We start from the raw sequence: 1,153,433 nt of genomic DNA on the forward strand, positions 1-1,153,433 counted from the left end.
TCATGTTGCTTACTGCTGTTCTGGAGGGTAATCTCATCCTATGTTAGTGAGTGCAACATAATGATGTACTTTAACTGGATCACATCATGGTATATGCACTTTTTGTCTCCGAGGTAAGCATTAGATGTTCCAGAAAGAGGGAAAATGCACTGAAAAAAATTACAGAATTATATAAAGTGTTTTCTTTGTCCTGAGACAGAGCTGGCTAATGCTGTGATACAGAACTAAAAGCCCTTGAAAAAGGTATTTTTTCCATTTGAATCACTTGTACTTTCTATCCAACTTCATCTGTCAAGGTCCAAATTCTGATTTGCTTGCTGCTTCTTTCTTTTTCTGTATCTTATAAATTTCCACCTCTCTATAAATTCAATCCACTTGAAGCCCTTGAAATGGAAAGCTCTGCCTGTTTGCCAGGTATCAGCATCAGTGCTTTGGAGAATGTTTCTCCTGTTCAGTAGCTCTGTGATTCTGCTGGTTGGACCTTTTTTTTACCCCTTTTAGCTGAAGCTCTAGAAGTGAATACAGACTGAAAAGAAGAATAATAACAACCCCCTGCCTTTGGTCCTACACCTAGAGGGACAGACCTGTCTCCTATGCTCCTGGCAGGGCACAGCTTTGCCTCCTTGTTCCACTCCTTTCCTCTTTCATCCAGCCAGCTGGCACAACCCAGAGGATGTACCCCCTCCCCCCCGCCCCCCATCCTCCCTCTCAATACACCAAGCAGGAATGGTTACTATCCTTACCAGCTGACATTAGTGCTAATTTCCTGCAAGCTGCCACAGAATAAATAAGAGACCTCTTTCTAAAAAATCTTTCCGGCTTGCTTAAAAACATTCTCTGTCTTCTTTTCTTCCTGCACGCAGCTTGCAGAATCAATAAGGCCCTAGCCTCTTAGCCTGGAGCAGCAGAGAAGCTATTGCTATGAACTCAGCAGGAGCAAGAGCTAGGGCAAGTAAGTAGCCCAGAGCTAATCAAAAGTGCCCTCCCATGGCTCAGGATGTTGCCAAGTGCTTGAAGCAGAAGGGAAAGTACTATGACTCTTTTGTCAAGCAAGGAATCATCTTCATTATCCCCACTTGATTTTCCTGAATTTCACTAATTGCACTTACCTTTACCTTACACTTATCTGCAGAGCTTAGCCAAGTGTTGCTCTGTAACACTACTTTTGAAAAAGAGTGTATATTTTCATAACGGTACCTGATGACTATTAAAAGGGATAAGTAGACTCTTTCACATCAGTGTATAATGCCGTGACCATCTGGTACAGAGACTCTGTATTCAAGGAAATTATACTCAGTATTCAAAAAAAACTAAGGCAGCCACTACAATTCAGAAGAAATCATGTTTGTTTCCCATTATGATACTCTTGTTGCAAAAAAAAACCCAAAACCCCCCCAAAAAACCCAAACCAACCCCCCCCCCCCCCCCACAAAACCCAACCAAAGAATCCCAACAAAATCAAACCCAAAACACAGACAAAAAGAGACTTTTGTCTTTTATTACTACAGAAGGTGGGCACGAAGGGAAGTTATTTTGCTGGCTATTCATGAAAAAGGACCTTAAAAGGGATCATGTAACAGGATCACTGTAAGAATCTACTCTCAGTCAGGGAAAGGCAAAGAGCAAAGTGCAGTTACCTTTGGGGAAGCTTTTGGCTGGTGAAGGAAAACAGGACAGCATGAAAAGAATTACATCTTGAATGCAGAAAACTAAAAATCCAGTGGTGGATTGTGTCATTTGCTGGACTGTGTAATTTTCCTTGGGTACACTACAGATTTTCAGCATGCTTTGCCCTGTATCATGGGCATATTACTTTGAGGATCATGTGGAAATCTGCACTGTTACTGGATTGAAAATGTAATGTCATGGCACATTAAAAATTGCTTAAGGGGACGTATTTGTTTTAGTGAAAAGAAGTAATAAAGATAAGAACAACTCTGCTGAATCCAACAGAGCTGTACATTTGTCAAATGCATGCATAGCTTAGGCCATAGGAAATCTCTGCCATCAAAGATCACAGAATCATTAGGGTTGGAAAAGACCTCTGGAGATCATCTCATTAAACCTTTCATGCCAAGGCAGGGCCACCTAGAGCAGATTACACAGGAACGCAGGTGGGTTTTCAATGTCTTCAGAGAGGGACCCCACAACCTCCCTGAGCAGCCTGGATTTCCTCTGCATGGAGGTACCAAACTCGGTTAGTGTCTGTCTCTGTATATGGGATTTGATTCTTTTTCATAAACACAGACCCTCTAAGAATTTCCCTGTGACATCTGTCTCTCTCCCTTTGTGACCAGTGGCCTTTTTGCCCTTTGTAACATCAACTCAAGCATTATAAGTGGTGTAGAAAACCTTGAATGAATTCTCTAGGTTCTTCAGGGGGACTAATCCACCATCTAAGTCCCACAGGCTTAAATGCTTTTTTAGCACTTGACCTCTTCATAAGGATGAATTTCTCCCACAGTGAGGCCAGCCTCCAAAAGTTGCTACTTTGTCTGTCAGAAGAAACTATGAAGAATACACAGTGAATAGCATACAAATATCAAAGAAAATAACAGAATTTGTAATTATCTGTAAAGTACCAGTGTCTCACAGATTATTTTCTTGGATAACTGTTTAAAACATCAGAATTAGTATTTAGAGAAGCATACGATTATAACAATTCTACTAGAAACAGCAAAATATGCTCAGTGAACAGCCTGTGTGTACAGCCACTGGTCTAAATCAACTCCACTGCCAAACTGGCAAGCACCAGGAAATACATTAAATGAATAGACAATTCAGAAATGTCCAACAGATAACTAAAATTGCAATTTTATTTTTTTTCAATAATATTCATCAGACAATTTTCTGACAAGACTTTTCTGAAAGATGAAGTGCAAATGGGAACCCTGTAAGAATGTTTAGAAGAATTGTACATGACATTTTTTAAGCGCCACTAAGTACACATTGAATACTTTGTAAGTATATAGGCATAGCAACATGCAAGTGTCATGTACCTTACATTACAATATGCATTTTGTCTGCTTAACGTTATTAATAACGTAATTAAATGAAGGAAACGTGTCTCACCATCAGTGCAATATGTTTAATTCCCACAGATTTTGTTTTCACGTTAGTGGTTGTACTCAAATATAAGTTCCTCAAGGCCATAAATTGGCAGTGTAAGAGCAGAGTACACTGGAGTTCCTAGGATAATACACTTACACTGATTACAAATGGATGAAGTTGTTAAAGTCCTTTCACAAATTATGCCTTACTGTTTGTCCTAAGAAACTAGGAAACTTCAGCTGAACTGAAGTTTTTTTTGTAGTTATAAAATATCTACACTAAAAGTAAAGCATGCACGAGGACTGCTTTACAATTCTGTTGAAAAAGAGCTAAATAGCAATGTGTATTAAGGACTTGAGCCTTGCTCTTCTGAAATCAATAGGTGTATTGTACCCAACTTTTATGGAAGCAGGACATATATGAGTTCAGTAATCCATGAGTTCACTCTCAGCTCACTGCTTAGGCAGAAGCTGATGACAGTAGGTCATATTTGCATATTTCCATGGAAGCTATATAGGGGTATAAGCAAACCTGCTTTCACTGAAAAAGGACCACGTGTGGAACTGCATATTTACTAATATTAATCAATATGCATAGAAAGGAGAGGAAGAGGAAGGGATGAAGAATTTGGCCCAGCAATTAAAGATTTTCCTCCTCTTCGTAATCAACATAAATAGTTGATTATGATCATTACTATTTTCTTTACAAGTTATGACTTTAAAACCCCTCATGTAGAATCTATTATGAAAACCCTTCAATGATTTCAATGTTGAATAAGATTAAGAAAATGAGTATGTTTAGAAGAAAATAGCATCAGTGATTTTCAACACTATGCATAAGGGCAGAGTAAGGCTGTCTGTAGTTTGTGCTGAAATGTGAGATCAGAGCTCACACATGAAACCCTGCTGGCTTGACCCTGAACACAGGGAAAGTGCAAAAGTGCTGACCCTAACAGGCTTGGCTTTACACCTGGAATCTTAAAATAAAATAGAAGAAATAAAAATCCTTGAACTTTTCTTTAATAATAACACAGATGTGCTCCTTTTAGAGGACAGACTTCTTTTTCTTACCTCCTTTCCAATTAGACTGCTGCTTTTAGCCCAACAGAGAATAGATGAGTTAAGACACAGACTGCGGAGGGCAGATCTATAGTAAACACAGAAGCCATGAGGAAGCATGGGGTTTGTTTTTTGTTGTTTGGGTGTTGTTTTTTTATTTTTTTTTGTTATTTTTTTTTATTTACATTTTGCCACCTCCTGAGAGGCTCTGGAAAGCCCCTTGTACCCTCTAGTAAAGTCATCATATTGGCTCCACACCATCTTCCATCTGGTTGTGAGTACATTAAACATTGCTTGAAAGAATGAACATCACTTGGCAACAAGATGATTCCTAGATGCTGGAAGAAATCCCTTAAGGACTGCTGGAAGCGCACAAAGCTTGGAGCATCCTGAGGATGTGGAGTGATATGGAAGTGTGCTGTTAAACCATGTTTGTACCCTTATTTCCTCCTGAGTTAAAACAAGTGCAGAGTGCTGGGTTAGGTTCATCAACAGCAAAAAGAAACTGTGCTAGCTTCTGTTAATACCAAGTAGACAACTCCCATTTGCTTTAGAGGTACTAGGTCCACTCTGAAAAAACACATAGGAAGTCCTGCTCTCAGTATGAGTTTCCACTCTGCTCTGTTGACATCAAAGGAAGATCTATCCATTTACTTTTCTCTTACTGTTTGCAATAGTCCTTCCGTCTCCCCCATGCATTGCGTGTTTTTAATGTAAACATGCCCTGGCAATATTATGTTTAAATAAGTAAGAGACATGTCAGAATATGTCAACAGTATTGGTATTGCATATTTAATTCAAAAGCTTGCATGTGCTTTTAAAAGTTTCTTTTTAAACCTGCATGCCTTACTGGAAAGAACTGTGTTGCAGTTGGATTGCACAACATTACCTAGTGCTGACTAAATACTGATGTGTTCTAGCAGTTTATTTTTAAGCTGTTTGGGATTAATCCCCAGCCAGTGTAAATTGGCCCACATTTAAGGCAACAGAGTGAAGCTGATTTATACCAGCTGAGGCTGTGTCCCTATGCCCTGTTAAAACCTCAAACTATCCCAAAATTAGTAAAGAACAGGGCAAGAATAATGAACCCAGGCAAGATTATTTTTTCTATTTTTAACAGAAAAAAAAAATACAGTGATCTCATTTCAAGACTACACCAAAGATTCAGTAGTATTTAAAATGTATACAAATATCTCATAGCTAGTATTTAGACTAAGAGGTAGATGTCATATTCTAGGAATAGTACAGCGTGTGGAATGATGCTAATGGCTGTTGCTGAATACATCAATTTGCCTGATACGCAGGACACAAAGAAGGGTTATAGCAATGGCAACCACAAGAAGGCTTACAATATTATTTTCTTCTTTTGCTAGTCTATGTTGTCTGCCTTTTGGTGCATTCCTTCTGGAAGGGTATGATGGAAAAGTGCCAAGAGGCAAAAAGTTCAGTAATACAAAACTTCATGTTCAAAAAATGTTAGCTTTATCGTTAAAAGCATCCTCTGTACCTTGATGGAAGCATTTTGTACTTACAATTTAAGATTACCTCGTGTTACTGAGCAAGTAAGTAGAAATTCCAGGTGAGGTGATTCAGCAAAATAGGGGTCAGAAGAATGCAGCTCTCTCTCTTTCTCTGTTGTTCATGCTAAAAATACCAGGGCATATGGCAGCATATTTCAGCATCTTAACATACTAGGCTCCCTTGAGGAGAGAAAAAAAGAGGAAACTTGTGCTGTTGAGCCAGAAATAGATTACAGAACAGTGCTGCCAGACATTCAGAGTTCTGGCAGCAAAGCCATTAGCCGAGTCAGTGTTTTACTTTGCCTACATGTGTTTCAATGATATTTGATGGGCCTCAAAGAAATGGAAAGCAAAGCTGGTGAGAATGAGGAGTGGTATAAGCATTTTTATAAATTAGTTATCATTGCAAGCAGAGGAATTACACATATTGCATCAGGATATCCACTACTTGTGTACGTGCCTTCCAGTTTTCCCTTGTGACTGTTGGGGGTCAACCCCTGCTTCAAATAATCAAAATGCATATTATAATTACACGGTTTTTCAATATCCATACACAGCAAGTACAAGATACTTACATGTAAGTACACTGTATTTACCTATATTTTTGCATAGTTTTTAGTGTGTACTTTGTGCCACTTAATAAAAAGCATTACTCGTTATTTTTTTTGTGGTTGTTTGTTTTTCTCTATTAGACAGCTTATTCAATTCAAGTTGAAGTAGCTGGATTTTTGGTATGTTCATCACAGATTACCAGTTCCTAAGAGTGTAGAGACTGGACACTTGAAGAAGTCTGGGTAAGTGGTGGTGGTGGGGAGACAGGGAGGGAAGCTGTAGGGTGACATTTTGAATATGAAGTTTTAAATCACCTCCTTAATTAAGAAATGCAGTATCAGATTTATAGTGCTAATTTAATAAAACTTACCTTTAATTTGAATGGAATTGTAAAGGTAAGAAATCCATTTTCCTTTTGGTAACACTTTACAATAAGTGGCACTAAATTACACTATAACTGCTATGTTACAGGGAATTACATGTAACTACACTGTAACTGTTGAAATAGCTACTGTACATGTGCGTACATGGTAACTTCAGTGCTGTTACAATCATGAATTACATAATTACAAATGATTCTGTCCTTTCTTTTCATTGAAATAGTCATATATATATATAGTACTGTAATGAAAACACACAAGATGTTAACTTTCATGTCTTATTTAGAAAAGTTGCTTTTCTTCACGTATTCCTTTATAGAGGGAGTCTCAGTGCAAGACAAACCATCCTTAAGTAATATGGAAAATATAATGTGTTCTAACTTAAATTCTGAGCCTCAATTTACACATCAGGTTACTTAAACTTTTTCTTGGCTTGTCAGATGACACTAAAAGAGTGGGATGATACACCCCTCGTCTTCTGATGCACCGCTTTATTGTTCAAATCATGAGAATGGTCTTGAAACATTAAAGAAAAATCAAGAATATACATCAAAAAGCTTTAAAACAATCAGCAACTGACACTGTAAACAGTACACTGGCAGAAACCAGCTCTTCAGAGAGCTAGTCTGCAAGTGTGTGTGGGAGAGGATGTCACATATATTTAAGTGAGGGTGGTTCCCTTTCAGAGCCTCCATTTTGCATATTCCATGGATACTTCACACTGTAATAAAAGTGGTATTTCAGAATGGGATCTTGGGCAAAGGGAACAGACTTTTAGCCTACTGAATGTCATTAGTGTTGAACCATGGTTTGCTTACAAAAAGGAGGCATGCCTCTTTACACCTAGTGTAGTAATTTAAACCTATGAAGACCAGACAGGCCTGCAAAGTGCTCTCCAGGTAGAACTCTCGGTGTGGGGCCTTCCACACCTGCTTTGTACAACTGCAAGGGGCATCACCAGGTGCAAGACAATGGAAGATCAACTGTGCTAAAAATGAGCACAAGTGAGAAGTTTTAACTGAAAACTAATGAAATAACCTATACTGACAGTACCACTTATATCTCTTGGTTTTTTGTTTTGTTTTTTTTTTTTTTTGTGGTTTTTTTTTCCTGCAAAGTTTAAATGCTCTTTCTATGCCACTGGAGAAAATGGTTTGAAATGCTTACCCCAAGGGCAATCCTGCTTTTGAAGGTCATATCTGCCCCTGCATGGGTAATGGTTCAAGTAACAATCCTACTATTCAAGCAAACTGAAGCTGTGAAGAATGAAAAAACACATGAACACTACAGTGGTGGGGAATTCCACTTTAGCAAATAAGGCCCTCATCCAGAGAAGCACTTATTTTTAAGCACATGAATAGTGTCTTACAGTCCAATGGAATGTCTCTGATGCCTGAAGCTGAAGATGTGCTGAAATGCTTGCTGAATTGGGTGCCAGGTCCTGAAATAAAACCTTCTTGTATGTGATACTGTACCTTAGGTAATGTAACTTACTGTTGTGACAAGAACCCATATTTTTGGTATTAAACTGAATTACTTCCTTTGCCAGCCTTTTTCATGTGTATGTTTTGAAAGACATGAATATCTTGTAAACCTATACTAGTTTTCAATGTGTCTAGTAGCACCTACCTGGTTCTCTCAAACTACCATATTATATTAACATATTATTGCATTTTTCCACAGATGGGTATGGAGCGATCTGTAAAAACAAGCATGCAACCACATCAATGCAGACTTATTTCTTTAAAATGTCATACTGTATATGATTTATTATGTTAACACTCAACCACATCATATTATTTATGTCTGTATATTTTGAAAAAAAGTGCTGCTTTGATTGACGTCACCCTTTTTTCTTAGAAATCAACAAGATAAATGTTTCAACAAAACAATTAAAATACTCTAATATTGTCCTTCAAAGGTTCATACTCTTCTGATAAATAATCTGACACAGCACCTTTGTCTTCCGTTTCACCATACTCCATTATGTCGTATTCCAAACTCTCCCTTACCCCCATAAAAATAAAATCCCAGGAGAAAGTCCTTTACAGCAGACCATCATGCTTTTAGGCTTCACAAGTACAGCAACCAGACAGAAACACTCTTTTGTCAAAGGTGCAAAACTTAGGAGCAAGACCAGCTCCTGCTAGATTAACTTGCATACTCCAGTGTAGAATCATTTCCAAGAGCTGTTATGGCCACCCTTTAGTTTCATTGGAAGAGGATATAAGCCGATGGGCTTACAGTGTTTTGTTGTCATATTTAAGAGCATGTGATTTTTCAGCTGTCAATTACACACACAAAAAAAAAAAAATCAGAAATAATCTAAACTGAGACTTTCACTGTGGAGCTAAAAGCATGGCAGGAATTCTCTATCATTCACGGTGACATAAGTTTGTACCTCACAAAATGCATAGACAGGAATTTAATATAAAGAATTAGTCCATTTACTGTATACACAAAACATATATCTTTTGTTTTAACACTTCTATTTTTTTCTTTTTTTTTCTTTTTTTTCTATTTTTTGGCAAACCAACATAGAGAAGCAGCTCTGGAACTGCCAAATTAAAAATCAAGAATTTTAGCAACTCAATAGTATTATTTTTAAGGATAGTAATCAAATGTGGTTGTAATTTAAAACCTGAGGCTGTGCACTGGTTGTTAGCTTAAAACTACCTTCCATATAACATTGTGCTTCCATTGTATAACAAAGAAAAAAATTAACAAGAACTAGAAAAGTTTGCTGCTGAACAGTGCTAGGACATACAGACAAAAAATACTAATACATGTTATCTACTCGGAATACTGATTTGAGTCATATCTAAAGGGATATAATGGACATTAGAAAATGCTTACTTGTGAATGACTTAGTTACTGCCCAAAAGTTTGAATATGTATCAAATAATGTTTAATTGAATTTATTATATGCACTATATACAGATAGTAAAATGCCTTGTGGTTGTGCCCCATGAACACTTCAAATTGAATAGGCAGGTGAGTTCATGTGAAGCAAATAAATTATAAAACCAGAAATTACTCAGAAAGTTCTCTAATCTTTGCAATCCCAAAAAGCAGTCAAAGGGCAGGACAAATTTGTTTCAAATTAAGCACTATTATCTAACTCTGCAGAATCTGTATAGCTATTCAGCATGTTTTTACCACTGAAACACGGCACTGTTGTCAAGGTATCATTTCAAACATAACAAAACAAAGCAAAGCAAAACAAAACAGAAAAAAACAGTGAACTGCTTTTTTTTTTTTTCCACCAAATCCAAGTATACAAGAAACTATACTAAAAAAAAATTCAGTTTGTGTTTCCTAGGGCATATGCTTCGAAACCAAGTTGCTTTTTGAATTATAGATAAACATGTATAAAACATTCTTTGTAAACCTCTAATCTTACACTTAACATTTTTATGTAAGTAAATTAGGTCCTTACCTAATAGTATTTATTATGAGTATTGTTCTATGACAGACTAGTAGGGACATGATAAAAGAAAACTGAAAAAGAAAGCTGCATGACATTTAAACATGTAGAAAACTTGGATTAAGATGATGATTAACATTGTTAAGGCTGTATATTCAAGCACTGTATGTTAAGAGAGCAGTGGATATGAATTTTAGGCAATAAGAAATGTCCTGCTTTACGCATGATACTGTAATTATAGAACGATGATGTCAACAGCTGATTGTTGGCATAAACTGGCTGCTTATAGCAGGTATGTGAGTTAATAAAGATAGCAGAAGATGGCAGAAATGAATTCTGAGAAATGATAGCCAGTTTCCTCCAGCAGTCAGCCTGATAAGTAAAACTTCAAGATTCTAGCTCTGCATCTAAATGAAATACTCTTTTTTCTCCTCTGCATTGACTTGGCTGCCTTCTGCATTGATAATGGCTGTGTCGGCATCAGGTGCATCTTCAGCTCCTTTTGCTTCATTTGTTAAATATGTTCCTATAGGAATCAGTACAACAGAAAAAAAAAAGAAAAAAAAAATTAGGGTTTTTTTAGGTTTACACTGCATTATAGGAAGTACATTTCTAACAATGCTCCAGTTGTTCCATAATCAGGCAAATATATTTACATGATTTTAGTGTACATCATACAGGTATACCCAACTTTTTCATTTGTCCAAGAAATATTTATAGCATTGATACTGATAGTACATACCCACAAATTCAAGTATATCCACAATAAATTAATGTAATTTTTTAATAAAGATCCAGGTAGTTTTATTAACTGAACCTGCTCGCACATACTATTACAGATATTTTTAATGCTTAGGATATGAACAAAAGATATGTGAATAAAAAGAATTGTGTACAATAGTCAACTTTCCCTTTATGAAAAGCATTATTTAAGTTGGCATAAGATGTATAACTTCATTCAGGAAAGTAAAACAAAAAAGGCACACTTCTATCGGCTCATTAAAAAACCTCATGTCTCCCTCACACAGTCCAATAAAATTAAAAACATGCTTATATCAGCTATCCATATGATTATGCTATCTAAAATGAGATTTAAAGAGTTAATACCAATACTGTGGAGCAAAAAGCACTGCAGGAATTCTCCATCATTCACGGTGACATAAGTTTGCACCTTAAGGAATCAACCAAGTTTTAACAATAGGTCTAAAAGCCATTTGGAGGTTAAATATCAATAAATTATAACTAGAACAAAACAGAAACGTAGAGAAGCTTATTCAGAAGTCAGTGTCATTTCATCCTGGTTAGCTCTAATCATAGAATCATAGAATAGTTAGGGTTGGAAAGGACCTTAAGATCATCTAGTTCCAACCTCCCTGCCATGGGCAGGGACACCTCACACTAAACCATATCACCCAAGGCTTCATCCAACCTGGCCTTGAATGCTGCATTCACAAATTCCCTGGGGAACCCAGTCACAACTCCAGTCCCCTGATCATCCTTGTGGCCTCCTCTGGACTTGTTCCAACAGTTCCATGTCCTTTTTATGTTGAGGACACCAGAACTGCACACAATACTCCAAGTGAGGTCTCCCGAGAGCAGAGTAGAGGGGCAGGATCACCTCCTTTGACCTGCTGGTCACGCTCCTTTTGATGCAGCCCAGAACACGGTTGGCTTTCTGCGCTACAAGTGCACACTGAACGTTTCTCATCAACCAACACCCCAAGTCCTTCTCCTCAGGGCTGCTCTGAATCTCTTCTCTGCCCAACCTGTAGCTGTGCCTGGAATTGCCCCAACGCAGGTGTAGGACTTTGCACTTGGCATGGTTAAACTTCATGAGGTTGGCATCAGCCCACCTCACAAGCATGTCAAGATCCCTCTGGATGGCATTCCTTCCCCCCAGCTTATCAACCAAACCACACAGCTTGGTGCCATGGGCTAACGGTGGGAGGGATAGAAAATGAAGAGAATAGAACTCTTAAGGTGAAATCTCTGAATACAGCAAAACTTAGCCCAGGAAAGAACCTCTTATTTCTGTGGGATTACTGGTAAAAGAGTCACTGGGCTGAAATATCACCACCAGCTTCTGATATTATCTTTTAAATACATACTTAAAGTATTAGCACAATTTATTAAAATGAAAAATCTTATTCATTCAATATATATACTCTGCTGAATTGACACATTACTTAAAACTATGAGATCATATAACTAAGTGTCTAGAGCTAAGGGCCAAAGCCTAGGTGCAATATAACCTTTTAGTCTCTCTAAACCACTGATATATGAGATGACCTTGGGTATGTAACCAGATGTCCTTTTCCTTAACCAGTCCACAGGAAAACTGGGTAGAATTCACAAGGACTTCACTTGTGACTGGACTGCGAACTGATCTTTCTCATCTAAATCATTTAGCAGATGGGGGAAGGAGAAAGGGAACAGCACTCCCAGGTGAAATCATGCCTTGCTTCCAAAAGTGACTGAACTTCCACTAAATCTGTCCTACCTTTATGTCTTGCCAGGTATCGACCAAGGAGAATTATAGAACATAGTGTTACAAAGACAACTACAGCCACTATTCCTCCTATAAGAGCATGGTCAGGTCCGGTCTGTCCAGCCAAAGCATTTGGATCTAGAAGGAGAAACAAAAAAGCAAAAGTTGTCCTACACAGTCAAAAATTGTCAGGAAAATTCACAATAGCAAATTTTATACTGATCATCCTGAAAATAGGGCATTTCCCTCTTTAATATTCAGCAAGGTTATTCCCACTTTTACTACCAGAATCTTATCAACAACATAGTGCTGCTTGTATTCCCAGATTGTTAAAGCCCTGAGGACATCATGGTTATGAAAAATATTACCTTATTCTTCTTTGGCAGAGGTTATTAAATGAGAAAGGTTTCTGGTTTTGTCCTCATCATTTTACAACTGAAAACCTGGCCACAGCTATTTATAGAAGGAAAAACAAGGAACTGAGAATTGGGGATCAGATAGCATCAGCAGAATAGTGTCTGCATAATACATAATTTATAGAATTGATTCTCAGTGGGGAACCCTTATATATTCTCTTCCTCTCATTCCTATCCTATTGCACCAGAAATGAAAAGGCAGATAAAGTGTAGCCGTGCCAAGTTCCTCTGCACATGGCTAAGTCTGCATGAATTTGGTCAGATAAAGGTATCAGGCAACCTAAAGATCATCATTCAGTCTCAAGAGTCAGTTTCTGAATTTACTAAGAATACTCGATTAACACCAACGTGACCAAACTGTAATAGATATAACAGTGTATTAGCAGGCTCATTGTACTAGCTCTGGGCACAGTGTAAGAAACACTGCCAGATCCTGTGCTGGTCATTTCCCTGTCCTGTTGCCTGGTGCTTCACAAAAGTTGCAAAGAGACGATCATGGGAAATGGCACTAAAGAGTAAGTAATTCTTTGGAGCTTCTGAAAAATGACCCATCAACCTGTGACTGTTGACTCACCTGCAATACACAGAAGAAGGTAAAAAATCAACCTAAGGATTATGCCAAGATTTCTATTTTAATGAAAATGCCTCTGCTACAAAGTAATAGTAATTCTCTGAAGATGCTATTAGCATGCACTGTATGTTGCAATCAGTCTCTCTGCTTCAAGGACATTTCCATTGTAGGAACTGTTTATAGTCTACAAATAGGTTGCAAACAACTTCTTTGCTTTGCAAAAGGGAAAGGCAGGAAAAATATTTACACAGAAAAGAGGGCAAGTCTGTAAAGACGATAGAAGGGTCTCTGTTAATGCCAAGGAGGTGTGATCCTATGATACCATAATTGCATTGTGCTGAGCAGCATTATTCTATGACAGTAAGATGTATAGATGTATCTACATGCACATAAAGTGTACATAAATATAACGTTATATAGATTAAATAAAAGAATCATGTTCATGCTGAAATTACACTTTCAGGTTTGCTGGAGCACAAATGGTATGGCCACTGTTACAGATACAGTTCTGCTCTTAACAGTCAGTGAATCCATCAGGCATGGCTTTGTCACTTGTTGCGGGCTTCCTAAGCTCTCAAATCTTTCTCTTATGGCTGCTAAGAGGGCTTTGTGGAAGCTGCCACAGCACTTCTGTGGACATGATGGCAAATGGTAGTTACTAGCCTCAAAAAAGCTAGAAATGCCTTACAAAGTCTTATAAAATCAGCTGTGCATGCACTCTCCTCTGCCTCCATGAACCTCCTGGTATAGTGCTAGTGTTGGTGGTACTACCCTGAAAACACAGAATCAGTCCAAGAGGACATTAGCTCTATTTTGGTTATTAAAAATGACCTCAAGTTCTGTGTGCCAGCAGCTTCACTGGGAAAAGTAAGACAGTTGAAGTCTTGTCTCCTCAAAGCAAGAGTCTTTCAGAAGCTCTGCTTTCTCAGAGGAGTAAGGAGGAGGTGATTGCTTGCTTGAGAAAATGGAAGGTGACAGCTTGCTGCAGGATTGTCAGCCTGCATGAACTGTATAGCAGATTCCTCCTTTTGTGGTGCCCATGTAGCAATGTTGCTGTAAACCTCCTACCCCCCTGCAGCAAAAGGTAGCACCCATTTGGGCACTGAGGAACATCCATGTCCCCAGGTGCTGCATGTGACCTGCAGGAGATGCTCTTCCCCAACACTGGGTCAGGAGCAGCATGAACACGTTTTCCCACTGAAAGCTAACTTCTGATAGTTTACTAGCAGTAAAATTAAAGAATGAAAGGAGATATTTAACGGGATAATATACTTCCTGATGAAGAGTATAATCCATAGAAGGGTTAGCACAACACTTTATCTAGGGATGTTTTTTGAAAAGCTGATTGCAGTGTACAGCCTTAGCTCAACACCGAGATTTACAACCTATTTCCTCAGTGAGCTTTAATAAACAGTATAGATAAAAATCCTCACAATACAGTGAGATGACTATGCCTCTGTCCTTTCATCCTCGGGTGATTTCCTATATATAGGTACTCCTCCTCTGACATATCTGATGTAACTACATGAAATGATCTAAAGCCAACATAAATATAAGGTTCCCACCTATCAGTGTGGATTGATGAGACTCTACTGCTGCTACTTTTAACTTCCAAGTTAATTTATGCATTCACTGGAAAGCAAAGGAAGTATCATGTTTCTGCCATATCTTCTAACACTGGCATCAAAGCCAGATTAGATTGATAAGTATCACTAGAAAAGTTTGTCCATAAAAATACTTGTACATTACAACATTCCCATTATATTACCAGTGAAAAAATTTGTTATGAAGGAAAAGAAGGAGAGTAAGGAGGAAATGGAAAGAAAGGAAATAAAGAAGGAACCTCAAAAGTGGCCAGTATTTCCTTGGGGAACAAGCATTCTTTCATCTCAAAATGAGAATCTGTACAACATAAACAATATTCTGAACTGGAAGTGCACCTCATAGAAATAGTCTCCTCATAGCAAAATGATGGTAGCATTAAATATAAATATGCTCCACATTATGCATACAGAGAAATGCACTATACTTTTGCCTTGCATGGAATGACCTAAGCCCCATGAGTGAATTATAGATCTGGGGCTATCATCTTATAAATAATTACTATATTAAAATGTGCCTGAATAGTATCTGAAAAATAGAAACAAAGGCATTAGGAAACCAGGCCATTTTGTATCTTAGGTATTTATACAGTGAACATGTATAATTGTCCAAATATTCCAGGCATTTCTATTAGCAACTCCCATTAAAGTTCCTGAAAATGCTAACTGTACATGGGCACTGACCACTGCAGAGTTTGCTTTCCAAAAAATAGAACAGTATTCAACTGTTTTTTGATAATCATTATAAGCTTCATGGGCTTTACCAGGTAAATCCTACCCTGCCTCACACAGAACTCCAGCAAATCTTAAGTATGCAACTGTGCAATAAATACTTATAATCTGTTTCCATTAGAAAAAGAACAAATTACGCTGTTCCTGTTTTAAATATAGCCTGCCTGTTACTGCGATGGCACGGTAGCTACAGTAGCCACAGCCTGAAACAGTGACATTCAAATTTTTTCATCAGATCTTCTTCAAATATCAGTTCTTTTTCTGTTTATTTAATCCTTTTATGAGACTATGTAAATCTCACAAACAAGGTAGTGACACAAAAGCTCATTCACTTTTATTTGTTTTTGCCCTAAATTTAGGAAGCCTCTTCAAAATACTCATTGCTGATGCTGAGGGTGTACCCATTTTCAACTTCTGGGATTTGGCTGTTATTCTTTGCTCACAAACCTACAGAAATAACACTCTTAAAATTACTTTCAGGAAAACAACTGTATCATTCATGGAGAAATGAAACAGACCCCATAAATTCTAGACCTATTAAACACATAGATAAGCGCTTTTTGTGACCTGCTGACACAAAGTTTCAGTGTAGAATATTTTTATATGCATTCACATGCAAGCTAGGCAGAGAAATTTTGGCAACAGTGTTTTTCATGTTTTTGCATAAAGTATATCTTAATTATTAATCTAATTTCAGTTTCTTCCTGCATAAATTTCCTTCTTATTTATGCATAGTTGACTTGACTGAGCAGGCTGCAGGAAAGGGTCAGATAACCCTTTCCTGCGCAAAGGGAGAACAAGTATGTTTGTGTATGCTGAAATGGCATATTTTGGGGAATACATGCTTAAGTAGCCCCCTTTACTGAAGACCTTTACTAACATGTATTTTTGGCTTAGATTCTGAGATTTCTATAAAATCATTAAATATGAGATGTACCCAGGTTTTAGGCATCCAAAATAATAATTTGTTTTGACTGTTTCTACTAAAAGAGAAATTAGAAATAAAGGTCCTAATTTGCTGTGGAGCTTAAACAAAATTCACAAAGTGAAGACATATTAAGCAGATGTATTATTCATAAATTACCATTCTTTAAGGCTGCAAAAAGAACAGGGATGTCCTATTTCTCAGACAAGTTACTGAAACCACCAGGCTAGTGTCACTTTAACTGATTTCATGAATAATCTATTGCTGAGGCAAAATAGAACCACTCCAGCAAGGGATCCTGGGGCATGGCTCCATATTACAATTTCTGTGGCAGAAAAATCTCTTCAAGTGACTCCTACCTCTTTCTCCATATTCAGTGATTTCTTATCATCCTCAGTACTACTTGCCTATACTCCACACTTCTGCAAAAGCAACTGTTTGAAGGGCCTGGATCAAAATCAGTAAAGTACATTTTAGGGTGGGAGAACCCCAAAAGAACAATATTTAAATTAATTGCTCTGTTATATTTGAAGGGTTGTTGAATTGTTGCAGATAAGGGCAGTGTGAAAATGAGTGGTGGGAGTTGATGAACACTGTGGAGAAAGTCTAGAAAGGAACCACAAGTCATGAGACATCTAAGCCTGCACTATTTAAAGTGCCTTAGCCAGAGGAGAGCAAACTGCAGACACTATGGGAAACAAGTAGTCTTGGGTTTTGAGAAGTTTACCAGTGAATGTAAGTTAAACTAGAAACATTGTCCATTGAAATTTCTCTGCATTTCAGCTTAATTTCCTAAGGAGGCATAGCTTGTGTGATCATGCTCTGTCACCCAGTCTGAACTACTTTGGAAGCAGAAATCCATTACAACAAATCTTAAAAGACAGTAAAGATCTCAATATTACTGTTTTCCTACAACTAACCTGAGACAACAGGTTGCTGCAGGAGCTCAGCCCTTATTAGGTATCAGACAACCTAAAGGAAGGAAGCCTTTAGAAAAGCCTGAATAGAGAGAAAAGCATCAGTCAAAATCTATGCCCAAGAATTAATTTCTTATTGGAGGTTTCTTTCCAGTGCAAGTACTTTGGTGTCCAATATGGCACAGATCCTGTTTGAAGCTTTTCACCTGGTTAGGTGGTATTTATAACATATAAGACCTTCCCACCTGATCTTTTTTCCTTCTCTCCATACCCACTCTTCTTGCTTCTTTCTTCTTGTCTAATAACGGGTCAGCTTACACTGCAGTATTTGTATGATTCACTTAAAAAGGCAGTCAAACATGAGGCACAATCTCATTGGAAACCAGAGATTTCTTCCTGCAGCTTGTGGAACAAATTTGGTTTTAAAAATGTATTTAGACTAACATAATTGCCAGATATAGCCATAGGGTCCATAGAGTTTTTAACCGTTCCACAATTACAAGTTTTTGGAAAAAAAAGGAAAAAAACAATAAAAAAAATCCCCAAGCCAACCCAAAGCAAACAAGATCCTCCCTCCCCTCCCCCACCTCAATGACTTGAAAAACATCAGTAGGAAAAAAAGACTAAATGAGGAATTTACTCACAATATGGATAGGAGGTAGGACTAAAGCCCTGATAGCTGACAGAGTATTTGCTTTAGGAAAAGTGGCAGTAATGCTGTCTGTGATAAATGCCAGTAAGTAGAATTTACCCATTTCAGCATCTTAATTTGGGCACCCCAGAGTTCAATTTCCCTTGCCTGGCCTAGAGTGTTGAAACAGGTACTTTTAATCTCCTTTTGTAATATGCTGCTAACCACTAAAATACATGTACATGAAACTTGTGGAAGTATTGTTAAGGGGCAAAAGAAAGTTTTGTAACCTTAATTTAAATTGCAAAAAGCAGCTGCCCAAAGGGGCTGGTTGTGAAATTTGTTGAAAATGTGCATCGTTATTAACCAATTCTGAACTTAAAATGTGACAAGCTTCTTTTTCCTTCAGTGCCTGAAGCAAAGAAGAACAAAACAGTGTACTATTGTATAGCATACATAAACTGCTATTTTAATAGTAGAACATCATCAGCCACAGAAAAGACAGGCAGGAAAAAAGTTTACTTGTATATCTTCAAAGGAATGAATACATTTTCTTCCAATGTTACTACAGTAGCACATTTTGCTCATTTTGCCTCTAAGTTTTTTTTTCTCAGTGCTGAATTATATATACATTCCTATTAAGAAGAACCCACATCCCAGAAGGATTAAAGTCCCACACTAATGTTTCACAGCCGAACCTTCAGCTCTTTTTGAACACTTTGAGTTGTTCTCATGAATCTGAGACTTCTTACAGCAGAGAGAAAAACCCAAATGTCTTCTGATGTGTGTTTGTAAGCAGGTGGCTGTTGTCAAAGGTAAATAAAAGCATTATCCATTCCTATTTATTTTGCAGATGTATTTTTGCCATGCTAATAAGAGACCTCTATGCCTACAATGTTAGGACAAAAGATTTAACAACATTTTTAAGGGTCCTTAGAGCCTCATTCCAGATTTTGTGCTCTGTGCCATTGACACAGGCAGTTGTTAGTTATGTTTCTGGGTTTTGGTTTGATTGGGTTTTGGTTTTTTTCTTAATGCTGCTTTAAAAGCTCTGATTTCCTGAAGGGAACAGTTCCCCTAATTAGAGCACATAAAAGACTTTTCTTATTGACAGCCTTATATTTTTTGTCCATCAATAAACTCATTAATTGCTTCAGACTTTGTCTTAGGAAAAAAGAACTAAAACCTCTAAGTTTTGGCCTTCATCTACTCTATAGAAGATAATTAAGTCAATTCAGTGTTTGAAAAAATATTTGCAGCCTGTCCAGCTCTAACTTCTGGCTACAGGAGGCTGTAGGGAAAGAGACAACTGGCACAGATGAATCTCCCTGTTAAGTTTCTTTCCCTGAATGAGTCAGCTGTGGGCTGCAGCAACAGGCAGGTGATGCCTTAACTCTGCTCCCAGCCTTTTAATTTCCATCTTCTTGTAAAGTTCCAGAATGCTCAGTGCCTCCACTGCAGAAAACAAAAGAAATCAGACTGAGGTCAGTAAACATCAGCCTGTTAGATAGTTAAAAAAGAGAAAAAGAACCCATCCTTATGCAGAAAATCAAGATGCATTGCTTTCTATTTTGTGAGAAAAAAAACATAATAAGTGCCATCTTTTTTCTGATGAATTTCCATCAACAAATATAGGAGAATCCCTGCTCTTCTTGGTTTTGTTAATCAAAACAAGGACAGGCAGCAGCTGGAGTAGGTGTGTGTGTGCTCACAACTCCTCTTCCTGTCATCAGAAGTTAATTATCTATAAAAATAATGAACCGTTCTCTAATTAACACAGAGACTGGAGATGTCAATATACTCTCCTGCTCCTTTCCTTGTAGTACCTTATAGTTATGGCTTTTGGTCACTTCCTACAGGCTTCGGTTTGCTAGAGAGAACATGAACATGACTGTGTGGGAAGGGAGTGTGGAGCAGGTGCTGAGCAGAGTTTTCTGAGCGTAGGCATCTACTGCTGTCACAGGGGTTGGGGCCACGCACCCAGAGGGTCTCTGGAAGTCTTATCTTTCACATAGCATGAGAAAGCAATGTATTATCACCACAACTTCACACCATGAACTATGGTGAGATCATTAAGAGAGTAATTGCTCAAAGCATTTAAGGAGCTGTTTTGCTAACCTTAGGAAGTCCCAATAGCTTAAGTCTACTAGAAATTAGTATAAATGTTTCCACCGTGATTTTTTTGCCACTTTGGTTTTATGCTATCTTTTATACAATCTCTCTCACAGATTGCCTCTCAGAGCTGATCAGTATCACTGCTCATATAATAAATAGTTCCTCAAATAAACAGTGTAAGAAAGACATGCTTTCAGCTGAGAAATGGCATGAAACAAATGAAGAGGTTCTGTGAAGTGTAGAGATAAAGCTGTTCCTGATGGCATAAGCTAGATAGGAGAAGGTTTTCTCACCAGTAAAGTAGAGCCACAGACATAAAGTTAGCCAAGAACATGTGTGGTTCTATAGGGATAAGAAGGAGCAACAACAGATTGACTGTTACTGCAGTTGCACAAGATACGCTGTACTGAATATGTTCATGAGAGTTTTAAAACCAAGAAGGGCAGTTTTAATTTAATTGAAGATCAGCTCTAATTAAAACTTACTCTGTGGTGGAAGAAAACCTATTGTTCAAATATATTCTTTATGCTTGTCATACTAATTTTTTCTTACCAAATCAGATTAGAATAATTATAAACCTATAATGACATCAAAACACCCCAGTAAACCAGCCACTTACAGCCAGAATCTGACACCTCATTCATGCTGAATAGCAATTTAATCTGTCATGGGACTTCTCAGTATGAGTAATTGGAACAGAATTTCCTCTTTGGCAGCTAATAGCATATTTTGTCTGTCAATATATTTCTAGAAGATTAGCCAGGCATACTTGTGGTTAGGGTAACCCATCCAAAAGCGGCTGTTGACTGACCCAGCTTATCTCAGAGATGGGAGAGACATTAGCAGAGATAGTCTGCTGTAATGCACAGAGTAACAGAAGAGTAAATTATTGATAGGAAGGTGAGGACCCCTGTTAATATGTGAGGCTTTTTTACAGCTGTTTTAATTAGGGTGTAAAATCTCATATAAATTCTTTGGGACAGTGGCAATTAGCGAAGTTTCTGTCCAAGCAATAAAACTACTTTCAATTTGTCTGAATTTTTGCCTGTGGTTTAATTGAATGCTATCCATTCTTTATGCCAACCCTGTACTAATGGAAACGACAATATTTTCCCCATTTAATAATGACATGCTTGATGGAATTCAATATCTTAACCAAATTCTCCTCTGGGAATATTAAGATTGTTGTTTTCAGATGCCTTGAAGTTAAATACCATCCTGCTATTAGCAGGAGACGGTTTATTCTTAATGCCATTGATTGGTAATGGATTTGCTAAGAGTAAGGTTGATCTTTGCTTTCCTAAAGGCTTTTTGTATTCATAGGAAAATAAAGCTACACAGCTTTTGGTTTATGGACCTTTTTTTTTTTTTTAACTCAGCAGCATGCATTCATTTCCAGCAGCACTCATGATCTCTGTTGTCAGCACCGCTAGCTGCAACACATCCAGATTCTACCAAGGGGGTCACATCCACACCAGTTTGCAACTGACAGATCCATTTCCCACCTTCTCTTGAGATAGCAATGATGACTGAAAAAATCAGAGGTCCACTGTAATTACTATGTATATTTCAGATTAAATAAATGTGATAAAAGCCTCCATCTGGCTGTTGATCAAACGTGCAGAAGCAGGCTGATTTTCAGTGACATATTACAATATGTCTCTTGTAACAGTCCCTAATGCCATCCTGTAAATTACTTACATTTGGGATTACTCGACTACGGCAGACAGAAATATTACTCACTGCTTAAGTGCTGCCTACTGGGAGTATAGGAGACGTGGTCTAATCTTGAAGTTGTTAAGCAAGGCATTAAGAAATAATGGCTCCATGTTTATTTTACTAAATGCCGATTGTGCTCACGCTATTTGAAGATGGTAAACCCAATTTAATAGCATCCTGAGCCTGTTCTTGATGCTGGAAAGCTGTAAAAAGTCTAACACTGGGGAAATAAGTGTAAGTGGTGTGCAGGAGCAGTTCTTAAGAATAACTTGAAAAATTAGAAAAGTCCTACAACATATGTCAATAGTTCCAAATTATAGTCTATCTGCTGAAAAAACCATAGGCTTCTCTCTGAGGAGAAATTCAGTTTCAGGGCCTTTCATTAAAGAAACCCCCAAACCAGCTACTCAAAAAAGAAACAACAGAAATTTCAATGGAAAACCAGGAAAAGATGCTGTCATTTCTCCATTCACTTTATACCTCTCCTTCCAGAACAGATTTAATCCACAACTGAAAATACCAGTGCTTACTTTTTAAGAAATACTACCATATCAAATTTTACTTCTTATTGAGCATTCATTCTGGCTAGAACATATACCAGGACACTGTGTAAATGAAGGTGCTGCCCTGAAAGGAGAGCTTTGGCTCTTTAAATTCTGTTTGTAAAGCCCAGCAGAAAGCCCTTCTTGCTCTACAGTTCTTAAAAAGGACAGTATCTTTGTACTAAAGCACTTAAAATTGGTTTCTTTCTAGCCATTGGTCTGGAAAATGTTTTTGGAAGTGCTCATGAGCTTAAAAAACATTTCATGGCATTTTTTTCTGTAGAAATATTCTGCTCAACTCCTATTTCATCACTCCAACAAGTGACTTTTCCTTTCTTGCCCTATTCAGTTCTTATTCTGTTTTAACTGCATGAGATTCTCCATGTAATCCCTTCACCCTAAATTGTCTCATTAGCCTACATCACTCGGCATCCACTCTTAAATGAAGTGGCTCATTAAATGACATTTTCTCTTAAAAGGCCTCTAAAACCTTAGTCCTCTCTTTAGGAAAGCATGAACACTAAATGTGAAAGCAGAAAACAGCGTTCCAAACAAAGCTGGAATTAATATGACTGTTCCAAATGCCACTGCTAGGCAAGTTTTCTTTATGTCTTTTCTTCTTCCCTTCCTTCCTTCCTAATAAGCCTGTTCCCTTTACATTAGAGCCACCTAAGAGGCACTATGTTACTCTCTGAAGTACTCTGCAGGCTTAAACTGATTAAAAATAAAGATGCACTGCAAGAAGTTGATTCTGGTCACCACAACATTCTGTTCAATCCAGAGGCTTGTGCTAGTCAGCAAAATTTTAGTTACGACTATCTCACTATCACCTATAACAATATCATTCTCAAAATGAAGCTAGCAGGCATTACATCCAGCTGAAAAACAGAGATTCTTTGTGAAAGCATATGGAGCCAAATGTGGGTATTTCAGGTTTTCTGGTGTTGCAGACCTTAATTCAGGAAAACAAGTAAGTAAGTAACAAATGGGATTTAAAACAAGATAAAGTGCTTTTGTTGAGTTGGAACTGGAGTGTTAGACTCCTGCTTCAGTTTACAAGACTGAAGTGTAGAGGCTCAGATAAACTAAAGAAGGAGCTAGGATTCCTTTAGTTGTGAGAAGCACTGGTTTTAGCTTTCCTTGCCCTCTGGAAAACTTGAACAAGCTGCTCCTCCTCCTGTGAAGGTGAGATTCATGAATTCAAGAGTCCATTGTGACAGCTTCTCTCTGACACCAGCATGTCTGGATCTGGCACCAGAAGCAGCGGTGAGCCTGCAGCGCTGGGCAGTGCATAATCAGAAAGTCCCCCTTGCTGGTACCAGCCTCTCATCAAAGCGCTGCTCTTGTCACCTGGGCCAAGGAGGCAGCATGTGTCCTGTTCCTGCAAAATCTATTTCAGTACTTCAGGTAGAAAGGGCTTTTTTCACACCTTGCAGTCCAGCTACATCACAAAAATGTATGCTTGCTCTGCCTAGCAATGAATTATTCTGATCACAGCAAGATGTAAGGCCTACAGGCTGGTAAGGTGTCCCTCCAGAACTCCATGCTGGTTACACCCCCTGACAGGAAGGTTAGTTTTTCCAGGGATAAGCATGGAAAATCAGGCTTAAATTCTTGCCATGCAACAGGGTATGTGCTTTGGTAAAGTGTTTTCTTTATCTGTGCCTCAATTCTTCTAAAATAAATAGAGATGTATGAACAGTGAATGATCTTGACTCACGGAATGACTCATGGAACAATGAATGATTTTGAGATACCATGGCAGTTGGGTTAAGGCAGGTATTTCACTTGTACTCACAAACAATGTTCCACATAACAGTATTTAAAAACATTTGAAATAGACTTTTTCAGGTTTAGTTTTTACTAAGCTCTTGTTGGATATATTTTTTGTTCTTTGGATAAAAGGAAATTCACCATCTACTATTATGGTTTTGCATAATGAAGAAATTAATAGCTGGATGTTTTTCTTCCCAAGAGATGAAACTGAACATGCTAGCCTTACAAAGCTACATTACTAGAAGTAATTTACACCAGGTAACTGAAGAAGATAAAAATAAACAGAAATAGGAGAATCTACTTCCAGATTATGGAAACAAACAGAAAAATATTAGAGATGTTGTTAAACATTGTTAAACAGGTCAACACAGATCCTTGAGTTCATAAATAACCTTGAATTTAACATGAAAAGTTGTTCACTGAAAATATATGTCAGTTGATACAAAAAAGTAGCAGAGAATTACTATTTTAAAAATGACCAGCTATAATCTCTTGGCTTCAGTCTTCATTTTCATCTCAGTAATGTCTACTTTTCCATAAATGCTAATAACTTACGGATTACATCTAAACTTAGAGAATTATGATTAAAACTTCTTTCTATTTAGTGACACTAACTTCCTAAAATCTCAGAGGAGCATTTAGAGGTTAGGTCCTTTATCTGTATCAAATGCAACAATACAGTTTGGAACTTCAAGAACACATGAAACAAACAAACCTCCATGTAGCTGTCAAGGTTTCAGTGAACAGTATTACAAGGTTAATCCTACCATTTTCATGATAGCTGAGCAACAAAAGCAATCACAACAATAACGAGAAAAGACCCATAAAATGTTACTGGTTTAAAATAATGTGTGTACAGGTACAGTGGTTTCTCTTAAAAACTTTTGTAACTGTTCAAGTACATGAACATGTTAGATACTTCAATTGACATTTGTACCTTTTCTGCCAGTGTATAAATGGTTAAACCTCCACAGTACTATAAGCTAGTATCGTTTCAAAAGTTTCCATAGCTCTGCAAATATAAGCCATAATATGATATATTTCATGTATGCTATAAAAGAGAGTAGCAAATTCATTACCCTGCGGAGGTCAGCTAGTTAAGGCTGCCTGCACACACAGACTGTAAGAGTCAACAAGGTGACTGGGGGCTGGAGCACAGAATGTATGTGAAGATGCTGAGAGAATGACTTTCTTTTTCAGTCTTAACAGAAAGCTAAGGGAGGAATCATTATTGCCATCTTTAGCTACTTCATGACAGGGAGAACAGATGATTGAGCCAGACTCATATTAAAGGTGAGTAGAGATGAGAGTCGTTGGACACAAGCTGGAACATTGGCAATTCAAACTAGATATTAAGAAATTCTTTTTCACCACAAGGAGGGTCAAACACGGGATCAGGTTATCCAGAGATATGCTATGGGTTCTTCATCCCTGGACATAGGTAAAACTCACCTGAAGGAAGCCCTGAGCAACCTGACGCATGGTGGCACTGCTTTAAACTGAGCTTGGACCAGATGATCTCCAGAAGTAACTTACAACTTATATTATTCTACAATTCTAAGCAATGGGTCATAAGCCACTGAAACAAAGAATACATAGAAAAAAAAAAGAGGTTTCCCAGACTTCTGCATCTTAAAATTAACAGAGTCAATAATGAACAAGCATCCAGCAGATAGATGCCAAGATCCTACTATTGTTTTAAGATGTACTGCTCTTTCTGTGTTGTCCTACATTGCTGTCAGCACTGTTATATCCATACTGTCAAAAATTCAACAGGCTCTCCAATTACTTCTCTCCTGCCTTCTAGTAATGGACACACTTGAATCAGGGAGGAGGAGCTCACATAAAACCTTAGAAATTATATCACAGATGGCAGCTGTATGTTGGCAGAGAAAATCTCTATGTGGTACAAAGAGCCTTGTCTTCCTTTAATACATTTTTTTTCCTTGAAATACTTTTTTTCCTGTATCTCAAAAACAGGGTCACAGCAGCCATTCTGAAAAAAATAATTCCATACTAGATTACTTCAGATAATGTTTTACAAAGCATTATACATAATAGGTATGTCAAAGATCAGCAAATTGTTCCAATGGAGTTTCTATCAAATTATGTTTACAGTTATTGAGAGGTTAGATTTGCAAAGAAATGAGCTGGCATTTCAGCATTCTTTGGCAATTAGAGTATTTTCAGTCTGAGGATTTCAGTTTTCTAGCCATCCTGACAAAACCAGTGTAATTCTGTTTTTCTCAGGTATAGCTATTTTTATTTATAGCAAGGTCAACTCATTTGAAATCGCTTGCATCTCTTTACTCACTAGAGAAGTTGCCATGCAAGTAAAAATTTGGATGGGAGTGTTTCTCTGTAATAGCAGGGAGTAAGAACCAGCAACCACAGAAATTGCTTCTCTGCTGTTAGACTTGATATTCAATGCACAAAACATTTCATAGATAAAAATAACTCTCCAGCTTATCTCCATGTAATAACAGTGAGAATGCATCTTTCAAAGTACACTGTAGGCCCCAAACACGGCAGGGGCTCTGACAGGACTACCACATGGAAACCCTCATCTAACAATCTGACAAGTAAATATATGGTCCAAACATTCTCCACAAAGCTGGGGAGATAAAATCCTGCCACTACCGAGTTCTGTGGGAAAACAGTTTGGAGTGTATCAGCCATCTCTCTTTTCCTCCTGCTCCCTCCAATCCCTTCCTCTTTGGTAATGTGACTTCCAAGAGGAGGAAAATTTCTCAGCAAATCTGCTAATGCTATAGTATCCCACCTGTGTTGAGGAGTGTGTGTCCACACAATTTATCTGGATCTCCCACCTTCTACAAAATTAGCACCATTCTTTGTTGGTTTTTCATGAAAGGTTCTCCTACAGCTTCATTAAAACTGTAGTTTAAAACAACTTCCCCAGTGGTACAAGCATCTGCATAAATCCTGTTGTTGTCTTGCTAATGTGTTGCTGTTACTTCCTGCTATTGCTTTGAATATGAAGAAGTTTTCCTTATCTCAAAAGTCGATTCCATAAGACCTCTTGCAATTTTTTTCTGTTCAGTGTTACTGTATAGTCAGGATGAAAACCAAATGCACATTTAAATACCTTTAATACATCTTAGGTCAAATTGGAGCAACAAAGTCATGAAGTGTGTTCACAAAAGTGTAGCTTAAGCCATTTATAGGCCAGTGAGACAAATGTGTTTCAAATGAACACATCCTTGGACAACTAATATGTTGTACTGTGCAATGTGCATGCCTAGAGGCAGGACTGTTTTGCCTGAGCTGATCATCTATGTACCTGCCTGCCCAATGAAGTTGTTTTAAACTCACAAGGTAGGTATCACTAGCCTAAGTTGCCTGAGGGCCCAATTCATTTGTTTTATCACAAGAATGTTAAATACACACTTGAAAAAACTGAAATAAAATCAAATTGTACTAGCCACAGACCATTTTATTCAAGATGCAACATAAAGAGAAGCAGAATCATTATGTCTCAAGAGGGTTGTGGAGATTAACAGGGAATATTAAAATAAATACAATTCTGCCATGCATGAGAGAGGGTGAACCCCCTTGCAAATCATAAGGACATCAACACAGCAAAATTACATGCCATGAGAATGACCACCTTCAGACACAAGTCTGTTTCTTCACAGTGAGACAGAAACGAAATCCAGTCCACATTAGCTGACAGTCATGTTAACTGAGAGGGAGGGGTTTGTGACCTTAGTTTAAGAAAAGGCCACTTATGTATGAAACTGGCTTGGAGCATAGGTAGAGTGAGCACATGAGTTATTGTACCCAAAGAACTGCCTGAAATGCCAAATTCACCACTGACCTCCTGTTCTATAACTGACTGCCTAATATAATGCACTGAGTATCAGATTGCCTCTTCTCTGGTCTTGTTCTCTGTTGACTAGGTGTCCCTAGAAAGGCAAATTCCTCCTGGGCAAATAACACCAGCTGCACTGGCACGGTTCTTGTCTCATCTCCCTTTCATTCATGAGCAAGTGTGTGCCACCAGCAATGGTATGATTTGGCCTTGGCATGAGCAGTATGTTCCAGAACTCCTAACAATATATAAACTACTTTCAGCTGGGTAGTTCCTCAACAACACTTCATCTATAAATGAACTGGAATGCTGTACTTGAATACATCATATACGACAGACATGGCATCACTAACAGATGTTCTTTTACTTTTTGTAATGATTAGTTTGATTCCCAGCTGTATGCTCAACAGAATAGAGACAGTCAAAATCTCTCTATGCATCTTGCACCTCTTCAGAGGTATGCACTTCTGACACAGCATTTAATTGGAACATAATGTTTTTAAGCTCATTTACAGTTAGTAAATAAGGCATATTATTCATTTAAGTTCACGACTACTGAGTTTAAACAATTCAATTTTAGCATCTTATGACAGGAATTTATAGTTAAGTGGCTAATTAGCTATACTATATTGTTAACATATTTATGAGAACACAGAAGAAAATAGTGTATGCAAAAACTTCTTGGAAAGTTTTTTTCTAAGCACTGCTTTTTTTACAGATTTTATTTTCTAGTTATTTAAAGAAAATCTGTGGCAGCTAAGAAGCACAGCTAAATATCATGATGTTTAGTGTTTCTTAAATTTGTTCTTTGAAACATCTGCTTTTCAAGCTTTATCTACCTGTCTGGTGATAGTCAGACAACTTACTGGCAAGATTTGTTTGCCAGAAGAGATGCCTGTCATTTTACAGAACAGATGGAGAGAATGAAGTTGACTTGCCTTTTCCTGAAATACGGTGGAAACAAAACTTGGCCAAGCAAAACAAATGCTTTGGCTTTCTATTGCTTACATGAAGAACTATACTAGCTGGCCCTTTAAATAAATACTCTCATGACTGAGCCCCTCAGAGGTTAAGCCTCAGCAGAGGCTTAACACTGAACAGTTTAACATTGTGTATGCAAGGAAGTATGTGCAGCCTGGCGGGAAAGATCAGCCCTTGCACTGGTACCTCTCCAGTGGCCAAGCCCATGCAGTAGAATGTCAGGAAGGATAATATTTATCATTTCAAATTGGCTATTCTGGCATAATGCTTTTTTATGGACTGGTGATTTTTATTTTTATTTTTATTTGAGATAAGACAAGCTTCACAATCAGCTACTACAGCAAATATGTTTGAAATGCTGACATGTGAAGGAAAATCTCAAACAGACCCCATTTGTTTAGTCCATTCACTCAGAGAAATGAGGGATGTACTAGAGAAAGTCTCTGCTTTTAATTCCCAGTTCTCAGAATCTGACTTCAAATTATACCACTTCTTCATATGCCCAACAGCAGTACAGATAGGATTACTCGAGGAGTAGAATACCATACATGTGAAAACTTCAGAGTATTACTCTTTAAAGAAGCAACAATGTGAATGGGATCCATGACATATCGAAAGCACCAGGTGAGGGGGTTGCTTAAAGAGAACAAAATAAATGTGAAACACTCTGATACAGCACTTTGAAATGTCTCACATGTGTGTTTTGAGGAAACATAAAAAATGGTGGCTGTGATTGCTTTTCATAGCTGACAACACCATTTTGATATCAGATACTCTTTTTTGAAGTAGAACCTGCGTGAAACAAGCAGCTGTGCATCAAAACCAAAATATTCCTCCAAAGAACTACAAGAAAGGCCTAAGACATAAAAGGACTGATAATTATAGCAGCAAAAACATAATGAGCTCTGAGTGTAATTGATGGTGAGTTGAACTGCTCTTTCAAATCAAAAAAATCAAACTTCATTTTCAACATGTTTAGGGAGAATTATTCTAGTGCTAACATTTTAATAGTGTTTTTACACCTAAACTGTACAGGAACTTTTTATTCCCAGAACACCCTGAAAACTACACGATTCACTTCAATAGGCTATGCCTTGTGAAACATTTTAAACAAATCTGAAAATCAGTTATAATGAAAGAGATGTTAGACTGGTTGTGATTTTGGAGAAAGCAAAGCCATGCTTTTCTTTACAGCGTTTTGTGCTTATTAACAACTTTGATACAAGAACACAAACAAAATAATTTAAGAGATTTTAAAGAAAGAGACTGAAAAAACTGAGAAAAGAATTTGCCTTATGAACATAAACTTTTTTCCTTCAATTTTTCCCATTTCATTCACTTTTATTCATAAACCATGTTGAATCATGGCCATGCTTTCTGATTTTTGGTACTTCCTAATAATGCTCTAAAATTCAGCAGAAAGAGTTTCTGTGCTTGTGGATGAAACCAACCAGAACCAAGAATAAGTACTGGACACATTTGTTCTCTCTATGCAGCAGGCACAGGCAAAGGAAAAGCAGCTTTTTCAGAGATTCCTTAAAAGAATAATGACATAAAATTAGAGCAATCTTCTCTTATAGTTGTTAGTAGTGGGAGCAGGAGTACCAGCTTTATTTTAAATATATAGCTCTCTCTATCCTTCAGGGAAATTAGCATTAGTGTTCTAAAACTGTCTTGTTCTTGCTTCCTCCAAATGCTGTCTCTTTGCACACCAGCCCATTAGTGCACAGAACTGCTGGGTCCCTCCCCTTACTTTAAGAGCTGCTTCCTCCAAGCTCCAAGTATGGAACCAACTCTAGACTTTGCCCTGATCATCAGTCATAATGGTTAAACCAGCAATGGCACGACTAAGCTCGTGAGCTCTGCTTCATTTTATGTGTGTTCCTAAGCATCTAATTCTACCAAAAAAGGGATGCATAGACATGAAATGACATCCTCTTTGAGAAGAATAAGGATGAAACTCAGCCTCTATTAAGTGAGCAGAAAATTTCAACTAGCAAAACCAGAATTCAAGATAGAATACTAGCAAATGCTTTATTCATTTTTGTATGATTAGTAAAAACCAGATGGGCAAACAATAGATGCTTTCGGATGTTTTCCACATTTTTCCTTCCCCAATTAGATGGTTGTTTTGCTGTTGCTAAATTCCATTTTTTATTGCAAAGAATACAATTTTCTGTCCATTGAAGCAAAACTGAAGAAGTGAAAAAATGATGGGGCAACTAGGCAGGTAAAATCCTTGTAAATCCCACTCTAGAGTGTTTAATATTCTGAATTCCTACTTCAGGAAGATGAAAACCCTGCTGACATAGCCTGAGTTGCACTGATGTCTGAGCAGGAAGAGTTTACTATAGATTTGGAAGCTTGAGTTGTTAAAAAAAAAAAAAAAGAAAGAAAGAGTGAGAAATTAAGATTCCCCTGTTATGCTGGGGTTTTCTACAACACAAGCCTCAGTGATAAACAGAAATATAAACAAACAGAAATTAGAAACATTAGAAGTGGTCACAAACTGCTGAAGGTCTCAATTTAATTAGTATTCAAATACTAGCAAACCATCTAAGCTCATTTTGATTCATTATGAAACATTACTGGAGAAACTGAAAAATAACATAATTCCTAATGATTAAGACTGCCATTATGTATATTTGCATAGGCATCAGATTCTTTTCAAGTTCCTGGGATTAAGCCAGGATTCCAGTTTTTGCCTGAAGCAGGCAAAAGAGACTCTGCTGAAATGAAATTTTAACATCCCTATTGCAAACAAAAGTATGCCTTGAGTGTGCACTCTGTTCAACTGTCTGAATATAAACACTGGGACAGTCTTCTCTGCATCATCTAGTGGAGCACAAGTGATGTTACATGTTTGCTATATATTCTTTAACATACCTCAAGCATCTTATGTATTAGTTCAGTTGTAACACTGTATTAAATATTTCTTTCCTTAGCAAAAGAAGACATAATTAAGACATGGCTTAATGGATGGACCAGGAGCAAACTCTGTACCTTCACTCACCCACCCTAACTCCCCCAAACAGTCCAAACCTGAATATTCCTTTATGTATTCATGTAATACACACACTGTTTCATACATGGAATTATTAGGTTAGACTTATAGGGCTTGACCACTGTAAGCTGTTGCAATCTGATAGCCTTCACTGATGTGTAGGAGCAAGGAGCATGCTCAGGGTATGTAAAGTCAGATCATTTGGATGAAAACATCTAAACAGATCATTAACTTCTACCCATTGACGCCTTTCTAGTAGTTTCCAGCAATCCTTCTCTCCCTCATGAACTGGTGTGTACTGGCAGAGAGTAAAATCCAGAAGCCTTTAAAATTCCAGGGCTAAAACTCACTGTTTTTTATTTGTGATTGGATGTGAATTAACTTTCTCCTGCCTATGCATCAGATGGAGTAGGAGGATTGATCAGGATACGCATCCTCTCAGCAGCTAGAGTTTCACATCCAGCATTTCAGTAAAAGTCGAAATTGAAAATGGCATTCTAATAAAGGACAGAAGAACTGCAGCAGCTTCATTGCTGGCCTGCAGTGCGCATACAGCCCGGGACCTAGAAAGCAGCATGCCTCTCCTTGCTATCTGTGGGAAGAACCAGAATACATCTTCAGCTAGCTGGGTATCAATTTCTAGTACATACTCTTTCAAGACAATAAGCTCTAAGAGCTCTGTTGATGTACCTCATTTCTGCACAGCATCATCTTTGCTGTGTGATCTTCCTAGGAGTGCTCCTAAACATGAAGATCTGCTTGAATTTGATGCATACCACCAGAAGAAAAAAGACAAACAAAAAGCCTCTAATTACATAGCGCTTTTCCCCAAAGGAATGAAAAAAAAAAATCCAACCCCTAAACCACCATATTAGTAGTGTTAATTCACTATATAAGATCCCTATTTTTATGGCTTCAATTAATGGATTTTGCAACTTCTGAATATAGAAATATGTGAGGATTTTTGGTGGGAAAGACAATGCATATGTAGAAATTATTCACAATTTACTTTGTGCTCATATAATTCCGCCCTCACTGGCACTACACTCAAATTTAGATAGTTGTAATGATCACTAACGTATTTTGATTTGTAAGAACTGTACTAAACATTTTATCTATGTTTGCTCTGGTAAATGTGGATAGCAGCATATTTACATGGTTTGTACATCAGTAAGTTTTTAACAGCAAATTATACTGCTAGAAGATTTAGTTTAACTACATTGGATTAAGGTAAAGGGTTATTTCAGTTACGATTTAATCATCTTACAATTTTTAGTATTTTTATCTGTGGTTATAAAACCTGAATTTTCATTACCCCTCTATATGCATTATGTTCCCTATTCCTACCATTATTTTAACATACGGTCTTTAGGTTTCCGCTACTATTTCAGTTAATTGCGGAATCACTACTACTATTGCAACCTTGAGCCACCATACAATATTTCTTTACACATACATGGTATTTGAGACTTGCAAGATTATAGCAGTGCAATTTCAAATTATTTTGATAGTCATTTGACCACTGAACTCACACGGTACCTGACCATGGAGAAATCTTCTTTCTTCATTTATAGCAGTAAAAGGCACATCTGATGAGCATCCTCCATGTTATGGGATTTTTTTTTTTTTTATAAAGTACATTATATAGTAGAATGACTAAATGCCTTTTTTAATCTGTAATTTGCATTTCTGGGAAGAAGGAAAACTCATAACTTGATTTTTATGATTTTATAATTTCATTGAAACTGAGGCAATAGTCTAAATCTTTAATTCATTTTGTTAAGATGTATTGCGTCAATATTATTTATGGCAATAATAGGGGAATTAAGCAGCACTCTTGAGTATCACTGTCTCCTTCATGACCATTAGACTTTTACTGGTCTTACTTACAAATAAAACCTTAAATTTAAGGAAAAAAAACCTGAGAATTCTGAAACAGTAGAAGAATAGAATCATAGAATCAGCTAGGCTGGAAAAGACCTTTAAGATCATCAAGTCCAACCATTACACCAGGACTGCCAAGACCACCACTAAGCCATATCACTGAGTGCCTCATCTACAGGTTTCTTGAACACTTTCAGGGACAGTGATTCCAGGACACAGAAGTTCTTGAAAACATTGATGATTTGTGTATTAATCAACGACTTGATCTGATTTTGTAAGATTTGTACCTAATAATTTTCACCCATGTTTGCTTCAGTAAGTGAACTCTAACATGGATAGCTATGTAAGTACATTCTTCATACATCAATAAGGTTTTAATAGTAATTTATGTTGTTAGAAAAGTTAGTTTAAATAAATTGGATTAAGGTAGAGGGATATTATGGTTGTGATTTAGTCATGTTGTACTTTGTATTATTTTCATTTGTGGTTATTAAACAAACATGTTAAATTTTACTTTTCTTAACATTGCAACAAAAGTAGCCTCATGGTCTACAGTTATCTTAGTTAATAACCTAACAGTTAAATCCACCCATTTTGAATTTACAATTTTATTATTTTTAATAATAATTATTAGAACCATTATTTGAGCTTGGTATGTTTTTACTCGTTTCAACGATTATCAATATGAGATTTGTGATTCTTTTCCTGTGCAGAAAAATCTTAGAACATAGGAATGGCTGCACCAGATCAGGGAACACCACCACCCGGTCCAATTTTGTTTACAGCCAGATGAGAAATGGAACACATGAAGTTCCTTTTGTTCACTCACTCATTTTCTGACTCCAGAGTCCAGAAATTTTCTGCATTGATGACTGTATACGTATAATTCACTTCTTTCATGTCATTTCTAATTTAACTGCTACCACCTCTCTCCAGCTCTTTTCCAAGATGAAGACTGCTAGTCTGTTTAATCTCTCTTAGCACAGACACCCATTTTCAAACACCAGGCATCCTTCTCACGTTTTTTCCCCCTCATTTCTATCACATCTTTTGGATGCCAGATAACCAGAACTTCACGTGGTATTTCTGATGCAGAGGTGCAGTATTAAGCATGTAAGGCACACCAAAAGGTGTGCATAGATTTATGCAATGACATGGCAATGACCTCTATTTGGATTTCTACTCCTCTCCTGCTGATGCCACCATTTTACCTGACTTTCTGTATCATCACTGAATCGTGATTTGTTTTGAAAGAGCTAGCTACAATGATCCAGCATCTCTTTAAAAGCATTATTAGGAGCTCATTCAGACCTCACATTCACTGTTCAAGTGTGTATTGCTGAACTGGTTTTCTAGAACCAGTGCATCACTTGCATTTTTCACTTTTCAGATTTTCATCAGATTGCTTCTGAAACTGTGCATTGAGATTCTACACAATTTCTAAGTTAGTTAAATATCATATGCCCATAATGGTCACATCTTTAGTTTAGCAGCCTCTCCCTGCGTTGTGCAATTCAGCTTCCTCTCTCTGCTTGTCAGTCGTCCTTTCTCTTCCAACAAAACCCAAGAGCACTGTGGGGTCAAATGACTGTGTCAATAACACAACAGGGCCTTATGACTTGTTTCTAGCTAGTGAAATAATTAATACCACTTCATACAACAAGTCAAAGACTTTTGGACTATTCACAGTCTTGAAATATCTCAAGTTATTTTACAAGTGGCTTGTGAAAATAGCACTACTGGGTAGGAGGGGTAGGGAGAGGGATTATCCCTCTGGTATGTGAAGGCAAGATATGCAGACTTCTATAAATATTCCAACATTGAAAATTATGAATCTTTCATAATTTTATCATAAAAGTGATTTCAAAGGTTATGTGAATTGCAAGGTAATCATGCATTTTTGTTAAATACTCTCCCTGCATAAAAGATCCATGAAATAGGAATGGGGACTGTTCAGCACACGAGTGCATAGCTTTAATTTATTTTAAACTTCTGCCATAAAAGTACAGTCGTTCCATTGCTGTCTAGCAGCAGTAATGTTTAGCATAATCTACTATGGTACTGCAGATATTCAGATATATATTTTGAAAACAAGTAAAAGTCTGAAGTCCCATTGCTTTTTCTTTCTTTGAAGCAGGTTCTGTGGACACTTCAGACAGAAATTGGGTCTTATCTTAACTATTCACACCTTATCAAAGTTGTGAAGTGTTACATAAAATGAGCAAATAGAGTAAATGCTTGATAAGTGCATAACAATATAAATGCTTTAACCTTATCATGAAAATTATTTATCTATAATAACACAGACTGAGTGCCAAGAAAAAAGAACAAACCAAAAAGCCCTAATTTTTCTGTTCTACTTGTCTCAGTATGAAAAGGATAAGTGAAAAAAACCCAATTTAATGGAATATTTGGGCATGAGTATGTTGCAATTCCTGTTACAAAACCTTGCAAATAAATTTTCTTAAATGAAGCTAAAAATATGGGGTTTAGCACTAATGCTAAATATGGTCCTAAAGACACACATGCATTTCCCTTAGGAAAAAAAGATGCAGCTTCCCTGAATTCCATGGGACTGCTCATAACGCACAAAGTGTGCAGGATCTACAGCCTGATTTCTGACATTTGTCCAGAAGACAAGATACTACAGACCACAGGAAGCCACCTATAAAAGTGTCAACATTAACAACAAACTGCATGCTTATGTTGTCAGAAACTAATTCAATTAACACATAATTATAATGTATGTTTAATGTCATGTAAAATGGATGAAAAGTTCTTAAAGATTTCAATACAAGCCTGACAAAAAGATAGCATCTATAAAGTTTACCCTGAATAACACACAGCTAAACTGCAAGCCCTATTCTTTCCAATACATTTGCCCTACTATGTATGTAAGTAGTGCTTCCAATGCAGCACAGCTCTGCTGATGATACATCATTTTGGTTTTGATTGCAGAAAGAATAGCTGTGGAATGCAGTCAGAATTAGTTCACATTCCTGCAACGGTTAGTGGTCATCATGTATTTTATGGCACTTAATGTCACAATCTTAAAATACCCCACTTTTTCCAGTGCTACATTTGGTTTATGCTTTTATCAGTATTTTTCTTTCACTAAGAGGTAATGCAAAACCAGCAAGAAATGTTAATGAAATATCAGAAGATAAAACTGCTACCTTAAAATATATGTTGTTGACAGAAAGAATACACTTATTGACAAAGGTCAATTAATTATAAATTAAAGAACTGGCTTATTTGACAGAAAACTGTCTAATCTCGGACAATTCCAACACGCTCTCTATATTCAGTAATAAATAAATTATCCACAGCTATTTTTGAACAAGATCTGAAGTTAGAAGTTAGGTTTTAGTTGATTCTCAGGACTAAGGACACTGATTTTCGGAACTCTCACCTCACCAAGAAAACCTCTGAGAAGATGTGACTGCCATTTCAATTTCTCCCTTTTCAGAATGCTTCCTTATAGCACACTGCTAATATTGCAATATGGCTAAAATAACTGCACTTTTCCTACATTATTCTTTTCAATACAGTATAAATTATCATCTCACAACCTTTACAAGGAGATTTAAAACAGCTTTTTGAAGCATTAAATAGCCATATATTGAAGGAATACAGGAACAGATGGGGAAGCCTGTCACTGGAACTTCTAAGTGTTTATGTGCCTTTTTAAAAATTATATTCTTTCATAACTCAAATCCTTCTATTATAATTTAGTTGGAAGGAAAGATGACCTAGATTTTCATGTGTGATATTAAATGTAAAACTTAGCTCTTTTCAGGAATCTCAACTGGAGGTTCAGAGTTCTAGGGCAGCATCTGATATTTGTTGTGGCTACCATGATATAAATCTTAAGGATGAATGGAATGAAACGGAATAGAATAGAACAGAACAGGTCAAGGTAGAAGGGATCTAATCTAATGGCCTGACAGCTCAAGGCTGACAAATAGTTAAAGCATGTCCAAATGATCTTGATCACTGACATAATGGGGCATGGACCACCTCCCTCTCCAGAAAGTCTGATCCAGTGTTTGTGCACCCTCTGGGTAAATAAATATTTCCCAATGTCCAGTCTGAATCTCTCCTTGTGCAGCTTTGAGTCAATCCACATGTCCTGTTACTGGATCCCAGGGAGACCAGCACTTCCCTCTCTACATCAGGAAGCTGCAGAAAGCAATGAGGTTGACCTTCAGCCTCCTTTTCTCCAAACTAGAGAAACCCAAAGTCCTCAAATTTGCTGAGTTAATGCCAATTCTAAAACTCTGAATGGAGCACTATGCACAGAAGATTTTTGTTAACATGAAGCCACTAATTTTCTTTCATTTCTCCAGTTTTGATTCTCCTATTGCCTTCCTCAACCATCTCTTTGGTGAATGACAGACCCCTTCAATTTAAGACACCTGGGATTTTAAACACTCATTAGAAGTTTACCTTGGGTTCTCCACTAAAGTTTGTGAAAGCATGAAGAATTAGCAGCACTATTCTGTAGACATGAAATCAAAAGGGATAGAAGGGTTTAAGAGACGTCCAATCCACAAACCCCTCATCAAATGATCCCTAAGAGAATGAAGACTGTCCTGTATATATGATCTCTGTTTAGAGCACATGCTAGCTGTTGAGCATGGTTAATTTTCATTTACATTTAGACAAAAAGTCTGATTTAAACTTGTTGCTTGAATTCAGAACTTAGCTCTAAGGCTGCCATGCATCCACCACAGACTCAGAGTGTTCTTCACAACATGATTTTATGTGCTAGCATTTTGAAAGTTGTTCAGACAGACTAGGAACTGGGACAGGATAAAAAGGGTTAGTAGACTGTAAAATAAGAGAACTCGGATACATTCTCAGCCCTAAGAAAACTTAAAAAAAAATAATAATCCCAAAAGCATTCGAGCAGCATTAACAACCAAAGCCCTAGAATCTACTCCTTGGGTTCTGTCTTCAGAAAACAGCTTAACAATTCATCACATTTTTTAATAAAACAGACACATTAGAAAATGTGTTTTAGGCTGACCCATATGTTGTTCTTATTACGAACATTATTTATTCTGTTATGATACACAAGTGCATGCAAGCATTGCCAAAAAAAAAACCACTACAGAAAAAGTTTTCTGCCCTTGAACTTTCCTAATTTCTCCATAACACTGCAAATATACCAAGAACAAGATGTTTCATACTGCATACAACCCATCTATTTTTGTTATGGTGCTGAAGGCAATCACACACTACTGTGAATTTATCTTGTGTATGAATTATTCCCGATTGTTTATTTGGTTGAAAAGGATTTAGAATTATCTAAAAAACCTACAGTTCACTCATATTTTATAATAGAGAAGCACATTCTGCATGGGAAAAAGAAACTAAAATCTCTGAGTGTCACAGTGGCAATTTGCAGCAATTTCCTCCACAGGGATTATTTGGTAAAAATTAGTGGATACTACTCAAAAGCACCAGGAATTAAAAAAGCGGACATTTCAATCACACACAAAAAAATTAGCACACTTCCCCACAGTCATGCTATAATAGAGGGACTTATGATAGCAATAACAATAAAAAGTCCCTATGAAACTTAGAACCTATAAAACCACTTACAAATTGCTTGGCACAAGGTCTTGTGGTGGAGAAGAGCCAACCTGATTGTAATAACAGACTGATTTCTCCTTAGCATTGCTAACTCCAGAAATATTGGGAACAGATGCTTCAGAGATGGACTGGAGGGATACGGCTCTGGAATTAAGCAACCTTTGAAAACTTAAATAATCCAGCGCAACTATTGTTTTGTAAACTGCACATCTTATCTAAGGAAAAAAGATAAAATACAAACCAAACCAAAATCCAGAGACAGCAATCTGACATATGGATGTCCACATACAATAGCAACTCAGCACACTTGCTAGCAAAGCTGCAATGCAGGGGACAAACAAGTTTTGGATTGACAGTAGTAATTGTGCCAAAGAATCTCAGAGTGTGCCCATGAATGCAATTCAGTGCAGGATTCCTGCACTGGAAACAGTAATTGGGTCAAAATTAAACATAAAAAATGTACCACTTAGATGTGTATTGAATTCTACACCAAATGAAAAAAAAATGGGAAGTTTTTACATATTACTCTTCTACAATGTTCCTACTCTCTAACAAACTGATGTAGTCATAAAAGCTAGCTTCTGTTGAGTATGTCCAGGGACCTGGTCAAACTCAATGCTAAAGACTAACAGGACACTTTGAACCCATTAAAATGAAAGTTTTCTCTCCTCTGTAGGGTGCTGAATGAAATTCATGACCTCATGTGTATACAGCAGAGACTTGTTAGCCATGAGAAAAGAAGTATGCTAAATAAATTGAATGGCTTCCTCTAAATTGTCAATCTTGAGGATTCCCCCCCCCCCCCTTTTTTTTGACTACCCATGACATATTCCCAAGATTCATATTCTGGCCTTTGTTGCTTATAATCCTTGTCTCTTACCCTTTATTCTGGAAAAGGAAATTGTACATTATTGTAAATTGCTACTCCTGATACTTCTTTTCCTTGACTGATGGTTTTCTATTACAGGCTTGCAAGAATTCAGACTGGAAAGAAAACCAAGCATCTTGATTGAAAGGATTTGATACATTCTTTTGAAATTCATGCTAAATCACAGCAGGATGACTTGTAATCAAAGTTTTTCAAAAAGAACATAAATTTGGGGAATAGGAAAAGGCCATTCAGCCCATTGCAAGTAATCTTGGCTAACACAGTTCCTCCAGAATTGTATCTCCCTTCTTCTTTAATGACCCCAGTGCCTCCAATTCCAAACTGGGCTCAGTAGGCTATTGAAAAATTGTATTCCTCTTTGAGTGAAAAGTACTTCCTTGTGTTGGCTCTGAATTTCATTTTTTCAGTCACTTCCATTTGTGCTTTCCCTTTCAGTTTTTTCTACTCAGCCAACAGTGAGTCAAGTGTTATTGAATAAGGTTTTCTACCCTGTATTTCTCAGACTAGATGTGTTTGCAATTCTCTCTCTCAATTTTCACAACAAAAAAAAATGAACTCAGCTGTGATTAGGTACAGCCATTTAGGATTCTGTACACTTCAAGCCAGACTTCTCTTCCACTTCCTTCCTCTATGGTGTGTTTTAAGTTAATCTTTTTAAACATTGGTATTAATTTTTTTTTTCACTTCAGTTTTGCTGACTCTGCTTTTCTGCCCCCATTGTGATGGCCATACTGCAGCAAAATATTAGCCTTTAAAGATTTTTGAGTTAAAGTCTTAAAATAATAAAAGTACAGCAATGCTCTCTGTATTTATCGTCTCCCTCTCTCTTAGTTGAAAAAAGGAAACACAATTTAACCCAACTTTCAGAAGCACAATGCGGCCAGGACACACACTATCATCACAGCAGGCCTTGCTTCAGCATTTTGGCATGGTGTGTTGAGATTTGCAAGGCACATGCTCAGCATCCTGCTCTAGAAACATATCTGTATCAGTCCATTCATCACTGTGTACACCACACATTGAAAATAATGCACGTAAAGATTGATATCCCATACAGGGGCCCCAGATGGGTCTGAGAAGAGACCCAGGCCAAATAGAAACCATACTGATGCTCTGCTGGCTTCTAAGGGAGCTATGCTTGTGAAGCAAACATACACCCCAGCCTTTCCAAACACCCGTTTTCTCCATGGTGCACTCCTCCAGAGTCAACAGAGAACAGACACTCTAAATCACTAATGCCGTAAACAAGGGGGATGGCTAGGCAACTGATTTCAGTGCTCCCAAAAATGCTGAAATACTACCTTAAGAATACCTTTTTTTATATTCACTATCTGAATAACCTCACATAGAAAAATTAATAGGTCTGGTTAAATCATCTCCAGAGTCACTCTTTGTAGATTTTTGTTTTTATTTTATTGTTCTAGGGAATGCTGAAGCTTTGAGTTTTATCAAGGTCATCTTTCATCCAAAAAACTTCATATAATTAGTATCAATTCTGTATTTTGTGAGGCTCACACGGGAAGTTATTAACTGTGCTTCAAGTAGACTGCCAGAGAAACCAAGGGCAGAGAGAATAATCTTTTCAGCTTCAAAGGCACAGTTGATGACTTTACTTCACTGGTTAGCAAGAAAGACGTGCATTTTTTATTAAAGGTGTTAGCACTAAATTTGAAACTATAAGCATTTTTCTCTCTTTTTCTTCCCTTTTCTAATTTTTAGACCTTGTTGGCACCATTTCAGTCTTTTTTTAACATCCCACATGGCATTGGAATAGTTGCTTTAGTTGTCCCTGTTGTTAACTGTAATGATACTTAGTTGTATACTTCTGCTTTTAACAGCAAAACAGTTCATCAGTATCCTGACAGCACACCCCTTGCCAAAATCTGCCTTATGCAGTAACATCAGAAAAAAATATCTTGTTTTATGCTGCTACTATCTTAAAACACCATAAATCTCTCTCTAGATTAAGTAAAACTATGTTAGCCTTGTGATTGGATATAAACATATAAACAATGAAACATATTCAATGAAAATTATTCATCTTTCTCCTTTTTATAAAAAGTGTATTATATTTCCCTTAAACCTCATAATTGAAGATAGGCTTGACAGCGTCTTTAAAATACACCATATCAACCAAATGTCTTAATAAGATCTTACATATCATAGTTTCACTTCTTTCAACTGAAGTCTAGCAATAAATTTTGAAGCATATTTACAAAGTCTTCTTTACAATAAATATTCATTTTTGAGAAGAAAATTCATGTAGAATGAGAAGAATTTTTACTGGGGAAAGGTTTAACAAGAACCTTTGTGTGGTTTCTCAGAGAAATTCGACAGAGAAGCAAGGCTCAAGTTTGTAACAATGAGGATAGTTAAATTGTGATGAGAAACACCAAGGGAAATAGTTGATTCTCCATCTCCTTAGGTCTTAAATTAGGTCTATATTCATTCTGGTGGACGCTCTTTAATAAAACAAGGGTTTATGTTCCTCATTATAAACCTATGAGAGTGGAATCTATAGAAGAATTTAGGCTAACTGACACAGTGAGTCCCTCTGAACTTAGCAGATCACATATTTTATCTATCAATAACATGCTAAACTAAAACAGTCCCGCTGAAACTTAATGAGCCTATGTATTTGTAATGTATTAAAGAGAAGAAAGGATATTACAGCCTGTTCTCCTGTACATATCTCCTTCACATATCTGCAAGCCATTCTCAAGCTTCTGGAACACTGAAGGCAACACTGACAATACACTAAAAACAGTTTTCTCCCTTTGGACTGGAAAATCCAGATTCATTCAAACCTCAAAACTACCTATCAGCCAGATGGGATAAACCCATTTAAGTGATCTGCAAGCCACTTGTAGAGTTGTAAATACTTGATCCCAAACATCTCTTGAAATCAGTGGAATCCTGGCTGCTAAAGCAGCAGGCATGAATATCGAAAATTATTTTGAAAGCCACAAGATCATTAAACATGACTGGAGTATGAAGTTAGTATGAATAATATAGGTTTCATGTCTTATTTATACCTGACTGTTGAAAACAGCTGGACATTAATAAAATGGAGGAAACATTATGACTGAGGTCACCACTCAAAAATAGTGTGACAAAAATGGTCAGTATGATTAGTCTTCAGTACACACTGACTTTGGTGCTACACTTTACATACAGGTGTACATACTGACGACTTCAATCCTTCCCATGTCCTTTTCTGAAAGACCTGTGTTTCCTCCCTGGTTCCATGTGGAAGCTGGACAGAGGGACTGTTAAGACCCTGCTGCCTGTGGCACCTGAAGGAAAGTCTCAGGAGGAACTCAGCAAAGGAGTTGCTTTGCAGGCACTGAGCATGCTTCCAGCAGAAGGGACTCTTAATTTGGAAAACCTCTCATACTGCTAGCTTACAATAGAGACTGCTACCCAGCATAATTCATACGCAGTCAAAAAATCCTCAGTGTGATCAGAGCTGAGGTTAGGAATGTTTCAATTCCTGATGCATTGCTGAAGCCTCTCTGGAGCTGAGCTATATAATGGAATCTTTATCAGACCATCAACCAATTGTGATACTTATCTGTACAGCATTGCATTTTGGGTTAAGTGATAATCCATCAAGGCTGGAAATCATTGTGTACTTTTTAAGTTGCATACTTCATTACTGCAAGCTGACAGCTGGATGGATTTGTTAGCACTAGAAATATTTGTTCCAGACACAAACAGCAGGTTCTTAATATATGATAGTATGCTATTTCCTTTCCTTTCATGTATTCAGCATGCCTGTGTTGTAATCTATGTCTCATTTATGATGTTCATTTACATGGCAAACTATTCAGAGTATGAAATCTATCTTTATTTGTTCCAGAATGCAATAGCCTCGTTTCATGAATAATATGGCCAAATAACATCTAATAATGACTACAGTCTTCATCTTACATCATAATAGCTGTTAAGCAAACTACAGTTTTCTAAATTGTGTATTTCTTTCCTTTAGCTTGTAAAAAATAGAAATTGAAAAGCCCATGTACATTACAAGTATAAAACATCTTTTAGAAGTATTTGAGAACTGAGAATTCCATACAGAACCACTTGCTTTTGATTTCAGTCTGCTCAACAGTGTAAACATCAGGGTATTTCAATTTTTTTATCATGTTGTGTCAATCTACATGAAAAAGCACTTCCTTTCATGACCGTAATCTGATGCTACTTACTGTCCTGTTGTCCTCTTTCTTCTGAGCCACAGGAAGACACCTTTAGTGAACACAACAATATCCAAAACCCCTAGCCATAATTTAAAAATATAAAGATTATTTTCATACTATGTTTGTACAGCCTCTTGCTTGGAGCTAGCATGCTTCTGGTCTATGATCACCATGAATGTGAGCACATACTGTTTGTCCTGATTCTGATTCTCTGTTGACACACTTAGAAATCTGTACAATCTAGCCAGTGAAGTAAGAAACTGGTTGAGTTTGGGTTTGGTTTTTTCTTTCTATAGGGAGATACCTTATACCAAGAGGTTAAAGCATAAAAGAAACACCTGAGGACTTCTAATTTTATTTATTCGGCATCTATGAAATCTGGGTACATGATCCACTGCACAAACATTCTCAAAAGCCATGTTCATGATATTATAAGAAGGCTCTTCCTGGCTGTATACATATCAGACCTAAAATTCTATTTAGAACAGATGCTACAATCTCATCTGTTGATCTTAATTTTGTGAGCTTTGAGAATTTGCAGCATTAATTGTGCCACCAAGCCTGACTAGTGGGATGAAACCCTGATTAAATGTTGCTTAGGGAAAGCAACAAATACTGTTTCCCCTAAAATGGGCACTATGGACTCCTAAGAATCTTGAAAATAAACTTGTAGAACTTTAGAAAATTCAAGTCCTGTTCAACACATGAGGAGCCAGGGAAGGCACAGACAGACGAGAACTGGGCAGATAGACATTAGAAGAATAGTTTCTTGACAAAAAGCTGGCAAAATGGTAACTGCTTTAAACCTGCTGTTTTTCTCTCTTTCCAGAAACTGTGGAAATTAGCAAGAGACATAAACAAGCGAAACCAAATGAGCTGTTTATACTGGAGGAGTCAGAAGAAACGTAGGGATCTACAAAGAGACAGACAGAATTAATAACAATTTACCTTTCTTGCTTATGCTGGGCAAAAGTATTCCAGATTCCCATGTTTGTGACATAACACTTGTGCATTGTGCAAGTACCACAGGAGAAGAGAGGAGCACAGAACTGCCTATTATTTCTTTTCTTTTTTCTTTTTTTGATTCCTTTAAAATCTGGATTCTAATTTCCCCATATTTCCATAAACATCATGTTTGAATCTCACCATGACAGGTCTATTTTGGTATAAAAAATTCTCCTTGATCCTAAAGCAACAACTCTCAAATCTTGACATCCTGCTTTCTGCTCTCTGGGTATGTTTGCTCTCTGCTTCAGGTTTGTCCTCCCACTTGCCTAGGATTTGGTCCAAGGAGCCACATGCCTGCTGATGGGATGAGGCCATACACAAACGCAGCTGTGGAGTTTTTTATCTAATGTTGGAGCCCTTGGTAGCAGAGAGCCCACAGTATTGCACTTCTGAATCTCCCCTGTGCACCTGCTAGCTAACAGTGAACCTTGGGAAACTGGGCAACATTTCTCTTCCAGGTCTCCTTTATTTAGCCAATACAAATGCCAGGGAGCTGAAGCAGCTTTATATTCCTGGCCTCTCTACCAGCTTGTTGCAGATGCTGGCTAGGGAAGGTTTCCCAGCTACCACCAAGTTGCAGCCTGTGAATGTTTCAGCTGGGTAACAGCTCTGACCAGAGAGAGTGTTGGAGGCTTCAAGACTTAGGGAAAGAGACTTGTAAAATAGGTTCAGGATTTCATCGTGGTCTAACTTAGGTTTACCACCATTTATTAGCACACCTTCAAAACAGCTGGGAAACAAGCAGAATGAAAAATAAAGGTAAGAAGTCAATATAAAATCAAGAGATGTCAGCTCTTGCAAGATGGGTGCTAAAGGCTTATTTTTATGTCTGGTGGGAAAAAACATAGTCTAAAGAAGTGTTGGTTTGAACCTCAAATTTTTGACCTCCTGGGAAATCTAGAAGTTGGATAAGCCAGGAAAAGATTACTGTAAAAGAGGAGAAAATGAAAAAGAAGAAATAAACCCCAGAAAGTTGTACTTTTTCTCACCCGGTTTCTCTAAACCAGACACAAATTAGATTTTATGTCAGTGCTACAGCTATAAAATGGTATATAAACCAACTAGCTGTTAGCATGCTATCATACTAAAATGCTTTTAACATTAGAGAAAGATCATTTTTTCTTTATCAGAGTTGAATGCAAATAAACATTCACAACTACATTTAAGATGTCTCCCCTTATCTCCCCTGTCCCTCACATACTCCACAGCTTTTCCTTGCTTTGTTGTTTCTTTCCCTGTCAATATCTGAAAGTGCCAAGTTATGTTAATCAGATTATGTGAAAGAAAAATGAAATCACAAGGACAGAACTGGTAATGCTTAACTTTTTTTTCATAGGGAAAAACCTGAGGACTTCCAGTACTGTCGAAGAGTTTCTGCATTTAAACTGCCTATAATGAGACAGATATTCTAGTCTTTTTCTTCCCCCTCTCAATAAACTCCAAAGTAAAAATGGGAGAAAAAGTAATACAATTTTTTTAGCTAAGATGGTTGAAATTTATGCTGTTAAACAAATATTCACACTTAAATTAAAATCACAATTGTTTTCAGAATGACTGCATCCTCAAACCCTTTCTTAATCCACTGTGAACTCTTCTAAATGTAGCTCTACAGCTCTTATTTAAGCAATCTTTCCTTTATACCAGCACCGAAAACAATAAAAGCAAAGTGGATTATAATAAAGCAGGGATTTCTTTCATATATAAATGTGTACATTCAATGGCTTTGTGGTCACCCTGACAAATAAACTCTTGAACTTCACAGCGCAGCTGCCTGGGAGCAGCATCATATCTCTGCTATACACAATGACTTTTGGAGATGTTTTTAGGCGTTGCTATATAAAGCTTTGAACATTCTGGCACAGTCATTATATAAGTGAGTCAGCTGAGACTGAATCACCCTGATATGTGCAACTGAACTGACTGGATCTATCCTTTGTGTTTGGGATATTGTTGCAACGTTACTTATGTACTTATTTGGGGTGGTGGTGGTGAGATTTCAATCTTTAATAAGAATAAATCAAAATTACAAAGTTTATTCTTTGACTTTTTCTTTTTTTTTTTTCTTGACAGGAAAAGGATTTACACTTAAATATCAGGCTTTGTGTCTGTGTGATGAACATAGTGCCAGCCTGTGGGAGGGCTTCATGTACATTGCTGTGCAACAGCTTTTCTCCTTTGTGAATGCAGAAACACAGAGCTGTTCTAACTTGAGATGGCTTTTCCTAGACTGCTAATCACACTTCCTTTCCACCTACAGGACTTGGAAAGATTGGTACAGAATCATCTAAATTAACTTTATGTGAACAAAGAATTCCTCCGAGGGAGTCATCCCTTGTTTCACTACTGAGGGGCAAATCCACAATCCTCTTGTGTCTCTTCCCAGCCACAAAAAAGAATACCAGTACAGGTCCATGCACAGCTTTCACAGATAAAACTACAGAAATCTGCTAAAATGGAAACTACTCATAGAGTGTATAATTATTTTTTCAGTAGTCTCTAGAATTGTTTCTCCTCATACATTTAACTCTCATTTTGTCATACATTCCTCATCATGGTTATTAGGCTTTAAGATACTCCTGACAAAAATATAGAGGGCAATATTCCTTACTGGCATCAAATTGTGTTTAGATTTTTTTGAGTTAGTAGGTAATGTACCAGTAAAAGAATAATGAATTCCTGAAGGAGTGAGCACAAAAGCAAGCATACATTTGTCTGAGAAAGTGAAAAGTTTGACTAAACAACATGTTTACGAATTATCATGCTGTTATCCAACTCAGTCAGTAGCATTTTTCATGTTGCTTACTAAATGTCATACAAATTAAGACAGGGAGATGTTACACAGGTCCAAAACTAATTGATAATGGCTTGGAGAATTTTGTCCCATTAATTCAGGTTTTTGGTAATAAGGTACAATCATCATAATGTAAAATGCCTTAGATTTACAGACTCTCTGGGATATTTATATCCTGTATCATATTCCTGTAAAGACACCTCTTGTGACTGGATATGGAGTAAGATATCCTCAGGGTGGACTATGTAAAAGTTGTGCAGAATAGAGGTATGTTTTGCAAAATTTACCTGTAGCTTTTTGTGAGTATCAAGTCATAATTTTATAATAGAATTAGTGAAATCATCCATCAAGACTATTATATCAGTTATTGGAAATCCAGTTCAAAGACGGTATTAAATAGTATGCAATACCCTACGATCTGGGACAAGGTTCTGTTTCTTTATGCTCAAACAAGATCCAATTAAGTAAGATACAGAGAAATGCTGCTTCCAGTAACAATAACAAAAAATGTTTTGAAGGTTGAAAATATAATATGTAGATCTTAAAGATCATCTAGTTCCAACCCCCCTGCCATGGGCAGGGACAGCTTCTTCCTAATATCTAAACTAAATCTTCCCTCTATCAGTTTAAAACCATTCCTTTTGTACTGTCACCACATGCTCTTGCAAAAAGTCCCTCTCCAGCTTTCTTGTAGCCTCCCTTTAGGTACTGGAAGGCTGCAATAAGCTCTCCCTAGAGTCTTTTCTGCAGGCTGAACAACCCCAACCCTCTCAGTCTGTCTTCATAGAAGAGGTGCTCCAGTCCTCTGACAGTCTTCATGGTCCTCCTCTAGACTACAAATAACTTCTCAACTTTATGTCGTTATATACTAGTGCATATGGAATAAGAAGCAGAAGTGTGAAACGAAAACATGTTGATGTGGTACTTTCTGCTGAGTTGAAACAGATACTATTGAAAATCTAATCCTATTCAAAATAGGTTTCATGCCATTTATACCTCTAGTATGTAGGTGTTCCAACAATCTAGATAAAGATCAGTCTAGTATTTCAGGACTCTGCTTTCACAACATTAACTGGAAGTTTGTGAACATTATTTATGTATGGGTCCAAGAAAGAAGAGGAAGAGACCTAAGGAAAGTATCTTGTCCATTTCCCTCTGTTATGGGACTCAAGCATTTTTAAAGAAAGCAAGGATGAAGGAAAACCCTGAACTTTAATAGCTACTCTGCAACACTGCCTCCCCTGCATTTAGAAAGTTTCCTCACTGAATAACTTTGCCACTAATTCAGTGGTTTCATTCTCCCCACTGAATTTGGAAAATAACTCTTCATCAGACTTGTACTGACTTTTCTTTTTTGAAAGCAAAACAAAATGAACCGGTGCCTTCAGCTTCCTCACAGAGCATATCTTTAAATTCCCTGTCCTTGCTCTTTTATCTGTCTTCATTTGTGCTCATCTTTCAGTGCAGCACCCCTATTAGAAAACAGCACTCCAGTTGTCATCCATTGCTGGATAAAAAAACAATTATTTCAGCCTTGTCCTAATCATTCACAAATAGGATCACTACATTTCTTTATTTTATTACATCTAATGTATTTCTAAACCTTTCGTTTTGTTAAATTTCTCACACCTTGCAAGTTCCATCTAGTTGTTTCTGATCTTATGCCTGGTTTCCTGTTTCTTCCACACTGATATACTCTATGACTTATGCTTATAGTAGTCTTCTGCTGTTTTCAAGTTTTTGTGGGTTTTGATTTCTTAGATTGTTAGATAGCTGCATTAGTCTCTGTGTTCTACTTTTCCTCTGTACTGGGACAAACTGCATTTTCCTTTCAATACTTTTCAAGAAACAGTCTTCCCACACAGCTGCATCTCTTAAATTATATGCTCAAAAGACCACATCTACCAGCCCTTAAGGTTGAAGTGGCCTCATCTTCGCAGCCATTTTGCTGCATTCACTTCATTTTCAGGGAAAAGTGAGTGCTCACGTTCTAGTGATTGATCATCTTCACCCAGATTTCCTTTCACTTTCTCTTAAAGCAGTAACTCTTTGTTAGTGTAGCATCAAATTTCATTCTCATACATGTAAAAGTTGAAGATTAGAAGAGGGTTTTCCAGATCCTTCTCTTGCTGCCAGGCACACAAATGATGAAAATGAACACTCAGAGTAGAGGAAGATAAGGTCCTAAACCACACTTTTGAGGTAACATAATGCCTTAATAACATTAGTACACTAAGTATACAATCATAACAACCACACAGTTTAGTTACGACCACATAACAAGAAGAGGAAAACAATTCATTAAGGTGAGCAAATACCAACATGGCACTCCAAGCACTTTGTCCTTCCAATATCAGAGCCCTCAGAAAGCTGGGAAGCTTCTGCTGGCTTGACTCGTAACACTCTATATAAAGACATGATCACTCCTGTATTTCTGTTTGTTTTTGAGGAAATGGTCCTCTTGCAGCTACTCAGACCCGTAAGCATTCTGTTGTTTTCCACAGTCTACCCTTTTATTTCTGGAGGGAAAGGACTACTATAACACTCTCTCTTTCTCACTAAAACAACAACATTTTTTTCACACTGTAAGTAATATTAAAGCTTAAAAATGTAACTTCAGGTTTGATGACATATTATTATACGAAAGCCACAGTATTAAAATACCAATGCCCTGTGGAGGAAGAATGTGGGTAATCTGATGCTATCACAAACTTTATAGAATGGACTTTCATTTAGCTCAACTTATTCTTACAAGTGCAGCACATGTGTTTCTGTGACTCTGTGACTTGCAACAATGCTTCCAGAAAGAAAAGATTTCATAACTCTGTCTTAACTTTCCTGGGATAATTATACTCCATCACGTGAACACTTGCAGTGTGGTAAGGGAATACTATTTCCTTCATCCTTACACAATGAAAGCCTTCAGCAGACCCCATAGGAACCTCCTCCCATTTCATTCACCATGCGAGATTACTAACAACACAGTACACATACATATTTGCTATTTAACAGTTATCTGATCAGTCACTGAATACAACAGTAAAATTAAGCTTTACATTTTGCTCATAACAAGGCAAAGTATGACTAGAAACATCTGAAAAACTACAACAGACAAAATCCTGACAGGATAGGGGGCATGGAGGGGAGTGAGAAATTTCAGCTCATTTACTCTAGTTCTGGTGAAATAAAGACACACCTAAGTTAGGAATACCTTAAATTATGAAAGACCAACAAGGATGATGTAATGTGATGTGATGTCTCTTTGTCATCAAGCAAAATTGCATCAACTGTCATTCCAATGCCAAGACACCTAACTTGTTTTAAACATTAGTACCCAAAATAACCAGTCTTAAAAGGTCATGTTTATTTAATAATAGCTTGCTTGCATTTCACATTAAAGTTAACTTACTAACCTTAAAAAAATTAAATGCAAATGTATACAAATAATTTAAGTATCCTGTCAAAGTTCACATACACGCTGCTAGAGCAATGAAATTATTCAAGGTCATATGAAATCTTTCTTAATCATGTACCATCCTGTGGATTATTCTATTAAATATACATAGTGAACTAAAGTGCTTGAAGCTTCTCTTTAGCAACTTCTATCCCTTTTAAAAATCAAACTTCCGATTTCCTATTTATAATGTGTTTTTCAGGCCATAACAAAGAAACATACTGTACCTCTGGTGCTGATGGCTGTTGCCGATGTGGTTGTGCTGGTTGTTAAGGCTACAGTGGTTGTGACTGTTGCAGTGGTAAGGGAGGGGATGACAGTAGTGGGAAGCAAAGTGTTGAAAACATCTGGTGAGTGGAAAAAAAATATAAAATAAAATCATATCATGCAAACAAAAGAGAACCATAACAGTGGTTTAATTTGTAAATACAAGTATGTCAAAATGACTAAATTAAAACATGATTAACACAAATTAATACGGGTACAACAGAGTACCTTAAATTCTTGACATTACATCACTCTCAATTTTTTGAGCATAAAGAATTTAAAACACTGTTAAAATGACTGAGTTTCCACAGATCTGGAGAGTGACTGTTTAAGTGACAAGAATCCGTTTCTTCACTGAGCCATTTTAAATGTCTCATACACTAGAAACCATATACGGATGAAACATGCTGTGTCAGAGTGGGAGATGAATAAAACACAACACCATCATGCTAAAATAAACACACACATGTTAACGAGAAATGGCTGTATGTTAAAACACCCACTTTCAGACAGACTCAATGGAAGGAAAAAGGGGAGAAAATGCTACTAACTATATGAGCTGCTTTTTCCGGATTGCTTTTCTTCTTCCCACACATTTGTTTAAGACACAGTTGTCTGCTAAGATCCAGAGCAGAGTATATTTCAAAATCTTTACCCTAAGTAGCAGGTACAATCATCTTTCAGTCATCCTTCATGCTTAAAATTTATTCTTCGTAATACACACATCAGTATTTCTCTAAACCAGTTTACAACTAAAAATCAGAAATGCCAAGAATACTACTCTTAACCCCTCCCTGCAAATGAGTCAGAAAGAATGCACAGCTCTGATGCCAGCACCTTAAAAGCCCTTTCAGCTTTTGATGAGGTAAATGCAGGTATGCCAAGCTTTGGTGTGCTGCGACTTCTTTGCAGAGAAACCAATGTCTGTTGCAAAATGCTCCAGTTCGGAGCAGAATATAACCAGATGCACAGATTGAAAATGTTTTGATTACACTGACAAAGGCAATAAAGACCAGTATCACTTTGCTTATAAGGTGATTGCAGGTTTTAAAGAATAAACAAAAGCCCTGAAGAGAACTGGAGAAAAACACTTCCATAAGGACATAAAAAGTATCTGACATTTTTCAGTTTATTTATACTGTAGGTTACTAGTTTCTCAGCACTGGATGGTGAGTAACCCATTCCACACTGCTGTCAGTGAAAATATTCCTGAAGGGTGCTATTCAATGCAATAAAAGAGAAAAAATCTGACCCACGATCTGTCTGTCTTGCTGTGGAAAGAAATGCAATTGGTCTCTGAGTACCATCAATTCTGACTGAAATCAATGGGTGCTGAAGTAGCTCATGAGCTTTACAGTGTTGGGTCCTACAAAACACTTTTCAGACACGGGGTCTTTGAGTTGAGCATTGCATAATTACTCTCAAGACTTCAAATTAGCATGCTTACCTTATTTGCATATTGGATGACAGATTATTTTGCCACTTTAAAAGTCTCCTTGTCAGTTAATGTCTGAGTCACCTACAATTTTCTGTATTCCTCTGGCTTTGAAAAACTCCAGCACTATTCTCTGTGGAATCTATACCTGGGGGATTTTCCACTTTCAAAGCCATCAGAAAACGGCATGAGACCCCGCTTTCAATTGCTGTATACTGATATTTAATCTGTTTCTCAGTACAATAATCCCAAGACAGAAAAATTAGAACAGGCTTAAAAAAAAAACCCACCGTGTAGCCACATCAATCACCAGGAAAAATGGTAACATTACCTGGAGTGCAAGTACTGCAATAATTAAAAAGAACTGAGTATAACAAGCATTAGAAATAAATTAACATGTCAAAAAGATACATGTCACATGTACTGATCTATGCAATTGCTTCTCATAAAGGGAAACTGCTTCCCTGGTATCTGCTGCAAATGAAATCAAACAGAAACAACCCACCTATTTCATAAGGAGAGCAAAGCCTTGTTTATTAGGAAAGCTTTAGAAACCAGTCTTGTACATAAAACCTAATTAGTGTAACCTACGGTTCCATTAATTGTCTTTCTTAAATATATCATTTACTTCATGCAACGGCAAGTTAACTGCAACTGGCAAGTACAGTTATGGTTTATGACAGTGCTTTCCATTCTGTGAACACACTGTCTACTTACTTTACCACATAATATCTTCAATGAGTCACTGGTGAATTTACAAGTTCGCTGCTTTCCAATTTCTCTTCTGACTGAAGTATTTCCAACAGGATTTCTTATTTTAAGAGAAAGGCTACATAAGAAACAGACTACTTAACAAGACCTAGGATACATCAGTGTTTTAAAACAGATGTGATAGATTTCATCATTCTTGATATGATCAGAAAAAAAATAAACTTGCACAGAAATTAGTTTCCCAATCAAAGTCACAAACTCTTAATGCCAAACATCAAAATGGCAGCTACTCAGAAGCCTCAAAGAAACACATATGTTCTCAAAAGAAACGTAAATACAATCAATAGCATTGGCTTTGTTTCTTTCTTAGCAGAGTAAGGTGAAATTCACCATGCAAATGACTGCAGTTGGTCTGCTTTGCTCACAGCATTACAATTACTTGCTCTCAAAGACTACAGTGCAAGATAGCAACCAGGAATCAACAGCCTGAAGAGCACCGAATTGCTCAAGCAATGAAATCTAAGTCTGCTCCGGACTCTGGAAATGCCTGGTTCACATTTGCTCAGTGGAATCACTTCTTTTGTGACATGAGAGTGTGTAACAGGAATGTATGTGTAAAGTAGAACAGCTCACAACCCTTGGACCATATTCCATCCATAAATCCTGTTTTGGACAGCCCAAATCCAGGCATAGATCAACATTCTGAAAAACACCCAAGCTACACATTCAACACATGTGTATAGGGCACTCCAGTCCTACAGAGTCTGACAGACTCTTCATCAGTTCTTCCAAGATATATGGATTCTAATGAAAACTTTACTTGTCTTTGCCTTGAAAATGCTTTTACATAACAGAATGCAGAATATGCATGTTCCAAAAAAGAGCAGTAATGTGCAGTGCCCTTCATTCTCTCATGTAGGTATAAGAGGTAAGCAGGTTTGGTAGTTCCCAAAATCAGGCAGACTACAACTATAAACTGATCTCAACAGCACAGGCTCTGCTTAAGGCATATGAATTAATGTGTTTTAAAAAGAGGGTGTGCTGTTTCATTTGCATGCCAGAAAAGGGAATTACAGCTGTCCTGTAAGCCTTCTTGGTCACTATTTTTCCTGCAGGGCACACCTATCTTATACTACTGGTGAGGCATATGTTATGCTATCCAGAGCTCCCTGTTGGCAGCTGCTCAGAGACATGCTATGAAAGGGACTACGTAGATTTGCCCTCTTGAGCTCTCTGTCAAGAAGGATCTTAACAGAATGGATTTACAGATTTCTCCCCGATAAACCTGTGCTGGAGTGAAACTTAATTCCTTTTCTGGCCTTGCAATTTCTGAACTAGTTGCACACATTCATATGAAAACAAATTTTTGTTTATGACACTCACACCACTAAATACCAAGAATCATTATGACCAAGAGACCTTGTAGAGTGGAACTTTTTAATTCAAGTAGCCATACCCAGATCAATACACCAGGCTGCTATTTCAGTAATACTAAGGTATTAATCCTTAGTCTCCTGTGAAGCAGAAAATAGCTCTATTTTGCAGATGGGGAACCAAAGAAGGTAGAAAAGCCATGCTCAGATACCTATAAGTCAAAGTTTTAATTTTGAAACCTCACTCCTAAATTGAACTCTTGCTGACAAAGATTCAGTCAAAAATTCAATAACATACTTAAGGTTGGTATTAATTTCATCACTTTCATAACCTCTGAAATATAAACAATGCAGAGAAACTGTTTCCAAAAGAGTTGGAAATAACAAAGGGGTTAGACTCCATGCCAAGGACAATTACTGACTCCAGTCCCAAATCTTTTCTATGCTATGTTCCCACAAGTTATACAGGTAAGACCTGAACTAGATTTTCAATGAAAGAGATGTGTTCCTCTTTAGCAGCACAGGGTGGGGGGGTCTGAGCTGATACACAAATGCTCAGCCAAGAACTCTCTTTTCAGTGAGGACCAGACATGATGTCACAGTTCAGTGTGCAGAAACAAGTATGGCAGAAGGCTCTAGAAAGGCATTCCTCATGGCCACTACTATCTGTTGGCATGCCATCAAGCACTGGCAAGGTGAAGGCAGAGAGCAGGTAATCTAATGGCTGATTGTGAGTGGACAGTGGATAAAGGAGGAGCAAGCAATGCTTGGCTTGGTCTGGAGGCTGCTCTTTAGCAGAGGCACAGACGTAACCTATTTATGAGTGGTGGAACAGGGTGTACAAGATCATCTCAAAACACTGACAAGCCCTGCCTGATCAAAATTTCCTGTTTGTCTCTCCTTCTTTCTTGAATTGACACCACATTCTTCTTACTAAGGCAGAAGGCATTCATCCATTTAAGTGCAGGGAGCCTGGACAATTTACTCTCACTGCCGATTTGGCCCTAAGCATTTTTACTCCCCATTTCCAATGAAATGAGAAATGGTTCTGTTTGGTTTAGAAGGCTTATGTGAAAGATAGATCTGACCTATTGCAAATATTTGACTTGTTTGGTAAAAATACAACCGATATTCTGAAATGACTGAGCACGAGTCGGGCAACAATAGCTGCAGTTGATAAAAATGTAAAGGCTTTTGTTTCAAGCTTGACAAAGGCTGACAGAAAAATTAAAGGACAATGTGATAATGATGGATGGCCCTTGCTGTATTTTGACTGAGAATGAAAGAAATTTTAAGTGGTAAACTGAACTGAGTGATGACCTACCTGGGAAACAATCTCACTACTCTGAGCAAAATTTAATCAGTCTGTGGCATGTAGTACTAAATAATTTAGCAAGGTTTTAAATTCAAAGGGAGCTGCACATTTAGCCTTGCTCCAAGAAAACGGAACTGAACAAAAGGATCATTCGACTTGAATATCATGTGCCAATAGCTCCTTAGCACTTAGACTGAATGATCATGAAGGCTCACGGACATGAGGTCAAGGGGTTCTTTTTACTAATTGAGTCAGATTTATGAAAGTCTGAAATGGCAATTATGTGCTTGACATTTTTGCTAACAAATCAGATGTCATTAAAAAATATCCAAACCCATTTAATGAAAGCTCCATGTATCTAGACCCTCAGTTAAAAACATTAGAGACCTGTGGTGGATGAGTTCATAATGCAAGACACACAGCTGGTCTAAAATGGCCAGGCAGCTTAGAAAGAAAAGAAAATAATTTCACAGAGTCCTATGATTCTAAGACATTTAATGGGCCTGTAGATGATATGACGTGTTAGAAAATGGCCAGGTTGTACAGAACCTTGGGCGATATGGTGTGAGGTGTCCCTGCCCATGGCAGGGGGGTTTGAACTTGATGATCTAACGTTCTTTCTATGGTTCTATGTTCAAAAGTTCATTAAAGTTTGAATATGCATAGTTTTATTGCACAGTCAGGGCAGAGGGAAAAAATCAAGTGTTAGATGATACTAGGATTTTGATCTCATTGCACTTTTTTCCTAATTTAGGAACCATGAAGAACAAGAATTCTCTCTTGTCATAGAAAGTTTCACAGTTTCATAGTGCTTTTTTTCCTATTTCAAAAGCAATAGGTTTCAGTAGCAAATGAAGGAGGATGAAATATTAAAAATTACAACAAAAAAGACAATATTTCCTTCTATATTCAAAGAGCCAAGCAAAAAAATTGTATCTACACATCCCTGGCCCAAATTCTACCCTTAGAAAGTTAAGAATGAAACTCAAAAGAACAAAGCCCATTTCAGTATTAGTATTGGCAGCATGGTGTCATCCCAATTCACTTAAAAGTTCATCATTTACAATAAGAATCCGATATCACATCATGGCACATTTTACAACACATGCTCTAACTGCAGAATTGGTTATGACAAAATAAAAAATATGATGAATATGAAAAAAACAAGGTGCAGTAACAACTTATTTCTGGTTATGCATCTCATTTGACATTGAAATATGAAGAAAAAGTTGACTGCCTTTAATCGTCTTGAAACAACTCCTCTATTGAATATCTCATCTATTTTGTGCACCACACAACAGGAGGACCAACAAAGACTATGGGTGCGTGAAAGGCTGATTTTCCACCAGTAAAGTCAGGTCAGACTTTACTCAGGTGTGTAAGCCATTAGAAAACAAGGAGCTGTGGCTCTCAGTAATGTGACAAGAAAGCAGCAATGGGAAGGAAGTGCCTTAATGCAGTAGGAAGGGAATGGTACGGGAGGGCTGAGAGCAAGGGCTGGCTACCCTTGCCTCCCAAGGTGTGGCTGCCCAGGTTCAGGCCAGCTCTCACGCAGTGCTGTGGTGCCTTGGCTCAGACAGGCAGCCAGTGAGGGATATTTAGATAAAACCCATCTCTGTCACTTTCCCTGGCAACTCTAACAAGCAAAGCATGGTGACTGGCAGCCCCCACACTTCCTCTTGAGCCTCTCCCCTTCACACAGCCGAATTTCCCATCTAGCAAAACATGACCTTTCTCCACATCATAGATGTTGCCACAAATACAGCTTTGTCACCTGGAGACTAGAGTATTAACGCACACAGTTGGTGGAGTTGCACATAGGGACCACAGGAAATCTGAATCAAGCATTTCACAGGAAAGCATCTAACATGAACATTTAATTATTGTACTACTGGCTGATAACTTTCAAACATAAAGTTTGACCTTCGAAGCCCTCAGTGCTTACTTTAGGGATCATTTTGCTCCCCACAGCACTCCACTGAATTTGTGATCAGGAAAAGCACTCTAGATGTATCTCCCTTGAAACAGAAAGAGAAGTTGCAATGAAGGCCCTGAGATGCTGGAACACGCTCCCATTTCACTGTCCATCAGAGTCATTGTTTATCACCAGTCTTGCCATTTAAACAGCTCACCATTCTTGCTCTCAGTGAAGTAGACTAACAGGTGACATAATGCAGTATCTCACAATATATTTATCTACTGCTGTTCTGTTTTAGTGGGGCAGATCATATGAATTACAACATTTGTACTGTAGAAAACATATTAATTATAATGCATTAATTTTTTACTTTCTAATTGTGCTAAAACTGGTGATACACAGAGCATAAAAGGATAAATTTGGTAAGATAATAACTTGGCCTGATGATAAAATACTGAAGATTACCTTTAGTACAAAGCAAATCTAGGTAAATTTTTTAATACTGAAGAATCTGTTTTCAGGTGCTGTTTTACTTTACTAATGGTTATCAGCACAAGATGCACCTTTAAGAACAAATCAAAACAAGTGTTCAATAGGAATACTGAACTTTCATGTTTTGGAGTTATATTAATACAATATGCACTTCAGATTCCTTCAAACACAGATGGTAAGACCTATATTTTTCCTCAAAGTTACCATTAAGGTTTGCTAGTAATTAAAATAAATCCTTTTCATTTAATAGTAGCAATATTAGTAAAGCCTATTACTTTAAGGGAGTCATTTTATCTTGTATAAAAGCCCATCTGTCTAATTAAAGTAGTTACAAATACTGCACTGAGCAAATCACTGAAGCTTATGCAACTTGCCTGAAAGAAATAAAGTAAAATTTGCAGACCATGCAATAAAGAAAAGAATTTTGTAATCGAACATTTTGAATGAACAGGTATAGTTTTTAGAGAATTTTTTGAGACTGCAGCCTCAAACCAAAATTTACTTACAGAAAAGGCACCTATACAAGTCTTGATTTTGTTCACAACTCTACATTAACAAGTATGTATGCAGTAAAGAACATATCTCTGCTTTGAGGTTTTGTAAGACAAAAAATACATTTAGATTATAAAGACCAAATGGTAAGGAAAAGAAGGTAGCATTATTCCCATTTCAAAGTTGGAGAAATGAACACAGAAGGATTAAGCAGAATGTCTTATATTTTAGACTTCTGAACCTAAACGACAAGTTCAGAACAGATCTCCTGAGTTCCACTTTAATTCTCTACTAAAAATCCTAAACCAGTCAAAACCACAGAACCTTTTAAAAACTGTATTTCAAAAAGCAGCTGTCCTTATACCTGAAGTGCCAATTTCACTGCATTTAAGACAAAATGTTACCACAAAAGCCACCAAACATCATGAATAAAGTCAGCACCATTTGTCCCAGAAGCACAGCATTCTACCATTAATATGTTCTAGGCGCACTGTTACTGCTTAAAAATCACATCAAGGCTCCGATGTACATTTTTATTCTTTTTAAGTAAACAGACAAGCTGTATCTCCTTGTTTCTCCAAGCCATAAAATAGGAATATTCAAAATTAAATGAAATAAAGTACTGGTGACTGGCCCTTGAAAACCTATAAGGAAAAGCTAAAGTACAATACAAATTCAGACACCAACAGCCTTGAGCAATGGTGACAGCTTTCTCAGAAAGATACTTGACTCCTTCTGTGAAAAAAAGACTCAAAGAACTCAGACAGAACTGCACTAGGAGGAAGAAAGAGGCCAAGGAAAAGAGGCCAACTTCCCTATTAAGAAGACAAGCGTTGCAACTAAAGGGAGGTAAAGAAATTGCTGATCTCTATTTTATTATGGATTTTATGTTTATTTCACTAAGAAATTCAGCTCAGATCACTGAAATTGCTTAAGCAACTCATAAGTCATTGCAGTAATTTTAAAGTTAGTAAAAAGAGATAATGGAGCATTATTTATTTTAAATTACTTCATTTCAAAATAAAATCAAAGGGGTCCAACACTAATCTGAAAAGCTTTATCACAGTGGGATAGCTATATCCTATTCAAAATCACCTTGGGTAAGTTAATGGCATCTTTGCAACCTAAACCAAAGTTTATCGCACTTCTTTGCACTGTCTTTGACTAATACATTTAATTCTCACATTCTTATAATCATAGTACATTACCTGAGAAAACAAGGCCCTGTCTTTCTAGCTGTCAATCTTCTATGCTCTGTTTTTCACTCAAAACAGTTGTACAAGTGTAGCTGAATTCCACCCATGACTCTTTGGCTTTGTGTAACACAGTAATATGCATGGTTGGAACATATGCAATACAGGCAAAACTTAATGCTATTAAAATTATCCAGCTTCCCTTCAGGCAAGCAGCCATTTGATGCTTTAACTACTATACTAAGTGATCTCATAGGACATTTTACCAATGGAATATTGCAGTATAGTTATAAAGAATGCTTGGTCATATCTGCTAATTTATTTTAACCAAAAGCAATGCAGAGATTTCAGTTTCTGCTTGTGAATGATGAAAAGCATCCAGAGCTCTCCTCAATCAAACAGCAAGCTAGCACTTCAACATGTCAGCTTCCTCAACTCCTCCCTGATTCCTACCATTCAAGGATTAGGAAACCTGCAGAAAATACAAACCACAGAAACCACAGAGGGAAAAACAAATACACAAGTGAAATGACCCACAGCAATACCTAAAGACTAAAACACTTTACCCACTCCTACAGTTTTATATTGGCAAACTTTTTTTCTGTCCTTCCTCCTCTCTTTTGGTTTGTTTAGTTCTTCACTTGCCATGAGGATTAATATGGGTAGTTTCAGCTGAAAGATATACCCTCTTCAGGCAAAAGCAATTTTTTTTCTTCAAGGGCATGTCTGGGGAGTAAACAAGCTGTGTAGATACCAGTGAAAGAAAGGTAAAGGAAATGCATGTCAGAGTATAATGTAGATAAAAATAAATAAAAACTTAAATTCCTCTGTTTTCAGACCTTCTAACAAAGGAAAAGTAATCCTGACTGAAAATTGCTCAGACCATTCTCACACATGGCACATCACCTTACATCATAACATGAGCTCCAGCAGAAACCTGAGGACCTGTTCACAGATAACTGCCAGGCAAGTTTCTTCAAAGCAGCTTACAGTTGTCTTAGTGCTAGCGAGGGAATCACAGCCTTGTGAAAGAAGTCCGAGTGTTGTGGGAGATCCCCATATGGTACTGGTGTTCCAACCAACTTTATCAACTTTGGTAGTCGTACTTGCTAGCAATGTTTTTTGTGTTGTATTTTGTTTTTCTCTCTCTGCAACTTGAGAATAGTTTTGAGATATACCCTTATTGTCCTGACTATTTTTTTGCTGTCTCTTCCCCTCTCCAAGGGAGTCATACAGCAAGATCGATGCAATGAGCGATCTTGAAAGCTGTCAAAACAGTTCTGAATCCCTGAGACAAAGTCAAAGCGATTCACAGTAAAATATAGCAAGAGAGGAAGATCAAATGCAGAAAGGCTGTGATGTTGTTTAGCAATAAAAAATGTGACTTGAATTACAAAGCAAAGAGAATGTTACTGTGTCAAGAATTCAAGTAGTAACAGCTAGAAAAAATAGTTTGTGATTAGAGCTTAGAGGCTTCCCTTTTGGAGGACAGACTAAATATGCCTTAAGGACCACCATGAATTTAGACTGAGCCTAAGCTATGAAGAGAGATTTTACAAAGTTTTTAAATTTTTGTTCAAGAAAATTTCAGATTTTTATCAGTTTGATTTGTTTTGTAGTTGGAAGAATACTGAAAACAAGGGGGGAAGGAACCTTATTTACTGTAAAATACTAATAGAATACTGTAAGAAATATCATTGCATATTTTTTCCCTTATACAATATAGAAATGCAGGCTAGGAGAAACTCCAGAAAAAGTTCACATCTAAATTACAAACAGAAAAATAGAATAATCAGAACTAATAATTATTAACATCAACTTATGAATGTTAGAAATGCTAAAGGTTTGAGACAAGCAAATTTTTAAGTGCCTGCTTCTGTCTGAGCCTCTATGCTCATCTTCATTGTGATCAGAGGCTTTATAAATAGAACTTCTCAAAGCTGTTTGAGACGTAATTTTTACAAAAGCTTTCCATACCCCTTTTGGACTCATGTAATCTTCCCAAAGCATCTATATCTACCTCTATTTGCTCAGAACTAATGATTGTAATACCAGAACTAATACCTTCCCAAGGTTTGAAGTTTCAGCTGGAACAAAACATGGTACTGATATACCACCAAACTAGCATCACCAGTGGACATTTTAAGTAGCATCACATAGCATATAATTTCCCTTTCTTGAATTGATTGAAAAACTAAGCAACCTAGTCTCAAAAGAAAGGGAAGTTATAGAAGCACCATATATGACAGAGAGAAAATTCTACACTCCACATAGCATCTAATGGTGCAGGAAAGATTTCAATGAAGAAAATTATCAAGTAACTTTAATAATTTCTTTACGGTTTGAGTTTTGTGAATTATAAATGATCTAGATGGAAACAGAAGATCATTATCAACTGTGAGATTACAACTCTGTCATCAGTTTCAAGTGAAATTATTCCATTAACAGTTACATTGTCTTCATGAAGATCACATATGATGTTCATAGACATGGTAATTTTACATTCTGACCCCTCAGACAGAAAATATTAACTGAAGTTCAAGAATGTTAGAGGTATAAACAATAGCAAAGCTTGAAGTCCAGAAAAATCAGAGAGCAAGACATGCTACTATAGCAAATCAGTGATAATAAACAGCACCATTTTAAAAACACGTATCACTTAAGATCATATCACAGAGTTACTTTCCAAAGAGCAGCAGTGATATATCTAGTATATCTAGTTCAGGAAGTACTTTATTGTAGATGCTTTACCCATGTACAAGCATCCAAAATAATAACTTTATGCAACTACTGTGTATGGAGAAAAAAGCTTCAAAACTAATACACAATCTTTGCCTTTTCAGATATCACACAGGGAATCCAAACCAAGAACTATCAAATTAGCCAATTATTATGTACATAAAAATGAAATATTGTCAAGTGTTGTGTGTTATTGAAGACATTATCCAAAACTACAGGCTTTTAGAGTAAGTTATTCAAGGTCAGACCTGGGGAGATTTGCTGCATCCAGCATAAGAGGAGGAAAAAGAGAAGTAAAACCAGGAAAAATTCAGATTTCATTTACATGAAATACTCTGAATTCAATAACTTAAATGAGCATTCCAGTATGGGGAAAAAAAAAATCCATACGACTCCATATGTTATCTAACAAAATTTAAAAACTTTTCTTTCATTAAGTTCATTAAATATTTTAATGCAAAAATGTAGGAGTGTTAAACAGGCTCCCAAAAAGTGTTTCTGTGCTTTGGAATGTTATTTTCTTGACCTTTCCAAAATAATTCTGAGCTTATCTGAAAAAAAAACCCTAAAAATAATTGTACCTCATTTTCTAAAGTCACCATAAATGAAGAAATAACAGTTCACACAGCTCAACTATACACCCCATTCACTGTTTAAGTATTTATCAACAAAAAGCAATTTCAAAGTAGCTGCCTTGTGAGTGTTCAGGGATAATAGCTGGACAATTCAGCCATAAAATTAAGCCAACAATTCCACCCTAAGTTTCTTGACAGACATCTCCTACCTGAAAATGTAAACTGAATGTTATTCTTCTTTAGTCCCATAATAAAAGCCATCCTGCACAATGATTTCTTAATTCATCTGGCTGCACAGCATTTATCTACATTGTGTTTTATGGCATGTGCCACCTCTTTTAGTGGTTACTGAGTGTCCTCTGGAGAACTTAACTTCAATGTTATGGTAATGATTTAATAGCTTAATGTCACTTTAAATCATCAATGTATATGCAAAACCAGATTATTTTAACACAATTTGAAGGGTTATGCTTTGGAAAATAACACATGAATGAAATAGTGTACTTATAATGCAACCATTAACATGGAGTTATAATGAGTCACTTTCTTGGGCCTGCCACAGTGAAAACTCATTCCTCCACACCTCAGCTTTTGCAAGAAAAAAAGGAGATGGTTTTGGGGAAGGAAGGCTTTTGATACGGAGAAAGTCTTCAAGAGTATTCCTTTTATTTATTTTTCATCTGAAAGCTCAGGCTCCTCTGCCTGTGAGTTGTTTTCTGTACTTTCTACTTTTTAAAAGATGTCAGTAGGAGAGACTTTTCCCCTCTGTTTTAAGGACTGAAAACTGAAAACCCCTCTTTCTTTCAATTCAAACACAGACACAATGGAAAAAAAAAAAAAAAAAGAAAAAAAGATTCTCAAAACTAAAAAGCAGAGGTATTCACATGCCCAGAATTTCAAATCAAGTCCTAAGCAGTCTTCTGAGCCTCATGTTTTTGATATGATTGCTGTAAGGGCAATGTGTTTTTTTTTTTTTACTCAAAACACCCTCTATTGTAGCCATACATGTTCTCATTGTTCCATTACACCATGGGTCTGCTCAGTTCTCTCTTCACAAAGCCCAAGCTTTGTTCGCTCAAAGGGTAGGATTTTCCCATAGGCAAAGAATGCCTTTTCTTTGAGATGTGGCTGTAAATGAGACATTTCAACTCAGGAACTATAAAGGAGGAAACTAGAAATTGTTCAGCTATCTCAATGTTTAAGGTCTTAACACCAAAATAGAGGGTAACTAGATTACTGATGAGTGTGCTCCTGCACACCCTTTCCCTTCCCACCTCCCCTTTACTCCTTCAGTGAATATTTTTATGTGTTTTATGATATATGTTTATGAGGATAAGGTGTCCAACAGCAGCACACAAGATTTATCAGAGGCCTGCAGTGGAAGTATTTGCAAACCAGGGGGTCTACTGCCTATCTGAAAAGCTCAGTTTTCAAAGAACACCAAAAAATCTCACCTTCTCAGTTCTATTTCAAATTACTGTTCTACCCAGTTTTTACTTTCATAGAGTGAGAGGTGCACAAGTCAGTTACAGAAATAAAGGAAGCAGAGGGGCTTCTATGAGAATATCACCACAGAAATGAAACATAATAAAAATCTGAGGGTGGGCAAATGAACAGACTAAGATAAAGGAATCTAGAACTGATAGAAATAATGCAAGTTGCTTCATTTCAGATGTGTTTTGGATTCTACAGAGTTTCTACAAATTTAAAAAAAACCCAACTTGTATAGAAGTAAAAGTTCACAGAAGATGAACCTCTATAAATGTATTTGAAGGCAGGAGTTAATAAGCCATACGGTGCAAATTTGGCATAGTGCTGGTCCAGATATGGAAAACAGTCAATCACAGTTTTGCTACTGGATTAAAAATGAAGAAAAAGGTGAAAAAGATACCATTAAAGAAGGAGAGTGGATACAAGAGATACGAATCCAGGAAATGCAGAGTCTAAGATCATAATTAGAAACTGAGACTGAAGTGGAAATACTTGAGAATCTGTTGAAGGGAAGTGGCATGAAAGTAGAAGTGATTTTAACTGCATACTTACAGCACAGCAGCAAAAGAGGCCAAATATATTAGTAAGTTGGGAAGTGAAAAGATCAAGCAGCAGACTTAAACAAAACAGAATACTTTTCTCTCAAAGCACATAATTAAATTCAGAAACTTGTTGCCAGAAGTTACTGTGAAAGCTAAGATGATAATTGTTTTGAAATGGGACTGGACAAGCAGGTGAAAGATAAATATATTGCAGTCCAAAGGAAAGGTGCAGTGAGGCCTTTGCTCTTACACATTGTAGGAGATCTTCTGTTTGAACGTATATATCAAAATATTAATGAGGATAAAATTCAAGTCTTTCAGTGCTTTTATATGCAAAAAATAGCTTGCCCAAGAAAAAAATACAGAATAATTGAGAGGCTGAAGTCAAAGGAATATGCTATCCCACTTTTTATTCCCCAGACATACTGAATTACTAGCTCAAACGCTTTCTACTGTATGTATAATTGTGGCAATAAGAACTGCTTTGACCATCCACAGCTGCTGATTCATGCTGATTTCCATATTGCTTTGCCAGATAATTGATACATGACATATTATAGCTCTGAATATTTCAATTAATTGAATGAGTGTCTTTAGATTTGCAAATCAGGATATTTTGCCCAGGTACTTTATTTCAAATAGGGCTGCAAATTACCAGATGCTGCTGTTTCCATTAAGATTTCCCAATGATGTTGACTTCTGTCACCCACTCAATGTAATGTTGAACTAAGTCTTGTGCAGTGACATCCAGATGTTTTGAACCACTACTACATAGATAACAGCTGTGTCATCAGTTCGATTATGATGGACCACATCATTTCTCAACCTCAGCTAAATCAATGCAGTTATTACCTAAGCTTTGCAAGTGGAATCTGTATTTTTGGGTTGAGCATCATGAGTCTGACACAGCTGGCTCTGTTTACTAGTGACTAATGACTAGCATTTGGACAAAGGTAAACAAAAATTCTTAATAAATTGGAAGAGAGTGAAAATTATCTGAGGCCCATTACCAAAGAAAGGGTGTAATATATACAGCCAGAATGTGCACTTCTAAAGCACTAAGCTCACCAATACAATACAGAAATGACAACAGCTACAGGTATTAAAGCCTGTGCCTTTACTAATGCATGAGACAAATGTTTGAGCAAACTACATCTTGCCTTTGTGCTGCTGCGTATAACCTCTTTGTACCCAACTTCCTGCTTTATGAAGTGTTTTCTTGACATTAATAATAAAAGTTAAGAAAAATGAAAGTAGCAGCTGCATTGACTCAGCAAAGCAGCATGCGCATATTTAATAGCGCATACTTTACCCGATTCAAATATATTCAATTTCTCTGAAGTCTGATTTCTTTAATTATATTACAAATCTAAAATGACTTTTTATGTTATCAGATACTAATTATATTAGACAGATTGCTATTCATCTACTTACAGCAATATTTATTTCCAATGTCATCAACAACAACACTTTATTACTTCATCATCATTTAGAGTGGAAAAAATACTACTTTTCTGTAAATTTTGTGTCTAGGTTGGCCCAGTTAAAGGCATGAGACACTCTGCTTGGTTTGTATAATTAATGTGTATAAATACTTTGCTTACTCTTAATCTCTAATTATGATAAACTATACGTTCCACTTTTGGGCAAGCTTCTCTCTAAGCTAAAGCTCTCTAAATCTTCTCTGAGTTAGGAAGATAACTTCAGAAATGGAGAGAACTAGTAGACTGAGTCCTACTGAGAGGGGGCTCCACAGGGGAAAAAAGGAACAGAAGCCAGATGAAAATTTTACAACCTTAATAAACAGAAAGACTGAAAATCTGTCAAAGCAGAAGTGAAAAAAAGGAAAACATGCAGAAAAAAAAATTCACAGTATGGCTAAGAAAAGAAAAGGTATGGATCAGGTTCCACTCCCCTTCTTCTACAGAAGATTCCACTGTCATCCTCTGCATTTTTACACATGCTTGCTTGAAAAAACTGAATCAGTCATGGTATCTCTCTAACCTTGGGCACGTGATTATCATTGTTTCTCTCCATCACTGCAATGCCTCTGGGCTCAAGAGTTTCTTAGAAAAACAGTTGTTTAACAGCTGTGGAGCTGGACTTCCAGAAGTTCCATTAAGGCAGTGGCTACTAGCACTCAGAGCACTTACACCTGACTCCTTACAGGTAATCTGGTAAGTCACCTTTTCTAGACCTTATTTCCTTGACCTGTGATTTAAAAGGCTCTCTTGTGAAGAGGTTCTCTTCTCATGAAGATTTCTCCCCTCTCCTCTCCTTTCCCCTCCCAAACCTTTGTGAACGTACCTCCCCTTATATTAACTCTGGCATGTACTTGTACTAGAAACCTAATAACTCAGGTAAGAAGGCATACTTACATGATAAATCAGCTGTAACAGAGCAGTAGGACAAAAAATTACCTCAATGCATTAGGCACAGGGGAAGGGATGAGAAATCAAAGGATGGTCCCAGATATATTTAAGAGGATATAGGAGAAAATACATCCTCTATTAAATGGAAGAATGCATCCTAGAAAATGGTAAGAAGTAAGTTTGCTAGCCCCCAGAGAAAGAGAGGGAAAAAAGAGAGAATAATGCATAATTTAAGGAGGATTATGTTTCACTAGAGACATTCATGAATGTAATGAACTAAAGAAGGGGTAAGACACTGCTTAAATTGAACCATACAAACTGATTGTGCTACTCTTGATAAAATAATTGTGCCAGTCTCTTCTGTACTTAAATAAACCTAACTCTGAAATGCAGTAAGTTGTTATGCACTAAACATCATCACATAGTCTGTCACAGTGCTCTCATTGTTTCACAAAACTCAGAAGCACCTGACATTTACCTTCTCTACTCCTAACACTGGAATTGAAGAAGTGCAATTAGGAAAACAGTGGTACTAATAACAGAAAAGGTCACCAATGTGCAAGCTAAACCTGATAACATGCCTAATATGCTGCCAAACATAACAAAGTGCCTTCCTGATAATGAATGATTTTACAGACTGCTGTGAAGTTGTTGCAAGATAATCAGATCAACAGGGGGCATGCCACTGTGCAAAGGACACATAGGAGATCGTGCAATACTCTTTGATGGAGGTGTATTGCAAAGTTACCACTGACAGAAAAATCTACCATTATAAAAGGCCATGTTTTCAGAAATAACCACCTAAATAAATTTGGCAGGAAACACAAGCAAGAGAAGTTTCAGTAAGCACAGAAACCATTGCCTCATCAAAGGCAGCACACTTTGTGCCTGCAGCCAACAACCAATAACCCACCACCTCCAGGATGCAGAAGACATGTCTTTGTCTTTTTCTTTTCTTGCAGTAATCAACATAAGTCCAGGTTAGAAGGTTCAGTTTTTCTGATTGTCTTTAATACAGAAATATGCACACAGCAGTACAGGCTCTGTTCTCCTCATGAACAGACCTGCTCCTTACTTGTGCCACTACATAAACTGATAGTGAACTTCAAGGAAAATGAAAAGTAATAAGGGGTTCTTTTGATAAATGACATTTCATCAACAGTGCCAGTAAATAGCTCATTACTGAAAACTGAAAGTAGCACTTAATAGAAGCTTTCTCCCAGACAACTAAAGGCAGTTTAAACCTTTAGCAAAAATGTCCTGAGATCTTACAAACACCAAAGAAACACAGATTTGTTTTACCAGAAATCATCATAGAAAGTTTAGAAAGGACCTTAAAGATCATCTCATTACACCCCCCCCCCCCCCGCCATGGGCAGGAGCAGTTTCCAGTACACCAGGTTTTTCAAAGCCCTGTCCAACCTGGCCTTGAATACTTCCAGGGTTGGGCATCCACAACTTCGAAACAACCTGTGCCTCACAACCCTCACAGTGAAGAATTTATTCCTAATGTCTAATCTAAATCTCCCCTCTGTCAGTGTAAACCCATTCTCCCTTGTCCTATCACTACATGCCCTTTTAAAAAGGCTCCTCCAGATTTCTTGTAGACCCCCCCCTTAGGTTTTGGAAAACTCTTATAAGGTCTCTCCTAAGCCTTCTCTTCAGGCTGAACAAGTCCAAGTCTCTCAGTCTGTCTTTACAGTCACTTTCTGAGGGTGCACTCATGCGCAAATAAAATCTATATAGCCCACACATCTATTTATAGAATAAAATTTGCATCAGATTTTATAACTATCAATAAAATGAAACAAAGATGCATTTTGTAAAAAACTAGAGAAAAAAATACCATCATGAACTACAGTGGAGCTTTCACCTCTGTATTCACTTAGGCAGCAATTCAAATTACAGAACTAGTAATCTTCCAGAAATTATCACAAATGTATCTGTGGTAAGAGAACATTATGTTTTCAGACTAATCCATATTGCAAACCTGTATTAAAGGCAAATGCAACTTTATATCATAGCTTCTTCTATACCTGAGCTCTACCGATTTATTTCATGATCAGTGTCAAAGCCAGCTAATCTTTTCATGTGACACATATTTTTGCCTAATTAAGGAAATAAAATTAATTGTAATTTAATGTAAACCTTTGTATTTTTTTATTTTGTTAGAAGTACACTGAGTTTGGGACATGACATATTTTTGAGGACTGACTGTAATGATAGGCCAGATAATGATCAGCTAACTTTTATAATGCGAACTTTCTCAGTTGCAGACTATAAAATGTGTGAAGAAAAGTATCTGATGTCCTGTCTTTCATGGTCTATGAAAAAAAAATAAACCTCAAGCCCCCATCTATCTGATATTTCCATATTCCCCTTCATATATCCTTTTGTAACCAGCTTTATCTGAACACCATGTGCCTGAGGCAAGTATTTAAAACAGTACCAATATACTGCAAAACATTTTTACAGGTGCTTACTTTGCAAAAAGTTCACAATATCAGTGAATATATTTTGTTTAAATGGTAGGAAGAGAGGGTTGCCAATAAAAGGAACTAAATGTACTCCCCACAGCTAGATGATAGTATCAATAAAAGTGCAATTATACTCCCAGCTTTTCTTGCTATTCTTTTGGTAATGCTCATAAGCAACTAATTGTATTGTCTTGAAATGGTAGGTATGCATAACATGCACCAAAGAACTAATGAGAACACACTCACCATGTACTATCAGGACGTATTCTGTGCTGTTTCGGCCAATAGGATTTTTTGCTTCACATCGGTACGTGCCATTGTCTGTTTTGTTTAGGAAACTGATGCTTAAGACCCTGCCATTGACAACCATTCGCTCTGGGTCTGGTAGCTCTCCACCGTCCTTTGTCCACAGTACTGGTTCTGGCCTGTTGGATCCAAAGCAATGCATTTAATCAGATGCATGAAACATGTATATGCAACATATGCATCAGAAACAGCAGCATCATAAATTTAGGAATAGTAACTTGACATTAAAGAAAAAACAATGATCATTTGAGTTACTGGATATAATAAGCTGTCACTATGGTAGGGGGGTTGGAACTAGATGATTGTAAGATCTTTTCCAACCCTAACCCTATGATTCTATGACAACCTTACCATTCCAGATGGGAACTACTAAAGTGAAATAACAAGCAACAAAAGAGAAACAGAAAAGGAAACAGAATGGTACTGGATCAGACCATGTTCTTTCCTAAATTAAACAATAATTCTTGCAAGGTTTCAGGGCCCACAGTTTGGCAAGATGCTTGGCAGGCTAAGTGAAAACAGCTTTCCATTTGTGGGATGAGCAATATGGCCCTGTGTGTCTGACAGGCATCAGAAATCATGCAAGCAGGCAGAGGTAGATGTAAGTGGTTTGTAAATGGATTCTAAAATTATTTAGGCCATTCGCAAGTGCACTTGCATTTGCTGAGTGTTTTTCCTGAACCAGACATATCAGTCTCAAAGTAGCACATCTTACACACAATCTAAATTTATTCGTGTTGCTGCACTGTGTCACAACCCACCTCTTTTTCAACCCTTTCTGCATCCTTCCCTCAAATAATCGCTTGTTCTGCACGTTATCACAGGCAATATAAGATTTAACTTAAAATCTTGGATTTCCTTCTTCTGTGAAGCCTTTCCTCTTGTGCCTTATGGACTTGTATCAGACAAGCCAAAGGCAAAGCACTGACAGCAATAATGCCCTAGGCAAGTTAAGGGTGACAGAGAAGGGAACTGACTGTCTCGCAGATTCACACAAGCCTTCCCACTGGCAAGTGATACCTAACTCTTTCCTGAAGACTGTCAAGAAGCTCCACAGTTCCTAAGATTCACCTAACAGACAGCAGGATGTATTTATTACTGGTATGCAGTCTTTACTTACATGTAATAAGATCTACTTTCAAATCTACATGAGGGAAATCACCAAAAAGACAGGTTCGTCACTGGAGTGAAAAATTGGCTTACTCAATCCTGCCTTTCTCACAGATAGAGCATCTCAGGCCCTTAGATACTAGTCACTTAGGCAAGATATATACAGCCTGGAGATTCACTATTACATTACTCGTACCTTGGAAGCTCTGTACACTACAACCCAAATATCAATCCCTTTCTTTCAGGTACACTACTTAAGTGATTTCAGTCAGAAGCAGTTCTGGATTTGCACATATATTTGGTAGGAGAGTATATTATTATATTTTCCTATTGAAGTATGCAGTTACATGACTAAATAATAAAACAAAATAGAAAACATTGTTATAAAATCAGCAGATGCCAAATCAGTTGCTAGTCTTACTCAAAAAATACTTAGTTTCATGAATTTAAGCAGGTTTTTAAAGCCTATTAAATATAATAGGTGCTAAGAATAAGAATCAAACCTAAGCACCTAAGGAGAGACATTTTGCCAAGACATGGCCTCATGCACAGAAAACCAGTTTTAATGACTTCCATGACATGATTTTCTTTTAAGTTAGGCAAGACACACAAACAAAATTATTTTTTTCTAAATGCACTTACTGCTATATAATTTATATTACTTTTTTGAGGTAAAAATACTGTAACTTATATTTATCTTGAAAGATAATGTCACCTTACACATATTTTAGCAATATTTTGATGCCACCTTGTTAAACTGTTGCTGATTTTGTTAACTGGACTGGCTATTCTCTGAAGCTATGATTTTATTTAGAAAATCAGATACTCAGGGAACAAAACAAGATTCACACAATTTTAAACCAAAGATTATGAACTGTCTGTTTAAGGGGCCTTATTTATACTTTACTGTAAATATGCCTTAACTATCTTCCTATGTGCACTTTTACAAACCGGTGTGTAAATACACCTGACACACAACATACACACTTCATTTCTGCTTAATGCGAGCAGGGAATCTAGATGTCCATGCTGTTGCAGGAACATTGCCCTACAGAGTTCACAACATTAAGGTGCAATTTGCTTTGATACGTTAAAGTGGATTTGTTCAATTTTCTACCGAACTTCCTCATTGTTTCCCATTTATCAGCTTACTGTGAATCTGTAATCCCAGAAGTGGAAACTCTGAAACACTTCTGCTGCAATGTGCACCATTACCTTCATAAATGGCATGTTAAAGCAACTTCTGTGCAGTGGTAATTTATGGAACTTACATTTTAAATTGAAATTAGATAGCATATCCTAGGGGAAAACCGATAGGATAACAAATACACATGAAATGGAGCCTTAGATATAAATTATTCAGGGAGCTTTGTCACATAGTAATATACCAACTCCCATCTTATAGAGAGTGCTTAGCTACTGTTGTGAGATGATGGTGGCAGAAAAATCAGGGCTTTAAGAGAGGCAGATCTCCATACTCTGCATATTGGGGAAGCTGCTAATTAACAGTTCATATTAAACCATCCTGTGCTGGCTTAGTGGCAGCAGCAGAGCAACTTCTGGGCAGCCAGCCCACAGTCAATACACCATGGTGGCCGGGCACAGCTCTCACTCCATTGCACTGCTCTGAAGGAGGATGAAGCCTGAAGCAGCAATTCTGTCACAGCCACAGAATTAAATTTTGCCTGCACTGCTGTGAGGCTGAGACATTCCAGTCTGAACAATTCATTAGTTAGGCAGAAGTGAGCTAAGAACATGAGACATGCTCGTGAACCCAGGGCAACATGCTGCTGCGGTCAGTGACACGGACAGCATGTGAGCATGGCTCTTTCCTGTGGTCCATTCCCCCTGTACTCTGCCAGCATCCACAATCATTCTATAGGAGATGTCGGAGGGCACATCTATTGTTCTCCTTTGTATCTTCTTAGTATTTAGACCTTTCGACCATGAATGTCTCTAGTATCTTTCTGAATCTGCTTATACTGTCTGTCAACCCAGCCTCCTGTAGCAATGAATCCTGGAAGCTCCCTACCCGCTGTGCAAAAACTTATTTACTTTTATCTCTCTTACATCTGCTAGCAGTGGCAATGAATATTGCAGGATATGGTAAGTAACGTTTCTGCATATTGTAACCTTGTTATATGTTGATAGCCTTGTACTTAGTAGGCTTCTCTCCTTCCCTCTTTCTCTGAATTTGATAACTTCTGAGACTACTGGCAGGAGAAAAAGAAAAAAATACAAGAAAAAAGGGTAAAGGAAACATAAATTTAGAGCATATTGGCTATTCCTTAATAATTGCTTTAATACCTTTATTGTTCAAACAACAAATGTAGCTATAGCATTGATGGTAAAGCTTTCATTCTGTGACACAAAGCACTGAGAAGTCTGGATTCCCCACAGTTTACCCTATTGAATCATGGGTGCCATACTGTTACCATATTGTTCATGGGTGCAGATCCAGGCAGAGGTTCTTTATCTTACCCAACATTGTGAAATGGTTCTGGCTCAGCTGGGGTACATAAGTTTGACATTCTAAAACACATGACAAGTATGTTCACTGCTAACATTGCACATTTTTCTCCACTACATACATTTCCAGTACCGCAGAATTTCAGCTTTTCTTCACATACTAAAGAGTTGCCAGAATGGTGTTTATTACTGTGTGGGGTGGAACAAAGAGGGTATCCCTATGCTTTGTATTTGTGCTTACTTTTACATTGAATCACACCACTTTAATCTCCATTCTTCTCAGACAATCTTGAAAACATGTTTCTCTGAGTGCTATAGCTATAAAGTTGGAATGAGCACTGTGGCCACTAATGCAATTGCATGTTATTGCCTTCACACATTTCATGGCACAAACAAGCTCACAGACTTGCTCTGTACTAACAGAAAGATGCAGCCTGCTAGTGCCAATGCAGTTACTTAAAGAACAAGTTTTGTCCCCCCTTTTCCCCCCATCTTGGATGAGAGGTGCTTTCCTATATCTCTGGTGTAATCCCTCCCAAGTGGATGCAGTTTAGTGGAAATGAGATGCGCTACCACTGAGATGCTTCATTGGGTTGGGGGAGGTAGCAGAACTGAAGCACCAAGATGATGTTTTCTTCCCTAAAACACAGCTCTGCTTCTGGCTTACCTAGTTTAATTTGCTCCCAGTGTGACACCTTTTAAAGCAAAACCAAACAAATGAAGCATGCTGTACTGAAGAAATGATTTCAAAGACACAGCTCAACTGTGACAGCCCATGCTATTTCTTTGGCTAGTACATACTGCTTTTACTGATTTCGCTTTGCACACAGCTGCCACAGTGGCACTATCAGGACTGTGTTAAATGGAAAGAAGTCAGAGATACTAATCCCAAGCATACTAAACATCCTGAAGTACAACCAAAGACTTCTCTGTAAGCACCCCAAAAGAAATTTGAACTCTACACTCTGAAGAACTGCTAAAAGGGCTTATATTTTGGAATAATTTACACTTAATCCTAGTAGAAAGGCCCAAAAGCAAAAGGGAACTGGTTTTGAGTACAGATAAATGGTTTTCTTAGCTGTCTTGATGTTAGCCTCAAAACCTGATACAAAAGGCAACACAATTTGGTATTCTTGCCCAGTCAAACTGAAATGGGACTGCAATGAGGATAACAAAAAGGGTATCATGTTCCAGGATGCTTCACGTTTTGCATTGTGGAACAGGAGTTTTCTTGCAAGGAACTTAACACAGAATTTGTAAGTAAAGCAAAATTCTTCTCTAATCCTGAGGCTAAGAAACCTTTTCTTCTACAAAAAGTCAGAGAGAAAGGTAAGGGCCAACTGGAATATGTGGGGAAAAGGAAAAAAAAGCCAAACCTGTTTTAAAAGTCACAGTTGGATTTGATACAAAACACTTGGGCACAGACTTACCTTTTCAAGAAGTGCTTATGTAACACAAGTCAACAATTGATACTTAAATCCACATTAATAATTTTAATAACTTAGGCCTTTAAAGTTACACATTTTAAAACAAGTTGTCAATTTTCCACCCCTTTCTCTATCCTTAACCAAAGCATTGTGATGTTTCAGTCCTTTCCTATAAACCTCATTTCTAGCAATATCTTTATATCTAACCATTATATTTATCTTAGCCTAGCCCTCATTTAAAAATAATACATAAGTCTATTGTATCACCTTTTCTTTCTAAACAAAGTGAATTTAAGCAATGCAATCCATTCTCACTTGGAAGTTCTTGGGTCTATTCTTTTTTGTTGCCCTTTTCTGATTTCTGTGAACACGATGTTCTTCATGACACGATGGTCTACAAGACCTTAGTAAACGACACTTAGAGAACTTACTGGCCCATAATACTAGCACAGGAATTTCAGTAAGATCACACTCAAAAAACCCCAAAACAATAACAAAAAGATGCAGCAGTGATTTTTTCATACTCAGTCCCTCTGGACAACTAAATGTCCCATCAAAAATTCTGTAGCCAATGTGGGTAAAAATTAGAAAGATGGAAGATGGATTTGTGGAACACTAGCAAGACATGTAAATCCATTATTTTGAGTATGGCCCTCTTGTCCAATGCCTTTCACTTCTCCAAAGAGGCACACTTGTATTCTCTGAAGTCCATAAAAACGTAAGCTAGCAGATACACTCAAATGAGTAATGGAAAAGGTAGCACTACATTTATCAGAGCATTTTTTTGTTGACATCCTGGTGCAATGTTAAAAGTCATCTAAGGGAATGTTGCTTCATTAATTTGAAACCAACAGTTTCTCTGTATTGAGAATCTGGGGTTTTAGCTTTGTCAGTTAATCATCCAGTTGAAAGTTTAAATCCCTAGGGAACCTTTTGTTTATATAAAGTCTCAGTCTGATGAGTCATATTGGGATGAGCTGGTTTGGGACCATTTCATCTATCAAAAATATCAATATCCACAGTTGCTAGCCTTTCATAAAAGCCTTGGATAGATGGGTTTTATTGTATGAGATAAGAACTCACAGTGATTCTGCAGTTCTGCAAAGCCTGAGTAACCTTCACAGAGTGCTTTTCTCCCCAGAAGAATTAGTCCAGAATATCCTAAGTACGTTTTATGAAGTTCTCTTTTTTTTTAAGAGGGCAGCTTTGAACGTCAGAATTTGTTATTATCTTTGTCTCAGCAGACATAATGTAGCCTAAGAGTATTTATGGTGCCCTGCACCAATGTTTTTAAAATGGTTAAGGATTAACTTATCAACATATGCTAAAAACAAGTTGGCAACAAAATACAGAATTCCACTTTTTATATCATAAAAATTTGACAGGAATTTACAGCTATAAAGACAACAGGAACAAAAGAAATGCGAGAGACAGTAGTAGTGTATTATGCCTTTGAAAAAGTTGCTTAAATTGTAAAGAGGTGTCCTGAATCTCAAATGGTGTTAGTATTTATCATTTACAGAAAAAAAACGAGAACACTAAACCAACAAGAAAAAACCCAAACTCCTTCATCCTTTACCTTTTTGCCCTGGGTACAGCTAAAGCCTTTCTTTTGTCCACCACATGTACTTGGGTGCCAGGTCTCCCTGCCTGTAGCTTGCTTGGGATAAATCTGGCAGTCCTCTCACCTTCAGGCTGACTTACTGGATTACAGTTGCTAACCATGTTGATATGATTACTAAATTTGCAGCTGAAAGTCCTTATCCCTCAGCAGCCTGTGGCAGAAACTGATTAAAGTGACTCAAGAGGAGTCTTTTCAAACCAAAGGCTTTTATTCTTTTACCTGAAGATATAAAGTATAGATTGCTAAGGGGTACAAGAGCATTTTTTTCAGAGTCGTATTTCCCCCTTCACTCTAATCTTTCCTTGCAATCAATTTTAAGGTTCCTTTCAAGTCAGTTCATAAATACCTTTGCCTGTAAGAACCTGACTGTTCTCTTTCTACCATAATTCTCTTTCCTTCAGTATCTCCATCTCATTGGCCTCATAACCCTCTTTATCCTCTGGTACCTTTAGAATGTAGGATGCCCTTCGACCTAAGACTTTCAGCTCATAACACAGTCATGTAATGCTGCTGGTCTCTGTCTGAACAGCTTTTTCCCAGTTGATTATCAACACATTTAAATGTTAACTTCTTTGAAACTATTTACCTGTAGTTTTTCCCTTTGCCTTTTGTGCATTTCTTGTGTCGTCCCCCCGCCTCTCACCCCGTAATTTTTGTTAGTAATTTTCTAGAAGGCAAAGCAATATCAAACAAATATCCTCAAAAGTACATAATCCATATAGATATGTATGTATATATGAAGTTTCTTACCTAAATCCAGTATTATTCACAATCTTCACAAAGAAGTATAAAAAACCCTGCTGTGATATTGGATATTGGCTTTCTCATAGTCATGAGACAGATCAACAAGAGCACTTATGTGAAATCAGAAGATACCTTATCAGTGAATTGCATCAGAAATATCCCTTGTAGAGACAGACAAATAGACTGTCTCAAAAAACAACCCCAACACAGTGAGGGAGATGCTGCAGGAATTTTATTTAAATAAACTCAAAAACCATTGCTACATGAAAGCAGATGTGGGGGACAGTACCTTAACCTTGTTCACAAAGTACCACTCTCCGTAAGGTAAGTTTAATGCAGGAGGAAAAAAGGAGACCAAAGTGGTGTGATCACTGCTGTGGGTGATGCACTAATCTTCCCGTGATCCATACTGGAAACGAAAATGTAGTTCAGAGAATTGTAATTCATTATCAGTAGTCACTCTGTGTGTGTTGGAGAAGCAGTGTTTTGTCAGAGTTAGTTTGGTTGTGCCAGCACTGCCAGCCCTTCAGCTTTGAAGGCAACACAAAATCAGAGAGCTCCATCTTTCCTATACACAAATGTTCCCAGTGAAAAGAGGAGGATCTTGCGATTGTATCACCCACCTTCTTGATACAAATTAAGATTAAAAACACTGTGTGCTAAGTGACCGTTGATTTTCTTGGGCATATGCTTCTGCTGCTTCCTCAATCAGAAAGTGGGAGCACTGCAGATGTGCTAATTTTAATGTGGTTTCATAGCAGAGAACAGTAAATGCCTTCGGATTCCTGGTCCCATTCTATGACCTCACCTTCTGCCCACATCTCTCCCAGATTTGTCACATACTCCATCTACTTTCAAACTTTTGGTGTCCCATCTCACCCCCCTCAATTTTTTTTATTTTCTCTGAATCTGACCAACTTCCCAAACAACAGATTGGCCATTTCCACGCCTTTATCCTTCCTCAAGTCTTCAGATGTTTCTGCACCAGGCAGGCAATTACTCCCATGAAAGGCAAAATTTGCTGGACTACTTTATTTCTGCCTTCTATCAGGTATGAATGTAGAAACACCAAATGGAAGAGGGAGAAAGAGGCTGACATATTTCCAAACTCTCAAGGACAGACCATCACTTTGCAGCAAATAAAACTGAAGAACACAGGCACACTGATGCATACCATAAACAAAAGGTAAACCTCTTTCAAACACATATTGGGAGGTCAGGGAATAGGCACTGACTTTTTTTTTTTTCAATTTTATGCTATTTATATTTCTGGATATTTTCAAATCAAAATTCCTAGTATTTTAGAACTTTTTAGCAGCCAGCTATTAACCATAGTCTTAAAATGTATTTGTTGTGTTTTAAGCCCAGCCTGGCACTCAGAAATCATGCACCTGTTCTCTCACACCCCCTCTCCCTCCTTCTGCTCCCAGAGGGATGGGGAGGAGAATCAAAAGAATGTAACTCCCATGGGTTGAGATAAGAACAGTCCAGTAACTAAGCTATAACACAAACCACTGCTGCTACCACTAATAATAATAATAATAATAATAATAATAATAATAATGGTAAGGGAGATAACAAGGGAAGGGAATACAACTGCTCACCACACACCGACCAATACCCAGCCCAACCGAGCAGTGATCTAGCCCTTCCGGGTAACTGCCCTCAGTTTATACAATGGGCATGACGTGCTGTGGTATGGAATACCTCTTTGGTTAGTTTGGGTCAGGTGTCCTGTCTTTCCTTTCTCCCAGCTTCCCCTCCTCCCTGGCAGAGCATGAGACTCAGAAAGTCCTTGGTCAGATCAAACATTACTGAGCAACAACTAAAAACGATGGTGTTATCAGCACTGTTCCCAGGCTGAAAGTCAAAACCACAGCAATGCACCAGCTACTAAGAAGGAGAAAAACGACTGCTACTGCTGAACCCAGGACAGTATTTTAATGTCTGAAGCTCAAAATATCTTAGGTTCAGAGAAAACACTGTAACCTCTACAGCTTACAAACAGCTTTCATAAAAAAGTGCACTTTAAAATCTTCTGTCTGTAAAAAACAATGGTAGGTATGGCTATACTGTTCATTTTGTGTTGCCAGTTTATAAATAATGTATATTTCTTTTAAATTTTAACCAGGAAAAAAAAAGTCCTCCACAAAAGTGCAACATCTTTCAAAAAGATTCCTGAGGCTAAAAAGGCGAAGAGGTGGAAGTCAGAACAGCAGCAGGAAAGAAGAAAAAAAAAACAACCCCAAACCAGCCAAAAAGAAAAAAAAAAAAGCAAAACAACAACCCCTGTTAAAAGAGCTGATGTAATGAATCCTGCCTTACATTTTGGAGAATGGAAGCTTTGCAGAAGTGACCACCACCATCAGCTAACTGACACCAGCTCAAGGGCAAAGTACTAGGTAATACTGTGCAGGAAATATCTACCTGGAACTGACCACAGATTAGATAAGGTGTTTTCCAATTTCTCTAAAGTAGCAAAGATGCTACATTCTATCAGATACCTTGTATAAGAAATCTTGTATTGAAGGCCTGATATGAACAGATTGCACGACAAGGAACTGTTCAGGTAGACGCATGCTGTATTCGCCATTCAGTTGTTTAACAGTTCCCACAGGTAATGGGTAAGATATCCCTAATGACACATCAATAAATAAAAAAGCAAATGACAGCCTTGCTTCTAGGAGATAGTGCAAGAAAGAGAAGGGGGAGACACCTTCTCCATAAGCTACACCTCTCTGCTGCAGGGAGAGGGGGAAGGCAGACTCAATGAAGCCATGACCTCATCTGGGGAATTGAAAGTCAGCAGAGCCCAGGCTTCAGACTGACGGCCAGGTAATCTCACATAGGGAGAGAAGTGAGTTCCAGTCAGGGCTACAGAGACATTATTGCACTCAGGTCAACGGGCAAAATAGGAAGCAAAGGAACAGTGATGCCCAGAAAGGTCCTTTTAAATTTTGGAGCTGCAAATATTGTGGATCAGTACTGGAGCATGCTGGTAATATATGCCCTTCCCTTATTCTGCCTGGGATTACTGCCATGTATTGATGGGCAAATTAGAAAGACAAATCCCTTTCCCTTCAGCCTCATAAACTAGGACCTACACTTTCAGATGGTGGCAGTAGAGGGGAGGAGAGGAGAAACTGTATACAGATAAAGTGAATGTAAAGAATAATTGCCACACATTGCTTAAATATTTTATTGCTGCACCTAGGGCTTTTTATTTTCTGTCAGAGTACAGCTGAGACGATAAATGGCATGTGAGAATTTCATTCACATGAAAAATTATTGATTAAACACAGAAATCACAATGGCCAGGTTTTGCTATAATTTTAGTTCTATACATTTCTAATTATGTAGTCTGTGTTCAAACAGCTAAATCTTTGGGCTTCTTATGCTGCTGTTTACACCTTGTTGATTCCTTCTTAACCTTTAAGAGCTATCGAGAAATTAGTAGATTATTCTTTTTCATAAACTGTAAGTAAAGCATGACTGTAAGAACAAAGGATGATAGAAACTGCAGTGGATTAAATGGACAATATCTGAGAAAAATGTATTTCAAAGTCATGCAAATGTCAGCAGTATTAAGATAATATGGTGCTCAAGTAGATGCATCAGAATGGTTGCTGGAATTGCTGGGATTAACCAGGAACTATGCTCCTAATGTTAATGAAGTACTGCTGAGAATAGGAAAGCAGCCGCAAAGCATAATGATAGGATGTGCACACCTTAGTTACTATGCATTTCACAGAACAGAGGAAAATAACATCTTCTCAACCGGCATGTCTTCAGATCCATTTATAACACTGCGTTTCTTCATACAAGTTTAAAAGCATATTGCATCCCCAGCCAGGGCAACAGGAGCTGGGGAAAATACCGATTTATCAGCAATAACAGAATAATAGCAGAAAGAGCTTTACCACTACTTATTTTAAATATCTTACATTTCCACATTATAGGATTAAAAATGTGTTTTTTTCTGAAACTAGCTTGGCTTACATTAGCTAAACTGAAGTGCCACATAGAGATAATGGTGGAGACTGCATGGAAAAAGCAACAGGAGTTAAGGACTACCCTGCATTATCAGTTCCCTTTTCTCTTTCTCCTTGATCAGCATTTTGTCTGTTGTTGATACCCGCACTGCTAGCTGAGGCCTGAAAGGTATATCAATATATTAATGAGAGTTTTTTTTTCCTTTGATGAATCTGGATTTTACACTGTTTAGGTATTTCAACTGAGATACTGCTGGATATTCACACTAACTTAGCAAGAGCTGTGTCCCAGCTCTCATAAGGAACTCTGTTATTATAGTAAGTTGAGAAATCCCGTCTAAGAAAAATCAGCTGCATTTTTTGAACTAAGGTCAAATGCTTGCTGGCACTAGTCATGAGGAAAACAGAGAGTGGCTGATTCACTTCTGCTTTTTCCATTAAGTAAACAGTTGAAAATCTCATTCACAGTTACTTGCTTGTTCAAATACTACTTGTTTAAAATCATTTGCTGCTGATGTTGGCACAGCCAAGGAGAAGCCTCATGTAACTAAAATTCTTTCATGCACTTGAGGTGCAGTGACAACACCTGGAGCTGATAAAAGCACCAGTGCTGCAACCTGCATGACAAGCAAGCACTGTACAAAGTCTTCAGTAACAAAGCTCATTAACCAAGGTATGTGCTTGCTGACTTTCAATGCATGTAAAAACATCATGAAGTTTGTGAGATGTAGCAAATATCCTCTTTTCACCAGATAAGAAACCTTTAATAATAAGAACTATAACAGCAACAACTCTAGGTCTTGAGCTGAATCAGGGGTTTCTCTCAATAAGTAACCAAATGTTTGTTGATATCTATAACAGCTATAGGAGCACCAAAGGAATGTGAATACACCATAAAGTTTTTGCACCTCAGTTATATTTTTTCCAAGTGTCAAAAAAGCTGACGTAGAAGTACTCTGTATTAAATTATAATCAATAATGAAATGCTTCATGCTTTCAAGATAATACAATGAAATCTTAACAACAATACATTGAGAACTTATGATTATTTATATTTCAGAGCTAAGTCCTACACTGTGGATTGTTTGTTTCTTTACATCTAAAAATAACTTATGAAACACTAATATAACAAAGGGGGTGGGGGTGGGGGGGAGAGACAAACCTTATTTACTAACAGGAGTTTGATTTTCTTCTCCCAAATGTATCATTATTTCCAGACAGAGGGGAGTGCTTTAGTTCACACAAACTTCTCTCACACAGAAAATTATTCATTAGTACTTTCATGGTAATAATTTTAGCACTGTAAAGGAGATATCCTCAAGCTCTGAACGGGATCGAGCTCATAGAATCATAGAATAGTTAGGGTTGGAAAGGACCTTAAGATCATCTAGTTCCAACCCCCCTGCCATGAACAGGGACACCTCACACTAAACCATATCACCCAAGGCTTCATCCAACCTGGCCTTGAACACTGCCAGGGATGGAACTTGATTAACATCTGGTCCTAGCAAGCTGCAGTAGTCTATGCTCAATGCTTAAGAGCACAGGAACAGCTATACTGGATCAGACTAAATGGATCAGCTAGCCCAGTGCCTTATCTCCAAAGCCAGGGAAAAGCAGATGTCTAGGGAACAGGCCAAGCACAGATGTTGCCTCCCCAAGCACTCATCTGACCTACTTTTCAGTCATTTCTGACACCAAGTACAGCTTAAAACTATTCTGTAAATCTTAAGGATGTTCCTTTCCATGAACATATGCAGTCTTCCCCTGAACTACTATGAATATTTACCATCTGCCATATCCATGGACAACGAATTGATAAAGCTTACTGGTCATTGTGTTAAAAACATAAATCTTGCTTCATAATAAAACTGTTTCTTACTAGCTTAGTTTACCCTTAAAAATTGCTACTTGAAGAGAAAGAACCAACAATCCCTAAAAACTCTGTCATTTACAGTTTTGGACACATCTGTAATATTTCCCCTCTACATCAAATAGGCCACCTTAAGGCATACTTTCTCTGCCCTTTTAGGAACTCCAATATAAGAAAGGATTTTCCCTCTGCAAAAGGATTTCTCCCCCCAGAAGTGTTTGGGTTTTCTTTGCCTCATTCAGATGGTAACTCTAGTCCTTCTATAGTTCTTACTATCTATGAAGCCCAGATATCAGTTCTACAGACTTGCACATTCTGGAATATCTCCTGAAGCCTGTTGTCCCGAGTTAGCAAGGTGGTTTTAAGCATGAAATTTCCTGTCACTGTTCATAATTCATCAATCTCATTCTTGAATTCCCTTTGAATGCCGGGGTGAAACCATCTGGTCCTGCTGACTTGTTACTGCTCGTTTTGCCTGTTCATTCCACAACCTCCTCCACAGTCCATTTAAGAAAATCCTGCTGGTGAGCACCTCAGAAAAAAGGGAATGTGTAATAGACCCAGTTTCTCCCACAGTAAATATAGATGTAGCAAATTCATTTGGCTGCCCCTTATACTTTGATCCTCAGGTGATCCTAGAAATGTACTGACATACTTTCTGATTTATTTCAAGACAGATTAATGATTACTTTCAATTTCCTTTGCTATTTGCCTCTCCAACATTTCCCCTCTCTCCCTTTTCTTTTTTCCTTTCTTTTTTTGGAGGGTTGGCTTAACTGCATTTTCATATTTAATCTGCCCAAAACTAAGGATCTTTTCTTTCCTTCAGAAAACAACTTCATCTTTCAAATTACAGTTTTGCCACTTTTACTTCACTTTCTCTCCTGTTTAGCCTCACCAATTTCTCCTTCAGGTGTTTCTGCTAAGTGATATGTATTGACCCTGTGTTCCTAAACTCTTATTTTTCTAAAAGAGTCCTCAGGCTGCCTGGGAAGATTTAATTCTCTTAGCTGCCCCTTTCAGCTTCTTTTTAACAAGATTCTTCATTTTTATGTAGTTCCCCTTTTTGATGTTGATTACCATATAATTGTCTAGACTTCGTTTTTGCCTCTAGGTGCATGCTGCACCTAAATACATTTTAAAGATGGAGCTGAATGTAGATGGTGCTGAGAGCTGCCTCAGAATGTCACTGCCTGGAACAACCCAATTCCATGTGGAGCATTCTAGAAATGGTTTGTATGAGGTAAGAAGACAGGCTAAAGATATTTGAGATTAACAGAAAGTAAAAAAACTATCCCAAAATCACAATTAAATAGCAATAATGAGTAGAAACACTGATCTGTCTCCCAGTTACTCCTCGCCTACGATTCCTTCTGATCCCCACACTTCAGGGTGGGCACTGCTGGGTGCTTCACAGGTGTGGGTGGACCCCTGCTCCTAACACAGGGACATCACAGCCCATCCCACTAGCACTCTTAACCCTTGATGAAATATTTCTAATTTAATCTTTAAGTGGCCAATGCAGTGTTTCCAAGTTGTAATGACCACCCACTCCTCCAAAAAAACCCAACAACCCAGCAAAACATGTATGTATATATGGAAAGCTGCCATGTGTTTTAACAGAAATCCTGTCACCTGTGTGCCTGTGCAGCAACCCTCAGCAAGGATCTACCTGCCCATCTCCCTGGGATCCTGTGCTGGTTGAGGGTGCCCCTGGTCTGTCAGAGGCTGCAGGGACCCCTGTGAAGAGCTGACGCAGCTTTGAGCAACGTGGTCTGGTGGAAGATGTCCCTGCCTGTGACAGGGGGTTGGAACTGGATGAGCTTTAAGATCCCTTAACACAAACCATTCTATGATTCTATGAAGACTGTTCCCTCAAGCCTGCATGATACACAAGAACAGGTATGCTTGCATGTCACCACACATGTCTGTTATGAAATTTCCTATCCAGACCCCCACCAACTAAAACCCAGTAGACTCACCACTGCATCCCAGTTAAATCATTCCCTGCCTGGGTTATCCACCATTAACAGCCCCAGCATAGCTGCTCAGCCCCTCATATAGCAGATTCTTTAATGAGGGACAAACCAGGCAACTACCTATAGCAGTTTCTTGGCAGCTTTCTTCTGGTTCTGCATCCTTTCAGCCTGCTGCTTTTTCTTTCCTGTGCAAACTACAAATCACATACTCAGTCTTCCCTCAGGTCTTAAAAGTTTTGGGAACAGTTTTCAGGGGCAGTTTAAATATTAAGCATTGAAGATTTCATTTTGACTATGATCTCCGTTTTGTGAGGAAAGGAAGATCGCCAATACGGTTTTAGAAAACGATAGAAGTAAGCACTGGATTTACTGAATAGGTGTCTCTGCTACAAGTGCAATCTGAGTACTAGTGCAGTATCAGGTAGAATAGTGCAGGGACAGTCTTCAGTGCTCACTTAAAAAAACCCCATGACTCACTTGTGTCTTTGCCTTTCACATGTAAGACAGCCATTCCAAAAGTGTGCCAGCAGACCCTGCTGTATAATTATTCTCCCATACTCACTCCATTTATACCCCTTTTAAAATCTGCACACTGACTGAGAATTTTGATTCTGGAGAAAGATGATCAGGCAGAAGGTTACATTTGAGTTTGTCGATTAAACTCTTTCTTCCAGTGTTCGTTTTCTGCACCTCATTTGCACATTAATTGTACATGAGCCTCAACTTTGCAATGACTGGTGAATAGGCCAATACCTTCACCTTCATAGCGATTCAGTGATTTTAAAAAATGGTTGCTCTCTGAGCTTGACTTCTGCACATGAAGAGCCTGAGATCATAGTAAATGTACAGAAATGATGGACCAAGCCATAGAAACCTGCTTCTCCCTGTTTTACATGCTTTAAAAAGAGGGGAAAAAATAAAATTACAAAAAACATATCTAACAGCCCCAAAATGAAGGCAAGGGTGAAAAATAAAAGTTACTTTTGTACTGAAAATAATGAAATAAAAAAGATAAAGTAACAGTGGAGAAAGGAACAGTACAAGCTATTCTCAGCAGGGGAAAAAACAGCAATTCCAAAATCAGTGTCCAACTTCATAACACAAGGTTATGTCTTCAGAACAGGAGATGTGAGTTTTTTAGTGAAAGGACACCAAATACAAAGAAGAAAAAAAAGTAATGAAATCCCAATTTGATTTTAAGGTGCCTTTATTATACTGTTCTTTAAATGCATACTTCTTCCCCTTTAGAAGGATGTTGTTTTACCCTGTTAGCTCAAAGCATGTACATGTTCTCAGGGTACTATGCTGCTACATTTGGCGTATATATGCAGATATGCAATGAGTTGATGTTCTCCATGACTCTGGGTGTTCCAGATCATATTTACTATACAGAGAACAAATTTTCTTTCTGTAATTGTATAACAAAGTAAATACCACAAGAATGATCTGCACTGAAAGAGTTATACTACAGTATCTTCTTGTGTTCTACTGCAATCATTGATTCAAGAATGGTAATTTTACCTATAAGTGTAGCTAATCCGTTATCTATAGAAACTCAAGTATCTAAAAGACTGAGCACCATATCCTCTTCCAAACCCTTTCATTTACTGTTTTAACTTCCAGTCCAGCACACAAATTAGAATTACCCATGCTGCATTTCAATTTTATCTATTATTTTATTCCATGGGCCTTTCTTATTTTAGAATGTGTTCTCACCTTAGAGCAAGGGAAAAAATGATTTTAAAAGGCATACACATGTGAAATAGATTTAATGAGCACTAAAATTGCTGCATTTAGTTGTTTTTCATACTGCACTATTTTGTACCGTTTTATGTGTAAACACTGCAGAAAAGGGACACTTAAAAAAGAGGAAAAGCAATTATTGAATTGAGCCTATTAGGCAATGCGATCATTTTACAGAAAACTGAAGGGGAAGTTCTTAAGCACTGCAGGAGGCTTTATTGTAACGTGTAATTTTCAGATAGGCACTATTGCTCCCACCTGTTTCTGTGTCACACTTTTTATAACACCAATTTCCCTACTTCCTGCAAATACTGTGAAAAAAAAGAAAAGCACACACGGTCCCAGCTGTGAAAAGAAGATACAACCTCCCAGATGGCCAGGACGTTAACACAAACTGAAATTTAATCTATTAAATATACATGCTGTATCTCAGCAAAAATGTTACCTGCTTCTTAATATGTTATCTAATACATCATGGTATAATTCTACAGTGGAGGTTTAATATCAATGAAATATTGGTGTAGAAGGTTACAAGCTGAACATTTACATAATCCTTTCAAATAATTGGCTTTTTCTTGCAAAGACAAACTACCTATATGGGAATTTTCACTAGGAAGAATTTTTCTACAATTTGTATGATACTCTTCATAAGATTTTAGAATATTTTACTGAAAATGAGCACTCAATATAGCATGTAATAGATGCCTACCTTCAAGGCAGCAGATATCTTTAGGATGAACTCCTCAAAATTACAATAATTTATATATTGGTCAGCTATCCAGAGAAAGTAATTACAGCAAAGGATGGCAAAATACTGGCAAATGATGCTAAGTTTGGATACACCAGAGATTTGGGCTGGCATCAATGACTATTGACTAAAATTGCTTTAAAAGTAAACTGGGCATAGAATCTGGATACTGATAAGGTTCACCACTATTAAGAGTTATGTATATTCCTATCTAGGAAACTCTTGTCACATGCTATGTGATCAGTCTATGTTGCACACGATATATTTGCTCTTTACCTTCCTGACTGTGAAATGTAGTGTTCTAAAAAAGCTTTATTTATATATACACTGCTGCCTACATGGGCAGAGAATCTAGACGCTTAAATCTGGTTGATGATAATACATTTCTATGTCATTGACAATAACCATGGGATACAGAGTGATTAACATTAGCTGACATGGGTTGTACCCCATCAGATCAAGTTAACAGTAGGCTGGTTTTGAGCTAACAATCACCCACTCAAATATAATCAGTTCCTCTTGCAGAAATATGAGTTCACACGTCTCCAAACAGAGAGGAATATAGAGTGAGCCTAAATAGGATACAGATACAAAGATGAAAAAGCACTGGTTAAAAAAAGAAAAACAAAACACAAACTTTTCAAGAAACCAGAACAAGGCAGAAGTGGCAGACAGGAGAGAGATACCTACTGTATTTGCAGGAGATGGGCTCTATCTAATTGCTGAACAAGCCAAGTTCAGAAAAAGACAAGCTGAAATGGGCAGGGCACCAGGCAAAAGACAGGAACAGAAGAGCCTGAGCTATCCTGAGAGCTGTTCCCCCATGACAACAAACACAGGGCTGAGAACTGTGAGAAGGCATTCTTATCTTTGTCCAAGTCTACACCCACAGATACAATACTTTGTCCCACCACATAAGCATTTATTCAAGAATATATTTACAGAATCTTGCCCAAAGCTGTGTGTGACATATGCCCCTGGAAACTTAACTGTAAACTCAGAGTGCCCAGAAAGCATAAATCAGATAAACAAAAAGATACTTCAGTTCCTGAGAGGTATTAGAGGTTAGTGTTAGTTCTGGCATCAAGGCAAAGGATGTCAGGGAGAATCCCAGTTTGTTAAATGCATGGCAGTTCTGACAAAATTCAAAACTATACACCTTTCTGCTAAGACAAGGATTGTCCACATCTAACCATGAAACAGTAACTCCAGTACCTAACTTTCCTTCTTTTTAGCTAGTTGATTTCAGTTGGTCCTTTTCCAGAGAAACCTGGAAATAGACTCTTACAATTCAGGATTTCTTACAAAGAAATATGTCTGAAGCTTAAGGGAGAAATACTTTGATACCACATTCATATTTACCTAGAGTAATATTTTATCCTGGATATAGACAAATTCATCCAATTTTCCAAATCATTAATATTTATTGATACTGCCTGAGCATCCAGCTCAAGACGTGGATTCGTTCTGCAAGGTGATTTATAGGCACAGAAACATACATGCTTTTCCAGATTCATTATGATAATTTATACAGGCGGAGTTGATACTGGCATTCTGAGTTGATACCAGTGGCTAAGTATTCATGGCACAATCCAGATAGTATTCTGCAGCAAATAAAACTTATGCAGAAAATGAGATAATTTCTTACAGAACCTCCATCTCACCTCATAGAGAAGCTGGGAATTTTATCATTGTAGGAAAGAACTGTACATGGACAAAAAGCTGGACACTAGACTAATGATGCAGAATCTAAGGCTGCCATTAGTATGTAGTTTCAAAGCAATACTGGCAAATTACATACACCAAAACATTAACAGCTGAATGTCAAGCGGGTTTCCTCAATTTTCTCCACTAGTTTCTAATTTCAGACTTGAGCATAGATCTGTAGATGTGTTAAGAACTCGCTGTTACAATTCAAACCAACAATCAACTATCTTCTGAGTGTGATGCTGTGTCAAGTCAAATACTCTTGAGAGAATGGGGACCATGTTCAATGTTAGATATAAAATATACGTGACCTACTTGTCAATTTTGATCTTGGGATTTTTTTCTGCTTCAGTTCCCAGCTGTAAATTTGAGGCAATTGAATACCCTAATTATCCACAGGTGTGATAAAAACAAACATTTAAATATTTGCCAAGTTCTCAGGTACCAGGGGGAAGAAACATATGAGCACCTATGAAAAAAATATTTTAATTCTAATGCATCAAATAAGACCTGAGTCATAAAGATCATTCATAACTACCATTCATAATGATGATTCTATTGAAGGAATCAGGAATCCCCTTCATGGCTATATCCTGCCATAAGGTCACAGAATTCAGGAAGAGAAATATTATACGACATTTCTCATCAAGTAATGAAAATCAGAAAATCCAAATGTGTCTCTTCTAGCATTTCCCAAAATACCTTCTTCAGGTTAAACACATCTTTCTACTTTGGATTTGTCTGAACTAAAGTAACTATTTGGAGGAAGGAAGAGATTTTATACTCTTTATAATACATTTTATCCTTTACCTTGTGACAAAATGATTCATGAATAAATGCTTCTATAATTTTCTAGCTACCAAATGTGAAAACTCTGAAGAAATTACAGGATCTGTAAATTTAATAGGCAGTATATGCTGTTGACATTGACTTTAGCAAGTTTTTGGTCACTGTCTCCAATAGTATTCTTTGCATTTAGGCTGGATGTGTGTAATACCCAATGAGTGAAAACCTGGCTGGACTCCTGACTGGATGAGGGACACTACCCAGTGGCTGGCTACAAGCAGACTTCTATAGTAGTCTCTCCTGGGTCCTCTTCCTGCTCAGCTATTTAATATCAAAGACCTAGCTGAAGTGATGGAGTGTGTCCTCATTAAGTTCAGCGGTACTGAGTATACTTGTGGGGAAGGAAACTACTTAGAGGAACTTCTGTAGGCTAAAGGAAGGCTGGGGAAATTTGTCAGTGATGTGCAAAATCCAACATCTAAGCTGAGGAGGACCTGGAGGTTCTGGCTGACAGTAGGCTAAAAGTGAGCCACTGTGAGTCCAGCCTTTGCTGCATTCAGGTGACTGAATCCTAGCTAACACCTTCTGCTGAGTTTTTTCACCTAGATCCCTGTCAGGTCCTTTTCAACTGAAACAGCCATGCACTGAGGTCACTGTCAGAATGGTGCTGTATATTTCTGTGTTATCATCAGTATTTGTATCCATTAGCCTTTGCAAAATGTTTGTCTCTCTCAAGGGAACCTGCTTTAAATAGATACTAGAAAAGACAGAACTTTCTGTGGTTATACCATACACATAGTTTACAATAGCTTGAAAGTGCAAGCTTGATTATTTGGTGTGCCCTCAGTATTAAAAGTTATCACTTTTTCTGGTATCAAAATATGTATCTGACTATATAGTACTGGGTACATATAATATTAGTGTTTATTACTACCTGTGCTTTTCTCTTTAACTTTTTCATGACCTTACAAATAACATTCTAATGAAGGACACGGGAGTGTTCTGCCGAAATAAAAATATTTCCTATTTATTTCAACCAAGGCCAAATATCCATTTTACATTAGTCATCCAACTATACTGTAATTCCCCTGAGCTCATGGAATGGAAAGACATTTCTCTAAAGCACACATGAGACAGCCAACTCTCTCCTTGTTTCCTGTGCCTTAATTATTCCATTATATTTTGATGTCCTTTCTGCTGAAAGGACACTGACTTTAATGGGGGCTGTGGGGGAGGGTGTGTGTGTATATTTCATATTTGCTTTAGAAACATTATAATATATATCACACATGCTTTTGTGAGGGTGCTGGCTAAGAATATAAATATAGAATCTTTCTTTCATTATGGGGCAGTTCTTGCATTCCCTTCTGTGTCAGTTTTGAGTCACTAGACTATATTGTTTAGACACAACAGTGTGTAGAAGCTGCAAACTGCAATAAGCAAACGTTAGGTTTTAAAATACTTTGTAAGCACAGAGGACTGTAAATTACCATTTTGTTCATTGGTTTTTATTTTCTACAGCTATTTTTTATTTTAAAATATTCAAAATACTGTCAGGCAATATGACTTCATAAAAGTCTAGACATTGCATATGAGTTCATAAAAAGGATGCCTATGATTTCTGAAGCATACTTACATCTTGCTTACAGAAAGCCAACCGTATTCTGGGCTGCATCAAAAGGAGCGTGACCAGCAGGTCAAAGGAGGTGATTCTGCCTCTCTACTCTGCTCTTGTGAGACCTCACTTGGAGTATTGTGTGCAGTTCTGGTGTCTTCAACATAAAAAGGACATGGAACTGTTAGAACAAGTCCAGAGGAAGGCCACAAGGATGATCAGGGACTGGAGCACCTCCCATATGAAGACAGACTGAGAAAGTTGGGGCTGTTCAGCCTGGAGAAGAGCAAGCTGTGTGGGATCTCATAGAAGCCTTCCAGTATCTGAAGGGGGTCTATAGGGATACTGGTGAGGGACTTTTCATTAGGAACTTAGTGATAGGACAATGGGTAACAGGTTAAAACTTAAACAGGAGAAGTTTAGATTGGATATAAGGAAGAAATTCTTTACTGTAAGGGTGGTGAGGTACTGGAATGGGTTGCCCAGGGAAGCTGTGAATGCTCCATCCCTGGCAGTGTTCAAGGCCAGGTTGGATGAAGCCTTGGGTGATATGGTTTAGTGTGAGGTGTCCCTGCCCATGGCAGGGGGGTTGGAACTGGATGATCTTAAGGTCCTTTCTAACCTTAACTATTCTATGATTCTATGATTCTATCTCCTTCTTTGGAATATAAGCAAAGTCTAGGTAAAACTATATTATGCTAAAAAAGAAATACATTAAAAAGAGTCACTGACACCTTACAGACATATTACACAAGTTCATTTGGTAAAATTTTATAGCCTGACAACTGTTCGGGGATCCAGACAAAAATACTGGAAAGATAAAATAGCTCTAAAGATTGAAAAGGCAAGAGATTAGCTACAATTTGGTTTGAAATTGTACAACAGTATCTCCAAAAGGAATGCTATTGAATAGTGATTTAAGACAAGGGGTCAGCTGCAGGGTGTCTTGACCCAACTTACGCAGAGCAATAGCTAAATACTTTTTTGCCTGCAATTTAAAACAACCCCAAAACTGGATGTCAATATTGACTAAAATTGTCAATGGGGTGAACAACCACTAACCAGGTCTTGCATAAGAAAAGACTAAGCTGACACTAACACACCTACTAGAAATTGAAAAGCAAAAACCTTCTTAAATTTGATCTACCAGCTGGGCATTGATCAATCGAACAGCAATCCTCACAAATGTTCTCAGGTTCCCTTAAAATATTACACATAATAAGACAGTTTTCTGTAGTGAGTTATGCTTATAAGGTCTGCTTAAAAGCAATCTCCATGGTAAACTGATGGATATATTTCCTCAATTTTCCTTTCTACTTACAGAAATTTCCATGCATACAATGCTCCGAATACCTGTTTTTTGCTGCTCATACCTGCTGCCTCAAGTGCTACACAAACTGGATCAGAGCATCATTAATTCAGAACATCATTAAATACATTAGATGGATTTAATTATGTTCTGACTTCCGTAAGTGTAACTTTATTTTTCCAGAGAAAATTCAAGCTTTGACACTAGATCCTAGAGACAATAAATTTAGCCAGTGCTGTAAAATGGAGGCAAGAGACAGGTCTTTTGGAAGGCAGTGTATAAGGATGCCTCCTCACCTCACCATTTTTTCACTTCCATTCTGACTCCACACTGTAATCCGTATGTCATCCTACCATGTAGGATTGGTGTCCTGACACATGTCCCATCATAGTCTCTAGGAGCAAACCCAAGGACTAATGGCTCTTGCAGTAACACCCACAGCACCTCCCAGGCAGTCTGCCTCTTCTTGGAGCTGCAACAACCATAACACATGCCCTAGAGGAACTGTGGCAGAGTCTGTAACGATCTGTAATGCTTTATTAATCCCTCACATAGCCTGCCTCTATAAAACTATTGCAGAACAGGTAAGAACCTAGCCTGCTTTTTCTGTTGGCATCATCACACTTCTATAGCAGCAATACAGTGCTTACCCAGAACAGCTCCTGCTATTCCCCTAATAGCAATAAGCTCAGGGTGATGACCAGATCTAGAGTCATCCTCATCCTTATAGTGATAAGTAGATAAAACAGCACAGTGAAGAATCTGAGATGCAGAGGGCAGCTAATTTCCTAGAGGTGTTGGTCTGAGCAAGGCTTCCTTCCCATTCCCTGTTACAAGACAGTAAGTTAGCAGTTTTCCGTAGGACTGCATTGTAGAAATGAAACAGTATCTGGGTATCCGTGATGCACACGGTTTGAGGGACAGAAATCCTGCAAGGAGGGGCTTTGTGCTGAGATATAAGATGGGGCAAGTACATTCTAGCTTTAGCCTTATTCTACTTTTCCCTTTTTAGGAAAGAATTACTCTGCAGCAGCTATCAGTATCATGAATGTCACCACAGCTACAGCCTGGCTTCATTCTTTCTCTATTTTCATCTTGATTGTCATTTTGAAGCTTGTGAAAATTGCTCTGGGATACAAGAGAAATGTACCTAGAAGTAAGTGTTCATTTACTAGTATGATTCACTGCTACCTACAGGAAACAGGAGAGACTGTTGTAACTGGCAGAAAGTCGACAGTGTACAGAAATTAACCCATGGTGTGTAAATGACTATGAAGGAACCATGGTTAGCTCTGAGCTCTCCATGAAGCCCAAAATTCATCACTTACCTTGTGACATTGACAAATTTGGTCTCCGTGGACCTCTCCAATTTCTCTCCCTCTCTAAGCCAGAAGGTAATCATAATATAGTTTGGGAGCATGACATTACTGTTCCTCATGCTAAGCAACTGCAAACTGCTCCCAGGAGGACGCCTATTTATTACTGGCTCTGTGCTGTGAAAGGCTGACCTAATGAAGCAATATAGAGCAGCTGATGTTGGCAGCTTTTATGGTGTGGACAACTGGAGGTGCATTCACTGGCAAAATATTTCAGCCCCAAAAGCTACTACATAGGGAAGCCCTGCCTTGATAATTCTGTGGTGTGGAGTTTTTGTTTGGCTGCCCTTCCAAAACTACATGTAAAGTTTGCTTTTGAATCCATTGAGGATGCAACTAAAATTGGTAAGCACCTCAACTGAAGCTCTGTTTTAATTATTAGGTTTTATCTAGTGTCCCCTAATGGTAACATATAAAGTATATCTACAATATTGCATGTCCCAAATAGAAAATATTGTGGCTGTCTAGCTTTAATAGTTGTTACTGCCTTCAGAAATGACTAACAAGTACAGGGGTCTAAAGGAAAATCTAACATCTGAGAGCATTGTCTTCTTTTAACAGTCTAACATCTTTGGTATGTGAAAAAACGTTAGCCTATTTTTAATGAAGATTATGAAAATGTGGTTATAAGCTGTAGTCAAAGAGCAAAATGCATCTGACTAAATTTAAACATAGATATAAAAATTGATATAAATGTATGTATTTAGTCATCTATATTTGGTATCCCAAAATGTTGAGGCAGATATCTGACTGAATTAACTGTCTAAACATCATGTAGTTATGATCCAGTCTGGCTCTTTCTTCTGCAATTGTCTATTGTAGTTAAACAGAGACATCCTAATAGTGCCTGAGTCACCCCACTGAAGGCGAAGGGCAGCCCAAGTGAGCAGCTCAGATGCAAGGATCTACTCTGCATATGTTTAAAGACAGTTGAAATAATTCCCATACACCCAGAAACTGAAAAGCATCATGCCTCCTTGTAAATACTCAGAAGCAGGTGAAATCACGGAAGGACTAGAACCCCTGGTTAGTATTATACACACATTTGTCCTTTCTCCCCACATACTGATTACATTCATCTATCAAATCATCCAGCTCACAAAACTAAAAAGGATAAAAATAAGAAATCAACCCATAACTTCCAAACTTTCTTATTATTTAAAGGCCCCAAATGTGAAGGGCCGAACTGCCTCCCTCCCAACAAATAAAATGTAATTAAAAATACAAAAATACATAATAATTGCTTTATTTCTAATCTTTATCCCTACAGTGAATGTTAGATGAATAGTGCAAATCAAGTACCTGGAGCTAGGATGTCTGAAGTCTGTCTGCGAAAATGAGCACTTGGCATGTTGCTGTCACTTGTTAAACCATGAGGAAAACACTGAGATAGGGAAAATCCTATATATCACCTAGCCAACAGTGCACTCGGAGCAATCCTAAAATTAAGCACTTGCACATCTTCTGCTGAGTCTGAAAGTAATGGGGACGTAGTCTCTGTACCTCGTGATACCTAGAAGAATGCTCCAAGGCTGTTAAATAAAGGGTAGTTTCTTCTCCTTTAAGTATATTATAAAAGCAAGACATGGCTTGCAACTGATTTTTGTGTGTTATCTACAGAGGCCTCTGTCTCAGAAACATATATTACTTCAAAAGCACACAGGTACATTGCACTGAACACCATGTAAGACTAATTGAACGGACCCCCAGGGTTCTGGTCTCAAGCAGGGTAGAAGCACGGTCTAGATGCCAAGTTGCTCAGTGCAGTCAAGATTTGGATAGAGTAGTTGCTTTCAACTGATACAGGCATTTAATATAAAAAAACAAAAGTACTTATGGAGTTTAAATGATGCCAGACTAAACTCAGAAGAGGTTTTAAAAATAGTAATTTTGGACTTCAATGACTTGACCTAAATTCTACTTTAGATTACTACATTAAACAATTCCATAAAGTCCACCATAAAGTTACACCAGGGAGAAATTCTGCCCTAAATGACATAATTTCTAGCTTTTTTCTGGAACCAAAATACTACTGCACCATCACTTTCAAGACAATTCTAAAGCGTGTTACACTACTCCATATAGCACTTTTGAGCAGAAAGGTCAATATTTATGAAACTTGATTCATATTAACTTAATATTAAGTAATTTGATTATTCATGTATTTTTATGGATAAATATGTAACAGCTCATCTGAGAAGGTATGTTTTAAAGTGTGAAGCCTATTTACATAGTAGATTCTGTGCAAGAGATAATCTTTGCAGTTCTGCCTTTAAAAATACTTATGGCAGAGATGTTAATTTCCAAGTAAAACGATTTCGATTCTTGAAGCAGGTAACATTTTTTTGCAATTCAGGTTGAAGCAGAGAGCCAGCTTGCACATATCATTAAACTTCAAATTCCCCTCTAAATGACAGCCAAAGCATCCAGAAAGCTCAATATATTTTCTCTAAGGCTAGTTGATGTAGAAAGATTTTCATGATACGTTTTCTCTTCTATCATCAGTTCAAAGATGCAAACAGTGACTGATTAAGCCTGCACTCCTTTCAGGCTGATATAACTGACTGAAGAAAAAAAATAATCTCACAGCTGGAATTCTTCCTGAAAACTGAAATAGATGACAAAGTAAAAGACCAGTCCTCTACAGACACTTAATGAAGACAGGCTTCAAGGGTTTTTCTATACCAGAGATTACTTTACACCCCAGGATGAAACAAAACCAGCAGATTTCTGCAGCGGAAGATTGCAATCACAACAGAGTAAAGAAAATAACAAAACCATATTACTTGTTAAATCACTTACACTGGTTTTCCTTTGGATTCACAAGTCAAAATTATAGATTGTCCTTCTTCAGGCCATGAATTGGAAGAAATGATTTTAACTAAAGGTGTATCTAGGAAGAAAAAAAATAGACATCTTGTTGATATACACACACAAAAAAAGATTTATTATCAAAGAGTACATTCTTCTCTACTTGCAAAAGACTATACCATCGATTTAATTTACACTTGGAGATGCTATTATTTGGAGCCTTGTGCAATTTCCATTGTCTTCAGGAATGCAATAAAAATGACCAATGGTACTAAACCAGTAACGCTTTATATCCCAAGGAAACACGGATAGAAAGCAAATGTATACTCAGAGGAAATAACTTTTTTCTTTCTGTATTTGATGCAAATACTCAATACAACTATTCCTAAGTCTGATATCTAACAACAAATAAAAACATCGAGGATGAACAACAAGTACTCTGCACAATTGTTTCTTTGTCTATTTATAAGTGGATATGGTGGAATGATGATATTAGAGGAATGAATGCAATAGTATACATTTGAGAAAGAACAGTTTTATTGTTGCTGAAACTTGAAACTAATAATAAGAAAGCTACAATGGGCTTTCAGGTAAAATACCTTGTTACAGGCATTTTACAGGGTATTATTTCTAAGATGCAATAATGCTGCCCCTAAAATAGAAAAAAATTACAAAGAGAATGTTTTAAATATCTGCAAAAAGCACTACAGAAAAGTCTTTAATCTGTCCTAAAAATTATTCCTATGCATTTGAATTAACTTCATAGTTTTAAATGTAAAAAGATTCACAATAACTACTGTGAATTCATGCAAAATGGAACATTTGCAGTAGATCTTTAACTTGTAAAAAATTCTCCGAATCAAAATATTTTACCTGACTTAGAGAGGCACCTCTTATAAGGAAAAAGGCTACCATAAAGAAAGAAATATCCCTATACAGGACTCATTTTTTCTTTAGGAAAAGGAAGAATGAGTAACAATGAGGAAGATTTTCAGACTGAGTAAGGAAACATAAATTCTCAGCTCCTCTACAGTTTCCTAATACAAAACACAATCTTCATCTACAGCAGGAGAAATACTTTAATGTACAAATCTAGAGTATCTAAGTTTTGTCTCATCCAATTTGCCAGTCCTAAGCTCATTAGCAGAGAGGCAGCAGTGACACCACAGATACCCTACTATCAAGCAAATGAGAAAGAGCATGACAAAATGACCCTACAAAATCAAATGAAAAAAAAAAGATAATTGCTGTAACAATATAAGTTCTTATTGTGTTTCAAACAGTCCTGTTGAACACTAAATGACATATAAGCAATTAAAAATGTTGGAAGCCTTTTTCTCACTTTGACTTTTACTTTTGGCATATCATAATATATCAGCATGGCAAAAGACAAGAAAAGGGGAAGGCTTAGCATAGACATGCCATAATTCTACTGAAAGCACGGTCAGCATCAGTTTGCTTTCAGTACTGTTGCACTAACCTTACTCCAGTAGCAAATCTGTTCCACAAGTTCATATTTTTAAGGACCCTGCAAACCATTATGCAGGTGACTAATTCTCTGGAGGTTGTGCTGGCATTTGCTTCATTTTTAGTACATGCTTAAGGCACTGACCTCAAGTGCCTCAATAAATCAGGGCATCAAGTACTTCTGTGATTTCAGTGGTGCTACTGAAGATGAATAAATGACTCTCTTGACTATACATTGAATCAGAGGAACAAATCAGTGTCAGATAGGAATATGAAGAATTTAACCAAAGGAGGGAGACAACTAACGCAATGAGATAAAGAGGTTTCTAGAGAAATATTAAAAAAGAGTAAAACTTTGATGGAAGTAATCATGATAGCCACGAGCGAGGAAAGAAATTAAAGGCCCATCTTGCTAGCATTATTGGCTTTAAATATTGAAGAAATTATCAGTATTTTATACATTACAATAAATGACCCATAAAGAAGAAGAGGGGACTTCAGACAATGAAGCTTTCATTTGCATGGATCAGTGCAGTGCTGTTTTCCCCAGCTTGAAGTTCCCATACCTACTTTGTTTAATGCCCCAGCCAGTTCTCTGTTCTCCATGCACTCCTAAATAGAGCTCACAAACACAGAATAAGAGAGGTATTGTATTTATGTTTAGCTTTCTAAAGCACAATAGTGTAGGAAGTATGTTTTCACTGCTAATTGACTTATACAGTAACTACTTGTTTCTTTAAAACAGGAAATACAGGGTTTAATTCAACACAGTTTCTAGGGAAGCTTACAATGGACAATTTTTGTATTTTATTAACAGTCCTTTTACAAAGACTAGTTGGGGTGCTTCATTCCCAGTATTATTGTTTCCATTTTATTTTCAAGTTATGCTTGATTTCTCTTCAGAATTAAAATGTACACTTGGAAGGGGGAAACTTTTAAGACAAACTTGTCCTCCATTTCACATTCACATCAGCATTTAAAATGAGAAGAAATCTTCAGAATAATTGCATCAAAACTAACCTAAATATGCTATTTTAACAAAGATAATAACCCCCTGCTGACTGATATTTTTTCCAGAACATAAAATGCTTTTACAAAATACTACCTCCTGCTAGGACTGTTCATTTTAGAAGAATTTGACAAGTACAAATGTACTCAATCAATACTGTGAGCTTTAACCTGTCATACTCAGAAGTATTAATCATAACAATTGAACATCACCTAATATTTAGCAAACACCACCACTACTAGAAAACAAAGTCTAAAGAAAGAAAAACACATCAAGATCAACAATGCAGTAAGAGAGGTTGATTTATTTTCAGATATGTTCATCAGCTTATTACAAGTAATGTAGATATGTCAAAAATATCCCTAGTTTTACAACCAAAACAAACAAAAGGAGTAGTATCAAGGGTTTTATTCAGGGTCAGAGCTTCTGTTGCTCTTCCTCTGTAGGTGGTAGAAATCTACCAATTCACATCAGTTAAACTTGCCAGAACTTTAATAATTTGCAACTTTTTTAGGTTTGGCCCATGGTGATAAAACACTGTATATGACTAATTCAAGGAGAACTCTTATGAACAAAGGATTAGTGACTGAAATGTCTATATGATGCCTACAAATATGCCCTTATCCTGAGCTCCAATTACATTATGAAGGTAAGTATTCCAAAAAGAATAAGCATTGGGAAAATCCAATTAAAAAACAAAAAAACCCCAAAACAACAAACCAAACACAACAACAACAAAAAAAAAACAAACAACCCACAACAGAAAACAAACAACAAAACACAGTGGTTTATGCAAATGTAGGTAATATAGCAAGTCTTCACAGTAAAACATACTGGTTTCAATACTCAGTGGCTTATTTATTCCCATGCATCTCCAATATGAGACCTTGGCCCTCCAGTCTTTAGCGTGAGCAATGAGTACTTAAAAGCTACAATTAATTGCTAGCACCACCTGAACTGAGACTAAAACATGTCTTTAGAGACATAGCATGACATCTTCTATCCTCCATGTGCCAAAAGTGTGCCTTTTTTGCTGGAAAAAAACAGCTTAGCAGTGGTTACAGATAAAAACTATGGCATGGGGCTTTTAAAGTATCTTTTCCTGTTTCAGGAGACTAAAGACAAAAGTTCCACTGAGTGATTACACTTCATCCGTCTCTCTAAGATGTTGGTGCACCTCATCTCACAAGACCAGGAAAGCCATTTCAAAGGCTTGAGAAGATTTGTCTAGTTTTGATCAGGCAGTATCACCTTTATTCAGCAACATACAAAAATCAGTGAATGCATGTGGAAAATTGATTTCAGTTTACAGTGGTAATGAATGTTATCTGATATAAGAAGAAATTAAACACTTCACATAATGTTTGTTGTACTCTTAGCAGTAACTAATAGCAATGTTAATATCTTGTGGAACTGCTTTACTGCTTTATTTAATCTCTTTGAAGCTATTTCAAAATGACAGTGGTTCTTTATCAGTCACCAGACCTTTGCTGTTAAACAGATCTTCAATGCTAAAGGGTGTGTTGATTCTTTTTCCCAAATGCACTTGCTGTTTTTACACTACTGGAAGTAAGAAAGATTTCATTATGTATTCATATTATTTTTCATATAAAGTTCTTCACATAAATTTCCTCATATAAAGTAATCATATGGAAGCCACTGGAAGGTTCCCATATGGTAAGTGATATTAAACTATGTGTGTAAACTCTTCACAAGCACAGTGTAAAAGCAGGAACTGAATTCATAAAAGTAAGGAAATTTGCTTAAGATCATAAAAATGAGATCACCAACAGAATCTGAAAATGAATCTCTACTAGTTTCTTCTTAGTGCCAAGATAGTAAAAAAGTAATTTGGCTTCTTTTTCCTATGTAACTTCAGGAGCTCTCAGTCCCTTCATTCCCTAGCATAAGAGCTTCTGTGAGTACCTTTTAATGGAACTCCCAGGTACTGGTTGAGTAACTAATTCAAGTATGACTCCTATGCATCCTAGGACATTAATCAGAAAAGGTATATAGGAATAACCAGAATTCAGAAGAAAAATCCCTTTGTGAAACAAAAGGGTAATTATGATGATGTCATGATAGCATCATGTTATCTTAACAAATAATTTCTCTCTAATGTAATTACCTTCAGTTAATGTAGTTACAATCCTAGAAACAAAAAATAAGACCACCTCTTTTCTTGGGCAGACGTTAGTATGAGTGGAATACATATGTTCTGTTGACACTTTCAAGAAACGACTATTGGAAGTAGTAGACTATTTCAGGAGTAGAAATATTAATGATCTCAGAGTTATTAGAATTCAAGTACTGATGGAAATTAGAGGGAATTTAGATAGATATATAAATATGTGTATATATATATGTGTGTGTAGCTATAATATAAACAGTACTTGCTACTAGACATATCTCTACATTTTGTTAAAAGATAAATCTCTGTGTTGCTCACATCTTTGCCTTTGTTGGGCATCCAGTAGAAAAAGTCTTAGTGGTTCTCCTTCAGAAACTTACAAAGGAATACTGTATCGGATGTAGATATCCAAGTTATGGCTCCCAATTTTCAAGTTCTTTTCTGAATTACTGTTAATTTTTTTAAAAAAATAAATGCAATAACTTACTATGAAATTTAAACTCAGAAGCCCAAATATCTTCCAATGTGGCAAAAGTTCCACAATGTAGAATGGAAGAACACCTTCTTTTCACTTACAGAGATAGTATTATTGATCCCTGAAGAAGGATCCTGAACTTCAGCATTCTACAATGTATACTCCCTCATGGATAATTTCATTTTTATGAGAAGAGGTAATCAGCCTACCATGACTACTTCTTTAGACAATTTATTAGAGCCCATGCAATGGTTATGAGAAAAAAAGGTTCCTTACTGCACTGAGTACTGAAGTATTCATACAAAGTAGACCAGATCCAGCAAAATACTTATTTGACAGTAACTCAGTGATTAGAGCATTCAATACTTTGGTGCTTGTGGCTTAAGTATTTAGTCTGATTCAAATAGTGGAAGGATTTGTGTGCTGACCTCCCATGCAATAGCAGAGTTCTACCAGGTATTCTAAAGTCTCCCACTCAGGTTTTGAACTAAGATTTCACTTTGAATCTGAAAAAGTTTTTTCCTACATATGTCCTAATTTGGATAAATCAGGATTTTTGAAAAAGAACAGATAATGGAAAATTCTTAACCCATTCCATATTATGAATTAGAATTCCATCAGTAACTCAGTACTATGCAAATTGTCCCTATTTACATTCAGTGCCAACAGAACATGGAATATGTCATGCATATTTCTTAAATTTAAAAAAGGTTTCTAAAGCCAGATTAGGATATTCATAAAAAGAAAAACCCAGAAAACTTCAATATTCCCTACATATTTCTGCTTAACTGGAAGTTCTGTCAGTGCTTAACACTAAGGATTTTTGGTACATCCATTCTTGGGTTTTACATGTAAAAATGTTACTGAAATGTTTTCAAAAGCATTTGAGCAGGTGCTCTCAGAGTATCTTTCTTACTTGCCAACAACTAGTACCAAGGAGCCAGACCTAGTGAAAATGGTGAAGAAAGAGAAGCACAACTACTCAAATGTTTGCCTGTTGCGAATTAAAATGTGCACATTTATAGAACATAATATTACAACAAACATTAAACCTCCAGAACAATGTCCTCCCATCTGATTAGTTTCTATGCAACCAAATTGTCAGGTGCTTACTTCAAAATCAGGGCAAACACAATCCTATCCCTAATCACATTATAAGTAATTGAAAACAGCTCATAAATATCATTTGACCCTAGGCATCCACTGGAATACTCTGATTCTGATGCGTGTTTTCTTTGAAGGTGATTCTCTCACTGTAGTTTATGTTATGAACCTCTCTCCACTTGCAGTACGAAGCTTAGTTTGTTTTTAGGAAGTCTGTGGTCATTGTTGGATTTACTTTTTAAGTGCAGACTATGTTAACAGTAACAGGAAAGACACCAATATAGGGAGAGATGAATACATCACTTGCAGTGTAAGCAAGCGTGTGTAATACATCAGGATGTGCTACAACTGTTATCCAAATCCCTCCTTGATACATTGATACTGCCTTCTTATTTAATCTTTTAGGATGATAACTGGATGTATTTAATTACCTTATGTGTCTCAAGGTTTTCTTCTATACACAATGTTTTAAAAAACCTTAAAAATACTGCTAGTAAGAAAAGGCTTTATTTAACAATGTAATTCTGCATTGTATCCAATAATAAGAAATATACCATTGGATACATTCAGGAAGAGAGTTGTCCTTGCGTGACATAGCAATTCACTGAGATCAGTGAGCTTCCATGAATGGCATGTTTTACCTTCACAGACTCTAATGTGTCTTATTAACTGCTTGCCAGTTTGGAAAACACTCCTTTGAGCTCCAGGCAGCCCAGAGAACAAAATACATTGGCCCTGCCTATAGTATAACCTTCCTGTCCTGGCTGACAGATCATTTGGCAGAGGCACTGGAATGTTTCCTTCTCTAGAGGAAATTTGGGGTTTCAAGGAACAAGAGGAGGATTCTCATCTTCTCAGCAAGCATATCATGTCTTGTTGCAATATATGAACTTCTGCTTTGATTTTAATACTCAGATGAAAGGTAGGTCTCTGTCATTGAGGGTTATTGTTTCAAGCTGTCTGTGTAGCTAGCAATTGCACTGCCCAGGAAAACTCACAAGTTTTCCTTTGTCACCAAAAGCAATAGAAATGCATTAGCTCCCCACCTTCCTGCTGTTGTCTACTGACTGCTCCCAAACGACTCTGTTCTACCATATTCATTTCACTGTGTGCAGCGGCATCTCCTGCCTTGATCTATAACATTCAGGTTTACTCTGCCACTTTTAATTAATTTATTTATCTTGTTTATTTTTTTGCACACTAACCATCATTTCCTCTGCACCAGAGTCCAAATTGGTATGACTGATTCATTACAACACACTTTTCTTGTTACAAGTTTAGCTAAATTATGAGCTACCATCAGCATGTCTTTACTTCATACATTTATTTTATGACAGCAAACCTTCTGAATATTGAAAAGCTTTCATAAATTTCTCTGATATTTTATTGTGGCAGTGAACAACAACAGTCCTGGTGCTATCATTTTAAAAAATGTTATAAAAATCTAAGAGTCTGATAATAAAAGATTATTGCCACCTGGCAATAAATGGCTGCCAGATGATAAGATTTTAAAAGTATTTCATGACAGACTAATTCATTTATTTTCTACCTGGCTTTGTCTGGTTTCTCCATGTGCCTGTTTGTGAAATCTATTTATGCCACAGCCTTCAACATTTTTCATCATACTTTTTCTCTGTTATTTCCTTGGAACCTTTCCATCATTTCCAGATGCAAAGATGAAAGAAGCAGATACCTCTGAAAATGATGATGTATCTACTTTCCAGATTAATTAGCACTGGAATAAGCATAGGACGATTTAAGGTATCTTTTTTTTCTTTCTAGAAACCATGAGAAGATAGCAATTTTCACATATAGATAGCACTTACCAACTTCTCGAGAAGTCTATAATCCTAGACAATTTTATTCCTACTTCTAAAAAAACTAAGTAATTAAGCTTAGGAAAAAAAGACTTTTAAAGTAAATCCCAAGGACAAACCACTCTAGCATGTGTAAAAATAAGCATCAAATTGGATATCCCAAATGAGATCTGAAAGAAGAGAGAGGCGTACTCTAATCAGCTCTGTGAAAGTGCTCACCATTTTTAATAGCTTTTATGTTCACCAGCTGTGTGCATCCTACAGCTGTGAATCAGCATTCCTAAAAACTGGGTGGCTTTTGTAACTGACAAGTAGCATGGCTTCTGCCTCTGCTCTATTGCTTTGAATAAGCACTCACAAACCAAGTCTGCATTGGTAAACTTCATCAAGTTACCCCGGGGAATACAGGAAGTTTGATGTTTTGTTTCAGATTCTAACAAATGACTCAATGATTAAACAGAGGAGAGAAAAACTGAGTATTATGTATCTGACAAATTATTTTATTAGTAGCATTTGTGGGTGAGACAATCGAATGACTGTGTCACAGCAATGGTATTTCACTTCAATAAATGCATTCAATAATATAGTAAAAATGAGATTTGTGATATTTTAAAAATACTTAGCTTTGATAAAAGTGAATATTTGGTATCATATCCACATGGAGATTCCAGTATCTTCCTTTTATACTCCTTTAAAAACTGCTTTACAGTCAAGCAGGACCAGAAAAAGCATATGGTCCCTTTGTTATTAGAGATTCTTTGATGACTATTACATCATCCTTTATCTTGCTTCCTTTAATTTGATACAATGTTTGTTGAAGAAAGAAGTAAAGAGAGTTTATATAAGGAAAGTGTAAAAACAATCTCATAGATGATGTAAAATGAGCCAAATGCCAACATGAGGGAAAAGAAAGCTTGATCAGTGAAATATTCTCTCCTGACACTCATAATTCATGAGTGCCTGAATTCAAGCTAAGTTCACAGGAAACCCTTTAGGTTACTAATTCTGTGAATACTGATTACCTGGTTGTATAAATATTCATAGTATCTCTTTCAACTTCTAACCTGTTGGTCATATCAGACTCCAACACCAAAACTGCTAAAAAAAAAAAAGGTAATTAAAATGTGGTAGTACACAATGAGTGGCTTGCAGTTTTGGGAAGGAGAAAAAGAATATGGAAGTACAAAACCAAGCTCCACAGTTTCTCTCTGCCCCATTTAAAATGTGTTAAAAATTACCCTTCTTTTGTCATGTAATGTATTCATTGATCATTCATACCTACTTTGTGCTTGGTCTTAAAAATGGCAGTGATAAACTTCAGCATAAATCGGTAGACCTTGCTGAATTAAGTGGTAGACAGAGTGGCACTGTCACCACAGTTCTAAATGTGCGCCACCTCAGGAAGATAGTCAGCATCAGATACAGCTATTCCCTTTTACATGTTTTTGCAGAATGGGTTACTGGTTTCTTCGTTATCCACTAAGTCCCCTACACACAGGATGACATGGTAGAAATAATACTTTCATTTTCTTCAGTGAATGCAAGTGATAAAGCTTAGTTTTAAAGATTTCATGTTGTTTAATTGCTCCTGTTATGCCACTTCTTCAGACTAAACAATCTGTTCCATTTAACATCTCCACAGCCTTACACTGTGCTCTCTCCAAATCATTTATATTTTATCTCATTTTTGCCTGTTCACCTAAGAGGAGTAACAAAAAAGGCAAGAGGAAAAAAAGCCTTCTGCCTAAGTCACATATGTCATCAAGAAATGCCTAAGTCAGTGCATAACTTCCAATGTAACTTTATCTTCTGCATCCTCAGTTTCTTTTGCTGAAGGCCTTCAGTTTGCTGTTATGTCTGACTTAAATTATCTTGAATATGGCTTGAGAATTGCAGCACATTCAAAACTGTTGAAGGAATAAACAAGAGCTCTGGATGCTCAGTATACCAAAATACCCCTTCAAGCCTTTCTCTGGCATTCATATCAGATATTGGACACTATAAAAGTTTAATCTATATAAAAAATAACTAAGCAGCTGTATTGGGGCATGAAAATTTTACTTCTTTCTTATAAATATATACCACACCTCATGAAGGGAAAACTTCTATTTCTTGGAAGGTCCTACTAACAATCTCTATATATGTTTTCCTCCAAACTGTCTCACCAGTTTGGAAATAAACAGCCCCCCAGGCAGTTCTATAGGGAAGGCGTGGAACAGCTTTGTCCTCTATCAGTAGACTGACTGGCTGAAGGTGACCAGAGTTGTAACCTGGGGTGCAGGCTTTGCAGATTTTGTAATTTTCAGTCTTCTTCCAAGATGATGCCATTTGAAATAACACCAAGACTATGCTAGAAAAAAATGAAAAAGATATTTCAATGTATTTCTAAAGGCAGCATGGAGCATAATGAATCTTAGTCATGTCCCTTAAAAATTCTTGCTCCCTCTGGGACCTGATGTGGAACTTCTCAAACACTGGACTGCCATTCAGACACTCAGTCTTTATTGTCCTCTTAGTGTCATGCAATATAGAAAATTGTTTTCTAGCTTTTAAATAAATTCAACCTTCCACTTCATATCTCTACCACAGATCATCGAATGCATTCACACAATATTAATGCAGGCATTCATCTCATCAAATACAATGCAGAGATTTTTTTTTTTAAACCCCTTTTATAGTAACTGATTATTACTTAGATTAGGAGCTTTAAAAATCAGTCAGTCTTGGGGATACTACTGATGGGCTGTTTGTAATAAGATCATTATTTCTAGAACCTACCTAGAGAAAGCTTTATCATTACAGGAAATCAGCTGCATGGCCTTTTTTACACTGTTACACTAGTTTTGCAATCTTTGCAGGTAGATGAACTAATTTCTCTTTCTAGCGTCCAGCTACTGACATGCTCCAATGGCTTGACTGATACACTGTGGGAATTTGGAGACAGTGGCACATGACCAGTCGTGACCAAGTTAACAATGCGACCTCAAAAGCCTACAGTGAACTCTAAGTTCTGTTCCTAGCCTCCTCGCCAGAGAGAAAACAGTTGTTAGCCCACCAGTGCTCAGTAATTCAGAAACATCACCATACTGACCGAAACTAGCATCTCCACAAGGGAAAGCACTATGTGGTTCAAACAGGTATTTGGAACAAGTTCAGGGATGACCTCACTGTCTTCCATTTCCCGGTGTAGGCATGCCCTCTGTTTTCAGTCTTTTTACTACAGGTTGTCTCTTTCCTACGCCTAAATGCTTACTCCTCTGATATGGAATTATATTTATTTTATGTTTATTTTCTGAACATCCTACACTCAATATTATTAAACGCTCTCTCCCAAACTTCCACTAAACCTTCTTGAGCCTTCTCCTAAACACACAACAAGCAAATGGAATAACCTGCTCACACCACATTTTAAAGCTTATATGCAAAATAGACAAGGCACTCAGCAGATTTTCCTACAAAAGATTTTAGAGAGAAATAAATTATATTAGATTATATTTCACTTGTAAACCATATTTGAACATAAGCCTCCAGATGGGAAAGGTCAGGATTGTACATTAACCCTTTGAACTAGATATCCCCTTTGAAAGATGAAAGTTTAGCAGTAAATGGACCTCCAAGTTTTTGAATTATTTTGCATTTAAATAATGGATTTCTTATTTTCATCCATCATTAACCTAATTGATCTCATTTAAACATGCAAATTGTGGCACTGAACTTTCATGTTCATAGATATCATTCTTTACTGTTTACAGTTACTATCCTTTATGTTTCATTTCTTTCAAGCATTCACAAATATGAAAGGCTTAAACAAGACAATTTTATTTATTAACATAGTGTTTACATAATTATTGAGATTAATTATATAGAATAACTTCTTATTCACTTTTCATTCAAAATTAAGAGGTATACACATACTGAAGCTGTATCTTCCAATTTGCATTCTTATTATTACTATATTTAACTGCATTTTACACTGGTAAATACGGAAATATCCATCCTCTGAGGAAGACCGAATGGAAAGCTGGTCACCAAAGTATTGAAATAACATGGAGATACATTTATGGTCTGTATTAACAGTCATACAATGATTAAGGAATAACCCCCCCCCCTCAAATCAACAACAACAAAACCCTAAATAACTCACCAAACAAAAAATGTTTGGGTAAAATACCAAAAGAGTATCTCAGTATGGATCTGTCATGGATGGAAACCTGAATGCGTGTAAAGAGTAAACTTATAACAGGGAGTTAACTGGAAGATCTTAAAATTCTCTCATTCTCAAGGTCACAGCAGTACATCAGAACATCTACACTGAAAGAGAAAAGCAGGAACACCGCTCAGACAGTTGACCTCTAAAGGATGGAAGCATCAGTGGCAAGAGATGGTACCTCTCTTTCAAACTCAGGTAGACATTGAAGAAAACATCTAGCTTTTCTTCAGGAGCTTCTGCAGGATTTAAATGGCTGGCAGATTTTCAATAAAATGAAGGAAATACCTGCTTTCTTAGGCTTACAAAGATTGCCTATGATAAGAGAGGGAGCTTTTGTGAGAGAACAAAGTCCTGTCTGCACATCACACAGAAAACATAGCCTTCTTGCTTTTTAGGCAGGAACAAAAAGTGGCTTTAATCAATATGACCACCTAAGTTGTGAAATAATGAAGGTCAGACAGAGAAACTCACTTGGAAACCTGAGATCTAAGAAGCTGAGGCCAAGGCCTCCTGTTCTATATAGTGGAGTACATCCTGAAAACAGTATTGCTATAGCCAAGTCCAGGTCATCAAGATGCTTGGTGGTGTCTTACACTACCCAGCTATTACCCTCTATTAACTCGAGATGGAAAGTATACTTCATTGTTAAAGATACATGACAAATATAAAAAAGATCCCTGAAACAAGCCTGTGCTGGAGCAAAACTCAGCACTCTTCGGTGTCTGAAGCAGACTGTGGGTGCTGTTCTTATAGCACCCACAGTCCTAACAAATCACTAAAAAAATATAATCATTGTTCTGGGTTTCCCTCCTGTGTCCTGGTACATACGGCTTTGTCAGATACACTTGGCAGAAGGATTGATAAGGGATGGCAGTCTGATAATTTCTTAGTGACTTCCAAAGGGTTGTGTCTAACCAGCTGTATGATGACAGCAGAGGGTTTCCTCAAAAAAAACAACACAACCTAAATGGGTCTTGCTCCTAGAGCTGGGTCTAAGAACTCTGAAGAACAAAGCAATAAGCCAACAAAAATATTAGAAGTATATTGGTTTCAAACAAAACAATTCTGTTTTCTCAAAGGGAAATTTTCTTTGACATTTGTTATGACCAGGATGCAACAAGATTTGCCATGGAAGAGAATGTGCTGCTGCATCTGTGCCATCGTGTTACTCTTGAAAGAAGGTTTAAGCTTGAGATATTAGCCACCTTCCACAGGTTCCAGAGGTTTCTGAGGTATCACAGTTCCCAAACATGCAAATTATTCTATGATAAAATGGTTACAGAAGAGAGCAAATCATGCCAATCTAGAAGAGAGCAAAGCCCTGGATATTCAAATCTCAAGCGAGTTCTTCCTTTTAGACCCCTAAAAGATCATGCCCTTGGAAAATCCGTGTCTTTTCAGTGTATCAGAAATTATAGGAGAATTGTGTGCTGGAGCTTACTGACTAAAGATATCATTAGATTAACATTTTCCTCTCATGGCAAAGCCAAAGCAAATTGCAGTTCTTACAAGCACTCCAGCTATTCTCACTCCTGACTAAACATACTCTATCCGTATTTATTTGAGCTAGTCCAGTGTTTTGGGTCTCTGGTAAAAAAAAATCAATGAAAAATTGGATTGCTGTGCCACCTCATCATCCTAGTTAATAAACCATTTCCTGACTCCGGGTATGTATCCCTTGCCACACTATTCACACAGAGATTGAGGCTATTTGTAATCATGCAAATATTTCCAGATTTTACTTTTAGCTGGTATGTCTTTCAGGGTGTCACACAGCGTAATAAAGAGATGATCGTAAGCAATTGAGAATGACTCTTTTCTTGCTTTCTTTTTATAATACCTTGTTTCATGCAGCATTACAAGAACGTATATTATAATGCATACTATATTTAATATTGTACATTTTCACATATTTACATATTCACACACAAATATTTAATATATCTTCACTTATTTTTGTTCAGAATGTGTAACTTTAGGAACTGTGTTCCAACAAAAATTTGAAACTGATTAAGCAAAAATAATGGGCCAAGCTCTCTTAGTGAGTAATGTAGGTCTTTGATAAAATTACTCTGCTTTACACTGGCAGAAAACCTAAACCCATCCTGTTGTCAGAGAAACCTCCATCTGTGAATACATCAGAAATCCCAGTAGTACACTATTGTTCCAAACTCACACACGCACACTATGTTCTACATGGCTGCACAAGTGCATTGCTGATTTGCCTCTCTGTACTTGGCTGCATTCAAGGTGGTTTGTTTGCTTAATTCAAAATCAATATGTTTATTTCCCGGACAACAATTTCAACATTCTCTTGGAATAGCTGCCTAATTTTAAAGTCAAGTTCAGATGTTCATTGCAAAAGAATCTAATAACAACCCACAAATGAAGAAATGGCCTATTACACAAACTCTGTTGGAATACCCTGTAGAAGCAAGTTAGCTGATGGCTATAGACTTGTCAGACTGACAATTCACTGCACATCTGTGTCTGCCAATATAGAATTTACTCAAAATTGCCTCTCTAGACACTTCTTTACATAACACATATTTAGCTTATTAGTGCTGTCATTTGGGAACGTGGTCAGCTTTTGAGCAAAATCTCACAGAGTCCATTAGCACGGATCACATCACAGCTGCCATTTTAGAATCATGATGATTAGGTTTGAAGTTCAAATGATTTGATTTCACTTTAAAGCTTCAAAAGAAGTCTCTGGGGCAGACTTACACGATTAATTTTTACTGAGGTCTGCTGGCTAATTTACTGTAGTCAGAGAATCTTCACTAAGGTAAGGTAATAACCACTGGGTAATTTTATGGCACTCTGTTCAAGTAGCAAGCAGCGTGTTGGCTGGCTTCTGCTCTGGGAAGACCTGGAAGAATGCAAAGATGCTGTTTCTGGGAAACAAGATGTATCTGAGACATTGAAGAGGGATAAGCGCATTCACTAACTTCCCAGATGTGGACCAGAATTTGTACTTGCCCTCAAAATATCTTTTCAGGAGTGTCCATGAGGACTTAGAATACACAGTCTAGCAAGTCTTGTACTGAGAAGCTCTTCAAATTAAGTAGTGCACCTGTGATACTTTAATACAGGAACAAAGAATGCATTCCTAGTTTAGTTTGAATGTAAAAGTAAGCAATGAAATTAAATACCCCTTTGAGATTCGTATTTATCACTTACAAGAAGCACTTCCTAATAACCAGTGTCAGCTAGGCTGACAAGTAAGGTTCAGAACAAAGCCACAGGGGATACAAGTCTATTTTAGGTTTACTGTTGACAGTAAGGGTCAGAGGAAAAATAAACTCAGCAAGCAGTGTCATGCTACCACAAACCTCTGCTGGCCAAGCAGAAACTAAATAATGGCCAAACCTTTCAGCACGACAAAGACTTGGGCAATTGGGCTGCCCTTCAGTGCACAGAGCACGATATACAGAATAACAAGATTAAACACAAGTGAGACATAACATAAATTGGTGATAAATAAAGCTCACAAGACTGGAGGAGCTAATTATCCCAAAGTCTGGAGTGGGGTACAGTATGCTTACTCTACTGCATCCCTATTATTTTAATATTTGATATCTGCAAAGGTAATATGGAAAGTTTTGTGAAAAGGAGGATTGATCATGGTCTCCTTCAAGATATCCTTTTGGTCAAACTATACATGATATAGGTATTCTCTACTTCTAAATCTAACCATTAAAAAAATGGAGTGGCAGGAGGACTCAGACATTATTTCTATTACATACACAAATACACATTAAAAGAAAATAAAACCTTTTTTATCTTACAAGTTTAGTCCTTGGCTTCATTTCATGTACCTGGGAAAGCTGATTTGATTGCTTTATCGCACTAACAAAAGCTAAGATTTGTGTAAGGGGAAGAAGAGGAAATAAAGTATATTCTGTATTCATATTCTGCTGATGGCATTACTGGCTTTCGTTTTGTTAAGTTTACTTCCTATTAAAGCTGATGATAAAAACAGCTGTGTGGACTCATGAGCCCCTCTATCTACATCTCTCCATGGACTTATTACAAATATCTGTTTCATACAGTCTCATCGTCTAGGATAGATATAATTTTGTTCTATCTTTCTCTAGAATAAATAATATACCTGTCATTCCAACTATTACATTGCTTTCCTTTTTCTTTACCTATCACCCACAGTCCTGTAATTCCTACTGTTCAGTAGCTTTCCTTTTCTTTGTGCTTTTTGTTTTGATGAAGCCATATGTTTCCTCCATTGTCAGGGGCTAGCTGCTTGAAACAAAGAAGGCTTTTTACTTTCAAGCATAATTATACAGGACAGAAATGGCCAGACAATTTATTATTGTTCTTTTTTTCTAGCCTGTGATGATACACTGATAATTGGTAAGGAGCATCCATGTTCCATAGACAAAATCCTTCAGGTTTTAGGAAAGCATTTAAAAACCAAGAGCAGTTCCAGTGGGTGATGCCCAATCATTGTGCATTTGTTCTCTGCCTGACTGATGCTCAGCTATGCTGTTCTGTTTGTCCATTTTAAGGTACTTGCTTATCATTCTCCCTTAGCACTCTGCTCAGCAGAAATGCCTCCAGGACATTAGAACAGGTGCCCTGTGGAGCAATGCCTCACTACTTGCTTGTGAGTTTGGAGCCTACAGGACATCAGATTAACAAATTCTCCTGACTTTTCTCGTGGGGTCCCATAATCCATCTGCTTTGTCAGCACTATTTTTGAGCTGCTGTCAGGTGGCACTAAGGATATATTGGGTCAACTCACACTGGTTCCCATGAGCATGTCTTTCATTAATACAAATAGGATATCTCATATGTTTGAAGTCCTGCAGATTGATGAAAAATCCAGTGACTGCAGTAATACCCACAAAAGATGGTGAGCAATAGCAAGAGAATAAAATGCAGGGCCCAGTTCCAGTGCGATGTACTCCATTCAGAGTCTTTGAGATTGCTATAGTAAATCATCCTTCTCCTCTCTTTCCTTGAAGTCTCTCTGCTGAACCACATCATTAGTTCCCTAAGTCTCCTTTTCATTTTATAAAGTTTCCATTAGAAACCCGCCCAGTGTAGGACTTCTGAGTATGTTGACCATGGAGATGTAAGTGGTAAGAAAAGGACAACAACAGCCTGTTCTTAGTTTCCTTGTAATCAATACCGAATACTGCTTTCTCTATGTTTTAAATGTATTTGCACCCTCTCTTCTAAACTTTTAAGTACTTGTAGGACATTGTTCACCTATTTTTCCATGCATTATGCCTCTATACTAGTGTTGAGAAGTATTAATTTGATTGGTGGAAAACTAATGGAGCAAGCAGGAATGACAGAGAACAATTACTTGTGCATTGTGGGTTTTAACAAGCTGGCAGTCTGAGGGGCAGTAACAAAAAACGTATTAGTATCTGCAAATGCCCAATGCAGTTTGTCCTTGTTAGAAAACTTGAGTGAATCCACAGAAGAGAGAGGAGTCTCACCCAAAACATGCCACAATAAGAACATGAACCCCACAGCTATTTAGCAAGGCAATGTCTTGATACCTAGGGTGCAAATCAGAAGGAAACAACAAACATTGAAGAAATGTTATATACGCAAGACCGCAGAAAGGCTTCATCACCTTGTGATCTTATGATGTTCACACAAACCAGAACCGTGCCCTTATCCTGAATCACACTACATTTCAGTCTCTGTGAGTCATTTTAAAACCTTATACAGCTGGCTTATTTCTCTATCTATTATTCCATTCAATTTGGTTCCTGTCCTCTAGTGCCAACATCTCGAGCAGGGTACTGAAGGAAGAGCAAGCAATTTAGAAGTGAAGGCATGGGCCAGTTCAGTGGCTGATGGTTGTGGGATTTAAATTCAAGGAAATAAAGCTGTTAAGGATCCATGTCTCTAGTGCAGATGTCATTTGAACATGTTAGGGGAAGCAGGTGTTTAATAGCCATTTGTTGAAGAAAGGGTTTGATCTCCTTCAGCAAAATGCTGGGTAGAACATTTCAGAAAACAGCTTTTTTCAGTACATAGTACTTATGGACGCTAATCCACATCCGCCTCATTTTCAGACTTTTATGCAGATGGCTTTTTTAGCAATACTGTCAGCTTCTGTGCATGGAGTGCTCTTGCTTTTACAGCATTTTACATGTGCTACGAGCCTTTGGTGCTTATGGAAATATGTCTGTTTAGAAACAAGTTATGTGTGCCAGCAGTCCTTGACGTGTTATGCTGGGAACTAGTTGCAGTTACTGGAAGCTTGTCTGCTTTACAGACAAGCTTGTCTTGCTTTGTAACAGGTTGATTACACCTACCCTAGGTACAGATTCGTGAGAGGTTTCTTCCCTTCACTTGGTCTGCTGGTATTTTGCAGATGCCTGTTTTTGCTAGCTGTCAATCTCAGAACCATCAAAGTACAGTTGTTCTGCAAAAATCCACATAGCTACATCCTGAAGAATGGTGGGTATAATGCAAGCAAATACGAAAACATAGTCTGATGGTGAATAAGTGTTCTCCTGCGTGTCTCACAGTTTGTAAGCGAAGAAGAAAAATGACTCAAAGGACAACATGACTTCAGAGTAGGGCACACAGTAACATAGGCGAGTTCATTCAACTCTGAAACAATGCACTGTGGAAGACATCAAAAAATAAACCAATATATAAAGATACAAAACACCTGAAGTTTGGATTATCTAAAGCAACATCCTGTATAGACAAAGCCTAAAAATAAATTATAAAAGGCTTTTCTTCCTGGTCTTGTATTATTAACAGCATTAAACAGAGTTTCATTAACAGGATTCAAAGTTATTGAGGCATTCTGTTGAGGACTTTGTTTCTTCATACCCTTGTTTCTAGATACTTTCAAGGAGAGCTGTGAAGTACTATGATCTTAATTTGTAAGAACTTCACATTGCTACAATGACAAATGCATTTCCACTCTACCATTTCTCAAAGCAAACCAAGAACTCAGTCCCGTAGTGTTTTCACTGCTAAAGCTCATAACAGACTTTTTAGAGTTACTCCTCTAAAAAAAACGATATTCCCCACCCCCAAACCAACCAACCATAAAATACAGCACAGAGAAGCTGGCTAAAAGACAGATGTTACCCATCTGCACAGTACCAGAGATTTTTATAGCTTTCCCAGAACAGATACTCTGAAACGAAACTAAACTATAAAACCAAGCATATAGAACATGTGTTACTTACAGTGTATTTCTAGAACCTGCATTGCTATCTGAGGTGTGGAGTTTAGGGACTCGTGATCTACTCTGCAGCTTAAAACTGCACCGTCATCACTGCGATCTGCTAGGAAATCCAGCGTGCTGCTGACTGTGAATGTTTTCCGATTTGCATCTTCTTCTTTTAAATATTTAACATCTGAAAGAAAGAGCAAACATCTCCAATGTTTTTGGGAAAAGGAGTCCAGGATTAGAAGGCTCAGTTACCTATCACAATTGAAAAAAGAAGTCTTTCACATCTGTTTAAGACAAAATCAGAGTGTAGTTATTCCTCAACTTGCTCTGATTGTAAGAGCGAAATATATATATTGAAAAGGGACATTTTAAAACTGGTTACAGGATACTGCACACACATACTAATACACGGATATTACAAAATTTGTTACTAATACATGGATATTGCTAAAGCCATGTAAACTAAGGGTTGCATTCATGTAGTCACATTAATCCTGCTCTTACTATATTCATGGGTTATTCTGTTCTTTGGATAGAATTATGATAGTTTATAAACTGAACTAAACTGAAGTATAGCTATTGATGTTGATGAACAACTGTAAATAGAGCATGTCACAGTATTTACTGGAATCTACAGACAAGTTCCAAGAAGACTGGAAATAGAATTACTTCAGAGACCTTGCACTCACTGCTTTATACCATGTTAAACTGGCCTACTGCTTTTGTGCAGATTTGCTTAAGTCTCTGACAATTTTCAGCCCAGATACTAAAGTGTAGGGAGCCTTCAGGTATGTTTAAGTATTCAACTCAGCTCAAGGTTAAGGTTCAAATTCAGAAAGTTTTGTTGTAGGACAGACATGCTAGATCAGAACTGAAGATTAATGTATTAACTGCAACTTGAGATCTTCTTAACACATGCTTTAGAATTGTTTAATTCAGTTCATGACTACTTATAATACTGATTTGAATGTATTTCAGCAAAATAGTTCGCTCATTATAGTGATTTGTTACAAGGAAGGCTTTAAAAGACATATATAAATACATAAACATACATATTTAATTACACTGAGATTGCATATGTCTTCTGTGTCCCAAAAAAGAGAAAAACTGAGACATTCCCATCTTACAAATTATACTAAATCCCATTAGAGAAGATGACCTAAATAAAATTTCAATGAAATATCAGTTTTAGAAAGCAAACCTTAAATGGCTTAAGCTACATCTTTTTAGATTAAAAATACCTCTGAAATCACAGAGGTGGTTTTTTTCATTGCCTCCAGATAGATGAAGACACCACAGTTACACAATATCCATTTTCCCCTAAGAAATAATTATGTCTTGCATACAAGCAATTTTTCTGTTTTTTTGCTAAGATTTAAGAGATTTCAGTTTCTGCCATGGTGACTATTAATATTTAGGGATCCATAGGTAAGAGAAATATTGACCAGGGCTAAAGCAAATTTATTAGAATGAAAACGACAAATGTCTTCACTAATATTTAAAACAAACACACGAGACTTTGTTCCCACAGTTAGGTTTCCAAATTGAATAATAAGCACCTATATAGATAGCTGTTTGCTTACAAGTAATGCACACATGCCTTTGCTTACTGACTGCAGGTGGAGGACAGACAGCTCCTGAAAACATCAACAACTTTAATTTCACCGAGAGGTTATGGATGCTTAATCCTTTAGAAAAAACAAAACCAATTAATTTCCTAAACAGATGTTTAGAAGCCTTTCTCTAGACAACTATTGTTGGGAAGAGCTCAATTCCTAGAGTTAATTACCTCCGTAAAAAGGATGGTGATACTGCTCTATAAAGTGTTGACACCCTCATCAACAGAAATATTTATCTTGTCTACTTTATCAGCTCCATCTTCTTAGACATTTCTTCATGGCAAAATGTTGTAAAGGTGTGATTGTAATATACGCTAACTGAATGTGAGCCCAACTGGATGTAAGAGCAGAGGAAATCAGGTACTGAGCACGTTACTGCATGCTAGAATTCAGGATATTTACCCAGGGTTTTTACAGAAATTTTTTCATATGCCTACTGCAGTAAATGATTTCATGTGTTTCCTTTCTACTCCTCTCTCTCCTAAGTACCCCCTTGAAGAAAAAGTTTAATGAAAAGATCCATTACAAGAGGCACTTTCTCTGGCTACCACTGTCACTGTCCTGCATTAATAATAGCATAGCCAGCAAGTCAAGGGAAGTGATTCTTCTGTCTTCAGCAAGTGTGTGGCTGCATCTAGAGCACGAGGCCCACTTTTGAGCTTTTTGGTACGAGAAAGATTTTGGCAAACGTTCAAGGACAGATTACAATAGCTGGGTATGTTCAACCTGAGGAAAAGAAGATTAAAACCAGATCAAACTGCTGCCTTCACAAGTACCTAATGTGTGGTCATAGAGAACTAAAAAATACATTCCTCTCAGAGGCATACAGCAAAAGCTGAGGGGCAGTGCACACAAGTTACATCAAGGCAAATACTGATTTTGTATCATGAAATATCTACATATAATTAATATTTTCCACAATAAAGGCTTTCAAATACTGAAACATCTAGATCAGTTAGACTATGGAACCTCTGACATGAGTGATTTTTCAAAATTGAGTTCGGGAAGACCTTTAGCAACCTGATCTAACCACTGAACAGAGATTGGGCCATATGAAATCTAAGGGTCAACTATGTGCTCATTTCTATGACTCCATCAAATAGATGCACATACATATATGCTTGTATTAATACTAGTTTATATGTCATAAGTACAGATGTTTGACAGGGAAAATAAAATTACAGAATGTCTACCATTCATTGTTCATTGGCAACTATTTATAAAGGCACATACTTGGAAAATCCATATAGAACACCTTCTCTTTTAAAAAGACAGTTTTGCTGGTTTTACGTGACAAGTATAATTTTTGTTTACATTTAAATCAAATTCTGACATGAAATGGCTTTGCCTAAGAAAATGTCATCTTTGTCTTAGAAGTTTATCAAGTCGAAATATTCAGTGCCTCTCTGAACTCTTTGCGTGTACTAAAAAACATAAACCAATTCAAAATGTCTTAATCTGTTGCAAAAACCGAATTGATATTATCTTATTTATTTTTGAAGCCAAATTTTGCTAGTGGAAAAAAATAATCCATTAAAAATATTCCTGAAACCTAAATATAATTTCTTACATAATGCTGTTAAAAAAACATATAACAAATTTGGTTGGAAAAATAATTTTTTTTTTCAAATTATGTATTTAGCTTCTCCAATATTTTTGCTTTAATAATATTCAAGAAATGTCACCAGAATGCTAAACTGCAGATCTCTCTGTTAATTTGTTGCATATATGAAACAGAACACTGAAGTAAGAGGCATGGTACTCAGTACTTCAGTCTCCCTCATTACTAGCAGTCTGTCTCATTACTAACACTTACTCTATTCAAATGATATTCTTTACCAGATGATGATTCCTTTTTTGAGTAATAGTAATGGAGCTACAATTTTAGAATGGCTTTTTCCCCTTTGGTGCAACTCTGAACTCAATGCATCATTTATATTCTTCTTCGTCATGTATAATACACTGTAACACAATTGGATTTACTGGTGCTAGACAAATGAACTCCTAACCTTTAATGTCAGCTGCATTAGCATATAATTTCATATCTATTTTCTCAGATTTATCATTTCACCTTTTACAGTGCACAAAGCTAATGTAACTTTTGCTGATGCCACTGCAAACTGGTTAGGTTATTTTATTTTTAACCTTTGTGAAATGGCAATGTGCTCTTCAGAAGACCTAGAAAACTAAACTGAATGTGCTCAGTATTTTCATTTCTGGATTTTTTTTTCTTTACTATTCCTTTTCACACATCTTCTTTGTTTCTTCCCTGCCCCCCTTTTCTAAAGAAAACCATCCCTTACAGAACTGTTGAGAAGAGCAAATTAGTTAAAGTCACATCACCAAATCACTTCCTGATTTCAATGACATGCTGAAAGAACAGCAAGGTTCTTACATCAGATTATAAAATAAAATCTTTAATACAACTTATTTCAGTATTGGCTTGCTGCTAGGTCAACTGTATCAGTGGTTCCCTTAATGTACTGATATTGCTTAGAGCAATTTTCAGTATTTACATGTCTTGAATTTACATATTCATCCTGTTGTCTTTCTGGGCTGACAGGATCTATGCTGTGCCATGTGTGCTAGCTGTGCTGGCAAATTGTTCTTTTTAATTATGTTTGATGCCTTTCAGTAATTTTGCTACGGCTGAAAAGGATAGGTGTCTGTTTCCTTATTTTCTATCCTGGTTACAAGTGCTCAAACACATTTCAAATGACTCCAGCCTAAAATTCCTGTGTCTTTCAATATGCTCTGGAACAGACTGGGTTCCTTGGGCAATCAACTGCAATCTCCTTTATTTACCAATTTTATATCAAAGCTATGGTTGTGTACATTGAACTGTGGTGCAGAATAGTAAAGGAAGATTAATGGACTTTGTAATTAATGCTGAAAAATTGCTTGAGGCAGTTTATTGAGCTAACAAAATCCACAACACCAGACAAATATGAGACAAATCAGATAAAGCTGTTGTTTGGTTTGAGTTTTGTTGTAGTTGTTTCATATATATTTAAAAAAATATACACTTAAAAGGTGGATTTTGAATCATTTATTGATCTGGTCTTACTGCACAATGAAGTGACATGAATAAATACCAGTACCTTATCCTTTTTATTCATCTAATTTATAATAGGACCTCTGTTGGCTGTGGAGATGTGATTAAGCCTTCTTTTATAGGAAGCTTTGCCCACCCATTTGCCAAAAAGGATTTTAAACCATCACAGCATTTCTGAGACATGGACTACAAAACTAAGTTTTAAGTAAAGAACTTAAAAAGTGAAAGAGAAGACAGAAAAGAAATAGATACCTTTATATGCAACTCTTTCCTATTTTCCTGCATCGTCAAAGGCAAACCCATACCTTCAGATTTGGTTTTAGTCACCCCATGACTTTTCAGTTACAGCACACTTTGTCTAATTCTCCCCAGTCCTTGTGAAGTTCTCCTCAGCCCCTTTAAAGTCTGTCTTCTCCCTGCTCCTCACCACAGACTCTCAGTATCCTTGCCTCAGCTGCAGGTTCCCAGTCTCCCTACCAAGATTTCTTCAATTGTTACAACCTGACTCTTCCGCACCAAAGCAGGCTCCATAACTCCCCTATTGGAAAAGCAATCTCCTGTCTCCTCCAGATGGTTCTGCCTCACCCAGTCACTTAGAGTGTAACATAAAACTGGCAATTGACCAACTGAGACGTGTCATATTAAAAAGGCAAAAAGAAATTAAAAGGTAAAATATATGTGGTGAACGGTATGGCTGTGATAACAATAATCCCTGAAATATTTCTCTATGAAACTGAGTTTATTAAGCTGAAGAGAGTTCAAAGTAATTAAAAACATCAGTTTCTACTATGTGAAGAAATAAAAAGATAGTTATATGAACAATCCAGTAATTCACAATCATTTCCTTATTTACATACTATCACTGATTCATTTAATGATTAAATATGAGAAACTTTACAAACATGAATTAAAAAATCCAATTCTACATAATGCAGAGCTTTGACTATTGGACCAAGTGACATCAAAGTTCTTTTAAATACCTTTAACTTCTTTGTCATTCTTGAACCATCTGATGTCAGCTGCTGGTTTACTCCCAGATGTCTTGCAAGTAAGCTGCATCCTCTCTCCCTCCATAACTGGTGAGGTAAATCCAGTGATTTGTGGCTTCTCAGGAACACCTAACAAGCAAACAAGCAAAATGGCAGCAACTGGCACTATCAGAGACAAGAATATATGACCAGCATAAAGTTCACTTCCTTATATGTTCTAAATTCAGGAAATAATTCTTTGCCCTGTCAGTGAATTGTTTCCTATTGCAAATAAAATGTCAATCTCAACTGTAGGTGATTCTAAAGGTTTAAAGAAAACAGAAATTACCTATTTTTCTAGGAGAAACAGGCTATATTTTAAAAACCATCTTATCTATGTATATTCTGCATGAGGCTCTATTCTGAATTGTTATTATAAGTTTTAAACTGGTCTTCACAGCAGGAAGAAATACAGCTGTGAAAATAAAATGTGACTGGCAACAGAAAGCTGAACTGATCTAAGTTCAGCAAAGATATTTAAGCATTAATTATGAAGATTTTCAGACAAAAGCCAAAGAAAAGTGAGGATGAAAATAAATGCAGGAGTTTGTTCATACATTATCTTCAGACAGTAGTTATAATCACAATTCCATCGGCTAATGGAGAATTCCTCAGCTGAATCCCAGTTCTTTAAAGGAGGAGGTTGGATGATCATGACATACTATATGCATAACATTAAATTTGGAAGTAGCTACTTTTCTATGAAAAAAGAATTGGGAAAAATTTAATCAGTGCATGTATAAATCCATTTGGCTTCTGAAAACACAAGACTAACCTATTTTAAAGTGATACTGATGACCGTAATTTTAAAATCCCTGAAGATGTCATTGTTATAACTTGCATCTGCAGCTTTTTGACGCATTTGTATTTGTGGCTAGATAAAGGGATCACTCACAGTAATTGATCCTGTACCCTGTGTTTCACAATTTGCTTTGTTTACATCTCTTTTCCAAAATGACAGATTACGTACATAAAACCCAAGCAGCAGTACCTATCGCAGAGTACATTTCTGTAATAAATCTGCTCCTCTCTTTCAGGACAGAAAATGGTGTCTACTATAATACCTTGACACTTAAATCTTCTAATCCATAACAGAGTAGTCAATAAAGAGATTATTAGTACATAAAAGGATAGTTTATCTGATTAAAAGATGTAATATGTTTCAAACAGAATACATACCCTTCTCAGACAGAAGGAGCTCCAAGAGTTTAAAATGTTACTTTGAAATAGAAATTTACAAAATGAAAACAGATCAGCATCTTAAAAACCTCACAGCTTTCCTTCTTGGAAAGCATGTAGCTGATGTGTGGAAATTTTCACTAAACCCTCCCACAGAAGGAAGGTAAATGTAAAAGGCCTATGAAAAATAAAGTTACTTTGGTTGATAAATAGTGGCTAGCTGTTATTTTTGTGTTTGTAACTCCTTTCTATGTCTTTCTTTAATTTAAAATGTTGAACTTGTCTACTCTTCTACTGTTTAGATCATGAAATGCCTCTCTACAGAGAGGATTAACCACAGGCAGTTGTATTCCAGAATATTCTGCTTTGAGTGGGTATTTTTTGTCCTTAATGGCAAAATTGTGAAGAGTTTTGTACAATAGTCTCATGGGGACAGAAAAGGAGATGTATTTTATATCCTATGCACAAACAGAATTCCCTGGCTGGATTAATGTGAATATTACTGGTGCAGAGAACATCTCACATTAGTCCTATTAAATTCAACTGTCTTGACTGTCTACATATAAAAATAAAACAAAAAGAAAGAGTTGAGTTCAGGGACAGAAAAAAGAGAAAAGAACAAAAATCAATCTCTAAAATCATATAACCTCTTAGGTACACAGGTTTGTTTCAATGAACTATAGCAATTTTGGCTGATTGGGCTACTGACATTCATAGACTCATATAAAGCTTTGAGAAGAAACTTTATTTTCTGGGCATCTCTTGAAATCTATTGCTTTTCTCTGTGTATCTGTAACCTTTGGAGAAAACAGCAGAGCACTTAGAGTATAAAGTATAAAAGAAGCAGCAAACCCAGTGAAAACAGAATGAACCAAGAAAATGCACAGCTAAGGAAAAATGATAAAGCTCTAAAGCCCCTTTTGATGTCATGCTTTTTGATTTCACCCTCTTTTCCTACACAATACATTGTTAGGAGGTGAACGCATGCACCTTCTTTGCACTTCTGATGCCTGGGATGTAGAGGCTATGTCCATTTTACTGAGCACTCATACTTTTGTATTTGTGTGTTCCCTAATTCATTACCCTGCCACAGTGCAAACAGTAAAAGCCATGTTATTTTTCAGCACAGCAATATGAAACAATAAACATCAGGGAAACAAGATCAGACATTTACATTTATCTTCTGCCAAGCTTTAGAAAAGTTCATTCTTATCATAATTTGCCAAAAGCCTAAGAAGTTTAATACTTGCTTCTTTATGCTCAGCTACTTAAACTTACCAAGAACGGTGAGAAAAGCCTTGGAAGTTTTGACAGGCATAGTAAATAAAGAGCAGGTGTACTGCCCTTCATCCGACAGAGACACATCACTGACACTGATACTCAGCTCATGCCATGAAGCTCGGACCAGCTCAATTCTGTTGTCCCTCAGAGCTGAAAAACAAAAATTCATGTTATAAGGTAAGAAAGAGCATATTAACAAAGTGTGGTACATTACACAGGAGTGTCTATGAAGTAGCCCAGTGAAATCACTTCCTAGAATACAGGGATACGGACACAGTTGTCTCCATGTGCATAGCAGTTTGTTTTCTCTGAGGAATAAAGTACAAGAGTTCAGCACACTTTAGAACAGTGTACTGAGTGACTTGTATATAAATGCAGAAACTAAGGAACTTTAGTTACCTTTGTCCTTTCTCTAAAAAAACCCATCATTAATTTTGATTTCTGGCCCCCAAACAGCTTTGTTCAGTGCCTAAACCAACTCTTCCCTAAAATAATTTTCTTTTTCATATATTTACAAATGTGGGCAAATATTGAGAATCCTTTTTCATTTACAAACAAACAATTTTTTCAACTACAATGTCTAACATTGCATACCTTGCCTACAGATTTTTCCCACATCCATCACTACTCATATTGAGCTGGAATATCAGATTTCTTGAATGCTGTAAGGGTATATCTTATTATGACTATATCAAAAGTTCCATGCATATATAATGTATATAAACATAGCTTAAATATAAAATATATACTATATAAAAATATAAATATAAAATAATACAACTATAAATAATTATAAATATTATATAATATAATATAAAGCTATTAAGTATAAAGATATAATTGCATATAGTGGTTTTATGTTTTTGATTTTGACTAAAAATCTGATCTTCTGTCAGAAAATTCTTCCTAACAGAATTTTGTTTGCATGAAAATCACTAAGGGAAGAGGAGCAGGTAGAGTGACTTAAATTCAAAATGTAACTTTGAGTAATGCTTTAAAATTTAAAATACTTTAAAGCCTACACTTAGATTAACCCACATTTTATATTGAAAACCAGTCAAAACATTCCCAAACATCCCATTTCTCTGCAGTAAAGCTGTTTCAGGAATCTACACATGTTCATCAAGTCATTCACAGCATAGAAATGCTTGCACCATAAATAAGTAAACACTGTAATTCTCCCAAGCAAACAGTAAAAAAGCCTCTATAACTCAGAAAGTTTTTTTGTATACTTCTAGATTCAAATCTTTGACCTGACAGTACTTGAATCTTCAACGAGTCTGATTTAATAGTAAGCCTCTGAAAGTCAAAATTAAAATGGGACTATCATAATTACTGGGAGAGCTATGCTTTAATCTGTGATAAGAACCAAGACGTTCTATTCTCCAATGCTGTTCTCACCCAGCTCTTCCTATAGTTCCCAAAGGCTCTTAGATTTGCTTCTCCTAACATTTATAACTTCCAATGATAAAAACACAGCTTTACTGTGCTGCTTTTACTACTAGATCTGTATGTTTCTGTGCCATTGCAAGGCTCCAAGAGCTGTCAATACAAAAAGATTTACACCAAAATAAGCAGCTAACACGAAGATTCAGCAAAAATGTCACTTGAATTTGTTGCCTTCTAAGGCTCCCGTTCAGTTTTCTTTACAGTGATCTCAAGCTGAATTCCCTGGTTACTTCAGGGTAGACCTGATAAAGCTTGACTTATTCTTTGCAGGGTTTGATGACTGAAAGGTGACAGCTTCAGCAGATCTAACGTACAAGCATGCCATTAACTGCTAGAAGGCCCATTAAAGTGACTGAGATTGTGTGTAACATTCAGAAAATAACTAAGATACCTTCTGGCCAGCCACAACAAGAAATAAATAATTATGTATTATATAATTTAAAAAGTGTATAATGATGGAAAATAAATGCAACATTAAAGCAAAACAAGCAAAAAAACCCAAAAGCTACAAAATGAGAAACTATGTGTATACCGATAAACTGACACAACAGCCAAAAAACCAAGCTCAAGAAAACAAAAAGCACACAGAAGCAAGCTTCTACCAGCCCAAATAGCAGGCAAAGCTGATGGCTGCTTTACTAGCCAAAAATCCTCACAGCAGTGAAGCTATTGCTAATCTCCATGGAAGTAGACGGGGACTTGGAATTCCTTTCTCAGCTTTTCAGTTCTAGTCAGATGCAAATTGAGCAGACATAGGAATGGCAGTTTCACATCACTGATGTCTCATAAAAATAATTTTCAAAATAACCCAATGCTTCCACACTGTTTGATTATCATCACACCCAGATATACATCAACTGGAGATCAGTGGAGGAAATGGAAAAAAACCCAAAGAAAACCACCCAAAACCCCCTCAGTACCTCATAATTTAGAAATGGTGACTTTTGTCTCCCCTTAATCAGAAACAATTTTAAAAATAATGCAGTGTATCATCTTACATCATATTTTATTTTGTAATAATTTTCAATTGCTACTGCCTTGTGATAAAGATTTATGTAGCTGTTGAAACATTTTTGTATAGCTGGGGAATGTGCAGAATTTCATGCACTAAAAAGAACTGTAATGAATGCCACTTGAGCACAAATAGTCTACAGATGATGCCAACAGCACACCATTTTGATCCTACTGGTAGAGAAAAAAGCAACTGAAATATAAGCCACTTGCATCATCTACATTCCTACTGCTCCCCTGCCTCATTTTCTCCCGTCCACAACTTTTGTAACCTTTGTACAACACAGAAACTTCACCTCAGTCAATTTGCTGAAAAACTGGAAAAAACAACCACTGATCAAGAGCTGAGATCAGATGTTCCAGGTTTCAGCCCGGAGTGGACTTTTATTGAAAGAACAGGGAGTTTGGTAATGGAAATACCAACACAGAGCCTTTGCAAAAAATGCTGCAAATAGCACTGACATAATACACCTCTGCAGGAAAGCTGTTTGTCAGAAGCATTTTCATAAGTGCTAAGTTTAAATGCAATTAATCAGCTGTGCCATCAATTTCAAACCTAAACATCTGTAAGCCTTCCTGCCTGCACAGATTTGACAGCAAACCAATGAGAAAACTCTACTGCTATTGCCTAGACAAGCAAGCACCTAGGTGGAGTCTCTGTAGAGTCTCATTTTCAAACTTCATACCTACATCCATGTCTATACTCTTAGTTATATCTGTTCAGAAAGACACCAGTTCCTCTTACAAAATTGACAGCTGTGATAGATGCCAGATGTTCTCTTTTTTATTTATTTATTTTCGGTGTTAGGTGCATTTTGCTAAAAGGGTGAAGCTGGATGAGAGAAAAAAGTGCCTGCCTAACTAACTGTCTAGTCTTTGCTTTCTCACCCCTGGGCAGGGGATATGAGGTGACTGCTCCCTTGAGACAGCAAATGAACAGTTGGTGGCACAGGAGAAGCCAGAAGTACTTCTAGCCAGCTAGCAATCTCCAGGCATGAAGTCTTGAGAGGCACAGGGGTCTTGCACATGGGATATTAAACCCTTGCCAAGCCTGGCCGATGGAGCAAAGAAGCCGGTGGAGCCTGAACACAAGCCAGCTACTGAAAAATATCAAATGACAAGTAAAAGCTTGGAGGAGAAGTCATTCTTCTCAAGGGGCTGGTGGATGGCAAGGAGCTTTATTTACGATACCCTGTATTCGATCTCTTTCAGCAGATCTGAGTTCTTAAAGTCTGATCCCATCTAGTTTATTATTCTCTGTTTAAAAGACATGAGCTTCAAAAGCTTTCTGACAGCTTTTTGACTGCTCTTTATTTGAAGTGATAATTGCCCCAGCCAGGGCAATTTTACAACAAGGTTCAAGCCAACTTGAGGCTCTACCATAGTAGTTTAAATAAAGTACCACAAATGTTCTCTCTTATTTAATTAACATCTGGAAAGAAAGAAACAGAATATGTATGGGAACATTCTGCAAGAATTTGCAGTGTGATACACACTCATAAACAGATTTCTTATATACTGTAATGTCCATGCAATATGAACAGCAGCAAATATGTCTGGCTCCCCACAAAAGGCAGCAGGAAACACCAAGCTTCTTTTTAAAGTGTCTCATACTAAAATACAGCTACTGTGTTGTACAAAGGACACAGTATATATTCCTTCACTTTTTAAGAAGCTTATATGAACAACTCCACTTGTATTCCATGGGTTGTTTCTGATATTACTTATTAGTTGTATTGTGGTAGTGAGCAGGCAGCTCAGGTGAGCACAGAAATGGAAGTTTCTTTCTTAAAGACACTACAAGCTCCGTCCTCACTTAACTTGCATGCTTTCCTTGCCTCACTCCTATAACAAGAAATGTAATTGCATTGTAAATTCCAATATGCCCTAAGTACTTTATTTCAGTTTTCTGTAATTTCCAGGCACATATGATGTAGTTAATTTGCAAGGTATGAAATAATTATGCATAAAATACTTGTTCCTAAGCAGACACACTTCATTTACTTTACCTGTCATTCTCCTTTTCTGTGGAAAAGATTTCCTTTCAGAACGTTTTCTGGCACAGAAACAAGCAACCTTGAAATCTGCATAGTTTAGGTTATTATGGGTAAAAGATATAGGCATGTATTTCAGCTGCATTAATTAGCAATTGTTGAGACCAAAGATCAATGCACTAAAATGGTCTCCTTGTTCCCAGTATCAAATACCTGTACTCTATTTTTTTCAGAGAAAAACAGAATAATCATATGGAGTCACATAGTGAAATCTTGCAATAGGAATTATATCAAAGAGGGAAAAGTAACTTACAAATTCACATTGTCATGAGAAAAAACAAAAAAAGAAAGGCATATTTCATATGGGGCAGAAAAAGCAGTTGGACCTGTTATTTGTAGTAGCCAGACAGTCACATCTCTAATGTTATTTCTCTAAAATGGCTACATTTTATTAGTATTTTGAGTCACATACTTGAAGAATAGGGGGAAAAAAAAAACCCAAGCCAACAAAAAAACAAGCAAAATAACAGCCCCCCCAATCCTCCAGAGTAACTTGCAGATGTTTTGACAATACTAATGTGACATGCTGCTATCCAGGGATTCACTCAACAAAGTTTTCTTCTTTTATGTTAGAGCTGTTCCCTCTGTCATGGGAATAATGTGACCATTAGCTGGAACCAGAAAGACATCTGATACTCTACAGGTCGTGCTAAAGTCCCAGAAATTTAATACTTGCGACACGGAAACAATCCCCGATTTTCAGGGTCCAACTTTCTGAATGCAGTACCATCATCAAATCTGAAGTCAATTTCAAAGGATTTATATTGTGTTTCCAGATATGCCTGGATATACTTGAGAATACCTTTTGATCTGCTCCTAATTAATTCAATACATGAAAATGCCTATAGGGATGATCTAACAGCACTCTCTTATAGTTGTGTATCAAAATCTGTCAGGCCACAGACCACCACCAGGGAAGGAAAGTTAAAGAGACAGAAGGGAAATATATAGGAAAACAAACTGTTACTGTATTGAGTCTTGTAAGCCTTCATAGTTCCACTCAAAACATTTCAACATCCTTTGAAAAAATCATATACTCATTATTCTGTTGCTGTATGAACAGTTTGCCCATTTCCAACTGATACACAGTTATCTTATTGATGCCAAACCTATCTAGTAGGTACTTGCATGGCATCTGAACTCCTAATATTTTAAAACTTGCCAACTATTTGTATGTGGAAAGAAAATCCTTTCCCTTCCTCTTTCATTTCCAGTCACACAATCTGATTATTTTCATACAGGGACAGACACAAGGCTAGGGTGGCAGCATGGATATTCAGTAATCATGTTTTTTATTTCTTCATGTGGTGAGGACATTTTTACCTCCACTGGAAATGAACATTGCTTCTGTGAAAATATCACTTTTGCTTTTATTACCAGCTGGTCATGATTCCAGCAGTGTCCAAAGGTCAGAAAGGCAGCTGATCTCTTAATCAGTCTAGAGCCACGACAGGTCTCAGTAGTGGCACAGAATCACTGGAATTGAGTCTGCTTTCACAGGCACAGGGAAAGGCACTTGGTAAATACATAAGAAGTTGCTATTCAATCTATTAGATTGGCTGACGTATGTTCCATTGGAGTCTTTTAAAGATGACATAATTTATAAGTAAAGCTAGCAGAAATAACAAAACCTGGAGGTCACAGATCTTTGTGATCTGTATGAAGAGATCTTCGGCTAATTGGCTGTGAACAGTATTCTGCTTGATATTTAGAATACCTTGTTACTTTAAAATATCTGTATTTGCATATATATAATTTACATATAACTTAGTACATTCTGTTAGATATCAGTATATGTATATCTGTAGACACATGATGATTTTTCCCCCATTAGTAAAGTGATCAGCAACACAACTGAGCTCAAACAGACTGCATCAAACTGCATCTTTCTGTTCTGCATCCCTCAGATGCTGTGGATATGTCAACTTCACTGAATTTTCCAGCCCATTAATGTATTTACTTATTAAATTCAGGGCATCACTGAGTTCCATAGGTGTTAGGTAAGGTTTTTGAAATGGAAGAACAGCATAACAATCCTCAGAGATTAGTTTTACTTTAATTTCAATGCATTTCTCTTTGTCTATGAACCCTTCTTAAATACTCGGTAATCAAAGGGAAGAAACAACAGGGTCAATAAGAATATATTTCTTCTACCTCTAATCATCTGGTCATCTACTTTATGCTCTGGCTTGCAATCTAGTAAGAAAAGACTAGACTGTTTTCAGCTCAGAAATACTGCTGAAATCTTTCATTAGCTTATTTAGAGAGTGTCGTGGTTTAAAACCCCACCTCAGTCTCCCTCTCACTACACACCACCCCCTACCCCCCTTCCCGTTCCCAGAGGGATGGGGAGGAGAACCGAAGGAATGCAACTACCACAGGTTGAGATAAGAACAGTTTAATAACTAAGGTATAACACAAATCATTGCTGCTACTGCTACTACTAATAATAATGATAAAGCCAATAACAAGTGAAGAGAATACAACACCTCACCAGCCACCGACCCATAACTCACCCCACCCTGCCCGACCAAGCACCGACCGATACCTCCTCCATCCCCTAGAGCTCCAGCCCTTCCGGGTAACTCCCGGTTACATCCCGGGTATGACGTGCTATGGTATGGAATACCTCTTTGGCTAGCCTGGGTCAGGTGTCCTGTCTCTACTTCCTCCCAGCCTCCCCTCCTTCCCTGGTGGAGCATGAGGCTCATGAGTCCTTGGACAAACCAAACATTTGAGCAGTAACTCAAAACATGCTTGCTATCAGCAACCACTCCCAGCCCAAAAGTCAAAACACAGCACTGCACCAGCTACCGAGAAGGAGAGAAAATGACTGCTACTGCTCAAACCAGGACAGAGAGAAATCTCCATCAGCAACCCACTTCTCCGTGTTATATCTCAGACTTTTTTGCATGTTGGATAATGCATATGTCAAGGAGTACAGCAAACTGCCTTTATTAAAAGAGGTGCTGACAGTCTCACTGAAGGATCTTCTCTGTGCTTACTGCCTTGAAAAGGCCAAAACACTGGGGACCCAGAACCTGTTCATACACTGTTATCCATTATTTATCAGGGTGAGCTGTATTTACAGAAAAGCCTTAGATGCTTATAAAGCAAATCCAAAAAAAAGCAAGGTAATTTCTTCAGTGAGACAAAGACAATTCCTACAATATGGATAAAATGAAAACAGTCTAAGGTGACTTAGAATGATTTATGATCTTGAGCACATCCACTAAGTGAGGTTTCTCCAACTGTTGCCAACTGACAAAAGAAGGCCAGGATGATTATATGCCCTTCATGAATGGAATAAATATGGTAAAAGTTTCCTGCATACCTTATTTTCTGCATTGAGTTACATTTTCTCTCACAATCATTTTCTGTATTCTCTTCAGTTTCTCTCTTCTGAATATTAACAAAACTTGGCAGTGTGCAAAAGAAGAACCTGCCTTTTATGGTGCTTATAATGACTGGTTTTGGTCCTAAAGAGGCACTGCACGTATGTTCGGCTTGTCGCTTGAAAATCATAAGGATAATATTTATTGTCCAAGCATGTCCTAGAAGATCTGCCTCACTTTCACATAAGAAATTTAAGTTTCAAATCCTTCCAAAACATATAGGTTTTGAACTTTGAAGATGCTTTATTGTTTTGGTATTACGTTTAACTGTGCCTCCCCCAAATAAATGAAAAGTCACATCAGTCTTTGTCTTACAAGGTCTGCTCATCTGGTTCCCTTTGCAAAGGGGAATTACAAGATTTCCTATTACACTAATGTATCTGGACATGTGCCACAGCATGGTAGCCTATCAAATCTCTAAAATCATACTTCTCAAATATGCCGTTACAAAAATTAGAATTGCAGAATGATCTGGCAAGGTTAGAGATGGTCAGAATTAAAATAAATTAAATTAAATAGATAAAAGTAATTGGTAATCTTATATAGCAAGTTGGAGACTGATATTTTGAAAGCAATAATACAGGAAAGAAGCCCTCAGGATTACAGAGGAAATTACTTAACTATGTGTTCAAATGCAGCACCAGTCTAAAACCGATGAATCCTATTCTGGGTTGTACTGATCCTGGCAATTATGGTAAAAGGCAAAACTAATGCTACAATATTCCAAAACTGCATACATCATACTGTGTTATATATTGTAAATTACAGACAGAAACAGGCTCTCAGTTGGAAAGGTAATTTCTGAAAGCCTAATGATGGAGTACTAGTGCATAATACTACAGAAATGAAAATAATACAATGGAAAGCTGTAATAACAGTCCATACCTACCAAAGAAAATACTAATAGAAGTTAGATTCACACACACACAGACTTTTGAGGGTAATACTGAAAACACAAACCAGTCTCTCTTAGGCTAGTGAGAGTTTATTGTGAATGAGAAATACTAGATAATGATATTATTGAAAGAGAAGGGATAAATAAATACTGATCCTTTTGCAAACTAAGACAAAGATACATGGGTTTCCAAGTTTGTTCTTCCACGAAGACCAGAGCAGGCAATTTCTCATGCTACTGATGTTGATACTAATTACTGTGTTAGCAGTACCTAAATGATTGCTGACCAAGGCAGAGTAAAGCTTGTTTAGGTATTAAAAACTGTCTAACCAAACAGCAGAGAGCTCTGCTAAGACAGTCTACATATTTTAAAGAACATCAGTTACAGTATACTCACTTTTTCCTCAAGAGACTGCCCTTTACAGTCACTGCTGGTGACCCGCATGCACTGCCTTTATCTTTGGAAGCAAGGAATCCTAAAGAGTGGGGAACACAGAATAATGTGGCCAAATTTTACACTTAGCATCGCTGGAAATCCAGTTTCTTCTCAAACTGGCCATGTGCATTATGGTTTTCGTATGTGTCTGCAGCTTACCATGTCTTAAGGAAGCTGCATAACTGAATTATAACTGTCTTTCTCTAATCTTGTGGATGATGATATTATAGTTCTGCTCATTCCCTACCTAAACTTAATGATTCCATCATCCTGCAAATGTTTTTAGTGGCATGAATAAGAAATACTCATGGTAAAATCACACTAATAGTATTGCTTCAGATTTCTTGGAAAGTCATGGTCCTAGCCAAACAAATTTCTACAGTGTCCGGTCCTAGCCAAACATCTCAGCAGAATTTGGGGAGACTTCCTTACTTATTACTGATCCAAGAGAAATCTCTCTCCAAGTGAGAACAGCTATAAGATGCTCCTGTTCCTTCTGCACTTCTTGATCACTTTTGTAGATGCATAAATTAACATCATTCTTCCTGCAGCAGATGGCTACATTGGCCAGACATGTAGTGGGAACACTCATTCATGCTAACCGCATTAAGAAGTCAGACTCCCTAAACTCCTGCTGCAGTCAGTGGAGCAAGACAGCTTCCTCCAGAGGCCAATTAAGAACAGGTCACTACCTTGAAAATATTACAGAACCTGAACAAACCAGAAAAAAATCATCAATGACTGATGTGTGTATCTGCAATAAATCCAGCAACTGATTCTAATACCAATGTAGAGTCAAATACTAATGTGTATGTCAATACCGAAGATATTAGTGTGTTAGTGATGGCTTGCAGAGCTCACTATTGAGGGAATTGAAACATGGAACAAAGTATCAGGAAAGATCTGAGATAAGGCTAGTGCAATTCCAGAGAGGACTCTCAGAAACCTCTTTAGCAGTTTTAACATCTTTAATGATACAACCCTTTAAGGTTTTATGAGGTCTCTCATATAGCCTAGCAGCAGATAATCTACCTCTGAACCACAAGAACACAGATGCTTCCTTTTCTGAGGGATTTGTCTTACGTTTTCTAAATGAAGGTATACTCTGAAGGAAACTATGAACAAGAAATAGTGATGAAAATAGATAATTAAGGGATGAGAGCATCTCTCATACAACCAGTGACTGAAAGACTTGGATTGCTTAGTATGAAAAGGCACCAAATCATGAACCAAATTCAAAAGAATGGGTAGCAGAACATTCTAGACCTCTAATTTTGTGAGTAACATGCTCTAACTGAACACAGCTGGAAAAAAAAGTTGGGCTAGGTGACCTCCAGAGGTACTTTCTGATGTGAAACATTCTGTGATCTTGTGATTCTAGATGGCTTTGGAGTAAAGAACCTCTGTATCACAAAATTCAGTAATATGACCAATCCGGAAACACCAACAAAAAAACCCTTTGTTGGATATTCACTAAGATTAATCTTCTTTAGTTTTTCCCAAGTGATTTTCTGCTCATGGAGGTTTTGGATTTGCACTTAGTTTCTGCAAATATGCTTCTTGTGCAGCTCTGTTCTATAAGAATGGCTTAACAAGCGCAGCAATACAGTATGTGGAGCACAAAGAGGTGGTCACCAAGTGCTACAGAATATTATTTGGAAAAAAACACAAATATTTGACACACAATGGCACAGTGTGTCAATATTGATAGCCTCACTGAATAAAAACTCTACTATGAATAAAGGCATTATTTAACAATCAGTAGACACTGGCAGTAAAAGATGCATGGAAGCATGGTACCATTGGTAGCATTTATTCCTGGTATTTGACATTCTGGGGGCCATTCACATACACTGGATATACCTGGTTATACTAGAAGCACCTTGTCCATGGACAAAAAACAGCTGAATACATCATGGCTTTTGTGTTTAAAAAAATACTGCTAGATTTTTCTTTTTTTAAAAATTGGGGGAAAATATTCTTCTGGTTGTTTGTTTCTGTAGTTCAAATTGAAGAAGTAGTAAAGGACTGAAGCCACTAATTTGACACAGAAATTATATATAGAGAGTAACTATCATTTACAGCTACAGAGCTAGAGAATGCTACTTACCTCTCACACTTAAAACAGATGATTAATAACGCTGGTTCTCATACTACACTTTTCACAACTGGTATAGTCTGAAGACTGATTAAGAAACCACCATAACAAACCTGTCTTCAGTTTATTAGCTCTGAAGGACAGATTTTTATATCATAATTGTGAAATTAATATTTCAAAATTGCATGGAGTTGTTCCAGTGTTAACTGCTTTTTCTGGCTATTTTTAATCACTGTAAATCACTTAAGTATTGGAGACAGAGTCTAAGAAGTGTCTTTGAATTTACTGTGTACTACTGAATTGTATATAGTAGATCAAGAGTGACTTCCAGTTCTGCTTCACAAGCTGGCTGAGACATGGCACCAGCAGAGGAGGTATTTGGCCTTCAGGGGAGTGGATGTAACTCTGCTCTTTCTTGAGCTTGTCAACAAAGTGCCCATCAGAGGACATTAATTGCACATTAGGATGATAATATGTTCACAGCATCCAATGGAACAGAGAATGTTGAAGTAACAATCTGCAACACTGAATACATTAATGTTTTTGGTATCTAATTTATAATATACCATTTTTAATTACACTGTGTCCTTGATTCTTCCTTCCATCTCATCTCTTCACTTTAGAGCCAATTCAGTTAATTCCTTCTTACCTACCTACTCAACATTTTCCTTCTCTCCAGGCACAAAATTTAAGATCTCTTATTTTAAAATTATTTAGAAAAATAAACCTGTTGTCTACACACTTGACTTTCTTTTCCCATCTTACTCCTGGTAGACTCAACAGCTCTGGAAATATTCCAGGTATCTAATCCACATTCTGATTCTGTTTTTCATTTGCTTGCAAACTCTGCCAAGTTTGATTCTTTCCTCAGATCCTTCTCTTGCCCTTCTTTAATCAGGGTGCTTACAAATTCTTCAATAAAAACTTCCTAAATTGAATTCCATGTTTAATTTATTTCCCCTATAACTGCCTTTAGCATACTCACTATACGCTTATCTTCCAAGAGGCAATATTTGTCCTGCCTCACTGATTTCATCCTTTCCTGATTTTTATTATTCTTATTCTTCATTGTGCGAGGTGTTCCTGTCCATGGCAGGGGGGATGGAACTTGATGATCATAAGGTCCTTTCCAGCCCAAGCCATTCTACGATTCTATGATTTATCTTCCTTCCTTCTTTTTCTTTGAAATCTTTCCTGACTCCACACATAGGTGGGTGTCACCACTCCTTGGAATAAGCTGTCTTTGACTCCACTTGTTCTTCCATCTAGTCTTTTCCCCTTCTCCTCATCAATTTTTTAATTGTTAAACTGTTGGCATCTCTCTTAGTAACAATTTCCCCATTTTTTGTACTAAATAATTTTGTTTCCTTTGTGTGATAGGTAATTTCTCTATGACAATTAAACTGCTAAAAGAAATTATAAGACTGGGATAAGCCAATTACATATGAAATATACATTGGAAATACTGATTAGTAACTCTTGAAAAGTGAACGGCACATAAAATGTATTCTTTTATATTTCTAAATATAAACTCTAAAGTACACTTTATCTTTTCTGTAACAGAAGTGCAAAAATGTAACAATTGCAAGTTTAAATTATTTTGCAGTTATCAGCATCTTGAGCTATATATTAGGATGAACACTGCCAGCAGGTCTGCTCTTCTGCTCAGCACTGGTGAAGCCACATGTGAATTACTGTGTCCATTTCTGGGCTCACTCAAATGCAAGACAGACAGAGACATACCAGAGTACAACAAAGAGCAACAAAGGTGATTAAGGGAATGGAAAATCTATCACTTAAGAAGAGGCTGGAGAAGAGAAGGCTTAGGGGGTTCTCATAAATGTTTATAAATATCTGATGAAGGAAGCAGAGAAGGCTGATGAAGGGAGTAAGGGAATACCTGATGAAGGGAGCAAGGCAATTCTTAGCAGTGTGTACTGACAGGCCCGAAGGCAATGGGTACAAATTGAAATGCAGGAAATTCAACTTAAGCACAGAAATAAATATTTTACCCTAAGGGTGGTCAGACACTGGCACAGGTTGCTCAGAGAGGTTGTAAAGTATCCATCCTTGGAGATACTCAAAACCTGAGTGGATAAGGTCTGGGGCAACCTGCTCTGGCTGACCCAGCTTGGGCAGGGTGGTTGGACTACATGATCTCCAGAGGCCCCTTCCCAGCCCAGCTGTTCTATGATTCTCTGATTCATACAGCTTTTACCTATATCATAGTTCTACAGAAAAATAAAACAATAAAAAAGTTTTCAAGCATTCCTCTCCTCCTTTTTGGCTTTTAAATTGTTTTCTTATAATTAACAACTGATATCCTGAATAGCACTCTGCTGAACTGTACTGAACACAAAATATGAGGACTGTCCATCTATAGAGATAAGCCTTACTCAGTATTGTTAAAATGGAGATTAATGTGATCTCCTCTTTAAATGAGTGCTGTTCCAAGTAGGCCCTCCCATGAACACATCTTCTCATGGAACAAAAAAGGTTTTAAAGATCTTAGATTGCATCAGTGAAAATGCTTTCAGTTACAACAACAGAACAGGAGAAGCTGAAGAGAAGGGAGCCTGCCAGACATTCTCAGTGTGTAGGTACAAATGAGCTCTCGCATGCTCCAGGATCATGTTCGAGCGGACCTGCTCTCGTCTGCTTTCCCTACCTGTAGGATATCAGAAGCTTGAGCCCCCAGGAAATGTTTGCATCAACACTGAATTACAGCATCATGGTCAGAAATAACAACAAGAACAGAACTTTGGAAGCTCTGGCAATGTAGATATTCAAGTTTATTGAAAAGCTCAATAAATTACCTCTGTACTGAGGGTTAATTTCCTCATTGAGGAAGGATGTTACTGCTAGCTAGAAATTGAATACATTTCCTCCTCAGACCAGCAGTCCCATGGCTTTATCAGGATTCAGCTGGAACCAAAGAAATCTATTTAAAAAATCCCTAGTAGACAAAAAAAAAATGAATTCTGTAATCCAGTTATTAAAGGTGCAGTCGTGAACTACCTGCAAATGCTTACTTGCTGAATATGCTTTTGAACTCTCTAAGCTTGACAGACAAGAATCATATTGGATTAGTTTATTCCTAAGAGGTCCATTTTGAGAGCGGAGGGAGGGTAGGGGGGGGCAGAAATAAAATCACACAGCACTTACTAACCCTCTATTAAAACTCTGAATTAGAAAAATAAACCCAACACAAAACAACATCAATAATTTTGGAGAAAAATGCTCAGAGATGATACTTTCTCCAGTATTTCCTACATTTGAAACTTTATTTGTATATTTAATTTTCTCTAGTTGTGTCCTGTAAAGTATGACTGAACAGTGACAGACTAAAAGAAAATAAAACACACACCCCCACCACCAAAAGCAAAAAAGAAAAAACAGTTCCACCACAAACCTACCAATTTAAGACTACTGGCAGATTTCACTATACAGCCAGGTGGAGGAGGGTAATCAGAACTGTATGGATTAATGCTAACTCAAAGGCACTGTAAGTTCTGCAGGAGACCATAGGGAAACTCCTACTGTAAAATCATGAGCTTTATGCCAATAATTAGCAATGTCTGCAACCAGGTTGATCTCCAGTGGATGAAGACAAAACAAAATCCCCATATGCAAATCTGTCTTCCTAATTCTACCAAAAGACATAAACCATTAAAAGGATTAAAGTCAAAAAGGGGCAAAAAAATACTTCGTCTCCATCAATAGCACTTTAGAGGATAAAGTTCCTTAGCGACTGCCTAAATTCAGAGAAAGGGACAGGGAGGAGAAAAACCATGGAACTAATTGAGGATCTGGCCCCAGTGTGTCTACAGAGCCAAGGCAACTACAGATGAACCTAGATGAAACATTACTGACTGCAACAACATAGGATGGGAATGATGATTACACTGCTTTGCAATGTGATTTGCAGTAGCTAAAGTGACATTCTGAATTATTCTATGAATGTAGTTGCTGAGCATCCATTTTAGAACTAAAGATATATTGTTCCCTGTGAAAATGAAATCAAAGACTTGACTCTGATCTCCCCTATTATGAAACAAATCACAAAATGTAAATCAAGTACCATCTTGTAAAGTGATCTCTACTGGAATAAATTTGGCAGCTGAGACAGACATGTCAAAAAGCCACTACAATATCTAAGCACTCACTGGCACTCTGCACCATTATTTGGTCTCTGATATTTCTGATAATTTATTAGGTAACAATGCCTAGCTGTAGTTGTAGGTGAACTTACCACATAAAACCATAGCAAACATCAGGAATATGAACCCCTGTGCCTAAGGAAAACCTCTGGGCACCACTGAAATCCTTCAATTGTGCAATGACAGGTACCTAGCTGAATTGCTGAGCTTAAGTCTCTGTAGATGTACAGATACCTAAGGGCAACTACCTGAATTCTCCTGGGTCACTTAACTACATGAGTGGTGGTGAGCAGATGCTGCATTTACATCAGGGCAATCCACAAACAAGGTGCTCCTCCTCCACTTATTTTACCCATGAGCCAAACAGCAGACACCCTCAGAATTACTTGCACAAGAGGTGCAGGCAAACCAATACTCTAAAGTTGCTTATTTACTGTCACCCACAAAATTCTCTTAAGAAAGCACTGCTCAGAAGGGGCAGAGCCCAGAATTTCCAAAGGACCTGACCATCTGCATACCATTGCCACTGGACTTTTGAACATTTCCCATTAAAAGTGTCCTGTGAAACTGTCCTGTTTTGTATAAATACACATAGAAATATAAACACACACTAATTGACGCAAAGACTTGAACATTATTTTCCTGTGTTTCCTACCTGCTAGCTCCACTATTTTTCTCCTTCCTACTATGATTATTGGTAGTGGAATAGTGCCAGTAAGCGAAGGCATGAGCAAAGCCCTTAAGAAATTACAGTGGCCAGATGGTTAAGACATTCTCTAAGAAGGTTGGTAGGACAAAGATTTTATTACTGTTTTGTATTAGAGACTGTGGCAGTTAAAAACTTGCCCCTTCCTTACCTATCCCACTAATAGTGACTCTTCTAACTGCCTGGCTACCAGATAAACCAAGCAGCCTTTTCTCTGTTCTTCCATTTGTGTCTTTCTTTCAGTGTAAGGAAGATCTGACCTGGTTTAACTGCCACCCTTCAGAGGGAAGTGGAGAATCCCAAGAAGCACTAAATACTTCCCTTTAGGCTGAAGTTGCCTGTCCAGGATCTATTTCATCTTAGGACTTCCTAATGCTTAGCTCACATATCTTCTGATTCAGCTTCCCGTTTGGAGAACCCCACTCTTAATTTGTTTTGCTCTTCCAGACATTTCCCAGACACCTTCAACGTGTAATTTGAGGCAGACATTTCCTATAGGAACATGTGTCTTTTTGTGGAACCAGTTTATTGCTTCCCTAGTGAGGAAAACCTGTAGTTTTCATTAAATGAACATGTGTTACAAAGTCACTAACAAAAGCCAAATGTTGACTCTTCAACCTCTTACCACGTGTAAATGACTAGCTTCAAAAGCCAAACATCACGTAAGATTCTTTTTTATTTCATCATATAATAAATTATATGACTAAAGTTAGGTATTGCGCACTAGTTATCAATGTACAGTGCCAAAGTCTATACAGCTGCCACATGAGAGGTAGGCATGATGAACTTACCTAAACAAAGCTTTTTGCTTTAAACATCTCAAAGTCCTTGTAATATTCATGCAATCAATGTTTGAGTATATGAAGTATGAAAAGTTCTGTAGCGAGCAGAACAGACCAAGTGAGGAGATGCTAATTTTTCTAATTTCTGTTTTGATGTACAGGGAAAAAGGGTGACAATTCCATGGCTGAAGTTAAAGACATCTCTCATCTGAAAAATGAGAGATACAACATACAATCTACACTGGGTGTGTGTATCAAGTTAGAGGAAAAAATGAGGAAGACAATCATTAAGATAAACAGCAGACTAAACTAAACCTGACAAGCTTGAGTGATGACATAATACCCTCTTACTCTGCAATGGTGACACAAAAATGCCAAAGGACACAAAGCTGTCAGTCTTGTTGTTTATCTTCTATCTAAGACTAATAAAAGGAGGTTGGTGACTGACAGAATAGACATGAGCACAGTTCTAGGCATACAGTTTGCACTCTGTTTGAAAAATGCATTGATGGTTTTAGGGATGGCTTGTTATTCCCTTTTTCTGTATTACCTTTGTGATCTTTCAGAAACTTTTAATATAACTTTTAAGCTATCACTAGTTTTTAAATTCATTGTTAGTAATTACAATTGTTGATATTGCAGTACCCTAATAATTTATAAACAGTATCAGCTTCTGGACAAGTGCCCAACTTAGTTAAAAACAAGACTGAGTTCTGCATAATCCCTTAGTTATTCTTATGGTGCTATTTTTAGCTGTCTCAGAAAACAAAGCCTAGATGTATCCTGCTATGTCAGCTCCTAACTACTAAAAATGGAAAACGATACAGGTCTCTATAGAGCACAACACTGAAGCAGCACCATTTAATTTTAGCACATAAATATTGTAAGCTGGGTAAAACTACAAAGAGAGAGAAAAAGAAACATTTTACATACTGAAGTGTTGCTGAAAACAAGTGACTTGGTTATTGTCCCAATTACTTTGTAGGAAACAGCTAGTAGAAAGTACACTGAAATGAAATAAGTATCTTTCAGAGTTCTGCAGAATAATCCAATGGGGAAATCTGTATTATTAAAAACACATGAGATAGCATTTTCAAAATCTTCCCCTAAATATATGTGGGTATGAGGATGCAAGACCAGTAAAACTCAAGTTATTCTGCTTGATTTTGCAAAAGCCTCATAAAATTGAAGAAAGGACCCACAGTGTCTTGCAATTGATTCCTTTCACTGGAAGGGCTGCACAGGTCTGTGGTAGCAATGTACATGTTTAAGATTTCCAAGAGAGATCTTCTAAAAGCAAATACACACTACAATAAGAAATAAAAAGGGCATATTGTTTCTGATTCACTCTTCTTATACATAAACTAACACTGAGAGGCACAATAGTGAAGAGAAATAGGTTTTCCACTGAGGCTGGTCTGCCTCCCTGCAAAGCACTGAATGTACTCCTGAGAAACACATGAACTGCTTCTGCTTTGGATCTTGGTTTGTTGTTTGACCTTGTCTAGATTCACTTTGGTTCAGTAAGCCTATGATTTCTAATCCCACAGGTTAGAAAGCTAACCCCACAGGGTGACAATGACTTCTCCTTCTGTCTAAGACTTGCTGTACAGTGTTATTAGGGGAAATACAAGGTACCTGAGAAAGGTGGAGGTTTATTTTTCATTCCAGAATGGACTGGAAAACATTCATTTACTGACACAAAATACAAATTAGCTGAGTTCTAACAGGTTTATGCATCTCAGAGTTGCTTGTGCGTTGGGACAGCAGCAAGTACAAGAAGAAAGTCTTTGGCTAGAGCTGCTGAACAGAACAGGCATTGTACTATGCTTTTAAGCCCTAACACCAAGTTTCAACACATCATTTTGCTTAAGGTTGTCCTTTGGCAGTATCTTTATTACGGCTGGCCAGTACAGGCACAACAATTCATAATGTAAAGGGCAATCAGAAAACTCCCCTGTTTCCTGTATTACAACTGCATCACGATGCAGTTATGTATATTATAATGAGGCATGTGCCAGTGTGCACCACTGTGCTAAAGGCACATTATTCCAGCTGCTGAAGTTCCCTTTGGCATCATGGCTCAGTACCTGAATCCCCACAAAGCTCAGAAATGCACACCCTATCATGTGTTATTACTTCAGTAATGCAGAAAACCTGCCTAGCCAGTGAACTTAGCAGCATGTAACTCTTCCTGCATCCCTTGCCCTTGCACTCCAGTTACATGTTTCCAGTGATAACAGAGTATTTTATTGTCATCACAGGTTCAGGAATTTTCAGCCATTTTGTCTTCCTTGTGGAAAGGTAAAATATGTGAATGAAATACAGAAGTGGAATAGTTATTTAATTTGCTGAAGTGTGCATTAGCTGAACTGCTTCCTCCTATTGCAGTATAGCTGTTAGCCTTCCTAAAGAAATCAGTACCTCCTGCAAGCACACCCATAGAAATTTTGTATAAAACTACAGCATTTCAATATGGAGATCTGTCCATATTTTAACTGGTTTTTTTTGTTGTTGTTGTTCAGAAAATAAGGACTTATTGCTATTGGTAATAGTACAATAAAAAACACCTGATAACACTATGTCATTTGAGTCTGATATACTTAAAGCAGTAACATGATATACTGACTGTCCTTTAAACATATAGCCATGGTACATCATCATTACTCCCCTCTCTCTGCCACACTCCCTAATGAAACTCAGCAACAATTAAATGAAAGCATTTAAAAAAATTTGTGCTTTCAAGGACAGCCTAAAAATATTACAAGACAGCCTGAAAGCACTTTACACCTCCTGTCAAGGCAGCTTTATTCTGGCTGCGAAGGAATGTGATCTTGACCAAAATAACAACGAAGGAAAGCACTCAGTCAAAACTGGTCAGATATAATTCCTGCTCTAACACATTCCTTGTTGTAAACAACAGATAACACTGGATCAGCTAAGTTTCTACCTCAAAATGCTTTACAAAAGTAACATCCTTAACAACTTTACTATAGTAAATGGAAATTCTACTCACACAACCACATGCAACAGTCTGAAAGAAACGCTGGTACTGAGAAGAGAATAGCTCTTAACTGGGCTAAAAGACTTTGAGAAAAATGAGAGATGAGCAAAATGCCCAGGAGGCAGGAATTGCAGATGCTTATCTCAGCATTTCTACCAGTCTTTTAGGCTGGTAATAAAGCAGGCAAACTTTTTACCTTATACACTTGCTTTAGAAATGAGGATGACAGTTACTAGCAGCACAAGAGATACTGGGTTCATTAACATAGAAAGCATTGGAAGAAAAAGGTGATGTTCTCAACTCAGTTCTTAAAACTATAATATAATTAATAGCATCCTGTCTTGGGTTTGTGGCAAGGTTTTAGTAGCAGTGGGGCTTACAGGGGTGGCTTCTGCGAGAAGCTGCAAGAAGCTTCCTCCATATCCAACAGAACCAATGCCAGCCAGCTCCAAGACTGACCCGTCAGCACTGGACAAGGCTGAGCCCATCAGCAATGGTGGTAAGATCTTGGTGATAACAGATTTAAGAAGGGGGGAAAAACTGCACAACAGCAACAGCAGCCAAAGAGAGGAGTGAGAATATGTGAGAGAAACAGCTCTGCAGACACCAAGGTCAGTGCAGAAGGAGGGGAGGAGGTGCTCCAGTGCCAGAGCAGAAATTCTGCTGCAGACTGTGGTGCAGACCATGGTGAGGCTGGCCTGAAAAGAAAGTTAGGCTAAGATGTATCCAGAAGTTAAGTGGAAACAGGAAATGAACATGTGTTTCTATATGTAAATCTACTTCTTGGTAGTCACTGCTTGAATTAATGACCTTTCGAATAGTCTTAAGTAAAGCACCACGAAGTATGCATTATAACAAGGAATAGAAGTATAGTCACCACAAAAGGCAGTTCCACTTTGAACAATGTAGTACCACAATAGGAATCTCAGACCTACCATGCAACTAAGGAATAGTACTGAGATATATGAAACCAGTCCAGTTGCATTAGCTGGGCTCAGCAGTAGTAATGTAAGCATAGTGATGCTGTGCTTGCATATTGCTCAGGGGACCTAGGCCTATGCCAGTATTTCTGCACACTACTTTGCTTAGCTGCATGTCTCAGTCAGTACCCTTCCTACTGACTGGTACATGGGTATTTTTCAAGACTTTCCTAAGACAGCAATGCTAAAATTGACTGTGGGAAATGTCCAATTTTTTCCCGTCTACTGAGTTGAACCTGATTTTACTGGCACATCGATTGCTGAACATTCCCATCCCCCTGAAACAGAGAATTGTTTTATTCTTGTAATTAATAAGGTGTAGCCTTCATGCTATAGGAAGCCTTTTATCGTTCAGATACTGTACTATGCCATTACAAAGTAGATAATGATAATTTGCCCAACAGAACTAGCAAGAGTGCATCAGAATTCACAGTAACGATTTACAGGACCATTGATTGCCTAAATATTTGATCAGTCTGTATCATTCATCTATTCCAATATTTATTCTAGCTTTAAGTAGTTTTCCTATGCTCATTATCTCTGTAACTCATATTGGGAGTTCTAGTTCTTCGAGTAAGTTTTTATAGCATAGAATAAAAAGTAGGTCTTAAGTCTGGAAGTGGAAACATAAACCAGAAAATATTTTTTATTTTTCATTGCAAGCTGATGTTTTGCTAATCAGACTGCCAGAATCAATGCAACATAAAGGACTGTTTGGCACACAGAATATACATCACAGATAAACTTAATTACTTTTCAAAGGGGAAAGAAAACGGCTTTGCAAAATAGCAGACAGGTCTTGTATTGACCTGACAGTTGCAGACAGAGCTGATAGCTGCAATACCATAGCTCAGACATGGTTGTGGTTTACAAAACTTTTGCCAGGCATAGCCAAGTTGCCTACTGTAACAACTGTAGAATTAGAGTTGTTTTCACAGATGTCTTTACTCCACACTCTTAGATGTGGTGGAATAGTAGGATCAGTGAGAGCCCTCTAAAACTGACACTAGAGTTTTACAGAGAAGCACTTTTTCAGTAAAGAAAGCATCTGCCACTGTTATTCACACTGAAAAGCATCTTAATCAGCAGGAAGCCCTTGCTGCAATCAATTACAGGGCAATTCCTGACTGTGGTAGCCTTTGGTTCAAGTGCGTCACAGTTTGACTCAGAGACACGCCTTCACTCACCTTCTGTTTCAACAGAAGAACATGGTATTTCAGCAAAAAGATTCTCAAGGACTCTTAGCAGACCCTTGGTCACATCAGCACCATGGCAGATAACTTCATGCATGATTTTCCCTTTCTTACACTAAGGTATCCTAGCTTACAAAGATGCAGATGGGCCATGTAGCCATTTAACAGAGATGATATTTATGGGAGCCTACATAGCTCTTCATTTAACTGCCAAGATTTTGTTCTCCTTTCTTGAGCCAAAAGGAAGTGAAAAAACTGCATCATTTTCACTGAGGTTAAGATAAGGGCACCATACTAATGAGCTGCAATTAGATTAACAGATGGACAAAGAGAATTTGCAAGATCTACCTAGTTTCTATCTATGATGGAGACCTATGTGGTACAAATTTGAAGGGCCACTGAGGAAAACAGTGCAAGCTTAGGAGAGAAAACTTATGGTAAACATGGCATTATCTTCCAAACTGCAAGGCATGGTAGACATGGCAATCTCTGAGATGAGTATATAAACACATAAAAACTACTCAGGTACTTGTAGGTGTACGCAAACCAATTTATTTTCTTGAAGTGATATCATGACTTTCATAGTTGCCAGTAAGTATTGGTAGCACTGATTTTGCAAAAAATATTCTTCAAAATACATCTCAGAAATGTAATATACTATATTACTTTCATTGAATAAGTAGTGACGTAAAATCCTTCATCAATAATTAGTGTAGTCCTGTTTTATTCCAATCCAATTTATGTTACTGAAAAGCTTTTGAGCTACTTTCTCCTTGAATAATGATGCTGCTGCTTTTACTGTGCTCTGTGGCTTGCACACAATTTCAGATTCCATAAATCAAGCCCTAAAAAATTGATGATTATTCCTGTTTTTTCAAGATTCCTTTCCACATACTATTTTCCTGTCTTGTGCTTTCATTCTATTTTTCTTTCTTACATCACTGTGCTTCACAAATGCACTTTGTTTTACACAGTTTTCCTAGTCTTTTATGCTGTCTCTTTATTATATTCTACTTCTTTTATCTCTTCTGGGGTTTTTTTTGTTTTCCCTTTATCTTCTTTCATGTCTCTGTATTGTTACAGTGTGCTGAAGTACACAGTAGGAACGAAGCTACCATGCATTCTAAACAGGTTGTCTGGATTTAGAGGGATAGGAACCAGCCCTAATCTGGGTTCAGTTCCCTTTTGGTTTTGCTGTAGTAACAAGGTAATTACTCCAGTATCTAATTATATTATTTCATTAGCCTTCTTTTTACTAATCCTTACAAGGTTTGTAAACTCTTTTGTATGGTTGTACCCAACATTATGATGGTCATGGCTTACACAATCTCATAAATAAATTGTAAACTGCTATTTGAACATGCTAGAGTGACAGGCACATTAAAAGATAAAAGTAACATGAAGGGAACTAAATAGCAAATTACTCCGTATGCTGAGACACTTGCATTAAATATTAAACACATTTGAAGAACACATAACCTGTCATATTTCAGCTTCTCTGTCTTTTCTTTCTCATACATTCACATGCCCTTTTTCCCTTTATTTCAATACTTATACTGAAAATAAAAATTAATAGAAATACTCTTTAACAGCCAACCAGCTGGAACTTAAATTGCATGCTTTCAGATGGTAATCAGGTTTCTTCCAGCATGGCTTAGTAAGGTTATGGAGTAATGTATTCAGAGCCATGCTGCCTGCGTGAGATGCGGACATACTGATGCCATAGTAAGGGAAGATAGCCAGTGTCCTGCTCCATGTACGATCATGTAACTGACAGGCCTAAACTAATGATGAATTTCCTCTTTGAGGAGCTGTAGATGTTATTACTTAAAAATCTTCTTTCCTAAAACCACTTCATTTTCAGAATTTGCAAAAGCCAACAATTGTCTATTTGGCAACTAGAACAGCAGTAAATCATTTTGTGGCACATATTTTAATGAACCTTCTGTTGCTCCTGTTTTTTGCCTGACTTTCCTTCCCCCTCCAATATATTTAGGTTCTAAGCTGCCCATTTTTTACATGTACAAAATTTATGTACATGGAACTGACCTCATGTAGACATGAAAAGACAACTGAGTGGCAAATAGCTATGTCTGGTTGTGATTTTATATTTATATATAAAGTGGCAGGGAGGAGTTCTGTTGTTTTTTTTTTTTAATAGCACCTTCTCGGAGGTACAATTCTGCAATACACATTTAATCTAGCGAATAATGAAAAAAAAGTTTATTAACCAGCTTACAAAACCATTTGCTTTTATTTTTTGACTACAGGTTCTCAATTATTAGGTGTTTTTCTAATGATAATTATTTTGCTCATGCTATGAACGTACAGTTCCAATAGAGTGCAAAATAACTGTGGGAGGTAAAGTCCCAGTTCTCTCACATTTAACTTTTTTCTGTCTTTTTTTAATTACTCTCAAAATGTTATGAGAATTGATAAGTTTCCTATTTCTGATGATACTTATTCTAGTAATCTAATTAGTTCTTCCTCTTATGCAATTATATTATGTCATGAAAACAGCACGTTCTGTCAAATTGCTCTTTTTGTTTCTTCATGAAGGTTTAGTGCATTAAAAACAAGACAAAAAGCATTCTCTGTAACAAGGCCATAAATAACCCCCAGCATCTTTTCTTATGTTTATAGAACTCTTATTAACAAATGAGACCTTCAATTTACTGGAACATATTGTATATGAAACTAAAATCTTACATCATAACTCACTATCTTTGAAATGTTCTGCACCAATCATATCAGACTGTTCTCACTGACTAAATCAGGCATAATTTAATCAGAATTAAATTAGACTTCCTCTATTAGAGTAAAAATAAACACTCACTTCATAGTCATTCCATTAAAATACTTGCTTGTATTCTCAATCGTACAAGGATTAAGGGGCTCAGCAGGCCCTCTGCCAAAGTGATGCATTTTCAGCTGATCCTTTGGTTTGTTTTCTTAAGTCCACAACACAGAAGAAATTATGCATGATAATGGATGTCTTTTGGGTGATGACACTGAGATTGCATGAAATGACCAGCTGATAACTCTTCTCTCAATGTAACTATATCTGCATCTATATACCCGTTCTTTGTTTTAGCTAACCACAGCTAAAAAGAGACCATTTTCTTGGATAAACTACATTAGCCTAAGTAAGAATAAAAATTCTCCTAAAAAAATCCAAGCGAGTCTGACAACAGAACAATTCCTGTACAAAAATGGCAGATGATACTTTGTGGGTAATTTTCAAAATTAAACTGAATAAAATACTAGGAAATGACAGTTAAAAAAAAAACCCAAAACATTCTTGAAGCAGAAAGGAGGCAACTTTCAGTGAAGAAAGAGATCCATTATCTTTTATCTGAATATCAAAATGTTAAATTTGTGGGGGTAAAGTCTTCAATCCCACCAAGCCTGTCTTCAATGGCATATGGTTTTGCTTTTGTCTAGCCTCAGCTTATGCCCCAGTTTGCCTAAGATCATAAAAAAAAAATGTTCCATATTACACCTTTTCATCGTGCCTAAGGCTCTTAAAGTAAGACATCACCAGACTAATGGTATAATCCATAAAAATAAGGTGGAGTTGAGAATAAGTACTTAGTCATTCTCTCAGATGAAACATGTAGCTGCCTGAGGTCATACAGAATATGGTTACAGCAACCTGCACCAGACTCCAGAATGGGCACCTATTAAACAAACACAGGAATGAGACACACCCCAGATGTGATTAAAGAAAACACTGGAACTGCAGAACATTGAACTGTTGTCCTCTAAAATCTTTTTATGAAGGAAAAGCCTTGATTGATTCTATGTCAGCAAAAACTGTCAGATGAATGACACACTTGGGCATTGAGCATTCATGCTTCACATTGGCAAATGAAAGAAGAATATGAAAAGGTCCATCTCAATACATGCAACTCTTTCCCTAATGGTTTATATAATGATAAGTATTATGCATCAAGCAGATGGGAGAACTGAAATAGAGGTGACATGATGCATACATTAGCGCCTCCTCATTCTCTTGTATGAAGTGCTCCACAAGGTGGGAAGAGAAAGAATGACTTTTTTCCAATTTCCCTAAATGTAATGTCTATGTGAGAAATCCCCTTTTGTACAAGTACTGTAAATAAACAGCTTATTTGCTATGGAACACCATAATGGTTGGGATGAAGCAGCGCACAGCACTTCCACAGCTTTCCTTTAGCAAGTAGGTTGGATGTTTGGTCCTTATCTCCAAACTTTTTCCTAGGTATGGCCCAAAGCTCAGGGATGCAGAACATATCACTGATGCAAAATTTTTGGAAGACTTGCTACTGTTGCCTCCCACAGGTTGTATACTCACACTGTTTTACTGTACTGGGAATTACAAAGTATGGACACATGACTTTTATGTATTAACAAATATACTGGCTCCTATTTTTGCTATTAACCACTCTGACAAGGGAAAAATGTGAGTATATGAACTCAGGATTTTCTCAACCTTTATAAAAAGTAGAATAAAAATAAATCTAAAATAGATAAAAGGCATGTGCTCTTTTACATTGCTTTGTTTTGCACAGATTAGGAGAACTCACCAACTAAGCTGTTCATCAATTACAATTTCAGCTGGCTACCATTTAATGTCTTATTTCTCTGAGGCAATGATAAGGCAATTTTACACAAGTGCTTTCTACATCAGGTGCTTTCTCATACAGAGCCCAGTTCTCGTTTAACATACCTATATTTCCTTATGGAAGATAAGGGAGTAGTGAGGGCAGTGGAATTTCACATGCACATGTTCAGTAAACCTTTAATATCGTGCTTAGTTTAACTACTGCTGCAAAGTGCCTTTGGAACAGGGCCTGAACGTATAGCTCCTGCCTCTGCAGCTCCAGGCAGGCAGAACTCAGGTACTCTCCAAGGAGTACATGGATAATGTCACAGAGATTGCCTACTCGTTAAATAAGGGGGCTAGCAGCCTTATATTCCTGAAGATTACAGTGGAAGAGATTGTGGAGAAACATAAATGAATGGTTCTTACTTACTCTTCTGCAGCACAGAGTTTGCCAAATTTTCTTACTGACACCAGCTATTCTAAAATTCAAAGACTTGAGACATACATCTTAGAAGTAGTTTAAAGAGTTACCAGTATCATGCTGATTTAGAATAAATTTGCAGCTGGTTTACTTGGAAAATCCTAATCGAGATTACTACAACACATACAATGCTATCTCAAACCCCAAGAGAATAATATATTGACAAAACTGCACATAACTGTTCATGGATAGAATCATAGAATAGTTAGGGTTGGAAAGGACCTTAAGATCACCTAGTTCCAACCCCCCTGCCGTGGGCAGAGACATCTCACACTAAACCATATCACCCAAGGCTTCATCCAACCTGGCCTTGAACACCAACAGGGATGGAGCATTCACAACCTCCCTGGGCAACCCATTCCAGTACCTCACCACCCTAACAGTAAAGAATTTCTTCCTTATAGCCAATCTAAACCTCTGCTGTTTAAGTTTCAACCCGTTACCCCTTGTCCTATCACTACAGTCCCTAATGAATAGTCCCTCCCCAGCATCCCTGTAGGCCCCCTTCAGATACTGGAAGGCTGCTATGAGGTCTCCATGCAGCCTTCTCTTCTCCAGGCTGAACAGCCCCAACTTTCTCAGCCTGTCTTCATATGGGAGGTGCTCCAGTCCCCTGATCATCCTCATGGCCCTCCTCTGGACTTGTTCTAACAGTTCCATGTCCTTTTTATGTTGAGGACACCAGAACTGCACACAATACTCCCAGTGAGGTCTCATGAGAGCAGAGTAGAGGGGCAGGATCACCTCCTTTGACCTGCTGGTCATGCTTCTTTTGATGCAGCCCAGAATACGGTTGGCTTTCTGGGCTGCAAGTGCACACTGAAGCTGGCTCATGTCCATTTTCTCATCAGCCAACACCCCCAAGTCCTTCTCCGCAGGGCTGCACTGAATTTCCTTTTTGCCCAACCTGTAGCTGTGCCTGGGATTGCTCCAACTCAGGTGCAGGACCTTGCACTTGTCATGGTTAAACTTCATGAGGTTGGCATCAGCCCACCTCACAAGCGTGTCAAGGTCCCTAAAAAGGTAAAGGACAAAGGCCCCATTCCTGGTTGTGTGCTTATATTCACACAGGAAATAAGATGTAGTTCTAAGCCACACAGCTCTAAGCTGCCTGGCATACAGACAGCTGATATAGTGTAGCTTTCCATGAAGGTCTGGGGTAACAAAAATTGTTGAGCTGGAAACTGCTCAGTGTAGAACAGACAAAAATGAAGGGAAAATGCTTTCCATGCCCAGCTTTTAAATCTGCAGTTGTCCTTGCCTTTAACCAAAACTACTGTCTTTCAGGAGGTGCTGCAGCAGCCCTTGTTTGCATAGGACATGGTGCCATGCGAGCTAGTGTCTTCATTTTTGGCAATGGTCATTCAGTTGTTTTTCACTTGCATGTAAGCATTGTGGGGACTTCTTAAGAAGCAGACAAAAAGGTTAAGATATTTGTAGAGCTCTTTGAAAAGGAGGAATGGAAGCTCTTTTTGCACTTGAAATTTAATACTGGACTGTTTGAGTATTTAAGAAGAAGGTAGAATATCTGAACCCATGTGTAGTCCAACTGGAACTATTTTCTATAACACTGAAACTGTATCTAAGATTTGGATACCCAGATGTTAGAAGCACACTTAATTGCTGTACAAAGGATAATTAAGGGTGCAGAGTACTAAAATAAGAGGAGGGACAAATATAAAATATTCCTATTTTATCTGTATTTAGAAGCAAAAATCTCTATTAATGCAATGGCTGGTACTTTTTAAAGTCATAATGAGACACAAAGGTTTTATTGATGAATAAAATAAAAAAAAATTAAGTCCTTACAACAATTAAAGTGATTGCTCCTGAGTGCTTCAGGAGCCAGTATTTGCAACTGAGGAACATTAGTACTATTCAGACAATAGAACAAATGAAGCTTTGGACAAGCCTAAGGAATGGTCTTCAGTCTCAGTCAGCTGGGAAGCAGATGTTTTGACAGCTATTTAATGGCAGAGAATAAAGTTCAAGCCAGCTGTGTCACTCTTTCTAGGCACATCATACAAGCATTTACTTTTATGGATGGTATCTTGTTATCACTATAAGAAAATGAAAATGAGCCCATAATCTTGAAATATTAAATTTCTAGAAAAAAAAACATCCCCAAAGATGATAACTGAGGCACAAACACCCTCATAGCCCCAAGGCTACAGTCTTATGTCACTGTAAAATAGATTTCCCTACTTTTAGTGCATATTAATCTTGAAAGTGACAACAGACATCACATTTATGACAAAATAACTTACTAAAAGTGGAATAAACTATGAACAACATTTAGTAAAGCTAAGCAATGTTACAACAACTTCAAACTTGAGTAGTAAACTTCTCAAATATTCTTTGTGAATTATATCACTTTCTTGTATCTATTTTAGGAAGCTTTAGTAACAAATGAAAGGCATACTGTAACAAAAAATGTTCAATTTAATTATGAAGCTTTTATTCACTTAAAATATGAATGAATATAAAAATACTGGAAACTACACTAGTGACTCATTCACTAGACAGGAAAAAGCTTTATTATTTTTGAACTGTTGGTACAAAGTAAGAATTAATATTTATTAAGGGGAAACAGGTAAGAGCTGAAGATGAAGTTTCTTCTCATACTTTTTCAAAACAAACGAACAAGTTCAAAGGGAAAAATGCATAAACCTAAGTATATTCTATCCTTGTTTGAGCTGACAATAGAGGGAAGTTTGGAATTCAAGAACTGTAACTGAAAATGGGCCAGAATTTTACAAGCCAAGTTCTGAGGACTAGGGTATAAACATGTAAACCTATTGAGTTTGGTGGATACAGCTTCCTTTGCAACTACCTGATAAACCTGTCCAAATAATTCTTTTTAAATTAGAATGCAACCACAGATTTTTGAAGTACCTGCAGGTACTTCAGATAATTTTGAGATCTTTCTTTTTTATAAACATCAGGTCTTGATTTTGTAAATTACCTTAACATTTTGTCATTACTTATTAAATGAACACACTATACAGTAAATGAACAAACAGTAAAATAAATAATAAATTTATAAATAAAATATTTTAAAGATTACCTGTATGGTTCGCTTAAGAACTCATGCTATTGATTTTAGGGATTTTAAAATGGTGATGAAACATAAGGTGATAAGGGTATTCACGTTCCTATAACTGCTTTCCATGGCAAAAGAGGAAAAGATTGTATGAAATGGTTTGTGGGCTCAGGAAAAAGAAAAAAAACATCCAAGTCCCGCAGAGTTGTGTCAAACTCTGAATTCTCAATTCTAATCAACTTGCAAATTTGGGACAGTTTGCCAGCCACCAGTCTTGGGCAGCTGAAAGAACAAACTGTTGTGCGATATCCTTTCATTTTTATGAAGGGTTGATAGCATGAAAAATGGCAGTAAGAGCATCAGTAAAGAAAACAAATTCTGAACACTGCTACTGGGCATCGGAGTAGACTGCAAATAAGAAAATAATTTGGATATTTAAAATGCAGCCCAAGGCATAAACCTACATAAAGTTTTCATTTTCACATATTTAATCAAATGTTACTGTCAATCAGTTTAAGAACATTGTAAAGCTAGTTAAAAAAGCTGGGTAAGCCTTTCTAAACCACTTAGGAAAGAAATCCTTCCCATGATTAACACTTCTACAGACAGAAACCCTTGGTACTCACAGCTTTTACTTGCGGAGCTTAACAAGGTCACAATCTACTTAGAGCAGCAGCTGGTAGGGCCTCTCTCCTTTTAACAGTTTCTGGTTTAATTATCATTGTTATCAGAGATGGCAATTTTTGTTGTCACATTAAATAACATACAGTGGGAAAAAAGAGGACCAAATACTGAAAAAGACCCACAGATAAGAATGAAGTGAGTAGGGCTATCTGATATTTAATACACTTCTTTTTTCTTAGTAGGAAATGTTGCAGATTATTTTATGCATACTGCATTCTAGCACCTCTAACTAAGCACATTTTACTCTTCAAGCCAAAACCAAGACAACAATACACTTTAAAGACTCAATTAATCTGAAATAACAGGACTAGAAGTAATTCCTCTAGGTCCTGTTGACACTTAGGAGAAGGATCAAATATAGCAACTGATGAAGAGAACTTTTAAAAGAGCCTGCTCTACTTCATTGCTTTTTCAGTGAGAATTGGCATACTTTTAAATGACAGACACTGTTACTGCCATCCATGCTGATGCAGGGGATGCCACCCCTTCCCACTTCTGGCTGCCCTATGTATCCAAATCTTCTTCTTTGTTTCTTTGTATCTTTGAACTTTCTTGTTCAAAGTCTTCTTAAAATTCGTTTCTGCAAAAATTTCTTACCAATGAAAAAGGGAATTTGTCAGCATAAGAAGGAAACCCACAACACATATTTGAGTTTACTGAACTGCCATCTCCTATGGACTAACTTTCTAGACATCCCATGAATTAATCACATAAACAGCAGCTGAAAATATCAGGTGTATGTGTCAGCACAGAAGCCTGAAATCTTAAGCCACTGAGGTTTAACCATTTCCTGACCATGGACATAGCTACATTATACTATCTCTAATTCCCCCACGAAACATTAAGTAGTATGAGCATTTACTCCTTTCCTTTACACTGCATCCCTGAGCACATAGCTAACAGCTAACATGTACTGGTTTAGAGGAAGGATACCACTACAGCTTTAAAAAAATATTTGTTTGTTTCTTTTAGCAAGGAGCAGCACTGCAGCACTGATGTTTGGTGAAAGTTTAAGAACTACAAGTAATCACAGCCTGAAGCCCTGAAAATCTGAACTGCAAGAACTGGCCTGAGGCTGGCAATTGCTGCTACCACAGTTTTGGCTGAATGAGCTATCATTTGACCCTAAAGCACCTGTCCAGCCAGAACATATCAAAGAATAGATGACAGCAGCTATTTCAGCAGTATTTGCAGAGACAAGAACACATCAAGAGTCAATAGTGAAAGTAATAAAAAAGGCTAAACTTTCTATTACAAATAGAAACCAAGAAAACCTTTCTGATTCTGTTTGCACAAGAAATGTGTGTAGTGCCAAGGCTTAGAAGTGAAAGGGAAAAAATAAACTCCACACAGTATGACTGGTCAAAGTAAAAAAGGATGCCACTATAACCCCCAGAAATAGCCTTCAGGAAAATAAGCACATCTTTGTGTAAGTACTTCTGCCTCTGTATTTAGAGTTTCTTTGAGTATTTCTTATCTGAAGTCATTACCCATCTCAAAAGCATGCTGAAAAAAACCTTAGAAAACCAGCTACTAAAGAGCTCTTTCAAAAGCACATTTGAAATTATACGATAAGCATTACTTGCTCTCCTCCTGCCTTTTATCATTAGTTAATGATGAGTTGCTGGCATTGAGTGCTCAATGCAAAGCGTCATATGAAAGCCTTTAAACTTAGTGTTGGCTAGGCAATATAAAAATTTGAGACTTAAGAGTACCATAAAGTTAGGTTTTAAAGTTATGGTTTTGTATTTCAGGGATCACAATTTTAAGAGTTTGTGAAGAATGCCATTTTATTTAGTTTTATCTGGGCAGGATTTTAATTGTGCTGGATACCAAGGAAACAAAAGGATGTCTACATACTATGTTTTAAAGAATTGCAGAGATTGCTGTATGTTTCAGCGTATCATTCATTACAATTCTCTGTTACTTGTAACATAGCACTCAGATTCCTTGGAGGATATAGTATGTTGCTGGATTCTACAATATCAGTTAACAAGTGTGGGATGGAAGATGTTAAACAGTAATAACTACATCCAAACTATCCACCTAATGCTGTTGTCACTGGAAAAGGAACAACAATTGCACATATGCTGAAGAGAATGATCCTCTGATGTCAACTGTCATGCTATGCTTCAGGTGCTACCTACCTTCTCTTGTTATACGTGTACTCATTACAATTATTAACAATTACAACATATATCTGTGCTTCAATGTGAAGGCAGGCCTGAGCTTGCACTGCAATCCAGATGTATTTCACTTTCAACATAACTTGCCCCAAGCACAAAGTTTTGGATGAATCCTACAGGAGAAAAGAAGCAGCCATTTTCTGTTCCTCTGTCACTTAGCACGGGGACTACTTGTTCTATACGAACATATGGCTGTAAGAGGGTAGACTTTGGGCTTGCTTTAAATTATAGGGACATTTCCACATCTTAGCTAGTGTGGATGCTGATAAGGACACTGACTGAGGATGGGGTGGGTGCACCACAATCCAGACATACCCCAGTGCTAGCTACCAAATATGTGGAACACACTAATCCATTTGCTACCTTATCTGTACTGGACTGAACCAGCTTTGAGATAAGTTGAAGGTCATGGCAACTACTTGTATTCTTGAACTAACTATTCCTAACCACCCCTAAAGTGTATTTTCCTAAAGTGCAACACTAGATCAAACTGGTTTTTATCTGCATGTACAACCTCCAAGTAACACAAACAAGAAAACTCCTTAGCCTTTCCACATTTTACCCTCCTTTTTTGAACGGGGTAGGGGCTGGTGGGAAACACCACAAATAACAATCCCCAATTAGAAAATATACACTTTAAGGATTCAGCCACTGCTTGTTTTGTTTCCTTCAAACAGCAGTTTATCCCATTACTACTTTCATTGCACGTGACCTACAAAATTTCTTTTTGTCTGAGGAAAAATACTTCCTTTTAATCAAACCTACAGTGCCTTTGGAAAGGGGAATAATGTTCTAATATGTATGTAAGGAAGAAAAATCTCCACTATGCAAGCAGCTGTGACCTCCAATACACATTGCAAACTCACATGAAGCATTGCAATTAATAACTTTATCAAGCTGCTGCATTAAAATTGCTATAAATTATTTACTCAATTTCATTAACAAAAGAGAGTTTGTGCAACACACAGCTGAAATACCTCTGAGAAAAACAGAGCATGCTGTGTCTGGTCACAGGGCCAATGATCCCATTTAAAAAGGAAGGGAAAAAAGTAGACAGTAAGCAGAAAGTGCTGTGATTGAGCCTGGAAATCTTACAGGTGGCAAGCGATTACATTTCAAAAAGGCTGTGATACAGAAACCATCATTGAGCAATGCCTATGTGGCATCAGGACACATTAGGAGCAAGCAACCTGGAATTAGAATTCTGAGAAAGAACTTTAAACACAGAATACATTGTACTCTTTTTTTCATTATTTTTTACTCTGTTATTTACAGATTTATTGTCATTTTTTTCCCTACTGCTACTTCCAGAGTCAGCTAACTCTGAAAGAACCTACACTGCTATCAAGCACCATGGAGGTCACTTCCACACATCTGATTACCTCCTCACTTGATTCACGGGAGTGTTGCTAGACATATACTGAAAGCTACCGTGATCAATTCATTCATTTCTAAGACAGATGTCTGTTACAAAATTCTCTTGAACTCTGGAAGCTACAAGAAGCTAACTACATTTTATGGTAATAATATGACTTCCAGAATAGGAGTTCTACACTTTAAATATGGGGTCTTAGGAAAAGGTAGGTACTGTTCAGAGTAAGTCAGCAATCTGAAACATTGGCAATAATTTTATACATGGTGTTACTAAGGGAAAGACTATGATGGAAACTCATAAATTCAGAAGAAGAAAGGTTACTTGTAAAGTCTCATAAGTAGAATAAAGAATGTATGTTTTCTGATTCTGGCTACAGAAACTGTGGAAGAACCTTGACAGGAAAGCAAACCAATATTATTAAATTTGCTAGAGGTTATCCAATATACTACACACTTTCCACTTGAATAAAGCAAAGCAGCCTCAAAGCTTGTTGCTAGGAAAATACCAACTGCTACTTGCTCTGGTTGTTATACAAATGTCTAAACCCACGTCTTTCATTTAGAGTCACTGTACACTAATAAATAGGAACACACCCCCACCCCTCAAAGGTATAGTCATTATATAAGGCAAAGAAGAAACAAAGGGAAAACTTAGATAGTCAAACTTATAGGCAGCATACAGAAGCTGAGAAAGATTGATGGCCCAATTTCTGAAAGTGTTTATTTGCCAAAACAAAATCCACACCTGTCTCCTTAGATGTCCAAAGAGCTAAGGGTTCCTAAACCTCTCTTTCATCCCCACCCCCCATGCTGAAAACACATAAAAGCTTATGAAAAATCCTGACTATTCATTCTCTCTGTACCACAACCTGATGAGGGACAGATGAAAAAGCACTTGTTATTGAAAACAGACATGTCTTTCCTTAAAGAGTGATCAAAGCCCTCATAAGGTTTTGTCTGATGGTCAAGGATATTCTCTGAGAAATTAAAAATATATATTTGGAGTCTTCAAGACTGAAGGTGGCACTGACTATTAAATCATTAAGGTAGAAGGTTTTTTAATGTTGATTTAATGTTTGAACAAGGGAAACATTTCAGAAATATGGATAAACACAACCATCACCTCCACTAAAGCAATGGGAAAACCATTAATACCTTTTGCAAGGACCTTGTTTGTTTACGCGAGAGAGAGAAAGAGAGAGACTGATTACTCAGAAACTTAAACCTTGCTTTAGATATTGATAGGACTTAGCTGCTCTTGCTGAGGTAGCTCAGGACTTGAACAGAAGTAGAAATCTACCCATCTTCTGAGCTTTCCAGTAAAAAAGCAATGCCTCTATCAAATTCACAACATCTAAAATTCACCAAACGCTATGTTATGGTCTTGCTTAAGCCTCCCTTTAAAAATTAACTTGTTTAGGTGTCTCTCCTCTCTCAGTACATAGACATTTTCAAAAATGATACTACATCTTATTTACTAAAGGTTAAACAAGAAGCTTTTGACTGAAAGAGAAATTAAATCCACATTTCATGTCAATCATATTTAAAAAATCATGGCAGTCAGGTGAAGTTCCCGACAACTGGAAAAAGGGAAATATAAACCCCATTTTCAAGAAGGGGAAAATGGATGATCCAGGGAACTACAGTCCAGTCAGTCTCACATCTGTGCTGGGCAAAATCTGGGAGCAGATTCTCTTGGAAGGCATGCTAGGGCACATGAAAAACAACAAGGTGCTTTGGTGACAGTCAGCATGGCTTCACTAAGGGCAAATCCTGCCTGACCAGTTTGGTGGCCTTGTATGATGTCACTAAGGAACTGATGGACAGGGGTGGAGCAATTGATGTCATCTACCTGGACTTGTGCAAAGCATTCAACACTGTCCCATACAATATCCTTGTCTCTAAATTGGAGAGACATCAATTTGATAGGTGGACCACTTGGTGGAAAAAAAACTGGCTGGATGGCAACAGGCAAAGAGTTGTGGTCAATGGCTCAATGTCCAGCTGGAGACCAGTAATGAGTGGTGTCCTTCAAGGATTGGTGCTGGGACCAGCTGTGTTCCATATCTTTGTCGCTGATATTGACAATGGGATTGAGTGTGCCTTCAGCAAGGCTGCCTATGACACCAAGCTGTGTGTTTTGGTTGATACTCTGGAGGGAAGGAATGCCATCCAGAGGGACCCTGACATGCTTGTGAGGTTGGCTGATGCCAACCTCATGAAGTTTAACCATGACAAGTACAAGCTCCTACACCTGGGTTGGAGCAATCCCAGGCACAGCTACAGGTTGCGCAGAGAAGAGATTTGGAGCAGTCTTGTGGAAAAGGACTTGCGGATGTTGATCAATGAGAAACTTAATATGAGCTGGGTTCAGTGACCGCTTGCAGCCCAGAAAACCAACCATATCCTGGGCTGCATCAAAAGGAGAGTGACCAGCAGGTCAAAGGAGGTGATCCTGTCCCTCTACTCTGCTCTCGTGAGACCTCACTTGGAGTACTGTGTACAATTCTGGTGTCCTCAACATAAAAAGGATATGGAACTGTTAGAACAAGTCCAGAGGAGGCCACAAGGATGATCAGGGGACTGGAGCACCTCCCGTATGAAAACAGGCTGAGAAAGTTGGAGCTGTTCAGCCTGGAGAAGAGAAGGCTGCGTGGAGACCTCAGCGGCTTCCAGTATCTGAAGGGGGCCTATAAGGATGCTGGTGAGGGACTACTCATAAGGGACTGTAGTGATAGGAGAAGGGGTAATGGGTTCAAACTTAAACAGGGGAAGTTTAGATTGGACATAAGGAGGAAGATCTTTACTATTAGGGTGGTGAGGCACTAGAATAGGCTGCCCATGGAAGCTGCGAGTGCTCCATCCCTGGCTCCATCCCAAGGCCAGGCTGAATAGAGCCTTAGGTGACATGGTTTAGTGTGAGGTGTCCCTGCCCATGGCAGGGGGATTGGAACTAGATGATCTTAAGGTCCTTTCCAACCTGAACTATTCTATGATTCATGAACCATAACCCAGTGCCTTAAGTATAAAATTCTTTTTCTGTAATTACCAGTTTCCCCTGAGTCAGTTTCTACCCCCATGGTATTTCACTAAAAAGTCATTCTGCTACTGAAACCTAAAGTACTTGGAAGCGAATTAAGACAATCTCTTTTCCTGTCCTGTAGTGTTCTTTTAGATGTTATTCTGAGGTCCTTTGAAGCCATCTATGTTCCTTCTTCATTCCTCAGTTCTTTTCTGAGATACAGCTTCTGCCTCCTTTGTCTCTTTGAAATCTCCACCTTCTTCTACGGAGAGAAGCAGCTTATTGAAATCTCACCTCTCAATGTCATTTGAGGACCTTTCTGACACTCATTGCTCAAAATCTTGAAGATTTTCACTACAGAAATCTTCAGTGAAACCATACAAAAGTGAAGAAAATAACAAGGAGCACAGAGATTTCCAGATGTTTCCAAGGAATGAGATAAAAAAGATATCTTTCCTACATAGCATGGGTTAAATTGAGTTTGGAAAGAACCAAACTTTACCTATAAATTAGTGAGTCAGTAAACTAGAGAATGCCAAAGGTCTAATTCCAAGTCTGTGCATTTCAACTTACAATACTTACAACTAGATGGTTAGGGTGAGAATTGGTTGTTCTTATGAAATGTTCTATCACTCTTCCCACAAAACGTGGCCTTCCAAAAGCACCCGGTTGTATTTAAAGAATAATGGTCGGGCCTATCACTTTCACAAGCTAGCTAAGCAGTTCACTTGCACATTACCCTACCAAGGAAACAGACTTCCATTTGAATCACATTGCTTTTGTTCTAGGTCGCTTAGAAGAAATATTGCATTTAAAGTCCGCAACATGTCTTTGTAATGTAAAAACACACTGTAAATTGTACCACTGTGCAAAGCCCAGTGGTGACCTTTCTATCATGGGCCACATTCACCACTAGTGTTTCCTGGTGAGATGGGGGTCTCTCACAGCTCTGGAGATAGACAGGTTTACTGATCAGAGGTTCTATAATCTCCTTTAACCACCACTGTCAGAACTGGTGACTCAGAGGTATATTCAGAGGAAGACGCTGTGGAGTTGTTTTTTTTTTTTTTTAAAGAGCAAGCAAAATAGAGTAAGCAAAGCATAAAACTAATTAAACTTGATGCAACAACAACAACAAAAAAAAAGCATATTTGATGCAATTTATTAAGGAGAAAAAGCTGTGAAATTAACAGCAATCGAAAACTAATTAAAGTTGATGCAATAGGAGCAGCCAAAGAATGCCTGATAACATTTATTGAACCAAAGAAACATGGCTGTCAAGTTAAAAGAAATCAACCAAACTCTGTTTCTGAATAGTAACGCAAAGATAATTATTCGCTGGGTGACACTTACAGAATAAGATTCAAGTCATTACCTCAGAAGACAAAAGGACTGACATGCTGTGTTAAACTGCCTGTGAAGAAAAGGGTCTTAATACAAAAACTTCTAAAGTAATTCCTAGGTCTTGCACATAAACAAATATGACTCATCAATCAAAAACAATGTATTATTATTGTTATATCAGTTACTTCCATAAACTAATATTTGACATTTAGGAGAATACTTTGTCTAACAGGGTACTTACAAGCCAGACGCTCCTGGTTTTATCCAAGCTTTGAAACTTATTGCCTCAGTGCCTTGTGCAAGTAATTAACATCTAGGAGTCCGTTTGTTTTAAGATTAGGATGCAAAACTCAAATCCTGACATGAAGCACCATTTAAAACATGGCCAACTGCCAGATATCCCCTTCATATAGAAAGTAGTGGTGGTAAACAGTGAAGAGGGTCTGGCTGCAGTGTGCGTAAGGCACTTGCATTGCCCCTGTTGTTGTACATCTTTACACCATGGTCTCAGATTTGTAAATAATTTAGATAAAAGCAGATGTTCACAAGGGGTAAACAACAAGGAACATACAAGTACTTTCCGCCAGAAGATTCTCAAGTATGTTAAAAGCTTACTGTTTAAGTAAAAATCCACCTTGCAACTCCTGTAGGGAGGGTTCCAGTCAGGATCTCAGTTAATTGAATCTCACTCAAAATACTCAACTTCCTGCCCCTTTATTCTGGAATCTTGGTTTAAAACCAGTTTGGGGAATTGTTCTCAATAAATCTCCAACATTATCATTGTCCTACTAAATTACCACCATAAGGCTTCCTTATTCATGCATTGTACAAATACAAGTCTATCTTACAAAACACGATATTATAGCAAAATGTAGCAAAGAATCCCAAGCAAAATTATCAGATTTGTTTTGTTATTCTAATCACACAGAGACAATCTCCTCAACTGAGAAGTTTTCTATAATTCATTTTAATGCTTTAAGTTCCACTTCCTATTCCAATACAAAACCTACCTGTCTCTAGTGTACAGTATGTCAAAGAGTGACTGCTGAAGCCCATTATTCAATTCCAAAGAGCTGCAATCTGATATTACTGACATGCCTAAGGAAGACTTCCATATCACATTACCCTACATTTTCATGAACCTGGCATTGTTTTTAAGCATAAAATAGTAAGTTAGTCTGTTTAATGGTGTTGATTTTCTTTTTGACTGTATTTTTTCCCCCAAGGAATTTTTTAACAGTGGGAGAGATCGTCATTACTCACGCACATCACTCACATTACTCACCCACAACATTTCAGCTGTTTTTTTACAGAAATGTTGATCCTTACACGGTCAAAAAAGCCATTTTATTTGCTGAGACAGTAAACATCATTTACATGGGTATTTAATGGATCAGTTTTTTCTACTCTGTTCAGAAATGGCTTAAAATTTCAGGAAGAAAATTTGCTTCTTCATTTTGTCTTCTTTGCAATGAGTCAAAATTTTAAACTCCTTTTAACTTTGGAAATAAACACTGGATTTCAATGAGGACTTGTTTGTGTTTACTTCTGCAGCAGATCAAGTAAGTTCCGGTAAAGCTCCAGTAAAGAGAACATTTTCGTGTTTGCATATTATAGACTTCTGTATCTAGAATTGTGGAGCAATAGTAATTCCTTACATAAGTAAGCTAATGTTACTGAAGTGGGCAGAATTGTGTTTGCTATTCAAGGCCATAATTTGGCCTGTTGCACACACAACATGTCTATTAGGCAACTGTCGGTATGTATTTATCTTTAGGACTGAGCCTGGAGTTCAACCTGTAATAATTTTATATCTTGAACACACAGTTTTTACAGTGCTAGTTATTAATGAGTTTTTAGTTAATTTTTCAGCAAAGAGCTACTGAAAATTGAACTCCCAAGAAGTTATACCCATCATGTTTATACCACAGTAATTGAGTTTCCCCTTTTACAATAATTCTTAGCTTCCTTCTCCATCCTTCACTGCTGGGTAAGAAACAAGTGGGATTTAACCTTCCAGTCTGGAGCTCTGCATGAGGTGACTGGCTGCCTCCTATCTCAGCTGCCAGACTCTGCCTCTTCAATTGAAGAAAACAAAATTCTACTTGCCTTTCTTGCAGTAGCACAATAAATCTAGATAATTTTCTTCCCTACTCCTACCACTCACGAATTTATACATATTTGATATTCAAACTTTCTTTCAAACAGGTTGGAACTGGACAACAGATTAAAATATTAATGAGGAAAAATTTGGAAGAGCATGAATTAACTGATGGTGCAATTATATACATTATCATTCACTAGGACTACTGGCTAAAAAATGAATTTTCTTCCAACATTTCAGATTAAATACACACAGTCATAAAATTCCAGAACAAGTGTGAAAAAAACCCACACTGACAGTACACACTTTGTAGGAAAATGACTTGAAAACACCTTTTCATTTCAAGCTACTGCAGAAGGGAAAATCTCTGAAGGTTTTCAGATCATATTGCTGCTAGTACCACATAAATTACACGGATTCAATTTCTATTACCCTCTATTCCAGGACTATTAAATCTTTACTAATAGGTCTCCTTCCTGTCATGCCTGTAAAGTGAGATGCAAGGCCCTTTTTATCATAAGTTAAACGGTGGTAATGGGGGGATGGTTGGGTGACATACTGCTCTCCGACAAGGAGAGTAATTTTCACATTTTAAAATAAAAAATTAATCCTTATCGCTTCTATTACATCTTGAAGGACGACTCTGATCTAATGTGACTTGATCAGTTTGACATAAAAAAATCTGTTTATTGTTGGTAGTTAAGAGAAGAAACAGGAGCTCACTGCAAAATAAGACTCCCTGAATATCTTTCTTCAAAACTGTTACAAAGCACATATAATGAATGAAGGCGTTTCCAAATCACTGCCATTTGCTCTTTTCCTACTCCCACCCATTCTTGAGAACAAAATAGTTGTAGGCTATCTAACTGTCTTAGGAGAGAGGATTAGATTCTGACACACTCTGAGATAATCTATATGAATAGGGATGTGATTTTTTTCTGCAAAGTCGAGTTATTACTGACCAGTGTGAAAACCAGCCTCTCGGGAAGCTGCAATACACTGATAGACTGCATACAGATCCCTTACCTTACCTCATTACAAATTGACAACATCATGGCCAGCACATTTTGTTAAACACTGATGAACTGCACCTCTTAAATTCTTCAGCAGCAAGGCTGGCATTATTTGAACAGTAAATCCTCTCATTTTCTAAAAAGAAATGCTATATACTTTAGGACACATTGATCTGGAGGATGAATCTAAGCTCATTCAGGCTTAAAATATCTGAGAACTAGCGCAAGCTTTTCTGAATCCCTCTGTAGGCTCTCAAAAGAAGTGCTTCAAACATTACATGATAGGAAAGAGTTTATGACTGTCATTGGGAACCTCGGCATTGTCTGTTGATGTGTCACTGCATCATCTTGTGGTGATGAACTCCAGCTCAAGTAGCAGAGACAGAACAGAAAGGAATACGCTTGGAATGAACTTTTCTTCCATCACCTTAAATGGAATAGTCGGCAGAGAATAATGTGAGTAATGAATCAAGGACTTAAGATTATAAGACTGGGTAAAATATGTCTTTCTACTTAACACACTTTCATCTACCATAAATGGGTAGAAGTATGCACGTCCTTGCTAACTTCAAATACTCAAACCAAGCTGGATTTTAAAAGTCTAGTGTTACAGAACTGAGCTATTTTACACATAGCCACAACATATTTTGTATCACAGTTATAGTTTCCTCAGTAGTTGGAAGAGTTCGGCAAAAGAGCAGAGCATCAAAATAAAGGTGCATCTGGGTTTTTTACCCTCCTATTTTAGAGCACAGATGTGACCAATGTCCTAATTTTTAATGAGGAAAGAAATAAATTGTTGAAGAACTTGTACTGTACCTTTCTTTGTTCCTATTGGTGCTGCTTTCTTTCTGATAATAAGCAGAAAAAACCGAAGATGTACCAGTGAAGGAGTAGCTGTCTTCTCTGCTTCTGTTTCTACTAGGAATTGGTCCCACCAGAAAATGGCACAAACAAATCTTAAAATGACCCAGCTATGCTATTGCCAAAACCTTTCACAACTCCAAGTAACGATAATTAGCAACACATTACCTTGTAACGCTGTCCCTTCACTATATACAGGCAAGCATTTAAAGGTATGGCCTCAGTGGGTCTGTGATGGAGTTGGGAACTGAGCTGGCAGCTCTCAAACCCAGACACTTGATGTCCTTTCTTTAAGACCTGGACATGAGTCTGATTGTACAGTAAAGTTTGTCATTCTAGGGAAGAGCCGTTCTAAGAAATGGGTTGTTTTGGTGGCATTTGGCTCTCTGGCACCAAGATTCATGCCTTGCTTCTGTTTTCCAAGGGTCTGAAATTCAGTTTTAGGTCAATTCTTGCACACATGAACCTGATTCCTCCCTCTGCTCCAACATACCACACCTGTCATGAGTGGGTGAAGTAAAGGCAATAAAACCAAACCCTATATTAGATTTAGTTTACAATTTGACATGAATAGAGACACAAAAAATGAACGATGCTTTATCAGTAATCTGTGAGGATGGGCTGATGTATTTGAAACAAAACTACAAAGAAACCATGTTGACAAAAGCATATTATTCACTGAAAAATACACTTATTGACATAATAATGCTTCATTATATACTTTCTATTTTAGAAGAAAAATTAATTGGGTTGATAGAATGGAAATAGAGTATTTTAAGTTTAGAATAAGTTTCCTTTTTATAGATACAAGCCTGAAATAAATGTTTTATTTAGGATTTTTTTTAAAGCTTGTTTATACTGGGCAATTTGTCCCCCCTTGATCACATTCAGTAGTCGATGTTGCATTTTGAAGGGAATATTAAAACAGTGTCATTTTCCTTCCAGACAGCAAATCTAGATCTCACTCCAGTAAAGTTCTGAAGTAAAATAGATTAAAAAAGAAACAGAAAGTTTTCCTTACAATGTGAACAGTAAAGAATCCTGCAGATCATGTTTCCTATGCTTGAAACACAAACAAAGGCAAGATGTCTTGATGACTAAGCAGATGACTAAGCATGCTTGTTACAGAGGATGAGGGTACACAGTAGCCTGGTACTTTTTTTCCCAAGTATTTTCTGTTCTTTACTGTGAACGATGTTCCCTTCTCACAGCCTTTTACATGCTTTAATTCAGGGTGAAAGATCAGGCATGTGTCCTTCACCTAAATAGAGGCTGAGACAGGTATTCTAACGAGAGCACCACAGACTGTGCTCAGCCTCCTGACTTGGAGAAAGCAGGCTGGTTTGACTTCAAGGCTTCTACTTGCCTCCGCTCTAAGGTGATACTTCCAGCTGAGTGCAAGAACAATTCCAATATGAAATTGGACACTGCAACAAAGACAGAATAACCGCTCCCATCCATGGCTCCCCCCCAGCTCCATGCTATCTGCAGGAAGACAGACATATGAAATGCAAAAAATTGACAGGCAGCATCAAAGCACTGTGCATTACAAGAACGAAAAATATAAGCATTTTCTCTTTAAATGTTAATAAGAGGAAACTGAAACCTTCAACAGGTCTGAAAAAAACAGCCAATTCACAATCCTGGCTTATCTGCACAGGGCGAAAATTCTGTATGTGTGAGTCAGTTGTTAAGAAAGTTCTGACTAATGCAGATACATGTCTGACTTTTTAAGTTGACATTTCTGCTTTTCTGGTGGATCAGAACTGTCAGGAGATCTCCCCAGGCAGACCAGAGGATTGCAGAGAAGAGTTACTCTATAACAGCCTAAGAGTTGTGGCACAAATGCTTTGATGGAATTAGCAATGGTGGTTTAAGAAACAGCCGTGGACTCTATTCCCAACACTAGCAATTACCATTCCCATAATAGACTCAGAACAAAGGAACAGAATCAGAAGGAAACCAGCTGCAAATTTTCCTGTATGGGCAAAGAGCAAATTCCCTTCTGCTACTGTTTTCACAATACCTCTACCACCTGGCAGTGGGGCAGGACAGACAGTTGGAGACAGGAGCATGTAAAGTGTTGCTATCAGACTTGCCAAGAGCTCAGCTGTCTTGAGTCCTTACACAGCCTTCATGCCTCTTCTGGTTTTCTCACAAAATGTGACTAGGATAAACATCTACTCTTCAAAAATTAAAAATGATCCAAAATGTCTTCTATCAAGCACATTAGAACACACTGTGCATCTGTAGAGTACCAAAACAGGGATTAAATACAATTTTGCTAGGTAGTTGGAGGAAAAAAAGTCTTTAAAGATAGCATTTGGCATGGGTTAATCACTTCTTTCACTAAAGAAAGGAATGCATACTGAGTACATCTTTCTACCATCTGATTGAGCAATGAGCCAATACAACTGTAAATCTTCCAGAAATTCCCCATGGTTCAACTCAACAGAGGCAATTCGATACTTCTCAGACCCTATCTCTCATTTTTAGATAATCATTGCATTAATTGTGAACAAAAACTTTCTATCATGCTGTTAAAAGAAATGGAATTTGACTGCTTTGTGATTCTCCTTGGCAACCTTTAACAATTAGGAGATTGAATTATTCATATGTATTTTTAATACAGTAACAATTTTTAAGTTTCTTCACCACACAATTGCTCAAACAGCAAGCAAAACCAAAACTGTTTGATTCTAGTATAAATAGTGGAATTGTTCATTTCTTACTCCTTTAGTGCCTGATGCAACTTATTCTATCTGTAACAGAGGTAAAAAGGTTTTAAGAGTACTATTCTATACACATAATTATATGCTACTAATTGCTTTGCAAGTCATTGGAATTTTTTCTTCTTTTAAATAATGCAGAATTAAGAATTTAAGTCTTGTCTGTGCTTCTTTGTATTATTTACAAGTATTAGAAGTACTAGTTCTGTATATTACTTAGCCATATTGCATATAGTTTCATGCAAGTTCGATCAAGTTTGGCATATTCATTCAACATAGTTCTATTCAGACAGGTGTTTTTCTCTTTGTTAGCGAGCAGCACAACCATGGTATTAAAATAGAAATTATAGGATTTGCACTGAGACACATGATAATTTTGTTCAGGATGGGAAAAATACAGATGACACTTTATTTTCAGGCTGAAAAATTGACTAAAAAAATCCGAAGAATATCAGATGGGGAAATATGTCCTGTTTGAAGAAAAGTACATACACAAGTGCTAAGATCAAATCCTGTGATGTACCTTTTATAAACCAAGCTTTTGTTCACTGGCATAAACTGAACCATGACAAGGTTATCTGTATAGGAAGAATGATCTAGTAAGATGGCATTGTATTTTTCCCTTTAAATGTTATTTTAGATAATAAGCAATTCTATTTAAGTTGGTTACACTTCCATTTTACACACACTTGAGCTGTCAGTGTAGTTGCATGGTGTTATTCTCTTAGGCTGCTACTGGACAGCACAGCTACAGATAGAAATAAAATAATAATAGCTTGTGACAGGATACATTTAAAAGGTTTGATCAGACTGATCAATGGGGCTCTGCTTCAAAGCTAAGCTGAAATTCAAGGAAGGGAAAAATAATGGTTGTTCCAACAGTTTATCCATATCACACCAAACTGGAAGGCATTTCGGATGCAGCACCAGCCTTAATAGAAGCTGCCACATACAAAGAAAACTGCTTTTTTCTTTTCAGACTCCATGATGGAAATTCACATCTGTATTTTCATCTCAAAAAAAGGTTCTTTTAGAGTCACTACACTTAACTTACACATTGGGTTTATTTTATATTTATGAAGCTTTATTTCTCTTCCCAGTCTTCTAATTATTTTATAATCTTTAAACAGCATTCTGGAAACTTATTAATATTTGACAATTAATATATAGATAACAAGAATTATCAGTCAGTTACTGTAGATTAGCTGTTACAGGCATGGATTTTAATTATTTTTTAACATCTACTGGCATGCCTTGAACTCTGTGTGCTACTGGTTTGGTGGGGTTCTTTCTCCTCCATTTATACAGCTGCCTTTTGGTTTTTGTGTTTCCTCAAGCTCTTTTTACCCAGAGTACATACCTCTGAAAATAATCTCATTCAGGTTGATTCAGTTCTTGTTTCTGTTCAATTTAAAGTTATTTTCTTTGGCTCACAGCTGAGCACCACACAGTCTCTCACTGAGTTATTGAGGATTTTCACCCCATATCAGCAGCTCATCAGCAATTACTTTTCTGCACACAGATCCTTAAAGATCCAGGACATGATGACCTGTTACACTTTCTGTGCTGAAACAATCATAAAGGGAAGTTCCTTAAACAAGTTTCTACCAGAAAGAGAGTGAAGAGATGAGCACTTCTAATAATGGTAGAGCCTTCACTTCCATCTCAGAAACTGAAAACGGTAATATTTTGAGGACCAGGCACTAAGAAAGTGTACATTTACTGCTTTGATTTAAATCTCTGGATATATTAAAATCCTCAGCTTACCTGACCTTAATACTGTGATCCTCCTATATATTAATCATCTGGCTTTTAGACTGCCTTCATAACATCTGATAGTAAAATTTGTCTTTGATTTGTTTCCCACTGCCAATGGAAATTTAAATAAGGTATTCTAGTTTTGGTGATATAGTGGGATTTATATTCACATGATAAGGTGTGACTGTAATATACGGGAGGTATTAAAAAATTCAGCTAGATTTAGTACACATCTTTTACAAATTTGTTTCAGTAGATACATTATACGTATTTTTAATAATTTCCTTGTTTTGCTTTTGGGGCTTTTTAACAGCAGATTTTGATCCTAAACAAAATCAGGATTTCTCATTTCATTCCTTTATTTCACATATATATTGCGCCAGTCAACAAGGGCTTATTTTTTTTTGGGTGACTATTTGAAAGAAAACTATCACACTGCTTTACTATAGCCTTTAAACATTAAGAAGCCCAGCCTTTTACCATTAAGTCTTCCTGTTTTATACAGAGTGGCTAAAAGTGAGCCTTTAGTAGCATCTTCTCCATTTTAGGTTAAAGTGAATCCATGCTACCAGTGAAAAAAGACCCAAGCCATCTTCACCCTTGCTAAGAGTGAAAATAAAAGCGAAGGAAAGCATGCTGCAGAGACATTCACACTCACTGTATGCCAGTTAGCTCTAACTCAGAGGGAATTTATCTCCTAGCCAATAAACTCTTAAGCCCTGCTAATACAACATTGTGGGGACTTGCCATCTGGGATCACAGGCAGCTCTGGGACTTCTCTACCATATTTGACTGAGCAATGTTAGAAATATACAGTCTGGCAAGCCTCTGTCTTCTCAGAGAGGCTGTAATTTCAAAAGGCAGATGGTTGAAGTCCACAGGTATAACTGTGTTATCAAACCAGCTTCTGGGGCAGGCCTGGAATCAAGTTATCTCAGGTCTAGTTTATCCAGACTCCCAGATTCCCAATTCTGTATCATGCTGATAGAAGAAGCTTTTCCTATTCTTTTACTATTTTCGTACACAGTAGTCATTGTCCTTCAAGTCATATCTTTGGGAATTGCTTTCCATTCAGTTGGGTAATTCTCTAAAAATATGTTGTTAAATCACTCTTATGGACTACATTTCTCCTTGACCTGCTGTGTTTTTACTCCTCCAGCATTTACTGACTGATAGTTAATCTCCATGTTAACTTCCAAAACCAGCTGGAATGGCAGTGATTGTACCCCCTGCTGTTAGGGCTAGGGCTGCTGTGATTATATTGCATTCAATTTCAGTCTCCATTTCAAAGTCAGTTTCTGATTCATTGTTTCCATTATCACTAGCCAGCGTGGAGAAACCTTGTGGAATCTGGACAGACCTGCCAGAAATATCTTAGCTAGCTTAAGCACTATCTCAGGTACTTGTTCCTGGCACTGTGCCATGCAGATTTTGTCATGTTTTCAAGGGTTTCTGGTTTGTCCTTGGTAGAGTTGTGTCATCTAGATGCAAAGTCATGACTGTACTTATGGTGTGGATTCTTTCTTATTTCTATATGCAATATATCACATTTTTCTGTTCTGGGAATATCTGCATGTTCTGTGTCTGTCTTTCACTTTTAATTACAAATATTTTAATGCTTTTATCCTAAAGCATTGTCTACTTATTTATAAACTAATATACCATTTCTAAACATTTGCACTTAAACTTTTTCCACTGCTGTTTTCTTTTTAGAAGCATAATTTTCACCAGGCTTGCAAATATCAGCAAAGTCAGTTCTTAATATTCTCTAAATTTAAGTTTTCCTGGATCTAACAGTCCCTTATACAACAAAACATCCAGGTTCTGGTCTGCCTGGTAATTCTCGTATCCCTATGACTCTACTGTATTAAGCTGTGATATAACAATCAGCACTCTTGCCTGTCACCTAGTTTCTTCATAAAAATAACTTTCACTTTCCCTAAGGAATACTGTTCACTGTGCTTCTGATTAAAAACAAAATGTCTTTTTCTGCCTACCTTCATGTTCCTTACAATGTACAATGTTGAGCTCTCCTCATCCTGGATCTACTGCTTATCATTGTGAGCATATTCTCCCACTTGCCCTTCTTTGCACTCAAATTGTTGCTAGCTATCATTTGCTCTAAGAGTTGTCTGAAAGAAAACAATGGGTTCAGAATTTAATGCAATAGGTCCATTTTCTTCAGGAAACCAGGAAGTTTTGCTCGTCCACGCAAACCACCAGTTCAGCGAGGCCATGTATATGAAATCTTTATTTCCACCTTTTTTTTGAACCTTGCCTCCCTCCCCCCTCCAAATTCTCACTTCTCAGAAGATTCTTTGCTATTTGAAACAAAAATAGCCACCAGTCTGAATATCATGAAACTCTTAACAGAGTAATCTTAGCAGTGTCATCACAACTACAGCTTCACTTCATCATATTCCAATGTATCAGCTTCATTCTCCATTTAGCTTGAGTGCTGGCAAAATTAATTTCTGCACATACCCACACTTCAGCATAATATAATGCAAACTCCTACACTTTCCAGCCATCTCTACACTATGCTCATTTGCTCACTTAATACTGCTAAGAAATGAAAAAATAAATGCTGTAAGTGGGAGTAGTTCTACTAATTTATTGCAATGAAATAATATTTGAATGCATTGTAATACATTTTTAAAATGTAATTTTCACAATCATACAGGCAATAACTGTCAAGATACTTTAACAGAATCCTGTTCTCTTTTACCACATTATCTTTTTTAGGATGCATGAACACAAGCATTCTGGCTTTCAAAAGCGGCAATCTGTTTTCAAATCCTGGTTTTTAAGGATCAGGTGAGACACTTGATCTCAGAAGCTCTAAGACCGCTAAGGAACTACCATCTAAAATCATTTAAGCTAATTTCCTACCCATTGCTCAGGGGCAAGGGGTACTGGGTCTGGTTGGGATCGAATTGATTTTCTAGACAGGAGTCTGTATGGTGCTATATTTTTGATCTATGACCAAAATAGTGTGCGTAAGATACCAGTGCACTGGCTATAGCTGAGCACAGTGTCAAGGACCTCTCTGTCTCTCACTCTGCGTCCCCCTCAAGTAGACTGGAGGGGACATGTTGGGGACATGACCCTAACTAACCAAAGGGATATTCCACACCAGAAGAAGCTGTGCTCGACAGTAAAACATATGAGCTGTTTTCCCCAAGTTGGGCATCAGTCTGCTGGTGGGAGGGGTGAGTGATTGCCTTTCCATCACTTGCTTTTTTGTCTATTTCTTTGACTTATTAAATATGATCTGTGAGTTTTTCTTGGGGTTTGCCCTTGCAGTTCTCTCCTCCGCCGCACTATGGAGGAGTGAATGAGAATAAGGGCCCAGTAGTAAGAAACAAAATTGCAGCTGAAAGACTTATCTAGGTTATCTATGCCTGTAAGTCATACCATGGGCCTCAAGGGAAGACAAAAAGCTGGCCAGACTGACAGCTGTGTAGCATAACTGTGAAATCAACAGATCTGACCAACATAAACCCATTAAATTTAAATACAGATCTTGGAAGAACTATTCTAAAAGATCTGCATGGAAAGGTCTCTGTGAAAACCAGATTGCTATCTCTGATAATTTCTTCTTTAAATGCTAGAAACCTCTGAAATGTTACAAGGCATTAACAAGCTATTGCTATTCAGCTCAGGGGTAAAAAAATAACAATACTGTTCCTCTGTCTACCTTTCCCCCAACTTTTCCAGCTGTAAAATCATACTTCAGTATTTGTCTGTACTGTTTCCTTCCATTTTTCCCATTGCTTTTCATGTTATGTCACAGGCTTACTACAGTGTATTATCTCATTTAAAAGGTCCATTATACTCTAAGCAACACTGAATCTCTGATTTATATGTGTACCCTAGGATGGAGTTAAGCTTGGTCACCATCTACTGTCTGATACCATCTCCACTCAATTATGTAATAGGAAAAAGAGCGTGTGAAGGTGGAGACATAAACCCATTCATCATTGCTACTCAATTTCACATTACTTAAATACTAATGCTCTCAGTCCTCCCAACAACACAGGTTGAATGCCTTCCTGTCTGCATAGCTCATCTAAAGCATGTATTTCCTACTTTCCTTTCCATTGCAAAAGGACAAATTTTCTTTGTGTCTCCGACTTTCATTTTGTAGAAGCCTACTTCTTCTACCTGAGGATTGTTTGTCTACATGTACACCTACATGTTAAATTCAACTGCTTACTAGAATCATTAAATGGTTGTTCAGGAAGGAAGTTCACTGTTTCCCCCCAGGCAGAAATACTCCCAAATTATTTTTGTAGCTTTTGCAAGTGCCTCCTCTTCCTTATGTAGCTTAGAATTGGCAGCTGAATCACCACAGAATAGTGTAACCTGGATTTATACTTAAATATCCAGAGTTAGACTTCCACAAAACAGGTCAAGGGGTAAATAAAACTAACTGATGTTTACAACATCAGAAAGACAAGACTTTTATGCCTGAGAGTGTCAGCCTTTTGAAAATATGGCAATTCAGTCACCATTTAATTGTGGCAGTTAGAATCAAAAGTTCTCTGCAATAATGAATCCTCCCAAACTGACATACGTGACATTGTTATTAAAATCCCATTCCCTGTGCACTTTGAATTTCACAGTCTCCCTCTTAATATCTTTATATTGAGAAAGAAAAAGGTTCAGAGTTGTTTTCATGGAGTTGATAGTACAGTTAGGTATGCCAAAAGGCACTGTATTTTCATTAGAGACATGTCCTGTCTCCAGACTTACCCGCAAGTTCAAATATGATAGTGCTACTCCAAGGGGGAGCAACTGGAGAATGTTATGGGCAGCTGCTATACTCAAACATGTTTCCCCAAACTCACCTGGGGCATCATGCCTATCAGAGAAGCTCTCAGGAGCTTTGTGAGTACAGTGCCCTCTCATAACCCTTGCTTAGTGCACCAGTATCTCTGAAAGCTTTCAAGATGATAGGGAGTTACATAAATGCCAAGTACTCATACATGCAAAAAAATCAAAGGTCATCTAAAAAAACATATTCTTCTGCTGAGGCATGAATAATCTGGAGCTTGAAATACACTTGGAATACACTTTCTAATTTTTCAGTAAGACATGAAAGTGCTACTACTTCATGAAAACACAAGGGATGTAGCCATCTATGATTAGCACCAAGCATATGTCTTGTCAAAATCTGACATGTTAGTTTGTGGCAAACTTGTCATGATCAATGTCAACACATGACTTCTTTTACTACCAACAGACCTGCAAACTTCTCTGTTATGGTGATGAGTGGATATCTTACATTTGCCCTTGCTGACTGAGAAAAACTATTAGGTATGTATACACCAGGGAATGTTTCTCTTAATTTTTATAGTCTGATTGCACATTTTTATACTGATGAGCTATAACACCTTTGATCGATATAACACCTTTGACATCAACAACCATTGTTCATGCCTCCTTTATAACTCCATATCCTGCTCTACATGTATCTATATTCTCTAGCAGAAGGGAGTATGAGATGACAGCTGTTATAGCAAGCTGAATGAAGGGTCTTTTCAGTCTTCTGTTTAGCAACCATTGCTGTGTTTCTGTGCTACATGCTTTCTGTTATACATTTGCATTCATATTTATGTCATTCTGATTATTGTCTACTCAAAACCCTTAAGAAGTGCTACCAGTGAAGATAAAATAACAAGTATTAATTTAAAATCATATCTGTCAGTCCTACATCGCTGCACAGTGTGCTTCTTCCAAAGGCAGAGACACAATTATAGGTACTTGGGTGCATATAGGGACATGGAGGTTTCTATGGCAATTATTAATTTTAATTGAAAATTGTGTAAGGAAAAACTCATTCTATGTGCAGCATGTGATTTGCATTTGTTTCCAAAGAATCTGAACTTGCCCAGGGTGAGCTGTGAATTCTTATTTTCCAGGAAGACATGATCTTTAAGTCTGTATAGGTGGGGGGAAACCAAAGAGGGGGTTCTTGCTAAGGTTGTAAAGCCTATTAAAATTTAATACCATTTATCCAAACTACATGTTTGTGGTTCTCCATACATGGAGAGCCAGAAGAATAATTTTAACAGTGTAGCTTTGGTGTTAGTATATTTGGCTCACTGCATTTTCATGCTTCCTTGGAATATCTAGAACAGAAAAAGGAAGACTATGACTCCTAAATTCAATTTCAATGATTGCATCACAGTTCAGTAGAAAGCAAAATGGCATAAACATGCTTTTCATAATATGTCATCCATTCTGAATGATATGGAGACTAATAATTAACCCCTTGTTGAAAAGCATAGGGCTGGGAAGCAGACATTCCTTCCATGTGAACAAGCAACGTTTTTTTCCTGGCCCCCAGAAAATTTTTTATTTTGGTCAGAAAATGCTTTTTGAAGACAGAGGAACCAAATGGCTTGAGAAAAAAGTGTGAAAATTAAAGGGGTCCCACCAAGCATAATCTGGAAGCTGAGGGCTTTTCAATGCATGGACAACCTGCTGTATTTTTGTCACCTGTTCTGCCATATGTTGACAGCTGTCATCTCCCTTATCTCCTGCTGCAGCTTGGACCCTCTTTTGATACTTAACTGCCTTCCTTCATTTTACTACCTGACTTTCTCATATTTACTAAAATACAGAGCAATCAATAGAAAGGTTTCCTGAATTTTTTGTTACACTTCCAGCCACAAAAAACAAATACTGTCATTCCTGCATCTGTCATTCTTACAAGTGCATAGCTGGAAAATAACTTACTGAAGGGAAGTAAAGTTAAAGGCATACAAATTTGATTTAGTTCTGAACATGGTAACATCAATAGTTACTCAGCTTTGACAGATATAAAGGCTACTGGTGGTGCTCCTCTTCTAAGGGTCTGTTTCCTACACAGAACTTAACCCTACACCATTGTAATACCCCACAACCTACTCAACAGTTTTCATGAATTTTCAGGGTTTGAGAAACACAGCTATTAAGCAGCAATTTTCATGGTGTTGAAAGGAAAAGTAGGATCTGAAGGTTGGTTTTGGCTAACATTAAAAGACAGGTTTAAAAAGGCTCTGGCTGAGGCATTGCTCTCAATAAATTAAATGTAATGACTGGATCTAGTAGAAAGCTGCTTTTTATAGCCAAATTGTATGCTTGGCTGGGAGAGGTGGGGGGAAAAAAAAGAAGAAAAAAAAAAGCCTTTACAGTTACATTTTCCATCATTTACTGAGGAAACCAATAAGATACCACAGATGTGAATATCTCTCTCCATTTTGACTCAGTTATGCAAGCATCAAAGCCTGTAAAGGAAATCTCTGTCTTCCTTATAAGAGCACATACATACACAGAAAAATTGCCAGTTAAAGCTGCAACTGTTTTCAGAAGTGGCAGAATATTTCGCATGTAGCACTTGGATGCTGCTTACTCCCCTCAGTATATACAAGTCTGGACACATCACATAGAATGCAAAGCCTTGACAGCATAGGAAAGACTAAATATTTCTGTCTGAAGGACCTAATTTTTTCTTGACCACATCAAGACGTTTTTCTGTCTAACAAACGTACGGTAATCCCTAGATAAAATGAGTCAAGTATTCCTCAAAGTTTTGGGACAAGCTAACAGTTCAATACAGAGCATGGTCCTTTAAATTTACACACTTCAGCTCCTTACATTTCCTGTGGGGAATATAAATTGCTTCTAAGTCCTTACTATGCTGCATGCCATTCAAATTCTGTTGCTTCAATTCATTATGTTAAAAAGTAATACAAACTTCAATTATTCGCTGTAAAAGTACAGATTTAGCTAAGGTACACAGAAAATTCAATTTGCACCAAAATGGCCACAAAGCTCAAATTAATCTATTTGCAGTCCTCCCATGTCCTTCTCAGCATCATTTAAAATGTCACTTATTTTATAAAAGATACAGATTTGCTGAGTACTGATATGCTCTAACAGACAAGTTCTCTCTGCTTTTAGTTTTGCAGACATCATTTACCCATCCCAAACCACCAATGATTACAGCTAAATTAATATGGGGGTCCATATGAGTAAAGGTTACAGGACTAGATGTACAGCTCAAAAGTTTTCACCTTATAAACCTCTCATCTTCAATCCTGTGTTCAAACGGTACTTATGATTTCAAAGAAATTGCAAATCAAATGATTACACGCTACAGGAAATTAGATAAAAGAGAAAGGAACCACTTCAACACCATCAAGAGATTCAATTCAGCTATTATATTAATAGCAAAAAAACCCATATTTTGATTGCAGATTCAGCAGGTATAAAATGACAGGTTTTAGACTCTACTCTTGCTGAAGTGCATAGATCCACAAAGCATTTTCAGTCCTACAAGGAGTTTTAAAGTCTTGTCACCATCCAGCAAAGCATTTGGACGGTGGTCCTTTAATTTCAAGCAGAGGAATAACTGCACTTGTTAAAATATGTTCTAGAGTATGTAGCACCTTTTGGAATAAATTCAAGCACTAGAATTAAGAATAAAATATTGTTGAACTTCTGTAATGCTGAAATCAACACCAAAGCTTTTGCATTTTGAAGCCAAGTGATAAATTTATTCCTCATAACTTGAGTTTTAATTTCTTTATTGAATATAATGTAGTCTTTATCTCAAAATTCTATTATGTAAAATGTAATGCTTTATCATATCAGATTAAGATCTTAGAAATATATCCTACTGGAGTGACAATGCTGTTCTTTTTGTAAGGAATGTCTTTTTCCCCCCTCTAATTTAACTAAAATTAAAAAATCTGTGCACATTATAATTGGAAAAATCAGGGCACTAAAACTGAGCATTTTTATTAGCTGTTAAGAACACCTACCACAGCAACTCCATACTGCACTAACAGCAAAACTGCACTACACCTGACACACATAGTAGGATTATATACATGCAAATGTAACATATATATATATATATGTACACACACACTAATGAAAAGAAGTCACAAGGTTTATGGACTACCTCCTTTCCAGTCTCGTATCACCCATGTATGCTCATCCAAGATATTTTGCTATAATATTTTCCAAATTAACTTGCAGTAAGAATTTCAAATATAATTATTTTCCTTTAATAATAAAATACAACTTTGTATGGAAGAGACCCCTTCAGCAAACCACCTCAAACAAAATAATTATGTCATAATTACAGCTGAAAACATCTATTCCTAGCAAATGTTTTCACATGAAAATATTAAAGGGAAATAGCTTTAAACATTTCTTTCTTAGAAAAAAACGATGCAGAACCATGAATTTAGGAAATTATTTACCTTTCTTGTCATCGAAGTACAGTGTCTGTTGCGCTGGATTTGACCACTGGAGGGAGGTGTTATCATTTTGATCGACCCTGCAGGTCAAATTTGCTGTACCCCCTTCAACAACCGTGACGTTCTGTGTAAGTGGAAACTGCCCTTGGCTGCCTGAGGAGGAAAGGGAGGGATGGAGAAGGGAAGAGGGTGAGAGAAAAAAATAAAGATTTTAAGCTGTAAAACTGAATTTATTGCTGCAGCTTCCCACAAGTGGCAGAGCCTGAATTCAGTGTGATCTATTCTGACCAATAAAAGGTACTATGATAAATTGAAGTTATATTTGCAATATATTCTCTGTATCTAAGAAACAGATTAATGAAGAAATAGGGATTTCTGCCCCTTTCTTCCCCTCCCTCCCCCCTCCCCCGTAAGTCATACTAATTAAATCCAAAGAAATACATTGCAATTTTATCTCCTCAGACGTATCAACACATCTAGGCTATGCCTCTGCATAGGGCTCATATCCTACATCCCTATACAGATATCTTAGTACAGGTGATACATTTAAATTGCCGTTGAAAACATCCCTGAAAGCATAACATAAAAATCTGCATCTGCTTTTTAAAACAGAGGTACAAGTCAGTCTTGACTCCCTGTTTCTTCTTATGCTTTTCAATATATTCTAAGGACAACGCTTTTCCTGCCAGGTTTGGTTAGTTGTTAGAGAGCAAATGTATTGTGAACCTATGCATCCTCTGCTTAGAAAATGTATGTGAAACTGAAGGCATCCTCTGTTGAGGGAATATAACCCGATCTCATAAGAAAATGGAAGTGATGATGTAGTAGGTCTCTTTCACATCTGTGATTCTATCCCAGAGCATTATGAATCACAGTAAGTGCTTGCTGAAAAGTCACTGGGAAGTTTTCCAAATACCTCTACACAATAAAGGAGCAGTATCACCCACTTTTTTGAGTCACAAGTATTTTCAATGCTGTAGTTAGACTGAAGTGTTTATGTATTGTGAGAACAGCCTTTGACAAATAGCACAACACATTCTGACAAACAATATTGTAACAAGGGAGCACAGTAAAAACATGGAATCAATTTTTAACATGGATGAGGAAAGAAAAATTTTTCAGTAATAAGAAAGACACATCATTATCTGGGAGATATAGTAATTTCTTCAAGGATACAATGCAAAAGAAAGACAATACAATAGTCTAAATCAAATGTATGTTTCATTCTTCCCACCCCTTTTATAGAGATTTTGTTAATTCAAGAACCACTTACAGGCAGGTATTGCTGCTAGCATAAGTATAATGCCTAGATGGATACCCACGTGGGATATGTCTGAAGTGAAAAATCTCTACAATCCTACAGGTGTGAACAAGCTCACAGACATAATTACATCAAGGAAATTATATATACAATATCCACTAACTGTATCAATATGGAATCACAAATCTGGCATAAAACCTTCACACATACATCCTATTTTAGTGGCTCTCATCAGAGTTGTTCCCCAAGCTAAGTTAAACTGAGGCATGCCTTTTATATAGAAGTCGAGTATCTCAAATACAGGTTTTCAGATGACCAGAGTAAGAAATTACTAAATAAAGATTAAAAACTGAACTTGTATTTGACCTGCTGATACTGACAAAAATAGAATTCTTGTCAGGTTTTGATAATTGCCCGTTTCCCTATGTAACATATTTTTTATGGCATTAGGCCTGGTACATAAGCTTCTACGTCAGTGAATGCATTAATGGCTAGATAGTCTAACACTCTCTGCTCTCTTGGTTTAAAATAAATAAAAAAGGATTTCCATCAAAATGTAAAACTGGCCTGATTTTTGTATAAATATCAACTTCCTACAGATGTCTAAATGTCACAATTTACTATGTACTAAGATTTACTATAAAAGGGTATTTACTATCAACAGGTTAACAGAAATAGTAAACAAAAATAAAGGAATACCGAAAACACCATGGCTAATTCAAATGCTGAAAAAAATGAATGCTAAAATCTTATGACATCCTCTATATCTGACACGTCATTAATCAAACCCCAGTTCTTGAAAACCACACGTTGAAAAATACTTGATGAGTGAAAAAGAACAGAAAAGATATGTCATTTCCTTCCATTTCTCCTCTTTCCATTTCAATGTGCCAAAGAACCTCCAGATACTGCAGAAATTGCTTATTGCTTAAATTAGAATTTTAAAAATCCAGAAAAATGCACACAGCCTGTTATTACTTCCACTGAATTACAGGCATCTTACCAAAGAAATGACCTTCTAAAGAATGAGTTGTGCATACAAGGCAATGTGTGCTAAACCACTTTTTGCATACAAGAAGCATTAAACAGCCTAATACCAGAGATTAGCACAGTGAAATCTGTCATTTACATTACAGACTAGGAATGGAAGATAGTTTAATAAGGAACTGCTGTAATGATTTAGCAACCCATTAACCCATTTGGAAGAACTCCCCAGAATTGCTCTATATTCCCTTTCTGATATTTTAGTTCTTATCATGTAGGTGTCGGCATATATGTAGTCTATCATTTGCTAATGATTGTGAAGTCACAGACATATTTAACGAGAAGAGTGGTTAATAGGTGAACTTTTCTGATGAACCATTTAAATGGAAACTGTAGTTGATATGATCTGGAAGAGGTCTGAAGAACTTTCTTTTCTCTGGCCACTTTACGGCATGCTGATGTTTTGGAAACAAGAATTAATCTAGCATATAAAAGTGAAATCAAAGCATTAATTCTAGCCATTACCCATACAGAAGCTGTGTGGATCTGGAGAAGATGCACACAGCTTCATAGGAAACTTGGAATGGAGAAAGAGGCAGAGAAAAAAAATGAACCATTTTATCTGGAAATTAGCCAAATTGAAAAGAAGGAAGCCTGTGAGGAACAGAGAAAATAGGCAAAGCAAGACTAGATATTGCACACCTCTTCAGGAAGACCAAAATCACTTATAAATGATGGGATAGCTAAGACAAAGAAACATTTATGAGATTTACTTTTCTGCTGGTATCAGCATCTAATTTGATTCATTGAAATAGGAACTTTGGGACTGGAAAAGGTTTTGAAAGCCTGTATGATGTAGATGAACACTACAGAAAGCATCCACATTGTGCCATTTAACACAGCCTTACAAGTATCAAGTTTTATGCCACTGAAGATTAGATCTGGTTTCTGGGGGACTGACTGTTTTGAGAGATGCTCATGTCTGTTAAACAGGTATGTAGCATGCACCTAGGAAACATGCCAGCAAAGCTGCCAGGCTATGTGCACAGTGGGATGAAGAGATCAGGCCATCGGAAATGCAGACAAGGTGTTCTCAGCCACTTCTAGGTACCACCGTTGAGCTGCAGGGGCAGCAGCCTCCCACTGCAGCACAGTGACCTGTGGCTGGAGTCACATCACTCCCCAAGGGCTCTGCTTTGGATAAACCCCTTATGCATAGGATAACTTATAACCATTCATACTCCCAGCACTGACTGCTGGTTCTAATCCATTTGAATAGTCCCTTTAAATCAAGAATGCTTGTTGAAGTGCTTTCAATATGAAGGCAAGTCTAAAGGCCATGCCAGACAGAGGTACGTTTAAAGAAATAGTTTCATCATCATTTCAACAACTAGGTGTTATCACTGTGGCTCTCTAGCATTAAGAGTTCTTAATATATATAAACTCCCATTTCTTAATTTCTTCCTTAACTCTGCGAACAGAAATCGAACAAGACAGTATCATCTAACAGAAGCATTCTGCCTTTACTTAAGAAGTCTAGTAATGGAAAACTTAGTGGCACCTTCAGTAACTTATGTAAGAGAGCAATGGTCATCACTGTTTAAACATGAAAACAGCATTTTATACCTAGTCTGAATGTCTCATTGCAGCACGTAGCATGAACTGGCTAATGCTGTGTTTTTCCACCTGTTCTGAAGAGCCTACTATGATCAAATTTTTCTTTCTTTTGTAGGCACTTAGAGACCATGATCATATCACCCATTAACCTTCTCTTTGACAACCTAAATAAATTGAGCTCTTAAGCCTTTCTGTAGAAACCACATTTTTCTAATCCTTTAATTAGTCTGTGGCTCTTCTCTGTGCCCTCTTTAATTTGTTATTTTTTTTCTGAAGTGTGCTTCCAGACATGGAGACCCCACCGTAGCAGTCACAGGAGAAGATACGAAGATGATATCACTTCTCTATCAGCACTCATGTTCTTTTTTGCACACCTAACTGAATATCCTTGGCCACAGGGTCAGATGGGGAACCATGTCTGACTGTTTACCACGATGCCTGTGTTTTTTCTCAGACACCACTCCAAAAACAACCCCCACTTATTTACTGTCCTGTAGCTGTTAGACATAGAATCACAGCATATGTCCCTACATTTCACTGCACTTAACATATCTCACTTTAAGCCTACTGACCTGTGCTCTTCCTTATTTCATATAGACGCAGTCTTCATGGCACCCACAAATATTGCTGGCAACAACTGTGCTTCCCAGGTTGTTTCTGAAAACCATCTAAATAGTACAGTACTAACCACTTTTCCATATGCAGACAAATGCACAGAAACACAACTGTTCAATTATGGGTTCTTCTTTGTCATTACACTTTCACCCTAATTTTTGAAACAGTTCTAAATTGCTTGATGATTTTAAGGTTGGTTTTGAGCAAGTTTTGGTTATTACTCAAAATATCACTCTATTTAATTTCAAATGCCTTACAGAAGTCAAAAAGATTTTAAGTATTAAGGCTACCTTTTTCCAGATATAACTGTAACTTAAGAAGTCAGGAAAAAACTAAATACATCACATATTTTTATTAATACATATACATAAACACATTGAAAATAAGTAAATTCCTAATAAAGCTTTAAAACAATAAAAAAAAAATTGGTCTTTACTCCAATAAAACTCCTGCATGGTCAATATGCATGAGCAGAAAGGGATAAAGAACATAGCATATGACTTAATAATAATTAATTATACAGTAAATTTCAACATACAGTGAAAATATCTAAGCACTTCCTGCACTGCTCATCAGTGCATTATGCACTTTCCAGATAGATCACATTTTAGTGTGCATTGTGCTAGCTGAACAAACTAAGATGTTTTATTTGTCTCTCACAGAATGGACCCTCCATCCCTGTAAAACTTACTTGGCAGCCCATCTCTTCCTTGAATATGAACAGCCAGGACACTAACACATCACTCCAGAAACCTTAGCAGTGCTTTACAGAACAGGACTAGTAATCCTTCTTTCAGGTTGCAGGTATGGAAAAAGTCACCCAAATTTGGTATTTGTAAGAAGGAAGGGCAGATACTGATACTTACCGTAGGAGACACACCAGTAGAAAAAAAATCATAAGCTTTCATGATAATGATGTGACACATTGCTTGCAAAGGCCAGGGCTCTCATACGAACAGCAAAAAGAGGCTTTTACTACCTATCAGCTTTTAGAAAATACAGGAAAACCATGAGGCTTATCAGCTCAAGCAATATGAGAGCTATTCCTGTTTAGCTGAAGCAACAGAAGGTGAGAATGTGAGCTGAGGGGTGGTGGGGGAGTGGGTAAGAAGGTAAGATGGGACAGGGAAGGAGGTGAAAGTTGTATCTTTCACATAAGTTTTAATTTGGATCAAAGAGAAATCCCTCCATCAAATGCTGCTTAGCAAATACTAAAGGGACATTTCAGTTTTATAAACATCTAGAAAATGCAGAATATATAAATAATACATACTCTTCTGAACACATATTTTTAGGTTAGTTCAGTGCAATTTACTTCCTACTTTACTATTAACTGAATTGATTGACAGGTATGATTGGATGATGAATGTGACTCAGACGATCACTGTTCTAAAGACAAGTCTACCCATCCAGCTTGTTTGCTTTCTTCACAACAAATGGCTGGCAACAACACTTGACACAGCAGGTCAGGTCTGTCAGACATATATATATCCATTACATATGATTATGTTCTGTTCTGTGGTCAGACCTTGAGGCAAGTCAAACAATTGTGCTATCTGCCTGCAGTATACTAATAGAGAAAGAATGAAAAAAAAAAACCCAACCAAAGCCATCAATAAAACAGAAGTACTGATGGCCTAAATTACAATTCTCTTGTATATGAAAAGGGAGCAGAAGCTTCATTGGAAAACATTAGGTTATACAAAGAGAAATACACAATGAAGCTATTGCAAAAAGAAGGTGGCATCTTGATATCTTGGTATCACTGTCACCATGTGGTACCACAGTCCCCCTGCTCACTTCAGGATGCTTTGTTATCAAAATTATTTCAACTATTTTGACTAGATGGAGCTATAGTTAAGTATATTCTATCACAGGTTGTTTTCACAATGCTTTGTGGAGGACCAGTACTGCTTTCCAGTAGAATTGACAGGCTCATATCTCATTAGCCACAAGCTGTTTTCAGTCAAGAGAGGAGGGCTTTTTTCACCCAGAAATCATGGCTCAACTGCTTTTACAGATTCAAAAACTGATTTTTATCTCAGTGTGTGACAAGACTATGCATAGTAATTATCATTATTTGGTCCAGTTTGGAAACATTCATCTTGTGAGTTCATTTCAAGTTTATTTGTTTATCTTTATTTTGGTTTGTGTTGTTTTTTTTTTTCTTTTTGCAATTAAAATGAAAGCTCTTTAATGAGTTCAACGCTTTCTTTTGATGCTTAGGTTATATATTATAATCCATTTACCAGGCCAACTATAAAAGTGACTTAGTAGCTGTAAGCACCAAGAAAACATAATCCTCTCTTTGCTTCTGTTTCTGCAGAGGTCTGTTTTTGTAGGAAACACTTATATTATAAATTAAGAGAGTTTCACCATATCAGTACAGCAAGCTTTGCCTACTCATGTCACCGTATAACAGAGAACCATAAAGAGAAATGGGTGTGGAAAGAGGAACTGGACAAGAAGCTACAGTGAGTTAGCAATCTTGACATATCAGTTCCAGCGAGCCTGGTTGCCCAGTATCCCTATGAAGCAAATTATCAGCATAGAAGTAAGGGAGATAGTAGAGCCTAAAGTCCTGTTCATTCTTAACCAGAGTGCCTAAAGCAGAAATTTCCAGTCCTGTGTAGAACCATGAAGCCATACCTTTGTTTCATACCTTTACAGCATGATGTCAGCCAAAACCAAGGCTGACAAAAAAATTCAAAACTCTATGAAAGGAAAAAAGAAAATAACACTTGAGCAATTTATTTTTTAAATCAGTCAGATTTTTTTTTAATATTGACTTTAATAGGACCAGGTCTTAGAGAAAAAAAACTCCTATAGAATAAATATTTAGGTGAGAAGGCAAGCAACTTACTACTTCAAATAGCAACTTGCATCTGTATGGAGAATACATTAATTTTGGCTTGCTTTCTTAGCAAAAAGAACGAAAACATTAGAAGCAAAAGCCAGTATGATAAAACATCTAAACATACTGAATCAGTTTCCTGACTTTTTCTCTTAATTTATATATGAAATATTGCCAAAACCTCTCTGAAGAAATGAAGTATTATTATCTTGTCCTTATCTGATTTAAAGAAAAATGATACTATGAACTGCATTGCAGCACGAATAAACTGAGGTCTGCATTACTGTGCAACTAGTGTTTCTTCTAAGTTTCTAATAGGAATTAATCTCCTCTGTGTTTTCTCAGCACAGATAGAATGTTAGTGTCCTGCAAATACTGAAGAAACTACAGAAGTTGTTGGCCCTATTATTTTGTTTCTATGATCAGGCAGTACCTGCTGTGCTTTATTCTAAAAGATAAAGTGCCAATGTTGCCTGCATGCTAAATTGGATTCATACAGCAGTTTTAAGGAAAAAAAAAAATTGCCTGAGCAGAATTTGACACACAAAGAGTCTTTGACTGGGTCAACTGACCTTTCCTAACTTGCTGTCTTAAATGGCAACAATTTTGTCCTGTATCTAGATAAAGTCTAAAAAGTATATGATATTGCCAGAGAAAGTGTCCTTTCAGTTGTTTGCTCACTGAAGAAACATTGCTTAAAAAAAGAAATAAAACAACAAATTAAAATGGTGTGCTGTGGTAACTATTACATGCTCCAGTAGCAAAACCATTTGCAGAGAAAATCTGAGTTAATGAGAACACTGCAGAAACTTACCACAGAATGACAGAGTTTTAGGAGAGAGACAAGAAATCACTCAGAAAATAACTGTTACCCCTAAAACTGTGCCTTCAAGGTTGCTGGGCTTTTTTAAATGTTTAAGCAATTACTCAAATAATGCAAAGCACAGGAGCACACCGCTACAGCTGCTGATTTCCGCCTACAAAATTTATGTTAGACAGCAGTAATAGAGAAGGAGAAAGCCTTTGTTCCTTCCTTCACTCCTTGTGTTTCAGTTGTATGCTTTTACAACAGCAGCTAACTCAAGATATAATTGATTTGGGCTATATTTCAGTGAAAGAAATTGCAGATACAAATTTGAGAAAATTACATATTGAAGTACAATTATTCCATAAAGACAAACAAGAAAAAGTGTGTGAGACACAATGGAATAAAAAGCACAAACAGTACTATTTCTTAGGAACCTCACATAAATGGCTTTTTTTTTTACTCTTTTCAGATTATCACTACGGTATTATTTGCTTGTGAATGGAGAAGCATATTCAGTGATTTTATATTTCAATTTATTTTGGAAGGGGAAAAAGGCATTCCCCTCCACAACTCTAAATTCATGATGGAGGTTACAAACCCCAAAATAATTAAAGTGACTTCATCTTCCCATAGCCGTGATAATAGACTGCTGAATTTTCTGGTTCTCATAAGTGCAAATATGGTTTAGAGCTTTGTGTCACTTTTTGCTTTAAAGCATTGGGCTCAGTTCATTGTGCCTCAACAAACTGTAAGGCCCATTTGTCTAAAAAGAGGAAGGAACCCAATTCTAACATAAAAAATAAAGGATTGGGTACTTTCATTTCTTTGAGGATCTGAGCACCATTGTCACATTTCCATTGCTAATCGGCAAATAGATGATAATGACATTTTCTTACTTCACATCAGTTCTCCAAGAAGAAAAAAAATGACACCCCCTCCCCAAAGAAAAACCAACTCCCCCCCCCCAAAAAACCACAACCCAAAGACCCCCCCAAAAACAAACAAAAAAAAACCCACAAAAGCCAGATAATAGGGTAATGGAAAAATATATATAAATCTATGGTGGAGACAAATATACATACATACACAAGCTTGCTATGAAGTTACAGCATACTTTGTGCTTTCCTCTCTCCCAAAGCCAAACATTTCATCAAACTGACTGGTACTTCTTGCAACCAACACAACCCCAATGAAAGTCAGTCTAGAACTTCAGTTAGCTTAAGTCAGTATCAGGCACTATAAACCTCACATCAGCTATGTTCTTGGCCACTTGTGCAACTGGAAGTAGTTCCTGTTACAATTTATTCCTCTGTTCAATCTTCTCCTCTGAGCAACAAACAAAATGAAGTTCTGGACGTGTCATTTTAAAAGAAAATTAAAGAGCTGTAAAGACCAGTTAATGCAATCAGTTCTTCAGACTGCTATCTTCATACTTTTATTTGGGGGCCTCTAAAATCTACCAGCACACTCCAACATATAATACAGAGACAGCACTGCCTGAACACTGAATCATGTCTTCTGATTAATTGCTTATCCACCACAAATAATCACTAAAAAAGTATAAAATGCTCTGCTTTGGATACTCCTCTCTTTCACTGGGGAAAATCTCCATAGAAAAGAACCAGGCAAAAAAGAATAACCAGAAATTTCCAGCAAAAGACCAGACTCCAGTTCTGTGAACACAAATCTCAGCAATCTACCCAAATGGCTACAGAAGGACAAGACAAACTTAACATTGCTGATTTTCCTAAGATGACTGCAACAGAAGGAGGCTTGTCCAAACCCTGCATCTCATCAGTGAGCCAACAATTTTGTAGTATATGTGCCAAAAATGTTTTGACACTAATATCATTCTGATGAGCAACAGGACAATACAACAACTATCCGAGCCTAAACATCATGGGAAAACTTACACCCACATTGTCAATTTAAAAGTAGAGCATGCAGCCAGGCATGTTGATTTACACTGTGAGTTCTTTATATATCCTATCAAAGAACTATCATGCAGATGTTTAGCAATGATAAAATAGGATTTAAAATACCCTGTCACTGTAATTTGAATACAATGTATTAATACAAATGATCCACTGCAAAGTACTTACAATGGGTCTAAAACTGACTGCACTGAAATGCAATCTGAAGCACGCAATTTTCACACATTTTCTGTCCTGTCTCCATATGATAGCTCGTTGCAAGCCACAGGTGTTTGGCACTGTGACGGCATGACTCAGCCATTTACCCTCTTAAAAGTGCACTGAAGTTCAACAAGTGCAAAAATGCCTTACCAAACAACAGCAACAACAAAAGAAATCAAAAAAGAGCACAGGTGTTCTGGTACACTCGAACCCATCACAGCACAGTTCCACATTGGAGAAATGGTCACAAGGCCTGAATTAACACTTTGTGTGAGAGATTTTCCTTCTAGTTCTGTACACTCAAAATATCTAGAAAATGCTGAAAAGCATACAAAGGCTTAGATGTTTATCGTAACATAATGTAAACCATACCTACTCTTTAAAGTGCACATGATTAATGTAAGTTCTTCTTATATAAAATAACATGAAAGCAGGAATTGCATTTATTGTATAAACTTTTTGTGAAGGAGTATATGTGTGTGTTAAAATATAGTACTGTCTTAAAGGTGGGAAATACTGTGCCTGCAGATGTTTTTATGTGAACAGGCACTCCCTTACTGACTTTGTGTGGCTCTATTAGCAGGCGCATCCCAGCCAACTGGGAACATGCCCTGAAGAATGTAGTTTTGATTCTGACAGAGCAAAAGCCTGAATGATTAGTAAAAGGTTTTCCACTTGTGATGATCTGTGTATTCACAAAGTTTTTGTTAGTGGTGAGTTCACCTCCTATGTCAATATTTACCTTCTTTGATATTTTACTCGTTTTCTACTATAGAGATCTCTGAAGCACAGCTCTGGTTAAGCTGATGAAAGTTCCTATATAAAGCAACAGTTTTATAACTGACTTAGTACTTTTCTCCTCCCCCCGTCAGTTGGAACAGTAAAATAATAGCAGGAATTTGGTCTGGAGAAGGACTGCTATATACAGTTCTAGCAGCCCTTTTGAAACTAAGTGGCATCAAACTATAAACAACAAAATTACTTAGGCCAGACTACACTTTCAGGTGCCAGAACCCAGGCTTGAACCAAAGAGATGAAGGGCAGTTCACACCCATTGAGGATGTATATTCTCCTCTGTCCTTTATAATTGCTGCTTCAGCAAGTGCTCTTTTCTCCTGTTGTGTGTCCTGACACAAAACTGCTGATTCAATTCCACCAACTATCTTAGCACTATTTCTATTTCAGAAAGATGAGGCTTCTGCTGGTGTAAGCTTCTGAGTAAAGGCAATATTTCCTCAGGTGACTGCTTTTTGTCAAATTTCATCTGCAAACCTATGTGACTTGCTCTTATTAGCAGATATTAGCAGATTAGGATTGCATCCTGTTATTCTTTCATGTACCTGCTCTCTAATGAGTCTTGCAAGCTGATCAGTTGTAGATGTGGCTCTAATTTTGTGCAATTTAGATATCATTTTATATAAAACTACACAAGACTTTAGCATACTTTGAAATAAAATCACTTACTCTACTGACTTTCTTTTTTCCTCCCTCCGGTCTATGAAGTATCTATTGATATGGCAGTGCCGATCTGCAGCAGTTCTCCCTGCTGATTTAGGCCAGCAAGCTGCTCATGAATCTAGCAGATGTTTCAGTTGTCTGGGCCAATGGGAACCTTATGGACCCTTTTTTCTTCATCTCCTCCCAGGAGCAAATGTTAGTACAGCAGATATCTGGATGTGTGCCATGCGGCAATAAGAGACAGGAAAAAGCTGCTGTGGCTTCGGTAAGCATGGTGCTGTATACTGATTGCATTTTTTTTCCAGTCCTCTTTAAGAGGGCTCTTTACAAATGCCACACTCTTCAAAGAGAGCCAAATGTTAAATCAAGGGTTTTTTTAACATATCCCTAGACATCCCCAGTTGTGCTATGGAACTCTAGGTTAATGCATAGATGTACATTAGAAAGATACATTCATGTGTTAGACTTCTTTTTCCCTGACAATACAAATTTAGAAGTGCCTAAATGCAGGTTACATTTAGTATCGTGTCCCTAATAGACTGTACAGACTGTGTTAAGGAAACTGTTAAGGGGATTTAGGTATAAGAGCAATTTAAATGTTTTAAATTTAATTTAAAATAGATTAATTAATAGGAAAGGATATGCCTGAATTCTCTAGTTGACCTCAAAAATAGCTATATGAAAAATACTGTTTCTTAAACACTTGACCTCGCTTTCAGTAGATAGAAATAACACTCTCTTATTCAAAATCTCAAAGTTTTTATTCTAGAGTCTGTTTCTTTTTTTTTTTTTATTGTGACCTTTGGATCCCTTTTAATGTGAGAATTTAACACAGGGTCTGTCATTTCCAGGGGTCTATGAATAAAAGGCTTCGACCTAAATATCACAGTTGTCTGAAATTCTTGTCATTATTGTTCTTAAAGGTACTGAGTCGGTTTGACAAAAGGAATCAGCAGAAAAACATTTTCCAAATTTCTTCACTTTATGCATTCGTGAGGAGCATTTTTAGATACAGGCTCGATACTCGTTAATCATGAATCAGATAAACTCCAGCTCCTGAGAAAGCACAAAAAAGGACAGGATGTGTGAAACCAGTGGCAGAATCAGGAACCCAGAACTGACTTCTCAATTTCCACAAGAGGTAATAAAAGTCACCATTAGCTTCAGTGTCACCTGGTCTGAAACATTTATCTCTGTCTAACTAAAATAGCCTACTGTATGTCCAACAGGCCAACAGAATAACTTTATTAATCTATTATTTTCAATTAAAACAATTGTGTATTTCTTAGGAAGTAATTCCAAACCCTCACAATAACAGTGGTGTCAATACAAGAATACACATTCTTTCTTTCTTAAAATAATTCTTTGGCATGTTCTCTTGCACAAAGAATCCCTTACAAATCTGCAATAAGATTCACAGTTTAATTTGATTTTTTCCCTTTTGAGTGCAGTTAATTTATCAGCTCCATATAAACACTCATATTTTTACAGCTAAGCTCTACTTAAAATATTATTATCAAAAAAGTTCAAACTAAGGAGCTACAACAGCTGTATAACTGCTGTAGTGTAGATATATACTACTATATATAGATATATAGTATAGAATAGTGAATTTCATAACACGTGAAACACGACAGCTCTATGTAACATCAATTCTTTTAAAATTCACTAAAATGTAAGAAATCAGCAAGTATTTTGATAAATGCACTGCAGTACTTTTCTAGATCAGTGAATTAATGTCAGTAATGTCTGACTTGATTTCCTACTTGGCTGTAAGAATATTTTAGTTGAAGCCTTTTGCTTTTATGATTTACTGAATTATTCTAAAGGCTATTTGGTACCTAACAAAATATTAGGAATGAGTTTCTTCTAAAAAAGAGAGAACAACACTCATTCTTTCCAACCTTAACTATCCTATGATTCTGCATATAGCTGAGAAAATGTTTGCTTGTGTCAAATTCAAAGAATGGCCAAAAATTCAGTTATTGGTCCCATTAACATTACTTCTTTCATTTTACAGAATTATCTGAAACAAATATGTGGGTTTTTTTTTTCAGGATTAAATGACATTATTTTCTCATGGCCAAAAGGGCACAGTGCTAACATACATATCTCTAAATCCAAGGAAGGAAAGTGGCTGTGGATCAGCTGTAGGACAGGAAAAAAGTGCAGTGCAGTTGAAGGTTTGCTTGCTGAATGACAAGCATCTTTGGAACAAGATTTAATCTTGGTTGCGTGGGCATCAGTACCTCAGACAACATATCCACACATGGTATTACCTGAATCAGTGCCATACTCACGTGCCCGTACTAAACGAAAATCTGAATTCACTAATGGCTGCTGCAATGGGAGGCAGTAAGATGAAAAACAATCCAGCAGGTGAGGATAAGCAGCCCCCTCTTTGTGGCTCATGGAGTAAGAAGCAACACTATTCATGAAAGGAACATATGAGACAACCACAGGTGTGCTGCTTCCTTAATCACCCTAAGGGATGAAATACTTGAAAAACTAACAAAAATGCTGCTATGCAATTAAGAAATGTAAAAAAGAATTTCTGAATTGCACCTTTTACTGTATAGCTGTCAGGTTAGCAGCCTGGAAATCTGTGAGCTGCATAATCACATGCAACATTTCTGTGATTCTTCTTGCAGTCAGTTCTAATGAGTGTTTGTTAATTACATTTGTATTGAGTGTTGATGGGTTTTAGTCATAAGAAGAAAAGGCAAAAAAGTAAGCATGAATTAAATGTAGGGATCTGGAAAAAGAAAAATCTCCCACTTAGTACGGAATTCTTTACATGGCAGAGGAGGACATCTGATAAAATTCACAAATCTGATTTTTCAACTTCATTATAGAGATTTCCTTACCCCTAAGTCCCCCTCTCCGTTAGGGAAATATAAACACCAAAGACCACATTTGCATGTCAGGGGAGGGCAGGAGAGGGAGAAGGAAACACAATGACTAACATCTGAGCACATATCGAGACAGCTAGACATTTTCTGGACAGCAGAGTGCATTTCTCAGGTGAAGAAATCAAAGAGCAATGCACTGAATTAATGCAGTTCAAGGTGAAGTAATCTAAGTAAACTGGGAAGTTTTGAGCTTTTGATTTTTAAAGTAAGATTCTAACATACATTTCATACCATCGACTCTTGGATTTAGGTTTTCTGAATGAATGTAATCATTGTAGAGGCTTTCAATCACAGTGTGTTCTATGTCTGAGTAAAATAAGTAATTTTTTTCTAGCTGGTCTTTGCTGTTATTTTTAAAACCTAATCAGTAGGAAATGCAACGTGACTATAAATCTTGTTGCCTGCTTACCTTCAACTATTTTTTTTCTTTCTGTTTGTACAAATCATCTCTTTCTTGGCATTCACCCACTCAGCAATCTGAATCCCTGCCTGAAAGACTATATAAGAGAGGAAGGTATAAGAAGAACGGATCTCCATCACCAAGTGCCTTTATTTAGAGTATCAAGACCCTGTATTCATGTATACTGACAAAGCAAACAAGCAAACACTTAGAACATAATGTGTTTCATTAACTACATCATTACTACAAATTTTATACCCATACATTTACAACACAGACTCCTTAACGACAGCCATTATAGAGTAGCTTGTTTTGTTCTCAAATAGTTAGCGAAGATAAAGATTTAGAAATCATTTCATTTGGAAGGGAAGCTGATGCTGCAGTGGGGATTTTCTGTGATGTCATATCAGTTTAAAAAGACCATACAGAGTTCTATGTCTCTGAGCATAGAGCACAAGGACCAACGGAAAAGGTGACTTTACCCACGATTCAAACATTTTCTCAGTCAATACTCAGCCTTAACGCACCTGTCACACTTAGATCTTTTTTGGGTTTTCTGTCAGTCTGTAGTTCAGTGCTTTCTCTTCAGAAGAGGCCATGGGAAGCAGGTTACCGGTACCACAATTCTCTAACATATGCTATTTTTCCATTTCTGACCTAAAACAAGCCAACTATCTTCACACTATACCCCAATTTTCAGTGTAACCACCGTTTTAGTTATCTTCCTGAGCTTCTTTCACAGAACCACAGATACAAACTGTATCAACTGAAAGATTCAGGTAAACTAAATTCTATTATAATATCTATCAGTGTGATACCCCCTTTGGGACAGGCAGTTGTGAGGTAAAGATCATTGTTCTTTTCAACGTTGTTATACTGCTTTTTTAAAGCATAACTCAAGTTCAGCGCTCCAAGTGAAATGGAAACTCTGATTTAAGATATTTTATTTCAAGCTTGCTTTTCACACAGGAAGTTTGCATCTCTAAAAGACCAAGAATAATTGGCTAGCTTTTACTTAAACATAATTCTGCTCCAGGTTTTGAGCAGAACACACATAAGTGACTGTTACAGTCTACAAACAAGCTGCTGTAAACAGTATCTGTTCCACTGAAAGACTCTTACTTATTTACACTGCTTCTGGGCAATTATTTTGAAGTAATAAATTTGCCGTAGCTAGCGCATCTCATTCCCTATGCATAGGAACTTGCCTTCCTAGGAGTCTGTACAGGTTCTCAGAAGGTGCCCTCTGTAAAAACAGCTTATAATGGCTCTGTTTTGGAGCAGCAGGGAGAAAAAAACAAACAAAAGAACCCAAAGCAAACAACCCCCCACCTTTATGTTTTCAGCACAAGCTGCTTATATACAGCTGTTATAGACCTTCACTAGTCCTTAAAGAGATGTTTTTCCTTCATCTAATTTTTACAATAGGCAGAGGAGCTCCATCCAAAAAATACCATCAAGAAAAAAAATGTTTAAAATAAATGAGCCTGCTAGGAAAGAGGATGAAAATAAGAAAACAAGCAATAGAAATTATGATTTGGGATTTGTATACATGTTTCCTTTTTTATGCAATGCCATATGGAAAAAATTATATAATCTAGTGATTCCAAGAGCTGGAGCTTCAATAAGGAAAAGAAACACAACAGCAAACAACATGAGACTTGTCACAGGACAGCAGGGGATAACAACTCTCTTCTTCATATACAAATGGAAGTGTAAAGGAAACAACTGCGTGTTGCACCGCTACTGTGCTCTGATTTTTTTTGTTCCAAAAGCTATACTGAATCCATTAAGCTGCTGCTATGAGAGCAAGAAAAGCACAAAATCTCCACACTGGTCTATATCTGGGAACTGATACAGTGATACAGCAAACTCACTTGCTATGACTACTGTAACTACTGTTGCTATTGCTTCAGGCATCACACACAGAAGGACAACATCCCATGGAAGGAAGGAAGGAAAAAAAAGGAAAAGAAAAAGAAAAAAAAAAGAGAAGAATCAACCAAACCAGCAATTCCCCTTCTTGTTCCCCAAAGCAATATCATAATTTATTTGTATATGGGAAGTCCTGTTCCTGAACAGAATGTTCAGCAAATCCAGTCCCTGCAGAAAGCCCTCCGAGCCTGCACAGCATAGCAACTCTGTTCACATACTGACATTGCAAGGGTTTGGGAAAATGCTTAATATGCTGCCTGTGAACACATCCTACACATGCTTACTATGTGTAAACAGCAGGTCTGTTTAGGTTTCCTCCTAGCTCTGAAGTGAGATGTGTGGCCTGTCTGATATGAATAAATGCCAACAGGCTTATTATTGTAAAAGATATATTAAATCATAGTTTTGCTTCCAAATTAGAGAAACCATAGGCATCTAATGAGAGACACGTCAACATCTTAAAAGCTATGGTGAAATAGCTACAATCAGAAGCTAAGATTTCCCTTCCTCTAACTACTGCAAGCAACACTTCCTACTCTGGCAGCAAATAAAGTTAGCCAGGAAAATAAACTTCTTATTTGTTCCCCCTCATATGCTCATAGACAACTCAAAAGTAACAAATGAAAGCAAAAAGTAGAAGGCAATTTTTCTAGCTGCCCAGTGTGGTTGTGCTATTAGAGATGAGACAGAATACCTGTATCTTTCTTCTAAGTAAGCATATTTGTAATAAGCCAGAAAAAACTGTGCTGGTGTGTGATTGTCCACAAATTAATGGTTACAGAAGGTAAGTAAAAGAGATGGCAAAAGAGCTAGTTCTACCCCATCCTCCACCTTGTATTTATGATCTGTATGTAGGCTTCAGGTATTCTCATTAAAAAATGCCCAGGAGACCACATCACATAAAAACATTACCCCAACTTTTAGAAAATTAATTTATAACAGCAGAAACTGGAAGGAACTAAAATAATATGATTTCTTGCAGATGACACTACAGAAATTGCAGTGAGTCAGAAAGCTGTTCTAGTGGGTAAGAAAAAGGAGCAACTGAATGGGATTGCATCAGAGAGAATACTTAAATCACTGCTTTGGGCAGACTACCTGCACATGACTGAAACACTGGGAAGATGAATATAATTAGATTATGACAAGATGTCTGAACAGCAACAAGCAATTTTTAATTGGTCTTTAATATGCCTAAGATGACTTGTATACAAACACCTAGTTTTCAAAGGGCAGACCTAAGTATTTACAGGAAAACAAAACCACTAGTCAGTTCTAAAGTTTCTTACTGAAATCACTTGGATGTGAACAAGGCTTTTAAAACCAAAGAATGACAATAGGTTGAAGTATAGCAATAACTGGAAATAAAGAAAAGGTAACAGTATAGAGAAAATTGGATCAGGAGGGAGAAAGGTGAAAGAGCAAATTCCATCAGAAACTGCCAATGGAAAGTGTGTCAGCACTGAAATATTTCACAGCAATGCCTCAATTCTGACAACATTCTGTTTAGAAAAGGAAAAATATTACAATATTACAGTCTCTGAAACAGCAAAGAGGAACATTCTGAATTTTCATTATGAAATGCATTTTAATTGTTATTCTATTTTAGTATAAATATATTTATATATTTAATATATTTAATATCTATAAATAAAGTTTTAGCAAACTGAAACATTTTAAAGTGACTTTCTTACCCTGATATCTTACTGAATATGAAAGATGGAATGTATTTTTGTCTAATACATATTATTCTAATGTGAAACTTTCCCACAAAACAAAACAAGAATATTCCAATGCGTTCCAACATGCTCATTTACATGATCTCTAACTGCATCACAGCATTAAAGAGGGATTCACAGAACAAAGTCTATCTACATTTTCTTCCTACAGGTCACAAGAAATAACAATAAATTCTTTAAAGTAGAAGTATAGAATAGACTATACTGAGCTTTCTAAAGCAATTTTCATTCTACTTCAAGTTTGGTGTGGAGGGAATTGGCTAATAAAAAGTCTTACACACAAATTCCACTACAGGAAGGCTCATTTCCCCAAAAGTGGGTCAGAATCAATTTCAACCTTGTTAACGGGATGTGAAAATGAAGACTGTTGAAACAAGAAATGCAAGAAAGAGATTTTAAAGTCTTTGTGTTGTACCCAACATCTAAGTTTAATAAACAGATTTTAAGGGATCAAAGCTAACCTATTATGAAGCATAAAACTATTTCTGCTGAAAACCATAAATTATGTATGGAGCAGGCATATTTACTAGTGCTGCTAGTAATGCAGAACATCTCTGAATAAGCACTGACTGCTGAATGGTTCATGCTCTTTTATGATGAATTATGCAGAAAGCCCAAGCACCACAGCTATACTAAGGTGCTAAAGTTCATGTACACAAGTGTTTGTGAGTAATTCAATAAGCAGGAGACAAAAATATTGCCTTTTTCCTTTCATTTAGGACCCACATTTTGTGAAGAGTAATTGCCACTAACACAAAAACGGATATATTGAAGAATGTCAGCTAAAATTACTGTCTTATCCACCTCCCTTCCCTTTCTTCTCTTTTTCTTCTCTTCTCTCCCAACCTCCTGCCACGTTTCTTTTCTTTGAGTGATGCAGCTGCATAAAACTTTGAACTACTGATTGGAGTGATGCTAATTCCATGAACAGAAGCAGCATTTAAAAATACAACAACAACCAGCATGTATGTCAATTTGAGTGTTTCCACCATCAGGAAAAGTTATTTTTTTAAAAAAAGCTTTTGTTTCTTCCAAAGCAAGGACTATTTCAGAACAGGTTCATTTATATTCAAGACTCAGAAGAATTTAAAATCCTAGTGAAGTGTGGGGAATGTCTACATGGCCCAATGAGGCACAACACATCACCTCTTTTCCCCTCCAAGGCAATGACATCTAGAAGCCATCTGTTACGCTTCCATCAATATGCCTAGATTGCTTTGATGCATAGCTACGCCCAGACTGGAGACCTAAGTCACTGTTTCTTTCTGGTAGCCTCACTGAACTCCACAAGCTGGTGGGTGTGTGCAGGGTTTTTTAGTAGACAGAATTGAAACCAAAGAAGACAATAACAGGCTTTTGCATGCAAATCCGGAGTACATAACAAGACAGCAGTCTGCTATGGAGAAATATGTGAAGGACAAAGACATAGTCATCTTTTTGCAGAAGACTGGGAACAAAAGATCAGCCAAACGCTCCCCACCCATACAGTGCCATTATGAGGCTGCTTAGTTACCCAATATATGTGTGGATAGGCCACTCACGGCTGTCAACAGTTTACCATTTCCTGAAACTGAATGATAAAACCTATAGGCAAGCTATCAGATTCAACTAAAAACATAGTGAAATATATTTCATATGCAACTTGTCTTAATATTGTACAGCAGAAAAATACAGAGTGCTACTAAGCAATGCAATTTTCCTCCTAAATACTTAGTGGTTCCAATTTCAACTAAAATATGAAAGTATTTTTAGTCATTGTGCTATTGGTAGAATCCAAAGTATTTTTAATTTATTTAGACCTATAAGGAAGTAAAACTATATCATTTTCTTCACATTGAAGATGGTGGTTTAGCACCCTGCATTTTTTCAAACTTCTCTTTTAAAGCAGGTGGTTTAATTTTCAGATCTTCAGGGAAAAATATCCATCTTGAGCTGAAACTTTATCTGTTTCATTTCAGAAGAGAGGATTCATTTTTCCTCTTTAAGAAAGTTATAAACCTCATCTTGAAGTCTTTGAAGATGAAATGTATTTTCCCTATGCTCCTAACTTCAGCAATGGCCTAGAGATTTAACAAGAAACTAGGTCATTAGAGTCCTCGATACTTTCTTTGACATAGGTAAATGACATCTCTTCTGTAATCCAAATGTCATTTTTGCCCTTTATTCTTAGAAAAAATAGATGTCAATCCCCACTAGAAAACACTGCCATCATTACCTTTTGATAGGAATTTTAAATCAATGGGAAATAAGATAAGTTTAAGGCACTACCTGTCTACAGCTTCTGTTTCAGATCAATTTTCTAGGCTTTCTGAGCTGTCCAAGCCTCTCTCATCTGGCCAGTCTCTTTTTCCAATCAAAACTGAATCTAGAGGTATACAAGGCAGCATCTGTGCACTTTGAAGGCCAGCTCATGGAGTTCAGGATCAGAAAAATTCTGCTTCATTTCACAGTGGTTTAGAGAAAGAGCAAACCTAGTATTTTAGTGAACTTTCACGCTACAATCTGACTTCACATTGTAATGCATTCAACAGCAATACAAAGCATAATGAATACATTACCATAGTGTAGATAAGTGAATAGCAACGGGTGAAACATAAAGCTCGACGGGTTTTAAGATTAAATGGCTTATTCCAATCATAAGTGACAATAGTTCAGAAAGCTTTGTCTATCCTTTCACTAGCATCCTCCTGACAACAGCCCAGATCTCTCACTCCTCCAAGCACAGCTTTCCTCTTCTAAGAGCTCCCACCTTTCCCCTACACATTTTAAGCATGGCTTAAAAATTTTACAGATTGACTGGCGTTTTGTGTTCTTCTATTATGCTCCCTCAGGATACACAATTTATGCCTAATAGAAGCTCACATCAGACACTCAAGGGAACAAAGAAGAGAGAAACAGGGAAACAATGTGGTGCAAGATAATTTGCCATGAACAGCCCAGCAAGTAGCATTACAAAGACCTCTACTGCCACAAGGCTTTAATACCTGAATGACAGAAGTGACAGAACAACACTGAAAATGGTAAAAAAAGAAAAAGCACCCTAGGGCCTGGTTAAAGGCTGGAGCATGGCCCACCAGGAAAGAGTCTGAAATTCAAATCAGCACAGAAGCTGGAAGATATGAGCACTAGAAACACAATTTCTAGTCTAGTTTCTAGTTCATATCAGTTTAACTGATATGCAAAATATGTGTTAGAACTTAATTCAAAATCCTCTTCCAGTTGTTTCAGAGGTATCTCAAATTCCTTCTTCCCATCAGCCTTCACAGAGGCCCCAAGCATTTCAAACTCTTGTAGCTTTGCCTTTCTCATCTCCCAGCCCCAAGGTAGAGAAGTGAAACACTGGCACAGAGGCTTTGACCATAATGCAGGGAAGCGCTTGGACAACCTCCTCTACTTCCAGCAGCACAGAACAGAGAACTTACAGACAAGTAACAAAGATCCACACCATTAAGCCCTTAAAATGTCTCCTCTTTTAAGTTCTCTCTTAATGCACATCTATTCTACATTTCAGTTCTGAGCTACTAACATTCTGGAAAACAAATACCTTCACTTCAGCCCAAGAAGCTAGGGTAATGAAGCCAGTAGCCACTCAAAGAAATAAGCTTTGATATTAGCCCAGCAGATGCAAAGATCACACTGGAATTTCAATTACCGATGGCAAGCATGTTACTGTGGAAGTGTTCAAGTGCTCTGTTTTGCTAAAAACAAAACCTCTTCCAGCTTTGACTGCAGCATGCCCTGCTCTTATCTCACCTTTCAAGGGGACTGTGAAATAAGATTCGAAAGCAAAGTGCTCCAAAGCAGCATGAAGCTCTTTGGTCAAGGAGATATGGGGCTTCAGTACTCCTTGGCAGTTCAAGGCTTTCAGCTGGCTCAGCTTGTGAGCAGCCTCCCATTATCACAACTGCAGGGTTTCAAACAAGGGAACTTTAATGGGGTGGAAAGGTTTTGGGAAATCTGTGTATTCAGCGCTTTTATTTTTCATTCTGGACTTTACAAACTGAACTGCCTCCCCAAAACAATAGCTTTATTCTATCACGGTGTATCTTTTAATTTTTTGTATCTGGTTGAAATTTGTTAATATGGGGTAAAAAGTGGTATCAAGATGAATCTAGGGCCTCACTTTGTTTGTTCAACTTTGTTTTGTTGCAAACACCTGCAATACAAATCCCTGATTTCTTTCTGCATTTTGCCTTCAACTCTCATTGTAATATAGCGACAATGAGCTGGAAAGGAGAAAGGTATTTGCAGCCTTGACTCTAGCACCCATAAGACCTAGCCACCCATGTGACCAGTTCTACAGTGCATTCCACATTATTTTTCTCCAGGATCTTAAAATATATTTAAATAAAAATGTAAATACCTGTAAAATAATCATTCTTCAGATCTAGTGTCTGACTGGACATTTACCTTCCCATGCTAAGTTAAAAACAAAAGATAAAACAATACGTAAGGCATCCATATAATTATTTTTCAAGGCATATCATCTGATTAGCATTCACCTTTCTCCTTAATTCCTTTCATGTTACATTAATGCCCACATGTCTTGAAAGAAAGAAACTAGTTCTATACATTAAACAATCACTGATAAAAATCCTCTCAGATGAAGCGACAGGTTGAAATCTGATGCTTTTGGGTTCCCCCCCTTTTTTGTTTTCTTCTCAGCTACCCACACACTGTAGAAATTTTACTTCTTGTCTTTTTCATTCTAGAATTGCAGACTCTTAGTGGAAACATTCCTGAAGATAATCTGGCTGCATCTTTGCACTTACAATGATTTTTTTTAATCACTTGTATCTTCCTACTTTCCCCCCTTGTAATCTATTCCTTTCAAATACAGAAACAGAAAAATGAGATTCAAACACTCAAAAATACCTCAGCAAACATTTTACAATGTTTAAGAACACTCAATTTTTTAAATATGCTACAAATCTGATTCTTTTCAAGATAGCAAGGAGATTAGGAAAAAAAAGAAATTATACCATGATTTTACATGTCCTATTGAAAACAAAGAAACAGAATCTGTTTTCCTAGGAAGAAATGTGAGAAATGAAATAAGGAAGATCAAACCAGAGAAATTCTAAGACATTAGAAGAAAATCTGTTAAATGGGTAGCTATTAATTTGGACAAGAAACCTCCAACTGTGACAAAAAGTAGTAGGATAAAACCGGTAAGAGACTTGAGATTTTCTGCAAATTCATTTAGCATAAGAGATATCAATGAAGAAAGGAATGCAACAAAAAGACTCCAGTTTAGAGGCATGTTTTAACTGCTTAATTCAAGTGCAGATTTCTCAGGAAGATCATACTGTGCTTATCTTAAAACAGGCTATAAAGCTGCCTACTAGGTGACAAGGATCGCAATTGTCGCTGACAAAACCAATTTTGACAAGAAAGTGCACTAAGATGTAATTTTATGAGGAACAAGTGTTTATTGCCATAAATAGATGCCACAACCTTGGGCTAACAAGGGAAAATGAAGGTCACTGGAGGGAGGAAAAGACTTCGATGAATTCTGCTATTGCTATCTCATCAAGTACTGAGATAGACCCAAATGTATGAGCTGATTTTATTTAGTGAGCTAAGGAAAAAAAACCTAAAATAACCAAGCACCCCTCCTACCCTCCCCAACCCCCCCTTAAGCTGTTTGCAATAAACTCATTGCATGGCTATTTGGGAAACATGCTTTCTGACCACAAGGCTTCTTTACAACAAATACTAAGTAAGTTCAGATAATCTCGTGTGAATTCTGATGCCAACTTGAAGGCCCTCAAACTACTTTTTGAGCCTCCATTTGTAATCCAACACTAAGCTAATTTTATGAGATGTTTCAAAAATCATTTTGTATTTTCCCCAAACTGGCCTGGCTTTATTTAAAAAAGAAACAACTCCCCTCAGGCTTCCCAGCCTATAAGTAAATGTTTACAGGATCGAGTTTCAAATACATAATCCATACAAGCCTGATGCTTCACTTCTTTGCATGAGGAAGCTGTAAAACCCTCAAATGAAATTCTCTGCACAGCATAGACAACTGCAGCACATTACAGAAGGAATTTGGGGTTTGCTCTAGCCAAAGAAGTTTGAAGCTGAGAATGAGAAAATATACATAGCTTTGACATAAACACTGACAAACTCACATTAAATGCAGCCTGTCATAGTTATAAATCAAACTCCTCTCCTCTCATATAGAGCTTGGTTTATGTTGCTGTAATGTAATAATACTTATACCAGAGATAAACAACTTTTCCAATTTATAACACTTTCTACTGAGTAATAACAAAGTATTTGAAAAGTTATTCAATTTCCCTCCTGACAGTATTAAACAATGAGGAAAAAGATATAGCTCTCCTAAGTTTACCAAATATATATTTTAACGTATAACAGTCAACATTCCACGCTACAAAAACTACTTCTCAGAACTTTATTGCAGCTAACAACCACAGCGCTCTGCATCCCTCCTCACGAAACCTCACGTCTCCCAAAAGCCCAAATCCTACCATCATTCTCTGCCATCTGCCAGTTTTCTGACAAATCTCTTACATTACTGATGACTTCATTTCTTCCATCCTGCCTGAACCAACCAGATCAACGCTGAAGCTGCAATTAATCCAACCTGCTATGTTTTATACTGACCAATACCTATACTTTCTACATGTGCCCTATTCCTGCAGCACTGTCATGCAACCAATGCAACCACCACCCAGCTCTGTAGTCCAGATCTTCCTTGGAATCCACAGCATTCACACCCAGAACATGTTGTGCATCTACATGCCTGCCTCCTGGCTTGTGTAGCCTCCTGTTAAGGCTTAGAGCAAGGACCTTTTAGGGGACATCCCTGTCCATGCAGAATATTAGGCATATCTGCTGGCTAGAGATGACAAGCAGCAGGACCTTGAGGCAGACAAAAGGATATGCTGTGCTGGAGGCAGGACTCAAAAAGCTCTCCCTAGAAGCTATCTGCCCACTGCCACTATAAACCACTCATTTCCCACTGTCACTTAACACTCTGCTCCCTGCTTCAGTTATGGGGCTTTGCCTCTTGTTGGTAATGAATAAAATGAGAGAAGGCACAGGAGTGCAGAGATAACTGAGTGTCATTCAGGGTGCTAGGAAGTCACCTACTCAGAGTGCTGTTTGGACACCCACTCATCCACAAAACTATTTTCCATTTAGAAATCTACATAAATCAAGGAACATGCACAGTTCAACTGAAAATTACTAACAGAAAGATTTGGAAATCTTACAGAGAAGACTGACAATAGTACAACCCTTTTAAGGAAGATTCATTTTCTGTTTAATTCCCATTTCACCTGAGAGATTAAATCCAGTTCATGGGGAAAGGAAACTGCTGGCAATTCATAAATCCATGCATTTACAGAGAAGTAATCCAAATTGCTGACGTATATATTTTTGGTCAATAAAATAGGTTGTAAAATCTGTAGAATTATATAAAACAGCACATGAACTCTCTGCTCTTGTTTCTAACAGAACAGTATTCTTGCATTACTTTGGAAGGTACAAGTGGGATGGCCCTATAGAATCAACAGACTGTTTTCTTGTATTTTCTGTGTTTAGTCTTTGAACATTTTTATATTTACATACTGTTGGGGGAAATTAACACATTGGATAAATATAACAAAGCATCACGATGAAAGAGAAAAGGGGAAAAAACCCAAACCAAAACCAAGAAGACATGCAAACATTAAGACATCTAAGTCACAATTCTTCCTGTTCTTTGTAAACGAAATACAGGGGAGAAGCATGGGACATAACAAAGACAAATGATTGCAGCAAATGCCTCCAGGACTAGAAAAATGAAAGCAAAGTTTTGAGTGCTTTCACTAAAACACAACTCTTCCTCAAAGGACAGACTGCCTCTAAACACTTTTCTATTATTTAGGCTGAACCACCCAACAGGAAGCACCTCAGACTAAAGAAATGAGAGAAAATTGGGAGACTTTGTGTAACCGCCAAATGCCAATTTAGCACATAGAAGGAGGGCAACAAGGACACCACAGTAAATTAATATTTATCATTGCTGTAAAGAGGAGAAAAACAGACCAAAAGCTGGATACAAAGAGCATTTGCATGCATCAGACATGCTCGTGAGAAGATTTGCCTAATTCAATTAGTGAACAGATAAGAAACAAGCAAAATATTTGCATGTTAATGCAAGGCATATGGACAGCAAGATGCAGGAACTATAGACAAATGCCTTCTGTTACAGGACGAGAAGTAAAATGGAACAGCAACCATGTGCAGAACACAAAACCATGAATTTTTCATGAAGGATAAAAGTAAAGGTTAAATTATCAGTTCCTAACAGCAACTGCATGATAAAAAGAGAGGGCAGGAAAGATTATTTTGGGGGGGGGGGGGGGGGCAAATTAATTTTGAAGATGCTAGTAGATGGGATTTTATTGGGAATTATTCTAGTTCATTTGATCTAGATTTGGTTGTGTAACAGACAGACCTTTTTGACAATGCTTAAGAAATGTTGTCAAGACCTCTCAGCAACAGGATGCTCAGGAGATCCTGTAAAACCAATACTGGTGCTGATTAAGGTGTTCCTAAAGCAAGGCTTTTTATTGCTGGTTTCACTCTGTAGATCCAACACAAAAAAATGGAACAAAATCAGCACTAATCTAGCCAGAAATTGCATTTACCATCTCTCATGATATCATATATAAAGCATCATAATTATTTTAATGAAGGCTGATGATAATCCAACAGACTTTGAGAGGTGGGAACAAAAATACTCCCAGTGCCCTCAGAAGTGCTAAATACTCTGCCAGTAGCAAATCTAAGGAAATATTTTTTATTAGAAGGAAATATATGAGACTTTGGCATTCTAGCTTGGAATCACACAGAAGACTTCCCAATAGATTTCGCTTCTGGCCTCTTTTCTGTCCCAAGGATTGGAAAAACATCTTAAAAATATTCTAAGCAGGAGAAACCTTATGTCAAGATCACAACAGGTTCCTGTATCACCTATGAGAGAGGCAGACACAAAAGCTAGCTGAAGCAGCTTGTCTCCCCCCTGCTTATATATAATTTACCTCAATGCTATATTATGTTTTGTCCTTTCACAACTTTGTTCCACAAATGTAAAACCCCTGCATTAAGTGAATATACCCTTTTATCCACAGTCTTACATTCTGATAGGCTAAATGGTCTGACAAACAAGAAGTTAATCTCTTCTGGTCACTGAAGCACTGGAATGGATGTTGAGCTCCCCATGACATCACACAAAGTTATTGACAGGGTAACAAGCTGTGCCTCTAAAGGAGCAGCAAATCTGGTTTGAGTGATACTGTACTTATTCAAAGAAGAAGAAACATTCCCTGGCTGTCACATATCACTGTGAAAATTCTCCAACAAGGAGCATGCCTGAATCCCAGGAATTCCCAAGGGAAGTCTTTATAATATAAAATGAAGCTATGAATGCCTTTAAATAGAAAGAGATACATATAAACATTTTAAAGACCATCACAGATGCAGTGATGAACTAGAGAGTGTGACAACAAGCACACTGCTAACAAATTATGGAACAGGATTTATAATGTATGCAGCAGGTTGAAGGACTATGGAAGATACACATAAGGCACTTGTGGAATTATATGCAAGAAAGGTGTAACCCCAGGAAAAGTCCAATAAAGTCCTTGAAAGATACATAGCTTGGCCAAATGCCACACTGCTGGATATGTAGCATGAGAATGACTATATGTAATTAGTACAGACAACGTAACAAGCCAACTACAAAGTGAATGAAAAATGGCCAGCAGAAAATTATTATAATAAGAAAGATGCAAAAAGCCACCTGTTGTGATTATTGTATTTGAAGTATAGCTGCAATTTAGATTAGGCATTTTGTATTTTTTGAATCCCACTGCTTGCTGTTTTATCACCGCTAAACAGCATTGCACTTGCTAAATATCAGTTGTCTTGACGAAAAAGCTCTAGCTAATAAATTCACCATCAAGTTATCTTGGAAATGACCAGTAAGAGGTGAAAGAAAGGATCAGAAACTCTGGCATAGTCAACTGAGGCCAGCAACTTCATACAAAATTAACAAACATACGTCAGTGAAGTCTAATTTGATTGCTGGCAGACAACAGAAATCCACTAGCTTAATCTTTACCTGAATTTGTTAGAATGAGATCCCACAAACACAGCATGTAAATTACACAGAATACACCAGCACAGAAACATGAACTTGTTTGAGGAAGAAGAAACTTGAGGGGAGTCTTTAATGCTTGGGCTTTCTTAAACGATGTCACTCTTTTATATTATAAAAGTATTTTACAAACAGATGGCATGAACAAGCTAATGACAAAACCTTTAAGGGTATCATTCATGCAGAAGAGGTCCAGTACATCTCACAGAAAGTGATATGACAGATGAACAAAATTTAGGACTTGAGGACCAACCTTGCACTTAGGGATTAATAACCAAAACTTCAGCTTTAGACTAGAATCTCATCAGCTGAGAACAACTGAGCAGAAGACACGTTTTCTAATTTATCATTGGATGACTCTGGAAAAACAGTATGAAGAAAGCAGTCCTAAAACAAGCCAATTGAAGTATTTTGGGCAGATGTAGGAGGGCTTGACAGAAATGATACAGTGAAACCCAGGTAAAACACTGCAGACCATTTTGCTCGCTTCATTCAACAGAAGCCAGTTTACATCGTGACATGCTAGAAAGGTATAATGTAGCCTAGGCCACCCTGGAAAGAGAACAGATTTAATATCTGTCTGTCTACCAAAACAAAGACTGAGAGAAACCATGACAGGTGCCTGTGCATTACTCATGGAGATAAAAAATGAGAAGATGATCAGCTTGCAATTAAAGATAATCTTGACATTAGAAAAAATTATGTGCATAAGCTGCTTCAGTTGAGTTTAGAGACTGAATTGCAAGGGAAGTGTCCACAATTTCCCTAATTGGACAACTAGCTGAGGAGGAAGCCAAACAAAAAAACCCAATCAACCAACCAATCAAAACCACAAAACAATTGAACAACTAAAACTCCTATTTTTTCAGAACAATGCATATATAGAGGAGGTAATATGTGATGACTATAAAGAGAGACTGGACTTAACCATCAAGAATATCTCTTAGAGCTGTCCATGTTTCTTAATACCAGGCAGAATTTGCTTTTAAGAAACAGCCAAAAGGATAGAATACTTACTGTAGATCAAAAAGTCAATCAAATGCATGTCCTTTGGAAAACATGCAACACTTTTCAGGTAAGACAAGTTTACTGCCAAATCTTTCATATGACATCTTATTTCAATGAACTGTAATGGGAAATAATGCTTTGCTCTTAGCAGAAGCACTAAAGAAACCAAGATCTAATTTTAGAAAAGTAAAATTATTAAAGCAGTTGTCACTAACCTACACAAATGACTGAATATACCTTGAAATATATTTAGATCAAATCAAGATGGTAGCTGAACATAAGAGAAGAAATAATAGATTATAGAACTACCTCCTGTGTTACTGGGACATAGCAAAAGATGTGTGTGGGAAAGCAGGACCAGAAAGACACGCTAGATTGGCTGACAGGCAAGGTAGATACAACTGTACAACACATTACCTTGCAAACACTGAGATCAGCAGGGGTGGAAGCTGTCTGAAAGTAAATGGAGGGAAAATGTTGGCAGAGCGAATTTTGAATGTGTTTCCCTGATGCTGGAACTTGTTTCCTAGCTGGTGTCCCAGAAACCAGCAATCTGTAACCTCTCAACAGTGCTACAAGGCCCACTTTTTCTTCTGAGCTTCAAGAGAGAGAAAAAGTCAAAGATCAGAGGAATTTTATTATGTTTGCTGTGGAGAAGCATTTATTTCACTAGTTTGCCTCCTGGGGAATATTTATTGTTGGAGTGGGATGGGCAGTCCATTACAATCATCATTACAAAAATTAAATTCTGTAAGAGAAACCCAACCATGGGAGGAAAGCCTATTCATCCTATTCATTTCTGTACATAATGTTATCCAAGAAGAATGCTGAATTATTAGTTCATTAGTTTTATACACTTGTAAATTCCTAAATGTAAATGGAGATCAATGCAGGGATTGATATTTTCCCTTTCATTTCAGAGCTACTGCTTGAGAAGCATTAGCTGACACACTCTACATTTTCAGAAATCAGTGACAAACAAGTACACCAAATACTATTCTGCAGAGCAAATGAGAACGAGTACTTCTGAAGGGAATAAAAAAAGAAACGGATTGCAGACAACAGACATCTTGAATCTACTAAGTATGGCATGAAAAGCAAAAATTTCTCCCTTAAGAAACTCATATACAATTGTTTCTAGACCCAACTACAATAAATTCTTTTAAGTATTTCCTCTAATGCACCACATGCAACATGTATATAGGAGTAACAATAATTATTAAAAAAAAATTAAAATCACATGAATACACCCCTCACAAATGAAAAATGGTTGCAGTGCTCTCAGCAACTGCTAACAAATGAAAAGCAAACCTGTGGGAGACTGCTTGAATGTACTGTATTGTGCACAGGTACTGACACAAATCAGGAGCCTATAATCTTACCTTTGCTTACACAACCTAATCCAGCACACTTAGGAAAGCTAGAATTTGGCAAACTGCAGTGACTTCTAATGGCAGCTGTAAGAGACATGAGGACCTGTAAAGCCCTGGTAGAACTAATACTGCTGGCTGCTGCAAAAGCCATTTGTAGACATCACAAATTATTCCTTTCCATTGCCCTCTTTCCAGTGCTTCCCTCCCTTCCGACAGCTTAATTTTATTTTGGACTCCTTAATTCTCTTGCTCATTTCCCTTTGAGGGATTTTTATCAAGATACAGCATTTTAAAGATTCCTATAATATTTTATAAACCGCATAAAAATGTAGACGGTTGCTAGGTTGGAATCCTGGTTTTTAGTTTGTTATTAGCTCTTCAGGGAGCCCATAAATAGAATGCTGACATACAACAAATGAAAGATCCAATATTTAAAGTGTTTTTTTTCTTCACAACTAAATCTTCTATCAGTTTCAGAGATACTGCCATTATAAATGTCCATCATGAAAAAAAAATCATTTATTATCATTACAGTACTTAGAATCTGGATCTGAAATCACAGAATCAGGCTTCTAAAAACAAAATCCTAAAACCTCTGCCCTGGGGTACAGCTGCTGACATACTTTCAGCCACAGCAGTCTATGAAGACCAGGAACACACCTGTGCATCTGTTTAGCTTTCTGAGAGCCAGCAATAGTTTCCAAAACATAAGTTACACAGGTTGCTACTGAAATTTGCCATTACTTGCAATAGGCTAAAGAGAGTTCTGGTTCTTTTACTTGAGATGAGAGGCTGCATAAAGACAACATTATGTTGCTAGCTAGTTTTTGTAAGATATGAAATTCACTTTATCAGCTTAGTGGAAAAGGAGTTGTGTGTTCTGCAGTCAGGTGAGTAGTGAGTGACTGCAGAATCAACAATCTAAGGCACATGGCAGGTGAACATTGCCTATTTCTCCCCCTTCATCACTAATGATCCACCAAATCTTGAGGTTGATAGATTCATGTAAATAATCCCATGACTGTTTCTAATCATCCCAGATTTTTGAGCTACTAGTGTATTAACAGCACAGGAACAAAAATCCCTACTCAATACTCTGCTCAAGTATTTCTCACTACCTTTCTCTTACATGCAGTCAGTCCATAATTTAATTAAAATGCGAGAAAGACCTTGAAGTTATTAGCCCTTGAAAGAATCCCAGAGTAATGCAGAGAATAATCCTTATTTACAATGAACTTTTAGAGATCCTATACACAAAAATGATAGCACACAGAGGTCTTAACTTCCTTTCTTCTGTTCCCATGCCTGAACAAGAAATCAAGCTAGTACTAATATAAAGCACCAAATGTTAGCAGTGAGAGTGAATCCTCAGCTATTTAAACACCATGTGTTGCACTGACCAGTGCCACTAAAATAAAACAAATTCTCTGAAGATCTGGTCTCACACAGAGATTTAAGAAGCAGATCTTGAGAACTAAGCTAATGGGGAGAATCAGTGCAAGTCCTACGTGTTTTAAAAAGAATATCAGGAGAAAAAAAGAAATCTTTCCTTTTATTTAAAAGCACTCTCTCCACTTCCTTTGGTTAAAAAAGCACACTGGAACAAAGCCAACCCTGAAAGAAAAGCCTATGCTTTAAAAAGCATCTATAACTATAAACAGAGAAGTAAAAATCAGCGATCAAGGGTTTGCTGTAACCTATACACCAACTGAATCCTTCAGGCTTTAGATATTATTATCAAATTCCTTTTCTCTATCAGAAATTTTGCCTCAACAATGCAGGTATTTGGGACAAAGAGAAGCTGACAACCTGCTTCAAAGCAGCAGCTCCATTCAACTGCCAGATAATAGGAAATCATGCCCAGCAATTCCACAGTACTTATAAAATATGGTGAACACATCTTGGGTACTCACTATATCCTTTTCATTATGCTGAAATTAAAAGTCCAGACTCTCAAGCTAAGTGTTCTGTCTGTCTGGAATCTGAAAACTGACTTCACTGGGCCAGCACACAGCACTGTGCCTGTGTCTCCTGTGTTCACAATACTTTCATGTCCCAAATGCAACGTACTGCCTATGAAAATTCTTTGCAAATAGCCATAAAGGCTCAATGCTCAGTACTACAACCAGATTTACAACAGTACATCCATTCAGATAGCTAATAAAACAACTACATTTCCAGCAGAAATCTATTCAAGTATGGCAAGCTATCCTAATATGCTGCTTTTTACAGTCTGGTCTCAAATACTTAACAACCAAACGAGGGCAGACAAATTGAAAAAAAGCTATCAGAATTCATATTAAGCACTGTGGAGAGAAGAGTTGCGTACCTGCACGCTGGGGAATAAAAACTGACAAAATGCTTTAGGTGATAATAACCAGGTCTACCTCAAAAGGGAATATCCTCCCCAGAGTCTCTCTCCTATAACTGTGTTGCACTTCACAGGAATGAAAACAAAACATTACCTTACTTTGTCCCAAACTCCTCTACACTGGTTATTAAACTATTTAGTCAATAAATGACTGACACATTGGCTCAGTATAAATGTCTCTCAAATGAGAAGGGCACATCGACAGCAATAGCCTGTCCCTACCTATTATCTCTTTCCAGTGAGGCTCTGTACTTTTCTTTGCTATTTCTATGCTACTTTTTATTACCTGGAATTTTAATGAGCATGTTACATTACCAAAACTCTTATTGGCTACTTCATTTACATCTAGTCTGGAAAACATACCAAAATAAAACATACTACAACCAGGAAAAAGACATACAGGCTTGTACAACTTGTGTTTCCAATACTGCTAACTAGTCCCTCAATCTATGAAAGAAAAAGCTGATTCATGTTTTTGCAGTCTCCTTAGCATGCAGCAGAACTTCAAACCCTGAATGGCAGAAGGATTCTGAACAGAACTACAGCAGTGAACATTTGGTCTGTGTAAAAAAGCATCATGTGGAAATCTTAGATGTCTCAATAATGGAAAGAGTTTACAGATGGTACAGGGGCAAGTATTTCCAAAATATAACTGCAGAAGGTAAAGAGCAGTGAGGAACTTGAAACATCACTGTGATTATGATTATGATTCCCACTTTCTACCTCTAAAGATCTCTAGAGTTTAAAACCAAACCAACCAAACAAAAACCCCAAGCACCACATTTTCATATTTGGAGGCCAACCATTAAAAGTTGAAAATTCCATATTCTTTTCACTAAAAGAGAACAAGAACTGGACAAACAGAAATAACTGCCTACCTATCTAAATTTACCAAATATCTACCCCTGTATATGTGTTGACAGCAAAAGTGTGTAATGAGGAACAATGCTTCACATGTGCCTTCACAATCCTTTTACGTTGTCAATATAGTATTTTTCAAACTTTCTTTTTTTCTTTTTAGTTTTTCTGTGCACTGTCTTCACAAAAAGCATCCCATTTGGTTCTTCATCACCACTTTCTTTTCCATCAGAATCACTGAATATGAGAAAAATCTGGCCTTAAGTGACATGAGAAAACACAGAGGAAAATCGTGGCAGACCTAAGAATGAAATCCAGACCTTTCAAACTCAGAGGTTTAGCCACTGGACATGGTTTAATCAGCAGAAAAAAGCACTGGACTTCAGAGGTTATGAACTACAGGGCAGGGAATACCAACGAGACAGTAAAGGAACGCTTATTAAGACTTCATTAGCTTTGCTCTTCCTCCCTGATCCCCACCCCCAAACCACAATCATTTCTAAACACCAAAAGTGTCTTTATTACCTTAAGGTGACATATGAAAATTTTACCTTTAGAAGGTGAAACTATATCAAGAGAAGACTTTACAAAGAAGAGCTCTTTTACTTCAATAGCACTAGAATATCTGAAAAAAATCAATCAGGCTTCAGATCATGCTATGCTACTACAACAGCCTTGGAAAGTTTTTTGTAATGACCTTGTATTAAAGGTGGAATATGACAGGTTTTTCATTTCTACATGTCTCAATGGTGAAAGCTTGTAACCATAAATAAATGCTCTTTCAAACTCCTATGAGTTATGGAGTTTCCCTAGGCTCTATATTGGATTCACACTTCCAACATCTATTCACTTCCACTAGTTTGTATTTTTTGCCATAATGTTGCAGTGTGTCATTTTTATGCAGATGATACCTTGAGTTATCTATCCCTCAATAAAGAAAACTCTGTGACAGCAGAGCTAACGCCTGACTGATGTTAATAACTGAACAGCTCAGAACTTTGTGAAGATAATGCAAATAAGACAAATAGCAGCATTTGAGTCTCCTTTGTGTATATTTCTTTCATCCTGCTCCTAACATGGACAGCTGCTGTACTACTTGCATGATTTCAGGATAAAATCATAGAATGATTTGGGTTGGAAGGGACCTTAAAGCTCATCCAGTTCCAACCCCCTGCCACAGGCAGGGACACTTTCCACTAGAGCAGGTTGCTCCAAGCCCCATCCAGCCTGGCCTTGGACACTGCCAGGAATGGCGCAGGCACAGCTTCTCTGGGCATCCTGTGCCAGAGTCTCACCACCCTCACAGGGAAGAATTTCTTCCTGACATCTGATCTAAATCTCCTCTCTTTCATCTGAAAGCCATTTCCCCTTGTCCTGCCTCTGCCTACACTTGTGAAAAATCCCTCTCCAGATTCAAGCCCTCCTTTGAGTACTGGAAGACTGTTATAAGGTCTCCCCTGAGCCTTCTCTTCTCCAGGCTGAACAACTCTGACTCTGTCAGCCTGTCTCCATAGAAGAGGTACTCCAGCCTTCTGAGCATCTTCATGGCCCTCTTCTGGGTTCACTTAAGCAGGTCCATGTCCCTCTTGTGTTGGGGGCCCCAGAGCTGTACACAGTAGTGCAGGGGGGGTGTCTCATGAACAGACTAGATGGGGAGAATCACCTCCCTCAGTCTGCTGGTCATGCTTCTCTTGATGCAGCCCAGCTTATGGCTTTCTGGGGTGAGAGCACACACTGCTGGCTCATGTTGCGCTTTTCAGCACCCAAAAATCCCCAAGTTTTTCTCATCAGAGCTACTCTCATTCCAGTCTCCACTGAGTCTGTATTTGTGCTTGGGATTGACCCAACCCAGGGGCAACACCCTGCACTTGGAAGTTTTGAATTTGGCCTTGAATGAGAAATATGCTTGGCTAACTACACATACCGAAGAAAGGATCTCAACTGTATGTCCTTCATACAGGGAATTCTGGTCAACGCAATTTATCCTGGCTTTTCTTTCCATCAAAACAATTGGATTAATTAAACCTATTATTTACCACGATAACAAATACATATATAGAGCAATGCAATAAACTTTACTATATGCTGCAAGAAAAAAAAAGATGATTGAATAAGAACATGACCACTGATGAAGATCTCTAGAAACAAATTGATTCCTAACTAAAGGACAACATGAGTCAGTGCACAACTACCCAGACAATAACAGAGTATATTTGTACAATACTCTTCACAGGATCCCTCATGACTTGAACTTCAAACAAGCTGATACCAATTTCATTGACATAATGAGAACAAACAAAATAAATCAAGGGAATAAAGTCCAGAGTGATCTTTGCCTCTTGGATAAGATGCATTTCGACAGTGTATCAACTGCTATGATGATTTTTATTACAGACTGAAATGTATGCTTTAAGTACTGTTGTTAAAGTTAAATTTAATCTTATGTTTCTGAAGGAATATCAGTCTCCTCTTTTAAAAGCAAAGCAGAGACAAAATACCTCTGCATTTGTAGAAGACATGACTGAAAGAAAACAAAAACAACGTGCTTCCATGGAACTCAAAATTAAGGACAATTTCTTTGGGACACAGATGTAATACAAGTCAAGAAAAAGATGCACCTCAAAAATCTCCTAGATAGCCAATGGGCTACAGAAAATAGTCCTTTTAATATCAAACTTGAGAGGTAAGTTAAATAGAATTAAAGGCATTTATAGTATTTAAACTGCAGTATTAATTCAGAAGTTTGAAGGTATCCTCCACCAACAGGAAATCCCCTAGAGCCCACAAAAATACAGCTTTTATAACAGTTTTGGAGAGAGAATATAGTTTTGTATATATAGACTGAGTAGGTAATACAGTAGTATTTCGTTATGAGAAGCAGTGGGACTATGATAGGAATGTTATTTTTCCTTGAGAAAATTAAAAAAGAACTTCACACATAATTAGAATGGGGGAAAGGAGCCTGCAATAGCTAGCAATCCACCATGTTTTTATATAGATTGGACAGTATGAATCCTGCAACGTTAAGGCAGCTATATCTTCCCCTCTGCAAAAAGTCTCTCGTGGGGACTTGTGACTCTTCTTGGGAATTTCATGATTTCTGATCTGTGGGCTTCAGAAGTCTTAGGAAAAGAAAGGAATTTTGCACTTCTCAAGAGGCAGACAACAAAAGATCTCTCTGGAGGACTTGCTTTCTCCTCCTGCAACAGCAGTTGGCATTTACAATCCTTTCTTTCAATAGGAAGTTGCCATATTCATCCACACCATTCCCAATACCAGAAAAACTAACAGAAATTCCAATTTAAGTTTTGATGGGTTAGAAAGCCAAGTGTCTAACTGCATGAGGTTAGTGGGGCAGCTCTGGAAATAACTTATTAATAGCAGCTGACATGGAGCGCATCATAGAAGTGAAAATGTAGAGTACAGAACTCCAGCCCTCAATTAATCACATTTGAATGAAGACCCTCAGCCTCTCTCTTTCACCTGCTGACTGAAAACTGACACATCATTAGCAGCTCAGGTAAGAGCACTGAGCCTGCAAACCATTGTTATCTGCTGCCAGAAGATATCTGCAACAATATTGTCACCAAAATCTCAGGACAGTCCTTCTTAAGAGATCAGAAGGTCTTCAAACTAGTGCTTTGATTGAGGAAATGCTCATTTATAGAGCTCAAGTCAGACAAACCTCATCTGGTGTGTTAAGGAACAGTTCTTAAAATATTCTTTTACTGAAACACCTCTAGTCAGATAGTCAGATTTTTGGATGGCAATCTCTGGTTTCTGCTTCATCAAATCAGTTCTACAAATAACAATTTTGATGTTTAATGTTACCCCTTGCTCTTTCAAATTAGACTCCTTGGAAATCACATAAGTATTCTGCCCAGAACGAGTGCCCTGTAGCATCATCTGCCTAAGATAGTCCAAAGCAAGATCCTTCCTTCTGTGCAGAACCGAAATATTTACCCTTTCTGAAGGCCACCAAAATTTCTGATGTCATTTCTTCTAGGTAATTGAAAGTATAACAAAGAAATAAACCCATGGTAAAATGAAGTAATGATAGCAATAAGCTAACCTGGCTCTCTGGAATCTCTGATCCTTGAGGTACTTCGATTTGACTAGAAGGCTCTGAGCAACCAGATCTAAGTGAGCCTTGCTCAGTAGCTAGGTCCTGCTGACCTGCAGACGAGATGACCTTGTAACCTAAACTGATCCTAAGTGCCACAAATTTAAGGTAACTGGTGTCCAGCAGTTGCTTTACACCACTTGACAGAAACAGCCTTTAACAAAGTCTCAGAAAATGCTTAAGGAAAGAGCATTGAATGCAATGTTTGAGAAGAAGGGCTCTAATATTTTGCTTACAGACAATCCCACAAGGAGGGAGAGGGAAGTTAGAGACCAGCAGGAATTTTCTCATGCTAACAAAGAACGAACAAAATTTAAAGACAGGTAGTCTAATAGAATGCCACCTACTGATGGGTTCTGGAACCCCCAGAACTCAGGGTAGGCATGGGTGTCAACTTCTCCTTGCTGAAAATCCAAGAACAAATTCCCAAATTTCGGAAAGCAGAGATAAAGATCCATAAATAGGAGCACAGACATAAGAGTTCTGGATTTCAGGGAGATAACTGCCAAAAGAGAAACTTTTCCTGCAACAAAGCATTCCTTTAGTTGTTAGCTGCTGTATTCCAATGCTGTATTAGTCAGCTGCTTGCCAGCTAAGTATTATACTTCAAAAGGAGAAACAGATCCTTCTTTACTGCTTAGACAGAGGAATTTGAAAAGCAGTAGACATCAGCTTCTTTATGTCTTCCACCACAGGAGATAACAAGATGGGCCCTATTCTTTTGGTGCAAGTCGGAACTATTGCAGGAGTGAATTCGTTGTGGATTCTGGGTACTTCTGTCACAGGACTGCTCAGCACCAAAAGAAAAGCTGATCAACTCTTGACGGCACTGTGCAATTTACTGAGCAAGAGAATTCCAAACATAGGTACAGGTATGAGATTCCACAGCTACAGATCATGAACTTTTCTCTTATTACAGTGTCAACCCCCGTTTACTATATATAGTTTCATCTGTTTATTCAATATGCATGTGTACTTCTGAATTAAGGGTGTGCTAACGTTCACAGATGAGTGCGGCCTATGAGTAATTCTGACTCATTCTGTAATTGCTGTTCCTCCAGGGCAGTTTCTGTTTGAATGGCAATATATGGGTACATGAAGTAATCACTGAATGCTAATGAAATTGTGCTTATTTGTGCTTTCCTGGATGCATTAGTTTGGGGTTTTTGTTGATTATAAAGGTCCTAAACATCTTGACCATAGCATCACAGCCAAATACATGACAGTACAGAAAAGAGTAAAGCAAACTTCATAGCATGCATAGACAAGTATGTGAATTTGACTTTATCCACTCCCCTTGTTCATCCAATGCATGCAAAGTTTCTGAGAAAAAGATCTTACAAAAAGCCATGCAAGGGATAAAAAAAGCCTAAGCTGTATTTTAATTATTATTCGCATACACAAACACCAGCCAGCTGTGTTTTTTTGATGATTATTATTGTTCTACATCTTCAAACTAGACAATGTATATAGTTGAGCTCCACAAAATGAGTTTTAACTTCTGAATTACATGTAAGCAAACATAAATATTTGCCTTAACATCTGATGTTTAATTATCAAACAACTCAACTTTTTCTACCAGAAATGTTATATAAGTTTGAATAAAATACATCTTTTCAGGATTTTCTATTAAAATATAAGTTCATATATATACATATGCACATATATGTACATATATATACATGCAAGTAAAAATACACCCTTCAGGTTACGTTTCCTGCATCAATGCTTTGTTGAAATTCAAGAAATGGTTTAAAGCACAACTGACCTTACATGATTAGTTCTGAATGGTTTACTTCTTTGTCACACTGATTTGTGACAATAACCTTGCTGCTCTGAAGTCATAAATCTCTGCAGAGATTATAGCAGGCCTTTATATATATATATAGGTATGCTATCAGAAACAGCAATGATTATTTTTATACTACCATGAAAAGACGGGAAATACTTAGGAGACACTTATGTTCATTGTTCTCTGTTCAGATATTTATGACTACATCTGGCGATAAAAAAAATATAAATTACATTTACATATTTATGAGCATTTTTATGTAATACCTTTATTTCTATTAAAAGGCCATCAATATCCCTACACTAATATAATGCATCTCAGAAATCTAACTACAATGCACTTGGTTTTATCTTTTTCCCTAAAACCTTCCTGAATTAAAACAGTGAACAAAATACAGTGAGTAGTGATGATTGATAAACAATGAAAATAGTCTTCACTTAGAGGCAATTACAAAAATCTTATAATAGGTTATAGTATAATAGATCTTACCTATTATACCATAAGATCTAAAAATATCTTTCTCTGTTTAGAGAGGCAGAAAAAAAAACTTGTGATGAAATATATGGGCTGCAGAACCATGCAATGCAAACTGAAGAGTGCAGGCAGAAACTCACCTCTAGCTTTGCTCTTTGTAGCAGCCACTGGACGCAAGGAAAAGATTGCACAAGAAGAGAACAAAGATAGATTAGACAGAAGTTTGAGCAAGTAAGAATACAGAGAAACTTTATCACGATTGATTCAAAGTTAAGAAACACAGTTTCTAGGATTATTTGGCCTATTTGAGACACTGCAGTACTATGAGATAGTTCAGATCTATGATTCTGTCAGATGACCTGTGTTGAGAACTTAGAAAAATGTATCACAGAATTCACTCAAAAAGCATGGGAAGGATTACAGAAAAATCATGGACCAATAAACACAAGGAGGGGAGAACACATTTGTGAATTCTAAAGCTTACAGCACAATTTGACAAAAGTACATTCTGAAGTTCCTCAATCTTATGTCATTCCCTTGCTCCTATTTCTTGAAACATCACTCGCTTGTGAAGCTGATGTAAAGAAACATTGGTTAAACTGCAGGTACTCCAATTATTTATAATCTATGTTACACGATCATTGGTTTTATTCATTGAAACCTCTATCATCAGATTGTTCCTGCACCATGCAAGCAAAAGGAGCAGAAAATACTTTAACAGTGATCAGTGTTCAAACTCAGAGAAAAAGGGGCAGACACTACAGGCTTCCTCCAGGCTTCCTCCAGTCTCCTGACACAACACAGTTTCATACTGTTAGTTCTAAAGGCACAATGGGGTTACTAAAATGAGAATAAGAACTCAAAAATATCTGCTGACAACTGCCCTGCTGCCAAAATCAACAGAACCATTATTTTCTGTTTTCTGAGGTTCATTCATAATGCTGCTGATACACAAGAATAATCAGAAACCAAAATGAAAACAGAATCACTGTTAACTATAAATTACAAAAAATATGCTATCCACAACTCTTTAAACTCTCAAATGCACTCTGAAAAGGCTTTCACTCAGGAGCATCTTCATGAAAAAAATAAACAAAACCAACAAAAAGAAACCACAAACAAACAAACAAAAAACCAAAAAACCAAACCAAAACAAAAAAAAAAACAATAACCAACCACCCAAAAAACTCAGAAAAACATGATTTCTCTTCTGCTGGCACTTGTGAGGCAGAACTACATTAACAATTCAAAGGCAGCTACACTGTGACCAAAAGACAGATAAAAGCAAAAAGAGGACCACATCCCCTTTCTTTTTATGTTTCTCTTGTTCACATCTAGAAGTTCTAAGTTGTCTTTTTTCCTTCTCTTTTTCTCTCTTCCTCTCCCTGCCCTTTACCTCCCAATGTCTGATCAGGTGTCCCACCAGTTGTTAACAAGACAAGTAAGGAAATCATGGCAGTGAAGGCCAAGTTGCCATATATGAAGACAGCGCTGAAGAAAAAAAATCAACTTTTTTTACAAGTACATTTCACAATGTCAGTTCTCAACGATTTTTCCTTTTAAAATTTTTTTTATAAATGCATTTCTTCACTGATACCCCCCCCCCCCCATCCCTCCACTTCCAGATGCACCATTCTGCATTGCCACCATTCTTCTGGCAGTGAAAATAAACCAAAACAAATCAGTCCCATGGTGTCTGAAATCAGCATTCCACGAAACAGCTCTGCTTTGGGGAGGCACAACAAATGCAGATGCTTCAGCAGAACTCCTTCCATAAGGCCATTTAACAAGACATATTCACCCACAAAATAGCCAGTAAATCTTACATGCACTAAGAATTACTCTTGTAGTAAACAAAATTAATGGTGCCATTCTAATTTTATAATAAGTGAACAGTTTCTCCTTCATGCAAATATACGCTGATAATGAATGCACTGAGTTCATCAACCTGTTCATTTTTTTTTGCTTCGCCTTCTTTTTCAGTCCTGAGAATTACATCTACATGAACCCCAAGCCAGAATAACCACTTAAACCTAGCAGAGATCTGGATGACCTCACACACACACATTAATTTAAAGTGATAGGAGACTTTATACTCACATTAATAATTCGGAACAAAAAAAAGAAATATGTATATGAAAATTATATACGTACTTCAATAGCTCAGAATATATATACATGCATATGTAATCTATGTCTCTGGGTACATATATACATGCATATTAATCTATGTGCATGGTTACATATACACATGTATAATAAAAGAATCCAATCATTCTATGATTAGACAGCTTCATCTCGAAGCATGAGATATAGAATTATTACCTATCATGTACCAGTAAATAAAGAAGACATATAAATAAGGTTGTACATTATAATTGAAAGCAGGACAGGTTACTAAGCTTGTTACACCAATTATACCTCTCTGCAAATCCACTAATAGAGGACTAGATGACAGTAACCTTCTTAAAAATGTCATGTTTGATACTTGTAAGTTCTTCTATTGGCAGCACGGTCCAATTACAAGTCAATTTTTAAAGTTCAAACTGCACAACAGCCAAATTAGCTGAAAATGGTCTTTCAAAATGTAATTCTGCCTACTGAAGGGAACTGTTTCCATCAACAACTCGTTTTTCTGATGGAGAGAAAATTCCCTCTTATTAACATCGAGTTCTTTTTCCAAATGTGAAAGAATTTTTCTCTCTCTTACTTTCCTCATCCCTGTGCACAGAGAAGACAATTTTCAACCTACATCCAGTAGATTTGAAAATTTGTATCCACCTCCTCTTATTACTACATGAAAAGTCATAGCAGGAGACAAGGATAGATAAATGTTTCAAATGAGAATCATCAAGACTGAAATTCAGCAGATGGAGGCTGATCTCTTGGTTCAAACCAGGTATGGGATAACTCATCTTTTTATGCCACCAAAGTCAGTGACAAAGTACTGTGGGTTTCAACAAGCAACATAACTTTCAAAGGATCTCCATTTGCTTTACGCCTTCAGCAAGTCAGTCTAATGCTTTGCATTTCACATAACACATTCACTTTTCCCCCATTAGACTTCATTGCTTGCTGAGTAAAGAGACCACCTCTTCAAGGCAGTGACTCTCCCACTTCTCAAAGCAGTATATCAGCAGGACACTGTTTTGAAATTTCTGTAGTACAACTGTAATAGATCAGGACTGGCCAGTAATAATTTATGGGTTCAATGTAATCTAAAACCTGGAATTCACTGTATTTGGCTGGCATTTACTTTATGTGGCAAGATTAATAAGCCAATCAGGAAATGGATAAAAAGAAAAGGCAGTAACATCTCGCATATCCCCATGTTCAGGGATTTCTTTAAAAACCTGAACATATTTTCAGTGGTGCATTTCTTTAGGTACTCTGCTTTGTCTTTTTTAGGAAATTGATTTTTTATAGGGAGATAATACTACAGAGAAGTGTGACCAATGAATTCTACCTTTGCTGGAATTTAAGGAAGATTTTAAGGACCAGGAAAGAAAGACAAACAAAATGGGAAGAAAGACCATATCCTCAGAAGTCAGGCTTAAATGCATGACAAAGCTACTACCACCTTTCTAGGTAAGACCAAGGGGAACAAAACAAAACAAAACAAAACTCTTCTATTAATAGCTCTATCAAGATTAAACAGTATTTTATTTTCTGGAGGCTCTTCTAGTCACAGCATATGCAAAACAAAATGACTGGCTAGTAGGGAAAGATCCAGGAGTGAGGGGATCACAGGGCAGCAAGATGTTGAGATCAGAGATCTCAAGAAGTCCACACTGAAGGACCAGGAAAGGAAAGGAAAATGGTGCCAAGCCCTGAATCATGGCAGTTATTTTCACAGAACTGACATTTTTAGGGCATTTTGAAATCAGAAATGTGTTTCTGCTGTAGCTGTGCTGATGAAACAATGTTTTTAAAAAAACATTGCCCGAATGTAAAAAGGTGGATTCAAATTTTAAAACCCCTAACATACCCTTCCTCTCAAATATCAATAATGCGTTGTGCTTTATTTTTCTGTAATACATCTTTCTGACTTGTTGCTTTCTATATGCCAACAATTGTTAAATTACGTTCTTTGATAAATGGTGGCTACAAGTTGTTCAATATTTTCTCCACACTCAGTTGTCTCAATGCTGTTCAATTTTGTGGACATTTTTAGACAGATTTGATATAGCATTTATTTTATTTTTCTCTTATACGTGATTTATTATTTGATTTGTGCTTTTTTGTCTTTGGAAAAAAACACATCCTTCCTATTACTTCAATAGCTCAATAAAAATAAAGGGAGAAAGTATTTCTCCCAGATACTCAGATTACCCAACCTTTTATTTCAGAAAATGAGAAGAAAGAAAAAAAATAAAAGGTTTGAGGTCAGAGTCTTGTTCTCATTTCACTTATTACGTATACTACAAATGCAGGTAGATTTAAAAACAGTACAATATCTAACTGTTATAATGACTAAATAGCTCTTTTTAAGAAATAAAACAAGATGAAAGGCACACTCATAAAGCACATTGAATTGATCTTCTCCTGAATATAGTAGGTTACGGTTCTGGCAAAACTGGAGGTCCTCTCATCTTCAATAAAAAAGATAAGCTGTCAGCAGTCTACAGGATGGACATACTTATTACTCTGTAGTTTTTATTCCAGCCTTAAAACCTTTTGCGATCATGGAACACTAAAAATTATCAGAGAATAGGCCTATATTAAAAACCACCAAACCAAACAACAAACTGACCGTCCTTTCCCAAGACCCCAACAAAAAAACTACAGATCTAAAATTTCAGAAGAAAATGAGTTGTTGAATTTTTTTTAGGTTGATGATAACTGCATTTTATTTGGATAAACAGATGGATTATCAGTAGTCATTTAGGTCACCTAAATACCAGCTCTGATTCTCTGACTGGAAAAGCTCTTCTCTGTGACAGAAGGCTTAGCAGGATCATTTTCTCCAGAGAATAATGCAAATTATTAGGCTCTCAGAGACTAAGAGACCCATTCACCAGTGTGTGCTGTAATGCAGCATGCTTCACTGCCTCCTTTTCAACAACAGCATTTCCAAAGGCCACTGAAGGAGTGAGAAACTACCATCACCTGAAATTCTTGGTGGGATTTTGACTTTCCCGCATTCAGGAAGACAGTGCTGCCTAGTCCTGAAGAGTGGCCAATAATGACAGAGAAACATGGGACCTTAGGAGTTCTTTTAGATTAGGATACATTTAAAAAAATATTATAAATAACAACACCTCATGGCTAAATCCAGTTACTTCTGATTTTGTCCTCTCATTTGATGGCCTATATTTACATGCCCTTTCATTTTATAGTACATATTCTTCCTTATAGAAAAGTTCTGCACACTCTTTCATGCAGATTTCGAAAATACCAGTTAGTGACACTTGCAGATGCAATCAGAATGCACATACTGCTAGATAAGTCTTCCTCTTTTTATTTATATAATCATTAAAGATCTGTGCACTTATGCCTATGTAATTATAATGAACTCAACCACGTAACAGTCTATTATTTATTCTATCTTTGCATCATTCTATCTATAACACAAGTTTGTAAGATGACATCAGGTAATTTCCCTCAGAAAGAGATACTAAACTTATTGGCCAACCTTTGAAAATACAAGAACCTTTTTGGTTCTGACAAATTAATAAGTTTTTTCCCCTCAGGGTTTAAGAGAAAAAGTACAACTGAACTGGTACACAAAAACCTACGGGAATATGCAATGACAAAAGAAAAAATAAACCGTTTTATTGCAACTATACCATCTGTATAAATTATAATACTTACTGGATATATGATATATACTAAGGAATATGGTTGTATATAGTGCTTTACAATAATTTTTCCTCTTAGAACTTCACATGTATTCTTGAAGGTGCAAGGCAAAAGGGGACAAAAATACAAATTTGAAGGGTTATGAAGTGGTCAACTACTTTATTCCTTGGGTTTGATGCAGCAGGATTTACGTTTGGATCTTTTGCAACAGATTGCCTAACATATTGTTGAAACCTTGGGTGACAGGGACTCCAAAAGCACTCTCTTTACTCTAAAAGGTAATCTGGTTTAGTGCACACCTGTCCTCTAAATGGCAAACTGTTTTCTTAACATATAACCTAACCATCATATGTAGGAGACTAAGCCAATTACTTAACCCTTACCATACTTTCCATGAATATAAATGGCAACAGAATACATGACCCTTCAATTAACATTTTGCAGTCTTGAAGACTTACTAGTTCTCTTATTTGCCTAAACACTCACCTCATTCCACTTTCTTAATGTATCTTTTCCAACTTCCTCTTTGCTATCCTTCCTTTATTCCCCACCCCCCGGGGTTTCAACAATTTATCTGCAATCAGGCAAGATATCCAGCTGAAGTGGCACTAGTGCGAAGTGGAATAATTATTACCAAAGCCTTTCACCTATGTCTTTGTGCGCTCCAAAATGGCACTCGGCAATAATAGAACATCACCCTATTGTGTTCAAGCCCACAATGACCCTTTGTTCTCATCTTCATATTGGAGTACACCCATCCATTGGCCATTTTACTTTCACATATTTATTTTATCCTTTTTCAATATAGGACTTCCCCCTTCTCTTTAAAAGACTCTTTTGCTTTAAAGTTACTTCCCCGATTTATTGAGGTTGTCTTAAATAATAACACACCCTTCCAATTCCATTACTATATACTATTTTGACTCTCAATCCATAAAGTACAAATCTGTCTTGAAGCTACACATCATACTGCATTCTTTATATCTGCTATTCTACTAGAAGAATATAATTATTCTTGACAGCAGTAGCAGACATTCAAATCCAAGGTTAAAAAGGTCATAAAGGACTTGATTTTCTATATTCAGCCCACAGTTACCACAAAAATCCCCAAACCATAAATAAGCAACCTGTTGTTAAGCAATATCAAAACTAATCCATATATCTGATGTCCTTTCTACACAACGTAAAATTTGTAGACAAGACAGATATAAATGACATAAACTAATGTGCAGACCCAACTGGCAACACACTACTATATACTACTGCATCTAAGAAACCTACAAACTGACCATACATCCTGGGCAGTAACATTCAACTCTTCTGATATTAAATGACAAATTCAAACCACCAGCTGCTGTATGTTTACTGTGCTCTGTGAGAAAAAAATAATGCGTAGAGAAGCTGCTTTTAAAGCAGACTTTTCTGTATAGGATGAATCAACTCAAGAAACTCTATTAAATTTGATTTTACCTAGTGAAACTTTGAAAGGCAATGAGATGAAGTAGCACAGGTTACAACATTTGTACAACAACCTCCACACACACACACATTGCGCTAGACTTCAATGTCAGGTAATGGCAGAATATTTTATGGTGTTTGGAATCTTTTCTTTCCAACCCAATAGAATATCGATTTGTAAAATAGTAATTACTGAACCTAGATAATGAGAAGCAATTCATATACTGAAATGGAAAGGCTAAAATGACTGTAAGCATATTTCAAACTTCCTAATATACTGCTAAACACATTAAGTATTTTAAAACTGCAACTAGATTATTACATGAAATGACTTTATTATGAGATACTAATCACAAAATATTGAAGAACATGCAACTCCATATTCTTTCTGAAAAGTAGACTATAAATATAGTAATTTTGTTCTTGATACTCATTATAACTGGCATGACAGAGATCAGCAGAAGCCTATTATAATCTAAACATCACTAGAGTTCAGGATTCCAGCTGTATCTGATTCACATTAGCAGCTGGAAATGAATAACAGTATATTACTGTATAGTGAAACTAGAAGACGAGTATAATCATGCCCTAAAGGCTCTTCTTAAAGTCATCTAGATAAGATTATATGCCTGCCCCAAAGTGCCAACTTTATGCATACTGTAACATAGCTGGACATGTAACTTTTACAAGCGATGCAAGTTACAGGTAAGGAATTTCACCATGAGCTGGGTTTCCATAAAACATCACATAAATTACACTTGCAAATAAATAATATAGTTTATGAATAGGTGTAACTAAATCTTTTATATTTCATTTTATCAAGGTAAGGGAATATTTTAAGATCTGTAAGAACAACTCCGAAGTAGTAGAATGAACACCTGCATGAGGCTGTAGTGTGGTTACATCAGGCAGAGATACAAATACTTAGTTTGCTCTCAGATCTTTTACAGTTATTTTAAAACTTAAACCAAATATTTGAAAAGCTTTGATATTCATTTAGCATGTCAGACAAATTTTCAGAATTGTTCATCATGCAAAACATGTACACTCATATTCATACAGTTTCTGTGCTTTACATCAGGTCCCCCGAAAGAATAGAAAGGAAAAGATTCTAGCTGCATACACCTAGTAAACTGCTTAGGCACAAACTGGCTGTCATCACGTAACTTAAGCATAAGCAGCTGTAAGAAGTGAGCTTTTGTTTCTTCTCACATCTACAGATCAATGCACACAGAACATCTGAAACCTTGCCTTGCTCATTTTGCTGAGCCCCAGAGCCACCTGATACATGTCTGATGTAATTTTGGGTTTGTTTGGTTTTGTTTTAAATGTATATGAAATTCTACATTATTACAAATAGGTATTTTCTGAGTCTACTATGCTTATATACATGATTTCCCACTCACAGTCCACAGCCCTGATAATCCACAAAGCTTTAAGAGTTCTTGTATTTGGAAATAAAGCCTTATACAAACAGCATGGAATTAGAAACATTGTAATCAAGAGAAAGGAGTTATGTAGGCAGACAAACAGCTACAGTTCTCCTTCTGTTACCTCTCCATACAACTAATTCATCTAGTATAAATTCTAAGAAGGTTTTGAGAAGGCAACTGGCTTTTATCATATGGTTTCTTTCCCAATAATTAATTGCCTTTTTTTTTTTTTTCAGTATCACAGCCCATAGGATTTCTGTACAAAACATGTTACTTCAGACAGAGAACAGATCATATGTATTATATGCTTTCTTAATAAGGTATGCATTAATGGCCACTGGAACCGCAATTTAAGATGTGAAAACAAGCACACATTTTAAAGGATACAGATTTAAAACCTTGAACAGAAAATAAGATTTATTTCTTTTTTATTCCCCAAACATTATCAATTTAGGCTTTTCTGGAGAGTGGAATAAACCCTGGGTAACTAACAAGACTAATGGAAAAATATCCAACATAATAAGCCAAGTATAGAGCTCAAATTGATATGATTTTCACAACTTTAAATGGATGTTAGTACATATGTTCTAAATATAAGCTCTTCCTCAGCTGGAGAACGGGAATTTCAGATGTGACTTTTCAGTAATGATTTTATTCAGCCATTAAAAATTCTACACAGAATTTTCTTCATCAACACTTGCAGTCATTGTGGTTGTCATGTCAAGAAGAAACACTGGAAAGCTGTACCGCTTGTCATGATGTGATACATTATTGCCATTTCTCTTATGGTCTAGAGAGTAGGTTTCAATATCACAGAATATGATGACTCCTTTGGAACTAGTGAGGCTTAGAGAGTAATTTAGAGACATTAAAATACCTTCACAATTGAGGGACTATATATGATATTCCTGAAAATGTCTTTTTCTGTGTGATGACAATTATTTGGCAAAATTTATTGTAACTAAGAATGGATCATCTTGTTGTACACTTTAATACACATTCATTTCTGAAGAGTAATTAAACAATTCTCAGCTATTTTTCATCAAAACAAATTAAAAATCTTTAAACTTATCTATAATCAGAGCATAACAAGATAATTCATCTATTTATGATAAAAGTTGTGAAGATGTAATACCAAATCAACTATGACATTTTGTTAAGACCCCTACAGAACAAAACAAAACTTAGGTCAAAGTAGTCCTAAGCACACTCAAATGACCGTTTCAAATATATAATTGGTCAATTGTTCTCAGAAAGAAGGTAGAAAGACAGATGGTTTTCCATATGAATTACTTATTGCATCTGCACCCAGCCTCGAGGATAGGTGTCATTAATGTAAACCTTTCAACTCGGTCATCTTGCTATTAGTGAAGTAAGACAAGAAAAGAATTCTTGCCTTTTGGTTTTTCTTCACGTGATTTACTACCATTTTTTCTATCAGGTCAGAAAACATGGGTAAACTCTAGAGAAACAAAACCCATCTAACAGTTCATACCATAGAGTCAAATATTTGAACTCTGAGTAATTTACAATTTGCTAGTCATAATCATACAGATAATAAGGCTAACAACTGTCTTCTTTATATCTGGCTTTACAACAGAGGACTCCAGTGCTGAAAATCAGTAAGACTCATTACCAGTCCATTTTGTCCACCAGTATCCCTAACTAATGCTGTTGAGGTGTAAAATTGTCTTAAGACGCAAGACTTACTGAGCAAGACTTTATTTTCATAGCTTCAGTGAGACATGTAAATGAGAAATTATTTTTATAGGGGTGCACTGTACAGAGATAGATTTCATCTTTCGTATAGATCTTTCTGAACTCACACCATCTTTCACTGCATGTTTGAAATTAAACCTGACTATATGCACTAAGTTAACGATTACTCATCAAAAAAAATGTTTCTTGTGTATAGTTCTAATATCCTGCTATGTTTTTAAATTTATGTGTTGAATATATAAACTAATGCAGTAAAAGTTGCCAGCTATTCTAGAACTTTCTCACAGTTATGAGAGCTTCAGCTGAAAATTCACGAATTCAAACAATTCACAATTCCTGACTTAAGATTTTGTACCCAACCCTCACCCTCTTCTTGTATAAAGAAATACAACCTGTTTTTTATGTTTTTAATAGTTTTATTGTGTTTTAATAACTTTTTATTAGATGGGACTGGAGAAATGAATATTCACAATCTACAAGCATATATCTGAATATTCAGAATTTTAAAACACACAAAACAGCCATTAGGTTTTTCAGGCAGAAAGGAAAGTAGTATTAAATTTGGAATTTAAAACACTGTCAACGAAGCTTAGAAAACCCTACGAAAAGTTGAGAAGCTATAGTTATTCCAAATATAATACCCTTAATACTGACCTAACCCCCAATTTTCTTTGGTCTGAGCATTAAAAACACTTCTATTCCTTCTTTAATCATATTGTCGCTCTATAGAAATCTAAGGAAAGATTTGTTTAACAGTCTACATTTACAGTTGCTACCAGTAATACCAGCTCTGCGTATCACTCTCAGGTTACTATATGCAATTATATACCTGATATACTGATATTTAAAAAGCTGAAAACACTGTTCGTAAGGGAATATATAATCTTGAGGCTTTTTACAGCAAATAAAAAAATATAAAAAAGTGAGTTTTAACATTGAGAACTAAGCTGATAGACTGAAAAGCTCTGCTTACGTGGCCAGCAATTAACATTAGAAAATTCAATTGATATTTAAACCCCTCTTTATGTTGCACTTAATCTGAGTTAATTTCAAAAGTAGTGGCTCACAGCTTGCCAGTCTAACAAGAACACTCACAGACTGCTGACATATGTTGTTTATGTGGTTGTCAGAGCTTTGCTATGTACTGGGGCCTTTCATCATGTGCCTTTCACTCTTGTCTTTAGATGTATAGAGGATGGCCATACCTCCAAAACAGATCAGGTGAGTTTAATGAACTGCTCGGTTCTGTCTATGACTCATCAGAAAACATCTTTACCAGGGTGTGTGTACACAGCCAGATTATAATCAGCGTAAGCACCCAGCAAGCAGACACACTAAGGACGGTAACATGGTCCAGTGTAGAGATACCATTGGATGAGAGCTTCTGAGTAAGTAGTAGAAATAACTGAGAACAGAAAGCCAACATTCTGCAAGTTATCCCACTTTGGTGGAATCAAAATGAAAATGAAAAAACTGAATTGTTGTTACTTGTAGGTCGCACAAGATCTTTAAAAACTGAGTTTCAGAGATATACAAGTTAATATATTAAGACGACTTAAAAAAGATAGATGACAAAAGAAAAATATGTTCAAAGTCAACATGAAAAACTAAAAGCCAGGGACGTTAAAAAAAGATGAAAACAGAGAGAAAAGGAAAAAAGCAACATTAAATGAGGAGAAAGGGAGTTTGAATTTAAAGATTCAGATCTGAACCAAATGCATATGAGACATAGTTACAGAAGTGTAAAAATTTCAAACTCCAGTCATCCATATTTTCAGCACTGCAATATTGAGAAAGTATTTCTAAAGTGATAAGACATACCATATATAAAGTGATAGGCTAAGACTTTACAATAACTGTAAATGAATATGTAACACAGTAACATTACAGAAATTACTTCCTTTCTACCGTTACAATGTTACAATATATAACATCCATTATTATATTCTATACAAGAATATTTAAAGCAATATATGTGTGAGAACTATGCATGAATGACATACTATAATATATATAAAAATGTGTGTGTCTTTACGTCATTACCACCTTTTACATAAGGCGTTTTGGTACACTTGAATGAGAAGTGAACTCAAGTTAATGTGTACAGTCAATTGAAACTGAAAGATGAGAACACTTTCATGGAATACTTTTGGGAAAATTTTGAATACTATTTCTTTCGGAGATTAAAGAAACTAAGCACAGTTAAAGTGACTGTTTACAGAAAGTGATGAAGTTCTTTGGGTAAACCTCTTAATTATGACTTCTGAAGTAAAATATTCCTCCTCCTCCTGCAATGAAAAGAAGTGTTATAGTAAAGAAACTATTTGTGAATATTGTACATTTCTGAACTGTACAACAACTGCATGTTGAATCCTTATAGTATTTTGATTCATAATGTGAGTTTTATGACATCCTGGAAGAACATATACCAGGCAAATAATTACCCAAACTATTCCTCAGTAATGCAAATTGAAACCCTCCTGAAAGAAAAAAAGGAAAAAAAACCTAACCAAACAAACACTAAACCAGCATGCAAGGCAGACAGACAAATTACTGTTTGGTATTACTAGCTCATTCCTTCACATCTCTGACACCTTCCAGACACATTTAATACACAACTACAATGAACTAAACAAGTATACAAACCCTTTTATGGCAGAATAGTGCTTATATATAGTGTTTAGCTTCAATCATCAATGGAAATAGAGGAAATGTTTTGAAATGTCACCCATTTGTAGCAAACCCATCATACAATAAAGGATTCTGAGTAAAAGAACCCGAAAATGGGGGTGGCGTTGCTATTGCTGTTTTGCTGTTGGAGCACAGCCAGAAGAGATTTGTAGTTCAGTGAATGAGCGGCCCAACCAACTCCAAACTCCAGCTGTGTACATGTGTTCTGTGAGATCCAGCCAGGTCCCTAGCAGCTAACTGGGTAGCTCACCAAATTATAAGGACACACTCTTGCCTTGCCCACCTTGAAGGTGTGTTCCTACTGGACCACAGCAAAGCAGACAGTAACAACAAAGGCATCCCCATTCTTACCCTAGGAAACCAAAGAAATCTTTCTGGGCTATTCCTGAGAAGTCCATACATGCATCTCTTTCATATTCCACACAACTCTTGCAATTAGAGTAAGTTTGCACATGCAGTCGTTCACAGCATAAATAGAAACTGGCAATACAACCATGACTACTCCTCCTTAAAAACCTCATAAGCCCTCGCTTCAAAGAGATTTATGAATAATGGGAACTAAATAATTCACAGCATTGCAGATGCCAGTCCAAATAGCCTCTTCCTTTTTAAGGTTTCAGTTTGTAGATGTGTGATCAAAAGCCTTCATCAGTCATGATAGTGGCATTTGTACTCAGTCCAAACAAACCGTATTTGCATCTGAATGCTTTTCATTGAAATGAGAGATATAATATGCAAGCCAAGTTCCAACTAAAAGGCATTTTATGCTATTTAAATTCAGTCAAATTAAAGGCTGAATGCAAACTAAAAGGTCTACTCTCAGAACAGTAATTTGACACATCATAAATAAGACACATTTTTTTGTTAGAGTACCTCAGCACTTGTCTGAAAATTCTACACAGGATCTTAACAGTGCTGCCTCTTGAGGAATAATAAAGTCCTGCATATAAAGCAATAAAGTAAATCAAAACTTAACATGCTGCCACCAGTGCTAAGACATCACATGAAACCAAGTAGGTAAGAGCAGTTGTTCTGTGAAGGAAGCATTAACCTGAAAAACTTGTTACTACATTTTTGAGCAAATACATTTCATGCATTGAATTCTCACCCTGTTTCATTAATCCTGCTTATTAACAAGGTGAGGATCACCCTTTGCCCCATCCATTGCTCAGCTTTACTACTATATTTAAAAGTACCACAAGCAGTCCCTCAAAATATCACAAAGAAAGAAACCAGTCCATACAGATCTCAATTATTAAATGTGGAAAAAGTCACCGGAATTTCATCTTGGCAAGAGAAAAAGCAGTGGGATCAGATTAAAATTTTTGTTCTTGTTAACAGGAAATAAAATACAACTTTCATTGTGGGGTAAAAGTGAGTTAATATTAATTTTAAAAAGACTATTAAGAACCTAAAATACCCTTTTTCTTGTGAACCTTAGTGGGGATAAACAAGATAATTCTTTTTAATTGTTATGGGGATTTGGAGGGTTCATGGAGGTTCACTATACATGAAGTACAGTACAATGATCCAAAAGATCTTTACGTTCATTCATATATAATCTATTTAAACAATGCACAATTTTAAGGTACTGTGAATTTTGACATGGAAAGAGTTTCCATGAATACACGATAAAAAAGAGGAATGAACTCCAGAAAGCAAGGCTATTCCATAGTATGAAGGTACACACTTCTCAGGAAAACAACAGGGAATGGCTTGTGGCAGACTAGCACAACACAGCAGCAACATTGTGAATGTTAATGAGCAAAGCCAAGGAATAATGTTGGAGTATCATAGATTGGAAGATGACACTGATGAGGGCAGATGTAGAAAAATGATTATCAACTTCAGACCCCTAGAGCAGTGTGAATAAAATCACATCCTTGTGTTCTGGGACATAAAATAGGCAACTTGGATAGAAATAAAGACAGCCTTTAATTATCTAAAAGTAAATTGCGAGTAGCCCATGATAATTCAGATGTGGCGTTATTATAGAACCACAATGCATAATTCAGAAATCAGTTTGTTCAAAAACATCAACAGCTGGGTTTAATAATAGATACAATGAATCAGAAATGAAGAAAAGCTTGAGACAGAAGATTATTGAGCAATTCCAATCACATTATTAGATTTACAACTGAACAATGGCAAAGAACCTGTATGTTAGAATTATTTAAATAAAGGAAAACAATAATTTGGATTGACGTGCTGCAAGAGAGTCAAAAACTTTTACAGAGTTATGTCTAATTGTGTTCTAGAGATGTTTGGTTATGCTTTTACAATAGCAAAAGGTAACTTTACCATTCCTTTCTCCTTTTATTTCTTAAACAAAATAAATGCTGTCTTGACACAAGTCCAAAATATGATCCGAGTGAAAAAAATGCTTTAATGTTAAAAAAGGTTTTACTTGCACCATGCTGCATTCTGGTATTTCTATTTATGTTCAGTAAGATCTTCTGCAAACTCTCATTGTTTTTATAATTCACATGGCATATTACGCTTAAATTCCATTATATTTAGGCTAGCCTGGGAAGAGCACAATCGGATTATCAGAAGAATAAAACCAGTTCCACTGGCAAAGCAAAAATAGTGGCTAAATTTAGTTAGAATGATTGGGTATTTTATTAACAGAACTATAAAACTAAACTTCATACAACACTTGGTCAAATTTTACATATAAAACGTAAATACGGAAAACAAATACTGTATAATACCTTGTTCTGCAGACAACAGAAATGAACATTTTTAAGTTTTTACTTTACTTTCCTTTAAGGGAGGAGAACAAGGCTGTATTGCTTGGGCAAATATCAGCAACCTTACATCCTTCTAGTTAACCAGCCAACCAGTCATTTCTCTAGCTGTAATGATACTTTTAAAAAATGGTTTCCTATACATACAGCCTAGCTTTCAATTGTCATCTTGGTTGTATTGGTAAGAGAGGTTCCATAAACTGGCAAATAATAATGAGGTGAACAACAAACATAAGCATTCTAAATACATGCATCAGGTCTGTCTAACAGAACAGATTAACAAAAGCTATAAAATCCCTAAACTGGGTTTGATGATGTTTGTTGTCCTGAAGCCAAAGGATTTATCAAGAGAGGTTTAGCACTGTGACACGATAGATAGATGAAAGATAATTATTTCTCAATGAATGTGAACTAAACAACGCTAAGAGACTTTCGGTTTGTAGGCCCCTCTATAATATATCTCTCAGAATCCCACTTTTCTGTAGTGGCCTTGTACTACATCCAAATTAGATGAGGTGAATAAATTACCATTTTTGACATCATTAAAAGCTGTTCTTTACTCATCCAAAGGAATAATCAGAAAATAAGATGCTTTTTCCAAATGACTGCAGAACAAAGTCTCCCACTAAATATTACCACTTCTATAGACATTGAGGTGTTAACAGCACTTGGCTAGTAAGTCAACAAAGCAAGGGCTTGGTTCTTCTCTCATTTCACTAGGAGGCCTGGTCTATGCTTGACCAGCCACAGTGAATCTTTGAGTCTGCTGTCAGCACACTCATGCCAGAACAAGGTGGTTTCAAAGCCTTCCTGGAGAATCACATAAATACTTCGCTAAACTGTCAACCAGCAGATTAAGCGCAAAATATATTTTTCTATATTTTAGTACTGTCATCCAGTAAGAATGAAAGTAGCTCTAGGATTCAAAGAATAGCATTGAAAAGATGGTGGTTTGTGCTATAGCTTCTGAGACTTACACATTAGGTTAAGAATTTATTTTGTTCCACCATCCTTCTCTGTCCTGCTTTCCCCCACAATGGAAGTACAGCTGTAGAAAGAGACTACCATGGTATTGTCTTTGGTTAACCATTAATTTGGCAAGTTGTAACTCTTAACAATACTTTCAAGAAGGAAAACTGAACAGCTGCTACAGTCAGTATTTTGTTTACCAAGCAACACTGAGCATCAAATACTGTATGCTGAACATTGTATAAAACTGCGATTTTGAATTAGATTCTCTTCAGGAAACAAAACAACAAACCGACCACATAGAAAAGGAATGCTGACAGTCCGATCTGTGTTAAGCAACCAACCAGAAAGCAATGGAAATATAGATATTTGGTCTCTGAAGCAACTTATGGCAAACATACAAGTGCTAAAATTGTATTTGTCTTAATACTTTTGTATTCTGCATTTCTAATATAGGAACTGGGAACAGAATTATCATTTTCTCAGAGGCAACACTGCGTAAACCTTCATCATACGTCAGATAGTTCCAAAGATATTTTTACCACCCAGTCAAAACTCATTTCTATACCATATCTCTAAATAAATTGAACTTTGCAATACACAAATGAAGTATGTCTTAATAACAGACCAGCAGAAAAGTGTTGGGGACAATGACGAAATCCCTCTACAATGACACATATGAAATATACATTCATCCACTGAAAGTTAACATTTAACATTTAACATAGTTGTTCCTTCTATGATTCAGAAATTTTGCTTCCTTTAATGATGAAAGTTTTTTAGTCCTTTTTGTTTTGTCTTCTAAGTAAAAATGAAGTCTTTCCTGTTGACTTTATAGGGCTTTCATTCAGAATCGCAATCTGACATTCAAAGAGAGAGGGAGAGGAAGGAAAAGGTTTTGGCCTGTGCAGGAGGATCAGTATTTAGCTTGCAATTGAAAAAAGTATTTTAAGTAAAAGGTGTACAAAAAAGATTCAGGCTGGCTGAGGGGAAAAAAAAAATAAAAAAGATATCTAACATCCACTGAATATGACAGGGATATTTCTATTGACTTTAGTAGGCAATGAATCAAGCAATAATTATACGATTTAGATTAGTGAAAGAAAATAATAGTGATTTAGGAAAAATAAATGGAAAAAAAATTGAAACAGCCCTAGAATGATCAGTATAATCTGATACCAGCTATGCCTAGATAAAATTGCATTTTTCAGCATTCTCTAATGCAGCTAATCATCAGTAGTCACATGTACATATTATTATATACTTATCAGCTAACATGAATGATTATTGTACAAAGTAAATAATTCATAAAATAAATTAACCAAGAAATTTTATCTGAGAGAGTATTCACAATAAGTAAAAAAAAATTCTTCCAAGACTCTCTACCTAGACAAAGTGGCAACTCATACGACAATACCCAGGAATCGATATGCAATTAATACTGACAGCAAACAGCTACCTCTTGAAGTTAATCTAGTAAGAAAACCAAAACCATACCATACCTTAAGGAGCAGACCAAGCAACCATACGATGGTCTGGCTCTTGACAGGTATTATATGCATTCGATTTCTTGTTCACATCAGTACGTTAAGAATTAGTTCACCTAAAAGGGAACTTCCAGGAAGGTGATCACTGGTTGTCAATGCCATGAGCTCATTCCCAGAACTGTCACATGCCATTTCACACTTTCACCCTAAAATTCAGTGATGTACTGAGAAGCAGCATGCAGCTTTCCCAGGGAATTACATTCCTAAAAGTTGCATAGTTTATTCAAGTACAGAAAACCATTTTTTTATTCTAGATTTTTGAAAGAAGCCAGACATCTGCCACTGAGGAATACAGGGTCTTTTGTACGTATATGATTATACGCAAGACAGATGAAGGCCCTCTTCAAACTTAAAGCCAGGTTGAGTGCACAGAAACTATATTAGTCAATGAAAAAAACTGTATTAACAATAATCCAAGGTAATTTAAAAACATGAAGTGCAGAGCACTGGAGAAGACATTAAGGACATAAAAGTATAATGGCAATGAAAAGAATTAAATACCAGAAAATAATCATCTTGACATGATACAGTTTTTAACATTAAGCCTTTTACACTGGAACTATAGAATTTCAGAGAGACATATAGATTTATTTAGACCATAATCACATTTTGAATTAAGTGTCCATAAATCTAGAGTGAATGTTCCTGTCCCCTGTCCATTCCCCTACCCCCTACTCACTTTTATGTCAGAATCACTGCATTTTCCAACTATGGGGAGAGTCAGATGAAGGAACTGATGCATTTTACACGAATTTCTATGCACTGCTTTATTCTGGATTCAGTTGTGTTTTGGACTCAGTTTTGTTTGTGGCTCAAGTTACAGCCTACATTCCTTCATCATATGCAGCTATAGCTGTTCTATACTACACTCACATACCTCACACCTTTAATCTGAAATTATTATATAACATGCACTACAGTTAGTATCAGGAACACTGGATAACTATAAGATATAATCTATACCTTGTCTCAAATACAGAAATTAATACTAACATGAGAAAAAAAGAAAAATAGCATGCAACTTGAAAGTTTCAGCATCTGCAAACAGGATATATATAAAATAAAAGTTAATTCACTCTGGATTTGCTAAATTTGACTGAACTTTAAAGCTTCCTCTTTAGAAGAATGCACTTTTGACATATCATAAATATACTACCAGTAATAGAACTAATTAAGATGGATCATAAGATTACCAACATTACATATTTGATTTTGGACTGAAGCGGTCCAAAAGAAGGTAAAGAGTTGGGGAGTATGATAGGAGATAACCCACTTACTATATGCAAGCACCCAATTTAATTTACAAACTAGGAAAAAGTATTAATAAAATAACAAAGGGAAAACTATCCAATTTCTTTTGAACTTTATTCCCTGAGTGTGAAAAATCTGTTTCTATGAAATGGTACTAAACTTTCAACTGCAAAAAGGAGCCACATTTCCAAGGCAGTGTTTAATTAATTTATGGAGTTACCGCTGTGAAAGTTCATTGAGACAAATATTAAAGTTGCTTTTTAAAAAGGTTGGATAATTTTCTGATGATAAACAACACCGGCAGCTTTGTAAGCAAAGACAGTGATGTAAGTGTAATTAAATCTCATGCTTCAGGGTTTAAGTAGAATCCCACTGCCCGAAGTAAATAATGAACTATTATTAATAGCATATTCTTCATCCCATAAACATAAATTCCTAGGTGAATTATGTTATCTGGCCCACCTCTTTACGTGTTTGCCACTGCCAAGGGCAGAGAAAATCCATGGGTTGACTCAGACTGGCAGTGTCTGTATTTCCATGTGAAGTGCTATGATGACATAAGGTAAGTAAATGCAGAGCTAAATCTTGCTCCAGCTACCTACTATCGAACACCTTTTGTCTAGTCTAACTCCAGGAGACTACACCATCACCAGTATTACTCACATAATGCTCAGTCATTGGTGATAAAAGTGAGGATGGCAAATTGGCCAGCACAAGGGAATGCAGACAATGAATTTTATATTTTCCAACTATCTCCTTGAAACTTCTATACTCTAGCTTAATTTTTGATTGTGTAACTGAGGAGGGCAGAGGAAGAACATTTTGTAAAGAAAGCATTGGAAACATGGAAAATACACATTGCATAATTACCAAATACTTATACTTCGATAAACTAAGGCTTTAGAAAACATGAATAAAAGCCATTGATCCAGCAAAAGCAGAGAGGGAAAGTAGAAGGACGTACACATATGTGCACAGACATAAAAAAGCTGCACAAAATTTGACTGTCCTTTCATATTTAGCAAAAAAAGAGCTCTAGACAACACAATTCAAAATACTTCACAGCAAGTCTATTATGAAGACCAGAAAAGCCCACAGAAGTTTATTAGTGTGTATTTTTTTATAAACAATTGAAGGAGAACTTCGAAGATTTATCAAAGAAATACAATGTCAAATAGATTTACATCCTGAGCACTTTTTGGCACCTACTTTCATATGCATACATCAAAATATGAAATAGCAAAAATTATTAACACCTTTTTGGTAGAAGCCATTTACCAGTGTTGCTTGAAATCACTAAAGCCTATAACCATACCTTCCTAAAAATGCCTACCCCACTAGTGAAGAAAATGGGGAATAAAACAATATTAAGCCAATAAAGCAGGTAAAGTGAAGGGTCATGTCATATTTCCAAATGAAACTTTTTTATACTTTGCAATACAGTAACTCAGAGGACAGTCTGCAAAGAAGTGCAACCAAAAGGCAGCTGAGCTACACCTGAATTCCAGGGGGCTGCACTGTCTCTTTTTCCCATAGCACCACTGCTAAGGCACTCATCATTAAGGAATCAAAAGCTGAAAACCCCTTTTCTGCGGTGTCACTGGAGTTTGTCAGTGAGGCTGCTGAGAATGTGAACACTGCTTCTGTTGCTTCTTTCTTTCCAATTATTGCAAAGAGGGGTCAGGTGAAACCAAGCTGCACTGCCTGCAGCCCCTGCTCATTTTCAGAGCAAGGGCACACACTTCCTCAACCTCTCACGCTCCTCTGCTCTAGCAACAAGTGAAAGCGGCAACACTCACTAGAAACAGGTTGCAGAACCCTTGTAACAGGCATCTGAGTAAATGCATTTTAAGTTAGATTCAATATTCTCCCATGCCCTCAGGCTTTCAGCAGTTGCCATCTGCAGCCGTATCAGTATAATGTATCCTTCTGAGTTATACTGTCTGGTTTCTGTACTCTATGAATAGAAGTTCTATCTATATTCAGAGTTCATGTAGTAAAAATAAAATTAACAGCTTCAATTAACTGCAACAATTTTCATCTCAATTACACAAATGAAACAAAAGTAGAAAACTAAATCGAGAGCTTTTCTTGAAGAGTTCCCTCTACATTTTTTACTCACGAATTAAAGCTAGTTATCCACAACAGAAAGAAACCAAATCAAAACCCCCACCCCTCTCTTATTGTTAACAGTTTTGTGTTATTACTGATAGTTAAACCAGATTAATACTCATCCTATCCATTAGGGTTTAAGAGAGATATTGAGAATTACTAATAAAGCCATTATAGAAGATTATAGAAGACAGTTTTCAACAGATACCCAGTTTCAAAGATTTGTTCACACCTGATTACAATTCATGAACTTGGTGAAAGCATTTTCTGTTACACCAGCTGATTATTTAATTTTATTCAAGGAATTATTTTTTTTTTCCCAATAGAGAAGGAAAACTTTGACACTTAGGTTTAGGGTCTAAATTCAGTGTACCTCTAACAATGGCCCCACAACTGAACACGTTTTGGCCAAAGGTTTATCCCAACATAAACTGTTCTATGACTCTAATTGCGTTCTTGTTATAATTCAAGACAACTGTAGATAAGAGATAAATTCTTCTATTAATTCAGTTGAAAGATACGGAAAAATAACTTGAATTTACCATAAAGCAAAGACTAGGAAATGCAAGTAAATTAGTAAAGTGGGGATAGCTCAGAATTTCCTTTCTTGCTGTTTCAGAGGCTGGGAGGGCTGTAAAAAAAATAGCTGTGTGCAATCAGCACAGTGTGGTAGAATATCCAAGCTGCCCTGTGGCTCAGCAGAAAACAGTGGCATCTATCCATCTTCACCTCAGCTTTATAACCCTTGTTAAAATTGGAGCATTATTTCTGTTTTGCACTAAGTGTGATGGCAGACAGGCCAGTTTCAAGCCTGGCACTGTAACACACAGGACTACAAAGTTGCTCACTGGCTAAGAGCATTAGAGCTGCAGCTGCTGGCAGCTATAGCTTGATTTCATCAAATAAATTGTGCATTTACATATATATATATATATATATATATATATATATATATATATATACATGCTATCATGGAATCCTTTGAAGAGTGAGGACGTTGTCATCCCAGGCAATCATCACTGCATTATCATGGTCTGCTTTTAGCAGATCTTTCTCCACAAGGGTAGTCAAACACTGGGACAGGGTGCTGGAGAATCTGAGAAACCTCAGTTTCTTGAAAATGCTCAAAACTTGTTCAATTAAGGCCCATAGTAACTCCATCGAGCTTCAGAATTAAAAAAAAATATTATTCTTGATGGAGTTAAGATTCAAACTGGCATGGAACCTCAAGTGGAGCTGGGTACAAAAGGAATTGATTTTTTGTTTCCTTCGGTTGTAAAGTAAGATTTTTTTGTAAGAAGCAAGCTTTACTCTTGCATTACAAACACATTACTAGCAGATGACATATACTAGAAAACACTTTGAGTAGACAGGAAGAGATAGGAAAGGTTTTAGCTCCGTAAAGTTGTAAATATTTTGTCTATAGTTACGATTTTAAAATTACTTATTCATGTTACATGATATTGTAAACTAGTTTATGTTAAGCACGATTTACAGGTACAAAGCAAACACTAAGACATTCCAAACCCAGGAGTGTGGCAGTCAAAACCCCACAAACTAGAACAGTCTTGCAGTGCCCTCACTAGCAAACTTTTCCTAAGAGTACCAAACCATGAAAGTGCTAACAAGCCAGTTTGAATTTTAGTTATGGAAGATTCTGCAACTTAGCCAGGAAAGCTCTACAGCATACAGACACCTGAAGCAGTTACAACCCATAATATAGTAAATAACAAAGAAAACACCAAAAATAGTTCACGTACTTTTCCTGCTTCAGCAGTAAAAACTCTGTCATACTTTCACCACAGAAATAGCTCTGCACTGTGTGGCTTAATCCAGCCAGACTATCTCAGATAAACAGGTCAGCATTATTGTTCCAGACCAAGACTAGCAGCAAAAGTCCAGAACACAACATTGCTTAACAGTGCCTTTTTTTAGCAATTTTGTAGGATGTTATGATCATCATCATAAAATATATAAAACACAGACTACTCATTTTTTGGGTCATGTTGCTGCCAATATATTTACTGAAATTCATCAACATACTTGATTTCCACAGCCACTTACAAAGTGTATGGTATCAAACATGACATGAATTCTCTTCCTTTTACTCCACTTACTGTCTAAAAATATACATTTCCGCCACAGTGCCAATTTATGTTTTCTCTCTAACAAGCAGCATACAAGTTCCCAACTTCAGGGCTGAAAACTTTATTGCATCATGTCACACATGTTAGATTAAAGGTGCTAGTACTGGGTTTGGCTGGCTGTGTAATTGCAACTAAAAAAAAAAAAGCTACAATTATAAAGGAATTTTTAAGAGCAAGTACAAGATCAATATTTTACATTTGAGGTTATTAAATTTCTACTAAAGATCCTATTCATCAAAATCATATACACATGTATTACTCCAATTTTTTATCTCTTAAGACATGCACAGCATTATATGAGTAAGTCAGAAAATCAAAGAAAAATATCCCTGGAACTGCTTACTGGTGGCAGTTTAACACTGGTATTGATTAAGCACCTCGAGTATATTGGAACTTGACAGAAAAGTCTCCAGACCCAAAAAATCAATGCTAGATAAATCTGCTTAGACTTTTGTTTGTAGACTGCAGAACTGCGCTGTTAGATGTAAAGAAAGGCTCTCACCCTACCATGGGGAGGGAGTGCCTTACAAAACCACTGGCTGACAAGCACTGAGCACACCTTGACACACCTTCATGGTTCTGCTTCACGCTCCTCCTGCTTCTTATGCAGGTACTTACCCACCATTTTTTTAAAATCCTACTGCTGAAAGAGGAACGTTGAGTAGAAAATGAGGAAAACTCAGGAAAAAAGTGTGTATTCTACCTCTAGAAGTTCAGCCTTGTACAACAAATTGCTTCCTGTAGGAGTGATTTAATCAGCTATTGTTTAAAAAACAGTATTATATTAACCAGGAAATACGGTAATAAAACTGCAATAAACATCATAAGTCAGTAGCACAACAGGAGGAAAGACCAGCAAGAGCAATGTCTAGATTTACTGGAGACCAAGCAAAAGAGTGACCACTGTCACCTTGTTGGAAGAAGAAAGGAGAGAGGCTTGTAAAATCTTCCACTGGCAACACAACTGCATCAAAAAACACCTCAGGAATAATTACTCTGTTTGTCTGCTCATTTAAAAGTATTGTTTAAGAAATTAGAAGTGCTTTGTTTCCATGAGTTGCATTTAATTGCATTATTTTACTTAATGTGCAATTTATTTTTATATCTCCACATCAAGGGGGTAGGAAGGGGGAAAGGCACACAGGCAGACAATCCTGTGTTACAAAGAAAACTGAGATAAGACTTCACAGTTGTTTTGCTATACTAAAAATGTTTAAATCACTTGGAAGTTTTAAGGAATACCCACAATAATGACCAAAACCCATGTGAACAGACTTCTACAGAATGTTATGGAGTCAAAATTAATAGTGTTGACAAGAGCATAGTTCATTTACCGACAGCACTGTGATCTGTACTCAGTGGCACTCGTGCAGCCTCCTGTCAGGTTAGGAGGCAAGTACCATCCTCTTACAAAGGTCTATAGAGGTGCATCCTTGGACTAGACAGAAATCTCTAGTCCCAGGATTAATAACTGCTAAATATAAGCACAACTTCTTTTTGTTCACCATACTGCACACCTAACACAGAGGTTAAAAACCAGTACATGCATAAATAAACCTTAAGACTTTTCCAAGTAGCACATAACGTAACAGCGAAAAAAATAAAAAAAACCCCAAAACAACCCCCCCCACACTGCTTCTAGGAATACACAACACTTTCTATGGATTTTTAATTTAAAATTTTGTTCTATCAAAAATAAGTAAACCAACAAAGACCAGGGTTTTAAACAACTGTCCTTTGCCTTCAGCTGCTTTGTAAGGGTTTGTCAGTTTGGTATTGTGTACTCACTCCTCTTTAGACTCCTACTTGTACTATTTAATTTTTCTGCTGGCCTGTAGATAACAAATTTGTTGTCAGCCTGTCTGTATATGTCCATCAGATATGCACAGGAAATAAAACGGTTAGAACAGGAGACAAAGGGCTATTCCTTTACTCCTGCCTTAGAAAAATCAGACTCACTAGAAGCTGAAGGCAGCTAAACCTCGTACAGTAGCAGGAGGCTGAAGAATTCTGTTTATGAATACTATGCGCAGCATAAAGGGACAGACACTGCATAACAGATCTCTCTAACTGTATGGTCTTTGAAATAAACTGTTGCACTTTCAAAAACACCGTTTGCAGATGGTATTTTAATCATCCACAAGGAGGAAAAAGTATACTGATAGGAAAAAAAAAATACAGGTTTTGACAGTAAAAATATCAACTCCCACCCTCGACTTGAATATTTTGTATTTGGTTAAACAGCATTCTCTTCAAGGACTGCTTTGCAATGAATACAAGGTAGAGACATCTGAAATCTCTTCTTTTATAAAGAGCAGCCAACTACCACACTTGGAGAAATACACTGAACCTCCAGTGACTAAAACAACAAGTATTTGTAGTTTTACAAATAAACTTTACAGGTGGAAGCTTCTCTCACTTTACCTGCAACACTTAGCTGGCAAGATGAAGTCAAAAGCTCACATAAATATGTTTGCGCTGACATTCACTTATATGCTCCTCTATTAGTTTATTTCCCAAATTAATCAGCACTTATAATGCACTTCTGACACCTGCATGAACACAACATACTGTAACGCTGACCATGATTAAGATTTCTTCATGTGTATTTGCTATTAATGCAATTATTTATGATACACTTTTATAAAAAAAACCTATTTCATGTATGAATAGCAAATAATGATTGCCATGTGCAGTGGTAATTATTTGTGATATGCTGAAGAACTATTTAATATCTGCACTTAGACAACTAATTTTTACAATACTCAACGCAAGGTGCAAAAGACAACAGTGTAGATAAGGAACTCAGCATGCCAACTAATTTGTTAAGTACGGTAACACAGATACTAGTCAACAAAAAAGGAATTTTCAAAGCTGTTTTTAACCTGAAGAAAACAGTACATATTAAAACTCATAGACAATTATCTACAAAACAACTACCAGGTATAAGTAAGTAGCATAAATTAAAGGTCACTCACAAATGCAGTAACAAGTTACCTACCCAGAAAAAGAAACCCATCACAGGACTTGTTTTTCAGACTCTGAATGCTTGGAATTTCAAGTAATTCTTACTTCCTTAAAACCAAATGATCTAGAACACATATTCACCATTTTTAAGGGAGCAAACAAGGACATACTTTTATTTCAATAAATAGAGGGAAATTTATTATCCTCAGAATAACTGCAGTCAGCAATATTTATGAAACTATCTTTTGGCTGGAGACAATACCAAGGGCTTTTCATGAGAGGAGAAAATCAAATGGAATTAATAAGTACCAAATTCCATCGTTTTGCTATATAGCCTTTCCTGAAAGAGCATAGACTTCCAATTTCAGCAAAAAATGTTGAAACATTATAAAAGAGGCACACTGAGAGAAGCAATGAGAGGAAAGAAGTAAAAACCACTGGAGTGCAAGAACCATCAACTTCAAAACAGCAGCAAGCTCATCAGTGAAGCACAATATAGTCACAGGGGTTATAGCCCACAGCCAGAGGCAGACAAAGAGAACCAGCTTTCGAAGGTAACAGCACAGAATCATTCCAGAGGGGAAGCAGATATGGACCTGAAGAAACAGTACACACCACTTCAGCCCATGCACTGAGCCAAGAGAGAAGAGGTGGGGCAAGAACTGCCATGCAAAATCTGACTGACACCTTAGCAAAACAATTTCTAGTCTGCTGAGAAAGTGTTGGCAGAAAGAGCTAAACACCACTGGAGCTGAGCCCAGAAAGGAGATGCTGAAAGCAGCCTGTGCCCAAGGTATCAGACTTAACAGCTGATACAGGAGAAACTGTCAGCAGCAATTCCCTGAAGTGGGGAAACCATTTGCTGCTGTCATTTGCAAGGCATGGGATCCAGTTGTGCCACAGAAGTAAAGCTAAGACCAAAAGACTGGCTGAGACAAGGGATCACAGACAACTTGAGATCCACCAAAGCTAAAACATTTCAGATACTATCTAAAGCTCTCTCTTTATTTACGTGTTTGGATACAAGACTGTAGGATATGAGATACAAAAGATTTAGGGCTGAGTCCTTAACAGAGAAGTCCTTGAGAAGAGACAGAAAATATGAAAGGCCTATCCTCTGCAGAAAACAACAGGGAACCTAGGGAAGTTTTATTTGCTAGAACTGTAATAACTTATCATGTCATGCAGATGATCTGACAATTCACATTTCTATAAAAAGATGCAAACAGTTTAGCCCCTTTGTTATAAGAATTTCAAAGACAAGTTTGGAGTCATTTTTTAACACTTTCTTGCTAGATTATGGTAGCCTCAGCTCTACTGATACTAAATTCCAGAGCTGTCTGTTGTGCAGAATGGCTGGAAGGTTGGCAAAGACATATTAGACTTGATGACTCTCACATTACGTCTTGTCAGATGTCCTCAGCAGAGTATAAGTGACAGCAAAATTCAGCAGTGAGTGACTGTGTACCAAGTTCACATCAATCAGTCCCTGCCTAAATCTTCAGTCAAGATCAGATCTGCTGAAATCTGTGCTCAACTATACTGGATGCTTCCAATACTTGGGAGTTTATGGATGTCCAATGATGTTTCCACCATGCAGTAAACAGGAAACCTCTGTTGTCCAGATTTAAGCAGCTGTCTGGATTTTTACGTGAGATTTTTGGCCTTACTTCAGATCTCCCAAGAAAGAATGAAACATTTTTTTAAAAAAAGTTTGTTCCATTCCTTTAGTCCTTTGTTCAAAACTGATTTTCAGTGCATTAAATATGAAAAATAGTTGCTCTGCATCACTGAAAATAGGACATTGAGAATTTAGACAGGAAATTTTATGGGTCTTGTGAAAGGCAGGATATTAATCAATATAATGATGACATTTATTCAAACAAATGACCATAATACAAGGCAAATGTATTAGCCACCCTAACGAGTAAGATGAAGGACACCACTGAATAACCAAAGATACGCTTTGCTCTTAAATATGATTGCAGGATCAACTGTTCTCAACAGAAAAGACAAATGGGCAGACATTCCAGATTCTGACACTGTGAACAACTTTTTTACCCAGTGTCTGAAGAATGGGCAGACCCCAGCCAGCACATAAGCCCCTATCTAGTTGCTTGCTCACTCTTTCCCATTGGGATGAGAGAGACAAAAGGAAGGGGAAAAGCAAGAAAAAAAGTGAGCTGAAACAAAGAATGTTTGGTAAGTAGAAGGAAAACAAGCAAAACAAGAAAACAAACCCAGAACACTCCAAGTGAATCAAAACCAATGAAAATCAAACCAACAAACCCCAAGTGGTGCAAGGAGAGGCAACTGACCACCTCCCACCAGCAGACTGATGCCCAGGCACTCTCCAAGCAATGGCTATCTTGGAAAAACTCCCCACACAGTTTCATTGTTGAGCATAACACTATAGGTATGGAATATTTCTTTGCTCCATTCAGGTCAGCTGTATGTGGAGGAGTAGCATGAGAAACAGAGAAGGCCTTGCAGACACAGCTCAGCAGTAATCAACACACCGCTGTGTTATCAATATTGTCTTGGTCACAAGTCTAAGACACAGCACCCTACAAACTCCTATGAAAAGAAAATAATGCCACCCAAACCAGACCCAGTACAGGGGGTTAAACACCCTATCTTTATCCAAATTATAAATCCTTCATCAGGAAAAAAAGAGTGAAATGAACTATGAATACTTAAAACTGATAAAATATCAGAGCCTTAACAGCTAGGCATCAGTGAAACTTCTGTAATAGTAAAATGACAGCAAGTAAGTTAACAGCTTAGAAAGAGATTTAGTTGGATACAATTCACCAAAGGAATAGTCTATGGCAAGGAGGATCTCTCTTTTGTAGAACTGACAATAAGTAATCTGCCATAGTTCCACCCAAAAAAAAATCTGAAAGGGAAAACTACAGTGTGCATTTTCTGGAATGTTTCCTAGAGTAAAATTAGAAAAAAACCTAAACTTATTAATTACTGGAAATTAAGTGAATGATAACAGTACACAAATTGAAAGTAACAAATGAAATTGCTTGTTGACTTTGCTCTAAGACAACACAAATAAAAAGATCACGAGAATACAACAGATTTAAGGCAGCAGTAGTTTACTACTTCACAAGTTAGCCACTATCATGCAAGTCCCATACTATTAAGAGGTATGAGATGGTGATGGCATAATTGCGTAATATTTCTCCTTATATTTGAAGTTTGAATACGATTTCTGTGAAGCCAGAGATGAAGACACAAGAATCCTAGTTCACTTCATCATCTTTTAACACTAGCACATTGTGTCAAGTGAAAAGCCACTTGATTAAAGGAAAAAGATTTTAACAGTCCTCTCCATAAAAAACATTGGGCTCAGAATACCAATTCTACTGTTTGCATTGCCACTCAGTTACACAATGAAGCAAGAAAGAATGACCATTTTCCGATGGCAAGATATACACTCTACTTCCACACACCTTAATATAGAAACATCGTTCCCTTAAGGGCAATTACTCCTTCCAGGTGTGCGAAATCAGGTCTCATCTGAATAAATTCTAATCTGAATCCATCGTTAGGCTACCTATTTCTTTATTCAAGATGTCACATAATTTTGCTTCCAATTGCAGCTCCTCACTCAGCTCTTCCAAGTATCTCCTGCCAAAGAAATTCCACTATTCTACCTTTTCTTCAACGCTATGTGCCTGTGTCAGAACACTTACCCCTTGGTGCCACCTATCTAAATAGGCCTTTAATTTTTTCATTAAATCAAACCTTATGAGACCTATCAAAGAATTACAAAATTTCTCTTTCAGAAGCCAATATCATTTATCTTCCTGGTCACAGAAATTTTTGTGGCTATTGATTCTTTTTCTAGTACCTGGTCAGGCAAAAAAGGAGACATCTCCACTTGTAATTCTTCTATACCAACAGCAGCAACAAGCCAGCAGTTACAACAGCATGCTTAGAATTTCACTGTGTATAAAATACATTACACGTTTATAGTTAATCAAAAGGTGGCAATGAACGAGATCCTTATGTATAGTATATAATTGAATATCCCCCCCCCCCCCCAGGACACCCTAAATTGAAAGCAGATTTTAATAATACTATAAAACCTTTGACAAATATTTGCAGAAGATAACCAGAAGTTTTAACAAGGACTGTAATATTACAGTATGCTATGAATTATCCAAATTTTTCCTCAGTAAACTGACTACTGATGTAAGAGCTCAAGCCACTCGATAGCTCATTCTGTAACACATTCCAGTGCATACCATTATCATCATGACCTAAATAAATTTGAAATTAATAACTTAAAAAAAATACAGTTAACCACTGATATTCTCAGAATCCAAGGAAATTTAAAGTCTAATTTGCACTGGCACTGCCATCTATGGTAGATACCAGGAAAACCAATTACATTTCAAGAAATGAAATTTTTTTCCACCAAAACCTAATTTGATGGCTCTTTCATTTCAAACTGCATTAGTTCATGCTATAACAGGCTTTTGCTAATAGATGTAAGAACTCTGGATCCAAAATAATCAGGTGGACTTGTTAGAGCATCTATAGAAAATTCTGCTTTTAGTCTCTGACATCAAAATCAACAGGCATCAGATTTTTCTGAGGAAGCCTGACATTCCTGCTCAGGCATCCAAAGAAAAACAGAAAATACACTGATTAAGAATACCCTCAGGAAAAAAAATATTTATGAGTGACAGGAAGATGACTGCTGAAAACATACACAATGCTCTCTCTCTCATCTATATACAAACACTTCAGAAGCTAGAGAGAAGCTGTAAAACATAGCTTGGGTATTAATTTTCTGTTTTCTTCTGAAAACTAACTCTTTGTATCAAGCATAAAATAACAAGCAGCACATCTTTTCTGCTTGCTTAATGGTAGCCAGTATATGAGGTCCTGTCCAAGCCTGGGCTGAGGGGTACATACACTATCACCACCTGCTCCTTGCCCTACTAAGCAGAGGGCCTGTTTTGTGGACTTGATCTGAAATCCAACAAATGCATCTCAGAAGCATTATGTTTATAATGAAATTCCTTGAAATTCATACTTAAGGACCTTCAGAGGAAACATTTTTATTTTCTGAAAGTTTCCATGGCCAGTATGAGCTCTAACTGAAATAAGAATATTTAGCTGTAACACTTGGAAAGTAAAATACCTTTTAACAAACACCTAGAAGTGTGAATTTATTTCTTCTATTTGCTTTTCTCCTAGGAGTTGGAGAAAAATTTCCTGGAGCACATCTGCTTTGCCCTGTGACAGAGGAAAATGTAACTATGGGCAAAGGAATCAGATGAATAGTCAACCTCTTCAGTGCAGTGAAACAGCAAGATCACTGCAGTTACTGTAGGGGTCCATACATCCCTTACCAACTGCTGTGCTCAGGCTTGGAACCACTGGCATTTAGCAAGGGCCTGTATGTGATATTGCTCTCCCTGTGTTAAGTGAATGAAATTGAAAAGGCATTTAAATTAATGTTATGAGATATCTTAATCACACTGTGCTTATTAATAAAAAATAGGGTTTTCACTGATGGAAGGACAAATTCTGACATTTCCAGCTCCAGTAAGAAACAACCAGACATCATCAGAAAATTATGACTTGCCCCAAGACAGCATTAGATTATGTAGTAATTTTCATGCTCATGAACCAAACTTAATTTGTAAATGGAAGAACAAATTAAAAACAACTGTAAAATCAGAAATCTTGGTGACCCAACGATATGATAATGTTCACCCTAAACTGCTGAAAGAGTCAGAAAGCAAAACAACATGTTTGAGAAAGAACAAGGTTCTTAATAGGGACAGTGTAACAGAAATAGGTTTTGAGTGTTTTATAGAAATAACTAAAAATGACAAACATTTACTATTAATGTATTAAGCCAAAGAATTACTTTAACACAAGTAAATCTACCATACCAAGCCTGATGCAAAATTTGTGCTGTCAAAATCTCAGGTAAACAACTCCAGATGCAGTTATCTTACATGAAAACTTAGTTCTAAAGGCAGGAGTTCTGGAAGAACTGAGCTTACATCACACCCGTTGTACTGGGGTGGCAAGAAATATTTATCATAATCAGATTTGATAAAATCATACCTATTGTGTTTCCTGAATAAGTGCTTTGGACACATTAAAGCAACTTATTCAATTAAGTACATATTAAAAATTCAATCACTGTCATACTTCAAAGTACTTCTTCCTGACAGATAAGAACTAAGGACATTTTATATTTATTCATTATTTCAGCTTTGTCTTCTAAAATTCTCACTTTTTAATATGTGAAGTATTGTGGTGACAATGCTGAAAAGTTCACATTTATAAGGAAAGCTTTAGACCTAAAAAGTTATTCTTGTCCTGTACAAGTCATTGTCTTTCGAATGTGACAGAATTTTTACACATCCAGTATTTTACACATACACATGTTGCCCTAATGTAAAGGCCAGCAGTGGCTAGATTTTAAGAGCTTTCAGAATGGCAGGTGGCAAATTCACAGCTGGACCCTTATGGAATACTTTTCAGAGCCAGTTCTACAGTTCATAATTATTGATGGGTTTTATCTGAAAAAAGTCTATAAGGACTGAACAGAAAAAAAAAACAACAGATTTTTTTTCAAGTTTGTTCAGATTTTATTTAAATCATATTAGATATTATATAAGCTTCCACAGAAATTAGCAAAGCTTTGTGAAATTGAACTCTAAAAGGTTTCCTCTAACAGGAAAACAAGCAGATTTCTTATTAGTCATAGCCAAGTTGTTTAGAGACATATTTTTGTTACATATGCAAGATTCTTTACAGCAGTTAGAAGGGCTGGGTATAACATGTGCTGCTAATAAGAATAACTATGGAAATTTATTAGAGGAATATAAATATTACATTCAGAATAACCCTTCTGGTTTCTGAAGTACTAAAAAAAAAAAAAAAAACAACCCAAAACCCACAAGCTTTGTGGCTACATTCTGCAACTTATTTATGTTTACTTTAAAAACATGAACCCCTCCTTATTCCTTAAGAGCATTTACTTACTTTCTTGACAGGGCCCTCATTCCTTACACATTTATCTTGTTCTGATTTTGAAGAATGCAGAAAGCCACCAATGAGCTCTAATTCCTCTCTGTGGAAAAAGACATTCTGTATCTGCAATATTCTCAGAAAACACTTGTAGGCAGCTACTCTGTCTCTTTCTCTCTCCTTTAGCTCTCTCCTTTCAAACTTCTGTTTTTCAAGCTTTTAAACTAAATTCAAACCATTCCTAATTGCACTGACTTAACAAACGACCACCTTTTGCATTTCAATTCCAGATGCGCCCCTTTGCTCCAAGTTTTTTGAAGTCTAGCTAATTAAATTCCAGAATTTTTAGTTTCAGATCATGGGTGTGTCCCCATTTTTTCAATGACTTAATTTATTTCTCTTGTTCTAATTTTGCTTTCAATTACTTTCAGCACAGCCTTCTCATTTCACCCCAGCTCACTGCAAGATTCCTTGAGATGATTGTACTTGATGTAGAGTCTCATATCTGCATAATCCCATTCACAAATTCAAATAACACATATAACATCTCTAAGCTTCTACCTTATCAATCTACCTCTTTATTCTAGTTTTCTTCTACCACGTCCAAATTAAAATCTCATTAGCTTCTTCCTCTGTCCTCTTATGAACATTTTGTATTCAACTCAGATATACTATAGCTCCACTGAAGCTCTTCCTTCGGCATTCTTCCTTTCCTCCCCACTCCTCTGCTTTTTTTTGAAGCTCTTTCATGACTAGTGCCTATAGCAACAACTACCTGCAGCTCAGCCATCTCGACTTAAATCACTAAACTCATTATACCCTCTGATAAGTCCTTCACCTTGTTGGCTCTCAGATGCCTTTTGCATAGCATTCATAAAATATAGCTTTTATTATATTTATGTACAGGAAAAAAGTTCATCCTGCAATCTGCATGACAGCATTCCTTGTTTTGGCCTAAACAGGTGAAGTTTTGCACTGCTCAAACCCATTCCAAATGTGGCTACCACTAAAGAAAAGGTTTACCAGCACAGGTAAGCATACTGCAGTACCCCATTAGCAATGGCTGATACAATATAAATCCTCTGGACCACTTCAGGGAAGCAGCACACTATTGTACAACTTCAAAACATTTCTGTGCCTTTCACTCTGAACACCAGTACAACTAAGTAAAGCCCCAGGGAAGCTCATCTATACCCCATCAGTGCATTTCTAAAGCCATCTGCATTACACAAACAAGCTTTCTTCATTTCCACAGCCTTCTTGCCTTATCCCACTCTCTGCCTCTAAGATACCCAATTTCTACTTCTCAACCCAGGCTGGAAGGCTCCAAAGCTCATTTAATGGAGAAGACAATTCTACAAGATGGCCAACCTAAAGTCTTACTCTTCTTGAAACAGACCCTTAACACTGATGATAGAATCATAGAATAGTCAGGGTTGCAAAGGACCTTAAGATCATTCAGTTCCAACCCCCCTGCCATGGGTATGGACACCTCACACTAAACCATGTCACCCAAGGCTCTGTACAACCTGGCCCTGAACACAGCCAGGGACAGAGCATTCACAACTTCCTCGGGCAACCCATTCCAGTGCCTCAACACCCTAACAGTAAGGTATTTCTTCCTTATAGCCAATCTAAACTTCCCCTGTTTAAGTTTGAACCCATTACCCATTGTCCTGTCACTACAGTCCCTAATGAAGAGTCCATCCCCAGCATCCTTATAACCCCCCTTCAGATCCTGGAAGGCTGCTACGAGGTCTCCACGCAGCCTTCTGTTCTCCAGGCTGAACAGCCCCAACTTTCTCAGTCTGTCTTCATACGGGAGGTGCTCCAGTTCCCTGATCGTGGCCCTCCTCTGGATTTGTTCCAACAGTTCCATGTCCTTTTTATGTTGAGGACAGCAGAACTGCACACAATACTCCAAGTGAGGTCTCAAGAGAGCAGAGTAGCTGATCTTTCTTTTGCTGCCAGAATCGTGACACTAAAGCAGTAGCCCACTGTGCCAGCCAGGATTGTGACACCATCTAACTGCATCATACTTCTCTCTCTGATTCTGGGTTTTTTGATTTATAGCTATTTTTTATTCCTTCAAGAGATGGATCTTCCTTTACCTCTGTGTTTATAGATCAGTAGTACAGCACAGCCTTATCACTTACGTAATGAACGAACAAAAAATACTCGTGTAAATGAATTGTAATTAAAAACCTTACTGAAACTATACCCTTTTAAATCTCAATAGATAGAGCTAGTCTGGGAAACAGCTAGAGCATGTCTTGTATTTTAGAACCACACTTGTTCTAAAATAAAACCTTTATTAAGATCTTAGATACATCTGCACAAGAACGAGCTAGGGGACAGCACAAAGGGGCATAATGGGAAGAATTTTTTTTAAATCAATATTGTTCTGTAGCAAAATAGTACTTAAATATTTCAATTTAAAAGATTTCTACCTGATAATATACTGAACAGTAAATATTTATGCTCATATGAGAACTTTCTACCCCAAGAATTTCTTCATAATATATTTTATATTCTGGTCTCTTGATTATTTAGACATTCAGCATCCATAAACAAATAATAGTTTATCCATGAGATCAGCTATGTGATACCAAATTTAATGGACCCCTGAGAAATATCCTTCATAATAACAATACTAAAAAAAATCTAAAAAAACAAATTATGAAAGTACACAAATGTCTCTTAAGGCCTCAGTTTCTGCAAGTGTACGGATAAAAACAACATTGTGTACTTGGTAACTTTGCTGTTTCACAAATACTTCTCATTAAGATACAAGCCTATGTCTAACATCAGTGACAAAGGCATTATTTCGAACACTGTAACTAAAAGGGAACGAAAATAACACAGAAGCTTAAGCCTGTAAAGCACAAATTGGTTCATAAGACATTATAAAAATACTCCTTTATAACTTAGCATCAGTTTTCAATTGGTAATGCTACCCTTTTATATGTTTAACTATATAGAGAGATATAAAACTATGTCTATCTTTAGCCAAACTACTTCGCAAGCCAGCCATTTAGAACAGCAAACATGCAAAGACCTTGCAGCACGCTGATTCTTTCAGCTTGCGCTAACTCTGCTGCCCAGTGTTTTCTATACCAGACAGTACATGGCTCTGCTTTCAAAAGGTACCCTTACTGATTCTTTTCACTTTTTCGTGGATTTGCTGCTAGAATTTTTAACTAGGACTTCAAGCCTTTTCTCCCCCTTGTCCACACTGGTTTTAACTTCTTTATGATGGCAGATAATTGTTTTGGCCTTAGGCAAGGAATGCGCTCTCTGCTTAGGAAGATGGCTGCACAGCATCTTTATAAAGGAGCCAAATGAGAAAAAATGAGATACTTGCAGAACATTACATTTCCTTATCAATTATTGAAGAAAGACTTTTTTATTTACTGTGGAAAGAATACTAATAAGAGTTAAAAATATATCACTAGGCTATTGGTATTAATGATACTAAGAGTCATGATGAACAACAATTTAAAATAAACATTATTTAATGAACATAATAGCAAGAGTATGATCAAACTAACAAGCTACAGGAAACAAACACAGTTACTCAAAGAATAAAAGAAAACATAAAATAATCTAAGTATTTGAAAAACTGAGGGACGTCCATCTTCAGTAGAATCTATGTACACTATTGAACACAAAATATATATTAATGAGTATAATCTGAGAAGTTACAGCATGAAAGAAGTTACAACACATAAAGTGCATCCATATAATGGTATTAATCATTGACAGAGATGATCAAATAGATTATCAAATTCTGTGTATCTGAAATGGCAGACTCAAAGATTTTTCTACAGACATTTTCCACTTAGATGTAACCAAGAGAACAGAAGAAGCAGATGCTTAAAACCTTTCACAAATGAAACTGAAGGTGGATTTTTGGAAGGCTGAAGGGTAAATGTGGGGAGAATCTAGATGCCCCCAAATTGTACACCTCTTTATTTTTCTTCCTGCTTCTCTTCTTAACATGTTACCAATAATTATCAGATAAGGTGGACTTTATTTTTTTTTCCTCTGTGTTGAACCCTGAATGAGGAAGAGAAAATGCTGATCACAAAGCTAACATATAGAAATAGAAATTCCCTATAGGACTTAAAGGACTAGAAAAGAAACAAAGATATTCAGATACTCTTTTTCAACACTGTAAGCAGTCCTATCAGCACAGCTATAATTCTTTTTCCTATTTCCCATAAAAGTCTTCACCTCCTACAGACTGCAAATACCATTACAGGAATACTTGGGGGAAATTTCTCCACTGACACTAATGTTTTTAATTCTGTAGTGAAAGCACCAAAACCTGAACTTTACAATGGCATTTGAGAACACATACAGCCTTTATTTTCTCTATTTTTATTATTCTGTTGTTCCTTGATACTTTGAGCCCTTACTTACTAAAGAAATAAAATCAGTTTGAATTTACTCATAATCACTGCACTACCATGGATTTTAATTTTCTTTTCCCAGTTTGTTAAAAAGTACTTATAAATAATGATGCTTATGAAAACGTTAAAAATTCACAGCACTGTCAAATGTTTTAAAAAGATGAGGGTATTCTTAAATCTCTCAAGTGCTTAAAAGCTAGCCCTTTCTTCTGGTATGTCTTCTATATTTTTAAAGCAGTTGTTTTTAAAAGATTTTACAGAGAATAGAATCCAAACCAGTTATTGTTAACACTAGCTCTTCTTCCAACATCCTTTCTGAACCTTTTCCTATAGAGGCAAACTCAGAAATACCACACTAGAAACAGCTGAGGAAGAAAACATGAGCTATCCTTTGGAGATTTCTGCTGGCAGCTGCTTCATCTATTTCCCACTAGTGCTAAGAGTACAATATGGCAGCAACAAAACAATCTAAAACATGGCTTTGCTGACATCTCATACATTATATTCAGTTTGGAAATAAGAATGTTTTGCCAAAGTAATTTGGTTAACAAGTTTCAGACTGATATTTATGCAAGAATCTCTATTTCAGCTCTTGAACAAGAGACAAAGATGCACAGAATTCATACAGTTCAAAATTCAGATATCTTCTCAATCACATACATGAGAACTATAATATGACTAGAGTATTTTAATTAAAAGGAGTTTACACAGTTTTCATTACTTGCTGAATGACTACATGGTAGCTGTAGTATTTAATAAAGGTATGCAATGAAATCCAAGTGGCTGACATATAAACCTCCAGAGGCAGTACTAACCTGAGGCTGGCAAGCATCTTCTCTTCTGCTTTGGCTGAATGACCTTTTACTTGACCTACAAGCGTGAGTATTGCTAGAGAATATCAATGAGATGTACAAGTAGCCAAGTGTCTACTACACAAGTTCCCTGGACAGTGGCTGGTATAGAAGGTAATGTTTAACCTCCAAATTTAGCGTTTGTTTTCTGGATATCTGCATTTGTTCTTTCTAAAAATTGTCAGATTTATCCCTTTCTGCCTTCCTTCTCCTCTAACCCAGGTCTTCTTTTGTGAAGTTCGGCTCTTCTAAAAGTACTACACAGAGAAACAAAACATTGATATGGCTGCCTGATTGCCTGGAATTACTCCACAGAGGAGAATTCTGAATTAACATGCAACATCATTTTAGCTTTAACATTTTGTGGTTCAGTCACTAGACCTTGCAGTTTATTGCGACTGTGAACTGCATGTGCTTCTGCCAGAAAATAACCTTCTATTTAAGGCACTTGAGGTTGGGAAAAAAATTATCCTCAAACAGATTTCATTAATTCAGGCAAGAGAAAGTTAATATCCCATGACACAACTGATTTGTTTGTAGGGGTGTTAAATGCATCATTTCCCTAATAAACTAAGCCACTAGAGGAATGTGTAGAAGTTGGTGTTCCTTCCCTCAACTCATAAAAAAGCAGCAGTCTCTGCCAGGTGAGAACTGAGTAAAGTACTGAATGGATCACACACTGATAGGCATTTCTAAGAGAGGCAAATGTGTTTATATACTTAACTTCATAACAGAAAATATTGTATTTGAATTCTTTTGAGTTGCCTTTTCCAGGATCCAGAAACAGTGTGCTTTTACTGTGCCCTCACAAGAAAAAAGCCTATTCTACCACTGCATTACCTTCATTACAGTTTGAGCATCCAGACTTAGAACTCTGAGTCCTTGCATTTCCATGTTTATGGGTATCGCTTTAGAAATAACGGTTCTTAATTTGTTGACCTTTACGAAGTTCCAACTTAATCACGAAATCAATACTAAAAAGAAAACAAAACCACCCCTCTGAATAGCACAGATATGTATGACATGAAGACTTCAGCTTTTAAATGACAGAGTTCTCTGGAATGGATATAACTGATAACATTTGCAGAAGGGAATACGCACTTATTTGCATAAGTACAATGAAAGACATCCCCTCTCACCTTCACATACCTCATAATAAAACAGATTATGATTCTATTCTATAAAGCCTTCAATCTAAAAAATGTGTCCCATCCTACATGCCACAGATCAACACACTTCTGAAATATCCTTGCTATCTAAGAGGGGTTTGAAAGCCTGCAAAGATTTCAACTGTTCCCAAACTCCTCCTATCTGTGTCTTAAATACTGTGATAGCTGGCACTGCTACCCCTCTGCTATTGAAGGTCAAATATATTTGTTGGAAACAAACAAAAAAACACCACAAACCAAAAGCCTCCCAGATTATACACTTGCACACTGCTTTCCAAAATCCCTGTCCTTAGTCCTTTTAATTGAAACAGCGCATTCTCATGATGGGAAGATCATGACAGTCCTCTAGAAAGCTGAATAAATATAAGATGATAGCTAATATTTTTGACATGTCAAAATATATTTGAAACATTTCATTAAGCAAGACAATTGCCTAATAGATCACCATAAATTTTAATGCTGTCACTCAGAAAAGTCTCTGGATACATCAGCATGGGAAATATCAAGCTTTCTCTTTTCATCTTTCTTTTTGGGGAAATATGGATATTATAACAATCAGCCCTCCTACAGTCTTCTGAAGTCTCTTTTGTCCTCTACTGAGTAAAGAAGCAAAGAAGACACCTAGATTTTACTGAACAGCTTAAATATAGATCTAGCTGCCCAGCCAATTCTCACACATTTTAAACAAGTATGTTTCACTGCAAGTATCAATGAAGACTGAAATCTTCTGCCCTTATATATTCTGACATCACCTCTCAAAGGAGTATGGAATAGCTGGTGCTTCACATGAACTTCTGCATTACTCGTGAGTCAGCTATGGTCAGCAATTCACATCTGCCAACATTACCAGACATCACTGGCAGCAGCATAAGATGTCTAACCTTGAATAAGGGAGGCTTTCCCTCTAGTGTGTTAAAACACTCTCTAGAGAGCAGGTCTCACTCCAATGCTGATACAATGTCCAGATGCACAGGAATTTTGTGACTGCTCAGGCACCATCTAGTACCTCACACTGTGCATGGCTAAGGGGCATTTTAACCACATATGGTTTTGCTCAACTTTGGGGGAGATCTTTGCATCATACTGGTATTTCTGACAAAATGCATAAAATACTACACAGATATTCCCACTGGTGGGATAGCTTGGTCAGGGAAGTACCAGCAACTTGGCTGCCCTGTGAACTCCTTTTCTATTTAAAACACTCACATTTCAATGCCCAAATCATTCACCCTCTTGTAGGTTCTTAACTTGCAGCAAGGCTCATAAAATGGCGATAATCTGGGAGAATTACAGCTGTACTTTCCCCTTTAGGATCTTAAGCCATATACTGATATGGCAGGAATTTCTTCACCCAGGTCCATTTCACAACACTTGTAAGCACTCAAGACTATCAGCACAGAGCCACCTCATGTTTGTGGCATGACGAGGATCACAATAAACAGTCTCTCGTGAAATAAAGAAGACCTGACAGGACAACATTTTACAGCAGTTGCCTAACACCAGTTTGCATGGCCTATGATGCAGCCAGAACAGCCAGACACAGCATAACTTCCTAATGATTCTCTTTGACAAAGACATATATGTTAAGGTCAGATGTGGAAGGGTAAGCATTATAGTACAGAGGGGAGGTGGGGCAATAAAGGAGCATGACACGCAGGAAAGCTAAATCCATGCTCAGGATTCTAAGATATTGGAGGTGTGAGCATGCTGGTGAAAACAGCCATATGAGTTGTCGTTTCAGTCCTCAAACTCAGCAGACCATAGAATTCCACCAAAATGTACAAATGTAATGCTATTCAAGTGAACCAGAAATTTTTACTTGTCATCCTGCAAGGTACTTAACGGAACCAAATGATTTTGCTATCTCATGACTGCAGGGACTAGACAGACGCTTGTGTCCACATGCTGAACAAGTATTTTGTTTTAGAAATATGTATTTACACATACTTTATAAATACTAGCTGTGAATTTTGTATCTAATCTTCCTTCAGCAGTATTTGTCCTCCTTTCACCTAGATGACAATCAAAAGAATAAATTTATCAACAGTATTACAAATCAATGCATATTTTGAAAGGGGTGAATTATTTACCTTGAGTCATAACATAGTTGCCCATGAACAGCATTTAACGGAACTGTATGATCCCCATAGAAGCAATCCAACTTCTAATACTGCTGTCTTACCAAAGCCATAAATATTTTTCTGACAGTGTCAGGTTTGACGTTCAGCATCGCTGTAATTTCTGCCCTAATCCATGAACAGTTTAAAGGATTTGTAGCCCTTTAATATTTTGTCTGCTGTAATTACAATTGCTTTAATGTGCTATGTCTGTTTCTGCAATACAGTAGGGTTCTTGTTCTCTAGAAAAAGAAGAAAAAAACCAACAAAACCCCCACAACAAAAAACCCAATGTACTTTAAAGTGTGAATCAAAGCTGCTACATAAATGAAGGAAATGCTAATTACAAAACTCAGCTGCTCAAACAGAAGAGGACAATCGAAACTTGCAAAAAATAGCCCATCTCCATGATTATTTCAATAACTGTTATTTATCTGACAGACTATTACAACCTCTATATCCTGTGTAAAAATAATGGCAATTAAACAGGAAGAAATGCATCACGTCAACAAGCTTAACTAAAAGTGAGGAGATGGAAAAATCTAATTAACTTTGCAAACTAGTCTTGCCTTTGTCAATTACCTTAATTGCATTACTGGAGTACAGGTTATGATCTCCACTAAAATTTTACTCACAAGAACATGTCTGGAATCACTGAGAGAAAAACAACTTCTGAATGCTTCTTAATTATGGCAACACATAGCAGGAAGCAGCACCACATCTGTTGTGACACAATGCTTCTAAGGTTAAAACCTTTTAAATTCACCTGCCTATTCAACTGGTGTAAATATTGGAAAATCAGGATGTCATTAATAATTAGTATTTTAATACAGCAATTCTAAAAGAGGAGTTTGATATTCGCCAAAGCTTGGGTTCCTTACCTAAGAGTAATCTTATTAGTCCTACTGAAACAAAAAACAGCCAGGGAAAAGGTACAGACAATTTGCCATGGCACTACTGTAGCAGTATGGGCCTGACTGTGGGCCAGCAAGAAGAAATTAGACCTTTTTGCAAGGACAACTTTATGGCCCCAGCTACTGCTGGCGCTGACAATGGTTAATTTGCTGAGAGGGACTCAGTTTACTCTGTGAAGTAAATACTGACAACATACTAGAATAAAAACAAAAAGAGGGAGACTCAGGAAAGGAATCTGGAACTGCCCATACACAACCTCTGCCCCTATTGCAGAGGCTTGGCAAATATACCTTAGGGGTGGGATTTAAGAACTGCAGCCTGATATTGAGAAAAAGATCCCAGTGCATAAACCAGTTATTTTCCTTCCAGATTTAGTTCCTGACGATACCTACAGTATTGTTTCCTAATAATTGCTTGTTACCAATAATCCTTCCTAATAATCAATAAAAGAGAGGCAGCTTCCTATTAACATCCTTATCCTCAAGTCCTGTGAAAGACTACTTCCTTTAAGCCAGCAAATGAAAGCAACACCTTTCACCTTCATCATTTTGCAGGGCGTCAACCCTAGCCAACAGCCAAACACCCGCCCTGCCTCTTGCTCACTCCCCTCCTTCTTGGGATGGGGAGAAAACAGAAGGCAGTAGTGAAGATTCATGGATTGAAATAACAACAGTTTAATAGGGAAAGTAAAAGATGTGTGTGCAAGAAAAGCAAAATTCACTGCTTCCCACTGGCAGACAGATATCCAGCTACTTTCCAGGCAAACAGGGCCTCAGTGCATGTTAACAGCTGTTTGGGAAAGCAAATAGCATAACTCCACATGTCCCCTTTTCTTCCTCCATTCCCAGTGCTCATGTGGATAAGCACATCACTATATGGTTTGGGACACTCCCTTGGTCAGATTGGGTCAGCTGTTCTGTCTCTGCCCATTCCAACCTCTTGCCCACCCCCAGCCTAAGAGCCTCTGTGGGGCTAGATAAAAGAATGTTTGAGGTTCTGCAAGCACTGCTAAGTAACATCCAAAACATCATTATCAACACTGGTTTAGCCTCAAATGGAAATCACAGTGCCAGACTGGTTGCTACAAAGAAAGTTAGTTCTGTCCCAGGCAAACCCAGTGCAAATTTAAGGGAAAATGCTGTCATGAGTCTCAAAAAGGCAACATATATATATACACATACATATATAAAGTAATCACAAAAATTAGCTCTAAAACTGCAACTTTTTGTGATGCAAACAGCCTGAACCAAACCATTAAGATAGCTGCAAGACAAAAATATTCTTTAGATCTCTTAATAACTTTCAGACCATTATCATGGCTGGTATGAGCAAAACAAAGTTTTGATAATTCTAATTCCATCAAGAAGACTGAGAACAAGCAAATAAACAATGTAACTCAGGGTAAAAACTGTAAGCAGCAACCAATTAAAATGTAAAAATCATAACTAAAACACTGCAGGTATCAAACAATTTTAGAAATTCAGAAGTTGCACCCATGTGTTCCTCATCCTCACTGTCAAAAGAATACTTTTAGATTTTGCTGAATGCGTATTTTCATCAAATGTTGCCTCCCCTACCGAAACACTTCCAAGCTAAAAACCGAACCCACACCCCTTATGTGAAAACTCAGCTCCCTTTAGCTAAAATCAGTCTTGACACCAACACAGTTACAACAGCTTTATTGCCTTTTCATAAAAAAAAAATAAATAAAGAATTTAGTTCTGATTATTCGTGTAAGAACCTCTGCTGGAAATTTTTCTCGTTCTAAGTGTATGAATTTTATCAGCTTGAAGTTCGAGCTATCAGTCACCTGAATTAAGTATTGGACAGGACATCAGAGAGATAAGCTTAAGCCTGCCCATATCTCAGATCACATCATATAATCCCATTCATATGGCTATCACCCATCATCTTTGCTTGTTAAGGATTTCTGCCATTGCTGCTCCTCTTGAGACCTACCTGCTTCAACAGCACATTTCAGTTGAAGGCAAACAGAGCCCCTTTCAAATAAATTGCGCTTCATTGTGTGGCATGGCCACACTAGGAGACATCCTGTGATGACATGACAGCTCCTGCAAATTGATGATGGGACCACTTTTTAGTCACTAATCAGTAGATGTAGGAAAGGGAGATAGTTACCTAACAGCAGAGTGAATCTACAGGAGGAAAGGAACCGGGGAAGATATGTCTGGTGCAGTTCATGAGAGCTCAAGAAAAGCAAATAAAGTTTTCGATAAAAAATATACAAGAGTTCATTTAATAGTCTATACAAGTTTGAAAGCCCAAGAGTAATGTTTAAGGCTACTGACGTCCCCCAGAGAAAGGAAAATTTTATGGATTAAATACTTTATCCGAAAGAGAAATAGATCAGCTGCCATACCACAACCTTGCAGCCTGAGGCAGAAATACTCAATATATTAAATTGCTATATAAACAACCCATGTCTGAGAATAAAGTGCCTTAAAAACTAAAGGTGGGGGGGGAAAAGAATTGAAAAAGGCAACCTTTCTTTTTTTCTGAAGTTTGCTGGAATATACTCTGAAACATAGACTATTTGAGGGATCCATTTGGCTTTCAGATATACAAACACAATGATAATTCTATTTTCTTTAATTAGTGTTTCCTACTTAGCATTTAAGAACAGAACTGGGCTCCCTAAATGTCAGCATTTCTGCAATGCTTTATACTGTAATATTGCTGTGCTTATCTCTCTAGTCTTCTCTTTAATTAAACCATACTTTTTGTTTTTAAGATACTGGCACAGCAGTTCCACAAAAAAATTAAGCATCTCACACTCTGTTCTGAATTTGCTTCAAACCTCTTGCTTTTCCAAGCTACCTCCAAAACGTAAAGCTTTTAAGGTACTTCAATGGGATTACAGCTGGCCTGCTAATTCTGCCATTAAATTAATTCAGAGAAGCTCTCCACTGCAGTTACTTCTGTAACAAATAAGACTCAAGTATAAAAGATGCATTAAAACGTGTCTTGGTCACAATGTAAATGCAGAGAGCATTACAGCTATCTAATCTTAAAACGACAACAGGGAAGGAAGACTAGCAAATTGCATACTGGAAAAAACGTATGTATTTATTCTTGTTCCCACAAATATAAAAATGTAGCATTTTGCATTTGGATTTATGTACCTGGAGGGGCATCTATTAGAGCATTTTAGACTCCAGCTTACTTTATTTTTTCTTGAGGAACTCAAAGTTCAGTAAGATGAAAGAACAAAATAAATGATAGCTGTTCTACAGAAAAGGAACAACAGGATTGTGGAAATTAAGCCAAGGCAAAGGCTGCCCAGTAGGTAGCAGAGATGGAAACTGAACTCTGGCACTGTCAAGGTCACTCACCCCTTTCAACCTTGCCTGTACTGTTGCAACACATGCATCAATTAGATAACTTACTTTATTGCAAAATCATATGCACAACCTTCACATTTTAATAATTCCTTAACAACACTGAAGCACTTCGTGAAGGAAGAAGAGCACTAGTAATGAAAAGTCAGGTTGTCTGGGTCACACGTATCCCCAGACAAGTCTCAACAGCTACTCACAACACATTTATTTAAAAAATAAGAAGAGATGAAGTTGTATCATTTTCACTGGAGTAACGGTGCTAGGGTATTAAAGTAGCTAAGTATCATAAGCAATGATGCTCTTCCCTTGCTCCCTTAATACAGAACAGTAGGCTGTATGCAGAGAAGAAACATTTCCCCTCCCCCATCATTTAAACTGCATAAACTGTAATTTTAGTAAATCAAGCAAAGAGCTAATCAAGTTTTGATTTGCTAATTACTTCTCAATTTGATTAGAGCTGGCAGCTAATCATCTCTGAAAATGTAAAGTCAATCTTTCACTCATCTGCAAGTCAGGACTTTAGCGTAAAGAAACTGTGATACTGTGCATTACATCCTCATAATTGTATTTATTAATATGTATATTTCAGTGCTTTTAGTAATAATCCTAATTTTTATACTGTGGCAGCATTCACTGTGAGCCATTGATAGGAGCTGGCATCTACTAACATTAAAGCTCAGGGGGTATTGTACGCTATATTAAACAAATACAATGCCATTTAAAAGTATAGTTCACATAGGGGAAAAAAAGGTACTCAAAAAGAATGAACAGACTAACACAGAAGTTCAATAACCAGCGTTTTTACAATAAACTTGTAGAAGGAGCACAACACCACATGTAGAAAAAATTATTTTACCTTATTTAGAATAAACAAGGTCATCAGGAATCAAGAAATTAAGACTATATGGTTTCATTTTGTCATGAGATAGGAAAAAGAATGGAGTTCTGTCTGTTTTGTTCCTGTGAAGAGTTCTTGGCATGGAGTATCCACCTGTATTTTTCCTCATCTGAACTGAGGACAAACAGCCTTCTAAAGCCATTAATCCTCTGCTTCTCCTCACTGCCTGGCTGCTGCAGTGTATTCCTATGCTAAGGGACAGATGGAAAGTTAATGCCCTGAAAAATATGTTGTCACAGGTATCACAACAGCAGTTTCTGACCAGTGTAAAGCTTGAGTATACTTTGGTAGACAAAACTCAAATTAGGCATCCCCCTGCACACTCTCCTGGCTAACCCTTACCTACAGAAGAAATCAAGGTCAAGATCAGGATGGGATAATCCCTGTTCTTGGCTAACCTTTACACTGTTTGCATCTCCAGTATCACTAAGCATGGAGTGCTTTAATTTGCCTAACAAGCCCACCTAAACTGGGTCACTGATGCTTCTATCTTTCCCAGTATTAAAGGTAAGAAAAGAAGTAACTGATGGGCAAGTACAAGGCTCCCTTTTGCCAGTGCGGGAGCCTGACATCTTCCCCATCCAGCATTCAGCCTTCTCCTGGATGCTATACACTCTCGTGTCACATATCCACAGGGCTGCCCTAGCTCCACATATTCCTTAGCCTCAAGCTCCTACATATATTATGGTCCCTTGCTTCCTTACTTACATTTTTATAGGCTTACAATTGATGCTTACATTGAGTACTGCATCCACAGATTGACATTATTCAAGTCATCCACCACCCTCAAGGGTTATCACTGCAGATCTCCATCTCCCCCAGCCACACATTATAGCCAGTTCCTTGAGTTACTCCCTTCAATTCCAAAATTACTGACACCCAGGGAGAACACACACAGGGAAGCAGCAGCAGAGAAGAATAAACAGCAGGCAGTGACTCTGAGGATTGCTTAAAAACATTTGGGAGGCATTGCAGAGAAGGGTACAGATACATTTAGTGAAGTGAAATTCTGAGTACAGCTTGGCTCCTTCCTTTCCAGTTTCACACTTCAAGACCTGCAGATCTGCACCATGACAGAGACCCAGTGAAGCATAACCAGGAAAGGACCAAGTGGTGCGAGATGACACTCCTTCAACTCAAACAAACAGGGAAGGTCACATGATAATAGTAATTTATAGCTAATTTACTAAAGGCCAGTCTTGTCTGTCTACTAGGACAGAAAGAGTCAGAAGCAACTGAAAAGCTGTATTAAACAACAATGCAGCCACACACAACCAATACAAACAAAAAACCCCCACCCCACCTAAACCACAAAATGAGCCAGTTTCAAAAAACATTTCAAAGAGGAAAAAAATGCACTGTCAAAAACATTCTACTTGGATTTTTTCCTATAAAATAATTTACCTTTTCCTATTACCATGTCTTCTTATTTAACATTTAAAAACATTTTGGATTTGTGTTCTAGACCTTTGAAAGATAAGATTAAAACAAAATATTTACTATGTTTAATAGACATTGCAAATATTTTTCAATTATTTCAAATATAATTCATTCAATGAGGAAATTCAAATGATGAAGCTTTGTTACAAACTTGATTTTTGTAGATCCTCCATGAAATAAATTGTTCAGCCAGCTGCATCTAGTGATCAAAAATAGCCAGTATTAAAAAAGGATATAAAAATTGTCTGTACTGTCTATAATCTCCATGTTTATAATTTCTCAAAGTTGCTGGTTTCATTGAGCTCCTATTAACTCTTTTTTTCCCCAGAACAGGTTACCATTTATCTTTTCTGCTTTCTAGTTGAACCCTGGAACATTAGAAGAAGAAGTCTTTTCACTGAGGAGAATAAACACTAGACACTGTTGAAGAGTGCCACCAATTCTTTGGTGTGACAAGTTTCTGATTTTGAGTATTATCATTGTTTGAGAGTCTTTCATTAGAAAAAAATACTGATTACTCATAATGACTGTTAAAAGTTTTAAGAATTCATCACAAGTATATTAATTTTAGAAAACTACTAAAATACAGATTTACAGCTGTAGCTTCAGCAGTATTTACTAAATTTTAATAATAATCAAAATGTAAAAGGTAATTATTTTCATTACCAATTTCTATGAATTCATAGCAATAGCAAGCACATCTTTATTTTCCAGTTCTTCGCTTTCCCCCTGTAAAATCATTGTGCATAAGATATATTCTTAATTACACTGAAACTGACTTTGGGACAAGACAGGACAGTATTTTCCCTCAGACATAATTCTTCAGGTGTCGACCATGAAAAATAAATGCCATAATTTTTATACTCCATAATCTAGTATGTGTTTCCTATTTCAAATTCAGAACACAAATACCACAAGCTTTCCAAAACATCCTCAAAAGCAAAAGATATAGGGACTTTGGAACCAATACCATAACTCCACAGAAATCTTTGATTTTGCTGTTATCACAGCCACAGTCTAAACTTGGCTATTTGTGTTTCTGGCAGTTATTTCAAAAGCTGTAAAGCACTGCTAGAAAATTACTTAGCTATTTTAATGAAAACCACATGAGAGAGCACTGCATATTTTTGCCAGCAATGCTCTTCAAAAAAAAGTGCCTATAAACCCATTCCATTGATGAAACATCCTGCATTCAACCTAACTCCCAAGTCTCAACCAACTACCAGTAAAATGTGCCATTTCACACTTAAGTCATCCTTGGAATATAACTTAAAAACTTAGTATTTACTGAAGTAGAACTTCAGTATGAAATGCGTTATCTACAGAAAGGCATGCTTACAGAGTTTTCAGTCTTTGAAACATACAGTTGAGCTGATATCTGTTTAAACAGTTATTTTTTCAAACATCAACAAAATAAAACATCAACAAAACTAAAGATTGTTTCTGTAAGAAATTATAACATTATCTTTTTCCATCAAAGAAGAAAACAACTTTGCAGTTTGGTTTGGGTAGCAAGTGATTGACTGACAAACAATCACCACAAGCCTTTTAGAGACAAATGGCTCAAATCAGCCCATCTGTTTGATCTCTGCAAACTTACTCATTCTTTACAAAAACGAAGGTGCTATGAAAACCCAACTTACACACACAAAGAAAACCTGGTGACAAACCAGAAAACCAGTAACAGACAGGGTTGAAGCTTTTTTTCTGTAAAAAGGCAGAACACAATGGAAACACAAAAGTTGCATTTCTTGGAAAGCTAATTTTCCTAGGGAATTACACATAGCTTTAGAGGAAACAAGTTCACAACCTTTGTTCTAGCCATTGCTCCAGTAATTGCCTCTGCCAGTTCACATAGCATATCACTGGACCAATCCATATCTATAATTCAATTAAAAAAATATATAACTTAAATGAATTAAGGAACCAGGATGTTGGCAAGCTTACTTTGTGAAGAACAAAGAAATTAGGCTAAGGCAAGATATGAACCTCAGAACCTTCATCATGACTCACACCATCAGATTTCTTAGTAAAATTAGAAGTAATGAAGCCAACTATCATTCCCTTACCATCAAATGAATGCTCTCTTCATTAGCAATCAAACTGTAGTGAAGAAAAGTTTGCTAGAGATTAAATCTTTATGCATCTATGGAGATAAAAATCATGGTGAGATGGCTGTTAAACTTCCTGCACATTTTTGATGCATTTTCTGGATGACTATTTCTTGTGGTTCTGAGAATTCACCTGTATTTAAAAACAATAAATGCAAATTCTTCAGTGCATCCTGTACTCTTTCACATCATTCTCCCATTGAGGACTTGCACATTCTTTGAGGCAAAGTGACTTGATCAATTTTACAAATTGAAATCCTTGCTTTCCAATGAAGCTTTGTCAAATCCACGGCTGCTTGACAACCAATTTAGGGTCCACAGCCTTAAACAAAATAATGAAAGACTGCTAATCCAAGCTATATATTGCTAATGTATAGCCAAGTACAGCACATACAAGAAGTTTATATAAAATATGTAGATAGAGGTAAATTAACACTCTTGCTTTTGCTAGGCTGTTGTTTGTTGCTTGGCTGGAAGTTTTTCCCACATGACAATTATAACAAGAAATCACAGGTTCACTGTAGGTAGGAAATGAGGAAAAGTTTAAACACTTTTACTTCAACTGAAGCAGCTATTTTCCAGTAACACTTCATCCTGTTCTTGTTTACCTCTTATATAGTGTTTCAGAACATGAAACTGTAATACTGAAAGAAAGCTAAGGATCACCTCCTTGAACAGATCTTTACCTCCTCAAATTCTTTTCTTTAGCACACTTGTTAATATGTCATCCAGTTCTTAGTAGCTATATGAATTACTTGCTCATATTTATGTTAATCTTTCAAGCAAGCTGCCTCATGTCAAAACAAGTTGATCAAATAATTAATTCCTGATCAAAAATATTACTGAAAACACCACAAATATTTTAACTTCACAAAAATATCATGTCTTTTCCATTTAACAAGGACCTGTGTAATGACGCTACTGTAAAATAACTGCCAATTACCATGTGACCAATTACTGAATTGAAACCTAATGTAATTATTCCTCTGTATATAAAACATGTAGACAGTCATTGACACATGCATTAAGAGAATGCCAAGGTTTCCTTATTTTGTAGTTAGGAACACTGAACTAGAATTTATAACAATTTCTGCTTCATAGATTTCTATCTACAAGAATGTTAAAGTTTTAAGAGAAGATAGATCACCCAACATGATGTCTATCAATTCTCATAACAATTTTCCCATGTTCGGTATCTTTAAGATAACACCAAATAGCTAGCAACTGCAATTTGTTTAATTCCTGTGGAATTCAAAAGAAGTACAATACCTATGCCTTGGTCTTACTCTGCCCTCCTAAGTTTCCATATACATGGCTTGAGTTACAGAAAACTTCCAGGGAACCAAATCTACAGTCACCAGTTGCTCAAAGAAAGAAAAATAATGAGACTTATTTGAGCAAGAAATTGCTCTTGAACTGCAGAAATAACTATAGGGAACATTGTTTTCCAAATATAGACTTGTGTACATGTCCCATTAAATATGGGACGCAATACTCAATTGGCTATCTTGTATCTGTGACCATTTTTTGCCTACGCACTGATACACTTTATTTCTTATTAATTCACTCCACCACTGCTTTAAAGCAAAGCTGAGATTTGGCTTCCTTTAAGAGAACCGTGTGTTCCGTTTCTAGGCATGTCAAATGAGTTGGAAGAAGATATCCAACAGATTAATTCAACTTTTAATTCAACTAAGTCTGTAATTGTCTGTGTAGGACAATCTCTCAATAAAGGAACAATAAAACCAATGGAAAATTCAAATGCATTGCAGCTTATATTAACCTGCTTACTAAATAGATAATCACTGCTAATTTGAATGCATCCAACCTCCTGCCCCCTATTTTCTCTCCTGTTAGTCTACCAAATCACAGAAATGAAACACTGAACTCCAGATCTGGACTATATCTTGAAAAGAATTAGGAAAATTCAGAGAGTTAAGAAATATCAAAGATTACATCATAGAATCATAGAATACCAGGTTGGAAGAAACCTGAAGGATGATCCGGTAAAACCTTTCGCTTCTACATCTTTTTGCTTTGTTTTCAAAATCAAATATGGTGCTCCAAGGTAAAATCTTTTTCAGCCACTCCTGTCCTGGGTTCAGCAGTAGCAGTCATTTTTCTCCTTCTTAGTAGCTGGTGCAGTGCTGTGTTTTTCACTTTCACCCTGAGAACAGCGATGACAACACCAATGTTTTTAGTTGTTGCTCAGTAATGTTTACTTTGACCAAAGACTTTCTGAGTCTCATGCTCTGCCAAGGAGGGGTGGAAGCCAGGAGGAAGCAGAGACAGGACACCTGCCCCAAACTAACCAGAGGGGTATTCCATACCACAGGACTTCGTGCCCAGGATGTAGAACTGGGAGCAGTTACCCAGAAGGGTTAGATCACTGCTCAGGTAGGGCTGGGTATTGGTTGGCAGGTGGTGAGCAGTTGTATTCTCTTCCCTTGTTATTTCCCTTATCATTATTATTACTGGTGATAGCAGCAGTGGTTTGTGTTATACCTTAGTTACTAGACTGTTCTTATCTCAACCTGTGGGGGTTAGATTCTTTTGATTCTCCTCTCCATCCCTCTGGGAGCTGAGGGGGAGGAAAGGAGGAGTGAGCAAGTGGGCTGCGTGGCAGCTGGGCTTAAACCATGACAACTCCATTAACCAGCCCTCTAGACAAGTCATCAAACCCTCCATAGCTTATAGTGTTCTCCAACACAGCAGAGGAGGAATAAGAACTAGCTCTCCTGTATCTCTCAGTACAGAAGTTAGGAGCATTTAATCGTATGTTTTTCTGATTCAGTAAGCATCCAAAAATAGGTTGAATTGGGAAGGAATTTAAGCGCCTTCATAATATCTACCATAATTTCTACAACTCAGTAGTGCAGTGTTGTCAAAAAAAAAAAAAAGGACGCTTTTTCCCTTTACATCTGCAATCAGCAACTGAAAAAAAAACTGGCATGTTCAATTAATGGTTAAAAAAGTTAATAATTTTGACTCAATAATGGTGCAAAGGCAACATTTAAAAACCTAACTACAGTGACACAGAAATCCTTTCATGAACTTTCAAGGCAAACATTGATAAACCACACTGTCATCCTGTATTTTATTTCTCCCTCTCTAAAAATTTCTTCCTGGTTTTGGGATTTTTTTTCTTGATGAAGAGGCAAACATCTTTAGAGCAGCGTATGGAGAATCAGAACTTTCCTGGTATCTTGATAGACCCTTATGAACATTAGTATAACAGCCTTAAGTCAAGGTTGCTTTTCTTAAGTGTCTCAGAAAACACACACCTGAGGAGAAATGTTCCTCTACATCAGCATAGATTCAAGTATGGCACTGGTGTTCACACATTTTAGATAAATTAACAGTAAGAACTGTTACAGCTTTGATGCTTTATGAGATTATACCATTTTAAAATTAAGCTCTTCTCCAAATAGCCAGGCCATAATGAAAGCGCTATGAAATGGTTATGAGAAAAGCATCAGCAAGGCAATTAAAGCTGAATGCACAGCACTTACTAAAAGACAAGAAGCAGGAAAGGCTGCAAACAGTGTTAATCAAAGTTAAGTTTCTCAGCCATGCATCTGCAAGTTCCAGAGGGAGTCATAAATTTAAGATTTTTTGAAGGACAGGAAAACAATTTCTGATGGGAATGAGGCAACCACAGATTGCTTAAGCTGGTTTGGTTTTGTTTTCTTTTTTGTTTTTTCTCCCAAAACTTCATTTGCCCTTTAGGCAGCAAGTGAGCAACAAGCACAAGTCAGTTGCCCAGTCCCAACATTCAAATGAAGGGATTGCGACTCATGCTACTTCTACATTGTTCTTGAGATTGGATAAATTGTTAAAATCACGACAGGGAAATGCTGTACTGAGAAATCTTTATAAATGTTATGATGAGAGCCCAGTTTATTTGTGCTGAAAATTTTTCTACACAGTTGAAAAGAAGAAGTTTTATAACAACACTGGTTGCCTCATTATAAAAATAGAAGTATTTTTAAAGCTCTCCCAGCAGTTCTCCTTATCTAATATGACTAAAATATTTTTAAAATACTGAAATGTTTGTTGTATCACATAGAAGTAGCATCTGTCACTTTAAAAACATTAAAAGAAAAAAATCTAGAATGAAGCAATAGCTGAGAAAATGAAAGATAATGACCCTCCATGGCTGACTATATTTATTACACTGAGATTCATTTCCCTTGATCTTAAATTATACTGTTTAGTTCAATATTCTGAGAACCCAGTATTGGAGGGGACACTGGGAAGACCTGGGAAGAGAGTTGCGAAAAGGGCAGTTAGAACTTTCAGTGAATTACATAAATTAAATACTATGTTTATGATAATTTGCATTGGGTAAGTTGCTACTCTGATATCGTCTGATATTTCCTAATGTTTCTGACCTCTTCTTCCTAACAGCAGACATGTTACAGACATACAATTTGTGAGAGAATGTTTTTGCAAGAAGTTTTCTTTAGTTGAGATCTCAAATCTTTGTTATAAAAGTCCAAGACCAATATTATCAAAGCAAATCTATGGAAATTGAGTCTTAAAAAGTTTGCTCTCACTTACAAAGAAGCCCAAATACATTCAGCTTTAAATTCTTCTTTCTCATGCAACAAAACCATACTATAAATTACACATGAAAGCTGAACACCCTAATGAATCTCTCTGGGTGCAAAACAGATAAGTTACATATTAGCCAAATATGACAGAATTAAGTGTCACTTTGTATTACTTTCAATATAACTGATGAATAGATTAAATAAAGAGAAAAAAAAAAAAAGAAAGAAAGAAAAATCTCTGTGCAGTTTTCATTTAAATTGACCCAAAGGAATAAATGCAATGCTGAGGATGTTGGTCTACTAATTTTTCAATACTGCTGCTTCTAAGTATTGCAAGATATGGAAAAGTGCATAGTGAAATTTAAACAGTAATTAATTTTGCACAGGATTTGTGTATGTTGATTCTATAAGCACACACTCTATACAGCTGAAAATATTAATGTTTCCTCATTATAGTGTTCCCCTAAACAGCAAATCTCTATAAGGAAAATAAAACCAGCATGATTATCAACATGGATTTTGAGGTAGTCAAAGAGCTTCTTGGTTACTTGGGACCTAGAAAATCCACAGTGAACAGGTGGACACTTGAAAGGTTACCTGACGTTTATGAGAAACATGTGCTGCAACGGAAGACAAGTGGGTGACAGAACAAAGGAAGCTGTCGGGAGATCTTAAAAGAAAAGAAATACTGTCTAAACACCTCTGAGATTTGGAGTTAAAAGTAGCCTGATTTAGCATTACATATTTTACAAATGAAATATCCTAAAATATTTTGCTAAAATATGAAGCAGCCTACAAAATGTTCTAACTAACCTATGTTGAAAGGAAAAGGTACCATTCTGCTTTATTTTGTACTATTTTTGTCATTGTGTGTTTCTTATCCTTGTAGCAATTATCACCACATAGAGCAATCCTTAGAGCTTCTCAGGCCCTCCCAAAATATTTGGAAACTTATTAGTAATTATGTAGGCGTAACACAAACAAAATGAAAAATATTAGTAGAATCAGTTAACGTTCTGAAAGCCATATGCTTCTCAAGTTCTTCATGTGTTTTTGTGTCCCAGAAACACTTAAACTGGCGCTAACACAGTAAGTTTTAGTGGGTAAACTACAGAACAGTAACAATAAAACTACTAAGTGTAAAATACTCAATTTTCACAAAAGAAGCTGCTGGACTTCATTAACAATGTCCTACATTGCAGTTCCTGTAGTCTAAAAAGTTATTGGGAATATAGTGTTAGAGAAACAGTCTTCACAGAAGAGAGAATCAAACTATCACAGGTCAAAACTGACAAACTAAACTTTATTTGGAACTCAGCTGCTGCCTACAACTGGTGCAGGATATAAAACCAGTATGTTGTGGCCATGAAATATCATGGAGGTGTTAAGCTACCTAAGCCCTTCCTGTGCTGCAACAAGAAAGCCTGGACAATATGTATTACCGCATACTGCTTTTTTAAAGCTTAAGAGACTATTCTTCCCTCTTTAAAAATAGGCAAAAGAAGTCAAAGGTGAAAGGTTGTTTTCAGACTCTTGGAAAGAAAGCAGCAAACAGTCAGTGACTTCAGGTGTTACACAAATCAGTGTAGCAGATGCATCTTAATCGTCAGTATCATCAAAGGAATTAATTCAGTCAGCTCATCTTTATCTACTAATGGCTAAAAGCTGTTTGTGTTCCTAGGAGAATTCCTATACTGAATTAAAAGAGTTTTTAGATTTGTGCAGAGGTATTGAGAAATCTTTAAAAAAAGACCTCTTAAATACCTCTCCAATCATGTTTATAATATGCACATAAATAAAATAAATGCTTTTCCAAGCTAAGAATCTGTACTCCTTAATGTGTATCTCCAGTGATACAAATGGAATGTAAACTTCAGTGACAGCCTGTATGTGAGTGCTAGAAAAAGTCACAAGATAGGAAGATCTAACAGAGACCCAGAAAGGGTTTGAACTAGCTTTATTACTTACATACACCTGGCAAGATGGCTGGGCAGGAGCTGATTTTGGCTGTTCAGATAGCAGCATTATTTGTGTTTGCAGAGTCAAGAATAAGCTATGAAAAGTAGGCCATTACAGGTGTGGTCACCAAGAGCTGTTTTCAGTTTTCTTCAAATAACTTCTAGATAATCTTGGTCTTCTCCCACTTCACTCTTGCTGGCAACTTAGCCCTAAAACAACTTAGAAATTTCAGTCTAAGAGGACAACTGTATTCTAGAAAAAGTGGATAGATGAGAGGTGGCAAAAGGAGCCTACTGGGCTCCATGGACTTGTCTAGTGTTTGGCACAGAAGAAATCTCTCTTGAGCGTCTACCTGTGATTGCCCTGGCTATGACTATAGCATACAATAACTGCAGAATCTCATACAGAATGGTGTTAGGTTTTTCCTTTTCTCAATGTGAACACCATTCAATACACATTGTGTATTCACATTAAACTTACTATGAACACTTCTCTAACATGTGATGAGACAGAACATTGCTAGTAAAATTTCAGCTCTGGTAAAAAAAAAAAGATGTGTTAAATTTATTAGCAGAAGAGCTTTTATGAAGAGGTACAAAGATAAGAACATTTCAGAAAATATCTCCTTTTCTACTTTGAGGTCATAAATTGTATGTGAACTCAAGACTGTGTTAACTGTAACTGTGCATATGCTTATTCACTGCTTAGAACCTCTAAGTATAAAAGAAAACAGCTCATTTTGATTAAAAAGTCCCTAAACAGAACTTAGACATTAACAATAAATCCTGTTTTTCCAACAGGCTTCTGTAATTTAAAATAGGACCTAACAAATTTGATGCTTGCAGTTTAATCAACTTAGCTGAAAGAACACTTAGAGGGCACAATATTTGTGAAGAGTACAGACAATTGTGAGATATCACACACAATGGTAATTCAGTTATTTTTTGTGATGTAATGTAAGTATCAATCATTCATTATAAACAGTGTGCTGTTATATATTTATAATGTCATCTACAACAACCAAAGGTAGATTGTGGGCAATCAGATTCAGAGTTTGGTTTCTGGACGGATCAATTTGATGTACCGTCTTCTGACCACCAATACACCACTGATTCTAAAGTTCACACTATTATACTGGTAACCTGAGTGACGGTTCTAATGTGGAACTGAACCCAAACCAGAAATCTAGAACTATGCATGAGGTATACATATGTATAAGGTACAAGCTCATAGTAAGAAATAAAGTTTATGAAAGAACTTAAAACCAGGGATTTTACTCTAATATTATACAAAATTGTCACCTGCATACAGAAAAAGAACAACCCTCACCACCACAGTCAAAAGCATATTTAGACGTACTACTTTATGGGCAGAGAAAAGCTAAAGAAACAAGAACCTTGGGGGAATGACATGCTGCTATAATTGTATGAAGCTCTTTGTCTGTAATACAAAATACAAAAAAAAAATCTGATAAATTTATGTTGGAATAAATACATATTCATTTTACAGGGAGTCAGAAAGGATCCTTGAAAAAAAAAACCCCAGGGTTTTCTATGAAGACCCATATGCATATGTGGCAAGTTAAAGGATTCAAAAAATCAAAATTAATATATTGAAAACATAGTTAGCCTGGAAAGCACAGGCTCAAGCACAGGTATCCTATGGTGTAGAACACTGTGAACCAGATGGTTTGGCGTATATTGTCTGAAGGCAGTGGTGTCATGGAGGCAAATGAACTGGACTTCCTGATATACTCAGAAACACTAGATGCTGAGATCTTTTTGCAGAAATTATTTGCTTCATGTCAACATTTATAAAGTTTCCCACAACTGGCTATAACAGATATATAACAGATATAACAAATTCCTGCCAACTATCTGTGTGTCTTGTGTGTCTTGCCACATACTCTGCTTCACCTCCAGGGATTTTAATTATCCTTGTTCAATATACTCAACCCAAACTGTTCCAATACTGATATAAATGTTCATTAGTTTGCCCCTGTATTGAGAACCCTGCTACTACTTACACAGATTTACCACACTAGCTGTACTGACCAAAATACCAGAATATACCAGGCAAACGAACTGGACTTCCTGATACACTCCGAAACACTAGATGCTGAGATCTTTTTGCAGAAATTATTTGCTTCATGTCAACATTTATAAAGTTTCCCACAACTGGCTATAACAGAGCACATATTCTTGTCACAGAGTGCAAACATAGGACTTGCATTGTTTGATAAAACATTATCTTCCAAGATGAAAAGGAAAGAGCAATCTGAAGCCACTAACACCAAGACCAATAGAACAATACAACTGAAATAAAAATTGGTGAAAGTTACTCTACAACTTTCAGGTTAAAAAATAAATAGGCAAAATACTTGTGGGTACATGTCCATGCTACACAAGCAGTACACTTCATAATCAGGCAATTAAAGTCTGGAATTGAGCATGCTGGAACAAATGCTAGTTTCTATTTAAAAAAGAAATTTCAAATGCACTAGGCTGACATTTGCACCAGTAAAGGCACAATTACTGAAGAGACCTGGATGCTCAAAGTAAAGGAACAAGGATTGAATCAGTTCTTAATATTCTTTATTTATGATGGCTTGCTGACTGTCTACTACAATATGCAGCAAAATATGTAAAACTCCCTTAATTCTAACAGCCTTTGACCAACACAGAACAGACATTTATTCTATGTATGTGGTATTCCCTAAAGAACACATAATGCTATCTAAACATAAACGTAAACCCACAAAGGAAGAAGCTTTCAGAAATTCATATAGGTCAAAATGCATAACTTACAGGAAAAGCTTAAAGAAAACCTGGATTTTTGTGTCTCATCAAATGATTGCTTTCTAGACAGATCATAGGTTTCCAATACACAAAGTTGTGAGAATAGTTGGTCAATTCTCCCTATGCTCTCTTGGAGGGCATGAAGACATAGACTCAATTTGCAGGGAAAGATTCCTGCCAACTATCTGGAAGGCACAAAAAATAAAGGAAAATCCATCTATACAAGAACTAAAGTAACAAAAGAGATGATGTCAACCCACTGAGCAATCACTCTTACTGAGCATTGCCGAATACCAGTACACAGGTTCTGCATCTATGCAGGGGCTTAGGTGTCATGGTTTAAAACCAAACCTGCACACAACTCGTTCACTCACTCCCCCCCTCGCTCCCCCAACTCCCAGAGAGTTAGAAAGGAGAATCCAAAGGATGTAGCCTCCATGGTTGAGATAAGAATGGTTTAATAGCTAAGGTATCTTCAAAGTTAAGGATTAATATGAGCATACGTTTTTACATTTAAAAGAAGAAAGAAGAAGGTATGAAGCTACTTGAAACAGACATGTTACAAGTGGCTATGCCTCTTTTGAATATAACTTCTATCAGGAACATTTTTCACACTCTGTACTAGGAAGAGTGTTGTAGTTTAAACCAAGTCCACACAGCTCATTCACTCTTTCCCCTCCCTCACTCCCCTAACTCCCAGAGAGTTAGGGAGGAGAATCCAAAGAATGTAGCCCCCACGGGTTGAAATAAGAACAGTTTAATAGCTAAGGCATAACACAACTCACTACTGCTACTACTACTACAAATAATAATGATAAAGCCAATAACAAGTGAAGAGAATACAACACCTCACCAGCCACAGACCCATAACTCACCCCACCCTGCCCGACCAAGCACTGATTGATACCTCCTCCATCCCCCCAGAGCTCCAGCCCTTCCGGGTCTCTCCCGGTTACCTCCTGGGTATGACATGCTATGGTATGGAATACCTCTTTGGCTAGCCTGGGTCAGGTGTCCTGTCTCTCCTTCCTCCCGGCCTCCCCTCCTCCCTGGCAGAGCATGAGCTCAGAAAGTCCTTGGACAAACTAAACAGCCAAGCAGTAGCTCAAAACATACTTGCTATCAGCAACCGTTCCCAGCCCGAAAGTCAAAACACAGCACTGCACCAGCTATCAAGAAGGAGAAAAATGGCTACTACAGCTCAAACCAGGACATTAGGTAAGTAAACATTTAAACCCCATCCAACCCTTCATTTTTGTGACTCAGGAAGAGTTTCAATGTTTGAAGTAAACCTCAAGTAATACCAACAGACTTAGACCTAAATGCCAATAATCTCTGTTATAAGAAAAGTGAATACTAATTAGTCTTCTAACTGTATGTACCATGATTAAAAGATTGTATAAACTGTGTTATTACTGGAAAATGCAGCTGGAAATTACACAAAATGTTCCTTTTGTTGGTTTTACTTACATATTTTACTTACCTATTTACTTCATTTTTTCCCAAACTGAATTATACACATTATAACTACATTGGGATTCCTTTCATGTTTCAGTTGCTCCATAGTATGCTTATTTTTCATCTTGTTGTTTAAAGCATATGGAAAAGGTGAGGGAGGTGTTGCAGGTAAGGCTGACACTCTGTCAGCCATAAGTTGCTCTCTGGTCAGCCTTTGTTTTTAAATACACACAAGGTGAAGTATTACTGTTAGAAGAGATTTCCAAAGAGATTCAGAAGTAAATTAGAGAAGCTACCCAGCTGGTGATAATGAGAAAGAATAATCAGACACAGAACATGATTTCACTTGAAATATTTCCCAATTTCCTTAAGCGAATAAAGTATGTGTTTTTAAGGTTAAATAACAAACTAGAGTCCAGCATGAGCTTAAAAGTAATTTACTGCTTCTGTGATCTAAACCAGAACCTCTCATAATGCTCTTAAATCCACAGAGGGTTAGGGTGGGGGAACATAAGAAAAAAGCAAATTTCTCTCACATTCCTGCAGATGTTTCTAGACTACAAAGTATGTTCTACCAATAAATTGAAAGGGATGAAATTTATCAGAAATCTAATTAAAACAAGTCAAATGTGTAAAATTAAAAAGGAGAAATAAAATCTGCTCAAGCTCTTCTTCACCAAATTAAACAGGAAAAAAAACAAACAAAACCAAACTGACTAGCATTTGTTATTATTTCCTGCATAAGAAACAGCATGTGTTGATTTTTCATTGTGAGAATTTACAGTTAAGTTCTGCCCTAACAGACATCACCTTATTGAAGAAAAAAAAAACCTGAGTCCCTAGTAGACAAGTCAAATGTGGGCGAGCAGTGTGTCCATGCAGCAAAGCCTGGGCTCTGTCAATAACGGTGCAGCCTGCTGGTTTAGTAAAGTGAGCCTGCTTTCTTCCCTTCAGCTTCTATGAGGCCACATCTGGATCCTATTTGAGGCTCCCCAGTACCAGAAAAATACTGACATGCTGGAGTAGAACCAGTGGCAGGCCACTGAGCTGGTCAGGGGCTGGAGTACATAATGTACAAGGAGATGCCAAGAGAGCTGGACCTGTTCAGCCTGGGAAACCAGTGATCAGAGGATGCAGAGAAGACGGGACTAGACTCTTCTTAGGAGTATGCAGTGACAGGACAGAGGCAATACACAAGTTGAAATGTTGCAAAATCTGATTATATTAGGAAAAAAGAGAGTAGATTTTTTTTTGTTTAAACTGTGAGGGTGATTAAATACTGGACCAGTTTAGTCAGAGAGGTTGTGGGATCTCTGTCCTTAGAGGTGTTCAGGACATGATTGAACATGACCCTGAACAACCTGACCCAATTACACGTATTTGAAGGAAGTACTTGGATTAGATGACTTCTGGAGTTTCCTTCCATCTTAAATTATGTCTCTACTATTCTAATTAAGGAAACATCCAAATACAATTTTCCAGAGTGCTCCAATTCACTAAAGATTTAAACAAGTTTTCTTTGGCAATTAGCAAAACTAATTGTCTTCCTATAGATTTGACTTTCTTACTCACTAGATCTCTTCCCTCCAGCACAAAAAATACCACACCCCTCCCATGAAACACCCACTGGACCAGATATAAAACACATACCACAGTTAGATAGGAGCTGACTTTCTAGCTGGTATATATGTATTGACAAGTGGGCTAGCTTCTTTCAAACGGAATACAAATGATCTTTTTTTCCCCCCACTATTGACAGTTATTAAAATACTCTTGCCACTACTGCTTTCATGGCATTCTGGACACTGTATATCTTGAAGACCTCTAACCTTTTGACAAATACTTTTGAAGCTATTGGTTCAGAAATTCCCAGAGACAGTAAAAAGACAGGCAGTGCACATTGCCTCTTTGGAAACCACGTCCAGAATCACTGCTGGCTACTGCACAGGGCAAGCAGCTTGAACTGTGGCTCCACTGACTCCTTATACGTTCTGACATGTAGTATTGGCTTTGATTTAGCACTTTTGTAGTGGCTTTTGTGTTTCCAAGCAAGTGTAAGATGTCCAAAAGTAGGATATTTCCTTACTCTTTCTTTTACTCCTGTCAAAGGCCAGAAACAAGTCCTTAGACACCAGGATTCGTCTTTCAAAATCAAGTTTTGAATCATGAAGATAGTACTGAAGACTGCTTTAAAAGTAAACATCCATTCAAATCAGATCATGTTATATCGCTAACTTTAAGCAAATATTTTTTCCATAGTGCAGGTGCTGAAAGTCTCTAGGTTTACCATAGGACTGGGCAAATGTAAGTGAATCATAGAATAGTTAGGATTGGAAAGGACTTTAAGATCATCCAGTTCCAATCCCCCTGCCATGGGCAGGGACACCTCACATTAAAACATGTCACCCAAGACTCTGTACAACCTGGTCTTGAACACTGCCAGCCTACTGCAGATCAAAGTATGGGGGAAATTTGTGTTCTTCCTCTAACACATTTATGTTGTTCCCTTACTTCTAGGTATATTTGTGTATTTTCCCTGAGTAAGTGGTACTGTACTTGACAATCACTGGTTGGACAGCATTTTATTTCTTAAGCATTTTGAAAGCGCATAAACCGATTTTTCTTAGAAAGTAATCTCCATTAGGAAAGAGGGACACTTTGAGAAACACAAAATAATCCTTCTTGCTTTTAATAGTTGTCTTGCATTCCTGCTGCTTCCTGTACTGTTGATACATTTCTCTGGATTCCCAGTTTGAAGAAAGGAACCCATTAGTGAAAGTTATATAAAATTCCCACACCTTGCAAGATCCTCACTTAAATTTGAGACTGTCGTTTCACGACTGAGAACCAATCATTCACTGAAATGGAGATTAAATCTTTTCAGACTTCTCCACTGATCATAGAATAGCTTTGCTTTTCCCAGGAGAAGAGCAGATAATTCATGTGGCAGCTGGTCTCCCGGTTGCCAGTATGGTGGTTGGACATTTTATCATCAAGCTAAATAAATATATTTAGCTTTCACATTATAAATAAAATTGCCACCTCAGGAATAACTACTCTCTAATAGTGGTTTTACTAAAGACTAAACCACTGTTTAGTAAAAACATTAATGTAACAAAAACTAAGCACAGAAAAGAAAAATTGCAGAAGCACACAGACATGAATTTCTAATAAATTTCTTGGCACATTTTAAGTATATGTGATGATTCTAAAATTAACCTTTTTAGCTACCTATTTTTTCCCCTAATCTGTATTTGTTTCTGCCCCCAGGTTTGCCTATGCTTGTTTCCTAGCCACACTGCCATTCCCTGCAATCTGTAGCTGTGATTTCTTTTCACATACACACACAGTCTGAGGTGGCAAGGGAGCAGATGAATGTTGATGAAACACCAACAAGCTTTCTCAATAGCCATCAGTAAAATCCCTCAGATTTGAACAACCAAGAAAAAGAAAGATGAAACTTCTCCCTTCTCCCCTTTCCACCCTTTACAAGCTTCCCTTCCATTTTTTGGTTCTGAAATTGAGGCATAAGCCAGGCTGGCTATTAGTATTTGTACATTTTTGATATACTAGTAATTTGTCAAAGCTTGTTACTTGTCTAATAACTGCTCCTACCTACAACAGTTTTGTTGTGTTTGTGGGTTTTTTTTAACAAGTTTTCAACCAAACTAATTTTGAACTTTGTATATAGCATTAGATTACTAACAACATTGCTAATAAAAGAAACAAGACAAAACAGAATGAAATCTTAAACTTCAAATCTGTTTTCTGGGCTTAAAATGCAATTTTTACGTATGATGAGACAACTCACATAGGGATGAAAAGGCTGTGATGTATCAAAATTTAAAACTTTAAAATTTGCCACATTTTTATTTTACTGTAAGCCAGCACATTAATACCAGTTACTGTACCTGTTTCATACCCCCAGTATGCTCTATTCGAACAACTTGACAGCTTAATTTCCCTGATCTTGCTGAAAAGCAATTATATTATGGGTTATTTGCTGAGCTGCTACTTCCAAAGCAACCTCAGAATTTGTATACAAGGCCTTATTTCTCTTGCCAGATAGCTTTTTAGCATCAAATGTACTTTTAATGCTGTTTTTATGCTTTTCAAATTTTCTAAAAGCCTGGAGAATCATCAGGGTCTTCTAACATGTTCGTATTAAAAGCTTCTTGAAATTGTTTTGCTGTTGAAATATGTTCTGCCATTCATCCATTAATAGAGAACTTTCCACTACAAGAAAATCTCCTTATGTCTTATTTTAATTTGAGTAAACTTTGGGCAGTGATTTACATAGCACAGATTGCACAGAAGACAACTTCTGTGTAGGTACCTGTCCTGGGTTCAGCAGCAGCAGTCATTTTTCTCCTTCTTAGTAGCTGGTGCAGTGCTGTGTTCTTCACTTTCACCCTGAGAACAGCGATGACAACACCAATGTTTTCAGTTGCTGCTCAGTAATGTTTATTCTGACCAAGGACTTTCTGAGTCTCATGCTCTGCCAGGGAGGAGGGGAAGCCGAGAGGAAGCAGAGACAGGACACCTGACTCAAACTAACCAGAGGGATATTCCATACCACAGCACTTCGTGCCCAGGATGTAGAACTGGGAGCAGTTCCCAGAAGGGCTAGATCACTGCTCGGGTAGGGCTGGGTATCAGTCAGCAGGTGGTGAGCAGTTGTATTCTCTTCCCTTGTTATTTCCTTTGTCATTATTATTATTGGTGGTAGCAGTAGTGGTTTTGTGCGATACCTTAGTTACTGGACTGTTCTTATCTCAACCCTTGGGAGTTAGGTTCTTTCGATTCTCCCCTCCATCCCTCAGGGAGCAGGGGGAGTGAGTGAGTGGCTGCGTGGTTCTGAGTTATCGGCTGGGCATACCATGACAGTATAGGCTCTTTAGTACCCTTCTTATTCCAATGCCCTCCCAAGTACTGTCAGCAAAATGAGTAAGTAATGTCAAAGTATTGTTGCCTGGTGAAGGTGATTCAAGGTAAAGAAGATTCAAAGTGATACTTCCCTGTTGAGTGCCCATGATGTTGACAGTACGTCATGCATCACAAAATACTTATTCATCTGCTGGAACAGTTGTCTAAATTATGCTTATTTTGCGGTTAATGGAATGGTGCACTTCACCACTCAGTATTAAGCACTTTCAAATGCAGTGAGACTTTACTAAATGTTTGTTTCCAGGTCTAATTGCTTGCATTTATTTATTTATTTTTTTAAAGCAGGGGTGTTTGAAATGCTCTCTACATCCTTCTTTATGTTATCATTATTTGCATGCAGAACTCTGCATATTATAAATGCATATAACACGCAAAGAATATTCACATGCTTTTCTATTCAGGCTACAGAAGTAGGCACATCCAGCCAACCTCTCCTGCCCCCAAGTGTAACTAGGTACACAGAAATATAAGATAAGAATTTCCCTGTGATCATTATACAGAAGTCACATCACATTGCAACAACTCATCACAAGCTAGTTATATTAAATAGAAGCTTAAAAACTCCCCAAATAATCAGATGATTTCTTTTTAACTTATGAAATGCACCTAACAGTAAATTCTGTTCCCAGTTGTTATAATTTTACTTGTTTAGAACATGGACTCTGTAAAAGAAATGATTACATTAAAATTTACTTTGTAATTCAGCTTTTCCTAAGGAATTTTTTTTGCAATCTTTTTAATCCATGATGTTGGAATACATGTTTACATCATGTGAAAACAGCATATAGTGTCTCATTTGCTTCTGCTGTATTGCAGGAGGCTCTCAAATGTTTGCAGGGATCATCTACACATGCAAAGACATTACACGTATGCACTTTTTTTATTAATGTATTCCCACTGCAGAACCCATTTGCAGGGTTCTGAAACCAACCTTAAGAAGTTTACACTTAAGACCCAGACAGAAAGCCTGAACCATGAGGGTTTTGTTTTGTGTTTATCTTGTCACTGAAAAAAAAAATTAAAAAAAAAAAGAATTGTTGCTTAGTTTTTAATTTGGGGAAAAGGAAATGAATGTCTTATTAAATCAACCACAATCTCTAATATAGCATTATTGAAAGTAATAAATAGCCAGTTTTAAGTTTTAGATAATAAAACTGTTATCAAATCCACCAATAAGGAACTCTAAAAATCAAGAACAAGAGCTGTGGCAAGCCTCATCCCCCCCAGAATGTAATTTCTTTCTGTCCTTATGATCAAATGAGTTTCATTCTATATTTCATTGAAGCTTCCACAGAACCAGCTTCCTGCCTTTTTATGTGTTTCATGCTGAAGTTTAAGAAGTAGAGATAAGAGGTATGAGGCAGAGATGAAATGAGCTGAAAAAGGGGTTCCAGGGGAGGGGACTGGAAAGAGAAACCTTTGAGGGAAGCATTCAAGGCCAGGTTTGACTGAGCTTTGAGCAACCTGGTCTAGTGGAAGTTGTCCATGCCCATGGCAGGGGAGGGTTGGGAACTGAGTGATCTTTAAGGTCCCTTCCTACCCAAACCATTCTATGGTTTTATGATATCCTTGGCTATAGCATTCGGAATAAGCCATTTACATCTGGTTACCTACGTATTTTCTCTTTTTGCTGTTCTGCTATGAAGATCACCCTTGTCACTTCTAATTTCATGACAGACTGTGCTCTCATATGGACTAACTCAGTGTCCCCCCGCAGACCTTAACACTCAAGGGAAGTCAGAAGAAAGCCTACATGCCCTAATAACTCTATAGTCAGCATTAATACCTCTGAGTAGAGATCATGTTGGGAAGAACTCTCTGAAGACAAAGGGTCTAGTTTGTTTATTTTGTTGGGTTTTGTTTTCTTTGTTCTCTAGGTTTTTCTTGGTGTCTTCCATCTAAACACAAAAATGTGAAGTTTCTAAAACTTGTATACATACATAATACACACATACTATATATACACATACACTCGGGTAGCTAACATTGCTAATACTGACAAAGATCAAAAACTCCTGATGAAGAAAATGGAGATGATAGCTCTTTAGATCTTCAAAGTTAAGGATTAATATGAGCATACATTTTTACATTTAAAAGAAGAAGGTATGAAGCTACCTGAAACAGACATGTTACAAGTGGCTATGCCTCTTTTGAATATAACTTCTATCAGGAATATTTTTCACACTCTGTACTAGGAAGAGTGTCGTGGTTTAAACCAAGTCCGCACAGCTCATTCACTCTCTCCCCTCCCTTGCTCCCCCAACTCCTGGAGACTTAGGGAGGAGAATCCAAAGAATGTAGCCCCCACGGGTTGAGATAAGAACTGTTTAATAGCTAAGGTATAACACAAATCACTACTGCCACTGCTACTACAAACAATAATGATAAAGCCAATAACAAGTGAAGAGAATACAACACCTCACCAGCCACCGACCCATAATTCACTCCACCCTGCCCGACCAAGCACTGACGGATACCTCCTCCATCCCCCCAGAGCTCCAGCCCTTCCGGGTCTCTCCCAGTTACCTCCTGGGTATGACATGCTATGGTATGGAATACCTCTTTGGCTAGCCTGGGTCAGGTGTCCTGCCTTTCCTTCCTCCCGGCCTCCCCTCCTCCCTGGCAGAGCATGAGCTCAGAAAGTCCTTGGACAAACCAAGCATTTGAGCAGTAACTCAAAACATACTTGCTATCAGCAACCGTTCCCAGTCAAAAAGTCAAACCACAGCATTGCACCAGCTACCAAGAAGGAGAAAAATGACTGCTACTGCTCAAACCATGACAAAGAGTAACAGCCAGTTAGAAGCAACTCAGCATCAATCTATTGACAGGTAGCTGCTAACAAGATGCTTAATGCATGAAGTTTCTACCATACATTGCTACATTATCTTACAATAATAATATCAATTTCCTGAAATCTAAACTGAGTATTAGTCAGTTTGGAGTCTAAGTACCATACTCTAAACTTATGTTTCCAGAAGCATTATAGATAATGCAAAATTGTATCTTCTCCTTTGTTGGAGGTCTTACTTTCTCCCTCATGAGCTGTCCAGTATCTACAGCTCATTCCTATCCCCTGTGCTGCCACTCAGAAAGCTGCTCTAATTCAGAAGTGTAGAGAGCCCAGCACAGTGGCTCTGAGGGAAAGAAGGTCAGTGTCTGTGCATCAGGTTCTTTGACCTTCTTCCCTGACTTGGATAAAACATCATCACCAATGGAGCATACAAGTCTGGAAGAACATTAGGTAGTTAGCTTTGCTGTGTGACCAATGGAAAGAGCTGGAAAGTTAATCCAACACTGAAATACCAGCTCATCAAATAATGTGCTGGGGCGTGGGGAGGATAGGCTCTTACTTCTCTTGTTTCACAGAATATACAAAGTGTTAAGTGAAGGAAAAATATTAAAATAACTTTTTTTGCCATTTCAATTGTCATCTAAAATTTCTCTCCTCCTCTCTAACTTTTTCTTACTTTATATTCTGCTTTAATTACAGTGCAACTATTGGCACTTCCTCCATAATCATGACATTGTTGGTACACAGTGGTATAAACAGCCCACATGTTGAAGGGCTTGAGCAATTCTAGTCAACACCTGCCAAAGAGCATTAGAAGCTGCAATGGAAGTTGTGCAAAACCATATTGACTATTTGAGATCACACCTAGACAGTTTCTAATACAGTGAGCAACTTAGATTGCAGAAAAAACAGAGGTAATGTTGAAATTATCTGCTTGTTAGTATAACATTGACAGTGAGGCTTGTGTGGCTCATCTCATTATATTGATACTATGTTGCTGTGCCTGAAAAAGATTAGGTATACTCTTAAGCATCAGTAAAACAAATTAGCCAGTCTTATTCTCATCAATAACCTGTTGTCTTCAGCTTTTGCAACAGGAACACAAGCTTACATGAATCAGCATACAAACCAACTCTTTCAGTATGAGACAAGATTGTCTATATAAAACAAATTAATTTTCCAGAACAATCAAGTTTTACCTTTACTTACTAAGAATTCTTTTTATGCCTTTAAAGCTATCATATCAGCTGAAGGGGTTCATATCTTACATGCAAGTGAAGGCCTTAGAATATTAGTTACATTGACACCCAAAACAATGGTTTCTAAGAAGCTATCTCTGCACTTACATTCCATTTCTTATCCAGACTTTACTCCATCAGACAGGAGCTGAGAGTAAATGTACTTAAGAGATGCAAATTTATTTACCATTCAAGCTTTCTACTGATACTTCCATCTGAATTTAAACTATCTTCAGTTCAGATAAGCAAATCTTATTAGTATTTTTTAAACTTCCCTGTCTATCTTCGCCGTAGGACAGTTCTCAAAACACTCAAAAACCTTACAGTTGAACCAAACATTTAAAGATTAGACAAAATGATAATAAACTTGGTTAATATTAAAGGGTTCTCACTGAAGAAAAAGATAATTTTAACTTCCCTGAATTTACATTTAAGGTTATAAATACACCACAACCAAAAGTTGGTTTCTCCTTGTAAACAACCTCTCCAGCCTCTCTCTTTTCTATCTGTGTATCCTCTTAACACATTACAAAAACATGGAAATTTTAAATTAGCTTGGCTTCTGACTTTCACAACGATGACAGAAAACAGCAGCAAATAACAGTCACACTATTGCTCCCTGATAGCTAATCTGAAATATTTGCAGCTCTTGGAAGTTACTCCTTGTAAACATATGCAATGGCAACACTAGATAGCTAGCAGGCTTCCCCTTGAAGGATGAGACACTGACTATCATGATCCTATCTTGATTGAGATACTTCCTGATTGAGGTTGAGCCAGATCTCTGGCAGTTTTCATACAGTACATTATCAGGAGTAAAAACCTTTCCCTTGCCAGCAGGCACTGTGTGACACTTGCAGCTGTTTTATCTATTCCACATTATAAGAAGCCTTTTCATGAGTTAGGCAGGGTAGCAATTTAGAAGCTTTCTTGAAAGCCTGAACTTGTAGACACACTAATTAAGGCTTATGTTTATAAACCACCTGTCTGAGTAACTCAAAGCCTTTGGAAGAAGTTTTCCTGTCTTTTTGTCAGAGGTACAGTGGCTTTTTCGGTGTCTGCCTACAAAAAGGTGATTAATTGACTTCAGACTCTGGAATGGTTATGAAAGGGGTTTGTAGCACTGGACAAAAGCCTCAAATACATTATTTTATTTTAACATGAAACCCCAAATATTTTTTGCCACTGTGGTTGAGTTATCACTTCAAAGATACTCTCAATGAAGTAGAACACAACATCTTAAAACTGTCTATGAATTCAATGGTATACTCTGAGGACCACAGACCTTTAGCTACCTGCCTTTCGAAAATGTTTTCTTCCTTGCACATCAGTAAGAAAAAAAAATGGTAAAACAGAGCCAAAACCAAGCCTAGGTCTGCATTTCTGTGAGCAAATTATTACAGCAGCTGCCATATTTCCTTTGATAAAAAGCTAAACTGCTCTTTTCTATGTTCAAATCAACCTTTTAGTATACAAGTAGCTGGAACTGTAGAGTGGTATGAATCAAACATTATCATAACACCCTTAAAATGTGCTGTTGAGGTAACAAAGTCTACCTGCCTCCTGTTCATCATTATGAAACTTAGGGCTTTTAGGATAGGAGATGAATAAATACCTACCTCTACAGTGCTTGCATAAACCCATGAGCCACCATTTACCATACTTCCCAATAACTAACCAATTCACTAATATTCTGCTCCTCTGGCTTTTAAAAATAAAAATAATAAGATCTAAAACTCCTCTATTTTGGTTATTATAGCATATTTTTAATTATTATTTTATAATAACTGTGTTAGGGAAAATGCAATGATAAGTCATGAAAACTATGAAAACTGAGCTCAGTGAGTTAAGAACATTAGTATTGCATAATGTATTCATCAACCAATTTACAGCCACTACAGTACCTTAGTATTTCACTGGTAGACTTGACTAGGTATTGGGAATATGCATTTTGAAAGAGATCTAGATATCACTCACTGCTGAAGTATTTGTTCTGGTTTTCACTATAAGACAGTACAATTTTCAGGACTTCCATGCTCCAACTGATGTACATGAAATATTAAATATGTTCTACCTAACTGTACTATTAATGATATTTCATAGTTTCTATTTGTTAGTATTAGTGGCTAATTCTGTACCACATCATGCATATTTTAGAATCACAGAATAGTTTGGGTTGGAAAGGACATTAAGATCATCTAATTCCAACCCCCTGCCATAGGCAGGGACATCTCACACTAAACCATGTCACCCAAGGCTCTGTACAACCTGGCCTTGAACACTGCCAGGGATGGAGCCCTCAGAGTTTCCTTGGGAAACCCATTCCAGTGCCTCAACACCCTAACAGTAAAGAACTTCTTCCTTATATCCTTAAACTTCCCCTGTTTAAGTTTGAACCCATTACCCCTTGTCCTGTCACTACAGTCCCTAATGAATAGTCCCTCCCCAGCATCCCTATCTGAAGGCCCCCTTCAGATACTGGAAGGCTGCTATGAAGTCTCCACGCAACCTTCTCCAGGCTGAACAGCCCCAACTTTCTCAGCCTGTCTTCCTGCGGGAGGTGCTCCAGTCCCCTGATCATCCTCGTGGCCTCCTCTGGACTTGTTCCAACAGTTCCATGTCCTTTTTATGTTGAAGACACCAGAATTGTACACAATAGTCCAAGTGAGGTCCCACGAGGGCAGAGTAGAGAGGCACAGTCATCTCCTTCGACTTGCTGGTGATGCTCCTTTCAATGCAGCCCAGGATACAGTTGGCTTTATGGGCTGCAAATTTGCACAAACTGGATTTCCAAGGCTGAATCTGCTTTTGGAAATAATTTCCAATTCTTTTCATCTTTTTATTTATTAGGTACTAAAACATATTCTCAAAATCAATTAGGAAATTATTTGTCATTCTTTGGTTATTTGTGAGACATTTCTTTATTTAAGCACGTCTTGACAGATGGTGACTAAGATAATCTAAGTCAGTTTAGGGGTTGACCAGTTATAGCCTACAGAAGAATTAAGAAATGAAAACAAACCAAATGAAAGACTCTGTGGTAAACTAGACACAGAAATAAGACAGGCTTTTGTGGTTTGTCCAGGAGCAATGGGGAACAAATAAAAGAAAGAGCTTACTATTGTCATGTACCAATTTTGATCAAGAAAGTTCTCCTGTATAGTTTTCTGTTTGAATAATGAAACTGGTTAAAGAAAAAGTAAGTAGAATTCCGTAAGCATTGTATGTCTTCTCTGGCCTGGACAGACCTGCAGCATTTGGCCATCAACAACACTGAAATTCTATTTATGACATACAGTTTTTTTCTGATGCTTCACCAAAGCCACTGTTGAAAAAGAGCAACAGTCTATATGACACAAGGTCAGTCTATCATATTCTAACTTCTTTTCCTTCTCCCTCTGCTTCTGTAAGACATTTGATGTAAACTTAGTATTTGGATCATGTCAAATTTCAATTCACTTTCAAATAAAATATTAGAGAGCAATTACAAACTTCAGTTAACTGTTTTCTGTACAAGAAGGATAATACTCTAAGCAGCGTCTGTTACACAGTGCACAGGGTTACCTCTAATGAGAGGACATCAGAAGATGGACAGAGATCCCAGAAAGAGTGAAATAGCTGTGGATGGTCTAAATTACTATATCAGGTCTGTACTTCTGAAAGACTTTCAAAAGATAAGGCAACAAAAGGGTCCTATAATTGTTTGTTGCCAGTATTCAGATATTTTTACTCTCATCAGGATACTGTGAAAGGCAGAAATCCCATCTAATATATCCCAGGAATTTTTAAAAGTGCCTTGTTTGTGTATTTGCACACATACATAGACGCTTGTTAGGTTTGAGATGTTTTCAAAAGAGAAAGAAATAAAGGCACATCATAAGCTTATAACATGCCTTCAAAATTCTACTACTTACCAAAGGGCATAACCCATTTTTCTGTATCTACTTGACTAATCTTCAGTAGCCCAGGTGTCATATCAATTGCTTTAGGACTTCTGTATCTCCCAGTACTCCTGGTATAGTTTTCTGAAAATCAGGTTTTGATGCCTATTCTCTTCTTATATAAATGTGTCTGCAAGCTCATTCCTGAACTACCGCACTAGTTGATGAGAATCTTCTCAAATGGCTAAAAATGTACATGCATGTGAATCTACTATTTCACTGAGGTAAGAAAATTCAGCAAAATAATCTCTAGCAAATTTACTATACCAACTACCAGAAGCTATATAAACATGCTCTAAACTCTGCTTGGTGGTTTAGAGCAAGAACTAAGAGCAGAAAATAGAAGGTTAAGTTCAATAACGCGTTCACATTCTTGCTGCTGTTTCAAACTGTTTGGCTTATTTGTTTTGAACTGCCACTGAATGTAAAGGTGCCACGTTACTCCTGATTCAGTCTGATACTTCTTATTTACTTGCAGAATAGGCTAAATATTGCTCACAGTAGTATGATATTCCTGTTATGCATATAAATATCTGTATATAGAACTACTGAGACAATTTCTAGATACTGCATTCTTCTTTCTTTCCTCAAAATGAGCCTATCCTGCAGTGTAACAAGCTATCCTAGCCAAGATTAATTTAAGTAACTCAAGTGTCAACAGAAGTCTCCTTAAAGCAGCACAGACTTTAGCACTGGGTGACTTCACCCAAGTTCATGCAATGCAAGATAGCCTAGACTGAATGCAGTCTGCTATAGCTAGATGAATACTTCTACTCAAATAGCTCAGGACTGTACAATGATGTGGTTATCATACTTTTAATACCCTATAGGCACCTTTTTATCTGATGCCCATTCATATTTCTGAGCTCAGCTTTCACAAAGATACTTTGCAGCATTATATGACTAATTACTGTATATAGAATAGCCTCAAATCTCACAATATTCAAGCTAGGAAACTTCAAAAAACTACTAAAGAACTTTTATGCTCATTACATGTTTCATGGCTCACCTATATTTCAAGAGACCGAGAATGATATTTGCAGGCTAATGTACTCAAAGGGGTTATGCAATATTTTTATTACTCCACCTGAACAGACAAGAAATCTTCCCCTCCTGCATGGTGTTTCTTTGTGCCCAAACATTGAAGACGGCTAGAAAGTATTTCTGGTTCTATATCAACACTCACTGGTCACATTTAAGAATAATACTTGGTACCAGTTTTAAACAGCCTGTCAAATAAATGCCTTGCAGAAATCAGTAAGTTGCGCTTTTCAAACTATCAGTTTTAGGATCTCTAACTATACAGTAAGGTAGACTGGGAAATTATTGTCAATACTGAGGCTATATTAAGTATGTAACTGAATTCAGCTTCAAGACTTTCAAAGCTTTAGCTTGCCATATTTTTTATATTACAGTTTCTTAATGCTTTATCATGTTATAATTGCTTTTGAAATGACTCATAACAAAAAGCAAGGAACAAAAATAAAGTAATAGTGCTCCTGCAAACACACTATGAAACTCAGAGAGGGACTGCATTATTTTTAAAAACAGGAATTCTTTGGTGCCAGACTCAGTGACTGTGGCATGCTTCACTCAACATACATGCACAATGCACTCCTACTTCATCTTTCGGTTGCACGCATATATCCTGGTATTTTTAGTAGCACTTAAAAAGTATAAAATCTATTCCCTATGCCCTCATCAATTTGAAATTACCATTTTAAGGCTGATTAAATAGGGATTAGTGCCAATGTTCCACTTATTAGTTTGTGTCTTCAGCTGGAACTGATGATGTAGTATTTGTCAATAACTAGTTCAGAGCCTTGAACTCCACAAAAAGAAACCTCTGCCAGACAGTCCATCTGTCAGAAGATATTTTAGCAGGCTCCCATGTAGAAGAAAACCATCTATTATAAGAAGATACAAGCTTAAAGTGGCATGTATCACAGCTGTTTGATTACTACTGGGAAGATGACTTGCATCCCCTTACAGCCTTGTATCAGAATCCAACAGTGATGGATTGAATTTCCCTTGCTTTAGCATGATGATGGATTACCGCATCAGTATGGGTAAGAAAGGTAAAGTCTGGTCCAAAATTAACATAATGACTAAAAGATGCTGGTCTATGTTGTGATTTCCAGCATATCTGAATAGCTAGAGAAAGATTTTAAAGACCTTCAAAAGCCTAAATGATGAGATGATAATCTGGGAATTTTCCACAAAGACCTTTATTACATAAGCACCTGGAAGACATGGACCAGGAAGCAGGTTCAGAAGTTCAGCGAGTTTGTTCAGTTTCTGAACTCAAAAATGCTCTACTGTCCAGAAACAAACCATTTAAATCACTATATATAAACAGCATTTTCCAGGTAACAAAGCACCATACTGTGAACTTAAATCTACATTATCCTATTGGCCTACTAAGGAAAAACAAAAGTACTAAACCAAAGTGGTTAAATCACTGCAGGCTAAAAAAACAAACACAAAAACCCCCAATGATTTAAGTCTTACACAAGCATCCTGTTTCACCTTTGCAATATGAGACCCTAATAAATAGACACCACTACTTCAGTATGTTCTTTAAACCAAAACACAATTTTGCCTATGGCACTCTCTGAAGCATTTAGGTTTTGGGTTTTTTTTTCACATTTTGGGGTTCTCCGTGCAATAGACCTACATATGTTGTATCAATACAGAAAACTGTGAGTGGACTCTATTCATAGAGCACTTGCAAGTCATTAAACACAACTGCTTAATTTAAAGCATTCACCAACATATAATGCATCCTCTTTTGTGTTGTAATTTGTCATAATATTTTATAGTAGTTATCAGGATAATTACATTTTGAGGTAAGGTTCAAAGAGCATGGAACACAGCAATATAAATTAAAAGAGTTTTAAATAAGCAGGTATTATTTAAATCCCCAACTGTACTCAGCTAAACAAATTTACCTTTCTGTCTAGAGTAGATGCATGCCCATATTTAATAAAAGCCTAAATTAAAAACCTTTAATTGTAATTGCTTTTAATTTCTGAGTTTACACAAAACAGCCAAAAAGATAGGGTCTGAAATTATGTCCTTCTGACAGTTTAACTTGGCAGGGGCTGAGGTGGAGAGGATTGTTTTGGTTTAGTTTGGTTCTGGCTTCAGGTGATGCTTTACTAGCACGAAATTCTGGTTTCATTAACAGAGTTCTATTTATATAGGTGCGTGAATATGTAACTAAAGGAATTTCACTAATAGTTTTGTGTGCCCTTTGACTGAAGAACATTTTTAGACGCAATAGGCACCTAAACAGTTCTTCAAACTGCAGAGGTAAGAGGACTTTAATAGCCACTGTGTCCCAAACTTCACTGAATCCTGAACAACCATACTAAGGTGCTAATACTGTACTGGAAACATCTTTCTCAAAGCCGGGGCAGGACAGCAGCAACAGTCTCCTGCAGCCTCAAGCCACCTCCACATCTAAAAGGCAATGCAAGACTGATGAGCTGCAGGCCAGGTAGCACTAATCTATGAAGCAGAAATCATGAAAGCATTACAATCTTCACTTTGGTTTAATAAACACATTTTGTGGATGTGGTATAACAAATAAAGGAAATGTGCACTCTAACTCATTTAATTTTAGGTGTCATCTACTCAATATTGGGGTGATGTAGACTCTAGAAATGCCCATTTCTTTCCATTAAATCTTAAAGGACGGATAATCTAGACAACTATATTAATTGGCATATCCATGACCTACAGGGGGAAACAAGGAATAATACTGAAGAGTAACTTGTGTTCTCTACTGTTGTGTGAGCTTAATTATGACAATATCTAACTAGACAGCACTTGACCACTTTCACGACTTTTGTTTAGTTTAACACCAAACTACATTGGAGGGTCAAAACCCAAAATATGGCTGAATTGGGCACATACAGTCTAGAAAAACTTGGGTTTTTTTAAACAGGAGTTTCACTGGAAAACATTTATAAATAGGCATGTTCAGATGTTAAAATTTATTGACTTAAGCACATTATAAAACCTATTCTGATTTCAGTGCCACTACAGAAAAGGGATGCTACAACCTGCATGAAACATGGACACTCAGCTCTCAAGACAAAAAATGCACTTCCTAATTGGTAGGTGTTTATTTAAATTCTTCTCTTGTATTTCATCTCAAATTCAGAAGAGCTGCCCAGTGAATAGGACAGTTACTTATATCCAATATACTGTTAAATGCATTTTCAGAAGTCTGAATAGAAGGGCTAATACAAGTTCTACTACCTTTTGTACTCCTGTGGTAGGTTATGATAATCCTGGGCTGCTGAAGTCTCATGAAATGTATCCATACCCCCTCTGGAAAAGCTTTAACATAACTAAGTAACCCATGTCCCATTAAGCAGTAGGTAGAAAAAGGTAAGAAGTAAAACACTAAATAGACATTTGAACTGTTCTGATACATTAACAAATCTTTCTGATAAAGGAAAAAGGGTAATGAGGGCAGTACTATTGAGAAGTGACACAACTGAGTCCAAGAAAATATCTCCCCATATACTAAGATTTTTAAATCCAAACATCACTAAGTATTCATAAAAAGTAGTTTTGTAAATAGCAAACTTAACGAAGCCTGCTTTTGTATGCATTATATTCTATAACTCCAACTCACCAGATAGTAAATGTTTTTATCTTAGGTCAGGCAATTTCTACTGCTCCTCTTCATCTATAATGCTAGAGGTAACAGTTTCACAAACAGCAAATTGTAACAAGTCAGCTGATCTGTACTCTCTCTTTTTAACTCTCTTGCACTAAAGTGTTAAAAGTCTACCAAAACTAACTCAGCTTGGGTACCAGGTCCAAATCTGGAAGGCCAGCCTGCCACTGGGCACGATGTTCAGGACTGTACTGTGGAGGCTTGCTTACTCCAACAAGAGTAAGACAGATGGAACAATATTCGATGATTTGGGGCAGCACCAAGGTTCAAACAAAATTGTTTCACTAGGTTCCTCTTTCCCTTCCTCTTATTTCCCTTCCTCTGCTTAGTCGGCCAGGTGGGCAAGACACACTATATCTGGCAGATGGTACAGAGTAGAATAACAGGTAGCTCATGCCACCATCGCAACTCCTCTGCCCCAGTCAGGTATCAGGTGGTTTAAGTTACAGTAAAGCCAGGTGGCTAAGGAGCATACGCTTGTGCAAGTACCATGAAGCACCTAACACAGCTTATTCTGTATATATTCCTTAGTTAAAATTCTATTACTAGATAGGAAAACTACCCCTGACAAATCTGCACCCATTTTAGCTAACACGTATCAAACTTCAGGTTATCAAACCCATTCTCACAGAGGTCTGAGAACTGGAAAGGCTCACCTTCACGTGATGTTTGTCTTGTATTACATAGAAAACAGAGACTACACTAGCATATGCTTACTGCTGAAATCAAGAGCTTCTGGGCACATTTCATGGGGCAGCCAGCATGCATTTTCCAGCAGCAATACACTTGTTTAATTGGCTACATTCATTTCACTGATAATTCTAACAAAGGAAAAGATGACACAAGCTCTCCCTGAAACTGGAAGAAACTATAAGTGTTAAGTACTGCAATCTGGTATTTTTCTACATGCACAGCCAACAAAAGTTAGTCATTAAAGCATGGTGAACATGTGAGCTTGGAATGCATTTCAGTAGGAGTATCATACACAAGAAGTTCAAATCTTGCTTTAATCTCTTAAGAATGTTCTTGAAAAAGGAAAAAAAAATAGAATAACTTACTTTAAAATACATTTTCCTTACACTTACTGAGTACTCAAATTTCCAGGAAAAAAAAGAAAAAAAAAAAGAAAACAAAAACCCAGAAACTTGGCACTTTATCTATGCTTTCCTCACTTCTATTTGATTATTTCATTTCAATATATTATCCCTAACAAACTAAAATAGATACCTTTAGAATCCATCAATGCTTCACACTTCAATAACCCTTCCAGTAATTTTTCCATACATTTATTACTCTAGATGTAAAAATGTCTCACTTGAGCTGCGTTTTCTCAGCCTTTCCTAATCTGTTTTGATTCCACACCTCTTCCTTCCTGCAAGAATAAAGGCTTCATTTAACATTAGCCATCTTCTCCCTAGATATATAAGTTTGCTAAAATCACCACAAAATATATTATTCTTTTTCAGCCAAAATAAGCTTCTTAATCTTTCCCCAGAAATTAAATCTTTGAAGCCTGATATTATTTTTGTTTCTTCTCTTTGACCACTGAAGAGAAATTATCTAAGAATCAGTACTGAAAACTTCAGCTTGGGATTTGCTCTAAACATTGCTTCTAATAAATTAAGATTTCTATCTTTTGAATATGGATAATGCTCAGGAGCATTTTTGTTTTCCCCCCGGCACAGTGTTATGTTCTTTATATTGATTTTGCATTGCACCAGATGGGCAGGGAGAAAACACATTGCCATTTTCTTCAGAAGTGCTGCAGCCCATTACCTTACAGTTAACTATCTCATAAAAAAAAAAAAAAAAATTAAACAGTATATTTGGCATCATTGTCCTTGTACCAACCAGCAAAAAAAAAAAAAAAAACAACCCAAAACCACCCCAAATAACCAAAACAAAAGTGATTTTGTTCTTAGGGGACCTTAATTTTCAACACTCTTTACTGCTTTATTTCGCCCTTGAGGAAGTTTCTGTATCCCAACTCTCCCAAAGAATGCAAGTATTACGCATTAAAAAGTCATAATGCGGTTTTGCTAATCTAGAAGTGGTTTTAACATGGCACATTTCCCCTGGAGCTTTAATTTCATGACACTGAATTAGAAGTTCCAGTTAAGAAACAGTTAACAACAAAGAAACTGTGTCTGTATGCATGTTAGTACAACAGGTCTTTGATCCTGATCAAGTCTGTGAACACTACCATTATATAAATATTAAACTGCATCCATAAAATCCTATACAGAGATGGTTGCTAAGCAAAATATTCAGGACTCCAGGCAGCCTGTAAAATCCAGTTCTTGAGTATTACAAAACAACTCCTAATTAAACAGTAAAATATTACCCCTCACCATCAGGACTCTTGCATACTGCAGTGAACTCGTTATTTTCATCTGTATGGTCACTGTATAGCCCTACTTTAAAACACAAACCAGTATCTAACTAGTATCTAGTATACAAAACTTTTTTTTGGTGAAAAACTTTTTTTCTACCGTGTTCCACTGATGTATTTAAGAATTGTATTTTCAAAGTCCCTTTATGGAATTAAATATTACTCTTGAATCTGTGCTAAAGTTGTGTTTGAAGTCTCAGTGTCTGGCAGCCAAGTGGAGTAGCTGCAAGGAAATTCACCTTAATCCAACATTCTCAAGTCTGGACCCATTCAGTAGTGAAAATCACCTTCATGAGCCATGGCCATCAAAATTAGAAATACTCCATGTTGGTGCTTGTAAGACACCTGCATGATTAACTGATTTTATATATGTTGATTATCTCATTTTGCCTTCATTCATCCTCTATATCATTATTTAATTGCAATGTCATGGATGATTGGGTCTTGTTTTAAAGCAAATAACAGAAAACAAAACAATTTCAAACACAGAGCATTCAAAAATACATTTAGCCTCAAGAGAGCTCTGCAGAAATGTTCACAATAGATAATAACAGAGTCATATATATTCAAAGCACTCTCTTTCCAAGGACTTTGAAATATTTTAAGCTTTACACAATCACTCTTCACAACATTCCTACAGAAATATTATACCACCTTTTAATCAAAGATGAAAGAATAAACACATGCCATCAGTTTCCACTATACCATACCACTGTAACTGATATTACCTGACTTCCATTTGCAATGTAGCTGTTATACATTGACAATACATCAATAATAAACAGGCAGTACTACCTGCTGCCTGTCCTTTGGTTTGTTTGCTGATTTTTCTACCACTTTTATTAATTATTTCTAAAAAATGGTCTAAATGTGAAACTGATGTTAGATTATGTTAAATGGACAGCTTTTATTTTCACTTTGGCTTTTATTTCACAAAGAAAAATACACCTATATGGGTATATTGCAACAAAGCAGTTACAGTTGGAAACTAGCCAACAATTCTAAACTGAATGAAGGTAAATTCCATAAAAGGGATTAGATAACTGGATTTGGGGGTATTGATAGCACTTTAGCATCTGCTAGTGGTGTTATGGATTCACAAATGTTTTAAATCAATTAAAGTAAATAAAACATAGTGTCACATTTCAGTGCACAGTGAACTTACTGAGAGATATTCTCATCTTCCATCAGCCTGCCTCTTGCCCATAATGCCCCCAGTTTTTATACAATGGTATTTCTGAGGTATTTCACTGTTGTGACTGAAGGTGTTACTGTAGAAAACCTGGAGGGACATGACTGTTGCAACTGAATAGGCAGCAGAAGTGGATGTAAATCTGCTTGTCAAAGCATTGTTCTTTGGTTCTTCTCAAAGCAGTGACCCCTAGGAAACAGCTAGCTGCTAGGATTAGGTGGTGGCATTCCACATTATCACTGCTAAAGCCATCAGAATTCACAAGTTAGGATCTTTAGTATCAAAAGTCATGCTGAGCCATGTAATCTCCCCGTGATCAAAGGTGGCACCATCAGGACCTAGTGATGCTGTGCTAGAGTTGGAGAGTCTGCGATCTATGCTTGGGTCAGACGATAACCTTCCATACAAGCACAGGCAGGCAGCCTTACTTCACTTTATGTTTGGCTACTTCTCTGCCCCTCAGTCTTTCTAGTTTAGACAGGTTCAGTTATTGTTCTAGAAAACATTTTATGGAAATGTTTTGGTTAAGTAAAAAGAACCACAGTTATACTGAACAAACCCAGCAAATCTTGTGTGTTGGGGAGTTGCAGGGTGACCCATGAGGGAGTGCCAGTTGTAGCCAGCTCCAACACTGAGACAAACACATCAACATGGCAACGCTATGGCCCACAGCACCCAAGGAGACATACAAGAAGAGATTGTTTGGGGATAAAAAAATGAAGCAGACACGCTGAAAGGTGCTCCAGGAGACACACAGAGGGAAACACTTCAGGAAAAGGAGACACTGGAGAAATATAAGTGATTCCTGGGGAACACAAGAGAGAAAAAAAGATTCCAGAAGAGAAAGAAAAGGGAGATGCCAAGGGGCCTTGCTCTCCTGCATTCATGCTGAACACATTAAGGCAGAAATTCTTATGTTGACAGACCCTACTTCTCTGCCAGAAGCCCATCTTTCCTTCAAGGCGCAGAAATCCTTTAACTTGCAAAATAAAGCATATGTGATTAAAGTGTTTTGGCATCAGCCTTCACTTACTCTCTATATTATCAATGTGGCCTTAAACCACAACATACACTCTGAAATCTGTGGCCTTAAGGCAGTGTACACCCTGAAATACATGAAAGTTCACCTTTTATATTGGTCAGATTATGCCATCCTCATTACAAAATGGAAGTATTTTACTTCCCCCCATTTTAATTAGTTGCGATTTCTTGAAATACACCTCTACCTGTACGGTATATGCAGGGTTTATGTACTGAAAAGGCCTTTGCTCTGACACACAATGATCATTCTGATGTCTCAGAGGCTTGGGGTGAATTTCAGACACAAACATCTGGCAAGTTTCAGGTTTTCTCATGATACAGATCCTGCTGGCACTGTCATGCAGCTAACATGGGTGCATTCCCTCTAGATTTCAAGTCGTCTCTGGGGATCAGTGTGCTTGTATGCTTCACTGTGTAATATTATTACCTGGCAAGACTGACTTCTTGCAGATTCTTCCACTCTGTAGAAGCAAAGCATGAATATAACCCCTACATGAACCATGCTCAGGCTGAAGATCACCTGCATACTGTCTTCAGAGATATAAGCTTTACACTTTTTTCACAGAAAGTTCTTGTATTTGAAGACCTAATTGGAAGAAACCCCTTTCTTCCTAAGTACATGATGCACTAAAACAGACTGATTTTAAACTTTTCCCAGGATATCTCTTCTCAAAGACAAGCCTGGTCCAATGCTACTGTCATGGATCATGTCAGTGACTGACACTTAGAATCTGAAGAAATAGTTTCCCATCACACTGAGGCCTGAGGAAATAAGGAAGTATTAGAGAAGCCCTGAGGAATATCCCTTACATAAGCTAATCCCTATGTCATAAGTTACTTGGAACAAACCTACCTGAGCCCAGGTTCTGCCCCTGAGACAGGGAAATCTCAAGCAGACTCTTTTCTGTTATCATACATTCTCTGCTTCCTATGGCCCACAAACAAAAAACCCAAACAAACATAATCCAAAATAAACAAGCCAAAAAGCACAGATTTGCCATTTTATTACTTCAACTTAAGTGAAAGAGGAAAGGGAAAACGGAAAGCCAAGACTCAAAATGGACAATGGTGGAAAGAATGAGTATGTAAATTCAAATTATTAAAAGTTTAGAAATGCAAGGGGAAGCTAAACCTTAGGGTTTAGCTGACAGGAGGAATGGTTCCCTAATTGCATCAGGATTGTTAAAGTAAAGCCCCCAGAACATCTGAAATAGGTCCAGCCAACCACCAGGGCAGTTTTTTGGCAGTTCAAACAGCAGCAAATGGGGAAAGGGCAGCATCTTTCAGAACTCAGGATGACTCTCAAGTCAACAAGAGTTCATAGCTGACTTGGTTAAAGCCACACTTACATCCTTTGTTTTGAGCTTTCTTTGCTATCTGCTCTCTAAATGCATGAAAAAATATCAGTGTGACACTTATAGAAAACCTTTATTTAGACCAGCTGTGAAAATGCCCTAGCTAGTGAGTCCACATACTTGTCTTCTGGGTGCTTCCTATGCAGCTATATTAGTTTAGAAGAGCAGCACTTTTTAGAGCAATCTTGAAAGGCCCCAATAGATCCCTTTAAGGTGAATTAATTAAACTAGATGTACTCCAAGAACCCCTTTAGAGCTCTCCAGCCTCTGAGAGGTGCTTCAATGCACAAGACTAAAGCTAATGCAAACCCAAGCTTTCAAAAAGGCACACAGCATGGGTGTTGGGTCCATAGCACCAGCTGTTCCAACCTACAAATTTCTTCCTCTAACATCACACTACAATTTCAGCTAAGTGATGGGTTTTAACTATTTATGTCAGTTACAACCTAAGAACCCTTTTTCCTCCAGGAAGATCCATTACCCACTATTATATTCTATCTTACTCAGTAGAAACTTCAGACCAAAGATGTGGTTTATAACAGTTTGAAGTCAAAACAAATTTGCAATTAGATGGACAAATACAGAAAAGAAGTGGCAGAGCTGATGATCCTGCTTTCATTAAAAACACATCTGCATTTTCCTCTTTCACGTAATCCACAACGAGATGGATACTTTCAGCTCACCATCTGACCTTTGTTACTATAGTAAGGAAAGGAAGCATCTCAGCAGTAAGGAATCATTTCAAATTCCAAAGGTTTCAGACAACTTGAAAATGCAGCCAGAAATTACAAGCACTGGCTTCCAGTCATGGAGTTCATCTGGTCTCTTGGAAAGCACAGTTAAATAAAGAAGTATTTGTTATCTGCATTTTCTTACCATAGAAAAAAGAAATTCTAGACTCTGAGCAGGTTTAGGTAAAGTCTATGAATTTTCCACATACAAAAATAGAGAGTAACACTATTCTACATTGTTCACTTTTCTTAGATTTGCCTTACTGATATCAACATCTCAACTCTAGAATCATTATCCACTACCTGCTCCAGCTCACAAACTACTTAAATACTACTCTTTAAACACAACTGTAACAACCAGCCAGACGGACGCAGCAAGCTAATAGCTGTAATAATGGCTATTATCACTGGCCACTGCATTTGAGAGTAAAGGCAGCAAACATTTGAAAAACTTCACAGGAAGTTCTAGCAGTAATAGTATTTCTTCTCCCTGCATGGGCACATTATAAATTCACTAAATCACAATTGTCCTGGGAAAAACAGCACTCTCCATTGAGATTGCTAAATAAAGCATGACTGCGAAAAAAGTAAACTTTAGATCAGCTCTCAACTCCAAAGAAACCTTTGAATAATGAAGACACTGACAAATCAAAATGGAAACCACAAGATGACAATAAAAATAGTTTACGTACAGTCTGCATCAAAGACCATCTTGCCAAGCAAGTTTTATTTCCCTTGTTCTTCATATTCCCATTAGACTATGCATTGGATATCCTGGTAGATGAACAACCACGGATGCACACAAAACTGTGTCATTTGTCTTAGACTCCCCCCTCCCAGCTCCATGTGCTACTTCACTAAAAAGCATTTACTAGGTATGTGACCATATATATAACTAACAACTGACAGGTTAGCAGCTTGTGAAGACAAAGATGCTTGTTTCAATTAACTGCATTTCCAGGTATTTCCTGTGTGACAAACTCTGGTTTCAGACACAGAAAGTGGAAGGCACACAGTTGCTTGCTCTTTATCTAGCAACTTCTCTCCACACAAAATCTGGCAGCATTTGAGCATGCCTGCATTTCAGAAGGTAAAGAGTTAATACTTGTTTTCAGCAGACTGTTGCAGTACTTACTTATTTAACTTGAAGAGCTGTATGATTGTTGAAAGAAGCATCAGTAAACTCAACTCCTTTGAATATATTTATCCTTTATCACAGGAAGAGGTTGTTAAAACCATAGGACTTTAATAAGTTACCTAGAAGGTACTGTGTGCTTCTGAAGGACATCTTTCAGGTTCTTGAAGGACACTGTTTCAAGCTCCTGAAACACACCTGGCACTACACAAACAGGGGAAAACCCCCCACCTGAAGTATTCTTCATGTTTTCAGTGCTGTGCTGATTTTGGCTTGGTTAATCCTCATAGTAGCCAGTATAGGGCTGTGTTTTGGATTGTATTAGAAACAGTGTTGATAACATGGGGATGTTTTAGTTCCTGCTGAGCAGTGCTTACACAGAGCCAAGACCTTTTCTGGTCCTCACACCACCCCACCAGTGAGCAAGCCAGGGATGCACAGAAGGTTGGGAGGGTACAAAGCTAGGGCAGCTGACCTCAGCTGTTCAAAGGGATGGAATAATGGAACAATAAAATGGTTTGGCCTGGAAGGGACCGTAAGATCATCTAGTTCCAACCCCCTGCCACGTACAGGGACATCTTCTGAAGGCCAGGTTGCTCAAAGTCCCATCCAACCTGGCCTTAAACGCTTCAAGGGATGGGGCATCCACAGCTTCCTTGGGTAACCTGTTTGAGTGTCATACCACTCTCAGAATAAAGAATTTCTTATTTTCTAATTCCATACCATATAACATCATGTTCAGCATATACAGCTGGATGAAAAGAAAGGAAGCAGGAAAAGTTTGATGTTAATGGTGTTTGCCTTCCCAAGTAACTGTTATACATGATGCAGCCCTCCTGACTGCGCCCCTCCAGGCTGAACCCCTGCCTGACAACAGGAAGTGGTGAATGAATTCCTTGTTTAGCTCTGCTTGCATTCATAGCTTCTGCTTTACCTATTAAACTGTCATTATCTTTACCCAGGAGTTTTCCCTCATTTACCCTTCCAATTCCTTCCCCCATTCCATCAGGGGTGGATGAGCAAGCAGCTGCATGGTCCTTAGTACCTTAAAAATCTAACTATTATGATTCTTTTTATTTCAATTTCTGAAACGCAGATAAAGTGTGGAGGATAGAAGGCTTTTGTTAGAAGTGGTTCTTTTTATTTGACTTCCTGCCATCAAGGACAGAAATAACCATTTGTGTTCAGCAATGATGACAACTACATTAAGTGTTATGGCTTAAAACACACCTGGAACACCGCAGCATACTCCCCAGATTGCCACCCTGATGCAAGCCAGCATTTTGCCAGGGAGCAAAAATAATTCTTTAGATGAGAAAGTAGAACCTCACCAAGGAATGGGCACTTAATCTCTAGCTGCATCTGTATTGCCTCTCTATTTTTTCAGCTGAAACAGGAAAACTAGAGATGAACCACATTTCATCTTTTCCTCCACCCTCCGTTGCAGGAGTGCTATTATTTCCTTGCTGAAGCTTGTTTGAATGCAAAATTGGTGTTGGTTTATGGTTGTCAGGAGGGAATTTTGTTGGGATAAATAACTCTTTTTCCCAGTACATCAAAGAAAGGGAAACAGCAGGTCCTCTATGTGGGGGACCTCATAGAGGTCCCTCTCTATGTGCTAGTGTGTCAGGTACTGATCCTAGAACTGCTGTGCACTAAGACTGCCTGGGGATACAAGAGGAGAGAGACACCATTAGCCTTTGCTGTAATGCACAGAAAGCTTACTTACACTGCCTAACATCACTAATGTTGCAATAACATTTTGACATCACTGCGTAAAATAAACAACTACAATAACACCTCCTGAAAACACAGACATGTATTAAAAATACACAAGTGCTTATTGTACTGACGTGTTAGGCAGTCACAGTGCCTGAAACTTCAGCCCTTGACAGCAACTGTGCAAAGATGTATATTATAGAAAGCTTTCTTATGCAAATTGTGACTATATAAGGAAAAAAAAAAACAAACTAAGCTATAGCCTCTAATTTGATATTGCAGTTGGATAAAAAAACCCAAACAGCAGAGTCCCATAATACAATCTTAGTATATGAAACACAGAACAGTAACAAGGGCAAACATCTACACCAAGGTTGTGGGTTAGTTCAGAGGACTGTTAGGCAAATAAATAAACACAGTCATGAGAGTTTAACTAAAGCTCGTTCCTGAGTTTTCTGTATTTTGTAGCATGGGCAATTTAGTTTAGTGGTAATTCTCTAAAGAGAGAAAGACCAAGGCAACAGTGAGTCTTCCACTTACTCCAGCCATGAAGTACGTTAACCTTAGGAGCTCCTGAGCAGACCACAGGCATGGCTTCCTTTAAATCTGAAGGTTGTTCTCCTTAAGAACTTATAGCAGAACAGCTCCATAAGAAGGAAAGCTGGTTTGTTAGATTTGTTAGTGCTGCCTGGATGGTTTGGGTGGTTTTGTTTTTGTTGTTTTTTTTTTTTTCTTTTATACCTCAATAACTATATTCCTGTAGCATGCATAAAATCGTAGCAGGAAAAATCTATTCTCCAGCAAAACAGTTTCTCCATAGTTCTGCAGTGCTATAGTTATACACAAAACAGGCATTCAGATAGAGTTGGTGGATTTATTATTTCTTCTCCTGATACCATAATTTCTTTCAGCATAAAGAGGCTAGTTTTCTTCTAAGACTTCTTTGTTACTCACATAACAAGTTAAGTTAACAAAGTGCTTAGTCAAAAGGCCAGGTTAGGGCTCTGAGTAACCTGTCTAGTGGAAGGTGTCTCTGCCCATAGCAGGGAGGCTGGAACTAAACTATTGCTAAGGTTCTTTCCAACACAAAATATTCAATGAATTATTCAGAAAGGCAAAAGAATTACATAGTGTACAGGGCCTACTCCTACATCAGCAGCAACTGCATCTCCAATAAGGTCAGAGAACACTGTTGCAGAAAAAAGGTGAGTGCTAAATCATTTACTGAGAATACGCTCATTATTACAGATGTATTCAGTATTGATAAAGTGTCTCAAAGCCCTTTTTCTTCACCAGTGACATTGTCAGAAATGGAAAGACAGTTTAATAAACAAAACAGAATTGTTGAGGAGATTGTAGGGCACAAATTAAAAAAAATATATACTTTTAAAGAAAAAATATAATTTCAGCACTTATTTGGCCCTTCTTATGCTGCCAGCTTGGATAATTTTGCCCTTAGAGGTTTCTTCCATACGTGGTGTTTGGCTTTCTACTGGAGCCAGCAGATGTATTTGTCACATATAAGATTTAGAGGATGCAAAATTTTGGATCCTTCTTCCCCTCCCCCCAACATCACATACTGGTTCTTCTTCAGCAAATGTTTATCTTGTTCGGCATAATGAAAACTTCTCAGAGGCCCAGCAAGTTTCCTGTGATTACTTTGGCCTCTTTTGCTACTGTGCCCTTACACTTCATGCAGACATGAACTTGAAATGTTATGGATAACATTTAATCCCTTTTAGAAAGCTGTGAACTTTTGGTCTTCTCTGTCACTTTGAAGAGTGGCACACCAGAATACAGCTCAGAACTTCTTTCTTCTACAGGTTACTGAGCTTTAGCTAGTAAGTATTTGCCTATTAAACAGACAGGTTGCCTACTCCTCCTGCTGCATCCTTTGTTTCCTCACTTAACCATCATAAAATTTACAGACCCGTGTTCTCCTAAAAACAGTTGAGAGTAGCTTTAGGATATTGGAGACTCAAGCCATTAGAATTTATTACCACATCATCACAGGATAGTAGAAAGAAATCAAAGCCTTTGCTAAACCACACATACACTAAAACCATGATGCAGTTATAAGCTGTAAGTGACTTGACCTCACTTTCCCTGAGGCTCATTTTTGACTGTGGGGAAATAGTTGTTCACCTATTTGGAATTCAGCAAAAGATTAGGGCCAAAACATTCCACAGCCAAGACAGGAATGCTAATTTTATCCAACTCTTACATATCACACACAGTTAGCAATTGTTTCCTTGGCCTTTACAAACAGGTCTGGCTAGAAAATGAAGAAAAAATATTTGAATGAAAAATGGAGAAAATGGTTTTTGGCAAATATTTTATACACGAGATCTGGTTTATTTTTATAAAATTAAATTTTAGGACCACATCTTTCCAAAAATGAATTGGTTCCTATGGAGGCAACAGACCTAGAGGGATGTCCTTGAAAGGAGAAGACATACAGATAGGGGTAAAGATACCATCTGCACACTACAGGAGACACTGTAAACGTCTTTCAGTTTAATTATATATTTTACTGCAGATAAAAATTTTATGTGGAATATTAAGCCTACTGAAACAGAGCAATTCTGTTTTATCCAATCACATCTTTTACATATTTTGTTCTGCTTTCTCCAGAAATGTTGATACAAACCATACTCCCCAAAAAGCTAAATATATACACATATATATAAAGGCTTCATCAGAGACTATTCATCCTAGTTGTTTAAAATTCTAATTTCATTGACCTTGGCCAATCTTATCTGATGAGATAAGACTTCCACTTTTACCTTTCCGCAGTGTTTGGACAGCAGACACAAACACAGTACAGAACAGTAAGCCATGAATTACAAGAGACTACATAGCTGGTATGGAAACTAGTTAGAAGTGATTTGTCTTTCTCCCTTCCACATACTCCACAGAAGGCTGGTGACTTGAAGCCCAGGAACAATGCACAAATCCTAAGGCTTTCAATAATTCAGTATCTAGCTCACAGCGAGACCTTCCTTGGTCTATTGCAATTTTGTTTTCCCCTTACCCCCAAGATTCACAGTTCATCCAGTCAGCAGCATATTATCCAACTACACGAGGATAAGAATGCTAGCAGTATCAACCAAATAGCCCCTGCATATTTCTTAACATTGATGAAGCGTATTCATGAATAAAAACCTTGCTTCATCGGACTAAGTATGTTCTTCGAAACTAGGTCAAAATCTATTCACATTGACACACAGCAGCAATTTTGTAAGACTGGAAATGCCAATGCCTATCTTGATTTGTAAATCTCCAGGCAAACTGCTATGCATAAGCAGGTATCAAGGCCAGTCTGTGAACTGCAGAGCTCTCAAGAATCAAGCGGCAGCACTGATATATTTCAGCAGAAAAATGAAAAAGTTAAGATAACACATGTATTTGACATTTTGACTTGTGTGTGACAATATGATGCGTATATTGTCACCAAGACTATACGATAACAATTAAAATTAATGTTTTCATTAATTTTGGACCTCACTGCTCAAGGTGAAGAACATCTACTATAATTCAGTTATAAACATATATGTTTGTAAGTAGGAATATGCAAACAAAGCAAAAAGGGAAATTACATCATTGTAGTCATGCTTACAACCTAATAAGATTATCTCCCATATTCTTCCCTATTTTTTTGATACTCCCCACCCCAGAAGCTGCTTTCAGTATTTTGTTTTACTGTTGTAGCTTCACCTTATTCTATTGGATGAATATGAAGGACATCAGATTTAAAGAGTGTTCGGGTAGCAGTCACTTTATGTTACATCTTAGTTTTAAGCACATACTAATAACATTGTTTTTCTTTCTGGAAAATACATCAAATAGGGGTAAGAAAAGAATGGGTTTGGATGCTCTTCCAAACAGCAGAGAAGTAAGATATGATTTGTCAATATAAGCTTTTATTACAAACATAATTGGTAAAAGCAGAGGGTGCCTAATTTAACTTTTATTCATTATTCACCTGGGAAAAAAACATATAGGGCAGAGCAAGAAGAGACAACTGCAAAGTGTTTAAATCATTTACTGGCTGACATACTTCAATGGCTACATGTGTCCATTGAATTATTTCAAGGAAAGGCTAGATAGACTAAGAAGTATGCAAGTTAAAAAAAAATACTACCTCAGGAAGTATATAATAATTAAGGGCATTTTAATCAAGAAAATGAAATGGAAGGTACAGATTTTTTTTCTTTCAGGAGAAAGAAAATCCACACATCCCTCTCTAGAAAGCCAATTCTGGTTTAGGTTGCTTATGCATTCGGAAACTGAGAATTTTCATAAAGTGAAATGTTAATAGCTTTCATATTTCCTGTGTTTAAGGGTATTCCAGTACATTTAAACAGTAATCCCATGAAGAATAAATTATATCCATTAGCTGACTTTATTGAACATACTTAAAAGATAATATGATTGCTATAATTGATCTTTTTCCCCCCACCGTTTTGATGAATGCTGATTTAGTATTGAATTCTCCCTAAAAGAACTTCCTGGGTTTAATAGTACACACTTTGATAATTTAAAAACAAGTACTCATTAAGGCCATTTATCTAAGATTTTAATAATGTATGAGGGACCACATCAGCATGCTTTAAAGTTTAAAGTTCATTGCATTGTCAATTGCATTCTGGCCATGCAAGATTCATATTTATATTCAACAGCAAGTATATTCTGTAAAACTGCATAGATCTACCCACTTGCTACAGACAAAGCCTTACAACAGGACAAAACCCTTCAAGAAAAAGGGCCAGTTGGCTTCTGTCCCTGATATTCCAGGTTGCAAAAACAATAATAAATGAAAAAAAAACAAACCAAACACCCAAAAATAAAACCAAAAACCCCAAAACCAAACACATGCCAGAACTTAAAAGTTTGCTTTTACAACCTGATTGATTACAAGTAACATTGGACAGTTCCACAGGCAACAAGTTACCCTTCATATACAGGCTTGGGTGCGAACTTAGTGAAGGACATGGTGGTTAATGCAATCCTGAATTCAGTGCCACAACCAACAGCTTCAGCTTTAAAAAATAAGAATCCAAACTCCCTCAGCACATACACATGCAGTAAAACTGAAACAATGCTGAATGCCATTGAAGCACATAGGAGCACAGGTCTGCTGTCTACCACATGATGGTTTTACTTAATATCTTTACTCATCAGTCTAACAAGAGTCTTGTTTTATGCTGTGTTTATGTGTTCCACACTCACAACACTTAAAACTGTAAGCAAAGCCAGATGAAAGAAAAAATAACTTCTCCAGGAGCTCGGTGTTCAGCATCTCAATGACCTATAGCTGAGATGATAGCTGTCAATTTGCCTTCCTCCATTGTTTAACATAACACCAGTCTCTTTAAATTGATCAAACTCATTGTAACCAATTTTCAGTTCCTAGCAGTTGTAGCTGAAGCCACACTAGTATGCTGCTGGGCACTGGAGTGTAGCAAATAACTTGAGATTGTCAGATATTTATGGAACTTACACAAACAACTGGTCAAGCCATCAGTAACATTTCAATGAGACTAGGTCTTGAGATTTTATTAAAAAACAATTTGTATTTTTTTTAAATATGTATATTTAACACTATGCACTTTCAGTTACTGCCTAATAAATAATAAATGCCAAGTTCTGCTTTAATATGCCTAAGAAGTCTGCAGCATAACAAATAGATTTGATGTTTATGGGGACTTTTTTTGTTTTGTGTTGGGTTCCTCCTGCCATGCAAACTGGGGTCTGATTTATTCAGATACTCTTCCGTCCACTGTGACTATCAAAATCTTGCAATGAAATTCTAAAACACATTCAGTTTCTGCATGGTTTCCCCAACCCTTTTTTCTTTATACAGATAAAGATTATAGAAGCTGAAAAATTGAGGAAAACAAAAATAATTGACTTACTTATTTACTCAGTATCTTGCTGAGAAAAATGGCCCAAAAGAATTACCTTCTAGATTACATTTTGCAAGTGCACACAGTTCTGATCAGGTCTATATCCTTATTGTGGTAACAAATGTACAAGCACAGGCTTATACCCTGAATAGACAGTAACCTGTTGTAACAGCAATATACAGCAAGTGGTCGTAAACAAGCACAGGGAACACAGAAGTGAGGACAGGTAAGTGAGCAAATACAACATAGGACAAGCAGTGACTACCCATGTTTGCATAAATGATCTGAAGTCTTTTTTATAGTCCATTATGATTAGGCTACACTGGCAACTAATACACATCAAACCCCATCATGGAAGTAGCAGTTACCATGTTAAGTTTTGCCTAAGTTTGCAGAAGAGAAAAAAGAGACAAGGGAGGAGAGGAGGTGGAATGAGCCCCAAAGTTTTACTATTAGTTGGGCTGTGGAAAAATCCTTATTTTGGCAAAATTTCAGTTGCACTGGCACTATGCTGCTCACCCAGACCAGAAGTTCTTAGGTGTAGTATTAAAACTCTAGGGAGTTTTAACTAGATACAAGTTATTTAAAAAAGCCTTTTTTTTAATATATTTTGAAATCTTAAAATATGGGCGAGCTACAAGAAAAAGGGCTTAGCATACTAACCCTGTCATTAAGGATTATGCTTAACACAATGCATATCAGCAAAGACATACTTAGCACCTCCAACAGTGACTTTGCAAGCAGCAGTACAGCTTGAGGAGCTTTTAGAGCTCTGCCTTTGAAAAAAGGGAGAGTACACACAAGAGATATTCAGTTACCCAGTGCAATTGCTTTTCATGACCTGCCCCACTTAGCATGAGCAAACAGGCTCTGCAAGCCCCTAGATCTCTAATGGGGACAGAAATATCACAGGTTAACAAGTGATTTACACTCTGCTCCAACTCCATGCTCAAGCTTAAGATTGGCAATCAAGTACATTCAAGTATGTGCTACAGCATTAGTACTCCTGAATTTTAGGTCTTTTCCTTTATTTACAGATACCTTAAAACATCAACACAGCATAATTTCACCAGAAGACTGTAAACTTAAAGTCAAGGTTTATGTAACTTTTCAACAGTTATAACATTTCAACATTTATAAACCTTGTTTTGTTACAAGCTTTGCATGAAGTCCAAACGCTTAAGAATCCCTTTACAAAACCATACAGCCAAGCCTTCTCTTCCTCTCACTTCTTCCACACAGACACAAGCTTTGTCAGCATTGGCAGCCATGCCTATCTGTACATGCTGTGAATGACAGCTAGCAAGAGAGGAAAAGAAGTTTATTGTCTAGAAAATTAGGCCTTTTATTTGATGGATTAGTATTTTCATTTACAGCCAATCATTTGACAAGTTCACACACATCAGCTGTAGAACAGGGTTAATTAGACTAGCTTTGTGCTCAAGCTGAACACACAAAATCTCTGCATACATCTCTAAATATAAACCAATCTATATTTTCAACCAAATTCTTAACTTGACATCTATTGCTCCTTCTTGCTTTATTTTTGGTATAAGTAATAAGCATAAGTAATACTCTACACATGCAACTGACAAGTTAACTCCTACACTGTATGATTTAGTCTTCTAATAATAATTGTCTAAATCGTAATTGCCAGCACCAAAACACACAGTAACAATGCCTTGTTAACTAATTGCTGTGCTGGAGGATTTCTTTTATTTGCTCTCCTGGTGACAGTGAAGTCTCCAGTACAGTTGAAACACTATCTCTTAATAAAGACTAGTTTATGCTTTTAATCTTCCCGTGTTTAATATAGTACAAACAGCAATACTGTGCACTGATAACAAACCCACAAGTAATTCAAAGTACATTAAAAACACAGATGTGGATAATTATTCTTTACAAGTTTACTGATTGCAGTAGATAGATTCAACTAATTACCAAAAGGAGGCCCATGTCAGAACAGAAAATAAAATACATGCCTCAAAATTTCTCTGCTTTCGGTGCTCTGCGTAAAAGTTGAATAATACAAAATGCTTCGACCCACATGCATTGATATGTCCCAGCTTGCTTAGGAAAGAATTGTTCTACCCAAAATTTACCTTTGGAACTCATTTCTAAAATGAAATGGAAATTCACTTGGATTGATCTTGCAACAGGTGCCAGAGATTGAAACCCAGCTACCACAGATTTCAGCCTCTGTGAAAATGCTCTTACAGCCTAGAAGAAAGATTCCTTCTTGTTCTTCAACGAATGCTGGCCTACCTCACAGGTGTTTTGGGGGGACTTTTATTTTCCTTCCCCCTAAACCAAAGGCACATACCGTTTATTTTCAAACAAATACTTTTAACTAGGTTATTTACAGTAATATAACGCCCATTTATGCAGTTACAAGCGAGGCTAACACTGGGACACAAGGCTGGCAAAGAAGGAAGGGAGCTCTGCACCCACATTTCATCAAGATGAAACTAGCCAAACCACAAAATTAATGAAACAACACTATTTGTTAAACATGGCTCCTATGGAGAAGCAGTAAGGGCTAAGAAACAAAGAATAAGCATGGAAGAAGTTGTACATATGGGTTAAAAAGTAAAGAATGGAGAATCTTAAGGTCTACATTTTCCTCCTCTGTGGACAGATACTGAGGTCCCTTTCAGGATAGCTGGCTACATCTCAGTTTTTCCTCCCTGTGAACAAGGAGCTGTCTAGCTTACCACCAACAACAAATAAATACAGAAGGGAGAATACAAGAATAGCATAGCTCCCAGTAGCTTCCATGTAGCCTGAGGTCTAAGAACAAAGGGTATATTTTTTTGTGTTGAGAACTCTTGATAGTTGTCATTTTGACTATCTGGTTTGTATATTTATAATGCGTCCATATTTTGGCCATCTGCAATACTCTATGGCAACAAGTTGTAACTGTTTCACTTGGAATAATCTGAAAAAGCGCTCCCTTATTTTATTCCCCCCCCCAAAAAAAAATACCACCAAATCATGATCCAGCACCTATCTGTCTGTACTGTAAAATTTAATTTTAACATGACTGCTTTTGCTTTAGGGCTCATTATTTTAATATGCTTCTATTTTTGTAGTCCTCTATATTAAATTCCTCCCACAGTCATCTTTCATTTCCAGCCTACTCCACAGAAAAGATATTTGCCAAGTATTTTTTCCATTCTAGAACTTCCTTACCCATAAGCACATAATCTATCTAAATCTATAATTTCACTTACCAAACATTAAGCCTCCAGAACATAAAGATTAATTGCAGGAAATCTCTTAAGACAACAACTGGCCCAGCCCTTGGCCCAACATACACAAAGACACTGTGAAAAGAAGCAAATGAACCTCTCCAAAGTGGATATACACCCTTATGTTGATCATGCACAGGTTGCTAATCATAAAGGCATAGTCCTCCCATGTGCTTTACATCACACCACCCTTTGCCAAGCTGTTATAATTACCCCACCTGTAGTGGAATGCCTCACACAGAAGTGACTGAATTAAAACTGTAAGGATCTATTGCCTTTGCCTTTTTCTTTCCTCCTGATGTTGAGTTTTACTGAACTACACATACTGAACATGCATATATCACTGGGCAAGTTAAACTCTGTGTTAGTGAAAGTTGGTTTTAGGATTCTGTCTGGTTATTTTTGCCAAGAATATTGGAGAATTTCCACAGAGTGGGATTTTGGACTGTATGGGGGAGGGAAAAGTGAAGGCTGTAGCCCAAATGAGAGTCACCTTGAGGCACCTGAAACCACATGAAGGCCCCCTCAAACATCCAATTATTTCTTTCAGACTCCACAGAGGGACTGACTTTTCAAGGTAGCATTACCATAATTTAGTAATCTATTACTAATAGATTTGATACCATTAACAGATTCCACGATTTGGTAATCTATTAATTTAAGGTAAAACAAAAGTACCTATACTCAAATATTTAAGTAAAAAAAAAAACATTAAATTTAAAATATTTAAAACAAAAAATAGCAAAGAAGGAAAAGTCTAATTATGTGATTTCATAACAAAATCACATAAAAAGCAATACTGAATGGCTACGCTAGCTTCAAGTCACTAAGCTGCCATGCAGCTCTGTAACTCACAACCCACTAAAGTTGTCACCACTGCTAAGAACATCTCACAAGCTTTGTACTAACACTGTACAGCCCCAAGACAGGGACTTGTCAGCTTTCGTCTAGACTTGTTTTAGGCTTGCCTAGAGCATTATTTTAGCATAGTAAGATCTAACAGCAGGTGTTGAATTATCAGGTAACTCCTACTGACCTGATTTAGCTTAGATGTGTAAAATGGTGGGGTGTAAACCTCACTGTTGTTACAATTTTGATATATTTTTATAATCAGTGAATAATAGTAGTGAGTTGTTATTCCGCATACAGCAAGCTATCTATAAATCTTGTATAAAATACAGCATAGAGGACTGCAGGCATGAAATGATAGCAGAGGCCTTCAAAATACAGATGAAAGACCAAGGGCTGTAGAAAAATCTTCAGTAGTCAATTACTGGTCAGTAAAGGATGCAAGCTTGGGAGATGGATCATAAGAGAACAAGCATCCAACATTTTTAAAACATACTATACATAGGATGTAATATGGAACCATAAGCCAGTAAAAAATGAAGAAGGTGCACAGCATGTTACAACAAGATATTAAATCAGCCTCAAAGGAACCCTAGAGTGATGGGTAAGTAAAGCATTTATAACATGCTTGTCCTAGTAAAAGACTTAGGCTGCTGATGACTCACCTCAACCCACTCTTACTTCCATTACTGTTTTAGCATGATTGAAGCTGTCAAGGCTCCAGAGAGAAACTGCAAGTATAACATCAAAGCAAAACGGAAGACAGTAGGAAGCATATGTAACTATTTTAAATGTATTATAATTGAGACTTTCTCTGTAATGCTGCTGTTGTTCTTTGTTGTATGTAACAGAGCTCAAATAATAGTAACTTTGATTAGACTGTTAAGATTTCAGTTAGACTAACAATAAACTCCTTGCTTTGCACAGAAGGTGTGTTTTTTTCTGGTCCACATAAGCTGCAAAGACTGCAGTGCAAAACTCTTACTTCAAATGGGCAGAAACAACCTTGATTTAGATGCAACCACTCTTAGCAACTATAACAGTATCTCACACGCTTTCAAAACCAGGATTAGTCAATTTCCTGTTTTCTCTCCACCTTATTAACAATTCTAGGTGTCTTAAGTGCATTAAATAAATAAGAACTGTAGGAGTTTTCACCACATCTCTGCCACCACTAAATGCTTAATTAATGTGTACAAAGCTCGCTGCTATTAATTTTTTTTGGAGCACTGATCTCTTTGGCATGCATTTTTCTTGAAGCTGAGCTATAGGCTGAACCAGTTTCATTCTAGCTAAGCATCTCATATTGAACCAAGTATCTGTGAGGTCAAAACACTCAATACCTCAATCCCAACGGAAAGCAATGAAATAAAAAACATTTTGTTACACACAAGGGAAACATTCAAGTGTCAGATAGCTGTCAACTACCATGAATATATACTATGACAAAGCTAGGCAATATTCTTACATTAATACCACTATAGAGATGTTCCGAGAAACACTGGCAGTACCTAGCAATCATTTAACAAATCTGAAATTGAACACAAAAGTATTTCTTATTTTTAGCTTTGTTTATACACATTTTGCTACTGTTATTCTGAACCCAGTCACATCTTGCAGAAGTGCAGTGAAACAGATTTATGAGAACAATGCAAAATATAACTCACTTCTACCCACTGGGTACCCACTGTAGGGATAAACTGAAGTCATGTGTTTGTTACTACCCCTGCCATTGTGAGACCACATACATACTTTATTGTTTCCTATGTACAAAAGCACAACATTATCAGACACACTGCAGCAATAGTTTCTGCTCAGGAGAAGATCAGGCAAGCAGGCACAGAATTTCTCTGTTAAAACAGGGCATGTCTGAAATCAGCAGTGGAACAACACGAGCGCAGTTGTGTAGTCTATGCCCTACCTGGCATATGCAAAGAAAAGGCCCCACATTTTTCATCTGTGTCTTAATCTTCACAAGTATAATTACAGCATTCCTCAATAATGGTAAATACAAATTATACTCTGTTCTGCAAGACAAAGATAAGCTGTTTCTTATGTTTCAACAAAAATGAATGTCTGATTGGAATAAAAAGATATTTATCCCAGCTTAAACATGAGCATTATATAACCACATTTAAAACAGCTGCACAGAAACGAATGTTCTTCAGCTCAGCATCCTAATAATTATCTTATAAAAGTGCAATGAAGACAAATAATGATTTTTCCCTTTGTTACAGTATTCTTCCAGGGCTATAAAAGATCAGCCATAAATCATTTATACTCTTTTGTTTTACTTACGGCATATCATACAGAAAATTACTTAAATGACACCTGTCTGATACAATTTTCCATTATATACAACCAATAGCTGGAAGAAATCTTCACTGTGATTTGAAAGTGTGTCTTAAAGAGTAGATGTCTATTTACTAGCTTCATTACTTGAACAGTTCACCTCAGATTTTCTTGGTTAATTACTTCTATACTGCTGTGCAATACAAATGATAAAGAAAACAAATATCCAGAGTGCTTGAAATTGCCATGTTAGAAATCAGAAGCCTTTTCTACCCAAGACAGAGCAGCCTGTTGCTCAATAGTTTTCTGGAAACAGCAAGAATTCACTATTGCAGACTGAGCTAGCAAGTGAGAAACTTCTGAATTTGAAACTCAGGAGTGTCAAGCTTCCTTCCAGAGTTATTTAAATGGAGATTTGCCACAGTTCACAGTTTATAAACTAAATCCCAAGAAGTCCTATCTAATCCTTTTTTTTTTTTTTTTCCTCCTATAGCTAGCAAAACAAGATTCAGTTGCGGTAATGTGGTTACAGTCTATTTGTATACATTGTTTATCACAACAAATAGCATTTACAACAATGCACAGTGCAAGAAAAATACGTTTTGCACTGGTCTTATATGTTTATTCTTCCTGAGACAGGAAGTCATTTACTCTGCCTTGCAGAACATTTAATTCTTTTTACCATTCGGATCCAACAGGATTTAAGCCCATACATCATCTCATGGGGCAGGACCTGAGAGCTTTTCAAGAAAAACCTTATCTTAACCAGCTTTAAAGCCCCAGCAGGGCTCCAATTCGATTTTATCTGTTATTTTTAGAACTGATAATTACATATTTTTACATACTCACTTCTAAAGACCAGCAAAGAAAACTAACAAGTGTATGAAATAGCCTAGTAAAAACTAGGAGAGGGATATGTTTGCTTCCTCTTATTTTCTAATAGTAACTATGGGATTGTTTGGCACAGAGGCATATTCACATTCACCAGTTCAAACTGTCAGAGCTAGACATACCTCATTTGGCTTTGGCATAATTATTCCATCTTTCTCTACACGCTAAATGTGCAAGCTTTTTAAGAGGTAAACGCACTGGCAAGTGAAATGGTCCTTTAAAAAAAACCCACTACCCAATTAAAAGAAATAAATCCCAATCTATCTCTGGGTTTGCTGTATTTGATATGAACCACCTACTGTGCACCTCCTGTTTCAAACCTTTGGTACAGGTCTTAGTTAATTCTCTCTTTGTGTGTAACTTTAGAAAATATTCTATTTGATTTTAGTACTTAGTTTTGTACTCAAGTTTTCTAAACTACCGCACTGGGTATGTTTAATTTCTCTTTATTTTCAGCTGTTTATTAGGCACAGTCTGTCACTCACGGAGGGGAAAAGGAAGACAGTCAAATTAGTTTTAGCTCCCTTGTTGAACTGAACAAAAGAAAAAAAGAACTAAGATAAAATATGGAAAAAAAATCAAAGTAAAAATCCTGGTGCAACCTCAGTGAATCAGCAGGTGTTTAATTGCTTAAAAAGCATTAGAAGGTGACAGACAACAGGTTTACACTAGACTTTCCCAGCATGGCACGGAATTTTGAAGAACACCTTGATCAGATTTCTTGTACCAGGAAGGCCAGCATTTTAAAAGCAAGAGTGTTGAAGTCTGAGCAGACACAACAGGAATAAACAATTCTTACTCTTTCAAAATGGAGTCTGTTTAGCAGACTCATGCTGTTGCATCTCTGTTCCACCGGGATTATCACATCCCAGCCTGACTAGCCAAAGGTCTGGACCTTGAGACGCATTTGCTGCTGGGGAGTCAGTTGCAAGATGGGAGTATGAGGAAGGAGAGCAGGAGAAGAGATCTGTCTGCCTGCATGCAACAGGCTTGTGATTTGCTGTTCATCTTAGAAAAAACATACTGTGCTTGCACTAGTATATAAAAGGTTAGAAACAGAAATCTAGGAATGACACATTTCCAGCCATCCATCTGCTAAACAGCTCTCATGGAAGGGACTTCAGTGCACACTTCGCATTAGACTACACTTAAATTCCTTCAGATTTTGAAGCAGAAATCTGCTTCTTTTGACAAATATATGTTTGGCTGAGAAGATTTTGCATTCCACCTTCCTTCTTTATTTGCTTATCACATTAAAATTATTATTTTTTATATAGAAAGCCCAAAACAAAGCATAAAAGATATTTACATAATACTTTACATAACAAGCTCCTTTTGAGAAATAAGAATATTAAAATTTCAAAAGTACAGTCACAGCAAGTGGTAGGCAAGCAAGGAAGATAAATCAAATCCTATTTCTTGCCATGCTGTGAAAAGACGGCTGGCTTTTAATCATCATGATGTGCCATATGTAAATTCCATCAAAGAAGAAGTTTGGTAAATGTTATATTTCATAACCACAGGGAATGAAGCTATTTATAAACATCAATTAAATGATATAATATAGTCGAAAGCCATTAATAATAAAACTATTAATCTGGGTAGGCATTACTCTCATACGGAGTATTTTCTGAAATGTATTTTTTCAAACGCATACTTAACTAAGCAAATATTATGTTTTTTCTACTCAAGGTCATTCTAATCTGTCTCATAGTTTCTGTGATATAAGTAAAAAGTTCTAGAAAAAAATAATGCACAAAGTACTCATAAACCTAGAATCACCTTCTCAAAAAGTAGAGAATGTTTCAATCAGCACCTATGGTTTTTATGTGGTCAGAAATCTCTGGGGAATAGTAGCGAGGGCTAACAGCATGAGGAAGCTATTTACAAGCCTCCAACAGAGGAAAGAACCAATCACAATAACACTAATATTATAACAGAACTGTACATTGCCCACATTAGGAGAAAGCAAATTCTTAAAGATCATTATGTCATAGTATGCAAAGCTTTGGCATAACCTAGTTTATCTATCCAGTCTAAAATGACTATGGCAAGCTGAAACTAGATCTTCAAGCCCTAAATACAGGACTAAAACTTAAAAATACCCTTCTTTCACAGAAAAGAAGCTAAATTCAATAGGTTTCAAGTTGACATTCTCCAGCAAAGCATGGGGGATGGCTAATGACAGGAGACCCCTTGTAGTTAGGGAACTGACAGACTACACACAGGATGCCCCAGGGAACACACAAGGATACAATACTTTCCTATGTAATAAAGGCATGAAGAAATCTATTTATTCTCAGTAAACATCAGGCTCTAGAAACAAAATTTCTAAAAGCCAGCAGCAAAGCATATCCTTAAAAAACCAAAACCAAACCCCAAGCCCTTAAACTTTCAAGATATTCTGTACCTCATTTACATTTTGCCTCTATCTATTAAAAATCAAATCTAGTTCACGGTCTCACTCAAAAATTTACAAAATCCTGTGTTTGTTTTCTGTGACATGGGAATAAACATTTTCAGCTACAGATTTAAAACCAAATGTTTTATTCTAATGAGTTTTGTGAAGGAAGAAAAAATAATCTTCATATTTTCAGCACACTCAGCAATGTCTGAGGGCATAAACTGAGACTTGTCATATCTACTTTGTGATTAGGATAAATTTTATGCTTCACCTCTTTGTAATGTTTGTTGTTTTGTTATAACCGATGTGTAGATTGAATGGCAGGTGACATTTCATAAGATTTAAATAAGGTGAGAAATTAATCAAATTAATATATTCCTCTTTGAAAGTATAATGAGTCATTAGCATATAAAATGCAAGAGTCTGTAAATACAAAATGAACTTCAAATAACAGAGGACATCTCATGAACTGCATTTCTTACATTTTAAGATACGTGCGTGTATGCGTATATACCCCATACAGAGACAGTTTTTAAATCCCTGAAATGCTGGCTAATTTATACAGCAGTTTGGATTGAGGAAGCGATAATACTTACCCCCCCTATGGATCACAGCATGTAAGTTACCACACTGCAACATTCTGTAGCAGATCTACGGAACCACTTAAGTATCAGCTGCAAAGGCAGCCTCTGATCTGTCCTTCTAGAAAAGGCAAATGCACTTACAATGCCCAAATTGTATTCTAAGGGTAAGCTCCAGGTCTGATTCTTTACAAAGAGTTAGGCAGCTCCTTATTCACACATGGGATGCCATTGAAGTCAATGAAAACCTGGTGGAGGAAACAGGATCCCTCCACCATGACCCCTCTGCATAACTACAACCTTACTGAAACATAAGGCAACTGTGACGTGTAGCTCCATATAGAAAAGAGACAGCAAATTAACAGGTCTGCCAGGACTGGTGAGAATAAAGAATAAAACACTGCCCAAGCTGCATGAAAAAATACCACAGGAAAGTAGCACACAAATTGAACAGCAGGGTTTCAAGGCTGCAGGCTATTTCCTATTTAACAATGTTGCCAGTGTATGCAACAACACAGAGAAACTAAACAAGATGATTTGGTTGGTCAATAATTGAAAATCTATTTGCCTACAACTGATTTACAGTGTAATATGAGTCAGCTACTGTAATTTGCAACTGGTGTGCCTGTCTACAGAGGAAAGGACAGCCCTTTATTTATGAACTGAAGAAAGGCAGAACTTACTAAAGATACAACATAAAACTAAAAAACAGGAATTCTAACATGGTATGAATTCACGTAAATACAGTAATTTTGGTCAGCTGGAGCTCAGCTATAGTGCTAACTGCACAGATTTAGCTTTGCACAGGAGATTGAAGAATTATTGGTATTTTAGTTCACACAGGTGCATAACTTACAAAAATTCAACATTCTATCCTCGGGAAGAAAAAGAAAAGTTGAGCACTGCCAGGGATGAAGTATTTACCACTTCTCTGGGCAACCTGTGCCAGTGCCTCACCACCCTCACAGTACAGAACTTGTTTCTTATATCTAACCTGAACTTCCCCTCTTTAAGTCGGAACCCATCACCCCTTGTCCTGTCGCTACAGGCCCTGATGAAGAGTCCCTCACCAGCATCCCTGTAGCCCCCCTTCAGATACTGGAAGGCTGCTCTGAGGTCTCCACGCAGCCTTCTAGTCTCCAGGCTGAACAGCCCCAACTTTCTCAGCCTGTCTTCATACAGAAGGTGCTCCAGTCCCCTGATCATCCTTGTGGCCCTCCTCTGGACTTGTTCTAACAGTTCCATGTCCTTTTTATGTTGAGGACACCAGAACTGTACACAATACTCCAAGCGAGGTCTCACGAGAACAGAGTAGAGCGGCAGGATCACCTCCTTCCATCATGCTCCTTTTGATGTAGCACAGTTTATTCTCTGCCTGTCTTTAGTAATTCCACCCTTTTCCTACAGGTACCAATAACTTTGCATACTGCTTGATCTCATAGAGTTTTCCTTGAAGACTTCAAATTCTTCCGTCATTTTTAAGCATCACTATTCCATACATTTGCTTCTGAAAGCAAAACTATTTCCTATTATGATTTTAATTCATACAACGAATATACAGCAACTCAAGTGTATCTCTATTAATCCTCGAGAGAAAAACATTAGGTTCAAAGAAGTGAGAGTAAACAATAAGGACAAGGGGTGAAAAATAGTTACATGTCAGCACAGTGGGGACAGAAGCTACAACTCAATTAAACTCTTAATAGAGGTATTTAAATTAAAATACCCCTTTGAGTGAAATTCTGCACTAATGTATGTTACCTTAGACTTCCCCTGCCTCCTTTCTCTCATCCTACCAGTGAACCCTGGGAAACGTTTTAATTTCCTGCAGCGTAGTCAGCAATCCATCCCATGACTGATTGACCCACATAAGGACTCAAGCAGACCCCGAGGGTCGGTAGCATGCAGCAAGGGGAATGCTGAGGCACTTGATAGGCAGACGAGATGAAAGATTACACACGGGGTAAGGTGGATAATAAGCTCAGCTTCTGTCACCCTTCTTGTGAAGATTCTCAAACCAAAATAATGTTAAGAGTTCTTTTCCATTCATTAAATGGGAGCTAAGGGGATAGATAATCTGTCAAGGTCTGAACAGCTCAACCTCCTACAATTTCTTTAACAGAAAAGCCTCACTGAGAAAATGAAGTAAACATCCTTATAAGCAAATTCATGTTTGCATCTTCCTATTCTTCCCCACAGTTACAGGAAGGCATACAGACAGTGGTCATAAGTTCCACCCATCACACACACTTCAAGAAGTTGTTTAGACCAACAATAAAAAACAAAGAGCCCTCCAGACTGAACATTTGTTTCCATTAGAGGACTTTCCGCTACAGGAGTCCCTGTGTTTCACTGAACAGACATGCTGAATCTACAAAGTCACATCATTTTTCCAGAGAACAAAGTTGCTGCTTAAGCTACATACTGTTTCTTTGACTGCTCACTTGCTTTTAGCATTAACACCTGGTGCCAGCCCTAACATTGAAATAAATGACTCAACGGACAATAGCAGAATGTTATGAAAAACCAGAGTATTCAGTTGTGTGAAAAAGGAGTTCTTGAATTTACATGAAGACTTCAGAGCAGGACAGAGTGCCCTTATTCTTATACAGTGCCATTTTTTCAGTGTTTGTCAAAGGAACAGGCACCAACCAATAAAACATGGATAAGCCAATGCCTGTGCAATTCTGCATGTGCACATGGGCACTTCATACTCAAAGAAAGAAACTGGCAGTAAAAGCAGTGAAGTATAAAACTTCTTTTGTTTGTAAACCACAAAAGTGCTACTGCCAAAACTAGGACTAAGTGCTCTGCATCTAATTGATTTCTTCAGTATTTCCAGAAGAGGAAGGGTGTTTCTGAGGTCACACAGCAAAAGCAACAACAAGTACATCAGGAAACCAGAATGACAAAACAGCTGACCTCTGTTAAAGCCAAACAAAGGTATTTACAAAAAAATCTCAACATTATCAGTCAAATCTTCACTAGTTTGAATAATGACAGAAACGAGTTCAGTGAAACCTCTGATTGAAGCAAAGCTTGTTTCTATAAATAGATGCTTCTATAATTGTATTTGGGATACATCATACTTTCTATTACTTTCAAGACAAACTGAATTGCACTCTGTTTTTAATCAGGCTTTATATCTGGGCACATGTCCACCTGGTACTCAATGGCAAGTCCCAGTAGGTTAGCCTCTTTAAGTTCATTTCTTCAGAATCATGTATCTGCAAACAAGAATAACCTAGAACCTTTACAGTTTCTCAGAATTTTTTTCATTTCAATATATGCTTATCTTGTAGTTGTCCACTATTTTCATAAATCACAAATTATAGGTATATTTTCAACTGAGAAACACTACAAGATGCAGACAGCTTTCCAGTGCACACTGCAGTTTTATAGATTCATGGCATATAACCATCTCTCTAGCTGTTTATTGAATAAAACGCAATAAAGGAGTATCAGATGAACCTTGTGTATACTTATTTTTCAGAGCAATAAATTAAGGAGCTGTATTTTTATTTACTGAAGTTCCTAATACCCAACTAAGCTTTCAGTGAAAAGTTTAAAACATCAGCAATTCTGAGTGTATAGCAAGACAAGTGATGCATCCATTCTTTATGCAGAACACCAGAAAACAAGTTGCTTCATTAGGATGGTTTGGCCATACCTGATGCTGCCACTCATTCTCTAGCTTCACTTAAGCTGTGCCAATTAACACTAACTGGGACTTAGGCCTCCTGCACTGCTTACGATACGCACTTCAGGCAGAAGCAGCAGCATTCAAAACATCTACCAAAATACTTTCCAGATTCCAGTGTAAAGTTTGACAACATCAGTTATCCAATTTATTGTCCAAATAGTGTTTACAGTTTTATTTTGAATTAAAAGGCCTTGCAAAGGTAAAAAAAAAAAAAAAAAAAATCCATTTAATTAAATGTACTACTTAAGCTACGATTTTTTTTCCTCTCAAAAGCTTTTAAATGAAAAGGGTTATTAACATTTTAAGCAGCACCCTAAGGGACAAAAGCAAATTGTGTAAGTTAAGTATGTACAACGCACACAACACATGCACAAATGTGTGTCCAACAGCAACTATCATATTGTCATGTGTTTAGCTCTTCAAGAAGAGCATTACTCTTTCAATGGACTTGCACGCTGATGCCTCCTACTGTTCACAAAGACTCACTCCCTCTTTTAAGACAGCTGTAGATTTGGCAAATCCTCCAGGTTTTGGTAGAAGTTCATTTTCTAAACCAAGGAAGCTAAGAGTGAAGAAAAGAGTGCCTAAGGTGATTGTGGATCTGGCACCATCCTTATTTTCAAGTGGGAAATTACGTGACTGTTGAGAACAGAAGGGCAAGGAACGGGTAATGAGAGACCAGTAGGCTGGGGGGAAGGTTCCCAAGTAGACTTCCCTGCATCTTTATGTATAAACAGACCACCACTGAAGCAAATACAGAGAACAGATGATGCCACATAAAGAGTTTGTATTAGCAATGCTAATGGTTAACAGAACATGCTGTTTTGCAGCACTCTGCATTTCAAATAAAATCCCATATTACAGTGAAATGCCCTTGTAAATTCAGCATGCACAAAAAGACAATATGTATTTCTTTGCCTTCTCCAACTTTGGTTACTTTTCATTGCTGATTCTTCCTATAGTTAAGTCTGAAAGTCATGCCACTTTGCCCAAGCACATATTACATATAAATCCATTTAGATGCATATTCTATCTAAATAAAGCACCTGAGGTATTTTGTTGTACTTTCTTTACACAGATTACTGCTATTTAGACTGCATGTGACTATGCAAACATGCTTGGAAGTAAGAGAATGAAAAGATGTGGGGCAAAACAAAGACATTACACATGGGGAAAAATGTGGACCTAGTACCACACAGGAGAAAAAAAATAATTTGGTTCTTGGCAGAGACTTTTTTATTCAACTATAAGGCAAATTAAAAAAAAAGGGTTAAAAATAACTAAATATCCAGATAAGGCCAGATAAAGAGAAGGATCTCTGATTACAGGGTTATCTACTAACCTTCTTCCAATTTCTTATGAATGTGCAATTGTGTTTACTGTGAACAGTTTTCAGCCCCTGACAGTCTGCATCACTATCAAAACCTTTACTTCCCTTCTACCTGTTATTACTAAACTGAATCACAGCAAAATTAAAATGACAGAAGAAGATGGATTTAAGGATGCAATAGGCAAGCATCTGCCTGACTCATGCAAGAACAGTGAGGACCACGAAAGTAAAAAGGAAGAAATAAAATTTTATGAGCTGCCTCTAAAGCAGGAGATATTAATTAAGGTTATAGAGTTATATAAAAGGATAAATCATAGATAATATATCTACAGACATATTAGCCATGACTGTTATGTGGGGTTTTACTATGTGGTCATAAAAACTAAATGTGGACAAGCCTGGAAGAGATAGTACAGCCTCTCTGAAAATCCTACTACTGCTGCATTAGAGCCCATGTGAAGAATGCAAATTGCAATAGGAGAAACAAGGATATTTTTTGGAGAGTTTTCCTTCACAGTCTTGATGTTGCCACTGTGATGGAGTGAAAGGCAATTAGACTGATTAACTGAAAATCACTGAGGAACTTTAACTCACTACTTTGTCAGTGCTGCCTGCTGCACAATGCTAGGACTATTCTGCTTTGCAAATTCCAACAAAGAATACTTAATAAACAAAGGTTAATAGAGGGCTGAAACATTTTGCCTTTTTTTGTACCATTATGCTGTGAACATTATTTGCAATGCATGCTTTTCCTTTTAAGGAATAGTTGTTACTTTCCAGCTCCCTGGTACTTCATGTTACATTGGGGCTGGAGTCTTCTTAGAAGAATTCCTTCCAAAGAGAAACTAACAGCATTTTGTAAAAGAGTTTTCAGCAGTGAGTAACCTGTCACTCTTAGAACAGGATATATGAGAAGGGAAAAAGAAAGATGGGGAAGGGGATCTCTTTTTTTACTACAAGTGGTAATACTGCGATCAACTCATTGGATTTTCTTCTCACAGTACAAAGATTACTGGTAGGTTTCCATGGAGTTTGATATATTTCTGATAAATAACTGAAATATTCGACCACTTATTAAAAAAAAATAGGAAAAATACTCTGGAATAAAAATTCTGGGTATGCAGACTTACAGACTGAAATAGAAAATTAAAAATTTATGGGTTGGGTCTCTTACAGTATTCACAGAATCACAGAATCACAGAATCCCGAGGGTTGGAAGGGACCTCAAAAGATCATCTAGTCCAACCCCCTGCAAGAGCAGGGTAACCTAGAGTACATCACACAGGAACTTGTCCAGGCGGGCCTTGAATATCTCCAACATAGGAGACTCCACAACCCCCCTGGGCAACCTGTTCCAGTGCTCTGTCACTCTTACAGTAAAGAAGTTCTTCCTGATGTTAACGTGGAACCTCCTATGCTCCAGTTTACACCCATTGCCCCTTGTCCTATCACTGGATATCACCAAAAAAGCCTAGCTCCATCGTCCTGACACCCACCCTTTACATATTTGTAAACACTGATGAGGTCACCCCTCAGTCTCCTCTCCTCCAAGCTAAAGAGCCCCAGCTCCCTCAGCCTCTCCTCATAAGGGAGGTGTTCCACTCCCTTCATCATCTTTGTGGCTCTGCGCTGGACTCTTTCAAGCAATTCCCTGTCCTTCTTGAGCTGAGGGGCCCAGAACTGGATGCAATATTCCAGATGCAGCCTCACCAAGGCAGAGTAGAGGGGGAGGAGAACCTCTCTTGCCCTACTAACCACACCCTTTCTAATGCACCCTAGGATGCCATTTGCCTTCTTGGCCACAAGGGCACATTGCTGGCTCATGGTCATCCTCCTACCCACCAGGACCCCCAGGTCCCTTTCCCCTTCACTACTTTCCAACAGGTCAACCCCCAACCTGTACTGGTAAATGGGGTTGTTCTTCCCCACATGCAAGACTCTACACTTGCCCTTGTTGAATTTCATCAAGTTTCTCCCTGCCCAACTCTCCAGCCTGTCCAGGTCTCGCTGAATGGCAACACAGCCTTCTGGTGTGTCAGCCACTCCTCCCAGTTTAGTGTCATCAGCGAACTTGCTGAGGGTAAACTCAGTTCCCTCATCCAGGTCGTTGATGAAAATATTAAACAGCACTGGTCCCAGCACCGACCCCTGAGGGACTCCACTAGTCACAGACCTCCAGCTAGATTCTGCCCCATTGACCACAACTCTCTGCCTTCTTCCTTTCAACTAGTTCTTGATCCACCTCACTACCTGATCGTCAAGCCCACACTTCCTTAGCTTATCTATGAGGATGCTGTGGGAGACAGTATCAAATGCCTTTCTGAAATCAAGAAAAAACACATCTACCACTCTACCATCATCCCTCCACCTAGTCACTTCCTCATAGAAGGCTGTAAGGTTGGTCAAACATGACTTCTCCCTCATAAAACCATGTTGACTGTTTTTAATGACCCCCTCGTCCTTGATATGCCTAGAGATGGCGTCAAGAATAAGTTGTTCCATCACCTTTCCAGGGAGGGAGGTAAGGCTGACCGGTCTATAATTACCCGGGTCCTCCTTCTTGCCCTTCTTATAGACTGGCGTGACATTTGCCATCTTCCAATCCTCAGGCACCTCTCTCATTTCCCACGACTTACCAAAGATGATGGAGAGTGGCCTAGCAATGACCTCCGCCAGCTCCCTCAGCACCCATGGGTTCATTCCATCCAGACCCATGGATTTATAGTTGTCCAGATTGCATAGCTGATCCCTCACCCAATCCTCATCTACCAAAGCAAACTCCTCCTTTGTTCAACTTGTTTGCAAGGGTCTCTTAAGAGAGTTTCATTCACTTATTTTCTTGCAACTCATTTTATTCTCCAACTAATCTTTCACATGAACAGCAATAATTGTCAAGAAAAATGTTCTTAGACAATACTACCATAATATTTTCTATATTCACCCACAAATTATTTTTATTGATCTAAAACAAGAATTCCCAAATAATGATGGGAACTTCACTGAACCTGCCATTATCTAAATGACTGTATCTACACCTACTGCTACCAAGAGCAAGGTACTAATGAGTTAGAAAAAAACAAATAACCAACTTCACTTGAGGGAGCTGTTCTTAACTGTGTATTTATATTCAGGTGTGAATTTAAGCCTCATTCATTATAAAGAGACATAAGCTTATTGTTAAAAATCATATTTATTCATTAAGTCCTCCTCCACTGCAAGTATCATAAGAAGGCAGGGAAAACATTTTCTGGTAAGAAGAAGAAGCCTAAGACAATCATGGGTTAGCAATAATTCAATACTGAACAGCTAACAAAACCAAAACCAACAAAATATTTGTTTATTTAACCTTCAAACTCAGCAACTTACATGGAAGGGTCAACACAACTGACATAAGGGAAACACACACAGTTAAATGAATGTGTGGTGTTAATGTGATTATGCCTTCTCTAATGATCTCTAACGAGCAACAAAGTGTGCAAGTACAGACTTTAACACAGGCTAGGAACCACCATCACATGTACCCACATTACATATTTGGCTTCAATAGTTCCATCTGAGATCTGAGCCTTCATTACTACTGTCACCTACAAAGAACTGTATTAGAAACAACCCGCTGTTCAAAGCAGAAAGAGTGCTAGCACACACTATATTACTGCTCTTTTCTACACTGAACTCTGTCAAACCAAGTATGGAAAAAAAATAGAAAAAAAAAAGAGAAAGAGAAATGTATCCTTCACAACTGGGTGACAGCAATAGAATTTCTGAATAGTCAAATCAAGGGGAACAAAAAGAGCACTGATGAAAAGTTGAATGACTCAGATGAGGAAAAGTCAGTTGACTGTTCCACCAGAACTTGCTTTTCGGTTTGAAACCCCATGATCTAGAAAGCAACATATTTGCATTTACTTTCTAATGCATTAATAGCAGCTTAATTTTGAAGGTTTCTTGTTAAATAATCTAGTTAAAAATTAATTGGAGTTTGATTGATATGAAAACAGTTTTGATTTGGCTTTCTAACTTTACTCCTACTAAATCTGTATCATTTGCAAAGTAATATTTTTCTTTAATTATTATCAAAACAGTAGAGTAATTTTGCTGGATTTTCTACTGAATAATTTGATTACTAAAGAAAGGAGCTTTGCTTCAGCTTGCTATTGATTTGTGTGTATGTGCATTAAGGTTTTATGGTCTGTCATTATAAGCTAAAATATGAGATGCTAATGTGTGCTCTGTCAAGGACAATGCAAAATGGCATTGCCTATAGAGGAATTCTGAAGAAGGATTTTGAGTTACTTTGCCAGCAATCTGAGGAGCAGGTAAATGATTTCAGATTGCTGCATACAAACATATAAAGCTACACCACAAGTAACTCTACAATAATCAAATTCTATGAAAAATGCTTTTCCACTTTCACATCCTAGTAATATTATTTACATCTAAACTGCAGAAGACCCTATATTGCTTAGGGAAAGAAGCAATCATTAAAGCCGCAGAATAATTATGAAATATACTTTTGAAGGACATAATTGCTGTATTGTTATTGTATATGATATCATCGGTAATTTAGAACTTTGTTCTTCCTAACTGTTCGTCTATTGTAAGAAAGTTTTTATTTTAGAGATACATTTAAGAAATATGCAAATTATTCATGTAAGAATGTTAAATTTTGAAAAATAAATTTGAAAAAGAGAGTTTGCAAAAAAATAAATTTTCCACATAATTTTTTGATTCCACATGCATATTTAATAGAACTGCATGCTTTAACAACTTCATTTTATATCAGCATTTCTGCACAACTCCCTCCTCATTCACAGCATTAAGCAGTTTATAGGAGGAAGAAAAAAAATCAGTATGCTTTTAACCTGATAAATCTACTTACAGTCCTAAATTTCATTTAATCCCTGCACTGGCAAGAAAGCTCACAGACTAAAGGCATTTTATTTTACTGGTGAAGTCAAGTCTTCTGTTCAATTACTTTTTCCTAGACCAGGGATGCAGAGGTAAAAGGAGGGATTATCCATTACCCCTACCCATTTTTATCACAAAGAGACCATACCTCTTTTCACAATAGGTACAGAGACAAAAATCCAATTTGCCCTAATGTAACCTCATGTATAAGTAGGCTGCTTATAACATTGTAGCTTTATGTGAAAATGATATGAAAAACAAAAATCTCTGCAGTTTACGTAATAATTTACAGCACACACTGTTGTCACAAACTGACTGAAAATTGCCTTGGAAATTATGGCTAATGGATTATAACAGCCTTTGTCACAAATTATCCAGAGTAGGTCTGGTTAAGCCTTATGTAGCTTTATATAACACTATGCTACATTAATACGTTTATGATTAGCTACTTCATCAAACTGCTCAGAAACCTCTACTAATGAACCCCAAGATATACATCTCTCAAGAACTTTTGATAACATCTCTTTCAATATACCTGTTCTGTTTTTGGCTAGGATAGAGTTATTTTCTTCACAGTAGCTGGTAAGGGGCTGTGTTCTGGAAACAGTGTTGATAATTCAGAGTTCTGTTTCATTATTGCTGAGCACACAATACCAAGGCTTTTTCTGCTTCTCACACCACCCTACCAGACAGTGGCTGGGGTGCACAAGAGGTTGGGAGAGGACACAGCTGAGACAGTTGACCCCAACTGACCCAAGGGATATTCCAGACCATATGGCATCATACTCAGCATAGAAAGCTCTGGGAAAGCTCGGGGGGGGGGGGGGGGGGGGGGGAAGGGGAAGAGAGAACTGCTGATCAGTGACTGGCTAGGCATGGGGCTGTTTGTAGTGGTGAGCAATTGCTTTTATCTGCATCACTTGTCTTCAGTTTTATTTATCTCTCGTAATTTTCCTTCTTTTAATTACAATTTTTTATTATTTTTATTATATTCAATTTATCAAACTGATTTTATCTCAACCCAGGAGTTTTCTCACTTTTACCTTTCTGATTCTTTCCCCCCATCCCACTATAGGGGAAATGAGTGAGCAGCTGTGTGGGATTAAGCCACAACAATAGGTATGGTAGACCACTGTTCAGGTCAAGAAGGTAGACCTTATTACTTAAAAAGCATAATGCTTAACCAATCACTTGACAGAACAGCAGAGTTAATGTGTGTCAAAGAAGTCCCCACACAAAGCCTGGACTGAGCTTTGACACAATCAAAGAGATACTAGAATTTTCAATTCTCCATAGAACACTAAGAAAGATGTGATTTTTCAGAGCAGGTACTGCAAACATACTGACTTGGGACTTCAGAGTAAAGATAGAGACAAGAAAAGAGCTGTGACATTGCCTTATATAACTTCCTGTGGTCTCTGTGGGTAAAACAGAAACGCACGGATTTATCAATGCTAAAGATTCTTTCAGCTAGCAAGAGATTTAAACAGAAAAGTAACTTCAGCTTGCGCAAGAGTTAAACAGCCAGCAATATGCAAGCAAACATCTACAGCTACCCCAGTTTTTGCATGTGTTCATATGAAGAACTTTAACAGCCTTCAGCAGATGCTGTTGCCTTGTAACAGAAACTGGGATTTGCATACCAGTAATAGTATATCACTCCTTGAAGGAAGGATGTGGGACTTGCAAGCGAGCTTATTAATACCAGGAAATATGGAATGCCTGCTGTGTAAACATATTTAAGAGCACTGCTCTGTATTGCACAGTAGTCTAGTTTTAATATTCCTGCTAGAAAAGGAACATTTTCTTACCAAAATCTTTCCTTGACTACAGAAATAGTTGATGATATCACCATTTTATTTATCTTAAATACTGTCATGCATTTATATAAAGTAGGAAATATTGACTGTCTTAAAATTACCTTTGTCTAGACCATTTGCCAGCATGCTATACATATAGAGTCAATTAAGTTACACATTTCATCGCTGGACATTTTCTCATTACAACTCTTCATGCGGTGCGACAGGTATAAAACACAGTGACAAACTCTGGGAAGTCTTCTAGTTCTGGTAATATGTATGTCCACGTAGTTTCGTTAACCCACCAGGAACCAAGAATGGCTACTGGGGACAGGGAGAAATGGAAGGGAGGAATTCTGTATGCCAATCTGTGAAATAAATCACAAACCGTTCCAACTGTCAACCTTATTAAAGGTGTTCTGCACTATTTGCAAGTATCAATTTGACCAGAGATACACAACTCATGGTTTCAGAACCTGTACTGCAGATTTACTACTATTCATCTGCTACAGGTAACATGCTCCAAGATTAAAACAAATCGCACATTACATTTAAAGTAAGAGCATCTGCTGGAAGTACATTGAAGAACAGATGCTGCCATATTAAATAACTCTCAATCTTATGCTGATCTAATGGCACTGACAAGGCATTCAAACTGCAGCTGGACAAGGAATGATACACCCATCCCAATGGTATTCATGAAGGAACTCTGTGTTTTCTGCTTTAGCTCAATAATCTTGAAGCCTCTGGACATCTCACCAAACCATACCTTTAAAAAGCCATTTAGATGCATCACAGCATTCTATCTTGTGGGAAAGGATTTATGCTGTTTACTTGCCTTTGTGTATCTGCAGGATTTTATGTATTACAGTATCAAATAGTTCAGATACTGGCAACAAAAATCTCAGTTGCTGAGAAGTGAGTACAACATTATCAAGGATACACCAGTACTACTATTCTTTCTAAAGTTGTATTTCAAAGATAGGATGCAATCAGTAACAGAAAGACTTTTATAAATGTTCTGATTCTTTTCAAGATGCTACATCGTACTAATGATGGAATACTACCACATCAAGGACTGCAAAACTATAGATTATTTGTGAAAGAAAAAAAAAAAAAAAGTATGAACCTTAAATTTTCCAGGGCAATCTTAGAAAGCTATAGGTGAAATACATTCTAGTACTTAATCTTGGCTGAAACTATTGCTGATTGCTTAGCCACAAGGAATCCATTGTATTTTACTTCAATAACCAGGTTGATAAACGAGGTTGTTTTGTATCTAAAGTAAGTGTCTCCGATAGGAGCCATATCCATATACTTTTGCTAACACCAAAGATTTGTTAAAGGTGTGCATATTTAGTATTAGTTTACCATCAAAGGAAAAAAAACAAGCTAGGTGAGACCTTTTCTAGCACAGAAAGCACTAAGGAACTCAAGAAATTATTGTCTTAGTCTTACTTTGCAAACATCTAGACATACATAATACATCCAGTATGGTAACAATGGGTATTAAAGTTTTCACAGAAGAAAAGTAGAACATAACTTAATGAAACTGTAGCCCAGAACACAGCTCTTATTAGATTTTCAAGGTTTGATAAAGATTTGCTAAAGATAGCTACTTTTCCTTTGGAAATCAAAACTATTATTGATTCAGACATTTCTTATGTTAAAGAGAATCTGATGTCCACACACATACACACATACACAATTACAGTTCCATCATAGGCTTCAGATATCAGAAATCTGTTACCTTGATGTAGTCTGATTATCATGAGAAACCGATACTCTCTTACCTAGAACAGAAAAAAAAAGAAATTATATGAAACTAATTCATAACATTGTTCAAATCATGCATTTTGCAAATTAAAGAACTACATAAAACCAACAAGTTAGGTAGACTACTGAGTTATAAAATGGTCTTTAGTTTTAATACTGTCCAAGAGATTTGACAGCTTCTTCTACCACAACCCTGTTATTTCCTCTCCTTGGATGACTATAAACTGAATCTTTTCAAAAGACAAATCTTGCTACAAAAATCCAAGATCCATGTTTGTATCTATCTTGGTATGATTTAAGTTCTGTTCTTTCAAACTTTGTCCAGTGTGCATGTAACACCACTTGTACAAATGGACATGCTTGTCATTTTTTTCTTGGAAAGTACAAACTCAAAGACAGCTTTTACACTCTTCATATTTTTTGTCTAATGATACTACACAAATGCTTTGGTGTCTTCGACTTTTTTTTCCAATACCCAGCCAACAATGACAAATGTATCATGAGATTTTGTCAGCTTTATAAAGCGCCTTGAAGCTCAAAGAATGTCTGAAGTAGTGGCTCTTGTTTATAAACTAGGAAATACGTATGTTTGTAAGCAATCTATCCTTTAAATGGCACATGTGTTCTTTTCAGCAAAATAACTTTAATGATGCCAGCAACAGAGCAGTTACAAGTTCTTTCAACTGCATGAACTACAGAATACATGGATCCCTGGGATGACAAAAACTTTGTTCCTACGAGCTGATCAAGACTTGTATGGATTACTGGGGCCTCAACCAAGACTATAAAATATTAATTTTTCACCAGAGTTCACCTTATTATAAAAATAAAACAAAGTATCCTTTAATTTGGGGCTGTACACGCATATCACTGGGAGTCAATGTGATAGATTCTACATTTTAGGTGGAGAAGGATTGGAAAACACCAACAAATTATTAAAGTACTATCGTACTTATGATTTTGCAACAACCTGCATGAAATCCTAGCAAAGATTGGAATTTAGTTTAACTTCTCATGAGCCATGCAGCAAAACAGTACATAAACAGCCTTCAGGATGCAAATGCTTACAGATAATTTGAAATCCACCACTACAGCCTCTCTTCCGTCAGGTCTATTGTGGTCTGTTAGGAAAGCTACCCCAACAATTTTCATTCACATTCCTGGCATTTAAACTAACTTCACTGATGCTGTTAAATCCTGTCCACCTATGATTGTGGTGCTGCTGGTAACCTGCAGTTCTGCCCACCTCTCTCCTTCCCCATTATGTAGCATCTCTGCCTACTTAAAGGTATGCAGTATGTTTTAACAAGCTACCATTTATCACAGGAGCTACCCAACGGTGACCAACTGATTACTTTGAAGGCTTTTAATACCTTCCTGTCTGACAACATATGACAGAAGTGTCGTTAACTACTCTGCAAAATTATTACTACCTCTGATTCAAACATGCATTGTCATGGTTTAAGACTACATTGACAGTGTGGAGACTAAATGGATTTGGACACAAACACACTTTAACCACAGATATATGTGTCATTTTATGAATTACATGATCTCCATGTCCCAAAGCAGAGACAGCACATTTCTGTGAGGAAAGAGAAGCAACCCTCACCTATGTGAAACACGTCTTTTAAGAACTGTTTGAACATATACCCTTTTAAACTTTACTTCCAACATCATCACAATCTTAATATACATCTACTAACACCTGCCTTTGACCCTGGGGCCAGAAAATAGGGATTAACAATGTGCAATGTGTACATATGCTCAGATTACAGGGGTTAACATCATCACAGGCTGATCTTTCAGCTATTACAAACTCCAGCCCTTGCTCTTGCAGGCCAGATGAGGTATCTTTGCTGACCTAACTATTCTGTAGCAATAGAACAAGGGGTAATGGGTTTAAACTGAAACAGGTGACATTTAGATTGGATATAAGGAGGAAGTTCTTTACTGGAAGGGTGGTGAGGCACTGGAATGGGTTGTCCAGGGAAGTTGTGAATGCTCCATCCCTGGCAGTGTTCAAGGCCAGACTGGACAGAGCCTTGAGCAATGTGTCCCTGCCCATGGCAGGTGGTCTTTTCCAACCCAAATCATTCTAAGATAGGCACATGTTGGCAATCTGCTCACCTGACAAACTAATATTGCATTGGATAAGCTGTCCAGATGGGTTTACCCCATTACCTCTGTGTTCTTCTATATTATCATAGATTTCCCTGTGCAGCAACAGTCCAGTACCGTTTAGTTTCCAGTTTGTAGTGCAGCAGGAGTACATCCAGCACCATCCCTCTGATTCTATCACCACACAAACCTCACAACTGCCCCTTTTCCCATTTGTCATTTGCACACCCTTCTTAAATCACACCCTCCTGGCATGGTGTGTGTGTCTCTGGGGAGGACAACGCAGCAGGCCCTACCACCCTGCCCCACTTGCAGCCCCAAAGGGGGATCCATCTGCCCTCCTCCTCCTGGCTCTTTTTTAGTACCTGGTAGAAGCGGGGCCACTCACCCCTGCAGAGGGAACAAGTCCTCACCATCCTAGGAGGAGGAAGATGAGAGGTCCCCAGAGCCTCAATGCCCATTTGGGAGCCATTGCTTTGTTTCCCAGGTCATACTACTCTTCCTCTAGTTTCTGCACTTTCTGCATCACAACGTTTTGCTAAGTCTCATCCACACACTCACCTTTCAAGGCTCTGGAGCCCATGCCGATGTTTGGGGCTGCATGGGCCCTGGCCTCACCAACTGTGAACCACCAAAAATGTGTGGTAATGGCTGCTGCATGTGCATCACCACTGCAGCCCTGATACCCACCATGGGCTGCTGTATCAATAAGACATTTTTCCAGGTCGATAAAAAGCAATTAGTGATTTCATTTAAAAAAACATCAACAAAAAGAGGGCAGGGCCCACTGCTCTCCTTATTGCTGGACCTGAATATTGCTGCTGGATTTCAAAATGAAGGATTTAGGTAGCAATGATGATTTCAGACCAGTGGGGAGGCTGGGTGAGAGCACCCACAGTGTCAGCCACCCCTGCACTTCTGTGGTCCTGGCCCAGAATTGCCAATGTACCCAGCAAGCACAGGATGGGAACGATTTCTTCCAGTGCCAGCAACTGTGCATCTGCTTACTTTTTTCTCCCCACAAATGCTGTAGTTTCTTCACGTTCTATTTATGTGGCCATGCACTGGCCCGAAACTGTTCAGTGACACTTCCTACTCTAAACTTCAATCACTTAAAAACCATTTACCGTTTTCTTTTTAAACTGTCATTTAGACAGATCTGGGTTAGTTCCTGGTAGCAGGGTTGCTTGAAACAGCACAACAGAAGTGTGATAACTCTCTGTGGGGAAAGGAAACTAGCTTTGCTGGCACAGAAACCCAACCTTTCCGTTAACCTAATTCTGTTTATCCATTAGGTGATCTAACTGATTTTCTCAGTGACGAGCTGTGGGACAGGAAATCTAACTTTTCTTCTCTCCTCTTATTGAAAGCTGTGGAACAGAGCTTTCTTTAAAATGACTTCTTTTCCTGCTCCCAGTGTAGAGTTTGTAATTTCTTAGTAACCACTAATGGACTAAGTATTAGCTCCCAGGATACATAGGAACTAGCCCAGGAACATGTCTTTTCTAAAGCTGTCTTTGTAGATGTTCCTTGATAATTGTGACTAGGAGGTCAGGGATGAGTGGAGGGAGATGGGACATGACATGACTTTCCCATGGTAAATGGTTTCTAGCATTTTTTTCTATGATTTTACTCTAGAGGAAAGCTATTCAGCTTCACCCACATAACTTCAAATAATGGTCTTATTACACTCAAAGAATTATAGAACATTCTAGAAAGAATATCAACTATTAGGGCTTTTTAAACAACAAAGTATTTAGATTTTAAAATGTAATTGTGCTTTATTTAGAGGTTGCTAAATGCCTCTGAAGTTGGATGTAAAAGTGATATAATCTCAAAATATTTCAAGATTAAAAATCTAAAATGTTTCCTCTTTTTCATGACAGAAGTTTGGCAAAATTACGATGATTGTGCAAAATGGTTGCTGTTGGAATACACAGGTGTAATCTTCATTCCTGGGCACTCTGCAATACTACAAAGTCTTTACATTCATTATGGCCCTAATACTCATCATGATCAAGAGGCAAAGGTCTCTTTGTTCTTTCCAAATGAACAAATGAACTTTTCAAACATCCCAAATTTGTAAAAATCCTAGCACTGTAGCTCTTTTCAAACCATTTGACTTGATTATTGGCTAATCTACAAGAGACAAAGAAAATTGCTGCTCATATGCTATACAGACCTTCTAGAATATAATTACCAGAAATGGCTGTGCTCCACCAAGCTTTTTAGCACAACAGCACCTTTCCAACAGAATCAAAAAGAAAGGAAGACTTTAACACACAGAAGTCCTGTAACTACAAGTGTCACCACAGCTGTACACATCTGACTTATTCAAACAATGGTCATACCACTCATCTAAGACATAAAATGCAGGAGCTCCACAGAAACACTCATTTTGTTGTGTTCTGTTGCATCTCTCTACCCTTGCTCTTCTACTCTTCCTATCAAACTGCAGAATCAAAAATTCAAACAAATGTCTTATTTAAGATCATTAAATTGATGATTTTATATATTGAATGTTAGCAACCTCCTTTCTAATTTCTTACTATGGATTAATTCCTTGAGCTCAAATCCAAAAGTCAAAAACTAAATATTTACATGTTCACCACAGTTGTGCAGACTGCATAGATACCAGACTTGCTCACAGTTCTCAGGCTAATCAGGCCTGCTTGCATTATATGAATCCTCCCTGAGCTTGACTTTCGGTTGACTTTGAAGTTTATGAGCTGAAAAGCAGCTAAATTAAGCAGAACAAAACAAGCAAATGACAGCTAAAGAAGCATTAAACCCAAGTCTATCCATTCAATTAATTTGCAGTTTTACCCACTCTTCTGTTTAACTGCTTTGTCAAAATTTCAACAGAAGTACCATATCACTGAATCTGTGCTATGCACAATAAGCTAAATACCTGAAATACAGGCAAAATTGATAATTCTGCACAAGACACAGCAAAAAATAAACCCCACTCAAACTCTCACCAGTTTAGTTTATTTTCAATGTATGTGTTTGCTCTCTACTGGCAATTTTAAATTTTATTATTTTATAAAGGAAGAAATGAAATTAAAACTGATAAAGAGGCAGTAAAATATTCAAGAACTGAAATAAGGAGCAAACACATAAATCAGAGAAACCTTCAAGGGAAAAAGGCATATGAGACTTGCAGGATACTGACAATTCTTTTCTCTCATTATACTGATAGAATCCATCAACCCAAATATCAGATGAACCCAATTAAGATATTAAATCAGTCTCAAACAGTATAAAGTGCTATATCTGTCAGGTCCAGCAGCTTCATCCTCAATTACTTCAAAGAACCCCCACTTGCCCTCTCAAGCTTTCAATCCAGTTTTCCACTTTAAATGTTGTTTAAGATGCACATAGATTGAATAAGAACACCAATGAAAGACTGGTGTAGAGACTACAGAACCTTTTTATTTCCGAGTTTTTTAATTATTACCAATATGTAAGTTATCAGCAGAGAAAGTAGAGCAGAATGTGAGAACCCACTTCTCACTTGCACTACAGTAAGAGCAAAAGCAGTAAGATGAAATGTGTTGGGTAAGTCTAAAGAAAATGATCAATAAGCCTAGAAGTATGTCTGCATAGAAGAGTATCAGACTTGAATCTCATTGTCCTGGGTTTAGCATTTAAACCACAACACTCATAGAGACAAATACATTTTGCCTTTTTCTTTTCTCCTCAGAAAGACATAGCACAATGCTTATATAGGGTGCATTGTACATTTATATATGGCAAGAGGAGCATACAGCCTTACTTCTGGCAGCTGTGTTATCATTGGCATGGTGAATCTACTCCACATATCTGGCTTGCATCTCCCTATGGTGAAGACAAAAAGAAATACAAAAAGTTGGCTGGTGTCTTCTGTGTACCTGCTTTAGTAAACATGTTCTACTCAAGTCCCCACAGACTTAAGTTCCCCAAGTTCATTATTGTTTTGGAGAGAGTATTCTAGTACTTAATCTAACTTAGTACAAAATATAGCTTGCAACTTTGCAAAAATACAGCTGAACTATGTCAGGTGTGTTGCTGTCCCTAGCACAACTTAGTAGGCTTTACTGCCTGCTAAGTGATGTGACTATATACACTGCACTTTGAACACAAAAATTAAAGAGCTTGAGCTAAAGATGTTCCAAGAAACCCATCCAGGTGCTATTTTTTTCAGAGGCATTACATCTCTACCAAATCTGGACAGATACTGATGTGGACAATAAAATACAACTTTTGACCCAAATACAGTCCCCACTCCTGTTCTCTAAATCACAGAAACACTAGAACAATTCAAAGAAAAATGAGGAAAATTGTGTAGCATCAGCAATTTTATTCCCAAAATAGCTGACTATATATTCTGTTAACTGTATTTATTTTAATGTGACCAAGGTGATTAAAGTATGCTGAACACTTCATGAACCTCGTATTACAAAGTACACGCAATATCAAAACCTTATTTTCCACAATTTAAATTTCCACACTGACAGAAGCAATTCTTCTTTAGAAAAAGATTTTCTGACAGGTTTTGAAAGCTCAGATGCAGATGTACTTATCTGTCCTCTAAAGCCAAGATAAACAACAGCACAAACTTTTTTGCATGCATGGCTGATTTTCAAATCATGCCTTCAAATAAACTAATAATTTATACATAACTAGAAACATAGAAAAATGTCCCTAGTTCATATTACTGCCTGGAAAATCACTGTCAATGACTAAGTCAGAAGAACAAAAAAATACATTAAAAAAACCCAAGCAGCTTTGATATATGCATCATAAAAAATGGTTTGTACCTAGAGTTTATCTTCAGTTTAATTTCTATTACTTAGAACAATATATCATTAGTATACTAATCAACTTACTATGCTACAGTCTTGTAAGAAGTGTTAGTAGAAATCTGAATCATATATATTTTCCTTAAGGCCTAAAAAACAAACAAACAAAAAATACAGTAATTGAGAGTATTTAATTAATGTAAGTCAAATTAAACAAAAAAATATGCTGAGTCAAACCAAACAATCTAATTTATCCAAAATTACTGAGATTTTCCTCTGTCTGATTTTCATTCTTGTTTTTATCACAGATTTTGTGAAACAAATACCTTTTATTTATAGTAATTGCAAAAGAAATTGAAAAAGATCTGAAAAGAAGCAAGAGGAAATACATGTATCATAGGCAAAAGCCTGTATTGAGATGCTATATCAAGAAAAAAGATAATGGAAGAGCTATGGTGGGTTGTCTTTAGCTTGCTGCCAGATGCCCACCCACTCAATCTTCTTCCTTAAGAAGACAAGGGGTAGAAAATAAGGATGCTCGCTTTTTGTTGCCATGAGCAAAACAGGATTGACTTGGGGAAAATTCATTTAATTTATTAAATTATTTAAAATGGAGTTGGATGGTGAGAAACAAAGTCAAAAACTGAAACCCATTTGCTTCTTCATTCCCAACTCTGCTGCCTCCCCCATACCACAGTAAGGGTGGCGCAAGGGTGGGAACGGGGTTGTGGGAAGTCCATGACAGCTCCTCTCTGCCACTCCCCCCCTTTCACTTTTCCCCTGCTACAGTGCAGGGTCCTCCATGGGTGCAAACAGAAATCTGCTTCACTGTGGTCCCTCCAGGGGCTGCAGGGGAACCTCTGCCCTGGCACCTGAATCACACAGCTACAAACTGGCTTCATAACCAGGACTCTCAAGGCTGCAAAATCCATTTGGAAAGCTGGGCAACAAAGTCACTTGTAATTTGTCAAGGTCAGATGTTGCAATGTCAGTGGGTCAGATGTGGCCCATCTCCATTTCTCTGTCAGTCTCTATGCTCAAGGTAGGCACTCTAAGTTAGTGCTGTGACTGGTTCTGAAGCATGGAAAAAGGCTATATTTTGCTATTTATAAAACATTTTGCTTTCAATAGACCTCTTCATTTTAACTGAGTCGATTATAAAAGTATGCGTATGTGAAATTTCTATCAATAATATTAAACAGATAAAGCAAGAAGTCATAGTATGGGGAACATGAGAAGTGTTTTGTTATTGACATACACAATAATTGATTAGGTTTCTCAGTTTCTGTTGCTAGAAATTCTAATGTATTCCCCTTAGGATTACTACTTAGGTTTCATTTCCTTTCAACTTTTGCCTCTGGATAAGCTCAACTATTCCCAAGAAGAAACACTGATCAAGTACACTTGTCATGCGAACAACTATAATAAGGTAATTCATCATGGTCTGTCAGAGTCTTATTCCAGGAAGACTGCTGCATTTTTATCCTTACTTAAAAATCTGCTGTCACTCCTGCTGAAAATTTTGGTAGACACTCTGGACATGTTTAAAAGCCCTTCCAAACCAATAGTGGCAGATAATTAAGTTATCAGCTGTCAAAGTCTTTTTTTCACTCTCTTCAATGTTTATGACACCATGAACCTTTCTGGATGGTTTAATCTGACCTGTTCAGAATGTGTGATCCCTTGTTCCTTTTTCTTTCTTTAATGTAGCCAGTGACCAGTGTAATTCACTACAACAAATGAAGCTCTTCTGGAGAGTCTAACCAAGCAATTTTGTTTTCTTTACAAGGTCTGAACTCAACCACTTCCAGCAATCCATTCTTCAGCACCGCAGTGGCAAAAGAGCTACCTGAAGGCAAAACAAGCTAGGTTTTAGGTTTCCAAACAGAAGAAGAATAAACTAATACTGGACCAGAGTTGCATGTGGATGAAGGTGGGAGTTCTTATTTAGGCTGTCAGTAATGCTTAACCTTTTTGTATATTCTCCAAAGTTGAACAATTCTTTTGTGCAAGCTTGGCACTTCACCTGCACATGGGGTGCAAAATTCTGCTTTTTGTTCACATAAAACAGGGCACATAGTTCTAGCACTGGTGAACAATCTCATAAGTGGAAAAAAACCCCAAAACACTGGGAAAGAAGTTCTATTTTCATCTTCTAAAACAGCATTAACAATAGCAAGGAGAAAATTAACTCAGTCTTGCAGATCTATTGCCTCATAGACAAATACAAACCAGGGCATAGTTTTAATCCTTGCACCTTGTCCATCAGCACCTTTTATCTGTGGCTTTTCAATATAGCAAAGTAAGCCTAATGACAAAGTGATCTTAAAAACCTAAAATCAATTTCTACTTCAGTCACAGCAGTCAAAAAGGCAGGGAGAGAAGTTAAATCTGATAAACAAAATTAAAAGTAACATCAGCTAAACCTATGAGTAGATACACGCAGTAGATTGCTAGCAATGCCACACAGTCTGTGTGTAATTGGTTTGTTAACAGCATTTCATTTATGAAAGATGAAGCAGAATGCCACAAGATTTATCCTGAAGCGAGGCTTTATCAAGTGTGAAAGATGGGGATTCAGCATCAGAAGATGAACGAGCACTGTTCCTAATGCTGTGGAAAAAGGAAGGAGCCCTGATAGCTCTAGGTGAAGAAAGGACCATTATTAATGCTTACTTGACTTCTATTAATAGGTCTTAGATCAAAATGACATTTATTACAACTAAGAAGTCTTGATATGCAAGAAGCCAAGACAGTATTATTTCAGTCTGGAAAATACCCCACCTTCCAACCACTGTTTGTACTCATCTCATATGGAAGAGATACAATTAATTAAAAAAGGACAAATATAGACTCATACAGTCAAAGATTCTCACATGCTTTGAATTAAGAAAATTTGTAACCATTTCACTTGGATTCAGAGTTTCTAAAGTTTGGTCACCGAGATTTGAGGAAAAGGAGATTCAGGGGTTAAAGGAAACATTATTTTCAGAACTAGTATTTAAGTACTATCACGCTCAGCCCTTGTTCCTAGTCTTTTTACATATATCACACACAGGGTGACTTCTAACCGAGGCTAAGAATTTTCAGAAATGAGATTTTTAAGGAAGATCCTTAAGCAATTGCTATTGAAGAATGCAGCTCATTTTGCTAATATTAATTCTAAATCAGTATAACTTCCTCATCCAGCACTTACAGTTTGAGAGACAAACTTTTTACCAGAGTAGCAGCACAACTTAGTATGTTTAGCCATATATTCTACCTTGCTAAGTTTCCTTCCCCTGAAGCAATGCTAAAAGGCAAAACCTAACAGGCTTCTTGGTTAGAATTCACCTGGTTGACGAGAACCCAGCTGAGACAGATCTGCACCAGCAACTTGTGTAATAGGTGCTCTCCACAATTACCTTCACCATCCCTCTCCTTTGCCCACGCAGTAAGTGTGAAAATGGGAGCTGTTTATGTTCGATATGTATCTATACAATTGTATGGATTACTTAAGAATAGTACTATGACTGTCTTGACTGTCCAACTCTCATGTTAAGTTTCCCGCACTTCACTGCCCATATTCTCCCACCACAAGCTCCACAGCTGGATCACTGTTTGCCCACTCTGTGGTTCCAGGCTTGAAGCAAACAGAATCATACAATCACAGAATGATTTGGATTGGAATGGACCTTAAAGATCACGTAGTTCAACCCCACTGCCACAGTCATGGACACCTTCCACTAAACCAGGTTGCACAAAACCTCCTCCAACCTGGCCTGGAACACTTCCAGGGATTGGGTATCCACAGCTTCTCTGGGCACCCTGTGCCAGTGTCATACCACCTTCACAGTAAAGAGCTTTCTCCTAATATCTAATCTAAATGTACCATATAAAGTAAATGTTCTAAAAACCTTGACTGTAAATAGCAGACCCTCTGTGGTTTCAGCTCTTCTCCATCCCATGACAAAGTGCAGTGGCATACTTCCTTCCTGGAGCCACTCATTAGCCAAGGAAAAAGCTCAGAGGTGCAAAGGAAAGCAGCTCCTGACTGAGTGTAAATGGCTTTATCTCAGCATATCCACATAAAATGGTAGAGCCTGTCATTTTAAATTCAGAGGTTTTCATTTGGTTGGTTTTAATGATCTAGCTGCCCTTACCAGTTGCAGCTAGCCTGAGCTACAGGCAGTGCTAAGAAACAGAATCAATAATTTTGGGCAAACATTTCAAAAGACCCAAAGAAGAGCTGAGTGCTCATATTCCACTTGATGATAATATTCTAATTTCTTCATATTCTGACTAGAAAATCTTATGTGTGCTATGTTGTAGCTATTTTATATTATGAAGAACCTTCTTACTCATATGGCTGTCATGAAAATTTGCCAAGTCTCTAATGAAGGCAAATGGCTGGAGTACATAGAGTGAGTCAGAATACCGGTTTACGTTTTCATTAATTTTTGGTGTGAAAGCCATATCAACATTACAGCACAGCCAAGCATAGTTCTTATTGCCAAAGGGATCTGGAGACCATGACAACCAATTTCAGGATGCTGGATTTTAAACTGGAGGCACTCCTATCTCTAAACAATCATTCTATCCAGGGAGTTATAAAGACAGCCTAAACAATGTGAGGCCATAAAATGTTTGACCTCTTTCCCACAATCCGATAAATCAGGGTGCCAAAGAAGTACACCACTATGAAACTGATGAAATTATGAGGCTGATGAAAAGGACTCCAATACAAGTGGGAAACATTTCATTTCAGATTTCCTGAGGGAATTCTTGACACCAGATAGACTGAATTCCTAATCAACATTTCATTGTGTGTGACCAACATTTGTTATAATTATTTCTGACAGTTTGTCTATCATACTGGATCCTTGGAGGAAAGTAATGAGTCTCCTCATGTGAAAGGTGAAAAGAATGAAGATCATATTAAGATGCCAGAAATAATTAAACCACGTTTTTACAAATTTAAACCCCATAAATGATCCCATAAAACCACTTGCAACTACCAGTGTCCACAGAAATCTTCTTTTTAGCTATGAATGCCAGCTATCAGCATCTTAATTCTAGTATTTCAACTCCATCAGTTGATTGTGTATGCTTGTTCCAGATTTAATATCAGCAATTGCCAATCCTCTGATAACAATGAGCATGTCAGTAACGGACAATTAATGAGGGTGACTTACCTGAGGAACTGAGCCCAAACATTTCCTAACTGTTTGGTTTTGAGTGGCTGGGAAAGTAGCTTATTAGAGTTATCTTTAAACTTTACTTGAAGGTCATGTTTGTACCATAATAAAACTTACTCAGCTTTTTTGAAAGAATACACCAATCAGTTAAAACCAAAAGCTTTGGAAAGTACAAATTACATTCTCTCTCTTCCCATCTTACTGGGACAAACACTGTGTGATAGTCTCAAGAAAAATGAAACAAAGTCTAACAGACTGTATTTTCTTATCTTAATAGAATTTTACAACAGCAATGAATGCTTCAGAAATACTACTAAGGAGAAAAGCTAAATGGCAGAAGATTATAAATTATATTTCCATATTCAGCAAAATAAGTACAAGGCAATTTATTACTATATGCAAAACTATAACTGGGTATAGGTGGGTATAGGTGGGTAGAGGTACAAGACTGCAAAAATAATCTTAAATGTGTTTTCTCCAAGAAGTATTGTTTTATGAAATACAAACATATCAATATATTTCATAAAAAAACACAGATACATTACAATAATCTTTTCTCCCTATTTCTACACATAATGCATTTGATGATTAACACTGTGGCTGTAGCCACCCTTCTATATATGCAAAGTAGTATAAAGTAAGCAAACGTACTCACTGGGCAGCAGAAGCTTGGCCCAGTGCCCACCCAGCCCTGTGCCTACAGCTCTCCTTCCCCCACAGGCACTGCCACCCACCTGGACACAAGAGCACTCCAAAAGTTACCATCATCCTGCCTCAGGAGGGCACTGAAGACCCTGTGCAAGACTTTCAGCTTCTCCTGCATGAACCCACAAGAGGAGGAGTAGTGCCCCAGTGCCAGGCCCGAGAGAGCTGCGCTGAGGACATCGTGCTGCAGATTTTATTCTTTGTTGCACTAACTTCATATTTACACAGCTCTTAATTCTTCACTTTGAAGAAAGTAGAAGCAGTTATTTCAACACCAACAAGTATTACTGTTGTCGAATAAAAGCTGTTGGTGGCATAGGCTATTTATTACAATTTGTCTCATTACACACACGTGTGCAAAACAAAGAGTATTTTTATCGTCTACAGTTATTGAGCTTAATATTCACCACCACAGAAGCTGATGCTTAATTTTAAACTGGCTTAAAAATAAGCCCTTCTCTTAATGTTTCCTTTTTGAAAGTTTCAGTCACTTGAGAACTCTATTTTACTTGTTAAGCTGCCCTTGACGTGACCTCTAAAACATATAATCCAAAAAATAAAAAGAAATTAAATAGACATCTTAAGCTTTCATATATCAGAATATGTGTATGAAGGCAAGAAGAGCACTAGGTCTTTCCATTTTGACAGTTACCATTAAAAGGTGAAATCTTCAGAAGCAAAGAAGAATAAAAAGAAGAGCATACCCTAATTATTACAAAGTAGATCACTTACAGATGTGTAATGGTAGTTTTACAGGAACAGAAAGAAAGCCTGCAACACAGCTTATTTGGTACGAATGAACATATTAAGTGTTTGAATCAGAAAAAAAGATCAAGTATCTCCATTCTCTAGACTTTCTTATAGAAGAGATTTTAGAAGTAGCATTCTTATTGAACTATATTTCAAGATTAGAAGGATCTTTATTTCTCCTAATTGCAATCGGAGATAAAGAAATTACCAGAAATCATCCCTCATCTGTAAAGATACTGTACTCCAGAAGTTGTTTTATTCATGAGTAAAGAAGCTATTTTATGATCTGTACTTGCAACATAGAAAACGGAAGAGTAATAAATGTGAGAGTAATAGTGGGTTTTGGAAACAAATATTCTCATTAAAGACTTAGCTTTATTGAAAATGGATTAGGGGTCAGTGGGAAAAAGTGTGCCATTACTGACTTGTCCCATGAATCAAGTGTAAAGATGTAATTCAGCCATTTTTTAGAAATAACATGTAGGTGCTGCTGTACTGATTAATGGAAAAGGAACTGTGTGTTCTGATACAGGATTTATCCTTCTAAATGCACTGAATACCACAAGGGTCTCACTTTGCTTACTAAACTGAGAAGCGGTGTCCTTTCACAGCATAGAAAACAAGATCACCATCTGTTTCTTTGAAAATACTTTATCCTAAGAGATTGTTGTAAAAGCAAAAAAGGTCTGACAATAAAATAGGAAAAATGTAATTTAAAGTTGTTAAAATAAATATAGGCAGAAGATGAAGATGGATGATGGTGGGTGTTCTGGCAGCCTGTCTGAAAACATATGGCTTTGTCTAAGACCCACTGAAGGTAGGAGAGGTTTCTGGTTTTCTAAAGAGACTTCAGTTACAGACAAGGACCTACATAAGTCATTAAGATTGCAATAAGAGTCATCTTGTTATCACTGCTTATGGGTTCTTTTGTTATTTATAGGTATGGAAGTTTGTTATTTAAATATTGTGACATTTCCAAATACAGTGCATGTTACCATAAACTCCAATTTATAGCACAACAAACAGCTTCAAGCTGTGCTGGATATGTGGCAAGTGGAAGCTGAAGGTGTCTAAGGAGTATGTGGATGCCAGCTTGTTAGCTGAGGTAAGAGGCTGAGGCAATGAACACTGTAAGCTTGCATAATGAGGAGCTTGGTTTCAGGGAAGGCTGAGAGATTCAGGATGCTGATGAGAAAGAGGAGTAGAAGCAAATATAATTTATGGGTTTTAGAGAGTCTGGACATATTGAAGTAAACCAGGAGCTTACAGTAAGAACCTGGTTTTATGGAAGCACTGAGAAAGGATAACTACAGGTACTGAGTAATTAGGCAGTAGCCAGACACCTTAGAAAGTTCTGGAGCTGGTCTGGACAGCAGACAATAAGGGCTCATGGATAACCACCAGTAGCAGATTACCAGACCTCATGACAAGAACATTTTCAGAGTCCTTTTAGGAGGAGAAAAAAATTAAATGCGAAGAATAGACTAATTACTATAACAATAGCTATTTTTAGTGTGATTACTGAAATACTGGAGTCATGTTTCCCCAATCAACTCTTCAAAAGGAGTTGCTGCTTCTGCTTCTTCTTGCCCCCATAATGCCACTTAACTTTGTACCAGTATAAGCACTTGTGTGGCTGCACACTGAATACCAGGGAACTAATTCAGCTGAAAAGTAATATATGCATTCAGCTCACAATCTTGGCCTGTAAATACTGTAACTCAAGGCAAGTTATTATGCAAGGGTATAGGTGCATAAGGCAGCAACCACTTTCCATGAGGCACGCATATAAGGAAGAAGTAGGTGTGCAAAGACTTAAAGAAGAGCCAGAAAAATCTGAAGAAGTCAAGCCTCTGCTATCCGATAAAGCTAGCATAGACTGTTATCTTCTTCAAGACTGAAACTTAAATGAACACCATCTCTACTCAATATTATTCACAACACAAGCTTGCAAAAAATTGCCTATTAAGTAGATTACCACAGTGAGATTTCTTTTCCTGGTTTTGGTTCAAGGACCTATTTACAGTCAACTCTGGAAGAAGATCTGCAATTTTTTGTTCCACACCTGACTGTAATTCATAGGCCAGAAGTAAATGAGAAATTCCATGCAGCAAGAGCTACCAGGCTTAGTAGGGAAAATTGCATTTCCCCCTTAAAATGCTGACCTTTTAAATATATTGAAGCCATAAATCTTTGGTTCAAACTTGTGTGATCTTGTAAATCAGGCAATCTCTACTATAAAAGGTGTGAGCAATTTTCAGATACACAAGCCTGTTTTACCACCCTACCATTAACTTTTTACCATTTACACAGTTCTACTCATACGACATTTGAAGCTGGCATTATGCACAACAGGAAAAACAAATGTAAACAAACTCTTTCTTCGTCTCTTGACAGCTAAGTCAAGGAAAGCCAGAAGTTTACAATCCAAGTTTAGCAGATTTTCACCACAGATGAAGTACGTTCTTTTCTCTTGCTTTACTTTTCAGTTGTGAACAATATCCCATGTGCAGTGCACAAACCCTATCTATAACAGGAGACAAAATAACAATGGGACCATCATTTAGAATTCTACTCTTCTGTTCATGCTTTTTTTTTCAATTTAAGATTTCATTGGTGGTAATCATATTATAAGCACTATCAAGCAGCCTTAAGGAAAAGGGAGAAAGTCTCAGTTTGCTTACAGAACAAATTAGACCTTGGCTACTATATATTTCTTCTCTTCACTTGAACTAAAAATATACTTGAGGTCTAAGCTGATGACTTCTTTAAGAGAAATGAATGTTGTCTTTACCATGTGGCCGTTAACTACTCAGTCAACAGTGACCAGAACCCTTCTGAACTTTAGCTGTGCATACTGTCAACTGTAACACAAGTTCACATAACGGAAGTGCCCTCTTGTTCTACAACAGCAGATAGTGCTCAAAAAGATGTATATATATATTTAGACATTTCAGTCCTTGCCTCTTGTCACTCTCACTGAAAAGCATTGCATTTACTCAAGTGAATTACTCCAATGAATTACGTAATTGTGTTCACATTTATGACTGTCAAAAAAGTGAGGTAGAGAAATACAAAATAGAGCCCAGAGCCTAAAGCTGAAATCCTAAATATTCATGTTGTCAACTGCCTATGACAGACTGACTACCTGCAGTTATAGCTTGTTAAAACACAACCTGATGGTGCCTCATGTTCTTCTCCCCAGTCTCAACCCAAACAGACCCCAAACCATTTAAAATTATCAGGTCTCTAGTTCTAATGACTAACTTCAGCTACTTACATTTTCAAGTGCTGACCAAAGCACTTTTAACATAAAGAGGCAGTATGGATTATTAAACTAGTAGCATGATATAGTCCTCCTTAGAATGAAGGACGTAGAAGAATTAGAGGCTATGTAATTAGAGCACGGAAGGAAGATCAAGAGAGAGGTCCCAGAATAGCAAGTCTATACAGTGCTGTGGGAAATTATTCGTCCTGTTCTGGAAGTGGTCTAGCCGCATTAACATGCTGCTGTGCTATGCCAATAAACCTTTTGAGGTTAGACTACCCTGAGTGTGACTGGATAATAAGTGACTCAGCTTGGGTTGGGAATTGACAAGCCTTAAATCTTGCATTTCTGAACACTCTGTTCCAGAGCTGAAACAAGCAGCTTAATTCTGCTTCTGCCTTACATTAGCTTTTCTGTGATCAAATTTGGTTGTGGTGATATGCCTCTATTCCAGACAGGATCCATTTATTGCTAAGCTTCAGCACGAAAAGTGATCAGCTGCAGTCTCTGACTCAGGTTTTTTAGATAATCTTGTAGGAAGGAATTCTCTTGGAAAAGGATTCCACAAAGATTTAGTTTCTATGTTCACAGGGAGAACAGTGATGGGGGACATTACTGTGGGATCTGCTACAGACCACATGATCAGGAGAACTCTGTGGATGAAGCCCTTTACAGACAAATAGGAGCAGCCTGACGCTCCCAGGCCCTTGCCCTCATGGGGGACTTCAACCACCCCAGCATCTGTTTGGAGGGACAGTACAGCCTGGCACAAGCAATCCAGGAGACTCATCAATTGTGTGGAAGACAACTTCCTCACGCAAGAAATACAGAAGCTGATATGGAGAGGTGCATCAGAGACTGTAGCGACAGGACAAGGGGTGGTGGGTTCAAACTTAAAGAGTTCAAGTTAGATATAAGAAATTCTTTATGGTGAGGGTGCTGAGGCAATGGAACAGGTTGCCCAGAAAAGGGGTAAATGGTATATCCCTGGCAGTGTTCAAGGTCAGGTTGGACAGAGACTTGGGCAATATGGTCTGGTGTGAGGTGGCCCTGCCCATGGTAGGCAGTTTTGAACTAGATGATCTTAAGGTCATGTCCAACCCAGACCATTCTAGCATTCCATGATTCTCACTGTACAAAAGGAAAAAGACACAAAACAATAGCTTTTCTAGACTCTTCGTATTTACTTACAAACCCCAGCTACCTAAGCATCATAAATCAGAGCTCTTGGTTTGTAGTCTACCTTTTCTAAGCCTTGGCTGAAACAAAAGAGAGTAATTTTCACAATTTCTTATCTCAATTTTACTTAATGTATCCTTAATATGCAGATGTGGTTAAATATGTCACATCTGTAAGTGCTTCCTTGGTGTCACTCACCACTCTTGATTGCAGTGCTGGTCAAAATTGCTAAATGTTCCCTCTCCTCCTCTTTGTACAATTCCCAGCTTCTCTTCTGAGACAGGAGGCTCTTATCATTTGTACCTGCATCCAGCATTCTGCCCTCCCCAAACTGTCAGTGTCCAGCCAAATAACCTGGCAATCAGTTTTGTCAAAATGCCTTTTGTCAAAATGCTAGACAATCTTTCAGCTGGTCACAAACACTTGGCAAAGCTGTTGTCTTGCTTGGCCAGATGCTTTAGTATATCCACTATACTGCCCAAGTGGACCTATTCAAATGCCAATGAGCTTTTTTAATCTTTTCACTGGCCCTAACCAGTTATAGCCTATCATAAACAATGCCCATGGAAATGGAGAATACCATTAGTAAAAGGTTAACCCTTGGAGATCAAGTAAGAAGCAACACACATGTATGCACACATGAAATAGCAAGGTAAACAATGTAATGGTGTTTCATAAAATTAATGCAAAAAATCATCTTTGGTTTTGAGGCTTTGGTTATGCACACAAATGACAAAAATCCAATAGTGTTATTCTGTTAAAAGAAACACAGAAGGTTTTGTGTGCCTAGCGATAAAGGAAGGCATAAAACTTCTACATAAACTCTTGGGATACTATAAAAAAAGCAAGTTTTCAATTTCTGACCCTGAACGCTCTCAGTAAGTATGCCCCGCTTGTTCAGCTTATAAATTTTCAAGGTTATTTGGAAAGCAAAGAACAAAAGAAGTGCTTCTCATGAGAAAAAACTCCTGTGTAGCAACAAGGAAGAAATTCTTCCTTTTGGAACTCCTCCAGACATTATTGCCCATACAACTTAAAAATTTTAATAGGCTAAACCATTATACGTACCTTATTTTAAAATACGTTTAAAATTCAGTTTGATTAAAGCCCAGTGAGCCATAGTTTGGGATATAGCCATAACTTCACTTGCAGTTTTGAAAGATGTTGCTAGATATGAGCTATGGAACCAATTAGAGCACCAGTTCAGTCTGAGGAAAAATGAGCATCTATATATAGCGTGTTTGTATCACATAAAAGAAAAAGCAGGCTTACCCATAAACCCAAACTAGAACATCAACACAAAAATGAAACTGGATTTTCAAGGAAGCCAAATGAAATACCTGCAAACATATTGTGCAGAGAATTTTATGCTGAGCATTTCAATTATCCAACAAAGGAAAGCCAGTAACTAGTTTACAAATGATACACAGCACAAAATACAACTGAACTATCTAGTACCAGTATAAAATGAAATTAAATCTCTTTGTCAGTCCTCACCCCCCTTCTCCCCTTATGGACTGAAACCGTTCAAGTAATATACCTACACAGACTCTCCATCTATATACAACTCCTTTAAATGAAAAAGGGGCAGTAAAAAGACAGGCAACAAGACTGAATCCAAATATGGTTTTGTTGTTTCAGAAAATATAACACTGTAATGGGGCTACAGTGACCACAAGAAACAAACATAAAAATGGTGATCCAAGACTATTGAGACTGATTTTTGCCCAAGTATCTGTTCTCAGTTCAGTTACCAGTTAGATCACTTCCCTCAGAGTTATGAAATGTTAAGCTGCACCTTTTACTTTCATCAGTGATAGCACTCCAACATGCTACAAAGACAGAAGAAGCATTGATGTTCTAATCTCTACTTTTTTTTAGCATTTTTAATCCTTTCCAGCCTCTTTTGAGGTACAACTTCCTTCCAGCTCACAAAGGCAGCTAATGACATCAATTGATTGCTCATGAGGGCACTTGTAATAAAATCTTTTCACAAGAATTCCACTGGTTTTGAAATAATTCTGCATTTTGAAGGAGACAAAACCAAGCTGGCTTCATCCCTCCTCCCTCAAAGCAACTGAGAAAAAAATACACACATCCACACCTTTTTATTGTGGTTTTCTGAAACATTATAAAGCAAAATCTCTTGCTTGCCTTTGTGTTGATCAGTGAAAATGAAAAAGGCTTGTACCAAGTTGGAAACAAGTCAAATGCCCTTTCTGACTTGTTAATGAAATCCTTCTGATGTACAAAAGGCCTTTATTCATCACCTTAATAGTCACACTGCAAGTAGATTTTATCTGGCTAGAGATTCATTTATTTGAATGAGAAACTAATCTCTTTTGTGGGATTCACATAAAGGATTTGATTTTAAAAATAAATAAAAGGAATTGTTTACCTGCACAAAGCTAATAATATGTTCGGAAATGCCATCTATGGATATTGACTACTGAATCATGAAGCATTAGTCTGGCACAATTAAAAGAGCTCATGCTATAAAAATAAAATGAGTCTGTGCTCTAAACTGGCACATAACAGAATGAAGACAAAGTTAAAATTAGATTCAAACCACACTCAGAAACAAATAACAGAAAATTGTAGAAAATATTTCTAGAAAATGGGTTTGAAAGTGTATGGAAAGAGCTCCTGCTTGAAGCTTTGCAAATTGTATTTGAAGGGACTAACCTGACATGAGGTTGGCAATGGATGCAACTGGAGCTTTAATTGAATAAACTCGGACATCTGTCTCAACTGTCAATCCTCCTAGCAATAAGATTGATAGATGCAAGCTAATCGCCAATTAGAGGGAGCTCTTTCAGATACAGGCTGTGAGTCAAGAAGCTAGATGAACTCGCATAGAGGTGGATGAAGCGAGGGTGCAGAAGACAGACAGTGAGATTTCTGTCTGTCTCCAGACAGAGACCAAAAGATCCTAGAATTAATTCATAGAGTGAAGCACTACTGGCACAATAACCAAGGTGAGAGAAACACCGCCTCCACAACTGCATGACCAATCTCAATCTCATGACAAAACAGTTTTAAGTAAATAACCCAGTACAGTTTTACTTGCACTATCATTAGCATCCCTTTCGTTTTGGAATGTGAAATATTTTAGCATTACATAATGTGACTGCATTAGTTGTCTTTCTTCTTCCCCCAAATACATTATCTAGTCCTCCTATCTTTTCCACAACCTTAACAGATTACTATTTATAATAAAGATCATTAGGATTCTTTTTGCTCCTAATAGGTTTAAACTCTTTCTGAATTGTCCCTGCTCACTGATGGTTAAATATTATATTCTCTTTTCCCCTATCAATTTTCTACCATTCTTAGTTTTGGACATATAACCTTTACAAGCAACTCCCTTTTTCTTTCTGGTTCAGAACTGATTTGCCATTTTCACTGGCCCACACCTTTAAAAATGTCTCTCTGGCCCCTTTTGCTCCTCCAGATTGTGGAGTCACACCTTTGTGAACGCAGAATGTGGAGTTTATAGTTGAAAGTTATAGCTATTTATTTTCTTTTTAAAGACTGCACCCCCACCCCTTTGGATTTACAGGTAATGTCACCATGGTATACCACAGGAGTCCTTTAAAGAAGTGCAATTATTTCTGGGACACAGGAACTCCACAGTGAATTTATTCTTTTCTGTTCACCTCTATCTAGTATTAAAAACTTGCTCTTCTCAAGACATATGCTAGTTTATTTAAATTCCACTTTCATAAGTACATCTGCACAACTAAGTACTTTGATTTGGATTTATGTGCTTGTAGAGCAAAACTAATAACAAATATGGTGGCTATTGGGAGGAAACATTTGTTTCAGTTCTTGTTTATCTCTCCATTCTAGCCCTCACATCAGTGGGAAAATGCTGGTGGAGGCAATAGTTGAGGCTGTAACAGGAGTTGCCAGGTTTCAGATAATAACTGGCATCACAAAACTTCCAGCATACCATAGAACTACTTCCTAATACCTCAGTGTTATTTTCCCCAACCAACCAGAAATGCTCTCTGGTGTGATTTAGTAGCCTGCAGTAGAAACTAACAAGTACACCACATGAAACTTTCCCTAATAAGCTTCCAAGATAATCTACTTCTAAGCCGCCTGTGACTTGGAAACATATGGTCACATTAACCACTCCCAGAGTAAAAAGACGGGCTTTTCATACAGCTCATGAGAATGATATTCCACTTTGACCACTGGAGCTATGCCTTTTCCAGTGCCAAACATTGCTTGGTAGTTTTTTTCTGTAGTTTAACTGCTCATTGTAGTTTATAGAAAAACATTCTAAATTATTATGCAGTGCTTAATGGGAAAACAGTACTTGTGCCAGGAGAGTGTGGAGAAGTGAAAGAATTTAGGCTTGTATTTTTATATCACAGTGGACAGAAAAGTTTTCAACTACCTAAAAAGCCCAGTAAGTCACACACACGTACACACCAAATCAATCCCATGTCTGGCACACAAATATTTTGTTGTGGAAGTCAACTGTTCTGCTGTCTGTTAGGAATGGAAATGCCAGAGGTGCCTTAAGTCCCAAGGGTTAAATCACTTCTATAACAATAATGGCCAAGCCATTAAATGTACATAAATATTTCATTTCGGCTGTACTTAGTTCCAGTCTTAATTGCTAAAACCACTTTGCAAAGAATATGCAAATAGATTATCTATTCTCATTTCTGTAACATCTTCACCTCCAGATTTAGGTGAAAGAAATCCACACAGAAGCTCTTTCAGTGACTTGTTCTACCAGTTTATTTTACCATCCTGTAGGAACTAGGACTAAGCACATTTGTGGCATCACCCATTCTCTGTCCCCACCTTTTCTTTCTACCCTATTTTCACAGCTTTCTCATGACCTATGGAAAATAATCCCTCCACAATCACTTAGCTTTCTCACCAATGCTTTTTACTTGATTCAGGAAAATCTCTGCTGTCCAACTTCAGGCTTTCAAAATACACTTACATTCAAAGTGCAGGAATAAATCAGAATTAAAAAATTAAGTGTGGAGTGTAATTTGCTTTAAACATAAAATTCCTTTAATGGCACTATTGAAAGCGTCTCTAAGCGTTCTTCAGAAGCTGTTAAGCCATTCAATGCATCCTGCAGTGCTAGAAACTTGACATACTGTGGCCCAGTGAGTGACTACTCCATGTGGACCTTTTATCTAAAAGAGCTGTACAGCTACAAAACAACAGCAGTGAGTGGCACATCACATATTTTTAAATTAAAAAAAAATAAGTTAGCTTTTTTCTTTTTTTTTCCTGAAGAAAAATGTCAGTTTTTCTGATGGGTGGACTCTGTCAGGATATATAGGGATGAAAGACTTACAAAAATACTACTTAAATAGCCACAAGATTTAAAACAAGTAAAAAAAGCTGCACAATTAACAACTACTGGAAACAAAACTTAAAAAAGCAAACTCAAAGCTATGCACTGCAGCCATCAGTAAAGAAAGGAGAAGAGGATAAAGTGACAGGTATGGGGTATGCTCCCTCAGAAGCATGCAAAATGTATGCCTAGTCCTTGTGTCTTTAGGCAAGAAGTCCTAATTCATTGACGTACAAATCCATTTTCCACTGTTACATACTATAGGCCACACAGCCAAAAGAGCATTTTCACACACCTTTTTATAACTTGGCACTGCAGCTGACTGCTGTAATTAAATACATTTTAATAGTGTAAATGAAGTTATTTTTCTGTCATTGGGAGAATTTCAACTCTGCCAAAGTCTAATTATTTAAGAGACATTAATTATTTGAGAGTTTCATATAGCATGTTCAAAAGAATGCTTAATTTTTAAAACAGAATACTACTGCAGATGAGAACAGCAACATAGCTGGATCTTTTGCATGAAAGATTTATTGTACACAGTGTGATTGCATTACACATGAAGGACTGAATTTTAACAAGTTGGATGAGTCACAAAAAATGGTTTTATTTAAGCTGGTTTAGAACTATGATCAACTTTGGACTAGTGTCATAGAGGTGTTGTCTGTGTCTTAAAAGGAACATGAGAAATTCAGGGTCTTCCAGCCTCACCTGCACCACACGTGCACACTAAAGCAAATGGCATGTGGGAGATACTTCAAATGGAACAATGCTGAAGGGAAAATGTGCTAAAACCCCAGCCCTAGAACATTCTTGTGATTATGTGAGTGTGAATGTCATGTCTAAGAAAATCTGCTCGAACATTAATTCAATGACTGACAGTAAGGGAAGATTTTTCAGGAATACTGAACTTTTCACAGTTTCCTTTATGTTAGTATGTATAACTAACTGGTACAAAGGTACAGTAGCACTATCCTTCTCTTTTCAATCTAGGACACAAAGTGAAATTAATGCAACAAAGAAACAGGCAATTACATGAATTATTCCCTCATTTGTTTTCTAATGTTCCCCTAAAGTAAAGCAGACACAGAAAAAGATACTCCCAGGTTGTCCAAGTAATGCATAATTCCAATGGAAATACTCCTGAGCATTGTCATAAACTGTATGCAGAATTAGCCTGCCCTATTTTCCTAAAACTGCCCGCAGCAGATTACATACATGCAATACAGTCTTGAGAAATTATGGCACTGACTATCTTCAAGGAAAACAAGTAGGGTGCTTCTTTTCAAGAAACTGCCATCTCAAACTGGAAGCATGACGAAACAGTTCTTGGCCAAACCATACCATTTAAACATGTTATGTCTTTAAGTTATAAAAGCATGGATAGAACATTATTTATGCCCCTATGCACATACTCAGATTTTTCAGGTGTTTAACATTACTGGTGAAGAGGTTAAAAACAAATGAAAGGTAGAATTCTCAAAAGTTATTAACTTCAAAGAAAAAGTCAAAGGAACTGCTATGAACACTGGCCTGAACACACTTCTGTTAGGAGGTTTGGAAGTTTTGGAACACACACACTGTAAGCCAGTTCCATTAATACCAGAAATCAACACTTTCTGGAGGATGCAGCTTGTTACCTTACAATCACTATTATTCAGAATTCTAAATATAAATGTTTAGTTCATAACTCTTGGATCTGTGTGCTGTTAGATATCTTACAAATGGTATTTCTGAGCAAAAAAAAAATAACATGGTCTCTAGAAAATGATAGTAATGAGTACTTCCTATGAAATACAACTTACCCATTGTAGCTCTAATAATGCAGGGAATTAATAATCCAAATTATATAAACTAGCCAAGAAATGAAAGAATGGGAACCTTCTCAATTTCCTCCACTGGCAGTCACACACACATTTAGGAAAATGAAAATAAAATGGGAAGATGGGAAGGATGGGAAAGAAAAGGAAGGAAATGGAAGGGAAGGGGAAAGGAGAATAGGAGAGGGAGAAAACTTTAAAATGGCAGTAACACACTGATGACAAAATGAAAATCAAGATCACTCTATGGCAGAGCCTATAAAGGGCTATTATAAGCTATCCCCTTTTTAATTTTTTCTAGAATTTGAGGACTTGCAAGTTACACCAAAAAAATCCACTTCTCATGTAGATACATGCCTCTGTTGCTCAGTGACAAAGGAAAAGGGTCCTATGGCCAGAACCCTGCTTGTCAATGCTGTTACTCAAAACCACCTCCATGTAAAGTAAACATAAACATTCACTGAAGCAGGACTGGGAATCGGGATCATTGTCACTCCCAAAGGAGCCTAATTCACAGCAGGTCAGAACAGGAAATCCTATCCATTCCCTCCTTCACACTACAAAACTGGCTGCAAACTGCTCTGGCTTCAGCATCAGAGTAGAAAAGCCCAACCCCAGCCTCACTCAGCTACCCAGCCTGCAGACTGGGGTTACAGTACTCATTAGAATAACACCCTGCTCACACTCATTCATGAAAAGCTTAATGCAAAAAACGTCCAGTCATCCTCTGAAGTTAGAGGCAGGATTTGAAAGCAAGGAGGATGAGTGGAAATGGAACTGCAGCCTGCTATTAAGCAGTACACAAAGGAAAATACTAGTTATTTTGTAGCAGCACCTCAATGTGACTTATTATTCTCTTTCATCTCCTTGTACTCTCCACCTCCTGGCAGCTCCCTCTTACCCTCTGCATTGTTATTGCCATTCTGAGCTTGTATCATTGACTGCCCAAGGGCTAACTCCAGCAGCAATGGTGTGAAACCCAAGTAAGCCACACTGTAACACCTGAGTCTGGGAGCAATGTGTGGATGCTCCAAAACAAGTTAAACTGTGCCCTAACCCCACTCAGAAAAGGTTACTAACACTTCTCCTGACTTGCAAGAAAAGTCAGCTCTTTCTGCTTGAGTGCTTTACCAAGATACCTGAGCTAAACAGCATCCTTTGACAATGATCGGAAAGATGTCCTCAAGTTGACACTTATACCAGGAAAAAAGAAATACTTCTGGACCTTCTTCATTATCCTTTTTTTCCTACTCCCCTCATCTCTTTCTCATGGTTTTCTTGTTGTTTTTTTTTTTTTCAGCAGAGAGAAAATTCAGTGTTATTCACTGACTTTGAGGTGTATTTTATTGATCAGCATGTCCAGCTTCCTGTTTAGTGTGTAGGGAAAGTAGAACATCTTTACATTGCAAAGTACAAATACATCTAATCTCAGAATTCTCTAATTCTAGATATGCACTTTGGCCTTGAAGCCTGCCATTTTCTGATTAAGATATATCAATGCAAAATGTAAGTAAAAAGGAGAGACCAATGTTTAAAATAATCTCAAGTGAGTCTGAGACCCTTCTCATCACCCATTCCAGTGATTTCCCTTGTACTTTATTCACAGCCTCATGGAAAACATGCATTATGCATCAGAAATAGTAAAGTAAAAGTGAGGTCTGTGGCTACATAAAAAGGAAAACTATCTCTAAAAGACTATGATTTCTCATACTGACAGAAGAAGACAATCTCTAATAATGAGCACTGATACTGTGTATGCCATGAATAAAGATTCTCTGGCTACCCCATCTCTGGCAGTGTTCAAGGCCAGGTTGGATGGGGCTTGGAGCAACCTGCTCTAGTGGAAGGTGCCCATGCCCAAGGCAGGGGGCTGGAACTGGATGAACCTTAAGGTCCTTTCCAACACAAACTATTCTAGTATTGTATGGCTCTATGAAGTGATTCTGGACATTTTATTAATTAGAGAAAAAAGTATGTTAGAATTACATGGGATAAATGTCACTTACACAAAAGACATAGAGGCACACGGGACTCTTTTTGTTCAGTATATTTTGTTACATTTACATGTTCAACTCAAAATTTTACTTCAAGATTATGCTTTATGGGTTGGGTTTCTTTTTCATTAAAACAAGAACAAAACCAAGAAAACACCTTGCTTTGAAAAGCAGACACTTCTGACAACAAGCACAAGGAACACATATATATACACACATGAAGCAAAACAAGATAGGAGATGCTTCGAGAAACAGTGGCTTCCTCCTTTTCTTCTTTATATTTATAGCAAGAACATCAATCTCCCCATCAGCAGATTATCTCCATCATTTTCTGCCACCACACAGTAAGATTAGGGAGCTTTCCCTTCTCAGACGGCTGCCAAGCACATTCCAGCCAGTAGAAGGGACGAAGCTACTGAGTCCTTTCTTGCCCACTTGGCTATCCTGAATCAGTTTCTCTAACCCCACACCTCTTTGTTCTCTCTATTTGTAATTTGGTCTGTATATATAGGTACCAGACGTAATTATGTAGAATGTAAAACAAGCTTTGATTTTGCCCCTTTCTTTCAGGCAGCAGGAACAACAGTTTCCAGATTGAATTAGCAGTATTTCAGTACAACCACTAAATATATAACTTCTCTCTAAAAATTATGAGCATGGAGCTCAACGAAAAGAAAAAAAATTAATTATTTTTGACACTAATGTTATATTCTAGTCTGCTTCTCTGTACATGAGTATACTTCTATATGCAACAGTCAATGACTGAGGCTGGGAAATTAAGAAGTTAATACTAGTCGATTGCGAGGAACTGAAGTACATGTTTCCAAAAACAAAAAACAAACCAAATCAAGAACACTGGGATACAGCGCACTACAAAAAGCAGTGCTACGAGTAATAAATCTAGATCTCATTAAAGTGTAAGTAGCTGAAGTTCTGAATACATTTGGGTTGAATATCAGATAATTTCTTTTGAAATCAAAAATCTCCATCAACATGAAGCTGCTGAACATGTCTTTAATTTCTTTAGGCAATCTCAGTATAATATCTGCTTGCCAGGTAATGAGAAGGACCAACTGCTAGTTACTTGCAGAATAACTTTTATTAAGCACAGTATTCTTATACTGAAGGCTAACAATTTTCTACATCAACCAAGAAAAGGTTAGTTTTCACGGCCTTCTGAATCCTACACGCATTTCCTTCCCACAGTAGATGGAGGAATTTCCAAAGCTGAAAGCTATTTTGAGCAGCTTCCAGAGCCTCTCTTTGTAACACCTTCTTAAATGTGATTTCCTAATCACTATGCAGAAGATTTCACTGCCTAATTAAAGGACTGGTGCAGTGATGAAGATAAAGAATACAGAGCAGGGCTGCAAGCTAATCTATAAGCAAAACACAGGAGCTACTTGTCAGGAGTAAGGGCATATTTTATCGACAGCTGTGTCCAATCAGGATGAGTTATGTAGTGAAGGTTTAATATTAATGCATTTCTGTCTTTCCCATTACTTGCTCGTTATACACACCCAGGGTATTTCCAATTCTCTCACTTTTCCTTCTTATTGTAACATATTAACCCCACTGAAAAAAAACAGGTTTTTATCATTACAAACTTTTACAGACAGTACTTGACAGAGCTGTAGGTCTCAGCAGTTAAGATTTTGGCCCAGCTGGATGTATAAGTCTTGGTGATGAGTGAATCTGCAGGCCAAATCCAAAACTAGCACCTCTGAAACTTTCTTGTCCTTTGCATACCACTCTTCATATATGTGTGTATGTCAAGGTACATGTCTCTTTCTACTGTTGTTCCCAAAAATATTATAAATATTGAAACAATTACAGATCAATAATAGTATCCACCAAAGAAACCATTTAGTGTTATGCAAACCAACCTCCACAAAGGTCATTCATTCCCCCTTGTGGGATCCCACCCATTTACAGCAGAACTGCTACATCTGATATGGGACCTCACACCTCTAGAGAGGAGGAAGAGGCAATAACCATAGAAAAATGATCTTATGCCTCAAACTGGCAAAGACTATCCTACCTACATACTGTAATCAAAACATGGAAAATCAAATTCCTCTTCATGGCTACTAATTGCCTGCTACTTATTTGAGGGCAATTAATTTGAGACATCTGGGACACAATCTGCAGACATGGAGCATTCAGAACAGCAACACAAACACAAGAAATGCTGTTTATCAGCACATAAACCTGTACACAACCAAGCATGTCAAACTGAAGACCCAAGTGGTGCTTTTTAATTGTTGGACAATTACTGTGCCTGAGTTTACTCTATACAACTTAAAGATAATAGTAATATGAATTACAAACACAAAGGTGCTTTAAAGCTGAATTTGTCAGTGGTTTATAAATCACTAGGGCTTAGATAGATAAATGGACACGTATTTTACAATAAAATTATCTTGCAACATGAACATTTGGGTTTGCTTCCCCACAAGCTACAAGGTGCTCATGCTCTCTCTTCCTCTCTCCTCTCCCTCTTTCTGACACTGAAGTCTTGCACTGGGAACAGAGCTGGCTATCAGGACATCCTGGCTAGTGGGCCTTTAGCTAGATGGGTTCTGGGCCAGCTCAGAGAACAGCTGGTGGCCCTGAAGACAGCTGCTGTGAAGAAAATGGGAAAAGAAACCTCAGCCAGGGCTGCCACCCCTTCCCTTGGGAGCTGCTTTTACATCTATCCTCTCATCATAGATACCTGTCCAGGCTGTGCTGCTGCTGTACCTCAGCCTTGCCAGTGCATGGCCAGGAGTCTTGATGAACTGGACCCCAAAACAGCCCACCCTTGGGCCCCATGGTCATTACAACCACAACAGATGATCAGGACCCTTGGCTGTGTTCCCCACAACCCTAGCACCAATCTAGCCTCCCCCAGACCCTAGTCCTGAGCCAAGAACACTATTGCCACCCACAGCTCAGTTGCTGCCCCCCACCACCATACCTTTCCCATCCCACGCTGCAAGTGACCCCCAGTCCAGTCCAGGTTTGGCATTGTTCCCTGGTGGCACCCAACAGGACATGTTGGAAAGTTCCACACCTCAACGTCACCTGTTTGGTAGTTACAAGATTACTCCCAGAAGATTGTACTTGAGGATACGAAAGCTCACCCACAAATAATGGTAAGAAGTAAACTTAGGTTTCTCATAGTTTGAGTATCAAATCTGGAGCCAGAAGGTAAGAGGTAAGCAAAAGGATGGTGGTTGTTTTACCACCTTAAAAGGAGAAAAGCCAAAATTCCCTCTTTTCCCAGAGAAATAAAGATTCTAGGCAATCATCACTGGATGCGTTTTCTGTCTGTAAGCCAGGAGTGGCTGAAGTTCAGACCCAACACGTACAAGCATCCCTTGTATATGCAAGCATCCATGGTCAGCCTGTGCAGTGGTGGACTGCCTCCTGACATCAGGCACCAGAAGCTATATCTAATGATGGCAGAGTAAATTAGACTCATGCTGACATGCCTTGACTACTTTAAGTATTCATGTATTCTAAATGCAGCTGAGGATTCCCCATTCTGTACAAAAGCCTGTAGCAGCAATACCCTGAGGCGTCTGCGCACTGAAAAGGGAATTTAACTTCAGGTTGTGCACACTAAGCTGAGGGCCAGACACCTACAAATTAGTCATTCTAATGCTAAATAGCAAAATACCCATGTCCCTTTGTGGATCTAGTTGTATGATGGAACAGCTGAAATACCTTAAAAAAGCACCTGAGGAAATTAGTAACACTGTGTTCAGCGCAAGAACTGTACACTGTAAATAGTACATGCAGCCACAAGCTGATAGGAACGGTGAACTTGGAAGGCAAAACCAAATAGCAGCTCATTTGGTACTCAGCAGCAGATAACGGTTGTGAGGTTATACTAGCCTGTGAACACGTAATTAAAGACTGTATTAGTGCCCTGCCTGAGGGGACAAATCAGTGTGGCTCAGGCACTCTTCGTAACAGCGTTTCCTAGGCTGCGAGGGCTTGCCTTGCAACCTTCAAGTAACCTTGGCATATGTTATTTTTCATTCATTTTAATATCATATTATATAAACAACCCTGTATTAAGACTGACTTCAGATATTTGTGTAAAAAAAAGAAATTCTCCACTTTGTCCTATTTGAAGGATACATTACATCACCTTCCCCACGCAAAGGACATATTGTAATTAAACACTGAATTTTCTCAGGATTTTAACTAAACCTGTCACTTAGCTTATGAATTAGAAATAGTTAAAGATGGGGTCTCATAAGAATTGTAATTCTGCGCCTGCTCACTTCTGTCTGTTTCATTTCACTAACAAATTGCTAGTTTTCCGTTGTTCATGTTCTCTGTGTGGACTTACTTTCAAATAATGAATGCACATGGGAAAATTATGCTGTAAGTAAAATCTTCCTCCCATTATAGTAAGAATTTTGTCTGTCTTAGAAACAATAGCTATTCCACTTCTGTCCCTAGCTGTGGAAGGCAGCTGCTTGTCTACAGGCAACTTTGTCAGGGACTAGCTGGTCCTTACCAGAACCTCTTTGTTTCTAATAGCTCACAAGGCATAGCATGCCTCTGGGGACTACAGCTGCCATTTCATTGTTGGTTAGATGGTGTGCACCCTGTCTCTGAAAAGGAATGGCTGATGTTCCTGCTTCTTGGACCCAGACTGCTCTGAAAGATGCCTGCCATTTCATGACATCCTATCGCAGAGCTCAGTTATTAAACATTTTCATTTCACAAAATAAGTGATATCGGTAACTTCTTACTGTGTTCTGTGAATAGCATAAAATAGATTAATGAAATATCTGCCCTAGATACTTTCCTACCATGTGAATAAAATTCATTGTTTCTGAATGCATTTTATAGAAATTTCAGCTCATTTAACCCAGATAATCTGAAATCCCACATACCTGCTACCAGCAGGACAGCAAATGACCTTACTTCACCAGGGATGATATTCTGATTCACATCATAAGCCTCAGCTCCTCTGGCCTGCTACTATATCCCTTTCAAACCTCAAATATCCCAAGTATTTGATAGTTGATTCTTTCATCAACTAATGGCAAAAATGAATTAAATTGGCACAAGAGAAGAAAAAAATACATATGCTTCCTATAGTCTCAAAGAAATTTAAAAGAAGATTCAATAACAATGATCTTAAAAAGCCAGGACATATAAACCCCCTCCAATTTATTAATGATACAGCATTTTCACACAGGAATTTCAGCTTTGCTTAGAAAAAATAAGGGGGGGGGGGGAAGGGGGGAAGGGAGAAGTGGGCAGACTGTCACACATTAATCTTAACCTGTGCATATAATGTCAATTCTGATGATTTACCACTGTCTGTAAGGTTGAAATTCAGCTGTTTGATAGGTGGACCACTCAGTGGATAAGAAACTGACTGGATGGCTGCATGCAAAGAGTTGTGGTCAACAGCTCAATATCCAGCTGGAAACCAGTAACGAGTGGTGTCCCTCAGGGATCGGTGTTGGGACCGGTCTTGTTTAACATCTTTGTCGGTGACATGGACAGTGGGATTGAGTGTGCCCTCAGCAAGTTTGCCGATGACACCAAGCTGTGTGGTTCAGTTGATACTCTAGAGGGAAGGAATGCCATCCAGAGGGACCTTGACATGCTTGTGAGGTGGGCTCATGCCAACCTCATGAAGTTTAACCATGGCAAGTGCAAGGTCCTACACCTGGGTTGGAGCAATCCCAGGCACAGCTACAGGTTGGGCAGAGAAGAGATTCAGAGCAGCCCTGCAGAGAAGGACTTGGGGGTGTTGGTTGATAAGAAAATGAACATGAGCCAGCTTCAGTATGAGATCGCAGCCCAGAAAGCCAACTGTATCCTGGGCTGCATCAAGAGGGGCATGACAAGCAGGTCAAAGGAGGTGATCATGCCCCTCTACTCTGCTCTTGTGAGACCTCACTTGGAGTATTGTGTGCAGTTCTGGTGTCCTCAACATAAGGACATGAAACTGCTGGAACAAGTCCAGAGGAGGCCATGAGGATGATCAGGGAACTGGAGCACCTCCCATATGAAGACAGGCTGAGAAAGTTGGGGCTGTTCAGCCTGGAGAAGAGAAGGCTGCGTGGAGACCTCATAGCAGCCTTCCAGTATCTGAAGGGGGCCTACAAGGATGCTGGGGAGGGACTCTTCATTAGGGACTGTAGAGATAGGACAAGGGTTATGGGTTCAAACTTAAACAGGGGAAGTTTAGGTTAGATATAAGGCAGAAATTTGGGTGACATGGTTTAGTGTGAGGTGTCCGTGGCAGGGGGTCTGGAACTTGATGATCTTAAGGTCCTTTCCAACCCTAACTATTCTATGATTCTGTAATTCTATAAATATATGCGGAAGTGCTAACATAAATGCAGTCTCCAGTTCTTCAGAGATTTTAAGCTAAGAATTGCTTATTTATAAAAATTATTTAAAGATTCCTAACCACTTGTCACTCCTCCTTCTCCCAGCTGACAGCAAAAATTAAATACAAAATATAATTCTTGCTCAATTTTAAAGATAAACTCGTACGCCAGTCGTTGTATGAAGTATGCAATTAGAAAAATATGGAATTCTGAGTGTTTGAAAAAATACACCGCTATTCAAAAATGGAAATTATTCTTCTGTCAAGTACTGCCTTAGTTTAGAAATGCAGTTGACAAAAAAAGTAATCCTCTCTATATCTCAGTTCTTACAAGAAGAGCTAATGATATTTATGGCAACTCCACTAACTTTTCCTTTCCCTCTTCTAAAACAATGAAATGCAGCAGAATGAAAAAAGCACCTTGCTTTCCTAAAGCTTTATGGCTATTGGTTAATACTTTTGTTTTCAGAACTGTATAATGATTTTCCATCATTTCTGTATATGCCTGTATATTTCCTTCCTTTCCCCAAAATAATTACTCCCCATTTCCTTAAAACTGCCATCCCAAAACAAGAACAAAAGTTCCTGAGGCAAATTTATGACAGTTCAAAGCTTGCTCTTTTTCCCTGTCTGTCTTAATGAAATTGGAAGCAACGTAATTACCATGGAGACCTCTAGCCTTCTGTCAAATTTGATTGAAATCAGCCAATAGCTTCAGATGTTTTCGGAGGAAGAAAGAGTCACACAAAGTCATAAACACTGAATAATTGTACAATAACTCATTCTTCAAAAAAAGAAATGACAAAAAGAGGAACCAACAAAACCCCCTAACAAACTAAAAACAATGAAGCAACCAAGCACAAAAACCCAGTGGTTTTTTAACAAATAAACTGGAAACTCTCTTATCTCTGACCTATGTTTCAGAAGTATGAATTTCAAAATTCTTCTCCAGCAGATGGATTCATTTAAATTAAGTGAATTTTAATGAGCATTATGAAAAGACTATGAACAAGATTTATTTTCATAAACCAGTCTGAACTTCCAACTTTACCTCGTGATGTTCTATTACTTTTTACATATGTAACACTATATGCTCTTCAAGAACAAAATCCACCAACCCCAAACCCCACCATTCTGATTGTTTTGTAACTAATTTTCAAACAGCATCTTATGGAAATTTAAAGTTCCGAACTTAAAAGTTAAAATAATTTGGATAAAACTCCTCCAAAGATTAACTTTTGTTCAAATCATAGCACTCATAAATGACAGAAATGTCCCCAAATCTGCAAAGATAATTCTTGTCTTTGAAATTACTGAAAGCCTTCATTAAGCCTTAATGTATGCTGTCAGTTTTAAACTAAATAATAGATGAGATTGTAACATAATCAGAAGAAAACTGCTGGTACCTGCCTCAGTTACTGTCACAATTAAATTGACATGGCAACTTTAAAAATAACTCCTACTCCAAGTCAGTTCAAGACTGACAAGCACCCACCATGTAAAAAACTTCTCTTCACCTAGAAGGAAGCACTTTAATTATGAATTCACTGGTACCAATGAGCAAATATCTCTTTTGCCGGTCCACTGTGGAATTAAAACTTGGGTGGCTAGGCTAAATAAGTAAATAAAACTGAAAAAGTCATACCAAGACCTTTCTCTTGGAAAAAAAAATATTGTTTTGTTACATTAATAATTTCCAAGTATTTTAACATTTGTTATTTTTTTACTAATGGCCACAAGTAACATAAGTTACTTAAGTACTTATGGTGCTTAACGTCTACACTTAATATTCCATGTACAATGAGGATGATGACTGCTTAATGCATACAACTAAAGAGCTACAACCTAAGATCACACTCTGTAACAGCTGGAATCCAAAAGGCTATATGCATTTTATAAGGAAAACATAAAATCCTCCTAATGTCTAGACACTGATGTCCCAGCACACCTGCTGGCTTCAGGTATGCTTCTCTCCTCCCCATACACACGTGCAAACAGAGGAGAAAAAAATACTGCAGCTTCTTGACTGATGGACTCTGCTCTCCATCACCATATTAACCCAGACTCTTTAGAATCTTCTGCATTGGACAGGCAGAGTATCGCCACCCACAGCACAGTGTCATATCCAAAACCTGTACACCAACATCAGCTAGTACACAAGTGGATTCTCCTCTATGGAGATTCCACCATCAAACTAACCAGCTAACTCCACATCCCTTTGTTCTTCCATTCTTTCCCCTCCTCTGACACCTATGTCTAATACTACTCGTATTGTCTAAGTGTCCTGGCTTCAGCAGTAGCAGTCATTTTTCTCCTTCTTAGTGGCTGGTGCAGTGCTCTGTTTTTGACTTTCAGCCTGAAAACAGTGCTGATAACACCCATGTTTTCAGTTGTTGCTCACTAATGTTTAGTCTGACCAAGGACTTTCTGAGTCTCATGATCTGCCAGGGAGGAGGGGAAGCTGGGAGGAAGCAGAAACAGGACACCTGATCCAAACTAGCCAAAGAGGTATTCCATACCACAGCATGTCATACCCAGTATAGAAACTGGGGGCAGTTACGCGGAAGGTCAGGTCAGGCAGGGTATCGGTCGGCGGGTGGTAAGCAGTTGTATTCTCTTCCCTTGTTATTTCCCTTATCATTATTATTATTGGTGATAGCAGCAGTGGTTTGTGTTATACCTTAGTTACTGGACTGTTCTTATCTCAACCTGTGGGTGTTACATTCTTTCCATTCTCATCCACATCCCTCCAGGAATAGGGGGAGGAAGGGGAGAGAGTGAGCGAGAGGCTGTGTGGTTCTGGGTTGCTGGCTGGGCTTAAACCATGACACTAGGATATGAAATCAATGCTAGACAGCTTCTAAAGAGGGCTGGGTTGAACCTCTGTTGACCTGAAGTCCTCCTGCACTTGCCTGAGGCAACACTTATGAGCTTTTATTCAAAATAGCATTGAAAAAGACTTCCTGTATGTGAACTCAATGATGGTGAAATGAAACCAAGTTTTAAATAGTGGCAGAGGAGATATGCCACCAATAAAAGTTTGATGTAGAAAGTGTTGCATTTCTCTTCTGGAAGGTCACCAAGTGATGGTTTCAAAGTCTGTCATGTTTTATGCCTATCAGCTGTCACTGTTACAGACACGTTTCACTATTTTAGCTGTAAAAAGGATTAAAATGGGATGTACTCATTTCAAGTACTTCAGAAGTAGCTCAGAGCTCTAGTTGCTGGATCACTTGATAAGACTAGAAAAAATATTTGAACACCCAAGGAAGGCAATAGTACTACAGATAATAAGATGACTCATAGCCCTTTTTCAGGGTTAGTATTTATTCTCTGGCTTTCTGAAACAAAAGAATAAATTTAGAACTGAAAACACGTGCAAAGATTTCAGCCCCAATGGCTTGAATTAAGCCCCTCTTGGCTATGTCTGTGGAACCTACCAGACCTTGAAGGCTGGAAATACTTTCAGGTCATGCAGATGCATCAGACATCTAGGCATGAAGCTATATAAAAAATACTTTAAATAAAAACAAACTCCACAGTCAACCTATGAAATGAAATTTATTACTCCATCCTTCTGAGGATTTATGGGTGATGACAAAGCATAGCACAGACCCATTTCTCTTTTCTGCTTCCAAGCAAAATAAACAGGACTGACTACCTGAAGAGTTAAAAAACAGAGCTGTAACTCAAGCAGTGGGAACATAGAGTGGATATTCTCTTATATCCAACTGCTCCAAGAGCTTAAGAAGCTAAACTCACCATTAGCAGCCAAGACACTCCCATGATTAGAGGGACATCTCATCCCCTTAAATAGGGGAAAAAAATAGTTACTAAGCACCGAACTCTTAATTGACTCGACTGGAGAGCAAGCACTGGTGTGCATGTGTACCTCTGTGTGCCTGCATTTGTATGTATGTGTGTGAACACACCCCAGTGTAAATAGAGGAGCTGCACATAGTCCATTTTTAATCAGTGTGTTTCCTAATTCTGTATGTAAAGGTAAAACAGAGACTATTCTGCTTCTGTTTTGGCCTCCTTATACTGAACACTTGCTTATTGTTGTTGTTTCATGTCACATCCATCTATACGGCACGTACCACATATATCCAGAATGAATGTTCCATGAATACTGGGGAAGCAATTGCAATGTGAGACACATTGCATATTTTAGATGACACATGACTGATGTGTTTGGAGATCTGGGTTTATTATGTACTTGCAACATTCATCTACTACAGAAAGCAGGTCTTTCCCCCTATTGCAATGACTAAAGTCAAAGAACGGAAACAAATGTGTATTTTGAATAGATCTGATCTTTTGCTGAAACAATGAATTAATGTACTGTCATATTTGTTTTCTTTCCCTAAAGAAAGAGCACAGAAACAAAACCAACATCAAAACTCTTTTGTATTTGCTTCACAATATAAGTTTCCTTTCCAAAAGCTTTTCATGCACCACCATCATTACTAGGTTTGCATTAAAAAAATTGTTTTAATATCACATTTTTTTTAAGTAGGACTTTTACTATAGAAATAATTCTACTCTTTTATGTGGTATCTCCAATTCTCTAAAGAATTTCTCTATTTTATTACTTACTCTCTCCAAATTATTAGAAAGCTCAAATTTATAAGCACTGACCCACATGCTAGTCAGCAAGCAGTTGTTAAGGCAGGAACCTTGTTGAGTATTTGTTGCCGTCTTATTTCTGCTGTAAGAATGCTCAGTTCAACAAAGGTGGTTTCCTTTGATTTCTCTCTTTTTTTCATACCAAAACAAAACAAGACTAGAAACAGCAACTTCTCACCCATACACACATACATATGATTTTTAAGAAGCTTAATCTGATCCAGTAAGGAAAAAAATAACATTTTGGGAGCTCAAGAAGTTCTACAATGAAGAGTTTCCTTTCATTTTATGAAATGACTTGTCTTTTAAAAAGTATCTAACACAGCATCTTTATAACAACGAAAGAATATACCTGCTTATTTCCTACAGTTATTGCATATATGTAGAGGACTTATAATTCTATGTGTTTCCCAAACCAAAGCAGCCCTACTAATTTTCAGGTTGTTTTAAAAATAAAATGAGTAAGTTTCAAGAGAAAAGAAATGACAAAAGAAGACAGAAGTGGCCTTCAAAATCCCAAGGAAACAGGCGTCTGCAATCTCAACCAGTTTTTACTTAATGGTTTTAAAATTATGAGCCTGATTTTGTACCTTCCCTGCATGAAAAGGTGTCTGGGCTTCTCATGGCAACCTAGTGTGTGGGTGTCAGAAACTTCATGGGCTTACATTGGACCAGGTAGCCTGGGAAGATGCAGCCCCTCCCACATCACTGACCCACAAAGATTTCAAACAGTTTATATATTTTTAAAATCAGCTTCTCTTTTATAGCTCATGAAACCCATCCCCTATTAGAGGTAAGTCCTGGAAGTGCTGCCTCTTGGCTCCACATGGTAGGGAATAAGCACTGTATGCTGGCAGCTCCTCGCACACTAAAAGCATTAGGAGCCCAAATATCCCACTGAGTTCAGCCCATGCACAGACCCTGCCACTGCCCACATAGGAATGCACATGAAACTGCGTGGGAAGCTTGAGCTGTCGCTTGAGTTTGTGCCAGAAGCTGATGGAAAAACATGAAATCAGACTCCATCTCCAACTAGCTGCTGCTTTCAGGTAACAACTCATACAGGTGATGCAGCTGTTCTACAGTCCCTCCAAGTTTTCCCACTGGTAAGAGAAAGTTCTACCACCTGGAGAGATGCTTCCTTGGTAGAAAAATCTGTGGCCTTGAGGAGCTACTAAATGTTAAATGGAAGAATGCCAGCAGCAACTCAAAAGCAAACAAACATATTGCTAAGTCAAGTGGCCTAATTGTGAAACTCCATCATTACAGTACCCCAAGCTCACCTGTTTCCCATTCAGTGTTCTAATTGTGGACATTTCAGCTTCTGTACCTTCATTTTCAGCCCTTATTGAAAGGGTACACTTTGCAGAGTAGAATATGCTGCTTTCATCTTTTCTCCCTTTTATAGATGTTTCAGTGAGAAAAATAGCATATTGCCTACTTATAGCTCATCAGATTTATTTATTGTATTTTAAGTGCAGCAACCCTCTGAAATGAAACAATTCTGTTACGAGGGGTAATGTTTCATGGTCAGAGAAAATAAGGGATTCAAACAAGCTAACAACACAAGTACATCTCAGTTCATGTTATGCTCAGATGCTGGTGAAAAATCAAACCCACATGCAACACTCAGAGAAAAAAGTTTCTTATTGCTTCAAATGAATAGCATAGTAAATGAATAGCACACATTGATGGAACAAAACAAAACAAATAAAGGAAAAAATACATGATATAATTATCTGTTGGTAATCATAGAAAAAAGGAAAGTATGTATCTCTTGGAAGTGGTAAGCACTCCCCAACGAAGCACCTAATTGTAATTTTAAATAAGGCCACAGGTGTTAGTTACTGAACTGCCTTCCTCTGTGGCAGCTGCTTGTTAATGGGTTTTGGTGGACAGTTCATCATATCAAAGAGCCCATCATAATTACTGCCTTTGTTGGTGGCCCTGGCATAAGCCAAGAACTGAACGGCCATCTATGCTCCCTCCAACGTGCAGTATGTTGATGACGTTTGCTCCCACTGCACATACTTGTCCAGTGGTTTAACAGTTCATTTTAATTCCTACACTTTACCATCCAGCAAACCTATGTTCCCTTGAAAATATATATTCTTATCTAATCTTGCATGCTGCAATTAATCACTGTGGCTTTAGATACCATCCCAGTCCTTGAAACTGAAAATGGGAGGTCAGCATCCACAAATCTCAGTTCTTACCTCAGAAGCCAGAACTTTTCAGAAAACAAAATGTGAAATGGCCAGCACAGCTAAATAAGAGATGCGAAGATATTCTTCAAGAAAGGCAACAATGAATCATCCGTAAATGGAAGTGTCATGACCATACAGACTACACAGTGTTTTCCTAAATAGAGATGCTGTAACATATAAGGTAAACACTCACAGATAAGGGAGGGAGGAGAGAAAATTACAAGAAGCTGAAGTGTAACGTAAGTTGTTAGTATTACTCTGGTGAGAGTTTTGATTTTCCACACAAACAGCTATGGGTTACACTTTCTTGTTAATGGTACATTTTAATTTACTATGATGGTTTTGGCTGTAGCTTTGTGAGTTATTTTATGATGTTTAACAATTTCCCATGGTAAGAATACTTCAATGTATTTATAACTTTTTGATTTTCTACATGATAATTTGGTCAGTTACCATTTCTGGTTATTGACCATCCGAGATAGTCACAATTCAAAGCAAGTGCCCTCAATGAAATTTCATTGCAAGAAAAAAGAAAAGGCACTAAATAGGGAAAAAATATGAGACTATTATTGCCATTTCCTAATCACAAATGCCCAAGCAACAGCCACAAAGGAGAGCAAGGAAACAAGAAAAGTAATCAGCCATGTTCAAATACAAATATTTTCTGTCTAAAAAGCATCTTGGGAAAACAAAAAGTCTGTGAGTCAGTAAAAAAAAAAAGTATTAAAGGAATAGATATTTACCAGAAGTATTAATTTCTGCATTCCGTGTGGAGGATCCCAGTTTAGTAGGGGTAGTACTCTGGAAAATACAAAGCTAACCACTTTTAAAGAGGAAAAAAGTATTTCTCAGAACACAAACAGACCTAGAGGGCATGACCTGGATTACCTGCTTGACTGCACCTCAGCTCTCCTTTATGCTCACTGAATCCTTCCTCTTCTCTTCCTGGTTTTTGATTGGGTTTTTTTTGCCACATCAGCCCTTTTCCGCCATGTTTCCATCCATTCGCTAGGCAACTTCTGTCTCTTTTTGCCTCTATCTAAGGCTGCTTTTAACATGCCTCTTTTGTAATAACCCCGAATTAAAAAGTGAACTGGTATTCTTGCTTATTTGATGAAATTTTGTAGCACCTTCCCACCTGCTACTAGCTAAGAACAGTTTAATGCTGTCTAACTTTCTTGACTGGCTCTGTGGCACTTCTGTCACCAGAGAGAGATGAAAGGCTTTGGCAGATATACCTCTTCTGCTTGTAAGTGGGGAACTCTCCCCACCTATTTATCTCCCTGCCAAACTGGTCATGAATTTGCCACCAGACGGTGTCCCCATCAAACCATGTAGGGCTGTCATAACTGAGGTGAGGTACTTTATCTGTCAAAATGAAATGCAGTGCTGGGCCATTCCTAACAGTTTTCCCCTCTGGTCCTTTGATGTTATGTCTATGCATCTTCTGAGGAATTTCACTTCCCAAACTCCTAAAATCCCCCAGCTTAGCTGACAGCAGTTCCCAAGCTCCAAGCCTCATACCACATCTGGCAGAGGTGAGCTTTCCAAGTCTCCTAACAGCCTTGCTTGGGAATTCAGGAGAAGTTAATCACTTCATTTTTACTAAAGGACATCCTCCTCTGTGTCATGCTTTCTCCTTTCTTCCTAGATTCTAAACTACAGGGAGTAGCGGAATGGTTTTATTTGCTTTAAGATAACATTTCAGAACAAAACTATGCTGAGTGGCCCATGTTTACGTGCCATCCATGCCAAAGAACAGACAAGCCCAGATGGAGGAGAGGACAACTTTCTGCATTATATAACTTCATATAACACCTATTTAGAGCTAGAACTAAAGTGGTATCTCTTTCCCTACTCCTCCACCCCCATCTCGTTTCAATAGCAAAGTCTTAAGTGCATGAAGTTGCTGGATTTTTACACATCTTTTAGCAAATCTGGACAGCTGTCACATAATTACTAGAGGTTAAAATAGCAGGGTTAGCAATAGAGATAACAAACTAAATCTTGTTTGAGAAATCTCTGTATTCCTTCTGCCATGCAGAATCAACTTTATTAGTCATTAACTTTGTAACCTAAGCTACTTACCACACCTGCAGGCTTTCAAATGGAACCAAAGGAGCTAGTTTTGACCTTGAAATGACTGAAAAAAGGGTACTTGAGAGACATTTTTCCGTTGTGCAATTGTGCTGCAGAGAAATCTGTGCTAGAGCACAGTCAATTTAGTAAAGTGGGACCTCCTAGAAGGGCATTTGCTGTCAAAGCCCCTTGACTCTGAAATTGGATGCCACTTTGACTTCCCAGCCTGGGTTTATTGACTCTCCTGTAACTACACTGGATTGCCTTCTTTACTAGAAAACTGAAGGAGGCCTTTCAACATTAAAACGGGTTGATAGTCCAAGTGGCTTAATGAAGACCATTGCTTTGTCACTCTTAAAGGCCGTTGAATCCATTTTAATGACTCTCCATAACAAATACCAAAATAATGCACAGTAACATTTAATGTTATTCTTTCAGACTCCATAAGCAGAAATTATTTATGTACAATTCAAGTAACATTCTTTAAGGCGAAAAAAGCATTTCTTTGATTGGGAACATGGTATGATAAAGCAACAAATCCAAAACTACATGTTGTAAAGGAACTGAAATAAATCCTGCGGCCAGTCTAGATTTTGGGTCTAAAATGAGATTGAGTCATAAGGGAAATGGCAGCAAAAATTACTATCAAGTGATGTGTGATCTAGCAAACTACTTTCTAGATGCTGACATACGCATCAGTATCTGTCCCCTAGTTCCCTAAAAAGCAAATGCCAGAACAAAATTGCTTAAAGAGCCAATTGCATGTCACTCATTACTTGCGAGTAAATTCTTCATCTCCTCAGTACTGAGATGCAGGCAGGAGCTAAAGGTGTAAGCAGAAAACAGTAACTGAAGACAGATGAACACAAAAATGCCAACCTACTGGAAGCTAAACTAAACTCGTTTCCTTAAAAAGTTAGTGTTATTTCTCTGTGCTTCTTGAAGCAACGAGTCCTTAATCTATCAACCAATTTGACAATATCTCTCATCTGAGGACAAGGCAGTGTATGATTCCTACAGGTTAGTTTCAAAGTAACTACCTGAAAATACAAAATACGATTTGGGTTAAGAAAGCTCCTGAAATATTTGTCATTTTAAGTTTTAATACTTCTTTTGCAATTGTCTTTTTATATCCATACTTAACGTTTCTCAAGTGATGTTTTTAGGGATATTTTAGTAGTGGACTTGGCAGTGTTAAATTTACAGTTGAACTTGATGATCTTCAAGGTGTTTTTCAACCTAAATGATACTATGATTCTATTTTAAGAGATTTGAGGTGCAGGTTTCAATTTAACAGCTGAAAAATTTCCTACTTATCGTCCTAAAATTGCTCTCTCAAAGCAAAACAATGGTACTTTCTCAAAGACCATGAGAAGCGGACATAAATGATGTAATTGCATCCAATTTCACAACAGTATCCAAACTATATTTTGTCACCTTACGAAAGATTAAATTGAAAAATAATTAAAATAAGTAAAACAACAAAAGTATATCTCTAAGAAACTTTTGCATCCTTAAATCTATTTCTTGCTTGTGTGATACTTTCAGATTCTCCACTAAAATTTAAGACACCATTAAAATATTTCACACAACTCTCCATATAGCTGCAAATATCAGTTACTTCATTCTGTTAGCTAGCAACCGTTACAATTTCATATGTGCTTTAAGAAACTGGACTTAATGATCTTTTACGCCTTTTCCAACCTAGCTGATTCTATGATTCTATGAAAAGAAGCTTCACTTTAGTTACATTTAAAATTATTTGTCTTCCCCAAATTGATCTAATAAAATGCACAGAGAAACATCTATGTCTTAAATTGCTAGAAGCATTTCAAAGATCTTTCAACACTTCAATATCCAATGCAAGTTTACTGTCAAAAAGGTTTACCATGAAATCTAATAAGCCCTTATGGGTTTCTCTGAAAAAGATCAAGATTCCTTTCATTTCACTTTGGCTAGATCACAGGTAAAGTGTGGTAAAAATAAAAAAACACAGTATCTTTTTTGAACCACTGTCACTGAAACTTTACCTAAACCAGCAATTATGAACCTTACATTGGTTACAGCTGTATTTTCTGTTGAAATACAGTTAGTGGTTGGCTGAAATTAAACTGTTTCTTATTTTACTTATAAATTACTATTAAAAAAAACAACATACAAATTATTCAGTCATTAATAATACATCTCACTGCACCATTCTACAGTGTTTCCTCAGTGGCTTGAATCCTGCCTCATAGAAAGCCGGATGGATAAAACTCATAAGGAAGAGTTAAGTCTGGAACCAAAAGAAACTCTGAAGTGAGTTTGAAACCACAGCTTTAAGAAAGTCTCTGCTTAATAGTGTTTCATCATCAACTGAACCAAAGTCTTCAATTAAAATTTTTGACCAGATCAAACCGAGTTTTAAAAGTTCCATTTTTTTTTCTTCTCACCGTAACTTGCCTTTCCAAAGGAAAGCTTTGGAAAAGCTCTTTAGGAAAGCTCTTCCTAATATATGTTTCAGTTGATATGAACTTAAATGTGAAAAATGAAAGCAAAGGCAGTGAAGGTCTAGATTCACAAAACTAGAAAAAGATGATTTATGGTATCTCCAGGCTTGGAGAAATTAAAACCAGAGACAGTTCTTCAACTTGCAGTTAAAATATCATCTGCAAATATCACTTCCTGCTGTTTTTTGATTCTCCCACCACCTCAGAAGAAATATTACTTTTACTTATCACACATCACACATCTCTCTTTCCTTCTCAGAATGAGAAATCTCCAGGTTTACTACTTGCTCATTCCTCATTCCAAAAGTGGACACCTTGAGAACAACTCAGTGAGAATGTTGCATGATTGCCTTTAAATAAAGGTTACCATTTGTGAAATAGCATGTATATCATGAGATATATGTTTAGTGACAAACCATCTCTAGTTTGCCCAAAAATAAGAAGAAATAAAAGCTTCCAGGCTTTTAACCTATGTTTAGGTGGTTCTATCAATAGTTTTCCGCAATCTTTGGGTTTCTCATATTAAAGTTGTATCCTTGTAAAATAAACATCCCTGAAGGTCCATTGATACTAAATATAAAAGATACCTAGAAGTGACACTGAGCACTGAATCATTTCTGATCATCCACAGTCCTTGTTAAAAGAGCTCCCAGGCTCTTCTGGAGAGAACAAATAAACTCTTTCCAAAGTAAAACCTCTGTCCATTTTTGGAAATCAGTTACTCCCAGGTCCAATCCCAAGACACAGTACAGATGACATTACTCAAAACTGCCTCCCATCACCCAAGAGAGGCTCTCAACAGCATCTCGGCATATTTTGCTTCCTCAGACATAACCCTGCTAAAACACAGAACAATAGATACTTTCACATTCGACTTACAAAATAACAAGTTGGTCAGTGCAAAAAAGCCCCAATATTATAGGCAGTTTGACCTTACCCAAGAAAAAACAGTTATTTCAATGGGTGCAGACACCATAAAAAGCAGAGGAAACCCAGAGCAAAGTGACATGGGCATGGCCAGCATGCCCTAGAGATAACTGAATTGAAACCATTATAAACATAATCCTGTTTGTTGTTTAGAACCCTGCATTAGTATCAGTCTGGGTCTGGCTATTTTTATAGATACATTGCATGGAAAAGGCACTGACTTTTGCACTGAGTAGTCACTCTTCCAGCAGGGGCTACAGCAATACAGAAGAGTTCTCTTGTTTCTAGTTTCAGATGGTAATCTTCCATTGAGAAGTAAGTGATATTTCTGGAAGTGCTTACTGATATTTACTTATTCTTTATTTTAAAATTAAATATATTCCCAGTTAGCTATCTACAAACTGCTCTAATGATTTGTAGTTAAGTAAAAGTGTAACATCTTTATGATTTTTTTTTTTCAGCTGGTATGATTATATGCATTTTGGAATATATTTGAAAAAAAAATTGTTTTGAGGATCTATTCTTTATATTGTCAATTTTATACCCGCCATTTGTAACTTATTATTAGTCCTCACATTGGGTAACCAAATCTAATATTGGAAATCCATGGATAGCAAGTGCCCATAAAATCACCAAAGACCTGTTACTGCAGCATATCCTCATAAGAAACATAAAGGAAGGATAAACTTCAACACATATAATTTTAAAAAGTTCTTCTTAAGATTGCAGTAATAGTTTAACGACAGAGAGATTTTAGAAGGAAAAAGTGTGTGGAAAAGAAATAAAGCTGTTCTTAAAGACTGAAAGCTCACAGAATTTTGAAGAAGAGTTCAGCAGTTGTCAATGCCAATAGAATTTAATGGAGTAGATACAAAGCAAAAGACGAAATCAATACCTAGGTGTTTGTGCTTCATTTCTTTGTGGTTGTCAAACCTTTGAAGTTGTTAAATAATGACTTATAGACTAAGAATAGACGTCTGCTTCGACATTTCCTTAATGCCATGTCAAGAATCCAGCTACCCACGTACGGGAAAAAAAAGTTCATATGATATGGAGAAGAAACTCAACCTCAGAACTGTATGATGTGAAATTTAATCTGCCTAAGTCTTCATTGTGCCTTTCTACAATCCAAGGAAAATAATAGTAAACCCCCCACCCAAAAAAAAAAAAAACAAACAAAAAAAACTCTTCATTTCTAAACCTCTGGTAAGGAAACAAAGGTTTTACCCCATATAAATATCTTTGAGACAGCTACTTCAGCATGCATGTACAGAATAAAAGAGAAACCTTTGTAGGTTTGTATGGTTCTGTGATGGATCAGTGTTTTGGGATTATCAGTTGAAGTGCTTCTCTGAAGCATGACTCACCCCTGTGAGCATAAACTACCTCTTTAGTCAATTAATAACATAGTCATCTTTTACAAATCTCTACAGTCCCTCCATGAGAAACCAGAGCATTCAAAGTTATGGGATAGAGACACTGTCCCCTCCCCACTGTGTACTTGCACCCCTCCCACTGATGCTGGTCCAAGCTCTGTCCACATCTCCTGCAGTTAGTTAAACCTGTGTCCCCATCCCCTGTGGGACTGGGATGGGGCACAGATGAAAGACTAACAAGTCCTATTTCATGAGGAAGCTACAGTCTCCTAAGCCCATGACTCTATGCTGTGGAGCTGGAACAAGCCAACCCAATGGCATAAAGACTGTTGACCTGTCTAAAACAGGACTTCAGGACAGAATAAACCAATATGTAAATTAATCCTACTTTGTCAACTCCCATGTGAGCAGCTCTGATTCATGATCCCTGCCTGATTAAGTTGCAGTGGCTGAAGAGGTTAGTGCCTGCCCTCTCTTCCTCCTACACCATTTGGCAGTTAAAATAAACCAACAGTTTGCAGGACTTTGTTCTTCAATTGCTGCAGCTAAATCCTGCAGGGATTGTGAATCAGATCTCCGAGGTACCACAACTCATCATCTCACATATCGGAATACACTGAAATGTCCCTTGGTTTATGTTAATACTACGGTGCCTCTGCAGTAGAAATGCCACAGTTTCACTGTCCCCAGTTCTGGGGCAGAAGCACAGGGACAGGGAGGCCAGACACCAGCTGGATCCTCTCCAGGTGCTCAGCAGGAATCAGCAGAGCTCATGACTCAAGAGCTCTTACTCTGACCCTGAAGCATCTTGTCTAGTTTGGGTTAATCTACTTTGCAAAGGTAGCACAGGTGTTGCACTTTGAATTCACATCCTAACTTATTCTGTATTCATCCCATTATGCAGAGATAAATGGGAAAGTAACATTAATCATTTCAAAATTACATCAGAGTAAAAACTTAATATTTAAATCTTGTAAACACTATTTCTTCTATTACCAATTTAAATAGTATATCCTTTTATATAGGAATTGTGCAAGACTATCAGAGTAAAGAATTTAAAAGATCAGCAAGATTCAACCCTGAACCATCCTGCAGAGTGGAAAAAGGTTAAAACCAGTCCCCTCACTCCCTTAAACAGAGAAGGAGGCAGAGTAAAGTAAATAAGCAAAACCTTATTTCCAGCCTTCTATGTGCATTTAATATTGCTGGTAGAATCTCGTAACTCTGATAGCCATTTTATTCCTTCACATATTTCTGGAATACTGAAGACAGATTAGGCAGATTTATTTCTTTTCAAGGTCACTTCTTTATTGATCTCAAGCTAAAGAAAAGACTCAGACTTCCAGAGTATTCTCCTCTACTGATTTTGGATATTTAAGGAATTTAATTTATTCTAATTTAGACAAAATAGGAATAATTTTGGAAGATGAAGAATTGTGTTGGAAAACCAGTCTCTTGATCCTGTAACTGATATGTGTATCCTGTGGTTTGTGCTCTCAATATCAGGTTCTCCTGACCAGTTAGGCAAAGATGGGACTTTGCACCTTTCAAAGGATTTGCCAGAGAGGGTCACAAAACTTTTATTATAATCATGCCTATGCTTTCTGCAGCCCTCTTGAGCTGGGATTCCTTGAAACCCTATTACAGGGTTCTGACAGAGGTACTGAAAACAGAAATAACTGTGAGACTGATCTGAAATCAGACTCCACTGTCCATTGTCTTAAAGATTGGTCTGAGAAGCTAAGATGGAAATCCACCTATCTTTTGTCTCAGAGATGGGTGGGAGGAGTTAAGACTTCAATATCCATTGCTGGGAGAAGGGTGTGAGGAGCTGAACTGGGACTCCACCATCCATTGCCTGAGGGATGAGTGAGGAAGAGCTAAGATTCTTCTGTCCATTACCTTGAAGACTGGTGTGGGCATTATCCCAAGAATTGTTGCAGACACACGCGTGCCAAAGAGCTGGCTGCAAGACCAGGGAAACTGGTCCACCAGGAACTGTAGTATGTGACGTGAAGAGCAGAGATACTCCCCCCAGCTCTTTACAAAAGGGGAAAAGGTAATCACCAAGAGAGACATTACCAAGAGGCACATCGTCAGGGAGCCACTGCATGAGGATGACTCCAGAAGGACACCTCTGTGAGGACACTCTCCACCGATGTCTACTACAGATCCCGAGGGACACCCTCCAGGAAACGTTGCCATGAGGTCAACTCCACGAGACAGACTCCATGGAGTACCTTAAAAGGGACTCCAGAAGGATGCCTCCACGAGGACACCCACCTCCAATGGTCTCTTGGGGGACACTCTGCTCTGATACTGACTACGAACCCTGAAGAACTCCCACCACCAATGACAATGGATCCCCTGGACACTGCTGGATCCAGGGTGGTGACACTCTCTCTCTCTTTCTGCACGCCGAATTCTTGCTTCATTTTCTACTTTTTTTCCAACCTGTCCTATCACTATCCCCTTTATTACAATAATTTCCCTTTTTTATAACAACTGTCTTTTTGTAACTTGTAATAACCAAACTCTCCAATTACAGTACTTGACCTCATCTGTGTCTTAATTTCACTCTTGGGATCACAAACTGAAACAGGGTCCAGCACTGGGTTTTTTCTCCAGTCGGACCCTAACAATAACTGAAGTTCAATGTGGGGCTAATTTCATATTTTGGATGCCTGAATTTTGTTGGGACTATTCATTTTTCCATGGCAACACTTAATTAAAACAAACACTTCTCGACATTGCGGTATTGAAGGCTTTCCTGCTACTGAAGTCTCATTTTCCTTTTAGAAAACTTTGTAGAAATACAAAGTGATGGAAAGGACACTCCAGAGAATAGTTTGTCCTCCAGTAACATGTATAGATGAGATGACTTGCTGAGAAATACCTTGTTAACAACTTTCAGGTTTTAAACAGAAATAGGAGGGGGTTTAGTTTGCATGCTGCTTGCTTTAAGAAGGTACTTGTATAATCCAAACAAGATCTCCCAAAGAGAGATTCTTCAGCAGCAAAGCAGGCAGGCATTACCCCAGACATTTGATATAGCGAGTATGACAAAAGGAGGAACAAAGGAACAATTCAATATCACTTATTCTTGCTGTAGAAAGTGCTACAAGTAGTGGGCAGACTAGAAACCACTGCTGCTGAAGCATCTGGTTAAGCAAAGGACATTGGTAGCTGGTATAGAAGATGTCAGTCATAAGGCATATTCTCATCCCATGCCACCCACTATTCCATGAAGCTCGGAAATACTCCATTTTCTCAGGTGGTGAGGACAGGTCTCTATTCTCACAGTAAATAAATCTAACTTTTGCTGCTAGAAAGGTTTGAGTGTTGAAGCACTTGTGTAATTTTGTCGCTTCCAGAAAACACCCCAATACAGATTATAACACATATGCAATGATCTCCTGCTTCAGAGACCAGAACTGCTAGTTCAGGGTCACAAATGGGTAATTACATTTCCATGCTTTCTCATTTCATGCTTTTATCATTAGGACCTTGTTTCCCAGTGTCAGGTTTTGGTAGCAGTCAACAAAGAATTATCAAGACTATGTGATGACTCACTAATCTGGCTCCTTCATTGCCAATGAGAGTCCTGCATAAAGTTAGCTCTCAAGGGAGTATGTCCTCAGGGAGTAAAGGAATATAATTACATCAAAACTGTTACACATGAGACTTCAGAAGTTCACAGTTTGGAAGTGTATGGAAAGAAGAGCGGGCATAGCTGCTACTTTCTTGCAGAAAGGAAACAACTTCATGCATTCCTTGTTAGGCTGCCAAGCACCAAAAGCAAGGGAAGGATTTCAAGTCCTGAATTGATTTCTAAAATGCTTGTTCATTAAAGTTATTAACTCAAATAAAACAAAATTGAAACACTGTAAGCTACCTAATATCTTGCTTTCATTGTTGGCTAGTAGCCAGTTAATTACAGTGAATTAATTATGTATTAAATTATTTTGCTGAATCTATCAACCTTTGCACTTGGTGCAAATATTCAAGTTTTGTAGAAGCAGAAGCAGGTACACTTTATCTTTCTCTTATCCCATTTGCAAAGAGAGTAACTGCATAACACTGTGGCTACAGTAACAAAAGCAGCTCTGGCAGACTGCATTAAGAAACTTTAATCTGTGACAAAACTGTATTTCAAATGACACATTATAACCTATCATTTGTAATGCCACTAATTAAATTATTCATAAAATCTCAGAGTGGTTTGGATTGGAAGAGACCTTAAAGCTCATCCAATTCCAATGCCCCCTGCCACAGGCAGGGACATCTTCCACTAGAGCAGGTTGCTCAAAGCCCCATACAATCTGGCCTTACAATTTAAAAAGAGAAGTATCTATAATGAGAGGTCATTTGCCACTGCAGACAAAATCATGGGAAGAGGCTGGAGGCTGAACATTATTTCAGATGCTTGTACCTGCATGTGCCTCAAGACACTGAACTGGAAATATTCTCCCGTAACTCTCTCCAAAAAAACGTTTTTTATACATTGCCTAAAAGGGAGATACTTTACAGATATGAGTTACTAAAAACCCCAATGGACTCTGAAGGAGAAAACAAGTTAGGTTTCAAGAGAAATAGCCATACAACAGGTAGAGAGGGCTTTATTTGCTCTGCAGGCCAAGACTACAGGTCTTTTCCATGCACTTAACTCTTCTCATGTGCAAACACTGAACCAAAACACAGTAATATGACATAATTCAGTTCCACAAACAAGCACTGTAATTTAATTCTAGAATGTTAAAGTATTTGTTACTCTAAATACTGGAAGAAATCGGGTCATTTGAGAATTTTAGAACTTTCAGTGACAGCAAGAAACTTTTCATCTGTTATTTTTGCACCAGCTTTAAGAGGCCATTTTATCATTGCTGGCATTTGCTTCTTTGAGCTATGATTCCCTGCAGGCCCCACTGCATCCCTAGTTCTCCTCTTGTCTTGCAGTTACTCTTGTGGCAGGCATGCTCTTGAGCAACTGCCTTCCTGCTTGTGCTTGCTCACCAGGCTGCTGGTCCTGTCCTGGTTCTCTTCCTTCTTCCCTTGGTTGGGGTGAAGTTGAATGCTACCTTCAGACAAATCACTCCCAAACGCACCCCACAAACTCTACAGAATCCGATGTCTCCAGCTGTCAAGCAGAAAATGTGCCTTTGATAATGGCTTAAATTGTAACATTATTCTGTCTCTGAAGTAAAATAGGGAACACTAACACTCTATTTTATTTTAAAGTTGTATCTGTGCTCAAAAGTCTCATTAAACAGTGCTGCACTTCTCCTTTGAGAAGAATGACCGTGTAATGCTTTTTCCTAAGGGTGTAACAAAAATACATATGAATCACCTTTATTTGTGAGATTATTTGCGGGAAGTTCTTCGTACACTGTGAGTTCAGAAAATAATTCATATTTCAGTTTGGCAGGTCTGTATTGCACCTGACAAGAAAAGTAACATAAAAATGCATTGTTTGTCTACACTATTTGGGAGGGATTGTCACCTCCATATAGCATTATAGACCTATGCTCTATTTAAGACAAAAATTTTGGTGATGTATGAAATGAAGGGATCTCTACATACTAAGTTTGAAGACTGAAACAGAAGCCCCTTGATAAGGTGAGTAACTGGCAACTCAAAGCAGACAGAGCTTACTTTACTCTGTGCAAGTACCCAGCTGCTGTAGCATCAAAATACAGCCATGTGGAAGTGAGAGGGATACATCCTGGAAAAAAAAAAAGTTCAGTTTGCCTTAATCTTCTTTTGATATGCTCATCCCTGGCAGTGTTCAAGGTGAGGCTGAGCACTGAGCAACCTGGTCTAGTGGAAGATGTCCCTGCCCATGGCAGGGGTGTTGGAGCTACATGATCTTCCAAGGTCCCTTCCAACCCAAACCAGTCTGTGATTCTATGATACCAGTGATATAAATATTCTTACTATCACTGAGCTGATCCCATGCCTAAGCATATTTGAGAATATCTGAAGGGACAAATTCACTCTTTTAAACAAACTACAATCAACTTGTTTGCACTTATCCCTAATAACTAGTCTCCTACCTCCTCAAATATGGTTCCAAAAGCTCATTTTACATTCCTGCTACTTGTTAATTATCTGTTCAACTCTATCTTTATGGCCAGCAGGTGATAAAGTACAATCACATCCAACCAGAAGCATTAAATACATTGCTTTCTTTCTCGGTACACTAGATAAAACAGTTTTCCTACAGTGGCTGTTTATTTTAATGTTAGGGTAATTTTAATTTCCTGTATTTCAGCTTCTTTATCACCCTAATGCCCCAGGTCTGGTTTTGGAAGAAAACCTCCACCTCCAGCCACAGACTACTTCTCTGAGAAGTTTCCTGAAGCTACAATTTCTGCAATAAGGTAACATAGCATGCTTATTTCCAATTCATTGAACTAATTTTAAAAAGAGAACAAAATGGATCAGCAAAAACAGTGTGTCAAACTGTGATTATTCCTGAATCATAAAACTTAAATAACATTTCCCACATTATCTAAAATAACATTCTACATTATCCTGTCTGCAACAAATACCATGGAGAAGCTTTTTCCAAAACCTACCAGGTTTCCTTTTGAAATAAATACTTATTTTTATAATTAGGCTTCTCTGACTAAGTCCGTATATGCTTGAAATGATGCATTGCTCTGTTTCTGTCAGCTCTCAAGTCAAAGTATGTTAAACAGAATTATTTCCTTTCTGTATCTGTTGACAAAACTTCTTTTTTCGTGATGAGAACAACAAAAAGATGTATTATTGGCTAAAAATTTCTTTCAGTTCTATTTTTAGACTGCAGTCCGAGTTAGAAGAAGGGGAAGTCATGCAGATTATGCTGCAGAAGACGCAGACTGAAAATTAAGAGATGGCTTCAATATTCAGTTCTGTACATTCTGGTCAAAACATTTTCAAACAAAATATTAATTCAAAAGTCAGATTTATCACAGAAACTCAATCAGTTCACTACAAAAGCAATTTCTTTACCCCTGTCTCTTCAACAGCCTGATACAATTTACGGTTTTGATGACAGTACATGTTAGAAAAGTAGTAATGCAACTTTTTTTCTTTAATAATAACAAATATTGTTGGAGAATGCAGGCAGTATGAATGACACTAAACCCACACGTATTAAAACTTCTGGAAAACAAGCACACCTGACCACAAGAAGAAAGTACTGGTTGTAGTGAATATAGAACTGAAAAAAAAACCAACTTAATTTTACTAATTTTATTTGCCTTTGTACTTCATGAATGAAAACTTTCATTGTACTATTAGACTGCCATGGAAAACATGTAAAATCACTAGTATCTTCATATCTTTAGATAAAGTAATCAGGAAATAGTTTATTTCCTTAAATGAGAAATGTGTTTGTTGAAACTACATAAATTTTAATGTGTGGGTGTTTTTATGTGGCAGGTTTGAATGAAACTGTTTAATACACATAGTCACTAGAAAAGCATAACTTGAATACCACAATAGCCATAATTTGCATCTGTATTACTTACAGGTACATTAAAATAGAGGTGACAAAAACAGAGTCTAAATTTGCCACTTTCTTCTCAATTCAATCCCACATTAAAATACATACAGTTAAAACAAACAGAAACTTTTTCTGGGTTTTCAATTGTAACAAGCAAACTACAATGTTGCCTTTCAAGCATTACTGTATTTCCCAGTGGTCCAGAGATGTGTATACTGCCTGAGTATGCAAAGGATGTGTAGACAATCAAAACTCACCACTCCTTTCCAATGGAGTGATTCTACAAGCTTAGATTCACAGCAGATTATAAACACCCAGCCTAGGGTAAAACAAATACAGACAGACAGGATGGGAGAGAAACAGAAAGCCAGAAAAAATGTGAAGGAAAGAATGAGAACAAAAAGTGGGAGAGGGAGGAAGGAAGAAAAAGGGAGGAAGGGAGGAAGGAGAGAAGGGAAAGGAGGAAAGAGAAAAGTAGGAAAGAAAGAAGGAAAAAAGAAGGGAAGAAAAACTGACAGAACAAAAGACTACAAAGAGAAGCGAAGAACAGTTTATGTATCCACAAGAATCCCATGACTACATTAGAACTAATGGATGCTTGCCAAAACTGGCACAAAATTAGTAGTATTATCTTTTACCCTATAGTGGTAGCCACCACAAGTAAAAGGTGACGAGAACTGGAAGCCTTCCCAGAACTTAATTTTCTCAGGAAAGCACTCAGCAGATAATTCTATTAATTCTAAAACGCTGGATAAGGAAAATAAATCCCAAGTTTAAATTGCATGTCTGCATAGACTGTGCAAGGTGATTCTTTTTTTTAAGTAGGGTAACACAGAAAAAGAAAAATGGTTTAAGCGTCTGAGAACAGTCATTAAGGATCTCAAGAGACAGAGAAGGAAATCTAGCAAATTTGAGTCCAGCATTCTCTTTTGAACCTTATATTGCTTTTCCTATTTAGAAGTAATTTGTATAAACAATGCACACTGAAGGTAACATCTGGCTGAAGGATGCAGATTCTTCTTAGAAATGTGGTAAACAGCTTACTAATAAATGCAATATAATAAGAAACTTCTTAATACATGATGCTAAAGAAAACCAATTACATTTGCAAGTTGTAACAAATCCCACAGTTTAATTGTGAGATGCAATACTCTAGAAGGACTCTGCTGAATTTCTGGATTTATTTTACCACTTGGTTCTTATTTTAATAGGTGGAAAACAGTCAAATGGAATTTAGTGTTAACTAATTGTAATCCATCTATCTATTTATGTATTTGTGCCTGTAAGGTACTCAGGAACTCTTTAGTAACACCGAATGTAAATACAAAGTATAAATAGCAGATAATGCGAGTCACACTTCCATTGGTATCAATAAGGTCTGCCGTAAGGTAGGGCACTGGACCTTACCCATGAGGCTGTATGTATGCAATGCTGTATTTCTATGGAATCAATTATAGGTAATATTTTGTGATACAACATAAATCAGAAGATGTAGTTCCTTGCTAGTTTCCAAGTTCAAGACTATTTCTCAAAGAACAGCCAAATGCCTGTGTTTGTGTCAAGGGATAGTGGGAGAAGGAACTTTTCACCATTAAGACCTAGAAACATTGCTACTAACCAGTGTAAGATACTCAAACTACTAAAAAATGAGAATTCTATAATACAGTTTAAACGAACAAAAAAAAAAAGCCACACTAAAACCCCAAAAGCCAGAAACTTCTATCTTAACAGTTTAGAAAGCAAAACTGAAAACAGAATATGAAAACCTACAGTATAAGCTCGTGCTTTTTTTTCCAAAAGAGATCTACTGTCTTTAAACCAAAAATCTGTTTCCTTTTATCTCCCACAAAAATTGATTCATTTTCAGTTGAACATTCTTCCATTCACTTCCAGGTTTGTTTTTTTTTTTGTAATTCATTCATTGTATAATTGTGATATATAAAAATAGTCCTCTAAATAACCACTCAAGAAAGTATAAAAGAGATACAAAGCCTAATGAAGATGTGATGGTTTTTTTGACCTACCATGATAACTACATGAGAATTTAGTATTTAGAGATGTTATCTTTAAAAAATCCACAAAGAAATTGCAAAGTAATAAACTATTAATGAATATCTTAATATATTGGGTTTGAATTTTGCAAGCCCTCCTATGTAAGTATATAAAAAAATTTCATTCATAATAATGAACTGACTCAAAAACCATCCTGTGAGCTGATTCTATGTATCAACATATATAAACACGTACTTTTGCTTTAATTTAGAGTTTAAGGACTACAGCACCCACCGATATTCTTGAAGTATAAGATGACTACACTGAGGAAGGAAGACTAGTAAGCAGGGAGAGTAGACAGTGAATCAAAATTGCATTTTCCTTTGACAAAACAACAGAAAAGAAAAAAAGTAAGAAAACCATAGGGAGATTTATTAGATGCTCAACATCACATACATGTGCATACCTGTACCACAAAAGATACTGATGAAAGAAAACTTGCTTTATTTCTGTAATCAAATGCATCAAATTAAAGGCAAATGAAGTGCTACTACTGGACAGGAATACTTTATATTCCTAAATTCAAAACTTGGTTTTACTTTAAACCATTAGATTAAATAGGAGGGGGATACTGAAATATTTGAAGTTACAACAAAGTATTAAAACATAATCAAACCAGGAAATACTAAATAAATGGCTTTCAAAAGTGAATGGTAACATGACGATCATTATGTATTTAGGTTAAATAAACACAGAGTGATGAAATTAGTTGTCCAGTAAAAAAAGCCAAAGAAATCTGCAGGAAAAGGGAATTTAAACTTTTCAACAACAATACAGGACAAAATCTGAAGTAATTTTCCTACATGCTGTAAGTACCATCCAGAGTTGTTGTATATGCTGAAAATAGGTTTGAATTTTTAATAGCAACATACTGATAAACAGACCAATCAGTAGTCTTTAAACATGTACTTTTTCTGGATTTTTTGCCTCAATTTTATGCTTTACCGTTGCCAAATCTGTGTCCATGAGGAGAGCTTATGTAAAAAAAAAATCATTAACATAGGCATAGAATATTCAATTGTTTTAAAACAATTAGGTGTTTCAACACTGAAACTCAGAAGAGTTGATATGGAAATCATTTGTCCACCTCACCATATACTAAAATGAAAGCCAACACAAGGAAGAGGTAAAAAACACTTTTTCCCTCATATACCCAAAATGGACACATAGCAAACAAATTTAAACCAGTAATTTCTATAATGTCTTCCTAGAAAATAAAGAAATCAGAATATTGTAACTTGCAAAGTTGAAATCAGCACAGAAATACAGCCTCTAATGGTAAGAATACAAAAGGTCCCATTAAATTCATTCAATACTTTGTAATAATCTTGTTGGTCACTATGTAAGGAAGGAAAAGTTTGGAAAAGCTTGTGTAAACCACTTGATTTCACACCAAAACCAGACAAAGAAGTGGCATTTACTGAAAAATTAAATGATGAAATCTCTTAGAGTGCTTCTAAAAAGATCACCATTAAGAAGGAGCCAGGACTCTGGAAACTTAGAAATCTCTGATATCAATTACTGTCAAGTGTATTTTCTGAGGGCAGAAAAGAAACAGTATAGTAATGAGAATGCCAATGTTTCTGTTTTGCTGTATCTACTGCCAATATTGACTTCCCAAAATACTCTTTAGAGCAGTGAGTTGTTGGATAGCATAGAGCTCAGAAAAATACATTTCATTACTCCCTGCATATCCATATCCATTCCTTTAAAAGCTACAAAGGCTAGAGCAAGGTTTATTGCATATGAAATGAACACCTGAAACATTCCCAAACATGCTTTAAAAATGCATTCCTACCTTAATAAAAAGCAAGAACTTTGATGTTCAAATAATATGTTTTCTCTGTACAGCACTTGGGATTTATCCTTGTGGGAGGAGGAGACAAGGAAATCACTTAAGAGCAAAATGATAAATCACTCTTAGGCAATATAAGTTGGTTTCAAAGCTGACTTCTGCTGGGCAAAGAGAAAAGATTCAATTTAATTTCTTCTAATTTCTTGCCTTACTTAATACTGTTTCCTGACTCTTTACCATCAAAAATTGGAAAAAACAAGTCATCTTGCTGCCAGTGAGTAAAAAAACACTGTGCGCAGCAGAACATTAAGTCAGCCAGCAAAGCTGGTTCCATTCCCATTTGTGGTCTTTTTCTTTTTCTAGTGAAGTACATCATTAACGAAGAGTACAGAAGAGCACAGTAATTTGTTTTTCACGTTAACCTCTTCAGCTCACTAGTACACACAGCAAGACAGACCACAGCACTACTGGAATGCTGGCATCAAAATTATCCCATTTCCTTCAAGTTTGCTCGCTTCAACAAAAAAAAAAAAAAAACATGCTATGCAGAAACCAATAAAGGTCATATTTTAGTCCAAATAATTGACAGTTGAATCTATTCTCATTCCAGTTTACTGGGAGTTCATCTAGGATTACTACTTAAAGAAAAATGCATTCACTGAAAGCTTCCCACAGCTGGATTCTCTGTTTAGCACAGTAACAATCTGAAGCCTAGGGTTAGGCTACAAAGACCAATTAATTTGCTTTGTTGGAGACATAATTTTAAATTCACATTATTCACTCACTTAAATTCACTTTTTCATAATGGTAAAAACTGATGTGTATTAATTACCCAGGTAAAACTTATACATATTGCCTCCATCTAGAAAGAGCTGATAAAGACTTCCCCCCGTTTAACACAGAGCATTGTGTTCACTTTTCAATTTACGCAATAAATTCATTGTTCAAATTCCTTAAGTAGCAGATGATTTTGAATTGCCTTTGAAAAGCAGAAGTTCCTTTAACATTATTATTCCAAGATGTTTCTGAAATAATCAAGAGCACTCCTGGGAGTGCTCTCACTAACATTTATCATTTTTGCCCCCTTAGGTTGAAAAGTCATTCTGGTTGATTTCTTCTCAAGCTGAATTCTTTCAGGCTCCTCCATCAAGTAGTGATGGTTTCGGTAGAACTCCAAAGCCTGAGCTGGGAACTGACCTGCATCAAATGTATCAGCTACTCCAAGACCCATAAAGCATCAATAAGTCCTCCCCTGTCACAGCTGACAGAGTCACGGAACAAGTATTCTGTGCTATCATTGTCCAGACTTTCTACAGGCTGAGGAAGGAGATGGACTTCACTGGCCTCACTGTTTGAGACTGTCTTTTTCTGAGAACTGAATTTCTTCAATGCCAAGAGGATTTTCCTGTGCATGCTGCAGGGGCTGGGGGATGTGCATGCGTGCAAAGGTAAAGATGGAAAGGTGGGTAGTGTGAAGAGGAGACATCAACTCCAAAAATCAGATCACGGAACTGTTATCAGGCCAACAACTACCTTGGTCCAGAGTGGGGGGATAAAAGTAATCAACAGGGGCTTTATAAGATATATCTTTCCAACCTTCACCAGACAGGTAGAAGAGATGGGAGAGACGCCTTTGCCCCTCATGCCCAAGTAACATATTTCCTTGTGATGATTCCTTCAGCTATGAACACAGTCTACTTTGTAAACAACAATACAGCTCTGGAGGAACTCCTTCGAACATAATGCCTATACAAATCATCTCTGTGTGGTTTACCAGGTAATTTTTTCAGACCATAGTTGTAACTGCGTACTATGGGACTCTGAGGTGCTGATGGAAATTGAAGCCAGAAGGAACTAATTCAGTTTGGGACTACACATCATTGGCACTGGTGTTTCTAAAGCCAAAGCGACAGAGGGAGCATCTGTATGTATGTTGCTGCTGATAAGGATATATTCTTTAAAAATAACATAAGAATCAAGAGTAAATTAACAGTTTATGAAAATAACATTCAAGGCTAAGAAATGGCCCTCCATCAACCCCACAAGCAGTTGAGAGCCACCAGGCTGAAAAGCTTACATAAGTTTCTCTATTATCGCTCTAGAAAGAAGCACAAATATTTTTTGTCAATGCTACAACATTAACATGGAAGCATTTGAAACTTTTTTCACCACTCTGTGGAATGCATAATCCATACAATTTAATTTTTTTTAAAAAAGGATGGGGGCACATTTTCCTAAGCCTTTGCATACACATACAGTCTTGCATACCCTTGCTCACGGGCTACTTGCACTAAGATGACTAAAGATGCCAGAATATTAATTTTCAAAACATAAATCATCAAAGGATGGATAGTCTCTGGCATTCCCTTGGGTTTGTATTCTTTATTGGTTGTCTGTCTCAGTGGCTTCCTGGGATTGATGCTCAAACAGCCCACTGCTCCTCTCTTTCTCCAGACTCGTATAAAAACTCTCTAAATGCTTATTCAGAGATGTCAGAGATAATAATTTATTTCCCCATTTTTCCATTCTGCATGAGGAATCTATTATGTTTTCCAGTCAAATATTTTCCAATTCAATAAGCAGAATTGATCATTTACCAGAAAATGTAGTCTAAAGTAACTTGGAAAATATTCCAGTACCTAAAGTAAAATAAAAACAAACCCAACTAAAACAAAATGCCTGCAAGAGGCACTTGAAAACTGAAGCTCCTGCACCTGGATAATAATCAGAGTGAAGGCTTTTGTAAGAAAAAGCTAAGAATGAAACATTTCCCTGGATTTCCCCTGCTCAGGCAGGAAGGAGAAGAATACAGGGGGACATTAAAAGTCTACTCATAAGGCAATCTGAAAACCCTTTCTGCAGCATTTACATTTTAAGTTAAAATAGAAAATAAAAATGCTTATTAGATGAATGGTAAATGGTGCAAAGCAGTAATTAAAGAATAAAAAATACACCTTTTTCCTATTTTTTTCCTGTTCACTGTTATAATTACTCTCTACAGTTAGCTGGTTAATTAACTTCCCTTGTTATCTGACTGCACATGATGAATGAAGAATGAACAAAACTGTCAGAGGGTATCAAGACAAAGACAGTACCCAAAACGATGCACAATCACGCCATCTCTCACAAGCAGACACACGTTTGCAACTAGACACACATACATTTCTTTACACCCCAAGGGAGCAGAAGGAAACCAATACGTGGTTTATTTTTAAACAAATTAGAAAATTCATAATGCATGTACTTAGTAGAGCTGCTTCAAACCAGACTTAAGCCTTATTCTCTCTTCTGAAAATAATAAAACACAATGGAAGGACACAGTAAGTTCTTATTTAACATGAAAGTTCAAAATTATTACAAGAAGAAATATCAGCCTTCCTGTGAATGCTATTTCATCAATATTTTAATATAACATAAAGGGAAAAGTTGAGGAATACTTAAATTTTACATGAGAAACAAATGACAATTGGAAGAAGGAGAACAATGCCTCAGAAGAAAATGTTTTAGGGGAAAAAAAAGAAGCCCAAACTTTCATATGAATTATGCTTTGTGGAACAGAAAAACAGATTTAGAGTAGTAATGAATATATTACCTGCAACATGAAAGTAACACACTACAGGGCTTTAAGAAAAGAACAGCTGAGTTGTAGCAGAACCTCTCTTATAGGATACAGTATTTAAAATACAACTGCCTTCAAAATATTTGTCCAAATCCAATTACAGGTCAGCAAGCAACTATAATTCATGTACCTCCCTTTGGACTAGCCTCATATTCATGTGTTGACAAACTGCTCTGACAAGTCAGCTATCTACTTTTTGTTCATTGTTTTTGCTCCACTACAGTTAATTCAGATAATGTACCAATTCCCATGTAAATAGACACTTTTTACATGCCTGAACCACCAGGTATATTCACAATGCTTCCTAGAACACCAAAAGTACTAGGTAATAGGAAAATATTATTCACTCTATCTCTCACTTGCAAAAACAATAGTTTGCTTTTCACACTGGCAATGAATGAATGAACAACATCATTTAGGCAACATGAAGACTGCCTGCAAAACTTGAATTTGCATAGTCAGTTATGACTGTTTGAAAGTTGTATCTTTATGGAGACATTCTCAAACCCCTGTCTGATAGTAGAAGAGCACATTTAGGACTGACCCCACTTTTGTGAATTAGTAAGTCATCCCCATAACAGAAGGTAATCTTACCTGCTCCTTCATTTTTGCTATACTGTTGGGTATGCCTTTTTGTCCAGATAGTACTGTTTTCCACTGAGTGCTTCTTTTATCAAAATAGCTCAGTCTATAGCCCTATTTTCCGAGAAATGCAAAGACAGCAAAACCTTTTTTAAATTAACTCTGGGACTACATAGAAGTGAATGTTAGAATGACCTGTTAGAAGCAGTACTAGTGAAAAACACACAAGACATTACTTAATATTCTGGGAATTAAGTTGTAGAGAATTCAATAAAGGCTTTCTCTTCATTTGATGACTTATATCTTTAAAAAAGTTTATAATTAAAATAGTAGTAGTAATAATAATAATAAAAACAACAAAACAATAATAATTGATCCAGGATGCAGTAGTTGAGTTATTCTGAGAGTATTCCTGTTGCCCAAACACCAGTGTCCCATGTACAGGAGAGCTGGAGGGTATGTTGCTTGCTGTCCAGCAGCTAATTCAAACAGTCTCAGGCCTCCCCACAGGTCTTATATCATGTCTGCCAGACCTGTGCAGATCTCTTGGCTGCATTAGGGCATCTTATATGGCATGAGATACCTAACTTTGAGGAGCTGAATGAAGAAATACTGAGAAAAGGAAGTTCTGTGATCTTCATGGAGTGTGGGGGCGACAGGATGGGCAAGACACTATATTGAAATTTACCATCTACTTCCCTTAAAAAGCAGATTCATTTGTCTTTTAAACATACCATTTATACTTTTTCTTCCTGAACTGCAAAGGGTAATTTATTGTTTGATTTAGACCCACAACAATATTCTTAATTGCCAACATATTTTGCTGTGTGGAAAATCTTTTCCTAAGACTCTTGCAATTAGGAATAATTTGTTGTCAAAGCAGACTTTCTGCTTAATCTGATTCTTTATACACCATTTCCTATTTCCTGAACTGGAGGTTGGATGAGGACTTTCTTGTTTTCAAACAGTTGTGTAACAGCAGAAAACACTGGCTAGAAAAGACTCATCTCAGGCTAAATCTAATCTAGTAATACGGACACAGATTCTTTATAACAACAACAACAAAAAAGAAATAAAAAGGATCAGAGGTGAAATGGTGAAACGAAGCCTTATTTGCCATACATAAAAAGAGAAGCAAAGGACACTGCAAATCTAATAAACTCTTCAGAGTGCCAGATCTTATCCAAATGAAGAGAGGAATAAATGGGAATTGCTTGCCTCTTCAGCGAGGATTTATTTCTCACTTGACTTGGTCAAAATACAGAAGGTGAAGAGAACAAGATCCTGAACTGATAGAAATCCTTATAGTTTTAGTAAAGTCAAAAGAATAAACAGATTTCACAGCATCTGAGAATTATCACTCAAGAGATCAAAACTTAACATATTTTATCCCCCCCCCCCCCCCCCAGTTAAAACCGTGTACCTTTAAAATCTGCTCTATTTGAGTTCCAACCCATAGAACAAATGGTCTGAATGACTATCAACATTAAGCACTGGTTTGAAAGAACTTCTTGCAGCAAGCTAATTTGTCCCCCAGTACTGAAACAGTTACACTGAGACAAACCAATTAATCAGAGAACTTCTTACGCTTTAGCGGTGGCATCTCTCTGGCGGTTACTCTGCTTCCAGGAACTTTACAGCTGTTTGAGAGGACATGCAAATTCTCCAATGACTGCCCTATAATCAGTTTTAAATCTTTTGTGTGGGGCTACACAAACAAAATCACCAAATAAAGTGTAGCTTATATGGAATGAAATAACTTACACCACACAACATAATCCTTACCTCAGGGGGAAATTTGTAAGAAGTCTGAGGCTTAACAGCTGTATCATAAATTCCTGATGAAGATAGAAGTTGTGCTGCTGTGGCATATAAACGTATTCATATTCACTACATTATTTCCAATGTGAAACATCCACAAGCCACGAAATGACTCTAACCAATTTTAGTGTTGGTGATGTATAAAATTATCATAGAATCTCATGTACAGGGTGGGGGGTTTGTTGTTGTTTTTTTTACTATTTTTGGTATCTTTCATTGTCTTGATTATTTACTTTTACTGTAGCATTGTCTTTCCTGGTGTAATTCATAAATTCTGAGGGAAGCACACTTTCACCTAAATACTCTAAACTGAGACCAGACTCACCAATTCTAGCTGCAGACAGAAGCAGGGTCTGCTGAAGAAAGCCAAAGGTAAATTGATATGCACAGCAGGAGAAGGGCCTCCTTAAGAACATTTTTTTTCCCTTTGCCACATGATCCTGAGTTGTTGAGGGTCTAGTTTCCTCCTGACCTGAATGCAGAGATCAGTAAGTTAAGTGATCAGTTTGCTCCAGGGAAGTGATTGGTTTATTTCCCTACTGAAAGTAAACCCAGGTTAGGAGACTGCTGATCCATAGAGGATGCAGAATGACAGTTTTCTGGGCCAGAGGTGGAATACAAGCAGCCTTTATGTGCCTTTAAGAGATATTTAAAGAAAAATTATCTTAAATTTTAGATTTGCTTTCTTAGCTTAGCATATATATGCGTTCATATATGTATGTTGCTCATGTTGTTATGCTACCATAAAAAGTTCAAAATCACCTGTTTCAAAATCATCAAATACATTGGAGTCTGATGAATAACTTTTCTTGAATGAAAAGAGAGATCCTAGAAAGTTTGTAGACATTAGAATCCATTTTTGAAGTGCACTAGACTGCTAAACAGTAAACAATTACAACTGAAACAAGAGCAGGATTAAAGAATGGGTTAAGCAAACTCAAATTCTCAAAGCCTTGTTAACCTCAAACCAGGTTACTGGTTACTTTCTTTGTCCTCCTTTCTTTACACAGCCATGGCAAGTAATGGTTGTGCAACTAAGAAAATTCATATACTTCATTATGATATAAAAAACCCAATATGCATGAGGAAAGGAGAAGAAATATTCAAAAAACCCCAAACAAATCCTTAAAGCTACTTGGGGGGCTGGTATCCTTGGTGTTCAATGTGCATCATACCTTTGTTTCTAACACAAGGGTGTTTGTTGTAGGTTTTGTGATTTTGTTTGTAATTCACAAGCAAAATATGGTTTTGATAATTTCTGAAACAGTGTAAAATTCCACACAATGTTATCCAATGCAAATACAGTTTAAGATTTGAAATCAAGTTTTGTCTTTCTCATGCATTCCCTCTATTAACAAATACTTTAAACTGGAATAGTTACTAACTGCTGCTCACGCACAAACCAGAAAATAATATAATTCATCCACATACATAGAAAGTGTTCAACTTCCAGGAATGAAAATCTATGAAGAAAAAAGAGTCTACCTTAGATTTTACAGAATTTCACTATGTAATTAAAATAATACCAAAGAAAAAACCCTTAATGTAACAGTAAATCTTATCTAATCCTCTTAATAATTATTCTTGCTGTTCCTGACTCATAAATTCTACAATTTAAGTAGAAGCTGTATTTATATTTTACGATTCCTCAGTTATTAGAAACAAAGAGTATTAAAAAGGAAGGGTTTCTGCTTTGTGGTGTTTATATTGCCTACAGAGAAATTACTCAGACCTTAAAATTTACAATAAAATTACACTGTGTCCTGAAGCTCCCACATATGACAAAGTTTATCTGGTTGTGGGTGAGTAAGATACAAATTCCCTTCTATATTACAAAAAGAAAATTAAAATCCTAAGGTGGGGAATTTATTTTTTGTCAAAATAAAACCCATGCAACTAAAATAGGCCAAAGCACAATTCTTTTTGGAATACAAACTGTTATGCATTTCTTCTCTGCTGCTCGAACAGGGTGGTTTTGTCATTGTCCCCAGTCTCCCACAAACATTACACCTCAGCTCACTATGATAAAGCATTCAGTGCAATTCATTTGAAGAAAAAAGTGAAAACATAACCTCTCTGGTAATGGGACTACTTATCTCATATTTTTGCAAATTTTGATGACTTTCTTCTAATAAGTAGTTAACGTGAATGACATGACAATGGACAGAATCAGTTTCTTATCTGCAGTATCATTTGTGCAGATTCTACAGCTTGTACATTAAGGATTTCCAGAAGCCAAAGTAGATACTCTATTCTATTTTGTTAAAACATAGCCAACATAGTCCCATACACTAAATTGGATCAGTCTCAATATGGTGCTGCTGGACTCAATAACTGTCTACAAATTTGCCCAGGATGGACAAATTACTCTACTACATAAGCAACTGTGCTGCTGCTGTATTGGGGAAAAAAATTCCTTGCTATGCTCCCCCCTATCTCCTTTCCAGAAGTTAGGTCAGAGAGTGACAGATCAGGCTGCTGGGATATCAATACCAGTTAAAGCTTCTGAACGTCAGAGTATTCAGTTATTCACTTAAGGGCAGACAAATCTCATGAAAGAACTGTCATGCTTTAAACCAGCAGGCAGCTAAACACCACCCAGCTGCTCACTCAGAACCAGGACACTGCAATTTATTGAAATTCACTTATGGTAGTAGAAAATACATAGGGGTTTCTAGCTCATAATGTTTACTGCTTTCTGTCAAACTAGGAGAAAATTATGATCTTCTGCCAGCTAGAAATAACAGTATCCAGGTAATCAAACTTACATTAATAGGATAAGAAAGCAAAAAGTAAAAAACAAATACAACCATACACACATATATATACATAAAGACAAAGCATTTAGATAAATGTTTAATGCTTTAAATAAATATCTACCACAATGTGACAGTATACTTATTATCATTCACAATTATATCAAAAGAAGGTAAATGTTTGTCAGAATGTATGACCTTGAAAAAAGATTGTACAGAGTCTTTAACTTAACTAATAGAAGAGATAAAACTGTATTACTTTTAACCTACTTTCTAGATTTATTAGAAAGGAAAATGGGAAAAAAGGGCCAAAAAAATATAAGCCAATCAAAAAATTTCTATTTTACAAAGCTAAGTTCAGCAGCAAGATGGTTTTGACAGCTATACTGCATTTCTATTTAAGAAAATGTTCTTAACAGTTTAGCTGATTACATGGTATTTGATGAATACTACTGATTCAACTAGATTATGACAGAACTGCTCAGAAATAAGAGTGACTTACATTTACTACACTGTTATTTAGAAGCCTTGTGTACCTTTAAAGAGTTTTTAAAACATTTTAGAATGGATTTTTTTCTTTTTCCTTCCCTTAAAGTAAGATGAACATTTAACCAAAAAAGCTGAAAAAGTTATGATTTATATCAACCCCCCCTAAAATTCTAATATCACCAGATGAAAGAGACAAAAATTCTCTGCAAGCCTCCAGTTCAAGATGATTTCCTATCATACTCAGCAGATCCACATTCAATGCAACAAAAAAAAACATAGTTCACATATTACTCACATGAAAATTTAAACAGAAATGGCTAATAATATAGAAATCTCTGCGTATCTATTTTGATTTACTAAGAAAACACTGTCTTCAGACAAAATGAGAGAAGAAAATAATTTCAGGATAATATCTTGACTTCTGTTTCTTTGTTACTGTATTAAGAAGTATAGGGCTCCTTTGCCATCTTTTTGACTGCTTTAATTTCATTCCAAGTATGTGAAAATACAGCATTAACAATAAATACCTTCTAAAGGCTATAGATGTTATCCACACAATGAAACTGTGAAGCTGAATCCTAACTCTGCAACAGGGAAAAACATGCATAAACCCCAAACTTGTATACAGGCACAGAGTTAAGAGGGAACAAACATTCCAAAGAGAGGATACAAGATATTACCAGAATTGGAAGATGAAAAAACATCTGAAAGAATTCTATCTTTTGTAGCAGTGTGAAGACCAGACAATGACAAAGTCAGAGCACTTATAAGGTTCAAAGAAACCAGTGTCCAAAGGAGTTGGTACTAGCCAGAAATAAACTAAAATTTGTTCTTATTGAAAGTAAGATTAATTTATCTATTGATTCCATCAGCTACAATTTTCACACTGGTATGAAAATAAAATTTTATTTTCTTCCTTAGCAATATTCTTAAATTATTTTCATTCAAATATCTGCAACATTCTGGTTTATCCTCAGAGATTAACTACATATGTAAGAAAAGATGCGAAAAAAAAATTGCTGCCCTGAATTTCTTTAGATGTACAACGAATTAACCATACTTTAAAGGAACTGTGCTTTTTTTCCCCAGCGGTTTCTCTTAAAGTTATTAATACATAAAAGCAGTACTGAGAAACAGTTCAAGAATGCAGACTAAAGAGGGTATGAATAAAAGAATAAAATTACTAGATTACGAAGGAGTATCAAGTAAATCCAGTAGAAAAATGCCACTTATACTGGTAGTATTTATCTTAAAATATATAGTCTTTATCTGAAATTGCAACAATACTGAAATTATGCCTCCTAACACATCTTTGTATTATGCAATGTATTGTTAAGGATGGATACATCTTATAGGGTGAACTTTCTTCTTTGTCCTAGACAAACAGCCGTTTGAAACAAATTTACAACTCCCTTTACTGATGGTGAAACACAGTTTCTTCTCAAAGATTGCATCTCCAGAGACTGGGATTGATTATTTCACAAAATACCTGGTGACAAAAAGATTACACTTTTTGATCAGAACTACTAGCACAGGCACTGGCGTCGGGTGGTATTACTTCAAAGACAGTGCACGCTTTCAGATGAATTGGCTCCTAACAATGACCTCTGGTGAGATACCAGCCTTAAAGTTGCCATTTTTTTCTGACATTGTTTTGTTGCCGTAGTGTGGCTCTTCATTTCATATATTTAATAAAAAGCTCATAGTTGTTTGACATCAGAGTTCAGCATTATATTGAGAAACATATGCTTCTACGACCAAATAAGTATAAAATATGGCAGACAACCCTGCATAGCAGAAACACAAGAATAAAATCTAAAGCTGGAAATCAAGCAAATCAAACCAATCCATACTTTTCCCTTTTTTATTCCCCCTCTCCCCCCCTTAATGTAGAAATATCTTTCATTTTTTTCTTATCCTCATCCACAATGGCTAAAAGAACTACTTCATTCTCTTCAATAATTCCTCATCATTCCTGGGCCAACATTTAATAATTCATTTATACTTCAGAGACATGTTGAGACTGCTAATTAGTTAAGAGATGGATTTTATGCATAATAACTGGATGTATCTGTGCCAGACAGATGTGTACAGAGTTATAATATTCATACCCTTAAAACTCTCATATGCTGTAGCAGTTTCTGCTTACACTGAATTAAATTAAAAAAATAGAGACTAAAATAAATAAAGCCTTTTCTTTTTCATAAGCTTTCAAATCAATTCACTTGAGAACATTTAGAAAGCCACTGAAAGCAAATGGCCATATTTTAAAACATTTTAAGATTTACAAAATCATTTGTTCCAAATACATTACTTATAAATGACATTTCTCATTAACATATAGAACTAAAATGTAGTCATGTCAGATATACCCAAAATAGTTATTTTATTTTTTTTATTAAAAAAGAGAGATTATGCAAATTTAGGAAATTATTTCAATAATAGATGAAAATAGGTTATGATTTTTCTTTGGATGGTTTTAGTTTCCCACCCGCAATTATTTTACTACTGAGTGGGCATCATCTCACTGACTTGAATCACTTTGAGAGTGCGCTTTTCAAATGTTCATAGAATGTCTCATTGCATAACCAAATTCTAAGTCTTTGGGGACTGAATGCTTCAAAATCACTTTGTTCTCATGCATGCCTGTTTAGAAAGAACCACCTTCTTCTCACTTTTAATTAATTTTATATTCCCATATTCTTGTATTTTGTGTTCTAACATTAAGCTGCCTTCTCCTGTCAAATATCCACTCACCATTTCAAGAAAAACATGCATTTTCATATATAGCAGTTGTTTTAACTGTCAGAAAGATGAATCAGAATCAGTGTGATTGTCTTGCCTTTTTCAAATTTTAGTGTTTCTGTATTTGTATCATGATAATAATGCATTCTGAATGAACACAGCTTTTCAAATAAACTTTTCCCTTATCCTTTTTTTATTGATAGGCATAATCAATAATTCATCAATTTGTGAACTCATAAGCATGCCTCTTGTAATGTATTTATTTTTCAAAGTTTTATTTTTTGACATAATGAAATGAATTCCTATCACACTAACTACCATATTTGAATGTTTTCCTGCTTCCAGTTTCAAAGCATCACCTGTGTAATGTAAGGGTCTCTACAAATGAGCTGTTAGGAGTAGACTTTCAAGAAAGACCAGAAAAGATTACCAATTGTAAGCAGAATATTCAAGCTATTTCCTTAAAACTAGCGTGTGTGAAGAATTCTGCCCAGCTAAGTGGAAGTTCTGAACAGAAGCATGAAAAATATTTTGCAGAAACAATTAAATTTCCATAAATGAAGCATTACCTTCCTTAGACTTGTTCCTGGTTCAGCATAGCATGAAGAACAACTGCTCACAATGTCCTGAGCTAAATTATTGCAAAAACAAAGAAAGCAAAATCCATAAAGACTACAAATTGCACAGATTTATACTTCTACCCTTGAAGAAAACAAACCAAGTCCATAAATGTATTATTTCCAGAAGGCCCAGGTATGGCACATGCCAAGGTTAGCAGCATGGCAGAAATGCTGCAAGCATAGCATGCACAGACCCTGGTGGCCCTGCAGACTCCCAGCTACCTTCCAGCACTATGTCAGCTGGGAAGAGATTAATTTCCCCTGCCAAGGCTTCCAGGATATATCCAACACCACCATGTAGGGTGGAAGGACCCTTGCACAGCACAGAAGACAGCTGAAAATGATGAATTCCAAACGGGAAAAGGAGTCAAAGCTGTTGTGTCAGGGAAGGGTGGCAGTAAGGTTAATAACCCTGTCTCGCTCTCAAAATTCCCTCTTATAAAAGAAGAAGCCTTCATCCCCATCAACTAGAGTAGATGCAAATTGTGGTGGCAGTCATGCTAATTATCATGTTTTCTTTTGCTATAAAAGCAGACATCTTCTCTTATCTCCTGAATGAGGGATATGACAAGGTGAGACCAACAGGACTCCAGATAGGAAGGACTGCATGACTTCATGTAATCTTGTAAGATCTAGAATTACAAGCTTAAGTAAACTTTGCTTTTAAACTTTATTTAAACTTTCCTGTTACACAGTGCCACAGTGATGTGGTATCTAAAGAAGAGAAAATCCAAATAAAATGTAACTTTTTTATGATTCTTAACTGAATGTATGTTGCTTTGTATCACTGCAGACACCTGCTTATGTTTTAATACTATTTTTCTCTTTCTAAATTCTTTCAACATTTAGAAATAGGACAGTTTCTGCCTCATTTCTACTGCTTATCTCCATTCCTCCCTCACACACACACCACTAACAAATGGAGTTCAGTATTTTGGTGTCACATCTAAAAAAGTTAAAGGAATAGACTATTAATGCATGCAGCCACTACAGCCAATGAAACCTTCCCATAAACACAGTCCTTAGTGATGAATGGAGACCTCTGGTTTTCAGAATGCCCCGCTTAACAGCACCACTTTAATTACAGAAGGATGCTGGTAACTTCCTGTCCTCAGCCACTGACAAAGCAATATGGTGATGAAATAGGAGGGAAAGCAACCACAGCCTAATTTAGAACTGCAATTCAATTCTGATGACCCGAGATTTGAAGGATCTTTGCATTACTGTTGCAAAGTTCTGGGTGAGTTAAAGAGAAAGCATTTTACAGTAGTTTTAAAATTTCTGAACTCATAAAACTATAGGGTGTTTCTGAACTTCAGTAGTTCACATGAACTAGACTTCAGGAGAAAACAGAGCATGGATAGCAATGTCACACTGAATTTATCCAAGAACTCTACACTGAGACTGAAGGCATAGGAAGAAGAAATCACAAAGCACAGGCTACCTGCTTTTCAGGTTCTGCATTGTTATGATGCACTTCTGGATGCATACGTACCAACAGCTGTTACTATTTTTTTAAGGCCTAAAAGTGTACTCAACAATCACATTTCATATAATAAGTCATGCTTTGAAAATCTTATGCTCTGTGCTAAACAGTTGGCACAAAGTAGCTGAAACAAAGCTTCCTATTACTTTTGACATTTGTTTCAACAGCAAATCTTGACAATACAAGTGGTCTTCTTTGCCCCAGCACTAGATTACTGCAATTTGTTCTCCTTGCTGAATTCCTGTTCTTAACAGATTCACTTAAATCACCTCATCAGTCAAAGGTGGTCCCTATCACAAAAGAATTCCAAACACGCTAGCTCAGAATTTTTACTATACCAAAGTCTACATGTCACTTTGTAACACCTAGACTCACCTTTTCTTCTTGTCTTGAATTCTAATGGTTGGTACTTTGTAAACTGTTAACACAGAAACCAGAGGATGAATACACAGGCAATTAATGTAGAACAGAATTACTGCATTATTCTATAAAGAACAAATGTTATATTTAAAACTGATACACATTTCTAAAATGGAACCCCTGTATTTACAAGCAGTTTACAAGATAATGTGACTGTATGAACATGACAACCTCTTTCTGCTCTAAAAAGATTTGTACAATACAAGTAACCTGTAACAGCTGTTACAACTGAAATATTTTCTATTTTCCTACACTGAATTAGGATGGGAGGGATTTTGTTGTGTTGTAGCCATCGACATTAATAAAAATTCTTTAGAGGCAAACATTGTTGGGATTAAAAGCCAATAAACACTCTGAGGTGGTACTAGAGCTGGAATTAAATTGCTTACACTACAGACATCACCTACCTTTTGATATACCCATACCAGCCTGTGACAGGCCTCTATTACCTATGATATGGCTATAGAAAGCTCTCACCCTTCCAGAGAAAGAACAGTTCAGACGCTATGGCATTTAAACCTGCAGTAGGCACATGCTTAAGAAGCAAATAAAACCTGTGAAATACAACTAAGCTAAAACAACTGTACACATACATTATGTATAGCTTGATGCCATTACTGTGTCCTCCAAACAGCATTTGGAAATGATGTCTAAAAACTTCCAAATCACTAAAAAAAAAAAAACAAAAAAAAACCCCACCAAAACCCAAAACCAAACAAAAAATACCAAAAAAAACCCAAAACCAAAAAAAAAAAAAATAAAAAAAAAAAACAAAACACAAACAAACCTGTGTTCCTCTTAGGCTTGGGGTTTTTGACCATCTTACATAATTTCATGAAGCTAAGTCTCAAACCATTTACTTTACCTACATACTTCTACCAGAAATGCTAAAAACATTTCCACTGATACTGAGAACAGGATTTTTGCAAGCTATATTATATAGGAGCATAATGGATACAGAAATTGTATGTAATAACATTATGAATATTGAAATGTAACTATTTCATTAATGTAGTCTGTGAGATAACTATGTGACTATGAAGAGGCAGTGACGTTTTTGGTGTAAATATGTTCTGCTGCTAAAGCTTGTGGGATGCTCACCATATGCCCATAATTCTTAAAATGAATGCAATCTGCTCAGGAAGACACTGCCATCTCTCTCCAGAAAACAACTGACAAGCACAGAACTGAAAGACAAGATTATGTTCCCAAGCTACATGTTAAACTGGTAACTGGTTTGTGAGATTGAAAGAATAAGGATCAAAAAAGCTTCAAGTACACCAATCCTTCTGGATTCCCAAAGGGATGCTTGTGAGTTTTGAGAAAGCAGACAAGCTGACCTAGAACATTAAACAAAAGCATGTAAAAGGTTAGACTTTGTAAGAGATGTATTAATTGTAGGTAGCTCACTACCACTATAGCCCTGGATTTCAGTTTCTCTTGTCTTTATGTAAAGAAGGGAGCTATATCTACGATGGTATCTATGCAAGCTGGTTGGGGTTTCCTTGGTTCTTGGAGGTTGCTTTTTTAAGATATGTATTCTCAAATATGTATATTTCCTTTCTAATACAGGGTACTGTCATTCAAAGAGGTTTTTTCCACTAACTCATTCCTTCAGAGAGAAGCATGTAAGTCCAGAACCAAAATTAGATTTGCCAAACATTTTTTGCATAGTACATAAGGACCTATACTTCAGGCACAGCTGGAAAAAGGAAAGGCAAACTGTGGTTTTGTTGTGAGAGACGGGTGAGTCAATACAGATCTGAAATTAGGAGGATCACAGCAGTTGAGGAGACAAAGGTTATGGATCAAAGTCAAACAAGTTACTATTGCTTCAGAAATTACCACCAGTCACCTGGAGTTCTGTAACTGACAGGGTGCAAGATTTCATCCTGTCCCAGATATACAATTTATTTAACTGAACAGTTAGAACAAGCAGAAACAAAAGCACAATCACTACAATGGACATTCACTGATGTTCAAAACTGTGGAAATTCTCATTTGCCTAGTCTTGCTGAAGCAGCACTTCTCCCAGGAACAAAGGAGGATACCGCTCAAAATACAAATATGATTTTGGTATAAGTAACAGCTGTCAGCTTGAAGTTAATCACATTTTTTGCTGAGATCACCTTTGTCTAAAAACAACACATAATGATATTAAACTAGATAAACTGTTTTTACAAGAATAATCAAAACATACTTTCTTTGCATTTATCTTCATGTGATAAAGGCTTTTTCATTTCAGTGTGGTATGCTTAACATTATTTTTTTATTTATATCTTTTAAAGCATTTTTAATGCTGAATATGGCAGAGTATATCATCTTTACTACTGAACAAATAAGTAAGCAATTCACTAGTGCTCACAATACAAAACTAAAAATCATTAAATAAGGATGGGTAGGAGCTAGTCCTTCTTCTACACAATGCATAGCCAAACTCTGCAAGTCATTACTGCAGACAGCTCTGAATAATAAACACATGCATAGATTCCATAACAGAACAAGCTTAAATTCATGGCAGAAAAATCTCTCCAAGGCTATAGAGTAGAAAACTACATCCTCTACCTCAGGAATTTCCTCAACTGCAGTATCCTAGCAATCTGAGAATATACACAGATGCTAATCTGACTGATTTTCCTCCACCTGGCTCTTCTCTCTTTTCCAAAGCATCTTTTATGTTTGGTTAGAGGTTTTACCAGAAAAAGTCTATTTGGGATTCTGCACCTTCAGGAATTAGGGGAGGAATGTTTAGCAGCCTTTTTTTGTTGATATTACATAATACCTTCATGCGCTTCTTTTCATCTAGGAGAATGTGTCAGTTTTTCTCCTGAATAGAACTCTCTTACACGTGAGTCTCATTCTGACAGCTATATTTAAAATTAGAAGGACTAACAGTACTTAATATTCTTTTGCTTCCAACTTGATTAGCTTTCAAATATGCATTCCAGAAAATACACAATAATAGGTACTATAAACGCATGAATACTATTCAAGATCAAATAATCTAAGTCTAGTTGAGAAAAAAATACACACTCAAATAAAATACAATATGGACAACTAACTGATCACCATCAAAACTAGGACAGCATTTAGGCTATAAATGAATGAACTGACCTCACAGAATTATAGCTGTTGGTTTCAACCAATATAAATCATGACCTTTTATTAGGAGATAAAAAGAAAGTGCAACAGCCTATTTCAACCTCCTTGTACCCTATAGTAAAAATCCAAATTATAATGATGAGGTGTTTTCTGCTTCAAATATTAATTCAGAACTAAAGGAGTGTTGACAAAAATAAAATATGGGTAAAGCCAATGAAAATTGGCACAAACAGTTTAAAGAAAAATTTTTCTGTGACCATGATAAACTCTCCCCTTAGCATACAGCAAATAAGCAGTGTCATTAACGTATTTTTAACATATTTTTAGACAGCTTTATTCTTTTAATCTCTCTTAATCTTATTTCATTCTGGTTACCATTTTATTTTCACCAGGATTCCCAAGATGTACTGAGATCTCTGAACTGCTTACTATCTTTAAAGTAACTGTTCCTGCCACATAGCACTATGTCGAGTGCATACCAAAGTTTTCTGCTGTGGCAGTGACCAGTGCCTGAGAACTGTTATGAGCCATTAAGGCCTAAAACGTAACAATTTAAAATAAGATATACTGAAAGCTTTTTGTGTCATCAAGAAACTTGTGGAACCCATTCTGCAATGTTGTCAGAGTAAGCAGATGGAAATCTGTGTCAATAAAAGCAAATCTCCTAAGTTTCCTATACAATCTTACTAAATGATAGAAAAGCACAGTACAATAACAACTTTGCATATAAACCACACAACTTGTAACAAAATCAAACAAAAACAAACAAAAAGAAAAAAAAGAAGCACTAAATGTCCTCCAGAACTCATCCCTGCAGTTTTCACTTCTATGTTAAATAGAAACAGAATCACAGAATCACAGATTAGTTAGGGTTGGAAAGGACCTTACGATCATCTTGTTCCAAACCCCTGCCATGGGTACGGACACCTCACACTAAAACATGTCTCCCAAGGCTCTGTCCAACCTGGGCTTGAACACTACCATGCCCAATATGAGATATTTAAAAGATGCCTAAAGGTCTTGGGTTTGCTTTTACAAGCAGAAATTTGAGAAAAATCAACCTAAAAGGAAAGAAATTCTCCTTATGTGGACAGTCAGAAAGTGAAACAGGTTGCCCAGAGAGGTTGTACTACTTTCAGCCTGGGGGATTTTCAAATCCCACCTGGAGAAAACCCTGAGCAATCTGGTCTGACACTGTAGCTGACCCTCTTTGAGCAGGAGGTTGAACTCGAGACTTCTCAAGGTCCCCTCCAACTGATATTCTCCTATAACCCTACAGTAAATTACTTGTACAAATATCAAAACAAGGTGTTGGTATCAGTATCTGGAGAACTGAGTGTTACTAAAGATCTGATTCACCTTTGAAATATAAACTGAAGAGTCAGCTTTGGTTATGTATCTATTCTATCCACTCCCCAAATAGTCTCATGCCTAAAAAGACACTAAATACAGACCATAGTATTTCAGTCATTTAAAAGTCTTCATCTTACATCCAATTCTGCAGCCTCTTATCCTCAAGTGATTAATTTAGTTCTGAAAAATTTTTGCTACTTTATGTGACAAAGGCAAATACATAATGAAATGCGAGCATAGCCTTAGTTACTTCATCATTGCTACCACAAAGCCTTCTTTACATTGTAACTTTTAGCAAATTAAAAAGTACTTGATTTGGAAGCAAATTTTTCATAAACAAAAATCTACAATTGATTATTGTTAGCCATATCTGCCATTAAAACAGACGTCAGGAATAAAGCCCACAGAACAGCTGTATTCTTCAACCAGAATCAGGATGTCATTGTTTAGTAGTTTTATACTATCATTTTTAACGAAAGGTATTTTCAGCAAAAAGGAGTTCACTTTGGGCAGTGAAGGGTCCAAGAGGAGACAGAGGAAAAGAACTCTTCCTAATTGGCATTCTGTTCATCCTGTGCACAAAGGAAAATGTTTCAAATATTTAACAGGGAAGTCCAGCATTGTTGCAAGAGTATCCTTGGGATAATAACCATAAAAATGTAAGATGCTGTTTCAACACTGAAGGACACTTCCTCTTAATGAATACCATCCTACCATAAAAAGCAATAATTTAATGATTTTTGTTCACACACATATGTAGATTTGATTGAGACATAATTTTCCACTCCCATTTGTGTTTGAAAAGTTTGAAAAAACTATTAATATCTGAAAACTGATGATTCTTTTCCTTCTTGCTGCTCAATTCCACAGAAAAGCGCTTCAGTCATCTCCCATGAAAACATGAGTAAAAGCATGATAAAATTGTCAAAGAAGTTTCTTAGACTACAGGCCCACAAATGGTTTGTATAAACCTCTCCCTGCCTCTCTATCTGCTAGCATCTTTTTTTCTTTTTATGTAGGAAATAATTTATATCAATATTAGCTTATTGGGATGGAAGAGCTTTCCCATCTATTCCACAGCAGGTCAGTGATCTAGCCAAACAAATGAGGAAAGTGAGTACAAGCTCTTCCATGTTAGATGGCCGCAGGCTTCTACAGAGGCTTCTTTAATAAAGCTAAGCAAAAGCAGGCTGTAATTCATCACATCTCATACAGCAGAAAATGGACTAAAAGCACCATATATCTTTATTCAAAAGAAAGACAATAAGATCTCAGGCATGGCCTTAGACATAGTTGAAAAAGGAAAAGAAATTACAGTGTGCTCACAAAACAGACAGAAATGAATAAGCAAGGAAAGATGACATTCATCCTACAATTTACTGCTAAAGTCTTTATCAGATGAAGAAATCAGATCATTTCAAACAGAACCACATTCTCTACATCTCCATTTCCTTATAGAGAAAGACAGAAGACTGTTATGTAAGTAAAAATCTAAGTATCATCTAAAAGCATTTCTTTCTTTTCTGAGCACATTTTTAAGAACATTTAGAAGTTTCTCTTTGAACCATTATTTATAATCCTAATTGTATTAACAATGGTTAAATAAACATATCATCAAGAAGCTTATGGATCAACTCCCCCTCTTTCCCTTGCTGAACTAAGATTTGGTTATCTTTTGGGGGTCTTTACAAATAAGTCTTGAGCAAACACAGCCTGCTGAAATATTAATTTATGTTAATTTTAGCCTACACTTTCCTGCTGATCATTGAGCATACAGTAGCAATCAATCTATTACTGGTAGTTACAGATATTAAAACTCAGTGTTTTCCTTGTATGCTTGAGTTTCAGACAAAACTAATGTAGTATTAGCACTGACATTAATAAGCTCACCCTACCATTAAGTTTGAGGTTACTTAAACTAATTTTTATCTAAAAATCTCCCAGCCAGCACATAAAGCCTATTAAGTTAAGATTAGAGCAGAGGAAACTTATTCAAAAAAGCTTATTTAATTAAAGAGCTTGGCTCTATATTACAACAATGGAATATAAAAGATTCAGGAGTTCTAAATGAGAAATGAATGACCAAATTTCCCTATAAACCCTTCAGTCATAAGTGAGCAAAGTTTGGAAGTCCTCTTCTCTGCTTCATCAGTAGCAATTTACATGGTTTCTTACATCGCAGCACTAAAGGAAACCGATTCTTGTGGACATGAAATACAACACAGATGGAAATGTCTTATTAAATAATAACCCTTCTTAATCCAGTTCATTGACAGTGACAGAATCAAGTGTTTCCAAGTTAGAATATGGGAAAAGTTTTTGAGGCTTGAGAGAAATGCCCATTTTGATCTCCCTGTGCTTTGGATTTGCAGAGTACCTGGAATCTTTGGTGGCTAAATGTAGTGTGACACAGGGGTTCAAATCCTCTATCTTCTGCCTAATGAAAAAATGTATGTGATACTGTAGTAAGACCATGGACTTCTGTGAGGTCTGTGATTAAATTCCACATGGACTGAAAGACCTGCTTATACCCAAATGAGTTTAATTTTGGAAAACATGTAATAGCCATTATATTCTGGGTGAATATGATAATCCCAGTCTTAGAAAACGGACACATGATTTAGTCATCAGGGAAATGTTTTTCATGGAGTTAGCAATGAGATTTATTGTTATGTAGCAAATTTTATCCTCAGTCACTTCAACCATTTTCTAGACTCACAAACTCCAGTCATTCATTTCCCAGTCATCAAAGCTCAATAAATAAACACAACAGTCTTTTAATTCTTAGTCATTAGGAATCTTCAGTCCTCTTTAGACCAACAAAAGAAGAAAACATCCTAAATCAATACTGTGCTTTTTACGAAGGCTGAACAAACTGGTCTGGATGATCAAAGGTCTATCACTTGGAAAGAAATTACTTATGCTGTAGGTATTAGATCCATGTCAGTACATGTCCACCAGTGGGAGAACTCAATAAAGGTTAACCTCAGGTTCCCAAGACTTTCTGTTCACCTTGTGTCTATAAGAAGAGTCCGTGTGAAAATCTTAACTGTAGAGCAGCATAGAACTTTCTTTATCTATTTATACTTGGTTTATTAGAGAGCATAAAGTAACACTGGAATGAGATTAAAAGGAATGCAAAAGATAGCCTGGCAAATAAACAATACTGAAAACATCTCAGAAATAAATAAAAAAAATGAATCAGAGATCATTAAAGAATCAAAGTGAAAATCAAACTGGAACTTCCTGTAGGCAAAGCTGACTGAGTCAAATTGATTGTAAATAGCTTATAGTAAAAGTCTCTATTAGTAACATTTGGTTGCCCAGTATACAAAATTAAGTCAATCTTATATTCGTGACAAGATAATAACATTAGGCTTTCCTTTGATATTGTGTTCCCTTTAAAACTGAAGCAGCACTCCTGCTTTTGTAAGAACAAGTGATTATTAAAAAAAAAGGTGTAATCAATACATCATGTAAGCAGGCATATATATGCATGCATTTTAATCTGTACCTCTCTTCTGCAGTACTGTTTTGCCATACTCTGCTTAGTTAAACTGAGATGCTACAAGAAAATATAATACTCAGCCTTTAATGCTTGCCCTTAACCAAATTCAGATGAAAAAATATCAGAGATCACTGAATGGAACAAATCCAACCAGAAAGGCATACAACATTAAAGCAAGTTAGGAAATAAATCCTGAAATTTCCCATGAAACAAAATATTTTTATTCCAATACCTATTAGAAATATTGCAATCATGCAAACAGACAAGAAGTGTTACAATTAATCATCATTGTTATGCAGGTGGCACTTCATATATCACAAAATCCTCAACCCTCATACACATCTTCTGTTCCTTTCACTGACCAAAGCAGCTACAACTAGCTAGAGATCAAAATTTTACAGACAACTGTATTATTTATGTGATTAATGACACACGTTAAAACCATTTAAAATAATAAGGAAAAATAACACAGAACATATATTGGAATTTTTATTCACCAAACTATAAATACTTGCAAGTCGTCAGTACTTTAAAACAGTTCCAACTACAAAAAAGGGATGCATATCATCAGAAAAAGGTACTTTCTCTAAAGGGGATGTCATACCCAGGCACTTTATTCTCTGAGCTGACAGAAAAGACCTGTATACTTCATGTCCTCACTGCTATTTAAATTCTAATGCCATAAGCCTATTCCCTCCACATAACGTTAAGTTCAAAAAGGTTTTGTGGCACTGGCTCTTAGCTTTTGATAAGGAGCTCAGCTCAGAACATTTTCTATGGTTAGCTTCAGATATATATCACCTTTCCTCCTTTGACACTACTACAGTGAAAATACCCAATCAAATCTCTTACTTTTCCCAGAATATAAATAAGGATCATAAACTTAGTAGCCTAGACCTCCTTTGGACAGTAGTCATGAAATATTACCTCTTTTGGATTTTGCTCTCAAAATAAGCAACTTTTAAATATCTGGAGGGTTTTTAAGAGCTCTAAATTAATGGATATACAAATGCACAACTATTTTTGTTATTCATTACAATTTATTAATTTAAAAATGAGATTCTACCAATCACAGACAGCCAAGTTAGATTATGCTGAAACAGAATTTCAGTAGTAAAATACAACACACATCAAATTTCAACCTTTTCCATACGTAGACTCCTACAATGAGCCTTTGGCACAAAAGTATTTATAATCTATTTCCCAGACATGCACATTTAAACTGTTAAGTATTGGACAAGCTGAATGTTGAAAGATTCTTCACAGAAACAGAGGAAATGCAAGGTACACAAGCACATACATGCAAAAGGAGTTTGGAATATTAAGGTCCATAAGGCATATAATTTTACAAGCCATTTTGAGTGTTTCAAAAAGCAAGGTCCATTGCAACAAGTTGCTACAATTCTTTTATTCTAAATTGCAGATGTGAGATGTAGAGTCTGAGATTCTAAACTCAAAACTCAAAGAAACCTTAACATTCACTCTAAATACTGATGAAAAAATCAAGTGGAAAAACCAGTTATAAAATACTAACCTATACTTCTGTTGTACAAGTTCTGTAAATGTTAGATTAATTATAAAGTAAACAAAGTGCTGAGAGCTATTTTTTCCCAATGCTATCCATTCACAGCCTGTCCAGTTCTACAGTAACGTGGTTTTAATTAATCTCAATCAACGAAATTAGTTTACCTGTGCACTTGTCTATGTGAAATGAATATAAGTATTACAATATCACTTATGCATTTAAATCACAAAGCTCATCAACGTCTCTTGGCAAGGTGAAAGATAAAAGCCACAGAAGGTCCTTCCCAGCCTCTGTCACTAATGATAAACAGCATTAACTGCTTCTGCAGACACTAATGCTGCTATCTTGGGAACACAGGCAGCCACCATGAGAACTTTACAGCTTCACTAATCATACTCTTGTTTGTCACAGAACACCAAATAAAATCTCAACAAGAAAAGGCAATAAATATTAACAGCTATGAACAAAGGAAGGTCACATTAATATGTAGATCTTTAAATACAAGATGCTTTCTTCATTAACTAAATAACTTGTTCATTATTATAGAGTGTCAAGGGGGTGTAAGGGAGAAAACACATGAAGAAAAAAAATCCCTGATTGAGAGGTTTAATATATCATCTACTCAACAGTTAATATTTACAGAATAGGGTTCTCCTTTTAGTTCAAGGTTGTAAGATGTTTATGTAATCCATTTCCTTAACCAATGTGTGTTGTTCAGCTTTTATTTTACCCAGAAATTGCTGAGTAAAGTTTGGCTTGGGTCTGCATTTTCCTCTTTCCCCTAACTCACCCCAAGAACTAGGTGAAATTATCCCTGCTATACACTTCCTAAGACTCGTTTAAAGGTAGTAATCATTAGACTTTAGCTGCCACCAGTGTCCCAGTGTCTACGTGGATGTATGGTCAGGTCTTGCAATTCAGCTACATCAATACTGCTTTTATTATACAAATGTGTGGTGAAGGACTTGCAGAACAAAAAGAACTAAGCAATCCCAAAATCCACTCTCCCTTGTATAATGCTATACCTAACCCAAATGTATTGTTTTCATCCGATTAGTCTAAAGGCTTCATACCCACTTTTTTTTCCCTTTAGTTCCCCTAAGCCCCTGCCTATACTGTTGTAAGCTGTTCCCACTTTCCCTTCATATAACAGCAAACACAAGGCACTCTCTGGGCTACAGCTCCTTGAGATGTCATGCACTCTCTTGAGAAAAACAATATAAGATTAATGTGACCAGACACCACCAAAAAAGTTGCACAGGCTGGTTCCAAAAGAGGTTGTGAAGTACATTAGCAAGGCCATGCATGTAAAGCCTTTTGGGAGTGTAAGAGAAAGCCCAAGTAAAATTATTACCTCAGAAAAAGCAACTGGAGAGCCTTGCATCTCAGACTTCCTTGAGGAGAAGCTTTCCCCTCCCTGCTGCAGTACCAGTTTTGGCCGAAACAGTCCTTCACAGCAGCCAAAGCATCACTCAACAGCACCACATTTATGTGATCTTTCTTGTAAACAAGCACTGAAGATAAAATGAGATTATCAGAAGCTAGTGGCCTGTGAAGGGCACAACAGTCCTTCTGTCATGGCTGAACAACACCCTTAGATATACAACCCCCAACTCGAGTGCTTACGAGAAACCATAACAGTATCAGTATTTACAAGGTATGGCTAAAATGAGAAATGGTATTTTAATAATCACTTTAATATTATAAAAAGGTAGAATTCTTAAGATGTAAATACATTTAGGGATATATTCAAACTGATCTTCAGCTGGATGATTCATATGTATTACTTCATTCAGAATAAATCAAATCAATTCTATTTTTCTACATTGTAAACAAGCAATCTTTTTATACTTAAAGGCTTAATTTATTTTAAAAGAATACTTATACTTCTGAATTATTTGTCACTGATTTATTACTGGCAAGTAGGGAACACAAGCCAACCATGATAGTGGTATAAATTGGTCACGCATCTAAAACTAACCATTGAAAACTAAGCATGCCCATTCACACAAGCATCACATATTGCTAGTGATATGCAAGATTTCTGATACACACCTGAAAATGTAAACAGCATTTTATGTGTGAATCAGAAATTAAAGCTGTAATCTTGCAACAGGAAGTCTTCACAGATACTAAGACAAGAAATAGCTGGAATTTATTATTATGAGACCAGGCTTATCTACAAAAATAAGCTGAAAACATATTCAGTATTTGAGTTTCACATTTATTTTACCTTTTACACTTCAAGTTCTAGTAGCAGCTTTAAGAAACAAGCAAATTAAGCACTTGCTGTTGTAGAAACTTTTAATTACCTGAAAAAAACATTTTCATAAACTATTATCTATAATGTAATGGAATGTAGAAACGAGTAACATTCATTTGCTAGGCGCATTCAGCTCTATCCTCAAGATTTTCACACTTCTAGGGTAAAAAGTACAGGACTCTCAATATATCAGTTTAAAAAACATCCAAAAAATTAGTCTGATCTTACTTTAATTAAAATACGGTAGAGATTTCATTTTCCTGCAGTGACCAAAAGAGATGAGGACTATCCACAAAAGTAAGATTTCTTTATGTAAGAACATGGAAACAAGTAGATCATGTGGTAGAGTTAGATATCATCGCCAAACAGAAGATACTTAATGACAAACATATGATGAAGACAAGCAGGTATTAAGCTTTCTCAGAATTTTCTGGTACTCTGCATAAAGCTGTCATTCAAAGATTCCCTGTACCAGAGTTGGTATCTTTCCATGTCATTGCACTGAACAATTTTTTTCATCTCTCAGTTACTGCTTTTTTTTAGCTTGTGTAAACTTTTTGGCATCTACAATGTCATGTGGCAAGGTGTTCCACAGCCCAATGGTGTGTTGGTTGAAAGACAGATTTCTTCTGCAGAGTTGAAACATTCAGTTCCCCTTTTATAGCCCACACTCAGGAAAGACCCCTCTGGAAAGCACAGGTTGACTCTTGAGGAGGAGCCTAAGTTAGGTACCTCATTATCTTATGGCCATTTCCCATTTTTACTGGTTATAGAGCCTAACGGACTTACACTTTCTGTAATACAGATATACTTTCCAAACATGTACTTCCTGGAATGCATACACACTTCATAAACATATCACACAGAGCTTTCCCCCTCCTCCCCCCACTAAAGTGATGGATATTAATGGTGAAAGGTTCAGAAAAAGACAGTAAAGCCATTCAGTCATTCACATAAACATTAGATTCTTTCCTGAGACCTTTTAAAGCCAAGCTCAAATAAAACAGCAGGATCCCAAAACGATAATTTCAGAGAAGACACTTTCAAACAAGACTGTTGTTTGACTTTCAAGCAAAAGACTTTCAGAGCTCATTCATCAAAAGATAAACAAACATAAGAGACCTTATCACATAGGTACAGCAGATATAACAAGAAAAGGGCAAAAAAAAACCCCATATCACACCTTTGACAAAATGAGAGATAAAAGCAGATAAAAGGAAGCAAACAAGGAACCAGATTAAAGTCACTATCTTGAGAATTTGTTTCAATTCAGATCCATCCAGCAGAGATCTACTTCACAGCAAAATCTTCTCAGGCTTTAAGATGAAATCACAGAAGAAGCTGTCATAGCAAAACATGGTCATGTAACAACTGATTGCCCTACCCTATTTTGTTAGGACATAAGAATTTCAGTAAAGTAACAATGAAGCAATTTACTTTCACTAGTTTGATCATGAATGAGGAAAAAGTAGGTCTCACTCTTGTAGGAAAAAGATGGAAAGGGTTGTGCATATGAAAGCTTCCTAAAATCAAAACTGCTTGTTTTGAGCAAATTTAGATACTTTTGCTCGTAAGTTATGGGCTTTGAAAGTTCTTCTCTCTCAGGGAAGGAAGCTTTTGAAAGTCATAATAATGGGTGAGACTGAAAGGGGCAACTGGATGATAGCCATGTGACTCTTCCTGAGAGTAAGAGGCAGATCATTAGCAATGGCTTACGTGTGACTTTGACTCTTTCCTTACTGAGGAGGGACTAAGTTTCCTCTAGGGTATGAGCCCTAGCACTTACTCCAATTATTCTTATAGAAGAATTCATTTATCTCCCTTGAGGAAGCTTATAAGTTAGTAAAATTAAAAACTCAAAAAGTTTGGGAAACCAAAGCCCTGGAATGTTAACTTTTCATGAGAAGATTCGAGAGAATTCAACATAAATTACTTGTCTTCTTTTTGCTTTACAAAATAGGGTTGTTAGCAATCCAAATTACCTGAGAGAAACCTTCGAAAAACTTGTACATATCAAATGAGTGAGGCCAAAAATGTGCCTCCAAATTCAACCTACATTGTCTTCTGCCCTAAAATTCTGAGTTTGGACTTGACAAGAATGTTCACAGTGCAAACTCTTTTCCATATGGTCATTAAGAATCAGTGACTTCAAGTGAGCTCCTGCAAGACATCCTGTTAAGTACTATAAATAATATTATGGCTCCAAATGAAAGACCTGTCTCAGTTTTTTAGAGTGATAGATCCTACTCCATTACTACCACAGATCTGCTGGGCATCGTGATAGATATGTCCACTTATTTCACCACCCTTCCAAGGGACCATATCCTTCTTAGTCACCTCAGGATGCAAGAAATCATTTGTATCCATATCAAAGCTGTGTTTCGGATATAGTGTGTGGAAATTACCAGCACGACAAATAGCATTTAACATTTACAAAATCTCTTTTTATTTGCCTTGCAAAGAGACACATCAGCTGTTGTACTACTGACTGGGAAGACTATTGTCCCGACTTGGGCTTGAATAGAGGTTTCTTTTTTTTCCTTATAGTTTGTATAGTGCTGTGTTCTAGCTTCAGTCTGAGAACAATGCTAACAACACACCAATGTTTCACTTGTTGCTCAGTAGCACTTATCCTGATCAAGGACTTTTCAGTCTCATGCTCTGCAGTGAAGAGGGGCACAGGAAGCCGGAAGGAAGCAGAGACAGGACACCTGACCCAAACTAGCCAAAGAGGTATTCCATACCACAGCAAGTCATGCCCAGTATAGAAACTGCAGGGACACGCCCAGAAGGGACTGGTCTCTGCTCAGTTGGGCTGGGTTTTGGTCAGCAGGTGGTGAGCAATTGTATGGTCCATCACTATCATTTGCTGTTGTGGTTTTGTTTTGTTTTATATCTTTCTCTCTTTTTGTTATTTCTCTTTAAAATATTACTACTGTTAGTATTATATTATACCTTCTTTTAATTATTAAACTGTTCTTCTCGCAACCCACAGTTTGTAACTTCTCCCCAGATCTCCTCCGCATCCCAGTGGGGGTGGTGGGGAGAGTGAACAAGCAGCTGCATGGTATTCAGTTGCCAGCTGGGGTTAAACCAGGATGCCATCTTAAGAAAAAAATACCAAGACAACTATTGAACTTGATAATATCTTTCAGGGCTGAGTTTTGGGTAATTTTCCTTCTTCTAATCCCCTCCCAAGGAGATCATGCAAACTCTGTCTCAAAATTATTCAATTTGTTTCAATATTACCAACTGAAAATGACTTTACAACACAAACCTATTTGAGAGAGGGAGCTAGAACTACCTTTGAAATTTTCAGATCCTAGTGTTTAAATTGACAATGACCTGGTTCAGTGACTATCTCACACAGGGACTACAATGACGTCAAGAGTCATCAGAGGGATTCAGACAGCACATAATATAGCTAGGTGATGAAGAAGCTGTCACAGCAGGAGGAACAACAGACAGAGGTGCAGTCAGAAGCATTTTTTCCATGGTCAGCAGTTCCACTACCACTGTGCCAGAAGAAGTAAAAATTTCCTTTGGGAACAAAGGAAGAATCCTCAGCTCCTGCCTGCAAGGTATCTTTGAAAACTGGAGCCAACAGACAATAGCAAAGACATGGGGAGAAGTTCAGATATATCTCCAATGGACAAAACTAGCTTACTTTTGCGCTTTGACTGCTTGCGTAAGCATGTGCACATTTAAAGATTAGAACCTGAATCTGTAAATTCTGCCAGAAAAGGCTGTAATTTACCTGTATTTTCAATTAAATCCATTTCAGATGAACTGGTCACCCCTGGCTAAGTGACACAGCAATTTCGGGATTCACTTTTCTAGAGGATAAGAACAGTACTTAGGTCTATGGCAATATAATAGAGAACAGTACTCTTCTGTTCTAGAACTGCACTGTCACTCTCTTGACACAAGCAGCTGAAATCAGGCCATTTCTTTTCCAGAAAAAGACCTCTGGAAAGTATTGTACAAAGTTGCTTAAAAACATTCAGAAGCGACTCAACAATACTTCACTCATACAGAGCAGTAAGGGCACTAAAACAATAAAAGATAGAAATTTTGTAATGTAGCTGAGAGCTGTTTCTCTTTTTAGCTTTTAGCAGTGTAGCATAGAGGTGACACAATTCCAATATTCTCATATGCTAAAACTATTACTTAGAAGCATAATAGTATATAGGCCCCTTTCTATAAATAAGATGTGACTAATTCTATTTTAATTCAAGTAAAATCCATGTAATAAGAGAATTAACAGAGAATTTTAGTGCATTTTAATTTTATATATTCAAAATACACATTACACATCTCATAGCTTCTCATATTTTCTTCATCTGTGAAAGAACATACAAATACAAGACCAGTTCTTCCAAGTAAAAGGATCACTTGGAGGTCCCAGATATCTTTCCCCTCCAGTACTATCAGAAGTGGTAAATTACAACAAATTGCAAGCCTAACAAAACAACACTTTAAACTGTATTGTCATATTTATTATAAGATTCCTGGTTCATTGCATTCTGGCATTTTATACAACTGGTTCTGACAGTGATTAACATGGTTTGAGCTTCTGCTGTTTCACCCAAGAGCAATAAAACACCAAAATCTCTGCAGGTGTGTAATGGGCCAGGGATTCACAATCTGTTCTGCAAAGTCAGACTTCAAAGACTTCAAAAACAAAAATCCTAAAGTTGGCATTGCCTCCATAATGATTTAAAGCTTTTTGCATATTTCAAGGGTTCTAATTTCAGTGTTTTAATCAGCACTGTTATTCAACATTTTTCTGCAATAATTTAACCAATTGTATGACAATTTCTCCATTAGCTTTGAATTTCACAAACCAAATATAACAAGGAGTAGATCTGAAACTGAATAATAGAGCAACCTAAATTATTAAGTACTTATTTGAACTTGAAAGATGTTTTCACCTATGTGAAGCACACTGTACAGCTCATCTGATGCATATGGGTGGCTAGAATTATACAGTAATTACAAAACAGCAATCAGACAGTTGCACCTGCAGTAAAGGGGCCTCAAGACAACATCCCTAATTGCTTCTGTGATTACCTGTCTAAAACTAACACAAAACTTACTGAAAAAGAGTAAATTTCAGGCTGTAATTTCAAATCCTTTACAACTGAAGAGCTAAAGACAACACCCAAAATAATTAATATTTCTGAAAATGTTAATACAAAAATTCTGTCTTGTACAAATTTTAAAAATATATTTTATGATTACATCACTCTACTAAGAAGTGGAGAAGAAAACCACTTGACATGTTTGTGTTTTGTTTTGGTTTTTGTTTTTAAGTGCATCTCCTTATATTCAAGATACTTGCTTTTATTAGCACTTTAAGAATTTTTTGCTTCTTACCCAAATGGTATTTGGCATTTAGTTTGAAATTTCTTTACTTGTTCTTCAAAAGCACAGTGGCTTAACTCTGCAATTACATATTTCAGTTTTAAAAGAAGACTGAAGTAGCATTGTAGACAGCAAATAAAAGTAATTTCCTTTCATTTCCCCGTTAGAAATTATAAACCTTATTTCAATGTTCACTGATAAACCTGATAGCTTCAAAAAACTCACCTGAACATAATGAGTTATTCTAATACAGCATAAACTAGTGGAAACTGTTCATACCATTTTGCTGAAGGCTCAGTCAAAACCATTGATCTAAACCAAAAATACAATCAACCTCTCAATCATAATAAAATAACATTACCACAAAGATAACAACATAATCACACAGATGATCAAAGGACTTGGAAGCCTGCCATGCGAGGAAAGGCTGAGAGAAGTAGGCTTGTTCAGCCTAGAGAAAAGAAGGCTCAGGGGAGACCTTATCACAATGTTCCAGTATTTAAAGAGTGACTAAAAAGATGGAGATTCCCTTTTTACAAGGAGTCACATGGAAAAGATGAGTATAAGTTACTTGCAGGGAGATTCTGACTGGACACAAGAGGAAAAGTTTTCACAGTAAGAACAACCAGCCATTGGAATAGTCTCCCCAAGGAAGTGGTGGATTTCCCAATATTGGACACTTTTAAGATGTGGCTGGCCAGGGTGCTGAGACATCTCATCTAGATCAGGCTTTTGCCAAGAAAGGTTGGACCAGATGATCCTTGAGGTCCCTTCCAACCTGGCATTCTGTAAGTCCATGTGTAGTAGAAGTAATTAATTAAAAAAATCCATCAGAAAAGGAGGTTACAAGGAGGTTACAAGAACCATACAATGGTAAGCATGGTCCTTACTAGATGATTGTTAACTTACAGTTATGTCATATGTCTCTTTCTAATTCCATGGCTGTTCATGATTTAAGGAAGTTAGGTTTGAGTGAGTCATGCAGAATAGCATCATCCTGTGCACTATCCTGGCCCCACTGACTTGGCTGATTGAGATGGATTGCTGCCCTCTTAATGCTTCTACTCTCTTTACTGTATATCAGTTTTTGTAACAGACCTTTGAACTTGGGGGGGAGATTAAAAAAAGAGGTTGTCAGATATGAGCAGAAGTCAGGAATCCTGAATTTCGAGTCTTATAACTTACCAGCATAATTTATGCCGATTGTTGTTTTAGACTTTATCCTTGAACTGGTAAAGGCATCAATAGCTTTAGGACTCAGATACGATTAAAAGAAGTGTCCTCCATTAATTAAAAAGGAAATAAAAGGCAGGAAAATGGTAAAAAAAAAAAAAGCACAGTTTATCCTTTACTAACAATTACATGTTTTTACATTTTCTTTAACATTTTAGAACTTTGGTGCTCTGCATGAGTTATAATATTGTCAGCCTGAGGGAAATTAAGAGATAGCCAAGTAACAAAAGCAATTGTATTTGCTATTCTTGGAGATCAACATACTTCACATAAAACTGCTGCAATTACACTCCATGCAAGGACTTCATTAATACTGAGCAAATAGTGCAGTTAAAATACAATACTAAACATGGCTGAAATAAAAGCACTGAGTCTACAGAGAGAGAGAATGCAATATATAAAAAGCACAGTAGAATCAAGGTACAATAGGAAAAAAGGTGAAAGTCATACACTACTAAAGAAAAGTCATTTAATAAGGAAAATTCACTTAGGAGGATATAGGGTGCATTTTTCAATCTTTTGCAAAGAAAAAGATTGCATACAGGTGTCTCACAATGGAAATTTAAGACATTTGGTATGGAAACTTTAAAGTCCTGATACAAACTCCACCCATCCATCAGGTAACAGCTGGGAAGATATTATGCATATCAATTTTGAAAAGCAGATCTTCAACATATCACACACTGAATTCTTTCTGATCACTAAGAATTCATGACACTTATAGGAACATTCTGGTCGTCATTAGTTGCTACTAATCTCCATGCTGAGGAAACATCACTTCAGTGATATATTGTCACAAGTGTTTCATGTGGCCTCCAGTGTGCCTGTATTTAAAAGCCTAGAGGCACAGCATAGAAAATCAGAATGTGAAAAATCGCTGTGTGCCATCAAATGACAGCAAAATGATGACTAAAAATAACAAAATACAGAGTACAAGCCCAGGCAATATCTGCCTTCAGTATGTCCTGTATCTACATATAAACTACTTTGAGAATTAATGGACGGATAAAATATTTCCAAAGTGAGTTATTCAGATTTGGAGAGTAGAAATGAACAACCAGAATTCATTAGAATACTCAAGTATTCTACAGATTCAAAACCAAAATTCAAAACATAACAAAAATTATGCTAATTTCCCCCATTAAATAACAAATTAATATTATTAGCATCATTATCAGCTAAGCATGTCTGGTGAAATATTAATTTCCTTCCCTACTACGCAGAAAAATATGAAAGATGCAGGAGCTCAATAAGGTATAAATATTGGCTATTCAAAGGATGTTTGGGTTTGGTGTTTGTTTGGGATTTTCTTGTTGGACATCTGACGATTAAAAAAGAAAAGATGATAATGTTAGCTTTCCTTCCACTACTCATATTCCACAATTACAAAATGAAAGGCAACTTCTAGAGGTTGTTTGTATTTTTTTCAGAGTTACACTCTCCTGCTTCTAGGTCTGCAATGATACCAGTTTCTCTCTGACTGGTACCAAGCACAGCATAGAATAAGGACGTTAAATTTGCACATTAATTCAGATGCTGTAATAAAGTATGACTGTGTCTCCTTGATAGGAAAGTTCAGTGATATTATTCCTATGACTATTAATTCTTTCAGCATACACCCCGAAGTATTTATGCAGTATAGAAATTAATAAACTAAGCAGCTAGCAGTTAGCTGAAGTCACTCTTTCCAATTTGTTAATTAATAATGTGGCTGTCATGTTAAACCAAAGGATTTGTGCAAAAGATCTCAAATCCTTAAGGCAAAAAAAAAAAAAAGTGAAGCTATTAGCTATCAAACTTCAAAAATGCTAATCAATATTGTTAGCCTGAAGCAACTTTTGGCCTTACCTGGCATCAGTTTTCTCAAATAATTACTTTTCTTTATCTCAAAGACTTTCTCTGCAATGCTCTGTTTTCAGAGAAAATGAGAAGCTGAGGAGAACAAAGAATTCACTTAGAGAGCTCATTGTTTGGTATATATTAAATAATGTATGTGTGATGTTCAGCAATGCAGAATTAATACTGCAGATCCAACTGACTGTAAACTATCCAAAGGCTATAAAACACTCCTAGCTAATAATGAGTTATGTCCCTGAAAAATTCATTTTGATGGATATCTATGGGATTTTTCCATTGCTACAAGTCTACTGAGAAAAGACAAGATTTGAATATGCAGCTTCAGTAATCATTTTGATGCTTAACTATTATAAGTACTTCTCATGTTAAATTTGGGAATGCAAAATATAGCTTTCCACTATGATATCTATTGTACTTCATTTTGAGATGCAAGCAGCAAAATCCAATTTGCTACAAGTAGCATAATTATTTTGCAGCAAATAGAAATGTTAATCATCAGATAAAAGCCAACCAGACTGTTAGCTTAATTATACCTAGACTTGGGGGTTATTATGTATCCCAGTTTTCTGACAGTTAAAATTTCCTTCCTATGCAAAGTTGATTTAAAACTTCTGAATCGTATTATTTAAGCTTAAATCTAGCTCACCCACAAACAAATAAAACACCCCCCTCAAACAAAAAATAAACCAAAGCCCGAACAAACAAAAGTCCAAACATGCAAAAAAACCCCAACATGTAAACAAATAAACTAAATTAACAAACAAAAAATAAATCTACAAAAAATTAATAACTGGAGGCAGGTAAAGCGACGGGTGCATGTAGCTTGAAACTAGAATGGTTCAAGTACTGAGTCTGATTTTATGAGGATAGCTACAAAAAAGGGACTTGCTACCCTTTGAAATGTACTCCCTGCACACCCTGCTAATTTTACAAAATGTGTATTTCTGGCTAAAACCAAGAGGTTTCATTTTGGAAATAACTTTTACATAGAAAATATACACAGAAAACATGATTTCAAATGAGTTCTCTTACAAATAGCAGTACTGACGTGACTAGATAGATTAGATAGATGTATCTTTTTATTAGATACATCTTATTGCAGTTCATATGGCATTGACTTTAGTATACCACACAAAAACTTTTTCCCAAAATCTAGAAACCATACATTTCCAGATGATACGATGACTACTGATGTGGCACAGCACAAAGCACACTACTTTTTCTTAGTATTTTGTTCCTTTGGTAGTTCTGCACTTCTAAAATCTCTAAACCACAAGACAGATACTTGAAAGTCCGAAGTAGGTACTTGGGTAATTACTCTGATTATGTAAGGACAGAGAAAGTTGTTAGCTACAATGTGAACATACAGTGTGAAGCTGTTCCACGTGGGAGCCCAAGCAAGCACCTCTTTGCCTAATAAGCCCAGTGCCTAACACGTTCTGCATGCTCTGCAAATGCGATCCAGGCACTTTATGAGCATAGGAATGAAACCACAGGGTTAGCTGAATTTGTGAATGATCAGAAAAAAACAAACCCTACTGTGACGGCTCTCACACGTCCACATTTAGATTCTGCCCATGTCACTATGTCAGCACAGCAGGCTTAATGAGAGTAGGTAGCAAACTCAGAAGAGCTATCCTATATATCTCATCAGGAGAAGCTGACCTGAGGCTAACGTAGCCTTACCAAAACAACCTTTAATCTGACTCAACAAGCATTCAGGATTTTCTCAGTGATGTGTCATAGCAAGTCAACAGCAGACATTCTAATGTAGCCTGACCTGCAGGATGTGAAAGAGGAAAAGAATAAAAAAATTAAAAAAAGAAAACACGTAGTAAACAGAGTAAAAAAATTCTACCAGTGTGTTTTAAGAGTTCATTGTTCAAAATTGCTTTGCATTTTTTTTGGTTTTATATATAAACACACTTACGGGACAGCAAGAGTGGAGTCGGAACACGCTACTCCTCAACTACCTAAAACCTGAAGAAAATCCCAAAACTATTTGTTTGCTGAACAAAGTCACAGCAATACTTTCATTTTAGCAAGAGGGACACAGGTTCATGATTTATCTTCAGGAGATTAGAGAGCAGACATAAGACCAAAACATTATTTTGAAATTCTTCTCAATACTTCTCCCAAGGTCTCACACACAGGAAATGTTGGGATGGAACGTGGTTAAGAAACAGATTTCTTCTTCAAACCTAATCTTCCTGGAGTTTGGAGAGGTTTTTCTATAACCTTTACACCTTGTACATATTTTTCACCAGCTTTTATTTTTTCTGTCTCAGCAAAATCCTTGTTAACAGCACAAACTGGTCACAGAGAGAACAAGAATTCATACAATATATGGTCATGTTATGAAGAAAAATAATTCAATCTCTGAATGATTCAGTGAAATTCTGCCTATTGGTATTGACAGATGTGTTACAGAATCACAGACTTCCTTTATATTTATATAAATATATAAATAAAAAAATATGGCAGAAAAAAAAAGTTACAGTGCTTAAAATCTTTATTTATGCTCTAGTCCAGTTATGTTTTTTTTCTAGTTAAGTCAGCTTGTCTAATCTTTTTTTCCTAGTCAACTTTAATATAGTCCTTATGTGTACAAAATAATGTATAAATAAATAGTAACACCTAAGAAGCAATGACACACCAAACTTCGGAAGTTTATTAACTAAAATTGAGAATGTGGCAAAAATCCTGTTTCTTCACTTCACCTATGATCTTTCTCTCACCCACTCAAATCTTCTGGCTTTCTAATGTTGTAATAATATTATTTCTTTGCCTAATTTTAATGCTATAAATACCTACTCTAATCGCTTAAGATCACCTGACTAGCAGTGAAAGGCCAGGAGACTGATTGTTCTAAGGAGAAACAATTGAATAATTCTGCCCAGAACAAGTTCCAGTTCTTTGTAAAGAACATCATAATCCCCAATGCTAAAATTTTACAGGAGGAAATGCTAAAACATACAGTACATATTTGCTAACTGTGAAAAAACAGTGTGCAAGTCTGGCATAAAAACCTTAACTGTAAATATTTCACAGCCCATTCTCATAAAAAAAGATAAACTATTTCTCACTTTATTATATGCATTTGGACATAGACCTTTCTTTGGGGACTGTAATGATAGGGCAAGGAATAATGGGTTCAGACTTAAACAGGGGAGATTTAGGTTGGATATAAGGAAGAAGTTCTTTACTGTGAGGGTGGTGAGGCAGTGGAACATGCTGCTCAAGGTCGTCATATATGCTTCATCCCTGGAAGTGTTCAAGGCCAGGCTGGACAGAATGTCAGGTGACATGGTTTAGTGTGTGGTATCCCTGCCCACGGCAGGGTTTTGGAACTGGATGATATTAAGGCCCCTTCCAACCCAAGCCATTCTATGATTCTATGTGATAATGTACTTCTTGAAAACACTCTATAACAGAAAAATAAAAAAAAACCCTTCAAAAATAGCTTGAAACACATTACATAAAACCAAAAGCACTTAAAAAAATCCTAAGTTTTATTAATGTGTTAAAAAAAAACAAGTTTCAGGTTTAAATACAGTTCAAGGAAATAAAAGGTTGTAATGGAAAAGAAAAGTTACTGGTTAATTTTATGGCTCTTTAAGTTCTACTAAATTAATAACGCTTTCTCTTTTTGATGAGACAAGTGAAGACCTACGAAAGGAATTTGTGCCTTAATCCTGCAAGCTGCAAACCTTCTTTTTTTTTCTTTAAGTGAAAAGCACCTGAATGTTTGGATTTGTTTTTTTCAATTTAGTACCTGAGCAACATCCCTAAAATCAATAGGAGAAAACACCTTCTAAACCACCAGATTTAATTACTGATTTAATTAGTGAATTCGCTTGCGATTTCATAAAACACCTTTCAGCCAGACTAGCTTTAAAAGCGCCTTCAGCCATTACTGTTCTAAAGGCCTACGCATTCGCAGCAGGATAACTCAAATGATTGGAGCTGCTGGTGTGTGAGAATACCTTGATCAAGCCTACAGCACCACAGAACACACAAAGGCACCACAGCCTTTTACACTTGCCTCGAAAATCTCCCACTCAGTGATCACCATTGAATCAAATTAAAAATTCAAATATGTAACTGCTATCCTCCAGACCAGATCCACAGCATAATACTAATATGCCAAAAGAGTATGTTTAATATTTTGAATGTATTCACTATAATTTTATAATTCATATGATTTTATAATTCAACATTTAATGTGCCATGAATAGCAAAAAGAACAAACCATGGCACTTATGATCCGCTGTTCTTGAAATCATGCAGTTCTTTGCATCATCTTAGTATTCCTAAAGTGACTTCTACCTATAAACAGCATCTTGTAGACATGACTATATACAAAGCCAAACCATTTCATGTAAGTTAATGTAAAAAAACAATCCTATATTCTGCTTCAATATTTATTTTATACTTTAAAAAGTAAAATAACTTCCTTCCTCTTCATCTAAAAACCTTCGTTTAAATTTAAGAATAAAATCCAGCCCTCTGCAAGAAATGAACTCATAAAAAAACTTTTCACAGTATTAGCAATACAAAACATCCATGCCTTTCAAAGAAGGATTTCAGAAATATGACTGAAGACATTCTCAAACTGCATTTGATTCTGTATTTTAAAGGAAACTTATTTAGTACTTGACACAACCATAATATCCATTTTATTGATTCCTTTTGTTTGGTTGCTGTTTTTTTTCTGTTATGTGGAAAATCAGTTTCTTAAGCTCAGGTTTTGAATACTTGCATACCTGTCAACTTAATTTCAGATGTTCTTCCCAGTTATGGCCCAAAAAAAGCCATCCTTGCGTAAGGATATATATTTCTTAAGTTTCAACTGACAACATATCTCCAAACACACACATGTTGATGATCATCCTTTCCTGAAACTTTAGTTCTTTTGTTAGATCCATCCTTGATGTCACAGTTTAATTGTTCTGGTGCCACAGTTAACAACTGCGAAAGATTTAGGAATGAATTATATCTTTGTCACAATTATTTTTTTCCTACAGTGAAACAGTAAAACGTCAGAAAAAAAATCAGTCAAGAACTAGAGAGGATTAGGAATAAATCGAAGAACTTCAACACCCTGCAAGACCCGTACAGGCAGGAATCCAGTCATAACTATGTTTAATTCCCAAGACTAAGATAGCTCCGATGAGTATTACAAGCAAATCTGATAAATTATCCTTAATAAACAGATTATTCTTTGTTTTGCTTTTAACTTGTTTAAACAATTCCTTTTAAGATAGGCAGAAAATGGTAATCTTTTCTAAAATAAATTTTCCCTTTGAAGCATTCCTAAATTCATTTTGTAGACAGTAACTGTAAAAAAAAAATAAAATTAAAGATTTAATTTAGGATCAAATGACATTTTCTACTTATACAATTTCTTTCTAGTTTTCTAATTTTTACTTTCACATTCTGAAAGAGATTCCAGTATAGTGATTTCACTTAAAAGATGCATTTCATATAGAAATGCTCATGTCCTGATTAATGGAAAGTAGGATAAATACTGTCAATAAATTTTTCATAGCTTTGCACTGATTAGTCTTCTGACTTCACCTGTATAGATACACAGACATACTTACATTTTAAATCTAGTCTTCCATAGATGCTGAGTCACCCTAACTTTCCCTGAAGTCAAAGGAAAATCTAGGAATTTGTTAAGTATTTGAATGAACATAACATTTTGCTACTACCATAAGTTATGCTGCAGAGAGTGGTATCTGAGTAATATCCCTAAGAATTTACTATACTGATAGATGTAGAAATAAGTCTAGCAATCTCCTTCCTTTCCTTGTGCAAGAGCCAAAGAGAAATCTGGTATTAAAACAGAAAACCAGGCAGTTTACTTGGTATGCTGCTGACCATATTTAACACTAAGTAAGTTCATTAAGATGGTGAGATGCCTTCACGTGATGCAGCAACACTGCTGGAATTATCTTCCCCTTCCCTGCCAACCCCCCCGCCAAATCACTCCTACCCAAAGGTCCAAAAGTTTGCCCTTTAACTTAATAAAAACATTTTTAGTTCTATATAAAGGCAGCCAGCACCATTTAAAAAAAGGAATAAAAAACCAACCCACAAACAATCTTTTGTGGAGATCCAGTAATACTGAATTTATATTTCATAAACATATGAATTAAGTTTGAATCTAACTTGAAGCATAACTAAATCTTTGTAGAGAAACACAATTAATCTTGTTCATTCAGATATGCCTAAGGAGCTTCTTATACAAGGTCAGTGACCCTGTGGTGAGTGTTTCCGTGCATGCACGTGCGAGCTTCCAGAAAAGAGACTTTTTAAGCAGATGGTTAAGACTAACCTTATCATTGACTTCTACACAACTCTCCCAATTAAGGATGAAAAAATTATGGGGGCGGGGGTGGAGATAAACTCACAAACCAAAGCTCAAGACCAAAGTGCGGATATTGCTTCTAAGCCAAGTTAAAATAGACTACTTGACATGATTTTCAGGCATTGTTAAATAAAGCAAAGTGTATTTGGAATTGCCATCAGCAAACAGGACACACTGGCATTCTTGGCAGACCATTAGTTACTCACACGGATTGAACTTACATTCTGAATATTTTCAGCTATTTCAACTTTCTTGAATACTGCCCTTAACCTTTTGAAAAAATAATATGAAAACAACAGGTCCAATCAATGTAACATTTTTGTCAAATGCTGTTTTAGGCGTTCTGGGGATATAGGTTATTTTGTAATATACTATATAGGAGTACAGTAGCATACTATGTTGTATTATTATCCTGCTGGTTATCTAGCTTCATTTCTCACACTCTGATCCAGAAGAAAAATCACTACATTTACAGGTACTCTTTTCTCTGCAGATGAATTAATATTCTCCTAGGTCAAACAAATTTTCATATTTCATATTGCAATGTATTCAAACATATTCCAATAGCTAACTAAATTTTCATTTCTGGATCTTTCCTCTGAAGTTTTGATTAGAAGGACAGAAAGATTCAAATTGCTTTCCCTCAAATTCATTTTGTGACACTAGTTTTTCAGACATTTTCAAAGATACTTGACATTTATCACATTAGCTAAGACCATTTGAGATGACTTAAAGGAAAGTTGTAAAATCTGCTGCATTGGCATGTAGGGGGAGATGGGGAGAAGCTGTGAAGTTCTAAATGGAATAAAAAACCAGAATGGTCAGTTATGCAGTTCTTGACCTTTCCAAGAGCCTTCAAAAGTAGAATATTTAATATATTTGTATACAATCAGCTTTCATTCTATATTTACTACCTAAATAACTAAAGAGAAAGCTGTCATGAGCCCAGACAGACTTTGTCCATGGTGTCCTGGTTTGAGCAGTAGCAGTCATTTTTCTCCTTCTTGGTAGCTGGTGCAGTGCTGTGTTTTGACTTTCGGGCTGAGAACAGTTGCTGATAGCAAGTATGTTTTGAGTTACTGCTCGGGTGTTTAGTTTGTTCAAGGACTTTTTTCTGAGCTCATGCTCTGCCAGGGAGGAGGGGAGGCCGGGAGGAAGGAGAGACAGGACACCTGACCCAGGCTAGCCAAAGAGGTATTCCATACCGTAGCACATTATACCCAGGATGTAACCGGGAGACCCGGAAGGGCTGGATGGAGGAGGTATCGGTCAGTGCTCGGTCAGGCAGGGTGGGGTGAGTTATGGGTCGGTGGCTGGTGAGGTGCTGTATTCTCTTCGCTTGTTATTGGCTTTATCATTATTATTTGTAGTAGTAGTAGCCGTAGTGATTTGTGTTATACCTTAGCTATTAAAGTGTTATTATCTCAACCCGTGGGGGCTACATTCTTTAGATTCTCCTCCCTAACTCTCCGGGAGTCAGGGGGGGCGAGGTGGGGAGTGAGTGAACGAGCTGTGTGCGGGTTTGGTTTTAAACCACGACACCTGGGAAAAAAGTTCTCTGTGAACAGTTTATGTTAGGCTTTATATATGGTAAGATAGACTTAAGAACAAGCAGTTTATTTTCTTGTCTTACGCTCTTGCTTATTTTCATCTTTTATAAAAGTAAATACTCAAGAACTAAAATAAATCTGTTGTTTTGAGCATGAAGTTTCTTACTCCTGACTTCAATTCCACTATGGCTGCATTACTATTTCACTCAATTCCCCTTTCACTCTGTATATTACCCACATCCCTAAAGTTTAAGGCAACTCCTCATTTTCATGACCTCTCATACAGACCTGGGGAGCACAGCCCATGATAGCTGCTCAGGAGGGCAAATCAGGCATTTCATGCCCGAAGCTATTACACACAAATGACTGTCTGGGGTTGCATCATCAGCATTACTGCTGTAGCATGAAGGAGAAAAACAGAACAAATATTAATGGAAGAAATGGAAGGACAGCAATGTACACATAAAGACTTGTTAAATCATTGCTGCAGTTTTTTCCATCGCCTCCCCATTTAAGGAAGTTATGCAAAAGGACCAAAGTATTGACATGCAGGTGTTTCATCTCATATGTACTATCAAATTACCTATGAGATTTTCAGGGGTTTGTCTTACATGAGTGAGTCAGGTAATTAAAATATTTGTTGCAATTATATAGCAGGATACTGTCGAAACTATTCCTTCTCTCCTTTTAACTGTACAATAGCTAATTTTTTTTATTATTTTAAAGAATTTGACTACGTTGCCCAACAGATTGCAAAAATTGACAGTTTTTCATTTTAAAAAGCTGAAGTAAAGGTCTTAACAAGCTACAGCAAGATCTATCTAACATGCAGTGTAAAACTCTTTTCTTCTTTTAGGTTATATGTCAATGATTCCTTAAAGGTATATTTAATGGCTGTATAGCTGCAATACATTAGGTATGGAGGGTTTCGTGGGTTTCATGGATGGACAGCCTTCCCTTTATATTTCAGATGTGATTAATACGTATTCTACGAAACCCACCAAACAGAATACAAAAATCTTGTGGGAAAGTGTTCAAAGAAGCGGTTTCACTGAACACTTATGACTTTCACCCCCTTTTTTAGCATTGTTTGACATTTTTGTCACTATACAGTATTAGAGGTTATTCGCCTAAAGCAGTGATGGGGTAGATTACATTTTTACTGAAATACAGACTGAAAAATGTGTGGAAAATTGAAATTACAAGCCTATATTAGCAGGTTCTTTTCAGAGGGTAGCTTCATCTTTGTTGAACAATGAAGTATAATTTAGATCCTGCAGCTTACATTGGTGTAAACAGAAAGCTTTATCCAACGTGCCTTGATAATGAAGATATCTTCTAGAAAACAGATCTATTTCAGAAAATGTCCACAAAACAGATTCCCCCCCACCTCACTTCCCGCTTACGCTTTCAATACTGTTTTTGTTTCTTATCCTCTTTTTTCCCTTCCCTGTTTGCTCACTGTGTCTGCCCCAGCCCCTGCTCAAGTGTAGCTCAGCAAGAGGGATAGAGAGGCAACAGTCCCCCTGAAACACGAGTCCCAGTGCAGATAGAGCCCCTTGCTTGCAGCAATACTCTGGCACATTTCTTCCCCTTGTGCCCCTGAAAAATGTGCTCTTCAAAGTCTACTGTATTAAATTAGCACATTGCCCACTGCTCAGAAGGGCTCTCCACATGGTTCGCCCTCTGCAGAAACTAAAGTGACTAAATTTTGTTGCACTTCCTATTTATTATATTGACTTGAAGAAAACATGCTAAAATATTCAGACATACCATATAATATATACCACAGAGTAAACTATGATAAACCAAACATTTTCCGGCTGCAAAGAGAGAGCAGTCACAGTAGAAATGTTTAAACATATCCAATTACTTAGGCATATATCAGTGTCTTTTCTGCATCATCTGTGATTTTAAGAAGAAAAAAAATGAATCAGTAATTGGTGGATAGATACCACTTTCAGAAAGCTGGTAAGATGGCAATGATACAGCCAGTGAACCATGTCTCCACCACCTAATAATAACTTTCATTATAAAAACAGACTTTCTTTAACTTCATGAGGGACATAACTGCTACTCTTTCTGGCCCAGCAAAAAGGAACTCTCATACTTTTTGAGCTCTATGTTATAATCAGCATACTCTAACCCAGTATACCGATTCTTTTAAATGTGCAGTGTCACAAAGAGAACCTCCTTTCAGGAGAACAATCTCTGTTACCTCCAGAAAGTGGCTACCTCAACTCTGTGTTACCCTCTTATCTTGAACTGCAAAGGAGAATCAGTCAGCCAGACAGTGGCCAATATTCTGGTCAGCAATCAGAGTGAGGATGCTGCCACGTTGAGTAAGAGATGGCAGCTGGGAGATGTGGAATCACAGGGTATTGCATTTATATTTCCAAGCAGGTTATTTTTAATTAAACTGCAATTTATGAAACTCCCCATGCTCCCAAGAGTGTTCCCAGGGAGCCTTTGCTGGTTAGTATCTGGGGAGGTAAAAAAATGCCTCCCTTGGTATACTGTGCCTATGGCACGACAATGCAAACTCTGCAGGATGAAATAAGAAAGCCCAATGAAAAGCACTGAATACTTAAACTAAAATATACAAATTGCACTGGGCTAAAAACTAAATAACAAACTGGAAAGAAGCTTCAGAGTAAGGAGTTTGAACAAAACTTGCACTGCACTGCAGGTGAGCAGGCAAAATTACACTATAATTAGGCACTTGGCAAGAACACTCCCTTTCTAGAATCAAAGGTAGAAACTGCTATTTGCTTTTAACTAAAGAACCTACTTTCCTTAACACAATATTTAGTTCTAACCTTTGCCTAAGCTACTTATAAGGTATTCATAAAACTGGTGTTGCCACTTTAAACATCAAAAGGGAATGGGAGAGATTTTTAACACTAAATAGTATGTTTCATATTTCTTTCAATTAATTTTAATGCAGTTAGTCAAATGTAAACATTTTGCTTCACAGACTGCTTTGCTTGGAGAAGAAAAATACCCTCCAGCACAAAGAAGAATCACCACTATCCCAGATTAGATCAATAGTCCACCAAATCATCCATAACAGAAACTAAAGCTTCACACAAGGTAGCATTTTCTGTTTCTAATCTGTAAAAGTTACCTTTATATCTCTACCATCACCTCAAGACTGACCTTCATTATAAATTTATCCTCTGCTTTTCCTCTTTTGTTTGCAAAATTTTTGTTCTCCCACCCTGCAATTTCATCTATAACTACCCTGCTGACTCATTCTTGCATTCCCCTATCATTTGCCTGATAGATTTCCTATATTCAGTATCTTTCCCTGGGATCAGATTATGGCATGTAGAGAATACTACTACTCCTTTCCTTACAACAACAGATTGAGCCCTGAACTATTCTCACTCGGATTCTCTTCACTAGTCTCATACTCGTTACTTATCTCCCTTTTCATATATTTCCACCATTGTCAATACACAAATGTCTCCCTCTGGATATATGCCATCTGGAACAGCCTTTTTGCATTGCTTTGCCTCATCAGCTCCAGCTTCTATTAAAATCTCCTCAGAACTGGAATTTTAAAATAGAAATATATTTAATATGAACATTAGACTGTAATTAAAGCAATAAACTCTCTTTGCTTCCTTTCCAAAAATTATCCACTGTTAATTTCTAAACCATGGCCAATTTCAAAGTGTTATGCCTAATATTTCTGAGTTAGTAAAATCCAACAACAATAAAACCTAAGGACAGAACTTAGTTTGTAAATAGTGAGTCTTTCATGGTCTGTGTGCACATACATAACACACCTGTGTACATAGGTATGTCTGAGACAAAAAGAAAAGCACTCTTGTTTCTCTTAGGTGAAATGGAAACGAACAACCAACTAGCTTCATTCCTTTTCAATATTTTCTTTGTCTTAAACCTGTGAAAAATGACATACTAATAAATGCTGATAGCCCGTTTTTGCAGCCAGCAGACTCATGGTTACAAGCAAGTGACTGGAACAACATTTTATCTCCAAATGGGAGACAGAAAACATCACTTGGAATGCAGGAGTCAGTGTCGACATTAAGAACATCTTGACAAAGATGTACAGAACAATCTAGTCAAAGTAACACTGAGAAATCTGGAACAAATCAAGGGCTCACATAAAAAGGACAGGATAGTAAATATTTTACCTTTTACTCATGTACTACAGGCTGTTTAGAAACTGGGTCTACTGGGTATCTTTTAGCTTCAATCTGAGCTGATGTTTTCCAGAGTGAGTTATTTAGATAATATCATAGAAAAGGATCATTTTCCCCTTCATCTGCATACTTCTTAATGAGAGTATTTTCTATTAAACTGCAGCCCAAGTTTCATCTGTTTTTCCTAAATACTAAATGTATTTCTATTTAGCCACGTGCAGAGCACTCTACTCACATACACATCTAAATAAGTACACTGAAAGCAGTGTACAGATATTTGCCTACTTTGTTGGAGCAGAAAGAGTGATGATGTTGCTTTCACAAAGTTTTTGTCATTTTCCTGTAGCAGCATTGGTAATATCTGATAGATATTGTGTTCTGCCATTTCAGCTGCTATAGATTTCTGAGGAAGAGGTTCAAAGAGTAATGACTATCAGAAAAGTCATTAATAATTTTAGTCATGTTAGACATTAACCAAAATTACATTTTTATACATACAGTATTTTCTTCATAAATTAATTACATGGAAGATGCCTAATGAGATTTGTCTGACTAAGCTTCTAACTAAAATAAGGCAAAATACTGATGATGCACTCAAGTTATACACAAACTCACTTTAAAATATTGTACAATTTTAGGGAAAAAAAAAGGAAAAAAAGATTACATATATAAAAGCATTCACAAGATGCAAATACACACCTATAGCTGATAAAGACCAGTTATTACTATGACATCTTGAGAACCCTCTTTGATTATCTTTTAATTCAATCAAAACAGGGAGAGGGAAAGGGCTAGCTAGGGTGGTTCAGTGCCATTGGGTAGTGTCAGAGAGCCAACTCCACTCAATTACCAGTGTGAAAGATTATCCTGTCACAAGACTCCAATTTTGGCTTCTCCATAACTAAGATCAGTCCAGGCTCCCAAATCACAGGAAAAGTCCTTGAAAAACTGCGAAGAAAACTTAATGGTACCACCTCACAGATCTCACTTATAGGTATGCACAACTTAATTCCTCAGTTACCCAAAATGTGATGCCCTTTAGTTTCTATAGCTCAACCAAATTACACTACTTTACCTAGGCAACAGCAGAACACGAATTTGAGAAGAATTACAAAAGGAAACAAGATGCCACAAACTGCTTCAGTATGGCGTGCTGATCCACTGTATATTTAATTTATACAACCCAACTTCCCATAGTAAACAGCACAGTTTAGATAGCAGAGATATGTATGTTTATAGATTAGTCTAAACACAAAGCACATCTCATCCTCAGTGGAAATCAGATATGTTGGTACTGTACCGCATTACTGGACACAAAAATGTGCCTACAAGGATAGATCATTGTACAAGTATTGTTTTTCTAAATCAGCCATTTAAATCAGAGGTGAGATGTTGATACAACCTACAGGATTTCTGTCTTGTTAAGAAAAACCCACACATTTTGTATATCATGCAAGTAACCCAGCATTACGTGGTCCATAGAGCTCAGAGCAATGTTCCTGAAACAGATTTTTGACAAAAACTGTCTGCTTAATAAAGTAAGTGGAATTTTCTGCTTGTTCTAAACCCGTGTTTCTAAACAGACACCCACAACAAAATCTACATCTAGCAAGACACTGAAGTTTAACCTGGCATCTTAACAGCCCAGGAACAAACAAATTTACCCTTAAGAAAGTGTTAGCAGTCAGTAATAATTCTAATGTTACCATTAGGTTGTTAAAGATTAACTAGCCCCAGTAATTTGGTTGAATATGCTCTCAATCATGCCTACCTTTACTATTCAGATCACTCTTGTCAGTGTAAGAGAAAACAGGAGGGAAATTTGAGCTTAGCTTCAAGGTATAAATCACACAGATGACTATGTCTTCGCTAAAGCAAAATCCAAAATCTGTATGCAATATGGCCCCTGAAGTCAAAAGATGTAACACTGCCTGTGGTTCTCCATACCATATTGTCCCCAAAGTTCTAACCACTGATAAAGAAAAAATGCCTCCAGTCTGGCCCAAGAGTTCTCTGTATCATGACCATATAATCACACATTTCTTTTTCCAGTAGATTGTGTTCAGACATGGTATGAAATAGCATATGGGAAGAGTCAGAAGAGTCACAGAAAAGAGTGCCTGGTGGTGTCTGTCTTTGATTTAGTGCAATCAATTGCAAACTAAAATAAATTACTTTAAACTCATTAGGGCCTAGATGTATCTATTTACTTTCATTTGATTATTTTCCCTCAGTTTTTGAAAACTCTCATACCCAGTCTATTTATTCCACGACATGTGAACACACAGAAGTTCTTTTTTTACTTTCATTCATACCAACAATAACGAGCACTAAGCAAACATTGACATGATCTCCAGAGATCATGTAATGGGATCATATCTTCTAAGGGATTTATAATGTTCATTGACATTCCAAAGGGATCCAACCCTTATACGGCCAACAAATTTGATCTAAATAGAAAAGATTATTTGTGTCACAGGAGAGGAAGAATAATTTCACAATTTTGTACCACTAGTGATTCTTCTGAACAGTGTGTCTTTAATATTTGCAAATAACACCTTTTTTCTACCTTGTTTATCTTCACAGTGCACTCTAAAAGTTACACTTGCACCTTTTCTCTGTGAAGAGCAGTAGGTGGACAAAACTAAACCTTTTCTGCAGAGATTTCAACCAAGTCACCATCTGCTTTGTATCCTTCCTGTGGCCTTCAGTGGAGCTGCCTTCACCAGTGCTTGTGTTGTACTACATGGCAAGTAATTAACTGGGAATAAGAATAATAGAATAGTTTGGGTTGGAAGGGACCTTAAAAGGTCATCTAGTCCAACTGCCCTGCAATGGTGCAGGGACACCTCCAACAAGATCAAAGTTGCTCAGAACCACACCCAGCCTGGCCTTGAATGTCTTCAGGGATGGAGCATCTACAAATTCTCTGAGCAGCCTGTGCCAGTTTTTACCACTCTCATTGTAAAGAATTTCTTCTCCAGCCTCAATCTCCCCCCTTTAAGTTTAAAACCATCATCACCCCTTGTTCTGTCACAACAGGGTCTGCTAAAACATTTCTCCCCATCTTTCTTATAGGCCCCTTTTAAGTACTGAAAGGAAAAAGAAGTAACACTTCTTGATTATTCTTCAGCCCTTGCTCTGGATTACAGGAGATAGGGAGAAATGCAGCCAGGACTAACTGGCATTTCCCAGCTGCACAGTGGCAGCCAAGCCTCCAACCAACCTTTCCCGATGCTACCTGCTGCCAGGCTCATCATTTATCCACAGGTTTTAACCTTGTGTACACTGGAAAACAGCCCATGCTTCTGTGATTTGACTCATTCCAAGGATTTTTACTGGTCAATTCTATCAACTTCACAAGAATTGGATTACACTTGAGAGCCCATAGAAAAGAAAATGGAAGGTTATCTGCCTCTTCTAAAGCGAGTAGGGCACATCCTCATTCCAAACAGAGTCACATGCACCCAGGGTTAAGTGGGAACTTTGGTTCCACATTACTTTTTCACCTCAGTTACTAATGACTTAAATGAGTTTTAAAATAAGCTGTTCTCCCCCCCCCAAAAAAAAATCAAACAAAATTTAAAAGTGCAAGTGCCCTTAGAGGAGAAAGGTACAAATGATGCAACTCAATTTATCAGCCTAATTCGCATCACTTGAAATCAGATGAATAATGTGTGGTAGTTCAACAGGGAACATCTCTTCTAATTACTTGCTCATGAGCTTCCCACCAGCCAGTAACTATTTGTCTTAATTGACAGTGTGTACTCTTCAAATAGCTAAACCTTCCTGCTTTGATAAATTAATTCCATTTATGAGCCCTTTGTTAACATCTTATAGTAAATCCAGAAATTACACATTAGTGGGACAAACAGCAGTGCACCCCAAAATAAAAATTTGCCCAAAGCACACAAAAGCAAGTTACTGTATATATTTATTTAGAAGCTATGGACTTTGTAAACATTAATTACCCCTTTCTTCAAGCTTTAATTCAGGGACAGTTTATATTAAATTATATTACTTTCCCTTGGGGTCCTTATGGCAAATATGCAGCTACAGAAATGTGAGCAGATTCTAAATGGAGGTGATAGAGGCAAAGAGTACTTGTAATGAGGTCTGCATAAAAGAGAAAAATGTTCAGCCTTCCACCCAAAATAAAAACAGAACAAAATGCACAACTCACAAGTCTATCTGCTCTGAACAGGACCAGCCTTTGGCACACAGAAGACAACAGGAATTGTCAAGAAGCCCACAACTAGAAGTTTCAACACCAAGAGAATACAGAAACTTTCAAAGGGTCTCATTTAAGCAAACCTTTTTTTTTATTATCTCTGGAGCATCCCTCTACACCAAACGCCCTGTCAGGAGTAAGAATTTTCAAACACTTCTTTCCTCCTCTGGAGAGAACTCCAGTAACTGAACCACCAAACAAAAGCTGTTCAGAAACACAAACTGAAAAGAAAGGTGTAAGCCCTGGCTACAGATAAAATTGTACAAAATACTGAGTTACAGACCAGTCTATTTCAAGATCTCCATGTGTTTAAACACAAATACTTTTAAAACTAACAGAAGTTACCCACGGATTAATGACTAGCAAGACTTTCTTACAGTATGTCCAAGTCTCAGGCAGTAAAATTAGCACAATTAAATGTATTGCAAGTATTTATATCATGTGAGCTTTAATGTATGTTAACATACCTATGGGTATTTTTCTTTAATAGCAAGCTCAGCTTTTGGTTCATTTTTGATGAGAATCTTTTTGATGAGGACTGTAAAAGTACTGCCTCTACTGTATGATTTTCAGTACATCTACAAAAAGTCCATGAGAAAATCCCCCTCTGACCAATGCATTATGATGAAAGATTTTATGTGTTTATGTTCTCTCATCTGTGAATTACATCTGATTTTTAAATTCAGAAAATGGGACGTTTTCTTGGCCTTAACTGTTACACATTTTTGGCCATTAAATCTTTCTGATATTTTCATTATCGCCTGTCTAATATTATCCCACCTAGCTAGCTTTACAGTGAAGTATTGTCTACAGCCTTTGTGCCTTGGGGAAGGATTTTTCATTTCGTATTGTTTGTTCAGACTTTAATGAGATTCTTAAAAGAGCAATCCCTTGGATTGTAACAGAATCCCACTATAGAGAAGAGATGGGTAGAAAGCGTTCTGACACAACCAGTTTTACAGAAAGAGAAATTTATGTTCACAAAAGTAGACTAGATCATAAAAGGTGGAAGAAAGAGAATGTCACCCATTATATTAAATGTATAACATGAGAAGATATTTAAAAAAGTCTGAAAAAACTCCACCAAAAATATCATTAGGAGTCATATTTTAAAATAAAATTGCTTTTCAAAAGGTACTTTTCAAAAACATGGATAATGGCATCTAGAAGTTACAGGATCCATAAGAAAAAAGACGGGCACATGGCTTGATAAATCGGCTAATAGGAATTATACTGGAGTATACAATAGTAAGATTTAGTTAAAAAAAAAAAAAAACTGGAAGAAGAAACACCTAAATCTTGACTTACTTTTTTTTTCTGAAAAAGATTATTTTTTCCAGTAAGAATTCCATGGCTATATCCAGAAACAGAAAAATGCTTTGTACAGAGTAATTCTCTATATCAGCAAAGCAAAATAATGGTTTGTTTCCCCCTCAATATACTTGTTAGGTGAGCTTTTGAAAACGTAAGTATCTTCTGAGGAAACAGAAATAGAGAGCGTACTGGAATAGTTAGAAGAATGTCTATCCATTTATAAAATTCTAATTCCACTTTCAGGTGTTCTTTAGTATAAAATATTTAATATATAAAAAAATATAGACTGCCCAGACCTGAAAGAAATGGCTTCCAGTTGATTCAGCAAGGCTTGGCAAGACAATAGAAACTCCTAATATAAATGTTAACTGCTGTGATCAGCTCTATATTCAATTTTTCATGGAATCCTCAAAAGCACAGAAAGTACAGAGAAGGATGAGCAAATTACTCCTAAAGCTAATGTTCCCTACGACAAGAGGAACACCATATCTGGAAGAAAAGTGGGAGAGAGAGTACAAACAGTTGCTTGCATTTATTAACTAATAAGTTCCAGCTGATTTTCATGGTGCTTTAGAAAGAAAGACATTTTTTAAAGATAATTATAAGCATTTTTATTTTTATCCAACATATCCTGGGTTTAGCAATTATTACTATATGCCTATTATAGTATATAATATTACATTATTAGGGTTTATGACAGGAAGTGCTCAGATCATTAGAGGAACAGAAGATATCCAGTTCCACATCTCTTCATTATTATTATTATTCATAATTATTATTCATTATTCCACATTCTTATTTGCTCTTCTCTCTACTGACACTCTCCTTTAGTCTGATTTTAAAACTCAAGTTGATAATTGACCAGTTTAACAAACTGACATGCTAGATTATTAAGTAAAATAAGATAAATTCCTAAATCATATAATACAGAAGTAATTAAATTACTAAAATGTATCAGAAAGATACACGAATAAATTAATTCTTATCTGGTACAGATTTAGCAAATTCCACATGAATATGCTTTTACTTTAATGATTTTCAAACACTTTGGAGCACACAGCTCTGCTGACTGCTCATAAAAACATCTCGCTCAGACAGGGATTTTAGCCAGCCTCCAAAATGCCTCAAAAATGACTAAGCAACACGGAGCACACAACTAGATTCAGGCCTAAAGAAATTCTCACCTAACTGGTTAACTAGCCTTTGAATCAGGGCATGCTGGATCTTGGCTCATCCTTCACTACCCACTCAGTCAAACAGCAAGCTGCAGGTGGGAAGAAAGGGGAAGGTGCAAAAGAGTTAGAGATCATTTAAGTTGCACAGCCATCCTTTAACAACACATTCAGCTCTGAAATATCCATGTATGGTTTATCTGGGTTGTAGATTAAGTGCACCACAGATGCTGAGATATTAGACCTGGCAGGTTGCAGAGGCATTCTTGGTCCAGCAGGATGCTTTAGCAGAGCCACAGAGAGATTTCTGAGCCAGGTCAGCAGTGCAGCTGCTTGTGGCAATGCTTCATTTGACTCTGGGGAGCTCCAGGTTCCTATTAGCCTCCCCTTAATCCCAAGCAAAACCTGGCCCTGCAAGGCAATGCACCTGAGCTAATAAGCCCCTTCTGGATGGAAACACTGAGGAACAGGGGGATGAGCCAGCAGGAGCCAGCCTGGGTCCTGATGACATGGAATGGAGCCAGCACTAATAAGCTGGGTCCATATGACAGCCTTCATGCTGGGCTGTGCTGTGCATCCCAACAGTATGGGGATTTTCAAGGTTTTTTCCATTATCCCCTGTTTTCTTGCTGACTGCCTGGCATGCCACCACAGGCAGGGGGGTTGGAACTAGATGATCTTAAGGTCCTTTCCAACCCTAACTATTCTATGATTAGCCTGGCCCTAAACCAGCCTTTTTTTTTTTTTTTTTGGGGGGGGGGGAAGGGAGAGGTCTCCTGCACATACAATTTGGCTGCCCCTGGCATTCGGAAATAATGATTTGGACATAAAAGAAAAAAAAAAGCAGGCTTGCTGTTTTGTGGGGGATTTTTTTGGCTTTTTCTTTTCTCCTCTGATTGTATCTTTTAGAATTTTAAGAGTTGTTTCTGCCTGTAGCACGTGTTTAACATAATTTTAAAACTAAAACATGTAGTAGTCCAATATTTGAAAACTATAAATGACATTTTCATTATACATTCTGCTTAAAGTAATTCCTACAATAAATAAATTTATATGGAATATGCTCTGGCAAATTAAAACTTGTGCTGCAGGTACAGATCTGTGAGGAAAGACAGATTTTCTACAAAATCTACCACGAACCTCTTACTTCTCTATTGTAAAATACTGTTTAAAACCTGTCATAACTTCTGTTTTGGTTTTGCCTTTAGAGGAAAAAAAGTGGGTTTCCTTCAGTGGCGTGCAGATCTTGAGGTAATTACATGAGATATGTCAACTCATCTTTTATATTTTATAAGCAATAAACTTTTTTGTTTTGTGGTGATTTTTGTCTAATTAATGCCTGGAAGTGCAATTATTTTTAAAATACATTTTAGAACCAATGTATTACTTTCGTAAGTAATACGCAACTGAGACCAAATTTATACTTCTCCCCCAATATGGAATTAATGTGCTTCACTGCTCCACACTCAGATTTTCAGCATGGGGTAGTGCATTGGTAATGAACCATAGTTATATTTGACAGGGAAGTAATGCAATCTAAGGAATAACTAATCCCATGTTGGGAAGAGGAACAGGTGAACTTAAGAGTATTATAGCATATGCAATATCCACACGATGGAAGACCTTTTCAAGGTAGGAATGTCAATCATGTAAGAATACTACAGAACTGAAGTTTTAAGGGTTAAAAACACAATTTCCTTTCTCTTGAGCATTGCATTAAAATTAAAATTATCTACAAAGACAACAAATTAGGAATATAAAACTATATACTGCAGAAAAAGTAGGACCATTTATGTGCAGATGATGAAATTTCACTATGAAGGATAAACAACACAGTTCCACAGAAGACAAGGTGGCCTCCAGGCCTCTGTTAGTCTTCCATTGCTCCTGTAATTATTATTCCGTAGATTTCAAGTGTTGTCACAAATATACCACGTACCTAGCTTTCTTCTGGTCTGTGTTACATCAGAAAAAACATCTGACTTTTGGATTATACATATCAATATCAGTCAACATGAGTAGTTCATTTTTTATACAACTTAAACTGCATAATGAGAATGCTGTCTGACATATATTGTCTGACAAACAGAAACCATAAGCATGTTTCTTACTCCAAAATTATCTCACCAATGCAGTTATAAGCACCTCCATTCAAGTCTTCAACAGGCAATTTCCATCCACAGGGCAAAGATCACCCTAGAAGTCAAGAAACACTCCTAGATTTTTAAATACAAACTCTCTGCCATAAGTTCATTTTGAGTAAAGTACAAGAGGACACAACTGCAGTATACATGGACAGCATCACAAGATACACACCATGACTGATATAAAAGGGATGTTATGTTCCCTTGACTCTGTGTATGGATTTTGTTAGCCTACACAGTAGAATTAATTTTCACTCCTGAAATATCCTGTAACTCTTCTCTGCCACCTTTTCAATTTCTTAAGGGGTTTGCTTGTTTCTTTTTTCTTAATGAGCAGATACTACAATTGGGTACATTATGACACTGTTCTAGTGAAGTTATCTACAAAATCAGTATTACTTTTCTAATTTCCATCTACCATCCTTCAGCTTGTATGTCACATACTTACAGTCATGTCGGAGGATCACACTGGGTTATCCAGCAGAAAGATAACAATCTGCCTCATCAATAAAAACACCTGACTGAACTTTTAAGGTGATGAGTAGCCCAGAAAGGAAAGGAAAGACTACCCAGACATCTGAGAAGTTTCTTTCCTTTACTGTCATTTATACCATTTATGGACCAGCCACAGGAAAATGCAAGATCTGGACTTTTGTTCTTAGTCACTGTTATACTAAAATGCTAAGATCTCTGCCTAGGTCTTCTGTGTCTCTTCTCCTACCCCATCTCTTTCAGGTGCCCTACATTAGACTCACACTGAAATGGCAATCATGCCTACATCACCTTTCCTAATTCAGTTGTTGTGAAAGGACTTACTGAACTGAAGCCAAATTGGAAAGTTACATGTGGCACCTCAGGCCTTGCCTATAACTGCAAGAAAGTTTTAATATGCATCTCCCAAATTTGAGTACTTGCAGACCAATGCAGGTTGTAAGGAATGGCTTCCCATTGCCTGGGTCTCAGTTTTTTGTTCTGAGGAATGTATATAGATCGCTTTGTTCAGATTCACTTCCTCCTTACAGGCTGACTTTCACATTATCCTGCAGTTCAAGCAACAGGGAAAATCTGGTAGCAAAATTACTGATAACAAACCACACAGGCGACATGGCCTATCAGTGATTTGATTTTCAGTACATGTTAAAGTTGAAAGATTACTTTGCCTAAACAGACCAATCCAAGATCCTAATCTTTGTGACCACCACAAGTAACTTCAGTGTGTCAAGGCTTCTGACTTCCACAGTCTTTCTTACAGTTGCAATTTTCATTTGGGTTTACCCAGTTTTCTAAAAACCTTTATCACCTGTGAATACATGTAAAGCAGGCTAAGAAATAGAATTACTATGTCAGCTGCTTTTTAATATCTGTTTCTTGACTCAGTGCACTAAAAATTACCTCTGTGATGGTCTGTTCTTTTCCTCTCAGTCAGCCCCTGGTTTTGATCGTATGTCATAGATCATATGATCAAAGTCTCTGGCTATGATAGAATTCCACCAAACTACAGGAAATAACTGACTGGTATGAAAGCCCGTGATTAAGAAGTAACAAAATCTACTTAGCCTTCAAGAAAAGAGAGGAAAAAAAGTTACCTTCATTTTTTGATTTGCTAAATGTGTATATATTTATACACACAAAACATAAAAATACATAACATAAAAACTAATATTCTTGTATAATTAGGAGGGAAAAAAACCACTGATTGATGCTGCCTTTCAATTATGGCACATTATATGTGGGAGACTACTGACAAAGTAAATCCCTGCAGGGAGGGATTTGTAAGAAATTCCCATTACAGTCCATTGTATACTGTTGTTCATGCAGAGAGGGATTTCCTAGAGTTGACACAAAACTACATTTACATTTGGCTGCCACAGGGATAAGTGCTAATTCAACATAAGTGATAGTTTATTTGTTTGTTTAGTTTGTCAGAAAGGTACAGCCATATTACTTTCACTGTGAAATATAGCAATTATGGTTCACTATCACACACAACTGAAGGTCACAGCTATTTCAAGTAAAAAACAGAAAGAATGTGCAACTGACATGAATTTTGTTAAGAACACTTTTTTCATTTGCAATCCTTATAATCATCGATTACAATTTGTTCAAACCATCTCAGGGTTGAAAAGTACTTGGCAAATATTTCCACCACCACACCATGCTTGCATGAAACCACACTTTCCTCTTGTGTCAGACAGAGGAAGCCTGGATAAATGTTGCTCAACCATTGCCTGTTGAATTCAAAAAGCCAGGATCTGTAGGAGGAGGTTTTCTATGTATGAACCACACTAACAAAGGACTTAGGTATGCACCTTACTTAGAAGTAGGTCTTACTCTTGTTTAGAGTGGCATTGCAACAAAACTACAACTGTAATGAAGGAAACCAACATCCCCTCCCCCCCCCCCAGCCTTTCTCCCCCTGATATTTTAATTTCATTTAGTCATTAACATCATTCATAGCCTTGCATTGAAGGGCAAAATGCTAATGTCAGCAGGAATGGGAGTCTGAGACTGAAACAAAAAATCAGGATTGGCTGCTGAGGCTTTGAGACTTGCATTATTCTTTTCTCTTATTGATTTCTTTTGCCTGCCTTTCCAATGTTTTCAGAGCATAGGCTTCCTGTATCCTGGAAACATTTTGAGTCTTGCTGATCCTTGTTCATCTGGCCAATTAATTTTCACCATTCAATCAAGCAAGTGATACACTAACAATAAAAGACCACTTCTCTAGCAAATCTGCTTTTCTTCAGTCCTGGGGAACATTATATACTGCACAACAAATAGGAAGTTTAGAATGTGATGCTTTCTCATTCTTTTTGGACTTTGGATGTTTTAGATCATGTAATAGCTCTTTCTTCAAGCATTTGAGGGACTTCAGGCAAACTAGCCTGACAAACTCCAGTGAAAACATTTTACAATGTCTTCTTCCTCAAACTCTTCTTCCATTATGGAAATGGCATGACGAAAACTGACATTGCCTTGAATGTAAAAAACTGAAGCAACCTCCTCCAGAAAATGTAAATTAATTAAAATTGGTCAAGAATCCTGCATCTGAACATTTCCCCCAACACAAAAGGAACCACTACAGATGCTGCTATCATTACCTATTTAACATGAAAGGCACCCAGACAAAATAATGATAGATTTGCAACAGTACAGTACCTTTAAATGCATCTTGGGGTTACAAAATCCTATCATCCTTCAGAAAATAAGTGAAAATACCTAGTGCCAATGCCATTTTTACTTCTCAATATATATGTATTTAATTATTACTTACTGACTTTACAAGTCTATAATCCAGATAATGAGACTTTGGACACTACAGGTAAAAAAATTTAGGTCATCATTCTGCAGTGTGTTTGGGAACATGACTAAGTACGAAGTTCATGATTATCTCAATTGTCTGTCTCTTGAAGAACTCTCTGGGGGTCACCATCATCAGGGGAAGGCTACAAAGCAGTCAGCATTTCACAATGCTTTTCAGAGACCAAGAGCCAAGACTGAAAAGCAGCGAATGGAAAGTATCAGGAGAGGGAAGCAGGGCTTGTAATTGGGAGCTGTAAGACAGAATCTTCATCCTAGCATGAGTCTTTATGAGGGGAGTTCAACCAAGGCTACAGCCAAGCGTCACATACATGCACACAGATGGCATGCTGAAGGCTATCTTTTTTAACAGGAGAGCAGGGTGATGAGGAAGCAGAGGAAATGACAGCTAACAGAGCAAAAATGTATTTCCATTGCAATTACCTGGTCAAAGCACAGAAGAAAGAGGTGGTTTTTTTTCACTTAAAGGGGAACCCTGAGAGATTTGAGAAGACCTTTGCCAACACAATCAACCTCCTGCTCACTGGTAAAAAACAGAATTGTGGTATCTGCAGGGAGGAAATGGGATGGAGAAGAAAAACAATGAGACATCCTTCATGGGAATGGAATTTTCAAAGTTGCAATGGGGATTTCAAAGTCTCAAGGTGAAGCAAAGAAACTAATCCTATTATGCAGGAAACTGCACTACCCTTTCCTGCAGGGAGTCATCCACATTAATGTATTGCCTAAGGTTCTCAGTGGATGAGGGTCCTCCACAATACCCATCCCTTTCACAATAGGAAATGTTCCATAACCTTCTCTAACATGTTAGAAAGCACACAGCAGCACACTGTAGGTTTAACAGCATTCACATTCTCCACTGTGGCATCAAGCACATCTCATAAGGGATCTTCAATATTTGCAGATACACTAGACAGACAATCATTAACATTGCCCCACCTGGGGACATTAGATGAAAATGCATTTCAGCAACAGCCCTGTCCCAGCTGGGCATGTGCTCTCTTGGATTCTGGCAACAATGTCTGAAGTGTTAATGTCAAGATCAAGTCAGTGGCAAGACAAACAGTGCATGGCTTCTTGACAGGAGCAGACTGCAGAAACCCTAAGATCTTGCAATAAGGACATAAATAACAGGCTTAGTGCACACTGTGAGAGAGAGGCTTCAGAAACAGCTCAGATGACAGTGCAAACCTAGCCACTGACTTCTGTGAAATGTTATTAATATAACAGTTCACAACATACAAAAGGATTTTTGATACCTCAAACAAGGATGAGTGCACAAGGAAAAGGCAAGTGAAATTCTCCATCACCTGATCATGTATTTAAGTGTTGCCAGTCAAAGGACATTTGAGTATGACCCAAATATCAAAAGCCAACAAAATATTTTAGTATTTTGAGTTTGCATTAGTTCAATGCCTGTAAAACAGGCTACTCTGTCAATTTGAGGGTTGATACTCAGGTGACATAGGTGAAGGTAATATATGAATATATGCACACTGGCACATAAAACAGGTTTAGCAAAACAGAGAAATTGACCCATCAAGAAAACAGAGATTCTTCCACAAGTCAACTTGCTAATAAAGTAGTTGAGAAAGCTCAGAGTAGGTTTATGCTCTATGTAGGAAATTAGCCCACTGACCTTCTATCTGGGATCATCAATGCAAAAGTAGAATATCATAAAGGTCAGCGATTACACATATGCACAGCAGCTGCATTATAATTCTTAGTGGCTGTTTCCCAGCATAGGAAGAATTAAAATGTACAGCAATATGAGAGCTGTAGAACTGTAGGAAGTTATAACTACAAAAATGTCTGTTGGTTTAAAAGCCTAAAACAATCAAATTATTATTGCATTCTGAGTTTAGAATAATAAACTGGTGATCTAAGTTATTCCACATATTTTTGTAAAAGTTTGATACTAAAAATGAATAATTAACATAAATGCAGCAGCAATTATTTTTCTGCCTCTCACATTTACCATAATAATTTATGAGACCCAATAGTGTAAAGTAGTAAACACAATCTCATATCATCTTGCTGATCAACGGCAATCAGGTAATGTGCTATTATACAAGACACAATCAATATAACAGGAAATTCATATAGAGATGTTTATTGCTAGTTACCAGTCACTCTATTGATATCTTAAATATATAATTAGAGCAACAACTCATCAAGCCTTTCATCTTAAAAGCAGAAAGCTTCAGTCCTTAGGTTTAGACTTCCAGATGTAAAAAGCTGTAACTTTGTTCAGACAGAACTCCTCCTAGAAGAAAAATTTCTAGGAAGAGCAATTTCCCCACCCACTTTACAGTGACTCCAATCTACTCCAAAATACCACCCTTTAAAAACTGTTCAAATTAAAAAGCATGAAGAGACCTTTCAACAGTGTTAAGCAAAGAAATGTGAGGCTGAGCACTAAGTGAAAACATATTCTCATACTGTCCATGCTGGAAAGATTTGAACAACATGTATTTTTTTGTCTCTTCATACCATGGACCTTAGTGAGCAAAATATTTATGCATGTTTCTAAGCTCATTAAAGACTTACTCACTGGTGAGCTCGTTGTATTTCAAAATGTGCTTTGTTCTTCATGCCATGATTCCTTTAGAGTTGTACTTTATAGATAAAATATAAAAATTACAGCATAAGTATTCAAATAGGATGCTCCATCTGTGACACTGACAGTATAAGGTGTTTCAGAAAACATAAGGAAGTCTCAAGGGGAAATTTCCTCCTATTCCAGGCAGTTAGCAGATGTCATTTGTTCTCTTCAAAACCAATCAAAGCTAAATTATCTTATTTTTGAAACCAATCTGATATTTTCTTGGCTGTTTCATTTTCCCTTCAAACCACCCTTTCTGAATATTTCTATAAACCTGATCAAGTTTAAATTCCATTAGTTAGAACTGATGAATTTTAAATGAATGAATGAAGAAATAAATAAATCCCAAACCCCTAAAGAATCCTTAAGATCTAGATTTAAGGATAGTAGAAGAGGAAAGAAAGAATCTACATTTCTGTGTTCCTTCTGGAAGGGAGAGATCTTGGCCTCTCCATAGAGCATAAATAGTTATTATAAATAAAAATGGGAAATGCTGCAGAAACTCTATAATTTATTGGAATGGCAGTAAGTATGTAGCAATAAGAAGGTAAAAACCACCTTAGGAGTACTGAAAATAAAAATCACATAAACTGAAACCTAGATTAAAGCTTCAAACTGTACTCTAATTCTTTCATCAGACTTTTTGGACATCTTTAAAATCTCTGTTACTTACAGAAATTCAGCATCTTGCAGTCTTTCACTTCTTAAATACAGGTGATGACTGAAATTCAAGCTTCTTTGTACCAGTGGATCACAAGTAAATGTCAAAATGTTTTGAGGACTATCACAAATTCAACGTTGGTATCAAACATACCAAATTTTGCTGCTGAATATCATTCACTGGATGCACTTAGAAACCTTCACTAAAAATGAACCTGGGCCACAAACCATGGAAGCATATTCCTTTCCTAACTTACTACCACATACATTTATGTTTTTATACTGGCTCTGAATTCAAGGGTTCATGTCTTACTAGATTTTTGGAAGGTACTTAAGGATGCTCTGACCTACAGAATTACCATTACTATATAAAAGGGAGGTGTGAGTTAAGGGACATCAAGAAGAATTATCAGTCACACAAAAATTAGATGAGACCTGGTGATAGGAAACACCTGGTGTAAAAGAGCAATAGTGAAATGAGCCAAGGCACATAAAACATCTGCCTGTGGAAGTTGTGATCTCTCTCAAGCCTCGCCTGAGAGCCCACTCAAAGAATTTGAGCAAAGACAAGCAAGAGAAGTTATTCATTCTCATTTGACCTACTTCATCTTCTAATTAGCATTTGGTAATTGGCTGGAAAAAGTCCAATTTCTTGCCCAGTAGATGTTTTTCAGGTATGCTGACTGCCTTGGGTTAACTCCTGGGAATATGGCAGTCTGTACTAAGTGATTTAGGAATACAAATCTCACTGTAATTAAGTGAAATCCAAGTACCTAAAAGCTAGGGACTTCTGATAATCCCAAATGCTACACCACACTGCAAAGGATGACATGAAAATGCTGCCAGTGTGACTCCAAAGAACAGTAAGTAAATAAAGCGTAGAAATCTTGCTCTCCCTTTCTGCTTTTCAGATCATCAAATCTGAAAGATTAAGAGCTTTTTAGATGGGGAAAAAAGGATAAAATAAGAGAAAATAAATACTTATAAAATCAATTGTAAGATAAGTACTTTTAAGAATGTTTTAATGTGGGAGAAAATAGGCAATAGCAGGTGTATTAAAAGGAAAATACAAAGCAAAGTTAAAGGATAGTGAAAACTTAGGTAACAAATACAACAAAACACTGGCAACTCAGTCAAGCTACACTTCTGCTTTTCTGTAAGGAAAAATGTTGAAGTAACAAAATTTGCCAAAATGTTAAATGAACTCCAACTGTTTGCTCTGCAAATCTCAATCTGAATGAGTATCCTGGGGCATGCTATCACGTCTGAAAAAGTTCTAGCTGAATGAAGTCTCAACTGACCCCTCAACTGAGAAGCAACAATGGAAAATATGTGCAGAAATTTATTTTGACACATTTTCCTGAAGGTGGATGATTTATAGTTTGGTTTTTTTTTTTTACCAGAAGACATCCCAGTGCTAAGTCAGGATGAACATGTCCATAAGAAACTTTACAGTTTCAGTCTCAACGAGTAGCTAATGATGGGATGCCACCTCCCATTAATGGAATTGAGGTAGCAGCATTAACTGGTAAACAAGTAATTATATTTTTACACTGACAAAAGCAGGAATGCTGTAAAATCAAACAACAAGTGGACTGTAACTTTGATGGTACTAGTCATGAACTTCAAATTTCAGTGAAGCTTGATTTTAAATGGAAATCTAACTGAATCCTTCCAGTTTGATTAAACAGCACAAAGAAAGGCTTTTCTGGAGATAGAGAAATGTTTTCTACTGAATCTTATCCATTGTTCTGATGGAGGCTGAAGATTTGAGGTCAATCCTCTAGTTAACCAAGTCATTAAACTTTACTAGAAGTTTCAGGGATGAAGTCCTTCCAACTGTTCTTAACATCAGCATGTGCAATGGAATTAAAATGCAGGGGATCCTCAGTTCCCTGAAAGTCATGTTTGAAACAAAACTGATGAAATTTTGTTACCATCCCAACTATACATAATTAACACAATTACAGGTTAATCATATTCAATTGCTTCTCCTATTCTCAGCAGCTCTTTTATGATATTTGAGAAAATGTGTTTTTAGAACCTGCTCCTGCAAGCGCAAATGTAAACACTCACCTCAGTTCCGTTTTGCTTTATAGAGATAAATACACATGTATCAATCTACCCACAAGCATCCACCTGAAACTAAGACCACTGATTACATCCTAAATGTGCCAGGAAGTTTGGGTTTCAGTTATGGGCTCTGCCACAAATATGTGGTGTGCTTTAAAACCCTTGCCTGAAAGATAGTGAGTGAGCACAAAAAGTACAGCTGAGTTCCATTTCTCATAAACTAATCAAAATTAAAAAGAAAAAGGAAAAAATCTTTTTAAACTGTGGTAAATTCTTCCACAGAATCTCTCTTACTCATCCCTTGGACACTTTTTCTGCATTTTCCCCCTCACAGAATACTCTAGGTACACTTATGGCATTCTTACTTCTGACTTACAGTCATGCAACACACAAAGGAAGTTATAATGTTAGGTCTTGACACTGTGACCCATAATGACTAGTGTAAGTATAGTTCAAAGTAGAGAGTGGGAAGAAGTGGTTCTGTCCACAGTTCAGGCCACAATTCAGACTACTAAAAATAAGTCATCTTACACACACAAAATTTTGATGCAGGAACAGATTTTAGAAAAGCTTTCAGACTACAGACATTGAAAAATGCCAAAAATCCTTTTGCTTTTAGAAAAAAATAAAAATAAAAATAAAAATGCCCCAAATGTGGTTAAACATCCCTTGGTTACAAATAAAAAGCTTGCAGAGCTTATTGAAAACACAATATAATAAAGATCAAGTGAACCAACTGTGCTAGCAACACAGTAAAAATGAACCAAAGCAGACTTCTGCTGTGGAAGAAAAACACTTCAGGTCAAAATCATACCTTTCCCACCAAAGAGAAGACATCACCAATTTCCACTAAAGAGCCTGAGATGGTGACCACTCACTGTAACTCTTTTTTTGCTAAATAAGGCTACTATCATCAGTTTTGGCCTCTGAAAGGCTTTAAGAAAGGTAAAGCTAACACCAGAGAAAGGGGTACATACATAAAGTTTGTTTATATTAATCCTAACAGTATCATTATTGGGAATGAGCCATAATAGCTGCGTAATTTGATCTATATGTATTAACAGAATTGTAATAACACTAATAGCTCCTTCAGTAGACATAAGAGTTTAACAAGGTTAAGAATAAATTTTTGGGTTTACATACACAGTATGTTTCTATAGGCCACATGAAATATATGGGATATTCAATATGTACCCTGCTCTTACAGACTAACAGGTAAAAATAAGACACAAGCAGTGGCTTGAGATTAGGTAAATTTGCCCTGATGTTTAATTCTCACTTTTATCCTTCTGACTCTACAAGTTAATGAATAGGAAGAAAAAAAGCTGCTGCCTGTTCCCCAGAACACCTTATTTATGATATGGACATTAGTAACAGTGATCAGGAATTGCATCTCTCCTTTCCTGATGTGATCAGTAACCAAAAACAGGAACAGCACCAAATCTGAATCATCTTTAAACAACCATTTACAAAAAGGAAGCCTAGGTCATATTTATTGGTTTACACTATGTTTAAAAGCTTTAAAAGCTTTTGCTTTGGCTTGCACTATATTATAATTTTGAAGTGTAAATAGGTACAGATTAACTGAAAGTTTAAACAGCTGTGATGCAGCTCTGAAATATTTCTGCAGTTTTACCAGGTCTCAAATACAACATGAAGAAATGGTTAGCAATGGTGATATGGCTCTTGTTGATATTTTATACTGCATGTCATAGAATCATAGAATAGTTAGGGTTGGAAAGGACCTTAAGATCATCTAGTTCCAACCCCCCTGCCATGGGCAGGGACACCTCACACTAAACCATATCACCCAAGGCTTCATCAAACCTGGCCTTGAACACAGCCAGGGATGGAGCATTCACAGCTTCCCTGGGCAACCCATTCCAGTACCTCACCACCCTAACAGTAAAGAATTTCTTCCTTATATCCAATCTAAACCTCTGCTGTTTAAGTTTTAACCCGTTACCCCTTGTCCTATCACTACAGTCCTTAATGAAGAATCCCTCCCCAGCATCCCTGTAGGCCCCCTTCAGATACTGGAAGGCTGCTATGAGGTCTCCACGCAGCCTTCTCTTCTCCAGGCTGAACAGCCCTAACTTTCTCAGCCTGTCTTCATATGGGAGGTGCTCCAGTACCCTGATCATCCTCGTGGCCCTCCTCTGGACTTGTTCCAATAGTTCCATGACCTTTTTATGTTGAGGACACCAGAACTGCACACAATACTCCAAGTGAGGTCTCACGAGAGCAGAGTAGAGGGGCAGGATCACCTCCTTTGACCTGCTGGTCACGCTTCATTTGATGCAGCCCAGGATACAGTTGGCTTTCTGGGCTGTAAGTGCACACTGAAGCTGGCTCATGTTCATTTTCTCATCGACCAACACCCCCAAGTCCTTCTCCACAGGGCTGCACTGAATTTCTTCCCTGCCCAACCTGTAGCTGTGCCTGTTACTGCTCCAACCCAGGTGTAGGACCTTGCACTTGGCATGGTTAAACCTCATGAGGTTGGCATCAGCCCACCTCACAAGCGTGTCAAGGTCCCTCTGAATGGCATTCCTTCCCTCCAGTGTATCAACCGAACCACACAGCTTGGTGTCATCGGCAAACTTGCTGAGGGCACACTCAATCCCACTGTCCATGTCACCGACAAAGATGTTAAACAAGACCGGTCCAAACACTGATCCCTGAGGGACACCACTCGTTACTGATCTCCAGCCGGACATTGAACCGTTGACCACAACTCTTTGTGTGCGACCATCCAGCCAGTTCTTTATCCACCGAGTGGTCCACCTATCAAACTGATGTCAAATATCACTGTTGTATTGTCTCCCTGTCTCCTCACCTAAAGTCCTGCTTAAGACACCATTAATGCTGTGAGGTTTGTACATCAGTTTACCAAAGAAAAGACTACATATATAGCAGGCTAACTTCTAGCAGGCTATTTTTACATGTCCCATGGTCCTAAATCAAAGCTGGGCATGAAAACTTTGCAAGTAATCTCTTCTTCCTGTTTCTCCCAGGAAATAATTCACAGCAAAGAGACAGCAAGCATTCTTGCTGTTCATTATCATATTTTCAAACATCACTTCCACAGCCAAGCTAACAAAATTACGAGACTAAAAGCTTGGTTATGCATCACATAATAGAACTTGGAAAATTACACAGTTACAGTGTTGACCTACTGAGGTGACTGTGAGATCGGAGTGCAAGATGTAAGTGCTTAAAATTTTGAAATTCTTATTTAACAGCTCTCTCAATGCTTCCCCCCAAACACTAGGGAAAAAAAAAATCTGTGGAATGCATAAAGCACTAAATATGATTACTCATAGCATCCAGCAAGACTTGCTCTGTATTGAAAAAAAGTGAAAATTTAGCCACTGTGCATACGAGCTATGAACAATGAACGCACACTAAATACATGTACTTTTGTTAAACATTTGTATAAAATACATTCAAATGACAAAAGGAATGGACAGGAAGTTTCTGATTTAAAGTTAAAGCTATGAAATAACTAAAACAAGTGAACTGTCTGTTCAAAATCATACCCTAATTTGAGAACAATGAATCATGGCTAATAAGTTATTTGGTTGAATATCTGCATAACTTACTCTTTTCAACAGTTATCCATAATTACCTTTCCTGATTTCCTGTTTCAAGTCCTGATCTAGCATATATTTCTTACTGCTCTTCCTTGCCGAGTTGCTTCTGGCAGTAATTATCTTACAGCTATCTCCTCCAAGTGCTGCTCAAAGACTAAAGAATATAAATGCTTTATATTTAAGTGCTGAGGAAAAGGATCAGGCTTACTAGAATCCTAAAAATCATATGAAAAGACAGAAATTCAGTTTTTAATGGAAATCTGTGGAGATTCTGTGCCCCTAACCTTCTCCATTATGCTCTTCTGTCACTGTATTAGGTGGACTCCAAAGAAAAACGCTCACAGGGGAGGCAAGGCAAGGCCAGATGTGGGCAGTCAAACCTCTTATTGCCACCACCTTAGCAACCACCTTTTTTATTATTTAAATGATACATGGGAAAGGCACCAGAATTCAGTGAATGTGGTGCAAGTTGAAATAAAATAAGATTTCTGTGAAAGCAGATTCAGAGAACATAACAATTTCGGGTGGCACCTAAAAATGGTAAGCTAATTTGTATTCATTTGGTAGCATTATTGACAATCACATAGGAAAATTAATCAATGCCTAAGTTATCTTCTTTTCCTTTAAGTGATGAAGCCCCATGTCAAGTGGTTTTTGCATTTTATAAAGGCAGGATTATTAGATTAAAATAGCAAAGCTACCGTTCAGGTTAAACTTTTTCACATCTTTGTCATTATAAAAATACTAAAGCTTTTATTTGTTACAATATTACAAGTAATGTTTTCACAGGAAGCAAAAAGTCAATTAAAAGCTTCGATCTGAAATGAGAAATGGCTTCAATGAAATGCCACTGATAAAGAAACAATAAAATATTACGTCTTTACCAAAAGTTTTCAATAATAAATGTACAGTGTGCAATAATTCATCTAAACAGTATACAGAAAAAAAAAATAAGATCTAAAAAAGTTGTAGATACTTATTCCCAGTTTTGAGGCAGAAACCTGAGCAGTTTCTATTTATTAGCTTGAAAGGTTTGTACTAAGAATGAAGTATTTCTAATAAAGAACTTTATGAATTAACATATTACTACTATTAGCATACTATGCTAGCAAAAAACGACAGACAGTGCCTAAAATGCATTAAGTACAAATGATGAAACAAGATACAGTGAGGCTACCTCACACAAGCAAGGCAGTGAAGAGCAGATGAGAATGTTTCCAGATTGCAGGACACAGAGCTACCCAAGTGCCATGTAAACAGGTGCATTTCTCTTGAGTGATTTCAGTGACATCCCATTTTGTCTAAGCAATATGCCTACACAGACCCTGAAGGCCTGAATCTGGTTAACTTTGGGGGGCAAGGGGTGGGGAAAAAGAAAGGGAGGATTTATCTGCATCCCAAAAAAAAATGAAAGCAGTCATTTAGATTTTGCTGTTACATGGTCCAAGCTCACAAGGGAAGATTGCACAAAATGTAAAAGTGGGCAACGTGTGAACAACATTCCATAGAGCTCGGCAGGGTCTGAGGATGATACAGAGCATGTGTTTCTAAAACCACAGCATACCCACCAATACTGATATATATGCCTTTTTTTAATGGTTCACAGACTGGGACATGTGCTGCCATTGCCTGTGGTCATATGTGATGGGGGAAAAGGGTACTGCAGGGTGAGTTGCAAAGGTCTTGCCCTATTCTTGTTACTTTTGAGGAATAGCTTCCATCACAAAGTGTAAAAATCTTTGCACTTACAACCCAAATTTAGATGCACAGAACATAGCTGATATATTGGAAAATGAGAAAACTGAAATACACAGACTGTCAAAGAAATTGAAGAAAAATGGTAGCAGATGACCATAAAAGAAGCCAAGAATGCAAAATCAGTATGTTCAAAGGAGAGACTATGAGTGGTTCCCCAACACCCAACAAAGGCTGAAAACTGCAATAGTGTCATAATTATTTCAAAAATGTGAACAAATATAGTTAAATTGTTCATTTACTTTTTGGTCACCACATCTTCAAGACTCATCTCTGTTCCACTGTGACAGATTGCTGAAGTAGTGAACCATAGGAGATAAAAGAAAAAAGAACGTAAAAGACAAATGATACTGAAGAAAGAATGAACTTTCTTTTGTTATGCCTCCAGGTCACCAAGTAGAACTCCAGACTTTTTTTTTAAGTTATTTTTCTTTTTTAAAAAGGTCAGAAAAATACAAGGGTAAAATACATGATTGTGATAACTAAATAATATATGTTAATGGAGACGAAGTAGAGAAAAAGATCTTTGTTTTCATCTGTGTTCCAAGACTTCAGTTCTTTTAAAGTTTAACCTTTTATTTAAAGCTGTAACAATGTATATATGGCATGCCATAAGACAAATCAGTCTTAAATTAACAATATGAGTTTTCTCTTGATATATGGAATTATGTCTGTCCTTGGAGGTTGCAAAGTTTAAATAGTTTATATTTTATTTAGTGCTTATGATCCTGACAGCAGGCTGCCTTAGGCCTTATTTTCACTTAATTCAGAAAAAAAACATTCCTTATTCACGTACTGCCTGATCAAAAGCTGACATTAGCACAACACGCACTAAAAAAAAACAAACATTTTTGAGTAGATTTCTTACAGTTAAATGAGAAAATGAGCTCAACTCATGGAAAAAGTATTTGTTCACATCATACTGGTTTTGCAATTTATGCACAAAGTTGCCTTGCCAAATTTATAGCTTTCAAAATACAAAATAGAAAAGGTACGTTATGATACAGACACATAATGGCATAAATGCAGGCATAACAATCACTAAATAGAAAAATATAAGATGAGGTTTCTTACTTTTCTTGAGTGGTTCAAGTTTGCATTATTTGCATGCTGATTAAAAGCACTTTGAACATAAAGAATTCCAAGTATCCACATAATTGCATCAGTTCTGATGGATCTTTGGGCCCAGAAGTCACGAGGATGTGAAGAATGAAATGCCAATTACTTTGCCTTGAGTATTACGGGCGAGTTGCTTGTATTTAAGACAAGCCTGCATGTACCATCAGTCACCACCTGTCAAAGTACGCCACAAACCTCTACTATAGCCACCAGAGTAGAATAAGGTCAAGTCAATCACACTTTATTTCTAGGTTGTTTTGAATATCTGATACACCTCATATAGCCACTGACAAAACAAGTTGCCTGTACAGTTACATAAATTACTGTTTTTTAAATTCAAATACTTTCTTGAAATATGACAGAAATAGGACAGCCTACCTGACCTTTGATATCCTCTCAAGAGGTTTGCAATCTAGGAATCCTATGTGCCAGCAGTGCTTATAGTGTGAGTAAGGCAGAATGCAATTTAAGTATTTCACAGCTAAACACCAAAACAAATTCTGGCTGTGCTCTGCTGAAACTAATAAGCAGAAGCAGTTTGATCTAGTCAAAGACACAACCATAGGGAAGTGAATACATTATTTTAAGGACGTGTGAACTGACAACATTTCTGGACTAGAATTAATGTCATGGAGCTCAAGACAAGCACCATCCCAGCTTATGGTGTTCTGTGCCAGTTTTATTTTGTTTGTATTTCAGGTTTGTTATGCTTGATAAACTGAGTGTGACCAGAAACACTTCATTTGTTTTACTTCAGCTGCTCCAGAGGAGACAGGCAAAACAGCATTCAGTACAGTATCAAATGAGTTTTGTTTGCTTAATTTCTTACTTCTGTTAAATATCTACTTGGCTTAAGAGACAGGAAAATGGCAAAATCTGCAAAGTTTCAGTTTCACATATAAGTAAAATGACTGCAATTTTAAAAGCAATTCTTGCAATCATCTACATCACAGATTTCACTGAGTATTAAAACAATAATTTCCATCATTTCAGAATATTTCCAGCTTTCTGATTAATGACTAACTCTGTTAACTCTGCTGACAGCCTGCTGTCCACTCAAGAACAAACATTATTTCCTTAGGCGTAAGTGCAAGATCTCACTCAAAGCTATTATTTTCAACTAGAGGCTTTTACTCTGGAAATTTCTCTTAACCATTGTCAAAGAGATCCTAGCACAACTTAACTTAATCTCCAGTATCTTCAAGTGAGAAACCTGAAGGAGAAACAGCTTGAAGATAAAATATCATTTAGTTCTTAGGGCTGGCCTTACAGGCCTTTCAAAACAGATTTGTCTCCAGATCCCAGAGAGTCGGAGCTGGAACAATGTATCCTCTCCTTCAGTCTAAAGAATGAATCCCTATATTGTGATCAGTTTCGTCCTTTAAGTAGTTTGCTAGCACATTGATTCTTTGACATCTGTTCACTGGTTCTGAGATATCCTTTTTCCAATATTCAGTATATGTTACAGTATCAATTCGATTAGTTCAGAAAGTCCATTTCACCTTTGCATATTAATATCCTTTTCTTCCACTTTGTCTGAACAGATTTGCAAGATGACAAAAAATCCTATAATCAACAGAGCTAGAATTATTTTTCCCTTCTCCCTCTGTGAAACAAAAGATTCTTTAAAACCCAATATACAGTCTTATTATGGAGAAAAAGGCCTTCTAAGTAACTGCAATAGAGCTGACCTCCAGTTTTTAAAATAATGTTTATTCTACAGAAGTAGACTCCAAATAAGCATTTCAGACACTGCTTCTGGACAAGCCAGTTTGGGTATTTTTCAGGCTTCAGTCCCTGCTTGTAACAGTCACAGTGCTGGATTGTGAACCACTGCTTCAGCTTCTCTTGCCCACAGCACACATGGCTCAGCAGTCACATGGAGCCACGGAGCCCAGCCAGACTGGCCTGTGGTCAGTCCCTGAGTGCCCAGCACAAAGTGACTTCAGCGTAGTGATTTGTGCAAGATCCTCTCACTTTTTATCTTCCCCCATTATATGCCATACATCTTATTAGATACATGCTTGCTTTCATAGTGTGAACTATGAGGCTGTACTCAGGTATTTTCCCCAGTCTTGAATCAAGTTTATAGATTTACTTCTCCTTCCTACATATTATTCTGTTGTTTTCACTTGCTAATTGAAAACAGAATTAACTTTCTGGTTTGCTTTCTCAGTGAGGCAAATGGAATTCATCCTCTCCACCACAAATTAATACAAAACAGCTAGAAAAAATGTATATATATACATTCAATTTAAAACTTGTAACACACTTCATATCACTAGTTGGTATATGAATAATTCAGATTCAATTACTCAGTGAGAAAGTCACCATACAAACTAAAAATCAGTCAGTTATTAGTGAGTTATTTCTTAGTACAAGGGAAGATAATCACCTACATTCAGCGTCCAAAACAGTGCAGTAGGTACAAACAGGAATAGGTTTTCAGGAGGACAGGCAAAGCTGTTTGGGTTTTTTCACGGTTGTGGGTTCCTGGCATTAAAGATGAACAAAGTTTAAGCAGTAGACTAATGTGCCAAATTTACCTGATGAGTAGCAATTTGATTTGGCCCTCACCCACAGAAATCACAAAATTCTTAAAGATGAGACATTTCCCTTAAAAAGTGAGACAAATTAACTATTTCTCTAATGAGTTTATCTTTGCTATGAGGGAGGTCTACAAAAGGTCCACTGACTGCTGGGAAAAGCTGAAGGGAGACCACAGCAGGGCAGGAGACCTCAAACAGGTGTTACTTTCATTAAAACTTTGCTAGAGGGAGGAAAAAACAAAAAACACCCAGACAAAAAGCCCCAAACAGACAAAAAAACTAACTCATAAAAAAAAAACAAACAACTTGAATCTAACCACCTACACTTCAGTCTTTGCCAATGGGAGGAAGGAAAGTCTGTGTTTCCCCTTCAAGGGGGAAAGCAAGCTCCTACACCAGTCACTGGAAAACATGCAGTCAGCTTGAAGCAGAGTTGCTAAATCCATTAAGTACTTTATGAATGGGCTCAAAGACTTAGGATTTTATATGAAAATTGATTTTCATTTACAGAGTGAAAACATGCAAGCTTATGTCATTTAAATATTAAATATTAGGGAGATGAGAAGAAAGATCAGAACCTCTCTGAAGTCCAAAAAAGTAACTTGGGTTATTGTTTATTTTTTAAAGACAGAGATAAGACTTTGCACAGGTAAGGGGGGAAAGATAAGGCAGTGACATATTTACATCTAAGCAATGATAAGTCTATGTGCTACCAAACTTCAGATATGGTAATTATTTTTGTAACACAACGCAGAGTAAATTTAAGCAAGTAAACTTGCATTTACCCCAAGGCAATTGTTTATCTGTTTGGAAAGACTTGCATTTCTTTCCATTTTTTTTTTATATCTCTATATATAGAGAGATATATATTTATTTAACCCAACAATATGTAGCCTTTGCCTAATTCTGATAAAAGTTTGACTGCAACCACCTTGCAGAGGAAAAGAAAGGAAAAGGTGATTCTAACTCCAATAACAGAAACATCTTAGCTAACTAGTTGAAATTCCTAATGGGACAGAAAAAGAGTGCTGACTTGTACACACTAAAATGAATAAATAAATAAATTCTCCTCAAAGCAGAAATGGGATTTGCATGCTTGAACTTAAGTCACCGGTAGTACTTCTGATGCAGTTCACCAAGGGAAATGGACAGATAACATTTGCTTTTATGACTGAACTCCAAAAGACAATATTCACAGATAGTTTAAAAATAAATAAATAACTAAATTACAGTTACAGGTGATAATTCAGCATAGTTTACTCTACCAGTACTGAGTTCTTCAGAGAATACTCAGTATTCTTGTATTAGAAAATTTCCTTTCACATTTACACTCAGTTCTTTCTAAACTTCATTAACATCGAGACTACCGCAAAAGCTTTTAATCAAATACTCAGTAATCACATCTGAAAAAGCATTTGTTAAATAGTGAAATCTCTACTAAAGTGAAAGGAGCAATTTCACTTTTAAAAAAGGAATATATGGCAAGCATTCTATATGAATATCTTAATATATGGATTACAATTATTCAAATTATAGTGATATTTTAAAGCTAGAAGTATGCAATCGTGGGTGGCACAAAACCTTACAGGGGTTTTTTTTTAACATATTGTTAGTGAACTGCTTCAAAATATTCTAAATGCAACTGTTCAAAGAAAATAGGGTTTACTGTGAATTGCTGATTGATTCTATAAACTGCTGGAACAAATAGGAAACATTTGCAAAGTAAAAAAAAATTAAAATAAATATTTTTTGAATAAATACTTTTAAAGAGTATTTATTGAAAAGCTACATGTGGCACCAAAACCATATGCAAATAAAAACGATTGCACCATTACCAAGATTATACCAATTCATTCAGGCATTGTTTTCTAAGAGGTGATTTTGGAAGTGGTAATAAATGTAACTGAAATGCGGTGTATGCAAACTAGAATTAAATGAACTGGATTACCTGCAAACTGGAATACATCTTATTTGTTATTTTTTTGCATGCAAAAGCAAAGATAATGTTTAAAGAAAGATGGACAACATTATGCAAAAAATGCCTGCATAATTACACTTTCTAGTTCAGGTTCCTTCATAACTATACTCCATAATCTTACCATCACCAACCCCAAATTCTCTAGTTCATATGCCAGAAACAATAACCTTCAAAGGATCTGCTTGGGTTTACAATGATAACTGCAGAGGGCTGCAGACAGGCTAAGATAGCTCTTCAGAGGTGTGAACTTATCCTATTTTTCAAAACAGGTGCTAATGAAGAAGCAAAATCATAACAATTTGAAAGCCAGTGTTAATTGTTTCACTGCTGAACATGCAGGAGAAAGAAAACCCTAGTAAAGCTACTGTCTTTAAATGCAGCAGCAAGGAGTGACATAGTGGATGGAGAGGGCAATATGTTACTTCTGTCAAAGGCTGCTAGAGATGGGAATGAGCTATGAATAATTTCTCATCTAGGATTTAGAGTAATATCTATTTTATCCCCAGAGTGATGCAAGAGGAACAGACATAAATTTGTGGAACTGCCTCTTGGCTGTGGCATGACAGGACCAAAGGAATCAATGAAATAAGTCCTGAAGGAAAAACTTATCTCCTCTTAATTCTTACTTAGCATACACTGCTTATAGAATTATGCCTGAACTGACCCCCAAGGGTTAGAGCCTGGTCATCATCATTTGCAACAAGGTGCAAATGAAACAACAACATGCTGGGCTTGCTATGGCTCTCCATCAAGTTAAATCCTGTTGCATTTCACTATTTCTAGCCTAGGAGTATTTAACACATCTCATTCCTCTTTTGCTTTTCTCCTGGCACTTGCTCACCTATGATGAAACACAACTCTCTCTTCCTGAACCTGGAGGAAAGGTGGGCCAGGCTTGGTTTCCCTTGGCCCCCAGGAGGCAACAGCCAGGAGGTGGCAAATGCAAAATAGAGGCTAGAGGCTACCAAAGAAAACTTTCAGTCCTTCCTTGGGACAGCCTCTGGGTAATATGAGCTTCATTTGTAGAACATAGGTTCTTTCTAAAATATAGCCTTCTTTTTTTTGTCAGTGTGTTAATTGTTATTTTGAAATACTGCTATTATACATCAAGTTCTCAAGTACACCATAAAGAAACTCACCACCCAGTGCTACTAACCTTCTAATATCCCAGTCCTTTCAAATACGGCACTCTCTTCTCCCTTATAACATGGTGAGCACAACATCACATACTTTAAAAAATACTTGGTTTCAATGTTTAAAACTGATTACCCTTTTTTTGAGAAAGCAATTTCTCAGGAGCTTCATCCTATAAGCAATATTCTTAGCTGAGATTACCCAGACCTTTTCAAACGATGTGTGGTAAATTGCTGATTATAGTCAATTAAACCATACAATATGAAGAGTTCTTATGCTACACAGTTCTTGCAGCCACAAGAAATGACTAGGAAATGCTATCAAACAACAAAATCCATAAAGACTTTTTAAAAGTAACAACATACATTGCACACAATGGATAAGTCACAGATATTCCCTAAAAACAAATCCCTTCCTGCACCTGCATAACTGCAGTACAATTCTTTATATAACATTACAGCAATGATCAAATCATTCTACCGCCAATTTCAGCTAAAACACCTTTTTCTGTTCCCTTTTTGAGGGTTACTGTACATCATGTTACCAAAAAAAGATAAGATTTTAATGTATATAAAATTCAAAAAACCCAACCCACAGCTATACAGTCCCTGCCTTATTGCAGGGCAAAGAGAAAACAAATGGTGTCTTTCCTAGAAATAAACTAAGTAATTCATATTCTCTTCTGGAGATGCTAGCCTTGTACTTCCTATGTTTTCTTTTATCTGGCACGTTAGCTGCGATATCATCCTGTTTTTACCACCAGTTCCCCAGACAATTAACCACTAATGCTTGCCTTACTTCTTTTTGAATTAAATGCAAAATTAGATGGTTTAACATGTCTTGAGCAACTCTGTACTACATCACTGCTGGGAGTTTTCTGAAGATCATCTGAGCAGTGTATCTTATTAGTTTCAACGTTATACATCAATGTGAAAGCTTTAAAGAAAGTCTTTACAAGATTTTACCATTGGAAATGGAGGAGAATGGGCTAATCAAGCAAGTTTAGTAAATCACTGATATAACAACAAAGAGCAACAATAATTAATCAAATAAATGTCTATGTTAACTGATTTTGCCAAGTGCTTTTTCATTAATAACACATCATACTTCTACAGTTTGTCAATAAGTCTATGCAATACAGACCCTTCAAGAAAAAGCAATCACTGCTTCTAACAAGCAGATCACTCTAATGATCACCTGCTTAAGCAGTTTGAGAAAATGTCCCACCACTGAAACACGAATAATGACTCTTCATTCCATCAATTCTCTCTTATCTGCTCTGAGTAATGTTAAGGTGTGCAGAAACCTTAGAGCAGGAACAGTTTGTGGTGCTCTCTGGAGCATGCTCCATGGTCATTGCCATCAATGAGGTTGGTTGATTCCTATGTAAACCATAGCATACAAAAGCAGAAGAAGAAAGAGGATTGAAGTGTGCCTCCAGTCTAAGCGTATCTTGGAGCTTAAATTAAGAAGCAGATGGATATTTCTGGGTGCCAAAGTGGAGCCCTGCTCTAGCTGCCTGGAGTCGAGTGATGTGAATGCACTTAGTGTTTTTCTCACTAAACTTTTTGAAGGATTAGTTAGTCAACATTTTAAAATGTTTAAAAGATCGAAAAATTGCAGAAGACTTGCAAAGTCACCAGGTGTGACAAAGATATACTTCAGCCTTCAGAAATTAAGTTGCATATTATATTTGTCCTGCTCAAATATTGTATATCTATACTACTACTACACACATGAAGAATATTTATACAGAACTTCATTTTCTGATTCAAATCTAATTTCATGCCCAGTTTTTTATTTGCTTATGCTGGTACTACATTGGAATAAATAAACCAAGCAGCCCCACGGTTTGAAGTTAAATGGGAAAAAAAGCAGATTTGCATTTATTTAATCACAAATAAAACCCAGCATACTATACTGCAGTCTGGAACTGCACAGTATTACCTTAATCATCAACAGAAGGCAAAAATCTATTTAACAAATCTTTCCAAAAAAGCACTCAAAATGTAGATTTCATTGTGCTGACTAAAGCTGGAGCAAACCGCTAAGCAAATAAAACAACTGAACCTTTGTTATTGATAGAGAGCACTCAGATAGACCCAGGTTTCAGCAGCATACTAAGCAGATTACTGGAACCACAACTAAAACAACTCACAACTGATGTCAACTTAATTTTCAGAATTTTATAGAAGATGGAAACTTCTATTATTTTTCAAAGAGGTGTAGCTCATAAATGAGTTATCACAAAGCCCTTTTCCCCAGCATTTTCTCTAGGTTCTGTTAGCTATTCAGAGAAATACATGCGCAACAAGGAATCCTTACACCCCAAAAAGTCTCAGTGGATGGTATGTGTATAGATCCTATCAGAGGGGATAGACATTCAGCTCCTTCTCATTTAAGCAACAGAGCTACAGTGTGAGCTGCTCTCTTTCAGGGTTGCATTTCCTACATAACACTGATACATGAACTGCTTTAAGATAAAATAATGGTTACTGTACAGCTACATCAATTTTCCAGTATAATTCACCTTTAGCTTTGCAAGCAATTAATGCTGTGAACATTGCCTGGGCTACCATTGCCACTTCAAACATGCTCACTGCATGTCCAGCTTCAAAATCAATGCAAAAGCTTTTCCAACAACGTGAGCTGCTCGGCTCTGTCCAGAGGAAGCAGCATGGGCCAACTGGAAGCAGATATGTAAGAATAAACAGCTGGCAAAGAAGATTTGCTGTCCACATTTCACACATTTCCACAACAAATCTTGCCTCTCTTCAGCTGATGAAGCTGGAAAACCACACTGAGCACTACTAGGGAAATGATACTTCACAGATTCCTGTTGCTGCAATGCATTAGAAAAAATCTTATGAAAAAATAAAAAACTAGCTTCTAAAAAATTACATAATAGATTCCTAACATAAATGGCTTTATTCTAGTGGATTAAAAATAAATAAATAAATAAATAAATAAATTTGCAAATAAGGAGGATCCGAAATCCTCAAAATAAGTGATACTTTCATGAAGTTTCATGAGAGAAAAGAGCCAGTCTGGAAAACACCCTTTAACAAAACTAAAAGCACAGTGAGAAGAACAACTTCCACCAAGCAAATCATGTTGACAACTTGTGTGTAAGCAATTATGACAAAATACATCCAGAGGACAGAAGATTTGTTTTGCCACCCTGTCAGCAGCAAAACAGAACATCATATTTTTGTATAATTAGAAAAAGAATGAAAGAACACAACTTTAACAACTTAGGTTTGCTGTATGCCAGAACTATCTTTAGACAGTTGGAATGAAGAAACCCCTATGAGATGCAATCTTCATAGCCTACATGTAGCTTTACACTCTAACTATAATCTATTAAAATAGAAGGTGCTGCCTTAGTAAATTGTTTTGGTTTTCACTTCTCAGACAAACAACTGGCACTAACATACAGCTATTCTAGTTGGGAAAAAGAAAATACAATATTTAATCCTCCAAAACATTAGCTTATATATCTAAAGTTTACCCATACATTTTAGCTGCAGTAAACAGGAAATTATCTCTTTACACTAGCACAGTTCAAGCGTGGGGAGATACTGTTTTAAGTGCAATTTGAAAGACTTGCATTTTTGTGCACTGCATAACGAGAACTCCAAAAGCAGTTCATTAGTTTTTGAAGTGGCCAGAATAAATTTTTTAGAAAACCAATCTATTTATTTAAGAATTTAGTAATACATATATCACACAACCACGATTCAGTCAGCATTTATTATTCTGATATAGAAAGTGTTTCTATTTCAGGAACATAAAATTTTTGGCTCTGAAGATGTTTATTTACTGCTGTATGCACCCTAAATTGGTTTCTCTCTGGAGATACTCAATACTAATGTATTTTCCATTATTTACTTGTGATTTGATTCATTATTTAATATTCTGCCATATATTTGCCATTCATACATCAGGAAGAGTAATTTAATAACATGCCCCTATTCAGTATTAGCTTAAATGGTCATATTTACTATCTGCAACATTTGAGCAATGTGGTTGTTGTTACATACAAAGAAAGAAGGAAGAAAGAGAACTGAGCTGCTAACAAACAACTAATAAACAACTGAACTGCCATTTTATGGCTGTTCTCCACTGCAGCATTTACCAGGTGCCTGCTCTAACAAACTTAAACATCTCCTATGTGGCTGCCAAGAGCCAAGTAGGAAATCCCACAGCCCAAGGGGCTCACCAGCTGCTCCAGGTGCTATAGTCCTCCTTTCCTGCCCCGTTATGTGGCTTATGCACATTCCATTTGCTGTTGATTATCACTCCTACTTCCAGCTCTTCTTCTACATAATTGCTTCCAAGTTTCTTTAAGTATGTTATCCATCTTCTAAATCCTCCTTATGAGATCTAATTGGACTGCATTTTCTTCATGTCGGAGCTCACTGTGGTACTTCTGCCAGTGTTTCTAATCTCTCTGTAGGCTTTCCATCTTTTTTTTTTTCCCTAAACCTTCAAGTATTTCTATCCCCTTACAATTTAGTGTCACATGCTAATTTTATTAGCATGTGGTTAACACTCTTTCTCAGATTGCTAATAAAGATGTTAAAAATGACTGGTTCTAGCAGTGATCCCTGTGGTACCCTCAAGACACCCTTTGTTTGTAGTCTTTCAGCCAGCTTTTAATCCACATGACAGTGCACGTATTCAAGCCAATTTGAATTAATTTTGCAAGTAAGGCTTAGCAAGTCAACAGCCAATCTTTTGCAAAAATCCAGAATTATCACACTGATTCTTTCCCAACACCCTACTCCCTCCCCAAAATGTTGTAGGGTTCTGAATCAACTAAAACAGGAACCTATATTTGCCTTGGCAGTTACATCCTATATATTTATTGTATCATATCCTTTAGACATTGTATAAAACATTTTATGCTACATCCGCTGCCTTCTTGGCATTTTATATTTCCTTCATAGCTAGTGGTATTTTAAAAGTAATCAGCAATGCTGTAGTAGAGGCTTCCTTTCTAGATATTGATCTGATAATTATCAAGTGGTAAGGAATATAGCTTATGCTCTACACAAAGTAAAAATAGGTTATCTATAAATGAAACTGTATGCCCATTAGTAGGATTACATATATAAGCTGTAGGACACTATAGTTTTATGGAAATGTGGTTAAGACCAAACAACATAGATGAAATCCAACCTTCACCACAGAAATCCAGAGGTAAATAACAAATGTTGAGTAAATAGTAATTAAGTAATAAATATATGCATCTTCCTATGATCTGTAGGCATACTTCCATCCATTTTAATGTTATTTAATTTCTTCCTTTTTACCAATAATTATTTTACATGATTTTTAACGTATTGCCTAATTATAAATGCTTTTTCTCAATTTCCCTTGTTAGAGTCCTACTCAAAATTGAATTCAGTATCACAGGCAACTACTCTCACATATTTGGTAAAAGGCCTAGGATTTTGTGTCTATTTGTGTCTCTTAACCCATATCTGTAAAATGAATCTCTAAAGATACTCACCTTATTGTCATGTTTATAAAATGTCCATCTTAATCTATAAAAAGTGATAATGTAAGTATAATTTCTGAACTTTGAATAAGTTGATAAGAATACCAGAAATTTAATTCTCATGTGCACTAGATTCCTGCTTTCCAAAATTCTTGCAAAATAAATTCCTAAACTTGGGTGTCCTTCTATGATCCCATGATGAAAAAGATCACTCTAGATTTTGATGAATGCAAATAGATGGCTTTCAGTAGATCAAACTCTTTTATTTTTATACAGGGTTCTAAGAACAGCCATACGAATCAGGTCTAAAAATTCCATTTTGCAATGATGGGCTATATAGTTTTAATAACATTCACCTTAATAAAGTGAAGGACAAGTGTTATCTCAATACCTATAAAAATATCCCTGTAAGAAATATAATGGAACAACAGACATGAAATACATCTCCTCCTTGTTATTGAAAGCAACATGTTTTCCTCCAAGAGGAAGCAGCCCATGGGGTTTTCACTGCTGCATAGTACTGTGGAAGTTGGAGAGCAGAGTAGACACAATATGGGAATATTTAGCTCTTTGCTATTGGATTCAGAACACATTCTGGAGAAATAACTGAACTCTTCCTTATGAAGTGCTTTCTTTCAGTCATCACTACATTTAGTAGTTCACTACAAAGAAATTACACTTTGTCTTGGAAAGTTTATCTTACTTTCGTAACGTGCCTTTGGTGGCTATTTTTTTCTTTGAGGAACAAGCATTCTTAAACAGGGACACCACTTATTACAAATATCCTGTTTTTTTAAAATCGCTACTAAGGTGCTTCTCAATTACTACCTGCTTAAGACTCCCATTCTTGTAAGTTTCCTGTTAAAAAAAGGGAGAAAAATGGTTTTATAACTTCTGCTTATCTGTGAGCTTCTGCTGGACAAAGAGCACTTCTGTACTGCACAGAAACATCAGATCTGCAGATACTTCCTATACTTTTGGTCGAAGCGGATAAAGAGAAACCATTTAAACTAGTGCATAAATGTACAGTTCAAATACATTTGCAAGCGTAATTTGGTTCTTGTAATTAGTAATTTTACTTAGTGCTTTTATGCTATCAGTTATATCCATTCCCATTATATACCGCTATCTAGAATATTTTTATTTCTTCCCTCTGCCTCATGCAGAACTTTCTGATAGCCTACATAGCTGGATAATGCCAAGTGCTTTTCAGCTCTCATGATCTTGTGCAAACACTGGCAGTTTAAATGGACAGATAAAATCGGGAAGCAACAGATGAAATCAGGATCAAGGGATGAGTGGCACAATGTCAAGAGAATGGCAGTCGTGATCTTGTTCTTTACAGATCTGCTGAGGCCCAATGACTCTTCTACACCTGAATGAAGGAACTTTTGTGGGTTGAGAGGTGTGAAGAATGAGATATTCTGGATCCTAGAAATTCTTCTTCTCCGTGACTACTGCCACAGGCATCTTTCCCACTCACTGAAATGAAAGAAAGAATTGGCCACCCCTTTTTTGTTCTCCAGCATTTGATTCTGCTGAATCAGAAATTCATAAGCAAACCTACCCTTCCCTCTGACAAAATTAAGTACCTCCAAGTCCTTGCTTTCAAAAGCTATTTTCACTCTTCCCTTCTCAGGTTATTCTGTATCAAAAGTATGTGCTTGTACACTTTTAAAAGCAAATATTATATGACAGAATGTATCACACTCAATAAGCATTTTTACATAGGTCTCATATTCAAATTTCAGGGATTTTCGTCAAACAATTTCTGTAAGTACAAGCTCCTTAAAGTGTCCTTTGGGGACATCTGTCTTCCCAATTTCATAATTTTAAGTGAATATACTAATGTCCCCAGGTAAAAGTCATGACGCAATTCTCTCAGTCGCTGTACTCTGTGCAGCGTGGGTGTGAGAGCTAATTCTGTCCTTAGATTCAGAGACTTCATTAACAGTCTTAACACATTCACTGCAGCTTTCTAAACCCTTTCAGGCTTTAACACTTAAACTACTGCAGAAAAAAAAAAAAGAGTTCATATACAGAAAATGCTATTTCTCTAACCCAAATAAAACAGATCTTTTAGATAATGTGAAGTGCCACATTACAGCAACATTATCCTAGTGAAATGAGATTTATGAGAAATTAATTACAGCTAGTAATGGCTGTAAAACACTGGTTTGGACAATTTATCCTGATCTAAAACATGTGAATCTGTAAACTGAGATGCATAAATGGAAAAAGTAGGAATTAAGTGTAAATGATATGCAGGCATATAAGCATCAGCACAACACATATTGTACCACTTTGCAGTTAGGAGCTTTATTCAGAGGATTTAATCATGTGACAGTATACCAATCATAACATTTAGTAATTAAAATAAGTGTGTAAAACCAAAAAATTTGCTCTTCCCACAAAGATGGCATTTTTTTTCTACCTTTAAAATGTTTCATACAGTGGGAGAAACTTCAGCTATTTTCTAAAACAAACAAAAAACCAAACCAAACATGTCTATTCAATATGTTTTTTTTTTTTTCCTTAAAAGCTGTCCTGGCAACAAATTACAATACAGATAATCAAACTCCTACATGTTGCTGTTTAGAAACTATGAGAATTAAAAGTCTGTATCTAAATTATACAGAATCCAGCTCATTTCACACTAACATGAGAAGTTAATAGTTCTCATTACAACTTTTGTAGAAAAGGGAAGCTTTACCATTACCTTGGTATTACTTTATGATATTCATTTCTATTCCTTTTTATGCTCACTAAGTCTAACCCAAAGTCTGCTGCTGCTTGATTTTGAAGTTATGATTGAAACAGAAACTTTTAATTATGGATGAACTTCATTCCAGGTAGACTTGCTCCACAACAGGACTTCCAACAGTTGCAAAATGATTTGCATATAACTTTCTTGTAGCAGCAGTGAGGGATGGTTGAAGTAAGAATAATTTGGGGAAATTTTCCTTTCCACAAACAAGCATTAATCCAGAGGGTAATTTCAGGCTGCTTCAGAAGGCCTTTTATAGAACAAAGGGACCCAAACTGGCTGAAGAACTGAGGCCATTAACTGGACTACATTACACATGAAAAATTTAAATTATTCATTTTCACATTTACATATGTAAAATTCTCTAGAAGCTCCCATGTTACTTCTTGGGTGTAGCAGGATCCAAAAGCAATTCAATGTGAAAGCTAATTTGTTTCAGATCTTAAAAGTCCATGCTTACAGAGTCATTTCCACTCAAAAGCCTTATTTGCCAATACACGGAGAAAGGACAAAATTGTCCTCTTGCACAAACCACAAATATTCTGGGGGGAAAAAAATATTTGGAAGAAAACACGAAGCAACAAAACCAAGGCACAAAGATTGGCAAGTTCAGATTATTTTCCATTAAGTAAACAGAGAGAAGGGAAACAGAGGAAACAATTTGTTTTTCATGACCATAAGAACTAAACCTGTATGCACTGCAGCTTGCATAGGAGAAAGGAAAATGCTTAATTTTCCTGCTAGTCTTAAGCATTTCTGAACCAGCAAGTTTTCAATAGCTATGATCCTCTAAATCGGGGGAAGATCTATGCTGACCTCTGTCTTGATGGATAATCTATGCTGAACTGCAAAGGTGGAAAAATACTTCCCTGCTTCCTGAGAACAAGGTATCTGCAAGGACTACCTGTTATATGTGACCTGACAGTTCTGAGAATGTACCTGTCCTTCACATGCAGAGGGTTTATTACACTGAAAGCAGATTTAAGTTCAGGAAACAGATTCTCACAGTCTCTGAGTCAGCTGAAATAATCTAAACGTTATTTTTACCTGCATCTCTGATTTTCTTTTGTCTTATTTTCTTCTCACTAGACAATTCAGAGAGATGTAGGTTAAAGACTGACTGAATTTGCTATGGAGGAAGGTTATTAATTCCATATAACATTAACTTCTTTTGAGAAACTTATCTTTGCTTAAACAGATTAGTATTTTTTTAACATATACAATACAAAACATTGCTTGAACAGATCTTGCCCATCTTTTCCCACATTCAATGAAATTAAATACACTGCCCAAAAGACAATAATTTGGGGATAAACTTTGAAAATATATTTAAAATAATGTGTTTCATAGTTTGATTTTCAATATTTTTAGGTTTTTGGTCTCTTAAAGACAATCAGCTACTAAGTAAGCATTTCATAAAAAGAAGTTTCCCTTTCTGGGATAAATTACTGCCCTCTAACTAGGATAAGCATGAATATGAATGTAACAATGCTTTTTGTGACTATTTTCTCACTTGTATTTATGGAAAAGAAGACTTTAAGAAAAGTAGTTCTCACACTAACATGACAGCAAATCTAAACATCAGACTCACCAATACTGTTGGAAAGACTGCCTGCAAGAAACGTAATCCTCTGCTTTCTATTCTTCAGTGCCAATAGGCTGTTGTAAGGAGTCTCTTTAAGCTTTAAGAAACATTTCTAATGCTGCTTCTCATGACATTCTACAAACATTTTAAACATTTCCCTGGTTTCTGAAGCAGTGAAGGGGATGATAACAGTAAGTGAACTATCACTAGACTATTTCAAGAATGCTCTAAACCACGGGGGGGGGGGGGGGGGGGGGGGGGTGAGGGGGTGGTGGTAAAATAATCATCTCAAGGCTATGAGCTATACTGCATTAAGGTAACTTCTTTTACCAAGAGCTTAGTAAAATATGACAAGTGAATGGCTGAGTGACAGGTTTGCAATGAGAGCTTTTGGTTCTTCACAAAACAATGAAGGATAAGTGGCCTATTGTTAATGCAGTACATGGTGATAAACTAATCTGGTTTACTCCAGTTTGCAGAGAAACCATAGGAGAAAAAAGTAAATTCATGATACAGGCTTAAGCCTTGCTGTACAAAAGCAACAGAAATCAAGTACTAAAAAAAACCCATATTTATTTGTAGTCCAAATGTGTTTGAAAGAAAAAACACTATCTAAAAAAGTGGATTCAGAGGTATTTTTCTCCATAAATGACAGTTTCAGTCAGACATGGTGGATCAAGGTGTCAGAGTACAGGAATGCGGAACTCACAGATGTTGGTATGAACTTCACAGCCTTTGTGACCTCTGCCACTTAGAAACTGTAAGTCCAACTCAGCAATACTGCTGAAATCTTAATGTGCTGATCCATGGGAAAAAAAATGCAGGGCTCACAGTGATTTATATCAAAACCCAGCATGATAAGGAGAAGACACTCCAGTATAGTACAGCCACTCTTCAAACTGAAACTGAAGCAAGTCTTGCACAGTAGCACAGACTAACACATTTAATTCCACAAAACTCTCACCAACTTGGAATTGGTGTGGTAGGCTCATGCAGTCATCTGGATGGCCTGGCATGGATTTTGCCCACCTGCCAGCTGGTGTGAGATTTTCTAGTCTTCTTGATGTGAACATCCTTTATAAGCAGCTTCAATCAAGCTGGACAACTTTCTACCCTTTTCCTTCCCTCTTCTGGCAGAACATAAAGCACATTCACCAGCTCTTCTCAGCAGTGTTGATTCTTTGCCAAAGGTTTAGCAATACTGAGGGTATAAGCAATATTGCTTTCTGTTAGCTGATGTGAAAAGCCTTCTTCACTTTAAAGCTCTTCTAATATGAGGGCAATGAGAATGCATTTTGATTGAACTTTCCAGAAAAAAAGTGCAAAACGCTCTGAAATGAAAAGTGCTTTGTAATCATAAAATATTACAGGATGAAATTCCACTTGAGTGGATCACTACATGTGAAAACAGATATTTTATTGGGTCATCTTTCAGAAGATTTATTTAGCACTCTCAGTTTCCAGCAACTACTGTCAAGTACCTCCATGAATAAGAATTTATATATATATATATATATATATATATATATATATATATATATAAAATCAGTCAACATGTATGGTAACTAAACACACCAATCTGTAAAGATTTATCTTCTAGTGATGCTGGTATGTCAAGAGAACAAGAGTAGGAAACATCTTACAAGAGAATCATGATATTCAGGATAATCAAATCAAATTAAAATAATGAAAAGTTAAAATAATGAACATTCAACCAATATGGTTAAGATTTTAAACAGAGAAATCTATACTGACTGTGAAGAAGAATGACAGAACTAACATGTAAGAGTAAGACTTTCTAAAAGTAAAGGTTTCATAGCAAATCAAAAGCAAGCAAATAATATGGACATGAAACTGACAGAAGTTTATCTGTAAAACAGGAAAAAAGGCACCTCAACAACATTAACTGATCTAATGTTGAAAAAGACATTGGAAATGCTAGTATTAAATGAAAAGCACCGCCTGACCCATAGATCAATACACATCTAGCATCACGATCAGCTTTGCAGGTCAGCTCAAGTGGGGAAATCAAATTCCTCTATCTCCCATGTCTTCCTTTAAAGGTGAGAGAATGCAGCACCAGCTATAGGATCAGTTAATCAAAACCCACGTTCCTGTTCACTAGATACAGACCTGACAGCAGCATACCTCATTGCATCAGGGTAAGTGGTAAAGAGAGTGGCACTCTCTACCGTTAAGAAGTCATCTCTATATCCTGCAACACAGCAAACTATTGATACCCTTGACTTTAAACCTAAGCCCTTACCTGAAACTAATGAAGACCATGGTTAAACTATGTCAAAGTAAAGATGAACATATATGAAAGAAGTTATACAAAATTAACCATTTTGGTGCAACTATGATAGCTATTTAGAGGAGGATTTACAGCCAAAAGAACAGAACTAAACCTGAAAAAGAGAATGAAAATAAATAAACTTGAAGCAATATTAAGAGGGTTTAATATGATTAGCTACCTGAAAATCCTCAGTTTTCTATTGTGATTAAAATTTAAGAAAGAAGAGGCAATTCAATTTCATTAGTACAGTTCTATAGAGATGCAACAATGATATATGAGGGAAAACAGAGTTTAAAAAGCAAACAAAAGATGAGAAAAAAGGTCAATTTATCCTTCAAATACTAAACAGATCCCATTAGTGAAATGATTTCTAAACTCCAGTCATATTCATTGCAAACTCGAATTGTTATTTGGCACCTGATTATCATTATACATATTTTTTTAACCCTTGTGACTATTGGCATGACAGTGATGCTTTCACTTTCCCATGCTGATCTAAATTAGTCTTTGAATTGGCATTCACTCCCTATATGCTTATTTAAAAAAACAAAAATGAAAACCCAAAGCTTTCCATGATCATACAAATTTGGTTTCTCTGTGGCTATCCTTCCAAGTGCCAAATGTTCAGACAAAATGAAATCTTGTTTATGGCGGTGACCAACTAATGATGACTTTAAAGTAAGCCATAAAAATAAAACAAAGCTGGCAGCACAGTATATAATGTTTATCAGTAAATAATATCTTCTTGTTGTGAGGAATAAAAGTAACACTTGTCATATTTTCTCCAGCATGCAGACAGTCTGGTATTCAAACATAGCCTACATTTGTCCTTAATCACACAGGAGTCTATTCACCCTTCTGTGCATCCGTTTTCTGTACTTGTAAAGTTCTGTAATCCCCCTCCAGCAGAGAGTTTGTATTGTTAAAATAAATATCTCTACAACCTCTGGAAATTCTTTCATGTAAGCAGACATGCCACAGGATTTTACTGAGCAGTAAATATCCAACAAGCTAATCATGTTCCAGAACCAAGTACTCAGAACCTACATTATTCATCCCATTTGCCAATATTTCATTAATCAAAATATTCTACTTACAAAATGAATCATTTCAAACCACAGCAAACAAGCTAGAAAAACAGGAAGAATGAAGGCTGATAGAAAAAAAATGCTTATCAAAAGAGACAGCTCCTTAAACAAAACTGCATAATTTATACTGGAGAAAGAGCAAGGAGATGTATGGCTTATGCCGTAGCCTCGTGGTCTGATAATTTCTTGATGACTTGGGTTGATCTGATTCACATTTGCACAATCAAAAAAACTTTTCAAAGTGTTACACATGAATAAAAAAACCAACCCTGCAACTATCCAGCCATTCCAAAGGAGACCTGCTAGCTACAGTTTTCAGATAAGCACAACAAGCAAGGTAATATTTGGTGCATCATGTTATGGATGTTCCATTCACCTCTTGTGCGTCTTCCCCCCACACCCACTGGGATACCAACTAAATCAGAAAGGCCTCCACAACATGGGCCAAGAGGTCACCCTATTCACAATATCTAATGCCAACTGTATGAAGGAACATAAAGCTTACACAGTTGGTTCTTCTTTAACAAGCACGACATTGTATTCTTTATTAGTCAAGAATATCATTGATCTTTCTGCTGATTATGTACTCACGAGAAGTCATTTTCAGAACTTTAAAGGTTCTAAAACATACTCCGAATTCAGCCTAAAAACTGCTCTGTGAAAATGAGTAATTGCTAGACACATAAGATCAATGTAGGAGCAAAAAGTGTAGAAATAGGGGCCTAACAAATATTATGTATGAATACTCGACTGAAAAACTGCTGAAGCAGCTACTTCACAAAGTATGGAATAAGACTACTATCAGTATAACATTACTGCAGAAGCTTCTTGATGCTAATATCTTTTTACATTGATGAGGAGCCTAGTAAAGACATTCATTACAGCAGCAGTACTGGTTACATAGAAGGATATTCTTTCCAATTTAATCTAATTTGGGAGTGCAAGTATATGGAATGCAGACAAATTGTCTCTTCAATAGGGAAACAACTGAATTGGAGCACCTCTATTCTGGTCTTCCACAACACATGATTTTCTATACAAGTTTTACCCTAGTTATAACTTTTTATCTCTTTATCTAGATCCCAATGACACAACTAAAATAAATTACCAGGCTCTCTGTTGCCATAAACAGAGATGAATCTACCATACCTTGAATTGCTGTTACAATATGCTTAAATTATTTACTCAGGGATAACAGAAATTCTGCCAATTCTACAAAATTGTTTTGACCTCTTAAGTGTTACCAGGTTACTGTTGAAATCATTGGACACCCTGGATTTCAGTATTTGATATTTAGAAAGCTTAGCATCTGTTCTGCATCTAAAACACCCTGATATATAGTTTCAGCTCTTAATACATCCAAGTTGTTTCAAAAAGTAAAGACTGTACTGCAAACTGCATGAACTCGATGTAGAATACTTAACTTCCAACCATTACCATTTTTATCACTCACAGTGTACCACTGAACTGCTACCACTGTCAGGATGGGGCTTGCTTCTGGATAGCATTTTTCTCTTAAAATATAGCTTGTTCAAATTCTGAACATCCTTTTTGTGTTACTATTAGACCATTTTGCAATGGCAGTATTTCTGAACAAAGCACTCTTATCATAGGGTAACAGACATTGGTGAGGGTTAGATGACCTTGGTGGTGCTGCAACACTTGTAATTTTCCAGCACAATCAATTATCTCATGATAATGTCTTTTGTCAGAATACTGTAATGCAGTAAGGACTTGATTCCCACACCACCCCCCCATGAAAGAAAAGGTCTCCTTTGACTGGTATACACAAACATTCATACATGGGTCACTGACTGACAAGGGAATTGTAAATTGCTCAGTAATAAAAAGCAAGAGTAAATATTTATGCAGCACCGTGCCTCACACATGGTGACTGCTAGGCTTACTGTAGTAAGTACTATTTGACAGAAAAAGAAATTCCAGTGACCACCCTATCTTCCAGCATTTTAAAATGGTATATGAAAAAGACTGTGAATTTCAAATCTTATGTATCAGTTAAGAGGTAGCCTAGCATATTACAACAGCTATACTAACACTCTCTGAAAGAGATGGGAAGATATTAAGAAAAAAAAAAGATACAAAATTAAGCATCATAAAATAAATTTAAGATTTCTACCAGAAAACATTTGCTCCAAGTTTCGCACTATAGGCAGAGAGGAAGGAGCTGCATGCATACACATGCACAAATTATGTATTACCTCATGTTTTCCAGCTCATCCTCAGAATCGCAAACACAGTCACAACAATGAAACAACAGCATGAAATGAAATGAACGTCACAGTAGTGAAACAACAGCGCCCCCCCAAAAAATTGGGGTATTCTGACATATCAGAGAATGGAACTTGAAATGCTAGACATCTAAAGGCAGGTGCAGCTGCTAGTGTACAAATATTTTACACATTAAGCTATGCTATCCCACAGAATTTGGAAAAAAATCTGGAAGCAAAAGTAATCGAGCTCTTGCATAAACTAGGTGAAGCATTCCTGCACATGTGAGCTACTTGCCTTGCTTTTAGTGACAGGAGTGCCTACGAGCTTACCTTCCCTAAGAATTTTGGCAGCCATGTGACCACAGAGAAGTTAGTTGAAAGGGACCTTCAGAAGTCACCTGCTCTAAGTCAATGCTCACACCAGAAATGACTGCAGTCATACTGGGACATTAGAGGACTGTGTTATGAAATACACCAAAGTTTGATGTTCATTCCTACAAAAAGCCATTTCTAGCCAACAAAGCATCAAGCACTGACATTAAAAATGAAAATTAAAGGAAGAAATATTTCACCATAAGCTATCATTTAATGATGTTCAATCTAAAAATCGTCAGAGCAATAAAATATGTCACAAGTAGGGCATGAAACCAATCAACACTAAGACATCCCAGTAAACATGTCACAATAAAATTTACAGAAAGAGGGTGATAAATGAAAATTTATGACTGTACAGTGTTAACTAGAATTTGAGGCAAAACTGGCTTCATTTATCTATACAGCCTCAGGCTTCTTCGCAATAATATTTAAGATTTAATGGTACACTAGTTTGTTTTTTTTTTAAATCTATTGAAGATTTATATTTCTCTTCACAAAAGTTGTAAAACTCTACTATATACCTAAAAATAATCACTATATATTAGGTGCATTGGCACACATTTTATCTGTGCATCAAACTGCACCAAAATTAGGCATAAAAGTTGTCAGTATCATCATGAAGACCTAAGACATTCTAGCATCTTCTTTCTGATCCTATTTCAGGGAGTAAATAGTAAATGTCTTTAAGAATAAGGTGACCCCAGGCAAGTAAATTCAACCACCCAATTTCATGTGTGAAATCTTTAAATCACAGATATATTTAGTGGGAGGAGTCCCTGCCCATGGCAGGGGGGTTGGAACTAGATGATCTTAAGGTCCTTTCCAACTCTAAATATTCTATGATTCTATATTTGGATATACGGGTTGAAGTTTAGCATCTTACCAATACTAAGATCTGAAGTAATAGAAGATTTTGCCTTTAAAATCAAAGGCAAATAAAAAAAACGCGAACAAAAAAAAAACCAAAACCAAAAAAAAAGGTAAGACATATGCAAAACTGCAGTATTTGTTTTGAAATATCATCATCCAGAAATCCAGAAAACACCGCCTAATAATTAAATATTGACTTGAGTAATATGATTTATTACCTTCAATTTAACAAGAAAGAGAAAGCATTTTCCAAACTGCCAAGTGGTGCTGTAGCTAAAAGATGGCGACATCTGAGAATAACAATGAATAATGAACAATGCATCCACAGGATATTTGATGTTTAAATAGAACTGCTTTTGAAGAGTTCGTAAACCTTTAAGGTTATCTTGAAGATGATCTAGGGCCATACACATTAGATGCTATAGTCAACAGCATAAATGCACAAATTACATAAAGAATAGTTCTACGATCATTTTCATATGTCCTGAAGATGTGTTACACTTGAGGTTAAAAGAGCTATCTTCAACAGCCTGCCAGCCATTTAAGCACTAGAAAACAAAAAGTATATGTGTGCATGTATATACACTGAGACACATCTCTATGCACATGCAGAAAATAACTTTATAAATAGTACGCAGAACAAATAATTCAAAATAACTCTGAGACTTTCTCTTTATTTGTTTCTTCATGCACTGTATGGAGAAACCTAATAAAACCCTGTAGCTTAGATTTATTTTCTTGCTGTAAATCAATTTGAAATCTTTCACACTGTAATAAAAAAAGTAGATGAGGGATTACCATAAAGTCCTCATCGGAGATTTCATTCTAAGTAAAAGCCAAACATATAGGTTTATCAAATTAAAAGGAAAATCTTGGACAGTAAGTCAAGACATTCCAGAAGCCTGGGTTTTCTCCTAAGGATGCTTCATAGCAGCACAGACGTGACACATCACCTAAAGTCCAATATAACTGCAGAAACTTGGTAAGAAAGGTCATGTACTCTCTCTCATCTCTCTAACCCTCTATCATCAAAACCTTTGTAATCAGACTATTTGTGTACAACAAAAATAAGTAGCCACCAAGTCCTAAAACAGCATGGGTAAAATAGCTAGCGGCAAAAGCTCAAAGATATTTCAAAATACTACTGTGCTATTCAGCATTTCTACTTCTGTTCTGCCTTAGTGGCGACTGAACAAAGGATATCTCCTGCTTCACTTTCTCCAGAGTTCATGAAAACAGTGGGTTACTGGAAACAGAGACTAAATTACTTCAGTCAACCCAGTAAAATCTTTTTATTTACAACTATAACTTTGCTTGATTTCTAGCACAACATGAGAGGTAGATTTAACAAGAAATTATTCTAGCTGCTTGACTGAATGCTACATCAGGAAATAAAACTAGCAAGATAAAAGCCTGCTAATATTAATCATACAGCCTATTTATTCCACAGTAATTACTTTTTTCATATGAATATATGGAGGAGAGGGTCCTCCACTGTTACGGTGGAGACAGAGACATGGTGACATTCAAACCTTACTAGACTAAGTCAGTTTGACAAAGTCATTATAAAATGAAAACAAAAAAAATAATTTAACTAGAGAATTGGCTTTGTTGTACATTCAGAGAAGGTCGATTCCACTCTGTGTAAAGACTTGTAATTTGGGGAAGTAACAAATTTCAACATAACAACTAAAAGCAATATTTTTAAACCTTTAAAATCAACATTACCTAAAGTTAGTTTGTTAACTATAAATATTGCAAAAGTCTGTTTCTAAGCACATGTGTCATCAAGCAAATACGTCTTGTGGTGTATACAGCAGGCTCCTGTTCTTCTTTCTTCCCCACCCTCCATTCTGATCAATGTCTGCATTCTCACTATTTGTTCCTTGGTGTTGTGACATTTATTTTAAAGTACTTGATTTCTAGTTTCCAAAATCGACAAACTACTTTTTTTCCCTATGATTTTTAAAAAAATTAATGCTCTGTGTAGAAAGAAATCCACTCATGTACTCCAAATATGAACTACATCAAAACCTTGCACTGCACATTACCCAAGTATTCTTAACCTTTCACACATCTGCAAATGCCCTACTGATACAGCAACTCCATTCACCCCTGTGTTTAAAGCTTAAATGATTTACACTCCTAGCACAAGGAGAAAGCTCACACACAAAAATCAAAAATAAAAAACCAAGATAGTTTGGTGCTTCTGTAAAATCTGGCCCTTGGTAATTTAAGATCACAAACAAGTTGCATGTCAAGAGAAAGATTTCAGACAGTTTCCTCTGAATTATCTACTAATACATTGGTAATAGAACAATTATTTCCAGCTTCTGAAACTCGTATTTTTTTCTCATAGATACCTGCAGATTCATTGTTCATCTTCTCTAAGACAGTAGTGTACATCTGTAGCAACTGGTACTCCTGCCACATTTCACTCAAAAATCTCAGAGTTTACAGTTAATAGAGTAATTGTCTTATCACAAATAAGCAGTACAAGAAACACTGAAGATGTAAATACCACACATAGTATCCAAATTAAGCATGTTTAAATCACCACATAGGATTTTACCTGCATGACTCAGCACTTAGTGGCAGTCACGTACTTAAACACAATATGCAATACTGAACACTGGTAAGCAAGTTTATGTAACAGATCAAGAAACAACCAGCACACATTTAAACACTATGGACTTTTTGGCTTCATCCACAACGGAACAAAATTGATACTGAGCAAAGTTTTTCAAATCACCTGTAAGCTATATAGTAAAAAGTAGCACCAACTTCAAATAGAGAAAATTAGACAATTAATTCAAGGAATATAACAAGAATCAAAATGCATCTGTTACATAAGCAGAAAAATGGGTTTCACTTGGGTTTTCTTCAACCAACGTGAAATATTTTGAAATACAAATAGCAAATACCATCCGGTAAGAAACAGAAAAAAGACTGGGAAAACCTGGAAAAGACTCAAAAATTAACTCCTAGTACAGAAATACAACTTGAAAAAAAACCCTGATGACTATATCTTAAGTATCAGAATAAAGAGCTTACAAAATAGTAAAAAGAATACTTTTTCATTTTCAAGATAAATATAGAGGGCCAGCATTTAGACAAAGACAGATGCGATCTTTCAACATGCTTAAAGGTAATGATTCATTCATCATGCATTTAGACAGATTCTATTGCATATTGCTTTTTATTGATCCGTAATATATTTATAATATGCCACTTTATCATCAGAAGAGTACTGATGCTTTAGTGACTGAAATTTCTGCAAATAAAATTCAATTAGAATGGGCTGCCATAAATTTGGTTTACCTTTAGACTTACTTTTAGTATCATTAATACACATTTCATGCATCTCATCATAAAGTTAATCACGCATCAGTCTTGCTCTGAATCTGTGTGAAAAGCTGTTCCTTTTAAATCCAGATACGAATGAGAGCTTGGTCATTTGAACTGCATAAATCAAAGGATGATGATACCACTTTCTTCTTTGATAGCCCCTTTAGATGATTAGCATGCCTTAAGCTCTCTTGCTGGGTGAGCTATTCAGGCTTGGAACAGACTACTGAATGTATTATTTTAGGTAAAACAATTAAACCAAGTCTTACTCACTTCTCAAAATGCTACTATTGAATGAATCTTGTATTCCACCATCCAAATCATGTAATCCAATTTTGAGTCTCTCCTAAACCTCCTCTTTACCCCCACAATGGAGTTTTTCTTTGTCACCTATGTTCTGCACTTTTGACTTTACCAGGCTTGCACCTTAATAGCCTTCTCTCCATGTTTTTCCTCAACATTTCCCAAATATTTCCATTTCTTCACTTATTATGCCTTAAGAGCATTATTCTGTGTTTCTAGAAATATCTCTGACTCCATTCATCAACTCATTTCTCCTCTCCCACTTGACCCTTAGGGATCGAGATCTCTTCAAATAGATCTCAGAGAAATACTTCCTCCTCTCATTAGAACCTCTTCTGTTTTGCTTATGAGCTGTTTGTGATAAGATGGCACAAGTTCTGCCATTAATTCAAGTATTCTTTCAAAACCACAGCATTAATATACTTTTAAATGTCATGTATTGGTTCTATGTAAATGTGCATTAACAAAAATAAGATGTTGCTCTGCACTGAAATACAAAACAAAGTATAACATTGATGAATCACTTTGGTTAGAGGCATCAATAATTTAATACCATTGAAAACCTATGACTATTTTTACTTCTGCAATTAATAACATAAGCAGACAAGTATTTGAACGCATTCTGTTTGTGTCTTAAATAATACAAAGTAACAACATATACCTTCCTTGACTTAGCATGAATTTTAAATAAATAGGCAAACTGTGTTGAAACTGCTTTCTAGGTTCAACTGCAGAATAGCATAGAAGTATCAGGTTCCTATGACATGGCGTTAAAAATTAACAAAATGACATATTATTAGGCTATTTGATGACAAAATCCATGTTCCAGTTCAAACAAAGAAGGTAAAGGAGAAAAAGGTCTGGGAGAAGGAAGAAACAAAGGAAATTTAAATTATTGCTTCCAAACACACAGTTACACTAAGATTTATTCATTCAAGGGACCTGTCAGAGTTAAACACCAACTTCAGAGTTTAATGCTGGTTAAAAAAAAAAAAAAACAACCTTAATGTTTTAGCACTACATACTGATCTTTTTTTTTATTTACAGGTACATATATATTGCTGAACATTAAAGTTTATACTCTAAACTTCTGTCATGAGAAAAACACACCAAATATATCTAATGACAGCAGAAAAAGTCATTAACCTAGTTCTCAAATGTAGAAGGATTAAAAACTTTTGCTGAGTTAGCAGTAACCTGTGGGATACAAAATTTTAGAGAAAAGATTAAAAAAATATAGTTATCATAAATACATTTAAAATGGCAGCTTTTTCTTCTTTTCTAGAAGCATGTTCTGATTTCAACAGCTGGCACAAGTTTTGACTTAGAGCAGTTACAGCTAGCTTACTGGATATCTGTGGTATTCTGAGTACTAAAAAGTAAATGTAAGTATACAATGAATTAATTTATCGATTTTGTTGATGTTACTAAAACATTTGCATTAATTTTGTTATGTAGCACTCTGCAAGCAAGGAATGGGCACACAGTTGCATGGTTAGAACATAACCATCTTGTCTGAACAGGGAGGGATGTCACCATTAAGATCAAACCTAATCTAGAAGCACAAAAAAGTGAAGTTCTCAACTGAAATGCTCCCATCCTTCATTTTCCAAGAGGCTAATACATACCCCGAGTGTACACCCCCAATATAGTCATTCCCTTATACACTTTGGGGAGGAAATTTCTTAATTCTTCTATTTCTTTCTCTCCAAAGAGTACAAAAAGGATTTGATAACATAACAATACATTAGACACCTGTGTCTCTTCCAGCTGTCCTTGCCAGAACTCCAAGGTAGCTATATTTTAATATCAAATGAGAAGCTGGTAAACTTCTGCTATCACCTCTTTTAACTATCACTGAGAAAAAAAAAATGGGGATGAGGGAAAAATAATAAACTGTTCTTTAATCAAAACAAAACCAATACATCTTATTTCACAATTAAAATTCAAAATTTTTTGTTGTTTGCTTTTGTTTTTTAATCAAAAAATAAACAATATTTTAAAATTATTAAAAAATCTTACATTTTATGAAATTATAAAAAATAAATACAAAAAGTAAACAAGAAACAAACACACACCAATCACTTTAAATTCTCAAAATAGATGGATTTATAGTGGATCCTTTTGAGTTCTTTTGATAGTTGACTCTTGGGTAAATACAAAAGGAAATAATTGTATGACTATATAGAGCATAAGGTGCAATTAAGGATTTATTGGCATTTAATTGTTATTAATCATGCCACATTCTGTCATAAATCACCAGCTACACACAATATGCTGTGCTTAATAGGTTTACATAAACCCCATATGTGTTTGTGTTTATATTGTGTATACATACAGAAGGTGACAAAAATAACTATTTTTCCCTTTATTATTCTTAGTTGAAACTGAAGTCAAACCCATTATTGAAGGGTAATTTTCAATTTAATTGAAAGAAATATAGAATATATTCTTCTCATCAGGTATTTCTGTGAAGGAATAAATACTTTGATAACTAGATGGATATATTGCCCCCAACCTTTCACTGTTTATTTTTTGATACAGTAAGACAGTCCAGCTGAAGACTACAAAACTGATGTTTCTGGAAATCAAAACCCTGTCTTGATCCTCAGGGAAACCAAAGCTTGGGAAACCGCAGAAGTTGACTCAATGACAAGAAAACGCCTCAGCAGTGTCCTGGCATGCGGGATTGTCCTTGACCTCTTTCAGAGATTGCTGAAACCAGCGCCAATTACTGTCAGTTCTGTTGGTTTATTCTGCAGTATGGACACCTGTAGACCATGAAATGGAACAAGATTGCAATTGCTTTTACACAGGTCACCATGCAGCCACCAGCTGGTAACAACTGTCACTCATTACCTACTGAAAATGTAATCAGATTGACAGCACAGATATGAAAGTCACTTTTTTCCCTCCTCATAAATCTGAAGTATTTATTCCTTCCATTGAAAGTAGTCAGTCCTTTCTTTCTTAAGAAGCCTATACTATTACCCAAATCCATTAAAAAAGGCCATAAAATACATGTCTGTACTACAGCAAACAAATAGAAATACAAAGCAATTTGTCTACAACAATGAATGTTTTCAACCCACTTGCTCCTCAATAGCAATGAAAAGAGTATGTACACGTGCTGAGCAGGAAACACTAAAGGGAAAGAGAAGGGAGTGGGTTTTGCATAGTTTTGGCAGCTTAACCAATTTGGGTGCTGGTGGACTAGCGACAGGAAAAAGCCTTAAGTCAGATGTCCCTCACAACCGTATCCTACTATTGGCATCCTTCTGGTTATTTTAAGAGGGCTGTATCTCAGCCACCTCTGCCGATACAAGTTCCAGAAATACATGGTAAGTAGAGCAGCAGGTTTTTACGTAAACTGATAAAAAAAAATAACAAAGTCCCATGAAGAGAGTATTTTGCTAGTCTAATCTCCAAATAACAAGCCTGCAGACCATGCTGACAAGTCATTCCCCCCAGAAAGAGAACTTTGACGCACACCAAAACATGGTGGAGCAAGGAGCACTTGTGACTTGCACAAGTCACAAGGAGCACACCACCTTGCAATATACTGTGCTGCACATCAGGGAGCTGAACTTCAGTAATTTCTTCTTACCATCTTCTCGTCTTTTGCCAGGAAATTATTGTACCCTCTGTTTATAACTAGGTAACAAGCAGACAGCTCTCCCTAAACCTTAAGCTCACATAAACAGCTTATGATCTACTGCTCCAGGAGAGTCCAATAGAGAACGGACATAGACAGAGCTCTTCAGTCTGCCAAAAATTATGTTTTGCATGCCATCTCCCTAGCTTCCTTTAAAAGAGTGAAACATCCAGGCTAAGGATCAGATGGTCTAATAAAGACAACAGCAGTCTAATGACAATCTATTAGAAGACAGTCTAATAAAAAACAACCAACTCATAGTTGACCAAAATAAGCCAAGTGATAACAAAGAAAAAAAAAAACCACAAATGAAAACCACAGCCAAATCATATGTATTTTTTCACCCAATTCCTGCCTTATCAAAAAGGTCATAAATCTCAGTTGATTACATGATTGTTAGAAGGACCTTCCCTTCTTCCCTCAAATTGAGGAAAATGAGACGTTTCAGCAGTGAGAAATACTGTTAGTATAAAGTTGTTAACCCTCTTAACAACAGATTTTACCAATAGATGCTATAACTACTAACAGCCCTTTACTAACCTCTTAAAATATCAAATAGAAATTAACTCAGTACTGCTCTCCTCCAGGCAAAACCAAGCAAAATGGAGAATTTGATAAGTCTGTCTTCCTGTATTTCAAACTTTTTTTCCCCAATTCAGCTTTACTTTAAGATTGTCATACTTGTTCTGGTCATTACAAATAACAGAAACGTATTCAGACTCAATCACAGGACATTATTTCTGCCAATAGAAGTAAGTAAAATGATTAAAAACATAATAATACTAAAATAATAAAGTTAGTGCTGCTTCTTCCTCCTCACTCCCAATCAGATAATTAAGTAATTTACAAGAAATCATGAACAGAGAAATCTTTTGGAAAGAAAGCTCAATATTTGTTACCAATGGCTATTCACATTTAAACATTTGGAAGTCATGAATTTTTATGATTTTGCATAACCTTTGTCATTTTACTTCTTCCCAATAAGAAACATTACATGGGGATGCCTTATCTGAACAATGTCACGATTGCAATTGTGATTGCCCTTGAAAACAAGATGAACTCATTAAATAGCAAGCATAGTACCACAATATCACAGAATTGATTAATGTACTATTTAATAAGAGCTCTTAATTCTCATATTCCACAGATGCATGTAGTGTTTAACAATTACAAAAGAAAATATGGATTAAGAATGGAGAAGTAAATAGCTGTTTCTCTTACTGCTAGCAACTACAGCAATTCTTGAATAATAATTAAAAACAGCAACTCACAACAATTGTTACTTGCACACTGAAAAATGCCTTTGATTCTTTAGACTTCAAATTGATCAACATTAAGTCCAGTATCTCATCAAAAATAATTTTTCTATTATGCTTTACTCTTAAATATCTTAGTACTTCAAAAACTGATAATACTGAAGAAAACCTGATGAAACATTTCAAGGAAGTTATTTAAGGAGCACACCTGCAATATAATCTATCTAATATTCCTTACTGTATTTCCATTGTTTTAATGTGCAATTAACACCTTTTCCACAAATTAGGCTTACAGAAAAATAAACCTTATGAATCTCCTGCAGAGTAGCCTTTTCTGGAGAAGAGACATCATAATAAAACAGTAAAAAATCGGAAATGTAAGACAGTAACAAATAAATAAATAAGTACAGCAGACTATCAAACTTGTTTTACATTTTCAAAACTTTCTTCTTTGGCAGATGCCAGGTACGAGAACTAATTAAATTTAAACCATTAATTTCTTTAATTCCACAAACATCTCTACAAAGGTATTCATAGCATATTAATGGAACTGCATAGTGAATAAATAATTTATCATGTTATATCTATGCAATGATTTGAGAGATAAGAAAAGTTGAAGTGAACATGTAATGACATACACAAATTCTATTCACACAAAGGAAATGTTAATAGTGAGTTGTTTATACTTATCAGTGAGAATTACAACCAGTCATGTTAGCCACTGTGATAGAAAGCATATATTACCTCATGCTAAATGCCAGTGTAGCTCCTGAGAAAACATCAGCTACATATTCAGTATCATCTGAACTGTTACTTTCATAATTCTATTTTCCTTGAGCTCCTAAATACACAGAATAAAACAACTTTGGGTTTGTTGGTTTGGTTTTGCTTGTTTTTTAATTCTGGCTCTATTTAGGTATAAAAAAAAAAGACCTTTAAATATTGTCTTCAGTTTAAGACAATGAAAATTTTGGGAAACAGTTTTATACCATAATATAATACAGCTAGTGCCATAAAATTAGAGATCTTAAAATAAAATTCCTTCTTTCTGACATTTACATTTACAGGCTATATAGTAAATACCGCTTGTTTGCTTCAGCTTGTATCTTATCAGAAATGTTATAATTTTCAATTAAAGAGAAGAAATCCTAGAAGTCAAAATACAAAAGCAAGCGTTGCAAAGCTGAAAAACAAATATTGACAGTCATAGAGAAAATATCAGTACACAAAGGAGACAGAGCCCAATCTTTCTGAATTAAAAGCCAGGATTAAAACGACCTTTACCTAAAATTAGGTAAATGGATACTCACAATTTCATCTTTAGATGGGCAACAATAGTTAAAAACATACAGTCAAAATCAGACTAGCCAAAATAACAGATGTTTTCCCATTATGTAGTTTGCTGAAGTGGAGAAGACAGCTATGAAACTCCTCTGACCATCCCCCCTTCTCTAGCTTACTTCTTCCAATGCTTGGATTGAAACATACAGCATACAAATAGGTCTACTAGTGAACATTCTGACAAACTGAAGCACAGATAATTTTGCTATCTTCTACATATGTTTTTTCTTTAAATCTTTCTACTCATAAGAGAACAATTAGAGAAAAAAAAATTATAAAACCCACCCAATTTCCATTAAAATAATTAGTCCTGAATATATTAGGAAATCTAAATTATTTAAATTAATATTTTAGCCTCAGAGTTGTATCACTGATGAAAATTTCCAATGTGTGAATTCTTTTTCTTTTACAGTTTACAACCTTTTCAGTTTAAATCCACATTTTGGTGTAAAAATGTGTCTTTCTTCCCACTACATGCCATCTTCTAATCTTCTTTCTGCCCTCTACTCCTTACTAAAAGAGGTAAATGAAGTCATGAAATGGGATTTGGAGGGTTGTTTTTTGTTCTTTGGGACCTTGGAGAGTTGTTTTTCACAATACTGAGGTGGCTTTCTGCTCTATTTATACACCAACTCATGCATTCATTCTTCTATAGCAGAAATCTCTGAAGCTGAAGAATATCTGAAACCTGTGACTCACAGAAATTCTAATTTATTCTCAGCTACAGCAATCTCCACTGCTTTTATTATAATGAACATTCCTGCCCCAGGATAATAAGAATTCTCTCAATTAATAGCAATTTAGGATTTTGGAAATAATGGAAGCAGATGGAAAAATGTTCAAATTTATATTATTTTTACTAGAGTTTTTGATGCAGGAACAGCAAATTCTTGTGTATGTTACAACAGCAACTGTTCAATTGCCATTATGTCATTTGTTTTGACTTTAAGTCTCTGGGTTCCTGCATTCCTATACAAAGTCTCACAAAATCCAGTCTTCTGGACACCTCTAAACTATAAATAATGAATACCAAAGTATCATGAAAATTAAATATGAAAATTCCCAGCAGGCACCCATAATGACACACTTCAAAATTACAGTACATTAAAACTTCAGAAGGTTGCATAATAAAATTCCTAAATGATTAATTTAATATACTAATCGTTGCAATGATTGCAGAGACAAGGCACTAACAGGTGTAGAATACTTAAGTGAAGACACTGATACAGCCAGGTGTGAAGAAAATTTAAGTGAATCCTGATTCAAGGAAAGAATAGTATGAACTACTTAAACTGAAACATAGATTTATTTTATTGCCTTTATTTCCTTTATCAAGGAAATAAGATCAAACAAGAAACATGGAAATGTATGTTTTGTGGGGGACCTTTATTTCATTACATGCTAAATGTTTCATTTTTTAATCAGAGCTACTTCCTGCAGCTTATTTCTTTGCATCTCACTACTGTAGTTATCACCTACAGTTAATTTCCACATTAAATATTTTCACGATTTCTCTGTACCAAAGGACAAGCTTCATCTAACTACATTTTCCGAAGTAGATCTCCACATTTGTTCAACTTTTCTCTTTATTATATGAAAGTTCTTATCCAAGTCTATAGCACAAAGGCAATCAATGCTGAAGAATGACTAGAAATGGCTTCTTTATTCCACTCCTCACTGAATAGAAAGTTTCCATTATCTCCCTCAATATCTTCACTCTATCAAATTGACAGGGGCATGCAGTTCTACACTTCACTGCCTCCACTCTAGAACTGTATACATTTTCTATCTTTTTCTAATATTAAAGAAAAATGATAAATGAGAAAGTCATCTTCTTTTCCTGCATAAGTGTCATCTTCTTTTCCTTTAATTATTCTATATATTATTAAAACATGTATTAGAGTAAATACCTAGAGTCAGTCAAAACATGCAAGAATAAAATACAGAAGCTTACTTAGACAAACATAAAAAGAAGTCATTACAATGCAATAAATGCTAATCTAGTTATATCAGTAAGGCACCTATGTCAAAAATCATACTCTTAACAACCTATTGTTTTTTGACTGATCATTGTACCTGCAAAATATTTGTCTTACAGAGCAGCATTATTTAGGATGCATTGCTCAAAGATAATGTGAACAAAATGGCAAACAGAAACTGTTTGTTCAACTAAACAAGATTTTATCAGTCCTGAGACAGTAAGACAATATACTCCTAACTGTAAAAGCAAAGTATACATAACATTCAGGAAAGCACTCAATGAACAACAGCATAAAAAGGTGACTTCCCTGTCTTCACCTAGCTGGTTCTGGCAGAACTGATCCTCCCCTGCAGTGTGATATTTAGTACTTCCTAAAGTGATCTCCAATTTACCTAAAAAGGATCCTGTTCACATGGACCTACAAATACCAGCTGTGGTTTGTTTTAGTCTTGATTTCTCCCTACTGTACTGTTACATTTCTGGTTCTGAGGGAGAAAAAGTTTACTGTTGAGTGCTGATGAGCTGTGGTATTACCCAGTTACATTCCCTGTCACCCCTTATAAACCTCATCACCTTTTACATGCTTGCTCATTATGAGTCCCTTGAGGACTTAAGTTTCCCAAATCAAAGATTGTGCAAACTGGAAAGTTTTGCTTCCTCATATTTTTATCTTTTTTTTCCCATAACAGCTCACAAATTTGGACTGTACATCTTGATACTAAGAAATCTCTGGAGAAGCTCAGGGGGAGCATGGGATGTGGCTCCAACCTCCCTTTGGGTCTCACTGGGAAGCAAAAAAGGAAGGATGAAGGTGAGGGCTTGACCAAACACTGAAAGTAGAGCTGGGAATCTTTCCTTCCCCTCGCTCCTCCTTCACCAACACATCTGTTTCAAACCACCTCTTCTCATTTTCCCCTTCCCACATCAAGAGTCACCTATAAACACATCACCTTCAGTAGGACACGACACCATGGAAAAGACACAGCAACAAGAGTCACAGGCAGGCAAGGAGGTGAAAGCATGGTATCTGTCTCCAGCATCTCATTCTTCCTCTCGTTTTTGCTGCAGTAATTATTCCAGGTTGGACTCTTGAAAAAAAATTAACGAGGCATAAAAGCCCAGATGCTGCCAGACAAGAGGCAATTTAGGCACAGGATTAGTTACCTCAAAACTGCAGTGACAATCAAAACTATTGTTTGATAATAAAGCATACTCTTAGAATCATTATACTAACAGACAGCGCTTTCTTGAATGGTCAATAAAACAGATCTCTATATTATCAACCTAATTGTGAGCTGAATTTGTATCAACAACTTATCTCATTACAAAAGCTAGAAGAAATGTAACACTAGTCGCCTCTTGCTCTATGTTCTATCAAGCCATTCTACAAGTACTGGTTTTCGGACAGAAAATGAGTTTAAAAGCTCAATTTTTCTAGTATTCTGCAGACATTTGATACAGAAACCCAACTGAAAGCTGGTCATATTGAAGAACTCAAACAACTTAGGCCTCAGGTATCAAATACTGATTTATTGAGTAGAAGATTCTTTTGGAACTTTGATTATGTAAACTGAAATACCTGAAATGCTAATGAGCCAACAGATTCTGCAAAGCAACCACTTTCTTTTGTAGCTTCAGTTTGCTAAACAGCCTCAGATAATGGGAAATGGAGGCACCCATGAACAAAGTATCTCCAAAAACCACTATCCTGGGGCCTTATTTTATCTATGCTGCATACTTTATCTACTTGTGAGTATTGCCTAATACTTTAAGTATTCAATTCATATTGGCCACCTAAAGCAGTCATATAGTAACTGGACTAAAAGACTCAGAAGAGATTAAAGAAGAAATATGAGAAAGTAAGACACATATTCAATGTCTCCTTTATGGAATAAAGTATTTCTGATAATTAAAAAAAAAAATAGATTGAGTTTAAGTTCATTTTTACTATCATTGTTTTCAATAAGAGTTCAGTACATCTATATCATATTAAACAGGACTTAAATTTACCTCCTTGAAAGCTGACAGTTTCTAAATTGATTTTAATTAAAAATATATAGAAGTATATATATATAATGAAGCTTCAAACATAGGTTACACTCAGAAAATAAAATTCTATAACAAAATATTTTACAATATTGTTTTTTTTTCCCCATAGGAAATTGTTTGCATAATAGGACCAGTGCTCCTAGAGGTGGTTAGTGTTTAATTATTCCATTTTGGTTTTAACCTTGGGCTTTATTTCTGGAGCACCATCATCAAATACCAAGTTATGATAAAAAGTTGTTTCATGCCCCAGTGTGCACATCACATTCTCTTATTGAACTCCCTGCCCTTTCCCACCTGTCCTTCCTCCCTCCCATCTTCAAATAAGAAGTATAGCTTGATCTTTCCCTTGATCTTTCTGTAAAAAGCAATCTATAATATTGACCTCCAAGAAGCTGCTAGCAATTAGATTTCCCAAGAGCCCACCGGAATGAAAGCAATGTTAGACAATTCAGGAATTGTAAGTATTCCAGAGAGCTTTCTGAATAAAACTTTTTCACCTGGTAGAGGTGCCGAAGTGTGTTAGCTAAGCAAGAGAACCAGTCAGTGGTGCTAGTCTCTAAGTTACCTTCCCCTGCAACTCAAGACTCTCTGTCTGCTCTCTGTGTTGAAAGCTATCAACCCATTCTGAAGCAGCCCTTAATTCCTGCACCCACTACCTGTCAGCCAGAATTTCTAAAGCTTTTAAGAGCTTTGTATGTCTCAAATATCAGCCATCTCCTACAGACACATGCTGATTGCAAGTTTTGCTTTGGCTCTTGTACTGATGAACCTGTAGACTGCTAAAAAAAGACCACCAACACATGGGGCTCAAAGAAACAAAGAGCAAGCAGAAAAAGTCCTGCATACTATCTGCGTAGAGAAATCACTTTCATTATTCAATAAAAACATTAATTATTCTTTAGAAAGAACAGTCTCAGTTTATTTTTACTGAAAATTTTTACACTCTTAAAACTTCTTCTTTATGGATTATTATTTACAATATAGTGCACCTTAGGAGCTTAAAAATACCATCCAGTAGCCATCAGAAGGCAACATTCTTTCAAGTTTCTCACTTGAAAATTATTCTCTCTATATGTCCAAGCTTTGCTATTCTTTAATAAATCACTCCAGAAGAATTGTAATACTTTGTTTTGTTTTCCCATTTTGGAAAGGTGAGTATTGGTCTTGGGGCCAGACCAATTTTCACATGAACCCCTTTGTTGTGCCTCTGACATTTTATGAGGCATTTTTCCAAATAATTTTATCTCCCAAATACTGTCACAAAGCCTGCTCAGGAAACAGAGCCAGCAGACCTCAGGCTGTCCTAATAACCCCTTTCTTTTGACAGATGGAACCATAGGCACTGAGGCATAATGACTTTGATACTAAAGGATTCCCTAAGCATCATAAATATATAGATCAGAGGGATCTCCTGTCTTGGAAGTAACTTTCTTTTGGATTATTGGGGAAGAAGTGGTGTATGTTCAGCCATCAGCATACAATTCCTTTCATGAGCACTGCAAATAACGCAACAGCTTTTAGAATATAAAGGCACTGATTCATTCAAAACAAAATGTCACTAAGAGGTCTCTGCCATATATTTGTATATAAAATTTCAATTACCGATGGATGTGTCAAAATGTCTGCAAGCAACTGCAGCAGTCATTGTTTGCTAAGCAACCTTGCTGGGTGTAGTGTGTGCAAGTGATTTACAGAAGGAAGCCAGTCAGTAATTGTATTCTCAGCTTTTTAAGAGACTGAGAAATCCACTCATGCAGTGGACCATAATCCTTTAATGCAATCAAGTGGAAATATAACTGCTGAATTTTGCAATGTTTAAGTTACGAAAGAAAGAATACTAAAGAAGAGCTGTTTTGATGGCTGCTACTGTAAGTTTAGAACATCAAATTAGGATAGAAAAAAGAGACTAAGAAAGCATCCTTCAAAAAATATGCTTCAAATAATTCATTATGTATATGTATATACCATGTACATATATGCTCAAATGGAAAAAAGTAAGAATATCAGTTCCCCTCACATTACCAAACCTAGTAAAATTGCTAAGTAAAAGGTACCAGAAAAGTTGACATCTTCCTGTGAGAGCTGGTAGCTACACATTCTTACCATTCAGTCAGCTTTTGGGATTTGAGGAACAATTGCTTGTCTTTGATGCTTCCGTCCTAGTCCAGATCAAACAAACTATACCGAGGGATAGAGAGGTTTTCAAAGCACTTGAAGCTTCTACTGATTTCTACTGCTTTCTGAAAATGATCTGGAGTTTGACACAAACATTTTTGCCCTTTCTCAGGTTTTCCTTGATTTATTTATTTTCTTCTTCCCACCCCTTCCTCCCCTCATCTTTTCATTCCTTGACTACATTTCTGAAGAAGATTTTAGCTGGCTTTAGATAGTCAAGACTTTTTACTGCAACACTGTCGTGGACTCAATGAGCAAAAAGGCCTCCAAAATCAAAGACTAAGGGCATAGAAAGATGAATTCTAGCAAAGCTAGCTGGAACAGCTGAAAACTTTCTGCACCAGACATTTGTAACTGACTCTATGGTAATTTCAGCATCAAGTTATTTGGTTTTGCTAGAGCTATACTGTGGTTTGAAGAACAACATTCAGACAACTATCAATTCACCTGCAAAGGTGGTAGCCACTAGTAAGATGCCAACCATTTTAAACAACTACTTCTACTGCTAAAGTAATAATTAGTCTGTACCCTGATGTCAGCAAGTATGGGCCTTGACTTTAGTGGGCAGCAAAATCCATGTGCTAATCTTTTACTACTCTAGGACAACATCTGCAAAGAGGTAAATGCATAAATAAAAGGGACATATTCTAGTTTTACTATTTTACTTTTTAAGAATTTGTCTTTACCTTCAAGAAACAAAACTATTTATCAGAAGCAGTAGTAACAGCTTTCAGCTCAGTCTAGCTGTTGCCACTGGCCCAAACAAGATCACTTTTAACTTCTTAATTGTTTAGAGTTAACTTTTAACCCTTTAGCACTACTTAATTCATAAAATAAGCACAATATTATAGAGCTCTATCCTGTACTATGAGCTACTCCTACCATCAAAGAATGACAGAAGTGCTTACTGTAGGATAAAAGTCTCAGTTACATTTTCCTAATGTCCAGTGAAGCAGTCAAGAAAATAAAGCTAACTTGCAGAGAAAAGGAGAAAGCAAAATTAAAATTTGCAGTGAGAACACTGAAGAATAAATAGTAGGAATTGTTACAAAGCCTGAAAGATGAGGAAGTGGGAAGAAACAATGCAGAAAGACAGAAAATAACATCAGAATTTGTAAAGAAAAGAAAAAGACAGCAAAAGCAGAAAATGTGTTCCATCAAATATAATTTTCCCATTAAGGATTCCTATTGATAAGATTATGGGCCCTGCACTAAGTAAGCATAATTGCATTATATAAATTTATAATACTGCATTAACTGCAGTCATTTCATTTAAAGGACAAAAAAGAAATAGTAAATGTCTAATGAAGCAATGAAATAGTCTGTAACCAGCATAATTTACCTTTACAATGAGGGATTACACTAATTCACTTAGAAATATATCCTCTCCAACCAATAAGAGTTTTAAGTATACAAAGTAGAATCATAGAATAGGGTTGGAAAGGACCTTAAGATCATCCAGCTCCAACATCTGAAGGTTTATGACAGTTTTAAATCCACACAGCGACACTTATTTAGCTTTTTACATGTATCTTCCATGAAAACCTCACAAGTTCCTTATGCTGAACCCAGTTCAGTAAACACATCCTACTGTATGTCAGTGCTTTTATTCAACCAGATTGAGTCCAAACCAAATTGCCTGAATACATTTACAGTCAGAGGGTAATATTTTATTAATAAACCATACGCAGTATTATCAAAAAAGGGCATTGTTTTTCATTCTGTTTAATGGACTATATTAGAGAGACCACATTCATGTATGAAACCTGTTATTACTTCCCTAAAATAGCTGTAAGTGAAACTATCCCATTCATCTAGCTTGTTTAGCTGGGAAAAAGTCAGTAAAACCACCTGGTGCACACACACACAAAAAAGCTGCAAACCTGTGTAAGTGAAAAATGCTGAACCCTACTCAGGTTTGTTATACATAAATAAAAAATATAAGCCTTATTTTTCTTAATATTAGATGGGGACTTTTATATTTCTCCCTTTCCTGGAAGCTATACAGACCTAAACAACAACTTGCAAATCAATACAAATATGTCCATGATTTGACAATAAACTGAAGCTCATCTAATTGACTATGGTTTTCCAGACATGCCCACTAGACAGACATAGTGCTTAGGATAAGAAACTATCTAACTGCCTGTTAAAAGTGATACAGAGACCTCAACAACACTGATGCAATGAAATTAAGTTGCCTATAGCTTTCTACTTTCAGCTTATAGTTGAAAGCCTGCAAAATATAAATCCAGTTTAGGAAACTGCAAATTTTTTCAGTTATGGAAAAAGTCTAAATCATTTCTATGGTAAAAAAATGCTTTTAAACTGCTAAAATGTTAAAAAGCTAAGAGATACACAATGATGGACATACTATATCCATAGTATAGTAGCACAGGAAGATAAAGCTCCATGGAGAATTTTACTGTTGATGAAACAAAGAAAATCCCAAACAAACAAGTTAAGGAACCATGTTTTGGATTCTCTTCTGTTTCACACAGAAGCAGCAGTTCAATCTCAAGCCTCAACACACACACAAGTTGCCTGCTACTACTGACTATTCTCCAAAAAGCTTCTTCTTACCCTGTTGAACCACTTGGCAGTCACTTCATAAAACAAGAGGTAATGGCTTTAAATTAAAGAGAGGCTTTACTTTAGAAGAGTGTACATTTAAATTAGACCTTTGGCAGTTCTTCCCCGTGAGGTTGCTGAGGCGCTGGCACAAGGTGCCCAAAGAAGCTGTGGCTGTCCCATCCCTGGCAGTGCTCAAGGCCAGGTTGGACATGGCTTGGAGCAACCTGCTCTAGTGGAAGGTGTCCCTGCCCATGGCAGCAGGGCTGGAACTGGATGATCTTTAAGGTCTCTTCCAACCCTAACTATTCTATGATATTACATAAATAGAAATGATAATATTACATAAGTAGAAATTTCAATAGTACTAGAACAATTCTGATGCAACACAATATGTAATTAACTACGAATCCTAATATTAATAATACTAAAAATGTGTACTTCAAGGATACATACACAATTTCATATAGGTGAATATAGGAATATGCCATATGTTCAAAATTCTGACTGAGGACTTGGATTCCTAATGAATTATCCAACTTCATTTTAACTTGAGAAAGGAAGAAAGGAAGACAGAAAGAAAGGCAGATTCTATGATAAAACAGTATTTGTCTCAAAGTTTCCAGATGCAGTGCAAATAAGCAAACTATTAAATCATCTACCTGATCCATCTTTCTGAGTGGCCTCACACATTTAAAAATAAAATTAAAGCACCCAAAAAAACTAAATAATCCATATAAAGTAAGGTCAGGAGGCAGTTGAAAATGAAGAAAATGAGCTTGCATAGATGAAAACTATAATGTAGCAGACAAGAAAGAGCCTGGAGTGAGTAATGTGGGGAGAAACAATAGCTCACTCACAGAAGTCACCATCACGAGTAGGTCACCTAAACCCACACAGTTCTGTAAATCAGCCAATTTTGCTTTCTACTTGTCTACTATGAAAAAAAAGGAAAATTTAAGCATCACGCAAAACAGCATCCAGGAGCCACAGTGGGCCTCCAGACTGGCAACTTCAAAAATGAGTAGTTTTCATTCTATCCCAGTTCTGCATAGCACATACTCATCTAGTTTACCTGCAAGAATGACAAGCGATTTCAGTTCTCTGGGCAGCACAATTGCTCAGCTGCCCTTCTCAAGCTAACCCAGGTAGGAGGTAATCTTCTGTCTTCTGGAAGATGCCTATCTTCTGAAGTCAAAAAACCCCAAAGATTTTCACTTACTTTATTACAGTAACATAAAATCAAGATCTTTATCTCAACACACTGGTTTGCCCCCCAGTGAACACCACCTCAGTGAGCTCATGTTCCCTCCCTACCGTCTCCTTACTATCACCTTACTCCTGCATAGCACTGAATATTGCAAGCTGTATGAAGAATAATAAATTTTATTTATATTAGAAGCCACGTAGCATATTTTCTATGCTATAAGTAATAAACCAAAAACATTACAAGATGTTCAATCAAATTGCAGATCATAGAGCACATCCTGCCCCTAGCAACAGTTTCTATTCACTACATAGAAAAATGTTGCAGACTGGACAAATCTTCATGAAGTTTCTCTCAATAATTACTCCACTGAATGCAGGTGGTCATTACATGGTAGCTTTTATATGGAAAAGTATTTACTGTCATATACCTATGTCCAAAGTTGTTAGCAGTAAAGCTGGATTATTTCACAAGAGTTATCATAAGCTCTTTACTGCATATTTTCATCTTTAAATTTGAATTCTACATGCTCTTTGCCCCTGCCTGGCCCACTGAGCCAACAAGATGCACTCATTCCATGACACAGGCCAGAATAGACCTTCCAAGGTAGTGGAGAGCAGAGATCACTCCGGAGCACGCTGACTTGCATTCCCAGTGCACAAAGCTGCCTCACACCCTGCCCTGTTTTACACTGGGCAACTCACCACTTAACTGAAGCTTCTCCCTTTGCCCCTCTCCTCTGCACTTCTACACTCATTCTGATCCAGTGCCTATGACTGTTCCTTACCTAGGTGCTGATGCTCTACCAGCCTCACTTGCTCCCATTCCTCATGCTGCCATTATGGACCTCTGAGCTTTCCAGGTTTGAGCCTCACCTGTCAGCTAATTCACATGCATTTTCAGTTGCCACTGCATCCACTTCAGATTTTCAGCCTAACTAAATGATTCTTCCTAATTTTTGTCCACACCAATCTGCCATACTCAGCTGTTCTACTCTATATTTTCTGTTCCTCCATGGGCTGCCCTCAAGTCATCTACTTAATAGCAAATAATATGCACAGGAAACCCCTAATAAAACCATTTTCAAATACACCCAGACAGGTAGTACACTCTATTTAAATGCAGTCTCTGTGCCACTTAACTTGACACTGTAAAGGCTAACTTGTCACCTTTCAATGGAATGCTCCATAACCATCAAAAGTTGAGGTGTTTTAATGCACACTGTAAATTACCATTGACAGGAGATTCTATGTAGCATATAGAGGAAAATTTACCAAGGTAATAAAAGAATTCAAAGAAACCCACACTTCATATACAAACCACCAATCAACAGGAACAAAATCTATGATTTTAAACACATTATTATTAAACCGGCTTCTGAGTATGCAGGTATTAACATAAAAGTAAACAACAAAAGAAAATCCCTTGTTTAGAGATAATAAAGATATTTCCATAACTGGTATCAAGAACTGTCTCCTACCAAGTATATAAATACGGATGCTTCAAAATGATCTTTCTTTAACGAGATATGCAGGTATTACTGAAGAAATAATTTGATTTGCAATTTCTGATATCTCAAAAATGCTCGACAAGTAGTAATTCCATACACAAGAAATATACATGTATCAAGTCTAAACTCATCAAACAACAGATCCAAGGGGAAAAAAGCAAATAACATGGTTTCAACATGTCAGACTATTCATTTCTTTAGTCTATTCTGCCTTCAACCAGAATAAACCTAGATACAGTCATAGTGCTCAAAGGCCTACTAAATTCAAATTTCATCTCAAACTGGGGCAAATAATGAAGTATTAAAGTTACCTGCAGATGAGGGAAAAATCGTTTATCAAGCTATATTTTAAACACACTTTTTTTCATTAGACATGGTCCTGACTGCTCAAAGTGTTGAGGTACTTCAGAAACTATGTAGTTTGCCTATACCTTGATTTCATAGCTGCAGGAGAGACAGCATGAATGCAGTGCCTCTGGTTTTTGATAGGAAGTGCAATGCCTGTTCATGTGTCAGCTGAATTTTAAACCTCGCTGTGAAAAGATGTGGGAAAATGCTTCTGTCTTCAGAAGTTATTTTTAGCTTCAGGCAGTTTATATTTCAATTAACACCATAAAACAATCTCAAAGGGCTGGTAGAGGAGAGAGAGAAGGAATGGATGGAGGAACTGAATATCTACTCAGTTTTAACTATAAACTAACAAAGCATTCTCGTCAAGTTTTATGGAAGTTACAGGTACAACCTTTGGGGGTTTTTGCTTTAAAAACAGTGCAATAAAACATCTCCAATATTTACAAAATCAAGTGTTTCACTTACTATTGTAGCTAGTAACACAAGCTACTCAAAGACACAAAAGTAATTTTATCATGCAAAGAGCTTTAGACTTATTTATATATAAGGATACATGCAACTGAACAGTTCCCAATCACAGGATTAATACAGAGAACAGACTTCAAACTAAAGTTTAGTTATTCCATGCAATAGATTTATATACCCAAGTAGTTGGAAAAGAATGTGAAATACCTCTGAAGTCTGCAAACTACATTCACACTTGAATGAAGTTCATTCAATCAGTAGTATGCACATTGTATCTATTACCTAAGAAATCACTGAATGAAAATACAATGCTGAATAATTTTGTATAGGTGAATTACTAACCCTCAAAAGTAAGATTTCCATTCATTACCATATTCTCTGTATTTCAATTAAATAGTCAGATTAGATAGGATAAGTTTTGCAAAAACAGAGTTTTCAAATCAGAAAAAAACCTGCTTATACTTCTCACAAAACATCTGAATTCCAAGCCTGCTTCATTAGTTCTTGAAGAGTTAACTTGCTACCCAAGAATACAAAACCAGAAATACTTGAATACACAAAAGATCTATTAAATATAGCCAAAATAAGGAAGCCATAATGAGATGATTGCCAGGCATCCTAAATCATCTAATTCACTACATTTTTAGTTTAAGTTTTCTGCCATGAGATTGCATACATAGTTATTAAGTGCTTCTGTACGCATGTAATCGCTGCACATGTTGTGCATCATATGGTACTAGTCAGCATTGTTTATGTTAACCCTTTTTAAATTTTTCAGGTTAAGAACAAAATCCCAAAGTTCTCATTTCCTAGAAGTATGCTATTTTTACATTTTATTAATATTACTGTACAACTGAATAAACCCATGCTTTCTAGTTTTACCATGTAATGCAGAAAAGCATTACTGGTACAGTACATATCAGACTTCAACGAGAATCCAAGAGAAAAATTACTAAGATATAATTTAAAAAATTCCTTCCTTCTGAAAGTACTTAAGCCAACCAGGCATTTGACAATTTATGCGTCCATGTTCACACTGTTACTTCCAGAAAAAAAGAATAACTAAGGTAACACCATAGGCTTGAAGCTTTAATCTCACAAATTATTTTAACTAGCATATGTAACTTAAATGACAATTTATGTGCAATCAAAATTGAGATTTTTACAGGTTTAAAGCATTTTAATATAATTACATGCAGCCATGTTTCTATTCCATTTTATTTTGGTTGATATGAAAAACATTTTCAAGACAAGCAACTGTGGCCACTGGACTTGCTGGTAATACGGCACAATGCATTCAGTACAGCTAGGATTACAGCAAAAGCTTTTATTTCTAGCATTTCCAACCATACAGCCAGAGGCTGATAAAAAGTAAACCTCATATAAGTCAACTATTCTGTTTAAAAATTTTTCAGAAATAAGATACATGTATTTCTTCTCAGTTTTAAACAACATATGAAAGATGGAAATAACAACTAAGGAGTAAATAAAAACTTGAGAGTATCATACCAGAAACAAAAATTTTCCTAACAACTTCTGCATAACCAGGGAACTCCATTACAAAATTCAAAAACAAACATTTATTCATAAACATAGTAGCCACAGTGCTGTTTTCTCAATCTGTGAAATAATTACCTACATTAATTTTTACAACAGCGAATTTTAGTCCACTTTCATGTACACTTCTCCCTTTAGAAACCAAAATATTTTCACACCTACAAATTCTCAAAGTTTTCAACTCCACCCTAGATATCTAATTTAAATTACAAATGGACAGAAAGACACAAAATTCTATGAAACTAAGTAACACCTATCATCCAAGTTTCTCCATATAAAATAGCTTTTCAAACCTGTTGCAGTTTTAGGGTGTTAATATAATAGCCAATTATGACACTTATTAAAACACAACTGCAGACATTATTATCAGCAATTCATTTTGGCTTATGTGTTCTTTTAAATACAGTTTTATTAAGTAGAATGTTACTTACTTACCCACAGCATACTCTAGAAAAGCATTAAGCATACTTGATAAGCAGGAATTCTGTTAACTTTCAGTTACTCACCTAGGAGAAAGAAAAGAATGCATAAGCACACTTTGCATGGGGAGTAAGAAGTCAGTATTAAGTTGTAATGCACGCAATAAGGTTCTGTGGTTATTAACTTTTCAAAACACAGTATTTTACCTTTACATACAAGTTAAAAGGAAGGAGCTGGAAACATTCCACATAGTGAGATGGATCACAGAACAGTTAGGCAGAAGTCATATTTCTGTGAAATCCAACAAGTGCGTTCATCTATAGCACTGATACAATACTGTTCTGCTACCACAAGAGGAGTCTCAAAATCTTTTTAAACCAAAATGGATAAAGATTCTGTGTTCGAAATGCACTGCCTAAAGCAACATTTTAACAGAACACAGTTACAAATCTAATTAACTTTTGTGACTACCATAATCGTTTTCAAGGTTTCCTGTGAAGCCTGGTGGGAGATCCAACATTTTGCCTGATAAAATTAGACAACTTTTCCAAACTGGCATATTTCTATACCTCTGTCTTAATTTCTAACAGATTAGTGAACACACTATGCCTTAGATTCAGCCAAGTAAGTATTAACAATGGTATGTTGTTCTAGATGTTTAATGAAGTCACCATTTGAGTGGTGTGAATGCAAAACAATGCTGTATATATATCAGAATAAAAGATTTCTTCGTCAATGTATATGCATAAGCTATACGCATACAATATGGCAAAAAGAAAAAAGGCTCAGGTCTCAAATACTTAAAACACATAGGAAAGACAACAAATAAAAGCCAATAGAATGCAACTTTACCAAGGAAAGTAGCATTTTCCCTGAAATGTAATACATAAAAATGGATTAATTTATAGAAAAGGCAATGCTTCTGCAGATTTGGGAGATTTTGCCAATGAATTTAACTGCAAAACTGAAGTTGCCAGAAACTGAGCATAACTGAAAAACCTAACTACTTGCAGTCTGCCACATTAATAAAGCTTACAAGCAACATATTTCCACAGTATGTTTAAAAATGGTAAAAATGTCCATGTAAATAATAGTTTTGACATTTGTTTTACTGTGGCTTTAAATGTTGGTATAGAAAGTATTTAAATCACTCAGGCTCGTGCATGCTGCTAATAGTCAACTTCTATTAAGATTTTTGTGTAACTTTCATTACTCAGCCAATATGCACAGTTGTAACAATAAGCAATCTAAAATACAGTTCTTTAGAAATACATCCCACAAAACCCCAAAGCATCCCAGCTACTGTCAAGGGTGACACCAGTGATGCACTGCTGCATTTCTGTGCATGGAGGGCTACTGATGCATCTCACAAATCTCACTGTAGTACCCTGAGAACTAGATCTAGAATGCATAACTGATAGTGAGGTGCAAAGCCACCCTATGTAAGATACCTGGGTGCTTATGCAATCCATAAAAACTGAAGTCACTTGTAGTGGTGTGCAGAGGACTAGAAAAAACACTGCTGTTATCCCTGCCATTCTTCTCTGAACAAGTGAGGTCCTTCAGAAAAATACATTATAATGCCTAGAAAGTTAGGCAGCCTTACTGTGGATAAACAAATAGAATCCCTATTGCAGCATCCCTTAGACGTCATTGTAAGCTCTTAGATGCATCCCAAGGGTTAGATGAAGCAGTTTTTGTTTTTCTAGGAGTGCAACTGCTTAGTTGAACAGGCTTTACACTTTTCTTGAGTAAACAACAATGTTGTAGCAATCTAAAGGGTATATCACATTTTTCCACTGCAGGATAACAGCCAGTTTTTAACAAGGTTCAAGCTCAACATCACATGTTCTAGGACCTAAACACATGACTACAAGTCTAGACTGAGATCAGATGCTTCCTTTCTCACCAAAAAAGACTGCAGAAGAAATGTATGGCTGAAGATCCAATAGAGTCATTAAGCAAACAAAATACTTCTGGAAAGAAAGATCTGAAAATCTCTTTAACAGGAGAGACATCTATTTGAGCATAAAACTTGGTCGTATTCATACCAAGAATGGCTGCTTGACTGTAGAATTTCCCCAATGTATCAGGTGACCACCTCTGCAAACACATTTATAACATGTTTAATACCATGTGCCAGAAGTCTTTCATATGTGGTCAGCACCAGTGTAACTATCTCCCCTAGTTTATATTCTGAAGTAGTAATATTTTTAAACTAAGCTAACTAGGCTAAGGTTTACTGAACTTCAGAAAATGTGAAACTTATGGCAGCAGTATAAAACACTCTCTAGTGAGACAAAGCGTTTTCCTAAGCAAATAATTGAAAATCAATACCTATATCTTATAAAATATTTACCACTATCCTTTAGTTCAATGAAATACATCAAATCTCTACTTCAAAACCAAATTATAAAGTTTAACTCTCTACATCCAGTTTTCAGAAGGGCAAACAACAAAAAAATGCACCAGCAAAGAAAAGGCTTATAAGGTTCTAATATATGTTATATTGGTTTTGCTGCTACAATATTACTTACAGCATCTACTTTTTTCTTGTTTTAATAAAGAGCCACTCTTTTAAAAACAGCTGCTATACAGAAGTGTAGACGCATGAAACTGCAATTTCTTTCAGCAAGTACTTCAAATTTTATCAGCATCACAGTGAAAAATCTTCTAAGCAACTACATTTTCCAATGCTATGCTTTTGTGATTTCCCAGCGTCAGACTATTAATGTGACAGTAAACTGTAGCCATTAGTCAAAAATAGTGACTAAAATGGTTTACAGGTTTAAAGTGACTTTGAGTTCATCTTGTAAAATATTGATAGCCAAAACAATTGATGTTTCATGAGTGCTCCTGACTAAATGAAATCATACTTCAATTGAAAAACTGAATTAAATCTCATGTAAAAAAATTTAATTCTACACTGGGTTGTTACTTCAAATATATATGGGACTATAGAGGAAAACTGAACATAAGTGTAGCCAGTTAGAAATATATCCACAAAAAAGATTATCAAGTTTACTATGCTAATGGCATACCAGCATAGTAATTGAATTGGTAGAGTATGGGATAACAATCTGTTAAAATTCCTGAGAAATGCAGAATTGGCAACACAATTATTAATTGCAGTACTGTATAAAAGCCTTGTTAATTCAAATGGTCCTGATTATTGTCCTGATGACAATGAATGTTTAATTCTTTTTGTACTTGTGGCTAACACTACTCTGTGTGTGCCTCATCAATTATTAAGTAAATACTACAAGCAGCTTGTCTATGTCACTGAAGGAAGATACATGCACACTAAATAGCATGCTCTGCATGGGAATACAAACCTAGGAAGTAAATAGTTTCACTCCCAATTACAGTGGCATTCAACTGCGCTTCTACAGTTTATCTTACTATCGCCATGATGATAAATCCCACTCCCAAGGATATATAACTAGCTTTCAATGAAAGAACATGTGAAGTAGCTTAAGCCAAATATGTATATTTTTTGAAAGGGAAATTGAAACCATTTTACAAAGGCCAGTACTAGAAACTTCTAAGCATTTCAAAAGAGCAGTGAAGATGTTTATGTTTAACTCTAAGGACACATTCCCATGATCTTAACAGCTGGAGGTTTCAGGTCTTGTTGCTTCTAACCATCTTCTAGCTATGCTGTCTTACAATAATGTTTAATATCAAGGCTAGATAAAAAAAGGAATGCTACTGTAACAATAGCAGAAAGGTACAAGCTATGCAGCAAAAACAACACATCAACACGTCACATCAAGGCACATAGCTCTCCCCCTCTAATGTAATTCAGGTCAAAATCGGACAGTTTTGAGGGGTTTCTGTTTGGTTTGTTTTGTTGTTTTGGGATTTTTTTAAGGTAGCAATCTCTAAACTTTGCATGCAACAAAGTGGCAGTTAAAGTAGTCATAAAGGCACTGGGGTACTTTCTGTAAACACCTATTCAGTGCAAAAAGACAGAAAAACTACTCACTGAACAGATGAGGTAGCCTATGTGGAAATTTAAAGAAAATATGTGTTATGTGGGCTTCAACTTTAGGCAACCTAGAATTCTGGCTGGGGTGTATACCTAGAGTCAGAATTTGGCTATCTCTACAGGAAAAGAATCTGTATCAATAGCAGAGGTTACTTCATGAAGACTCTCTGGTCAATTCCATATTTAAGAAATAATTTAAGTAATTGAAGTGACTTTTCTATAAAGACTGAAAAAAATGTTAGGAGGTTTACTTGTTTTCTAATTATCATTGCACAGACTCTTCAAACTTCCAGTGCAATTAACCTTAATGAAAACTTTAATGATTTTAAGATAGAATCATAGAATAGTTAGGGTTGGAAAGAACCTTAAGATCATCTAGTTCCACCCCTCCTGCCGTGGGCACGAACACCTCACACTAAACCATGTCACGCAAGGTTTCATCCAACTGGGCCTTGAACACTGCCAGAGATGGAGCATTCACTACCTCCCTGGGCAACACCTTCCAGTACCTCACCACCCTTACAGTAAAAAATTTCTTCCTTATATCCAGCCTAAACCTCTGCTGTTTAAGTTTCAACCCGTTACCCCTTGTCCTATCACTACAGTCCCTAATGAATAGTCCCTCCCCAGCATCCTTATAGGCCCCCTTCAGATACTGGAAGGCTGCTATGAGGTCTCCACACAGCCTTCTCTTCTCCAGGGGGAACAGACCCAACTTTCTCAGCCTGTCTTCATATGGGAGGTGCTCCAGTCCCCTGATCTTCCTCATGGCCCTCCTCTGCACTTGTTCCAACAGTTCCATGTCCTTTTTATGATGAAGACACCAAAACTGCACACAATACTCCAGGTGAGGTCTCAGAAGAGCATCAGGCCACCTCACAAGCCTGTCAAGGTCTCTCTGGATGGCATTCCTTCCCTCCAGCCTAGTAACTGAACCACACAGCTTGGTGTCATCGGCAAACTGGCTGAGGGCACACTCAATCCCACTGTCCATGTCAGTGACAAAGACGTTAAAAAAGATTGGTCCCAATACTGATCCCTGAGGGACACCAATTGTTACTGGTCTCCAGCTGGACATTGAGCCATTGACTACAACTCTTTGCCTGTTGCCATCCAGCCAGTTTTTTTTCCACCAAGTGGTCCACCTATCAAATTGATGACACCCCATTTTAGAACCAAGGATGTCATGCCAGACAGTGTCAAACATTTTGCACAAGTCGAGGTAGATGACATCAACTGCTCTACCTCTGTCCATCAGTTCCATAGCCCCATCATAGAAGACCACCAAATTGGTCAGGCAGGATTTCCCCTTAGTGAAGTCATGCTGGCTGTCACCAAGCACCTTGCTCTTTTTCATGTGCCCTAGCATGCCTTCCAGGAGAATCTGCTCCAGGATTTTGCCAGGCACAGAGGTGAAACTGACTGGTCTGTAATTTCCCGGGTCATCCATTTTCCCCTTCTTGAAAATGGGGGTTATATTTCCCTTTTTCCAGTCATTGGGAACGTCACCTGACTGCCATGATTTTTCAAATATAAGGGACAGTGGCTTTGCAACTTCATTCGCCAGCTCCTTCAGGAGCTGTGGATGGATTTCATCAGGTCCCATGGACTTGTGTACATTCAGGTTCTTAAGATGGTCTCAAACCAGATCCTCTCCTACAGTGGGCCCAAGGTCTTCATTCTCACAGTCCTTGCATCCGCCTTCCAAGACTTGGGTGGTGTGGTCAGAGTATTTGCCAGCTGAAGACCGAGGCAAAGAAGTCATTAAGAACTTCAGCCTTCTCCAAATCATGTGTAGCCAGTTCTTATAGCTTCTGGAGAGAGCCCACGTTGTCCCTAGTCTGTCTTTTATTCACTATGTACCTACAGAATCCCTTCCTGCTATCTTTAACATCTCTAGCCAAGTTTAATTCTAACTGGGCCTTACCTTTCCTAACCTGGTCCCTAAGTTCCCAGACAACATCCCTGTGTTCTTCCCAACATCCCTGTGTCCTTGTTTCCACCTTTTATAGCCTCTTCAAATTTCCCTCAGCAGCTCCAAGGAGGTCTCCTAGCCCTCCAACTGCATTTCCTTCTAGTTGGGATGCAACACTCCTGAGCTTGTAGTAGGTGATCCTTAATTATTAACCAACAGCCTTGGAACCCCCTGTCCTCTAGGGCTATATCCCATGGAACCTTGCTAAGCAGGTTCCTGAAGAGCCCGAAGTCTGCTCTCATGCAATCCAGGGCAGTGAGATTGCTGCATGCTTTTCTCACTGTCCTGAGGATCTCAAATTCAACCATCTCACGATCACTGCAACCAAGGGTGCCCTGGAGCATCATATTTCCTACGAGCCCTTCCCTGTTGGTGAGCATGAGGTCAAGCAGGGCACCTCTCCTCGTTGGCTCCTCTAGCACTTGCAGAAGGAAGTTGTCTTCTGCACAATCGAGGAACCTCCTGGATTGCTTGTGTCGGGCTGTACTGTTGCTCCAGCAGATATCAGGAGGGTTGAAGTCCCCCATGAGGACAAGGACCTGCAAGTGTGAGGCTGTTCCTATCTGTCTATAGAGTGCTTCATCCACAGAGTCCTCTTGGTCAGGTGATCTGTAACAGATCCCCACAATAATGTCTCCCATTGTTGTTCTCCCTTTAGCCCTGACCCACAAACTCTCTATTGACTGCTCACCTGTCCCCAGAAAAAGTTTCATACTTCCAGCCTATCCCTAACATATATAGCAACTCCCTCTCCCCACCTGCCAGGTCTGTCTTTTCTAAAGAGCCTGTAACCTATTCCAACACTCCAGTCACAGGAGCCATTGCACCATGTTTGTGTGATGCCTACTATATCATACACCCATAGACGTGCACACACTTCTAATTCCTCTTGTTTGTTCCCTATGCTACAGGCATCTGTATAGAGGCATCTGAGTTGAGCTTTAAATGAAGCTGGCTCATTGGCTGGAGCAACTGGAATATCTCTACATTGCTTCAAGAATATACTATAAATGCTGGCAACTGACTGGGTGTGTTGAATGATGCCCCACCCCAACACATCTAGTTTAAAGCATCCTTGAGCATTCTGGGAAATCCTACCAAAATCGCTCTTCCTCTTCTTTTGTCAGACCAGCTCCACCAGCCCCCAGTAGACCTGGCCTACTAAATTGAGTCCCGTGTTCAAGATACCCAAACCCCTGGTTATGGCACCACCCTTCTAACCATTTATTAACCTGGACATCATTTTGGTTATGCTAGATAACATCTATCCTTCACAAAAGGCTGAGCAGTGATATTCTATGCACAACTTTCCATACACTGAAGCTTTTCTAAAAATTAAGGACATCTCTTAGCATCTCATCTTGGGTCAAACATAAATACTACTTTCATTTGCTTGTAATACTAATTCTTACGGCAAACAGAAAACCTCTGTCAGGCAGGGCTAACATAGGTATGATTGGGCACCAGAAGTCAGGGACTGGTGTGGGCCATGACAGACTACCTTCATTTTGGTGACCTTCTTAGGAAACCAGAAGCCAGTGACTGTGTAATGACAGAGCACTGAATATAAACTCATTATTTAGCTAACAGATTCTCTGCAAAATTGAACTATTCTCACAAGGTGGTAGGACAAATCAATGCAGATATAAAATAGAAACTCTAAATTGACTCTAGTGGAAATCAACTGAAAGTTGAAAGATTTGTATATGAGCTACATGTTACTCAATTTCTAAACATAACAACTCCCTCCAGCAATTACTTAGAAGCAATCAGAATTATTTATAAATACAATTTTGTGAATAATTAGCTCCTTATATTTTGCATAATCTTCTTCAGAGATACAAGGCCATTTTTGTGCTGTCTTTTCCCAAACATAGTGTGCTTCTTTCATCTATACACAATATGGATATGAGTGTACTAGAAAGTAATTGCAATTATCAAAAAAACAAATGTATGATAAAATTAAAGTACTTGATCAAAGCTTTCATATTTTTGTCAAATGCATTTGGAAAAATAATGCATGATTTAAGAGTATAAAACAGCTCATGTCTATTCAGGCACAGCCAGATGAACATGCATACAAAACACAACACAACAGAGGCACACTTGAAAATGTACTGTATCTGATACTTGAAAGTTTACATTAGTATTCCAAGATCTTTGTATTACTGAACAAACTATCTCAGTCTAGTGACAATCACAGTAGCACATCAGCATCACACCAAAATGCACACAGAGATTAATCAGTTTCTCCTCTTTGAAAGCTGACAGCATTTAAATTCACAACGATTAAAAGGGAGCCCAACTTTTCTTCCTAAATTTAGCATTTACCAGATAAAATTTCAAATCAAGATAAGAAAATAAAACATGCTAAAATTTACGGGTGTTCGTTACTTAAGTATCATCTTAACAGGCTCTTTTTTTTGACATATTGATAACTGAAACAACATAGCTCTTTAGCAAATCCTATGCTAACTGGAGGCCTGACATGTATGACAACTAAATGAGCTTATCTGAGCTGAGCTTTTCTAGCCATTACTAAAAACCACAACCAACAAATAGCTTGCAAATGCTATATCAGACCTTTATACTTACTGCCAATCAAAAATGAGACTAGCACCTTAAGATGAAATACTGAGATACTACCTCATACTGTGATAAAGAATTGATCCATCATTACTTAAAAGCTACATTTTTTGCAATTAGTAAGTATCTATAAGAGGTTCTTTATTTTAATAAAAGCGTAACAAGCCCTTTCTACCTTTTCAGTGCAAAGAGGCTAAAAGAAAGTTGTATTCACTTTAATTATAAATTTGGAAGAGAACTCTTCTACTATCACCTTATGAACCAAGAGAAAGAGGAAGTTAGATGGTATGATAATTTTCCTGATACAAATAACTGCTTCATTCTCATCTATTGGTCTCAGTGTTGGCCCCAGTAATGTCTGGTGCACCTTGCAGATTACTCCATAGCAGACCGGCATTATACGGCACATCATGAGGAGCAGATCCAGTTACAACCATCACCACCATGGCAACACCAGTCTTTTCTGGCTCCAGGATAGCATGGACACTGGACCTGCTGGAACAGCATGATTTTATCTACTTCCACACTTCTGAAGCTTCTCCTGATTTAGTTGTTGAACAATGACCAATTCATCCCACCGGTACAGGCCAACAAGGGAAAAAACAAGGGGGTTTTACATATTTAAAATGTCCTATACATTCTTGCTGTTGACACATCGCTTTAAACAGAAAAAAAAGCTTTTCTATTTTTGCCTTCTGTTTTCCACAGTGCTATAAGCTACAGTGAGATGAGTGAGATTGATAACACACAATAAAGGGAAAAAAGTTCACATTTATAAAATACTGTTTACAAGCCAAGAGGGGTATTTTTTTCACTCAGCTTTAGACGTAACTTATAAGAAAAACATCCATGGCATACACAGCAGTTACCTAATTCATCCATATATTAATTTCAAAAAGGCAACCTTTTAAAACCTTTGCTACTGCTTCTGAATTACACAGTTTCAGAATCTGTCTTAAATCACATGGGGAAAAGAGAAAAGTGGAATTTGCTTCTCGTCACAAAAACAGCTTTGCTTTAGTGGAAAAATATCTACCAATACCTACGAATGCTATCTGAAAGTAATACGACATGCTTGTTACAGCTACTCCTAGTACTTGGAGAAATGTGCAGCAGAGAAGGCCTAACAATGTAAAAATAACTGAATCACGGGTTATTTTTAATTTAAAGTAATGCAATCACCTGTATTTAGTACTACACATATTTAGACAACCTGTCTCTGTTCCCAACACCTCTTCCCCTCTGTCACCTCAAACTTGACATTTTTCAATTGCAAATATGCAGATTTTTTTCCTGTGATGACTTGTCATTAAAACTGTCAAAACCAGTAATTATTTACATATAGCTATTTATTATTAATCTAGCAAAATCTTCACAGACATCACACCATTCGCTCTGCTGCCAACCCTGCTTTCACTGATGCTAATTTGATGCCTTTTTACATGCATCAGACCTGTTTTCGTTGTTGGCTGTTTCCATAGCATGGCAGGTCCAGACATGCTAGCTGTTTTTCTAGCTGTGCTTTTCTATCAGACATGTTACAAGTTTCACATTATTAAACATTTTAATGCAAGGCTACAATAATTATATATACATATATATATAAACATGTTTTGTATAGATAAGCACCTTTGACAGAACTAAGTTTTGATTTTTTCCCAGTGAGTGGGAAACTATTTCAAATTTCAAGGTTCCTACTTTCAAATGGTTTCACATGCAAACATTTTCTCAAGACAGCTAGTAAAAGAGGCAGTTTTTTCTTCATGCTTTTCACTTTGCCCTGCATTCCTTACCCTCCCATTTAAAGCACTGATATACCTTTCTATTGTCCAACTTACTGACATGCCTGATACACCCCTCCTACAACAATCCCTCTTCACCCACCCACCCCCAATCCACACTCCTGTTGTTAAATTTTGGTCCAAATCACTGGCCAGGATAATTTCACAAAAAAAAAAAACACACACACAAAAGAAAAAAAAACAAAACACCATCTAATACATGGGTTTGTTTGATTCTATTCCTGCCACAACCCTTTCTTTTGAAAAATGGAACCAATTTCTCAACCTGCATACATACTGCCCAGCATCTTCTACAGATTATATTATCAACTCTTTAAAGTCACCACTGCTGGAGAAATTAGTTGATCAGTGTCATGGTTTGAGCATGTTTTGAGGCTGTTTTTGTTCAAGGTTTTTTCCAGCCAGGTGGAGGAGGGGAGGCCGGGAGGAAGGAGAGACAGGACACCTGACCCAGGCTAGCCCATGAGGTATTCCATACCATAGCACGTGATGCCCAGGATGCATACTGGGAAAGAGAAAGCTGGAGGGGTAGAGCTGGAGAGGAAAATGGAGGAAGGAGCACATAGTGCTCAGCCGGGCAGGGTGGAGTGAGTTATGGGTCGGTGGCTGGTGGGGTGTTGTATTCTTTTCACTTGCTGTTTGCTGTATCATTATTATTTGTAGTAGTAAATGGCAGTAGGGGTTTTGTGTTATGCCTTAGCTATTAAACTGTTCTTATCTCAATCCGTGGGGGCTACATTCTTTGGATTCTCCTTCCTAACTCTCCAGGAGTTGGGGGACTTGGTTTAAACCTCGACAATCAGTAACATAAAAGCACCAAGAGTCATGCGAGACCTTTTGCACAGAGACTGCATTCCCAAAGATCTAGAAGCCTTGGAATTCAGTGAAAAGTTTGAACCTGCTACTCTGTTTCCTGCTTCTTTCCCAGTTGCCTTTACTCACAGCTTGTTTATTCTGCTGATAACTTGCACTGGACAGGAATTGTTGCGGCATTGGGACTGGTAGATTTTAGGCTAGAGACATTTAGATCAAGTTTCTCTTTCTTCTTCCACCCCACCTCCACCCAAATAGCACAAACCAGTGCAGGAGGAAGGGAAGAAGTCAAAGCTTTATCCTCATGACAAGTCTGAAAACTGCTGTTCAAAAACCGTTAACAGCAGGATCCATGTGTCCAGCTCGAAAAATCTTCTGTACTAAATCTGACCAGAGAGGGCTTATAAGAGCTTATATATTACAGATAAAATGTGACTTGACATAACCTTCCAGTTGCTGCCATGTCAAAGAAAAAGAAAGGGCTGAAGTCAGTTTTGCAGACTTAGTTTTTGAACAGAAAAACTCATTGTGAAAGCTATCAAAAAAAAGAACAAAACAGTAAGCAGATTTTCTAAGCCTAAGATCCTGGGGCATTTTCACATCAAAGTGATTAAGGGGATCACTAAAATACCCATGTGGAAAGGCTACTTGGCAGGATGGCTGCCTCACTAATGGCAAAATACAGTCAACAAAATAGAAGATGAATTTAAATCAATTACTTTGGACATACTACTCAGGCTTGAAGTATATTCAGTCAGTAGCTGCACTCAAAACTGCCAAGCACCACAACCCTGCAAGAATAAGAATAGCACAGCTGATCTCATATTCTAAACCTGCTGTTGGGTATGCAGATCTTTAAATTATGTGTCCGCTAATTGACATGCTGCCTACTGAATTACTGCTTCATTAGATTTCCCACTGAAATAAATGTTTATTAGCTTTCACTTCTCTTTTAATGTTATTGCACAAGGTATGATGATTGGGTAAATAGTCTTAAGGATTCCAGGCACATTGGAATTTCACTGAAATCAACAACTTGTCTAAGATATTGTAAGAGTTCTAGACAGGCAGCTAAACACTATTTACTGGGTTTAGGGATTGGGGTGGGTCTTTTTGGATGGAACACATCATGGTGCTAAGAACTGACGAAAACCTTGAGAGGAAAGACATTCCCCTTTACAGAGTCACCCCAAAAGATCAATATGGTCAAATTTTCATAGAGAATACACCACCACCTGGAGTATCAGATTTAGTTGATTCAGTGACTTCTTGGGGTATAAAAAGACCTATCTGAGAAGCTTTTTCTTCCAACGCTGCAAAGGCCTAGCTATCTTTTTACTCTCTGTTCATATTGGCAGTAGGCAAGTGTCTGTAAGCACACTGTACACTCCAGATCCTTCCTGCTCTATCTTGTGACTGACAACTTATGTGTCTGTGTATAAATATAAAAATATACATTTAAAAAATCCGAACAAAAATTACAAGATTCCATTCTGAAAAGTCCATGCAGATTCCAAAGAGAAAAAAAATTGTATTTTTAAATATCTGAAAAGACAGTAAATTTCTTTACACAGGAGAGAGATCCCTAAACCAGGGTAGAATCATTCTATTGGAAGAGCATTAAGTACTGTTAGTGTTAAAGTTATACATTTGTTCTGTGCCAAAGTCACTGAAAACTCCCACGGATTTGAAACTCTGAATTGAAAATTCCCTGAAACGATACATACACACAAATATATAAAAAAATGACCAAATTATTTAATTGTCCAGGGTATCAGGAGAACTAGCACTAGTGCCAACTTCCAATCATCCCCAACAATTCAATCACTAAGTACAGCAATAATTTAATCAGTGCCTTTCCCATTCTCATTTCCTTCCACTACTTAAAAACAGAACTCTTAAAAGTAGATGCCATAGGGGAAGGGTTAGGGTTAGATTGAATCGATCTGAACTGCTGAATACCAACAAATTGAAGTGAACCAACAGGAATTTATTGCCTTTTAATGGTCAGGTCATTTTAGGTGAAGTATAAAAACATGGAATTTAAAAATAATTTTTATTACCAGTTTTCAAAATTTCTGTTTAATATTTCTCTAAGCTATTCAGATACTCTATGACTCCTAAAGCTAATAATTAAAGATCTAGTTTTCTTTCTTTGACTGATGAAATTGCACTGAAAGTCCATATTTTACACATAAAACAATTGCTGAAATTGAGCCATATACATATTCTGGGTTTTTAATTCAGTGGTGTCAGAGAAAAATGGAAAGAACTTGAATCAAACATATTCAGGAACTTCCCTTTCCTGTATATTTGGTGAATTTTACATTTCTGATTTTGTCTTCCTAAATACATCTTCCTATTATTTTAATCTGACTTACAGTGGGGAACAGATTTATTCCACTGCTTCAGAGGGTTTTGTGTGTTTAGAGTTACATGTCTACAGATCTGAACTGAGATGCTCTTCTTTACTCTTTGCAGAAAGGTAGAAACTGTAGAAATACCTTGTTCTTAAAACATTTCCTCTACAGTTTCAACTTTGAAAGTAGTTTTCCTCAATGAGGTGAGCATATTCTTCAAAATATTCCACACACACATCTCTACTCTAAAATTACTGAATTTACTGAAATGGCTTTTATTTACTGTGTTAAAGACAGCATACAGGAATTGTGGCAGACCTCAGCTAATGTTGCACACAGCTTCTGTGAGACTGTGCTTTTCATACAAAGTGCTTATCATGCTTAGAAGTTAAACTCTATGAATATCATTATCACAAAGTCTTTATGCCACACTGTGTGCAATCATTTAATGTATTTCCAGTTTGGTAACTACAACACAGGAGAACAAGCTTCAGTAAACATATTTGTTTGCTTTCAAATTAGAACTTTAACAACATTAACATACTGATTTGACAAAGATAAGTCAAAGGATTATTATGTCTAAAACTAAATTCATCCTCCCTTAGACTCATGAGATTTTAGAAAAAATTAAAAGAATAATAAGAGTTTTGTGATGAATCATTTAATCTGCTACATACATATGGTTCACACAGAAAGGGAAAAACATGCTACTAGCGTATTGTAAGCTTTAGATTCTTACAGGGGACCTTTAATCTGAAAGCACAGGTTACTGAAGCCATAAAAGTAAAAAGATATAATAAGCAATTTAACATCTGAAAGTTTCTAAATGAAATTGAACAATACATTTCATTTCAAATTATGACATGCTATAAACTTCCTTAGGAGAGCTAAGAAAAACAGCTGGAGTTTTATAACTTATCTGTTGGTTTTCCACTAAATGACACAAATACTGCTGAATCTTGAAACAAGGACAATGGTTTCAAGAATGCTGCAATTATTCTGAAAAACTACCAGGAAAAAAAATGTTTTTTTGTATCTGGGTTACAAAATAATTCCTTAAAATTTCTATTGTTAAGAGACCTCCTGGCATACTTATAAGTAGCAACTGGTACTTGCATGGAGTCTTGGAGGAGGGAGGGTGGAGGGTTGGTTTTCTTTTTTGTTTGGATATGTTTGGTTCAGGGAAGTTGATTGCTTGTTTTGGAGGTTTGGGTTTGGTTTAGTTTTGGTGAGTTTTTTAAAGCTTAAAATTCACATTTCAACTTCCTTCTTGCTACTTCTTCCCTATTCATATCATTAAACCAGAACCAGAAGCCTGAAGACTAAGCTTTTGATTTGGGAATATAAGAAACAAGTTTTCTTTAGCTTTCTTGATTTTCTTACACAGAAAATTCAAGTACACAGTTCTACAAAGGCTGCAATATATAATAATCACAAAATCCCAAGGGTTGGAAGGGACCTCGAAAGATCATCTAGTCCAACCCCCCTGCAAGAGCAGGGTAACCTAGAGTACATCACACAGGAACTTGTCCAGGCGGGCCTTGAATATCTCCAACGTAGGAGACTCCACAACCCCCCTGGGCAACCTGTTCCAGTGCTCTGTCACTCTTACAGTAAAGAAGTTCTTCCTGATGTTAGATTTTGCTCTTGAATAGCTTCCAATCTGTAATAAGTGGTTGAAGTATGGGTGAAGTGGAAATTTAGAGAAACAGTTATTCTTCTCAAAAAGCTCAATTTCTGCTATGAGGAACCTAAGACCATCTGAAAACCAAATTCCACACACTCAATCATACCTCTACTCATGGCCAAAGAACAAATTAAAGTATATGGTGATTCTTTTAATGATGGGGGCTCTGTATTATCCCCACTTCCAGCAACCTTCAGTTCAGGTACTTTGAGTAACATTAATGAATGGTTCAGCAGATGTTTAAGAGCTTTCTGAGTTCATGAATGGACAACTCTAGTGTCCTGAATCCACACAGTTAAGCAATAGCTTTTTTATTTATTTATTTTTAATAGGCATTTCCTGTATTTGAATTTCCTTTACTTGAATACATTATCTTTGAATTTATTAAAATTATGTTTAAGTGCATATGTATTCTATATGTTCAGATGGAGCATTAGCAACTGGGTGCTCTAAAATCAGGCTTAAGGGCTGAATGGCTCAGAAAATAATTATCAAACATGTGTGCACTGTTTCTGCACTAGTAACAAAACATTTTAAGATCCCCCTAGTGTGATAATGATGTTGCTTTCATAGCAGTTTAACTTCATGTTACACTAAAAATTAAAGTACCAAACAATGGGCTTTAATTTTTATAAGTTCTTAGTGTCATGTCCATTTTTTTCATCACCCAGCCTTACAGCTGAACTGTACACCCAAGGTCTCACCACTAGCAGCATTTATCTTAGAATGAAACAGTTTTCCCCTCAGGCTTTAAAACTGTGGCATTCAGAGAGAAACTGATTAAAAAGATCAGAGCAGATCTGTCTGTAATTGACCACTCCCCTGAAGATTACAATTCAAACACACTTGGAAAAGAGATGCCCCCTGCATTTGACACAGTATGAGATAGAAAATCCTTTTCCAGGTGCACAGGAAAAGTCCCATTGAGGGATACCGGGCAAATGCAGGTTACCTCCTACCGACATTGCCAAAATTCCACCCTCCTGGGTAACACAAACAAACATCTTGGTCTTTTGAGTTAACTATCAGGGGATATTTAAATGGACATAAGGAATCTCATAAGGAATCTGTGTAGCTCTATTTTGCACAAAACAAGGCCTGAAACCCACACTTAAAAACCTTTTATTTACGAGCTCCCTTCACAACTGAGGCTCCCTTTGGTAAATCTGTATTAAGAAAATTGGAAGCACTTCTGAATGTCTCCTTTATGAAATCAAATTCCTAGAAAATTAAAATCTCAAAACAAGGAAAATTTAATCTGAAACACATAAAGGAAGCATTAATTATGAAACAGCAAGGAAAAGTTATTCAAAAACAATTCAAGAAAGATTAAATAAAAAACATGGGAAGTCAATGTTCTCATCAGTGTTGTAATGATATTGTTCTAGAATGACTTGATTAAAAAAAAAAAAAATCTAGTGCCCAGAATTAGTTGCTTTTAAGAGAGCAAAGTTTTATGCTAACATACAAGAGCTTTTCGCAGTGCCTGCCACAGAATAGCCAAAGAACCATTTGTAGCTTAAAATAAATAACAAACGCATGTAACACAAGAACAGCCGAAGATTTGATATTATGGCTCCATTCCTGACATCCATGCAAGCAGATCCCTACCACAATTCTATCAGTGCCAATTCTGGCACCACAATGGCTCATATGAGTTTGATACGAGCAATGGAGACCAAATTTGGCATCACTCCTGTTACCTAAGCAGAGAAGCAGATCTATCTAATAAGGGTTTAGCTAGGTATTGCCATAAATATTTCCGTATCTAGCAACACATTTCATGTGCAGTAACAAGAGATGAATCCACCTCCTATGTGTCTGAAGTTCAGACTTGGACACATTCTGAAGTGGAGCTGAAAAGTTTTCTGAATTAACCACCCAGCACAATTTTCAATATTGCGACTGTTGTTCTGGAAATACGAATCAGCAAATTATTTTATCGCTATGTAAGTCCTCACTAATTCTGGAATATAAACAGATTCATTATTACACATTTCCTTCTCAGACAGGTGATTTTTCATAAAGGCACAGCAATAAGTATTTCTTTTCATTATCTTCCAAAAGGAACCTTTTTTATCACTTCCACTTGGAAATACTGGAAAAGCCATTAACTCACACCTGATTAAAAATAAAAAATAAAAATCCAACACCAAGTAAACAAGCCAAAAATCACCAAAAAGCCCTCACCACACAACACATAATTTCAACTTCTTAGAACTTCAGGGAAACCAAGTATTGCACTTCATATACTTATAAAAAGAATAGTACAGCAAACAGTAAGTTATGAAAACTACAAAACTAAAAATTATTATTATAGAGGCTGATGTGAAAAAATCACTATGTACAAGAGTACATTGTTACATTCCCATTTTATTTGATGTACTGCATGCAGCAACAACTATAAGTGCACTTAACTACTGTTCCTGTCTGGTGGGGATTTGGCTGTGTTCCTATAGTACATGTGAAAAGGTTTTTAAAAGATACTGAAAGGAAATCAAGTCAAATAAGATGTACTGCATTCTATGAACAAAACAGCTACACAGTTTCTCAAACAAAGCCTATTTGTGTCAGGAATCCTTTTATATTCAAGTAAAATACTGTTAATAAATTCAAACCACACATCTGCAAATGGTTCAATTCAGTCATTGTCTTGAGCACCACACACAGACAGACTAGTACAGACGCAGTTTAAGTGAAATAAAGGTACCACATGGTAAGAGCAATCAATAAATAGCTTACTGCTAATCCATCCCAGCAAGATTTCTTTCTATCCTTTTCTTCAACTCCTCTGTTCCACTTTGATAGAAGGCCTAACAGGTCAACACCATCCAAAATTGGTACTAGTTTTGTAGTCCTCTACAATCTGGCAGCCAAAGGAAAGCAAGAAGAGGCTGCTGTCCTTATATTATCTGTAAGAGGTGTCACTCCAGTAAAAACAAACTAGCCAAATAGTATTCAAATATAAAGTCTTATCTTACTGTAAGGCAACTCCAGTTTGGGGTTATGAAGAGCAGTTAGCTTACTGCAGTGCTTCCACACTTGTAACTAAAACTCCTACTGAACAAACAGCAGGTTTGGTTTGGTTTTAAAGGCTTCTGTCCCAAATGTTAGTATTTTTCCTTATAACCATGAGAAGGCTTAGTATTCAAAATGAAGGAACATGCAGCCTTGTTCTGAAAATACTCCAGCATGTCATTATAGTCACATGAACTGGAACCTGTTTTTGAGATTTTACTATAAATTCACATACATATAAGAAATGGCCTTCTGGATCAAGCCAGTTCTGTCAGCAGAGTGGCACACTTAAGTGAAAGCACACCAAGGTCATCTCTTTCCAGAGTTCATTTCTCTTACACTCAACTGCTCAATTGACGATGCTAGAATATGTACTAGAAAATATATTCCTGCCTAGTCATTTTAGTATCCTTTTGTACCCACATTGCTCACAAATTCATCTTTTTTTCAACATCCTGCTTCCATCTCCCACAGCCATCCTGAAGCAGCAAATTCCAGAAGCTCACTACCGAGTTTAAATAAGTACCTTTCATCTGGTTTACACAATTCTGTTCATTTCATCAGATGTCCCCAGTACTTGCCAATCAGTTCTGCATTTGCTTGACCACTTATATGAATTTATGAACTTCAGTCATATCCCTCACTCCTCCTTCAGACTGAAATACTGAGCTGGCAATTGCTCCATTCCTTTGATACTGGCTTTCCCCTATCTTCTGTAATTGTACTCTAGGTTACCCTGCTCTTGCAGGGGGGTTGGAATAGATGATCCTTCTAGGTCCCTTCCAACCCTTGGGATTCTGTGATTCTGTGATTCACCAAATCTTCCATGAAAACAAGAGGACAGAACTGCACACTGTGCTCAAGAGGTTGACTACTGCTGTCACTGTGTCGTGGTTTGAACCAAGTCCCCCAACTCCCGGAGAGTTAGGAAGGAAAATCCAAAGAATGTAGCCCCCACGGATTGAGATAAGAACGGTTTAATTGCTAAGGCATAACACAAAACCCCTACTGCCATTTACTACTACAAATAATAATGATACAGCAAACAGCAAGTGAAGAGAATACAACACCCCACCAGCCACCGACCCATAACTCACTCCACCCTGCCCGGCCGAGCACCATGTGCTCCCTCCTCCATTTTCCTCCACAGCTCTACCCTCCAGCCTTCTCTTTCCCAGTATCCATCCTGGGCATCACGTGCTATGGTGTGGAATACCTCATTGACTAGCCTGGGTCAGGTGCCCTGTCTCTCCTTCCTCCCGGACTCCCCTCCTCCACCTGGCTGGAAAAAAAAACCTTGAACAAAAACACCCTCAAAACATGCTCAAACCATGACACACTGACTGTCATTGATAACTGGGGACTAAAAAATTAGAGTTCACATGAACTATGTGATAGAAGAGGAGGTTACTTTAGCTAGATGGCTTTCTAGCTTTCAAGTCCTAGTAGGCTCTATCATTTGGGAGAAGGAAGAATAGTGTTCTGATTTAAAAAAAAAAATTAAAAAAGATTTACTTTTTTTTTGCCACTGATCTAAAATAGAAATTTAACATCACTTCTCTAGATCATGTAAAAGTGAGAAAACCCTATCACCAAGGTGACGTACACATTTTCTTAAAATTTCAGAACATCTCCTGCACAATAAAAACCTAAAATTTAGTATTTTTAAAATATGTCACTTTCTGACATACGATGAAGGTGCAGGTTTGTGATTGCTGACATCTGTTTTCCATTTACTAAAAGATTTGAAAGGATAAATCTCATGCTTTCTGAAGTACAGAGGGTTTGAAGTGGTAACATATACAACTACTTTAAAAATGAAGACTTACAGTGAAAGTTCTGTAGCAAATGGCTTTCTGTGTTTATTATATGCCAAGAAAAGATAATTAAGTTGATTTTATTGGGAAATAATCTATGTTAGCAATCTACAACATGTAATAAAGCAGATAATGATACTTGCATACCAATACAATCTCCATTTATCACAGAGGTATACACAGTAACATATCAGTCAGCTGGTTGGCTTGTTTTTATTCTTACTTTAAGATGCTTTTTCCCAATCACAACTTCATACACAGAAATTGTTAAGGCTCATAGAACATTACAGTTCCATTGAAGATTACTCAGCTAAGACAATGAAAGAGCAAGCTGGAAGTCCTTATTAGCCACCAACAAGAAAATATCTAAAACTACTTTAGCAACACCTTCTCTTACCTTGAAAAAGAAAAATCTAATGAGACACAGCTATGGTTTTGATTAATATGAAAAATACACTATGAAAGAGTATAAGAAGAAATAATTGTACTTTATAGTGTTATATAATGTACCTATACAGGAGTTTCTCCACAATTTGGTAGCATTTTCAGAAAGAGATGCTAAAACATTAGTTTATATATCTATAACTCCTAGTGACTTTAAATACAGAATGTATACCCACTTGTGTCTGTGGCAATGTGACCCATGTTTACTAGATCCAAACTCCTGTCACAGCAACAATATTAGAGCAAAATAGATTCACTCCACTACATAAAAGTGCAATTATAAATCTCTTCATAATTATTTTTTTAGTAGCACGATGTCACTGTGATCTATGAGATAAACTTGAAGTTTCCAGACAAGATTTTAAAGAAATAATTAAGAACAGGTCAGATCTACACATGTGTCTGCAAAATTCACTGATGCCTAAAAATTTTTGTTCCCCCCTTCACATATAAAAAATAAAAACCAGAAAATGCTGCTCTACATCACTGTGGGCAATCACTGCACTCACCATAGCTGAGGAGCTTATATTCTTTAACACTGCTATAAAGTTCACATTATTTCAACAAATTTGTGACTCATTTACAGTAAAATAAACATGTTGCATTTAAACTTGGAGAAAATGGAACATACTACTTTCAAGTTCTCCATGCCATTTACATGTTCTCCATGCCTCTGTTGCTGCCACATATTTACAAGAACTAGGACTATCTGATTAGCCACAAAGTCTTTATAACATGCCCACTATCAGACAAGCTTTACAACTTCTACAGAGCTATCCTATTTGTAGAACTATTCCACAAGTACCACCCAAGTGTAAAGCACAAAGACAAAGCTGAGCAATCAAACTGACTGAATTCAGTCTCCTCTGTATTCTGTATTTCTACTCAAAAAGCCAACAGCTTCTTCTCATATGAACTCTTCCACCCTAACACACTTTCAGTACTCCTAACTTCCATACAATCCTCCTCCTCTCTGTTCCACCACCTGCAGCAACAGCTGCCTGCCACAGTTAATTAAAAAATATACGTGTGATTCAACCATCAGCATGTAATGGGATTAGCCAGCAGGCCAAAGAGCAGACAATTGTAACCTCTATTTGTGGTGGTACTAAGGAGACTATTTCCTTTCCATCCAACTTAGGGCAGTTTGCAAGGTGGTTTAAAAAAAAAAAAGAAAATAAACAAACCAACCAAAACTGAGCAAGACGGGGAAGAGAAGTGACTTCACTTCTAGAGATGCTGGTAGGTAAGACTAAAGAGGGGGGGTGGGGGAAAGAAATACCAAGAGAAGTAAAATCTAAAAAGATTCGTAAAAAGTTCAAAAAATTTAATCTGGAAAACTAGCAGCTCTGCCACTTGAACCTTAAGGAAGCCTGAACATTACCAAAACAAGAGAAATAAACCCTAAACTAAAAACGTCTGCATTATGGACAGCCAAAGTATTATTCATGCATTTAGTATTTCTGCCTGTTTACTGAATTAGTTTTCATGAGCTGCAAACTGACCATAAATACTTAATTAAAAGATTCACATATAAAATTATTACTACATTGTTTTTTACTTGCATGCATCCAGCGTAAACAAAATAAAAACACCACCATAACAGCAACTAAGTGAAAGAAAAAATCTTACCTTCCTCATACTGGGGACACCTAATTTACAGCTACTTCTCATCAAAGTAGATGCTATTAAAAAACAAAAGGCAGCTGTACCTGCCATCTTATGAAAACTTCAATTTCAGAAAGCCAGGACTCAATTCCCAGCACAAACTCACATATAAATTTAACACTAGATCGGCTTATCGAATGTAGTTTATAGCATTATGACTAAGGGGTAGTTGAACTGATTTTCAGTTCTAGTGAGAAATCAAGTTAAGCGCAACATCCCAGCAGACAAGTACATTCATGTAAAGTATGAAAAAATATCCAAAAGTTTCTGTAGTAAACACAAAACCCAGTTGCTTATGTAACAAAAAGAACACTTCAGAAGTCACATCTTCCTTCCAAGGATCACATTTTCCCAGGAGAGTGATAGTGTCCTTTTCCACCTGAAGAGGATCCAGCTACAAGGTATTTGCCACTTTCAGGCTGTAGACTGTAATTTAGAAAACACAGGAACAATGCAGTTACTTCTGACTTCTCACACTACAACCACCTCCATTCTTGATGGCTTACCTCAACAGAATCACAACACATTGGTCTGACTCTCAGACACTGTAACATCCTTGTCAGCATCATCAAAAAGGCTACAAATATGTCATGCCTAAATCACAATTTAATTTCCCTTCTTGATCTTTCTCTAGGACCCAAACAAACATTTTAAAGGACAAAAGCCAAGCCATATAAAGTACTGAGCAACCCCTAGGAGACACCAATGGGATCATGGTAACAAAGTGTGGCTGTAAGATCAAATAACATAAACAAAACCTAATAAATGGAAATTAATTCCAAAAAAAATCGAAGAAACTATCTTTTAGTTGCAACCTACCCAAGAGCGTAAAAGATTCATAGCACGTGCTTCTTCCTCTGATATCCACTCATCTCTTAGGAAGAACAGCATTGACAGTAAATGGGAACTTCAATTACAGGTCACATTTATTTAAGAAGTGTGAAGATCACGCTGAAAGATTGTAGGTATTTCTATGCAAAATTATATACACATAATAAATGCTCTTTGATTTCATAATGGCTAGGCAGAGTAGAAAAATCCTTTGAAGGCCAGGCTATTCAAAATATTAAGGTTCAGAAAATCCAAAAGTATTAGTGGGCTTGCCAGTATATTATTACTATTCCTGTTATTTACCTTGGGGTTTTACTTCTCTTGAGAAAATAAAAAAGTCAGACTGTGGCTGATCCACTTAACATTTCCCAAGCTGGAAGGTTAAACCTCTGTTCAGAACCAAGGTCTTCACATTGGAAAAAATCAGATGGGAAGAGGACTTAGATTATCACTAAAATATCTCTGCAGAATTAGCTGAATATTTACACAAATACATGCTTTCAGAAAATTAATTTCTGATCATAGAAGAATGAAGTATTTCAAAAGACTGAGATTTATATACCCTGTTTGTCAGTGAAGTTACAACCATGGACCCTAACTTTAAAAGATAAAATAACTGCTGATTATTTAGATTGTATCAGGCAAATTAGGAAGCCTTTTAATAAAGTCAGGAATAAACACTGTCTCCTCATAAATCAATCAATCAAAAATGTTTCTTATTATTTGATAGCAATTCAGTTTGAAGAGACTGTCCACAAAAGCACAAGAGCCATACAAGTGAATGCTACACTGAGTGTAAGTGTTTTAAAGTAGTATTCTGGGAAGGATTTAACAACTACTCACTGAACAACACACATTCGTATTCAGTCAGAAAATTGGATAATTATAGAGAAAGCACAGTAAAGCACCACTTCTAATTTATATTCAAATGTATATTTTCTTCCTGAAACAAGCAACATCTCTACTAAAAAAATCAAAGATAGTTTCTTGAATGAGAACATCCACATTGTAAAATCTACCACACTTTTTCTTAACATACAAAACTACCTTCCCGTGGAAGACAATATTTTTGATCTGGAACATGTATCTTTTGACATCCCCAGAAATACTGCATCGTTGTATTCATGATAAGGGTTTGGGGCTTTTTTTAAAGGCCAATGTGTTCATCTCATAATTATTTAAAACGGGTGGAAATGAGGGAAGAACTCAAGAGACTGGATTTTTGTGTGTTGAGGTGTTCAGTTTCTTTGTTTTTAATTGTTGGCTACTATGTTTCTCAGACTGAGCCTGGATTCCTAGGGCTTGTACAGTTTGGTTGGGAAAGAAGTAATTGGGTAATTAATCCTGTATCTTTATAGTCTCTGAAATGCAAACAAAATCAAACAAAAAAAACCAAACCAAAACATTGATATGGAATTGAATAATATTAAAGGCTTAATTTTACTTTATGGTATGTCTGAACATTAGATATAAATTTAGACTTACCTGTATTTCAATGCTTTTTTAGGAGAATAAATACTTCATAAGTATATGATAATTACCCAGAGCAACTGAAATATACTCTTAAAATCAGGGGAAAAGCCTGTATCAACCTATTTTTTTCCTCTTTATACCAGACTAAGAGGCATATCACTACCAGCACTTAGTTATTAACATTTTATGAAGGTATTACTTGTTTGTTTATACAAGAATAACTAGAGCAAAGATATAAGGAAACCTGTATTTGGGGTACTTATATTTTTCACACATTTGCATTTGATTCCTTTTACACAACCTATCTGAAATCATCATACACATTACTGATTATTTAGGAGCAGATATTTTATCTTTAAATTACAATAATGACAGTCAACCTGCAATCTAAAATTCAAGTACAGAAACATGAATGAATCCTTCTGGGAACGGACAGATGAACACATTCATTCAGAGTTTTACCTGATGATTTACTTCACTTCAGTGCACTCTATCAGTAATCTTGGCAACTATCAACAGAAATATGCATACAAGAAAACAAAAGCCTATTCTAAAATTCTCTTAACAATTAGTTTCATCATTAATGAAAAAGGGCTGAAAGCATTTTTCTTCACTGCCACCTAATACCTTCTCCTACAAACAATTTTATTCTGAAAAAAAGAGACAGATTTTTGGTGTGGCCTAGATTTTGTAAACAAGTACACAAAAATTGCTTCTTCTATTTGCATAGACACCTATTTCATTAAGTCTATAACCACCACTGTATGATTTTGGTGCATTCCTCTGGGATTATACAGATTTGGAAAATCTGTATTACTGCTTCTGTTGACACTACAACTCAATGCAGAAGTACACAAACACAGAACTGATTGTTTCTGTGTAATTTCTCCAGTCAGCTTTGCAGAAGATCTCCCCACATTAATCCGTTAAAAGCTGCTTAGGCAAGAAAAAAAAGCAGCACCCCTTATCTCAGGTTGTTTTAGACAAATATAAAAACAAACTAACTTTGTGGACTTTTGCACAAGCAGCCTGACTGTTGTCTGCTGAATCTCTTGCTGTGATAATAGTATTCCAGTTGAGTGTTGTAAGTCAGGCCCCTTAAAATCATGGAGCTGATTTCTATTGTGAGCTATATGAAAACTACTGTACCTTTTGAAATAGGTAGTATACTGCTCAGCAGCAACAGCAAAATGTAGCAGGAACAGGATGCCACCTCAGCCTACCACCTATACAGCTACTTTCTAGCTAACCCTGCCTGATAATAGTTTCAACTACCTCATTTTCATCTATGTGAAAATAGCCTACTGGACTTTAAAAGAATAAAAAAATTACATCTACTTTTTCAGGAAAAAAGCATTTTCATAAAAACTGGTTTTGTCCAGAACAGTTTGAAAACATTTTCTATCTTGCTAAGTTTCAAAAACACTTCTCCATGATTTTTCCATTATGCTAAAACTTTACTTCTCTATTTTCCTTTCGACATTTGCTGTATTTCAATATATAACATTTTGATTTTTCAAAGTCAGATAGGAATGATTCAACATCAGTTCAGCAAAAAGCCTTCAATGCACCCAAAATGAAATTATTAGGGAGTTACTTCTATGACAAACGGAGCCTTAGTCCTGAATTTGAGTAAAAATTAAATAGCAGAATTTCCTTTGGAATAGTAACTGTTTTGCAACTTGTTGTGCCAGAAACAACCAGGATAAAAAACAAAGTCCTTTTCTGCCCTCATAGATCTGCCTCCCAGTCATTCATTCCTGTCATCTGCAGGTCATCTCTGACTATATTCTCCAGATTCTCTGAATCTCCCAGGAGCATCCACATTTTACAATCTGGTTTTTGATCCATAGCAACCTTCTTCTTAGATCTCTGCAGTTAAATGCTCCATTATTATCTTTTGTTTACCTGTCCTTAATTAGGTACATGAGACAATGATTTTGCCATCTTATAAAGTTACATAAGCCCATTATGGTTACAGCTGAAAGACTTCATGCTAAACGACCCCAGAGAATGAAATATCAATTGTTCATTTGCAAAAAAACAAACTAACAAAAAAAAAACCAAACATACAAAAAATTCCACACCACCACATGATAAAATAGAGTATATTAAAGCTATAACACGGAAGTTGGCACTAATGCTTACCAAAGACATTAGTTTAATTACAGGTATAACTAGCAGAGAGAAATAAGCAATTGTCCTGCTGGTCCTTCAGATAGCACAGAAAAGATTAATCTATATTAAGGGCTGCTAAGAAAACATGCACCCAACAACAATAACAGCAAAAAAACAAAACAAAACAAAACAATTAGACAATATATACTGAAGATTTTTCTTAGTTCCTGGAATGGATTGTGGTTCAGTTCTTAGAGGAACATACAGCAGCAGCTCTTATTCAAAGTAGGTGAAAGAGCGAATGTGGGTTCAAACAGCAAATGAAAACAGCAGCCTTTTCGAAGTGTTACCTGTTGATACATAGTATAGCTGCTGAAGGGCAACACAGAGCCACACTGGGTCAATGTGTAATATAGCCACACTTTACAAGAACACTTCAGTTTCTGTGAAGTTGAAACTTGGCTTTTTTTCCCAGTTTTACCTGAAATGACCTTGTGCAAGCTGTTAGTCAGCCTGGGCAAATGATACGTCCCAAGGTGGGAAACCCTGATTTATAACCAAGATTGTTAACAGCAGACCAGGGAGAAGTCCAGAACTACTATGCATAACCTTGAGATGCAAAGTTCACTGAATTTTCCAGTATACACAGTGCACACCAGGAAAGCAGTTGAATCTGGAATGTTTGTGTGCCCTTGTGATAATCTGAGAATGCTTGTGTGATTCTGAAAAGTCCAGAACTGAAGTACTCATTGAAGATGGTACCACAACAGACCTAATTTCAGAAGGCAACCTAGCCAAAGCATTCACTTAATCTTACATATAATTAGCCATGCACTTTTCTTCAATCACACAGCTCTTAATCTATTTTATACACATTTCCATTTAACACAGGATATTTTTATACTTAAACGTTCAGAAAGGACCACCAGACCTGTCACTCTAACCTCCAGTAGACCACAGGGCATTATTTCACATAAAGAATGTTGATCAAGGCCAAAGTGACAGAATGAAGAAAAAAATTCAGTACTTGTCACACTGTACCTTCATCACAGCCAGGTCATGGACCAAAGCAGTCCAAGAATCCAGTGACCACATGGCAGCCTTCCATCTTCCTCTTTCCTTACTCTGATTCTTTCTCTTTTCCATCCTTACTCCCAAGTTGATCTGCTTTTAACTGGTCATCAGCAATGCTTTTGCTGATGCTGTATAATCTGCTACCAGCTGTTTTCACTTATGCCTGTGCAGTGGACACACAGCTTAATACTCAAGTAGTTAACACTCCTAGATCACCCCAAGACTCCAGGCAAAAAAAAAAATGCCCTCCCAAGCCTGAACAGTTTACAGACTGGTGCAGGCTGCTTATGAAACAACAGCACACTGTGTGTTTGTAAGCTATTACTGAGCTTCACTCCCACCTACCTCAGGATTCTTCTCACGTAAAAGCCTAGTGCATTGCAGTCTTGCTGCCAGCTGCCATCAGAGCTGTTGGTGGCCAGAAGGGCACAAGAACACAAACTGCTCCAGCACACAGGCTCAGACATCTTGTACAACATTCCTGCTTGGGCAGCAGAATTAAAAGTCCAGCAGTCAGTCTTGTTCTTACAATTATAGTCTTGTACCCATGTTCAGCTATTTACAGATGCTACTTCACTGTCCCATCTTTCTTTTGAGGGCACAGGAGTTCAGTTATTTAGCATCTGACACTCAGACATGAAGAATCACTTGGGCTAAAGAGGTTTTCATACTAAATACACATGCAATCTCTAGACAGTACCTCCTACTTCCTGCTGGACAGCTGACCTTGCTTGTCACAGCAGCCCACAGCTGTAGGGATGGCAGCAGGCTGGTGAACATGCAGGGTCCAGCCTCCCTATGCTCCTTTGTCTGGGGACCCCAATCCTCTCCCAGGGCTGCACCCAAAAGCCATGGCTTGACACATTACTGCATCTTGCAGGTCTGAGCTCTGAAATGCAAGCCTATCACTGACACTTCACCAGGAGGGACACCTGATTCACCTGTAAATATGAGCTGTTCTTAATCCAGCTGAAGAAAGAGCTATCTCAACATACATTGTCTTTTATTCTTCCTGCCCTCAGGACACTGACAGCACCTAAATCCACATGTCTTCCATTTTCTGTATGGAGGATTTTTCTGGTTTTCTTAGATCACCTCTAGTAATAAACTGGTATTCGTATGCATTTAACAAAGAAAGGATATACATTAGCTAAAAGAGGAGCTTGTTAGTAGATACTTAACTTCACACTTCGGGCAAAGCATTTAATCTACGTCTTGCCTCAAAATCCCCACCTGGAAAATACAATTAACAGTGGGAATGTTCTCACTAGTGCTTACAAACAATTTAACACTCTCAGCAGGCTTGAAAAAAAATTAAACATGGCATTATTATTAAAGACAGAATGTTGAAAAATTAAAACCATACTCTAAAGTTAAAACAGATTCATTATGAAAGCATAATATTGCTTGACTAATCTCAATTTTTCTAGACTGAAATGACCACAACAAACAAAGCTATGAGTGAGAGAAGCAGTTGCAGCACAACATTCCTTGTGCATGTACTTGTGCTATTTACTTAATATTGTATTTATCTGGTAGGGAACAGATATATTTGAGAACACTGCCTTCCAGACAGAAAGACAAAGTAACAAAGGCAATGAGAAATTAAAGGAATTTATCTAGCCTCATGTTGCCCCAAATCCAAAAACTCTTATCACTGCTAATTCTTCCAAAGCAGGAATGTACAAAAGCTGGTTTTTAAAAGGTTTGCTCAGGTTATCATACTGGACCTATACACTGACTGGAGCTCAAGGCAAGCTTAAGTCTGCTACTTATGAACTGAATGCTGGTTCAATGAAACACTGCATAGGTAAATTGCATTGCCATCTCTACAGACATATATTTACAGATAGTACATTTTTCTTTTAAATCCATTTGATAAGCCTTCAACAATGGAAGAACCAACATGTTTGCTTCCCACAGAACTCTATCCCACTTGTAAGACATGATGAGATGAAATGAAAAAAGAATAAAATCAAGAGGCACCCTCCTTTCCTTCCATCATTCTGTGAACATTTTAGAACTCTAAGCTAAGAAACAACCTCCTCCTATTATTAACTTACTAATTTGATGTCATGAACTCAGTATACATGTTCTACAGAATGTTCATTGAAAGAGGAAGCTACACTACTCATGTTTTCTGGTCCACGAGAACTACTCTACCTTTTCAACTTATTTGGAGAACAGAAAATCTTCCAATCATGAGGTCATTATCAGAACAATGCACAAAGATACAGGGATACAGTCCAACAGCAAATGCACAGAATCATGACTTGGCACCAGCTCTCCTAAAGTACTGCTACAAGTCTTGGATTTCCCTCCCCTGTTCTTACTTTAGTATCTAGTCCTAAAAAAGAAAGGAACAATTTGACAACATGACTGTCTTGCAAATGAACTAGTTAATGTTCACAAATCCTTCCCATTAATGTAAACTAGCATAATTTAATTACGCAAATTTAAAATCATTACCATGTTTGCATATATTCAAACTTCTTCACGTTTATTCATACATTTGTTACTGTGTTTCTGGGTCCTTTTACATCTTTTCAAAACACTAAAAGACTAAATCCTCCTCAAGTGAGAAATTTATTTTCATAAATTGATAACACTTAAAAATCAAAAGCAATATACTAGTCCCTGTTAATTTTTTAAAAATAATAATTTTCAGTGATTACTAACTTTAGCCAATATGTAGAATACTCAAGTTGAAGAATTCACTTACATAACTCCATTATTCAAGGAGACAGAAACTCAGATAAGTGAAAAAAGGCTGGGAGGAGGTGGGAGGAAGGACAGTAGCTCTACTAGGAAATTACTTAAACTGCCTGGTGTACTTTTCCTCAGGATAAAGAGAGGCACAGAGTGTTGCTGTTTCTCCTTGTTCATTGTCATTTCTAGCAGCTACGTAACGGCAGCCATAAGAGACAATCTGGAGCTAGCATACTGCATACAGCTATGGGATTTTAGTATATTTTAAACTAAAACAAAACAGGTTTGATTTTTCTCAGTATTCTAGTACCCCAATTTCTGGAGTAAAAACCTTTAAATATCATTAGCATAGATAATTTTATGGTCCAAGTGATCAATTCAATATTCATGCTGAGCACTGGTATACCTTCGTAGCTACTACTGTGTGTCATACAGTAATAATTTTTTTTTTCTTTACCAGTCACTAATTGAGGTAAGATTATTCTTCCATATTTTTACATTTGTGGGCATTTTACAACACTATGTATTCTCTGAAAAAAAAAATATTCATACATTTATACATCTAGAGGTTATGGTCAAATGTTACCAACAGAAGCAACTGATTATATATTCTTCCAACTCATTTTTATTAGAAATTGGTATGAGATTATAAAATCCAATATTCACAGAAGTTTCTAAGCTGGAGACAAAAGATTTCTATTTACCAGCCCTAATATCCATTTAAAGCAGTTGTTCACTAGTTTTGTGCACCTTCCTCCTCAGCTACCTAAGAGTATCCTTTCTCAGATGCAATTAGATGACCATAACTCATGTTCTGTTGGTTTAGTACTGCATACATTACCAGTCAATAAAAAGCCCCTCTCCACCATGACTACTTTCTTGTTCCCTCCTCCTCTGTTTTTAAAAGCATCAACCTTTAGGCATTCCCTACATCTCACAGCAGACCAACACAAACATATCTTCACAATTTTCTTTGACCATCGCAAGCTTCCATAAGTAATACAGCATCACAACACACTTTCATTGTGTTTTCAAAGACTGTGTAATAGAATGTAATGTTTCTCAGATAAAAACATTCATGTAAATGAATGTAATGTTTCTCAGATAAAGATGTTCTAATCAGATAATCAGATGTTCTAATCAGATAATCAGATGTTCTAATCAGTTTTCTCAGATAAAGATATTCAAGGTGTTCTAATAAATTTCTTAGAATATGTTCAACAGTAAACCCATTCTTCATACTTCATTTTCCCTATATCTCTTCAAGCAAGTGGCACAAATTAAAAGGAGACCATAGCATACTAAAAACAGTGGAACATGTAGCAAACCACGTAAAAGTATGCACTGCTTAGGTACACTCTGCTTGTATACATTAGCTTTATACATCATGAAAAATCAGAAGTCCAACTAAGAACTAGAAATCTGAAATGCTTCTGGTAGTATTGAAACCCTGCACTTATGCTAAGTAGGAAAAATCAGTTGACATATTCAGTTTGGTTGTAGAAATTACTTAACTGTAATGTTTATCTTTTGCCTATGGCAACTGCAGAAAAGAGTAATTAAAAGTTACCACATACAGGTGAGCACAGGGCTACAGAAGAATTCAAATTCTTTATTTATGAAAAGGATGGTCATAGTTGCTAAAGTCTGAAATTTGTTTACATTTGCTTAGACCATGAAGAAATTTAAACTCTTTTCACCTGGCCATAAAATTAATACATTTAAATGTAACACTATTTAACAAAACTGTATGGTTAATTTTATGGCTTTTAGTTGCAATAATTTTTTTAATCCACAAAAATTAATCAGCACTTATGAAAAACAACTTGATAGATGTTCTTAAAGTTCCTGGAAATTATCTTCATCTACCTAGAATTATTTATCTGTAACTAAATAATAGCACAATGTCTGTATTTCATTATGTAGAAAGCCTTTTGTTTCTCTAGAGAAGACTGTTCTGCAGAACCCAGTGAACATTTGTGGGAGGTTGATAACTGAGGAAGCTGCATACACTTGACTCATTTAAAATTTGGGATGAGGCATGGTGATAAAGTGATTTAACAGAGCTTCAGGAAAGCATCTTTAACCTAGGAACAAAGTAGTGAGGCTGTGGATCATTTTGCTGGCTATTTCTAGCACAACAGCCTTCAAGATATGTCTCTAAGACAAAAAACAGATAGGCATTTAATTTTTATGCTTGGCTTGCTCCCAGTGCTCTAGGGCTACCTCATCATAAACTGTATTGAGCTTAGCCTTTCAATTTTTTGTTCTCTCCAAGCACTTCATTTTACTTTCATTTTAAAAGACACTTCTTTCAGAAGAGCTGCCTGCTGAAACAGCATCTGTTCTGAAGCAAACAGCAGCTGACAACTCTACCAAAAAATGGCTTATGTGGCTGGTACTTGCTTTCGTATTTTTACTCAAAGTGCAACCAGCCTTCTAACTGTTCTTATAGACAGGCCATGCAGTGTTGTTTCCAATGGTGTTATGGACATAAGTCTCTGAATAAGAGTATATCCAAGATAAGATAACAGTTGTTTTGGAGCTAAAACCAATAATTTAGGAGGGAGGCTATGCACCAGACTCAAACACCCTTATTTTGATCAAGTTTCCCTATAGTATTTTAGCTCTTTCAGGTAAAACCAGCCAGAAATTCAGGTGAGGGTACAGAAGCTACAGCAACTACAGCAAGTATTTGAAGTAAAGGAAATAAGTTGCCTGGGTTCAAAGCCTACATTATGAATACCCTGTAATATGTGTACCATATGAAAATACATAACTAGTACATTCAAAAGTACCAAAATGTCAAAGTCATTTCTGAACTTGGATTTTTCTTTCTTTGAGGCATATTTACAGGTGCATTCTGCATCTGCTTATCATGAAATCCTACCCAGATTTACACAAGACAATTCTGGTGTAGAAATTACATGAAAGACCATGCCCCAGGTAAACACCTGCCTTTCCACAACAAGAAAAGGTAGCCAGTGCTTCACAAAGGCAGCACTACCCAGCAGTTACATGTTCTAACCTTCTCTTTTAAAGAATAATCAAGAGACAGATCAGAAGAAAAAGAATACAGCAGCTGACTTTGCAAAAAATGTCAACAACTTTGCAGATGAACATGCTTTGTTGGCTAATAATACACACTTCTAATACTCCAGGGAGAACTGCTACCTATGCAAAATCCTTGAGATTCAAGATCAGCCTGAGAAACACAAACACTGTTGGCATCAGAACATGCGGGAATACAACACAGGTCTCATCACATTGTTAACCAGGTAAAACACACATGTGAAAACAGAACACACAAAGAAGTCCTGAATTTGTATAGCCAGAGACCTCGAGAAAATCAAACAGAAGAAACCAAATAAAAGACATGCAGCTACAGCATGCAAGTCACCATGTTCCATAGACCCTGCCAAAAAACATTAATATCTCACTGAAACTCCAAATTCTAACTAATCATATTAGCATAGTCATTAGATGCTGTCAATGGATAATTAAATATATTCGCAGTTTTTGCAGCCTTTAGCGCAAAGAATGGGCATTCATCCAGGTAACCAAGTGTTCGCAGGGGGAGACATCAGCTTTTGCATAGAAGTATCTTTCAATAAAATTGTTTAATGTAGCCAACTACAGCAGCAATTTTTTTTCACCCCTTGTGTACTTCCCCCTAAGTCCTTGAATCTTTTGCCATCTTCTACAGAAATAAAAAGCTGTTTGTGTAGGTGACTTCCTTCAGAAAATAAGCTGTTTAGATGAGAAAACAAAAACAAAACCAGTAAAGGCAGGATCTCCCACATTCACAGAATGATGTTGCAGTTCTTAAAATTAACTAGGTTTATCATACAACAAAAGCAGTCACACTATAATTTTCTACAAATTCTGTATTAATGACTGTGGCATTTAAGACTATGAAAGGTATCAAAACATTTCTGTTCCTCTTCATTCTAATCCACCATATCTACTATTCTTGAGGGAAAAGAGTTTTCTTCAATATGCACTACAGAACATTGTTTCATACAAAGCTGTCATTATGAGTCAACTAAAACTTGATTAACAAAATAATGGACTTCCCATTTAAATACATCAAACCCAGCACAATTACTGAGTCTTCAGTTTGAACTGCTCACATCAACAGCTTTCAAAACAGAAAATACATAGTTGGTTTCACAGGCATGAATCCCCATGAAAGGTATTACAAAGGAGGAAGAAGGAGAAGGCTATCAGCCCTCTGTCGAATCAGTTCCTCTCAATTAATGAATCTGAAGAGAGGGAATCACTAAGGTGTATATATGGGTACTTCTGCTAATATAAAACAATCAAGGAGATTAAAGCTCTCATGAGGACAAGAATCTGCAAGGGCACCAGAAAAGTATTTAAGAGGAAAGGGAGAAGAAAAACCCATTACATTTTGCTATGGCAGCTATAAGATTTAAAAGCTAAACCAGAAGTATATATAAAACTGTCACTTGAAGGATTACAAAGACCCTGATGCAAAAGTTAGGAAGAAAGATGGGCTATCACCCCCTCAATATACACTATAGTGAAGTGTGAAGACATCCCTGTTTCATGTGCCCTCTTTGCCTTTTCACCTGTAAGCTCTGCTGGGACTTCAGATATGTTTTAATGTGTATCTTTCTGTTCTCTATATGTATTTTTTTGCTGATTAACAGTAGCTGCTTTTATTGAGGCAATCAGAATATAAGCTTACTACAATGTTATGACAAGCATTTTAGCATAACCTAGAGCTCCAGGCTCTCACTGAAGTATATGTTTGAGGTGCATCAGTTTTTGGTTCACAGCAGATTTGACCAAACGAAATTAGTTTGAAGCTCTTAATACTACATAACAAACTTAAAACATTCTCCATAGAGAGAAAGATTCATCTACACACCAAACTCTACAGAAACATTTAGCCAGTGGTACCTACAAGAGAAAGAACAATGACTGTGAACTTACATACAGTTTTGTCAAACTTGAGAAACACAACAAAACCAAGTCTTACCAGAATCATTGCTCAAAGACTTTGTGTCTTTTACTGCAGAATGCCCCAACTCATATTTTTATTCTTACATAAAGCATAATAATAATTTCAACATGTGACAAGAAATATCAAGCACTGACAGGCTGTATACTGTTTTCAGTAACTTCCATACAGCAAGGGAATTTTAAAAATAGACATTCTTTGACTGTGTCAAACTTTTAAACCTCAAAATAATATATTAAATGTTATATTCCTTTACCCCAGAGGAGTGAAGGAAAATGATGCTTCTGAAAAGTAAATAAAACTGCAAGAAATCTTAAGAAAATGTAATTAGGTCCATGCTATGAAAACAGATTTGCTGAACACAAGCTACCTCTTAACAAAAAGTTAACCAACTTGCATTAAAGAATATTTCATTTGTAGTTTGTAGTGGGAGTTAATGTGCACGCTAGATACTTATAATCAAAATTACTATTAAGTTCTATGCTTCTGACATAAAATAAGGTTTGGCTATAACCCTCTTGAACTTGACCACTTTCTACTTTCAACTAAAAATGTAGAAAACAAAATACATAATTATTATCTGCTATTAGTGAGAGTCTACCATTTGTTGTTTCATTTTTAAACACTTTTATATGTCTTGCTACCCAAAAAACCTGCAATTTAGGATTTTTAGATTCCAGCAAAAATACAGCTTGCAGAAAAGGTGACCATAAGTTATATTAACACTGGGAGCTGTTCAGAGGGAAAAAATAATTCATTCAGGACATCATGCTTGTAATATGTAGTCAGCTACAATGACATATTACAATCTGATAAATAGACCGTGGATGAGGTAACAAAAGAAAATAACCAACCCTGAGGCTTTGAGATATTTCAGCAAAAGCCCTTTCTGCTTATAATTCATAATTCATGTCTCATAACATTGTCACTTTCAACCTACTAGAGAACAACAGCATTAAATAGAGTATTTCAGTTCCGAGACCTACAATGATCATCTCATTCAACTTCCTAACCACTTCAGGGTGACCAAACATTAAAATGTATTACTAAGGGCATTGCCCAAATGCCTCTTGAACACTAACAGGGATGAGGCATTGACCACATCTCCACGAAGCCTGTTCCAGTCTCTGACCAATTGATTTCCAATTAAAGCAGACACATTCATACTTCAAGCTTGGAATACACCTTGACTTCTTTCCCCATACAGTGGTTAACTTAATGTTTATCTATCTAGTTATTTCTACAGATAGAAGGGTATAAATAACAGTAATAGGAAAAATCATTACACATACGTAGGATCTTTTATCCAGTTCCCCAGAAACTATCCATAAAGGACTCAAGATGAATTTAGCAATTAAATGAACTAAAACACAAAACCATATGCATATGTGTAAGTCATACCACATGGACATTTATATTCTTGTTCTTTTCAAAAACTTAATAATTTCCATTAGCTTCACTCCCTTGGTATCACAGAAGATTATATTTGAAATGATTGTATTTTTATTAGAATTCACTGTACTTGGGCCCCATTCCCACTGACCTTGCTTCACTGAATCAGACATTGAAATTCATGGGATACTAACAAGGAGCCTTATGAACTTTATAATTTGTGGTCAGAACGATCAGCTCTAAGTCTAGATTACTGCAATTAAGTCTTTGTTCGGTAATATGGAAAGGTGAGATGCAGAGCTTAGAGCTCTAAATACTAAGTGTACGGGGAGCTAAGAAATAAAGTCAAATTTCATTTTGGCTGTTTCAGATCAGGTGAAACTGAAGATACACAAAGTGTGGAAGTAACTGGAAATCCTAACTTTTTTTGGTCTGCACATCATTGTTCTTGGTAGTTGCTGTGTTACCACAGCCAAGGTTTGCACTGCTCTGTGTGCCTGAATATCATAAAAGGACCCTGAACTTGCAGAAGTGTATTTCTTCTCTACTCCTGCCATCCTAGACAAGAACCAGAGCAGTGTGACACAGGCTCCATTCTGTCCGAAGATGCTATTAAGACATGGCCTGCAAGACATCTGCCAGGGTGCAGACTGGACCCTGAAGTGCCCCAACCTCATGTTCAGACGCAGATTCCAAGAATTCCCAAAATAATATAAACCAGATTTTATTTAGGCAAACTTCATTCTACCTTGGAAACTCTCATGCATTTATCCTTCTGAGGACCCTGACTTTAAAAGAATAAAGCAAATTATTTAGGAATAAGTAACAAAAAAGTTGTTTTATATATGTGAAACCATAACATAAGGTTATAAAAGCAGGCTTTTAAAATTACAAAGACCTTTTTCTTCTTTAAAAATTTGCTCTCATTTAGAATGAGGATTATTTCACCTACAACACATTTTCAACACTTCTAATACTCCTCCCCCCCTGCAATGTTACAAGTCAACAATTTACCTTTTACAGTTAGCTTGGGTTAGATAAAGATGTGCACACCACATGATTTGGCACTTCCACATAAAGGTCTGTATTTGAAACCAGAGTCAGAAGGCTTGCAAAGGGTTCACCCTAGCACTTCTATTACTAGGTATCAGAGAACATATGTAAGTACAAATAAAAAACAATTGGGAAAAAAAACAAAAATAACCCCAAACCCCACACAATTCAAATATCAACTTATGTTACTGTTTAGTTTCTGTGATAATTCTCTGGTAGTCAAGTCTGAACTTCAACTGAAGCTTTTATCCCCATACACAAATAGGGGACTCCTATAATTGCCTACCTTTTAATATACTGACATCTAATGAGATCCACAATTAGGGCATTTGATCCATCCAGACTGTCTGGTTTGTACCAAGGTGTGAACTCATGCTGAAGCTATTCCTTCAATATGGATACTGACTAAGCACCCCCTACTAAGATCTTTGAGACTTCTATCCCCTCATCCAATTTAGTTCTATTGAAAAGTTACTGTCTCGTTCAGAAATAGGAAAACGGTGATGACTTATCGGGAGGGTTAGAAACAAGGAAGCCTTTTTACACCTACTGGTAGGCAAAAGGAGCAGTTTACGAAGGACAAGACTAAGTAATCATACAAAAACAAACCTTATGAAATCAAAGGATGCCTGTTAAGTAAGTGGTATATGATAGTCTTAAGAAAGAAAAATTCAATTTTTATATTTGAAGTATCCACTTCCCAAGAATTCATATATAAAAACAACATTATATGTAAAGGTATTTGTTTTCAGTGTCAGAACTAAAGTTTTTCAACATCTTCTTACACTGACTGTATTTCTAAATTGTTTTGGCTTCACTTCACCAACATAGTTTGATGGCTTAAGGATATTAGCACTCAGAATAAGAGACTGCTACTTTTCAAAGCCATCCTGGGGTTATTTCCTCTGGAACAGTTACTACCACATGGCTTCTGTCATTTACCTGTAGATAATACCAAAAAAAAGAAACTACAGGACAGCAAGCTTTATATTACACAAACAAAATAACACAACAAAAAGAATTATTTTTGGTTTAAGAATTATTTATGGTTAAGAATTATTGATATCTACTTCAAAATAGTCAATATTGTTCTTAACCTATATTGGCCCACCTTACTCACTGGAAAAGAAAAACTCTAACATTTCAACTCCTCTACAACAGAGACACATTTTTCTTGGTAGAAACCAACACATCTCTGGTGGTGGTTGATTTACCCTCATTATTTTCAAGCATTTCACTTCACAGTTTTCCAATCAATTAAAAAACAATCATTATGTTAATGTAAAACTTATTCTTTAATACTTAAAGCTACTGTTCTATTTCTCTTGTCCCCTTCATTAACAGCAATTTTAACATCCACAGAAATCCTTTGCTCAAAATGTTCTCAAAGACTCATTACACAGTGGGACCTTTTTTACCTAATTTCTCTCTTCCTCAGAGCCCACCTAAACTTTACTTCTTCCCAGACAATTAGTCCTTATACTATTATTTCCTATTTCTTCATATTCTTCAACAGCCTTTCAACTGTGTAGCACGCTCATCATTGACCTTTCCATTAGATAACACAAGCCTACACAATGGTGAAGAACCAAATCTAATATTCCAAGCTAGCAAGGGCCCTTTCTTTCCTTCAAAAGCCAAATTTTTCCTCACACCTGACACTACCTCTTTAATATGTTAAATTTTCAGACTAGTTCATTGTATGTATGGTAGCAGAACTGGTCTCATTTAATCATTTTAAGAACCTCTCTTTAGCATTAGATTCCTTCTGCATTCCTGCAGACAAAGGATGAAACTGCCTCTCTCTTATGGCTTACATTGCTGTAACATTTGAGAACTTCACAACTTTTGCAGATACTTTAGCATCTGAGTTTGCATAGAATTGATTTGTAATTCAGCTTAGTATGTTGTTTCTTTTGTACAGGGAAACTAAATTAATTCCCAAATATCATAAACAGTAAATGTCAGTATCCATAAATTATGCATTAAGGTACTATATTCCATAAATTAAATTAACTCATCAAGAATGCAAACAAAAACAGTAAAGAAACAAACAAACAAAAATACACACAAAAACTCCACCACTAGTTTCTCCATTATAAACTGGATTAAGAATCACCTGAGCATTAGGTATTGGACCATTAAATAACAATTTTTTCAACTACTGATATTATGGTTGAAAAAAGCACACATGAGTTAAGAGGATTCTCAATGATCTATGTACTAAGCTCTAAAGAGAGAAAGACCCCATCAGACATTTTCAGAAATTTATGGATATACTCAAAGAATTTTAAGAGAGAAAGACATGAAACATTCTATCAGAGTATCATAAGACTGCAAGAATTTTTTAATCATTCAAATACAAATGTGGAAAAGATCTTAAGTGTCAAAGCAATAATACCTTGGGTCAAGTCAAAATGTAGACAGAGATTCCATATGGTGAGGACACTGCTTTGCTCAAAAGCAGCTTTAATCTACGTAGCCAGTGAGTTCAAGAATGTTTTCAATCATCCCCCGTTATTTAAAACAAAGATATCATTCCATAGCCAAGTGCTAAGTGCAGTTGTGGTCAATCTTACTCTCTGCATTCAGGGCAGGAGAGTTACTGTTGTTTGCCTACTACAGTCAAATTCTTCCAGGATTATGGATAACTAGATAAGTATTTGTTCATTCAGCAGCTGGCCAAATCAACTACACCAGCTTTAGAAGATTGCACTGATCTAAACCCTGGAGAACCAGTAGTAGCAAAAGAATGCTCCATAACATTAACAAGGTCTTTACACTTGGAAGCCAACTAGTATTAGCAAACTACTGAAAGTCTACAATAATCCTTTTTTGTAAAGCTTCTTTATATAAAGGACAATGAATTACTGAACCATCATCATCATCAATAAACTGAGAAGAAACACAATGTAGTTGAAGACATTCCAGCTCATTGCAGGGGAGAGTTGGACTATATGACTTCTAAAGGTCCCTTAAGAGTTCTGGGAGGCAAATGAAAAGGGGTGGGGGGGTAGGAATAAAATATGAGTTGATGAACTCTAGCAACCAGCAGCATAAACCAAAATACCCATTTATCATAAAAGAATGAGGAAAGATTTGGCAACATTAAGATGAACTAAAGGTAGCTAGGAGCAATGAAGCAAGCAGGGTAAGTATGAGATGCAACACAGACCTAGACATGACATTTACTCCAATATGAAGTCCTACTGGGTTTCCTAATGGGAAAGGGCAGCTGAGAACCTCCTTGAAAGCTGTGGCAGTTCCAGAAGTGATGCAGATGAAACAGGGAAGGGAAGTCTACATGGAATACTAGCTGCAGCTAAGCATATCCTCTTCAAGGATTCAGTGTAATCTCCGTGTTTCTCTTTGATACAGTTGATAAATACAGCCATTTTGCCGCAGACCTTCAGTACCTTAAAGTTTACATCTCCAGAGAAGTGACTATCTTCCCCTCATCTTGGCAGAGAGTGTCTCAGGCAGTTTTAGGAAGCAATTCATAGAATCGTTTAGGTTAGAAAAGACCCTTAAGATCACAGAATCATAGATCACTTAAGTCCAATAATTAACCTAGCACAGCAAGGTCCACCACTACACCATGGTTTCATTCCCATACATACTGTCTATGAAATAAAAGATCCCCTAAAAATATCCTAAAAAGTGATAAGCTGTAAGTATCAACGATGACAAGAACTCATCAGAACTAGCCCTGCTTTGCATTTGCTCTGTACTTACTCGCTTAGACAGAAGTGAGATGATTGCAAAATACCTTAGTTACAAGCACTGTTTAGATATTATTCCATACCAAGTATCTTTTGGCAGTTACAGGTGTTTTAATTTCTTCCAATAATTTTGAAGAATGTTTTCTGATGGCTTTCACCTTCATGCTTCTCTCCACCCCTATTTAGTTTTCTGGTATCTAAAACTGAATGAAAAAAAAATCCTTATACCTCCAAATTCTATCATCCTGCCTAAAGTCCCTTGAATTAACTTCATCAGAACTAGCAGCCATTAGCAACCTATTTTCTCGGCAGTTTGAGGCTTAGATACTGCTTACCCTCACTGATATTAATCATGATGGTTGATGGTTTTGAGCCCTTCTGTTAACTATCCTTTACTAAAAAGCCTCTTCCATCTCCCTGTGATTTTATAGATTATGGTGGTTGATTACATTGTTCAATTACCCTATAAAAACATTTATCAAAGGTGCCTCAACTAGAGATGACAGATGAACTGATGTTCTTACCATCTTAAACTTGTGAGTAAACACAAAGCTAGTACTAATTCTCAAAATAGATCAGATTTATTTATTGAGGAAGTATAACTTTTCTCTGATATGCACCTGAAGGTACTTCAGCTTTAAGGATAAGAAAGACATGAATTTCAGAGCAAGTAGCAGACCAATACACATATGGGAAAAAAATATCCATAAACCAAAAAAGACACTCATGCAGTTTAAAATGGTTCCATATTCAGAACCTAAATTAGTTTGCCTTTTATAGTTTCGTACAGTAACTGTATCAATGCCAGATAACTAACATCCGGATTTGCATGTGATTACTACTGCTGCTGTATAAAAAGCAATGAATCATTCATATCTGTTTTGAATATATGTATTTTCAAATTTATCTGCATACACAATGATAGTTTATTTCTAGATTTTAAGAGAACAACCACACATCTAATATCCCCATTATGCCTGCATTGTTATTGCTGCCATTATACTATCTCCACACATATACCCTACAAAGAAACTCCTAAACAAAAACATACTCTGTCTTCTGATAAGATATGGTAAGAGTCATCTTTGATACAGACACTCTTTAGCAACAGCAACACTGTATGATTTTCCCTCATCCCAGATAATATAATCCAGACTATGCTCACCTGTCAGAAAACTATGAAGTATTAACAAGTGCTCCACAGAGACACAAATTAACCTGGTCAGCTCTGTTACCACTAAAATATTATTGCAATCTAACAGATCTTTGTTAACACAGTATAAGGTTTCTTTCTAGTTTTTTTGGTTTAAGAGCCATTCTTGAGTTAGAAAGGAAAACTAGCTGAGTATATATTAATTTTCAATGAAAGCAAAGTTATCTGATAATAAATGACCCATTAGTTTGCTCATAATTCTGTCAGAGTTATTACAGTCTTTTGGTTCTGAATGACTGTAATTTACTATAATTGGTTTGCAGGACAAGAGATAAATTTGACTTGCTCAATTGCAGATTCACTAAAATAATTTTGAACACTGAAATGATTTTAGAACATAGCAGTCATGACAAAAATCTAACAAAAACAAAGAATATTAATGGGAAATATGTTACAGTTTGATTTTTAAAAGCAGATTTATTACAGTCTGCCTCAAAGTTTAGTGCTAATGTTGTATAGATTTTGTCTTGTACATAAATCTTCCCAGAATCAATCTTTACACTGGTCTTTAAAAGGAAATGGTGACTGAGAAAAGATATACCTCAGTTCTACACAGGCTGCATGGATATGAGGCTCAGCTGAACATTTAACCTTTCTCTCACTTTCAGACAATAAAATATTAATACAATAGAGGAAATTGAGAAAGTTGAAGCTTGCATGGAAACTTTTAAAAACTATTTCTGTCTTGTCAGGCTTCAACATCTATCCAAGTTTATATTCAGAAGTCTTCCAAACCTTGAAATTGGAACTGATTTATTTTTATTGTGTTTGTTGGTCCTAATGCAAACTATGAAATTACAAGAGATATGACCACAACTGTGGTGCAGAGGGTGGTTTTGGAAATCTTTTCCTTAAATTTATTCTTACCACCTAAAAAAAAACCCACAAAAAAAAAAAAAAACAACAAACATCAACCACATTACACTGTTATTTTAAAGTGCAAAATGTGAAAATGTCTTTGGTGCCTTGTCCACACTTCACTTGCTATTCAAAAAGAAAAGCAGCATAGTCTCAATGTTTATCTTTCAGAATCCCAGTGCACTTCCACTTTTTGTGCTCTAATTCCTCCTAAGATAATACAAATCAAAATGTTATCATGCACTTAAGGATAGCAGCCTTTTTCTTCAGTGGAGTACCAACAGTCCTGGACTTGACTGCTTATTAGATGTTTTCTCCTGTGTTGCACTCTCAACAATGCATCCTGATATCAAAACCTTTGGTAAAAACAGGCAAATGTACTCAGTGGAAAGCTCACTCTTTCACAGGTAGTACAGCAGAGAGGATAAAACTATGTTTCAAGTCAAAAAGGAATGGCAAATATAATTCATAATAGTTGATTTCAGCTAAAAGGCCTTGGTAAGTCTTAAATTTCTTTTCCCCCACTCATACTCTAAAGCTGAACCAGCCAAAGATGCATATTTAATGAGAGTTTTTCTTCCAGCATCTGAGCACCTTCAAAATAACAAGAACAAGATACCAAATTATTTCTGTATAAGAAATACCTAACTAGAAAATTAACCCTGAGCCTGGAAAAGACATGATGGGCTAAGGGAGGACACTATTATTTTGAGTTTAACATAAAGAATTAATAATAAACTTTCTCTCTCCCCATTAAAAGCTAGGTTGTGTAAAATCATCACAGCTTTAAATGAGGAATCATTTGGCAGCTATGAAATGACAAACATTTTCTCTCTGGGAGAACTCTGCAGAAGAATTATAATAAAAATCAGAGCCTACAATACATGTGTCACTGAAGAAAATGGCACACATCCTTTTCTATCTCACCAGAAACTGCATCAGAGACTGTAGCATTAATGAGGATTCAGGTGTTTGAAACCTCCAGGTGGAAACACTTGTGGGGGCACAGGACTGCTGATGCCCTGTGCCACCAACTTCACAGGCACCACAGGGGCATGTACATGTCATTATTTTCTCCAGAATTTCTTACTACCTGAACTTAGCTGGACCAACCAGGCTAAAAATAAAGCTAAATTACAAATCTTTGAGAATTCATTTGTACACAGACAAATTTCTCAGTAAAGGCACAAAATATCTCAGGTCAAGAGTAGTGGTGGTGTATGTATTTGACAGTGTGTAAATGCATGACTGCTTGAGGAGGGGTGGGTGAGAGAGGGAGGAAATGGGGAAATCCTCAGCAAAACTACAGCTCCCTCTTTAGAATCCACCCCCTTTTAGCAGAACACCACAGTCTCTCCCTTTACTGCCTTCACTTTCCCCAAACTTTTAACAAAGGAAGTTCACGGTTACTCTGTTGAAATTCTTTTGTCAGTACACAGCACTGGCACTTTGAAATAACACAAGTGATTCAGAAGGCAACTCGAAAAAGACAGAAATCGCTAATGCTAAAAAAAGTAATCTTTAAAAAAGGTGAAAGGTTAGCTTTGATTTTCCACTACAAAATACCAGGTTATAAATGCTCTATAGCTAATTGGAAGAAAACTGATTAGGAACTGGTTAACAACTCTGCTAAAGGTCACTCTCAAGAATTCTCAAACCCTTAATAACTGAGCAATTAGAGTAGGTGTAAACACTTAAAATTTCACATGACATTTTATTGCTTTTGTTATGAATCTACTATTGTCTACCTGGAAATAAGATCTTTCAAGAAAACTGAGATTGTTCAGAAGCTTAATTTCTTGAAAAACATGAGTGCCATAAGGGGGAGGAAAGAATGGAAAACAGTGTTCAAGAACATGGGGCTGATGATCCTGAGAAAGACACTACATCCCAGATCTGTTAAAAACAGTTGTCAATTTCTATAAAATAAATAATTTAAATGAAAATACGCAAGAAAAAAAAATCCCATTTCTTTCTCCCATAAAGGGGGGAGGGTTTATTTACGTTTGCTTTTAATTATGTCAAAAAGGAAAAAGAATACAGTCACATAAAAAAGCACATAGAACATTCTGCTAGTGTTCCTTTTACGATAATGGCTTATGATCAGGCCTAATTACTCACAGTAAAAATTTTGCTTTTTAAGCTCACATTTACAGAAAAAGCTCTTTAAAAAAAGCTTACATTTACACTTGTTATGTAGGACACTAAACAGAGCACTATCACACTGGAAAATCTTCACAGTTCATACCTTAAAAAAAGATACATTTGTACTTTGTATTCTCCTCATCCTTAAATACATGTTCTTATGCTCACTGAAAAGCATCATTCTCTTTCTCAGAACTGAGCACTTAGGTTTCTCCACCTTCATCATCAACACAGTTATCTCAGAATTCTAGAAACATTTTTATTAACCATCTAAGTAAGTAAAAGTATACATTGTTATATATTTCGTTATACATGGGGGAAATAAAACATCACAGTTTAATATCAAAGGATATGTTTTCAGTGACATATTAAGATTTCTATAACCTCATAACCTCTAAGGCACATGAAAAACAACAAGGTGCTTGGTGACAGCCAGCATGGGTTCACTAGGGGGAAATCGTGTCTGACCAATTTGGTGGCCTTCTATGATGGGGCTATGGAACTGAGGGACAGGGGTAGAGCAGCTGACGTCATCTACCCGGACTTGTGCAAAGCGTTTGATGCTGTCCCACGACATCCTTGTCTCTCAGAGCCAAAAAATGGTGCTAGCTAACTTTTTGGGTTTCTAAACCTAACATTTTGTCAGAAAAGCACCTTTACAACAAATGCCAGAGATTTTAAGGCATCTACTTTCAGTACATAAATACAACTGCTTATATCATGCAAATACTGAGCAGTTCATACTAAAGCTTGCTTACACTGACAAGACTAGCTGTTCTATCAGCCCATCTTACTTTCATGCCATTCTCTGGTAGACATGCTTATTTTACATAAAATACCACAGAACCATGAAAAAAATCTCTATTATTAATTAAATTACCCAGTGAAAAGGCCCTTAACAAGATTGTGATAAAAGTCTAAGATTTCTTTTCCATTTCCTTCCACTGGATTTATAGGAAAACAAGCTCAAGGAGAGTGAGGCAAAACAGCCTAGAGCAACATAGGGTACAGCACTCTCCTGGGATTTCCTCCAAATTGATGGAAAGAACACACACACAAAAAAAAGAGTAATACAGTTCTGGCTTTGAAATCTCTTAAGCCTTCTTCCTTTCTGAAATAGGATATTGATTCTTCAGTGTCGCACAAGTTTAAGACTGTGATCCCAGGCACAACACAACACTATCTGTAGCTCTGGGTTCTAAGAATTTTCTTATGTTAGATTTCCAGCTAGTGTCTGAAAAACTACTCCAAGATACCTACCATGGAAGCAACTAGATATTAAAGTACTTTTTATGAATGATACTTTTGGGACAAATATGAAAAGCTGGCTTAAACAACTTTAAAGTTAGAAGCCATCTACATCTACAAGTAATCTTCTTACTCTAGAATGGCTTACATTGGAAGACCATTGTTTTTCTTCTTTATTTGTCTGTTTCACTCACTATATGACTTTCAATTTCTGCATCAACTTACTGCAGAAACCCTAGAGACAACAGCTTCATTAACCATACAACTCTCATCCATTCTCCAAATACCATCCATCCTATGCCTCAAATTGAGTAAGAATCCAGTGAAAAACAGCATGTGAACATATAATCAGAGACAATTATAATACACACTCACATGGAAAATGGAGGGCAAATTAAAATTGAAGAAGTAGCATGGCATTCCTAACTGATAAAAGATTATAACCTACAACAGCTGTGTGAACCAGCTAGAGAGAGAAATGGAGCACATATTTTCTGTTAGTGGATTTCATGGCCAATTGCCAACATCTAAGAAAGTCTGAGACTTAGGAATTCTGGATTCCCTTCCAGATTCTTCAAGCAAGCAGTTCAAGACCCTTTTTGCATTTGCCTCGCCTAATAAAGCTTATCACTCCTAATTAATCTGCTTGGTTCAGTTCCTAGTGGTTTGTTACACACAGCTGGGAGCAACTGGCCCATTCTTCACCCATATGCAGCCAACTCATTGTGCTACCCTACTATCACCTAACTTGATTTCAGATATTAAAGCACATGTTACACAGTCATATTTGAATCCAATTCCTTCCTCTGTTGAACACACAGCTCAAATATGGCTGGATTTCTTTACAGCAAATGAATGTGGCATCTCTGAGGAACACTAGGACACTTTTAAGCGTTCAGACAAGGTAAAAAGCCGGCCCCAAACCAAGAGGGTTGCAGCAGAACAAAACACTATCTCCTCCCATGCTTACCTTTCACAATTCATGTCACGACATCTTATGCAATCTTATGCATCTTATGCAAAAAAGAACTGAGAGGAAGTGTTCATTTTTAAGTTTACCTTAAAGCCTAAAGGCACAACAGAGAAAATTAGAATCTCAGTCCCCAGACTACTGTAAGCCTCCTTTATTGGTGTGCATGATTATAGGAGGACTTCTGCTACATTTAGCAGCAGCTGCTCCTTCCTATATAGGATAGTTCATTTACTCGTGTTACTAAGGTTCATGAAATACAGATCAGGGTCCTACTACAATGCCTACTAACTTAACGAGCATCTACCAAAAAAAGATGGAGAGAAGAGAGATCATGCCTGAGGAACAAATACAGACAAAGAAACAGCATGTCAGGCACAGGTTTCAGTGTAATTTCACAGAAGTTGAATGAAGATGTAATGACTTGAAACAAGTCAAGACTGTTTTTCCAGGAGTTACTGGCAAAGGATAGTACTTATCTGCAATTGACAGTAGTACTGTGAAGCAGCTTATGTTAATGGAGAGCTGCTCACATCTGCAGAACAGTGAGGGAGGAAGTTTAGAAGTGCTAACACTGAACATTTTTGATACTGAACAGGATAGCACAGGAAGGAGGTCCCTCAGGGATTTTACAAACAAAGGCAGGTACGCTCATACTGATGCCATGGGCAGAAAGCCACCCTGTAAACAGTTTATAAATTACTATTGTGGCAACTCTACACTCAGTTTATTTTCTAGTTCAGCCAAAATCAGAACAAATTTAGAGGTATCAGTAAAATACACACAAATGGTCTAGAAAAGGGGAAAAAACAAAAATTAACTTAGTCATCAGTAAATGCATGTTATTTTGAATAGGAAGTACAATGGGCAACTGTGACTGCAGATGATCTTAAGAGACGTTATAACTTGCAATAAAATAGTCTATGAAGTTCGGTGGTAGAGATGGCAAAAGTTCTAACTTCATTTTTAGTTATTAACATTTGCAGCTAAGTTGACCATAAACATTCAGAAGCAAGGATGTGATGCAATGCTAGATAATGCTATGAAAATCAAGCCAATACTCTATTTCTTTTGCTCAAATCTAATACAATTGTAGTAATTTTTAGGAAAACAATAGAACAAAGCTGAGTTCATCATAAGACTACTGTATAAATTCAGCTTGTCTGCATCTTGAATACTGTGTTAGGTTCTGATCTAAAAAGGGTACAGACAACAGAAACTGGGAAAAATTAAAAGAGCAACAGCAATGACAAAACTGCACATCAGCTTACTCAGGCATTTAAAAGCCATGCTAAAAGTCTACATAGTCATTAGTGGCACAGAGAGCAGTTAGGTATTACTGTATACTCTTAATATGCAAACTAGTAGTTATCAAAAGGAATTAAGCAGTTACCAAAAGTAGTCTGCTTACAATAGGTGGTCAACTGCCATACTCCAAACGTTTTGAACCCATCCTACCAAAATTTGTTCAAGATAGAAACACAAGTACACATCCTTTGCTACATATTCCAAATCTATCTTCTTTGGGTGGTTTAAAGATAGAAACATTTTATCCTTTCTTATATAAACATGTCTGTACAATTTATAGAACAGCAATTTGACATCATACCACAGATCTGGGGAAGTTTAGATTTCACTTTGACACAAGTGTTCTAGCAACACACCTAAATTTTTCACTTATTCAGGCAAAACCAGTATTAAAGAATACCACAAAAAGAGAAAAGTCACCACCTCAGGTCAATGATATGAACAGTCATCTAATTTTTCCTTCTCTCCTGTAATGGGATCTTTCAGACTTTTAAAATATACCCCAAAACTAGAAGCCCTTTCTGCTTAAAAAGACTGTATCCAGTAACAGGCACAATAAGTGCCTCTTAGAGCTTGAATTTTATTGCATTACAGATTGAACTATAAGACGCTTATTGCTGAAATTAACATTCTGCTGCTTCTGAACTCAGAAGACGGTTCAAAAACTGCATGATGATAAATGCTGCTAACTTCACATTAAACCAAATATGTTTAACAACCATTTGTATACATGAGGTAATAACTTCTTAATATGTATTAGGGAGGAAAGAATGTTCTGCACTATCTCAGCATTCGACTTACTGATCATTCCAAAAATGCTCAACAAGAACCTCTCTCTAATAACAATTTAGAATGTGCTAAATAGATCTACTCACTATTTATACATCAGGAATGCTGCAAATACTGTTAACACGACTGTAGATTATCATCAAACACACAACTCTGAGCAGAGGGTTACATTTCACAGCTCTAACAAGAGCCACCAAAGTCATCAAGAGAAAAAAAAATTATGTTATTTGATTTTCCTTTAAAAAAAAGTTCTTTAAGGAGCTACCTAGGGACCATAAACGGCATCATGAATTGTGAAAGCCTGTAACCAAAATACATCCTTACAGCAGCTGATGCTCCACACTATTTAACATAAAACATTAGACACACTTGGGAGTACTTCCCAAACAGCATGGTTCCTTCTCAAATAACAGCCTACCTGCTCTCATGGAGTTCTAAATTAACAAAGCTCCCACTAATTCAGTAAAGACTGCAAACAAGCCAGCAGAGCCTCAGAGCCAGATTTATTTATGAATCTACTCAACCTTGAATTTAGAAAAACCTGGAAAATTCAAACAAGTGCATCTCCTCAGTAACATGAGTGTGACAAACGCATTCACTCAACACTTGAGTATGGAAGACTGACAAACTTTACCATCAAGACAGATGCCTCAGCCATTATCCAGGATCAACCTGAAACACACAAAAGGCCCTCCAAAGTTTTTTAGCAAATTTAATAAACCACAACAAACTTTTGCCACAAACTATCAGAACAAAACTAATCAGAAGCAGAAAAGTGTTTCTAGGACTCCTGTTTATGAAGGTAGGAAGAGTTGTAATCACTGGAAGTACCATACCAGCTTCTACTCAAAATATATTTCACAATCTTTTCTCCAGCAACTAAAATCCGCATCTTACTGTACCCTTATGAAAAGCACACCCCAAAACCTGAAAAATCTTCAACTGTGCATTACTCTCCAAAAATGAGGGCTGCCAAAAGACTGACAAATACATTCTTATTAACTGAGTTCTTAAACTTGAACGAAAGATGTTAAAACATACATTTTAAGCCAACTCAGTAATATTTTGGAAATAAAATACTGAAAAAGCTATTTGAATAACTTAACGTTAAAAATTCTACTTGTCTAAACAAGTCCTTTAGCAATGTCACTTCGACACCTACAGTAGTATAAGGCTGGATCCATTACCCAGAAGCTTGGTGCTCGCACAAAGGAAACAAGTTTTAACATCAGGGAAACCAAGAAATGAAGTAAAAGACGTAAGAAAAGATGAATGCATCTCGTTTTGCTCAGGGATTGAAATAAGGCAGAATACATGGAAACCTTTTTAGAAGTGCAGTTTATCAAGAAGTCTGACCACTTTTTATTTGCTTTGTATTATTTTTCCCCATCAGTAGTTACTAATAAGCTATCCTGTATTTACTGCATCACCTAGTTAGTAATTTTTAGAAAAGTTGATATTAACTGTATATGATTATTTGTCCATACACTCCTTTTCCCCAAGGTATCTGTGATTCTGAAAACACAGTTCACATTATAAAACATCAGCTCTAGTTAAGCAGCTTTTAGACTCAGAAAAAATAAATGCTTATTTCTCAACTATCTGTGAAAGTTCTACAACTGCTAGCTTAAATTAACTGTATCAGCATAGTTGTATAAGTTACCTGACAAAAATGGTGACACGTCAAGTATCTTGAAAGGTATTAGCTCCATTATTCCAAATGATGCAGCAAAATTCATTTTAAACACCCTGAAAATTACAAGAAGTGTAATACATTTAACATTCCCTAATGACTTAGTAAGCCTTATAAAGTCAGTGTGCATGTCAGCTCTCCAGCACTATTCACAAACAAGAGAGACCTTTCACACTAAGGAGCTTGTTTCAAATCCCAGCACTGAAAATCTGCCAGAATTGAGAACAGCAGGACAAATAATAATTGGGTATCTGTTTGCATATTAATGACTAATACTCTATCTGCAAAAATGAAACCATGCTATGTCAATCCCAATTGTAGATAAAGATATACTATGTTTAAAGCCTGGCAATTTTAGCAGCTGCAGAACAGGACTAACTGCAGACACAGAATACAACAAAACAGCATTCTGGCTGTGACTGCTGAAGGCTTCTTTGGAAGCTCATAAAACATTCCTAGATAACATACATTTTCTTTCTGCAAACTCAAAGTGCTGATTCTTACCAATACAGCTTTGCCAAGGCCAAGTTAAAGAAATCCTACTCGAGAAACCTCTGCTTTCTCTCTTCAAGCCAGAAGAGGAAAACAAATAAAAGGGAACACACACATTTCTGTACCTTCCACAAATTAGACCTTTAAGATCTTCATTTCTTCAGTGTCCCAGATTTGTGTAACCTGTGCCAATATTTCAATGGTGTATACAATATAGTTTTCTCCTAATAGAGCTGGTAACTTAATCAGCACTAAAATCAAAAAAGCATTAATTTGAAAAGAAACTAAACTTGATCTGTAAACAGGTACTCTTTCATTAAAACTAGGTGTACTAACAATATTAGACCTAGGCAGATAACAAAGTCTGTGCTACAGACTAGAGGAAAAAGTGTACTGTTTATGGCAAGTTTCACTGATGCTTCCAATGTTGAGAAAGGGATACCTATCAAGGAATCTCCCTGACAATTTAATTCCACAGCAAAACTTATGGCAGTTGCCAACTGCTGTCATCTCTCTGACCACAGGTAATCACCACAGGAAAATAAAAAGACAACAAAGTTACAGGCCTTAGCATGGTATCCAAAGCAACCAACCTTAATTTCCCCTCTATGGCACTGAGGTTATAAAGTCTATTACTCAAAGGTAAATAAATGGAGTTTTGCCTTTCCATAACTTTGGATATTATAAATGGTTCCAGAGGAACCAGCAAATGGATCTAACAGCGTTATAGCAGTTTTCTTTCATGAACACTTTATCTGTGAATTAAGGCTATGATCTAAAAGCTAAAGAATCAGAAGGCTCAGATTTTTAAGCCAGGCCTTCTTACAAACATCTGCTTAAAAACAAAAATATGTGTTTGACATCATTCAAGTTTTCCAAAGAAAACAGTTAACATTTGCTTTGCAAAGTGAGCAGAGCTTCATAGCATCATTGGACAGCCAGAAACATAAGCTTAAGCTTAAGAAAATTGGCCTTAAAGCCTTTGAAAGGTTCAATTAGCATGGAGAGCACACAATTAGTGAGCGCAGCAAAGGTATTGCAGCAGCAAAACTGCGGGATCAGTCAGATGAAGACTCTAGGCAATTGAAATAAAATGCCTTTTTCAACATAAGCCAGGGTATCAGTGTAGTTCCTTAAAACTACGATAATTGAAATGAATGAATTTTCTCAGTCACAGTATACCTGGGCAAAACCAAAGCAAACGTTACAGCAAAAATGCACCTGTAATATACAGGAGCTTTGCCTATTATTGAAAAGCTATTTCCTTTCCAAAAGCCAAACTGATAAAAGACAAGAATGGGTATAAACTGTGATATTTACATGATGATGCAGGTGATGCTCTTTAGTAACTGGATTTAGACAGCTAACTCATTTCATGTAGTCCATTGGACAGATGGTCACAACTTTCAATCATGTTCAGCCTCATGGCAGTTCAAACTCATGACCAAGAGGTAAAAAGCTTTGTATGCCATTAATAATCTCTATGCCATCTGTTCTCTGTAAACAGAGGCACTCTAGGACAATTCCCAACATATTTTTTTATGATAATATTTATTTCAAATCTTTCCAGAAGATTACTATTTACCCCATCCAGTCTCCTCATTTGCCAAACATTAATTTTCCTCATTTGAATTAGTTAAGAAGCCACACGAGTCACTTCTACTTAGCAAAACTTTAGCTGGCATTGCTCCCTCAAACTGATTTGCCTTTTGCATGCTTTTGTTAACAAGTATGCATTGCTCAAGAGTTGCTTCAGAATTAAAAAGGCACATCAAAAATGTATCTTACATACATGTATGAAGGAGCGTTTTGGCTTCACCTGTCATAGCAATGGAATTCAAGAGCTAAATATTTGAAATCAGAGAATTCTTTTGACCTCACACATAGGCTACATCCGAATGCACAAATCTGAAAATGCTCTAACAGAAAAATAATTGAAATTAAACAACTGTGATGAATATTCTCAACAGTACATGCGGTTTTCAGCTTCCCAGTCGTGGTGAGCTGACCTCCCCCAACTGACAGACATTCATCCAGCTGCTCTCTCACTTCCCCTTCTCATCAGCGGAAGAAAGTGGGAAGAAGATATGATGGAAAAGCTTGCAGGTCAAGATAAAAAACAGGGAGATTGCTTACCAGTTCCCATCACAGGTAAAACAGAGTTTAATAGGGAAAATTTAACATAACTTATTGCCAATTAAAATAGTCATCCCCCCCCTGCACACATTCGCTCCTGGCTCGTCTATCCCCTTCCTCTCTGAGCAGCATGGACAGCAGCTTACAGTCAGTCCTCAACTCCTCTTTGCTGCATCTTCTTCCTCGCACTCTTCCCCTGCAGTGTGGACCCTTCCCACAGGCTACAGTCATTTGGATAGAACTGCTCTGGCAGGATCTCTCTATGGGCTGCAGGGTGGTTATTTGCTGTGGCATGGTCCACCAGGGAGTGTGTGTCCCACCTCAGTCTCCCTAAGGGCTGCAGAGGAACTCCTGCTCTGGCACTTGGATGACCTCTTCTCTCTCCTTTTCTCACCTTTGTTTCTGCAGAGCTTTTAAACTTTTCCCATCACATCCAGGCAAATTTTTCCCCTTCCTCCCAAGACTTTCCCCATCATCACTGCAGGGCTCAGCCATTCCCTGTAGTGGGTCAGTCAGACCAGCTGGAACTAATGAAGAAGACAATTCTGGGGTGATGCCACCTCTAAATGTGAAACATAACAGAAGCATAAGATGTAAAACCTTGTCACATTTATAAAGCACAGCAGCCTGCCTCCACTCCCCCTGAAAGGCAGCAAGCACCCAACCTGTCAGTTTCAGTTCTCAAAATGACTCCAGGACTTGAGCAGGCAAAAGGATTGCAGGGTGGCCCTAACATGCACAGGCTTATTTGAACTAAGTACTCTAGTAACTGAGGTCTTAATTCCAGGCAGCCTTTTCCCTTCTTCTGCTGGCAGTGATATGAAGTCCTGATAAAGCAGGCTGACAGATCCAAGTGCCATGCTCTATCAGTGCTGGCAGCAGAAGCAGAGGTAAAGGTTTTAGGGACACACAGCCAAGTAGCAGCCTCAGGTCTGGACAACCGTTCAAATGAGGCAGGATTCTCATTCTATGGTTGCTATGTGCTCTCTTCATTTCCTGTTATTCTTCAATGTTAATACACTGAGAAATAGCAACTCTAAGAACTGGCAGAAGCAAAGTTATAAACCCCCAAACCCATGCATCCAGCACAAAAAGGTGAAGAATTCCCCATTGGGAAACAGCTGAGGAAAGGGACAAGCAGGTTTCCTTGGATTATATCAAAGCAAGCCAATTACCTCACTATGACCAAAAGCAACTGTCCAATATCAAACAACAACTGAGAAGTGTTCACAACTCGGTGACAAAAGCCATCGAGGCCTTACCCAGGAGCCGGCAGCTCCGCTGAGGTGAGCAGGGGCTCACAGTGGGCGGCACGGCACAGCCTGGGCTGGGTACAAACCTTCCTCAGGAAGTGCGGTGAACAGGGTGGGCAAACAGGGCTTGGCACGGCAGCTGCCGCCAGCAGAGCAGGTATCATGGGGGTCACCCACCTCAGAAACAGGGCCCTGCCTGGGAGCTCTGCCCTGGCTGCCCTGGCGGTGGCAGAGCCGGCACCAGACAGAGCCGATGAGAGGAGAGGCTGCAGCGCAGGGCTCGGAGTGTAGAGTGCATTGGTCTCCTGAGGCGAGGGTGCACAATGGGTAGGGTTGCACTCGTTGCGCCCTGGTGGAGGTCCTGCTGCAGCAGGGGCTGAGCTGCGGAATGCTGTCAGTAGCCAAAAGGTGTCAGGGAAGCTGGGAGGAAGGTTCAGTGTGAGCTCGCAGCTCAGAAAGCCAACTGTATCCTGGGCTGCATCAAAAGGAGCATGACCAGCAGGTCAAAGGAGGTGATCCTGCCTTTCTACTCTGCTCTTGTGAGACCTCACTTGGAGTATTGTGTGCAGTTCTGGTGTCCTCAACATAAAAAGGACATGGAACTGTTAGAACAAGTCCAGAGGAGGCCACGAGGATGATCAGGGGACTGGAGCACCTCCCATATGAACACAGGCTGAGAAAGTTGGAGCTGTTCAGCCTGGAGAAGAGAAGGCTGTGTGGAGACCTCATAGCAGCCTTCCAGTATCTGAAGGGGGCCTACAGGGATGCTGGTGAAGGACTATTCATTAGAGACTGTAGTGATAGAACAAGGGGTAAAGGGTTAAAACTTGAACAGGGGAAGCTTAGACTGGACATAAGGAAGAAGTTCTTTACTGTTAGGGTGGTGAGGCACTGGAATGGATTGCCCAAAAAAGTTGTGAATGATCCATCCCTAGTGGTGTTCAAGGATGGATTAGACAAAGCCTTGGGTGACACAGTTTAGCATGAGGTGTCCCTGTCCATGGCAGGGGGGTTGGAACTAGATGATCTTAAGGTCCTTTCCAACCCTAACTATTCTATGATTTTATGGCATGATGAAATCAATGCTATCTGGCTTATGTGAGAGTGGGAAAAAAGGTACTGCCAAAAAGAGCTGAAATGACTAACTGGAGCAGGTGAGATTTTGAGGTAGCCTCATTGAAGTGACAGAAATTACAACATTTCTTCAAAATGCATCATGAGCAAGAACTACTTGTCTCCTTTTTATATTTTCTGATTTCAGATTTTATTTTTCCACAAAAATCAAAGTATTTGCAAATAACTATAACTGGGCTAACTTCAAGATTTCCCAAACCTTAAAATCAATTAATTTTTTTTTTTGTAATTAAACAGATTACAGTAGAAACATCTGCTTCAATTGGATGCTTTCCAAATCATTTGCAATTCAAATTTGGCTACATTGTTCAGAAAAAGTAGAAATAATAAAATTAACCCAAACCAGTAATCAGAGGAGAACATGACCAACCCTTTACTTAACTGCAACAAGGTATTAGCTGTTGAAATAACATGTTCAGCTGATGTTTTAAGTTTGAAAGTGCCAGCTACCCTTTCCAGAAAAAAAATAAGTAAATCTCCAAGAGCAGAAATCAAGTTCTAAGACGAAATGTAAGCCATTAACATATTTCAGAAGTACTGAGATGGTAGATAACCCCCTTTCAGATGGACTCCTTTGTCCCCATTACTTCGTAATTTCACATCAACATTGGAAGGAACTGAAGGAAGTAACCCCATCTCTCCCTGTATTCCCACATGGTTTATTTCTGCTCTGTGCCACCTACACTCTTACTGTTGCCCGCTGGACTGTGGAAGGGATCCAAACATAAGGAAGACTAGCAGAATGTTAGTTTTAATCAACAAGTCCCTAAACCCCATGTCACCACATACACAGTTCTTCTAGTCTCACTGTTGGACCAGTACCCAAAATAATTGTTCGGAAAAACAGCCCTCTCCTTTGCTGAAAAAATGAGATGGGTTGTTTGGTTTGTTGCGGGCTTTTCTTAGCATTGTAAAAAAAAAAAGCTCTATAGACAATATCTTGCAAGATTTAATGTTATATTTGAATTCAGATATGGCACTTGATGGCATTTGGTCTTCCAGTGAAATGGGAGAACAAGAAACAGACAAACTTTTACACATTTAAGACTTCAAGCATATATATATAAACCGATTTTCTCATCCAACATTTGATACTCGTATATTTCAGTCATTATGCTTATACAGTCTAACAGATGTATAACAAGTATCTTGAAAAAAAATATTAATGAAACAAACAGCAGTGATAGGTTTAAAGACCTCCAGAGAAATATTCAAGCCACAGGGAAGAGCTGTACACCTGTACAGCTTAGCAATTAAACTCAACACTGAGACACACAGTCTTCAAGGAGATTAACTTATACTGCAACACTACAATTACAGGCAAGAAACAAAGGCTAATAAATATGAAATAATTTCATACAAGGTGATTTTTCTTCAAGGCAAAGAATGCCAGACTCTACACTCAAAGGGTTCTGGCGAACCACAAACAAAAAACACACACCTGAACCCTGCACCAAATTCAAATATCCACCTAAATGAGGCTCCGTAGCTACAAGAGACATGTGTAAATTGTAATTACAATCTTAACAGTATTAGTCTATTTGAAGGTGTGAGATAAATACAACCTATAACTCTCACTACATGAAATGAAGCGGTCTGTATTACTGCACGCCTCCATGAGTATTCTGAATCATACGAGGCTTTGCCACACAAATATTGCAATACCCACCATTAAAGAGGCAAGTTTAATAAACTTAGAGAAACACAAGAAAATCACGTATGAAAATATATACATATATATTTACATAAACATTGCTTCATTGAGCACTGACTGAGCGTAGATTTTACTCATTAGCTCTAATAATGACTACTGTTGCTGTAAAGCTAAGGAGTTTGTAGAGCAAAAATATTTGGCAGTGTAATGCAATATTTCCAGAATCCCTACCTCCAATTATTTAAAGAAAATTTTTTTCCTTGAGATGGGATTTCTCTGCAGCTGGAAGGAGGACAAAAAGAGGGTAGGTGATATAAAAAGAAATTTATATATAATAATTGAGTTCTTTATACCTTAGTGCATAAAAAATAACTTATTCTTTAATTTTCTAGTGGAATTCTTTGAATCTTCCATTAGCCTTTTATCAGAGTGTCAAAATTTAGTTTGGTGAATGACTGGAGCAACACTAGTTTAACTCAATTCCTGCTGGCAACAGAATCCTTAATTGGTACAGATTAACTTTGAGCAGCAGAGACAGCAATGCAAAGAGAAGCGCTAAGGACTACTTGTGGAAGAAAAACAAATGAAGAAAAGTACAGTTGCTATTCTAAGTAATCCATTTTAAGTAATCCAGCTTAAGCTGGACAAAGACATAGCAAAAAACAGATGTGAATTGCAACAGGTAACTAAGCACTCAAAAGCAGAACTGGTTTCCTGGTAGAATGTTTTTTACATGTTGAAACAGACATCCCTTGATGTTTTCTGCAGTGAGTTTTAATGCTATTGCATAATTGCTTTAAAACATTTGTTTCAGAATATTTAATTTTTATTCTTAATTTACGATTTATTAATTTAATTATTTCAAGTAAAATACTGCTTTATATGACAGCATATTTGAAACAAAGTGATTTTTAATTACATTTAATTCTTACAGCAGTTTTGTGACTTTTGCCAAAATTTGATCTTTTCAAAATAATCAACAATGAGCTAAACACAGAACTTAATTTCTAAAGGCATCTACCTTGAAAAATGGTACTACTATGGGGTTATACTAACCCAGACTGATTTATTACCTTTAAGAACAATGTAAGGAGCTTGCTCAGTTTATGAGAAAAGATTAAGTTATTTTTAGCTTGCAATCCCACAAACTTAAACCTGGATAGTCAGATAGTATTATTCTGCACTATTCACAGTAAAATGTTCTTACAGAGAAATTACTTCCCTGCTGCTGCCTGTGAAACTCCACTCTACAATGTGCTTCCTCAGACACAACTCAATGGGTACACTAGTGATGCTCAATTCAACTGGTAACAGATATAAAACTTTTACATAGACAAAGCTTTTATTCAGCAGAGAGGGCAGTACCACAGAAACAGACATGGAAGAATCTTGGTACCAAGATGAAGTAACAGATTCTTCCTGAAATGAAGTAGAGCTAGTTAGGTCTTAGAGAATTCAGGCAAAACTTTCAACTTAGTTTAAGACTGGAAATGTAAGAAACAAGTAAATAAAAAAATATCTTTCAGTTTGCCTATCTTCCATGTCATTAACTATCTTTGATTCTATATTAATACAATTACCAATATGGTTGTGCATCTAAGCTGCTTAAAGCAGCACAGCTGCATGTTCTAAGCAACAGCAACTTTTCTTTGCACCTCTCCACTCTCTTGCACTCTCTGGGCATGCACTAATAATGACACAGAAACCAGGGTTTTTTTAAAATAACTTTCTATATTTTGCAGTAATTCTTTTACTCTCTATGCATTGTCAGCGTTCACATAATGCACATAATGGATTTTTGTAGGCAGATACAAGTAAACTATTTGCTCTAACGGTGTGAGCTCTGTCCACTGAACTCATGGACAGGGTTGAACAGAGAGCTGTAATTCCTGCTGGAAGACAGGATGAGTCAGTTTAAACATGCACATTCTCCAGAATAGCATAAACGAGAAGGAAACATCATAAAATTTCATAGGATCATAGAATCAACTGGGCTGGAAAAGACTTTTAAGACCATCAAGTCCAGCCAAGACTGCCAAGACCACCACTAAACCATATAACTGAGGGAAAATTTGGTAGGAAAAGGTAAACTCAGTAATATAGCCCAAAGAACATCTGTGGAATAACTTATAAAAATGAATATTAAAACATTTCCGAGCACAATGTGAGCAGGAAACGTTTGAGGAAGTATGTAGTACCTTCTGGAAAGTGATACATAAGAGCAGAATTTAAGTCATTAGCTGTCATTAGGGAAGGGAGCTTCCTGTGCTGACTTTCTACTTCATGAAGGACTCAGAGGGCTGAGCTCAAACCTTCACAGAGAAGGCTGTGAAACAAACACAAAGTGAACATTAACAAATGAACAGGACTGGATGGTTTCCACCCAAGAGCTCGAAATGAACTGAGGGATTAAATAGCTGAGCTACTAACTATAGTATGACATTAAAGGACAAAATATAGCTACATCAAATTCTAAAAGCTTTTGTGAATATCCTATGAAAACTTACAGCTCTGTAAACTTAATATTTCTACTTATTGAGCAAATAAGTAGAAACTGTAACTAAGAATATGTCAGAAGGCTTGAGGATTAAACTTTAACTTTCTGCATAAGCATCAACATGGCTTTTGTAAAGGAGACTGACACCTCACAAAGCTACTGTAGTCTTGTCAAGGTGTCAGAAAGCCATGAACAAAAGTCTGCTCTGAAATGGAAAAGGCCTTCAACAATGCCCCTTCCAAAGGTGCTTAGGGAAACAAAGCTGCCACAAGCAGTAGGATCCAGCATGAGGAAATAACTGGTTAATGCATAGGGCCACATGGTCATCATTTATACCAGAGAGAAGTCACTGATGGAACTCTGCAAGAATTGGTATGGAAATCAGAGATGTACAATTAAGTGGTCTAGGTATGAACTAGACAGTCCATTATTAAATTACCTCAAAGAAAATATGAACAGGAAAGTAACAGAGTTTGCTGATAATACTTAGATGACTGAACAAGACCAAACACATAATGGAAGAGGAAAGGTCACCTGTAATACAGGAAATATCTTAACCAGAATTTATTGGAGACTAGGACAATATTCCAGGGAAGTTTCACCAAGGAACTTAACTTTGCTTTTACTTCCTTTTGGCTTTTTTCTTTATGCTACTGTTGTCAGCACAATCAGTCTTACATTCTGTGGGAAAAACACCTACAAATCATGACTAGGAATTCCCAGCAGCTGGAGCTGTAAGAATTCCCAGAAAACTGACCATTAAGCTGAGCTAGAAACCTACACACTGTTTGAACAAAAGATGTATTTTAAAATGGGAAAAAGAAAAAAAAAAGGCTTGCATTGGGTGAGGCAGGCACCTAATTGTGCTGAGACTTTGCTTGTGCAACACGTGCAGAACTTCAAATTACTTGCATCATTTGGCTATTTATCCAATTCTTTTAGACTCAGTTTAAACTGTATACACGAACAGAGAGGTCACATTAGAATAATGGAGACAGCTGTTATAGCTAGTATAGTTAAAAAACTGTTTTTGCTTTATTATTTTGTGACAAGTTCTACACCATGAAGATGACCGCTTCTGTGCTGGTTGAACTGTCTGAAGTAACAACATTTTTTTTGACCTCTGCATAATCATCACATTATGAACTCTCCTTTTTAAAGCAGGTATTTTTAGCCCCATTGCTCACTAAGGTGAGGTAACTGCAGCACACATTTCACTGCATTATACCTTAAAGCCTGTTGGAACAGCCTAAAGCTACTAACTTTCGTTAGCAGACTACTCTTTAAGAATCATACTTAGCCAAGAATATATGAATGTCTGATCAACACCAGCAATTGACAAGGGATCCTCAAAGCACCTCTGACCATACTTTTCAATTAAAACAAAATAACCAACAAAACCACAAATTTCTAAGCTGGCTGGGATCTGTCCCTCCAGAACAATATGGTCCTTGCTGTGCAATACCTCACAGCTGGCATGTTACATATTTGCACTTAAAATTACCTTCCTATTGCTGAAGTGGAACCACAGTTGTTTAAAAATAATAGTTAGAAAAAAAGGTATTATTTGTTGTTTTTTAAAATAGTTCCATTATTTGTCAAGGAAAGGCAGGTCTGTTATGCCTGATCCCTACATTGGGCAAAACAGCAGGGACCATAACAGAGAGCAGACTTAGCAGAACATGAGGATAAATATTACTCATATTGGAAGAGTCAACATGGCTTTTTTGAAGAGAAGACAGGAAATATTCTACAGTTCTGTGGGGACAAGTAACACATAGTTAATGATATTCCAAGCTAAGGAATTCACAAAGATTTTCAAAAGGCTTTCAAACAAAGCCAAATCATTCACTATGGGTTTTGGGTTTGTCCTGTTTTAAAAGGAAATCAGGCACAACCACCTGTGATAACAAAAAAGGCATAAGACATAGATTGGAAATCCCTGCAATTCATTTCAAAACAAGTACAAACAGTCAACCAGATGCAGTCAACACAGATTTACAAAAACAAATAGTGCTCAACCAACCTATTTCCCCCTGTGATCAAATGACTGTCTATGCAGATAAGAAAAGCATAGTGAATGCAATATACATTAACTTTTGAAAAGCTTTTGACCATCTCACACAGCATTCAGATTTGAAAGCTGAGGATGCCTTCCAGTTGATGAGTAAAACACTAAAGTTACTCACAGGAGATTCCTCTGGCATTACAAATAAATCACAGAGGCATGGAAAGCATTCTTTACTGTGTGAGCAATGCATTTATTAAATCAGATACAACATAGAAACATTCTGAACTTTTAATACGTACTATAAAGAAGCAGAGTGGCTCAATGGCAAAAAGCATATACATTGCAGAAAGATAAGAAAATAACTAGATATTAACTGGAGCATTAAAAGGCAGCTCCATAATAGCAATCAAATTCAGGAATTAAATTAACAGTCATTATTATCACTCCCTCTCCTGTCTAAAATCCTGTTCACTTGTTAGCAGGATCTGCTTAGGAAAGTTACGTGAAACAAAGGTAGTTCAGTACACCTTAGTTTGGTGGCTTTGTTTGAAGTGTTTCCTAATTCTCTGTAGTTAAGCAACAACATTGTTGGTTGGTTCCATCCGACAATTTACATGACCAAGGAAGCGTCAATAAGGACTGTGGCTAGCAAGCCAACTACATCAAATAGTAAGCAACCTCACTGTCAATCTTTAATAAAGGTTAAAAAAAAGTATATCAGGAGGGCATATTTATCAAAACAAACCATTATGACAGACCTGAAATATGTTTTGCTAATTTGTCTCTCAGGCATTTTCCATTTTCATTTGGAATGGAAAAAATAAAAACATCACTATCCCACAGGACAAAAAAAAAAGCTTACCCAACGTGTAAGCTTTGGCTAGGTCTCTAATCAGATTAGTCAGCAATGAAGAAAATAAAGCTATATCTGATGTCTTCTATCCCCTATTTTACCACTGTCAAAAGCAAGTTAGACAAGAATATACCAGTACTCCCAGAAGAGAAATTATCTGTACCATTTGCCCATCAGTCTGTCTGAAGCTCCATTTCAAGCACTTTCATTGATCCCAATTGTCTAGACAAACTGGTGTTCTGGTGTCTGGGCCTGACATTCTCCCCCATGTCATCCTTCTCAGAGTTGTTTTACTTTGTTTTTCCTGTAAGTTTATTGTTTACACACAATATTGGTCTTTTCTGGTACTAAGCATAATTCCTACTTTCATAGCTAAATAGAGTTATTCTAGGCTGTGCCAAGAAGCTACAGTATGCTATTCAGTAAAATTAGAACAAACAGGAAAATTTGTCAACACATAAAATGCAGCACTAATTCATTTTTCATGACTAGAAAAACGTAATTATAGAGCATTGCTAATATAAAAGACTTTGTTGCATTAACTTAACACAAATTTTGCAAGTTCCAACTAATTAAAAATATTTAAAAAGGAAATGGTTTTAGAATGTTGTATGAATTAAGGATGTGAGAATTATAAGAAAATATTCATTCATACTTCTTTTTAATCAATCAACTGGGATATGAAGATATTGTTTATGAGGTTTCTGAATATATTGAGATCAAATGGAATTACATAAATGATAAAACAAATATCATTCCAAAGCCACTTCAATACATTTCTGAAAGTCACCAACATAAACACCTACCAAAACTAAAGATAAGAGTCAGTTATATTAATTAAAACATAAATACTTACTGATGACTCTTTGATGAAAACATAAAAAACAGAACAAAATGGAAATATGCTTGGATACAGCCCCCTGAGTTAAGTTCAAAAGTCCATTGGCTGCTTCTCTTATCTAAGTGCCTTGGCCAGAGAAAGGTTTTTGTAATCAGCAGTCTAGAAGAATCAATATGGTAAGAAGAAGTAAAATAACTTCCAAGGATGGGAATTTCTCCCTATTGAAGAAAGTTCATATGAACTCTTTTCTCCCTCATTTAAGCAATTTCAGATCCACATCTTTCCACTGGGCCCAAACCAGGGTGGACAGCTAGCCTGAGCAGAATGCACACATGAAACCACAAAGAATTGCACAGAAGAGAGATGTCACTTAAAACTGTTGTTATTTTTAGGCTGCTAGTACCTAATAAAAAGTATCTCTACCAGTAAATCAATCAAAACTATTATATTCAAATGAATTAATCACACAGCAATATATGCCTGCAACATAAGCTTGGTGATCAGAAGAAAAGGACTGTACTCTGAGGGCAGGCTATATGGAGAAATAATTTGTTCTTCACAACATTCAACTGTGGGCTGAATTTTCAAATTCCACTCAGAACTGCCAATATTATGTTTCTTAATTTCTCTTTTGTTTCTCTCATTGTACTAGTATTATATGAGGTTTGCACTGAACTGATCCAATTCTCTATTCTAGCAGTGAGGAGTATTTATATCACTTGACTTGGCAGGTATTAGCTTTTTCAGTAAAGGAGTAAAAAAACCCACAAAACTGTGTAAGTTTGAGAAAACTGTGAAGACAGACAAAAAACTTCAGAAATCATGAAGAACTTCTACATTTCAAACAGAAAACAACTTAAAACTTGCAAAATCCATCCTTAATTGAGTCAGATAAACTACACTACTTGAGAACAATAATACTCAGCATTTACACTGCAATTATTTAACAGTGTAGACTGCAAGTCAACAGTAAGGGTGCAGTTTTTATAAAGCATTCACAGAAAAGCAATTTAAGAGTAGAGGATGTAATTTAAACATACTGAGCAGGAAAATATGCAGGTTGGACAACAGTGAAGGTCTCATAGGTTTAAGCATTTAACTTAAGAATCTAACACTGTCAGATAAACAGGTCCAAAATTTGCCATCACTAGAAATAGAATTGTAAAATGAGGAACTTTCTTGTCTTTCAGAAGACCATGAGGGAAAGCAGAAGGGAACAGATTATTGCTAATCCACCACCATTTAACTAGGATGCACAGAAACCCAAAAGCACAGTGGTTTGAAGAATCCAAAAATGGTACAGACTCACTACCCACACAGAGTTTTAATCCAGATGGACTAGGAAAGGAATTCATGAAGCAGTATTTTCCAAGCCCTCAAGTTTATCTGAGACAGGTGACAATTATCTATCAATCAGCCTGTGAAGATTTAGGTGTGAGTTTGTTCTCAGATTCAGAATGTACAAGATGCTGAGATATTCAAGTGCTGGGCCTTTTTCACATATAATGAGAGATCTCTTCAAAGTTTATTTAGGACACAGTAACTTTTGTTCATGTCTAGACTCCCAGAAAGTAACTAAAGATCATCCCTCAGACAATTTACTCCTTACACCAGTGTCATTCTGGGAATCTGGGCTTTAGGTTCTTGTCCAGAAAGAGAAGACAGCAGGCTAAGCCTAAAGTATATTCACAGTTTCCCAATGGCTCTCATCTACCAAGAAAAAAATATTTACCCAAATCAGACAGTTGAGAATTTCCTGTAATATCATGTAGTCAGACATTGAAAGATGTTAGCTATAATCCTACCATCTAAATTAACTTTTCTTGGGAAAAAAAAATGGAGTAAATAGGGGATACAATAGTGGCTTAGTATGACGGACTTAGGGATTGTAGAGATAGGACAAGGGGTGCCCTGGGTTCAGCAGTAGCAGTCATTTTTTCTCCTTAGTAGCTGGTGCAGTGCTGTGTTTTTGACTTTTGGCCTGGGAACAACATTGATAACACTGATGTTTTTAGTTACTGCTCAAATGTTTAGTCTGACCAAGGGTGGAGGAATGGGAGGAGTGAGCAAGCAGGCTGCATGGCTGACAAGAGTTTAAACCATGACAAGGGGTAATGGATTCAAACTGAAACAGGGGAAGTTCAGTTTAGACACAAGGAAGAAGTTCTTTACTGTTAGGATGGTGAGGCACTGGAATGGGTTGCCAGAAGTGGTAAATGCCCCATCACTGGCAGTGTTCAAGGCCAGGTTGGCCAGGGCCTTGGGCAACATGGTCTAGAGTGAGGCACCCCTGCCCATGGCAGGGGTTTGGAACTGGGTGATCTCAAGGTCCTTTCCAACCCAAACCATTCTGTGATTCTATGATACACTTCATAAAGAGAAAAGACTGATTATGAGAGCCAACTATCAGCCTCCAAAGCCAAAATGCAAGGCTAATGCAGAAAATACAGCAAAAAAAAAAAATCCCAAACATTTTACTTTTAGAACTCAGCTGCCCTCCATCAAACTAGATATCCTGTTACTACACTCCAGTTCTTTCCTCTCTCATGTCAATGCAGGCATAACCTCAAAATATTGGAGGGAGAAAAAAGAGACAAACAAGCAAAGAGATACTTAAGAGCCACTTCATAATGTGACTTATCAAGCCACAAAACAAGGGGGCTGTCCAGCTGGGGTTCCCCCCCACCACCACCCTTTTCTCTTGGAAAGATTCTTAATTCTTTCTGCTTCTGAAATACAGATCATTAGGAAAAGTGAATGGCCATTAAAGTCACTAAATAAGAAATCTTAACACTCAGTGAATCAAAGCTTTGGACTTAGCTTTTTTTTTTTTTTAATGGAGGTTAGGAATACACACCATATGGACACTAACACACAAAACTTCAGTTCTTATTTCACTGTAAGAACAAGAAATATCTTTATGAATTATTACAGAATATTTTTGCAGCTACAGCATATATACTTTTTTCAGATAATAAAGTTAAAAATGTAATAGAAATTATATTCCATTTTGGAGAGAAAAGTTAAAAATGTAATATTAATTATATTCCATTTTGGAGAGACAGATTAGTATCTTATTTCACACAGCTTAATATAGAGCATTTTCAATATTGATTCTTAAATAGAGCTCATTATTTTCTAATGGAATTCCAGAAAATGATAAACACTATCCAAATGTCTCAGAGGCAATTAACCTTCTATGAAATCAAATATTTCAGGGCACATTACCTGGGGAGGTTACCTTCCCATGTCTGCAACTTCAGGACAGACTGCCATCATGTCAGCAATTATACAATGACCTTGGTGACCAAGCAGGGAAACTTTCTGTGCTCAGGTTTCCAGGTCTCCTTTCTCTGGTGTAGGGAGCCTGAACACACTTTGGAGCAGAGACTCCAAGGAGAAATTTATGAGTGTCTCTGTTCAAGAGCACCTGAAAGCTCTGAGCTCTAGAGCCTGGTGTATGAAGGCTTCCAGCTCCTAGCTCAAGATCTGGGGCTTTCCAGAGTGTAGATAACTATGAGTGAACTCCTTAAACATCCAAAAACTCTTATCACCTTCATCTCATCTGCTGTACAACTGCTACTCATTAAAATAATGACTGCTATTAGCAATGTGTTGCTAATGTTGCAACAGGCAACAGCATTAAGTTTCATCAGTAGTTTCTGATCTCCTACAGGTTTCGGGGTTTGTGTGGGTTTTTTTTGGTTGTCGTTTTGTTGCTTTTTTTTTTAATGTATTTTCCATAGTACTTTTTCAATTGTTGGGGGGTTTTTTTGTGTTTCGGGTTTTTTTTTAATCCTAAAAGTAAACAGAGAAAACTGCTTTACCCTGAACTGGAAAAATAAAACCAAAAAAGAAAATAAAATTAAAATCAGATATTTATAGCTTTCACATATTTCCTGTGAATTAGAAATCAGATGCTAACCCGAACCAGCACCCAAGGCTTCTGATGCAATGCAGTTACATAGTTTAATAGCAATAATTCTTTTCATAACAGAAAAGTCCTATGATCTTTGCCTTTTCCCCCTCCTCCAAAGCTGAAAACAGGAAACTTTGTTCCCCCTTTCTCTGACTAAAAGCTTGGCACCTGTTTGACCAGGACACAGAAGCCTTTCTGACCTGGGTGGAAATATGGACGCATGTTATACATAAAACCCGTCTGCATCCTAAACCGCTCTCCACCATGCTCTATCCAAAAGAGATTAATGAGACAGATTTCCTCTCTGCCTGCTGCTTTGCATGTTTGTGTTCCATGCTGAAAGCATGAAGAGCTTCAGGGCAGAATTAATACGAATTGATTAAAACAAAACTAAATCGCTGTTCTTCATTTGTGCCTGGAAAATATGTTCATATATTATATTAAATTTCATTAGTAGAAGGAACAATTTAAGATGTATTAAATATCCTGAACACTATTATTTTTTCTCTTAATATCTTGAATTCTTCACCTAAGATTCAGATCAACTTCCCCCTCCCCCCCCTTAAGAATTTAATAACTACTATATATTTTCTTAATACCCTTAGTACTGAAACCATAAGGATAAGGGACTGGTAAGGAGTATTCCATTGGGAAGGCGCAAAAAAAATTCACTTTTCTCATTAAATGTCATAAGCATTCAATCCATCAACTGAAGAGATGAAGTAATGCATAAATACTACATGCAAAGCTAAAAATTCAGTAGCTTGGGAAACTGGGGAGAGGGGAAGGAAAACAAACATCATATTTCTAAGTTCTCAGAGCACAGAACTGCAGAGTTGATACTGAAGCAACGGCTTATCCTTTCTATAGCAGATTTGTGAGATCAGATTTAAATCTGCTTTACTGCTTTCCCCAAGGCCTCCCAACATCCAGCAGCAGCCAGAAGGTGCTGTTGGAATTCTCTGCACATCTTCTTGCGACCAGAGGGATTCTCAAGAATTCCAGTCTTCTCAGGTCTTCTGACTTTACAGCCTCTAACACAGGTACGCTGTGGGAATAGGTATTTACAGACGTTCTTTTTCTAACAAGATGCATTTTTCCCCAAAGACATTTTGGGTTTTATTTATCCAAGATTATCAAGTATCATAGGCATTCTCTCTGTTCTCAGAAGTAGCTCTGTCAGCTTTGTAAACTTCGTAATTTCCAAACAGGCTCCTTATAGCCTGAGAGTGAAATTCAGTAAATCAAGCTTTAGTCTTGAAGCTGATCCTCATGTTAGTGTGCCCTTCAGTAACCAAGTGTTACATATGGGTTTTATTAATTTTATTCACTTCAATATTTAAGTTTTGATGTGAGGGAAGATTAAAAACTCTTTATAAAAATACATATGTAATGTACACTTTATTTTTATAAACATGTCAGCACTACTCTCATATTTACCATACCCATATTAGTTTACATGGAAAAACATCTGTCCCTTAATTCCCCACCCCCAACATGCTTTCAAATCATTCCAGATTCACAGCACTCCAATCCTATTTTCTCCAACCTCGATGTTAATCTTAAATCCAGGGTGATGTTTGTTTTCTATTTCAGGTCTCAAAATGTAAACAGATTTCTTCAAAGTGTATTTTTTGATAAAAAAATAGTCAGAAGTGATGCTAAATAAATTACAATATTTCACTCTAACAGTTGTCACATCCAACCATTATAAGCATTCAAAATCTAAATAAGTAACTAAATAAATAAAACCACAACAAAAACACTAACAAAATTTAGTCCAACAACAAACCTATTTAGATATCCAACATGCAAAATCTATCTGCAACAACAGACATAGGCAGAAATAATAATAGCTTCTTTCCATTTACTTTCCAAAAATGAATACCCTTGGAGATGAAAACACACACTTGTCGGGATGATCTCCCCAGTGTGAATGGCAATTTTGCAGAACATAAGTCTGTATATGCTAAAGATTATAAAACCCTTTTTCAGGATCAAGAGAGATTTCAAGGCAAAGAGCTACATTTACCTCATCTGAACGAATGATAAAGAATAGAAATCCATTAACACAAGCAAGAAGATCCACATGACATCTGTTTTCAATAGACTCGACTAATCTAGACTCCATTTCTATAACTGGATATTCTCCATTTTATTGAAAAAATAAATGGCAGATTAGATAGAGCCATGTTTAGATTTGCTTTGCAACAGACAAGAAAAAAAGAGGTTGGTCAAACTGCAGAAGTAATGCTGAAATAAGAAAAACTACCAAGGAATTAAGTTGCTAGGATACTGAGCACTAATGTGAAATCAGATATGGCAATTAAAGTAAAACTATACTTTCAGGTTGTTAGGAACAAAGACATTTATTAATCTGAGCTAACTAATTAAATGGAATACTGAAAACAAAAGTAATTGAAATAAAGTAGTTCAAAATACTACATAGTCAATTTGGTATCAAAAGCTTGAAAGGTCAATTGATACACCATTACAAAGACAGATATCAACTTGACAGTAGGAAGTACAGATTAGAGCCTACATTTTCTCTTATACCATCAACACTATCTATTTCAGAAAGTTGCAGTTTAAAAATATTCTCATTGTTACTCAAAAGCTGGTGGTATCAAAAATAATAAAAGCCAAATGCTCACTTCCTACGGTATAGCTGCATGGATTACAAAATGGTCCACCAGAAGAATTCTCTAACAGGGAGAATTAAATTTAGTCCCCACTTCTTCAGAGTTTTAATCCCCTTGTATTTTCTAAATTAAACTCATCTTAGATCTCTGTATCAGTACTCAGATGTCTGTTCATCTTATTAGGGTATGTAAGAGTATCGAAACTCTCTTTAACAGTATCAAACTAATGTTCATTCAGGGGTGAACTGGATACAGCTATATGAGGTATAGAATGACTATGAGAATTCTCAGCAAAGTATCAATATATTTATTACTGTTTTACATACCGCTTTTTATTTCCAACACATTTCACAATGTCAATCAATTATTCTCAGAATACACCTTAAGACATGATTTCTGCTTTGTCTGGGGAAAAAATATCTTTTCAAAAGGAGGAAGTCCTCAAAAGAGAGGTTTCTTTGTTTCACTTGAGTTTTCCACTTCCATCTTATTTCATTTGCATCTTGGCCTTTACATTGGAAGTGAATGATCTAAATATTTGGAAAGTAGGTCAAGGAAACTGGTTTGTATATAAAACCTCAAATATGCCACTGCAAACTGTCTCTTTTCATTAGCTTTTACCTGCTTAAATACTATAGCTGTGTGAGAAGAAATTACTCAAAAGAGTGAAAGTAATTAACAAAAAACAAACAAAAGAGCAATGAAAGGAAAACAGTGAAATTGAGACTCTGCCTCAACGTGTAGATGAAACAAACACACTGGCTTCTAGCAATGATCTTTCTAGGCTCTAGTAGCATCAAGCTTGCCTTTGTATGAATATGCAAATTGTTCTTGCCACATTTTCCTTGAATCAAGACTTACAAATTCAGCCAGAGACACAAGACATCAGTGCATCTGCCAGTATGCAACAGTAAATCCTTGACATATTTCTTTAGCACCTGTGATTTTATTAGGTTATGGAAATGTTGACATCTGCATCCTAGCCATCCTAAATATACAAGTTCCACATTTTCATTAGCCTGAAGCACTTTTTAAGGGTGGTAAAACAGAGAAAATCTTGAAAGCTTCAACTGAAAACCCTAAAATACAAAAGCTAAATGTCCAAAAAGATAGTCTACAACCACAGTGGCCCAGTAACAAGGCTAATAGTGTTTATTGTCAATATACTGAACATATAGGTAATATACTGAAGAACTATTACAAGTTTTAACTCAAGAACAGAACCTTCTGTCTTGATTTTTTTTTTGTTAGTCTGGTTTTGGAAGCCTTAATGACATACAGACACACCTCCCACTCCAGCTTCACTACAATTTGGTCTTTAACATACAAATAGAATTCCAACTAACAAATTGGGTTTCTCTCTTCCTTTACTTCATAAACACTGCAGTTCAATATGGCTGCATTTAAAAATACATTCAAAGTATATTCTGATACTCAAAATCTTCCACAGAATAAGTTCAATATGAGAAATTATTTTCCCCTCCATGAAAATGATCTTTTATTAAATTTATGGTCCACTGAAACAATAAACTATCCACACATAATAAAAGCTTGTGAACCTCACAAAAAAAAAATAAAACAAAGGGCTTACTTTTCAGTAAAATGTAACAATAAAAATCACTTCCTTTCTAGCAAAAACCATGATGAGGCAAAGCACTTAAAGCAGCTACATTATCATACCCTCTTGAACAAAGTACACAAAATGTTATCCCTTCCAAGTAAACCAAAACTGCCTAGGAGCTGAGCCACTGCATGTAAAACTCAGTTATTGGACTGCATTTTCTACCATTGCTTTGCCCATGCATTATAACAACACACATTCCTCAATGTATGCAAACATACAGCATCCACAAGTCATTAAATCTGGAAAGTTAAAATATTCAACTTGCAAAACTCAGACATATTCATAGTGAGAACCACAGATGAAAAAGAAGGTGATGAAGGCATCTCTGACAGTAAGGGGTAGCAGAGTGGACAAATACTGACTACTGTTAAGACTACACACATCTAGAGTTACACTTTATTTATCAAGCACTAGCCTACAAAGATTGGAAAAAGGTATTCATACAACGTGAACTGTTAGTAGTTTATTCAAAACTAGTATGGTACACATTCTGATGTAAGCTTTTTCAGATACATATGATGCATGTGGTTTTATGGTTTTTTCAGATACATAAGCTTTTTTAGATACGTACATAAAGTACTTTTTACTTAGCTGAGCAACCTAATCAAATGGAAAGTATTCCTGCCCATGGCAGGGGGTTTGGAACTAGAGGATCTTCAGGTCCCTTCCAAGCCAAACCATTAATATCTTCCTTTCATCCATCCATGTTCTAAATATAGACTGGGTTCCAATAGCCTTAAGGTTCCAATTTTTAGGCAACTGAATTAAACCATTTCATTGTATACGACTGCCCAAGCTTTAACTTTGGCACAATAACCCCAAAGGCATACCCTGAGAGTACTGGAAGCAACATCCAGACCATGCATGATTCACCTGCTCCCCTGTCGCAACCTCCCTTGAGGGCCTGAATTCTCAGTAGTCAGGGGCAAGTATGGCATGGACATCTAAGCTCCCAGGAGAGCTGTCCCTAGCCAGAGTGGATAAGGCTGAAAATATGGAAAAGATACGCTACATACCACCTATATTAATCCAGCTAAAAGAAATGCCCCAGGGAAGTCCTCAAAAGCAAAGCATTTGTTTGTGTGTTTGAGAACTTCCTGTGAAATATACCTTCAGATAAACATGAGTGTCAGAATAGAAACCCAGTTTTATAAGGGGATGTTTGCATAAGAATGAGACAACAGCCAGATGTTTTAAGTGCTCTCTGGAAACATCCCACTGTTCTTAGCAAATACTAAGGCAACTCAGAAAATACATCCTATGTGCAGACATCCAGAAGAAGAACAAAGAGAAACACGAGGATAAGAGCACGTCAGAATATCTTTCAATTTAACACCATCCTTGAAAATGTATGTTAACTGCACCCCTGCAGGAAAATTATTAATTTCCAATGGGTGGAAAATCACAAGAAATGAATAAAGAAAAACTTCACAACAAACATTTTTTAAGTCCTACAGATGCTCTAAATTAGTAGTTGTATTAAAAAGAGTATCTTGGCTTCAAACACCAGTGTGGTTTACCACACAGTGAATTGACACCTATGAATAAGCCTACAAGTACAAAAAATGAAGTGGTCTACTTAGAGGCACCAGAGCAGACTGAGCATTTAAATTAATTAGCTTCCCAGCTCCTAAAAGCCACAGGCAAACTTGCTGTTCCCCACCACATTGCATAGGAAACATATGTTGTATACAGTTAGGGGTGAAAAAAATTACAGTCATTTTTATACTTCTACACAGAGAAAGCTGACAACATACCAAATACAGGTACAAGCATGGGCAAAACAGTGATAAAATCAGCTCAGGTTTATCTTGCAATTTTAAGCACTAGAAGAGAGTGGTTATAACCACACTTTGTAAATGGAAGTCCTATTCTCTTAACTTGTAACATATTCCCTATGCATGATGATTTTATCAGTGGAGATCAATAACAGCTCTGTGTTTTTATCACTTCTGGCTGTACCTATTAATGTGTAACCGCAATATTATCCCTGTATAATCACATTTACCTTTACAAATATACAGTATCTTCTTACATAAAACTACTCTGTTGTAGCAATTTTACTGTGTAAAACAAATATTATCCTCAAAAAACTAACAATTTGAGAGTGTTCAAACCAAATAAACACTCTTCATCAAATTCATCACCAACACTAAAATCAGTCTATTTCACAAATGAAACTCTCTAGGCCTCATACTAGACTCCAATAATATCCTAGCACATGGAGTTGACAACAGATGCAGAACAGGGGGCACTGACACTTGAAATGTCAAATCACTTGTCTGCAAGACCCAGCATGGGGAGGAACAGGCATGCTGGGGTTTGGAGTTCCAGAGAGCTGCAGCTAAATTTTAACATGACAACCTGCACAATTCATTGCATCCATTAGCAACAGCAAAACTTTTCAACTAAATGTTATGGACCTGCTGAATCCTGATGCCTTGAAACTGAATATTTTGATCTATTTCTCTTTAAGATAGCACTTGCAAGTATGTATACACATTGCTCAGCTAGAGATTCTGACAACAGAACTTGGGAAGTTACTTTTCACTGTGTAAGGTCCAGTACTCTCAAAGAACAAACTCTCAGTGCAATCTGTTACCCCTTCTTTTTCTTAGTCATAATTAACTCAAATTCCCTACTCCCTAATATCCACTGTATTATAAAAACATCTACACTGTACATGTCTACTCTGCACACAAAATCCCCCAGTCCAATCACAGAATCAACTTGTATAGAAAAGACCTTTAAGATCATCAAGGCTCCGCTTCAAACTGCCACTGAATCAGACAGGCAGCTATTACAAACTCAAGAGAACTTGCTAGTTTACATCCAACACATGAGCCATAAAGTTTGAGGCAGCTAAAAGATATGAAACTGACAAGACAGTTCTGATAAGCCAGGAGGAATCTGCATTCACAAAAGGATTCAGTAAGCTGCCCTCTGTCCCCTCCCAAGCACCACACTGGTTCATGAGGGAGCAACAGAAGTTCTTGAGCTTTGCTAGATGACTATTAAAACATCAGGGTTTACTGCACAGTTTAGAACAACATAAGGTCTCAGAATCTGGTATAAATATATATTTATACAATTTTAAAATATATTTATAAACATATTTAGAAAATAATGGTTTTAAATATATTAAAGTATTTCAAAGTCAGGGGTTGGAACTTGAAGATCTTACAGTACTTTCCAACCCTAACTATTTTACGATTCTATGATTCTATATTTGAAACATGATTGGTTCTTTTTTTTACTCACACAGATTTGGCACAGTGCCTTGATCATTTATGGCATTTTAATGGTTCCCAAACTTAAACATCATATTACCAAAGCAGAGTATTAATATACCAGGAAAGTGTAAATCCAACTATATCTCATTTGCCTTTTTTGGTTTTGTAGTATGGTCACACAGTCAAAAACACAATTCAAAATAACAGAAAAGCCTATACAGTCTATAAAAGTCCATTAAACTGGTTTAGCATTTGTAGTTGTGATTCTAAACCCTCTGCTAACCTTCACAATTCCTTGGCAGTGGTTTTGCCACCTTCTCCTTATTCCCTGCTGTGGCTCTACCAATACAGGCGACTCCAGAATCAAAGGCACTCAGAGATGGAGCTACCCCACCAGCTCAGGAGCCGCTCCATGTTTCTCAGAGCTGCCAGACATGCAAAGAATGCCACAATGAAAAGCCTTATCGAGGGACTGGACCAAATGCAAAAGCTTCAGCTATCATCCTTAAAAAGGCTACTGGAAGACACAGCAGTTGAAGATGCTGACTAACGCTGCCACTCAACTGATCTGTAATTTTCAGAGTATTTAGAGCGTATCTAACAGCTTTAAGTTGCAGAACAAATGCATCCTGGCAAAGTCAGAACTGATGAAAAACTTGGTTATTTTCCCAAACAAAAATGTTTAGAAACAACGAAGGAGAAGAGTTATCTTCCTGGCAACTGATACTGTTAAAATAAATGATTCAGTCTTCTAATTTGTCATCCCCAGGCTAATAACTTAAATAACTTTTTAAATGTGGGCCTGGAGCAGTAAGATATTCACAGATGTCCTGTGTGGTAAACACACCAAGTAACCACAATTCTGAACATTATTTTTACATATTTCTTCCTACTCTGATCCAACATTACAGTGCATCTTTGAAAATGACCTGGTAGAAATAGATCAGTTACCTGATTCAAATGAGTTTTCTTCCTCCAGTAACTATGATGGAAAGAAGTCTTCTCTAACCATTATCTTTGTGCTTACTGAAAGAACCTGACTTTCAGATAAATATAAATCTGTTTGAATACCATATAGAAAGTAGATTTCCTAAGGCAGGCATTCTGGTGTCAAACTTCCCTTAAGCACTCTGCAGTTTCCGATTACACTCTTCAAAAGATTTGCCCTAATATGCTCGACAAAGGGAGCACTTCAGAAGTTTGACTAAGCAAAGACAAAACTGAGGATTGTTCCTGAACAACTATAAGATTAAATGTTCAATAACACAGAGTATTCATTCATATTGAACATTCCATTAAATGTACAGAGCATTAGCACACAAGGCCCACAAACTTACTTTTATGATCTATACCTTATATAACACAAGTGAGTACTTACAGTTATTTAAGTCCACTACTTACTTTCTAAAACGAACTTAATGAACATTAAATTTTACAGTTGTAAAGTTTTAAAGGAAAAAAATGTAAGTCAAAAATCTTTAGCTTCAGTCACAAGAAACTGCCACCATTAAAAAGATGCCGAGACATGTTTCTTATTAAAAAAGCATAATACAATACACCTGACATTCCTAACATTTTTAATTATACATGTATATATACACACAGTAATGCAATTTCTGCAATGAAAGCTTTATAAATGTATAAATTTAGAACTGACATTTGTTTAGATCAGCTATAAATGACCAAGAATCTTCCTTTTTAAGTTCAATCTCTTGACAACTTTGTGAGTTTGGTCTGTAGGCAGACACTGGTAGAAGTTAATTCATTTCTAGAGTTTTCAGCCTGTGTTGCATTTGTGTGCTTTTGGCATCAGGGTGTCTACAGGGGTGACTTCTTACAGAAGTCACCAGAAGCTTTCCTCATGTCCAACAGAGCCAATGCCATGCAGCTCCAAAACAGATCCTCTGCTGGCCAAAGCTGAGCCCATCAGCAATGGTGGTAGCACCTCTGGGGTAACAGATTTATGATGGGGAAAAAGTTGTTGCATGGGAGCAATTGCAGCTGCAAAGAGGAGTGGGAAAACAGATCTGCAGACACCAAAGTCAGTGAAAAAGGTGCCTCAGGAGCAGAGATTCTCCTGCAGCCATGGTGGAGCAGGCTGTTCCCCTATAGCCCAGAGGCCCATGGTGGAGCAGATTCCACCTGCAGCCCATGAAAGACCTCACACCATAACAAAGGGGATGCTTGAAGGAGACTGGGACCTTGTGGGAAGTCCATGCTGGAGCAGGCTCCTGCAGAACCTGTGGCCCCATGGAGAGAGGATCCCACACTGGAGCAGGGGAAGGGTGGGAGGAGTCCTCCACTTGAACTGACCACAACCCCTTCCCATTGTGCCATTGATGGGAAGAAGTCAAGAAAACCAGTAGGGAGGTTGAGTCTGGGAAGAAGGGAGGTGTAGGGGAAGGAGCATTAAGGTTTAAGTTTTAATTCTCATTACCTTACCCTGATTTGCTTGGTAATGTATTCATTTCTCCAAGTGTGTTTCGCCCATGTTTGTACATGACAAGTGATCTCTCCCTGTCCTTGTTTAAACCCACAAGCTCTTAATCACATTTCCTCTCCCCTGCCCAGCTGAAGACACTACCTTTTTCTACGCAAAGAGGTAGCAATCAAGTATTCTCGGATTGTCCAAAGACAACAAACACTGCTTATGATATGGAAAATAAATTCTACTAGCTTCTGCTTATTTGTGGATGATCTCTGGACAAACTTAATTTAACATTCTCATAAGCAGCATTCACCACATAGGTAAGAATGTGCTAATTCAACTCAGTTATGAACTTAGAACTACCAGTATAGGGAATGAGCACAGTTTAACACCTAGAAAATGCTTCATGACTTAAAGCACTAAAGCAATAAAACAGTCTGAGATTAGAAATTGGAAATATTCATTCCTTTTGCATGCTGTAGAGTTTCCTGTCCAGAGATGACAGCCTAAGAGTTGGAAGCAAAGCAAAAAAAAAGAATTAAAAATCACAAGTCTGAGCTCCAAATGTGACAGTGCCTGTAAATGGCAAATGTAGTAGTCCAGCAAGAGTGGACAGTAACAATAAAGATGGATTAGTAACAAAAAATTCCTAGTCTTATAAATTAATTCTTAGCTCACAAAAGGGACCATATTATGTGGCAGCTTAGAACAGCCTATTAGTGCTGATACATATTCTGAAAACTATTAGAATAGACTCCATCCATAGAGGGATATTTACCCTCTGGATTGAGGCTAGTCAAGCACACAGCATTTGGAATGGAGGTATGACACACTTGTCACTAGCTAAGAGCTGAATTGATGAAGTCACTCAAGTTGTTCTTCTGAAGTGAGATGCAGTAAGATCCAACCACAGGAACAAGTAGATAGTGATGATTAAAGAGGTCCCATATGGAAATAAGATACTTAGCTAGCACAATTTTCTAAAACCATACATTGACATTTAATGTTTCACCCTAAAGAATGTCTTATTCTTTTATTACAGAAAGTATACAGAGAAGAGGCTTGTGCAAAACATGTAATTTCCTAGTTCTAAGAAGCAATTAAAATATATTTTTAAGTTCCAATTTAGTTATGACCAAACTAGCTACACATAGCAGGAATCTCTGCATTTCTTTTTCATCTGAAACTGCTTGTGTTACTTTCCAGCAGGTAGTCCCTCCTTCATGCTTCAGATCACATGTTCTGTTTATTTCCCTTCTGCCATGTACATTACTTCTCTCTCTCCTCTTCCCAGGGAGATCTTACAGAAGCCTTTCAGTACCTGAAGGGGGCCTAGAAAACAGCTGAAGAGGGACTTCTTACAAGAGTCTTTAGTGACAGGACAAGGAGGAATGGCTTTAAAGTGACAAAGCAGATGCTTAAATTAGAGGTTTTTCCCTATGAGGGTAGTGAGACACTGGCACAGAATGCCCAGAGAAGCTATGGAACACTTCTCTGCCCCTGGCAGTGTTCAGGCCAGGCTGCACGAGGCTTTGAGCAAACTGATCTAGCAGAAGGTGTCCCTGCCCATGGCAGCATGGTTGGAACTGGGTAAGATTTAAGGTCCCTTCCAAACCAAACCATTATATGATTCTTTCCACACACCGTTTCAGAACACTCTGCATTTTCCTATTTTTTAACTCACCATAGTATCTTACATTATCATGTGAATGCAGTTAACAAGGAATGGGAGCAAGCCTGAGCATCAGGTAGGGCTCATCTGTTTTAAGCCTTTTTCTATGATCTGGTCAAGAATCAACAGGAAGTGCCAAAAAGATACTTCCATTTGCAGAACCAAATGCATATGCTATGGGTCCAATATTCCTCTCTTACAGTAAAGTTTGAGCATGAAGTTGTGCCTACCTCTACCTAGATCACCTCCTGAAGATGTGGAAGTTTATGCCAACATAATTAATGCCCTAAACAATAACACTACTTAACCAAACTGAAGCTATGAAATGGTCCAGCCTCCTACCTCACTATTTCTCCCACTATGAGAGACAGAAGTGTGTAAAGAAGATGCAGTTTCTTTACTTGAAAAATAAGCAGCAATATACACCGGGTTAGTTGCCAGAGATGCACATGTGCATGAAAGAGTAACTGAAATGGGAGCTGGCTTAGATTAATGTTGACAGCCCAAAAGTATCTGGAAAAAAAAAAAAAAAAAAAAAAAAAAAAAAAAAAAAAAAACTTTATCTTTTGTTTTCATGTAAGCTGGAAATCTGGCAATGGAGTTTCCTATGTAGACTTATTTACAAGAGTAGCTTTCATCTGAGGTCCAAAACTGTCAATGATAGGGTGCATTAGAAAAGGTGTGGTTAGTAGGGCAAGAAAGGTTCTCCTCCCCCTCTACTCTGCCTTGGTGAGGCCTTATCTGGAATATTGTGTCAGTTCTGGGCCCCTCAGTTCAAGAAGGACAGGGAATTGCTTGAAAGAGTCCAGTGCAGAGCCACAAAGATGATGAAGGGAGTGGAACACCTCCCTTATGAGGAGAGGCTGAGGGAGCTGGGGCTCTTTAGCTTGGAGGAGACTGAGGGGTGACCTCATCAGTGTTTACAAATATGTAAAGGGTGGGTGTCAGGATGATGGAGCTAGGCTTTTTTCAGTGATACCCAGTGGTAGGACAAGGGGCAATGGGTGTAAACTGGAGCATAGGAGGTTCCACGTTAACATCAGGAAGAACTTCTTTACTGTGAGAGTGACAGAGCACTGGAACAGGTTGCCCAGGGGGGCTGTGGAGTCTCCTACATTGGAGATATTCAAGGCCCGCCTGGACAAGTTCCTGTGTGATGTACTCTAGGTTACCCTGCTCTTGCAGGGGGGTTGGACTAGATGATCTTTTGAGGTCCCTTCCAACCCTTGGGATTCTGGGATTCTGTGATCTTGGACAGTGCCTTGTCTTAAACTTTTGCTTTTTTGCAAGAAGGGGTTGATGTGCATTGAAGTTTCTCAGAGACCACCAAGCAAAACCACCTCCTACAATGGCACTGAGGCATTTACCTTACCATAGCTGCAAAACATATCTCCACATTTCTGGATAGCATTATGTATGAGGAATGGTTGTGCATTGAGACATATTTTCTTTGATTGATTTTTCATCTGTTAATCCCCTTCCTGAGGACATTACTATGTTGCTTTTTTCAGTCAAGAAACAGTACTACCGCTCCAAATTTACCGTATATGAAACTAAGCTGCTGGCTGTGCTTGCACAGTTTAGAACTTTAGAATATGACAGATGATGTATTCATTTGTCAATCTCCAAGGAAGTGATGGATCCCCCCAATATCAGACACTGTTAAGATTCAGCTGGACAGTGTGCTGAACATCTAGTCTAGGTGCTACTTTGCATAGCAACTACAGACAATCCTTTAGGTATCTTCCAACCTCATATTCTATGATTTCTAATATTCTATGAATTCTTGCACCCTCCTAACAACATTAACTGCACAAAACATTGAGGTTTCTGATGGCTACTTCTTTGTCGGCTATAGCCTGTTGCTAGCTGCCTAGACCAGTACTATCTAGAAGAAAGAAAAGGACCAAAGACTGGACCAGAAGCCTCGCCTGCATCACCACACTGGTGTCTGCTAGACTTCCAAATGTTATCCCACTCCACAGATACTCCATGCATTGTGCACACTCGGGTCTGCAGAGCAGCAAGATTAGTCTTGAAGCTTCAGTATTAGCAAGGCATATTCAAGAAGGCCGGGTTTGGCAGCTGTCCTCATCCTAGTCTTCAGAAGCCGATAATAAAACAATACATCTGCCACAGTAAATTTAGTGAATAATTTTTCAAATACATGATAAAATTCATACTAGCATATTGTATTAGACACATTACCTTTTGACCTTGCTAGTAAATAGGTTAATCTTTTACAGAAGAATTACTGCTTAGCAAAGAGATCTCAAAGAAAGAAAGAAAACAATTACTAAAGCAAATTCAGGGCAAAACCAGAAACATTCCAAGTGACCTTCTGGTGTTGAAAATTTTAAGTTGCGTGAAAATAGGAGGTTGCACTGTCAATTATGCTTATTAACCCTAAAAAAGGTAGTTTGAAATGGTAACAATCTCAAATGCTTGCAGGACAAGTAAAAAGCTTAAAGTACTGAAAGTATTTATATTAAACCCTTATTTCCATTTATTCAACTTGGGTCTAAGAAATTCACAACTTAAACTTACTATATCCTGCAGATATAAACAAAAAATAACAGAAATTAACTAAAATGGCTGCATTTAAAGAATGACAAGCAGACATCCACCCATTTCATAGAAATTAATTATGTCTCTTCAGTGGAGATCATCTGTTTCATGAAACTAGGACAAAGGAATGTAGGCCAGCCTTTCACATCCAGCATTAACTAGATGACCTACAATGACCTGGAGCAACATTAATTCTGACTGTTCATCTAGCTTGTAACAGGTCTTCCATAATTCATCTGTATAGTTAAAACCAAATTGAACATATTTTTGAAGTTACTTTTATTTACAGAGAATAAATATTTTCAGAAGTTTCCACTTCCAGACCATGTCAGTTGTTGCACTTAAGTTGCCTTTAGTTTTGCCCACTCTCTCTCATCAGAAGATAACTCACACACAGGCATTTTAGCAACTTTGAAAGCAATGCTAATCTAATGATTAAAACTGCAGTTTTTGTTAACACACATTTATTTAGGTAATAGAAACACAGCCTTACTCTTTTCTAACTTCTGCACATTAATTTCTACTGACCTGTCATGGTTTAACTGCAGCTGGTAACTCAGCACTACACAGCCAGTTGCTCACCCTCCCATCCCAGGAAGGATGAGGAGGAGAATCAAAAGACTCTAAAACCCACTGGTTGAGATAAGAACTATCCAATAACTGAAGTAGAATATACTAATAATAATAATAATGGAAATAACAAGGGGAGAGAAGACAAAACCAAAAAGAGAAAGGGAGGAAGAAAACCTAAATAAACCCAAGTGATGCACAATACAATTGCTCACCACTCACCGACCCAAAGAGCAGTCAGTCCCTTTCTCAGCCTTAGCTTCCTATAGCCTTAGAGCTCAATTTAATTAGAAGTGATGAACCACAGTTCAAGTTAAACCCAAAGGTTCCGGGATCCCATTGGCAGGGAAAAGGGGAAGTACTCAGTTTACAGTAAAAAATGACATCTTTCCTTTAAATTACATATTTGGAAGAAGCATTTCAGGACCTACAGTTTAAAAGCAAGTATAAATTCTCTATATATCTGTCTATTTTTAATCTCAACTCTGAAGTATGAGCTGTCTGAAGTTGTATTGAAGAATCAAACAGAGGTCACTCTATAATGAAGTTACACTAGAGTCTAACTATGTTTGAGAGTAAACAGTTACTGTAACTGTGGACTGAAAAAAAAACTATAAAAACAAAGTGAAAGTCTTCACAAATATAAAAAAAAATATCCAAGAACTTAAAGTCATGCAGCCACAGCAGAAAGCAGGGACTGTTATGAAAACGAATTGTTTATTGTAACCTTCTCAAACTGTAACCTTTCCATAGGTGCAATAGAAGTAAAATCGGGTTTTGGCTGTCTTTTTTACATGTTGGGGTTTTTTTTTGATGTTTAAATTAAATACTAGCATTTAATGTTATCTTTATTATCCCTCCTCAAATCCAAGCAAGCCAAAAGTCCTATAATAAAACAAAACTTGACTTTGTGTTACATCTGAGACAAGAAAAGCCTGGGTTGAAGTTTCAGATGAGAATGGTTTCCTCGTGCTTTGGTCCAAGATGGATAATAATTTAATGTTTATTCAAATAGCCTACTCCAATAGATTTAATGCATTGAAAATAAGATCTTATGTCAGCATACTGACATGAGAACAAAACACCCTAAAAAAAAAAAAAAAGAAAAAAAAAAGATATCTAGACAATGAAGGACAATATGAATGATCAGATTTAAAAAAAAAAATAAAATAATAAAAGCCAAAAATGGAAAACAAAGCATAAGAGACCTTGGAAATCAAGGAATGTTGAAAATAATGTTTTCTCAAAATAAAAAAGTGAAATATTTTATGGTTTTACAGTGTGGCATCTTCTTGGATTAGAAAAGTAACCTTATATAGGGTGTTACCTTGCACTTCATGTATGAATTATTCACTGCAACTTTAGATAAGCGGAAAACCAAAACCTACAGTGCTAATATCAATTTCAACTAAGAAAGTCTCTTAAAACACAGTACATAGTTCAGATGTCTCCCTCATATGGAGCAGAAGGGTGGTGGAGGAGGCAAGGAAAACAGTATGACAACAACCTGACACAAAACACAGCCTAGCATTATTTTCATGTATATAGAAAGCAAATCTGAGCTTTACTGACGCTTTCAGGATTTTATTTCCCAGAATCTACACAGAACAGGTAAGAACTAAAGCTGATTTTTTAATCATTTGCTCTGTTTTGAAATAATAACAAACCCCCTCTCTTCCTCAGATCTGAAGACCAACATACATTATCCAAAACAACTTCAGAAAGTTTTAGAAATCACAAGACACTTTCAGTGCAACTGGCTTCAATTAAATTCTTAAATAGAATCTATAATTTGGAAAAGTCTCCCAGTAAAACACCAGTAGCTCTAACACATCACTCCTTCACATTTTCATACTTCGCTGTTTAGAAATGAGTTCACTGGTGCAGAAAAACTTATGCAGTAAATTACGACGTGGTCCTTCGTTTACTGACAGCCCAAAGCCATCTAGAATATAGTACACAAACTGTTACATTTGTTTTGTATCAGAAGAACTAAAAAAAGGACCACCAGAACTGAATTCTCTCTCTTTCCAACCAAATGTTTCTTTAGAAGGATCCTTGCATATAAGAGGAATCGATTCAGGGCTCCAGCACTTTCCTGAAAAAGAGCAAAGTGCTGCAAAAATGTAGTACTTGAAGCATTTATGAGTATGTGATACTCCACAAGCAAACTGCAGGTTGTGGAAGAAAGCAGAAACTTAAGGTAGCTACTTTAATTTTCTTTTCAGAATATCCATTCAAAAATCTCCTGCACACTTGTACCCAATTACAGTCAGCAGCACGTAAGCTATTAACAGACCCTTTTTAAACTAAAAATTCTGCTAACCCATGTGAATTGAGCTCCTATCTCTGATATACAACTCTAGAATAAGCAAATAAGCACTGAATTAACTGTGGCACTGAGGTTTTACTAATAAGTTTTTGATGGCACACACCAAAAACTTTGTACCAAGTCTGTTAACACATACAGTACAGTAAAATGTGGCTTCTGCTTCAGTGCCAAGAATACTTGTCAGGTATGAAAATATATTTTTAGATTATTTTTTGTGAATTACTATTGTCTGGGGTTTCTTTCCAAAACAAAATTGAAACATCTTCTGGAACATTTCAAACACTGGAACAACAGTAACTACAGTTGTGACAATGAAATATTACCAAAATCAATCTAAAAGGAATTATTGCTTTTAACCCTGCTGAACACTAATTTGCAGTCTTACTGGATTTACTTGTATATTTATACTTTACAAAATATGAGTCAAGTAAAAGCATTTAATGCTTACTCATAACCAATTCAAAAGTATGACCAAACTGTTTCAGATTAATCTCTACAGTGCAGCACTTTAGAAGGAACAGGGGAGAGAAACTGCAAGAAAAAAGTGCTTTTGCACTCCCCTATTTGTGACTATCAACAGCTACAGCTTATGTTTTGAACAAGTAATTAAGTACTTAAAGCAAGCACATTTAGAAGTTTAGCCTACCTAGAGCTACGGTTTCATCACTTTTTTTCAGTACAAAAGTACATTTTCCCCTTATTTACTCATCTTCCATCTGTTTTTTCAACATTCTTTTATAAGCAGTGGTCAGCAAGATGCATTTCTATTAAGGCGCTGCATATTGAAGTGGGATTCTAATTAGACATTTATTATTCTGCTGCAACATTTCATGCTGCTATAGCAAATCTGTTTAGATCCCTGGCAGTTCACTATAGTCTATCTTCACTCTAGCACTTCCTATTACAGCATTAATGGCATTGAGGTAAGACAGCAATTAAAACTTTATATTTTCTGTTTTACAGAAGAAAAATTTAATGAATTGGCTTTCTTGCTTAATTAATTGTGGTTTATATACTGCTACTACACAGTTGCAACAAATGTCTTCCAGCTATTATTGATGATCTCATTGCACTGTCAGCAAATTAGCCTCAACACATTTAAGAAGCCAACAAGGCAAAAGGCTTCAAAGGTTCACACAGATAAACATGCTAAACTGATCTGACCAAATAATCCTGAATATACAGCCAAGTACAGAGTCAAAACAATTCTTAGAATTCACTCTGAATAGAATAAAAGGAATATATCACCATGCTTAATAAGACTAAAGCAGTTGTTGAATCCAAAACTTGTTCTATATAGAATAGGTCTTGTATTGTGCAGTTCATAGCTCTCAAAGGAGCATTCTCAATGAAATCAGAAACAGTAACTTCTAAGATTTAAGAGAGCTAACCTCATTCTGGAAAATAGTAGCCTGATGTTCTCTGTCCATACTCGAGAATTCAGCTAAGCTACATAGATGAAAGAACAGCACCACCTAGTTCTCTATTTAAAAGTTTTTCAATATTATCATCCATTGATATACTTTTGTAATCTATATTCACAGATGTGTGTGTATATACACAAGGAAACATGTTGCACTTCCACAGGAAGCAATACTAACAAGTTTGTCAAGAGTTATTAAAGCATCTGACATAAACTATTCACAAATGTATTCTGAAGGAATAGAAAAGAAAAAAACAATCTTGCACATGCAAGAATGTTAGAACCTTGTAATAATATAAATAACTATTGTTCTGAAGCACTATAAACACTAAATTGATTGCCCATCCGTACCTAATGCTACTTGTGGGGTCTTTTCGCTAATTTAACCAAAGTACTGTATTTGTATTAATTATCATTAATTCTCCCATTCAGTAATCTGACACTTTGAAGTATGTTAGGTATTAGCTGGACTGAAAATTTTCATGGCAAGAATTTCCCTGCTAGCGAATGAGATGCCTATTTGAACAACCCAGTTTACCATGACACAGCAGCAGCACCTCAGAAGCTGCCTAGTCATACCATGAGAGCATCTTAACCAAGCTTTCCTAGCACAGCTGCCCATATTTCAATTTGATAAACACATAGCTACACAAGCAGAACAGTAAGCCAGTTTTTCTAGACACACTGTATTTCCTAAGATCTCACATCAACAGGGTGTAACAGCAGTGGAACTTTATTTCTGAAGGCATCTTCTGTTTTGACATTGACACTTATCAGTAAACTCTGATTTCTTATATTAATATACATCACACTAGATATTTCCTGTAAGGCTTTTAATTGAAATAAAGCACAAGTGACATTAATATTACAACTGTTCTGGATAGTTGTGCATTTTACACTGCGATGGCATGTCTTGTAATATTACTGAGAAAATGGGAGTTAACTGCACCTAAAAGGTGTTTTAGCTGCATTAGAACAACATGTTAAAGTCAAATAATTGTTTAACTTAGAAGGAAAATGAAACAGCCACATTGAAATGATCTCATGTACCACATTAGCATCAACCTGCTGAAGTTCATCTAAATTCCTGGCTTTCATATGGTAGCTTCTAATTATTTTCCACTCTCAAATCTGATCCTTCCTACCAATGGAGAAATTTTCCGTGTAATACAACAAAAAGTCAAGATCTCAACAAACAAAAGAGACTAGAGCTTTATAACCACCTCCCACTGGCTCCCCTCCCAGCTTCTCTTAGTACACGTTTGAGGAAGGTAGAGAGAAGTAGAAGAAATAAAACAATAATAATTGGGAGAGGAAATAAATCTAAGCCTTGCATCACATCCCATCCAGGGGTTTTATTCTCCAAGACAGAAAGAAGGATGTCTTCTCATAGCTTCTACAGAATGCACATGCCCTAGAAGTTTCACTTGCTCTATTTCACTTCCTGGGGAAAGGAGGAGGTATACAGTCATAGCAAGAGAAAAGACAAAAAGCTTTGATGTACCCTGCAACCCGAAGTCAAACAGTGCTTTGTTCCAGCCTCATCTTCATACATGTCTTGGACTTTCACAGCAAAGGCTTTTATGGTAACTCTGGAGGTGATATTTTATTCCTAGAGAAAATAAGTTGCCCAATTCCCTACGCCCCCATCTATCTACCTCCCTACCTATCACAAATGAAGGCCACTTAGGTGTTGGTGCAGCACAACTCAATTGTTGTAGAGTTGACACATTAATGTAAACAGATTATACAGGATCCAAATTTCAGGCCCTTATCCTCACAACCTTAAGAAGAGAAACCCCTTCATGCATACAAAGTAGAGCTGTTTCCCTACTTCAGGTCTTGCAGCTGCAAACAGAAGCAACCAAGTTTGGTTTTCTTGACAGGTATCCTAGGCAGACTATGCCTGCAGGGAGATTATGTCAGCTCTGGACCATTTTTTAAGGGGAATTATTCACCGCAAGAATGTCATGCATTTTACATACCAAACCAAAGCATTAACCAGCAGCTTGTAACCCACAAACCACATTTAGTGAGGAGAGATATACCAAACACTTGACAAAAAAATCCAAGTAAGGTAAGGACAATGGTATGAAGCAGCCAAGCAAATGGTCATGGTGCTAGCCCATACTTAACTTAGTTACACACTACTTCTATTCATCTTGATTATGTTTATATAAGCAATAGTCATCCTAAGATTGTAACATGTTAGATTTAGGACTCCAGCCTTTAGAGAAAGCACAGCATATAAGGCCAGTTCACTGCTAATTTGGTTTTATACCAAAAAATAAGACACTTTTATTATGTAATGTCCTGGTAATTTTCAGACTTGGTATTTAAGTTCTGAAAACTTCATCCATCTTAGGTATTTTTAATTTTGCAACAATTTATTTTAATTTAAAGTTGAAGGGACTTCCTTTCAACTGTATAGATATTTTACATTAACCAAATGATCATTAAGCAAGACAGTACTTATAGCTTCCTCCTTATTAGTCAAAATCTCACCTGTATTTTTGTAGTATTACAGGACCACTCTATACAAGCTCTGAGATAGCAACAACACTATTAGAAACCTCCAAGTGGAATAGAAAAGTTAAAAAAAGGTAAAGGCAAGAAGAAACTGCAATGCCATGCTTACTCTGATGAACACAGTATTTCACATATCACTTAAACTCATTAAAAACTTGCAATGTTATCTTAAAGCTTTCTCCAAACATACAGAAAAGTTCTCTCATTTTCACTATTAGATGAATGAATTCACCTAAAGAAAATATTACAGCATGTTATTTCATGACCTCTCATGGATTTGAGATGCTCTGTTAATCCTTGATTACTAATCAGGTTAGGGAGTAATGTGTCTAGTCACTGCATTTATTTTCCCATTTGCAAATAGCTGCAGTTCAATATTTTAATATACTTGAAGATTAATAAAAAAGCTTCTTTTACTTAGTAACTTGGAATGTGAGTGTTTTCAGATGTCAAAATCTAACTTTCTCTATATAAACTGTGCAAACTAATGGAGACTTTACTGTTTTGCAATTTACATCCATCAATGTATCACAACGAAGCATCAATTAGCATGTCAAGATTTAAACTTCAAATATAAAAAACATACTAATACAAAGAAGGGAAAAAGCCTTTGAAAATGATAAATATTAAATGAGCTTGACACTATAACATGCTTTGTACCATCTTTCCATTAAAAGAAATTTGATTGCTTCTGCTTCAACTAGTACAGCTTTTCCCCTCGGTGGGGACTAACCAGAACAGCCTCCCTGCCTTTTAACATAGTAGGAATAAAAGCAGGTCAAGTTACACTGTTAATCCAGCAATGTAGGTCAGTTTAGGATAAATATTGGAGCAAATGGAAAATACCAGAGTGCCTACTACAACTGCTACTGTGAATTTGGCCTTATTCTCTTCAGAGCTGTCAGTCAGTCACAGTTGTGGAGTTTCCTGTGCTGAACTTGAAAAGCCAGTTTTAACACTAAGATGGGTCAGTACAGCTGCACCAGCCTATTCAGCATCTGCCCAAAGTCATAATAATACAATGCATTATATACTGATAATCACAGAATCACAGAATCCCAAGGGTTAAGTTCCAGAAAAGTGTAACTATTATGATAGGGGGGGGGGGGGTCACAAATTATTTTTGCATATGACAGCATGTTCAAGTTATTGTAGCTAAGATTTGGCAACTGAATTACCATGACTAGAATATTGTTTGATTAGTATTGTGGTATATAAGCAACTTAAAATATAAACAGAATTTTTTCATCTCTAACCTAAGGGTAATCTCTCACACTATCCTTCCCATCCAACAAAGAGGATGACAGGTTAGTCAAACTGTTTATAGAAAGATGATGATAGAGGGACTATCAAAGCTATGCAGACTATCATTATACTGCATATGACATATGCACTGTTTCACAAATAACCTAAAGCTTCCCTACTGCATTCACAGAACATGGAACAAGCTGGAGAGGAGTTGAATAGTATCTCTTTACGTGTCCAAAACTTACACAGAGAAACCTTCAGCTCTAAGAGCTTTAGGGATTCAAATTGAAAAATACTGACTATACACTAATTTTTCTGAAAGAGAAGAGCAGCTGCCTATGAACAGTTAATACTCTTTAACAGCTATGTAAGAAAAGGAGAACCCTAAATTAAGTATTAAAAGATTGTATGAAGAATAAATTTAAGAATTTACAGTAGTATAAAGCTATTTTAAAAGTGATTTGCTGCTACTTACAATGTGACAGCTATAAAAGCTGTCACACTGCCCCAAAAACCATTTGATTGAACTAGGAAGCAGTAAATACAACTCAACTCGTGGTTAGGAAGAAAGGGTCTTTCCCTCAAAAATCTCAAGCTTAGCAGACACCAAACACTCCTGAGTAAGGCTAACGGACACCAAGATCTCTGCTTTGCAAATAAAAGGACAGCAAAGGACATTATGATTTTATTCTTCACATTTGCAGATGTTAGGTAAAGGACAAGTAGGCAGACACTGTTAAAAGAAGAAACGGAGTCCTCCAGCCATCTACAACAAGAATAACTACCTACATTATTCACTAAATCTTTTCTGCCCATTTTAAGATCTCCATGTTAAAAGTCATACGTCTAAGACATTAGTATTAAAGAGAGTACTGGGAAAATGCAATACACAGCCTCCAGTGTGAGCACTCTGCTTTGTTATTGAAATAAATGTTCTCTGTTTCTTCCTCTCCCCCCTTAAAATCCTATTATGATAGCACGCTATGTATTGACATTTAAAGCACCCATTCTGAGCTTACTGAGCATTAACATAAGAGGAATTATAAACATTCAGACTGTCTTTTGCATTTTTAAAATGAAGGGAAAAGATGCTGAAATAGGTTAATAAAAAAAAACAAAACCAAAAAACCCACCAACACATTAAGAACCCTTGCAAAGATACCCCCATTTATTTCTGAAAATACTCAATTCTTTGCAAAATGCTTTACCTGTGTAGAAGGTTAAGTTGCTCAAGGGCAGATTCTTGAACAAAATAATGATTTTACAATTTACTCCTTAGCACTGGAATTTGACATTTGGCTTTCTTCCTTTCAAACACATCTAAAAACACTAAAAACTCGGGAATAAGGAATATACTCATTAAGATCATATTTAATATTGATGCAATCCTAAAGGAAAATCATAAACTGTCTAATCATTTTATCATTCTACATTTGTTTTGGAATGTGTATTGCAAAACCTCTATCAGTGGCATTCTCTCCAGAGAAGACTCTCCATTGTTCTGAGAGTGTCTAGGAGAATTACCTTGCCATTAGATTCATGTTTTAAAACAAAATTGAAGTATTCCTTTCTCCTGGAGAAGGCATTAAGACAAAGACAGCACCTTCCATTTCTACTTTTTAAATATTAGATGAGGAGGAATCATTGTGCTAACACAGTCAACCATGCTCTGGTTATACTGCTGTTCTCTTGGCAGCTACCTGATGTCCATGTTTTAACCACATAGTTATCAGTTACTTAATCACCATTTGTGATTAAGAAGAAAAAAAAACTCCACTCACGATCCAGTCTTGACTTTTACATAGCAATATTAAAATAATACCCTTAATCATTGGCACTAGATGACCTTAAGGTCCTTTCCAACCCTAACTATACTATGATTCAATGAATCACATCCAACACACTTGGTCAGTTGCAGGATCAGGCCAGAATAATAGGAAAGATAATTATGAGAACTAAAGTTTCTACAATAAAAAGCTATGCCTTACAGACATTTATTTTACATTATAATGGAGTTGCAACTAACAAGTACATTTCAAAGCAGAGAGATATTCACTGGTTTACATTCCTGAAACAAGTTTAAAATAAAACAAAACAAGAACTAACAAGAAAGTACACAAGAAACATTTGTTTCAATGGAGGTGCTTCTGTTGATCAACATTTCCATGGAGTTACTTCTTCAGTGTGAAGCTTCAAAACCATTTATTGGTGAATTGCTGACAGAAACTTAATGAAGTGATAAAGATTGTAAGAGTGAGCAATCTCTATTCAGGTATTCCTTAGGAAAGCTGCATGACATCATCAACTGGAATTTGTGTTGTTTATTTACCTCATATTCTAAAACTGAACATTAACTGCTGCATGATGACTATCAATAAAATGACATTAAGAAAGAAAGCAAAAAAATTCATAAAGTATGAACTAACTTGATGTCTAAGCAGCAAAATAAGCCTACCAAGCCTTAGTTAAATTAGTAGAAGTCATATAAAGACAGCCACCACCAAGCAGACTGATACATTTAATGTTTCAATTTATACATACAAGATACAAAATAAAGATCACATCAAAACTACTGTCTTCTAATCTGTAATCATCTATACCCTCCAAGAATTTAGAGAATTACAACAACATGCTTTTGACTTTCTGTATACCATATTAGTGTGACAAACCTTAGCTGTCAAGACAATCCCTATGCTTTTAGCATCAGGTTGCCAAGATCTTGCTACCAGAAGTCCTACTGAATATTCAAAACAAAATCTAGGTACACAAGTTGAGTAAAGTACAACAGCTTCATCTGAAGTCAACTCAGATGATCTGAGAAGTAGCCATTTGCATTATTTGCTCATTAATTTCATTATGGTGCTTTGGGTTTTGTTGTTTGTTTTTTTTTTTTTTTGTTAATTCTGCTTGTAATAGATCTTGGCTTATGTATAAGAAAAAAAAAAAAAAGGTCTCAGCCATAAGCAATTATTTGTCTTCATTGATTTTCTGCATCAGTGATCACCATTTCAGACAAATTAAAGTGTCCCTACATTATTTTCATTAGTAGACAGGTTGCAAGCATTCAAAGCATCTGAAGAAACCATGTTGAGAAGATTTGCCTGGCGTTGGCAGAGAACTGAAAGTAGTTCATTTGCTACCACATACAGCACTATCCAGTGTCTTCTCAGGAGCAGAGCACATTAAGGCATTAGATGCCATTTGCATTATCACACAGCAGGGGGCTACAGCAGCTACAATTCCAAGATAATCTTAACCCATATCTCTATACTATCAATCCAACAAAACTGTTTTTAGAGTTTCCCACAGGATGACTCTTCATTGTAAAGATCTTACTTTTCAGATTGCACAAAACAGCTCAGGTGCTGTAGTCCAGTTATTCTAAAGATATGCTGTCCCCCAACTGGTAAATTTTCTTTAACAAAAGCTAAACTCAAGTAACAGAAAGAATCAAAATGAAACAAAAAAAAATTACAGCTGACTGTAAACATATCTAACAGTTTAACCCCTCGGGACATCATTTAAGTACTCCCAAATCATTACAGTGCACAAGCTAAGACAACAGCAGCCAGAGATCCTACTATTTTTACAGCAAACACTGGAGAGGGCAGAGCAGACTGATATCATATCCGAACTCAGCTGACAAACCGCTTCTCAGCTCAACATGTTATTATTCCCTCTTCCACCTCCATCGCTTCCCTTTCACAGCAAGCAGTTGACACTGGATTCTTTTACTCCTTGCTTGCCTCGTTTCCGAAAGGGCTGCTTGCTGTTAATGCTATTCCATGCACAAGCTGAGAAGCATTATTCTATGCCCTCTTGCCTCAGCTGATACTTCATCAATACTCAGGACAGATTCCTTTAGCAAGCCTCTCCACAGATCATGCCAGAAAGGAACACTTCCATCCAGGCCACATGTCAGCTTGACTTTTTGTCACCTTGGCTTTAAACTTAATTAGCTTCAGTTTCACTAACAGGAACCATCCATAGTTACAACCCAGAAATGCTTCAAACCCTCAGAACAAAGATCTTATTCACATACAGAGCTGACAGAAAACCTGCATGTCCTATGGCCCACAAACAGAAAATCAGAGAAACCTTAACAAATCCATCGAGCCACTTCACCACACCATTAGGGGAAGCAAAGCAAACCAACAGGGGAAAAAAAACCCACTTTTAAACGCAGGTATAAAGCTGCCAACAAGAAATGTGCCCGATATGGTAACTGTGTCTGCTAGTTGTGCCAAAATAAATGGCAGAAACTGCAGAAACAACATTTGTGCAATAGGACTATAAGGGGGACCAAAAAAAAAGTGATATTCTGTTAGCTGTGGTCGCTGTTCAGGGAAGTCTTCTCCTAGCACACATTTACTCGTCATCTTCTCCAATCTCTTTTACCTTAAGAGAACAGGATGGTAGAACTTACTTCCTCTCACTCCTGTCTGAAGGCTACAGGTTCTTTGTATCTCCTCCCCCTTTCTCCCCCCCCCCCAACAGTGCTCAGCAAAAGGGGCCTCCTGAAGCAGCACTGCTGAAGTGCAGTACACAGGAGCCTGAAGGTTTCCGACTGAAATCTTAATCAGGAGCTGAAAAAATAATTCTGTGGGAAACCAAAAAGGGAGAGATGCTTTACAGACACGGAGGGCAAGCTGGGTAACATGTTAAGCATCGCCTTTCCCCATCTGCCAGGACAGGCCCAATCTGGTTATTTTCACATAGCCACAGTCGGATTTGTATTGCACCCCTTTCCTAGCAACATGTTTTTTACCTGATGCAGTTCACGGAGTTACATTTTGCCTGGCACACTCCCTGAACTGCTGTGAAAGGCATCACTGTTTTTAATCACTGGTTTACTCTCCCAACTGCGATGTGCTGAATGCAGCTGATTGCATCTTAGGGAAGATCAAATCCTCCTCCTCCAGCAACAGCCCCGATTTTATTGGTGACAGAAAGTCAGTCCAGACGCTTCCCACCACCACCCCCCTCTTCCTTCGCAGGGCAATGAATCGACAATTCACAGGGAATGCAAAAGGCAGAGAGAAGCCAACCCCCAGGTGCAGCCCGCCGCACATGCCCCAATAAATAATCTTGTATAGCACCAACACAGCAGCTCCTTGTGCAGTGACGTACAGGGCAACTCAAACATCGGCAAAGAATACAAATAGTCTCGGGCGATGGAACTGTCTGCTGCTGCCGTTGCCGAAAGCGCTCGCCCTCCCCCTTTCACCCCTCCTCGACCGGTAACTTCCTCGGGACGCCAGAGGCTCGTCGTGTGTGTCGGGCCCCACGGCGGCTGCCTTTGCTCCCGCTATGGGCTGGCAGCCGCTGCTCCCTCCGGAGACCGCCCGACACATGACGGAGCCGATGGAAACGCGAGATATATTAAACTTGACGGGGAATGGCACGGCCGAGGCAAGAGGGGGGAGAAATAGAAAAGCATTAATCTTACATGGCCACTTAGTTTAATCGTCTCTTCGCTTCTCCCTAACTCGCACGCCGAGCGAGGGAAGCAGAGGCACCACCCGCCTATCCCCCCGACACCCCCATAGCCACCCCGAAGCCCTGCCGCCGCCATCCCACCGCCGCAGGGGCGGCAAACTCCGGGCAGCAGCGCGGTGCAGCGGGCTCGGCCGTCGGCTCGGCTCCCCCCCAAGCGGCAGAGCTCCGAGGGAACCCCCGCAGGCAGCCGCGGCGGTCCAGCGGCACCCCAGCAGCGGGCGGCAGGTTTCCCTCCGCTGCGGTCGCCGCCACGTTTGACTTGTACGGATAACGTTAATTAGGGAGAGCGACGGCCCGGCGGTGGGGAGGAGGGAGGGGGAAATACATTCAGTCTGGAAACTAGCCGCAGGATGAGCCGCCCGGAGCAGGATGCTGAAGGGATCCGCTTGCGAGCCCCCGGCTCATCCGATTACCCTACGTACACATTCCATACCGTACATACAGAGGCGCATTCCCGGCGGCGGCGCAAGCAAAACACGGGCCCCCCCAACCCCCCCTCCGCCGCCGGGGAGACACGGCTGGAGCCCGCACGTTTCCCTGGGATGCTGTTGCAGCGCACCCGGTGCTGCTGCTTCTGCGGCCGTACTCGCACTTTCGGGTGCACGCTTGCGGCGGGCGAGCAGGGAGGTGACGGGGAGTTGAAAGGGTGGCTGCAGGGGATGGCGAGCGACCGGTGGCAGGCAGGGAGGACGGAGGGGGCAGGAAGAAGCCGGCCAAGGAAAGGCAGGAAGGGTTAACAGCCGTGCGGCGCGTCCGCGCTGGATAGCGCTACCCGGGAGAGAGACTGGGGGCGCCCGGGGAGGGGAGGGCGGTGGGGAGGAAGCGGGTCAGGAGCGGGGCGGCGGGGAGGAGGATGGGCGGGGGGGCTGGGATGCCCCGGGCCGCGGCGATACCCCCCGGGGTCCCTCCCTCCCCCTTTCTCTCCCTCCCTCCCCGCGCGGGGCAGGGGTGGGGAGGAGGCGGTACCTTGTACGAGGATCCCGCAGAGGCTGTAGAAGCGCAGGAGCGCTCCGGGCTTCAGCCGCATCCTGGGGGCTCCCCTCGGGCTGGGTGGGCGCCAGGCACGCAGATCCGCAGCCTCTCGCCGCTCCGCTCTCCGGGCGCTTCCTTCCCCCCGCAGGAGCCGCCGCCGCCGCCGCCTCCTCCGCCGCAGTGTCTCCCTCGCTGTATCCAGTGGGGTGAGGAGGAGGAGGAGGAGGACCAGGGTCGCGGGGGTGGATTGGGGAGGGAGGAGGAGGACAAGGAGGGGGGGGGAAAGCAGCTCTCCCAGCTGGCTCCGGAGCTGCGAGGCAGGTTCAGGTTCCCCCCGCCGAGCGGTGCCGGGTGGGTGCCCCCGCTGGCTGCCCTCGCCGCTGCCGGCGCGCCCGTTTGCCCGTCCCGTCGCGGTGCAGGGAGCTGCGGTGCCGCGGACAAGCTACTCCGCTCCGCGCCGCTTCCCGGCTGGAGACACAAGGGCAATCACCGCTTGCGAGGCTACCCTGCCCTAGCCCCGCCCCTTTATGCCCGAAGCCCCGCCCCTAGCCCCGCCCCCGGCGCCACACCCCGGCCCTCCCTGAGCCGAGGCCACGCCCCTGACACCGCCTTGGCCACGCCCCCACCGGCACGGCCCGCCACTCAGGTGGGTGCTTGACGGGCACCGGCGGCTGTCCAATAGGAGGTGCCCGGGCGTGGCTGGACAGCCAATGGGGCGGTGACGGAGGAGGCTCGAGGCGCCAGGTTACAAAACAAACGGGCGTGCCGCAGTGCCTTTACCCGCGAGCTCGCTGCCGGACCCTGAGTGACAGAGGCGGGGACCAATCGCCAGGAGACACAGAGGCTCTCCAGCCAATAGGCGGTGAGAGACGGGACAGGGGGCGTGGCCGAGCGGCGGGGCGCTGTCCAGACTCGGTACTGAAGTGGCTGCCGGCGGCACGGCTCTGGCCCGCAGAGGCAGCGTGCCTGCGGGAAGGAGGCAGCAGGCCCAGGGAGAGTGGCGCTGCCCGCTCCCGCACCAGGGCTGCGGGGAGGTGCTCCCCGCCCGAGGGAGGAGGGAGCGGCAGTGTCCCTCAGCGTTAACACCGTAGCGCTGCTGGAGAGTCCCGGCGGCGGAGGAGCGCTGAGCCGCCTCCCTGCGCAGCGAGGCCAGGCCAGGCGGGGCCCGCCGCGGACAGCGTCCGGGAGGGAGGGGAGCGCGGGCAAGCGGTCGCCATCCTGGCGGCACGGGAGGGAGCTGGTCTCGGAGCCCGCATGCAGGCGGGACCGTGGATCTGGGGCGTCGGCGCGAATCCGGCGTTCCGGCGGCTGGCTTGGGTTATGGGGTTGCTCGGGCTGCCACCGGCTGCGGGCCGCCACCGGCCAGCTTGTCCGTAACTCCGGCAGGGAAAAACGGAGCCGGTGCCACAGGCTGCGGGAAGGACCCAGCCGCTTTGCTCCCTGCCTTGCACGGGAGGCGCAGAGACCCTTCTCCTACCTCTGCTTTTCCTCGCGTCTTCCTGAAAGCAGCAAAAAGCTTGGCTGAGTCGCAGGTATCGGCTGAGTTAGCCTTCACAGCAGCGAGTAGACCAGTGAGGTACCAAGGCAATGTCAGTAAAGGAACTTTTCACGGTGTTGCCCGACCTCTCAGTGGCTTGGAGAAAGTTGTTTTAAGTGAAGGCTTTCTTCGTGAGAGTTTGTAGCATTCAGCTAATAGTCCTGGGTTGCCTGTGGTATAAAAGGTAAGGTAGGCAATCCAAGATGGCAGGCTACTTCTGCATATTTGCCTTTGTGGTGTTTAGCATCCACCTTTTGCCAAAGCCTTAGTGAAACCCGAATGCCTTATTTTTAAGTTGCTGGGTCTGCCTGTAAAAAACTATGGAGCAGATTGTGTTGCCTTATATCAGAGAAAGCAAGATCCCCTGTGCCCAAATGCTTGTAATTATCAGGTGTTTCTCCACTTCTGGTTCCATCCTTTTTCTGTTGAGATTTGCTCTCCAACAGGCTGCAATATGTTTTGCACAGTATGTCTCTCAATTCCCATATTGATGTCCCTTTCTTTAACACCAAAGAGCTTTACTGAGATAAACAAGATGAAATATTCTTACCTATAGGAGAGGTTAGCTCTTTAAAAGCTCATTTCTCTGGAGGGTGAATGATCTCAGAGCATTAAAGATGTGCTAACAGTTGTCAGCTTCACCTTAAAGAGCTTGCACTGGAGTGGGATCTGGGAAGTTATGTATTCTGCAGTCATATCTTCCACTTTGTTCGTTAGCAAATGATGATTATCCCTAGCAACAGCTGAGACTGCATCAGGAATTTACACTGAGTTCCCCCTATCTCCAAGAGATGTCTATGCATGGTACAGAATCAAATCACAGAGTTGCATTTTAAGGTGCTGTAGTTTGTATGAGTTTGTGGCCAATGAACATGACGTACATCTTCAGGCCTTTAGTATGTTACTTGACGACTACCAAAGAGGTTGCACTGGAATGTCCCCTGGGACAGGGGAGCCTGGGAAGTTTGTCTCTGGTGGATGAGTAGATACTGGTGTGCCTTGATTTTTTTTGCTGTGGAAAAATACAGAATAGCAAAGGCTCTACCACTCTTGTTAGGGTTCAGTGCATGTGAATCAGTAATGAACAGGGAATGATTCTCACAATGTTTTAGAAGTTTTAGAAAAAGGAACAATGGATCATTTCTACAGCAGCATTAAAAATGTCAACAGATGCTCAAAACTTGCATTTTTGGGGTTGGGGGAGGAAATTAGAAAAGTAATTCTGACAGAATAACTAATTTAAACCCTTCATTAAAGCAGGACTGTAATCCACCCTGAAGTCTTTTGCATTAATTATGATAACTGACAGCTCTGTACTTTCAACAAAACATACTTTTGATTGTAGTCTTGTTCCAGGAAGCATTACAGGAGAAATACAAATGTCTTCCCAGCTTAGCAATTAGAAACTGTGAAAAGAGGTCCCCCAGCAGACATAGGAATGAAGCACCTATCTGGACATCAAAGGGGTTCAAGTCTTTGCCACATTGGTATGTTTGGAAAAGTTGATGTTTCAGAAACACCAGGTAATGTTTTCTTCCCAGAACACAATAATATCACACCCTTTGTCAGAAGCATAACCAGAAATGCCAGTTCCCACCATTCTCCTCTGGCTCAGGTGGTTCTGAAATGAGACGGCAACAGGTTGGTAGAAGACTGGTTCATGGAGGTGTGGTTAACATTACTCCTCTTCAGACACTGGAAATCTTTCCTAAACACTAGAAAATTAAACCTGGGATTCAAACCCTGCAAATAAACAACTGCAGTGGAGTATCAGGAGTTCTTTATGCTGCATGTGCTGAAGTGACTTTTCTGTCTGTTTTTCAAAAAGAAAAGAAAATCCCTGCCATAAGCCCCTGACTTATTTGACCAACTGTATCTCTGAAAAAATGATTATTAATATCATTAGAACTGCCAGACATGATGTCATATTTCTTCTGATTAATGCAGCTATGTTAATTTGACATCTTATGTAAATGTAATATGATGCCTTATGACACTCAGTGGCAGCTCACATCTAAAACTAACATAAATGGGACAGAACTGAGTAATTGATCTGTGGAGCTGAAGCTCACATACAGAATGGCCAGAAGCCTCATTACTTCTAGATCAAATGGCAACAGGGACCCTTCAGGAAATACACTTAGAACAGAGCAAAAAGTAAAACCCTAAAATATTAACAGGAGATAATGCTGAAACCCAGATGCAGTAGGTAAATGTTTTATCAGAACCAGAAAAAAGTTCCTCTGCATAACCCAGATACCCATCAAGGTGATGCTTACAAATAATCCTAATGCTAAACAAAGCAAAAGAATCTAATCTCCAAGAATGATTCAGAAAGAGTCTGCAAGTTTTTCCTCTCTGAACTGGTAAATAGGAAATTGTCCAGCTTCCCCTGTGCTTTAAGCATAGACCTTATATTACATTATCCTACTCACAACTTTTTCTGTGCTTCTGTTAACTCAAGAGCTAACAAACCCTTCATGTAGCAAAGGAGCTAGCTTTCTTAGTTGTTTCCTCAGTTATTTCCTGTTCATGCTTTTCTAGTGGCATAGATTTCACAGGTGTAGCCCTGACAAGACACCTCAGATCACCAACCACCTAATGTCCTTGTCTACCACATGCTCTGCTTGCACTTGTTTTTTCTCCTGATCAACAAGACTTTGGGCTTCTCTCTGAAAAGCTCTACTCCACCTCCTCTAGAAGGAGACATCTGCATTGTATTGGGTCAGTCTACCTCTAGGCTTTGCCTTGAAACACAAACAAAATCTGAAGGGACAATCATTGTTTTAATTATGCTCCTTGATAGCACCAGTAGTCAGTGGTCAGGGTGTTGGAATGATACCTGAGGAAGGCTTATTGACTTGGCAAAACATTGTGGTTCTGTTGAATTTACCAAAGAGTGGGAGGTGTAGAAGGAATTTAAGGAGATATAAACTCCCAGTATTAAAAGCTGTGAAACGTAGCTCTAGAAACACTTGTGTTCTATAATACACATTTTTAAGTGCATGTTGTATAATCTAGAAGGTAGTGAAGTAGTCAAAATATTATTACAGAGCTCCAACAACAACAAAAAAGCCCAATGGGAAATAAGGTATGGAGAAGGCAAGCTGGTAGTGACAGATGTTAGAGACAGATTCTATCCCAAGCTGCAATACCACTAAACACTCACTATCATATCTAAAATAGTAAGATGGAAAGTGAGACTTATTTACATAGGTCAATACAAAAATCTTGTGACAAAAGCCCCCATGCAGCTGCCACCTAACACTGAAGAAATATCTGGTTGGATGACAGCCATCCTTGCAGTAACAAAGCCTTCATCCCCTCCTGCCTGATAGCAGCAGCATGAGTTCCCATGGGTTGAGGGTCCCTCTCCATAAGACAGCACATACCATCACAGGCAGTGCATTTCCCTGCCAGTACACTGTTACAGGCCTTCATGGAAATCAAAGGGTCAGACACGCTTTGCCTGAAGTCCATGTCCATGCATTTTCCATTAGTCCTTTGCCACTCTTCAACAACTAGAAGAGAAAAGGTGAGGTTCGGTTTGGGTGAGAAATTTCTTGTGGTGGAGGTGAGTTGCTGTTGTTTTAAATGATGTGGGTTTGCTTGAAGCTGATTCCTAAAAAAAAAAGGAAAATTGGGTAACGTTTACTTACCAGATGCCAGCAAAAATGCACTGGTTTGAACAAATACTGTAACTACTAATTTAGTTAAATCTATCCAACTGTGAAAATATATTGGCGTGAATAAAAATATATAGACATGAAACACATTGCACTTTTTTTTTGTTTGAAAAAAACTGGCTTCAGTAAAGAGCAATTGAAGTTTGAAAATATGCTCTTGAGAAGAAATGTGTTCATTTCCATAAAGCATATTGGTGTGTAAATATACAGTATGTATCGGTTCCAGAGCAATATTATGAATTCAGTGAAATTCTGTTCTGTGCTAGTTAGTAAGATGAACCAAGTAAAAGGAATTGCATGCTGCAATTACTACATATAAAATATGTGTGGGATGAAGTCCCATTTATAAAGCAATTATAACTCTGAGATATTTCACTGGCTTTTGGAGGACAAAAAAGTGTATAAAACAACACTGTCAGTGCAATGCCAATGCAAAGTGAACCAAGGTCAAACCATCCTTACCGAAAAGTACCTAATGTGCACTTTGAGATGGTGAAAATAATTGCAGAAGAGAATTAGCAATAGCAAGTGGAAGCAGAATTCTCTTACTCATTACCAGCCTCTCATCCATATCATCTATGGAGTGAAGACACAGAAAAAACAGTGCTGGTAACATTATTCTCCATACATGCTAGTTAGGTCCTCCTCCTGCCCCCAAGTCTTTGATAATTAGCAAAAATGTGTGCTTTCCTATCTATTCTAACTATCAATGAAGTAGCAACTACTTGAAGAAATTCAAGTTACTTATCTCAAACCAAAAAATTTCAGAACTGTGTAACTTTAACATCTCTTATACTTTTATTTACCTATGATTTCAGTACATATAGTGTATATTACAGTTTCTGATGAAAAGATATTGCTGCATGGAATTAATTAAATTTTAAGTATACTTGGGTGAACATGTTTACATATAGTTTAGAATACATCCTAGCTAGTGTCTTTGAAATAGATATTTATACAGTTATCTGTTGTTTTGTTATTTCCGACGATTTGTAATTTTTAATTGCTTTGTGTTTTCTTACTTATGCACAGATTATGTGATGTGTTGAAAAAAACCTCTCTTGCATCCAACTGAGGTGGCAAAGAAATATCCAAAAACTCAGTAAAGAGGAAGTTGTTCATTTTGTAGTCCGTAATGTCATCAATTTTGCTTTCATAAGAGCAACTTTGATTACTGACTCCAGTACATTTACAACAATTTTTTTCACAGGTTCTGGTAATTTAAAAGAGGGCTCTAAACATTTAGGTTCAACATTTGGCTTTTTTTTCAGACTCAGGTTTTCACATTAGTTCATCCTGGGTTGAAAATATTATCAAATACGAGTCAAATTATTTTAGCTGATCCATAGTAAGACTCAAAGTATTGAACAAATACATCATTCTGCCCATACTAAAGACTCCTAGCACATCCATGCTTAAAAGAAAAGGGTTTCAAAACTTGATAGGACCTTTCTGTCAAGAGTATTTCTTTCGTTGTCTCTATGAACATCAGCCCAACACAACTGACCTAATAGGTCGTAGGCTTTAAAATTTGTACATATTCTGTCTCTACTCAACATTCTTCTAAGAGTTAGACTATGTAACAGTGAAATGCAGCCATCCAGACAGACTGAATTACTATTGCTTTTTCTAGCAATGAGATGAGATTGCAGTTTTGTCAGGTGACATAATGTTAGATACCACAATTAGGAGCAGAAAGCATAGACTTTGATTAGCTTATGTCCAGACAGTTCTGATGCCACAATTGTCCTTACTGAAGACCTACTTAATTGCATCATGGCATGCACACCAAAAATCTCTTTAACAAGAAACCAGGGAATATAAAAAATTATGTATTCCAGTTTTTGTCCAGACATTCAGTCAGAATGCTGAGGGCATTAATAAGCCTCATTAATGGTCTTAACCAGTCTTACCTGATGTTTCTACCCACACCTGTGAGCCCAGAAGTTTAATTTAAGCTGAACCATGTTAGAAGAGTGCGGGTCTCTAGCTTAGACTCCTGTCTGGTCATGGAATACTTTCATCCAGAGTCAGTCAATGGCTTGATTTTAGCCTGCCTCATCTTATGGACCTACTGAGTGTTCAGGGATCCTAACCTTGACTTGTGAATTGACCTCACATTCTGAACCTACACGATTGCCATGATACTGCCTTATGGTCTGGACTCATGATTGGACTTTGCTATATCCTCTGTGTCTGTCCTTGCTTCAGCACCATCGGACTGGGCTGTGCCTGATGAAGCCTCTGTCCTGAGGGGTTGGGCATCCCTATTTTCCTGGCTTACCTATTCTCAGTCAGCAGCCCCACTCCTGTTCCCTAGCAGATGTGATCTGAGAGAACACAATACCCAACAAGTGGAAATAGATCCAGGTCATCTGTTTCAGAGGTTTGTGTTGTCTTTAATCTGCTGACAGCAGGCAGACCGAGAAGGGTGTCACCTGGCTCAAAATAAAGGAGGAAAAATAGATAAGGGAGGAAGGAAAAATATATTCAGACAAATGTTCTGGGGAGGCCAGCTCTAGAAAAAGCACAGCTGTGATGGAAGGTAAAAATAGAACAAAATGTTGAATGGATGAAGAAGGCTGGCATAACACTGAGGTTGAAATCTGGGGGCAGAAAAAAGTTAGTGTTAAGGAAAAGCAAAGTAATTGAAATGTGTTGTTGAGACCCCAGGAGGAACAAAATATGTGATCATCCAGGCAAGGAGATTAGGACCTGCAGAAGGTGATTTGGGAAAAAAGAAGTGTAAGATAAATCTGAAAACAGAGTAGAGCTTTAAGGAGGAACTGAGAATCCTTCAGCACAGAAACTGGAACAAGGAACCACAGGATAGGGAGCATGAGACATGACTTGAAATGAGGTAAAAAAGGGAAATTGTGTGGTGATGAAGAACCAGAAAAGAAAGTCCGGCAATAAAAAATGATGACAGCAGAAAATAAAAAGACATAAAGCATGGAAAAAAAAATCAAGTCTTAAGTAGTACAACTGACACAGCATGAGCTGAGAAGCCAGAGGAAAGGGGAATGATAAAAGTAGCTAATGGTGGATGAGACAGGATGAGGAAAGTAAAACTTCAGGTTTTCAGACAAAAAGAAGAAACATCTACTCAAATTGCTTTATAGGGCCTGAAACTGAATGTATCTCATTTTATTTACGTGCCTGCATTTAGTAAATATCAGAGATTCATGAGAAAGTATATTTGAGGTTACTCTCACCTCTAGGGAACTGTAATTCTCCCACTGATGAGCTCAAAAGAAAAGGTGTAGGGTGGATTTAAAGACTCTGAGCCTTCTGGTGATATGTATGGATATCAATGTGGTAACATTCTTTTTCCCCTCCTTCACTTTCATAAATTTTAGGGAAATAGATGCATGCACAGTATGTAAGGATCTTAGAGTTAGGAAATATTCATAATGAAAGAAATTAACTTGCTGGTTATACAATCTTTATGTTAGTTTTGTATTTTTACATGATGAACTATAACTACACAATACCTTCCTCCTGTCTTCTTCCACACCTTGTTCATCTGTCGTCCCATTCAACCCCTCCTCCACATATCACAGCGCCTTGGTCTCATTCAGCCCAAGGAATAGCTCTAGGGATGATTCATGGTTTTGAGGAGAAGGAAGACATTGATAGATAGAATCTCTAATTCATTAGCTGAAAAAAAAAATTGGAAAATGTGTGATCAATATGGCAGAGGTCTGAAAGAAGAGGAAAAGACATTCTTAGAGTAATCGAATAATGCCTCTGAGAATTGGATTATGTTTCACTGTGCCACAGAGTTCCTCTGTGATGTTAGGTAAGTCACTTAAACCTAATGTTTTTACAGTGGTAATGAATTGATATTAATGCTCATTTTCTCACTTTCCAGCTTCACACCAAACAGTCACATTTGGAGAAATGTGAAGTACTGCAGACATCCTGAAGCCTGTGTGAACTGGACAAGGAACACACAGAGCTGCGTAATGAAAATTGGCCACTTGGAATTAGTGCTTACCTTTGACATTAATCTTAATTAAATACTTCATTATAATGTATCTGCAGAACGAGGACAAATTAAGGTTGCATAGGCAATTCTGAATCCTGGCGTTTCTTAAGTCTTTGATTCTTCAATTTTAGTGATGTTAATATGGCTCTGCATATCTATTTGGTAATTTATTAAAATTCAGTTATTTGCTTTTCTTTCTCTTTGTATTAGCTTATTAGCTTTGATTTAGTTACTTTTTTGAAATATTTGCCTATCATTTTAAATCTGTTGTATCTCAGAAGTGTAGTCATCACAAATGAAGTCAATGAAAGCTTAGGGATTCTTTTTTCCCCTGAAGAGTGTGAATCCCTTGTGTTAAGACAATAAATCACAAATGAACACAGGCATTATGATTACTAATGTTAATAAAAGCTCACATTGCTACTTGCTTGTGGCCCAAAATATGGAGCTGATCCCACCCATCATTGGAAGAAAAATGGTGGAAGTATGTTTGGAAAAAAGCAAAACTGATGGAATTATGCAAAATACAACTTGCCAGTCCCTGTTGAACTGTACTTCTTGTTTCAGAGTAGGTGAGAGATGTTAGATACCGTAATTGGTACATTAAACATAATGTAAAACTTCTAATTGTTTTCAGGCAGAACATTGTTATTTGTGATCATATTGCACTATATGTGAATCACAGAAATTTCTGAAATACAAACATTTATAAGCCTGCTTAACTTATTTGTATTAAATCTACCAGAGGTGCAATTCTGGCTCTAGACCTGCAGCATAACAAGCACTGTTAATACGCTGTTTGATGAAGAAGCAAAGAAGTGAACATGGAGTATTTTGTAACGTCTTCTACATAATGATGCAGTGAAGTGTTTCATTATATCATTTGCTATTGTGATACAGGACAGTCAAGTCAGCTCACTGCTAGGTGGAAAAAAGGATAAAAGAAAATATATGTTGCAGTTTCTGCAGCCATTAGGAGGTGCATTATTTATTTTCCCATAGAAAGAATATAACAGGAGGTTTAATGGGTTAGCAACCATTAGCAACGTTTCTTTTGCAGTCAGATACAAGAGTTACAAAGGAAAATATTTGTGACAGAGAAGTACAAGAAACTATAAAGAAGTTTTCAAGGTACTTGTTAAAGCAAATCTAAGTTCTCTGGTAATCACAAAACTGTAGTGTGGCAACTGCATTTGGTTGCCATTAATAAGTCAGTTGTTAGATGATGGTACTAACAGCATTTTAAAATAGTGACATAAAAAGCATGATTTTGGCTTCTTATGGGTGGAAGTTATTTCCTGAGTTTTTTTTTGGTTTTCCTAATAAATCAGGCCTGTGTTGTAGCTTATTGTCAGTAATTTTTTAAGTGACAGGCAATAAGAGTGAAATGAGTTAGACTGAAAATCAGCCTTGCTAGAGGCTGCGTATGGAAACAGTGTTAAGTAGGGACACATAGAAAATGTCATTTTTAAAATTGTGTTTCTGAGTTTCACCTGTCTGAAATGTTTCTCTTATAACAGAGATTCTTCTTCTCTTCCTGTATTAATTGGATTAAGCTATGTCTCATTTTATAAGATCAGAATAATGTTTACAGTTGGAAAATATGGAACATTATTCATGCATTCTGTTCAGGCATGTGCTACATGAATAAAATGGAAGCTAAGAATGGGTACTATTCCAATGTTCATATTACATATCCATGTCTTGATACATGAAAATGCTTCAGTGTATCAGAACTAATTATCATTATAACATTCTCACATATTTAAAGAAAATTAAGCTAGTGGAATAGGGGTTCTCTTGTTTTTTTCTAATTGTTTCATATATGAAATTTCCAAAAGTGATGATGGATTCTAAATGGGCACCAAGTTTACTAAATGGTTCAACAGAAGATGCAGTCCTTTCCTGTTGTGCCTTTATTGTCTCTTCATTTATATCAAAGGTTATGTTCTTTTCTCATATCTTGACCAGGTATAGTTGAGTGTGCTCCACTACTGCTGAAGAAATTTTACAGCTTCTTGATCAACTACATTATTTCAAACCCTGCACCTTGAAGTAGATTTCTAATGTTGTGGAATCAGCTTCAAGAGTGATCTTCCCTTAGGAATGAGCCTAACCTGTAATTGTGTTTGTGGAAAGACATGGACGGCCTATTACTTGCAGAAGGTATTGGTGCAAGCACAGAATTTAGAGGGATTTCATTACCAGAAATCCTTATACAACTTGTTTGGAAGCCAAAATAATCATGCAGATGACTACCTCTGTTCATTTCAGAGTTTTTATGGTAGCTGGCAATTTAAACAACAGACCTTTCCTCTATACCCAACAAGTGAGTATAGCTATTGACTTAAATTTCCTTTATAGCTGACTAACATAATACAGCACGAGATCAACACCAAAATCTTAGTTGTTTCAAGGTGGCCCTAAAGTCACTGCAAGTGAAGGCACTAGAGCAATCTGGAAAAACTGCTAGGCAACTATATTTTCCTGTAGCTGCAAGGTCCAGTTTTCTGTCCAAACTTAAGCACATTCATTAATTTTCCAGTCTTCACTGCAGTACATTTACCAAAGTATAACTTTTGATCTCAATTTTTTATGGATTATGGGTTATCACATCCAGCAGTTTAAATATAAGCACACCATTAATCTTTTACACTGAGAACAGTACCAAAATTAGAAAGGCAAAGGAATTTCCAGGGGGTTGAGCTTGACCTTATGAGAGCTATATGCTCTCTGGAATGTTTTGGTCTGTCTTTCTCCAGGGATTTTAGGAAAATGTTTGCTATGTCTTAAACCTCTCTAACCTGTGGCCGTTGTATTCCATCACTCCTTTGTAAAGTGAGACAGTCTAATTTAATAAGAATATGTGAGATCTATGATTGTCAAGAGATCCATTCTGTGTGTCTCAAAACAACTCAAGAAGACAGAACAACCTGAGGGGGGCTGAGCTCCTGTGGGCAAACGGCAGGGGTCAGAGCAGGGATCCTGCTCCACCAAGGTGGAGGATGCTTCCCGATGCTGTCTGCCCTGAGGCCGTGAAGATCACCTGCCCGAAGACAGCGGCACAGGCACGGCGGCGCCAGCCGGGACAAAGCATGAACCAGGTCTGGGGCTCAGCACATCCCCTGCACCGAGCCTCACCTGCGGGAGGGTTCCAGGAGAGCCCGATCCTGTAAAGAGGCAACGTCCTGCAGCTGTGTGATGCACAGTCCTCCACTTTGGATCCTTGTGGGCTTACTGGTTACCAGGACTGAAAAGAATACAAGGGATACAACTGAAAGAATCTCTACTCGCTGACCGACAAAACATCCCTGGATCCATGCGGTGGGTGGTGATCCTGTATCTCTGTTTTCTTTCCTTCTTTACTTTTCTTCTTCTACTTTGGATATTTTATAAGAATAAAAACCTGCCAAGACTTTTGTTCCTGCTGAGGAGGTGTACAATAAAATTGTTTCATTTTTCAACTGGTGGAAGGACTGTGCTTTCATTTGCGAACCGCGTAGTGTGTGGTTAAAGGTAACATTCACACCTCACCGGCCTGGCGGGGTGCGACAAGGTGTTTGCACTGATCACTTTGAATGTATTCTGATAAGGGACACTATCAACATACTGCAAGTTTCAGTGAGTTTTAGATCTTCGAATAATACTGTGCAACAGTGGATTTATGTTTAATTAATGCATTTTAATTCTATTTTAATTAATTCTGTTTAAACAACCAGAATTTTCTCTGAAATTGTTAAGCTCTTCTTTTGGTATGAATTTGTCCATAATCAAGCTGTCATTTGGATTTACTGACTTCTCTCCCATCTCTCATCCAGGCTGAGAAAGTTGGGGCTGTTCAGCCTGGAGAAGAGGAGGCTGCGTGGTGACCTCATAGGAGCCTTCGAGTATCTGAAGGGGGCCTAGAAGGATGCTGGGGAGGGACTCTTCATCAGAGACTGTAGTGACAGGACAAGGAGTAACGGGTTAAAACTTAAACAGGGGAAGCTTCGATTGGATCTAAGGAAGAAGTTCTTTACTGTTAGGGTGGTGAGGCACTGGAATGGGTTGCCCAGGGAAGTTGTGAATGATCCATCCCTGGCAGTGTTCAAGGCCAGGTTGGACAGAGCCTTGGGTGACATGGTTTAGTGTGAGGTGTCCCTGTCCATGGCAGAGGGGTTGGAACTTGATGATCTTAAGGTCCTTTCCAACCCTAACTATTCTATGATTCTATGATGATAGCTTTGAGTATTTAATTACTTTTTCCTATGGCAGTGCTGTTATATTGAGAATTTTTCTGCTTTCCATTTGAGGAGCTTGGCATGTGAAGAGAATGTGTTAAAATTCTGATAGTGCAAATGCTGCATAGGCAAACCTTTGATAGTGTAAAAATTCCATATCAGGAAACTAATCTCTATAGCTTTCAGTGATAAAAGCTACTGTTGATTTTGGTATACATAATATTTAAGAAAAAAAACTAGAATACCAAACTGTGGTAAATTACGCATTTCTAAAACAGGTATGCAGTGTTTCCAGCCTCAGGAGTCCTACAAGTATTAAGCAGGCTCCTCAAGTAGTCCACGTTGCTTAAAAGTCGGAGCTAGCGTCATGCTGTGGCACATGTCAGAAAGAGGAATATTGAAAGGAAAACCATCTGTGTTGCTGCTGCTGTAGCTGATGCTGGAAATACATGGAACTTTTCAGGAACGCAGCTTAGCAACCTAAAATGTAAACAAGCAGACAACAAACAGTTTATATTTCCTGATGATCTGGATTGACCAAGAAGAATGTGAAATGACAACCTAGAGCTGTGTATGCTTCATGCTTTGGGGAAAAGAAATGGTTCTGCTGATTCGAAATTAGTGGAAATTGTTCTAGTCTGGCAGCAATGATGGACACAGCAGGAAGAGCAGTTATTAGCAGTCACTGAACTAATCACTAGTAGGAATGACTTATAAAATTTAAGTTATAATTGCTTACATTTACCCATATGAAGAAAAACAAGAGACGATAGAATGCTAGTTAATTAATTTACTAGACTTTTGCATGAAATTATCTAGTCAAGAGTATTGTTGTGTTGCATTGTGACTGACTTTATGCCTGTAGGGAAATCTTTCAGAAGATCAGGAAATTCATGGAAATACAATATTCCCTTGTCATTTAGGTCTCTCAACATAACAAGCTCAAACAATTTCAGTGTTTCTCTTCTTACCTTCCCACCCGCCACATCCCCCCCGGATCTGAATTCTCTTACCTATTTAAATGAAAAGACTTGATTCTCAGTATCTTTGTGGTTTTCTTCACAAGTTCTTAGTTCTAGTGAAAAGGATGAGGGCAACACAAGTATCTAAATATGGTTTTGTTGTAATAATATTGCAGATGAGTTTCTTCTATGTGATGCATCCCTTTATGCAGTTTATAACTTGGTGTCTTTTCAGTCATTGCAAAGTAGTTGAACAAAATGGGTTGTTCAACTGTGCTCCTGTGGCAATCCTTTAGTAACCTCTTTCCAACTCCTACTGTTTTCCCAATATATATTAACTCAGCTCCTGATCTCTCAAAGGTAACAAAATCAAAAAGCATATATTATTTGGGGGGGAAAACGTCATCAAACTGAAGCTTTGCTGAAATCTTTCTTTCCATGTGTACTACAGCCAGTACATCTTATCCACAGATAAGCTTTTTTTTTCAGTATGGCTGCTTTTTTGTTTTCAATGCATATTAATGTTACAGTTAAGTTTAACATAATAGCAGTAAAACTAGCATCATAATAGTTCTCTTCCTGATGATTCAAGGCCTTGGAGAAATGCCCAGGAGGCTTTACTGGTGTCTTTGTGAAAGTCTATTGTCCTGGCCTCCTTTGCATACCTCCTCAGCAGGATTGAAAAAGTGGGTTAGTACAATTTTCAAAGTTACTAAATGAGTAAAAGATGTAGTATATATTCAAATGTAAATGTTTTAATGGTCCCATTAACTCCTGTGGCCTCTACATGGATTGTTCCACTGAGGTTCAGTTACCCCCGCTTTGTTGTTCTGTGTGAGTGGATGTTCTGGTTCATATGAGATAATATGATGGATTAGGAGCTATACAAGTTTATTCTTTAGCTGGAATTTGCTGAAATATCTGCTTTGTTGTTCAGCCTCTGAATAGCAGGCAACAAATTATGGGCCAATAATATTTGTTGTTCAGTGTACAAGTCCAATAGCTTTATATTTTTCATCTATCTATATTGAATCTTACTATCTCTCCACAGAAAAGTAAAATGCTGCATATGTGTGCTGGCTGTGGACTAGGTTAAATATTGATGTGTTAAGCCCTTCACAGCCAGCAACCCAGTATGTAGACTGTCTTAGTTTAAATGGAGGCTCTAGCTTGCTGCTGTATGCTATCAGATTTTGGAGTGGTTGTGCACAGAATCTGACACACATATTTACAGTGCCCCTCACTCAAACAACACTTTCAATTCAGAACAATAAACTGCTGTAACAGTAAGACCATACCTTCAACTCCTTCAAAGTTCTGTCAAGCAGTAGTAGATAGAAAAATTAGATAAAATGTTAAATTCTGATTTAATAAATTCTCTTCCTATTTCTCCAATGAGGAATTCAGAATATCCAAGAGAAATGTGGAAAAAAGTTTACACTAAAAACTGTATTAAATCACAAACAGAAGATGTCATAATTCAATCACCTGATTTAGATTTGGGGTTATACATTGAAATGGGAAGATGAGATGCTTCAACATTTTGCAGATTAAGTTTTGCACAAGTGTTACAGCTGCTGTTTAAGCTCATACTACTTATAGTTTCCTATGAGTTGTTTGAAGCAGTTTTTTTCATTCTCTAGGGGGAAAGAAGGCAGAAAAAGCTGATGAAAAGTGATTACATAGGTTTACTCAGTACAAGAAATTTGAATTTTTGTTTTCCACAGAAATAAAGTTGACTTGTAATGCCAAGTTCAAAATTAGAGCAATTGATGACAAACATTTCTCATTTCCATTACATGACTGGAGATCATTTAAAGTGAGAAAGCAAATAATTCCAGAGTGTCCAGATGTCCAGAGAGCAAGAAAACAAAGTCAGTCCAGGCTTGAATAAAAGCAGCTAATGTAAGATCACTAACTCTGACTTTCCATCTAGAAATCTAGAAGTCTAGGATTACCTGATTAAGTCATTCCAGAGTTCCATCTCAGTCTCCCAATTCTAATAATATCTAGTGGTGAATGTCCAGTTATAGATCATCTCATCAGCTGTGGCTTCTTTCTCATGATATGTTCCTTCATTTTCCAGGAATTAGCAATTTAGGAGTTTCCTGAGAGGGATGTTATATCAAAGCCATCTTGTCAGCATCTTCTCAATGGAGATTTTTCTGCAACTGTCTCTTCTGTATCAAAATCATTGGCACTTTTGAATGTGTTGGTGTGATTCATCCTCTTTTCATTCATATTAAGCATGCATATATTTTGTTTTTGTTTTAAGTTCACTACCTGATAATTTAATGGGTAATACTTTATTCAGTGCATTATCCCTTCATGATTTCATAGAATCACAGAATCTGGGTTGGGAAAGACCTTTAAGATCATGAAGTCCGACCTCTACCCCATTTCCTTACTTTCCCTCTTCCCATTAGACCTAAAAAGTCCCATTCTATTCAATCTCTCTTTGGTAAAAGTGTATTGTGCTTACAGTCTTCCTGGATCTCTATGTTTTCCAGTGTTTCTGTATACTTTTTGAGATGCAGTTTTTTTGAGCAGCCAGACATATAGTATTCAAAATCTGGGCAACCACTGATTCATACAGTAGCATGTTTTGTCTTGATTTCTTTTGTTGGTATTCTCTGTTTTTGTTTTGTTGCTACTTAACACTGACTATCAGGGTGTTTTTGATAGAAAAACCAGGCAGTGACTGTACAGTGCCTGGATAGAAATTGCTTATCTCTGTATTTGTGTACACATGCTGGGGGAAAGGGGAGGAAGCGGTTGTGTGTGTATATAATATGTAGGGGATGGTTTTGTTTATGCCGTACATACTTCTACATACACTGAATCCCATTTCCCATTTTACTGTGTTATTTTGCATGAGATTCATCTATAACTATAAGGAATCAGTCCTAGCTTTGACTCTTCCAAACAATTTAGCATCACCAAGGGGTTTGTCATATCATTATTCACCCATCCATACCTCTGTAAGCAAATCATGTATTTCCAGTTAGTCCCTCTTTCCAAAGCTGCTTGGTTTATACTACACTGTTGTTTATCTGATTTTTTTCAGGGTACATTTGTATTTTGTTTTGTAAACAACATTTTTTTAATTAAAAAAAGGAATTCCCAGGGCATATTTTTGATGCAATGCTTAATATTGTAATAGGTCTTCTGAGATACTGCAGTTTATATCAGTTAATATCAGTTAAATGACATATTCTTTTTATCTCTTGACACCTACTTCACACTTACTTTATCTTACTACAAGCTTCCCAGAGAAGTGGTCATGGCACCAAGCCTGTCATAGTTCAAGGAGCATCAACATCATGTCCTTAGTCATACAATTTAGTTGTAGGTAAGCCTGCAATGAGCCAGGAGTTGGACTCAATAATCCTTATAGGATTCCCATTCATCCCTTCAAACTTGAGTTATTCAATGATTCTATGTTCTATTTGACTGAAGATTTAGTTTGGGCTTCAGCAACACTACTCAGAAACTAAACATTTAAATTATATACCAGTGTTTTGAAGGAGAACCTGTCTGATACAGAATCAATGTTATTAAAATGGCAAACTCCTTTATATCAAGGTTTATTAAAACTACTGTGGTTCTGTATGTGGTTCCATACCTCGCTTTCTCTAGAAATGCTTTCATTGTGATTCAGTAATGTATGAAAAAGTGCAGAGTTGGTTTTTTTTCCTTTGCTTCTATAATAATAGTTTTAAGTACATGGTATGCATTTTATAACCTTATATAATTACAACTGGAGAAACAAAGAATATACACTGTTTTGAAAGTATAAGAAGATATATCCTTAAAGAATGATTTTATTTACATTAAGATATTGCAAATCGCCTTATTGTGTCGAGAATAAATAGCTGCTAGAACCTCTTTCCACTTCTGCTTATTTTTCTCTTCAGCTGTTTTGCATGTTTATTAGCTTCTTATCAGAGATACAGTGAATATAATTTTAAAATAGGAAAATACGTATTTGCCTATTTTTCAATCATGATAGATGTAAAGTAACACATTTTCTGCATGGTGTACAGCAAGTTAGTACATATGCATGCAATTTCCATTAAAAATGAACCATGCAGAAAATTTACCCTTGAGAGGTACATGTATAGGCATCACAAACATTAATCATTAAAGTTGCCCAGCATTCCTGAACTATTTCCTTATCAAAATTTGTAGGATAAAGAAGAATTAACTTTTATATTAAAACAGTTAGAATTCATCTGATTATCTTACACAAATAAATGTCTTTGTACAAAGTCAGGAAGTTTCTGTCCTCTGCTGTTTCTGCCATGGAGCTCAGTGGGCAGACAGTCCCTGCCCAGTCGTTTTAGATCTGCAACTTGTTCAACACTAGTATTTAATGTAAGATTTCATGCATGTGCCTGTGCTGGTTTTGGTTTGGATAGAGTTAATAGGAAGCACAACTACTTTTCAAGAAAGCATTAAGCCTATTATTTTTGCTGTCATAAAATGTGTCTGGTGGTTTATTAGGAGGCCTATAAGACTTGGATCTGTCACTTCATACATAAACTACATCTCTCAGCAATTTGCTAGCATATGTCATCACTTTCAATACCTAGGTGTGAGTACAAGAGTGCTTGTTTCCTTCTCCTTATCTAAAAAGCTATCCCTCTGCGGTTGGGCAACAATGCTATAAATATTCATGTATATACTTCTCACTGTAAGAATTGTTACTAACTTAAAGAGGATGCACAGCAATAAAGTTTAGTCCACATGTTAAAATTTGAAGGATTTTGTTTTCTTAGTTTTCTTTGTTTTCTTAGTAGACCATTAATGTCTGTAAGAATCCTGTGACCTTACTGGAAAATGCTGTTTTCTTTTGGTGACCCACATCTGTAGATGTCTCATTACTTGGCTCAAAGAGAGAGAAAATATAACCAGTATTTTTTAGGTGCAAGTGTCTCAAAATGGGTTCACAGAATCATAAACTGGTTTGGGTTGGAAAGGACTGAAAAGCCCATCCAGTTCCAACCCCTTGCCATGGGCGGGGACACCTTCCACTAGAGCAGGTTGCTTCAAGCCCCATCCAACCTGGCCTTGAACACTGCCAGGGATGGGACAGCCACAGCTTCTCTGGGCACCCTGTGCCAGTGCCTCAGCAACCTCACAGGGAAGAACTTGCTGATATCTAATCCAAATCTCTCTCTTCTGTCAGCTTGAAGCCATTCCTCTATATCCTGTCACTACTTGCCCTTTTAAAAAGTCCCTCTCCAACTTTTTTTTCTAGGCCCTGTCTAGGTATTAGAAGGCTGCTGCAAGGTGTCCCCTGATCCTTCTCTCTTCCAGGCTGAACAACCTCACTATTCTCAGCCTGTTTGAGGACCTAATTCTAGATATTTAGTACGTATTATTTCTCAAAATGTCTGCAGAATGGTTGAAGCAAAGGTAGTTATCTGCAGTGTTTGAAGAGGTAGTTAGAGCAATCTGAAGTTGGTTTATGAAGCCATGTTCTTATTCGTTATTAGTCTTGTTCTCTTACCATAGGTGAAAGGAAGATGAACACAAATAACCTTTTCTTTGAGCCTGTATTAAAAAGTGTGAATTTGTTGTGTTTTGTGTGGACTTGTATGAAACCTCTGTTCTGGCAATCATGGAAACTGAGGCTTTTAAAAAAGCTTACCATTAATGTTAATATAACTTGCTTTAATTACAATCTATGAAGTATGGGGGTTTATATTTTACAATCTCCCTTGGTGATATAACATTTTATATCTTAGTTACAAGCTATGGATTCTATATTAGACCTCATAGTATGATTGTCTGATGTCTTGAAAGAGAAAGATATTTTGTTTTTTTAATATTTCATATAACTGGTAGAAGAATTCAAGCAGGTACATGGGTATTTTTAAGAGTCAATGGGTTTTCTTGCAACTGCAATCTATTTAGTGAAAGAAAACAACCTTTAGGCTTTCTTAGGTAATAAAGGTGCAACAATTTCCATAAATAACTTCATTTTTAGGGACATCAAGCTATTTAGTCTTAAAGCTAGCAATTATCTGTATATCTTTTATTCACTAGTTTTTAGACTTTTACTTCTGAATAGGAAGAAGAAAAAGTTATAAACAATATGCTGGTTTTGAGTGCACTCCCTTCTCTTGCAATATCAGTCCTTTCCCTCCCACTTGGGTTGGTTTTGTTAAGCTAGTTTGATTGAGTTGGGCCAGCAGCACACAATTGCTTGAACAAGACATCAGTCTTTCTGGAGAAGAACTCCCTTATGACAAAAAGCTCTATGAGTTGAATGGAATTGATATCAAACAGTTCAGACTTGACCTTGACTGGTACTTCTTTTCTAGCTAACCACTTTCTTCACAGCACAGAGCAAGTGTACGTTTGGAATGAGAAATGCCATATAAGTTCCTAAATACTGAGCTGGTCATCACTGGAGAGTCAAGCAATAACTGCAACCTCCAGGTAGCATCATTCTCAATTGCTCTGAGACTTATTTAACAAAAATGACAAAATGATACTGTTTCTGTGATAGCAGACTAGTCTGAGTACTGTATCTCCTATTTCAGTGAGTTACAGAATACTGCACATGCTTCAGTGAGTCTCAGTGAACAGAAGGGAGAACTAAAAGAGACAGGCAAATAACATTTAGCAATTTAACTGCCTATAATCTTACCATGGTTTTAACAGATGGCTTTCATACTGTTACTGTGCATTGCTAAAATGCTGGTGCATTTTAATTGCTCAGTGCAATTAAATTCCAGTATTGCATTAAACACATGATGCATTCACTATGTGGGAGTGTGTATATAAACATAGTACCTACCTGGAATATACTCCCTATGGTAAGTCAGCGCTGACAATCCTTGTGACAACATTGTAACTTTCTTGTTATTAAATACTAGTGTATCTTGTTAAGATGCTAGAAAGATCCCTGCCATCCATTCATGCAATTGCTTTTGTTTTTTTAGCCATGCACCAACCAGCCTTTGTGCATGGCCATTATAGCCCAAGACAGCCTTTTTCCAGAAAAACATGGGAAAAAAATCTTGGAGATCAATCTTTCTACTATTGTAATGCTGTTGTATCTGTGCCTCCTGTAAGATGTGTAGTTTAATCGATGACTTTAAATAGAGGCCTGTTGTCAGCAACATGTGTTTTGTGGTCACTCAGTGGAGGAGATATGATAGTCCTGTACAGCAGTTAGGGAATAGCAGGGGCAGTTATGTACATATTAGTGCAATTACAGTGGTTACAGATGTTTAAAGTTTCTTGTAGGTGGAAGCTTTAACTTCTGTTATGGTTTGAAAAAAGGGAACTAGAGGCTAGGTAACAGTAGATCAAAAGGCAATAGCAATCTACCTTTCACATAAGCAGAAAGGAGGAGTATTTAATGCTGTAATACTATATCTAGGACTACACAGTTGAGCCTAAGAAATGTGGGGGGCACAAACAACAGAAAAACAAATGTGATGGATGTGGAGTTTAGAAAGATACTCTGCATTCTGGAAACATTTTAGTTAGTAATAAATATACATTTTCAAATCTTTAATTCTATATATGTTTGACTCAGACAACATAATTAGCTACATAGTTGTCAGTGCATTGGTGCTTAGGGAAGCTTAGGAAATTCGTAGAGGAATTCCAGTCCCTCTGTAGTTGATCTAAGGGGGGGGGGGTGTTCAAATTGCTAAAACTATAGCAGAAGAATCAAGGATAAGATGGAAGGATTCCCTTTAAAGAAACTGCAGTAGAAATATCCTCTAGACTTTTGACATCGAGGTGCTTCTTTCCTCCAGTTTTGGAGTAAGCCAGCCCTGGCAACCTCTCCCACAAAGCTGGCAGCCGTGTTGAGAGGCACAGTTACAGAATGTTACCTCTTCTGTAAACAGCTTTCAGGGGAACCAAAACCACCTGGCATTATGCAGAGAAATTGCAACTCTGCTTCCTTTTAAAGGTCTGACTGAGGCTGTCTGGGGAAGACGGTAATCATTTTCCATTGTTTCCTTGAAAACTGAAACTGCATTCCCAGTATTATGTGCTGTTTCAAAAACTGGAGACTGAACTGAAGAGATAAAAAATGTCATGGTCAGGGAAAGGTGGCAGAAAAACTGAAGTGAAAGAAGGATTATGTGGGAGTTCAAACACGCTTTAGGAACACTAAGTGAAAAACTGAAGGAGATCACGAGTACTGTTGCTGCTCACATTGCTGCTACTCTTCATCTGCTTTCCTATTTTCAGTTTCCTGCTTGCACATAGTGTTTCTGAAGCACACAAAGCTATGAGCACTTCTCTGAATGATGCTTTAATTTCAATCCAGTGGGTTTAACTGGAAGTAGCACCCAAAGAGTTGAAAAACAAGTACCGCCTCAAACAGTGCTAGTACCGCCGGGGCTTGCTGTATGCAGAGTGCATTGCAGGAAGATAAGCAAATGATCAAGACAAAAATCTCTAGCTAGGCTGACTTGAAGAATTGGGAAATTAGTTCTGCAATGACCCAGTTTGTATGATGCCTGCCCTCTGAAACTGCACATAGCTTGGGAGTCAAGTTATTTTTAAGACTAGACAATTTTCAGATTAGTGGGCCACTTGAATTAAAAATACCATCTTCTGAGAGGATTTGCAAGTCTGGTGAAGTCACCACAAAAGAAGGCCCAACATCACCTTTGGTTTGTGTTAGAATTCTCAAACAGTAAAACTCACAATAGGTGAAAACCTAAGTCTAAAGTCCAGCTGGGAATACCTGGTTTTATTAATTATCAATGTTTCTGTAACTAGAAATGCCACTAAATGAAAAAAGACTGTAACTCTTTGTATTGTATTTTGATTATGCTGTCACTGTGTGAGAAGGGCTGGCAAGAATTCATAGGAGGAAAAAAAGGTAGGAAGAAAGAGGAATAATGTATTCATCTATGGTTAAAAGTCGTGCTTTTTTATAACTCAACTGTCCCAAATGTGAATTCTCACCTTTTGCCAACTCAATATGAGAGAGAAAATGAGAAGCATAGCTCCAAATAGAGAATAATGAAAAGAAAGCATTTATCATTCTAAAGTGACTAGAAAATAGGAAGAATAAATCAGACAAATCAAGCATTGTGGTAACTGTTTTAAAGTGTTATGCTTCTTGTCATTCAGTTAATAATACATGTAAATTCCTATTTATGGTGGGAAAGCCATGTAATTTGAATTCAACATGAAAGACGCTCGAGGTAAAAGACTTCAGTCTATACTGCTGAGAAGCAGCTACTTATTAAAGGAATAACTACTGCTGGACTCAGAAAGCTGTTTCTCCCTTTCTCCCCTTTCTCTCTCCTATTTTTTTGCCTTTCATTTAGAGTTATTAAAGCTAGTAAATTAATCTGAAATTCTATCTGGGATTTTGGCTGTCATGGGAGATGAAATCCTTACACACTGACATCCTGATCACAGCAGAAGTGTCACAGAAAGGAATCTTTGCTCAAAGATTCAAAATTGCTAACATACATTCTCGTGAACAAATATACCTGTGGTGACATTTATGAGTACATGAAAAACATGAAAAAAATGAAAAATACCCAACTAAGTTAATAGTATGGCTGACAGAACTTGACTAATACTTTTAAGCCTATGTATCGTTGATTTCATTAGGCTTAAATCTGGAAGGATTTGCCATTCTCTAACAGTGCTTCAAGTTATCATAATTTTAGGAGTTACATGAAATGGTTCTTTTTATGTTGTATGTGTACCAGTTGTACTTGCTCTAGGCATGCTTTACAGTCTATTGGTAAGAGTTGCATGCATTCATAGAACATTAATTTTGACTTTCAACATCATATACACTTAAGATAGTCCTTCACTCAGCTGCATCATCATATTCCATAGAACCTGCCATATAGGCAGGAATAAAACATTAAGTATGATTTGTAGCAGAACAGTAATTTCTTTCACAGCCTTGAAAAACAGCCATGCTTCTGCAAGCACTTTTGTTTCTTTGCACATTTTGTTTCTTTTGAATCTAGCCTGTGTGTTGATTCTCCTGTTCACCCTGGAAAACAGCTCTTCTTGCTGAATTGGTTACTTTGGTGTCATCCTTCTCTGTGCATGGATTTGTTTGCTATCTGTTTTCCTCTGGAGGCAGAGTCTTGTGATACTCCTAGAAATTTTTATTTTGTGGATACCTCCTTCTATCTAGAATGTTCATACAAACAATATTGCTCTGTCTCTGCCAGTTCTACAGATGAAAAGAAAATAGAGGAGAAGACAAAATTGCCTTGGTAAGTTTCTCTTCCATTGCAATTCCCTGTGAATTGCAACGGTGTGCTAACAACAAAGATGAGCAATAGCAAGACTTTATGACCAAGTATAGATTTGTATCATTAAAATAAATTCAGACTTTGAGTGAATGACTGGAATGCTGAAACTGAGAAGCATTTAAAGATGAGCAGATATAATCTGTACACAGACTATTACACAGTTTAACACAAGTGCTGTAGTAGATTAAGATTTGACTGACAATAAAATCATCTTTCCTGTCTGTTCCAACAGACAAGTGATAAATTAAACTGTCAAAAACTTGAAACTGGAGGTGTGAATTCCTGTTTCAGTAAGAATATATTAAAGAAGTCATAAATACTGTGTTTGGGGGCAAAAGGTCTTAAGTGGATAAATGTGCAAACTTTGTTCAGAAATAAAAGGACTATTTAGAAAGAAGTGTCACAAACCTAAGAGGAGTTTTACTTACTTTTTAGTGATTTGATAATAAAAAAAATCCTGAAACAACAAAAAATATGTATTTCCAACTCAACTATAATTTCCATTTCAATATATAGCTAAAAAAGTGAGAAGTTCTTCAGCAGCAGAAATAAGTGCCTAAATATATTAAAAGAAATGCCTTATGAAAATATTACTGTATGGAAACAAAATATAACAACCCCTGAATTGCCTGATTTACCATAGTAATATAGGACTCAGAATTACTTCAACAGATTATCTTACTCTAGTCTATGACAAAAAAAAATTAAGTGTATCTAAACTTTTTATGTGTTTTGTTTTTTTTTCCCCAAGTTATGAACTTGTTTTAGTCTTTCAACATTAGAAAACACTCTTTTAAGGGTCAAACATATATTTTTGCTGTATTATTTCTTGTTGATCTTCCCCAGTTTCCTGGAAAATTATTGATTATCAAGCAGAGTACAGTGCTATTCCTTTCTTTGAAAGCAAGTCCTCCTTGAAATGCCCTCTTTTCTGGATTAAAAAAACACTACTTTTTCAATCTTTATTCACAGCCATATATTTTTAAGCCTACCTCAATGATGGATTTGCTCAGTAGTGGAAGCATGTGCCAATCTTTATAGCCTCTGAAATAATTTTAATTCTATTGTGTAAAAACAAGTACTTCTTTTTGTAATTGCTAATACTGTGACATGCATTGGAAATGGTTGTTTAATTCAATAGGATTTTACAAGCTAGAAAATCCAGGAAGAATGGGGTTAAATTTAAAATATAGTAGAGATGAAAACTCTGAAAAGTAGTTATACAACATCTGAATTCCCATTCTACAAATTGCCTGACTTTTGTAATATTTTAAACATGTAGAAATTTGGAAAACAGGAATGTAATAGTCTTGTATGTGGGCGGATCCTAACATAAATACTTTATTCTGGATTTTCCTCTATTTATCACAATGTATACTAGGTATTTGGAAGTCAGTCGGTGCATAAGTGAAAGCATTGATTCTGCATTCAGCACTTACTTTTTACACAACATGTGGGGTAACAGTAATGAAGTAAAGAGGACATGCACGGAGGGAGAATAAGGTTTACCAAACCACAGGATACACAAACTGCTGAAGTTTCATGGATTTTCATTAATTGAACATTGGTATGGTGGCAAATGGCAAGACTTACAGCACAAATCATATCACTGGGGACTTTTGCTTGATTTGGCAAATTGTGGATATACTGGAAAATCTGTTGGTGATTTTTCTTTTAGTCTTGCTTCATGTTTGCTACCTCTTTCTGAAAAGGTTTTCAAGTGTGTGATTCTCGCTTCCTTTTTCTGAGTGCAGATTCAGCTGTATATTGCAAATACAACAGTTTTTAGGCAGTGCTATGAATTTTTTGCTGTATTGCTGATGTGTGAATTCATACTTTGGAATTTTGTCAGTTATGACATCCACTCTGTGCAGGCCTTCTAGCACCTCATGTGCTTACTTCTCGAAAAGTAAGGAAAAAAACCCAGTTCTGCAGATGAGATGCAAAGGGCATTTACAAGAATCAGCAACTGGCAAATGACATACTGCAGGTTGGCAGGCTACTTGTCTAATCCAGCTTCAATTGTTAGTGCATCACTTGTTCACCTTACACACTGAATATAGTAACTTGAATGTTGTATTACCCAGCCTTTAGTCTTGACTGTAGTATTCCTACAATAGTATATTATTAAGACATTTTGACACATAAGAAATTAGGGCTTTTTCTTGTCTTTTTCTTTGCTATAGCTACCACTGAGATAATCAGTTTGCACCCATTCAGCTTCACGCTTTCCCATTTGTACTTCACATAGGAAACATTTCTTCTTTGGTTCTTTAGGTCAGAAGGAGGTGATGCAGTGTAAGCTGGCTGCTGTTTATTCCACAGCGATCCCTAAGGTGCTCTGTGTCTTCATCATATCTGCAGATTTGTTTGGTATAACACCCCCATGATCCTGTGCTTTCCCCAGGGTAATTACAATTTTGGTCAATCCCTGTACCCTTTTGATACTCTGTGTTTTCCTTGCAGTGATGGTGTTTGCATTATGCATTTCTCCCCTGCATCCTGTGGCTGCTGTGCGTGCACAGCTGGCCTCACCTGACCCCTGGCCTATCATGTCAGAGTTCTTGCCAAGCTCCATCTGTATCGCCTCGAAGGAAAGCTGTTGAATTGTGCACCTGCATCTATTTTGAATATCTGAAGCTGGTTTGCTTCTCTGGCAAATATTATGGCATAAACAGAATCCTTTTTTCATTATTACAGAGATAATCCTGAAAATTGATAACTTTGTGCCTTTTTTGAGAAACAAGTTATATTTGCACTACTGTATTATCAAGTATACAGTTGATGGCTATTTGGGTTATGTAGTTTGAGTTCCAGATTTTACCTGCACTTAGCTTTTGTTAATGTAATTATTGCCCCACTTCTGCTCATACCCACACTTTGGTATACATCTGTGCAATCTCAGCCCTGCCTGGCTTTCTGGCAGTGCCTCTGCCATGTCGTCTCAATGGTACATGTCTCTAAAGGAGTGTCAGTCTTCATAGCTGTCTGTGTATTGGGACTGAATTATGTTTCTTCACAAATAGTGGCACCCTGTGTTCAGTTGTTTCTGGAATATTTGCTTATGTACCTTCTTATTTTCAGGTACTAACTTGGGTGTTTTTTTTTTTTTTATTCTATAGAGTTCCATTGATTAATCAATGATAATTAAGCAGTTTATAACATGCCTTTAAATATTAATAATTTACATACATGAATATTTAGACTTTTATTAATATCTAGAGTAGATAAATTATCTGTCTTTAATGTCAACTCATAACTTATACACTGTTTTTCTCTAAAATATATTCATAATTTGAAATCATCTACCTGTGTCTTTTCAATTCATTCTGTGTCATGTTTTGAGCTGCAGCATTGTTACTTTCAATGGGAAACTGCTTTCCCTTCCTTCTTCATTTCTTTTTTCTTGTGTCTGGATTGGCTACACACAGGCGTTCTCCTTTTTCCTTTTTCAACTTCTGTGGAAGGCATGCTGAGAAATAGCTCTTTGAATTGGGACAAAATAAAGTGTTAACGTTTAGGCTGCAAAATTGTTTGAAAACAAATACACCTTTCTTCTGTTTGCTGCCATAGAGTACTTTTGCCATTGAGAACTGAGTATTAATTTGCTGTTTCTTTACTGATTCATATTCATAATTAAAAAGTCAATATAGTACTGTTTCTTTCTTCACTCCGATTGTTTCCTTTTCAGAACTCTTAGCTGTGGCAGCGTATGTTGTTCTTTTCTTTTGAATCTTTTGACCTTCATATTAGAATAGTGTGTCTCGGTGATTCAGTATCACTTCTTATATTTGAAACGATAGGCTGGATACTGTTGTACACCTTCTTGGAACTGTTGAAGCTCTTGGCAGACAGCTAGGTCTAGTGAGAATACACTGACATTTCTGCTTTAGGGAAAACATTTATTCTTCCAACACTTTGTCAAACTCTCTAGCTATCATGCTATAGATAGAACAATTTAATTTCTTCCCATGGCTTTTTTGTTTCTTGATACTCCCTAAAGCTTGTTCCCCCATTGATGGAAATTCTGCAGACCTTGTTTCTTGTCCTGTACCTTTCTCTTTTGCCCTTTCTGCTGATAATCAGAGCTGGTTCCAAGATCCTGGCTTTGATCCTTTCCTTTCAGAGACTCTAGGACAAGTCAGGGCACAGGATTTGCAATGACTGCCTTTATGCATATACCTTTTTCTGTCTGCTGGGCTTCTATGTTTTATATACAGCTCTTCCTACTCCTGCTGTCAACATAAGTCTCATATGCTTGCATAGTATGGAACCATTATCATCTCTGTGGAAGAGAGGGAACTGAATGAGTCAACCATGGGTTTCAGAAGAAGATGTCTAAGTCACAGTACTTGATTCTTCTGTCTTTAAATTCTTAGTCAGTGTTCCATTTCCCCCCACCCCCAGCATAAACTATTCAATGAAAATTCCATGCTTCCCTATTGACTTCTGTGGTAGGAAATCATTCCTTGAATAGTTCAAACATTTGTATCCAAGATTCTTTTTATTAAATCCCCTTCTAAATCTCAATCCATGTTAGTTACTGTTATCTAAAGGCAATAGCCTTTAAAAATCTATCAGTTCTGTTATGGCTGGCTTGTAATGTGGCTTCTTACTTAATTACTATATCAGCAATAGTGTGTCCAGCAGGGCTAGGACAGTGATTGTCCGTCTGTGGTGGGCACTGGTGAGGCCACATCTTGAATCTTTGGTTCAGTTCTGGGCCCCTCACTACAAGAGAGAAGCATTGCACCCCATGTGAAGCATGTGGCATTTTTTTACTAATAGCATAATTCCTCCTATATAAGTACTTTTTCAGTTATGCTCTTTAATTCCACATTAGTAAGATCTTACATCAAAATCATGGAAGTGACAATGTCCATTAAAGAATATATTACTGGGAGTTTCTTTTTCACTTTTGGAGGTTTCTCAGATCCAGTGCTAATGAAGACTTGTCTCAGTTGTCAACATTAAGCCAGATACCTAAAAAATTAATGAAACTAAACCCACAACCCCAAACATTTGGGAAGGCATTGGAAAAAAGCCATGTCTCTAGAAGATTTAGAGAACCAGAGATTTGCTTTGAGACATTTTCAAGGTTCAGTGTATTTAGATTTGAAAGAATACACGATTAATGTTAGTGTGAAGGTGCAAAGTTTTGGTGCTAATTCTTTGGAGGAGCGGGGTAGGTGTGAGACTGATTCCCAAATTAGGAAGCACACCTCATCTGTGAGGCATGCTGGCATAACTCTGTGGGATGATAGCAAATAAACTGGGATACTGGTGCAGGACAAGCAGCTGGGAGGACACATGGCTGTCACAGCAGCAACCTCCACAAAGAATGGAGGAGTTTAGGTGTGGGGCGGGGTTTGTTCTCACTGCTTTCAGCAGTGAGAGCAAACCTGGGGGTGGTAAAGACTGTCCCTTGACAACTCTATTCTGCGCTTTGGATTTCCTAATGCTACTTTATCCCAGTTTCTACCTTATATGTAATGCCTTTTTTCATTGGACTTTCACACTTCGCTAAGATGGATTCTTTGATATTTCTGCTTGTTTTCTGAAGTATTGGGATGGACTATTCTTGGACCATTCTTGTACTTAGAGGATGGAGGATGTCTTTCCTAAAGACCTGCCCATTTTTATGAGCTCCTCTGCCTTTTGTAGCTATATCCATTGTATCCCACCTACTGGTTTCCTGAATAAGGTGGAAGCAGCTGCAACTAACTGTGGTTTCCTTGTTCTCTTTTGCTTTGTATGAGTTTTCTCATTTATTGCTTATAATTCTTTGTGTATTTTAATTCTGAACAATACATGACTTTTTTACCACAAAAGAACAACTTACTCTGACTTGCTGGGTGGGAAGCAACAATAGTTAAGTACTTGTACCAGCAAACCACAGTTGCCCAGGGTGCCTACATTTTATTAGCTTATTTTAAAGCCTTGTGACTTTATTAATATGCAGTTCCATGGTATTAGTTTTGTTTCTCTCTCAGTGCTTTCATTCTGCACTTTTCTCAAGGAACTATATATGCTCTTCCACCACACTTGTCTGTGTATACTTTCTAGCATCAAAAATCTGAAGCTTAGTACTTACTTTTGTAATAATAAAACAATGTAACAGAACTAGACAATAAACATTTTTCAGTCCAACTTCATTGCCTTTTCCTGAAGTCAACTTTGCCAATGCAACTAATGACTTGGCAAAATAAGGGGGTTCCATGAGCCTGCACTTCATTATTATGTATTGAACAGATGTAAGAAGTTCATGGTGACTCAGTTTGCTGTGGTTTATTTCTAAGTAGGTAGGGGTTTTAAAACTATGTACCTGAACCAGAGAAACAGCAGACTGTTCCTGGCCCTGATGAATACCCGCAGGAATGAAGAAGGCGAAAAGGGATCTATTGCCACCTGTGCACATGACACCACTTTAGGCTGTTCTTCATTCTTGTTCCCCTTTGATGCTATGGTTGATTTGACATACAGGTAAGAGTCTGCTAAAATACCAGGGTGTGATAATATAAGCACACCATCTAAAGAGCACTGGGAACTCCTGCAGAAATTGGGAAGGCTTGGTATGTTTTCCCACAAGCAAATACCATTCCATATCCCCTCCAGTGCAGGCCAATGTCTATTGGTCCTTCTACTTGTAAATCTGAAGAAGTTACTTTCTGTCCCTCCTGAGATTTATGCCTTGTGTGTGTATATTGTGTTCACTACTGGAATCAGATTTAGACTCTGTGGGTGATCTTCTGCCACCACAGGCCACTGTACATTTTGTAAAACACAGTGGAACTAGTAAAAGGGAAAAAAGGCATCCAGGTGAATTGCCAGAAGCAGCCCTCAGGTTTCATGAGACTCATGAAAATAAGATAGGGAGAAGAATATACTGCCATCCCTTGATGCTAGTGTATTGGAATGTAACTACCTGAAACTCCTAAGGTTCTATATTTTCATTATTAGTATCTCTTGTTTAAACCTAGCTCTGAATTAGGTGCATATTATGGGAATTCTATTAAATAAGAAATACCATCTTTGCCAAAATTCACAATTGCATTCCTCCTTACCTAAACGGTGAACTGCTTAAACACAAATGGCTTTCATAGTGTGTAAGAGACTCTGTAGTTGGTAAACACCTAAATGCTTATATAAACTTGTAAATGTATATAACGGTTTATTCCAACTATGTTCCTAAATAGATTTTTCAAGGCAAGAAAAACAGAATCTTAGCTTAGACAGAAAACACAATAGAGAAAAGCTTGTTTCAAACTTAGCTCTGTAATTAAATTGGAAAAACAAGCAAATTGCAATTCAAACCCATAATATCAGAATACATACAACAGGTAGAAGGTGCTCTGTCACCTGAAGAATATCTTAAATGTTGATTCTTCAGAAGAATTTCTATGTGATACTTCCGGTATACCTTCATGTCGTGGTTTAAACCAAATCCGCACACTTCGCTCACTCACTACCCCCCCTTGCTCCCCCAAGTCCCGGAGAGTTAGGAAGGAGATTACAAAGAATGTAGCCCCCACGGATTGAGATAAGAATGGTTTAATAGCTAAGGTATAACGTAAATCACTACTGCCATTACTACTACAAATGTTAATGATACAGCAAACAACAAGCGAAAAGAATACAACACCCCACCAGCCACCGACACATAACTCACTCCACCCTGCACGGACGAACACCGTGTGGTCCCTTCTCCATCTTCCTCCAGAGCTCCATCCCTCAAGCTCTCTCTCCCAGTTGCATCCTGGGTATGATGTGCTATGGTATGGAATACCTCTTTGGCTAGCCTGGGTCAGGTGTCCTGTCTCTCCTTCCTCCCAGCCTCCCCTCCTCCCCGGCAGAGCACATGCTCAGAAAAGGCCTTGAACAAAAACACCCTCAAAACAACTGTTCCCAGCCCAGAAGTCAAAACACAGCACTGCACCAGCCACAGGAAGGAGAAAAAATGACTGCTACTGCTCAACCCATGACACCTCAGATATAAATTTTGGTTAAAATTTTGCTTATCTCATTGAAAAATTATTTATCTGTTGTCCATACTTTACAAGTATGACTTCAATTTCTGTTTTGAAAGTTGTATGTAGATGGAACTACTTGCTCAGATAAGCAATTCTTTTTGATTTAAATGGAAATAGCCTGCTTGGGTAAATGACTGCATGGTTAAACCAATTGTTCCTCCATTTTCTTAGCCTTTTATTCTGTCTGCAAATCATCAAACGTGCATCTGTTCACTCTGAGATGACTGTAGATAGAAAAAAGTTTCATTCTTCAAATCTGCTGATACAGATTTTATCTGATAGGCCATTCTCTGGTTTAGTGGGATTTCCAAATCTATGAAAATTCAGTATCAAGACAAGTGCTGAGGGTTGAGTTCTTTAATGAAAGGAAAAGAAAAAACTTTGTAACTTTCTAATAAAGGCTTAGTCAGTGTTCCTGGCTTTCTTAACCTAAACTTGATTAGCTTGAATCTTGAATCTAAAATATTTTCTGTTTTACCTCCTATGCCTTTTTGTGGTATTGCTGGATTCTCAGATATCCAGACCTTGCTAGGGCTGCATAAGGGGTGAGGGCAGTAGAAAGTTCTTCGAAGATAACCCTTAAGCCCTTAAAAACATGTTGTTGATCAAGGTGATCTGGTTAGGAGGGGAAAATTATTGGGAAGAAGAAAATGTCTGATGAAAGTTACTGCCAGAGGAAGGCTGCCAGCCTGGAAGTTGGAGACTAGAACTAGCATTGTAAACCAGAAACACCCTTGAAAAGCGCAGCTGATGTCTCTGAAGTGGGAGACCTCAAAGCCTGAGATATCCTGAGATACCAGGGTGTAAAACCAAGGAGCTAAAACTTCTTTAAGTATTTAAAAGAAAGTTCAGAGAGGTTGTTAGTAACATTATGTACCTTAAAGATATAAAGGACATTTTTAGATATAATTTTGTAGTGCTGGGGATCAAAGCTAGTGGTGAAGCATCTAAGCAGTGTTAGTTTTCATAACCTATGGTGCAAGGCTCTTGGGAGACTACATTTCCTTTTCCATTACAGTTGAACTCTGTCACTTTTCACCATGGTATTTTCACATCTGATGATTTCTTTGACCTATAAGAGGAAACGAGCAGTAACTGCAAACCTTATTTTGTGACTATATCTTTCATTTCCTTGAATTGTTCTAATCTCCATTTAGCTGTGAAGAAGAATGAAATTGCTGGCAAGTCTCCATCAATATGCATGTTCATATTAACACTCATTTTTCTGCCTGGAATTGTAAGGCTTGTTGTGACTGTGCCTCACTTACTGAACTTTCTGTGTGCTAAAATGTTTCTGGCTGCTGTGGACGCATCTTCAGCTATGACCTGCCTGAAATAATTTTATATGTTCATTTTTGACCAATAACTGGAGAACTACAAGGAATGATAAATATGAATTTTAGGGTTGATGTAGAGGGTATATTACTAGAAACTTCTGAACCCTGTTTTCAAATAAGGGTGAATTTTAGCAGAAAGATCTATCCAGCCTAGACAGTCTTATGTGGTAAGCTAAAATCTCTTACAAAGCAGGTTTTATGGAGTAGCAATGTCAGGCTTCTGCAGGGCCAAACAGATAGCTCAGTGTCTAGTCCTCAGTTCTTTTATGTGTCTCAGAAGATGCTCCTCTTTGTTAAGGCCTTTGTGAGAGAGAAAGAAACCCAAACAAAAAAAATCCATGGAAATTCCACCAGAAAAGTTCTCAAGATGTATGTGTAAAAAAATAAATTCAGCTTGATTGTAGAAAAAATGTTGTGTTCCAAGAGTCCTTATCGTGCTGTCATTTAGTGCCTTGAGAGTGTTATTATGCTTCCACATGTTCTTTATCCCTGTATCTTCTCTGATTTGGATTTACAAGGCTGAAATGGAAAGCATTTACAAACATGATCTCATGTCAGCTGAAAAGTCTGAAGAAATGATTTGATTGTATCACCATGAGATAGTCTAGCAAATAAGGAGAATGACTTAGCAAGAAGCATTTTCCAGCATCAGTCATTCTTTTATTTGAAAATATGTTTTACCTATTAACATAATGACCTAAGGGGGAAAAAACCTCCAAGCCTAAAAAAGTCAGCTGCTAGCTAAGAAATCTGATTTTTAATTTAAAAGAAAAATTGAATATTTTATCTGTTTTCCTGTAAATTTTGTGAGAAATCAGAGCCAAGTAGAACTCCTGCAGGTTATCGTGGGTTTATTGTCATTGAAGGACTAGAGTAGTAATAATACATACTAACAGTTATGTTTCTCTATATATTTAAATCATTTTTTTTCCCACAAAGTAGATGCTATATTTTGCAAAAGCAGGTGTTTCTCTCTATAAGACCTGAGCTGACTGCTCTGTTGAAAGGCATGGGACTAACAGCTCTGGAAAGCATAATTCTCTATTTAATTATTACACAGAACTCATGTAATGACATTTTTGTGGGGTTTTTTTGTACACTGTTCTACTTAGAGAGTCTCAACTCTGCTCTGGGGTAATCATCTACATCTCAAGAATTATGGTTTATCTATGTATAACCATCAAGTTTCAATCAACTTGAACTTCTCTAGTGAAGCCAAAGTACTGCACACCTTTAAAGATATACTGCCTCCAGTCTTTGGCTTCATCAATGAAAAGGCAAGTTTTGCCTTTTAGAAAGTTTTTTTTTTTAGTGAGACAAATGTTTAACATGGGCCACAGAACAGGCATTAGAAGAATGTCCTGGTTAAAGCTGTTGTCATTTAATTTTGAGTTAGCTTATTTGAAATGCCGTTCTAGCGAGAATCAACAGGATCTATCATTTAAAACTCCCCCTATCTGCCCATAAAGAAGGATGGGTTCACCACCAATGATCATTCCATATAATTCAAATGGTTTGGAGGCATGTGGTACAATGTGTAGCTATTGAGGTACATTTATTTCTTGGAGGCATAAAAGCTTTAATGTTTTTTTTCTCACCATTTCATTAACCAAAATCTTTCTCATTTTAAATGTAATATGCATAGTAGTCTTTCCACTTCCATGGATATGGATTCTATCTTTATTTAATGCACACAGCTTTTACAAATAAATCTTAACTTCTAAATTAATAAAGAGGTGGTTTAACGTTTCCTGTTCATATGTCTTATCTGTGGGGGTTTTTTATACTGTTGTTTGTAAGCTCCAGAGATAATAATGCCAATTTCATCTTTGTTATACTCCTGGATAATCTGTTCTGTGGCTTTGTGCATTGTTTATATACAATGTTCACATTTTTGTTTCCTCAGTGAAGCCTGTTGTTTAGTCTTGCTATCACTAAAGCTTGTTATCATTTATCCTGCTCATTCTGCTATAAGGTTCAATCCCTGCCCATCCAGTTTCTTTAATGCCCCATGTCTTTACTTGCCTGAAACTGTTAGAGATTCCTATTTTTATTTAGTAGCATAATTTGTTTTTAGCTTATAGAAAGATAATAGCTGATCATGTGTGTATGAACGTTTATAGCTTATTTTGTGTTATGGTGTAGTGTTTAGCATTTAGGAGATTTGAAAGATAAAGGAAGTGAAAGGGTAAAGCAAAAAGAGAAAACTGGAACAGAATATAACAGAAAAAAATGCAGATATTTCAAGACAAGATTTCTAATAAATTTCCTTTTCTAGGTAGCAAAATGAAAGGGAATTAGCTCCTGATTTGGCTTAATCATCTGCATAAAAAGATATGGGACAGCAAGAAACTTCTTTACGTGACTGTACATGGAATACCTCAGCACCTGGCCCTATCATGCCGAAGTAAGTACGTGTCATGTTGTTATTCTTTCTACCATCTTAAAGAAGGTGGACAAGCCAACTCTCTACCCCAGAATCATATTGATCAGAACATCTGAGTTGACAAGGATGAGAGAGGTCAAGAAGCACTGGGGTATGCCATGGTGTGAACTGGAAGCAATCTTTTTATACCAGTAAAAAATGATAGGTTGTGGGTAGCCTTTTCTGAGGCCCCTGGGCTGAGAGTTGCTGATCACTGAATTCCAGAAATAATATTCCCTTCCATACTTCCTCAGAATGAGGAGTTAGTTCATGGTACCACTATTCAAGTAGGCAAAATAGACATTGCATTCTTTAAATGCTCTCTATATCTGAAAGACATGTAACTGAACAAAGATTCAGTTATGTCACCACTATGCGTGTTGAGCATACACTGGTTTATGAAAACTGCTTCTGGAACAAAGTACTGAATAATAAAAATAGGAAAGGTTCAATAGGTGCTCAACTTAAAATGCTGTTTTTTTTCAAAAACACAAGGCTGATCTGAGCTTGCAGGCATGCACACAACTGCATCTGTGCATACAAATCTAGTATTTGTATGAGAAATCATTTTGTATGTCCATACCTTTTGTGGGAGGCACAAGTTGGTCTCCAAGTTCTTTAATGTATTCCTCAAAAACATTTCCCAATATACAGCTTCTTTAGGAAGAATGACAATTTCTAGTATTTTTTCAAGCTAAGCATTTGCTTCATGTCCTTTGCTAAAATGGCTTTCAAAACTGGGTGGTCAGACTGCCTCTGTGACTAGATTCTGAACATTTTTGCTGCCTATTCTGCTAACAGCAGAAAAGGCTGCATTTTTTATCATTATGGCTCCTGTTATTGTTCATTTGATAAAGGACATGTATGAGAATTGCCATGTAAATGTGACTTGTCATCTAACTGTTGAACTAAAATGTCATCAACTACTATAGAAGTTGCACCAAATCAAAGAAACAAAAGTACCAGGCAGGATGTGTCTTTACATGAGAGATCCACTTTCAGTAAGTTTTTGAGAAAACATATTGCTGTTAAAACTCATTGTTTTGAGCTATTAACAACTTTCCTCTTTTTCCAAATATAATAAATGTTTGAGTTTTTTTTCCCCACAGCACTCTACTGGCTATGCTCCTGTTAATGCAGCATAGGATGCTGCAGGCGTTTTTGCTGCCAGGGCATGCTGCTGGCTCAACTTGAGCTTAGTGCCTAGCAAGACCCTACAATCCTTGGATTTTAATCCTTTATTATCTTTGTAGGTGCCATGATTTGGAATCAGTTCTGCCCAGAAGAGTTAAAGAAGTATAAGGCTGCACTGAGAAAAAGAAACAGTAGAAAAGTTATACTGAGCTCAGTATTCCTGTACATCCCATGAGTTTCCTTAATGATACTGATTTTTGTGGAGTCATTTCATTATCTGACAAACAAGACAAAAGACAGCTTTCATTATCCTAAAGAATGGCAATTTTCCTACCTGTTAGACTGAAGGAATAGTTGGGTCACATTCACATAGCTTCAGTGAGTTTTGCAGTTACTATGAAATCCTGTTTGTGATGTGTCCAGGGGTAAGACAGGGAGCGGTTGTCAAACACTAAAATGCCTAAAAAGGTCTCTATTTGCAGAAAGAAATGGAGTTATAAGCAGAAGGGAAAGTTTGATCACCCTATGCTTATGGATGTTCATAAGCTTAATGTATAAATTTTCCAGTATCCAATAAATGAAACGTGCTCTGAGAGAAAGTTCAAACCAAACACACACTCACTCCTCAACGTAAGTGAAACAGTCCTTACTCCAAATAACTATTAAATGAAAGTTAATGCTAACACCAATTAATTTGTTGGAAAGCACATAGCTCATTGTGAAAAGTGATGGGTTTGCAGCATTTTTGAAGGACAGTATTCAGAATATGGGTCATCTTGTAGTTTCCCAGTTTTCTTTCCTTATTTTTCCAAAGACTTTCATGTTGATATATAATAAATACTGAAGTCTGGTTTGGAAATCAGTTTCTTCCTTTCCTCAAATCTCTCAGAAGCATGACAGCACATATCTATTCCACATCACAGTACTGGAAAAAAAAATGACAACCCAGATCCTTCCCACAAGAGACAAATTGTAAATAGAATTGGCGCTTACTGTGAAACTGCTTGGAAGAGCAAAACTGGCAGTGAAGTGTGTATGAATTTACACTACTCTGACCTTGAGGCAGCACCCCTGAGAGGCATAAACTGAAATGTAGATGGCCAGGATAAAAGTCAGTAAAAGAGCTGGTAAGGTATTCAAGGAAGTAGGATGTTGCATTTTTCTATGAGATCTTTTGAATACTTCATTTAATACATGAAGAAACATAGCCTAGAAATACTGTATACCTTCAACTGAATAATGCCAGTTCTAAAACCTCCATTTTTATATTTCACTTCTAGTTTATTTTTCTGTTTCTCCATTAATATTATGATACACATTATATGCTGCTTTCATTAATTATTGAATGATTCTCTTAAAAAACACTTTATGGTTTCCATGTAAAGAACCAAAATCTGTAATAATTGGCTTGTCATCACCCAGATAGGGTAATTCACCACTTAATAAGCAATGCTACTTGTGCCTTCTCATGTTTCACAGTTTCAGAACATTAAAATGCACAGAGCAATTCAAGATACCTGCTCATGAAAAATTACTCATCTTAAAATGACCACTACCCTCAGTGAATCAAAATTCATAATTCTCCTCTGTGGCTGCTCATTTGCTTACTCCCCCTTAAAGTGAAAGCCAGTTGCTGATGAGCTACATACTGAATAGAAAGACTGAATACTGAAATAGCATTTGTTCTGAAAGGATGTACTTGACATAGAAGGATATACATGAAGGACCAAAAGGAAAAATGTCTGTCTGCTCATCCATATGCTACTCCTTCTGCCCTTTTCCTGATATGCTCAAAGGTTTCAATCTTCGTTTATAAGTTCAATAACTCTGCCTGAAGGACATAATGAGGTGTTTTTTTTTAACACATTCTGCAAATGAGATGGCAGTTTCTCAGTTGTAGTCCATGAAAACTATTATTGCAGATTGATTGTTAACTTTTTTCCCAGCAGACAGTTTTATCTCACAGTGGGATCTTCTGCCCCCTTCACAGACTTGAAGTTAAAAATAAGCTGTAGTTTGGACACTTGTTATTATGTTTCTTCTTAGCATGTGACTGATTTTTGGACAAAACCCACATTTCACTCCCTTTCATTTATTTCCCAAAGCTTTAGTTTTGCTACTGAATGTTTCTAAAGAGCATACATTAATTACTTGCTGCTGCTGCTTCTTCTACACTATTCCTATTTTTCAGTAGTTATCAGTTCTTTTAGAGACAGCAGAAAAGCAATGTTGTATACTTGCCCAGTGATATTTATTTTGCTGTACTTACTTGTTTGAAAAGCTAACCTACTTGTGTTGACAGATTTTGCTGGTCATTTGCTTAACAGGGCCTTGGGCTATTCAACCATTTACTATTGTAGCTGAAGGTAGCTTGTGGCGTTTTCATCTGCCAGGCAATAATCACTGTTATCTTATTCTGTGCTGCTTGTTATCCAGGCCCAATGTGTTGAATTTATTTGTTAATATGGAAAAGCTCAAATGTTGTTAGGTTTTTGGGGCTATAAGAAAAGTAAATACAAATAAAAGAGTAGTCCAACTATCAAGCTTCTTTTATAAAATATTTTGAAATAGCACTTATGGGAGATAGGTATGAATTAGAAAAATAGTCCTGGGAGCTGTTTCAAGTAAAATATCAAGGCCCATGCTTTCTGGAGAGGATTCTTTCAGCTAGAACACGAAAACTGCTATGATTAGGCTTTGATCCAAAACTAATAATGAAGGCAACTGGATTTCAGAAGTTGGCAAGAATGCATTAAATACAGCTAAGAAAGAAATATGTATTAAATCTTATGTACCTAGAAATGAGGTATTTTCCTTCCCTTATGTTACATGGATCTTTGTGTGCAGAGATGATGTTTGTTTGGAAGAAAATGTCTCCAAGACACTTCAGTTTGCCACAGGCTTCCAAAGGGAAGGTCAAGTGACAGAAAAGATAACTTAGAGTGATCTACTGAATGCTGCAGTTAGGCTATTTACAGTATTGGAATGACACATTTATATCTGTGAGTACCTGTTCACTTGACTATAATCTGTTGTGTAGACATATGCCATTTTCAGATGTTTGGGACCGTATGTTGCTTATTTTAGGAGAATGTAGGCAGTCAAGTGTGATGCAGAAGACTGTGCAACCCTCATTGTGCAACCATGGCACATCCAATATGTATTGTTCTCTTTACGCACATCAGGTCTCTGAAACAGCATGGAACATACCATATCTTTAGGTATTCTGGAAGCAATAGCTCTTAGTTTGGAATAAATTAGCAGCCTGGAAATTCCTTTCTGAACAATGAATATCTATGATTTTAATGGGTAAACTGTATTTCTTTGGTATTTTATTGTTATTCTCTTAGATTATTCCGTTTACAAGGGCACTAAGGAGAGATATATTCAAGGAGGTATTAATAAAAGCTTGATCCAGCAATCAGCACAGTCAACCAGACTCTGTCAAGAAGCAGTGAATTTTGCTCTGAAACAGTCACCTCATTGTAATACATTGCTATAGTTGTGCCTGCTATTGGAAACACTTTCTTCCCACTGGTGTTAAGAACAGTATGTATAATTGAAATGGGAACCAGTACTGAAACTGAAACAAAGAAAATTTAGAAACAAAACAGTCAGGAAGACCATATTGTACCCATGTTGGGATCTGGCTGGATGTATAAGACGTTTACTCAACTGAGTAGATAATGTTTTGCATCCCACAGTGAGAGCATGAAACTAAAGCAATTTTACTGAAGACCCTGCAAGGCTGCATTTGGCATAAATCCTGTAGATACATAATAGATACATAATATCAACATAGTAACAAACCTTCATGTAGTCTAAGCCTGAATAACAAAAGCTATTATTATGTTCTTACACTGTATGCTAATGTTATTTGTTTAGTAATAGAGCTATAGCAAAATGTTCTGCAGTTTCTGCAGTCTCTTGTTTACGCCCCCTTGGATTCTGTTTTTATCCTAAATTTGGTACAGTTCTGGTCAGTAATGTACAAAACAGTGAAAGCTGTTCTGGTGAGGAGACTCACATACTGCAGGTGCACAAAATTTTCACAACTGTGAAAATAGCCAAAGGACCCTAATTGCCATTATCACTGATTTACCAGCAGTGTTTCTGGTGATATTATGTCCTGAAATTACTCTTTCTGAAAGCAGCCTTCCTTGATAGATCTCTATAGAATCAGTTTCAAGTACTTCCTTTTCTCTGGAGATGATCCTGCATTTGAATAAACACAGTTTAAGAAAGGAGCTTTATGTTTCCTGATTCCCTTTTGGACTCATGCTCTTTGCAAGGTGTCAGCCCCAAAGCTGCCAACTCCTAACTTCATTTGGAGCTCCTGGCATATCCTTTAAATTCATCTGGAAATCTTTGGCTTATTGAATACTTTCCATGGAGCTGCTGTTCTCTTGGTCCCTTCAGGATCCAAATTTAAAATATCAAGAGAATTATTTAATTTTCCCATAAGAAACCAAATTATACCCTTTAAAAGTCTAATAGCTTTTTTTATTTGTTTATTTATTTTATTGGGATGTGTCAAGGAGGAGACAACTCTGAGCTGTCTCTTTGGACAAGAGGAAAAAGAAAAAGTCTAAATTTGCTTTCTCCCAGAGAAAATTTGAGTTGATAAAAAAAATATGTTTTTCTGTGAGAATTTAATTGTGAAAACATGACAATAGTTTCCTTAGTTTCCCTGATGCCTTTCACTATGGCCCAGTTACTAACATAAATTAATAAACTCATCATTTTCTTCACTCTGAAATTCATATTTCTTTGTCTGAATTCTAAACACATGCCATACAGAGAAAAAACAAGTATACATCATGAAAATGCTCACATTTGTGTAGAGGCAAGACATAAGTCATCAACCAGAAAAAAAAAAGCTGTAATTTTAATCTTAAGTATTAAAACCATGCTCTTGTCTAGTGGTTGGGGTTGTTGGAGCCAAACCTTGTGTTTGTACAACTAAGTTAATGCTGCCAGTTCTGCTAGTATAATGTTGAAACTAATTATGGGAGTAATACCATTTGTACACAATCTGATCTTTCATTATCATCGAAGCAAATGTGCAGTTATTACTAATTCTAAGAGCCACCTATGCAGAGCTTTTCTATTTTTCTTCCCAGGAGTCTGTTGACTACTACATGGATCCAGGCATTTCAGAGGCTTTCAATACAGTCAGACTTTCAGGAAGATCAGAAACAGTGTAGTCAAACAGGTCTCTCATCTTCAAATACTTACTAAGCATCCCAGTTCCTTTTGCCATGAACAGCTAGAGCAGCACCTTTAACAAAATATAGCAAAATGTAGTGGCTTCCTGTACCTTCGGGTTTGTTTCTAATCATACGTGTTACCTGTAGATTCTTACCTGTGTCCTTAGGCTCAGTTGTGATGACAAAACTTTGATCTTAGATATCCTTTCTGTGGAATTTTCAGAGTGTGTTTCCTCTTGAGTATATTGAGATATAATTTGAAGATCTGCAGGAATCATCTTCTTTCTGTTTGGAAGGATGCACAATGCTCTTTTACTGTTTTCTATATCTTTCTTATACTGTACTACACCATCTTCTGTTAGCTTTATTTTTAGGAGAATTTCTCTTTGTGATCCTCTGCGACTTGTGCATGTGGCACAAGATTTCAGCTTCCTTAATTACCGTGGTCAGTTTATTTTACATCAGGAAGAATCTGTCTTCATGTTTTATTTTCTAATTAAAATGAACATACCAAATTCAGATCTGCTGTGAATAAATATCCTGTGTTAATTTCACTGGATACATTAGGCCTGATGATGCACCAGTGTTGTTTTGAGTTAACAACAGGTTAACACAAAACTGTATTGCTGCTGTTAGTAAAACTGCTCAGTGTCAAAGACAGAAATACTCTCATCTATGTAGCAAGAAATCAAGGGCTAAAGAAACCTGAATTATTATTATATGTATCATTTTTATTACAGAGCATACACATCTCAAATCTAGCAGCTAGTTTCTTAGTTGGATACTTTTTGTAAAAGCAGCAGAAAATAATTCATTTTGTAACTGATAAATCTGTTTCTGATCAGGCAACTTAAGCACTGCATTCTTCCTCTCTAGAGGCCAAAATCCACCCCAAGTAGTAATCCCTTCTTTATAAGAAGAGATACCAAATCCCCTCCAACTGTTTTCCGTTGAGAAAAAAGCTGCAGGCGGCCTCCTGCATCTTATAGTGATACAAGATCTTAAATACTAATTTCTGCAGGCTTTTGGAGTTAAATGCATTACTTGGATTATTCTGTACCTGGTTTGGATTATTCTCTATCTCATTCCTTTTCCTTAACAAATTATTTCCCAGTGATTTGTGCATAGTTTCCATCATCTAATCAGGACAGATCTCCTCAAACATTTTCTCTTTTCCTTCTGTAAAATGCCATTATTACCTATGGAACATGGGTTTGGCACAGGAGCTGTAGATTCTCAAATGCCCTGAAAAGACTTTAGAAGTGATCTAGAACAGCTAAACTTTTAATGTTCTTCTGTTCTCATTAATTTTTAACCAAAGTAGAGTAAAACTTAACTGCTGTTTAATGTCAGGCAGGCAAACAGCACTGACACTGTACAGCCTGGAAAGAGTCAACATGGCTCTTCAGGAGACCTGTATTTTCACCAGTAACTCCAGTGCTCAGGAATCAGAACAGAATTTCCTGGGCACAAATATTTAATATTAAGGTTAAGTTTATGTCTGGGACTTTTGTTCACCTGTGACAAGGATGAGAAAGATGACACATCATAGAGGTGGGTAGATGTGGTGCATACAAAGCAGGTGTCAGTCAAACCAGAAAAAAAAACTTCTGTGCTTGTTATGATGCTAGAAAATAAAGTCTACTAACCAACATTCCCAAGAATTAAATCATTGTTTTGTTTTGGTTTTTATTTTTAAGTTAAAATATAAAGCTTTCTGAATGACTGCATTGGTTCCTAAGATTACATGGAAGTTAAGATTTTCTAACATCCAAAGAAAGTACGTGTTTAGATAAAAGTAAAATCAATAAACCTACAAGTCAGAATAAAGAAAAAGTGCTTATGTTTTTCTTTCACACTTCCTCCTCTGACCTTCTTTAAAAGTCTAGTAATATTATTAAAAATAAGTTGAAGGTGTGTTTTGGTTTTCTAAGTAGTTACCAAACACAAAAATCCTGTCTCTTTTCCTGCCAAAAAATCATTACAGCCGCAGCAGCTAAAATGGCTCAGGAATTTAAGTTTTCCTTACATCTGCTTTGCCCAGAAGAAGTGTAGATTCTTTCACTGACTTTCCTGTAAATATTCCAATAATGTAACAGCTTCATGCATTTGAAGATTCTTTTCATTTCTCAGAGGAAAGTAAATAAAGACAGGTTCGATAATTCAGCCTCATGGTGAGTACCTGCAAGGTGCTGAACGTGTTCTGGAAAATTAGGGAAATGAACAGGAAGATTGCACTGGCACTAGACAAGTCCTCATTTATGAAAAAGAAGAATAAAATAACATTTAAAATGAAATTAACTGTTATGCTAGGGCACTTCCAAAATCAGAACATTCCTAACAAACTGGATTGTGCTGGTCATCAGTGATCTCTGGCAGGGACCTCAATCTTCAGTTCCTTTTCTACTGATAATGGGTAGAGAAAACCCTTTTGTAGCTGATTTCATCTGTCTATTCAGTCTTCATCTCCTCCTTTGAAATCAGAATTATCTAATTTCTCAGTTAAATGTTGTTTCTTGTTTTGTACTAGAAGAATTGTATAAGACACACTGAACATTCAGTCCTTCAGTAGGGTATTTATCTTTCTGTCTCATTGATTTTGTAGACAGTTTTCTCTCCAATGTCCCTTTTCTCTTTGAGACGTCTATTATGTTGTGGTGGTGTTTTTTGTTTTTCTTTTTTTTTTTTTACAATGCCCAAATAGTTCCTCAGCAAGGTTTAAGTTCCTCACTTTATTGTAACAGGGAAATGACTCCGTGTCATGCATGAGATTTGGGATTGTTTTGTCTTAGAGGGATAACACTGCTTGGGGAATGGAGTCAGATCAAATATATCACATCAAACCTGCAGGCTCCAGAGAGAATGTCTTAGCTTTGTCTGGCGTTCAGATGACATGGCCTGTTAATTGAATGCAAAACTGTAATGCCAAACCAAAAATATTTCCTCAAGGATCTATAGATGATGAAGCTGAACTTCTGCACTAAGGATGCAGTATAAACAGAAATCTGACTACATAAACCCCCAAACTGCACTCTACCATGCTGTATATTACACAATAAGCACTCTCATTCTTTGGAACTGTCATTCCTTAGGTGCTTATCCAGGGTGTTCTGGGGATTCAGAAATCACTGGATGAATCATTAAATTCACAAAGGTTTTTTTCATGTTACCTGAAGTATAGAAGTACTTAATCCATAAGCAAAACAATAATCTTTGGTTTCACAATATCCTAAACTAACAATTGAACCTACCTGGGTAAGTCAGGGTGCTAATGAGAAAATCAAACAGAGAAGCTTCAGTGCTACTGAAGCGGGTTGAAAATGCTACTTCAGTCGCTCAAAGAACACTATACTTCTCCCTTGTTTCAGATATAAACTGTTAGAATGTGCCAAGAATAACTGCTCAGGCTTGTGACTCAGAGGAGAAAGGGCTTGGGGATATGTTTAGGACCAAGATGAGTTTGGACAGACTGCCTCCAGAATCCTTCCAGCTTTAAAGGACTGTGGTGGGTTGACCCTGGCTGGACCCCAGGTGCCCACCAAAGCTGTTCCATCAATCCCCTCAGGGCAGTGGAGAGAAAAAAGAAAACAACAAGTTTCATGGGTCGAGAAAAGGACAAGGAGAGATCACTCACCGGTTACTGATGTGGACAAAACTGAATCAACTCAAGGAAATTTATTACCAATCAAATCAGAGTAATGAGAAATAAAACCACATTTTAAAGCAATTTATCCCCACCCCTCCTTTCTTCCCAGGCTCAACTTCACTCACAGTTTTCTCTGTCTCCTCCCCGGGCAGTGGCACATGGGAATAAGGAATGGAGGTTGTGGTCAGTTCATCACATGTGTCTGCTACTCCATCCTCCTCAGGGTCTTCACACTCTCACACTCTTCGCCTGCTTCAGGATAGGGTCCATCCCATGGGAGTCAATAGTTTATGAACTTCCTACAGGCTGCAGTGCTTCATGATCTGCTCCAGGGTGGGTTTAAAAGAGGGCTTATAAGAAAGATGGAAATTTTTACTAGGGTCTGCAGTGACAGGATAATGGGAAGCAGTTTTAAAATGAAAAAGAGTAGCTTTAGATAGGACACAGAAGAGAATTTTTTACAATGAGAGTGGTGGGACACTGGCACAGGGTGCCCAGAGAAGCTATGGCTGCCCCATACCTGGCAGTGTTGAAGTCCAGGTTGGATGGAGCTTGGAGCAAGCTGCTCTAGTGGAAGGTGGCCCTGCCTGTGGCAGCAGGTTGGAACTGGACGAGCTTTATATCTGAAGGGGGCCTACAGGGATGCTGGTGAGGGACTATTCATTAGGGACTGTAGTGACAGGACAAGGGGTAATGGGTTGAAACTTAAACAGCAGAGGTTTAGATTGGATCTAAGGAAGAAATTCTTTATGTTAGGGTGGTGAGGTACTGGAATGGGTTGCCCAGGGAGGTTGTGAATGCTCCATCCCTGGTGATGTTCAAGGCTAGGTTGGATGAAGCCTTGGGTGACATGGTTTAGTGTGAGGTGTCCCTGCCCATGGCAGGGGGGTTGGAACTAGATGATCTTAAGGTCCTTTCCAACCCTAACTATTCTATGATTCTATCAGCTCAATGATTCTATGATAGATGCTGCCTGTATGATCTCTATACTAGATATTCTGTTGAGAGATGACTGACACATGGAGACAGATTTTTTCTCTTTCTTAAAATCTAAATATGTGCTTCAAGAAAGATGCCAGTGATAAAAATGAGGTGATCTTTTTAGCAGATGTAAACAGCCCTCAATTTATAGCTTCAACCAAGAGTCTCAGAGAAGATGTCATGATCTAGAATTATTTTAAAATTAATAATGAAATACACTGAAGAATCTTTTTCAGTGAGAAGCAAAATGGTAGTTTGCCATAAAACCCCTACAACCTTTTCATGACATTTCTAGGCCAATGACCCATTACTGATAATTTTTCTAGATTTGGAGAAATTTTGTATATTTTCAGATCAAGACAATGTAAGAAATGGGCCTTGCAAAAAGCACAGGACATATCTCAGGAGGATGGTGTTACTTTGGGTGCACGACCTCAGAACTGTGTGACTTGTAGCATAACTCACAAATATCAGTTGCATCATTGCTTTAACAGGGGATGATAAGGTAGAGATCTTTTTACAGGGAAAGTCTGTTTTCAATCTGCTTGGGGAGAGGTACTTTCCCAGAAAAGCTTATCTAACACCTGTTGTGCAAATTGAAAAATTACTATTGATCTGACTGAGAATGAGATCAGCCTCGTACTGGGAAAAATTACACATATTTATATAATAGTTAATGCAGGAAAGCAATTAGTTCCTTGCTTGATAATTTGGTATAAATTTAGCAATCAATCACCAACAATTAGTGATATAACCTTTTTCCTAGAATTCAATTCTATCTCACATTTTAAAGAGATTTCTTAGTTTGCCTATATGTATTACACATTATTCTTCTTTTTTCATTGAATGAGATAATTCAACAAAGTGTTATTTCTCCTTTATGTACTTTAAGGATTTAATAGATCACATTAAGAATTAAAAAAGAAGGAATTACAAGCTTTTATACTGTAGTTGGAGTAAAGAGATAATGGACATTGTCTTAACCAAATACATGAGATGTTGCAAAGATGACCAGAGGAAGTTAACATAATCACATGGAATGTTTGAGTAGTAATGAATAGTCCAAATCCAGCTGTATCTCTGTATCTCCCTGGTAAACAGTGAGCTTCAAATGCAATAAACATTATTGTATTGACTGAAAATTAACTTGCTGAAGAAGCGTGCAATTGTTGCAGCAGTAATTGCTTTTAAAGAACATAGTCTTCTTGTGTCTAGCATTCCATTAAAGAATAAAATTAATTACTGGAAGCAATACTAAATCATAAAAATTATGGTAAGATATAAATCACTGAATGCATATGATCTTTTATGTTGCAAGGTGCTTTCTAAATTTGACCATAATTTATGTACTATGTTAGGCCTCGAAAAGAAAGGAAAAAGTCTGTATAACAGGAGCTGGATGTCTTCAAATCTGAGAGGTTTCTTATTATGGTAGACTTCAGTGGACATATGGGAAATAGGGCCTCCTGTCTTCCATATGTGCTGAACAGATAGAGAACAGATTGTGCTGATAGTAGCGATATCTGCTTCATAATCTCACATACAAGCTGTGACCAGTCAATCACTAACATCATGTTCCAACAACCAACTGAGAAAAAAATGGATTGGGAAGGCCCATATTAACTGTGTTCTCATCACCTACTTGAGTGACTTTTAAATCACTGCTGTGATTCCAGCTGACTGCTACACAGGTCACTTGATTTGCTGAAAACTCATCACAAAAATTGTATTACAAAAATATAAAGCAAGAAAAATTACAAGCAATTGTATTACAAAAATATAAAGCAAGGAAAATTACTGTGTGTTCAAACCATTCTATGTTCTGTCTAAAGCCAAAGTTGTCTTTTATGACACCAGTAATGAGGAAAATGGCAAGTCTTATATGATTATTTATGTAAATTATTGACTCTTATTTAGGGGGCAAGAAAACTGATTTGATGTCAATGATGATACAATGCACCTTCAGCTGAAAGAGAAGCAAAGTGCTTTGCAGGAATGAAGTCTTCCTTGGCTGGACTCTATTACCAGCAAACTGACTTACAGCAAGCTTTGACATACAGTCTAATCAGATTAACCCAGAGGAAAGATTAGTCATGAAATGCTAACGCTGACAAATTGCAGATATGTGCTGATGAAAGCCACGAACTTGCTCTTTGCTAATCTTCTTGCTCAATATGGTACATGACAATGAAGATCAAGAACAGAAACAAAACCACACAAATCACATATTGTGGAAGTATAAAAAGGCATTGTACCTTTCAGCATCTCCTCATTGTCAACATATCCATTTTCTGAGGTGTGTGAGATCTTGAGATGTCTATTTTCACCTTAGGTAAGCTGCCAAGTGTATGTGAAATGAACAGTGCGGTCATGTCCATCTGAATGACAAGGCAACCAGTTTAGAAGGCATCTTGCAAGAAAAATACCCCCCAAATCACCCAAAAACCTCTTCCCCCCCAAAACCACCCCACCCTGAAAACAAACCCAAAACAAAAAGGAAGTGCAAGAGCTCCATTGAGTGATTAGCCTTTTTTTTTTTTGCAGGATTCCTCCTGTTTATGTTCTAGAATTAAATCTGCTCAATGGATTAGGCAGGTGCTCTGTATACTGATGACAGTAAATTTGTAGGAAATACCTAGAAAATCTTGGTTTAATTGGTATGTTGCGTTGGTTGTGATACAGACAAAGAATGAACTCTGCTGTACATGTCTTTGACCAAACCACTACTGGGGGCTATGTCTGTACCAGTAGGCAACATGCCCAGTTGCTGCCCCTGAGGGTAAGTGATAGGATGCAGCTTGCCTGCCTATACCTCTTTCCCTGCTAAAATAAGATTGTCTTCTCTATACCACCTATCAAAGCCCTGACTACATCCCTAGGGCTTAGCTGCATCATGTCACCCTGCCTTAGCGCAAGGTCAGCAGCTGGTGTGCTGTACAACCTTAGTTCAGAGTACTCTGTTAAAGAACTGTTCCTCCCCTTCCCTTGGGGGCTGCACCGAAGTTCAGACCCTCAACCTTGGCTCTGTCTGAGCTATGCTGCAGCCCTGCCCTGTGCCTGGCCATGCACCCACACACAATCACTCCCTGCTTCTGCCCCTGCTCCACTGGTTCAGCTTCCTTTCTGGACGTGGGACTCTCCTCATCACTGTAGCCTTGCCTAGTGAGCACTGATCTGGCTCACAGTGACATCACTCTGCACTTCGGTTGGGTATTACCAATCACACTTTTGCTGATCAGATCCCTGCTCTGGGCCTATCTTGCTGTCATGCAAGCCTCCTGGATCACCTTCCTCTGTGGAGCAGCTGGTATGGCACTTACAGGGAAATTACAGCCCTTACTTACACATTCAAACACTGTGGTTTTCTTAGTTCTACATTGCAATTTACACAAAATATCTAACTAGAATTTATTTTACATAATATCTCATAAAAACAATGCCAGCAGGTAATCTTCTTAGCAACAGGCTATTAAAATAAATACCAGATTGCATTATAGATTTTATGTTTTTCCTGTCTGAAAGTAATCTGAAAAATGTCCTCTTTTTATTCTGCATATGGAAATGAGGATGAATGCAAGCTTGAACTTTATCTTTTCTAACTATGCAAAATATAAGCCACAGTTTCTTCACAGAGTGCCTTCTAGCTGGTATCAGTGCTGTTGCTGTAAAATGTAGAAATTGAAGATAGAGAGACTGTACATACTACTTTAAAACTTTTCTATCTTCAATGAATATTTTCTGTCACAAGGAAATAAACATTGCTTTCCAAAGTCTATGTGGTATCCAGAACAGCTTAGTTATGGCCCAGGTTTTCATACAGCTTTTATTTTACCTAGCCTATTTCTCCTGAAGACCTGTAAGAGTTTGTTCATTGCTTTATGCTATTTACTATTTTAGCAACTAATTAGAAGAAAATATCATTACTGATAACATCTGTGGATGGCACAAGGATTAGAGAATTAGTATGTAACAGAAAGAACAAGTGTTCTACTGTTAATAAAATAATCAATAAACAATATGCTTTTTAGCAAGATCAAGTGTAAAATCATATCTTTAAGAATAAAAAATACATTCCTAGCTTGTCCATGAGGCACACTGCTCAACACCACAAACAACAGCATTGTATCTCAGGTCTGGATTAATTAAATGTGCACCTACCCTTAGGAACACTGGTTCCATGTAACTCCAGTGTATTTTTCACGATATAATGGCAGAATTTTAGCCATCAGGGAAATGCTATAAGAAAAAATATGTTAACACTCAGTATAGTCTACTAAAAAGTACTATATGCGTTTTATACAATAAAACTTCTGATTTATAAAAACTAAGATTTAAAGATATTGAACTAGAGCAACAGTGTTTAGATAGGAACTCTTATTTTCCCAAACATAATGCAATGTGCTAGGATACACGTCCCTTGACTTGTGAGTGCTTAATACAACAGTGGCAAGGTAACAATTATTTAAGTTTATGAAAACAAATTCTTCAGCAACAATGCTTAAACAGGCCATGTTTAAATTGCAATGTGGAAATTGCGTAAAAGCTGTGGAATCTGGTAAAAGCACTGATGCTAACTGTTTCTGAGCTGCTCTCTGCATGCCGAGCAGACCACGCTGACACCATGCTGGACTGATAGGGAAAAATAAGAGTCCAGAAGAACAATTGTAACAGGCTATTTCAGAATTAAACTGACTCGATATCATTATTTATTATGTTTGAACAGAAAAAGTAACGGTATTTGTTCATTACTTTGCCAGACCTGATTTATCTGGTCTTTTATCTCTTATGGGATTATGATGATGCCTAATATTAGTATATAATAAATTATGTATAGTTATACCACACAAGTGGATTTCATAATCAAAATACATGTTGATTTTGCACCAACACTTGTAAGTACTATGATTCTGAAATCTGTGAGATTTCAAACAAAATGCTTCACTGCTTGTTGAAATGTCGAAATTTGCTGTTTTCCCAAGAGTTCCTGTTTGGCTTTAATAAGCAATTAATAGCATCTTCTATTTCAAATAGAAAGCTTTACATGAGAAAATGGCTAATTACTTATTTAAAATACTTTGATTAGTTTTTCCATTTATAGATTGTTAGTTGTTCAGGCATCCTTTGATATTGCTATCATGCACTTTTGACCAACTATGTGGTATCCAATCTGTTTAAAATATCTGAGCAAGAAGCAAACAGTGAGTGAATATTGGCAAAACGCATATCATGTTCACAGTATTATTGTTAATAATGCAAAGAAATTAATTTTTCTCTCAATGAAATAGAGGATAGGAAACAGGTAACAGTGACTCTCCCTCAAGGGATAAATCTCAGCTGTAACATGCAGACCCTACTCATTTGTCTGCAAAATACTCCTTACAAAACACATTTTATAAGGCTGTACTCTTGCCCAGTGAAGCAGTGGATATATTAGGAGGAGCTACCTTGTTGGCAGGGAGGTAAAATGCCTGGAAGAGTTAAAGTCTGATGCTCTGGAGAAATCCACGTGAGGTGTCCCGGGAAGGACATGGCCAGGCTCTGCCAGACTAAGTGTTAACAGACCACATACAAAGGGGTTTTTGCTTCATTTACACAAAACTTCTTACTGTTTGGCAAATAAATTATGCCTGAGACTGCAGTAGTTACTGCTGTGGTGTCTGTTACTGTGATTGGTTTAGGAAGACACTTCCCCCTGGCTTCTATGTGCCTTGCATTTAACTTCAGTCTCTGACATAAAACAGCAGAGGGAAGACCTGTGCCCTGGCACACCAGCACCGCCTGAGCCTACTCTGGGCGAGGTGGGCTTGTCCTGGGATTCCCACTCCAGAGGCACTTCCTCATTTTTGCGCTTTGCTGTTGGGAATCTGTCAGGGAAGGAGGTGCCTGGACTTCAATAATGGAATTTTTTAGGCGCTGAAGCTCGTCCTCTTTGGAAACTTGCATGTGCATTAACACAGGGGTGTCTAAGGTACTGTGAGTGACTTGCGAAGGAACCAAAGGGAAGTACAAGAAGGTGCCCATCAAACAAGCTCTGAAGTAAACTCATAGATTATATTTTGCTTGCTTTGTCCCTATCGTTTTGTCCATTAGCGTATGAATTGCATCAATTCAGGCTCCTGAGGCCTCATTCTCATTTATAAGAATGGCACTTCACATCACTCTGGTAATATAAAGAGGCATTAAAATGGGAGTAATTTATGTTTACGCCATTTTTATGGCTCTGTTGCTATTAGAATGGTGTAAAGTGGCATTAAGAGAAACCACTATCAGGCTCTTCAGGGTCTTTATTTGCAGAATCCCAGGGATTACAATTCAGAGCCTAAATGACAGAGGGAGTGTAAGTGAGCACATGGAAGAAAGGCGTCTGTGGCATATCGCACATACTAGAAAGGCCAGGAAACACTACTGGTTTAGATTTACAAAACTCATAAACACCTGAGACTCAAGATCTGGAGCTGTGTCACTGAATTATCTGGAAGCTGCTAACGTCTTTCACAAGTTGAATACTGAAAAGAATGTTTCTAACATCAGAAGGCTGTTCAGCAGCCTAAATGGAAGTAAATAAATTGGGCATAAATACATTTCCTACTGGAAGTATAACTGTTTTATTGTAATGCTGCAGATATCTTAAAAAAGTTGCCAGGGATTTATAATAGAACACAAAGTTAATGAACCTGGAGACTCCTCCTGCTGACCTGGGATATACAGGTGGAGTAAATGCTTATCCTCCTTTTATGTGTATATTCTGAATGTTTGTATAAATCCAGCATATTCATGAATGCTATATATATTTAAATGAATAACACATTGATAAAAGTGGCCTCACTATGCATTTTTGTTCTAAGTAATATCTCACTACTAGGAATTAATTTCCAGATCTCAACCAGTACTAAAATCTACAACTCTTCCATTATTTCCATATTGTTGGCAACTTCTAACAGAAAAACAACAAAAATTCTAATGAACACCAACCACTTTTACCTTGAACTTGTAGTGTTTTGTGACATGAAATAGCATTACTAAAACATAATAAAATAAAGTCAAAGAAAACACACTTGGTCCTGCAGCTTGTTTATATCTTCTCATTCAGTACCTCTGCCACTTATTTTCTCTCAGTATGCTTCACACTAATTAGGGCCAAATGTTTCATTGCTTGCAGATGTTCTTTCTCCAATCTCTTTAGGTCACTTTGCAATTTATTGTGTCTTCATGTGTGTCTTCTCTCCCTCCAGCTTCAATGTCAACCATGTGATTAAGAAAGAAAGAAAGAAAGAAACTGAGGGAGGTGGCGGAAACAACAGGTAAAACAAGCAAGATGCACAGAAGAGCTCAGTGTTCAGAATAAATAAATAAAAATCCCCAACCCACTTCTGAAATCCTAAAACTAACTGGAATTTGATATAGTCACCTGAACAATCACTGGGCAGTGAGAAATCTCTTTCACCAAAAGGTATCCTCATCTTCTGATTATATTGGTCCATGGATCATACCTCTACTTCATGAACATTCAATCATGTAAAAAACCGCCACCAGTCTGTATGCAACAATTAAACCTGTCCAAGACAGGCAGACTTTCGATAGGGCAGAATAGGGAAAAATGCTGAAACAAAATCGTATAATTATCAGTTGCTCACTCACATTTCATAGTTACAGAAACACACCTACACATCTCTGAAACAGCAACTGAACAAGTTGTGATATTTTTTGAGTGTTTCTAATGATGTATGTACAGTTTTCAGTCATATGGAGGATAGTAAATTTCTGCATTCAAACCACTTTCACTAGCCATTCCTGTAATAAATGAAAGCTGCTGGGAGGATTTGAAAGGGAAAAGCCAGCCGCCACGGGTGCTAGAATTATGAAAACCTTGACTCCTCATGGCTGCCTTCCAGAAGGGATAGCCTGAGTGGTTTCTGTATGCTTAGGTGTTTTGCAACACAGATTATGTTCTGCAGCCTGATGACTACTGTCTGTGGAACCAGTGTTAATGGCTCACCTGTAGGAACCTAAGAGAACTGTTCTTTCCTCAGAAAGAAGAAAATGATGCTTTGGTCCTGTCCTGGGTTCAGCAGTAGCAGTCATTTTTATCCTTCTTTGTACCTGGTGTAGTGCTGTGGTTTTGACTTTAGCCAGAGAACAGTGCTGATAACACCAATGTCTTTAGTTGTTCCTAAGTAATGTTTACCCCGATCAAAGACTTTTCAGTCTCATGCTCTACCTGTGAAGAGAGAAAGCCAGGAGGAAGTAAAGACAGGACACCTGACCCAAACTAGCCAAAGGGGTATGCCATACCACAGCACGTCATGCCCAGTATAGAAACTGGGGGGAGTCACCCAGAAGTCCCAGATTGCTGCTCAACTCAGGCTGGGTATCAGTTGGCAGGGAGTAAGCAGTTGTATTCTCTCCCCTTGTTATTCTCCTTATCATTATTATTATTCTTGGTGGTAGCAGTAGTGGTTTTGTGTTATACCTTAGTTACTGGACTCTTCTTATCTCAACCCCTGGGAGTTACATTCTTACCATTCTTCTCCCATCCCTCTGGGAGCTGGAGAAGGAAGAAGGTGGGGGCAATAACTGCTTTGGATAAACAACACACTTGATGGATGTGTGGCTCTTTTCCTTTTTCAAAACTGTGAGTGTATAGTTTAAGTGTTTTTGTTGTTATCTTGATTTAATCATTGTACACATGTACCTGTATGGGCTAGTGTTTGTCTGTCTTCCAAAAAGTCATTTTTCTCAGCAGTGTTTAATACTTCCCCATAAATGCCTGTTTTAAAGCACAGCAAAATGCAGGATTGTGTTTCAAATTCTTTTTACCTTCATGCAACATCTGTGCTTTTTCAGCCACTCAGATGCTGTATGCAAAAGTAAAAAGCAAGGTGATGCAAGATAAAACACACGGCAGCGTAAACACCAATGGAGAAATTTTCCATATGCTACCAGTGATTTGTGTGTACTAGGTAAGTGCATATGAACACAATGTTTCTTTGGATAACAATCAGTCACACTTAAAAAGCAATGCAATAATCCAGAGGTCTGTGTTTGTTTAGTGGACTTCTAAATGAGTTTATTCTGTTTCACTTGGAGAGAGAAGTGATAAGTATAAAATGAAAATAATTGCTGCCTAGTAATCACTGTGGTCTTAGATGATGACACTGACAGCAGTAGGCCCATAACCAAGTTATATTATAAAACTATCTGCCATGCAGAACAAGTACAAGAGTTTCAAATGTAGGCCTTTTTCCAGCTTGGTAGATGTGAGCAGCTGATAAACCCTCAGGTATCTCAGTGACAATTAGTCATTTTTCGGTGCTGAAAATGGAGTTTGAAAGCTAAGCAGCAACATGAAGCTAAACACCTTTAGGACAGGGCTTGGGTCCAAGTTAGGCAGAAATGATAGAAAATCATAGAGAACAGAAGACATTAAAAAGTCAGAAATAGATTGTGATCAAGCCCTGTTTGACCATTTTATCAGTTGGTATTTTCTTCTCCTTTGAAGAATGGAACATAATTTTCTCTTCTCTGAAGCTGTTTCTGTTAGCATTAAGGACTTACCTACCACTAAATATGTTACCTTATTTAGATGTGTTTCACACTGAAGGAGGGTCATGTTATTACGGAAAACCTTGATTCCAGAAAACCTTTAGTGGAAATACCAGTGATAACGTAAGAACTGCAAGGCAAAGAACTGGGAAGATGTGGCTGCCTGACTTGGATGCACTACAGTGCATGCTGAGAATTCCTCCTTAGAAGCCCTGTGAGTGAAATTCTGGCCATTAATAAACCAAATGTAAAGATGTCCTTGATTACAGTGGAATCTGAGGACTTTGTCCTGTGTAATTTCCATGCCACTAATCAGAGTTAGTAGCTTTAACTGTAAATTATTACTATATTGTTGAAACGAACAAAATGTAAGTATACATTTTGTGGACGTAACTTTAACTCATTCATACACACACCTTTTGGATTTTGTTCTGGGGAAATTAAATCATTATAATATTTCCTCTGCCCTCATCTGCCCTATGTGTACTTATAGTCTCTCAAAGGCCAGTTCTGGAAATGTTTGGTTTTCCTAGGAATGTGAGACCATTAGGATTAATTTGTAAATAGTTATCTCCTGTGCTGCTATACTCCGTGAGGTTCTTGGAGCTGCAGAAGTTTTTGCTAAATCATCAGAGCATTGGAGTGAGTGCCTAAAGGTAAGAATATTTGGTTTGATATCCATATCATGGTCTGTGACCCTTCGCTCCCCTTAGCTCCCACTTACAGGTACCAACAAGGAGTTAGTCCCTAGCCTTATTCTACTTACCCTGCTGTACAGCATGATGCACTCCGAGGGCCTTGACAACCAGCCTCTTCTAGGAACAGACCCTTGCCTTTGCTTGTCCCCAATATATTTACGTTAGAGAAGTCAAAATTCAGGCTTTAGCTCCGAGCAAAGGTTGCTCCATTGCTTAAACTGCCTGAAGATAAGCTGTTTATGTCCATTATTTGAGAGATTCTTACCAGAAAAGCTCCATCTGTCTTGTAAGACAAAACTTCATTCCATTTGCCTCAGTAACGTTAGGTATCCAGAGGCATTTACATGGAGACAGCAGCTGGATATACACTAAAGGGAAAAGGAAATTTTTATTATTATTTCTTGCATTCTAATTATTTCTTACAATTTGCTGTGTCATGTGCTTTTCTTCCGGGGGCTGGAAACTGCTTTCAGCTGCGTATCTTGTCTCAGTTCACATGGTGTTTTGCTCTTCACAACTGTAGTACTTCAAAGAGAGTTCTAGCAAGAAACTTCTTCTTATGTTAATTCCATAGAATCATAGAATAATTTGCATTGGAAGGGACCTTTAAAGTCATCTAGTCCAGCCCCTCCAATGAGCAAGGACAATTTATTAAACTTTGTTGCCCTGTAAATACTTGGACTGAAAAATAATTGAAAATAAAGAAAACATGAGGAATGGCTTAATTGCATTTAGTGGAAGTGTTCCTGGAACTCCTCTGTGTGTTCCAAGGATGCCATCCTTTCTTCTAGGTGAACAACTTTGTAATCTGTGCCAGCCAAAAAGATTCATTGGATTTGACTGGCAAAGCAAGTGGTAGGAAAACGAAGCTGAAGATGGAAAGAACAGCAAAATAAATCACAAAGGTCAATGGACTCATTTTTTGGTTCTGATTTCTTTTGATTATTGTATTCCAGTTTCTTTAAAAATCTTAACACTAGCATTTAAATGTATGGCTTTTTCCGCATTGAATGGTATTTTATACCTGATAACTTTGTTGCTTTGCTTTTTTTTTGTTAATAGATAATTGTTCAGATTAAGACACATGCCATTATTTTGCCAGATGCTCTGAGCCTAGGACTACCAAAATATTAAATCCGTATAGCAATACGTATGGCTGAAGTACCACTGTGGGGAGGCCTGGCAGATTGGCTATATCACACTCCTGCCTATCCACCAAGGCAAGCGCCATGTGCTTACCATGGTGGAAGCAATCACCGGATGGCTTGAAACATACGCTGTGCCCCATACCACTGCCCGGAACACTATCCTGGGCCTTGAGAAACAGATTTTGTGGCTACACAGCATCCCAGAGAGAACTGAGTCAGACAATGGGACTCATTTTCAAAACAACCTTATAGACACTTGGGCCAAAGAGCATGACATTGAGTGGGTATATCACATCCCCTACCATGCACCAGCCTCTGGGAAAATTGAACGGTACAATGGGCTGTTACAAACTACACGGAGAGCAATGGGGGGTGGGACTTTCAAACATTGGGATACAAGTTTACCAAAGGCCACCTGGTTCCTCAGCACCATAGGATCTGCCAACAGGGCTGGCCCAGCCCAGTCAGAACTTTTACATAGAGTAGAAGGGGATAAAGTTCCTGTGGTGCACATGAAGAATTTGCTGGGGAAGACAGCCTGGGTTATTCCTGCTTCAGGTAAAGGCAAACCCACTTGTGGGATTGCTTTTGCTCAGGGACCTGGATGTACTTGGTGGGTAATGTAGGAAGATGGAGAAAACTGGTGTGTACTTAAGGGCATTTGATTTTGGGGTAAAACAGACAGTGAACTCAACTATGTGCTCCTGCCTGCTATATAACACTTGTAAAGCCCATCAGCTAGATGTCCATCTCCACCACCCTGGGCTTTGAAGAGAAGATGTGTGCTGTCATGATCATCAGTGGAGAACAAAGTCATGGAAAAGCCAACAGCAGCAGCAGAACTGTCCTCAGGTCACCATTGACTGGCCCTGACTTCCCTCGAACCAACCCCCCAGTGAAGAATGAACTTTGATGAAACCAGAGGAGCTCAGCAGTGACTGGGTAACTTCGGCTGTGTCGTCAGCAGACAACAACCCAACAGTACCCACGGTCTCTCCTGCCCTGAGAGACTGTTATAAGAGATGGAGCCTGACATCATGGACTGGATGGATTCAGCAGCTTTGTAGGGATTGGCCCATGGACTAACAAATTACACTTCTCTTTTTGTGTGTGAGTGTGTGTAAATGTGTGTGTGTGTGTGTGTATGTGTATATACATTGAGACAGAAAGTGATGGTATATTTTAAACTATGGGATATGAGCATGATGTGAATAGTATGGAATAAGGGGTGGATACCGTCCTGGGTACAGCTGTCACAAGCACAAGCTGGTGGACTTTCTCATGCACTTAATGGAGGTGATGGACAAGGAGATCAGCGAGATGAAGCTGTGTGTCAGCACCAGGGCCCGCATGATGGCAGAGGAATTCCTTCAGAACATGAGGCTCTGGAACGGGAGGAGGCGGATCCCTCACGTTAGGATTTTGGGATCGAGAGATGGGGCTCCAAGCCCCTGTGTTTCCAATGCCCAGAGTCCCCCAGTGCAACCTATGGGGACAGCAGTGGCAGTGTGCGCAAGGGCTTCTTGGGCACAGCCCGGGAGGCCGCCCCGGGTGCTTGTGCCGCCTGTGCTGGGGAAGCGCTGGGTTTGGGACGCCCAGAGCACGCTGAGGGGGCAGCAGCCATTTCGGCCGCAGCCGCAGGGCGCTGGGGCACGCAGGGCCTGCAGCCGCCGCTCTCGTCCCCTTGCCTTGCAGTGCCCCTGGGCCCGTGGCACGGCCGGGGCCAGGGAACGGCCGCGCGGGGGCACAGAGCGCCCAGGGCCGTTGGAGGCCCGGGCTCCTCGTGGAGCGCTCTGGTAACGGCAGAGAGCGCGATCCCGACGGTGAGGGCAGGGCCTGTGAGGGGAGGGCGCGGGGGGTGGCCTGAAAAGGGGGATAAACGGGCTTGAAAGGGGCTGGGGGACAGCAGAGGAGTTGGGGGGAGCCTCGGGATGTGGGGCACGAAATGGTTTGAGGGTTGGGGATGTCTCCATGTGAAAGGGGTCGGGAAAGGGGTCTGGGAGGTTGGGGAGTGACACACATAGCACCGGGGGGCTGGTGTTTGTCCCCCTCTGGGGCAGTAGGGCCAGGCAGTGGCCGGGGCTAATGCAGTAGTTGGGGGGTCCGTGCGCTGGACCCCACCTCGGTCCCCAAAGGGAGAGGGGATGCACTTGGTGCCTGGGGGTACGAAATCACAGGCAGCTCCCCTCGCCCTCAGGCTATTGCTGGAAGGAGTTACTCTCTATTTGGCGACTGCCAGACTTGCGAGACTTGCGAATTCCCTGGTGGTGTTGGGGGACCGAGTGGGGTCTTCGGGCCCCGTGAGGAACCCCTGGGGGTGTAGAGCATCCGGGACTCCGGCACGAAGCTCTGTGACCCAGTGCGCTCTGCGCTGGGCAGACCCGGCTCGGGCAGGCAGAAGCACACAGGTGGGTGCTTTCCCCCCCTGCTCTGCTGTCCCCCCCTGTGTGGGGCTGGGGACACGGGGCCAGCAGCTCAGCCTGGCTTGTCCTTGGCAGCTCCTGCCAGCACCAAGCAGCAGCCCTCGGTCACCATGGGAGTGCTGAAGAGGGCCAGGCAGCACGTGGAAGAAGCCATCAAGGTGGGGCCTGATGACACACACACCCCCCCCTTCCCCCAGCATGCCATGTGCATGTGCTTATTGCATTTGTGGCTGAGCACTCGCATCCCTCCCCAGGAGAAGAAGAACTTCAGGGTGCTGGGCCCCTCCCCTGTCATCCGCAGTGTGCTGCAGGCATGGGGCTGGGTGGAGAAGAAGTTCTCCAGCACTGTCAGGGTGGGCCCCCGCTTGGGGCAGCAGCAGGACCCCCGGAAGCTGCCGGCCGAGGAGGATGAGGAGGACGGTGGTGTTGAGCAGAATCAGGCAGCACTGGGTCCAGAGCCAGGGGCGGCATCCTGCTGGGTTCAGCCCACAGTGGAGATGCTGGAGGAAGAGGCAGGAGAGGAGGACCTGTGGGATGATGAGGACCATGATGGCATCCATGACATCATGGTTAGTGGAGAAGGCCAGGGCTGGACTCTGTAGGACACAGCCTGGGCTGCGCGGTGAGGGTGGAATGGGGACTTCACAGCTCTCTCTGGCCCCCTCTCTCCCTGCCGCAGTCCTTCACAGTGCGAGACCAGATGCCGACCTTCATCTGGACCAGCCAGTGCGAAGATGTCAACTTTCGGCTGCTGCAGGACCACCAGGGGGTGAACCACTTCAATGGCGTCAGAGCCTTCACCACCAAGGTAAGAGCCTGGGGCTGTGGTGGGTCCAGCACCCACTGCTGCCCTTGTTCATCCACACAGGTGGAGCTGTGCATCAACCTGCAAAACCAGTCCGGGTTCCACCAAGCCGATCCCACCACCTTCTTCCCACGGTGCTACCGTCTGCATGTTAAGGATGAGTGCCAAGGCTTCATCGGTGAGCTGGGGCTGTTGCCCTTCTGCCCCCCTGCCATGTCCCATGTCCCCCCATGTCCTGGGCAGGATGGGGTGAGGACAATTCAAATCCTTTGCAGAAGATTTCCGCCTGACGGCAGCTCCCAGCCTGCTGAAACTGGCTGTGGAGAAGGCTGTGGACATGCCAGGGGTGATGAAGAGACCTAGCAATGGGGCAGATGAGTGTGTGGGGATGTTAAGGAGCTGAGGCTCAGGGCCATGGCTGTGGATTGAGCCTCTGCTGGTGGCTGTGGCTCGGTACCCTGGTGCACACAAAGCCACGCATCTCACAGGTCGCCAGCAGCCATGTCCCTCAGCCCATGTCACCCTAGCAGGATCAGCACCCCGACTGCCCCCTGAGCTGCTGGAGGCTGCCCTGCAGATCTGCAGGGTGCAGCTGGACAGGATGGAGCATAAGGACATCGACCGGGAATCCCCATTGCTCTACGTGACTGACGCTCACTGGGACTGGATCCTGCAGGAGCAATACCGCGTGGTGCGGTGCGTGCAGGGTGGGATGGGTTGGGGGGGCACGCAGCATGGCAGTGCTGGTGCTGAGCTCCCTGTGTCACCACCCTGCAGTGAGCAGGTCAGGCTGGCACCCAGCATCCGCCATTGGAAGCAGTGCAGGGCCCTGCTGCAGCAGCTGCAGGCGTGGCTGCCCCAGCTCCACATGGAGGGTGATCCACAACCTTTGGATCATCAAGCCCAGAGCCCAGTCCTGCAGCAGAGGTGAAGCCAAGGGGCAAAGTGGGTTTGGACACAGGCTCCTCTGTTGCCAAGGAGGGGTCTCACTAGCACCATGTATCTCCTATCGCAGGCATCACCTGCTCGGTGCAGCTGGAGGAGGTGCTGGAGCTGGCAGGGAAATACCTGGCACCCTTGCTGCAGCCAGGACAATGGGTGGTGCAGAAGTACGTGGAGCTGTCACTGACCATCCCGGGCACCAAGTTCGACCTGCGGCAGTGGTTCCTGGTGAGCGACTGGAGTCCGCTCACTGTCTGGTTCTACCGGGACAGCTATGTGCACTTCTGCTGCCAGCCCTTCTCCATGCACCGCCTGCATTGGTGAGTGCCCCCTACCCCGACACTACACACCCAGCACCCCAGTACAGCACTGACCCATCCTTGCTTTCCCCATACCAGCTCCCAGCATCTCTGCAATGTCATCATCCAGAAGCGTTGGAGGCTGGCTGGGGGCTGGCACCCCAAACTGCCCTGTGACCTGATCTGGTCCAGCCAGCAGTTCCAGCTGTACCTGCAGCAAGCAGGACACGCGGAGGCCTGGGACAAGCTCATCCTCCCCAGCATGAAGGAGCTGGTGGTGGCTGCCCTGCACAGCGCCAGGGAGCTGGTAGAGGAGCACAGGGGCAGCTTCAAGCTCTACGGAGCAGACTTCGTGTTTGGGGAGAACTGCCAGCCTTGGCTGCAGGAGATTAACACAAATCCATCCTTGGAGCCCTGCTCAGCGGTGACCCCATGGCTCTGCGCTGCCGTCCTGCGCGACACACTGCGCATGGTCTGGGAACACAAGGAGAACTCTGTGTGCTCCACCAGTGCCTTCGACCTCATCTACAAAGAGGTGGGTTGAGGGACTCTAGGGTGGACACCCTGACCCTCCACTCCCTGCCTGAACATGAGCAGCTTGTGCCCAGGCTGCCAAGAAGCCACGAGCATCCTGGCCTATCCCAGCACCAGTGTGGCAGCAGGGCCAGCACAGTGACTGTCCTCCGCTTTTCCAACCCACTTATTCCATTTCTTCCTGCAGGCAATGGTGACCACGCCTCCTGATGTGGGGCTGGAACTGCTGGTGGAAGGCTACTCACTAATGAAGCCCCAGCTGGAAGAGCAACAACCCCAGGCCAAACTCCTGACATTCCTGCCTCTTGTCCACCTGGTGGAGCCCAAGTCACCTGTGGTGCCCAAGCATCCTGTGGTGCTCAAGTCACTTAGAGTACCCAAGTCTCCTGTGGTGTCCAAGTCACCTCTGTTCTCCAAGCAACTTATGAAGACTAATCCTCCTGTGGTGCCCAAGTCACCTGTTTTCTCCAAGACACTTATGGACACCAAGCTTCCTGTGATGCCCAAGTCACTTATGGTACCCAAGCCACCCGTGGTCTCCAAGACACTTGTATTCACCAAGCTTCCTGCTGTGCCAACGTCTCCAGTAGTGCCCAAGTCACCTGTGGTGCCCAAGTCTGCTATTTTCTTCAAGACACTTAAGGACACCAAGCTTCCTGTAACACGCAAGCCTCCAGTGGTGCTCAAGCCTCCAGTGGTGCCGATGCATCCTGTGGTCTACAAGCCACTTATAGGCACCAAGCTTCCTGTGATGCCCAAGTCACCTGTGGTGCCCAAGCCACCTGTGGTCTCCAAGCAGCTCATGGACCCCAAGTTTCCTCTGATTCCCAAGCCTCTTGTGGTGCCCAAGCCACCTGTTGTCTCCAAGCAGCTTATAGACACCAAGTTTCCTGCAATTCCCAAGCCTCTTGTGGTGCTCAAGCCACCTGTGGTCTCTAAGCAGCTTATGGACACCAATCTTCTTCTGATTCCCAAGCCTCTTGTGATGCCCAAGCCACCTGTTGTCTCCAAGCAGCTTATGGACACCAAGCTTCCTGCAATTCCCAAGCCTCTTGTGGTGCCCAAGCCACCTGTGGTCTCTAAGCAGCTTATGGACACGAAGCTTCCTGCGATTCCCAAGCCTCTTGTGGTACCCAAGCCACCTGTGGTCTCCAAGCAGCTTATGGACACCAAGCTTCCTGCGATTCCCAAGCCTCTTGTGGTGCCCAAGCCACCTGTTGTCTCCAAGCAGCTTATGGACACCAAGCTTCCTGCGATTCCCAAGCCTCTTGTAGTGCCCAAGCCACCTGTTGTCTCCAAGCAGCTTATAGACACCAAGGTTCCTGCGATTCCCAAACCTCTTGTGGTGCCCAAGCCACCTGTGGTCTCCAAGCAGCTTATGGACACGAAGCTTCCTGCGATTCCCAAGCCTCTTGTGGTGCCCAAGCCACCTGTGTTCTCCAAGCAGCTTATGGACACCAAAGTTCCTGCGATTCCCAAACCTCTTGTGGTGCCCAAGCCACCTGTTGTCTCCAAGCAGCTTATGGACACCAAGGTTCCTGCGATTCCCAAGCCTCTTGTGGTGCCCAAGCCACCTGTGTTCTCCAAGCAGCTTATGGACACCAAAGTTCCTGCGATTCCCAAACCTCTTGTGGTGCCCAAGCCACCTGTTGTCTCCAAGCAGCTTATGGACACCAAGGTTCCTGCAATTCCCAAGCCTCTTGTGGTGCCCAAGCCACCTGTTGTCTCCAAGCAGCTTATGGACACCAAGCTTCCTGTGATTCCCAAGCCTCTTGTGGTACCCAAGCCACCTGTTGTCTCCAAGCAGCTTATGGACACCAAGCTTCCTGTGATTCCCAAGCCTCTTGTGGTACCCAAGCCACCTGTTGTCTCCAAGCAGCTTATGGACACCAAGCTTCCTGTGATTCCCAAGCCTCTTGTGGTGCCCAGGCCACCTGTGGTCTACAAGCCACTTATGGACACCAAGCTTCCTGTTGTGCCAAAGTTTCCAGTGGTGCCCAAGTCACCTTTGCTGCCGAAGTCACCTATTTTCAACAAGCCACTTATGGACACCAAGTTTCCTGTGACCCCCAAGCCTCCAGTGGTGCCCAAGCCTCCCACGCTGCCGAGGCGTCCTGTGATCTACAAGCCACTTATGGGCACCTCCAGTGGTGCCCATGCCTCCAGTGGTGCCCAAGCCACTTACTGTCTCTAAGCCATGTATGGTCTCCAAGATTCCTACAGACCCCAAGCCACCTGTGGAGCTCAAGCCGAGGGGCAGAACCACTCAGCTGCCTGAGATGGAGCCTGACAACATCGACTGAATGAATTCAGCAACTTTATAGGGGTTGGTCCATGGAATAAGGAGTGATATCTCTCTTTATGTCTGTGAATGTATGTGTATATGTATGAAGTATACATATACATATGTATATGTATGAAGTATGATGTGTGTGTGTATGTGTATGTACGTATATTGAGACAAAAAGTGATGGTACATTTTAAAATATGGGATCTGAGCATGATGTGAATGGTATGGAGTAAGGGGTGGATACTGTCCTGGGTTCAGCAGTAGCAGTCATTTTACTCCTTTTTTGTAGCTGGTATAGTGCTGTGTTTTGCCTTTACTCTAAGGACAATGATGATAACACTCAGATGCTTTTATTTGTTGTTAAGTAATGTTTACCGCGACCAAGGACTTTTCAGTCTCTTTCTCTGCCAGTGAGGAGGAGCACGGGAAGCTGGGAGGAAGCAGAGATTGGACACCTGACCCAAACTAGCCAAAGGGGTATTCCATACCACAGCACATCATGCCAAGATACAAAGTGGAGGGAGTCACCCAGGAGGCCCAGATCGCTGCTCGGCTTGGGCTTGGTATTGGTCAGCGAATGCCAAGCAATAGTACTCTCTCCCTTTGTTATTTCCCTTATCATTGTTACTGTTGGTAGTAGCAGTAGTGGTTTGTGTTGTATCTTCGTTACTGGACTGTTCTTATCTCAACCCATGTGTCGTGGTTTAAACCAAGTCCGCACAGCTTGTTCACTCACTCCCCCCCCCCCCTTGCTCCCTCGACTCCGGGAGAGTTAGGAAGGAGAATCCAAAGAATGTAGCCCCCACGGGTTGAGATAAGAACAGTTTAATAGCTAAGGCATAACACAAATCACTACTGCTACTGCTACTACAAATAAGAATGCTAAAGCAAATAACAAGTGAAGAGAATACAACACCTCACCAGCCACCGACCCATAACTCACTCCACCCTGGCCGACCGAGCTCTGACCGATACCTCCTCCATCCCCCCAGAGCTCCCGCCCTTCTGGGTCTCTCCTGGTTACCTCCTGGGTATGATGTGCTATGGTCATACCCAGGAATACCTCATTGGCTAGCCTGGGTCAGGTGTCCTGCCTCTCCTTCCTTCTGGCCTCCCCTCCTTCCCTGGCAGAGCATGAGGCTCAGAAAAGGCCTTGGACAAACCAAACATTTGAGCAGTAACTCCAAACATACTTGCTATCAGCAACTGTTCTCAGCCCAAAAGTCAAAACACAGCACTGCACCAGCTACCAAGAAGGAGAAAAAATGACTGCTACTGCTCAAACCAGGACACCGTGGGAGATACATTCTTTCCATTCTCCTCCCCATCCCTCCTGGAGCTGGAGGAGGAAGAAGGTGGCTGCGTGGTTCTGAGTTACCTTAAACCGCGACAACAGTTTAGTGAGAAATGCAGGCAACTGCTTGAAGCACTTCAGATCTATTCATTTTTTTTTGTGTGTGTGCCTCTGAAATACATGCTACAGTGCTTTTCACATAGTCTTCACGAAATACACTGAGACATATTGACTATGTCACTGTGTGCACATGGAACTGAAAGTGATTTAGAGGGCGAGTTCTTTCTAGGTTAGGTAAAAGCTTGTAATTTAAACTCACCTACAGACAGCTCTTGTGATGGGGACTTTAACATTCAGATATTGAGTTATTACTTGCTTTTGTTTCATTCCTGTGCATTAGAACTTCAGTACGATCCTTGTGGAATTTTTTAATTAATAATTGTACTTTTCAGCCAGGTGGCTGAACTCCAACAGATATCTTCCTTTGCTGCTGTCGTGGTTTAAACCCAAATCACACAGCTTGTGCACTCACTCCCTCATTGTTCCCCCAACTCCTGGAGAGTTAGGAAGGAGAATCCAAAGAATGTAGCCCCCACGGGTTGAGATAAGAGCAGTTTAATAGATAAGTTATAACATAAATCACTACTGCTACCACTAATAATAGTAACAATGATAAAGCAAATAACAAGTGAAGAGAATACAACACCTCACCAGCCACCGACCCATAACTCATCCCACCCTGCCCAACCGAGCACTGACTGATACCTCCTCCATCCCCCCAGAGCTCCCGCCCTTCCGGGTAACTCCCAGTTACCTCCTGGGTATGATGTGCTATGGTATGGAATACCTCTTTGGCTAGCCTGGGTCAGGTGTCCTGTCTCTGCTTCCTCCCGGCCCCCCCTCCTCCCTGGCAGAGCATGAGCTCAGAAAAGGCTTTGGACAAAACCAAACATTTGAGCAGTAACTCAAAATATACTTGCTATCAGCAACCGTTCTCAGCTTGAAAGTCAAAACACAGCACTGCACCAGCTACCAAGAAGGAGAAAAATGACTGCTACTGCTCAAACCAGGACACTTGTATAACTATGTTCAAAGGCAGAAGTAGGAATAACTTGTGTATCTTGTGTATTCATTCACAGAGGGATATATTTAAAAAAAAAAGAATAGCTTATTCTAAGAAATTATTTTGGTTTTTTTAATTTGCATAAAACCCAAGTATATTGTATTCTCTGATGGTTCAGAACCTGATGGCTGGGTTGACAAAACCGGAAGGTGTCCTGGTTTCAGCTGGGATGGAGTTAATTTCCTTCCTAGCAGCAATGCTGTGTTGAGGCAAAAAGTGATGGTACATTTTAAAATATGTGGTACATGACGTAAAGGGTATGGAATAAGGGGTGAATACTGTCCTGAGTTCATCTGTAGCAGTCTTTTATCTCCTTAGTACCTGTTGCAGTGCTGTGTTTTGGCTTGAGTCTGAGAGCAAAGCCAATAGCACACCGATGTTCTTGTTGCTCAGTAGCACTTACCCTGTTGCCCAGTAGCACTTACCCTTATCAAGGAGTTTTCAGTCTCATGCTCTGCAGAGGTAAAAGAAACCAGGACGAATGAGAGACAGGACCTGATCCAAACTAGCCAAAGGGGTATTCCATACAATAGCATGTCATGCTCAGTATAGAAACAGGGGGGAGTCACCTGAAAGGGACCAATTGCTGTTTGGGTCTGGCTGGGTACTGATCAGGGGGTGGTGAGCAATTGTATTGAGCATCACTTGTCTGTCTTCACTTTTATTCCTCTCTCTATTTTTACCACCCTTTTCATTACTGTTGTTACAGTATTTTACTGTATTTAAATTGGTAAACTCTTCTTATCTCAGTCACGTGTTTTACCTTTTTCTGGTTCTTTTTCCCATCCTGCCAGGGGGAAGGAGGGTGGTGAGGAGTGAGCAAGCAGCTGCATGGTATTTAATTGCCAGCTGGGGTTAAAACAGACAAGAAAGTAGTGGAGTATTGAACAACAGAGGAAGTAAAATAACTGGCCTTAAGTTTATTGCATGTTTAAGAAAATAAGCAGAAAAAAAAGCTTATAAGGCTCAATATGACTGTAAAATAATAAAGGTTTCAGGTAGTAAAGGTGAGAAAAAATTTTGTATATAATTTTTTTCCTCTGTGTCTGATACATCTTTGCCTTGGTCATGAAGAAAGAATTCTTGTAAATAATAGAGATGGAATGTGAGGAATAGGAATAATATCGATCAAATCTGCAATAATTTTTCCTATCTTTTCATAAATTTGTTATTCTGATCTAGTAGATCTCTATCTAACAGTTTTGAAATTACTTTTTATTTTACATTTTAATGCCAGCTACATCTAAATGTATGTTAACTTGCAGTATATTGTTCAGCCACTGACTATCCTGAAAAAGGCAAGAAAAGGGTAGATTAAGAATCGCATTAGGCAGAAGTTCTTCCCTGTGAGGGTGCTGAGACGCTGGCACAGATTGCCCAGAGAAACTGTGGCTGCTCCATCCCTGGTAGTGTTCAAGGCCAGGTTGTACGGGGCTTGAAGCAACCTGCTCTAGTGGAAGGTGTCTCTGCCAGTGGCAGGGTGTTGTAACTGGATGAGCTTTTAGGTCCCTTCCAACCCAAACCAGTTTATGATCCTGTCTCTCGTTACCCTGTACACTTGGCAGCTTTTCACACTGTGGTGCATAATGAAGAAAGGAGACTGCAAAGTTCACAGTCTTTTTTCCTAAGCACAGCTTTTTTCCTAAGGAAGTTTCTTCTTGTTTAAACTGGGCCTATTCAATGAACTCTTAGCTTGCTGCTAATGTTGGATTTTTCAGTATTTAACAACAGGCTGCTGCAAATGATCAGCTTTTACCAGTGTATGTACCTTGTTACAGCTGAACCCAGGACACATATAGAGGTAGAGGTGTAAACAGTGTTAATCATAACGTTATACAAAATATAAACAAAATTTAATGAATTAATCACATAGATTTCTTCACATGTCATGCCCAGTATAGGAACTGGGGAGATTCACCCAGAAGGGTCTGATGGCTACTCGGGTTGGGCTGGGTGTCGGTCAGGGGGTGGTGAGCAATTGTATTGGGCATCACTTGTAGGTCTTCAGTTTCATTCCTCTCTCTGTTTTTACCACCCTTTTCATTACTGTAGTTGTTGTTGTTGTTACAATATTTTACTGTATTTAAATTAGTAAACTCATCTTAATCCACGTGTTTTACCTTTTTCTGTTTCTTTTGATTCTCCATCCCTCTGGGAGGGGGGTTAAGAAAAAGGCAGGGAGTGAGCTAGTGGCTGTGTAGTTCTGAGTTACTGGCTGGGTTTAACCACAACAGTTCTCAAATGCAATTAGGATTTGGACTTACTTAAGTTCTAATGGTGCTGAAAGGAACAAACTCCCTTGCTGACTTGGACAGCATGATAATCTAGCGCTTGAACTTTTAGCTGCCAGGGTTATGAGCAATAAGTGGGCACATAGAACACGCTGGTATACTTCAAGGGGGAACAACTTCATGATGAAACCTTTCATTTTAAACTTTGGCAAGATGTTGTCCAGCTCCTGTAAAGATTTGTCACTTTTCTACTCATTGGAAACTCTTGATGTAAGAAAACAGTTCTAGGAAAAACTATTCCAGCTCAGGTGAGCAATTAATAAACTTGCTCTACTCTTTTTTGTTTGTTTGTTTTCAATCACTATTCTCCATGGGATTCTTGGGCTATTCCACTATTCTCAGATTAAAAATGTAGGACAATAAAGAACTGCAAGTAAAGTTTATGTGCCTCTTGGGAGCAAGTATCCAGAAATTGTTGTGTCCATCAAATCTCTGCTCACATCAATGGACAGTTGAATGATCTTAAAGTAGCAGAAATTGCATTAGCTTTGTTCATTTCAGTGTTTCTTGCAGCTTCACAGTCCAAGGCGAACAACAAGTGATCACTTAAGCATCCATCATCTGTAGTGATTCTTACAGTATGTAATCTCAACTTCAGCACAAGAATCTTTCATTTGAGACTGCAGAGGCTGGTAAATTCATAACACAAGGCCTGCTGTTATTGGTTCTGGTTGATAAGCATATGATTGTTTGGATCCAGTTGCAGACCTGATATTTATGCCAAATGCAAGTTCTTCACATTCACCACTACAAATAAAGCCTCTGCAATGTAGTCCTACTGAACTAAAAAGGCCTGCCAACATCAGTCTGTGAAGATTCAGCAACTTCAATGAAACAAATACCATCTCTTTTTAGGAGGTGTAATTTAGAATAATGTGAAACTTGTATGGTTTAGGTAGATATGAATGTATTTTCTGGCAAAATATGGGAAAAGTTACTTGCTTCATGTTTTACTAAATACTTTTAGGGAACCATTTTTTTTTTTTGGTAGCAAAATATAAGTCTGCTTTAACCTGGGATTTCATAATTTGCCATATAAATTTACCAACCTACAAATGAGTGTGTGTAATTGAGTTAGCTCAGAAAAAACAGTGAAATGTGCTTGTCCCAGTGGCTGTCTATATCAAGAAATTAGGAGCTGGATTGATCCAGCATGTTTTCTCCATAGCAGCATTTTGCCTTACTGTTTTTATTATAAGAATACCAATTCACATGCATTTGTACCAGTATAATAGTTCACTGTTACCCAAAGAAGATGATATTCTTCTTTTTCTTTCCTTGTGCTGGCTCTAGCCTGCTTGGCCCTTTCCCTCAGCTGATTTAACATACTGAGTAGAAAAAACACTCCTTCCCACCTTCAATTCCCACTCATCCCACCCCTGTGTTCGTTTTATGCTGTTCTAGTGAATTGAATGGACCAATGGAGCAAGATGGCAAACTCCAGAGCCAGCATAAGGTAAGCAATCAGAATGTATCTAGAACCAGGGAACCGATCTCAGCTTTTCAGCAGCTTTGAGATATGGGATTTTACTGCATATGACGAAATTTTGTGTTGATGTTCTGACTCTAGGCATTTGTACAGGTGTTAGAAGAACAGACTGTGAGCTTGGTTGCTAATCTGAATACTTACAAAAAATATAGGCTGAATAGAAGCTTTTTTTTTTGCTTTTAACTTAGAAATTGGCATTTTTGTTTGAACTGAGTTTTAATTTCACCAAGAATGAGGATGATCATCTGCATGATCTTGCTAGGCACAATCATGAGACTGACAGTTCTGTAGTTCCATGGGTCTGCCTTTTCTTCCCTTTTTAAAAATGGGGATTATGTTTCCATTTTTAAATTTGAGTTCAAATATTTTCAAAATTTTCAAAATTGTAGATAATTTGGCTCCTTAACTGAGTTTTCAAGTTAATTCATTAATTAATGTAAAAATACATTTGTAAATTCAGTTAATTCATTAATTAATGTATAAATACATATAATGTAAAAAAACATTATAGTTTACAATTGTACCATGCACTGAATAGCTGTGTGTATTTCTGTGATATCTTTCATATATGTGGTTTTGTTTGTCTTAAAGCTGTTTGTTTCCTCATCTACAGAACAAAACACGTCAGTTATGTATTAAAAAAACTTGAGCTTAAGCCATCCAGACCCTTTTGCCAGTATCAGATTCATGTAAAATAATTCCTTTGAAGCGTGGTTCTTTGGCTTTGCACTAGGAACCCCAAATCTGGCAGTACAATAGTCATTGGGTCAAAGGACTTTTGCTGTCTCTGAGAAAATTGCTCTGGATTTGGCTAAGGCATAAACCTCTGAAAATCATCATTTATATATGCTCAGTAGAGCATAGTCAGGGCCTGGTATGATCTTTTTGAGCCCTGTATCAGCACTGAAGCTGCTTCAGTACTAAAGGCTGTGGTACGTGCCAGGTTAAGAGAAAATGCTGGCAATCTCCACTAGGCTTCCTATATAGTCTGTGCACAGCTGAATATTCAGAAAGAGCATGCTGTCCCTGCAGCCGTTATCCAAACTTTCTCTTGGTTAAGAAAATGGACTGCACTAATTTCAGACTTAGAATTCAGGAATGAGGCAAATACAACCTCCTGCTGCCCTATTTGACCAATAATTCAAGTGCAAACTTGATGAAGTTATCCCTGACAAAGCCAGAAAAAGAAGCAGGATTCTGGTATGGCAGGACTTCTCCAAAGAATTCCACTGCCTTTCAACATCAGAATGTTAAATCTCTGTCCTTGTCTGTGTTGACTAAAACTGCTGAATGTGACTCACTTACCTATAGTGTTATGTATTTACAAAGTAAGGCAAATGAGGGCTGCGTGACTATACTTAATTCTAATATTTGTTAGACCATCTGTCATAGACTCATGTTTTCTTATTTAAATAGTTTATAAATATGTTTTTTTTTTTTAATCTGCAATTTTTGTGAAGGTGGTGAGGCAACATATATTCACTTCTAATGACTATGCAGATTTCAGTCTGACAGTGTTAATCATCTAGGATATGCACAAATTCGGAGAAGAATATCAGTTTTATATGATTCTCTGTTAAAGGTAACTTGGGTGCTGATATTTACTTTGCTATTTCCTGAAAATAAAACAATGGTATTAAACCAAACAAACCCAGACCAAACCACATTAGGGCTAGATTTTCTGGCTCTTTTTTTTTTATTCTGAAACTGAATAGTTCTATTTAAAATGACATATGGTTTTCTAGATACATTTCAGTTCTTCTGAAGAATTTCTCAGTCAGAGACTTCCCAAGTTTATGAGCACTGGCATTTAAGACAAGCTTCTTGTTCTGGATAATAGGCTTCCTTTGCAGGAATTTAAACACCTGGCTCGCTTCTCTCTCCAGATTAAAGATTTGCCCTTCTTTCCTGTGCAAATTTATTCTCCTTGTTGTAACATTCAAATTAGCTTCAATGTCAGTGAGGATGGATCCCCATGTGGTGAGAAGCCTTGATCGATGGATTTTTGGGAGTTACTTCAGTTTTTACCAGAATGAATCTGATTGAAAATGTTCTTTTTCCATTCTCTTGCTTAACTCACACTTGTAGGGAAATTGAGAACATGTTTTGCATGCTGGCTAATCATCTGAAGGCAAATCAATATCTTGAAATTTTGACTAATTCATTTACAGTGTGATCCTTATTTAGTACCTACAAATGCATTAGAGCATTATGATGGCAGTATTGTTGCAGATAGATATTGCAGGTCTAAGAAAGTTATCTTGTCATTGTGTGGGATTGTAACAAAGACAAACTTATGCTGGGTTGCATCAAAAAAAGTATGACCAAAAAGCTGAGGGAGGTGATTCTTCCCCTCTAGTGTGCTCTCATGAGACCCCATCTGGAATACTCCATTCAGCTCTAGGGCCCCCAACATAAGAAGGATGGGGACCTGTTGGAACAAGCCCAGGGGAGGCCACAAAGATGCTCAGAGAGCTGGGGCACCTGTTCTATGGAGACAGCCTGGAGAAGAGAAGGCTCAGGAGAGACATTATTGCTGCTTTTTACAAGGGGACAAAGCAATAGGACAAGGAGGAATGGCTTTAAGGTGAAAGAGGTGTGATGAGACATTGGAACAGGTTGCCCAGAGAAGCTGTGGATACCCCATCCTTGGCAGTGTTCAGGCCAGGCTGGACGGGGTGTTGAGCAAGGTGATCTAGTGGAAGGTGTCCCTGCCCATGGCAGGGGGTATGAACTAGATGATTTTTAAGGTTCCCTTTCTATTATTAAAAGGGTGTACTTAATATGTTTGTGAGGAGGAAAAGCTCAGTCAGAAGGTGAAAAGACGGGTGCTTTGAAAGACAGCTGGAGGTTCTGCTGCCAATACTTAAAATGAATACTATAATGTACTCTAATAACTGAATGTCAAAAAGCAAAGTTACTATTGATTCACGTTCATTTTAAAATAATCCTGTTAAAAAAAGTGTTTTAATGAAAGGCATGTCAAGAACCATAATCTTTCTCTGATAGTGACTGAAAAAGAAAGTCTCTAGGAAGAAAGCCAAGAATAGGTGCATGCTTGTTCTTCACTGCAGGTTATTTGGAGACTTATTCCAGTGATTTCAGGGTTGGGTACTGTACCTTGAGTAGGAAACTACATTTTCTATTCTAGTAACTTGATGGTGTATCTGGCACTTCAGAATTATTTTAAAGTTGTGCCTTTTTGACATTTGATTGTTTTAAAATTTATTTTACAAGGAAATGCTCCTGAACTGTTCTTGGGAACTCTTCATTTTAAAACTTTAATGTTAGAAACTACATTTAGCTTAGGACACAGGCTTGTTTTTACTCTTACTTCCCCTACAATACCCTGCCCACAGGAGTCAGGATGCCAGTAGATTTCTTCTAATGTTTATTCAAATAGTAAATTGATTCATAGCTTTTAAACAACTAAGAGCTATTTTCAAATTATATGGCAACACCACTATGTTAGTTAAAAAAATCCTGTGATCTTTTGCTCAAATCCTACGTGTCCTTCTTCAAGATATTTAGAATTGCTGGTGAGAAAAGGGTACATACCTTGAACAAAGGAAAAAAAGTTCCTGCTGTCTGTACAGGCATTCTTGTACGAGCTATATTAAAACCAAAAAGGTGTACAAGGTTTGCAATGAGCATATAGTACACGACTGGCTCTTTTTTCTCTTTACTCGAGCCTGTTTTTTGAATCAAAGTCTACTTAAGGTAGAAAATACTACTATCACACGGTGTAGCAATGCACCTTAGTACTATAATTGAGATTATCTTTCAATCACTACAATTTGTAAATCAGTAATTTTAAAAGACTTCAGCAATCTACCTCCTACTCACAAAATAACGCTTTTATTTGGGAACATGGAAGACAGTGTAGTGGTTCTTTAAAAAGTTCTAACCATAGAGAAAGGACACATCAGGCCAAATATATTTATGAACAAATTTACACCTGAGATGAATTTGATCCTTACTCTTGAGGCTTCATAAGTAATGTCTTTGGACTTCAGAATGTAAGACAAAATATGTATCTAAATGGACTTCATACTTAGATACACTTTAATAATGTGGAACTTCTTGATAACATAGGATCAGGAAATCAGGTGTAAGTTGCTATGTCTCCTATTGGCCTAGTCCAATTTAAACAAGTTAATAGTACTGCCTATATATTTCGGTACTGACTTCAAAGCAAATAGACAAGTTTGAAGACATAGTTTAAAAATGGGAAGGTAAAAGACCCTGATGCATAAGCAATTTATTTACATAAATGGGATTTAGGCAGAGTTTAATTTCAGCCCTATAATTGATTCAGTCTTTTCAGTAATGAGATAGTAGTTAAATGTGCTTCTGAATAGAGGTGTTTGCCTCCCTGTGTCCTGCAAGAGGTCTCACCTAATGGATATACTCAGAATAAACATCACATGTGTAAAAGATTCATCTTGCTAGAAGATGTAGCGTCCAAAATGTGTTTAAACTCATGTTTATCCCTTCCAGGCAGTGGTCTAATTCCTAGTGTATACGTTGTTCTGTGTGCACATGGGAGAGAGGAAGAAGATGCTCTCTGTTCTCACGTGCTAAGCTGATTTGGTTAGCAGATATCTAGGAAAGATTTACTATATCTGAAGATGTGGAATAAAAAGTTATAATGACCTTTTGTGGTGATGAAGGATGAAGACCTGGACTAACAATTATTGTCATTTTACAGGGTCTTCCATATCTTGAATGCATTCTAAATATTTGTCAATATAAAGTGGGCAGCGAATGCTACCACTTCCTCCTCCCATGCAGTGCTATAAGGAGGAATAGATCCTTATTTTTTATAGAAATTTTTTATAAGTCCATGTTGTGGCAATTGAGATATAGACCTAAAGTGGGGGCCAGTTTCTCCTTGCAGCCTGGAGTTAAATGCTTGTATCTCAGATTAGGTTAGTGAGGAGAAGAACTAAAAAAAAACCATAAAACCTCATATTATCTTTTCCTTTTGTTATTCTAGAACATACTCTATTAGCATTCAAGTTATTGCCAATCTCATTGTGAATCATTTAACCCTCTCCATCTATTGTGTAAAAGGTTTTGGTGCCTGATTGAGAACAATGCATTCATTCTTCCTTCAGGCCCATGCAAACGTGGTCTGATAACTGCAGTGCTCAGGGTCTAACCTTTGGGCATGTGAACAGAGAGCAGTGCAATACTGTTCAGACATGCTGGCAGGGGTCCTGAAAACTGGCCATATTGCTAATCCAGATTTAATTTGCCAGAGGTTTGGTAGCCCTAGAAACCCTGCAAGTCACTGATGGAGGCACCACTCCTTGCAACGGAAGGAGGTTTTCAGAATTAACAGTGTGCTGTCTCCAAAACCCTGAGGGCATTTTCAATTGTCCTCAGAAATGAAGCTTTCTGCTTCTATTTCAATTTAGGAAAACAGAACAAAAATCACTGAAAGGAAAACTATAAATTCCAAAGAAACGGATTCACATAAGCTTCACTTAAAGAACCAACTGTGGAATAATCTGAACCAATAACTTAAGCTACTTTTCAAAAACTAGGGAAATTCTGAAGTACTGTTACAGTACTTAAAACAGAGAATGTAGACAGCCAAGAAAGATTAGCCTGAGACGTAAAATAATGGGAAGGTAATTTATGGGGTCTGTAAGCAAAATAAATAGTGGTTATAAGTAACATTACCTAGAATGATTTAATATGTTTTGCACTAAGATTAAAGGTCTGACTGATAAAATAAAATGTTTTGATCTGGTATACTTGATTTTCTCCAGACATTTGACTCAATACAGCGTGTCATTAAGGTTCAGAAGTTTGCATATATATACAAGGAATTGGTTAGATGGATTAAAGATTTGACAGATCTTATGATGTAGCTGCTGAAAAAGATGTATAGGACCCTTTCTAGTAGGGTTCATAGAGCTGAGAGCTAATTTGCAGTGTAATATTTGTATCAGTAATCCATATGATGCTATACAACCCTGCTGGAGAAGCTTGAAGATAATAAAGATTTGTGGGATAAGATCGTTCAAAGCCAGGGAAATCTGAATCACTTAAATGAAGGATCAAATCCAAGAAAAAGCTCTTTAATTTAGCTAAATGCAAGGTAATGCATTCCAGAAGGTTATTCTAAGAGACTAGGAAGGTCTGTCTTGGGAACTCCAATAATTCACTACTGGATGTATGGGTAATTCTGGATAATTTCCTCAATATGAGCTACCAACAAGTGTAAATAGCATACATTTGAGCACTTGAATAGCATGGCTGTAGAAGACAATGACTCACAGCTGCTTGATGCATAGAGCATGAAAACGTGTTGCTGAACCCAGGACAGTGTATGTTTCTAAGTGCTATTATCTGATTCACACACATTTATAGTTGTTGAGCCTTTCTCCTGTACTTGGAGGGTGGTGGTCTTAAAATGATTTACCTGGAATGAAGATCTGTATGGAACCCAGTCACAAGTTTGAACTTTTATTATATATGTTTAACTGGACAAGATTCATCAAAGCACCAAAATAATTTCATTACAACAAACAAACAAAAAAATCATGTTGCACTCATTCTGATCAAAATAAGATGTGGACCATATCATTATCCAAGTGTACAGTAACACAGATTTTAAGCAGGATGGATAGTACCTTATATCCTAATTATTATGTTCAAGGAGAGAAAATCTGGGATGGTGCAAGGAGAAGAGGAAGTAACAGAGAATGAGAGTTAAAGTATGGACTCTTTTTGTCCATTTTTTATTTTTCTAATAAACCTGAATTTTGGGGTTCTGGGAGGAGAACATCAAGCTCCAATCTGGTTCACTCTTTTACATTTATTATCACATGTTGTCTCTGTGTCTAAAAATATGGGAAGAAAAATAATGAATCCAAGGCGATATGATACAAGCTTTGTCAATGTTCAAAAGTATTGCCAGGACTTCTTTTTTACATGTGCTCTTTCTTGTGCAGACACTTATACAACCGCAATTCTGAAGTTTCAGAATTCAACAAAATTTGGGCAGAAGTTGAAAGAAATGGCAAAATTAATCTCTTTGACTCATATTGCCAAATCTTTGTTCCAGTGCATGATACTTGAGGATTTCCTGGTTTTGAGGGGCTTTAGGAGGGGTCAGGGAGGAGAAGGACAAGGAAGGTTATTATTTGGTAGTTGTGTGAACACAAGACCAGTCATACAGATATCGGCAGACTTTATGTTCTGATTGCTTCTATATTTACTTGGGAAATGTGAGGTATTTTTAATATGAAGTTTGACTATAAATAGCTTCTCAGAATTTATAAAGGAAAGTCAGTGAAACTTGATTTTCTGCAGTTCTCCAAGTGATTAGTTATCTTGATGTGATTGCACTAAACAATCATAACAGACACAATAAAGACATAGATTCTATGATATTTCACCAATGAATTTATGGCAGAAAGGAATCTTTTACATTACCAAGTCCAAGTCCCCAGATAGTAAAAGCAGATGTAATATGCAGATTACTTCAAACATCTTACTTAAAAAAACCCAAATTCCTGTATTTGCTAAAAAGACCACTCATCAGAAATAAACAAATACTCCTTCATTGTAAGATTTGTTTAGTGGTGTGATCCATGCTTTATCTGTACAACAATGAAGTGTTTACACTGGGGTTTCCAGTTCATCAATCCTTAGTTTTATGCAAGCTCAAAGACAGCCAGTCTTGCCAGAACTTACATATATTACCCATTTTGAAATGTTGGTCATGACAAATGCTAGTTTGTACTGAGATACCAAGTTTCCCTTCCTTCATTGTCTATTCTTCCTACTGTAGAAATGGTAGGCTTCAATAGAGAATAAAGCTTTAATAATTCAATGGTGACTAATTAAGAGCTGTTTTTTGATACACATACTTTACTGGGGGAGACCTTGGCCCTAACAGGTCCTGTGATTTAAAGGTGTTACTTGCAGAATAAAGTGCTAATCAATAAGATGAAGTGTATTGTACCTAACTAATTAACTATTCTAAGTAGGGAAAATAACAGCATGACGCTCTTTGTACATTTTTGTCTTCAAACAATGATAAAGACACAGGCAAGGTGTGCAAATTTTGACTGAGTTTTAAAAATTCCCTTCTCTAGCTTTTCTTGTCCTAATCTTCTAAAGTTTAGTGTACTTCACATATATAAAATGCTGTTTTCTTCTTATTTGTGCCCTTCTTCCTACTCAAATCTTTTTGGTACAGCCTATATTTTCTGCAGAATTTCTTTCATATGCTTAAATAGGCTTTCCTGTGTGTGTAGGAGCTTTCAGCATTAGGACTTTACACCTCAATTTGATAAAGCAAAAACAACAATTCTTGTACAGAATCAGCTGGTGCCAATTAATCTCCATGCTTACTTGGAAATTAGGGATTAATTTGACCAGTGCTTAAAAGAATGTAATTACATGGAAGCAATTTCTTTATTTGTGATCCTCCAATTTTTGTGCCTATATAATTATATTCCTTGGGTTATTTTGTTATCTACCTTCTTTCCCTGGCTTTACTCCTTGTTCTGGCTGGATTTTTTTCATCATAATGCTCTTCAAACACTCCTCTGTAATGAGTCTGAACATTTGGCTATGATCAATCTTCCATTAGTCATTCACTAGACTGAGGATTCCTGATGCTATAGGGTGACAAATCCCCTTTTCCTCTCAATGTACAGCACTTAAAGAAAATAAAACAGTAATGGTAAGAACACAGATGCCTACTGATTCCTAAGACCTCTAATTCCCATTAATTTGTTTGGGACAAACAATTACCGTGTATCTTAAAAAGACTGTTCTATCAGATAGTATTGACTGAAGTAGTTGGGCACCTAACTAGATGGTGCTCTTTAACATAATTATTCTTAAGAAGCAAATTTAGATTAGGATTTGTGCATGTGTGATCGCTGTCTATGTATCTGTTTTGGAAGCTTAGCATGGTCTACGAGGTTTCCCAAACAGATCAAGTTGGTATCCCTCTTGACTGGAAGGTGTCACATTATTCCTTTTAGCATGTAGCAAATTTAGTATCATTTACCCACTATTAGCAATGCTAATTTGTAGGTCATGTACCTAGAAAACATCCCTAGATGTGGACTAAATCCTGTCCCATCTGTGATGCTGCTCATATTTAGGATGGGAAAAGGAAGGAGGAGAAACATCACTTTTCTGTGGGAAAAGGTCCCACTGGATTAAAGAAAATGAGGAAAAAGCAGCAACTGTTCCAACACTGGTGTTTATATTCTGGAAATAAATGCCTTGACAGGGCAAAGTAAGATTTTAGCTGATTGCATTTAATATGTCTCCTTGATGTGGGTTATGAGTTGATCACATGATTCTATGATTTATTGTATAAATACTGTTGCAATGAAGAGAAGTTGGAAAAGTGCTAATGTAGGACTTATTCTTGTTTAAACAATATTTCAGCTTCTGCAGAGTGCAGAACACAAGCAGTTAGATATCACAGGGACATCTATAAGTACTTAAGTACTTAGAAGACATCTATAAGTACTATGTCAGATAAGTTGCAATATATATTAAATTATTGAGGAGTTACTTTAATGAAGGATGAGCAATCTGAGAAATACTGTTAACTACGTTCCTGTAAAATGCTATAATAAGTTCCTGTAGAAACTTTCATGTGCTGTCCCTCAGCTCTATTACAATGCTCATTAGAGCTGTTGTACTGTGTATTTCACTTTTCAATATGTCCTTTTCTCTTGTGAGAAAATCATAATTACATGACTCCAAAGAAGGGTCATCCTTGCCATCTCACCCTCCCCTCTGCTGTAATTATGTCCCCTTTCTAGCCCTAGGTGGCAGATTGCTTAGGCGGGAGCTACCCTGACAAAGGTTGTAGCTCAGTCTTTTCATAGAGTGCTCACCAGAAACAGAAGAACCATTATTTTTTTCACAACAGATTCCTTATATATGTTCTTTTTTTAAAAAGTTGGTAAATTAATGCCCACTTGTGTGGACCTTTGCCAAAACAGGCTCACACTCTTAGAAAGTTTGCAAGTTACTCCATTCTTAAACACTCTTGACATTCTTCAAAGTGTTATACCACAAGCTGGTAGTGAGAGTGAATAGAGTTCTGCTGAGCTACCAAATATGCACATACAAAAACAGATAAGGAATTTAAAACAGAAAATGAAAATAGAATTTCTGACAGTGGAAGGAAATACAATTGTCTTGTTGATTAATTCAGTATCACTTGTGTCCTGATCTAATCATTCTGAACCTCTCTTCTGTCCTATAACTCCTAAAAATTTATGTAGAGACATTGTTTGAACAATTGGTGGACATAAGTTTTTGAATACATTCTTCCAAACCAAGGATCCTCAGAAGTGTTTCCTTAATTTCACTTTGAAACATTGGCGCATCCTAACTTGAGAAGGTAGTGCAGAATGGTTTTGGGGTAGAAAACATATGCAAAACACAATTTTTTTGAAGAGAATTTTAAACAGTATCTTTGCTTAAACATTTTTGATGCATTGGTGATAGGACTTCTTGCATTTTCTTGTAGAATTTTTAGTGAAGAACTCAATGGTATTGATAAAACTATATTCCAGAGTATAAGGCAGACTTGATTTCCTTCACCCACCCATAGAAATAAGGGTGAGATCTCAGTGTGGTGGTTAGACCTTTCTTCTACTGTTTTCAAAAGGAGATCTATGTCATATAAGCTAGATCTTACTCTAGAGGCCTGTCTCGTGTTGTTTATGACAAACCAGTTGTTTGATTCCAAAATCAAGGTATTTTGGAACTTTCCTGAATTATCACTGAATTCAAAGCAACTGCCTGGAAGAGGAAACACTTTGTTGTGCTTCCACATAGATGCCAAATAATTCCTTTAATAACAATCTGTCCTAGGCTTTATGAGAGGTAAATTGGAAGGAGCCTAGAAATAACACTAGGCTGAAAGAGTTGAAAAAATTTAAGGGGAAAAAAAAGAGAAAATTGAGAATATGGCTATACTATAAAATAGTGATAGGTTCTTTGTGAATATGAATGAAGGCTACGGAAGTTATCCGAGAGGCTTGTCCTCCACTGATTAGCCTTTCCAGAGCTCCAGATCATAGCTCCACTGCTATGAGAACAGAGGCTAGAAAAACAAACCATAGATTAGATATAATGTAGTACGAAGGAAAGCTAGGAAAACAGCTGAATAATTCAGAATGAAAAGACACTGGCCACACTGAAGTAAATTCCCACTTTCTGACAAGGGAGGGCAGAAAATTTGTGTCTTTAACTGACTTTCATCTCAGAAACCAGGAAAGAACAGCAGAATATCTCCAGAAAATGAGGGTCAAGGTTTTCCTTTCACCAGAGTGTGAAGCTAAGATTCATAAAGGAACAGAAAACATCTCGTAAAGGAATAGCTTCTTATTTTGGTTGGTGAGCTAAGCTAAGCAATAAGAAAAGGGAATTAAAATATAGGAGGTTCTGACAGTGGAAAGAAAAGTACTGATCAGCAAGAAAATAACCAATTTATTTCATTTTGGATGGCCAAAACCTCTCACAATCTCTTAAAGTGCCTGATTATGATGATAATGCAAGAGCACAAGCTGATGTTTTTAAACTGTATGGTATCTGCTCTTATTGGGCACACAGGAAGAAGTCTCCCTTTGAAACCATCTGTGAAGAGCTGTGGTTTCATTCCTTTTATGGTTCAAAACTTGTATAATTATAGGAGCATCATCCTAATAAGCAAATGGGCTTTTTCATTTCCTCTCCTCCCTTGTGATCAAGGACCCATGTACACACGCCTATGTTAAGTTGCTAAAGAAAAGGTTTTGATGTTTATCATATCTTCATTTCACTGACTCAGACAAGTGTGCAGATTTTTCATCTGTCAGTTTGCTACCATAAGTCAACGCTGTAGTGACAACGAGATGTTAAAAAATCATTTGGCTTTTACATTCTACAATTTAAAGCTTTAGATTAATAGAGTAAATCATGTATATTTCCCTTAAAATACTTATAGTCATCTGCTATCAAAATCAAACCCAAACTCATACTTTAACAGAGATGCACAGACATCTAATATTTTGCTTGCAGTAGCAAATTTAGACATGTGTTTTGTAACCTTTATCCTCTAAACGTATCTTTTTTATGAAGTGTGCATTTAAACATCTGTCTAAAATAGGGGGAAAAAAAGCAAAAAAACCCACATGACCTGATATAAATTCAGTAATCAGTTGACCTTGTATCCTTAACTTGTGTTACTGCATCTTTTTGCAACAAACTTAATTTTTCATGGCTCACTTCTGCTGCCCAGTTATGGCAGAACTTTCATTTTCTCACTTGTAAGTACTTCATTTACTTCTTTACAAATAGCATCTTCTGTTGCTTGGGCATACTGCATTGTTTTTCCATTATTTTTGGAAGTCTTTTTGGCCTATAAACTTGAAGGAACTTATTTCATGACTTTGAAAAAGCACCTGTTACATATAATTTACTGAATGTGCCAGGTGGGGCAGCTACCAGATTCTAGAATATAATCCAGCAGTGTAGCATTCCTGTATTCTGGAATTTTGATCCATTATTACTGTTGTTGTTTCTAATATGTGGTAGAAAATTGACAAAAATTGAGGTGCGCATAGTGTATCAACTGTATAGTAACCATGACACTAATTTGTCCACAATAGAAATCACAAATAATTCAATAAGCTAAACAGTTCTTAAATTAACAAATAAATAGCTAATAAATTAGTGTAAATGTGCCAGCTATTCAGTCTTTGTTTCTGGGCTCTCTTCATCTTTTAGTGGGGTGCATTTGCACACTGCATGGATCTGAGGCTTCTGGAAAGTGGTGAGTGGGTCTGTGTGAAGGAATAAGTTGGAAGAGGAGCAAAAGAGGGAGATCTTTGTCTTATGAATTATCTTCCCTAGCAATGAAAAACATTGGAGTCAAGAGTGATACAATGCTACAACTTGGTACTAATGTGAAATCAGTGACAATTGCTGGATAGGGTGATTGGTAACACTGTTCCATGGGAACTTTGTTAATAATTTAACAGCTGGACTTTCTGCAAAATTTTTATAATGCCTACTCCATCCCACTGGGGGATCATTAAAACAGGCATTTTGCATAGATGAAGGCTAAAACAGAGTTCTAAAATACTTGTCCTCTGGCAGAGTAGAAATGGACAGGATCTAACCTCATCAAATTAACGAGGACTGAAAGTCAAGCCTATTTATGACCAGGTGGTGTCAGACTAGTAGATAAAAGTATTCACTTGCTAAGTGCTACTGAATTATTTTTATTTAGTGTCACAAAGATACCAGATTTTAGCTTGGATCCCAGAGCAAAAAGAACTCTGAGTTGTTCTTGTGTCCTTTGACAACACATTATGAGGAACTGAGCTGATGAAGTTCACTGTGCAGTTACTTGTAATGTGACTCCTCCATAGCTTACAGGAGCTTTTATGTTTTAAGTTTGTTGAGCTTCACTAATGCCAAAGTTCACTTTAAAATATGCTGCAACTTGGCAGAAATCCAGTGAGCTGGAACTTTAAAGGGCCTTTAGTAACACATAATAAGGAGGTAATAAAGATAGGTTGTTAAATCAGAATTATCAGGCCTCCTAATTTTCTTAGAAATTTAGCTTCCCCTGCATCCCCTGTCCAATTTTATAAGGTTGTCTTTTAGTCATCTCCAGTTTCTCAGAGATGTTAGAAGTCACTGTAACGTGTTTTTTATATGATTATATGAAGCTGCTCAAACAGTTCCCTGACAGGCGATTTCTTGAAACTGTAATCTTTCCTTCCTGCCTTCCTTATTTATCCTCACAGTCCTTCTGTTCCATGGTCTTCTGTCTTTCCCATGTTTCATCTCTTCTTTTTTCTTGAATGTCTTGTTACGAAGCATATGCAGTTAGTGGTTTATGATCTAATGTGAAGAAGTATCTTACTGAGCCCTTCTATCCTAGCCTTCAACCCCTACTCCTTGATCTGTCCTCACCCATTATTCTCTTACAGTCAAGTAATGATAGATTTTTTGAATCTTTGGGAACAAATAGTTCTTCTTCATGTGTCTTGCATTCCAATTAATAAGATAGTTACACTGTTACTTTAGCTTATGACCAAAGAATTGCAAACCAAAAACCCTGAGTAGTCTGCATAATATAAAATCACCAATCAGCCAGATTTTCTAAGCGTGGAAATGCAATTCCACAAAATGCTGATGTTCAGAATGTGAAGCTTTGGGAATAAAATACATGTAGACAAACTTTACACATTTTTATCCTGTTCATGAAGCCCACCAGTACTGCATATGTAGGAAAATGCACCTACAAGGATTTTCAGTGGATATTTTATTTCTATCTTTTTTAAAAGTTTTTTTTGGTAAACCCACATTGTGTGTTTTTTTTTTCCTTCAGGTTGGCCTTCATGCTGCTTCTCAGTTACAGTATGAATGTTAATGACATATGTATTTCACTTACAAGACTTAAAGGGAAAAAAATGTAATCCTTTATGAGTATTTTGAGATACAACATGCAACGGTTTTTTCATGTGGTATATGAAAAGGTAACTAAGGTGAAAGGGATAAACATTGATTCTATTATACTGTCCTAAAAATATGACAAGAAGTGAAAAGCGCTCTTTGTTTTATTTGTTTTTAAGGAGGTTTTTCTCAAACTCTTGAAATATGTGGTATTTGAAGATCAAATCTATCTACTCATCTACTTTGAGATGCAGGATTAATTGAAAAATCTACAAAGCACATTCTGGCCATCATTAGGCATTTCCTTAGCTTCTAAACTGTTAAGATGATAAAAAGTAATTAATTCCTGTATGGTAGTCTTCCAAGACACATAGATTCAATAAATATCAATACAGCAATCTGTGTATTGTCTGTTAAGTGGATTTAGATTCATTCTTTCACTGATTTGTGAAAAGCTTAGCCACTGGGAAAGTAGATAGTGAATTTCTGGAAATAAAAAGCAGGGCTTCAGAGTCTGTATCAGTCCTTCGCCAGGTGGTAGAGCAGCTTGTTGCAGCAGTTAAAAGTAAGAGCCATATGGCTCTGATCCACTGCAACTGCTGCAATGGAAAGAAAAGTTTGGAAAACAGAAAAAAAAAAGATGAATGAATGAGTGAAGAAGTAGTCAGTTACTTTGACAAATGTGACAAGGGCTGCTCTGAAAAGCGAAATAGTCTCAATCTGTGGAGTCTGATAAGCATCTCCTTTGAAAAGAATAAACAAACAGTATCTTCCAGCTCCAGAAAGACATTTAAGCAGATGGACCCTTATGCCTGTGTGACTTCTCATCAAAATTGATGGATATAGAGGCATAGAAGTTCACATAGCCTGATATTCCAGTCTATCATAGGGAATAACCCAGCATGGAATGCATGGAGGCTATGGTCAGATCCTGTCCTTGGCAGAGGTAATGATGAGTAGGAGAACTGAACCAGTTAATTGACATGTACATGACAGCTGGATTTGAGGGAAGTTAGAAGAATTATGCTGATTACACCAAATAAAGGTCTAGTCCAAATTCAGCATTTGTGTTTGAATTTCATAAGGGATACAGTTTAATATGAGTACCTTCCCTCTTCTGACCCCTCCCAAAGTTTTTACAGTTAATAATGCCATTTTGTACCATTTTAACAGTTTTCTGAAAGTCTTGGCAAATAGCTTTAAGGGAACTGAGCCTCTTGGATTTGTATTATTAAGGATGTAATGTCCTTGACAAAGATGGAAAGTAAGCCTGAAGCATATAAAGAAAAATACAAAAATTGTCAAAAATACTGCCTGACAAGATGGTAGATTTGCCCCTGTTTTGAGATGAACGTAATTAAACACCCTAGATACCTAAGGAAGACTGAAAAGCTTTTAAAATCAGTAAGCCAGGTGTTCTTGGAATAAGGTTGGATGCCTGTTTCTTAAATCTGAAACTGGCCAGATCAGAGTGAAATGGGTTTATACACATCTCTCCTCCTGCCCGCCGTGTCTGCTTGTGCGTCCTGGCCTTGATTTTAGTCCTTCAGTGCTTCTGCATTCTATACTGTAGCACTCTGGCCAGTGTACCTAGGTCTTCTCGAAGGTCAGTCCTTCTTGGGTCCTGACTGCTAGAATTGGGCTCCTTACTACAGTTTCCACATCAGGTGCCATCTTTCTCCTCTGATTCTCTTGAGTCCTGCTCACCACAACCTCTCAGAGCAGGCTCAATTTCTCACCAAGGTTCCTCTAAAGGGTTTCACACCATCAGTTACTTCTTCAGCAGACATAACAGGTATATAAGAACACACTGAGAAGACAAATATAGAAGAGTGTTCTAGCTGTGTTTTGCACTGGGGTTGCATCTTGTGAGAGCAGCTTTAAATTGACACCTTTGTATGTTCAGAATTAAGGCACAGTTCTTACAAGTAATGTTATGAACTTTTAGGGAGTGAGTTAATTTTTTCAGCCTGTGTGACTTATGCCCCTCCTTGCCCAACTCATGATGAGCATGAGTCTCAGAAAGACTTTCAGTTTCTCTCACTAATTATATTACTCAGATATTTAGATCAAATACTTTATATACAATGTTATGTCAAATGCTGATGCTGATCTTCAGAACAAGCTGGTGATAAGGGTTCAAGTGGTTCTAAATCTGTTGTGTGTTTCTGTTATTCTTGCATTACCAATCCACAAGTATAAGAAAGAGGGAGAGACGGAAAGATTTAGGAAATTTACTTTTTAAGATAGGTGAGAACTCTTGTTAGGAATGTTCGATATGAGTACATGCAACATTTAGCAATGCTTGTATTTGCAATTCTACAAGTCCCTTGCAGAGGTCCAGCGAGGATATATCTATGCAGGTGTGAGTCAGTTTTCCTTTTCCCAGCCTGCTTTTTCTTTTTTTTCCCTGCAGTTTTACTATGAACCTCACTTTCAGATTACGAAAGTATTAGCATATGCTTTCTCTGATAGATACTACTTTCATTGGTGATTTAGAATCTAAATCTACTTGAAACTGGGTTCACACTAACATCACCCTAGAGAACTTTGTGAACCAAAACTATATTTTGTTGTTGCAGTGTCCACCCTACCCTCATTTACTTTATTTCCTCTTTTAGACAAAAAAACCAAAAGGTGCATAAACTGTGCAAAACATAAGGTAGCATTTTCCTCAAGACCCAGGAGTGGGATTTAAGTCATCCATGTATTAAATTTTCATTTGCAGACTGAGTATGTAAGTTATTTACACCAACCTAGACAGGAGTTTGGTGTTCCACTCCAGTTTCCCCAGTCCATGAGAAGAACTTGGATATTTGAATAGTAAAACCGAGTCACTGTCTGAAGTCTAGATAATAAATGTTTTCTGTTTCATTTGTTTTCTTTTTCTCTCCTGCTCTCTGTTCCGTTACAAAGACAGCACACTGAAGAAATATGGTGGTTTGTGTCTGACCAGTTCTGTTGAGTGCAGAATGCTTCAACAGTTTTGTATGAGAGCACTCAGATTGTTTGCCTTTCCATGCTGACTTTCACTCAAGCAATGAAACGTGCTTACATGGCTTATAATTAGTAAATGAGAAGACTGAGTATCTTTCAAATAATGAAAAGAAGTGGCAGAAGAGAAAAAAAAATCCTATTTAAGATACCGAGGGGACCCTGATTAGTTTTGATATGTAGCTGCAACTAAGGAGAATAGACAATACTTCATGCTTACAAGAGTTGTTACCACCAGCAAAGCAGTCATAGGCAGCAGAGCATGTTTGCTGGCATTCTGACTTCTTTCTCTGGATGTGATCACACATGGGGCTATGGAATATCAGTCCTTCTTTAAATGACTTGCTGACCTTGAAGATAAAAATCATGCTACGTATTCTTCATTTTTATGGCTTTGTCCATGGCTCATTTATCCCTGCAGTATTGTTTCCAATGCCTTTGGGGAAGTCTGGAATAGGATGGTCCTGGGTACAGATAAAGTTGCCTGATGGTCATGATTTGGTCATCTTTAGGTTACCATAAGTTCTTCTAAACTGACACACCTGGAAATATGTTCAAGGACTATGTAGCATTGACCATGAAATCTGTGGTATGGCAAAAGTATTAAAAGCAAAGAGCTGATGGTTAGATTTGAAGCAACTGACTAATCTTTTATGTGAAAATATTCAGCATTGTTAGTCTACAAATTTACAGGAAAAGGGATTTTATGTTTTATAGAAATATATTTTTGTGAAAACCTAACACTGTTATCAGGCATTCAAAAAGTATTGGACAGTACTGGATTTTATTATAGTCCCACAGTCACACTAGATTGGTAATTTTACATCCAAGAATTCCAGCAACTCTTAAAGAATTCTCTTAACATAGCATAAGCTGATGTAATATGAAAGATGCCACAATGACATTAGTGTATTATCCAAAATACAATTTCAGAGTAAGTTCATCCATCTATTGTTTTGTTAAAAATATTTTATGGGATATAAGATAAGGAATATTTGCTTCTTTCAAAGATTAAAACAAGCATTTTCTCTTTCTCCTGAGGTCAGCTGCCTGACTAAATAAATGTACTTTTATAAAGCAAGGTGGCAGCAAGAATCTTCTGACAGAAAAAAGTGGTCTATTATTCTCATTTTTCATGAGTACAGCAAAAAGATGAGATGCTAGCCGTGACCACATCCTACCTTGGTTCCTTCTTTCTACATGTCATACCCACCATCACCCAACAGTACTTACAGTCTGAGTTTGTATTAAAATGATCAAATTTTGTAAAAGTTATCAGTGTTTTATACAGAAGAATTTTAGCTCAGGTGCTGAAGAAAGTCTCATAGTTAAAATAGCTTTCAATAACTCTTTCATCCTGTATAAGATTTAAATCATAAATGCCTGGGGATGTATTTGTAGAGGGTAGATTGGGTCTTCTTTTATGTCCATCTAATGTTGCTCTGTGCATATTCTCATTTTAACCAAAGTAATTTTGATCTCTGTTGGCCTTGCTGGAAACAGAAGTCTCTGATGGAGTCATTCACTTAAGCAAGAATGTAGATTTTCTTTTAACCATGGACACCAGCCTGTGGAATTACTTTCCCTGATATATTTGCCTTCTTTAAAGATAGAAGCAAAAAGCATCTTGGAAACATCCTGAGAATAAGACCTCTCTACCTGTAACTGCTACAGGGGAACTAAACAATCTTTAAAGTTTTTAAAATAAAAGTCAATGGAAAATCTGTCGGGCGCAGGCAACTTATTTACAGGAAAAAAATTATGCCTTAAAAAATTTCTTTAGTCTTAACTTGCGTTTACAGGCAACTTTTTCCTTTAATGTGTTTTAGGAAACTAAATCTCCTTTAAGAATTTCTGGGGTTTGTTGATGTCTTCAATGAAGGCACAAGTTTTTACACTCATTAAGGATTTTCTGAACATTTGACTTTTCTAATGGTATTTTAAATGCTTCAATTTGTTTTTGCGGTTTTGAGTTTTTCACATGAAGCGAATAATGGATTATCCACTTTGTTCTGTAACTGACCCCTTTAAACTGTTTCACAGTATTTCACTGTTATAAAGAAATAATGCATCTCAGATCCCATCTTGAGACCTGGAGGACTAATAGCTCTCAGATGATTCTAAAAATCATCTTTTACATTATAAAACCTTGTCTAGACTAGGATTACTGGTAAAAATGGGGATTAGGTACCACTGTTAAAAGCTTTTATGCCACACTTCTAAAAATCTAAAACTGTTTGAACTATCTTTTTATTTTCAATATATATATTTACCTTTACACCAGAGGATAGGAATCCTAACATAAGTGACACTAGACATGTTTGTAGGAGGGAAGCTGGATGGGAGAGGAAGAAGTGAGGAGGGCTAACTGAAAAGTAAAATGACTCCTTTTTGTATCTTCTATACATGGCAGTGAAGACTTCGGACTTGTTTATGAGACAACTTCTTGCCTGGGAAGGGAGGTATGCAGGAAGGTAGCTGCAACACTTTGATATCTATAGCATTTTCATATAGTTTATAGCTACTATTATTCATGCTCCTAAGCCACTAATATCCTTAGTGCATGATGTTCATAACCTAGCAATGCTGACTTGATCTAACCAGCTGTCCCAGTTATGCTGCCCCCAAAATGTCCAAAGCAGTGAGCCATCCAGTTCATGCCAGTCTTGCCAGCTTTGTGCCACTAGAGGAAATATCAAACTGGCAGCACAAAAGATCTGGCACAAAGTAGGGAATTTCTCTCTAGGGGACTTCAGGGACCATGCATTATTGCCTGCAACTTTAACAACACATTTGTTTTCTACAGATCTTGTAAAATTAACTGGATACACTTTTTTTTTCCCTACTTAAGGAGTACACCTTCTGGTGACATTGAAAGGTGGAAAGCAGACTAATATCACCAAAATATAAAGTTAATTTGAAAGGGAATTTAAAATTTGAAAATAGAAACGCTTTCACTTCACTTTCTTTTCTTTATTTATTTTGTAGTCAAAGAGAAGTTGCCAGGGAATGCACTCTGCCAGGGACCCTACATGGATCCACTCTGACTCCTTTTGGGAGCAAGCACTAAACCTTCTTATAAAAAGTGTTGCTACTTCAAACACTGTCACTCACTTCAACCCGCAAATTTCAAGCCATCCTCCTCCCCTTTCTCCATCAAATAAATTGACCAAAGGAGAAAAATATCTCAAACCAAAACCTTCTTGAGGTAGAGCTCTTATGTTTAAGTTCGGAAAACCCAGACTCTGATATCCACTGTCTTCCAGCTGTTCATTTTACATGGAAGATGGTTGGCTACTGCTGTGATAGTGATACTGGGAATTTTTGTTTGACACTTGCGTTATTTTTGTGCCATTCTTTTCTACTGACTAAATATGCCTATGCAGAAACTATTAGAATATGAATTCTGAAATTACCCACTGCAGTTACATGCAAAAAGCAAGTTTTCAAAAATCTGATATAGAAGTCAGGTATCTGTGCCTTCTTCTGATATAATCATCATTTCTGTAAGTGCTGGATAATAACATAATGAAGACACTGACATTAGGGATAATACTCCAGTGGCCAAATTACTTCAGAATTTCATCTTGTATAAAAAGGCTTGAATTTTGGTCCTTGGAGGTTGGCTGTTCTTACAAAGAAAAAACACATATTTTTGCATGTGTCTAGCAATACTAACCACTGCAGTGTTAGAACTAGTTTTCACTTCTCTATAAACAAGCAGGGTTGACAAAGGGAGAAGTAAAGTTAGGTCATCCAGGAAATGGGTTAATTCAGTATTGCTTTTTTATCAGTTTATTTTGACAGAGATCCTTTAAAAAATATTTGAACTCCTCTCTATTGGGTATCCGTCAGAAAAGAAAGGAAATTATTGTAAAACAAATCCCTTAAACTGAGATGAATCCTTTTTGCTTTTTGATACAGCTGTAATCCTATAATTCTGCACAAACTGGCATTATGATGATAATAATAATGCAGAATACTCAAAATATATCACATTTGATTTCTTGAATCTGATAGAGAAAGATGGCTTTAGATGCATGATTCTATCAATCATAAGGAACATCTAAGTGCGTGGCAAGATTAACCCAGGAAGCAACAAGCGCTTGCAAACTAATGTTGGCTTCCACGTCAAAGAAAGTATTCATCATTTTTTGCATGTACCCAGGGCCAATGTCAATAAGTAGAGTTCTATGCAGTGGCTACTGGTGTTCTTCAGTGGTTATTGAGTTAAATGGGTTCAGTAGGAATAGGGTCTTTCCTGTTGTGCAGGTCTTAGTACGTGAGACTTGTGTGCTCCGAGGTTCAGTTTGAGAAGTTCTTCACTGAGATTTATTTAGCAATAATATTCTCTTCTTTGAATGAGTATCCTGTCTCTTCCAGAAAAGCTTGGAGCTGCAACCTAACCAAAGTATTTTAATCAAGAAATCTCCCTACCCTGCCTGTGGCTGAACTCTAATGAGGAAGAGTGAGCTGAGAACTGGAGATAAAACTGCATATTGGATGAGCTTAATCTGATGGGACCAAGAAGGATTTCATCAGCACACTCTCAAAGCATGTCTTTACTGCAGTGATAGCTGCTTATAGAATAAAAATCAGTGAAGTTTTGAGCATTTGCAACTTGGAGTTTTATGCCACCACAGCTAAGTACCTGGGATTATCTGAGAAGTTTTGGAGCAGACTAGGAACAGATATTGTTCTACAGTTATACCCTTAAATGTGACTGGCTACCTGTGTGACAAGAGGTAGGTGCACACCATTTCCTCTATCCTCTTTCTCTACTCTCTTCCTAACCTCTCACACCTGGGTATCTTTTGAAAAGAAAGTGTGGGATGCAAGTTTAGATCATCCAGACCAAGGTGGGTAATATGGTAACATTTAGCCCACATCTCACCAAATCTGCAGTTTTGGAGCAGTTGATAGAACAAATGGAAGACAATATGAATTTAATCAAGCCTGTGTTTTGATGGACCACTAAAAATGGTATCTGTTGGTCAGGTTTGTTTTTTTCTGCTTGAATACTTCATGTACCTAAAATGATATAAAGAAGCAAAAATCTTGATGAGAAAGGGCAAGCATCGTAGTAATGACCATAAACAGATGTTTGCTTTATTGCTTTGTTTGTTTAAATCTCTATATCATCTTGCTGATGCCACAATCAATTTTCATTTTGTTCTTTCAATGCACTACCTTTTTTTATATACAGGTTTTATCTTTAATACTCAGACTTTTTTAGTATCTGCATAGTGTAAAGTGTCTGCCTTTGTACAAGTATGTAGCGGAAAATTGGAGTGCTACTGCATTTTGTATCTAATTGAAAATAAATATGTAAAGCTGCCAGTTGTGCTGTCTTTTGCCTGATGAAAGGTCATTCATAATCTTTTTTTATAGTTAATGGAATGCACCACTGTGATTATACAGACACCTGAATGCCTTCAGAAAGTTTGAAAACTAAACAATTGTATGAGAGATAACAAGGAAAATAATTTCCTTTGGAGAATGACCTTTCAAAAGTGACTGCTCCACATCTTTTCAATGATGCCAACATGTCAGCTTCACATTGTGTACAAACCTCTCTGTCTTTAACATATGCAAATATCCTCACTAAAATGGTAAAATAATGCACCTTATTGTAATATTTATTTTTTCACAGATGTTCATCAGATAATAGCTTTTAAGGGTCTTTGAATACAGAACACTGTATGTGCTGTCACCTTAGCCAGTTGATATTGTTTACAAAATGTCAGCATTTCCTCTTTTCTGAAAAGGACAGATGATAATGTCTTCTGAAGAAGGGAACCTCAGGCCAAGTCTCAACTTATGCCATCAGCAGTGACCTCTGTTGTCTTATTCACAGTGGCATCAATAATAAAAGGTAATTGTTACATACATGGGAAAAGAAAAGAGGTATTAGAATGTCAAGATGAGATAATCTCATACTAGATCTATTAGAATTTTATAGTAAAAGATTGTGCTGTATTTTTCAGTATAGTTTCTTCAGAAATCCTTGCATTCAATTATGTTGAAATTATAAGTCAGAATAAAACTTGAGATATGCAACCTTAGGGCCTTTCCTCTAGATGAATGTTTTGTGGTTACTATAGCTTACAGTTAGCAAGCATAAAATATGAAAGAATAATACCTAAGAAAGTATTCATAAATCCTCTTAAAGACTACTCAGTGCAGACTCTTCCTTCCCATTTTATAAATAATTTTTACAATGTACTGTTATTTTCAGAATATAGCCTGCTTCTCAGAAGTCTTTTCATATGGCAAAAAGATAATAGGAAAAAATACATAGATTTGTATTCAGAAAGGCATTTAACTGCCTATTGAGTTACTTTAAGTTAAAAACACATGCTGCTACTGGACCATTTATGTCATTGGAATGTGTGACCAAATTGATGATAAAGGAATTGCATGGCTAGCTACAATAAATTTATGCCATATACTGGCTATCTTCACATCTTTCTAGCTTTCACTTTCTATTTCACTCTAGAGAGAATATTTTTTTGTCTATCATAGTCTCATGAACAGAAATCTCTGCTTTTTGGGATGATATGCCTGCAAAATCCATTGTCAACATTGTAGAGGTAATGAAGAGGAAAAATGCATATTGAGCCATTGAAACACAAGTAACACAAGCTTTGTGTTATTTCATTAATTAAAAACCACATAAATGCACACATTGCATGAAAATAACACTGTCCTCTAAGTAATGATTTGTACATTGCCTGTTGCGATATACCAAGCATTAGGTGATCATGGTGTTGCACAGCATTGTCCTAGACCTAGACTAAAAGTGTCTTCTAAAACTATATTGTGGTTTCACACACTTAAAATTTTTATGCAAGGAAAGCAGTTCATTTTATCCAAAATTTTAGGGTTAAAAATTATTGAAAAAAAATTATTTTAATCAGTTGCTAGGTGCCAGGTGATCCATAGGACTGCTTTTAGTTTAATTATGGTAAATAATTGTCTAGGACTTTTTAACTGATGCATTATGATAATTTAGAACACTGTAGTCTTTCATCTTGGCAACATCTCTTCAGTCTTTGAAACCCTTTCTTAGATTTTGAAATAGAAGACAAAGTATTCTATGTCATACCTCACATTCCTATTATGTTACTTATCAGTCATATTCCTGTATGAAAATCCAGTTGCTTGCTTTCTTGTTTGACAAAATTATCTATTTCTTTGGTTCCTTTTGTATACCAATTATTTCATCTATCTATTTCTTATAGCAGCAGCAGATCTTTTCCTTTGTTAGTAACATGGAAGTATTTTTGAAACTTCTACATTTTTTAATGCATTTAGTTTTATGTGCATCTACCCCTTCATATTTTATTTCAATAACTTTCAAGCTCCTTGTTGAAGCCCAAAAGAATAGTTGTCATAATATTTGACTTCTGTGATTCTAGTCTCAACATCTACAGGGACAAAGGTACATCCTAATAATATATTATAATTGGTCCCTTTGCACAATTAATAAGTCAAGTCTTATCAATCAGTGAATTCCTGTTTGTGTAACAAGCGCTGCAGATAATATGCAGAGAAAAATCTTCCCGGAGAGAGAAGCTCTAAAGTCAAGTAAGAAGAATGGCTTATGATTTGAGATTTTTCCTCCTGACTTTTGAGGGAAGATCCCATTCACAGAACTGTATTTGACTACAGGGTGATCAGGTGGGTTGTACTAGAAACAAACAACTATTAGGACCAATCAGAAGAAAAAGAGTAAGTTTGGAAGCTTATGTTACCCAGCTGCTCTGCATGGTAAGTTGTCAGTGAAAGTGGCAGTCATAATTATCTTGGAAAACTTCTCACTACAGTAGATCCAGGATACCTGCTTCCAAGCTAAGAGTGCAGAAGTGGCTCCAGTGTTTCTTGATAAGGTGCATTCTGGGGAAGGCTACTGCAATGGGTTGTAATGCACAACCATCTCGAGGTACTTGAAGATGGCCCAGGTTTAAGTTAAATAGCAGGCATGTGAAGGAGGGGTGGGCAGCTTTATTATTCCTTTTGCCACCTGCAATGCAGAACTAGAAGCTCTGAGGTGCTCCTCAGCTGGACAAAGGGGGTGAGGGGGGACTGTTGATGCTGCCTTACAAGGTGGAGAGAGCAGGGGCTCATTCAAGGAAATTTTTCCGCCCTCCATTTCCACCACTCAGGTTAGATGTGGAGAAGTGGTTGATCCACACCAAATACAGGCAGGATTCTTCCCTTCTAGCATACTTTCAGGATAACACATTCAGGAGGAAGCAAAGACCATCACACTTGTTCTTGGTGCTGAACAACTGGTCATTAGATGCAGAAATTGCTCTTTGTTAGGTACCCCCTGAGAAAAACCCCATAAAGATAATAACTAAATAAGCCAAGTGAGGTTTGAAATGGCTGTATAAATTAGGTGAACAGAATCTTCCAAGATGATTGAAAAAATGGTAGCAATGCAACTGCCTTTTTTACTTACTCCCTGAGGTTTCATCTGAAGATGATGTATTTCTGAAAGTTGTCACTGCTGAAGGTTTCTTTCTGAGCAGATTTTGTGTTATGGCATTCATCAGGCAAGCTGGAACCAATCATAGCATTTCTAAGGGTTAAATAATTGAGGATAGCTTTTGGGGAGGAGTGGGGAGCACAAGCAAAACCAAAAGCATTATGCCAAAACCAACAAATCACATAACCAAGTTTTCTGTTTTTTTTTTTTTCTGTCCTCTGTATTACCAAGAACATTAAGCAAGACAGACACTTAAGGAATGATAGATAAGCATGCCAATGTCAAATAAAATGGATTTCTGAACATACAAGTGTAGAGGACAAGTTAGACGAACAACATGCAAAACCATGAGTGCATCTAACGTGTCATAGAAACAGGCTGAATTTGAATCTCTTGACTTCTCATCTAATACATTAGAAATTTACCATCTCAATATTTAATACTCAGCTCTCAAGAGTCAGAAAAACTTGTGGGTTAAACATCTGGAGCAATTTATGTTTCAGACTTAGATTACTGACATAGAAAAGCAACTGCATATCAGTAACAAAATCTTACCTTGTTTTTAAGGGACAAAGTAAGGTGATTTAAATTCCCTAATATATACTATATCATTAAGCAGGACTGATCATTCAATTAAGAAGGATACAGATTTTTCCAGTGCATTAGAGTTAATTTGATCACACAGATAAGCTACATACTTACAGGAGTTAATAATGCGTTAGCTAAAATATTTATGGAGTTAAATGATTCCATCAATTGTACTGTAGTTCACCAAGATTGTTTCATTTTAATGTTAATATGGACAAACTGTGCCAGAGATGCTAAAAATGTTGAACTTCAAACACATTTCTCGATCATTCTGATTTATATGTGCTTTTTGGTTTAGGGCATGTTCAGTGAAAGATAAAAGGAAAAGCTTCTTGATATATCTTAAGGTGATAGATTAACAAAGTGAAGACCTATATAGAAATAGGTCACAAACTATCAATCTCTTGCATATACTGCATATTTTAATTTAGGTTTCTGTAAAATGCTGTTTGCAGTAACAAAATGCTGTTTGCAGTAACTTTGCAGAGAAGTAGTTGAGTGTAAAATAGCTTTAGGACAGGAAAACTGAAATGGTGTCTTTCCTGGCACAGTTTTCTTTGAAAGAAGTGTTTATCACTTTAAATCAAAATGAATTCATTTCTTACGAATCATATAATGGATGTAAATCCATTCCTCTAACATGTGATCATCCCACACATACTTTAGTTTGCCATTCTTCTCTTTCTTTTTGCAGGTGCTGTTAAAAAAATGCAAGAGCCTCCACTCATGCCGAGATGCATGTGTACTTAGCTATTTGCAGCTTTAAATGAGAAAATAAGCCTTCTTAGAATTCTGAAAATGTTGAATTTGTTTCTCCCAGCTGGAGAGTGGGGTTTGCTTCATTTCTACAAATATGTCTATGTCAGAATGTTCTTCAGCTTGATGCCAGGAAACTGTACTGTGTGTTATGGAGTTCAGGGGGGGAAAGACTGACTCTGCCTTCAGCAACTGCTACTTCCACCTGATGACTGAAATAGATGTAGTGGGTTTTGAATATGATTATTCCTTTGGAGTGAAGATTGGTTAAACAGTGAGTCTTGAGATTTTTTCCTGGCTTATTTTTTTGTATGTGTATCCCCAACAGTAACACATGAAAGGTAAATTTTCCTGTGAAATATTTCTGCACTATACTCCTAGCGTTACTATTGGGATACATATGAGTTTGAGACAATTATGCGTAGAGAAAATTAGAATTTTTTAAATAATTCAGGTATTTGGGCTGTTGTTTTTCATTTTAGAATGTGGTGTGTGTGTGCCCTATAAGAATTATATTCAGAAACCCAGGATGTATTAAGGAAGCTGACTATCTCTCAAAGTGTCAACCTTTATTCCTATTACTTTCCTTCTAGTATGCAAATATCTTCACAGGGAGTCATAAGGAAAGCCAATTACTTTCCCCATCATCAGCTACTGGAGTTCTTTATCCCACTCTATACCAATACGTATTTTCATTACTTTAGTTTGCATTTTTTAAAAGCTTATCTTTCATCAGTCCTCTGTTTTATGAGATAGGCTTTGTGCTTGAGCTGACAATTTAAAGAGTTGCACGTTTGCTTGTGCTGATATGAGATAAATTAACATGGGAAGCTGTGATCTAATCTCTTCCATTAAAGCCATTTTTGTATAATCTTCCATGTTTGCTTCTTGCAGGGTTTCTATACTGTAAGAACATTTTAAAATTCTCAGTCTGAACTCCTGTGAAATACATCATGTATATTTCAAGAGCTTTTACATAACGTCATATGAACTTAGTGTGCTCACCTTCCCTGTACCAATTTTAATAACCCTGTGACTTCAATAATAATAAATACAATATTTCAATAACATTTTGTGAAATAATTCTCATTTTCAGTTCCAGAAAGACCTAAGTAATCTTAAAAAATATTGGTTATTTAACAATCAAAAGCATATCTAATAACTAGACATAATTACATACACAGATAATAACTCTTTTTATCATTTATTTTTCCTTCTGCTAGCACACTTTTTCCCTTAATTTCTCTTGTGACTCTATCTCCACTGGGTCTCTGCATATAAACCTAAGAACTGAGACAACAGATGTACATTGTGGTATTGCAAGAATACAGATCCACCTACTGTTAGTGCACCTAAGACCAAGCCTAATGCCTACAAAGAGCCTCCCTACAAAAGAGGGAGGCTCTTGCTGTTGGGGAGCTGCAAATGCAATAGGCAGTACACTTTCTTCATGTTCTTAGTAATTAACTTTTTATATGTGTGAGATCATAGGCATGCCATGCTCTATCAGCAGTGCCCTATTACTTCTAACCAACAGCAATCATCAGGTGTTCCTGAAATTTTGATGACAAAACCTGATGTCTGATGGTCTCTCTACACTATGATCAACTACAAAATTATATATCCTTCATGTGTTTAGTCATCAGAATGACCATTAATCTATTTAACTCTCTCTCCAGCTTTTAAAATCCTAAACTGTCAAACTGATTATTACCCGATATCTTTCCAAGTGGAATTATGTGAGACTGTGATTCAGTCCCACAACTGACCACTGCCAAATGGGAAGGCTACAGGAACAGTTGTTCCACCTCCTCGCTTTTTCACATGGTGTGGTTCTGTCCCTTCTTAGGCTGTACTGAAGACCATCCCTGAAAAGATTGATTGCACTAACCCAGCAGAAAACCATCTGATATTGTCTCATGGAGAGACCTGAAGTATGTTACAGCTAAAGCAAGGTAAACAGAGACAGCATGCGGCAGGGAGCAGTGACAAGGTGTTAGATTGGCTCAAGCTGTCTTGTGTAATTCTGTTTTTGAAAGTGAAGAGACAGAGCTTTTACAGCTTGGGCATGAAAAGTAATGTTAGTTCTGGTTACTGTGTTTGGTTTTGTTTGAGTTTTGCTGGTTTTGGTTGGTTTTTTTTTTTGGGAGAGAGTGTTTTTGTTTGTTTTTTTTTTTTTTTTTAACTGCATGTTAGTGCTAGTAGTTGTCCTCCATTCAGAAAACATACTTTGAGTTTAAAACCACTCAGTGATCCTGGAATTTGGTTGGAAAGAGCTACTAAAATGTTAATTAGTTTGGGGTTTTTTAATGTGATTTTACAATTCCCACTGTCACTTAACCCAAGTTGTCCAAAGCTTTAAAAAAGATATATCTAGTTCTGACTGGATACCACTATAAAATGAATTACCGAAGATGAAAAAGTTGCTGGATATTTTTTTAAATTATTTAATAGAAAATTAAGTCGACATTTAACCCTTCTGAACAGGGAACACCATCTACTAAGGAAGTCAAAACTGGAGTAATAATGGATTATGTACTGCTTTCCCCTGTCTATTTCTTCCTTGCTTTCAGGGAATTTATGATTTTCAAGTTTCAGCAAAGTGTTACCCTTTGATTCCTCTTCATGTTCCATTCAAGGCCCTATTGGTACAAGCATCCTGATGTGCCCATGCTCTATCAGTTGGTCTTTGAAATCTCCCCCTGAGCACCTCTCTCCAGGTTGTCTTGCTGTCAGTTTAGACACCCATAGGGATACATGAGGAGTAGCTGTGAACAAAATTAAACTCATGAACTCAATATCTATCACATGCTCATTGAAATAGTTCGAACCGTGTGCACAACTGTCATTTTGTATTGATGGTCATCATTATGTGCACTTAAAATTTGTATGCAAAAATCTTAAAATTTGTATGCAAAAACTTAATTTCTATGCAAAAGCCTAATTTCTATGTCTATTTTTATATTCCTGATGAAATGAAAACACAACAAATTTATTTTAGGGAAAAAAAAAAGCTTTAACATAAGGGGGGAAAACCTCCTATATGTAGAAATTTCCTACTTTTCTTCCTCCTTTTTTCTATCTTTTACCCTAGATTAACTGTATTGTATTTTGAATAGCTTTGAAATTTACTGTGGATGACTCTTTATGCTATTTTTGACAGATGTATTGGATTTGTGTAGCAAGGTTTTGGTAGCGAGGGCCTACAGGTGTGGCTTCTGGGAGAACCTTCTAGAAGCTTCCCCCATGTCTGACAGAGCCATGCCAGCTGGATCCAAGACTGACCTTCTGCTGGCCAAGGCTTATACCATCAGCAATGGGGGTAGCACCTCTTGGATAACAGATTTAAGAAGTGGGGGGAACTGCACAACATCGACAGCAGCCAGAGAAAGGATTGAGACTATATGAGGGAAACAGCTCTACAGATACCAAGGTCAGTGCAGAAGGAGAGCAGGAGTTGCTCCAGTACCAGAGCAGAGATTCCCCTACAGCCCATAGGGATGGATTCACGTTCCAGAAGTTCATGGTGAACTGTCTCCTATGGTACGGATCCCACACTGGAGCAATGGAAGAGTGTGAGGAGTCATCCCCTGAGTAGGAAGGAGCAGCAGAGACAATGTGTCAAGGTCCCTCTGGATGGCATTCCTTCCCTCCAGCGTGTCAACTGAACCACACAGCTTGGTGTCATCGGCAAACTTGCTGAGGGCACACTCAATCCCACTGTCAAAGATGTCAAATCACTGACAAAGATGTCAAACAAGACCGGTCCCAACACAGGTCCCTGAGGGACACCACTCGTTACTGGTCTCCAGCCAGACATTGAACCGTTGAACACAACTCTTTGAGTGCGACCATCCAGCCAGTTCTTTATCCACTGAGTGGTCCACCTATCAACTTGATGACACTCCAATTTAGAGACAAGGATGTCGTGCTGGACACTGTTGAATGCTCTGCACAAGTCCAGGTAGATGACATCAACTGCTCTACCCCTGTCCATCAGTTCTGTAACCCCATCATAGAAGGACACCAGATTGGTCAGGCAGGATTTGCCCTTAGTGAAGCCATGCTGGCTGTCACCAAGCACCTTGTTGTTTTTCATGTGCCTTAGCATGCCTTCCAGGAGAATCTGCTCCAAGATTTTGTCAGGCACAGAGGTGAGACTGACTGGTTTGTAATTCCCTGGGTCATCTATTTTCCCCTTCTTGAAAATGGAGGTTATATTTCCCTTTTTCCACTTATAATAATTAGTGTAAATAATTAAGTGTCTGAGACTTTTACTGTTTCACAAATGATACAGAAAGCCAGGAAACTTATTAAGGCTTCTTTGTTAGTTATCAAATGCTAAAGCTCAAGTCCTAACTTGTGGTCAAGTACAAGGATGGTAAATGCTTGAAGACCCCACCTGTACGTTGATATAAAGTAAGAATTAGCATGTGAACATATCTCTCTGCTCTGCAGAGCAAGAACTACTGCCCTTTGTCACATAGGCCAAACACCAAAAAAAACTGTAGCAAGAAAAAAATCCCTTGTCCATTGGTGTACTTAAGCTGTCTGTAGTATTTCTAGCTCTGTGTGCTTGCCTGTCACGGTGATCAAATGAGCTGTCATAGCGGAGCAAGTTTGAATGAGAACAGTTATAGTAAAAGAAATGTCCTTGGTTCCAATGTCTATGTTCTGTTCTCTTCTGTCGAAGATTTTTGTTTTAATCCAGCAGAAAAGCTCACAGACTATCCTCACACCTTATTTTCTGCTTGATCCTTTGGTTAAGTCGTAAACCTATGTGCGGCATTGCAGTCATGAAAATTGTCACAAATCTGGCATAATGTTTTTTACTGTAGGATGAAATAGTAAAAGGAAAGCAGCCAAGAAGGCCAAATACAGTTGATTGTAGAAATCTTTGTCAAGTAAAAAGATATTTCTTCATTTTCTCTGAATATATGACATCTTCAGTATGCTGTGAACAGGCCCCAGGACTGCTATAGCAGCCAAGGCTTTAGTCTGCTATGGTCTGTACTTTCCTCTTCCCTTTTATCTCACTAACAATTGTATTTCCTTTTGTTTTTGAAGAGAACATATTTGAGAGTAAAGATTTCATAATTACAGTAGTCAGTCTGGAAAAAATATAAGAGTGCTTTGCCTGGAGGACTGAGCTGGCACTTGGGAACTCTAGTGAACTTGATAGTAACTTTTCAACCTTGCCTACTAATGTGAGATTATTTAGGCATGGGTGCTGTCTCTCCACATCTGTATTTACAACACATAGTACAATAGGTCTTTGTCAGAAATAGACAGTAAGTGCTACTTTAATATTACTGCACAGTAGATGCTGCTAATAAGAAGCAGGGCTGAACATTTCTGTGTGCTCAGGTCTGCGTAGTTCATGAGACTAGTAACTGTTCCATGTTTAAAATATGCCCTTTATTTAGTACTTTCTTTATAGACACTTAAGATGTTTGTCGTCAGGTTGTCATTTTAATACATAGGTGCTAAATATTTTATATATATTAACTTAGGCTCAGAGAAGAACATTAATTTAAAAGGCCCAATTCTGCAATTTTTTTAAGCACAAAGATTGTTCATGTTAAATTAATTACATTCAAATACTTTAAAATTGCATTCACTTTGAATCAGAGCAGTCTGGCCCACAGTAGTTCTGCACTAAGTTGTCTGTTAATTAGATAAGGAATTATGTCAGCTGACAGCAGTAAAATGGCCACTATCAGGTCTTGTAGTTATTTAGCTTTCAATTAAAAAAAACAACTAAGAAATATAACCCAACTTTAATTTATTGTTCAAACTTCCAAGGAATGATTCTTCTTATCTGACGATTTACATGCAGTATGGAACTGAGAGGATGAATTCTTTCCATAAAAAAATGTCCTCTCTTCTCCTTTGGCAATTGGGATTATCACAAGCTCTAATAAATAAAATGATTTCTAAATTGAGTGAGTCTATGTTCTCTGGTTTGATGTAGGATAGGCATTATCTTTTACAATATTCAGTTTTGACTTCAACTGCATATTATCATAATTTGAGACAGGCACATGTAGCTCTGTTGTAACTAAATGAAAATCCTGTCTCCTACTAAGCAGATTTTTCTTCTAACACTTAAATATTTCTCCTTCAAAATGCTGCCCTCAAGACCTTGTATATTTAGGGATTTTTATAGTGGCAGAAGCAATTTATTTTTTATTTTTAATAAAGGGCCCTCAAGGCACTTTGGGCAGTTTTAGTGGAATTAGCAGTTTGGTCACATTGAAAGTGATCCCTCTGAGCAGCAATAACACAACCTTGTTATTTCATTATGAAATAGAATCTAAGCTTCATGTACGTCTTGTTAGGCTGCAGAGCAAAAAATATAATAATCTCATGGGGCTGATCTTTGTTAATGCACTGTGACCCTTGTTATTTTCAAATTGGCTCTGAAGTATTCCCTTAATGCAGCCACAGTAAAATAGTCCAAAGAACTTATTTTTGTAATGAAAATCAAATTCTGTGATATCTGCAGATATTTGTGTGAAAAATTATACAGTAAGTGTGTATGTACTTGTGTGTGTATATATATTGTTAAATCACAGAATCATAGAATCGTAGAATAGTTAGGGTTGGAAAGGACCTCAAGATCATCAAGTTCCAGCCCCCCTGCCGTGGGCAGGGACACCTCACACTAAACCATCTCACCCAAGGCGCTGTCCAACCTGGCCTTGAACTTGAACTTGAACATTCACAACTTCCTTGGGCAACTTCCAGTGCTTCACCACTCTTACAGTAAAGAATTTCTTCCTTATATCCAATCTAAACTTTCCCTGTTTAAGTTTTAACCCTTTAACCCTTGTCCTGTCACTACAGTCCCTAACGAAGAGTCCATCCCAGTCATCCCTATAGGCCCCCTTCAGATACTGGAAGGCTGCTATGAGGTCTCCACGCAGCCTTCTCTTCTCCAGGCTGAACAGCCCCAACTTTCTCAGCCTGTCTTCATACGGGAGGTGCTCCAGTCCCCTGATCATCCTCGTGGCCTCCTCTGGACTTGTTCCAACAGTTCCATGTCCTTTTTATGATGAGGACACCAGAACTGCACACAATACTCCAAGTGAAGTCTCATAGGAGCAGAGTAGAGGGGCAGGATCACCTCCTTTGACCTGCTGGTCAGGCTTCTTTTGATGCAGCCCAGGATACAGTTGGCTTTCTGGGCTGTGAGTACACACTGAAGCCGGCTCATGCTCATTTTCTCATCAACCAACACACAGAGTTGTTGAATGGCTTAGGTTGGAAGGCACCTTACAGATCACTGTGTTCCAACCCCCCTGCTATGGGCAGAGGTGGTTCACAGTAGACCAGGTTGCTCAAAGGCCAGACAATTTGGTCTTAAATACCTCCAGGGTTGGGGGAGCCTCAACTTCTTGGGGCAACTTGTTCCGGTGTCTCACCACCCTCGTGGTAAAGAGCTTCCTTATATCTAATCTAAATCTCCCCTCTTTCATTTTAAAGATATTCTCCCTTGTCCTATAACTTCTTGTTCTTCTAAAAAGTCCCTCTCCAGAATTCTTGTAGGCCCTCTTTACGTACTGGAAGGCTGCAATAATGCCTCCCCAGAGTTTTCTCCAGGCTGAACAAGCTCAACTCCCTCATTCTCTTTTCATAGAGGTGCTCCAGCCCTCTGATCATATTTGTGGCCCTCCTCTGGTCTTCTTCAAGCGGGCCTATGTCCCTCTTTTGGTTGGGGACCCTGGAGCTACACAACAGTACTCCAGGCGGGGTCTCAGGAGAGCAGAGTAGAGGGGGATAATATCTAAAATTCACTGTTTCTTGGCTCAAGGTGTCTGTAAACAAAAGTAGGCTTTTATCACTTCAGACTATACACAGCTGGTATAAACAAAACTAGGTGATTCGAGGTTTGCTTTTTTCCCACTGTAATCTGAAACATGCATTACTTAAATCTTTAAGTCTGGAGCATTATGTGTCAAGTTTTCTCTCTCAAATATTTCTCTTGCATACTGTGTATCATGTAGTTTCCAGTGTTTTGAAACTGCTGAACACAGAGGATCCTGTCTGGGTGTCTGCTTACTTCATATTACTTGCACTACATACTGAATTTTGTTGAAGGACATTGAGGAGGAAGCTGACCAAAGGACTTCTCATGCATGGCATGAGAATTCTTTGCCTCCTAGGATAGTCTTACCTGTCATTTCTAGAGACCCAAACAATATAGGATCTCGCTTTGTTGATCGCAGAATGGTTTGGGTTGGAAGGGATCTTTGAAGATCATCCAGTCTAACCTTCCTGCTATTGGCTGGGACATCTTTTACTGGATTTATTTTCTCAAAGCCCTATTCAGTATGACCTTAAACACATCCAATGAAGGGGCATCCATGGCTTCTCTGGTTAACCTGATCAGTATTTCACCACCTTCATAACAGAAAAAAATTATTTGCTATTTTTAATCTAAACTGACCCTCTTTCAGTTTCAGCTCAAAACTGTCTCTCCTTTATCTCCTGGTACAATTTAAAGTGGAAAAAGTAAGAAGAGAAGCAGGATAATAAACTTCAAACCCATATAAGAATCCTGCACTGGACCTCACTTGAGATCCTAGCTTTGTATATTGAGAGCACAGGCTGAAAGGAAAAGGTAACTTGTAAAAACAATTAAGAAAACAGATGCTTCTAATATCACTTCATTATCATCCATAGGAAGCTCAGATTAAAGTAAGTGTCCACTGTTTTCTTAGCAAGTGATGTAGGAAAAAAGCAACTGCCTAATTTATACAACAATGTAAGGAAATACCCATGGAAGTTCCAGCATCACTAACCTGTAGTAGTTGAGCCTTCCACAACAAGTTTAGCATCCTGGAGAATAAACTCCATGTCTGCGTGTGTGTGTGTTTGTGCAAAAACAAGAAGAAAAATGGGTAAGTAAATCTAACCTTAATAGGTTATATCTAACCTGATACTTTTAACCTCCAGCAGATCCTTAATAAATAGGCTTCAAAGGTAAAAGTATAAAACCAGTAATCTTTAGATTTGGGAAGATTAAGCCTGTCATCTGGCAGAGAAAGAACACATATTTGATCAAAACTGAAGAAAGAATAAAAATATCATGTAGTTAAATAGCAAGTTTCAAATGATAACTTCAGGAGCACTGTATAAATAATATCTATCCAAGTGTCATGCAAAACCTATAGTTCTGTTACGAGAACTTCAGTAGAAGATATTCAGGCATATAAAGTACTTTGGCATGTTATCACACAGGAGACAGAAAAACTCTTTTGAGACTGAGTAGAAGAAGGTAAATGAAACGCTTAAGAAGGGTAGAAGTACTAGAGAAGACTTAACTGGTGTGTTGAAATTGGTATACTTAACTGAGTAAAGTAAGATTAATATAACAGTAAGGTAAGGTAAGATAATTAGATATATAACAAAACAGGGCAGTAGCTTGACAGAATTGTTGACTAAGGTAGAAATTGTTGAGGCAGCCATCTTGCAAATACTGAGTTAGTGAGTAAAATCAGGCAAAAGGAAAAGAGTTGGGTGTGAGTATAGTACACAGAAAAGACTTAGAAAGGAGGAAAAGGAAATATAAGGGCAGCAAAACATGTGGTGAAGACTGAATTGAGGGGTACCTGCCAAACTGCGCACTCACTACAGCACAATAGGGCAGGGATCCTGCTGTTTTGACCATATACATGTCTGTGTGACCAAGTCCTGCAGCCAGGAGAACTTGAATGGCTTTTCCAGTATTTGCCATGGAACGCCTGGAGGAAAGATAAATAAACACCCTGTCTCCCCTGTGCATCTATCGCATCCTGAAAGACATTTACTTCAAGTAAATTTTGTTATTCCATTTTTCAAACAAGAAATCTTGAACCTGCTCAGGACTTTCTCGTACAAGAACCTTTCATTTGGTTCCTCATGATAGCAAGAGTCTTCAGCTAATTCAGGAGAAAAGATAACAGTACCTTTATTTAAAGTGTAACAGATGTGGCTTACATTTCCCTTTCAGATATAGATATACTCTTTAAAAATCTATTGGTATAATTACGTGTTTGTCTTTAAAAAAAATTATTTTCTCTAACAGTTTCAGAGCTAATTCTTTACATGAAACTATTCAGGGAAGATTGTCAAAGAGTGAGAAGTAAATTAATGGTAATGATTAAAAATTAGGTATGAAGAGCAGAAGCCAGACAATGTGAGTGTAAATCAAATCTTTTGTTTGTCCAAAGGCTAACATTTGTTATGATATTTTTCATGTCAAATTTGCTACAGATAATTATATGGCATGTTAAAAGGCTAGAAAGGACTTCAGAGAAGCAAAATTTATAGTTGACATTAAATTATTGAAACTAGTCAAGTATAATGAAGCCTGAAAACATTCTGAAGTAAACAATAAGGTTAGATGAATAGGGAGTAGGACAGGTAATGTAATTTGCTCCAAACAGATGTAAGGAAATGCTAACTGGAAGGAGTGACTGGAGTTGTTCATACCTGTGGCATTAAAAAGTAATTGTAAGCGCTTGGGAAAAAAATCCTATGGGCATTAATGTTTAAAGTACTGAATGGAAACAAAACTACATAAACAAATTATTTTCTTATCATGTATCTGTAGTCTGAAATGTGCGGTATAGGCCACAATGGGAGATATGGAAGTAAGCAGAAGGATGTGCCAGGGTACAGTAGGTCCAGGGACAGTGCAGCAAGGCCTGGATCTCTGTCCTTTGCCACTGATTAGCTCTGTCCCACTGCCACCAGTGAGCCAAGCCAGGGACAGTGACCAGCCATAGGGAATGGAAGTTTGATTAAAAATGGGAGGAAATCTTTCTTTTAGTTGCCTTAGCTTGATTAGGGTAGTCCTCTCTGCCATAGAAACATCATCCTTCAGCCTACTTTTGGTTATAAGCAACTTTGGAGCTAAAATCAAACAATTTGAGTAAGGTGAAAATATTTTAAAATGCTGTGTAGCCACTATGCTGAAATGCCAAGAGGAGTTTGTGTGTAGAGAAGGGAGCTCAGCAGCGTGTATCACCTTCATACATAAATCCCAAATCCTCAATTGCCTAATTTAAATGAAACTTTTGCTATTGATTTTAAAGGACTAAAAATTAATTTTTTTAACAGATGGATTGTTGACTGTCTCAGCTTTGAATAAGAGAGACTTTTGTACAAGTCAGTTATGTAAATCTCTAGTATGTTCCTCTTGCAATGATAACTTCCATTAACTTACAAAATCTTGAGACAGAGCTTCAACAACTTTGAATTAGCATACAAAAATTGAAATAATTGCATTGGTGTTGATTTATGGGCAATCTACCTAGAATTTGGTTCCTTAATCATTGAGGTCATAGCTGTTTTCAAGGTAATTTAGTTTAAATTCATGGTTTCAGTATTTAAAAGTTGGTGAAACTGTTCTGCAATGGATTTACCCTACAGCTTTGACAGAAAATGTGCATTCTTACGTCTTTGCATGGGAAACATCAAAATTAATGACATCAAAACAGTAAGGCAATGAAAGTTTTATTTTCTTATTTAAGTAAGTGCTTCACTTCCGGTTGGAATTTGTGGTTCAAAATAGACCAAGATGATAGTAAATCAGATAACAGTCTGGTGGTGATATGCATTTATTTGGGATGAATCAAACTGTGTTCAATTTCTAGACAGATAATGCCAGTGACATTAAACTCTGTCCTCTGTCTGGTGGCTATGTGCAGTTACTCTCTTCCTCAGTCCTTACTGTTAGAGCTATTTTTCTTTCATAGAGATACAGCCATATCAATTTTGCTCAAGGACTAGAATATGCTCCATTTTCAAATGGCCAAGGTTTCAGTTGCTTGGCTGCATGGTCAATATTCAATCTGGAAACATGAAAAACTATAAAAGTAATTTTGGATGTTATGGAAAAAAAATAAGGTATGTCAAATAGCACTGTATAATGTTTGTTATATCAGGCCAGGCAAATAATCTCATAATAAACAGAATTAATATATATCTGAACAGTACTTTGCTAATACGAATAAGACTTGGACACATTAATATTTTAGGGGAAAATACTGTGGCCTCAAAGTTGTTCTGTGTTGAGGAATTACAGACTGTTTATAGAGTCACTTTCGTTTTTGTTAGCTCCTCAGACTCATGCTAAAAAGTAGTTTAAATCAGTGGAATTTTTCTTTTTGAGAACTATTAAACTCCCCCAAGAATACTTTAAAATTTATTTGCTTGTTTTGTTGACTTCAGCTTTGTTACAAGTATGCTGAGGATAGATCTTTTGAAATTTAGAAAGACTAACTCAAGTCCAGACACCCACATGAAATCAAATGATTCTGCCTTTAGTGACAAAGAAAGTTGGTATCTCACTTGACTGCTTCATTTGGTAGAAACAGTGTTAGATGCATTTTCTATTGATACTAATAGAAACAGGGATGTAAATGGGGACCAAAATGGATCTTGTGTTTTATATTGTAGAAATAATGTGTTAATTCAAATTTGTTCCATAGCAGGTGAGCTGTCAGCTATTTTCTAATCTCAGTTTTGCTAAAATTACTCTATAAATTGAAAAAAAAAAAGGAAAATTAAAACTTTTAATAATGGTAGTCTATTTTTATGACCTATGTCTGTTAATCTGAACTGTTGAAGCAATCAATTGTATATGAGCTGGTTATGGCACGAGTGTGATGCTAGTGTGAATCACAGAGTGAGTATGCCTATGTCCTAGATGCATACATTTGGAAGAAATCCAGACCAGGTTTCACAAGTTCTTTTACCTGTGGAATGATTTATTGTGGTTGAAGCTGCACACTTATTGTAATCAAAGTGCAAGTTTGATTTATTGCACTAAAATAAAATTTGCAGTAAAAATTGAGATCAGAATTCATTGCATAATAGAGTGATAAAGGCAACAGGAGGGGTGGAAAAACTTGCTTACCTTGTAACTCATGTTGTGCCAAATCTGCAGATAAGTGGCTGTTAATTTACATTTTTCCTTTGCTGGTAGCCCACTGTATTAGAGGAACTGTCTGCTTAGTTACAAAGGATGCATGAAAACATTTAACCTGAGATTTGCTGATACTCATTTGTTTTCAACAGGATTAATTGTGTGCTTAAAAGTAAGTGCTTAGGTAGGGTGCTGCCATTAAAGTTGTATCATTTTGCAAAAGCAAAAAAACCAAAACCAAACATTCATGCACATGCCTGAATTTAAAAACCAAAGCAGTATAGTTTGTGCACTATGTGCAGAATGTAAAGAATGAACGTATATCCACTTGCTCTTTAGCTTGAGATCCTGAACTTTCCCTGGTGTTTTATTTAGCTTTGTTAGACCAAAATTCACTTCAAGAGACCACATGGGTTATCATCTCAACATATATTCTCAATGAAGCATATGGAACAAATGTCATGGTCTCTTCAGACTGAATCTCCTGTTCCTGCCACTGGACACATATTAGTTGAAGTAATTTCCTTGAGTCTGTTGGCACCATCTATAATGTGCAACAGTGTACGGTTTAGTCTCAAGTGCTGAGGTATAGATCTATGTTAAATGAGTTGGTACATGTCCTGTATATCACCATTTGGTTTTGATATAATTTATCAGTTTTAGTAGGAATTGTTTCCCCTAGTAATTTATTCTTGCACAGAAGATATTCAATAGTGAGTGTAAATGCAGGTTAGAGATATGTAAGTGTATCTATTTCTCTTGTGTGTTTTTTTATAATTAAGTAAATACAATTAGCTTAGCCCACTTACCATTTTAACAGTTTGTCATCCAGCCTGAAGATAATTATTAAGCCAAAGATAAACATTTAAAGTTGTTTTCTTTATGCTAAATTTTGCTTGCTGTCTTTCTAACTGACAACTGAAGCCTGGTAAATGAGAATAAATGCCATCCTAATGACTTTGAGAAATTTGTAATGATTAATTTATTTGGTTTTGTTGTCAAAGTTTTGCAGTCACAAGTGAGAATATATTTTAAGTAGAGTTAACATGTGTTCCCATAACAGTGTTATAGTGACTGAGGAAAACAATTTGCAAAGAACAATAAATGCCAGAGATAGAAATCAAGTGCTCTGGCTATCGACAAAACAAAACACTAACCTAGCTAAGAGTTCATTTAGCACCATTCCAGATGGCTAGAATTTTCCACAAGAGCATATCTTTTGCAATCAATATTGCAAACATATGTTTTTTTTTCTTTAACAAAGTTATCTCTCCAATTATTCCTATACAAATTGCTGATCTAAACCTTATGTCCTGGTTTCAGCTGTAACAGTTATTTTTGTCCTTAGTAGCTGGTGCAGTGCTGTGGTTTTGACTTTAGGCAGAGAACAATGCTGATAACACACTGACGTTTTTAGTTGTTGCTCAGTAGCACTTATCCTGATCAAGGACTTCTCAGTCTCATGCTCTGCCAGTGATGAGGGACACAAGAAGCCTGGAGGAAGCAGAGACAAGATACCTGACCCAAACTAGCCAAAGGGGTATTCCATAACACAGCATGTCATGCAAAGTATAGAAACTGGGGGGAGTTCCCCAGAAGGCCCAGTTTGCTGCTGAGGTCTGGCTGGGTATCAGTCAGCGAGTGGTTAGCAATTGTATTGTATATCACTTATATTTACTGGTGCTTGATTTGTTTTGGGTTTTTCTTTCCTTTTCCTTCTTAGTTTTATATTCCCACCTTTTGTTATTTCCCTTATTATTAGTAGTAGTTTTGTATTATACTTTAGTTATTGGACTGTTCTTATCTCAGCCCATGGGGTTTATATTCTTTTGATTCTCCTTCCCATCCCACCCAGAGAGGCAGGGAAAGGAGTAGTATGTGTGTGAGCAAATGGCTGCATCATTCCGAGTTACCAGCTGGGCTTAAATCACAACACCTTGATCCTATAAATTTCTAGCACAAATTCTTCTAATATGTAGCTAGGCAGAAATCAAAATGTGATATAAAAAGAATGATAGTCTATAATGATTTGTCACCAAATTGATAATGAATTGTTGAATGTAACTTGATTCTCTAGTGTTTTGTGCGATCATTCAGCAAAGTTGATAATTTATTAATATGCTAATTTTCTTTCTGTTGGATACCCTGCATAAAAGTGAAACCCAAATGTTTGTACAATAGAGATTCTGTTTCAGTGCTTCTAAAATAAAATAGTTACTGAAGCAATCACAGCACTTTCTGAAACATGATGTAACTAAATTATGGTAGCAAGTGAATTTGAACATCTTTTTGTGTGGGAAAGCACAGGTAAATTAATTTTTTAGGTACTGTATTTCAGAAAGATTTAAGGGGTTTTGTAATTAGTATTTCAATGGGTATAAAGGAAGAATCTGAAGGACAGGGAAATCCACCAAAGAAAGGTCAGTATTTAGTGGGAACTGTTTACTTTCTCTTTGTTTCCAAAGAATATTTTCCATTTTAATGTATCTTTATGATAAATAAGTTGCATGGATCTTAAGGTCCTTTCCAACTCTAACTGTTCTATGATTCTATGATTCTATGAAGTTTGATGCTTAAACTGTATTGAAATGTTCATTAAATTTTGTTTTGACAGTTTCCCCTCAGCAGTTGTGATTGTTATTCCCTGACATGTGACACTGTGTTGTATGTTGTCTGTAATTTAATAATTTGCATTTTTTTGTCCTTGTAGCAGTAACCTTTTCAGTATTCAATGAAAAAAATGGCCCCTGGGAACTTTCTGATTAACATGCAAGAACAAAGTGTCAAGGAAAGCATGTGCTAAGAGCATTGCATACTGCAATTCAGTTTAAAAATGTGTACCAACTTGAACATATCTGTGCCTCACGTAAGGAACTGCCATAGCTCTGTAGGGAAGAAATGGAAGCTTAATGTCAAAAGTATGTTAAAGCTTTCAACAGGAAAATTAAAAACCAAGATGAAAGAAGGAATGTGTTCAGAATAAAATAGTCAAATAATTTTTTAATAGTACTACTTACTTTATATTAACTGGGCATATAAGGTGAACAGGGTGGCAGAAAGAAAGTGTCTTTGTGCCCTCAGATGGATGAATTTAATGGAAAGAGTTCTGGGTTTAGATCTGCTCTACTTTAACATATTTTCCCCTGTGTGTCAATTTCCTTCATTCTGATCAGCAAAATTCAAACATTTGTCCCTCAGCACCTCTCTCGGGGGAATTGCTCTGAACTGCATTGTCTGTTTATATTAAGTTCAGCCACATTGTGATTTTTCTCCTCTGTCTTCATAATATTATTCTCCCTATTTTTCTCTTTTGATACTAAAGTCAGTATAAGGCAACCTCTGTCACTGATATCCAATTACACAAAACCAGGAAATTCAGTTATTTTCTAGTCTGGACAATGAAGCTAGAGCTCTGCTATCTTTGTATTCTTACAACATTGTCCTGTACCATTATGACATTACCATAAGGATTCTTACAAATCAATATCAGTGAAATTATGGACAGTGCAAGGGAAACAGAAAGCCATTTCTTGGGTTTTGATGCTAGATCAGAGTAAAATTTTGACACTCACACACTTGCAACTCCACCCCCCCCCCCCCCCCCCAGAAAAATAAATCACCCAGATTTTGGGATAGAAGAAATGCATGGCAGTGAAGAGATTCAGAGCAGCCCTGCAGAGAAGGACTTTGGGGTGTTGGTTGATGAGAAAATTAACATGAGCCAGCTTCAGTGTGTACTCACAGCCCAGAAACCCAACTGTATCCTGGGCTGCATCAAAATGAGCGTGACCAGCAGGTCGAAGGAGGTGATCCTGCCCCTCTACTCTGCTCTCGTGCAAACCCACTTGCAGCATTGTGTGCAGTTCTGGTGTCCTCAACATAGAAAGGACATGGAACTGTTGGAACAAGTCCAGAGGAGGCCACGAGGATGATCAGGGGACTGAAGCACCTCCCGTATGAAGACAGGCTGAGAAAGTTGGGGCTGTTCAGCCTGGAGAAGAGAAGGCTGCGTGGAGACCTCATAGCAGCCTTCCAGTATCTGAAGGGGGCCTATAAGGATGCTGGGGATGGACTCTTCGTTAGGGACTGTAGTGACAGGACAAGGGGTAAAGGTTTAAAACTTAAACAGGGAAAGTTTAGATTGGATATAAGGAAGAAATTCTTTACTGTAAGAGTGGTGAAGCACTGGAAGTTGCCCAAGGAAGTTGTGAATGTTCAAGTTCAAGTTCAAGGCAGTATTCAAGGCCAGGTTGGATGAAGCCTAGGGTGACATGGTTTAGTGTGAGGTGTCCCTACTCATGGCAGGGGCATTGGAATTTGATGATCTTAAGGTCCTTTCCAACCCTAACTATTCTATGATTCTTTGACAGCTTTTGCCACGAATGGGATAATGAAGGGACAAACATTGGAAACATTACAGGGAGAAAAAAAGCCATGGATATCATCATTAGCAAGAAAAGGAAAATAACAGAGTTTTCAGGGGCCTGCAAACTTGTAATATATTGCATTTAGAAACACTCTAGTAGAGAAGACTTTTGTAGTGGTGTAGAAGTTAGAGCATTTAAACATAGCTTCCCTCCACCCTCCAGGAAAATAAGTACTTTTGTAGTACAGTGCTCTTGCTCCAGAGCTGACACCAATCACCTGTGTGTGTTAACAGACAGCTTTCGATAAGGGCAAGCCATTTGCGTATGGCAAATCCAAACAGCCAGCAGATACTGCAACTTGTTAAAGCGATTTCAAAAGATGCTGGAGAGGGATTATAAATTACTTCTGATGTCTCTTGATTTAATCATTCCAAGGTCTGAATTTCATTATGAAAGCGGCATTGGCCTTTAGCATCAAAACCATTCTAACCTTCAGAACCAAAAGTTTGATCATAGTATATAGTTTCTTTGATCCAAATATTAAAGGAAAGAAAACACAGTTTTAATAAAAGTACTTAAACCATTTTTTAAGCATTTTTTTTCTGTGTAAACATGTGCATTTATTCCCAGAATACATTTTAATGCAATTTAGTATTGTGAGTGGACTCACAAATCCATGGCATAAAAGTCAAAGTAGATCAGTTTGAAGATCTTATTAGAGGTGTGTTACTTCAAAATTGAATGTTACGAGTAACACACCAATATCTTTCAATGAAGTAGAAATCAAAGGTTGCTTCCCCCCCACACACTATTTCCTGCTTTCAGTTTTAACCTGTACTAGAGAGGGGCCTGCAGTTCAGCAGCTGCCTACCATGATTCAGCTGCGAACGAGAGTGTCCTAGAAACCGCTTACTGAAAACTGTGAATCAGTGGGATGGGTAAGTTCAGCTTTCCAGTTTGGACCTTCCTATTGTGCTACAAAAAAATGTAAAGATAAATGAAATTTCTGAAAGAATGCATTTATGAAGATGGCAGTAGAAGTTCATAGCGATGTGTAATATTCTGCTTCTTGTATCTTGCCACTCTTTGATTTGTTTATAACAATCAGGACAGAGAGGTTCTGGAACAAACTTCTAATGGAAAGTTAAGTGGAAAATAAATCTAATTATTTTGCATGTGAAACAATTTGTGTGTGAATTATGTGGTGGTGAACATGACCTGAGAAGTCCTATATTTTGGAGTAATAAAGAAAATTATTCTACATAAGAAAATAATGTGTGAAAGGAAAGGCTGTTTTGTATAACATATATATATCCATGTATGGCCACTTACTTACCTTTTCGTATATACGTATATAAGTATTGGATGTTTTATTTATTCAACCCACAATATAGTCTGCAAGTACTTTCACAGCATCAAGTTTCTAAGACACAAAGCCCTTACAGAATCATGCATCTTTTTATAACTGTTTTTCTCTGAATTTTAAGGTTTATTATTTTCTTCCACTTTTGAAAATGTTTTATGAATTTTGGTAAATGCCAAATCATTAAAATAAAGTTTATTGACATCAGCCTTTTCAAAAAAAGAATCAGTCTCACTCCAGCCTTGAAAGAAACTCTGTTCTGTACTTAATGTTGTAATTGTGTTCTAAAATCTGACTTACAAATACAATTTGAATTCAAAAGAAGAATATGATAAGAGGGTGTAAATAGTCTATCTGCAAGCAAGATTTTTCAGTGCAGGTAAAAAGAAGAGCATGTTGCTATTTTTTAATCCATGGACTATGGCATAGTATGATAATTGTTGTATGCTATTTTGCCTAAAATATTTTAGTGTAGTTTACATGGAAAGCTACTTTGGGATTAAATATTTGAGTTTAAAAGGCAAAATAAATGTATAGTAGGATTTTTGAACTTTTGTTAGTCAGTTCATCTGAAGAACCTTTCAACTGGGTGTATATGTTGGTGAAAAGATATTTCAACATGAGTGAAGTTTTTGGAAATGTCTCCTTTCAGTCTTCTAGTGCCAGCTGTTGTGATTCTGGCTGAATGATGCAGCTTAGCATCACTGCAGCATTTCAATTCCCACTTTCTTATTCATCCCCTAAGATGGGAAGATCTCCAGTGCATGTCTCAGCTAAATGATTTGACACTAGAAATACTGAGCTTCAGTTAGTGAAGAAACTTGGTGTCATGACTCAAATATATACCTTCATTGAACACATTAATTTCCTTCCTTTTTGATTAATACTGTGATTCCAAAATTGACTTATTGTACATTGAGTGTATCTGTCTTTGACTGTCTTTCCAGTGTAAACAAGCATCTCCTCTGATGTCAGTGTCCAAGAATGGGAGAATTATATTATGATGTACACATTAGGCATCATATGATTTCACTGCTTTCCTGGAGCTATTTAGAATGTTATCTCCCTTTCTTGTTCATAATCAGCAAATAAGAAAATACCTAAAACTCTTCAAGTCTTTGTAAAAAGTCTGTGCTGTATTGTGTGGACTTCTGCATTGCTGTAAGCTATGTGTTTTGTGGGTTTTGTTCACAAAAGAAACTGGAGAGAAAAAAAAGCTCTTAAACTAGGATATACAGACTGTTTACATGGAATGACATCCTGCTTCAAGTAGGGATCCCTGGCAAAGTCTAAGTAAGGTGAGAAAAGGCACTTGAATGTAGTCTCTTTGTAATTAGCGTTACTTGTGCAAAAGACTTTCTTCAGAAGTGGAAATAACTTGAAATAAGCAGGTTTAACTTCATTTTTGAGACAGATAAGTGAAATTTGTTTGTGAGATACTGCAATGAGGACCAGGGGAAGTTGTCTTTTATTTAGTACTTTTAAAAGGATAGAGGCAGAAGTCGGAGATCTGAATGTCTAAAAGGACATCTTTGTCCTAATTCTTTGGCCTAATTCTGCAAAAACTCTTTGTCTATATTAAGTGCTCTTTCTGAATGTTTTCTTTATCTTTTTTTTCTGTGAAAACTGTGGACATTTGAAACTATAATTCCCTTTCACTTCTCTCCTAAGTATTTTTTACAATAGATAGCTATGTACTGGTTTGGTGTTGTATTGCTCTGAATTCAGAGCTTTATTTTCATTTTTAAGTCTTAGAAGCATTTTATTTACTATCCCATCACCTATTTACATGTAAATAATGTATTTTATGTCACTTCTGCAATGACTGACCCCTGTTTGAATGAGTAGATTCATGGAAATTATCTGTCTGATAAGCCTAAAAATACAAAGGGAAAAATTTGGATATGTTGGCAGAACCCATGGAATACAGAACAATCTCTTGGATCCCACCATAAAGATCATGTAAGGTCAGATGTGTGTCATATTTTACAGAAATATAGCTTCTGACCCATCTGCTCTTCAAGTAAACCTCTTGAAACCATTGGGATACTGTGCCAAAAATAGAAGTGTTTGTAGCAGCTGTTGAATTGAATGAGTTGGAGTGCCTGTTGGGAAAAGTATGCAACAGTTAGACAAAAATCAGAACAGCTGAGACGAACAGCTAGAACAGTCTAAGAGTCCTGGGGTGTTTGAAGAGGCAAAATTGCTGGATACACTACAAAGGACAGATTAAGAGACACAAGTGAATAGAAATCTATCCTGTTAAAATTATTGGGACCAATTGCAGAGTAAAGTGCTGCTTAACATGCAGCTGCTGCTGCTTCCTCTACTGCATGACATGAAACATTCTCTGACCATCAATTTCCTCAGTCATGTATTCTTGTCAATATCTCCATTCTGCTGAACTGCTTAAGATTTATGTTTTCTTTTCATAAGTTGAGACCCTCGTTCGATTTCTCCAGTTATGTCTCTTGCCTTACCTCCTTCTTTCCTTCAGTTCTTTGTAGGAGTCAACTTTACAGTCATTATTCACCTAATCAGCTACACTGAGTGATTTAGGGTGTATAACGAATGTTAAGTAGTGAGCTAGAGTTTCAAAAAGTCTAAGTGTATTTATTTTATTATACATTCTAATCAATTGGTTATGATTTAGACACCTTATACATGTAGAAAAAAAATGTGCGGTGGATTCAGCATTAGAAAACCAGATGGCAAAGAAGAAATTGGAAATACAGCAGATGGACAATGAATTATATGCAAATTAAGTAAGGTTTGAAAGATCTGGGGGTCTAACTGAAATTTTAGAGGGCAATACCTTTTAAGTTCATTTCATCCTTTTCATACCGTGTTATTTTTCATTTTTTGTTTCTACTTTGCCTTTCAAATAAGAATTCATTGGCTTGTAGTTTGGAAGCTTTTCCAAAAATGTAATTTTAACTGCAACAGTCTCACAAAGCATAGATCTCTTATTATGGTGCATCTTCATGAAGGACAGGTTAGAAGTTTAGATTTGTCTTATGCAATAAGAACTTCATGTTTTGTTTAAGTGACAAAATCAGGCATTATTCTGTTTTGACACTTTTCAATGAATAAAACACACTGTGAAGAAATTTCTCTCTTAGAACTTTGTGCATGTAAAACTCTGTACCTGTAATTTCTATGGAGAAAAACAATTAATTTCTAACTTTTCTCACACAGCTTACGCTTACAGTGCATTGACCTGAATAATGCATTATAGCAGATGATAATTTGTCATGAAGCTTTGTTTACATTACAGTTGAATCTGTTCAACTTTAAAATGAGTTTAAGAGTGAGTGAAGTTGGTTTCTTTACGTGATTTAGTTGGCTTTTCTTTTTCTAACATCAAGGTCCGTATCACAACAAAGTCATTACCTTCTGTTTCTGGAGAGAAATGGATTAGCCACCAAATGAAAATGGACAGCTTTGAGTTCTTAAAAAAACCCCAAATCAACAAACAAACAAAACCCAACCACAAACCCTGAATTGAATCTAAACTTTAAGACTGTTAACCAAGAAACTGAATCATAAATATAAATATATTTTGGAGTACATTTAAAGTAAAACAAGAATAATAAATAGAAAATCCCTATGTCTATGCATGCACTGGTGCTCATTTTCCAGCTGTCTGAAAGTGGCTGTCAAACTTTTCTCTCCTAAACCAGTATCTCTATGGCCTATTCTTAAAAGTGACCAACACTTGAGTTTTTTGAGAAGTTTTCTAGAACTCTGTTATTTCAGGCTTTCCTTCTGCCTCTCCTGCCTTTGTGGCACCTCAGTAAAAGTTTCTTAAAGGAATAATTATCCTTAAAGCAAGAGTTGCAGAAGCATTGTAAAATGACTAATCAATATATTGAAGGGACATGCACCAAAGTATGATTTTTGTCATGAACTTTAGGCACAACACATTTATGATCGGACTAAGTTTTCAAGAAAGCTAAAAAAGAGCAACAGCTAAAGATATCGAAATGAATAAACAGGAAATGCACTATAAATAATAACCTTACTCAAGCAGAAAAAAATAGAATAGGAAATACTTTGTAGTGTACTTTCACTGTGAAGTGGATGAGAAAGCTGATTGAGTCAATTAGGAACTTAGACTCATTTTTTGTTTTATGTCAGAGGCGGTTTTTACTTTCTGGGATTGGTATGAAACAGCACATGTCAAATATGCCGAAAACTGATGCAAGCACTAGAAAATGTCTTTATAGGTGATCTGATTAACCCACCAAAGAACCCCAAATGAAAAGCAACCTCCAAGGACACCAGGTGTTCTGTTATGGTCACTACTTTGAGCATCCTTCCAAGGTAGCAAGTTGTGTATGTTGATACAGCCTTAGCTGATAGTTATGGTCCACTGCAGCAGATGAACATAAGGGGAAGAGCCAATTGTTCCAACGATTCTTAGAAGAGAAGTTTCTAAATTCTTCATGAACAGCAGTTTTTTACCTTTGACATATAACTAGGTCACGTAACCATTGAAGTGTCAACATTTGAAAAGTCTTAACTTATTAAATAGGCATGGTGAGATTAAATCACTAAAGCTTTGGCTTCTGAAAGTTGCTCATAGACTTGATGACATAAGCATCTGTGAACCTTGAAACAGTAGGAACACCTATTATCACCTCATGAGCATCAACTCTGATAAGTGGCTAGCTTTGATTGTTTTGGCTCTTTAGTGAACTATTTGGTTCAGTGTTTAGAGTGTGGACTCGTATTATTGTATTGCTGAATTAGACTGCCTTTTCTAGATTAGTGCAGGCAACTGGAATAACTAATTTGAATCATTGGCAGTTTAATTTATATTTTAACAAAATCCCCTTTCTCTGAAGATTCCAGAGGAATAAGTGTTTAATGTATTTTTTATTTATTCATACTTACTATCACTTATTTTTCAGATTTCAGTTCATGAGATCAGTACTTGAAATGAGAAGATAAGTCTTTTTGGAAGAGTCAGAATCAGAAAAGAAATTAGACTGCACAGTCATGCAGAGGTAAAAATGTAAGCTTAATGGAATATGTTTAATTAGACAGGTGGGTAAAAATGAATAGAGTAGTGATACTCTAGGATTGGTTAAAGTGTAAAGGAAAGGTATTAATAAATCTGTTAAAACATTTCATGTGCAATTTCAAGCTCAAAGATAAACGTCAAACATTGACATCAATGGTTAAAGTAAAGATGAAAATGTCTTGCTTCTCTTTATGGTTCTCTCCAGATGTTGGGTGGTGCAATTCCTCAGAGATGCCATTTCAATCTTCTCTTTTCTTCTGGGTGAAAGGAGGACTGACAAAGCAGGAGCATCTGCAGCAGGAACAGTAAGAGGTTTTCATGAATTTCCATCCGGGAGGAAAAGCAGCTGCAGAACTTAGCGAGAAAAGACTTCGGGATGGGGGTTGCTGCTCACCCTGGCTAGCAAGCAGTTGATAGGGAAGCTGATGAAGAGTTCTGTGCATCAGGATACACACTGGCTTTTCTCCACCTTCTTTCATGAAGACCTATGAAATGCTATCCCATCAAAACTTTATTTCAAGACTAAACCATCTATCACAGTAATGAATATACATAAGTTCAGGCAGGGCTACTTTAGCTGGAAAGGCGAAATCCTAATCAAAATGTGAAGAGAAACTAGAAGGAGTACGTTTGTATGTACTTGTAGCTGAATGATCTGGACAAGTTCTGGAATGTAACAGAATTATTCTATTATATACTTCTTCTTTGCATAGAGGTTCTTACTTAAATCCAGATCTTGAGAAAAGACAATTCCTTCCGAATTGTCTCCTCTTATTAAAACAGAATGGAAATAAATTTTTGTATAATGTAAGATTAAAACAGAGAAGTCTTTGCAGAATGTCAGTTATGCCAAAGTGTGTGGTAAAAATTATGAAATTAAATAATGGAATAAAATATTGTTTATAAATTCAAATACACCATGGAGGTGCTCTTTTAGCTCCCCAAAATCACTGTACCTCATGTAGTTGGGATGAGAGGCTGCCAGTATAGGAAATACCTCTCTATCCTGTTTTTATTTGCTATTCAGATTATCTCTATTAGTCAAATCATCATTATTAGCTATTTCCAAAGGTAATATCCTAGTCTAAATGGACCTTTAATCTGATCAATTTCAGCCACAGATGTCCTTTCTTGGTATCTATGGATAGATGTCTCAACTTGGAATATAGGAAAGAATATTGTGGTATGTCCTAATATCACCATATTAGGACAAGGTACTTCACATTCAGTGGATATTTTATTAAATAAGGTGCATCTCCTTATTTCAGCTCTACAGATGCTAAATGACATTTTTTGTTTTCAGTTGTAAAATAGCAGTTAGATTGCATCTGAGCAATAAAAGGAGGTTTTGCTCTTTTTTGTCTCCTGGGATATCCAGCTGAAAGCTCACATTTGAAACACACATTTGAAACACATCCCCACTATGCTTTTTGTTGTTATTAACAAAGCAAAGACTGTGAATTATTTTGTGTAAAGATGGCAATGTGCTTTCCCAGCTTATTTAACACTGAATTTTGAATTCGTGTTTTTCACTGCGCTGTGGTTTAAGCCCGGCCATAACTCGGAACCATACAGCTGCTTGCTCACTCACCCTCTTCTTCACCCCTGTTTCCAGTTGAACCCAGGACACAACGTAAAATATTATGCTATTCTTTGACTTCTAAGTAAATTTTCATAATTCTATATCAGTCTTTAGACAGAAGAAAAAAATCAAGTCCTTAACTAATAGGAGGAAATCTGACCCTAAGATCATGGAGCATTGACCTAGGGGGCAATGAGATTGTGTGTGAAGCCTGCTAGTAAGAAACTAGGCTTGGCTAGCTAGTTGATAATAAGCTTGCTAGTCAGGCTAGTACTTGTGACTAGTTGTTTAAAGGAATAACTAAAGAATTTTAACTTTAATTTTAAATAATTGAACTGCAATGGTTTATATGATCTGAGATTCACCATATACTTCACATATGATGAAAGACAGTAAAATACATCAAAAAATAGAGATTTGGAGAAATTTCAAAATACATCTGCTATGCTTATTTATACAGCTGGGGGAGGAAATGGCAGGTAGGCTTTAACATTCACTCCATTTAGGTATCCTGAGTGCATAATATTTCCCACTACATATTTTTGGCAGATACTCTCACAAAAAATATATATATTGTTGTTCATAACTAGCCCAGCAACAGACTTGTGCAGAGAAGAAGCATTTTTGTGGCATATTTTGAAAATGAATGGAAACTTTTCTGAAATCTTGTCACTTGTGATTTCTAGAAAATGCTATGCATGAATTATGAAGTTTATGATCTAAACAATTTTAAAAGTTTGATTATTTGATGACATTATCAAACACTATCAAAAATCTTAGACAACAAAAATGCTAGAGAATGACAGTGAAATATAGAGGGATTAGAGCAATAAGGATTCATACAAGAGAGATTTCCCCTGTGTAGTGATAAATATGAAACAGCTAGTATTCACACTATTCAAGACAAAAATCCTGTAATACGTTGGCCTCACCTCTATTGCTTAATCCTAGTTGGCTCAACACCTTCTCCAAAATGCAATCAGTGTCTGCTGACCCTTTCTCCTTCACTTTCTGTCTTCGTTCAGACAGAAGGAAAACTGAGCATTTATCACAACTGCTTTCTTGTGATGGCCCCAAAGGCCCTGCTCTGGTCATGTATGCCAACCTGTGCTAGACCTCTAGCTGGCAATCATCATTAACAAGCTCGTCTTCAGAGAGATTTGATGTTTAAGTTGACATTGCTGGCAACGTGTTCCTGCCCTGCAGCATCAACCACTCCAACTACTTCTTGTGAAGCAGAAATATGATGCTGCCAAAAGTATGACTCTTGGATCCTTTGGTTTCTCCACATAAATGGACTCCAGCGTCCAGGTCTCTTCTGGATTCTGTGACCCTTCTATGATGGTATGACATGCTTTGCTCCCTTCTTCAGTGAACCAAGGTGATCTGAAATAATGACTGTTGGATATAGTAAGATGGTGGGTTTATGACACAGTATGTGTAAGGTTTGTCACCCAGGGAGTTGTATGGGTGTCTGATCTTACTGAATTGCAGTGCTGTTTTTGGAAGACTGTTCCAGAGTGTCCCAGAGATTAATTTCTTGTAATGGTCCTATAGGCATTGCTTTCGTGGGGCAAAACATAAGGTAACCTGGGTCTTGATAATGTGGGGCTTCTTTTAGAAGGCGTTAAAGGCTTTTACCAAACAGCATCCTAGGAGCAAACTAGCATGTATGTAGAGTGGAATATCTGAGAAGTGGGGCCAAAAACTAAAATGAGGCATTAGCCAAATTGACGGTGTAGACCTGGCTATAATTCAGAGAATTTTAAAAATAAATGAATAATTTGTATCTTCTAGCAGCAGCACTCATTGTTGCAATCTTGTTGCCTTCTCACACAGTGCATCTCACATAACAATAATAGAGATAATTATGGTGATTATAATAAAAATTAATAACACTTGCCCTTTTTTCAGATGATTTTAAAGTGCTTTTCAACACTGACTAATTAAGTCTAACAATATGCTGCGAGGTGGGTAGCAGGTGTTTGTTCATCTCATGATCATGTCACCCACCACAGTAATACAGCTGCTTCTACTTAAGTCTCATTGACTTCTAAATTATCATCATGGTTTTCCTGCTTTTTCTGCATAGTGTGTTGAAAAGTAGATGCCCTCTCTTACATGACTTCTGTTTTGAGAACACTGGATGCTTCTGTGGAGGGGATCTATAGCTAGAGCTGTCATATTCTATGATACTATGGCTACATCCAGCATGACAGAAATGGGAGGTTGTCTAGCCAGGCATGCTTGCCACATAAAAAGGTGCAGAGTATTTTGGAAGGGGGGCAGGGAGATCTTCTAGACTATCCAGGAAAGTAACCTCTTAGATGACTAACTTGGATAAAGTTTAGTTATATGAGCAAGTATTTCCAGACTGACTCGCTAGGAAAGCTTTAATCCAGGTTCTGATGATATTCATTGCATACATGTGGAAAAAGCCCATATTAGTCACAGAAGAAAAGTTTTCCTTTTCTTATCTCTTTTCTCCTTTTTACCTTCCCCTTTTAACATATACATGCGCACATGGTGTATTTATCTTCTTTTCAGATGTTAACTAAGAGATTATTCATACTGAGACAAACTAATCTGGAATACAACCTGTTCCTCATAACAAGCATGGCATAATCTGGACTCAGCAAAATGAAGGGTTTTGAGAAGGATATGAAATGACAGATGCTTGATTAAATTTTTAAAGGGCAAAGTGGAGGATGTAGGGTAAACCTTCTGAGCAGTGTACAGAACATTTAGCACAAATCCCATTATTAGTTTACAAGATATGTGGGTGTTAAGTAATAACAGAATTCCTACACAGACATTTCTAATATACTTCTGTACAAATTTACTCCCATGCATTCAATGAGTTTAGATGCTGAAAACTGAAATCAGGCTTTCAGTTCTTATACACTATCAAAATTAATGTTATTCTTCATTTTCTTAAGTAGCACAGCAGGACTCTTAAGAATAGCACCACATAAAAGGCCTGATTCTAACTCTGAACCTCAGGAAATTAATGATGACAGATAATACATCATGAACTTTGAATATGGACAGCATATCAAGCCCATGTTACACCAGATCAAACAAGTATCGTTGCCCAGGAGTGTGCTCATGCATCTATCAAGGCAGAAAGGACTGAAATCAGATAGTATATAAATGAACACTTTCCTGAGCAGAGTGAATTTGAGCATGTATGTAAGCTTTCTTCTGAATTGTTTATTCAGTCATACAAGAGATTTTTCTTTAAGTTGTAGAAACCTCAAAGCACAAATCCTCCCATGCATCCCATCAAAAGAACAAAGGTGCTACTAGAACATCTGAGTAATCCTGAATCACCATTTTCCCAGAAATTAGAGAAGAACAGACAGATAGCTGACATCTAAAATGTAGAAAGAGTATTGTATGATAACTAACATAAAGATGTCAGGGAATATCAATGAATTAAGAAGTGAAAAGAAAGCGTCTCTCGCTATTAGTAACAAAGTTGTAAAGATTAGGGATTAATAAATGTGAGGTACATGAAACCCTCCCCTCACACCCCAAACTCTGAAAAGGCTCAGCATACCAATGATTCCAGATTTTGATTTAAGAAATACTTTAATGGACTGCAAACACTATGCATTATAAGACCACTTAAAGCAATATTAAATTTAAAATAAGATATAATTCTAAAAATGTATATATCTTCTTGCTATGTGTACTACACTGTTAAACCACAGAACTGAGTAGAATGATATGGTAAAGTTGAAATGCAGTCTGGTCTAGTAGTCTTCTAGTATTTATTGGAAGAAAAAGCGAGTAGTGCTTTCCTGAAGACTGCAAAATCAACTGCTGGCATCTACAGTTTTGTAACTGTAATGCTGTCTATTGGTTTGTAAGATGTCCAAATAAATAGCTTCTGAAAACTGACTCCTTTCCTTCAGTATGGCCCTAGTGGGGTACTCTGACAGTCCACTTGCAGGAACTGCGAGCACAAATGACTACTGTTTTCATTTGGAAAAAAGTAGTATGAGGAGAGTTTTAACTTGTGTCCTGGGCAACAGGAGAGTTTCTTAATTTAACCTTAATTAGTCTTGCTGAAATTCACTTTGACTTTTGGAAGAACAGAAAGGTTAAGAGAGAAGGGTCATGAAGATAGATTTTGCTAGTCCTTGAACTAGAAGAATTCAATTATAAGTCTAGGTATATAATTTAACTAAAAAACCCTGTTTATCTGTTTATATAAGGTCAAAGAAATAATTGAGTAGCATAGGAACTTTCAGATAGCAACAGTAAAATATATCTGATTCAGGATTCTTTACTTTTTAGTTCTTCATCTTAAGTTCTTGGTTGCAGAGCATTGGGAAGCTTTTTTCCAGTCATGCCATATTTCTGAGTCAATATAAAATGCATAAGATTTTCCCTTGTACATAACACCCTTCCCTGTACAATAAATGGCTTAAGCGGTGATACATGAAAGCATCCCCAATACGAAGAACTCTTAAAGCATTTGCTTAATGTTCTGCATAGGAGTGAATTCAAGCACACACTTAGGAGCTTTCAGAATTCCAGCTTGGTACATAGCCTGGTACCTGTAAGATTAAAACTCCATGTGTCATTAACCTTCCTATCCTGCACCCATAAAAAAGAAGATTTAACTGAACAGTATAAATTGTACTGAGTGGCAAAATACAGGGGATTAGAAAAGAAGACAGCAGGAAGTGTAATGCTAGAAACTAAGTGTAAATCATACACGGTTTCAGCAGTCATGATACATGCTGTCAGAGGAGATTGCAACAGCCACACTTTCAATAGAAGACCGAAGTATACTGTAATTACACTGTTTTACTTAGCTGTTAACATACCCTTTATTAAAAAAGTTTGTGTGATCTCCAATTCTTAGAAAGCGTTAGAATGTAGAAAGCAAAAATATTGATTTAGAAGACAGTTCTCACAAGAACATCTGTTATTTTATTTTGTGCTAAGTTGTCCTGGGTTCAGCAGTAGAAGCCATTTTTTAATCCGTCTTAGTAGCTGGCGCAGTGCTATGTTTTTGACTTTTGGCCTGGGAACAGTGCTGATAACACCGATGTTTTTAGTTACTGCTCAAATGTTTCGTCTGATCAAGGACTTTCTGAGTCTCATGCTCTGCCAGGGAGGGGGGAAAGCCAGGAGGACACAGAGACAGGACACCTGACCCAAACTAACCAAAGAGGTATTCCATACCACAGCACATCATGCCCAGGATGTAACTGAGAGTTACCTGGAAGGGCTAGTTCACTGTTTGGTCGGGCTGAGTATTATCAGTCGGTGGGTGGTGAGCGGTTGTATTCTCTTTGTTTGTTATTTCCCTTATCATTATTATTATTATTGGTGGTAGCAGTAGTGATTTATGTTATACCTTAGTTACTAAATTGTTCTTATCTCAACCCGTGGGAGTTACAGTCTTTCAATTCTCCTTCCCATCCCTCAGGGAGCAGGGGGAAGAAGGTGCGGGGAGAGTAGACTGTGTGGTTCTGATTTATGGACTGGGATTAAACCACAACAAAAGTATATAGTTTGCCTCGAAAAAAACACGTAGAGCTGCATTAGACCTATATAAGCAAGTTACTGTAGAATATGGTTTCAGACATAATACAGAGCTAGAAAGACAGTAATTGTAGCTTTAGTCTTTTTCTTGCATTATTTTGAGTTACTGTCTTGCGCAAATGGAAGGAAGATAGATTTAGTCTGGGAAACATAACTCAGCAGTTGCAATTTTTATTTTAAGCTGAACAATGCAGGACATAATATAAAAAAAATGTCCAAAATATGACATGATTTTGCTGGAACTCATAAAGCAGGAAATCGTCTTTAAGCATATTGAAAGCAATTAAGTAAATGTCTTTATAGACTAATTAAAACATCTATCTTTGAGGGTTTTTTCTGTCTTGCTTTTTGAACTAATTTCAGAAGAAACTTTTCTAATCCTTTTATTTCCTAATTTCCTATTAGAAATAATATACATAATGGATACAGTGTACTGATGTGATATTTTAAATGTTTATTTACTTCTTATTGTGTTTCTTTTTTTGTTCTGAGATACATATATATATATGAAGTCTTACTTTTCTCTGTCTTTGCCTAATGTAAAAAGCCCTCTTCTTCTCAGTCATGTTTTTCTACTTTTCCTCAAGTTTTTTCTTTGTTCCAGCATATTTTAGTGTTGATATTAATTGGCACTGATGATATCTATGGCTATCCCATGTGGGGACATTAACTATTTTGCAGCATTTGCAACTAGAGCAGACTTATCGAAGGAGATATGTAAAGTACGTGTCCAGTATTAATCAAAAAAAAATGTAGGTGCTAAACAGTTTATTATGGTGTCATGTAGGAATGTAATGTAACCATGTAAACAGGCATGTATCTAATCCTTTCCTGTTCACGTGTGGAAAACCAGGGAGCTCAGAATATCTTAACCTCTTGCTTTCATCATCTTTTATACCCCTTGTGCGTACAAGGCTTCCCTGTAACTGCTTTCTATTTGGTTTTCTGTGATTACCCCAATATAAAGTTCAATAAGTTCTACAAAGTAAAACCAGGTTTTCTAGAAGGACTTTCAGGCTTCATGGAAATCATCATGACAAGAAAAATACGTAATTTTGCATAGTAGCTTATTCTGATGCATAACTACATCATCAGTTGTACATGCCTTCATCCTTATTTAAGTGCACCTAACCTTAGTATCCAATCACAGCTTCTTGGCATGTCTCTTAACTAGAGTAAAAGCCTCATTGTTCATATAGATGTTCTGGAAGATCATTTTCCCTACAGTTATTATAAGAAGATACCTGAGAATTAACTCAATTTCTTCTCCAGGTTTTTTGTTGTTTTTTTTTTGAGTTTTGTTTTATTCTACTCTCAGGCATGTCTGTGTCTTTAGACAATATTATGAAAGTGGAAATGCATTTTGCATTTCAGTGTTTATACTAAAAAATAATCTAATTGCAACTACTGCCTCCATTGACTGCACGTAATGAATTTCTGAGTGATCGCATGTGGAAAAATCTTTAGCAATATATCCAAGAAGAATGAGGGCATCTGGTCTGGAATCAACCACAGATGGGTATGTATGAACCCTGAGTGGTTTTTTTTTGTGCAATGCTGGGGGAGAAAAGTGTGTCATATCCACATTTCAGCCTTGTTATGACAGATAACAGCTCAACTACTAGAGAGGCAAATCTCTTTTGAGAAGCATTCGTTATTGTGTGCTATATGGAACATGAAAATCAACCAAGTTTGTACCAGTGTTTGAAAATATGCTGAAAATAACATCATGTTGCTTGGGGACTTTCTGAAAACAAAGGCTAAATGTGTCCTTAAAGTAAATTTGTTAGACACTAGAGCTCTGTCTTGCAGGTCTAAATGACTGCATAGCATTGGTGGTTATGCCTGTATAAATTTATACATCATAGCAAGAGCATTTTCTCTTTTTAAAGTGGTGGCAGAAGGTGGCTGTTGCAGAATTTGCTAATATTTTTTACAGTCAAGCATCAAACATCCCCTATAGCTTGTATGCAGCACTTTTCTGTCTTTCTGTATGTCTAATTAGAGATACTAGTTCACATTTATAATGAAGCAACAGTCAATATCAAGAGTCAGATAAAATCAGAAAAGTTGGGACTGCTGAATATATGATGGTAGGTTGCAGTAAATATTTAAGAGGTAGTCACATTTTTTTTAAAAGGAGCTTTATTTTAGAAGAGTTTTCCAGATGAGTGAAAAAAAATAAGTTATCTTCGGCACATTTGAAAGAGTTTGATGTTGTGCAAGATGAGCTGCAAATATGAATGCAGGATATGTTCTGTTCACATATATTTATGACTGAATTTAAATGCACTTCCTTGCATCCTGTATAGGTACTTATTCAATTTCATAGTGTAACAGTACAAGTATGATTAAATTTGGTAGCATTTAACACCTGTTTTGCATAAAATAAAAGGCTTTCCAGATGGAAGAGATACAAAATCAATCTGAAAGGGAAAATGATTCATTATTGGAATTAATTCATGGTGCTGCTTGATGTCACAGATAAGCTAGTGGCTAACAGCTGTCAGAAGGAGTGATCCTGCTCCTTACTCCTTACCTCTGGCCACACAGTTGCACCCCTCCCTGTGCTCCAACAGCATCAGGCTTCTGAGCCTGTTGTCAAGACAGTTAAAGAGGACAATATAATTCATAGGGTTGTTGTTTTTTGGTTTTGGGATTTTTTTATTGTTGGTTTGGGTTTTTTTCCAACATATCCTTCTGTAGATTTCTGGGTGATACATTTTCTTGCAGTGGCAGCTGGCTTCTAAATTGGTTAGCAAATTGTGTCCTTGGTCTGGATCAGTAGTTGCCTATCTGAATGTATCAAAGTGAATAAGGTGTGTTTGGAATAGATGAAATACCTGAATTAAGCAAGCAAAATTCTTGCTTTTATGTAAACACAAATGCAAACTGCAAAGCTGTTATTCAATGCTATGAAAACTCTTCCTTTGCACCCGAATGTGTGTGTTACCACTATCGCACACCACAGAGCTCACACAGCTAAGTCTAGTCCGTGAAAATGCCACCCTTCCAACCAGGTATTCAAAACTTTATATCACAATAAAAGATTTCACTCAGAAGAAGAATGATTATATAATGAATATCTCCAGTTAATTGTCATGCTAGATGCTTGAGCAACTTCAAGATATTTATCCCTAAACAAGGCACAGAATTACTACTGGTAAAAGAAAATTGGTTGAAATTGATCTAGAACAACTCTATAGGAATAAATATATATTCCTATATAAAAGTGAAAAAGTACCCTATCATGGTTTAAGCTCAGCTGGTAACTCAGAACCACATAGCCAAACACTCACTCCCCCTGTTTTCTCCCCCCCACTCCTGGAGGGATGGGGAGGAGAATCAAAAGAATGTAACTCCCACGGGTTGAGACAAGAACAGTCCAGTAACTAAGGTATAACACAAAACCACTGCTGCTACCACCAGTAATAATGATAAGGGAAATAACAAGGGAGGAGAATACAACCACTCACCACCCACCGACTGATACCCAGCCTGACCCGAGCAGTGATCTAACCCTTCCAGGTAACTGCCCCCAGTTTATATACTGGGCATGACATGCTGTGGTATGGAATACCCCTTTGGCTAGTTTGGGTCACATGTCCTGTCTCGGCTTCCTCCCATCTTCCCCTCCTCCCTGGCAGAGCCTGAGACTCACAAAGTCCTTGGTCAGAGTAAACATTACTGAGCAGCAACTAAAAACATTGGTGTTATCAGTGCTGTTCCCAGGCTGAAAGTCAAAACCACAGCACTGCACCAGTTACTAAGGAGAAAAAATGGCTGCTAGTGCTGAACTCAGGACATACTCTAAACATACTACAATATTGTGATTATATCAACAATTTAATTGGTATATTCAAATGTGTTAATAGTAATTCTATGGATGAAAAACTCTAGTAAAATTCTTCACAAACAGCTATTATGGAAACTTAACTTCTTGTCCCCCCAAGGCTTTTTTTATTTTCCATACTGTGATTATGTAATTTTGAAATCAATGGACATTAAAATTATGTAGATGTGAGACTGGGCCTGTCTTTGTGATTAAGAAACAATGTATGTTTAAGAGCTAACCATCTACATTAATACACAAAATGAAATAATAAATTTTTTTTTCCTACTATGGCACAAGGATGATGGAAGATGATCCAGTACTTAAAATTTCATCTAACAATATATTTACAAGATCTGGAATATAAGGAATAGAAAATGTGATAAAATTTTAGATAAGTAAAACTACAAGAAGTTTTGAGTAGTGTTAGAAGAATCACTGACAAACATAACTGAAATGTTAACTTAGGAAAATAGTCAATTTGTTTTTGATAAGTGCATGAAAATACCCCACAGCAGGAATAATTTGGTCTACTTGTGCAAGTTTCTGTATTATAAAAATAGCTTAGGGTAATGGAAGAGAAAAAAAACCCAACAAACAGATAACAAAATCATTGCATTCAGTTCAGTAAAAAGCTCTCTTTTATGTTTGGAGATGGTATGACATAAATCAAAATAAATATGTGAGAACATCAGAATTATTTAAAAAGTAGCATAGAAAATAACAATGTTGTATTTCTATCATGTAGTCTTGGCATTTAGATACAATGTTGTATACATTTCCAGTTAATTTAAAAAATAAAGATAGTTTAGGATAGAATATTAGAAACCTCGTAATAATTCTTTGTAAGCAGAGGGCAAAAAGATTACTTCAAAGAGATGATTAGGACAAGAATTGGCATAAAAAAGGAGTGACTGCTAAAATATGTCATTGTTTTCTAGGCTGTGTTATCATTTCAACATAAAAACAAGCAGTGCAGCGTTTGCTACTTAAAATTATTGTAATTTTGTCCATTATTTTCCATATTTTTGTAGTACTTTTATTCCAAAATGTTTTCTAAAAGTTATGAATTTCACTCTATTTTTTCAACATACCTATTCATTGCTTGTTTCATTTGCTAATCTTTTCTGTAAGACTAAACTGATTTAATGTATTTACCTTAGGTTTTATTTTTTACTTACCTTGGGTGGATTACTCTCAGATATTTCTAGTACAATATTTTTTTCTTTTGAACCTTCAAGTCTTTAAACAGTCCATTGTGAAAATGGTTTGTTCTCTCCTGCTCACTTGCAATTTTTGTTTGCTTGTTTTTGAATAATTGTCAGTTGCAGCTTTAAGATAACACAAATACTTCAAGTAATGATAAACTTCATTTTAATGTTGAAAGAATCAAATATGGTTTTGAAACTCATTTTTTTCCCACACTTAATGGATTTCTCATATTTGTGCTTAGTTAAAATACGGTAGGATCAAATTTTAAGCTATTGATTGTCACTGCCAGTTGTCACATATTTCTAACTTGTTACTCTGTAGTTATAATAATGTGATCTTTATTGTTTTGTTCATAATTCAGGCAAAATATTTGTGATATGGCATTTCAAACATGGATACAGATTAGGAAATGCAAAAAACTAATTCTGATAGATGCTACATTAGATACCTGTAAGCATTACAGGAACAATTATGAGGAAGATTCTTGATCTGAAAATTGTGTGTATTATGATTTTTTTTCTTTTGCTTATCAGCGATCTGTAATGACTCCAATTATGCACAATTAGCTGCAGTAAACACAAATGTCAATTAATATCAAGGGATTTGAATTTTGGAGTTTGTTTGGTTTTGACAGGAGAGAGTACATGTGATAAACACTAAATTTTATGACCTTTTAAAGACAGGAAAATAAGCTTGTTTTTCAATAGATTTATAATATCAGTATCAATATTTCCTAGTATTTTTCCACAAAGTAGTAAAACAGAGGTACAGATATTGGGAACTGAGTTGTTGTATGTATCTGAAGACAGCAGAAATGGATATCAGGAAGCTTTCCCCAGTTGAGCAGTAGGAATGAACCTTCTTGGAGGCTCCACCCCACAAAATATAGACCACTTTGGGTAGCTGCTCTATCTTCTTTTGAAGGAAGGAATAAACATGGTCATGTATCAGCTAAAAAGCAAAATGCTTACTTCATGTCTTTCTAAATCCATGGTAATTTTGTCATTATTTTTTACTAATCCCAAAGAAATAAAAATCAAGGTTTGGAAATAATCATGTTAAGCTGGCATATAGTGCCCTGGAGCAATTCTGGTAACAACACAGTGACAAATAAATATAGGTATCAGCAGTTAGCAGAGCACTGTGTTTGTATCTCCTGATATTTGGCTTGGACAAGATTTATACTGTTTGTTTGGGTTTTTTTTTAAATTTTATGTAAGTGCATCTTTTCTTATTTCTACCTATTTTGGGACCAGACTTTTTTTGCAGTTTCCATTGGAAACACTACAAAGATCCCACTTGGTTGGTCAGGGAATCTCTGTAAGTTCAAGACTTCAAGTTATTGTCTTCTAGTTTTTGAAGTTAATGTCATGCTTACTGTTTTTTTCACCCAAACGAGATGTAGATATAATTCTTGAAGATGGGATTCTCAGGTGGAGAATCTTCATGTGAGTTGGACACTGATTTTCTGACAGCCCTTACATATTTTTCAGGGGAGTTATTTAGGTGGCTATGTGGTGCAAGAAATATCAATACATTTTGCTGAAAAAAATCTGCTGTTTCCTATCTCAGTGTTGGGTTTTTTTTCATATATACCTTGTAGTTTAGCAAGCATAGTCTGACCTCTATAGAAATTTAAGGTAAAGAAAACTTCAAAATCAGAACAGAGAGAAGAAAAATGTTATGACACAAATTTTTTGGACAAGATCCACATGATTGGGTGGCCCATACCCAGTGCAATCCACATTTACAAAGTTAATTTTACTGAATCTGAACTAACAAGTCTTGCAGTTTTACACTAATTAAGTAGCTGAGGACCTCATTCTTTTCAGCAGACCAAGTCCTAGACCCTTGTTCAAAACTCGGACATAAATAATAATATAATTAAAAATAATATTCCAGCTACATACTTTACTGAGGTATCGAAATAAACTATTCAGAAATTATAATTCTATTGATCATCATGGTACACAATACGTTCAGCACAAGCTATTTTAGTTATTCTTATCATCAAAAAACTTAACAAAAGTACAGTGATAAGCTTTTACTACAAAAATCAGCATCCCTGTGAAAAAGTGCCTCCTATAAGATCCTAAGATGTGGCAATAGAGCATCACATAATTCAGCTTTTCAGGATGTAGATTTGACTCTTCTATCATCTAGAAAGAGCTCATAAGCCTCTTCCTTATATGCTGCCCACAGCAGCTGCTAATACACTGGTCTTTTCCAGTAGCGATGCTACCTCCTGCAAGTTATGTTAAAATCACTGGACCTGTTTGAAGGATTCCTCTTTGAAATCTGAACAAAATATTGGAGTATTCATGTTTTGTGCTGCTGCAGAAAAAAAAAAGAACGCAGAACAATGAGTTGCAGAGAGCTACTGGATATATTGTCAAATCCATTACAGACAGGTTATTTAAAAGGATTTGCTCTCACATTATTAACATGCACGGTCCTAAGAATCAGGAAATAGGCTGCGCAGATCTTAACAATAGTGCCGTTTATTCACACAAAGAATTACTCTCAGTATTTTATTCACATTAGATTAATGTTCCCTGTCTTAGGAAACAATCTAATTGAAGACAAGCAAAATATCTGTAATGGCTTCCAATGAAATAATTTTAAAAGAGAGCAATAGGAAACACAAGGAATAAATGCTGGTTTCTTCACATAACTGCGTGTTTCTTTATCAACATGGATATATCATCTTTAAAGGCAATAATACAGTGCGTCAAGTATCTCCTTTGTAAGTAAATTTAATTTAAATAATATTATTCCCTGAAATCAATGTATCTTTTTTTCCTATGCCTTAAACAATTTTGTGCAAATTATTAATGAGCAAAAGGGCTTTGTTTAATGGTTGGAGAATTCTCTTTGGTTTATAATGAATAACAGAAAATGGTGGGCTAGTGAGCAATCTTATCAAGTCTGCTATAACCAAATAAAGTATTTAGACCAGTTAATGAAAAGAAGTCATTAAAGGTCTACACTTGCAACAAGCAATTATTGAATAGAAAATAGCCTTAAACTGTAATTAAGTTCAGCTATTTCTCTTACTTTATCAAGATTAATTTATGTCTCCTTGCCAGCATAACATAATTTAAAGATTTATAATTTGACACCATATTATAAGCCAATTATCATCTTAAATTTCAAACCATAACAAAATTTCCATTTTCCATTAAATTTATTGCAAGAATAAATGAAATCCCATTCATTTAGCTATGCTTTAATCATTCTGGTTTCACCAGTGGGTGCTGCAGGCCAGGTGATTTTGGTTGAATGTGAAATCTGAAACAGTTTTTCAGTATGAACAAAGCTAATGCTGAATCTATAAGATACTAATGATGAACATCAGAGGCATTTTAATTTTGAAAATATTGTAATGAATTTTACAAGCTATGTGCTTTCTGTATCATTTGCAATTTGCTGTTGTATAACTTTGGTATGATCCTTCATAAGATTCTTGGAAGAGTTTGGAACAGATTTGAAGGTTACTGCCATTGAGCCATTGAAATCCTGTTATTGTGTATGGCATAGGGGTAGGAAGGATATTGGTTTGGCATTAAACAGTTTGCATTGCTCTGATTTAGTCTAGAAAACCACCACTACTCCTCTCTCCTCACCAAACTCAACAAAGCAGACCAACAAAAACTAAGTTAAAAAATGCACTTCTTTAATAAATACTTCCCAAGGACCACTATGAAATTGTCTCAGAATGGTTTTTAAAAGAGCAAACTACCAAAAACCCCAAATATAGAAAATGGAAAATGTAATACAGGAAGTGAGGAGTACGATCTAGACAATTTATTGTCTGGGATAAGAGCACCTAATCATCCTTTTTGCACCTCCTCAGCAGCACTGCTAACATTGTAAACTGCTCTAATATCTGAAACATCTTTGCTCATTTGTAAACCATCAGTGCTCTGGAATAATAAATAGCTGATATTACCCCAGCCCTCTTGCTCATTCACACCTTTGAGAAGACTAGTGCAGAGCAACACGGAGTGAAACTGCTGGTGTCTTGCTGCCACTTAGATGTGAGCCTGCAGTGTCTGAGCTGAAGGGAAGGGTGTGGATGTGCTGTGAGCTGCTACTATAGAGTCATCTTCTGACTTTTGTCAGTTTTGCTGAGGATTTTTGCTCGTGGGTTGGGATGGGTTTTTTTTTCATTCTGTAGTCTTATACTCAAGTATGAGCAGCTGTAATGCTTTCATTGGCTCAGTACTTCCGTAATGGAGTATTACAAGCATACTTAGCTCTGAATAGGCAAACCATTAGTCCTTTTCCATTTGGTGATGGAACTGTAGAAATGCCTTTAATATTTGCAGTTTGATTTCTAACCTTGTTACGCACATTGACAGAAGCAACTCTTTAATATTTGTAATTTAAGAAGAGCTTTATAAATTCACAAAGTTTACCTGATCTGAAAAAATCTTTTTGAACTTAATTGATTACACCAGTAATAAACTTTACACTGTCATTCAGGGAGCCCTTTATTTATTTATTTTTATTGTTTAGATCATTGCCTTCTGTTCTTTTTGCTTTGTCATTGAACTACTTATATATTTCTAGTGCCGAATTAATTTCATATTTAAGATAAAATCTTTATACTCAAACGGCTTCTTTAAACTCATAACCAGTTGTAAGGCGGCCACTGTCTTATGTATTGGAACATAAAATAATTTGTTTTCAAAACACTGATATTAAGATGTTATTATTAGTTATGTAAATTTAAAGACAAAATGTTTCTAAGTATACCATTTAGGAAGTTTATGCTATATTTGAATATTTAAATATTTCTCATTTTATCACCATTAAGAAACTCCATGAATTTTCAATAACCAACATATATTTCAAAGAGAAAAGAATTCCTTCATGTTAAGTAAGTGGATACTCTACAGTGTCTCTAAAATAAGATATTCTTTGTAATATGATAATCTGGTTGATTCGAAAAAAAAATACTTTTACTTGAAATATAGGGGGGAAAAATGACTTCTATTACAATAGTCTTTTTGACCTTCAGTAGCATATTCTCCAGATTTGATTTTTCTCTTTATTATCTATCATAAAACTTGCCTGATTTTTCACAAGTACTTACCTGAAATTGAACTACTGAAAAAATATAATAGAAAAATTTGGGAATTTTTTATAGTTTTGCAAAAGATAATTTGGCGGTGTCCCCCTTTTTTTTGATAAAATGTTTTCAGGCTTACATGCTATTATTTATATAATTTATCATTTTAATTTAAAAATTCCTTGTCAGATAGTCATGAAAAATAATGTGATCAGTATTTACAGGTGTATTTCAAAACATGACATGCAAAACGTTACATGATGTTATAGCACAATAGAGACTAAAAAGTGTCTTTTATTTCTTTTGTAAACACATTTACATCAAAGCAAACACAGTTTAATGACCAAAGGGAGTTTATTTCCCTTTAAAATTATGATTGACAGAAAGTTCCAAAAGTTACTGTAATAAACTTGATGCTTCCAGTTAATGAAATAACCCCCCCAAAAAGATGACACTGTATGTTTTCCTCAGTAGCCATCTTAGGTACAAAATCACTTCTTAACACTTGGTAAAAATACAAACAAATTTGAATAATTTGATATTAAAATACTGATTAAGGCCTTTTAATGATAGTTATTATTTTCTGGATAAATTTTGGAGTGTGTAGTAAGAGAAATAATATTTTAGGTAACTATAATTGACATACTGATCATAAATCTGAGGATATTAAAATTACATTTAATTCTAAATGTTTTACCTGCTTGGTCATGTGTATGTAATGTGAATTGGTAATGCATCTGCTATACTAGATCATGCTACTGAAGAGGTTATAATACTTATATTATCTGTCCTAGCCAGTAAATTTACATCATTTTCTCACTGCAGGAACTGAATTTCTCTTTAATTAGGTATAAGAACTTAAACATGTGCTATGTAGTTTCTCCAGTTACGACTAAAATGTTATTATATCAGCACTGCTTGCATTCAGATGGTGCCTGCTGCTTCAGTAGCATACCAGGCATAAAATGTTTGAAGCCAAGGTAAAAGGGTATATGACAGTAAATGACTCATATTTCTCCATCTTGAGACATACTAATTCACTGGACACCAGAACTAAATCCTTGTAAAAGACAGCAACTTACACTGCCTCAGCTAAGGTGTAACATAGTTATTTTTTTACTAAAAATCAACTTCTTATGTACCAGAACACTGAAAATAAAAATACAATAGACATTTAACAAAGCAATTTTGAAAACAATGCACAAAATTTACATTCTGGCTCACAGAAAGAATAAATGTTAATGCCTCTGAGTTGAAACAATGTTTATGAATGGCAAGGTCACTTCCAGGATCTGAAAAGAAGTGGCTGGGTTTAGAACATCCCAACCTAAAACCAGTTCAATTTTCTGAATTACTTAGTCTATACAGGTCTTACTGTCCTGGATCCAGCTGTAGCAGTAATTTTTTTTTCTTTCTGTTAAGCAGAGAGACAAAATTTAGATCATCAATAGAGTAATTTCTTCCATTTTGAGAATATATCTACATGAAACAACAAAAAATGTTTCCATCTATATAGATATTAAAAAGATGCTACATAACGTACAATTAATGTATTAAATATTATACAATATATAGTATGTAATTAATATATAATATATATGCCTATTAGAATAATGTACAATAATACACCTATATAATGGTCAGATATTTCAGAGAAATTCCTCAAAGCAGGATCTAGACAGTAAATCTGCTATAAAATTGTTCTGAACACACAGATGGTGATGCATGATTTTATTGTTGCATTTATTGATTTTATTGTCATAGAGTACAAACCTGCCAGCAATAAAATAGGATATGGTGATACCATAATGCATGAAGAGATATTTCACTTCATGCATAATGAAGAAAGTTGTTGAACCAGTATGGAAGAAAGGTATGATTTTCAGAAAAATAATGACTAGTTATTTCTTACTTATTTGTGGATAGTGAATAGGAAACCTCAGGATTTTATTTCCTACATTTTAAATTTCAACTCAAATAGTAAGCAGGGAATGTACAGTCACTGAAACACTTGAAACTGTGATTACATAGCGTGTTTCTCATACCTGTTCCTCAAAGAATTCATGCAGCTGATACACAATCCCCCCTTCCCCCCAATAATTTTCCCTTTTCTCTTACATCACATCTTTTAGATTATGCAGTAACATACCATATAAGTGCTTCTGGCAATTTGTGTTGAGATGTGGTAAAATTGATGAATTTTCCCTAGGAAGGCAACCTTGTTTAACAGCAGTTCTGCTTTGTTTTGCCATCTGAGAAGGGTGAACTCCCCATACTTTATATGAGCAAAATGTTAGGAAGAGTGATGCTGATAGTTTGGGAGATGCTAAAACACCAGCCTGCATCTCCAGCTGACCAACAAGGAAGCAGAATATGATACAACCAGGGCATAATTTCAATTCATCTTTTTCAAAGAGAAGTGCAATATACGGATATCTATGACCAAGCCAGGAAAAGTTGTCTTGATTTTACTGCTTAGAAAATTCCTCAGTGAATTTGCCTTTGTGAAGGGAAAAGATTTTTACTGTTTTGATTTAGTGCTTGACTCTAGAATGAGATTTCTAAAGTTTCGTAGTACATCCTAATGACAAATTCTTTATGTTATTCTCACGCTAAAACCAGAGGTTTGCCTATGAAATGCTCTCTCCTTCAGCATCACAGTTTTTTAGTCTAAGAGTCAAACCTCAATTCCTACCTTTTAATGTGGATTGTTAAACTCTGAGAAATAGCTGAGTATCTGATACAAAAGTCCATTTTTAGTGAAGGATTTATATCTTTAAAGAGAAGGTTGAGGAAGAACTTTTGTTACAATTTCCCTCAACACACAAGCAGCTTGTGGTTTTTATTGACTGGGCGGGTATATGTTGGGTGAAGAAGAGACTGCAAATAATTTTCTGTGTGTTTTATCATTTAAACACAGACTACTGCAATCCCTAGAGTTTCAAACAGGACCTGGACCTGGAGATATATTTCTCCTTCAGGTAATGTTATCAAATGATGACAGCCATGATAGAAAGGTGGTTCTGCACAGTTATTTTTCCACGAAACAGGAATCAAAGGGGAATAAATGGAGGCAAGAACATAAGTCTCCTTTATACCCTTCCTCATTCTTCCCTCACCTCACACAGGGTGCAGCCATACCCTCCTGTGAACCCCCAGAGAACACCTTAGTCCTCTGAATTGCTTCTGCCATCCTCAACCTCTCAGATGTTACCCTGGAGGAGTAGCATGGAGCACTGCTTTAAACAAACATCCCCTACGCAGCTCTACAGTTCTTTCTGTCTTCCAAGCAAGCTGTCATTTACCTTCTGTCACACAGTCATTAGTTGTATTACATTCGTATTCTTAGTTTCTACATTTAACTTATCAAGGAACTTTTGTGTATCTGATTGACATACTCAGAAGTGGAAGTTAAGTGTTCTGGGCTTTAATCTGTAAGGCTGCACAAGCTCCTACCCCTTTCCTTTTTGCACAAGCTGTAAAGATAGCATCTCAGAAATATCTGAGCCTGGGGAATCAAATGCCCAGCTGAGACAGACTGCTGTCTCACACCCTTGCATCACAAGAATCAACAATATTGCATTTCCTGCATGAGATTCCCCTGAGGGATTGAATCTTGTAGGTGTACTCAGAGCATGTAAAACATACCACGACAAGGGCACAGCTCTCACAAAACAGCATGGCAGCTGTCATGTTTATTGAAAAAACATGGCTAGAAGAGTACGTGATACTTGTTTCTGACCCTTTTCCTTCATCATTTATACCAATGGGATGCCTGGATTCTTTTTCACTCTTTTCCTGAATATTTGCCCACTTAAATCTCTTACCATAGACTGTGCTAATCACCAGGTTACTGACAAGCCTTGCATATGGGAATATGCTTTCACAGCCTTTCCTTGAAACTGCTCCATTTTCCAGAAAATAACTTAAAGATTCAGAGATAAAACAACAGAGAATAGGACAGAAAGAATGCATAAGAACTACTGGGGTGAGGAAATAGGGGTTGTTCCTGAGGATAGGACTGATTCTGGGGAAGGCTCTGAGGGCAACTGCTGGCTTAAGCACTGTGGGAGAGCAAAGCAGGAAAGCGCCATCCTTCAGGCGGTCTGCTCTACCTTCCAGAGCAATACAGAGTCAAAAGCACATTTTTTATGGTTTATTTAGTTTTTAGGTAATTATAAAATTGAAACCATAAGGATCATAAGATTGGACATAATGCCTCTTTGGATATAGGCAGGAGTTAATCAGGGATCTTGATAACTGATAGGGAGATAGCAGCTGTAAATTGCAATTATATGTATTAATTCCCCTAAGTCTTTACAAAACTAATCCCTAAATCTAACCCTTATTTTTTTTTTCATTGTGGATAAACATGCAAGACTTGATTCACTAAAATATTTTTACCACAGATTTTGGTATAAAGAGTTTTTTCTATGGTTTAGAAAGGTGCCAATAAAAGATGTAGCATGACGCAATAGTTGTATTTAATTTCACAGTGCACACATTACCTTATATTTCTGGAGATTTCCCTATACATGAAGCAAGTAATTTTACTACTGTGCATCAAAAGTACTGAAGAGCACGTGTTGTGAATTTTATGTAAGCAAAAAGCAAGGAAATAGCCATTGTTTCAAAAGTCAGAGCTGCCTTACAACCACAGTTCTTAGTCTCACATTCCCTTTAATGGAACTTGTTTGATTCTTTTTGACAGAGACTTGTTGACTTTTTTCTTTTTTTTTTTTCTTAATGGGAAAATGCAATTTAATGAGTGCAAAGTTTGTTTTTTTGAAAAATATCAGTATTGATAAAATGAGAGTTGTGAGGGTTCTTCACATAAAATTTCTCCTTAGAAACAGAAGAGAAGCAGAGACAGGCATGTTGCAGAACTGAGCAAGTTTGGAATAGTTCAGGAGGACATCCTACTGCCCAGGCTAAGAGATGTTCTAGAACAGATCTTGAATTCTTTTTCTAAGGCCTGTACAACTTCTTAAGTAAATTATGATTGATCTGGATTTATTCCAAAGCGTAACCAGCATGTAAAGTTCTGAGATTTGGAAAATGAGGAAAAAGGCAAATTCTTCATTCTGATTCAAAAATGGAACTGAACCTCAATTTCATACATTTCAGGTGGATTCCATAGCAGGCACAAGGTTACTAAGAACATTTTTTTCCCCTCTCATTTTTCACCATTTTGGGTTGGAATCTTTAAGACAAAGATTATTTTTTAATTATTATTTTATAGCTTCAAGCTAGTACTTTTATGGAGGATATGCATTAGCACTTTGCTCCTAATGAGTCAGGAAATGGACTGAAGAAAGATCATCCACCTCACTAATAAACAGTTTTTACTTGGCAGTTGTAGAGTGAGCAGCAGACACTCCTTATCCTCAAAATTTAAGAAAAATATTAGAAGTTCCAAATATCTGTGTTACAGGAAAAAAAATCAGAAGTTCTGAGTAAGTTAATAGACTGGGAGAACTATTGCCCTCCTGCCTCTTTGCCTCTATTTTTTTTTTCTCTCTTTATATGCAGATTTATTTAAGATAAATTCTGTTTTCTGATGTTACGATTATAGCAATGCTTCAATTAGGAAATGACAACTAGTGAGTTAACTTTTTTAGCTCAGCATATGTGGGTATGTACAAATTCATGCATAAACATAAACCAAACTACCCTTGTGGAAAAAAGGCTAATACCTTTTTTAGAGCATAAGTGAAAAATAGCAGCCAATGAAAACCAAAGACTGCATGATCCTAATTGCTGAGAGAGTGACTTATTTGTCCATGCCACCCAAGAAGGCAGAAAGCTGAGGAGTGGGTAGATATGTGAGTAACAAAAGATAACTTTACAGTACATCAGCTCTGAGAGCTTAATGCACTTGTATTAAAGCATGAGTGTGTGGAGGCGTATGCAGTGACAGGCAGAGAGCAGTGTCTGTTATGCAAGTGGAATGAAGCCAAGCACAGAAGCTAGGGATTTTTTTTGCCATTGACTTCAAACTCTCAGTTTACATGCATCCTTATAAAAGCAAGTTTTCAATTCAGCTAACAGCTACTGCTTACACAGTAACAGAAGTGTATGCTAACCAATGTAAATTATCATAGTATTTGGTAGCTATATTCTTTTTGACTTTGTAAAGGGCACTCTTGCTTCGTTCACCTTCATCCTTGCTTCTGCAGCAGGGATAGCTTTCCTACCTTGTCATTTTGATTGGATTAGTTGTGAGAACCTTCACATCTCTCCACTAGCTCTCTTTTTTAATATATCAGATACTCTGTTTTTGATTCCTCTTACTATAAAATTGTTTTCCAGATCTGAGGCATCAGGTTTGACCCCTAGCTGGTAAATTATACTAGTTGCTCTTGTTTCCGTTCTAAGCCTCCAAACAAATACTTTCCTTGCACTTCTCATGGTATCCCTGAAAGGAAGAAAACTATCTTTATAAACATCAGCAAACTCCACTAAAGTCTCCTTTGCCATGCTGTCTACAAAAAGCTTAGCATAGGTTTGCTGAGACCATTGTGAGTAGCCATTTAAATAAATTATTCATTCAACCTCATTTTACTGATGAACAAGTTTACTAGAGACTTGTGGTGTGGTTGGCTTTGCTTTTGATAAGACATCACCAGATTCCTTTGGTCTTTCACTGCATCTTTGACACACTGTTGCTTTTCTTTGACTGTTTAGGTTTTTTGAGAAGACCGCCTTTGCATTTTTGTTACTTATTAGAAAAAAAGGATTAAAGCAAACAATCAAACATCAGCTTGTTATACCCATCTTTGCAACATGCAAGAGTGTTTTTGTCAGCAGAAATGAAAAGTATTCACTACTTCAAGGTCAAATGTTGCAAGGGAAACGTCAAAGGCATTTGAAAAGCTTTGAAAGAACTGCAATTCATTAAGTTTCTCAAAGAAAAGATTAAAAAGGAGAGAATAAGGCTGCCTGGCTACTAAATGGAAGGAGAAGTAGGCCAACTGGAATTAGGTGCAATAGGAACATAGTAAAAATCTTAGACAGTGTATTGGTTTTAATAGATCAAAACCCAAGATAAAACCAGCAGCTATTCTGAAAATTATGATTTGGACTATAAACTACAAGGCATGTATGGGTGAGAAAGTAATAGTGACTACAACTTTAAGGCCTACAGCAACAGATATTTCTCATTTCTTTTCCTCTGCGTCCTATTGGTGTCAGAAGCATGAGTAACACCTTTCAGCAGCTTACCGTTGTCCCAATGAAGAAATTACTTTAATGTCTTTTATGTTTGGAATTACACTGGTAACTGACAAATCATCTTTTTTTGTGGTTAAAAACAGTCATGTTTTACAAATGTTTCTCAAGTATAAGACTAGTTGAGGCCATAGTGTTAGTTCTACAAGTACAGTGCAGGCAGACCAAGAAATCAAAAGTAAGAGAAAATGATCTCTACAGAGCAGACGTTAGGAGCATTGTGAGAAGATAAAAATAGAGGTGGGAGAAAGTAAGTAGTAATTTTTCCATGAACTATATTGTTTTCAAATTTCTTGTGGTGTGCATAACTAGAGACCTATTTCAGCCCTGGAAAAAACAAAATAAAACAAAACAAACAAATAAAAAACTAAAAAATACCCTAACACCACCACAACAACCAACTATTCAGGCAATTTTATTTTTTACCTGGTCCCACAGTGAAATACAAAGGGACATTGGGTAGCTTGGCTCTTGTGAAGACTGCAAGAAGAGTTGGGCACCAAAGTGTGACTCTCAGATTATGTTTACAGTAGAGAAAGCCATGCAATGAGATAGTCAGTGGCAAACTCTGAAAACAAGGCACTTAAAGAAGTCACTTAAATTTCTCCCTCTTCAAGGCTCTTTCATCTACAGACTTATGCCCCAAATACCCTTCTGGAAGGCAAGACTGAAATCCTTTCATTTACAAATGAAGCTGGATTTATTTTTGTAAAAGGGGAAAAAGATGGTTCATTCATTACTGAAGGGAAAAGCACTTGCCAAGTGATGAAGTATTCAGAAGCTCAACTAAGGACATAGTTTCCATCCTTCTTACCTTTTAAACCTTTCAGTTAAAAACAAACACCACAGGATTCAAGGGGTTGAACAGAGAACACAAAAGAAAGACACTTCATGTTGGTCAGCAAGATGGTTCTTTAAGTGGAAAAGGTCAGCTCCAGTGTGTTTATCAAGGAATGATTATTCATTTTACTCAGTATCTCTAAAATATATCCCAAATGGAAGAAAGTTTAATGAGGGACCTTTAACAGGCTGTGAATTGACCTGATTGTTCAGTTTGGTGTAGGCTTTATAAAAACTTTATAAAATTCTGAGGAATTAGAAAATCAAGTTGAGGTGTCTAATGGAATCTGTTTGTCTCAGAGCATACATAACAGGTATGTAGAGATTTTATTGACTGCAGTTTTTAACTATCTAAATTCTGCTAGAAATTCTTACTTTCCAATTTTTGGGAAGTAAATTTTGGGTTCTGAGAGATGGAATTTCCTTGTGTTCATAATGTTTTAATCAACCAAAGTAGATCATACAAACTTCTAATCTCTTTTAAAACCACAGCTTTTTTATTCTCATATGGCTTTGGTTGATAGTGTTTTTAAGAATGATATTGCCACAGTAGCTAAATCTCATTTCATGTGAAACCACTCTATTTTAAATTCCTCCTCCTCCAACTTGTTTTGGTAAACAACACAGTGAAAACCTCTTCTGTGCTAAGATATCAAATTCTATTGAATATTAAAAATCTTAATCATATATTTTAGCAATATCAGCTCTGACTAACTTCAGGGATCCCAAAGATGACAATTTTTTTGTCTGTTTTTCCTACAGGGGATAAAAATCTCATTTGAATAACATAACAAAGATAAATTTAGAGTAATGGCTTCAAAATTGTTCATATTTTGTAGTGTCTTCTTTATATCTTGTACCTGCAAAAAAGTTTCAAAAAAATTGGAGCAATAAACTTAGGTTCTTTTTTACTGAATATATTAGTTAGACTTTTAAGCAAAATCACATTATCCTATAAACCTTGACTCATATTAGACTAAAGAGCTACAAAATCAATATACCATCACTTTTAACTCATATATATATGCACATATACATACATATATATCTATACATACACACACATATATATATATCTGCGTATACACACCCACACAGAGAAATATCATTCCTTAGTCCATGGACCAATTCCTATAAAGTTGCTGAATTCATCCAGTCCATGGCAGATGGTAAGGCTATGATACTCCCCTTGGGGCATGAGAAAACCTGAATGTCTTAAGAGATCGCAAAAGCCTATCCACCTGATTTTCCACAAACCAACAGATTTTTATATATTATATATATATTATATACTGATGCATATTTACAATATAAGCATTTCTGTGTATGTTATGAGAATATGTAAGTATATATCATATATTATATGCTTCATATATGATGCATGCAAACCATATAAATATGTGGTAATATGTAATCTAACTTCCTAGCAATAACTTTAGTCTCAGATGTATAAAGTCTAAAAAAAAATAGTTGTTTTAGTCTTTGGTAAAAATAAGAAGAGATAAAAAACCCCAGAAAAAAGCAGTGGGACAGGGAAGAAGCTAAGACAGTCTTTATCTTAAAAGGATGAGGTTCCCTTTGTCCGGAGGTTAATTTTTCACACCTGTCTGCAGTTCATTCAGGTTAATCCAGAGCATGTGATGCTTCAATTTGTAACAAACTCAGAGACAATATCTTGCAGGTGTTCTTTTAGATATGCCGTAACATAATGTAGATGATGTTGAAATGGAAGAAACTTGAATGTTTCTTGATTTTAGACTTGTAGGTGTTCAGAGCTGTTATCTACTCACTGACTTGAACAAGTATGCTTTACTAGTATGTGAATGTGATGAAAAAGAATATATTTTCCTTCATTCACAGGTAGGTCTGGTTCATTTGCAATACTTAAATAAGTTTCTTTCAGTGATTATTTCTGTGCTTGTTTCAAGGCTTATGGAGAGAATTAGAAATTTAATTCTGCTTTCTTTTTCCCTTTTCCCATTTAAATAATGAATGACACTTTATTCTAAATTTCAAATCTTACATGAAGCTAATTCAAATTGTTCTGTTTATTTTTGTTGCTAAGTAGTCTTTTCGCTTCTCAAAGCTATTATCACTTTATAGTTTCCAGAACCTGACTGTCAAAAACATCTTATAGGATTTTTCTTTCTCTCTCTTTTTCTTATTTTTGGGTGGTGAAAGTGTTTGTGGTTTGTTTTTTGTGGTTTGTTTTTTTTTTTTTATTCACAATGAACAAATGTGTTAAAAGTCCTGTTAACTCTCCTGACAGATGTGAAAATTTGATTGATTCCTGGCATGGTTGTGTTTTTCCTGACTATGGGGGTTTAGTTTACTCATTTATTCTCCCTTCCTTAGGGAGCAAGCTGATATGAGAGAGAGGAGGAGAAAACCTATCATAAATTAAGAAATGTGTAAACATACACTATATTTCACTTCACTGTAAAAACAAAATATGCAAATAGACTAATTGTTCACATTGCCGGTGTAAACTGAGCACTTACGACTTCACTGATTTTTGAAATGATGCAGAAGTACAGAAAAAGCCTTTTTAGTAAGGTTCTACATCGAGAAATGCTGAACACTTTAAAGATTTTTATAACTGCAAATTAAAAAGCAGTACTGAAATATCCAGCAATGTTTTTACAGCTACTTTAAAAGAAGGTCTAACAGAGGCTCTAAAATCTTTAAGTATCTGAGGAAGAGATTGTTTTACAGCTAAGTAAAAAAGCAATTGTCCACAAAGACTTTCGAGAAGTGAACAATTTTTTTTTTCTATGGCCAGACCAGATTTATTTAATGAAGTGCCTACTTGAGAGTTTTAAGAAACGCTAGAAGCCAAAATTGAGATTTTCTGCACAGTCAAAATTTGCTTTTCTTATTCATGTTAACTTTGGAGATGGTTTTCTAGTTGTAACCTCTTCCTTCCAATATCTTTTCACTCTGCACAATCCTCAGTTAGTTAGTGAGCTGACTGAGCAGCCTTGACTGAATTTTACCCTTTATTTGTTCTCATGGTTTAGCTTGTGGTACTGATGTAGCAGACATAATATAACTACCATTTTGGTTAAAATAGTCTGTGTTTAAATAAGAACAAAGCAAAGATTTACAATTTGGTCAATGATAACTGTGTTTGGTTGTGTTTTTCCAGAAAGTAGCAGCTTCTTTGTTTTGGAGCAAAAAATAGTTTCAACTTTGTTGGATTGGTGGGCCTCACTAAAGTTAGGATGTTTCTTTCCTACCTTTTGGGCAACACTGGGACATCACAGAGAACAAGAAAAGGGGTACCTCCCTTTTCTCACTGTGAAGCTATGTGTTTTGGCTCTTAGGGGAAAAAAAGCCCACAGTGTTATTTGTTGCTACTTGTCCATTTTCTTCTCTACAGTCTTTTACTGGGTCCAGCTGTACTTGGACTCTGTTCTCAGTGTTCATATTGATAACATAGAAACAAGTCTGTGAATACTTAAAGCAAGCACCCAATTGCAAGTAGCACGGAGCATTGATGGCAGATTTGTTGGTGAGTTACATCTAATAACTATACTATATACATTTCAGGAGCTTTACTTCCAGTCGGCTCTAGTCATGTTTGCGAACTGAAAGTCTGTTAGCATTTGGAGCATACTTGATGTATTCCTGGAGAACCTCTTCAGATTTCTTTTTGTTGGAAAGAAGGACAATTTGTTCACTCCTAGACCTCTCCATGGAATGACACAAGACACAATACACAGGTGATTGGAAGGTAGGCTTTAGAAATCCTTTCTTTTTTTCTGGTAAAAAGCTTAAATGCATGGGTTCAGTGCAAATCACAGTCTGTTTTTCTATATTGCTTCAAATTATAAGGTATGTTTCTTCAGTATCTAAGCACTTCAACAACCCACTGAATTTATGGGGTAAATGAGCAGACAGTGAATTATTTAACACAAGGAACAGGACTTGGTTTATTTTCTGAGAAACTGCCAAACTGTTTTTAATTACATTTTCTAAAAATCTGCAGTCTGAAGCTGACAGTAGCATAAGAAATTTCAGTCCGTATGGTTGAGTTGGAAATTAATGACAGATGAACTGGTGTAATACTGGAATGCTGAGCTCTTTTATAGACACTTGTCAGTATCTCTGCTGGATGAAATACCAGGGGAAGGTGATATGAAAACTTCTGTTCCTGAAAAGGAACTTGAAAAAAATATTGTGTTAATGAACTAAACTTGGAGTCTTGAATTTAAGCATCAGCTCTCGCAGAGCTTGCTTTGTAACTCCATTTTGTGACCTTTGATATATTTACCAGATGCAAGTAGACAGACTTTCGGTATTGCTTGTACTGCAGTCACAGCTAAAAATGCCAATATTCATAAGAAGTTAAATGTTATGGCATGACTGTTTTGGCTTCTGTTAGTGATATCTTCAGTGAACTTGATTTCGGTTTCATATTCATGGCGTGTATGTCTTCATATCACTTGTCTAATTTGTAGAAAATTACAACTTTTTTTGTGATGGGTAGTCTTTCACTGGTCTGCATATGGAGAATGCACACAATGTGATCCATGCTGAGGTTGTTTCAGGTATGATAAAGTGCAAACTAGTAAGTAGCAAAACATTTCAAATCATAAGTTTTATTGTTTATATTTAATGCAAAGTAGCTTTAGTTCTAGGCAATGTCAGTGTACACATTTTTCAACAATAGAAAGGACATTGTAAAGGACCAGAAAAAGACCCCAAACCACTGAACAGATTTTTTGGAAATAAATCTAATTCCACCTGGTCTGAGGCACAATAACACGTATGGGGGGATCGTACTGCCACCATTGAGACTTCATGGTTTTGTAAATAAAGTGGATCTCATCCAGCAAACAAACATCCTTCACAAATACTATACTACATGCATAAAACCTTTAGGAAAAAGGTTCTGGAAAAAATGGAAAAAAATGTAGTGACTCAAAATGATGTGCCTCCTGACAGTGTGGATTTTTTTATATTGCAGTACAATAGAAAGTGGACTATCAACCATGTGAGGGTTTAGTACTTCCACCGAAATACCCAAAGGTTGTATCTGTATGAGAACAAGAGCTTCAAGGTAAAGGTATTTGCTAATTAAGTCTGTGTTCATTTTGAAACACTCTTTAGTGGCAAAAGGTCTAACAATAGAAAAATGAAGGTACCAAAAGCCTTGTAGAATACATGCTGGTGGAAAGTGGAAATCTGTTTAATAGAGAATTGTATTGTCTTAGAAATATATTAATCTAGTAATTATTTATATGAATATATAAATGCAGGTACATTTATTCATTTGCATTTCTGGAGTATCTTCTACATGGGGATTTCAATGCTTCACCATAGTTTAATAATAAAACATGAATATGAGCAATAGCGTTTTATTTACGTGTATATTTGAGCAATGCCTAGAGATATCTTGCTATAAATCAATACACACACATACTTTCAAAAGCAGCAAACCAGTTCAGCTCTTTATCAGCCATAACATTCTTTGCCAAAGTTATGCCAAACACTTGATCTACTTCAGCACATATGCAACAACAGTTGAGGTACTTTACATACAAACTATCAGGGAAAAAAAAAACAAGGGAATTCTTTAGTGAGAAGAAGAATGCTTTCTTTCTCTTCTTTTAAAACATGATTGATGGCAAATGGTTTCTTCTAATAAATAAAATGGACCTTGATGTAAGGAACCTAAACCAAAGATTGCTCATGTCTAAGGTATTTAGAATTATTCAAAATAGTTTAAGGAAATATCACTGTCTGTATTATAGCACAACATTTTTCAAGGTATCATATTCAATAAGTCCTGTCTCTATCACTCTAGAAAAACTAAAGTTAGTGTGCTGAATCCAGCTTTAAAATGCAAAAGCAGAGCCCTATTTAAACAAAATGTCATAATCTCTTCAGCTTGATTTCTTTCAGCACCATTTCCAATGGATTACTTTTTCTGCTTTTAATTTTTGCCTAAATGTACATTTACTCTTCAGAAGCATGCAAAACAAAGAAATGCAAATGTGTTGTGTTTTTATTTGTACTGTCAGGAAAGGATAGCAAACATATGAAGGCCAATCTCTCACACTCAAGTTTTATGTTCAAGGTTATGGTTTCTTTCCTGTAACTCTAACTCTGAAACAAAACAAGGGAACAGACTGTGCATTCTGAATACAATTATCTTTAATGTTACACTCCTTTTATCAAAATATTTTTGCTTGTACAAAATTCATCTTTTTACCAAGTACTTTGTAAATCTAGTTTACTGTATCTCTTGGACAATTTACAATTAAATTTGTTAGAAGCTATTACCCTTGCTCCCTTTTGCAATAAGAAAAACATTAATCTGCTTTAATGTTACTGCATGTCCTGAGTATGTCCACAACATTATGGAAAAGTGAGGACAATTTCCTACGTGTACACACTTTTATAAATTTCAAATGCTTTTATATGTTGCTCATGTCAATCTATTCAGAGACACAATCCTCTAACACTCATACCTTAGTAGCTGTAGGCCTTCCCTGGTAATCTGACTGCCCTGCTTAGTGTACTGTGGCAGAATTTGGACTTGTAATTGTTAGTCTGTATTTCACACTCATGACTCTGTAAATGACTTGGGAAATGTCAGTTTTGAAATTATAGGGATTGGCACAGACTCCTCATAATTTCTTGTTTGACTTTTAATGAAACTATAGCTGAAAGGGTATATGTCTTCCCTGAGGCCCAGTAGTGCCAGTACCTTAATTGCTCACATGTACCTAAAGCAACAGTAAGGTAGTGCTATGGAAGAAGTAACGCATTCTGAGCAATAGGGAGTTTTGGAAGTAACTAGATATTTAAAAAATGTTTTAGAAATACACCTCACAAGTCCCCCCACCCTACCACTACCCCCCCCATATTTCAGGACTTAAAATTTATCAGACTTAACTTCTTTGTTCTTATCTTTGTTGACTTAAGACTCAAACCAAGGAGGTCTTAGTGTTTGAAATAGATATGGCCTATGCTCATATAATTTGAGAGTTTTGTTTGATTAGTTGGTTTCAGTTTGTTTAAAGTATTAATACTGTAGACAAACTCAAAGGAATTAGGGACCTATGGCATTTTTTCCCCTTACAATTGGAGTGATGTGACTTCTTTATGTCTCCCATTGCAACTGTTCTACAGAAAGCTAATAGATTGGTTTACAGTGGGTTTTAAACATGACAAATCTAATGACTTCAGTGAGGCTAAGAATTTTTACAACCTAAGAATCTGCACTCGTAGGAAGAAATATTGAGCTGTTAGTGAACTCTTAAATCAGTCCAGAGGATGTAGAGAGGAATGTGATGGTTCTGTATAGAATCTACGGATTTCTGGAACTGATTTATGGCCTTTATACGTTAAGGCTTCATTGGATTTTACTTCTTTCTTTTCCTCTCTTTTCTTCTCCTCTCTCTTCTCCCTTTTATTTTGTCAGGTATTTATTCACAAATACATTGTGAAGAATGAAAGAGGAATTTATTAATATTCCTAAGTTTACCAAAGTGTTTGGAAAAATGGGTGATTTTCTGTAAGTCTGGAAGAATTTAAATTTAGAGAATAACATACATTTAACATAGAAGAGTCTAGATCACTAAAAACTGCCTAATGCCCTTCCAGTATAGCAGATTAATGCTCATTAAAATGTCCTAAAAGTCTCTTTAAACCAATTCTTGGCAATGTTCTGGGTTGCCAGTTGTAGGTATAGTCCTAAAACAGTTATGAAGGCTTTTTCCAAGTCTCTGTCCAACTCATTCATGGTTGTCTTGTGTGGAACTTGTCAAATTAATGTTAAACTTCAGTAAATTTGGACTTGTGTCTGTGTTAGCTGCATGGTTTAGGTTCAGTATACCATCAGTGTCTTTTTCCTTTCTTTTTTTTTTTTTAAATATATATTCAATTATTCCATCTAATCCTTTCTATTCAGTTTCTTTTTTTGGTAGAGTTATTTGCATATTTATAAATTGGAGGGGGTGTGGGAATAACCACTGTTTATGCGTAATCCTTATGCCCCAAGTTTCCAGATTTGGAGCTACCTTCAGTACATGAAATACATTATGTCTGCCATGTCCTAGTACTAATTTTCATAAGTCTTCCTATGTTACTGGGCTGTAAGTCCTTTAGTTATTGAAAACTAAGGTAATAATGAATGCCCTTTTTTCTGATTAGTACTTTTTTGCCAGGTCTGAACTTTGACCTGACATGTTTATTAGAGACTGCTTGAGGATTAGTGGTTTTGTGACAGTAGCTGAGACTTATTCTTCTGATTTCTACTTTTAATGTGCATTTCAGTAGCCAGTGCCCCTGGTAGATAGGCTATATCAGTTTATAGGCTATACCTGTTCTATCTGATTATTCAAAAGAGCATTGTCATCAGCTCAACCTCTATGAGAAATATATTTTATTATTGCAGTTTGTTCATTCAAAGTGCAACAAGACAGTAAGAATCAATGCTGGCACTATTAAAAAGTAATCAAGTTATCATTCCCTAACAGTTATCAGACAGCTTGTGCAAGATGGCACGTTCTATGCATTATTTATAATAGAGAATTCTATTGGCAATTTAGAACTGCAATCGGTCTTCTGTGCCATTTATTGGATACCGTTGTCAATTTTAAGAGAGCTTGGTATATAATACTCTAGACCTGGTTGTAAATTCAGATTTTTAGAATTGAATGTGTAGGTGTCGATTAACTTCTAAAATAATTTATTCCAAGTACTTAGTATGCTCATTTTTGTCAAATGACTGAGCTTGCAGTATGCTTATTGTATCTTTTAGTTTCTTTCCCTTATTCTGTCACCCTGCACATACTTTCTTTTTTTCTTCAAATAGCAGATAAAGGTCAAATTGTGTAACATTGCTCCAGCAGATGTTCAAGGTTCCAAAGGCTCAAGTGCAATCATGGATTGAAAACATGATATTATAATGTCATTATTTAAATATTGGTTAGTTAACCATTATAAACATAGGCAAAGTTGGCCCTTCTGTTCACGTTGTACAAGCCAAATGAAACCTTCTCATTTCCTCATAGTTGTGCTTCCAATATTTATCTTACCCTAATTTTCGTAAATATCATTATAAACCTGGAAATATCAAACACATCATCAGGTTTCTTTAAGTGTCTGTGTCACTAAAGAACTCAAAATTTATTCTAACATCCTGGAGCATGTGCTGCGACAAATTTTACAGCAATTATAAATAAATATGGAGAAGTTTTCTTGTATTCTGAAGGAATTAAATAAATACCTGCCCACAAGCTTTGCTGATTCAGAGCTGTTTGGTTTAGGTTCTTTTTATTATCACTCAGCCAAAATACAGTGCACATTTACTACACTTACCCTTTTGTCGCCTAAGTTATGAATAATTTTGGTGTTGAAATATCCTTCTTTAATTTAGGGTTTTCTATTGAAGAAAAAATATGCAACAGAAGATAGAAACTGATAGAATAAAAATGTTCTCAAGAAATGATAGGAGGAAAGACCATGCTATTTCTTTCTTTCCACAACTATTGTTTTCTTCATCATCTAGGACTTCTGTGTTCTCTGCTTACTGTATCCTGTCTTCTCTTTATGGATAAAACCTTTTCAGTTTTCTTTCAATGAAATATTTTCTACTCAATTCTGTCTTTTCTATAGCCCAGCTCTATATTATTCCATTTTCTTCTTACCAATTTCCTTTACTTTCTTCTCTTAGTGTAGCATCCACTGACCTCTATGATCCAAGGCTCACTCTGTTCTTTCTGTGTTAGTTTTACTACTTTTTTTAATCGCTAACCAGTGAGATACTTCACACTTTCTCAAGGGGACTCACCCATCACAGCATTATAATCAGTTTTGTAAAAACATTAAAAGAAATTTACCTAGACAGCAGTGGAAACTCCTCTAATTTCATATGAGAAAGGTGTAAATGCTTTCCAGACACACCTGAGCAGCTGAACACTGTATCCTTGTTTTCCTAAGAAAGTTTATGAATTAGTGATTTCTGTGGAAAAATTATCTCTCAGGTAAACAGTATGTTTTGAGGGTAGATGACATCCTTGAGGTAACAGCAGAAGTGATTGATTTCTGTTAAATAAGTATTCAGCAAACTTTTGTCTTCTGGTCTTTATTCTGTACTTTTATTTCCTACCCACACAAAACCTTCATTGTCTCAAACTACAAGTCCACCTGCCAGTTTTTCATTATTACAGAAATATTCAGCCCTCTAAAGACAGTGGTTTTGCTTTATTCTCTGTTCATGACTATGACCTTCTCTAAGACTTTCTCATCTATTTAATGCCCTTGCCACAGATATGGATGAAAATCTAGTCTGTTCCTATTAGCAGGATGAATGGAATTGTTCTTCAGTTGTACCCAAGTACTTCTATATTAGATCAAATTGTTTCATGGTTAGCCACAATGTCTTTCTTTCCCCCCCCCCCCCCCCCTTCTGTCACAACGATTACTGATAGGTCAAATACTGACACAAGTTCTACTAAGGCTACTATTTGGGTTTTTTTACTAATGCTATTGCTTGTTGATACCTATGTTAATGAATAATAAGTTATTTTTTTTTTTAGGTGAAATTCTGGCATTCGATTTAAAAGATGCCAGCATGGATTTAGATGGGAATTCATCTTTCAGCAATTTGATGGCAGTTTGACTTAAGAAAAGGTCGTTGCGTTTTACGCTTTTTGTATGCTAGTTTTTCTAAAAAAGTTACATCTTTTGAAGACTGTTCCTACTGGAAATGCATTCATAATATTAAGCTTTTTATAACTGTTTACAAAGGTATTAACAGGACCGGGAATCTGAAGTCAGGCAACTTTGTCAGCTCAATATTATAGCAAGATTAGTGTAAAAGCAAAAGCTACAAACAGGAAACTTATTTTTTTAATAAGTGTTTTATTCATATAATTTCCAAGGTCAGATTATGACTATGATGGCAGCTTTCAAGAAGGGAACTTTGATTATTTGGGAAGTATGGCAAGAGATAGCAAAGGACTTCAGTATTCTATTATTTTAAGAGACTTCATGCAGAAAGCCCAACAAAAATATTCTGGCAGTGTGGCTGTTGTAATTTGCTTTTCCACCCAGTGGACAGAAGAGAGATAAGAATAGCATAAAACTGCTTCCAACTTTGAAGTGCAGAATGAGTGGAGAGTTTATATGTGATCTGTTCCTGTGTAGTCGATTGTTTACAGCAGTTAAAATGGGTAAGAACAGGCTAGCACTTGCATCAAAGTCCAAGACTTCTGCATTCGTGTTAACTTGAAAAACACGTTATTTTTATAAAGTTTTTTTCTCACTCTGCTAATTATGTCTGTTTTTTTTTTCTTCTATAAGGATTTCTTCAGGTTTCACTTTGCTAGAACTTGCTATAAAATATATATATGCAATTATATGGTCCAGGAACTTGTGTCATTTCCTGTAGGCTTGTACTTCTAGTGTATTGGCAGCACTTTCTTCTCCATGCCAAGTATTCAAAAAAGAAATATTCCAAAGTTTTCTGAAGTTTATTACTGATAGAATAGTCTTTTAATAATCTTTAAAGATCATCGTCTCTTATTTTGGTGAAATTGGTCTTATAGTTTTGGAGACGAAGAGCAAATCTTTGAAGACTCATTGTTTTATCATTTTTTGAATTCTATAATGAATTCTATTTTTTCAGCTATGAGGAATTCTGAATATATCAAGTAGTTACAAGGACTCTCACCCTTATTATTCTTACCAGTTGATTCATGCTCTCTACTTTCTGTTCCTAATAATTGAAAAAAATCTCCTCCAACTTAATACAAATACTAAAATGAGTCACAGATCATTTGAACCACAATTTACTCCTGCAAAGTTTTCATTGCTTTATAAACTTCACCTATCTTGGGCATTTACTTCCTGCTTTACCTACTCATTTATGTGATTCTCTCTGAGGGCTTTCATATCTGCTTGAAGCAGGGAATTAAGCTGTTGCAGGAAAGGAAACATGAAAGTAATCCAGTTTGCTAGCAATTAACCTGGACAAATGTGCTACTATTCTCCCAGATATAAGAGGTTTTGTGTTCTGGCATTGTGCTTCCTACAGGGAACAATATCATTCAGTGTGTTCCCCCAGAGCCAGCAATAGTGGCTTCCTTCTTCATGCTGTCCCATAGCTGTAAAGCCATAATGTATTGGATAACAAATGTGAAGCTTAATTTTAGCAACATCTATATATCTATCAATTTATCAAAGATGCAAAATATGTACTTAATAATGATATCAAGCTTTCCTCTCTAATTAATGCTTTGATTTCCTTATTTCTAAGAGGGAAAGTGTTCCTAATTCCAGGTGCATCTTGAACTGGAAATTCTACTTTCACTAGAGTAGTGTGAGAGTATTCCAGTATGCACCTCATTGAAAATAGCTTCAGTCATGAAAAACAAATATAGTCATGCTGCTATAGCATTTTGGGGCTGAAGTACAGGAAATACAAGGATATTTCTATATTTAGCGCCTATTCCTTCATTTCAAGCAATCCTGAATTCAGAGAATTAGAGCTTGTTTTCTATACCACCCATGCAATCTTTTTTGAAAATAAGTTCAAATCTTCAAAGTGTAAAAGTTATGCTTAAAGTTAAAAAAACAAAACAAAAACCCACACACACAATATTAAAACCTCAAACTAAAGTCTGCTTAAAAGCAAAATGTATTCTGATTCTGACACTAAGAAATGGACACCTTTGAGATTTATTTAGTTCTGCAACTATCAAGTTGTGAAAAAATTGTAAAAGACTTGTCTATTGCTATTTAGTTTTCTAAGTGTTTTCTTGCTTCTACCACAAAATAAAAATTTGAAAACAAATTATAAATCCAGCTGGAGAAGGAAACAACGACATGACTATGAATTCTTTCACAAATAAATAACTAGATAGGTAGACAAAGACTCAGATTGACAGGAATAGTTGGGGCGTTTTCAAACAGTAGCTCAGTGGAGGGAATAAATATTTATCTGTTTAATTTTTCATAGAATCATAGGATAATTTGAGTTGGAAAGGACCTTCAGATCATGCAGTTCCAACCCCCTTCCAAGGGCAGGGACACCTCACACTAAACCATGTCATCCAAGACTCTGTTCAATTTGGCCTTGAGCACTGATAGGGACAGAGTATTCATGACTTTCTTAGGCGATCCATTCCAGTGCCTCACCACTCTCACAGTAAAGAACTTCTTCCTTATATCCAATCTAAACTTCCCCTGTTTAAGTTTGAACCTATTACCCCTTGTCCTATCACTCAGTCCATAATGAAAAGTAGGAAAACGTGAGAAAGACTTAAATATGTGAAATCACATTTGGTGTAGAATGAGGTAATAAAGTATTTCATCCACTGGTATTTCACATGAAAGAATACACAGGTTTAATGTGTAGACCATTTCAGGCTTCTGACACCCATTAGTTTTCTTTCCACTACTTGTGATTGGGTGATGCAAATATGACAAAGAACTGCACTACTACCACTTAGCAAAACTGACTTTTTAAGTGAATGTTGAGGGATTTTGCAACATAAGGATCCATGTGAATTCTAGGCATGGATATGCAACTGGTGTTTGGGTAAGGGATTTGTACTTCAAGATGAAGGAAATAGTCCTCAAAATTAACAGTATTTTTGTTACTGTCCTTGTAGGATTTGCCTTTCATTGTGTGTGTGAAGACACTCCTTAGGCTAATTGCATAGAAGCTCCAGAAAAATAAGCATACTTGGAATTAAATTACAGTATCATTGTTAATGGCTGGACTTGAAAATAAACAGAAAACCAAACAAACCCCTTCTCCCTTCTTACCCTTTTACCCTCCCCAACTTAAGTGAATTGGTATTCACTCAGCCATACATTTCGCATGCTATGCAATATATTCTGCTTCAGAAGGTTTAAGTAGGATTCAAAGAAACTTATTATCTGGAGATACTGGGTTTGTCACATGCTGAGTTTGTCTAGTTCGGAGAAGAGGAGGTTTAGGGGTGATCTTGTTGTTCTCTAAAACTTCCTGAGAAGGCAAAGTGAAGAGGGAGATGCTTCTCCATGGCCTCCCATGACTGTGTGTGGGAATGGTTCAATGCTGTGCCAGGGAGGCTCACGCTGGACATTAGGAAGCATTTCTTTACTGAGAGGGTGGTCCAACACTGAAATGGGCTTCCTGAGGAGGTGCCGAATGCCCCAACACTCTTGGTGTTAAAGAAAATATGAAGGTTTTGGGTTATTTCTATACTGGTTCTGGAGTCCAGAAAACCTTATAAGTACTATCTAAGAAATATCCCTGGAAAATAAACCTAAACTAGGATGCAGGGATAATCTCAATATTTTCCAAATTTTTATAGAACAGCAGCCTATGATTGTACTTCCAGATATTTCAAAACAATGCATGCAAAGTAACTTAATATTCTGGCTGACACACTAATGAAAACATGGAAAAAGGGAATTGAAGATATGCATGAAACTTTAGGGTCTACTGGCATAGTTTATACTTAGCAGGGATTGATATCTCTGGCTTATTTAAAATGTTCAGAAGCAATTTTTCCTAATGACCTACAAAATCAAGGTTACAATAATTAAAATTGGAGGAATGTCCCTGAGGTTCAAGATGAGGAAAAAATATAAATAAAAACCTGAAGATGTAAAGCCTATTTAAGAAGTAAAGTGGCTACATTTGAGTTACTTTATAATCAAGGGAGAGAGGTAGTTCTCAAGATCGGAAGGGTGGGGAGAATTGTGCAAACACACTGTCTCTTTGGTGAAAACCATAAGTCTGGCCAAGTAGCTTAGGTTATATGGCTTGTTTTGATGGTTAAAATTAGGGGACATGAATAATATTATTCATCTTTTTTTTTGTGTGTGTGTGTTCATATTCTAAATAATATAGGATGGTATTTTCTGCAAATCTTCATTGCAAAAACATCTTGTATCCTAGTAAAGAAAAAGATATTTTCAGGTTTTTTTTTTTAATATTTGAAGAATAAGCAAAACATTTTTAGCCCAATTTAAAATAACTTTTAACATTATAAGCATACATGTTTTGTGTATATATCATGTGTGTACATATGTAAAATTATATATAAATTCATCAGTCATTCTTCTTTTGCTATTTTAAGGGTATCTTTTTCTTCTGCTGTAGCAGATAGCAAATCACATTAATTTACTGTTTATTCACTTCATTTAGTCTAATTTCATTGTTCCCCATTTAGGCTAATTCATTAGACTAATTGCTTTTTAAGTTGGAGAGTCAAATACATTCACTATTAATTCAGGAGCTAGCTGTCCTGAGTGTAAGTGGCTCTTCTGGAAACCTGAGTGTTTGAACAATTGCTGGTACTACAGAAACCATAAATCATGTAAAATGAAACTCACTGTGTTATACTAATTTTGTTAGAGGCCACTTATCCACATGATATGGGATAACTCCACTTAGTTATAATCATGATCCGTTCAAATAAATTCATCCATTAGTACTTTGAAAGTGCAATTGTAATATAGTAACACCTGAGGCCTCACAGCAACACACCTAGCAGTCAAACTGCTGTGGATTTTGCAAGCTCTGGTTCATATCTTTGTTAGAAAGAATCTAGCTTTGCTCCACTTGGAAGCTGAACCACACTTGAATAATGCAATAATTCAATCATGCAATAGCCATTTATGCTTGTTCTCTGTGCCTATCAATCATTGAAAGTTTCAGTTGAAAAATAACCCAACTATTCAGGAAAATATAATTATAGTTGAATATAAATAAATCCTTTTTATCATAAAATAAATACAATTGTATAGAAGAAGAATGTGTATGTACAGTTATGTGAGGGTGGTGAGGCACTGGAATGGGATGCCCAAGGAAGTTGTGAGGGCTCCGGCAGTGTTCAAGGCCAGGTTGGATGTAGTCTTGAGTGACATGGTTTAGTGCCAGGTGTCCATGCCTGTGGGAGGGGACTTGGAACTGGACGATCTTAAGGTCCTTTCCAGCCCAAACCATTCTATGATTCTAAAGTGCATATAAGAATCTGATAGTCTGCCTTTAGCTGCATGTTTTTTGTTTGGACTATTGCATATATAAACAAAGACGTTTGATATTTTCCTAATGTCATTTAAGGGACTTCAGACTTTCTTCACAATGGAAGGGAACTAAATGTGACTAAGCCTCTTCAACAGTTCTGAAAAATCTTAATCATAACTGACAAATTGTGTAATAGCCAATTCCTGAATCAGCAAAAATACCAAAGAAGCTAAAATGCAGAGGGTCAATATATTTCAACGGATGCAAATACTGCTGCTGTATGAGTCAAATTGCCCAACTGAAAAATTCACGTGTTCTATTTTCATGAAGTTACATAGCTCTAACAGTTTTAAAATGTAAGGGCTAGAGAAACAGACTTAGTTTGAAAATAAGGTCTGACATTACAGCACTGCTTAGAGGATCTTTTGACACTCCCAAGAGTGAGTCAAAGGTTCATCCTGTAATTCCTTATGAACTTCAGCAAAAGAATTTTTGAAGTGTTGACTACAAACACAGATTTGTTTGGCAGTACGAATAGGTTAAGTCGTCATATGTTAAACTGCATCTGCATTCCTTCTGTGTTAACTTCGTGCTATTGAAGGATTGTGACCCTTTGCAAATAAATGAACAATTGGCTTTGAAATGAAACATGCTCATTTATGGATACTTAACAGACAACGAACTGCTGTTTAAATTAAATTTTCTCCTTTCTTTTTAACTTTAGCATTGTCTCATCCAGTCTGTCTCCTGTAGGAAAGTGAACAAGGGAAAATATTGAAACAGAAAGGAATAGAGGGAGTATGCATATGCAACTAATTATTTTTTTTCAACTATTTCTAAAGCCATAACCAACAAAAGAAATAAAGTTTATATATGCTTTCAGTGAAGTACCTTTACTGCATAGATGAAATACAATGTGCTGCCATGATACATTTAGATACTGTAACTCAAGATACAGGGAATAAACATTGCTCGAACAAAAAATATAAACCAACCAATATTACTGTAGTGATGCATAGTAATAGTAAATAATACTAATGTTTTAATGAAATAAGATAATGGCTCTTTATTGTGCTTACAGTTACAGGGAAACAGTCTAGTTGCTTTATATAATATAGTTTTTAACAATTTTTTTATCTTCTTGATCACAGAAGCAAAGTGCACCATATTGTGCAGTGTATGGGTTATCTAGAAAAGAATTTTGAACATAAATTTATTTTGACTGTCATGTCTAAATACAGGGATACAAGCTACATGAATAAGTTTTCTCATTAAGTTTTACTTATTACTAGGAGGCTGTCTCCAAGATCTACTCCCTAGTAACTGCTAAAGATATCATTCATCCCTCAGAGACTCAAATGTCATTGCTTAGATGCCTATTCATCAGAAGTTCTAGCTTGTATAGCTTTCCATTTGGCATATCTGCAGGCAGATAAGCTTTAGTCACTTCAGCATGTATTTGTTTCTAATAAATTTTGAGACCTGTCAGCAAACAAGCACAAAACACAAAAACAACAACAACAAAAAAGCAAACCTGAAAATTGCATTTTAATCTTCTTTCGGTACAACATAATCTCTTTTAAATAATTCCTAGTTTGAGCCATGTTCACAGTTCAGTAAGATATAATGCAGTTCCCATATAACAAATCTTCCATGGAAATGAAAATAGTACTTTACTGGAAGAGGCAATATACTCTAAAATACAGAGTTCTGAACTGGTACTCAGGGGGATATTTGGATGTTCCTTTTCCCACACTTCAAATGATGTTCACCAAATCTTCCTACCCCATCCCACCTTTTCCTCACTTCTAGAAAAGGAATATATATTTTCTGTGGTGTTTTGAAATCAATGGGTGAAAAATTGTGCAGATTAATTAGGTGTTTAGAATAATTTTTTAAAAATTTGAACGTCAGAAAAGCAAACATACACTATCTTCTCTCTGGTGTTTCCTCACACTCTTGTCTGGTTTAGAACTTGAAATTTGCCTCTTTGCTTCTCTGTTATTCCACTGTGATACAGTCTAGCGAAGGTGTGGGAAACAAAACATTTGTATAAATATTGAATACTTTAACCACTAATGATGATTATTAAAATTAGGTTTCTATTTGTTAAGAATTTAACTGCAATTGATAACTAAGTAATAATTATTTAATAATTATAGTCCACACTTTAGAAATACAGGAATTCTTTATGCAGTTGTTGTACAGCTTCAATTTTTACTATGTTCTTTTCTCAGTTACTTTATACATTTGTATAACAGTTAAAAAAAATAAAAAATGGATGCAGCTGTTTCATAAATGTAAACCCCTCAAACTAGTTATTCTGCTTCCTAGTTACCTGTGTCAAAGGTGTTGATCAATGAAAGGTCACTGAAAAGGCAGCCTTTATCTATCAGGTTGTTAATTGTACTGTTTACTGGTTTTAAATATGAGGACTCATTGAGACTGTCTCACTCATGCTAAAGTAGGAAATTTGGTTCATTGGCTAAGATTTTGCTTAGAAGAAACAAGCTTCCTGTCTTTCACAGTCGTGAATGCAATCTGTTCCAGTTCTTCAGTCTCCTCAAATACTTCATGCTTCCTCATGAGAGGAAGGCTTCATACTACTTGCCTAAACATTGCTTACAGAAATGGAATGACTCAGAATATTGTGACCTGAAATGGCACAATGGAGAATGTGTGTTGAAGTCAGTACATGTTTGAGTGAGAATTACTAATGTTTTAACAATGATTCAGCAAGGATATAATATTAAATTTAAGTTCCTAAACAACTCCTAGGTTAAGAACAGACTGTATATGAAGGATTTTATTACCCTTTGAAATATGAAGTGGCTATATATCATTGTGACATAATGTTTTTAATGACATAAATTTATTTAATTTTGTGCATATTTTCTCATGAGATATGAATCTAAGTTTGTGTTCAATATATCTGATTTACACAAACGTCTGCCAAGTTTTTCAAGACTGTAAGTTAGGTATATGCTATTTGTTTCCCGTAGTGCTTTAATTTTTTACAGGCTCTGTTGGTATGAAACTTGAGTTGTTAAAGCATGATTGAAGTCTGCAGAATTTGATACTAAACATAAGACAGGATTCAGAAGGTAATGATGGTCAAAGAAGATTCAGAAGATAATAATGGCCACAAAACTCATGACCACTTTTCACTCACTTCTTGAGTTTTCTATCCCTTGCGCTTGAATTTGTGTAAATTTTTTACCTTTGTGATCTTTTCAAGGGGGGCAGAAAAGGTGGGGGTTGGGTTTTGGGTTTTTTTGGTGTGATTTTTTTATTATTATTTTGGTTTTTGAGTGTTTTTTTCTGTTTGTGGGTTTTTTTTTGTTTTGGATTTTTGTTTGGTTTTTTTGGGGGTGTTTTTTTTATTATTGTTGTTTTGGTTTGGTTTTGTGTTTTTTGGTTGTTTTTTGTTTGTTTATTTATTTTGCTGAAATTTATAAATACAGATTACCAGTGGATAATTACCTGGTGTCTTTGGGATATTCTTGCTAAAAAAGAGTTAAGTCACCTACATGCCTTTCTCACCTTTGCCTATTAGACCCATGTCTGCTTTCCCCACACCCCAGCATATTTCTTTCTAAGCAATCTCTTTTTCCTGGAGATCTGGCACATTGCCACAAAAGGGCTGAAGAGCTGTTAGGTGTAGAAAAGACCTATTTGCCTCCAGTGCTGTGAAACAAGCTGTGCTGCAAGCATGCAGCACAAGCTGTGCTATCTCTATGTACTACTGTCTGTCTTTTCCCATCTGCTGCTAACAGCTTCATCTCTTTCCTTCAGTCAGGTTAGAAAGGCCTACTATTTAAAATAAGAAAACACTGCCCACCAGCACTTTTATGACTATAATAGTATTCATTCTTTATAGCTGCTTCCATTTGAAAAATTCAGAGTGTCATAAACATTAGTTAAGTCTGGCAATATCCTTAATAAGTCATTATATTTTTTTCCAATGATAAGTGACAGAAAGTGACTGTCCCCTGGAAGCCTAGACAGCTATCAGGGACAAAGTGAAGGATCCTTACTCAAAAAATCCTAACAGGACCACAAGAAGAACTTGCACCTTTTATAGTCTAATTATAGGTTACATGTGAATTATTTTGGGGGCAGTCTCTCAGTGATGGGGAAAGTCTGTCTTGATAATTGCCTTCTATTCAAGCGAAATGCACTGTGTGTCAAACAAAACTGAAAAAGTGGGAAATATGTGGTGACCAAGGATAAATGCTATACCTTAGTCATCTCATCAATGTTTTTACTCAAAAAATGTATACAGATATCTTTTAAGCAGCTCTACTGATTAAAATTAAGTTTTCAGAATGTTTTTGAGAGTTATGAGAGCTATTATGGGGGGGCTGTGTCTCTATAGTCACCTAATAGAATCACTGAATACTTCAATGAAAAGTACACGAAGAAGAGTAAAACTGAGTGCATGAGAGGATACTACAACTAAAAGGAATTGTGACAAAGAGGATAAAAGTGTCTTCTCAATTTCCTTCACATGTATGAAAAAATCTTTGTCAACTACAGTGAGTATTTGAAGGAAATATTTTGCTTATATCTTGCTGACTTCAATTGAAAGGTTGACTTTCTGAGAGATCTGGAGCTCTAGAAGAAAACATGAAACTTTTTATAGAAGGATACCTCTTTTGGTTTGTTTAGTATTCACCTTCCTTGACTGCTGCTGTTCTTTGCAAGTCACATCCTGGGGCAAAGATCATATCTGAGCTGCAGTGACTCCATCACTCCTTAATTCCCAACTGTTAAAATCTTCTGCAACCCTTAGGCATTTTTTAGGAATTAATCCCTTGTCAGCCCCATGGTTTAACAGCTTGGGGTTTGGTACCGGTATTTTCTAGCCCCATGCTTCATCGCAGGCACATTGCTTATTAAATAAGCCTTGGGTGACATGGTTTAGCGTGAGGTGTCCCTGTCCGTGGCAGGGAGGTTGGAACTAGATGGTCTTAAGGTCCTCTCCAACCCAAACTATTCTTTGATCCTAAATAGATTAAAAACTGAGACAGAGCCAAACCTCTAATCTTTGTAATTCCACATCCTTTTCTACAAATGAAAGCTAAATGTTTATATGGATTCAAAAAGAAACTGGACAAATCTGGGGGAGAATAATCAGATAAAAGCTTCTAAGTACAAAGAGACCACCTCTGTATTAGGAGCCCTTTGTGGTGTTGGAGGTTCTAAAAGTCCCCTGGAAAAGTACTGCTCACTTTTTGGACTTTTATGCTGGAGGAATCCACTTGTGGTCACTGCTGGAGGGACAATTCAGGAGAGGATGGTCTGACTCCTTGGACTAGTCTTGATTTCTCTTATATGTATTCTCACACAGATTTTAACATTATTGAAGGTAGAAATATAACTTTCGTTGTGTTTTCTAACATTCGCAAGAAAGTGGAGTCTCTTCAACCTCACATTCAGGTCAGTAACTGTGTCAGTTCATTAGATTTTACTTGCTTTAACGTTGTAAGAATTTTAAAGGTTCTGACTTCCACTACTAATGTTGTTCTGAAAAAAGTTGTGTTGCAACTAATCTGAAAGCTCTAGTTATTCAAATAATCCCAATGCATAAACTCATTAGTAGAAACGCTTTTCAGGTAGGTTAAAGCACACTAAAAAAAAAACAACCAAAAAAAAAAACCCAAAACCAACAAGACAAATCCAGAAAAAAGATGTTGTAAATTGGCATGAAGAGAAAGAGATCTCCCATACTAATATCTTTTAGATATCTTTTTATCTAGTATCTCCCATACTAATGTATTTTAATTGTCTGTGCTGACGCAATCAGCTACTGATACGAAAAAAAACTGAAAATATAATGATATGTTAAGGTGTTGAAAGTCCTAGCCAGTTTTAGAAGTTCAGAGGTGGGGAAAGAGTTACTATCTGTCTAATATCAACTCTGTTTGGTGGCTGAAGACAGAATGAATCATTCAAGACTTTCTGAAAAATCTCTGTGATGAACTTTGAAATCCAGTATTGGATATTTATATTTTCAAAAAGAATGTGCTACTAGGGACATGTTTAGTAAAGAGTAGCTTTGAGATTTGGAGACTCAGAAGTTTGCATGACACCAAGGAAAACTTAATGGTTTCCGAATACCAGCTGAGCAGCCTGGAAGAGAAAATGAAATGTCTAAAAAGACACTTTGTACACAGTACTGTGCAAGGTGGCATCTATATAGAGAGTCAAATGAATAGCCCATTAAGTTTTTTATGTAAGCTGTTCTGAAGCAAACACCTGCAAATGATCCTCTGCGTAGTTCTTCTTTTGCCCTTACAGTGAAGAGAAGCAGTTTTATGTTGCAAAGCATGTTGTGCAACTATATCTGAATCAATATGATTTAGATATATATGCAAGTATTGGGGCACTTTTAAAGAAAAGTCTTTGATCTAGAATTCCTGTCTGTACTTCATTGTACCTTATGCTGAGCCATCGCACCATCAAATCACAACTGAAGACTGCTGAGTGCCTTTGAACCCCTGAAAAAAGTTTGATTATCTCAGCACAAGGTTGCTCAGCACAAGTGTTTGTATAATTATGATATATTAGGAAAACTCTTAGTTCAATGGCCTTCAAGCTGCCTAGAGAGTAAATTCCAGAACAAGCAGGATGTTTAAAAGAGAGGAATACATGTGAGCAAGATTGCAGCAATCACTTTTTACAGGGAGTACGGACATCTTACTTCCATAGGTCAAGGCACCACTCACTTGAAAGTGGCTCTTGCATGCAGAGTAATAGACACTGTGGCATCTTTCTCCACCTCCTTCATTAGCAGGCAAGACAGAAAAGAGCACTCAAGACAAATTTAGTATTTAGGCAGTTGCTGCAAAAAGAGGCACTGGAAAATGCTACAGTTCTAACTGCAAGGAGTTTCTTTGAGGCTGTGTGATCAGGATCTCTGCTAAGGACAGGGAAATGGGAATCTGAGGAACATGTGAGTTAAATTACCCTGGGAATAGAAGAATTTATTTTCAAATGTGGCTGAGTTGTGATTTTACAGATTTCTGAATATGGAAAGAGAGGCTGGTCCAAGGAGAACATTAACAGCCTTCCCCTCAATAAATACAAATAAAGTGTAGCATGAACTTGCCAACACAATTTCCATCCAATGTCATTCCTCCTTAGATGTCATTCCTCCTTAGAAGTCACTATAACTAGTTGAAACTGTCTTCACATTATTTAGAAGATGTTTTAAATCGTTTAATCATAGGCAAATGTCAGAGTATTTTTGCAATCAAAGCTAAAGCCTGCAACCTGTGTACATTTAAGGACATTACAGAAAATCTCAAATTGTAACATGCTGCCAAAGTAAAGGTGGTATGTGTTTTTAGCCCCATTTCACAGACAAGAAGCGAAAGTGCCATAAGAAGAAACAAACTGCCCTGACACATTGGGTTGGCAAAGCAAGCTCTTAGGTATTTAAAAATCACAAACACAGAACAAAGAATGATTATTTATGTTTTTTTTTCATAATAGAATTAAGAAACATGAAGTTAGTAGGCAACCCAATGTGTCAGGGTTTTTGGTATTGAAAGAAATCCATCCCCTTGTTTTTCTTTACTCCTGCCTTTTTGGCAGTCTCGGTTTTTAGTGGAGGACTAAAATTCATTGAGAGTGGAATGAATTAGCAGTTCAGGATGTGACTATGCCATGACTGTACATGATGCCATGATAATAGTCTCTTTTCCTCTCTGTTCCTTTTCTTAGCTGTTTTTTCATATCATTCTACTTAGCCTTCGACCATCACTGAGTATTGGGCTATTAAGGCTTTCCTAGGATTAAGGACAATGGCAATATCTTTACTGAGTGATAACAGCTTGTTTAGTAACTATCACTGTGTATTTCTAATGATGAGCTTTTCCCCTGGTAGTTATTACCTTCCATTTATCAACAATAATGTTCATGTGCTCATTTTCCTATAGTTGATAGGTACCCTGAAATCCACTGCAATGCATAGCAGTCAATTTTCATCATCGCTATTTTGAAGAATTCAGTATCATCAGAACACTTAGTCACCTCATAATTCATTTCCTTTTCTAGATCATTTATATTAAGCAGTAGATAGCCCAGCAGAGCTCCCTGAGGGACTCCAGTGTTAAGCCTCTACTTTTGTTGAAGCTGACTGCTTAATCCTACTGTTTAAGCTATTTATTAATTCATGAGAAGCCCTCCCTTCCTGTCCCATGACAACTGAATTTCCCATGAGACAAGATTTTATCCTAGGACATTTTGGGTTTTAATTTTTTGCAACTACTGTAGCAAAGCAAATTACTGCCCAATAATAAAATTCTAGATCTGTACATTACAATATTCATGCAAAAAACCCATGCACATCCCTGAAGACCCCCACAACTGCCAACACCAGAAACACATAATGTAAATCTTGTGAGATTTAGCATTTTAAATTGTGTGTCGAAAGATTCAAAATAGTTAGCCAAGTTACCTACACCGTGAAGAGTCTTCTTGGCTGTACTCCTTGGCTATTTCTGGTTTACAAATGGGATATTTTTCTGCAAATTAGTGATGAAATAAAGTAAAACGAGGTTACCAGGCTGCACTGTTAATAAGTTTGTTTCTGCAGAACTGAGTTAATTTCTTAAAATCCAATTTATTCATCTTAAAAGCTAGGTTGTAATAAGATAATTGCTGCAATGCTGTAATACCATTTAGTCCCACTTGATAAAGAAAGCTTAATATTAAAATACTGTTGACTGACACATTGCCATTTATCTTCCTAGCAGGAACAATAAAGTGAGAAAACCTCTCTATGCTCCATGCATATCAGCTGCCATCATACTTAAAACAAATGATGTGAATAACCACAATAAGATTGTCTGTGTTCCCCCAGATTTTTGGATTTGAATACCCACAGTGGAGCTTCAGTACATTGATAGGATCAGAAAAGTTCTGTCTGACTCGTAGATTAGAGAGAAAAAACCCCAAAGCTTAGACATCCCAGGTGTCACCAATTCAATCACCAAAATTAGGTGGCTGTTATGTGAATTATGCAAATATGTGACTCAGCTTCTTCGTTGGTATTTGAAAAATGAAATATTTAATGATGTTGACATTTTTAATTATCATCAGGCCTCTGAGTTAACTCCTAAGTGGGATCAATATTATTACAGGATCTCTGCAGGCTTTGGTGGACAACTCTGCACCACATCAGACTTTATTGCAGCCATGTGTTAGCTGCACCAAATTGATAAATTAACAGGTGCTGCAAAACTGGTCTTTTCTTTAACAGTGTTCAGAATCTGACTGTATTATGATGAATCTTTTCCCATACCCCAAAGTTACTTATGATGTAGGCTTCAAACTAATATTAGCAAACTATACTATTGTGATAGAAATGTTATGAGGACATAAGTATTATGACTGTGAACTTTTTAGCAATGTGAAATAGAAAAATATCTTTAGATTAAATCATATTGTTTTCTAGATTTCCTTAGTAGACAGAAAATAAGATTCAAAAGATAGGCCATTCCTAAAATTCAGTTGCAGCTCTGTCACTGACATGCCTCACCGAAATTTCCTGATAGCTAAACCTCAGATTTTTCATCAGCAGAAGAGGAATAATGGTGCTTAACTAACTCCTAAAGCCAGTGACATTATTGCTGTTGTTTGTCCTATTTTGTAAGTAGATGTAATCATCTGTGTTACACAGAACTTTCTAAGAGGAACCTACCTATCTAAATAGAGATCTTAAAATCCTGAGGATTAATTCATTTATGTTTGCATAGTCCTTTGAAGCTGTGGAACACTATATAAATGCTAAATATTATCTACTCTTAACCATTAACTATGACTTTCAGTAGGTACTGCATATCACAGTGCATACTATCATTACAGCCCAAGCCATTCTGTAAAACTCATAAAATTATTAATTTCCCTGTTAATATTCTTTCTGTCCTCTTCTCTAACCTTCATGCTCTTTGCATAGCCTACTGCAAAGCTGCCAGACACCTACCCATGTAAAACTGTTTCAGCTAAAAACTAAGGTTAGTTTTACTGCATAGTAACTCTCTTACTTCAAAAAAAAACCAAAACAACACTGAAGGACTTAAAGCTGTCTGTCTATTGAAAAAATCATCACTTTCTCTCCTTGTAACAAAGCTCCTTGAGTCCCTTTCCTTCAGAACAAGGGCATATGTCTCCCTGGAATGAGCAGTGATTTCAGACTTGCTGAGTGTGGCAGAGAAACAGACTGCTGGCCTTTAAAGGCTATGTCAGGTCACCAGTGGAACAAATTCAAGGATTGGGAGCTAACATTCTGAGGATGTTCTCCATTCGGATTTTTCCTATGTATGCAGCTAGGATCTGTTAGTGAAAGTGCCTTGTTTTGACTTAAGTTTCAGGTAGGCAACGCAGACCTCATCAGAGAACTACCAAAACTGTATTCACGTAGCTGGCTTCTCGTAGTACTATGATTCCTGCATGCTGACTGGTGGTGGAAGGGCACAGCATCTGGCAGTGAGCTCCTGTGAAGAACACCAAACCATAATTCCTCTGGGACAGAACCATGCTCTTTCATATTTTAGGGAAAATCAACAGGGTGGCATTAGGTTCTTAGAACTTGGAAGGCTAATATTTTGGTATTTGTATGTACATTTTGGCTAATTACCACCTCTCTTTGTTCTTCAATTTCACATCAAGAACAAAAAGATATAACCACCTATGCTATGTGTAATGCATATATATGTTTATAGTTTTTCAGCTTCTTTTATTCAAACTACAAATTTTTGCAGGAAAACATACAGCAAAATAAGGCAATTGTAAAATTTAGATTCTACTGTATTTGTAGTGATAACAGATTTCACAAATTCTCCATTAAATTAAAAATCTGGAAACTATTTTGTAATTCACAGTTGTATTGACCATACAGAATTGACAGAAATGGACTTGCAGTGCTTTAATATAGTAAACAATGAAAATACCACACTTATCCTATTTTTAAGATTCAAGCAATTTGCAAGGCTCAGGTCACTATCCTCCAGACTGTGGGACTATATCTAAATCTGCCACTTCTATGTTTATGAGCCTCTAGGTCCAGAACTCTACTCCAACTACACCCTGACTTCTTGAAGTGAGATCTGGGAATGCACCAGCCCTTTCCTGTCCTTCCTGTTCCATCCCTAGAAGGAAGTTTTGGTGAAAAGTTTGTATAGGATTTAAGGGAATAATCCTAATAGTAGCAATCTGGGTTATTAGGAGCAAGGTGTGTGACACACACCTATCAGCAAGGTTAGATATGGTCTTCAGTGATGTTATTTCCTTAAAGACAAGAAATAAGAATGATTGTTTAACGCACGTCAATGACACAAGAGGTGAAGATATCCCATAGTAACTTTTAAATGATGGATATGTGAAATTATCTGTTACACAATCCAGAAAAGTTCAGGTGGGATTGAGAAATTGTTTGCAACACTTCCAAGGAAAGCTGTCATGACTTATTTCTTTTTTCTTAAAGGAAGGATAGTTCACCCAAGTATGGTTTCCTTTGCACCAACTCAAGCAATTGAATTTTAGCAGTGGTTACGAAGCTATTCACAGAATCTCTGCTGCTAATTGTGACATGAGTTCTCCACTCGGGTTTCTTCACAGGAGCATGAAATTGTCCTCTAGTGATTCTACTTCTGTATGTCTAAGAAACTAAAGCAAATAGTCTTTTTCTACTACTACTTCTCTCCCTGGGGATCATCTTCTGATATACAGCAGACCCAGATTTCTTGGTTCATCGTTTCCTTCCTCTGATTGAGAAAAAAATGACAGGTTAAGATTTACTTTATATAGGCTTAAAATACCAGTTCCTAGCATCTTGGCTCTACAGAGTGTTTCTATCACACCTTTTCAGAAATATACTGAAGTGGAGCTTAATCTGGTAAAAATAGGTAATTTGACCATATATGATACAGTATGAAGGGTATCCTGAAAATTTTGATTGCTCCCCAGTCTATTTATCTTGGTGGGGCAGATTAAAGGCTTTATAAAGCTTTATAGATGACAATCATTCTTCACTTTAGCTGTCTAGCAAGGAAGGAATGAAATCTGGCCTAGGAACTTGAAGGCCTCCTTATCTCCTGCTGTAACTCAACTTTCTCCTCTCACTATAAAGTTAAGGGGACTCCACTGAAATTCTACAAAGCCATGCAGAAGAGGAAGGACCTTCGCAGGTCCTGCAATAATTTTCAGGGCAATTGTTATCACATACATTATGCAACTCCAGTAATGTTTTCAGCATTAGGATTTAACAGAAAACTCTTGAATTATGTCTATTAGGGTACCTACTTAGTGATAATGGTGGTCGTTGGTGGCGCCTGATAAGCAGTGATTTAAGCTGAAAAAATGGATGCATGTTCCAAAATATATTGCTCTTAATTAAATGCAGGAAATATTTCTTTTAATATTACAGCTTGCAATATTTACCCAATTTAGTCGAGGCACACATAACAGACATATGAACAGTAAAACAATTAGTGTCTTTTTCTCTTCTATTTTCTAGCAAACTCAAGGGAGAGAAAATGACAGATTTGTACTCAGCAGGTAGATATCTGTGTTTCTTTACTGATACATGTCTTCATACAGTGGTAGCTGGATAAATGATCCAGTTGTTCTTTCTTGAAGTTAATTAGAGCTTTTCCTACAGTTGGGATTTTTATCCCAGTGTTTTTTTTTTTTGTTTTGTTTTGTTCTTTTTTCCTTATTATACCTTATTCAAAACAAGCTACACCCACAATTACTAAATCTGCTGTCACATTATACAAATTTAGCTGGCAATTCTGGTAAAGCCTAATGACAAAGTTAATGATATCAATGTAATTAAAAAACTGATCCATAGATTTATTCTCTATTCAAATCACTAACTTGCTTTGTTATCTGTGGTTGCAAAGTAATATCTACCTGTCTTTGTTTTCATGATGCCACTGATTGTGAATGCTTATACTTGTAAGTTCCAGTTTTGAACTGCAATTTTATACTGAAGTTTGATATTTCTTCTTTCATTTTGGTTTCGAAGCTGAATTGTACTTGAAATACAACAAATCATTCTGTTCAGAAAAAACAGTACTGAGTTGATATATTTGCATTCTTATAACATTCACAGCTTATAAAATACTGGCCTTTTGATTACTAACTTCTTGAATTAGTACATTCAAGTCCAAGGCATTGGAAGGAAACATGAATCATAGATCTAACCACAGCATTTCAGTGAGCTAGTGAAAGGCTGACTGGTTTATGCCCCAAAGCTCTTGGATTCAATAGATGTCTTTCATTTAAACGAGTTTTAGGTCAGATATACTGTAGCTGCACAAACACTGAAAAATCAACAGCATTCTTTAACTAGACTGAGTAGCCTTCTTAAGATGATGAAGTAGTGTATGTTCTGTAACTAAATCTGGAGGAAATGCTTGGGTTTTGTTGCCTGTTCAAACAAAATCAAAGGTATCTTGAAAAAAGTCAAATGGACAGAAAGCTGTCTGAAGTTGCCTGAATATGTTAACAGTAAAACTGGAGGTATCAGTGTCACTTATCACTGAAGCAGAAATTATGTGGTTTAGGAAGGGATTTTTAATATTATCTCTATAACTCAAGAACATAAACCTTATTGAAATACTTTTGGTTGGTCATAGGTATTTTTATGAAAGAGTTACATGTATTTTATTAACGTATTTATTTTGCCACATTTAAAGAAAAGTGCAGTGTGGGTGGTTCAAGGAACACATCTTTCCAAAGACATGCTTTCCATAATTCTATTCCCTGATTCATCTGCAGGCTTTAAGTGTTTTGGACATCCTTTCTCTTTATTCCTTACTAATGCCCTTGTGCTTGACTGCATGTCTATCTTGAGATCTGTACTTTTTTTTATGTTCTAAATGCCTTCTTTGTTCATATTAGTTGTTCTTCTAGAATTTTTCTGGGTCAGCAAACCTAGAAGAAGTGATAAAACTTTCTCTCTGGGGAGAGATCTGAGTTCTTGGAAACGACCCTAAAATGAGAATATCAAAGTTGGAGACAGACCAAAGGAGTAAAGAAAATCTTGTAGAACTGACTTGCTTTGATGGTGTAATAAAAAAAAGAAAATAGATATTGAACCAAGCATAAAACACTTGCCAAAAAGCTTTGAAAAATACAAAACCTGCTTCCTTGGAACATTACTTAAGTCATCTTACATATTTCTTTATAGCTTTCTAAAACTTTACAGTGATTTTAGTTTTGCTGCTAATCTTCAAGAATGAGGTAGTCTGGGATATTCCTCTGTGCTGCACACTATTATCCCACAGGATATCAAGTGAATTTTAAAACTGTTGATGTTCTTTCTTACATTTTAAGTTTTTAAGCTTATAAACAATATGAAGGAAAATTTGGGGATAAGTGGACTTTAAAATCAAAGTTTTGAGTGATCTAGACAGTGTCAAAGGCAGGTTATTAGCTAAAAGAATAATTTATTGCCATTCTTTTGCAACAATGCCCATGAAAAGCATGCAAGGCGGGAAAGCTGCGATAAATGTGCTCATGATAAAAGCAAGGACTACAGAATAATCTTTCAGGAAGAGAAACCTGTTTTCCCAACAGAGATGCCATCCTCACCCAATTCCATTGAGAAACAGCAGGCCCATGTTTCTCTCCTTAGACAGCCAGCAGCATGGCTCCAGTTCAGTTTGCAAAGGCAGAAATGGAAGTGAACAATAGTCAGATCATTAAAGAAATGAACTCCACAGCACAGAAGTGAGACAATGAGGCTGGCTTTTTTGTGGAAGTGGATTCCAGCATGCAAAGACTGAATAACAACCTCAGATCTCAACATGACTAATGGAAACCGGGGCTAGAACAAGCTCGCTGCAAAAGAAAAGCACTTAGTAGCAAAAGTGAAGGATCAAGAGAAAAGATGTTCAGATCAAATGTAAGCTGGAGCAAAGGCAGCCAGAACTGACATGATTTCCCTATCAGTGATGCTTGACTGACTAAGAAAAGAAGCATCTCCAAGCCCTGCTGAGAGAGAAGAGGAGCTCATAAAGTCCTGCAGCCAGAACTGCCAGCCCGATCAGGTGTATTACTAACTAAATTGTTGAGTTAGAATAGGGAATAGCAGAATGAGGAATTACATAAACATTGTAATTGCTAATGGGGAATATCACAGTTCAGTGTTTAAACTCATGGCATGAGAAGTGGGAAAGCTTCTTACATTTGACTCTATCCCATTTCACAGATTTCTTGTATACCCTACTGTAAACCTCCTTGTTATCTAGGACGTGAATCATAACAACTTACAGCATGGGAGTAAATAAGCCCTTTAAGTATTATAAACTGCTCAGAAAACAGAACACAGGTAAAAGTGACAAACCATATTGCATGAGTTTTTTTGGTACTACAGTATAAGGGACATTCATACCCAACTTCTAAAAAGTGCTCATTTTTTTTTTCCTAAAAAAAATGAGTGTGTTTCTTGGCATCAATATTTAAAATTCTCCCTCCAGTAGATTTAGGATCACGCACAGAATTCTATAGGGAATGAGCATCCAATAATGCGTACAAGTAAAGTCCAAAATGTTATCCTGACTCATCTGTCTATATTTTTTACTTTTTTTCTCTTAAAGCTGTGAAAGGGAGATATACTTTGGGTTGTGTGCTTTTTACGTCCTGTGAATTTTCTTTCCAATTCCAGGAGTGCAAAACCGATTTTTAAGCTACCATAGGGAAAACAATTTCCTTCAACAACATGGCTCCTACAGTGAGAAACACCAGGCTCTGAAGATTTTATTTGTTGGTTCTGCAGAAAGTAATCCTGATTCATATGGTTTAATCTGCCTACTTTTAGTTCCTGAGGAATGATGTTTATTAAAAAAAACCACCAAATGTTGGGGGTTTATGCTGCAATTATTCTGTAGTGCAGGATAAATAACTCTGTTATTGTGATTGCTCACAATATTGAGCAAAGTTCCTGATGCTTATTTTGGTCTTTCCTACTAACTGTGGCCGTTTCACGCCAGGGATGCTTAATGAGAGCTTTCCACAGGAATCAATGAAGAACTATGACTGAAAATCAGTGGTAGCATATGATCCAAGTTGATTTGTGTTAAATATTTTATGATGGTGTTTCAGGATACAGTAGAATAAACCAGTTCTGTGTATTAGGTTCACAGAAACACCATATTCATGGTTTACCAGTGACAGTTTCATGGAGTTTACCATATTAAAGGGAAAACAAAAATCTAAGTAAATATATCAAACCAGAGCTGTAGGATTAAACTTTCTGAATATAAGGGTGTACCTCTGAATGCTTCAAAAGTTATGCCCACCTTCACATTGTCTGCAAGGGTGAAACTGTGACAGAAGATTGAGCCGTGCTATACTGTTTCAATTTGCTATTGGTTACACAAAGGAGAAACAATGTAACTTGAGCCTTAATACTTTGAGTCTTGACCAGCAAAACCAATAGGACAGTTTTGTGTACTTGTGGCTACTAAGATTTTTGCATTCCAGTAGTACTCGAGATTTTCATTGTTAGAACTGTATAGAGAAGATGCACTTAAATTGTGCGAACATCTGCCCCAAGAGAGGCTGAGGGTGAGCTGTTTTCTTCATTCACCTGCTCATTTAGGCTAAAAGTAGATTGAGGTGCCTGGCACTGGTGCCTTTGCACATGCCATAAACTACATGATTAGCAGTTATTTCTCCTACCTTTTAGCCTTTTTAATCAATAATAACTGTGTAAAATAACTTCTTTTGAGCTTATTTGCAATCAGATTAACAGTACAGGATTCTGGAAAATAAAAAGTCCTACCTAAATAAAAGGGATTTTTATTATGTATTTGCTTTGCTTTTCAAAAACATGAAGATGCAAATATTTGCATCTTCCAAAAGACAGTTATTGGAAGTGAATGAAGGACATAAGTTCAAGAGGATTTATTTAAAAAATGGGTGCTGAGGTTTCTTCTGACTCACGTTACCTTCTATTTAGCTGGCATATAAATGTGCTTTAATTAACCTGTTTGAAAATGATAGAGAAATAAAGAAAGACGCAGTGCCAATTTAATAACTAATGTCCCTATTATCTGTGCCTGCAGGAAAGCCTTTGGGAGAAAGAAAAAGCACTGGATATTTTGTAATGGTCACCTTGCAAAGCTTTGTTTCCCCAAGTCTTATGTATGCAAAATGGATTCAAAAATCTGTCATGCAAAAATGATGCAAATCTGTAGTTTGCATGGGATGTAAAACTGTAGGGTTTGGTAGAACTTGGGGAACTTCCAGCAAAACACAATTTAATTGGAAAATGCCATTTCATTGAACCTACTTTTTTTTTGCTCCAGATTTCTACAGCTGAGCAAATACCCAGTGCTCCTAACAATGAATCTGGCAAGGACATCAGTTTTACTGAAAAACCAAGGAAGGGTTTGTAAAAAATCATCAACTTTTTGTTGTTCTTGTTTTGTTTGGTTGGGTTTGATTTTGGTTTGTATGGCTTTTTTTTATATATTACTTTGCTGTGAATGAGAGATGCTGCATTTCACCTCAGTCTGGACATTGGAAAGGGATCTTCCATTGCCTGCCTTTCCCTTTTGCTTTCCTCCTGGCTAGCATGGGTCCGTATTTGTAACTATTGTGTTCCCCACACATTAGAGGAAAGCCAGAAGTTAGAAAATACTTAATTGAGAAAATAACAACAAATAAACTGGAGTGATATATAATCAATGAGGGGCTGGATGGAGTAGTAGAAAAGACATTCTGTTGTTTCACTTTTCTATCCGTCTCATATGTATCAGTGGTTTTGGTATCCTAAGAGCTGAGACTGTAGAGTACAACAAAGAAACAGGCTTAATGCGCATCCTGAATCAGACTCCAGTTGTCATAAATGTTGCTTTATAAACTTTTATAAGATTTTGTTCAAGGAGTGTCACTGAAGACCTTACATAAAGTCTATTTCCTAATACCTAATGATGCTGCCAATAAGAAGCTTTTATAAAGCTTATATGAAAGGAGTGCAAATTTGTTTTCTTTACAGATAGATCTGTCAGACACTGAATGCAAACCTAGAGTGAAATATTATGAGGATTATACTCTGAGTTGAAAGTACTAGGGAATAATGAGAGGAGAAAGGTTAAGCAAGGGTGAGGGGGAAGTCAATGGAAGGAGCTCAAACACACCTATTAAGCAGTAAGGAACTAACTTATACTAAACAGTTTGAGTGGAAATATTTTTCCTGAATCTGTGATACCTGAATTCTTTCAAACACTCAGAATATTATCAGAAAATGAATTCCTGAAAAGATACTTAAAAAAAATTAGAAAACAGTTGCATGAAAAAAGAAAGTAAAATAAATTGTAATTCATTCAAGATCCAAACACATCTTTTTAAATACTTCTTAAGCATGTAGACTTTTAAAGGTCACCAACCTAAAGAATTTAAACGAATAACATCTAGAAATCTGCAACCTTCAAATAGGAGTCTTTAAATCTTGCAAAAGTTCCATGATAAAAGGTAAGAATATGTCATGAGCAGAGACTCAGGTGTAAAAATTACTCAGAATGAAAGCACCCTGCACATAACTAAATAAAAGCCTGCGTGGCTCCTTACCTTACGATTAAACAAAGCTGTTTATGTAGGACCACAAATAAAGAACAAGGAACATGACAGCAGAGAGCGCTACATCTGAACCATTAATTTTACTTTGTATGCTCAGTACTAATACATCCTTGGACACCTCAGGCTTCATTACACTTGGACTCCAGGGAAAGGAAGTTCTCGGGTATTCAAGAAAGCACTTGAGGAACAAGACAGAGCTGTTCCAAGTGTAAAGGCTGAGTTTAAAAAAGAGTAAGAATTTTGAGATCAGTTTCTCAATAATTTATAGACTTTGCTGGTGAATATGTATCTGAGGCCTTCAGATTCCTTTAGAATAATTGTAATTTCAGATCCCTAATCCAAATAGAAATATACCTACTACTATGCTCTAGGAAGAGTGTTCTGAATTGTAGTTTCATGTATTTCTAAATGAAACAGTACATCTCCTTAAGCTTTTCAGGCAGCTCCATTTTTTTTTTAATGTTAACAGTTTTGTTCACTCAGTTGTGTTTATAATTGTTCTACTAATATTTTTAAAGACAGATTAAACACCTGTTGGAGATGTACTGATTTTGGCTGTGATGGAGTTAATTTCCTTTATGGTGGCTAGTATCAGGCTGTATTTTGGATTTGCGTTGAAAACAGTGTTGGTAACACAGGGACGTTCTGTTACTGCTGAGCAGTGCTTACATAGAGCCAAGGCCTTTTCTGCTTCTCACCCCACCCCACCAGTGAGTAGGTCAGGGGTGTACAAGAGACTGGGGGGGATACAGATAGGACAGCTGATCCCAGCTGACCAAAGGGATGTCCCAGACTGTATGGCATCATGCTCAGCATGTAAAGCCAGGGGAGCATAAGGAAAGGGGAGATGATCAGATTTATGATCTTCCCAAGTAACTGTTACTCATGATGTAGCCCTATTTTCCTGGAGATGGCTGAAATCTGCCTGCCAATGCAAATGAAATCCTTGTTTTGCTTTGATGGTGTGTGCAGCTTTTGCTTTACCTATGAAATTGTCTTTATCTCAAACCAGGAGTTTTCCCACATTTATCCTTCTGATTCACTCATCCCACTGGGTGGGTGTAAGCGAGTGGCCGCATGGTGCTTAGTAGCCATGCTAAACCAGGACAATCCTTTTGGCACCCAACGTGGAGCATGAGATAACAGCTTTGATGGGAATGTGCTAGATCAAATTTATAGCTGTTACTGGTGTTCAGCTATTAATCAGCAGGCTCCTGTGCTTGCCATGGGGCTTGCTTGCCTCACTGTATATTAGAATCCAGTGTTCATTAGTGGCTGCTTACTGCTTTTGCTGCTTGTTGCACTGCTGTGCTGCTTATCATCTTGTTCTACTGTGCCTGGGAATATTCTGATAGCAGCAACAGCGATGTGCCTGGGCTGGCAGATGGCCAGGGTATCGCTGCTGTTTCTGTGCTGCTGCACTGGACAGGCTGGAGCTCCAGCATGAACTCCAGATGTGTATCCTTTAACAGAAAATATATGGTGTTCTGCTGATTTAGTGAGCCACACAAAGTACAGGAGGTGCCAGCAGTATCTGTTGCAGATTCAATTAATTAATTGAGACAAATCTATGTTGGTATGAGCAGGTCCTGATGATACCCTGAGAACAGTGAACTGTTGGAGAGATTTAAAGATCCTTTATCTGTGGTGGTGGCCCTTGGAGACAAATAACAGACTGTGAGAAAGGGAAAGTATTTTCTTTCAATTTATGCTCAATTAGATTAAGTTGAAATACATGGGAAGAATGAAATAATTTACTGTGTATTCTCCAGAGATCAATTAAGTAGAAATCTTGAAAACTTCTATTAAAAAAGGTTGTAACAAAGATGTCCTAACACACCACTGTTTCCTTTCCGTGTGAATCCTCTGTACTAAAGATTTAACATATATCTCCATAAGCCCTGTATGAATTTAACCATCTTTCTCATCATACTTAATGCCACTGCATCCCACTTTGTTGTAACTAACTGTTGTTGGCAGGGCTTCAGGCTACAGAATGAACTTAAGAAAGACTCAGGAATGCTCCCCCATGCTTAGTGTGTGTAGTTGTATTTACACAGCTGTATTATTTATTTTTAATAATATACATTTTTACACATTTATATACATGTATAAAATATACATGTTTATATACAAATACACACAAATGACCTCTTTTCACAGTGCATGTATACCTCCCACAGCACACATTTCATGGCTGTATTTCTGTGGAGGGAATAAAAATCACCACTGATTTAAAAAACCTTTGTTTTGGCATATAAGTCTCAGCTAGGCCTACTTGGAGAAAAGATTTTTTTTATTGGAAATATATTTTTTATTATAACAACAGTCCTTCTGTACTAAATGAACTTGTGAGTCCATTTTATACTTTTCCTACAATTTGTCCACATTGGCAATAAATTCTTTGAAAAAGAACATTCAAAGTATATAAACTTTGCAAATAAATATTGCAGCACTCAAACCCAGAAAATAGTAAAGAGAAATATCAGTGAACATGTACAGTAACATCTTATTATTATTATGGGTTTTTTAAGCTGGCACCTTTTTAGTCCAGTGCAATAAATAATCATATTTAACAGCTCATTAAAATAATATCAACAAATCTACAATTAAAATTTATCATTTCCAATTTCTCTTTTTTTTGCATATTTTTGTTAGGAATAAAGTTTCAAAAATGGAAAATATTTTGCAGACCATTCTAGGGTAAAATAATGGCAAGTTCTTATTAGCAAACTTCATTTCCAATTTTGATGCAGAGCAGAGAAGCTAACAGAAACCAATTGTTGGTAAAGGCAGTGTCTAGGTAAATGGAGTCCACTGCTGCAGGAATTTGACAAAGCCACTCCTTGTTTTGTTCTCAACAAATCAAAAACTTGAAATTGCTCATTGCTTCCCCCCCCCCCCCCCCCCCATTTATTTATTTATTTACAGCAACGTGAGACACACAAATATGCTGTCACAAGATAAAGGGACCTCAGGAAGCCTCTCATCTACCCGTGTGCTTATGTATTATCAGCTTTGAGATCAGTCTAGGTTGCTGAGGGCTTGATCCAGTCACATCTTGAAATCGCAGGGCAATGTGCCACAGTGCTTTGCTATCCTCTTGAGGGAAAGAAAACCAACTAAATTCTTATATGCAGTTGGAAATAAACCTTTTAAAATGTTATGCACATTTCAGAGTTCCAGAACTCATCGCTGTTTTTCACCCATTGATCAGAAAAGCATTGTACCTGCAAACTGCATCTACACCAGAACATTTCCTTTTGGGTAGATAAATTTTTTTATTGATTGCTTTTAATTGTTCCTGTGTATCCAGAATTCTGTCCTTTATGCCTCTTTTTTGAGGAAGGAATATCTAAAACTTGAAGGAAAGATACTTTTAGTTACTCAATAGCAAAAGGAACTGAAGTACAAAATGAAGTAGATAACTCCTGAGGACACCTTTACTTGGAGAATGGCTTGAGACCACAAGTGTCAAGACTATAAAGAGATTATTATTTTAAGTATTCTGAGCAGAGGTTTGGAGCAATTGAAAGCTCTTCCCATGCTGAAACTCCTAAACAAGGAGAGCAACCTGGGCAAGTTCCACCAGTGTTTCCTTCAAAGCGTTGGCTGTTAGTAAGAAGAAAACATTCAGAGGGTAGCCTTATTTTTGACATGGGCTGAACTGAAATTGTTGGATTTTTCAGACAAGCCAGGTAGAGGCTATTACTTATGAAATAGTAACAAAGGAGTAACAGGAGTATTAAGGGTTGCACGAGGCTCCACGGAAGGATAAAATATATGAGCAGTTTGGCAATAATTGCAAATGTTACATGTGGACACTGTAAAATTTGCAATCTGTCTCAGGAAGCAAAGCTAGGATTTAGTATTTGTTGTGAGGAAGCAGGAAGCAAAGAGCAGCTCTGCTGGATTGTTTCAGAAAACAGTGTATCTGACTGCGCAAGACAAAATGCTTTGGAAGACTGTGAGAACAAGACACCCCTGTAGTATTGAAACTGAGAATTCTTTCTTGGCCTCCAAGCATTGTTGATTCTGAGACTTTCTCAGGCAGAGTTGTTTTGTTTTAAATACTCTGATTGGATTGTATTTCCTTTCATGTGTTCCAACATACTTTGAAGGCTTGTAAACACTCAGCATTCAAAACATTCCATGCCAAGGGATATTATCTTCACATATCATGTGAAAACCTGCCGCCTAGCTTGAATTTTTCTGGTCCATGCTAGGATTATTATAGTTGCTATTGAAATGTTACAGTGGTTCATCAAAGGTAGCCTTTTGAATCAGGTCCTGGGCTTGAGAACATCTCCTTCTAAAGCCGGATGGGATTGATATGTGTCATGGTTCCATCTGGGATAGAGTTAATTTTCTTCCTGGTAGATGGTATAGTGCTGTGGCTTGCGTTTAGTAGGAGAATGATGTTGATAACACACAGATGTTTTCAGTTGTTACTTTCTAGTGTTTATACTAAGACAAGGACTGTTCAGCTTCTCATGCCCTGCTAGTGAGTAGGCTAGAGAGGCAGAAAAGGATGGAAGTGGACACAGCCAGGTCAGCTGACCCAAACTACCCGAAGGGATATTCCAGACTTTATAATGTCCTGCTCAGTATATAAACTGGGGGGAAGGCTGAGTGGGGGCTGTTGCTTGGGAACTGGCTGGGCATTGATCAGTGAGTGGTGAGCAATTACATCATGTATCCTTTGTTCTGTATATGCTTATTCTTATCTTCCCTTTCTGTCCCATTAAACTATCTCAATCCATGAATTTTCTCACTTTTACTCTTCCAGTTCTCTCCCCCATCCCAGAGGCATGGAGGCTGTGAGAAAGAGGCTGTGTGGTACTTAATTGCTGATTGGGGTTAAACTATGACTCTGCATTTCTTTTTTCATTGCATTTTTACGGTGCTTTTTCATTTTGGGGTATAGAATATACATTTATCTTATTCAAATGTACCATATAACAGAATAATATGTTGTCATGTTTTTGCGTTTAAAGACTAATTTCCACTGCTATCATCTTTGAAATTGGCCAAAAGACTTACAATAGGAGTTACAAGTGATTTATTTCTATCTTTATCTGATCTTAACCAATTACAAATATAAATTCCCTACTTGGAATATATTGTTGTAAAGAGGATCTGAGATTACACTGACAATGTATTTTCTGCTCAGAAGTATAAATCATATCATCTATTCAACACTAGGAATTTCAGAAATTGACACAATGTCATCTCCAAGGAAATATATATTATGGCAGGTTCTCTGACACATGTAAACATTTTGGCTCAATGCCATTATCTAAATACAGGCATCTCTTACTGTATCAGATCCTCTATGATATCTAACAAATCAGCAAGAAGCTAGTAAAAATCCACACTGGACCTGCTGAGGCCCTTCAGGAGAGGAAACCTGAGCCTAGGTGATATGCCATAAAACATCCCAGCGAGATGGTGTACCATAAAACATCCCAGTGTTGCTAAATCCCTATATTTAGGCAAGAAGTGGTATTCAGAAAACACCAGAAGATCATACAAAACCACATTTTTCAATAGCTATCCCTTGAGCAATGACACTGGGACTTTCTGTCGTAGGAAGCTGTGGAGGCAGAGAGTATCCACAAGCCTAAAGAGTGATTAGAAAATTAAAGGATAACATGCCCATAAATGGATACTGTAGGAAATATGGAGGAACATACCCTCTAACTCCCTCAGAAACTGGTCTAGCTCCTTAACACTCCCTAATACTTATTTGCTTTCTCCTTTGTTAGGGAGTGACTATTGAGTTAGGTGGACTGTTGGTCTGGAGTTCTTATATCCAAAACTGAATCCTACTCTGCAGTGTAGGAAAGGAAAACTTTGTGAGTAACCAGAAGATTATTAGAATGCTATTTTAACCAGAAGATTATTTGGACATTATTTTAGCTTTAGTAACTTTGATCCACAGCTTGTTTAAAGAACTGGATTTCCCCCTTTTAGGTTTGTTTTTTTTTTTTTCCCCATGCCAAAGTTTTTTTGTCTGTGGGCTCTCTAGGCTATTCCATGTAATCCTACTTTTTAAAATGGATTACCTTCAGTCTTTAAATGAAAAGATTTCCCTTCTGTTAATAAAGCTTCTCCCTGTACAGTTAATATGATGTGGACAAATCATTGGCATTTAAGTGAAAAATCCTTTAAATAAAACCATATTTATTCAATAATGTTCAGTGATTAAGTTAACCAAATGCTTCCAATTAGTTTTCCCCTTAATTTGCGTGAACTTCTATAAATAAAGAGCTATGCACTTAGATGGAAGAAAGATTTCCCATTTTCACTCAATGTGAAAGAGAAAAGCGATAAAAATACATGACTGAATTGATGTTAACTTTAGCATAGTTATACAAGTTTGCGCTGGCTGAGCCATAGCTCCTGAAAAAAGAATTTCTGAGAATCACTAGTCAGTGGCATAATTGACTTCTGGTGGCTTCAAAAGGCCATGAACACAGTTAATAGTTTTTGGCAGTTCCAAAGGCATTAATCACGATCTATGTGCAATATTAAACAATGCTCCTTCAAAATGAATATAAATTAAGACTGTAATTCCATCTCAGCCTTCTGGTGACATGAGGAAACCGCTTGAGTTTCACTTTCATGGTTTATGATGTCCCCGGAAGCCTTTGATGGAATTATAGCCTTATTAAGTACAGTTGGGGTACATTATTCCTTAAATTATTGCAACTACAAGTCATTATTCCCACTAGAAATTAGAACTTGCTGTACTTTCATCAACCATGTAATCTTGAAGTAAATTGGGGGGAATTTCATGTGGGAGGGTATCTGTTTTTAGTTTCTGTCACTACTATACATGTACAGCTTGGTAGAGTTGTTAACATCTAATATGAGCAGCCCTCAAACTTTTTTGTTTTGTTTTAAAGAACACTATTCACAACAATATAATTGAATCATCACCTATGTTTATATAGCTCTTTGTAAGAATTTCAATCAATTTTTTAACCATTTTTATGTCACCCACCAATAACATGAAACAGAATTCAAAAGACAGATGTTAATGTGGACATACAGACTTTTAGGGAGGCATGATATAAGCATTTCAATATTTCAGTAAAGACACATGCAACCATATCTTAAGTAAGAAGGAAAGGTGACAGGCAATCTGTGATTGCTCAGAATAGTTCAAGCCTTCAGCTGAAGTACAAGAGATCAAGACAAGGAATTTTTGGTTTCCAGTTTACAGCATGGATAAGAGCAGTGGTTCTGAGGAAGAGCAAGCCACATCATGACTGTATCAGTCAGGGTGACTGTTTTGGAGGTCTCACATTATTACCTGCACACCATGGCCCACAAAAGCAGTGCTCCTATGTGTGAGCTGAGAATGCTGGAGAGGCTCCAGCTGGTCTAGGACCCATGATGGCTCAGGAGGATGATCTGATCTCTCAGCCAGTACTGTCCATACCAAATCCTATTTAGTGGGTAATATCAAAACCAGGAGTAGTGTTTGGTAGTGCAAGTTGAATATTTTTGTTATAAGCAGGTCTTACTTGACATGCAGTTCTGTAGCATTTCTTAGTTTAAAGTAATGAAGCTGCCTGGAAAAAATGCACAGTATTTATAAAGCATGCTTCTAAGATCAGTATTTCTCTTCTCTAATGATAGTTTAAATCATCACAACCTTACTGGTTTAGCTGGCTTTGTGTATTAGCTTCTTCCAACAGCTTTCACAATGCCTAGGCTTTTAAATACTGGTAAGTATTATTCAATGCCACATAGTGAAAAGAAAACATATTAAAGAAAACCCCTTGTGTGTGTATATGTACACACACAATTAAGCCTGAAGGATTTCGGAACTTTCATTCTCTTCTTTTTTTTTTTTGGGGGGGGGGGAGTGTGTTTGTTTGCTGGAATTTTATTAAGTATGCTATTTTGAGGAAGGAAGATTTCTATACCCTGTTCTCCCACAACTTCCATAACTTTCATATTGTAAAAAGTATCTAGCTATAACTAAGAAATGATAAAGCTTATCACCATATTGTGTAATTCATACAAAATTTTGTGGGCTTCTGGCAAAGAGGAAGTCTCACTTTTGAGTGAGGCTTAGAGAAAGAAGAATCCTTGGTTAGTTAGAGAAGTTATATAAGGTATTTATTTGCTTCTCCAACAATGGGTTAGAAAATGGTGCTGTGTACCCTTTTTGGAGGGATTGTATTTGTGCCAGTGTAGAAGTCCTGTTACATGCTTGTAAATACTTTTGACTCAAAAAGATATATGTGATATACTGAAATATAGTTTATTTTGTAAGCATTTTAAAGAGTTGTCATTTGGGGTTCTGAATTTCAAAAGACCAATAATTTTTTATTCATATTGAGGGCTTGCTTTTCAATAAAGTGTGGCATGAAATGTTATCAAGCAATACACACAAATGGCCTGCTTTTTAAAATCCATTAATAGATTGCAGATGTTTACAGACAAGGGATTTGTTGGCTTAATAAAAGTGATGTGTCAGGGCTGGTTTTAGAATCACACTGAAAGACAGTCTTATCTGTTAAGGTAAGACAAATGTGATCAACAGAATTTTTCTAATATATACAACTCAGAAGTATTTTACATCTGAGCAATCAGGAAGTACTGAGGTAATGCCATAACTGTAGCTAATGTGTAAAATCCTGAGAAAGCAGTGATGCCTACTAAATTCCATATGCCATTTATATCAGCAGTGACAGGGAATGTAGACATGTTTTACTGGCTGCAATTCTTTTATCTAATTATGCATTGCTTAATATTATGAATGTACATAAATGTGCCTTTCAAGACTTACACATTTTAGATTTAAAGCACACTACAAACCCACACTGAGAATCACAGGGAACTGTGATGGATAACAGGAAGTATTTAAAAGGAACTTCTCTGTTTATAGTAGTCTTGTCTAAATACAGAGATGTTAATGACCTAATCCAAGAACTTATTTCCATGGTCAGCACAAGAACTGAAACGCTGTTTCCTGATCTCAAATATGTGACCAAGCTATGATGCTGTCTCCTTTCCAAACTCTTTCCCTTACACCTTCCTGGTACTCTGGGAGCATTTCATTAAGCATGTCTTCATTAAAGATTTCTGTGTATGCCTTACCCTAAGCATGGAAGCTTTGGGGTTTTTTTTGTAAGCTCCAGTCTCAGAGAGCTATTTACTTTGATTGCTGGGGAGCTGTAGTAGGACACCAATCTACTTTTATTGTAGTATGTCAGAATTTATTAGATTATTGACATGTAACTTCTTGATGGAGGGGATTTAAAAGATGGATGGGCGGATTCCAGTAATAGGAGTCTCACAGGGCTGCCTTGCCAACATTATCCACTATCTAAATGTTCAGCTTTCACTAAAACCTAACTCACTTTTCAATTCTGGAAGAAAGGCAACCTCTATCAACAACAATCTGCTTCTTCCAGGCACTGACCTGAAAGCAGTGCTGAGGATGTTCTTCCTGCCCATGTTCTTGAAGACTTGTGCACATCCTCTTGTGCCATTAACAAAAAGAGATTTGTAAGATCTAAAGTACTGAGAATTGCACGTTTTGGTAATGCAGAGAAAGATGACACTTTGTTTTACAGTCCTGGAGTGTTATATGGTTACTAAAAATCTGCCGTTTTCTAGGAGTGCTTACTGTAGGATTCATACTTTTACAGGGAGTAATTACAGCTGTTCAATTTCTTAGTGCCCCTTTCATCATCAAAATTTCATCACAACCCAGTATTCTTCAACTAAACTAATTTTGTAAAGTAAACACACAGAAAATAACCCACCTCTGATTCAACACGATTGCTTGCTTATGCAGGTAATGCATTGCAAAATTTATCCCATTGCCTTGTGCTAAGGTATAAATATGAAAATATGGTATTTAAACATTGAATACTGATGTGCAGGGTATGAGTTTAACATCTTGCATATTTAAAAGTGTATTTGAAACATTTGGTGAATCTCAGGTATAGTGATAGAATTATGCATTTTATTTCTTTTCTAATTTAGCATACTGTTCCATTGCAACCACTGTCATTAGTTTTCACTTTTTTCACTAAATTAAACTAAAACTTAGAGTTGAAATTCCTCCCATTCCAACGAAAAACATAGTTCACAATAGTGAGATTTTAAAAGCTGCTCAGGTAGTCTCTTGTTTCCTCCCCTGGCTATGCAGTGGGACCTTATTGAAGAGGAGCTCTGCAGAAATCTGCCTCATGTCCAGTGTGACTAGGAAGGTATGCAGCTAGGCAACAGTCAACCTGTCTGAAGCAAGTACTGAAAGAGACTGACTTCTCTGAAACTCTGGTTCAAGTATTTTCAGTCTCAGTATATACAGATATTCTTAATAATTTGTGATAATTGTTAGTTTAGACTAGCTCCAATGGGCCCTATGGCATGATTTTATACATGTAATATGGATATATGTGAGCAAATACAGAAGAATTACTTCACTAATTAGAAAGCTGAGCTACCTCTGTAGCCCATGAAAGTATCCAGTTAACAGGTTGTGACAATACTAAGGAAAACTGGAGAGTAGAAATTTAGAATATTTGATGAGTGACATTTTTGTTACAGTTTTGAGGATCCTTTGAGGTGATAAATTAATGTGAATATTGATACCAAAGGATATTAAAGTTTTCATCTTTTTATTTAATATACTTGTTTCTATTTAGCTTTTTTCCTTGTAAGAAGCATCATTGAAATAAGGGGTCCAAAAATTTATCTGAATATTGGTGCATCACTATCTACTTGAAGATATACATAAGCTGTATGCACATTCAAACAGCCCATAGAAACTTCTGGATTTGGGAATCAAAGTATAATTATGAACATATAGTGCATGCAGATTTATTTTATATGGGTGTTCTAGCTTGTGAACACCTCACAGCAAAAGTGAAGACAAAAATCAGGCATAGAACTTTAACAGTTTGAAGGGAAGCAAGAAGAAATAGTTAATCAGTGGCTACCTACAAAATTCTTGTCAATTTGTACTTTTAACCTACCTGCCTCATTGGTAAAAACTTGTGAATCTGAAAAGAAATAATGAAAGTGATGAGTGGAAGTTGGCAGGGAAAATCTAGCAGTTGTTATTGCTAGCATTTATTAAAAGGTAAGAATACCTATGTAAAAAAATCATATTAATTAATATGAAGGATTGAACAGGAGAAATGTTAATATAGTTGGTCATCACAATAGATGAGATTCCTTTCAGATCTACAGATCTTGGAAAATTTGCAGGGAAGTGACATTACTGTGGATAGGTCCTGCTACTGATAATCTCTCTACAGTGTCTTTTTGGCATAAAAATATGCTGAAAGGGCATGTTCTACATATGGCAGCAGTTTGACAGCTGAAGTAATTAAAATAGGTTTTCAGAGTTGTGGATTCATTTGTTTGTTTTATTTTCATGTAAGTTCTAATACTGACCCACTTCCCACAGGTGTTATCTGCTGAGTTAGCTTTGTTAATTTCCATGAAGATACTTTGGTGAAAATTCAGCCTCTAAAATACATAATTCAGACAAAACATCTCTGCAGTACTTTGAAAGGGCATCAAGGCCTCCATGTGGATGAGTAACACAAAGACTAAACCTGGATTGTTTTCAAAATGCTATGATAATATATGTACTTATTTATTTATTTATTTATTTGTTATAATGGGTAAAATAGTGGGAAACTTATTAAAAAATGAAAAAATAGAATAAATGGTAATGGGTTAGAAGACTACTCTTTCCAGTGGTCTGTCTAACCTCACAGTTGCAATTTTCATGAGTTAAATTAGCGCTGAGCTCTCTCTTCCCTTATTAAACTGGAATATCTGCATTAGGAAGGAAAAAAATATCATTCTGGGCATTCTACTTGGTATATTTTAGAAAAGGTCTGTGATACAGTGTGATTTTGTGAGATTAAAATATGAAAAAGTGTGAATTTTGCCTAATGAGAATGATTATAAAAGCTTATGAAAAAGCCCAGATATTGCATGACATAACATCACGTTACATATCTCATGTTATGAACATTTAAAGTTCTATTTTATGGATTCTATCAGCAGGGGATCTAATGTTAAGCAATATGTTTTAATGGAGTTGCTGTTGTTCTTCTCTAATGGGGAGATTATAAAATTATAATTAGTGTAATGCTGCCTCTATTACACAAAATGACAAAAACGCCATTACTTCAATGGGAACAATATTAAGTATGCTGTCGTAATTAACCTTCTCCATCCCTCTTTAAACTTGCTCGTCTCAAATAACCATGGAACGCTTTACAGTTGGTAGCAGAGATTAGGGACAGATTAAACAAAATAAAAGAGGCAGATATAGCCAATACCAGTTAACAGAGCAACTCTTACACACGATCCTCAGGAAGTGAGGTTAGAAAATAGGCTGAAACGAACTGAACATGAAGGTGGAATATCTTGTTTTTCACAGGCTCTGCAGCATCTCTTCGGAATTGTGCTGATAAATTGTGCACGAAGATTCTTTGTGTGCCTCGCTAGAGTCAGCAAACCATTTTTATGAGAAATGGATGGGGAGGGATGCTGCTGAATGAAAAAGAAAAAACAGAATAAAAAGAAGTGAGGCATCATTATTGATCATTACGGCAATGTTACTGACCCCGTTGCCAAACTTAACATGCTATTCAGAAACCTCTATTTTGAAGAGGGTAAAAGCAAAGTTGAAACTTGCTTTCTCCATAAATGTTTAGGGAGAAATAGTTTGCAAACGTAAAAAAAGTTAGGAATTTTAACGTCAGTTTTACCTCCAGTTGTAAATCCAGGAAATAAATTTTCTTGAAATTCACAAAATGAACTGCCTCCTGTGGAAATTTATATTAAACACAAGAAGTATTTAGTTACCATGAACACTCTGATCTGGTCTTCACCTCATGCACAGCAATACTTTTTCTCCCATGTAGTCCCTTTTTCTTTATTTGGATCTCTCTTACAATTTGATCCATAACTTTAAATGTCCAAAGTACGGTAGGATCAAGAGGATATTGAAAGTACAATAGCCTTCAAGGATGGTATAGCTAAAAACATTAAGGAAATGTTTACATGTAAATCCATGTGCATTTTCTCTTTTGACAAAGCCTAATTTAGATGAGTCAAAAACTGAAAAGTAACCAAAGCAGTGACGTCTTAAACTTAGTCACTAGAGAAAGTATGAGGTCAAATCACATACTGACAGCAAAATCAAGCATGGCTTTCCCTGAGGATAAGAACACTCATCTGCAAGGTGAGTCTCAACACCAATGAATATTTATGTGTTTTGTAGGTTTATTATTGAATATAGAACATGAGCATTCATTAGTGCAGGAACTGCAACCCCACTTTCCCTCATCCTACATAAGTGTTCAAATCACTAGACACTAAGGTCATATCCAGTCCTCAGTATAGGCTATGAATATTTCACTATACCATGGAAAAGTGAAACAATTTCAGCAACAGGAAAAAAGGGGTCTGCTCTGCTTTGAAACAAAGCTCCTTGAATTTACACATTTATTGTGTTTTTTAGGATTTTTTTCCAAAACATTTGGATGCATGTTTATGCTCATAATTTGATTATTGTAAAAAATATGTGTTTAAATTACACATAGCTTTTATATTTTGTTTAACTACCAGTGTCATTATTAACTAAAGATGAATCAATAATATAGATCAACTCTTTTTATATACATATAAAGCTTCAATACATTATATGTATGTACAGTATATAGTCTTGTCAACATGGCTACATTATGACTGAATCATTACAAAATGAATTACTTCCCCTAGCAGCTGCATTCTTTCTGAACAAACACTACAGGTACAAATGCACCTGGTTATGGGACCAGTGTAATTGCACATTGATTGAATCAACATCCTTCTTGCCTTAATTCAGAATCTTATATTCATGAAAATCAGCTGTGACTTTCTGCAGATCACCACTAGTTTGCATTAAGCTTGGCTGAGTTTTTCCTCTAAAATATAAATATTTAATTTCTATATATCAAGATGAGAACTTCAGGTTACTTCATGTTCTGTATTCCTGATTTTGTGGTATCTGACAAGTATTTCAGTTTCAGTATATTTACAAGAAAAAAATAACCATACAATATATTTCTTCTATTTCAGTAACTATAAATTAAATTATGGAGATATAGACTAGATTTCTTTCATAATTTTGTCTCTTCCTTTCACAAACAGTTTAGGAATCCTTATTTGTTACTGCTTTTTTTAACAATCAAGTGTCCAAATAGCTTTTAAACATTTTAATGATGCTTATGCAAAAGTTACCACAAGCAAAACACATGATATACATGCATGATTGCATTCATGTATGTTTGTATCAATGCCTATATTTAGAGATTAAAGTAGGATAAAATTAGTGAATGGTGTTTTCAGTTTTCCATCTGCATTTATAAAATTTCATATTAATGCTGTTTCTGAGTCACAGCTTAATAAAAGTTATGTAGGGATGAAACATTTTTGATACGATAATAGTCTGAGAAACCTCTAACTACGGTTCCTTTTCCAGTTCTAAAGCAGTCTAAGTAATTTAAAATGCAAGATGTAAATGCACCTCATCTTCTGCTTCTACCTGAAATACAGCTTTTGTTTTGTTATTTCTAACCTAGTGAAGAGCAAAGAGAACTGGGAATTTTGTGACTGTTTCATTAAATTAATCTCCATTCTGTTTTGTAACCCAAATGTTTGCTTTCCAGATCTGGCACTTAATATCATTTATACCAAAATGATGAATGTTGTCCAATTACCTATTCTTCCACTTCAATAATAATTGAGTTCTGCTTAAGGACTCTCATGCATTGTTTGAATTAGCCTGATGGAGCTCTGCAAAATTTCTCAAGGGTAGTAACAAGGTATTGTGCTTGCGAGACTGCTCCACAGATACAAACAGAATTATGAACCATATTTTATCCAAGTGCCATGGATGGCTGGATTCTTCTTACACCTATTTTATGCTGGTGGAGTTGCTTGTCATGTAGCTTATTGTACATCAAAACAGAATCAGGACCTTTGTGCTTCAGAGACCAGACTCCTCTGAGATTTATGGGTGAAATAAAATCCCTCCACTGAAACTCCAGAGAAAGGTGAGGTAAAGAAGAACACATTATGGTTTTTCATGACACTATGTGTTGCTCACATTTATTGTTTTCTCTTCCATAGCCTCCAATTTTCTTCTTGACTCTCAACAGCTGCACTGAAAGCTGCAGGATTAAAGTGTGTACCAGAAACCTTTGTCTCCGAAAGGGTTATTCACGCAGTAAATAACAAGGGTTATTAAGGGTTATTAATATGTAATGAAATGTTTCAAATGCCATTTCTCATTGAAGTTGGACATGAGTTTGCTTTTAGCACTAAAATCATAATGCTAAAATTGTTTGGTTTTCCACTCGCCTTTTGACTCCAGACATGATGTCCAACTGCATATGTGCTGTCAGTCAGTCTTATACAGAAATTGTCAGCTTTCCTCCACAGTGGGATCGGTGACCTTTCACTGCATGAGTAGGGCTGACATGACAACACACCTTCTATAATTTCTTACAACATATACTTTTTGCTGCTACAGATGTATTGACCTAATCACACAGACATGAGACTGCTGGCAGCATAAAACCTGCTCACTACTTTTGTTTCCCATTGTCCTTTCCTAAAAACTTTTCCTTCTTCAATTTCACATACATATATACATGATAATCCAATTGTGTCATAGCTGGCTATACATTTATTTCTTACAACATGTATATATGATCAGAATATATGTTAATTAATAACATTAATTTAACTTATTCTGAGAATAATCTTTGCTCATGCATTGCACAATTCTTACTTGCTGTAGTTTGCAACAGATTTTTTTGGCAATGTGAAATGGCTTAGGTTCAAATTCTCAAACACAGATATACAGCTCCTATCTGTATAGAAATACAGTTCCTATCTGGATACATAAACCATCCTGATTTGAAAATAGTTAGGCTGGATTATTTTAACCTGAAAAACTGGATGCTATGTATCAAAGGATTTCAAGAGGCTCTACACAGGTAATGTTTCTTTGTGAAGATTATCTTCAGACTTCTCAGTGGTTTAGGCTAAACTGGTTTTATTGACCTAAAGACCAAGATTAAATACTTGGAGAAGGATGGAGAAATCATTTTGCTGTGTTGACAAGATGAGTTTCCCATGCAGCATTTTTCCAGGTAGTGTCCAAAAATATCTGCAATGCACCTGGTCTCATTGTCCTTGCCCCTACTCTTTGTCATATTGATCAAGATAGAGCCAGGTGTTACTGAGCCCAATTTTATTTCCTCTGTTGTCCCCGACCTGCTGGAAAGTGCTGGGGTTCTATCCTGTGGCCACTGCTCAACTGGGCACTTGGCATTAGTCAGTATCATACCCAGAGGGTCTTAAGATTGCTATTTTTGCCACCCTACCCAGTCTGGGCATAGGGATCTCAGCAGCTGCCCACACAGCTTATGTTGAAAACTGGAGCAGATGCTGATATGATCAGTTTTGAGAAGTGATTTTTAAGCTCAGGGCAGACTCAAAGGGTAGGTGCAGGGAAGCAAATGCAGTGATCTTCACACAAAGCTCTCTGCTGCAATTTCTTCCATCTATCAATGTCCCACAAAGTTTAACAGAAGAAAAATGTCTTCTGTAACGTACAATAGGATGATTAAAAAGGAATACTTCAGAAAGGCTGTCCTGCACTTTGAAATTGTACTCGTTTTCAGAGTTTCTATTTTGCCCCTTGTTAAATCTGGAGAGTCTTACCAAAAGAAGTCTTTCTGAGGAGGCGAATAAGAGAAGACCAATTTTCTAGGGACAGCGATTTAGCAAGACATTACTAATTTATTCTGCTGCAGCTATTTGCATTATCTCTTCTCATGTTTGTTGGTTTCTTTAACCACACACCTATATCTCCGCTATGAAAAGCATGCGAAATATGAATTAGTTTTATCGATGTGGTAAAAAATGATTAGTCAACTTGTTCTGATATAGTTCTAATACTTTATGCTATATGATTATTAATCATTACCCATACACATGGCTCTTTGCATAGTCATCATGTATTTGTTACTCCTATTAGTGGACTTTCAGATGGTCACTTCTCTAGTTGAATATTCAGCCTGTCTGCCCAACATGGGTATGCAGGTATGTGCATCACTGGTTCTGATTCTTAGGAGAGAGTGTTTTTAGCAGGAATGGACCAAATTCTTGTAAAAAACATATTCCTGTAATAGTGGAAATAGCACTTATTCCCCTAACTATTTATTTGTCATTCATACCCTGCCATTATTAAATATTTCAGACATTTTTTGTCAAGATGTCTTATGACACACAGTGCATCTAAAGAAATGGAATTTGAAGCAACATCTAAAAACCATCAACACTGTCTTTTGGCTGAGGTGAATTTTCTTCACAGTAGCTGGTATGGTGCTGTGCTCTGTATTTGTGCTGAAGACAGTGTTGACAACAAAGGGACATTTTAATTATTGCTGAGCAGTGCTTACACAGCACTAAGATCTTTTCTGCTCCTCACACCACCCCTCTAGTAAGTAAACTGAGGGTGCACTAGGGGTTGGGAGGAGACACAGATAGGACAGCTGACCCCAACTGTCCAAAGGGATATTCCAGCAAGGTGTCATGCTCAGCATAAAAAGCTGGGGGAAGAAGAAGAAAGGGACATTCAGGGCTATATCACTGCTATGTGTGATGGAGGTGACGGAACCCCTGCCTGTTGATGGGAGGCAGTGAGTGAATTCCCTGTTTAGCTTTACTTGTGCATACACATTTTGTTTTGCATATTAAATTCAACCCATGAGTTTTCCCACTTTTACTCCTCTAATTCTCTCCTCTATTAGCCATGGGGGATGGCGAGAAAGCTACTGGTTGGGACTGAGCTTCCTACTGAGATTAAACCATGACAGCTATAAAGATGTCACAAAACTTCAACTGGATAAGCCCGGTGCCTATTTTTTGTGTGCTTGAGGAATTTGTAATCTGCTGTCTTTGTAGCCACTCATATTTTTGCCAAGTTTTGCTGAATCCAGCAAAGTTTCTGGATGCTATTGTTTTCAACCAATCTGCAGCATTTAGATGAACAGGAAATGCACAAATGTGTGCTGGAGAATCTGTCACATGTGAGATATGAGCTATGTTCTTTTTTCTGGTGTGTAAACATCCATTATTAAATATTGCACTTTATCAGGATAAATTTTGTTTGCTTAGGTTTTAGGGCAAGTGGGGGAGGGAAACATCTTTTCTGCATTTTCTCAGCCATCAGTTTTTCTTCAAAAGCTTTATCCTTATTAGAAATAAAGCTTCTTTATTCTCCACTGCTCTGTAGAGGTTTCTTAACATAAGAGACAGACCTATTTTCAATTTATTATTGTTCCTGTTCCATGTGCTATTGATTTTTCTCTTATTTTAAACTTTTTTTATCTTAAATGCAAAGTCTTTTTTCAGCTTCAAGGGAGCAATTCAGACAAACATTTTGCTGGTGAATAATTCAAAGCATAGCATAAGGATTTTTTGCTGAATTTGTCCTTAGCATATTTAAAAAATTCTCTATTATTTCTTCTACAATCTTCTTACTGTGTTATTTCAGAACTTGTTTTGCTTCCTTTTAGGAATACCTATTTGACTAATCACAGTTTCTTTCTGTTCATATATATTATCTTTAGGAAGGCTCTGATTCATGAGTTTTCATAAATGAATACCAAACTTAAACTAAACTCCTATACAATATGATTGCAGAAACTAGATGTTTATGAATTAAGGCTGAAATATATAGTTTCTGGTTTAGAGGATGCCTAAGGTCATTCCATTTTTACCATCTTCTATCTAGCTATGACTATGGATATAAAATTTTGTTGCTTTTACTTTCCTCAGTGGTTTTTCGTACTCCCTTTTTAAAATTTAAAGCTTTTCTAACTCTTTTCTTGGATGTATTTGTTAATATTTTTATTTTATTAACATTATCATAGACCTGGCATGTTAATAGAATGAACTATCACATTAAAAAGAGTATATATATTATTTGGCTATGTTCAATGTAGGTATCCTCCTACTAGAAACAATCTTTGTGAGTTTTGATAGGTAAGGATAGGATGGTCCACTTCATAAGTATTCAGATTTATTTTTTTTGTAACTGTAGAAAAAAATTCATATAGCTTACAATAAATATACAGAATATTTATAAATATACACAGTATCTCATATAATCCATAATATATACATCTAGTAGTAAATCAGGTAACACTGATAGCAAGCTTCTGATGGCTTGAGTGTTTAGTTTCAACAGATTTCTTCATAAATGTAATATAAAAATTTATAAATTTAAAAGTTGGCCTTGAAAACCTCCCCTTTCAGTTAAAATATTACTTGGGGCAGAAGCGTTGAAATGCTTTCTGCGGTGGTAGGGTTCCAGCACTACTTTCATTACAGACTTCAGAGAGGCCAATCCCACATAATTGTGCAAGACCCGGCTCTGTAGAAGTGGAAATTAATCCACTGATAATGTCAGCAGTCAGGGTCTTTTAAAACGGATCCCAGATCTCCAGAGGAATAAACATCAATATTTAATAGCCCTTCATCCTACACTAATACGTTTCCTGTAACAAAAAGCTGAGGAGGAGCTAATTTGTTTGTGGGTCAAATTCAGACTAACTAACACGTATCTCTCATTAAGCATATGCCCACCAGCTTTCATGATTGGGACATTAGAACAATTTTATTTTGGTAGGTGTGTTTTGTATAAAAAAGTTTTGAATACCATTTTCCCATTACAAGCTTTTTGCCCTCCAGCTCTGTGAATTATTTCCATAAGTATTTACTTTCTGCACTAATAGTGAAATCAACAATGGAATCCAAAAGTAAAACAAAAAAAGGTAGTTTTGAACTTTTCTTGTAAGCTCCACAGTGAAAGTGACACTATTTACAAGTTTAAATTATTATCCAGTGACATAAAATAAACAGGGCTTTACTATGACCTGCTCATAGCTTGGAAAGAATAAACCCTTTCAGATAGAGTTGTGCTTCGTTTTACAAGTCACTGTTACCACAGAGATTAAACATTGGTTGCACATAGGTTTACAATAGAAATGAATTGTGCAGAGCAGAATATTTTCTAAAAGACAAAAAAACAACAAAATTTTTCTTTATAGGCCTTAAATGCTGGATACATTATTTTAATGGTGTCTTTTAGAATCTTTCCGTTTGGTTTGAGATTCCGGCAAGTTATGGGCCAATAGCCATTTCTAAATAACTGTATTAAAAAACTAACTCATAAAGTGCAAAATGGCTCTGGGGCCACAAAATGTTAATGACAGGGCAATAGAGATTCAAGGAGACAGTTTCAGTGCTAACATTTTATTTCCTCTATTTCTGGCAAATGCCTTAAAAGACCTCTCCATCCAGTATTGCTACGGCCACATGCTAAATAAGTCACAGCTTTTGCAAGTTTTAACAGAAGAGTTAATATTTTAAATTGTTCCAGTTTAATTTCTTGAGTTGGAATGGGAAGACATCCAGCACTAATAGTATCTTAATAGTATCTCTCTTTCGTCTTCCTTTTTTATTGGATAGGGAATGTGACCAGAAATATAAATATCAGAAATATAACATAAGGCATTGAGGTATGGGGATGAAGAGTTATAACAGGAAGCCCCTTGCTGCCCTTTGTCTAATGTAAGCAGTGCTTATTGGATTTTTATTTTAGCTGTTCTTTTCCTTCCAGTCTGTTGTATGGTTATTATAAGCTCTTTATTAGTCTTTTGTGCTGATGACTCTCATGTTCTGGCATCAGTATGCACCTTTTTTTCCAAACTGGGAGAAGACCTTTTGGCATCATTAAAGGATTGGAATTTGTTTAAAGGGTAGGGAACTGAGAAAAACGTTGGAGAAGTACTTGCTTTGTAACAAATAATAACTGATATGCTGTGAGATAAAGACCAAAGAGATAAAGGCAATAATGGGAGTTTATTGGTAAATATGAAATCTGAAGAAGGAAGGGGGAGCCTGTGATTCTGCAGGTAAAGAACATTTCAAAATGAAAAAAATCCTCTGGATGGGATTATAAGGAACTATATGATGGATTGTTTATTATTTGGGGAGCATACATAAATGCACATACGAGGGCTTGAGACATGAAGGGTAAAAGGGCATAGTACCCTTCCTCACTCTTCATCTGTCATGGGCTTCCATTACATCCATTTACCTGTATTTCACAAAGATGAATAAGGTAACTGAACAGAAGCTACAGCCTTTCTGGTAAAGAACAAGATACGTAAAATTTAGCATTAGAAACATCCAAAGGAAGAATTTATGTTCTTACTTGTGGTGACTTGGATCTGTATTAACTATAGTGACAAAGTGCTACATCCAAAAGTAGTAACCTGACCTGTTAATAGGATTATTATGGTCCTTCATAAACTGTTTTTTGCCCATTCTTACGTCTTTCATTCTTTTCTTTTTGCCATATCTGCAGTACTTCTGTATCCATTTCTTACTCCGCTGTTACAGCATTCTACTTTTTTCTTAAAATCCCTTATTTCTTATTGAGAGTTCACTTGAAATTTGATGAGATCGGAAACATTTAAATATGTTAGTGTACTGGAATTGGTCAATATCTGTCTCTAAATAAATATACAGCAGTGATTCCATTTATTCCTTCTTAGTCAAGATTTCCTCTGTAGCACAGGTGAAGACACTCTACTTAATAGGTGGGAAACTGGACCAATTTTGACAGATAAATAAATGACTGAGCCAGTGCTATATACTTTCAGGTGTGCTGTAGCAAGAGACAGCCTCAAAGACAACACATCAGAAGACTGTTTTATTGGGGTTTAGATGCTACGAGGCATTTAAAAACTAATAGAAAAAGCAGCCTACCAGCAGTCTAGCACTATGTCTCTTGCTGCCTCTTTTCCAGTTCGTGTCTATGATGAAATACTAGAAGAGTGTCTTTGTTTCACCGATGCAGACATTGAGCTGTTCTCAGTCTTGATTTCCATCTTCTAGAACTGCATTCAAAGCGGCTAGGTGGGGAGACAGAGAAAAAGACAAGCACTTCTACCAACAGTAAATCCCCTCTTAGCTGGTGGCTCACTTTAGAAATGTTTTGTTCATCTCTGAAGTGAGACTATGAAAAGGTGACAGTGAGTGAGCTAGAGTCACATGCTTTGCAAAATGTTGCCTATGAACATTTGTAAAGACCCAATTATACATTCTCTCTGAAATTATTGGATTTTTAATGTATCCTTCTGTTGCTCCAGACCCAGAATAGATTTATTATTAGAGGTTAAAAGAGCTTGCAAGCAGATAAGATTTGCAATATGCCATTTGAACAGATTCCTCAGCCATTCAGTATCAACAGGCTGAAGCACTGATGCTGCTACTTGTTTTCTGAGCTATAACTTATTATTTCTACCCTGTGTCTCTTTGTACCTTCTCCTGCAGTAGATTTGAACACAATAGCTTCATGTGAAACAAAATTACTATGGAAATGAAAAAGGAAGCACCAGAGTTGAAACAAAATGGGACAGAAAATTTTTATTCCACTATAGGTTATATGTATTTGAACTTGTGTAATGTACTTAAAGGGGGATTCATAGAAGCTCATTGCTTCCCTTGATACTATAAAACACACATCTTAGACTTAGAAATACTCAGAAACTGAACAATGAGAACCACCAACTACTTTGAATGGACTTCAAATGACTATCTAAATGATTCTCCAAATCCAGCTTATATTAAAAGTATCTCATTTGTTAGCAAGAGACACCTGCTTATGTAACATCTACATGTGTTTGAGAAGTTCGGTTGTATTTCTTGGTCTCTCAGACTGCTAGATAAAAACAACCCAACAGACAAGCAGAACAAAGCAAAATAGAAGCATGCAAGCCATGCAGTGTAGAATAATGAATGCAATTTAGATACATCTGGGACAATGTCACATGAACTGCATTAGTGAAACACTTTCTCCCATAACATCATCTGTCAATGGTCTTGTGTAACTGGCAGAATAAAGCTTCTTGTCAATTTGATTTTTGCATATGCATGTTTTCTTTAACAATGGCTTTTCTTCTTTGCGAATTTATGCATTACATCACAACCTGCACTCTTACTGCTTCATTATGAAAATTCAGACCATCCACATATGTTTCATCTGTACTCTTTCAACATGCATATTCAGAGACCCATTCTATACATGCCTTTACAACCTATATTGAGACATAGAACTATTGTTCCTCTGGTGGGAGAAAACATGAGCTTTGCAGATGTAAATATATAAGCATATCTATGTACTTGAAGCAGAAAAAACCCAGATTCCAGGTTATAGCTTTGCCTTTCTTGTTCATGGGTAGGCTGGAAAGCCAGGAAAAACATGTCCCTTGTGTAGCACCAGCTATACTCTAAAGCAATGGCTGGAAACAGCTAACATAAATCTGCTCAGAAGCAGGAAGTCAAGATCTCTGTACAATCCAGACATGAGGCAAAGAACTGCCTCTGCAGCAAAGAGGAGCAAAGGAGGACTGAGAGAACAGTTGAGCTGGGAACAGGCTGAGGAATGCTACCTCTTCACAGACTATGAAGATCTGCCCTCAGGGTCCTTAAATACTTTGAATTGGCAAAAATCGGTCAAGGCCAGCTCCTGACATTCCCCCATACACTTCATCTAGTGGCTTTGGAGAATCCTTGCAGAGAACTGTAAAAATAGCAGGCTGGTAAATTCTGAAAAGCACTTCTGCACCTTTCAATGATGCTTCACTGTGAAGGCAGTGCTGGCAATTCCAGTTCATCAGATAGATAGTTATTGCTTACAGATCATTCTTGTCATCATACATCTTCTTTAGGACATATATCCTTATTGCTATAAATAAACAAATAAAGCCATGTAACTGGCAAAGATCTGCAGAAATATTAGTCAAAATTAGGATGTCATGCCAGTTAGTTCTTCCAATAACATGTTTGCAACACAAACAGTGTGAGGCATGCCCTGAAAAAGAGCATAAAATGCTATGCATCAAAAAATGCCATTGGGAAAGATCTGCAGCTGTGAGCAGTAATTGGTAAAGTGCTATCATCAAACCCCACATGGTCACATATGCAGAGGGAGACTCGTAGCACATCAAGTGTAAAATGAAAGCAGTGATACAGGCAGACATGAACTCAAAGGAATATTGGTCAATATGCTGAAGCTGCTAGCCAAAGATAGATCTGTTCAGCAGTCTCCAAAATGTTTGCAACACTGTAAATAAAAGGAGAAAACTGGAAAAAAGAAAATCAGTTGTACTAGTTAGTGGGAAAAGCTGATGTAGATATATTCCACAGAAATGAGGTGCAGATGCTGGAAAGATGGATCATTATCAGTGACTAATACCACAGTGTCAGTGCTCTCACAAGCATGAAAATGATATACATCATCGCTAATCCCAGTGGATTTATTGTGTCACATGGTCGGTCTACATTCCTCCATCTCCATCAGGCCAAGGCTGTGGACTCTAACCAATAAAACTAATGTCCTTCAGTCACAGTGAACGGATGAATGAGGAACAGACATGTATAATGGTGGATTAGTAGGCTAAGATACATGAAATATGTGCTGGTATAAAATATTAACCTAATTATGAAGAGTGGTTCTGCACAGCCAACACCAGATGCTTTGATTCTGGCTACTGATCTGCTTGAAACACAAGGCTATGTCACATATAAGTGCTATCCTGCACACTGGCAAAGTGCCCAGAGATAGAAAACCTGTGGTAGAACGGTGGGAGTGTGAGTTTCTCCCTCTCTTTTCTAGCTTTAAATAGTAGTCACAGATATTTCCCTCACTCTTAACTCATTCTCCTACATGTTGAGCAAAACTAGGTCTGTATCCCTAAACAAAAATTTACTTAGATTTGGGGAAGAAGGAAAAAGATCATGTACCAACTGGTCCTTTGGCATTTCAGACATCATTCTGCCTCTCAGCAGAGAGAGAGGTAAGATTTGGCAGATATATGGAGATCCCTGACTACATGAAGGGCCCATTTTTCTTTGTAGTTACTTTGCTGAGTCAAGGAATAAAGATTAACTAAAAGTCTTGAAAACCTCTCATTCAGTATAGTTTTCTAGTTTGCGTATTCTCTTGGACAGAGAACAACTACTTGAGAATTTTTGTATTTAGGGATAAATCATGAGTTGGAAACACCTTACCCCATAGAAAGAATAGAGAATCCAGTTACTCAAAAGTACGTGTTTCATCATGGTTATTCCTTGATGATGTATCACACTGTATATTCAAGGCTGTCTGGTCAAATCCAGTAAAATTTGCATGGTTTTGTAGGCAAAAGCTAGAATGTCCTTTCTAGTATCACCTAAATTAATTAGAGGCTCAGCTGTAGTGATGAAGATTCCTGAAGTGATTTATCTCTTTCCACCTCTTGTTCTAATACTACACTCTGCAGGAAAGGACCACCGCTGCAAATAAAGCAACAGTTTTAGCATTGTAGACTCAAGTGAAAGCAACAGTGACAGTGAGTGCAATACTGGACCATATTCCACAAAGGATCATGCTTTGCTTAGATTTAGCTTCTAACATGATTAAAAATTATTAAACATATTACACTGGCACTTGAATGCATCATCCTTCTTTCTTCCCTGTCCACTTTCCTCTTGAATACTTTCCCCAGTTTCAAATCTTAATTTTCTTGTCTCCTGCAGTATACCCAGAGAGAACTAAGACAGAAGCCTGCATTTTTGTCAGTGGTATTGTGTCAGATGAAGTGGTGCATTTTAGTGAAATGCCTTGGGTTCACCCTTCTGCACGTGACCAGAAGAGAGATTAGACATCTGTTTTGATGATCTACTTGAAAACCAGCTGGGCTTTGTATTTGGGTGAATGTTAACCTTTCTGTCTTTCCTTGATACTTCATTATACTTGCATGGCAATCAATCAAAGGAAGAAAAGGAATTAGAGAGATTTGACCTACATCTCTGAAAAGTAACTGAACTTAAAACCAAGAACCTTCTGATTCTGGCTCAGAGCATTTTTTCCACTAGCTCTCTGCAATCCAATTAAAAAACAAACCAACAAACCAACAAAACCCCACCAAACTAACAGACTAAACTTGAGGACTCTACAGTTTGTTTGAATTAAGCTCGTTGTCTGATTAGAAGCTCTGACTAAGCAATTGTAGGAATGCAGGGTGTATTTAAGTAAGAAAGCTGTTTCTCTTGTTGATTAATTAAGGGAAAGTTTTATGGTTTAACTACTCTGTACTTGTTTTCCTGTGATTTGGAAAAAGAGAAGATCACAGAAGGAATTTTTTCCATATAAAGAACATGCCCACTACTTTATATTTGCATTTTTATTTAACCACCATTTACTCTGCAGCATGCACCACATCAGGAGTTTTAATAATGGCACCATACTTCCTGTGTCTTTACGATGACATATTGGTAAGGTCTGTCAAGACCTGCACTGACTTTTCAAGAAGTGCAACTCTTCTGGTATCTTTGTAATTTTTCTGTACTTTGGATTGATTGTAAGGTGAGTAAAACCTCTGATAAATACTGCTAGTCTGTATCATCCCTATTCACATTTTATTCTCTTTACCTACAGGTTTCTGATGAATCTGGCCACTTTGGTAGACACCTGTTTTTTTCTCTAAAGTTCTGTTAATATTACTGTGTGATGACTTGAATGATTTTTCTTGATATTCCCCAAAGAACAAGTAAAACTTCCTTAAATTTGTTTCTCTTCCACATGCATTTTTTTTCTCCTCTAAATGCTGTTTCTTAGTGCCAGCCATAATGTATAGAAGATGTAACCTCTTTAAAAACACTTATTTTACACAGCTTGTTTGGTGATCTGAATTGCCTAATACTTGCTACTTTTTTTTTTTTGCATTTTCTACTGGTAACACTGGAGATAGGAAGGGACTGCAGGGTTTGTGAGAAGAGCAAGAAATGTGTGCGTGTCTCAGGTGGAAAGGGTGAGGTTGCAACCCAGCTGATTTGTTTTTGACTGATTACTGATACCTACATATGATGATCCAGACAGAAGTCAATGATCACATCCAGCTTTTTTCTCAGGATCCTATCCAGCCAGTGCTCAAGGTGGAATTGTTCTTCGGATTAATCAGGGCAAGAAGGCCATTACTCATCCTGGGACCTATTATGTGCTGTTGTTGGGTAATTCTGAATGAGGAGAGAGATTGCAGGAAGTAAAGGATGTTTTCACTATGAATGCAGCTGGATCTTGCCTTCAAAACTGGAGCTTATTCATATGTGTGACATGGAATGCTATTTCATGCTATTAAAACACCTCAACCCAACTTTCCTCATTTGCTCTTTATGAATCAGAACTAAAATAGTAGCCAATAAAGCAATATGTTAAACATGAAAAGTGCTATTTAATGCTAGAAATGCTGAAAAATCAGTTTCTAGCCACCTCTCAGGCTTGAAATGCAAAATCAATTGACGCTTTTGACCTTAAGCTCCCTGTGATCCAGTAACCCCTCTTTAAAATGTACATAATACCAAATACATCCTCATCATTTTACTGGGGTGAAAGGTTTGGAAAACAAATTGGTATTGGGGAATCCATCACACAGTAGAAATCTGTGAATTACGTTTCTGGTTTTAAAACTGTGTTTGAAGGTATGCCACTAATAATAACTGGAACTACACATAGAAAATAAAGATTAATAAAACAGTTTAAAAGCTTTTCATAAACTATTTCCATCCTTTCCATTCAGCTGAGTACTGAATGAGGAGTTAGGGGACTTGTTAGCTTTTAATGCTTGTGGTCATACTGTTAAAGAGAGTATCATAAGCATGAGAACTAAATTCACATTAGACAAAAGTGATTTCCAATTAATTAACATTGTAAGTTGATAATGCTTTTAACATTACTTTATGGGTATGTACATCAGCATTCACACCTGTACATGCACGTTGACAGGCTCTAGTTACAAACTGTACTCAGCTATTGGCAAATACCTGTTTGGGACTCTGAGGCACTGTTACATGGTTCATGGATACCTTGAGAATATCAAGCTTTAGCCTGACATCAAGATTTTGGGAGGCTTTCTTTCTATTAGTTTTTGGCTTTAATCACATAGTTGGAAGTTGAGTTTCATCTGCCATTGACATGTAATTTACATCAGTTCTGCAAAATTGTTGTCAAATGACCTTGTTAATATGCCAAATCACATATAAAAGAGGGTATTTAAATGAGATCTAAATGTTTAAATAGCTTAAAATCTTAGGTTTAATAACATTCGGAATATTGACTGTGCTACTTGAGTCTTGTAACCTTTCTCAAATGGATCTTAAGATAATTATCTCTAAAACCTGCCTTTTAAAACATTGCATTGTGTCTAGAGATTGATATTTAGCTTTTTCTCTATGTATAGTTTTAAGATTTGGAAAGGGAGTCCTCTAAGGTCCAGATGACATTTAAGCAACTATGTTGAGACTTAGCATTGATATATTTTGGTTGCTTAACCCTTCTTGTCAGCAGTTTTGTATTTTATGCAGACCTTGCTGATGTGACACTGGCATTTATAGTAGAGTGCATTTTTTTTAATAGAACAATTCTTGCCCTAGTTATAACAGTTATGATTATTACCCCAAAACAAATCAGTCAGATGCTGTAATTGAACTTTAGGACACAGTTTCACATGCAGACCTACTCATAACCCTTGTGAAAACTGATGCTGATGTCCATTGAACTGCAGACTTTTTATTATTTGTGCTTCACAATTTAAAAAAGGTAAGAAAATAATTTAATAAATAGATCTGTAAGTCAAAAAGAAATATTTTTTCAGTGGATAAAGCTTGACAGCAGAGGCTTAGGGCTGACTATAAAAGTTAAGGATAAGTTGCTCTGTGATTTTGGCTGTTGAAGGCTACAGGAAAAATTCTCCATGATACGGATTAAAGAAGCTGGGGGTATTTTAAGCTAAAGCAATACTTCTGTCATGCTGTTGCTTATTGCTTCTTTCAGGACTGAAGAGTTTTTATTCTGACTCCATCCTAACTTGCTGTTTCTTAAAGTCTTTTTTTTTCATGGTGGTGTTGGGGAAATAATGACAATTAAACTCAATGGGCATCTGGTACCTGGACACTGGTCTTTCTATTCAAGCTAGTATTCGATTATAAGGCTGGAGTGGCATGTGCTGTCGATATGTCACTGCCATTTAAATAGTGATACATGTCCCTTCTCCATTTCTGTGCAGTAGCAGAAACATTTGATGGCTGTGTCATGCACTGGAACTAATCCAGCATAAAATAAAACAGGAAAAGTAAAATGAAAGTTGCCAATAAATTGGTGATGGACAGAGGGAGAACAAGCTGTTTGTTCAGTGGAAGTGATGGTTTCTATTCATCAACTTCAACTTTTTTCAGAGATCAGAAGCAATGGACTAATAAAATGTTTATTTACATATTAAGCTATTCTAAGATTAATTAACATTTTACTGCCTCTGAAGTTTGGAAAATAATAATCAGTAGATAACGTATAGAACACATTAATTATCTTTTTAAGATTGCTCACTTTTTCAAGCATTTCAAGCATTTGTCCTTTGAATTTTTTAATGATGTTATCTGAAGGTATCTATCAGAGATGCCCTTGCCCCACAGCCCAGTCCCGCCTGGCTCAGAAGTAGGAGGATATGGACAATCTACATGAACTACCATCTGCTCCCTTTTTGCAAAAAAGCAAGAAAGAAGTGTTCAATATTCAAGTAGCAATGCTGTTCATCACATTTGAGATCAATATCTACTTTATATAGGAGAACCTAAACGATGGGTTATGAGAATTACTATCTAGTTTGCATTCTGCTCTCAGAAGCTTTTTCTTGAATGCTCCTCATATCTAATCTGTTTATTTTATAAACATTTCTGGAGGTTCCATCTTCAGGTACTGTCCTTGCCTAGGGAAAAGGGCATAGCAGCCTTTTTCAGCTGGCCACATGTCTTTTTCAGCACCAGAAAGGACCAAATGCCATAGCATCCTCCTTCTAGAGGACTTGACTTTCTGTGAATGCATAGATTGGTGTTACATTCATCAGGCTCAGAAGAAAAACCTACAGTGTATCAAACAGAAGGCTTAACACAGCTCTGTGGTACTTGTATAATAAGTGTCTGGCTGCACAGGCAGGGCTTGTTGCTGCTGCTGTTGCCACTGCCAGCAGGAAGCCCAGGCCAGGCTGAGCAGTACATGCTCAGTTTATGGTAGCTTTTGTCCTCGTCCTGTCCTACTTCCATGCAGTTTTTTATCTTCTGTCTCAAAGATAACAGCAACCTTTATGTTGTCATTTCTTTCCCCGCCTATGCACAGCACAGCAGCCAAACCAAACCCTGCCTGTCCTTGGTTCTGGTTCTGGTGAGCATGGCTACCAGGATTGCAGTGCTGGGGAGGGAGCATGAAGAGGAAAGGTGAATTGTATAAAGGGAGGCTGCTCCATGGGTTGGAGCTGCTACCCACGTGGAGGGGACATGAACATGTGCATGTCTGCAGGCTGCAGGTTCCCACGGGGACAAGAAGAGGAATACTGAAATCTATATCCAGTTCCTGAAGGTACCAATCCCAGGCTGCCCTTTTTTGGGAGGAAAATTTAGAATAACAATAATCTTGTCCTAATTACTGTCACTGATGCTTCAGTGACTTGAAATCTGCCACTGGGTGGGATTCAGATTTCTGAGAGCATGTCAAGTTGTATTCAGGAGCACCTTTAAAGACCCTGTCCTTTTGTTCATGTTGCTCCCACAATTCAGTAGCTGAATACTGTGCTGTATATATGCTGTTGATATGTAACTTTGAAAACAGTAAATTCCTAAATTTACTTGACAGCTAGGCAAACAAGAAAGGATGTAGAGAGTTGAAATATAGAAGAGGTGCCAGGATTACTCATCCTCCTCCCACTCTCTGTTGGTTATATTTTCCTTTCAGAGAAGAAACCAGTGGTAAATTTCTATTTTTAGAATCACAGGTAGAAGACACTAGCAAATATTTTTAAGTTTTAGTGCTCACATGAAGTTTCAAATTAACAATCTTTGAGAGTAAAATCTGTAACTCAGGCAGGGAGCAGCAAAAGTAGAATCTGCCTCAGCTTCAGGTCTATAATGTACTTGATCTGGTAGTATGTCCATTGAATGACCTTTCTTCTGAGGCTAAAAGTATCAATGCCAACATTTTCATGACATGGGCTCTTGCACTTTGAGAACTGTGCTAGAACAATTTATTCACCTTATCTGATGTTCAGAATAGTCAAATAGACTGGTTTTGGTTGCTTTTTGTGGTTACTGCTTCTCTCAATCACTCAATCCTTCAGCAGCCACAATGACCTTTTTCCTATGGACTAAGAACTAATTTTGGTGACACATTAGTGTATTTATTATCCACAATATTCAAGCAAAATGTACAGTACTGACAGATGGTCATGTTTGTGAGATTATCTATTTCCAAGTTACCAAACCACGTTAAGTATTTGATGTTCCCTCTGTATGATTCTCAAGTGCATGAGGTACGTACTTCGTGCATGCGTAAATGAAGGAGGGTTGGCTGCAGTAGTCAAACAATTCCACCTGTGCTTGTTTTCAATGGACATTGTGTATGTGTGTGGGGGGGGCGGGGGGGGGGGGAAATTCTGTTTTCACCTGAATTAAGCAAATACTTAGGAAAAAAAAAATAAAATTCTATCAAACCCTGAATTTTGAAACAGAGCTTTTGGTTTCCCTTTACCAAGGGCTGCTTTTATTCTCATTTTCTACATCCTGTGTTTTATACAAGCCAAATTTACAAGTGGTGTCCCACCTGCCCAGTCAACTCTAGAAATTCCTGGTGTGAGATCCTGTACAATCACATGAACAAAACCCACTACTGCTACCAAGGACTTGTATTCGAAGATAAAAACAAGCCTGCAAGTGTGACAAACTATATGAGGGAATGCATGGACAGCTGTAGTAAAAACATAGTGTTACAAGCTGTGCTTGATAGCTCTGAATCATTTAAACGTATAAGGTTTGCTTGTGTGTCTGACCTTGTTGTGATTAATGCTCAGGTCTGGAACTACAAATAATATTCCCCTCTGCTCTGCAGGAGGTTTCTTCAAGTTTCAATTTTGGAGGGCATGTGCTAACCAATGCATAATTTCTAAGGGGGTGTTGCTTGATTTAGTGACTTAGACATACTTTTGGTATTGAGGTCCATCTGCTATTCAGCGAGCACAGGAAAAGAGGCAGGAAGCCAAATGTCATGTATTAAAGACCTTGTCTCACTTTGGATGACAACTCTGGAATGCAGCGTTTGGTACATTTCTTGCATCAGTAAAAGGATAAAAGGAGAACAGTGTGATCTTTCAATAGCTCATATTGCATCCTGACTTTAGGGAGGACAAACAATTGCTGAGCAGGTCAATGTGTTAACAGCCTCGCTTTTTTTTTGGTGGTTTTTTTTTTGTTCTTTTTTTTTTTTTGTCAAGTGGTTTATTTCAAAATGCTAAGGGAAACACTGAAAGCTACAAATTAGGCTTATTGTTTAACAAGTACCTGAATCAGTTTACGAGTCCTTGGACATGATGTATACCTGTGTAGGTTCATAATTAAATACAGATTAAATTTTTCTAGAAGTAAACCTAATTCATTTGAATTTATACTTTCCTCTATAATTTATGTTCTAGATGCCATATATTTTGTAATAATGAGTCCTTATAGCTACAGATGGAGTAAGCAAGGATGTGTTTGAAAAGTATAATACTGAGTTTACCTTTCTTCACAGGAACCTAGCTCTTCTCACAATGTGCAATCCACACTAAATGTGTTATGTTCCCAGCTAAACATATTAAAACCCCCACCACCCCCAAAGAAAAGCAATCCTCCCTTACCCCAGACCAACAGCCTGCAATAACAGATGTCTTTCTAAGTAAAATTTTACTTACTGTTTAGCCATAGCCAGAAACAGTGACCCTACATTGCTCAGGGGTGGGCTTCTCCTGAAGGAAAACTGTTACCTCATTAGCAAGCAAGGTGCAGATCTGTTTTCTATGTCCTATGAGCCCATACACATGCAGTACACCTTTTATGCTTTATGATCTGTCCTTAAAAGTTCATCAAAGGCAATTCAAATGGTGGGAAAAATTAGAGAAGATAATGGACTGCAATTTTCTAACCTCAGTTGCATCCTGCTGGATATTTCACAGCTAGAAGGTTGGCACTATTATGATCTATTGCAAACGGATAGTTTTTTAGAGAACTACCTTAGTACATTTTCATTCCAAAACACATTTTGTTTCATCATTAAGGGCAAGTTCATTATTAATTTATCCAGATTGCTGCAGCAATAAGATGGGGCAACTATCCAAAGCTTTAGGTAGCAGCATAGTATTTTTGAAATACTGTAAATCTAAGGAAATACTGTTTACTAATGGCAGACAAAACTGTTAAGGTCTTAAAGACATCTCTGCCACTTTAATCTCAATTTATTTGTGCTATTCCAAATACTGTCTAAAAGATATTTTAAACTACAATTCCTCTACAAATGGCTAAATTAAAAAAAAAAACACCACCAAATAAAAATCCAACAGTTCTATAATAATTTTTATAGTGTTTTTTTCAACTAATGCATTCTAGCTGTCCAAGCATTTTAGGGTAAGAGCTGAGACTTCACTAAAAGGCTATACTTTATCTGGCTTTGACTTCTGTGCTAAACTTCCATGAAGGCTTACATATTTCTACAACTAAATTCAACTTAAACAATATAATGGCTGACCATAAACATTTATTAATTTTTCACTTTTATATTCCACATAAAGTATTTTTAATCAGTAATTTCATGTTGCTCTCTCCCTTTCTTTCAGTTCTTCTTAATTTAACCTTATTGTGATAGGCTGACCTCAGCTGGCTGTCAGATGCCAACCCAGCTGCTCTCTCACTGTCCCTCCTCAACAGGACAAGGGGTGAAAATGGGATGGGAAATCTTCTGGCTTGAGTTAAAGACAGGGAGACCACTCACCAGTTATTACCATGGGTAAAACAGACTTGATTTGGGGAAAACAAACGTAATTTCTTCTGAATTAAAGGTGATTGGATAGTGAGAAACAAAACAAAAAAAACCAAAAAACACTTTTCACCCCATCTTTCCCCCCCAGAGGGATGAATGGGGGGTGCGGTCAGTCCATACCAGCTCCTCTCTGCTGCACCTTCATACTTTTCCCTGCTCTGGTGTGGGTCCTTCCCACAGGCTGCATCCTTCAGGATAAACCTGCTCCAGCCTGGGCTCTCGATGAGACACAGTTCCTTCAGGGAGCATCCACCTACTCCAGTGTGAGGTCCTCTGCAGGCTGCACTGTGGTATCTGCTCCTGTCTGGAGCACCTCCTTCCCCTCCTTCTCTCACCTTGATGCTCAAAGGGTTGTTTTGTATACTTTTTTTCCTCACTGCTCACATACCAGGCAGTGTTTTGCACTTTCTCAAGTACGTTTTGGCAGAAGTGCCCCCAGCTTGGCTGATGTACTCAGCTGTACCCAGAGGCAGGTCTGTTGTGCCTGTGTTTAGCATGGGACAGTCCCTGGTCTCTTCTCACAGAAACCACCCCTGCAGCCCTCCTATGAACAAAACCTTGACACCGACAAGTATATATACACATATACATGATTTAAAGTAAACACCACTTTACTGTGGTGTTTTTTACATATATTGCATGGAATGAGACTGATCTTTTTCTACTTTTCTGCCCTTACCTTGCCAGTTTTCAAACTGTGAAAACTCTGTGCCAAAGTCTGACTAACTGTGGCTATTTTTTGGTAACTGCCCATATACTGTCTGTCCCAATGCAGATATAAAATTATTCCTTCTCCATTCTGTTAACATGGTGTGTCAAACAGGTATTCTATTTATTTCAGAAATGAGGGAATGAGTGGAGAACAGAGGATCAAGCAGCTGCTGGCCCTGTAGCCACTCGCAATCACTGACACCTTTCTCTGACACTCTTTTGGGTCAGAAATGGCACTGGCAATCCTCATCTCAGCTGGACATAGCAACGTGTAGTTAAATGAATTTGGCATCTACTCCTCGCAGAAATGCAGAGGAGGTGTTACCTTTGTGTAGGGTGGTACCTCATGTACTGGGTAAATTTGTGATGACAATAACGTGCGTAGGAGAATGCTGAAGGGAAAATGGAAAAGGCACTCTCGTGTTGTATGAGGTGAGTGGAAGGTGGGAGCAGTAGGGTGGCTTTCTGCACATCTAAGGGACCCTGGATCTGGTGCCAGCTCCTGTTGTTCCAGAGAGTGGAGCACCCTGGAAACAGACCATAATTAAAATCTTTACTTCTCATCCCCCAAAATAGCAGGAGCTCCAAGATATCACGAGATCCATTCTTAACTAATATTTAAAATAATTTTCATCTCTTTTTAATTTTTTTTAAGCACTGCTGACATTTACTCAATTTTCCCCTGTTGTATACCAGTATAGATTTCCATCCCCTACGCTCCCTTTCTTAAACTGACAGGTTGATAAGAGACTCTGAGCATTTTTACCTACTTATAAATAGCTTTTTGCACCCTTTCCCCTTTCTTTTAGATTTGCAAAGATTTTATTTGGATTTTGTGCTTTTGGGAAGTATCAAATTGGAAATAAATGGCAAAAGATCTCTTTGTATAATTGCCCAATCTTATTATAATTGTAAAATGCACAATAAGTGCAAGTTATTTAAAACCCTTGCTAGGTAGGAGAATATAAAATGTGAAGTCATAATCTGAAATTAAATTAAAAAATATGTAAGATCTAGTGAAATGTTGTTTTGTGTGTTTTATGTGACATGGATTTCCATTGGGGAAAACCAGACTGCCCTTTACCCCCCTAGTGCTTATAGTACATTCGATTCCACACTATGGTTGTGTTATCTCTCAGTCTCCTTTGTTTGTTACTTCCCACAGTAATAGTATAACACAGCATTGTCATTAAAATAAAACTCCTTATAAGAAAGAAAAATACTGAAGTTCATCATGTCTGAACTGTGTTGAAATCAGTGGGAATATCAAGAAATAAATTTAGCTTCGGTGATATGTGGAAGCATTAATTATCAGGAAACCAAGAGAAAACATGTCTTTATCGCTGATTTTTTTTCCTATGTTTTACAAATGAACACAGAGTCCTTTTTGAAATCAGTATTCCAAAATAACAGATTCATATCTATTATGGATGAGTCAATAATGGAAATGAATTGGCAATGAATTATGCTTCAATGCTGTTTCGCCATAGTCTTTTAACCTAAATGAAAAATACTTGCAATCAGAAAGCCTGTTCTTCATTTTAACGTGGTTTAATCAAAAAAGTAAATTGTAGTGAAATGCTTAGAGTGAGATAGTCATATTTGGGTGATCACATGTAATTCATTTGCATTCTGTAGTAACATGGTTATGCTCCTTCAGTGCTAATCTTAGGTTTTATTTTGTGTGTGACTATGGAAAAATAAAACTCAACCAAAAACCACTGCCATTTATTTGCTGAATGTTTCCATTACTATTAACAGTAATTAATCATTTGGTGTCTTTAGATGTCACTATGAATGTGCATTTGACAAGTCTTTTGTTTAACTACAACCATGGTATAAAACCTACAATCCATCTACTGCTTCAGCTATTGTTGGACTTTCTAGTTAGACCCCTCAAAATAGTTACTTTCATATTCCAATTTCTCTGTAATTCTGCTGGTAAACTTATTGGTTAACACACAGGCTTGGCCTGCAAAATACGAGTGTACGTTGCTTGTGATAGAATATTTCTTGAATCCATCCCCTAAAAGGGAACACTTTCACCATCAGGTAAGGTCAAGAATGTTACATGTCTTAGTATCACATGAGATGTGCTTCAAACAATTATGTTTGCTTAAATTTTCCCAAAACATTTTTTACTAAAATGATGTTTTGTTGAAAACAAAACATATATACGTTCTTGGTTGATGTGGTCTAGTGTGATGTGTCCCTGCCCACGGCAGGCGGGTGATCTTCAGGTCCTTTCCAACCCTAACTATTCCATAATTCTATGATATGTATAAAATTTTTTTTGGCAGATTTGCTTTTTTAACATCACTAAGGCCAAAATATTTCATTTAACCTTTTCCAGAATGAAATATCTTAGTTAGTTATTTTTTCTTCAAGAACAACTTGTTGTTAATTATTTTGATTCATCGATAGTTTCAAAATGCTTTAGTAACCTTTGAGAAGTCTGAATCACAATGAAAATTTACTGTTTATTTGTTTTCTAAAAGTGTAATGTCAGATTTAAGCACTGTATTAATCTCATTCTTGTTTTTTAATAACATGTTCTTCATTCTGTTTTTGTTCTGAGCAGGGAGTAAACATCCCACAGACCAACATTTGTCAAACAGATAATTGGATTCCTAGGTAGTGTGTGTCTCTTGGTAAAATCCACTTTTATGAAGATAACTGACTTACAAGAAGTACTAATTGAAGAATTCCTCCTGCAAGGGTGTAGATAGTATCTACAAAGGGAAAGAAGTCTGATCTCTATGGAAAGCACTTGTGCATACCACTTCATAGTTGAACAGGACAAAGTAAAAGTGTGAGCTGGTGGGAGTAAGTGGATATTTAAGACCAGGAAAAATACTGTCCCAAGTATACAGAGTAATTTCTTAACAAGAAATTCCATGCACAGAAACATTTCAGTGAGCAACGTCCTTTGTCCTTCCCTATGTTTTATGTGGAACTGAGCACTTGTTTGCTGAATGCCATTTGTTTGCTAAATGCTGTGGACAATTTAGTAGCATGTTTGAGAGTTGAAAATAATTAAGATGCCCATTCCTGACATCATGGAAGTCTTAAAGTGAGACTTCCAAGTTGTTATAATCAGACCACAATGTTTCTGCATACTCCTCATACTCATTGTCATCTTTTGTTTCAATGTGCTACACAAGCATCTACACCTCGAGTTCATTGAAAGGATCCAGCTTCCTTTTTCTCATAGCTAATTTAAGTGTAAGTTAAGACTTAGCACCTGGCAGGACTAATACATGCTAAATTTGCAGGTTTTGATGCAGATGACAAATACTGATATGGAGTGGGGTAAGTCTGTGTGGTCCTTTCACTGTATGTTGAGATTGAGCCCTATGGGATTTGGTTAATTCTGAGGTGAGATACTGAATAAGAGAGATTAAAATCTTCTGGAAGATTTTGGTTGCAAAGTTATTTTAAGCATAAAAGTTATTTTTTCTTTTTTCTGTAGGAAAAGTGCATAATAGCTAATTAGACCCTTAGGGATCAATTTTCAAAACAGTGTGCAGCAAGTGTGAGCACAAACCTTATTTGTTAATGGGGTTTGTGAACATGCCTCCTGTGATTTTTCAAAATTTAGAACAACAAAACAACCACTTTCTTGGAGAAACACATTTAAATATAGAAGATACGATACCTTTTTCTTCAGGGTATTCAATAGGTGACATACATTAAGATCACAGAGTGTTTCTGTGGTCATTATGTTTTACTTTCTCAAACCAGTAAATATAACAAAATAATAAAACATTCTCTGCTGCCCTGTAGAAGCCAATCCCAGAGTCCTCATACAGCTCCTTTTTGTTTAAAGGAGGAGAAACAACAAAAGACTAACCCCTAATTTTGGTGATTAAAAATATTAAAAAAACCCCAAACATTATTAAACATTTCATTGTAAACATTGTGCAAGGTATTTACAGTGAAATAATGAGCATATAGAAAAAAACACAGCAATGGATTTTTTTAATGGACTTAAAATGGATTTCAATCTGGAGAGGAACTCTTCATCAGGGACTGAAGTGACAAGACAAGGGATAATAGGTTTAAAATAAAACAGGGGAAGTTGAGATTAGATATAAGGAAGAAGTTCTTTACTGTGAGAGTGGTGAGGCACTGGAACAGGGTGCCCAGAAAGGTGGTAAATGCTCCATCCCTGGCAGTGTTCAAGGCCAAGTTGAACAGAGCCTTGGGTGACATGGTCTAATGTGATTCATCCCTGCCTATGGCAGGGGGTTGGAACTAGGTTATCTTAAGGTTCTTTCCAACCCTAACTATTCTATGATTCTAATATTTGATCTAATTTTCCATTTAATGTGTTGGATGAAGGTTCCTCATTATTGCACAAGAAAATGCATAAATGCATGTTATTTTTCAATAATGTTAAATGGGGGGAAAAATGATCTCTGAAGTATGGGAATATTAAAGTATGTTCACAGAAGTGATTATAATTATTTACAGTAATGCTGAAGGTCATGACAACAATAAAGGTTGTAGAGGCAGGTGGATGGAATTTGAGACAGGGCAAAGCTGATTTAGGGGACATACAGCTGTAAACTAAATGTATGGCATATATTTGTTTGGGTATCCTGTGGGCCTGTTCAGCTCTCTGTTCTGGTAAGTGGAGATGCCTCATTTCTGGCCAGGTCAGAATGTAAGAAGACAAGCACTTTCATATTTCAGTATGCCTTAAAAGTTAAAATGATGATCTGAATTCATGTGACTGGATATTGCGAATACATGTGTGTGGAAAAGGAATGTTGTTTATGTTGTATATATGTGTATCAGTTATGCACTGTATATATATAAATACTTCATCTTTGTTCTGAAAGGTGTGGAAATTGACAAGGTAAAAAGAAGGAAAGTAGAATATTACATTTAAAATACTTAGGTATGTATCATGGCTGAAAAACAGCCCATGCACTGAAGTTCTTACAATTAAATAGGAAAAGGAAAGGATGTGAGAATTTGTTTGTATTCTACTCATAGAAAACAAACAAATGTAATTTGAACTTAGACTTCAGCAGGTCAATGAAGTTTTGCCACTGATGTTAGTGGAATCAAGATTTTGCCCTGAATTACTTTCCCATGGATGCAAAGAAAACTGTAACCAAGAAAATAACAATAAAATATTAAATAATAATAACAAATAATAAAGTAATATTAAATCATAAAATCATAGAATGGTTTGGGTTGGAAGGGACCTTAAAGATCCAGTTCCAACTCCCCTGCCATGGGCAGGGACACCTTCCACTAGAGCAGGTTGCTCAAAGCCCTGTTAAATCTGGCCTTGAACACTGCTAGGGATGGGGCAGCCACAGCTTTTCTCTCGATCTGTGCCAGCACCTCAGCACCCTCATAGCGAAGATTTTCTTCCTAAATAATTAATAATAAAATAATCTTAATGAATAATAATTTTTAAAAAGAAAGTCTTCTAAACACCAAGCTAGTGTCTTAGCCAAGTAAGTTCTTTAGTCAGTTTGAGAGCTATTTGCTGATTATAAGACAATCTAAAGAAATCAGCTGCTTCTGTGTTTTTCCAACTACAAACACATCATTGTGAAGTTCACAAATAATGAACAATCACACAATTCCAACCTGCCCTTATTAATAAAAGATTTGATTTCAAATATAGCTTCCATAAATTACAATTTCAGTTCTGAGCAGAAAAAAGATTTGTTGTCTTAAATATTTCATTGCTCAAGTGGCATCTATTATCTAAAAAACATTAGATTTTGCAGAGAATAGAAAAGGTATTTAAAAACATGTGAACACAGATAATCACTATAAATTGGTGATTTTATTTCCAAGTGCTACTGGACAGTAGCTTAAAGTGGCAAGTTTCATTACATTAGAATATAGATTTGACAGAAGTATGCAATTTTTTCCTCCAGTGCCCATTTAATGGAATACTACAATAGTCTCAGAATATTTATATTGTGGTACATGATTGGAAAGTGGAGTATGTGTATTTGCTGCAGTTGTATTGTCTTTTTTACTAAATATTGAAATTCTGGCTTTCGGAATGACAGTTTAAAATATTTTGTTATATAAATATTTACATTTGCTATAACATCAAAAAAGTGCTAACAGAAAAGATTAACAGTAAATAACATTAAGTGCTTCATTTAAAGTCTCCTTTCAAACACAAACTTGTATCTCACAAATCCCCTATATTTCCAACAAAGATTAGCTATGATGTCAGTTGTGATATAGACACCATAAAGTCATGAAGTTGGGTTGTACTCCAGTTTAAGGAAGATTCTATAACAAGAAATGATTACTCGAGCTCTAAAATTGCCTGGTATCTGAATAAATACATTTATTTTTAGCTTGGTTTTGTACTCTGATAAGATCTATATATAATCTTATGAATAATTTTCTGTTAGTTCTTTTCTGCTTTGACTCATTGAATGCAAGCTCAGAAAGACAATCCCCTCTCTCAGGTATCACATGCAATTGTTGAACTTTGTTGAACTATCGAGGATTATGAAAGCAGTCTATGTGGAATAGCTATTCAATAATCTGTCTTCTCTGCAGACATTGCCATTTCAAGATGGGAGTAATATTTTTTCTACTCTAACTATCAATTTAGTAACTGTATTAAGTTTAGCTACTAGCTGCTACACTCCTTCAAGAATCAGAGTTCCGAGAGGGTGATTGCTTCAGAAAAGGTATTGCAATTTACTTTGTTTACATATCTTTATTTGGAGGAGTTGCACCATAAAGACAAGCACTGAAAGAAGATAGTCTTTCCCTCCCTGTCTGTTCTTCTCTTAGGCAGGGAGACACACCAAAATTTTACTCTTTTCATGTAATTCAGTATAGCTTACAAATGTATACTTCTTGGCCACCTGGGCACAAGCTGGCTCATGTTAAACTGACTGTTGACCAATACCCTCAGGTTCTTTTCCACTGGCAGCTTTCCAGGCCACTTCCCCAAGCCTGTACTGTTGCATGGGGTGTTTGTGACACAAGTGCAGGACCTGGCACTTTGCCTTCTTGAACCTTATACAGTTGGTCACAGCCAACTGATCCAGTCTGTCCAGATCCCTCTGCAGGGCCTTCCTATCCTCCAGCAGGTCATCACTCCTGCAAAAGCTGGTGTCATCTGCAAACTTTCTGAGGTTGCAGTCAATCCCTTCAGCCAGGTTTGATAAAGATATTAAACAACACTGGTCCTAATGCTGAGCCCTGGAGAACACCACTTGTGACCAGCTGCCAACCAGATTTAATTGCATTCACCACCACTCTGTGATTCACACATCCAGACAGTTTTAAATGCAGTGAAGTGTACACTGTCCAAGCTACGAACAGCCCATTTCTCCAGGAGAATGCTGTGGAAAACGGTGTTAAAGGCTTTAGGAAAGTCTAGGTAGACAACATGAACATCATTTCTCTCATACACTAAACAGATTTCCTTGTTGGTCTCACTCTGGATGTAACATGTAAGACAATCTCTGTATTTCCCTGTCTGTATCTGACTACCCCGAAGAATATCTTTCCCGGATCATTATTATTTTCCTTCCTCATTATTACAAACATCATTCTTCCCCTCCTCCCTTGAGTCACTGTTACGTTACTTCTCACCCTCTGAAAATTAGCTGTCAAATCAACTACCCTGCTAACTTATTGAGTCCTTCCACCAATAAGCTCTTTTTCCCTGCTTGTGTTCCCTTGTGTCCATACTAGTTCTCTAACATTCATCTCTGATCTGTTGGTTTGCTTTCTATCTTGCCTAAGGTGCCCATATCACCTCTTCTCCCTTTCCCGCAATTTTTTAAGGTTTGTCTACCTGAACTTGTATGCCAAAGGACTCTTTGGTGAAACTCATCTTTTCCTGTCACCTTTGTCACCTGCTGGAGTTATGCTGGTTTTGTTCTGTGCTTCTTAAGATCTAATTGGTTAGCATTTTAAAATGTAACCAGGCTTTCAAAGACTGTTGCTAGCCTCAAAGAATTTCTCACACGACCTGTATATTCTAAAGGGTTTGTAATTTGCTAAAGTGACAATCAAGCTTCCTGTGCCTCTTTGAAGCACTCTTTATGATGATTCTTGAAGTTTCTACTTTGTCTTACAAACATAAGTGCATCAGGAAATGCTGATAAGTGCACTCAGTTACTTGCCTAAAGGTACCAAGTGTGTAAATGCTGTGTCTGTGTGTGACAAGAACATCTGCACTGACAGGCTTACTGGACTGGTTTTACCACTGAAATCCCAGTATTTCACCATGGAGGAAGTGTATCAAGATTAGCATTAAGACATAACAAATGCTAGTCAGGACCATGAGTATTGACATGCTGAACAGCTGAAATTCAGATTCAAATTTACCCTCTTAATCAGATTATCTTATCATACAGACACTGGAAATTTGGCCTAATGTTTATTTATTACTAATGTTTGGGAGAAATGGGACGCTGAAGCATTAATTTGTGGTGTATTGTAATGACTGTAGCCCCTTGGTGCTGAAGTGTATTGATAATTTTGCCCTTTTAAGATGACACCTTTGATCAATTAATAATCTAGCTAAGATATTACTCCATAAATTACAGTCATATTTGAATGAAACCCAGTAATTACCATAGATGAAAACTGCTTTTTTGTCTAGTGACTGCAGATATCCAGTTTATAGAAATAGTACTAATGCATTTCACCCATTTGAGAGTTCTATGGTACATGCAAACAGCAATAAAGTCAAGCAAATATGAATAAAAAAAGCAAAAATTAGATTAAAAATCTCCCCGTGTCAGCTCCTTAAATTCATTGGACAGCTGATTGTGGATCTTAAATCTCAATCTTCATTCTGCAAATGGAGTTGCCAGCAACAGAATTATTATCTAGTTGATAAACTGGAGAGTGTGTTTGGAAATAAAACTTGATGTTTTATATCCTTTAAAGTAGAGATAATTTAAAGACTTGAATGCAAAAGGAGCTGTATCCCTTAGAATTGTTTTAATTCTCCTTATGCAACAAGTGTATTATTTTTCCCTCAGTATGTCTGCTATAGAATGTACATCTCAAAGATATAGATAAGCTGTGCGTCCAGTGAAGCATGGTGAGAATGGTTACGTTTGACACTGAAATACTGTGTAGATCTGGAAGTGTATTTCACCATTAGAGAATGGTATACATAAAGAAAAGGAAGAGTGGAGGAGAGATGAAGGAAATTACTATCTGCTCTTACAGGGAAATAAACTTCTAAAAATAATCCCCTTTCAAATTTTCTTTTAAAGCATCTACAAGGAAGAAAATGCATCTGTTACATTTGTCCCATCAGCAGCTGTCTAAAGGTATAGTTTGCACAGAAGCTATGTAAAACGTGAGGTAGATCACTTGAGTCATTGCCCTTACAAAGTTTACACTGTCTCCTAAGAAATCATGAGGATGTTTTAAATTACAGTGATGCCTGCACCACTTTGACATTTTTCTTTTTCTGACAGATCTCTCTGTAAAATCCTGTGTATGTGTCATTATGTACATGGTATGGTAGGTTTTGTTTGATGGTTTTAGCACAGTGGTTTAAAAACTTGCTATCCTTAAGAATTTCTATAAATCAGTCAGTAATGATGCAAGGTAAAATTTGGGCCATTCAAGTTTATTTTGGTACTGATCCTGCCCTTGCACATGTCAGCTTCTGTCAGTATATCCCAAGGCACAGGGCTCTGGTAGAATCAGAGTAAAAAGACTTGAAGAAAGTTTTCTTCACAAAAGATGCCCTCTCATGCCTCAGTTATTTGATTTGGAGTTGGCGAGTCTACTCCTCAGATTATTTTTGCCTCCTGGAAGCAGCCTTAAGGGAAATACAGCTAAAGCACAAAGATTCTTTCCAGATGAAGTTCCTTCTTCAGAAGTGCAATCTTTAAGTAAAAGTGAAAGTGATGTGAGGTTGCATGACTTGGGCCAAATGTGCATGAATCAAAACTGAGGCCATTCTGGTTGATGTTTAAAGCAAGTTTTGGTGTACAAGGGTCGGTTCATTTTCCCAAAGTTAATCTCCAAGAAGGCAAATTGCTCTCAATCCAGTAAAGCAGCTGCCATATTGGTTGCCAGAGGGATGGGAAGTTTCAACAGACATTTTAAACTGTGGATTGCTCTAACTCCATGTAGAAGTTTGAGCTGTAAAATAGTGAAATGACAAAAATGGCATAAAGTCCTGACATCTTCACCTTGAAGGATGCAGATAATTGAGTTGGACTGAGTTGCTGGAAGCTTATCATCTCCATGCATTTTACAGCAAAATTAATGCACAGCCAGAAATCCTTGCATCCTTACAAAACCATGCTCTTTATAATATAAGGAATTTAAGCATTTCATAAGAAGCTTTCAAGCAGGATATAACTTGTAATGCAAGAAACATTCTAACAGCTAGGATGTCATACAATGCTTTACAGATATACGTTTAGATATGCTTATATGTGCATGTATTCAAAGATAAAAAATGCAACTTAGTATGAGGTGTAGACTATTACAAAAGATTTTAGGAAGTCTCTGTCTGACTTTAAGCTCCCAGAACAGAAGCAACAGTATGCAATGTGTGCCTAAGGAGTTTTTCACCCCACAGGCAGACCCCCAAGCACCACAGCAGTACCAGTGTATTACTTTCTGATGTGGTTCACAACCGGCCACTGATCCCAAATAATAAGAGAGGGAGACAACAAACAGAGTTTTAATCTCATTTAACCCAATATGATTTTTATATTTTACATATAAATTATTTTATAACATAAATTATTTTATAACATAGGAAAGACAGAGAAACTGATTAGGTGTTCCTGGATTTAATTTTTAGAAGTCATTTAAAACAAATATTTGTACTACTACTGGATAAAATGAGTATGAGATCAGACTCAGATCTTGTAACCATCTACCTTTGTAGAAGCTACTCCTTAGATATGAGTAGCTGAAAAGTTCTTTGCTTTGTTGCAGGGAAAATGGAAGTACAATTACGAGAATACTGTATTTGCTACTGTAGTGGGGCAATTATTCTGTAGCTCAGGTCTTGGAAAGTACAGTTAGCTAAGTCTCCCTTTTCTCACATTTGAATCTGGAAGACGTTGAACGCCTTCAGACTGCGTAGGGGATAAAAAGCAATGATGGTTTGAAGCTATGTCATGCTAAGTAAACACCCACATGATGGTATGTATGAGAAATATCCTACACAGAGTTCTGGAAACCTTGAGAAGATTTTAGCAGCTCCTGCAGCTGTGTATATGAAAAGATCTAAACTAGGAAAACTGCCACAGGTTGTATCTACAGAGCAGTACAGCAATATTGTGAAGAGCTACCTGACCTAACTTTAAACCATACAACTCAGTAGAGGTAATAGTTTAGGCCAGAGCAGCATGAATTTTAACATGGAGTACCTTTACCGTGGTTTTTAAGGCAGAGGCACATATTGCTACTCCATGAAAAAAAGCAGTATTTAAAATAATTTATCAAAGCTAGTTCAGACATAATCAAGTGACACAGCAGAAATAAGGACACTTCCATCAACCCCTAGGGGAGGGTCTGAAAGAAATATATTGACTTGTAGACATCTTATGAAAAGCTCCATATATTTTAGTGGGATTGCTTTAAAAAGCTTCTAGCTTAAACCAGATCAGAATGCACCTCTTTTTGGCAGAGATACGTTCAACAGAAAAACAGATACAAAAAAATTCACAGCAGTGATTGAAGGTGGGATGTTGTTACTGAGGAAAAAGTGTATCTGGGAAAGCTACAAACTAGGAAGCTGTTTTTATAATGCCTATACTTGAAAAATCATTCCTAAAAACTTAATATCTTGCAATATTTTTACTAGTGTTCACTATGTGAGAAAAATCCTCTATGGAGGAATTTCATCTGATTTGCAATCCATATCAGGATATAATATCTTTTCCAATACGTTTAGTGATGCATTCATCAAGGATTTAGGTGCTGAGATTTTTGTGCAACCTACATAACTGTGAAAAAATGTTTTCAGACATACACAGCATAATGCATGTGGGGGAAAGGGTATGGGAAAAAGCATGAGCTGCCATTTGTTGCAACAACAAAATTCCACTTAAGTAGTTATAGAAATTCTGTGATTTGAAAAAATATGGTAAAGAAAAAGCATTGTCACATACTGATTTAATATCTGATATGCAGCTTTCAATGCCAGATCATCCTTTGGTTTTCCTATAAAAGAAAAATGTAGACATGATTAACTATATGCATGGTATCACCATTAATATAAGAGTAAGTTAAGTGGTTCTGGATCAGGAAATGAGATTATCATGAACTCAATATGATTTCATTGAGGTAAAATATATTTAAACTTGATAACTATTCATAAGAAGAATAGGTACCATGTTAGTATTCTGTTTCCCTGGAGGTGAAAGAGCCTTGACATGGCTGTTTCTCTCATTAAAAAGCTGACACGACTTTGTCCTATAGGTAGGTTTTGCTGGCTTCACTAGAAAATTTGAAGCTATTTGACACGTGTGTTCTTCTACTTCTAATGAATGAACATGACTGTTATTGTGTATCTATATATAAAATTGAATCTCTCCATGGCTCTGTTGAAGTTTGCTAAACTGTGTTTAAAACAAATTTAAATCAGAACTATTTGGCATAGGACTTTATAATTCAAGTTGCCTATCAACTTAATGTCAAGATACTTCATCAGTTAGGAAAAGGGAGCAGCTACAGGATAATCACACATATTGGACCAAATCGAAATACACTATAATTGTACCAAGTCCCGTTTATTGAACAGGTTCTAAATTGTCTGATGAAGATGTTGTAAATTTGATTCTATGTAGACTTGGCAGTTAAAAATATTTCTAATTAATTCAATTTCACTTCTCTTTCCAATGAAATAAGACCTATATTGACCCAAAAACCTAAGGTATTTGAATATTTAGCAGATTTGCACATACACCTATGGACAGCTATTACTGTATCTAAAATTAATTAATTTGGAGTGGTGCTCAGTGAGAGATGTATGTTACGGTTTAAAAATAATTGTCAGAACATATTATGTTAAGTCATACCTATGCACAAAATTCAACCTTAGAACAGATGTAAAAAGTCAATACTAGTGTAAAGTAATTTTCTTGCCAATTTATAGTTCTGTGCTCCCATAGATGACCTTTCCAGGTCTCAGAGCAATTTCTTGGGAGGATGCTGTTTGGAATACACAACATGAAAAATGCTTTCTAGATGATCATCTACTCTAAAAAGATGAGCAGACAAACAAGGAAAAAGATTTCCAAGCATTTTGACAGAACATTTGAAGACAAGTTATAATTAGAACGGTCTGACCCTCCCCAAATTGTGAATACTTTCCAAGTCTGCAATTTCTATCAGGTCTTCTGTTGTCAGCTTTTGTTAGAATTCTCCAGTAATATTAATCATCTATCAAAATCCCAAGAGCATGATAAAGGAGGCAGTTTTGGCAGCTAAGATATGGGCTTGCAGGCTTTTCCAGTGGCTGTTCTTTGCACCCCGTATTCTGCGCCCCCAGGCTGCCTGCCCTTGCTGTCTGCCTGGTAGGGGATTCCCAAGGAAATTTACAAAGCTGGCAACAGGGAGAAAGGATAGAGGCATTTGTTAGATGCTGTCAAATCTGTCTGTGTTTCCACTAGCTATCTTCAAATATAGATGCAAGACTGGGTGAATTTTGTCTCCAAAGCTTTGGGCTGAAAGCCTGAACTGAGCATAGACTGAAATTTTAATGCCACAAATACACAGTGCAAGGAACACTGCATGTTTGCAGTTTATATAATTATGTAACCAAGTCTTCAAGAAAGAACTATAATCTTACTAATTCCTATAAGCTTAATGTTTATAGCTGAGGTTTAAGGTACAACAGAATTTGGAGGTGACAAACAATTAGGGTTTGTTTGGAGGAGAGAGAATGCAAAACAATTTTTCTTAAGGTTGTTTAAGGACTGTTACTTTATTTTTGGTTTCTCCTCTTCATTTACCTGCCTCTTCCGTGCTAACGTTATCTAGCACTTCTGCAGAAAACCAATCTCCAAGCACTAAATTCTGACCTTCTCACCTCCTCCTCTTCCTCATCTGTCTTCTGTTTCCATAATTTTTCCGCATTTTTGCTTAATTATAAAGACATTTTTCTATTTCGTTCTACTTTTACTAGTAATGCTTATGACAATATGTTCTGAGCAGAGTTCATGAATAGCACAAATGTCTTTCTCTTGTGTATAGCTAAATGCTCAATACAGTTCTTGGAAATAATTTTTCTCATCATTATGAATGTTTACTGGGTGAAGCCTGAGTCCAGTCAAATCACTGGCCTTCCAGCAGACATCAAAATGATGTAGTAATCTTCAGTGACAAAAGGACACAGGAAGGATTTTTGGTTTTCCTTTTTATGTTTTTGCATTCCTTTCAGTGCTTACCTAAATGCAGCAGAAAGCTGAATCATCTTTTGTTCCCTTCAAGTGATTACACTATAGGATCACATTGCCTTTTATAATATGAAACTTCTCCTGTTAGGAGAGATACAATCTATCCTTTAGGGAAGATAGAAGATAAATGTGTTATGTAGAAGTTTAAATTGCAGGTCATACTTAGACCTAGTCCGTAACAGAACTATTCATTTTACATACTCTGCTTACAACCAATTGCTCCGGTGAGTGTTTTTTGGTTGATTGGTTCACTGGTTGATTTTTGGGTTTTTTTTTTTTTTTGTTCATTTGTGCTTTTGATTTGGTTTTCAATCCAAGGGGTCCTGGCATATGAATTTCCAAATAAGTATTATCCAGAAATTTCCAAGTCATTTACTAATCAATACCTAAATACTGTGTGAGCATCTTTCTAAACTTTTGTAAGACATGAAATCTGTTTTATTGTAGGTCAACAAACAGCTTTCCTGTTTAAGATTATATTTTCAGAAATATTTCTCCTTCCAGGATGTTCCTTTTTCAGTGGTACAATTCTATTTTCAGCATCTATATTTTCTCACTTTGTTCTAATGTGGAGGCAGAGATGTTGGAACGTCCATTTATTAACACAGACTTTCAGAATCATAAGAAACCCCATTTTAAATCATCAAAGCTCCTTCTGAGTAGAACTAATCAAGCTCTATTCCATGGAAAGCACCAACATCTTAAAAATGTTTGTTCTGGTCCCTCATAAAATAAAGAGAATTCATGATATCTCAGTCAGAAGGAAAATTCTGAAGAGCTTAAGTACCCCTATCATATGCACTGACATGAAATAGGATATTCAAGTTCTCCAAATCACTCTGGGACACACAGAATTCTGGGGTTTCCAAAAACCAGAAGAGTCCCTTATTGCTGAGTAGGGAAGTTAGAAATATTGAAACTTAGGTTTCAAGAAATCTTTTGTACTTAACTGTTTCATCATTTTGATTATGTGTTCTAAACTGTGTTGCCAAATAAAATAAAATAAAATATAAAATAAAATACAAAAGACAGTTTCAGTTTGTAATTAATACTGAATATAGTATTTGCAAGGCCACTGTACTTAGGAAGTTAATTTGTAACCTTTTGACACAGTTGAGCATGTTGCCTCCTAATGCTAGCAAACAACACCAGCTACATGGAAAACATCTATCCAGGCAAATCTTTGTTGTCAAGAGAAAGATTCATACACCTAAAATTGTAAGTTGGAAACTGATGGCTAATTAATTCAGTATTTTCATGGCACCAACTAGATTTCTTTTTTTCTTTTTTTTTTTATTTTATTATAAGAGTTTTAGGACGTCTGCATGTATTCCAAGAGAAGTGAAAATTTTGTGCAGTAGAACATAGACCAAAATGACATTTAAATCCACGGCTCTGCTTCCACTGCATCTATGTCAAACTTCAAACAAGTCTGAATAAGAAAATCAATTAAAGCAAGTTAGAACACAGTAATTTAGAAGCTAATCCCACAATTTTTATATTTTTAAAATAAAACTTACCCTTTTGATGTCTTTCCAAACCAGGCCTCAGAGGCCTAGACGAAGAATCATGTTCTCATCATTAACATTCATTAGGCATCAGTTATTAAAAAACCTAGCTTGCTAATAATACCTGGCAATTGACTGTACTGGTATAAAATCTTGCATTTATGAAGTTTCAGTGTAGCAGACTCAGATTCCGTGATTAGCATATTCCCACAGCATCCTTACAGCAATTTATAGAGGAATAGTATCAATTATTTTTTTTACAGCAGCCTTATATCTCATTTTTCTCAGTAAGAAATGACAGAGCTAGATCCTGAAAGATGCTTAGGTCACTACTGGTTTCATTAGATACTGAGAGGGCTCCACTGCTCACAAGATGGAATACATTTACCCTATCTTCAAATTATGGGGTTCCTATCTTCCAGTATTCTGAATATAATCCATAAAGTAAAAAAATCTTACTGGATTACAAAGTGAATTTGCAGGAGATTCCTAGGCAAAATGAATTATCATGGAATTTCTACTAGACATGTTATCTCATAGATGGTGAAGGACAAGTAACACGACCCATGGTATCTTCTGACACCAATTTCTGCTGTTGTTTCAATGTTTAATATATTGGCACAGCACAAGTACTAAAGAATCCCTCTTTTTTTCCTCATGTAGCATAACCATCATGCACAGAACAGTCAATCCAGCTGCACACTGTGCCTGACAAAGTTGATGCTGTTGCATGTTTAGTGTACCTGTTCTAGTCTCCAAGTTTCTGTCTCAATGTTTCATGGTAGGCCTGAGCACTTACATAAGGAAAGAGACTTTCTAGAGAACTGCCCATGTTTAAAGCCATTCTTCTGTATAAAACTGTGGGAACCATATGCCTGAAGGACACTCGAGACCTGATTCAGCTCCAAGTCAGCAAAGCGACTTCTTGTACTTCTTGTGACTTGAGCAGGAGTAGAGAAAAGTATCTCCAGATGATGTATTATATAATAGCACTTTCAGCTAATCTAATTTGTCTTCCTGCATATATAAACTGGGCATGTATAGACTGTGTCCTTTTCAGCAGTGAAATGGGTGATGTGATGCACTCAGGAGCTTGGATTTGGGAGCATAGCAAAAAAGATATTGGGAACAACTTATTAGAGTATTTGCCATTAATAGGGTTCTTTGGCTGTGAAGTGGCAATTTTGATTATTTTGAAATCTGCATGTAAATATGAGTCTGTAACTCATGTAACATTTGAAATGTGGAAAAGAAATATAATTTCTAAAAATGCAGGAATGTATATGAAAAATATATCTATTTTGAGGAATGTTTTCAGCATAACAAGTCTATTGGAATCTTTCAACCATAGCATGTTATCCATTTCATAATCATATCTGGTTATACCAACTTCTTGTATAATAGCAACTATGATTTTTCAAATTATTGACGTGATGCATTTTATAGGGTTCTAGCTGACTGATTTTAAATGAAGAATATTTATGTTAAGGAATTTTTACGTATCTCTCACTAAGGAAATATTCAAAATAGATTGCCAGGTAAATGAAAGCAGCAGTAAAGCATCTCACCAATAAAAAGTTTCTCTTTCAGTGAGAGGCCACTTTAGAAGTATGTTGAATAGAGGCTAGTTCTGAAAGTGACTTTTCTTATATGTTCTTGAAGTCAGATTATTTTTGGAGTCCACTGTCCAAGCATTCTGGTAATGCAGAGATGACCATGTATGACGACTTCTAGGCAGTCTGTGACTAAGAGAGATATAGTACTTTGTCTCATTTGCTTTATTCAGTGAATGAAAATGCATATCTACACATCTGTTTACACATATATAAGTTCTCATATATAATGTTACACAGAAGGTGTATATATACTTGTAATAAATATACACATATGTGCACTTACATATAAACAAGGTGTGGATGGGAGTGAGTGGGTGAATATATATAGAGAGACTGTGTCTGTACATATGCTTTCTATGCATTTAAAGTACTACTTTAAAATGCCACTTACTAGATCATGGATGTACACAGTTAAATGATATAACAAGTCTGAACATAATAAACTCCCTTCACATACTGTTCACTTTTTTTAAGATAAAAAAAAACAATTTTCTGGATAACATTTTGCTCAGAAACAACCATTTTTCACATTAAAAAGTAGACCTTGAAATTAAATAATTCTAAGTTTAAATTCGGCATATGTGTCTGATTTTTTTTAATTAATAAGGGAGCAGGGAATACAGAAATATTTTCTATGTAACTTGAGTGTTTTTTCTAAAGAATGGAAATACTTTAAATTAGAAACCATTTTTCAGTAATGGTGAGTTGTTTGTTATGCTGTGCTTCCTAATGTGGAACTTTTTCTGCAGAAAAGGTTAATTAGTTGGGAAATGAAATACAAAAAACTATCATGAATGAGATGGTATTAAGCCTTCCTTTTTCTGCCTGTCTCCTTGTCTTTTTCTAGAATAGACTCAGAAAAAATAAAGGTGCCTGCGTAATTGGACATTCCTTAGCAAACTGCACTGTCTGGGTTCATACACACAGTGGGAAGTAAATGGATTTCATTTCCCTATAGAATATCACAAGCTTCACTAGGTCTTTAGTTTTGAGTTTTTCTGTTGGTTTGTTGTTTGGGGTTTGTTTTATGAGTGCAAGTTAAACTTTCATAAAGTTGTTTGGTATGGCTGTGTGAATGTAAATCATAGCCTTTTCTGGTTGCTCCTCAGTAGGTTTTACTGAGAGCGTAGCTTCTCACTCCACAAACTCCATTACATGAACTGATCAGAGGGAAGCAGGTAATCCATGTTAGCATATTGAGCTTGATGCTCTATCCACACCACCACAGTCTTAGAAAATACAGTATGTAGCCCTCTTTGTTATGTGTTCTATATAAAATAAACTTCATCACCTCAGGTCATTGCCATATGCCACTAACTGGGACAAATCTCTATTAAATGTAACAAAACCGATAAAATTATGGAAGAACTTATAGCCAAAAAGTACTTAAATAACAGCAACAAAAATTAGGTTAAAGTTGACAGTGCTGATGCCTGCTCAGTTTTATTTCAAAAGCTACGTCTTTAAATGTACAGATGTACAGAAACACAAATACATGAAAAAGTCAAACTTGCACACACACAAGCCCATGCAAAGCACCATGTATTTAGTTTTGTCTTAAAATCTCTTGCCTTCACCTTCACTTCTGTCAAACTCCTTTCAGCTCTTTCCAAATCGCTATTGTTTTTGTCCTCTGTCATCAGTATTCACTATCTATAACAGTATTAAATAAGAAGAAACTATGAATTTTAGGTAAATATTAGGCAATTTGACAGTTTTTAATTCTTATGCATATTCTTAATACTCTGAAATCCTTCATTCCAAATGTTATTCTCATCTGGCAGAGAAGCAGAAATAGGACTATATTTAATCACAATTCAGCTTGAATTTTGAATATTAAATGTTCATAATTAAAGCTTCTAAACAATTTACAGAGCTAGTAATAATTACAGGAATTAATTTGTGAATTTCTTTAATTAAAAATAATTTTGGCAAATTAGAACTTGCTCCTGAAAAGTTTAAAAATAGAATTTGAAACTAGGTTTTACACAGCTCCACTCAATGCCTCAAACCCTTCATTTTCTTCAGAGTATATGTGGCAGTTAAATTTTGATTGTAGCAAGATAATTTTTAGTTCAACACATTTTTGTTCTGTACTTTCATATATATGCAAAGTTAGGGGGAGATGGGAGGAAGTACTAAGACATGTCTTATCATCATCTCTTTCTGACACATTTGGAGCAGAGCAAAATTTCAGTCTAATAACAACCTTGGAAAAGGGGCTTTTTACTTTGCATACTTGCCTTTCATATACCTAAGCAGAAATATATACTGCAATGCAAGGTTCAAGCCAATGGCATACATATATTTTGTGAGGTACCACTTGGACTAGTCAAAAAACATGACACTCCTGTTACTTTAGGATACATCCTTGAGAAACATTAACCAGTAATTCTAAAAATACTGTGTTAAAAAGCCACACTGTGAAGGAAATATAACGCCTATTTTGACACGATTTCTTTCTTTTTTTTTTTTTTCAAGACAAGACCTTTCAATCTGGAATATAATGAACTTGCAAAATTAGCCCAAACTCATTCAACCTCTCTACTGTGTAATTTTGATGTGTATGTGTACAGGAAAGCAGGAAATGTTCTTGAGCTTGTTATCAAGTGAGGCAAGGTTAATTAGCAACTAGAATAGCTTTAGCATTTATTTCACTACATTCTATTTTACCACTAGTTCTTTTTAATTCCAACATAAGATTTCCCTGTTTTAAGATAAGAAACTGTTGCTTTTCACATTTTAACTCATAATGAATGTATATTTAATATACAGGGTGGGGTTGTTTTTCTTTAAGGTTTATTGCTTCCTCAGACGTATATTTTCAGAACTGCATTGATTGATTTTTCAAAGTTTCAGCACCCAAATTGACAACTGGATTTGATGCGCTCTGTGCCAAGCAGGCTTCAGTATAGAAAGGATTTTCAAAGGTCTCAAAATGTAGTGTCTCAGTTCTTTGAAAACAAACCATTTAATTGATAATTAAATGAGAAATGTACAGTACTGGGTGTTCACCCGTTTGAAGACAGAGTATGTGGAAATACTATTTTCCATACAAAGGAAAAAGCAGAATTGTTAATTAAGATCCAGCTGAGAGTTAAATTTAGAACACACTTATACCTCTTCAGGTCACCAAGAAGACTGAGTTTCACGCTTTTCATATTGCTTTGTAGTTTAGAATAACTTAAAGCCATTTTAATTTTTCTTGTTTAATATTTTTTTTACCTACCTCTGTGTCCTGGGTTCAGCAGTAACAGCCATTTTACTCCTTAGTAGCTGGTGCGGTGCTGTGTTTTTGACTTTCAGCCTGGGAACAACACTGATAACACACAGATGTGTTTCGTTGTTGCTCAGTAATGTTTACCCCAATCAAGGACTTCTCAGTCTTATGCTCTGCTAGTGATGAGGCGCAAGAGAAGCCAGGAGGAAGCAGAGACAGGAGGACACCTGACCCAAACTAGACAAAGGGGTATTCCATAACACAGAATACAAACTGGGGGAGCTATCCGGGAGGCTCACATTGCTGCTCAGGTCAGGTTGGGTATCTGTCAGCATGTGGTGAGCAATTGCATTGTTTGTGCACCACCTGATTGTTTATTGTTTTCTTTTCCTTTTCCCCTTTTAGTTTTATATTCTCTCCCCTTGTTATTTCAATTATATTCTCCTTTGGGAGTGGGGGGGGGGGGGGGAAGACGGAGATTGAGCGAGCAGCTGCATGGTTCTGGGTTACAGGCTGGGCTTAAACCATGGTACTGTAGTTTTAGGGAACCAAGTTTCACTTGCCACAGATTCTCACACAAATTCAAATTCTATCTTTGGTTTCTGTCACTATTGTGTATTCAGGAAAAACTCTATTTATGGATTGCAATGACTACTTATTTTCTAGTCCTAAAGACAAAGCTATAGTACAAGTTCAAGCTAAACCCCAGATTTCAGTTAAAAGGAGGAATGCAAAAAACTAATAAGGTGAGTTAGTTTTTCAGTATCCCTTTCTATGTTTCCTACTTGGTGTTTACCTGCAATACTCTGTTACTTCACGTTCTACAAAAATATAAGTGAAACATGATTTTTTTTTTCTTCACCAAAAAAAAACACATAGTACAGCTCAGCTTCCTTGATGATGAACAATATTTGAAAACATTATGATAAATAGATGCAGACCAAGATGCTACCTTACTGTAAAATATCTTAGGTGAACTTGTGAAAAATAGTGCGTGTTTTCTTTCTGCCTTTCTTCTCTCTCCATTTTGATGAGTAGGGATTTCATATGGCCTTTGGAAGAAAGTTGCTTTCTTTTGGTGCAGACACTGAATGCTGTGGATAAGTCTGTAATCCTGAGCCTGTGTTTGACAGCAGAATCTCCTCGTGTTCACACGAAATCTGGTGTTAGAGAGGATAGGTGAGCTCAGCAACAAAGAAGATAAGAAATTTGATAGACAAATTTCTATTAAAGCATGGATTCTGCCTAAAGCATGCCTGCTGTCATCCTGAGCAATCTACCTACTGCTATGACAGTGCTGCAATGTCAAAACTAAGCAGGTAGTCACTGCAGACTTGTGACCAAGCTCTGAAGTTATGTACAGCAGGCTCTTAGGGATGTGCAGCTTGAAATCCAGTTTTGTTTTACATAGTGCAGTAGTGTTTCATGGAATGTAAGTCCCCCTTAACTCCTGAAACATGCTCCAGAACAGCCAAGTCCAAGCTAGTTACACAAGGAGCTTTAGCCCTTGCTGGCTTTTGGTCTATCAGGCACTGCAAATGCAGCGGCGAGGAACAAACAGCACCCAGACAGGGTCTTGGTGTCCAGCAGGGACGGTGGGTGCTGCAGGTGTCCAGAGCTGTGTGTGGCCTCTCCTACACCCTGGCAGCCAGTTATATTAGTGGTTGTTCTTGCAGCTGTTATAGCACTATATAGAAATAACCTTTGCTGTCTAGCGAGCTGCATTATATCTTTATTGTTTTGTCATCTAAGGAAGATCTGCTGGTCCGTACTTTTGCGGTCACCTGCTGTAAATGAATGAAATCCAACCTTTAAGGGAAGTTTACAGCATTTTATTTGTTTGTGACTCATGGTATTGGATAAACATTGATGTCCTTCCTAATGGAGTGGGGCCAGGCTGCTGTTCCTACCAGAGCTCTTGCACATACATTTTGATACTTCAAGGTGCTTGAACGCATTTAAACAAGGGAGCACTATTTTTCAGGTGAGTAACATGTAACAATTACAAAGTGGTTCCCCACCATCTCCTCTAATATGGTCTTAGAAATCAATCAGATTTTGAGAATTTTGACTCCCATTCTACTTTGATTTGGTTTAAAGGAAGAAACAAGGCCCTGAATCTCCTATGAGAAATGTATGGGCTAAGTAAACATGAGCACCATCACTGCTGCTTTGAAGGTCTTTGCCACGGTGGTGTATTATGACCTTGCAGAGCTTTCTGTGTTTATTTTTACACAGGAAGAAAAAAATGAAACCCCTTATATATAAGTTTTCTGTGAAAATTTTGGGTCCTAAAGGCAGAATTTATTTGAAAATAAAAAATGCACTCTGCTGTAATTTGAATTGTCAGTATTTCAAAATGTAAAGCAAGAAACTATAAAATTCGGTGTCTACATTTATGAATACAGTTGCCTAGTCTTGCTAGTGCTTAATACTGCAGCGCGTCCTTTTTTATAGAACTATACAATAATTTAGGTTGGAAGAGATCTCAAGGTCATGTAGTCTAGTCTCCTGCATCACAGAAATCAAGCTTCTCATTTTTTTCCCGAAGAACTCCTAGATTAAGGATTGAGTTTACTGTTGTTAGCTGAAGCTATCCAACAGCTATCTTCCATTTATACCAGAACAGACTTTCTACCCAAAATCCAAAAGAAAGAGTGTTTTATCTCATTTTAAAACCTGTCCTACCTTACAATCTGTTAAAAAAAAAAAAAAGGCAGCTAAATGAAGATACATATGTGAAATCCTCCTTTAGGTATTTTCAAATAAAAGGGATTTACTGAAGATTGCTGTGGTGGTTAATGTACTTACATCGGGTTTTGCAGTTAAGCTTTTCTGCTCTTACCCATCTGATTTCCTTTTTTTTGGTACACTCTTAATAAATATTACATGTACTGTATTAGAATTCAGGTAAGTGGCTTTTCTTGTATACAAAATAAATAAATATAAATTAAACTGCAGTATTCAATCTTTCATAGGATCCTCTGTAGGCTGGGAGCAACCATGGTTCTGTCTACATTCTCCTCACAGCCTGATTCACAAGAACAGGCCACCAAGTTTACTCCAAAGCAAAAAAGTGCGCTCAAACTCCATTAGAAAAAATTTCACACATTAAGTCACTACAGAAACTCCCAGTATGCAACCATTATTTCACTCACTTCCTCTCTGTAGACAATCATGAAGTGTAACCAGTATGGAGATGACCACCTGAAACTGCAAAGTTGAGGCAGTAGATACTAAGGTAGTTTTAATGCATTGTTCAGTGATCAGTATGCCTGACATTTAAGCAGCCCTGTTACTCCTCATCAGTGAAAGGAGAGATCAGTTGCAGCCCTGGCACTGTCAGCTCATCTCGTTGCTATGTGTGACAACCGCAAATTACTAATACCTTTCCCGTTTTATCTCCTACGCTATTCTATCTTCCAATGAGTCTGTTCTTCTTCAATCAAGCAAAAGATAAACCCACAGATTTCTTTGCAGCTCAGGGTCTCATATAAGGCCTCACAAGGAGAAATTTACATTCATGTTTTGGATGTTGCAGCATATTGGACAATAACTAGTAGCCCTCTGAATGGGGCAATTCATAGAGTCAGTGCTTCATGTAATAATATCAGCTATTCCAATAGCTATTTAAAACTATCTGAAGTCATATATATGACAAAAGGTGAACTCACTGAGTTAAAAAGCAGTGTCAATAATAAAATATTCAAAGAAATTTAAGTAAGGTTTAGAAAATTTACCTTATACTGAAAGGCTTCAGTATTTCTTGCTTAGTGCAGAGAAGGTTAAGGGAAGAGTTGATTGTGGATTATAAATATTCATCATGGAATAAAATATTGACCACTGGAGGCTAAGTAAACTGACAGACAATAGAAAAACAAGACCCGTAGCTAAAAACCAGAGTTTGAAAACAATAAAACTGGGGCTAATATTCAGCTGTACAAAATCGAGGTTGTATTTTGCTGAAGCATATTACCAAGGGAGTTATCAGTCTGTTGTTTTACAATTAAGACTGTGTTGAAAAGATATACTCTAGTTCACCTGCAAGTTATTGAACTTTGTATCTCCCAGGTACATGGAGAGAACAATTCTTTCTCTGCAGGAAAAGTTGACAAAAATCTGTGGCCTGTTTAATACGGAAAACTCATGCCTGGTTTCAAAAACTCTGCGGTGCCAAACAGCTAAAAATAGCAGAATAAATATTAAAACATTTTAGAAAATGCACAGATTGCATCCTTTTGCCTGCACTACCCTTTATTTGTCACATGGCAATATCAGAACAATGTCTATTCATGAGCACTATAACCCACAGGCTTAGAATATGGAAGTAGAGATGAAAAATACCAAGAGAATAAAATGTATCTATCAGCTCAGTACATCTTTGTTATTAGTAATTTCTCTATACATGGCATTATTTAGTTTACTTTTCCAAACAAATGTATATTTGGTACAATGAAATATTCAAATGCTACCCTTAACTTTTAGATGAAGTTTCAATTCTTACATTTTGTATTTATTCTGTATTTCATTATTACAGGGTACTCGTTTCATTACATTGAATTACCTTGGTGCTGTAATGAAAACCATTAATTTTTTTAAATCAGCATGAGTATAAACAAAAAGGAAGAAAAAACATGTCATGCCACTCAAACTTGATTGCTTTTTTGATAGACTTACAAAATTAGTGGATGAAGGATATGCAGTAGGTACATTTGCATTCTAGTAAAGGATGATCATGCCTTTGAAAAACTTACAAAAAGCATCCACATTCACTTGAATATGATTGCTATTACATGAAGGAAGAAACAGATGAAAGACAATGAATAAAGTGAACTTTAATATGGGGTGAAGTGTAGATGGATACTCAAAATATGCATTAAAATTAATTTTATTCAATGCATTCTGCCCTGATCTGGAAGCTGGAGTAAATAGCACAGTGAATTTGCAAATCACAGTTAGCTGGATGTAAATTTTAATCAAGATGGGCTGGATCAATAGGGAAGTCTGCCTTTTGCCCCAGTTTTATGAATGGGTCATTATGTTACTGTGGCATCCAAACCAGAATCCAATAAATATAGTGTGATTGAACTGTGGTCTCCAAAGGAAAAAGAGAGAAACTAAACTGAACAACTATTAGAAAATTTGCTTACTCAGTAATTCTCTAATGAAAGCCTAAATGATTCCATGTTTTCTGGCTTGAAATAAGTCTAATATGTATTTTCCTCCTCTTTTTATGGGTCCTTAATGATTTATTAACAGAAGTAACCCTGTACACTTAAAAAAAAAATGTATGAGACTGGTAAGTTTTGTCTGAGCTGGGCTGAGTATTTTGATAGGGAAATTAAAGTGATTCTCTGGGTTTTATAGGAGGAAGAGGACAAGACTGTGACTTTCTTAAGGATAAAATCTATTTTACCAATTTTGATTACTGAGGGAGGAGGTGGTCTCTGGTTCTGTTTTCTCACTTTGAGTAAGAAATGCAGAAGTTGCAGCTATAGTGCCGAGAGAGAGGGAGGGAAAGACATTTGTTTCTTCACCTCTTTCCTCTTAACAGCAGACAAAGTTGGAAAATGGCTATTGCTGTGGACCACAGATGAGGATGTACCCTCCTCTAACAGGGTTTCTCTAGGGACAACTTAATCCCAATCAGGAGTAATGAAACTGCTACTATGGACATCTTATTTCTCCCAGTAAGGACCTCAGGATGCTCCCCATAAACTGTTTGAAGTCCTTCCCTTTCCCAGTCTCATTGAAGAGACTGAAGCTTAGGACCTAGAGAGAAAAGTGAGTCTAGCAGCAGAAATATGAGGAAGTTTTACATGGCAGTTTTACTTGTCTCACCAATGAGGTTTTTTCCATATTAATTAATTGATAATTAGGCTGTTAAAATGTTAATTGGAATAATGATGTATTTTTATTTCCATGTATGCGGTGTCTTCCTTTTTGTCCAGAAAATGATTTTGATGGAACTCTTGTTGCAGTATATGGCAGTTATGAAAGGGAGTTCATCCATGCATAAAAAAGAAAAAAGCATGTAATATGTTTTACTTAACATCAGACTGTACAATCTCACTGATGAAAGAATTCTTCAAGTGTTTTATAACTGAATTAGTCAGTAAATTTATATATTGAGAAACCCAAAAACTTAATGGAAATAGAACATTAATTGTGAAACCATTACAGAAATATTTTTAATTTTCAGCTTTAGCCTTGGTGCTATCATAATTTTGAAAGCATTACCTCCATTCCTTGAAAGGCTTTCATCACAGAAAAAACAAACAAAAACCCAAAGAATCTAACAATAAGAAATTGTTCTCTTTTTTTCAATTTTCAGGGGATTTATGTTTTGAATCCTCAGAACTGTGAAGTAGTATGTGTGAAAATCTCTTAAGAAATACAAAGATACTGAACATAGATAATACAGATATGCATGTGCAGTTTGATAGTGGGATCTTACACCATCCTTTTAATATACCAGTAAAATATATTTCATAGAAACCATATTATATGATCTTACTCATAATGACTAACCCATTGAAGATCGTTGGGCTTCTCACAAAGTAAGATACTTCTCTGATTAAAAATGATTGCTACATGTGTCTGATAGATAAATATATCTGATACTTTGAATTTCTTTCTGATAGGGTTAAGAGATGTACTCAGCTTCAAGACTGCCTTAGGTCAGGTTTGTAGTTCTGATTCCCCCTGGGTGTCTTATTCTATGAGTTATTTACTGAGTACAGTATTTCTCGATATGATTACAGGATGCAGGATCTAGCCTTCTTTGCTCTTTCTTTAAACAGAATTTCTTGAGGAAGGCTGTGCTGGTGTTTCCACAAGGCTGAAGCATGCATGGAAATGAATCATTCAGTCTAAATAATTCGGTTTGAAATACTATCTATTTCCCAAACTACTTGGTTTGCTTCTTGCTTGCTATTGCCTATATGCTCCAAGTGCTTTGAGGCATTTGGTTTTATTCCTATGATGCTTACCAGATGGTTTTCTCAAGCTAAGAATTACCAGCCTAGACTTGCAAATGGCTATCAGGCAGTAGGATCACTCAGCTATCTCAAGTTAGCCAAAACCAATGTGTTTTGCCATTTTAAAGTGACTTGCACTTCTCATCCAAAGATATTTAAAGATTTACTTCTCACCTTTTCTTTTTCTTCTGCTACATCCTAATTCTTATTGCTGCGGATAATGAAACCTGCAGGCAGTAGTATAAACAAGTGTTTCCTCAGTGATTTGCATTGTCACAGGAATAGTCACAAGATACTGAAGTTTATAGAACAATAAAAATATCACCTACTAATGTGTATTCCTTACATGTCCACCTACTTTTTAAATATAAGGCTAATGGAACAACAAGGTTTCCTGTATTTTTCTGCCTGCAAGTTTTGTTTAAATAGTATAAGAGAAATACATGCAATCTTTCTGTCCTCCAGCACATCTTTATGCGAGCTATAGCATCAATCTGACTGCAGTGTCCAGGTGGGGCAGCACTTACTATGACTAGTATTAAGACCTACTAATTCTGAACATCTCAGTCACCACTTATATAATGCACAGTGAATGCAAGCATATTTTTGTCTGTAAAGTATAAGACAGAAGTGTACAAGCTCTATTAGGTATAACCTTGACAGAGTTTTCACTCAGTTAATACCATGGCAAAATTAATAAAAGGGGGGGGGGGAGATAACTGCAGTCCTGTTCACTGACTAATAATAAATGATCTTTTCATACTACTAATTTGCCCTGATGCCTCCACTAGCAGCCTCTGAATCCTACCTAATTGTACCCCTTCGTTCTTTTGCCAGAGTACATTGTCATGTCTGCTTCTTCGGCTGTCTTTTTCACTCTTCTCTGTGCATTCACTGACAAATGATGAAAGGTTGAAGTATGAAGAAATGCAAACTGCATTATAGGAAGTCTTCAGACAACTCAAATTAGCTAGTTAGCTGTGGAAATCTTTCCTTCTGTGTTACCCATTACCGAGGAACAAAAGGGTTTTTATGGATATGGTCAAACTTAGTATTTATACAAAATGGCTAAGATTTTTGTCTCTGTCACCTTTTTACAAAAGGAAACACTGACTTTCTAAGGTAAGAAAGAAAAATGGATTATAACACATATGAACTTTGAGGATAGCTACATTTCTGTCTTTACATAAATCTCTCAGTTCTCAAGGTTCAGCCACTTATGCTCTCTACATGTCTGAAAACAGGACAGCTTCTCATCTGTGGCTGGAGTATCCAGGAATGAGCAAAAATAGGGGGTAGCATTTACTTTGGTAGTTTCAGGTCATTAATAGAAACTTTTGCCATCATCTCTCTGACACTATAACTGAAAATATTCATAGAAAATGCTAATGTAGGCACAACAGAAAAACTATTTGCTTTCCACGTCTGTCTTTTGGAAACTTTGTGCATATCCTATGCATAATGCTTTTTAGTATTAGTATCTGCTCAACATACTATCTGGTCAATATACTACCAGTATGTTCAATGATCAACTCTTTTGGTTTTTTATTGTCTTTCAACACAGTTTGCGGGGCTGTCTTTCAACATATTATCAGATCCAAATTATGGGACATACATAATACATATTCATGCATGATTTTCTCAGGTTTATATTTTGTGTTATCTTTCTGCTGTAGAAAAGAGCTACGTATCTGATTCAAGGTTATCACACATATTTATACAATTTGATCCACATACTAAGAATACCATAAATATTCTCTGCACAAATTATTCTGACCTCTGAAATAAGAATTTACATTTCATTCAGGAAGCCTAGAATAGTTTTTTTTTCCACTGGTATATAATCGAACACTTATGTTGATTTCCTATCATGTTTTCTATCCATGTTTTTTTTTTTTTCTATCCAATTTTTCATGTTGTTCTGTTGTGACTTGTCTGTCAGTTATTTGTCATCAATATAATGTTTTAGGAATTGATTTCCAATGTGCAGCTGAAGCTGCAGCACAAAGGAAGTACTTTTATATCAAAATGAACCTGGAGAAAAGACAACGTGGTAAAAATACAATTGCAAAATTATTCTATAGTTTTTCATACTACTGGGAAAATATCTAATGACATTCAACTATTTGTTACCACTGGATGTAGCTCTGAGCAACCTGATTCAGTTGAAGATGTTCCTGCTCACTGCAGGGTGGTTGGACTGGAAGATCTTTGAAGGTCCCTTCCAACCCAAACCATTCTGTGATTCTATAATTCTATGACTTCTGAGCAGGCTGGACAGGACCACAGCAGAGCAAGTACCTAGGATATGCCCTGGAAGGAGCTGCAGTCTGAGGAGAACCCTATGAAGAAGCAGGCTGCTGGTGGGAGGTAAGCTCACACAGAAGCATGTTTTCTGGCAGGAGCTATGGTCTCTGGAGGACCCATGCTGGAGCAGTTTGTTCCTGATGGATTACACCCCATGGAGAGGACCATGCTGGAGCAGTTATGGAAGAACTGCAGCCTGTTGGAAGGATCCATGTTGGATCAGTTCATGAAGGACTTTATTCTGTGGGAAGGACTCCATGCTGGAAGCCAGGAACAGCATGAAGAGAAAGGAGCAGCAGAATCAAAGTGTTATGAACTTGCCACAACCGCCATTTCCCATCTCCCTGCACCACTCAGGTACAGAAGGGGGAGGCAGAAGAGCTGGGAACAAAAGAATGAAGTTGAGCCTGGGAAGAAGGAGGGGGTAGGGGTAAGGTGGTGTAGTTTTTGTGTTTGTATCTCACCATCCTAATCTGTTTTTAAAGAGCAATAAATTGAATAAATCTTCCCCAAACTGAGTGTTTTACCCATGGTGATAATTGCTAAACAATCTCCTCATTTTTCTTTTCACACATGAAGTTTTCCACGTTTCTTCCTCTTGTCCTGTAAAGGAGCGGAAGTTAGAGAGTGCTGGGTGGGCATTTAACAGCCAGCCAAGGTCAAACCAACATGCTTTCAAAAGCAGTTAAAAATTACTGTCACTCAGAAACTTCTCTCTCTTTCTGAGGACATAAACTCAGTATCCTTTTCAGACAATAAAAAATTCCCTTTCCTAAAATGTGGCAATATTATTTAAGGGGGATACAAGACTTCCATATGCACACTCCAACTAACACATTAAAGTCCAGCATTTCCATTGGATTTTGACAAGTGTTCACAATATTCAGCTGTCAGGAAATTTGAATCTGGTTTATGTACAAGTTTTTTTCAAGGGTAAGAATAAGAGCATGATCCTTTTACCAAGTATTTCTATCACTGCAGCTAGAAGAGTAACTGAAATAATAATGTGATTTTAATGCTTTTCTTTCTTTACCCTATGGGTAAAGGGGAACTGTTCATGAACTAGCTTTCACATTTTAATTCAGTATATTTGTGTGGTTATTGGAACAAATATTCTAATGTATTAGTTCTTAAATTTGAAAATACTAAGTTGGGGAGGTAGAAATCATTTACACAGAAATTACAGATTTTGTAAAAGACACTAGTTAATACATTTTAAAAGTCACTGTAGGCTAAGCTCAAAGCAATAGTTCTATAAACTTCAAGGTTTTTCCCATTATTATTGAAAGAACTGTCAACGGTGACTCAGTATTTTTATATTTCATTTATTACACACCACAACACTGTGTGATTAAACTTAAAATGAAGAAAATGTTTTTTGATTCATTTACAGTAAATTTAATCTTTGATTAACATCCCAGAAGGAGGAAAAACAAATGAACATGCTATAAATCATGCTAATGATGATCATAATGATAATTGAGAATGTTCTTAGAATAGATAATATAATGAAGGCATCAAGACTTTATGTAGATATTCCCCCCTGTAGGTTTTATAACAGGCTGAAGATTCTTTAACTTATTTTTGAAAAATTGGATTGGATTTTAAAATCTGTCAGAAAGAAAGGAAAATATTCCCTTGCAAATAGTTAATTTACATTAATTATGATGCTGCTTTGTTCCTTGCCTTTTTCTGCATATGTGTTTTCATTTTCCTGGCCACCAGGCTTTGCATTTACTAATGATAAATCTTCCCCCACTGGCTGAAAAAAACCTAACAGCAACCTCTCTTTTTCATTTAACTTTAAGCTCTCTTACTTTATTTGCTACTGTCTGTAAATTGTGGTCATAGCTGAATAATCACTCTAAAGTTACCAGCAACAGATGTGGAGCTGGTATTCCAAGCAGAGGAAAAGAGAAACTGCATGGGGATTTCAGTTTAATTGGTCATGAAATCACCTAAAACTTCTAGAAGTCATTACTGAGGTATGACTTAAAAAAAAAAAAACAAACCCTCACTACATACAGACCAATGATTTCTTTAAAAAAACAAAGACATGCTCTCTGTGCCTCCAGTGATCTGCAAATGAAAGCTTGAACACTACATCTTAAATGAAATGGACATGATGTAGATAAACCTTTATTTTCTAGATCATTGATAGGAATATGAGAATATAAAATGGTGGGTAATGGTTCATTATGAGATGAATATCATACATAATAAAGTAATTCCAATTCAGATTGTGCATCTGGGCCCAATCACAATTTGGTCAGAAGATCTGTTCTGAAGTGGAAAAGAAAAAAAGGACATAATAGTTAGGCACTTAACAGCAGGATTTTAACAGTATTTAGCTTCTGCCTGTCATGACAATTAGTAAGAGTGAGCCATCTAGCAGCCCAGAATAAAAACCTCAGCTCTCAACTTTCACTGAATTTCAGATATACCATTCCTGCTTCTGAAAGCTGAAACCTTTATTCTCTTGGATTGTCTTCTGCATTCTCTTAGTTACCACCCATTCCCTATCAACACCCACCTTTTGTGCTCTGTAAGTTTAAACATAACAAAAAACCCACAAAGCTGTTCCTAGGCACCTACTATTTTAATAATGGTCAGGTCTATATATCCTACAGGCCTGATTAAGTTTTCATATATAAGAACTTTTTTCCTTTGTCCTCTCTTCTCATAACATCCCTGCATAAACCTTTTTGCTTGCAGATGTACTTTCTTCTGCTCATTTAACTGAATGATTCTCAGCTCTTTAAAGCGCAGATGCTCTCCATTAGGCCATGCAGTCTTAATGGAGAAGCAACTCATCAACTTCTGGTATGGCTGTGTTAATCAGGCAGGGTGTGAACTGCAACTCAAAGGGAAGAGTGCAGCACTTCTACAGGCAGCCTTCTCTATAAAAGGCTTTCGATTCCATCTACTTGTTTTTGGTTAATGGGAAAACACTACAAAGTAAAGGCTGTGAGTTGAGTTTTATCTTTTTCTGCTTAGTGTTCTTTCTGGGGTTAAAGCAAACTGACTTCTGCTACTAGAGACTTGTGGTACAAATTCTTCTTAATGTAAGTATCTGTAAGCTTTCTAACAGAATCTAATCCAAGGGAAATTCTCTTGTTGCTTTCAAAACACAATTTTGAAAGGATTGTTGCTGTGGGCTCTTTTTATCTGCAAGCTGCTTATTTGAAGTACTTCATGCAGGTGATGGGATAACTGGCCTAAATTTTGGTATGTGAATTCAAGCCTATAGCTCCTATCATGTAGGTCTTTGTGTTAAGCATGAGGTCTTAAACTCACTTGAGGGAGAAGAGAGATAGTAGTCTTTTTATTTGTCTTGTACCTCTCTCATAACTTTTCTTAAATCATTGGAAGAAAATAAAAGGTTTGGGTCTGCAGGCAGGTGAGTGCGTGATGCATGTCCTTTGGAAAGAGAATAGTATTAATCCTAGAGTCATAGCTTGTGCTTTTGGGCACTGGCTTTGCACTGACTTTTACGGGTGATTTGGGTATTTGCAACCTTTTCTAAGGTGAGGCAGTGACTTCAGTCATGTAAAGTGTTTAATACCTTTCTTAGCTAAATAGCACCTTGTGTTTTGTGTCCACCTCTGTGCTCCTGTATCTTTTTAGACATGATGCAAAGTGACAACTGATACCAAACGGTATTGACAGCCTTTTATTGAACTTAATTACTCGTCAGAAACTGGCATGAATCAATCCTCGTAAAATTCATCTGTCAGTTTACAATTTGCCAGCTCTAGTAAGGAGGATTCTTCTTTGGGGAAAGAGCAATTCCTCCACTCTACCAGTAACCCTTTATTTCTTAAATTATTGATGTACTTTGTTCAAGCAAAAGTTTTCATAAACATTTATCAGTTAAGATAATGAAAATAAAGATGAGAAAACTCTGTGGTGACACTGAGTTTGGCTCTGTTTGCGGTGTAGCAAGTAACCTGAACTCCCATACATCAGTTCTTTGCCAGCACGAAGGTTGGTGTGTAGTAATGTATTATTAAATATCTTATGTTGTTCTGGGTGCAGGTTTTGTCAGTTTGAGATTATCTGTTTTTTTTTTTTCTGTGTTGGTTATACAAGACTATGAAATTATACTTTGCTTATGGTAATGTAAGTATCATGAATCTGGAAAATAGCGAGTTATAAGCTTTACAGAAAAACAATGAAGAGGTTAACACACATGATGCTAGTGACAAAGGAAGCACTTTTCTGATATGCAGTCTTCCTCATGAACTCCAGCAAAAATCTTTCAGCAGCTTAGGGAAAATAGTATAGATATCAGCCATTGGTAACATGCTTTAGTCTGAATCCTTTCTCAATCCTTGCTCTAAACCAGTGTATGTCAATCTGAGGATGTTTACTGAAGATAGATTCTTATTTTTTCTCTCAGTTTCATGTGTTTTCTTCATCTGGAATGGTGGTATTTGTCAGAGCCTTCTCTGAACAACCACACCCAGAGTGTGGTCATAAGCGGAACAAAGTTAGAGGCCTCCTTCAGAAACTTAAAAAGAGCCTTGCCATTCATACCAACATAAGCAAGTCAATGTTCTGAATTTGTGACACAGTCTTTCAGTAAAGATAATACTATCACAAAATGACAGCTGGAAGAGACAGTGAGCTGCACAGAGGGCTGACAAAGGGAAAGGCGTAGTGAACAACAGAATTTACTTTGGCAGTGGATGTTTCTAAGTTCTAGTTACTGTTTGTAATGCCCTGACTTTGCTATCAACATGCTTGCTCACATTATTCTAATAAAATGCTTAGCAAAAGATTGTAATCTATCCAATCCCATGGGTAATAAAAGCAGGTAGAAAGTAGAGTTATTTTTAAAGCTGAATATTAAAACAACTGCTTCATTTATGTAGCTTTTTTTATGAGGCCTTTTTCCTTTTTTTTTTTTAAGAAAATGGCTTAGTTTGATGACTCAGTTCAGCAAAGATACCAAATCCATTATGTAACCTAAAATAAAATACAGTAATGTGGTGGCTTTTATGAATATGGTAGATATTGATCTGATCCTGAACATCCAGCACAACTTCACAGTAGGACTTAGAAAATTTCCAGTTCAAATGCATTTTAAGTTCTGCTTATGCCTAACATTACCTATCACAGCAATCTCTTACAAGACTACTGAAACCAGTTTGGGGTTTACCATATTATGTCCAAAAGCTGGGGAAGGGATATATTGTGCAGGAAAACTAAGTTCTATTAAAATAAAGAAAAAAGACTGGTAATGTGAAAGCCACAATTTCTCTTCAAAAGATGTATACATCCTCTCACATTGGTTGCTAAATTTATTCAGTGAAGTGTGATTTTGGGTCATTTTTGAAGCAATTTATGGGTAATGTGTTTCAGTTCCTTCCTGTCTTCATGTTTTATCTTATTCAATAGGAACTGCTTTTGCATTTATACTTCATTCTTATCCCATGGCCAGCCCATTGCTGCTTGGCCTCTATAAGTAAGGCTTCAGCTGCTGTGCAGTCAGTGTGCTAAAACTTCCATTTCTATTCAGACCAATTGTCAAACCAATTCATTTGGAGGCACCTTCTAAAATTACTAACATTTTTGTCTGCTCCCCTCCATTGTTCTGGAAGGCTGTTCCATTTCTGATGGTTAAGACCTATCTTCTAAATACCAGTTAAGCCTGTGGCACTTTTTCATAAGCAATATGCTCCCAGGATTTTTTTTTTTGCTTGTCTGTCCTGTCCTTTTGTCTTCTGTGGGTTGGTTGTGTTGGGTGTTGATTTTTATTTTTTTTTATTAATCCTCCTACAACTTCTGCTCTAAAGAGCAGTATCCTCTCTTCTTTCCTGTTGCTAGGCTACACAACTCATGCTCATTTAAGATACATTTACATGGCACAAAATAGTACCATGTAGAAATGCCCAAGCTAGATTGCTGTGAGGAGTCTGGGGTACTGGAAGCACTGTTGCCACAACAGTGTTATGTTCTACCCAAGCTAAATTATCCCTCAGAATTTTTTTTTCCAGCTACTGTAACTACATCTATAGAATATGACAGTTATGTATGATGGTGATCGGCATCTGTAGATACTCTGCACTTTTTTTGAGTAGACCTTCTTGTAACTTGTTCCAGTTTGATACTTTTTGCCTTGAACTCTTTAACTTTCAATTAACAGCATCCAGTAAAACTGACAGCTGCTTTTAACCCCATCTCTTGCTAGAGAGTAAAGCTCCAGATGGTCTTTCAACCATAGGTTAAAGAACCTAAGCCTTTATGTATTTGTCATCTTACCCCATGTTACTGTGAGGTTCCTTTTCAGAGTTGGCTCGTTTTATGAAGATATCTGTAAAATTTCCTCAAAAGTGTTCTTCAGGAGTTTGGAATATATGGGGACTGACTAAGCACTTCTGAGTCTTTCAACAATGCACCAAACAGAATTCAAAATTATGGCGAGGATTTTAAAAATTTGCTTACGTTCCCCAACCTCAATAGCTACTAGCTAAGCTTTTTCCAGCAATGCGTTAAGCAGCACAAGTAAACATCTGGCACCCGTGTAATTCTGCCATTTTTCTTCACAGCAAAAAAGCCTGAAAAGTATTACTGCAAAAATACTTTAAATTATTTCTTTTTTTAATACACTTATCACTATTTATGTACTTAATTACTAAGTGAAGAGAAAAAGTTTGCACTCAAAGGACAGCGGAATTTTTAATGTTCTGTGAAGACAGATTTTGAAATAATTATAGATATTCTGTGCAGAATATCTGAGAGATTATACAGGGAGTAAATGTGTCTTTTAGCTATCTTTTAGATAATGAAAAGAGAAAATATGTCTTTAAAGATACATTATGAAAGTCTTAGTGGCATTCTGTTTGTGATCCAGAGTGGTACAATGTTATCTTTGCACATGACAAAATGACTTGTACCTATATGATTATAAACAAGCTCAACAATAATAACCCAATCCTATCCAGTTGAGCACATGAAACACAGATTACTAATATAATCATGATTTTAGTCAAATTGCCTTATAAATGAGAATTAATGGTCTGAAATAGGTGAATAGAGGAAAACCACTTTGAGTGATAACCACACAGCAAGTCCACATTCACAACTGGAATATTCTGTCCATAAATTCAAGCTTTTAAATCTTGCTATACTGCAGGACTCTCAAAGGATTTTCCACTAACAGTGCTGACTTGCCAGCAAAGTTCTTGCATCTCAGCATGGCATGGCCTGGGTCAATTGGTAGTTTCTCATCTGGATACCAGGGAAAACTTGTCCTGCATCCAGGCAGTAAGTTTTCTGGGATCTGAGAAGGGCACAGTAAAGAATCCTTACAGAAATCCCATAAAATGAACTTGGAAGAAATTTTAAGGAAGTTACATTTCACTTTCAGCTCCAAGGCAGAACCAGGTCTTCCTACGTTATTCCTGATGCATATTTATCTAGCTTGTTCTAAATATAAGAATGGAAATTCTGCTGCCTCCCCAGGAAATCTCTTCCAGCACGTAGCCATCTGTAGTGCTATGTGCTTCACCTGGAAGTCCCTTCTTGCTATTAAACTGCTTCCTGATCTTTACTAGGTATGAAAAAGTGTTTATTCTTTCCTACTTAATACTTCAACATATATAATATAGAAAAGGTGTTATCACATATTCCTTCGGTCTTTGTTAAACTAAATGTAATTTCTTTTCAGCCTCAATCATGCTTGTTACTCTTCCTAAAATTCCTTCCCCTCTATGATCCCAGTTGGTCCATGCTTTTCTTGCATCACACTGCCTAAAAATGGAACACTGCTTGTTTGAAGATTTACCAGTACCTAAGGCCATTGAGGAATTCCTTCATGTGTCTTGTAGTCTACTACTGTACTTTATATTTTCTAGTATAGCAATGGAAAAGAGGACAGAGACTTAATCACCTTGGATTTTTATTTTCTGGGACATCATTCAGACAACAAAAAAGGGAAGATTTTATTTCCAAGAAACTTGTCAAAATGCTTTTTGAAAAATGTATTTCAGATGGATTTAAATCTGCATATAGACTAAATTATTTTTGGAAAGCTGTGATCAACAGGAACTATCCGTTTCATTTACAATGCTCTCTATATTGTTTGATCCATCTTGAGCAAAAATACAGTGTTTTAAGAGATCTCACAGCACAGTCCAAGAAATTATTTTTTTTAAGGTTAGGCCTAACTACCACATCTATGAAAGACATCAGATACTGTTGGGACAATGGGTTCCCATATACAAACATTGTTAGTAGAATTGCCTTATAACTTTCATAGTAATTCAGAGTGGCACGTCTAGCTTGACCATATTAAAAGTTATACTGTGTATTATCACCACCTAGTAGTCAATTATATTCTATAGAACCTGCATCATCACAGGCTCAAAAAGTGAGATGCATCAGACTGACATCTTGACTGTGCCCCTCTTGTGCTCTCTTTTTGCATGCTGTGTCAGTCTTTAGAGTTCTTCATTCAAAAGAATCAAAAAAAAGGGTTGGGGAGAGGGGAGCAAAATCTTTCCATAATAATTCAGTTGCATAAGATACAAACTGCTCTGTGCTGGAAACATAACCTGCTTCTGTAGAAAGGATCTCAAAGTAAAAAGTTTACATTTATCTCCTCTTCCCTTTTCCCTGCTTTTCCCTCCTTACCCCTTCTAGTGGAATGCCAGAAATAATGACCTGATGTCTGGCTTTTCTGAGTCACTGCCTTGGGAGCAGAAGCGCCATAATTATCTCATTGCTACCATCACAGCATTGTAAATATTAAATGCAAAAAACAATGTTTCAATAGCTTGAGGTTTTGACACTTACTGAGGAAAGCCAGCGAGTTCATAGTTAAATGTTTCCTCTCTTTAAGTTAATTTCTTCAGTATTTTTAGTACACTTCTGCCTTATAGTAGACTAAGCTTCTGGAAGTCTATCTCTCTGTACTGCTGATTTCAGTCTATTGTCAATGTACTACAGGATTCACCTACCGGAAAGGATCCTCTGATTAGCTTTCACTGCATGCCATCTATGTAATCAGATTTCTAAGACCTGGAATAAGCCTTCACATCTGCTCCTATAATAAGGTTAGGTGTGTACATACCCTGGCTTCAGCAGCAGTGGAAGGAAAGATGAGATTATTGTTGAGCCCATATCATTTAGTTCTTGGAAAGGTGCATGTTCACAGCTGTATTAATGTAAGCACTATTAGAAAATACAATGAGAAGCAGAGAAAAGAGAACTTTACAGGTTTATCTATATTTATTCTATGTGTGATTAGGGAAAAATGTGATTATTTGTAATCTCAAAGAGAAGAATTTAGTAGTGCTGCCATTTGGGGAATGGCTGTTGTTCTTTGCTTAGTTAAGGGACCTTGTTTCTGGCCTACTCTGAAAAATAGCACCTAATCTGTGCTGCTTAATCAGGGGTTTTTTTGGTTGATTTTTGTTTTGTTCTTTTTTCTCCCCTACCAATGGCCTCTGTGGCTGTTGCACAGTGTGTTCCCTTCAAATGTGATGAATTCCATTCAGAAATATTCACCATGATGAATATTACAGCCAGGTGTAGACACACCTGTAGAGACATCTGTGGTAACCCAAGAAGGAGTACATCAGGAATCACTTTTGACACCTCAGGCTTTCAGGGTATAATTCTCTGCTTGCTCTTCTGGTTTTATACAGAATCAAGGCGACAGCTCCTTGCTAGGCTTTTCTATGGAAGAACTTGGAATTAGATGCATGTGTGGGACTCGGCTCCGCCATTTTTGCTTATGCCTCAGAAAATTTGCCGCCATTTCAAGTTTCACCTTCTGCTCAAAATGGCCGACTGAGTAAGGACTGCTGTGGCCACTAAGACCTTGTATTAGGGGGCTAAGGAGTCTTACTGGGACAGTGCCTTATTTGGAGGTTCATCAAGAATAACTGACCACACCTCAATGCTGGCCACGAATGCCCCCTCTCCCTTACAAAGGTGATTGGTGCAAAATGGCTCAAGTGGAACGACTCAGTGGAATTGCAACTATAAAAGAGCATCACTGAAGAACTCGTGTGTGCACCCACCATCAACTGCTGAGGACGTTCAACAGGTCTATGGGATGCCGTGGGATCCAGAGTGGTGACTGTCTCTACTTTTAGCCTCTTTTTCTCTTTCTCTCTGTATGTTAAATAATTACCCTCAGGACTGCAACTCATAAAACAATATGTGCTTAGATTAGTGTTATTGGGCCTCAACTGTGCTTTGTCCAGACTCGAGGATCTTGAATCTATTTCTTTATCAATCAGGATTCTTAGGGAGGGGTGTACTCTATCTGCAGGTGAGTAGAGCATGACAATAAAGCTATAGGCAGGCTCCATTTGGGGCTGACTGCATTGTGTTCACTGTGGGTTGCTGTCAAGGGCAAGGGGCCGGGCAACCATTGAAGCCTTGTGCTAGTGAAAACTAAGTTGGAACCAACAGCATCCTGGAGTCTAAACAACTAAATCAAATTAAAAAGTGCTAAGTGATATTTTTAGGCAAGGAAAATGAGCTGAGGAAGAGCTACTCCTTTTCTACTGTGAGCACTTGTATTCAACCAAAGGTTAATTCTAAGGTATTATGTTGTCTTTATTTATTACATTTATTTGTATTTATTTAGAATAAGATTAGGACAAATGTTTAGTTTATTATTAAAATGCTGTACATGGAATCTTTCAAAGTGTACTTCATCCTTGACCAATTAAATAGTTGTAAACAAAGTACTTCTTCTGAGGTAAAATTGGTGAAATAAACTACAGCATAAGGTCCCAAAATGTGTTTGGGACCCAAAATTGTTCTACCAAAATGTCTTAATCGATGGTATTTTGGTATTTGTAGTTAGTTCTAAGCTGCATTTTCTATTTAAGACTAACTAGATCACAATTCATATTTTTGCAGTTGAGAATAGTGGAAATAGATTTTTTTTTATGGATCTTCCAATCTTTTCTTTGTATTGCACACACTTATTTACATTTTGCTGTTACTTCTGGTCTTTAAAATCTAGCAGACACCCACTCAGATGTGTCCTTTAATACCAATCTTTAGAGCATGCAACAGAATACGAACTTGATTGAAAAATCTAGCTGACAAAATGACAGTTACAAACCCACCTATTTTTGCACGACATCTTGCAAAACATTAGATTCATCAAAAAGGAGATGTATGTTTGCCAATGATTTTTACAAACAAATCCTTCAAAATATTAATGATTTTATTTAATCTAAAGCTTCCACAGATCTTGGAAGAAATTTTGGGGGGTGGTTCTGTTTTCTGTGCTAGAGCTTTTATTCTTTGTTCTTTCTCTGTGGTTTTTTTTTTTTTTTAATTGCAGCTTATTTGAACTGCTTTCACTCTGTGGCCTTACTTGCCTAAGAAAATGACAAATGTCTTTAGTACATGGGCAGAGGCAGTGGAGGGAAACACCAAACCAAGCACCTCAAACACTTACTTAGCGTTTAGTTTAGTTGTGGTTGAAGGCGAGTGAGTGAACAGACTGTTAACTGGCTTAAAGTAGAGGACAGGTAAGAACACCAAAGGAAGCCATAACAACTTCTCTAGTTCAAATACATGAAACTTCTGTTTAGAACTAAACTAAGGAGGCTTGCTCATGGAAAAAGCCAAGAATAAACCTGCTAAGCTCATTGTAGAATCATGAGGTAGTATATTTTGAAGATTAATCTTCAGAAACATAGACTTTTTAATTAAAAAATCTCTTTCAGGTTTCCCCAGATCATTCTGCAGAATAACAGAGGAGTAAACAGATAAATATAAAGCAGAAGACAAGTGTATAAGCTGTTTAAGATTCCTGACTTTGTGAATTACTTAATTAGAAGTGGGTTTTCCATCTATCTTGAAACACAGAGAGGAGTAACCTACTATTTCTGTTTAATTTGAAGTTGCATGGCTGCACTATTTCTTAAAAATAAATCAAAAAGGCATTTAGAAATACTGCCTGATATTTATTTAATTGGGGGGAAAAAAGGATCTAATGAATTCTGCTAGGATACTGTGGGAATTAATGAATTCTACATTTGCCTTCCATTGTGTTTAGTGTGACAACAGCAGCTCGTAGAGGATAACTGCTTGACAGTCTGATATAATAACCACATGGATGAGGCTGAAGCATGGAGCTCTGACTGCTGCCAGGGTTGGATTTCCTTGCTGATGGTTGCATAAGAACTTCCTGAACTGAATATGTAAATGTAGATGTGTTACTTCTCTGCATTTAATAGGTAATGCAAATTGGAGCTGTTAGTATGATGAGGTTTTTGAGAGTGGGCTTGTGAGAATCTGTAAGTGATGCCTCAATGGCCAAAAAGTCCTGGCTGAATTTCCCCTTCCTACACCTCCTTCCCCCCTACAACTCTCTCCTCTTAAGACTAAGGATTTGCCCAAAGCTTGTGAGTTATATCACGAAGTTTGGAGGGGAAGCAGCAGAAGAGTCATGCGAAATGCCAGAGAAGGAAGGGGTCTTGTTCATCTTTACTCTTCACAGGTTAGTGCAAGAGAAATCTTTCTCTAACCTCCATTTTCAGTTTAGCTTCTCAAAAAATGGAGTCTTGTTTCTGTTTTACTATATTTGGGTTGGTTTGAGTTGGGTTTTTTTTCTCTTTCTCTGGGAAACCAGTATGTCTAAGTCCATTTACAGCTTACTCCCACTTTCTTCCCTTGCTTACAGAACACAAATATAGTATGTGGAAATCATCCTTCCTGAAGGCTTCTATTTCTTCATTAACTCATGAAGATTATAATCCTTTTACTTCATAAGGCCTTCCATTGCCAGAACTGCTATGCTACTTAAAGTCTCACAAGAGCTTTTCCTGTATATACATTTTATAAAACTCATATCTAGTTTGATATTAACTTCCTACTAACATTAGCTATGACACTATGAAGGCACATAATATATATAATGGGATTTTGCAAGGAAGAAAGATCATTTGGATAAAGTTTGCACAGCTCTTCTTAGGCTTATGCATGTATTTAAATTTATAAAAATGAACCTTTGCTATGTGGCACAGGATGCTCCAATGTCTAGGAATTTTACTGGAATAAAGATTCTACCTCTAAAACCTAATTGCATAGAATCTTATTTATGTGAGTGCTTAGTCAGTAGAAAGTGTCCAAGAAGAACAGATCACATGAAAATTTTATTAACCTAAAATTCTCTGAAACTGAAGGAGGGAATAATTTCTTGCAGTACCCTCATAGTTACTTTGCAGGTTTTCTAGCTTCATTTTAGTATTCTAAAATAAGTATTAACAACCCATCTGATTAAAAATAATTCTTATTTGTTCTTCCCTATTTTTGTCTGCTCTGGTGGATCTTGGTACTTTACCTCCTTTTCAAGAGAAAAATTGGAGCATTTTAGGAATGAGGGCTTTTTTAGCTCTGTTGCCATAAAACAGATACTGTTCTACAAAATGACAGTATTCTGCACTGCATTCTTTTACATCTCATTCAGACTTACTGCAGGTAGTAAAGGGGAAATTAAGGGTTATTTAAGTCACTCACCAAGAGCCTAGACAGGTGTGAACTCTAACTTATACTTAGAAAATGAGAATTTTGTTATGTTGGATGCTGAAAACAGCTTCCAAATTTAGGGCAAATACATAGAGGCGATGACACAGCCCATTGCCAATTTTCACAGTTATAGCCTTTGAGTAATTCTACAAACAAATTTGCTACTTAGAATGAGTTTTATTTTTCCATTTACAAGCTTTTTTTGTTGTGTGATTTTCTCTTCTTCTTCTTTGGTTTTTGTATGCAGTCTTCTGAAGCAGTGAATCTGTGTAATTGAGTCTATGTAAAATCATGGGACACTTAACCAAGGATCAGTGGACCCCTGGGTGCCACCCAAGAAGAAAGGCCAAATTTATGCTCAGCTTTGTCAGCCTGCTCACTTCTGATCACTGGGTGCTGCATCTGCCTCTCCCTCTTTGTTGATGCCACCTATCCATCTAGCCTGTGTAACTGTTATGTCTTATACTATTCTCCGTGTGCCATATTCCATCAAATAGAGACACCCGGCTTGGTGGACTTTATATAATCAATTACATATATGTTAAGTCTGTCTGGCCTGTGGAGGATAAATTTTTCTCTAAAATTCATTCTTCTTCCTTACCCTGAGGCTGGGCCAGTCATGCTTTTTTGTTTGCTTGCTTGTTTTTTAAAAAACATGCATGAATTCACTTCTTCCATGATACAACTATTGACTAAAAAAGAGCTGGTAATGCCTCCTGCACATAAATATTAATTATACCGCTTGCCTCCCACAAAAAGGTAAGCTTTTATTCCATGTATTCCGATAAGCCAATGCCATGTGTTGTTGTAAAATATTTCACATTCGGCTTAGAGGTATTAGCCTTTATAGTGAGCAGACCCCATCTTGTATCAAGCATGTTTATGGCCCAAGTACAGAGTTTGATACCTATTCTCTGGTGAAAACAGATGCAACAATAATTAAAAGCACATTTGGGGATGACTTCCTAGTGGCTTCTCCCTCGGTATACTGCAACAAAAATCTCTGAACTACAAATGATTTTTTCAGCTCTAAAAGAAAAAGGTATGTGTATCCCAAATGTCTCCTTCTTCTCCTCCCTCATCTGCAGCTGTATAAGAATGCTTGTTTTCTTTAATGGAGTAAAAAAAAAAAGCAGCTTAATTGTTTGTAATGGGAGTAAGGGTTTTTCACTAAAAGCAACTTATTTCTCCTGCCTTGACTGTAAAATTGGTATAGGCACTAGGCACTGCATGGCAGCGCTACTGATAATTCTCCTTCTGATGGGTTCAATAAGCGTTTTACGAGTTACTTTGCTGTCATCGGGCCCCAAAAGCACGCTGCCCCTCCTATGTGGAAGCAAAGTCAGCTCCTATGCTTAGAAGAGCAATGGTGACGAGGTAGAGCCGGCAGCTGAGGGCTGCAGCCTGCAGCGGCACCCGGGGTGGAAGGGCTGTGGTCACCGACCTCGGGCTCGGCTGCGCTGGTGCTGCAGGACCGGGATGGGAAGAAGGTAGGGAAAGGCGGGCACCGCGCTTCCTGCCGCTCCGGGGAGCGGCACAGCCCGCTCCCTGCCCTGGAAGGTGGCGTTCGTATTCCGTTTTGGAACGAAGCTGAATGGCCAAACCCGGGCCGGAGCGTTAGTTCTGACACGCTGTTTGTCTTTAAATCACCGCAGCGGAGCGGGGAGCTACATCTCCGAGTCAAAAGAGCTATGAAAGTTTTGGCCGCACAGAGCTGGTGTTGTGCAAGAGGAACAAAGCGAACTGCTTCCCGACAGTCGGTGCTCCCGGAGGGAACAGCTCTCTCCGCCAAAGTACAGGGTCCCTGCCCCTAGTCAGCGCTGGGCGGGTGTCCCTGGCCTGTGTGTGCCGTGTCCTCCCCGCTTAGCAGGTGAGGTGGTGGCTCAGTGTGCTGCAGCAGGTAGGGCCCTCGAGGAGCGGCCGGGCCGGCGCCTCTCCACGTTCCCAGTCGGAGACTGGAGCAGCTAAGTGCTGGGAGCTGCAGAGGGCTGCGGGCCAGTAGGTGAGGCACTTACCGACCCAGGCGGAGTTAATCAAACCATCAGTTTGTCCACTGAAAGGTCAGTTTTAGGTGAATTGGATGCCTCAGTGTGTGCTTGCGGGAGAATGTCAGTTGTCTACAGTAAATTGAGGCTTGTGGTTGCATGTGTGTAACTTTTGGCCTTGGTGTTTTGGCTGTATAGCTGTGCTGTGTTTATGGGTTTGGGAAGACTTGTTTCTGAGTTGTGTTTTATACAGTTTACTCCGTGCTGGCTTATCTATGTCCTTTAAGCTTTTTGTTGCAGAAGACTTCTTTCAGGTTTTACACAAATGGGGCAGGGGAGTAAAAAAATCTGCAAAGATGCAACGTACCAGTGTCCATTCACTCTAGTTTCTTTGCAGTAGTGCAAAATAAAACTCACCACTGAAGTGTATTTTTGGAAGCTGAAGGTGATGAGCCTTCATGTTTTAAACAAAAACCCAGAAACAAAATAAAACCAACAACAAACCAACAAACAACCAGAGCACCTTAGTAAAAGATCAAGAAAATGAGGAGAGAAACAAGATTTACCTGATCAAAAGATGATGGGACAATTCTGATTCCTTTCAAGCAGAGGGAGATGACAAAGGGGTAGGCAGAACCAACAGAACTAAATCAGGGCTCTGATCGCTCACCCTTTTAATATTAAAAAATTGTAGGTACTCATCTGAAGAGTTTAGATTGGACCAAAAACACTAAAAATACTCTACTCATTGACTAACAAGCAAAGAGCCTTGACATTTAGATTAATTTGAAAATTACAGCTCAGGATTTATCTTGTGTATGCTTAAAACATTAGCAAACCAAATTTATCCAGTCCTGGTAAAGAAATCACGAAACTGGGGAAAGCATTTTTGTACTTTATTAACTGTGCATCTGACAGTAAAGAGAAACCATCCTTTGAGAACAAAATTAAATATAAACCAGCAGTCACTTTCTGACGTTCAGAAAATCACATTTAGTGTCATTGATGCTAATATTAGCAAAATGTCCTTTAATATGTTAGTATTCAAAGAGTAAGTTTCCCCTTTTACATTAGCTACAGTACAGAATCATCCCTTGTCCATTGCTCTTCTTAATCTTTTTTTTTTCTCTGTCTTACCTACAAAAGCATCTTTATTAATAGCACTATAGAAGTTTAGCCAGCAGGATTTCTTAGATCTTTTAATAACCCTCCGAATTTAAGCTTTCCTACTTTCTTTGTATGATCTACCAAGTCGAAAAACTTTAAGGTTGGTCTAACTTTGCTGAAAGCCTTCCTTTTTTGCTTTGACCACCATATAAGAATGAATATCTCATAAGGGAAAAAGATTCTTCTTTCCTGCCTGATTAAACTTTGCACAAAATCTCTGTTTGTCACTAGCAATATTGTCGAAGTGAGGTCTGTTGCTGACTAGTGGGCTTGTTCCTCTCATTCTCAGAAGTTTGCTGGGAAACAAAATGGGAACGCTTCTTTTAATTGTCAATATCTAACGCTTCCTCTAACATTGTATTTCTCTAGAGTAGACCTAAAAGTCAGAAGGGGAAAAATCATCAATAAATATTAGAAGTAAGGATGTATTTTCAAATAAGAAGTATGATTCTTAATGTCAGAAACTATAAGTAAGCATGGTATTCAAGTATAAAAAGTAATCTTGAATTTGGTTTAACAATTGGATTAAAGTGTACATTTTGTGCCTTAATGACTTTCTTTTAATGAGTATTCTAATTGTATGGATGCATGGGCAATAATAGCCTTGGAGGTAAAAATATCACTCTTTGAATAGCATTTGTTATTTTCTTAATAGATACCTTGGTGTACCCCACTACAGGTCACCTGCCTCACTCCTTTCCCTGTAGAATAATAGCCCATGCTGCTTGCTGCTGGCATCAGTGTCTCTGAGGCATTTTGTGCTGGTTTGGTCTGGCCTCATTCTTTTCAGATGGCAAGAGATCTGAAAGGACAGCCTGGGTGCTGATCTTGTTACTAGTCTTTTCTCACATATAAGCAGGTAAAGGACTCAAATCCTCATTTTGTTTCCCAGTGACTGTAGCATCTGCAGTAGTATCCCTGGATGTGCTGCTGGGCAGAGGATTCTGCTGTAGTCTGGTATGGCTCCCGTTTTGTCCTGGAGCCCTGCCACCCAGCCTCTCTGCTGTTCTCGTGGCAGCACCCTGTGTTTGCTTTTTTGCTACTCCCCTCCTGTGTTAGGCTCAGAAGGTAGTCCTGTAACAGTGCTTCCTCTGTGGCATTCACAGACGGTCTCACAGGTCCAGGAGTTTGATGGGTCTTCTCTTACAAAAGCTTTGGAGAGAGTCCAGAATAGAAAGAAACATGTACCGTTATATTGTAATGTCACTGTTCAGGTCTTAGGGTTATGTCTGACCTTTTCCTTGTTCTAAAGGTATCATGTTTTCACGTGGAGGTGTGATTGCCCTTGCTGGTCTTTCTGCTGTTGTTCACAGTCAGCCTTTTGCTTACAGCAAAAGGGAAGCATAGTTTTAGGTACCATTAGTATCGCATAGTGAGGTCAAAATTATTTGTCTACAGTCATATCAAAAAAGATGGAGATGTAAGAGATGAGATTGCATCTGAACTAACTGTATTTATCCTACCTTGACTGAATCTGTGAGTCTGGACAGAAATGGGAAATGGCCATGAAGAATATGGCAAGAATAGTGGAATAAAAATCCTCTTCACAGATTGTATTTTAATTTAAATAATAGTGTGCTAAGTAGTACTGTAGGTCTTACTAAATGTAGATCAGAAACCCTGTTTTTTGGACTCCATACTGAGTATATTACTCTGCTCATTATTTGTTACTGAGAAACAGGATTTTTGTATCTTCTTCGCATGTTATCTAAACAGATTAACTGGTTTCTTGAAATTGATGGATTTAAAACTTTGCCTGTTTCTGATAATGTTAGCTCATTTCTTGCATGTTGTTGCTCCTAATCAAGTGCAACATTGATTTTTTAAGTTCTTACTTTTATCTACCTGCGTAACTAGATTTTCACCAAACTGCTAGAAATCCTTAGGAATGCATGCCTGTTTTTATATATTCTGTTATCTCACTAAAAATAATCTATTTTGCTTTGAATACTGGCATCACTAGAACTGTTTCAACTATGCAAAGAAAAAAAAAGATTATTCTACTGATTTGCTGTGGTGAAATAGCTATGGATAATGGCTTCTAAAAATTGTATGATGTGCAGAGATGTTGGGCAGGCTTTCTGATGGTTTATGGGGGAAAAAATTGCTGTACTTCATATATTATTTGTATATGATATAACAAGAATAAGGAAATAAGTTAGATTTGGGTCCAAACTATCAAGACTTGAGGTATTGCAGCTGTTAACAACTACAGGCTAAACTAGCAAAATACCAAGCAGTCTTTTCCTTTCAATTGTGAAACATTTATACTGTGGCTGTGCTCATAAAAGCTGCTCTGCACGTGTGCCTCCCCCAACCCTTCATTCAGCTCACTTTACTAGAACAAGAAGATGATAAATAGAGTTTTAAGTGTGGCTGGAAGAGGGTTTCTGTTATATTTGAAGGACAGCAGTTAAAGCTACTTTTCTTTGTCAGAAAATTACAGACTTAGAGGCCGGAAAAAAAAGGAAGGGAAACAACCAAGTTTACCTGGGGTTTACTGTGCCTATGCTTGAGTGTTGTGCCAGGCACCCTCAGCCGTACAAGGTGGAGGGGCTGCAGGGCGATGGGTGGGCACAGGGGTTTGATGGCACAAACTGGCCCTGGGTTAGAGGAGTAAAAGTGTTCACTTCAGTGCTTGATTGCTTATGCTTTTTTTGTCATTATCAGGGTCTGTGATTAGAAGTATATGTTATTTGAGAACAAATTAAATAAAGTAAAAATTGCCCAAGTTGAGACCATGTTAGTAGTTAAACCTTTTTTTTTGCTTTCTCTTTGATTCCTTTGTGCATGTATGTACTTAACAGAATTATAAACTTGGTCAGCAATGAAATTGTCTCTCCCGTAACTCATACCATTTGAGAAACAAGGATGTCTGATAGTTACAGCAGCTGGTGGAAGAGTGAGTGCTAAATTGCTCTACTGCAATTGATAGATTTATATTTTATTTTGAAAACTCACGAGCTACTTGTACCTATTACTTGTTGTATCTGAAAAGGCATGTGACTGAGTACTGATTGAGGAACTTTCCCATGAGCATATAAAATCTTCATGAGCTCTGCTGTTCTGTTAGATTTCTGTCTGCTTTTATGATTTTTATGTTAAATTACAGAGAAAAAAAGTGTGGTGTAGTGAAAATGTTTCCTTTTCAAAGAGTTTAAAATGGGCCTGCTTTGTCCCAGGGCAGTGGAGGAAATCATCATCCCTAGAAGTGTTAAAAAACTGTGTGGATGAGGAACTCAGTGATACAGTTTAGTGGTATGGATAGGGCAGTCTTGGGGTAATGGTTGGACTTGCTATCTTAAAGGTTTTTTCCAACTAAGTTAATTCTATGATTCTCAAATATTGGTGTAAAATTCTTTGTGGGCATCTCCAAACTATTAAAACTAATTCCTCAAAAGCTTTTAATAAAGGAGCAATAAAAAAGGTGGGGGTGGGGTGAAGGGTTGTATTACTGTTAATCATAGACTGTGTTTAGGTTAGCTCTTCGAGCTTAAAAGCAGACTTCCTGTAGGTTTAAACTTATGACATGAGCCTGACCTTTCACAGCACACAATTAGGCATAGCTCAGTTTAATGCCACCATCAGGTATTGTTTACCTTTTACCTCTCCTTGGATGTGCTCAGCTTCTCTTCCCTCCTATCCCTTTCCTTCCTCATATCCAACTGGTCTTTAAACTTGGGAATAAAGAGTGACAGGAGTGCAATAGGCTGTCACTGGGCAATGCTGAGCTGCTTTCAGTTCACAGTTTTAGTGATGTGAACTTGACTTGTGATGGACTGGAGATTCCACACTTGGTCTTTGAATATGAAGACCTTGAATATGGCCTCAGAAGTGACTTTGAATATGAAGACCTTGAATATGGCCTCAGAAGTGACTTTAAGGACTTTAAGGACTTCCTTAAAGTCCCACATGTTTGCTACATACCCATGCTAAAATCCCACATGTTTGCTACATACCAGTGTTATTTACACTGAAATGCCATTTTTCCCAAAGTAATATTTATTGGTCATGGAGTTCATGTTTCAGTTGTAAGACCTTACACAAGAAAATCTCACAAACCAAACCCCCCTGTGAAGTTTATCAGTCCATCCCTGTTTTATTGCATCTGTGTTGCGCTTCACTACCATCATAAATAGTAATAGACTACAGAAATAATGTTTCCTCAGGTATACTGCAAAATAAAAATGGAGTGAATGAGTAACATTGGGTTGCATTACTTAAGAGGTGAATCTGGTACAATTTCTGTCCCAGTTTATGTCACAGGGACCTAGTTTACCTGCATATCAGAATTGATTCCAGCTGTACAAAGTGCTTTTACCTAGACTGACAATTTTATCAGTGAATGGGTGTCTTTGAAAGCTTAGCCTTGCTACTGAAGTGAATTTTAGTTTAATCATGAAACAAATAACAAAATTACTTTCCTGTCTCTTGTCTGCCTGCCCTCCTGATTTTGAGCAGGGACTATACTAAAACTGGGAAATTTTTGGAGATGCATTTATAGTCAAAGTTAAATAACTTTGCTTTCCGAAATACTGAGTTCAATTGGGATACCTTTTAGCTTCTTTCTCCTGCCCTTAGGTGAGTACACTTCTTTCTTAAAAGCACAAATGTGAAAAAACCCTGTTTTCCTTATACGAACTTACGGCTGTTCTGGATTGACTTTCTGGATCTTTGTTTAGAACTCTTGGATAAATAAATAAATCAGTCAAGCTACATGCTGGGATAATCAGGGATGTCTTTTGCTATATGATAGTAGTGACTAATCAGTCTGCATTATTTGACTTAGGTAATACTTAGGGAGGTAATTCAAGGGAACAAATAAGTAGCCCTAAGAAACTATTATGGTGAGGTCTAAAGCTCTCTACTTAAGTTTTTTTTACCCCAAAATGTCTTTTTGATGTCATCTTCAAAGCTCCTAAGCCCAGTACAAATCTTTTGCTGTAAAGTTCCTACCAGAAAAAAACACCTTTTAAAACAGGACTTAGAAGCTAAGGTATCTGGCTTTAGAAAGGTGAGACAACAATTCAGAATCCTTTGCTTGGTAATAGAAAGCTCAGAAGCTATCATAACATTAAAACACTAGTAGTGACAGTTTCTGAGGAGTAATTCTTTAGTATGGTGGTTGATCCTAAAGATTGAAAAGCACAGAAGCGTTCTGTCCCCAGAAAATCTATTCCATGTTTCCGAGCAGAACGGTAAAGCACCTGAGATTACTGCAAGGATTTTTTTTTTCTTCTCTTCCTCACCTGAGAGTGCTCTTATAATGAGCATATTTGAAAGAGTATTGCCAAAATGCATTTCATATACTGTATTCTAATGAAAACGTTTATATGAGCTCAGGGGCCAAGTAAACCATTAGAGAGAATTTAAATGTTCACTTGGGTGAAGAAAGATGTAAGACAATCTTTATCATAGCCTCCGCACAACCCACGGCACCAGCGAGGTAGGTATACATAATGTGCTGTCATCATGATGTGCTGTCATCTGGTATCTGCATCTTTTATATTTCTTTGATGGCAGGTATTTTATGGATTATTTAGATACCACAGCGAAGTTACAGTGTGGAAGACTGGTCCTGGCATGAATTCACTTTGCAGCATCACAGGCTCTTACAGAAAAAGCTCGTTAGTCTTTGGTTATCTACACTATCAAGACAAGATTTCCAGTAGATACACCTCCCTAAAAGTAAAATCATGTAATTATGCTTCATTACAAATTGTGCTCTCGAACATCCCTATCCTGGTTTTGTTCATAGTATCAACCAAGTCTTGAAAAGTGGTTAAAATGGTAGTTTTGGAAAACATGAGGTTGTGTTTTTGAGTATGTGGACTAGGCTGTCTGGATCTTTCTTTCACTGACTACAACTGGAGCTCTAACCCTGGACACTGAGATTCCAGTATATAATGCTTGTCTTATAAAAAGATGGCACACACTGCTGCTTTAAGCACATCTTTAGAATCAATGAGGTTCTGGCTTCATGTTCACCTCAGGAGCAAGGATGTTCCATGTAATATAGCAGTTAAATAAAATGCTTCTCTTGGGAGACAGACTGCTGAAAAAAATAAGTATTCTTCATAGTAGTAACTAACTATGGGAATTAATAAAACTCAGTGGAGCAAGAGCAGAAGGAAAGGTTTTGCCACCATTTTGCAGGAATTGGGTGAAATTTCTTAAGTGGGAAAAACTTCATATGACTTAGTACCTATGTGTAAGGCCTGTGATGGTACAGGAGTTAATAGGGAATGGGGAGGGAATAAGGAAAGAAATTAAATTAAAAATAGGGATTAGTAATTTTTGTGTTTCTTTTTATTTAAGACTAAACCAAGTAATTAAAGGCCTAAGAAACTGAGGCATGTGGTAGCAGTATAAAGGAAGAGGCTTGTGATAGCTGGTGACAATTCCTGCATCCCCAGTTTAATATTCCTGCTTAGGATAAGGCTTACAATGCTGTACTGTGGTTTGATTTATTTTTTCTCTTATGAGAGACTGTGATTCCAAAATAGACATTTTTGTTTTCTTTTCTTTTGAATTTGTAGCACTTAAACTGCTCAGAGGGCACCCCTAGAAGACCTGTCTGCTCACAGTTACTTCCACTTAACAGTCTAGATGCAACTCCTTAAGCTCTGGCAAAAATGATAGTATAAACACTGTGTCAAAGCAGGTATTTAACAACCAGTGCTACAATTAACACATACATCCATTTCTCTGTTTCTGTATGTAAGTGGGAATTGCAGATCCTACAGACTTCCCCTGACTGCTGTTAAAGGAACCCAAAGATCTTAGTTTGTCTTTGCTCGTAGTCCTTATCACATAACTAAACATAGTCCTTATCAGATAACTCAACTGTTAATTTTAGCCACTGAGATGAATGATCGTGACTGCGTAAAGCAAGTTTGAGCTACAGTGTGAATAGCAGTGTACTGACAAACAGGTCAGTCGCAAGTGTCAACACATTTGACATAGTTGCTTCTGGTGTCCTATCCCTGTAAGAGGAGAAAACAGAAGAATGTCCTTTCTGCTCTGACCTCATTGAGTAGCTCAGTGGTGTTACTCAGGCTAATCATCCTACTCCTCAAAGACATTCATTGTCTTACTGATCCTTGTATTCATAATAATGAAATAGGCATATACTTAACAGTAATTTAATTTTAGGAGAGGACCACTTCAGTCTGGTATATGATTTTAGTGCTTTTTCTGTTCATGGAACTGAGGGCTGCTGGTAATAGAACTGACATGGTGTAAGATTAAGAATATGTTTTTTTATCTGAAATTTTGAGAAAGCTGTAATGCACACATGCCACTGCCACACCCAGACAAGGTGAAAATATTTTGCCAGCAATTGCAGCATGTTTTTAAGTTTGAGGAGGCACTTGAGCAAGGTGGGTTTGAGAGCCAACCAAACTGCAAGTCTTTCACAGGTCTTCCGATGGAGAGAGTCTTTTATGTTTGAAGTAATAAGGAAATGCATGGCTGCTAAGCCATTGGATTAACTGTTTTTACACTCCACATCCCAGCATCTGTTGATTTGTTGGTATTTACTTTTGCAGTTTTGATAACAGCAAACAGTAGACCTGTTACCTCCCTTTCTATTTAGGAGTTGTTTGTACTGATAGAAATCATCCATAGAACATTGCATTTTTATCCTTTTTATTGCTAGCAGGTGCAGTAGAGTTTTGTTTACTTCCAAGATAGTGGGTACAGGTGATGTATGGGGTTTTTTGGGTTTGATTTTTTTTCCGAATGAAATGGAGACATGGTGCTTTGTTAGTATAGTGATGGGTCTATTATGGTAGATTGCACATCTCTGTAGGCAGGTGGCAATGGCAGAGAAGGCAAAGGATTTTGTGGCTGGAGAGGAGGATAATCTGGTTAGGTTTTATGAATAGTTTTTAATATGTTACAAGAGAAAAAGGTTCATATTTTAGTGCTTACCTTTTATATCTGTTCTAAAAAGTTGGAAAACACTTTGTGGCAAGAGCTTATCTGTTGTGTGTTGTCCAGAGTGTTGCATAGTCGTGCCTTGGTCCACAGATAAAGCTATCGATGGTTATTGCAATATAAATAATATGTATAATGTGAAAATAACCTTATGTTGGACAAGGCTGGCTTGTTGGGTAGGATGGGTTCTGTCTGTTGGTTCAGCTTTTTCTCTGCTTCCCACTGTTTGAGATACTACTTTTCCCTCTTTTAATAACTCTGAGATAAAATGCTCTGAGTAAAAGGAAATTCCTCAAAATGTGAAATGTGTTTGAATTAAGTCCCAGTAAAAGGCAGAGCTAGCCTCTGACTAAAATATTTCTTGATGCATTAGGCAGGAAGTCTTCTCAGAGTTCTGTGTTCTGGCCTGATTAAATGAACTCATTTGTGTGCCTTCCCTCCCACCCCTTTTTCTTTACACAACATATCCTTTTTGCCTGAAGTACAATTAGATGTTCAAATATGCTCTTAACCCACAGAAGAAGGAATTGTATTTGTCCCTGTTTTCTGTTTGGACTTCAGTAATCTGCCATTTAGCATCTTAAAGCATTGCTGATGCTAGTGGAAACTACTGAATTTTCTTCTACTGCTAAATGAATATTCTCAGTCTATGTTTGTCTTTGGGTTACAGCATTCTTACTATCTTGTGACTCATCCTTCTCCCTCCCTCTTCTCTATTCAGGGTAGTATCTAATGTTCACCAATCAGAAAAAAAAGAGCCTGCATATTCAATGCAATACTCAGTTCTCTGAAACAAGAGCAAAGAACAAAAATGAGGCTATTTGCAACAGCCAAAAATAAATTGGGAAGCAACAAATTACAGTCTGTGTATTGTATCCATACAAAACTTCTCTGCAATGTAGCAATATAGTGTCTGAATTTAATAGTATTTGAATTGCTGACAATAAGCAATAAAGAAAAAAAATCTCTTATCCTCTTGTCCTATCATCTAGTAAAATTTAGTTCATATTATCCTGTTGTTATTCCTTGAGTGTCCTTGCAATTTTAAAATATTTTTAGATGGAAAATATACTTGGTTTTAGACTCAGCTGCTGGACAGAAAGAGACAAAAGAGTATTAATTTTTATACTTGCTTGTATACACAACCAGTAAGATATCTGTAGGGAGTTTTGGGACATTTGGACCTCACAGATATCTGTATGAAGTTTTCATTAGTCACTTTCAGGCATAGTTTTTATTGCTATTTTTATTAAGTGGTTAATGAACTTCATTAGGACTTTTCTTGATGTAAATATCAGGTAGAGGAAAGGTTTTCTTATGTAATTTCATATTGGATTAGTCCACAAATGCAGTGAAAAAGGATGCATTTTGATTGTGGTTACTGACAAAATAACAGCTAGGGGATGGAGAGGCTATATTTATTTGGTTCTGCAGCTCTTCCCATCAGAATTGTGTTCCAATGTGCTTGTAATTGAATTTTGCATTCCCTCAAGGACCTATATTATCCAATTCAAGTGAATAATATTATCAGAATTCCCAGGTCTTTATCCTAATGTGTAGCCTTCAGAAAAATCCTTTTTTTTTCTTTTAAAATCTATTGCTGCTCAACTAAATGTGATGGGGTTCTTTTATTCAGACCACTGTCTAGTTGTAGTACTCCCATGAAAGTACAGTATGAATGCCAGTACTTAACTGCATGGGTGCCTCTGTCTTTTACAACAAAATCCAAAGAAACACCTAGGAGAAAATTTAACAACAGAACAGTTGCGGATATCTTTTGTTGTTATTGACTGTGTGACTGTCAGTGTTTCTGTAGCATACGTTGCACTTTAAACTTCTAAAGCATTATGAATTTATTTTTTTATTTACTACCTGCTGAATACCACAGCATTACTATTTGGGTCAATTGCAGGTAATAGTCATTCACTGGCTTCAGCTACATACTGGAATTCCTGTGATTAGCACAGTGGGATGCCAGCATAGGGCCTTTTCAGCAATTAGCTGGACTTAGAAGGTCTCGCTTTCATGTTGGGATCCAGTTGTACTGCTGCTGAACTGACACAAGCATACACAAGTGAAGTCTTCAATACAAGTTCCTCACCATAGTACTACAGCTAAGCCTTTGGAAAAAAGAGTAAAGAGGGAGGAGTAAATAACTTCCTCAAGTATTTGATCCTGGCTTCAGTTTGGCTATAAATACATAGGAAACACATCTATGTAAGTAGAACTGGATCCGGGAATAAGAACATCATTCAGGTGCCTTTTAATTAGGGATGTTTTTATGAAAAAATCCTTGTTGATTTTGAGAATAATCTATTTTGCAATAAAGTCATAATACAGTACAGCAGTACTTAGCTGAGAATGTATGTATATGTATATATTTAATCCATCTTTGTGGCATTTTTGATGGGTCTTTGGAATCAAAAAGTATGCTTGTAGCCTAATTTATAAGTTAAACGGGAGAGAAAACTAAAAAAGCAGCAAAACAGATGGATGATAGAAGCTGGAAAGGCCTGACTGACCTATTTTCTTTTTTTTTTTTTTTCAGCATCTTTAGCAGAGAAATTGAAGGGATTGATGTAACAAACTTGGAATTTTCATTTCTGATCTGTCATTGCTCATACTTTAAACTCTTAGCTGCTTTGTTTTGAACTGATGAATAGCTAATGTGCCCTGAACAGTTTTTCTACCGTTCAGTCAACAGAGAACTGAAAACCAAACAGTGTTAGATGAAAAGATCTAGGTATATCACACAAGCATCCTTAAAACATTGCTGAGCTGCTTTCTTCTTGGGCCTACTCTTAGGAAGTTTCATGTAGCTAAACTCTGTAGCATCTGACAGATGCTACACATTCTCATCACACACACATTCTGTGAAGGTTGACTACTATCATGGGCACACACGTGGGAGTAGAGATGCAGAGACATATGCATCATATTTAGATCTTTACATGTGCAAATCTAATTTTAATCAGAGAGGCATAGTACATTTTAAACTATTTTTTTTTTCACTTTGCAATTGCATTCCCATGAGATATGTCTGTTGGAAAGAAATGTCTGTGGGCAGTGAAGTATTATGGGATGGAGAACAAGAGAATAAGGAATGGAGCAAAGCTTCTGCCTCTGTAATGCTGTAGCAATTTCCTAAAATGTAGGTTTACTACATGGTGCCTTTGCAGACTGTTTCTCAAGAGATGACTAAACAGAACAGGGTGTGGGCAATGTATTTTGCATTTAAAATATGAGACAAGTGTAAGAGGGGCAGAATTTTCCGATCTCACAAATAAAAACTGTTCAGGTATGATTTACCACTCCAGAAGTTGGAAAGAAGGAAGTGCAGCCTACTTCCTATTTTGTTGATTCCCATTTCTGTCTTAAAAGCTTTAGTTTGCTTTCTTGCTTCTTCCCCTACCATCACTAGTATGCTTGATTGTTTGAATTTATTGTTTCTATTGTAAACAACTTCTTTATTTCTTGATATGATGGCTTGATCTAGAGCTCAGGATGATATTCATCTTTGTTATGACATTATCTCACTTGAATACTTTGTCTGCTTTTACCACTAACTGTGAAACTGCAGATTTGACTCCTTAATATATTAAATAGCAGTTTGAAAAAAAAAAACCGAACCCCAAGCATTTAGCATCCTGCTTCATAATAGGTAAACATATTCAGATTAAAGTTTGCTGTTTTCATGTTTGCATTCTTGATACTCGTTTGAATTCTCCTGTTTTACCCAAGTTTCTTATACAGTCTATTCTGTAAACAGCTGTATCTTTTAATCAATCTCTTTTGGAATCTTTTAAAGCTTTTTCAGTTTGGAGGTTCATGTGACTATCCCCTGTAGGACTAACCTCATCACTTTGTCACAGTTTAAATGCAGCAATGTCTTTTCAAAGTTGCTGTGTTTGCATTTCTAGAACACCTGAAGTCATGAAAATGTCTGTCATCTTTATCAAGTCATCTTTTTTTCCCTTACCCCCCAACTATTTAAAAGGAAAGTACAAAGGGAAAATGACCTTGTGGTATAACAAGTGAGTAGGCCTGAACTAGCACTCTGCCTGGTTTTACTGTATGCTTTGCAGTATTTGCTCTGAATCTTGCATACAAAAAAGTAGCAGCTGTCTTCTGCTCTGCTTTGCTCGCAGTGAATGGGCTCCCTTGATAGTCTTCAGTACATCACGTACTATTGAACTTGTTCAGGCCCACTGTTCTTCAGAAGACTACATACAAGATCTGTAGTGGCTGTGCACTGCTTAGATGATAGCATCTGGGTATAGAAGAATCTTTCAGCAAAGCTTGAGTGTATTTCTGTCCCTGTAGGAAAGTTCCAGAAGCAGGAAAGCTTAATAAATTCAGATTTATATTGCAGAACCATGTAAAATAGAATTGGAATGTGATCAGATATGTTCTGAATGTAATAAGGTTGCATTTTGCTTAAAACTCATCCACTGAAGCTGTTAACATGATTAATCAAGTAAATGAACAGTTGAAGATGAAGCAAACACATTTAGTTTGTGCTGCCTGTTATCACCACACTGGAAAAAGCGGTGCTCTTCACCTTTCCTAGTGAGGAATCTCTCATTTTAGCTCTGTGGTCAGTATGAATTTGTTTACATGAAACAAGAGCAAAAAGGTTTTAAGTCTGGTTAAACAGAGGAAAAAAAAGCTTTCTATCAATATTTATTCCTTTCTGCTTGTTCAGTACCGGTAGTAACACTTTCAAATGCAGTATGAAAGGAAACTGTGGTATCTCTTATTACCAACTGTTTGCTGAAGGAAACAATAAGAGAAGTGGATTTCAAAGGGGGTGTTCAGCATACCTCATTCAGTACAAGGGAATGCAGAAGAAATTCAAAGGGCTCTTCAGAAACACAACACAGACTTTGTGTCCTCCCCAGAATCTAAACTTCGATCTGAATAACCCAGCTGTAAGGAATAACAAGTGTATTCATCTGTAAAATGAAAAAACATTACCCATTGCGTACCAAGTTTCCTTTGATATACCTTTGGATAGTGGCCAACTGTTAGTTTAAGTTAGTAAGAGCTGGGTTGGAGTGCTGGGCTCTTACCTATTTCATTTGCAAATTACTGAAGCTTTCCACCTATCTGGTTAGTAAGGTCTACCCATGTTATAGCATGGATGGGCAATGCATGCCTTAGCTAAGGAAGCTGAAATCTTTTGCCTGTGAACTTCTTTAGCTGTTATATTGTTGTAGATATTTGAACTTTAATACACACTGTAACAGAACAGCTGAACTTCTGTATTTTTTGTTTGCTTTTTTGTTTGGTTTGTTTTAAGTCTTGGGTCATGCAGTAATGAGCCTTTTAGTCTCATTATTCAGACCAGAACAAGATTTTGGCCTGTATCTCTGCCTGTGTCTAACAGGACAATGCAGTAGTGTAGCATAAAGAAGGATGACTACAAAATGAGGAGGGAAAGTTTCCCAACCACAGCTTTAAAGATGGCTGTGCCTTGAGAGATGCAGAAACCTTGTCAATTTTATCATGAGGTGAAATGTAATGTTTGTTTTTGTTGTATTACAATAATGTAACATTAAGATAAAATAACAGCACCTTTCTGAGCTTCCATCTGCAATCCTCCACAATTGCTTAAGAATTTTATCATCTGTTGTTGGTTTGAACTTAATGTGTTTTCTCAAAACAGAGATATCTTTATTAAATAATAACACACCAAGCACTTTGGGCTTCCTTTTTGCAGAATGGTGCCGGATTATGGAAAGAGCAGAACACACAGATGGGTTTTTCTGTGTTGTCCCAAGCTGGACTGCCTGCTCACACCCTTATGCTACTGTAAACCTTTACTTGTTTTTCTCTGATAATGCATCTTTAACTACCATGATTCTCTTCCAAGTTCCTTGGTTATCATCTTCTGTAGCATTGGGTGCACATACCTACCTTTAGCCTGATTTCACCTCCACAGTAGCTATTTGAAAGCTGGTGAAATCTTGCCTCTTTTAGGTAATTACTAAAGCAGAATGATAATGAGTCTAGGAAAGGTAATGTTTTATTTTTCCCTGCTATGGGTAACATATGAAGAGCAGCCATGGTACTGCATGCAGTGAAATTTGGAAGTCGGACTTGTAAACACTTTCTTTGCACTCTTCCATACATGATTTCATAAGGTGTGTCTGTCTGGTGATTCTGTTAGACTCTAAACTAATTTTGAGATCAAGTTGAAACACATTCCCTGAAACACAGGATCTAGATGGATGTATTTTTAATAGATGTTTTATAATTTACATTTGAATCTTCCATTTCTAATTTTATGATATTGCTCTGTGTTAAACAGTCATAAGTAGAATGTTTGTTTCTCAGAGAACTTTTTAATCAGCCTTACTGTGCTCTAAAATCATGTTTAATTTCAAAGTCCGGTTTTTGAAATGTTAAATTATTAGCTAGAACACAATAACGTATTCCCCAAATGAAGCTGGTAGTCTTTTGAAAAGGAGCTGTGCCTCTGTGGGATTGATAGCTATTAATTCTACTGCTAAAACTTCAAATCTTGAAACTAATACTGAATTTAATATTAGCCTGAATTACTGAAAATCTTTATTGCTTTTACCTCTGTGTGTGTGGAGGAGGAAGGGGAGGAAGAGAAGGAACTGCATTAATGTAAAGAGGAATTGCAAGTCAGTTTAAAATGTTAATCTTGATATTCGATTTTTAGAGTTATTGATTGCCTTTGCTTTTTTACTACACAGCAATTTCTTTTCTTCTTGTGTGCCTTCTACTATATATTATCTTCCTTCTGTATGATGGTGAAAGTGGTCATACTGTATGCCATAAACTAATAATCTCCAGGCTACAAGATTGCTGTTGTCTGTGAATCTGAAACTGTGCTATTACCTGACTGGATAATAAGTCCCAACTGTAAAATGCATGTTTATCCCAGTTAGAACTGGCAGCACAATAGTCAGAAAGGCAGAGAGTGTTATGAGCCAATTTATTAAAGCACACATTAAAGCATAGCGAGTTTTCTTACCTTTTTTTTTAACACAAATGGGTTAGGAACAGGGGAAGCTGTGAACAGCTGAAATGGGTTAATTATATTTCACATTTGTTATGCATAAATTGAAAAGCTCAGCATTATTCAAAAGCTTTACTCAATTAAAGCTTCAGGAACTTGAAATTCTTATTGGTCCCTAATTAAATTAGGGAAATTACTGGCAAACTGAATTGGAGCTGATCTGTATTTAGGGACCTCTTGAATAAGGTCCCTTATCGATATAGTGTCTTACATATTGCTGCCTTAAATCTACCCCTGTGATGCTTCCATCTCGGTTGATCTGTTTCATGGTTTTAATTTTATTTCCTTCTCATGAATCCTGTATCCATGGATCCCAAAGAAGGAACGATTAATTGTTAGTCACAGAAGCAAAAGTAAATTTCTTTTTGTATTGCTGTTAGGGTCTTAATGTGCATCTGTCTGCTTTTCTTGGCAATTGAATAAAAATGTAATGTTTTCTAAGCTAGACAAAGCCCTGGACAAACATAAATACACAAGTCAAGAGATGACTTGACAAGGCAAAGGTAATTAAATAGGAATTTGGCTACTATATCTAACAGTGGAATGGCAGGGTTTTTTTCAAGTAATTTTCTCCTAAGTTTTGAATTTGGATATGTTGACAGAAGGGTACTCTTCCACCAAGACATTAAAATGTACTGTTGCCTCTAGGCCGATCTGTAGAATAAAAATTTGGAGGTCTGCTAAACTAATTAATAATTCTGCTTGGTGCCAGATTTAATAGTAGTTCTTGAGGATTTCTTCTTTATATGAGAGAAATTAACATGGAATTATAGTCCAGGATCAGAAATTATGTAAATTAATGCTAAATATTACAACTTAAAAAGTTACAACTTTAAGGGAATTTAGTTTAAATGATAGTGAGATCTGTGAGCAGCCTTGATTGTTGCCACTGGATGCATGTTAGAAACAGGAAAACAAAGATCACTTCATTCCAACACCCAAACTGCTCTTTTTGCATACCTGCTGCTATAGTATCATGACGTATGCCTGTATTTGAAAAGCTGACAAATGGCTCTCTTCCAAAGCTTCCTGCCTGCCAATATAAATTAATGCTTGCCATAAGACATACTTGGATGGTAAAAGCATTGTCCTGTGAGAGAACCTTGAAGAACAACTGAGTGGTTCTGGCTCCTTTACATCAAATCTAAGGGTATGTATTAATTAATTATAAAGCACTCCATTATTGTTTCTTGCCAGATCTAGTATCTTGTATGTCCACATCAATAGCATCATATTTGTTAAGGAGGGAATATTTGTCTCACAGGAAATGGTATCTAGAGTAAGATTAATCACTCTGTTAGTCAATTAAAATAATGTCACTTAATGCTTTATATCATGCTTTATTTGTACAGCTAAATGAGTATTATTACTCCTGTTTTATCCCCTGCATGTTTCAGATATCATAGAAGACATAATAGCATTTATTTTTATTTTTTTCCTTCCTCTTCTTTCTTTTCTTTGACGAGAGAAAGGGTAGGGTTTGCCAGTTAAAAAATGTGGTTTCTGCAGTGCCCAGCTCGATTTCACACCGTCTTTTAAGTGCCTACATCTTCAATTTTAGCTATTTGATGCCAAGCACAGAAACCAAATGCAGAGTTGATTCTGAAACTTACTCTTCGCCAAGATTATGCATAAATGAAACAAACATACTAACCAGAGGACTCTCTCTGAGTAGGAAGTAGGTGGCTGTCTTGGGTTTGGAACTTCATACCTAGTAATTGATGCTGTGTTGTTGGTAACATAGTTTTCTTGGGGAAATATTTTCTGTAAAAGTAGGAAGCAAGGCCTCTTGGTGTCAGTGGAAGGAATTAGTAAATATTCCTTTCCTAAGAGGAGGTGCAACTGAAACAGTGAAGCAGATAAGATTCTGTAGGTTGGTGAGATGAAATATGGGGAAACTGCACTCTGTGGTCAGGTACTTATGGTAGTGGAAAAACCCTAGCTTTTACTGTGACTAAAATTCAGAAACATGTGACATTAAGTAGATGTGTCAGACCACACTGGCACAGGGTGCCCAGAGAAGCTGTGGATGCTCTGTCCCTGGCAGTGTTCAAAACCAGGTTGGATGGGACTTTGAGCAACCTGCTGTAGTGGAAGGTGTCGCTGTGTGTGGCAGGGGGTTGGAACTGAATGAGCTTTAAGGTCCAACCCAAACCAGTCTGGGATTCTGTAATAGTGGACTTCTTGCACAGGTGAGACTGTGTTGTCTCCATAAAATCACTGGTATGACATTGGTATAAAACTGCTCCAAGAAAACTTTTTTCTCTCATTTGGACTCCAATACAGCCTTGACTTTTTTTTTTTTTTTTTTTTTTTCAATTAGGAGTTTCAATGTATTACTTTTATTAGGAATTTCTAAATAACACTTTTAACTAGGGATGATGGGAAAGGAAAGCGAGTTACCAGCAGCTCTGTGAGAGTATGATGGACAGGACTGACAAGCAGAGTGTATGGAGTGATATGACAAAGTTACAGAGAAAATGTGGCTTAAGCAGGGTCATCTCTGGCATTTGCATATGGTCAGGGAAGTGTCTACCAAGCATCATAATGGAGAAATCCCCCAGAGCTTTTCTGGGAAATCAGTGTGCTGGGGTGCCTCTCTGAAGTGCATCCACACTGTTGCATTCAGCATGGGGGATAAACAGGATGAGTTAAAATATATGTGCAATTGCAGGGCGATGGCGGGTACATAGGGTACAGGGCCTTTAGGAAAGATTGGGAAGTTGACGAGAGGGAGTTAGCTGTTTTTGGGAAAGGAATCGCTAGATCTATATTAGAGTGTATCTTTGAGGCCCAGGCAGTTGAGAGTGTGGATGCTTTGAGACACTACATTGAATCTATAAGGAGAATGCTCATGTGCTGACCATGCAAAATACACTGTTCTGAAGTAAATCATGGCTACAAGTAAATTTTTAAGACAGTACAGTTGAAATGAAACTTTAATATAGTTGCAATTTTTTCAGCTTAATTTGTTCAATGCAAAACTGCTGTTTGAAAATACAGTTTTAAGAGTACTCTGCAAGTACTAATTTTGTTAGGAACAGTTCCAGTATTAAACTCCCTTATAACACAGAATTCTTGACCTAGCTAAGTCTTAGTTATATTTGGTAAAAGATCTTTTAAGTGGACATAGCATTGGTTTCATTCCTAATAATGGTAAATGGTTCTGAAAGGAGAACAGTAAATGTTTGTTTAATTTACTATCTGGTCTTTGGAGATCTCAGTCTGTAACAGAGATCTCTTAACAAGAGACAGGAAAAAAAAAAAACAAAACCACCATGCTGCAGTATTTTCTTAGTTCTCATGTCTATAGATTTCTTTTGCTGATGCTCTACTACACTGCTAATTTGCTTGGGGTTGCCATTTCTCAAGAACACCGGGAAACATAAGATACTCCAAGTTGATATTTTTTTCAGTCAGCTTTTACATTTCTTTGTGATTAACTTCCAGTAACAGTAAAATTTTGTAGTTAGATCTGCTGGTCTCTGCTAACATAAAGATGAATATGATAATAATAAAGAACTTAAAGCTTGTCTTTTAAGATAATATAAAATTATACAGTGAACCTCATGGTCTGGTGCATTGGGTGGAGTTATTGGTATTAGCAGGCCAGAACTTATGGTGAGCTAAGAACATGGATCTCAGGTCTTGTTTTACATGTCTGCAGTTTCTTTCTTTAGTTTGTTTAGCTGTGGCAGTACTTGCCTATTGACCAGGTGACTGTTACCTTCTTTCTTCCAACTTTTGCTTAGTTATGTGCAATTGTGTGGTAATAATACAAATGATGTTCCTAGAAAAAGCTACCAACATACAGATAGATGGTGTAGAATGAGTTATCTGTGAGGCTAGAATAAAAATGCATCATGGGGGAGTAAAGGTATGGGATGATAGTAAAGATGTCTGTGCTACAAGGAGCTCTTCGTTACTCTCAGTCATTAAAAGAATGCTGTCAGGTATCTGAATTAAACCTGATTTCAGGGATAATAAAGGGAACAAAGAACGTGTTACAAATGTCTGTGAAACACATCATGTATGAGAAATTTGGATGCAGTTCAGAAAAGGAACAAAATTTCAAGCATCCTAGAAAATGTGTAAACCCAACATGGATCCTTAGATGAGGAGGAAAGGGTAGGGCAATTGCAAGCTCATAGCATCTCAAATTTTCCCTTGAGATTACTATTATTTATGTGGTGGCTATTTCTTCCTTACTCCTTAGGATATGTTTATTTTTTGGGGTTTTGTTGTTATTGTTGTTAGTACTTCAGTTTTTTACATTTGGTAACACGCTCTACACCTTTTGCACCTGTGCAAGCTTATATTTACAATGGAAATGTTGTCAGTGTCAGTAATCTTTAGAAAGTACAACTTTGTATTCTTCCCCAGGGTCAGAGCCATCCAGTTATGGAACAGAACTGATGCTTAACTGCTCAGTGAGCTGTGTGAGCCAAAACACTTAAAGGAAATTAGAGAGTTGAAATCGATCCATGCTCAGAAGGCCAATGTCTAACTTCTTTTTCATTTCAAGCTCAACTGGTGTTGTTTAAGTTCTGTGATAAAATGTGTTATTCTCTGGAAAGAAGGGAAGGAAATGTGAGAGAGTTTCATACTACTATTATTTTCATAGCATTCTTCTAGGTTTTAATCAGTGGCCTATGTCAATAAAAACCCAACCAAACTCAACTAGGTAATTATATCTGAAGATGCATGGCAATGAATTGTATTTGGCCAATGATTTTTTTCTCAATTGCCCAGAAGTTAAACCTGAGTATTTCTCACATGTCCACAAAATCTTTGGGCCCCTGTCAGAGATGTGTGTTGTTACAGAACTTTGATTTGGACATCTGGTTCTCTGTTGGCAGGATTTCTCTGCTTTGTGTACAGTTTGTCTGCTGTATTAGTACTGAAAGTAAATGTCAAGAACTAGAATATTTAACATGGGATGGGCTTGTCCATTTGGAAAAGTTTTTTAGTCCTTGCCAGTGCCTCAATCTGAATCAGTGCTGGAGCAGCTATTTTGGATGCTGGGACTAAATATTATAACACAAAATGGGCATGTATGTATTAAGATCGTAAGGATTTGGGCCTTTTGGTTTTAAGCATGCTTCCTAAAAGCATATATAAGTAAACAAATGAATTATTACAGTGATACTAGGTAATCAATATAGAAATGGTAGAGGCACAGGAAATTAATAATGAGGCAAATCTTACATAAATGCACTATCAAGCAGGTTAATTTAACCCAAATCAATCACAGCAAGAGGATTCTTTTCCCAGTGGCATATTAGTCATTGCAGTAACAGCAAGAAATAAGGCCTGCAATAGTGTTATTTTGTATGTACAGAAAGTTTTCCTGTTTTTTCTTTGATGGATGGGAAGGTTTGAATAAATATTGGTGATTCTCCAACAATATCTGAATAATAATTACCTGGTTTTAACCTGGCAATAGAATGGGAGATTTGTTTAAGTTGGGAAAAACCTCAAAGATCATTGGGTCTAACTGTTAACCTAGCACTGTGAAATCCACTATTAAACCATATATCTAAGTGCCACATCTACACATGTTTAGATACTTCCAAGGATGGTGACTCAACCACTTTCCTGGGCAGCATGTTCCAATGCTTGACCATGCTCTGGGGAAGGTATTGTTCCTAATCTCCAGTCTGAACCTTCCCTGGTGCAACTTGAGGCCATTTCCTCTAGTCCTGTGACTTTTTGCTTGGGAACAGAAACCCTCACCCAGCTGTTGTGGTTTAAACCCCATCAGCCATAAATCATGCAGTCTGTCTCTCACCCTCCCCCATCTTGCCCTCCCCCTGCTCCTGGAGGGATGGGGAGGAGAATCAAAAGAATGCAACTCCCATGGGTTGAGCTAAGAACAATTTAGTAACTAAGGTATAACACGAATCACTGCTACTACCACCAATAATAATAATAATAACAAAGGAAATAAGGCAAGAGAAGAGAATACAACACCTTACCACCCGCTGACCGATAACTCACCCCACCCCTCCCAACCAAGTACCAACCGATACCTTGTCCAACCCCACAGTGAACTAGGCCTTCTGGGTAAATCTCCGTTACACCCTGGAAATGACATTCTGTGGTATGGAATACCTCTTTGGCTAGTTTGGGTCAGGTGTCCTGTCTCTGCTTCTTCCCTGCTTCCCCTCCTCCCTGGCAGAGCATGAGACTCAGAAAGTCCTTGGTCAGACTAAACATTACTGAGCAACAACTAAACTCATCGGTGTTATCAGTCCTGTTCCCAGGCCGAAAGTCAAAACCACAGCACTGCACCAGCTACTAAGAAGGAGTAAAAGATGACTGCTACTGCTGAACCTAGGACATTGCTCCATCCTTCCTTTTAGGTAGTTGTAGAGAGCAATAAGGTCTCCCCTGAGCCTCTTTTTCTCCAAGTTAAGCAACCCCAGTTCCCTCAGCTGCTTCTCACAGGACTTACTTTCTAGACCTTTCACACCAGTCTTGTTGCTGTCTTCTGGACATATCCATCACCTTAGTGTCTTCCCTGTAGTGAGGTTGCTGTTACATTATGAGTATAGGAATTTGGCAGTAAATACCCCCCGTTGCATTCCAGGCACTTCTCAGAGATTAGAGGGGCTGGGTCCAACAAGATAAGCAAGATTTTCTGATTATAACCAATTTGACATTATATATCCAGTCACATTAGATAAGAACTTCCATGATTACAAATTCAAGAATAGTGAGATTTATTGAAGCTGCAGAAGTACAGAACCAGAATTGCTGTTGATAAATTCACTTACTGCATTAGCACTAAAATCCAAAGCTAGCCAACAGTTAATTGAGCTCATATGGAAAAATTACCAATTGGTATTTCCATATGAGCTAAATTAATCATTGGCTAGCTTTGGATTTCTTTTCATTTTTGGTTTTCTGCCAAATTTATATATTCTGAATGCAATAGGGCCTGAAACTGAACACACAGAGGTGTGAACTGTCGTGGTTTAACCCCATCTGGCAAGTAGTATCATACAGCTGCTTACTCTTTCTCTGCCTGCCCCTGTGGGGTGGGGAGGGAAATCAGAAAAAAGGTAAAACCTGTAAGTTGGGATAAGGACAGCTTAATAATGGAACTAAGATAAAAAAATAGGAAATTACATTATATCATTACATTGCATGAGTCTCTTGAGCAACAGGTTGGCAGGTACAGATTGTCTCTTTAGAACTGTGAAATGCTTTTAACAAATATGGATTTATTTCTTTTTTAATATAGAAAACTATCTTGGGCATGCTTTTATGTGAATAGAAGCTGTGTTTAATCAATGACCTCACTTCTACAAACAAATTTTGTACCAAAACATCAATAAGGAAGTGTTGGTTTTTAAGGTGACAAGACTGCGTGCTATGCATTGGCATGTAGTAAATGACAGGTACTGGATGAAAATATTTTCTCTTTGAAGGACTTCAGAAGAATTGATCCCTATATGAGCACTTGTTCTTGGCTTGTAATTGGGACTTACTAACGAAAACTGATGCAAAAAGGGCACTGAGTGCTGCAGCCTTTGCCCTGCTGGTTGTTACTAGGTCTGCTGCATCACTTAGCAGTGGGATAATGCTCTCTTTAGTCTTTTGCTAGCAGTATACATGCAGAAACTCTTCTTCCTGCCCTTGATCTTTCTTGCTAGCTTGAACTCCAGCTAAGCATTGCTGACAGTATTCCTAGCTATGCAGGCAGTGTCTTTATATTTCTCCTGACTAGCTGCCCCTCCTTTTATCTCCTGTGTCCTTCCTTTTTGTGCCTGAAGTCTGTCAGGGGCTCTCCTTGTTTATCTGTGCTGGCCTTCTGCTGTGCTAGCTTGACATGCTGCAAAGTAGGATGAACTGTTCTTGTGCTCTGATAATGCTGACCTTAAACATTAGCCAGCTTTCCTGGGTCCCTTTGGCCTCCTGGGCAGTTTTCCCATGGGATGCTGCCAAGCAGGTCCCTGTAGAGGCTAAAATTTGCTCTTTGAATTCCAGGATTGTAATACTGTTGTTGTTCCTCCTCATTCAGAGAATCACAGAATCCCAAGGTTTGGAAGGGACCTCGAAAGATCATATAGTCCAGCCCCCCTGCAAGAGCAGGGAAACCTAGAGTACATCACACAGGAACTTGTCCAGGCGGGCCTTGAATATCTCCAATGTAGGAGACTCCACAACCCCCCTGGGCAACCTGTTCCAGTGCTCTGTCACTCTCACAGTAAAGAAGTTCTTCCTGATGTTAACGTGGAACCTCCTATGCTCCAGTTTACACCCATTGCCCCTTGTCCTATCACTGGATATCACTGAAAAAAGCCTAACTCCATCATCCTGACACCCACCCTTTACATATTTGTAAACATTGATGGAGTCACCCCTCAGTCTCCTCCAAGCTAAAGAGACCCAGCTCCCTCAGCCTCTCCTCATAAGGGAGGTGTTCCACTCCTTTAATCATCTTTGTGGCTCTGTGCTGGACTCTTTCAAGCAATTCTCTGTCCTTCTTGAACTGAGGGGCTCAGAATTGGATGCAATATTCCAGATGCGGCCTCACCAAGGCAGAGTAGAGGGGGAGGAGAACCTCTCATGTCCTACTAACCACACCCTTTCTAATGCACCCAAGGATGCCATTTGCCTTCTTGGCCACAAGGGCACATTGCTGGCTCATGGTCATCCTCCTGTCCACCAGGACCCCCAGGTCCCTTTCCCTTCACTCCTTTCCAGCAGGTCAACCCCCAACCTGTACTGGTACATGGGGTTGTTCTTCCTCAGATGCAAGACTCTACACTTGCTCTTGTTGAATTTCATCAAGTTTCTCCCTGCCCAACTCTCCAGCCTGTCCAGGTCTCACTGAATGGCAGCACAGCCTTCTGGTGTGTCAGCCACTCCTCCCAGTTTAGTGTCATCAGCGAACTTACTGAGGGTAAACTCAGTTCCCTCATCCAGGTCGTTGATGAAAATATTAAACAGCACTGGTCCCAGCACCGACCCCTGAGGGACTCCACTAGTCACAGACCTCCAGCTAGATTCCGTGCCATTGACCACAACTCTCTGCCTTCTTCCTTTCAACCAGTTCTTGATCCACCTCACTACCTGATCATCAAGCCCACACTTCCTTAGCTTATCTATGAGAATGCTGTGGGAGACAGTATCAAATGCCTTACTGAAATCAAGAAAATCCACATCTACCACTCTACCATCATCCCTTCAACTACTCACTTCCTCATGGTATCTTTATTCCTCTTGGTATCTTTAACTTTGCAGTTTCATGGTCACAGTGGTCAAGGCTGCCTTTGCCATTGTGCAGATGCTTCTCTTTGAAGCAGGTATGTGTGGCAGGTATGACCCAGGATCTCCCTTAGTCATTTCATTGATCACATACATCAAGAAATTGCCTTCTGTTTGTTCAGAAATCTGGATTGCTTCTGCCCAGTTGTATTGACTGTCCAGCAGATACCAGAGCAGTTATAGTTATCTATGAGAGACAGCTCCTGTGATTGTGAGGCTTGCTTTAGCTGCCTAGAGAAGGCTACAGCTGCATCTTCCTCTTGATTAGGAGGTCTGTAGCAAGCCACTATTATAGCGTCACCTGTGTAGGCCTTTTCTGTAATTCTTAGCTGCCAAGCTCTTCAGCATAAAGCAAAGGGTGCTTCATGCATTCAGTCTTCTTTACCTTGAGCACAGCTCCTCCTCTATAGTTGCTTGTTCTTGGCTAAAGAGCCTGGATACCTCCTTTGCAGCTAATTCCACAGAGATGGTCTGCCCTACTAATTACACCCTTGTTCCCATCTCTTAAGGTTATAGCAAGTCTGTCCCAGCATATCTAGTTTAAAAGCCTTCTCACTAGAGTTTTGGTAAAAAATTTTAATGTATTACTTTGTCAAATGATCCCATTCTTGCTCAGTAGTTGTTGCTCCAGAGGTCCTGTGTTCATAGAAACCAAATCCCTGCCTACAAAACCAGGAGCAAGGTGTTAACCCACTGGATGGAACTGGGTGTTCCTTTGTTCAAGCTTTCCTCTTCCCCAACAGGGTTGAGGAGTGCGCTACTTGGGCCCTTTCACCCTTGCTACCATGGTATCCTGCTTTTGACAAGACAAGGTGTGCCTTCTTGGTATGATTGAGAGATGAAGATGGGAATGCATTTATAATTTCATAGTGTATTTCTATGAAACAAGCTTGATATTGGCAATCAGAGGCATGGTGATAGGTTGGTTTAGGGTATTTCATTTTCTCTTCATCAAGATTGATTCTCTTGTGCACTGTAAGGCAGGAGTTCACATACATGTATGTCTTCAAGTATCCTTAGGGTAATACTTGGGGGCAGGGGAGAGAAGTAACAGTTAATCTTGGAGCCTAGCTAGAGGATCCTTGTAACATAAGCCTATTTGTACTTAACATAAAATATACAGGAAATAAAGTGTTCCTTCAGGTAAAAGCGTGACCATTTGGCAAACTTGCCTCACGCTATCACTTAGCCAATTGCTCTACTGAAGAGGAAGGAATTGGAGGGGGAGTGGGTGTGATTAGCACATCAGCTTAAAAACTTGAACAGTAAAATCCTCATTTTCTTGGTCTTGTCTTTTCTAACTTGACAAGTCTGTATAAGATTGTCTTTACAACTTTTTAAATAGTAGTAATCTTCCTTGGTTCTGAATATTTGCTTCAGCTGCAGAATGTACAAATAGGCTCTGCCTTAATGTGCTTGAATAGACTTTTTTAGCTTAATGTTCCCTTCAGGGATTCAGATTCTCAACTTTCAATCTTTTCTTCTTCCTGCTTCTGTCTCTGAAAACATCAGCATCTCTTTAAGTATCCCCACTTCCTCCTCGGGCAGTTTGTCATGAGGTATTTTTCCTGGTCTGTGAATTCCCTATAAGCTGACTTTGTCTTTCTTTGCCTCTCTTTAAGTTCTCTTTTTCATTTTATTTTATGCTCAGTTCTGCATCAGCTCCCTTGGTACAGCCTTGACACTTTCGTGATGCTGCTGTTTGAAAAAAAAAAAAAAAAGAATTATCTTTTTTCACTGTTCCTAAGAATTTTCTTCCAGCAATTGGGAAATTGAGTTTGTATAAAGGAAAAAACTTTTCAGAGGCTGAGACTCTGATACTGCAGATAACTTTTTTCACTCTGTCATTTCAAGCATAAGAGTAGTCTCAATGGTTTGGGTAATATCACTGGCATGCTAATATTGGGGGTACATACAGTGCTAGCAGGATCAGGATCTTAATATTTGTTTCTGAAAGAGCTTGTCAAGTATTTTCTAATCATTGCAATATAATAAGAAAAAAAATAGATATAGAACAAATTGCATAAAGCTTTTTCCTAGGAAATTATTAGGTTCAGACAAGCTGTGCTGGTTTCAGTATCATTTTACATGTCCTTTGGGTTTTAGAAACATTCTTCTGGTCAGAAAAGATCTCTCTGCCTATACATTAGTAACCTGAAATAAAGACACCTTGTCCACTATTCTGTGTGTTCATTTGTTTCTGTAAAAATGGTATAAAACTGCCTTCTGGATCTGACAGTAACTGATATAAATGACTGGGTAAGCTAAAGGCAATAATTAATTTTTTGTTATTTTTTGCTTTTAGGACACTTGATTTTTTTCATTCCTTCAGATCACAATTTCCTATCACTCTGTAGAGTCTTTATTCCACTTCCTTTATCTTCCACTACCACTAGAAAATATTGCCAACAGTTTAGACTTTTGTCTAGTTTCAGAGTGACACTTTTTTGGGCACTTTTGGGGGAAAATTGCAGTACCTCAGGGCTGTTCCTCTCCTTATTACTTATCTATTACTACATGATAAAATGCTGTAGTAATACTGAAATTAGTAGCTTATATTTGCATGAAGTCTTACTTATGCTTGTTTGTCATGCAGGTTAGGTTCCTATGCCTCAAAATGAAGTAAACAAAATATTGTTATCCAAAACATTTGGTGAGTAAGCATTTTGGAACAATTTTTAAGCATCACATACCAAACTGGTAGGTTTGGAGGAATGCTGAGGAGTAGAAAACTGTTGGTGTTCTTCAACTAAGATATGATTGTTTGCTTTTATTCCTGAGGCACCTGCTTGCTGAATCTTCAATGCAGTGTTAGGAAATACTGAGTTCATTATCATCAGATCAAAGTGATTTTGACTGTCACAAGTAACATTTTGGAAGGAGCTGGATATCATAAGACTGCTTTAATATCATATTTAAGGTAGTGTTTTTCTTTCAGTGTGGTAGTAAGTGTTCTGCTTCTGATTTTGCTTCATAGAAAGTACTGTTTACTGCTTTTTTACTGGGTTTTTTAGCCACTGTTTTCTGCTTGGTCAGGGATACTGTATCTGGTTAGTTTGCTAAAATCCCAACTCTGTCCACTTTTTCTTGTGTTTCAGTGTTTAATTTCTCACATAAGTGTTTTTGCCTATGCAGAATACTCTCTTTGTTAAATGCAAACTGAATCACAAGCTTGGAAGTAAACATGCAGTATCTGTAAATTCATCTTTGAGCTAAGACGTATGCATGGAAATGTAAAAACAAAGGGAATGGAAATGGGAATAGGGTGTTAAGTGAACTGGTACATGGAATGCTTAGCCAAATGAGAGAAGAAGGCTCATCATGTAAAGGGTTGAATGCAAAGTGTACAGACAATGCTGTGCTGCAGGATGCTCTGAATGCTAAAGGTATAAATGTGCAGATTAGGGGAAAATCTAAGAAGAAAAAAAGCCATGAAAAACCCTAAATACAGAGATACACCTTCAGTTCAGGAAGTTTCTCTGTTGCAAGCTCAGGGAATACCTGAGGAAGTTATTTCCTCATAGTTGTTTACTTCCCCAGCTAATCTCTATAGTTTAACATGAGAGGCAGCACTCTGGGCTAAATAGAATCTTGATGTGACCCCTATGGCTGTGCTTGCATATGTCTATTATTTACATAGGTGGAAATTGTGGCCTCTAGCCCTCCTCTCCCAGCATTTTAGTAAACGTCAGTCTGAGATAACAAGTTTCCACAGGCTTTTCCTGTTGCCAGTTGAAGGAAAGGTTTTGGCTCTAGTGAAGCTTGGTGTTAGTTCTGGAGTGGGAAGGCAATTGAAACTGTTACTGTCTTTTCACTGACAACAGGGGAAGCATAGAAGGTTTAGTTTCCTTATGCTAATGCATTCTTTGAATATCCACTGTGGTACTTCCCCAAATTGCTTACAATTTAATTTAAAGCAATGCGTAACAATTGACTGTAACAAACAAATAAGAGGAATGATGAGAAATGGAACAACAGAGGCAACTGTAATAAAATCATTACATGGTTTCAAGTGACTTCCATCACTGGACTTTTGAGTAGAATGAAGCATTAAAAACAAAGCAGTATGAAATGCAGCATTCCAGCATATTTGAAAGCACTGTGGGAACACTGACTCTCTCATTCAGATTTTGACTTTATAGAATCATAGAATCATAGAATAGTGAGGATTGGAAAGGACCTCAAGATCATCTAGTTCCAACCCCCCTGCCATGGGCAGGGACACCTCACATTAAACCATATCACCCAAGGTTTCATCCAACCTGGTCTTGAACACTGCCAGGGATGGAGCATTCACTACCTCCCTGGGCAACCCATTCCAGTACCTTATGAAGGATGATTATTTCTGTGCTAAACCCTACAAAACAAAATGCTTTAAAATATTTTTCTGCATTAGTCTTGTTATATTGCAAGGTCAATGTGTTGGTGCCAGAGTCCAAAATGTTAACAAAACATCCATTTGGCTCTGAATGCCCTTTTTGCTACAGCCGTGCTTAACTCTTGTGTGGTGCTGCTGTCTGTTCTATAGTCCTTAAAGAACAAAAAAGTCCTAAGCTGTCAGAAACCCCTTGAATAAACTGATACTTATGCATTGCCAGACTGAAATACTCAGAGAGCATTAAAAAAATAAACCACTAGATCTATAGAATGGAGTTGTCCTCTAATGTTTCATTTCTGTTTGTGATTGCATGTATGCATACATGTACATACATAAAGATCCCCAAAACAGTAGGGGCAGGAATGTATGTTTGGGCTACCATGTCTTTCTAGTATGGAAATGAGACCATTCTTTCTTATAGCCTTGATGTGAAAGTAATTACTTCCAAATCTTCAGATTGTATTTAATTATGGCTCTTGCTCACCACTTCATTCAAAGGACCAAGCTGGGTTTTTAGATTCTCTTTAGTTGTTTATATACTATCTAACTTCTCAGTAGTTCTTCATTGTCCTTTAGGGTTGAAGTTATATGAGGAACTTTAGTAAATGGAAGCTTAAAGTATGTTCCTTGTCCCTCACTACAGAAGAAAAAAAAGAAACAAAGAAAAAGAAAGTGAAAACAAGCTTTAATACCCGGTCAAGATATTTTATATGCAGATCTGTACATACAGATCTGTATATGCAGTTATGTATATAGCTGAATATAGAAGAAATCTGGAGTGGATTTTATAGGAAATGTTAGGAGCAAGGGTAAACAGATGAGGCTTTTTTGCTGCATTTCAGCTTTGCTGAGCATTACAAATACGGGATGTTGAAAGAAAAGCTAAAAGGTCAGTTGTTGGCTTAACAGGCTCACATTTATCAGTGGTTTCAATTAGAAATAGGTACTGCACTAACGAAAGCTATAACAAATGTGAGGATCAAAGAAGTGATGTGATGTACAATTACCTCTGTTCCACTGATGTGTTTATCAAACAATTCAGATACAGTAAGGAGTAAAAATACTGATCTGAGAGGAGCAGTCAGATAAAATCTACCTCCCAAGTGGAGTGTACAAATATTAAATAAGAGGGGAAGAGTTAGTAAGGTGGAAGAATGGAGAACTTGTGGAAGATGAAAGCAAATCCCATAATTCAGAGTCAGTGTTGAGATTCACAGTGCAGGAGAAGATGGGAAGATATTGTTAGGTGGCATTAGGTCTTCACTTCTAGAAGCTAATCATAAGTAGGTATCTGTTCTTAAGCAGCAGTTTAAGTGGAGGAGCTAAAATCTGATGTGGTACTAGAGAGAGATCTTGGAACAGCAGGCAATGCAATTCCTACACCTAAGTTATGAAGACTGGATGAAGTTCTATGAGGGGTAACTTAGAGCGTTTGTGGTCATTTTGTTCAGAATATGAAAGTTCATTAAATCATCTCTATTGAAAATGTCATTAGAGTGTAAGGCATGCAGTTGAGAACTCTTAGTGTTAGTGAAATAAAGCATGAGAAAGATTGCCCTGGTGAGGCATAAAGGTTGCCATTTGCAGGCCCTGTTCCTTCTTGCTTTTTCCTTTACTTTGGAAGAAAGAGAGAAAGAAAAATCAACAAAATGGAAGATACTGGTTTATTTCGAAACATGTTATGTGAACATTATACTATTGATACTTGCTGGGGGAAAATATTCACTTATGTGGATCTTTCTGTGACATCTGTGTGAGTTTCATTTGTAGGAGGCAAGGAAGTTTGTCAGGAGAGAGTTAGTTTGTTAGATCCACAACTCCAGTGTTACAGTAGGCTTTTTGGCAACTTCCCCTTGTTATAGAACGTGTGCTTTTATCTATATTTATTACCTTGTTTGGATGATACTTTCAACTGGCTTCCCTTCAACATGTCTTTAGTGCCAAAATACTTCCAAAAGAGACTTTCAGGTGGTGACAAGCTTGCCTGGCTTTCTTGGCCATGCATGTGATATGATGCTTTCCAACACAGATAAAAATGAATGGAGTAACTACACGCTGTTTGGAGATGCTCATAGCAAGTTGGACTGACTGCTAGAGAGGAAATATGTACTTAGAAGGAAGCTGATAAACCTTCTAGGATGTATAATTACCAAATGCCACTCAGCTGAACTTGAACAAGTCCAGAGGCCTGCCTTCTGGTTTGGGGCATTAATAAATTATGTGGGGTAAACCTTATCAAATTTGGCAGTCTAAAACTTTCTGAAATTCAAAGCTGTTCAAATAGATAATCTTTAGTACCAGTCTTGCCACTCTTGGGTAGCTGGGTTGGTCCTATGCTGCTGGCATCAAATGGGTGCAGGTGTGCTGTAGCTCCTCTGTCACCTGCCACAGCCCTGTGTAGATGTTCTGGATACAGAATGTATCTGAAATGACATTAGTCACAACCAGTAACACCAGAACTTAATAGTGAACACAGAACCAGTAATACAACAGGACTTAATAATATGCCCCCAAATTCCTGTCTTTTCTTTGTGTGACATTTAATAAGTAATTTGGCAAATTTTTTTGACAAAGCTTTTTGTACGTTTTTATGTAAGCTGCTGGAAATCAGGGCAGCTTTGTCAGTGTTGAATCCATGTCAAGAAGTTTCATGGATGCTGCAGTTTTAAATTGAGGGACTCCTTATTCACAGTGCAGCGGTGATAGTTTAAATGTGAAGAACTTGGAACAAAGTTTTCAATTTTACCATGTAAACAAAGCCTCACTGAAGTTCAGGTTTCAAAGATTTCAGATTTTCAAGCTAGGATTAAAAGATTTTGCCCTTGTCTGGTGTGATTTCCTCTTTAAACAAGCACATATTCAAACTAGAGGCTTCTTTTAAGCAGTCAGCAAATTCTTTATGGTGTATGTTGAATTTTATTTACCTGGTCCTGGCAATACTTCAGCACCTGCCAGTTTAGTTCAACAAATCAGAGTTGAGACATTAATGAGACTTGCCAGAAAAACTTCAGGATGGCTGCAGGTATGGTTTACATATCTTGGTTTACAACAGAGCGGTCACTGTGCCAGTGGGATTGAATTTGTCTGCACATGGGTCAGTGGCATGATACTGAAAATGTTGCTGCTTGCTTCTGAGGATAAAAAGAGGTTTTTCTGTAAACCTGTGTGCATATGAGTAGCTAAATGCAGGACACAAAGACTGTGATCTGTTTGGGGCCCAAATTTGGGAAAGGGATTTTCCCAGTAAGGAACTGCAGTGTGTGTGGGAAGGAGGGCTGGAAGGAAATGAATTGCTCGTATCCTCAAAGCTACTTGGCAAGTGCTGGTAGTAGGTAGAAATATGCCTATTCTTGAGCCTCCCTTTTTGAAAGGGCAAATACATTACTGCTACTGGCTGCTACATCAACTTGTTCCAATTTCTGCAGGTTAGTGTAAGTCATCTGGGCACTGAGGGAGATGAGTTTCAGGATGCTTTTTACTGACATTGTTATGGCAGAATCTTCAGTTTACTTCTGAAGGTTTTCACTGAAGACTTTGGTTTTCAGAGACATAGGTAATCTCCAGGGAGCTGTGCAGAATTCTGCAGAAATCATTGTGTCTGTGACATCCTTGATTTAATAGAGTTGTGAATGATTTTCAGTGGAATGTCTGGGTGAGTCAAATGAGAAGAAAAGGTATTGTTTTATCAGAAGCATAGGGTTCATTGTCTGTGTTTCCACTATGGTATGTTAAAATTGAGACTGAGGAGGTACTTCATTAGAACCTTGTTAGTTCATTTTTCATTCAAGGGTGCTTCTATATGGAAGCTGAATGAAATGAGAAAGTCTGTAAGAGTAACCAGGTCTTTATCTATGAAAATACAGTCTGTATTATATTGTTCAGGAGTGTAAATCACTGTAAATGTAATTTTAGAATATTAGAGATGTGTGTATGCTCAGGTTTATAGTCAATCAGTTGTTAGGTAAATGAAATATGTAATCATAAAAGCAGTCTTGGTATTTGCAAGCCACCTTTCATAACATAAACTGCAGGTAGAAGCTGGAGTTGTTTAGTGGCATTATGAAATCTGGTTCCTCATTTGCCAGTCACATTAGAGTCTCTTTTTTATCATTATAACCTTACTTTTAGCATTCTTGCTTAATTAGCAAGACTGGTCTCTTCAACTGGAGATGTGTGCTGTTGTTCATTCTACCTGGGTTAGGATGTCTGTTCAGAATGGCCAGTATTTGCCTTTAAAAAGTTTTAAAGTAGCATAAACACTTTTCTGGTGTATTTATGATGCTGTACTTCAGCCTGTAGTTTTCTGCATTTCCATCTATAATTCTGAGTGCAAGGGGATTGCCATCAACTCAAAATCAAGAAATGACATAAAAATGGCTGCATACCTGTTTATATAATCCCACTTTCCACATGTTTATTCAAACTAAGAAACTTGTATTAAAATTTCTTATTTGTATGTCACTTCTATTCCTATGGTTTTGTAGAAAAGGATGAAAATCTAGGGATCTGGACCTCAGATTTCTATAAGGCAAAAGAAAACAACTCAAGATTATTATATAAATTGTCACCATTTTAAAATCTGTACTTTCTCTAGATAATCATTACTGAATTTAAAATACATCAACTACATCATAAAATTCCTATCGAAATGTAACTGCTTAGGATCCGACCTTAGGAGTCGCGTAGGAAGAGATGCAAAAAAAGCTTGTATGCTTCCCTGTATATATTTTTTAATTTTTTTTTTAATCCAAAATTCTTATCAGTCTGCTCTTTCAGGCTTGATTTGTAGAAAATAAAACATAGAAAAGGAGCAAATATTATAATGAGACTATGTGAACAGATTAAAAGCTCTAGTTGTGTGGGAAGGGGAAAAACACCTATGAACATGTTCCCAATCCCCTCTCCAAATCTCTCCTGTACTTCACAGGGAAGATATTGCGAATATTTTTCTAATGTGTGGATCCATTTTGTGTGTTTTCCTTTTCTTTCCCTTTCACCTCCCATTTTAAAAGTTTGCTATAAAATGTTTATGTTGGCAGCTGCTTTGTAAGTATTGCTTCCATCAAAATGTCAGCACACAGACTTATTTTTGTATTTTCCTGAGGTTGTCCCTCTGCCAAATCGTATGTGATTTTGTCCTGCATCCGCAGAGGGTTTTGATGAAACTATTATAGTTTCTTGTCTGTAAAAGAGAAGAATCAGGCTGTGGAGTACGAACAGGCCAGTAGTTCATTGGAGCTTATGCACTTTAAGCAGCTTTGGGGTGCTCTTGGAATCTTTTAACATATGAAATAGAAAGTATTCTCAACTGCCTTAAGAAAATGATAAGAAAAGGTAAAAACCTTTTGTTTTCATGTGTAAACATTTGCAATTTTCTTTATAAATAGAAAAAGAAATTTATGTTCTCAAAAATCCTTTCAGCTTGATCCCCATTTAAGGCAACTTTATTTTGTGATGCAATGGGTGCTTTGCTGCTTCTGATTCGGCAATGCATGACTATGCTCTCTATCCCACTTTCTTTCTCTCTCTCCCTTCAAGAATTTTTATTCTGTTTATCCAAAATAGGATATTTATTTATTTTCAGATTTCTCAGCTGTGAATGGAAAAGGGCAGAGTTCCTGTTGTCTGCAGTGTTAGATGCCATTTGGACTTCCTGATCTAAGACTGAGAAATTTACAAGAATAAGGATTTCAGAGGAATATTTGGGAACTCTATAAAAGAGAAGACTTACAACAATACTTCTGGTGAGATTAATGTTTCCTTTACATCCTGAGATGCAAGGAAATACAGTGAGGTACATTATCTTCTTGGCTTTGGTACACTAAGTAAGATGCCACAGGAAAGGAGGAGGAGAGGCTAAGGGAGTGATCAGTGAAATCACTTTGAGACTGAAGAGGGAAGTGATGTACTTGAGAATGGTAAAGGTCAAAATAAAGGCATATGAAAGCAGGGAGAAAAGGAAAAGCTGCAGATGTTCTTTAAAATTCTTGTGTTAATTTTTCTCTCCAGTTCATTCTTTCTGTGCTGCTTTTTGCAGCTTCATACCCTTTAGTTTGAAATAGGTTCCAGTGATTTCTTTCAAAGCCCTTTTATTTTGCTGTTGGATAATCTGAAATTCACGGGCTTCATTGCATTTGCTATCCTGGGGGCAATGCTTTTTATTTATTATAGAGGTGATGTTCTGCTTCTCATCATGGTCCTGGTTGAATAAAACAGTGTGTTCTATTGAAAGTAGCAAGCCATCAGAAGAGATAAGTACAAGGACGGGGCTCCGGAATCAGCATCCCCTGGCACATGGAAAAGAGACCGAGGACTGACCTCACTTCTACCACCATCAAATTCCTACTATTCATTCTTAAAGAAATTCAGGGTCAGTTCCTGTTCATTGAGATCTCAAAACCCCACCCCTTCCAAAGATCTGCATTTGATATAGGCCTAGATAACTGTAGAAGAGTTGTAAGTATTCATTACAATATCATAACCTTGCAGCAGTAGTTGAACAAAATACACGTTGGTCAACACTAGGGGTGTGTTGAGACTGACATAGTTAGAGGCATACTGTGTAATAGCATTTTTATGTAAAATGTCCGAGTAAAGTAATCAAAGTAGCCTCTGAAAACCACTGTTATTTCATTTGGTTGGCCTGGAACATGTCTGTTTTGTTCCATTCTGTGAAATATACTACCACATACCTGTTTTCCTCTGAAATATTTGTTACAGAGATGAAGTTCTGATATATACTTGCTTTTGGTGTAGTTCTTTGAGCTCTAGAAATGATCTGTAGTGTTTTGGTCTTTCAAAATTCTGCTTTTTATCTAATTGATTTTATTTTTTCCCTTTTGTAATTATTAGAATGTTGTTCTAATTTCAGAATAACAGTGGTTACAAGAATTTTAGACACTTAAAAGTTAATTTGAGGCTCAATATCATATCTTTTTATCTACATTAAGTCCTGCTATCTCATACAGGTTATAATAGAATTGGGAAATAATGTAATGCTTGTGTTTGAGTTTGAAGAGCCAGCTGCAAAGGGAAGTGGAGGGAGTACTTTGAAGAATAAGAGCAGGATCTCATACAGCAGCTTTCTTGCTTGGTACTATTTGATGCTGCAGAAATGTGGTAAGAAGACAGCTGTTTATGCAAATAAAATGTCTCACAAACCCACATGAGAAGGTGTGCACAGCACTTATAAGAAAGAAATGTTCCCTCATGCCCATACTGCGTCTGTTTCCTGAATAAATCCCACACCAGCCTAAATTCTTGTCTGCCAACTTGTGTTAATGAATATGGAACTTGCCAAAGAGCCAAAGCATAATGAAAAAAAGAGCATAAACATTGCTTTTAGTTTGGAATGGATGCATGACTAATCCAAATTAGATATACAGCACTGCCCATTTCAAAGGGCAGGCTCTCTGGCTGGCTTTACTTGTTTCACTGAAAAGAAAAACAGAAATACAATGAAAACTTGGTTGAACATAATGGAAAGGAAAAGAGAAAAGGGTAGAATTGGATTATTAAAATTGGGGGAGGATATACAGTACAGAAGTGCAATACTGAATGCTGTTGTCCAATTGAAATAATTAATTTTCTAAGAAAGCAGAGTATTTCTTCTGGCAGAGGAACAAGTGTGGTGCATAGCATCAGCAATTTGGTGGGGTTTTGTTTTTGTTTTCAAGAACTGATCATATTGTCTTAACTGCTTCATTTGTGAGGGTTACAACGCAGCTATTTTTTGTATCTGATTAATCTCAAGTACATTTAAATACAAATAATAAAAAAAACAGGCGGAGTTTCTTCAAACTGGCTTCTATATAGACAGAAAGGAAAATAGATAGACAATTGCTGTAAGAGACAGGTCCAAAATGACTAGAGACCTTATGATGGTAGAGTATATAAATATTTCTAAGGAAGTTTTGCCATGCTTGCACTGGTTGTTATGCCTATGAAGTTCCCTGATTTATGTAAGTCAAAGAAGGTTAATTTATTGGACTTGGGTAGATCTTCTGCGTCTTTATAATTATTTTTAACTACTACATTTTGCAGTTGTGGTTTTCAGACATGAAAGTAATAGAAGTGAAGAGGAACTGTTATTACTCTGACTTTGGTTAGTGAATCCTAATTTCCATTTGCATGTGGAAATCACAGTGCTGAAGGTTAGTGTTCAAGGCCAAGCTGGATGAAGCCTTGGGTGATACAGTTTAGTGTGAGGTGTCCCTGCCCATGGCAGGGGGGTTGGAAGTAGATGATCTTAAGGTCCTTTCCAACCCTAACTGTTCTATGATTCTATGATTCTAATATCTGTTAATAGCATTGAAAGTTATTATATGGTGCTTCAGCAGTGTCTCTGTTGTTATCCATCGTAGAAAACAGCCGAGTAATCTGATGATATTTTAGCATTTCTTATCAATTTGATGGTAAGCTGAACAGTGTGGTAAATGAGACTGCAATCTAGACATAAAATGCTTATACTTAAATCATCGTTACTTAGTATTTCTGAATACACAGTGGCCGGTAGTAACCTTTGTAAAGTTTTGTAGCTAAATTCATTATAGGTAGGAATCTAGCAAAGAATGTGTCTAATCTGGTGTAGTAGTGTCACATTCTCTAAGTGGTCTCTAGTTCTTCCCTGTTTCCTAATGGTGGCTTAAAAAAAACACAATAGAAATCCAGCATGACAGACAAGTACATGTATGGGGGAAGCATAGCACTGAGCTCTGTTTCTTTGGATGCTCAAATATGTGTTATTTCATTGCTTAGGAAAGGAAACTAATCCCTCTTAGAAATTCTATTATGTGGAACCGTATTGCTACCGATACAAGTCAACAGCAATTTTGTAACTGTGGAAACCCATCATATTTATTTCTGTCACCTAGAGTATGTTCCAACTGACTGATGCTAACAGTAGTCAGTCCTTTGTGTATGCTAGCTGCTGTAATAAGGGTGAAAGATAAACCTGTGAAACCTATTGACAAAGTATTTGCAACAGAAAATGATAAAATTCAAGAATTTGGGTTTCATTCCAACTTGCTCTGGGAATGTGCTTTAGTGACCTAAGCTCTACCTCTTTCATCCATAGAAATGACCGTTTCTAAAAGTCATAGACATGATTCTTCCTTTCTCAACACAGTAAAAGGAGGAGAAGAGTACATGTAAAGAATAATAGATGTAACCTCCTTGATTTAAATTTCAGTGCTGGTGTTACAGAAGCTGACAGTATCAGTCTCCTTTAATTTGAGGGATAGTTCTACTGAGATGCTGCAGATCTGGGATAGAGCAGATAAAAATCTGAAAGGATTTACAGTGGCTATATTTTTCTGCTGAGCTCTGAAAAAGAAATCTTGGAAAAAAATTCAGGTCTTACATTCTAAGTCTTCGTTTCATCAGCTGTGGTAAACAACTGTGTGCTGCACTTTGAAGGTTTGACAATGTTAATATTACAGAAAACTATGTCACAGACTTATTAAAACTAGGAAACTGATTCATATTCTAGGATTTTAATGTTACTATAGTTTATGGAAGGCAGTCTGGAGTCATCCTTAAGGATAAGGGCTAAATAAACAAATAGAAAACTTAAGAATTAGAAACTGCAGCATTAGGTTCTGTTGCAAACCTTTAGTCATCTGCACTTAGAGGTTCTGTTAAATACAGATTTTTGCAGATTTTCATTGTACAGAATACATAAGAGGATGACTGAGAAGGATGTATGTGGTAGGAATTGCTACCTCGATGAGAGTAAGATTTATTAAATGACAATTGTGGCTAAAACCTGATGAAAGAAAATGTTCCGTGCTATATACATAAGATTGTAAAAAGGCTATACCAATTACCAGCTGAGTATAGCTGAAGACTGGTATTGCCAAGGTTTGGGGTTTCCTGCTTTCCCCCACTGTAGGATCAAGACCTGTTATTTCTGTACTCAGTTATTTGGGACAATGATTGTTTGCTGTTGCTTCTCTTTAAGGAAAGCAAAGCTTATCAGCATAGTGAAAATGATAAAGTGCTTGTGAACTAGTGATAAAGGGCCTCTAAAGAGACTTCATGGACATTGAAGTGTTAGCAAAATACTGATTCAGAAACCAACATATCTGGGCATAGAGGTTTATTCTAGTGTATGAACTCCACAGGAAATCCTGCAAAACCATTTTATGAACACCTGTTGTGCCTCATTAGATGATGATTTGACCATTTGAACAGTGGTCTTACTTGGCACAACCAACAGGCTCACCTGGCTGAATATGATAAGGAAACAAGCAGAGCAAGTTGCAGGTGTCTTTCTAATGCTTTTGCCAGCCTGACAGCTAGATCACATTCATCTCCCAGTTGTCAGGAGTAATTAGGAAAGAAAAAGGAATGACTCTTTCCTCTATGATCCTGATTCTGCTGGCTGAAGGTGGATTGATTGCCCAATAGGAGATTATGGTGCTTCATTCCCAGGAGAGCCCTTTCTTCACAGCATCTGGAGGAGTTTCCACAGCCCTGCATGTGTTCCTGAGTGTGCTGGGCCTACCCCAATGGTGTGACATTGAACTCAAAGGCCATGAGGAGGGCACCAGGGCCAGGTCTGCTTTGTCATGTGTAACTGATAGGCTGCCTTCCTTCAGTTACTGAAAGCTCCAGGGTTGCCAGTCTATAGACTTATTAGAAGAGTGGGAGAGGTGTTTCGTTGGTTTTTGTTTTGTTTTTTTTTTTTTCAGTTAGGAATAGCTTTATGGCAATATTAAGTAACACAAAGGCTTATTTTTTTCCTTTTTTTTTTTTTTCAGTCCCAACTGGTAGCAGGCCATATCTTTCAGTTCCATCAGTAAAGCTTTTAAGGACTTGTGTACACTATTCTCAGATTGATGGATTAGTAGTGAGATTCGACTTGACTCTTCATATTAATAGTTCCCTGCACTGCAACAGCTGGTACCACCCATAGAAGCCCTATGGGATTTTGCATTTGTTTTTTGTGTGAAGCTTCCTGCCTTCTCTTGGAGAAGGAATGCAACCTACAGGTATGATGACCCCTGGTATTATAAGGTCTGTACTGTACTTGTGACTGATTAAACCCATAGGTGGAGAATGTGACTCACTGCATAAAGCCCCTGCAATGGAAAGAGGCGCAACGGAAAGGGCGAGGGTTGCCTTTGTTTTTAGAAAAACAGCTATCAACAGTTGCATGGATTATCTAGTGATGTAAATCTGAGTCAGCCAGACCAGCATAGATAACATAGCTCAGTCCGGCACAGAGTATGAAAATGGGACAACTAGCAAAATGACTTGACATAGAGCACCAGGTTTGAGTTGGCTTTATCCACATATGCTTTCCTGAAGACTGAGGATATTAAACATTACACCTTTCACATGTGTAGTATCAGAAAAAAAACTGGTGGGGGTGTATTGGGCTCTGGAAGTACTAGAGGTGGATAGTTGCTGGAGGCTGGAGTGTCTCAGTAGATCAGAACCTTGAACTGACAGAGGGCTTATCAGCTTGTTCCTCCATCTGTAGAATCATAGAGTTGGTCTCCTTATGCTGTGTGATATGTCATCTGGGATTGTCAGGTGCTTCAGCAACTTCAGAGTTACAGAGGGAGATTTCCTGGCTTCTAAGTGTCTGTAAATACCTGGATTGCTGCCTGGGTATGTGATTCTGTGTAGTGTCAGCTCTGCAGTATGTTGTGGTGGAAGAAGGCAGCATTCAGGTCACCCAATGTGGTCTTTCTTAAACTTAAGCATTGCGAGTGTGTATAGGAATATATAAAGGTATTTATCTGGGCTACAGGGAGCTCAACTTGGTTGGAGGGACCCAATTTGTGCTGCTTCCTGGCAAAGTATGTGCCCTCTCCTCTAAGCATCATTATAAGAGATTTCTTGGCCTGGCTGACCTTCTGTGTATAATTATCACTGTGACATTTCTATTGTAAAAAAACTGCTGAAAAGAAGGAAATAAACAGAAGAGCCAGGGGACTGAGGGTGGCAATTTTTCTTTTTCCCTTTGAAAGCAGAATCTTTTCAAAGAAACGGTTCTTTTTAACTTCAACCCATAAAATTGCTCTCTCCAGATAGGGTTACCGGTGATGCTGAATTAAGCATGTTGTTCTCTAAGGGGTATATACAAGACAAGGGTGGTAAGCTTGTTCTTTTGTATAGGATTCCTGAGGAATAGAATATATTCAACAATTAATGAAGATAATTTAGCAGTTAAATGCCTAGGTATCAGTTATTGTTTCCCTGCTATTGGAGTACTTAGCTGTGGGCACCCAGATGTTGCATTCATTAGTGAATCCATCTCCAAATAAGTATGTTTAAACATGTTGGATACTGTATTCTCAGATTATTTTGTTAACTAGTGAGAGCTAATTCCTTATACACCAGAGTCGATCTATTGATTTCTATTTCAATACTGCTTTTGTCTTCTTGATTAGCTTGCAGTACTGTCAGGAGAGGTACATATTCTTATATTTAGTGATTTAGTTGTTGTATTTAAACTTTTTTTGCAGACTTTTATAAGGACATTCATTTAATAGACTGAACTCGGCAGTTGTTGCTTTGACTGTTTAGGACCTCAGACTTTCTACAACAATTTTGGCAGATAGTTCATTCACTCCTCTCCCTTTATTATATTTGTTCGATAGTAATGGCAGGAATTGTCCTTGGAATATTGGATAATGATTTATCTTGTATGTCAGAACAAGTATTTTCCATTGGTATTTTCATAATGTGCTTTTTATGTATTTTCATTGCATTTAGATATTACCTTCACCTAGTTAAAGAAAATTCACATGCTGCAAATACGTAGCAAGATTAGATTGAAATGCTTGTCACATAAAATAAAGACCTTAAACGAGGTCCCTTCCTTAGTTCTACTAAGGACAGCAATTAAAACAGCATAAAATGAGCGCATCATAAGATCTAAACATGTCATATGAGCTAGTGCAGTGTCTCGTGTGTCTAGTTCACTTGTATATCATAATTGCTAAGTAGGCATTCTACTAAGAATTTAATTCTAAGCTTTTATGTGTAGTCTTCTTCAAGTTGGCCTAATCCTTTTATTTATCACGTTATTTGCAGTGTAATTGTAAAGAGAGATTTTTCAGTTCTCTCTTAGATAGGTGCAAACTTTTATTCTGTCTTTAGCAGTAGTACTCCTGCATTATTAAAAAGCAACATAATTATTTTAAACAAAGCCATAAACCACAAGGAGCAAATTATATTCAGATTCCATTATTTGATCCTACTCAGTGAAAGCATAATTTTTTTTTTCCTTAGCATCATTTAAAGCAACTGTAAATGAGCAAAAGAAAGAACTTCAATAAAGCAGTTCTGTTCAAAAGTCAGGAAGATGAAGTTAAGGCTGACAAAGCGTTTTTTGTTCGAGAGCTATCAGACCAAAGTTTAATGGATGAAGATACCTAGCAAGATGAGAGTCAGGAGGGATGATAACTTAGTGTATGCATGGATAAAGAAGAATGCAAAAGTCACATGCATCTGTAACTGATCTCCACAAATTGCAGAGTGTACCCTCATTGTATTGCTAAAATGAACAGGCTAAATGGGTAACAAGTTGCTGCTTGCCAGGACTGAGGGTAGCAGCTTCTCAGCTATGAATTCAGTAATTTTAATTATAAGTGAAAAGAGTGCATTCTTAACTTCATTTTGTAAAAAATTGGAAATGAAATATTCATCAGCTTCTGAAAAACTTATTTCATAACTTAGGAATAATTTCCCTCCTTTTCTGTGCTAGATGTGAGCATAAAAAACTAAAACAGTGAGACATGTGAATTGTTGTGTGGACAAGGTATATGACTAGAGACAAAAATCCCATCAGAGTTTTAACACTAAACTGCTGAATTGATTCTATAAAATGATATTTTTAAACCAAAGGGAAAATACAAGCTTTGTTGTTATCCTGTTGCCCCCTTCTCATTTTCTAATTGAAACAAAATTTAGATAATGTAGTGGGTAGAGCAAGAATTACACCCAGTAGCTCAGTTTGAAGACCTAAAGCCAAAGTAGCTTTGAAATTGCATGTTACAGAAATTGTCCCAAGGTAGCAAGCAGCTTGTTGCCATAAGTCATGCTATCTGTATCTCTCCTAGAGTAAAGTTCCTGGTTGAATTAATCTTTATATTAAGTAGAAGGATAGTTAGAGGTGGTAATCAGGATTATGAGGTAGTTTACAAACTTGTAAAACTATGATGGGCAAGGAACTACCAAATTGCTTAAATTTTTGACATGTCTCAGGTGTTTCTGTTTTGGAGATTAGTCTTCTCGTCTAATCAATAGAGAGCTCCTGCTGAGCTCTTGTTCCTGCTTTATCCCAAATGTCCTAGAAATTTCTTGAATGACTGCTTTATTATGTATTTTTCTCTGCAGCCTTCTTGTAAAACGGAAAATATTTCTTTTATCATGTATAAGAAAACTTGAATAAGTATTTTGTCTGAGAATGCTTTCAGTCATTATATTGTCTAGCACAGGAATTGATGATACTGTTGGAGCTGCTGAACAGTACTATAATAATAATAAAGTAGCATACTGTTTCTGTAAAGGTTCTTCTGTAAGTCAACTACTTTCTTTTTTGTGTCTTATAAACAAGAAATACTTTAATAGTATGCATGTTCTTTCTCTGGGAAGATCAAAACAATTTTTTTTTATCATCGAAGGGAGAATTCAAACTCAAATGTTTCAATTCACAATCATTCAGTGGCTGACATTTTGACTGGCTTATTTGATGTGCTGGTTTGGAGTGGAAACTTTGTTGAAGTTCTTGTAGACTAAGCACATTGTTCACTGCCTAACTTAGGTTTGAGTAAACTAATTGGAGATTTAATTTTAAGAAACAAATTTCAGCTACGCATTGTGTCTTGATGGCTGGATGACTTTTAATCTAAAGTTGAGTATAGGAGTTTTCTGGTTTTGATTTGCTTCTTCCAGAAGAGAATAAAACAGTTGTAAACTTTAGTGTACTAGCAATACCATTAGTAGACACTGAAAGTGGTTATTGTATCCTTTTTTATTTCTCCAAATTTTATTGATGTAACATAGAAACATAGAATCATCAAAGCTGAAAAAAGATCTTTAAAATCATCGAGTCCAATTGTTGCCCCAGGACTGCCAAGACCACCTGTGGTGTAAGCAAATTGTGCAATTACTTGTTTTTACCAGATTGGTCTTGGCATCAATTTTGGTAAATCAGCAATAGATTAGGTAAAAGTTATATTTTTTTTTCTAGAGCATAAATTTGTTTGGGGTTTTTTTTCTTTCTTTCTTTGACAACTGAACAAAAATTAATTCTGAACTTCCTGAAAGAAATAATGGGAAGTTTGACCAATAATGTTTCTTATTAGTCTTTTTCATGGGCAGAGACAAAATGTGATAAACCACTTTCTCTTTTTTAATTAATTTTTTTTGGGTGTTACTCAAAACAGATTTTATGCTAAAGGGGAAAAATATATTGATCCAGAAAATTGTATTCAAACAATTGTGCAGCTTTGCAAATTTTGGGAAGGTAGAGTCTATGTCTGCCAAACTGCTGTTTCTCAGACATACCAAAAGAACCTCCCAGGAGGAAGAGTTCAGTTCTGTGCTTAGAATTCTTAGTACTAGGAATCAAAAATCTTCAAAATAATGATGAGACATCTTTTCTTTTACAATAGTAAAGGAAAATGACTTAACAGTGACTTGGCGTAGCCTTCTTCCACTTGTGTTTGTATTTTCTGTGTATGGACATTTTAGATTTATTGTTCTTACTGGCATTTTATTTAACCTAGTCAGTAGGTATGTGTTTTCAAAAGTGGCTTTGGCTTTTGTTATTATTTCATAAATGCTTGTTTCAGGACACAGTTTAATGTCTTGGCTGTTTTTTTTTAAATGTAAATAACTTTAGTCAATTACCAGTCTATATAGATTATTATAGATTAAGTTGAGCTAATGTAGGAACAAGCATTTAAGCTCGTGAATAACCTTGTTCCTCAACTAAGTACATGTTTAATATTTTAGGATGTGGTTAGAACATTTGTTATGAACAATCCAAGCCAGGCTGTGAAATCAACTTCTGCTAAGTACTGTGTGTTAGGGAACTGATTTTAGAGGGTATCCTCTCTTGCAGCATGCTGTGTGTATTTTTCCCAGTGTTTACTTTGCGAGTGACTTATAATGGAAACATTTCAGTGTACCCTCCAGCCACCCTTTCTCTGCTCCATTGCAACTGAGAATGGAACAGATTGGTACCTAAGTTCTGAGAGTTAACGAAGTTACATCTGCACTGCAGTTATTCTTTGAAGGACAACCTGGACCTCCTTACACTCATCTAACTTGCTTAGGTCCTAATAATAGTGTAACCATGGCACTGCAGAGTGTGGTGTGCCTGCCTGGGAAGCTGCCTGAGTGGCAGTGAGATTAGCCTCTCCTGAGCTCACTGCTTCTTGGTTTCTTTAGTCTTTTCAGGCATCTCTCTTTGTAGGAAGGGCATGTCAGTTGGTCACTGCAGAAGCAGGAACTTTCACCTCTAATGTTTATTTTCTAAGTGTTGATTGCATTTCTGTCACAGTAACACATTTGAAAAGCTGTTCTTCACTACTGCTCGCTGGTAGAATACCACATGTGATGTTTGTCAGTGTAAGCTGCTGATTAATTTCTTCAGTTCTGTTTCTGTTAAATGTATAGACTTCATTTGCTCAGTCTGGTGGAGCTATGCCATAGTTTCCACCTGCCTTCCTGCCCCAGAGCACATGCCCTGTGAGCTGTGCCATCATAGCTGAATGTATTTATAATGTCCACTCAAAAATACTTGGAAACCCTTTGTAACTCTGATTATGTGCAGAGATGTCATTGAAGTCCCATGGACAAAAGTAAGGGAGATGGAGAGCTCTAAAATGTAGTTGCTTTGTCTTGTAGTTGATGAATTAGAACTTAATTGTCTGCACCTTGGAAAAGAATTCCTGAATTAAACCAGAATATTTTGGAAGCTGATTTTTTTTTTTACTTCAGTGGGTGATGTTCAAGAAACTTCAACTCAGTCAGATAATTTCATGTAGAAGGCAGTTTAGTTAATCACAGTTCATGCTGGACAAAATTTAGCTAGGTATCAGAAACCCAAGTGACTGAAAATGTCCGTGCTCTGTGTGCATGCTAATTCTGGCAAACCAGAGTAGGCTTACTGAGCAAGCACTGCCAACAGGAGGAAATCAGAATAGCACTGGTAGCACTTTGAAAACTGTGGCAGCATATGCAATACAGTTATTAGAGTATGAGTGTAGAACAGACTATGCTGATGATTGTTGTTTGGATGGCACTGTAAAAATGTATAGGGAAGATGAGCATAGAGAAGTTACTGAACAGGTAGTTTGATTAAAAAGAAACCAGTAGGCACGAACCTCCTGAAGGTTCAAAAAGGAGATCAGAAATCCTGGCAATGTTGAAATTAGCAGGTAGGGTTTTTTTATAGATGTTCCTACCCATCTTCTATATTTAGCTCATGCTGTTAATTTTAAGAGATTTCTAAATGTAACAAACAGGAATATATGCTAACAATTAATCAAATGTGAGCAAACCTGAATTTAGTAATAGCAAGACAAACATCAAGCTGATTGGAAAATTATTTTTCCCTTAAGAAAGGTAAATCAGTGGTATATTTATGTTTGATTTATGTTTTAGTCTTCTATATGCTTCTATGGGTTTGATGTGTCTTGGGCTCAAGATGGCACAATTGAATTATGAGTTGATGGGGTTTCTTAAGTGTTCGGAAACTTAGCTCATTGAAGTATAAGGATCCTCCAGTTTTTTTCAGCATTGTCACCTCGTATACAGGCCATAGTAACAGACATTCACTTCCTTTAGGTGGAGTTGGCTGGAGTTATCATATTACATAAGTTACGCTCATTTGCAAAGTCTTATCATAAAATCATAGAATGTATAGGGTTAGAAGGAACCTTAAAGCTCATCCAGCTCCAGCCCCCTGCACAGGCAGGGACACCTTCCACTGGAGTAGATTGCTCCATATCCCGTCCAACCTGGCTTTAAATACTGCCAGGGATGGGGCAGCCACAGCTTCTCTAGGCACCTTGTGCCAGTGTCTCACCACCCTCATAGTGAACACTTTCTTCCTAATATCTCATCTAACTCTGTCCCTTTCAGCTTAAAGCCATTCTCCCATGTTCTGTCACTACATGCTCTTGTAAAAAAGTCCCTCTCCAGGTTTCTTCTTGGCCCCCTTGGGTACTGGAAGACTGTTAGAAGCTCTCCTCAGAGACTTCTCCAGGCTGAACAAACCCAGCTCTCTCAGCCTGTTTACATAGAAGAGGTGCTCCAGCACTATAACAATCTTTGTGATGTCTGTACTTGCTTGAGCAGGTCCATATCCCTCTTATGTTGGGTGCCCCAGAACTGGACTCAGTACTGCAGGTGGGGTCTCATGAGAGTGGAGTTAGAGGGTGTCGTGGTTTAAACCAAGTCCCCCAACTCCCAGAGAGTTAGGAAGAAGAATCCAAAGAATGTAGCCCCCACGGATTGAGATAAGAACGGTTTAATTGCTAAGGCATAACACAAAACCCCTACTGCCATTTACTACTACAAATAATAATGATACAGCAAACAGCAAGTGAAAAGAATACAACACCCCACCAGGCACCAACCCATAACTCACTCCACCCTGCCCGGCTGAGCACCGCGTGCTCCTTCCTCCATTTTCCTCCAGAGCTCCCCCCTCCAGCTTTCTCTTTCCCAGTATGCATCCTGGGCATCACGTGCTATGGTATGGAATAACCTCATTGCCTAGCCTGGGTCAGGTGTCCTGTCTCTCCTTCCTCCCGGCCTCCCCTCCTCCACCTGGCTGGAAAAAACCTTGAACAAAAAACACCCTCAAAACATGCTCAAACCATGACAGAGGGTCAGAATCATGTTCCAGAACCTGGTGGCAATTTTATTTGGGAAAAGCACTTTTTTTTCCCTAGTTATATATTTGCAGTAATTATTGTTCACTAAGTTATTAGAATGATCATTTATCCTATTACAAAACAGTATTGAGTCAAAGTGGAGAAGGCATCTGCGTTTTCTGTTCAAGCCACTTACCCTTAATGGTGAAAGGTTAGATTTTCACTAGCCTAGGTTAGATCTACTGTATTACAGGTTGAAGCTATCATTGATTTGGATGCCTTTTTATCTTGATAGCTTGCAGTAAATTCTGATCCAGTTACTGAAATGTATCTCCCAAGAAGGATACTTTGAGTGAGTAATAACTGTTCATTTTCTCCTGGACATGCTGTGTACTTAAATGCGTGACTTATAAATAGCCTATGAAATGAGGTACATTTATTAACATCTAAGTAATCACTGAAAGAATTACTATATTGCATCAAATCCAAAATATAACATCAATGATTCCATGGAGCTACTGATTTTCTTCCCAGAAAGTACAAATCATTCCTTCAAATATAACTGTTCTGACGGTTCTTAATGCTACCAATATTAGTTCTTTTTCAATGATAAAACTGTCTTGAGCCTTTTCCAGAGCTGTGTTCCCTTTTCTAAGTTTTTAGACTTTTTTATAATTTTTTTTTATTTTTCCTTTTTTCTTGTTTGTCTTTAATTTTTCGTTTTGTTTTCACTTTAGTGCCTTTTATCTCCCCAGAAATACTCTGTACTCTTTCCACTAGAGAATCAAAACATATCTTATTTCTTTCTTTATTTATTTACTATTTCTTGCAGGCAAAACATAAACTGTTCAGAATTATCATGCAAATACCATGTTTGCAAGTACATTTGGGGGGTGCACAATTTGTAGACAAACTCATGGGTCAAAAGATACTCGATAGCCATGGAATAGCAGCGAATGGGGCAGTGGACGTTAGGATCGTAGAATCACCCAGGTTGGAAAAGACCTTTAAGATCAAATACAACCATTACCCCAGGAAATTACCTTCCTTAATGCAGAGAAGTGCTTTCATGTATTGCTCTGATGTCCAGACACCTGATTCAGTGATTTCAGTTTTCCTTTTTACTGCTGCTAGGCTTGTGGAGCGGGAGATTTGAAACCCTTGCTGCAGTGTGTTCTGCAATGAAGTTCATGCAGCCACGTTTTTGATGTTATGCTGTTCTCTCGGGTGTTTGTGGCTTTTGGTCCATTCCACCCACTGTCAGTCTCAAGTGCTTTCATGACTTGTGATCCATGAGGGCAGGTGAAGGTAGTTTTCTAAAATCTTTTGGGGCTAAAGAGCTCATCAAGCATTTTCTGATAAAACATAATTTCTGACTATTAAAATAAAAAGATTGGAGAAAAAAAGTTCTATCATTTTTTCTTTTTTTGAGTAACATTTTTAGTTTATCAGAAAAGAACTTTCTGATTTTCATTTCAAAGATTGGTGTGTTAAGATAACATAAAAATGTAAAATGAAATGAAAACATTTTTCCCTTATTAAATCAGTAACATTCTATTGATCAAAACCACATATTTGTTTCTTAGGTTATTGATTTAGTATTATGCTGAAATTCAGTGTTTGACCAGGATTGTGAAACTCTTTATATTTTTAGTAGAATTAACTGTGAAAAACAAACAGCCAGGTCCCAGCCAGCCCTCATTAAAGCATAAACTAACTCCAGTCAATCTGAAAAGGCTGACTTGAAACCTTCCTCATTTTGTGTATGTACTTTTCTCAGTCTTCCATCCCTAAAGCCTCTATTCTGTGTGTCCTTGTTCCTTTCCATAGATTATTAGGAAAGAAATTGTGAACTGCATGTATGTAAAGGGGCAAGGGTGTTGGTGTACAGTATATCTGTGAATTTGCAACACATTTGTAATCCCATGTCCAAGTAATTGTCCATGTGGACACTTTTGTTACTTAATATAGTTTTGACTAACTATAGCTTTCTGTTGCCTACTGCTCTGATGTAAATTCAAACAATACACTGTCCTTCAGTATCTTTCCCAGGCAGATAAGCCTTCAAAAAGCAGAAGAGTCACCAGAAAGTAAGAGGTCGTTGCCCTGTAGTCCCCAAGAGGGCTGAAAAAATAAGTATCTCTGTAGATACAAGGTATCAAATCTAATTCATTAAAGCTATATTATGGACATTACTCAAAGAATATAGATTTGTAGGAAATCATGACTTTGTTGACTGTATTTAGCTCCAGGAATCTTCAGTGAGATTATTTACTCAGTAGCTGAAAGTCCTTTTCCTGTGTCTAATCAAAGATCAGTGTGAGCATTTGATGATATTCAAATAATCTTGTGTTTGCCCAAACATTCTGGGGACAAATCTTTTGAGGTGTGTATAGGTATGAGTGGGTGTGTGCATGTACTGAGGGACATTGTCCTTGTTAAAAGAAACGGTATTTTTAAATACTTTCTATTTATTGCTGCAGTATTTGTGGTCAGAAAGGTTAGGAATGTATTCAAGTCAGTCAGCTAGAGGCTCATATTCTTTAAGGAAATGTATATGGGCACCTGTCAATAGGAATTGTTATTCAGAAAGCAACTTTTGGGCTGGCCAGTTACACTTCTCATCACTACAACAGATGAGCATATCTAAGTCTTCATTTGTTTCTTGAGAGACAGCAATAATTCTTAGGATGTAACTTTAAATCATTGGATCTGAGGATTGATATTGTACAGCATTGATTTTTGTGGGCCTATGTTTGAAATAGTTAACTGATGTGTTACCAAACAGGTTCTGAATTCCATACACTTGAAAAATTGAGGTGCTTTTCTTGTTGTTATTATGCTATCAAATTGTTTTCATGTAGCAGCAGGCATGCTTCTGGTTTAAGCTTTAGTGTTTCTCTTTTAGGATGCCTTGGTAGACAGAACTTTTTCAGTTTTACTTCCTGGATTTCTCATTATAAGGAAGTACTTAAGGCATGCACTGGTGATAATCAATATTTGTTGGCTTTGCCTATCATGCACTTCTCTTTGACTTGGATCTCAAACAACCACTTATGAGGCCTCCTATGCAAGCATATGAACATAAAATAAATAAGATGAACATTTCAAGCAAATAGCTTACCTTTATTTTTGATTCAACCATCCATTATAAATGTGCATTATGCTGCAACTCCTGTTGAGCTGAGCGCTGCAGGAGTCAGGAGCAGAGCAGGCCTGACTGCCGGCCTGATTAGATCACCGACTGAGAAACAGTGATTTAAACAAAATTGGCTGGGCAATGACTGCTGATGTGCTATTGTTTTTTGGTTTTTTGTTTTGTTTTTTTTAACGACGGCAGCACAGTGAAGTGATCAGAGTATGAATCTGGAAACGAAGTGTTTTGGGTTCTGTTCTTATAGAAACATTATCTACATCGAGTAACTTTTCCTTATCTGAAAAAAACTGAGATAAAATGCTTCCTTCTCAGAACTGTAAGGTTCTTTCTACATTCCAGCAAGCCAATGAATGTTCCATTGGCAATTATTGAATCCCAGAATTTACATTTATTTATTTGTTTATCTATTTGATTAGGTTGTTCATATCTCATAAATGGAAACCATAAAATGATTTTGTTTGGAAAAAAAAAGGTAATTGAATTATACTTAAAAAGAAAATAAAAGATAAAACATGCTTCCTACTCAGGAAGACTGATGAATGATATTTTTGTTGGTCCACTGCAAACTGAAGCAGTGAGGTTGGGAGGAACGTTAGTTTTTGTGAATGGTTCTTTAGGGTAGCAATCACCTCCTTGTGCCTGCATGTCAGAGAACAATGAAAATATAGACATATAAAAATAAGGGAGAACAGGGATTTCTTGGGGAAGTGGAGCAGTAATTTTAGCTTGCAGATGTCAAGTGTGTGGGATTCCTAGGTCTTTGTTAGTTAATTACTGGGTTTGCTTATAATGGAGACTACCAAAATGGCGAAGTGCCACTTGAATGTTATCCCTGCAGGACACCACTACTGTTCAGACACTTTTTTGCTGTGCATAACAATTAAAGGCTGATTTCTGCCATTATTTACCTATGGAGAAAGGAACACTAGTGATGCATGTAAATTTTAACTGGTAGGAATTAGTGAGCAGACAAGCAAACTTTCCATACATTAGCTCTATCCCTCCGCCTCAATGCAGTTTACATCCCTGTCACTGATACAGGATCAGAGCCTGAAGGAGGACCCAATTTAGTGGTTAGACGAGAGGTGAGTAATGGCTGTGACTCAAACCCCTGATGGAAAGGAGTAGTATTAATACCAGTAGGAAACAAACTTCCTTTCTGTGAAACAGCTGGCTGTTGTGGCATCCTTTTTCCTGGCATGTAAAATACAAGCTGAAGTGCATATTCAGAGCTGTACTCTGTACACCCATCTCCTCAACTGTCCATAATTCATGCCAGAGTTTAGAGGAGTTTTCTGAGAAAAAGGCAAACTAACTTGAGTGGGTCCATACAATAAAATGATACCATGTGTGACAATGTTTTGGAGGAAACCTGTGCAAGAATGGGTAGCTCACAACCTCTGTGCAGAGTGTGGTCTTTCCTCACAGTAGAAGTACTGTAAACATAACTTCTTACTAAATTACTCAGTTACTGAAATTACTTTCAGAGGTATTGCACAGGATATTGTCCTCTGCAGAGACCTTCTGCTCTTTGAAAATGGCTGTTTTGACTTAACTTTGGTTTGAATGAATTTGGTGTAATTATTTTGATGCTTTAGTTTTCTCCACTTTCTAACAAGGCAAAGTGCAATTTGGAGCACAACTTTGGTTAATTTTTTTTTATTTACTAAAGTGAATAATCTTTCTGGCATCTTCCAGCTGATCAGAGGTACATCCTCTTCTCTGCTTTTACTTATGGACATATCAGTGTTTTTTACTATTATCTCTTGACTGACAAAAGAACCTGAGCTGATCCTTAAGGGGAAAAAAAAGAATGGAAATATTTGTAGTTACTTATTACAGCTGGTAAGAATATATCCTGTAATTTTCACAAGTAAACGTGCACTGATTAATAGTGGAACTGGAAATAACTTGACCTGTTTTGACTTACACATTTTATAATTTTAATTTTTTTATCTGAAAATCATTTAGCAATTGAGATTATTCATTCTCTTAAAGATGCAGTGGCTAGATGGGAAGGTTAATCTTTAACAAGATGGTTTTAAAATTTTTAGCTTATTTAAGGATTTTATTTATTTTTGAAATCAAATGCTTATTTAAAAGCATTCTCTCAAGAAAATTAATAACAGGCTTTTGTATTAGCTTTATACTGTATTACTTCTTCAAAATATGGAATTTCCCTCTGAATTTTGTAGATGTTATTTTATACAAATGTAGCATTTTTTACATTTAAAAGGTGCTGGGGAAGGACTCTTCAGACTTAAAAAGGGAAAGTTCAGGTTGGATATAAGAAAGAAGTTCTTTACTGTGAGGGTAGTGAGGCGCTGGAATGGGTTGCCCGAGGAAGTTGTGAATGCTTTAACCCTGGCAGTGTTCAAGGCCAGACTGGACAGAGCTCTTGGCGACTTGGTAAAGTGTGCGGTGTCTCTGCCCATGGAAGGGGGTTGGAACTAGATAAGGTCCTTTCCAACCCAAACTATTCCATGATTCTGTGTTGGAAATCAGGCATAGAATTGGTGTTATCTGATTTCTTTTGAGGAATACAGACTGCTGAAATGTTTCAGAATTATGTTTTAAATACCTGAAAGTATTGTTCGCTTCTTACCTTTTATTTCACATACGTTGAGTCCCCAGACTTTACCACATTCTGAACAGTAACTGATTAAACGTGCAAAACTGACAGACTATAGAGCTCCATAAGATCATTTACATACTTAAGGCTGAAATACCTATGCTATAACCTTCATTCACTAGCCACAATTAACACAAGAAAGATTTTACCAGGAAGATTTCCTGCTAGTGTACCGCTAGTTCTCCTTGCTGGCACAACTAGAATCAGCTAAGTTTTGACAGTGCTGAGGAAAATCAGTGCTGACCAGGGCTCCCGGGACATGGTTTTGATTCTCCCTGGTGAGTGTTTGATCCAATCCATAAGGCCTACTGGGAGGGCAGCTGGCACAGTGCACTCCCTGCAAAACACACATGGAGAAGGCAGTGACAGTGATGTTCACATCTTTCCTCCAAGACCCAGTGGTGAAACAATTCTTGCCCTACGGCATCCATACTCAACTCTCACTTCTCATTAGTATGTCCTCATCATTAACTTCCATGGGTTTTTGTTTGTTTCTTGTTTTATGGGGTTGGGGAGAGGGAGCAGGGAAAGACACACCCAGTCAAGCTTAGCTTTTCCTCTTTCAATGGCATAAATGGAAGCTCATTAAGCACAAGAGAAGTTATGGTTGGTCACACAGGCTACTGGGAAAGACGCTTGAGATGGCAGTAAGTTCCAGCTTCTTCTGTGATCTCTTAAATATAATAACATCAGTACTCAGAGAAGAATGAGATCTCAATTCTCCCTCTTCTGCATGAGTATGCCAAAACTATGTTTGTCACTCGTTTTGGATCTGCCATGATATTAGTTTCAAGTCATGCAGAGCTCTTTTACTAGACTCCATTTCAACTATGAGCAATACTGCCTGCATTGATCTTGTTCCCTATGTAAAAATCAGAGAGCTAAGAGCAGGATTTGATCTGTGTCACTGAAATTTGCATCAGTTTGCACTCCCGGGGTGTTTAGACGCTCTCTGAACAGCAAGAAGTGTGGAAAACCCATATCTCATTACTGTGCCATAAAGAAACACTGATTAATTCCTCCCTTGCCTTAATGCCTGTGTGTCTCAGAGCCTTTACTGTTAATCCAGGGTTAGTAGTGAATAGAAGACTTTAATGGCAATTCATGTATCTGATTTTTACGCTGTATGCCACTACTGCAAAAAGGCACTCCCCTGATAAAGTAAACTGATCCCAAGTTAGTTTACAGATGGCTTTGGCTGCCATCCATGATGTTTCAGTAGGGTGTCCCATAATCCTTACCTTCTAGCACCAACAACTGTAAGCATGTATCATTTCAGAAAGTCATGAGGTAATGTCTAGTGCTTTCAGAGACAAATTGTTTCCCTCTGTTGGAAGCTTGTTCTTGTACTGGTTCCAGGAGCAGCCCTTTTCACTTTCTGAGGCTTGCTCAAAAGCAATAGTATCTTTAAGAAGTTTATATGATAGGCACTGAATCATTTCGAGAGTAGCAGTCTTTTCACCAATTCTTTTTTAACTGTGCTACTTCTGAAGTTGGATGTATGCCTGCTCCTTTGTAAAGAAATCGAGTTGTTTCTGTCACAGCAGGTAGTTCTCAGCAAGCCCTAGATCCTATTCCCCACCCTCACTATACACTAGACAATTTAACATGTTTCTTTCCCAGAGACTGTACACAAGGATAATAAATGACTAGCCATTCCAAATCCCGCCATGGATGATCTCAAGAGCACTATTAACACCAAATATACACCTGTGGCTAAGAGATAAAATAGCAAAGTACCTTCTTCTCTTGGAAGAATGCCTTACAGCACAAGACTCATTAATCTCCCAGCAATTTTATTTGGGTGCTCCCAACCACACATTTAAGAACTACTCTACATTTCATCTGATACAGAAAGTGACTGTAAGTGAAAACTGTGATTTCCTCTACAACACCCCCGCCATCTCCTTTACTAAATCTTCCAGAACTGGAAGGCCTGTATCATGCAATTTTTGTTTAATCTTAATTGAATATTAACCAAGGTATGACAGAAGCGCTATGTCTCTGAGATCATCAAAACCAACATTTTCCAAGTCCCATTTGAGAGAAGTGCTGAGTTATACATTGTTGGTGTGAGTCAGGCAGTCCCAGAGCACACCTGACCCTCCAGTATTGACAAATTGCTAGGTATCAACTTTGCTATTTTCTTGTTACAGGGAATGCTTTTGCAATTCAAGCATGCTGGGCAACATCTGCTGAAGCTGCTACTGGCTCTCTCTTTTTGTGTGACACAATAATCTGCTTCCTGTGGAAAAGATACTGCCAAATGGGAAGAAAAGAGAGCCAGATCAAAAAGGGAAAATCGGGCATAATTTTTGCAGTGGGTTGAAGTTTAACACAAGTGAAGATGAAAGAACAGGCAAGCAGATGAGTGTCTCCGTTATCGGTCTCACCAATGCTGCTTATGCCTCTGCCAACTTGCTGAACTAATCTTTCCACCATTCAGGAGGTTGACACCAAACACAAATAACAGCAGCTGCAAAGCATGCATAAAAATGCTGGAATTCAACTCTCTAGATGATAATGCAATACAATGGCACAGTCTTGATTCTTCCACTTGTCTATTTATTATGGCAAGGCTAGCAATGAACCATTCCAAGCGGACAGTGCCAGCTCAGAGGGCAGAGTTAAATAAAATTTAATAAACTGAACTAGCTAGGAAAACAGGAGGGGGAAAGGTGAAAGGCAGCATTTCTGACAGAGATTAGAATCCATCAGAAAAATTGCTACCACTGGAAAAGCAGTGGAGAAAAACTAAGGTGATTCTTTTCTGCTGCACCCTGTTTTTGGGCTGGTTTAGGGATGAAAATTCCTTCACAGAGCTTGCTGGTGTTCATCAGTTTGCTTTTAGAGTTCCAGTTTAGAAGACAGTGCTAGGACTCACACCATTCACCCAGTTTACTTCACAGTGACCCTGGTAAAAGGTGAAGGCTAGGACAGACAGATCAATAAGAATGCAGTAAAATAAATAATGTTCCTGTCTGCAACCCAGAAAACGTACATCTCTCCATTTGTCAAATTTCAAGTAATATTTACACTTTATTTTTTTTTTCTCTATGTTAAGCAGATTAAAACTCTGTTTTGCTGCATGTTTATCCTTTAGCTGACTGCTGTTAACTTGTTTCTGCTCAGTTTGGACCAGCTCAGATGCCAACCCAGCCTGCAAAATACAGTTTTACCAACCTTAGCTCGGCTGCCAGCATCGCAAAGCCTGTCTCCCATGACTGTGTCTGCTCATGGTCATACAAAGTTTCTTCCCCTTGGCTGAGGGGTTCCAACAACACTGTTCATTTTTGAAAGAGGCTTATTCCAGGTCCTTACCCCCTGTCCCAAAAGTCTGTCTTCACTCTTAAATCCCCATATTTCTCCTCATTAAGCCAAGCACACACAGGGATTTCACCCTTGCCAGTTCAGTTTCAACCTATTCTAATTAACATTAACCCCCTTTATCCAATTTGATAGGCTAATGCTTTGGACACCTCTCTCTGTATTAAGTATGACTGCATCTAACCCCTGTAACAACAACAAGCTGTCCAGGTGACTGCAAAATATGCATATGTAAAGCATATGTTACATTTGGCTCACTCCATGTACATTTTCCACACCACACTTGATGCCCTTATTGATGATTATGCTGCATTCCTCTGTCAAAGCCAAGGATTTAAAAACACTGGGTTTATTTGTGATTATTAATTCCTTGTCTTCTATGTTCTTACCAAGTCTGTTTAATGATTTATTTTCCTTTAAGTTGAAAACTATTGCTAGCTAGCTCTATTAGATACCTATATTATATGTTAAGGAGCTTTTGCATGTAAGATAACAGTGACTCAGTTGTCCTTGACGTGCTCTTATTTATCATTCTTAGATTTGCAATAAGTCCTCCCAAATCAGCCTTCCATTGTTCCTCAGGCTTTTAGCTCCTCTAGTAGACAAGTGCTCTCATAAATTGTGCTTTGTTTGGGGATGAAATATTCATCAAATTCCTCCATTACTAGTTCGTAATCATCTCCATCATCTTCACACTTCAAAGCTAAGATTTAAAATATTGGTTCTGCATCTATCCCCTCGACATACATAAAGGCACAATAGCTACACCCCCTTGCCCTGTACTTTTGTCTCTATAACCCTGTATCTGGTCAAGCACCTACTACCCATCGGGGCAAGCTCCTGAACAGCTAACCACAAAACTGTCGGGATGACCCATTTCTTCTTTTATCCTGAATATGTACTTACAACTTTTTCATACTAAACAACTCCTTTTTGACGTACATCTGACTTAGTTATTAACTGTAGCAATTAATTCATCTGGTTACCACAACACTGGTTACCACTGCATTGTGGTTTTGAGGAAAAAACCTGCTGCTGTTCCTATCTGTTATCAATCAAGTCAAATAACTAAATAAATTAAAGAAATCACCCTAAAAAACCCCACTCACACACACACACAAAACCCTATCAAAACATTTCTGTCAGAGTGCTATTTGTCACTCTGCAAGTGCCCAACTAGTTGTTTGACTCTCTTACACACAACAAAAACATCCTTTTTCAGCTTTTTCAGAAAAATCTCTCCACATTAGGATTTCAGAACACCAAGATTAATTTTATAAGCTGTTCTTCACAACTTCTAGTTACACATTTCTTGATCTAAGGAGAACTTAACCTATACAGGAGTGGCCTCATTTAAGAATCTATCAAGTTACATTTAGGCTCTTTGTAAGTAATTTTTACTAGATTCACCTGAACTTTCAAAGAAACCAGACAGACCATCATTCATTCATGAACGTAAATCCAGCATGTACTTTTTGGCAGATGTGCAGAATCAAATCAGATGAAAAAGAAAAAGGGCAAGGAAAAAAACACAAAGCTTTATTTTGTATTTCTCAGGAGCCAGCTCTGCCAGGTCTTTTGTGGATTTCCTCACAGTTGTTTTACTGAGATAGTATTGTCCACAACCATTGACAGTAGTCAAAGTAATCCTCAGCCATAACAGGCTTAACGTTGGAGCCAGAACCCGACTCCACCAAGTGGCAGTTAATATCATTGAGCATCAGAATATCTCAGGATGTAATTTACTGGGGCTGTACTTCTGATGAGGACAGGACTTTATAACTGTGTGTGTATGCGTGCGTGTGCTCACAAACTCAGTGCGAGAGGGAGAGAATTCTTTCTTTCCCTTTTCAATCCATACCACCTTTCTTATTCCTCTCACCACTTTGCATTTAAAAACTTCTTCTTGGTTAAGGGGTGCAAGCTGAGAGATACGGGGTGCAAATTAAATGGCACAAATCAACATTTTACTCTCTTCAAACTGGCAGTCCCATTAACTGGTAGCACACTGGCATGGAGGTACTGGCTGTGAACAGCATCTGCTCTTAGGTATTTGAAGATTGCTTCAGCCATCAGAATTCAGAACCTTGCTCAGCAACATGCCTCACTGTGCTCTTGCAAAACACAGTGAAGATGTCACATATCTTTATTGAAAGAGGTGGGTGTGTGCACAGGGAGAACAACAACACACAAGCATACACTAGATTTCCAAGTCTTTTTAAAATGGAATCTTCTTGTACTGGGGGAAAAAGATACATGTTAAAAAAATCCATGTTTCACTTATCTTTGAAAACCTAGGAGACTTCTCACCATGCTCACTTGCTGTTATCTGTTCTTTTCCCTTGCAGTATTGATGCATAAAGATTTCTACATATGTCTTTGCTACCAGGAGCTGCCAGATTACACTAGAGTATGTAGGTGTCCTTAAGGAAAAGGAATGAGTGCCAAAGGCCCTAGAATTTGTAACTCCAGCAGAATTGTTACAAAGTTTTCTTTTCTTAGGTTCAAGTGATAACTCAAAAGAAACCACATAATCTGTGAAGTGAAACTCAAAAGGAAGAACTAAGACTACTTGAGACTTTCATTACTCACGTTTCACCTTTCTCAGAAAAAGAATTAAAGTTTTCTTTTTATTGAACTTGCAACATGAGTTTAAAATGGCCATACCGCTTATATCCAAACCTAAACTTCTATCCCGAAATATTTCCTCCTAAGAGGTTTTGTTGTTGGGTTTTGGGGTCTTGTTTTGGTTTCCTTCTTTGTTTTTAAACATCATTTGGCTTTGCTTCCAATGCACTGGTTGTGCTGTATTAAATGAAACAAAATCAATGCCGTGTTTACACTGCTAAGTACTTTCAAATACATAAACATATCTTCCCTTTTTCAAGTTAAGAAATGCGCCATGTTCCTATCAGTGCAATAAAGTTAGTGGCAAAACCACTGAAATATTTTAGGTTTTTAAATAGTGCCTTCATTTTACCCTTATTTTTTGCACTGTAGGTTTCAAGTGTGAGAAGAAAAGAGAAACACTCCAGCTGTGTATACCACCCAATTCTGAAGGCATACGGATCATAGGTAATTCACACAAAAATAGTCTTTCTAGTACTTTTTATATTAAAAAAAATCTGGTTTGCCTTTCTATATAATAAATATAATAGAACTGTATATTTCTGGCAATGTTATTCTGCTTTGAAAAGCTACTTAATTCAGAAGATTCAAGGCAGATTTAACTCATATGTAAACCTGTTGAAGCCAATAGTTGTGCCATTTGAGTAAAAGAAGTTAAAATACTTGATTTTCTTTTAGTTATAATTGATAATAATTCATTTGGACTTTAGACTTAAAACTTTCCTGAGGATACTTCTTGCAATGTTTATAAGCAAGCATCAGAGAATATAGTGAGAAAAATAAATAAAAACCATCTTGGAGGAAAAAGAAAAGGGGAATATATGAAGGATGAGAATAGTATTGGCTTTAATAAGAAGAGCTTATATTTATTATCACCTATGTCTGATATACTAGTCAGTCCTGGTGTATGATTCCCAGAGGTATGTCTTTCTCAGCATCATGCCACAAGGCATTAGATAATACAAAGTAGAATTATAGTTAAAATTCTTATTATGTACTACATTTTCCTACAGTTGCCCCTAAGGCACAAAAAGACCATTGAGCTGTATTGTACTGAAGCCTTCAAATGTAATTTCAGCCTAATGCTTTGCATTAATATGTGGCATCTGAGAGCTATGCTGTACTACAGATCAACAGAATGACTCAGGTACTGTGAGAAGCACATCTGTGATTAAATGCAGCAATGGTATTTAGACTGCAAGGGCACTGGCAAAGCAGTTTAATAAGTGACAGAAGGTTTCACCACAAAAAAAAAAGGTGGAGCCAGTTTATGTAGATAGATTGTGAGTCCTCAAAGCAGAAAGCAAACAAAAATTATCCCAGCATTCATACTTCTGCAAAAATTACTGAATTATCTTTAATAAATACAACTGAACATAGATATTAACCTTTGCTAAGACCATATAGCTTACTCATTCAGCAAGATTACATATTATAACTTTGCGTGGATGAAGACTCCAGCCAGATACTGACCTGCCATTACATAGTTATAAAATAGTCCCCAGAATCGGACATGTTTCTTTTTTTTTTTCCTCTCCATAAGTCTGAATTTCTTAATTTGTCCCAGTTTTTTGCTGATGATAATATATAGCTCTTCCTCAAACAACGCTTTGCAAAATAACCATGACACTATAAGACACTATAATATACCAACACTATAATATATATGTAACTGTGAATCATTTCCTCATTTTTCATCATACATGTTGCATTCTGAAAAAGGTTTCAGCAACATACAGTTCTAGTTTCTTTGCATAGTTATTCCCCTAGCACTGAATTTCATGTGGTACCCGTTCCTTTACTGTATCCTTTCAGTGGATTTCTCTAGCTTTGCTGTAAGACTATATGATCAGAATCTAAAATTAATGGAAACTAATAAACACATTCTCATACTGTACCATAATGTATGTGGCTTGTAGCATGGTGCAACAATTCTTGGCACTGTCTGACCAACAGGAGCCATTTTAAAGAGCTGAGACTTGGATGGTGGGTGGTATACACAGCTCCATATTGAAAATATAGAACAAACCCACTCCGGCCCCACTGGACTTAAGGACAACTTTGTTGGTACACTTGTTAGGATTACACACAGCAGCCTTACCTGGAGTCGCCATGTTGTGGTCCATATGACATCCAGATCTGGAGCAACTTGGATTCTTACCTCCTAAACCTATCCTACTGAATAAGTGCAAATACAGAAATGCATGTGGTTTCTAGAAATGCGATATATTAAGAAAGACAGCACTGTGTAGGAATTAATTCATTTTATCACAGTCTCCAAGTAAAAAAAGACAGCAATAAGAATGATGCAAAGATTGCAACTCTTTATCCTAAAAGCTCAGCTAATGCAGTCTAAAAAGGGAATTAAAAGCCATTTACAGCCTAATGTTTTTTGTCAAATTAAAAAATAAATAACTCAATAAAAATGAAGTGTTGACAACCTCCTACCTGCAATCCTGCCTGCATGAAACACTACAACTATTTCCACTACATTGTTTCTCTTTATTAGCTCACCTTTCATGAATCATACACTGGAAATTTAGAAGAGTTTCAATACAGAACTTACTGCACAAAAATATTTCCAAGCTCTACAGCTTCAATTTTAAAAAGAACTGCAGTCCAGAGTTTGATTTCTAATATCAGAGAAACGTAATGGAATAAGTCTGATGATTAAGAACAATGTTTCAGTGATTGCTTATATAAACATTTCAATATGCCTATGTGCATGCATCATTTTAGGCTCAATTTCTAAAACACATCGTATGGCAAAAATCCAGATGAAAACAATGAGTATAAAATATTGATCCAAGTGAAGATAAAAGCTAAATTCACATTCAAGATTTTACCAGTGTGGGTTCGGGTTTTGTTTTGTTATTTTTTTTTTCCTATGGTCTATCTTACTGTTCAAATTCAATTGATGGTAAACCTATTTTTTTACATAAAAGGTTATCCAAGCTCAGACTGTGTGGCTGTATACCTAGTGCTTGTACTTTGCTTCATATAGACTAGGGAGAAAAAATCCCAAATGCTATGAGTAAAAACAATTAGGACGATTTACCTCTGGAATCTTTGTCAATCTCTTGTCTCCCTTCACATAGATCTCTTCTGTACAAATGATGTTGCTACTTCTGCTTCTCCTCCCCATCCAATACCACCCCTCATCATGAGTCTGCAGGCTCACATAGGGAGGCATATAAAGCTGTTGAAGCAGGTTTGGTTGATTTGTTGTTATATTTGTTTGTTATTAAGAAGTGGAAGAAAAGTAAGATCTTGCTTCAGTCAGACAAGATGCCTGCTAGAAAAGTCACAGAGGTTTTATGCTAGTCACAGTGCATTTCAGCTGTCAGACACGTGGGCAATCAGCACAATACACCACCCTTCTTGTATGGTAGAGCACAGGATTTGAACTTCTCATCTCATTGTTGAGCATGGTCAGCTAAAAGCCTTCCTAATTTTCCCTTTTTTCCCCCTGAGCAAAACCAAAATAGAGTCATGAACTGCTAATTATCTCAGTTTAAAAACTGATGCAACTAGAATGACCCCTCTCTGCTTCTGAACAGCCCTGTTTGCTCCTGAACAAATCTTATCTGAGAAAAAGAAGAAAAGAGGGAAGGGGAAGAGGTCCATTTTGTTACTATATGTTTTTTTCAATCCTGACCATCTTTGTTACAGATCTCACACAAAGCAATCTATGAGCTCAGGGCCACACTGAACAGACACGGAGCAGAGAAGTAGGATGGAGTGGACAGGCAGATGAGGCATGTCTGTGCAGAACAGGATGCTTACCACTCCTGCCTCTGGTCTTGCAAAAAAATACTCAAGAAAAGATGAAAGGCCAGGGTAAAGAAATGTGCTTTTATATTGAATCAGTTCTGCTCTCAGTGCATATATGGCAGCGCTGAATCAGCAGCAGGAAAGAAAAATATGCATGGCTTATTAGGAAATACATGATATAACACAATCATAAACTGGTTTGAGTTGGAAAGGACCTTAAAGCTCATTCAGTTCCAATCACCTGCCATTGGCACAGACACCTTCTGCTACAGCAGGTTGCTCCAAGCCCCTATGTCCAGCCTGGCCTTGAACACTGCCAGGGATGGGGCAGCCACAGCTTCTCTGGGCACCCTGTGCCAGCGCCTCACCACCCTCACAGTACAGTCTTTTCCTAGTATCTAACCTAAATCTACCCTCCTTAAGTTTAAAACCATTCCCACTTGTCCTGTCACTTCATGCCCTTGTAAAACTTTTCTTTTTAAAAATTTATATTCTAATAACAATATTAAAAAGGTAGCTGGGAAGGTGGGAAACAGCCTCCTCAGGCTCCTGTAAGATACATATGTTGGATCTGTTCCATGTAAATGAGCAGGGAACTCAAAAATTACCTTTTATGGTTTGTTTTAATACAATGTTTTTTCTCAGATTACTCTTTACCTAATGAGATTACATTAAAAATTCCAAGCAAAACTTCACAAAAATTTGCACAAGTTACATTTGGTCCTATTTGGAGGAACAGAGCAACTTGACGTATTAAATCAAGCTAGATTTGCTTTTCACTGAACATGAGCTGGCTTCAGTGTGTGCTTGCAGCCCAGAAAGCCAACGGCATCTTGGGCTGCATCAAAAGAAGCGTGACCAGCAGGTGAAGGAGGTGATCCTGCCCCTCTACTCTGCTCTTGTGAGACCTCACTTGGAGTATTGTGTGTAGTTCTGGTGTCCTCAACATAAAAAGGACATGGAACTGTTGGAACAAGTCCAGAGGAGGCCACGAGGATGATCAGGGGACTGGAGCACCTCCTGTGTGAAGACAGGCTGAGAAAGGGGGGCTGTTCAGCCTGGAGAAGACTGCGTGGAGACCCCATAGCAGCCTTCCAGTATATGAAGGGGACCTATAAGGATGCTAGGGATCGACTATTCATTAAGGACTGTAGTGATAGGACAAGGGGTAACTGGTTCAAACTTAAACAGGGGAAGTGTAGATTGGATATAAGGAAGAAATTCTTTACTGTTAGGGTGGTGAGGAACTGGAATGGGTTGCCTAAAGAAGTGGTAAGTGCTCCATCCCTGGCAGTGTTCAAGGCCAGGTTGAACAGAGCCTTGGGTGACGTTGTCTAGTGTGAGGTGTCCCTGCCCATGGCAGGAGGCTTGGAACTGAATGATCTTAAGGTCCCTACCAACCCAAACCATTCTGTGATTCTATTAATGCCATCTAAGGATGCTTTCATTTTAAAGATGCACTCAGTCTAGAATAACCTAGAACAACTTAAGTTGGATGGGACCTGCAATGATTATCTAGTCCACCTGCCTGATCAGTTCAGTGCTAAACACTGACAGACTTGGGGCATTGACCACCTCTCTAGGAATCCATGCATGAAAAAGACAATAATATATGCTTAAATCTTCTTGACTCTATAGTACAGACCTATATAGTAATTTACCCTCTTCTTTTTCTCCCTGGCCTATATAAACATGGAAAAAAATGAATGCAAATCTGGCAATAATTTACAGATTCATTTTCAATTAAAATATTGAGTCTCTATCATAAGAAATAATCAGTTCAGCATTTGCTGGATTTTTAATTAATTTTAATTTCTAGCTTCAGGAAGGAGCTGTCTTGCACAGTAACTCAGAGATAGAGATTAAGATATTTAAATATCAACAGCTCACTTCTCAAAAACTTCAATATTTCACTCATGCTTACAAGACTTGAGGAATTCTGCAAACTAAAGCACTATATTTGCTGGTTTAAAGACTGCTTTCAGCTGCTTCTAGTACAGTAATCTTTCTGAATTTTGTAGGCATAAGGTGTCACTGAGATGAAGTGTTATACCTATTCATGTCAATGTGCACATCATATTATCCTCTGTAATCATTCCAAGGATTCATGTCAAGAATGACATATGAAAAGATGCAACTCACTATGAATTGCAGTTAAGAACACCGTATTTTCCAATACACTGCTCAGAATGTGAGTGATTCCCCATACAAGGATATTGCTTTATTATTATCATTATTTTTATTCCAGCAAATTCACTTTCCTTAATGATTTGAGCTTGCAGCACAAATTTGCCTCAAGCATTTTGTAGCCAGTCTGGGTAAAACTGGACAAAACCCACTGTATTCATTATTCACAATGTCATTTAAGACAGGACCATTAGGATTTCACTGATGGGGAGAGAATTTTTTTCCTAGAAACAAATAGGACTGGCTGCACAATTCAACCATCTTCCTGCAAGGTGTGCTTTGATAGCAGTGTGCAAAGATGCATTTGAGATGAGCTTTTACACAGCTCAAGATGAGGCCCACCTTATGAGGGGAGGCAAAATGGCACAAACCCAGAGGAAAGTAAAGAGATATTCTGGGTGATTTAATTACTTAGTATTTTCTTGAGATAAGTCACAGGACTAAAATGGACCTAGAGAGACCTGTCAGCCCCTTCTGTTACAGTAAGGCAGTTTCAGCTACACCTTTGTTCTATCTGACCTGGTTTTAAATAATCCTCTCTTAGAATCATCCTATGACAGAGACACTGTAATTTGCCAGGAAACGTGTTGCAGAGTTTCCAGTCTCATTTCCATGACATATTTCTTCATCCCATGCTTCTTGAACCCCTTAACATGTACAAATCTCCTTCTTGCAGCAAGACTTACTAAGCAGTCCTGTTACTTGTCTTGGCACAGGTAAAGAGTAAGCTAAAATACTTTGACCAGTTTTGGCTCTTGCTGTACAGTAAAAATACAGACTGACATAGCTCAGAAATCATCAGTGAGAATGACCTGAAGTACCATCACACCCAAATAGGCTGCTTGCTTCTTTCGCAATGCAAGGCTGCTGCCTGGCTCCTCAATCACTGCTATCACTTATGTCAGCAAATAATCTCTGAAACAAAGGTGACATGGCAAGTTGTTACAACCTTCAACCTTTGCAGAAACACCAGTAAAGTAGCTTTCCCCTTTTACAGAGTAGTGGACCACCACACAACTGAGGTTATACAAACACGTACTGACATTAAGTTAAATATAATTACCAATCTCAAAATTTCAAAGGGAATTATTCTAGCAACTAAAAATACTGCCTTTCATCAGAAAATGACAGTTTATAAAAATCAGCACAACAAAGAGACTAACCTTGTGTGAAATATAAAACGAGTGTACAGAAAACTTGCTGCTTCTTGCTATTTCCTAGTTTTGTGTAGCTGTTAGAGGTCTGCTAGCTCCATGAAAAGATGCATTAACTAGCCAAGCACTCTGACTGTCCCCAGATCTGAAAGGTTTCTGTTCTCCTTGTCACATGTCTGTTGAAAACATCCATGAAAAGACTCATAAAAGCTGGGGTCTATGACTGAAATTAAAAACTAGTTCACAGCTCTTTAGCTCAATTGCATTTTGAAAATACAATGATGGGTTGAGTTTATGAACCCAGATAGACAGGACTTAGATACACTTAGGGCTTTCAGTAGTAAAAATTATACCCTTAACTGCATCTTGGAGCACCTCATGTTGCAGAAGGGTGACTGCCATTTTACCGTCTAAAGGATGGAAAAATACTTTGAATTCTTGCCTTTTTTAAGCTGTTAGCCCTCAGAGTCCTTAGCCATGAGCCACTTTGCATTCAGATCACAAGGACAACACAAGTGCCATGATCTTTGGTAGAGAAAAGAAGGCTGTCTGCAACTTGACCTGCTCTTTTCCACTTAACTATGGGCCAAGCCTCATGCTAGCAGTCCTTCAGTACTGACACACAGACAGACACTGTCTCACTGCTTTTACTCGGCTAGAGCAAGAATGGAAAAAGAAAGTTTGGAGAGCTTAGTCTGTGCACAATAATAAGTCTTGGTATTTATGAAGGACAGGTTTAGCACTTCGAGTACAAGTGATCTTACTGAAGCCATGAGGGCTGCTTGTGGACAGGGCTGTGCTTCATGCCTATCTCATCATTACAGATTATTTCGCACTCCATGTCATACACTGGAGTCAGGAGCAAGCCTAACAACTAGGATTAGCAGCAGGAAGTTACAGAACATTAAATTAATGAGCTAAAGCTACCAGGCCCAGGACAGGAACAATTGGGAAGAATCCAAGATTCACAGCCAAGGACCAGAGTCCCACAAAACCAGTTGCCAGAAATAAATGCCTATTGTAGCAGCACAAAGGGAATAGAAGAAAAAGTTCACTTTCAGTGCACATGGGAAGTGGAAAAAAAAAGAAGTGGGAATGACAACCTCCTGCTCAGAAACAGCAGCAAATAAAAAGCTAATGCACAAAAGCAGGAAGGATTTTACAGCAGTGTTTTTAACAAAGAAAATAGTTGTGTGCAATCCACTGAGGGGAGCCCACAGACCCTGAAAATCAAGTTGATAGAAGTTCCTAATATTTTCCTTTCATTTTGACAAAATCTTTTCTTCTGCTTCTAGTTGCTGATGTAAATGCATTGTCAAAGCTGCACTCTGGCATTGCCTCAAACACAGCATGGGTAAGATCTGGATGCAAAGAAGGAAACGCCTTTTTAGTATATTTGTTCCTTGTTGCTTACACAAATCCGAACATCTCTGATGGTCATGTCACTGTTAAATGCTAACTTTGATTCAAAGAAGGGATCGGCATTTGGGGAGGGTATTTTTGTTTGTTTGTTTTTGCAGGGGGTAATTTTAAAGGTCAGTATTTTGAAAAGAAAATAGAAACCAAAAACCATACCAAGAACCTCAGTGGGTGTGGGATAATTGGGTTATCCAGCATTTTTGGTACTGTGACTAAATAAAAAGCTAGAAAGTCTGGTACAAAGTAAATCCACTCCAAAACAGGAGTCCCAATGTCCATTTTTTCCTCAAGTTATCAAACAAAAAAATACCAAAATAAACAACACCAAAACCAGAGAAAAGTAGGATTTTAACCTTTCTTCATAAAACATGAATACAAACAATACCAACATAAGCAAGAAAAGGCAGCTGGAGTACCGTTCTTTGCAAAGAGTTCTCAGATTTCCACCTTTACTACTTCAGTTTATCTTTTATGCATGAAGCAATGTTTTTTCCCCCACAAACTTGAGGCAGTGAGCATTCATGTTTATTCACAGTACGTCCTTCCGCATTATTATATGCTAACTGCAAGAGATGCCTAGAGCAGAAGATGTTTATCTGTATCTATATTCTGTAACTCAAAACAGAAGAGCTAGATCATTAAAACAAAATTCCTAGAAGCCAAATCTATAAAGATGATTAATTTTCTAATAATTCTTCATAAATATAAGGAAACAGAAACAAATGGACCTATCCCATCCTGTAAAACATGTAACACAGCATTCCTACAATGATCTACTCATGAATTAAAATGGTGGAGGACAGGAGCATCTCATTGAACACTATGTGCTGTTCCCATCAGATACTCTGGTTAGCCTCCTTTTCCATAGGGTAGTGGAGGGAGTACTGTGTTTTTCAATATGTTGCTGACATGAGAAAAGCTATAAATTGTATGCGTGACAGAGGGTGCTTATTATGTTGCACACACAAATCACTGCACACACAAGTCACTGCACACACAAATCACAAGAAAGGTAAGAGAAGAAGGAAGTAGGATTAAAAAGAAAAATGGAGGAAAGGAGGAAATTGCTTCTTTGTTGTGCAGCAGCTTCTCTTTAAAATGGCACACCTTCCAGATGCTCCCCAACTAAAGCAACTGGCAGATGGCAACTACTGCAGATGGATTGGCAGCACAGCTGAGACACACATACAGCTGTGAATAGCTGGCTCTGCAATGTTTGCTTTTCTTCCTGCCAGCCACAGTCACAACACTTGGAGAGTGGGTGGCAAAGGAGGGAGAGGATTTCCCAAATACACCACACAGGGAAAAGCCTTCTGTTACCATCACTTTCTTCCTTGTTATCCCGAGTGCGTGATAGTAGAAGACATTTTGCTCGTTCATTAAAGAAAAAGATATACTTTGCCATCTATTAATTAATGTGTGATTAATATAGAGAACACTTACTAGATGCAAATCTGTTCATTCCCTACTCAGTTCTTATGAAGCCACAAGATGCTACAAGTTTTTATCTGAGTTCTGCAGTAGCAACTCCTACACTTAAGAGTAGATGAGAAAGACTAAATAGCAGGAAGCAGAAAGTCCACTAAGAACACAAAGGCAAACTTAAATTGTGTTACTGAAAACAATAACTCAAAGATCACAATTGGAAACTGTCTGATTGTGCAAATCAATTCCCCAGGCCCATAAAACACCCTTCAGTATTTTATATTTTTGTTCTAGTTTTTGTCTATAAAAAAAATTACTGAATTCTGTGTGTCATCAAAATATATTTATCTAGGTTAGGATTCAGCATAGCAGGCTAACAACTTCCCAGTAAAAGCGATGCTAACAACTGTATCTAACTAGAGTACTAATATATTGAGCATCATTTAAAAGGCAAAATGTGATTAAGATTTATGCATTTTAACAACATTTGAAAACAGACCAGCACATTATCTCATATTTTGAAAGAGCATTCCACGTAAAGACCTTACCAGACTGTTTAGAGACTCTGATATTTTGAAATCAAGGATTCATATTTGCATGCTTAAATACACAAGCTTCAAGCCTGTAAGTGTAAATATCTGCTAATAGACATGTGCTCCCTCCACCTGCCCTCCTAATTATGGTGACAGCAATATGCATATAATAGGAATGTTAATACGTAGGAGATGTGCATTCATTCTGTTGTAACACCTACAGTCACACATCCTGCAATCACAGCTGACAGAGCCTGCTGTAGTCCAGCTTCTGTTCAGACAGATTACCTCTGGAACTCGGAGTTTTCCTCACCTTTTCCCTTGTTCAGTAACAACCAGCTGCTGGAGTTTCAGTCCATCATAGCTGAGAGTACTTTCCCTTCTTGGTTAAAACAGTCTCATATAGACAGTAATGCTCTGTTGATGGACAGGACTGCTAATGCCACATTTAAAAAGGTAGGATGCATCTTTTCAGAAGAGGAGAAACAAGGTTTTTCTGTGCCAGCCTGGATGCAGACAGGCAATTGTCACTAAATTGGGCTGAATTATTAAGATGGAGAAAGGCTGTGTGATAGAGAGGACCGTATGGGTCCATATACAAACAGTGACACTAACCTTTTTGTTCCATATAATCAAGAAAGAATAGAGATATTTCAGAGGAAAAATGAAGCAATCATGATTTAACCATTACAGAATAAGCTCTTGTTTGGAAATAAAAATATGTTTCTGAGACTGTTGGGAGTCCTTGAAATTTTCTTTAAGAATTATATTTAAAACAAAATGCCCAGAGAAGATAGCACACCACTATATGAAACGTGAGGGAATGGAAGGAATACGTAAGGCAACAAAATATCCTTACTTACCCCTTAGTGGCACACATACATACTTAGTGCTGTTTTGAGCATGTGCAGAGAACATCTCTAACAAGTTAGAATGAGCAAGTCTATAGACTGTTAAATTGACGTGGTTAATAAAACAATTCCTAAACAAGCTTGCCAGGCAGATTTGTCAGTGTTTTATGCACCTTTGAGTATATAAAAAACTTGTCTCTGGGGATGTTCTTATATAAAAGGCTTTTATTGGTGTCCTGTAAATCCATCTGTGCTGTTTGCACCACTTGACTGTGGAGTCAGATTTGTGACAAGTTCTTGTTAAGGAAGATCACAGGCGATTCTGTTGATGTTTAGTTTTGGCTTGCTAACTTGTGTACTTTTAGAGCAAGGTGAAAATAAAAGTCACAATACAAAAACCAGAGAAGTAAAAATAATTAAAAAGTCAACTAAATTGATTCAAATACAGATATATCACTTCCATGAAGAAAATGTATGCACTGTCCTTGTATCATACGTGGCCTTATCAAGCCAGGTGAAATAATCCTGTGATTTTACTAAGAGTGTATTTCATAAAAACACATTTGTGTCTAAAACCACATTTGAGAACCTGCATCAATATGTCAAATAAGTCAAGTGATACATAAATAAGAATTGAGAGCCTTAGCAATGAAACACTTAAGAGTTCTCCAGTATTAATATACGACTTCACCCCCTCCATTTATCAGTGGGCACTTTTCATCCTTCCCTATTCGAGGTACTCCTTTCAAAAGTAGTGCAGTATTTTTGTTGCACCTTCAACTCTGTTCCACACAAAACTTCCTAGTCAGTATTAACTGTAGCTGGGTTTTTGGCAATTACCTCTGTGTGGTGCCTTTGTTAAGGCACTTAATGAGGTAGTGCCAAACTTAAACCAAGCTATATGACAAATTCAGAACTTCATATATGCTACACTTCACACAGAAATACAGAATTCTTACAGATAGAACAGCCAGACCTCTGAGCAATTGCACAATTAGGAAATCATTGAAAAGACTTATCTGGGAGAATTAAGCAACTATTAAGAAAAGGTATTAATCTCATGCAAACACATTTTTTTAAAAGGTGTGAGGTGTTTTAGTAAGTCCAATACACAGTGTGTAAGAGGACAGAATGTCTATTCTACAAGCTAAATGCACAAATGTGCTCCCTGTAAGAAATTACATTTAAAAACCCCCAAACACCACATGCTGGTGTAGTTACTTTGAAAGCAAGCACAATACTTTTAAAATGTGTATATCTGGTATTCATGCTTCTGGAAAAATTGAAGTATATATTAAAATATAAGTAGTTGGAATTATATGGGTTGTATCTCTTCACAGCTCTTTTTTCTTTTCAGTCTAAACAAGCAATCAGACTGTGCTGGACTTCCACTTAATCTTTTCATATTTTTGAAGCTTTGTCAAAACAACAGTCTTAGGACTCAACAATGTTCTTAGGACTCAATTCTGCAGTTCTTTCACAAATGAGAAACTCAGCTCATTTGAGACTATTTTTTGATTCACCGAGCTCACGCACACAGAGTGACTGTGTGGATGTTTACAGAGCCTGGTTCCCTAACCGATGCACTTATTTTTTCTTTCAGAAGCGAATTTCTTTACCTTTTCATATTTACATTCCCAGCACACACATTTACCCTGAAAGCTTAGACGTGAACTGTCAAACTTCATTACTGAACATGTTGATGCGACTCTGGGCACAGTCCTTGGAGTTTTCCCTGAATGAGGAATGCCTAATTTGCGTCTCTATTCATAATCTCTTAAGGCCTTGTAGCATCATCTCCAGTAAAATGATGAAGACAGCACCTTCAACAAATTCCAGGTAATCCAGGGGACTAAAGCAACCACACTGATCCTTTTCATCAACAGCCAAGTATCTGCATCAGCACTGCCCTAGCACTAGCAACTGCCTAGCAGCTCTGAGGAAGAAGAGCTGATGGTCAGATTTTTCTTGGGATGCAGATCTCTACACTGCATATACCACAGACTTAATTCCCTTCAGAGGCTAGCTGATAATGAAACGAAACAAAGCTTTTGATAGAAAAATATGCAAAAAATGCTCACAAAACAAGGCAAAGCTGATGTAAAGCAAGAATTACTGTTCCCCCCCCCCCCCCATCAAATGCTGTAGTCTCTACCAGAGCAAACAGACAGACACTGAGGAGTGCTACAATGCTAGAAAGCAGAATATGGTTCTCACAGGACACAGTTATCTTCCTAATCTCTCCTGCTGTATTCATAGAACTTCAATTCTCTAGCCAATTCTGTGGTAGGGTTGTTTTGTTTTGTTTCACTAACTCCCCCTCATTCCCCCATTTATAACAATTCTGTTTTGCCAACAGACCTGAACTTACCCAACAAGTCTGACTCAGAGTTTTTATTTGCCTTAAGACAACTACAAAATGCACTGTGGGTACAGCAATCCTCCAGCCTTTCCACAATAGATAGAAAAAAACCTAACAGATGCAAACTTTATTGAATAAGGAACATAAACCCATTTAAATCACTTTCATCTTACATTTTATGATGCAGTTGTGAATTATGTTCTTTTTCCATTTGTGAAAAGGGTAGAACAGATGGTGAAGGGTAAGTTTAAAGCGATGCACCCATTAAAGTAACCTACAAGGCCAGAGATTGTTAACAAAATGACAAGATATGTTTGCCTTTAGAGTGTTTTTGCTTCAACATATAACTACTTTGGAAGGAGGCTGGACTTCAGAATGTTTGTTATGCCATGGGATTTACAATAACAAAGTTTTGCAGTAATTTTAAAGATAATTTATGTATTTTGAGTGTGCGCATGTGCAACTGTATACATTCACAGTTACTTGGAAAGGTTTATGCTTGGGAGATTTAGAGAGGTGAAACACTGGTTAAAATGATGTATGGCTGCAAAAACTGTTCTTGCTCATGGCTGGTTTATTCTGTGCACCTGCTGCTTGGAAAAAAATGCCATTTCTGCCACCACCACCCCCTTTTTTATCAGTAATAGGATTATAGTACCTTGTAAAACATCTCTCAGAACCTCTCCCCTCACTCTGCCTATGTTGATGTCATTCCAGCCCCAAAACATGTACTCTGTTTCAGATCCTGACAGATAGTTATTAAAGCAAGGATGATGCTACAACAACTTACTACACAGAAGTCAGAAGATATAACCCACAGCTACTGAAAAGAGATTTAATTTTTCCCCTCCCCTCTCTGATGGGATTCTTTTAAGTCTTGCAACAAAAATAATGGCACCTGAGACCCTAGTTAACATTAGCACCTGGTTTATTTTCTAATTTTAAAATGTCTCACTCAGGATGAAATCATTTGACATGATGACTTTTAGGGCCCCCTTAAATTTTTAAACTCCTGATCTAGAAGTATACTGATGCAGAAGTCATTTATGCAAAAGATAAGTACAACGTCTAAAATCTGTTAAATAAATGATAAACCTTTAAGGCAAGCAGTTGCATCCAATATTTGGTAGCAATAGTACAGCAAATTCTTACAGAGGAACAGAAGAGGTAGCACCTAATGTTTCAGCTTGAAGCTGGAAGAAGGGGCTGTTTCAGCTTTGGGGTGGAAATACTCATCATTCCCTTAAGCTAGAAAATATTCCTCTGGAGTTCCTAAGAGATTTTTGCACTTTGCATATATTTTGTACTGCCTCAAACTAACAAAAAAAAAAAGGGTTAAGAAATAGTCATTGCCTAGTGGTTCAACAAAAAGCATTAAGATGTAATTATGTATATTATTACACATATACAAGACTATATGTGTAAACAGTGTTCTGAACCAATTCAGAATTTAGCTGTTCTTAGAAGCTGTTGGTAGAAACTTAATTTTTCAGCCTTAGAACTTGTTTTCTAAATGCTGAGAGCAAATGAACCTGTCTCAAAAGTATTTCTGCTTATACCACATTTAAGAGAAAGTATATTGTACACCAAATCTTATAAGTATCATAAAAATCCTGATGTACAGGAAAGAGCTTAGAACATATTTATCAAGTAACAACTTGCTCATCTTAGTTTTGTCACAACAGAATATGATTTTTCTATAGCTAAAATAATTTTTTTGTATTCTGATCTGGTTTATGCACAGTTCTGCACTCAGATAACAGGATCCAGTTCTAATTGTATTAACTCTTCAGTCACAAATATGTTCAAGAATAACTGTTAGGCAGTTGGCAAATACCATTGAGTCCAGAAGCTGAGGCAAATTCATTTTCTAATGTATTTCTTTATTAATAAATTTACATGTAAATACATCAGACAAAAGTAAATCAGTGCACAAATATACATAAAGTTTTAAAATTTTATTTGATAAAATACAAGTATCTCATTTAAGGAAAAAAAAAGGGGGGGTAACAGGAAAATATGCTGCAAAAATTACTGCAACGTTTGCAAAACCCAGGAAGCTTTTGAAGGTCACTGAGCTTCGTATAATAGAGCATACTTTGTATCCCAGGTTTTGTCTCTTAGTTCTGTTAATACTATTCAGACATACATAAGAAATCATAAATGCTGCTGGCAGGACAGTAGAAAAGACTAATATCTAATCTCTTATTTAAAAGCACTAAAAGCTATTATGTATTACTTGCTAAATATTAAAAGCTACTTTATGTAAAACTGTTATATAACCTGCAGAGCTGCATTTGTTTATTTTTTTTAGCTATCCAAACAAAATAACGTAAAAAGCAGAATAAGTAGCTATTAAAATAAGCTGCCAGCCCTCTGCTGCTCTCATAGATGACAAATCTGCTCTTCTGAGACCCCACTGGGAGTCCTGTATGCAGTGCTGGTGTCCTCAACATAAGGACATGGAGCTGTTGGAGCAAGTCCAGAGGAGGCCACAAGGATGATCAAGGAACTGGAGCACCTCCCGTATGAAGACAGGCTGAGAAAGTTGGGGCTGTTCAGCCTGGAGAAGACAAGGCTGTGTGGAGACCTCATAGCAGCCTTCCAGTATCTGAAGGGGGCCTATAAGGATGCTGGGGAGGGACTATTCATTAGGGACTGTAGTGATAGGAAAAGGAGTGATGGGTTAAAACTTAAACAGGGGAAGTTTAGATTAGATATAAAGTTCTTTACTGTTAGGGTGGTGAGGCACTGGAATGGGTTGCCCATGGAAGCTGTGAATGCTCCATCCCTGGGGGTGTTAAAGGCCGAGTTGGACAGAGCCTTGGATGACGTGGTCTAGTGTGAGGTGTCCCTTCCCATGGCAGGGGGGTTAGAACAGGACAATCCTAAGGTCCTTTCCAACCATTGGAAACCATTGTGTGATTCTATGAATAGTAGCTTAAGGAAGTTGTCCATGTAGCAGAGATGGAAGTGCTGGAGGCACTGAGGTTTTCACTTTCTTATAAAGCTACAAGTGAAAGTAGTTTCCCCCCTGTCATGTTTTACAAAACTGTTAAGGCTCAACTGAATCCAATTCTTAAAAAAATTAGAGAGTGTGAAATGATTAACTTTTTTTTAACTTTCCTCAGACATTCAATTGAAAAGTGCTTTTAAAGAACATCCTTCAGAGAGTATCAGCTAGAGTCAGCACGTAAATGGACTGAATTTCTTCATAGATTACAAACAGCAAAAACTAACAAAATTGCTTTCCACAGCAGGATTGCTGTCATGAAAGATATTTCCAAAGACTAAATTGACAGTAGAAAAATATCTTGTAGGGTAGGTTCAATTGGCTGGTATTTTGTTCAGTGGGACTCTGTGCCTACGCTAATACAGTAATTTATTTTTGTGGGTAATGCCATTTTCAGTTACAAAGGCCAAGGTGTGTGCATTGGAAAGAAGTTGGTAGATAGCACAGGAAAGTCCTGTTTAGTTAAAGTTGTACAAACTTCTGTGAACAAAAACCTAACAATTGATGTGCTTGTAGTAACTTGGTAGCCTCAAAACTATTTTTTTAGTTTATGAAACACATGCAGTCTGGATACCCTTCTTCTGCTCCCTCTGTAATGAGCAGCTTTACTTGAGAGTAAGGCTGGAGACATGCAGATTTCTGTGGTGCAGAGCATTAAGCAATCGTTTTTTGTCATTAGGTAGTTCAAAAGGAACTAACAGATGTCTAAGAGGGTTTTGCTTAAGTGCTGTAGGCTTCTATTTGAATTCTGAAAATCATCTTAGTGACTGTATGGGAGCCTTGGGTTCACAATTTTTGTTTTCTAAGATGCAACTGTATTCTTGTTTTAAAATAGCCTAGGGTCAGATCCCTGCATCCTGGCAAAATAAACATCAGGTGATGAAAAAACACCTTATCATCTGTCAGGGTTTTGCATGTAGCAACAACAAGCATTTCTATTGAATCTGTAAATGTGACATATATAGGAACCTCGATCAGTTTGAAAATGCAGTTTGAGATGTTAGTTACTTGTATTATTATAAGCCCAGCAACAAGGTGTAAGCTTCATTGGCCTTTATCAAAGTAACTAAGAAAATAGTATTTATTCATTGTATTGCAGGGGTTTGTAATGTTGAGGGGAAAATAGACATTCAAAACAATATTTTTTGGCTCATACTAAAAATGTATTTCCCTCTATCATTTAGATGATGCCTCATTCAGCACAGAGGACAATGTGCTTGTCTCAAAATAAGAGAGAAGGAACTATGTCATACCGTGATGACATGAGATGAAAAGACAAAGCAGATGTACATTTGTTCCACTTACTCTTGTCCAGAACCCATTCCACTATTATGAAGTTTTTCCTCTCTTTATTTTCCCATTCATCTCCTCATAGAACTGCATGAGCTTTCAAAACCAGTAAAGTTAGAGTGATTCTCTAGTGAAATGTAAGGTATTATGTCTTCAATATACAAGTTGGCACAAATGTAATGGGTGAAAGCATATGCCTCATAGTCAGAACATAGCCAAAGAATAATTTCAAGTGGTTTTTGGAATGTTATGCCTGTTTTGGAATGTTATGGAATGTTTGCCTGTAAAATTCTTATTTCTTTTAACAGTGATGTTCTCCCTGGGTGCCTTATACAAAAGCTATACCCACTACAGTGATGCAAACTGCAGACCTATTTTGTAGTAATCTATATAGATTGCACATAACTGACACAGTTTTGAAGTTTCTCAACCTACCTGCAAAGTTCACTAAAGACTTTAAATTGCATTGATTTCCCATGAAACTGATTTCTAGTTGTTCAGTTCCTTAGAAGTCTATTTCTCCCCCATATGCACGCTATTTATATTGTGTGTCATCTTGATCTAAATTAGAATGCGATAAGCTGGTTAAACACGTCTCAGCTTCCATTAAATAAACACCTGAAATGATAACTATGACATCTGTTGTTCACATACCTTGCTGTGTTTTGGCTGTGGTTGTCTTCTCAACTGCTTCTTCCAAACTGCAGAGCAATCTCACTTATATAGTGATTGTCCCAGTTTAAGGACAATAGTCAGGGAACTGTCTGTATTGTGGCAGACTTTGGTTTTGCTTAAAAAATATAACTGAAAGTACTTAAAAATATTCTAGTTGTGATTTTTTCCCCTTTCTTTATTTCATGTTGGTTTCTACTGAAATACCTGATATTCCCAAATTGAGAAATCCTATTATTTGTGAGGTGTGGTCTTAACGTGGATTTTCTTTGTAAATAAATTTGTTGGGCTGTGCCTGTGCTATAGTAATATGGCTGACCAGTGCATTGCTTTTTCTGTGTTGTGTAACCCGTTATCTCAAAGTATTATTTTCTGTGATTGTCTGGGTTGCCTGTATCTACACAAGTTTTGGACAGGAAATGAAAAGATGATGTCTCAGGTGCAATACAGTGAAATATTCTGGATTAGTCAATCTTTTTTTCTGTGCTGCTATGTTTGTTTGAAACTGATCATGTTGGTTCTTTGACCTTGAATTCTTATTCTGGATGCAGTTACAAAGGTCTTAAGCACTGAACAAAAATAAACTGCAGTGCAGTGTTGTGCCAGTGGAAGATACATTCATGTTTTTAGCATTGACAAAAATGGGGGGTCAAATATGTAAATACAAACAAAAAAAAATCCACTCTAAGAGCTCATATAGAAAAAGTAAAGCAAAGTATGCATCTGACTTAGAAGTTTCAGCAATAAAAGATCTTCATATAGTGTTCATTTGAAGTAAAAAATGTGCCTGTTGTGCCTCTGGAATATGATGGCATGGTAGCGGAGACAGTAATATTTTTGTGACTGTTGGCTAGTTATATGGAAGTTCTACCAAAAAGGTTATACGTAGCCTAAAGTACTAAAGACTTAATGAAACTGTTGTCACTGGAGTGATAAATATGTCCATTCCAGAATGTCTTTTTGGACAGTACTGTAAGCATATCAAAATAAATATTTGACCATAATTCTGTAATGCTACCATATTCTTTTTGAAAATTATAGGCCTTCAAGTAGGGTGTATATACAAATTAAGGATTTTTCGTAGAAGCAGTTGTAACCATTTTGAATTAGTAATAATGACAGCACTGAATTCTGCAATTCAAAGCAGTAGTAATTTTGTCCAGTTACCCTATGGAATAGGTTGCAATTCCCTCGAAAGCCTCCAAGTCAAATTCAGCCATAATGTAAATGATGGCTTAAGCTTATAAGAAAAATGGGCACATTTAGAAATACATCTTACATTCGTTTAGCAGTCAGTAGCTCTGCAAAATGGATACATAAGCAGAGGCAGAAAACAGGAAAGAGTAACATAAATCAGGTGCTTCCCTACTTAATGTATACTTCTGCCATTCCTAACAGCTTGACAGAATATCACATCAGGGGAAGTTGCCATATACTCAATTTAAAGTGTCTACTGTATGCCGAATCAGTGTAATTTAGTGTACACTTGTTATACACTACTTCGGCTTTCCCTTAAATACGTTATGTAGTTAGCATGCAAAGAATAAGAACTAATTTCAGTAATGTATGTTGATTAGGCTCTTGTTAGGCATAAATAAGGGTTATCTTGTGCTATACAGTACATTATGTTGTAAATTTAACAGGCACATAGTTTTCTCTGTCTTCTTCCATTTCCACCCACGGACATTTAGACAAAGAGCCAAAGATGAAACATAATATAAATCTGTTAGCTGTGAGCAAAGCCTGATACAAGAAATAGCAATGTACTTATTGATTACTTGCATTGTTTTGACACTGTGAAGACATGAAAGAAAACAAGGGTACAGGGATTTAGAGACAAGAGTTAACACTGCCTATTCAGTGCAAATATATGAGTTTTTCACTGAAATATACATAATATATGTGAAGATACATAGTTGGTAGCTTAAAAGGATTAAAGACGATAACTCACCTTGATTTATCAAAGTTCTGTGTTTGGAAAGAAGAAAGAGTGTTTTGATTTAGTGTTATTTGGCTTATTGCTATTCATGCAACCAGAAAGTAAGGGCAAAAAGAAAAGCACTATGAGAAGGTAGATGAGCAATGAAATAGTATTTGTGAGTAGGACTTTTCTGATATTGATACAGTTTTTAAAGGAATAAAATCATATGTTAAAAGGAAAGAACGAGAACACTTAGATGGTAGAAGGAGAAGAAATTTAATCATCTCAAAAAACACCCAGGAAAGGTGTTCAAGGAAGATAAAATGTTGGAGAAGGAAAATTTCTACTCTGTCAAATGGACTAGATAAAATGAGAGGAAAAGAACAGAGTAAAATTGGGAGTTCAGGAATTAATGTGTGCATAAGTACTCATGCAGTAAAGAAGCTGCTCATGTACAGAGGAAAGAGAAATTGGAAGGCATCTGTAGAAGCAGCAGTGGCTAGAAAAAATGTTTTTTTTCTGGGATCAGTGAAAAATGGTTATTTCAACGAAATAGACTGGATGCAGTTATACTTGAAATTCAAGATCAAATCAGAGACTTTTAGTATAAGGAACAATTATTAATAACTTACCACTGTTGCTACAGAAGAGTTAAAATATGGCTAGTTTGCTCAATAAACGTATCTATCTATGCTGTTTAAGATTATCTTCATGTTTTGAAGATACTGTAAACATGTCTGGAAATGACACACTCCCACAATTTCTATACAGCAGAACATGATAAAACCAGCCACCAAAAAATATTACATTTTCCACTTGCGTTCATATCAGCTAACAGAATAATATCCATGTGATTTAGAACTAGGCATTTCAAAAGTCTTTAAAGGACTTGATTGTCAGGTTAGAAACTATGGTTCTTCCTGAAGTTCTCTAATAAATACATCATTTATCTGTGAAGTGCAAAGGAGATGAAAAAATATGATGGTATAGAATATTAATTTCCTTTATTTTTCATTGATCTTCATGCATACTTTGTACCTTGTTTATAAGCATATTTTGTACTTTGTTTATAAGCAGTATGTCAGTAAAGAAATAGTAATTCTTGTCTAAAATACGAATATTCAGAGTCAGCTAAAAGATCACTGAGGTGTGATTATTTTTTCCTTCAGCAAACCATAGATTTCTAACCCAGTTCTGTCACTTGAGCATTAGCATTTTAAGACAGGGTTTATGATATCAGTATTACTTCTTTGAGGAGCACTTCCAGTTTTTAATTGGTCCTTTCACTAATCTGTCAACAGTGATGACTGCCATGCACCATTTGTTGGTGAGGCTGGGCTGAAGTGAGGTAGTACTGATACTTTCCATGCTGTTGACTTCAGCTAAAAGCAAATAAGTGACTGAATGTAAATAAGATGATCTCATACTGATTTTGAAGATGGTTGATTTTTCTTTATCCAAAAATACAAAATGATCAATGATAATTTGAGTATGTTCTACTGGTGGCTCTGACAGGTAAAAAACATTTGATTCCAATAGACCAGTACTGTAGTGATTATATACTTCTTACACTTGCAAAGGTGCTAGATGTAAACACATGGTCATTTGTGACACCTAATGCAAATAATCACATTAAAAGCATTTACATCAACACTCTAAAGTGCAAACTTTTTTTTCTTGTGCTTTAGGTACCTGGCAGCTCTGACAGTAGTAATAAAATTGACATCTCTAAACCTCTCTGAAGTCAGGAAAAAATTCATCAAGTTTAGTAAACAGTGAACACCTTGCTCATGATTGAAATACAATTATAAAGCCAAAATTTACATAATCTTTATAAAGAAAACAAACATTAAGAAGAATGAAATAATACTTGAGCATACCACTGGACACATTATGCATGAAACTGGCATCTTGAACAAGGACAGTCAAAGCCTTATAGACATATGTATTATATATATTTGGTTTGTGCATGCAGTGTCAATGTAAACCAAGAAATAGCCAGGGGCTTTGAATAAATGCTTTGTGAGGACTAGACCAATAGACCCCCAAAGCTTTTTGCATCTTGGTTTCAGTTACAAACAGGAGAAATATTCTTAGCAAATCCCCAAACTGCTCATTACACTTTGCTGCAATAGAACCAAAATGAAAATCACTCATTTGAAATAGTAATGAACACCTCTCTATCTCTGCTTAGAATGAGCAGAGATTTCCAAAATGCATGCTGGCACAGGTGGTTATGAAACCTCTAATGATGTATTAATGACAAACATCTAATGTGGACTTTGACTGCAGGACTCTATGCAGTATCTTTGAGAAGGAAATAAGAAGCAGTGAATTCATGTACTTCAGATTGCTTCATAAATATAGATATAGATCGTTATTTAAATAGAGATAACATTAGGAGAGATTTTTCCAAGAAATTGAGGTGTGCTGAGAATGAAGATTCCATTGATTTTTCTTTCTAACTTTCTGTGGGGCTTTTGAAATCTCTTCTGTTATTACTGACAAAAGGCAGCTCTTCTTAAGTGCAGAATAGCTCTGAATGATCTTTTGATGAGTTAAAGAATGTCTGATAATTCAGTGCAATAAACATTGGTTGTGTTTGCATACCAGGATTCTGGGCTCAGGAAGTGCCATTAAACGGTATGCATAACTGAGAGGCATAAGTGAGCCATAAAATCAGATACACAGAGTGAAGGAGGCACTTGTTAGGCAGACAATGAAGCAAACTAACTTGGTTCCAATTACTTGGATTAATTTTTCATTGTAGAATCACCTTAAACAATGTATTTGCAAAGAGAAATCAGAAAGATGACGGTGAAAATGCTTGACATGTAGGAAGATAAAGTGTGATTGTTTTAGATAGTTTAATTTAAACCAGTCATAGTAGTTCATAGTTCGTAGTAATAAATGATGAGTAACAGACTGGTCAATGTTTCGTCTGTACAGGGAGTTTGTTTAGCTGATACCTGAGACTGTATTTTCCTTAAATGAATTATTGTTCTTTCCAGTATTACCCTTTTCATAAAGCTTCACATGGGTATTGTTAACCCCAAGAACTGGAAAATCATTTGACTTTTCAAGCTCTCATGTTTTGTGAGAGTTTTGCTCTGATGGTTTTTCTTTTGCACATTAGGCAAAGTGGGAACTCACCTGAGTCCCTCACTCTAGCCTCTGAGGAGAGTACTGAATACACTGCAGCTTCTGATAAAATCATGGAAGTTGGCAGCTGTGTGCATATTGCTGTGTTTTCTAGCTAGTTACAGAGCCTGGAGACAGAATTTGGTTTATTTTGTGTCTTAGAAAAAACTTTAATTGATAGTAATAACACTAATAAGTAGAAAATGCATTTCCTTGAGCAAGTAAGAGCTCTATAAGCCATCTAAACTTTAACACAAACACAACAGTGTAAGCTTACTGTATTTCTGTGCTTCAATATGTGCAATTAATACCAAGTCCAAATATAATTCTCATATTTCTTTAGGTAAGAATTGTTTTACTTACGAAGTTGCATCCATATCTGAGGCAGCTCTGAGGGACAACTCAATACTTTATTTACAGGAGTTTGCACCAAGTTCTCTATAATTTCTCACCATTTTAACTAGGGTATCTAAACTGAACATTAAAAAGAGTATTTCTTTTTAAAGTTTTTTTTCTCAGCATTAGGACTGAGTTTCATCAGAAGTTATTGAGACTTAGCTTCCTAAATAACAAAGCTTGTGATAGGTAACAGAGACATGAAACTAGATCTTGAATGGCCATTTCAGCATATGATGATGATGCTTTATCCAAAATCAGTGGACTTCTGGGTCTGATGACAAATTTGTGATCTTTTGCTTATCTAGAGCAACAACATGCTGCGTACAGAAAAAAAAACAACTTAAGAATTAGTTAAAGGAAACTTTCTTGCACTCACAAGACGTTGCCCTTTTGAATCCAGTTTCACCACATGCCGACACTTTGCAGGTAAAGACTGACTCACAGTGCATTTGAGGTGAGGAAATGAATTCAGCTATTCTATAGGTGAAACTAATGTGAGTTCAAAATGAGAACTGTGGCTACAGTGAAATCACTGCCTTGTTTTTAGCTTTACTGAAGCAGGATTCCCTTCCAAAGCTGAAGATGTCTAGTAACAGAAAGTAACACATAGTCAGAATTTTTGCTATTAATTTTGTAATGACAAAGGAATGTATTTTAATTGCCATTTTCAGGTACTGGCATTTGATAGGTTACATTTCAGCTAAATTATTTTTTATTAGCTTGCTAAAACCAGATATTTGCTCAGCTCTGGGTCCCCCAAAACAAGAGGGATGTGGACCTGCTAAAATGAGTCCAGAGGAGGGCCATGAAAATTAGAGGGCTGGGGCACCTCCCCTATGGAGACAGGCTGAGAGAGTTTGGCTTGTTCAGCTGGAGAAGAGAAAGCTCAGGAGAGACCATAGTGCGTCTTCCAGTGTTTAAAGGGGGTCTACAAGAAGCCTGGAGAGGGACTTTTACAAGGGCAGGTAGGAATAGGACAAGGGAGAATGGCTTTAAGCTGAAAGTGGGTAGATTTAGATTAGATTTTAGGCAGAAGTTCTTCACTGTTAGGGTGGTGAGGCCCTAGCACAGAGTGCCCAGAGAAGCTGTGGCTGCCCCATCCCTGGCAGTGTTCAAGGTCAGGTTAGACACAGGGAATTGGAGCAACCTGCTGTAGCGGAAGGTGTCCATGCCAATGGCAGGGGCTGGAACTGAATGAGCTTTAAGGTCCTTTCCAACCCAAACCAAACCAGTTTATGATTCTGTGCTTTGGAAGGTTCTTATGTGCTTACTAACTTTTCCAGTGTATCTGATACTGAATTTGATCAGTTTTTTGTAGGGTGTTCTAGAGCGACGTTTATTTTTATGTCTAATGCCAGCTCAGTGAATCACACAGATGTGAAAATCTGATAGATCTTAATTCTGTCTTTCAGATACTTTACATGCATTTTAGTTTTACAATTATCATTAACTTTGTCCCTTGACAGGTATTGGAACAATGTAATTTGTGTTATTAAGTTTTCTTGAACGGTCTTTTTATTGGAGTAAAGACCATATTAGTTTGATGCTTGGATTTTTATCCCTGAATAAAAAAAAAAAAAGTTGAAATATATATTTCCAGTTTGTTTTTATAATGCCTTTATATATTTCCGTTGAGTATTTTGAGTTTTTAATCATAAAATTACATTTTGGGTGGGAACAATATTAAAGTACTCTGTAGCATGGAAATTAATATGCAAACTACTTTGAAATTATTTTGTTATGTTACACTCATTTTAATGTATGTGCTCTCCTTTATTAGTTAAACTTTATTTTGTTGTGTCTGAAGTTGTCTGGAAGAGATTTTTTTCCCTTATTTATTTGTATTTGATGTATGGGAACTTGTTGACACATTGGAATATGAATCTAGGGAGGGTTTGCTGTCTACTAGCTTTAATGAACTGTCTTTTGGATTTTGTCATATACTGAAGTACACTTTCTGCTATGAAAGTTCAATTATACTGCATTGATTCTTACCATCAGAACATATTAAAGATTGTCAGTTCTTTGAGTTTAATTAACAGTATCATGAAAACTTTTTTGCTTTTGGGGTTTGCTGTTTTTTTTTTGTCCTAGAGTCTTTACAATTAAGAGAAACCTTGAATACAGTGCATAAAAATGTATTGCAAGACTGCACTGCACTCTAGTTGATGTTTGGCTTATCTTTGGCAATTTGTTTGTGCTTGTGGAACAATTTGCTTTGGCCTCCAACTTGTGCTACACTGATGTATGTTATATAAAATCACTTCAAATTTCACATGGTAAAGATAATGTGAAAGCCTTGCGTGCTTGTCACTGAAAATATAGCTTTAAATTTTATTTTAGAAAAGCTGAATGTTGATGTCAGTTGTGAAATGAAAACTTGGTGTTGTGGTTTAAACCCAGCCACAAATCAGACCACGCAGTCTCAGTCTCAGTCTCACTCCAGCTCCCAGGAGAATTGAAAGAATGTAACTCCCGCTGGTTGAGATAAGAACAGTCCAGTAACTTAAGGTATAACACAAACCACTACTGCTCCTGCCAATGATAATAATGATAATGGAAATAACAAGAGAAGAGAACATAACCACTTACTACCCCCTGACTGATACCCAGCCCGACCGAGTGATCTAGCCATTCCAGGTAACTGCCCCCAGTTCTACATCCTGGGCATGACATGTTGTGGTATGGAATACCTCTTTGGCTAGTTTGGGTGAGGTGTCCTGTCTCTGCTTCCTCTCATCTTCCCCTCTTCCCTGGCAGAGCATGAGACTCAGAAAGTCCTTGGTCAGACTAAGCATTACTTAGCAAGAATTCAAAACATCAGTGTTATCAGCGCTGCTACCAGGCTGAAAGTCAAAACCACAGCGCTGCACCAGCTACTAAGAAGGAGAAAAATGACAATGACTGCTGAACCCAGGACACTTGGTTTACTACCAACTAGCAGTAGGCATTTAGGAGTGTACATCTTGTATTAATGTTGATAAACCAATTTAAGTACATATAGGGGAACTCTTCTTTGTGAGCCTTAGAGAATGATAACTGAATTCCCCTCAAGAGCATGAATTAGAGTTTTATTTAGAAAAAACATAATTTTATTTTTATTCCTAGATGAAAAAAGAGCCCTATTGTGGCAGAGAAAAGATTGGAAGTACAACATTGTCTACTTAAACAAGTGATGGATAAACAAATGTCTAACAGGGATTTTTCTGTAACTAACCAATGTGTGAGATAATTCTTTACTCTTTAGAAGTGTCAGTACTGGAAAGTAAGTCCTAAGAAAACTTTCATCTCTAGATGAAAATAAAAGGCAAAGTCAGAAGAGGGTGGAGGATGTATGATATTTATAAGGGACAGGATAGATATTGTAAGGAATGAGATGTTGCAAAGGAAGAGTGCCTTCTGAGATAAACATCCCTTTGTGTTGGCTGCAAACATGCAACCTATGCTGGACAGGATGGTTTTCTTGCTAACCTACAGAAAGTGTTCAAAAAGGTGGTCATTACTACCTTTTTTTTCTTAGAACCTACACATTTGGAGCCCTCACTCTTGGGATGTGCTCAGTTGTCAAAGCAAATAATAATAAAAGAGGCTGACAGACCTCAAAAGTGATCAAATCACTTGTCTGATGTCCTACATGTCTTGTGCTAGCCAACTACAGCATGCACTGGGGGGCCCAGCTAGAAGTGGAAGTAAGTGTATGATGCAAGTTCATTACTAACTTATTTACTCATCCTGGTGAAGGTGACCTCTGTCAAATTTCAGATATACATATAGGTATATGTATATTCCAGAAACTTCAATTCGACCTAGAACTTTCTGTGAAATCAAACAGGTGGATATTTTTGACACCAAGAACTTCAGAGTTCAACAACAAATACATGAACCTACATCTTTTAACTGACAATAGGATGCTTCTTAGTCATTTTCTATCAACAGCTGTTATTTTCTAAACTCAACTGGTCATTTTCTTTCTGACTGGTCAGGAATTCTGGTCTTGTTGGGTGTTTTGTAGGTTTGTCAAATCTGTCACTGGAGTTACTGCTCCTGCAAACTATCATGCATGTGTGTAGTAGGTATGAATGTGCATGTACATCCAAGCTGTGGATATCAACAGGACTTTGCTGATCTGTCACAAACATACCTTGCAGGTATTGGAGATGAGCATGGCCATGTGTGCATTAATTTGCATACGATAGTTCATATAGGACCAGAGCTTGTCTTATCTGAGAGCTACTGGATATAATCAACAAGATGTTTCCTTAGTGATGGATCTGTCCAAGAGAGGGACTTCCCAGTAAAATCTATATTAACATTAATATTAATGTAATAAATGCACCTCCAACTGAGTGGAGCATCTAATCAATTATTTGAATTTAGTTCTTTAAGTCAGGGAATGCGCTGCTAAGAGAGTAGTTTTCCTAATACCTTATATTAGCATGTATGGTATTTTTCTGCTTCTGAACACTTGAACTATTTGTTTTATGAGGCACAGAAGTTTTGAATGCTTTCCCAACTGAGGAATTGCAAATACATTTTTAATGGCAGAAAAAGCTTAAGGTAGTGAAATTCTGATAGCAATGTTAAAGCAAGATCTTCTGACGAGAAGAGTGAGAAAAAGGATTTTAGGAGAAGAGGCCTCAGGGAATATATGTGTAACCTCTTTAAAACAGTGACCCAAATGAGATCAGTGTGTTTTGCTGTATTTATATTAATTTCAGTGTAACATTGCTATTCTGGTAAAAGATTGTAGAGAAAAGCAGCACAGAGTGCTTTTTAGTGATTATTCTCTATCCTGAGTGTGCAGGGTCATACATTGTATCCAAATGCAATTTGTGTGCATTAGAAACATATAATTTTTTTGCATTCCAGAAATCAAATAGTACCAATAGAAGGATTACATTTATTAAGCTGCACTTAATGAGATTTCGAAGTGCCTAATGTAAAACTGTAGCATTATGTGTATTTTACACAATTTGAAAAATATGTAAGATAAAAGGGCGAGACTGTTTACTGATTAAAACCAAAACTATCCCTTTTACCCCCAGAATGAGGACACCAACCCAGAAAGAAAAGCAATAATTCAGTCACCTATTGTGCAAAACACCACTGTAAACTATCATAGACACGAAGAAACTTAAACTGCAGAAATATTGAGTCTTCTTGAAACCCAGTGTTTCACAAGAGTAAGTACTAAAAATCACCCTGCAAGAGCTATTGGGTTTATATGAGTGCCTAAGAGCAGATGTATGTGTACTTGCTTGCCGTGCAGCATGAGTAGCATTTTGTTTTTTCAGTCCTCTTCACTTATTACTATTCTATTCCTAGTCTATTCTATTCTGCCAAGTGGTATACATTAGTAAGAAAAGATCTCTAGAAGCAGTTGATCACTTGTGCTGGAGACCCAACATCCACACCAACCACTTTTATTTTTACTTATTTTCTTGGGGGTTTTTGGTTTTGTAGGAACCCTGATAAGGTTTCATTGACTCGACATATACTAGGGATGTTTGTAAAATGCATCTTCTGGCTCCTTTTCATCTGGAAGGTTTCCAAATCATGTGCTTTGAAACTGTTTCACAGAGAAAACCACAGTACAGGAAATGGAGATGATCATGCCGTTTTCTTCAAAAGCACCCTTGAACCAATCTAGAGAAACTATAGGTACATCCTGTATGATTTGGCCTCTTTAGAAAAACACAGTGGTTTTGGTTTTGCTGTCTTCCCCCTTCCTCTTATGAATAGATTTGAGAGCTTTGATTATAAGAAGATTAATACAGAAATTAACCCCCTACTCTCACCCAAAATTGTGACAAAATGCCTGTTTCTTTGAGACAGGAAAATGGAATATATGGTTTTAATATATGCTCATTTTCTATTCTGCTCATCATGATATTTATAAAGATAATGAGGTCAAGGTGAAGCTAAAGTGAGTGCACTTTTTAGAAGGTATGCATTTTCCCCAGTTTTACCTGTTCTTGAATTTTTTTTTCCTCATTTGCTCTTTTATGTCAGGAGCCCTTATAAGAAACTAGTGTAATTTTACTATTACATGCTTTTCCTAAGAGAGATGCAATTTTGTATGCACATGAGCCTCTAAATCTTCTTTTAAAATCCCCCTCTTTTGTTGTAAATCTACTTTATTTAGTTGAAATCAATAATGCTTCATAGGGAGGTGTGCATGCTGGAATATTACCTTTACATGCTACTTAATTGAATATGATAATGAGGTCATGATGACAAAGTCAAAGCAGAAACTGGAAACAAGTAATCAGACTTTTTTTTTAACAAGCAAACTAACTAAATAGAGGCTGCAGGGGTTAGGTTATCTCTGCAAAAGAAGTTTGCTTCTTGTGAGTTGAGTTTGAGTAAGTTACATAGGCCATATCCTAGGGGGTAGTGTTTCTGTTTCCAGTTTTCTGTACTAAAACTGCTACACTTGGCTACAGAAAGATTACTTCTGAGGGGTATCCAGCATCTTGCAGTTCTGGGATAGATCCTGTTGGAGAGTGCAGGCCTTGATTCTGTGAGCTAAAACTGAGATCCTATCTTGCGAAGGGTTAGAGATATACCATCCAAACCTGAGTACTGAGAAGGTCTGCCAGGCTTCATATACTCCTGCTGAACCTTATAGTTACAGACAGAATAGAACAGGTTGGGAATGGAGGTTGAGGGTAGACTTTGTTGCAGTGACTACAAGATGTTGTAGTTCAGGATCTTTATAGGACGGAACAGATCAAAAAGCAGTATCACAACCCCCGAGAGAGAGTCTGAGAGAGCAGACTGGCCTGTTCAGTTCTATTTAGCCTTTTTATTAATGATCTGGATTATGGGATTAAAAAGCACATTCTAATATGAGGATAAGCTGTGAGAGAGTTTGGGACTGTCCAGCCTGAAGCAAAGAAAGCTCAAGGGAGTTTTACCAAAGTGTATAAATAGCTGATAGGAGGGAGTAAAGAAGACAGCCTGAAGAGTCACAGTAAATGGTCAAGAGGCAATGAGCACAAACCAAAATACAGGGCATTCTATTTAATTAGAAGAAAAAGCTTTTCTAGTGTGAGGAAAACAGAATATTGGAGCAGGTTACCCAGGTACATTGTGGTGTCTCAGTCTTTGGAGGCATTCAAAACCTAACTGGACACAAATCTCCTCTGACTGACCCTGCTCTGAGCAAGATGTTGAGCTAAGTATTCTCCAGATATGCTTCACAACATTGACTGCTCTTCATCATTTTGTGATGTGAAGCTGAACATGCAGAAGTATCCTGGCACTGCAAATGACCTGTTTTGCTCTTCCTAAACCTAGGAATTTGTGTTATTGTTGAACCTGTACCCAAGGACAGTCTACTTAGCAGTCATATGACCTAACCATAACACTCTTGAAATGCTCACAAAATATATGCAAGATTTGCAAGACCTGTAGGTTGAAATTTCCTTATATAGCGGTGTGATGCCTTTTTATAAAAGTAGATCCCTGTGTATTTTGTACCATTGAGAGAGTACTACTCTTTTGAACTGTTTTATGTCTTGGGACCTTTGAAACTACAAATTCTTCCCAGACAGAGAAGTCCTACAAACAGATGAGCACAAAGATAAATTTTATTTCTCCTCCTAACTTCCACACTCAGTTTACATCTTATGCTGTGTTAGCCCTGTTCTCCTAGCTTCTTATCAGTGTGTTTAGGATGATAAAGTACGTCCTGCTTCCTGACTCAATTTTCTCCTTCATTCACTCTTGTGCACTACTTTTATTCTGTTTTACTTCCAACATCCAGTCCAGAATTGCTTGCTTTAAACTGCTATCTCTTAGTTATTGAAACACTTTGGGATGAAGGGTGCCACCATCACATACTTACAAAGACCATTCTTACACCTGTAGACTGTGTGTGCTGCCTGGAACAGGCACACAGAACTGCTATTGCCTTGCTCTCCTTTCTTTTTGCACTTCAGTTTTTCAGTGAAAACATCAACTGTACATTTCTGGGTTTTAGACAGTCTCGGTTGTACAGTTTCATAAATGAAAGACTTGGTGTTGAAGCTTTAAATCTCACAAAACCCTTAATCAGGTTATGGATCTGTAATTTTATTTCCCCTTCATATAGGCTATGTAAACAAAATAAGTTTATATAAAATAAGTTTATATTTTATTTTGTACCCTACACTGTTCTTTGCTAAACTTGAGCTTTATAGATGCCTCTTTCTGCATATATTTATAAATACCATTTATCAAGCTGCGTACAGTGAGTGAAATTGATGTTTGTCTCACCCACATGGAATTTGTATGGGGTAAAAGGAGTAACAATATTAGGAAGTCAGTTTTTCCTTGGCAAATAACCTCAATATAATTTTGTGGTTACCAGTGACCCTTAAAAAGTGCTATTTTTGAAATGAGAAAATTACTACATAGCAATAGTTTGACATGACCTGGTCAACTTGATGTGGTATGTCAAAATCTGCCATCAGGAGAAATATTTGAGAGAACTAGAGTTCACAAAAGAAGAAAAAAAAAACCAGTTGTCTTTATTTTTTCCCCTAGTAATTTTATGTAGATAAGCAATTAAAACGTGAAAGGATTTGCTATACTGACTTCCAATACCCAGGCATTTTTTTAAAATCTCATGTGAACACTTTTAATTTCATTGAAGATAGCCAATTACAGTCATTGAGAATATTCTTGCCTTGTGTTACAAACATTAATTTGGTAGACAAAGCACGAGACTATGTGCAGTCATAAATACAGCAGGTAGAAATTCTTACAGTTAGGAATTACTTTTCCACAAAAAGCATTTGCAATGAGTTCTCAAACTATTTTTAATGGAGAATTTCTTGATGTTATTCCTGTCTTTTACACAGTGGAGTCAAATGAACAATATACACCAATGATTTATCAATACTGAGTTACATCAGTAATATTTAATCTAAAAACCAGTCTGTCAGTATGCATTAGACCTAAGCTTAAGATGTGAAATTTTTGACTCCTAGAATGGATAAGAGGGTTTTTTGTAGAATGGAGAAAACTAGAAAGGATAGAGTATGTGTATGAGTGTATGACTGATGGATGGATGAGATTAATGTCTTGAGAAAGACATGTGGAAAGCAGATCAGTCAGTGAGGGAGAAAGATTGAGAACAGTTGAATGTGGTGCTGAAGAAGAGCGGATAATGAGAAAGCAGAAGGCAGACACAATGAAGGTCACTGTATTAAAACCACTATTTTTGTCTGGCGTTTGATACTGCAGTTTGAAGCTGATTTAGAATACTTTGAATCATAGAATCATAGAATAGTTAGGGTTGGAAAGGACCTTAAGATCATCTAGTTCCAACCCCCCTGCCATGGGCAGGGACATCTCACACTATCCCAGTAACTGTAAATATTATTACAAATAATGTTGTAATTAAAATAATCAGTATCCACTTGCAGCACTTCACTGATACTGCTTAGCTCTGAGGAGTGGTCTGTCTTTACAATTATGGTATTAAGCATTTGCAAACATCTATCTGGTGCAGGCTTAAATAAACAAATATATAAACACCCCCCACCCCCCCCAGGCTTAGGAAGAATGTAATTAAAATTTCTTCAGAGGTTCCTTTATGGTTGAAAAACACACAAATGTTCTCTTGGGGTAGATCCATTTGCTTCTTCATGTTTGAGGAGCATTAGTACCTGGAAAAAAAAGAAAGAAAAAAAGAACTAAACCCAACAGCAATGAAACAAACCCAACCACCACAAACCAGAAGGACTACAATAACCTGACAAAGCCAATCCTGTTCATAACTCAGGCATGAGTTATGAGGTCAGAGGCAGCATGCTTCACTGAGGGCAGAATCTCATGTTAGATATAATAGTTTTTCCAACTCTTCCTCTCTGCCTTCTCTGTACAGCTAGAAATCTTCCTCTTACATCATGTATTAACCAGAAGGAATTGATTTCTCCCTGCTCTTTCTTTGCTTTAGCCATCTTCTTGCCAAAGAGCTGGTGGCCAGTTGGTGGGACACGTGCTCAGTCTGAGCTCCTCTCACCTCACTCCAGGAGGTAACTGTCAACCTGTATTCAGGTCAGAACAATTTTCTCTGTTGTCTGTCCATTTAAAAAATAAATGAGGTGAGTTGGCTATAGCCAACTGTCAGTCACCCACCTGTGACCGCTATCACGCCCCCTCCTCAATGAGATGGGGAGAGAAAATAAGAAAAGGCTCAAGGGTCAAGATAAACCTGGGAAGTGTACTTAGCAGTTGTCGTCACAGGTGAAACAGATTGTACTTGGTGAAAATGGATTTAATTGATTCTGAGTTAAAATGTAGTTGGACTGTGAAACAAAAAGACAAAACCTAAAGCACCTTGCCACCACCCCACTCACTTCTTCCCAGGCTTAACTTCACTACTTCATTCTCATCTCCTCTGTCTGCCTCCTGTCCAGGCAGCATAGGGGAGCAGGGAATGGGGGCTGTGGTCAGTCCAAAACAACTCCTCTCTGCTGCCTCTTCCTGCTCACACTTTTCCCCTGCTCTGGTGGGGATCTTCCCAATGCACTGCAGTCCTTCAGGATAAACCTGCTCCTCTGTGGGCTCTCCATGGACTGCAGGAGTACAATCATGATTGTCCCAGTGGGCTGAAGAAGAATTGCTGCTGAGGTACCTGGGTCAACCCTTCTTAAATAAGCTTTATTTTATGGAGTATAGGCATTATATAAATTGCTTTAGAAACCTTGCCAGGACTTTGTAGAGGTAGGCGTATAAACTGTTTTTTCCCTTGCAGGAGTAAAGGAATGATTTGTCTGATTTGCAAACATGAAGCATGTTCAGAATAAATAGGCATGGAAATAAACATGAAATTCAAGCTTCAAGAAAACAAAAAGCAGCACAGTCCAAGCCACTTCATTGCTGAATGGTTTTGAATGAGTATGTGTCTTTCAGTTAACAGTCTTTTAAACTTAACTAAAAATATGTGATGCCATTTCTGCTGTAACAACCTGCCTAAGGCGCTAAAGTCCATCTATTCAAGGAAGCCATATATTTTTCTGAGGGCAAAATAAAGCAAATCTACAAGAATGATATACTACTTTGAGGGATATTTTTAATGTTTTCTTTTACTGAATCTCCTTAGCCCATCAGGAGTCAGGGCTGCTGATAACTGCTCTCCTAAAAAATCCATATAATTTTTTTATGTGATATATATTTATGTCTGATAGAAGAGTAGTGAAGGATGTTGTGAGTAGTGTTGAGACTTGGTGCCTACTTCTTGTAAGTCACACTGCAGAAATCACTGTGTATCAATTAATAATGGACTTTCATCAGCGTGCAGGGATTTGTTACTAGCCACATACCGATTACACTTCTCTCTTCCTTTTTCCCCTTTGAGTGGCAGCTGCCTCTAGGACTCTATATCTGAACTCTCCATCTAATATCATTATCTCTTTTTCTGAACCCTGATCTCATTCTATCACTCTACCCAAGTCTGAAGATTAAATATGATTTAATTTTTGAAAGGTTTATAGTTCTTTGTAGGGGGGAAGTATGACTAAACCTTTGCTATCTCATCTAATCTTGTTATGCATCCTTCACTGGTATATCAGATACTTTCTCAGGAGGCTGTAGGGAAGACAGATACAGCCAGATACTTAGGACAAGGGGACAGAGAGAGATAAGTGCTTCGGAGGAGTGCTCACAACCTGAGATGGTGTATATTATAAATGTAGGTGGGTAGGAGTTACTGAGTTCAACAATAAGTAAAATTCACTCTAGTGCAGATGGCCTGCATTTGTCTGTTCTTTACTTCCACATTCAAAGTCAAGCTGTAAGTGGGGCACAATCATGAGTCTGTAAAAAGCTGACTGTCACTTGAAATGCTTTGAACTCTGAATTTCAGGATGCTTGGGACTCCGAGAATGCAAATGTATGACAGATACTCTGGCACCATATTTTATCATGTTTTGTATTTCACAGATGCTATTTTATTTTTCTGTGTTCTCATAAGCAGTCCTCTTGAAATAAGAGGATTTTGTTTTTCTTTTTGTAGAAAGAAAGGAAAAAATGTATTTATAAATAAAAAAGAAGAAAATAATTTGCATGACATTTGTCAAAAGATATTGGTAAGTATTTTATTTAGCTTTTTCACATTTTCTGTTAGAGTAAGCTAAGCTTCAACACCAGTTATGTGGGGCATGTATTTTCAGAACAAAATAAGCCGTAAGGTAAAAGTGAATAATCTTGAAAGCCTAGTTTGTTTGTCAACTCAAGTTTGATTGTCAAATGTTGCTGTCCAAAGAACTTCTTTCAAAACCAGTTACATAAAATAGGTTACTTTGGGTTGGCTCAAGTACTATTGAGCATTATAGCCAAATGTCAGTGGGTGGGAAAAAAAGCACACAGAAGCTGGATAAGTCTGTCTGCTTTGTTGTCTCTGGATTGTGGTAGCTTCCGTCTTTATTGTTCCAAGGTGTGTTCTTGCTTTCCTGGACAAGGTCTTAGAGTCTCTTGTTTCACATCTGAATTCCATCTTTTCTTATTGAGCTCTACTAATTTAATTAATTTTGATGGGTTTTGTGATGGTCAGTTTTGTTTTTTTCTAGGCTTTGTTAGCAGCATCTTACTATTCAACATCCTATAATTTTGTTCTTGTGTGGTTTAAGAATAATAAAACCATGTGCTAATATATCGGAAAAGAGGAGGAGAGCACTGCAATTACTAAGTAACATTTTTCCATCTGATAAAATTAATGGGATAACAGTGAGAAAGAAAGACGACTTCTCTGGGAAGGCACATCCACTACATAGATCAGCACTGGCTCCAGGGAGATCTTCCTGCGATGTTAAACTTTATTGCATATACAAAAGACACTGATCTGTTTGTATACACTCAGTAGAATAGATACTGTGTGTGCAGTTGTTGGGAAGCAATAGAAATGCTGTGAAAACCAACATGTGGCAGAAGTAGCCTGGGAGGAGAGATGATGATTTCATGTGCAACAGCTGCTGTCTTGCTCCTCAGTTCCACGAGCCAGGCAGAGCTGACATCCAGAGAAGAGCTGTGTTTGTGTACCCCTCTCCTTGCCTTGCACCGCTGCATCACATGCACTAACTGACCTGCTGCAGGTGTGTTGCCCATCATGTGGCTTGCTGGAGGGAATGATGCCGTGTCAGTGAGTGGCTCGGGAACTGGACAACACTGTCACTTCCTATTGTATCCATCCAAGCTGTTACATATGTTGTAGAGTTGAGGAGGAAAAGGGAAGCAAAAAAAAAGCTGATGCCACATAATTCAAATAAATGATCAAAGTCATATTTTTCAGACCATAGGAGATGTATTTTCTGGCACTCACTTCATCAGTTTATTCATAGAAAGCTTCAAATGTTCAGCATGGTTAGTGCTGCTATTTAAAGCTATTATATTTACTTGTATAGGTGATCTAATTCCTCTTCTTCATTTAAAAATTATATTTCTACAGCCGTTCTGTATTTAGTGAATGCAGGATGTGAAAACACAAATAAAACTATACTTCCTTGAAGTGATCCAAGCTAAAATAAGACAAAGCTTGACCAAAGCTGTCTTTTCAAGTATAGCTCTGAATGGAGACAGTGCTACTGAGAATGTTTCTGCTATTGCTAATAGAAAGGAGCAACTTTTTATAGGCAAGCCACCTCACAAATCATAATGATGCTTAAAATTACAAATCTAGTGGCCCTTTAGATGCTCAGGGATATCCCATGCTTCCACCTGCTCCAGCAGAAGAGCAGGAATCCAGGCTGTGTGTTGCAACTGTCGTGTATACATACACCTGGGCATTTAAAATGGCACCTGATACTTGTGCTTAAGTACATGAATCACTCCCTTGGTGTAAGATTCAGTGTTGTGTTTCTAGTTCCAAATCAATAACACAGCAGTTTATTTACAATTTTTGCCCTCAGCTCTCTTTTCAGCAGGGCAATCTTTTCTGTTTTATTATTATCTTTACAAACTGCATATAATTGTCATAAAAGGAAGGGGTAGGAGTGTATTTCCCCCTTTCTATTTTTACTCTTATTGAAAAGAAAAAGAAGGTAAATTAAATAACTGATGGAAAGAGCAGTTGGCCAATGCTGTACCTTAAACAGACCTGACTCTCTGTTAGATTTCTGTGGCAGATGTTTAGTGACTCTCTTTCATTGGGTTTATGAATCTGACGCTGAACATCTACATATAAATGAATCTCCAGCAGAATTAAATTGAGAGTTATTGTTGGTAGCAGCATGGCATAGTAGATTTTGTAGATGATCAAAATTAAGAAGGGTAAGTTAAACAGCAAACCACAAAGCTAAATGAATTTTTGTAAGCTCTTTCCCGGTGACTCCTGCCCTTTCTACTGTTTGTTTGGGGTTATTTTAATGAACCTGTTGTTCACTCCCCCCATATTTTTCCCTTTGCTTCCTTCATACATCCACACTTGCTCTGGTACTTCTATCCTGAAACATTTCTGAGATTCTGTGACCATTTGTCTCTGTTATGGGTACCCGAATGATGATAAGAGAATGATGAACTCTTGTTTCCTGTGGCTGATGTTACCTGATTGTGTTTCTCACAAATTTAAGTGTAATGTAAATTAATCTTTTAGATAATGTTTGATGGTATTTCTGGCTGAGAGTTTATAGTGGAATCATTAATTGACAAAGAAAACAAGCTAGACTGAAGAAAACTGTTATTTCTTTTGCTTACAAACAGCACACTAGGCTTTAGAGCTGGGCGACTGCTCCTGCAGAATTTTTATCACAGCATTTGAAAATCCTAAGCAATTTCTATTTTGAACATATCTAGGTTTCTTTTAGCCTTATAATGATTAAGTAAACTAAGCCTCTATAAGCTGAATTCTGGATGCAGAATCTCTAAGGATTGAGGGTTGATTTCCTGCATCCAGAATCCTTCGTGGGTCAAACTTGAACATACTCATTGTTACTAAAAAGGGAAAACCTCAAATCTGTATGCAGAACATACAACTCGTTCTTCTTCAGAGTAAAAGAAGATGGTGACGGTGTGAATATCTTGTGATGTACAAATGCATATACAACTAAACACTCATTTTACTGGAGATCTGTAGAAAGATACATGCAAGAGGATATTTTCATGCATAAGTGGACTAACATTCAGGAAAATAAAATCTTAGTAATCATGCTAAAACCCTGTAACCATCACATTGTTCTTGAACATTCTATCTTTAAGTGTACATTATACTTATGTGTTTGTTTAATTTTTGTCAGTCATGAAGAAAGTATATTATTAATTGAACTTCTATGAGATAAGTAATAATTATGTTAATCCTGAATCTTCCTTGCTGTAAGTTCTTATTAGTTTAACCTTTAGACTGCATGTTTCTTTTTCCTGCTTGCAAGTATCTTGGACCAAAGCTCAGTGAGTTCAATGTTGGCCTTCAGCTGGGCTTCAGAGTCTACTTTTTTGAAAAAAGCCTCCTTTACTCATCCTGGCAAAAATGAGCTAATAACGTAACAGTGACCAACAGCTTACATGCTTTTTCTGTCATCTGGCAAGGGAACTGTTTGAGGAAAAGCAATTAAAATATCACTGCCCACAAACTGCTCATCAGTATAAACAGTAGCACTGTGGAATGTCTCTGCCTGTATTACAGATATAGACAGACCATCACTAGATATTTACTGACCCATACAAAGCTGGGCTCCAGCTTTGTTACCTTGCACAAGACCAGACTAGACATATAATGACCTGCAGGGACCTAAATTAGATTTCGACAGAATGAAAGAGAAAATAAAATATCTACAGATTGACTCACTGATTTTTAGGAAGTGTTAGTGGGATGTGAAGTTTTATTGATCCCCTTTTCTGTCCCTCCCTCTCCTCGTTCACCCCATTTCATAGTCCTCTTAGCTCTGTGATAATTGATACACAGACAAAGGGGATAGCTTTCAGCTGAACCCAGGACAAATCCTTTCCTTGAACACTAAGCAGGAAGTGTTTTACGAGATTCATGGGAGATGAAGGAAAGGAGAAGTTGCCTCAGAATTTCTAGATAAGGCAATCTTTTATGCAGAATCCAGTTAGTGATTGTTAGTGATAGTATTTATTACTGATACAGGGGCCTTTGCTTTGGAATACATATTCTATAAATACCAAAAGCAGATAATATGTTATAATCTAAATAGGGATGACAGAGAGTGGGTGAGAAAACAGAGGCATACAGAGGTAAGGTCATCCAACAGAAAGTCGTCATTTAAAACGTAAAGCCAGAGTTAAAGTTAGGTTTTCCAGCTCCCAGTCCCCTGCATTATAGCTGCTGAAATCCCTGGTTTAACTCCCATTGAGTTTACCAGTATTCAGAATAAAAAGACTTTTTAGAGGGAAGGTAGCCCATTAATAACAGATGAGGAGATGAAATTGGCTGTTTTGTACAAAATTGCTGAATTACTAAATCTGTTTTAAATGTGATAATCAAACTAGGTACATGGGAAAAGATCCAGTTTTGAGCAGAGAACAAATAAGGAACTAGAGACTATTTCTGTTTTCAAAATGCAGTAAACAATCAGATTTTTTTTATTAACAAAATATAGATCTAGGACTTTATGCTCAAATAGGCAGCAGCGATATAGGTAATGTGCTTAATGAAATAATAGGGACTAATCAGTAACAGTAAGAGGAATTACGATCACATTGTCAGAAGTTTTCTCTTCCCCAGGAGAGATATGCTGACAAATTAAAGAAAGTCTCATTTACCACTTCCCATGTATAATCTCTGTGGCAATGGAGAGACAGTAAGCCTGAAATCACTAAAAAAAGGATTAGAAATATCTTAAGCAATACACCATGTTATAGTCTCAATCAATACAGGAAAAGCTAATTTAAAATACCCTTAGAACTGTTTAAAACTGTTTACAGGAAAACTTACTAATACCTGCTCTTCCTTGCTGTTAGCCCAGAGAATTGCCCCTCTGGCTTGGTGCACCAGGGGCCCTTTTTCTTGTCTTTTTCACCCCATCCTGCTCCCTCCTTGCAGCTCCCAGCTGCCCTACCATCCTATGCCTCGGGCTGGTAAGTCTCATGGCCTGGGCTCCTGATTTCTGGATCCCTGATTTCTTTTGGATGATGAAATACAGAATAGCTCCTACAAGCCAATGTGGGAGTGGGTCTCAGTCCTTGGAAAGCAGGTTACTGATGGCTGACAAAGGTGTAATGCTTTGTCCCTGAAGTTCAGAAGTATGGAAGATGCAGTTTTTTGTCCCCTTGCAAAATCAGTAATATCAAGACTAAAACTGTTAAGAGGTTTTCATCGTTGTGTTTGATGAAATACGCTTTGGCATTGAATGCTACTTCAGCATTTATAATTTATGTGATTTTTATCTCTTCAGGCTTAATCTGCAGTTTGGTTAATTTTAATGCATTTAATGCTGCCTGCAAAATGTTGGGAATCCTGGGTAAAAACAAGAAAATTATGTTGCTGTTGTTACTTCCCCTAACAGTGAGGTATTCATGGGATAGCGTTTAACTGTTCTAACAAAGGGTCAGCAGCTCAGGGAGGATGTTAAAATCAGAAAATCACATGTGAGAGTAACTACTCTTAATGTCACCCTGGTGTTCTAGATGTGTGATCAGACCAGATTCTGGATAAATCAATATTTCCAAGCCTCATTCCTTTGCCTCCTCCACCAAACCTTGATCTTACAGAGCAAAGGCTCAATTGTAGCCCTCTACAATTTGTCTGCAGGGATTTCTCCACACTGATGCTCTATAAATGATCTCAGGGGATGAAGGGATAAACAGGTCTGTCTGTACTTTGTCCACCTGTCTGCTGACAGCTTTGGGAAGGGGAGACTGCCATTGAAATGCTTTGTCTGTCTCCATGCAGTGTCATGGTTCTGAAAGCACATTTTAAGCATGCACCACAGTAAAAAATGTATATGGCTGTTGCTTTTAAAGAGTCGACCTTGATTCTGCACCTGGTAGCTATATTTATATAGAAATTGCTCAGGTTAAATAGCAGTGTCCTCTGTATTTGGCCACAAAGAAATCAGCTGTTTTCTTCTTTTACTTGTATTTGAAGCATAGAAAACTAACATTTAGCCCAAAAACTGACTTGAAAACATGAATGAAATTGTTTTCTCTACTGAGTGCTCTATGTCTGTGCAAGAGAGGGCCTGAGTGTGTTCTCTAAACCTCTTAATTTGCATCTGGTTTGGAATGTAATCTGGCACTAAGTCTTTTACTTGCAGGTAAGAGTTAAAACTAGCTATTGAAAGTTCCTATGTAAGTGTTTTCAGATGAAAGGAAAAAGTGTTTTATTTCTCTGCTTAGAAAACATCAGTTGTTGTGCTAAGTAACAATTGTTGATTGTAGATAGGATAAATACGTGGAACATACTTTTTAGAAATCACATTTTTATATGGCCATTAGCTGCAATGACTGTAATGGAGGTTTTGTCAGAAGTGGCTGATTTCACTAGGGCCTGACTTCGACTTACTTGCTTGAGCTGCATAATTTTAACCATTAAACTAACAATGTCAGCTTCACAAAGCCTCTACTTAAATAATCAGCATGTTTCCTTGAATAATTTTGTTTGCCTTTTATTTTTTGAACAACTGAATACTTAATGCCTAATGCTGAAACCCAGACCCAGAGTGTCATGAGGCTGTGCAGAGCCTCTGTCTGGAACTGGGATCACAGTCTCACAACTGAGGTTGTTAATGTTATGCTTTGCATTATACTTACAGTTCCAGGAGGAATGATCGTTTGGAACTTGTTCTCAATAGTTGCATTTCCATTATGAGACTGAGTTGCATGAGGAAAAAAACCCCCAAAACAAACAAAAAATATTTTTTATACATTTAATTGTTATTTTTAAAAAAGAAAGAATCAAAATCTCTGATTTCTAATCAAGTCACAAAGCTTTCCTTATTTATGAAGTAATAGGGGATATATAAAAAAGGAGGAAGATTGCTACCTGCTTGATGCTCTGTCTTCCTTGACAGCTGAGGGATGCAAGTTTTAATGTCCATAAGAGCTCAAATATAACTTACATAGTTTGTGTAGCAGCTTTGTTCTGCATTTGTCCTAAAGATAAATACCATTAGATGTTACACTTACAGCAAGAGAGAAGAGAGGAATGATTGAAGATGATTATAAACAGAAAACTATCATTCTATCATTTAGAGAGTCATTATTCTAAAGCTTAGCCCTCAAGTGCCTCACTGAAAAGTGCAACTTACATAAAAATTGTCTGAATAACTTGGTTATTCCTGTTCTAAGAGCACCAAGTAAACATTCATGTCTGTAATATTGTCTTTAAAGAATATATATATAAAATCTGCTGCTTGTTAGATGGGATTGTTGTGCTGCTACTAAGAAAAAGATTTGTTAGCTGAAAAAAATTATCACCTGCCAAAACCACCTCCCAGATATATTTAGACAGGTTATTTCCATAAAAATATCCCAGTTTACTACATGAACCGACTATCTAAGGAATCTTACAGTGGGTCTGCCTAAAAGACCACCTTGCCTCTACGAACGTTCCTAAGTAAATGCTGACGCAAGAGTAAGAACTAGGCAGTCAGATATAGGACTTCTTAGTGTATTTTTTCCAAATTATTATTTTTTCATGTTAGAAAAGTGTTTCTAAGCCAGATATACTGCTGTATGTTTAAAAAATGTCAGTGGCTTTTTCTTCAAAGACTTTCATCAGCTCTCAAACCTTCAAACTTTAGTAACCACTATATCTGTTGGAGGAGAGGAAGGGTTTGCAGCTCTGGAACACTTTACACAGGGGAAAAAGATAACCGGACAACCCAGAATTTGCTTGCTGATTTTTGGATTTTAATCTGGCTTCTACTAGCTTTTTTTGATTCTTGGCTTGTCCTTCTTTGACTCCCAGGTTCTCATTGGAGGCACAGTGAACATACTAATACTTAGCCTATGCTGCAGACCAGCTTTTATAGGTGTTTTACAGCATGAGACCTTCACCATTTGTTTCTGGATGGTGAACTGTCACACTGTGAAAAATCAACTTATGCTTCAAGACACCCAGTACTTTGGCTTAAGTGATTGGTAGATTATATCCAGAAATGCAAACCTCAGAAATTTTTGGAGCAACTGGAATCAGTGGGGAAGTATCACCTCATTAGAGCCAGGATTCCTTAGAGGATTGTGTCTGATTGAGAAATGTGTAGATATCAGAATGAAAGTGAAAGGAATCTTCCTTTAGCACATCATCAGAGCAAGTGCAAGAATAATCTGAACAAAATGATCTCTGTTTTTGCAGTTAGAAGCTAGCAAATACTACCACTGCCTAACTCTTTTGTGGCCATATTAACATGATGTAGGTGAATTAGCTCTACTGATTGATCTAATTAAGTGCTATAGAATACATCCAGGAACTCTAGTCTGTTTTCCTAATGAAGAGTCAATATGTCTCAAATGGTCCCTCAAACAATTTAAAGAAATTGTCAGATTTAGTCAAAAAAGCCTCCAATGATTTACACTATCACATGAAACTCTTAATCATTTAACCATAGCAGTGGTTCAAATCTCTCCTTTTTTTTTTTTCAGGTACTTAACCTGATGGATATACTGATGTCTAATTTGCTAATTAGAGGAAGGAAATTGCAGTGCTTTGATAGGCAAGGCCAAAAATCGATTCTGTCCATAAAAGAAGTCACAAAGGTAACAAAGACAACTTGGGAAGGAGGAAATAAAACAAATAAGACAATCAGTTGCAAGACTGGGAATTTACAGTTAGTCATCATTTACTATAAAAGCTTCAGATGAATGCAGAATCATGGCATGCACATGCAAATTTGAAGGAAAATCCTAATAGGTTTCAGAAAACTTAATTGAAGTTTCCACAGCAGTTTTAATAAGTCCCCACGTTAAGCAATCTTCTTCAAAAAATTGTCCTCATTATATAATCTGTTTTAAGAGAAATAGTAGGAATTCCTTACTAGTTACTTCACAGTGATGTTGAACTCGAAGAACAAGACATCATGAAAGGCTACCAGAAGAATTGCTAATAAAGCAAGAATGTAAAGAAGGAGACGCAAATGATGAAACATCTAAAAAAGCCTCACAGAGTTTTGTAACGGATCTGAAAAATCAGAGAAACAACTCATTAAATGGATAACATGTTACTATGTTCATTTTACGCAAGCCCACTAACTCTGACAGACAAGACTCTTATAATTGCAGAGCCAAGTATAAAAACCAAGGATAAACTTCATGGTGTTAACAGTCCAGATAGAGACCATAGCTGAATTGCAGCTGAAATATATGAAAATCAGAAAGTAAAATTTGTGATAGTAACACTAGTATTTATTCTGTGAGATTAGCTTCAAAATAAGTTGAAACATCACAGTAGAATAAAACTTAAATTACAGTGAATTACAATATAGATAATACATCACGTAATTTTAATACATTAAAATTGTAATCAGAAATAATTGGACTTTCAGTGCAAAAGTAAATGAAGTTGCTGAACCAAAAGAAAATTAACATTGATTGCAAGTTTAATAAACTGTGCAGATTTGGAAGGTCCAGATTTATTGAGGTGGGAACTGCTTCTAAGCCCATTAACATAAAGGTTTAACTAATACATTGTGATTTTTGCCACCTAGTGCAAAGAGTTAGAAACCATAACAAATATTTTATTTTGATAATGAAAATCAATATGAACACTGCAAGAGAAGCAAACTGAAATAATAAGGGTACTGAAACCTAGCTCATGGTAACAGTCCAGAAACACCAAAAGCTGCTAACAAACATCACAGTTGTTGCTGTTTCAAATATGAAAATCTTGTTGTCTTTCACATTGAAATGATTAAATCTTTGCCTCTTGGAGAGATTAACATGTGTGGAAATATGCTTACTTCTTTATTGTGCAAAAGTAGTATTTAGGTTTCTGTGCTTCCCAATGCACAGTCCCTTGTACTCCAGAGTACCTGCTCTTTGAGGAGTAGCCCAAAACCTATAAAGACTGTTACTTCCATGTTTATTCCTCTTTCTGAACTCTGTCTAGTTTATACCAAGAGTCAGAAGGCATTTAATAAATTTAATACATTTGTGCAAAATGTGATACTGTCTTAAAAGGAACCCACTGTTCATGTAAAATTGACCATAGGTGGAAGATGCATTGGGATCACTTTGTATTGGGTTGCTATACCAGTACAGGGTAATATTCTGTGAATTAGGCAAGGATGGGAAGAGTGACTTATTAGATAAGAGCTCTCAAATATAAGTTAATTCCTGATTTGAAAAGTCATTCTGTTTATGACTCAGTAGAATGTGCTGGTCAAAGAGTGCAAGTATAAAATCCATTAATGATTTTGTAGCTCTCAAGCTGTTTGTGAGGAGCCTGTGATCATCTAGATAAATAGGAAAAAATAGCATGTTTTTTTAGCTATTTACATTCTATAGACACAGACAAAAAGATTCTTACCCTCTTTGCCTTCCCACTGACTTGAAAATGCCAGAGATTTTGTAAACTTTATCTTGCTTGATTTTAGTGCAGAACTTTGAGTTATGACTTTCCCACTCCCTTGTGATTTTTGGATGTTCTTTTTATCGTATGTGAATCATGCAAAAGATTAAAAAAATAATTTAAGTTCTGTAATCGAAACCTTTCTACAGTAGGTAACATCTTTTAAGTCATTCAGTATCAAACGAGAATGCACAGGAAATGATGCTGAAAACTCTTGAGTCTCAGTTTGTAAATGAGATGTGAGGGGTATTGCAGTATAGTAATGCAGTCTCTTTTTCTTCACCAGTAGAGAAGGAGAGTAGCTGTTTCTGGGAGTCTTCCTGTGTAAGACTTGAGAAACAAGAGCAGTCTGTCATGCTGTCCACTGGATTCCTCAGATGTCTTAGAGAGTGTGCTGGTTTTGGCACACTCATTTGGCAATGGAATTAATTTTCGTCATAGTAGCTGGGATAGAACTACATTTTGGATTAGTGCTGAAAACAGTGTTGGTAACACAGGGATGTTAACCCAGGAGTTTTTTCACTTTTATCTTCCTATTCTCTCCTCCATCACACCACAGGGGAGTGAGCAGGCAGCTGTGTGGTGCTTGATTACTGGCTGAGGTTAAACCATGAAAGAGAGAAATATTTGGAAACAAATTTCTTTGTCAGATGACAAGATGTCTTGTTTTGTGGCTACTGTTCATGGGAGTTCTAAACTTCTAGGAGTTGTCATTTTGCAGTGTTCATTGTCAGTGTCATTGCTATTCAGGAGGCAACTTGGGAGAACAGAAGCTACGGCTCCATAGGAGTAGGCAAATCACTGTATTATGCTGTCCTGGTTTCAGCTGTAACAGCTAATTTCCTTCCTAATAGCTGGTGCAGTGCTGTGTTTTTGACTTTAGCCTGAGAACAATGCTGATGACACACAGATGTTTTTAGTTGCTGCTAAGCAGTGTTTACCCCAGTCAAGGACTTTTCAGTCTCTTGTTCTTCCAGTGAGGAGGGGTATTGGAAGCTTGAAGAGAGTAGAGACAGGATACCTGACCGAAACTAGCCAAAGGGGGATTCCATCCTACACCATGTCATACCCTGGATAGAAACTGGGGTGAGTTACCCGAAGGGACTAATCGTTGCTCAGATCAGGTTAAATATCAGTTGGCAGCTGATGAGCAATTGTACTGTGTATCACTTGTGGGTTTCTCCCTCTACCTTTCACATTTAGTTCTGTATTCTCTCCACTTGTTATTTCCCTTATCATTATGGTTATTACTGGTATAGTAGTATTGTATTTTACTTTAAACTGTTCTTATCTCAACTCATGGGGTTTTGCATTCTTTCAGTTCTCCTTCCCTTCCTTCCTAGATGGGGGAAAGGATGAGAGTGAGCAAACAGCTGCATGGTGCTGAGTTAGCAGCTGAGTTTAAGCCATGACATGTAACATAGATCTTCTTTATGTGTATAACGTCAGTACCTTAGGAAGAAGTTGCTAAGTATAGCCAAGCTGTTGCAAGTATATTTTATGAGATGGTCTCTATCTCAGGGTACAAAGAGTGTATGTTAGGATTACTGGAGCTACTTCCTTTTACCCAAACAGCAAACAAAAATCCCCCAAACAGATAAAAAAAAATGACCAAGTGAGTAAAAGATATCCTTAAGTTGCCAAACAGGCAAAAAACTTTAAGTACTTCTTCTTCTCCATTCTATTTTTCTGTTTGTTATATGATTACCACAAACAGAACTCTCAGCTACCTAAGCCTGGATATTTCCTGTTTTTCCTCTATTATTGTAGCTAAAAGCAGTTTGTATGGAAACAAGTAGTTCAAGTGTAAATGCTGCAACTTGGAACTCACCTAAATAGTATCAAAAGGTCTTCTGAATGCAGTTTATTTATTTCCAACTTTCATCCTTTCTTTCTGATTTGTAAGGCTGTGATTGCACTCCTTTAGTATCATAGAATTAGTGATGGAATGGAGGGATGGTGGATTATGACAATTTAAAACTCGTAGAATATAATTTCTTAATTAAATTAATGTATTTATCTTTAATTATAGGATTCTTAAATTATCCTATAGAGTCTCAAGGTAAAAAAGCATAGTCTATTAGGCTGGAATATGAAGGCTCAAAATATTAACAATTCATTGGTGAGGCTCCTCTTAAAGAGTGATATTAATGTATATAACTTACAAATTAGAAATTACAATTAACTTCTGCCACACAGTCAGAGACAAGAAGAAGATACATGAAAGATTCTGAAATGGACATAAAAATGGTAGGATAGCTTGACCTGAGTTTTGTAGAAGTGGAGCTCTGACTCCTAGGATGTGTCCTCTGTCATAGAATTGCAACTGCATGAGTTCACCCCTTACTGACTGCTTTTACAGTGGACGTGAATGGTTATGTGGGATATTTCAGGCCAGATGCATGCTATTTCCCCAGAGTATAGCTGAGGTGCAGACACCAGTGTCTGAAGGTAATTGCTCAGCTACACCAGCCAAATGCCACTGACATACAAAAATGTTGATTTATGTCACACAAAGGCAGCATGGAAAGCAAGCACCTGGGTCAAGTGTGCTTCTTCATTTTTTTTCCTTTTCTTTCTTTCTGGGTTCAGTCACAAGAAATGATACAGAGCCAGCTTGAAGAGTGGAACTGAATTTCTGTGGGAAGACTGTCAATTTTAAAGCAGACTCAGGTGTAGATGTAATGGTCATATCAGAAAAGGCTTTCACTCGCCTCACAGCTGAACCGTCTATTGCTACTCCAAATAATCCTAGAGGCAGCATAAACACAAACAGCAGCTAAGCTGTAGCTTTACTATTTGTGCTTAGGAGACTTCGCAGTGTTATTTTCCTTCATCAGGATACTTACTACTTTCTTGATGAAAGGAATGAAAGAAAAATTCAAAGAGGGTACATTGGACTCTTTGTTCTATACACACTGGTGCTGTTTATAATGTTGAAACAATAAACTTCACAAACTTCCTTTCTCACACTTTTCAAATAGATTCCAGTGTAACATGAGGTTGGATGAGTTAGATGCAGCATCTTGTATGATCAGACCCTGACATGTCAGATGACTTTTAAAAGATGTAACAGTGACTTTCTCTGTTAGAAGCATGGTGTCATCTGCTGTCATATTGGGAAGGAGAATGTGAAAGCAGAGACTCTTGAGAATCTCAAAGCTTTCTAGGTGCAGCCTTGAGAAAACCAAAACACTCATAAAGTTTAGCAAGGCAGGATTCCAGTCTCTGCGGGATTGCTATTGGATGTGGGAAGGCTGAGAGCCATAAAAGAAATTCCCAGACCATGAGAAACAATTATACCACCAGATACTATATAGAAAATAAGTTGGATTAGTGTTTATTTGAATGTCTGTGACCTTAGCAGTGTATTATTTTAGATGCACGTAGTCATATCATAATGCTTTTGTAGCCTCATGGAGACAGGAAAATAATATTCATAGTTAGAAGAGACCAGGAACTGTCTGTAAATCTGTAGATTTTAATTACAGATTAAGAGACCTTGAACTTGTGATGCCTTTCACCAAGGTGCTCTTCAACAGATCCCTTTGAAATGTCACTGTTGTAGGGTTAGTCTGACTGAATCCATTTTCAGAATGTACCTTAGAGCCTGTAGCAAATGTGTATTTATACTACCAAAAATTTTAGACAAACTGTTGAAAACCATTTAGTCTTAATTTCTTCACTGGTAATTTTTGCAAATGCATTAAAGTAGTTCTTGAATATAGCAACTCTATTGACCAATATTATGCATATACCCATGCTATGGCTGATATATCTGGAAAAATATTAATTAGGGGTTATTGAACTGCAGTTTGCTACGTCCTGATTTCTATTTCCAAGATTATATAGGAGTTTTGTAAGTGCCAGTATCAATACTGAGTTGTCAAGTGGGGAGAGAGGAAACCAAAGGTAAAGGTTGGTAGGTTAGATGATGAGCATCTATATTAAAAAAGGCTTTTCACCTCATTATATGTCTAAGACTTACTGTATTTCATATTGGTTTAATGATGTTATGAAACTGGTGTTAGAGCAGAATTGCATACTTTTATCTATGTGCAGTGTTTCATAATAACACTGGTAGATTATTAATGATGCAACATAGGATATAAAACGGGGAGACCGTGGTGGTACTGTTCCACATGGGCCACAGCCAATGTGAGGAATGTTCCAGGGTTGTTAGGGGATGACTGGTTATTCCTGCTCTTGCTTACAGTCTTGGGCAGGCAACAGAAGCACCTGTATGGTCAGTGCCGCTCCCACCTTAGCCATGCAGAGGTGCCTGATATGGTCAAGGGATGCTTCACTGGCCAGCTAATTACAAAAAGGCCAAAGCCTGATGGTAATTCCTTAGACCATAAAGCAACCCAAAGGAGGAGGAAAGACGTCCATCACTACAGGGGTGCATAGTCTAAAGTATATGCTACTTTTAATTAAAACAACTTACCTTGGATAAAACTGAGGGTATAGAGATCAGATATGACTTCTCTAGTTATCTTCCACGTATTATTCAGACTTCGGGAGGGAAGAATAAAATTGAAAGTAGGGTTTAGTTTTATTATAGATGTGAATCACATCACTGGGAGATAATACCATATTATTTTTCTGGAATGACAATGAACATGATCACCTTAAGAGGCTCCCTTTGATGCAGTATTTAAAATGATAAGTGAAGGATGTGTTAAGAATAAAATAGAACCACAGGTGGTGTTTTGGTTTCTCTGTCCCACACTTCAAATACTGAGAATAAATTAATAGGTACATGAAAAAAATCTACCTGAACTTTGGAAAAGACTGTATAAATTGATAAAATATTTAGCTTTCTGGTTTGACTGTGAATTAAAATCTTTAAATTATAAATCAAATATCCCAAAACAGCAAGGTTTTAAGTCAAATGTTAACAAATGTTTAATGTGTGTCATCATCAGTTTGCTTCTAAATATCAGTAATACCAAGACAGGTTGAGAAGTGTTTAAAATTCTAGCATAAATGAATAGATTTCCTGAACACTTTCCACTGGTTTATTGAGAACATTTGTTCATTCTCAGGTTCAGCATTCACTTTATTGTTAATATGTCCATGATCAGATCACTTGGAGAGCATGTGTGGGTGGGCTCCCCTATGCTTGCCAAGGCAGGTGTAACTTGTGCAGCTGTGGGGAAGGTCTCAGCACCAGTGGGGTTCTGCTTGTTTGACAAAGCGACTCTGTGTGCTTCTCCATGAAAGACTGAAACTAATCTTACAAGTCAGACAAATGGCAAGCAGGAGAGCATCCTGTCCTCCCCACCGTGCCAGTGTGGCACTGATTCACAAGGAGAACAGATGACTTGAAAGAAAATATGTGGCAAAGCTGATTACTGATATGAGTGCAGCACAATATATCAACTGCAAAAACATCAGTGCTGTGTGTTCTGTAGCCTTTGCCTTTAACTGGAAACTATTTGCCTCCCTTTTGCTAAGGCTGAAAGACTGGGATTCTTGCCTTCTGCAGAAATCCGTGTCAGCTGGACTTGGAGTGCTGGCTGGCATTGCCTTCTGCCCAAGCTGTCAGTGCATTCGCTGGAGATGTAACTGATCACCTCCTTAAAAAACATGGTGATTAAAAAGCTGTATAACTGAAGTCCCTATTCAGAGGCTCTTGTTCGGTACCTAGAGAGCTGACACTGTGTCACTAGCTTGACTAGGTGGGGTCTCATTGAAGTGATTATTGCCATGTAATGATTAGGGTCAGTTATGTCTTCAGGGCATTGTGAGATGTCTAGCTGCAGCTAGGGTGTAGAAAAAAGTGTGTGAGAGGAAGCCTTGCTTAATGAAAACATAGAGTTCAAAACAGTGAATGGAGGAGTAAAAGGGACATTTATGCAAAAGGCAATAAATTTAAAGTGTGTAGAGTTGAAAAAGATAGGAAGATGGATGAAAATAAGTATTTGAATTGCTTCTGAGCAAACATTAAGGTATGGTAGCATCTGTATCAATTGTAACAACACAATTTATCTTTTAAGATTTCCATTTGTATTTATTTTCATCTAGTTGTATGTCCTTTTTAGCACAAAATATTACACGTTTTTTCTTAACTGTTTCCTGTAACACAAACCTTTGCCATGATATTACAAGATAATAAAAACTTTATCTGACAATGTCGCTCTCATTCTTCTCCATGTTTTCTGGGTGGTTTATTTCCCCTTTAATATTTTTTCCGGGGGGGGGTGAGATTGGAATAGCAAATCTGCATAATTCAAATGAGAAGGTCATGTAGAGAGGGATTCTCTTGTTTGAACTGCATACAGACTTGAGAGATGTTTTTGTAACCTTTGAAACCATTTGACTCTCTTAAATGTGAATCCTGATTGAGCTCTTCAAATGTAAAAAAATAGTCCCATCAAGCTAGTTGAAAAACTAAAGGATTTGAACAGCAGGCACCCACTTCTTTTCCACCTGTCCTGTAAGGAAAACTTTAAAACATACAGTAACATAACAGCATGTTGCACTCTCTATTATGCATTTGTGTAGAGGTGGCAAATTAGAAGGGCTGGGAGAAACCCAAAGCTTTGATCCTAAAGAAATAGGAAAAATGTTGAAACAAAATGTTCCTGAATATTTAAAAATGTGCTATTACCAGGGGAAAAAACAAGTCAAAACCATTTCCTTGATTTTGTGAAGAAGGAGGAGGTGATGACAGGCTGAGGAGTCATTGCAGCCAAACAGGCTAACTGCAACAGCAGTATCTGGCAGATAGTGTATCTACAACAAATCTTGAGCACAGGTTCATTCCCTAGCTTCCTTATAGTTAACACTATTCATCTACGTCTAGGTTAAGCTTGCTGTTCCTAGGTTCTTTATGTCCACAATAGCTGCTGCTGGATGGGAAAATCAAATATACAATGTGGATGAATTAAAAAGGGTCCTTAAACCAAGTCAATGCTAGTATCAGGTGTATAAATGCTTCCTTTTGGGTTCAAAGTCAAGCAGGGCATTCCACAATTAATTTGAGGTAATGCCAAGGTATTTCAAATCACTGTTTGAAAGCACTGATTCTTGTGCTGACTGCATGTTTCATTATTTTAATAGATAGATTCATTTGCTACTGTGGTACTTGGTGGAAAGGAAGTGATGTGTTGTGTCAATGATGATAAAATATTGGTGACTTCTGACATGAGGCAAAAAATGGGTTTAGATGCTGGGTTTTAATACTATTCTTTGCTTTATCTAGGTCAATGCATGATTTTTCACTTCCCTTAGAGGTTTGGAATATGAGTATCATTAATCAATTAGCAGGATTTGACAAAAAAGTAAATGTAAATAATGGATTTTGATGTAACCTGTGGGGTAAAATCCTAGATCTATTGAAATTGATGGCAGAAGTCTAATAATCTCCAATGAAACCAGTTTCATAAAAATTTTTCATTATCTTAACTAAACATTAAACTAACATTGACTTAAACCTTCCGTCTCTGAATTGAATTGGAATTAATGTGAGTGAGAACAGGAGCAAACTACTGCTGAGAAAAAAGATTCCTTCAATGGGAAATTATTGATGTGGTCTCATGCATTTCATGAGTTGCTTGAGTAACAAGTTATTACCAGTAGTAATAGGGGTGGTGGAATGGTTATCGAAGTTATTAGTGTGTTTTATTACTCTATGTAGTTTGGTTGATTCCAGAATAACCAAAGTTAATGGGGCTGCTAGAGTAAGTAGAGTGAGCAGAGTTTAGTCCTTTATGCATACATATTTATATATCATTGTATTGTGGAGCAGTAGTTCAAGCCGTGATTATTCTATTAAGCCCTTGCATTCATTCAGAATTTTTCACATGCTGCTTCTATTTACCACATGTTATCCCGCCCTTGCAAGAACTAATAAATTTTTAATTGTGAGCCAATGATACAAGCTTCTGTGAACACTCTGAAGTCATCTATCATTAAATATATTTTACAAAACAATTCCCTTTTACTCAGCTGAATCTCACCTCCCACCTTGTCATCACTTGACTTCATTGAAATATAAGATATAATTCAGCTTTTAAGTGTATTATCAAAGTTGCCAAAGTATTATAGAAAAATAGTAAAATTAAGCTTTTATTCATTTACAGTAAAAGCTTAATTTGATTGTTACCTCATTACTTGTCTGGAAAAAACTTAGTACATCTCAATTTTACTATTTTGGCCTCATTTGTTTTGATACTATATACTTGGAAAATACATACAGATGTTCCAAGAAATGGACTTATTTCTTTGCATTGCCTAATTTATGCTAAGAATCCAATCCTCAATATTGGCTTCACCATCCTAGTTAAAAAAAAAAAATGCATTTTTGGTTGTCTATCTGAAATATCTTCGCATGAAAAATTTTGTGAATATAGTGGTGTTAGAGGGTTGCAGTTGTTTTCTATTCATGTCCTTTTGTAATGCTTGAGTATGGTATATTTGTATTTCATTTTATATCTTAGATATTGGGCAGTCAATGTAAACACCAGAAGATCCTTCTTATATTTTGAAGGAATAATTGAATTAACCAAATTTGGACTGTAAGACTAATATGTGCATTCATGGTTGGTATTATAAAGGCAATTTATGAGAAATTAGATAGTGCTTCTGAAATTTGGCAAAATGGAACTGCACTCTCTTGGGTAGATTTTTGATCTGAATAACTCAGTAAACCTGGTATTTTCAAGGGACTTGAGACTTTTCCAGATTGAGCCATAAAATGAGCAGCACATTTCTATATACAGTGCTAGGATGCCTAGAGCAATCAAGAAATGATTATTCTGTAACTCTGAAGAAGAATTTAATATTTCAAGTTGGTACAACCAATAGAAATAAACTAAGCTTCAAAATGCTGAATTTAGTAGACTACTAGATCTGAAATATAATTCTTAATTCTTTTATGCACAATACAATATCTTATTTATATTGTGTAATTATAAACATGTGATAGCAATTTGCATCAAAAGGTATAAATTTTCCAGAAGAAAAAGTAGGGGGAGATGCTATTCATTGTCCCCAGAACCCTTTGCTTGGAGCATATTGTTGCGAGATTCATCTGTAGGTAGTTGGAAGTGGCAATTTTGCAGAGAAAAACACTGGCTAAATCAAAGATAAAGACATTAAATGGTTTTGACCATGATACACAGTGTAGTGAAAAGTGATACTGTTGCATGTAAGATGTAAGGTGGCTTTAACAGTGCAAAATTATAGCCTTTCCATAAATTCAGTTGGTTTTGAAATTTATCTATAGAACCCCTGCTTAAATGCCTGTTACATTCCTTAAGCCTTTTCCAAATAGGCAAGTTTGAGAATATGATTTAACTATGTTAATCAGCTTTTGCAAATGAAAATGTAAGCCTGTAAGTTCTTGGCACTGACAGAAAACAAAACAAGGTAATTTTGTTCTTTCAAGATTATCAGAAGCTTCCATAACTAAAGAAGTGAGAGTATTAGAAACTGTATTTTTTAGAAAAACTGCTTAGTGTTGAAGAGGTAAATTGGTATATAGTACCCGTTATTTAATAGAGCCTATAATTCAGTTTCTCAGAAGGATAAAGTAAGTGTAAAGGAATTAAGTCAGTTATTTCAGCTACATTTTCATGTAAGTCATGACGGTAGTGTTTCTAATCCACTAAAATGATGGTACAGAATCCTCTTTACAAGCTAAAGGGCATGACCTAGTGCTCATAATATTGACTAACATTTCATAGGTCCACATGAGCAGCTTTGCTTTCCTTAATTTTTAGAAGTCTGTGAAATAAATAAGTTATAGGGGCTAAGTTCTAGGATAATGTGATATGATATAGAAACTTTAGGGAAAATGCTTTTTTGTGGCACACAGGCTCCTTTTAGGTGTGCTTGATGCCTGAGTGCAGCAAGCAGATGCCATTCTACTGCAAAATAGAGGGTGTTGATAAAAAACCTCTTGCTTTAGGATACATTTGAAAATACAGTAAGATAGTTCAGCAGAGTACCACAATGCCTGCAGGGACCTTTCCTCTGGGTACCTGGCCAAAAGGATGATTATAGTCCAAAAGTCTCTTTTGCCAGTCTTCCAGGGGAGAAATCTCACAGATGGCAGCTGGATAGTACCATTGACAGAAGAGGAGGGGATAATATCAAATTAGACATAAAAATTGCTTGTTCATGAGAGATACAAGGAAATCATTTAAGAGATTAATTTTGACTGTTGATTTAGACATCTTCCTTCTTTACCTAGGCTAACTGGAATGTCTTTTTAAATCCAGTCTAAAGCCGAGATTGATTTTGGTTTTCAAGTTCCAAAGGTCTGGAGAATTTTCTCTCTTTACTTGTAGCTGTTATATCCTTTGCACTTTGAAAATCTTGCTATATATCAGGAGCCAGGTTCAGCTAGGTTAAATATCTTCCTTTCTTCTGTATTCATGAGACCACATCTCTGAAACAGACTTTTTCCATGTACTATTCAAAATAGTTGAAATGGAAGACCTGTTCAATGCTGCAGTATCGGCTAAATCTGTTTTACTTTCCTACTACCTTTTAAACTATAGTATTGAATGACAGGATGAGGGGCAGGGGTTTCAAATGGAGATTTCCTGGGTTGAGTGGTAGTAGTCATTTTTCTTCTTCTTAATAGTTGGTGCAGTGCTGTGTTTTTTACTTTCAGCCTGGGAGAAGTTCAGGTGATGGCAGTACCTGTCAGGACAGCATCTATATGGAAACAAAATGAGGATATCAACCACCTGGGAAATAACAAGGGAAAAGAATACAACCGCTCACCACCCACTGACCGATACCCAGCCTGATTAACCCGTCAACAACTGGCAGAAGCACAACATGGACTACAGCCTCCTGACCATGGTGGGCAGCCTGCTTGGGAATGTAACCTACACAATGTGGATCCTGGCCTTCACCTCCGTGGGAGATGGGCTTCTTTCTGACCCCATCCAGGTTAAGACACGGCAAGGGGTTCCTGGGCAGCCGATGAACATCTGAGCAGAAGCCAGGACAGAAACGAGCATCGTGTTGTCGTGGAGCCCTTCCTGTGGTTGATATCTGCATGTTGTTTCCATATAGGTGCCATCCTAACAGGTACTACCATCACCTGAACTTCTCCCAGGCTGACAGCCAAAACCACAGCACTGCACCAGCTACTAAGAAGGAGAAAAAGTGACTGCTACTGCTGAACCCAGGACACTAATACTTTCCTGCATTGCCAGGAAGTAAAAGGCTTATATAGCTGGTTTTATTTTATACAGTAAGCACACCTGTAGACATGCAGAGGGAAACTGCATTCTGTTGAGCAAACTTTTTTGGTGTGACTGTTAAATTTAGTAGAAACAGACTACTGTTAAGAGTAGTGTTGTGGAAGAGATTGTGGAAGCCCGTGGAATTCGGCAAGAAAGAATAAATATTGTCTTGTTCTGCTTCTTGTTCTTCTTTCACTCACCTGTCCTTCTATTTCCTGCAACACTCCCCAGAGACTGTAGGATCTATAGTTGTTGAGGATAATTTCAACCAAGAGTGTCTGGGCCTTTGAAGACATCAGTCCTTGAATAAGAAGAGAATTCTTTGTTTTTATAAAATTGGTAACCGACAAAACCCTACCAACAAAAATCCTAATTGGCTTGAAATTCTTTGTGTGCAAAGGGAGTTGCTCAAGGAGTAGTAGCATTGATTTCATCCCTTTTGTTTCTCATTAGAGATGTGTTCAGCAATAATACATATTTTGATGGAAACCCACAGGAACAAGTGGGGTTTTGACATCCAAATCACTGTTAAATTAGCTATTGTGCACCTAGAAATTTCACTACAGAAACAGCCGGTGGGCTTCTGTTTCATCTGGTTAACTTGACAAGATTCATACAGACAGTAACAGGGTTAATTTATAAATGCTATTAACTGTTGTTTTTCTCCTAAGCAAATACATTGTGTAGGACAGTGCCCTGGCAACTGTATTATAGTGAGTAATGCAGTATTACATTGAGAAGACCCTCTATTACATTCTGTAACTTTCAAAGCCAGTTTTAATAGAAGGAAAGGAGTAGCTGGGATTCCTTTAAGGTTGAAATCTTCTGCCCTTTGAAATATCTCTTCAGCATTTTTGACTAGCTGCAGCATTTTTATTGTATATTTATTTTACAGATATTTTATTTTCTTTTAAGAATATATATGGATGGTATTTTTCAGATGTCTGCAGGCAAACAGAGAGGTTGCTTTTTCTTCAAATTTTTCCATTTAGATAGCCTTTCAGAAAGGAAAGGGGTGTACAAATCCTAGATACAAATACCAAAGAACAATAGCAATGATCTTCAAGAAAATAAGAAGGGAAATATACTCAGTTCCACTCTTCTTTACTTAATGAAGAGATTGTTTGTGTTTCACTAAGCAGAAAAACCTTTTTTCGAGAAAAAAAAAATAGGTTTTAATATGTCAGGTAAAAAAATTGTCTAACACTGTATAAAATGGGAAGAACAATGACTGAAAACCATAAATGATGCCTTTTTGCCCTGGACAGGTTTTACTACTAGATTGTCACAAAATTCAGTGTTTAAATTGAAACTTTTTAAATATTTATATGAATGATTTGGATAGAAGTTATGAAACGGATAAAAAAAGGCTCTGAACAAAGCAGTTGATTGCATAATGACTTCCACCAGCAAGTACCTCAACTAATATTATGCAAATGCAGTTTGCTGTAGATGACTACAGAATAATGATTCTAGTGCTAAAATCGATGAGGACAACTGCATTTTCTCATTAATCTGACTTCAAACCCTGACCCTTAGGGCTGACCCTGTATATAACTAGTGACAAAAACCTTCACCAGCAGGCAAATGGTCTGGTATTGAAGGGACTTTGTCAAGGGCTAAATCCTGACAACACATATCTGTGTCTGTGATTCTGTCAATTAAATAGGACCTCTTTGGTAATTTAACAGTGTAGATAAATATACATCTGTGGAAAGTTCATGAAAATTATAACAACGTGACTAAAATGTAATGAACAAGAAGTGTACCACAGATAATAGTGATAGGATCCAAAGAGAAACTCAGAAGGAGCAGAGCCATTTTATTACAGAAAAGTCTGCTGCAAATTCTAATACCAAGAGAAACGAATCTATAGTGGACCTATGGAAGTTTAGCAGGTAGAAACTATAACATGCCAAGTGGTGTTTTTCTTGTTTGCAAAACTCTCACACTTGTGATGGCTGATATCAGTGTTACATTTCTGCATGCAGAAAAGAATTGTCTTCAGAAGGAATTCCCTAAAACTTTATGTACCATTTCTGTCTTTTCTGATAATACTTATATGTTACCTTTCCAAAGTAAATAGACTTTGTGACAGAATCGGCATTTTTCAGTGTATTAGTAATATGTACCAATGTCACAATAATAGTAATGGTTTGATATTTCCTTGTTACTAAGCTTCAGTTTAGTTCTTCAAAGTTATGAGACTAAAATTCACAGTGTGTTGCAGAGTGCTACAGGACTCAAAAGTACCTTCTAAGACTGTGGATGGGGAAATAAAATATTAGACTAGTCCAGAGCTCCTGTGATTTGTGTATATAAGTCAAGTCTATCAAAAGTAAAAAAGCTTTACAGATAACACTAGGTTTTCTCATAATGCCTAAGCTGTCAGAGCTGCTTTCACCAAACTGTATTGTTTCCACTTAACTCTGTATGTAAGTAGAGATAAACTATGCTTTCCCTTGTTTATAGCAGTGATTACATTTTCCCAGTCATCCCTTAAAATGTTTAAAGTGGGCTACACATTTCCAGTAAACAAAGACAGTCCTTGTGTATGCTTAATTTTGTATTAATTTTTATCTGTATTGAAGTAAAACAAATTAAATATCTGAAAAATTCCAGCAATAACTTTAAGGATTAAAAGATTTATATTAGCAATCACTGGAAAGCCATAAGGACCTTCATGAATCTGCTTAGCTTTCTGAGAGAAAATTACCTTGTAATTTTCCTATACATGCTTCATCTAAAAGGTGCATGCTGTGTGCCAGGAGTGGAGAATAGCTATATTTCTTACAGTTAATTTTGAAACCCTGAGAGGTTTTGTTGTTGTTGTTGTTGATGTATTTTCAAAATGCCTGAAAAGCTTTCTGTAGTCAGTCTGGGTACAAGACTGGGTACAATCATGGGACTGAAAGTGAGGCTTTCTTTTATACTCAAAAGTATTGTCATGTTACAAGGATGGCAGCTCTTCAGTATTTGTTACTGTGTAAGAAAGGATCAACCTCAGCAGTGAACTGATGAACAGTATAATTTGAGGGAGAATTGACATTGCTGGAGGCCAAAACGCTGAAGTATTCTTCAATAGAATTATAAGAACATGAGAGAATTTTGTAGAATGAATAAAGGTCATTTGGTCCATCAGGGCATATTCTTCTTGGTAGTCTGTTTCCCCAAGGATGATATCTAATTGTTTCTTGAATGACACAGGTGCTTTTTGCCTCAGCAACTTTGCCTGCAGGCTATTCCAAGTATTTATTATTCTCTACATGAAAAGGTGCTTTCTGATATATGTGCTGAATTTATTTTTTAATTTCCAGTTATGTTCTCTTCTCCTATAATCTATGTTGGAATGGAAATAATAGCTTGAGTTGACATTATCTGTGGCAGTTAAGATTTTATATGCTTCCAAAAAAGACAGTTCTACCCTGTCCTTAAAATTAGATGCCCAGATTTATAATCTAAGTAACCAAACCCGCATATTAAATGGTGGCAGGAGTCTCCCATCAGAAGCTTTTGCTTTAAAATCAGTCATACTTCCCTAAATGAGCTTTGTTGATGCTGCTAACGCTCTATCTTCCATTGACCAAAACCCTGTCCAGTATAGAACTTCTGATGACACCTGATGTCTTTTTTAACATCAGCTGAAGGGAAAGCAAGAGCAAGATGTACTTTAAACCTTTTGCAACAGGCAGAAAAGCGAGAGGCAATAGCTAGGGACGTATCAGTAAAAGTTCACTGAATCCTTCTTTTGTTATTTTTTCAAAACACTTTGGTCTTACTTCATTTCTGGGTGATTTAATAAATAAATCATGTTGTCTGCTGCATCAGACCAGGATTATAGCCCTTAAAGAAGAAGTGCCTAACCTTTCTGAGTCTTTAAGGCTTTTGCCCAGTACTGGCCAGGCAGCCCAAGCAGCTGATTAGGCAAGTCAATCACAAAGCATATTTCTGGGTTTTTTCTGTGTCAGGCTCTAGAAAACCAGATAAGACAGTGTTAAGTACCAGAGACTACTGCTGCAAGGGAAATCAAAGCTTCTTCCTCTCTCACCATTCCCCATCCAGTTGCCCTGCCCTGGTTCCATCCATATGTTCAGCAACAGACAACTTACTTGGCCTCAGATAGTCCAAGCCTCTCATCCCTCAACAACAACAAAAATGGTTTCCTCACAGTTCCGAAAAGCTTCTTGAAGCTATATGTAACATAGCCAAAGAACACGTCATCTTAGATAGCTGACCTTTAGCAGATTCTGACCCTGCTTGCACTCTTCGTCCAGTAGCTAGGGTTTCAAGATGACTTATTAGTCTAAGTTATCAACAACTATACAAACAGGAGAGCCACGCTTCTCTAGCTTATGAGCTGCAAGTGGTTTAAGAAAGAATAATTGACCATCACTAGTTAAGCACTTAGGTGTTACTGTGTACAGGTTAATGCAAAGCTTGATGGAAGTGCATAATGTGGCTCCACCACAGCACTGAGCCAGGGTTTCCTTTCATGAAATGTTTATGAATCAATTCTTACTACACATGAACAGGGTTGTGTAAAATAGGCAAAGAGGCATCAAAATAACAATGAAACGTGTTTATTTACAGACATATGAAATACCAGGTTTTAGGGAGGACTTTAATATTTCTAGAAATTATTCTTTAGAACAGAATGAACATTATATCCTGTCATTCTCTGCTAGAAAAACGGCACTTGAATCAAGGTCTCCAATTAAATAAGCAGCAAACCAACAGAAAGTCATGACCAATTTCCAGTCCTGAAGGAGATTTCCCTCCCTGAATATGAGTGTTCGTATTAACTAGTTTTCCAACATGCTTTCAAGATAAGAGAATTTCAAGCTGTCTCTGAATAACCATATAAGTGGTTTCAGACAAAAGCAGGCTCCACTGAGGCTCTCTTATCCCTCATTTAACAATAAGAACTCAATCATGATAATTGTTTCAAATCATTGTTACATGGGAAGAACAGATATCCATGGACTAGGCAGATTTTTTGCTATCTTCAGTACTTAAATCATTCATATAACCTAGAATCCTCTGCAGTGTTGCAAAGCATCCTTGTAATATACAGGGCACATAACACTTGCCTTAACAGATTAAGTTTTGCATAGCAGTGCCTATTTCTGATCATAGCAATCTGATCATACACTTCATTTCCCAGTAATGAGTAGGAACCTGGGTCGTAGTTTGTAAGTAGATACACTGTTTTACAGGAACAGTTAAGTTAAATTGCCTGACATCTGATTGCCATTTAACACTATCAACTCCATTTTATGTAGACTGAATTGTGGATGACCAGATCTCCTTATGCATGTTCTGGTCTTAGGTGGACACAATTACTGGCCACAGACCTGGAGCTGGAAGAGAGGAAAACATTAAGGTTAGTCTCTTCTTCATTGCTGACAACATGCAATTCATCATTACACTTCTAAGGATCTGGATTCCTCCTCTATTACAGTTTATAATACAGAACTTCTGGTAATCACTTCTGACCAATACTCCTGGTGGAAAGGGTTGGTTTTCAAACACCACCTTCTGTGAGCTCTCAAATTTTTCTCCATTGATTCAGCTTTCTCAGGGGGGAGCAATTGCAGGAGGACTAATGAAGACAGGGCTAAGTTGCTACTGGTCAGAACTGGTCTGTGCAATACAGTCATTATAATGAGTTTGCACTGGCATCATAGTAGGCCTATGCTTGATGGCAGTATGCATTCTAGTGTAAAGCTAAGGGGAATAATGGGCAATGCTAACCACTGTCTCAAGATTAAGAGCTGAGTTGCCGTATACAGTCATCTTACTGCATCCCTGCTAAGACCTAGATAGGCACAAGGACAATGTAGCCTGCAGATATCTTGCTGGCTATCTTTCCAGAGATTTCTCAGTGAAACCACTGTCATTAGGTAACACTACAACATAGTAGTGAATATTGAATATTGAATTTCAGGTTTGTTTTTTTTTTTAATTGGAAAGTAACATGAAATTGAAGATCCCTGATTTTTTCCAGTTTTCTCCTGCTAACTGGTGAAACTCAGTGAAAGTAACCATAGAAATTTCATTACTGTTGCAAAAAAGAAATAAAAAAAAAGAATTTGAAAAATATAGAACAGATAAAGCTTTGTGGGAAACTCCAGCAGATACAAAATACTCAGTGTAACTTCTAACCTTAGTTTCTTTCCATAGACTTCAGTTTATCAAAGACTGTTTTATAAAGAAACCTCTATGCAGTTGATTCTGTTTAAACTCTGAATTAGTGGAAGAACAGAGGCTTACTTGGATTTAGCTCATATCTGTGTTTTCAAAGGATCAGTGTATCTCACCTAGGAGAGGGTAACGGAATTCGAGTAAATCAATGTTTCACATATATCTAGAGGCCACACTTTAACTGAGTATGCCGTTCTGTTTAGCCATTTAATAATGCTTCCCTTCACAGGTGTGAAGCGGGGTCAGTTATGCTAATCAAACCAGAAATTATTCCCCTGTGAAGACCAAAACATTGCTAGAAGCAAAGAAATTGATAATATTTTGCCAAAAACTGAATACAACATGTTTGCTGCATCCTGAAATGATGTGTTTACCTTGCCTGTTCTTGAAGTCTAAATATTTAGAGTTCCTTAATTCACTTAAATGCAAATTGTTATTTTCTTAAATGTAACTTCTTTTTAAGCTGTACTTAAAAGGGAGATGTTATTTCAAAACAAGATTCTTTCTAATTTATTCAAGTGTTAATTGTGATTTTTATTATTTTTAATTGCTGCTTTGTTTTCTACTCAATGCATCACAAGGGTTTATAACAAGTTACCTGACTTAATAGTATTGTTTAATTTTGTATCCTTTTACCTTCAGGTAAATTGGTTCAGATTTCAGTTTGCCTAAAATAATTTTCTCTGCTGGATGGAGCAGATTATTACAAAGTAATTTAAAATATATATGGAAAGTGGGGAAAAGTTGTTTACAGCAAATGTATTTGTTAACCCTGTGATAATTGCCTACAGTGTTTTGAAGATATAAACATAAATATGCCATATGAATTTATGCATGAATTTCATCTAAGAATATCTCAGACTTGTCCTAATAACTAGCAGTACATTTTCTCAAGCAAACTGTTATCTGGGAGTAAATTGCATGTTGGCTTCATACTTCTTCCTGCAGTCAGTAGTATATCTCTAGATGCTCTTTCTTTCTGCTTTTCCCTTTTTGAGCAAACACATTTAACAGCTGTGGAAACAAACAGGGCATACTTGGCAAAAGTAGGGACCAGATGCCAAACTCTGCAATGCTTGTTCTAGCAGCAGCATGCGGGTCTGTTGCTAACTCCTTGGTGTCACCTCTGCTGGCTCCTTTTGCAGTTTCGCTGCTGGCAGGGAACAGAGGTACATCTGGAGATGTTGTCAAGGTCTGCAGCTGTGGGGCTGTCTTGGCTCCTATGTCCATATTTCTCTTTTATCTTTAAATGTTGTTTTTCCATGCAGTAACATTAATTACTTGAACGTAACTGATATTCCTTTCGATTTTTATGGAGAGGAGGGAGGAAATAACTTTGTTTGCTGTATCAGTAAGTAGATGTTTTCTGTGATTAATTACTGTCTTTGGCTTGAGGGAGATTTGGTTCCTCTTTAATGGGGCACAAAAATATCAGTTGACACCTGGCTGGCACTGCTGACATGCTCTGAGAATCTAAGGCATTTCAGTTAGGCTGTGCCTGTCCATGATACAGGATCACATCAGTGTTTGGGAAAGGAGAATATGTGTGGGGTGAGACACATCTGTGTTATCTTTCACCATTGGCTTTGCTTGATATTACAAGTCACCCTAGAGAGGTGTGGAGAGCTACTCAGTCCAAACACTGTTAAAAGCCTGTAAAATAAATCTAGCATCCCAAAGAGAGCATGAGAAGAAAAGAGGAAGCTGAAGGGAGGAGAATGCATTATCCCAGCTGAAGCACGCTGGGGACTGTATCCTTGGCAGAGGCTGGAGTCTAAACTCAGATCATGCTGCCCTATGCTTCCTTGTTTATCATCACATATAAATGGAAATATAAGCATTTATCCTGATATAATTTGCTACTGTTTGGTGAGTAATACTGGGTCTTATTTGGATGTTAATAATCCTTTTTTGCCCAGTGTTTATTTTCTGAATACAATTTTCTTCTTGTTCCAGAGGTTTCTTTTTGGTTTTCTTTGGGTTCAGAGTTCATGGAATATTACTCTTTTATTTGCAAATTAACTTTTTACAGTTAATCTATGCTGTCCTGTAGGTATTTAATTTCCTGCCCACGTCATCAAACATCAGTGTAAGTCTAGGCTTTATAAGTTGGGAACAGACCATGGGAAGAGACTTGATCCAGTAGAAAAAAAACATGTAGCACTGGTTTTGAGGAGGTTCAATATGCAGTGGGAAGTTGGGTACCCGGCAATGTGGAGACTGCTATTACAGAGGAAGCTATGGACCCTAGCCTTCTCTTACTCTTCACACAGCAATCAGTAATCAGAAATTGGTCCATACCTATCAGAAAGATTTATCAGCAGCCAAAAGGTTTTGAGTATTTGTTTTCACCATGTCAGTTTTCAGTGCTGTAATATTGCTTTTGTTTTTCGTGAGAATGTGATTATTTTTTCCAGATGAAATTGTTTGAATTGTCAATTTTATTAAAAAGCAGCACCTCTTAAATTCAGAAATGAAAATACTGATGCTTCCCAGTTAACTTTGATGTATATTAGTGTTCTAACTTTCCGGTATAAAGCAGCTACAGTTAATACTGTTCTCTTCAGTAGATATTTGTAGTCATTTCAATGACTGATTATGCCTAACATTTTTTTCTTATAGCCAGATAGTATAATACAAATTTACTTAGGCAGCACAATTTGGTAATGCATTGTTGAAGGTTTTAGACAGTTCTGCATATTTTTCATATAAAAGGAAGGCACATGATTCTCGTATAGTGTTTATGACATGTATCAGAAAGCTACTAAAAAGCGAGGAAGTGAGATGTTGTATGACTTAATATGTCAATTTGCTGCCATTTTAGTAGTATTAAAATAAGTGTTGATTTACAATGCATTTGGATCCAGGTTAGATCTATAACTTTTTTTCTTACACTGGGGCAATGAATAGAGGGACTGACTCATATGAGAGTTGCAAACTTATTCAGGACTGGCTGATTAAAAACCCAAACAAAATACCACCTCACTGTTTTTCTAAACTCCAAAGCTGTGACGGATAAGCAAAACAATATTCAAAGTGTATTCACTTATAACTTTTTCTTAATGTTATTTCAGTTATAAAGACTTATAGTTTCTAAGGCATTTCCTCAGTACAGTAAAGATTAGGTAAAGGAAATTAAATGGCAAAAGGCCCCTACCTAAAATAATAGACAATATAGCTGGTAGACAAGGGATCCTGTCATCAGTTTCTTCTGTTCCAACCCGTCACTGGCTACACCCAGATAATTTAGGATAGCCCTGGAATTTTACAACGAAAACACATATGGCATGTGTAATGTAGTGGAGAAGGATGTACTGCACACACAGTGCAGTACTTACATGTAGTGTAGTAATCTTGAGAGCAGAAATTGGAAGAGGAAGGTAGTGGAAAATGAAAAGGGTGAAATAAAAATAAGAAGTGCACAAAAAGGGAACTGGGAACTTTAAGTGAGTCGAAGATGCAGATGCTGTGTGGGAAGTAGAATTTAAAACAAGATTGAAGCCAGTCAGCAAAGGACTGAATCAAATTAAAATGTTTTTAGAAGACATTGTTTTAAAACTTATCAGTGGACATGGTACAAAATAGCGTGCTGTATAACTTAGATGAAGGTACATATCTTCCCCAACTTGCTCTATAAGAGATAATACCTTGTACTGTGGAAACATTTTAATATAGAGAGAAATGCATCCTTAAAACACTCCTCCAAGTAATGCTGTTTCATGGTACTTCAAGTATGTTCTGCTTGCCCATATTAGCAATATTCCTGTTGTGATGTTACAGTTTGTATTATTATTTCAGATACATATATTTTTTTAAAAATGAAATCTTTTTAAAAAAGAAGGTAAAATTAGATTTTTATGAAAAAAATTTAAATTCCTAGAAAATGGATAGTTCTCACCCAGCTTGATGAAGTGTCAGGATAAAGTGTCTGTATATGTGATATGAATTAATTAAAGTTGTCTGTACTTCAGTACTGGTGTCTGTTGAGGCAAGTAGAAAATAATCCAATCATCACTGAAAGGTATACTGCAATCATGGACCAGTATATCATTTGTATACCTTGTTTTTATTTGTATGAACTGGAGCATTCTTAAAAAGATGTTTGTATTAATTTCAGTGAATAATACTGCTTGCTTTCATAAGTAATATTTTCCTTATGAACTGTATTTTAATAGTTTTCTTCATAAGACACAGAGAATTGGTTTTGTTTGATTGCCAGCCTCCTACAAAGGGAACTGTTATCTGTGTGGGCTGAAGAATCAGCATGTAGGATTGGAACTTTACAGTACTATGACACATGCACTGGAAAAAGTCATTGCAGTTCTGAGGGTGTTATTAGTCCTATAGACATACAGATTTTAATACGACTTGGAAAATACCTGTTCATTCTTTAAGAGTTCAAGTCTTATGTTCAGCTTTTTATAATTGCAGCAGTGAACCTCAGGATTTGTACATTGAATTTTGTAACTCAAAAAGGTACACAGTGAATGAACTCATGATAAATACACATTTATACAGGAAGAACAGAGCCTACAAGCTTTTTAGGAATTCTCCATGAAATGTGCTGTTACTGTGCACACATGGATCATTTGTATACAAAGTTATTAATGCTTGTATAGCCACAGAATTGTGTATATCAGCAAACATTTTGAAGATAGGGGTGAAAATAAGGAGGTATTGAAAGTCCTCAGCATTTGTCATTATTGTGAGAGCAAACCTGTACACTCTGGCAAATAGTCATGTAGGAATTTCAAATACTAATGACTGAGATTACTGAATGGTTAAGAATTGCACACTAAGGAAACAGTGAGAACAGATGGGTTGGGTGTGAAGTCAGTCATATTAAAAAAAAAGAATATCTCAGAAACTGTCTAATAACAATACAGACATTAAGAGCAAAAATTACAAAATGATAGGGCTGACAACTTCCATGTCTATGAATAGAAGGAAGCAGAAGTGTGCAATATATTCTTATTAAGCTTTTTTTTTTTAGTAGGTCAGTGCAATAAAGTTTCTGATTTTGGAATTAAGATTAATATCTGGGTGGAATAGGCAGCAGTTAGACAATGCCTTTAATTTTATGTGATTGCCATGTTTTTGGCATCTTCTCCACAAACATTGCTAGCAGATTAAGATATAAAATCATTACTTAAATCACTGTGATTTGCTTTAACTGGAACTGCACCTGGAGAAAGAAGGTTGTGGAATGGCTATATAGTCAGTCTCATTTACTCTTTAAATAATTGCTATAGCACCCTATACCCTAGTCACAGACCTCATATGATCTGTCATAGGAGTTTTGCTGTATATTACTCCAAGTTAACAGTTTGGGACTAGTGCATCACACACCATTGACAGTTCTTAGATTTAGTCATGTCCTCTTGTCATGTATTTTGTCCCTTTGAGTAAGAATGTGGCAGGTTATACTTCCTCTCTAGCTTGTCTACTAGACCTTCTTCTGTATGATTGCCATAGGAGCAAAATATAATACAATCAAATATGTATATGCATATAAATACTGTTTTCAAATTTCAGAGCAGATATTTTTGATGCTGATGTGAAGGCTATCTGTGGAAAAAGAGGTATTTTTAACTTGGATCACATCTGGAGCTAGTGAGGATGTGGATAATTGTCCCTGACTCTTCTGCACTCCCTTTTGGAGGAATAATTCAATAACCTGAGCTTTCAGGTAGATCATCCTAGCTCTTCTCTTTATGGTGAGAATCCCAGAACGTCATGATGGCTTTGAATCTGTAACACTTTTAGTAGAAATCAAACTGTGACATAGTAATATTTTACACAGAGGATATTTGGAGTGACACAGACCTGTTTGGAATCCATTTTGAAGTTGTGCCTTCTCTGTGCCTCTGTTCATGTGGGACTGAGGCATTTTGCTCTCAGACCAACAGTAATTTTTAGTAGCTCAGAGCTATGGCATCCCCCCCAGGGCCCTGAAGAGAAGGATTTTTTCCTTCACTCAACTTTGAGGTCTAGCACATGGGTCCATTCCCAGCTCCTCTCTGTAGTCTCCTAGTGTCCATCTCTGCCACTAACTCCCTGCTTTGTAAGCTTTCGTGAGCCTTCCAGAAGATTTCCCAGCCCTGTGTGATCAGTTGCTCCCAGCTAAGAGGAGAAAATCCTTCTTCCTCCAAGGGTTTTCACCTTCTTGCAGTAATTTACCTCCTTGCTTTCAGCCTTTAATTTTTATCCAAACAACAAAGCCCTGTAGTATGCCGAGAGTGAACAAGACCTAGGGCTCGCTTGTTGTGGGAACAAAGAGCAAGCAGCCCCTCAGCTCAGGAGAGTGACAGTGGTGCCTGGCCTTGCTGTTAGTGAACAAAGGTGAAGGACTGTGTGAAGCCATGTACCATTCAGGCACTCGCCAGCTCTGAGCAAGGTTTCCCTTTAAATGTTGAGCTGCAAAGTAAGGAAAATAAAAGAGCCTTGTAAGTACTAGAAATAACGAAAATACTGACAGGTGATTGCTATGAGAAATCACTTTGTGTCTTAATAACAGTCAAGTTTAGTTTATATGTATATAAGGAAAAATAAAGAAAAGTTGAGTTCTTGACAACTGATTGGTGTAAAATCATTTGTTCTTTCCTTTCTCAAACATTATTAAAAATACCTTTTATTTGCGAAAGAATAGGACACAATCAAGGTATTGGCAGCTGATTGCTATGAACTGTTGCCAACTCAAAAGAGAAAAGAAAAAAATCACATGATTTTGTATCCTGTTTGAAAGTTTTTTAGATCATGCAAATGAACTAGAGCAACTTCTTATTAAAGGTACAGCATTGCAGTGTCTTAGGAATTGTGGCCTGGAACTGGAAATTAACTGCATGGATTAAGAACCTGTGGTCTGATCTGTACTCCTTGCCTAGCAAGTTAGTGGCAGCCTAAATTAGTTTAGAACTAAGACTGGAACTGTAGTAGTTCGAAATACCTTGCCTATGGTGGTTTTTTTAATGTGTATACTAAGTATCACTTCAAGGTAATCTCAAAAGAGGAAAGGACTGAAAATATTTATGACAGAAATGTCAAGTTTGTCTAGCTTCTGTTTCCAAAAGCAATTTACAAGTCATATTCATGCAACTTTATACATCTTAATTATATAGATTGAGAAAACAGTTTAAATTTTTCCATCTTGGTGATCATCTCTAATTCAACTCTCCTCCTTCCTCTTACAATTCCTTGTTACAGTTGACAATTTTTGGAATGGATTGATGTAAGTGAAGTCTTTTGTTTTTACGGATTTTACTTAGTAACTCAGTTCTGTCTCGTTTACATAATGATACAAAAATGGTTTAGAGCTTCAGAAATGTCACTAAATCACAGTAAGCAAACAATGTTGTATAAGAAATTGGAAAAATGTTAGGAATTTTAAATAGCTGTTTTCACAGAGAAAATGGGGGTGAAAAAAAAGTTGTGACATGATTTTCTACTGCAATGGTAAAGAATTGACGTTAAGCACACAAATAGTGTATTATGAAATCTTTCTTTTTAACATTCTGGTCTGGAACACCTGGTCTTACATGCTTAGTGAAACTGGAGTTTAACAGATGCCAAGGAATCGGGAAACAAGACTACATCTAGATCAGAGACATTTCTAGATCAAAATACAGGCTGTATCTTCAGAATCCTTGGAAACAAAATGTTGCCATCTATTAAGAGTTCTTGCAACCCTTTAGAAGACTGCAGTCCTTCAAAGGATTTGTATCCTTGGATGCTTTCCACTTCCTTTTCATTTGTTATGTGCTGTTCTTCTGATCACCTCAAACTACCTTATAAATAATGAATTAAGTTGTACAACTATCTTGTATAGACAGAAACCTGTTTGCCAGGGACTGAAGTGAAATATAAAGAATGAACACTGTAGGTACTTTCTGAAGAGGCAGAAAAAGGAAAACAAAAAATTAGGAATGGAATCATTGCCCCATGACAACAGGTAACATTCTTTCAGCTATCTTTTAGCCATCAAATAAGTAGCATTAACTTCCCATCACCCTAGAAAAACCCTTAATAACATTTGCTATTAAATACACATTCACATGCCAGTTCATAGTTTGATCTGTAAATTTACCTGAAAAAGTAAATAATAATTGAACATTCATTGAAATATTTAAATATTGTGCTTGTCTGTCTGTTCATATTGTCTACTAGTTACTGAAACTAGTGCGTTGATGGATTGATCAGTCATCAGGTGTGTGTTTGGGAGTGAACAAACATTTTTATTATTACTTTTATCAAATCCACTATTCTTTATCCTGGATGTTAACTTCTCCTTCTAATGTAAAAGTAGCAGCAGAAAGTTTTATCTTACCTTCCTTGTGCTGCATGGCTCTTGGACAACGTATGAAGCTAGTTATATACAATAGCTGCTCCATGGGTTACATGCCATTCAGTGTTTTTAAGCCCTCTTTTGGTCCTCTGTATGCACACTTACAGCATATGAGTTTCTGTACTGTTTTCCACTTAGGATTTAGCTTTGTGCTCGTCAACTTAGACACTAAGTAAGGAGCAAAGTTCTGGGAGTGCTCAGCTGGAAGTGGATTGTATGTGTCTTTACAAGCAGGAGCCAGTGAACCACTTCCCATATCTTACTGTGTCATGCTCGTGAAAGGCAAATAAATAAACAACTCAGTCCCAGTTAGTGTAGAAGCACTGTAGGGTCTGATTTGGCACAGTGAGGGGAGTTTATGCCATTAAGTATAAATAGTGCAGACCTGAACCCTAAGAATTTTATAAAATATTGTAGATTTTTTTTTTATTCCATCTGTTGTTTGTAGGCATGTTCTCAGTTGTGATGTGAAAGTCACAGAGAAATTAAGTTTATTATTGGTACCCCAAAATCCTTTAAAAACTGTAAAATCCTGTTTTCATAATGAGTACTATAGTACCATTAAAAGCTACTATTTTGAACAGAGAAAAATAGGACTATTTCTATTAGACAGCCCTCAAGCTTCCTTTTCTATCCTCCATTTCTATTCTGACAGGTAAAAAGATATCAGTCTTAGACTTGTTAGAGGTGCATGTTGCCATTTCTGGGCTTCAGGTAAATTTCAAAGTGAATGTTGAATGTTTTTCAGGCAGTCTGGACATTATGATTCTTCTCTTGTTTGTTCTTTAATTTCAGTAATTCGTCTGAGTTATTCACATGCCTGTTACTGGTGGAGGAAGTTCTGGAAGACTTCAGGTAAAGTAGGAAAGCATATGTTAAAATTCAGCTTATCCCTGATTTATAAATCATTCATACCAGGAATACATTGTTCATGAATTAATGTCTGCATGTGCTGAACTGATTTAAAAAAAAATATTAATTTTTGCCGTTCAGTTTCATTGATTTCCTGCATTATCTAACCTATGCCTCTAGTCCTTAAAAATCTTGGATTTATTTCCTCTCTGTGTTACATAAAGGAAGAGAGAGAATACTAATGTTTTCTCTTCTTTGACTGTTAGTTAAATACACTCTGTCTCCATTTAGATTTAGCTTTTTTACTAAGTGAGGATATTTTTTGCCAAATTTCATAAACTCAAATAATCTGAATTATTAAATCAAAATTTCAAAGAAATACTTTTTTTGGTTTTGTGTGTGTATGTGTGCTTTTGTTATGTTTTATTTAGATAGATGGGGGACATCCAGGTTTTACCTTACTTTGTTACTCTCTTCCTCTATTTGCATATAATTTTTGAAACATAGCAAGGTGAAATTTTACTTCATTTCTGTGTAGGTTATTTTTAACAAAATATGTAACTTTCAACCCTAATACAATTAGAAAACAAAAATCACAGTTTGCACGCATATTTACAGAGATTTCGGGGCAGGGGGATTCTGGCAACTAGTAGAAGAGTAGATATTTGAAAGCTGTAATTCCACATGAGCATAGCTCCTATTGCTCTTGTTTTTGGAAGAAGGTACTATTGACTAGACTTAGCGTTATTTAAAAATGTCATCTATATTATGAATTGAGAACATTTTTCTGTAAAATATTTCCTGTTCACTCTGAATAATCAGTCTCTAGATTTTGTTTGTGTTTAAATGACTACAATCTATAACAGATTTTCTGTCCCTCTTGTGCAAGAGATTAATGAGTTACTGGACCAAGTGCGATGTAATAAAAGCAATTGCTTTCTTTGCACTTTAGGTCAAGCCCATAGCAAACTGTCCACAACTGAATATGCCTAGACAACTTTTGTCATATTCTGGTAAATAGATTACTGTTTTCAGCATCTTCCATCACATTTTTCTTCCAAGATATAAAATAATGGTCCCATGAGAGAGATTTCCTTTGTTGTGTGTATATTTAATTTATTTTTATGACTGTGCTTCTAAAACACATTTTAAAATCGTTTTGCTGTAATTTTTTTCCCTTGAAAGAAGCATAATATTTTATGATCACATGTATTTTTATCCTCAGTTTATGATTGGTGCAGAAACAAGATACTATTCCCATTTCATGTGCCGTAAAGGGAGAGTAGGCACAAAAATACACCTAAAATTAAGCAGATTTGAACTGATTTTGACCTAGAAGAAAACACATGATAAGCAAGTTCCAATTTTCAATATTGTAATAATGTGAAATTCACAGTTAAATTTTCTGCTTCCCATCAGTCAAAGCATTCATAACTGTCTCTTAACTTCAATTGTCAATTTAATCTTCCGGACAAAAGTTTTAGGAAAGCTATAATGTGAAATGATTAAAAAGAATTGGTTGCTACTGTCTGTTCATTATATATTCTCTTCTCAAAACTTCCGCACTGTTTGTCTCAGACACATTTCTGCTATCCTTTTGGAAGGTGTTTCAACATGAGAAAAATATTTCTTGTTCACTTGTTTAACACGCATACAAAATACTCAGTAGGTTGCAGTATGGCAGGGCAGAGTGGCATGAGGATCCTTCACTGTAGGTGGCCTTAAATGTGAGTTATTATCATTTCACACATTAGTATAAGGAAACTAATAGACCAGCATCTCTGATGTTAGACTGTGGATGTCTTTGGTTCTTGCAGAATGTTCATAGACCAGTATCACCCTTCCCTCTCTGCTCTTGCAGAAAGGAAGTAATTCACATGGAAATAACACAGCAGTAGAAGGACAGCTTGACTGAAGCCCATGAAAAGAAAGGAGAAATATTACTTAAAACATACAGTAGCTTTTGTGTTGTCTCCCTGCATTTCTGTTATTCACCCATATAGCCTGACTTTAGCTTGCTTAGTATTTTTATCACAGTTTACATTTAATTTGGCATACTTGTTGCCAAAATACAAAGAGGTTACCTCTCTGATTTCCCTGTTAGCTCAAAATTTAGTCAAGCCTTTGATGTGGATATCTTATGATTACATTATAGGATTCCACTTTCTTCCTTGAGGTTATCTAAGGGAAAAATTCAGTCAATGCAAATGATGGTCAGCATTCAACTGCATTTCTAACTTAACATTTCATATAATACCCTGAGGCTTTAGCCACTCAGTGTTCTGGCTCCTCCTCTTAGACCATTTTATTGTAGAGACTAGGCTGGTATTCTTCTGAATACTTTGGATACTTGGGCATGCTCGAGGTTTGTGCTGCTTCAAGGGTTGCTGAAATAATTATCTTAGCTCTCCAGCTGAGATTCTGCTGGTACAAGGGAAACCCCTGAGTGACATGAAAACCAGCGAAGCTTTTCTCAGCTTATTTAAGATAGGTGAAAAAGTGCATGGCAGGAGCACCATGACTTGCTGGTGGCTCCTAATTAGCACACTTGCACTGAGACTGCAGTGCATTAACTAGACAGGGTTGGTGAGTGGCCAAAAGCTCACTGTAGCTTAATTTTTCCTCGTTAGCCTCCCAGAACTACACAGTCACTTCTGAATCCCCTTTTCTTTGCTTGGATATATAAATGAGAGACCTGTTTAAAGTTTTGAAGTCCTTCAATCCTGAGCCATAATTCCTCTTGATGTCACTGGCAGTTAGAACCTGTTGTTGGGCATTTAGTCTGATTACACTTCAGAATTTGCTGTCTGGAAAAGAACACTTTAAAAGCAGCAGGATCAATGCTTAATGTTACTCTTATACACCTAAATTGCTTAAACACAGGAAAAAAGAGAGCAGAAATCAGACAAATAGTGTGGTTTATATGTAATTTTGAGTTATAGTACAATTGAATACAATTCTACATTCTATTTTTATGGGTGTGTTTATGCATACATGCAGCAGTGTGCACAAGCATGTATCAGTATTTTTGTCTCCTCATGCAAGAAAACCTACCAGCTTGGGGTCACAAACCCATTAAGCTGTTATCCTCAGTTTTAATGGGAGAACCTGATGATCCACTCTACCTTTGAGCATGTGCATATATCTCTGTAGTGCTGGCTGGTCAGGTGTTCCCACCTTCTGGCAGCTGTCATTCAGTGGGGTATGATTTCCTTGCTGTGAAGAGGGCATCATGTTACAATTTGTAGTACTTTGGCTAAGATTGGAATCCTAGAATTGTTTAAAGGGACCTTAAAGCTCATCCAGTTCCAACCCCCTGCCATGAGCAGGTACACCTTCAAGTGCAAGCCTGCTGGCTGTGTGAAAGATTCACCTCCAAGTCCTTGTCTCAGAAGTAACCTCAAGTTCTTTTATTTCTTAAATTACCATAATTGCACATCTTGCAGTTGCAGTATTTTCATGCTAATACTGTAATTTTCTCCTTTTTTGGTTGGTTTGATGAATTGGTTTCAAGGCTCTTTGAAGTGTTTCCGGTTAAATAAGCCGGGAGGTCTTTTTATTGTTTAGTTTTGGTTTGCTTTTTTCCAGGTGCTAAAATCAGGTGACAGTTGAATCAGCTTCTGTGCTCAGTCTTTGTTCTGGTGTCACACCCAATGGGTTGTTAGTGGAAGTCCATGTGTTTAAATGACCATTAGCTGATAAAAATGTAAATTCAAGACTTGACTTTGAAGTTTAAAAGGTTTGAGATAAGCCTGGTTTTCCTCAACATCCCCCCTTAGCCCAAGTGTGCTTTTCAGTTTTAATAGCATTTTTGAAACCTGAGTGAATTTATTTACAGGGTTTTATTGAAAATGTATAAGATTTAGCCTCTTGCATAAATACTTGCCCAGGAAAAAATAGGTAATGATGTTGAATTAATCTGTGTAAAAAAAGAAACCAGTGGAGAGATACTGTGATGTTTTCAGACTTGGCCGAGGTACAGCAGAAATATTTTCATTTAGTCTCCAACTGCTTAAAGAGATTATTTAAATCAAATTCATCATGCTAAAATCTCTCGTAATAATTCATTACATAATAGGATTATCTTAAAAAAGAGCTGGACAGCACAGTTGGTCAATACAGTAGGATACATTCCTGCTGGTCTAGGCTTAAATCTGACTCTGGGACACACATGCATCATGTTTGCTGGTCTAAATAGAAGTCCAAGTAGATGTTTGTTTATATTCCATAGAATCTGGCATTACTTCATGCAGCTGGCAGCCTATTCAGTAAAGACCCAAGACTCAACTAGCAGCTTTGGACAGAACACTGGCACAGCTGTTTGGAGAACCTGATTTAGCATGTCTGAACTGCTTTTGGCTTTAGCCAATGGGGGTAGTTTTTATTTTCCTCACTGCTAGAATTTATCAAATTCACACGATAAATTAGGAGAAGCCAATGAAGAACAGTTCCACTGGAATTCGTCTGAGCTACTGTGTCTAGTTGTTATTCCTAATTATAATTGGGATAGAAAAACTGGCTTAAATAGAATCTAGTAATAAAACCCTGTGTTGCAATATTCACATAAGCTTAGTCATCTCTCAGAATTAGGAAATACAAAAAAAGAAAGTTTCGATAACAAGAATCAGTTCCAAGATTTTAGGACATAATCTATAATTACAGTAATCAGTTGGAAAAACGTCTATAGCTTTGTGCTAAGGATAGCCTAATTGCATTTTACTTATCCATTACTTCATTTATTAGATATTTCTCAATAAAGTTATATGTATATTAAAGTAAGGTACATATTCTAGAAAAAAACCATTATATAAGTAAAGAGAATAGTTTTGAGAATAATGATTTTTATTTTTTTTTTCTGCTGAAATGCCAAATGTTTTCATTTTTTCCTGTTGCCATTCACATGAAAATTTCTGTGGCAACAGAATTCATGCAACAGAATTTCAGTGCTTTATTCTGACACTGTTGCATAATCTATAAGCTGATGTGAGAGCGCTGTTTTTAGTAGATGCAGATTCAATGTCAAACTGACTAAAAAGTTTTGTTTGTGTTACATAAGTTCACATTTCTTACCCTTCATTTTTAAAACAAAAGTTGCATTATCATTTCCAACAAGAAGAAATACTAGTGTGCGTGTCCTTCCCTAAACCAAAGCCAGCATATGGAAGCAAAGCCAATTTAAGATAGAGAGAAAGCTCAAATTCCTAGTGCTTTAGGAAATAAATTACTAGAACAGTTTACCTAGTAACACATCGGATATGTCATCACTTTGCAGTTTTGAAACAAAATGTGTGGAAGAAACGGAAAAAAGGACTAAAACAGTGTATCTGGTTTATGAGTATCTAAATGCAAAAAATAGAAATTTAGTGCCTCTCTTAACATAGAATAACAAGTATTTATTGTGCTAGAGGAAGAGCAACAGACTGTTACTTTATGGTAAGAGCACTTATCCAGGAGCATGAGAAACACCCTCCAGCTCTCAAATCAGAACATAGAGCTTTTCTTTGCTGTGACCAACCTTCAGTCCTGTTCAGACTTTGAAAAGGATTAACTTTTTCCATGACTGAGGGAATATCGTGGTTTAAACCAGGTCCGCACAGCTCGTTCACCCCCCCCCTTTGCTCCCCCAACTCCCGGAGAGTTAGGAACAGAATCCAAATAATGTAGCCTCCACAGATTGAGATAAGAACAGTTTAATAGCTAAGGCACAACACAAATCACTACTGCCATTACTACTACAAATAATGATGATAAAGCCAATAACAAGTGAAGAGAATACAACACCTCACCAGCCACTGACCCACCCTGCTCGACCAAGCACTGAGTGATACCTTCTCCATCCCCCCAGAGCTCCAGCCCTTCCGGGTTTCTCCCGGTTACCTCCTGGGTATGACGTGCTATGGTATGGAATACCTCTTTGGCTAGCCTGGGTCAGGTGTCCTGTCTCTCCTTCCTCCTGGCCTCCCCTCCTCCCTGGCAGAGCATGAGCTCAGTAAAGGCCTTGGACAAAACCAAACGTTTGAGCAGTAATTGAAAACATACTTGCTATCAGCAACCGTTCTCAGCCCGAAAGTCAAAACACAGCACTGCACCAGCTACCAAGAAGGGGAAAAATGACTGCTACTGCTCAAACCAGGACAGGGAAGGAGCCATGAATCCTGGCTGGTACTTCCCAGACACCCGGAAAGAAAAAGCATCCATATTCAGACCCATTCAGTCAACTAGACTTTCTACTGTTTACCTGAGGAGGTTCTTTTCATTTGCTGGCTTATATGGCTTCTCTTCTGAAATGCTCTCATCATGCATTTTTAAAGGTTGAAGTATAACTTATATACTGTGAATAAATGAATAATCCATAGACATGTAAGCATTAAGTACTTTTAACATATCTACCATGGACATCTTTCTGAAATATTTGTGTGGGCTCAGGCAGGCAGTCTGTGTTTTCAGAAAGTTTTCCAAGTAAGATTCTCTGGCCTGTAGTATGTAGGTGAGATGACAGAGCCCTCTATGTTAAAAAAGAAAGAATAAATCTACTAATGTTGGAATATACAGTGAATAATGATGGATATGCTGCATAGATGTCATGTGTATTGGAAAAATCTAACATTGCTGCTTTATAAAACTTTGAAAATGCAAACTCTGGAGTATCATTAACATTCACATATTCCACAACTTCAGCTCCTGTTAAATAGGAAACTTGGTGCATTGCACAATTCAAATAGTATAAAAGGTGAGGCCGAGTCTTTGTTGTTGCAAAACTCTCAGGTGTTAATATTTCAAACTGTTTGAAGTACAAAATTCCAGCTACATCTGACAGCTCTTGTAGTCTGTCTTCTGACAGTTACTATACAAGTACAGAAAGATGAGTCTGTATGTATATATGTGTGTGTATATATAAATAAAAATCCAGAATGTCATACATTGTATCTGATCTTACTTTTATTATATAAACTAGTGCAGTGTAGCCTATAATGACCTTAGTTGCTATGAATACCGAACTCATTACTTGTGCCTAGGTGTCATTCAAACTTATTAATGCCCCTGGAAATCTTGAAATTCTCTAATGTCAGTGAGAATAAACTTATAAAGCAACATGCTGTGTAAGAAGCAGAAAGCCCAAGTAATTTGAAATTTGTCAACATTAAGAAAGGAAACAGTACAAAATTGAGCAGATTGAATTGTTTCTTATTACAGAGAAGTTCAAACTGAATTATATTTTCTCATGATTGTGTGGAAGACAACTTCCTTCTGCAAGCAATAAAGGAGCCGACGAGGAGAGGTGCCCTGCTTGACCTCGTGCTCACCAGTAGGGAAGGGCTCGTTGGAAATGTGACTCTCCAGGGAAGTCTTGGATGCAGTGATCATGAGATGGTCGAATTTGAGGTCCTCAAGACAGTGAGAAGAGCGTGCAGTAAGCTCACTGTCCTGGACTTCAAGAGAGCAGACTTTGGCCTCTTCAGAAACCTGCTTAGCAAGGTTCCATGGGATATAGCCCTAGAGGGCAAGGGGGCCCAAGACTGTTGGTTAATATTCAAGGATCACCTGCTACAAGCTCAGGACTGTTGCATCCCAACTAGAAGGAAGAGCAGCAGGAGGGCCAGGAGATCTCCTTGGATGGATAAGGAGCTGCTGAGAAAAATTCACAAGAAAAAAAAGGCTTATAAAAGGTGGAAGCAAGGACAGGTGGCCTGGGATGAATACAGGGATGTTGTCAGGGTAATTAGGGACCAAGTTAGGAAAGCTAAGGCCCAATTGGAGCTAAACTTGGCAAGGGATGTTAAAGATAATAGGAAGGGATTTTATAGGTATGTAGCAGCTAAAAAACAGACTAAGGACAATGTAGGCCCCCTCCTATAAGGAAGCTGTCGGGAGAACTGGCTACACAGGACTTGGAGAAGGCTGAGGTTCTGAATGGCTTCTTTGCCTTGGTCTTCACTGGCAAAGGCTTTGACCGCACCACCCAAGTCTTGGAGGGCGGATGCAGGGACTGTGAAAACTTAGACCTTGGGCCCACTGTAGGAGAGGATCTGGTTCCATCTTAAGAACCTGAATGTACACAAGTCCATGGGCCCTGATGAAATCCATCCAAGGGTCTTGAAGAAGCTGGCGAATGAAGTTGCAAAGCCACTGGCCATCATATTTGAAAAATCATGGCAGTCACGTGAAGTTCCTGATGACTGGAAAAAGGGAAATATAACCCCCATTTTCAAGAAGGGGAAAATGGATGACCCAGGGAATTACAGACCAGTCAGTCTCACCTCTGTGCCTGGCAAAATCTAGGAGCAGATTGTCTTGGAAGCCATGCTAGGGCACATGAAAAACAACAAGGTGCTTGGTGACAGCCAGCATGGCTTCACTAAGGGGAAATCCTGCCTGACCAATTTGGTGGCCTTCTATGACGGGGCTACAAAAATGATGGACAGGGGTGGAACAGCTGACGTCATCTACCTGGACTTGTGCAAAGCATTCAGCACTGTCCCACATGACATCCTTGTCTCTAAATTGGAGTGTCATCAATTTGATAGGTGGACCACTCGGTGGATAAAGAACTGGCTGGATGGCAACAGGCAAAGAGTTGTGGTCAACGGTTCAGTGTCTGGCTGGAGACCAGTAACGAGTGGTGTCCCTCAGGGATCGGTGTTGGGACCGGTCTTCTTTAAGATCTTTGTCACTGACATGGACAATGGAATTGAGTGTGCTCTCAGCAAGTTTGCCGATGACACCAAGCTGTGTGGTTCTGTTGATACGCTAGAGGGAAGGAATGCCATTCAGAGGGACCTTGACACACTTGTGAAGTGGGCTGATGCCAACCTCGTGAAGTTTAACCATGCCAAGTGCAAGGTCCTACACCTGGGTCGGAGCAATCCCAGGCACAGCTACAGGTTGGGCAAAAAGGAAGTTCATTGTAGTCCTGCGGAGAAGGACTTGGGGGTGTTAGTCAATGAGAAAATGAACATGAGCCGGCTTCAGTGTGCACTCACAGCCCAGAAAGCCAACCTTATCCTGGGCTGCATCAAGAGGAGTGTGACCAGCAGGTCGAAGGAGGTGACCCTGCCCCTCTACTCTGCTCTCGTGAGACCTCACTTGGAGTATTGTGTGCAGTTCTGGTGTCCTCAACATAAAAAGGACATGGAACTGTTAGAACAAGTCCAGAGGAGGGTCACGAGGATGATCAGGGGACTGGAGCACCTCCCATATAAAGACAGGCTGAGAAAGTTGGGGCTGTTCAGCCTGGAGAAGAGAAGGCTGCATGGAGACCTCATAGCAGCCTTCCAGTATCTGAAGGGGGCCTACAGGGATGCTGGTGAGGGACTCTTCATTAGGGACTGTAGTGATAGGACAAGGGGTAACAGGTTGAAACTTAAACAGTAGAGGTTTAGACTGGATATAAGAAAGAAATTCTTTACTGTTAGGGTGGTGAGGTACTGGAATGGGTTGCCTAAAGAAGTGGTAAGTGCTCCATCCCTGGCAGTGTTCAAGGCCGGGTTGAACAGAGCCTTGGGTGACGTTGTCTAGTGTGAGGTGTCCCTGCTCATGGCAGGGGGGTTGGAACTAGATGATCTTGAGGTCCTTTCCAATCCTAGCTATTCTATGATTCTATGATTTGCAAACTTGATTTGAATGCAGTCAACCATTTTCTAGCCATTATGTTTTTAGAACCAGAGTAAAGGACAGTTTTTAGAATTAGACAAAATATTTCAAGGAAAAATGTTTTACCTAACAATGCTGCCTTCGTTATAACCGTGTAAGGGGAAAAAAGCCCTAAAGATAGGTGGGACATTCACTATTATGACTACAAAAGAGTGCACTGTACAAAATCTCTGAAAAATTAAATTCCCATTACCAGCTGAAGATTTACTGTTTAGTTTACCAGAAAATAAAGTATGCTTTGAAAATGCACTTAAATCTAGGTCACAAGAAATACAAATTAAAAGTAAGAATGTTCCTGAAAAATGCCATAAACAGAAGTATGATACTACTGGTTTTAGTTAAGGTCATAGAAAAGCACTATTACTCGATAATAGTTCTTGTAATGTATTAGACATCTTTCTTATTAGGGCTTGGTTGTTCCATTTAAGAGAAATATGGGTGGACATAATCATGCATTCAGAGGTATTCTTGGTCAAAAGCAGGCTGCAAACACACCCCTGTATCATTTTCTGTTAATGTTATCAGTATATTTAGTACAGACATGTGTGGTTTTGATTTCATTTTTTACTGACCCTTTGGTAGCCTTTCAGAGGTTGTTAAAAAAATCTTTAGATCTTTACAGAACTGCATGTATGTGAATTCCTGGCCTGGTGGGTGCTTCTGACCACTGCTGAATTGAAAACAGAAATCTCTTTAGGGTGGACAACTTGGAAAATGCTACATACAAGGTACAGAACCTCAGATAATACAAGCACTATTGAAGTTCGAAATTTAAATCAACAGAAATCTCAAAATGTGAAATGATTTGCAAAACAACTTGCTTGTTATTCTGGATTGTACCACAAAGTAGTGAAGTGTAACCAGATTTGTATTCTGTTTTCTTTATCTGAATGCCTCATGTTACAGGCAGTAGCACAGATTTGGGTATCCACAGAAATCCTATTATTTTCTGTAGTGTGGGAATTCTTCCAGGGCATCTGGAAAACTGCACACATGCAAAAAGGTCATCCTCAAAACTTCATTCATTTGATTTCAGATGAAAGCTACAGAAATAGGAAAAAAGGAAACACGCCTTCCTCTTTGTGTATTGTATGGAAATCTGCGAACATTTTGGGCTTTGACTTACAGCAACCATACTTTTACGTACTGCTGTCTTTGAGCTTTTGCTGGAATATATATCTATTTATTATTCCCCAAGTGTCTGTATTTCATGTGTGCCAGCGAAGTGCCTGCTACACAGGAACATAGGAGAAGTGACTATGAATTATATGTTAGAAAGTCAGAAGATTTAGTAAGCAGTTGGGGCTGTTTTTTTGGTTGTTTTATGGTTTTTTTTTGTTTGGTTTTGTTTTTTGTTTTTCCTTATTTTTTATTCACTAAAAGAAATAAGTAATATTTAATGTTTTATCTGGTGTATGGTATTAACTAGGAGATCCAGGCATGAATCAGGTTATCGGTATGTCCTGTTAACTCTATACAGCTGGTAATGTGAAGGCAGTGTAAAATAGCAGTGATTAAAACCGATTCAAATACCAGCCAGCTTACCCTAGCAGCAGTTTTAGAGAATGTATTCCTTAATTATTGCAAATTTAGTTTTCCTGGTTCAGAATTTTGAACCCTTGTTATGTTTTGCAAAATAGCCCATAAATATTAACTGATCAGTGGCTTATGTAGAAATCATCTCTTTTGGGAAAGTGGGAAAACAAGGATACAGCGTTGATCAGAGCCTGCAATTTTGTGAGGCCTCTTCATGTGGCAGGGAGCATGTACTGCATTAGAAAATGCTAATAGACAGACTATGACATTCCCCCATCCCATTAAGCCTGAAGGAGTGTCAGGATTTGCCATCTGGCTCTCCATGTGCACCACTTTTGTCAAATTTATTCTTTTTCTTCAGTTGTGCACCCTCCTTTTTTTCTTGGTTTTGTTGCTTCCACCACCAGCCCTTTCATCCTTCCTTGCCTTGGAACAGAAATCTTCATTTTATCTAGAGATGCTTTTCTCCCTTCTGCTTCTGCCTGCCCACAGATGCTAATAACAGCTCTTTCTTAGGAGTCTCTAAAGCAATCAGGCAGCAGAAGCACTCAGTGCTAAAAAACCAAGCAGATCTTGGTAGCAGCCTCCAATTTTTTCCCTTCCCTTTCTCTGCAGCAGTTACCACCTGCCTTCACCTCTGCAGAAACCTGTAAATGTGGTAATATTCATCTGATGGAATGGACCGAGTAGAGGGAAACAGCAGCATATGCAGTAGTTTCCTAAAGTACTAGACTGAATTAAAACTTAGCTGATTTTACTACATTTTGTGAAACTAACAAAACATCTGAAATGTAGATAAATATTCTGCTGCTGTTCAGTGTAGCTAAAATGCCTGATGAACGTGATATACATAAGAAGATTGACAGCTGTCATGTTGATCACAGAATTGCAGAATCCCAAGGTTTGGAAGGGACCTCGAAAAATCATCTAATCCACCCCCCCTGCAAGAGCAGGGTAACCTAGAGTACATCACACAGGAACTTGTCCAGGCAGGCCTTGAATATCTCCAACATAGGAGACTCCACAACCCCCTGGGCAACCTGTTCCAGTGCTCTGTCACTCTCACAGTAAAGAAGTTCTTCCTGATGTTAACGTGGAACCTCCTATGCTCCAGTTTACACCCATTGCCCCTTGTCCTATCACTGGATATCACTGAAAAAAGCCTAGCTCCATCATCCTGACACCCACCCTTTACATATTTGTAAACACTGATGAGGTCACCCCTCAGTCTCCTCTCCTCCAAGCTAAAGAGACCCAGCTCCCTCAGCCTCTCCTCATAAGGGAGGTGTTCCACTCCCTTCATCATCTTTGTGGCTCTGCGCTGGACTCTTTCAAGCAATTCCCTGTCCTTCTTGAACTGAGGGGCCCAGAACTGGATGCAATATTCCAGATGCGGCCTCACCAAGGCAGAGTAGAGGGGGAGGAGAACCTCTCTTGCCCTACTAACCACACCCTTTCTAATGCACCTTAGGATACCATTTGCCTTCTTGGCCACAAGGGCACATTGCTGGCTCATGGTCATCCTCCTATCCACCAGGACCCCCAGGTCCCTTTCCCCTTCACTCCTTTCCAACAGGTCAACCCCCAACCTGTACTGGTACATGGGGTTGTTCTTCCCCACATGCAAGACTCTACACTTGCCCTTGTTGAATTTCATCAAGTTTCTCCCTGCCCAACTCTCCAGCCTGTCCAGGTCTCGCTGAATGGCAACACAGCCTCCTGGTGTGTCAGCCACTCCTCCCAGTTTAGTGTCATCAGCGAACTTGCTGAGGGTAAACTCAGTTCCCTCATCCAGGTCGTTGATGAAAATATTAAACAGCACTGGTCCCAGCACCGACCCCTGAGGGACTCCACTAGTCACAGTTAAACATAGAATACTGAAAAGTGAATAAAATGCTACCCTATGTATTTTGGGTGAAAATGCAATAAATATTCTAATTCATAAGGGAGCGTTCTCAGACTGAGGGGAAATTAAAATATTTAATTTTCTATGCATGAGTGTCTATAATATTATAGAGAAAAGGTGAATAAGTAGGGTTTGTTGTTATTGCAAAGGCAAGATTTGGATACTGTATCCTGTGCAGGAAAATCAAATAAGATGTTCTGTCAGGAAGATAAAAAATAAATAGCATTAGTTCTCTAGGCTGATTCTGAGCTATCAAAAATATGTCCAGTCTAACATAAATGGCATTTAGTTATAGCACAGATGAATATTTAGTAATACTCTGCGGAGACTGAAAGGATGGCTTTTGTTTTACTAGACACTTGAAGACATGAGATTCAAAATGTTTCCTTTGTTTGATGTCAAAAAGTATCATGATCATTTTGCCAAATAGCACACAAACAAAACTATCAGGGGATATACCATGCTGACAGGCTTTGACTTAGAAGATTAGTTTTGAATTAACAAAACTTCAAGTAATTTTCTAGGTCTTTCAGTCAAATGTAGGACAGATGTTTTATAAATACTGCAATGTGTAACATAATAAGTGGCTTTAAAGATTTTCAATAAGGTCAAAGCAAAACTATTTTAGGGGCAATTGGCAGGTGGCAACAAGTAAAGTATAAATTAAATCCCAAATCTGTTTTTCAAAACAAAAACACACGTAACTTAGATTTGGTAATGAATGGGCAGTCTCAATGAGGCAGTTGAATTAAAAAGCAGCAGTTGTGCATTTTCATAAGCAAGAGAGAGTGCAACTTGATTGTTCCTTCACAGTCCTTGTTGGATTTGTCAGGGGGTGCCAGAATAGGAGATACTATCGTTTATGAATTGATACCCATCATACAGGCATGGCCCTCTTTGGGAATGTGGGAGAACCTCTGTACAAAGATACCAGAATATTTTATTCCTCATCTTTAATAGGAATAACTTTATCCATATGAAGATGATTCTATTTGCATCTACTCTAAGAGAGTTATTTGCTGTGCAGAAGATCATATTCAGCACAGCGGTCCTCAGGTACAACAGACGTACTAAGTGAAGCAGACTTCAAGTCAGACTTCTAGATATGAGAGATTAACAATGCAGGTTATGCTGTACTGGCTGCACCAACCTAGCTGAAGTGAGGCAACTTTGCAGCACAGATGGGACTACAGATTATGCTGACTGTGCAGTTGATAGTGCAGTGTGATATCTCCCTTCTATTTAATTTATCCAACTCTGTGTTCTGAGCATTGACTCCAGGTCAGGAAAGAGGCTGTGCACATAATATACAGACTATCTGTGTTCTTAAGTTTGAAAGCTTATGAGTATAGTCTGTTGAATCAGGGCTTGCATGATAAAAATTAAACTGGTATAGAAAATTTCCTGGGTTTGCAGACAAATGCAGAAGAGTAGTGTTATATAAGCAATATTAAAAGCAACACTGACAAAACAATGGAAGAATGGGTTCTTGAAAACTGTCATCAGGGCATGAACAGGAAGGATTATGCAGTAGAAAGAAAAAGATTGTTTCTTAAGTCAGATGCATTGCGCACCAGAATCTCAGCATTCATTTAATGGGAAAGTAACTTTCTGCTTGATAAGAATGCAAAGAATATCTTGAAAGCATGAACCAGATGGGGAGTGATGTACTTTGATAGGCTTCATCAGTAAAGCCTGAAAACCACAACCTTTGTGTATTTTAATAACCTATTCATTTCAATGCTTCATTCATCTAGCTACTAAATGATGAAACCTAAAAATATACATCACTGGTTCTAACTCAGCAACAGCTAGCAGCAAAAAGGCATGACTGTAGTGATAGGACAAGGGGTAACGAGTTGAAACTTAAACAGCAGAGGTTTAGACTGGATATAAGGAAGAAATTCTTTACTGTTAGGGTGGTGAGGTACTGGAATGGGTTGCCCATGGAGGTAGTGAATGCTCCATCCCTGGCAGTGTTCAAGACCAGGTTGGATGAAGCCTTGGGTGATATGGTTTAGTGTGAGGTGTCCCTGCCCATGGCAGGCGGGTTGGAAGTAGATGATCTTGAGGTCCTTTCCAATCCTAACTATTCTATGATTCTATGTGATTACAATACAAAGGAAGTATATCTGCTGGGAATAACTTCTTTGTTGTCACACAAGAGATGACAGAAGATTTGACCGTTGGAAAAGACAGACCACTAATTTGCTTCTCTATTTAGGGAGAAACAAGGCACAAGATTCTCAGAAGAATGAAGCTTGTCATTCTGTTCTGGTAAACCCAGGGAGACACAAACAAAAAAGGTAATATTCCAGTATATTAAGTCAAGTCTGTCAGAATGTAGCAGTGGTACTACTTTTAACATACAGACATACTGATTAGAGCTACAGTTTGGCATTCAGAGTCAGCAGAGCTAGAAGAACATAGTACTTCTTTTCATTCCATGTCTAGTGATTAATATTCAGTAATATGTCTTGCGACAACTACTTTCCTCTTGTCACCATTTATAATACCTGTTGTTTACAAGCTATTAAAAGAACTGCTAAAAGCTACTCTTGTGTATCCATGATCCAAAGCTACACTTATCTGTGTGTATGGATTGTTTGTCTAGCTGTGCACTTGCAGAGCCACTACAAAATATGGAGTAGACTAAGCAGGAGGTAGAATGATTAATCTTGAAATTTATTTCAAAGTAATATTGGTTCATACCCTGATCTGTGTAGTTATCTTGGGATATAACCATCTTCAGAAGCTTAAGAGAAGAACCAGAAAATTTATAACATGCCGTACTTTGTTTTTCCACAATAATCTTTATGTAACTTTATTTATTATTACATTTAATAATGTTTGGTTTTAGGCTGTGGCTTCCAAGCTTTGTTGTTGCCATCCTTTTCTTCACTTGTATTTCTCCTTGGAACTAGAAATATAAATCAGTGAATGAGTAACAGAATTTGGGATCTAATGTTTTAAGTTCTTTATTTGAATTTGAAAGACTTCTAGAGTGATTTCTTACCATTAGCTGTTGGTGTTAATTACAGAGTGTTTCTGAATGTGTGAAAGTCTCCTTTTTTAATAATATCCTTTAGCAATGCATCCTTTTTGGGAGGTATGGCATGGGGAGGAGGGGAAATTCAGATTACAAGTTTTAAACTAGTATTCATTTTATCAGTAAGCATTCCTGAATTGTAAATGAGGGAGAACAGAAACTTCCAGAGTCTTACTTTGTTGTAGTCAGTATTAATGTTTGGTTTTATTATGTGTTCACGTGTCTTTCTTTTTGTTTTCTTGCCTTTACGTATTCCTCTCACCTCTCTTTGACCTCCTTGTGTTTTAAGTTTTCCTCGCACTCTCTATTTAGTACTCTTAAAGTTTTGACTGTTGAGTTGGGCAATTCGATACTTCTATTGTAGGGACTAACTTGATTTTACATTAGGGGTATAATAACTGATCTTTTCTGAGTTAAGAAGCCCACCTGAAGTCTAATTGATTTGGGTCAGACTGAAACCAATACTTTTCAGAGTTTGTGAAGAAACTTACAGATTTCTTCTGGGTATTTTAATAAAAGTATAAAACTAGACTAATGAGGGGAGATAGATGATTCTTACAAAGTCCAGCAAATGCTAGGGCTGATTGTTGTCATCCACCATACCTGTTCCTTTCAGTTTTTTCTCTAGTATATTTTTAAGCATTTTATACAAAATTCCACAAAACATTTTGTTGGAAAAAAAGAAAAAAAATCAACAATTCTAACCCTTCCCACTGTTTTTTTCAGCTGAATGTATTTGTATCTGGTATAATTGCCAATTAATTCTTCAGCAAATGATATTAACCAAAGAATGTTTTATCAGTCTATTCCAGAGTAATGTGAAGTGCCTAATATTTATATATGTCTGTATTCCTATATAAATATGCTTAAAAACAAGCTAGGAGCTTGTTCAACAGAAGTTGCACATTATATCAATATTTCATGATAAAATAAATCAAATGTCCATATGGATACATAGGGGAGATAACTGCCTATCCTCTTGCCATGTCACACTCACATAGTAAATATTGAATGTCATAAAAATTGTTCAGATATGTCTGCAATATTTTCTTTATAACAAGAAAACAAATGAATAGTTTCAAGTACAGTTGAAAGAACAAGTGTGGTATTGTGTTGCTCTATGATCTGTGCTCTATGTAACACACTCTTGACCTTTCAAGGAACTGCTTTCTTCTTTCAAATGTAGTTTCTTTTTTTTTATGAGTCTCGGTATCTATGGGTCAAGGAGGAAAGCAATAGAGTATTGCAGTAAATTGACCAGCATACAACAATTCCACTGTCCCTGCAATTGAATCAGAGTTGTGCAACATATGCCTTATACTAAAATAGCTGAAGACTGTGTTTTTCTTCAAGTGGTAGGAAGCTGGATTTCCACAGGCAGGAGGTTAAGTTGTAGCTGTTCTTTTTTTTCAAGTGTGTGTAGTGATAAAAGTGAATATTAAAGCATGCAAGTGATCAGTTTTACTACAGAACTTTTTCTGCCATTTGTACAGCAGACTCTCCTCAAACCCAGCTTCTCAATGGATGCAGAAACATGAAAATACAGGATCATTTCAGTAAAGTTTGTTAGTGTTCACTTGCTTTTCGAGAAAAGTGAAACAGTTTTGTGTATAGAAATGTAATCTGATGGGGATTATAATAATGACTGTTAATGGAATATGTGGTAGTCTTCAGAGGGAGAGGAGAATGTATCATCTACTTCTGCTTTAGTATCTGTTGGCTCATAGGCATGCAGGGATTAATATTCAGATACTGCTTCAGTGATTTACTTATCAGTCTGTGGAGTTTGCTAAATGGTCATTCCGGAAGAAAACTGAGATTAGTTTTTCTTTGGATGTTTGAGTTAAGAATTTGAGGCAGCTTTCAAATAAAAATTGCAGGGAACAGTTATTCTGATTATGAATATACAGCTCTTGAAGTTGCAAGGTTCCTTATCTTTTTTGCTATTCAGAAAGACTGGAAGATAGGGTTTTTTTCCTAATGTTGAATTACTCTAAGTGAGAGAAGCTAGTTTCCTTTAGGTAAACATTAGAAAAGTTGGTCAGATAAGCATTTATTATCTGCCTTCTGTGATAAGCATGATTTATACATGGAAGTTATTTTTCTTTGAAAGATGTGATGCTTTGTTCCCCTTAAGTATCCATAAAGTTGCAAATGAGAATATTGATTGTGATATTGATCAGCTCAACGATGGTGCTGAGACATCACTATATTAAGTAGAAGGTCCTAAACTCAGTTAATAACCTTTCATTCCTCTCTCTCTCTCTCTGTCTCTCTCCTTTTCCCACTTCCTCATAGCTATGCAATATACATGACTAAAAGTGTATTGTGTTTAGTGGTGTTCTTGTCCAGGTGTAAGCATAGCACTAAGGACAAGCAAAAGAATGCAGTAGCCATTTCAGTGAGGAGTTGTTTTGGTTTTCTTTTCCCTCCAGCCCCCCTTTGATTTCAAATGTAATTTGCTTCATAGCTGATTAAAGGCAAGGGAACAGCAGGAAGTGACGGTCATGCTACTCTGATTATCTGCCATGTTTTCAGATAAATGTTTTATTTTTGTATGTATTAAAATATTTAGTCCTTGTGTTTGTAACATGTAGGCTGTATCAGGAAGAGAGGCCACTATTTAGCTGATAAGGTTAACACCAAGAGACAAAAAAATGTTACATCAATATTACTTATGCCCATCCAGAAAGCGACTTTATCTTATTAATACAGTTGTTACTGGTATGGCATCTGGTACCTTGGAGTACATCAGCTACATTATCAGTATAAAAACATTACCCTAACAGACAGCTGTATTATCCAAAATGTTTTTTTATGTGGCTCTAGCCTAAGGCTTTTTCTACCCACAAACATTGCCACTTTACCTGTAAATGGTAACTGATATCGTTTAAAGGGTCTGCACGCCTGGATCCTGGGCAGCTGGGGTACACATAGTCATTTAACAAATATGCACAGCTGTAACCCATCTAGGAAGATGTATAAGCTGTATTGTTACAGGCTACTTTTTCAAAATTAACTAAATCCCCATTAACAGTTGTGCTGGCACAGTTACTTTAGAGAATAGTTGTATTGTGTGTACAATTTTAAATGGCAAAAAATTACACAGGGTTCTGTTGGGTCAGTGCAGTCATGGGAATATAGCAATGTTTTCCTACTTGAATTAGCTGAATTCCAGGTCTTCCTTTCTCTTTTGCCCCATGGAGCACACATATGCCAAACCACATACCCCACATGCTAGGGATAGTTTAATAGCCCGGTATACAGAAGAAAGTGGAACAATATCTCATGAAAATGGTGAGACTGAACTAAAAATAGGACCTGTCAGAAGGGAAGGAACACATCTTTTGAAACATTTTAAAATCACATGTAGAAATAAACTATGCTCTGGTTCTGAATGTCACTTTCATTTTAGCTGTTTTGATGGTGCCTATACTTGAAAAATTCAGAATTCCTATAATGATTTTCACTGTTTTCTTTTAGGTTCACTTGTCCTAGTGTGTCCAGATGAATCATTCAAATTTGTGTTGAACCTACAAGACAGAAAACAGGAAGTTTATAAGCTTTGGGGAGTCTTGTACTATCAATTCATAGTCAGTGTGAGCAGCACACTGTACCTTCAGGTCACATTACTTATTGATTTCATTTAAAATGTTGTTCCATAGAAATAACCTTACACTGGGCACAACAGATTTTCCTAGGACTTGAATAAACATCAGTATGATACAGATAAAAATGACACAGCAGCAGTTGTGTCATCACACTGCAAAGTTATCAATATCACCAAACCTTTTTAAAAGAACTTAAGCTTTACAGTCTTTGAAAACCAAACAGTGGATAAGTTACTGCTTTTATTCCTACTCAGGAGAACAGAACGCCACTGATCAGGCTGAAAAATAGGTCAGAAGATGGAAAGCTAAAATGAGTGTAGTTTGTTACTGTTAGAACAAGTCCCCTGCCTTTTATAAATTTTTTCCACTTTTTTCAGTTGCAAGTTCCCTGTAAAAATATGGAGATCATGAGCATAGATGTTAGCTTCTGGAGGCACTGAGATCTCTGATGGATAGATAGATGGTGGTGAATCTCACTGCAGACTCTTAAAAGATGTCATTTCCAGCCTTTCATCCTTGTGCTTTGTGGAAGTTACTTTCTGTGTAGCAAAGCTGTAGAAAAGCTGGCAGAAGTGGACTTTTGCTTCTACTTTTGCTGCTTTCTCATGTGGCTCAGTATAGACATTCAGCTTTGAACTGGAATGGCTGAGGCATAGAAATGGTCCTTTTTAGCAACTCTGCCATGGGTAGTAGCTTTCAAGCAAAGGGGTGAGAGTTAAGAAGCTGGAGAAACACCAGTTTTTGTGGGTTGTGGGATTCAGGGGTAACAATCAATACTTCTGAGTGTCTTAAACTATTGAATTAATAAACTCCCTGAGTTAGAGTTGGCAGCTTTACCAGGTCCTCTGCTGACATGATGTGAGGTAGGTGAGAGGGTGTGTGCATCTCACCGAGTCATTGCTTTAGGTTGATGGGGAAAATACAGCCACTGGCAGAAAGCCGAGATCTAAAAGTAGTTTCTTGAGTTGTGTTCTTGATATTCAGCTCAAGGAATGCATATCATGGGGTTGTACCATCTTAGATTTGGAGTGGCAATATAGAGCTTAAATTTCTTCTCATGTCAGTCCAGAGAGAAGTAATCTGAATCAGGACTTTTGTCTTTCACACACAGGTTTTCTGCACCAACCCAGCACTTGTTTGTAAATGAGTGCCAAAAAAGTAGACCTATGTGTTGATATAATACCGATATAAATATTGCTAAAAATTATATGGTCTTATGTGGCTGCCCAGTTTTCTCTCATCATGACTTTTAAAATACCTTGGTTTGGGCTTGGTGGGGAATGGGAGTTACGTGGGTTTGTTTGCTTTTTTTTGGGGGTAGTTTTCTTTGGGAAAGGAAAATAAGAATATCAAATTAATATTTCCTACTAGCAGCTCAAAAAAGCATAGAGCATAGATATGGCATATTGCTTTCCCAACTGTGATCAGGCATTGCTAATTGTAGTGGTAGTCTTGGAACTGAGGGAAATTCTTACTCAAATCTGTTCTTAGTAAGCTGCATACAGTATACATTTAAATACATGTATATACATGAACATATAATTGAGATGGATGTACAGGTGGCATACTTAAGAAAGAGTCAGAAAAAGAGATTAAGGTTAAATGTGTATTTAAATTGGGATTTTAGAAACACTTGCTTTTCTTGCATGCACATTCAGATGTTTTGAGAAGTTAAATAGGATTCAGTTGTTTGAGGATTACTTTGTGTATGACTTGGATTTAAATCACAAGGCATTTCAGATCAGCTACTGTGTTCAAAGCTGCTGCTGTTAAAGGATTTATACACAGTTTTGCTTCCAGGATATGAGTATAGCAGGTCTTCTCCTAGCTGAATTTGAAGTGGAATGTAGATTTTATATTGTCCTTGTCTTATGTGGCTTGTTTTTTTTTTTGAGCTATCTTGATCTGCTGTTTAAAGATATGAACTGGTTTAAAATTATTAGTGTTGTTTACAGGATTTTAAATAGAGTAACATGGAGTTAAACTATGTGAAACCATGCTTTCCATTTAATTGTAAAAGAGGAAAAATAAAGTCTCTAGAGTGAAAGAAGTATTTAGAATCATCCTTTCAGTCTTCAGATTGTAAAAACACCTCAGAGATGACACTTCACTGAGACTACTGTCAGTGTCTTGGATTATCATTATGTAGCATTTTTCCAATGGGGTGAAAAGAACATAGAGTATTTCTAAGGGAAAAAAAAGAGAAGATTTTGGTAAGCTTTTCAAGCAAAGTCAAAAGAAAATGAAATATGCCTACAGTATTTCACCCACAAACAGATGGCCAAACATAACAAATCAATAGCGTGTAAATAACAGTGTTAAGAAGATCTGTTGTATGAAAAGTGACTGGTTTCTTGGCTGCTACCTTCCTACAGCCTAAACCTTCACAGAGAGGGGTGGGATATGTGGTGGGATTTTTGACAGATGCAGTGGCTCGAAGTTGCCATCTTCATTTACAGGACCGTTTTTAAAACAAAAAAAATTCCAATGCAGAATCAACAGATGCCCCTTTAGAACTTGAAAAGTCAGTACATAAGAAACATGCGGTGCTGCAAGCTCTGAAAGACAAAGGCACCAGAAGGAAAAGCCATTCTGTTTTTGTGAGGGCTGAGTCCCCTGCACCTACTTAAGTCTGCCACAGAGAACTTGTGCTGGGAACTCTTGCAGATTTGAGCAGAATTGTTACAGGAGGCAGATTGTGAAACAGTGAACTGCTCGTTCTGCGCAGTCAGTAGAGCATTTGTACAAATGTGTGTCTTCCCATTTAAATTCACAAGAAAAGCATTGGTGCAGATTGTGTCTTAGTGTGACACTCATGGAAGTGCAATTTATTCTGTCCTTTTAAGATGTACAGTCATTTTTCAGGTGTATTGCAAATAATAGCTTTAGTGGTTTAAGACATATTTTGCCCCTAAAGTATGCTAAGGATGTTTGCTCATTCAAATGACAATAATGGGGGATTTGGTCATAATTTTAAAGAAGGATTGTGCAAGTGACTTGACTTATGACTTCAGGCTATTGATTTTAAATCTCTCTCTCACAGTGGCTTCCCTTCTGTGGAATGTGAATGATGATGTTTTACTTCCCTACTTTAGCAAAGCATTTTGATTTTCTTGGATTAGGAACTTTTCCCTGGCCTTGGTTCTGTACAACATTGTACAAAGTAGAAGTCAAACATTACAAAATATGAAATAGGCTAAAGACCCCAGTTTTAAATTGAGATTCTGCTGCTTATTATTTTAGAGGAATCAAAAATGCCTTATAGGCTTCTGAATGTAGGAAGATATGATAGAGTATGGATAAATCATAAGCTTAGTAATTAGGAGTTAAAAGCACTTAAGTTATTCTTTGAGAAATGTACTAGTTTAAAAAGATTATTTTTTGTGCAATTGATCTGAAGTTTTTGAATATTCTGTGAAATCAATCTTAGTGAAATAAATACATTCCTGATGTTTTTATTTTTTTTCTTATTGCTCTTTCTTACTAAAATAATTCTCTGTTTTGAGATTTCCTTAAATAGAGTAAAATAGCCTAATGTCCATGTGTCTCGGCATATTTTTAGTATATTTGCCTAATATTACACATCATCAAATAATGAGAAATAATGTGTGGTAATATGTTTTGGGGTGGTTTTTTTTTTCTGCATGTCTCTGTGTCTTTTTAAAAGGCAATTTTCTAGCTTTGTTTGCAGTTACATGGTTGTGTCAAAGTTGTAGATAATTTCAGGAGTATTGGAACCAAACTCAACCCAAATGCTCTTGAACATGAACATTCAGAACACAGATCTGGAAGTGATCTGTTAAGGTGTTTAAATATTCTTTATCTTACTGTGTATTTATATGATGTGGGTTAGGAAAGATAGAAAAGAATTGACATTTTTTTAAACAGACCATAGAAATAACCTATTTTCATGCGTTTCCCCATCTGTTCTCATACAGAGTTTGTATTTGATAGATGCTATCTAAGGGAAAGTTAAGGTTGCTTAGGTGCTAAAAATTTATTAAGCAGGAGCAGCATTTAAAGAAGTCACCAGGAAAGAGTACTTCTGGACAGATGACAGAAAGAAGGATTATCCCTTAGTGTGCTACAGAAGCTGTTTTCCAAGGAGAATGCTAGTTCCTGAAATTGCAACAAAATGTGCTTCATGTTTCCCCCCTCCTCCTCTCAGGAATCACGTTGTCTTTTAGAGAATGTAATGCCTCCTGAAATTGCTATTCTGTCAGTGTTCCCTCTCTTAATCATAAAACATTTCATCTAGTATGGGAGTACCCTGGAAGTACACAGCTCACTCGCCATTAAAAGGTGTAACTGAGTTTCCAATGTAAGCAGAAGAGTAATACAATAAGTAAGAATATTGTTTTGAAATAGACACTGAAGTACTTTTTTAAATCTGTCAGCATTAGTATATCAGAGTAAAGGATGAGGCCATAGCAAATACCTTTATAGTCTTGTCTCAGTTTTGATATCTTTGTCACTAAATTTGATTCAGTTTCTTTCTTTAGATCTTTCAGCTCTGTTCTGGCTTTGGGTGACACTTTCCCATGCCTCCCTTCTCTTTTCCTAGTTTGCTATCTTTCCTTGGAGAGAGTTGAAAATATATTACAGATCGTTAATATAACTAATCTCAAAGTGCTTGTACAATAAACGTTTCTAGCTCTAGCAAGACAGACCATTTTCCTCTGTATGTTCTGAAATTGTAGTAGTAAACTCTGAATTCTGTGGCTATCAAATGCTCTCCTCCTATTGCCTCTCCATTTGACTTTCCTGTGTGAAGCCTGTGTGAACTCCAACATGACCAGAGTTTGGTCATGAAGAGGGTATTGGATGTTCACTGATAAAGAGCAAAGCTGGTGTTAGGAAAACTGACTTAATCACATGAAGGTCAGTACAACAGTTTTGTAATGAAAATGCCTGATAATATTTACACTTAAAGTGTAAAGTATCGCAAATACAATGCCATTCGGGATACAATAATTTTATATGAAGAGAAGCAGAGAAACATTATTATAATAATGATTTCTTACTTGGATGACTTAATAAGGAACATTTTCTGATGACAAGCTGGTTAATAAAAGCAGGCAGTCAGAACTGAATCTGCTTAGAGAGCAAATGGTAGCATTTATTATTGTGGGCTCAGTTTAAAATTCTCCTGTTTTCCTTCAAATGGGAAAATGAGAAAGCATTCAGTTGCAATTGTGAAATCTTTCCCCCTCCTGCTTTTTTTAACCACTTGATCAGTTTCCTACTGCAGGATCAATTTGCAGCTTGCTCAGTTTTGAATTAGATGAGCAATTATTCAGTTTTACTGAACAGATTTGGCCTTCTGGATTGCCTTCTTGCAGTGCATCTCTTTTTCCTTTCCCACCCATTTTTTAACTCTGTGAAGGTCAAAATCTGTCCTTGTACTGCTAGTAAAGTTCCTATTGTTGGACTCCTGCTCAACCTTCTCCCCTTTTTGGTGGCACAGTGCATGATTCCTGATTATTATCTTCTGTCATATGAAAATACCTACACTAGCATGTAGTTCTATGTATTAATGAAAAGGGATGTGTGGTGTTCTATTACCAATGAACACTATCATAGAGTGAAAAAATTTCCTAGAAAAATGTTAACGCTGAATTTGCTGAAATTGTTGTAATAATCTAAGTTGTTTGTTTTTTCTGGTGATTTGCTGTTTGGATTCTTCTTTACTTTAGAAGTTGGTTTCATGTTTTCCTGGAAGGACTCAGTTTTCAGCTATTAGCAGGTTTTAGCCAGCTGAATTACAATAACACCCACAATGTAAGTGGCACATTCCAAGCATAAAATTATACATTTTTCGCTCAGATGGTTTATGATCCGTATTACTGAATCAATGGAGTTATGCCAGGTTATGCCATTTAAAGATTTGGCCCTCAGTAGTACACAACATTCTAGTTTCAAGGACCATTACTCAGATAGAATAACCTAATCATGCTAAAGGCCAAATATCTCCTGTGCTAAACTTTGGTACAGGAAATTCTCTTCTCAAATTGTTGTGATAGAAAACAAAAGTGCAGGTGGATAATTAGTATAAAATTTATATGGTATTGCTTTTTCTCACTTCTAGAAGGTATTCCTTAAGGTCTTGTGAAAGTAAAATGTGACTTTCAAAATGCAGAGTGATTCTGGATGTTTGGAATGCCCATGTTAAAATCTCTAATTTTAATGATGGCTGTTTCGACACTGCTTTTAAATACGCTGATGGCTGAATTTTGATTGGCCAAAATAAGCACTGACATGTAAGCAGCCAGGAACCCTTGACTCCCTATTGTCCTCACTGCTACAGCTGCATAATTCAGGTTGTATAGCAGATTTACTGATAAGGTTGTGTAATTTGTGTTACTAATATTGCCAGGAAGCAGTAGTGGGGGAATGGAGAATTACTTATAGCAAAGTTAAAATAAAGGGTTTATGAATTATGTTTGGCATTGCTATATCAAAATGAAGCAGAAAGTTTTCTTCAGTTTCCATTTATATTCCATTAACACACACAACAATAAAAGTCTTAGCAGAGTCCATTTTTTGATGACTTAACACTCACACAGATACCATTGAACAAAGATTTTGTGGTTAAAAAAGATTTTCTGGAGCTTTACAATGGATAAAATATGTTTGCCTTGACAGTGGTGTAGGTTAGCTGAAAGTATAATGTAAGGAAATTCTAGTCCATTGTATCTATGGATAAAAATAGATAGGAATATAAAGGGTTATTACTTCTATAGAGTTTATTATTACCAATACTCATTCAGAAGATTAGAGATGACCTAAAATCCCAGTTTTAGGGATGACCTAAAAAAAAGATGTTTCAGAAACAGAGGCTTAGTGATGGTCATAGTTTTTAAGTCACAGGGATTGCTCAGGTGGTTGGTTGTGCTCAGAGCCTTCCTACTCTGAAAATACTAATGCCTTGCTCAAGAAATTCCTTTTTGCAGGTGTTCAGCCTGCATGCCCAAGTTATTACATTGCCTCATGCCAGGCCACATTGCTGCAACTCTGAAAGTTAATTAGAGCTAATCCACAGAGTCACAGTCTGCCTTGCTTTGAATGCTACCAAAACACTAGTGCCAGCATCTACAGAAAAGCAGCCAAATACCTAGAGCCCAGGAGAATGGACCTTTCAGACTGCATGTGCAAGTGCAATTTTCCATGAAGTATTTTACTGGGAGAAAGATGTTCTTTGAGATTATTAGAATAACAGTAGATTGATCAGATGTTGGCAAATACTTTTGCTTTGTGTAATTAAGATGAGTTAATAGATGGTATCTAAGATTAATTTTTAGTCATAGAATCATAGAATGGGTTAGGTTGGAAGGGATCTTCAAAGGTCATCTAGCCCACCTCCTGCAATGAGCAGGGACATTCAGAGGTATCATCTAATTTTTAACAGCTTAAAAGGATGGTAACAAAACATAAACCCTTTATTACAGAGTGGTGTTTTTCAGTTTTACAGCACAGGAAGGAGACTGAATTCTATGGAGGGGGAGCTGCATCCCTCAGTTGTAAGACAGTTTGCAAATGAATTTGTTAATGCACTACAACACTGGCAAAGTGAGTACTGGATGTTTGCTAGCTGTCTTACCTAAATGAGTGGTTAAGAATGTACTGAATATTCTAATCTGATTTTGAATCCATCTGACACTGATAACTTTAAAAGTTTAGAATGGCTTAGGATGGTCAGAGGTGAAAACATACAGTGGGCGTTTTAAGGGAATTTAACCAAACTGGCAACTTATTGGGGTGGAGTAAGTTCTGTCTGTATCTCCTATTGTGCTCACTCTGTTGTCCAGCTGTCAGCTGCTTAAAGCACAAAACAAGAATATAGTTTCCTGATACTGCAATAGCAGTGTAAGAAGTTTCTTTCCCTGAACATATCTTCTATTGCCTAGTCCCAGAAAATTGCTTGTGAGGGTGTGAAGTGCATCACATCAGATCAGGAACTGATTTAGATTAAAAATAAAGCCTCCTCCTCACCTTTATTTTCTTTATCCCATTTCATTCCCTGGCTTGGGAGCTGTGCTGATGGCTGTGTTAACACAGTAGGGTGCAGAGCGGGAGGAGATGAGGGGCAGGAGGCAGGTGCTCCTGGCCAGAAATGGTACCGAAAATCTCTTCACATTGAACTGTGCCCTGTATATTGGCACATTCAACATCTAGGGTCAGAATTGGCATCAGAAGTAGGGGGGAAGGTTTCTAGAGATTTTAACAGGTCTGCATGTGCCATTAAGAAGGCCATTAAAGGATAGGGACCATTCATTTGAAGTACCTTAGAAAAGTGTCTGAATCCTATTGTATAAAACTTATTTTAATAGAATCATAGAATAGTTAGGGTTGGAAGGGACCTTAAGATCATCAAGTTCCAACCCCCCCTGCCATGGGCAGGGACACCTCACACTAAACCATGTCACCCAAGGCTCTGTACAACCCAACCTTGAACACCGCCAGGGATGGAGCATTCACAGACTCCCTGGGCAACCCATTCCAGTGCCTCACCACCCTTACAGTAAAGAGCTTCTTCCTTATATCCAATCTAAACCTCTGCTGTTTAATTTTTCAATCTTGTGTTTCCCAAATAATTAGGAGTTATAAAGTACTTTCTCTTGTTGCAAGAGCTCCTCAAGCATACACAAAGTAGATCTCCAGGGAGCTAAAGCTTCCGCTAGTTTTCAAGTGACTCTTTTCCTGCAGCGGGGTGCAACTTTCTTTGATTTGATAGAGTTGACCCAATTGCTTACAATTCTGTATAATTCACTACTAATACATTTTTACAGGACCTTCTATTATTGTCTAATTTCTAATAAACAGATGTGGATTTTTCCATTTGTGAATCTTTCATAAACCTATTATTGACTACTTCAGAAGTACTAAAAATTGTCTGATAGTTCAAATTTTTCAAGTTCAATGAAGATAGTGTGCTATTCATATATTTTTTTTTTGCATGCTTTTTGGAAGTTCTCAGAAATGGCTGTTGGAAATCTGAATGAGTATGGATTTTTCTCTCCCTAGTATTTTACCTGTTTGCAGTCTGTGATCCAAATTACCTGTATGGAATGATTTATCTGTAAATTCAGATACTTGCGTGCGTACATGTGTGTACATGTATAAACATATATGAGTGTTATACATATATATACATCTACCATTATTATACTACCATCTCCGAGTGCTAAGAGGCTTTTGGAATATATGTATTTCAGATTAATGCTCAGGCTGCATACCTCTGAAAGATTTTGAGCCAAATTAACTGTACCATATTTGGTAGTTTGTACCCATTGCACTTTGTTGCTAATATTCAGTTAAGCACTTAACTTGCTTACTCATTGATCCCATGTATTTATGCAGAGCTGTGCTCACTTTTAAATTCAATTTCCTCAGGGAGAATACAAATATTTTTAATTTTGTTTTGTGAACCATATGTTCAAGAGCTGTGACTACTTTGCTGTTTCAACTTTCTTTGCCTTTTTCTGCCTTTACAGTACTCCACAAATTCACTAGTACCATCTAAATAGAGCACTTGTAAATATGCCACTAAAAAAAGTTTCTCCTACAATGTAGTTTTGCATGAACTCCCATTTATTTAGTTTATCCTAATATCCCTGTTGCTCAGTTCTTTAAAAATGCATCTCTCTCTGCATATGTTTTGTGAGTCAGCTTTTACAAGTGTTTTACTGTTCACTCCTTTTATCCTAGCTCCAGCACTGTGGGTTTGCTATAGTATTACTTTATGGTTTTTGGGGGCGGGGTTGGGGATTTTTGTTTTGGAGGTTTTTTGAGGGGGTGGTGTGATGGTTTTCTTCAGTGTTTCTGTCCACCAGAACATAATAAGTGTCTTCCTGCTGGCTATTTTTAGTTTTATGCGGTATTCACTTTGGCTCTGTCTTGTACAGGTGATGTACCTGCTTCCATGACTGTTACTGATTCTTCTTTTTGGTCGTGTTGAGGAAGTAGATCCTCCAGGGATGAGAGTAAAAGCAAGCAAGACCCCAGGAGCAAATGGGCAGGAGAGGCCAGTAGTAGCTAAAATGACGCAGTCAGACTAGATGACAGTTTAAGCCTGCTAGCAGTATGGGGAAAGGCTGCAGTGTTTGCTTTAGGGAAAACAGTGAAGAGGTGAAAGTGGCCTCATTTCATAAAAGAGAGGAAAAGTAGAACGAAACCGATGGGAAAAGAATGGAGAAGAGACAGAACCTGTCCTTGCCTTGGCTTTGCTTTGAATATGTTTGTCCTGGGAGCTCTGCCTGTTAAATCTCAGTAAATTTAACCTGGAAAATAATCACAATTATATAATTGCAGCTTCAGGCTTAGGCAGTTGCAGATTTTGATGTTTAAGTATCAGAGGGAGATGTCCAATGAACGTTTTGAATAGTAAGAAATATAAATCCAGTTTCATCGGGAACTCACAAGATGCCTGTCCTAGCTGGCATTAATCCTGTAGTTCAGCAAAACACTTAAGCATTTGTTGAATTTGAAGCATGGTTGCAGTTCTAGTGATGTGTATCCTTTGTGAGATTAAGTTACCATATATTTATATACATGTCTGTAAAACCAGCATTTCATTATTATCTTTATTTTGCTACCTAAGTGTTGTTTCTGTAATCCCTGGATGTCCAATATGAGATCCTGAAACAGTTGTGCCGATCACATTTCTTTTCTGTTGAAGTTTTTCTTGGCCTAGAAATGTGAGATACAGGACGGATGGTCTTAATTTCTTATGCCACTTGAACACTGAGCCCTTAAATCCAAAGATCTGGTTACCATCTTGTCAAAAATTTGTCACATGCTAGCTGTGGCAACATAGATTTAGTTCTAAACAATACTCTAATCTGCCTATTATTTTTGGCATCTTTTTCACTGCAATCACTGTAATCTTGCTATCAGGCAGATGGAAAGGACCTATGAGACAGAAGAAGTTGGAAACAAGTTACTCCTTGGAGGAGATGGCTTATTACTCCCCAGTTCATGTCACCTTCCCAAGTACCCCTTTAAAACAGATTTAAGGCCCTGATACTTCAGGATCAGAAAAGTGAGGAAGATGATAAGGGATCATCCAGGTCAGAAGAGTTCCCACAGCAGAGCTGGAGAACACCATATGTTATATGACCAGCTGTACTAGAAAAAAGAGTGGTTGTGATTGATGACTCCACCCTAAGGGGAACAGAGGGCCCCTTATGTTGACCTGACCAGACTCACAAGGAAATCTGCTGCCTCCCTGGGGCCAGGTCAAGGGATATCACCTGAAAACATGTCCTTTTCCCATTACTTCTATATTGTATGGTATTTTTAATTCTTCTCTCTTGGAGGGCATGCACAGATAGAAGACACTGGGAACACCCGCATCTTCTGTCACCCTCAAGAGTTCAGGGATGCAACCAAGTAAATGATCAAGTATCCATGACAAAGAATAAATGTTTATGTGATATATTTCTCCCTTGAGGGAGATGCATGGGATGCATGGTTTACTTCTTTTGTGTCAGGTTAGAGTTTTGATTACTTCTACTTCTGTGACATGGAAGACAACAAATATTTGTTAAATTCTGCCATTTAAGTGGATCCATTATTATTCTCTTAAGTTGAGCTTTATTATGTGGTTTTCCAAGGACCTACGATCTCTGTGCTAAGCTTAGTAAACACACACATAGTAATTCTGAATTACAGCTGGAGCCATGGACAGGAAATCCATGCCCAATTGCCTTCTTATCCTTGTTTAAAGAAAGTGAGTTTTGGGGAATTGGTTATTAACATAATATTTAAAAATGAAAATATGTTATTTCAAGTAATAGTTATGTCCACTGAAAACACAAGATTAGTAGTATCTTAAATGGGGCTTTGGGATGGAGCCATCTGAAACTGTTGAAGAAGTCTGGAAGCTGAGTAGCAAAATTCTTCTGAAACAACAGTGAGAGTGAGTCTGTGACATAGAAATCTATGTCAAATAGTCAAATAATTATATAATTGAAGTGAAAAAGGGAAGATTCATTAAAATAATTAGAAGTATAACAGTGACATTGAAAGAAACTGAATACAGTCCAAATATGCATAACACAACCTAGAGACAGATCAGTATTGTCACCAATCAAACAAAATAGAATAATAGCACTCTGTGCAATGCAATAGTCCTCCACCTGATGCTTTTCTGCTTGTAAATAATGGGGGCTGATACTCTCTTGTGTTCATTTTGAATGTTTCCACGATTTTTTGGATTTGTTTGTTTTGGTGCTTTGGTTTTTTTTTTTTTCACTTTTTATGGCCTCTCGTTCATCTGATGTTTTCACAGTCATATATAGGAGCTGCAGAGCTGTAGGACTGGTTATGCATGGGATGAAGACTTAGAACCTGATTTTAGTTTTTCAAGGATGCGGAGGAGGTCATGGAGTCATTTGAAGGCAACAGGCCATGTAGACTCTAAGCCCCTCAGCAAATCAAAATCTTAATGATCCTCAACTCCTTTGTGAACTTAACTGTGTTTAAAACTGGAATTCGAGTGCCAATGCCAGCAGAAAAAAATGCAGGCTGTATAAACACAAAGTGCCAATTTCGAGAATGAACAGTTCCAAATTCATGTAATTACTATACCTTTCTATAGTTCTTTTTTGTTTTTAAATTGGAATGTATGGCTCTTTATTTTTTATTAATTTATTTCTTTAAACTTCATAGTAGCATACAAGTAATAACTGTTCATAACTATATTGCAGTACTTTGATAATAGCTTACAAAATAAAATTCTAAATATTAAAAAGAGAAAATTCCTCTGTAAACAATGAGAGAACACCAGGGTTTTCCATAATTTTATTCCTGAATGTAGGTATTCAACAAGCTATAGTATATATGGTTTGTGTTTCAACAGTATTATTGTTTTAAAACCCTGTATTTAATTTATGAATAAATTGCTATATACTGATTTAGACACCTTCTCACCCACTGTGTTCCTGAAGTATCAAGGGTGTCTTTAATTTCCTGAATATCTAGGATGGATGATGTAATGACTTGAAATGTCTCTCTTGTAAGCAAAGATAATTTCATTTATGCTCATTAACTTAATTTTCTTGAAAGAAAATTCTTTAAATTAATTCAATAAATACTAATAGGCCTGTTAAAATTACTTGCTTTCAACACAGTGTATTTATTGCCATAAATATCCCTGCTTTCTCCAGAAGCAGAGGAAAGCTCAGGGTTTTACTTTTCTCCACAGCAAAAGTATTGGCTGCAAAATTGTTCACATTACAACACCCTTGACACATTTTGTAGAGGTATATAAAATCATTCACATTATTTCAATTTATGGTGTAACTGGGTGCGAGCGCCTTTGAGCTTTGGCTCAGTGTGAGCACAATACAGGTTATGAAAGGGCAGTATAAATAAAAAATACCTGGCCATTACACAAAGGCTAGAGACAGTGTTGTTCTGTATCCAGTTGTTTAGTGTGCAGTAGTACGGAAAGCCTATTATACTAGTTTTATAGTTACAGATGCTGTTGCAGGACATTCATCACACGGTCTTGAACAAACATGAGGAAATAACCAGTTGCTTATTATACACTATGTTCTCAAGATAACAGCTCTTTTCCTATCTAGGGGAATGCATTTTCAAAGCAATATTGATTTTTCTATCATTCTTCTCTCTCCTTAAGAACCCAGTTTTAGAATTATCTTTGGTCCTTAAAATTGATTGTCTTTTAAGACATTAATGTGCCTATTCTCTCTCTCTCTCTCTCTTAACAAACTTGTATTCATTGAAGTTATGTGTAAGTGGTATGCTTGCTTATGAACACAGAAGGGCAGTATCTTTGTGGGTCAGCCCCTTGCAGGACACATGCCTTTTTAAACTCCTGCTGTCAGACAGATGGAAGAATCTGTAAAAAGAGGTGATTTGTTTCACATGTTACTCAAAAGGCACAAACCTCCTGAATCAAAAATTCTCTCCAGGAGGTCCTTGGTTTGATTTGTTGTTGCTGATGTGCCTCAGACAGATCCTAATAAAAAAATAAACTAAAATGGCTGCCAGGATAAAATTACAAGGCTGTATAGCAATGGTATTTACCACTTTAAAACGAGGAATAAGAAACCTGCGTGTGTAAAGCTTCTTGTCTGTGCTTTGATGAAAACTTGTGTGGATGGATTCCACATGCCCAATATAACAAGAAGCCTAAAAATTCAAGAGGAGCTTACAACCTGCCCTCAGGTGCCTTCTGTGCAAAGAGACCTTTGACCAAAGTATTGAAGCTCACTCCTCTTGAAATGTTTTGATACAGCTATGGCCTTTGCCAGGTAAATGTAAATGTTTTTTGAGCAGTGTTCCTGTAAGTGTGCTTTGTGGTGAGAGCAAACACAGATTTCTGAGCAACCTGTTTCGCAGATAGTGATTCATTTGAAGCTTGCTCATTATGTATTTGCAACTTCTTTCTTTATCCAGCACTTTTTCAAATCCTTATCACTTTAAATTCAGAAGATGACATGCCTAAATATTCCCAATGTGAAAAATCTTTTCCCCTCAAAGTATACTTATATAAATTTCCCCTTTCCTTGAGAGCAATCTGTGTAGACAAAGGCAAGTGTACATCAAAGAAGGATGGAGAAAATATTACACCTAGGTCTTAGTTTGCTACTTCCAGGTGTTGTTGTTCTTTTTTTGGACATCATTAATCTTATCTTTATTTATGAGTGTCCTGGGTTCAGCAGTAGCAGTAACTTTTCTTGTTCTTAGTAGCTGGTGCAGTGCTGTGTTTTTGACTTTTGGCCTGGGAACGGCACTGATAACACCAATGTTTTTAGTTGCTGCTCAGTAATGTTTACTCTGACGAAGTACTTTCTGAGTCTCAGGCTCTGCCAGGGAGGAGGGGAAGCCAGTAGGGAGCAGAGACAGGGCACCCTACCCAAACTAACCCAAGAGGCATTCCAAACCACAGCATGTCATGCCCACTACATAAACTGGGGGGCAGTTACCTGGAAGGGGTGGATCACTGCTTGGTTGGGCTGGGTATTGGTTGGCGGGTGGTGAGCGATTGTATTCTTTTCCCTTGTTATTTTCCTTATCATTATTGTCACTGGTGGTAGCAGCAGTGGTTTGTGTTATACCTTAGTTACTGCACTGTTCTGATCTCAACCCGTGGGAGTTACATTCTTTCGATTCTCCTTCCCATCCCTCTTGGAGCTGGGTGGGGGAAGAAGCAGGGAGAGTGAGAGGGAGACTGCGCGATTCTGAGTTACTGACTGGATTTAAACCACAACAATGAGTTAAAATTTTACTTTCCAAATGCATTTATGAAATAGATACATAAGAACTTAATAGGGTTATTTAGCACAGTACAACAGTAGGTTTAATTTAAAAAAAAAATCCTATATGAAGTTTCCTTTAGTTGTAGACATGGCTTCATGGCTTTTCTTATTCTTAGATGCTAGTTTCACTATGACATGTTTTGAAAGAGCATTCTGACCCCTACATCAAAAGCATAAGCAGAATGAACTGTTCTAGGAACTTCATATGGGTATTCATAGGACAATGTATAATTTATGAATTGTGTTTAATCACAGTCTTTTTAATTAGAAACATATTGCATCTGTTTAACATTGCTACTGTTTTGTTGCAAAAGATTTTCTGTATCAATTAATCTAGTAATATCCCTAAGCAAGCTGAAATTGTTGAAGAAGATGGAAATTGGCTGATGAATGTATTGGTCACTTCAGAGGCATGTTCAAATCTATCTTCTTGCTGTCCTAATGAATATGGAAGCCTGCCCAGTGTGTGATTGGATTTTAATGACTACAAGGTCAGGGACTTTGCAAGGTGTGAAACTGCTTGCAAGGTCACTAGTGGCAAACAGTGCATGGATCTGAAAATAAACAAGGAGCTGTCAGGGATATTAGCTTTTTGTAGAAAATCCCTTGGGATGAGAAGGTTAATAGGTGATTGCATTGTAACTTGTTTTGAAACTCAAAATGAGCTGTAAAGCTACGTGCATTATCCTTCATTATACACTGCATAAGAAATAGTAGTAATTTAAAATGCAGGCAGTGTTTGATTATAATAGTACCCTAGCTTATCAAAAGCTTGCATTTACCACTATATAAACTGGTCTGCAAAAATCAACACATGCTCCAAATGCAGACCTTTTGGGGAAACAGGTGAAATTACCTGGTCTAAACTGCCCATGGATGTGTAAGTACCTCCCATAGATAACCCAGGCTAGTAATTATCTATAGAAATTCAGTTCACATGTACAGGAGTTATATCCTATATTAATTTGCTATTCTGTAGAGATTGTTCAAGCTGTAGAAAAAATAATAGGGAATGAGTTTGAAAGTATTAAGAAATTTTATAAATGACTCGTCATAAGGTACTTGACTTGTGATACAGCAGTGCAGGAATGACTCCTGCATGAGGAAAATACAAAGAAAATCTGCACTGCAGGAGATGTTCAGAGAGGTGTCGAGACTTTTTTGCTAGGATAAAAAGTTAATTTACTAAAAATAAAAATCAGAGCTGTTGAACAATTTTCCCTGATGTTTTGGGGCATTGAGTAGTTTCAGGCATGACTACCATGGTTGCAGTTTCTTTCAAGCTATTTGTACCAATGGGAGATTTCGTCTCATGGTCATGTTCAAACTAGAGTTCAACATAACAGTGTAGAATAAGCTACTGGGAAGTCTACTGGCTAAGTGATTGAAGAGCCAGGAAAAAATACCACTAGTACCCCAGTGCCATTGGGGCAAAAATCAGCTTTACTGAAGTCGAAATGGATTTTATCATTTACATTTGGTTTGAGTTTTAGGGGGTTTTATTTTGAGGTTTTAGTTTTTTGTTTTGGTTTGGTTGTGGATTGTTGTTTTTTTTCCCCAAAAAGAAGTATATGTAAGTGTACATGAATATGTATATATATTTGGATACAGTTCTTCATATGTCTTCTATTTTCCATCTGTGGATGTGATGCCTACGTGGTAACTGCTGACAGTGCTTTAGCTTGTGTGAATCAGTAATGATTCTATGATTAAACTGTGTATCAGTTATACCAGTTCTTAATGTTATTCAGGACATGATCCTTGAAAACAGGTATTGTACTTGAGCCAATGCTCTATCAGTAGTATATAGACTGAATTTAGCTGTGTTTTCCATTGCCACTTATGCTCTGAATTTAAAATAAGGACTAACGATAATTTCCTGTAAAAGAAAACTGTCATATACTCCCCAGAATAATACTTAGCCATTGCATGCTTTGTGACCTAACACAGCTAATCCTACAATGTCATGGAGAAAATATAGCAGAAGAATTTTGCTAAAATGGAATATTTACTTGGTTCTGAATTCACCCTAGATGCATTGACTGTAGTCTTTTATGGTATGTCACTATTTCATTGATTTCACTCTCCTGAATACATTGACTCATTTTTGCATTTTTGTCTGTTTCTGGACTATTAAGGGACATGGAGAAAGTTGGTTTGTTTTCACTTGCTTAAGCAGAGTATCAAGAACCTATTTTTCTTCCAGCATCCTACCTGGCTACAAGAAAGAGAAGGCATCAAGAAGTTTAATCTTGTCTGGGGCTGCTCATGTTTCAAAAGCAAAAAGAACTTCAGTTTCATTTTTCTCTCTTGAAGATAAATTGGAAATGTTAGCACTTTACAAATTTGCAGTTTAGAGGATTTTGAAGAAGGATAAACTTGTAAAAACAGTAAAACCTGTTAATGAGTTTTACCTTTGGAAGTTGCTTTGTTTAATGCATAATTCTAATGATTAGTGTAGCTGAATATTCTTACACTTAGTATTGACAAGCATTTTTTGTTTGTATAATCTGTAGCACTTTTGTAGAAATATGAAATTCACCTACATGTTTTCATCTACTTGATGCAAACTTGCTACAGGCATATCTATGTGCTCCTGAAAAGTGTTTCTTGAGGAAAATGTCTACTTTTCCACAGACTAATGTCTCTTTGTTAGTTGTTGTTCTATAATGTCGACTTTTGAACCATATGTCACGTTACTGCTATTGTAAGTATGAACTCATTAGCGTCCTGTTCCTTCTATTTTGCTGCTGTTTTCAATGTTTGAGGTTCCGGACTTGCTTAGGCAAGTTTGACAGCCTCTTCCATACTGGTAGGTTCTGCTTTTGGCCTCTGTATTGCTTCTTAAACAAATACATTGACAGTAAGTTTGGTGTCCAAGTCCCCTTTTATTCTTCTACCCTTCTTTCAATCTTACTATAATTTCTCCTAGATAGGCTTCATTATAGCTTTACATTTCACATATTTTAGCAACTGACCAGTCAAAACTTCTGCATTTAGTGTCTTTCCACTAGTTGTCTATGCACTTTGATTGTGATAAAGTAAAATATCTGAAATTCCGATGTTTAGTCAAGTTTGGTAAAACAAAATCTTGAGATCTAAAAAAATCTGTTATCCTTTTGTATAATTGTCTGTTTCAGCTTGTCTGATACTGAATTATACGCTCGTTCTTATTACAGTTCTGTGTTTTAGGGACACAAGTCAGTGCTTAACTGAATAGCATAATTGTAATTCTGAGTTAAACCTCGGATTTCTATGCCAACAAATCTGCTGTATATAAAATAGCAATCCTAGATACAAATTACTTTTCTCATTAAAAATATCTGCTAATTTTCTGCAAATTGCACCTAATTATTCATTCAACAGTAGTAATGCACACAGCTTTGGATGTGAGGAAGATCTCATCTTCAGGGGAGGTCTGCTCTTCGTACAAACTCTGGTCACACATGGCAGTCTGCAGAGCTAGAAACAGTGCCAATGAATCAATGAAACCTCTGGCCTCTCTTAGTATGTTTTTAGTATACTCCCCATTGCTAGTAGAGCTTTTGCTGCGGAAACATACTGTTTGATTTTTCTGAATATACGATGAGTAATTATTTTTTAAAGCATAGCGAATAAGAATAATCTAAGGGCATAAGATCCAGAGTGTGTTACAGTGGGTAATTAGAAAGCCATCATGAGACAGTTCTGCTTGCATGAGTATTAAACATTTATGCCTATGACAAGAGATTGAGCTCTCTCCAGCCCAGTACGAGAACAAGAGGCCATCACCTTCCTCCACCAAGAGAAGGCCCATAATCTTTAACTGTAGCCCTGAGGAAACAGAGTAGGAAGGAAATATGAAGAGAGCTCAGTTGTACAGAGAACTCCTGCTCCTTTTTTAATTTTCCCTTGAGAAACTGCTGAGCTCCCTGAAAAACAATGATTTGTGAAGATGTGAGAAAAGCAGGGGGGAAGGAGGGGAAGGGCGATTATTCACAGAAATTAAATTAGGATGCAGATGAAGGGAAGAGTGACACCTTAAGCACTGTGGAAAGCAGAATGCACTGCTGCTAAACTGTATGACAGGAAAGGCTATGAAATGTAAAATCAGCTGTGAGAGGAATAAAGGAATGGGATCAGTGCTGACTGAGTACGTGGTTAAAACAGAGACCTTCCAAAAATCCTTTAGTCTCTGCAGCTGTCTAGCCCTTCTCACCTCGCACTTCTGATGTAGCCTTGCCTGGTGCTACACTGTGTGGGATGGGGCTTCTGTCGATTCCTGCTACCTTGCAGGAAAAGGAGAGTTATTTTTTTATTATGCCTATACTGAGACTGTCATACTTAGCACAGACATTGACTTTATAATTGTTTAAAAAACTAATCAAAACCTGCTTTTTGTAAACAGTTAACAAAACAGCAATAATAGCTGTAGTGTTAAGTACTGAAGATACTACCTAAAATTGTTCGCTTTGGATTTTCCACTGCTGTATGTTTGACCTGCCTTTTTTGGCTTTGTAAGCTGTGGAACAAAGACGGTGTGTTATCTGTGTGTATGGATCCGTGTGACATAGAGGTTCAAACTTTTGGGTTATTTTGGTATTTGAGCATGTTCGGAACACAAACTCAAAATAAAAATTATAGGACAGCTAATCCTGCAAGCAGAATACCTTGAGTGAAAAGACAGGCTTTCTCTGGTCATGCTACTGGGGGATAGACAACCTCTCCCTATATCACTCACTGGTCGTTTGGTGGCTGAATTAGCACTGCCATATGGGAGGTCTGGGCTTCATCTGCAGCCAAGGCAACAATCATCTACTTGGCTTGTAAAATTCCCAGTGGCAAGTGAATGTTGCTGGAGATTTTTATGGAACACTGCTTTTCTACTTTAGAACCAGAAGAGGATTTTGTTTTCCTTTACTTCCCCCCCCATCCCCACAAGGTTTTCACTGGAAACAAACCACAGTCCAGAAGGGTGTTCTATTTGCCTGCTGACAGATTTGGCAGCCAATGTTTGCAGGGTTTTGTCTTCACTAAGGCAAAAAATAAGAGAGAACAAGATGTTTTGGAGCTTTTAGGAGATAAAAGAGTAAGCTTTCACTCATCGAACTGTTTATGCCATCAGTTGCACCATAAATATAAGGGGCCTTGGCATCTCACTGGGCACATTTATGCTTTTGGAGAAGAGTGCAACTTTTCTTCTGTTTTCCGACTAAGTCTGAAGTCACTGAATGAAGAGGGGCATTAGTATAATTTCTAAATCTACCAGTGGTTCCTAGTGGCTGGTGCCACTGAAGACAGAGACAAAACTAAGATAGCAGAGATTTATGAGAACAACTCCCTCTGTCAAACTTGTTTCACTATTTAATAGAAATTTTTGGATGCTTAATGTCAAGGGTCAAAAAAATTAAGAACTCTGGGCTGGGTTAATCTCACCTAATTCTAGATGTTTACATATGAATTTGATGCTTTGACTACCTGTGTTTGCTAATGGAGAGAACTACTTACTTTTCAGGCATGAGTTATGCTTATCTTATCTTGGTCTTTCTACTTCACTCTGACTCCCCATGCATTCCTCTCTAGATCAGATGTATGTAAGTGGAATGAATCCTATCCTGAATCCTAATTCTTAGAAATGCTGACAACTTAGAATTTTGTTCAAACATGGGAGCTTCTCTGATATGAAAAATATATATCTTGGCATCAAGCTATATAATCCAAAATTAGATTTCCTAAATGTTACATTTATACATGACTCAGTTTCCCATCTGTGAAATATTCAGAGAGCTTCCTCACTTCAAAGACATGCTGTAGATTTTTAGAAAATAGTAAGAGAAGCCCTTTAAGGTGATAAAATATTCTATAAACGGATGTAAAATACTGTTAAAACCATACTGCAACAACATGGAGTAGATTAGGAATTAGGCCACAACGTACTAACAGAAATTAAACTGAACAAAAATGCCGTTTTCTGAATATCACTCATCCTCTGTGATAAATGTGACAAAAGTTCTGTAGGTGTTAGAATATTCTATCATGTTGCCAAACTTCACCATGGACAAGGGGTTAGAAATGAGAGTGAATAAGCAACTGAAGTGTGGAGATTTTGTCATGTTTTAGTCCTTGAATTTGCTGGTTTAATGCTCTTTTTAATGAAGCGCTGTATTTAGTTTGCAGCTTGTTTGAATAATTGGCAAATAGTTGTGAACACAATTTCAAAGTTTAATTACTCATTAGAATTATGCATAATTATGTTTTTTATTTTTTTATGAGCATATGAACAATCTTTTCCTGAATTTGAAGAAATTCTGGTGCTCATATAAATATTCATTTTCTTGGGCAAACAACAGTATTCATCTGCCAAAAAGAATGCTTATTGTTTGCTATTCAGTTAATTAATATTTGCTATACATTTGACTCATTTTTTCTTATTAACAGCAGTATGTCCCCCCAGAATACAAAAATAGCTGCTGTGGTAATAGTCCTTGGCTATCTTATATTCTGTAGTCCTAAGAAGAAAATATTGTATTATTCATTTCTGCTTTCCAGCCTGTCAGTCCCAGATCTGTCATGCCATTTTTTAATCGTAAGTTTGCCAAGTCTTAAAAATTACTATTTTTCCCTTTGATTTTACTGTTTCTAATAGATAGTAGTCTTAGAGTCTTGCTTCCCTGATAAGCCCTCTTTCAACATACAGCCTGAATTGATTCTCAAACAGTTCATGTGTGCTTGTTCTCATGCTAGTGTTGCTAAGACTGTTGCTGGGGTGAAATTGTTCATTTTCCTCTTTCTTATTTAGGGAGAACAACTATATGCTTCTGGTTCTTTATTCTGTTTGGGTAAATACTTCAAACTCTTTTTACTCTCCTTTTGTAAAACAAGTTTTTAACTTTTCAACTTCTGCAAGGATAGTGCAAAAAGGATTTGCTTTGTAACTGGAGTCAAAATTAGTATGTCAATAATGCACATTTATGCTTGAAGAAACTTCCATAACGATTACATCAAACTGGAGGTGCCATGAAGTGAATGTTTTAGGGGTCAAATGGAATAATAAAATCATAGCCTTTTAAGTTTCTGTGCCTTTCTTGAGAAAATTAGTGTTTGAGATTGTAATGAATAATTTTTTAATCATTAATTTTAATTAAAACTTATTATGAGAACTGTTAAAAGACAAACAACAGGTTACTGGAAACATAGTCAGACTACTTCAGAAAACATTTCGTGCTCAACCTCAGAGTCATGTTGGTTTTAGAAATTATCTTCTCTAAATAATACGGGGGGTATAATTAATCCTGTATAAGAATTTGGAAATCTGATATTTCTTTCAGAAAAACCCTGAGCAGTGTTTTCTGGTTTTGGAAAAGTATAGATTCTCTATTTTTGTAAAGGTCACTGCAGTAGTCAAAAATGTAATCTAAAAAAGGTTTATAATGACCCCTTATTAATTTCCAAATGTTGTAAAGCAGGATTCATCTCCCTTTCTTCCTGTCTCATCTTCCTTCCCAGAATATTTGGGGAATGATAAATTTTAAGAAATAAATCAGCTATTAGAAGATAAGCATTGAGAGTGATCCTCTGGATCACTGAATCCAGGAAGTGAATTCTTGCTATTACAGCCAGTCTGAATACAAAAGTCATCAAGTTTCACCTCAGTAATAGGTAGATTGTTGCTTTCGTTATTATTACTCAGAAGATTGCCTCAGATTCTGGCTATTCTTATAATTGGAAACCCTCAAATTTCCAGTCTAAATGTATTAATTGCCAGTTCATCCTCATTTTCTTTGAAAGGCTCTTTATTTAATCTGAAACTGTGACTTGATGACTCATTTTGAGAGCTATGATGGGAATCCATTTTAACTGTTCAGAGAAATGCTCTCAATGTATTGCCTAATTTCTACTGTGTGAAATGTAGGGTCGCTATTTCTTTCCTCTATCTGGTTGAGGTTGTTGAAAGGAAAAGAACCAAAAGAAATATTTAAAGAATAAGGTTTTATATGTTTTATCATAAGACTTGAGTGGTGATTTCAACAGCATGGACAGGTCCTAGGGACTCTAAGTCCTAAATTTAATAGCTGATTATGAAGATAGCATACTGAAGGCAAAAAAAAAATTGTGTAGAGAAGAATAAATAAGTTATTTTCTAGAAAACTGGCCATCCTGTGTCTTAATATGGTTGAAAATTTTCCACTGAGTCTATTTTCTGGAGAAAATTTGAATTTTTGACTATACAATTTTTCTTTTTCTCAAGTGTTGGATGCTTCCTGGAACTCTTACAGAGTTGTCTTTTCTTTGAAATTAAATTCTGCTGGTGTCAGATAGAAGTTAAATTATATTCTACATCCATGCTGAGAATCAATTTCTCAAAATAAAAGCCTTTCCAAACATAGGAAGGCTCTAAGGCAGCATCAGACATATCTGTGTTACACACCCAGACTGAAAACGTTTGAAGAATGGTGACAAGGAAGTATCCTGTCCATTGTTTCTAGGGGAGTATTAGCTGGGATCTTGGGAACTTTACACTAAGAGGAATTTAGAAACTTTTGACATTGATCATGATGTTCACCTCCATTATTTTTTGAAAGACCAGATGTGCTCTCAGTAGAATAGCTTACACAGTCCATAGAATTTTTCTGTCTCCCATATCTTTCATATGTATTTTTGCCTCTATATTGAATGAACTAGGTTGGAAACATTTCCTAAGCAGTGAAGAACTTTGACCCACATTTTCACAGCATCAAAAAATGCATTCTCAGACAGTATGGCAAGGTGCTGCCCTCAGAAAGATGAGTGATGTACTGAAGACTTGCCCCAGAACACTTTCTGCTAGGGCTCAGGGGGAACTGGGCTGGCAGTGTCAAAATGCCAAGCATATTTGGAGAGGGAAGAAACCATAGGTTAATATCAGCTGCGTACTCCCTAGCCAGGAAAGGGAAAGGCAGAAAGGAAGAAACAGGTTTTTAGCTTTAGGCAATTCTGAGTAGTATTGCTAAGAGATGAATAGGTGTGGCTCATCTTTTTATTAACAAAGGACTCCATAAACAACTAACTGTGCTGGTGTCAAAGAGCATTGTGTTGAACTGTGAAGATCAGAAAACCCCAAACAGACAGACCCCAAAACACTTGTCTTCTTTTTTTATTGTTGGGTAAAAGCTACAGTGATCCACAAATCACAAAATCAATACACTTCTCTCACTCTGGAGAGCCTGGGAGTGGCGGATGTTTTGCTTCTATGCTTCTGCTGTTATGGTAGCAAGAATAGTGGATGGATTTATGTTTCCTTCAGCAGTAGTAAATGGATTGAAGCTGCAACATTCTCTCTAAAAGGACTGTAACAAATAAAGAAGCCAGAAGTCTGTATATTAAAAAAGAAGGGTAAATTTTCATGCACCCAAAAGCCCTTAAACTTTCTTTGTCACTTAAGTTTCTTACGTCTAGCGACTCTGCCCATTAGTAACTGTTGCATTGCACTGATTAAAAGTGTAAGTGTAAGCGACTGAAATCTTCAGTAAGGTACACTGTTATAACAAATGTTTTCATTGATGGGGAGACAGTTATAGCATGAGATTTTAATTTCTAAATGTACTTACAGCAGTTATCCATGTTCTGCTGATGGTTATTTATTGTTTAATTAAAACATATGCAGCGGATAAAAAGCCCATTAGGATGAAGCATTGTGTCAAGAACAAAAAGTTGCAGTAAAGTTTGAGCATGGAAATGCCTACTGCTGGCTTCTATGTATTCATTGCCAAGCCTGGTAGCAAGCTTCAGAGAAAGAGAGTATTATGTTATTCTAAAGTAGTCACCTGCTTCTGTAAAATTAGAAAAGAACTTGAATTATTTATCCAGTAAGTCTAACCAGAAATGAAGCACATTTCTGGACTAGTATGCTGTGACATTAGTTGTCACAACCTTGGTAAGGAGCATTTTTTGTTCCAACCTTGATTCAATATGAGTGGGGAGGAACTAATTAAAAAGGAAAGGTTCTGCGAGTTAGAGCAATAAATTTTTTTCAGGGAAAGTATCAGTTCATATAGAAGCCTTATAAATTAACCCATTTTTGTAATGAAAACTGCAAATGCCTTTTATTCAAAGGTGCACTGCTAGTTTTAAAGCTTAAACTCATTAATCTCTGTGAATTTTTACACTTGTCTGAAATGGTTTGAAATGCTTGCCCTGATGCATCAGCTGAGGATAATCATCTATTTGACTTTATGGGGAGTGTTGTCCCTGTGAGATACGGGAATTTGCACGTGTAACTTCAGAATACTAGGAAGAGTTAAACATGTAAATTTCCCTATACTGGGATGTATGAATGAAAACATTCTTTTTTTTCATAAATAATTGTACTTTTAATTAAAGGTGGATTGATTAAATGCCAATATGTGACTCATCTCATAGTTTCTACACTTTTATTTTCTTACATTTCCAGCATAACCAGTCTGTTCTCTTTGTGTGTCCTCAGAAAGTCCAGAAAATTCTCTAAAGCAAAATCCTTTTCCTTACTGATTCCTGGACCTTGCTGTATTTTAGATCAGCATTTTTTACATTCTCCCTGCATTATCCTTTTTCCAGGAAGAGGTATGTATGGGAAGGATGACTTTAGGGCAGTTTTTATGTTTGTCCCTGGACAAAGATTCCTGGATAAGTTAGAACAGCTCGATCACATTTCTAAATTGTGCTTTACTGTGGTGGAACCACGGGGAGGCTTTGCAGCAAAAAGCTGTTGGAGAGAAGTGTGCTCTGACTAGGCCTTATTTGTCCTTTGGCAAAGCTTGTATGATGGTGTTATGTATGTGTATGTCCTTTCTGTCAGCTGCTGCTAGCCTTTCTGTGCCAGAAGTTTTTTTGTTAGGTATCCAGGTCTTCCTGCTGTCAGAGTGGTGCAGAGGGAGTATATTGTGGCAGGGTAATTTTGTGGTATCTCTAGATACTATTAGAAAAATTTATGAGATTCTATTATGGATGCTGATTTATTCTAAAAAAAATAAAATTATTTTTATTCTATAGAATATAGAATTATTTAGAATATTTTTATTCTGAAAAATGTATTTTACTCTACTGCAGCAATTTTTTGAAAGACTGGTCTGCCTGCAAATGCTATGACACATATAGAACATAACTGAGCAGAGCTGCCTGCTTCAGGAGTGTGGGTTTTCCCCTTGTATCAGGTTGGTGAGCAAGGCAAGGCTGTCCTCTTTGGTAGCATGTGTGCTTAGGGTCTTCTGGAAGTTTTAAATAAAAAAGATCCCCAATTAGTGAAAGTGTGGCTGACTTTTGCTGCCATCTGTGTCAAATTATAGCTGTGGACTTGTGACCTTTATTAAAACTGTAATGTGCATGTCAAGGTATAAGATGTTAAGCTATTCATACTGAACTGGGTATAGTGGTGCAGATGTTTTTGGGAGTTGTTAAAATGGATGTTTCTCAGTCATGAGAGACAGAGCTCAATGAGCTTTTCTGATCCTTTGTACTTACCTGCAGTTACTTCTATACTGAGAGAAGAGAGAAATCAACACATGCAAACACTAAGGTACTGAATTACTTCATGAAGTTTTCTCTGATGACTGTACAGGGAGTGAGGAACTCAACTGTGTGTGTTAGAGCCTAAACCAGGTGGGTTTGGGTACCCAAATCTCATATTCCTTCCTAAGCATCAGCCATTTGGCTAAAATGAAGCTACTGACAGCTTGGCTTCTTGGTTTCAGACATTTGAAGTACCTGAACAACAATCTGAAGCCTCTCACCTAACATTAACTGCTTACTTCCCTCTCCTATTGTTCCCTGAGACTGTGATGGTGGCCTATGTGAAGTAGCTGGTTGTGCATGTAACTAAAATTGTTACTGAGAAGAATCATATGCCACTCTTTTTCTAAAGTATCATCATAATATATTTTGATAACCCCATTATGCTCCTTTGGATAAAATGCATTTACTTGGGATTTTTTCAGTTTTCATTGAAAATCCAGAGGGATTTAAAGTAACTGCTGTATGCTACTAGTGTATTGTCCATAATGCAGCATCTTAAAGCTGGTATCACAAGTAAAAAGTATACAGTAACCATTCTTCCAAGTAAACCTGCTTTTTTTTTCTAGTTCAGAAAGCTGGATTGTAATGCTCTTACAGAATGATAGAAATTGTCATTTGAAAAAGAATCTACAGTAGAATGAAGGCATCTGTTCAATTTATTTTACTTTCCCACACTAGATAATATTGAAAACAAAGAAGTTATTTTACCCCCTTGTTTGTCACTAGGCAGGAAAAAAACCAACCCACATTACATTTTTAATTTCATCATTGTTTGTCTGTAATCAAAAGAGAAACAATGTTTAAATTAAGAGCTTCAGATTCCCATCCTGTTTCACAAAGCTCACAAAGCTGGTATTTTGCTGAGTGGTTATTTTAAAACAAGGAGTCATTAGACTACCCCTTCACACACTCTGCTTAGGAAACAAGGTCTCCTAGTGCATAACTATTAGTGAAAGTAATGATTGTCTTGCAGATAGTCTTTTGTTTTTCTTCATTTTAGTTATATTTTTGTACAGGTGTCTAGGCAACTGTGAATTAGCAAATATTTCTGCATACTGGTATTAGAATGTTTGGGGTTCGAAGGGACCTTCAAATATCATCTAGCCCAACCTCCTCCCATGTGCAGGGATATCTTTCACTAATCAGGTTGCTCAAAGCACTGTCCACCTTGACCTTAAACACGTCCAATGACAGGGCTTCCTCAACTCTGGGCAATCTGCTCCAGTGTCTTACCACCTTTATCATAAGAAATGTTTGGCTTTCTGGGCTGCAGCTGCACACTGCCGGCTCACATTGAGCTGACTAAACTGGTGGTACTCAAAATGGTGAGTGCACACTGTGTTTATAAGCAATTATAGTTATATTGACTGATTTTGTGTGTTTTCTCTCTGTGTTTGCTAGATCTATTCTTAACTGTAGTTTTGCTTATTTAGTTGGTAGAGTGATTTGACCAATTGGTCTTTAAGTATCAGACTCATGGAACACTGGAGGTTGAAGAAGTATTCTGAGGAAATACTGTTATGTGCTTGTCCACATGTCAACGTTTATGTTATTTATGTTCTTTCATGTTCTTCCAGGGGCATCAATTGTTAGACACATGGGCATAGGGTGGAGACCTGGGTTTACTAAGTTTTGTTCAAGGTCCAGCACTTCAGACTCATATGCTTGAAATGCTAGCATTTGGAAAATGTACTTCCTACTGCAGAAAGCCCTTTTTCAAATGATTACAGGGATTTCCAGTACTCAGTTTCCGATGCATTGCTACAGATGTGTATGAACAGAAGTACTCATTCCATTTTGGATCCAGTGTCCTTATTCTCTGCTCATGTAGAGGGATGTTCGTTCACCTCACCAACTCAATTACAGAGTAGTATTTTCTCTTCTGCTTAACTAAATCATTATTCAGGGTGGATGGCTTCTAAATGTATTCTAATTTATGTGTTGGGAAAGAAATTATTTACATCCAGATTAACAAGAAACTTGGGCATTGTTAGACTAAGCACAGCAACACAGGGACCCAGACCTCTACACTTACCAAGCCAGACTAAGCATTTCATATGCATATACAGTGAATAAAGAAAGCTAAGTGTATTTGGCTGAGAGCCACACTATCTATCACACTAATGCTCACACCTGTCAAAAAGCAATGCTGAAGTAAGGAAGGTGTTTGAAATCCTGTCTCCTGGCCTAGAACAGCCAGATTAATCTATACACTGAACTCAGAATGTTTGTATATATATTGTATAAATACACACATATATATATAAGCAGACCAGTTTATATCTGTGACAAGGCTACTTCATAGTGTTGTGTTACATGAAATTAATTTTGAGAAAGAAAGTCAGAGTTGCCTTACATCACCAAAAAGATAACTACATGACAGGAAGGAACATTAGAAATATACCTACCTGATAATAGTTTGGGTTGACAGATCTGATGTAATATTCAGCAGATAACTGTCAAATTTGGATACCACAAGATTACTTCTAGACTCTGTACTGCTCTATGGCATGTAGGACTAGATAGCCATGCTTTAGAGTTCTTTTGCAAGTGCATAATATAAGCATATGTTGTGAGCAGTAAAGGCAAATACTGATCATAGGTCAAAGCCTTAGAAATCAGGGTGATAACCTTCAAAAAGAGCTGTTTCTGCAACAAGTGAACCTGGCCTCTATGCTCTATGTAATTAATCAGAAGCTTGCTTACAATGTTCTTTCAAGACCTGATGTTGGAGATGGCCACCAGGCATAGAAATCAGCATTGTGGTGATCAGGGTTACAACCTAGGTCATCCCTTTGCACTGTGATGGAAAATGCATTTTCTTCCAGCTGTCTTGCCAAGCACTGGAAATTCCCAAATGGATCTAGTCTTAGGCTAACAAACCACATTAATTGGAGATCCCTTGACTTTTTGTACTGCATTATAAATGGTACTCTGTAGCTCAGCAGAAGTATTTTAGTAGTAGTAGTGTTATACACATTTTTATTAGTATCCTTTACCTTCCTCATCCCTTTGGCAAAATCCGTGTTTGACTATTTTCAGTAAGATGGGAGCTGATTCACCTCCGTTAGATTTATAAAAAAGAGAAACCTGTGGCTATCCCAAGTTTCATAATCGTTTTGAGATACAACCATTGTATCCACTCTTTTGTACATACAAGGTAATCTCAATACTCGTTACAGTTTCATAAACTTGCTGTAATATTTCTGATGCAAATTAAGCACAGGAGAAGGAAACTATGCACCTTACTGCTGGGTTCTAAAACTCTTGTAAAAGTGCAAAGCTGTGAAATATCTCTCCGAAGTACTCTATTTTCTCAAGTAGGAAGGTCAGATTAATTTTAATCTTCATTTTACATTTCTTGATAAAGTTCATGTTTTCTAAATATTGCTCTTGAAGAAGTTTAGTATTACCAAATGAAAATTATTTCAAAATCTATTTCATTCATGACACAATCCCTTTGGGTTAAACTTGGTCTAACACTTTCCAGTACATATATGTCTGTGTATACATTAAGAAAATATGATTTCTTTGGTTCTTTGTCGACATCATCTTCACTGACTGTGTAAGTTCAGGAAGTGGTATATAGTTTGTTTTTGCATTCTGTCTTTCCTCATTATGTTTAATAAGAAATTGCTTCCCTTCCCCACCAAGAGCATCAGTTGGCAACTGTTTGAAAAGGTAATGAGACAAATTCACCTTCCTGTTGTGTCCCTTTCAAGCACAACAGAGTTTAATTTCTTCTGTTCCCTTGTTTATCTTTTTTGCACTGTTATTGTCTCTTCCTGGCTATTAATCTCTTTCTTTGATTCTTTTGCTCCTATTCTGTGTGGTTGCATAGGTAACAATGACTTCTTTTGGGGATTTTTATTTCTACGTGGAATATTCTGAAACATACTAACTCAGCATGCTGGCCTAAGCCTGTTGCTTCTTTTTCAGTCAGCTGGATCTAAAATCCATTGTAATCAATGAAAATAACACAGTATGATCTAGTAGGACTGACTCCAACATCAGTAGAAGCAGAGAATGTAATTAGAAAACATGGACATCCTGTAAAGAGTGGTGATGACATACATAGCTAGTCCCCTTCTTTACTAGTAGTGGTGATAAGTTGCAAAAGTAGTCCTGCTTGGTTTCTCTTCTCTGAAGGGTGATGCTTTAGATTATTTAAATAACAAAGAGAAGCCCAGGGGAGGCTTTTTATGCACAAAATCAAGGTTTGGGGAGCAAAAGTCTATGGAGCTTCAAGTAATTCCAAGAACAGATAACGAAGAAGTTGTTTTTATCTTTTGCTCTCAGTTTTTAGCTTGAAAGGTAGCATGAGTACCCTTGCCTATCTGAAAATTTCTAGCAAGCAAAAGGAAAAGCAAATATAACAGAAAAAGTTTGGTGGAATCCCACTGAGAGAATTTAGTCCAAGATTCTGTATCACTTAAGAACACGGCATAATGAGGAAACTATGGGGCATCATCAGGTGTTACAGACATTGCTGGTTTGTTCTCTAATATAATACTTCAGTCCTGAGCCTGAATTTTTAAAAAAGAAAGAACCTGAAAAATTTTTAGCTATAAAAATAACTGAAATACAAAAATACATATATATTATTCCCTAAAATCCTGGATAGGAGGGCAAAATTGTTTGAAATTAATGTCTAAACTGTTGAAATTATTATCTAAACTACTCGATTTTATGATCCAGAAGTACTACTACTAACTAAGGCTGAAATGTAATCTAAGAGGTTACATTATTTAATATACTTTTGCCTTTTCACCTGTTTACCTCTCTGTTCATCATCCTCCCTCTTCACCCTGAAAAAAGCAGCAAACATGTGCAATGATTTATGGATTGATGCAAGCTATAACTAATGCTGCCAGAGCCCTATCTGTCACTGGTAATTTGCTTGCATACTTCTGGAGAACAGGGCCTTTTGCCTTCTCTCAGGCCTTTGACTTTATTGGGTTTTTTTTTTTTGGTGTGTGTTCTACATCATATAATTTAGCTAACCTGGGAAAATATGCAGAGAAAGAAGGGAAGTTAGGTGTCCGGTACAAGCATTTTAGAGAAACAGTCATTCAAACAAATGGATCAAGAAAAGCTAGCAGCGTATAATTATCCCATTCATACATTCTACTGATTTGGGGATCTGAGAGCCTTTTAGGTTGCTGAGTTGGATTTAGATTTTCTGTAACATCAAGAGCATTGCCTTTTATTTTGAAACTAGCAGGTTTCAGTCAAGTTGGATAATATTATGCATGCTTTCCCAAAAACCCTGTTCCTTTAGCTTGGACAATTAGTTGTTTAATGTTGTTGTTACTATTATATCACTTGTTGCTAGAGTTGGAGATTTTCCTGTAAATGTAAGTTCAATGCTGTCATTCCCATGCTTCTGTTAGGTAACACATGCACAGAAGGTGGTGGGAAAGACTAAACATGCATCTGATCCAGTAGTATTACTCAGGAAGAGACAAAACCAAGCTGCCACTGTCAGTGGGTATTAAAAACCTGGGGATGGAGACCAAGGCATAGAATGATAAGTATTAGGCTATATCCCAAATATTGGCTCTTTCTACTATGGATGTCTTGGCAATATTGTCCTCTGAGAGAAATCCTCAGCAGGATCTTCTTTTTAAAAGTAGCTTCCCTTTACCTGGGCTTTTACTTCCATCTTGTTTCATCGATGCTGTCCTGAGATTCTTGTTTCTTCTTTAGCTGTATGGATAAATATTTAATATTTGGTTGAATTTGGAATGATAACTTCTATCAGGAAGCATAAGATGTCAATATCTGACAGTTTCAGTTTTTTAACAGCAGAATCCTAACAGGCTGTGGTCTTTTCCCGATGTATTCTTTCATGGTGAACAGTATATAAGGGAAAACAATTTCTAGATGCTCCTTAATTAGAGTGACTGATGTTTTCACTGAGGCTTGCAGACAGCACTGACACTTCAGTGTTCTTCTCTGAGGCAATAGCTCAGTGACAATTGACAGAGAAACATCATCTGCAATACTGATAAACAATATATTTCTCTGCTTCTGATATTTGCAGGAGCTTTACAGCTCAATCTCAAGGTCACAAAGTCCAAACTCCATTGCAGCTAATACTGACTTCCAGAGTTTATGCATAAAACACAAGCTACTGTCACCTTTCAACAAGGCTTTCCAAACTCAGTTGGCATGGTGCTGCTGTTGATAGGAGCTTCCAGGTCCTCACCAGGCCTGTCACACAGAGGAGGTGGTGTGCTTTATTCCCTTCCTCTCCCTTCCCCAAGCACAGTCCCTCACTCCTGAAAACTAGGAATGCTGCATGCCTCATCCCTGCAGGCTACAGCTGCTTAACTCTGTTGGGATCTGCTGCCTTCCCAATGCTGCTACATTCTTCACAACTACAGTCTTTTGTGACTTCTAGCTTTTACTCTCTTCTACTTCACAGTCGCAAGTTGGGATCATTTATTTTCACTGCTTTCATTCCTCACATACCTACTCCTGTAAATCTGGGCTATAACACTGTGTCTTCCAACACAGGCTTCACGTGTTCAGACTTTGTTTCATAACACAGGGGGCTTGTTCATGCACCAGCGCAGGAGGTCAGGGACCAGGCTGGCATGTTCAGGGACCAGCTGGGTTATGGATGAAATTGTGAAGCCTGCAGGTCTAGGCTCCCATAGTGGCAGTTTTACCTTGGGTTTGTGGCTGGCTTGTTGTTTGGTATAAACTGTGTCTGAACAAATCCCTGTAGTTACAGCTCCCCTTTTCAATACTCCTCTCCAACCTAGCTGGAATGACCATCAGTTTCTGTAATGCTTGCGGCTAAAATTAAGCAGGATTTGGGGATAAATAATTGCTTAAAAAAAAAGGTTAAGGAAAATAATTTGTCTTTAATGTGTTCACTAGTTCAAGCTGAAAAAAGTGATTTATTTTTTTCCCTACGAAGTGGGATATTTGGTTTCATCCTTCTCACATGGATATTTTGATGTTTAATTTTGAAACAACAAAGACATGGATCTTGTAATTCATGTTTTTAATTGGCATTAATGAATTATTTTGGAAAGAAAACTTGAGATCTTGACTGTTTTATTTTCTCTGAGAATAAGCCTTCATTCATTGCTAAGTCTGTTAGGGATCTCCTTAAGTTGCACAAATCTACTGTGATACAGCATTGAAGTTTCTGTTATTCTGATCTAACATACACTTACTTATTTTGCAAGAAATCTGTTATTAACTTAATACATAGAGCCATCCTTTGCCTCCATGCTAATTCACTTCTTGGCTACTTAACTGGGACAGTGAATGTCAGTTGTAATGGATTTTACATAGACTGGAAACCAGGTTGAGACCTACATTTCATTTTGCATAAACCACTGTAAGTGAGGCGGAGGGCTAGGGATGAATACGTATTTGGAAGGATGAATGTTTTTCTCACTCAGAAGTATTTTAATAAAAGAAAAGTGAAACTTTGACCCCAGAACAGTAGCTGCACATAAAAGCAGAAGAAATCAATTAGAAATACCTTTTATATCCCACTATCACTAGCTGCTACTTCTATTCTTTTGTCAGACACACGCATCACTCTCTATCTCATGGTGATCTCACATTTCTCTCAGGGAGGCTTTCTTGTACATATTTTTCCTGCAGTTCTGTCAGAGAAAAATAAATATCTTTTTATGATGAACAGAGTATTTAACAGTTTTTGGCCAAGAAAGTTACAGAATTAGGGATGGGGCTAATAATGTATGTGCAAGTAACCTTCAGATGTTGGGCAGAACTGCTTTTTATATTGCTAGAATGCTGAGGCACCTTTTCTTTTAAACAGGTAATTTTATGTCCCCCATGTATTCCACAAATTTAGAAGGCATGAACCTGTTTATCTTGCCTGAAGCTTGATTTCAGTGCCATTGTTTATTTTAATAGAAAATTGATCCTATACGGGAGATCATTTCTCAAGAAATGGGGTATATTCTTGCATGTTTAAACGACTGGTACGTACCACCTTCTAAGCAACACTTATTCCCAGCGCATTCCCAGTAAATCTAACAATGTACAGTAGCCAGTAGCCTGTTTTCCCCATAAGTAATGCTTGTGATCATTCAGTGAAAGGTCTTCTTGAAAAGTATACACACAGGGGAATAGAATTAAATCTTCTGTAGGAAATGTAAATTTAAATATCTTGACTTTGTAATATTTAAGAAGCCAAGGTACCATTCCTTCACAGAGATATGTCATAAAAAGTGATAAATATCAGCTATGTTGAAGATAGATTTAAATGAATTTCAATATAGCAACTTCATATTTTTCAAGATTGTGGAAAAGCTGAAGTTATTCAGCTCAGACTAAAAAAATTGTCCCACTTAATTTAATTTTATGTTTTAGATATACAAACTGTTCCTAAAATAATGCAGACCGAGTCTGGGATGCAATGTCAGGGAATAAGAAGCACAGCAAGAGCATGTGTGAATAAGGTAGCTTTAAGGTACCTGTGTATTCCTGTACTCAGGTGGCTGCCTGGGCACTAACACTGCTCCTGTCATTCCCAAGAGAAGTGTTAGTGCTGATGAAGGAAGATGGAGGATGCAGCTGAAGATGAAGTGCAACTGTTCATGAAAGATTAGGTCGCAAAATAGTATAGCCACTAGGAGAAGGAAACTCACAAATAACCAGTTAAACTATTAAAAATGTGCTCTATAAGCAGCAATGAGGAGCCAGCTCCTAGTGCTACTTCAATAGAAATGAGCAAGAACTGTGTCAGTTTCCTCAGGTCTGAAAATCTCCAATGCAACTGGTTTTAAATCGAGAAAGTTTGGATGCTTCTGGGAGAAACTGTCATTAGGAAAATATAAGCTACATTAAGTGTGGCAGGGAGCAGTTGATCTGTTTATGCAGACTTCATTATGTTCTTGTTAGGCAGTTCTTCCTCATGCTGAAGCTTTTTAATGCAGAAATGCCTGCTATCATATCAGGATGTTTAAACTGCTATGTGTCTAAATCATACAATAGGTAAAACCAACTCAACAGCTTGAGTAGGCTTTGAAGTTTTGTGTGTTTATAAGCAGCTATCTAGATATAGTCATACAGATGTAGCACTAAATTATATTCTGATGCTGCCTCCAGTCCTTAATTTAAAACCCAAGGCATTTCAAAGTCATCTTGTCACTAGTACAATCTCGTATTCAGGGGAAAAAAGTGGACAGGAGTGCACTGCCAAAATCCCAGACGACACATGACAAACATATAAATATTTTGAATGTTTATTGTGCATTCCATCTCTCTTCATTTCCATCTCTGTCCCTCTCATGTTCATATACACTTTCTTGGTCATTTTCAGTGTCTTCCCTGCTCTCAACATCTTTGAACTTAAAACAAATTGGCTTTGGGTCCTCCCATGGATTATGAAATACAGAGTTTCTTAAAACTTTAACTGCATCTCCTGGCTTTATCTGATACTTTGTTGTCTGAATCCATTGCTGTCCCTGGCTCCACTATTCTGTAGGAATTAAAGCATGATCCCCTCTTTAAAACTCTTTTGAACATATAGACTTCAGATAGTCTTCAGAGATACTCCTAGCTAATATATCCAGGCACCTGCAGGTGTGAATGTCCTCCTTTGGTTATCACCAGAGAATGGTATTAACTTGCCTGATAATATTTTTTGCTAGTGGTAGGTGCCCTCTAAATGCATCTAGGACAAGCATTCCTCCTTTTGTTAATAGCACACCTGGTCGCCCATTCTGAACATTCAGCCAATCCTTCATTAAGTCTTTAGGCATCCATCCTGGTTTTGACACCTAACAATTATTCCGGTAGGCAGCTGTTCCTTCGGCATTGTTTTATGCTTTAGAATCACATATGGTGGCAATTTCATACCATCTGCTAACACTGCCAACATGACTGTAATGTGCATTTTTTCATTCTCCAAAGTTTTTTATGATGACAGATTCTGTACCTATATCTTCAATGGTGTAACAGGGTGGTGTGTCAAAATATACTGGAGTCTCACCGGCATTACCCATTTGCCTCAGCAAGTAATTGCAACCTCTCCATAATCCAGCTGCACACTGCTGGAATGCACTGATTTTTCTAGAGAAGTTTGGAAGGTAGGTGTGGGTATAACAGTTCCTCACTGTAGGCAAAATCCGTTCTGCCATATCATTTGTACACATCGACTATTGCTTGCCTTGAATTCCCTCTGTTTTGTGCTTGTGCTATTTCTCGATCTTTCGGTTTAATGATTTCCTATATAACAACATTTGTGTCTTTTCTTGGAGTATGCGGAAATTCTACAACTTGTTCTACTTTGTGAGAATGCTATTCTGGGTGCTTACACATGTTATATATATACACTTTATATGTCCTCTCAGCATCACAAATCTTATATTTTATCAGAAGAGGTACCACCAAGCTTAAAATAGGCATTGCATACCTTTTGGTACCTTCCCTGTTGCACTTGTTTTTCTCATCTCCAAATGATCTGCTTTTTTACACATCTCTTACTTACAAATTCAGGGAGACTCATAAAACTGTGAAAGATCACAGTAGATTTCTGAACAGCTAACATGCTAACACCATGTTTCATTTAAACTTAGAGCTGCTTTGGGCATATTCGTGTTCCTTCTTGGCTCAAAGGCCTACCACAGTGCACACTCACTTTATCTGCATTAATCCTATAGGAAGATGAACCAATTTTTTGAGTGAAACTACTTGGCAGGAGAAATCCTCTATCTTGCTAAATATGTTAACTTGAATTTAGCTGTTATATTTTATGCTCCCATTATAACGAAATGTGTTTTCCATTCTCTCCTGTGGTAGGTGACTAAAAAGTGTGGAAAGGTTTACCTCTATAACTGCCCAACTGTCCCCACTGTAGGAGTGTAAATGACTACCTGCAGTAAAGGCCAGACTTTCAGACTGCTGAAGTTAGATAGAATGGGGACAGACAGCTTAGAGTAAAGGTGCTGAAGGCGTGAACAGATTTTGAAACATACATGGCAAGGTTTGCCCAGACAGCTGGAAGTTGCACTTTCTTGAGAGAGATGATAGAAAACTGCAGTGCCTCCTACCTTGTGACTGATCCTGGCTACATGCAAATTTGCCTCCAGATACGTGAAAGTCTTACATTTATTTGGACTGGGGAGTTCTTGGGCTGTCATGTCTCCAAGGAAACTAACAGAAGTGTTATTTTTCCATGTAGACTGCTGTCCATGGGAAGATGGAGAGGACTGGGGAACTGGTGTTGTAGGTCCTACCTCAGTAATTAAGTTGGTATATGGCACAGGGAATACAAAATATTGCTAGATCACTTTAAATGTAGGCATTTGCCCTCAGGCCTTTGGGAATCAGGAGCTGTTCCTTAACATAGGAGCAAGATTTCATCATTAATATGGTTTAATCATGCCACTTCAGGAAATGAATGCCTCTGAGCTCACATTGGAGTAAAAATCAACTAATAGGTAACATAGCCTTTTTGAGAGGCTGAATGTTTTATATCTCTGCCAGTATACTGAAACTCCAATTAGGGAAAGAAACAAAACGTCTGGCACACCATCTTTCATTGGTTGCCAGCTTTTGGTTTAGGGCAATCTGTAACCTCCTTCAGATAGTAGGAAGGGAGCAGCACATGTCATCTGGTTTGCTTTGCAGTAGGTAGCAGGAGAACCCACTCAACACAGGGAAGGCAGTGTGCCAGAAACCCAGGTAAAAGGCAAGGCTGGACCACAGATTTGCAACCATTTCTTTGCAGAGAACTCTCTGGCTCCCTATAAATGAAAAGGTACTGACCTGTTCTAAGATTGGTTATTCTGTAGGTATTTCTGAAATGGGTATTTCGGTGATTGAAGTTTTGAGTCAAACCCCACCAATTTAGGGGTCCTTTTTTGTGGGGTTTGTTGTTTTAGGAGGTTTTTCAAAAGGGTGTTTATGATAATTCCTACAGCAGTGCCAAATATAGTGGGGGGGGGGGAGAGAGAAAGGAACAAATATAAGAGATATGCTACCAAAGTTAGTATGGCTACCATGTCTCCCATCTCTTTTGCAGAAGCATACATCCCAGTTTTACATGCAGATACTTGGAAGGCAACTTGATGGACAGAGTATTACAATCAAACTAGCCAGTTTCAGCTTCTCAGGTAATAAGGTCATAATCCCTTACATGCAGCACTTTAGAAACTAAAACTGAGAAATAAGTATTATAAAATTTATTTAATTTTCATTAAAATTTTGGATGCATATGATTTCTTTATCAACATGGTCAATGAAAAGACATTATTTTGCTGTAGATGAATTAAAGAGGAAAAGCTTCAGCTGTCTTTAGAGAAAAAAAATAAAGAGAAAATTCTTGAAAAGTAGATTCCTTTCCTTCCATTTTTCAAATCCAGTCAGGAATATGCACATTCTTTTTCTCCATATATTTAGTTTCCTTTCTTCTTTCAGTCATGCAGATCTAAAAGTGATTTGTCCGGTGAGTCATGTCCTGAACTTCCTGGGTATGAATGAGAGCAAGTCCAAGCATGCTTTTCGGGACAGAGGTATGTCTCTTGAACCCAGCAGCCTGGAAATCTGGATATCTGGCACCTCATTTGCTCAGAGTGGCAAATTACCAAGAGAGGGCATAATCTGTTGTCCATATCAGTAGGGTTGGCGAGTCTGAGCGCATAGTCTGTTCAGAAGTTGATTAGAGAATAACAGATGAAATATGACCTTTCTCTAGTGCAGTAGATACTGCTTAGAAAAGATGAAGATGCAGAGTATATTAGGTTTCTTACAGAGTAAGCATCCCATTCAGGCAAGCCATGTGCAGAGCACTGTCCCATGAATGAAATTCTGATGGAGCTGATACTGACAGCTCTCTACAACTGAGCCACAGTACTGCTGAGACAAACCTGTGGATCTGTATGAACCAGCATGATCCAAGTCCTTTCAGGAGTACATTAGGGGAGTTTTTATTTGGGAAAATTATCACAGTAGTTCTTACAGACACCATTTGTCTTAACTGAAGAACTCAGCAACCTAATGATGATAATTTTATGGTCAAGAAATCCAAGGCACAAATAGCTGAGTGACTTACCTAAGCCTGTTTCTCAGCTAAGTACAAAATTCAGACCTTCCTAACTAGCCAGCCCTCACCTTGTTTCATTGCCTGGTTTTCTCTATCCTCCTACCCCCCACAAGCCGGGTGAACTGCATGAGCAGTTAGGGCAGACAGTTTGGTCCTCGATAAATAAGATAGCTGGTTCTTCCTTAGCTCTCATGCCATTCATTGCAACCCTAAGCCCCCACCCTAGCCCCAAAATCCAAACCAAGCAAACAAAAATAGCTAGGCCTTTCTTCACTGTTGTCAAGCCTTGGAACAGGCTGCCCAGGGAAGTCACCACCTGTAGAGGTGTTTTAAAGATCTGTAGATGTGGCACTTAGGGACATGGTTTAGTGGTGCAGTTGGCAGTGCTGGGATCTCACTTGGTCTCAATGATCTTAAATGTGTTTTCCAAACTAACTGATTCTATGATTATATGGATTTCCTTCTCCATTTCTAAAAGGAATAGGGTTCTGGTAAAAGAGATCTGGAAATAGGAAGTGAGAAAATAACAGAATCATAGTCTGAGGGAACACTTAGGGAGTAATTAAGTATTGAAATGTTAGGATCTCGATGCCTTTTTCCTTCACTCAGACCTTTGGTTCTTTTCTTTATTCTGAGAAAATGTATGCAGATGCATGCCAGGTTTTTGTGTCTGTAACTATATGCCAGAGTGTTTATTGTTTTGATGCCAGTAAGTTTGCCCACTGAGGCCTCCCAGCCCCTGTATTTATATACTTTGCACACTGTAAAGGGATCATAGCTCCTTGGGAGACATAGTGCTAACATTACTGTGGTGCAGAAAATAGAGAAGTAGCGGTAGGCCAGAGCTGATGTATTGTTAAAATTCTTAACTTCATTATGTGTGAGTCTACTAAATCTTTATTTTGGTGTCTGAATTCAGAAAAGGGAAGAATGATGCTGAATTATTTTCTTTCTCACCAGGAACAGTCTCAGCTTGCTGCCTGTGCTTTGTAAAGGCTGCATACATAGTTAAGCACCTTTTGCGTTTACAGATGCCTTTACATTTACAAATGCCTTTATCTTCAGAAGCATATTTGACACACTAGGCTAGCTTACAGTTTGAAAAGCCAGTGAATCATTCTGTGAATAGCTGAATACAGAACATTTGAAACAATCAATGACAACTTGCCAGGGCTTGGGCAGAGTGCTCCCTATTGTAAAAAGAGCTGTAGAGCAGGCTGTGAAGCTCAAGTGGTCATCTGATAGGAAATGAATGCAACCAATCTCCAAGGAGCTAAGCAGATATTAGCAATACCAGTTGCTTGTAGTCATAGTGTTATTTTTCTCCCTGCATTTGACCAAGCTTCTCATGTTGTGTTTTGGAATAAAAGGATTGCTACTTTTGTTAGTCCTTAACTCTGAAGTATTTCCATATCTGGTAAAATGGGGGGGGGGGGGGGGGGGGGGGTTTAAGTATTAGGTCTATTTATATAAATGTCCTTTTTCCTGAATTTGTGAAATCATAATAAAAAAACAGAAATACAGGTAGCTCCTAAATCATGTGACCGTAGGCAGGATTGAAGGTGCCATTCTATTACATAAACAGTCACAGATTTATCCTTTTGCTATTACACTGTTAACAGCCCACAGCTATTAGAGTTAAATAAAACGTTAGTTAGTGACTTAGCTTCCCCTTTCTTCTTTATTCTCTATAATGACTTAAAAAAGGGTTTTTAGTATCTGAGTCTGAGATGCAGTGAGAGAGCGCAGATGTGGGGGGGGGATGTGAGTGCAAATACTCTAACACTGCTACAAACCCTTGTTTATTCAATTTACAGTGAATTGAACTGTTAACGTTTCTTCACATTCAGTTGCTCAGATCTCAAAATCTCAACTTTCTGGCATTCTAGATCTATCTACAAGGTTTTTTTTTTTTTGGAAAAATTATTTTTCCAAACCCATCCAGCATATATTTTGACTTGCATCCCTGCTGAAATCCAGCGTAAACTATTGCTTTGACAGCAACAGTTTCTAGGTAAGTACCATAAAGAATTAACCCTAAACAAGCCTTCATGTAATCTTTATTATCATTGCTCACCATTGAAATGGAACTGCTTCTCCAATAAAACAAAAGAAATCAGCTGTAACCCAAGATTCCTCCAGAAATACTACAGATACTGAAAAACAGTAAGTAGGGGGAAATCTCTTAAAGGTTTGAAATTATAGTCAAAGTAGTAGAATTCTGCACACAAAAGAAATGGTCTTTGTATTTACCATATCTTTTCCTCTTTCTTTTCATTGTGTATATAATTGTATATTCACTGTATAAGTGTAATAAGTGTTACTTTGCTCCAGTATAATACCGCACACTGCTCAGGGATTCAAAACACAATGGCTGTGAATGAAATTAGATGCCACTAGTAAAGGTAGATATTTTTTTTCTCGTTTTATTTCTTTGCAGTTTCTATGAGTATAATCTCTACAACACAGGAAGTTGTGACAAATTACAACAAAAGATAAACCATGTGCAAATGATTATTATATTGCTCTCTTATCAGGGTGTCTGAAAATAGGTAGTTGTTTTCTAGTTTTTCCTTACCACATAGTATGATTTATAGACCTTTGGGAGGATTTTTTTTTTGCTCTGGGAATTGCTCAAAGTCATGGCGGCAGAGGAGGAAGAATTAAATACGCATACATTGTTCTGGTGATTTTCCACTAGACATCTTGGAAATTCTTTCATGGAACTTGTCTAAGTCTGCAGTAAATGATGCGCTTTTCTACCAGGTGGATGCTGAATTGATTCAAAGGTACTCAGCTGCTACATCATCTTTATTTTCACACATCAAAGGTAGGCATATTGCAAGCAATTAATCATGTACTTGTTTATTGTTCTGTAGTAAATGCATTTTACACACCTTTTGTTGCTGAATTTAATTTAATTACAAATCATCCATGTGTGTATCTGTCATTACCTTAGTGAACACAAAAAGGAAAGAATGAAGGAGAAAAAACCCAAGTGTTTGCTTTTGTGATTCTTGTTACTTTTGAAAAAAAGGGGCATAAGAGAGGTTACTTATCACTGGTATTTATAAAACTAATTAACTCCTAAAAGTATTTGCAAACCTATTTGACTACTAATATCAAAACACCTGTGTTTTATATGAAAACATTTAGTCAGTTATTAGAATCAAATCAGTCCCTTGTAAGAGCCCAGTTTCACAGGCTGGTGTTTATCCAGGTCAGCAGGGTGCTTGGTTGTCATGTGGAACCCCAGGTAAAAAACAGGGGGAACTTTACAGTGATTGTTAAAAAAATCATTTTTACCCTTTATGACTTTTTTACTTAGAGGTGTAGACATTAGTCGTTATTGTATTGCTTTCTCTTCATAGTCATCCCGCCAGCCTCTTTTGTTAAGGGCTATGGCAATAGTTGTCCTGTGTGTGTAACATGAAGTTGCTTTTTTGGGTATGGATATTATATTCATTACAGTGTATTCAAAATGAATGTTAAAAAGTATGCAGTCACTACTCCATGGGAGCTTTTCATTTGCCCACTGCCATTTTAGTGGGAATAAGAGCTGATACATTGAGATTTTAAAATGTGGCAGATTGGAATTCTTTACAAAAATCCACTGGCAGCAATACCATTTTCATCAGTTAAAACTAAAAAAAAGCTTCTATCTATGAATAAACTCTCGTCTTTATGGAATGATCAAACATGAAGCTCCCGTTTCATCTCATCTTCATAAAAAGGGAAAATTTATAGACGATGGAAATTTGGAAGCATTGAAATAAGTGGCTATGAAATGTGTTAGTATGGCCATTTCTGTAATTTCAACTAAAAAATAATACAAGGCCTTTAGGAAATAGAATTGACGCAGTGAGCAGAAATGTATGATAAACTTTGTGATAAACAAGATCATAATGTCTCCATTTCTCTTTTTCTACCCTTCATTTCCCAAAGCAGACCAGTTGGTCATGCAGTGTAGAAAGTATTAATTATATACATTTCCTAATAGATTTAAGCCTGTGGTTTTATTTTGGCTTTATTATAATAATAATGAAGTTTTTTTAAAAAGGAATGGATAGGGGTTTCTGGATATTTCCTGGTTTAGCAAGAGTGCAAAAAGAGAGGAGGATGTCTGACATCAGCCTTCACATTTGTATCTCCCAGTAGAGAGTTTTACTCACTTAATCAATAAGTCCATTTAGTTTATTATTGGTTTAGTTTAGAAAACAGTGACTGATTACTGGAATTTGCTCTTCTAGAACCCTGTCCAGCCTCATCTTATCAGTAGTTCTTTGTAAGTTTTACTATAAGAAAAGATTTTATGTGTGAAACTTCTCTTTAACTGTAAGATGTAATTTTACTGGTGAAGGAATGGTTTGTTTTTTTCCCCTTTTATAGTGTACGTACAAAATGGTACATGTAGAAGAGAAGCAAACTGAAAATAAAATTCCAAGCCTACACCCACGTCATTGTCAAGACCTATTAGAAGGATATCAGTAATTAGTATATTGCTGGTATCTGCTGTATGTTAATTCTTTTACTGTCTCCTAAATACTGTTCTCCATCCTTTGTGTATTGTACCCATTTTTTGAACCTTGTTGTATAAGTCTAACTTCTTTTTAGGTTAGGATGGGTTATGAACAATCACCTATTTAAATTAGGGTGCTTATATAACTGACCCTTGGTGTCTATGACTAATTTTCCCCTTATAAGGCAAGATTAGGGGATAAACATTCACAAGGCTGGTTAGATCAGTAGATACTGGGGGGGGGGGGGGGGGGGGGGAGGAAGGTAAAAATAAAAAATAAAGAAGAGAAGTCTGGTTTTCCTATGTTTTTTTTTTCACAATAATTTAATTTGCATGGAACTTTTGTGGCTTCAAACACTTCAGACTCAAATCCCAAGTTCCTTACAAAAATAAAACGGGTAAGATCTTAGTTAATACTTTTGCTCTCTGATTAAGATCACAAAGAGTTCCAGCTTTTAAAAGTTCTTAGACAAAAGGACAAATTCTGTTCTTGGCCTCATTCTATAATGTCAGTGAATCCTTGCTTTTAAATTCATTTATCAGTGTGAAAAATGTAGATTCTTTATCCCAAAAGACTCATGTTTAGGCTGTTGATCATAACAGTGAAATCTTGCATTAAATATATGCAGCACTTAAGGAGGAGGATGCAAAACTAAAGTACCTACAATGTGAGAAGGGTTCAACCTGTAAAGTCTTATAGATATAATATTGAAATTGAAGTGCCAGATAACTGGGGACTAACCAGTGAATTAAGTATTTGTATAACACTGTATACATTAGCCTGGGTATAATACTCAAGGAGTCCTCCAGTTAATATATTATTGTAACGCCAACTCAAAATATAGAGAAAATACTGATTTTGTTAGTGGCAAAATTCTGCAATTTGCGTGAGAAGGTTAATGGTCATTTTTATGTAATACATCACAGGTTTAAATAAATGTGAATTGCTGTCCAGAATATTCAAAATGAAGAAACCATTAAAACTTCAATATCATCATTTCATGTTTCCTATGATAATTAAATATTTAACAACAGATATATGAGAACAGTGAAACTGGTTTATGAACAAGGAAAATTCTTCTTTTGCCATCCTGCACACTGCTGGGCAAGATGAAGGTCTGTTAGATGTGAGCCTTTCTCCTGGAGCAAAGAATTGATTGCTCCAAACTGAGTTTAGGTAGCAGGCATTAGATCTTTACCACTGTTTACTCAGTGTGCTTGTTAGCACAGGAAGGCACTGGAAGGAGGTGAGACTGATACATCATGTGGAGGAAGAGAGCAGCATGGCAGAGAAGGGGAAGGAGCACTAAGTGCTAGATTAGTGGTAGTTCTAAATAACTTTAAATGCGTAAAAAAAGCACTGTTTTTTTACGTCAAGGTGCCATACTTTGCCCAGGAGTGCTAGCAAGTGCGTTATCACTATTAACAGCTATATCTAACGCTAACTAAATCTTAGCTCACATCCTTGCAAATCTAGGTGCAGCAAGAGAATATGAAACCATATCACTGGGCACCATCACATTATCATCTCATAAAAGTCAGACACAAAAAGTTATAACACGTAGAAAATGAATTGTGTTTTCTGTGGTTTAGAAACTACTAAAAGCTTTCCAAGATCTCAACCCTCAAACTTGTGTATAGCATGATCTGACAATACATGGTTATTTTTTCTCAGCTGTGGCTTTATGACAGGGAATATATTTCACAATTAGATGCATTTAAGAATGACTATAGAATCATAGAGTCACAGAATAATTAGGGTTGGAAAGGACCTTAAGATCATCCAGTTCCAACCTCCCTGCCATGGGAGGGACACCTCAACACCAAACCATGTCATCCAAGGCTCTGTCCAGCCTGGCCTTGAACACCACCAGGATAGAGCATTCAGAACTTCAGAGTCTGAGTTAGTTTAGGATGGAAACTGCAGATGTCAGCCAATGGGCTTTGTTTTACGATGCATTTCTTAAAATGAATTAAAATGAAACAAAAATCACCAAAATTACAAATCGTGAAGTGTTACTGAAAAAGGACAGCGTAGAGGAAACAGACTTTTCCACAGCATAGCAGAGCTCCGTTGATAGAGTGAAACACAGGTAATATAGTGAATAAAGAAATTGCTGGAAGACAGGGAACATATGTTGATCCAGATCCTTTATCTAGAATAAGAAGTAATATGATTATTTTCCAGATTGATGCAGAACACATCTTCATAGAAATTTCACATGACAACTGGTTGCCCCAAGAGATGTCACAAAACTTTTAAAGGTGGTATCTTATTCCTGTACCCCACAGTGATGTGAATGTTAAACCTAATGTCTCCGTAGCACACAAAGGCTAAAAGAGGTCCAGCCTTCCCTTCCTAATAGTTTCCCCACCACCAAGGAAGACCTCTAAAATAGCATGTTGAGTGTCAAAATAGCATTTTGAGTGCATGCCATGGGAGGGGATTTTGGGAACATGACAGAATGTCTTTGTGCTTTCGTTCCACAGGAGTGTGCACATGATGATATCTGACTAACTTCATTAGAATCTAAGTATAAATCAAGAGCCTACTTTGCCAAGTCTCAGTAAAATCAGTGAGGATTCAGAGTGTTTGCTTTAGTGTAAGTATGCAGCTGTTGGACTGAAACAAAGTTCACTCCACAGCACTAATCTTTGTTTCTAACTGGAAAGAAGTATCTGCTTAGCTGGTGTTGAACACGGTCCTCATTTACTGATCTGTAAATATCTTAAACTTCACCAAAGCCTTTCCAGAACTTCTCCCTGTCTCCCAATACCACATCTGGATCATGTGAATGTCATTAATGTTCAGTCATTTTAACTGCATTGATTCCTAATCTTTGGACTGCTAATTCATTACTTTGTAGTGAATTTTGCTCCTGGTCACTGAATTGTGTGTTGAAGATTATGCATGCAAAGACCAGGTTGGATGAAGCCTTGCGTGGCATGCTTTAGTGTGAGGTGTCCCTGCCCATGGCAGGGGGGTTGGAACTAGATGATCTTAAGGTCCTTTCCAACCCTAACTATTTTATTCTAAATGTGCAATGTATGGATTTTGCTGTTGATTTTCCTGAAACAGGAACTTGAAGCTGCTTTTGAAGTAATGCTTGTCAAAATTTGGTTCAACTAGCCAGATATATTACTGAACCTTACAGAGTTCAAAGAAAACAAAAGTACTGAATCAGCACGTGTAGGTATTTTGGCAGTTCCATCCCAGTTCACAGACTAACATATTTCTTAGCTTCTAAAATATGTTTTAATTTACGCCTAACTCGCAACAGATTCTTTTAATAGGTGACGGAAGAGCAACAAAGTGATATGGGTGGGATGACAACTGGACCTGCCTTCTTTGCAGATTCTCAGAGTGACCACAGTGGACAGGAATTTTTGCCTACACCAACATGAAATATCTAGGCTGGACCCTTCTCTCATGCACTACATGAAACATTCAGGGCAAAAGGAAACTTCAAGTAGTAAAGTGTATGGTACAAATGTGCTGGATACAGAATAAGATAACATGAACTCTCTCTGATATAACTGGTCTAAGTCATTGTGATTGAAAATGAAAAACAGCTCATAAAGAACCTAGCAAATATTTTAGTTTGCTTTCTCTTTTCTACATACCTCAAAGGGAGAATCTTCTAATGGAAGAAGCTGGTTTGTGAATGTGATGCTGTGTTTGTTCTTTTTTTTTCCTTTCCCCCCAGTAGCAGTTACTTACAATTCCACACTACTCCCTATGCTCTTCCACAGTTCCTTGACCTTCTCAGGCCTCCAAATTCCCAGATGGGTAAAAAAGTGTTCTCTGTGACTGTTTTCAAGCTGCTGCTGAGCTACTTTATTGAAAAGAATAAATACACTGTTTGGTTGACCAGCTGATGAATGAGAGCTCAAATTGTTGCTCATTCTGTGGGGATACAAATTTGATCTGTTTTTTCTACTCAGCAGCTGATTTTCTTGGGCTTAGTGTTTCTGATGCAACTATTCTAATATCAAACATGGCTGGAATTAGGTGATTTATTGGGAAATTTTTAAGAGGGAATGTAGGCAGCATGCCTGAATGAGCTTTGTTTCTTAGGATATCCAGTGCAATTTAAAAGAAGGATATTTTTTCTGGGATAAATAGACTTGTTACTGTTCCCCAGCAAATCAAGCAAGATAGGACAATACAGTAAGCCTTATTTGAGCAATGTATCTATCTACATAGCACTGATTCCTGGAAACATTTGCAAGGCATGTAGTAATCTGAAAATTATACTTCCAGAGCCAATTTATTCTTCATCCCTACAGCTCTTATAGCATCTCATTTCCTTAAGTTTGTCTATCCATCCAAAATTCAATTTTCTTCTTTACCCTTCCAACTTCACATTTTTTTTTCTCACGGTGATGGGGATAGCACCTTCCTAACCTGTCAGTCAAAAACAGCATAGTACTACAACTTCCCTGGTCCTCTTCATCCACTCCTTTAATTATTTTTTTTCTTTAGCACCCACAGTGATTCAGTGCTAATCTCATTTACTTTTACTGCCTCTTCAATAGTATTGTTTGCGTTTCCTTGAATCCATCATCTGGCTCCCAATTTCACAGTAATTCAAATTCAGATTGCTTTTCCTTATTTTTAAGGTCCTCTACAGTTTGATACTCATTGCCTGTCTGGCTTGTCCTCTCTCTCTTTCCTCCTCCACAGCTTCCTCTCTGCAGTGAGACACTTTTTGCTACCTGTCTATCGCTATCACAGCTTTGTTCATGCCGTTTCCAAAACAGATGTTAAACTTCAGGATTTCTGTTTTCTAAGTCTGCTTTCCAGGCAAATTTCTACCATGAGGCTTGTAAGAAATCAAAGTTAAGAGTATCTAGAGACAATGAGGAGGATGCTATTATTATATAGAAGGAAAAAGGAAATAATTTATACATTAACACATGCACGCACATGTATATGTACGCATACTCCTGCATATATTTGTTGGAGAGTGCTATTTAGGGCAAGAATAGCCTTCTGGGTGAAACAGCAATCTAATAAATTATGAAATTGATGCTCTTGTAATAATATTCCATTCTTGCCAGGCAATCTCCATTTTCTAACCTCAATTAAAGCTCATTGTCATTCATTATGTTTTAACACTGTGTTCTCCATCCGTATGCCTAATCATAACTTCACAAAAGGAATATGAGGAAAATAATGCTTATAATCTATGCATCCCGTATGTTTTGTCATTTTGCCAGACTTGCATATTTTTCTTTAATCAAAGTCTGAAAGGACTGGAGGATCCACACTTCCCTCAGATCCTTGAAGTACTGTCATTCTACAGTCACTCTATGCTGATTGTGAAGAAAGTGGTATTTGTCCTGGTCCCAAAATGTTTGCTTTCCTATGTCTGAAAATACCAAGAAAAATATAGCAGATTCCTTTTATCTACCTTGGATTTATGACATGAATCTTGGTAGTGTCTCACTTTTTTGCTTCATAGGAGTAGAAGCTGTCAGCATTGACTTAAGTTTCTCTCATTAAGGATCGAGGGGAGTTTACCATTACCTTTAGCAGGAGCAGTGATACCAATTTTGAATCATTTTACTAATCCAAGCTTCAAATTTTGAATGCTTAAGAATTTCTTGTAAGCTCTTGCCTGGCACTTTTGAGACTGGCTTATTGTCCTGAGTATGGATGGTTAACGTGAAATATAAGTGTCAATAAGACATAAATAATTTACTATTTAGACTTTTAGCCTTTAGGGGAAAAAAAGTCAAAAAAAGGTAAAATTAGTCATTTCAAAGTTTTAACTTAATGCTTTGACTTTTAAAATTGAAACTCAACCAATTTTTTGTTAGGTTGCATGGGCTGAAGGGGGTATTTTGAGTCATTTGAAGTATTTCTTGAGTTTTCTTATTTTTGCAATTCAATTCCTATATTAGTAATTTTCAAGAGCTGTACCTCTATATTCAAACATACAGTCATCTTTGAGTTCATAGTGGAATGATACTTCCAGATGCTTTGAAATGTAAATGTTCATGGCTTTGGGGTGGAGGTTGCAGTTTTTGTTGTGTTTTAGATTTGGGGGTGTCAGCATCAGCAAGTCTGACATAAAGTTTAGTTCTTTAGGTCATTGGAGAAATTGAAAAATTCAGACCTCATTTATTTATTTATTTATTTACCAGGTGGAAAGGTAATGTACAGATTTCACTAATATAGAAGAAGAATGAGCCTAATTCTTTGTTTTGAATATGTACCCTTAAAACCATGTGTAAGATCTGCATGATGATCCAGCGGAATGTGAATGCTCAGCTTTAAAAGTCTAATTTCCCGTTTTCTTTTTAGTGTAGTCAGTATTTCATTCACACACATTTTCAATATTCTTGTTGCCTAAATCACATATTAATGTTTTTGGCCTCCATAGCTGAAAGGCATAATTCCAGTAATGAGGGGAAATAAGCAGAATGCTTGATGAAGTAGCTAAGCTACCAAACAACAAACAATGTTTCATCAACTGTGTTTTAACAACTGGTATATGAAAATGCCACAGTTTTGTCATTTCCTCACCAAGAAATGCATCTCTTCTTTATTACAATGTGGCATGGTATCAAAAGGTTCAGATCAACCAAGATGTTGTGGAAGCATAATATACAGCAGTAATAGAAAACAAGCTAAGAGGAAATCATAGAAAATCTGATGTTTTTAGAATTATTTCATAGTGATCCTGTTGGTTTTGTTTTCCCTTCCCTGAGACCTCCAGCATGCCTACTAAATCACATAGAAACAGCCAGAATCGGCAATTACTCCAAGGTAACTGATACAATCTCTTTGCTAAATTAGTTATTTTGTTCCTTACCCTTCCAGTATTTTGTACTGAAAAGGAAGTTTAAAGTTAAAGTTTTGAAGAAGGTAGTAGACTTTAAAATATCTCTTCTTTTGTCTGTTTCTTCTGGGAGATTTATAGGGTAGAAGCTGCTCAATTGAGAGGAAGAGGAGATATCAGAGATGGCGAACTTAACTTCTAAATTACTGACAACTGAGTTCCCAAGGCTGTATGCTATGTTCATTATTTGTAATACATCTTTTCTAGCTGTTGAAATACGTTTATGTTATAATTAAAATAATTATTTTTAGTTAACTGTTTCAGTTATTTTTAACAGTATTCCACAGAAACTACTGAATATTTTTTTAAAAAAAGAAATTGAAATAAAAGTTTGTTAAGAAGGATGATTTTTTCACTGGATACATCTTGAGTGCCTTCTATTAAAACTTTTGTTTCCTATTTCCCTTGTAGCTAGTGCATTATGATACTCTTTCTAATAAGTAATAATACTTATTTACAGCCTGCCTTTGCAGGAGCATTTACATATATCGAAGCACCTGCATTAGAGTTTTTGCTTATAGCATCATGTGGTTACAGTGGATCACCTGAATATTTCTATTTATTGTGAATTTTATTAACTCCCATAGTTTTTGTGCGCATGAACTGAGTCTGTTTTGGAGGAAACAAAGTTGGGAGCTGCCATCCCAGATGCTCCATGTCCCAGCTGGTTCCTCGGGCTTTTCTGAACCTCAGATATAGTAGAGTATTTACAACGGCAAACCACGCTAGCCATATTTCATCTGGAAGGACTCTGGAAGGAATTCCTAGGCTCCAAAAACCCCAAACAATCTACAGGCCAGGAATAGGACATGCAGATCTGCCTGCTTCATCCTGTAGCTGTTTAGCTATCAGGTAAAATGATGCTCATCTGTTCAAAGGTAAAAAATAATGTGATGTGTGCTAAAGCCAGCCCTGGAGAGACTGGAGAGTAAATGAAATATCTACAAGTTTTTTGAAGTGCACCATTGACGTATGGGAAGCTTTGTGTAGGGAGAGGGAGGGTCTGCTTGGAAAGTATCCTGATCCTGTTAATTGCTTGTTCATTATTCTACGGGCAAGCTTACATATTATTTCCTGGTTTCAGATAAGGCACAGCTGGAAATCCATTTGATGCTATCAGCTCTTTTGAAGTGATTGGGCAATATCTGCCTGATTAGAAAGAAAAAACTACAGAAAGGGATTTTTTATTAAATGCATAGTGCTCTCTGTGCAAACTGACATGAAGTGTTGTTTTAGTCATTTCTTATGTATTTAGTCGAACATACCAGTAGCATATCTAGTGCTGTCATTTTTCTGAGTACATTTAATATATGAATAAAAACACTCATGGAGACTACAGTCGCAAGATTTCATTCAGTCTTGCAGTAATAAATTGTCTCAGTGTTACATGAGGAACATGAGAGAGACCAGATCAGTTCAGACCTTTTCTGACAAACTCTTACATCTGACAAAGGCCAGCAGTGGATGTCTAGAACATGGCAAAAATGTAATGGCATTTCCTGGACAGTCCCAGCATGTCCTTTGTTGAGGGGCTTTCCTAGACGGTAGTGTCCTAGGTTCAGCAGCAGCAGTCATGTTTTCCCCTTCTTGGTAGCTGGTGCAGTGCTGTGTTTTGACTTTTGGGCTGGGAACGGTGCTGATAGCAAGTATGTTTTGAGTTACTGCTCAAATGTTTGGTTTGTCCAAGGACTTTCTGAGCCTCATGCTCTGCCAGGGAGGAGGGGAGGACGGGAGGAAGGAGAGACAGAAAACCTGACCCAGGCTAGCCAAAGAGGTATTCCATACCACAATATCACCTTAAAAGGACTAGAACTTTTCTATGTATACGAACTTTTATGAACTGTAGTTCTTTATAAGGCAAGGTCATTACTCACACTCTGTGTTATGCTTATGACTCTATGCATTTGTGCCATGTCCCCCTGATCCTGCTATATCTTTTCCAGGCTGAAGAGTCCTAGTCTGTTTTGTCACTACTTGTGCAGAAAACATTTATTACCTCGATAATCATTGTCGTTCTCCTCTGAAACTGCACAATTGTCACTGTACCTTTTTTGGTGTAGGAATACTGTAACTTACAGTATTTAACCAGGAGGTGCAAAATAATTGTCTACGTAGTCATAATGATAATTTCTGCTTTTTTTTTTTTCTTTCTTATTTATTCCCAAACGTACTTGTTTTTATTTCTGTTGATCGTTATATTGATGGTTTTGGTCAGCTGTAGCCTCCCAGTGTATATGTAGAGTTGGAATTATTGTTTCTATGAATGATTAACTTTGCATTTATCTATGATGAATTTCATCTGACCATCATCTAGTCTCCTAGAGTTCTTCTTTTCTTTGAAAGCAGCCATCCGTTTTGCTACTATGAATAGGTTACTATCATCAACACACTATGGCACTTCATTGTTCATCCACTTTTCTGTTTTCCAACCATGTGAGGACCTTCATTGTCATCCTATGCCTAATTTTGTTAAGAGTGTTCTTTTTGTGATCTTAGAAGACATCTTTTGGCATTCCAAGTGCAAAATGTATGATTTATAGCTATAATTGTTCAATTCTTCAGGAGACACCAATAATTTGGGAAACAATGTCTCCTTAAAAGAGCTGTATTGAAGGTTCCCAATGTATTTTATTCCACTGTTCACTAATTCTATTCTTTATTTTAAACAAATTTATTTTCACCCTTGATTTCTCTTTGTCTCTGTGGTGAATATAATCTGTAATTGAAGAATCACTGTTTTGTCAACTTATTCTATAACTTTTTCTACCAGTATTTCAGCTTGAGATGCATCACTGGTATTTTTCTTGCAAAGAAAGATATTTCAGAATATGCACTTAACTGGATATCCTTGGCAAATGCATAGATTGGCTTACCTGCTCTGCACACTCCTACTGCACTTTAATGTTCTATTTTTCCTGTGGTCCTTTTGACAGGCTTCTTAACTTTTATATGTTTGAAAACTTGAAAATATTTGGATATTTATTGTCTGGCTTCAGGTCTTTTGGAAGTTGTTCTTAAAGCCCATGTTCAGCCTGCTGATGGGTGGTAAACATTATGATCCTGTCTATCTTCCTCATTCGCAAAAAATCTTCACTACTTGAAAGCTGACTTCTTGATTTTCATACCTTCTTCTGTCTTGGTATTTATCCAGCTTTTTCTCAACTTTATAAAATCTTCTTAGAAGTGGTATGCATATGACCTTGGCCTCTAATAATGTAGTTTCAATGTAGCCTACTGCAAGAATGTACTCTTTCGTCTATCCTTCACAATTTTAATAACTTCTTTATTCTTTGTAATTCTTCATTTCACAGTTTGTAGTATGAAACCTTAGTAGACTTTGTAAATCTGTTTGTTCCTATATGGATGTTCAATCCAGGCACATTTTTGTTTGCTTGATTAACTTTTATACAGAGCAGTTTAATACTTTCTTTGAAATTTGAAAAGACTCCTTGTATACAAATAAATAACCTCATTGGAAAAGAAATGAGATTATCTCTTCAAATGCTAAGTGTTGGATGCATGAATCTAGTTTTCATGTTCAGGCTTGACTTTTGATGAGTTTCTAAATTAAACTTCACATTGATTCCATTTTAAATGAGTCCCTAATAAAGGTTATTACCTTGACAATGAGTTAGCTAAAAAGCAAAATCACCAAAATATCACTTGTTTTAAAAATGGGATTGGTCTAAGCAGTCATTAGAGCTTGACATTCTGGTTTCCACTGCTTTCTGCAGACACTCAGCTTTCAAATTATGCTTCATTGGACTAGGTTAAAGTTTTCCATAAGAAGTAAGTTACATAGTGATGTAGTTACTTTGAAATTGTTTTTTACTTTTGTTTATTATTGTATGCTTACTGGAATTAACTTTTTACTCTTGACCAGAAGCTGTCTTAAAAAGCCATTATCTTGATAATTGGCAGTCAGGACAAGTTCTGAAAGAATGGGGGCGTACACAGTGAAGCACATTTAATTTGAATGAGACTCCTTTAAAAGTCTCATTTACACTGTTAACTAGTTAATAATGTCTAGTATTACCCTTCTTCTTCACTGCTTGTAGGTCACTGGCACATGACACCCTCTGTAACATTTTAATGTGATAGAAAACTCAATAAGATCTTACTGGAAACATGATACAATATCTTAAGTTTCCACATGGCATTTGTTTCATTTAGAGCTCAGCCGTCCTTGCTGGTACAAGCTTAGTTCTATGGGTGGGACTGGGATAATTATCTTTTGTACTGTCCTGGTTAGATCATGACATGTGCCAAAGACAAGGACAGTTCATTCAAAATGATGCCTGGAGCTGCAATCAGTGTTTTCAGGAAAACAGCAAACTAGGCCTTTTAACATGACACTAATCCTCTCCTAAACAATTACTGAGAGTTGACCTTCAGCTTTTCCCTTTAACAAGTTTAGGTTTACATTACATGTCTGGGTTTTCTAAAATGAGATTGGAATATCCCTCTCTCTGGAAAAAAAAAGAAATGTTTTATAGAAAATGTTGCAGAATGGCTGATTCAGTTTGGTTTACTGGAAGTAATAAATACCTCAGTTTGCAATACAAATAAGCACTGTTAAAAGCAATTCTGTTTAATCTGCTATTCATGAAAGAAGCTGAAATGATAGTTTTGAAGATTGAAGACCTGTGTTTGTCTGTGATAAAGCTACCATAAAGATAGCTTCATCGTACTAGTGCTGCTCAAATCCATTTCATGAACAAGCACTAAAAGAAAACAGGATTTTTTTATTAGTGTAATTCATCAAGGAGTTGTCCATCATTGCGACTGTCAATTGCTTGTTCTTATTTTAATCTCTACCAAAGATCAATAAATGTTTCTCTTCTTCAGAAACTGCAGCTCTAGAGGCACATTTTGGTCACTTGTGTTTTAACTACTAGGATAAGGGATTGAGGGACTGTTACAGGATATTTTACTCTAATCCTAGTCCAGTGCATTGCCCTGCTATGGTGGTGCTTCTCAGTCATTACTACCCCACTGGCATCAGTACTTACTAATTTACTGTGGACAACCTGCTCTTTGTCTCAGGTCGTCTGCTATTTTAATGTGGGCTGGCACTGGGAGAGTAGATTTTTCTGTGATAAAGCAACCATAAAGATAGTAGCCTTAGAGTGAAAAATGTTGAGCTGTTCTCTGTAAAAACACCTCCTTCATGGGGCATTGTGCGTATGCTTTCATACCTCTTGCTAACACTATCTGAGCTGTTGTAGGGCAATCAGAAAATGTCAATCTTCTGCAGTAATCTGTCAAACAAGTCTCTTCCAGCCTTCTGAAATATGACCTATCCACTGGCAACAACCTACTGAAATAACTAGGATGGAAGCTGGTCATGAATAAGTTTACATGGGATAAGTATGCATGGAGAGAAGTAGTTGGATCTGGGCAGACAGCTTTGAGAGATCAGATTTACTGATTGATCATTCCCACTACCTGCACAGGTTGTGCCAAAACCTCTTTTATCATTGATCTCCATTAATATATTTGGCCTAGCCAGCTAAAGAGGGTATGAGAATGTGCACCAGTACATGACTGCCTACAGGGGTCATCTGTTTGTTAGTGGAGCCCCAAGCGCTGCTGTGGCCAGTGTGAGGCACCCATCATCTGTTAGTGACCGCTCCCAGTACTGCTGGGATGAGGCAACTGGTTTTGAGGGGGAAGGCCACTTAGTGTGTGAAAGCAAGAGTGCCTTGCTTGCCCTCAGAAATACAGAATGGTCCTCTCCTGCTTTATTACAGAACAAATTTGCAAAATGTTTACGTGATTATAATTTCTACCTGTGTCCACTAGAAATCAAGTTGGGATAAGTAACTTTTCATTGATGCCATTGTAATAGTCTTCACATGATTGTTAGCTTCGATCAGTACTGTTTCTCTAGATTTAAACCAGTTAATTAGTTATGCATAGTTCTGTAGCCCATTGCCATTTCTGAGCTACCCAATATTTCCTCAGGTTCTTTTTTTTTTTATACAGTTGGCATCATTGTATGATAATAATTACTAGATGCATCTCCAAATTTAGCTTAGTACAGTCATCAAGAAATTGCAAGTGGCTATGTTTCCTACATTACAATAGCAGAAATTGGTGTATAATTAGCCCTTTGTATCGCACAGTGGCAAGGAAGAAAATAATACTAAGAAGAAATGTATGAGTAGATTTGGTGATGAGCATCTTGGGCAAAAAAGCTGAAGGACAAAACAAAAAAGCAAAAAAGTCAGTGAGACAAGGCATGTTTGCACAGCAGAATAAGCTCCTTTACCTAGTATCTGACTACAAGGGTGTGAGGGACCATCGGTTCAACATCTTTGTAAGCTCAGTTCATACTGACTGAATTTTTGCTGATCTTAACAGCTCAAGTTCAGTATTACCCTAATATAGCTACATCCCCTCTGAAGCAGAACAAGCTTGAGCAGAGGAGCTTTTGTCACTATCCAGTTGTCCTCCCTGGTCTCTAAAAGCAACAGGTTTAGAAACATCTTTAAGTTGTATATGAATGTCTCAGCTTGGAGCATTTTGCTAAACTGTAAAATTATGAATTTAAAAGAATAAAATTTATCCTAGTAAAATAGTGGGCTTAGACACAGTGATTTGTCTGTGTACCTGCAGGTATTCCCTGAAGATGTAATTCAATTTCATTTGTTGCACATTCAATGTATTTCTCATTTTGTTCTTGTAATGATTGATTTTGTGCTAAAGACTGGAAATCATGCTAAACTGAATATGATTATTTTCCCTTTACACAGTATTAAAATGTTTTGCAAAAGAGAAGAAGATCCAGACCTGAGAGAATGCTGTCCATTTCCTTATAGCAGAAGAATCAATTGATTTATCTCAACAAGGGATATGTTTACATCCTCCTCAAAAATAACAAAAAAAAAAACAAACAAAAAGCTAAGAAAAGCTTTGCTTTGTGTTTTCTTTTACTGATAAACTAGTGCCTATGGCTTTCTTCATGCATTAAATAGGAAATATTGATACACATGAGGTAAAGAGATGGAAATAGTGGTTTCCCTGATGGTGGATCCAACTCCAAAGACAGCGTCAGCAAAGCAATGTAGACTGTTAGGGGAAGAAACAAACACTTTCCTTGCGGGTTAACATGAGAAGCTGTTTTCTTAATGTAAGTCACTTTGGGGTAATTAGGTGACAATGCAGTTGAATGTTATTTGTGTTTATGTAAAAAAAGTTAGCATTGGGTTTTGATCTACTTTGACTCTCGGTTCTCAATTAAGCGTAAGGATAAGCATGCCTAAATAGGAAAGTGTAGTTCCAGACTAGTGGTGTTTATTGATATAATAGCTGTAAAATATTATGAACTCTTGTATGCCAATGTATTCATATCAAATTAAAATGATGTAAGTATGTGTGGTGAAATTACAACTGAAATGTACTGCTCACTGAATGCTAGGTTATCACTGAGCATGTCCAGAAGTCAAGATACTCTGTAACATCACCAAAATATGTTAATTCTCTCTCTCTCACTTCTGGATTTTTTGAGCTTTAGCACCTCCTGTACTCATTTATTATGTATTTTGTAAATTACTTAGATTTAGCATCTAGAAACTGAGCTACCTATCATTTCACTTACTCTTAGTCATCTTGCTATGCATCACGAATATTGAAATGTCTTGTTAATAAACTAGTTGCTTATTTAAACTGTTAAAACTACAGATTACGTGACAGTGGGATGCCCAGAAAGTAAAATCTGATAAAGATGTCTGTTTAAGGGAAAACTGAGGGTAGGATAATAAATTTTCAACTGCATGTAGCCATTATTACCTCTTCATTGTAAAGGCTGGGCTTCTCATTCATCATGCTTTTTAGCATGGGTAGAAGAGGGATGGAGTAGGATGAATCATTGCAAGTTTCTATCAGCACTTCCCATTACAATGATCACAGCTAATGGTGCATTTAGGTCTTGCTGGGTGCTCCATAATTCTGCCAGAGAAGTCATGGATCCTGCTGAAATATGCAATTCCTGTGTTACAGGAATATTTCACAATTTTACTTTGTTCCTCATTGTAAAGTATCATTTTCCAAAGGGTGTTCTATTATGAACTCAAAACCATAACAACAGGGCATTCTTAAATGCTAATATTTTTAATGTATTCATGAATGTATGTAAACATTCTAGAGAGAATACAAATAAGAAACCTGTAAATTTATCTAAGATAAATACTTTGAAATATTTATTGAATGCATTGGAATAAATACAGCTACAAAAAACATAAAGAGTAATGTTCAATAAAACATTTTGAAAATATAGTATATTAAAAGCTATTTTCAAGTTAAGTGCTGTTTCAGAAGAATCTGCATAATTAGACACATGCAGAAGGCTGTAAGGTGGTGATAGAATTATTCCATTGGACCTGATGATCTCATATTGACATTGCTGCTAGTAAGAACAAAAGAAAAGGAGCTGCTGAAACATTCCCTGAGACAGCTTTGTGGTTCCTAAAATCCTAAAATGCAGATCCTGATTCCTGGACATGGTTTTTCCTTCACGTTTTTTCAAAGATGATCAAAACAAAGAAGAAGGTGCTAAGGAAACTAGAGTTTTAAAATTAGCCACACATGGGAGGTGAACATATGTAATAGTTTAATACAAAATTTTCAGCGTGCTTTAAGAAATTCCTCTGAAAAGTACCACAGCTAGTGTGAGATATTTGTGCTATTTAAAAGACTCGTTCAGATAAGTGCTCCTTTTGTAGCTTGGAGAGCATACTGTAGGTGTGCTCAAAAAAATCTTCCATCCGTAAAATTGTTTGTGCACAAAGAAGGCTGTATAAAAGGAGATAGCACTGACATTTTATTTTGCTTATGGCCCACAGACCCTAGTCATCAACATATAAATTAAGTATGTTGAAAGTGTGTCCCACTCATACATGACCTGGTTTTATGAGTTGTGTCTGTTATGTCACTATTTGGCGCCGTTGATGGCTTTTTAATTTTGTGTCAATGTTAATAGCGATGTGAGTTTGAAACATTTCACATAGGCTGTACAGCCAAAGTAAATAGCGGTGTATGGAAAGATGTGGCAGGAGATTAACTGTGAGGGAACTTTTTTTGTGCAGTTTGTTTCGCCTGGCTTCATGTTCACTGATCACTGATCAGATGGTGAGTTACTTAAGATGGCTACAGTGCTTTTACAGAAAGGGTGGAAATCAAGTGGTACTTATCTGTCACTCTTTTGCTAAGAGCATTCCACTAACACTCTTCCATCTTCTGATTATTAACGTTATTCAAGATTTTGTTTGTTTTCAAAGAGTTATTTCAGATGCAACACCTGTGATAGCCTAAGCTTATGAAGGACATTTATAGTCATTTTAAGTGAATACATGATGCTTTTTTTACTCAGTTGCATCGAGTCTTATAGTTCATCAAGATGGCAAACAAAGTGCTGGGTTCAAATGAGATGTGTGCTTAGATAGATTTGTATCAGAATTTTCTCAGGAAAAAAGATACTTTAGTTTCTTACCTATAGATATGAAACAGGTTTCTGTAGTACCTACTCAGGGCTCACTACTCAGCTGAAGGTATGTGGACTTATCTCATCTGTCCAGAGACAGCCTGTCCTGGGTTCAGCAGTAGCAGTCATTTTTTCTCCTTCTTGGTAGCTGGTGCAGTGCTGTGTTTTGACTTTTGGCCTGGGAACGGTGCTAATAGTACTTATGTTTGTAGTTACTGCTCAAATGTTTACTCTGATCAAGGACTTTGTGAGTCTCATGCTCTGCATGAGGAGGGGAGGCTGGGAAGAAACAGAGACAGGACACCTGATCCAAACTAGCCAAAGAGGTATTCCATACCACAGCACATCATGCCCAGGGAGGTAACTGGGAGTTGGCCGGAAGGGCTCGGGCTGGCTCTCTTCAGGGTCGGGCTCGTTTTGGAGGGTGGTATTGTATTCTCTCCCCTTGTTTATTTCCTCTATCATTAGTTTTAGTGGTGGTAGCAGTACTGATTTGTGTTATACCTTAGTTACTGGACTGCTCTTATCTCAACCTGTGGGGGTTGCACTCCTTCAGTTCTCCTCCCCATCCCTCTGGGAGTGGGGGGGGGGGGGGGGGGGGGGGGTGAGAGAGAGGCTGTGGTTGGGTTTTAAACCACAACACAGCCTGACCCTAAAATATCTTCATTATAGAACACAGTGAATCTACTTTTCTCGTTTTCACTGTGTTTTCTTATTTTCTGAGGTTTTAAGGGTGTTAAGGAGGGAAATAATGGTAAATCCTGCAAACTGAGTGATCTCACCTCCATTCTCTCACTGTCTCTCAGATATGTACACAAAGGCCTTGAATGTGATCCAGTTTAGCAAAACAGTTAAACATGAATGCTGAATAATATATTTAACCACTGGAGTTGAAGCTGAAGAGCAAACAAAATATTTTTAGGACTTAATATGATTATGATTATCTTTATGACTTTGACTTCAAAATCAGCATTGTATGAAAAGCTTCTAGCTGGATATTCATATTGTATCGCAGCATAAAGTGCTACAGATATGTCTGCTGTGTCTGCAGGAAATAGCCATACACTGGAAAAATCTGAAAACCACTATGCCATACTATCTCAGGTGTTTGACTCTTCTAATGTGGGTAACTGTCTCTAGAAACAAATAAGCGTGCAGAGAAGCCAGGTTAATGATCAAAAGATAATTAGCTTTGTAGTTATTTGTAAGTAATAATTAAACTGGAGGATGTTGCACTTAGCACTGTATAAAAAGTAATAGGTAACCAGCAAACTACCATAAACAAAATCATATTCTTCTTTAAGATATTGTCTGTGATATGATTATTCTGATGACTGACTTACATATACCTCTTTTGTCTTATTCAGTAATGTTAAGGACTGACTTGAGTTTGTTGATTTGGGTTGTGAGGTATTTTTCCTTTTTTTCTTTTTTTTTTTAAGAAATTTATTTTGCATTAGATGCAAATTTGGTGGAGAAAATGCCTGTAAAAAATATTTTTGCATTATTTCTCAGGTCCAGCATGAATTTGACTAGAGGTTGAGGTCTAATATCTATCAGGCCCTAGATTCATGGTGTTGTTTTCAGGTATATTCAGTTATTTCCATGTCAAACCCCCGTCTTAATGATATGAGGGGGATAGCACAGCAATACAGCCAGGAGCTGAGTCTGTTTGCCACAGCAATGGAACAGCCGCGGTTTTAGTGATTAGTGACTCACAGCAGTGACTTCAACATGAATATCCCATGAAGATCTCATAGCCATTAAGTTAGTGGTTGCTTTTTGTTTTGTGAATGCTCTCCTGTTAAAGAAACCTTGAAAGATCTCTATTTTGGCCTTATGAATACTAATAAGAAAAAAGAATAAAAGCCTTTAAAAAAACATACCAAAACCCACCCATCCCAGTATTTTTCAGGAAGGGAAGACCACTCTAGTTCTTTCAATAATTTCAACTTCTTACTTTCAACAGATGATATACAATTTCTCTCTAGACACTTTTCCACAATAATTGCCAGTTTGGAATAATGAATGACTGTCTAACTTTTTAAGATTAAGGATTTCTGACTGAGCACAATTACAATGTTTATTGTTTATGTCAGTGTGGGTTTTGTTTTGTTTCATTTGAAACAAAATGGTTTTGTTGTACATGTACCACAATCTCCCTCCCATGTGATGTCCGTTTTAGCCTGTATTTTACTGGTGATGCCTTGACAAATTCCAGTTTCTGTTGAATGTCATAATTGCTGCCCTTCTCCTTGTCTCTGCAGCATAACTAGTGATAGTACCCTTTCCTAGTTCTTACCTATAATCCTTACAAAGTTTATTTGGAAACCATGCTTACAATTTGTATTATCTAATATAAACTAAGCTAGTGTTCCTAGCTGAGCAGGCTTAAGTCTTTTTGTGATGAATGTAATTGATTACAGTCTTTGGGATAAAGTACCTCTGAAAAGACTGTCAGCTCAACTATATATAATAGGCATGATATGAAGCTGAGAATTTGGGAAAAAGTTTGAAATACAGTTTTAATATCTATTAACTCTTTATCTAAATAGTCTTAAGTGTTAAACTATAAAGTATTTCTAATGCATTAAGTGGTGCAGGATGTTATTACGTGCTGTGATTATTTCACACATCAGAACATCATTACTTACCTTTGTCTGCAGTATTTTGCATTTCTTTTGTTTCCTTTTTATTATAACACTTCTGAGACACAGTATCTTCTTTTGGTCATTTCCAGACATATAGTAAGTTGAACCAGGAATTCCTTTGGGATTTAGGTATAATCTCCATGATACAAACAGGGCTGTGAGGCATAGAAGAGGGTCTAAGTCAGGTTATAGTGATGTTGGGCATCTCTAACCATGAAAAACAAAATCTAGATTTTCTGAATAATTGCTGTAATTTTGAACAGCCACACACCATAACTGTTTTCCCTTTAACATGATCATCAGTGAGTGTCCCAGAACTTTATTGCTTCTGTCCTATGAATTTAAAACCAGGGAACTTACATAAATGTATGTGACTTCTATATAAATATCTGCTGAACTCTTTTGGCTTCGATTTTACAGCTGTACTAGGAGATGGTAAGCCTTATGGCTTTTCTGCAAGTCAGAAGTCTAATACTATGGGAATGGGAAGGAGTCAAAGTGACAGAAATCTTGTTCCCTCTCAATATGACTGGCATATTTATTGTGTTATAGCAGTATATCAGCATCAAAGTCTCTAATGGCCATGCCTGTGTGGAGTCAACAAAAGTTATACCAATTCTTCAGCCACTCTCCTTGACCTTCACATTATCACGACTTCTATCTGGTCTGCAGAAGGATTGCAGCTAATTAGTAATAGCAGTGTTACAGGTCAGACAGACATTTACATTTTTGGTAGCAGATTGGAGAGAGGTTCAAGACCTCAGAGATGTAAGGTTGTTTTAGGGCACATGAATACTATAGCTGATCTTGTGTCCTAAATATACATCATATATGGTTTTATTTACTAAAAAATCTTACAGTCGTATTTTGCTAATCTCATTAGAAATGGGGAGTGGTTTTTCTCATAGATGATGTCTTGATTTTTTTTGTCTTTTTCAACTTCTTGAAATTGAATCTCTTCATTTTCTTTATATCTCAACCTGCCTGGAGTGTTTCTGCCAGCTGGAAACAAATGAAGACATTTTTCTCAGGTATCCTGCAAGTTTCCCAGCTTCCAAAACTGGAAGCAGAAAGACCAGGTTCTGTGAGCTTCTCTTCAAGAAGCTATGACATCTCTCAGTCCAAAAATCTCTGCTCTTACAATGCTCTGCTCTTTATTACCTGTGTTACTTAGTTTTGTTTAGGGAAAAGATAACTTTGAGAGATTTAACTACTCAAATGTCATTAAATAATGAGGGTGTTTTGCTTCTGGTGGTGGTGGTGGCTTGCTTGTATATTTTTAAATGTAGGGTCAACCTGATTGTTAAAAATATTATGGGCTCAGTACAGTTCCCTTTACTCAAAATTGCTCAATCTGTGTGATAAATTACAGATGCTGTGTATTCTCCAATTTATACTAGCTGTTTATGCATCCTGTATGACTAAGTGGGGCTTGTCAAACACTTCCCCCAATATCTGTTACACTAGGGTGGTGAGGGCAGACTGACTCGCTTGGAGCTGTCAGCTCTGAGCTACTCTGACAGCTCTGGCAAAAGTCTTCTTTTCTGGCAGCTACGAATGTCATCTGTTGTCTTTAAACATGTTGTCACCATGGCTACTTAATGTTTAGGTGGAATATTGGCCTATACCTAGAAAGGCTGTGCCTAAGCTATGTAAAAATACATCTCTCTATATATACAAAATATACTTTTGCTTCTTCATAGTTGGGTTGACTGTTTTTCTGCTAGCCCTCAAGGAATTAAATCGATAGGGTATGACACTTGGACGCAGAAATACAACAGCACAAGTTCATCTCGCTTTCCCTTTATATTGTGTAGTATTTGGAGAGAAGGTGATAGCAGATGTCCTTCATCTAATCCTAATTCACTTTTTTATTGATTCCTAAAGTCTAAGGTATCTCAAGTTATTGAACACTTAAAATAGTCTATCTGGAGTTTTCTTTAGTTGTAATAAAAAAATGATAGTTTACAGGTCTTGCTACTTTTAAAACTTTGAGTTGTTGAAAGAAAAGGTAAGGGAGTTTTTCCATGCTTTCAAACTTTATGGATTTCTGTCTGCTTCTGTAAGAACTAATAATAATAATTTTCTGTGTGAGAGACGGATTTCATATTTGGTAATACAAATGGGACCCTGATATTCGCATGGTAAGACATATTCTCAGAAGAAAGTCTGAACAAAAAGACATTTCAAAAAGCTAAGACAAGACAGAAATTTTCTATTTAAAGAGAAAACCTGTGCTCCCCAGGCATAAGACAGTTCACACTTAGAAAACATCACCTCAGGGACTAGAAATTGATTTCTTGATTTTTTTTTCCTAGTTGCCTTTCTAAGTTTGTGATACATGGCCTAACAAGTAGTTTTCCTGTAACAGGGAAGCATAGTAAATTTGTTATTAAAAAATCTAATCCCCAGCTATCAATGAGACAAGGAACATTGGAGTATTTTCTATATCATCTTGCAGTTTATTTTCCCTCTCATTGTAGATTTTGTGTAAATTAGGAAGGAGAGTCCTATGCTTAACCGAAAGATTGGGTCGTAATTGAGGATTTCATTCTTTGTATCCTCTGGAAAGTCATCTATATTTATTATGCATCACTACCATTAAACAGAGATGCTGAACTTGGCTTAGATCATGTTGCTTCATGCCTGTGTGTAGCTCATTTGTTTGGCAGACAGCTGATTTACATGATCAAGAGTGTTTTTAGCCTGCCATGTAAATCTGTAGCTGGGGACTGTGACTTCTAATGAGTCTCTTTTCATCCCAAGGACACACCAGTACTTCTTCAGGCTTCTGTGTGCCATGCAGAGCTGGTCAGTGGATGACTTGGTGCACACCAAGAGCAGCCACACAGAGGAGTTGCACTGAAAATGCCTGAAAGGAGCAAGCGCCAAACCTGATTGAGTTGATTTTCCTGAAGGAAGTATTAGATCTGACAAGCTTGGTGATAATAATAATTAGCTATCCTACTGGGCTGCTGTGAGGTTTAATTCATTAGTAGGTCTTACTCTTCCATGTGAGTGTAACTCTTTATTTTGTCTGGGAAAGATACACTGGCTCAAATCAGAAGACGATTAGATTGTATAGCTACAAATCAAATAACAGGGCAGAAACTACCTACTGCAAACACAAACCCTTATAGAAATTCTCTTGTAACATCAGTAAGAAAACGCAGTAGTTTCTCTGCTTGGAAGACTCAGGATGTCACAAACAGTTTGAAATCCAGATCTATGGCATTGCTTTGAAATAAAACATAACAAAATAATCAGAACACTTTTTCTCTCAGATGGTTAGCCTTGTAGAAGAACACCACCTGCCTGCTTTTTTTTGTAGGTATATGTGGTTAGAAATGATTGTGAAATATGACCTGTGAAAACATGTATTAGAATCTGTTAAAAAGCTGTATGACTAAAATTTCCTTCTCTTGCTGCGCTTTGGGACATCTGCTCTTTTAACTCATATACATATTTTCCTAGAAGCCAAAAATCAATATGAAGCCCAAATGCAGAATTGTCTTTGTAGCAGGAAATGCTTGCTTTGTACTTTATTTCCAGCCTTATAAGAAGCTTTTGAAAGATGGCTTTTGTATTTTTCAACAGTGATAGCCTTACAGATGCTATTCTACTGAATTTTATTGCCAGTCTACCAATACAGGAAGGATCAGTTACTGAATAAACAACGTGTTTGTAATTTTTCCTAGAAACAGCTCAACTTCAGCTCTGGAACTTTGTTTTTAAAGGGAGTCCTGAGTTCAGGCTGTAGTAGAAGGTTCATTCTTCTGGAAATAATTTGATTCAATTACATTTGCCTTTATGGGCTGAGTGCCATTCCAAGGCCTTTCTTTTAATCCATCATGTCTGACTCTTTCACAGCAGCACATCACTACTCCCTGCAGCACCCCATGGTGTGGCACCTGCTATGTTGACTAGTATTTCTGCCTTTCTCGGTAATTACATGTGAATGTAACGGTTGCATAAATACCCTCATTTCTTGGTGAGTGATAGCTACTGTACCTTGTTGGTATGTTATTTTTGTTCCTCTTTTTAAATCCACAGCCAGAAGAACTTGCTTTGATGAGAGAGTGTTGAAATGAAGTCAATGTCAACTTAATGACTTCTATTTCCTATAGCTTTCTGGTTTCTTTAGGATAATGGTGATGATCAGGTTTATTTTTAAAATAATGCCATAAGACATTGTCCATCTCTCAGAATTTTAAACAAGGCATGCTGTGATGCTGTGATTATATATATCTATTTTAAGTAGTGCAGATGTGATAGCAAGGGTGCTGCAAGGATTTACTCCGAGAATTAACCTCACGTATTATGTGCAAAAGAGTAGTCTCCAATTACCATAATGATAAACAGACTTTAAATTTAGATAAGTAAATACTCTTGGTTTATGTGCTCAAATTATTTGATAAACCTATGTACAGAATTTTATTAAATCATATGCAAAATATGACCCTGTAAAATAGTGTTAAATGATTGCTTTGGGGTTCTGTAACTTCTAATGAGAACATTCTAGAAATTCCTACCCTACAGAATGATACAAGAAAATGTGTGTTTTCCATTGGCATTGTACTTTCAGTTTTTTGAACTGCCTACTATTGGACAATACTAATGAAAATGTAACTATCAAATTGACGTCATGATGCAGAGTACATTGAAATCAGCGGATCATGCTCTGAATGTTTTATTTATGTGGAAAAATGTTAAAACTCATTCTTTAGCTCCTTTGTTTTATACACATATTTTTCTGAGTGGGTGTTGATTTAAGTGTTTGGACTTCAGTCTATTGCAAGGAACAAATAACTGTGTTCATATATGTTGAAAAATAGATATTTTTGTGGTTTACTGATTTGTTAGTGTCTCAGGTAAAGACTTCTAAAATGTGATTTATTTTAATAGCATCACTTAACATGATTTGATCTCTGTAGGAAGAAGGCAGTTCATTACTGAGCTCTCTACTTCTCAGCTGGCTCCATCACTTTACAGCACAGTACTGTTTATTTTTTTACTAGGTCATTGGATTCTGCAGTAGGTCATACTTTCTGCTAAACAGCTTGGCCTCCTATGGAGACAGAATCTGTGACCTTCTAAGGCTTCCTAGCTTGGGAGATGTCAGGTCTGTGTTAAAGAATAACCGTTTCATCAGAAGAAGATTTTCACTAATGAAGTGTTAGGACATAGAGATTATTCCAAGGAAACTTCTTATCTCAGCACTTCCCAGGAAAGTTCTTAGCAAAATATTGTTGAAAAAAGTACATATTTTTCTGTAGAATACTGACATGAAATAGGTCGTTTCTCCAATGCCTTTTGTAGGTCTTGAGATTAGTTGTATTTTTGCATTTGTGTGGAATCACGATACTGGAATTTCTTTCTGCAAGCTTCAATGTCTGTTCATTAGATATTTTCTATCTTTTAAATTTTACTTAGTAATTTTTTTTTAATGCAAAGACTGTTAAAAATCTTTTTTTTTCACCACTTCCACAGTGTTGGTTGCTTTTTAGTGGGTTTTTTTTTGTTTGTTTGTTTGTTTTTTTACCTATGGGATTTATTGTTTTGTTTTTTAAATAGAGAATAGCTTTTAATTAAGGAAAACAGAGGGGAAACAAGAGTAAAATGATTCCACATATTACATTCCTAAATCTTGTCTGCAGTGCTATGTTTTTTCTTTCCTATCTTTGTATGACCCTTTCTAAAATACCCAGTAATTAGAAAGAATTAAATTGAATTTCTTTGCCAGCATTGCATACAGATGCAATCTGTATGCTGTTGTAGGTTTATGAAGTGGACACCTTTGTATTTACAAGGTATTATGTACAGCAATATAATCCATCCTCTATTTTCATGATTTTTCTTTATCAGCTGATGCCAAAAATTTAAAGGAGTTTTTTAATTTATTAGCTGGAAACTGACTCTATGAAACTGTGAAATTAATCTGCTCTTCTAATCTTCTTTACATCTCCAGTTGCTTTTTCATTTGCTGCATTATAGTACAAGCACATCTTTCTCATATATTAATTGATTTCACAGTAAAGTGTTTGAATAAGCAAGTACTTCATAAAAATCTTTTTAGAGAACCTTCTGCCTTTGAACTTTAGAAGTTGACCAAGAAAAACTAAAAACCCTACAAAACCACCACCCTAAGAAGCAAAACCACAACCCTTAAATATGTTTCTTGTTTTTGCTCTTTTCTACTGTGATAGAGCATTTGTCCACATTAATGGAGGAAATGCAAAAGCGGTAAAAATAGGTCCGTTATTCTGCAATGCATGCATGTTTTTCAGGGTGGAATAAGACTGAGAATCTGAGGATTTTCTGCTAAGCTGCTTTCCAGGTGATCAGCCCCCATCATATACTGGTGCATGAGATGGTTTGCTTTTGCAGCTCTTCCTAAGAAGCAGTGTGGTGGTGCATTTTGGTAGCATGTAAGGACAACATTGTATGAGTCTGTTGCAAGATCATATTAGAATTTTTGCACATTTCTGCTGGAAGTCCAAATGTGGCTTCCCCGAGATGCATAAAAAAGTGGGTTTTCCATGGTTTTATACTAGGTATTATTGCATTTTACAACAATAATACATGCCAATGTGATCCTAAAAAACAAAGTGGAAAACTGAGATTATCATAATATGCTTAATAAATATATGAAAACAGTATTTCAAAGATGTTTGTAGAGAATTAACTCACATTTGGAAAATTAGGTAGAAAAAGAGTCTTATTTAATATTTAGAAGTTATTTGAAGAAACATTCGATGTAAAGCAATTATGAAAAAATGCAATTTAATATCTGGAAATTGCAGCTCAGCCGCTTAGAGAAAACACTAAACATGCTGCTAGGCTGCCTGCTTAAGAAGTGCAGTAACTTCGGTAGCTATTTATGTTATTTATGTTCAATGTACTGTAGCATACAGGAATCTTGCACTATACATACTTAAACACACACTTTTATGGAAGCAATAGCCATGTGATAAGCACCATAAACATTTGCAACCATAAATGGTTATTAAGGTTTTCATATGTTTGGTTTCCCCCATGTGTGTTCTTTTTACTTCCCAGGAAGTTTTTCTGTAGAAAAAAAAAAGCCTGCCTTGGCTACCTGCTGTCACTTGGCAGTCAGGTGAGAAAAGTGGCTCTGAATGACCTGCTGGGCATCCTACAATCAAAACCAAAGGCAATAGGTCTGAAACCAGGATTCACATGTGTATTCATCCACAAACAGCCTGTGTAGCACGTGTGCAATACTTCTGGTATTTACTGGGAGCATCTTGCTTGCTCTGCATGCGCAGGGACTTGGTCTGCTCATGCGTAGTCATAGAGGATGATTTTGCTTTTGCTATCCAGAAAATAACTTAGTAGAAAAATGAGCATCCTGTTGGGTCTTAAAATCTGCTCTATCAAGTCATAACTTAGAAAAGTTCTTTGGTAGTCCAGATCTGAGGCATGTGTCTTTAAATAAATGACATTTCTTCATTTTGTTCAAGTAATCTGGTTAAAATTCATTTCTTGGTCTCTGTCCAAATAGGGGGCCTTGTCCTGAAATTGTATCTGGAAAAGTTCCAGTGTCTGGCTCATTACAGATATTCTTTACGTAGAGAGACCATGGATATAAAGCCTCACGTGTTTCCGGTATATTGAAAACAAGGCTTTTTCTGGAAAGGAGTCTACAAATAGTGCAGCCTGTGAAAGCTGTTCACTTTGCAAGCTGCACAAATGGAGAATCCTATAGCATGGTGTGAAAAAGCTACATTGGGTAATTTCTAGGTTTTTTCTTCTTTTTTAAAGTGTCTTCAGGGATTATATGAGAATGGAAATTGGATCAGTCAGTGTTTAAGATGCTTTTTTATGCACAAAGGCTTGAGTATGGCTTCTCATATTTCCTTTATTACAGATTTGACAGGTGAGATAGGAATAATAAATTCTGTCCTGTCATCACTATAGCAGGGTTAGAAAACCATCTTGTAAACGTAACTCACAGATGTAATTTTGCTACAATTATCATGAGAATAACATTCAATTCATACAACACTTGATGATATTTCAGAATGCTCAAAAATCAAGTGGCCTTGAAAAAAAATAGTCATACTATGTACCAAATTGCACAAGGTACTGACTTCCTGTCTCAAGTCATAACAACTGGAGAGAAATTGTATGTACATTATAGGTGGGTGATATTTACTTGCTAGAATAAATGATTTTTTAAATATATTTTTAAATATGCTTGCAGTGAACATACTTGACAATGATTATGTGCCACGTAATGTTGAATTATAAAAGTGAAGGGTGTCAAATGCTCTGATTAGAACTAACAGCAGACATATAATGAACAAAACAATAATTAGTTTTATTCCCCATGTTTGCATAGTATTGACATTTCTACTGTGTGCCTTCGCATCATTTAAAAAAGGTGTCTGATTTTATTCAAAATCGTGGGGTTTTGTCTCAAAATAATTTTCCTCAATGCAGGGAATAGAAAAATAAAGTGTTTCATCTCTAGTATTAGTGAGATCATAAATGAAGAAAGATTCATCAGTCTTAGGGTTTTTTCTATCTCATGTTTGTATTTCAGGTTGGTAGTTGGCACAATCTCATGTAGTCTAGTAGTTGGAGCTCAAATGAGAGCCCCTGTTTAGTGAAGTTTAACCCTGTTTTGCCCAGTGCTAATTGCACATCCCTAGGCAAGACTCTTCTTATCTCAGTCTTACAGACAAGCAAGGTTTTTGCCTAATTACCCAACAGGGATGTTAGGAGGATTAATTTGTTAAAAGCATGAAGATTTAAGCAAAAGCAAAGCATTGCTATTAATGTGTCTGACTCAAGTTGAAGTACAGGATGCTTAATAGAACAAGGTCTTGAAAACTCAAGGCACATGCAATTTAGCATTGAAGACCTAATCACAAAAACTCTTGTGGTCACATTTGAGAGGTTTAAGACTTTACCTCTGGTTGGATTTGGTTACCATCCTTGGACATTGTTGCTTTAACTAACAACTCCTAGTCCACCTGTGCTGACTACAGAACCGGTCATTTTAAGCTTCCCTAGAAAGCGTTTTAAGCTATTTTACTGTATTCCCCCACCACAAGCGGTAAGTATTCACTGATTCATTCACTCTTTCATTTGTTTATCCAATCTCAGCCAGGGAGCTGGTACCCTGAAAGAGTCAGAGGGCAATTTCTTGAGGTGTCTGAATTACACTGCAACAGTAAGTCTGACTGCTTTCTCTACTATTTACTTCATTTTGTTTAAAAGATACAGCCCATCCAATGTTGAGCAGGGAAAGGTTAAATGCATTGTCCCACAATGCTGTAAACAGTAGTGTCCAGTCTTGCCACAGCTCTTTTGGGTTGCATGGCTACAGACATCTGAAGGAAATTCAGATGTCTCAGAGTACACCTTTTTCTTTCTTGTTCCACTTTACTGTTGGTGACTAACAGACTTTTGAATTAAAAGCTTTCTTATTTCATTCATTAGAAAGATTTACTTGTGGCAAGCCTTAGTCTTTTTGTTTGTATTAACTCTGGTCTGTGTTTGGATTTTTCTTTACCACCCTTCCCCAGTGAGCTGTATGAATAGTTTTCTCAGGTTTTTCATCTGCCTTGGAAGTTAACTGTGATTCCACTCTGCCCTCCAACGCACTCTTTTTATTCCCTTTCCAGTGCCAGCTGACCAGACATTTTCCTTTAGCTGGAGTCAGGCATGCACACTTTTAGCTCAAGCCAGTCTCAGCATGGGCTGGCACAGCTCCCTGAACCAGATCTGTCAGTGGGGTAACCCAAAATAACCCACATGGTCTCTAAAGAGGTGAGGCTGAGAACAGCAGCACAAATGAAGTACACAAATTCTACTGAGTGTGGGAGCTTCCTCTATGGGAAGGTATTGTTTGCTGTGGTACTGATGGAAACCCAAAGCAAATGCGTTTATGCATTTTGCTAAAAACCAAAGGAACAAGAGGGTTTTTTCTGCACTCAGATCAGTAGTGACTTGAAAAACAGATCAATTAATTTTTGGCAAGGAAAAAGAAATCCACAAAGACCCCAAAATAGTTGTTGTGGTTTAAGCCCAGCTGGTAACTCAGAACCATGCAGCTGCTCATTCATCCCCCCTTTTTCCCCTTCTCTGGGCAGGATGGGGAGGAGAATCAAAATAATATCTCAACCCAAGAACAGTTTAATAATAATAACAACTATTACATTAGTTATTAATAATAATTGTTATATTAGTAAAATATACTACTGCTGTTACTATTACTACTAATAATGATAAGAGAAACCACAAGTGGAGAGAATATAAAACTGAAAGGGAAAAGGGGGGGGGTGGGGGCAAATACAGACCAAAGCAATAAACACAAATGATGCACAATACAGTTGCTCACCACCTGCTGACCAATACCCAGCCCAATCAAGGCAGCAATTGGTCCCTTCTGGGTAACTTCCCCAGTTTCTATACTGGGCATAATGTGCTGTGGTATGGAATATCCCTTTGGCTAGTATGGGTCAGGTGTCCTGTCTTTGCTTCCTCCCAGCTTCTTGTGCCCCTCTTTGCTGGCAGAGCACGAGACTGAAAAGTCCTTGGTCAGGGTAAACATTACTTAGCAGCAACTTGAACATCGGTGTGTTATCAGCATGGCTCTCAGACTAAAGCCAGAACACAGCACTGCACTAGGAAGGAGAAAAAGTAACTGTTCAAGCTGAAACTAGGATAATAATGGATACTTAATTCTTTTATTGTTGCCCCTAACGTACCTGTAAAACAGTTACATGTTTGAGTTACAGTGATTAATTAGCTCTGACCTATCAAAACCGAAAAAAAAAGAACAAATCCTCATTTTTGGTCAGGGTTGATTAGGCTCAGGGACCTTGCATTGAGCTGTGATTTCGTTTCTACATGAAATTCAGGGTTTAAAACTGGATATTGAAGTACTTAGTATTCTTGTGGGAGAATTGAAGAAATGAGAAATAATTTTAATGCTTTTATTAGCACAAAATGTTGCTTATGCACAAATAAGATCTCTGTGTCATTTAGAAAATCACAAAAGGCTTAGTGATAAGCCAGTATGGCTGTAAAGATGCAAAATAAGAAGTAGTGGCTTTCCAGTAGTACTTCAGGGTTTCTCCTTCAGCTTTTGATGTTAATCATGCAAAGAAAGGAGCAATTTTTCAGTATGTATATGTATATGCAAACCACTGTGCCTGCTGACTTTTAGGCTGAAAAGTATGTCTTTGCTTGCTGTGTGTTCACTTTTCAGGCTCCTGATCTCAAGGCCCAGAATTTTTTGAAGTTTGTGTGAAAATAAACGGACTTGAAGATGGTGGCGATGCATGGAGTCTTTCTATGGGAAGCATGAATGTTTTTCTCTCCCAATGTGTCAGTGGTTTTTCTGGCCATACCTCTGAAAAAGCATTCTCAGCTATCCACACATACATATTTATTTTGGCTGTTTCATCAGTGCTCTGTAGTGAATGGCATCTCCCAGGAGCTGAGTTCCCATAGTAGGTAGATCCTGTTTACAGCCTTCAAGCTGCAGCAGGCTGCTGTTCCTGTCAGTCTGATCTTCTCACAGTATGGGTAATCTCCAGATACTATGACTTGGTTTTGTTTTGTTTGGTTTTAATGTTTTAACTATAAGCAATAGAGTTTAAAGCATTTAGTTGAATGGCTTGCAACTAATGTAAACTGTTAGTTAAAACTTACTAATCTATTGATATACATATTCCTTTCAAGTGAGAAAAATATTTTAATGAGTAAAAGCACATATATAACAGTGGTTTAAGATGCTTTTGAATACTGAATTAATAATTATACTTTATTTTGGGTAAAGCGAGGAGTGCCAAAAGCAATGTATTTTAACTTTGGTGAAGAGAGTTTTGGTATTCCAAGTAGACTATCAGTTGGGTTTCCTGAGGCAGTTTATAACAATACTTTTATTTGTGCTTTGTTCAGAAAAAAATCCCACATCATTATGTGCTAAGGAATGTTTCCTGAATGCAACAAAGTGTAATAAAGTAATCAAAGTTCTGAAAATATGAAACCACTTGATAAAAAGTGTAAAACTTGGGGTTGTAACTGATTTAGTTGTCCCCCTTTAACAACTGGAAAGCCTGTCTTAATTAAATTCTCTGTTACTTCATCAACACATTTCTGGTGCATTTTCTTCTTTCACCTAATCTGGGTGACTTCAGTAGGGCTGGTATCACTAATCTGGGCCAGATATCATTACTTCTTTTCTGGGTTTATATGACTGCCAGATTTATAGCAAAGACACTGATGGAATCCTGCTGGTCATAAGTGCTGATAGCCATGGGAGGAATGATATCCAAGCCCCTTGCTGCAAAGAGATGATTAGTGCCTGTAAGCATAATTATTAGGGATTTTTGAATAGGGCATGCTGATCACAACAATATTTCTTGTTTCATCCTTGCATTATGTTTATGTCTGGAAAGACTAAGGACCTGCAGTTTGTCCCTGATGGAGACACAATACCTTTTATGTTCCACAAAATGAACGGCTGCGAATAATCATAAGCTACACTAAAACCTTTAATTCAGTGTTTATATTTGCTGAGATGAGGCTATGATTGTGAGCCTTAGGCTCACATCTATTCTTTCATAGCAGACAATGAGAAAGCTTGATAGGATTACAATAGTCCAAATTATGAAGGAGAAACACTTCAGAATTTTTGCTAAGTTAAATTTGGTTGCAGCGTGATGCACAACCATTGACCTTTTGTCCACTGTTTGGACACCTTAATTTCTCCACCAACACAATCTTCAGCTTGCAGCAGCTGATCTCCAAGTAGCTATTCCTTGTCCATTAAGCAATTATACCTAAAAAGATTCTACAGAAAACACCATTGACAGAGATGCTTTGTGATTGAGGGAGGAATTGTATTGTCTGAAGTGAAGTGCATATATTCATATGTGAGCTTTAAAAGTCCAGATTCCTGAATCACAGCTCAGGTTAAATCTTGTTCATCTCATGTTGTGTTTTTTTTTTCCTCTAATATTCTGTTTTAATCTATTATTATTCCAAATTAATTATAATTCATGCTGATTTTTCATTAACCAGTAATGATACCTTTTTCTAAGCATACTAATCTGTTAGTAATGTATTATTTAATTGTGAATCACAACAAAATAAGAAAGTTTTATTGTACCTTTATTATTTATTTGCATATTAACTGGTATTTGGGGTTTTAATAGCCTTGTGATTTAGAACTACTCTGGGAAGCGAATTAGTTTTAAAATAATTATTAGAATATACTGAGCATTTACTATTGATTAAATGCTTTTGACTATTAAAAGGAAGAAAACACAATTTTTATTATTTCATAACTAGTAAATAACTATCTTTTAATAAAGTACTACTCCATTTTAAAATATTTAAAATGCACTTAGTATGATTATTTAGTATTGTTATTCTATGTTACTATTGTAATGGCTGCAACTATGTTAGCGTAGGAAAAGTTAATCACTGCTCTCAGGTTCTCACAAAATACTTATATATAAATTGCTTTTTTTGTTTTTAATAAGAAAGTTTAGTAGACACCTAGCAAAATACAGAAACACCATGGCAAAATATTAAATCCTTACATGTGCTTTCTAGCATTGCCTCCCTTCATATTACTAAGAATGTGCACGGCACCAAGCAGATGTTTCTTTCTAACATTATTGCACGGTTATTTTTAAAGTGGCTTTTTAGCACAGATGTTCCCGTGTATATATACACCTTTCAATTGCTAATACCTTTTTCCTGTGTAAACAGCAGATTGCATTGCCAGTGCCTTTTTGATGAGAAGACAGTGAACGCCTCAAGAAGCACGTTCTCAAGTGAGGCTTTTCTTAGTGTCCTTAGTGATACTTCTTTTTCCTGCTCAAGTGATGATTGCTATCAGTGTAAGTTATGGACTGTATCTGGCTCTCTGGTGCCTTCCTTTTTCTGAAGCACAAAGCAGTATGGATCATTCCAGGGTCCAAAGCAGCTAAACTCAAACATGCATTTAATGCTACTTAGCTATTTGAAAATCACAAAAAGCTATATGTTAGACATGTTAGACACATAGCCAAAAGCTGTGGAAAAATGCTTTCTTCATCTTTCCTTCACTTTCACATTGCCCTGCTCTCCCCATGGTATCTGCAGATTAATTGTTTCTGTCTTGTTCATCACTTCATAAGTTTTTTTTTTCATGTCATATCTGCTGGGCAATGGGCTTGGGTTAAGTGTTTGTATTCCTAATCTATGAGGATCAGTGTGAGGCTCAACTGGGGGCCTAAAATACTGTGCCTCTCTTCTAATACATTAAACAAATGGTGGGATGGAGGTAGCAATTATGGACTTGCTTCATACAAGTAGATGCATATTTCTGTATATGACAAGGTAAGGAGTATATAATCTGTTACACTGAGAGTTGCTGGAGAGGAGTGGGTAAATCTATAGTGTAGATTTATGTAATTATTATTATTACGTGATTTATGTAAATCATACCTACCTTGCTTGGAGTGCAGCAAACTAAATTCACAGCTGTCTGCACCAGTGCATCCAGACAAAAGCATAAGCTCTTGGGACTCTATAATGGAATGTGCTTGCCCAGATTTCTTTTAGTAAGTGTGCTATTATCACAAACTTGATCTTACTGAGCTTAAGATATAGGTTGATTTACCTTTTTTTGTGTTGTATGGGTATTTCTCTTTTTGTACATATAGAAGGTAAATTTTAGGTTTGAGTTGCTATGTCTTCATCAGAAATGAATACAAATATGAAGTTGGAATATTTAATATACCTTCTGTCTATGTTCAGAAGAAAATTAAAATTAGATTAAAGAATTTCTTGTCTTCCTTGGTGTTTGTAAACTAAATGGGACTGTACTAGACTAATAGAGTTTTGCAGAAAATGTTACAATAGTGATACACTTCCTTTACATCTGTATCTAAAAATGAAGTAAATCAATGAACTATTTTTGAAGTATTTTTTCATGTTTTCCCTAGTGTATAAACTCCATGATAAAAATGATTTTTTTCAATCACTGCTACAGCAGCTCATGTATTTGGCTAACAATTGCTTTTCACCTTCGATATAACTGCAGGAAAACCTCAAGTACGAAATAATTCCTCCCAGTATATGGTAGGACATTTTTAAACTCTAAATTCTGTAGTAATTTCATGGTAGATGTGAAATCTTTGTTCTGTTCCCTGTCACTCTCCCCCCCCCCAACATTTTCAATTTTTAACTCATTGTCAGCTTTTTCTGTCTCCTCAGGTATTTTAAATGGAATAGCAGAACTATGAGCATTAATAGAAATCAGAGTTTGAAGGGGCATTCGTAGCAACTAGAGTTTGAAGACACATTCATAAATGCCTTCTGAAGATAGGAAGTATTAGAGAAATAATTTCCTAGTGGACACATATAGTATATTGAAATTATTTAATCAGTTTAAATCAAATTCATGCATAGTAAAGAATATGGCACATTTTTGCACAAAAATATACTGCCCTGGCAGAATTTCATAGAGCATACCTTATCCACAATAATGTATTACTGGGCTATCTTATTAGATACATTAAGGTCTGTGAAGCTGAAGTATGACATAATAGTTCCTAGTTTCTAATATGGTAGGGTTAGTAGGCAACTGCTAAGAAATCTGTTACTTTACGAGTATTAAAGTAACAATTTCGAAAGCTTCAAATTAATTTTAGCTATTTCCAGGTTAGATTTAGATTTCCAGATCTACTTTTCTCCTGATTTATTGTGTATCTCTTGCACCTGATTTTGCAAAGTCTGTGCATTTCTACCCATGAGTTAGAATATTCACTTCAAGAACTATTTCAAAAGTATTGGATGAATAAAGGAAAGATAGCAGTAAACTTGATCCATGTCTTTTTATATCCCTTCAAGTATCCCCTCTGCAAATCAGATTAGACATGTCATTTTGCCTGGTTTCTTAAAACTTTGATTTAGTTTCTAAGGTCTGATCCTTAACTACTAAGATCTTTCCTATAAACCTTTAATCTAAGTTAAAGGTAGTTTTGAAAGAAAATGTAGATAGAAAGGGCCAAGGCTGGCTACTGGCATGCCAGTGTGCTCTTGCTTTAGGATACCAAGGTATGTAGCAAGTTGGCAGAAGATACTAAACTGTGTGCATGCCATGATGAGGAGCATAAGCTATATATGTAAACATAAACAAGAACATTCAAAAGTAATTTCTAATTTATTAAGACCAAGAAGAGAGATTTTCTGATTTCTTTTGAATTGCTTGATGTTTAGGAAAACTGTCTAAATATATAATGATAGGCACTGAAAGGCATAATGGAACTATGAAGAGACAGTGTTTGTCCTTAACAGTCTGCAACTTCTCATAATATATAGAATGGCAAGGTATTTACTGAAGCTCTCTTGTACATCTTATACCGTACAGTTTTCATTTCACTTTTGGGTGATAGGAGAGTGTTCCTTTCTTGAAGGCAGCTAAACTATGGTATAGAAATTGAATCAGTTACCTATAGTTGCCTAACTAACTTCTAGTACTTGCAAATGTTGATCATGCTCTATTTTTCATGTTCAGAAACATTCACTTGAAGTATTTATCCATATCTGTCCTTGATCAAGCTCAGATCAAGCTCCGTGTTCGTTGTGTATGGTCAGTGACAAGTCTGTAACTCTTAAAGGTTAATGTAATTGGTGTTTGAAATCTGGACTCATATTCAGAAGTTATGATCTGCATCTATCTCATCTCAGTCTAAGCTCTAAGTGCTTGTAGACAATTCTGTGTTCCCAGTAACCTTATTTTTGCCCAGCTAGCCTCATATATGCATATTTTGCTCTGGGGAGGGCAAGATAGGAGTAGTAATAGAGTCTCTCAGCTTTCTAGCAGATGGAAGGGACAGGAAAATTGGATCAAACTTATAATGTTAGCAGTCCTTCCTCATCAAGTACTTATGCTTCTCCTTTTACTGCTCCCAAGGCTGTTCCCACTGTCAGCTATGTTGTTAATTCTCCAGTAAGTGAAAGATAACCATAGCTAGATTAACAGTAAGCTAAGGAAAAGGTGAGAAACTTGTTCTGCTTTTTAGAAAATAAAGACTGTCGAGGTTCCAATTTATATGAATTTCCATTGAATGCTATTGGTTGATACTAAACAAAAAGCTATCATTAATTTCTCTCATTTCCAGGGTTGAGAGGATGTCATGAATTTTCTGCAATCTGGTTCAGCAGATTGGTTTATACTGGTGCAAAAGATGTGTCAGATCAGTAATAGTTCATGATCAATGTGCTGAAATTATAACAAAGATAAAAGCTTGGTGAGTTTATTGGCTAGAAAGTAGGCATGGACTTTGAGCATATTGCCTTCGTTTTTTTATCTTGCAGGAACTACAGTCCAACTTTCTGTGAAGTGACTACATTGATTATTTTGTCTTGGGCGTAGGACCAAACTAACTACATTGATGAGCATCCTAAAAATCATTAGTAGTAAAATCTGTTTTCCCGGCATTATATCAAGTTATAGGGGTTTCAAATGATTGGTTCAATGCCAAGTCATGCCTCTCAGCTTTGTTGTTGACACTGTGACTTACTATAGAAGCAAATACTTATTCTTCCGAGCACCCATTCCTTTTCTTGCATCCAAATATTGCTATGAGTTGCCACATAAAGAGAAACTGCCATATACTCTAGCTGACTGGAAGTTCCATTTCCCTTTTCTATTCTTCCTCTTTAACATTTTTTCATCATAATGTGGGATACAGATTAATACAGTGAAAAAATGAGCAAACCAAAAATACCCAACAACTTTCTGAAAATGAAGATATGTAAGCCACAGGCAGCAGAGCTCTTCAATAGAATTCTAAATGCCGCCACCACAACCTCTGGTATCATGTCTGCATATTTTCTATTTATCTTCTCCATAAATATTTTGGTTCAAAGAGGAAAAGTAAAGACCTCTTAATTTTCTTTTCTCCTGTCTGTCATGACTTCTGTCAGTAAGAGAAGGGGTGCCCAATAGGTTCCAGTATCAGGTGTAGCAACTATGTCCACTGTCAGGGAAAAGGTGTAGGTAGCCAGGCAAGCTCAGCACCTGTAGTGCACTACTTAAGGACAGTCAAGAGTGAACAAAAACAGAACTCAGGTAAAAATGAGGAAATCAAATTGTTCTCAAACATTATACCAGTTTTATCCCTGCCTAAAATTTTTCTCTAGTTGTTTTAAAATTAAAGTTTTTTTGCTATTGTTTCATTGCTTCTAAAATGCTCTTAGACACACGTAATGTGATTTAACTTGTACAGTACTTTTAACTTGCTCTGTTTGTCTTCCACTGATACAAAGAGAGCCCTGTATGTTATAAGTATATAGATATATATAGAGGGTAGTTTATTAGAGGCACCTGCTACTTCTATGTGAAAATAGGTCCCCTAAAGGGAAATACTACGTTGTTAATACCCTCCATTTTGAGGAGTGCCAAATTCAATTCATAGAATTGTACATTTATAAAAACAAACAAACAAGAAAAAAAGGAAGAAAAAAAACCTCAAAAACCACACACACCAAAAAACAAATTCCACCCTCAGCAAAAAAGAAAAAAAAAACAAACAAACAAAAAAACACCAAAAATTCTGAGAATCTTTCAAAAGCAAAATCTTTCTTTTGTCAGAAATGTCATTCAAAGATTTGCAGAGGGCTGGAGTCTCTCTGTACCATGGTGTAGCAGAGCTCCCTAGCAGCATCCCCAGCAGCTGGGAAGCTTGTTTTCTCAATTGTCAGTCACAGGACCAATCTGCAGTGTGTCGTTACTTGATCACTGGGGTAACAAGTTGGAAAATGCTAATTGTCTTTGCAGCTACATAGGGTTAGTTCATGTCTTTGCACTGTTAGACTGGTGTAGCCACAGCATCTGCTTTACCTTCTCTGTTTACCTTCTTCCCTGCAGGACCTGTAGGTTTGAGATAAAGCTAGAAAGGAAATGGAGCCCAAACTCTGCTGGAGAGAAATCCTGTTGCGTTGTTTTATTTAACTTAATTTTTTTGTGGGGGTGGGAGAAAAAGGAAGAAAATGCTAAAACAGTTCATACTGTTCTATGTTCACATAGATCCCTGACAGTCTGTTCTCCAGACCTGGAGGATCAAAGGCAAACATCAGGAGGAACACCAAGAAGACAGAACAAGGGAGGTCCTCACTACAGTAAATAAATGAAAATTAGAATGTTTCTATAGTTTCCATGTAGTATAGCTTCTATTCAGTGCTGGGAGGCTATTTACCTGATCAGAATAGAGAAAGACCTTTTTTCCATCCATAAAGATGCAACAGAATAGGTAAGCTGTATTCTTTGATCCATTTCATTTACTGAAAATCTATTTGGAAGTAAAATAGTAATCTGAGAATTCAGTTTTAATTAGTAAATCTTTAGAGGTCTCCTGGGAATGAGACAGGAAAGGATGTAAACTTCAAGCTAAAGGCAATACAGGGGCTTACTGAAGAACTGTTTTTAATTTCCCATGAACTATGTAGTCTTTGTTAAGAAAGACAGTTCCTTTCATCCAGTTCTGTCCATCCTCAAATGTCAGCAAACCTTATTTACAATGTGCACTGATTGTGTTTTCCCCACAGGAACTGCATACTATGAGAATACAGACATCACAGAAACGGGACTTACTATTAGAGCTTAACTTTATTTTTTAATATCTTAGTCTCAGGCTGTGTTTGGGTATATGATCTTCTGTCCCTTTGTTGTGGTGTAAAGCCTTTATATTTATGCAAATGTGGCTACATGGACAGAGAAAATGGAAAGTTTAACATCCCCATTCCCCCCTATCACGGATATGGAACTCTGAGATATTTTACTGCATATTTAATGTCCTTTCTAATAAACTGAAATGAAACTCCCTATTTTAATCGTATTTGCATATGCAGCAAGAGTCTCTACATAATGAAGCAAAAGCATAGATCTCCATGGATTCAATATGCTCTAATTAGGCATTTCCTGACAATCTCATAATTTTTTAGTACTGTAAATCTAAGGAGGATAGAATGTGAACAGAGGCAACAAACTTGACAATGATTTTACTGGGAGAGCATATCCTTTTGAAAGTTGGACCATCTGAATATTCTGAAGACACTTGCAAAAATAATTTAAATCCCTGTTTTAAAAGCATAATTTTATTTTTCATGTATAAATGGTATCACACTGAATAAGAAGAAGAAATGCTATTCTTTTCACAATTTGACAAATGGTTTTTACATACTTTGACCTGGACCTATCAGCTGTGAGCATCTCATTTGAGATACAGCATACTCTCAATGAACATTAGAGTAAAGGATATCCAAGGATCTTCACCTATTTAGAAGATCAGTCCTTGAAGTACTGACATATTGGTTAACTTTTTCCTTCCTGATTATATCTTGTGCATTAAACAATGTTTTCTTTTTGGTAGTTTTCTTCATTTCATCTTTAGATACAACAAATCTTCACATACAGGCAATAGCCAGGAGATTACTGCATCCTATATAGCATCACTTGAAATTAATTAGACATCGAGTCTCAATTAACTATACTTAAATTGGCCAATTCATTTTCTCTGTGAAGGAATCAAAATGTTTTATGTATGTTGCTTGTAGGTCATTGTTCATTTCTGATTTGGCTGCAGAATCAGCTAATGCAGACTGTCTCTGATCTCAGACTTCATTCAGTCTTAGCATAATTTAGTAACTTGTTGTTTAAGAGAGTGTGCACTGTAACTAGAATTTTTCTCTCCCTACAAATAGTTTCAAAGTACTTTAATGATAATTTTCTACTCCTAATGCTAATCTCTGAGTTCCACTGTGATACTTCTGCTTGTACAGAAAAAAAAAGAAGAGTTATGTTCCCACTGCAATACATGCAAACTAAAATAGAGAAAGGACAAAACAAGTAGAAAACCAGCGGGTTTTCAAGTGTCTCCTCTAGTACAGGGTGACTAGGATGGGGTATAGTGGAAAATTAAAAATTCATACATAATCTCTTTCTTTTTGAATTCCTTATTTTCAGCTGTCTTCCTGTAACCACTTCCCTTCACTCCAGAAGCACAAACTAATATAATGACATGTACACCATTTTAGGGTAAAGAATTGGAGGAAGAGCTATGAACTGCTAGACTCGATAACCGTTAACTGCATAAATTAACATGCATCATATAACATGTAATTCATATGTATCACCAAAACAGGAAATGTTTGCAGCAACCAGCAGTGGTTTGTAATTACAGTTTCCAGAAACAGATGAGCTTGTATCAAAGGTCTGGTGAGTGATTATTGGAGATTTTTCACATACTGGATAATCACCTGGCTATCAAGAAAGCGAGAAACATACCTCTATCGCTCTGTGTTTAAAAACAAAAATTTGCCTCAGTTCTTTTTAAATATATTTTTGTTCCAATATGAAATTAAAATACATTTTAAAGTCTTGAAAGTTTTTTTTTCTTTTGATCAACTCTAATCAAAACTTTCAAAATGTGTAATGAGCATTCTCTAGGTGCTGAAGGTGTCAGCCTCTCCCCTCACATTTTTACCCATGCTATTCTCCAGAGATAATTTGGTTGCTGCTAAGACAATTTGAGACTTATCCTGTTTTCCAGTATGTACCTCTTGGTGTTATAGTGACAAAATTTATGCTGATATCTCTTTCATCAATTTCTTTTAGATATTTCCTAGGCCAAATTAAAACGGTTAATGGCTTATTAAAAACCTTATTCTTTAATATATTTATATTTTGTTATTGTCAGAGCCAGAAATTTTTTCTTCAGCTTCTTTAGAGAGGAAGCTTGACTCAGTCTATTTCACCTAAAAACCCTTCCTCTTCTAACCCTGAAGTAGCATAGATCATACTTGTCCCGGTTCAGCAGTAGCAGTCATTTTTCTCCTTCTTAGTAGCTGGTGCAGTGCTTTGTTTCTGACTTTCAGCCTGGGAGCAGTGTGGATAACACTGATGTTTTTAGTTGCTGCTCAGTAATGTTTAGTCTGAACAAGGACTTTCTGAGTCTCATGCTCTGCCAGGGAGGAGCGGAAGCCGGGAGGAAGCAGAGACAGGACACCTGACCCAAACTAGCCAAAGAGGTATTCCATACGACAGCACATCATGCCCACTATATAAACTGGGGACACTTACCCGGAAGGGCTAGATTACTGCTCGGGTCAGGCTGGGTATCAGTTGGTGAGTGGTATCGTATTCTCTTTCCTTGTTATTTCTTTTATCATTAATATTACTGGTGGTAGCAGCAGTGGTTTGTGTTATACCTTAGTTACTGGACTGCTCTTATCTCAGCCCATGGGAGTTACATTCTTTTGATTCTCCTCCCCATCCCTCTTGGAGCGGGGAGTGGAGGAAGAGGGGAAGTGAGACAGAGACTGCATGGTCTGATTTATGGCTGGGCTTAAACCACAATACTCTAGTTTTCCTTGGCTTCTGCCCATAAATTATATAGCTCTGTCTCCATATATGTGATTTTAACAAGATCACCTTACAAACTATTGGGAAGAGATGTTTCATTATTCTAGTTTCCTTAGGTATTTGATGAAGCAAAATAATTGTCCATGTGACTTAAAGAAAATACCCTCCTTGTGAATAGGTCAGTGTTTCATATGCTACAGAAGTCAAAGTGGGACCGATTAGTGAACACAGTGTCTCACAACTCAGCCCGCTTGATGGTGTTCTTTAGGACGAGTCACCTCATGAAAAGAGAGATACTGTTCTTAAAAGTATCTGGAAATCTTGCTTGACATTATTAAAATACTTTATTTTCACATGAGGGTCAAGTTGGAACAGCTCTGGCTGTAAGTCAGTGGCAGTGATCTTACAGTGATCACTTGGATAGGAAATGTCTCTTTGATTTCAGTCCCATTAATAACCTTACACATGAGGGAGGGTCTGTAATAGATTGCTCTTAGAACTGTTTTCTATTATTACACTTGTCTTTAGTTTCTGAGACTTTAGATCATGAGGTCTTTTCAGCACATATCAGATAGGTAACTGGCATGCATTTTTTGGGGTATATTTTTGTTTTGGATCTTGTTTGCTCTGTTAATGGCAGGGTCTTTAAAAACAAAATCTTTTGTTCTTGCTTAAAATAAGTATTAGGCTGCAATTAGGCTGCAACTCTTGGTTCAAGAGTTGTCGTCTCTGATAGTTTCATGATTTTTTTGGCATCAAATAATAAGGCTTTAAAAACATGAATTATTGCTGGTAAATGTTCATAACTTTTACCTTGATGGTTCAGCAAAAGTACAAACATGGATGTCCCAGAAGTTGTTAATAATTAATGCCTTTTTATGCAAAAATGTTAAAAATTGGCTTGAATTTATTAAACTCTACCCCAACTTTAAAGCTATCTTTTTGGCAGCAATCTTATCCAATATGACCACAAATGTAGAGACTAGTTTTGCGATAAAAAGCCTCTGTTAATAATAGTCTGTACCCTTTAAATTGCCAGATAAGAAATACTGCTAGAATATTAGAATTTTTAACATTGCCTGGTATCACATGCTTTTAGGACTTTGATTATTGCAACTCATTCTTATTTAACTTCTTCAATTAGATTCTGCTGTCTCAGGAGATGGTACAATGCTGGTATCAAGATATTATTCCATGGGTTATCTCTGTTCATCACTCTTCCTGGGTATTACATAGCCTTTAGTTAAGCATTGTAGCTTTTATCAAGTGTTTTTGTGTTCCTCTAACCACACCACTTTGAAGTGCCTCAGCAAAACGCAGATCTAATGCTCCAGTTCTTCCAGCTTTGAATCAGCTTACATCTCCTTCATACCAGCTTCTAATACCCAAAGCTCCTCAGTTCTTCTGAATCTACTCCATAGTCTCTGTTCTCCCATCTTTAAGGTTGTTTTCTTCTCCCCATAGGTGACCACATTCTCATTTGTGGCCTCTTTCCAGCCTCTTCAGACCCTTCCCATCCACCCTGCTGTCATCACAAACCCATTGACTCAAATATCCTTCCTTTACAATCCCCATTTCCTATCATGCTCTATCCTTAACTTCTCCCAGCCTGATCACACACCCGTTGGACCCTATCCACCAAACTAAAACTTCTCTGCTCTATATAACTGCTAGGCCCTTTCTTTTGCTTGTGGCTGATTTCTCCCTGTTTTATATCCACTCCCCAGAGATACAACTGCTACAACATGTACTCCAGGACCAAATGCTTTCTTCCTTAGCTGGCTACATCTACTCCCACACCTTAAAACAACAATTCATGGAGAAGGAGAGCAGGATGAAAAATAAACTCTGCCTTATATACAGTCTATTATCTAGCATTATAAATCTGATAGGCATACTTAAATCCAATCAATTCCTGGTATAATATAAAATATACCATTTTAAGAATGCAGACAAAAAAAGTAACGTAGTAACATTAGAATAGCAACTACTTGTGAAGGGTGTCCCACAGGGGAAGCCTGCTGCAGGTACCGTCAGCAGTGCTGCCTCACTATCTGGGGCAGCTGTGATCTCAACTACCTTTGAGGAGCGCAAGGAGACTGCTGCCTCCTAGAGGTGCTACTGGAGCAAGCGGATAATTGCTGTAGATGTTGAACAAATTATTCTGGATTGCAAATAGTTCATCAGCAGGTTGATCATGCTGGGAGGTTGCATCTTTTTCATTATCTTTTCTATGGTATGTATAGAAAATTGTTGAATTAATGCAGATATTATTATTATTATTAGTTTCATTCCCAAGTTGAACTTTTAAAAAATGTGCCTTTTTGCCTGATATTCCTTCTCAAATTGTGGAAAGTTTGAAAGCAAAATTCTTCTATTGTTTTGTTCCTGTTTTTCTTTATCAGAACCTAGGATGAGGAAGTAAAAATGTCTCTGCTGCTGGTTGTCATCTTTGATGTGGACACATTTTCATCTCTGTACCCATTCTCCATTCTTAACTCATCTGAAGTGTCAAGTTTTGTCACACCACCACGATGTTCAAAACATCCTAAATTGACAAGTATAGTGAAATTGGTGAGTCTCAATAGCATGAAAAAGGGAGAGAAAAATGTTATCTTGGGTATGCTATTTCTTATTTTACTTGTGCAGTGAATCTCCAACTTTGGAAAGACCTTTCTGTGTAGTCTCTTGTAACTGCTCTCTGGGACAGCCTTTTGAATTGCATTAGATTATCTAAATTCAACCTGAAGCATTTTCTTCTGTTTAAACCAGTAGAACAGTTTAAAATCAAAGTACTTTTCAGCAAGTGTTTGCATGAAAGGCATTTCTAAAAGCTTTAAATTATACTTACTGTATTTCCTTATGAAATTACAGCTTAACAAATTATTCCATATTCTGAAATTTGTTTCAAAATAGCCTTTCAAGAAAGTTGTTTTTTTTTCATGGTTTATATGTGCCAGTGATTTGAATGTCAAGAGCCTCAAATCAGGTAAGGTACCAAAACTGTCCTGGATTCAGTGGAGAGTGGAGCAGCTTTTCCTTTCAGCAGAAATGTTTCTCACTAAATTTGTTGTAAACGCACAGAGATGTTCATTCTTCCTATCTCCCTTTCCTCAATGATAAATTGTTGCTTTCCTTTGGAATAGATAGCTACGTAGACAAATAGCAAGCATGCAAGCAAAAGGGTTTTGTGGCCTTGAAATCTGCTTCACTTATAGGAGCTTTAAAATCAAACATCATTAACACTCTACTTTTCTAATCCCAGAGTGAAAGAGTCTTCTGTTGTAAGAAACAGCCCAATCTTTTCTCTCTCAGTCTTTTTGCTATCCTGCCATCTTTATAGGGGCTCATCAGTGGTAGGGTTTAACCTTTTTATAGTGAATGACTGATATAGATAATGCAGGAAGAGGCTATGAGGGACTTAAAAAATGAAGACAAAAGCTTATGTTTGTAAAATGAAACGAAAGGGAAGTAGTGAAGAGATGACAAAGACAAAGCACAGGGCTTACGGAAATGATCTTTTGAGCAATGTTTTCTGGAGGAATATTGATTGTGTGAGATTGTATTTGTCAAGGCCAAAAGGAAAGGTTTGCAGCTATTGATATATGATGAAACTTTAGACAAGCGCTTCACCTGTGAAGGCAAGATAGGAGAGCTGTGTCATAGACAACCAGTAAAGAACTATCTGCAAGTTTTCAACAGAACATGAGAATCTAGAGTCAAAAGTATTACCCTGAATGACTTGCAGGGTGTTGTCCACAGATCAAAGATAATGGAAGGGTTTTGAGGAAGAAGTAGTAGAAGAGTTCTGAGTTACTAAGGGATTGTTTTCTGAGAACTTGAAATGAAGGCCTGAGATGTAATGCAGTGTAATAATATACAACACCAAATGTTGATGTGTCTGGGTTCTAATTGTTTGGTTTCCAGCTCTGCAATAGGCCTCCTCTGGGCTCTTTGATAGGGCATTCAACCTTTCTATGTCTTTGTTTCCCCATCTGCCAATGAATGATAAAAATCTAGTTCACAGGTGCATTGTGCGGCTTAGTTAATCAATATTTTGAGGGGGTTTTGCAGTCATCAGATGGCACAGCTATAGGAATGCTAAAGCTATTAGTTGGCAATCATGACTAAAACCAAGAAACACAGAAAAGGTCTGTCTCTCTGAAGCTCTATATACTTAATGTAAATGACTTTGTGATATATATCAAAGTATACTTTTGTAACGTAATAACCTGGGACCAGAATAAAAGAAGATTGAACTGCCCCAAATGGCAGAAGAGCACATAGGAGTAGTAACAAAGCACATGAGCAGGCAAGACACATAACTAATTTTTAAAGACAGTGGCAGCTAGCCGGTGCCTTGTTAGGCATTTTTGTAAATCCCATGGCATGCATATCTTCATCTTCAGATGTGTCAGTGCGTCTGCAAATCTGGCACACAGACAGATCTCAGACCACTGACTTTGAGGCAATTTGTAGGTCCTCCATAGCTGTTTAGGAATTCATTCAACTCTGTCCCTAGCCTTGTGGTGTTCATTGTCATGAGGCCCCTGAACCTCTGAGGTGATGATGGTAAGGAGACATTTGAAATGAGCTTTGAACTTGAAATGAATCTCTGTTTGTGTAAGAGGGGACATCGTTATAGAAGTAAGGGGGGAAATGGAGAGGGAAGAACAAGATTCTCTGTGTCCTGTTCAGTCAGACTGCTGACATCCACTCTTTCCAATAGCAGCCTGAATGGTCCTGCCTCTTCAGTGAGGGTTCTCAGAGTATTCTTCATTCAAGCAAAGTTGCAAGCTTTGGCAGCCTGTAACTGTGGGCTGGATTGCTCTGGATGCTCTGGATACAGCTCCTGACACAGCGCCGTAGCTGTAAGTGCTGCAGAGAGCTGCGTGGAAGCCCTGGCAGTGCACATGTAGCTCTTCATGCCATACATCATCAGCAAGACAGGCTGTGATTGCAGGGATGCTCTGAGAGCTGTGCTAATTTACATGTGAAACCTCGTGTCCCATCTCCCATCCTGTATTTTGCTGCTCCCATGTCATTTCAGCATGCTCAGGGGGTGGTGGCAGGGTGGAAGCATGTTTTAACTATGGGCAGTCTTTAGCATTGGGTATATATATACATATATATATATATATAAAGATAAAGTGCATCTGATTTTTATTTCATTATCAGCATGATGATGACAGAAAATTCTAGAATAAAGAGAACACTTAAAAAATTTGTCTAGAAAAATTAGGACACAAAAAAGGATGTACCAATAATTACCAGAGAAAAATCCTGACAGAAAGTGCTCCTAAATACTAATTCACCTAGACAAAACCTGATGTCATGTTTAAGCTGAAGGAGGCTGCTGGCCACAGCAGGATTAGTCACAGATAATATGTAATGTAAAATAAATGTTCATAGTATGCAAAACTGCATAAATAAGATTTAAAGTAGCTAAATTTCTAGATAAGGAGAATAGGGAAAAAAAACACCACAAACAACTAGTAGATGTCACATGAGTCCTGCTCACATTCTGAATTGATTTATAAATTTTAAGGATTTTAGGTGTTGATAGGATGTCCATCCTCTTCAGTCATTTTAAAGGATTTATTGGGAAATGCAGAGATACATAGAAATGTGTTTTAATCCTGAGTTGCTATGGCTTTTATTTATACTTTTCTTTCTTACTTTCTTTGACCTGATTTGTTTCCTCTAGCATCTTTCTTTCAGTTCTAAATCATTATTTCCAGTAATTTATAGTGCACTATAATTATGAAAATAATTTTTAAGACTGACATTGTGTTTCAGTGGTTGTGACTGTTTTAACATATCAGCTTGTTCTGTTTGGATTTACTCTTCTGTACACAGTTTTGTAAGGAGTAAGTTTTCTGCTTCTTGTCAGTTGGTAGTAACCTGTATTTCATGTATGATCCCATATGACTTAGTCCAGCATCAGACGTTAAATGAATGCAAGTTTTTGTTAACTCATTACTGGGGTAATCAATATTTCACTCCTTTGACAACAAAATATTGGAGAAAGCAGAACTGGAGCAGGATGAAATTGCTGGGTTTGGTAACAGAGCAAGCACAGAAGATAGGTTTTTAAGCAGGCCAGGGAAACCAGGGCCAGGAAGGGTAGAGCAGAGCAAGGCTACAGGGCTGCAGCAGGGCTGCTTCTCTACAACTCATGGCAAGGCTTTGCACAGAGGAGTGCTTTCTGTTTGATGGCTTCATTTAGAAGCAAGGGGAGCTGACAGCATCAGCAGCCAGGAGGGGTTGCCTGGGAGGACAAACTCCCCAGCAGCAGCCTGAGGAATGATTCACATCCAGGGAGCAGGAGACAAGGAGAGGTCTGTAATTTGACAGATTGATATAGCACCCACTAATTAAACTCTTTATCTGTAAAGCAGATTCTTTCTTTCTATTGTCATCCATGTAGTTTAATCCTTCCCTGAATTCAAGTACAGCTGATGCAAGTTGGGCTCCCCCCACACCTTATTTAATCTGTCTGACATTTAATGTTTTCTCTTAACTTTTCTTTATAGGCCCTGTCAGTGTCCACAGGACTGGAAGTATTGTTACTGGAAATGAATGTAGGATTATAAAATCATGTTCTCTGTTTAACAGATTTCCTGTATTTGCCAGCAAATTAAACATAACTGTGCTGTGGGAGACATGCTGGAATCTCTATGGTATCAAGCTTCCAGCACTCAGATGAGCTACTGGAAATGAAAACATGGCTCTACAGCAGCATGCTGGCACCTTGTTTTAGCTGATGAAACAGCAGTAAAACCCACAGCTTCAAGGTAAACTGTGTCTGCCAAAACTACCTGAAGTTCATAAGAGTAATTAAGTTCTAAACCCAGAAGAATAATTAAAATATGTGAAGCTTCTATTGATCTTGAGCATCTGGTGACTTGTCAGTAACCACAGCCACTAAACCAGCCTGCTTTAACATACTGTTAATTTGCAGCCTTTGATTAGATAGGGGTTTTTTGGTATGTATCCATAAAACTGCAGGGATCAGCCCTGCCATTCATTATATTCCCTTTAATAAATGACCTCAGTTTTGTATCCCAGCAGGGTGGTTTGCAACAGTAAATGTTCCTGTCAATTGAAAATTGATCTTTTCCATGGGATGTTGTAAAAGATTAAGCAGGTATCTTTAGGCATGAGACTCAGGTCACCTCCATCCTGTAAGTAGCATGTGTGATTTTATTTTGGGGTTGTTTTTTTTAGCTCCAGCCAAGAGCAGTGTCTCTGAGACCATTGGATTTTTGCCTCCTCTACTAACTTTGAAATGAAAATTTGACTCACAGGGTAGATAGATACATGAAAAATAGTCTCAGTGGAATATAGATGGATTATGACTATACTTGCATTAAGATGAAGAGGAAAATACCTTTTTCTGTAGAGATGCTTCATTGTTTATTGATCTTTGTAGCATTTCTTTTTTTCTCAGCCTCAAATTCTACCACAAAGCAACTGACCTTTTTAAGTAACGTATATAATTTCTGTTTTGATGGACTAGGACCATAGAACTAGCTCATGCCCTGTCAAATTCCATCGGTGGCAGCAGAGTACAACAGGCAATATACCTGTCAAATTACTGTTTTCAAGTCTGAATATACTATAGGATAAAAAAGTCACCAAACCACAACAACAGAAGAGCTTATGTACAATGTGGTTATCTGGAAACTGGTTATCTGGTTGCAGGTTGAATTACGATTTGTGCTTGGATACAAGTTCATAGAAAGGCAGCTCAAACTCACAAGACCTGAGGACAAATTTAGGTCTATTTAAGTTATTTTGCTCATGAAGCACTGCAATGTTTGAAGATGTCTGGCTTTAGAGAGATATCCAGAGAAGATCTGTCTTTTCAGCTGCATTGCTTTTTGAGTGGAGCACATTCACTTGGTGCATATGGAAATCCTGGGTACTGAGAATGGTTGCATTAAGCTCTGCAGGGCGAAACCACTGGGCATTGCAAACTCAGAAGTCGATGTGTCAAGCTGTGTATCAGAAGGCTCCGAAGTGCAGCTTCTGTTCAGGCACTTGCAGGAAGCACTGTCAGTCATACTTGCAATACTTTTTGCAAATGTCTATGCAAACTTGACTACTGCATCCCACTCTCTCTGTGTAATGTAGGAGTAATTTATTTAACACTTTAAACTCTGGCAATGATCATGCCCAAGGTACTGCGACATGGGCATGCCCATGATTCTTGAGACATATAGTTTGAAAGGTAGGATTTACTCCTGAAACTGCTGCAAGGCAGAAGTTGATGCTGTGACAGAGCCATTGTTTCAGTCTTCTCTGGGCTCACTTAACTTTATTAATTTAATATTGGTATCTATTAGATGAGTTGCTTATTAGATCAGGTGAAATGCTAGAGTTTGTTTCCTTTTATGGAGTAATTCTCTTAAACTCTTCCATTGCCAAATTTTATACTCCTTGACTGTTTTTAATTCAAGGCAGCTGTATTAATTCTTTCTATGGCAGTCCTCTGTGCTGCAATTACAGCATTAGCATTGAGCTTTTCAGACTTGATAGCAGATTCTAATTTTATCCCATCTGGTTTATTGTGAGGATTTTTTTTCATGCCGGGAGGTGGCTTTTCCTTAATCATTTCTTCCATACAAGATTGCTGGTAGGATCTTAAAAGGCTTTCTTTGCTGCAAAGACCAACTGCTGGTTTCTTCTCCACCAAGACAATGTATCAGCAGTTCTTCGGATAAATTGTCTAGAAGAAAACCATTTGGAAGCTCTTGCCAAGCTAGAGAGGTTATTAGCTTTTGATCTGCTTTCTTAAATAATATCGCTGCAAAGTTGCCCTACCATATTGGCATTAGATCTCTACTGGGTTATCTACTTGAAAAGAAAGATGTCAGAAAGATCCTTTGTTCATTTATCAAAGTGAAATAAATAAAATGTCTTCTAAATTAAGGCCTCAGATATTCATGTGAACATCCCACTGCAGGCACTAGGGTGTGTGTGTACATGTGAAGAAACAAATGGGTCCAGCTGCCAAGTGGGAATTAACAGTTAAAGAAAAAAAATGAAATAGTTCAAGAAAAAAAAACACAATTTCACTTCTTATTTTTTAGAATCCTTTTGAGACTTGCATTTTATCTTTTCATTTGGTTGACAGTGGCATGACTGGCAGTACAATAAGATGTTTAAAGAAGATGAAGTGGCTTAGCTCAGGTTTAGGCTCCTAATGTCCCTAGAAAGTCACAGGAATGATAATAAAAGAACTTCATGAAAGTCAGTATTTGAAAGTTAACGTCTTCTAAATGCTTTTATGTCTCACTGATACCCACTCTGAATGTATAGTTTCTGTGGACTGCCATACAGTCTTCAGCTCTCCTTGTGAGCTTGCAAGGTCTGTAGGTCTGTGAACTCTGTAGGATGTTAATGATTCATTGCAGTAGATTATACCTCACAAGGCTGTGAGTAAACATTGGGAAGCGGCAATAATTTCCAGCCATTTCTGTCAATATTAACAAATTGGCAAATGACTATAGCTAGACATTGAAGGAATAAAGTCTTGTCTTTTGCATCACTCTGATTTACTTATGATATGTTCTTTAGTTGTGTTGACTTTAGGCAGTTTGCAACCTAAGGTAAGCATACTGGCTATAGGAAGCCATACGTGCTTGTGAATTTTTTAAACACAGATTTAATATTTCTGTTCTGGTCTTGCCACAGAATATATTGTAGTATGTGTCCTATAAGTATATAAGTATATGCATACTGCTATTTACACAGTTTGGACATCAGTAGAGTTGGGCCACTCTAACAGCTCAAGCTATAGCTTTAACTAGGTATAGTTAAGGTTATGTTTGCATTTTTTTATACGTATTTCAGATGCTGCTAGCCTCACTGAGACACAGTAAAACTAAACATATTCAGACCCTGTCTTCAACGTATGGGGGAGTAGGTCACAGCTTGATCCTGACTTTATGACTCAGTTAAAGCATATTCCTGTTCATCTAGAGAGTCTTTGATATTTTCGAAAAGACTCCTTCATTTCAGTACTGTGGTACTGTAAAAATATTTTAGATTGCTATTCAACAGTTATATGCTCCTTGGGAGTTTGAAATAAACTACAGAAGTTATTGCAGTTTGTTCTTTATATTTTCTGTGGATTCTTAAACGCTCTGAGTTTCTCCCTGGTTCTCCCTGGTTGAACTGTAGCTACCAAAACAATATTGCAATACTCCTTACCTGTTGGATAAAGTCCCAGCATAACTATAATAACTCCACTGACTTCTGTGGTTTCAGTGTACAAATCTGTTCACCCTTAGATTCCTGCCCCCCCCCCCTTTTTTTTAATCAGTGGGTGCATCTCATTGCAAATGATGTAATTTCTCCTTTTCCTTACATAGATTTCTGCCTATATTTTTTTGAATAGTTTTATCTAGTCTTAATAATTCTTTTCTATGAGCTTTATGATGCCTAAGCTCCTGCAGATGGATGCCCACTCCCTTTCCTCACCCGCCCCACATATTATTTAGAGTTTGGTACATTAAACCTTGTTCAGTAATTGGGAACTCAGATTTATTCATTTATTTGTTTGTTTAGTTTGGAAATGAGGTGCTAAAAATAAATGTGAGTCAAAATAACAGGTGCATCTTTTGCCACATCTGACTGCCAGTATCCTATTTTATAGGTAGACCATAGCTGTTCTAGTTTACGTGAAATTATTCTCTCCATGCTGTCACCTAACAAGCTGCATTTAAGGTTATTGTTCATTTAATCCCTTCATTCATGTTTTTGAAATGAAATTTTAGCTTTCTTCCAACCATATGTTTAGAGTCACCCCCTTGTCATGTTTTCCCACTGATGTTGATGTTGCAATGTTATCTTTCTGAACTGAAGATTATTTAGTATATCTAATATCTATCAACACATGAAAGCAACCACCAAAGCCTGTAGTATCCCAAAAGTATCTGTCCTCCAACTCTGTTAATAGGTTGTCATTTACCATGACTTGTTTTAGGACAATTTAGCCAGATTTCCATTAATGTGACAATACATTAATGTGACTAATTTTGAATTAATTTTCTTTCAAATAAGTTTTTGTGCAGTACCATATCAAATGTTTATCAAAATCCAGAGATACTACATTCACCATCTTCACTTTGTTACTGATTACGTTACTGTCTCTCTTCACACTCTAATCCTCTTCCATTGCAATGGAAAATTAGATGCAATTCTATTGCATCTAATACAGCATACATTTTCATGATAGGTAATGAGCATGTTTCTTTAATGGAATATTTCAATTTTGAGAACAGGTGGTCAAGCATCTATTCCAGTGACACAAGGAAAAGCTGTCTTGACTTGAAAATTTGTCTACTGTATGTAAAATACAATACCTGCTATCTCAAATCGAATGGAAAATGTCCTGAGTATGCCATTTTAGCAGTGGCTCTATACCCAAATTACATCTTGTGCATAGCTGTTTTATGTAGGGTTTTTCCTGTATATTGGAAGCGGCTAAATAAAAGCCATTTCAATTCCCTTTTTTGCTGATTGAGTGGTTACCTCTAAATCCAGTTCCTAAACAGCATCTGGCACTTTTTCTGCAGCTATAAAATATTTAAAAATAAGGTGAACCACTTTTGGTAAGCCTGTTACTTGAAACCCGAAGGGAATTCTAGAGTCTATAGCAAGCTTTATTATCTCTCTGCCAGTAAAGCACATCTAGTAATATGAGACTGTCACCTCTGTTAATATCAAGCGGTCAGAGAGAAACAGAAGACCCTTGTCACCTGGTACAGCATCCTGTCCTGACTTTGGCCTGACAGGTACTGAGGGTTTCTTGATTAAGCAAAATTGTAAGCAATTACAGCTGAGATGCAGAGGGACACCTCCTCGTGCTGTCGTATTTTTTTGCAATGGATCAAAGCACGACAGAAAGAGTTTGGCCACCCTGGAAGCTGAAATATATAAGCTCAGTTGTTTGCTGGCACACTGCTATTCAAAAGGTGGAAATGTTAATTAAGTTAATAGCATTGATTTTAATGTTATTAAAAAAGCCCAAACTCTTTGATTGTTTACTGTTGTGAAGGTAGTCGAGGCATACACTAGTGGCAGAGGTAGCAAAAATGATACATGTGGAAGCAGAGAAATAGAAAGCATTAGGTGCTTGGTGGAGCAGCAGCAGGTACTTAGAGTGACAAAAGACTGGGGAGAGAAGATTCCCCTCTCATGGAAAACGTACCTAGGCAATGTGTCTCTAAAACTCTATATTCAGCATTGGCACAGTGTTGCCTGCTGGGAAAAATTCTTAGACATAACTGCACAGGATGGAGAAGGTTAGATTTAATAAAGTGTTTATTTCTGTTTGCAAAGAACACTGGCCTGGTGCTCAGCTGGAGTAGGATGGCATGGCTCCATTGAAGTAGAGTTGCCAGTTTCAGGGATGTATTGATGCTCTCAATGCTTTTGCGCTTTTCTGAAACATCTCTGTAGAATTTTTTGTGTTATTCCAGCTTTTACATTCTGGTCCTTGCAGTTTTGCTTGTCTCAGAACAGGTTGCCATGTCCCTATTATCTCTGATAGGAAAGTGAGGCTTCCCCTCACAAAGATGGCAATTCCTAAGGCTTAAATATAGTTATCTGTCTCCTCTGTGATTCTTTCAGGTCCCTGAACTGAGATAACTGCTGCACTGGCACAGAAAGGAGGCTGCAGCAATCCGTATGTGTTAGTGCATGTGACACTCTCAAGGGGATGACAGGGTTTCAGATTCATCAGATACATAGCTGGCCCGAAGCTGAAAGGAAATGGTCCAGGGACAACTAGCCTGATGTATATCACTTCCCCTGTTGTATCTTCCATGTTACCTTTGGAAAGATTTGGGCATAGGTATTGCCCTTGGAAACTGCTATCTACCACTGTGCTACTGACTTTATCTGTTGGCTGATAGGAATATGGCAAATTAGTTTTTAAGCCTTGCATGTAAAATACAATTTAAAGTTCTCAAGATTCAATCTTAAAGTCAATAGAGAAAATGGAAAAAATCATTTAAAGTCAGCAAATTGAAGATTCTTCTTTATTTTCCTAATATGCTTTCAGGTACACTATAAAGGCTTTGAAAGTGCTGGTTAGGGGCTTAGGGGATGCATTCATTTCTCTCTTGTGTGTTTTCTAATGTCCTTCTTTTACAGGAAAAAAACTCAGCATTAACGTTGTTATGCCACTTCATTGTAGACAAGACAAGTGATTCAGAGGTTTATTAACCCCTTGAGTAGCCTAACAGTATGTAGTATTTCCTGGGAAAAAAATGGACATTTTAAAACAGAAGTTTTGACTTTCCCAGGAGAAACACTGTGTTTCACTATCATGCTGGCATGGAAGGGTTCAAGATGATGATAACTGCAAAAATATGTGTCCTCTGGGAATAGCACTCAGCAGTTTATTTAGCACAACTTTTAATTCATAGTCATATATGGTGAAAAAGAAAATATTTTGCACCTATGGCTTTCCTTTGTGTATGGGTGCACACATATTGGAGGGGGAGAAAAAGAGGAGACAGCATAGGCTGCTGTCTAGATAACTATCATATTGCCTATTGAGGTGAGAAAATACAAGGCAGTGTATGATGAATGAATACCCAAGTGCATTTGTGTGTGCTATTTATATGAATACTTCGTTCTGTGAGTTTAAGTTTTGAGGAAAAGAAGCAAATAAAAGGGGGGAAGAGGAGGGAAAAGTATATGAAAAAGTAGCAGTTATGCTGCTATACCCATAGTTTTAGAAAGTCTTGTGATGCAGATACTTGATTTTACATTCTTCAGACCATATACAAGCACAGGTGAAGTGCCAGTTTTGTAGACTGCTAGCATAACAAGAGAAAGAAATCAAAATCTACCACAACTCAGAAAGTTGGTAGCTCTGCCAGCCTCCCTGCTACGACTCTCCATGCCTTTCCCTGTGACTGGTGCATGGATGCATGTGCCCTCTCCTGCCTGCAGGCAACCCACATCATTCAGACCACATTAACAAAAAAATCAACCTCCATGCCTAATAAACATTTCATGTCCTTAAATGTCAGCTCTGGTCTCATCCTAGTAAAATTTATAGCAGCCTACCTTCTGTTTGAGCTGATCATCTCTGAGAAACAGTTTAGAAGTGACTTCCAGTCCAGACTGAAGATGGAAACCTTGCTGCAGTGGCCTTTGAGAAGACTGTTTTCTGTGTTGACATAGCTTTTTAATACAAAATAACATAGAAATACTAAAAAGCTTTTACCTTTCTTGACCAGAGGTAGCATGTGGAAGATGCTTAGTGTGTGTGTCTGTATGTCCCCATATAAAAACATACTTTCAAGTGCTTAATGAAACACTTAAATATCTCTGAAACTTTTAAATATATGTCTATAAAATATCATATTTTTTAAACTTTCCTTTTCAGCTATAAATGCTCAAGTTAAAAAAAAATCACAGTTAACACAATTCTAAGTACTTCTGAGATTAAATTTTTCATTTGCTCTTGTATGTTCAGTATATTAAAGGAAAAAACTTCTTTCTCTGGGAATACAGAGTGCCACTGTTGTACAGTAGTGAAATTGGTCCTTTTAGTAAATGATTTTGAATGGGGGAAGGTAGATGACATCTTTTTCACAGGTACTGAATCTTGCCCAGTTAAAAATCCTTAACTTGTTAAGAACTCTTTCTTGTTGAACACTGAAGGAATGTAGATGTTAGGGAGGATCTTCAGTTTACTGAGGAAATGTCATGGACTATAGGCATTTGATAGCATGCTCTTGTAGGATTCTCTTAGAGGGCTATCTGATAAAACTGTGTTCAGTAAATATTGCACTTGCACATTTTTATGTTTGAGATGAAAAAAATCCATCCTATACACTTCCTACAAGCATTTGAGATAATTATTTTTTTCCAAGAGTCATCTGGGAGATGCGCGCAGCTTATTCAAGTCTTTGAAATTATTCACAGAAGTCACTTATTACTTCTTTTACAGAGGAATACAAGAGCCCCCCACCTCCCCTTCTCATTTTGATTGCTTCTTTTCCTTTATTATTACTCCCTTGTTGCACAGTTTTTTGAACTGCTATGAAATATAAAGCTATTTTTATCACAAAGGAATATACATAATGATATAAAACATATTTCAATTTATTTAGCCTTTTCTGGGATAAAGTCCAATTACAATCTTTAAAGTATACCCTAGCTGATATTCTTCCACAGAACTTCCACGATACGTTTTCTCATAAAGACTCATTTGAATATTGTATTGTGTCTTTTTGCTGATTTAAATATTCTGCAAAATAGATCCACTATTGTCAGTCAGTGCTCTGTAGTTACCGTATCTATTTATGCTCAAGCTGTCTTTTCCATTTTTAATCATCTGTGCATTGAACATTTACATTTTCATGAAACTGAACTCTACACCTCATCGTATATATTTGGGTTTTGTTAATACTCTTTGTTTTTAAATGACTAAGAATACTTGCAATTATAGTAAACTTGAACGGAGTGAAGTACTTCACCAGGAGATTAATTTTCAGCACTCAGAGCTGAGATATTTTGGTGTGACAGTTCACAGGAGTATCCTGCCAGGCCCAGGCAAAACCACTGTGAAACCCTGAGGCAAACGTGGGTGCCTTCTAATGCTTGTAACAATGAAAAGCTGCCCACCTAAACTTTGTGGTATTTTTTGTCTATAAAACTTTCCAGGTGTTAAAGAGAGGTTGAAAGATCTTTTGCCACCCCTAACAGCATCCATCTTCTGCTCCCCAGGTGCTGCGTGGGCATTACCCACATTCTCAGCTGCTACCTTGGATCTAACTTCAGAAGCTGAGCACTAATAGGAAATGTCTTGGTTGTCACCATCTAAAACTGGCCAGTGACCCCAGGCAGCACAGCGGGAAGGCAAGGCTCAGCTTCCTGTCCACATCCATCAGCAGCTGCATCTGGAAACCATGCCAGGAAGGACATGTTCTTCCTTTGCTTCAGGAGGCAGCAGGAGAGACCTCTGTCAGTGTCGTGGTTTAAGCGCAGTTATAAATCAGCCACGCAGTCCTCCCTCACTCCCCCCCGCCTTTCTTTCCCCTGCTCCTGGAGGGATGGGGAGGAGACCAGAACGAATGTAACTCCCAAGGGTTGAGATAAGAACAGTCCAGTAACTAAGGTATAACACAAACCACTGCTGCTGCCACCAATAATAATAATGATAAGGGAAATAACAAGGGAAGAGAATACAACTGCTCACCACCTGCTGACCGATACCCAGCCTGACCCGAGCAGTGATCTAGCCCTTCCGGGTAACTACCCCCAGTTTATATAGTGGGCATGACATGCCGTGGTATGGAATACCTCTTTGATTAGTTTGGGTCAGGTGCCCTGTCTCTGCTTCTTCCCAGCTTCCCCTCCTCCCTGGCAGAGCATGAGACTCAGAAAGTCCTTGGTCAGACCTCCATTTGAGCAGTAACTAAAAACATCGGTGTTGTCAGTGCTGTTCCCAGGCCAAAAGTCAAAAACACAGTGCTGCACCAGCCACTAAGAAGGAGAAAAAAATGACTGCTACTGCTGAACCCAGGACAGTCAGTCACAAGGAACTCAAGCCTTTAAAGGCTAGGTGGTAGAGCCTTAGTTATTTAATACCTCAGTGCATTTCAAAGCAGTTCACTTTTGGAGAGTAAGCACAGCCAGATGTCATACATGGCAATTGCATGGCTCACATCAGTCTCTAGATGTATAATCTTGCTCCAAGCACATGCTGGTGAACATTCTGTCTACCTTTCTGATGTTAGTTGTGGTTGCTGTTCCTACCATAGCTGCTGTTTCTTTATCTAACTGGAGAGACCTCATCCTTTTACAGTATACATCAATTCTGTCCCAGACGTCTTCCAGTCTCCTGACTTTTCACAGCTGAAGATACTTATAGTCAGAACGGATAAGAAACAGATGCAAAAACAGTTCAAGAGCCTAATGCTGGTCGCACTAAATTTTGGCTGTATGTGGTTTAGCAGACAGTTGTGTTAGGTCAGTAAAGTGGGGTACAGTCTGGGACAGAGATGTAGCCAGGTAGATTTTACTGTGTCCTAGGAGAGATACAGTTAGAATTGTTCAGGTAACCACCTATGACTAAATATTAGGAGAATAATCTTCGTTTGCCAAAACTCATCTAAACTTTGATGATGATGTTTAGGCTGAACCTAAATACAGAATTTTCAGCAGGTTCATACTGAATGGGTTTGTTCATTTACTGTCTTCCAATGACAAATGGGTTTTTTTTGTTCATAAATTTATTTTTATAGTGTGTTTGTGTAAAAGGACCATAGGTGCCCAACTGTTCTGTCTGCTTTGTTTTATCAAGCTGGACTGCTTGATGTACCATATACATTTCCTGCCATGTATTAAAAGCTGTTCTGAGCAGCTGCTGTTCACTGTCACTGTAATAACTAAGCCAACCAATATTAAACCTGGGATGTAACAGGTGTAAAATAAATCGCTCTCCTTAAAGAAATGTAGCAGTATCTTCCAGTTTCATTTCTCATAGCAAAAAGGGCTGGTAAGTCAGTCCTATCCTCTTGCAAATTCACGACTGTGTATTGAAAAAAATATTAGGCACTTGTTGTTCCCACCTACAGACATAGAGCTAAACATTTTTCTGGGGTGTGGAACAATCCTTGGGAGCTTCTTGTTTGTGCTGGTTATCCCGAATAAATTTTTCACTGTAAGAATTGTGTTTTCTTCCTCCAAAGCATCTGGCACCATCTAATGATGGATTCAGGTTGTCACCCATGCCTTATTTCTGTCTCACTGCCACCACCCTCATTTTCTGCTGAAGATCTGTATGAGGATGACAGCTCCATCTCCACTCTCCTTTCTTCACTGTTCCAGAGGTCAAAAGGGGTCCACCTCCCTGGTATGGTTCAGTAAGGGCTGTGGCTCTATCCACACCGGGCTGTCACCATTGTTATTGCATATGTACAAATGATCTGTACTGAAAATGCAACTGCTGTGGTAACACAGCAGGGATGAAGGCATGACTAGTGTATGCAGCTGTCCCTCAGCTCCTCCTCTGCAGTGAAACTGTGGTGTATTAGCAGTAAATTGAAGGAGACTCCTAGATTCAAAGAGGTTTTCAATTATTTAACAATATGAGTTTATTTAATGATCTGTCTGGTAGCTTCATATTGCTTTGTATTTTTCTGCCACCGACATAAAATCTTTCTCCCTTGCTTGCTTGCACGGCAGAGTCTCTAACCCACAGTGAAGATGACTCATAGAAGTCACAACATTTCTCTGTCCCCTTGTTTCCTGCTCAAATAATAGCAAGTACTTTGAATCAAATAGAAGCTTTCAGGGTTTCTCTTCAAAATTTGCAAGCTTTAATTTACTATTGATGAAGTTTCCTCATTGGTGGCATATTGTGGTTTTTTGTTTGGTTGCTTTGCTTTGCTTTGCTTTAAGTGTAAAACTTTTTCTCAACTTCATTAAATCTGCAGAAATTCATAAACATACATAAAAAGACTTATTACTAGAACCAGAGTTTCAGAACAATCCAAAACTAAAAATACAGACTTTCTTACTCATATTTCTGCTTGAAATAGAAGTTAGGCAATAAAATTGTTTTCTTGATTCAGAAAAGAGTTCCAGCAGCAGCAGTAGTGGTACTGACTCTGGAATTACAAATGCAGACCACAAATATACAGGATCTGCAGTGGGTTTTGTTGCTACAGCTGTGGGTTTAAATTGTTTTTGTAGGGTTGCTGGGGGTGTGCAGGGTTTATTTACTAGCTTATTTGTTTGACATTTTACGAATATGGAAGCATTATGGGAAGTTCTATGGTATGGATGAGAATTCCTTTATTTCTAGGAATAACTAGAATTCATTTAACCTTCCAGAAATATGTATTTCTGAAATTGTAGGAAAAATGGCTGAGGCAAATGAGGGACAAACCGGTCTATTAATCTTCATTTTGTTGCTTAGCCTGATAGATTGTTTTAGTGTTTCAGTCAGTTGCAACTAATAATGGAAAAGAAAGTCTACTAAAACCACAAAAAAACCTACAGAGCCTTTTTTTTTTTTTTTGTGGTGGACTGTCAGCTAGTAGTTGACAACAGCTAAGGTGACATCTGCCAGTTCATTTTACAGGTCTTTGCTTTACCATTACATACAGCTGGCTGGAAATGTTCTAGCTGTTGTTCCTTTGCTAATAGGTGTAATTTAAAGTTGATCTCCTTAAGTGGTTTGTAGCTGAGTTGCAGGCTGGTTTTAGTGGTTTTCTGCTAGGGAAAGAGCCTACTTACACTATGTGCTAAGGGTCACTTTCTGTGCATCTGCACCTGAAATTTCTTCATCCCTCCTCCTTATTCCATGCCTGAACTTTTCTATAGTAATACTGAATAGGGATTTAGTTTCTGCTATTTTGGATTGTCTCTGGGGAGTGAGCTCTTCTATGCTGCTGCTTCTTTCTGTGTTGTTTTCTCATCTGCCTCTTCCTTCTCCCCACCCCAAGTGATGTTTTTAAGCACAGCTGTTAATAACATCCAAAGCTTGATTTTTAAAGTCAAACAACAGAAAGTTTCTCTGAGCTTGTGAGGCTGGATCAGTTATGGTGCTAAACAATTTTGCTAATTGAGAGTATTCTTTGAATGATCAGGATTCACTCTGTTTAGAGGCAGAAATAATCCCAAGTGACTAGCTGGGAATAGTCACAGCAATTACAAACAGTGCTGGGATTAGCAAAGGTGGAGTATTTGAAATCATTCGATTGGGTCCTGTAAACATATTGAGGACTTTCGTAAAGTATTCTTAATGACAAACACTGTGAAACAGAGAGCTGTATGTTCAGAATTTCCCAGAAAGCAAAAAGGAGATCACCAACAAAAAGCAAAGACAGAGAACCAGAATTAGAATGTGGCTGAGATTAAGTATTACCTCAGGTGTTGCAAGTCTTTTTGGATGAGCATTGGATATGCACTGCTAAAAATCAGGACTGTTTAGTAATTAATGTACAGTTTTATGTACACTTCCAGTACAAAGCAGACTTGTATGCTGCTTTCATGAGATATGAATGGTGATATTTATGAAAATCACAGAAATATTCACCCAGATAGAGGTAAATTCACTTTACAGTTTTTGAAAAAATACTTTGAGGTCGCAGTGGTGCCAATAATAGCTTTACTCTAAGATATTCTGAATAATTCATAAGCATAAGAAGGACATTCTGACATTTACCTAATCTAGCCTAAAAGATTAGGATCTAACAGGAAACTTGATAATATGCATTAGCCATTTGTAACAGGGCAGACTTGAAGACCCTGCCCAGGGACACAGGACTCCTCTTAAGTCATTCCGGTATCAGGTGCTTGAACTCTGCATGCAGATGCAAGATAATTATCACTGAGTAATAGCAGATGCTGTAGTTGACCCCATTGAGGTTATAAAAGGGAGCTGGAGGTTCTTGTGGTAGAAACCAGGTTTTTGAGGTAAAGATTGTGGAATTAAAGTTACAAGGTGATCTAAGTTTGGCGAAGAAACTTAGGGTTTCTGTTTAATGGCTGCTCAGAAGTTTTAACTGTGACCTTCAAATGATGCGGTATAAACCTGTTAGCTTGTACCCATGATGGTATGGAAAGAAAACTTTGGGTCAGTTCCCAATGATATGGAATGTATGAATATCGTGAGGTCTTCTTCATTCTACTATGCAGAAACTTCAAAGAAAAAGGTAAGTGTGAAATGTAGTGGATGAGCAAATGTATCAAACGAAATGTGTTTAGTGTTTCTGTAATTACGTAGATGAGAAGTTTTACGGGATGTCAACAGAACATCTTTGGTTTTGCTAAAGTTTGCTGTAAGTTTGAAATATCTTAAAATATGTCTTTTGAGTAAAGCTACATGGTTAGTAAGTTAGGGAGTACTGTAATAAATTATAAAAGACTATTTTTTCCCCCCATTTTGCTACTCTGGAGGTGTGCAGGATGTCTTTCTTACTATGTTTGTGCCTTTATCAAGATGATCACATGGTCTATCCTTGTCTGTGCATCTCTCCTGGATTCAGCAGTAGTAGCCATTTTTCTCCTTCCTAGTAGCTGGTGCACTGCTGTGTTTTTGACTTTCAGCCTGAGAACAATGCTGATAATGCCAATGTTTTTAGTTGCTGCTCAGTGATGTTTAGTCTGACCAAGGACTTTCTGAGTCTCATGCTCTGCCAGGGAGGAGGGGAAGCTGGGAAGAAGCAGAGACAGGGCACCTGACCCAAACTAATCAAAGAGGTATTCCATATCACAGCATGTTATGATCACTATATAAACTGGGGGTAGTTACCTGGAAGGGCCAGATCACTGCTCAGGTCGGGCTGGGTATCGGTCAGCAGGTGGTGAGCAGTTGTATTCTCTTCCCTTGTTATTTCCCTTATCATTATTATCATTGGTGGTAGCAGTAGTGGTTTGTGTTATACTTTAGTTACTGGGCTGTTCTTATCTCAGCCTGTGGGAGTTACATTCTTTCTGTTCTCCTCCCCATCCCTCTGGCAGCAGGGGGAGAAAGGCAGGGGAGTGAGCGTGGTTCTGGGTTACTGGCTGGGTTTAAACCACGACACTATCTTAAGTGCTGTATGATATATTTTTATTTATGTGTCTCCCTCTATTGTTAATTAGGCTAAAAATAACACCTCAGATTTACAATAGCTTTGCTGTTTTAATATCCATCTTTCCTTCCTCTCTGTCCCTAATCAGAACAACTGGATTTTCCTAAGGAAAAATAAAGAATCTCAGCTTTTGTAGGACTGATTTTTATTTGGGAATTGCCAGAGCACAAAATACTGTCTGTGCTGTTATTATAATCCATGCAGAAGGAGGCAGATCTTGGCTCCAGGGAAGGCCGACCTATTTAATAGAAAGATTGGCTAGCCCAAGGAAGCCGTTTTTTAAGCAGATTGAGACTGCTGTGATCTACAGGGATATGCGTGTTAGAGCTAATAAGTTATCACCTTACCCATGACGCTTTCCTCCTGATTGTTTTGTTTTAATTCCAGCAAAAGCCATGGAAAGTCCCTCAACAGTGTCTGTTGCTGACCTGCTGGGTTTATGGCCCCAGGTAGCCAAACACTTCAAGCTACTCATTTCAAAATATATCACTGACAGCTTGGATGTGAGGAGAAAACTTGAAAGTTGTGAAGCTTGAGAGATGAAAGGAGAGTGACAAAGATGAAACACTAGTTAGAATTGTGGGGGTTTTATTCTCCACTCAGAGTAAGTGAGTAATTGCAACCCAGCCAAATCTATGCAATGAAAATAATTTGTCTCTACAGCAGACAGCTGCTATCTTCATGCTCCTATGGTGGTAGCATTTGCGTTGCACATGTCCACTCATCGCATTCTTGGGCTCCATTAAATTTGCCTTGAATATCACCAAATATGCAGTTCCTCCATGCTACCTGATCTGGCCTGTGTTTTATTTCTTGTGTTTTAAATTGGCAGGAACTTTGAGGGCTCTAAACAAAACCAGAAATGTGGCCACCTGGTAGTGAAACAAATAATGGCTCATAAAAATCATCCCATCAGGCAACCCTTTGAAATTATGTACATTATTTCTGCTCCCTCGTTGAGAGATGCAGCATTATCATGATGGGTCCTAAATTATTTCATTAAGTTTTCTTCAATTGCTGTTCAATCTTAAAAAAAAGCTAATTACTAATTCCTCATTCTGTCAATTAGTGCAAACCTACATAAATTACATGAAAGAGCTGCTCAGGTCATGACTATTTTTTTAAAGAGACCTATTATGTAAAACTACCCAAAAAAATAACTGTGTTCAAGTCAGCGATATGGTTGTTTTTTTTTTTTTCCATAAAGTGTATTAAATAAAATTAAAAAGAACTCATGTTTAAAAACAGAAAAAGGCCAATCTAGTTTCTTTACTGGAGTGCCAGGCAATGGTATTGGTCACATGACAGTGTTATGTGAAACACAGAAAACATGTTGAATACTATGGTTCTGTACCTAGACTGTCACTTGAAAAGACAGGGGTTTTGTTTGCTTTGCTTTCATGTTAAGATGGAGTTCATACTTGAATAAAATAGCACATGAGGGACTGTGCCATTTATAAGCAAGAAAATCTTTAAGTATATGTAGCTATATGGAGCTCTGGATAATAAAATGGGGAATCTACCTCTTTATTTTGATATGGGATTCCCCTTCCCCTGAGCTTGTCCAGAATGCCATCTGTTTTGCTGTTCTAGCAAAAGAAGATGGAATATTCTCTGGTACAGTGCTTAACAGCAGATGCTGGACTTTTGAATCAGTGTTGGTTCAACCATTTAGTTTCACCAGGGAGTAGATTTAACACAATATTGATAATGGTAAAAAATAAAGTGGTTAAGAAAAGTCAGTGCTTAACTGCAGTCAACAATCCATCAACGGATTTCAGTTTGTCAGTTTTCTCGTGTATTGTAGCCATTTACAGTCTATTAGCACATAACATCTGTTTAAAAATTGTATCCCTGTGTGGCTGGGGGGAAAAGGTCCTGTGTATATGAGCTTGCCTAGGAATCTAAGTCTTCTAATCCAAAGATCATAGAAAAAAAGGGTATTACATAACATAGCAATAAAACCCAATATGTGATCTTTAGTTTTCCCCTTTCCTGAAGGATTATTTATATATATATATAATTCCAAATTTCAACATGTTTAATTCAAAGAAAATAAATATCAGGGTTCCGTGTAGTGTATCTGAGGGTTATTCAACAGACTTAGAAACAACTAGGATCACCTGAATGTGCCTCTCACAAGTAGTACAGCCGTGTCTGATTAGAAGCTTTAAGGGTTTTACTCTTGTTAATTATTCATTCCAATGCTACTGAATCATCACAATAATTTTGCTTGTTATGGCTATCTTAGTTTAGTCCCCCTAACCTTTCCGAACGGAACCAATGTTATTTCAGCCTCCTATTCAATGAAGTTGAAAAGCCACCTTGGTCTTTGTAGGTTTTTCATCATTGCAGTACCAATACCTAGAATATCTGTCCTGTAACACAATATTATACCAATGATCTGGTATTAAGAGCTTTGTTAATACTTTGTGTATAAGCTTTACACTTTACAATTTAAATTTCTATGGACTTCAGCTTTTCTATTATTTTGAATTTTCTTTAGGAAATAAAATGTGCTTTCAGAAGAGGCAAAATTCATATATATATAGAGGTGCTGGTTTCTCTTTGACTTGAATGAGTATTCTTGAGGGGACAAAAAAAGTAGGCTATGTTAAATACATGCCTGCCAGTACATAGATTCACCTGCTTTTCTTATAAAGCAGACCAGTAGCTAATTTACATTTATTACTGCCATATAGATTCAAAGTTCCTTTTATCTGATCCCATAAAGTCTTTCCAGTGTTTTGGGATGGATCTATAACTGCTGACAACTTTCAGGGCTCCCACTGAATTAGTAGAATCATGTTTGTTTCTGTCAGATATGGACCTGTGCTGTATGTAGAATTGTATATGTACATCTCCAAGGTGACTGCATGCTTTGACCTAGACCATGGCATCTTCTCAATCAGTCGTTAAAATTTATGTAACACCTCAAAGAATTTTATAAATGACAGCAAATTAAAGTAAAGCTAACTCAACCAACCTTCTATAATTTGAATTGTGTCAGGGAGCCCTGAGTGTATTCCTGAGAGGAGTGGTATAGAACTATGAAAATATTATTGTTTATTTTGCTCTCACTTCATTTATGCCTTTTGGATGAATGAAAAAACACAAGTGAAGAACCTTGACTAAGGAAATGGGAAAGACTGCTCTTGTAGGATGGTGTGTTCCCAGGTTGAAGAATGGGAGTTCATGTCACTTGGACTATGTGGTATTCCATGGTTACCCCTTTTTCAAGTTAATAGAAGTCTTGGGTTTGATTTTACTGTCTATTGTCAAACATAAATTTTCATCTTCTATGTCTGTCTGCTGTGTAAAATATAAAAAATAAAGGGAATATAATAGGGATTAGGTAGAGAGTTTGAAAGTGATATAAGGTACAGCTGCAAAGGTATGCATCTAAAATAGTTTGTTTGGCACTTGCATATACCATCAGAGTATACAGTTGCCAAATATGCAACTGTACTAAACTTTAAATTTTGGATCTGACTGTCTGTAGTGTTTCCATGAAAACAATATGGCTGCAGTGATGTAAACTTAGGCTGTATGAAGTAAACTGAGAAATAAAACCCACTATAACATCATGTTTTGTCAAGGACATGTAGTGACAGGACAAGGAGCAATGGATTTAAATGATTTCAAATAGATATTAGGAAAAAAAAGTCCCTGTGAGGGTGGTGAGGCACTGGAACAGGTTGCTAGAGAAGCTGTGGCTGCCCCATCCCTGGCAATGTTCAAGGCCAGGCTGGACGGGGCTTGGAACAACCTGGTCTAGTGGAAGGTGTCCCTGCCTCTGGCAGGAGGTTGGAACTGGATGAGCTTTAAGGTCCCTTCCAACCTGAACCATTCTATGAACATGAAGGTGTTACATAATTATAAATTCAAAATTTATGTTCAGTAAAAGAAGCCAACTGTTTATATTTTGGCTCTCCAGCTTTAGGTAAATTATATATCAAATATTGGTCCTCTGTATCATTGCTAGAAATAACTTCTTGTGCCCCTAATGATAACTACCACTGTTTGGGAGAACCATTAAACCAAAATAGCTTCTGCTAATCAACTGCATTGAACATGCACAAGTTAGAAGGCTAATTAAAGTTACTATGAAATTCAGGAGAGGATTATGATGATGAAGTACGACTGTCTCAAGTTCCCCTTTCAATATAGAGAAAGTCCTGAATAAGCCTAAACTTTTTCTCCGTCCTTCTGGATCACCTGAACTGCATGAAAGTGTGTGTACAAAGGAGCTTACCTTTTATACCATTGAACAGTCAATCTAGGTATGCTGATAAATTATTTTGTCTCATGGTTCAGGTCAGTGTAATCAATACCATGTGAAAAGCTGGATGACTAGTTGCAGGTACATGTTGGAGGTTTCAAATCAGGCATGTGAAAACATTGCTATGAAATTGTATGGTTTTCTCATTTCATATAAGTCATATGAGATGTAACCTTCATAGCTAACTTTGTGCAACTTTTGCTTAGGACTGCCTACATGTATGCATTGCCCAGTCAGCTTATATGGTAATGCACTGCTCTAAGCTGCTCAAGAAGAAACCACACTGCTATACTGAGTGGTTATCTTACAGCATATGTTTTTGATTTAGAAACCACAAGCAAAGAAATACCTTCATGGAACTGCCAAGGCATGTTATTTCAAAAACAGTTATTTGGTTTTTACATAATGATGAAGTATTAAGGATTTTGCAATTCTAATAAATAAAACATAAGTATATTAAAAGCATACCAAACAGTTCTTTTCTTAAAAATTTAAAATGGTACTTCGTTGTCTGGACTACTCCTGAGTCTGTATTAAGGAAAATAAAAGCATTGTATAACTATTTAACTGTTTTTACTGCAGCATATCTTAAAGGAATGACTGGCATATATGTATGTGATGCTTTAAGAAAATCCTCTTTCTTACTTCCATGGACACTTATTATGAGTTAGAAAGGAAAGTTTCATTTATCTTTGGTAATAATTGATTATTTTAATCATGGAGGAGAGCATATTAGCCCAGAGTTCTAACTCTAAGTCTGATACAAGGTAAAATCACAGATGTATCTCTTGGTTTCAAAACACAGATTTTTCTAATGCTGTGTTTTGTAGTGGAGGATATGGGTTGAAAATGCAGCTTTAAAGTACATGCAAGATGGAAGTATGTGTTCAGATACAGGCTCTACTGTTCACTTTCTGTTCCACTTCCAGCATTCATATCCTTCCTGTTACTAAATCTTTCTGCCATATGTCTCCTCATTTGTAGTCCTTGACTTGACTTTTCCTATAGATATCCTAGGTGCCCACACAGGAAGGAAAACTGCTCTGAGCTCATGCCAACAGAGGGGGGAAGGGGGCTGGCTAATAAGCTGGTGATCATGACCAAGACTGCAATATTTTTTCATGCATTGTGTACGGTCTGACAGTGCTGAAATATATTGGAATGCTCTAAGCAAATAGGACAGAAGTTAAAGCATGAATTGGGTGAAATGAGCTCTGTAAGGATCCCTCAAGGCCCTTTAACTGGCTTAAACAAATAAACCACGCTAACCATTATGTCGAGAGGCACTGTTAAAGTAGAATTTGTTTATTCTTTTTCATTAGTCTGTTTTATGGAGTTCTTGGAAAAAATACCCTGGTGTCCTCACCAAATGGAGGTTTTAAAGTTTCTAGTTAACTATAATTCCAGCAGAAGCATGTCTGGCATGATGTCAGAAATGTGAATATATCCTTCACCTTATTAATATTTGCTTTGTTAATAACCAAGAATAAAACTGATAAAGAAGAAGGTACTTGTCATAGTCATGAGCAAAGCAAGGGTGAAAAAAAAAGGTGTCTGGGGTGATGGGACCATGGCAATCAGGTCAGAATAATGAGATGTACCAAAAAGGGATTAAAGTGAAAGATGGGAAGAATTCAAAACTTGATAAAAATTATGAATGTGAGATATGTGGCTTTAAGGTAATATTTAAAAGTATTCTTACTATTTATGTATTTGCAATCATTGCACATGTAATCATAGAATAGTTAGGGCCGGAAAGGACCTTAAGATCATCTAGTTCCAACCCCTTCCCATGGGAAGGGACTCCACACACTACACCATGTCCCCGAAGACTCCATCCAACTTGGCTTTGACCTCCACCAGGGCTGCTGGGTTTTTAACATCCTTGGGCACCCCATTCCGGTGCCTCACTACTCTCACAGTAAAGAACTTCTTCCTTACATCTAACCAAAATTTCTCCTGTTTAAGTTAAAACCTATCAACTCTTGTCCTGTTGCTGCAGTCTTTGGTGAAGATTTCCTCTCCAGCATCCTTGTATCCCCTTGAGGTACTGGAAGGCTGCTCTGAGGTCTCCACGCAGCTTCTCTCCTCCAGGCTGAGCAGCCCCAACATCTCAGCCTATCTTCCTATGGGAGGTGCTCCAGCCCCTGATCGTCCTTGTGCCCTCCTCTGGACTTGCTCCAACAGCTCCATGTTCTTCTTACATGATGCTTAACTGAGCGGTTTAAAACTGTTCTACACAACTGAGTCACTTACTTGTGTTTCATGAGTCTTGCAGGGAGAACCAGCTCGGTCCAGACGGTTTCAACCAAATTGGGACCAAAACACTTGGAGCTTTCAAGAACATGGAAGTAGGCAGCAGTCAGTGAAGTGTTGCATTGAAGTAGTAATACAAGAGGTAAAGCCCCGCACTAGATACGTGAATGCTAATAAACACAAGCAAATATCTAAACAGCCTGTACAAGAAACATTACCCTGTGGAACAAACTGTCCTGGGTTCAGCAGTAGCAGACATTTTTCTCCTTCTTAGTAGCTGGTGCAGTGCTGTGGTTTTGACTTTCAGCCTGGGAGCAGCGCTGGTAAAACCCATGTTTTTAGCTCTTGCTAAGTGACACTTACTCCGACCACAGACCTTCTGAGTCTCATGCTCTGCCAAGGAGGAAGGAAAGCCAGGAGGAAGCAGAGACAAGACACCTGACCCAAACCTAGCCAAAGGGGTATTCCATACTACATCACATCATGCCCAGTATATAAACTGGGGGCAGCTACCCAGAAGGGCTAGGTCACTGCTCAGGTCGGGCTGGGTAGAGGTCATCAGGTGCCAAGCAATTGTATTCTCTTCCCTTGTTATTTCCCTTCTTGTTATCATTATTGGTGGCAGCAGCAGTGGGTTTGTGTTATACCTGAGTTACTGGACTGTTCTTATCTCAGCCCAGGGGAGTAACATTTTTTCCATTCTCCTCCTCATCCCTCTGGGAGCAGGGGGAAGGAAGAAGCGGGAAGTGAGCAAGTGGCTGCATGGATCTGAGTTACCAGCTGGGCTTAAACCACAACACAAACACAGAAGAGGTTCCTAAAATCCTCCTTTCCAAGAAGACCTCGCCATAAGCAGTGTATCAGCAAATGCCACTCGGTGTATTGATAAGGAGTGGTGAGGAAATGTTGTATGTTCTCCACGTTTCTGCAGAGTTCATGCAGAGGGAACCCAAAACTTTCTGTCACCTTTGGGATCGCCACAGTCAAATGACTGCGTGGTATAAAAGCCTTTGTTGATACGGTTGATTGAGTGTCGTATAAACAATTTGCCCAAGGCAGTGCAAGTAGGCAGTATGACAATTACCTTTTCTTTAGAGTCAGTGTTTAGTTAAGATATTGCATTTGTGACAAAACCCCTGTATTTTTGGGGGGAATTTCATAAACTCATTCTAAACTACATGGTCTTAATCTCTTTTCTGCTATGATTCCTTGAATTTAATTTAAAAAAGTGTCAAGGTTCTGTGTTTCAATAAACTTCTAATAAATACAATGTGGTAGTATACTGAGCTTAGGGAATAATCAAGGAAAGCAGACAAAACAAAATAGGAACATTTCTCTATTGTACTTTGAAAACTTAAATAAAATCCATGAATGGCAGACTACATAACTTTAAGCAATATTTTTAGTATGTGGGTAAAGGAGAACATTTTTAAAATCCACATGTTTAAACTAAAGCTATAAACAGCTAACTGGAATAGCCATACATGTATACAAATTCACTGTGAAACTAAGCCCAGTTCTGCAGCAGCGTTCACATAAAGTGCAAGGAATTTCCCACCTCTTGAACACATCTGTTCTAAGTCTCAAAACTGGAGGCTAACAGTGGGTATTGTGTTACCCAGTGTTGCAATTAAACGTTAGAAACTAGAAAATGGGGGAGGAACCTACTGTGTTGACAAAGAAGATAAATGGATTGATGAATGCTGATGAATAGGTTGTAACAAAAACATGAAGAAGTCCTGAACATTCTGTATTGCATTAGTGGAATACTCTTACGATTTAGTTTGCTCTTATCTTTTGTAGCAAGTGTAACAGAAGTTTAATATCTAATGAAAGCTGAATAATTAAGAATGGGGCCAAGCTGAGGCAAATAATCACTTGTTCTCATGTCTTGAGCCAAGCGATACTAGACAACAATGGCTGGCTCATAACTGGATGATAATCCCTCTTGACTGGGAGTGTCTTCTCTGTATTGCTTCTCCTATTTAGCAGCCTTTGCTGCCTACAGTTACATGTGGAGGGGAGGGGAAGTAAACCAGCTTCTCTTGTTTCAGCATTACATGCTTGTGATACTGTTAGCTTTTTCTTTTATGGAGTCTGCTGTGCTGGCAAAGCTGGGAATTGAGATACTGCCCTTGGTATTGAGGAGGTGATGGAGAAGGTTTCTCTAATTATTTTAGGATGCCTCTGTAGCAGAGTTTATCCTCTGTTCCATGTCTTGCTTGGCATGGGCGTGCTTCAGTTCTTCAGGAAGAGGCAGAGTGGTGTCCTAGAGATAATGATGCTCTAAATTGGGGTGAAAAGCCAGCAAGTCTAACGTGAATTAACAATTAAACAAAAACCCCAATGACAACAGTACTTTTTTAGACTTCAGGATACTGTGAGGCTTTCATTTTAGTATCTCCAGGATAATCTTGTTTGAGCAGTGCCCTTCTCATTGAATCCATCTACTTTAGTGTGCTGTAGGACCCTGCAATTTCATTGCACAATTGAGCAGACTTTTAAACAAGGTCCAGAAACAAACTTTCCTGGCTAAAACCAGAGTGCTGAGAGAAACTCTTGTAATTTGGAATAAAAGCAGTACAAACCATAGAAATTCAAAATTGCAACTACAAGTAAAGGTAGATTAGCTGATACAAATTCTAGGTGTCAGCAGAGTTGCATGTTCAGCTGTTTCAGTTCTCTTAGGCCATACCTGTGGGATGATCTGTGGAGGTTGTTCAAAGCAAACCACATAATTCTGCTATTTTGTTCTTTAAGGCAAAACAATTATCCATTATTCCAATCACTTCCATGTAATTTTGAATAACTGACTACTTCTCATCTATTAGAAACACACTGGAAAGAGATGACTGTCTCTTTAACTGCTTGCTGACAGAGTGAAGATATTTACAGGAGACTTAATATTGCATTACAGTTGGAAATGAAGTAGTTAGAATTTAGTAGTTTCTCTTGAAATGGGATTTTAATTGGGAAGCAAAGGAAGCTCAGTAAGTAAAAGAACTTTACCTCCATTTCTGTTGAAAATCTCTTCCTTACAAGTATCATTGTGATGCTTTGTAGACATTTCATTGTTCTAACTGAAATTTCAATTTGCTGTTGTCTCTATTCTGAAAGGTTTTGTTTTGTAATATATCCCAAAGGGAGGTAGCTGCCCATGTGTTTGACATATCTGTCTGCAATAAAACAAGATGTCAAAAACCTGGGCTGGCAAAACAAAGGGGAGGCAAATTTAGGATGATCTTAAATTTGTGAAACTGTAGTTCTGAGAAGGACCCAACTGTAGACTAATTCTTAAAACTGCAAGTACAAAGTGCCTTAAAGGAGCAAGCATATGGATTTGACTGCAAAAAAATCGGCATTGCTCTGGCACTTCAGATGTCTTAGAGATTTTCAGGGACCTATTTGTCATCACTGGGTAATGACAGCCCAGATCTACTTGTCACTGTGACTGGCAGTGTCCACCTCTAGGTACTTAGTTGTATTTCAATTGTAAATCACAGAAGAAGGTGTATTTGAAATTCCACATGGAGAGTGAATGAAGGATTTCTACATATTTTATTTGCATACTGTACTAGGCTAATTTTATGAAATATCCAAATACAATTGTGTACAAGAAAGGCTGGAAACATTTTCCTTCATGGCTTGAAAAAGTATGTTCATAAACCTACAGAGGAAAATGTGGGATTGAGCTTTCTCACTCTGACTTCAGACAGTGGGGGAAAAAGAAAAGCTGTATTTTGCAGCCAGTAAAATGAAACTCCCAAAAGGTTACACTATTACTTACTGACCTGAAAAATCTGATTGGGAGAAATAATATTACAGTACCTGTAGTGTATAGGTATTTGAACAGAAATCTTTCAGTAGAGCCAGCATTAAGGCTCAAAGGAGTAAGGACTGCATTGGTTTTATCACAGAGCTGACTTGTCTGCTTTGTAAAACTTGACAGTCTGCCCTGTACTATATGTTTGTTTTAAAAACCATCTTGCCTTCTATACAAAGCTCTTCAGTGTCTTGGCATTGAATTTGGCTTTGAATAAATTTTGCTATGTGAATGATTTGGTTTTGGTTTTTTTTATTAATTGTCCTGGGTTCAGCAGTAGCAGTCATTTTTCAACTTCTTAGTGGCTGGTGCAGTGCTGTGGTTTTGGTTTTCAGGCTGGGAACAACACTGATAACACCGATGTTTCTAGTCGTTGCTCAGTAACGTTTAGTCTGACCAAGGACTTTCTGAATCTCATGCTCTGCCAGGGAGGAGCAGAAGCCGGGAGGAAGCAGAGACAGAACTGACCCAAACTAGCCAAAGAGGTATTCCATACCACAGCACGTCATGTCCACTATATAAACTGGGGTCAGTTATCTGGAAGGGCTAGATCACTGCTCTGGTCGGGCTGGGTATCAGTCAGCAGGTGGTGAGTGGTTGTATTCTTTCCCCTTGTTATTTCCCTTATCATTATTATTTGTGGTAGCAGCAGTGGTTTGTGTTGTACCTTAGTTACTGGACTGTTCTTATCTCAACCTGTGGTAGTTACATTCTTTCAATTCTCCTCCCCATTCCTCGTCAGGTGGGGGGTGGAAGAAAGGAGGGAGCGAGCGAGCGGCTGCATGTTTCTGAGTTATTGTTTGGGCTTAAACCACGACATTAATATTTGAAATATTTCTATGTATAATGATAGGCCTGGAATGAATCTGAAGAATTGCTCTCCTATATCATTTTATATTTAACATGTCTTGAACACATGAAACTAAAATATAGTGTGTGGTTTAGTGATGCTGTGACAGTTGCACTACATAAATTGTGAACGCTCCTGTCCTACTACCATTACTTCCACATTTTGTTAGGACATTGCCTGCCATATGGTTTCAAAAGTAAGTTGCCTTACTAGCCTCAGACATCTTCCACATGAAAAATACAACCTGGAGCATATATACATACTGGTTTAAATGCAAAAAATCAACTTGCAAGTGCTTCATCATGGTAACATTCCTATAAGGAAAAGAACGCAAGATTATTTAAGCATTTTTTTTGCATGCTTAGTAAATATTCATATCCTGTTGAATCTCATTCTGATATTAAAGGTCTTCAGCTTGCTAACAGAGATGGCCTCTTATTGAAGCATCTGATCAACTTCAGGGTGATAACCTCAGTTACTTTGTATTGCTACAAAATCATCATTTTACCAGTAGCATATCCTTCCATCTAAAGCATATTTGCTTGTGTACATGTAACCATTTCCGTATGTATTTAGGAAATTGTTAAGATAAAAGGACTAGCTTGCAACTGAAGTGCTGTTAGATGCTTTTCAAAAGACAGTCTTTCCTTTAAGCTTGTTTTTCATTACTTTCTTGGAGAAGGCATGATGTCCTTGGTTGGTCTAAAACTGTAAAGAAAACCAAACAGTAAGAGACAAATTTGTCTCTTAGCTATCAACAAATCTTCAGACATAATTTTTAGTTAAGGGCTCCTTTTACTAATTTCCAGTATCTTAATCTGATCCTGACCTACACTCACAGTAATTATACTAGTACAGTTAAACTGATACACTACAATTCCATAATTTCTCTGAGAACCTGCTGCTACAATGCTACTTAAGAATGAGAGAAACTTTTCCATTGCTATGCAACTGTGTGTATGTCAATAGAATTGCCAGTGTAGTCATACAGGAATCTCATTACTCTCACTGTTTCTGGTTTTAAATACAAGTATTCTTTTCCAAAGCACAGATCAGTACAAGTAGAGAGAGCCTTGTTTTGATCACTTTAAATGTATTTCCAATTTAATTACACCATGCTAAAGAAAACAACTCCTAGCTAAAAATAGCATGTTTGTATAACAAGGTACCTTTTTTGAGAACACATGCTGTGTAGGAGCAGTTATCTACTTTTGGAGTTCCATGTTCCTTGCAGCCTTGTGCTTATAGCTTTGGAAGTCACAGGTAAGGAGAATATTAAAAGAAAGTTGAGCCTTGGTTGTTCCAGCAGAATCAGAGCTCTGGGGAGTTATGCTGAGGTCCGCAGTTGTTCAGACCAAGTTCCTTTTGCCTAAAGAAACAAGGGCTCCACTGAAAATCTGAGGCTGGTGCATGATTTTAGTAAAGAATTACTGATTCTGATTTTTAAATAATATTGTACCAATATGTTGCCCATCCTTTCAAGAGTGGTTTGTTTTTCGTTGATATTCAGAGGATCAGACCAATGAATGTATGGGAAAGACTGATTAAGTACTGGAAGGTGTGTTTGGAGAGGGGGTTTAAACCAATGTGAGAAACATTGTTACAGTGAGAAGATACCATTGGCAATAGACGGGCCATTCTAATTATAAGAAATAGGAACTGATCCCCAAAACTTGATATTCAAGTTTTCTTCTTTTTTTTATATAAATTGGAACAGAGTGGGGTAATTATTGGCTGGAGTTGATCTGTAGCCTAACCCCCACTTCTGTTCATTTAGCACCTAGATAGCAAGCACTAATGCCAGAACAAAAAACAAGGTTTGTGACAATATCT

At 37.2% G+C, this 1,153,433-nt stretch overlaps 3 protein-coding genes across 3 annotated transcripts; 2 read left to right on the forward strand and 1 right to left on the reverse strand.

The window, feature by feature from the left end:
- Positions 1-9,057: 9,057 nt before the first annotated feature.
- CADM2 (cell adhesion molecule 2) lies at positions 9,058-616,225 on the reverse strand. The gene is made up of 10 exons (XM_005144493.3): positions 616,131-616,225; positions 224,278-224,304; positions 183,247-183,396; positions 126,628-126,780; positions 124,123-124,260; positions 118,482-118,652; positions 99,067-99,157; positions 71,703-71,881; positions 12,489-12,614; positions 9,058-10,514 (listed from the first exon to the last, which is right to left on the reverse strand). The coding sequence occupies exons 1-10, from the start codon at positions 616,189-616,191 to the stop codon at positions 10,396-10,398; spliced, it is 1,215 nt and encodes a 404-aa protein (XP_005144550.1). The 5' UTR covers positions 616,192-616,225; the 3' UTR covers positions 9,058-10,395.
- A 61,269-nt stretch (positions 616,226-677,494) lies between these two features.
- Positions 677,495-679,974, forward strand: LOC101880688 (tubulin monoglycylase TTLL3-like). Its single transcript, XM_034074660.1, is given in 10 exon segments — positions 677,495-677,542; positions 677,639-677,953; positions 678,064-678,192; positions 678,253-678,367; positions 678,465-678,569; positions 678,678-678,885; positions 678,967-679,066; positions 679,068-679,116; positions 679,205-679,451; positions 679,530-679,974. Coding segments are annotated over 10 exon segments (1,761 nt in total).
- Positions 679,975-680,154: 180 nt separating this feature from the next.
- On the forward strand, positions 680,155-682,158 carry LOC117438999 (proline-rich extensin-like protein EPR1). The gene has a single exon (XM_034074661.1). It carries the CDS (start codon positions 680,155-680,157, stop codon positions 682,156-682,158), a length of 2,004 nt encoding a protein of 667 aa, XP_033930552.1.
- The last annotated feature ends 471,275 nt before the right edge of the window (positions 682,159-1,153,433 follow it).

Source organism: Melopsittacus undulatus, chromosome 2, assembly GCF_012275295.1.
Source record: "Melopsittacus undulatus isolate bMelUnd1 chromosome 2, bMelUnd1.mat.Z, whole genome shotgun sequence".
Classification (NCBI taxonomy): Eukaryota; Metazoa; Chordata; class Aves; order Psittaciformes; family Psittaculidae; genus Melopsittacus; species Melopsittacus undulatus.

What these genes read in the sequence shown, in the direction of transcription:
- CADM2 (XM_005144493.3), bottom strand. Translation starts at nt 616,191, where the DNA reads ATGCGGCTGAAGCCCGGAGCGCTCCTGCGCTTCTACAGCCTCTGCGGG. An exon ending in TACAAAGAGCAAAGCTAGAG is followed by an intron (nt 183,397 to 224,277) that starts GTGAGTTTCTGC and finishes TTTCCTCCTCAG; the next exon opens with GCAGCCAAGGGCAGTTTCCA. An exon ending in GTACTTCGATGACAAGAAAG is followed by an intron (nt 126,781 to 183,246) that starts GTAAATAATTTC and finishes TTTGTTTTTCAG; the next exon opens with CTCTGAGGGACAACAGAATT.
- LOC117438999 (XM_034074661.1), top strand. Translation starts at nt 680,155, where the DNA reads ATGGTGACCACGCCTCCTGATGTGGGGCTGGAACTGCTGGTGGAAGGC.